The 1,126,266-nt window shown below is 45.1% G+C and overlaps 23 protein-coding genes, 1 long non-coding RNA gene and 1 other non-coding gene across 46 annotated transcripts; 11 read left to right on the plus strand and 14 right to left on the minus strand.

The window, feature by feature from the left end:
- Nucleotides 1-162,405: 162,405 nt before the first annotated feature.
- Nucleotides 162,406-647,230, plus strand: Pdk1 (Phosphoinositide-dependent kinase 1). 2 transcript variants are annotated; one of them, XM_076767331.1, is made up of 8 exons: nucleotides 162,406-162,444; nucleotides 225,504-225,533; nucleotides 317,964-318,002; nucleotides 468,086-468,133; nucleotides 603,762-603,797; nucleotides 640,635-640,880; nucleotides 641,230-642,615; nucleotides 642,889-647,230. In XM_076767331.1, exons 1-8 carry the CDS (start codon nucleotides 162,421-162,423, stop codon nucleotides 642,997-642,999), a joined length of 1,920 nt encoding a protein of 639 aa, XP_076623446.1. In that variant the 5' UTR covers nucleotides 162,406-162,420; the 3' UTR covers nucleotides 643,000-647,230. The 2 variants fall into 2 exon arrangements, with proteins under 2 accessions (XP_076623446.1, XP_076623447.1); XM_076767332.1 differs by lacking the exons at nucleotides 162,406-162,444; nucleotides 225,504-225,533; nucleotides 317,964-318,002; nucleotides 468,086-468,133; nucleotides 603,762-603,797 and adding an exon at nucleotides 632,410-632,794.
- On the minus strand, nucleotides 174,162-175,670 carry LOC143342582 (uncharacterized). Of its 2 annotated transcripts, XR_013079826.1 has the most exons (5): nucleotides 175,525-175,670; nucleotides 175,249-175,447; nucleotides 175,090-175,182; nucleotides 174,660-174,933; nucleotides 174,398-174,531 (listed from the first exon to the last, which is right to left on the minus strand). XR_013079826.1 is itself a non-coding variant. In XM_076766626.1 (4 exons), exons 1-4 carry the CDS (start codon nucleotides 175,668-175,670, stop codon nucleotides 174,214-174,216), a joined length of 756 nt encoding a protein of 251 aa, XP_076622741.1. In that variant the 3' UTR covers nucleotides 174,162-174,213. The 2 variants fall into 2 exon arrangements, 1 of the variants encoding a protein (XP_076622741.1); XM_076766626.1 differs by lacking the exon at nucleotides 174,660-174,933 and having other exon boundaries at nucleotides 174,162-174,531.
- Trnar-ucu (transfer RNA arginine (anticodon UCU)) lies at nucleotides 599,525-599,597 on the minus strand. Its single transcript has one exon. It is a non-coding gene; the product is annotated as a tRNA-Arg (tRNA).
- A 208-nt stretch (nucleotides 647,231-647,438) lies between the features above and the next one.
- Aptx (aprataxin) lies at nucleotides 647,439-649,959 on the minus strand. The gene is made up of 3 exons (XM_076767333.1): nucleotides 649,275-649,959; nucleotides 649,049-649,182; nucleotides 647,439-648,454 (listed from the first exon to the last, which is right to left on the minus strand). Exons 1-3 carry the CDS (start codon nucleotides 649,562-649,564, stop codon nucleotides 648,270-648,272), a joined length of 609 nt encoding a protein of 202 aa, XP_076623448.1. The 5' UTR covers nucleotides 649,565-649,959; the 3' UTR covers nucleotides 647,439-648,269.
- A 149-nt stretch (nucleotides 649,960-650,108) lies between these two features.
- Nucleotides 650,109-933,037, minus strand: LOC143342962 (uncharacterized). 4 transcript variants are annotated; one of them, XM_076767328.1, is made up of 15 exons: nucleotides 931,575-933,036; nucleotides 746,632-746,732; nucleotides 746,320-746,537; nucleotides 742,099-742,289; nucleotides 664,967-665,032; nucleotides 660,495-660,791; nucleotides 659,807-660,186; nucleotides 659,052-659,336; nucleotides 657,678-657,818; nucleotides 656,997-657,180; nucleotides 656,383-656,682; nucleotides 655,635-656,260; nucleotides 654,992-655,252; nucleotides 654,734-654,901; nucleotides 650,109-654,564 (listed from the first exon to the last, which is right to left on the minus strand). In XM_076767328.1, the coding sequence occupies exons 1-15, from the start codon at nucleotides 931,612-931,614 to the stop codon at nucleotides 654,208-654,210; spliced, it is 3,615 nt and encodes a 1,204-aa protein (XP_076623443.1). In that variant the 5' UTR covers nucleotides 931,615-933,036; the 3' UTR covers nucleotides 650,109-654,207. The 4 variants fall into 4 exon arrangements, with proteins under 4 accessions (XP_076623443.1, XP_076623442.1, XP_076623444.1 ...); XM_076767327.1 differs by having other exon boundaries at nucleotides 654,734-655,252; nucleotides 931,575-933,037; XM_076767329.1 differs by lacking the exons at nucleotides 742,099-742,289; nucleotides 746,320-746,537; nucleotides 746,632-746,732; nucleotides 931,575-933,036 and adding an exon at nucleotides 686,178-686,392 and having other exon boundaries at nucleotides 654,734-655,252.
- Nucleotides 933,038-971,808: 38,771 nt separating this feature from the next.
- Nucleotides 971,809-972,601, plus strand: LOC143342679 (NADH dehydrogenase [ubiquinone] 1 alpha subcomplex subunit 3). Its single transcript, XM_076766803.1, has 3 exons — nucleotides 971,809-971,966; nucleotides 972,030-972,188; nucleotides 972,377-972,601. Exons 1-3 carry the CDS (start codon nucleotides 971,900-971,902, stop codon nucleotides 972,448-972,450), a joined length of 300 nt encoding a protein of 99 aa, XP_076622918.1. The 5' UTR covers nucleotides 971,809-971,899; the 3' UTR covers nucleotides 972,451-972,601.
- A 4,900-nt stretch (nucleotides 972,602-977,501) lies between these two features.
- LOC143343047 (dexamethasone-induced Ras-related protein 1) lies at nucleotides 977,502-1,045,064 on the plus strand. Its single transcript, XM_076767547.1, has 6 exons — nucleotides 977,502-977,661; nucleotides 1,017,476-1,017,762; nucleotides 1,025,150-1,025,307; nucleotides 1,041,435-1,041,618; nucleotides 1,041,837-1,042,047; nucleotides 1,042,404-1,045,064. The coding sequence occupies exons 2-6, from the start codon at nucleotides 1,017,719-1,017,721 to the stop codon at nucleotides 1,042,614-1,042,616; spliced, it is 810 nt and encodes a 269-aa protein (XP_076623662.1). The 5' UTR covers nucleotides 977,502-977,661; nucleotides 1,017,476-1,017,718; the 3' UTR covers nucleotides 1,042,617-1,045,064.
- A 147-nt stretch (nucleotides 1,045,065-1,045,211) lies between these two features.
- On the plus strand, nucleotides 1,045,212-1,052,832 carry Pmp34 (Peroxisomal Membrane Protein 34). Of its 3 annotated transcripts, none has more exons than XM_076767544.1 (9): nucleotides 1,045,212-1,049,415; nucleotides 1,050,101-1,050,302; nucleotides 1,050,394-1,050,454; nucleotides 1,051,102-1,051,171; nucleotides 1,051,416-1,051,561; nucleotides 1,051,624-1,051,737; nucleotides 1,052,020-1,052,267; nucleotides 1,052,354-1,052,421; nucleotides 1,052,487-1,052,832. In XM_076767544.1, the coding sequence occupies exons 2-9, from the start codon at nucleotides 1,050,231-1,050,233 to the stop codon at nucleotides 1,052,629-1,052,631; spliced, it is 924 nt and encodes a 307-aa protein (XP_076623659.1). In that variant the 5' UTR covers nucleotides 1,045,212-1,049,415; nucleotides 1,050,101-1,050,230; the 3' UTR covers nucleotides 1,052,632-1,052,832. The 3 variants fall into 3 exon arrangements, with proteins under 3 accessions (XP_076623659.1, XP_076623657.1, XP_076623658.1); XM_076767542.1 differs by having other exon boundaries at nucleotides 1,051,102-1,051,168; nucleotides 1,051,413-1,051,561; XM_076767543.1 differs by lacking the exon at nucleotides 1,045,212-1,049,415 and adding an exon at nucleotides 1,049,917-1,049,991 and having other exon boundaries at nucleotides 1,051,102-1,051,168; nucleotides 1,051,413-1,051,561.
- A 130-nt stretch (nucleotides 1,052,833-1,052,962) lies between these two features.
- Nucleotides 1,052,963-1,054,919, plus strand: LOC143343046 (uncharacterized). The gene is made up of 4 exons (XM_076767545.1): nucleotides 1,052,963-1,053,269; nucleotides 1,053,585-1,053,795; nucleotides 1,053,861-1,054,037; nucleotides 1,054,139-1,054,919. Exons 2-4 carry the CDS (start codon nucleotides 1,053,613-1,053,615, stop codon nucleotides 1,054,400-1,054,402), a joined length of 624 nt encoding a protein of 207 aa, XP_076623660.1. The 5' UTR covers nucleotides 1,052,963-1,053,269; nucleotides 1,053,585-1,053,612; the 3' UTR covers nucleotides 1,054,403-1,054,919.
- On the plus strand, nucleotides 1,054,743-1,055,560 carry LOC143342850 (uncharacterized). Its single transcript, XM_076767136.1, has 3 exons — nucleotides 1,054,743-1,054,773; nucleotides 1,054,849-1,055,185; nucleotides 1,055,305-1,055,560. Exons 1-3 carry the CDS (start codon nucleotides 1,054,743-1,054,745, stop codon nucleotides 1,055,558-1,055,560), a joined length of 624 nt encoding a protein of 207 aa, XP_076623251.1.
- A 357-nt stretch (nucleotides 1,055,561-1,055,917) lies between these two features.
- Nucleotides 1,055,918-1,058,602, minus strand: LOC143343043 (uncharacterized). The gene is made up of 6 exons (XM_076767541.1): nucleotides 1,058,472-1,058,602; nucleotides 1,057,205-1,058,410; nucleotides 1,056,941-1,057,127; nucleotides 1,056,469-1,056,866; nucleotides 1,056,176-1,056,387; nucleotides 1,055,918-1,056,049 (listed from the first exon to the last, which is right to left on the minus strand). The coding sequence occupies exons 2-6, from the start codon at nucleotides 1,058,326-1,058,328 to the stop codon at nucleotides 1,056,033-1,056,035; spliced, it is 1,938 nt and encodes a 645-aa protein (XP_076623656.1). The 5' UTR covers nucleotides 1,058,329-1,058,410; nucleotides 1,058,472-1,058,602; the 3' UTR covers nucleotides 1,055,918-1,056,032.
- A 372-nt stretch (nucleotides 1,058,603-1,058,974) lies between these two features.
- LOC143343049 (uncharacterized) lies at nucleotides 1,058,975-1,059,784 on the minus strand. The gene is made up of 4 exons (XM_076767550.1): nucleotides 1,059,557-1,059,784; nucleotides 1,059,384-1,059,480; nucleotides 1,059,227-1,059,311; nucleotides 1,058,975-1,059,152 (listed from the first exon to the last, which is right to left on the minus strand). The coding sequence occupies exons 1-4, from the start codon at nucleotides 1,059,774-1,059,776 to the stop codon at nucleotides 1,058,976-1,058,978; spliced, it is 579 nt and encodes a 192-aa protein (XP_076623665.1). The 5' UTR covers nucleotides 1,059,777-1,059,784; the 3' UTR covers nucleotide 1,058,975.
- A 73-nt stretch (nucleotides 1,059,785-1,059,857) lies between these two features.
- LOC143343048 (uncharacterized) lies at nucleotides 1,059,858-1,062,377 on the minus strand. Of its 2 annotated transcripts, XM_076767549.1 has the most exons (4): nucleotides 1,061,469-1,061,599; nucleotides 1,061,387-1,061,416; nucleotides 1,060,982-1,061,223; nucleotides 1,059,858-1,060,220 (listed from the first exon to the last, which is right to left on the minus strand). In XM_076767549.1, exons 3-4 carry the CDS (start codon nucleotides 1,061,209-1,061,211, stop codon nucleotides 1,059,962-1,059,964), a joined length of 489 nt encoding a protein of 162 aa, XP_076623664.1. In that variant the 5' UTR covers nucleotides 1,061,212-1,061,223; nucleotides 1,061,387-1,061,416; nucleotides 1,061,469-1,061,599; the 3' UTR covers nucleotides 1,059,858-1,059,961. The 2 variants fall into 2 exon arrangements, with proteins under 2 accessions (XP_076623664.1, XP_076623663.1); XM_076767548.1 differs by lacking the exons at nucleotides 1,061,387-1,061,416; nucleotides 1,061,469-1,061,599 and adding an exon at nucleotides 1,062,236-1,062,377.
- Nucleotides 1,062,378-1,063,277: 900 nt separating this feature from the next.
- Cutlet (chromosome transmission fidelity protein 18 homolog) lies at nucleotides 1,063,278-1,068,071 on the plus strand. Its single transcript, XM_076767540.1, has 11 exons — nucleotides 1,063,278-1,064,422; nucleotides 1,064,590-1,064,922; nucleotides 1,065,003-1,065,138; nucleotides 1,065,213-1,065,402; nucleotides 1,065,492-1,065,922; nucleotides 1,065,991-1,066,227; nucleotides 1,066,319-1,066,659; nucleotides 1,066,746-1,066,987; nucleotides 1,067,086-1,067,348; nucleotides 1,067,410-1,067,671; nucleotides 1,067,737-1,068,071. The coding sequence occupies exons 1-11, from the start codon at nucleotides 1,064,341-1,064,343 to the stop codon at nucleotides 1,067,911-1,067,913; spliced, it is 2,694 nt and encodes an 897-aa protein (XP_076623655.1). The 5' UTR covers nucleotides 1,063,278-1,064,340; the 3' UTR covers nucleotides 1,067,914-1,068,071.
- Nucleotides 1,068,072-1,069,865: 1,794 nt separating this feature from the next.
- On the plus strand, nucleotides 1,069,866-1,072,979 carry LOC143342350 (suppressor APC domain-containing protein 2). Of its 3 annotated transcripts, none has more exons than XM_076766127.1 (5): nucleotides 1,069,866-1,071,360; nucleotides 1,071,591-1,071,734; nucleotides 1,071,823-1,072,035; nucleotides 1,072,109-1,072,248; nucleotides 1,072,327-1,072,979. In XM_076766127.1, the coding sequence occupies exons 1-5, from the start codon at nucleotides 1,070,515-1,070,517 to the stop codon at nucleotides 1,072,331-1,072,333; spliced, it is 1,350 nt and encodes a 449-aa protein (XP_076622242.1). In that variant the 5' UTR covers nucleotides 1,069,866-1,070,514; the 3' UTR covers nucleotides 1,072,334-1,072,979. The 3 variants fall into 3 exon arrangements, with proteins under 3 accessions (XP_076622242.1, XP_076622240.1, XP_076622241.1); XM_076766125.1 differs by having other exon boundaries at nucleotides 1,069,874-1,071,360; nucleotides 1,071,591-1,071,737; nucleotides 1,072,327-1,072,973; XM_076766126.1 differs by having other exon boundaries at nucleotides 1,069,875-1,071,360; nucleotides 1,071,591-1,071,737; nucleotides 1,072,109-1,072,253; nucleotides 1,072,327-1,072,974.
- Nucleotides 1,071,749-1,075,470, minus strand: LOC143342352 (uncharacterized). Its single transcript, XR_013079787.1, has 3 exons — nucleotides 1,075,093-1,075,470; nucleotides 1,073,734-1,074,475; nucleotides 1,071,749-1,072,005 (listed from the first exon to the last, which is right to left on the minus strand). It is a non-coding gene; the product is annotated as an uncharacterized LOC143342352 (long non-coding RNA).
- LOC143342351 (uncharacterized) lies at nucleotides 1,074,145-1,076,197 on the plus strand. The gene is made up of 4 exons (XM_076766128.1): nucleotides 1,074,145-1,074,286; nucleotides 1,075,458-1,075,601; nucleotides 1,075,734-1,075,865; nucleotides 1,076,000-1,076,197. Exons 1-4 carry the CDS (start codon nucleotides 1,074,238-1,074,240, stop codon nucleotides 1,076,062-1,076,064), a joined length of 390 nt encoding a protein of 129 aa, XP_076622243.1. The 5' UTR covers nucleotides 1,074,145-1,074,237; the 3' UTR covers nucleotides 1,076,065-1,076,197.
- Nucleotides 1,076,198-1,076,339: 142 nt separating this feature from the next.
- Unr (cold shock domain-containing Unr) lies at nucleotides 1,076,340-1,083,476 on the minus strand. The gene is made up of 11 exons (XM_076766124.1): nucleotides 1,083,367-1,083,476; nucleotides 1,081,136-1,082,399; nucleotides 1,080,879-1,081,058; nucleotides 1,080,556-1,080,746; nucleotides 1,080,262-1,080,472; nucleotides 1,079,946-1,080,175; nucleotides 1,079,057-1,079,318; nucleotides 1,078,747-1,078,986; nucleotides 1,078,450-1,078,655; nucleotides 1,077,789-1,078,373; nucleotides 1,076,340-1,077,716 (listed from the first exon to the last, which is right to left on the minus strand). Exons 2-11 carry the CDS (start codon nucleotides 1,081,532-1,081,534, stop codon nucleotides 1,077,548-1,077,550), a joined length of 2,673 nt encoding a protein of 890 aa, XP_076622239.1. The 5' UTR covers nucleotides 1,081,535-1,082,399; nucleotides 1,083,367-1,083,476; the 3' UTR covers nucleotides 1,076,340-1,077,547.
- A 389-nt stretch (nucleotides 1,083,477-1,083,865) lies between these two features.
- LOC143342912 (ataxin-3) lies at nucleotides 1,083,866-1,085,706 on the minus strand. 2 transcript variants are annotated; one of them, XM_076767237.1, is made up of 5 exons: nucleotides 1,085,529-1,085,706; nucleotides 1,085,286-1,085,450; nucleotides 1,085,022-1,085,158; nucleotides 1,084,660-1,084,814; nucleotides 1,083,866-1,084,549 (listed from the first exon to the last, which is right to left on the minus strand). In XM_076767237.1, the coding sequence occupies exons 1-5, from the start codon at nucleotides 1,085,550-1,085,552 to the stop codon at nucleotides 1,083,996-1,083,998; spliced, it is 1,035 nt and encodes a 344-aa protein (XP_076623352.1). In that variant the 5' UTR covers nucleotides 1,085,553-1,085,706; the 3' UTR covers nucleotides 1,083,866-1,083,995. The 2 variants fall into 2 exon arrangements, with proteins under 2 accessions (XP_076623352.1, XP_076623350.1); XM_076767235.1 differs by having other exon boundaries at nucleotides 1,083,866-1,084,597; nucleotides 1,085,529-1,085,704.
- A 650-nt stretch (nucleotides 1,085,707-1,086,356) lies between these two features.
- On the plus strand, nucleotides 1,086,357-1,093,986 carry Srpk (SR splicing factor protein kinase). The gene is made up of 6 exons (XM_076767233.1): nucleotides 1,086,357-1,087,077; nucleotides 1,087,865-1,088,078; nucleotides 1,088,157-1,088,472; nucleotides 1,088,662-1,089,240; nucleotides 1,089,311-1,089,605; nucleotides 1,089,698-1,093,986. Exons 1-6 carry the CDS (start codon nucleotides 1,086,893-1,086,895, stop codon nucleotides 1,089,987-1,089,989), a joined length of 1,881 nt encoding a protein of 626 aa, XP_076623348.1. The 5' UTR covers nucleotides 1,086,357-1,086,892; the 3' UTR covers nucleotides 1,089,990-1,093,986.
- A 740-nt stretch (nucleotides 1,093,987-1,094,726) lies between these two features.
- On the minus strand, nucleotides 1,094,727-1,098,571 carry Nhe1 (Na[+]/H[+] hydrogen exchanger 1). 2 transcript variants are annotated; one of them, XM_076767231.1, is made up of 5 exons: nucleotides 1,097,277-1,098,571; nucleotides 1,097,025-1,097,194; nucleotides 1,096,574-1,096,945; nucleotides 1,096,162-1,096,493; nucleotides 1,094,727-1,095,670 (listed from the first exon to the last, which is right to left on the minus strand). In XM_076767231.1, exons 1-5 carry the CDS (start codon nucleotides 1,098,550-1,098,552, stop codon nucleotides 1,095,652-1,095,654), a joined length of 2,169 nt encoding a protein of 722 aa, XP_076623346.1. In that variant the 5' UTR covers nucleotides 1,098,553-1,098,571; the 3' UTR covers nucleotides 1,094,727-1,095,651. The 2 variants fall into 2 exon arrangements, with proteins under 2 accessions (XP_076623346.1, XP_076623345.1); XM_076767230.1 differs by having other exon boundaries at nucleotides 1,096,151-1,096,493.
- Nucleotides 1,098,572-1,098,928: 357 nt separating this feature from the next.
- On the minus strand, nucleotides 1,098,929-1,101,440 carry Dph2 (Diphthamide biosynthesis 2). Its single transcript, XM_076767234.1, has 5 exons — nucleotides 1,100,709-1,101,440; nucleotides 1,100,103-1,100,436; nucleotides 1,099,538-1,100,019; nucleotides 1,099,173-1,099,467; nucleotides 1,098,929-1,099,096 (listed from the first exon to the last, which is right to left on the minus strand). Exons 1-5 carry the CDS (start codon nucleotides 1,100,823-1,100,825, stop codon nucleotides 1,098,933-1,098,935), a joined length of 1,392 nt encoding a protein of 463 aa, XP_076623349.1. The 5' UTR covers nucleotides 1,100,826-1,101,440; the 3' UTR covers nucleotides 1,098,929-1,098,932.
- Nucleotides 1,101,441-1,103,225: 1,785 nt separating this feature from the next.
- Nucleotides 1,103,226-1,114,545, minus strand: LOC143342908 (uncharacterized). Of its 2 annotated transcripts, XM_076767228.1 has the most exons (16): nucleotides 1,114,342-1,114,545; nucleotides 1,113,115-1,113,757; nucleotides 1,112,585-1,112,765; nucleotides 1,112,410-1,112,490; nucleotides 1,110,738-1,112,303; nucleotides 1,110,416-1,110,667; nucleotides 1,110,221-1,110,322; nucleotides 1,109,902-1,110,006; nucleotides 1,109,447-1,109,591; nucleotides 1,106,908-1,109,360; nucleotides 1,106,417-1,106,827; nucleotides 1,106,113-1,106,316; nucleotides 1,105,492-1,106,024; nucleotides 1,104,900-1,105,143; nucleotides 1,104,604-1,104,706; nucleotides 1,103,226-1,104,516 (listed from the first exon to the last, which is right to left on the minus strand). In XM_076767228.1, exons 3-16 carry the CDS (start codon nucleotides 1,112,687-1,112,689, stop codon nucleotides 1,103,777-1,103,779), a joined length of 7,044 nt encoding a protein of 2,347 aa, XP_076623343.1. In that variant the 5' UTR covers nucleotides 1,112,690-1,112,765; nucleotides 1,113,115-1,113,757; nucleotides 1,114,342-1,114,545; the 3' UTR covers nucleotides 1,103,226-1,103,776. The 2 variants fall into 2 exon arrangements, with proteins under 2 accessions (XP_076623343.1, XP_076623344.1); XM_076767229.1 differs by lacking the exon at nucleotides 1,109,902-1,110,006.
- Nucleotides 1,114,546-1,115,059: 514 nt separating this feature from the next.
- LOC143342549 (PP2C-like domain-containing protein CG9801) lies at nucleotides 1,115,060-1,117,964 on the minus strand. Of its 3 annotated transcripts, none has more exons than XM_076766564.1 (7): nucleotides 1,117,827-1,117,964; nucleotides 1,117,166-1,117,472; nucleotides 1,116,883-1,117,091; nucleotides 1,116,596-1,116,796; nucleotides 1,116,228-1,116,525; nucleotides 1,115,615-1,116,104; nucleotides 1,115,060-1,115,457 (listed from the first exon to the last, which is right to left on the minus strand). In XM_076766564.1, the coding sequence occupies exons 2-7, from the start codon at nucleotides 1,117,330-1,117,332 to the stop codon at nucleotides 1,115,242-1,115,244; spliced, it is 1,581 nt and encodes a 526-aa protein (XP_076622679.1). In that variant the 5' UTR covers nucleotides 1,117,333-1,117,472; nucleotides 1,117,827-1,117,964; the 3' UTR covers nucleotides 1,115,060-1,115,241. The 3 variants fall into 3 exon arrangements, with proteins under 3 accessions (XP_076622679.1, XP_076622677.1, XP_076622678.1); XM_076766562.1 differs by having other exon boundaries at nucleotides 1,116,865-1,117,091; XM_076766563.1 differs by having other exon boundaries at nucleotides 1,116,865-1,117,091; nucleotides 1,117,844-1,117,951.
- LOC143342548 (protein zyg-11 homolog B) lies at nucleotides 1,117,949-1,122,889 on the plus strand. 7 transcript variants are annotated; one of them, XM_076766557.1, is made up of 11 exons: nucleotides 1,117,949-1,118,090; nucleotides 1,118,196-1,118,305; nucleotides 1,118,832-1,119,079; nucleotides 1,119,189-1,119,414; nucleotides 1,119,508-1,119,702; nucleotides 1,119,799-1,120,193; nucleotides 1,120,269-1,120,414; nucleotides 1,120,512-1,120,900; nucleotides 1,121,062-1,121,431; nucleotides 1,121,614-1,121,950; nucleotides 1,122,100-1,122,889. In XM_076766557.1, exons 3-11 carry the CDS (start codon nucleotides 1,118,950-1,118,952, stop codon nucleotides 1,122,225-1,122,227), a joined length of 2,316 nt encoding a protein of 771 aa, XP_076622672.1. In that variant the 5' UTR covers nucleotides 1,117,949-1,118,090; nucleotides 1,118,196-1,118,305; nucleotides 1,118,832-1,118,949; the 3' UTR covers nucleotides 1,122,228-1,122,889. The 7 variants fall into 7 exon arrangements, with proteins under 7 accessions (XP_076622672.1, XP_076622669.1, XP_076622671.1 ...); XM_076766554.1 differs by lacking the exon at nucleotides 1,117,949-1,118,090 and adding an exon at nucleotides 1,118,621-1,118,685 and having other exon boundaries at nucleotides 1,118,194-1,118,305; nucleotides 1,118,771-1,119,079; XM_076766556.1 differs by lacking the exon at nucleotides 1,117,949-1,118,090 and adding an exon at nucleotides 1,118,621-1,118,685 and having other exon boundaries at nucleotides 1,118,194-1,118,305.
- The last annotated feature ends 3,377 nt before the right edge of the window (nucleotides 1,122,890-1,126,266 follow it).

Genomic DNA, 1,126,266 nt, shown 5'->3' on the forward strand with positions numbered 1-1,126,266 from the left:
AGACGGTTATTACCACCGGCTAATCCCAAGCTCGTTCGCTCGGCCCGTTTTCTCTTCTATTCCGCGCTTCGACTCCCTCTCTCTCTCGTTCACCCTCTACCACCCCTTTTTCCACGGCTGTCTCTTTTTACAAGGCAGCCGCGGCTGCAGCTAACCGGAGGAGAATATCTTTTCGTCGTTCAACCAGACGATCAACTCGCCGCTTAAGACGTAGTCGCTTCTCGAGGCTCCCCGCGCTATCACGGGGGTTGTTTCCACCCGAAATAAATTGGGTTTGTATTTAAGGGGGTCTTCTATTATACACTGCCAAAAGATTCGACATTTTTTTACATTTTCTTAAATGATATATGTGCAAAAGCAAATCATCGAATTCCTACGATTAACGAAGGTATACGTATTGCTCTGATCCTTCTGTTTAAATGTGTTTTTCTCAAAACAATTTTTCCTGAATTAGCTTTCATGTACCTTCAGTACACGTGTCGCTATAGCTTGTACTACAATTAAATCAAAATCATTATACTTTCTATTTTTTTTCTGGCCTGCTAAAGTTAAAAACGAGACAAAAATCGATATTTCAACTTCAAAATCCTTCGAGAGTTTTAACTTGGCAATTGAATCTGTAGCGAGGCAATTTGTAGTAGGAACGAAAGGAGAGTTCCCGGGTCTTAACCGCGCGATCGAACCGGGAAACGATCGGATCGGCAATAAATTTCAACCCTTCGATGAGTATCGGGTGTCGTATATTTCGCGAGGATCGGAGGACGTCTGTCCGGCGCGGTAATCCGCGCGAGGGTCGACCAGGAGGAAGGAAGTTGCCCGTTCGGAAAGAGAAAAGCCAATACGGACACTGGTCAATCCGATTTCACGGACCCTCCGTCGACCGTCAAATATGTTATTGGATCCCCCGGCGCGATATCAGAGTTCTGGAAGCACACGACCGTCGCGTCTGGACACGAGATCTAAACCGTGGGGGGAGGGGGATACTGCGAGGGAAAAAGAAGGCTTACCCGGCGAACAACGATATCTGGAACACCGTCTCGACACGTAGCCGCATTATACGCGAACTGCGATACCGGGGGACGCGATCTATTATTGACAATACGAAGTGAAGATCGCTGTAAGACGTTGGTCCGCTCGGACCCTCGCCTCCGGCCACCGTCCAGCCAACTTTCCGGTTCCATGCAAATTTCAGACGAAACCTTCGGACGATCTCTCGCGCACGGAATTATATTTTCTATTTATTTATTTACGATAAAAATTTTTATCCGACCAGGAAACTTCTCAGGAGATACGTTAGCGGTTTTAGCGAAGGAAACAAGGTGGAAACAACCCCCGTGGACGGAGGTCCGGTTCGGTCGTTTCTTTCCATCGAACGACGGGTGTGGTTTCTGAAAGCGGGAACACGGGCATTCTCATTACACGCGGGCGTCGTTCTCCAGGTCGCGGAGGCGACGGAGAGGATACAGGGCGGTCGGTGTAAGCGACTCTCCACCCCATTGTCAGCCGGAGCCTTTTCAGGGACGCATTTGTTATCCTTTGAATGAGGAGCAAGCTATTATTTATTCCATTCTTATTTTTTGTCAGCCGCCCCGTTGTGTAGTAAATGGATATAAGTCAGCGCGGGCGAGCAGTGGCTCTGTCATTTTTATCGCCTCTCCCTGAATTAAGAAGGTGGAGCCCGCGACTTCCTCCTCCTGTCGTCCCCCCTCGTCCACACCCCCTCCTCATCCCGCAACCCTATGGCGTTTTCTCTCTTACGTTTCTAGTTTCCCGCCGTCTCGCTTACGCTCCCTCCGCGGACGTTCGCCGCCCCCTCTGTCTACGTTTCCTCTTTGCCCTCTTCTCTATCTGCTCCCGGCTAACTCGACGGACTGAAATCGAGCAGGAGGACCGCCATATTTTCTGCCTCGCCGGTAGGGTACACTCTCCGCGTCATTGTTCCGATTGTGACCAGACCGAAACGAGCTGGGCGTTACTACTTGCTGGAACGCACGATTTATAGGATCGAGTTAGCTCCCGGGAACTGGAGAAGAGTTGCAAAACCGCCGGGCTTGTCCGCCATTGGCTCGACCGGTCACCGTTTTTCTTCGCCGTCGAGGAAACGGAAAAAGGCCAGCCACCCGATCGAACTCGATCACCGTTCGCTACGGCAGTTAAATCGCTCGCTTTAGGCCGCTATGTAAATTGTAGATTCTCTTCGAGGACGTACGAATTAATGGTTATAGGTGCAAGGAACGATCTGAATTTGCCAGAGGACTCGCCGTTAACGCGAAGGCGTAGAATGGGGGTGAAAGGAAGTGGAGCGTCCCAGAATATTCCCCACGATTAAAAATTATTTTTATATACAGATGGATAAATTGCGTAGTTAAGAAGTACACGAGTTACGATTGTTACTTACGCAATGAATAAATCCAATAGATTTACATTAGCGGTTTATTGCGAACAAAAAGTGCCAGAAGATTGCAGGTTATTAAAGCTCCAAGTTGAATAGCAGTTTGGTCGTTAAACAGAGGCGAAGTTAAGGGAAAATACGGATCATATAGTGGGAGGTAAAAGTAGGTTAATAATCCAGACGAAGAAGGGGGGAATAAATTGATAAGAAGAAGCAAATTTTATAGTTCCAAGCCTAATTCCAGAAGAACGATTTCTGTTTCTCATTTTTCCGTGATTAGATAATATACTCCCGTGCTCAGTCAGTTGATAAATAATTTTTCTAAGCAACAAAGGAGCCACCCTTTCCAATTTTGTAGCTCGTTTGCCAAAGGGATCGAAACTTCATCGGGAATCGATCGCCAGGCAGGCAACCGGTAGGCAAAAAAGAGCAGCCTATCTGTTAAAACGCGTGCAGAAGGACGACTTAAGCCCGTAGGGGTAACAATGAGCAACCCCTAACGCGATCCCCGGGCCAAACAGGCTCCATCGCGTCCCACGAAAGGAGCATCGGGACAGCGCGTCGACTTATGTTCCCTGGTGTGTATGGAGCAGTCGTAAAGCGACTAAATCCGCGTCACCGGTCAAAAATAGTGAAGGGGGACGTTAGGGTATACTGCAGCGCAGTATAGTCTCCCATGTGCGTCGAGGTTATAGGCTTTTCTTCGGTTCTAGAGGGGGTAAGGTGGGCTCGAAGTTCGGAGCACAATGCGCGCGAGCAGCCGCGGCGCATTGTACTGGCCCGGGCCTAATCGGATTAGAGCCTGCACTAAAAAGAGCAAACGCCCAAATCGCATTTATATTAGCTTCGTGAATGAGTCGTAAATATTTATGTTGCAGAAACCCGCGTCGAAGTGCGGGCACTGCTAATCGGTTCACGAATGTCGTCGCGATCGTGATCCTTTTTTCCCGAAACGCTTTTGCGGTTCGCCGTTCTCGAACCCTCTACGACGAAAAGATTTTCCTACCCGAGCGCCCAGAGTCCTCCGTATCGACGACAATCGTTGACAGGTTGTCCGCGTAGATTAGAAGGACTCGAGGCTGGTTCGCACCGAAATTCATGTAGTTGTAATATTTTGTATCCAAACATGGCAGGCATAGGTTTGCCCAAAAATGTCAGTCTTTCGTTAAGATTACGGTAACGATGTTTCCCATGATCGAACGATAAATTGTTGCAAGATTGAATGTTTCAAGAAAAAATAATCGTCTTATTTTGTTCCCTCTAAACGACGCTATCAAGAATCGCAATGTTTGTCGCGATTCTGTTCGTCGAGTTTGCGGGAGCCCTCGAAAAATCGCAACTTTGTTACTTAATCGCCATTGTGTACCGACATTCACGCGACTTTCACGGAAAACCCACCCCTGGAGAGTCTACAACGAGCGAAGCCTCGAGGGGGAAGGAGGTGGCAAAGCGGAAGGAAGGCAGGCAGGCAGGCAGCGGCGTAAAAAAAGCCAACACCTCCGGCGAAGTGTCGAAGAGCCACCCCCTAATTATTCGGCATCAGCGAGTCTTTAGTCCGTGGGACGCATCAATCACCAGAACCTTGTCAACGGGCCGGGAAGATCTTGTCCAAAAGCTTCGGTCTCGCGAAACCTCCGCGGGGTCAAAACTTGGTCTGTCGGGGTCGGGTCGCGGCTGCAAATGAGTTTATAAAGGCAATATCTTCGTTCGTGGTGTAGTTCGTCGAACCGCCAGCGTCGTCGTCGACGCCACCCCTTCCCGGCGGGGGTGGTTCTCAACGGGTGAGACGGGGACGGACGCGAGGGGGCGGTAGAACTGGCGCTAATAATAAAGTTTCCTCGGGTGGTTCGACAACGCGTAGACAGATTTTTAAATTTCCCGTCACAAGAAAGCCCCTCCAGCCCTTCTTTTCACCCTTTCGAGCTCCTTGTCTCGCGGCAGCGATTTTCTTTCCGTCCTTCTTCGGCCCCCGACGTCGGGGCTAGGTTCTCGATATAACCAGCCAGCGCGGCCGAGGGGTTGGCGGAGGGACGTCGGGTCCCCCAAGACCGAGGGAAAAATTAATAAAGTTGAGGAACAAAGTAAGTTGAATGGCGTAATGCTGCTGCTGCCAAGAGAGGAGCGCGGAGGAGGGTCGGAGCAGGGCGAACGGAAGGCTTCCAAGGGTGGACTTTATTATAACGGAGTGTCGAGTCTTTTATGCTGCCCCCGCCGTCCCCTCGCCGGTCCCTCCCCCGAACCTCTTTCTTTTTCTTCCGCCACGGTTTCCTCTTTCGTCGCCCCGCGTTCTCTCGAGGTGGTAATATACACGCGCGCCCGGCAGTCTTACTCGGCTTTGTCGAAGCGGCCACGCTCTCCTCCCAAAGAGAACCGATCTCTTCTTATTTCGTCGTTTCACGGTGTCGTCTCAGACCGGGATGCTTGCTCGGACGGTGTAAGGGCGGGCCCCGTCACTTTCCCTGTCCGTCGACGCCACGGCGTTGTTACAAAATTGACTTTGCTCGCGGGGAATTCGGGGCAGACAGACCGGCTGGCAGCCGGCCAACCACGACATTGTTCTACTCGTGTAATCATCTCCGTGCGGCGTGGAATATTGTTTCGAAAATTTCCTCGGAGTTCTGTCTACCGACCAGGGACATTGTTCCTCCGTGTGTATGCCGTGCCGAACACCAGCCTCGTTTGTCCGTCGAGATACCTTCCGCCGTAACTAAAAAATCCGTTGTATCCTCGTGATCGTAAAATATGGAATAATTTTTAAGCCTGGATTCACCGAAATCTGTTATGGAAATACAAAATAAGTTTGGCGGTCTATTGTTATAAACCGTGCAAGACTTTTCAGTCAACCCCAGACTTTAATCTTCCTGTTGGCGACTTATGGGCGATGAATTTACAGAACTACTTTGGCGTTAGCCTTATACATTCTCATTTAACCCTTGAGTGGATTATCGGGACCACTGCAAGTTTAAGCTAATAATTATTTAATACACGTCAATGTAATCCTCCATTATTTTTTAAATGCTTTAAAGGAAAGTTGATTTCCAGTTATCAATTCGGTAAAAATCGACATTAAGTAAAATAATTCATACGAGATTGAGAGTCCACTTAAGGGTTAATTTGTCTAAAAGTAAAAGAGATCGTTCGAGTTTGAAATTCGGTCGAAAATCAGGCTGGCCAGGCGGGTCTAATAACAGCCCAGCGGATCTAGCGTAGTTTGTCGACCCCCGATCTAGGCGTCTAAAAAGGAGCCAGTGGAAAAAGTCACGATCGTCCAGCCTCCCCCCAGTCGTCTCGTTACCACCTACTCGGAGCTCGCATGGACGGTGGTCGAATGGCGGACGCGGAAAAGGGGAGCAAAAAGGAGCGAGACGAGCACCGGGGAAGAGAGACGGTTCGGAAGAGTCGAAGAGAGGAAAAGAGAGGCAAGGTGATTGCTCGCGCACCGGTTGATGGACAGCGGCGCCAATTTGACGGTCGGAGGCTCCAGCCACGTGGGGCTCTTTTTTTTTCAGGGGGTGAGTGTGGGGGAGAGTAGTAGGAGGTGGAGGACTGGCCACCCCAGCGAGCCTCCCCCACGGGCGACTGCCAAGAGCCGCTGAATATTGCATCGGCCGTTTGAAAGGGCTGCTGCAACGACGAGAGAGCGGTCCAGCGGAGGGAACCGAGTGGTATGAGGGAATCGGCTGGGCTCCGGTGCAACCGGGACCGGCATAGAACGAAAAAGAGAAAACCAACGCGGGCCAGGGGGTTAGGGTGTAACGTTGGGTGGCGTCACACGCCACCCCGCGCACCACCTGCTCGGCCAGGAACCGCCGCGCCGCCTCCATCACGGCTCGTCGCTGCATATCACACGTCGGTCAAACGCCACTCTGCCCCGGCAATGAAATCGCTATACGTTCCCTACGTTCGTTCACCTACGTATTATACCGTGTCTATGTGTACGCGTATATGAGAGTACGCGGAGGATCCTACTGTCTCTCTCCGTCCCTATCTCTCTTTCTCTCTGTACACCGGCCCGTGCATACGAGCGAATTATTTATTCCGCCAGGGCGTCGCTTGCCGCTCCGACGGCTACCAGACCCGATCGTCCGACCGATTTTCGGCACGGCCGACCGTACATACACCTTTGTTTTCTGCCGTTTTTTCCTTTTTTCTTTTTTGTTTCTCCTTCCTCGACCCCTTCCAGCCGCCCGTTTTCCGCCTTTTTTCCCCTCGTTTTTGGTTTCGTTCGGTACGTTCTGTTTTTATTCCACCGATTCCTCTTCCTCTGTCGCATAAACACTAACCGTGTGCCTATTCGCCCGGCCTCCGCCCGAGGGTGGATCCGCGGTCCTCGTGTGAGGTGAAATTTCCGCCACGCCGATCGAGATCGATCGCGACCCCGGTGACGACCATTTCCGCTTTAACTCTTCGTTGCCGTAGCAAGGGTTTCGATATAGGTAAGGATACCGTAACGATTATTTATTATCAAAATATCGAGATGCGTCCCATAAATATTTTTTTTAAATTTTCTCAAAGGAATAGTCACCATCAAAGTTTGTCGCTACTTGATCTTTCGTTTAACGTCTAAGGCGCGGTGGCTTTGACCCGAATATATTAATTTCGTTAACGAATATCGCCGGTAAAAGCGTAGGGCAAACTCTGTCGGAGGCAACGTCAAATTTGCCGGGCTATTTATCCGGACCTGGCAGTCGCGATATATTTTTAGGGTCGGCGGTATATTGCTAAATTCTCGAGCAGCTACCGAGAGTACTTTACAGCCGTGAAAAGAAGACGACGACGAGGCGCGAGAAAATTAAATGTCGAATCTCGGAGGGTTCGCGTCCCTTCAAAGGCGAGGCGTTACCAGCGAGATGGTATAATCGCAGTTAGGCTCAATTCATTAAGGAGTTTAAAGGGCGGCGAGAAACGAGCAAGAAAGAGAGAGAACCCTTAATGGTTTTCCCAATTACGGGACGAAGTCGACGAATGACGAGTGCCGAGGCTTCTCTAGTCCACCGGTAATGAAATAAATTAGAGGGGGAAAATAGTGCAATTATTGGCTTGCCAATCTTTGCTCGCGCGTCCGAAAATCCACGGGAAACGTTCGACTGTCACCGTTGCGGACCGATTAACCGAAGATAAGCCATTATCGGACGAATTTGCCCGCCTCGGAGACTAACCCGTTGTTCGTTCATTCTTTAAACATCCGCAATAATTCGTTACTCGATCGACTTGCGGAACTTCCATTCGATTCCTCTCGAATAGAATCGAAATATTCTATTCGTAATATCATGTTTCGATACGGTAGAACCTCCACTGTCCACGCCTATGGGCAGACAACACTGCTCCAATAAGAGAATTTTCGAATAATAGAACGTTCTTCCCTTTTTCCGGATTATTCTACGTCCCTACGACATTTATAAATATACTTTACATTTATCACATGTAAAAGCAAATCTCGAAAGTCCAGAAAGGGTGGATAAATTTTTTCTTTAACGTTACGAATTTCTTCGAAACGAGCAAACCATCGGATGAAAGTTCATCGACGCGGCGCGTCAATTTTCGAAAATTAACTTCTTCGGGTTCAAGCTTCCCAACCCAATCAGTCTCGATCGTCTTGCGGGAATATTTCCAGCGTTCCTTCTCTCATGTTCGATCGACGGAGCTCTCGGAGCACGATAAGCAATCCGGTCGCGTACAAGTTGGAGCAATCCCGCGAGGATAGCGACGAACGAGGAGCCATTACCGGCAGAAAACTAAGATCTGGATGCGGCCGGCGTCTCGACGCCTAATGAACCCATCAGCCCGACGCGTGCCCTCCGCGCCAACTTGTGATTAGACTGGGCATTGGCTTCCTACGATTCCGAAACTTATCCGAACCGGACCTTGCCGCGCTTCAATTACGTCCAGAGATCCTCCCGGCAGTCGTTACGCGGTATAATGTCGCGGCCAAGGTGCACAAGGAGCCTAAATTGAAAGGACCCGACGTAAGGACCAAGGATTGGATCGACCGTGATATTAATTTAATGCTCGAAACGCTGACGAGCACGGCTGGGCTTGATGGAGGCAATTTGCTAATCTCGCGACGGAATGCTTAACCGATTCTGTTCTCGCGGAGGACGTCTGTTTGTATTAGATTCCGGGTGTCTGTGCAAGTGCATGTTTTAAAAATTATTCTATAATACAGAGGAAGCCTGGGACAACCTGCCTTTTTTACGAAATTTATCTATCGTTATTGGAATAGTTAGGTTTTGCTACTGTAACAAGTCTACCAAAGAGTACACCTCTCAAAGAGGTGTACTATTCCAAGAATGAAAGAATTAGAAGATTATATGTTACTCCACTGGAATATTTACTCGACAATCCTCTCGGTATGCCTTTCTATATTTTTTCTGTAAAGGACCCACCAACGAAGATGAAAACATAAATTAAGAATATGAATTCCTACGTCCTAAAGAGAGCAAGGTGAAAGGACCAAGTTCTGGGAACGATCGTTTTACAATCTAACGTTATTGGCAAACTCGGGTATTCCATTCTTCCGTGGCTATTATCAACTGGTCGAGCTCGCCTAATTCCCAACGTGACGTCCGGTTCCGTCGAGATCCAGGGTCCCACGGGGCGAAACAGCGCGTACTGCGCTCGATCATTCCGCCGGACAAGCGGATTCCAAATATTGACGCGTCGGGCCACCGCAATTCTTTGGCCAGAAGCTGGGAGCTTCCTCGAAAGGGCCGTGAATGCGTCGCGTGAATGTGAAACACGAGCGCAGTCACCTCTTCGGGGCCCGGAGCGGAGAGAAAGGGCCCGGGGACCCGTGACGGGAGGAGAGGCGCGGCTGCGGCGGGCAAAGTCATTCGAAATCTGTTTTCACGAGTGACCGTGTAATGACGAATAATGGGGGCCCTCCCGGACGGTTTCGTTCCAGGATTCAACGCAGCATGATGTACGAGAAAAGCGATCCGGGATGACTGATGACCGCGGCAAGGCCATCTCGTTCGGCCAACGAGTGAAAAGGGAGGGAGCTGGCTGGCCGGAGGAACAGGTAGCCAGGCGTTCTGGATCCTGAATGAAGAGAAACAGTCCTTCCATTCCCGGAACCTGGACCTGCTTCGACGTTCTTCGCGCGTACATCTCCCCTTTCCTCCTCGCTGATTCTCGTTTCGTCCACTCTGTCCCCTGGTGGGGGTAAACGAGAACCTCTTTCGTACGATTCTAAGCGCCTTACGAAAATAAATAAACCAATTTTCTGGCCCTTAAACTCGACGCATAGATATTTCGATCGCTGGTTCGCGTTTGAATCTCAAGTTAGACAATACGAAATTAAAATATACTCATAGTCAGAGCCTCGTTAGTCGACAACACCGTTGCCCAGCGTCCACCAAGGTGAGGTTGACTGATATTGTGGGGGCCGGCGGGGGTGGAATACCTCCCCCACAGCTTTGGGCAGCCAAAATAACAAGACAGAAGAAAGTCGATAAGTAAAGATTGTTGCAACGTATTTCTATAAACTTCGTCATTGTTTCTAAATCCCCTGTCGAGTAAATACCTCGTTTCGTGGATGGCTCCGTAAGTCCCAGTTAATCTTCTCGGTATGTAGAGAATATGGGCCCCGAACGAGGAGAAACAGTCCTTTCATTCCCGAAACCAGGACCTGCTTCGCCTCCTCGTCGTCGTCGTAAAAGACGCGGTGGGGGCAAACGAGAGGGAAAAAGGGGCAAAAGAAGGGGGGCCGGAGAGCAAGAAAAGAGAAAAGCGATCGTTGGACGGTCCCGGTGGGCCGGACGAGTATCGTGGCCGGTGTATTATGCTCGAGGCTTTTCGTAGCTTGTAAATACACACGCACGGGGATTATGGATGCTCGCGACTCGCGCCGATGTCGTTGAATGGGGGCCCTTTAAATCCCCGGGCCCCCGGGAGGAACAGGGGTGGCTGTAATAGGCTTAACGAACGACCGGAAAGGAACGGCTCCTCGATTTATTTCGAATCAGCCGGTCCAGCGTTCGCGTCTTAAAGGACTCGCGCGATAAAGACCGGTCACGTAACTAACGCGTGTTTACCCACGCACTGGGCTTTTCCTATGCGCACGCGTAAGCTGGGTACCCCGATGCTTCCGGTAATAACTAAGGACTCCGGGCTGTCGGGCGTATTTTACGAGATAATCGAGCCTCAAAGGCTCCCGGGGCCCTTTGGGCCTCTTTCGACGCAGATTTAGGAGGCCCGTTAACGCGATTCGGTTTCACGGCTCGACGATTGTGTACAAATATTTTGATACACGGTGCGTCAACGTTGCGCCTCGCGACGCTTAGAGACGCATGATTAATCGTCCACGCGATAAAGGGACGTCGATACTAATACGTCGACGGAGCATCTGTTTCGTCCTGGTCTCTGTGGTGGATGTCGTGAACCGAGCAAACGCGTATCGATGATCATGGTGGTCAAACGTTACAACCGGGCAGCCGTTGACCGTCCTTTTGTATTGTAATTCGGTGTCCAATATGTCCCTTTTCTCGATACTAAGCGGAACGCTGTTCACCAGTCAGGGTATAATAATCTGAAACGGAGTCGTTCGATTCTTATTATACGAGGTGATTGTGGAATCTGGGACGCGATATATTTCTACACGGACGAGAAGTTTCAAACTTTGATTATTAATACGACCACATGCACACTGTGCAAATTAATAAATATTTAATATCGATTTATTCGTCTTAAATTCTTTCGTAAAGTACTAATACCGTCGTGTCTGTTCCTGTCATCGACGTTTCTATTATTTTACCAGAAACACGGAACGGTCCGGTGACAGAAAAATGACAGCCCGTCGTCTGAAAATTCCTCATCCGATAATGTGGAACGTACGTCAAAGTCGTTGATATGGAAACTTGAGAAATTTCACGCGTCATTATTTTCGAGCCGAGATACCGTCGGATCTCAATTTGTCCGTTCGATCAGCGCGCAAAGAGATCGTATCAATATTGAAGCAGGGGAATCAGTTATTTACGATTCGTGCTTAAAATACACGACAGGTGTTTACCAGGGTGGCTCTTCTCGCGGAAGCGATAGTTAATTAATCCTAGAAGGACGCCTCGTGGCACGAATATCCATGAAACATTGATTCGACCACTTCGCCTCGCACAATCGACGGACGGGGTGATATTTAACTTTCATTACCGTCGACGGCAGTCGTGGCTCTATTGATACTGGATTAGACCGAGCCGCGGATAAGATACGTCAGTCACGCGTGTAGCGGTTTCATCCCCTCCGTCGATGTCGCTAAAATATGCGCCAACGTCGCGCGAGAAAACGTGCAACCTATAAAAAATTAATTCCGTTTCGATCGAATCCGAGACAGACGGAAGAAAAACGAAAGACCCACCCGGTGTGTCGTAAATTAGCGAGGAACGCGGCTGCTGGAAGATTAATTTTAATTTCGCGATTGACGGAAGGAAATCTGAAAAGTTTAATTGCTTTAATCTGCCCGAGACGTTCTTTGTATTTATACTATTAAACGTATTCGTTCGTACTATTTTTGGGTCCCGTGAATAATATGCATCTACTATTTGCATCGCTATTATTATCCTCGGAAAGGATTCTTTTTCTTGATATTTCGATCCTTCTGCGAGATATAGAAGGGTCTTTCTCGTAAATAAATTCTATAATTATTAACAGAGTATATTTAAGTGACTCGGACGAAATATATTTATTTCATATACGTTTAAAAAGAATATTACGTGTTGGTTGGCAAAAATGTGCATCGTTATCGAGTTACGCGTTAAAATTAACTTCCACGGGGGAAGCGATCTCGCCGACAATTGACGTTCTTCGTCCGTAACGGTGACAATCGCGCACCGCAAAACGGGTAGACGCGACGAGCCGATCAAAGAACGCGATCAAATCGCTCGCAGAAACGCAGTCGTTGAATCGCATAATGGCCGCGCTCCGAGCACCGTAGCAGCTGTAAACAAATCGTAAAAAGAGCGGAAAAGCCGTGCTTTCGTTCGGGTCCCGCGTCTCGCTATTCAGGATCCGTAATAGTCTCGAACGCCCGGAGAGGGACCCTTATAAAGTCGCTCTTCGTTTCGCTGACTACTCCTTTTTAACGCGACGTCGCGATCGTTACGGCCGTAAAAAAAAAAGAAAGAGCCGAATCGTTTCGGGAACGAGAATTCGCATTCAGGGCCGACGCCCTCGGCGATCGCGAGGGCTGCCAGCCGCGAATGGGCAACCAACGAAGGAAACGTTCGTTGTACCCTGGATTAGAGTAAAACGATGCTCGGCGATATCGACAGTCTCGTTGTTCCACTCGATTCCAAAGCCCCGCCATCGTTTCATCTTTCCCGCGACCCCTTTCCTCTCCAATTTTATTAACTTACTCCTCGACTCTGAGTCGGTTTTTACCCGTCTCTTATAGAGGGTGGGTCGTTATGGAATTTGATATTTTGCGACAGTTCAAGTTAAGAAATTATTAATTTTAACGTTCCTTTTAACGTGCCGAGTCACGATTTCCTAACAAAATTAAAATATTTCCCCAACTAATGACAGACCAATACCCCTTTGCAGAGAATATCAAAGTACACCAATCGATGGAATAAAAAATAAATGATTGCATTTAAAAAAACGTTAACGCCTCTGTAACGCTCATGCTGGACCAAACATCAGTTTGCACCAGAATTCGAACGGATCAAACTAGAAGAATACGTTCGCAATGTTTCAGACACGCCTAGAACATCCCGGAAAGTCCTCCTAGCGAGACGTTTACCCTTCATTTTTACGTGGATAAGAATTTTGCCCATTCGCGGCGAGCGTATCGGAGGCGCGAGTTCGCTTGAATACCGGTCGAACCGATTCTGGTATGCGGCTACGCAAGTACGTAAGCGAGAGCGTTATCTTATCCGTTGGGTGGTTGCTGGTCACCAAGGGGTATTCGTACTTAATTCCTTATCTTGTAAAGCAGCGCACTTAAGATTGCCCCCCTCCGTCTTCGAGTGCGCGCACACTTCTTCGAGCGATCTCGTCTGTCGGCCGGCGTGTACTTTGCGTGCATCCTATCCGCGACGCATTGTCTCGCGGGAGGATGCACGAGGGCAACGCGAACAGGTACGCGTGGGCGGACCGGGCGGTCGTTGCACAGGTGACCGCCGGTCATCCCGATGGCAGCACCGTTCAACGGTCCTATTTTCGGCAGGACCATCCTCCTTGGTCCCCTTTCTACGGGCTACTCCGAACCTATTTCGAGAACCTTCCATCGAGGAAATTAATACATAATAATGGCAATAGACTCCTGTTGCAAATCCACACAGACTAGAAGAAAATAATTTTGCGATTTGTCGGTGCATTCTGTGTGTAAAAGGTACAGTATGACTATCGACAATCGAATATTTTTAGAAAAAGTGTGTAACCAACTAATTAATCTAATAAAACTATTCGAGAAAAGCTACGAGTCCTTGAATCTCGACGAAAGGGGGTACCTTAAACTCGGATAAACGCGACGACACATGTCGGGCAACGATCCCCCCACCCAGGACGTAGTTTTTCCCAGTTTTCCCAGCGAGGAGACCGGCGACGATGGCACTATTTAGATAACGGTCGAGGACGGACGCGTGTAAAAGGAAGACTCGTTTGACCGTAAGAGAGACGGTGCAAAGGCCGATACAACGGGTCGCTGTTCCGATTGCACAATGAAAGGCAGAACCAACCGCCTACCTTGCTCCGGGATCACCTCCCGCAGGCAAAACCTTTTAGTCCTTCCTTCGACACACGAGAATACGAGAGACGGTTGTCATTTGGTACCGGGTCGAGGTAAAAATATGCACCGAGGGTAGCCGGCTCGGCTGAAAGTGTCCACCGCTGGCGGCCAACAAATTGCTGGGGTGACTTTTCTGGTTTTATACTGCCGTTGCTCGCAGTAGGGGTAAAATGGCATCGTCTGTCTGAAAGGGAAAAGTCGTGTTCGCCGAGGCACCGTACCTAAAGAGCTGTCGTCTCCGTTTCTTTAAAGGCGCTACGTCTACATCCATGCCCGGGCGCAACACGAGTCTCCGTTCGATTCTTATTATCAAAGGATGTAGCGTTCTGGCTTTGAGAACCTGCCTCCAACGCTCCCTCTCGATACCTTTCCTACGTAACCCGCGACAATGCAATTAGGTTTATGAGAAGAAGCCTATAAACAATCTTTCTGGGAGTCGTTTCGAAGTCTGAGAGTAAAGTTTCGAACGCGGTCGATGGATATCGTTTAATTTGTATCGTGAATTGGCAGCTGTTGTCCGGACGGTTTCTCAAGAATGACGAGGGTTACGAGTGCCACCCCTAGCGTCGATATGTGCCGGCGATGGTTCGCGATAAGTGTCGAGCAACGTTGATAGTTGGAACCCTCGAAAAGTGACTGGCGAACGCGAAGTTGGCAGCAAACTGCATCGAAGAGAGCTCGTTACTTATTGAAAAAGCCACTTACAGAAACAAGCAACGCTCGTGTCGCGCGTAACCGCGGCCCGTCCCGTGACAGCTCGTAAGCGAGGTTCGTTGTCGAGGGGAAAAATTTATTTCGAGGCTACCGGCGGTGGTGGCGGCGGCGGCCGTGGACAAATGAAAAATCGTTTGACGAGGGGGCGAACGAGCAAGACGAACGGATGGACGGGCAGAAGAGACGTCCTAAGATACCGGACCGCGCGGACAGAGGCAACTCGTTAGGTTCGAAATAGTTGGACCACTACTAATTCAGCCTGACATAATTGGGGGTGTTTGTTACCTGCACACCCTCGTACCACCGCTCCTCGTACAAGATCGTATAACGAAGAAGAACATGGAAAACCTCTTCGGGCGATCCTAGGGGTCGATAGGCGATGCTATCGTCGCCCGACAGCTTGTAGCCCAGACCTGGCCTCATCCTCTGTCTTCTCTCTTTCCACCCTTCTGCCGCCACCTTATTCGGCCTCTGTCTCCCACCTTTTGCTATCCTAACCTCCATCCTTTGCCCTCGGTGTACACCGTTGTTCCTCCGTCGTTCCTCTGCTGCCTCTTCTTCCCCACGACTTTTCCTCCCCTCTCTCTTTCTGTCTTGCCAATTCTTCGCTTGCAGCTTCTCTTCGATGTATATACACCTTGATGTATACCTATATAGCCAACCTAGGCGATGACCCTCCGATAGCCAAGAGATAGCCGCCAGATATTCGCAAACTGGAGACAGTCCTCTTGACTCGTTCCACCGTGAAATTCATGCGTGTCTACAGGCTCCGTCAAAACTGGCTGCCCCGAGGGACCGGTGATTACTCGTCGACGAGCTTCGACTGAGAATCAACGGAGAAAATATTTTTCAGCCTTAAATGCATCGCTGTCATCTATTGCATCTACCCTCTTTAGAGTCTGTTAGGGCTCGCCAAACCCTTCATTGCAATGTTCCAACGTTGAAAATCCTGCATAGTTTAAATGTTAAGCAAACAGGACGAGAACTTGCACAGATCGTTGAATAAGACGAGAGTAAGCTTGCAAGAAAGATCAGAATCTATCCTAGCAACGTCTATCGCCAGGTCGACTAAGAAAGCTTGCAATTTCTTATTTTATCACACCGTGTAAAATTATTTCGGTGAAACGATAAACTATTTCGTTAAAATCAGAACTCGAGGCGAACAAGTTATGACCCATAGAGTTTTTCTCTCGTTACGTATACGAAACTTTAATGGTTGAAACACGGATATTTGTAGTGTAGGGGATGAAACTGTTTCCCTGCACCCCCTTTGGGCACGTCTCTGGCCGAAACTTTCTACGATGATTGAACGTGGTGGCGTTCCGTGTCCTCTAACGCCAAGTAGCGTACAAACATTTTCCCTCTGGTTTAAATTTTACTTTATCGACTACTTTACGTTCCGCCTTGTCCACGGTAAGTCACGGTACTCTCGACTAAATTTTCTAATAAACGCTTCTACGTAAAATTGTCGGCGAAACGGAAGGCTGAGTTCTGTTTTGGGGGGGGGGGGGGGGGGCTGCACCGATTCCCTTGAACCGTCCTGTACGAGTCACCGTGGCACGTTTCTCCATCTGCCGTAAGTTTTGTTCTCGACGATTACGGGCGGTCTGAATCAGAATGCGCGTGCTTTGTATTTCTGTATCGCTGGTCGCGGTCGCCCGGTAACCCCGGCTTGATTTACCGCGCGGCGTGACGGTAGATCCTGTCTGATATTTCACGTATTGCACGAGGCGCATCCTGCATTTGCTTCGGAATCATGCCACGGACCCCTTCTCGATAATTGATTTCGATAAGCCCCCTCCCCCTAGCCGATAATCGTGGCTTGTTCCCGAAGAAGGTCGGTTATTGACGAGGGATCGATCGATCGACGCGTCTTTGCTCCTCGCCAAACGTTACCCTTCGAGGGTGACATTTTTCAGTGGTGGAAATTCACTTTGGAAACTGTGGACGAGTTTCATAAAACAACGTATAAGCGGGTGTTCCGTTCATCGTAATTAGAGGCGTAGAAATAAATATTATTGCACAACTGGCACCTTGCGAGGATATAATTTTACTGTTTTCAATGTTCCCGTTAAATAAATAAATCAATGGACCAAAATCTCTGGTACCCTCCACGGTACTCTCATTTGTACTCTCGTGTACAAATTAAATTAACATTTCATCGACCCCCGAGAGCTCCTTTTACGAAGTCGAGGAATACGAGACCGCGGAGCAACGTTGCTAATTCGAAGGGAAGACACGCTCGGGCCAGGACAGCTTCGCAACTTTTCCCGTATCGATGTTCCAAGGGAAGTTTCCCGGTGCAGAAACTCTGGAGCGGTCCATCCCCGAAGTTCGGGTGTTTGTCCAGCCCCGCGACACACGAGCGAAAGAAGATAACGGACGCGGTCGTCGCGCAAATATCTTGATCCCTCGACAAACAGCCGCTCGCACGTATACTCCTGACGGTTCGAAAACCGACACGAAAAGAATCCACCGCGCGTTGTTGTCCCGAACGGTCCCGAAAGGGCCCTGTTTGCGCGCAGGGTACGGAGTCGCGTTCGTTGTTCAAGCAGAAAACCGTACGGATTTAAACTCGAGTCAAGTGTGTTGGCTGATAAAGCTGGAAACATCGCGCGTACGTGTAAACTGCCCCGGTACCTTGGCCCCGGAGTATATTTTCGCCCTTAGACCCTACTCGAGCCGGCAACAACTTCTCTCGACGAAACGTTCTATGTAGACAAAACGCGCCCCGTCCTCCGCGACTACGGAATTTCACGTCGACGAGAATTACTATTACGGACACTTGTACCCCAACGAGTTTATTTTCGTAACGCGAACGGCACCGGGTACCGTTTGCTTTATTGTTTTAGGAACGGGCACGGAGATTACGGCGACACGTAACGCACAACGAGAGGATTTCGAGACGTATTTATGTTTCCCGAATTCGTAAAAGGGTTTCGGAAAACTCGCTTATGTTTTCAACGGGCCCACGACGACGCTTTGGGTTTATTTTTTCAGCGGGGTAACGGAGCCTCTTGATTTATCGTTCAGCGAGAAAATTATGACCTACTTATATTTGCGGATTCTACAAAAAAATATTGCATAGTTGCACACGAATGAAATAGTTCTGTCGTCGTAAGGAACTCTGTTCTTTTAGTTCGTTTTAGACCACCCGCGAGGGTACACGTGTTCCACAAGCTTTCCAGAAAATAATAATTTTACACGCAGTGGACTCCTGCTGATCGGTACGGTCGGGTAAAATGTTTTCCTTTGCCAGTCTAATAGAAATGCTCGTATAAATAGGTTGGTAGCGTTCTTCGTGCTATGCTCGAGTATGGCAATTTTCGTTTTGGTTAGAAAATATTTCTTTCTCCAATCTTTTATGATCTAATATATTGTATTGGTCTGTTCTGGATAGCGCGTGTCAGAGATTCGGAGAAGACGAACCGGAGGTCCTCTCTCTCGAGGATTTATTGTAACAAACTCGTGTAATACGAGTCTGTGGCCCCTGACCGCGTCTCGTGTCGTGTTTATGGGTCTTTCTCTACAAGCATGTTTTTCTTCGCCGGACTTAATGGGCATATTTTCGGGGCCCAGGGGGCGGTAAAAGTGACAAAAAACAGCGACACTCGTGAGCGCATGTTCAGCGTCTGTCAACGCTCGTAGGGCCTCGAGGTGATTTCACGGCTAACAGTGACACGTACGCGCGTTCATCCGTGTTTCTCCACCGAATACGCCATAAAGGACCACACGATGCAGAGTATTCTAACACGAAAACAAGAATTCAATTTTTCGAAATAACCGGCGACGTTTTCAAAATACAAAAACTATGGATCATCGTTGAGAACGTAATTATAACTCTGCAATTCGAGCTACAATTAACCCCCTCGTTGTTCAGAATTCGTTCCATTTATCGTATTTTCTGTGCAACGGGCACGCTTGTTGAGCGGGAGGCAATTCCAACAATGACGACGACGTTAAACTTGCACGTGCAGTGTTTCTTGCATCCAAAGAAACAGCGCGCTGTTTCAGAGGAATGCAATTGCTTTCAGAACGATGCCAGAAGAGAGATCATCGTGCTTGAAATTCTGTTTCGTTATGGTTATCGCTCAATCGATCGAGCTTTTAAACATTTCACGAATATTCCCTTGAATCAAATGGATAAGCTTTCTCCCGAGCAGAAGCCGTCGATGTCGCGCGTCAAAATGCTCGACGAGTATTAAGAAACATTAAAACAAACATTCCGTAGACGAATATCAAACGAAACGTTGACGCACGAGTGTATCGTCGCGACGCCCCCCCAAGTCAAATAAACGCCACCGGGTTTAAAGGAGTAAAAGAAAAGTGGATCGTACGCCGCGATTTTTCACGAGAAAATTTAATTCTTCCTCGCAGGGATGATCGAGAGGAACGTCAAGTTCCATCGTCCGTTTGCGAGCGTATTCGTAACACGAGGAAAGAAACCGGCCGGATAGCGTAGCGAAAACCGGGAATAAACCGCGCGACCCGGTATTTATAAGCAGCAAATGACAAAGGTGACAAGGCGAGAAAATCATGCCACGTTCCGAATTTATGTTCCCGCCGTCAAACGAATAGCTCGCACGTTTCTTGCGGCCGCGGAGCGACGCGTCTGAAAATACACGCCGAGACGTGCACGTATACCGATACACGTGTACACGTGGACATCTAATGTTATCTCCTTGTCGTTCTCTCGCCCGGTTTGCCACGATTTACAAGGAAATTGCATTTCGACGCCGTCGCCCGCCATTATGCTAAACTACCCACCTTGAGGGCTCCCCCTGCTTTAGGGGGAGGCCTAAAAATTGGGCGATTCCCTACGCTTTCGAAGCCACAGTGTTCGTTTGGAAATTCACAAAATAGAAAATTTGTACTGTGACGAGCGAACTTCAGATTCAGTTCCTTGGGTTTCAGCAAAGATGGAAAGTTTAAATTTTTTTCGTGGACGTTCTTAACGTATCTTTTTTAGTCTTCATAGTTGGCGATCGCTGGTCTCTTATCGAATTTACGACGTCTTTGGATGTCCCTGGAGCGAGGAGAGGGGTCAATGAGGAGGCGTGAAATATACGATTTCAGAGATTCGAAAGGTACTTGGGCTCCCAGGAAACGGAAAATCACTGGACGAGATAGCGGAACAAAGGCTGAGAGGTTAGAGGGTAGAATCGGAGTTCCCGGGTCACCGTACAGATTAGAAGAAGGCATTTCTCATCGATAGGGTCCATCGAGATACCGCGCGGCGGTCCTTCAGGATCGTTGAGGAACAATAACGACGCGAGAAGCGCGACCTCTCGCTCGGAGCAGCGAACACGAGCTCTCTCCGGCACGGCCACTCTTTCCCCGTGTTATTTATCGGCGAGATAAACCGTTCTGGCTGTTAAATGCGTCGGTTTAACATAAACACCGATAAGTCGGCCGCGAGAGGTCCAAACGACACTAACCAGACGCGAAAACCAGAACGCGGTGGGAGACAGTTGAAGCCGAGGAGACCTTTTTCTCTCCGTTTTCTCTTCGTCTTCACGAATCTTTCGTCTCCTCTGTCCCCCCACTTCTCTCGAGAACCAAATCACGAAAAACTCCAACGACCTCGAGAACGTTTCGCCCCGAAGTGGTAGGTGATTTAAGAAATGGCAGGCACTAGGAATTAGTATTTCAAGTGGCCCTCGAAAGTTTTTTTCTTGTTCCTTCTCGCTCCGTATATCAGTGGCCACTTTTATACCCGATACTGGTTATCGCGAACGTCTAGTGTAGTCTAGTACGCATGCATCATGCAACGAGCACTTAGGCGACCCGCGAACAGGGGTGTCGTTGTAACAGAACCGCTTGACGCATGCCAGATCGAGGCGCGGCTAAGATCCGGCTTGTTGCTCGAGATCATTCTTACGTAAAACTTATGTCGAATGATGCACCCCGTGTAAAATTTGTTTTGTCTAATAAAATGAATTTTCGTTGTTCGAATATGGTGAGATGAAATCGAGGTAAAAAATATTTCGATTGAGACAATCGATAAATAGTCGATACCGGATATCGCGAGCCACTGAGGTACGAATAACGCGAATCGGCAGTTGCGATCAAAAAGATGAATGAAAACAATCAAAGTGTGACTTCAATTTTCAATATATATATTCTTGTATTCCTTTTCAACTTATTATAATAAACTGGCATCTTGTAACACGATTTTAAAAGTCCTACGCCAGACGTTCGAAAAAAAGGGATCCTGAAGTCGCTGAAACTGCATTTGTTTCAATGGTCGCGGGATTGAAAATTGATACCAGCTATCCGTGGATCGCTAGTGAAGCAATGGTATTAATAATTAATTACCGCGGTGCACGCGGGGGCGCAGGAAACTCGAGGTTTTTCTCGGGGCGGCCCGTTGACGCGGGGGTATGTAATTTGCAGAAATCGCATTTAATTTGAGGAATAATCGCGACGTCGACGACGTGCGTGTCCAGGCATGGTTCGAGAGCGAGGAACGAACGCGTGGGTGCGATATCTGATCGCGTGCACGCTCGACGATCGATATCAACCGCGCAGATATATTCGACGACCGGATGAGAGATGGCCGGTGTCACGGACACGTCTCGGAACAGCTTCCAGCAGCGCCTGCGTCTTGGATTCTTTCGAGCCGTCGCGGCGCGCGATCGACGAAGACGATCGATAACGCGCCGTTCGTCATTGGCCACGTCACACGCGTCCTACCTTGTACACGCGTTCCCTTCACAATTTGTCAAATTAACATAGCGCTGCGCCACCCCGGGTATCAAATGGGAGTTTGCCGTGCGATAAATATTTCCCAACCAAACAGCCCGTATCTTTTCATATTCGTTATTAAGATTAATAAGAAATTCATAAAAATCAGTTTCGTATAGGATTTTCCACGGTCTTCTAAATGCATTGTTAATATTCTCGAGAGAATAAGGTCGTTGGATCTATCTCGAGCGTTTTACTTTGCATAATAATCTATTAGGGAGCGCGAACGGGGTAGAAACGAGGGACGGAGGGCGAGGGTTGGTGACGTCCGCGTTAAATCGCGGCGTAATCGAAAGAGATATCGTGGACCGGCGTTAATAGCTTGCTACGGTAGTGAATTCGCGTGCACGCAACGATGTCCCGGGCCCGTAATGTGCGTACAGAACGCATTACGCGACGAGGAAATGCCCGCTACACGCGTAGCGTGCAGAATCTCACCACGGGCATAATTCACGAACGGGCACGCGGGGGTGGGTGTATATTCAATTATCGGCGATCGAGGAACGATTATCGACGATTGGCGCCGGCCTCGTAAATTTCCAACGGAATCCCTGGACGACCTCGCGGCCAGCCTCTCATCGAACTATTCTCGACCGATCTTCGTCGGTGACCTCTCGCGATTACGATCGTTCCCCGGATACGTACGACACCGTGCATTCTTGTACCGATTCGCCTTCCGGGACTCTCGAATACTCGGCTTCGAGAGGTATGGGAAAATTGCACGAATAAGGATGCGCTGTTTCGAGAACGGGGAATAATGTCCTCGATTTCTCGATTATTTTATATTAATGGTTCGGACTGCGCAACTTTCCTAAGATTTCGTTAGTAAAGTTGGAGAACAATTCAATCATGTATTTATTCGTAAAGGATAATTCAGTACCCTAAAGAGTCCGAGTAACTAAAATGTTTTAGAATGGTTTAATTCCATGCAATGATCTTTCACTTTTGTGTTTAATACATTTCCTATTGCGGATGTGTTACATTATTCTCAAAGTAGCTTACGCAACACACAGTATTGCAAGTCTACATCCGTTATTTTCATGAATATACAATCAAAACTATGATCTATTTAATGTTATACAATGACTTTTGACATGCATAGAACTTTCCATGTGATTCCAAGAGAATCTCGATTGTAACAATATTTTGTTCTCATCATTTGCATCGATACGTATATAATCTGTTTAGAAATTAAACGTAATAGATTCGACTCGGTGAAAGGTTTATACAGACAAACATTTAAAAGTCAAAACACGATCTCGTTTCATTAATCGCGTACCGTATATATTAATATTCAATTGTTCCGTATTTTTGCAATAAAAGCGTAGAAATATTCATATACAGGGTGGGGCATTTTAAACAGGTCACCTGAATAACTCGCTTGTTTTTGAAGATAGGAGAAAATGCATTAGACCAAATTTACTTGATATCAGGGGGCTTATAATCTAGTATTACCAATTTTTCTGTAGGTGGAGGCTTCAAGGAGATATGAAGGTCAACTCTGTTTTTTTAAATGGAATAGCATGTTTTTTTACTTACATTCTGATAGAGTGTTTCAAAGCGAATACAATGACCTATTATGAAGGTTATTCAAGGTCATCCAAAGTCAATTGCAATAGAAGTGTCCTGTTTAAAATGCCCCACCCTGTATATGCGCAGGTATATATAAATATGGAATTGCAATATAGCTTTCTGTCACGAAGTTGACTTACCAAACGTATAAATTTCAAATGATCTTTAATAGAAGCATCGTACGCTAAGTCCACTCGGAGCAACTTATACGCAACAATTACATAGTGCAATTGTGACTGTCGAATACATCGATAAAAATGCACTTTGAAACCGGCACCTATTTGCTTGAATATTCATTACCATTGAATTTTCATTCGTTAATGCAACAAACCGTCTGTAAACTTGTGAAAAACAGGATGAGAATACTAAGTGTTTAGATTACTCAAATACGCCATGTGTGAAAATGGAAATTTCGCAAACTCGCCAAAAAAGAATAACACCTAAATAGTAATAGAAAGTTAGTAGAAAAAATTCTCATAATAATCTAATAAATCAAGCCCCACGAATTTACGACATTCAGGATAAGTCGCGGCGATCTATTTACTTATAAAATACAATCTGACGAGCGCGCATAGATGGAACCGAAACGGTCGCGATTTAGCGTGCGTTAGTCACGTGGTAATATATTACGGGCAAAGTGGCGGTCGTTGACGCTCGCTCTTCGAGTTTGTTTGCCCGTGGCTTAATGGATACACCTCAAGGACTTTCGCGGCGCTTTATAGCCCGCAGAATCGCTTGGACTTGGTCCAACGTCCGCGGCACTCGCCACTTTTGCCTCTGACGCCCTTGCTCGACCTTTTGATAACGAAAATCTCGAGAATCGTTAACTTCCGCTGGGTACGCGGGAGCTTTTATCACGTTCTCCTGTCTAATTCATCCTTGACGATATTTACTTAAACATTGATATAGAAATGAAGTGGTATTCTTCAAGAACTTGATCGTCGAATAGTAAATTCTATAAATAAATTAATTAGAATTGAGCTGACAACGAGGTTTGCAGGTGAGAAGTCAAACGTAGATTAGGGCGAGTATATTAGACTAGAAGGGAAAACTTTGTCCCATCGAAAAGGAATTTTTCAGGCGAGCGTTTCGCAAAGTGGCGTTTAAGCGAATGAAAACGCACCGTTCGCGGCGAGCCACGAGGGTACGTCTGTCAGGAAGGATCGAAAGAAGTTTTGCGAGGGCATTAAGTCACCCGAAGGGGGTTATTTATCGCGCGCGACCCGCAACCCTTACCGCGCTGTTTCTTCCCTAGGTTCGCGGAGGGTGTGTCGTTGACAAGGCTGCTCCTAATGAAAGCTCACCCTCGGAGGCCAGGTTATGCTTTCCGTGGCTTCTTGCGTACCCGTCAAGGCGCGCCTCGATCGCTCAAACATCCATTATTTACGTCCGCGTTGTGTCGATTTTATTCACCCTTTTTCTCATCAGACCTGCCGTATAATGAAACTTCCTTTAAGCTCGGTCGACTTTAAGCGTCGTCGCCTCGATAAACTTCAGCGATCGTCTCGACTCGCCTGTATCTTCCCATTTAAGGGGAAGAAAGTTTCTCGTTCACCACTTTGTTTATTTGCTGGCAAACACGTTTTATATTAACCGGATGCGTTTCAGCCGTCGCTCTCTTGACACGGTTTTGTCAGCTGTTAATAGTTCGAAGAAAAATATAAGCTATCCTGTAATTTCTCCATTAAAACCGATACGAAGACCTGTCTAACGTACATTCAACATAAATTACTAATCAATTCTAAAAAAAAGTAGTGTTTAAAGATTTGCATAATGCCGAGCGATTGTCCTCGGCCGCGATTACCGTTAATCCTGTTAGCGTACAATAATCGGGAGATTATCTCTAAGAGAATTTGTACAGCGAGCAGTGATAGAAAAACGCATTTATTACTAGTTTTTCTGGCATCGGTAACGGCTCATTACCTTCGATTCGAGTGTGCTAACGGTGTTGATGACGTCAGTACCGTGAGAGAGTAGTGCGCTAAGAATCAGACGGAGAAAGACTGCCGAAATTTAGACAGCGCCGTGTAACGACTAATTAGAATAACGCGGTCGCGTCTTCGGCTGTCAATCCGCGCAGTCCTACGTAGACTTCCAACTAGACCGGATCGGCTCCTGATTACACTCGAACGGAAAGATTTACGAAAGGAAAGTTCTAATTGTTTAACCCTTTGCGGTCGTATTAATTTTGGACGCGGGTGTCGTATTGGTCGGAATTAATTTCCGTTGAAAGAACAGTGATACATAACATTTAAAACTCTTTGCAGTCGTATTAATTTTTGACGTGGGTGTCGTACTGGTCGGAATTAATTTCCGTTGAAAGAACAGTGATACATAACATTTAAAACCCTTTGCGGTCGTATTAATTTTGGACGTGGGTGTCGTATTGGTCGGAATTAATTTCCGTTGAAAGAACAGTGATACATAACATTTAAAACCTTTTGCGGTCGTATTAATTTTGGACGTGGGTGTCGTACTGGTCGGAATTAATTTCCGTTGAAAGAACAGTGATACATAACATTTAAAACCTTTTGCGGTCGTATTAATTTTGGACGTGGGTGTCGTACTGGTCGGAATTAATTTCCGTTGAAAGAACAGTGATACATAACATTTAAGATTATGAAGGATAAACAAGATTTATTAATTTTTTTGTGAACTTTACATATATGTTTACACAGCAATGTGTTTTAGTGTAATATTTTTATGTCGAAATTATATTTTATAATTCTCCATCGTGTGGTATCTTTCAAAACAGTCTCCAACATGCAGTCCTGGTTTTCGACTACATGTATCGCAAAAATAATTGGTTTGGCGTCTTCCGCCCTTAATCTTTCTGTTTGAACATACAGAACAATCTTTACTTTTTACGTTTTCACAATGCCGCAATATATGCAGTTTTCCATTAAGCCTTTCGTCTTTATCTGAGGTCGATGGTCTTCCTGGTTTAGAAGATGCTCCATCACGAAAATCACCTACAAGTTGTTCCACCAATTTTCGGACAAACATAAAATGTGGCATAGGTGTTCTGTTCTCTCTTTTAGCTGACACCTTATATAAGATGTAGCTATTGATTGCACAAACCTCTAATCCCCAGAAAAACATCTTTCTCCACCATTTACAAGATTTTCTCATAAAACAATATGAACTTGCTAATTGGTCAGCCTTATCGACACCTCCCATATTCATATTGTAATGTATAATAACATTTGGTTTGCTAATGTTGACGGTGCCACCTTGTTTCACCCTTCTGTCTATAGTTGTCGTGCCCGAGGTATTGTAGCTGCTTAGTATAGTGACTATTCTCTTATCTTTCCACGCTAATAATAGAATATCACCTGATCGATAGGCAGCAACAGTATTACTTTTTGTTACAGCTGGTTTTTTTATCACAGCTGGTATATATTTTCTATTTGTGCAAAGTGTACCAGTTAAATAGCAGCTTAGTTTTAGAAGCTCCTGTGCTAATGGGATCCCTGTAAAATATCTATCTGTAAAGATATGATATCCCTTTGCCTCTGGAATTGCGGTCAAAAGCTTCTGATATAATTGTAAAACAATCCTTGAACTAACAGGGAGGTCCGGACGGATGAGACATTCTGTAGTAGCGCTTCCGTAGTAGGGAAGCATAGCATATATGTATCCTGTACGTGCGTCTGATAACACATAAATACGGATTCCCCATTTGGTGGGTTTTTTAGGATTGTATGTTATAAAACTAATTTTGCCCTTAAATTTGACAACAGACTCATCGACTGATATTTCTCTATCCGGTGTAAAATGCTCTTGGAATTTTCCATCAATATAATCGATAAAATTGCTCACTTTTTGGATTCTCGTCGTTACATTTGCATTTTTGGAAACATTTTCATTCAAATGTAACATCCAAAATATTTGGAGGAATCTTTCCCTTCGAAATATATTTCTAAAAAATGGTATGTTCCCAACATGTTCCTTAGTCCAATAATATTTCATATTAGGAACTGGTATAGTACCCATGTTTAGAATTACACCCAAACAAGCTGTTAACTCTTCTTTCGTCACATCGATCCAGTTATTCCATGTTGATCGATCAGATAAGCTCTGCTGTTCTATTTTACTTTTGGCATATTTATTTGTTTCTAGTACAATTGTTTCAAGTAGTGTATCTGTGAAAAAGAGTCTGAAAAAGTCGATAGGTTCGGTGCAATGAACTGGTACATTAGGTCCAACAATCTTAGATCCCGTCGAAAAATTAGTTTTTGATTGTGGCTGATCTCTGTGCGTAACGTCTCTCCAAGTAGTAAATTCGTTTATATCAGTGTTCTCATTTTCATCATTTTCTTCTACTTCACTGTCGCTGGATATTACTAATTGCCGCACTTGTCGCTTCACTGAAACTATGTCACTACCAGAGTCAGTACAAACGTTATCACTTTCTACATCAGAGTCAGTATTCAAGGAGTCAAAATAAAACTCTTCATCACTATTTTCAGTTTCACAGTACATTTCTTTCGGCGACTTTCTTTTTAACATTTTGGAGTATTATTTTGAAATGAGGGCGCTGGGTGGTCAAATAACAAGCCCACAATTATTATAATATTTATTTTAGCGAGTGTGGTGTAGCCACACGTAGATTAATGTTTAACCTGTACTACGTCGTTAACTCTTACTGACTTTTACGGACAACGTCTTTACTAGACTACTCGTAACGCGTCTCTAACAGACTGAGAATCTTTCTTAAAACCTTCCTTCAATATATACACTTCCTTAACCTAATAGTAAAGGGAGAGAAAAAGAGATAGAACAGAAAGACGGAAAAAGAAAACTGGAATGTTTAGTTACAGTGGAAGAGAGCAATAAAAGTCAAGAGGTTCGCCGGGCCCGGATCGGCGTGGTTTGAGGCCCAGGTGAAACCGTGAGGGAAAACAAGCGCCTCGCATGGCTCTGGTCGCCAAGTGTTTAACAGAACGACCAGGCTCGCATGAGATCCAGCTTTCGATTATACTAGGTTCCGTTATCTACAAATGATAGGAGCACCGTAATGGTTCGTCAATGGGTTCTTTAGACATTCAGGTTCGTTCAGATAAAGCGTAAACTGACACATGGTTAAATAAAGTATAAGATTAGTATGGTTCCTTGCTGTGGTGGCTGAGAGCAGACATACGACCGGAACGGTAAAAAAGCTTTGGTGGCTGAGAGTAGACATACGACCGCAAAGGGTTATTCAGAACGATTCTGCCTGTAGCTAAAGGGTGTAAAGAGTAGATGTTCAGTCTGGTGCGGGTCCACTGATTGACCTCGCACAGCTGAGAATTCGATAAAACTCGAGAAAAGTGTGGAAATAATCCGCCTTTTTCTTGACAAACGGGTCGGTTTAGATTCGGTCAAGTACGCCCCGGAATCTTGTATGGGATTTCCCAAATCGAGATTCCACGAGATCAGTCCTGCGACAGGAGATCGAGAAAATACACCAGTAAGGTGTTCGATATCCTGTGGAGTGATGGAGAATATACACCAGTAAGGTGTTCGATCCCTCTGTGCAGAATTGAGCGTAAGAAAGTTGGCAAAATTACGTTTCAATTTTCTTGTGATTACCGCCAGGCTGAGGAGACACCAAAGGAAGGCACCTACGTGGTGAACCATCCAGGTGGGTCCATTGTAGTCGGGTCGACGTCCACAAAGGACGCCTGACTTTTCCGGTCTGCGAGTCCTTACTCCTACAGATCCCGCCGGTGTAACGTTTAGAGGAGCACCTGTGCGGAGGAGTAACGGAGTCGTGGGTCAGGCCTCCACGTGGTTCAAATACTGCTAAGTGCAACGAATAGATGTGCAACGTGCAATGAACCACGTGCAGTCGGGCTCCGTAATGCAACCCCTGACCAATAAGTCGTCTGTTGAAGCAGCCAAGAGCAGCCACAGTTCGACGATTGGGCTGTTGCACTGCACTGCGTTTCGACGCATAGACTCAGTGGACAGACTCACGGGAAAAGTGCATTTGGAGCCATACAACCTCCACTTGCAATCCCGTCCACAAGGTAATCGACTGCAAACGGCGTAGATAAGGAATTTATTCTTTATCAAAAGCCAAAATTAAAATACAGTCCACTAGCGAGCTCGTATATTACGAGCGAGCGTAATTCTCCGCTCCTATACATTCGAATCCCGAAGCCAGGAGCGTGAGGACACAAACGCGGAATAGATACGTATAACGTGTTTACGTGTGTCTAACACATAGCCGTGTTTTTCTGATTATGGGAACATTGGCCTACCTTAACCCGGCGAGTTCGGCGACCGGCACAGACGAGGCAGGCAACGTCCCAGCACGATTATATATGATTATAGATAATTTATAATTTTTATTGGTTTTCGATTGTTCTTTTTTATTTCAATTTTACTTTGTAATAAAAGGTCGGCGTAGAAGGCCGACGAAAAGAAAACCTAACGCTCGTAATAATTTTCCCTGAAAACTCCTGTACCTCTATCCGGACCTCGTCGTTAGAAGCATCAGTTTTTTAACATAAGTTCCATTATGGAACATTGTATTATGCACAGACGGTGTCACACCATCCCTATCCGCTTTCAATAATTCATATAATTATTTACATAACACTGACAAAAGAGTGATTTGAATTTACGTCAATTGGAAATATGCAACAATGTATATGAGCGTAAATATTGCGTATAAGTATGTATATCACTCGATTAAAGTCAGGTGATGCAAAACATTCTATATTTACAATTCCATTTACTCGGAAAGTTTAACCGTTCAAATAGATAATTTTTTACATACGTATTCGTAAAGTTTTGCGAAAAAGATACTTTCAATCTTCAGAAACGGCCCCAAAAATTTACCTTAGCGAAATGGAGGGTATAAAGTGAATCTGGCTTCAAAAAAATCACCTTAGCGAAGTGGGTCAAGTTACAAAAAGAAAGGGTTTCGGAATACAAAGGATTAAAGTCTAAACCGAATCGTCGAAAAGCCCAGAGTATCCAGACGTCTGTACCAGCCGTTACGGCGCGAAAATACCATCAAATCGAGAGCTGTGCATCATTATCGAGGATCAAAATCGTCCTGCGAGAGGTGTAAAGTGAAACTGGCTCTGGGCCGATAAGGAACGACCGGATCAGCCTCCGATCGAGCCGCAATATTTATGCGGCGTATCGGTGGTGCCAGCAACGTTCGCGTCGGCATTCCAGGCCGGGTAGGTGCATTAGAAACGGCCGATCGTTCCCGGCTCGACTTCCATCCCGACAAATGGCGTAATTAACAGCTGCTCCCAGGCACGATGTTTCGCGTTAACCAGATAAGTGTACTACAAAGTGCGTGGCGACGTAACGCGTTACACGGTGCGTCGGCACGGTTCACACTGGCCGATATACGTACTGGGAAAGCAGAGAAAAAGGAATCCGGTAGCCAAAAGCAGCGTTCTCCGAGAGTAGAACTGGCTCTATAAAGATAAGAGAACCAAGAGAAACGTCGGAGCAAAAGGGAGAGGAAGAGGGGTTCTTCGCGAGCAAGAACTCACCTCGCGGTTTCATCATCGACTCGATATTAAACGAACGAGGACAGCTTGGCCAAGATTCCGAACAAATCGCGCAATTAGCGACAACCACTCCGTGGAACGGCATATCGAGCGTGACGAAGCACCTATCGATTCGCTACCGGTCACTCCACGGCGTCGATGTCGCGAGGATAAGATGCGGCCATTTTCCCCCCGAACGGGTTACGCTCGAAACGGTGGGAAATATGGCGTTACGGGGCCGTCCATGGAAATTGAATCGTTCAGAGATCGTTGGGAGACCATACATCATTTTAGTTCCAATAGAAACTAAGTGTACTCCGGACGATAAGATGCAAAAGGAGAAGGAGCCGGGACGTCTAACTGCTTTCTTCGAGTATTTCTCACAATAAAGGAGACTCGGAGGAGCGTACGATCTTCGGGACTACATTTTCACACGCGATAAACTAACGAACGATACGTAACGGAGAATATTAATTTTATGTCCACGGTGAGTGCATCGGCGGTTTTGAACTTTTTCGAGCACCGCGAGAAAACTCTATCAGCCGTTTTGCCCTCTTGGGCTCGCAGATGTATTTAGAGAGGAAATATTATGTACTTGAGATTGTTGATAGCAATAGTTATAATAAAATTTACTAGCAAGTTCAGAAACGTAAATCGAATCAATATAATAACGTTCGTCGAAAGCCCTTTCAACACTGTTAATACTGCTGCAATTTAACGTATTGGGTAGTAAATAATCAACGTTTCCTTGAATGGACCTTATTTTGAAAACGAATGACGATGTAATATACTTCCAAGACTATGTAAGTGAAGTAAGTTAAAACCATCGACGACTGGGAATTTCGAAATTAAGTATGCTTAACTTCCCATGCGTGACTTTCGTATCAATGCGAAATCGAGCAAAGACACGTGTGAAATATGCTTTTCTTCAGTTTCTTATCACGGAAGCAATACAGAAAATAAGAAATACACATTCTTCAAACCGACTATCATAATTCCACTTCTCTGCCAGAATGTTAAATTAAATTCCTTCGTCGAGTCGAGCGTTTAATTTACTCACGAGCGGATCATATACAGGATGTCTGGTAGCCGGTGATACAACCTGCAATATAACAATTCCGTATAAAAAAATATAGAATAGAATAAAATTTGTTATTTTGGTTCTAATTAAGTTCTAATATAGCCTCCCAAAATAACAATTTGCATTTTTAATTATTAAAATGCTACGATTGTTTTCCTATAATCGACACTTTTACCCAAAACTTAAGGAACCAGAATGTCGGTGGCACCGACTGCCGGATACCCTGTATGTCGGTGCTATGCTAAAGAACAAAAATGGATCCCGTCGTCCATTTTCGCATCTCTTTCGTGCATCGATATCGAAACTCTTAATCCTCGGATACCAGTCCCATAAAGTATCGCCTTGCTGGCGATGATACACGCGGCATTCCGGTTCGCCTCGCGTCTTTTGGGTGATGTGGATCGAGCTGGCCCATTAAACCAGCCGGGTCTCGGGATGCACGCGAGTTCTCTTCCAACTGCTGCTGTTGCTGTTCGACAAACCGTGTACGTCGACGCGGGAACAATAACCATAAAGCTCGGCTGCGGTGGGAGGAACAGAAACACCGTGGTCGCGGGAGAAAGACGAGAAATAGGAAGACTCTCGAGGAAGAGCACGGATATCGAATCGACGAAACGAAGCGTTGTTGAATGAAGTACGCGAGTACATCGGCTGAATGAAAGCCCTTTACGCGCAACCGTTCTTCCGGTACCATTAATTTCGAGACATTCGCCGTTACCGGGGAACAGAGATACCAGGAACCGAGTGTCACCGATCTGAATGCACGCTGTTGTTTTGTGAAACGATGTTGAAATCGATATTTATGTCACAGTTTCCACGAGTTCGCCGATTGACCGTTGATCCGAAGACCCGGTGGCTGAGGAACAGACGAAGCCTTGTTTCGCGACGACGGAAGTTGTGTCGCAGAAGGACACCAGCGCTCGTGGAAAGAAGACAACGCCGGTTATTGTGACGCGCGGCGCGAAGAAGGAAAATAACGAGTATTAACGAGAAGTAGAATTGGACGTTAACGATCGGACACGACTGAATCGACGGAACGAAGGAGAATAAGCAAATGGCGGAACAACGAGCGGCCGACCGCACGACGGAGAATAATAAACTCTCTATCCACTAATATTTTTCTTCCTCGTTCGTCTTTGTTAGATCCAGGTATCTTACGTCCTTTATTACCTTTCGAATTGGTTGATTAAGGGTTGGAATTGTGTACCTTTTTTCCATCCAATGCCTTGATTATTCGGCAATTATTTCTAAAGAACTCTTGTCGTTTAAAATAAAATCCGTTGATTGATATATCCCAGTTAAAAAGCAACGAGGAAAGTCGAAGATCGATCGATCCCACCGGATCGGACGAGCTGCTTTCTCGTCGATTACAGCGTTGTCGAATATTTTGCCCGGCGATTCGAAAAGAGAATATTCCGCGCCCCTCGAACCATCCCCGACGGACGATAATTATGTTTCGTCGAGAGAGTTTGCCCGGTGAATTTCTCTCTCTTTCGAATCTTTATCTTCCGACAGCATCCTCCTTCTCCCTTTTTCGCCCCCTCGTCCCGGCCACGGGCGCTCCGCAGGAGGATTGTTACGAAAGGATTTGCGGTAATCCTCGATCTAATTTGCATGCTGATGGTAATGGATGTGTATCTTCCCCTGTTCCTCCGGTTTTGTCGCCGCCTGGTCTCTCTATCCGCTACTCCGGTCCGCGCTCTTGGTTCGCGGTAACGACGACACGTTCGAGGCGAGCGCAGCTGGTTGGACACCTTATCTCAAGGTTAGTCGCACCTGTCCCTCCGAAAGCGTCGTTTCGCGATAAGCTCGTCCGGAGAGAAGAGGATCGTGGAAATCGATCGGTAGACCCAGAGACGTTCCTGTCGATCGCGTGACCGAGCCCCGATATCTATAATTAGGGCGTCGACTCTCGGGGAACCAGTTCACGGGAGGATCACGAGGTTTGATATACGATACTTTAATGTATCGCGATTCTCGCGAGACGAAGCTCCGAAAATTCGGCTCCCGTGGCCACTTAGGGCGCCGCGATTTATGTAAATCGCGGTAATCTGCCGTGGGATCGGATCGATGTTGCACGGCCATCTTTCGATCAACCCTCGAGTGGCGATCCTTCGTTTTGTACGCGGACAAGGAATTAATAATTATCGTTCTTTGGCTCTTCTTCGTAAACGGAATCACATTTATTGCAATTAAGCGCGTTCAATGCAATTAGACGGGGAATTCTAGGGTCAAGAACTATTCTTAAGCAAATGGTTCGTATGCCTGGCGAGTATGAGAGTTTTACTCTCGACAGTCGCTATCGAGAATGGAAGCTCTTTCGCGCGAACACGAAAGGCCCTTCGAGGCGCTGTAAGGTACCTTAAACTCGTTGCTGTGTCCACTTCGTAGCGAGAGAATTTTACTCTAGCATAACTCTCCCAGCGGTGATCTGTGGATAAGTTCTTAGAACATGTCTTTAATAGGAAGCTCTTAGACGAAGAGTTCTTCGGACAGGGAGTTCATAGATCAAGAATTCTTAGATCGGAGGAAGCAAGAACTTCCTACCAGGGCCTCTCGGTGATTAACGATTGGATCGAATCGACGGGTTCCGTGAATCTAACGTTAAAATCAAAATGTTTTTTTCGAGAGCCGCTCGTATAAGTTTCTTAACGATTTCTGTTGTGTACGTTTGAAAACGCGAGGTCTGGGAACAAATGGCCCGACGACGAGGCCTGTTTCTTCCACGTCTCTAAAAAGGGACGTCCTACGATAAGAAGTGGTTGGGATCAATGGGTTCTCGGGTCACAGGAAGTTTTCAGACCAAGTTCTTAAGTAGGGAGTTCTCGGACCGAGTCGATCTTTGAACGGTGCGCGGCTGAACGGGAACCGGTGATTCCCGCAGCCGTCGAGTTAACAAACGTCGTTACCCGATGGACAGGTGGTACCAGCGACTTGTATCGCGGTTCCACCGCAAGGACGTGGTCAAAGACGTTAGGAGGGAACTGGTCGTTGGTTCGCTATCCTCTCGGATCGGTCAGCGTGGCGTATAAGGGAACCGATCCGCGGCGTACAGCAACCGATCACGTGCAGGAGAACCGAGGCTACCACACGAGGCGGAGCATGAACGAGTGGACAAAATAGGAAGACGAGGAAGAACGCCCACCATGGTCCCGCAGGCCTATCGGAGCCGACGCCGATGGAAAAAGAACTCGACTGTTAACAAGATGGTGCTCACTCTCGACACCGTGGCGTGCTCGCAGCAAGGTCTCTTCGTGGTCTCTTTCCTCCGAAGACGCGACCGACCGGCGCCTCTCCTCTTTCCCTTCTCTCTCGCTCTATGTCCACCCTCTTTCAATATGGCCGACTTCCCTCACCCTTTTCCGACCTTCTAGCCGCCGTTCCTTTTCGTTTCCTGTCTCTCCTTCGTCCCTTCCTCGAGCCGCTCCTTCGACCGCCGCTTTTCGAGTATTCGTGTAATCGGCCCCGGCCGACAACACTTTGTTCGGACATTATCGAGTACACGTCGCTTATAGATAGGTAGTCCTTACAAAACGGCTTCCGCGCCGATCTTCTCCACCGGGGGCCTCATCCTCCACGTCCTTAGGAAATCTTCGACCCCCTTTTCTCCTCCCTTGCATTTATTTCCCGATAATCCCGTACGACGTTGTTCGTTGCACGCGAACTATGCCAGGGTGTTTCGTGAAATTAACCCTTTAACGCACGGACATCCCCAAATATTACAAATTTTTCTTCTTCCTAGTTTCACGTCCTGTGTAGTTTTATACAACTGCATTAAGGGTCATCAATCTGACGATTTGATACGTAACGCAGTAACAAGACCGAAAATTATAAAAAGAACGGTAGGATCTGTAACTATGGCGATTACTGAAAATTGAAGAAACGCACGAGAGGCGATGTAGAAAATTCTGTTCTTGAAAATAGTGACATCGATTTGGAGAATGATTCTCGGTTTCGAAAAATCCAGAGAACGTTGGCGAGCGCCACAAAGAGCGATTGAAGTCTCTGGTAGCGTGGCCGCCATTTCTCTGGTCGCCATTTCGCCCGGCCGCGAGGAAATATGTATTCTGTTCGTGTCGTTATTGATATCCGCGGCGTTCCCGCGATATTTTTGCGCCAGGGAATATCGGGTGGCTCAGTTACCCGATACGAATTATCAGACGGCGGGCAGTCGCATGTGAACGTTGTACCGATTACATGATAGGTTTAAAGGTTGGGAAACACGACATCTAGACATTTATAAGTGGGTCACGATATCTGTATCGGCTTGCAGAACGCGAACGCGCGGACGTGGATTAGGGCCCTGTAATCTTAGCCCCTGGTTTCCACTTAATGGCCACGACGTACAACATCTAGGAATGTTCGCATGCGATTTTACCCGCCAATAAAAATGAAAATTTCATTCCAGACCGTTTCGTCGACGGTAAACTCACGGACAATTTCAGATTACCGCGGTGTTGGCTGTAAACTCTCCCCCGGGCGTAATTGAGAAAGGAAATTATCGCTCCCGGGCACGACGTTGCGCAGTAACTTAATCGCAACTCGAATCTCGTGTACTGTAATTTTCAATTACCTATCACGCTGTTTCAAGTTTCACGAAGAATGGCCATTTCCTTCTGAAAGTAGTTTCTCGGTAAAATCGATGTCTACCAGACGGCCGACTTCTATCCTTAAGTGGATATCTCATTCCCCATCGCGACACGCTAACAATTTTTAGAATTTTAGCTTTATTTCGACAACTTGCGCACCGAAACGTCCGAAATTTCCAGTCTAATTTAGGAAGCACTACCACGACGAAAAGGTTATCCATCGAGTAAACACGCGAGACTCTAAATAATAGATTATTCGTTTCTCTCCAACGTAGATTGGTCGAATACACTGTAATATTACAGAAGATATTTATTTATCTTGAGAGTTTTACAGAAAGTCTTTAAAATGTTCTCAAGTAAATATAATTTCGTTTCTGAATAATTAAGAAATTAGTAGCTTCTGTCCTTCTAAATCCCCGGTTCGACTCGCGAGGCGGGCAATAATTTTGAAAATTCATCCGGCGAATAGCCGCACGGCATGCGGTCGAATTAAGGGTATTTGTAGTACAGGCACATTTCCCGATTCCAGGTCCTTTCTTTTCAAAGGCAAATGGCCTTTGGCACTCCGACAAGAGGTTCGCTCGTCGGCGATTCTGGATCCTCGCCATGCTCGCGAGGGGTGGGGCACGCGTCGACCCTCATGTAAATTGCTTCATACCACGAAGACTCACGCCCGACGAATACGAGGAGGAAGGCCCTTACAAGTTCGGGTGGAGCGGCAGAAACGGCAAAGAGCCTTCTGCTTTACGACCGCGATATGACCGAGCTCTAGACTTTATATTACTTTGCGCCGTTCGACTCGGCTCAACCCCCGGCGATCGATGCGCTACCCCGAGAGAAGCGTTCGTTTCTTCGAGTCCCGGAACATCTTACGACGATGGTCGACTTTGACAAGTTCCTCCGCCGACTTTACAACTTTTGCTAAACTTCCAACGCCTGTTCGTCTTGGTTCGTTAACGCCAGATTTACGGACGTTCGTTGCACACATTCTTATCCAAACCCTTCACGACGGTTACATCGAAATACGGCTTTCCTTTCGGTTCGTTTAATAGGCGTGGACTAGACACGGGTTCTGCTACTTTACAAGTAGAATGGAAGTTGTAGAAATCTGTATTGTTTGATAAATGCAACGTAACGATTTAATTTTCTATAGGTAGAGTAGAACAAAATTCGAAAACGCTGTTCCAGCCCCTTCGCCTATCGAGTGTCAGTATGGAGTCAGTTCCTCGTCGACCCTAGTCATTCTTCCATAGTCTTACTCCTTACAAACAGTATCGGATGACACCCGATAGCTAGACTATAGGTCTAAGCTATAGGTCACTCCCTCAGGCAAAATTCTTACCCACGTCCATTTTACTTTATTTATTTTTATGGCTAGAGGAAACCCCAATTAATGTACGAAAGTTCTTAAGTATCCGTTTCGTGAGAGCTGTTGATAGGCGACGCAAAGGGTTAATCGTTTCCTGATATTTTCGAAAGAAAAAATTTGTCCGTTGGTCGGCGAACGAAACGAACGCGTGGAGATCGGTGGTCCGTGGAACAATTAACCATTCATCGAATCGGCACGGTAGCCTCGTGGAGAATTCCGATGGGCATGCACCGGCGGCCAGTTCTCTTTGAAAGCGTTCGAGATCGTTCCGATGGTGCGTCCGTGTCGTCCGTGGCGCTGCACGGCGCTAAAGGGTCCGACGCGGGGCGCCGTGGAATTTATCGGCGCGTTTCGGGCTTCTAAATGTAAACGAAAATCTGTAACGCCCGGCGTGGCCGTCGAGGCGTGCACGAGAACGCAGTGTCCTCCCCTAAAAGGGCGCCTATCCTGTCGATGGCGAAGAAGAAGGAGCCCCCGAAGGGCGAAGAGGGCGACCGGTGATCGGATTTAAAGGGGGCCGCTGATCGACCAACAAGTGGTGGCGGCTCCTTCAAAGGCCACCTCTTCGACTCGCTGTCTCTGTTACGCCGCGACTTCTCCCTCTATACCTGTTCCCGTCTCTGTCTTTCACCTGACCGAGTGACAATCGGCTCGACCGTGGTATTTTCTCCTAAAATGCCCACACCTCTGTCCGCAGAGTCTCTCCCATTAGATTAGATGTTCGGTGTGGGATGCCGCGGCGAACGAAAAAGAGGCTCGACCGACTCCTCGACACGGACGCGAAACGAGGGAGAAGGAACGAGCGAGAAAAAGGAACGAAGCGGATCTCGCGACAAGACTACTCTCGCTTAATGATGTGCCGCGCTAGCGATCCGCTTCTACGCTCCCAGCGCGACCGCGTTGCCGCTGCTATCTTCTTTTTATTCCTCTCTTCTTTGCGCGATCCAACGAACGACCGCTGGGATTTTCTTCCTCGAACGTTCGGGGATTAACCCTTCGCGGGATATTCGGGGACGAACCGACTTTCGAAAATTGATTTTTCAATACGGACAGTATTTTATTCCTCGCTAACCTCGAGGCGTTCCAAGAATCGCTCGATCGCGTTGCAGGCGAAAGTCGGAAGCACGATAGCTCAATTTTCAAGCGTCGATGGTAAAAGATTCCCATACTGGAAGGAGGCAGTGCACCGATGGCAAATAAATGTCGAAAAGGAAAGACACGTGTAAGGTGTTCGCGCGTTACAGACGCGTACGCTTGCATAAAAGTGTTATCGCGCTCTTGGGATTTTATTGCGTTCCTCGCGTGAGAGACTCCTTCAACATCGTATTCGCAACAGTACTGCCGTTCGATTCACGAATCATACACGCGACTCGATAATCTAGCGTTCCGTAATATCATCGGTGTGTCTCGCATTCGTAAAGGCCACTAAGAAATTTCAACGGAGATGTTCGACATTCTCCTATTCCACGTCCTACCTGATCCGGAACGCTCAATAACGTTGTAACGCAGCAACTCTAGTAGATAGTAAAAAATGAGTAGTTTTTTCCTTCTAAAGTGCCTTAGCCCTTTGTCATCTTAGCCTCTCGAACCTGAATCACGCGCCGAAGGATCATATAATCCGCCGAGCCTTGTCCCGTCCTATCATCGTCACTTCCACTTCGGAACTCTGAAAAATCCGAAGGACGCTCTCAGGAGGAGGACCCAGACGATACTCGAAAACCCTACGCACGGGATCCACGAAAGTCGCGTAGTAAAAATTAAGATCGAGACGCGAGACAAACGATATGTCATTTACTAAAATTGAAGAGTTTAAGGTGGTACATAATTTCTTTATAGGTGGAGGTGTAGAGAAGATATATACGTTTTATTGTAACTAATAATTTCAGTCCAATTTGATACGTAACGAGAACACGTTTAGGTAAAAGTAACGTTTCCTGCTGAACATCGGACAGAACGAATTAGGGTCCGTGCGCTTAACCCGATTCGGAGTCAGAAACGGGGCGAATGTTATAATTAGTGTAACAAACTGGATGTTTGCCGTATTTAAAGTAACCGGTAAGAGCCAAGTTGGCACACGGTCGGCGGTATTAACGATTTTCATGCTCGCTTTCCGCCGCGCAATTTGTCCGCGTGCCCGCGTTATGCTCTCCTCCGTTCGACGATGTTATGCCATATATTAAAATGGCACAACGGCTTCAATGAAAATCGCCCGAGTTTTCTACCATAACGATGATGTAGCGGCGTAATAAGCTTGACACATTGTTCTATAAGAAATGACGTTAAATGATTACGACATGCCTCGCTCGACAATATCGAGGCACTATTTAGCGGGCAACAATAGCTGCCCCCAACGGTTTCTAGCGTTTCTCTGTTCTCCGTTTCCCTGCTTCGTTCTAACTACATACGTACACTCGTATCAGCCTACGTCTAGCGGACACTAGGATTCATTTGGACCCACGCAAATTATTCCTTTCGGCGAGTTTTGGCTTGTCGAGTTTTGGCTTGTCGAACACTTATGGAATTTACAAGTACGATAATGGAAAAACTCAATTAGAAATCTTGATCCTTTACCGCGAAACCAGAAACGTTGGACCTCGGTGTTCGACGAGGGATCGATAGATCGACGTACGTTCGCGCGCGACCATCGGTTCCGGGAAGATAATTTATAGCGCAACGCGGGTACCGATACACAAGGGCCATAATTAAGAGTGGCGACAATTAAACCGTAACACGAGCTCGTCCAATTAACGTAGGAAGGCGTCGGATGCCCGACCGCCCCGCCGATATAGCAATAACGCGAACGACGCGAGGAAAGCGACGATAAAGAGGGGGTCTCGGTCTGGCCCGGTGTATGGGGAGCGGGGGCACAGGTAGCGCGCGTATGATAATAACAGCGATTATCGCAGTATTCGGGAAATTACTGGTAAGCGGCGGGCCCGGTACATAATTGAACACTGGCCAGATACTATTCCACGAGCGAATGCGTGTGCGCGCATAACGAGAGACAACAACATCGTTTCGATGCACGTGCGCGCGCGCCACTGCCGCCTCGTTCACACTTCTACGAATGTGTTCCGAAGCGCGTTCCACGTGCACACGTACGTGGCTGGCAACACCGTGGAAACACACCAGGTCGCGCACGAACGCGCGAACACTCGGTGGCCGGGGTTCACTTACACCCGTACGGAAACACGGCTATCTATCCGGCGGAGGTTTATACGCGTGTTGCCGCTGTAAACTCGCGCCCCGGGTACCGGCTACGTAATCGTACGAGATCCCATTGCATGAATATAATTTGCATACAAGTTGGTTATATGGCAGGGGCCGGCATCAGCTGGCTCGCCCGTATAAACGATTATATGGAGCCAACAGATGTAGGCGGACCCGCGACCCCGCGTACTCCGCGATTGGCGTTGTACCTTTTACGTCTGCCATCCGTCCCTCCCCCCCCTTTTTGGCTACCGTCGTTGCGTTATCACCGAATGCTCTGCTAATGGCAACGACCTACAATTTATGGTGCCCTTTTCGCGCGAAAAACTACCAAAGAAGTATAGTAGTCCCTCTCTAACGTTCGCTACTCTTTAACGAGGGCTCACTGTGTCCGCCTAGTTCGATCGGATCGAAGCGCAAGAAGGTTCCTGCCCGAGAAAAATTTCTAAACGCTGTGGGTAATGCACGAAGAAAAGAATTTAACGATCTTCTCTCTCCGGTAAAATATCGCGGCGGAACCTCGTCAGGGGTAGCGATTAATTGTACGGCGAATTTTCCAGAAACGCGGTGGTAACGGGAGTCTGTTTACGCGGTTGACAAAGGTTCGCGCTCAGGGGATGAAAGACCGAGTCGACGGCGGATTCGACGAGCACGGATGCTCCCCGGCGACTTCCTCCGCCGCTCCCGTAACTCCTAGAGTCCGCGAACGGTCTCGGGGGCGCCGCGCCGAAAGTGACGGGGGTGGTTGGGGGTGGCGGAGAAAGAGAACGATCGGCGCCGAACGCGGAAGAAAACCCCTTTCGCGCTGTTGCCTCGACGGGAATTATTTAAATGGATTACCGCGGCAACTCCGTGGCGAAGTTTTCCGGGGGATTCGCTGATCCGCTCTTAAAATTTAGATGGATTATAAGGAGGAACGCGAGGCGGGAGGAAAGAGGCCGACGGCCGGTGAACAGACGAGGACGGGGGGCGGGGAGCGTCGGTCGGGCGGCAGACTTCGTACTTATTATACTTAACGGGGGACGGCGTCTTTTTAAAGGGGCTAACAATGAGGGATGGTGCCCGCAACCCGTACCACCCAGTCCTCCCAATCCCCCCCTCCTCCCCCTCGCCGCCCGTCCACCCGTCTTCAAGAAAATGTTTAATGCCGCGGAAAGTAAGACGCGGTAATTAATATCCATTATCTCCTACGTTGGCGACCTCCGTCCAATTAGTCACGTGGATTCCGCGACGCGGAAATCAAGACGCATTAGTTCATTTTTCGTTGAATGGATCCGCGCTGATTTCGATAGCGATTGGACCGATGGTGGAAACGATGGTCAGCGGTATTATTGCAAAACGACGTATTTAAGTATGGAAATTACAAACCGTGTAAAATTCGCGGATTAACCTGTACGGCGATCGCGGAAAATTGCGCCGACGGTTCCGCAGAGCGAGCGCAGCAAAATTTCCAACCGATTTCGAGCGATCGTCTTCCCAGCCGGCGGGTTAAAACGTTTACGTTCCGACGACGGAAGCGCAAGAACGTTACAATGGAGCTCCACGAGGGTGTTATCGCCCTGCAACGTTCAGAATTAATCCAGACGAGGGTGATGCGCTCGCGACAGAATCCCGCAACAATACGAGAGATCCGGCGATCTGCAAGACTGCAATTTCCACCGGCGTATTACCTAACGGTGTGTACTCGCGGTTAAATGCGGTTGTAATCTTAGAAATTGCCGTGACGGGGATCCATCCCTGTGCCGTGTAATACACACGTATCCGCTCGAACGTTGCGAGTCTGATTAGAAATTGGATACACCCGGCGAGACGTTGCCTACCGTGGTCCAAAAATTCCAACTTAAAGAGTCGATTAAATTACAGTGTTCGTGGAATAAAAATATCGAAAATAAATGCTCGAAACCGGAGATATTTCCGTGGTTGTTCCGCGTTTCTGAAGCGCCTTGTACGGCCAGCGATTCCACCCTGGTACTAATTTCTGAACCGTTAAGGTACGCAGGAATTTCTTAACGAAGATAAAGCTAACTAACTGAAATGTCATTCCTCGTCCCAGCTAAAGGGCATCGAGAGGCAGGATCGTTAATAGAGGCCGAGGCTCTGAAACGTTCGGCAATAAAACGGAAAGAGTGCGTGCGTGTAGCGAGAGACACGTCGCGTCGGTCGGATAAAGGGGGTTGGAAGTTCATTTGTCTAGCGCAGCAATGTATCCAGCGAAGGCCGGTGTATACGGCTCGTTTCGCATTCTCGGTCTAATGGATTGCGAACTAGCTCGGGGAACGAAGTTGTCAGCGGCGATGCGCTGACGCGGCCGCTGGTTCAAAGCGATCACGAAGCCCCGGGCCTCTTCTCTAGGAAGGCTTCGCGCTGCTCTTGCTACAACGACGACCACCGATAACTCATCGAGACCTCTGCCCTTACAACGAGGCACCACCGTGAGACGCCGTCCGGCCAGGCCCACGAATGATTAATGAACAGCCGCGGAAATGTACTCGGATTAGCGTCGTCCGGCGTGCCGGGGCTTGTTTCTGCGCGCAACTTGTAACAAAGATTCTTTTCATCAGTCATCGAGATATTTCTGGGCCGTTTAATGGACCGGACACGCTGCAGGAAATGTACCGGGATCGGTTGGAACGCTGCTCGCTTCTGGTCAACTAATAACGCCCGGAGTCCACTCACGGATGGTATCGTTCCAACGTGCCAGCGGTCAGATGATTATGGTCTCCACCCTGCTAACGCGTCGGCGAGATCGAATATTCCAATAGTCTGAGGCAGAGGACTGTTCCGACGCAGAAATTGCTAGAGGATTAGGCAGAGAACTCGTAAAATAAAAATAAGAAGCGGAAGGACGGAAGCTCTATCGCGAATGAAATAAGAATTTTTTTACTTTCAGTCGTGTTTCGTTTCGAAAAGATATTTTTATTCGAAGTTCCGATTTGCCTGCGCGAGTAATTTTTATTTCTCGGTTCGAGGGCTCGCGCGCAGGAACGTGTGTCGTCGTCGAGTAAACTAGCGCCGCGACGCTCGAGTGAGCGCGCTTCTCGGCCGACGCGAGTACGCGTATATTTTATCCGACGTCGGTCCATCCATCAAGCCAGGCTTTGGCTTCCACGGCTCTCTGCGGCTCACGGAGGTTAGAAGCCAGGTAGAGGAACGAACGTCGACGAATTGCCTGGCCTGCTCGTAGGATTAGGATAGGCGAAGATCAAACGACGGCGCACGGAAACCCCGCGAGATTTGTCTGGCAAATTTCAAACGATCGCGATCAGGCCTCTGTAGCTGCCTGATAAAGATTAATGGACCGGGGACCGAGATAATCGTATCCAATTGCATTCCGCGGGAACTATTAATGAGTCCAAACGCCACGAGCGACGACTGAAATTGCGATAATTTCGGCTCCTCTATTTTTGGCGACCGCGAATGTAAATAAACGCCATCGTGCTCGAAAATAGTACGCGATCAGAAGCCACCTTTATATTCTTATATTCTTGCAGGTGTCGTAGAGGGATGCTAAATAAAACTTTTACATCTTTGAACCTAAGTTAGAAGAGGTCTCTCGATTTTGTTTTTAAAGACAATCGGCGAGCCAAGAATCACGAAACGATCAAGCACAGCTTGTCGCTGGACGAACCGAGGAGATTAACCCACGACCCGATCGCTAAACCGCAAGCCGATCCCCCGGAATCATGCCCATCGCTAGACGCGGGTTCACAGCCCGAGACAGCCGCATTCCGCTTTGTCCAGAGAGACCAAGAGGCGTCGTCGTCGTTGTCGTCGTCGTCGATGTTGCCTCGTCGACGAAACTATTCCCGTCCGCTCGCCCCATGAATCTTTTCCACCGTCTTCCCCGTCGACCAAGAGCTTTTTGAACCCTCGTTCCTGCGAGCACTGCCACAAAGACGCGCTTCTCGACGGACCGCCGATGATTTGTTATCGAGGCGTGCCACGGAGGCGTGAGCGCGTCTCACGCTCGATCTACGCGCGAAAAAGACGCGTTTCAGTTCTCGTCGTCGCGGCGACGAAGACGCTGACGATTCCGTCTCTGCCGGATTGTTTCGTTAGCGTTCGTGGCAAACGCGACGCGAAACGGACACGTGTTTCTAAATTCTTCGTGGCGTGCCCTCGAAACTCGAGCGAATCTGTCTTCGGTATTCTCTTCGTCGAGGAATACATTTCCAAATTTCGTTCACCGAAATTGACGCGTAACGTATGCACCATACTGACTACTCGAGTGGCAATTTCGAAAAATTTCGATAAACAGCGTCAAATCCAAGTCGCTAAGTGCAACGATCGGTTCTTGACATTTTTATTTCTCAAGTATCTTCCATGAGAACCCAATTTGATAATTTCCGCGGCAGATTCTTCGATGTTTCGTCGTCGAAAATAGGTGTCGAGAGATAACGTCGCGACGGACGCGCGAAGACGATACAAAACGACGCGATGAACGCCGCCGTGCTACCCGTGTCAATTTTGTAATCTTGTGTAACCGAGCCAACGCGGCGATACATTTATATTTGCCGCGTTCCTTCGGGCTAATGCGACTTTGCTTCGCACTTAAGAGACCCCTATCCTGTCGTCGACCCGTAAGAGCGGTATTTGACCACGACGCCACCTAAGCCACGACCACGACCCCTGTCCTCGAGGATTTGCTGCGAAAACCCTTCTCGGTTTCGTAGGTGATCAGTCACCGGGTACCCTCGGAGAACAAACAAACTTACCTCGTAGGTTCGACCATGAGTGCCGGAGGTGTCCACCGTCGCGAACGTCGCGTCCGAACTTTGACGAATTCGACACCGGAAGTACCGCATTTGACCTCGAATATGTTGCTAAATTCTCTAACAGTATCCTTTTTAAGTAAACGCGGTAGAATTCTTTCAATGTTAGTTTAGCTAATATCACCTAACATGGAAGTTATTTTTCAAATTTAATCCTACACCCTGTATAAAGACAGGTATTCAGTGTTTATTTTTGTTTCCTTCGTATAATAAATAACCAAAACTGACTTATACTGCTGCGTCCGAGTACATTTACAAGCTAAAAGACTCTCGCTTTACGGAGCAGATAATACGGTTTAAGGGGAAAAGTACCGTTGATGATCAGCCAGACGCTCATTTAAACTGACGTAAAAGAAGGACGATCAATAAGCTGTTCGAACGTAAACTTGCATTAAGTTCGCGTAATGGACAAGTCCTACCGAGGACGGGGAACGTTAGTGTCGATATAATAACCACAAAATGGCGCTCGCTTATTTGTTGCGTTATAAGTTCGCGAGTCGAAAAATCGACTAAAATTTAAAAAATTGATGGCAACGGCTTGGTTCGCCTAAGCAGAGAAGCTTGGGATAGTTGGTTATCGATATAAAGGTTAATTTGTAACGAAAATCCAGCCACGTCCTTATCGTCGACGACTCGCGAACGCAAGCGTAATTGGTAACGGAAGGGAAACTCCGGGGTTGTCGATTTTGACGCTTCCAGCAACTTTTCACCGTCGTCGGGAGAATAAGAAAAAAAAAAGGAAAAGTTAGGAGCCAGCGGGCGCGATCCTCCTTATCGCGGTGGCTCGTGTTTACCTCCCTCGTTCTCCGCTCGTTGGCGCCGAATGAAAAGGAGAGGCAGTCCGTTTTATTTTATCAGACCGATGGAACAGCGTGAGAATTCGTTTACCTTTTTCCCATTAAGGAGCGACGGTGTCGGGCGGGGTCGGGTTTTGCGGAACCGGGGTTGCCGTGTCATCAACGTTTTATTTCCACCTCCCTTTCCCGCCGGTGCTCCGTGGAGCGAACGCAAAAGTTTAATTAATTTCGGGCCACGGCATTAAGTGGCGGTATCGGGGAACCTTGCCCCGCGCGTTTCTCGCCGCCATTCGAGGGCGCCTCCGCCTCGAGAACTTTCTTTCCTTCCTTCTCGTCGATACGAGACGACGTGGCCGCGTATCGCGGCTTGTCCGATTAAAAATTAGCCCCTGTACCGCGCGACTGACCGTGATAAACTCCGATCGTCCGTCATAGTCCGTACGCTCGCTCGATAGATCCGCGAAACGCACCACGTCCGCACCGTACGATTTTATGATCAGTCTCTGATAGCTGACCCAAGTTTTTACACAGTTTTTGTTATGCGTTTCATTGAGAAAAATGCGATCTTTACCTCGGTATACGCAGGAATTTGATCGTGGCTACGCTTCCCGCTAGAGGGATACGCTGAACCTGTACTTTTCTCGCAAGTACTCCCCTCTCCTTTCATTTTCTTTCCACCTGCTACCACGCGACCATACGTATCCCCGGTGGGATGGAAAGCGTCGAGAAACGATGGATCGAAATTTCGCGTTAAGACGAAACTCAACGAGGCGTGGCCCGGTTAATTTATATGTGCGGTACAAGCGTGCTCATTATCGGCCAGTACACCTCTGTAATTATCGGGACATTGCTTCCTCGGTGCATAAACGGACCGATTCACGAGGCCTCCGGGCCTTTTCCGGTTATTCAATCGCGTGCGCGCGAGTCACACGGGAGTTCAAAGCGATGCATATTTATAGGTTCGTTAGCCAGGGGAAAGGAAACGAAAGAAGCGGCGAAAACTCCGCGAGCTTCTCTCGAGCTCTCTCTCTGCCTGCTCTTTTTCCCTTTCTACGAAGCGTGTCCGTCCGCGATTCGGACGCAGAATGCGACCGATGAAACCAGACGACACATTTATCGAGCATTTCCGTTCCCGGAAGCCGCGGGAACGTTTCGTACCTCGAGCAACGAGCACGTGCTATGCACACGTCAGATTTCAGGAACGATTGCACGTAATCGCGGGGACACGGTTCGACGGAATTCTTCGCGGAAAGCTAGACGGAAGGGTAAAAACCGAAAAAGGGGTGACCTGGTATCCCTTGTCCGGCGTTTCTTAGAAAAATAGAAGTAAGTACAGAAACATTACAAATAAATCAATAGAATCTGTACGATATTTGAAACAATCGTTGAGTTTGCGAAATTTGTTGGAAAATGTCGAGAATGCTCGAGATGGAATTCGGTGGCACAATAGGCGAAGATGAGTATTTCTAGCGTGGGTCGCGTGGTTACGTTAACGACGATTACCCCCCTCCCCCTACCACCTCCGTTCCCTTTCTTGGCGAAAACGAATTCCCGAGACCTTTCTTTGCGAGCGTCGAGACTCGTTTGATCGAACGACGACAGAGGCGGTCGAACAGGGGTACGTAAAACAATGCGCCCGAAAGGGGGGAGTTTTTATTTTGTTCCCGTGGTAGAAGGGGGGGCGGTACAACGTGGCGCCACCTCGGCGGCGGTACCAGCCAACAGCGGCGCGAAAGGCGAAGAAAACGAGAGTGTCGGGTTGGATGGTGGCGAGGAGAATCGGCCAGGGGGACGTGGAAAGAGGGAACAGGCTATAAAACAATTGACGCGCGCGGGGAATCAAGGAGTATCCGGTAAACCTGTTTTCTACTTCGCCAGCCACCGTCGAAAACCACCTCGAGCCACCTCTCATTGGCGAGCCGAATGAAAGAACCTCCGCGCGGAGAGATCGATTCGAGCGTTCTTTCTGCCTCGGGGTACCCGCGGGTTGAAAGTCAATCGTCGTTCGCGGCAAAAAATTAATAAAATAAATCCCCGTGTCTGGGTGAGATTCGTCGGCGAAACAGGAAATACGACGCTTATTGGATAAAATGAGGGGGTGAAGGAGGGATCGGCCGCCGCGAGATGCGTGTCGTTACAAAGAACTAGCCTCGGAGGAGTCCGGATCTCATAAACTCCAGCAGCCCCGTTGTGATCTGACGGCGGGGGCGGCGATTCGCCGAGGCATCACATCGGGGCGCAAACACAATCGCATCGAGCAATTTTTGCGTCGGTTCGAGGCCTCCCTCTCGCGGCTTCCGCGCTGGCGCGTCCTTATTCTCTAAATTGTTCCCATTCGAGGATGAGCCCCGGCGGTTCTCGTCCCTGAAAGGCTCGTTCGCGCTTATAAATCTCAGCCCGGAGCGGTGGCGTCGTCGTCGAGCCGAGAAAGTGCCGCTCGAATAGACGACAGTCGGTGCCGAGAGAGAAAGAAGACGCGAGTCTCGTTCGCGAGGAAGGGGAGAAACGTTTCCCACAAAGCGTTCCACCCGCCTCTTCGTCGCTGCAAACCACCTCTTTATGGAGTCGGCTCTGATCCGCGAGCCGCGAATAGGGGGCCGGAGAGAATGGGGGCGAGGAGGACAGGCGGGAAAGGAACGCGGCGACGAGGACCCGTCCTCGGAATTCCTAATTCTACGAAACCGTCGGAGAATTCCCGAAAGGTTCCATTCACCAGCCTGGGCCCGGGCATATCATTAGCACCGTTTCCAGGTACTCCGGGGGCCCGCGGCCTCGCGTGAATGGTAGGTTTAGTGACTCCTCTCTCGCTCTGCCCTCTTTCCCCTTTCATTCTCGACCGACGCGATCCCTGTCGCCTTGCTCGCCTTCCCCTCTCCCTCGAGGCTCCCTCGAGAGCATCTTCGCGGGCTCGTTTTGGTCCTTGTTTCGTCGCCGGCAACCGCGTACCCTCCAATTCCTATTTTTACGAGCGGACTTACCAGATTCTACAAGATTCTAATGGAAGTACCTGGATCCAGAAAAATATTTCGCTCCTGTTTGCAGGATACCTCGCGCCACGTTTACGGGAATTTGTCAATGTCTACTAGGGTCGTAAAACAAAGATGAATAGAATCGTAGGACGTGATAAAAGTAACAGAGCCTTGGTTGTCGAACAATGGATTTCAAGTTTTTGAATAACCACCTCAATCTCTGGGATGGTATTTAAAGGGCCTGAATAACATCGCAAACACCTGCGGATTTGCACGAAGAATCGACGGATTCTGACTGGTGGGGGAGGCCTCCCGTGACCTTGAACGGCCAATTCAATTTGCTTTCGCTTAGAAACTCCGGAGCGTCCAGTCGATGAATCGATGGAGCTGGGACATTCTTCCGAATCCGACGAGCTCCGGTCATCGATCAACATTGTTCCGCGCTCGGTGAAATTGAAATACGTCCGCGCGCGAATTTTGACGAACGCGTGGAAGTCTCTGCCGGCGTCAACGAACATACGCGCGACACGTAGCGAACATTGCTCGTTTTTTCTCGACCGTGTTACACGTCTCGACCGTGATCGAACGAGAAAGCGTAGCACGGTGGTCGTCGAGTGGGCGGTTTCGTACGGACGGAACCCGCCGGTTTACAGCGTACGTCGTTTCTGGTCCGGGTTAGGACGCAATGAACGGGTCCCAGGTAAGCACACAGGTACGTACCGAATCGACAACGACGACGACGACGACAAGGGAACCCTGCTGCTGAATGGCCAGACGAGGGCCTCGTTAACTATGGCCTTGGCGCCGTTCGAGATGCCCGCTTTGATATCGCGCCTGAAAACTTCCAGCCGGCTCGTGGCCGCTCTCTCACCTTCGTCTCTTCGCGTCTCACCGGCTTTTTACGCCGGGAGAGACCGAGTTTTACGTTCGATCGATCGAATCGAGCATCCTGGTCGTCGGCCGATCTTGCTCGAACCGCCCGAACAAAAAGAATCCAAGTTCGCGCCGACACCGCTCGATGGTGATAAGAAACGGTTGTCGAAACGTCGCGGACAGTGCTTTCGCTCCTCTCGAAAAAGATCGTGAAACGGATCGGTTCCCATTCCCTACGGTGCAGTTTAATCGTGCGAATATCGCACCGATAAGGGAAGGGTTTAAGAATTTTGGTTACTCCTCGAGTAAAGTCAGAAATAATGATCGAAGTAGGTGATAAAATTCACGTGTATACTTGGGTAGCGTGCACGTGTACTCGGCCGCTACTTAAATTCAATACTGTAGAAAATGAAGCCTTCTTTTTTATTTCTGTGTACACACTATTGATAAGATCAAACCAGAGTTTAGAAAACTTTTTAACAAATGATTTAGTCAAAGTCATAGATCGCGTATCAAAAGAAATCGCGTGTATGGTTTCAGCAAGGTTCCATGATTTTTCGAAATTTTGCCGGACGGAATATATGTTACAGGCTGATATTTGCAATGTTTCGCGGGACTGTTTGGGTGCGTGGGTGCTAAATCGTTGGAAGCACGCGTTTCCATTTGCTCTATATTTGCTCAATGAGTTTCGAAATCTCCATTCGGATCGTTCGACACGGATGGGTCCGTGAACGGCTGAATGATCGATGTCGTGGGTGGTCAACAGCGAGGACAGCTGTGTGAATGAGTCCAGTGTTCGATGACTCGTTTATGTAGGTCGTTATCAGCTTACACGCGAATATCCGAATGACCCGAGCCCCGTGCTCGGACAAAAACCCATTTATTGTTCCGGCCGTTTACGAATTCGCTGATCGACCGATCGACGATACCGTCCGCGAAGGATGAAAAATTTAACGATCTATGCAAAAAGCCGCCGAACGACGAGAAAAACCGATCGACGAGCAACATTTAATTTTTTTTTTCGACCCGCGTGATAAGATCGATCGCACGGCCGGAAGATCGTCGCGAAACTCGATACGCGTGGAAACAATTTGCGAGAACCTGTCATTTCGCGAAATTACACGTCCATGATGAATTATTGATTCTTTAATCATTTTGATTGCACTGACGCGATACACCTCCCTCGGGGCCATTTAATTTGCGATAATTGCGCCAGATAAAAAACGTGTTCGATAGCGATACACGCTCCGTGCAAATTAATTTGCTGTCGCCGGAACGCTTCAAAAATTATTTCAATATCGTCGAACATTGTTATCCATATGTCCGCGTTGATGTTTAAAACGTTTATCGAGTGTCCCGATAGATAGTCGCGTGCACCAAACAAGTCAGAAGATCGATGGTATCGTTTCGATCGCAAGTGCGCGCCGAACTTTCGTTATTCGGTAACGGATAAAATATTTAATCGATTTTTCTTCGCCCCTTTTTACCACTTTCGTATGAAAAATATTTGTACTACGTCACTAATTGTATCTAAAAGACTCGTGATCCGATCGATTTTTTACTCGAATTTATTATGTAACGAATTTTCTATTCATGTACGTATGCAGGTATCTTACGATCGGAATAATTTCAGCGGCGACGGGACACGGAGTTTCGGAAAGGAGGAACGCTGCAAAAGGAAAGCTGAAAGAAAAAGAGGAACGCTGTAAAAGGGCAGGCCGCGCTCGGAAAGCAGAACGTTCGGATCGTTCCAACAAATTGGCGTTTAGAATGAAATTCGAGGACACGTAGACGCCAAGACTCGTATAGCTGGCGACAAATCCGGCCGAACGGTTTCGCAAAAGACAATCTCGATTTATCATCCGGCTGGCGTTCCCCGGCCGTGTAGGTACGCGTGTTCGTGAGTCCCCGAGCGTCTTCTAATCAGCTCGCGGATGTACTCGCCCGCGCAAGAATCTTTATCGCTGGCAGCTCGTTAGCCGCCGGTTTTGATCTCAACGACGTTTACCGTCGACCAAAACCAATTATTAATAGCCTTATACCGCGAGCGGTTATTCGCGTTTCGAACGAGGTCCGCGCGCACGCGTCGAAACGACCGTAACAAGATTTTCGCGCGGCCGACGCTTTACTCCGTTTCGACCTACATTACATTAAACGAGCGTAAAGCGACGTTGTTACGATGTCGGACAGAGGTACAGGGATAGAAGCAGGCACCGAGGAACTGTTACCTTTAGAATAGTTGGCAGGTGACGGTTGAGCGGGATCCAAAGATCGTGTTGAAACCAGTCAGCCTGTTAAACCACGATTCGTATTAATAGTCTATTAAGGCAACAAGGTTACGGGGTATTAGTAGAACCGGCTGATACAGCCGATACGTGGACAGAGCAATCCCCGATTCCCAGATTCCGACGACGAAAACAAACGTGAATCTCGTCGGTGCAAAAGTGAACATTTGTCGGATTTAGAATCTCATTTTCGCTACCGAATTTTCCCTGACTACGGACGTTCTCGATATTTACACGAATTATGGTGCAAAATAGAATTATTCACCAGTGATCTTTTTGCACCAGCGTTGTCACGGAGGTCACAGGACATCACCTTCTATCGATCGAGCGGTTCAGGCCCTTTTAGGGTAATGGTTTCTTTGGATCCGTCCAAATTACGATATATGTCCGGACGAAAATCCCCCATTGTTAAAACAGCGTCCTTAATGCAACGTTCGGCGCGGGAACACGTCGGAGAAGCGGCTACTTACACGTGAACGCAAACGGCGACGAGCCGGTCGGGGGTGGCGATTTGACGCAGTCGCGGTTTAATAATAATTCGCGGCCGGGGCGGCGGTGTTCGGATAAGATAACAGGAAAGGTTGTTGGTAATAGGCGGTGGCTAGGTGGCCGCCGATAGAGCGGAGAAAGAGAGGGTCGCGTATCGGGCGTTAAAGCGGGGGCGTACGGAGGGAAAGAGCCCGCGGAAAGAGGAGCAGAGAGAGAAAGAGAAAGAGAGAGAGTGGCGGCCGCGGAATAGAGGGCGCGAGAAGAACGGAGAGAGCAAACTAGGCGTGTGCGCGGCGTAGAACATACGCTTCATTAACGGATCATCTCGTGTTAATATCTACTTTATCCCGGGGCTGACCGTATCAGCTCTGGCCAGGCGCACGGATACCAACAGGACGCGCGGCAGGCCTGCAATCTACCCTATCTCGCCGGCGCATCATCGTCCACAGCTACACCCAGTGCCGTACCGAGAGAGAACCACCAGGGTTTGGGTCTTCCCCTCCTGGGCCGATTCGACCTCCGCCGCGATCCTCTCGTCCTCTTTCCGACCTCGTGTTCACCGATGTCTCTCGTTCCCTCGACCCTTCTTCGGACTCACTCTCTCTCCTCTCCTGTGTTTCACCGGCAGAAACGCGTCGAACCGTCAACGCTTCAACTCCCACGATCCCCGCGCGCGCACACACAGATTTCCTCATTAACGCGCGAGTATGTCGACCGAGGGATCGATAACGGAACCTCACCGGTGGCGATCGCCGCGGTAGGTGGTAAGGTTGCGTGTAATTGGACATTTTCGTCCCGGGGTCTATCTGTCCCGCACAGAACGGTAATTGCCGTCCAGCCGTACTGGCCGGATTGACGGTAGAATGGATTCCTGGTAGCCCGGTTTGATGACGTCCGGACAACCGGCCGGCGTATATTTGTGTAGACAAGATTGTCGGCCGTCAGGTGTATCGATCGATAATTTATCGCCGCACGCGGCCTCTAATGACGACCGCGATGCGCCGGGATTTATTTTTTTCTTGCGAGGAGCAACGCCCGACACGCGCACGGAACCAAAGTAATATTCTCGTCCGACCGTTGACTTTACGAACAGGGTCGCCCAGGGATTTTGGCGTGTTCGATCCGATCGAGGCTCGTTAACAAGACGAAATTCTCGGCCGAGAGGAAAAGAAAAGATGGACGGGAACGTCGAGCGCGAAGATAGCAGGTAGAAGCCGCGCGGGGGTTAAAGTTACGAGCGCCACGGGGCTGCGCGCGCCCCGCGGCTCGTATAACATCGTAATCGCAACGACGGTAATAACGTCCCGTAAAGTCTTTTTACATAATCAGCATTACTCACAATTTAGGGACGGAATGGGCCACCGGGAAGATAGCGTTGCCGCTTGGCGGCAGTGGCAACACGGAGGGGTGGCTTGCGGCTTGGTATAGCACGGACTACAACCCCTCTTCCTCTTCCATTCGTGCCTTCCGCGGCCGATGACGAAGTGGGCATAACCACGTGCTCGTGGATACGCTACCATCGAGAAGTAGGGAGCTGCAGGGAGAGGGAAGGGGGGCTGGTTAGACAAACGAGCCCCTTGTGGGGTGTTCCGAAGGATATCCTACCAACCGAGCGTATCGTCGGTGCCTGGCCATTGCCTGCAGGATGTGTAATAGTATGTACCGTACTCGCGTAATATTAGACCTCCCTGGCAGTTTGTCAGCCCGGTTATTCGGGGAGGGAAATGATTAGCAAGAGTTACTTCTGTTATTCGTACAATTTAGGGTCGACCCGACACGGCCGCCTTGGTTATTGAAAGTAATTAGAAAAGAACGCCACTGACTGTTCGTGCTAACCGTTAAAACCGTGTCCGATGCCTGTACATTGTTATAACTGTGAATCAAACCTCCTCTCCCAATAAACAAAAATTAGACAGATAGCTGTACCCTCGAGTTTTATACGAGGGGTTAATGTCATCCATTTTCGCCTAGTTTTGGTCTTCGTTAGAGACGGCATCTTGGGCAGCATCCTGTCGCTTTCCACACTTTTTTTTTATCGCGGTAGTGTTTACTTTATACGCGTAATGTTGGCTCGCGCAATAAAGACGTTAAATAAAAATAAATAAACGCGGCAACGATAGGAAAAACGCATTTATAGGAGTCTGATGTAGATGGACGAGGAACAGGTATTACCTGTCGCGAACGCGATAACATCGTTCCGACTCTATTTAATATCTTTAACGATGCTCCTTGGTGGTGCGTTCGTTCGTCGTTAATCCTACTGCCGGTTAATCTGTCGGCGATTCGAACGAGAAATAATTACCGCCCAGTGGTTTTCATTACCGTTTCAATTTCGTCCTTTTTCCGCCTATAATCGCGATACGGTCGCAAGGTAGCGTCTCGTCGGTTCCTGTGCCCGACGCTTTATATAACGCGGGGACTTGTAATGGTATGTAGGTATTCCGTAATATTACACGGCGCTTGCAGTTTCTGTGCCGTTAGCGAGGGGAGGGAAATGATGAGCGAGAGTTACCTCCATTACACGTTCAATTTGACTACGTGCTCGCGCCCGTGTTAAGACCTTCCCCTTCGCGTTGTCTGGCATCCTATATTCGAATATTTTCACCGCGTTACCGGCGAATTATGCGCGTCTCGTAAAATGCAAAAACTTTGCGTGCTTTGTAAACGCTCCTGGTATTATTAAGCTACGCGATAAGTCCGTTTGCGATGTTTGACAAAAAAGAAAACAATACTTAACCGTTAACCGATTTGAAATGTAAAGAACAACGTTTAAAAGATACCTGGAAAACATAATTGAAATGCTTTTAAAATAAGTAAGCGTTGTGTAATCGTAATCGTTATATCGCTGCTTCGGTGAACTATCTCCGCTGTGGCGCGACGCTACGATAAATCGAGAACGTAAACGCGAACACGAATATGTCTCGAAACGAGTAAAAGCGACTTTCGGATATCCGATTTTTCTAGAAATCGCCGTGTACGTAATCGATTCCGATTCGTTTGACCTTGCACCCGTAAGCGGAGCAAATTTCAGTCGACCAAAATTTTCCCGATCGGCCGCTAATGCGAGTACAGGAATCTGGGACCGGCCGATTAACATACTTAACTTCTCAGCCCAACGAACCGACTCGGAACTACCGGTGTACACGGTTCCCTAAACGCGTGGTGGAAACTGTACTGCACGTTTACAGCGATCGAATGCAGCGGGAACGAGAGGGGGTTAGAATTCGCAGAGTTCTCTAGGAGGATGTTTGTCTTGAAGCCGATGTAGGAGAGCGAGACTAAGTCCAGGAAGCGGGCCTGGACGACAGAGAAGAGAGCAACCCGACGAGCAAGGTGGAGTGGGTGGGGGAAGTTTGGCCGAGGTGGTAGTCAGAGCTGCTGTCAGTCCAGTCCATCCGTCCGTCCGTCTATCCTGGGGTTGGTCGGTCGTGGTCCGCAGTCCGTTACAGCCAGACACAAACCCCACCGCCTTTCGAGGTCGGAGGTGGATACACGCTTTTCTACTTAGCGAACGGGCACCCCCAAGGGGGTTGAAGGCCGAGACCCACCCTAATTGCGTCCGAGAGACCGGACAAAGCGCGACTCGTGTATGTGTGCGCGCGAGCGCGCTCGCAACCAGAGGCGGAGGAGCTCGAGGACGCAAGGAGCGCGAGGGAGGGATGACGGAGGTGGTTATGTCCGGAGCCAGCCGTTCAGTTCCGGTTCCCACCTCTTGTCCCTCGGCGTACTGCCCTCTGGCGGTCGACACCGTGTACTACAAAGTTTGGCGGACTGAATAAACTTGGCGGCCGACCCTCGGAGAACTTGGAAAAACCGGACAAGCAAACCTCGAGAGTGAAAACCCTCGCCGCGGAAATAAAAGGGAACGAAGGACGAACGGTTCCGCCCGACGCTCCCGTTGGCCCTTCTCGTTCCTATCTACATTCTTTTCCGCGTCCGTTAGCCGCGATGAAACGGGGGGGATCCGGGGGCCCGTGTTTGTCCGCCACTGCTCAAAAGCGAACTTCTCGCGATACCTCGTATTAATGCTCGATACTTTCCGCCTTTTACAAGCCGTGCCTGCTTTTCAGACTTTTTAAGAGTCTCGTTCGCGCACCCTCCGTCTCGTAAAGTTTTAATGTAATAGGAGAAGAGTGGTTCCGAGCGATACGCCGCACGCCTCGATAGGTCAGAAGTTAACTTGCAAAATTCACCTGAGCGAGGAATAGAACTATGGTAGGACGGTCGATTATACGAACTGTTAGGGACACGCACAAGTTTCCATCGAGATTTCTTTCGTTAATACGTTACGAGCCGTGTAACATTTTTAAGTTCTGATATTTTGGAGCATTAACATTAGGGAAATCTAGAGAAATAGCGTGTTTCTAAAAATTCGAAAAGGGTTGATCTATCAATTACGAATTTCTAGTTAGGATTTCAACAAAAAAAAGAAACAGAAGGATGTCATAGCATGGAAATTATGTTGTTCGCCCACTTTTCTGTGGAAATACACGCGGGAAGTAGGGGGATTGCAGTTACCATAGTGCGTAGACGAGAAACGTGTTACGTTCTTCGGGTACCGTTTACGTAACGCGGTTATGAATATGCATATTGATACATCGCTGTAAGTCCTCGTGTTATGTGACGTTATGGATGACTATATTAAATAATAGCGAGGCTGCAACAGTCGATACGCGACGTGCTCGGTGCAATTTTCGAGCATTATCGTAATAGCGTGATATCGTTCGTCCGAGCGACGGTAAAATAAAGTAGCCTTTTAAACGACCAACATAATCGTCGATCCACCATTCTGGTGTATTACGTCGATTGAACCAAATACCGCGACACAAAAGTTCCTATTATTTTTAGACTCGCAGAAGTTCAATACTCACAAAGCATGTGGTCGAAATAGAGCGTTGCAAGCTGTTCTCTCAAAAAACATCGACCTCATTTTCCTTCTCTAAGTTAAATGGTCCCAGATGGAGCCAATCTTTTTACAATAAATCCTATTCGAGTTACCCATTCCAAAATCATAATATTACGAGAAGATGGATACAACGCTAATAAAAACAATTGTGTATCTAGCTGGGCTCAACATAGGACCGCAAAGGGTTAAAGTAGTCGAAAACCAGAAATGGACAATATTTTACTCGAATAATACATAAATTTATTTTTTACCTATAGATTGTAATTTTTATCGATCAAATAACAAATCGTTCGATCGACGATATTTGCTTCGTTAGTCGAAGCATTTGTCTAGATAAGATTTCGCCCGTTTTCGTGGCAAAGAGGCAATCGCGAGGAAGCCCGTTGCAAGGAAGCACACCGCAGCAGAAGTTGGACGTCGAGTGGATCGCGATATCCGCATCGGCGGCGTTTGCAACGCCACCTGGAGCTAGAGGAAAATTCGATAGAGGCGGAGTTCGAGGTGCGGCCTACTCGCATGCTCCTCCCATAAGCTCGAAAGCTGCCCACGGGTACAGTCGTCGAGCGGCGCCTATGGATCTTGGAAGCTTACGCGCCGACGAGACATCGTGGCGCGCTCTGGTGGCGCGTTTCGCAAACGAAATGGCACCTATTCTACTGGCAGGAACCGAGACCCGTGGACCTGTCGTTGTTTCGCTTCCGATTTTTCTGTCCGACGACCGACCACCGTTAGCTTTACTCTTACGAAGCGATCAAATACAACGATAGGAACACGTTTTTAGAAATCAGAAGTTGGCCTACGCTAAAATCATTGCCGGGAAACAAATGCAATTTATTTCCATTGATAGATATCGAGTTATGGATATCGTCGATAATTCAAAAATTTTGTCACCTTAATCGGCCAGTTTGTTACCATTTTTTCGAAGTTGTAGCAGAATAATTCGTACCGAACGGTTGGCAAACACAACTTTTAATCGGTAGAACGACGGTCGAACGATGAAAACATTCTGTTTGACATGAAACGAATTCATATGCTTGAAATTACGCACTATCGACACACGCGCGTTGATGTTACACGAGGACTCGGGCCAACGCTTTTTCCAATTGTTACGGGAATTTAATTACTCAAAAATTCAACAACGACGTACAGCCCAGGACAAAATGATAGCCTGCTTAAATTTTTTTTATTATTTTTAAAAACACACGCAGGAAAAGATATATTTACAATTATCATAGTATTTTATAATGAAGTATAATAAAAACGAAAGTGAAAAATAAATATTTTTCTGTGTGTGTTTTTGAAAATAAACAAGAATATTAAATGGACAATTATTTTGTGCATTTCCAGCGGGGGTGATTTTCCAACAGGTCGTTTGCGATGTCTTACATTTTCCACTTATAAACAGTCAAGCGCGTCTTACCAAGATAGATGTTCGCTACCGCCTGGAACTTAATCACGCTAATTAAGGACTTCGCCATCTTACCCTATTATTCATCTTACTCGAAGCAACCCCTTGGCTCTCAGTGGATTGCGTTCAGCGCCACTGGATCAGGTTACACATGTTACTAACGCGTTACCAGAGTATTATGAATATTTTCCCTCCCCCACATATAACGTTCATTGTTTCTTTTGAAATTAAAGACTTGGTCGACTGGTACCATTTTTCCATCGAGCTTCTCGTTTATAAACGATGCACAATATCGGCTCGCGATGAAGTAGAGCGTTATAATACTCCGTGTATCAATATCCAAGTGAAACGAAAATTTAGTTTCACAGATGGGGGTGGTTTGGAAGGTAGAATCGTTCGGTATTCCGATCGTAGGCGGCAATGAAAAATAGGTTACCTTTTAGTAAACCGTTTTAGAGGACCGTAGCCAGAGGGAATGAGGATCAATAAAACAGCAGAGAAAAAGAACGATTTAAGGGTGGCTCCGGTTTCAAGGCGACGCTGGCGGCTGGGGTCGGTGGGTGGCGACGGAGAAGGGTGGACAAAATAGGGTAGGAGGCTGATGGGGTGGAGCAATACTTCATTCAATTTAAATGAAACTCGTATTAACGGTGTGAAATCAGCGAATTCAATTAGGCGAGCTTTTATTAATACAACATGATTAATTAAACAATACCGTGATAGAGGGATACGGGGGTGGTGGGGCGGCGAGAGAAGGTTCAGGGACTCGCAAAGGGTTGTCGGGAGAGCGGCAGATGTTCGTGGCGTCAACCAAATTATTAAACGTCGTAAGTTGCGCGCCCTACTCCGACGCAAGGATTTTGTAAATAAATTCTTCCGGTTTCTTGTCGAGAAATTTCAAGAAATTGTTTTCCTAGCACAGTACAGCTTCCATTGTTCGAATCGTAAACATTTTTTAATAGCATTAGAAATTCGGTGCTTAGTTGATAACGATCTGACATATACGAAACGATTGTTCTGGATCATTTAAGGATGAAATTCAAATAAGTGTGCCCGAGTTGGAACAAGGAGTCCTTAAGTTAGCGTTATTTGGAAATCTGTATGTGTACGTTTCGTGGAATATACACCCTCGCGTATTATTCGTGATTATGCGGTTGCTCGTACGTTTCACGACCTTGACTTTACGGGGTCGAATCGAGCACTTAACCGCTCACTCATTAATGTGGAAGCAGATGTGAATGCACGCCGAACCGGCCATGCATGCAGGGTCGCGTATCGTGTTCCAGCTATTAGTCAGACACTCGAAATTTCATATAAAGCCTGTCAATCACTCTGGAGTTATTTGTCTCAGGCAATCGCAGTCCTAACGAGTCGGAACCGTGACCGATTATGCACGGATTTTAAAGGCATCGATCATTCAGTCACTCCGATTTTCAATATTCAGCGCGGGAGATCGGTGCCCGATTAATTGGAAACTTTTAAAGCGTTCGCTTCGAAAGGAAAACTCTGCGTATTTCAAAGTAGGGGAACGTTGGAACTTATACTTTTTAATAAGCGCGTTATGTATTTTTTTACGTGTGGTTTTCACCTGCCGTCGAAAAGGCAGATGCGGTGATCGGTATTCCGCGTCACGGTTTTCGAAAGGACGAGCAGTATTTGTTTACGAAGGGTTCGTGAAACGTGTTTATAAGTGGAGCGGAATTTCCCTTTGTTCTCTGCCGAAGGGAACGAAAGCTCTGACGGAGCGGCGAGGTCCGGGGCGTTTCTACCTGGTAAGGAAGTGACACGAGAGAATTTAACCGAAAAATCACCCTCTGAAAAACGAGCCTCTCCAAACTCGGCCGCGATATTAGACGCGGAACGATGCTTAAGATTGTGTTTCGCCGCGATGGATTTAAAGATTAGAGGAAAATGCAAAGCACAGCTGTGTTGACCTAGAATCTCCTACGAGTGGGATCAAACTACTAACGAAGATAGGTTACGAGTCTCGTGGAAATTCTGAATAAAAAGAGGCGGTTTTCGTGTAGGAACCGGGGGTTGTCGCGTTTGCCATCGCCCCCTTCATATATCCGGCCAACCACGCGAACAGGATCCGGGCGTTCTAAGGTTTAAACAAACTTTTTCAATGAAGATTATTCCAAAGTCCGCTAACTACTCGACGGGCTCCCTTGAGGGCTCCCGCCAACTTTTTTCATTCGCCCAACTTTGCCGGGGCGTCTGTCCGAAGGAGAAGGAGCAGCGAGCGTGCAGCCAGGAAAACACCGGAGACGAAGAATCCAGAATCCTGCGTAGTTATACGCGCATGTTGCGTTTATTGCCATCTTAAAACTGTGCTGGCCCTGGGGCGCGAGTAGATATTAGCCCTTGAACGCGCAATATTTCCGCCGGAAAACTTTGGTTCGATGCTGTCTTTGACCGAGTCTAATATAACTTCGTTCGATTCTGCGTGCAATAAGTTCATTAAATCGAGTCCTGCTACCGGATGACACTTCCAAATCTATCAAGACTTTGAATCGTGTTCGAATCGGTTCGAATTCTTTGCCGTGCGTATAAATCCGAACCGATTCGAAGAATTGTCGAAAGACCCGGAAGGGGCAGAGATCGAGGCAGGACGACGATGCCTCTTCAATTACGGCCAATTATCGAACTCGCGACCGTTCGAGACGCGTTAGCGCATCGCGTGCTGGTGCCCGCACGCGTGTGTACAGCGTCGTCGATCCTCTGTATCCGAAGATCGCCGCGTGTACGCCCGTAGCACGATCGAAGACGCACGGCGTTCCCGTGAAAGCTTCCGATCCTGGCGATTTATCGCTCGTTAACCGTCGGAATCCGCTCTCGTCCGCGGGCATAATGACCGTAAGCGGAATGCGCGCATTCAGTGGTCGGATTCGCGCAGCGCGGCGCCTCGTAATTGGTCCGTCATTCTTCGCCGCGTCAAAATACACAGCGAGCCGAGAGTGGACGTACAAAAGCCAAAGAGAGCTTCTGAAGGATCTGATTAGCAACGCGTGGATCCCCGGACCATCGACGCTCGATCAACGAGCCCTCCTGAAAGGCGAGGCGAGGAGGGACGACCGGTCGACGAGGAATAGGTAGGAGGAGATCCACCGGTCGATCTCCTCGTACCAACGACGTTTGACGTTCATTCAGGGTGAACCTTTTCGAGGCAGCCTCTTTTCAGCGGCAGAATAAGGCAGCCAATGGGCCATGACGCGGCCAGCGTAGATAATTGAACGTTTCAGTGGCTGGCTGCCACGAGTAATAACGGTATACATACACGCATACACCTGATTGCGAGGGATCCGGGCCGAGACGTGAACCTCGGGGTTGGAGCAGGCGTCCGTCACGTCCGAAACGTCTTCATTATCCCTTGACGGCCGCCCGTCGACCTCTGAATGGCCGCTGCGGGATGAATTTCGTACGCTACAAGACGCCCGCGGCCGATAACGTGCGTGGCTGTCGCGAAAGACCGATTGATTTTCGCCCGGTTGTCACGCTCGCTTCCAGTTTCGATGACTTGCTGATTCGCGTCGGAGTTTACTAACCGCAGGGAAAATACGAAATAATTCGCTTGGAACAGCCTAGATAAAAAATATCGAGTTTTCCGATCGAAACGATCGAAACTCCGTGTTTGTAATTCTCTTGTGCGAGGCTTGCCTGAAATTTTTGTAAAGTTTGATACCGGTGTTTGTCGGGAACTCGTCGCGCGTTCTCCTGTGAGCGGGCAATCGTGTTCGCCGGCCGTGAAAAAGGTTCCGTTCGACGGTGATTTCGTATAATTCGCGAAATTATTGCCCGACCGAGGGAATTTCATCTTTTTGCAGGCAGAAACGGTTCTCGGCGTTGATGGAAATTAAATAACGTTTGAATAATTATCTGCGCCGGGGCATGTACAATTCATCGAGGTAAGTCGAAAAAGGGGCTTTCAGCGGCGTATATACAGATATACGGATGGTAGGTATTCGAAACGCGACCCACGCATACTCGAGCGTGATTACGGGCTCGCATTTATATCCGGCCGGGCTGTCACAGCCACTCCCGGACTTTGTCTCCGGCGTTGCAAATAACGTCGGCGGTGCATACACATTCCGAATATTGGCAATCGGGGGCATCGCATTTAATTTGGGCTCCCGGTCGTCCACAGGAAACGACAAACATTTTGTTCAAACATTTGACAAACACTCGTTGTCCCGGCCTGGCTCGTTCCAACGTCTGCCCCGGCCCGAAACAACTCTGTCGCTTCGGCAAACAACAGCGAAACCGAGACGCCCGGCCGAAAGAGGAGGAAGAGAGACGGACGGATGCTTGTTTTGCTACTATCCGCGCGCCGAAGTTCGTTGGGCTGCATACCTTGGGGCGTTCGTTCGCCTCGTCGACCTCTTCACCGTGTGCAACTCTTTCTTCCCCTTTCGCGACCTCTTTCCCTCTTCCAGCTTTGTCGTCCATTCTTTCACCCAGCTTCGTTCGTGTGTCTCCCGGTGTAGTTATTGGCCCAGCCACCACCTCGATCCTCGCACAGACCGTCGAGCAGAATCAAACGGGGGCTGTTTGTCACCTGCGTATTATACGAGCCATCCCACGATTCCTGATGCAATTCTAAAGGGGATGATTCCTCGCTCCTAACTCTAGGCTCTTTCGATCCTCCTAACCGCCATATTTGTCATTCGCCAGTTCCGACAAGAGATAAAATCCTGGCTCGACAAAAATTTACTAAGTTTCGTTTAAATCGGTGACTCGAAGATCTTGGTAAGCAAGGCCCAGTTGGAACAGTTCGAACGAGAAAGCATCGTCGAGATATATTTGAGCGCGTCTTGATGTAACTCGGTTTCCTTCGGCGCGAAATTTCAATTCCCGAGCGGAGCGATTCCCGTCACGCCAACGTCGCGTACGCTTAAATTCTTGAATAATACCATCGAAAGGAACACGACGACGAATAATGCAGAGGGCAGAAAGCGAGGCCTGCGAGGATCGTGGATTCGCCGAGACGCGATTTCGCTGGAGCTAGCAACCGATGAGAGAAATTCCCTGCTCTGAAAGCCGGTGGCTCTCTTTATCTCGTCGTCGTCGGCTACGCGGCTGCTAGGAGACGCGGAACATCAAATATTCAAGATTTCGCCGATGGCGTCAGCCACGCCTGTCACACCTCGCGTTACACAGGTTTCCATCCCCCCGGCTGCCAGCCATTTAGCTGATTTAGCGACTCGCGAGAGTGGAACACCCTCCACTTTTCCGGCTCTCAGCGTGTTCCGCGTGCCGTGACACGCGAATCGAATTTGTCAAAGATGCCGTCGCTGCCTACTTATTCCCTGCCTTTTCTCCTCCCTCCCGTTTCTCGCCCTTCTTCCGTTTCTTCCGCCCTGTGTCTGCCGATGGCTCTTCCCGTTCCCGCCGTTTCTATCCGCGCGCTTTCATCCGGCTTCTCGCCCGTGGAATCCGAAGAGTAAAGCAGCTGTCGACGGGCATACTACTCGTCGGGACGCTGAACCATTCGAGTTCCACCGGATTCTCTTGCCTGGTAGAGCAATGATGGATGGCGCGCGCGAGAGACAGAGAGGCTAGATCATTAGCATCGGACACGCAAAGTCTCTTCGGGGAAAGAAGACACGCGTGTCTTGGCTACCGGTTCGAATCGCGAACCACACTTCGCCGGCTCGTTTAAGCTTGTATCGTTCTTACGATTCCAATGTTACGCTCAGAAATGGCACTCGGCGCGATACACGTCCCTGGAGCTAGAGCGTTCCTTTGCTCAGATTCTCTTACACCGGAAAGTCATTTCTGTGTCGAAGGTCCCGCACGATAAGTACCGATTCAACGGGGACCCTAGAAAAGTGGATTCTACATATATTATACGTTCGAGACACGGTAACTTTGTCGAATCGAATATGCGTCGTTTTATCGCCAGTTTTCACCAAAAGTGAATAACTTCTGAAATATTTCGTCGCTATCACCGTCGTAATCCGCCAGCGACGAGAGGCAGACGTGGGCGTAAATAAGATCGCGGAATAAGAGGATCCGTACGAAAACTGTCGCTCAACGTTTTCGACGTATTTTTTTATGTAAATTCGATCGTTTCATGGTCGTATCGTAGGAGACATTTTGCATCGTCGCGCCAGGCGAGATTTCTCGCGAGCGCATCTAACGCGCGAAAGTGGTCACGATCCTTAACAGGAATAATTGGATGAGTGTAATCTCTGATAGCCGTAAAATCATGAACATCGACCCACGCCCATTATTCCCGAGTGACATTGGTAAGATCGCGTCTGGTCGTACGAGACCGGATCGCCGTGGAGTCCCCTGGCTGTGCTCGACGCGTCTAAATACCTTTAATCGCGATCCTCGTGGAAATACGCGTCGGACATCGAGGCTGGTTCCCGTCTACCCGCGAGATATCGCGCTACGGCTGTTCGTTAGTGCCTGTCCGCAGAACGACTTAACAGACCAGATTAACGTTCAAAGGATTTCTCGATCGCGGCCCGATATAATCGGATAAATGTCCGATCGAGCCAGTCCTCTCGCTGAGTCGGGAGCAGCGCTGGCAACGGACAGAAATTCAATTTCCAAGAAGAAAAGACTCGCGACCGTCTCTCACCTGTCGTTCCGCGTTACCTATTTACATTCATTTCACAGCGGGGATAGAGTAATACCAATTCCGTCCTGTCGATCCGAAGCGATGGATCGAGCGGTAGGTTCGCTTGAAATATTCCTGTCGGACGTTTACTCGTGTAATCTACAATTATTCGACGCCTATCGAGTCAAAAGTGGTCGTTGCCAAAATGAAGAAAAATTTAAACGAACTTGTACGCGAGAGTCAAAGCGTTGGAAGTATTTTTATCTACTTGGATGTAAAAAAATTTTAACCCTCGAAGAATGTACGTTTGTAACAAGGGGTGGGATCGGTGGGTCGCGCCATTCCCGAGTGCGTCACTGGACGGACGCGTCTTTTCCGGCCGATCAGCATACATATTTGTATGCACTTGCGCTCGCGGGTGAAAACGAGTTCTAAACGATGGGTAATTTGAGAAGAGACTGATCCAACGAGCCAGTGGGTGCCACCCCCGTGGCACTGCCTTATAACGCAGAAAGGAGTATTATACGCGGGACTCTGCGTACATAAAAGGGGACGAGAGCCGGGTCTACGTAAGTAATATAGGGGTGCCCGCGACCCTTCCGCACAAGGGTTGTATTCTAAGAGGGCATGAATTTGGTCGAGCCGCTGGCCCCCACTCTCCACCCTCCGCGCGGCCACTGTTCCTCCACCGGGCCGTTTTGCGTTGCATAAGTAACGCCGTGAACCCCTCGACCCTCGACAGTAAACCATGCTTATTTGCCCTGGCTGAGCGAGACCTAGGCCTGAAAACAGGCGGATGACTATTTGTCGCGTGTGCGTCACTTGCTTTGTCGGAAGATTCCAACATGGACGACTATCTCGCGTCAAAACACTTCCGACATCTTTTGTATTTCGTTTCATCGAGATACTTGAGATATTAACCAAATTATACGATTATGTTTTAGATGGTCGACAATTAGATTGTCCAGGAGCCACGGAAGTAACGGAAAGTTTGCAGATCCGAGACGCCGCGCGAGAATTTTAATTGCGCGTGGAACCGAAGACCGGTAAATTCGCTCGTATTTTTACCTCGTACAGAATGCTGTTAATTGGAGTACACCTGTTAGACCTCCTGAACGAGCGGGCAATTTAAATTCCGCGTTAAAAGTGCAAAGAGAGATCGGTCCGCGAGGAGGAAGTTGTAACGCGAAACTGGTTCGTTCCGCGGAGTAGGAAAATTTCATCGACCGATCGACAGGGCGAACGACGAGGTTCGTGCACCGGGCTCGAATTGAACGATCGCAATTAGACGTTTTTAAAGCGGGTTAATGAGAAACTATCGGACACGTCGTCGCGCTTCGATGCGCGGGAGTCGTCGCAGTAGCCAAACTATCGAGAACCAATGATGTTTTATTTGAACAGGACGAACAGTTATACGACAGCGTATAAACGATCTATTAACGCGGGCATCGAATAAGTATGTACAGGTCTCGGTTGAAAATTTCATCCGATCGAGGCGAACGTATGATAATTCCCAGCGACGAAATACAAAACCGTGCTTATCCAGCGGGGAAAACCGATCGAACGGCCGTAATTACCCTTCGACATTAAGGCAGCCTTCTAATTTATTTGGATGAAAAATCGACGTTTTTATTAACTTAGTTTTCTATAACATTTAAACCTGAAAATTGTATCCTTAACATTTTACTCCGTAGTCCATGATCAGAAATAACGATGCAATTTATATTTCGTGTAGTCCATGTGAAGTTAATGATATTTCAAATTTAAAAAAAAAGATCCAGAATGTCGAATTTCGCGAAACCTTCCTACACGAATGTTTATCTTCGAAGCTGTGGATCGTATCGAGATTTTTTAACAGGGATGATCATCGAACAGTTTTATCTTAGACCGTTGGAGGTTTCTCCATAAAATGTGTAATTTTTAAAGTGAAAACTCGATCTTGATCTCGAGGATTTAAAAAAAAGCTGGAAAGATCGAGGCGAGAGCGTTCCCATGGAACGGAACGTTACCAGAAACCAGAAATCGTTCACGGTTCGGCGAATGCTCGCCCCGTGACGCGATTACGGGAACGTCGATCGCGCGATAGCCTTATTTCTCGATCCCCCGTTACATTCACACCTACCGAGGAGAATCGAGCCCTCTCAGGTAGAGGAAAGGTTAATTCCGTCTCGAATGCTCGTTCGGGAAAGCAAATAGTCGACGAACTGCCCGTCCAATTTCGTTCGCGGCTAGACTAGGGGGTTATTCGTGAAACACGGGTGTCGAGAAGGGAAAAAAGGGAACGAGAGGAACTAGAGGCGACCCGAGGCGAGCGGTGGAGAGGAGAAAAGCGTTGGTAGCGTGTAAACATGTTTTTAACAGATCGATCCACGGGATCCACAGCCCCGCGCAGTTGGTACCCACCTCCTGACAGTCAGACAGTCTTTCAGGTTCCTGAGTGACAGTCTGCCTTCTCCTTGACAAGCTAATACCAACCTACGTCCGTACGCACAATAAAAGGAAACGCGTTAGGAGGGGGATTTTGCGTTTCGCGGGCCGAGTCAGCCTCGTCTTTCTGGCAGAGACGTGTTAATCAAAATGTTAGACAAGCCACTTACACGGGCACCGTGACGTTCCCATTTAACCCGAAGGATACGCCAAAGCCCCCCTCCGCAACTGCAGGGATTCCGTGACCGACGGAAAGATAACGTCGCGGACGCCTGCTAATTAATAGTTATTACAAATAGCGACGGTTCTCTATTTTGCGCGAAGATGACGTGCGCGATTCCTCCTCCGCCGATCCATCGACGCCCCCTTTTGTCTCAACGTTGATTCGAGTGGATCCTCGTCCCAGACACCGTATCGGGAGTAATTGATCTACAGCTGTACGACACGCACGGGGTGTTCTTTTAATTTTAATCTCCGTGCCCGTAGGCTGAGCTATTAAAGCACGCCGCTCTCGAGATGCAAATTTCATCGGCAAGGTCCTTGACGAGAGATCACTCACGGGTTCTGGTTTATGCACTGCTTCGAGTCTTCGTCTCTTTATTTTCTCAGATAATGATGAATGCTCGATATATATTGCTTGCTAATTAAAAACAAAAATTGCTTTCGGACTAAAAAATCTTTTATAATTCATTTTAACGACCCGTCAGAACGAATATCTGTCTTACTTTGGCCGCGTTCCTCGAAACCTATCTGCCGTCTCTGCACCGAAACAGGTTTTATTATTCGACCACAATCGCGTTCGAACGATAAAATTTCGGCACGGAACACGCTCTAAATGTTAAGAACGTATGCCGACCGAGAAACGGGGTCTGGCAATGTTCGTACAGGAAAAGCCAAATGTCCTTTATCGCCTTGATAGCATCGCTCCTCGAAACGACGCTCTCGCTCCGCGATTTCCAGCTCGTATTATGAGTCATTTACGATCGTGACCGATAGCAGTCGCGTTAACGTTTTTACGACGTGTGTTCAGGACGGTCCATCGGGTCGGGAATGTCGGTCAGGGAGGATGATTGAATTAACCGTCTTAAAAGCGAATCATTCCCAGCGTCCATTTCGAAATGGCGCAAACAGACTTTTACTACCACCCCGGCAAACAGAACCCGCCGCGAACGGAGCTTACTCGCCCCGGAACTCATCCAATTAATCATTTTACGATCCATCGGCTTTTTCTCGGCCCTGCCACACCCACCGTTCGCATTTATCCTCCTCGTTCCGACGTCGTCTTTCCGCGGGATGAAGTATTAAAACAAGCTTGCTCCATTCCGCCTCTGCTATTGATTTATATTCACGCCGCGTTGTTCGACCACTTTACTCGACAGAGTTCCGTTCAACCGATCGAGAGAAAACGCGATAGGAAACGGGACACGACCGTTTCCGACTCTTCCAATTTCTAACTCGAACGAAAAACGAAAACGGGGGATGAACGCGCCAGCGTTCGTGTCTCTCGATACAGACCGCGACTGCAACCCGATATTAATGCATATTGATGCCCGAGCCGTTCGCTTTTCGCTTGTTTATTCACGATCCCTGGGAAACGCCCGAAGAAACGAGGTTTACGATCGGTTGGACGATCCGAAGGGGAGAAAACGAGAAACCCTATCGTTTATTATAAACTGTTACTGCGTATGAAGAAACGGATAGTTGCAACCATGGGGTGCAATCGGTGCTCTGCACCCTCTGCTAGGCGTGTTGTCGCGCTGGTCGAGGTTAAAGCGAGAGGACAGAGAAAATGGAACGCGGAACGAGCGTGTTCGTGAAAAGTACGAAATCGTCGGTTGATAATGGGGCGCAGTTTATCAGCCCTTCTCTGGTCGTTCGGTCTGGCCCGAGTAAAATCCACCCACAGTTTTCCGCGGAGAACTGGTTGCCGCGAGGCCGTTGGAGTGCGGCGGAAGGGAGGGCGGTTTCATTGTACAACGCGGGCTGCAAACAATAATCATGACACGCCGGATTGCCCGGCAATGACAATGGAATTGATGATATATCGATTGGCGCGGCCGACGACACCGTATAATTGTTTTACAACGGCGTCGGCGTCGATAGAGAGAGCCGTGCCGCGTAAAACCGCACCCGGAACAGCTTACGCGCGGGATGTACGCACGCATATACACCATTTTCAACGATCGTCGAGCGACAAAAACCGAGACAGAGCCGGAACGAGAAAGAACAAAGAGGCGGGGACGCGCGATCATTCGCGAATAATTATTATTGTCCGACGCATCGAACCGGTTGTTTACGAGATATGCGTTTCATCGACATGGAACGATCGCTGGGATGACTGTCCTCCATGGAACTTCCAACGGATGCTCTCTCGATCGATACTTTTGTCAATCCGTACTATACATCGATAGAAAACGTACCGAACGAACTGCTGGTGTACGAGCATAGTTTAACGCGGCGCTTCTCAAACTGTGTAAATGTTGTAAAATTCTTTCTGTCGTAAATATCTCAAGCTATTCCTGACATTCGACTGCAATAAAATCGATTTGTCCAGATCTAAACGTGTTTTCCAAAAGTTTCCCCCTTGTTTTATCGTACCAGACTAGATTCCACGTTCTATGTACTGTTTATAACGCGATAACGTAGTCAGCCGTTGTAAATTCTGCGAGAATGTTGTGTCGGAACGATCACGACGCCGCGGCGTGTTCCCAAACGCCCTTACAAATTTCCTGGCGGGAATTTTCAGAGTAGACTAGTCGCGCAATTACCATTGGTCCCGGCAACAAGGAAGAAAGCCCTTCTTGAAGGCGTCGTTGCGTCAACGCGCGAAACGGCCCCGGGAAATAATCCCCGGGACTCATAAGCAGCGTGTCACATGCAAGCGCGTTGTTGCGGGAGCGGATGTGTTGGCTGCGCTAAGAACAGGTGGTGCCTAAAGGGCGGAGAGATTTGTAGTTTCATTAGGGAGCGGCTGCTGCTTATGACGCCGGGACCCGGTTGTCTACAACCACTTACATCGCTACTTACCTGCGTCGTAAGTAATCTCTCTCTCGATTCGACGCTCTCCGCGCTAGACGCGCGCAAAAAGTCCCCATGTGCGCCTACGCTGCGAACTGCACGGGTTCCTACCGTACAATTGGCACCGTTTAAGTCCGTCAGAAAATTTTACGCTCATTTGGTAACACAGGTTTTACGTATTCTTTCCAAATGCAAGTTTAAACGATTCTAGTCCGATACTAACGTCAATTATTTGTGTATTTCTTCGATGATAAGTCTAAGTTCACTGTTCTAACTTTGCATGCATATTCTTTCGCGAAGAACTCTCACAATTTCGGAGATCCTCGGAGATCCTGAAAAAATGGCGAATCGAAAGTTTCCAGCTTCGCAGGGACCGCAAAATTGGCTTTCCGTGGGATTCGACTTGAAAGTTCCGTGGATTGCCACTCGCGAAGGTCAGGTCAGGCAGAAGCGGAGAAGAGATTTTAAAGAAGTTCTCCAAATTGCGCGACGATCTCGGGGTAACGACATCCCCCTCGCTTGTTCCGCACCTGAAACGCCGTGGAAAAAGTTTTGATGCCGGTGTCGCGTAGGTACCTACGACTTCGATTCCGCATTCATGCGTTCGCACGAAAAAGATGCAGATGGCGTCCGTATAATACGCGACGGGGAAATGGCAGCTGCACGGATCCTACCGATTTTGCGGAACGATCTGAATAAATACGGTCCTGCCTCTTCTCACGCGTCACCGGAGCACGAACCGCGGCTCTATTATGTCTCTCTGTCGGTCAATTAGCTGTCTAGTTAATCCGTCGGTGATCTCGTTGCCTATTGCATTAGGCGTAAATATTGCAACTGATAACAAGCTGCTAATAAAGTGCCTCGTCCTCGGTACAAATGTTCACAACTAACCTTTCGTTCGATACTCCGATCATTTATGTAGATAAACATCGAACTTTAATCGCTTCGTTTCGTAACCAGAACCTCGTGCGAGTTTAAACTAACTCTGCTACGTGTAACTATCAATTAAGAGTTGGAATTATTTAATCAAGCATCGACTAAATATTTTCCAGAATTTCCGTCGTTGATACTTTAAATGAGGAGATTTTGGTGCTGTCCGAGTGTTTAAATTACGAAAACGAGGGAAGAATTCGAGCAGTTCGAAGTCTATGGTCTTTCACGAACTGCAGCTCGTTTCCATTCCAACGATTTATAGCGAAATCAATATTCACGGAGTAAACTGAATCGCTTATGCAGTTACGCGGCCCGGTTTGTGCACTCCCTCGCCGATAACGCTGGTTTCGTCGGAAGTGTTGCCCATAAATACAGAATCTCCGTTCAAAGTATAATAATTCGTACCTCGCTCGACGACGCTACGTCGATGAAAATCTGCTTTTTCTTTCTTTGAATACTTCCTATGACTGTTATTATGAAACTCGACAAATTGACGATTTTGTGGAATATTTAATAGAATCGGAAGGAAGAGAAGAAAAGCTCTGTACAAAGACTGATGATGTCAGCGTTAAATATCGGTGGGATAATTTCTACCGAAAATGAATCATTTTATCGTCGAACAAACCAGGATCCCGCGTTAATCCGAGGATCTCGTCGGACCGGTCGAATCACGAAGGACATATGCGTTACAACGGATCCGACCGCGTCACGGTCCTTTGAAATCGCTCGACGGATCATTATTCCATCGTTTCCTCGTCTCTTCTTTTTTCCATCTCGCGGTGAACGTGCCTCGGACTCTGATCCGCGGATCTCTCACGGCGTGACGCAACCACCGTGGGTTGCTCTCGGTTTGTGCGAGATTGCCCCAGGAGTAGCATCATCCCCCGAGTTCGACGCGCCCCGTTCGCCAGCGGTCGGGAACCTATCGACTCGACAGAAGTGTCGGACGTGTTTCTGCCCGAAGGCGCCGTAATTACGGGTATCTTTTATAGGCAGGAAGGAGATATTTATACAGCCGACGTACGGGATGATCGAGGAGGCCCTCTTCTCGAGGATGACGGGACCTTTTCCTCTATCCCCGGAGAGAGATCGGTCCGAGGGATATATTCGCTCTCGCTCCCCAACCGCGTTATTTCGTTCCTCCTTCGTTCGCTCGTCGAGGAGCACGAACGTGCCGACCCGGTAAATTAAGCGGCCATTCAACGGAATTCGACGCGGAGAATGTTTCCCGACTTGTTTGCTTAAACGCACAATACGTCCGCTACTCGGAGAGGATGAATCGATCGAACGGCATAACGAGGCGCCCGTGAGAAATCTGACGGACGAGCCAGCGATTGCTACACGACGCCCGATAATGGAACATGGGATCCGTGCGCCATCCTGAATCTCCTCGATGCGCCCTTTTCAACAACGGGTCTCGACCGTCCGCGACCGTTTTTCACCGATTATTATTTACTACGATCAATATTTAACGCGTCGAGCGAATTGTTGGAAATTTCAGCGTTTTCGATTTCATTTTTAATTATTAAATGTTTAAGAAGTTTATAGCGAAGGGATCGAGAGTCCAATTCGAGGATCCGGGGAAGTTGGTCTATTAATTTTAACGTTACTATGTTCAAAGGCCGCGCGATATCTTAATTCTCCGGGGCAGGCTCGTCCGATTAACCGGTCCAAAGAATGTAAAATTCAGAGTACGGCAGAGGGGCGAGTAACCAGAGCGATTTGAGGGTATGGGGCACGGTGAGCGAGTTAATTTCATAGCTGATCACCCCGAGTAATCCAAGCAGGGGCGGCACCGGTGATGCGGAAAACAAAGCTGCAGGGTGGGACGGAGTCACCCTACCAAGCTTTTCCGAGTCGTACGTCATAAGTGCTTCCGCGCTAGATTCATCATCTTAGCCGATCAGCTTCCAGCAGGGTTATCCACTTTTTCCACCCTTGTCGACGATGCTAGACGGCCCGGTGACGCGGATTATTCTGCTCGAACCGCCCCGGGAACCGTCCTCCTCGCCGTGCAACAAAATCTTCCGCCTACGAATCTCTTCTTGCCTCTGGCTCTGTGCTTTCTGCTATTATTAAATGAATACATGCAGGCTGACTAGAATGGCTAACGCGGTGTGCGCAAAAATATATATAATATATTCTAACAGAGAAACATAGTGGCGTTCGTGACGAAACTGTTTTACAAATCTTCCATAATATTTCCACCCAAAATTTATGTTTTATTCGTTATTCGTGATGCCCGGATACGAATTCCGATCGTGACTTGGCGGCATTAAAAGTAGCGAGTTCGTGTCACGCGAAAACAGACCTTTAGCGCCACTTAACGTTTTATTCCCTTCGGCGAGCTACTGTCCATTTCGTTGCGGACTTGTTACAACCATAAACGCATCGAGCGGCCGCAAGTAGCGAGTAAAGACGCGCCCATACGTTTCTCCCTACAGTCCGATGATTTTTATGCGTGCATAAACCGACGTCGTTAAACCACGGGGCGAACGATGCGAGAGCAAAGAGATTCCGGGGGCCGTACGGTTAAAACGGTTTATTCGTTACTTGTGGCGAAAATTTGACCAAGTTTGACAGAGCACGAGCCAGGAAGCGACGAACAGGAGGAAGAATAAGAGCACGTGGGGCGCGAGTCGCGTACACACCGCAGCACCCTAATGGTGGCTGCTTACGAGTTGATTTATTTATCGGAGTGGCAATACCACGACGAATCCACCCCTAAGAGCACGCCAGATTAGCGGGGAGCCTGTGTGTATCTTTCTCGCGGCACTATGGACGCATAATAGACACGCGTGATAGACGAGAGAACGGCTCCGCGTGTCGTCTCGCGTCGAGAAGAATTGCTAGCGGGGCATAATGCCGGAGAAGTGACGAATGTGCGAGCATGGCGACACAACGCAACGAGGGTAGAAGCGTTTCTGTTAATATTTGCTTATACAAGCCCGACACGTATACTTTTATTGTTGGTCGACGGTTAGTATATGATTCCGTGGAGCACGACACGCGGGGTTAGAAATGAATTTTAAATCGAGATTAGAGGAATTCGTTATCGTTGCAATCTGAGCAAGTCTTATTAAACCTACGATAATCTTGCCAAAAAAACAGCTATTCGAAACAGTATTCGTATAAAAGTGTTGAAATAGGAAGTTGAATAATTAATGAAACTCGAAAGTAAAGTTATTTGTCGGACTGCCTTGATTTTAATTCTTGGAAGACGAACGTAACATCGTTCGACCATTAACACTTCGTGTATGCGCGTACATTATTATACGCGGCATAGTAATCGCTCTTGGGAGCGAGCCACTCGGCATCAGAATCACGTTTCCCATAATCTCCGGTAATCTCATAAATAATGCGTGGTCTACGTGCGTCCCGCCCATCCGTAACTTATGAAAAGCAGACACTCGTTTACGCGAACCAGGTTCGACCGATTCATGCCAGATACACCGAGTTTCAAAATTTCCCCCGCACGATGAATTAATACCCCTGATTTGTACTGTAAACATACACTGCGTCCGTTTCATGACCAAATTTTCCGTGCAGAGTTTGAAATTCATTAATACCGATGGTGGAAAACCTTCCGTTAGAAGAATATTAATATGAATAAACATTCGGAATAAATATACGCGGTAGCGAAATTTTCGTGAACGCTCTTTGTTCTGCCAGGCGGATGCCAAACAAAAGTACCGCATCGGAGCATCCATACGCGTAGCAGAAGTTATAATAAAAAAAAAAAAACGATAAACAAATATAATATCCTGAAACAAAAACGTTGCATCGACGTGCAGCTCGAGCCCCCAGTTTCCCATTTCCGTGCCCCGAATTAATATAAAGAAAATCCCGAGCCCGGTTGCCAATAAAAACGAACAATGGCGTCGACCCGTTCTGTCCTCTTTTTACAAATAAAAAAAAAGAAAAAGATTTTCCGCCGTTCCGGCTACACACAAAAGCACGTGTACATTCGATCCGGAGACGTAGAGGCGCTCGCGAATGACCGAGTAGCAGTCGTCCATATTCCCTGATATTCGACCTCGATTTTCATCCCCGTGGATTCGAAACGGCGGGGGAGAATCGTCGGCGGGAACGAGGAGGGTGAGATTGCCGTGCAAGCGGATTGACCTCGCGATTTGACGCTGTGCAAACGCACCGACCAATTATCTGCAGCCACCCCCTTTTTCGGATTTCATGCCCATTGTGTGCACCGACCCCGATGCTAGAGAATCGCGTACGCAGTTTCTGTCTCGCCTCTCTGCACTTTCAGCGTCGATGCAACAACGCTGCTGCACATTCCCCGACGATCATTTTCCACTCGATGTCACGAGTAATTTCTTCGAATCCGGGGGCTGCTGCTAGACTGTAACTTACTGTTTTCCAACACAGAGGGCGTGACCCCTTATAGAAGGGGTGGTATCTTACATTCTAAGAGCTGAGAGCACGGAAGGAAATTTTGTATTTTGAATAATTTGGTCGGTTGGAGGACTTTTTCTTAGCCTCGTTTACCTTGTTCCAGTTTCCATAACCACCCTCTACAGCGAAACGACGGAGATTCATGGATCTTTCGGCGCTGTCATTTTTTCAACCGGCCAATATTGACGGTTGAAGTGAAATCGTAGCTGATACGACACACACCTACGTCCAAAGGCACGTCACGGCTGGTGACTTCGGTCGTCGGGTGCCTATTTCCCCGGGTTCCATCCCCCTTTCCTTCTCGGAGGACACCCGAGTTCTTGTCCAAATCCTTTCAATATATACATACGTGCTCGCGTAACCGAGGGAAAAAGGGGGTGAGAGTCGGGGGATGAAAAACGAGAGGGGACGAGAGGACGAACACTCCGTCACAGAAGTTATACGCCCGTCCGAGTGGCGAGGACAAAGGGACCATTTTATTATCGAGTGTCGCTGTCCCCGGCTGGCCTTGTGCGAAACTTCTCCGTTGACGCGTTGCAATAATATTTTCTCCTGTCTCGCCCGTTATATCGGGACGCTAATTTATGTCGTGCTGCACTTAACGGTTCCCCGCTAGCTATCTTAACTGTCAGCTTCCTGCTTTCGGAAACGCGCGTCATCGGCGCCCGACGCTCGTCGCGACGCGGTGTATTCGTGCGCGATACTTTTCGCGTGTCGTTTTATCATCGAATCACGCGGTTCCCTACCGTTTGCTGGCATTCGGTTACGCAGATAACACGAACGAGACATTAAATAAAGGCAGGTGGATCGAGACTCGGTTCGTCTGTACTTTAATCTCTCCTTGTAATTTCTTGTTGGAAAGTTGAAAGTAAAACTGGACGGAGGAATTCAATCTTTGCGAGGCACCGAAAGTAAATTCCACGATTCTGAATCGAAATATTTTAATCGACTCTTGTACGCCCTGTTCGAACACGAATCGATGTTTTTTAATCAAGAATTTAGCGATCACAATACGCCCGTAGATAATTTTCCTAATGTCTTGCGTTCGACTACAGAATCGAGTCTAAAAATCTTGCCTGCGGAATTTACGAAATTTGAAATTAATTGTGACGTATACCATGAGGAAACGAATGTAAAATTTTCGCGAATAAAATTTTCCGGACTCTGATCTGAAGCGCAGTGTCATCGGAGTGGACGGAACGAACGGGCGTTTATCTGCAGGGAAAACGTCGGCGAGTATGGGGAGGAAAAATGAAAATTTACCACGGCTCGTAACCGACCGCTGTAGAAACGAAATTCCGCACAACCGGCGAACGTGTTCAACATAGTCGGTATTACGGCCGTTTTATTCCGCTAATGCCTCGTGCTCTGTCCGTCTACTCACGCTTTTATTCATGAACACGCGAGGCGCCGTCGCGTACGTATAATACCACTAGCTGCATTCTCCATTCCGCAAAACAGAGAACAGAGAACAGCGTCCGCGTTAATGAATAGCGATTAAAGGAACTGGAATATCGTTCGATCGTCGTGATTCGACGATTCGGTGAATCTTACGGACCCTTAAATTCGCGTTTAATTAACTAAAATGTGTTAAATTTTGATCTTGCATTCGTTGACTTCTTTCGATGCGTTGGCTTAGAACGTGCCTATAAATTTCGCGACGCCGCCCCTGGAGCCGCCTGTATCTTTTCATCCCTCGCGGAGGGGGTAATAATAAAACCGAAACCAGCCGCGTTGTATATAAAACTGAAGCGGTGCAGTTTTCCAGCCGCGCTGTGTGTTCGAGTCCTCGCTTTGAATACAGCGTCCGGAGAACGGCAATAAAGAGTTTTGACAAACGGTGAGGGGGGGGAGGGGGTGAGGGGGATGAGCGTGAACCCTACCCGTTGTACTCTCCGCGCTCGGTGCAGGCTGCAGCTATGCATCGCTGGCTTTTTCATTTGCCTCGGAAAAACGAATGAACGTCGCTCCTGGCGACAAACGGCGAGTACACGTCGGGTACACGAGCACGCGAACTGCCGTTTATGCGTTTCGTTCCGCGAACCGGCACGCACCGATCCAAATAATTCACGGCCGGACCCGATGATAAGAGGCGCCGTTAAAAATTCGGCTACCGAGGGTTCCGTACGCACGCGATTACGTACACTCTTTCCTCAGTTTCGGGTTAAAAACCACCAGTGGGGCATATTGCGTCCATTAATCTTGTCTCCGCCATTTTAAAGTCGAGCTTTCATACGAGAATTGTTCGATCTGTTAAGGAAAACTACGTATGTACTTTGATTTCTGAGCGATTTTAGAACATGTAGTATGAACTATTATCGGTATCGCCCTCGATAACGTTACAAGAGAACATTAGGGAGGGATGCGTGTTATAAGAACGTATAAATAAAATTTGAAACGTACAAGAGCATCGATTAACGGACATCGGTTTTACTTGTATTTTCATTCTGTGCTCGTATCGGTGGCCCCGGCGGCCATCGGAGCAGCATTGTCGAGACGACGACTTTTTCATTTCTGGCTGGGGGGAAAACGAGGGAAAAACGTCGGTGGCCGTGACGATAAACGGCGGGTACACGTCGCGTACACGAATACGCGGCCGAGCGTTTTACACGCTCCCTCCCCCCCTGTCCGCTTTTATTCCGCGAGTCGGTCGTACGCGTATTAAAACAAATCATTGTTCTCCGGACGAGTAATTCCGCGGCGGATTCGCCGCTCCAGCTGCGAATAGTTGTCCACTTTTCACGGACTGGAAAGCGTCGCGCTATGAAATTTTAATATCCGCGTTCCTCGCCTTCCGCGTTAGATTTATATTACAATCGCGTCGTCCCTCGAAATTCCGTTCGACCAACTCGGCGAAATAATAACATCGGCATTAACATTTTACATCGGGGGTCGGCAACCTACGGATCCCGAACGAAAAACCTCCACGATTTGCCACGAAAGCGTCACTGTAAATAAAGAATTCAACATCGAACCGCACCGCCCGAAAAATCGTCGAAAATACGCCGAATTTAATCGACGAGCATTGAAGTATAAAGTCCATCGACTGATTAGTTTTACATAATTTGGTTGTACCACGAATTTCGCCGTATCGTGTACAAAATTTGCTAAAAAGAACATAGGTTCTCGCGCGGAGAGTAGATGAACGCAGGCTGGTATCTACTCGCCGACATGGCCACAGGCTTCTGTTCGGAAGAAGGTTGCTGACCCCTGTTTTACATCGTCCAGCGGAAGTGCATTTTCCAAGCCAGACCGTGACGGGGGCGGAGGGGGCCGGGGCGCGGCTCTCGCAATAAGCGCGAACGAGGAAATTTCCATCGGCGCGAGCCAATTACGCCGCGGCGATGACAAAAATTCCCCCGGCGCGGCGTCGATATACACGTTTGGCCGAATGACAACACGTTGTATCACATGTTGGATACACACACCTGCGCCCTCTCGTCATCCCGCGGGTTTACCAGCCCCGACCTATCCTCTCGGCCCCGTCCCGCGCTCGAATCATCGAACGATGGAACACTCGATTACTGCATTAACAATGCTACTAATTCGGCAGCGTGTCCCCCGGCCGCCGCCGCCGCGTCGGTTCGCCAGTCGCGAATCGCAATCGATAGATATCGTGACGCTGCAGTTGAACCCCCGCGAGGGCTTCGATCTCTCGCTCCACTCTTTCTCTTCGCGCGCGTGTACACGGCTTTCGGCGTGGCTGCCGACACTCGTTTTTCGCCGACCCGTTAAAACGGTCGAAACGACCGCACGACCGATACGTCATTCCGCGATGTTCAAAACCGACGGGCACCGAAACCGGCCCGCCAACACGCCGATCCACCGCCGGCTAAATCGTAATCGCTGACTCCCGATTTCCGCGACCTCGCAATCAAACTGTCCGCCCCCGCAGGGCTCATTCCGCAATCAACGCATTTCGCCCGATATACTCTCTGTCCCGCCTAACTTTACCACCTTACGTACAATGGCATTCGTTTACGAAATATCAACGCGTTCACTGGTAGACCAAACCCTTCGAATTGTCCACGACTAGCATACTTATTTTTATTCTAACATTCGAAACAAGTTGCGAATATCTCCGAGTGTTGGTTTGAAATTTAAATTCGATACCGAGAGTTTGTACGGAATCGACGCCAACAGAATCTCTACGTAAATTAAAATTGGCACGTAATTAATAAACGACAGGGCAGTCGAGGCGTTAAGCGCCAATCATCGGACCGTTTCTGCGATATCGAAACATGCATTTCTATCGCGATATCAATCTTTATCGATCACCGAAATTGCTTTCGACAATGGTTGTCCACTTGCCGCGAAAACCGTCGAAACGCATCGCTTTCGCGACAATCCGCGACTCGTCGATAGCCGCAGAGATCGAATGTCACATCTAAACGTCAATTCTCGTTCCCCGTTCAGAACTGAAATTGCATTGTCCCGCGCTGGCAATCGTATCTGCTCGGTATGCATTAATGCAGACTGACGCGCGTAATAAATTCTATTAAAGGGCTGGTTCAGTTTTTCCGCGCACGCAGGTGTCGACCGAAACGCTTCTCGATCCCAGACTCGTTAAAAAAACACCCGGTTGTTGTATTTGCAAAAATTATCGTCCCATCTACTTTTCCATCTTTCCAATTCCAACGATCGTTGTTTCGTTTCGAGGAACCTTATGGATCTATTAATCGACGAGAAAGAATATAATCGTGGTTCAGGGACGAATCTCGAGACTCGTTCTTTATGGGGAACGAAATTTGCCGAACTCTGGTCTCGAGACCCCCGAATGGCGGGCGTATAAATTTCGCGATGACAGTGGTTGGTTCGGCAAGAGCCGCGGATGCATGGATGCAAGAGTTTACATTGGCATAAAGGTGGTTGGTGGCAGCATCGGGACAAGAGAAACGCGATCGTATGGCTGCTCTGCGGATCGAGCCGCGCGGTCTCCCCATCGCTCGGGCAATGAATACGAATAGGTTTCGAGATACGATCTCTCTCGGGATACCCGGTATGGAGGGGTTAAATTAAATGATTTGCATAAGTAGGTGGGTGTCGACACCGGCAAACATTGACAAACGCGTGTGCAGCAGCCACTTTGTCTCCCCTTCTCTATCTCTATCGCGCTCGTTTCCCTTTTTGTTCCCCCCCCCCCTCTCGCGCGTCTCGTTTCCACCCACCCGTGGCACCGAACGGTAAGGGGCGGTCGAACTTATAAGAAGAATATATTATTACGGATAATGGAAACACCGAGTTCGACGTAAACCAGTTGCGAGATAAGAGGAACGCGCACGAGTCGACACGTGTCGAACGGGCTGCGGGTCACTGATACAGCCGTTCGCAATTACGGTACACACGTCGTTGCGAAGGCTGGCCAATCAGGACGATAATCTTCACCGGTTCCTGCACGACGAGAATTAGGTAGCTCCTTAATTACCCTCGCTCAAGGTTGCACAATTCGCTGCACAAGCCGCTCCGATGCAAATTGCCCGGGAGCTGACGAGATAACTCCGAGTGGAAACGTGAAACGGCGTTTTACATTTGACAACAACAAAAAAAATCTAAAAGCTTTTAAGTTAAATGGAACGTACGATGGTTCGTGCACGGATCGAACCCCGGGAAATTAGCATTAATTAATTTTTTCCGATTCGTACATTTTTTAAAGGGCCCTGAATCACCTTGAACTCGTCGCACGGTATTTGCTAAGTGCTCCCCATGGAATCTCGTTGTCGATGCGGAGTGGAATTCGATGATCGGAAACTTTGGAACTTTTGCTCTTGTAAATACAGTTGTACCTCGCTAATGTTCGTGGAGCCATCCCCACTAATTCTTGGAACCGAATCTACCGCCAGATATTCGTACATAAGGCTAACCATACTTCAAGAAATACATAAGGACCGGATTTTGTGTGAATGAAAGACGCAATGCGATCAATAAAATAGTATCTCCCTCGATAACGTTCGCGTCGCGGACCCCAAGCTAACGAATATTAACGAGGGATCACTGTGTCGTGCAATAAGTCTTTCTCAAGAACTGGCAGGTAATATAAACAACCGTGTATATTCACAGTCGACGAACGAAAAGATTCGACCGCAGAGCGTCGATCGTTCATCGAGGGTGGCCGAAGAAGAAATGACGCGCGACGGAAAACGTGTCGTCCGTCGAGCATTTGGTTTATAAACGACGATCTCTCGAGGCGAAACCACCCCCCTGTGCACCTCTCGAGCGTCATCCCCCCTCCGGCTGTCCGGAGTGTTTGTCGTTGTTGCGACAACGGCGTCACGTGTCGATTCGCATTATTACTATTTGTCGAAGAGCGTCGCCGGCGACGGAGCAACGAAAGGGGAAAGGGCGTCAAAAGTCGACCCTTCGTGGGAAAAGCCAACACAAACAAAATAAAATAGAGATAGATAAAGTGGCGGTACGATCGAAGGGGTGCTCGACGACCGCGGGGACCCTCCGCGTCTCCCGTGTTACTTAATCCGGGATTGACTCGTGTCACTTATTAATATTTTATGCAAACACCATGATTTACGGCCACGCGGACGCATTAAGGGCCGAGTCTTTGCTTGCGAGCCACCGATAACCGTGGCCGCGACAACGGTTTTATCTCTCGGCACCATCGTGACGGATCGCATTACGTCTTGATTCTGGGACCACGGCTTCATCCCTTACGGATCGTACACGCTGAAAAGGATATATATGTCGATGCAGCGTGCAAAATTCTATTAAAAAAATGCGAACAGAGTTATCGCGAGATCTGGCAAATTGGTTGAATTTAGACTCGGTTTGGATAATTTCTATATGCCGCAGAACTAGTTCTATAAACGATTCGATGATGGAAGGCATTAATATTCAGAAAGTAAACGGTGGATGGCGCGAGGGAATCGGAGAAACAAAAGCCAACTTTGGAGAACTTGTTACTAATTATGGACCCCTCGCAGAGGAGAGCCATACGGTACTAAAATCTAACGTTCAGAGTAATTATACTCCTATACTTCACAAGTTTCTTAGAAGAACCCTCGAACCTTGAATATGTCACGTGCTGCCGGAACACAGCGCAATGAAACGTATAACTAACGAGCATAACTTCTGCCTGGAACAACTGACACAATGGCGTTCGAAAACTTTGGACGAAAAGGTTCGATGATAATTATCTGGGTAATTTGTTTACCCATTGGGTTTGATAATTGAATGTTTCAACGAAGAAAATGTATATCATGCAAAATAACGATGGCAACAGGAATTTACCGAGATATCATTTTTTGATGATTTTTCGGAACGAGCATCAGAACTATCGATTTTAGTTTGAAATTTGAAACGAACCGAACGGTCGTTTTCGTTATGGTATCGGTCTAATTGTCTTCGTGGGCGACACGAGGCAATTACGATCGACGTTGTCCCGGAGCTGTTTCAGCCATATTGTTCTCCGGCTGGTTTTCATTCCCGCTCCTCTTTCTATCCCGTGCGCAAATCGTAGGGCGAGGATGTCGATGGGGAAGAGTCGGTCGGAAAAAGCGAAATCTGCAAGCCAAAACGAATCAGAGTAATCCTCCTCGACGCGTTCTCGAAAAACCCCTCTCGCGCTGGGAGTCGTCGGGGCGAAGAGGGACTCTCGAGAGCCCCGCGCGGAGAAAAGGGCCGACGACGCGAACGGTCGATGAGCATTTCGCAAATGGATCTGTCTCTTTTTCCCCTCCCCCGTGGCTCTCTTCCCTTCCTCCTCTTGTCTCGCATTTTGTCTCTCTTTTTTGTTCGCCTCGCGGTGAAAGCGGTTCACCGCCGATGTCTCTCTTTCACCGTTGTCTTCTCTTTTCCCTGTACTCCGCATTTTTATCGCTTTATCCTTCCTTTCCCTCTCCCTTTGTTCGACTTTATTTCACCGATCGCTCTGTTTCTCCCCCTCTGACCTTCCTCTTTCTTCCACGGGGCTCTGTCCTCTTTTTGCCAACCTCTTCGTCGATCCTTCTATCGTCGTCCGTTTCCCTCGTTCCCGGTGGAAGCTACCTCGTCGTCGTTCCGACCTCCCTCGAGCCCTCGCGGCTGTCCTTCGAGGATCCCTCGTCGCTTTAAATTGCTGATGAGCATTTTTAGATTGGTTACGTTAAGTGAATTGGTACATAGGCGGCACTGTGTTCTCTCGATAAAAGTCTTTAATGAATCCGGCAGGAAGATGGCCCCGGCACGACCGCGATAGTATTGCCTCCGCGTGCTCCGTGCCGATATACGCTCTATCCGCTTATGCTCGATGCAAACGGTACCTGTATCGGGACACTGTTTTTTTTTATAATGGCCACGGTTCCATGAATAATTTCCTGGTGATCCAACGTTCGAATCACCTCTTCTTTACGATACGTTACTTATAAACCCTTTACCGCAATCGCATTATAATATCGCACGGATCGCGCTATTAACTAAAAATTTCTCCTTTAGTCGGAGTATATTCGATAAGTTCTGACGACATTTCCTCTTTGTACGTGTATAATACCAATAGGGTCTCGTCTAAATTTTCTTTTGACAGTTCAAATTGTTCGAGATCTTAAAGAATTCAGAGTAACTGACTTGCCAAAGAGATTTGAGCCTACTCGCGTCGCCTTGAACCCGTTCGAATCCCGATTGGTCCGACCAGAAACGCGAAAAGCTTGGTTTTTCCCGAGAACCGTGCGGCGAACGAAAGCCGCTGACACACGTAAATATCGGGGATGAAAGGGGGAAGATAGCAGCGAGTTAATTAAAACCCTCTCGTCGGCATTAGAGTCGAATCGTGGCCCTCTTCTCCCTTCCCTATTCTTCGGCTCGCGCTCCTCTTTCACCCTTTCTTCCCAGCCGCGTCTGGCGAACGAAGGGACAGAGAAAATCGCCGGGACGTCGGACGCGGGGTCTACCTTCTGGCCTCATCCGATAAAAGGAACGGGTAGCCGGGCCGAGCAACAACAATAATGTCGTCGTCAGTTCGTTAAGCGCTTCTTTCAGGGTCGGTCTCGTCTCACCTCCGCGTCGACGAGGCGCGGCCCTCGAGATAACTAACCTCGCCGTTGTACCGCGAGGGCTGCTGGCCCATCTACACTCCATTCCCCGGTTTTCATCCAGTCGTTACGACATCGGCACGCGTGACTGCCCGAGCCCGTGCATGCGTGACTTCGTCACCTGAGATAATATCGTTGAACCGACCATCTATCATCCCGCGATTCCTCGTACCCGTCGCGTCGTTCCGGACAGGATATCGGACCGACTCCTCTTCGTATCTCTCTTCCAACGATCGCTGCTCTCGAGAATGCACCGTGACGAAGCTACTGTTTTCATCGGGCCCCGTTCTTCGCGCTGAGCGACAGAAACTTCTCCCGCCTTCCGTCTCCTCTTCGTGGTATTCGTGTTGATCGGTGACTCGAGCATTTTTCACCTATTTAACATTTTAAAAAGGTAATCGACGCGTACAGTTACGACTAAAAAGAACCTAGAATCTTTAAATTTGGAATACAGATTTTCTACGCGAGCAAAGAGAGGCTATAAAATTTCAACGATTCTTTTCGAGAACAAGTCATTTTTACCCCCCGTCGGGAGAAGCGGTGTATCTGGCGTTAGGGGTTGAGCTTGCTTTGTTAGTTACGTTGCTAATGATGTTGATTCTCGGAACGTCGCGTAAGAAATTCGCGGGATAAATGCCGATATAGAAAACACGAGGCCGCGCGGAGCGTACACGCGTACGGTTTTATAGCACCGATCAGAGTTAGGTGATTGATCGGTGACAAGCAATGGCTCATCGCGATTACCAGTGCCGCATTGTTCGCGAGGAAAAAGCTGGGACGCGGACGATAAGGTGTATTACTCATCGTTCGACGTGACTTTCCACGGAGTCGGTGCATCCCTCGTTTGCTTCCTTCGTTCACGAAGATCGGTCGCGTGACGTCTACATCGACCGACGTCTTCGGAGATCGTCGAGCACGTTCAGGAAACATTTGTACCCCGGTTACAATCCGCGCAATCGGCGCACGAGCAACAAGATGACAGAACGCCGCGATCCCGAAGCGTTCCGAGCAATCGTGAATGTCATCGAGTTAGCGCGGTTGATATACGAGGCTCCCCGGACATCTTGTACTCGACTTTTCTGCGCGAAATTATTTGCTCGGAAATAGTTGCGTTTCCAGCGTGACTTACGCGGAATTACGCCATTTATCGTAACTCTACTAGGGTGGCTAAAAATTCGTATTCAACGTTGAAAATTCTATCGGAAGATCACCCCGCCGCGATGCTACCTTGGCAGACGTATTCGTCCTCTGCGTCGCCATTACCCTTTCATGCAGTTAATTTTCCATCGGCGTCGCGTGCCACTTGATTCGCCCCTAGCAGCCTTTTACGATCGCTTACGTGACATCCACACCAACCAGGGTCCGCGGCAGTAAACTCCGCACACGTCTTTGAAAGCAGCTACCATTTCGCCGGGGAATTCTGGTCCCAGCTTCGAGAGACAAGCTCGACAATAACCGAACTGCTCTGTTGCGGTTCTAGTAGCAACTCGAATAATCGTGTCAACGGTATTATACGAGACACGATGCAACGGCACGATGACAGAAACGGAGATAAAGAACGACACAGCTTCGGGGATAGAAAGGGAGAGAGAGAGAGAGCACGTGCGCGCACGTCGAGGCTGTATCTCGTTAACAAAGCCAGCCGTATACGTTCGGCAACAGATGCGAAACGATGTCAATCAGAGCGTGCACGCGCTAGGGTCGCACCAAATGATTGACATATTTTCCGCGGTGAATTCATCCCAGCCTCCGAAGCGTCGCAAAGAGCAACGAGATCGGCTATTCGCATAAAAGTTTCGGGCTGGGACCGGTCTCTCTCGTCGTCCCTGCCTCCCTATCCAGAAGAAACGATTCCACGTTGCGTTTCGTCCTCGACCAATTTACGAACCCACCCCCGTGCGCTTACACGTAATCCTATGATCTCACGGGATCGCCTCGATCAGTATAACAGTATTTTACTCGCATCGGTGTATAAACATTTATATACAAATACCCTCTTCTTGAAATCCAATAGATTGGATTCAAATTATCGCCCGAGACACGTTGTTCCTTTCTTCGCGAAGAATTTTACGCAGCGATTCTCTAGACCTTTTATTATAAATGATAAAACAAGTCATTTTTAGCCCCTTGGCAAATTCGGCGTTATTCAATGAAACCGCGTGCATCTGTAGCTCGGACGAAATACAGAAGGGACAAAATTCGCGTAAAGGACGAGCCACCCTCTGGCCATCCTTTGACAGCCTCTCAAAGGCAAGTACCTAATCCGCTGTGTCGGTTTCGCGTCACACAGGCCGCGTAGAAGCAGCAGATGGACGAAGCCTAGTCTGCATCGACGCGAGGCGTCCATTCACGCAACCCCTCGTTCACGGCTAGAGGAACTGTCACTGGTAACGAGTTAACGTCGGACCAGGTCCGTCGAAAGCGTCCAAGAAGGAGGAGAAACGACTCGCGAAAACGCGGAGAGTACGATGGGGTGGGCCGTGTCGTGTTTCGCGACGTGACAGCGAATGGCTCGCCACTTGGCAGCCGTATGGACGCGCCTAAGCGGCCTGTTGAGATTTGAAACGTAACACCCGTTACGGAGAGAGCGAGATTTCGCTGGCGCCGACGACTTCGCCTCTCCGCCTCACCCACCCAAACTATTCATCCCCCGTCGGACCCCCGAACTTAGCCCGATCCCCCAATTTCAGCCCCGTCCCTCGCGCGTCTCGACGGCCTACGGAACGGGGCGACACGTTTAATTGGTAATCCGTTTAAAGGATTAGTAACTCACGATGGGTATTAGGACGTGTCGCTGGTCCGCCTGCAGCTTGTCCGTTTCGCACGGACAAGCCGAAGGACACGATCCCGGCCACGTCGATGGATGCTCTTCGACGCCGGATTCCCGTCGATCGAGGAACCCGGGGTCGCTGGCCCTATCGCGGACCGATTTCTCCGAGATACCGATCATCTTGCATCGGGATAATACTCGATACCTTTATCCCTCTTTCCTCTTTGGGAGAATTCGAACGGGTTGCTTTTATCACGAGTAAAAATTAGATGACATAGACACTGTCTGGAAAGAAGACCCTAAAGCCAAATAGATAGTTAATCCAGAGTACCCTGACGCTGAAGACCAGCTGATTTCGATGGTAATTCGTTCGCGTCGAGATTGTCAACTACACGAAAGATCTCTTTAGCGAAACAAGTTCTCGTTACAATGTTTCGCGAAGCATTTTCCGTATCGCGAGAACTGGTTCGGATGATTTTTCGGATTAACTCGACAAGCATCTGTTTTATCGTCTTAGCGTTCGAAGAGGTTGGACCCTCGTTCGTAACGATGATGCGACTCGTCGCGCACGTCGCTCGGAATGGCGTTCCCGGCACAAAAGGTCGATAGATCCGGCAGTAGTTTTCGATGCAAAGCGGGGCCCGAGGGTGTCGATCCTTTCGCTTCTGTACCGTCGCTCCTTCTCTCTTCCGGAGTGTTCGACACGACACCGCGGGGTGTGCTCACTTTTCAAACGAGCTTACTCTTTGCCACGCAAGAGCACATAGCCGGGGGGCAAGCTGGGTTTCAAATCCGGCCTGATCTAATAGGGATTAACAAAGTGACAAATGTAAGAGTTAGCGATGGGAGGGCTGGCACCCCTTGCTCCCGACTGCACCGACTTCGTTGGAAAAAGAACAAAATTAAACGTCGAACTTCGTCAAGAACCGGGGACCCTCGTGATCTCACATTTTACCGCGGCTTTAAATAACGACGGCAAAGAGTTTCGCCGATCGTGTGTCAGAGTGGTCGTTGTAAAAAATAATGTAATGAATTTTTTCGATTTTACGTAACGCAACCCATCGATGTGTTTCGATTTTCGAGAAAGTGTTCTCCGGGTAGCCAACCCAAACGAAGCGAAGGGTACGTCGGTTGGGAACCAAGCCTCGTAAAAAATTGTTACATGGAAGAACCTTTTCCGATTCCATTCACGTTCGCCAAGAAATTGATCGTTTAACTGCTCCCAGCGTTTCGAACAGTCCGGCACGAGTCCTATATTTATATTCTTATATAAGATCGGGGTAGATAAACGAAAGGGAAGTGCTTGAACAAATCAGGGGGAGGGGGAGAATAGCGTCAGATCAGTTATGCAATCTGTTCGTAAAAAAACGCGCGTGCCAGGACGACGAGCGATTTTGAAATTCTTCGATTTTGTCCTGGCAACGTTCCTTGCTCGTCGATAAATCCGTTCCTTCGGTAAGGGTATCGCTCTTTAATAACGAGGACAGGGTCCGAGCTAGAATTATCGGCACTCCGAGCGTGCTAAACTTCCCGCGTGGACCATCAATCAGCCGAGAACCACCTGGCCTACTTTTATCGCTAATCTCTATGCTCCTGCGATCGGAGATTTTCGGTAATAATAGACAAACGAAACCGTGGCGATCCGCCTTTTGATACAGCGCCGTTAACCGCTGCGGTCAAACCGTTTTTCGAGACTGACAGATAGAGAAAACAAAGAACATGTTCAATAAGTTTCGAACAATTACAAGAACGGGGAAACGATGATTCGATTACCTGCTAATTTCATACAGTCTACGAGGTATCGCGAGAGCAGCTGCAGGGCTCGCCAGCAGCCACCGAGACCAAGAAGAGGAGCAAAGAGGAGCGGAACGATCGTTTCTCGGACCACGTGTACTTAGGTACGCGGGGACACGTGTAACGTATGATCGCGAGCGGACAATGAGAATGCGAGAGATGCGACGCGAAGTCGGTTTTGCAGGAACGATTCGTCGTCGTCGCGGTCGTGCTTGTCGTCGTTGGCATCGTCGCGAGCTGGACACGCGGCCACCGGGAATGTTATCGCGCCTGTATCGTCCGGCGGTTTTCATTACCATTCGTGCCCCGGAGCGGCCGTTGCCCTGAAAAACTCGATTTGATTTATTGCGAGCTGCATACCCAGCGTCTCGTAACGTCGTCCTGGATGCCTGCCCTTTCTGCATTTCGAAAGCAAAATGCATACCTAGGTCTGCGATCCCTTCGATCACCGATGCTCGAGTTTTGCTCGTTTGACGTCCCTAGGGTAGACCTCGACGGATCTTACTTCGAATTAACGAAACAAATTGCCTCCTTGAACGATCGATGCAGCGTCTCGTGACCAGCGATCGATCATACGATTTATAGTTCTACCACAGACGAGATATACGAGTAGACCTTACATCCAATGTATTTTTTCGGCTCATTTTTCTATCACTCGCAACATTACTAACAAGTTACACAAACGAACACAAGAGGAAGTGAGACAGAAAATGAAATTACTCGAGACTGAAAATCCATATATCGCGTGGTTTCAGAATAAAACGTTTTATCGGGTTGTAAACTAAATTTCAACACTGTTTGAGATAGGTGACAAATTAGTGATAACAGGCTCTTGTATTTTAGACCTTTGGTTCCATCATTATCAATCCCTTCGAATAAAATTTTCTCCTTGTCCTCAGTACGATACGTTCGCTCAGCGTGTGCTCAATGTTCGTGCAACAGAGACACGCGTAACAGATGGGCATCGACACGCAGGTACGAATTAAACCAATCGCGAGCCAGCAAGATGGATGTAACGACCTCGGCTACACAACCGCGTGTTACGTCAATAATGCGGGTATCTATGACGTCGAGTAATTAGTCAGACCCCTAGTATCGTGTTATTTCGATCAGGATTTGCCCTCGAATTCGACATAGTACTTCTCTCCTGAAAAATTATCGACGACCGAACCAAACTTCAGGCAGTGAGTCGCGAATTTTAAAATCTGCTACAAAATTTTAGTAAAATCAATTTGAACGCAGCTATAAGTCAAGCTAAATCCCGCACCATCTATCATTCGTAAAGTCATTATTGCTGATTCGACCACCCATTGCTGCAAAAACTCGTAACGAGACTTTCAAACGTTACACCAATTTAATTATTTAATCTGTCAGTGATCGGTGAACAGACTATGCGAAACACGTTCGCCAAACGCAAGGATACTTCGACTTCTTTTCGGCTGCGCTTTCTTTTTCCATTTGAATATTCGCTGTATCTTAGTCTCAGCGTCTTCTGTCTGTGTTGTTGGCTGGTTCGGTCGGCCGTTCGGTCCTCCTTACGGATAATTAATGCGCGATGGAACGGGGCAGAAGAAGAAAAGCCGCTCGATCGCATGCGTCCGTCATCGGGGATCTGGACGACGAGCAGACCAACCGAAATGCTTGTCCTCACGTGAGAACCGACTTGTTCCTACGGTCTGGCTGGTATGTAAATGCTGGTCCAAAGACTCCGGGTTACTCGCTTATAGAGCAAGCTCCGATATATTAATGCCGGTTACGAACGTCGCTCGTTATCGCGAGCAAATACGCGAGCGACAAGTCTCTTCGACACGGCGTAGAACACGAGAGATCACGGATCAGGCTTTCAAAAAGAAAGGCAGGTTTTAAAGAGATTTAAACGCGTCCGAGTCGACGTTTCTTTTCATTTTGACAGAGAATTTCGTGTACAGTCTTATTGGAGCCGTTTGACGCGCAAACTGGTTTCTCCCGTGGATTTTTTTCGACCGTTTCGCGACCAGGAAGAACGCGTTTATGAGCGTTTCTCGGCTTCTACGTCAAAGCGCGGATCGACCACGACAGAAGGAAATGTTACACCACGAATGCTCGAGCACGTGGGTTGTTCGACGAATAAAGACACGGTCGACGATTTCTTTATTTTTCAAATCTACCGAGTAGTTTGTTTGGAAACAAGATTCGTTTAATACAGCCGTTATACCAAATCGTTGCAAACGTTATCTCCGATATAATGTTTAGAAAAACACACGTGTATTTGGTCACGATGCGGAGAACTCCGGAGTTGAAATTCGTTTCTTTTCCCCGCGCGCAAAAGGAGGCATTAAAAACGCCTTCGCGAGGACTGTGGGGAATAACAAGCAGGTCCTTCGACCGAAATACTTTCAGGAATACATCATAATATCGGGCAGAAATCTTTAATTTCGAACTTGTCCCGCGTCGAAAGAAACGGGACCGTCCGTGCGCGCGTGCAGCTATCGCGCCGCGAAATCGACGCCGACAGTCACCGAAAGACGCTCGTTGAATATTTCTGTGCGATCGGCTGGAACCGCGCTGGAATAACGATTTCTCTCGAACCGAACCGCTAACGATCACCGAGACTCTATCGTATCCCGTCGATCGACATAGCGTAAACCAGCAATCGACGCGTCGAGAAAAATGTAAGATAATATCGTGTTTGAAAACTTTTAAATTTAATAAATTAATCACCGTTCGTTCCAGTTGTCGCCCAGCGTTTTATATTGGTAGACGTATGATAACTAATATTAGTTACTGAATATTGGGGAGTCTTACTATTTTCGTTTTTTATCCTCTCTAATAAACAGGACTGTTTTGGAAACCGTACACACGTCGTGTGTTTTTCGAGCTCGTATCGCAAACTCCGATTTACAGAAGGGCTTAACGCAATCCGATTCGATCGACAGGGAATAATTCGATCTTTCGACCCGTTGTCCGAGTGCTGGGACTCATTAACATTCCGGCGTGTAAATCGCGGCCGAAAGCAGAGGAATCGGAGGAGTCGACCGGGTGGCAGTCCGGCGCGTCCACCATAAAGGACTCTCTCTCGCTTCGCCTCTCTTCCTGCTCGGCTTCTTTCCTCTACCGGTGCTGCGCGACTCGTTCTACCTTCCAGCGCTCCATCCGCCGCGGTTTCAGTGCCCAGATGCTACCTGCCGCAACCGACACGCGTGCGATTAGCTCGCGTCGATTCCCGAAATTCTGCGAGCGAGTTCGCGTCCGCTCGACCCGGTCGACGCGTCCATCCTGAGGGAGGAAACCACGAGGACCGAAGAGAGGGACTGACCGGCGTCTAGGCGACCACGCGTCACTAGGGTGAGTGCAAACGTCAGAGTTCAAAGTCTTTTTTTACGGTGTTCGGTTCAGAGTTTTCGGGAGATAAGTAGTCTCGAGATACCGCGATCAAGAATTTCACTTTTGCTAGACAAATTCTAGAGAACTTCTTCCATGCCTAGTGTCCTATTCAGAATAAAAGGACCTTTCCTACTGGTAGTTGAACGATCCTTAGTTTCAGATTTGTATCCACTTAAATCTTGATTTGAATAGTAAAACGGTGAATCCATGGTCATGGTTAAAAGATGTTGTCTTCGGTGTACAAAAGTAATTCATCGAAGTTTACCCGTTCTTTCTCGTATGCCTGCACGTTTCGTGGAGTTTTTTTTTTTAACTGAAACTGAAAGTAATTGCCTGGTGAAACCGATGGCGCCACTGTACGGCACCCGACATTACCGTTGCTGTACTACACAGTCCTTGCATCGTACGCGATTAATTATATTAACGAACGATCATTGCGTTTAATTTCTACTCGTTAATAGTTGTTCTGTAATCGATGAACCATCTCATCAGTGCTTACGTGCTTCGAGATCACGGTTTCCCACCAGTCGATGTAACTCAAGATCGATGCATCTGTAACAGTTATAACATCGTTTCGGTCCTTGAAATTAGTTGGAAGGGCCGAAACGATGTTATAACCGCGTCGTTGTTCTACGGTTGGGTTCAGCTGTCCACTCACACCGTCCAAAGCGTACGCGCGCACAAACACACGGAAAGATAAGCAGCAGGCACCCGGGGAAAGATCGCAGAGGAGATTTCCTGGTGCTCCAGAGGGCCGCGAGGAATAAAATCTGGCCGCATTATTCATATCGGTGTACCGCGGCCGGAATGCGTGGATCGAACTCAATAATAATGCGACCGGGCGACAAAAAGCGCGGCGCGTGCGGCCTCGCATGCGAAATATCGGCACCGAAGACGCCGGGCATCGCGACGCCGCCGCCAGACTCCGTGCAAATTAATATAAACGACGCCGTCGACCCATCCCCCGGTGCCAGCCGGCGGTTCATCGAGTATGCGTGCCGTGCGAGTAATCCGATTGCCTCGTCGTCCTTCGAAATACCTCCACGGGATCTCGCGTCGCATCTTGATCGCTGGATTTCCCGTACCGACGATTTCCGCCCGTTTTCACCGACCGGAGGATGCTGCACCCCCGAGGGATTAGGCCTTCTAAGCAGACGATTAGCGCAATAAGCGCGTTTTCGCCCCGAATTCGACGTTGACGATCCAACTAGTAGGGTAACTAATGGCGTAGAGAAATCTTATTAGGGGTTGTAACAGAGATTCCTAGCGATTCGAATATGATTCCACGTTTACCCTTTCGATACGACTTTCGATACGTCGCAAATTTTACTTGGTGTTAACAAATCCAAGTGTGAGTAAATTGTCCGACGTTTGGAATTCAACGTCATCTCTTTTCCCAATTGTTTCGTCCTTTGTCTCGGCGTTCGCGCGACGAAAATCAGGCGTCGTCGAGCCGGCGCGGGTCTACGCGAACCTTCTCTAGACTTCGTCGCGCACAAAAGGATTACCCGGCAGGCGGAAGTGCTCGGATGCCCCCAAGGAAGCGTCATCCCCGTATCGTTGGATCGGCACACTCGTTTCGTTAATTATATGGCTGAAACAGATTCGTTTCGCGGCCGCCTCCGTTCCTTCTTTCTATTATATATCTTCTTTTTTTTCTTCTTTGCGCGTAGAATGGAAGCTACGGGCACGTCCGTGTGTGCGGGAGGGCGGCCAGCCAGGGAGCCAGGGTCGTAAGATAAACTCCTCATTAGCGCGACAAACCGCGGAGGCTTAATTACCGCGCGGCGGGTGGCCGTTCCTCCGGGCGATCCTTGGAGGCATCGGCGACGTCGGCCGCGTCATAAAATCCCCCGTTGCCACGAGCTGCGTCGCTCCGGCTCGTCAATTAAAATTGTCGAACGCACGGTCGACGGCCAATGGCTCTTCTTATCGGCCAGGTTCCGGCACACGCTGGACGTGCGGAGCATCCGCGGCGAGGTCTCCGGGGCCAGACGCTGCCCTCTTGAATAACCAACCGGCCGGCGGATATGTAATTATCGGGAACCGATTATCCAGGAATTTTCGAGAACACGGCGACCGGTGCGAGTAGCCCCGATTACGTATCTCTTCATTATCAACGATGACCCCGAACAATATTCCAAAATTACCATTCTTCATACGGAAAAGGGAACTGTTTGCGTAACGTACTGGATAAAAAGATGACAGACGCGTGATATCTTCAATTCCCCATGCTATAATTGGGGTCGATAATTGAGGTGACCAAGGTCATGGTTATTGGAACCGTTTCCTTTACACCGGCGCGTCTTATACGAAAGTCTTAATTCTTTCTCGCAAATAAGATACTATTTATTACAGTCTAACAGAGTTATATTAATATTCTTAAAACAACGAAACGATCTCCCCAATTTTCTAGTCGTAATTTTTAATCTGCTCGCGAACATCCAATCTCCTTCGAGCTTCTTCCGTTTTTAAAGAAAAATTCCGTCTGCGCGAGTCGGCTCTCGACGCTCGTCTCGAAGATATTAAAAATTTCTGAAGAGGAGCAGTTCCTGCTTCTGTAAAAAAAAAAAGGAACGAAATCCAGAAAGAACGCGAAGACGAGACGATCCTTTGTTGCGCAATTTACACGGTTCGCCGACGGGATGGGGTAGGGGTAAAAAGAGATGTCTAGATTTACGTGCGCGGCTCGAGACAAGAGATTGAAAACGTCAACACGTCGAGAGGCAGAAGGACAAATCCACGGTCCGGGGGGACCGGCCAAACGTAAAGCGCGGGCTTTCGAGTGCAGACTTTACATATTTGTATTCTACTTTCGTCTGTTTGCCGAAACATAATATTTCGGCCGGTACTCTCGCGTGGAGGAGGAGCCGGTTTGTCGTTTGCGTTTGCGCCGACCAGACGGCTCGTTCCTTGGTCCTCCTCGACGCAACCGAGTAGCTTTGTCCCGTCTAATTTTTCGTCGGTCTCCCTGGTACTTTCGTGCGATCGATCCGGTACGCTCGGCAGCCTATTCCGGTCTACAAGTTTCTCAAAATCATTTTTTCCCCATTTTCTCGACCCTTCGGTACATACTTTTAACACGCGGTACAGGATGTCTGCTGTTAAAACCAAATTAATCGATTCGTTTGCCCAGGTAACATCTTCGTAAAGCAACACGACGGGAAAAAGAAATTTAATTTTAAATAAACGTCATGGGTGATTTGATACAGGGGTGGAGAATTAATTTGTACAAATTGAAATCATTCGCGAAAACTGATGGTTCGAGGATCCTCGGAGGGTAAAAACTTGGCTCGCGCGGAATGTGAATTCGCGAGAACGTTTCGAAGAAGAAAGTCTCCGAGGCAGGGCGAGGAGGAAGAGGTCGATCGAGGTCCCCGGTGGAACGGGGAGCATTATACACCCCCGCAAACATATGGGGCCCATTGTGTACCCTTAGGGGCTGACACCCCCTGGCGGTTTCACCGGTGCCGCGGAGATACGAGCCGAGATACGGCTGCCTTTATAGAACGTACACCATGTTTCTTCAGTGAAAAGCTGCGCTCGCGAGGTGGCCTGAAAACCGTCGACTCGCAAGCTTTGGCGAAAGTTGGGAAAGGAAGGGGTGCAAGAAAGGGTAAGGGGGGTGAAAACGGGCCGTGTGTGATTCGACAAGGAAGGTCGATGTCACGAGTTCCGCGACTATGCGCCGGCTGAATAGATTTGCACAAATGAAGTCGGGTTCTCTCGCGTGGCGCTGACGCGATCCCGCTTGCGAGTTTACGCCCTCTTTCTCCGACTCGTTATTTTATTTTTTCTTTTACATTTATTCCGGCTGGTTCGCCGTGTTACGTCGACGCGTCACTGTTACCGTTTTCACGTCTTTGAACAAGTATTTCTCTCTGAACTAAATGTGTATCGTCGCGCGACGACACCGGGTACGCAGGGAATACGATTGGGATAATCAACCTTTGAAACCTGATTTATTCGAAGCTGAAACATTTTTAACAGACCCCTAGGGAACTGTTCGTTTGTGAAAATTCGATCTATTCTATTGGGTCATCGAATATATTGTTCCATCTTTAACTATAATTTCTCGTTATCGAGTTCGTTGGTTGACTCTAGACAAAATTCCATTTGTACGCTGTGCTAGCAACGATCGCCTGGAAAATGTTTTCCGCGGAAAAAGCACGGGGTTACCAATCGCGAAGAGTTCGCCAACAGTCCCGAGAACAACAAATCCCTGGCACAGTTTCCATTTCCCAGGCAAGAAGGCGAACACGGCGACGTTCGTGTCTCGCGTCGCTCGAAGGGTGGCACTGTTCGCCGCATGGAAATCAGTTGTCACGGATCGATTTCACGGCGACACAGAATTTGTTTGTACCCAGAAGAAAGCCCGGGGAGAACCTTTTCCGTCTCCGCGATCCGCGTCGCCCGACTACGACGTCGACGGGGGAGGCGAACGTGAGAGGACTCTGGATTTATTTGAAAACACTTCTCTCTCCGTTTGGAATGGCGTTCCGCGCGGAGCGATACTCGAAGGGCGTGGAAAAGGGCCGATTCCTTAATATCCCCCGGAGACTACAGGGGGATCAGATACACATCGGTTGGGCTCGCCTATCTATTCAATATGCCTCCATTATTTGGTAGGTGATAAGGTGGAACGGTGGTCTGACTCCTCTTCCCTCGGCAGTCCTTACCCTCGGACTCGCTTGCCCCGGGATATATCTTCGTCTCCCCGGAGATTTCACCGATGAGCGATAGCCCCCGTTCGCTTCCTTTCTTTTTGTATCGTTCCTGGTCGAACAGGCTTCGCCTCGGCCCCGGTCGAGTTGTTTTACAACCTTATCGAGTTGTACGGAAAAAGATCGCGCACGGTGATTCTCTTCTCCGGACGGATGTCACAGTGCGAGCAGGTTTCTTACGAACTTTCGTAATATTTTGAAAAACACCGACGATCCGTCTTCCACAAACGTGCGTTTGTTTAACGTTTCGATCCTCCGATTAGGATCATCTTCGGAATAAATAACGCACGAATAAGACGAAATAATTTGGGAAACGGTGCACCGAAGATTCGAAAGCGAAAAAGTTCACGGCGTCTCTGGTCTGGATGAAAGCTGCGGAGCATCGTCGAAGCTCCGTAGCGGAGTTCGTATCGAAAGCGAAGCGTTTCGTTTGCGTACAGGTGCAACACACGTCCGCAAAATGGTACGTTTCTTCGTTCGAGCAAAGGAACGGGGTAGTCGGGGAATCGGTGGCGAACGGAGGGAGAAACGAAATCCGTGTGCTCGCCGGTTGGCAGCGTATTGGATTTGTTGGCGGTGTGTTGAACAAATGATTGCGCAGCTACCGCCATGGAAAAACTTGGCTGGAAGCGAGCTCGATTCGGCCGTTCCGACGGTTTCCGTCGGTTCCCTCCGCCTCGTCCCCGACCGAGGGTTGTCGAACCAAGAAAGTTTACGGGCTACAAAGCGCTCCTGGAGAAAGAGCCGAGAGAGCACAATCGTCTCGAACCACCCACACCCCGTGGACCGTGTCGGTTTTCTATCCGATCCACGGGTGTGTAGCGTGTACGTGCGACCAGGAAACGCCGCGGCCGGAAATTTTAGCCTCGCGTTCGATCGAACGTCGACCTCCTGTTAGCATTTTCCAGGACAAGTTGCTTACCCTCGATAATATAAGCGTCTCGTAATTATAATGAAATGGAAAATACACCATCGACGATATTTCTTTCGATTCCGATGCAATTTGTGAACTCGGTCCGTTCAATTTGCGTCGAGTTTAGATTTATTCGCGATCCCGTTCGTCCAGCTAACTATATATTATTGGTTTTTAATATCGATGTTAACGACGATACGTCGCAGCGGATCGGGAGTTAAGAAGATTTCGCCTTGATTCTGCCCGATCGGTGATTCGATTCAATTATCGGAAAGCTCATGAACGTACCCGTGTCAAACAATTTAATGGCGTCTCGCGGAATAAACGCGGTATCGCGGAACGGGTTTTAATTTTAAACGTGTTCGTCGGGAAGTTCGACTTTCCGTCAGGCGTCGGTTGTTTCCGCGTTGCCGAGACGTTGCGATACGTACGTCATAAATATTGAAGAAGAAAGGTTGTCGATACAAGTTCCGCGCCTTCCAGCGACGAACGGCAGAATATTAAAACTAGCACCAAGACTAAATGGATTTAAATAGAAACCGAGGAGAAAATTGAATCTTCACGACGGAAATACGAATAACGGCGCAAAATATTTTCTTGCTGAAACGAGCACACGATACATCGCGTTAAATGAATCAATGTCACCGAGTATGCAAAGGTTTCTACCATTTTCTATCATCGTTTTTCACAGTTTTGGTAAAAAATAGACTCGCGACAAACGAATGTCGAGCGCGTGTTTACAAAGGTTCTTCGTACGGTTGTATGGATGAGTGGTACATGCCCCTGAAGTTAAATCCGAACATTTTTGCAGCGTCCCGTAGATTAACCGGATCAGAAAACGCACTTACGGGAGTGGACGCAGAAAAAGAGGAGCCAGAAACGAAAGCGACGGAGTACCGAACACGCATAGCGCCTCGAATTCCTACGTATTCCCCGAAGCACGTTTCTTTGCTACTGGCCCGCGACACGAACGGCCCCCGGCCGGCACACTTTCTGCCCGTCCCGTTTCAATTCGCGTCCCGATAGCGAATTCGTGTTCCGCACGCGAGCCACGGAATCGCGCCCGAAAGATCGTCGAAACGGCCGAAACTTTCGCGAACCCGCGACGCGCAAAAATTTACGATCACCCGCGTCATATGAGGGGGGCTAGATCCTTATCTACGAGTGTGTCGAGCAATTTTTAAAAGTCGCGTATAATTAACTATCAACGACGATAAGACTGTCCACGTTAAAAATAACAACGGTGATTTAAAAAAAAATTGGGTCATATACACATTCACACGTTACACGATATTTTTACTAAATTCGCAGTGACAGAAATGGAAATGATAAACTCAGCCTGAAGCAGCGACCCGTGAATCGACCATTGTATCTTCCCCGGCATGGATCAAGTTTCAGGATTCATGAATGCGATCGAACTGCTTCGCGGCTCTAACGATTCGAGGAGACTCGTCGCGAAAGAGACACTGGTGGAAATTCGAACGACGGTCTCGTGTTCGAGGCTGCAAAGAAGATTAGGTGGCGGAAGACGTCAGCGGACGGACGTCCAATTAGAGGGTGTGTACGCGGAAACCGGCGAGTTTTAATGGAGCCGGTCCGAGTGCTCTTTACGTCTGCGGAGAGCCAGAGTGGCGCATTGGCAGGTCGCGTCAATCAGATAGCGGCGGCGAAACGCGCGGACAGAGGGTCGCCGAAGTGCCGATAGCCTCCGTTCCGGCTTCCTGCTTTAATTTAATTGGACGATCGCCAGTCGCGCGTGCCACCTGATAAATAATTAACGCGTCTGGTCCGGATCGATTATCAAACTGCCGGTCCCATGGACGAGGGATTCGCGAACTAGCTAGCGCCCCGGGGCTCCGGGGAAGTCCCCGATCTCGTCGTCCCTCGAACGATCCTATTATTATTTATTTATTTACTTAGAATCCATTTCATACGCAGAAAAGTTAAGAAAACCGGAGAACACGCGTATATAACCGGATTTTCCGATGAGGGTAATGGAACTTTGAATTGAAATAAAATGCAAATTAAGAAAACTAGTCTGAAATAGTTGAAATATTAGATATGATCCTGGAATGTTAAACGTACTTTGGGTCTAATCTTAAAATCGCCTGTGCTCGTCGCGGTCTATCGACTGTTTTCGCGGCTTAATTGGCGTCCTCCGTTCCCGTTGCTTCATTAAACGCTTCCGACGCAATTAGTTTACAAAAAGGATCGTGGTCTGTTTTGTTCGATTAAAATTGCAAACCACGAGCCGAGATGGAAGTTTCCCGGGAACCATCGGGTTCGATCTACCCTCGGTTGATTTTTTTGCTGTCGCGTCGCGTTGCAAGTCGGGCATTTTTAAGCGGACGGTGTCTTGACGCGGAAGAGGGTTCAAAGACCGGCGATCCTTGATGAAACGCCGTAGACAGTTCGAAACTCAAATGGTAGATGCAGTCTATTTTGTGGTCTGCGCTGACCAGCGTTAAAATAGCACGGCTATTTTAAGTCTGTACGCGAAAAGTTAGCTGCTCAAGGCCACTCCGAGAGAATTACATGTTTCGTTGCTTCGATGGAATGGAACGGAAGCTTGGAAAAAAATTTTATTTCAAAATCTTACAAATACGTCATTCTTAAATATTGGGATAAAAGAATTAACAAAAATTTCCCACTAAAATATTCTGCAATTAAATTCGAGTAAATACGGTTCGAGGTACAAATAATTGAAAAAGGAGGAGATTTACGAAAAAAGTCTGCACGATCGACGATAGATTGCGATTGACTGGTCGAGCAAGCCTGCTGGCCATCTCGATGCTGATGGATCTAATTAGTTCCTAAAAGACATGTACCGTGTACACTTAGCCGTTGGACAGCAATTATTTCTTCATCCAGTCGGCGATACTGGGCGCAGCGTTTATGTTTCGCACGTTTAGTTCATTATCATTGATACATGGCGACAGTGATTGTGGTGGGGCACGATTTCGCCTTTACGAGCGAGGCAATTTTCGATACGCCGTTCCACGTTCGCCCTCCCGGTTGGTGCATTATAATTACAAATGCAAATTCCGGTAATATTCGACGGACAGAAATCCATCGCGATGGAATCTGATATACTTGTAACAGCGCGGACTCGATTATTATTTCGGATACGCTTACGGACGACGATCGTGTTGTTTACTCGTGGAACTACGTATCGTTGGAATTAAAAAATAAACGAAACCAAGCATCCGTACAAGACGGTTTTATTTGTTTCTCCCAGAAAATAATGATTACCGCGTAAGACATTATATTTCTTATTCGTCGAATAGTTAGTTTTACAATCTAACTCAAAATCTCAGAGTCTGTAAATGAACCTGCTCGAAGGAACAAATATATTTTATCGAGGGTACTAAACGGAGCAAAGGAAAGAAATGAAATTTTTATTACGTTGAAAGGGATCGGATCACTGGGACCGGTGTTTCAACAAATACAGGTTTCGGTAACAAACTTGTCTTGTCCCTACCGTTCGTTGCCACTCGTTTTCACTTCGGGGCGTCGATTACGAACGACTCCTGTTGTCAATTACAAAGAAAAAACGTGCACGACGCGTGTTCGCGAATTACCGTTCTCGATCGAGCACACCCTTCGACGCCTCCTTCTATATCTCGGTCTTTTAAGTGCGCGTCTTACGAGCACGAACCGAGGCAATTTTGGTCTTCCAGGGGCGGAATACGCGTCCTCCGCGGGATCGATACACATATAGCTTAGCGATCGTGGCGATTACGCGGGCGAGCGTATCGCGTAAAATTGCTTAAACGTAGGAGAAGGACTGGCCATTACGAGGGAGCCATTAAATGTAATGTACGATCGGTAATACGTGCTCGACCTGCCTCGTGCATCGGCGGTCTACTTTTCGGACGGTCTGCGGTGCCGATTGTGTCGATCGAACTTATATACCTAACCGACCAATAATTTATACACGGGTGTGCGTGTATACACACCACCGTCGGTTCGGTAATGCATGTACACGGTCGATGGAAGCGATACGAATGAAGTACTTAATTTTTGTGGACCGCCGCGAGGTAAACGCGTGTAATAATCCACTTATCTTCCAATGGAATCGTGACCGAGGACGAAGAAACGAGAAATAAGTTAATGTTCCTTTCGCTTTAGCTGGAGAATTTAGAGAAATTAGAGAATTTAACGATAACAACCAGCGGACTCTGTTTAAATCGTTATATAGCTCCCTATTCCTAATTTCTTAATCCGATGGTCGAAGAATTATAATCCCAATTGTAGTTTCTAAAGTTGAAAGGAACTTTTCCATAGTCCTTTGGTCAGGCAATGCTGAGCCTTGGTCGTTGCGAAAGAGTATTGCGGAATAGTCTGTTAATTACTCCGGTATTGCATGGATTTTATCTGATCGTATAGAACTTAGCCATCCGGCTGAAATCTTTAGGCAAGACCTTATTCCTATAAAGAATGGAAGAAAGGCCCGGAGCGATGCTGGTGACGCAAGAAATACGTTTGTCGGCGCCCCAAATTGTTTTCCCCGATATCCTTTCGACGTTAATCTTTGTTAAAGTAGGATTTCGCTCTCGTAACATTTTTTCTTTAAATTTGATGTTAAATATCTCGCGTGCTATTTATCGTCCGCTCAACCGACCGAACTAGGATGTAATATTTTTCACTTGCACAGATACATCGAAATTAACGTTTAACAAAAACAGTTCGCGCGGTTTGCCTATAAGCATAAATTAATTTCAATTATTCTATCGCGATACCATTGTTATTTATTGCCCGGAGGCAAACACCGTTAACACAGAGATTAGCTAAAGATACCCTCGACGAATATTATATCTAACATCCCGATTGGATTACCGCAGCTCGGAAAATATCTCATTTTCACGCCTCGCCATGTCGCTTGTGATCTACGTTGATGTTCAAACTTGTTCTGCAACTTAATCGCATAAACGCAGTAACCGCGAGAGATTCTATCGGCGAGGATATGACCGGCGACTAATTAGCACTTTGTTACCTGACCTCGTAAATTTATGCCAGCGATGATACCGTCGCTGTATCCGTACGCGAACACAATTCCCTTTCAAAGTAGTTTCCTCCTTTCGGTTACACATTTTTTTGCCCCTTTTTAACTAGAATATGCCATCCTGCATTACGTACAACGGAAGTTATACTTTGTTGGCGCTCATGAAAGTGTATATTGTTGCCGTACGCCCGCGCGGGAATCAAACAGATACAAGGTGATTTTAAATGATTTCCTTCAAAACGATTATACACAACAGATACCCAACAGGCCGTAAGGATGTTATGGACACTAACTTTATGTTTTCCTCTTCCTTCGAACATTCTCGTGCAATCGGAATGAGCATTGCTTCTTTGTCCTGGTAATGACCAAGTTACATCGTGGCGATATCAATATATTTCCATGTATAATAAGTCACGATACCATTCGTACGATTTCAAATAAAAATTTGTACGTTTAAAAAATATAACACACAAGTATCGGTACTTATAAAAGATTTCTTTCAGAACGGCTTAGATTCCAGTAAAAGAACATTCTTAAGTCGTATTAAGTGGCGGAATTTACTAAATAATAACAACTATTGGAATTTTGTAGAATAAAGACTGTTTTATCAACAAATTAACAATTAACCGGTTCTACACCAAGACTGGCTAATTGCCTCATGATAGTTAATACGTAGACGCGCTCTGTGATAATTGCAAATAAATTGACGACAAATATTAATGGACGGTACAGTACCGCTCTATAGTATTGCAAAGTTACATTTGACCAAATAGAATGAATATCGTTCGTGACACGAAGATCTAAAACTGGTTCATGCGGGTACTCTGCGAGTGTGCCATTTGCTACGGCTTTTCTTCACTCAGCTAATAGCACCTGGAAGGCAACTCTCATGCCTTGGATCTTTATCGATCGAGCATTTATGTATACACATTGCCCGTATCTTTCTTTCCGTATCGGTTATACGTATAATTATTCCTAATTGATAGTATATAGAAAATTCGTTTAATTTGTCTCTGGGATCTAACTTCTGGTGCTCTTGTTCATCCGCTACTCGCGTTCTGTACGATCAAATGATGCTCTCGGATCTATTACTTTTAAATTTACTTAAAGAAGTTCGATTCTGGAGCAATTTAAAACTTCTTCTCCTGCTGGGTGTCGCATATGCCCCGTGGGCACGTTAACACTGTACTCGTTTGGTATTGAGGCAAATTACCTGCCTGTTCTAATTGTCCATTATTTTCAACAGCACTCAATTTTCAAAATACGTACTTCTATTTTGTATAATTATCAAAGTATGCAATTAAAATTTATGAAGATTACCAAATAAAGCGATTGGCCGCAGAGATCGAATAATAAGTAAAAGGAAACGCGGTTTTCCGGAAGAAAAGTGCCTCGACGGTATATCTGCTGCTACTATATACGCCTCGACTCCTTAAATTATCTTTATTCGCGTCTACGTCCGCGCAAATTGGCGTTTATGATCATAAAATTAGCCAAGCTACAACTTACGGTAGATGAAAAAACCACGAAAACAAATTGCAAAATCGTGTAGCGAGAGAACGCGTGTATCGCGCGCAAAAATCTCCGTCGGAATACCAATTACAGCATATTAAAGCCTATTCACCGAGCTCGGTTTTTCATTCCATTCCGCGTGCGGCATTAAATTCAGGAATCTAGTCGCGGAATGCCGGCGACCGATTCCAGCGGGAGGTAGTAGCAAGATCGGGCATAAGTAGACAATACTATTCATGGTAGGACATGCGCGACATTCTTTGCCCGTCACGATCGAGACGGCCGCGAGCGTTTCTCCCGTCGATGGTGGATCGATCGCGATTCCGCGATCGGTCGTCGGCCCGTTCCGTCGATTCCACGTCCGGTAACGTCCTCTTTTATGGAGGACGAGGACACCGCAAGGATTAAGGCGCTCCTTTATACGGCGATGTTATTCGTTAAGAGGTTCGCTCTACCTGGATGCTTACTGCGTGTGAACTGTTATCTGGAACTCATAATGCACCTCATCGGAACCCGGTTTCGCGCAAAACACCGACCGCGTGCCGGCGCCATTACGCGTTCTTACCGCGGGAGGAACAAAATAACAAACACCGCGAATTCTGCTCGTAACTCTCGATGCAAGTACCGAGTCTTCCGGAGCAGAGGAATGCCACGATGACCGTCGCCGTGGCTTCAGTCTCGATAGCTGACGCGTAATTATCCCCACCACGGTCGCGTTCTCTGTCCAGTGGTCCCACATGTGGGTCAAAATAATATTTATTCAACAAACACCACTCGCACGACCGAGACGAAAGTTTCTTTGAAATATAAATTTTATGGCAATAAATTCGCGTTTATAGGGGCATATTCCCGTGTTACCCGCACGGTTACGCATTTGGAATTATCGAATAAAATATTACCGTCATCCGAATCGTTAAAATCTGTAAATATTAGTTTCTTTTAATTTATATAAATGATGGTGGTTAAAGTCGAAGCACCTACAAGGAGGAATATTGCTGGTGTTACGAAAGTCTTGTCCATCGTTTCCAGGTCGAAACAAAATGGACGCCGTTCGCGGCACAGAATTTTGCACGGAGGAATTTTAATTTGAGCGCGCTGAATATTCGCGAAAACGTGCAAATCGACGATCGGCGATCCTACGTATCCGACGTCGTTTGGGATCGTACGCCGTCGGGATCGTTTATTGGCACTCGCGTCGTAAATTTCCCTCGGCTCGTGATTTGCGCGCTAATTACCGCAATTTTTTATCAAATTACCCAGCGAGATCGCGTAACGAGGAAGAAGTTACGCTTTCGAACCGGGCACGTCATCTCCGGTCGCTTTTACCGCCGCGGCAATAAACCGTAATGAGAAACAATCGTTCCTGATTCGCGATAACGTGATTTGTTGAGTTACACAGATTTTACATTCGCGGAATATTAGAACTCGGTTCGTAATGAACGCCGTACGAGTTCCACGAACGGCGTCCACGAGCACCGGAATCGGTCAGTGGAAACGTAATGGGCACCTGGCGATTGTAAAAGCTCGTTATTTCCGGAAAGCCGGGTCCTCGTTAGCCACTGTCCCGTTCTGGCAAGGCCCTGCCAGGCCCTGCACAGGTGTATCGTTTCTTCCAGCCACGAGGACGACTCACCCTTTAAATGTGTTCGCGTACGCGGACCATCCCGCGTATAAAATTATACGCGTCTACGGAGTGTATCGTGAATCACGCAAATTAATTATAATCGCGACACACCTGCACGAATAATGTGCTCTCGCGACAGTTTTACGATATCGAATTATTATTGTCTTGCAATTTTCCGTGTTTTAACCCTTTCCTCGTCGACCGCTAGCCTGCGAGCAAAGTTTCTGCGTACCGCGGTCTCCACCGTTCCACTTTGAAAATTTCTTTTTAAGTTGTAAATATCTTAAAGGAAGGTTTAGGAGAATAGCTATGAAAAAAATAAGGAAACGTTTCTAATTTTGGTCAGAAATTACCGCTCCCCAGACACACCGTGGACATATTGTGAAACGCGCGTGTGCGAGACGTCCTGCGACATCCGCCCCGACCGATCATCCAGTAGATACATACGCGATCGACTCGTTCTTACATATACCTGAATTAATTAGCGGGCAATCGCCGTCACTCTAATTGGACTAATTAACGGACTTTAAGCGACCGCGCTACTCGATATACGCCCGATCGGCAGCCCTTCGAAAACTCCCTCGCGAACGCGTCCTCGCACTCCGCGCCAAAAACTCGTTCCCTTAATATCGCATCTCGAAATTCCAGTTTCGAATCCTCCGCGTGGCCGATTGATCGGACGGCTTGTCGATCATCGATCATCGCCGCGATGATACGCAACTTTGCCAGCGATACGCGTTGTCCGGGCTTGTTCGACGGACCTCTGGAATTCCGAGTCTGTTTACGTGGAAGCAATAACCAAGCAGCATCGCGACGACCCGTAATCGAATCAACGATGGTTTCGTGGAGTTTTACTTTTTAATCGTGTGTATTTTTTAGAACAACGTTACCCAAACTTTTAGTTAGAACAGTATTTAGACTTTGGGCATTAAAAGTTACGTTAATATTAAGTTAGTATATGGAAATGATGCAATATATAATATTTACTTGAAAGTGCAGCGGGTTCGAATATGTATTACTCCCACCTTCGGTTCTCGGTTATCGGCAGCCAACAAAATTCTTCGCGTTTAAACGACAACCTGATCGAACCTCTTCGATCCCAGGTGTCTCCGGTTCGATAAGCAACCGACTCTTAGTGCTGCGGGTGGGAATAAACCGAAACAAGTTTTCGAGCGTCGAGTCTCCAAGCATCTCATTAAGATAAGCGACCATCTTCGAGCGTCTACTCGAAATGATCTACCGGCCAGCATATGCATGTTCTATTTCAACGAAATAGATGGGTCTCGGTTTGTTCCAGGGGCCAATACGGGTGATTACCGTTGGGTGTGTTAAAATAATCGAACGAACAGGTGCAAGATCGCGGACCAGCTGGTCCGGTCGTCGCGACGACGCTCGCCTTTTTATCAAAGAACGGCCGACGGGTCTCGATCACCCGCGAGAAGACACTCGGACCCCATTGTCCCGGATGTCGTGTTCGATTCGACGGTCGAACGTCACGTTCTCCAGCGATACGGCATCCTGTCGACGACCTCTTATCGGGTTACTCGCAGCCACCTTGGCAGCCTCGAATAAGCGGCGTGACTTTGCTCCGACGGCTAATCGGATCGAGACGTGAAAACGCCAATCCTATAATTCCGCCATGCCGGAGAGCGCGACGGCTTTCGCGCAGACGGACCTTTTTCCGATTCGAAGCTGTTCGCTGAAGCGACTGGGCTTATGATACGGACGTGACTTCTTCGCCATTTTTGTGATTAACAATTTTGCCTGAGTGTTTCAACGACCGTAACTCTGGTGGTTCACGAGAAAACGAACTTGACATTTGGAACCCTTTGGAGATCCAGGTTCCAAATAAAAGTTGATCGAAAATTCTCTCCTAGACTCGCTTTTATTAAGTATATTAAATTATATCGTAACGAGCAAAAGGAAGACTCGTTCGGTTGATAATAATAATAACGGACACGTTACACCGCCTCCTGTATCGATAAAATTTGTTGTATCGTCGATTTACCGTCCTCGGATTACATCGTGGCTCTCGAAATTAGATAGCCGTTGCAAGAATGTATGCGCGGAGAATATTAAATGCGACGTGACAAGGTGGCAAATGTAGATAGCTCGGCGAGCAGAAGCCACGCAATTTCTCGTGATTACTTTGAACGATATTAAAGGGTTTTTTTCTTCCATCTCGCGGTTTCCCTTAAATTTACACAGGCCTGGGGCCTCGGTCGTCAAACCTGTACGATAAAATGAACTTGTAACGTCTGAACGTAAAGGCAAGCCATGTCGTCGGCCGGGCTCGTATTCCAGGGTTCTGACTCTCGAGATTCACCCATTTCACAAATTAATACGGCCGGTCGAAACGAGATGGAAATTTATTTCTCCGTTCGTTCAATTTTCTTTTTAACTACTCCCTGCCGTTTACCTAGGCTGACTGCTCTAATTAGATTTTAAGATCGAGATCCGTATCGATAAATTTCCGCGCGCGTGACAAGAAAGCATACGTGGATATTGAGCGTCCCTCTGGCCGTTCTTAATAACCGTAAGTTTCGCAGATCCCGCTGTTAGATTCCATGACAGGGAACAGGCATCGCTATCTTTCCTCTTATGTTGTAACAATAAACCGCGATCCTAGCCGCGATTTCTAATTAGCACCGTAAGTAACGAGTAGGTGGAATCTCAAGCGCCGCCGCGCCGTACATGTGTTCCTTCTTCTTAACCCTTTCCACCACCCCGTGTGCATCTTCGTCTCTCTTCCTTGACAAGTTGGTTGCGAGTCAAAAAGAGAGACGATCCCGTTGCGATGATACGTGCACGGCGCGCTAAACTGAACGAGCTAATTAGGAAAGCCACGGCGCGCCGATGAGATACAAAGCTGCGTGTCGTTAAACTCCTTTCGTGATCCGTGATTATTCCGCGAAGATCGTGTCCGCGGTCTGGACTCAGACTGGACGTTTTATTGCTACCACCACCCCTATACGTAGCGTGGAAGCCAACGTGAATGAAACCAGCCGCTTATGTATTAAATTATTCCATTGTCGCTATTAAACGCATCGTGTTACGTTCGTTCACCGTCGCGCAGTAAACGCCTGGCAATAAAAAGCTACGGTATCGGCGTTCCACTTTTTCATTCCTGGTAATTTTACACCCCGCTGTACCGCCGGTGTAGCGATCGTAAAATGTGTTCTATCACACTTAGAATGGATTTATACAATTATCCCTCCGAGAACGGAAGCGGCAACGATCGCGTAATTTGTCTGAAACCCACTCGGTGCGCATGGATATTTTTTGTTATTGTATTTTACTGCGCGATATTATATACTGTAAGGAAAAAAATACTATTTCATTTTATAAAAAGAGGCTACGAGAGATAAGTAACGCTTAGAAATGGGTCGAAAAAGATCGAGAAGCACCGAGTTCTTCCAGCAACTTGAGAAACTTGATTTTCGACCAGAGAGAATCTGGAAACCTTAAATATTGCGTGCTAGATCGATCTTTATTGTCGCGATGACAGCAGCTTTAAAGGTTTGCCGCATACAACATGCAAAGCTTATTCCTTTGATAGTGGTTTTGTTGCAGAGTAAGTTAACTTATCACGATCGTACGTCCGATGATAATCGTCGCAAAACTATTACCATTCTCGTCGTATGTTTGGCCTTAGATCCCACGCTCGAACCTAGTGTTTATTCTGCCTCCTTGTGGATTAAAGTCAACCGGCCGTTTAAGGCCTCTATCTGCGCTATAACGTTCGGTTGCCCCCGCCGTCTTCGCATGGAATTCTACAAGTCCATCAAACAATCAGCAAAACTATACTAAAGCGCTACCTGATGCTTATCGTTTTAAATATCTGAAATTCAGTCGAGACGCTAAACGGGTAAAAACGATGTCGGCCGGCGACAGAAACCGGTTGCATGGCTAATAATCAGGCAGTCAGGCTGAAGATAATATTGACTTCCGAGTACGCATAAAGCTGGTAGCTACTATAAACCTACTGTGAAAGTAGAAATCATGTAAAAGATGACTCGCGATAAAGGAAGAGTATGATGTTGTTTCTTGACTTTCAGGGTTAAGTAGTAATTTCCCACGTTCCATAGAGAAACGTGTCGGGGGTGGCGACTATCCAAAAACTTTGGAAACCCCTTAAAGTCTTCTGCGATCGTAGTAAAATCATCGTGGCATCGTTTGTCAACATTAATCGACAAAGACTCGAAACAAGCGCCACGCGTCGCTAACGACTGATCGGTAGCTACCCATCAGTCGAGCTTCCTTCAATTTCCCGGTTCCGTTCACGGTCGAAGCGCGATATACGGTATGTAACGGGGGTTGGGCGGTGCACGGGGGTAGGTTAGATTTCAGGAGACGAGGAATAAGTATAGAGAAAGGGACGGGTGGGGTACGCGTGGGCCCGAGGCCGGCATTAATGACGGTACGTTCGCGGCACTCGTTCGCCTCGTTACCGTCGCCCTGGGGCAGCCCGACCGAACCCCGTCCTCCGGACCAGCCTCCCCTGACCCCGTCGACTCGGTCTCCATCGACTCCTTCGCGTAATGCGGCCAGGATATTATTTGTTTCCACTTGTTTGCGCGCGCACGAGAATCTCCCGGCAAACAAACAATCTGGCTTTCCAGGAGACCCGGAGAGAGCGTCGACTGACTGGCTTCCCTCTGGCTTTCTGGTCTCTCGTCTTTCTCCGCCGCCCGCGATGAGACGTCCTTTGTATCGTAAATAGATCAGGGAGAAACAGAGAGGCTTTACGGCGAGAAACGGCGGCGCGACAAGGAACGACCGTCCGAAGGTTCATCCGACAGCGACACACGGGCCTGGATGGTGTACCCGGCAATGAGGCAGTCCGCGCCAGTCATCCCAGCGCGCCCTTTTCCGTCAATGCTACGATAATTATTTCTGTAGACCGGCCCGTAATGGCTCATTCAGACGGTGTCGCCGGCTTTTTTCAATGGTAAATCGCGCCATTAAGCGGCCATAATGAACGCCATCGCCAGCCGGCAGCGCGTCGCGCGACTCGCGCTCCCGGTGATATTTGTCTCCCGAGCCGGTCACCACTTATCGCGGACGCCTCTTTTTTCCACCCTTCGAATGAAAGGGACGAAAGGGCTGTCGAGCGCCCCCGCTGTCTGTTTTGATAGCTCCTGACAAAGGAGCTTTGACGCCGATAGACTGATTACTTCGATTGGTTCGAGTAGGATGTCCCAATTTCTGTGCCTTTCGGCCAAATTTCGTTTAACGTTTGTATATTTGTTCGAACGATACACCTGAGCAGTTGTTTCCTGGTAAAACTCGTCGCGTCGAGCTCTGAAATTGACCGAGGATGGTCGTAAAGGAATAACCCCGACGTTGTCATAAAAGCGAGGTAATTGACTCTTCGCCCCGTTAATTCGACGATTCTATTTGCCTGCAAAGTGTTTGCTCGCGGGATTTCTGGTTTCTCACAATTTTTTCTACACTTCGTTAGCAGTTTCTCGATTGAAAGATCGACTCGAGATGCTTAAATATCTATCGAGAGAACGACGAAATTTCTGGAGGATAAACCCCTGTATCCTAGAGAGTTCCCGAACGGACAAATAACGATCGTCTTCCTAGTCGGACGCGTCTCCTCGGCGCAACCACCTGTATATCTGTTATTTATTCTCTGTTCGACCGCTGACTGGCTTAATTGCTCGGCCAACATCGGCACCGCTACCTCCATTAGGCTGCAAGCCGCTTAATGCGACTGGTATATACGCGGCCGCTTCATTTACGCTTAATATGGCGCGTACGTGCATGAACTCGCCAGTCCCAAGCGTCTTCGGGGTCTCGTGTAACCGGACGATCGGCCGACTATCGGAAAGGGCGAAAGGCTTTCGGCAGGATCCTCCCTGGTGTTTCTACGTTTATCCGGCCGCGCTTGCACACAATCGCGTTTCCTCCCACCCCGGCACGCCGACCGACTACAAGTCCGCTCGAGTACATTGCACACACGCCAGCTAATGGCTCCGCGGTGCACAGGTAATCCCACCGCATGATCGTCTCTCTCCCAATTCTACCTGCTCGACACGCTCCGTCTTCGCTCGACACGTGTAAATTAATCGCATCCCGTGCCTATCCCAACTGTTGACCGACGGAATCCTAGCCGCACTTTTAGCTTGCTGATCATCGCACGGATCGATCCTCGTCCTCGATGTAATTGGCTCTGTAAGCGTTCCGGGATTCCGACGTTGTCCGGAACCGATCTTCTTCGAGAGCAAACCTCGCTCTTTCACCGATGGATCACGCACAGACTGTTCCATATCGATTATGTTTGTTATCTAATCTTGTTTAAGTTGCCGATTAAAACGATAAAATCGATCGAGTGTCCGAACTTGCCGACATCGTTTCATTTATATTCATACTTTTTTGTTCCAAACATAGGTAGTTGTTTAAAATGTGCAATGGTCATTCAATCTACGTCCAATAAGTATACCTCGTTTAACAAACGACGTACTTAATTCGATCATCGACCAAGTATGATTACTTCCATTAAAGTCCCATCAAATTGCAACGAGGACATGTCATTAAAACTCGTGTCACTCCCCTGTATATTTGTACAATAATATTTATGCACAGGGATCTCCCAGAATCTTGGATCGAGCGATCCTCGTCGTCCGTGGCAGGTGCATCTCGTGATTGTGGCTGCTGCATATAATTGGCCGAGATATGCTTTCGACAAGGGTGCGATCGGATGATCGCTTGTACTCGCTTTCGCGTGTACGTGAAACGGCAATTACGCGGTAGTCTATATAATCAAGAGAATCGGTATCCCCCGAACGCGCTTCCACGCGCAGCCAAAAGTTACAATAACACGGAAGAATCGATCTACCGATCATTATCAGCTATTACTGGCGAAGGTTACGGTAAAAAAATGGATGTTGAACTCTTGAACGATCCTACATGCGCCCCTTCCTTGATTAAAGGAACGATCCCTTCCGCGTATCTGTCGTTAGGATTAAGCAAATGACTTCTTTCGAAAACTGAAAACCTCCTACGTACACAAGGCTGATAATACAGCATCGAAGATTATAATTAGTTACAATACGAATTTATGGAACCTAGATTGTTTTCCTAAGACTATATTACGAATAGTAGAAGAGTAGACACACGATGTTGTATACTTTGTTCGTAACTAATAAAGAATGAAGCAATCTCAAGAAGAATTTAGAAAGTCGAACAGTTGGGGTTCTCTTTGTTAGTCAAGGATATAAACTTGAAAATTTTCCGACAAATATTCACAACCCCTGATTCGATGCTAAAGCTACGGAAAGAAGGATGCTTCACGAAGAAAGAATGCTCCGGACTAGGAAATCCAATGCTTCAAACAATATTCCCCGTCGTCAGTAACACTCGCCGTCCCATCCTCGGTCGTCGCATTATTTACAATAACTTTCATTGGCAACGCTAGCTATATTTCTCCGGGAGGAAGCAAAACAGCGAGGCTTTTCCACCGCGACTGGTTCCTCTGGCGTTCCCAACCCCCGGACGGTTTTTTCGAACATCGGCAGATTTGTGGATAGCCGATCCTCCCCGGGCTCTATTCGTAAAATAAGGATGCGCGATGCGAGCTCGATATGCTAGCCGGCTTCCTTCGAGGCGTATTCCTCGAGGAACCCTCCCTCTCGCGCACCCTCCGGGAGCTTTCACAGCCAGACAAAGCCAGCCCTTTCCGCCAGTCTTCACACCCTCCTTGCATTCTCCCTCCCCCTTCGCCATCCCTATCTGTCTCGTTCCCTCTCTCTTTCTCGCTTTACAACACCTCCGGTTTCCTCGTCCTTCCTCTCTCCATCGTTTCTGCCTCCCACACCCAACCCCCTCGTTCTCCACCCTTCGCGGCTCTCTTTCCACGCCACGGCGACGAAGCATTGATTGCAGGTTCACAGTCTGGAACCTCAATTGTCGCATCTAAGGCGCGCTTCCACGCCTCGAACAATCGCCTCGCTGCCGCTTCCTCTTCTTTCTCACCCTCTTCCTTCGCGCGACCCAACCTCTTGCCCCGTCCTCTGCGAGTTCTCCTCCACGCCACCTCCGACCAAACCCGGTGCTCCTCGTCTGAAAACGAGGAACCGAGCAAACGACGACGACGATGATCGCGTCATCCAGCGGCCTCTTTCCGCTCCGTCAAAGTATCCGTCGAAATTATGACTCTTGAATCGCGTGTCGTTCGACCCACCCCTCCCAACCCTCCGCCTCCGTACCGCTCCATCCTGCGAATCTTCTACAGGATGGAAGAACCTTCCGATTAACGAGGACGATATCGGGGTCTTTCGTGGTCGAGGTGTTATTTCGATCGAGGGGCAGAGAACAAAGTCGAGCTTTTATTTGCGAATAACGTATAAAAATTTTTACTTTCGTTTCGTTTTGTTAATTAGAATTTTTTCTCTCTTTTTCCGCATTAATACCGCGAAGATTTTAGCTACGCATACAAATTTGCAATTGGACAATGCGAAAGAACTTACGAACAACTGCTATTAACGATACTATAATATCTTCCCAAATATTACTGAACTATTAATTAAGATGCAGCGTACGAAACTAGAACGATCTCTTATCTAGACGAATCGATGCTCCGCTCCAGAATGCGGAGCTATTGAATTATAATCGTGCTCTTAAGTATTCTCGATAAAGAAACCGCTGGCCCGCCAATTTCGTGAAACCGAAACGGGTTATAATATGGCGCTTTCTTTCGCGTGGTAAAAGCATCTCCGGTGTTCGTGCAACCCCTCATTATATTCCCATCGCAGCCAGTTATTAAAGCTGTTTCTCACTTTTATGAAACAAAGAAGCGCGAATTAAGCAATAAATATATCCTACGCTACCTTTTCCCCTCTCATAGGCACCGGTGGGATCGAACGACCATGACGTGGCCAGGTGCGGTACACCTTTTAACATCGAAATTTATACCGCGGGAATAATTTTGCTTTTCGCCTTCCTTTTGGCCACCGCGTTGCTATTTCGACGCACTGACACAGTGCACTAAATCTACCCAGTTTAATTCTTCGTTAACTGATTCCCAGATTTCTCAATTTATGTTTATTAACATTTTGTCGTTCGTTTCGATGAGCAATACTGTCCCTCGAATTTGGTCCCTATCTTCATCCAACACCTTTGTACAAGTATAGGCGATACATCCTGTATTTTAATGCAACCGTGTGACACAACTGTCGCTCCAAGTTCCGTACATTATTGATCGGTCTTTGTCGTTAAAATTTTATTCCGCCCATAAGGTCTAGCTTCCGCGATTGAAAGTTAAGTTAATTAAAAAGTTAACCGGTTGAATAGAAAATAACCCAAAAAGGGAAATATTTGTTCCAGTCGTTGGAACGCACAGGTGGCAAAGTGCTGGAAATTGTCACATTGTTCAGCTTTTAAGCTGAAAGTTTCTCGATAAATCGATTCGAACGAGACTTGCACGATCCTGTGAATTGCGTATGAGATTTAATTATTAATTACATCGGCAGATGTATTCCTGGACGCTGTATTCGCGTTTGTAGAAATTTTTTATTATCGTTATAGCCACCTGAATTCGCCTTGAAAGCGTGAAATGTCGTTTAATGGGGAACAACCCTTTACAACGCGAAGAAAACGTTGCCGCTGGTTTGTAAATGTCCTCCAAGAGTTCTGGTGCATGAAAGTTAATGCTAGCAACGCGTAACTGAACCCGAGGAAGGAACGCTGGACGTGTTTCTGACCAGGGTTGCAGCGTATGTATCGCGCAAATAAGTTAACACGACGCGAGTACAATGGACGCGCGCTTCGCAAGGGGTGTGAGACGGGCGAAAGGACGTCGGGGTGCAGGGGGCGGCTTGTTGCGACAATGGCGCGGTTACTTTGTCCAGGAAGTATAGCACCACCGCTTCCCCACCCTCCAGGTCTCAGCCACGAGACGCTAATGCAACTTCCGGCGAACCTCGAGGAAACGAGACAGGGATATACAGCTTGTATTAGGAACAGTTTTACAGCCTGTTTCTATAGAAACGCACCGAAAACTCCCTGAATTCGAACGGAGATTTTCTTCTCTTGGACCGAAGTCACTCGACGATTTCAATTTATTTTGATAATTGGATTATACGAGTCATATTGGAAAGATTCGCCACGAAAAACAATATTAAGTAATCACTAAAAAATTAAAAGAAAATTACAGAAAACAAATACCTACAATTAGGCAAAATTAAGCGACGTAAATAATATTTTATCTATCGATTTAACACGAAACGAAGATCTAGATGCTTAGCTGCATTAGCTGAGCGTCTTAAAGAATGTTCATCCGGGCAAGCAGCGGAGTCAGGGTGGATCCTGAGCTATCGAGAAAAAGACGAACCTAGATGTACTTTTCTGATCCAAAAGGACATTCATACCTTCCTGACGACGAGTGCTACTTCAGCCTCGTAATATCAAGTGGTCGGTTCCTTTGAAATAAGAATACCCTTCCTCTGGATCCTCGTTCTCGAGGATCGTGTCTTTATTAAAGGACCCCGAACAGCCTATTTCGTCGTCTACGTTCTCCTAACTCCCGTCTTGGCCTGTTACGACGCGGCAACGGCTGCAACAGCACCCGGGCCGGGTCGTTCCAACTTTTTATCGGCACTTCATTGGTTCAGTGTTGGCATAATTAACGATACTCGCCCGAGCTATCGGCAGAGCGGTATGAGCCGGCTTTATACTCCACCTTCTTGACCAACTCCCGAGGATGAAACTTTCGACGAAGTTTATCCCCGCGAATGGAACGAACCTGCTCGGAACGACCTTGCGTCGGGACCTCTTACATGCTTATGCAAAGTTCCTCCTTTCTCCAAGTGGCGCTAACCTAACCTGCACGAAAGGCCCTGATAAACGGATCGTTCCGTTTCTTTCTCATTCATTTAGTTCGACGATTAACGGTTCGAAATCCAGTTTCGTACGCGACTAGATAATAACGCGTAAAATTTTTCATTGGACGTCGTGGAACAAAATTTACGTAACATTCCGTGCAAAATCGAGCGACCATAATCCAGATTACTCCAACATTTATTTGGAAAACTGGATTTCTCTTGTTACGAATATCTTCAACGTTTTTCTTGGAGGTTTGAATCGCATTCGTGATGCCAGATACAAACAGTCAACGCGTTAACCACCCGGAAAGGTCAAAAGAAACGGGGAAGCAACGACAGACGGTTAGGTCAGAGTAGGAGTCGGTCTAGAACAAAGATAAAAGTTTATTGCTCGATTGTCTGTTATAGCTGTCTCTGTTACGAGCGTCGTAGCGGTACACGTGTATCCGTTCAATTCCGTTCCGTCTAGCTGACGGCAGGACGATGAGGACAAAAATTGCGAATGCCGGAGCAGAACGAACGAGGAGATAGCTTCGCATCGGGAACACAATGGACTCCGAAGCGACTTAATATAAATCGCGGTAACGATATTCAAACAGCTCGCTTCCGCAATTACTACCAGCCTTCTCGATTGCGATTCATACCTTTTTCCCCGCGACGAGGATCGCGCCACTGACGAGCGGAATAAATTCCGTGTAATGTCGGTTATTGTAGTCGGCGATGAAAGGGACTGAGTTTTCTAATTGTCGACTCCGATCTAGCCGGGCAAATTACAGTCGTTAGTAGTTAGTGCGCGAGGGTGTATTACAATCGCGTGATTGTTTCCCTTCCTACTATACGCTACCATGCATTCAGATACTATTCGCTTCTACTTAGGTTCCCCATCCGACGATAATTCTGTTTTTCAATCCACCACTCCGCTTTGCATGGTACTTACGTTAGGAAGATAAAGCTTGTTCGGATTCATGATACCTTTGGTGCCATGTTCTTCTATTGTATTTCTTGTCGTCTCGACCCCTCTCTTACATACATTCAAACTTCACCGTCTACAGACTTGCAAGAACAAGTTTGCGATATAAATAATAGTGGAAGTGTTCGATACTAATGTTTGTACTTTTCACGTTTGATATTTTCTATTCGAAAGAGTAGCGTTCACCGCATTTTTTGTGGAAACAGTGACCCACTGATGGCCGGTACTACGATCACGTAGCCAGAACGAGCGGAAGACAAATGTCGGGCCGACGGAATCGTTCGTGTACATCAGAGCCGTCATAACGCGTATTTCCCCGGTGGGAAGCAGAGTCTTGGGATCTTGCGGAGCGTGGGATGGTGGAAGTAGCTGGGGGGTACGGGGGCTGGAGTCGCGCCTAATGCGCGTTTCGTGTCGTCGGGTCGGCTCGTACAGCGACGGAAAAGGAGCCGTTCATCGTCGCGAAGACCTTCTCCTTCGACCGGCTACGTTCCTGGCTTTGGGGGATGTGAGACACGTGTTTCTAGGGTCCCGATTATCCAGCGTCGCCTATTTTACACGCGTATGTTGCCCCGGCCGCGTAACGTGCCGTGTCGATAAAAGCCCCGTGGCTGACGGTGTTCCGATTTACGCGAGGCACCGGTATAATGCAACGCCCGTGCGAATAATCCCTCTCCGGAATCCCTTATTCGAAGCCGTGATGTCTGGACAGAAACAATGAAACGTTACAACCGGCGGAGCATCGAAAATGAGCCCGCGGGCTATCGAGAATTTGAATAGAAGAAGCCAGGGAACGCGGAAGTTCGATCGTTCCCGCGGGCTGCATTATGCAGCCAACAGAGAGCCCGCGTAGCCATGAATTCAAATTTAGTTTCGAGCTTCCTCTAAAAGGTGCCCGAAGGATCAGGCTTAAAGCGGTATCCTCTAAACTCCAAGTAGATGTAGGACGTAGGTGACCCGACTTCGGACACCCTCGCTTAAGAGCGTATCCACGGTCGTGCTGGAAAGCAAAGGACGAGATCGAGAGAACCGCCGGCGGATGGGGGAGAGGGATGAACGACGAAAGAGGACGAGGGTGCTCCGTGGAAGAGCAGGGAACGTGAGCTGTATCGCCAACCGCGGCTTTAATAAACCCCTTGGATTCCCGACGACGCACCATTGTGGCGGAGTCACCCCGATCCTAAGGTGGTAGCTCGTCTTCCCTACCCTCTTCGCTCCTCCAGCCACCACTTCGCATCGTCTTATCCTCCTCTTAGTCCTATCTCTCTCAGGAGTCTCTCAATATCCCTTTGTTTAGGGTGCTTACGAGCAGTCGGAGCAAAGATGTCGTGTGCCAACGAGAGAAGGCGCACACTAAACCCTCGACCCTAGACTTTGCCCGGATTCTAGCTCGCGGAGTACTCGCTCGAATAGCGAGAAACGGACAATTCTCCTGACCCTTTCGACCCGAACGCCCCGCGTACCTTAATTCGTGGTTGCTTTATTCTTTTCAGATCGCCGGAGATCGATTTCGAAGGGATCATTAATCGCAAACTACGTAACCTAACAATTCTAGTTATTTTTATTACTTTGTCGAACTTCATAAATAAATAAAAAAGAATATCGAATATAACTAATAATAAATGGAATAAGTAATACCAAGGAGTCCGTATCGCTGGAATATTTTGCCGGTGCACGACAAAACGTAAATTTATATTAACGGTCCGCAATTTGTCACTGCTTCTCTTCTTCTTCGGTCATAAATGAAAAATACCCGGCGCGGGCCTGGGGACCAAGATTGATTATTTCGCAACATGTGTACGCGGATTCGACGAACCGGAAACGCGAGCGTAGTTTGCTCGCGGGGCGTTCTAATGAACGAAACGAGCAATGGGGCGCGTGTACACGGATTTCGATGGCTCTTAAACTGGATGGGCGGACGTGGCCACGTGTCGAAAGAAAACTCGACGATGGGTTCAACGAGCCGCTGACCCACGTGGCCGGGCCGTCTTTTTTCAATGCGACAACGTGATTGATATCCAGGGGTCCAAATATCGCGATTTTGCCGCGGAGCATGTTCAAGGGGTTCGAGAGTCCGCAAGGTTATAAAACATGGCACTACAAAATGATGTTAGTTACTTGTAACGTCTAAAAATGTTAAAAGTTGAAGCCATTATTATTTCCGCGATTCCCATGTACTCTGTGCAAGTTTAAACCAACGATCATAGAAATATCAACACGCTAAAAATTGTGTACGATCGCAAATCCAAGGTTCGAAATTTGAGACGATGTTACGTCGCGGTTATCGCTAAATAAATTACGGTATCGAAATGAGCAATATTTTCTGGGGCACAGCAATATAAATACGCACGGAGGCGAATAAAATCGGGCATCGTTTCTACGGTGCTCGAGAGATATCCGCTCGCGAGACAGGATATCGCGTTTACCGCGGCGACTGCAGGTGAAAACGACTCGCGCCGGATTTATTCATAAAGGGACTGACGAGAAAGCCCCTCCTCCCTCTGCGGAGCAGAATAAACGCCAACAGACAGAGGACCAGAGAGAGAAAGAGAGAGAAAGAGAGCAGAGATTGAGCGATGGGCAACAACACTCGGATTCGACGGTATACGCGTCGCGTTTATATTAAAAGCTTGCAAATTCGTCGCGAGCGCGAGCTGTCCCGAATGCAAACGAGGAGAATGACGAGGAGCTACGTTTGGCGAAAGCGACGAGGATTGAGGGGAGCGGGGGTGGAGTGGGCGGGGGTGGAGAGGGTTGGTGGCTCGGTTAAGGGATGGAAAAGCAATGGAAACGCGGATGTTTGAGCGACGGAGCTTTTTCTCTCTTTCTCTGTCGACTAATATTAGCGCGCTCGCGTGGCCCGGGAACCGTGGACGAGTATTTTTAATTATTATTTACGAACAAATGGGAGGAGCGAAGAGAGACGGGACCGGGCACAGATGAATATGAAAAAGCACTTCATTTTTTTAATTGGATACGCCCGGCCGCAGAGCGGTCGCTCGAGCCCGCGCGCCGCGCCGACTCGCTCTGCTCTCGCGCACCTCCGACTGAATTTTAATTTTGATTAACCGGCGAAAAGCTCGACGCGAAGCGTCGCTGTTTGCCGAATTCGTCGGATGACGAGACCGATGGAACGTATTTATGGCCAACTACTGGTCGCCGAGAACGCCGAGCGATTATTTTAAGGGAGGACTCCACCCCGAAGCGTCCAAAAATATCTACGGTTTGGTCATTCTTTTCGTGGATAACGTTGATTTCGACGCGTAACGTTATTTTTCAAAAAGAATAGAATCCCATGTACAGTATTATTTCACATCGTGACTGAAAAAGCGTATCTAATAAGCGCATTTACGTTTCCATGATCTCGCGTTATCGTATTTTCATAACTTAACGCGGTAATTACTAGAATGCATAGAAATTGTAGAACGCTGTCAGCACTTTGCTGGATGCGTAGCTAGAGAAGATAAATGAACAGTTACCACACAGAGCAAGGCACATATTATTTCCTAATAACGAGTACAAATTTTTAATTAGCTCGTAAACTAGCTTTTGTTCCCGGTTCGCTCGCCTGATTGTCATTTTAAAAACAATACTCTGACGGATTTTAATTTAAATGTTAAACACTTTGGGTAGCTAAATATGTTTCTTTGCTCTTCGTTTTGAGATTGAGAATTTAATACTTAAAAAAATTAAAGAATTATTTTCAAATATGGACTGTACTTTGAGAAAACAGTCAATGATGAATATTCTTCGATCAAATTTAATCCGTTGACCATTATTATTGACAAAAAACGATCCAGCAATTACACCGTCGTCTGACAAATTTTTACAAACTAATGGACCCAACGGTGAGTCAACTTTCGCAAAGGAATAGGCGTAGACTTCGTTGACGATTCGCGATTCTTTGAAGCTAATAGGCCCAGTGTCCTCGTCATCGATTGCGAAAGTCTTAAAAATTATTGTAACGATTCAGCGCGAGGAAGGCAAAAGAGAAACGCCGCAAACGTTGAAGTAGCATTCGCTGAATTTGCCGGGCTAATTTTTGACGCATTTATGGTCGGCGCGCCGCCTTTGGCAAGGTTTCGTTTCTTCTCTTTGGCAAGACCGTGGCTCCGAGTACCCTACAGAGCAAAAGTGTGCTCATGGTAAACGTCCAAGTGGTTTCTTGGAAGGAAGAACACGGCTACCAGCTTGCAAAATAGGCATTCGTCGACACTAGCCACCGTTTACCTTTAGTCTCTATTTGTACTTATTTTCTCGTGGCGAAAGTTCCGCCGGTCGACGTGTCGCCGCGTTCAAATCGAGTTTCTAGAGTGCCGTCCGCGTGAATATTTATTTTCGCGCTTTCAAACTCGAATCGAATTAGAATAAATCAAAGACATCGGTTTTAAATCCATTCTAATTAACCTTTTCCCGCGAAAGGCACGCATATACGCTCTCGATAAATCCAAGAATCCATAAATACCGAATTACATTTCATTTACTACAATACGAGATCTTCTTCGATAGGATATATGAGACTGTAGCTTCTATAAAACGTCAGACGCCCCCAAAAAAGTTCGTATTGCTTTCAAATCATTACTTTCAATGTTATACTTAAAAAAAATTAGTATTTAGTAAATACCATTTAAGAAAGTATGATTTATAGACAAAGAAGGTTGAAAAACAAGTCCCCTCTAATTCCTGGGTTCGATAAAACGAGAAAAGTAGCTCCCGTAGCTCCAATTCGAAGAACTTCACGTTTAAACAACCTCCGGCAAGGGGATTGCCATAGAAGGCACGCGTTCGCGAAACTGCGCGAGGCTTTGTGCTCGCACGACGAAAAGCTCGCGGATGGTCATCGAGAGACTACGGAATCCTTGCACGACCTTCCTGCCCCGTCGGGTAACCGTTCCGACGACGAGTGCGTGCGAATGCCTCAAAGTACGACAGAAGTGCAAAGGAACATGGCCGCCGACGATAGGGTTTACCTGGAACACTTGTGCAATCAGGTAGGCCACGCACGTACACACACGGTCAATTGCCCGCGCGGCAGGCCTCTACGAGGTACCGCCCTCCGGAAGTATGGCCCTGTCGCACCCTCTTATGCTTCCTCCTCTATCGTTCGCCCTTTCCCATCTTCCTCTACCGCCTCGCAAACGCGCACATCTATCAATGACAAATGTCCTCGCGTGACAGTGTTTCGTTCCAAACGAATATCGGCTACTGTTCCCAAGGTGGCGACTCGGTTTCATCGTAATCAGGCTTCCGTGCCTCGGCTAACGAGTAAAAGATCGACGTTTCTCATTAGGTTGCTATTCTCTTCGATTGTTCTCCACATAAAAAAATATATATGGGTTTGTCTAACTTTGATTTAATAAATATCTATCAACTGATTCCAAGTTACGAATCGAAGATTTGTATCGTCCAATTCTGATTGCAGAAAATGAAGGGTGTATCGGGGTATCTTTAGGAAGTAGTCGACGAAAGAAGAGAGAGAGGTTTCGAGCACAAGTTTTAGGCAGGATAACCAGTGTTGGATCATGGCCTAACGAGCCAGCCGGTGCTTATTTAAAATAGGCTTATGACTGTTACACCGGTGGGTGCAGGATGCCGAGTAATTTGCCAGTAAACCGTGGCCTCGGGCAGCTCTTAAGTCGGCCGAGGGTCCGATCATTATTATCTCCGCAATAAAGAAATCTCTCGATCGCGGTAGTTGCCGTAGGCGAGCTACTCATTTCCGACGTACACACGTGTAAACCGGTGAAGAACTTTGTTTCATTACCCACGCTCGTCCCCTTTTGTCTAGGACGACGGAACGGTTCCTGCGAAACTGCACGCTCCACGAATCCTAAAACCTCTTCGTTAAAGAATTCAACCGAGTCCTCTGAAAGTTTGTCAAATCCGAATACAGTCATAATTTCCATTCGAAACATTAACCAATGACCAGTTAACGCGTAGAGAAAAATTTCGTTTATTTGAACTTTTGAGGGGCAATGTACGATAATCCGAATTAAACCGAAAGCGTTCGAGTAACGGCATTCTGGGACTCGTTTCGTCAAAATGCGTATTAAGTGGACCTAATTGCAGCCACGATATACGCACTGCAACGTTGCATAACTCGATTCCCGTCCGCTCGTCAACCCGATTAATTTCCAGCCGTCTCGGGGATTCGTTCGCGCGGAAATAAAATTACTTACGGAATCCTCGACGGGATTAACGGTACACCGGGATTGCCGGCCGCGACGTCGAAGAGGCGAGAGAAGAAAAACGAGAACCGGAGGTTCGCGTTCCCGGGCTATCGGGGCTGTATATCATCGATTATACCGCTTAATATTCGGAGTTCGAGGAAGCAGCTTACCTCCAGCTCTCTTCTCTTCATTCTTTTGTTCCAAGCGTATTTCTCGCCGCGCCACCCCCCGGGAGAGATCGAAAAGGACTGGAGGGAATGGGGTACCAAAGGGGGGACGAGGAGGGAGGCTTAGGAACGGTCCACTTTGGCTGGCAGGTCTCCGGGGACACGCGACACTTTGGGTGGCCGGTCGCTCATCCGCCGGATAATGGACTCCGGGGCTACACCTTGGCATCAGTTATTTTAATCCGACGATTAAAAATGTCAGACACATGTTCGTGAACGGCGCGATCCCGTGCTCGCATGCAGCCTGTGCAACTTTCAGGGATTATATCCCCTGTGGCCCAACAGGGAGACGACGACGACGGTCCACGGAGAGTCTCTTGCTCCGCGACGAGGAGATTGCGGGCTGTCTCGCAGCCTCGAAAATTTGTACGAGGACGACTCTGTCCCGACAGCGACAAGATCCTTCTACGAGCGCGTTTACAATGCCCAATTTTTACGCCGGTCCCCTCGGAGATAATGAAAGTCCAACGACTTTATTACTTACGATACTGGTTTAGCTCCTCAAATTAATTCGCCTTTTCTATAAATTTGCTTTGACGGTGATCACGGTCACCAGAAGACTTTCCTAAAAGCGACGTTAACCAAATTTGAAGTCAGAAGAACGCCGTGTTTCGCGGAGGTGGGCCAAAATCGATTCGGAAATGATACGATATCGACGCGGCGTGCACAGGTGTCCCGACACGCGGGGCACATAATTCGAAAGGGGGCGTTCGCGGGGGCGGAGACGGTGGAAACGAAGAACCGGCACGCACACTCACACACACGATTGCCACGTGAAACTGGGGTGCGATACGGAGCCGCCATCGAGGCCGCGATATTTCGAGCAGACCTTCGTTTCGCTCGGTGCTTTCCTTCGGCAGGAAGTCTGGCTGATACCTACTCGAACGATACCATCGACAGCTCGTACGTGCGTTGAGCTGTCCAAAGAACATGGAGTTCTGTCGGCGAGTAACAAACGCGAATCGTACGCAGCGATCGTCTCGAAATTTTCACGTGGGTGGCTATATTCCTTCGATGCTTTCCCTTACCCGTTGGCTTCCTCTTTGATAGAGGCAAAAAGGGGTGTACAAACGACCTGCCCCGACTCAAGAATCATTCGTCGAAGCTCATTAATCAAGAATCGGTCGATAGGAGATCCTCTGTCTACTTCCGTCTACTAAGGACGAGACAAAGATGGGTCATTAATCTACTAAGGACGAGAGAACGTCACCCCAGAAACCGAAACTGTAGCAGGACTCGCAATCGCAAACTAGGAGGTCACAATTTCATCCGAAATTAGATTTCTAAGTTCGAATTCAGTTTTACCGTATAGTGGGATCAAGGAAACAAAATTATTTCCATTGAAAAATGAGAGTATACGCAAATGTAGGTTGTCCGAGTGAAAAATTAACAAATGAAAATATGTTCATTTGTTGCATAATAACAGATGACGCAACGCAGAGATCATTCTCACGATCGTTTTGCCTAAGATAGGTGCTACTATTGTGGTTAGGTTAATAAGAAACGATTAATTCGCATTTTCTTGTAATTGAGAGAAATTACAAGTTAAAAATAGAATTCCTGGACAAGTATAAGAATCGCCGTGGAATGAATATTCATATAGTTGCCATCTGTCGGGAAGGCATAATTGAAACAATAAAATGAGGGGAATCCTAGATGCATATGTTTTTACTCGTTAATTTTGATTGCAGTTTGTTTACTTTTATACTTCCTTTATTAGTCGACTATTACTCTGTTTCATACTTCTGTATCTGGTCGGAAACATCTTTACGTACTTCGATATGCGAACTTTTTCGACACGGGTAAGCATACGCATAAATATAATTCCGTTTCATTCTTTACGAGCGCTAGCACAAATATGCATATATTTAAAAAATGAACTAGTACACAACCGAGTAATTATTTCTAATGAAATACCCTTCGTATTAATGTTGGTAGTTTGCGTAGTGGTGTTAAGTGGGCGACACAGCCTTTATTTTCGGCAAGGAGGCTTGTATCGTGTTGGCTACAGATACAGATGGAAGGAATCCCGAACCGGGGCCAAGTTAGTTAGCGACACTTTCCTATACGCCCCACCCGGTGGACAGGTGTGAAGCGTATGTGAACGCGCGTTCTACACGCACGCGTGAAACGGCCGTGTTAACACGCGTGCGAATCCGGCGGGCGCAGCGGGGTGCAGAATCACCTCTCCGAGTGGTTCCTCCACGCCTGCTCTCTCACCGAGTTTATAATGGAACCGCGTCGTTGCTGAAGTTGCTACAATCTTGTTGCTCGTGCACGGGGCCGGGCCAACTTAATAGTCGGCAGAAATTGCTGCAGCTCGGTTCCAATTTCCGAAACTGTTCTTACGTTGTAGTCGCGTGTTTCAACTTTTATGGACTTTCGAACGATAATCTAACCTGGTTCAATTTTGCGATAGGCGGTCTAGAGCGGTGCTTGTTAACCTGGGACCCGAGAACCCCAAGGGGAGGCTGGATTTTTCGAAGGTCGCAAGAACTCGTAACGTTTACAATGTGGAAAACCAGGCTACGATCGACGCACGTTTGTGAAACCAACATGGAACAGTGCGTTGCATCGCTATGGCGCTCTGAGTTGTGTACAAGTAGAAGTAAATTTGCGATATAGAAAATGAATAATCTACGCCAAGTCGAGGGGAAGTATCATTATACTGTTACGTAGAATACGCGCCAATGCATAATTGCCGTGGCATACATGTTTTTCTTGCGGATGTTAGCAAACCTGTATCGAATGTTTCATTTACATACAAGAATAAATTATTAGCCCAATAACACAATCTCAAACTTTTATGACACGGTCCTATTTTCATTATAAAAGTCCTATACAAATTGCTTCGAACGACGATAGAGTACCAAACAAGAAATTAATGTTGTCCACGTATAAATTAGTAGAGATAATGTCAGCCTTTTTCTGGGCGGCAGGTACATATTAATAAGATCGGAAAGAGCTGGTCAATTGATTTCATTATTAATTATCTTGAACAAGATGGATGAGCAAGCTACCGTTCTACATTCCATCGAGGTTGTCGTCTAACGGTTACTCAATATTGAACCATAGCCATGGTCGGAATATAAATTTGTCTATACATACGTAATTTGTGCTCGACGAATCTTAAAAATCTATTGTGGTTGTTTTTCGAGTACTTTATACTAACAGATGGATTGTTGAATAATTTACAATCCAAATTACAAAATGGAATTATATCCTACGTCGGAATGAATAGAAATTTATCCCAAACTATTCGACCTAATAGTTTATATCCGTTTCAAATTTTACTCCTTTCTGTGCAGCATTAAATGCTTCGAAAACCAAATGTAATTTAGGTTACAGAGGTTCGATCAACAGAGACAAGTTGTCCTTCGAATTTTTAAGACGCGACCGCGAACTACCATGTGATGTAACATCGTGGATTGAGATTCGGTTAAAAATGAAGCGTTCGACTCCGCTCGAGACTTTGGCGTAGCAAAAACTTCGAAACCGTCGCAACTACACCTGTTACCTCTCGATATTCCATTCCGATACGCGAAACGTATCGAGCCCCGGACATAAAACCTGCAACTTGCCGCCTCCTGGACCCGCCAGCAACGCTGATGGTCGAGGCAAGTGCTTTTTTTTCCTCACCCTGGCTGGCGGACTTCGGCTCACTAATTAACGTGGCCGGACCATCAATTTGAAATTGATCGACCCTTTTTACCGGAAAGTGATTCGAGAAGGGTCGTCGTGAGCGGTCGAGCACGCGGATACCTTCTTCGTGCAACACTCCTCGCCCTGTCCCCGGGATGAATCGTAAAGAAATTCATTCGACCGATAATAACGCGTTCCTCTAATTCAGCAACTCTTAACCACCAGCAGTAACAAGTTTAATATCTAAAAATATTGTAAAGATACTTCTCGTACGCCTTCCTTCCGTTCCAAATCTCGCTCTTTTATCTTTTTATCCATGCCTCCCGCCTATTCTATTTTCGAACGTACTACCAATTTTTATACTCGTCTACGTTTTACCTATTTCTCTACGTCGTCTGGCTTAAAGTTAGATTAAACAATACTCCAGCTATATTTCGCCATAATACATCATTTAACATCTAATATGCTATTCCACTGACAGCCAGAAATTTACAGTCGCGAAAATGTTTAATCCAAACGAAGACCAAATGTAATCGATCACACATTTTAAATATAAAAATTTCAGGGTGAAAATAAAATTATAATGAAATTGGCATGCGCTGATTTGTCATTCCTGCTCCAAACAGAGCCACGAGCCGAAAAAGGTTTAGAACCACTGTTCTAATTCGTTATTTGCCAACCGAGTGCCACGAACATACTGTTTCGGCAACAAAAACAGGAGCAGCTCGCCCACTGGCGCGTCCGCCAGCATGTTTTGTAACTCTGCTCGTTCGATCTTCGAAAGCTGTTCTGTTCGCTCGAATACATTGTAAATGACGCGGCACAAAATAATATCGATAAATCAGGGTGTGTGCCTAGTCGTGGATGATTTCAATTTAATAAAATGACTTGCTTCTCCCGACCTGGGCTCTCGCGATCCCCTGCCAGTCGATCACCCAAACAATGAAACACGCGAAATACATCTCTACTGAGTCTCGAACACTGGAACATCGATCTCTACGCGCGATTCCTAAGACTATTCGCCGTTTATCGAAATCCTATATCAACCCGTTGACGTACGATTTAATTACGAGTAACATTTCATTGAAAATGCGAACAAAGTTACCAGAGGCTCAAAAAAGTACGATCAACAAACGCATATTGTAGGGTACGTAGAGTACTTACAATGATGTATAGTGTCCGTCGAAGTGTAGTACTATCGAGCAGAGAGTAATTAGGATGGCTGGTATCTTGGTGATCGTTCAACGTGTAACCCAGTGTATCAGATCAGTCCCGAAGTATCAATTTTCGTCTCCCTTGCTGGCACCAATCAATTTCACAGTTTTCGATCGTTGACTCGCGGCGCATGTAGATCTATCACGACCGCGATAGCGCGCAAGATCGGCCCCAGATGGGACGAAGAGCAACGAGTTCCAATTAGCGTCCGACCAGCATCCCTAAACGAGGAGAAAAGTCGCAACCGCGGCACTTCCCGATCGGGATACGCGCACGTCCCCGCGCAATGCATCATCGGTGGTGTTTCGTAGCAGGCCACCTTGAAGCGGCACCCTGTATAAGGCGATGACCGCCGCGACTAATTAGACTATTAGCTGGCCGCTCGAGGCAACGGTCGGTTCGAAAAAGGCGAAAGCTACGCGCTGGCACCGCGACGTGAGCGAATGCGGTTGGCCCCGGGACGGACGTCGCGGCACCGTGAGGCGTGAATTACGACGCGAATTTCTTGCAGCTGCGAGTTTTGCACCGCTATGGACGACCGATCCCGCGGACGCCCACGTGCGTATGTACACGCGGCCGTCGAGAAACGGTCAGTACGATCGTTCATTTTCAATTAGCACTCGCGTGACTCCGACGACGACGCCTGTCGTCCCCGAGCGCGATAAAAGAAAAACAAAGACCGAGTATTGTTGCTCTTCCCGGGTGTCGATCTAGCTCCTGACCAGGACGAAGGAAAACTGCTTAACGAAAGTCCCTGCCAGTGTTTACCAAAGTAGACGCACAACCAGAGCGGGGATGAGGTCGAAAAACAAAACTTGTAATCTCTATTGCTTGCCTCGGTTTCAACCTACCATTTATCAAAGTTGGGCAAATTTTGTTCGTAATATTTATTTGTACGCTGTACGTTCCATTAACGTTTCTTGACTATTTCTGAATCTTAATAGAAATATATACTCCCTTAACAACGAAACGAATTCCAAGTCCTAGTTTTCTATACTTTGTCAGAACATGCGGAGATCTTTGGATCTTCGTAATGTTGCTTGCGAAACGAGGTATTCGAAGCAGGAATTTCGGTGTTAGAATCGGCAATCGCTCGACAGAACTGTTAGAAAGTCGCGAGATCGAGTAAGACCGTATCGTTTGTCAGTCGAGGAACGATTTCAAAGGCAGTCCCTCATCGCGTCGTCGTCCGCGCCTAATAAAGCAATCCTAACATCGGACAATATTTCCCCGGCACACTAAGTACCACGGTGAGAAATGATCGCGACTGAATCTCGAACGACCGGGTCGCCGTTTTCCAGGTGCAAACGCGCGTCGTCCGACGGCGTCGGCGGCGGCGGCGCGTCCACTCCATAATTCGCGGCCTGCCGTGAATTATGGCGAGTGGGTTGTGTACCTGCCTACCTATAATGCCTTCGTGTAGCAGTATTTTCGCTGTCGGTAGCGTTCGTGCGTAGCATCGCGTCCTGCAAACCGTGGCCACGGCACAGAGTTTATGACCAATGAGATCCACGCGCATGCTGGTACATTTGTACGCGAATCGAAGCCAACCCAGTCAAAAAACGCATGCGAAAAAAGCTCGACAGAAATTGGAAATCACACGATTTTCAAGCTATTCGAAATTCCTAGAAGATTCGTGCCCACTACTTTGGAAAACAGTTCAAAAAATTGCTGCCTACTGTTATCATTCGACAGCCCACGAGATCCCCAAATTTTCATCCGAAATATGTTTCTGTGCGATCGAAACGAGGGACGCCTGTGCGAACGGAAATGAATTGGATAAATTCATGGAAATTTTTACGGGGCTAAAAATGGGAAACGAGCGAGCGTTCGTGTTAAAAAAAATTTGCGCGGAACAGTTGTGCGATTAACGCGGAGACACGACCGTGTTTACAGTTGACAAATTGAGGGAAAAAAGCGTGAAAATTGCCGCGAAAAGAGCCGACCGGGCGTTACATCGCGCGGGCAATACGTATCCGTCTGGCAATCTGTGTCTTCGTCACTTTTATGGATTCCGGCGTGCTCGAGTTCACTTGAAACGGCGACACGCGTGTATTTTATGACGTGTCTCTGGCAGCGCGCACTGAATGCACGCGGTCGTAAAAATAACTACGGGAACATGAAGCGGAATTAAAAAAAAAAGAAGAATTAAAAAAAATAAAATACAAAATAGGTGGCGCGAAATAAATGGTGTAACGCGACGATGATAAAGCGTCGCGTCGGAGATCGGGATTGCCGCGGTTTGAATTATGATTACGCGGACTCTGTTCCTCGCTACATTAGCGGACGAGAGCTGCCCAGTAAATAAATTAGAGCGCACGATTTTCTAACGCGCAATAATTCGAAGCTTGTTTGAAACACATTTTTCTGATTATTATTGAACGCAACAGAATACGTTCTTAAAAATAAAATCAAGAAAAACTGTCGCTAGTTTAGTATTCAAATTCGAATCTCGGAGAATTGAGAAACCTGAAACGGTTCGAGTGTTCAAGAAATTAAACAGTATCTTACCCGTAAAATTCTTTTAATGGGGAGGAGAAGGAATTGAAGACGTTAAAAATTCCAACACTCGTATTTCGCGGAATCTGACAAATTTTTTACCGCTCGGTTCGATTACTTTGCGATAGGACAACAGCAGGTGTGGATACCTAATTTTAACGTCATCCAAAGTCCACCGTCAGCCCGTGAAACTGCTGAGCAAAAGGCTCGGTTCGCGCAGAAGTGAGCCCCGATAGCAATCTCAAAGCGACATTCCCGAAACGGCGCGGCGAAAGGGAAGGAAAGTATTGGAATCTCCCGGTGTGTAGAGGATCGTGGCCGGGGAATATTTACAGCGAAGACGATCAAAAAATCGCGGCGGGAGTATAATGGCACCGCGAGAGTCCCGGCGCGCCAGGAGATCGCCTTCGCTTATCGTCGGATCGCGGAGCGAATTTTTGCGCGAAACACGTGTTAAAACATGCGAGGACGTCGCGTAGATCGTTGGCCAAATCGGGCACGACCGGGATGCCGAAAGTGGTCGGAACGATGATTCGAGGCGAAGATCTCGACGCTTAAAGTAACTCCGCTCTCGTGTAACAGAACTTTTAGTTTCGTACCGGTCTTCTGAGAATTATTTCGATGTTACGATTAGCCCAAATTACATTTGGCTTCTGGAAAATGTTACACCGATAGGACCTTCGATAAACGAGGTTTCCGAGTGACTTTTTGAGTGTTCGTAAATTCTTTAACGACCCCGAAGAGAACAGTTTGCACGGGTGCAAACGGACCTGGAGTGAGAAAATATTCTTTGTTTCCGTGGAGAATCGTCGTGTAAGAAATCAACGAAAAAGGGAAGCACGATATAAAGGTACCTCGAGGTACGAGGCAAAAACATGGAAGCTCGAATGCCAACGACTAAGTACGGACTCTGGAAAGCACGGTGCTATCAGTGGGTCTTTGGTCGTGGTATATAAATACATCGACAATGGACGGAGAAGGGAAAAATCCGGAAGACAGAAAGGTAAGAGAAGGATGACCGTTCGGCGTTGGTCACCGTCGACATCCCCCGTCGTCGTGGTCGTTGTCGTTGTGTCGGCACCGAGTTCACAGCCGTTCAAGTGGCGTGCGCGCGCGTTCACTGGGACCACAATGCTATCTCGCCGGTGGGATCAAATTGTCGAAGAAGGAACGAGCATATTTCGCGTGACCCCGCGGTAAAAGCGCAGCAGCTCGCGCTCGCTGCTGCGCGGCTCAATTCCTCTGGAATACCTCGATATATTTGTCGCTGTTTCTGCCGCATGGTCGCCGTACATATACGGAGACGCAACCCTTCACCCTGTCCCTCCCAACCCCCCTGCGCCAGGACCCCTTTCGTTCCCCTCGAGGTGCTCTCCACGGCATTCTTCGGAGTATAAATCTCGAGGGAATGCACCGTGGGGTTTACCTGCGCGATGGACCCGGCTCTCACCCGGGATCACCTTGGTACCGATATCGAACTGATCGAGGATGGGTCAGAATGTGCTTGATACGCGTTTCGCGGGCCCAGGAATTTGTCTAGCAGAACGACCGCTCCCCTTCGTTTAATCATCCCCTGGTACTTTCTATTTTATATAAATTAGTAAAATATTTTATCAAAATTCTTGTCCAATTCGAAGAATACGTAATTTCAATTTCGTTTTGCCGATCCTCACGTGTCCCGCACGATCTTGGCAGCCAGTAATGGCGAGATATCGATACCCTTCGGGTAATTAAATTAATCATCGCAACGCGGAGCGATCGAAGGCATCTCTAGGAGTCGGTACCCGGTCGGCTGCCAACACCTCCTCGACAGCGGCGCATAGTTCCTCGGCTGAGACGCGATATATACGTCGCGATATGTATCTGCCGTAAACCCATACTTAACAGCGTGTCGAGCCGCTCGTTCCTCCGGCACGATGTCCTCTTCGCCCTCTCATTCCTGGCCTCTTCGTTCCCTTTCGCTTCCAACCTCCTCCACTTCCTCTCGTTCGCTCCGTTTCTCCTTCTTTCTACGCTCCATCCTCTCCGACCCCTTTTACCAGCGACTGTCTTACCCACTTGTCCGTCTCTACATACACAAGGTGTTCCAGAATTGCAGACATTCCAAAAACTATCTTTCTCCCTGACAACCGCAGCGATAAGAAAAAATAAAATTAAAATGGAAACTATCTATGTTAAATCACCCGCTTGTGAGTTTCGTTGTTTCAGTAGTCAAGTTTGGTGAGGATATCAACAATTCTGAAGCATTCGGTATGCGTACAACGTATCAGTTTATTCTTTTTGTGCGCAGGAGCATTAAAATGCCGGCAACCCTCGGGGCCGTTCCGGCGTCCGCTTCTTCCTTGCTCGCAGCGTATTTCCATTCCTCGCGATTTCGCGGCTGCGAAACGACCGGCCATTTGCATGATAATTGCCGCGTGGTCTAGCGGATCACCAGCCACACGTTGCTCCAGATACGTTACGGACAACGTTTCTACCACTCGTAACAGATAGGCGCGGCAGTCCCATGGTGGAGCGCGCGTTTCTCACGGTCCCGCGGTTTCGATGCGTTTATCGATAGCCGGCTGCGCGGAACGGATGAATATCAACGTGTAGGTACGGTTGTTCGTCGGGCGCCAGGAGACCCTTGTTGTTTCAATTTCGAGGTCGATGTCGACGGCGTATCTCGAGGATACCGTGTTCGAGGCGTTGGAGCACTTATTGTCCCGCTTCGCAGGGACGATTTATGGGGGAACGTTCGTGCGTTATGGAGACATTTTGGCGCGCGTTTCATCGCGGCAACCGCGAGTCTTGAATGGGGATGTTGGTCGATCGTTCCTCGCGATGTATCGATGCTCTTCCGACGAGTTAACATTCCGTCGCCCGTGTTCCCCGCGAATCTATTATTCTTAAATAATCGTTGCATTGTACCTCCGCGAGATAAATGGTGAACTTCCGACTTTGTTTAAACCAGCGATACTCAAGAGGGGCGATGTAGGGGAGGGGAAGCACGCGAGCGTTGGAACGACACGCACTCGTTTTTGTTCTTTTAAATTAAGAAAACAAAGAAGAACGAACGACCGTCCGTTTAAAGATCGCTCGTGGAATTGTCGACTAACGAGTCGTGTAAATATCCAACTGTCCCAGTTTACGACATCGTCGTTAACCAAACTTCCGACGTGTCGGGGCCCTTCATGGCCAAGGACGAATCGTTCGCGCCGCTATAACGTTGATAAAGACGCACGACGATGATGAAAAATTGCGACTTCGACGCGGCGTTTTCTGTAGAACGAACGCACCACCTGCGACACATTCGCAGAGCGGACCCGTGCGAACAAAGAGAACGCATTATGCCGCGATGCTCGTTAAAACCGTCGTTTATCCGCCATGGCGAAACTTTGCGAAATGCCAATAATTGGCGCAAAAATGCGAACTTATCTGCGACGGGTGCACCTGTCGCCGGGGAAGCAGGCCCGTGCATGCAAATGCAAGCCGCCTTGCATACCAGAGATGGATATCTGCAATAAGTCGCCGCGGTAAACGAGGGTGTAACCTGCTGCATGGTGTAACAAGCCATTCTCGTCGCGGGATACGCTTTCTCGTAAAGTATCCCGGTTTAACCGCCCTGTCGGTGCGTTTCCTCGCGAAAAAAAAAACGTAAGGGAAAACCAGAGGGAAAACGCGAACGCGGCGATTCGTTCGTTGAATTCGGAGAATCCCGGTAAAGAGGATCGTTAGAGCGGCGATAGACGAGGAACTCTCGTTTGCGTGCGACGAACGGCAACTACGAACCCCTCGAATCGTCGACGAACGAACTAGCGACAGGACACCAAAGGAGGACATCCATTTTGATAACGATTTACGAAGGAGCCGAGCTCTGGAACTTTCGCGTTGGATGCTGGAAAATCGAGGCAATTCCACGGGAGACGTCGGGTAAGCAATTTTCTTATCGGCCCGTCATTTCCGGTCGTTTATCTCATGGCTTGTAGTTAAGAAGGGACATTGATTAAAGGGCCATTTTAACTCCAGCTAAAATAACCCCGCAGTGCTCGCTCCCGGTCCGTCTCTTCGGCACCCCACCCCCTTCTAGCTGCTCATTTCGCTCCTTTTGATTCAATTTACGAGTAGGATGGCGTCGATAAAGGTACCCGACCTCCTGACCCGCTCCCCCTCTTAGTTTCTTCGGCAGTCGCCTCTTTCGGTTCTGCATCGGAAATGTCCGCGTCTCCTTTTCCAACCTCGCGGTACCTGGGATCCACCTTCCCCCCTCTGAAGGTGATCGTGTTTTACCTTCCTTCGTCCTTCCTTCGACCACCTCCTATCTCCTTCTCGTTTCAGTGCCCGTACAGGCTCACCTTCGAGGCCTTTTATCGCGCCGAGATCAAATCATTCGATTCCTTTCCACGACTCGAACGGCCATAATCGCCGAGCTGCTGCCTCCGCGCCGGAGAAAAAGAGGGTCGCCGGTCCTATCTCTTGCGTACCCTCTCCTCCGCCCCGGGGACGATGAATCGGATGGCTCTTTTAACTCGCGCCCGAACGGCCACTAGGAGATCTCGTGTTAGTCGACGTCGCGCGACAATCGAGGCGCTGCCGGTGCCGGCTGAATAATAAGCTTGTTCCATGTAAGTCGGTATTTGTCTCGTTGCGAGAAGAATAGGGAGCCAAGATGAAACAGGGGAGAGAAACAGAGCGAGAATTACGCGTTCGAAGCAAGAAAGATACGATACCTCGTTGCGTCTAATTCGTTCTTGCGAAATTTACATTCCAACTGGAAGAAAAAGAGTAGCAGGTAAAGAAGAACATTTTAATACGTACTAGACAAAAATATTTTACCGCGAGGACGTTTTCTCTTGGGTGTTTCTTTCCGAATAGTATATTGTTTGAATCGCGAAACAAATATTCCGATAAGATTTACATTTTAATAACAAACAATCTCCGTCGCGAGTATCGTCGAGCCGCGAATGACGCCGAGTAGGCGACCCAGGGGGTGGCGGTGGAGACTGGCAACGACAAGACGCGAGCGAAGTTTGATATTTCGCCGAAAAGTCCTCGCATTGTCTAAAAGTTGATGGCGTCACCCCAAGGAGGAAGATAACATCTGGTGCTGCCTCCATCAACAACCCGCCCCTGACGCCGCGCAACCATCCCCCTATCCACGAACCGAAGGAAACTCGTCTTCAATTATTCTTGTACCCCCATCCCTCGCGTCTCTCGCCTCTCCGTCACTCTTTCGTTCTCTCTAACACGGCTTACCGCGTCGCCACCATCCGGTTCACCCTCCTGCTTCTGCACCCCCGTCCCCACACCCCCAACACCCCCACCGACTCTCGCCACTCGCGCCTCTTTCGCCGTCTTTCCGTCTGTCAGGTAGTTCAGACGAACAACGAATTTATGGAATTACGAAAGGCAAGGCGGAATTCATTTGCATGCCTGAAAAACGCGACTGTGTTGGTGTATACAGAGTGGAGGCGCTCGAGACAGCTCACACCTGGATAACTTGTTTACTTTTATATAGAGAAGAATGTTTGTAGGCGGAAGCTGTCTGATTTCATAGGGGACACAGCGTGGTGACGTTTCTTTGATTCTGGGCACATTCAGGGCATACATTTATTTTCGTTTAATTTCTAATAGAGACTCGATCAAGGACTATTTTAAGAAAGTTATATCGATTTGAAAAGACGTTGGATGTATACCACTCACGGTGGAACTTGTGTTTCCATAATTTATCTTTAGATTCTTTACTTCCAGGTTCAACCATGCCAACCCCATTTACCGTGTATGGAATCTGACGCGTACACGCAGCAACGGATTTACCACGACAAATTCCACTGTGGAACTGCGGCCACGGAACAAGAACTATAGTTCAAGAAATATTATGTGTATCAAATGGATTATTCCCGTGTATTGAAATGAAAGAAAAACGAGATTTGCTCTTACGAAGAGCTCATAATTTAATTCGACACCGTACGAACGTGTTCCTTGTAACGAACCACTCTCGCAGGAGAACCTTCATCCCCGTTTCTTTCTCTCCGCCTTCGAACATAGTTTCCGAAGCGTCCCGCGTTAAGTGGCTGCTAATCCTATCAATCAAAATATATTAAAGCAGGGTCCGCCTCTGGGGTGTCCGTTTCGTCCCGTTCCAACCCCGAGCTTCACCCTTTTAATAAACTCCTGCCGGAGGCAGACGGTGGACGATTTAAAGAGTTTTCGCGGGAAAGAAGCAAGCTGGGAGCAACCGGGTCGGACCAGCCACCCTTTGAGGGCGGCGTAACTACTTAATTCCAGAGGACACCGCGACGCCTTGCTCGTCTCACCGCTCGGATTTTCCTGCCCTCTTTTCCCTCTCCTTTCCTTTGCATCACAAAAGAACCGCAGGAAATTCCAATTCTCGTTGAACGACGTCGCAGGATCACCGAGGACATTCCAGCCTTTTCTTATTAGCGAGAATCTTCATAAAAATCACAGTGATACGCGGCTCTTTGAAAGCGTTTTTCTTTCGATATCGCGTTGTTTAAAAACGATTTTCCAAGACGACGTTACACACGCGATAAGCAATCGGGTAACCGATAGGTAGATAACGCAACGAACTGCAGTTATGACTGGGATTTCGTCGGTCGTCACGGTGGGACGTCGAGGATCGCGATGAGATTACCTCTTATAAATTTTCATTGCTCGCTGAAAGAGCACGAGGTGCGCTCCCGCGGTAGAAGCTATTAATTATCCGACAGATTTAATTATCTCTCAGTTCGACGGAATCGCGTGACTTCGCCTTTCCACGCTCGGACCGAGGTCTGTGTGAATTCTCAACCCACGTTAATAGAATGGCCGCCATGGCGATTAATCCAAACGCGGCAACACGGTGAAACTGTGCTTTCGCAACGAAATCGTCATTATTATCCGTAAAATTATCTGAATCCGTCTCTTATGTTCCGCTGTTACAATCTTTTACGAGTACGCGTACGATCGCTTCCCGATTCTCTTCCTTTTAAACGCGAGACTAAAAAACATTTATCCTGAATAATTCCCCCTTATTTTTAACCAAACTTCACGTACACGGTGTTTTACTTGATCACCTTATATATCTCAGTTGCTTTCGGTGATGCGAAAAGACATTTTAAACAGTTGTTGACGACTTTGACACTTTGACAAGATAACTTGATATAAATGTTTTTTAATCCTATTTGCCGAATTCATCGAAAATAACAAAGGTATTCGAAATAGTCAAGTTAAGTGAGACACTCTGTATATAATCTGCTCGTGAATCTTCAACTTTGTTTCTTTCTCTGCCGTGTACACGTCGGATTAAGTTTAATAACGACCCGCCTGAGCCCTGTCTCTTAAACCACGCTACATACATATGTTTATGTGCATTCTTTTCTTTGGTATAATAAAAACGTTATTATTATTTGTAAACAAAAATTGGTTTATTTGGCGCTCGAGCATCAGGTAAAGCAGTTTTAGCGACACCGATTTAGATCTAGATTTATTTATTTAACAACGGAATAGTAGCGATCGTTTTTCCTCGACACAATATTTTTCAATATACTATCTCTGTGCAAAATTTTGATCGAAACTTTTCCAGATTCAAAAGTCTTCCAATAAGATCTAACCATAATCGCGTTAGTGTCAATAAAGTGCGCGCGCGTTCACGGCCGGAATCTGGCCGCGCGGCGATCACACGTGTAACAATCGCCCAAGCGGCCGTAAAGCAAACGCAATTTTCATAATTACACGTCGGACAAACGCGAAAACGTGCGCCGTGTCGACCACCGGACACGCGAGATCGTTATTACGCCCAGTTAAATATCGTTCAGTAATTAGCGTCGAGAGACTGGTATAGTTACGCACACTAGCTTTCGACTGTGACAAAGCTACACCCTTGTTAACGAAGGCCTCGAGAATGTTTTCTATATTACATTTTAACAGGCAAACGCCGGAACTGCGAACATCTTTGATCTAGCGAGGACGTTGCTGATCGTAGAAATATAAAAATCTTTGGTCAGAAATTTGACTGTCGACTGTCGAGAAAGTTCTGCTGTTTCGATCTCGCTCTTTGTACTTGTTGAAATGAAAACGAACCTCTCTGGGAAATGAAAATGTGAAAGTGAGATACCAGTGGCTGACAAGAAGAGACACGAGAAACTACTTCTGCGACAACTGTTCTTACGGCAACCGCGTTAGCCGAGAAATTCCCATCTTCACGCAGCCGGTTCGAAACATTTTCCTCGGAAACGGACGCGTGCAAGAGGACGTGCCGACGGTAACGCGCTTCCTCGAATTTGCGGATCAATTAAAAGGAACGCGCGTCGTTGGCTGCTCGCTGACAGATCGACGGTTTTGCCGACGAGGAGCACCTTTCCGGCACGCAGATCAATCGCACGTGCAGGACTTTCTTAGACCAGCACCAGGGACGGGTTGTAAAGACGAGGGAATTCATATGGCGTGCTTCTTGCTGCTTGTCGCTCGTATTAACAGTACCGCGAACCACTGGGGAGAGTAATTCTCCTTTTTCTGATATCGTGTCGAACTAGACGCGACTCCGGATCTTTGAAGCCTAGTAATTACGGGATACTTGAACGAAGATCGATTGGAATTACAATAATTAACGATTGGCGTGCGTGAGTAAACAAGGGATAAATAATAACACTATTTAATTTACCGAGTAAATAAGGGATAAATCTTTCGATAAAAATACTAACGTACGAAGTATGCAAAATTTCTTTGATCCTCGACAATAAACCAATTCCCCCAAAGTATCCAAAAATACAATTCCGTTACTCGAAGAATCGATCGTCCCACTCTGACGGTTTAACGAAGTCCTGAAAAACGCCATCGAACGCGTGACCGAGGAAAAAAGGACAAATCATTCCCTGTCCTTCGACCGCTCGACAGGTCGAACCGTCCTAGAAAACACGTCCCCGCGACACGAGTGTCGATCCCAAAAAGTAGCACAAGCCACGAAGCTCCCAGGAAGAACAAAGCGTAAGATCACGGGGCGGCTGGATGCCCGGAGGGTGCTTCTGATGGAACGCCACAGCCCTCCAGCCCCCGTTCCACCCCCGGAGGATGCGCTGCGAAAGCTGGTAAGGTGCAAGGTACAATGCTTGGTGGGCACAGTGTGTCCGACGTTTCTCCGGGGAGCGATCAATGATAGGCCGGGGGTACGAGTCACGTGACCTCGCCGCGGGGAGTTCGCGCAATGCATCACCAACCAACCACCCAGACCACCCTTCTCCACCTTCTTCCCGGCCACCCTTCCTTTCTCCGTCCCTCCCATCCTCCGAGTCTGCCTCCTGCGCCCCTCCGCTTCGGCCATCCCCTCGACACCCCGCAACACCACCGTAACCAGCCGTCCCGCATCCTGCCACCCCACTCTTCACCTTCCAACCACCCTTATTCTCGCCCTCTCGCGCCTCTCGCTGGATCTCGTCCACCGCCGTCATCCCTATTCTACCACCACCGACAGCGTCGTCGTCGTCGTTACCATCTCGACGTCTCTGTACTCTCTACGGCACAGACACGCCGAGAGTACTAAACGGGGTTGTTGCTACGTTGCTCTTGGCGACCAGCAAGTGTCGTCCTCGTCGTCTTCGAGGAGACGACACTCCCCTGCGCTGGTCCGCGTTGCGCGCGCGTTCACCCACGCTTCCACCCTCTACACAACGTTTTATTTATCGCGGTTTCTGATTGACTACGAACCCGTCTCGCGATCGGTCACTCGTTCCACGGACGAGCCGCTGGATTTTGTAGATCGTGTACAGGATACCGGGAAAAAGTTCGAGCCGTACTTCAATAGCGTGCATCGAAACGAACAGACGGGTTTTAATTAACACGGTTTCGAAAATCATTTGTTTTCCCGTGGCATAACACAGATATTTGGCAACAGAGGAACAACAAAAAAATTTACCTATACAAACGTCGTCGTATTATTCGAAAGAACAACTTTGCCGAACTCCTGCCCGCTATACACAATTTAAAAATCAATATTTTTTTTATAATGGATTCCCGAGCATTGTTCGATAATTTTGAAATGATGAAATTTGCTTTTATAACCAGGGTTTTGATTTAACATCATTTTAAAAAGAATAGAAACCTTTTGTCATTCTTCTCAATTTCAATTTGCAATGGACTAGGACCGTTTTCCCCGGGATTCTCCATAAAAAGATTAATATTTGTTTTACAGTATTGACGAGTAGTACGCGTCTCCGAGGTTTCACCCGAACTTTTTTCAACGGCCCGTAGAGAGACTGTCCATTTTCCCTTTGTTTCGGACGGATGAAACGAAATTTCTTTCGTAGAATTTTATTCGTTTAGTTAGATTAATTTTTCGATCCCGAAAATCGACAGTCCGACGTGCTTGACGCGCGACGTCGGTTTTTCTCCGGTCCGTGCTTTTAGGAAAATGAAATTTCACCGTTCGAGTAAACTGTCCGCCCCTTTCGTTGCTTTTTGCGACTCTTTGCCTACCTCTAGCAAAGCGTTGCACTTCGTACACTTTATTCGTACGACTTGCTCTCGCAGAAGAATTTCAAGTTTTGCACCGTACACGCACTCTAATTGTTTAATCCACAAGTTGTTTCGCGTTTCAAACGGACAAATTTCAAAAGTGTAACAAAAATACCTGTAAACATCGTCGCGAAAATATTTGTTGTGTCGTTAGTCAAGAAAAGGGAATGTCCCGATGGCAAATTTCGACGAAAATTATCGCGAAGTCGCCAGCGTTTCCGCCGTTTTCGTTCCTCAGATATCGCTTCGCACGGTGCAGAAAAATATTCATAATAGCGTTTAAATTCCGCGGTCAGTTTCCTAGTTACATCGTTATATGACAGGAGGGTAGGCGTCCGCCACGCATTCGTATGAAAATATACGATAACCCCGCGACCCTTGGGAAATCATAGCATCCGTTACTCTCGTCGAGGCGACTCGAAAGGACTCGAGAAAAATTCTATGCATCTGTCAGTGGTAACGCGTGCGTTTCCCGCGACGTTTCGATCCGATAACGCGGCGATAATGGCAACGAAAAAATTTCCAACATCGCGATTTGTTCCCCCTTCTTATCCGAATCAAATATTCCCATAAAATTAAATGAATTATACGATACATGAACGCGCCACGAACCGAAAACCTTATCGCTTTATACATAACAATGACAAGTCGTAAAACGATTGTCTATTTATTTTTTTCAAGTCAAAAAATTTCACTCAAAAACAGAATGATTATAAATTTTAAACACAAAAGAATAAGGCATTGCACAGTAAATTCGTTTAATACTAATTAAAGGTGCGCTTTTGTCGACATGGTACGTATCCAAAGGGTAAACGCTGCGTGAAATGGACAATTAGACTTGACTAGTAAAATTTTCGCGCGATCACGTGATTCGTAAAACTGCGGGAAAATAGTATAAACGGATGAAAATTGCGGGCGTCGTAACTAACGCGATTTTATTTAAACGGCCGTGTGTAAAAGGCTCGGCTCCCGTGTAACGGTGCTCCCGCTCCACATCTACATTCTCCGCGACTTTCAACCCTTAACGTCACTGTTATATTGCCTCGAGAACCGTCTGTTTGCATACTAAAAAGGTTTAAAACTCCCGGGACAGAAATAATATTCGCACAGTTACGAGCGACGCCTATGGCATCCCCGATCGTTCCGAGCTGACTTATCAAGAATGGCTGCGCGTCGTTTCAAACTACGCTTCATCCTAATACGTTCGTTCATATAACAGAATATCCCTGCAAAAATTCAAACTATTTTCCGCCACGCGCTTCTATATCTCGGTTCCTAATCATTTAAAGGTATGAACAATTATAACGTATGTGGCGAATTTTTAAATGTGAACACCACGGAGATTGAAGATGCAAACAAATTTTAACTTGCGTTCGATAGCCTCGAGTGTTCTATCTAAACGTGAAAACTTCCAGTGTTCTGTAAACCAAAAACGAGTCCAACCGTGTGCTTGTGTAGTTTTTTTCAGTAAAATCCAACAAATGGTGTCTTCTTAACGGTTGAAATTAACAAAGTTACGGACTCTCGGGCGCCAGTTAATTTGCACCTGTTGATGGGCGATCAACTGCGAAATTAAAAAGCGTCGCAAGTCCGAGAAGCGGTATCTGTACGTGATCGCGGCGTTGGCATTATCACGGTGGACACAACGTCAGTGTAAACAAGCCTTAGTGGCCATAACAGCCCGGCAGAATGTCGTCCCTTCGACCGGTAACCTGCATTCTACGCGGTGTGCTCGTTACGACCCTGTTGGCCGTGCGATAACTTTCAGGTTACTGCCACCACTTACACTCCGCCATGAACGACACCATTCGGGCCACTGGCTACTGCCGCTGATTGCGAATGAAACACGGAACACGCTCTCGGCCCTGCGACGATAAAGGGGGAAGGAAACGCTGAGTAAAATTACTCCTCTACTCCCGCGAGCGATCTACCGCGATACCCCGTTCGCATTATTTACGTAGACCGCGCTTTATTAATTATCTAAACACGATGTAATGAATCGCGATACCCGGTCGCCAGGGAAATATACGACGCTCGTGCGTGCTCCGAACCTGCCCGACCTCGCTCGGGGAGGAAAAAGCTAATCTCGAATAGGTAGTACGACGGAGTTATAAACGCAAAAAAATCTTTCGAACAGTCCAAGGAAGAAAGAAACATTGTCGCGGGTTGAAAAACCATTTTGTGATACTCGAATAATTCATCCACTCGCGTCACGCGTAACCACCCCGCAGTATACATAGGGTAGAGTAGCTTCAAACAAGATTGGGATACATTCAGTCCATTAACAGAAATTAAAAATGAGAAAGAGGGGCAACTATGTGGATAAGTAAAAACGTCAAAGTGTCTTGTGTCTTGAAGTTATAAAATCCAGAAATTGTTACTGAAATTTCGATGTCGATATACAGGGGCACGCACTTTCCCACGTTACATTTCAGATTCGAGGAACCGAGTGATTGCAGCGGTGACCAGTGCATGATGGATGAACGGCGGGAATATCTAACAAAGTCAGCGTGCAAACTAAGTTAAAGGTATAGTAGCAGGGACACGCGGGCGGATTATGGACGGTTGCGGACCGTGGTCCGCGTGCGGTCTCCACGAGCGAGGTTTAGGCGCGTGCGAGCCGGATTTATGGCCCCCATTATGACGTTGACGTATCGCCTTCGCGAGGGTCCTAAACCAAACCCAAGGCGGATCTAAGCTCCGTGTATCTAAGCCGAGAGCTAGCCACAGGTTACCGCAACCCAGACGAGAATATTTGAGCCTGATCCACCGTGGACCACCGTGTCCGATAAATGTCCGACTGGAGACGCGGCTTTTCCTCTCCGCCATTTTCAAAATCGTTCTTACGAGTTTCGCTAAGGAAAGTCCGCCGATTAAAATTCGCGAACTTGCATTTTCTTAAAACGCGTCGAAAAACAAAAAGCGTATAGAGACCCCGCGAATTAAATTTGACCTCCTAATACCGTTAGTGCTATTATTCCCAGCACTCGAACGATTGCAAGTATTTTACGTTCATCCTCCCGTGTTTTCCTACGGTCGAAAGAAATCCTTTCATCGGCGAAACATTTTCCTTCGTTCGGTCGGCGAGAAGTGTCCATCGAATTTTGTGACGGCCGATCCACTTCCGCGCGGTGTACGTTTCGACAATTCCTTTGGGAGCAACGCGTGCTGGAGCAAATCCCGATCTCGCCCGCCAGTGGATCTCGGTTGTCCATTAACTCGACGCCCTTTAATGCATCGTCGGCAGGGCTGGACTGGCAGAAACCCACCACGGTGTTTTGACACTCGTCGATGCGTGACCGCTGCCCACTCTGTACGTCGCCCGATCCATTTTGCGCCGCGATTTATTCGCGTCGCCCCAATAACGCTATCCCGCGAGTAATCGTCGCGACGGCCACAGCCGTCGTATTTCATCGAAGACAGAGGCAAAGGACGAGAGAGACGTCATCCAGCGGTTCCGGAAGCGGACGAAGTGCTGCAATCCCGCAAGATGTGTGGCTCAGCCCGGAAGCGGGCCGCAGGCGGATATAAATTGAATCGGGGCCCCGCATCCGACGCGTAAAAGCGACTTCGCACGCCCTTTAAATTCCCGACGCTCGATTCTTTCCGTCCCGCTCGCTAGACAGCCATTACGGCCCGGAAAACGCCAATAACTCTGCCCGACGACGCGAACTTTACCTTCGTTCGACCGACCCTCCGGGACACCCGCGGTTTCTAATTCAATGATTTCTCGATTCTCGATCTTCCGACGATTTCAAGTTATGAAACATCGCGATAAAAAGTCAACGATATTTTCGCATTTTTTTAAAATTTGTAGTTTCAAGAATACCCGAGAAGGCCCAAGATAGAGGGGGTCTTGTCTGTTTAAAAATGAATAAACAACGAATATTCGTGGAAGTCAAAATGAAACGAAAACCAGTAGCCGGTACTTCGTTCGAATAATTTTAACGAAAGAAGCGTGCACTCGGTGTTCGTGAGCCGGCGATATTGAAAAATCGAAAAATGTATCTATTATATTCGACTGAGTCGGAACATGCAGAAACTGGATACGACGTATGCTAGTTCGAGATCCTGGCAAACTCTCCCGAGGGGAAAGCCGAGGATATTGAATATCAGATCGCGTGTCCTCAGCGTGTTTATTCGCGCGACGCCCGTACCCGCGCAGCACGGGAAACAAAATCCTGTGCCCGAAGGGTAGTACACGATCGCGCGGAGGAAAGTCTTTTATCGTGGCTGAACGTGATTGAAAATAGGTGTATAAAGTCGCTGCCCGTTTCAGCACCCTTCGCAATCTAGGGGAGGACTACCGTTATTGCGTCTCGTTGTCTTTCCATAACAGGAATATTCTACTACCTCCGGCAAGAGCTACACCGGCAGACCAAGTTCTAAATTCATTATTGCACAAATGATAGACGAACAACAAGCGGTGACACGAGTTCCTATAAAACGTTGATGTTGAATCGAAAGAATCATACTTCCACGTATCACACAAAAACAATGAAAATAGCTCGTAAAATAGTACCATCTAAAACCACGATATTGGACAATTTCTCACTCGCGTGTGTTGCATTTTAATCGCAGTTCCGAAAAGTTTATCTCAGGAGACATCGAAAGATAAGGCATATTAAAGGACACCGAGCAGTAGGGCCAAAGATCGATGAACACCGCGATCTGATTCCCTTGCGTAAGATTTCCGTGGATCGGGGTTAAGAGAAATCTTCGAGTACTTTTCCTCCCGACTCGGTCGTCGCAGAAAATCGACCCCCTCTCCTAGGAGCGAGCGAGAATTCAGGTCTCTGGTGTACGGTCAGGAGATCGTAGGTAGCTTTACATCGCCGCGCGTAGCTCCGGTACACGCCGCCACCGGGAGACAAATGGCGGCGGTTATCTTGAGAGAACCGGCGGGGCGGCAGAGGCAGAGGCAGAGAAAGATAAAGAGAAATACGGGAGAAGACTGAAATCGCTAGGAAAACGGGTGCGCAGAGGGGAGAGTAGAGGTCGAACGGAGTATGGCGGGGTAAGAGCAGGGTTTGGGCATAGACGGAGTCGAGTAAAGAAGATGGGATGAAAACATCGATTGCAGGGGCTTGTAACACCGCGGTACGAACAGAGGGATCAGGCCAAGCGATAAACCAAGCGGCCTGGAAAATGCAGGATCAACGGCGCGATGTTTCAGCAAAAACTGTCTGGAATCGGTACATCCTCGGCTCAAGGAGACCGAGGAAAAAGGGGAGTCTATAACGGGACAGAGAAGGAAAAGAGAGGTTATACTCCGCGTTTCTGCCTACGAACCCCTCCTACCGTGGACCGTAGCTAACCGTATATAAATATATATACCTATCGCGTTATATGCGACATTATATTGCTTACTCTCGCGGACTTCATCTTGCCCCCCCCCCCCCCTACCGGCCACGAATCCCGACGGATTTATGAGGAAAGTAATACGAATTAAACTGACGTCTGTCCCTGTTCCCTCTGTATGTGTGCCTGTGTGTGCAACGAATGTTGGAAAGCGGCGGGCGGGATCGAGAGACAAACGACGTACCCTCGAGAGGACAGAAATAATGTTGAACCAGGAAAATGTTGTGCCATCGCTTGCGACAAAATGTATTTTCTGTAGCAGAAATAGGTGAAATTCAAATATAGGATATATTACTTCTTACTTTTGGGATTCGTTTGGTTTGCAGAAATATGATTGTTAACTGATCGCTTCAAATACAACTTGTGTGTACGTGCACGCAAACGGACAATGTTTGAGCTCTATCTTTGAATCGTAAGTGCTTCGCAAGTTGTAAATGTGGCACATCATAGAGAAATATCAAAAATTAAGTCTGACATCTGTATAGTGACTGTACAATCATATGATCGTGAGGAATACGACCCAGAATCATTGTTACTTTACGTCGGTAATAAGTCATCGACTAATGATACACATGCGCAGCAACTTTATCGACGAGAAATTAGAGGTATAGAATAACTACCGACGAGGTATACGAGTAGACCTATCACCTAATGTATTTTTTCGACACGATTCTCTGGGGCTCTAGAGCCCCATTACCATTTCCGTGTCACTCGCAACGTTACCAACAGATTTAGAAATGAACACAAGAGGAAGTGAGGAAGTGAATTTTTTTCTAGAAAGTAGGTAGGATTTCGAGGGTATGTCTATTCACCGAAAATGATTGTAATTGACTCCTGCAACCAAAAATAATTTTTGGACCTTTCTCGTTTGTGAAAAATTTCTGCACCTGGTCTGCCGTCTGATAATATTCGATTATCCTTTGCAATCCCCCCATAGTCAATTCTCATTTACGCACACACTACAGCTGTCTACCCATCAATGCTATATAAGTTGAACTCGATCTTGAGGAGGTCCACGTACCTCGAGGAACTAGTAAGATTGCCCCTAAGTGACGTTCACGATGCGAGAGAAATCTGTCTTTTTGCCCGTAAAACGCGATGTCGCGATGGTAATGGCATTAATCATTGATTCGTGCGATACGAAATCTTAACAAATATTAAAATAATTTTTTACAAGAATACCAATCGCTGCATGTAAACTCCATACAGAGTACATACTCGACGATGGTGTGAATTAAACAATTATAAATAAAGCTTAGCATTGTTTAACATTCCAACGCAATAGTTTAAACAATTCTTAACAATATGTGGTATATGAATAATGAAAGGGCCCATCAGTATGCGTAAATAATAATTTTTCGCGAAATAATTTGTCCATCGGACGCGTAAAGATGGCTGACGCACGCTGTGCTCTCCCCACTCCTCTGCCACTACATTAAAGGCTCATGCGGAGACTTACATGTCTCATTCTCGCGGGGGGGTCCAAGGGTGACGGACTTCCTGGCTCGGTGGGTATCCCGGGATCATCCTAGGCTGACCAGGGGGACCAGGGGGACCAGGGCTGACCAGGGCTGACCAGGGCTGACCAGGGCTGACCAGGGCTGACCACTACTGACCAGGGCTGACCAGTGCTGACCAGTTGACCAATGGTGAGCTTGTGATGACCAATTGCGACTACTTGCTGGTCAGTGGTGAGCTCTGTACAAATTTTCCCCCTCTCTTATTTTATTGATGCCAAATTTACTTGTATGTTTCTGAGTACCGTTTGATGGAAATATTGATTTTGTTTGATTTACTGGTTTCTGTTTCGTTTCTATGGATGTTTCCCCTTATGGATATTCTCTTGAATTGTTGGTCATTTTTGTTCTTCCATTATTAATTTTGACAATTCTAATGGTATCTTAAGTATATGTGGTCATTTACTGTTTCTATCTTTCGATTGTTTCTGGAATTCATATCTGTCTCTAACAAGAACTGATGTTGAAAAACGATGTATGATAAAATACTGCTTTCACTTCTTGTTATTTCGTACAATCGTTTGACTCTTTCCTGCGTACATCAGTATCGTCAGTTGATTAATTATAATTTTTACTTTGATGTTATTTGTGATGTGGTTTCGACGTTTCGTTCATTTTCTTCCGATTATCAGTATCGTCAGTTGATTAATTATAATTTTTACTTTGATGTTATTTGTGATGTGGTTTCGACGTTTCGTTCATTTTCTTCCGATTATCAGTATCGTCAGTTGATTAATTTTTATTTTTACTTTGATGTTATTTGTGATGTGGTTTCGACGTTTCGTTCATTTTCTTCCGATTCTGACTCGATAAAAATATTCTCAATTCGTACAATTCATTGACTTCAGCTAGGTATATCAGCATCGTTTATTAATTAATTACAATTTTTATTTTGTCTTTATTTGTAATATTCTTAGGACATTTTGCTAAGTACACTGCTAATAGAATAAGACCCATACTAACATACATCATTTAATTCTTTAGGTATGATTGTTTCTAAATTTCGTAGGTTGTCCAACTTATAGATTTTCATCTGCTCCATTAAGTGTTCTTTAATGATACTAACACAAGTAGCAGTTTTTGTTTCAGGTCAGATCTATTGTAGATCAATTCCAAGAACATCGAGGGAGGACGCTACAACCGCCGAGGGATTCAACCATCAATGGATTCAATCATCGAGGGATTCAACCACAGAGGGATTCAACCATAGAGGGATTCAACCATAGAGGGATTCATCCGCCGAGGGATTCAACCATCAAGGGATTCAATCATCGAGGGATTCAGCTACCAAGGGATTCAACCACAGAGGGATTCATCCGCCGAGGGATTCATCCGCCGAGGGATTCATCCGCCAAGGGATTCAACAATCAAGGGATTCAATCATCGAGGGATTCAACCACAGAGGGATTCATCCGCCAAGGGATTCAACCATCAAGAGATTCAATCATCGAGGGATTCAACTACCAAGGGATTCAACCACAGAGGGATTCATCCGCCGAGGGACCTTTAATTCCAAGTACATTAGTCTTAAGCTTCGTCGCGAATATTAAAATTAACGTCGAAGATTTCTCTATTGTCCGTGTTGCCGCGCCCTACCAAGTAATTATTGACCAAGTAGCTTCACTTTCTCTCGTCCTCTCGTTTCCCGCTTCGATCACCACTGCTTTAATGTAGAAAGCAAGTGATCGGCCATGTAGTTGGTCCAAAAGATATAATCGCCTTCCCTTGGTAGCTCGAGATATCAAGGGCAGTAGATTCGATCCTAAGATCCGCTGCATGGTTTAGCATCGCGTCGCGTCGCGTATCCCACGATTTAGCTTCATCCCTTCTTAAAAGAGATAATTGCTTGGTACCACTAATTTAGAAAATAGGAGTCTCGTTTTCTCCTATCTTCTCAATTTTAGTTCCGAATCTGCTAGCTAAAATTTCGACGTTAATTTTAAGTCTCTAGTGTATCCGCGTATGTGCCACGCAATTGATTAACTAGCTTCTCGTTCATTCGTTCCCTCGTTTCTCGCTTCGATCACCGCTGTTTCGTAGAACGAAACATGTGGTCGGCCGTCCAGTTTGTCTGAAAAATCTAGTCGCCTGTCCATGATGGATCGATTTCTAGAAATAGAAATCAATCTACCAAGGCCAGTGTCGATTCGATCCGAAGATCTGCTGCACGGTTCAGCATCGCGTCGCGTCGCGTCTCCCAGAATTTAGCTTCACCCCTCTTTTTAAACAAAACAATTGCTTGGTACAATTAAACTAGACTTAAGCTTCGCCGACTTCATTGTACGCGTCTTCGTTACATGCCAAGTAATTAATAAACAAGTAGCTTCTTCTCCTTTCGTTCCCTCGTTCCCTGCTTCGATCATCATTGTTTCATTGAAGGAAACATGTGATCGGCCGTCCAGTTGGTCCGAAAGATCTAATCGCCTTCCTTTGGTAGCTCGGTCGAGGGAACATGGTTCTTCGCTGGAAGGTGTGGAGCTTCCGTATCCCGCGGAAGCGCATACCTTCCAGCGGAAGTCGATCTTGTCTCAGGTACTCTCTCTTTGTCAGACAGCCTAAGTCGGGTCCTTCGGGCTCCCGGCGGGTTGCGTTGGAGAAATGGAGACCTCGATTCAAGGTTGCAGCATCCATCTTCCTATAGAGATCGAGTTAGCAAGGGCAGTAGATTCGGTCCAAAGATCGGCTGTACGGTTCAGCATCGCGTCGCGTCGCGTCTCTCACTATTTAGCTTCGTCCCCATATTAAACCAAATAATTACTTGGTATGCTTATCTAAATTTAAGCTTCGCCGACTTCATTGTACGCGTCTTCGTTACATGCCAAGTAATTAATAAACAAGTAGCTTCTTCTCCTTTCGTTTCCTCGTACCCTGCTTCGATCATCATTGTTTCATTGAAGGAAACATGTGATCGGCCGTCCAGTTGGTCCGAAAGATCTAATCGCCTTCCTTTGGTAGCTCGGTCGAGGGAACATGGTTCTTCGCTGGAAGGTGTGGAGCTTCCGTATCCCGCGGAAGCGCATACCTTCCAGCGGAAGTCGACCTTGTCTCAGGTACTCTCTCTTTGTCAGACAGCCTAAGTCGGGTCCTTCGGGCTCCCGGCGGGTTGCGTTGGAGAAATGGAGACCTCGATTCAAGGTTGCAGCATCCGTCTTCCTATAGAGATCGAGTTAGCAAGGGCAGTAGATTCGGTCCAAAGATCAGCTGTACGGTTCAGCATCGCGTCGCGTCGCGTCTCTCACTATTTAGCTTCGTCCCCATATTAAACCAAATAATTACTTGGTATGCTTATCTAAATTTAAGCTTCGCCGACTTCATTGTACGCGTCTCCGTTACATGCCAAGTAATTAATAAACAAGTAGCTTCTTCTCCTTTCGTTTCCTCGTTCTCTGCTTCGATCATCATTGTTTCATTGAAGGAAACATGTGATCGGCCGTCCAGTTGGTCCGAAAGATCTAATCGCCTTCCTTTGGTAGCTCGGTCGAGGGAACATGGTTCTTCGCTGGAAGGTGTGGAGCTTCCGTATCCCGCGGAAGCGCATACCTTCCAGCGGAAGTCGATCTTGTCTCAGGTACTCTCTCTTTGTCAGACAGCCTAAGTCGGGTCCTTCGGGCTCCCGGCGGGTTGCGTTGGAGAAATGGAGACCTCGATTCAAGGTTGCAGCATCCATCTTCCTATAGAGATCGAGTTAGCAAGGGCAGTAGATTCGGTCCAAAGATCGGCTGTACGGTTCAGCATCGCGCCGCGTCGCGTCTCTCACTATTTTGCTTCGTCCCCATATTAAACCAACTAATTACTTGGCATAACTAAACTAGAAGATCGGAGGTACTTGGGTTCCTTCTATCTTCCTAGTTTAGTCATTCAGATTGTAAAATTGCGAAAGGGAGATCGATGGAACTTGGATTCCATCTATCTCCCTTTGGGTCTCCACTCGCAGCAACCTCCTCGTGGTGAGACCTGGGTAATATTATTTATCGTTTAATTAATAATCGTATCACTCTTAGCTGGGTAATGCAATTGTTAATTAAAAACTAAATAATATTAGCAAATTGGCTGCGATCCGCCTTGCATAAGTCATCATAAATATAGAGTTTCTTCACTAGATTAGTTTTGATTCTCATTCATTCATCAAAGATTCTAGAGTATTGTCACAGACGAGGCATGCGAGTAGATCTTTCATTCAATGTATTCTCGAAACCCCATTATCATTTTTGTGTCATTCGCAACGTTACCCTCAGATTTAAAAATAAATTTTAATCCCTTCCATAGTCAACTCACATGTATTTACGCACACACTACAGCTGTCTACCCATCGATGCTAATTCAGTGAATAGTTTTTCAACTGACCGCCATCCATGAGAAGAGGCCGCTAAAATCACCTCCGAATTTTCAGGTCGGTATGGCAGTCAGATTCGGCCGCGAAAGTCCATAAGGTGAAAAGTCTACTCATATACCTCGTCTATGGTGTTACCATGATATAGCAACAAGTGTCCAGAGCAATTATAATTCCTACTGTCCTGTTAGCGCTGCAGTTTAATTCTTTTCCAGATTGGTAACGTCACATATGACACGGTCATGTAAGAGGGTTTCTTTACCTACCGAGCCATGTAACACCATAGACCGTCTGTGGTGGTTTCAGGAATCTACCGTGTCGACGAATTTCTTGGCACCAGTTGTTATGTAGATACACAGACAAAGTATACGAGCAGACCTTTCACACACTGTATTTTCTCGACCCATTTTTCTGGGGCTCTAGAGTCCCATTACCATTTCCGTGTCACTCGCAACGTTACCAACAGATTTAGAAATAAACACAAGAGAAAATGTGACAAAAAATGAAATTGGCCATCAATCAAACAACCGATTTGAGCTGAGGAAAATCACAGCTGCTTCGTAATTTCTGACCACTACCCTGAAATGCGAACGCGAAGAAATAATCGCAACACTAAAAACAATCGCGATCAAATTCATATAATTATATTTGCAACGCGAGTAATATTTATATTTTACAAAGCTACTGCAAACCGCGATTAGTGTTTACACGCAACCCTACGCTGGAAAAGAAAACGCGAAAAATTCTCATTGTGCGCAACACTAAATGGAGTTACACAATTAATGCAAATTATTTGAAACTTTAATTAGGCAAAGAAACGCGAATAATTTGTATTTCGCAACGCTAATAGCAAACCGCGATATATCCAAAAAAAAAGAACTAGTCGTTGTGATACAAGTATCATCTGAAAAACTAAAACTACAACTACAGGCGAACATAGTGACACAGTAGTAACGATGACACTCCATCCTCATCCGGAGATGAAGATGAAGAGCCATTTGTTGCAGCCCACTCTTGCGACAGTTTGTCAGGGCCTCTTCGACTCCGTAGAGTCTCTTCTTTTTTCGGCGGTCCTGCCGATGCCTGAAACTTAAACCTACGCTCGAGATTCCGTGCAATACACAGTCCTCCAACGATTCTACGAATCGTTATCGGACCAGGTGTGCAGAAACTCGAGCGGGACGAGCGTTTCGGAGATCCTACCGCGAACGAACGCGACCGCGAAGAGCGACTGTAAAGCCGCGCGATTCCAAGAATCGAAACTAAAACCAAAACAAACGATAGGCATCTGTTTGGATCGGTTAACATTTCGACTCTCCAAATCGAACTATAGGAATAGGTCTGCCACGGCAATAAAATCTGTAACAGCTCTATCCTGACCCTACCTGCTTACATCTAACGTACATACCAGAAAGTAAGTTACCTACCTACCTAACGCTATATTTAAAAAATGGCAAAACTCATTCTCGCAAGCAAACACTCCACGATTCTCACGCATAATGTCCGGGCGCAAGAGCCTAAACTAGAGAGGATTCCCCGGGGTTCCTCCGACACCCGAACATTTCACACAACATTCACACTCTAAGGTACGTACCAATTTCCTGAAATCGACTGATAAAGACTAGTGTCCATTGCGTATTTCTATTATTTATATTACATTATTTTTATTTGATAGAATTCTTGATAAAATAATGTTATTGTATAAATGATCGTAATCGATTTTCAATTTGTGTTTAAAATCATGTAGTCGTTTATATTTGATTAAATATGCTGTACCATGATCATCTTGTATGCAAAAAAATATTTAAAAGATAAAATAGAATTTTTATCGTAAATTATAAGAAATTTTTAAAACGACGCAATTCCACAGCCTAATCACACACACGTATGTGGAAATTGTGTCGCGCACGATACACTAGTGCAATGTCAGTCGCAAATAGATGTTATTAGAAATTTTTATAAACTAGATCATCGTGCCCATTGCCTTCACTCATGCAAGTAACACCTGGGCACTTGGGTGAATTTAGGCAATGAACACGGAAAGATATCCTGAAAATCCTGATCTAGAAAAAATGGTTATTGTGAATAATAGCGTATAACGGACTAGTTTTTCTATTTTTTCTTATTTAATTTTAATATCAGAATTAATATTTGAAAGATGTAATTCTGTAAAAAAAGTATACTGACCAAAATTTAATTATATGTATAAGAAAAATGACTTCAGTTCAGAATTTATAATAAAGTAAACTACTTTAAAAATTTAAGATTAATTATTAAAGTAAATAAATCAGAATATGTAACCCTTGGACGATTCTGTCGACAAAGTATATTTTAAAAATGTGAAAATAGTGCACAATGTATATTACTTTGACTCTAGAATCTATCCATCGCGAAATATCTTCTTGTGCATTTTAATAAATAAGAAAAGACTATGGTATATTTGTACAAAATTATCAAATTATAACATGAATGAATCAACTGAGATTAGCAATTTGAAAAGACGATCAATATTAAAAATTATATTCAATAATCATCATTTCAAAGTGAATGTAATTATTGAACAATATAAAAAACAATCAATATTCAATCTATATTATAAACATTACTCTATCCTATACTTTCAATCATACATATTCTTATTCAGAATCATTTAACATATTATGACATTATATTAAAAATCGTAGCGCACAAGAAAACCCTATCCTGAACTAATAAAATATAATAGTGAATGTTACTACTCACGGGTATGATTCATACCCGCGGTCACTATATTCGCCAAAAATACTAAGTATACAACTGGTCACCCGTGTTGATTCGGATCTTTCATCCTTCAACATGGTTGGGGACCAGAGGAAACAAAATAGCATGCGACTCACCAACTGTAGAATGCAAGCACCCGGACGACGATTTAGGTTAGTAAAAGTCACCAGCGAAGTCAACAACGAAGCCAGCACCAATGTCAGCAGCGAAATCATCGACGAGGTTTTCTAGATCCACAAGTACGATGATGAGATATCAGGATCCTATAGAAAGAAAGAGTAAATGTTTTAACGAAAAGGTTTCTACCGTATTTGAAAACTTGATGTAGGAAAATTTGAATCAAACAATTTCTTTTAAGCGTACTCGGAACAAAATACGAAGGATACTTACATTTTTCGCTCGTGGGCATCGCCAAATACTCTTTTTCGCATAGATGCACGTTTCCTGTCGAAACGTGTTCACAAACTCTCAAAGCATTATGGCGTCGCGTCGGTTGAGTCTCCTTAGTTTGACCGTACTTGAGCGTAGTTGAGAGTCTCGTGTAGTATTTGTAATTACGGGCTCTAACAGAAATAAAACACACATTTGTTAACAGACACTTATTAATGTTGTATAAATGCATCGATGGAGAATGACGAAGAGAATAGAAACGGTTAAAAATGAAAAATACGTACCTAATTAGACGCGAAGCTGTCAACGCATTCATCACATCACTTTCCAGACGAAGAATGACGAACAGGATCGGACGCATCTACCGCGCGAGGAGTGGGGAGTGGGGTGAGGGAGTCACGTAGTCCATCTCGACTCTCGATGTGTATCTACGAAGGAAAGGTTAAACATTATATCTCGAATAACTGAAAATAAATAAAGGAAATATATAAAATAAATATAATAAATATAAAAAGATATCAGACAAACAATTAATTAATGATTTATTATCTTTATGCCCTTGTGACGTCACGATGCGAAGCAGCCAATCAGTGGCGCTGCTTGAACATCGATTATCGATATATTATGAAACACTTAAGTAACTAGATCGATTCAAATACATATGTTAATTATAACTATAGAAACATATAATGTGTAATTTCAATCTAAATTGCTATCAGTTTCTCATATAAATGTTCCTTCTTTATATAGTATATTTCCTAAAGTTATTTATTTTTATGTAAATCTCACCAGATTTATTTGGATTTGAGTTGTGGTAAGAAGTCTGTAGTACTGGCATTGGCGAAGTGTGGAAGAAATGTCACTAGTAATATTTTTTCGTAACACACGGTTTAAGGGCACAGACAATGCGTAGTGCAGATGTGTAAAGCAATAGGTTTCGTGTCACACGGCTAAAAAATTCGTGAGCCGAGCTCCAAGGTGAAGTCGAGAGTCCGGCGACCGAGAGTATAAACACAACCTAACCGAGCGTTCGAAAGACAGCAAACGTATCGGATTACTGGACCTGAATTACGAATGCTAGCAACGGTAAGAATAAAATTACTTTTATAAAATATTTTAGAATACACAAGAACTAGATACAGACGAGTAATAGACTAGAATACTATTTAATGGGAGACAATGTCAATGTTTTTGTGTACTCTCTAGATATTTTTCGTCTGTTATTGTTGCATTCATCAAATTTATAAAAAGCAATGATTAAATCTCGGATTAAAAATTAATGTATTTACATATTATTAAGTACATATTTCAATCGATCTAGTTACTTAAGTGTTTCATGATATATCGATAATCGATGTTCAAGCAGCGCCACTGATTGGCTGCTTCGCATCGTGACGTTACAAGAGCATAAAGATAATAAATCATTAATTAATTGTTTGTCTGATATCTTTTTGTATTTATTATATTTATTTTATATATTTCCTTTATTTATTTTCAGTTATTCGAGATGTAAGGTTTAACCTTTCTTTCGTAGATACACATCGAGAGTCGAGTCGGACTACGTGACTCCCTCACCCCACTCTCCATTCCTCGCGCGGTAAACGCGTCCGATCCTGTTCGTCATTCTTCGTCTGGAAATTGGTGTGATGAGGTACGGTGACAGGCTTCGCATCTAATTAGGTACATATTACTTCTAAACGTTTGAAATCGCTATTATTACGTTACAGGTACATTCATTTTAATGTGTTTTATCGAAAATTGTGTTTTACTTTTGTTACAGCCCGTGATTGCAATTGAAGCACGAGGTACGCTACCGGCACGCAATTGTCACGATGTTACTTCGAAATATTTGGTAATTGTACGTGTATATAAACTTTGTATGCCCTTTTTATCGAATTCTTTTATCATATTTGTTGTAAGTCTGTTGCAAGTGTACTTAACTAGTAGCTTCTTTCTTTTTCAGACATTTTAATGACCACGCGCAATGTGGTCGATAGAATCTGTGTTTGTTTCGTCTAACAGTTTTCTATTTTACGAAGCACAGTGGCTTCATTTAGAATATCGTTTAGAGTTTAGGGAAACGCGAAAGTCGAGTCAGTGTTGTGCGCTTGTAAATTTTTTCCAGAGCATCGGGGCTCTCTTTGCTTTACGAATCGCGTCAGTAGAGTCACTCGTTCGTCAAATTTAATTTTTTTTCGATTATTGAGAATTAAAATTGTTCGATACGGGTATTAGAGTCAGTGCTTCACTGAAATGGAACACGAATTTCGAGCGATGCTCCACGAGCTGAAAATGTAAGTATCATTATATTTTATTTTATGTACAATACTTTCAGAAACGAATTTATACATTAAAATTTTAACTAATTTTTATTAAATTAATAAGAAACAATTCACTAAGGATTAGTGCACTTTCCTACTTTCTTTTTTCTTCTTACTTTTTTGTTTCTCATAGGAAATACTGTGTTTTAATAAAAGTAATTGTTCAATTTGAAAATATTACATTATATTAATAAGAAACAAAAAGTAAGCACTAGTGTGCTTACCTACTTTCTTGTTTTCTTCTTGTTTTACTGTTTCTCAAAGGAAATACTGTGTTTTAATAAAAGTAACTGTTCAATTTGAAAATATTACATTATATTAATAAGAAACAAAAAGTAAGCACTAGTGTTCTTACCTACTTTCTTGTTTTCTTCTTGCTTTACTGTTTCTCAAAGGAAATACTGTGTTTTAATCAAAGTAACTGTTCAATTTGAGAATGTTGTATTGTAGTAATGAGAAACAATTATGGAAGCATTAGTGTGCTTTCCTACTTTCTTGTTTCCTTCTTACTTTACTGTTTCTCAAAGGAAATACTGTGTTTTAATAAAAGTAACTGTTCAATTTGAGAATGTTGTATTGTAGTAATGAGAAACAATTATGGAAGCATTAGTGTGCTTTCCTACTTACTTGTTTCCTTCTTACTTTACTGTTTCTTAAAGGAAATACTGTATTTTAATAAAAGTAGCTGTTCAGTTTGAAAATTCTATATTATTAAATTACAATAAATAGAACAGTTACTTTTATTAAAACACAGTATTTCCTTTAAGAAACAGTAAAGTAAGAAGGAAACAAGTAAGTAGGAAAGCACACTAATGCTTCCATAATTGTTTCTCATTACTACAATACAACATTCTCAAATTGAACAGTTACTTTTATTGGAACAGACTATTTCCTTTGAGAAACAGTAAAGTAAGAAGAAAACAAGTAAGTAGGAAAGCACACTAATGCTTCCATAATTGTTTCTCATTAATACAATATAACATATTCAAATTGAACAGTTACTTTTATTAAGACACAGTATTTCCTTTGAAAAATAGTAAGGCAGGGAAACAATCAAAAAGTACTAAAGCATGCTAATACTTCCATAATTGTTTCTTATTTCTGATCCCAATTTCTCTTTTAGAAATTTTTATGACTGTTTCTAACTTTGTCTACTTTTTCACAGTTTCTCTAGATTTCATCATTCCATTCACAAATCCAGCAGGACAATGCAGATGACTTCGCCGATGACATACACTGGACCAGAATCGAGTGGACAACATGTAAGTATAATTATATGAATTTGATCGCGATTATTTCTTCGTGTTCGCATATCAGGGTAGTGACCAGAAATTACGAAACAGCTGTGATTTTCCTCAGCCTGAATCGGCTGTTCCTAATTATTAATCGCGACTAAATGTCCAGTCGCATCCGTTAATCGATTGATTATTCCAATAAAATTAATCGATTGATGGCCAATTCTGCACCGTATACAGCTTTCATTCCATTGAAAAAGCATAGAGTTTCTGTAATTTCAATTCCTACCGTAATAAGCTCTACGATCGCTTTCTGTAACCTTTTTGCTAATGTTGCAATGATAACGAGACTCTATAGTCCCCGTATACCTCGTCTATGGTAATATATCTTCAGTGATATATTTACACAGCAACTGTTACCAAGAAATTCGTCGATACGGTAGATTCCTGATACCACCACAGTCGGTCTATGGTGTTATATGGCTCGGTAGGCAAAGAAACTCCCTTACATGACCGTAGCGTATGCGACGTTACCAATCTAGAAAAGAATAAAACTGCAGCGCTAACGGGACAGTAGGAATTATAATTGAATTTAGCAATCGTCGATTAGTTTAATTACGGAGATAAGTGAGAGACGGTAAATCAAAAACCAAAAAAAATTTTAGCGACACTGCTCTAGACACTTGCTGTTATTTCACGGTGACACCATAGGGGTTGTCTCAAATAGGACAGGTGAACGTCGTTTCGTTTGAATTTCCGGCTTGATGCAAGCGATTGGACGTTTCTTTGTCGAGAAGTTTGAACGTTCGGAGTGAGATGGCGGGAAGTACGGTTGCGGCACAAACTGTCGGCGATCGACACGGCCGTGCCATCCATGATGGCCGAGACAGTTTCCGAGATTTCGAGTACGGTGTCGTGAGTACGTGTTCCCTTTGTCGCGCGTTTAATCGTCAGTGAGATTCGGCCGCAGGAAAAAAGGATCCCGGAAAGAATGACAGACAGTCCAGCGGCACTCGTAAGTGTTGTCACTGTCTATTAAATTGTCTAGAGCAGGGTTATTCGGGACCCTTTACGCTCGTTAGGTTACCCCATGCAAAAAACATGCGCGCATCTAGGGCTTCTTCGCGGCGTTGTCATCGTACGTCGAGCATCCACCGAACCTTTTTCACGTCGATGTTTCTCCAGTTCCTCGGCCCCAGTAATCGGTAGGAGACTCTGAAAGAACTGATTGCGTAGAGGACGTGCTCATCACGTTCGCTATGTTATAACGCGCAAACGCGGACCAGAGGTTCGTTGTCCGTTCCCATTTGACGTCACTGGCTGATAGTGGTTGTCACCTGTTTCTGTCGCCGCTGACGTCACAACTACTTGTGACGTCACCGTAGGGATCGTTCTCGGCCGTACCGGGTCTGTTTACTTCTACGGACGACACGTTTACGTCATATTATTTGTACACCGACAGACGAATAATACTCCGATGTCTATGCCTGAGCGTCATTAACGGTGTTTATCAACGCTGTCCAAACTGACAATCACGCGACACGAGATACGAACAGGTTTGGCGATACAGTGTCCGCCCTCCATATTGATTTCACATTCATCCATCGAGGTGTACGATACCAAGATTGTTTCGAATATCTAAAATTACACTGTTCGCTATTTAAACGGCTCTTTCGTCGACACGAGCGGAGAAAATTCGAGTCGACTCTCTTTGGAAGATCATACGAAGAACATCATTAAATAAAACAAAAAAATAGTTCGTCATTAACGATCTAGATGTCGAAGTTAAACTTCCACTCGACTAAAACATAAAAGAAACGGGCGACGACGGTATTTACAGGTTATTGTTTTTTCTTTTGCAGAACTCACAGAGCGAAGATATTGACCTAGCACGAAATTGGGCTAGCTTCTTTGTGTCTATATTTATTTTTCAATCGATACTTCTATAAAGAGTTGTGCTATAAATTTGCCTCCCGATGACCTTGCTTGTACTACCGACCCGCGTAATCAAGGTTTTTCTTCCGTTTAATTTACGCCGTTGCGCGATCTTCGTTACAGACAGTATTATCAACGTAGAAATCACATTTACGAGATATGCCCGATATTTATTGTTTTTCGGGGGCGGTATACTTTAGGCAACGCGACTAGAATAATGGCCCCGCATTACGAGACCCGTGTAATTAGTTTCTTCGTTCGTACGGTTTGTTTTCGTAGTGATCGCGATCTAATATCTACTTTATCCTGACACGGAGAAACCATTTCAATCCCGTAGCGAGATAGGATCATGTACCGTCGTGCGTTGCGCTGAATGGTCGCAATTGTGCAGCTGCAGTTCAGTAACGATTATTGGTGTAGGTACATGTATACCAATAATGTTAACGAGACACCTCGTATATCGTCGTTCGCGCATATACACTCGTCCCACGACATTCGTGATTTCCCCCTATTACGATTGTTCCGCCATCCTCGTCCCTTCTCCTTCATTTTCTTTCTTTTGTCACAGTTCGCTCTCGACTATCGTTAGTTTTTAATCTACTCCCTTTCCGGTCACAATGCTGCGAAGTACGGCGAGAAATGTTAATCACGACCGAAGCTGCTTACAACAGAGGAAGGGTCAGTGGCGCACCCAAAAGGGTGCAAGAGAACAATTCCATCCCAAAGCTCTACATTTTTTAAGTTTGACCAAGTTCGATGAATATTATAGTCCATGTACAATCGAAGGCCTTGCAATGAGAGGGATGCAACTCCATTTTTATAAGAATTCTGTTACACAACAAGTGGTTGATATTCGTAATCATTTTTATCCTAGACCTGGTTTTACGGATATTATTAAATAGATTTTCATCATTGTCGCTACGTACGATTTCCCGGGCCAACCAAAAGATTATAATGTTAAGAAACTCCCAGGATCTCGAAGAGAAGAGAGAAGTTGTTTCTGGAAGTTAGTGTTCGGAGATTTACTAAATTCATTAATCATAGTACCCAATGAAGGGGTTAACCATCGTCAGTGATTAGATCTGGACCATGAACCGCATGCGGAGAACCTAAATCAGACCAAACGCATACCTAATGCCTCACACAGATCTGTGGAGGCGGTGGGAAGCCAGAGGTCGATGAATTAAAAAAACCCAACACGCACGATCCAACTTCGAGTCAAGGCTTTTCGAATTATATATATTCCGTCTGTTTTTGAAAATTTTCCATATTTCCTTAAATATACATAGACAAATACATAGGTTCACGTTAGGTCTGGGTTAGGTGCTTTATTATTCGAGTAAAATTTTGCCCGTCTCTGTTCACTGGTTAATCGACCAATGCGTGTTCTATGGCCTGTAGCGTCGATCGATTGAATAATTTCTGAATGGCGCTTATGGTCGCCACGCGTACTTGAAGGGTGAGAATTTTTTGGAGCGGGAGACGATGAGTGTCGGTCGAGCAGCGAGCAACGCGTTTCTTCATTGACTGTGTACCATATTCTGGCAAAATTACGGTTGACTTCCCATTGTTTGGACACTAGAAATTTATGGTTACGAGCCGCGCTCGCGGTCATATTCCAATTCGCATGCCGAGATATTGATCTTAATTTGAATCTACTGGGCGGCACCTTAATTCAGATCAATTGGCTCGCCAATTAATTCCGGAGTAACGACCAATCGCCTGCCATGGGAATAATTACGGGCGCCGTTACGGGGTGGATGAATGATCAAAAAACGAAAACAAAAGACAACATTATGTTGGTCGTAATTTTGGGACGCGTGCCGGATAATGAAGCCGCGTTGATAAAGGAATTCGAAGCTAAGCAAAAAGTGCCCCTTTTTCTCGCCTTCAACCGATAAATTATCCCAATGGCAACGAGTCAATGAAATTTAGGGGGAACTGAGCTTGTTGACTGTTAGCGTGCCGAGAACAGGTTCGAATTTAGAAACGGACTGTCAATAGAAACGGTCTACGACGTGGTCGGTAGAAATCTTATTTTAACGAAGACTAAAAATAATTTCTGTTCTTATTTCAACGGAGGTGGTAACATAAAGCGTTATAAATCCGTCGAGACCGTAGGAGCGTTTCGATATGCTGGTCAAGCCGTGCCTATCGCGTGGAATATCCTTACTTACCAGTTTCTTTTTTCTCTTTTTCTTTTAAATAGATTCAGAAATTTACGAGGTTCCCCAAACTGTTTACTCGGCCGTCGAAACGGTGGCACGAATATCGAGTTACCGGTAATCGACGATTATTTACGACGTTGTAATTTCCGTGCGGGCGTGGGATTTATAAGCTATCTCTGTTTAAATAATTCCGAAAATTCGAACGTTCGCGTGTCTTTCGGGTAGCAACTGACCACAAAATTGCGCCCGGCTTTGAGAAACGATCGTTTCAGTTTCCTCGTTTCTTGAAAAGTAGACGCAGCTGCGAAATAGTTGAGAAATTCGTACTCTCGCCCAGCGAACGAAAGATTTGCTGCATTTTCGAAAATATCCAGACACGTACGTGTCATTTTTCAGAAACAGATACAACGAACAGATTGAATGGGGTATTCGTATGATCGTAAAGGGTGATGTGTCCTGTTCTATCTTCTTCCCAATTTATTATCATTTGCACAGTAGTCGTGTCATAGAGATTCTCAATCTTTAACAAATTCCAAACGTTTTTAAGTCTGTGGAAGTCTTCTCCTAAACATTGTCGAAATAGATATCGAACGAACACACGTTTCTAGCATAAAAATTCAGCAGGCCAGGTAATAAACCCTGCACGACCATTTGTTAGGAAATCGTTCGTTGAAGAATTGTCTGGTTACTCGGCTAAAATGAGGTATATGCACCGTCATGCATGTGCTACATACGACGTAAAACATCGAGTAGAACTTCTTCCAATAATTCATTCAATTGACTGCACAAGAAATTGACATACAATTGACCCGTTAATCTCCCATTAAGAAAAACGAGTACGATCAGATTATCGCCAATTATTCCTGCTCGTACATTTATACCGAATTGTTAGTGATTCGATCGAAGAACGGCGTCTGGATTTTTTTTCGGTGCAACGAACAAACGAAACCATGTACATATTGTAAAATAAACGCATTTAAAATATTAGAACCACGATGTATACGGGTTATTCGCAACCCTATATATTGATATCGTCAATAAGGTCGAATACAAAATGTTCTTCAACGATTTGCAGCAATTAAACCGTCCCCAAATATATAAAATATAAGTACAATTATGTCGTACTCCCTATATTTCTAAACATATACAGTATACAAACGACGAAACTTTGCATGGCAAAATAAAATAAAAATAAGTAAAATCGTCCGTTCTAGACAGCCAGAATATCCTGGGCTGTACGCAGGTTCGGCTGCTCGAGTAATACTTTCGATTACTTAATTTCTCGGTATAATTTAAATTTGCATAACCGGCCGCGATCCGCGATCTAGACGGTTACGAGGACCGTACGTTATCCGCGACGGAACGGTATTGCGCTCAATTAAAGGTACTTCCGGGGAAACGCGACAGTAAATCGTCTTCGTTTAGTCGGCGCTCGGGGGAAACAGGAACCAGACGCGAGCCTCGTAATCTTCGTTGGCATCTGAAACGTCGGCTCGCGGCGGGATTAGAAACTGCAGTTCGATTCTACCCCGTGGTGAAAGACACACCAGGTAGGTTCCGCGTCGTCGTTAAAAGACAAATTGCGCGGTTAGGTCGGGCAAATGTCCGTGAGCGGTTTCGCGAGACTTCCGGCCTCGCCCCGTGGAACCTGTTTCAAACCAGTTTCCCGCGCGAACCTTGTATTTTTCAACCGAGCTTCCCGCGCGCTCGCACATTTAACCCTTTCCTGCCAGATGGCGCCACGTGGCTCGAATTTACACCAAACACCCGTTACAAGAAATTAGACACGATACGTTTCGCTGTTAGGGCAGTATAGCTTTCGATCGGTTTCAGCTCTTTAACTTACCCTTATACGAACACCGGACAAGACTGAAACGCATGCTTATGTACAGTGAATACGAAACACTGTTTATTACGTATTTATTCGATTTAGGACGAGTAGAAGAGAAAAATATCTTCTACCTTCGAGTTATTCTCGATCGATACTCGGAGGGCCGTCGCGCGATCGCGGAAATCGCTATTATCCCGGGCGCTCGTGGCCGTTACGTTTCGATTAAAGTCTCCTATCGTGCGGGCAAATATTTTCCTCATTTAGCGCGTCGGTCCGTAAACCAGTGTCTGCTGGATAATATTTACATCGGCGCGGTGCAAAGTCCAATGAAATCGTTACTCCAGACGTCTGTCTCTCTATTTGTCCGTGGCCGACTTTTTGTCGACTATTTCGCCGAACAACACGACATCGCGTTTGCTTTCCTATGCGTGGCGAGCTTACCAGCCGATAAAAATAAGCCCGCGAAGGAGCGATCAAGTCGCGGCTTATGTACGACGGAAGTATATCGCGAAGACGTTATTTTAAACATCGTTTTGATTTGTTTAACGAGCAAACGCCGATTATAGCATCGTTGGATTTTCTTCGCCGCGGTGAAAAATTTTGCCCGCGCGTGTCACGGTTGAAACGCACGTGTTCTTTGTAAACACGCGTGGCACGGAAGCGGACCGGGTAAAGGTAAAGGTTGGACACGCGGTTCTGTTCACGAGGCAGTTGCGTGCGGCACGTGTGATCGCCAGGGATCGCTGTTTGCTCGCGAAATCAGTCGATATAAATGCACATTCGCGCACGGTCAGCGTCGTTCCGCGTGTCTGCCCGCGAGAGCTGACTCCTCTCGCTGTTATTACGCGAGTCGGCATTCCGCTAGTGTCATCGCGCTCAGAATAGCACGCTGCTCGCCGAGGAATCGTCCCTTCTAGGCTGACATCATTTCATCGGACAGCTCATTCTCCGGTCAATGATGCCCGCCGAAGGACCGACCGTCCAAAATTACTCGAGCTCGCGGAATTCTGCACGCCACGCGATCGCCTCGTTCGTTTTGCAGACTCCATTAAAATACTCGAATCGTTATTCGCGAGAGACCGTATCTCTATGATTTTCAATTTCTAAGGGGAGCTTGAATCTGGGTCTAAATGTTAGAAATTTTTAGTCTCGCCAAAAGGATGGAAATATTTATACCCTTCAACGAAAAATACCATAGCATAGAAAGCCTAGCCAGCCATAGTTACCAGGTTCCATCCTGATCGTTGTACACTGATGGTACAAACGGAGGTGGTTGCATTTTATTTACACAGATTTCGACTCATTTTTTGTCAATATTTCGCCGTTGTTATTTTCAATCCGTATTGGAGCGTTTCATGCGTTTCGAGCATGGTCATCGAGCGTGAAACGCGATAGTGTTCGCAAAACAACTGATTCCTTCCGCGCCAATAAACACGATTAATTGAGGGATGAAAACAAGCGATTAATTAATTGGCGGAATAAGCAGAACGGGAAACGGAACGCGGGCTAACGATACGAGTAACAGGAAGCGAGAAAGAGAGAAAAAAAAAACGACGCGCGACAAGACTCCCGGTACGGTTAAAATAAATTTCAGCAAAAAACGTCGCGTGAATCACGTGGAAATATGTGTACACACAGCATGCCGAGTCATTATGTCGTTTTTGCCGGATGGCGCATTGTGTAGTACTTTGTAGCCGCGTTGCATGTTACCCAACATGTCACAACCACCGTACGGTTGCATTCGCGTGCTATATACTCGTCGCGCGTATTTTGAACGCTCGCTAAATACGCATCGATTCTCTCGCTTGTTCGAGAAAAGGAAATAAATAGGGACGAAATATATTTACTATTCACCGGTAACTACTCGTAACGCAATGCGTGTTTATCGATAAAAATTCCATCGAAACGAAATTGCGCAATAAGCACGCGTTGCGTACGCGTTGACGCGTTATTTGGAAAATTTTGCGTGCCACTTGGACGCAAAAAAGCGCAACCCGAGACGGTTTTCTGCAAAACGACGAGTCGGTCGACGCCGTGCAACCGTTCCGTAGACGCCATAGTGATGTATAACAGTATTGCATGCAACACACGGGGCATGACTAAAGAGGTTGCAACCGCGAGACCAGCATTCTCGTCAACTTATGCACGCTACGCCGGCGGTACAGTATTTTTGCCACGCGGCAATAATCGACTCCGAGAAAGAAATGCCACTTTCCACGTTATTTATTTCGCGCGTGATTCCGTCGTTGATCGAGCATATCTATCGAGATATCTCGACCGATCGAAACAAGATAAATCAGTTATATCGCGCGACCGTTGGGGAAAGTAACGATCGAGGGAAAACGCTCCGCGGGGTCCGATTCTTGTAACTTTCCAGCGTTTCCCTCGGTCGTGGATCGTCGCGATGTACGAATTCATTTCCATGCAAAACCAGCGTGTGTACCCGTGTCCCTGATTTTCATAATGAAAACGAAAGTTAGTCACAAACTGACTTTTCTTCGCGAAATCTTAATTCGAAGCTCTGCATGTTCTTAAACTGGATAAGGAAAGTAATACTAATGCTATTATCTCATCATCACCATTTAAATCATTTGAATCGATAAAAGTTGACATAAAACTATGATTCGACAAGTTTGTACTTAGGTTTTCTCGTTAATTTCTCTGATTCCTTGTATCCTAAACTATCAATTAATGATATAACAATTCATATAAACAATGATCGTTACTTTGAAAATGCCATGTTGCTTAATTTTGTCCTTGTTTCGGAGATTTTTGCACAGTGTGCGTCGGTCGTCTCGTTAGGGATGCATCGGCGTTAATCGGGACAGATGGAATCGCGTCGCGGCGCGGCATCGTGTCCCGGTTTCACGTTTGCCGCGCCTCGATGACGTGTCCACGGCGCTGACTCTTCTCCTTGTTTTTGTTTTCCTGCCCCTCTCGGTCCGCGGCGCGCTTTGCACGACGCCTCCGCAGATCGCGATGAAGCTCGTTGCGCAACGACGCCGATCGTGGCCCGCGTGACTCACGGCGTAAGCGTCGCGCGGCCAGCGTCATCGACGCGTTTTCAGCCGGACCGATCCACTTTCTTCGCCACGCACGCTCTCGATTTCAAGAACCCGGAAGCCCGAAAACGGGGACTCAACCCTTTAACCGTTCAAGACGGACGTAGGCGACGCGCAAACAAATAGGAAGCATTTTCATTCGCCCCCAAAATCAGAAGACTCGCTCATAGAAAACACAGGTTTTCAATTAAACATTGTAAATTTTTTATCGATTCATAAAGTATATAGGGTTATGTATAGAACAGCTTATCAGGTAAATGTCCTTTGTTGACACATACGCACTCTTTTGTCGAAATTTTCCGTGATCGTTTTGACTACGCGGGTGGTTGTGAGTTTGTTGGAATGAACCTTAGATTTCAGAGAATTCCAACGCCAACATTACCGCACAAATGGCACAAAATTGCGTGAATTTTGGGACACTACTTCTAGAAGACGTAGCAGTACGAGGGTGCAAGCTCGGGCGTTTCTTTCTAATTTTCAGATACGTACACGGTTTATCGAATCTAGTACGTATCGCGCGTGTTACCGCATCCGGCGGGGGTAGTTAGCCCCGACCTCTTTACAAGATCAGATTACATTGCTTACGGCTACTCAACCTCACGGTCTTGCAAATTTAATCAAGGATGCGCTTCCGTGAGTTCGCCCGGCGCGGCGTCGGGATCGATTGCCGCTGCTCAGGAATTTATGAAATATCGGCCAATATCCCGTTTCTCCCCGTAACGTAGCTTCGCGTTTTGTTTCTCCCTGACCCGTAACAAGCATCCCTGTACCGTTTTCGTGATGCTGCAACACCCGTTCCTGGATCCGTTCGAGTAATTTTTATCGACCGTGGTCGCGGGTTCGTGCATTAAAATCGCGTTTACGTCTCCAAGTACCCTCGAATCGCCGAGTCGTTAACGACAGATGATCATACGGAAAAGGTACTATCACCGTGAATGACTCGGAGGCCATCTTTCTCTCCGCCCCCTCCTCACCCCGTCGTTCCTTTTCCCTCTTCCACGATTCCACGTACTGCATCTGCATGTTAAGTTAGATTGGCTCCGAGAGAACTGAACCGTAAGCCACTGGAATATACGTTGTCTTCTCCTCCCGCGTCTTTGGCCCTCTTCCTCGTGACACACACACACACACACACAGAGGGAAAGCTCGAACGCAAACAGGGTCGCTAGAGGACACGCACACGAGGCCCTCCGCCGACACGCGGATGCGTGTATACCGATGGTATTTGCATATTTCAAATTATTTCGAGGAAGATGCTAAGTGGAGCGTTGCTTCTGTGCAATGGAGCGATCTTCCCTTCATCTTCGTCGCTTCTTTTCTCCGTTCTCCTTCGTCCACCGACCCCCGTTGCTCTCCCCCGGCCTTTCATAAGTACATGAGTGCACACCGATGTCACGGAATCGATCTCCCGATTCCTCGTCCTCCTCCCTCGTGCTCCTCTCTTCGAAAGAATTAACCGGAGAGTTTCACCTTGGCAAACAAACCGGCAGGGAGACGTCCGCTCGCTTTCCTTTCAAGCCCTTCGCTTTGAGCCAACCGTGATACTCGGATTTTTTAATATCCGATTACCATTGAATATCCCGGATGGCTGCCAGCAAGTTTGGCGTTCGAGCCTCTCCGGGAGCGTGTCGTTGCGTCTGAAACGACGCCGTCGATTCCAACAGCCTGGAATTTATCGAAACGCTTATTTTAGAGATTTCCGAGAAAGAACCTTCTTTATCCGTTATCCCCGTTTCTAGACGTTTCGTCGTATTATTTCTCGTAAACTTGTTTATTGGCAGCTCTGTTATGATCGATTCACGCGACGAGTAATATCGTAAACGATCCTTTAGCGTCCGCATCCGGTACTTGGAGCTAATGAGGCGACCAGGATACGTTCAACCAGTTAATATCGTTGTTCGTACGTTCTCTTATGCGGGCATTCGGGGTATCGCGATTCTCTCGAGATCGCATCAGCTACGTCGGTTTACGGATATGAAAATACACGTTGTGTCGCCTGTTGGACGCGTTACCGAGACGTCACAAAGTACAGGGTGATGAAAAATGCATCAAAGACCTCAAAGACCTTATAGTACTCACCGAGAGAGGTTAACGTAATTCTAGACTACCAGGAAGTTCGAGAAAACATTTCTTTATAAGTATGTGACGCGGTAACGTGTATCCACGGTTTTTAAGATCGCAGCGTAATTTACTTATCGCGTTCGATTCGTTCAGTTTCTGTTTCTATCATACCGAGCACGCGAAAGAGTTCCACACAATTTCCATTTTACAAGTTAACTTAATAACGATTACGCAGCTTCGCGATGGCACCGAAAGATAGTATAATAGTGACTAAGATTTACACCAGTCATCTTGGTGCGAATGGCGCTGTAACGTGACTGTGAATCATCGTTTAAAGCCTTCGTTTGATAGTAATGCATGCATTTAACATTGACGACAATGTCGTTATATCAGATGTTCGCATGGAAGTACGTAAGGCTAAATGCATTGCAAAATTACTAACAGTCTCTCGGATTTATCGGTAATTCGTGGGAGACCATCGGTGCTTTCAAAGCATCGTTGAAACATTATTCGCGTTCGAGTCACGATTTTAATACTTTTCGAGGCTGGACGTTACGTTTTAAAAACATGACATTGAAAAACACTTCGTCTCTCTAACTTTTGAAAATAATTCCGCCGCTTTATATGAATCAGCCGGTACAGCCAGGGTATTTGGATCACACTCGCGTGGTTTTATATTCGACGCGAGTTTAAAGGGATGTCGACGAAATTTACATGCGTATTCCATATCTCAAAACTAAGAAACAACATTCGAATAAACAGGAGTCGCGACCATTTATATTTTTTACATTAATATTTAGTATTTCCTGCACACTCGTGGAAGAAATACCCTTACAAGTATGAATCGCCAAGTATGGCTTTCGCTTTACAGTGTCGCACAGGCCCGCAACGCCTATGTCCTTCGAATTGGAAAATGGACAACTTAACTTAACTGTATCCTTGGAATTTCACCTTAACGTTCGACACTGAAGTATAGGTTCGCGTTATTTCTGTTCGAAACAGTTTTCATCATCGTCTCGAGACCGCTCCTGGTAAAACGGGTCAGACAAACAACTCCGTTATAACGATCTCGGTCAACAGGCGTGAAAATTCGCAAATACGATGTCACAGGGCTCGTAACAAAATTTTTATTTACCCTTTCGCGACGCACTAAACGAAGTAAAAACGCGAACGATATGAAAGGGTGGAACGTTCTCCGAGAAAATCACCAGATTTTTACTAGCGTTTAAACGAGCGCGTGCACAAACCCTGAAACGACGCGTTAGAATTTAGAAAACGAACCACAAGCGACGACCATCCTCCACACACAAATATCTAGCTTAAAGCGTTTTATAAACGAGCGAACTCACTTTGGGAACCTCATTCTATGCATCTTGAGAAAAATGCTCGAAATATTCGTATTCTTCGAATAATCGTCACCGCTTAAAATAGTTTTTCTAGGAGTTTCGGTATAAAATTTACTTCTGTGTGCAGTAAAGCCTCCCGTATCCAAGTACCTTAATATGCACTCTGCGATTCTAAATTCTGGCGTATATTCGATTAAACGAAGTAATTCGAATAAGGGAGGCTCTAGAGTAGCGCAATTATAACTTTGGAATGAAATTGAATGCCACGAACGGATCAGTCGGACGATGTTTATTTCTCAAAGTAGATGGAAACATCGATCAATGCTAATTAGCTTACAGTCGGTTGGTGCTTTTGGTCTTGGTTGGGAGGGAAATTTCCGGTCAGCAGGTGACGCTCGGCCAGGTCGCCTGTTCGAAATTTCTGTATTTCGCGCAAACGTCCACGGAACCGTAATGAAACGGTAACTGGACGATGTTAATGTCGTAATCCGTGTTGACCAGAACCGCGTTGACCATGGGTATGTTGAACTTATTAGCAAGGTCGTCTTCTTGAAATTCCCCGGTTATTGGATTCGTGAGCGCGCAGCGTGTTTTCGCGAGCACACAGGCGGTGGTATTCACAAATAATTGGGCTAGTTGGACGTCAGTGTTGTTGAAACGAGGAAACATTCGTATGGCTTCGCCGACGCATTCCCTGAGCTGAGAGAAACGTTTATCGATAAAGGTTTGCCTACGCAACACTCGTAAAATCAACGAGCTTTTTGCGATCAAACGTTTACGATGCGTGTTACGAGTAAAATTAAGTATGGCTCTTACAAAGTACTTACAAAGTTTCACCCTCGTGTTATTTTAAAATATTGTACATTATGTATAGAACTATCGATAAGAACGTCTATGTACAGCTCTCTGGAACTTTCAAGGCACATCTTTCCGTTGAACCGATTGTCGCCTTGGATCAACGGGTTCCGCTCCCGGTCTGACCGTGTTTGACTCCGTGTCACGTTCCCTTATGATGCAAATATTTCTCGATTTTTGTTTATACAGTTTTAAGAATAGGAAAGAAGATCTTCTCGGCGCCGTTCTCGATTTCGCTCGTGCTTCCTGTTCAATATTTACAATCGCTGTTTCTTCACCTTTTTATCTACACTATTTACATACAAATAACTTAACTGCAACAAACTGAGCGGTGCATTAAGTCTAATAGAAGCAAAGAAACGTCTAAAGCTTTGCGAGGTACGATTGCACACAGTTGCTTACCAAATTGTCTTTGTTTACTTGACGAATGCATTCGAGGAACGTGCAATATATGGTCGTAGGAGTGTTCCTCGTATCCAGAGAACTGGTAGCATTCTATTATAAAAATAGGAAAGACGTCGATTGCATGGACGAATTGAATTTTAGAACAAAGGTGCTTACCTTCAAGTACTGTTGACAGTGACCATAGTCGGTATCGTTGAGATAAACGTCGCCACAGGTGGACATAGCCACGAGCAAAGAGTATCCTAGAGGTTGATTGGTAGCCCTGTAGAAGCATCCGTAGCAGGCGTCTTGAAGAATCGTGCTCGATCCCTGCGATTCGTTGCATAGTTGGTTCAACAGTACAGGTATCCTCACTCTGCAACGACACCATTCGCAATTGGAATTTACCGATCCCGTAATGTTTACGTAAATTGCGGAACCAAATGAAATTACTGTTTGACGGAAGTCAATGATCCCAGAAACTTGGATATACTGTCGTGCATCAGAGGCTCCACCAAATTAATACCGAACATCACAAAGAACGTTGAAATAGCGGCCACGCGTAGTTTCATCATCGTTGCGCGATATTCATTGGTCATTTGACCGAGTATTCGTTCACGCTTTGTGCTTTATACCAGAGGCAAATCTGATAGGCGGAGCTAGGGACGCGTTGTTTCCGGTAAACGGGAGACACTTTCCATATTTTTAGATGTATTGTTCTAATATTTCACGGCATTACCGTCTATTATTTCGCAATTTTTAGTATCCCTGTAATTCTTGAAGGCCGAGGCGTAATTCTTCGTTATTTTACTACGATAGATATTATTCAATTGCTCGCCAAAAATAATTTTTATTCGTAAGCTAATTCGAAATAATTATACATGCAAGTATACTCGATTATCTATATCAAGTGGATTCTTGCATTCGTACACATTGATTAACCCATTAAAGATTCGCTAGAAGTCCAAAGTCGAAGAATGGGAAGCGTGTCTGACCATAGCGCGTATAATACCCTTGTCTGCGCACGAATGGTACAAACTACTGCGCGAATAGGAGCTACGTTTCGATTCTTCCAATATCTTTCTCTGCTAAATTCCTTTCGTAAGATCAGAAACGTAGGGAAGCTGATTATTTGTTCCGATTCGTTTACGTATAATTTTTACGGCGGTTTTCCTTTTTTTGTGGGAGATTATTCACGTTTGGACGGTCCTGGACGACAGATACGCGGCAAGAGCGTAACGATTCTCGTTACTTGCGTCACGTGACACGCGGTTGGCTGTCGTTGTTCCGTAAAAATGGACCGTGAACAGGAGAGATCTGGGACGGTCGGAAGTCGGCGACGAGCGAGACAGCCCGATTGCAAAGGGAGCGAAATCAGACAGTGTCGCGAATGCGATCTGTCAGATGGGATCTTCGTTATTACGCGGCGAGGTGTGGGGAACTCGCGCCACGCTGGAAATGTAGTTGTATTCAGCTCGTGGTGCTCGCGAGGTCAGAGTCACGATGTCGCCATAGCGCATTTTTCCCGCGACACACGACACACCGTTGCCGGAACATCCGGAGCAGCGTATTTATTTTCTCTGAAAGCGTTGCTCGAACCCGAGAAGCTTGTCCTCTCGACTCGCGCTGTTCGCGCGGAAACAGGAAATAACGCCACTAATAGCGCGATCTGAAATAGACGATCTTCCATTTATCGCGAGCACCTTTGACCCGAAAACGTGCGTTGGTTCGCGACAGATTCTTCTATCGAGACTCGGCGTTCGTGGTAATTTATTTGGAAAACTTCTTCGAGGTTAATTTTCGCGAAAACGGTACACTGTAAAATTAAGGGTCACTCCATACTTCCGATCTACATTGTTTGCGCGCGTAGGCACGATTCGCGTTGCGGAACGTGCCGCAGTTCCCCTTAAATTGGCTCCGTTGTTACGTACTCGTGGTTAAATGTACCTCGTTGCGTTACAAGGAGCCGGGAAAAGTATGTTGCACTCGAGGCTCGTAATTCTTAGTACACTCGTTTGTACCCAGACGTCATATCCTCTTCTCAACATTACCATTATTTTTAAATGCCACCGGCAGATGAGTAACCTTCCGTACGCGGCGAAATAACAGTTTAACGTTGGAGATAAATTCTGTTTCCCCTCAAGGTGTAATTCATTAACTCGATTTCCGTTTACTTTAATCGCTAAACGTAGTTTCGCCGCTCGTTTTCTATCGTGGCGATAGAAACGTTCGATTTGATGTGTTTTTGTTGAATTTCTTCGATTCGAATAGGCACGGAAATTCAGTAGATATCGATAGGAAAGTCGATCGTTCGGCAAACTGTCGTTAAATCGTTCGTCCCGGAAACGAGAAAAACATAGTCAGCGAAGTTCTCTAATTTCAAGTGTCACAGAGTGGGGCGGGGGGTGGAAAGTAGGCCAACGTGTGCGTCCGAGACGACACACGTGCCGTGGCTATTTATACGGCAGACGTCCGAAGAGCAAAGAAGAGGCGATGCCTAGGACACCGTATGAAAAGAGGCGAAACAGCCAACGGGAGTAGAAGAGCAAGACACAGGGACGAAGAACGAGAAAGCAAATGCTGCTGGGTGTGGGCAAAGACGGGAAGCGGTGCAACCCCGACGGAATCAGAATTAGAATGACTCACGGGATTATTTGGGTTTATGTAATCCGAGAAATTCGTCGCTGCCGACGACGGTGACGTCGGTTATTGGTTTCCTGTACGTACGGGGATCATGGTGTCACGTTGCATCTTTGACACTGAAACTGGTTTTCCCGATTGCCTGGTACCGGCTGACCAATGGCGGGATGCTATCGACAGGACGCATTGTCGTTCCTGACCCGATGCAAAATATTCCTCAGAGACGATAAACGTTGCACAAGTTATGCAGACTTATTGTCTAGCAAGAAATATTCAACCCTTACAAATATCATAATAGACGAGCACTCTTTTTCGTGGAGTCTTTGCACATATACAGGGTGTTCGGCCATCCCTGGGAAAAATTTTAATGGGAGATTCTAGAGTCCAAAACAAGACGAACATCAAGGATACTAATTTGTTGATTGAGGCTTCGTTAAAAAGTAGAAACATTTCCGGCCACACAGTATATTTTCGGTAAAGAATTTTTTTTCTCGAAAGTACGTAGGATTTCGGGGGTATGTCTAATTCACCAAAAATGATTGTAATTGACCCCTACAATCGAAAACAATTTTTCAATTTTGTCGAAAAATTTTCCCGTCAATATGGAACCAATAACTTTTTAACGAAGCCTCAATCAACAAATTGGTATTCTTGATTTTCGTCTTATTTTATTCTCTAGAATCTCCCATTAAAATTTCTCCCAGGGGTGGCCAAACACTTTGTATAATAATCAATACAAAGCGTCACGACGTTTATTTTCCATTTAGAGTAACCTTTGTTATTTTCGGGGGTTATGAGAGAAAACTCTGTAACGTTTTGCTCGGTGATTGTGTGTCGCGTTTAGCAAGGGTGGGATCCGATTACCGCGCGTCCAAAAGAAATTCACGCGGCGTCAGTGGCATTCTGCTCCTAATTCCGACCGCGTCCCGGCCACGGTTTCGGGATTCCGCCACTAAAGACCAATTAAACCGACCGCGATCACCCTTCTTCGGGGCTGGCCCCGATGACAGCTGCATCTCGCTGTCAATCAGTGTCCTCTTCTCGTTTCCGCGGGCGGTCAATTAAGTGGACGGTAACTCAATCCTTGCGGATGTCCCCGCCACTTTATTTCGAGTCTCACGAGAATAACGAGGCGACGGTGGTAACTCAATTTCACGAGGCGCGCGCCGACGTTTTTGCCGGCGTAGTTTATTTTCGGCCGCTCATTCCCGATTTACCGAATAAATACGTCTTTCCCGCTGAATCGAGGGGGGAACCGAGCCGGAATAATTTCATCGCGCTATAGGATAATAAATTGGCTCTATTTGAAGGCGGAACACGACCGAGTATCGTGCTGCGTGACTCAGGGCTTAAAAACGTTGGAGGCACGTATAGCGTGACTGCACTTAATTTCACCTACCGAAATTCAAATCGTTTTCAATTGAAGAGTAATTGATATTTTTTGCGCCTAATTAGTCTCCGGATGAAGGGAAATTAATCGAGTTTCGCGCGTTAGAACGGCCGAAACGTGCACGGCGAGCGGAGCACACACGGGACTTGGAAAAATCAGCAAAATCTTGTATAAATATTATGTATTCTCTGTACAAACGATAAAGTCGTTTAGATTATTCAATAATTTTCACTCGATTCACAGACTTCCGTTACTAGCACCAAGAATGAAACGATTCATGGAACATTATGAAAGTGTTTACAAACAGTCAGCAACGATCGTACGCCAGATACGAAACGTTCGTTCTAAATAGGTCGGCGAAATCAGTTACGCTAGCTCACTTCGAAACTAGAATGATCGAAACGAGGCCTGACGCGACGAATATTTGTACGAACCATTTTTTTAAAATTATTGTCCAAGAGTTGTGCCTGCCCACTGTTTGGTCCACCCTGTACAAAATCGACTACCGTGCAACGTGGCAATTTTGTCCAAGTATTGGCTCACGCGATAACGAGGACGATACGATTTGTTCGACGACGGTGCAAACGAAATCAGACCTTTCCCAAAAGTTTTTCAGTAGGAGAGAAACGAGCCCAGGGGAGCTCCCTTTCGAGAGAAAGACAGGAAGGCTCGTGGACGTATTCGGGGGTGTCATCGCCACTGGATACTTTCCAATTACGACGGCAAGACTTCGTAGGTTCGCTGATTCGTCGGTAATCCGCGCGAGGTGCTTCTTATTGAATTAGGGGTCGCAGCGAGCGGCCAAATGACAGGGTGTAGACCGCGTGTATTCCTGATTAAGCCTCTTAATTGCTCGTTTCTGCCGGCGCGAGAAAAGCTGGCGAAAGTTATAACGCAACGAGCCGCTGCGTTGAAATTGTACCGGAGGGTCGCGGAATCGCTTCCGCGTTACAGTGAAATTAGACAGTGCATAATTGAGAGTAGAATGGCTACGGGGGTGGGTTGCACCCAGTCGCGATCACCAGCTTTCATATATAAAAAGAAAATAAATTGAAATATCTGCTAAAGGTATTTTGTGGTATCAAGAGTAAATTCAACTTTTCAAAGAAACGTTATTTAAATAGAGAAACGAATTATTAACGCGGTTAACTACGCTTCCGGTCGAACGAACCCCGTTAAATATTTCACCGGCACTCGAAATCGTTACATCGCGTGTTTAAAAGCGATTAGCGCCGCGATGGAATCCGCCGATGCATAATTAAACGGGGATAAAGTTAACGAAGAAGGCAGAGATCGAGTCTAGCGGCTTGTAATAGGGTTTATTCTTAATGCATAATTCTTCTCGGGGCTGATCGAGATCGCACGGGAGAATGGAAAGGCGGATGTAACGATGCATTGAATATTGTAGGAGGCACTTATATTTAGTAAGCTCCACGGCGATTGGTTTTGGACCAGGTTAATAAAAGCTTCGGGTAGATTTTAACGGTGCACAGAATAGCTCGCGTGACCGTAATCGTCGAGATAATCCGTTAGTATTGATTCTAGAAATAATTGGTTCGTATTACTATTGAATTTCATAGAAAACAGCGAATCGTTTGTTTCATTTTATTTTATTCCGGTAGAAAGTTCGTTTAAATTTTCATTTTCTTTTTTTTTTCTCTCAATAACGTCGCGTTCCTCGGGCGAAGATAATTTCTTTCGGTCGATTCGTTTCTCTTTCTGGCTCCGGTCCTCTCATTAATTTCCACGGGCTTATGATTCGTTCTGTTTAACGCGAAGCTTTCCGGTAGCGCGTGCTCCCTCGATTCCGACGACGGACTCGTCCCAATTATTTTCCGTCCTCTCGCAGGCTTTTCCCTCCGATCCTTTCTCGCTGTCTGATAAGTGCATTAGTTGAACCCGGAAATTGGTAGACGTCACGCTGTGTGTACGCACATTAACCCTACCATTTGGCTCTCGTCGTTTCAGGGGTCGGTTCGTCGAAAAAGAACAGGAAGCCGAGCTTACGTGGCTCTGCCGAAAGGAAGTCCACGTGCGCGCTGTATATCAACAGATTTTAACCTACATACACCGACAGTCGTGTCCCCCGTTACATTTCGCCCTCGTAGAATGCTTTTAGCCTTCGAAGCGAACGTTGTCGGCCGTTTTGCGTTTTAATCGTCGCTTCGAGGCCTTCGCTGGCCCCGAATCCGTTCAAATTTCCGTGATACCGGGTCGTTCAAAATATACCGAAATTTAAGTAATACTCAAACGTTTAATATCTCTCAACGTCAAATCTCTTTAGTAGATTTTGCAATCCCATTTGAATTTCTAATCGAACGTAACTAGGTTAATTTCTAATCGAACCCCCGTACAGATCGTCGATGGGTTACGAATGGCTGTCGCCTGAGAAAGAAGGTTCAGTGTAAATTCAGCAGACAAGGTTACGAAAGACTCGGAGTATAGGAAATTACTTCATTACTTTATTCTAAGTTTACGTGACGCGACTGTTGATGTCGTCTCAATCCCACAGGCGAAGCAACTTGAATTCTAAGAACTCCGGAAGTTTTAATAGGTCAAATTAAAAGCTCCCGGTTTTAAAACAAACCGAGACATGTGCCGGACACTTCGCCGGAAGCGTTATGAAATATTTCTGTGAAAAGATGATAGTCGACGCTATTCTAGAAGTAATATTGCTCAGCGAACCTCAAAGTAACGATCACGGCTTGAATATACGGCTAACCGTTTTGCGATGATTCACGAGAGAGCACGCAGACACTGTACGGACGTCTCACGAGAATTTAGTATTTAATTGTCGTCGTGGAAACGCCACTGCTTTGTGGAAATAGCTGCAGAAATAGTTACGATATATCTACTTGGTATTATCGGTTCCCTTGTTTTTAGAAAACCTTTTATATTACCTTTTGTACTTCGTTGAAGAAATAATGTTCAATCAAAGTCTAAATTCGCCCTAACCTACACTGTCGACCACTTAAAGTTACCCTCGAAACATGCTTAGAGAATATCGAACGAGGTTCGTGATAATCATGGGCACGAAAATTGTTGCCGTTCCGAAGAGGAGCTCGGGACCGACGGTTAGGAACGTTTGAGTCATCGTGCTCATCGGTATACAACAAGGAGGTGCGCGAAACGCACGATTTACAGCCAGCAATAATCGTTAAAAGATGTTTACAATACATACGCGCGGCTGTAATGCGAGTACATTCCGCGCGACAACGAGCGGTACAGAGTCGAAACACACGGGACGGGACGCGGTGCGATATCAATGAAAGTATCCGTCGAGGATAACGATAATGCGACGGTGTATTACACCCCCGAGACCAATTCGGCCGCCCTTTTGCGTGGCCAACTGATTTTTATCAGCAGCCGCGTTACACCGCCGGTTTCTTATATTAGTTATCGACGGCAACAGGGCGGAACGACCAAAGAGGGCGGACACACTCTCGAAAACGTAACGAGCCGTGTAGACACGGAACGAGCGGGAAGACCGCTCAAATTAGGGTCCACGATGCTGAAAACGACGTTCACGATAGGGTAACAGGCCCAATTACCGAATATATAGCGATGAGTTATTGGGTTTTTGAATTTTTTCGGGTATATACTAATTTATTTTGCGACACTTAGGGTCGCAGAATCGATTATCTATCATTTTTACAATAACGGAAGGCTTAAATTTTGTTTAAAAAATTTGTACAATTCAATCGCTTGATATTTTTTTCTTAATTCTTATAAAATATATTACCTGTTTGTTAATAGGGGTGGTCAGGATAATTGGGTCTTTCACTGAATGCGTGTAGAAGTATCTGTCGTAGACCGGTGACGAATGCGTTCGCACCGAGAAAAGGGCGTCTCGGTTAAGAGGCCGCGCATCCTTCATCCTGGCACAAATGGCGCACTGTCCGTTCCTTTGAATCTATCAGGGCCCCTTTCCGGAAAGGACGCGAAATCACGAAAGGACGCTGATGGATCCTGTTGTCATCGATTGAAATAACGTCATGACGAGTCGACATAATTTTCCGCGACCGACAAGTACAAGTTACTCGCGCGGTTAGGTCCAGGTTAAGGAAACTAGAAAAAAAAAATTAGCAATCGTTCTTGTTCCCTTTGCCATAACGTCGCGGGTATGCAAACGCGGGTTGGCACTTTTACTGTTTTTCAGTTCTGGCGGCGGTCGCAATCAGCATCGACGCACGGTTTCGGAAACGCGTCGCCCGCCCCGGCGCAAATCGTTGGTCGACGCGCGAGAAAAATAGAAGCTCGCGACATTTTCGAGGAGCCTGGAATACGCTCGTTAATTTTAACGATCCCATCGAATCGACGACGGCATATACCCGCGCGTTTCGTCGCATCGCTCCCGCCGCCGTCTCATTTTCGCTCGCACTTTACTCCGTTGTATACGTTTCGCATTTTGATTCGATTGGTTTGTAGCTCCCGCACGTGAATAGAATAGAGCCTCCGACGGAGTTACTCGCGGACTGCGATCCCAGCCGTTCGTCAAATACGCTCGAAAACATTTTAGGTTACCCTGTTCCCCTGTTCTTTCGGCGATTCGATCTTTATGCTGGCACGGATTCCCGCCGGGCCTCTGTTTTTATCCAAGACTGGTCGTGTCTCGAACTATCTTTCTATGTAATTCTTCCTATGTACCGATTCAACGTTGTTTAACTATATGAGAATTTTGCTCGTTTTTATTCGTGTGGTGATCCTGTACTTATCGCTTCGAAACTTGGAATTTCTCACCGCAAGGGTTGCAAATACAGTAGGACTACTGTATCTGCGGGCGATAGGTTTAAGACTCCCTAGCGGATACCTGAAACCGCGGTTAGTAACGAACGTTATGTACCGTACATATTGCACGAACCTACGATAAAGTTCAATTTATAATTAGACACTGTAAGGCATTAACAACAATACCAAAACGAATAGATACAACAAAATCTCCACTGTGTAGCGTAGCGATAGAGCCGTGTTTATTTCCCTGCTGCGATTGATTCCCATCGAGGTTCGAACATCATTTTGAGAGACGAAATAGCAGTTCTCCTGTTCGCGAAGAGTTTACTCAGATGTCCCGCTATCAACGGAAAAACGATCGCATTGGACGAAACACCCCCTACTCGATGACTCACTCGACATTTTCGGAGGACCGTGCGTGTCCACTCTTCTTCATTGATCCTGTAAGAAAGTCCGTGGAAAAACGATACCTGAAATCGCGGTCCCGGGCCCTTCAGGTTCCATTGTTACGGTTACTGTTATGCTTTCGGAGATCCATCCAACGGGGATGAAGTACCATTTCGCTCCGAGTCGCCACTTTCGCACGAGTCATCGAGAATATTTCGTCCAAGGGACGCGCGCATCCTTTCCCGCTCCTCCCCTGGCCGCCCTCTTCCCAAGTTTCGTCATTTGATTTCGAGGGTGCGCGAAGATCGTGTTTACCCTCTTTATGCACTTAGAGTCTCATCAACCTCTTCAGGGAACCCCCGGTTCCTCGTTTCTTCTTCAAACGGCTTTGGTAAATTTTGCAGACGGCGACGAGAGCGGAGGGAGAGAGAAGGCGAGAGAGGAAATATGTATTTCGGAGGTTCATCTGTTGACCGTCTTGTTATCGTTTCCTCTTTCTCGCCGCTTGATCACCCGGCGACCCTCGAGACGAGTTTCTCGTACCCGATGCGACTCGATTTACCCATCGGCGGAAACGCCCCGTTAATTCGCTCGCGAAATAATCACTGATTCGAGCCATTCAAGGCCCAGCGTCGTATAGTTTTTACCATCGAGGCTTTTGGACACGAACTTTTCGCGTCGTTGTGTCTTTTAATCCGGAACGGAAATCTCGGCGAGTAATCGACGACGGACGAGGCGCGTATCGTGCGTGTAAATTTTACACGATACCAAGGATAGACTGGTTTTTCCCCGACGCGATGAAACCCTTCTTCGTCGCCATCGTTTTCCGGATATTAAAGCGCGAACAGTCTCTAAGGTGAAAAATTATTGGACCGTTTCGCGATTCTTCACGGTGTATCCGCGCCTCTCCGAGCCTCTCTCTATTTCCAGGGGACGCCGCGACGCTCCTGGACGTTAATAATGTACCGGGGAATACAACGCGGCTGTAATGTAACGCGATAAATAATAGCGTGACGTCTTGTAAAGTGCATCCTGCAGAGAGTGTACAGGCCGTTCCAGGCACCGGTATCCACGGCGAGCTTTATGCGCCGGCACACTTGTGAATAATGCAGCTGCAATGTCACGGTGAATAGTGTCACATTGTTGCGGCCGGGAGGAACGTCTGGCGCTCCTGAGAGGGAGCCGGTGGTACAGGAAAAAATTTGTAAACCGGAGCCACCCTTTCGCGGGAAATGAATTTTAGCGAAAAAGAGCTCGTTCGTAGCTTCCCGCCATTTTCGCACCCATCGTTGTTTATGTTTCGAGTGGCAGTCGCGTGATTAAAAATTTATTTACAAAACGGATACGTGTCTTCCATTCGCGAGGAAAAATGCTCGAGGCCGGTGATTTATGTTATAAATGTGCACGATCTTATGCGGATGAAATCGGTCGAAACGTTGTAGGATCGAGGGAGAATTTGTTTTTCCGATTCGACGTTGAACGACGAAAATTGAAACGGATCGACACGAACGACGATTAGTAGCGACGCGTACAGGTAACTCGATAAAGTTCGCGTGAATGAAAATCTCGTTTCCCTCGTCGCGATTTGATGGCGTGCGTTCGCCGCGGGACCAGATGCACGCGGAGTGTCGCGTGACTCGAGAACGCTTAACTCGGGTTAATTAGGAAGGTGGAAAAATGGATGGGCCAGAAACGAGGGAAATGAAGCGGAAACGGGACGTCACGGAGTCACGACACGTGTCGCTTCGACCACGTGTCTTGGAGGAAGTGCATTCGCAAAACAATGGAACGTCGCCGTCTGTCGTGCCACTTGCCGCCCTTAACGAGTTCTTAACGGGAACGAGATTTTTTTTAGAGTACTTCACTCCCACGCCCGTGCGTACCGTGTACGTGTATCGACTGTGTAATGTTCGCGCGGACGTCGCGACGCCTTGCACCAGCCGACTCCGAGATAAGAAATTCTTGGAACCTCTGGTACTCGTTTCAACCCTTGGACGACGCCGCGGGGTCCATTCGCAGCCCCGTCATTTCGTTAATAATTTATTTATTATTATTAAATAATTCAGCTCTGGGGTTGGTCAATTTTCTTAATAGTTGAAACTCGAAGTTTGTCCGCTTCTGAATTCCCGGATTGCATTTCGCGCGAAAAGAATCTACGTTATTTTTACTGGAGTATCCCGGGGACGTGCACAGATATTTTAAAGTAATTAGTAATTGTCCCGCGGACTGTAATTGGCTCGTAGAGCGGTTTCTCGTCAGGTATGTTTAATCAACTCGAGGAGCGTTCCCCGAGGCAGGAACGGCACGCGTTTCAAGGGAGATAAAAGCTCGGAGCGGCGAACGAACAATCGAGCGAAAATTTATAATGTCGTTCGCGGGATTCTTTCCGCGAGGCAATTCGCTCTGCCCCAGCTCGTTACGGTAGCGCAAAATCCAGGGAGCGAAGAAGCCGGGGAAAGCTTCTTCCGCAGCGAGTGCAAACGACTCGCGCATCCAAAGCTGTGCAAGCTGAAAAAGAGCGGGAACATTCACGCACAGGGAACGTTCTTGAACGCCAGATTTACAGAACCCGTCGATTCGATTCCGTATTCAAAGTCACGGAATTCATAGATATTATTTGTTAGCAATTTACGTTGAATTTGATCGATGTAACGATATTCTAATTAAAAGAAAATTCGCAAGTCTAGCGTTAAACGTTGTTGTCTTTGACGGTGATCGTGGAGTATCGAGGACCCATAGCGGACGAATAACGAACGAAACAAAGGGCCAAGCCCTATTCTCGCGGAGTCCAGGACCTCTGCTGCAGGGTCCGCGATGGCGTTGCTGTCTCGCGAAAAAATGGAGGGAGAATTTTCCCGCGCGCTCTCTCTCCCCCGCGGCGATCCTCACCATCTCTTGACCCTCTCTTCCTTTACACTTTCCGATTCCCCTCTTTTCGTCTCTCTTTTTCCGTCCCTCTCGACGCTGCAGAAAGGGCGGGAAAGGGCAACGAAGGGCGGGAAAGCGTGGAGGGAGGCTACGAGAAGGTAGCACGGCGACGACTACGGCGACGACGACGACGACGACGGCGATGACGATGGACGGTATAGTAGGGGTAGCGTGGCGAACACGGTGGGGATGAAACGAATCAATACTTTTGCACTCAGGCTCCCTCGGGTTCAGGGCTGTACAATTTTGGCGCGAACAGCACCCCCGCGCTTCCCTTGTTCGCATTAATTTGAATTTACTTGGCGCTCGAACTCGGATTTCTTGCCGCACCACCGGTATCCGGGGAGAAATTAGGCTAATCGGTATAGTAGCGTGAGATTTACGTTCCTCGTGACTACGGAATTTTGGCGGGAACGAGTTTCGTACGTCACCCTTAAAAAAAATTGATTGGAACGTTTTCGGTACGATCTTCTTCTAATTTTACGATAATTGGAAAAGGTTGGGTCGTTCGATGTGTTTTGCTTAGGTTCGCGGCGTTTTGGCGCGAACACGCCCAACGCGTTCCCTTGCATCGATTTTAGATATTCGCGTTTAATTCCAATTTACTTTGGATTCGTCGGTTTTGTAAAGTAAATAGAGAGCAGTATAACAGTATGACGCACGCGACGCGAATTTACTTTTCGACACGGGTAATTATTGTTTGTGCGAGCAACGTTTAGTTAACAGTAGTTGGAAGCTGCCCATCTTCGCGAGCAAGTTTACGCGCGGCGGTGAACTTGGACTCAAGGAGATAATTGCTCATTAAGCCCAGAACTCCGCCGATGAAATTTAATGTTCTTCGGTACGCGCGCGTAGACGAAGCTTGTTGCGCCCGCGAAAAGTTGATAACAGAATAACGATAATGCAACGAGATTAAAATAAACACGCTACGGCGCGATCAACGCATCCGTTCGACGATTAACACGCCGAATTATTGACGGTTCCATCAATCGTGAATTACATAGATCGCGCTATCAAAACACTACAAACGGAAACGTCGTTATTTGCACGCACAAAATCCGACGGCGCGAACACCGCTCGCGTAAAATACAACGCAAACAGGATCGGTCGGTTCCGTGATTTCGCGCGTAAACAAGATTTCCCGCCATCGTGGGTGTACGCACGTTCCAGCGTCGTTGTCGCCGCCGCGGCTCCGAGCGTCCCCAGGGAGAGAAAAAACCGTAGAAACGTGATCGAAAACGTGGCAGCGCGGTGTTTTTTAGGGAGGGACGAAGGCGTAAAAATTTCGCGGGAACGAGCGCGAAATCGTTCGGACGTAATAGAGCCCTCGAAAGGTTCGCGCGGCGCACGTACGCGTCGTATCGGCGTCGAGGGTGTTAACGGCAACCGCTGACCCCCGTCGCGGGGATGTGACGTTGTCGAAAGGCAGTATTTCCGGTCGTAAAACTTAAGCAAAAATAGATACGCCCGCGAATCACAAGGATAATCGAATTTACACTAACCCCTGCGCGGTAAACTCGACGATAAAATTGCCGGGAAATGAGCGTGGGTGACGCTCGAGGGTTTTATCGAGTGGTAACGGATCGGGGGTAGGGGGGTAGGAGCCCTTGGATGCGCCACAAAGTCACTACGGCACTGCGACAACCTCCTCTCCGACGGTTGAACGTATACGTGACGTAGTTTATAGTGGGGATGGATGACGTCAGTGGTCGATACACACGGTTCTCCTCCTCGAGTACTACGCCACCCCCCGTTAGCTGGCCGCCGGCGGGTGGGGTGGTTGGAATGGGGTTGGTTTTCGCTCAGGCAGCGTGGGTGGTTTCGAGGTGTTCGCCGTCTATTCCGCCGCAATACGAGTCCGTGAATGGCCCCGGCTACTTGCATTCCGCAATTTTCACGGGGAAGGTAGACTTCGTTATTACAGCTCGAGTGTCACGAGTGGCGAGTACCGGGGGGGCGGCAGGCAGAGGCCGGGGAAGGAAAAATGAAGGAAACGCTTTTACGTAGTACGCCGAGGACCGAACGTTGCGGGGCCATTGTACGGCCTCGCGCAGGGGCGCGGACGAAATTAGTTCCGGTAATCGTAACCGACGCTTCTAACCCGGTTAACTGCTCGAAGAGCATAGATTTAAGGTTCAGACCGCTCGAAGTTCCCGGCGCGATTCAACGTTCTACGGAATCAAGGAGAACGACTCGTTTCCCACCGGCGCTTTAATGAGATCGCAATTTTGCGACGCGAAATTTTCTGAACGACATTCTTTTAATTGCAGGTCGAAGGGAGTTTTATTTCGTAATGGCGCGCGAGATTCGAATAATTATCGTCCGGTACAAATGCTCGAGTCAAATTACAGTCACGTGCATTACTGTCTCGTGATAAGTTACTACACGAGGAATATTACAATTTCGTACGAAATCCTTCTTTAAATAATTTACAACTTCAAGTTCGAGGCTTGAAAACAAAAATGTACTATTTTTATCTGCTTCAACTTTGATACATTTCATCCAACAACGTTCTAAAGCTTTCGTGCCACGATTAACTACATATTTTTCCCGCTTTACGTCGTACCAAATAGGTTTCTTTTTAAATAAATATCGCCTTTATTCGAGCAATGAAATTGGGACCCTCAGATTTTATGCGAAGAGGTGTTTCGAGAATTTGTTCTCGGAAAAGGTCGAACTTAAACGAACCGCTCAAATGGGTTTTTAATTACACAGCTGCCACTCGAGTTGATGGTTGCTCGAGACGAAGAAACATAAATAGTGGTGGGGCTGATTCCGTCGCAAGTGTCCCTAATGTAGATTGATGTATGAATGGAGGCAGTACAGTATTTGCAAAACAGCTGAAAGGAAAATTGCATTTATACTTTCTTCTTGTATTTTCGTTCTCGTCTGTTCGTGTTGTACGTATCTTTCTAAAGTAACTTTTCGTTCGTTTCGTTTACTTATTTTCCTATAACTACTCGTGTGTAAAGGGCGAGTTAAATCTCCTCGAGTAACTTCGCAACTCGCGATTATATCGATGAGTGGTTTGAACAAATGTTATACGATTTGCGACGGTATGTTGGTAAAACGATACTGCTGTAGAAAATAATTGAAACCATCTTATACCGTTGGATCTGAGGAAGGAGCCAAGACGCGTTCGAATTACGTGGGTCATCCACTGCGGAGACTCGACATAAATAATCTTCGAGGTACGTTTATCGATTAATCGAGTCAGATACGTAAAAAGGACAGGTCGTAAAGTTCCACCTCGATGTCACGGTGGCTCCGATTCTTCGGTGGAATTCGGTAAAAATGTCACTATTCGCCATCCCAGGCGGCATTCTGCAAATCCACTGGCCGGGACGTTCGTAAATTTCGAATTGGGGATTTTTAGGATCCACTAAATCGCGGAACGATTCCACGCACACATTCTAGGGCAGATTCGTGTTCGTAGCGGTTCCGCCTAACTGGCACCGACGACGTGCGCTCGCATAATTGGACGTAAATTCTGTTTTCCATGATTGACCGTGCGTTATTCCTGACTCTCGTCGCCTCGTGGCGATAAAAATTCGATCAATCGTCGGAACAAGACATCGTACGTTTCTAATTTCACCTCCGTAAGTGTACCAGTTCCTTTCGACGATCCGGCCTTAACTGGTTTCGAAAGCGCGGAAGGTCGAAGGTTGGAGGACGGTTTTAACGAGATCTTACCTACTACGAAGTTCTCCTACTCCCTCTCTTTCCCAGGCACCTTTTTTCCTTGGCTTCGCACCCACGGGGGTGGATTTCGTTGCTCTCTGGTCCAGTAATTCGACGGTAACGACGGTAATCAAGAGTAACGATCGAACGATTCCTTCAGAACTCGAGAAACTTGAGAAAATTCTAACACTTAAGCGTTCAATTTTCAAACCTAAAAGCGTCTACAGTTTTGAGACAGTGTCCTCGATTTACGCACGAATTTACCGCCCTGGGCAAGACGTCCCCCGTCACGATGCATCCTCCAAGGAACGATAAAATTCGAAACGAAGGGCAGCATGCCCCGAAATAAAACCGCGAACGATCCCTTAACGGGCGTTCGTTATCTCGCGACGTTGTCTCGAATTTAAGGTCGCCGAATAAGAGAATCTAACCGGGACAAGGCCGTGGAAATGGGAATTAGCTTGAGGATCGGTTAGAAATAATTATCAAGGTTTTTACCCTCGCGATCGAAGGTCGTTAGACCTTCGGCGCGGTGGTTTTTCGAGGTCGCGCGCGTCGACTCGTGAAGATAGATGACCCACTGAGATTTCGATGTCATCGCTCGCAGCTTCCATTCTTTAGAGGTGACAAGCTTTCGTCCAAAGCTGGCTGCGGCGATGGTCTCTCAAACGAAGTTACCATCTCGATAACTTTCGGATCGTTTGCGGCCAGGGATAAGGGCAGAAACGTGTGGGTGAGGGGGTCATATTAACAGCATTATTAGCGACGGTCGAGAAGAAATGTAGGAACGATAAATTCGACGGGGCTCGAGTATATTATTACCGAGTCGGCCTGAGGCGTCGTATTCGTAGGAATTGTATTGTCGGCAAGTTAACTCGGTTATGCGAGTCCTTTCGAAGGGACGATCGAGAGAGGGTAGTCGAGACCAGGGGCCAGTGATATTCTGAGTGACGAAAAACGATACCGGGTCCGGTAACGATAATACTTGAAAGTAAGAAAGGAAAATGAAACGTTCGTTTGTTCGAACGAATTTTCGAACGTTCTCAACGACGGTGTCTAGTTTGACTCGGGGAGTTATGTAAATTAAATCTACCTTGTCCACGGGGCCAGCCCCCGTGGGTAAATAAAATTTATCACGCGTCGATCGAAGCCACGCGAGTTGGTCGGGATCGCAGTCTCGTATAAGCACGTGGCGCACGTGCTTGCATAATCCGCTCGCTATTTGTATCTTGCGCTTTCTTCAAAGAGTTCGCCGTAGCGCCGGCGCACGCGGAATCATAATTTCGGGTTTAACGTCGGCCCCTCCGTGGCCCCGTGGGTTTCCATCAGAGACAAATTTGGCTATTCAAATAAATCACGTAGCGGACGAGTGTGCACGTGTCTCCTCCGTCGAGGAGAAAAAAAGAAGCGGTTGACGAGCTGATGCACCCTCTGGTGAAGCGCTACTCGACGAACCCGGATCGTCCCCCTTTCGCAACGTCTTTCTTTGCCCCGATTTCGTCAATCCTGCAAAGGACAGTTCAGTAGGACAATTCGACGAAAGCGGGATTTTGAGTTCGGTATAACGGAGCCGCTTGAAAATAATTAAAGGGTCTCCAATTCTGTACAGTATGTTTATGATAAGGAGAATCGATGAAAACGATCTCAAAGTAACGTAAATTTATTACATTCTACGAATGATCTACATTTTTGCAACAGAGAAAAGTACTTGAACGTTGTTTTATCGTTACAGACGAACAACGGTATTCGTTCGTTCCGGGTCGGTCCTTTTCTTTTTTCGACGCTGCTGCGTCTTCCAGCGGTATCGCCTTTCGATCGAGGGTGGAGATCGTTCCAGTGTTCGATCACAATGGCACGTTCGGACGAGCACGACAATGCCACGGCCCGAATCAGGAGGCATTAGTCCTAATCACTGCCATTCATAAGCAAATTTGATTTCCTTTCGAGCTACGGGACGTTCCTAATGTTTTCGACGTTCCCCCTCCCCACGCCCTTTCACGCCTCATTTTCCCGTCGACCGTCCCTCTTTCGCTCCTGCTTCGTGTTCCACTTTGCGACCTTGCTGCTATTCTTCGTCGGTACCGGAAGGTAAAAATAGAATCGCGGCTCTAGCGAAGTTTCAAAGTCATCGGTAGAACTAATCGAACGGAACGTTGAGTCATAACTCCGGCTAAACCAACGAGAAAACCGTACGTTGAAGTCGTTTACTGATATCGTCGTAAACACCCGCGCGTATTTTCGGCTTCCACGCAAGCCACGACCCGATCCATCAACCCTGGGCGAACCGAGAAACGTAAACACCTGCGCACCATTAATGGCGAATCTATCAGGGGTATGTAATGATTTCTTTATCAACGTATTGCAAACTGTGTAATATTTTCCATTCGCTTTCACGAACGTTACGAAGTTGTTCCTCGAGGAACCTCCACCGATGAAATCGTTGCAACTTCCGATAGCTATATCCGAATCAACGACAAAGTTTACATCGTCTTCAGTTAGGTTATCCTATTGCCAAAGTCATGCTCGAATCACTGTGCAATTAACATCTCTTGTCAATCTCCGTACAGCCCGCATCGTCTCCGCAGTTTCCGGTAAACTAGTTACAGAACAGTCGGAGTCTCACTCTTCGAACGTGTAATTCATAGTTCACGGGGGCGGTTCGGTCGCTCGAATTCTTGTCGGCGCCACGGTTTGAGTTTTCGTCACACATTCACCGTCGTCGAGAGGTTGAGTTACTGTGGAAATAGTGTTCGCGACAGACGGATTTACTGATCGTCGTAACGTACGCGGTAAAATATCTTTTCGTTTCGTCGCGAAAGATTGTTCCTGACGTTACAATTTCGACGTACATAGTCTTTCGAACTTTCTTCGTAACCGTTCGAATTTATTCGCGACTCCTTTTTCTGGATGTTTTTTTTTTGTCCGCGCTTAGATTCCAGCGGCACGCAGGGGTTCCGCGTCCGCTCGAAAGTGACGGATTTGAGGTTCCCCACGATATCGGATAAAGTGCGTGCACGGCCAGATAAGAAAGGCGATAGGGGGTAGGTGGGTGGGCACGTGGCAGAGGATAAGCCGGAGACGAATGGGCCAGTCACGCAATTTCGCGTCAAACAGACCTCTCCGGCACCCTTCGACCGCCTCTGGCTGCCCCAGCGGCTACCTTACGAGCCGGAACCGTTGCGGTTCTTACCCTGTTCGCCCGTTCCCGCACCTGGCACCCGCCCCCAAAAACACTCGGGACTTCGTCGGATTTTCTCCTGAAGGATTAGCCTCTTACTCATGTCCCGGCCCGACACCTCTGTAAACGTTTCAGGAAGCTCGCTGTATCGTTAGACTCCTGCTGGACGTGGCAATTAACTAGACAGAGGATGAGGCTTTGAAGCGCGTTTGTTATTCAGCAGAATCGTACGCTGCCAGAAAGTGTCTCGTGGAAAAGTTTTTATTCGGTGTGCATGAAAAAATTACTAAAATAACTCTATAGTTGATTCGAATGGTACTCGAGGTGGTAAAATCAGTCGACTCGGCCTGTTTTCTGCGAACATGGCTTAGCAAGGTTCCTTGAACGGTGGTTTCCAAGGGTGCGATCGCCAAGGCGTCGTGGCTTTAGCACCCCTATTGGTGCCTGAAAGTATCCTTGCGCGCAACGTCCAAGTACAGAACATAAAAGGGATAAATTACTCGGAACAAAGTGTACCGTCTCGCTTTAACGTACGCCCCAAGCCGCGACCCACGATTATTCGCACGCGTATCTCGCCTTGTTCCAGAACAGCGTTGTTCCACTTTGAACGCAAGAACCTCGTGAAACGTTCACGGTTCGTTACCCCTTATCGCGCGCCATGATCGTCGCAAGGTAGAAAAATTCGAGTACGCGAGACCCTGGGAGCATTTTCGAGACTTTCCATCGTGGAACAGAAGGAATAAGGAAGCCATTATGTCATTGTCGCCGCATTTCGCCCGGTTGTCCTGCTTGTTCGAGGAATAGACCGAGAACTCCTGTCTCTAGTAATTCTCGATGACTGGACGGGTGAACAATAACGCGTGATCGTTTTGCAAAATTAAGTTAGTCGAAATTTCTAACTTGTAAGGACCCTCGTACACCAATTAACTGTTCCACTTTGTTCCGGTTTCTATGGTCTTTTCCGTCGGGGATTGTAAAAAAAGCTGCTCCGGAAGTGAAATAGCGGGACGCGCGAGCTATCGCATAGCCGCAAAGATCTTTATCGTGCACACGCGTGGATTTCAATCGTAAAAGTGGCGCCCTGGCAGCAGCATTCTCATCTTGGAGATACGTCGGGCCGTGCCGCGGCGAGAGAAATCGATGGCCACGATATTGTTAGAATTTTATTGCGACGTGACACACGCGGGTAACCGCCGGGGATAGTATATAGTTACGACCCGGGGTATCCCGTGTTTACGAGTCCAAACTGTCCGGCAAATTGACACACGACCACGCCGGGAACGTTTCGTTTCGGCTCGAACCCTTTTCGCGATCAGAAATACCGGGGAAAAGTGTTGATGTTCCGGCGGTTTCATTTCCGCGGACCGGCCCGGGGAACGTGTTTTATCGCCGTGTGCCTTTGAGTATGATTGCGCTTCCGTTTTGGTTATGGCTAGGCATCGCTGCCAGCTCGATAGACAATTCGGTTTTCTGGATTTTACGTCGTTCGCCGGTCACCGTTACCCTCCGCGTTCCGAGGAGGAATTTGCTGTCTGCGAATATTTTCACCCGCCGTTGTTCATTTATCTGTGCTGGAAATCGTTAATCGTCTCAATTCGAAATCTTTTCTTTCGCTGAAAGATATCGGTACGTTTCGCAGACGATATTGCAATACGTTTTCGCGCGTTGTTAGTTAACCTTTATCGAAGTAATAAAAAGTAATCGCCCCCTTTTTGGTTACGAGGTCGACGTGTATATTGTATAAGCACGGATGAAAATCGCGGAACGCTTTATAATCTGGCGGGAATATCTCTCCGTTTCCATTAAAAATTAAAACCCGTATCTTTCGTCGCGCTTTTTTTCCAATTACGGGGCTGGAATCGCGCATCGACGATACGTGTCGCACGCGCCCGTTATTCCGGCAAATTATCCGGCAATATAAACCGCGTTAAATGGCGTTCGTTCGATCCCTTATCTGGCGCGTATCGAGCCGACATTACCGGCAATTACGATAGGCATCGTGCCTGGAGGTCGCCGGTAACACGAATCGTTCGAAAAAGAGCGTTTTTTTCCGCAGTTACTGTTACGGGAGCGTGCGTCGATCCACGGGGTGACGAATCGCCAATTTACTCGAACGGAAGTCATTTTGGCGAAAGTCGCGATCTTTTAATTTTTATTACGAATCAGAGAAGGTTTCAAACGATGGAAAATGCGTCCACAAATTTATTTTGTACATTTCTCGGAACAGATTTTTGAACAGCTGATTAAAGAGTGCAAGCGACGGATCGAGGTCGCGGTCGGAAGAGATCTTTGGTTTTAATTAACTTTTACATCGATAACCAATTCGCGTATTAAAACGCTCTTTTTTATTTTGTGGTAGTCTCCCGTTCATTCTGAATAATTTGATTAAAAATGTAATATTATCGGTACTTCCTGTCGGGAATAGAAGAATCGTGATAAAATTCACGCGATAATATCTCTCGTATCGCACTTATATTTACCAAATTGAAATAAAATTTCCACGGTTGGACGAAGTAATTTTCGAAGCACAGATTATTTTCTTACGTTTATCGCAACGTTTCGTGCTCCAAGATGACCGGAAAAAATGATTCCATTATTTATCGTCGCGACGTGTTCGGACGACACAGCATCGACCTCGAGCGCGTTTACGATGTCCACGTATGTGCGTGCGGATTGCGTGACATCTCTGCCATGCGTTACCCGCCTGTGGGAATGCGGAAGCCCGTGGTTTCCCGCTGACTTTCGCATAACCAACGCAAAATTAGCCTGTGCCCGACTGTCCGAAACAAAATCCGCGGCTGAAATATCAATTGTTTCGCGTTCCCGCCTTTCGCGGGACGATCTTGCAAACCATTTACGTATAGATCGTGACTTTTAGGCGCCGATCAAGTAACTTTATATATTTCCTCTACCTCGAACGACTTTCGTTGAGAATCCCTGGTCCAGCAAACGAGAGATTTGGGCAATTCGATCGTCCGATTCGTTTCGTCTCCGAATAGTACTCTCGTGTCTTCGACTATGTCATCGGTAACGACGTTCTAATAGCGCACAAAGTTCCTGGCAGAGACAGATAATGGGGCTCGGCGAAATTTGCTTATACTCGACTCGATTCCTCCGCCCCCGAAACGATAGCCAAGCGATCCCGGTCGCGATAATCTCGTAAGCTTTCAAATCCTCCCTTTCATGAAAAAAAATCGGCCGTGGGTCGGGCAGAGGGTGCGGAAGACGACGGGTGCCGTGGGATTAAGAAACGCCGGTCCCCAACGTTTCGACGGATTTGCATAAACGTCTCCGAAATTAGGGCAACCTGGACCGACCCAAATTATATTAAATCGGGGCTCCGACCCCGGCAGCCGAATGGGAATCGGCGTCCAATTACGGATGTCTCCGCGTTATTGTAAGCAGGTCACGGGCTCTGTGCATCCCTCGAACGAGTGTCGCAGTCGACGCTGCCGAGAGAACGGCCTTTCATCGTATTTTCGTATTCCGAAGTAATTTTCGGGGCTGGAGGAAGTTTGATTTACGATAATCAGCACCCGTGGTAGAATGCACGGTAGAACGGCTCATTTGAATTTCAGGAGTATCGCGCGCGATGAATACGATTTCACGGCCTGGATGAGGTGGTTGGTAATACCGCTAACAACAACCACTTCTGTCGTTACCGTACAATTACGATCTCTCCACTACGCCTCTCCTTACCTCTGAAATAGAACTGTTAACTATCGGGTTCTACTACCAAAAATAATTATCTTGTCGCGTAGAAGAGAAGATTGACGAGATACGTTGCCTCAGAAATTGCACCGACAGCATCGATCGCTGCAATTAGAGAAGAAAAGAAAATATAAAATAATTAAAACGAGTGGGTCTTTGAGACGAGGCAACAAAGAGACGAAATCCATCTTTTCGTGCCAGTAATTCGCAAGAATAGATTCACGGGCCAGTTTTCGCTAAGAATTCATATTCGCGGGGTTCTCGAACCGGTTCCGGTCGGTCCCGTGTGTACATTTGCACCGGATACGCAGTACAAGTTCCCGATTAGCGACAAAGTCGAGCTCACAATGGACGCCGAATCGAGTGGAAGGAACGGCACTCTCGTAAATCCCCAGCCATGCGAAATTTCCTGCGGCAGGATGTAATAAAAGAAAGTACGAAGTTTTCGGTGGTTTCTGCGACCGGTAACCCCCGCCGATTGGGGCGGATAAAGCGAAAAAGGAGAAAAGGACGGGCATTGGCAAGACAGTTTTAGGCAGCGCACGTGCCAGGGCTGCGCTTCCATCGATGTCAGTGGGTCGGGTTCCACCGATGGAATTTGTAAGAAACTTAGGGGTTGGAGACGTAGAAAAAGAGAGGGAACGGGAACGGGACAGTCGGTAACGGTACGGACTTCCGTTGCGGATAACGCGTTGTGGTTCCTTCGAGAACTCGCCATAACGATTCACCCTATGGCCTGTTAATGGTCCAAGTTAGGTGAGTTTCCATCGTATCCACCGTCGCGGCCGGTAGATACGAATCTTCGAAGTCGTCGAAGAACTGGCTAGAGGGTAAGAGAAAGGGGGTAGAAAGGCCCCTACGTTTGGAAAGGAAAGCGACGGGGTAGAACCGTCGATACGATTCTCGAGTTCCTTCCTGGAGCCTCTCCCGTCCAGTATCGTTCGCCAATTTTCTGGCCTCGTCGTTGTCTCGATTAATTGCCCAGATAATGGCTGAGGAACGTACCGGACGCAATCGAATCCTTTAATAGGGAAGATATGTAGATTACGCTGAAAATATTGAAAGCGCTATCGCGGCCAGGATTCTAGCGAAACGATTATATTTCGAATTCATCGAAAGCAAGGGACGCTTCTTTTCTCGACTCGTTTGTTTTTGCATGCATGATCTCTGCGTCTCCAAAGTTTTAAGAATCGTCATCCTACCCCTTCGTCGAGCATAAATCAGAGTTGATGTAAACGATTTGAAAAGAAATGGCGTGAACCAACGTTCTAAGCTCGATCGATTCAACGGTAAAACGATTCTCGATAACGGGCTAAATGTACGAGCGATCCCGTTATAAATTTACGCGACAATAACGTATCAGCGGTTCCTGCTTAACCGGAAAGCAACAAGGAGAAGTTGCGCATGTTCGATTTTCTTATTATAGTCCTCGGACGCGAAAGCACCGAGGCTATAAGAAAATGACACCCGTAAATACGCCACCGTCTAACAGACAAGATTAACAATAAGCAAGGACCGTGCATGCAACTTGTACGTTGACATTGTTGCGTACCTTGTTTTCGGTACAAGATTGCGCAGTTACGATCACGAGTGTTGCACCAATGGGGCGTAAAAGATTTCACGTGTACGTAGATACCCTCGTAGAATGTTTCATAACGGTTTATTACGAAAGTTTGCTGTGCGATACGTGGCGAGTTATAAAGTCGTTTTGTTCTGAAAGGAGTAACGATACTCGCGATGATACTTTCGAAAAAATTTACTGACTGACGGGCATCAATGATTCAGTACATTTGCGGTAACTCGATATAACAAAGCATCATCAATATCAATAACAAAGCATCATGTACTATTCGTAATAGAATCTGTATTCTAAAGTGTAGAGCTTGGTAAATTATGGTACACGATTTTGTGTAAACATAAGTAGTAAATAATCCATCTAAGAAGAATCAAACTGACCAGAGTTCCACGATAAAATAAAATTGTAACGTTCACCCTTTTTCCAAGGTTTTGCAGAACTATTCAATCAGAGCCATATTGCTCGAATCATCGTATTACTGTTAATTTTGCTTTGTCATTCCCTTTTATCCCGGCTTGAAAAGTAGTTGCAACGCAACCGGAGTTCCTAGAATTTCTCCGTACGTCGCTAGAACTTCCACAAAGAGAGTTTTCCCTAAGCTTTCGTAAACCATGATCCAGGTATAAGTCGCGTTTCTGGGAAATGATTACCGCGTACGTAGACGTCGATGGAAGTCGTCGATTCGTCACCAATTACGTTACAATAGCTGCCATTGCCTTCTTCCAGTATGCAATATTGGAAGGTTCGCGTATTATCGTGTTTCCGTTTACCGTTTCGCTCCATTCACGTTGGCCAACTTCGACGAGAAATTCTACGCGCGTTCGCGACGTTCCTGTTATTCGAGCGGCCAGATATTGTGTGTACCGTTTCCAATAACAAGCTACGCTGAAATGATTATAAATATTTCGAGGCAAAGGGCGATGAACGATGATTCGTAACGATTTTCTGCGCCAACAGGAATGATCACGCGCGCTTCCGGTTATTACGATTCCGAGAACGAGAGGCGCATAAGCGGAACGTGCATAGGCGCGGTATATACATGCAGTTGTCTGTATCTCTCGTAGGGGTTCTGTGCAGGCCGACTTGGCAGGGTATAAAAGGGGTTCGCTGAGTCGCCATCCTGTCTGGGTCATCGCGTGCCTTCTACGGCTCTCCACCCACCTCCTCTCTTGCTCTCGGGGCAGGTTTTACGTCGCGACATGGAAATAATACTGCGCATTATTATCGCATCGGATTAGATGCAACCGATTCGACGCCTCGTCGAGGGAACGTCGCGGTCTATCCTCCGGGAAAGATTATCGGGGGACGAAAGTCTATTTTTACCACCGTTACGATACTATTAATGTTGACATTTAGTTCTCGCTGTGTTTATCCGCGCGTTCAGCGTGTAAACCAGAATTATAAATCACTAGTTTGCGTAAAAATATTTCTCCGGAACCCGTTTCTCTCGGTTTTTCAATTGTTCCGCCGAACAATTAAAGCAGCCGTGATTAGGGGCCGGTGATCCATGACGTGAGCTCGGTGATAGGTGACCAATGATCCATGACACGAGCACCTACCTTAAATGGACCCAACCGCACGATACATACGCTGCTACGCTGTATGTAAGCCAGTTGCAATATTGTCGCAACGTTCAAATATCCTTTCGACTAACCTAATAGTTTTCTTACCCATTGTACCACGAAGCATAGCGTTTCTTGTATAACCGAAGCGGACCCTGAGCTTCGCGAACTGTCTTAAAAACGGTTGTAAGCTTGAAAGGCAAGAGCGTCCTTTAATGTGTATTTACGTTACGGTGGATGCATATAGACAGGTCTATTGATGCACTTCAATATTAACGAGGATTGTCTTGAAATATTAAATCGTATGACCCGATTTCCCTACGAACTTGTACGCGCTTAATCCGAGAAGCGATGCAGAGCTAGAGCTAGTTATTACGGAAATAAAAGCAATTGAAACACTTGTACAGCAAAGTACGTTTCCACGGCTTGGCCACTGGTTGATCACCGTTTAATTAATTTTACGACGTCGGGTCTAGATTAAGTTTCGTAATGGATGACTATAGAAACCATATCGTTCCAAGTTTCCGACCTTGGACATCCAAGCACACCTAACGTACCGATATTGGTCTTGCATTTACTTCACTTTTATTGAAATTATTATCAGTCGGTTAGTTTCGATATAATATTTTATGCAAGACGTTTTCATGAAGCATCGTTTCTAGAGAGAAGGTCTCGAAACGACTCGATAGGTCAAACGGAAAAGCACCGTCTCTCGCAAAGGAAAACTGGACCTTAAGCAGAGTAAGACGAAACAAAAGAAAACCTTCGTCTAAAAAAGAACAAAAATCCTTCAAAGGAAGGTAGTCATGATGTCGAATGTATTTTCTGTGGCCATTTGTTCGCGGAATCCACAGAAGGGTGGGTTAGGTGTTCAGGATGTCAAGGTTAGTTTCGCTGTGTCGGTGAAGAGGACGAGGACGAAGGCGTTTCAAATAGTTCCACCCCCGCTTGCCCTATATATGGAATAGCATCGCTATGTTCAAAATTATGTTTTTCTACTTGTTTCTGTTGTTTGGAGAACACTGTTGAAAAACGTTTAACTCGAAAAAAACGATGGTTTTATATATTTCCTTATAGAGAGAATATTCGGTGATCAATTTCCTAACGATTCGTTTCCCGATAAATCGTACCTTTCGTTTCGTTGCGCGAGCGGTTCCAAAAGAGCATAACTCACCATTGACAAATGGCACTCGATTATCAGGTTTGTCGCGCTGACGAAAAATATTACTCGAAGTGGGGAAAAAAAAGATCAGGGATCGAACGGAGGCGTAAGAGAGAGAAAAAGGATGACGTTTAAGATGGGGTGGTGGAAAGGGTGCTCGCGTAAATTACGGACGGGATAATGGCGAAGAATACTTTGCTCGCATGTGTAACTAGCATGGGAGGGCGGACCGGGGTGGGGATTTCAAACGAATTTCTCCGATAATTGAAAACACAGCTGGGAACGACGACGACTCGCGGAGGCGGGGGAAGAAGTGGAAGGTTGGAGGCGGAGGTGGAAAGCGGCGAACCCAAAAGTTCACGGGTCATCGGGAGCGATCCGTTGTGTAACAGGGCGGAAGTTCAAAGTTCACTGTGCCGACGAAGTTGTCGGACATGGTGCAGGATGTGCTTCGAATTTTAGAGTATCGTTGAGTGCGGATACTTTCGCAAATGTGTCCGGAAGGAGAGACTCGGAATCTGGATCGTGTTTTACGATCCATATTAATCGGGGTGGCAGCTACGAAACGTACGTCCATAGAAAGAATTGAATAATAAAACCTAAGAATATTTAGTTCCGTTACATTATCTTGCCTTTATCCTCGAATCGAACGAACCCTCGCTTCTCGTATCGAAGGACTTCGATAAATTTTCGTCGTTCTCGCCAACCCGTCCAATTGCCATTAAATTTAACGGACGAATATAACGACACCGGGTTAGCTACGATTCGAACGAAACTACACGATTTTGAAATCTTTACGGGCGTCGACAGGAACGTAATTTTTTATATACTTAATTAAATTCGTATTGCGAGTCATTGGGACCGTCGAAAGCTGGAGTTAATTATGCTCACCGTATAAAGAACTTTACCGAGAAGAATATAAGCGTTAGAACGACCGTCTCGGACAGCTGACTGTGCAACGTTGCGTTTAACGACGACGGGGTCGGTTCAATGCGGTCTCGTTTAATGTTTCGCCATATTTTATTACTCGACGCGTTCCGTTAACGCGTTATGAAATTTCACGACGATCTCTCCCCGATATTTTTCTAAAATTCAACGAGTTCTCACGGAAAGATTCAAATTTTCTTTCCTCGTCTCCGGCGTGCGTTTCGGCGACCGTTTGTACGCGTACGCAGATCGCGACGGAGCACCCTTTTTATTATTCAATTACCCTTTATTATCAGCGTCATCCGCGTCGCATACGTTACATTGCGTGCCAAGAATTTATATCGTCTGAGACCGATTACGTACTCTGTATACAAAATTCTGGATTCCAGCAGCTTTGGCCGCGTTTGCACCGCGTGTTTAGACTGCGAATGTGTGCGCGCGAGGCGGCTCTAGTCCTGAATGCGAACCTTAATCTCACTGTGGGCGGTCGACGGTGCTTTAGTTACATCAAAGTGGCAGTAAGCCACGGAAAATTACAGCTATGGGGTTTCAAAGCCGAAACTGCTTCTATATTACTCCAAGGATTCGCTCGGCTCGTAAACTTTTGCGACAACTTTCTCTTTCTCTCTTCCACCGGCTCTGATCCCGTACCGTTTTCCGCGATACGCAGAATTATCGGCAGCCATAAATAGATCCGAAGATTTGTAAATCACGAGCTTGCTTGAATTTAGATGAAGCTACGCGGAACGCTCGACCGGAATTCCGTCGCTTTAGGGGGCGATTCTAGCGTAACGGGTTCAAAAAATAAATGATAATAGCGAAAATGGGTATTGTGTTTTGGTACTGCTACGTCAATCGGGCATATTTCCTTCTTTATTCTGTTATTTAGTAAAGTATCTAGCCTAATGTATCGTTCTGCCCTGGTATAAGGATTGCTTTCACTTTGTAGCAATCTCTCTGGTTTGTATTTGCAATAGTGAACGTATTCTGTGACTAATTTACATGCTATTGCTAGTTCCTGGTGTATGATATTTGGTATTTGAACGTGTTTATGTATGCTGCCGCGGTTATTGTCATGCGTGCACCTGTTATATGCTGAATGGTTTCTGATTACATATTGCATATTCTGCATCGGTCATTTTCTTGCGCGGATTTCTTTATTATTATTAAATTTTGTCTCGATCGCCGTATCTATTTTTAAAGAAAAATGTGATATGTTTCAAACATACCAAAGTTTAAACACTGTTCACAACCCGAACGAGTATAAACTTTCAGCTAAATGTCATCCTTGTTTGAAAACTTATAAAACTTAACTCGTGTGGCCATACATTGAATTATGATATTAGGTTATGGAATTATTAACGACTATTAAATGAGTTCTGTCAGCAGAACGCCCGTTTCTCTTGTTAATTTATTGACACTAACCACATGGTAGGACTATTTTCGCGATAAGTGCGTGAACCTCGGAACTATCGACACATCGTAATAACATCAGTAAGGGCACTATGGCATAATCGCTTTCTAGAGCACTCTGTGGTTAATTATTAAAGGATATAGTTAGTGGTCTATCCTTATACAGGGCATGATACGTAATTACAACCATTTAGCGAATATCGTTAAAAGAGCAACGCACTATCGACGATGCATTTTTGCTTCGAAGTTCTCTTGCAAAATTTGTGAAATCGAGAGTTTCCAATTAATAATTCGAGAATTTTGTTCCGTTGAGGCTCGAAGGAAAATTTTTCTGAGTATAGAGTAGAAACAACCCCTGAAAAGTTTTTACGATTTACGAACCTTTTAATAACAGCTGGATGAGATTAAACTTTCGTTAAAACACTGTCCTCTTAAAAAAAAAATTCTCGTTTGTGAAAATTGCTTTTCCATAAAAAATTCTCGAAAAATAATTACAAATCCGTTGCGAAACGTACGCGCGCGCGGAGGCCTGTCGGGAAGCGGGAGCACGCGATTCAGGTCGCTCCATAAACCATAATTATTCCTGAAAAGCACGGAAACAATTTCCAATTAAAACGTCTGGAAGCGGTGTCGAAAGTTCTCCAATTTAACGTGCCCGCTGAATATCACCGGCGCGAAACGCAGGGGGGATGGTCTCGACCAGGCTGCGAAAATTTCACACCTACGCGCGGCACGCATACAGCACGGTCGTCTGGTGCATTTCGTATTAAACGCTTTCCAACGATCGACGCACGTTCGATGCCCACGCGATCCCGAAAGGTCGCCATCTTCGAACCCACGCAAATCCACGCGCGACACGTTCGCGTCATTTCAACGTCCAAGTTACGGGGGTGGCGGTTGCACGAACCACCCTCTGACGGCACTTGAATCTCTCTTCGCGTGGGACGACACCGATAGTCTCGAGGAAATTGCACAAACTCCCCTAGACCTACTTGCCACGCATATTTTCCGAGAACTACGGTTCGATACAAGGGATTTCATTACAATAAAAATACGATCTACAGATACGTTGGATTCGGTTAATTGCGTTGACAATGAACGTTCGCGTCCCGTGCTTAATAGCTTTCGTTGAGACTGTTCTAAAACAGTCGTAGTAGTGCTTGCGGTTTTTTAACGCGCGTGCGGTTCGAAAAACGAAATCCGTACGTCGATGGAATAACAAGAAAGGTGGATGGTGGATGGGATAAGGGGATGTTGGAAATAGTGCTGGGAAACTATCGGTGATAGAAAAAAACTTGCATCGGATAGTTCGCGTGCCGGAGTTTTCGTTCTGATACACCCTCGAAGCTGTTTCAACTGGTCCGTCTTTTTTGCCGAGTAAATTTAGCACCCTCTTTAGTTTTCTTACCGTGCTGTTTCCATCCCTCGTTCACGCACGATGGTCCATCGATCGTGGCTTCGTTTCTTCTTCGGCGAAACCGTCGAAGAAATAAAAGTTCCCACCCGTTGGAAAGTTTTCCGTAAGATTCATCGAGAGCTTTCACTTGTTTCGTCTGTTTACGTTTTTTTTTTCGCGCGATGAAAGGGTTCGTGTATTACTCTTTCCGAAGCGATCGCCACGCATTAATTTTTTACATTATATCGTACAGATTAATATTTTGCGAGTATTTTCACTCGACGTTTATTTCCCATTGGCCACCGACGATGAATTCTTGAAGCGCAAAGGGTAAATTTTCTTTTTAAATACATATAGCGACATTAAGCTGAAAAATTCCTTTCGAGCATCGAAGAATTTATTTGTCGATAAAACGGAAAGTGTTCTTAGAAACTATCGAGGAAGGTAAATCGTTAAAAGTATAGCGAAACCGGTTACACTGAGCAACTATGTACAACAGAGAACTCGTCGAAGGTAACCATTCGCAAATAGCGATGACAAGTGACATTTCACAGTCGTTCAAGTATTCCCTCGTATCAGATATAGTCGATCTGTCCGTTTCCAGCTTAAGGATAGCTTTCCTAGTACATAAACGGCATAGGGGATGATTCTACGGGGGATGGACGACCGATCGTTATGATGGATCCTTATTTAATATCCACATAACTTCCTGTAAACTCGACGGACGCTATCCCTTCCGGACATCGACATTCCGACGCGTATGATGGCCGATTCCGCAGAGAATTGCGGTAACAGGTTTCCACCGTTAAGTGGAAACTAGTATTAAATACTGGTAGTAGAGAACTCGACTCGAAAAACTTATTACGACCCGCTATTAAATATGGTATAGGAACCGTTCTTGTCTAGTTGCATGAAGATACATTTGAATGGTTAGAAAATGGATATTTATGGCAGTTGGGGTCGCAATTGCTCCCTTGCATCCCCCTTGGGTGTACCACTGGTTGATTGCATTGGACCATGGCTTTCTTTCTTTTCGTTCGTTTTCTTAGCTCGTTTCTTCGTCGATGTGACCATGCTGGCACTCAACCATTCCTACAACCTCGTTCTCTCTCCCTTTTCCTACGCGCGCACACACACGCACATACACATTCTAGCTCTTGTAAATCAAGAAAACGCAAACGAACTGCGCCATTGCTGTTAGTGGATTAAAGTCGTACTTTCAAGCGTTGGCGGCCGGCAGACTTTACGCGAAACGTAAGAAACGTACAAAACGCTTAGAGTTACGCTCATGACTGCCTGCTTCTCGTAAAGCTGTTTACTGCTTTACTTCCCTTCGTCCCCCGAAACAAGCAACCCCTTCCGTCGCCAGCCGACCGGTCGCTCCTTCGGCGACGCATAAAATAAGTTCCGCGTCGCCGATTGGATTTTCTGGATTTTTCTCGAGGACTGACCGTGGAAATATAGGGCCTGGAAGCTTCCTGACAGCTACGATTTCAGGAAAATGAAGCGAACAGCACGAGGCAAACGATACGTGACTACGAGTCGGAGCTTCCGCTCGAGGGAGATACACTTCCGTGCTCGAAACCGTTATGAAATTACGTCGAGAGTTCGTCGCAACTATAAAGTGGGATATAAATTATATCGAGGGTGGTGTCGTGCATATACTCAATAAAATAGGCCATCGATGCCCCCGACGCTTTAAACTAACTCGGTAAAAAATGATCATAAAGATTTCTCGATAAGATAACTTGCCTACTTTTGCCGATAGAAAAAAATTCTTGGATTATTTACTTCGCAATTTAATTATTCTTGCTCTAAACGGTGGTCGAATGAAAGATATTTTTGACGACTCGCGAATAATCGTGAGAAAATGCTGTATATTCGTTGGAAGGAAAGAAACCCTCCGGGTCGGCCCTTAATCCAGAGAGATGTTTATAGGCTGCCTACAGGTTGGCCTTGCTGGGTGGTGTCTTTCATAGTTGAAGCGAACGAAGTGTACGAAAAAGAGGAAGAACTGCAGTAAAGTCGCGTTATGGTGACGCGTCCGACATAAATCACCGTAGATTAACAATAAAAAATATATTACCCGGTGCGGACTGACTTACGTCGTCGGAGCGACATCACCTACGATCCTTTTATACTGTATATCTGAAATAGTAAACAGCTGGCTGTATGCGTGTATGGGCGACCGTATTGGTTCTACACGGAGAGCCGACGAGCACGTACGGCCCGTAAAGGGGGCCGTAACGAGGGCCGTGAACCCTATAGAATCTCTCGCGGTGACTGCAAATTCTCCGATGTACAACGAACCGTTAGACGAACCTTGCTTCGAAATCGACACGACATTCTTTAGAGACGTATGCTCCCGTACAACGTTAAGCCGCGGCCTATGATTGCCCTCAACCCGTTTCCGGTGAGCTGCAACCACGAATTCGTGCTCCCTGAACGCCTAACAAAAGTTTTTGAATAAACAAGTCGGTCGTTTGAATTTTTCTTGCGAGTTACAAGTTACGCGTTCAAAGTTTCTGCGTTTTTCCCATTGTTTTTAAACGTTAGAACGCGACTCGTCGTTTATGGCTTCAACTATCTTCGTAGTTTTCGTTTCATTTCAATCGAAAGTCGTATCGTATTTATTGGAAAGCCCCAAAATTTGCAAAATTTTATTATTTCGTGGACGCGTCTGAAATATAGAGGGAGCGATTCGCGGCACGCGCATCGGTGCCCGGATGTAATGGGACGGCGGAATCACTCATGTTTATTAAAGCGCCAGGCAACGGGTAGGCTCGATACAAGCTATTTCTTCTTCCGTCCACGGGATTAAGAATTTATGCGACCGGAGGGATCTAGCGCGGCGATTTGTCCGTGGGGGGATGAAAGACATTTTTGCCCTGCCTTCTTCCTCGTTCACATACAAAAGCGGTTTGCAGATAATGGCGAGTAACGGGAACAATGTGCATTAGAGAGGGTGCCTGGGCTATCACATAGCATTGCTGTAGCATCGGACGAAAAGAGCAGCAAGGTTCATGGGACCTTGCGGGCCACGACTCTCACGAGGATGCGCGCCCTCGTCTCGAAAAAATTTCACGTCCTCCCGACTATACCATCCCTGTCTCCCAAGTTTCTTGGTCACTGGTCGATATCGATTGTATAATACGTTCTTTTTTCCGGGAGGATTTTCCTCCGCGTCGATTCGAAAATTCTCTGTAAGCCCCGATAAAAATTTTTCGATTCATAAACCGTGTCGCCGCCGATTTTGCTAACCCCCGAACTTATCGCACCGTTTCCAACGCTCTCGAGCGTGATTGCACCGGGTCAAATATCGGATGTTATTAGGTTGTAAACCGAATCGAACGAGCGATATCTTGGCAATAAAATGAAAAGCAAAAAAAAAATGGGCTTAGAAACATCTTCATTCAACTTTTCTTCAGCGTTCTTAGTGAGGTTACGACGATTCGGTACAGATTCCAACGTTTTGCCTCCCACGAACCATCGAACGCTTATGAATTTCTTTTTATCTACTCTGTATCGTGGACACGTAGTAGAAGTTTGATCCCGACCTCTTGGGGTACCTTGTACAGCGAAAGACTACCCTATCGAGGATAGATTAGCGGTGGCTAGTGTTTCGCGGAGTTCCAAGTTGGCATAATTGCAAGTGTTTCGCCGAAATGATGCGTTTACCCAGCCAATAGTCCAATTACCTTCTGTACACACGGGGGGGTATTTACTTCCGGGAAACGTTTCTCGTCTAGTTCGAAAACGATTAGGGAGATGTCTTACGCGGTTGTATTCCCCGAGTTGTTCGCGATTATAAGGCCGAGTCAGTAAAAAATCATTCAAGGAGAGTTCTATTTCCCAAGAGGGTAGGGTGCAGGAAAGAAAGCGCCAAGGAGAAGGGTTGCTCGAACGTTTGAGGGAACATAAGAGCATCGGGTAGCGACGGGGCAATGTTACGAAATGGGGCAGTTTTACAGGCAGTAAAATGTTGATTGGAATCCAGCCGATCGTTTCTCTCTTGGTCTCCGACAACCCTTCCACTCTCGTTTCGACCCGTTACAACCGACCTCGACTCCCCTTTTCGTCCCCGGTTGTCCTCTCTTGTAACAACGCGAACGGTGCATTGAGTTTCCCGATGCATGCCGAGCGTGCATGAACGTATCTATGTAATACGTAATATGGTGGTATGGTAACCCAAGTAACGTAATGGAGAACTCTGCTCCATTCCCGACCACCCCTCGACCATTCTAGAAAGCCGTCCCACCCGACCCGCCTGATTTCTGGCCGCGACTCGATGCAATTTGCAATATCACGTCGCCCGGACCCTTATTTCTGCGTGACGTTGCATGCCCGTGCTCCTCTTAAAACGGGGGACTCGCGATCATAATTAAAATAGGGGTAGTTCTTTTTCGCGTAGAATCATCGTTCAGTTTACGACGAAGATAATTAAAACGATGAGCTTTCGACGTTCACGCGGCAGAAAACTATCGTTGGAATGGAAATTCTGCGGCGGTTCGGCGGTATCGCGTTCACCAGGTGCGGGGAATCAGTTTATCGAGTTGCGTTTAATCCCGCGAGTTCGTCGGGCAAGTTGTTCCGGAAGGGAACACAAAAGTCCGAGAGGGAAACAGCTGAGAGCGAGAGTGATCGATCGCCAGAGTTTCGAGATTCCACCTGAACGGTCGTTCAAGGTGCAAAAAGACGGTCCCGAGGGATGGATACAGATATGCTTTACGCGGTTTCGCCGGTTGTAAATAGACTTTTTTGGGGAGCGGAATCGCGTGACGGATGCGAGGACAGCTCGAGGAACGCACGCTATGCGTCCAACGGGGACGCTTATTGTGTCCGGCCTCGAGAATTTATTACAATATTTCATGCCCCAACGGGGAAGCGCCCTAAAAAACCACCGAGTGGCCTCGACGTTTGGTCTAACTGTTCCGGTTTCTTTGGAAATAGTCCTCCCCTCGACTCGAGATAAAATAAGATTTGCTAAGCGAAACGAATCGCGAAGAAATGTACGGTTCCTTCTTTCTGTCGGTTTCTTTAAAGACCGAAGGTACATTTTGACAATAGTTTCTTTCTAGAAATAAAAGGGAAAGACTTTGTTTTAGTATAATACTTTAAAGAAAATTTTGAAAATTCGCTGACAAAGAAACGTACAAATATATTCATTGGAAAATACAAAAGCAACTGCTTTCTATCCAAGATCGAACCGAATAACGTTGACGCTCGTCCGCGAAGCGGATTTCGTGTAAGCGTAAATCACGTTCGAAGCCAGGACAGATTCGCTATCTGGTTTTATCCGAGCGAAGTCACACGAACACCCGTTTCCCATATAAAGTCACACGCGCGGAACCACGAAGCTTGTAATTTGCATAATGCGCGACTGTCGCCCAGAAAAGATCGCGAACGAGGAACCGAAGGCGTACAAGCGGTCTCGGTTAAAAGCACTAAATTAAAATTTGCAACAATGTTTCGATGGCGGGTAAACCACGGCTGGTTTCGCGTACTCCCAGTTTCCGGGCCGGCCAGGTGAAACCGAATATTACCCGCGTTCAGAGCCATTCATTATTTTCTCCCGCGTTTTTTGTTCTTCCTTTCCTTCTCTCTTTCTCTCCTCGTAACCTCGATAGTTCGTACAGTTCTGGAAACACGAGAACGAGAACGCGAATCGCGCACGCTCCTCTTGATTTATATCCGCAGCCGGGGAATTGAGATTAACGAGCTCTGCCTTGTTTCGTAATTTTACACCTTTGCCCTTTCGCGTTTCGCGCTAGAATCTTGCTTTGTCGCGACGATCCGCGTGGGCTCGATTTCATTCGTAGGTGTGAATTATATAGCTAGCCAGACGAGGCGGATCTTTATAATTTCGTGCTCTTTAAATTCCTGCCATTCCACGATTCGATAAATTTTTAATTTTACGCGACTATGATATACAAAAATCGGAGATCGATCGATAACCAAGCTCTTCGATTCCAGAAAATATATTCGAGATAAGAGATCTCAAAATAAAACACATTTATCGCACTTGGAACCATCTATTTTTTTCATTCCGCTGAACTTCGGTATTCGAATAAAATGACCGGCGAGGCACGATACCGATTCATTATTTGCGTACGTTCTCGCGGTTTTCGACGGATCCTCTTCTTCCACGACCTGGATAGGGGATCGTAAAAGCATCGAGGCGAAAAAGGGAGCGCGGAAACAGCAACGTTTTTGGCAGCGGTCGCTTCTGCTCGCATTTTCTTCCTTTACTTTGTTCGGCACGTCATGCGTTCGCTCCAGGAAGGCTACATGTTATTGCATCCAGTTATTACCGTTGTTATTACCGCGACACTGAGCTTTACGACCTGATCGTCGGTCGCCCGCGATTGGTGCAGTTGCAAGCCGGGCTGTACGCTACGGCTCGAGAAAACCGCTTCGACGTCGAAAGTCAAATACCCAATTGCTGGCTTCTTCACACGAACGTCGGAATATCTAGAAACATTCGTTGCACCACGTAAAATGGGGGTGGTTTTCCATGTAAAAACGAATCGATAATTTTGAATAGAATTCACGAAAATTCTCGAGTCGAGTACGATGCGTCTGTTCATTACTGAACGATTCTCTTATCAGTGGACTTAAATAGAAATCGCTTTCTTATTAACCAATATTCGAGAACTAGAATTCGAGATATTTTCCTCGATTTTGATTGCTAATCCTCGATCATCGTGATCGCCAAAATGGCGTCGAACACGTTGAATCGGACGATCTCTGAATATCATATCTCTGCTTGTTTCGCAGTTCTTTTTTCGCGGTCGTTTCAATTTCAGAACGAGAGACTTTCGGTCGTACGCGCACTAAAAAGTTTACTGCTCGGTATCGTCGCGTATCTCCGCGCGCTCGCCGATCGCGGGAAAGTTCAGACGAAGCAGTCCGCACCGATGGCCACGTATGTATTTAGCTGAAAAAATTGCTCACGTAGCTGTACGTGATCGCGACGGGGAGCTCGCGACCGTCGGATAAGGTTATAATCAAGCAGTTATACGGTCGCTACGGACTCGACGCGTTTTGTGGTTAATTATACCGTGTGCCTTATTGCCGAGACGAGTCCGGCTTTCGGATGCAAAGCAGATGCAAACGCGAACCTCGAGGCCGCGCTGTTCCAGCTGGCTCAATTTGTCCTGTGTTTGTTTTTCACTGTGCTCCGTTCTCGAGAGTTTAGAACCGACGCGGAGTTTAGATTTTTCCCGGCGTGCCGTAGCCAGCGGTGGCCTGTCAAATCTCGGCTTCGAAACGGGTCGAAGTTTTTCTCTCCGATTTGCTTTTTACAAAGAACTGTAGCCTACTCGTCGATGCAAAGAAAGTACGACTTAATGAACGTGGGTCCGGAAATTATTTCTTCCCGGGTAGAAACTCCCTTATCCTCCAGTTATTTTGACCCGTGCTTGCGAACGTTGTCCAGGTTGCGTCGGAGGTGAATTCTTGCTTAAAAAATTCATTAGAAATGAAATTTTCAAGGTATTTTAATGAAACAACTACGAGCTTATTTGAAATAATGAATTTGGGACCCGGAAGTCGTTTGCTACATTTATTATCCCCCACACCTCTCAACTATTTTCGAGCATGTCAGGACTCTAAAAATTCATCAAAGATTAATTTCCAAAATGTCTGGAGAGGAATCAGAGTGTACAGAGCGGGAAAGGATGGTCCGTAATACATTAACTATAAATATTATATGAATAAAAGGACCCGATGCTCCGCGATATCGAGCTAGATCTCGGCGCAAGGTTACATTCCAGCTCGCGAGTAGCTAGCGTGTTCCTCCCGGTATCATTAATCGTACTCCTTACTACTGTTCTCGCATCCCTCGCGACCTCGTTTCCGTCGAATCAATCGTCGATCCCGTGCACCGGTTGCAACTCGCGTAACCGCGGTGGAGATCCGTCCCCGTAGCGTGGTCGCGTACAATTCCAACCGGGGGACGAAGGGTGGATCGCCGGTGGTGGGGGTGCGGTATCGCGCGATCTTAGCGGAGAAAAAGGGAAAAAGGACGCGCGAGAGGGCGAGAGGGAAAAATCGAAGCGGAGGAGAGGGCGGGCAACCCCTACTCCGTCGGGTTCCATACTCGGCGAGCGTCGTGTCCGGAAGTGACTCGATGATACGGAATATTAATGAAACCCAGGACGCACACGCGCCGTGTCTACTTTCATCTCGGTGAATCGAGGCCGAGTGCTTAGGCGGTGGCGCGACATCAGGATTCGCGCGCAACGCACCCACACACACACACGGCTGCTCGGGCCTCGTGGTACGCGCGCGTACGAAGAAGCACAGAGGGAGGAAAAAAAAAAAAGAAAAAACGCGCGCGACGGCCATTACTCTCGGATCGGAGAAGCCGTCTGGCGTCGTCTAGCGGGCCGCTCGAGGCATTAACAAAGTAGGGCTCTGGCGTAAAAAGGGTGGGAAGATAAAACAGGTGAAACGCTAAAAAATGGGTCAGCCCGCCGCGCCGCCCTTCCCCGCTTTGGATCGCGCGCGCGCGCGCACACGCCTCGAACGACGCGACGCGACGGCTTACTCGACCACGCGCGCACACCGGATCAGCACGAACACCCTCTCGCAAAGGGCTGGAACATACGTCCTCTTGTACTTGACGCGCGACCCTCTGCGCGTGTGTGCGCCCACCGGGGTATTGCGTGCCGGGGAGAGGGGATGTGTGTGGGTGGCTGGTTGGGGCGCTGGAGAGCGAGAGAGGGTTGGAATCGGACCACCGAGAACGGGGCAGAGAGCAAGAGACAGTCGGCGGAGAAGAGAAAACCGAGAGGGCGTAAGAGAGAAAGAAACAGAGGGCAACGGGAGGGAGTTGGGTGCTGGAGGGGGAGGGTGAGTTTGGAGTTGAGTTGTCGGCGAATGAGGGCACTGAGGCTGGCGGCAGAGGGTGAGGCCAGACAGAGGTTATTGATCCACCAGGATCCACCTACCAACCCACGTTAGTGGGATAGGCTCGGTCTGAATCGTCGACCCACACACGCAGAACCACACCGCGTTGCAAACGCTTCGACGGACCCGCTTTCGCAAAAAGTGTCCTCCGCGCGATCATTCTTACGCGAGCGCATCGCCCGCCTCTACGTTGCGCGAAAAATCCAGACCCTTTCGAGCGACTCGCGTTCAGAATTTTTTTTTCACCCTCCTTTCGGTGGCAAATAATGGCTCGGTGCACGCTTTCGGATTGTTTGGACGGACGACGGAGAGGCGTTTTCAACTTGACGAATATATTACCCGCGAAAGGGGGCTGATAAGGTTGTAGAAAAATATTAAGGGGACGTCGAAACGTTTTGGCCAGCTTTCACGACTTTCTCGCGGTAAAATTCAGCGCAGCTCGGTGTGTCCGTATGCTTAGAAACCACTGATATGCAAATCGAGCCTCGCTACTCCTTTTTTACCCGGCTCTGGCTAGCGTCGCCTGACTACGTTGTAGATGCAATCTCTCTTTATGACGCGAATACATTTATTTCCCCGTATCAGAGCTTTTGCGCGTCCGTGCTTGTGTCCCCGTGTACGTGTGAGCGCGTGTACGTTACGAGGGAATGTGCTGGATTACGTAACCTTTGGTTTAAGAATAGGTCAAGGGCAGCTCGTTACGTGGACGTCCTTCGCTCGTTAGAATGACCGCGATCGACACGATGATCATTGCAGGGAATTTTCGCTTAATCTCGATACTCGATTCGAATTTTTTCCAGCCATAATAACGTTTTAAAATTGCTCGCTGGTCTAATTTTCTTAAATACGAGACACTTGCGTACACACTCGCGATCCTTACGCTCGTTGGAATGAAAATACTGGAGTATTTCAGAGGGCTCTGGATAATTCGTTTATTTTTAAAGACAGCAACGTACGTTTTAGGCACGAGTTTTCTTTGTAACTAACCTTTTCTGTTTTCCGTCTTTTGTAACTACCCTTTAGCGAGCTTGGCACACTCTGAACTATAGGTCATTGCATTTCTATCTTCGACCCTTTCCACTCGGAATGTCTATTGCACTATAGGAAACTATAAAATATTACTAATAAATTAATATACCATATAAAATTTTAAAAAATACGTACACAAAACAATTTAGCGTGGGTCGATATAAAGTCGAAAATTGACGGACTGTTCGGGAGGCGCGTCCGTCGGGTTAATTGGTGCTCAGACCGTGTCTTTGTTAGAACCGGAAATGGTCGGTAGGTTCGAAGTCCGCGTCGGGTTTGGAAGGCGTTAACGAAGGGAACAAAGAAAAGGGAGCGGTAGAAGAACGGAAATTATTTAGCGTAACGCTTCTCCGAAGACTCGTAAATAGCTTGTTCCGTGTTATAATCTTTTCGAGTTCCTAAAGTCGTCCTTGTCGGCAGGATCGATTCCTCCGGGGAGCAGAAGCGGAGGCACTTAAGGTGTTCAAATGAAATTTGCATGACGAGCGCGGCGGAGTTTTGCTCGTCCCTCCGACGAAAAAATAACAGCCGCCGGCCGTTTAGTCGCGCGCACACACATATTTTTCTCTTCCGCAGCCGGTAACGAGTGCCCTGCGGGATACGGGCCCGCTGCCTGTGGTATATCGCCTAAAGAGCGGGTGTTTTGCATAAATAACTGTCCCGGAAGCCGATTCAATTTTCTCTAGGCGTTCTTAACGGGTCAGGCGGTCCTTAAAACGGCTGTCTAGCCGGCACGGAAACTTTCGTTTTCCTGGAAAACTGTTCGCTAGCAACCTGTTCCTCGGTCGGCCGTGCCGGCTGTTATTTTTCTCTCGCCGCCAGCCCGTGATTGCAGAGACCCGGCTAGAACTCGGAGATGTCGTGCAAAAAAACTACCCTGGACCAACATAATTATTTTTTAATTGAAACGAATGCACACCTCTCGTCTATCAGAATTCAAAGATCGATCGAATAATTTGTAGATCTACGAGCATAAATTCAAAGACAATTTGGAATCGTAGTTAGATTAGAAAATGGACGCACAAGGGAGCTCTGTCCCTGGCGTTTGCAGTTGCGTTAGACGCGCGAAGTCATTTCGACGTCACCGTGTTAAATTCATTAGCGATTTCAATTTCAATTCGTTCATTTATCGTTCGGACGAGTACCCGTATACAAACATGCATTACCTTGGACAGGTCCGAGCGCAAGTATCATCGATTCGCTCGCTTCTTTTTCCAATTAAAAATTGGCCACTTTAAACGAAGCGACTGAAATTGGATGGCGTCTGTTTGCTTATGCTTCCAAGTGTCCCGAGTGACCTTTTTCCACCAACGTTTTTCATCTTTTTTTATTAATCAATTAAATCTATTTTAACGAAAGTAATGTAGAAGAGCGTTCGACGGCTCTTTTAAACGCGGACGCGTCCGCGCCGAAGGATAATTAAATTGCAAAATGTTGTCAGCGGGTCGGCAAACATGGAGGTCCGAGGCGAACGAGCGAAAAATTTTATTTTTTTCCGACCGTTCGGAATTATTTTCCACCGATACGACGAAATATATTTTCGTTATCGTTTTTACTCTCGTCGTTCAAGAACCATTGGTTATATCGTTGCAACTCTGCCCCTTCGAAGCTCAAAGCGAGCGTTTAATGTAACCGATGCATCGAGACAAATAAACATTATTGACAGACACGATTAAAATCCTTGACACAATCGATCGGACAAATTATGCGCTAAACGCGCAATGGTACGCCGGTTACTAATTTGCCTATTAAACCGTGTCCGCGCGGGTCGCGATGTGTTTTACTGCGTCCTTTGATAATATGATACTGCGAGCTAGTGTAAATTTTCGAAGGGCCAACGGTAATACGTTCGCGCGCGTGTGCCATTAGTAAACGTTCGTAAATTTACAACGCGTGTAAACGCGGATAGAAATAACGATATCGCGTACCTCATTAATGGGCACGCGCCTAACGCGATTATACTAATGCACCACGGCACCGATAAATATTTCACGGGAAACGCGTCGAAGGAGAATCGAGTCGGTTGCCGAACGACGGCCGTCGCTCGTATCCGTTCGCTCGTTTTCTTCAATTTAATTTTCCGCCCCCGCGGACCCTCCGCGTTCACTCTCCCACTCCCCCTCCCTTTCCAGCACGCGGCACGTCATAGTTGTAAAACATTTTATTGAACTGCTTCGAGAGAGGGCGTTCGTCTCGAAGGGATGATGGAAATATTCGAAGCCTCGAATAATACTGTCTTCCTACGGCGAACTGAAATTTATAGGCGCGACGTAAAAAGTCGCGATGAATTCTAATAAGGCGTTCTTTCCTTCGTCGCCTTCCATTGACCTAGCCCGAGCTATTATTTAATTAATTTTCACGCTCTACGTGCGTGGAATCGTCGAGAGAAACTATCGAGAATAATTTCTTTTTTGCAGAACAATCGTTAGAAAAATCGGTTTTGAAACGATGAACATAGTGGAATTTCTTCTTTATCGTGTAATTTTCGTATACGGTATGATACACATTATACTAATTAATGTACAGAGAAAGGGACGATACGTATGTCATAATTAAATTAATAATCTTTCGCGATAAATTCAGCGAAATTAAACGCGACGAAACTGTTCGCGCGATAATAATACATAATTTCTCGGTAGTTTTACAAGGTAAATCAATATTTTGTAGAGTAAGAAATATTCGAAACTGAATAAATGTTTAAGGAAAGAGAATCCGATCTCGCTCGAAAATGCGACGGGGGAACGGAGTTAATTGCGACGCACACTCGACGGGGACAATTAATTCGTCCTTACGCGACACACTGTAAACCGATAAAAGCGAATCCTCCGCCGTCAAAGGCACGAGCAGCGGCCGCGGACGGGGGTGAACGGAAGCGGAGGGAAAACGTCGCTCGCTTCCATCGCTCCTCGAGCCCGGAGTATACACTCGATTCCAATTGTTTTATCGTCGGTACGCGAAATGATAAAATCGCTACGATTGCGGCACGAGCTTGTCTCCCAGTGAGAGTAAAGGGTGCACGAGTGTTCTTCTCGGGTAGCGAGTTTAAGGGGTAGAAAGGAAAAGAGAGGGAGGAACCGCGTGCTCGATGAAAGTCGATGGAATCTCTTTTGTTTTTCGATGACAAGCGGCAAGGGCGAACGAGAAACAAGGGGCAGGGTGAGGCCAAGGTGGTCCGTGGGGGGTTGGCGGGGGGGGGGGGGGGGGGAGGGCGGGTGCACGTTTATTCCGATATCGTGCAGCGAGAGCGCCGCCTCTAAACGATCCAATTAAATTTCGCGCTATTGTAATTCGAATGGGCCAAGTTGTATTGCATAAATAAATTTATAACGTTATATCTGCACCTTTCCGCGGATCTCATTTCCTTTGTCTTTTGCACAATTCGCCCCCCGCTCCTTCGCGTTCCCCGTCCTTTCGAACGTTCTCGCAAGAGGACCAGACAGAGATAGAGAAATAGAACTGCAATTTATTTATCAGCGCGCGTTGCTTTCTCCAAGCACGCGGGGAAGAAGACGAAAGGCCTCTTCGGGCTTCTTCGGTCCTTCGAATCGTTGAAGGGTTATCGCTCCAAAGGAGGACTGTTTCACGGAAGCACGCGAGATATATGTTGCGCGGATGACAACGCGAAAAGTATCAAAAGCCGAGTGATTTATGAATAAAGGATTTATGCGAGCCGTACTCGGTAATGGGCGAAACAGAGGCGAGCGGCGTTTAAGGAAAGGACGAAGGGCGTGGACAAATTAATATCGATGAATTTTTAGTTCGATGAGGATCGTCAAGGAAATTATTTTGATACTAAAAATCCAATTGGACTGTTCGTAAATAGAATAAAACCGAGCGTAGATACACGTCGATGAAATATAAAATACAGCGAGATGGGGTGCGTTAATGGTTCAAACAGCCGCCTCTAGACGAGCTCGAAAACGTAAAATTTCATTCACGAGTACCTCTAGGAACGCGGACGTGTCTTTCGTCGTATGAACAAGCCGGTTTCAGACATTGCCGACACTCGAAGCGCATCGTGAAATTGTTCCGCGCCCGTAACGGGACAAATATTTCCCCGTTAGATGCCCGTGTCCCCAAATTTTCCGCGTTCATTCGTGAAAACGTAATCGTTGCCGATGTATCCCGAAACGGGCTCAAAGGGGCCGCTTGAATCGTCGTTACTGAAAAGCAACCCTCGTTTTCCACGACCCGCCACCGCTCCGCGCGTCCTTCAGACCGGTTTATCTTATCGAAGCACCCGCGGAATATTATTTCTGATATAACTCTCAGTCGTCGGGTTTCTTCCTGCCCGTGCACCCCCGTCGCTCTCAACCCCTTTTTCGTCGTTACAATTCCTCCCCCTTCCCACCCCCGTCGTGCGTTTCTCCGTGCTTTGGCTTCTCTTCAGCGACCACAGCGACGAGGCAGACTCCTCCTATCCCCGTTTCATTAATTTTATCTGCGCGTTTTACGAGCGGCATCCGCAGCCCGAAACAAATTAATTGCGCCACGCCACTCGAATTAATTGGCGAGCTCGCGAGTCCTCGCGCCGTTCGAGCATTTCCGGATCCGTGATTTTCTAACCCGTCTGCGTCTTTCTTTCTCCGCGGTCATAGAAAACGCGTCCAGCCGCATTCGGATCCGATGAACCAGACTCGTTTTCTTCAATGCCAATTCACGGAAACGCTGGAACTTTTAACCAAATCGAGCAGGAAAACATAAGCAAGCGAACATTTAGTTTTCTCGGACTATAGCGTTCGAATAACCGAGGTTCTACTGTAATTTATAAGTGGGTAGATATCTATAACCCATCCTCGTGGAGATGCACATCTGGCGTAACCGAGAGGCGGGAGAATGTAGGAATTTAAAATCGCGAGACACGAGAAACATTCCACGACGAAACGTTGCGAAGATTCTCTCGAGGAGTTCTATGCGACGACGAGCAAAAGTTGACGAGGAACTTGGGTGAATTAATGTCGACCCGCGCGGATGTCCTCGCTCCTCGAACTTTTCCTGGCCGTTTGACGGAAAACCTTGACTCGACCGGCCACGAAACAAGCCAACTTCCCGAAGAAGTGAGTTAACCTTGTTATCGGCACCCACGCACCCTTACTGTTCCCGAAGCGTATATTTCACGTATCCGTTTCAAGTTAGAGAGTTAAGAATTAGTATTTGTCGAACGAACGCTGAACGATACATGAAAACAGTTGTCCAATTTGAAAAACAAAAACTTTAATTCTTTTCTGTCGATCGAGCGTAGTTCCATGAACGCGCCAGGTTCGCGACTCGAACACTTAACTTTCATTTAAAACGTTCGTTAAATCGCACGCACCGTTAATCGGACCAGGAACGGAGAACCGCGGAACGAGGGGGGCAGCGATTCGAATTCAATCGGGGTCCCGTCGCGGGACGAAGCCCGCGGGAGGTTAATTTCCATCGTTATCAGGCGAGAACGCCGACCCTTAAAAACGTTCTTCTAATGGCGACATTGCGGCCCGGCCTCGAGTACCAATGTCGAGGCAATAACTGGCTATGACCTCGGTTTACATCTGGATTTACATGTAAACGTGCGTGAATCGCGGAAACTACCTCGCAACTGCCACCCGGCCCGCCACCACCCTTGCGAACCCCACCTGGCCAAGTAAATTGGTAACTAAGTGGCAGGGTAATATCGGTAACAGTTTGCCGTTGGGAGATTGTTGCTGTTTGCATTGCTGGCGTTGTATACACCAGCGGAACTTGTGCAAGAGGGAAAAAGAGAGATAGATAGTCGAGTAACGATCAACGTAAAATTCTCTTCTTCGTCGGTTTCCTAGATAAATAAATATCGCAGTATCTATTCAGCACCACGTCAACCAAACTAGAGGGTGGAAAACCTGAATTTTACTTCATGCTGTCATATATTACTTCTAACTTTATTAATACCGAATAAAATTTAAAATCAAATACAATTTTTAAGAGTACTACGTTTGTTAGAATATTATTCTATGTTAGGTATTCTTGATTTTCGTCTTATTTTGGCCTCTAGAATCTCCCATTAAAATTTTTCCCAGGGGTGGCCGAATACTCTGTATATTTCTGAGGAATTTTTTGCTCGTACCGACATCGTTGACACCACGAACAAGGCGAAACGAATTTAATTTTTCTTATCGCACGCGTCAGATTGCAATTTGTTTTTATTAAGCGCGCCGAAAGTTTCTATCGATCCGCAGACTCTTTGTATCTTTTTATGGAAGTGGTAATCCTGGTTTATAAATTTTCTTTTCGGTCTTTTCCCTCTCGTAAAACCGACTAATCTCGGTGGTGCTCGGCAGTGGACACGAAAGCGGCAGGAACGTTAGAACGACGGTCTTCCGTTCGCGATCGCACGATGCACGATTATGAAAATCTCGTTTGATGCAACAACTTCCACTGTGACTTCACCGATTGGTCGTCATCAGCTACTGTCACGTATATGAAATCTGAGCTGTTTCACTTTGTTCGCATCCAAGATGATCGAACGTCTAGAAATTAATAAATTTCGTTCTGCCGTGGAGGGTCCCGGTTGGCGAGAAACGTCCTCGAAAGAATATCGAAAGACCGTGGAAGGCGGCCTCTATTGAATTAAGCGTTTCCCCTACGACTAAATGTTTCATATGGCACTTGTGCCGGTTCCATCTAGACGGGACTACAATGGACCGCAATAAAGTGTTGAGAAAAGTTTGTCGGCTGACGGGAGACGGGAGCGAGACTACTGCGGTGGACGTCGTCGCGGCTCGAGCATACGAATATCCACATCGGGCTAGGCGCTGGTGTCGTGTCCCTCGCGTCGGCTTTCCTCTCCGCTATCTCTATTTACACGGTACGTGTGTGGCCTGTGACGCGACTCGTTCTTTTACACCTTCCTTGTCTGCCCTCCGTACAGCCCTCCGCGAACGTTTCTCCTTTCCTCGCCGCTTTCTTCGCCGTCGCGACGCGTCGCGCCTCTCTTTCTCTCCTTCCCACCCCTTGTTCAGCTTCCCTTCTCGTTCCTCCCCTCCCACACGACCATGAGAACGCCGCTACCACGGCAGGATATCGCCAAGTAAGTTCCCGCTCGTTCGAGCAGGGTCTCAATCCAATAACCATTTAAGAGCCTTACACTCGTACCTTACACGTCGAGGAAGCCGCTTTTACACCGCACACCGACCTCCTCCCCTCTTCTCCGGCCTCTCTTTCTCTCTGGCTGCTGGCATCCCTCCTGCCTCCTCGCCGTCCTCGATCCTCTTTATTCCCTTTGCATCCCTCTGGACACGTCAGTGGATGGTAATGGGGTTAGCCAAGCCGTGTAAACGCACTTAAGCGTCTCTGAACGAGATAGAGAGCTCGCCGCGCGCCGGATTAAAAAGCATTTGTTTCTGTATCGGTTACGCGTCGCGCGATTAGCGTCGTCGGCCGCCTCTGCAAACGCGTCTTTATTGCGCGGCCGTTTTAACCAGGCAGCCCGTTTTACGATATTCACCGGGATACGGGGTAAACTTTTAAGCGATTCATTACGCTCGATATCGTTCGTTCTTGCTTCTTCTTCTTCTTCTTCCTCACCTCCTGTCCGTGGATATTGGTTTTCTTCGCGCGAACCGGCTGTGGAAGTTAAGAACGACGACGGACGTTCGTTAATGTCGCGGCCGTAACAGCTGTAATATCCGACCGAAGTGTAATCTGCCCTCTCGGGCCAAACTTATGAAATTATGTCGCCGAAGTTAATATCGTCTGGTTTGTTTTACCTTCCGAAGTCGAAGGTGGACGGGGCGAAAGAAGGAGGATGTTATTCTAAAATTTGCTTTTCAAAAGCCACTGGGAATGTTATTAATATTCATGCCAGGGGCTCTTGGACGCGAAACGAGCCTCGTCCACGACTATTCTGTCTCTCCTTCGCAATCTTTAAACGCATCGATGAACGACAATGGATTAAATTGCGCATGCAAACATTGTTAAGGGCGCTCGAACGAGTAGAAATGAAGGACGCGGCTGAAATTAAAAATCGTCGACGTTAACGAGACGTGTACCGAGCGCGGTTCGGTGTTTCAATATTTTCCCCTCCTTTGTCTTTGTACCGTGTTCGATGTAAACGTTGTCTTCGAATTGTCTTCTCCGATTGTATTCCCGTACGATGCTCACGATATGGTCGTATGGGCGCGCTTAACCCGCAGAAGCAGAAACAACGATGGGGGGTGAGTTTAAGAGACATTTATTTCAATATCAACGCGACGCGTCCCGATCGGCCCGATTCACCGATACAAGTTTAATTTCCGCGGGAGCCCGTGATTTGTTGCAATACATCGAACGTGAAGTCGCGCGCGTCTTTCCAGTTATTTATTATCCTTTTCCTCCTTTCTTTTTTTTTTTTTCTTGTAATTTTTTCGCAGGATACTCGACGATATTGCGTGTAACTCACGTTCCGAGGAAATGAACGACATCCGTAATCGCGTCGTGTACAAAATATGGACGTTCGGCGACCGAAAGGTCAGAAATAAAAAGTGGCTTCGTAATCTAAGATAATATTCAAACGACGCTCTTGAGTTTCGAGTAAAATACACGCTTCGAAAGGTCACCGCGAATCGTATTATTTAACGCGAGGTAGAAGAGTTTAATAAATACGATTTTATTGTTATTGACTTTCATATAATTTAATGTAAGGTATCTGTCACGTGTTAAAGCTTGCACCATGATTATGTAACTTCGATTAGTTCCTTAGTCTTTTAACTCGAAATCACGTAATATTCCTTATTTTACTTTCTTAAGATTCTTAAATAATATACCTGTCAAATATGCAATGGAAATATTTGAAAACTTTCAAGTGATATACCCTCTGTACAGGTTTTATATAACTTCCATATCTCGAACGACTCAAATTATTAGGTTTAGGGCTAATAAAGGCCAATATTGAAATAATGTGCACCCCTCGAGCCACGCAACTTTTCTATAAAAAGTTTTATCGCGCAACGCATACTTTGGGAGTTGCTCGAGGTGTGCAAGTTGCGCGAACCACCCTCTGTAAGTTACGCTCAATGGCAGTTAAACCGTACCTCGTTTTTATATCGCACCGTGTGAATTTTTTTTTACGCGGTGCCACAAAGATACCGACGTAATTATCGTTATTATCGAGTTGCACGAAACGGACATGTGACTTAAGAATTTGTTAAGCGTTCCGCAGTGGAAGAATTCAAGTGGTAAAGTAATTGTTATTGATTATGGAAACCTCGTACATTTCGTTCGTAAGTCGCGTGACGCGAAATCAGCTCGATAACCTCCGTGGTAAACATAACGAGTTTGAACCTCGGTTTCGAGATATCGGTAATCCGTGTCTTGGTTAACAATTACTAGGTCGATAGTCGTGAGCGAGCGAACGAGCCATCGTACGCGCGATTAATTACCCCCCATTGAGAGTCCGAGGTAATTGGATCGCAATGAAAACTCTTATCTCGACACTGCTTAATCGCGCGACCGATGACCGCTTTTTATCTATCGAAAACATTTCGCTGGTCCGTTTCGAGAATGTTTACAAATGCGGTTCGCGGCCGAGATAATGGGTAAATATAAATCGCGATCGCAGAAATAGCCTATGGATTTCGATAATACTCGGTCGAATACTGCGTATTACTGGACGCGGTAATCGAAAACAAGTTACCGAAATATTGGCGATATTACGCTGGTCTTATTTATCAGGAAACATTATTTTTTTTTACATTGATAATAGTAACACGTGCGACATACGATAACCGCTATTCGATGCTTGTTGCAACCACGAATTAGCAATAATCGCTTCGAGAAGAAGTCGATAATAATTTGTCGTGTTTCTTTCTTTCAGATCGAGGATGACCCGTCGCAGAAGGAGAAGGTAGTCTTGAAACCATTTTGTATATTTTTCTTATCGCGAACTTAAGGATAATATTAACGACAAATAAATTTTGGAAGTCAAGATCGGGGGCGGAATCATGCTGTAAAAGAATTTTTCTGACAGTTCCTTTTGGAACAAAAATCGTACAAAACGTAGAACCGCGTACAGAGACATGCCAAGGAAAATGGCGCTGCGAATTCCGGGGCAAACACGCGGAAGTGGGTGAATTTATATTCGCATCCCGAGGCTCGTGTCCGTGAGAAGAATATTATTATCCGGGTGTCATCTAAATACCGGTATCGAAGGGACTCAAAGAAATCCGCCTCTCCCATCATCGTCTGCTCTCGATGCGTATCGAAGGTGAATTTTCTCACACCGAGAAGAATCGAAAAAGACCAAACTTATTATACGGTTCGCGGAACTCCGTGTTCCCGGCCGTGCGGACCCCATTTTTCGCTCTTTTTTGGGATTCCGCTGATTACACCGGCAAATCCTGCATCAAATTTCGACGAAGGGGACGCTCCCTGTCCCTTTCTATCCTGGCCAAGATCGGAGATTTCTGACCAATTTCAAACAAATCTTGTCCATCGCTAACCACGAAACGAATTTCTGAACCTTATCGGTAGATCATCTATCGTTCACGCTTAGGCTCCAGGATACGAATGTATCCAAATAAAGGATAAATTTATCCGTTGCTCGTCGAATCAAAATTACAGAATTCAATATATTTAATCTGTAAATTTTATTCGAATAGAATAAACGGCGAAGTAACCAACCGTTGCGATGTTTCCTCGATCGGAGAGTGAAGTTTTTAGCGACGGTTAAATAGTTGTTTATTCGCGATGCGAGATTGTTATTTAGATAAGAACTTAGCACATGAGAGGCGATTTCTTTTTGGATGCCAGGGTTCACTGTTCGCTTATTTGTGTGGGAATTTCGGTTGGTCTTCTTCTTGCATTCGGTGCCCCGCGAAGTTTATCACCGGCGATAGAAATATTTTTTCGCGAGGAAATCAGTAATAACGGTATTTCCGCACAAAGGTATCGATAATACCGAAGCTGTGACGACACGCGAAGAAATCTCTAATAATAACGATATATTTAAGAAGAAATTGGCGACAATAATGTGCATTCGCGACGAATCCGATAATAGTAATGTTTTGGTAATAATGTTCGCGTGAAAACTGATCCGAAAATTATGGCATTCCCTCGCGAAGAAATCTGCAGTAAGAATATTTTCGTGCGAAGCGACGACATCGGTTCGGAGAAACATTTCGTATGGAATCAAACGAAGTGCGGTGAAACTTCGCGGACGAGAGCAATTTTCTCGAAACGCGTAATCTTGATATTGTCGAAAAATTGTGAGTAGCGAATCGTGGTTCTTTCTGCTAACGAGCGTGCGGTTTCGTTTCTTATCGACGAGCGTACCATTTCGTTTCGTCGGCACTCTTCTGTGAAAATTACTTCAATGTTCGTAATTCAGACAACTTTCTCGAATCGACGATTCGACCGGACTTATCCGAGATGTATCGATACTCGGGCTCGATAATTCCGTGACTTCGACGAAGATTCGTGCATTCGAGTCCTTTCTCGGGTCCCTGTCACATTTCGGCGATACCCTTTTGGAGAGAATCGAGTTAATTAAGGACGGAAGATTACCGACGAACTCACTGGCGGAACATCTTTGATTGGAAATCGAAGTAAACGATTTCGATTATTTTCTTTCATTATACGAAGTTTCGTCGTTCGCGTATTATTTTTGTTTGGAGAGTATACATATATTTTTATGACCTAGAAGCCATCGAGATCGAACGATCGTTGTTCTCTGATCGAATCAAGACTAGTAATTAGTCGTTATTTGCTCGTTATGTCGACGAGCTTGTTCCGTCGTAGAATAAATTTACGCCGTGACACGATAGGAAAGTTTAAATCGACCTTGGAGCCAAAACGAGTTTGACATGCCGTAGACTTTTATTTTCAATTAATACTTTCCAAAGTATTCTCGTTCGTGCCATTGCGGGCATCCAACCCTATGTTTTAAATTCAATTCCCTCTCCTAACGATCAGTGGCACGAAAACGGATAACTTAAATATACTTGAGCAATTTTAATTGCAAGAACGCGAGCCACGGGCACCCTTTAGGTTATCGTCCGGGCCAGGGAACAGTAGTCGAATTCTCGTTTCTCGAACTTCGAGGCGTATTCAACGACGAATTGGCCGTATTTGTCGAATTAACGAGCGGGATTCAATTTCAGGAACGGCCGCCGCGCAAGTTCGAAGCGCCGTCGTCGAGTTTTTCGTATTCGTTTTCCTTTCCTGTTCCGCGAAAAGGATCTCGTTGTCGAGGGGAAGCTCGTCCTTCCATCTTTCTTCCGGGGGCCGGGTAATTTTCTTAAACACAATTCCTGTCGGCGTGTACGCGAGGAAACAGCTTTAAAGCACGAAGCTCAGCTTTATTGGACGACTTTCGGACGAACAGAGCGCGAACTTTTCATGGCTACGAGGGAACTCTTATAGTCGTAAAAATAAGTGTACTGCCAGGTGGTTTAACGGTGTCTTAAGCAGCGAGCAACGCCGCGTTAAAATTCCTCGAGAACGCCGCAAATTGTGGACGTAGAATTTTGAGGGAAAAGCTGCCGGCTACGCGACTGAACCTTTTTCTCGCGATGTACGCTTCTTAAGGAAAGAAAACAACCAGTAGTAAGTTTTACGATATTTGGATCGTTGCAAGCCGTGTTATAGCACTGTCAGCGAAAGCAGTTTTTATTTAGAAAATTGCAATCTGTCAAGTTTTGACGTAACAGGAGAATTAATTTCGATTCGAAAAATCGAACCAGGTAGTGGTATTTTGATTAAATTTAATATTTACAGTCCCATCGAAACTGTTCGATGTATCCGATATTTCTGCGAGCATTTATGTATTATACCATCATCAATTAGTTAATTGAAAGAAACTGGATCCTTTTTCCCCCGATTATTCGGGCGAACGAGTTTGAATAAAATTAGACGCGCATGATGGTAACCAATGCAATTAACCGATGCAACTGATAGAGAATGTTATCGAGAATACGTATACCAAATTTCATTCGTTGGATCGAATGGTTTAAAACAAATTGTTTTCAAAAGTTCAAGGATTGGTTAATACATAGTAAATGGGTCATCTCGACCGTACGCAGACATTTTCCGCAGAAAATTCGTGAAAAATCGTCGTTATGGGTCCTTCGAGTTGGTCCTCGAGTTTAACCCCTTAAAAATGTCTGTTTTCGTGGTTTAATCCTTTCCTCGCGGGTGTTCCGGGACAGCGTAAGCGCAGACGCGAGTCGCATGCTCGCGGTTGACAAGAAGATCCCTCGTCGGAGCAAGAAGGGAATCGGGCAGCGAGGCGGAAAGAGAGCGTTCGAGGTATCATTAAAGTTCCGCACGGTGTGCTCGGCCGATTCTCGGCATCCGCGTGCCGGATCGCTTCGCTGATATCCATATGCAGTAGCCCGAGGAAATAAGCTTGGTCGTAAATAAGAAAAGTTCTTGCGTCTCTCCGGTCGCTCGAGGGGGTCGGCTCTCCGGTCTGGTGTCTCTCCTCTCTCTCTACGGGCGCGTGGCTTCCAAGATATCGAGTGATTTGTTGCGAGTCCCTCTCTTTTTCGCTCGGGCACTCGCGCCGGAAGTGCCGCCGCCACTCCCGCTGCACGACACACCGATAATTCCGGTGCTTTGGACGCGGTAATGGCGTCGCCGACTCGTTCCGACTCCGTCGTATCGTTCATTCCCACGGAATAATGCATCGGACGATAAATATTTTGTTATTGCTAGTTGACGAATTAAAAGGGAACGTAATGGGCCCGGGGGCGGACCGAATCGCGGCGACTCTCGCAACGGAATGGCACCGCGACGACGACCTCCCTCTGGTTAATCTCGCGTCGATGGAAATGAAACTGCGAACTTTTCGCTTTCTCGGAAACCCTCGTCGACTCGGGCGCGGATAATAAAGTAGAACAGTGGTTCGAACTTTCGATCGTCACCGCCGCCATGTTTGTTATTTGCTCGTTCGAGACACGCGACACGGAGCGTAGTATTTGTATATTGACCGAGTAACAAAGAAAAGGAAAATGAACGCGAGATCCGGTCTGAAAATCGCAAAGGATTTATTATGGATTTCGCAGAACGGGTTTCCATCGTTTGCCAATTTTTTCCCTACCGTCGATTGTAATATCAACGTTCGATTTTGATCGCGAATGGATATCGTTCTGCACGTACGAGTCGTACGAATCAATTTCGTGTCCCGTAATATCGGTCTGGTCTACCTGCAGAAATGTGTGTCGTATTTGTTTCAATCCGTCGGGCGATTTGTTACGAGCCCATAGATAAAATCGTTAAACGTTTGTTATTTTCAAAATATTGTTCGTGTTACGACTCCTTGATATCTCCGAACTGCTTCCTTCTACTCAATTTTAAAAAGTAAGGTTATTTTAGCGTGCAGATCCTTGGGTCCACTTCAATAAATTAGCCTCGTGAATTCATGTTCCATTATCGGTTCTAGATAGAAAAAGGAGGGAACTTTTTTTTTATCACTTTTCGGACATTTGTGACCAATGTACGTCGTCGAGCAGTTGGCCGTGGAACGCGAATAAGCTTTTTGAAAATTACCGGAAGCGGAGTAACGCGCGCCGATGCTCGAGTGAAATACTGCGACGCGTAAATCAATCTTCGTGGAACCATAACGCGAGACTGAGTAATCGTGGGTCGCGCCGCTTAAATTTCATCGGGACGCGACGTTGTTCGTACATCGAGGAAAACTGTTCGACGTCCACACGCTGGTACAAGCTGCTTCAAAACGAGGCTGCAAATCGAAACATGAAAATTCCATTTAAAGCGTTGATTTTTCAATACCTCGATTAACTTTAGAAACAACCAGAAGTCGTTGCTCGGTAAATCGAAAGTTTTGCGCGTTTAAATTAAAAACACTCGAGGTTACCAACACGCCGGTTACAATTTCTTTGCGTCCCCGTTACTCTGACAATGGCGTCGCCGGGGACCCCGGTTATCAATCAACCCTCGTAACGGTGCGTCGGGAAACAATAGGAAGATTAATATTAGAATCCGCGAGTCTAGGTGGAAGCAGTTTCAGGTTCGATTCTCCGGTCGAGGAGATAGCTCCGAAGAAATCATTCCGTCTAATGGACGGATCGGACCGGGGGATGTTGGAACCGAGCGCCAGACGGAGCACCGCCAAAACTTTTTTTTTTCCTCCCTCCGACTCCGGAATCTCTTGGATCACGCGTGCGGCGTGAATCCGGTGTCGACTTTCCGCGAGATGCCGCGAACGCCACGGCACTGCCATAAGTTTCGAGATTTGAGAGATACCGGTCCGGAGGCTCCGCTAAATCACCGACGATCATTCACGAGATTCCGCTGGATAAGAAACGTGGAACGTATTCCCTCTGCCAACTTCTTTTTTCGCCCCCTCCGTCCCACGCCCTCCCCCGCCTCTCTGTCTCCGTCCCACCCTTATCCGCGTCCAAAGGGGCGCGGACAGACTGTTCGACATGGAGGAGCACGTAGCTCCGGAGTCCTCGGGAATTCCATTAACGAAGCAAAAATAAACGTAGCCGGGGAAGGACCGACGCGAGACACGGACTCCTTGTTGAATTAACGGGGGACGTCTTTCGTTTCGTTGATCGGCCGATCGACTTTCCGTTCGGTCAAGGCTCCGGGAAATCGAATCGGATCGCGCGCGTTATCGATATCAACGAGACGAGTTACGTCCCCCTGCGTAACCTCGTTAAAATCTTAAACTCGCCCCTCGACGAGGATAACTCATCGGTTCTCTGGTCTCCGCGCGGCTCCGATGGTGCTCGCTTTGAAAATCAAATTCGCCGTCGAAACTGACGATTCCTACGGTCTCTCGTGTGATATTTTATTCAGCACGCGGGAAACGCTGTTAGGGGTTCGCGCAACTTCGTATCGTAGATGTCGATCGCTTACGAATATAGTTAACGAATCATCGAACCAACTATTACCGGAGCTAAACGTCTGTAAAACGGAGACTAAACGATAAGCCAATTCGGTGGCTATTATTATATTAGTTTCTATGCAACAGCTAGCAATCTATAGTCGTGCGATAGCCAAACCCCCAAAGGGTTGGTTTCCTTTGATAAAATTTTGTCCAGGCACCGGATCGATCGTCCACGAAATCGTCTTTGGAATAAACCCGGAGGACGCGATCGAAGTAAAGAGGGGTGGCGATTTATATCCGTGACGACCTACCTCGGAGGGAATTCTCGCAGCGACGCTAACTCCGTCGAAAAATTTAAGAAATAACCTCCCCCGTCCTTCCTGGTTTTTTTGCGGCGCGATACAAAAGGAGACGCCGAGTCAGGAATTCGAAAAGACTTGCATTTTCCGAAAGGTTCGCAGCGCCGGAAGCGTGGAACAGTGGGATAGAGATCGAGGGGTGATACCGGCAGAGTTTTCGGCCAGAGTAAACGCGATGCTGATGCGACGCGGGGGCGCGGCGAGAAGAGGCGACACGACGCGACGGAGCTGCGTCCAGAGTGGGTGCTGGATCTATATATAAAATAATCCCCAGAAATGGAGGGAATAAATCACTCGAGTCGTGAGAGGCATTCCTGATCAGATAGGGGGTTGGAAACGGGATAAAAACGTTCTATCTCCCTTGAATCGCAAGGAACTTTGCTCTGACCGTTCGCCACCCTTCCTCCGCACCCCATTCTCTCTTTCTCTTTCTCTTTCTCTCTTTCTCTTTGCCAGGTTTTCAGCCACCGGCTGCGCGTCGTGCGCGTCCAGCCTTCGCTCTTTGTGCCCATTGGCAGCACTCCATTATTCGACCACGTCAATTACAGCCTCCGCGCCTAACGACTGAAGAATTCGACGTGCCGCGAAATACAGGCTCTTACGTTCCTCTCCCTGTCGGACAGTCGAGGGCTCTCGAGTGCACGGGCTATTGGGAATTGATAGACAGAAGGGTTCGTCTCGATTCGCAAAGTCGCGAACGATCATCGTGATTCGACCCCTTTCAGCAACGCGTTTCCCGATTCGACTGCCCGCTCGGGGTTGCTCATTTGCTTCCCAGCGTGTTTGTTCGCCGGACACCGACGCCCTCCGCTCGCTCCCACCCCCCGGGCAAATATTTAGCTCGGCCCCCGCGGAAGATTCCTTCGCGGATAAATATTTGGTGCCACCGGTCTTTGACTCGTTTACCCCCACCCGTGGATCTCACGAACTTGGACAGATAGATAGATTTATTGGCTCGGGACAATATCCCTTGACCCTTGTCACTGTCTAATGGCGCGAGACGATTTCTAGTCACGCGCGTCGAACCTCTTTTAAAATTCGAAAATGCTTGACGGTGATTTTTTTTCCTCGATGAAAAATGTCCGCGGACTGGAGACGGGCTTTCAACGCGACGGACAGGAAATAGTTGCAAGAAACGCGGATGGAGGATGGGAACAGGTGGAATTCTGGTGCGCTAGGGCGATTTCTTGTAATAAAATAAATTGAAAATGTTAGATTTTTCGATAGGAGTCTTCGTTTTGGAGGAAATCGATTTTCGAAACTCGTTCGGTTTGACAATCGTGTCTGATCAATCGCGCACTGTTTCTACTTATTTATTTCGATTAGGTAAAAAATGGTAAAACCGTGTCACTGTTAATATTGTTAACCATCAATACAAGAATTAGATTTGGTAGAGCTCAGGGATAAATTAGTTCTTTTTATGATAACTAAAAATTTCAAAGTGCTAAGGTATCGATTTACACGCCAAGTATCCACGTTCGATGGCAATATTTCATTAATTGCGTATTTTATATGACCAATTCGGTGCACTTTAATTTATCGTAAAAGTACAGCGAGTCCGTTGCAAGGCGAGGTCGACATCTGTCGCTAATTCCGCATCTCCATCGAAGTAAAATCGAAGGACGTAATCGACATTATAGCAACTGACGACCAAAGCTTCGGAACGAAAGGTCAAGACCAGTTTGCTCGACCTCGAGACTGACGTGCAAGGAATTCATAGGCTGTCGAATATCCTCACCGAGGAAAGAATTCTGTTCGAATCTTAAATTAAAATTATTAATTATTTTGAATGGAATATACAGCCGAAGATAAAAATATTCTTTTTAGGTAAACACGGTGTCCAGATTCCAATTTTGTTTAATTTTGCAAGCCAAAGATTTTGTTTGGATTCCTTTTGATCGAAGAGGGAGGTTCCTAGCGAGATCGGGGAGTCGGATAATTCTTCAGCGTTTTTCATTTCGGCGCTCACGCGCGATTTGTTTAATCTCGCCGCTTAATGAAGCCGATCGTGGGCGCGGATCCGCCATCCTTCGATCTTAATCCGGGGAAAATTGCGTCCCCCGATTTTTCTTCGAGGAATTAAGTTCCACCACGCCCTTCTACCGACGACTTTCGACTCTTTTCCCCTTGCTAGCCTCGTACCTTCGACCTACATTCATTCTTCAAGCGGCGATGCAGGGTCGAAGGAACCGTGTCCCGACACAGGAATAAGAAGGAATCGATTAATTTTTCTGAAGAAATTACCTCCCCTCCCTCGCAAGCCTAGGGTTGGGGTGCAGACGATTCTAAAAATAATTGGTTAAGAACCACGAGGGTAAAGATAAGGAGATACCTTCGTTAGTTTTTCTTGCACGGTTCATCGCTCCCCACTTCTTCTTCCTCGGTCCCCTCACCCTCTCCATTTGCTCGATCTTTTCTCTCGTTGCTGATACCTTCGACACGTCAGCCTTCGGCTATCGTTCAATTAGTAAACGTACCCGAGCACTCACGTAATTCAGTTTCGAGCCATTGTATACGATCTCTCTTTCGCGTATTCAAAGTTATATCGTTTTATCGTTTTATCTACGACTTGTTTATCCAACTCGCGCAAAAAGTAGGCGTGCAAGGTACGGGCAATAAAGTCGACACCCAGCGAAAGTAATTTCAAATCGTACTTTCATAATTCTTCAGGAGTTATAGAATGGTGGTATATTGAAAATCTGAAGATACCCAAAATTTGATCATCGTCCCTCGTTTTAGCGTTGTGATAAACAGCGGGGAACAATGACTTCGATCGACGAGGAAAGGAGAGGAATCGTAAAATATCTCTTACGTCTTCTCGATTCCTTCCCTGTCCCCATCGTTTCATTCGCTTTACATCTGCCTCTTTATTTTCCTTTCTCTCGAGCTCGCGAGACCCGTCAACCTCTGATTGATGCGTCGAAAGTCCTCGTAAAAAACCTGCTGCGTGCGAAATAAACGCGTACGTGCCTCTATCCGGTTCCGTGTATGCGCGTATACGTACGCTCGCGGGTCGTTAAGTAGAAATTTGTTAGAGTGACATCAGAGGCGTGACATCTCCAGCGCGTGGAAAAAGGTTGCGGCGGCGCCCATTATGGGAGCAAGCTGGCGGATATGCTACTCCATATGTCGCTACCAATATCGGCCGGTCATCGATCATTTCGAGCTTCTTTTCCAAGTACCACCTATACGGTGCGTGTCCGGCCGATCCGCGGCGTTCCTTTCTCTTCAAACACTTTTATTCCCCCATCGAAAACTCCGAGAAAGAGTAATCGCTGCAACGATTTCTAAATATATTTGTTTCGCGTTTTAAAAATGTTCACCGCGTCCTGGTTGATTTTGTTTTCGAATCTTTTCACTTCCGTCGAAAGGATTATCGAAACTCGTATAAAAATGTACCCTTACGTTTTCAATTATTTTACCAAATACCTTTGCGTCTTCACCGACAAATTAACGAGAGAGTATTTACGATTGATCGCGGCGGACATACTTAATGGAGCCGTTCGGACGACGGGCGCATGGTTTTTAAAGGTCGCGGGGACGGGTTCCGGTTTTCGCGCAAATTAATCGAAACGAACTCGCGCGATAGAAATTTTTGCGCGGCGGCGCGTCGACCCGGCGGTTCGCTCGTTAATAGATTTCCCTGATGAGATCGTAACGAACGTGCTCGACAACCCGATTCCTATATTTCAACCTTTTACGGCATGGCTCTCGAAGGCGCGTAGCTCTTTTCGCGCGTAATTTCGTTGCCGGGTGATAAATAGACTCCGGTCGAGGCTTCATCGAACGCGTCGAACGCCGGTAACAGGATATCGGCGTTCCCTCCCGGCTCTCGTCCTGGCGAACGAGACAAAGATAAAGACGAAGAAGAAGAAGAAGAAGAAGAAGCGTTCTCGTTGTACGCTGATCGTGTTTACTCTGCTGGGTGTATCGAAGGTCTCTCCGCGGCTGGAATGCTGATCGCTCAAGTCCGCGGCGTACCTGGCCGCGTGCGCGTTCGGGCACGCACGTCTGATTTATGCGTTGTCGCGGCAAATTTATGGGTTCGCGGCGGAACGAAGTTATGAGAAGGGCATCGTCTGTGCACGCCTCCCCGTGAGCGAACGAGCCGGGCGGCGAGACGGGAGGAAAAGTCGGAAAGTCATCGCCGAAGCGGCGAGGGAGAGAGGTCAGGCCCGTTTAGTATGCGCCGCCATGCTCCCGGCATTTCCATTAACCCCGCAGCTGGATGTATCGTGGGACACGTGAAAAAAAATACTCGTAAACGTTTACTCCTTCTCTTGTAATATAGTCTACCGTATTATCGCGTTCTGGCTGCTCTTAACAGTCGGCCAGGGTTAACCTCGTCTTCCATAGTCCGACTACGAACCTACTCCTCGTGGCCTGTTTCGCTACTTGTTCCAACCGTAAATCCTCGTTACGTCGCACGGATCCGACAAATTTCTTTTTTTCTTCATCTTATGCGTATCCTTAATTTTCGGATCGCATGTGTTCCCCGTGTACGCGTGGAATATTTTACGCGCACGTCGACAAGCCGTACAGGCGTTACTACCTCCACGGGCGAATGTTGTACTCAGGTAGTCGGCAGTTTAAACGCAGCTAAAGAGTTTACGACCGACGCCGGGTAACTCGTGTAATTTTACCTTAAGGTTCTGTAAACAGGTACACGTTTCTTCTCGTGCTTTAGTTTGTGATCGTGCCGCGCGCGAACCAGATCTCTCTCGGAAGCCACGAACGATAGAAACAATATGGAATTACTATTCGTTAGCATCGAAAACTGCGTACCGTGTCACAAAGTTCCCAAAAGTTGACTACGCAGTTTTCGGTATCTATCTTCTAAGGTTAAATACGGGAAGCGCGTAAACGCGAGACAACGAGCGGAGAACCCCGCGTTCGTGTCGTATTACGCCGCTGTTAACCGAACCTCCGATGTAAAGATTCGCGTAAACCCGCAGCTGCGAAAGACGCCCGTAAAGAGGAAAGTAGAATTTCACGAGCAACTTACAAAGCCCTCGAATTACGTTAGTCGTCCCCGGATGACCTCCGTCGCGGAGGTAATTGACATCGTGCCATCGGCGATTTTTGGCGACAAAGTACGGCTCGTAGTTAAGAGATTTTCAGGGGGCATAAAGCCAGAAGTTGTGTAACGTCCTGAAGGGGGAAAAGACGAGAGGAGGAATGCATGGGCATCGAATGAAGTCGTAAAGTTGAACGAGGGTAAAAGTCCTGGATGCGCGAGAGTCCATAACTCGGGATCGTCGTGCGTCTACCCCTCCCCGTAGGTGTGGAAATGACTCCACGAGTCGTTTTCTTCCTCTGTCGGCGCCTATACGCGCGGCTTACGCGCAACGTGCACGCGAGGGACCCTCGCGAGCGTGAAAATTCACGACGACCGTCGAAAGTTCCAAGCAAATGGAAAAAATCCATTACGCGGTTTTATTCGGTTCCCGGCGCGATATCGAACCGCCACTTTTTAATTATATTTTTGCCAGATGGTAGCAGCCCCTCGGCGGGGAATTTTTATTTCCTTGAAGCGGGACCGTCCGCCCCTAAAACGGGAACGTTCCTTTCATTTTACGTTCGGTGTATTCGATTATTTAATTATCTTCTCCTGATCGATTCGTGACCACACGTTATTGCACCGTGCATCCGATCGTACTTGAGTCAAAGTACTTTTCGTTTTAAAGAAAGTCTAGCTTAACCTGTTGTTTAAATCGTACCTTCCACTAATTTGTCCTTCGTAGAGAGCTAATAAGCTACGATCTCCGATGTTAATTTGCATATCGAATAGGAAGCATAAGGCACGGTATGGCAAGTAGTACGGTTTTGGCAACTCTCCATACGAAGTTCGTAACTCTTGACGGTTCTTATCGTCCTGGAACTTCGTTATTTCGTGTTCTATTACAAAATTTATTTAGAAAACCACTGAAACGAACTGTTTCCACGGGTCAAAGGGATCGGTAGTTTTCCTTGACGATTAATCCGTCGACGCAGGGGAATAATTCGTCTTCTCCCCCGTGACACGGTTACAGGCGACGAAACAGCTTCGGCTTTCTCGCAGGTGGATAAGAGATGCCAGAGGGTCGCGGTTGTTCAACGAAGCGGAAGGAAAACGAAAGCTCTCGCGTCGAGGACAACAACGAGGTCGACCGTTACGAGCGCGGGGAACCATTCTTTGAAGAAATCCTGCCTCCGGAGTGGCTCGATGAATATGTCCTCCCGCGGTCGCTTTTCTCACCCCGCTAACTCGCTCGCGATCCTCTCGATTACAGCCAAATTATTTCTGCCTGCCGCTAGCGAGGTTCGAGGATCCTCGCCGACCGTTCCTCCGCGATTTCACGACCTCCTCCGGGACTAGCTTCCGGTGAAGAGTCGAGAAAGAAGTAGGTGGATAAAAATAAGGAACCTGGCCGATTTGTTCGGCGAATATTTTCGTATTCTCTTGAAATATCTTGTTGTAGAACCTCGATTTTTGGCAGTATTCGTATGTTTAAGAAACGGTGGATTTCAAATGGACGGAAACGTGAAGCTCGGCGTAAAATCCGCGCGGAATTTAATACTCTGACGAACGCGGACAGCGAAATATAATCTTTCACAAAGGTTAAATATTTTCGTAATTAGCTGTCCCATCCTTTCTGCCCGTTGAAATTGATTCGATAAAGAGTTACCTTGCATCCATTTCTGCGATCGCGCGTAAATTGGATGGATGGTTATTACCGGGGCCGGATTCGAGCTAGTGTTTTCGAAATACGAGTCGACATTAATAAAATAACTCCGATAGGTTCGCGCGACAAACCTGTGATCGGTCAAATTAATCGGTACCCAGACGTACCTTGCTCTTTGCTAATCGATATAACGCAACAATCATTTTCTACAAATTAGTAGTCTAGACACCATTTCGATCAACACGCACGAATATATTTTTCGTTAGCGTACTATTGTGCAGAACGTCTCAATGTGTCAGTAGAAATAAATAATTTTCAAGAGTTTCCGACCGGTGGTCGGGATGAGCCCTCCCGTCCTGGCCCTTGTAGGGTTAGCATCGATTTACTGACACTGCCATTTTAATAGGAGTTCCTCCGAGTCATGAACCTACTTTATCCGCGTAATTACCCACCCCGAATATTGGGGCGACGTACCATTCTCCGGCGGTAATTTCTCGGGGAGCGCGTAATAAGTAGGAACAAACTAGCCAATTTATATCCGATGGATAGGATTACGATATTACTAACTTTCTTTATTATATTCTCGATCTCGAGTTCGACGTTTCGACAACGGCCACGTGTCAGTGGTACATCTTGCATTTTCGAAGGGAAATTCGTCGGACGTGTTCCGACGAACTCGCAGGATGTTCGATCGGCCCAACAAGTACCTCTTCCTTTTCCTTTTCCTTGCTTCTTCGTTCTGTCAACGTCTCCCCTCCGATCCTTTTGAACGGGCTCTCTCTCGTACCCTTCTCCCCCGCCGAAGAAGTTTGGCAATTTGTAAGCTGACGTCGTCCACGGGATTCGTGGATATACGCACGTGCTATGTGGCCATGCATGCTTCCGTGTATGTACACCGGTGATGCATATATGCATGACACATAATATACATACATATATGCACAACTAGGAAGACCGGGCTAAGGACGGAAAAGGAAGAATCACTTGCAGAGACGAGGACTGACGAGTGCTTTGATACCGACCCTCGGAACCTATTTCTCGTGTTTATTTCGATCGGAGCTTTTAGCTGAGACTGCACAATTTTTTTCCTCCTGTTTTCCTACGTTCTTGTAAACAGCAAATTCTTAGAAGAGATCGGAAAATCGAGCACGATCGTCCTGGGACGCAAACACCAATAAATATTTAACACTAAACCTACCGCGACCGGTCAAATGACCGGTTGAATGATTTATATCTTTTTGTAAAAAACTGGACGAAATTTGGTACCAAATTCTGGTTAACTTCCGACGTAAATTAGAAATATATGTATAGCAAAGACGAGAGGAGAGAATAACGCGTATTAAAAATACTAAAACTTTAGACGCGTGCAGTTCTGAAATTACTAGTGTTTTATTAATCATTGAGACATTGTTAGAAGCGGCAAGGCCTCCCCTTTAAAATGGCTTTTGGTTTTTGTCGATCGGACTTTCCGTTTTCGAGATATCGCAATTTATGTAAAAGGTAATTTTGTTTAATTCGACTGTCTCACTGCCCGGCTCGCGTATAATAGCTTATTCACGCGTATTAAAAATACAAAAACTTTAGACGCGTGCAGTTCCGAAACTACTAGTGTTTTATTAATCATTGAGACATTGTTAGAAGCGGCAAGGCTTCTTCTTTAAAATGGCTTTTGGTTTTTGTCGATCGGACTTTCCATTTTCGAGATATCGCAATTTATGTAAAAAGTAATTTTGTTTAATTCGACTGTCTCACTGCCCGGCTCGCGTATAATAGCTTATTCACGCGTATTAAAAATACTCAAATTTTAGACGCGTGCAGTTCCGAAACTACTAGTGTTTTATTAATCATTGAGCCATTGTTAGAAGCGGCAAGGCCTCCCCTTTAAAATGGCTTTTGGTTTTTGTCGATCGGACTTTCCGTTTTCGAGATATCGTAATTTATGTAAAAGGGTATTTTTCTTAATTTGACTATCGCTGTCTTCGTCTGACGCGTCGCGCTGGACCTCTCTGTTTCGTACGTGACTCGTGATCGAGTGACCTAGAGCCGGGCGTAGTATTTCCAAGAATTTACTACGCACTGGTTACTATCTACGCGCGCGGGGGATGAATGGACTCGCGCGAGCGCAACAAAAACGTAAACAAACCCTATCTCCGAAACTAACCACCGCATCGACGCGAAACTAAAATCGCTATATCTCCGGAACTAATAAAGCTATCGGCTCTCACAAACGCTCATTTTAAAGGGCATTTCATCCTCTATCCGATGAACGTAACAACTATTATAATTTATGTTGTCTTCTATGTTTATTTTAACATTTACTTTGACGCTACCTACCTAGAGAAGTTTTAGCAATTCCTATCGATCGTACGACTGATGTGCGACAAAACCAGATCATAAATTGTTTATTTAATAAATTTAAATTTGTATACATGGTGTTTGTATAATTACTGTGTCATTTTTTCGTAAATAATTGTTTTCTCCAGAATTAATCTTCGAATTAACTTCTAAACACAATTTTCTATACATATAATGCAAAAATTAAAAGTACGTTGCCTCGTAAAAGATAAAAAGAAACACTGGTCATTTGATCGGTCATGGTAGGAATGGGTATACATGTAGTGCCGGTAGGTTTAGTATTAAAAGCTACCGCTCTATTCTCTATGATCCTTAGCTATATTTTGACAATATTTAATTTCTATAGAAACGCAGAATTCGTTGTAATTTTATTCTAGAATTTGTAAAATCAAAATTGAATTTTAAAACAAAGAAACACGCTGGTGCGTGCACGAAATTTTAAAAGTAAAAGAATGAACTCTCGTTCTCTTCTCCCTGCGGTATAATCATTTGTGTTTAAAAGTTTTGATTATTAAAATTTCCGCGACAACGTTGTCTACTTTTTGATGCGAAACTTAGCGAAGCAACCGGGGCAAAATATATTTAATTTTACGTTTTGCAATATCAGAAGCCGCGAGCCACGCGTTCCTGCTACACAATCGTACATTTTTCTTTAATTAATAACGCTCTGAGATTGAAAGAAAATTCTCAAAATACGTCTTCACCACCTGGAACTAAACAGTACTCTGATCATAAGATCTTGAAATTTATTGTAATTAGACATGCCTTTCGTTCAGAGGGTTTTCAAACGATCACCTATCTACCGATAAATATAAAATAAGACGTAATGATAAAGTGATTGGAAAATTTCGTTATAGCAAGGGTGGAATGGTAGATATATAATTTTACATATTAAATTTCAAGGACCGCCAGTCGTTCCCGTTATCCGACTCATACTTTACTGGAATTAGTTTTTTATGTATTGGAACCATTCAGAAGGGTGGGACCAACAAAATTGCGAGGTCAAAAGTAAGGACCACCCTGGAGTCCCATGTTTGGCGTGTTTTACGCGGGGGCTGAGCAATAACCTCGTGCGTATTTATCGTGTCTTTTTTAATCAATATTAGAGTGGATGGGAAATGGGGCTGCAAAAAGTGTCCTTAACCCTTTACGGTCGCACTCGCTTCTGAATGAAATTGTCCATCTAACTGGAAACTCCAGTTCGTGAAAGGAATCAATTTCATTTCAACGTTTAACGTTAAATTAACGCGTTAACTTTCACACCATTTTTCCATGCGTCCATTTATAAAAATATTCGATAATGTACTTGTTATTTTATACCATTCCCAACGTTCGATGTGTCGATCGAAAATATATTTCATTTTACTAACAAATTAACAAAGAAAACAAGTTGATCCGTTGGTAATGATTAATATTTTGTTCGGTAAATCGGTAGGAAAGCGTAGCTTTGGATAAAGGAAAGAGAGATGGACGCGAAAAACCGAGCATGTTGATTCGCGGGCGCCTAAAATTAATTCCTGCTGCATCAAGTACACATTCTCTGAGAACGTATAGCCGGGGGAGAACAATTTACGATTGATTCCGGTGCGATTGTCAAAGGGTGTGCCGTGCTCGCGATCAGCTAGGCGGAATCTAAATGGAAGCAATGCGCGGCAGGGACGTTGCGTTAATCGGCGTTGTCCAGGTTTTTGGTCGATAGCAATTCCGCCCTTCCGTTTGATCAAATTCGAATGGGCGCCACGTGTTTCGCATCGTTTCGCAGTTTTCTCATTTTTGCGACAAAACACTGGACTGGCCAAGATTCGGCTCGTTCCTATAGTCTGTTCCAACAGAACACTATAATACCCAAAACAAAATAATAGTTCTCGGAGGAACTTCCTAGTATTCTTTAATCCGTTATAACACATTTTAAAAAAATATTTTAATGATTTATTTTTGTCAGAAACATCAACAACAACAAAACGAAACGGTATATTTATGCTTCCTGCATGGACGTCAGTTGTCAAACTTTTGCAACAAGATAACCCATCTCGTGAAATAGAAGATGTATCGGATGATAGACCCAAGTGAAATGTCCTATACAAAGTGACATGAAATCAATCTTCCGATAGGTTTTCTAGGTCTGTTGTGTCGGTCGAAATAATTGAACGGTACCGATGCGTTGCACGATGATCGAAAAAACCTTGGATCGCGAAAATGATTAATCGTCACGGTGAATTCGTATATTCCACAACCCTAAATACGTCTCTATCAGTTTTATCGTACGATCGAGTCTTTAAAAATTGTCTAGTCTATTAAGGTCCGTTGTTAATTGTATGTGTCGCGCTAATGGTCGCCCGTGAATAATAAAAAAAAAAAAAGGGACAATCGTGTGTTTCGCGGCGGATAGAAATCTAGCGACAGTAATCTGCTTCCAATTTTTTAAGTAGACGCGTGTGAAAAATTAGGTTTTATCCCGATGGATCGCCGATTTAGAGCGACGCGCGCAAGAATGATAACGCGATCCCGTGCCAAGCGTACATTCTTCGCGAGGAGCGACGCAATATAATTAAATATGGGTCATTTGGGTGTAACGAAGCGACCTGGGACGCGTTAATCGCGGGCAATAATTGCCCGTTCCAGAATGGCGTGCCGATCGCGGGGGAGGTTCGTTTTCCTTTTTTCTTTTTTTTTTATCAACGCGCGATAAAAAGGAAAAGGGAGAGGTGTAATTTTCAATTTCGCGATGTTATCCGTATCGATCGAGGCGAACGCGAGTTTCAGATTGCGGGCGTACAGACGACCAGAGGCCGGCGTTTGGCTTTGTCATGCAAACGGCGTTTTCTGTTTAGGCGTTCGGACGAATAAAAACACGCGAAGGAATTTATGAACCGGAGGCACGAGCCTTTTCCTCCCTCGGGAGAGGAGGGGGGAGGAAGGGAAGCTGTAATTTATCCAATAAATCCTCGATCTTGATTTATGGATCGTTCGAAAACGCGCGATATTTCGGTTCGATGCCTTTTTTTTGGAAAACGTAAACGATATACGTCTCATAAACACGGTTATTGCGATGCCGTTTCGCGCGTTCTTTATTTTGGAGATTGCGAGGGATCGTAACGTCCACGGCGCCAAAGGAAAGTAATTGAGTTTCGTAAGTTGAAGTTTCGGTCGTTCTCCTTTTTCTTTCCACTTGGGTGGCATTTCTTCTTTTCGTTGCCGGGCGTAGGATCCGAGGGACCGAGCCCACGGTTGCTGAAAAATTGGCGTCATTTGTATATCGAGAGAACAAAGTGGCGAACTCCGCGACAGGATGCTACTTTCGATCGTAAATAACTCGCACCTCGTAGTTGCAAAGACTTTTTCTACTTGTTTGACCGGGGCACGTTCATTTTCGTTGTATAATGACACGAAAGCGCAAAGATAACCTCTTTGTCTGAACACCGTTCCTCTTTTTTATCGTACAAGTAATTTCTACGAGCTTCGTCGGTGGACAAAGAAGGAACGGTACCATTTGTAAATCAAGGAAACAAAATGGCAGTCTGCAACATAATGTTCCTTGCGATTGTAGATAGCTTAATGCAACTTGTAGTACCAACCAGGCTAATGGATTTGTAACGAGAAATCATCGTCGGTTTTTCTGTGCAATTAGTTAAAACGATGATTGTACTCTTTGTCCAGGTACTCCTTCCCGATACACATTTTGAGAACTTTGTTTCCCGGTGGCAGAAAGTTAACGATATTCTTTCTTTCGACAGACAACGGGAATAAACCTTCCTAAATCTTATATTATTTTTATTTAGGAATCACGTCCTCGAACCTTTCGATCTTGTATCGAGAAATTAAGACTCCGCGATCTAAATCTCTTCGCAGTTTCGCCCCTCCGCTTTCACATCCGGTGGTCGCGGACTTTTTACTACTCGAACCGTGAACTTGACTTTGTCGAAAGTTTCGAGCGGTCAGGGGGCGAAGAGGAGAACGAATGCGTAGAATTCCGGTCGTAAACGCCTACTCGTGAATGAAATCGTTAGAGTCGCGGCTGGCGTGCATCTGGTCTTAATGAAAAAGAATTCGCGACCGGATGAGCGGTGGCAGTTTTTTCCCGCATTTGTCTCCAAACTTCGGCCGACGAATGCGTCTCGAACTACGGTTTTAAGGTCCTCCCGAGTTCACCACTCCCCTGTAACGTCGAAGAACAATCGCGGGGACTTTGCGAAACTTCTTACGTCGGAGATAATATCGTCGGATCGCCTTAACTTCGCGGACTCTTCGCGTTCCTAAGGAACTCTCTTTCGCTTTCTCCGCAAACGGCAACGGCGATTTCGATTTCGACGACTTTGACAGCGGTGTTTCCCAAAGTGGAGAGAATTCCCTTTACCTCTTTTGTCCATAAATAAGATCGGCGATAAGCTTTCGAGTGAAATTGGAAACGGTGAAGTATTTTTTCTCAGACTGTGCCTGTAAAAAAATTTGAAAACCACCGTTCTATGGAGAGAATTTTCCCCGGACGCCGTTTGCAGATGAAATCGGGAAAAATTTGCAAGCCGATGGCCTCCGATGGCTTATGGTTAATCGAAAAGTTGTTCATTAAGCGCCAGTAATTTCTCGTCGAACGCAACGTCTTCCCTAATGTCTCCCTCCCCGTAGATGGCAAACCAACGAACGTTTCCCGTGCGTTTAATTGCATTCGGGAAGTCGATTACTATCTTATGCTTATTACCACCTTCGGGGAAACAGAAAATCGCGGAAAAGATGGCCGACAACGATCTTGTACATCGTGCCGTATCTCGAACGAATCGAGGAACGAGATCGATTCTAATTTCCATTTCGAGTTGAGTCCTCTCGGATGGTAACGGGGAACCATTGCATGGTCTAAGAGCATACTGTGCACGGTATAATAACGTAAACCTCGCGGTTCCCTCGACTGCGATCGGAATAATAGGAACGGGATTGAGAAAAGCTGGCTGATAAGTGAAAGACCAGTAGTTTCCATGGCGAGCTCGGTCAGTTACGGAGGAAGAAAGCGTTTCTGTTTCTTTCGTTCCAGTTAGTCGGACTGGAATTCTAGATCTATCGAAAATGACGGTGGAACGGGGAAACGAGCAACCGGCTATATAGAAAAGTAGATTGTAGACGATTCAGGGGATTCCTTAAATTGTAGCATCGAACATGCACATTCTGTTTTTACTGCGTCGAACTATGGCACCGAGCGTCTCGCTGGAAACAAGCTACCTTAGCATATTCCGTCCGGCTGATGTTACGAGAAAATGCATCGGAAAGAAAGTATTGCATTACGTTTCAACAATAACAATCAAATAATAGGAATTATGATAATTTGGACATTTACGGATACTCTGTTCCAATTTCCATTCCCTGCAACTCGCACTTCTTCGAGGCAAGCTTTTCTATCTGCGTTTTCCAACAACCTTCTGCCATGCTTCGCCGTCGCGGTTCAAATTTATTTTATTTAATAAAATTCTATCGTACATTTTTAAACCGGTAATACACGTACTTAATTTCTCGATTTGTTTGTCCTTTAACGTATATTTTATTTATGTTCCGTATAATTTTCTTCCGCTCGGCAGACCTTTTTCGCGATACGTCTAATATTCTCCGCGTGTCATCTTTGCGTTTTATGGTTGTATTGTTCCGCGAGCGAAGAGGCACAATACTGCATCGAAAATACGATTCATAGTCGAGTGGCACTCGGCGAACGTCTTGACTCGCAGGAACAATACACGGATTTTTCCCAGCGCGAATGGGTTGGTCCACCGTTCGCTGTAATACGATTGCCGTATTCCGATTCTATTACTGTTGCCTATTACTGTATTCTAACTGCGATTCAAATTCACAGTAACGATCGTTAATTACGTGGTAAAGTTTCCATTAATTTCTGGAATAGTCGGTGTTCGTTTTATTTTGGGACCGCGACCCGTGAATCAAAATGAAAAAGCATAGAGGATCGAAGGATCCCCGGTATTATAATACCGAGGGCTCGATCCCAGGGTCAGCCGCGAGAGATTACGAAAGCGCGATTTCTGGGCTGCAGCTGACGCTCGAAGAGGAGCCAAGACCGGATACGCCGTCCGAGGGGGTGCAAGAATGTCACGTGGCGAGCATTTTGTCCGTTTCGCCGTCAACTTTAGTCATAAACCGCTGGTCGCTCGAGAACGTTAGCGCCCTTTCCCCTGGCTCCTCGATCTTTTTTTTTCCTCCCCCCTTGCACTTTCTTCGCCTCCTCCTTCGGTTTCCGGCCCGGTCCTCCCCGGTCTCCCCGTCCCACCGACGCTGGACACGTTCACGCTCCTCGACGCACAAACACAAAGCAAGGTGGGAGGCATGTGGTCCTTGTAGAATACACCCTTCGACCTCGTCTAGATTGAATCGGGGGTGCCGGAGGCGAGGAACGTGAATCGCATGTCTGATAAAAAAAGAAGCAACGAGAAAAGCGCGCGCCCCGCCCGCTTTGTTCCTTCCGTCTTCCGCCCCCGCGAACCCTCGGCCATCGGCTTCTCGTCGTCGCGAACTTCGACGCGACTTACTACACGCTCGTGCACCGCGTTTTCATCGAACACAACGACGACGCATCCGGCCCCTTTTTCCTTCCACCCCCCTCGTGCGATTTCGGTCGGACGCCACGCACCCGAGATGACCTTTGGACGTCGCCCCGCGCAAAACCACCCTCTTCTCTTTTCCCATACTCCGCCCCTTCATTATTCCGTCGATCGTATTTCGATAAGAAAAATCTGCGAAATCATCTGGCTCTCTTCAAAGTCCTTCTACCGCCGCCGATCTTAAAATTACCGTGTACCGAGACTCTTTAATTTTGACTGTTTCGTAACAATATGACTGTCAAATTCACTCTTATTAATCCATCGTAAGCAAGCAGTTCATACCCTGATCACGCAAAGAATTATCCATCTTGATTCAAGTCCAGAGACTAGATCTAGGACCTCGAATCTTCGAATCCAACGTTTTCTTTAACAAATGATGCATGTTCGGTGAATCAGTTCGCATATTGCGCGCATAACTCGACAGCCATTATATCGTGCTATTTCTGAATGCATCCGATCCGACGGTTCGCGAATCGTGCACAATTACCAGCCCGAATATTACGGAATCGTGTTGTTACATTTGCTATAACAGCCGGCCCTATTTTCCAGGGAATCAAACCAAGAATTTCGTTACAGCCCTCCGATCTTGATACCGACGATGATACTGTACGACGAACAAAAAGTCTCGTCGATATAAGGAAATTGTACTTCGTGAATTCTTTTACGTGAATTTTTGTAAAACGATTAGCAGAGTTTCCATAGAAATCGAGCGTGTTACAAGAGGGTTGACCGTGGTTCGAAACGGCGAGATCCTCGATACGAAAATAGCCCCGACACCGTGAACTCTAATCACAGACCGCAACGACGAGCCGGAAAATACGTAATCGTCGGATCTCGCCACGGTCACTGTATCACGTGGCGCCAACCACGATTTTTCCCCGTTCACGATTATTTTTATCTCGGTCCCGATGACTTCACGAGGAAGTTGATATCCGGTCGGCTGTGCGGCCCGCATGCGTGCCATTCATTTCTGAATGAATGCACGTTCGTCGTGAATGAACGTTACGCCGAACGCGAATAACAGCTCGAGCTTCCGTCCGCGTCGAACGTTTCGTGGCACGTGACGTTTCGTTCGCGGGGAACAACGTTCGGCGTCGTTCTATCGCGATAACAACGATCAGGAAGACGTACGCAGTGCAGTTTGTTATCTCGTTAAAGCTCCGAAGCTTTTCCTCTTTGTTTATTTCAGCAAGAGCCCCGCCTCGAGACACCCTAACGACGAGTAAATAAATAATCCTACTCGATGATTTTTCATTTCTGTCCCGCGGTTGGCTTACGGTTTTCTTTGTACCGGAATCTGAATACGAGTGATAGATGCTCTGGAATTATGTAAATCGCGTTGCCTTGTATTCGTGCCCCCTCGAGATAAAAACAGAACGTGGAGACGTAACCGATTCTATTGTTCCGCGAACACGTGGAAGTAGAATTGTCTTTGGTAAATGTAATACGCGCGCGAACGCTTCGCGATGTCCATCGATTTCTCTATTCTTCGCTACTTGCAGCGTCGAACCTTCGATTCTACATTGTTGAGCAACCTGGCGCCGGCTGCGATAAAAACAAACTGACTTTTCCGCGATAAAATCTTTAGAAGACTGACTGTTTTTCCTGCGGAAACCTCGAGCCTCGAATCGTAATTTTTGAACGTCAACGTCGGATATAGGAACGAATTAAATGCATACGAGATAGATTCCAACGAATAATAAAACAATTATTTTGAAAATATAATCTAGAAATTTGAATTCGACCATCAATTTATATCCCACGACCAACGTTTGTTATTTCCCGGTTATACAATTTTTGATCAGCGAGAGATCGATCGAATTAAATAGCCCTTGATCGCGTTTACGCGCGCATCGGCACAGTTATGCGAGCTCTACCCTCGGCGTGGTACATATTTCGCTACAAATGCTCTGGATTCTTTGAAGGTGTGCGTGCGTGGGAGCGTGTGTGTCGCGTACGTACGACTATGCAGGAGCAGGTACGTACGGGCAACCTGTTGCCGTGCAATTTTTACGGAGGGTTCCGCCTCGTCTACCAAAACTGACACCCACTGTAAATCATTCCCTCAGCGTGAACATACATCTTCGTATCGGCGACTGCTCCATTTGCGATGCGGAGTTATGTAAAAATCTTCGATCGCCGGAGCCGGGCAAAAATGTTCGACTCGCTTATAAAATATGTATGAAGAATTCGTCGTCGCGATTAATGCGCTTTAAGGCTCGAGTTGACTGCCAACTCCTACGATCCCGGAACTCGCGGTTTGACGCGCCTCGGGATTCTCTTAACGCGGAAAACTTTTTAAAAAGATCCAGCGAACAGTTAGGAGCCTCGAAAGGTTAAGGCCAGTGGTTATCGATACCGCGGACACGAATTTATCGTTTAACATCGCGCGATAACTCGAGCACGCGACAATGAGAAGCGAAGACTCGTAGGCGGGAGCAGACCGTGGGAATCCGTATCGGTCTCTTTCGTTCTGCCGGAAGGGAAATTAGATTCGGCCGTGGCGAGCGACCGGGGCCCGTAATTAAAAGGCACCGGCCGTGTTAATTCGTTCGTTCTTATTCAGCCCTTCGAATCCCGCCTACGGCGACGGAACCCCTTTCTCGTCCTGTTCGCCGTGAATTAAAGGAGCTTCCGCGAGCTCCTTCGAGGGCGAGGGGCGTCCAAATCCATTATTTGGCCTAAGTGAGTTATCACTGCCATCCGCCGGCTGAGTTTCAGCAGTTTGGCCCTCGCAACGCCGGCCCAGCGACGGAAAGTCGCGGCGTGGGATTCGTCACGTGGCGATGCGACGGAACGAGTAATTCTCTGCCCCCAGCCTTTTCTTCTCCTGCAAACGCGCTGCACCCGGACTCTCTGAAACCTTGCAGACTAGTTTCTCACGAAATATTAACACGGTACTTGTCGCCGTTTATTCGCCGGTTGCCTAAAAAATCGGCCTTTTCTTAGGTCCTATTAACGACTGTTGTAGAAAAATATCAGTAACGACAGTATTTCAATCCTTGAAAGTGTGCCTTCGATTCGCGTGGATTCGGTTTGGAGGCAGGAAAGGAACGACCACCGATGAATATCTAAAGAGGTTACACTAATAATAGGAAATGGGTTGAAACGTCACGTGTCCAGATGGTTGATTCGCTCCAAAATGGAGGAAGCGTCACTCCCGGAATCGATGTGACACACGTTCAACGTTCTTCTGAGAAATGCATGTGCAGCGTTCCCTGGGAGGATTGACGGATCTTTTTCTAATGCTGGTATTCTGGGACGTGGCTCCGGCGGTCCAGAAACGCTCGATTTGTATCAGTTATTTAGGAGCCTGCAGAGGATAATGGATGGAAGCTATTTCGCGGATACGCTAAAGATTCTCCAAGATGTCCGTGTGAAATCTAGGCGAATCGATCGGTTGCCCACGAGATGTATTTCCGTTGATTCAAACTTGGCCCCCTATTACGAAATCCAATCGGATTCTTCTTTTGTAGTAATCTAAACATTGTACCACGTTACGCTCTAAAAATAGCAGGTTCCATGAAGTAACGTTTCTTTTATGGATGTGCTAAATTTTGAGACGATCCAACGAGTAGTTTGCCTAAATTTTTCCCAACCAGTTTGAAAGTTCCAGGTAGCAATAAGAGACACAGCTCTGGGCAATTAATCTATTTCACTTTATAAAATCGTTCTGACTCTGAATACTCGGCTTAGAGCGCCATTATGGTCTCTTTAGACTTCTAGAATCTCTCGTAAAGCTTCGAGTTTTTTTTATCGAAACGGACAAATTTCGACGGATAACGTGAAAAATACTCTCGAGACTCGAAACTTTTAAGAGATGGGATTAAAAGGATTGATTTTTTCGGTTCGAAAACGCCGCGTTCCGCCGTCGAAGATGCCCGAAACGCGTCCGCGAGGACGATGGCCCCTCCGTGGCGCGTGATGCGCAAGGTTGACGCGCGAAACAGATATTTTTGCAAGCGGGCACACGCTCCGGAGCCCGATCGGTGGTTAAAATTGTCGAGCGTGTGGCGTCTCGCTGCGCCGCGTCGCCTTTATGCAGGCGACCCTTTATGCGTGGCTGTCGCGGCACCGAAGAAAGAAGGATACTATTTCACGAGTATTACGATCCGACGGACATCAGCGTCCCCAAATGGCCATCCGCCTCCTTCCTGCTCCGCCTTGGACCACTCCTACCAGTATCAAGCACGGTGTTTCACTTTAAGCGCCGTTTCGGTTGCCCGTTTTCGCAACGATCTCGCCACCCAGCGTTGGCTGCTCACCGACGACCTCGTCTTTCTTCAGACTTTACCAGCGACGAACGACTTGGCTGTTGCCTTTATGATCCGAGGAATGGCGATGTCGGTCAGTCAACACGGGCGACGCGATTGTTGCTCCCGGCTTGGAGATCGTAACCGTGCCATCTTTGTTAGAGTACACCGTCGTGGCGCAAAGATGCTGCTAGCTGTTAGATAGATTAGAGATGTTCTTTCTTGTACTCTGTACAATCGGACTAATTGACAAAAAAGTAAGTTTTGTCGTATCGAATCCATCCAGAAATTTTTAAAACACCCTCTACATAAAAACGCGAATTTTAGACCGTCTTTCTTCCGCCACCGCGAGTCCATAGATCAATTTTTACCCGTTACGGAATGCATTTTCTATTAATCTCGTACGAAGCGAAACGTATCAATGCTTGGGTGACCCATTTCCGCTCCACAATCGAAAGGGGAGTATTTCCCAGACAGATACTACCCGGCAAAGAACGTATCGATGTTCTTTCCCGTATTTTCCTAATGCCGGTCACGTTCGGGCCATCTATGATATACGCCTCGCAGTAAAAATAAAGAAGGAAAACAGAAATACGCATCGCGAGGATATCAAAGGGGATGCGTTTCATGAAGTTTTCATTGGAAAGCGATATCGCGTATGTCTCGTGTATGCAAACGAAAGAAAAGGCCGCGTATCGACGATTCCCATCGGGAATTTACGAGCTTATCGTTCGGAATGCTCGTGTGTCGTAGATATGCATATTAATATCGCAGAGTGTCGTGTTATCCGCTGTAATCGTAATCGTTCACGAACAATACGCTGCTCGCGGAGATCGAAGTAAACGATAAATCTGGATAGAGTTTGATTTTTCCAAACGTTAAAAGATTCGAGTGTCGTTTATCTATCGTGGGTCTGATACTATTATTCGTTTACGAGATAAATATCGATTCGTAAATCTACTAATTTCGCGAAAGAATGAAAAATAATTTGTACGAGCGCGTGCAGGAAGGTTCGCAGCGGCTGCAACACGATCGGCGTCGAAATATTCCGACGGTTGGAAGGAATGCGGGGTGCATTAAGCACGATCGATCAACCGGGCAATCGGCTGTAGCGGTAACGTTCGGTTACTTTATGGATGCGTATTCCTCTTAATTAGTCGACCCTGCGAGATGAATTGCCGCGATTAAAACCTGCCAGTCGGGTTTGTTGTTGTTGCAGGCCTCCCGCGTGCCCCCACCCCCCCTCCCTCGAAGAAGAGGAGCGTTCTTCCTCGCGGGAGATGCCGCGGCGCGGTGTCGAGACCGGCTAGCCATTCTAACTTTAGACGCCTAGCGTCGTTCCGCGGCTCCCGTCGACTCGCGCCGCTCGCGACTTAAGTCCCGTGTTATAACTGCGAATTCTTTGACGATAAATTCCTTCGACGCGTTTGCCACGACCCTGCACCCTCGCCTCTCGGCTCCCGCGAGACTCCTTCGACCCCTTCTTTTCATGCGAGCTTATATCTCGCTCACCCATGCGCGTCCCTTGCGTCGAGCACTCGGTTTTACGACTCTCCTCTCGAGGAAACGAGCGTGCGCAGCCTTTGTCCGCCGCTGGAGGAGACGTTTAATTAGCGCGCTCGTAATTTTTGACTGGTCCGTGACGTGGTCACGGGGCGTTTGCTTGCCCTTAACTTTCGGCCCGGCGTCGCAGGGAGCAAGAAAGTACCATCCTGGGTCAACTATTTTTTTCTTAATTCTTACCGAGCTGCTCTTTACCAAGAGTCGTTTCCACGCCACGAGTATCGAACACTCGACGTTTCACCAAAAATATCGTTTGGCGCGTAAATGTTTTCTACGATGCTCCAAGTACGCGATGCCTTATCTTGCCTACCTTTATCGTTCTGTTAACCTGTCTGGATAAAGCACTCGAGGGCGAGGGGAAATCGTTTCTTGCGACGATTCTTTTGAATATTTATCGGGAAGTGCATCTTTGACAGCGGTCGAGCTCTTAAAGGAAAACTCCGTCTCATCGAACCTCCCCAAACGAATTGTTGCGCGAAACGTGAAACCAGAAACAATGCGAGACACAAACGAAGGAATCGTGGATTTCAGCTTGCGTCTTAGCATCCGTGAAAATAGACACAGAAAATGTTGGCAGAGAAAAGGACGTCGGAGACACGGAGCCGAAGGAATTGTTTCCACAAAATCTGGCGGTACTCTGAAGGGGCTGAAGGGCGATGGGGTATATCTTGAATTATCTAATAGGGAGGGAAGCGAGGAAGAAAAAAGAAGGACGGTGACATTATTTGTACGTCCGAAGGCAGTCGAAGAAGAGAGCGAGGATGCTATTGGTTACTAGAACGAACAACCACCACGGAGATGCAAGCAATTTACGTTATTTGTGAAAACCAATCGCGTATAAACTACGATACGTTCCGATCCGCAATATTTGCTTGTCAATAGTCCAATATGCTTAACGTTATTAGGTTTGATCGAGTCGTCTATCGACGAGCTCGCTGTCGTTTCGGTCTGGTTAGTAGCCTGTCAAATTACTGCGTGTATGATCGTTGCCAATGATGCTTTCGAGATACGCTCAAATTAGCAAATTCTAACTAATTAGGAACGCTGCTGCTTCGATCTATACGAGCAATACAAATAATCCAGTAACTGGTTCGTTTAAGTAAAACAAACATCAAAATTCGCTTGCTCGATCTATCTAATAGATACTTCGAAAAATTTATAATGGTTCTTCGAACCTATCAGTTCCAATTAATACTATTCCCAAGGCAGGCGTATCTTTGCAACATCGTCAAAAATTGTGGAGAACGAGTCGGGGGATGATTTCATCCATCCACCATATTCGCTTAATATTTTACCAATTCGAAAAACTTTGATTTCCTGGGTGCAAAATGCAAATTCGAGAATTGTAATTTAAAAGGAAAAAATGGCTGTCGTTTCTTGCTAAAACGATACGGGCGAATAAAAATTAATTTTACCGGTATCCGGTATTTGGAAAGCGGGTCTACGGCGTAGTATAAATGCAGATTATTCGTGGACGAGTAAGAATTCGCAGAATGGAATGCTCGTTGGACGTTTCGTCGCGTTCTCGCGTCCTCTCTCGTCTGCTCGCGGTTGGCCGGCACTCTTTTTCGCCGCCGCGTATCCGTTGGCGTCGAAAAAGAAACAAAAAGGACCGTTTCTCGAACGGAGTTCGGCTCTGAATTGCATCGAGTTCATGACCCGGCGCGTCTACAGCCACTGATTCACTCGCGGCCTCATCCCTGTGTTTCCTTTTGTCAGGCGTGCCACGCGTTTCGAGAGGCCAGACGATGATTTCACACGCTGGAACCCCCCCGTTCCTCGTCTCCGTCGCTTGTCACGAGGAGAATATTGCCGACGAAATTCGCGGATAGGAGAGGAGAGGAGAGAGGTGAACCGCAGCCAACGTCTTCCACGTTGCGTTTCCATTTGACGGCGCCGGGGACACGTGTAATTACGAGCTTCCAATTGTTGTTTCCTGCCCTAGATAAATTTCCTGTGGTTGACGCGACGGTTAATAAGTTCGAATCCGTGCCGTCAAAGCGACGGGAATAATCCTTCGTTGTCGTTCGCCCGGGCTTTGTCGGTCCGCGTCACGAAGACGCGTTCAATCGCAGACTCCTGAAAGACGATTTCTCTCCGTCAGACGATGGTGAAATTCAAGTTTTACAATATCGAACTTCACGCGAACGATCTTGGATCTTTGTTCTGCGAACAGAACGAAAGGTTCCGCAAATTTTACCCAAACGATCCACGAGGGATTCGGTACCTTCGTTCTAGATAGAAGTTAAGTCCAATCCGAAGACCTTGCAGCTAGAGGGATGCAACTCCATTTTTTACCATTTATTAGTTAGCATAATTTGGTGCAGGTGTACGACTGGATGTCATGTTTGTTAATGTATCAGGCTTTGTTTGCAGAGTAACCGTTGACTCGTAAAATCCCCGAGTAGTCGAGACTCCCTATATGGTATTAGTTTTATCCCATACAGGGTATACGTCCCATAATTTTGGGCACTTTGGTATAGAGATCGATCCAATTCGCTGGTCAGAGTGAAACGTAGTTATTTACGATCCATCCACGCTACGAGTAAGATGATAGTCTTATTATGCCGAAAACTGATTCGAGACATCGGAGAACAGGAGAGCGGGCTCACACTTAATCTTCTTATTTAAAATTTTAAATGGTAAAATCATTTGTCTTCGGCCGCTCAGCAGGATTTCTATGAGTGCACCTTCAAGATTACTCAGACCTGCTGTTTTATTCAGACCAACAATGTACAGAGCCAAGCTTGCTTCTAGTGATTCCATTAACAGAATCTACAATCTAGCAAACAGCTTTAGTCAAAACGTGAACTTTTTCTCGGATTCGATGAGTTTGTTTAAACGTTGCGTTAACCTTTTCAGGCCTGAAATTTGTTACTGAAATATTGTAGATTTCTTATCGCTATCGAGGGGAATAAATCATAGCGAAATATCAGTAACAGAAAACGAATTTAACGCGTGCACGAGGAATTCGACTCGATGACATTTTTATGTCTCGTGAAAGTTGCTCGAGGGGCACAGAAAGATGATCGAGGAGGATATTTTAGCGAGCTAAACAAACGCGTCGAGCGTATTTCTCCGCGCTCAGCTAATGACCTGTTCGCGAGTTTGGCCGGAAGAAGAGGGGTTGGGGATTGAAGATTCTCGCGTGGCAGGAAACGAATCGTCGATGGGACGGTCCGATCGCTAATTCCTTCCGAGTCGAGAACTCCTTGCAGCCTCTCACCCTCTCCTCTCCATTGAACTCCTCTCCATCTCGCGGCTCCTCCGGTCGTCTCTTCGCTTCTGTTCTTTTTCGTCTCGCTTTTCCCCGCCGTTTCTCCTAGCTCGTTCTCCTTTCGTCACCCACGCCCTCCCCCACCCCGTCGAGCTGCGTTGGTATTCAAAGACCTCATAACAGACTCCTCGCTCATTCTGCCTTTCACTCTAGCACCCTCCCCCAACCCACTTTTTCCACCTTTTTCTCATCCAGCTTGGGCATCTCCTTGTTCTTCCAACTTGGTCCTGACTCGGTCTTCTATTGACAAAGGTACGCGGGCCCGGGTCCTTTTCCACGGAAGAGAAACGAGACCAAGGAGGCAGGGAGGTGTAAAGGAGGGGACGCGGCGCAAGGAGGCAGACGGAGAGATCCGAGGGGGTGGATAACGAGAAGAGCAGGAGAGGCAGAAGGACGACAAAGAGACCGACACAATGACTGGCCTTTTCTCGGCGAGGTTTGAATATATCGGCAGCCCGTGGAGGGGCATGAATTGGTAATAGAGGAAGTCGAGGTCTTGCCCAACCCCCTCTGCACACCCCCTCTTCCTCGTTCCTCGCTCACTCTCTCCCTCGTCTACTCACTTATTTTCTAAGAGCTCGACCTGACTCCTATCTCTAGACAATTTCTGCCCTTTCTTCCCCGCTCGGCGTCGCTCCGCTTCTCTTCGTGGTTCCACTGCGCCTTCGAGGACCCATTTTCTCACGATCCGGCGTGAATCGTGCCTGACCGTGTCTCTCGTTTAATCGACGCGCTAGAATAAGCGACGTTCCGTGGAATATACGACGCCGAAGGTCGAATTCCCCGTCACTGGGATTGTTCCCACCGCTGGCGAAGCCACCTTCGCGAAATCCTGGGTCGTCACGTGGTCTTCCCTACGACGAACGCCATTTATACTACACAGCGAACCTCGTAACTTGATCAGGTTCATTTATTCTACTAGCATCGGTGGAAAAATTTTTTCTCTGGTACAATAGCGTTCCATTTTTTGCAAATTTTCATTTTTATTCGAGTAAGGATCGAACGGACATTTATCGTGTGTTTTTTATTCGAAGCTTGTATCCACGTAATAATCTGGTGAATTTATAATCGTGTGGTTTTGATCGTGGAGAGGGTGGAATATTGAGAGTCCCTGTCCGGCGCACGGATGTCCTGCGTACCCCGTCGAACGACGTGAAAACTCCTGCAAAGGAGCTACTCATTATCATAACACCGATCGCGCATTCGATCCGCCCCTTTCATCTAAGAATTTTAACGGTATGGAAATGAAATTTATGCACATCGAATCTCTCGCCTACGCCCTTTACACTTTCCCGAAGTAGGCCTACGGAGGTGGACGGGGGGAGGGGGGGCGTTCGGACGGGCGAAGGAGATTCGCGCGAATAATCCTCGAGTTTTGCGGAATTTTAACGAGACGAGTTTGTTTTTGTCTGCTCCTTCGATGCTTTCCTGAATGATTTTAGTTGTAAGACGAACAAGGGAACGTCTCGAAGCGTCGATCGTCAATTTTGATGAAATTTAGCAGCAACACAGTAGTTAAAACAACAATAATTTAAATCAAAGTAAATATCACTTTATGATTGTGGCGAAATAAATGATAGATGAAGTCTGTTAATCGCGTAGAGTATAGATCCGAGAGACCATTCATCGTGTAACGTATTTGCCATTGTAAACGGCGCTAGGCGCGTTTCGAAATGCTTTCAGCTGTTATCGAAACGTGTCGCGACGATCGGCGAAAATGCGACGATACGACATCTGCAACGTGTAGCCAGCAATTGAATTTCGATTATCAAAGCTGGCTTTCAGTGGCGCTGCCCTTCGTGAGTCAGCTTTTATCGCGTCAGCGTCCAGACGATCAAAATTTCGCCCTCGGACCATAACGAAATTAATTAAAACGGACGAGCACTTGGTAGAATTGATATATCCGCGGATCCCCCGCCTCCCCCTCCGCCCGTAGATCCCACGATAAAGCGCTTCGGCCGAAGACCCGGCGAGGAATCGCCCGTAGATAAGAGAACGTCAAAGAAATTTCATCGATGCTCGAGACACAGTCGCTCGGCCGGAAGTGGCTCGCGTTTGGTTTCGATAAGTGGTTGTCGAGAGGGTAAATGCCGAAGGAGAGGATCCGAGAACAGGCCCACGGGGGGCTGGAGGTTACGAGGGGACGAGGATTTGTTCCTGATTGCCTTTTCGCAGGAAATCGATGTTGGATTAAAGCTTCCCTATTCGCGGCCCCGATTCGACGGCTCCTTTGCCCGATTTCGATCGCGATTGCCCGCAATTTAGTCGGACCTCCGGCGTCTCGAGCGATTATGAAGCCTTTTGTGGCCATCGAGGGTCGTTTATTTCCTAGGTGCGTGGTTCGTGCGAAACGATCGTTCCTCGAGCACGATCTGCACCCTTTAGAAAAATACGAAGCAAAATTAGCCGGTGCAAACAAATTAAATTATCTCACTGACCAAAAAGACAAAAGAAAACAGGTGTCGTGTACTTCGTATCGTGAAATGTTCCGTTAAAGGTGTCGACCCCCCCGGTTTCGCTTTGAAAAATACTGACACGCGTGTAGGGGCAGCACGGAGCCCGGTTTGAACGAAACAAGGCCGGAGGATCGTAAGTTTTCCGGAACGAAAGACGAACAGTTTATTTCGCGACGATGTCCATCCAAGGACCCGTACCGTGTCCTTTTTAACGGCGATCCGGCGTTCTCGTGCCAAGAAAAGCCGAAAACGAATTGGAAAAACGCGGCCCGGGTTTATTCGTTCCGCTCGCTCCGCTCTATCCGCGTAATAAAATTCAGCGGGACGCGCGGCGAACATAAAGTTTCTTTTCTTAATTATCGCCGCTTCGTTAATTTCTGTGCCGAGGTCATAGTTTCGGCCCGTGAAGGAGCCCGTTCCGCAAAAACCGCGCGAAAAAAGATGGCAGCCGGAGGAGCGAAGCCAACAGGGGAAGCGGATGGCCAACGTATCCGAGAATTAAGGATCGGGAAACGTACGGTGGGTGGCCAAACCATTAGTTAAGCGACCATTTTGCTCAAACACGGCGAGGCAATGGCACGCCAAACGCGAAAGAAACGCCATCTTAAAAAGGTACTCCCCGTAGATTCGTCGAACGTTTACAATTTTTTCAACGTCTTTTTAATATTCCATTTGCGCGTGATACTCGCCTTAAGAATCGTTACAGTAATTTACGATGTTGTTATTGTATCGAATACTCGATTAAAAAGTCGAGTGTTGTAAAAGAAACCAGACGCGTGAAAAATGATATCGCCGCGAACATCGAGGATCGTGGGTCAGGGCTTTGAAACCACGATTCTATGTACTTCGAAGTCGTAATTAAAAAAAATTATGTTCACGCTCAATGGCGCACCCTTCCTTTAAGAACGAACCGGTAGCCCGTTTGGTAGTTGGACAGTCTGTACGCGTCCGCCTAATTGCGCTCCCTTATCGAGAGTTGCGTCGCCGTAGGAAATTCTTAAAGATTTAACTGGAGCGCGCGTGGGTGTACGCGGTTAAAAAAACTTCGCGGAACGAAGGCGGTCGAGGGGGATGGCGGCGATCCGGGAAGAGGGTGCGGTGTGGGGGAATAGCGGAGAAAGGAGGAGAAGAATGAAGAAGTAGCGGGAAGTCAGCGGGGAAAGGATGCTGGGGGGTAAGAAGGGGGTCTCGCGTCGCTTTACGGAATTAAGGGCCGAAGGACATAAAACGCGGAGCGTTTACTCGTAAACTCGACTCCCTCTCCAGTCTCTCTCGATTTCTTTTCCCTTTCTACGTCTCTGTCGGTACCCGCGTGTGTGCGTACGCGCCGACAAAAGCACGAACCGCACTGAAAATGTCATTATATGCCATCTGCCCCTCGCTTTTTATGTTTTCCTTTTTTCTCTTTCAAGGAAGAATACGCGCGCTTTTGCATTTTCGATCCCGAGTGCAATTCGTCCTGACGATGCATGCATGCCCGTTGAGTGCGTGCATCGCGGGAAATGACGAAAAGACGTTTCGAGACTGCACTCGGGAGCCAAGAGTACCGAATAATCGTCGCAGAGCGTGCACGTATGCGCGAGCACGATCGCTGAAAACTCGCGTGCACGCGGAGGCTGAGCTTCAAAAATCGCTACCCTTTTATTACTGTTAAATTTTCATTAGTAGAATCGCGCACGAATAACATTAGTCTATTTCATGATGGGTTTGTTTGCACGCGTTCGCGGTACGCAATTTAATTTCGCCTTGGATCTGTTCAGTATCTGAAACTGATAGTAAAACTTGAGCAGCGCTTCTCGTGCTCTTCTTCCCACCAAAATAACAGTATTTGTTTCTTGCTTCGATGCAGAACGGATACATAGTGCATACAATGAAGTAGAATGAAAGCCAAGCAAAGAATAGATGCTGCGTTACGATAACGGACAACGCTAATTAAAATTAATTATTCTCAAGGCGTATCGAAAGAAATGTAAAGTTCTCGTTCGCAACCCGACGTGTTTTCTTTGCGAAAGCTTCGGAACGACTGTGGGAGCAAAATGTCGCAAAAATGTCCCCGTACGGGGATAATCTTTCCTAATAAAACAGAAGAAGTTATTATTAACGCGGCGTTCAATCGATGAAATTACATTTCACGAGAAGAATACCAGCCATGGTAATACGATAATCCGATTAACGACCTGTTACACGACCGCACTTGAGGAACGTATCGTTTGTCTTCGGCTCGAAACTACCAACGTGCACCGTTATGTATCTATGGAAGCCTATATATGTATATATCCTCATAATGCTTCTCAAGTACTTACCAGTAATCGAGATGGTCGCAAAGCTTGCACGAAATTCATACGTTATCGTTTAACACGGGTACACGGCGAATTACTCGCGTCAATTGTCGATATCGATCTCTGTTCCGGGCACGGGGATTTAGAACGCTCGTTCGACGCTAACGAGGATTTTTCTCCTCGATCCCCGTCGTTCGAACACCCCCTAAAATTTGTCTATGATCGTTTCGGTGCGATATACGGGCGCGAGGATGCTCTCGCAAGTCGCAGGATCCAGAGAAAGCGCGAGAGGAAGGCAGGGGGTGAGCCTCTAGCGTGAAATGAAATTCCAGCCAAACGAGATGAAATTTCGCGAAAAAGTTTGCGTTGACCTATAATCGGACAATTTAATTAAATAGCAGCGGCAGCCGAGCATGCTTGAGACGCGAAAATTTCCATTTTCCGAGCGGATTTTGTTGGTCAATTTGTTTGCTCGCGAGGCGTGGCGTTCGTGGCCAAAAAGCGCCGACGAATTTTTACGATACGTTAAATGTAATCGCATTTGTTTCGCCGTCAAACAAAAATCGTAAATTGTGCTTCGCTCTTAATCCGTTCAACATCGCTACTTAAAAGGTAGCTCTGATAATCTTAATACCACCGTTAATGATCGCTTGCTAATAATTGCAGAAACATTTTTGAGACGATGAGAAAAGTAAAATGTAAAAAACGAGAAACAAATCCGGAAACCCGTTGGAAAATTATTCGAACCACGCCCTGCTTAGCTCTACCCCGCGGAACGAGTCGCTGCGACTCGACCATTTTCTTATGCTGTTTACTCCGCGATGAATTAATCTCTAGACAAATATAAAACATGGTTACGCAATTTTCTCCGTACACGAATCTTCCTAAAGTTTAAAGATGACTCGACTTCCTGACATTTTCCGCGATAACGAGAAACAAAGGCTGCCACGAAAAAGTCAATCCCACGCCATGACCTACGCTGTTACGAATAATGTTATTGTTATGTTAATGTACAGCATGTAAAAGACAGTTTTGCGTAGACGTTGAGACATTCGATGTGCGGTCAAGGAGTTTACGTATGGGAATAAGTGGACGGTTGAGTACTTGTGAGAGAATAGCTTTCTGCTGGCGAGTGCAGAAAGTGTCGCCAGAAGGATGACAAAGAAAATCATGTTTCTCTTGTCTTATTGCATACAAAAATGTATACTAATATTTACGAAATATTGAATTCAATAATATGGGATCGAAAAGCAGGGCAAAGCTGGCAGTAGTCTTCGAGTAAAATTTTCGACCATCGAAGCGTTAACTGAGAACCATTAATTTGACTAATATTTCGAGATATCGAGAGGGTTCATGGCCGTGAAAAGTAGTCCATCGATAAAATAGGCGCGTAGCATCGCGCCATAGGGCGTACGGTCGAGGGTTTAAACGTATAAAGGTGGAATAAAATCCGGCGACCGCAAGAATCTGAAAAATCCGTAAGGTCGGTGGCGTCCTCTCGATTTCCCACGGCGAGCAGCGACGTTTCCCGGCGTGCATCGGACACACCCTGTATACGCCGGGTTCGCGTCCTATCTTACGAGGAGTCGTCCGGTGCGTGTGTGCGTGGATGAGTTTCCCGCGCGCGGCAACCGACGTCGCGGCACGATTGGCGGATCGAAGTTAGCGCGGGAGGCCGTTAGCCCTCGTGGCCGTGGAGGGGCGCGCAGACGACGCAGGGTGGGGGTACGGCAGGGTCGGCAGGGATCGGGGATTGGCGGGAGAGGAGCGGAGGGGTAGCGTAGGGGAAGCGTGGCTGGCGGGCGCGATAGTGGCGGGCGTAGTACGTAGCGCGGGCATAGTATTACTACGCAGCGGCGAGATACTACGTATATCCGAGAGAGTGTAGCGCCCCGCGGGGTTGCGTCCATTGATCCCCTCGATGTTCTCTCTCCCTCGTCGACGACGGTCTTCGTCGGTCCTTCGTCTCGCTCCGGTTCGCGGCCTCGGTCGTTCTCGACGCGCGTCTCTTTCGCTCGGCGCTTCAATCCCTTTCCCTCGCTTTAACAGACTCTTCGTTTCTGTCTCTATTGATACGTCCGTCCCTGTCTCTCCCTCGGAGCGTCTCGATCTTTCCATTTATGCCCGGCTTTCTTTCCATCGTTCGCTTCGTATCTCGCTCCTCTCCTCCCCGAGGCTTCGTTCCTATCGTACTTACTCGGCTCTCCTCTCTCGTTTCCTCCGTTTACGCGCAATTCTTTCTCTCTGACCGTCTCTGTTCCGCGCTGTCGGGTCTCTCGGTTTCTCCGGGGCCCCGGCTCTCTGCCCCGTTCAGCAGCCGTTCCGTTTCCGTCCGTCTCGGCGCGCTCTTCCTCCCTCTGGCACGCTCTCGTTCGCGTCCTCTTTCCCGTTTTTCCGTCCTGGTCTCGCCTCCGACGCGGCCGACGGTTCGTCTTCGCCGCCGGTGGCGGCGGTCGCCACCCCCTCGCCGCCCCCGCGGCGCACCGCGTTACCCCGTCGTCGTCGTCGTTCGATAGAGGCCGATGCCTTAAGCTCAAATCACGCCGAGTCAGCCGGATGCGGCCAACTTTCGCGGATCCCGCCGTTCGATCCGATGAAAATCCAACGGAATAGAGATCAAAGGCGCGGCTGGAAATGGAAAGAAAGAAAATACGCGCGCGAGCTTACTCGCGCCTCTCCGCTAACTCCGCCGCGGAGAGGCTGCGAGTTCCACGATATCCTCAGAGTGTTTTGTAATCCGAATTGATAACGTCGCGCCGCGGCTGTTCGAACGTATTTGTGGGAGATTTTCCCATTCGTGCCGAACACGCGATGGAACACCACCGGATAGACGACGAGCTCTCGTCCCCGATCATGCACCTCCTTGCCCTTTAACCCCTTTTCTCTACGCGTTCATCTTCCGGGATTCGATTTTAATTGGATATCTTACATTCTTCCGCGGGTTGTTCGAACGATGTTTTCCTTCGAATTAACCCTCTCGATCATCGTGAACTTTATCGTAATCGAGAAAAGTTTCCGTAAAAATATTAGACGAAAATCGTTATTGATACCAAGTACATTATTTATTTTTGCGACGACGCGTTAAGAAATTTGAAAACGAGAGAGGTAACGTTACAATAAACCCTCGTTACATTTTAGTTTCGGTCTCCCCCGTATTTTTAAATGGCAAATATAAATTTAAAAACACAAAGCGCGAGGGATGCGGAAGGTAAAGCGAAGCGCGTTAAATGAATAAATAAATGCGGGAGAGGGAGCAGGCTGTTTTCCCCAAAACATTCAGTGCTTTTATTTATCTAAACGCGAACCTGTATTTTCATTATACTGCACTGATTTATATTTTTCAATAACAAATATGGATTTCAAGCTGTTATTGCTCGATAAACATTAGCTTCGTTTATTGTGATACGAACGTGTACGCTTTTTTATTATATCGCGGAAGGGTGGTGGATGTTTACGTTGCACGACCGACAGAATTTACTACGATAAATTGAGAGCCAGAAAATATTCCGATTAAAATTGCAACACTGTAGAGTGCCTTTTAACGTGCTCGTTGGTCTTTGAGGCGAAAAAGTAGCTGCAGCGCTTTTGAAATTACGCGTAATAGGACCTCAGCATTTACATAATCAAGCGACAACGTTCGTGTGTAAATTAATTGCCATCAATTTTTACGTAAGTTTTGAAATTTTATTTTGTCCATGATATCTTCGTTCAACGAAAACTACCAAATTGCTGTGCATTAGAGAAATCGTACTGTTGTTAAATTTTCTTTTTGCTGCAGTGGCATAGCTGCATAGTTCAGGTAAAAATAACGTTGCATAGCTGCGGGTGCACGAAACGCGCGTGCACGAAAAAGGCGGCACCAAACCTTTTGTGTACGTATCTGCACCGATGGAACGATATTTCTACACAAAGTATACTATTTGGCGTGTTATTGCAAGAGGGGAGGGAAAAAATTTGTTTATCGCGGAACACCTACCAAAGAAGAATTCCTTGACACGATTTTATCGATGCATGCAGGCTAATGGACGAAATAGTGCTGCGTCGCCGAACATAATTTCTGTATTGCACAAAATGCAAACGAAAGTTTACCTCTTTCTATCGTGTAGCCTCTAAAATATTGTGTATTTACGTTCCAAATTGCTGGCAGATTATATTACAGAGATCTCGGACAAATAAGGGTATGGATTTTTCGACGTAATAGGGTCGAGGGTCGGTCGCATAATCAAGGGTTGGTAATCGGGAGATTTTTTCACCTTAGGATAATACGTAGGCTTATAAATATATCGTAATACCGTTAATAGGACAGAATATATTATTTATCGATTAATTTGTTACATGCACAGGGTGTCCCACGCAACGCTATGTCTCATAAACGAGTAGATTAAATGATTTACTTTATAGTTTTGAAATATATCAACTATTATCTGCTCTGTCCGAAATTAAATAACGTAGTTGCCTCTGATATTGAAATGGCGACGAACGAGCAAACTATCGGAATAATTCGAGGCTTACGCGATACGCGTGTCGGAGTTTTTCTCGGTTGGCGGTCGCCGGGAGATAGAAGGAGTGTTAATGTTCGGAGCTGACAAGCGTGGCAAAGACGAGAGATTAGCTCATTGGCGGTGGTCGAGTCGACGCCGGGTCTCGACTTTTCCAACCGATAGCATCGTGGAAATTTTCGAATCGATCGCGAAACGACAACGCGTCCGCTTCGACGTCGCGTCGAAACCTTTCGGTTCCCTTGGGGCGGGGTTGGAGGCGCGGCTGGTCGTAAAGTTCAAGGCGAGTCAAGTCGCAAATGCGATCAACTCGGCCTGGTGCATCGTTGGCAAGTGGCTACAGTAGGTACAGCTCGTCCGCGCCAGCCAATGAATTTATTATTGAGAGTAAATCGTTCCGGTGACGCTTGACGAACGTCGCGGCTGGAGACGGAGATTGGCTTTGGTCTCTTATTTTCCGTTTTGCATCCATCGCTCTCGCGACCAAGGATACCGCTCGTCTCTGTTTTTCGCGATATTAACCATGGCAGGGAATAATTGAATTTCACGGACATGTAATATTTGCAGACTCTATGCGGCGCGAATCGAGCCGGGAAAAATGATTAATTTTCGACGACAAATAGCGATGTTTCCGCGCCGTCGTTGTTTGATTTCGTTGCAAAAATATCGGCTATGTGCACGCATCAAACATTACCGAGTATTATTTGCCGGGGCGCGAAATTACAATGCTCCACCCCTCCCGTACCCCGAATTAACCGTCGAGAAGAAGCTGTACTTAATTGCCTCGGCGCTTTTTCAATGCATCTGTATCTCGATTCAGCGCAATAAGAACGAAATGCCGGAACAGAAAGACGCCAAAGTTTTTGCCTTAAATTGCGATGACTTGTCTCCATTAAGGAAGGTATAAATTACACGACTCTCGCCACGGCTGGTGCGCCTCGAAACAGCAACCTTATCAGAGCCCTGCTTCGCCGATTTAAGTAACTAGCCATTCGCGTCGCTGAAACATTTTAATTGCCCTTTTTCTCGCGTTGCTGTTGCGATCCGATTCACGCGCCGGGATCGAACAACGACATTTACAAATACCGTCGTGGATACTATCAAAATTCTTCTAAATGTAAATTTAAATCGTAGCTTTCTCCGTTCAAATCACCCGACAAAAAGCGTTTGGATACATTTGTCTGAAATCGATATGTCGCGAGCAGTTGAAATTCAATTCCGGTGCACGGCGGACCGCGGCGATTTCACCGAGGATCGCGTCGAAGCCAAAGAAATAGCAGGAGCGTGGGTGTTTATTTCGTGCGGTAACGGGATCGATATCTCGAATTGCAATTTTCGCAGGGAAAGCTGTGTTCCCCGTTGTTTCAAGCGTCGGTGTTTGACGCGCGTCATGTTCGAGTCGTGCGCGTCGCGTATATACGCGCGGTCCTGTTTGCGCTGAAATGGAGCCGCATTGGAAAGTAGCACGGCTGTGTTTACAAACAGTAAAGAGCCGGACGAGGGGCGCCGGGAAGAGGGAGAGCGAAGAGGGTGCAAAAGCCTGGCGGGTTCTACGGCCTACGCACAGCCGTATCCGTTTATTGTCCCGTTCTTCGCTGACGCGCCAAAAACCCTCTCCAACGGACCATCCGACGCGTCCACCACCGCGAGTTTCGAGTTCTCCCCCTTGCCGGGAGTTCAATGTTCGTTCCTCGAAATTCTACGCGGACGCCTTCGACGCTCCACCCCGTCCTGGAATCATCGATCCACCCAAGGAAATCGCGAATTATAAAGCACAACTATTCGGTGAAAATTTGTAACAGAGCTTTTATTTAAAGAGTCGTATAAAAATCGATGAGCCCCGTCGAAAGGGATGTAAATAAAAAAAGGGTTAAAAAGCATCGAGCTACTCCCGGTATTCGACACCTTCCGTTTGGCGATAATCGTTTGGGCGCGAGGGGCGGTGGTGGACGCGATGTAACTTTTAATCCACGCCTGTGTTTCGTTTCTCGCCGTTTCGTCCACATTACATTCGCGTCCAATCGACACGCGCTCCGGGCCATTCGGCGCATCTCCGTGCTTTGTTTTCCGATCGGAGAGGGCGACTGGTAATCTGCGTAAAGCATCATTTTTACGCGGCGAGCTTCGGGCGACGCGTCGAAAAGCAAATTCCCCGTAAAATCGATAGTTTACGCCATGTGTCAGGGAAGTATCGTTGACCTGCCGCTCGAGCGCAGCCTCTCCTATGCACCCTCTTAACAGTAGGTTTGAATTATTAAATCGACTTACGGCCTTGGCTGGTTCGGCTCGGATGTACACAGAAAACCAGTCTCGCCTGGCAGGCTAATCTACCGATTTGTTACCGATGGCTGCGATGCACCTGTGCTTCGGGTTACCTATAACCCGATAGAAGAAAACAGGCGACACGGGGAAACGAAGACAAAGCGAGCCTCTCTCTGTTCCGCGCGCGCGCCGTTGGGCTGCACTTTTTCCCCCGGGTTTGATGCTTATTCCACGGGATTAAGAACGTCGAAGCGGCTGGCAGAATGTTGAATTTTAATTTCGCCAGGACTAACGGGTTCGTATTACTTATCCTTCGGAACTGCACCGTCGGATCTGTCCGACAAAAATTGACGCAATTTACTTCGTGAGGAATCACCTGTCGCCGGATGAACCGTGGATTAACGGTGGAAAGACGGCGACAGCCTCTGGTTTCACGGTAAAAATTCTCGCACGCACCAGCATTTTAACCCCACGATGCACGCGCGAGCCTCGCAAACGTAAGAACGCCTCTGTTCTCGACGAAAAATCTCCGGTATTTTAACCAAGGTAGTTGATCGAAGAAAGTTTACAAAACGATTAAAGAAATCAATATTATGTATCGTATATCCCCAAAGTTTCAAAATTTGTTGAACTTCTATCCCTCACTTTCGGGCTAAACGAACGCGCGAGTGCATTCTTCGTTGCTAATCGGCGAGAGGAACGCAACAGTTGGCGTTAGAAAGTTCTCTTCCGATTTTTTGAGCTTCGTTCGATCGGAGATTACATGGGATTAGGAATGCCCAGTGGGTTAGTACTGTATGTTCTACAATTTAATTTGTTCTTTATTTTATTACCGCGCGATCGATACTTGAAGCCCTCCTTTGTGAAAGTACGCGAACGTTTTCCGTTTACACACATTGTTGCAAACAGGGGTGATTGTCCCTAGACCCTTTCTGTCAACCCTCCCGGACCATCTATCTGTCTGCCCTTTCATGTTCTATATTGCGTCCTCGGTTCACTCGATTTCTGACCTCTCGCGAAGTTCGATGTACATTCCCCTTCGTCGTTGTGACGCTATTAAAAAAAAATCCCCGGTTCTACCGGTTTTTATTGCGCGCCGATAGGGCTCCGAGATCCTTTCCCAAATGAAAAATATAATATTTTTGTCGGTTGATAATTTTTCTTAGCTACGGACCAAACAGAGTTTCGAATTTTTGGATTTTCGAAAAGGAGTGTCCTCGATGGCTGGCATGGCGACCGCCGTGTCGCGTGCGGTTCTTCTATTTAGACGTTTCACCCACTGTGGCGCCAACAATTACTATAAGTACAACGCGATACGGGTCAGTCACGCAATCGGACACGAACAGTACTTTTCATGCGGTTGTACGCTCGTAATTATGTTTATCGATTTTTCATTCATGCGTTGGAAAAACTGTTCGTTGCGTCTTATTTACGGTAGGGTAGATTCAGGTCAAAAGTTACGTATTTCAAAACACGAAGGGTCCTCGGGAAAAACAGACCGTAACAATTTTCAACTTCGTCTCGTATCAAAATAAACGTTGCTCACAAAATTCTAAACGTAGAACGTAAAATATCAATCTTCCGGAGGAGTATATTTCATCGGGGTCGAAAAATTCGCATCTTCGGTGCGATCGACGCGCCGCGAAAATTCCTCTTATTCTTTCGGATGCGACCGTTTCGTGGACGCTGCGGGTTAAATTCCAGTTCCGTGGAAAAGTCGCTCTCGGTGTGGAAATTCCGCGCACGATGCAGATAATCTGTAAGAATCGCGAGAAGTGCGAGCGGAGAACCGTCGGGGGTTGGCGGCGGAAGGGGTGGATGGGCGGGCGGAGAAAAGTTTCGAACACGGCCGGAGTGTTCTTCCGTGTTACAGAAACCAGATCCCGAAAGTGTTTTCATCGTGCTCGAGACAAGGGAAGGAAGTGGACCGGAGAGACGTTCTGCGCGAGGAACGTGTAACGGTGATCCAACGGCGGAAAAGTCTCTGAGCAACTGCTAATTAACGGCATGTAGGACGCCGTGGTCGGCGAAAATCCACCGTCGAAGGAAACTTTACCCGTTAAACGACGCGATTTATGAAAACGCTCTTAATAAACGCAAACGCGAACGCGAAGTAACGCGAACCGCCGACGGCCCAAGTTTCGCCTTCCGCCTAAGCCGAACGAACAACCCTCCATAAATATCGTGGAATTTCGGCGGCCCGCGGCAACCTTCGGCTTCGATTTATCGTTCCTCGTTTTCCCTCCATTTTTTCAACCTTTGAACAGAGTGAAGGGTCATTCGAAAATCAGCTTTGCATCCGGATTTGTCGGAAACGAGACTCGTTTCGGTTTTTCAACAGTCAGAAATGCTTAACGAGGATCGTCTTGTTGTCAGAGACCCAGGAAAAAAAATGCAAAACGTTTTCGGAGAGAGTCCATCGATTCGAAAACACGATCGAAAGGAACTGCTCTTGATACTGCCTGCGCGAATGAAAATCTAGCAAACGAAACAAGTTTATGCCCCTGTCGCTGGCCTCCCCAGCGGGCACGTTTCCGAGAGCGGAAACACGTTTGAAAATATTTTTTTAATATCATCGTATAGCAACGGTGGCGGTGAATTTGACCGGTTTCGGCACGAAACTCTGCCGAAATGTTTTATGACGCGCGGTACCTCGGTGTCGCGCGAACATTTTTGCGGTGAAAAACAACCAACGGACTCTGCGTAGCGATCGGGGTTTCCGGCCAGTCTGTTGACTAATACCGTGAAACTATATAAAAGGAATCAATTTTTAAAAACTTTCGGTGCAAAATTTAATATTATTTCTGTTAAAAAGTAATATACTGCTGCGTAGTCGACTCGTTCGAAGAGTTTCATTGGAGAATAAAAACGCAACTACCCTTTGAATACCCATTTTGTTTATCGCTATGTATTAACGTCTAGATATCCCTCAGGACATAACATACGGGATCGTCTTGCAAAATTGCAGATTTCTTTTATGCTTCGAGGTTTCTCGAATTCGCGGGGAAGTCAACGTTCGCTCAAGGTCCAGGGCCAAGCGCCAAAAAGAGGGTCGCAGAACATGAATATAGATGGAAACCTAGATTAATCCCATGTATCGTTCAACGAGCCCGTCTCCGCGTTTCGCAACCCTTAAGGCTCGTCTACGCTTTTTTAAGTTTCTCGTTTTCGGCGGCTCTTGAAGGGTTACACTCTCTGGTAGCCGGAACAGAAAACTGTCCTCTATAGAATTTTTTTCCAGGCAAGTTATAAGCGCGAGTAATATCAAATTTTAATACAAGGTTTTAGCGAGGGCAGTAGTATTGACTTTTTGAAATAGACAATATCGATGATTCGAATGGTCCTTTCAAGGGGACAAGGAAAAATTTGTGTAAGCGTACAGTCTAAAAAAAATGCGGACGTTCCCGACGATAAAATATTTCGTAAGTTAGGTGCTCTTCGGGGTAAAAAAATTCCACATTAGTTATCGACCAACCTAATAGAATGACCCCTTAAGCGCGAGGTCGCTGGGAACGCTGGTTCCGTGAGAGGAGCCATTGGCTCCGTGGAGAGGAAAAGAGTGCGAATAAATCTAAACGTATTGCGCCGACGGTGGTACAAAGGGCGCGGAGAGGAGAGCGAGCGAGACGGAGAGATGCAGAGAGAAAGAGAGAGAGAAAGGAGAAGGACAGGTGGCAAAGGAAGGCAGAGGCTCTCTAAGCCACATCGCAGACGTGCCTGTGGGAATAGAAAATCCCCATAGAACGGGCCTACACCCCGTCGTTGCGGCGTTCCATTTAGGTCCAGGAGCGTAGACACCTTGCGGAGTCTGGTGGAGCTCCAGGAGCAAAGAGAGAGAAAGAGGGACAGAGAGACGAGGGAAGAGAGACGGCGAGAAAGCTAGAAAGGGGAACACGATGGCTCGGTGGAACGAAGAGAGGACGAATGGAAGCAAAGGAAAGAGAATGGAGCGAAGGGAAGAGGTCCTGAGCGAAAGGGAAAGAGGACACGTACGGAGGGAGCGAGATGAAAAATCGTCTGGGCGCAGGGGTTCCAGGGCGTTCACCCAAGGGTGGGTCCAGCTCCAGACACAACACTCACACCCCCCTTTTTATGGGGTGGTAAAGTGCCCCTCTCTCCTTGCTCTCGCCCCGTCCCTACCCTTCTCCTTCCTCTTCAATTCTGCCTCTCCTCCCTCGCGGCTCGCCCTCCCTCGTCGTCCCTTCCTAGGCGGGGGTACGCGGGAGGGTGGAGTGCGTGCGTTTACGTTGCGCCGTGCGTTATTTCGTTTCGTTGCGTGGCACACGCACAAAAGCGTGCCTAGCTCCGCTTTCCACCCTCTTCTCTCTCCCTTTTCGTCCTACGAGAGCCTCTTTTTGTCTGCCGCCTCTCGCCCGCCCCTCTTCGCCTTTGCTTCCTATCTGTGCCAGTCATTCTTCCAGATCCGCCGTATCTAACGATATAAACCTTTCCCACGAAGTGTATCGCGGGATCTGCGGACGTCTAGACGTCCACTGGACAGCGTCTTTTCTTTTTATTATTACGCCCGGTATGCTAATCGGGGGATTAGCCGCCAAGAACCTGCCGCATGCGATCGCGAGGGGAAATTCGCTCTTGTTTCGCTAACATTTTTGGGGATCTTTGCCGCGTTGCTTTGCAATTCATCCACCCGCCATGGTTGAATCATTCTCGTCGGTTGAATAGCCTAGATGTATTTTAAGTATAAAACGAAAAAAAAATATTTTTATATATTACAGATTAGCCGAACCGAGGTGTTCACTGTTTCTTTTACAGTTTCTTCGCTCGAATAAATTCCATTTCTAAGAATTGTTTTCTGTATCGTGATGCAACGAATAAACTGGACGAAAATAAGACTCCGCGCGCGCGATACACGAAGATCAAGAACGCGATATACTGGTTTCCGTTTCGCATCGTTTCACCACGAAGTTAAATTCTATTCCGCGTAAGAGCCCCCTGCGAAACCGCTGCCATAACGTTCCACCGAATCAGCGGAATTCGCTGGAAAACTCGTTCGCGGATTGGTAAGGCGGCAGAGCGGGACAAATTTTATTCAGTGAACAACGGATCGAAATTTTTGTTACGAAACTCTATTATTCGTTGTACTTTGCATAAAAAATCACACGATAAAATTGCTCAGAATTTACCACCCCCTTATAAATTTTTAGCCTGCAACGATACGTTATGAACATTTTAATATATTTACGAAAATATCGTTTTGTGTAAATAATTGTTAACAACGTGTGCCCGTCGGGGTGAAATAAACGGACGAAAGCTAGTTAACGAATGGAATCTGAAATGTTGATTCGTTTCTGTCGAATGAAATTTGCCTCGACTGTGTCGGAACGCGCGCGCGCGTGTTTGGAGGGTTGAGAACCCCTGTAATTAAACACCGGCAAATCCAAAGCGGCGGCCCATTAAAATGTCCCCTAACGAGTACGGGGACCACCCCGCGTAACCACCCTGTCTGGCGCAACAATGACTCACGCGCATCCCCGTGACTTCTGCACGCCGCCGATCGTCGATCGTTCGCCACCTAGACTCGAAAGCATACCGGGGGACATCGATTTCACCGCATCAAAATTTCCAGACTCGACTTCCTATCTCTGTCCCCGCTAATACGGACTCGTAACGTACTGCGGAAGACATTGCGCCGTAACTTATGGTTAATGGCTTCGGATGGCTCCTGATGGTTTCGGTAGCAAGGATTTGCCAATTTTAACGTAATGCACGGGCTGGTCGAATTAGCGCTGCCACCGATTCAGTACGAAGGAATGGACAGTCTGCGTTTTACCCTGTTTTCTACTGGAATATTTAATATTTTAATAATTCAGGATCGGAGATCAGTTTGGACACGTTGTTGTAAATTTTTATCGAAAGTTGCTCGTCTCCTCGGTTCCCGTAGGCTTCCTGGCTGCATGCAAACTTCACCTGCCGCGAAACGCTACGGGAGTAAGTGTACGTTCACCCATTACAAATTAAGTAAAGAAAAGTTCGAAATGGGCGTCGCCCATGGGGAACGTCGAGCGATTCTTCGAATTGGTTCCTACTCGTATTCAGACACGAACGAGGGTAGTAACCCTTGCCCAACGGGGAAAGGTGAAATGTTGATCGTGTCGATTGTGTTTCGTTGACAGCCTCGTAACTAGCTCTACAGAGTGCGTTCAAATTGACGGTCTTAGTTTCAGGTATCCCTAACGTGTTGATCGTAAGATCGACGCCACTTTTTCAAATTCCCATCGAAATTATTATGCTCCAAATTTCCATGTATCGAGGCGATATTTTCCACTCTGAAAATAGCGACACTTTTCACTCTGGTGGACTGTTCGATTCCCGCGACGAAGAGAGGGGTTATTTAGGGAACGGATAATGAATATAACATTTCAGAATTATCTAAATGTTTTCGGAATTGTCTGGAGTAACGGTCGGTTTAACGTGTCCTGCGCGAAAACTGTAATTATGTTTTGTACCGCGACTACGTAAGTGGATTACCATAGCTCGCGGCGATAGCGAACATTAAACCGTCGTCTTGTTTCCCTCCGTCCTCTCTATTTTTTTTCTCCCCCTCCAAGCGACTCATTGTAACGGAGTACATACTCGAAACACGAGTGGTATATTTTCTCTGTGTCTCTTTTTTCCTACTTTCCGACGGAGCGGCGTCGCGGTAAATGCTTCTTGATATTTCTCAAATTGCGCTCTTCGTGTCCTCCCGCGTCTCGATGGCTGCAATTTACAGAGATTTTGGCGACCAGCGGAACGTTTGTCCTTTCGTGACAAAAAAAAATGAAACTTTGGGAGGAAACAGCAACCCTGGAACGCAATTCATTACGCCAGCATCAAATTCGAAAAAGTCCGTAGAGACATTTTGTATTGTGAATCACGCTTCCGAAACTTTTATTAAACATTCCGGGAACACAACCTCCAATATATATTCAACGAGTTTCGTATTTCGGTGCTACGGTGAAAAATGTTGGAAAAATACAAAATATGGCGTTTTCCTCCGAACCCTGCTTCAAAAACGACCGCTTCTATAGTAATAATTGTCATCACACGGACTCGCGGCGTTTCGCGAAGATTCCCAATTTGTTCGTTGTTTATATACCGAGTAATAGAGCGGTATACGGTTGCAGGACGAATTGAAACATCGAACGACCAACGGGAATTGTCACGGAGCGTTGCCGGAAAGAAGCGTCGGAGCGTAAAAAGCTGGGCTCGTAAAGCAAAGCTCGAAAGACACGTTCTTGCGGCGTCGCGAGATACGAGCGACATTTTTGTCAGAAGTTGGTCCCGTAACCGTAAATCAGCATTTAAACGTTCTCTTGTCGACGGTGGATTCGGAACCAGGACGAAAATTCGCGCAAACAAAATGTTCGAACGCGAAGCGCCCGGGTATTATCGTTTGCGCGCGCGTGTGTCTCCGCCCACGCGGTCTCGACGGGCCGTAACAAAATACAAATAATCGGGCGACCCGAGTACATCGAGAGCAGGCAAGAAACCAAGGGTCCTGCGACTCGATATTTTATTGCTGTACTTTTACGACCGGCCCGCGAGATTCCGGTTATTTACTCGTACGGTTTTTCTCGCGCTTTAGCCACGCTCGGAATTCCGAAAGCTCTTCGAACAGCCATTTCCAAGACGCTCGTGCACGGGATGGGAGTACGATTCAGTTTCGAGGGGGATTAGAAGCTCGACTGCCGGTTAATCAAACCGTATATCCGAGAAGAATACCGATAAGTGGGGTACAAATAATGAATTTAGCCGCTATTTGTTACGTTTAACGTCCTGTTTCGTCGAAACGTCCCCTCCAATATGGGCCGTTTATAACTCGCGGTCGGCCATTATTCAAATGCGTTTATTAAAGTTCAGTTATTTCCTCCTACGACATAATAATATTCTTTACTATAAAATATAATATATTATTTTAAAACGTGGAACGTCAGTTACTGTACACGCTTACTAATCACTGTTTACTTTTGTTGATTTTACTAATGAATCTGTATTTTAATGTTTTCAGTTCACATTCGCTAGTGGTAAGTGTACTCTCGTTGCTCGTCATTAGTGAATGTTTAGTTTGAATATTCATTCGCGTGTACAAAGAACGTTTCGCGTGGACCCAGCTGTAGCTCGAGAAAAATTCAGAGAAACTTAAGTGGATGGTGCATGATCTGACCGTATGTGTCCACTCCAAAAGTTGAGGTAATTTCGACAACTTGAATGCCATCTCTGTCCTTTTAAGCGGAAATATATATTTTCTTACACGCTAGTAACCCTTCAACTTGAAAATTGATTATTTTTAGAACGATGCGACGGTTTAAGAAAATGTATGATTCCATTAAAAAAAACAAATACTTCGTATGTCCTCTGCACGTAAACCCGATTGCATAAAATTATTTCCCTTCTGGAAATCATATAGCTTCCGATGGAAACATATTTTTATCCAATTAATACGATTTAAACTACCCGCCTTGCAGAGTTCTCGACAAACCAGGCTCCGAAGCTTGCTCGCGATTCCGATTTTCGCGCGACCGGACATTAACGATAGCTTCCCAGCATCCACGTCGAATACGTGTTTCTCGTCAATCTCCCGTCGACGTTTCTCAAAGCTCTCGACGCGAAGACACCGATATCGACTGTCGTCCCGGTGACACACGCCATAATGTTTGCGAAACGTTGACGTAAAATCGACACGATACGCGAACCCGTTTCGAGAGTCAATACCATGGCTAGAGAGGGACGTAGACGTATTCTTCATCCCTCGAGGAGGTTCCGTCCGTGTCCGTACGCGATTCCTAGCCCTCGTCGTCGGCGTAAAATTTCCAGTCGGCGACAATTAATCCTCGGGAACGTTTCGTCCCCTCGAATCGGCTTATCTATATTTAACTCGTCATTTCGCCGTCCGTAATATTCTATCGCCGTTCCCCGCATCTCTCGCTTTTCTTTTTATTTTAATTCAACCCTCGCGCGATTTATACGCGCTGAACGGGGGTAGAAGTTGGTTCCTAATTACGGAATGAGAAAGAATTACCAGGTCGGTGCGTGGCTCCCCGAAGACACGGGTCGCATTCACCGGGTGCGCGCGAAAATGTTGCTGAAAAATAATGTATATTCATAACTCGACGCGTGTGTATCGCGTGTGTCGCGTACACCAGGGATTCTCAACGGGGACCATATGGTCTCCCAGCAGGCCACGGTCTGTCGGGGGTCGCAATTTCTGAACGGGCCACGGAGAACGGTACCAAAATATTGAAATAAATACGGGGCAAACGAACACGCCCCTACTCGTCGTATTAAGCGAAAGTTAGAAATAATACAAATCGAAGATATCGTTCTATAACACAAATTTTCATACACAAGAGAATAAAATAAATTCCTTTCAAGTTTGTGTCTTCAAATTTTGTTGATACTTTATCGTAGTATATCGCTCATATACGTAAAGAAACGATTAGAATTCTATTGTTTCTGTCGCCAGTCGCGAGAAGGCGTAGCCGGGGAAATAAATAAAGCTTAAAAGGGGGCCCCGAGCAAAAAAAGGTTGAGAAATACTGGCGTAGACGCAGGGAATTATCGTGTTGGTTCCCTGCGGATCAGCCTCCTACGCGAGCTCGTGTGCATTAAGTCTTATAAAAAAATATTACTGGCGAAAACTACCTGGCCGTTTGCGCGTCGTTATTCCTTGTCCTCGTTTCCGCTGGCGAAATTTCCGGATCGAACGGGCGTGCTTCGATTGTCCGGCCGTGACAATGGCCGAACGACGATTGTAATCTACGGAAGCTTTTTGGGAATTAAGTTTTTAACTTTAATCGTCAAACTGTACGAACTTTTCGATAGAGATCATCCTCGATTCCTTCCTTTGTCGGAGTTTGCTCGACTATCTCCTCCTTCGCGATGCTCGTCGAAAGGTAATTCGGTCGTATGAAAATTCATATTTTTTAACATGTAGTAAACTGATATCGATAGAGTCCAGTAACGCTTTTGCAAGTAAATTTACAGTATTATTTACGTCGTGGGTATACATAAGTTTGCTTACGGAGCCAACAGTTACTCAAATTTGGCGCATGACTCAAAGTCACATCCTAGTACGATTATGATTAAAGTGACGTGCTCTCCATCACAGTGATTGCTCCCACATAGTGGTTTGGTAGCTTCGTAACAAACCAGTGTTCTCCACCTCGACTAACCAGCACTCTGGCTGATTCCGTGGCCCTAAATGTCTTCGGGTCTTGTCGTATGTCGCTGTGGCCGATTGTACATCACGCGTTAAGATATAGTTCGTATTAAATGGCGATCGATAGACCATATGCCGTGGTCTCCGATAGAACCATCGGGTATACCTATTATATTTTCAAAGACTAATTTAAACAAACGATTAAAATAAATCGTCGAAACTTATATTTTTCTGTACTACTCTTGGATTTGAAATGGGAGATGACAACGTGAATCATTATCGAAATTTCCGACCGACGTGGGTCAATTCGATTTTGGTTATTCCCGTTTTTCGTTGCGAACGGGTATGTTGCCTGCGGCAATTTACTAGAGCACGATAAGCTGACTAATTAGGACACCAACAGATGGAGCTTAGAGGGAGGGTGAATCGAAAGAGAATTCGGCGAAACTTAACAAACCCTCGTGTCTGTCGTGAAACAACAGGGTGAACGTACCGAACCGTAACGAGCAATAAGCAAAATGTAACGAGTTTACAAATAATTCTCGTTATTCCGCTCTCCATCGCGAGACATTTACTTTAACGCAGGATTTTCGCGATGGCCGGCACAAGAAGTGGAAAAGTTCCGTTTCGTAACCGTCGTCTACGGTCTCGATCAAAAAGTTACGACCGGGCCAGCCTCGTTAAAATTCGTTTGAGTCGCGGCTGAATGTGCTCTAAAATTAACAATCGTACTTTCAAGTTTTCCGAAGCCGAACGTTTCGCGTAAAGAAACCCACCCCCGAGCGAAACAATTCTACATCGTATCGCGTTTGTTTCTAGGTTACGCAACGGTGTGTTTTTTTCTTAATTACTGTTCTTTCTCTCCACTTATCCGGCTCCCCTATTCGTAGTTGGCGCTCTACGCTGACTCTAGGACGCTGCACCGGGTGTCAGAGTTATCGCCATACGAAAAACTCAGCACGTCCGAAAGTTCCGAGAAACACAGCCGGTGGGTACCGTGCACGGGCCAGAGTTCTAGGAGCACTCGATCCGTTGTAGGGTGCATTCGGTTACGAATCGACAGAATTCGTCGAGTGTCCAGGAACGCTCGAAGATCGAGGGTATATCGATTAAAGGTTTGAGCCCTCGAGCGTTCGGAGAACTCGGCCGGTGGCTGCGAGTCCGGCAGCGTGTACACGGGAATTGCGGTCCAGGGCGATCCGATCGCCGGGACAGGGTCCGGGGGATATCCAAATCGTCGCCGGGCAGCCGGTGCAGCCGGTGTCCTCGACGATTCGCGGAATTTCCATTGGAGAAATGCGCCGTGGCACGGTAATAATGCCAGCGCCGTAATAAGCCGGTCCGTCGGAGGGTCGGAGCTGTCGGACGCGTACGCGCGCGCCCCGTCCGTGGCTCGAGGGGTGGCTCCTGAGGGAGTCCAGGCTCCGACGGACCCCGACTCGGTCGTCGAACTATGTGGAAACGAACTTAACCTCCCCCTCATCGTCCCGACGCCGCGCGCGGCCCCGATGCGTTCTCGAGAAGGGTGAGAAACAACAAGGCAACGCCGAGGTGGCACCGCGCGCGCTCCGGAGGGATTCTCTTAGCAATAAAGCAACCGGATTAACGCTCCCCGCAGTTCCATCCGCGCGCGACCAAACCACCCCCGCCTACCCACGACCAGACAGGCCTCGTCTTCTCGCGCTCCGGCAACTCTCTCTGCCCCGGCTATAATTTACCTATCCTAAACACGAACATGCACACGTAAATCGTCCGACGCCGTTCATAAATCCCGCTCTCGGACCAGCTGGCCCCGATTTTCCCTACCGATCGATTTTCTTAACCCCAGCCAGCCCGCCAAAATGCCTCTCGGATATTTCTCTCTCAAATTATCGACGATTTAACGTAACTTTTAATAAGAGAACCCTAGCAGGCCGAGTACTTGCGAGAAAGACAGGTTGAACGTGACCCTCTAGTGGCGAACGCCTGGCGATGAACTGATACGCTTCAGAAAAATTGAAATAGCTTCCGACGAATCCTCCTGTCGAGATGTATCGTGCGTCAAGAACGAAACGAACTTTGCTCGTTTCTAACGTAGGAAGTGCGCGCGTGGGAAGCGGTATGGCTCGATAATCCCGTTCGTCCCACGAATTTGCGTGCAATCTTATAACATCCGCGAGGGTGGCGTTGGCGGGGCAGGTGTTGCTCGGGGGCGAGGGAGAGCGAGGGGCAGTCGCACAAAGGTGATTTAACCTGAAACTAACTCCGCGCGCTAACTTGATCGGACTTCTGTCCAATTCCGTGCTGGTGCCTCCGACGAAAGCCAGACGACGCGTGATTCTAGCGTGCACAGAGTCCGTATTAATCTGCCCTGGACGACTGACGGACTAGCCTCGTTATGGAGTACGGTGCTCGCTGCAAGGCCCGGTTAGAATTTCATTTCGTCGGAGGTTTTGGGAATTTTCGGTAAAAATCGAATCGGATTTTCTCGTTTGAAAGAGCTTTCGAAACTCTGGTAATAGATCCCAACAGCGAACGATAGCGTCGGGACGAGATCCGGAGCGGTTACGAGCACGAAACGTGGTCGGGGTACGTGGATTTGTCGCCGTTATCGGTATTTATTAATTCACGCGAGCGGGTAAATTGCCGCTTCTTTCTTTCCTTCCGGTGAATAAACGAGGCGCGCGTACGCGATCAAGCGTGCCCGACAAAACGTTATTACAAAGCGTTCCGCGGCCTCGCGTCGGGGTCGGTTCGTTCGTGGCTAACATAATAATTTCATTATGCTGATTGTGCCGATATACGCTCGCCGGCATAATGTCCGCCGTTGTCTGCGGCGCACGATATCGCGGCACTAAATCGCGGCAGCTCGGGCTGCTCGTTTCGTGGAACGTAATTAATCGCGTCGGTCTAATTTCACCGGTGGATGACTAAGAGGGAGGAAGCGGACGTCGCGCGACCACCGTTCCCGTTTTTTGTCACCCCCGTTCCGTCCGTCGTCGCTCGTTCCGCCGCTCGATGACTCAATTTTTACCAGACACCGTGTACCTCCCCTTCGCTCGCGAATATACTCTCCATACTTTTTCTTTTAACTCCGTCGACAAAGGTGAAACAATGGGGTTGTAAGTCCCGATTTATCACCCGTCAAATTAAGGGTTTATTCTGGTTTGGAATTTAGAAAATAATGAAAATTACCGAGTATAGTACAAAAGAAAGTAGTTTAAAGGAAAAAGAATATCGCGTGAACCTGAGTGATCGAGAAAAACGTCGGCGCGTTAAAGTTTGCGACAGGGGACTCGTTAGCGATTAACGGTCGTTGAAACGACGCGACGTTGTCCTTGCTTAACGAACGATAACAAATGTCTCGTTCTACCCCTGATCGCGTGTTCGCGATTTAGTCGACGCCCGACGCATCTTCGCGAAGCGTTAACCTTTCTCGCGAGTCGCGTCTGAATCAAATCGGACGGGCGTGAGCGTGGAAAAGTTTGAATGGCTGGCGGGGACCATTCTTCGGTTTTTAACGTACGGGAAACGGCGGAGAACGTGAAAGGGGCTTTTCGCGGGGTTCGAGGACCCGTCGGCGGTGTATCGAGTCGCGAGTTCGTCGGTGTCTCTTGTTTTCGCGCCTCCATTCTTAGACTCGTCTGCCAACTCCCGCGAAAACTGCTTCGCTTAACGCCTTGTCGACCGAACTTTTCCAAAAGCACGTTATTTCGTACGAGTCAATATCCATAACTTCATTCCTATACGTCATATTTTACTCGAAAGTTTATATAGACGTAATCAAACGGAAAAGATGCTTCCAACAGTGAGCGTTGTCTTTATCGACAAAGATTGTATTCTCGTCGATACGTCTGGAGGCTCCGGAATCGTAAGGGCTTGAAATTAGTCAATTATCGGTCAAAGGTTATTCCGTTCAAAGGGCGGCTGAATTTTGTAACGGTGGGTCCGATAACGGAGGTTCTCCGGAATGTTTCGCAATTCTCGACGCCTCCTGGATTTCTGTTTCGCGTAGACCGGCAGACTCCGTCGACCAATTATCGCAAACGTTATTCCAGCGACGAGCTGGCTAATGAAGTCTACGTTGAAACAAAAGTAGAGGTGTCTGTTGTGTGTTTGCGGCGCTCGCCTTCTCGACGTTTCACGGTTGGCATCTAATTACTCGACTGGCAGAGACGATAAAGGAAGAAAGCGGTCGTTCGCGCTCGGTTGGGGTTGTCACCCTCGCGGCTGAGTTCACCGCGTCCCAGGGCGGCTCGGAATAATCGTCGTTACTCCCGAAAAAAATTGCCAGTTTTTTTTTTCTTCTCCTCTCTCCCTCTGTACGTTCGTCTCGTTCGTTCCGTGTAAACTACCCTCGCGGGCGGCCCGGGTCCCGTGGGGGTTGCCGGTGGTCGGAACCGCGACGGGTAGCTGCACGAACGCCGTAGGCTTTGTTTTAATTGCGACGTTTGTTCGCTCGCGCTTTATAAACGCCTCTCGACGAGAACCCTCTCCTTCCGCGACCTTTTCCATCTTCCGCTCCCCTTTTCCCGAAAACCGCCACCTTCTGTCGGACCTGCTTCAGCCATCCCGCTACAGATAAGGGAGTTTAAACGAGAGATGGAAAGAGAGAAAACACTATTGCTGGAGCGGATACGAGAGGTAATCTGCCGTTTGCGGTAATTTCGTGCCTCTTCGACCGCCATTTCGCTCGCTCGTACTCTACGGGAAAAAGTCATCCGCCGGAACGTCGTCGCGCTACCGATATTAGGCTACAACGTATTGAATTTTTAATACCTTAAACTCAATAACCATCTTTCTTAAAATTTATTCTTAGCGTATCGAAACGAGATTCTTCAACGATAATTTCGAGGGGTAGCTTCGAGGAAGATTGTCTTTTTCGCCTAGAGGATAACGCACCGACGAACGCTCTGCCCTTGTAGAACGCGCGTGCGGCTTCGGGATGCACGCAGGATGCAAATGATACGCGGCAATTAGCAATGCAATTAGGGGATCGCATAATTAGTAAAGCCGTGGAAAATTGCGGCGTCCGCGGGCGCCGTGTAAACGCCGCCGCGAAGTATGCGACGGCGGTGACGGTGGCGGCGGCGGCGGCGTTGATTCATTTTCAGGAAATCCTGGAACGGTTATGGCGGCACGCACGGCTGGTCATCCGGCAAATGTAAAATTAATAACTGATCCTTGCGTCTTCGTGCCTTTCGTTCTTCCACAGATAAATATTTTCTCGACGCACGGATCATCCCCGGTACGAATATTTCGAATAGATTAATATAGTCATCGACCAAAGAGGGGGTGATTATATATAAAAAAAATGAATCGAAAATGTGAAATAAAGTTTTGCCGTACGATGATTCGTTCTCGATATAATTGAACTTGAAGCGCGTGACTGGCGCGTCTGACCGTACTCGATATTTCTACTTACTACCGCGACATCCAAGTAGAACAACCAAATATTCGAAACTATTCGTCCGATCGGCTTCAAATTTGGACACGTTATTCGTTACAGTGTTACCTATAACGTAACTTACAATATTTTGAATATCTTGATTCGTTAAATTATTATAAATATTTTAATTAGAAGAAATTCACCGGAAACTGCGTGACTTCTCCGATTGAACAGCGTTCGCGTGGCCGCGTCAAGAGCATCCCCTTTGAATTTCGGAGAAGTTCTCGATTCGAAAGAGCTCTTATTGTGTCGCTTTACGCGCAGAAATTCGTTTTTGCTCGATTGCGTATAAACAGAGATACGCCCGTTTCCGCGGTATCGTGGACTAAAGCTGATTTTCTCGAGACATAGACAAGTATTACAGTATAGAGTTCGATGGCACCGCCCGTTAATACCGTTGGTGACAGAGTTCAGGTCATTAACTCGACGAATCAAGGATCAAGAAACGTCTCTCGTTATCGCACGAAGGCAGAAAATGATTCCATCCACCGTTCGATCGCGGATGGATACTTCGTTCCGCGAGTATCGCGTTCGAATATTATACGAAAGCTTCGGTTTGGTCGCGCCGGGGGATGTCGTTTTATCGTCGCAACTTTCACGACGATGCGCATACAACGAACTGTTTTTCGGGGTAGGATGGGGGAGGAATCAGAAGTTAATAGCAGCAAGGTATCGGTTTCTGTTGGTCGAACGCGATTCGAATTTCACCGAACTTCCAAATTCGGAACTAAACTTCGTTTAAATGTTCCTTGGAAGGGATCCGTAATAATCATTTTTATTCGACGGTACTGGCTTCCAAAAATAATATTTTACAAATAGTATAACGATATCGCGTTCGCTGTTTCTTCCGTTAGCGTTTACTCGATTATCGCGTTAATTTACTCAGCGACTGGACCGTAGGTAGCCAGAGTACTAAGTGGACCAAGTGGTCCCACGGTTTGGTTGGCCGTTCGTTCCGAGAGATTAATTCAGGTACGTAGTCAGCGCGATATCGGAGAAAGAACGAGGAAACTTAGGGCCGAGATAAACACGGTAGATTATACCTGTTGCCCACGATCCCCTGTGACCACAAGCTCTTGCGGCCATAAATTCAGAAAACCTTCGCAGCCTGTATAAACTCTGATTTAGGACCTTTTCACGCTTCGACCCCTGGCCTCGTACAAATCGGTTTAGGTCCCTGTTACACAACCTTATTCTCTTGCCCTTTGGTCGCTCTTCCGTGATCCTTAACGTCGTGATTTACATACTGGCTTCAATGAGCATACCTTTCCCTCTCGCTAAGTAATTTTGCATCCTTCGCGGACGACGGAAGTCCTCCCACGCCGACATCCGATCTCGAATTTCCTCGGGACTCCTGCTCCTCCACTTTCGGACGCAGTTGCCATCTGGCGAGATCCAGATCGTCCTACGATATCGTCATCGTCCCTTGGAAGCAAGCATACTCGATATCGTACAAAAGACACAGAAGCTACAAACTTTCTCAGAAACATGAATGATAGGATCGTAATATATGAAAATCGATATACGTTATCTCGCTTTATAAGCGAATAAAGTTTCCTCGTTACAATTTGCTAACGAGGCCCATAGAGTGTTAATGTTATTCTCCCATAGAAAAAGTATTGAATGGCATTGTGCACCGTTCAATACCATTTGTACGAAAGGTACAAAAGTTTAATCCTGAAAGGATAGATTCACGGGGAGTTCGCTAAGTATTCCTCTTCATTTATTTATCAACGAGAGAGTCGCTCTGGTAAATAAACACCGAGGCGGGGGAGAAAAATCACGGGCGGTTCGTGGGACAAGGGGCCCCCGTGAAACGAAATGGAAATCATCCCCTAGCTGGCGCGTAAAAGTTCCTCGAGGCTGACCCCTCTCGGCCCTTTCGCGCGAGGGGTTCGAAGAAAAAAAAATTCGTCTTTGGGAATCAGTTGATCCTGAAGTGGTATTCTTTGTCTTCGGTTTTCTTTATCTTCGTTAAAGGACGAAAGGGGAAACTTCAAAATTCAACCGGCGCGTACCAATTGTCGCGACTGAATATAAGACAGGACGAGGCGAAGGACACGACCGGGGGCGAAGGAAGGACGAAAGGAAGGCGGGAAGGGGAGACGGTCTGCCGGGGGTAAGACGCTCGGTATGGGGCCAGACAGACAGACGTACAGATAGGGGTTGTAGATGGAAGCTGAGCGGAGCACGGACGCATCGATAGCGATGGGACTAATTCGATTCTTTAACGGGGAAAAAATCTAAAAGCATTTATATGGAGCTGAGATCAGAAATATTTACGCAGCTATATAAAAAATGTAAGACAAAAATTGGATAGACACCCGGTCACGTTGATCGGTAGAGTCGTATATTAGGTAACAGTGCACGGCGAAGAAACATATTCTCGTGGCTGTAAAAGCGAAGAAATATTTCGGGTAATAAATCAGGGGAGACGTCCTGCGTAGCATATTCATAGGTACTTCCGAATAATGCCATCCTCGGCGCTAAACCGTTTACGAGGACATCGTTCCCATCGCTACGCGTCAGACTTTGGGAACGGCAGACGCCTGCGTCTGACTACTAAGGGATGGAACCCCTGCCTTTCGTTCCCTCGCCACCAACAGTCCCCTCCGCTGTACGGAAGACTACGAACTTCGTGCATATTTCCCTCGATCTACCGTGGGTCTCCTCCCCTCGAAGCCCGTTCTTTTCTCTACTTTTCTTTTTTACTTCGTCATTGGCTTTCTCTGAGGATATCGAGGCGTTCGAAGTACAACGCCCTTAAGATGGAAAAATTGCAATCTTCACGAAGGGAGCAGGCCGAGTTCGTTTCGCTGGCTCGTTTAGGCCGACGATCATTACCGGCTTAGCTGGACCGAACGAACGAGCCTAGTTGGAATTCGATGCGGGCATCGTCGATTCGCCCGAAATAGACGCTCCTGGCTAAGGGAAGCTTTCGCCTCCCGAGGGGCGAAGGGAGGACCGTGGAGGAGTATCTTCAGTCGCGCTGTACGAGGCTTCCTCCTGAAACTTTGTAACTCGCTGGGATGCGAAGTTACAGTCGCGCGAGGGTGTCGAGTGCTCTTCGAGCTTCGATGACTTTCGGATCTCGATGAAGATGAAAACTACTTCGCGACTCGTGTTCTTCGCCCGTTGAATCAAACTGACGTTCCGTGAGCGGTATTAATCATCCCGGGGTTGTGGAAAATTCCGACTCCACGGCGGAGAATTGGAACAATGGAGTTTATCCTTTGTATCATAAAAATTTTGACCTTTACGAGACTCGAGATAAAAATTCAAACGCGAATAACTGAAACGAATCGTGTTAAATCCATAATCGAATCGAGTTGTAAAACACGCGCGGCGCACGATTCGGTGGTTAAATAAGAGACGTAACGTCGAAGCCCTGTCGAAAGCCCGATTGGAATGGCGGTGGGATCGTTGAAGGATTTCCGAAGCTAATTAAAAAAATTCTGTCGAAGATTTACGAGGTGAAAGGAGGAATAGAAATAGGACGCAGAAGATGAAGCGACGTGAAATTTATAGTTCCAGGGAAGGGAAGGGTGGTGCCGCTGGAATAAATTTGAAAACGAAGGCGGAAGAATCTGTAGAAATCGATGCTCGAACAAGAAATTCCAAGAGTAGAAAATTGATGGAAAGCCCTTTGTCGACGGGTGCGACAGGTGGCCCCGTAGTTCTATACCTATCGGCGTCAAACGAAAGCAGAAAGGGGAAGAGAAAGATCAAGACACGTTTTGAAGTATAATGGCCGTCAATAATAGGAACGCCCTTCTTGGCCCTCTTTGTTCGCGCATCAAATGAACCGTTCCAACGCCAATACCCCGTGCCTGCCACTTAGTCTAGATGGCACTCCGCTTTGATTCCTTCTCCTCCTCGCTAACGATGTCCCCATCGCGTAATATGCTTCCGTCCTTTGACACGTACCTTAGGTATATTAGGCGCCTTTTAGAAAACGCCCTTCCAACCCCCTACCTTCACGAGAATCTCGCCCGCGACGCGCCATCAGACGCGTCACACCTCAAAGGTGTCTGACCCGCGGTTTCCGCCGAAGAACTTAAGTGATTAAATCAATTTGCTTCTCCGTCGGAGCTTTGGACTTCTCTCGGCGAAACACACGCGGCTGGTTGCGTTCACCCGGTTAGGTTACCTCCAGTCATTCTCCGAAGACGACCCTGCGAAAATCTACTCTCCGCGACCCTTATTTTTAACAATTACAATTTCTTTTATACGAGACAAGGGCGAAGAAAGTCTCGCCACGCGTTAGGTTACGATATTTCGTACGGTTCGACGGTAAGAGCAGGGATAATAAAATAAACAAGTAGAGTAAATAAAAAACGGGCACAGGTTTGCATGAATTAATTAAGGAACAGGGCGTTTGAGTTCAACGAGGCCGAGAAAAAGTCAGCGATATTACGTAAATAATTAGCAATCTTGCGCGAACGTGTTGTCGGATCAGCTTTCGAAAGGTCAGTTCTGAAATTGCGAATTCTATTCATCGGCCATTAACCTGCGTATTCCAGAGCCAAAATGTGGGATCTTTCCACCCCCTCTGGCCGCGAGGGCGTCAAGGAGACACCGTCCCGTGGAAACTCCGCTCGCGACGGAGGGGAAGGGGACACGTACTTGATAACATTTTCTACGTGACCGTGGTAATTACGGCGCCGGAAGGGAGAAGCTGTTTTCCAGGAAACTTCGCCGTTCTCCTTGTTCTTTATTTCGCGAACGGGTCCGAGAGCTCCCTCGTTTCATGAACGCCGTCTCTTCTCTTCATTTCCATAGAACGAAGTCCTTGGTCACCGTCGGTGCACCGACGAGAGGAAAGAAAGGGTATTCCCCGGGCTTCTCCTTTTTTTTTCTCCTATCCTCCTTCTCGTGGCCCGCTCTTGGATTCCGCTGGTAGCGCCAGACCAATAAATATCCTTAATTTCGGACGATGCGATGTATATTCTCGGAATTCGTGGCCGGGCCCAGGCCGACCGGACAAAGGACGTAATCTGCGGGCCCGTGCGTTCCTTCGGCATCGGGACGGAAAAAAAGGACGCCTCATGGCCGCGACCGTGGCGGCTGCGCCCGTAAAACGAGAGTCGACGTACTCGCGATTAGCCGCAGGGACACGCGGAGTCGTTTAAAACGCGCCTCTCGTGTTTTTCGGCGCTTCTAAGCGTGCTGACCGCTCGATGGACCACCGCGGTGGAACAGATTACTCCACACGGAAGTTTCCCTTCGTATTAGCGTCGCGTGTTCGTCCAAGTCTTCGAACCAGGATTGGGAATACTTTAATTTGACTAGAAAGGAAAACCACATTTTAATGTAATTGCGATCAATGCTATCAACGTGAATCTGGAAGACCGTTGAATCGGCGCAAAGTTGTAATGTCGCGTTTAGAATGGCCGATCCGTGGGATCGTTTCTGACCTATCGACGACGAGGGAGGGCTTCGAGCGGAAACTGGCGGGCCCCGGCGAGTTACGGTGCCACGGTCCAAGTGGGTCGCGGTCAGAAAAGTTTTCAGAACACCGTCCCCGGGGGGTTTCGTCGGTCTCGGTGCAAACATACGTTCCGTTGAACCCGTAGGAACGAAGACAGACAGGGGAGGGGGGGAGAAAGAGTATCATCCGCAGTCGGACGAGATCCGAGCATGACGCCATATGGGCTTATGCACGACTTTCCTGTCGCGTTCGTCCGAGGTGCGATTCTATTCAACGCGAACAGCCGTCGAGGGGAAATTAGAACAGCGTAACGGCGCGTATAATGGAACGAGGCACCGCGAACGAGTGTGTGGCAATCGTGGCGCAGTTACGCGAGAGGCCCCAGACACGAGGAAGGAGAGGCTGCTCGCAGGTAGCCGAGCAAACCAAAGGGGAGGGAGAAAAAAGAGTCGACCTGCACCGAGAATAGAGCGGGAACGTATACTGCCTAACTAGGCTATCTATTTCTAGCAGCAAACAGCCCGGCTCTTTCGCCGTTGCGACACGGAGAAGGACGGAGGAACAGACGTTCGAAGGTCTCTGCCCCGCTGACTCGACTCGAGTCGACTCCGTAGCCATCGGCGACGGAAATAAGTCGCCCCGCGATGTCTATGACGGCCCGAAACATTCGATTTCGCTCTATTATTATCCAGCTGCGTCGTCGACGTCGCCGGCCACGCGATTTACCACATGCTCCCGATCGTTCCAGACGGACCATTGTTTCGACGACGCGACCGAACTGCTCGCCAGCCTCGCCAGTCGATACTTTCCACCGGCTCCGATATCGTTTTCGATCCTACTTAGGACCGCGTCGAGCCGTGTCAAGGTTACGCGTTCTAGGTTTCCTCTTTACGACCAGCTTTATTTTAAAATTCATCCAGCCATCCAATGACTATTTTAAAAAGCGTACGATAGAACTGCAATTTTTTCTTTTGTTTTTTTTTTAACGAAATTCTAACAAGATCGTCAATGTTCGAGAGCAAAGGGGAATATTATCTGGAAAGAATCCAGTGAAATTTAACTTTCTCTCGATTCTCCAGATCTAATCCGAGTCGCGACATTGAATTATTTCCCCGCGACGCGAAGGCGAGAAGACGTATCGGAACCAGTTCAGTGGAAAATTCTTCGATACGCAGAATGTTTCCCCGGTGAATGAATAAGCCATCCGGCGAGGCTCCTTGAGCTCGTTTCGTTGAACTCTCGGGACGCGGACGCAAGGCTAGACAGACATTCGCGAATCCATTATGGCCGCTCGAGTTCCCGCGCACCCCAAATCCTAATAAAACCCCCTCCGCGGCCCGTGGAAGACAAGCGGGAGACCCTTTTATGCGCCGAAAATCTTTCCCATGGGCGATCGAGAATGCGTGCTCCCCGAATGTATGGACGGGCCAACGGCCGGTCGGGGATTACTCACTCGTATTCGTACATGCTCGTTCAGGGCCGTGACTAGGCCACTCGCATGTTCCTTTGCTTTTATCGGGGTTCCGTTCCTTCCACGAAATAGTCCCACCCTCGCAAAACGCGAAAGACAATTACCGGTACCTTATTTTTAAAACGAAATGTAAAAGTTTATCTGTTCGATTATCGTGAATAAATTGTTATTTCCGAGAACAGCCAATCGATCGATTAATTTATATACAAAGAACACGTCGTTCGCCATATGACGTTGCTCAAGATTCAATAACTCGAGTCGCGATCGTACGGTATCATAATTATGCAATCTGCACTCTGTCGATCATGATCTTACGTGTCTCGTAACGAGGGGACCAGGTGATAGAATCGTATTCCAATCGCGAGCGAATTAAAGATATCGAAAAGTTGAAAAATAGTTATCCGTATGATAAATGAAGCCCCCTGGGGTTTTCAACTTGTTTCGTAAGTATCGAAAGGTGCGAATCTGTAACTCGAATCCCAATTGTTACTCGTGAAGCAGGAAACAAAAAGTTGTTTGCCTCTGGCCGTTTCTGTCACGGCGCGCCAGACGAAAATTAGCATTTCGCGAGAGAGAGAGAGAGAGAGAGAGAGAAAAAAGAAAAAAACAAAACGAAAAGAACGAAAATTATTTTACTCGGAATATGAATGAAATTTCCGGGGAAAAGGTATAATGGCACCGTGAAATAATCGACGACGGAACGTCGGGTTATTAACGGCACATTAAAATTTCAAATGGACACGGTCGTTCTCCGCGAGACGGGCGAAAAAGAAAGTAAAAATAGGAAAAAATTTCGCGAGTGTGGAAAAGGAAGAAAGGAGGAAGAGTAAATAATACCCGGCGTACTTTATCGGGCCGGCTTAAACGCCGCGATGGATCGCTTAATATTCATGTCCACGGCGGCTCGATTAATTCATAGAACGTACAAACAGAAAGAAAACAGGCGTGCTCCGCGGAGGACGCGCGTAACCGTGGAACAAAACACGCGGAGCACCTCCGCCCGAGTGAAAATCGAGACGCAGTAACCTGGTCCGGTGTTTTTGTTCGGTTTGGTCGGACCTGTGAGAGCACGCACACGATAAACGACGGTGCCGTGTGCGTGTCCTCCTCATCCTGCGTCAAGCAGTTTCGCATGCGTGTTGGTGGCCCGTCTGGCCTCTGACCCTGAGCCTTCTCGGTAAAAGCCGCAGGTCGCTAAAATGGCACCAGACTTCCTTTGAACCGGTGCAGTGTCGTTGGCCCGTCGGTGACAGAAGGTCGCAGGTGACGAGGATCGTGAAACCAGAACCGGTTGCTCGGTCGGAAAGGAACACGGGCTCGTGTCTCCCCGCCCCGACGATCGAGCTTCCTCCGTACATCGGCTGCTAAGACTTCCTTTTCGTCCGGTTCGCGCCAATTTATCGACCGTCCGCTTCGACTCTTTCATCTTGACACCCCGCTGAACTGTGGGAACGGATGTAATTGTTCGGGAGTTCGTTCGAACGAGATCAGAGGACTCTGGAACACCACCTTTCGAGATCTCGTTTAATTAAAAATCGCGACCGCCTCTTGTTTGCGCCGACTCCACGCGCGATCGCGGACTAATTTTAATTAGATGCTTGTAAACTTCGGCGTTCTTTTCCTACGAATTCACACCGGTGCTGTCCTGTTACCGATTCCCCTGTTTTAGCAAATTTTTTACAAAATTTTGGTCGAAACTTTATTGGAATTTATCAATTCAAATAAAATTATTTTTTTCTTATTAGATTCTGGGGAACGCGATACTGTAATAGTAATTTTTTATTTTCCTCTGTATACATATATTTGGAACGAAAGCTAAAGACAGATTAAATCTAACGACGCTTATTAATTTCATATCTTTCGCTCCGTTTTCCGACTCTTTTACTGCGTATCGATTCTCCGGACGAACTTCTACGTACTCTAACAAGGTCAAGAACTCATACGACGGCCACAATCCGTCACGTGCAGCGGCCTATACGTATAACTCCGCCGTAATTCATTTATTCGTGGTCTCTATCTTTGATATCTCATTTCTCAGAATTGTTTTACGTCTTGGCAGCTTCAGATTTTTCCCCGCCAAAGCGATTTATGTCTTATCCCAACTTCGATGGACCGTCATTTTTTTAGAGACATAAGTGATTAAACTTACACATTTACCACGCTTCTGCGACTCTTTCCCTCACAAGTAGTTGGAAAAATATCATTCGAGAATTCTTTTATAACAAAACAAATTAATTTCGTCCCGTGAGATATTTTGCAAGGTTAACCAAATTTCCCCAGAAAAAGAGTAAAAGTCGTTCCTAAAACAAATTAAACAAAAATAAGTAGTATTTGACCTCGCGAGATCGTTACAGTGTTTTCTAAATTTAATAGCCTGAAATTTGGCTATGTATGAAAATCGATCGAGTTACAGCACCTGGGGCGCGTAGTTCGGCCATTCTGGGAAAGTAGATTGAAACGAAGGCGGACGAGTTTGGTCCTTTTCACGCAATCTTCAAAAACCGAAACAGCTATTCGATCTCATCATTCACTTTCATCGTTCTCCCGATGAGCACCGGTTCCTGTCTGACCCAGTCTGGCATTCAGGGTCGTCGATGGTTCGAGGGATCCTCTTCCACGTAAAGGCTTCGACCTTCGGGACTCAGCCACGGTGGGCACGCCCACCTTCGAGACGCCGTTTTTCGAGAGTCTTTCCGAGAACCGATACTTCGTGCATCCGCTGAACGCATTATAAGTACACGACGATCCGGCGGAGTTCAAGGACGGGATTAGATTCGCGCCAACGTCCGATCGCCCGTCGATGGAATTCTTTCGTGGAACAGGGAAACCCAGACGTTCTAGGACCGGCGCGGACCCTCTAATACGACGAACGCTTCGCAGCATTTAGAAAATTCCCCGCACGATCGACCTGTTCGCCAGCCATCGAAAAGCTTCCGAAAGTAATCGTTTCAAACTGTTACGTATCGATGGGAAATAGTTAAACGGAACCTTTATTTCTTAGGTTTTAAATATATTATCCATTTTATTGTAATTTGAAACAGGTTTGAAAATAATTGTTAGTAACCCATACACGGTTGAAAATCAAATCCCGAAACTGCAAGGGTTTTTGTTTGTCGGGAACGCGTGCGATCGAATACGATTTGGCCGGTGCGTCTGTTCGTTGTTCACTGTTTCTACTTCAACCGGTGACCAAGTCGAACTCCGCGCGAACAAACTTTCAAACTGGATCGTTTCGAAAACGTAGCCTCGTACGAATAAATTTTCTTTTCTCTTTTCGATTTGTCTCGTCGCGAGGAAAATTCCGTGTACGCGCGATATAGTTCGCTCGCGGCTTAATTTTAAGTTCGACCGATCGTTCTTTTTAGAAGATTTCGGACGGCTGCAACGATGGTCGATATTTAAATTCATCGAATTCCAGGGTGCTGTAATTCGACGGCACGCTAAATAAATTAAGGGCGCCGTTTTCATTAACGGTATAATTTTATCGTCGAACGATATTGGCTGGCCTGGTAGCGAGAAACTTTTCTCCACGAGGCGATATCGGACACCGTATTTTCGTCCATTCTACGTACCATCCAGTTTACGATGCAATCTCTGTCGATTTTTACGGCAACAAAGTTCGTTATAATGTACAAAATGTACTCTCGCAAAGCGGAATCCTCTTGAAGGATTATATGGAATTTAACATCAAAGAGTAATAAAAAAAGTTTCCAAAAACGCGTGACTAACATCGCTTCGGAGTCGCATCCACTTACTTTCGTAGCGACCGCTTGTTTCTGCTAGCTTGTTACGCCTTCGTTACACATTATTTTTCAAACGAAGAAAATGATATAGGCAAATTAACGTTGGAAACTGCAGCTTGATCTTTAAGACACGTATAATTACTCGTTAAACCTTCTACCAAGATAAATTATTTCGTCACAAGTAAAAAAATATAAACAAAAAATATGCTAAATGTATCCAGAATACATGCACTTACACAGAACGAAATGCTAATATTATTACATTAATATATGGAATATAATCTACGTAAATTTCGCATATCTTTATCCATATTAACATATTCCATACATGAATAAAATTCGCAATATAGATACAACCTTTTTTCATAGCACGGTTAAAGGTACGATTTAAAGAACCGTTTTTCTAAATCGTATCTGTCAATTTCCAAGGGTGGAATTCTCGAATACTTGTTAACCCTCGCCCTTTAACCTCTGGCCATCGTCAATTTTTGGACACGTATTCCACATATTTACCGTGTATTATGAAATCGAAGAATCGGAGTATTTACGCAAAGTCGTGTCTCGACTATCGTAAGTTCGAACAACGCGGCTGACCAAATAAAAGTAATTCTATAATGGCGGGCTGGGAGAGGTGGGAGGGGTCGTTTCGATCGTCCGATTGAAACTGGATACATCGAACGGGGCCGATAACGGCGATATCGGAGGTGGGGAATCGTAGCAATCGATGCGACTAAATGCCTGCTAATCCCACGATCGGGGATCATCCGGTGCACAGTCTGTCGTTGCAGCGTAACAGCCGAACGGCGACGAGTCGCACGCGTGTGAATGACCGACGTGCGACCGCCGCTCGTTGGCCGAGTCCAGACCAAAGGTTCGGGATTGCGGTAGGTCTGGAACCCGGGAACGTAATGCAACACTCGGTGGCGGGCTTGCACCTCGCGTCGGACTCTTTGCCAGCCCCCCGTGCACACGGACGACGACGATCGAGGCCAGACAAAGCGCCAGATATGCCTTCTTATTGCTCGAGTGCCGGCCATTTTAATGGGGCTGCTCCCAGGCTATTTATACCTTAATTGAATTTCCGTTGAAAACCGCCGTGTACAACGTTAACCGTCCACGAAACGAAGGAACGTGCTCGTCGCCGAAATCTTCTTCGACGTTTTGGTACGCCACAGCTCTCAATCCTCGACGTCCAGGACCACCCTCTCCCCCCCGGATAGTCACCGCGGAAGGGAACGCAAGAAGAGCGCCCCGTTTCCTTCAGTTTCTTCTTTCCTTTCCTTCTTTCGAACTGCAGGAAGAACGGACGTTTCCTTTACAGGTTAAATCGACAGTGGGCGATTTATCTTGAACGAAAAAGATAGATAAATTCGCGATTCAAACGTGTTCTTTATCGGATGAGATTCGTTTTACAACTGCTACGGTTCAGACATCAAACGTCCTTTAGTAAATAACAATTTGAGATGTAGCGTCTCGAATAGCGGGTTTCGCGGCGCGCGTTAGTCCTTTGCAAAGTCCATCGATCCGGGGCTCCAGGTTGGCCCTCCGGTTACCCTATACCTGATTCCTAGGGCAACCATCGCCGCGCCTCGGCGTACGTACCCGTCATTCCGGCGGATCGATAACCGCGAGCAACGCGAGACAGTCGGCGACAAGCACTCCCCGGTCGCCGGCTGTGAACGACCGTTATCCGCGAGTTCCGGCCAGCCTGGAGGTCGTTGGGAGCCGAGCCTGATCGCGAATCGCTCGGCCTTCGGTTCGCCGCCACTGTGGCGGCGTCGGCGTCGGCAGCGTGGGACACGTAGTACTACTACGCCGCGGGTGAGAGCCTTTGTTCGAGAATGGACGCCATGAGAACCACGTGTCTGATTTCCCGCCAAGTCGGCTCGAGAGCACGCCGCGCGCGGCAGGGAAACGTGAGACGCGCAAAAGAGGGTAGACGGGGCGGACACGGATGGAAGGAGCGACGCGAACAGAGACGGAGGATGAATGAGAAAAATAGTGGCAGGGTGGGGGATTGAGAGGAGGATGTGGAAGAACGAAACGGTTGAAGCGCGATCGGCGAAATGGAGGGGGTGACGGTTGGAAGAGGGAAAGGAAGAACGAAACGCAAAAGTGTCGGTGGAAAACGAGGGGGAGGGAGCAGGATGCCCGATACCAAAGGGGAAAGAAACGGCGTGCCAGCGCGAGGGGAAGAACGAGATATAAGGCACCGACGGAGAAAGAGAAGATTGTAGGGGGAGCGAGAGTACTAAATGGATGGCTAAGAGGGGGAGTGAGAGAGAGAGGGAGAGTGTGGGGAACATCTAACCGGCGTGCCTGACCGCGTGACTTCCCTTCTTCCGTTCCCTCCGACCTGGTACAACGTATATACTCGAGTCGCCTCGTCTGTGACGCCGAGGAACGACCGACGAACGAACCAGCAGAAGGGACGTAGACGGCCGTGTGCCGTCGGATTCGAAACGAGTTCGGCCGTCTATCGAGAGGCCCCCTCTATCCCTGTCTCTGTTCCTCGCCCGCTCGCTCCCGGCCATAATAGGACGCTTCAGTGGCGGGTATCGTACAGTTGGCTGATGCTTCAAAATCACAACCGGGGAAAATTACTCGCGTGGCTTTTCCATGGGTCCGCGAACGTCCGTGGGGCTCACGCTCGAAAGAATATTCAGGAGCAGGGCGTTTTTTTTTTTTGCGAGGGAAAAGGGTGAAGGGACTCGTTCCGCGCTAAAAATTCCAGCAACGGATACCGTTCCCTCTCCTTTCGGGGATAAGCGGACCGAGATTTTCACCGGAGAAATTACTCTTCGTCGGTAAATACCGAGATTGGCTGTGGCTTTTGAATTATTTTTGTTTCCGTTTTCTCGTTTTTTGTCCCCCTCTTTGTTTTCGCCCTTCGTGACGGGACAAAGGAAACAAAACCGAAAGCTTAAAGCGAGAATTTTAAAGTGTGTTTGTTTTTTTAATCAGTACATAATTGCTAGCAAATAGTATTTACGAGTTCTGTAACCTGAAGAATGGCATAAATATCGTCGAATCCAGCAAACGTGGTGTTGATATTCTTGGAACGCTGCTCATCAACGGCGCGCTTTCGGTTTGCGGGGAACGAATCTCGAAAGCTTGCGTTCCCCTGTTCATTTTTGAGCAAGCACGAGAGCGACAGAGAGAGAGAGCGAGAGTGAGAGAGAGAAAGAGAGAGGGAGAGAGAGAGGGACGTACTCGAATCCGTGCTTTGTACTCTCTCCCCCTGGTATCTGCACGGACTTCATCTACATCGATAGCTCGTCGGTGGGGATAAAGTTCGCGATACACACCGGAGCCCTGGGTTCCCCGCCAGCCGCCCCTTTCTGTCTGCCCGCGTGCTGGGCCGAGGAAGGGGTCCGGGAGGGCAGAGGAGGGCCGCTACAGACGACGGACGGACGACGCTTGCTGGGTTCAAATACCTCCGAGGGGCCGCGCCGCTCCTGGATTCCTGCGGGCTAACCTGGAAAACTACCGGCCCGGATGACCTCGTGCCAACGCCGCGATCGGTGCCAAAGGTCGTTCCCGTTGCTTATATGCGCGATTTGTAATTTCGCATAACCGGCCCGCGCTGCGTTTTTAAATTGCCCCTCCCTGATGACGCCTCGCTTGATAACTGTCGGTAACAGTCGCCGAATGGCGGTTTTCAAAGTCGCGGCAAGTGGACCATTTCTCTACGAAACGAGTGGCTTTTAATTAATCGACGCGCTATACGCTAGCACAGAAACGTTCGTTTAACCCAGCGATGGTCGTTGGTTTATATTTGGATCGTTTATGGAAGCGTAAAATACGCGTTCGTTGTTGTTGAAAAAGTGTTATGGTACCGAACGAGCGGTGCAAACTCGATGCGCGTAGCCACCCAGGTCTCGTCGCCCTTGTCTTATTTCCTGTTTCCCCCTAGACGCAGACTGTATCTACTCCCGGGAGCGACGAACATCTTGTTTGAAAAGCTCCCATTATTGCGCGTATATTGCTCGAGCGGGAGAAAAGGGATCGGAACAAAGACGCGAAGACGAACGGCGGCAGATCACGGCACAAGCTCGAAGAACATTAAGTCGGATTAGCTCGAAAGTGAACCAAAACGATCGAACGGTTCCGAGTCTTTGTGTGCCCTCGGCCCCGGGAGCCGACCGGGAAAAAAACGCGTCTAGACGCGGAGTTCGCGCTGTACGACCGTTCTGGGTTTATCATGATCCGTCCAAGTTCGGGACCGCGGTTGCTCCGTTCCGTGCCAATCGCAGCCAGTGAATGGCAACTACATTCTTACCGCTTTACCGACACGCCCGGCTCCTCGGCCCTGTTTTATCGACCTTCGCGGAATGCTGTTTTTTCGTCGCCTCGTCGAACACGCGATACCGCCGACGTTTTTTTACGCGAAATTCCACCCACCGGCGCTCCGCCGGCCGATGGGTTACGAAACAAAAGAGCTCGTCTTCGCTCCTGCCGCGAGATCGTCACAGAAACGCTCCCCGCGGCTGCTTCCGGTGGGAATGTTCCTCTTTACGTCTCGAACCTGTCGAAACAAACATTCCCGGCACGATTCCGCCTCAAACTTTCCTCGCGGCCCGAGTCGTTTTAAATCTCCCTCGGGATAGATTCGATTACACGCGGCAATTTGACTACCAAACGAACCGATATCGCGGCGAACCGAGCTGCCCCGATCCTCCCCCGGCGTTCTGCGTCCGTCGTTACCGAAATTCCATCAGCCCCCGGTATTTACGTTTAATTTTTTCGCCCCCGATACCGCTTAATGTATTCATAGGCTCGTCGAGAGACAGAGGTTGAGTACCACCTTCCAAGTTCCCGCCAAGGAGATTCTTCTCGGCGGTTGTTGGCCCTCATTGTTTCCCGCCACGCTGCGCGCGCACATGCGCATCATTCCTCAGCTTACCCCCACCAGGCGGTCCCGTAGCTCCCGTCACCCCTCGTGTCGCCGTCTTCCACGGTCTCCCTTCCCCTTCGTGGCGCGCTGCTTCCCCTCGCGGGGTCGCCCTACCACCGCGAAACGGGGCAACAAACTTTCGAATGGCGCGTAGGGCTTTCTTCGGGGACCTTGGACCCGATCGCGTGTGCGTACCCCTTAGTCGCACGCAGACAGCCGCAGGTGTAGCTCGCTAGAAATTTACGTGGGCGTGGGCCGACGCCGGGAATCCGAGGATTCTGCGACTCGTGTTTACACCGACCTCTCGATGATAACTTTGACCCGTTCCTTTTACTTCTTTTCGAGCGCGACACGCGAGCAATATCGGGTTCCTTGCCTCTCCGCGGGCTGAACATCGAAAGCGCGCAATTTCTCCGACGCGAACGGCTGCCTCTAACTCGTATTTAATTGATATTAATTGCTTCTAATTCGTATTTAATTGTCATTAAAGAATTCAAATGTAATTAACGCGGATAAACGCTGAGCTGCTGTTGATAGAACGATCGCAATTAAAAGTTACTTAAATTTTATTTGTACGCGCAAAACGTTGTCGTCGACGTCGACGGGGAGAAAATTGTTATCGTCGAGGTTATGTTTAGGCAATTAAAGCACGTGGCTGTAATGGCGGTGGTTGGAAAACGCGCGGCGCAAATGCGTTCGAAGCGGGTCGTCTAATTGCGACGGTCATAAAAACTTCCTCGCCGCCAAGAATTCTCGCTGATGGATTCATCGATTGACAATGATTGATCGGTAAATGGACAAGCCGGGTGCCGCGAGTACATTTTTTTCCTCGAAACGCGGCCCGAAGGGTCGGAAATCGAGGAAGACGGATGAGGATGTTGCCGTCGGAACGGTCGTAGCGGCGGTTTCGATATTCTAATTACCAGGTCGCTCTTATAAATAACATCAATAATAACCGATGCGCGTCGTTGCTCGCGGAGCATCTTGCGTTCCGTTCGGGCCCCGTTCCAGTTTTCTGGTTTCGCGTTAAGATGTAATTATTGCGCTGGAAAGATCCGCCGTAGATGGCGCAGAAATAATGACGAAAAACGAGAAGCATCCGGACTGGAAGTTCTGGCCGTGCAGGGAAGACGCGAAAATCCGGTGATCGTCGGTGGTACAACTTCCTGATGCACGATTCCGCCGTCGTTATTATTATACCATCGTGTTCGCCGCTTCGTTCTGAATGAAAACGGGCCGGCGAGTCGAGGCTTCGTCTCGTACTAAGATCTTCATTAAGCTCCGCTTTAATTAACGACGCTTGTTATCGTGTACACAAGCGATCGTGGCGTGCCGCGAGCACGAGCGGTAAATTAAAAATTTCCATTCTACTGTCAAGTATGACGGTGTAATTTAATATCGGGAGTAATTAAAGCGATCGACTGTGTGATTCATCAAGGACGACGACCCCGTTGTCGGCGAACCGCTCGGTCGGTCGGCTGCTCGCGCGCGCGCGCAACCTCTTTTTGAATGAGCTGGCTCGTATTTCGAGTATATACGCGCGCACGAGCTGTGTGAGAAACCCTCGTCGAACGGACGGAACGGAAAACCAAAGAGAGAAAAGAAACGGTGCGCGCGTTCGAGAGCGACGCGACCAGCCGACAACACAAAACCGTGGCTTAGAATCGACCGACCGACGCGAAAAAGAAGCCCAAAAGGGTTAACCGGGAGGTTAGAGACGGAAGATCCCTAATATCGATGGCGGTGTTTAGTCAAAGGGCCGTTTCATTCACCGGCCCCCGAACCAGAAGATCTACCGCGTTCCCTTTCGTTTCAAGGCCAAATGCGAGCGTGCCCCTTTACCTTATAAATCTGCGGAATGCCCCGACTAACGACCCCCGCTTGATCCTCTTTTTCTACCACCGTTTCTCTTCGACTTCGCCGTTGCATTATGCCAAATTATTTGGCCCGGCGAGGAATTTTAATTAGGCGCGCCGTAATGCTTCGAGCTTCACTTCGGGCCCCCCCCTCCCCCTTCCCTCTTCACGGCTCATTTTTCTTGCCCGCGAAACGCGAAGGTTATTTTTGCCGCTCGGCCATCTTCGTAGCCGAGGAACGTTTTACGATATCGCTATCGTTGACGTTGCTAGCTCTTTTTGCGCGTAATTTACAGCGCGTCGCGGATCTTAACGGCCAACCATCGCCGTTTCCTTTGGATTTAAACAAGAAACAAATAAACGCGCGTTGTTTAAAGCCCTCTTAAAGTGTTTCGATATACGAGATAGTAATTTATAATTCCGCCAATTTGAATCGAACCAACGGATAACGTTTACCGGCGAAGCTCGACGTGAAATTTTCCGAATAACGTCAGTCTTCCCCCCGGTTCGCCCAGATCCTAAACGATCGCGTCGCACGACTTCTCATCTAATTAACAATTCAACGAGGCGGAAGCTGCTTTTCGTCCGTCGTTCAAAATTTACGCTTCGATCGGCCCCGTCCTCGTGAACCTGGATAACGTATCACCGGGATAACAACACGATCCGCGGAACGAGCAGACCTCCGATGGAATATTATTATTTCTCCCGGCTGTTACAACAACGTCGTAGTCGAGGAAGGCTATCGTTTGTTCGTTACTTTAATCACCGATTCGTCTTAGAGGCACGGACCCCCGGCCGTTCCTTCCGACCCTGTCCATTATATCCCTTCTTTCGACGAGCAGTATCCCGAGCGAACAGCCATCGTCGTCCAATTTTCGCCGACGACCATTAGGTTCTGGTGCTTGCTCTGCAGCCTCGTTCGTCAAGGTCCGCAGTCTCCTGGCGTTCCCGGCAATAAGAAATGAAGTGAGCTCGAAGAGCATTATAACGAGCTTCACGATGTCGCGCACGTATCGTCTCACCCTCCCGAGGCCGCCGTCGCCGTCGCCGTCGCCGCCGCCGCCACCACCGACGACGACGGCGTTCTGGCTCGGTCGTTCGTCCCGTGCCGTTCCACCGGCTGAACGTTGTTTCTTCTTCCTCTTCGGCGCACTAGGACATCCCCTCCCCATTCAACCTTGCATTTTAAAAACTTACAGGCCACTTTTTCATTTTTTTTTTTTTTTCTTTATCCACCCTCCTGTTCTACCGCTCGGGAGAAAAGGAAAAAGGAAACGGACGGCCGTGGGGGACGCGGAAACTCCACGTCGACGAGGAAAAAATTAAATTTGCGGCGCGTACCACTCATTCATCTACCCCCGGTGCCGAGTTAACGCAACGTTATGTACTCCTTAGGGCTCCCCGAAGTTAATGTCAGACCGGCGTGCCCCATCAGAACTCGGGGATTGCCGTTTTAACGACCTACAAACCGTCCTCGTGGCCGAATAAAACCGACGCGCCAGACCTTGGCCCGACTCGAATTACCGCGGACCACGTCTTGCTAATGAAAATGGCTGATCCGAGGATAATATCGATAATGGCACCGGCGAGTTACCGCGATTACACGATTACCAGCCCCGGCACCGGCGGATTAATCGTTCCCACCCTCCGTGGCCGCTTTTCGCCCTCCGCGCTGCTTCGATCTTCCACGGTTCCGGCTCCTGGAATATTATAGACTAAATAAAAGAGACCCGAGAGAAAACGTCCTTGCGATCGAATATACTTTTACCCAAGATTGGGACCGTTTTCCACCCTTCCTCGAATACGGAGCATTTTTAGAGGGGTAGTAATAAAATAATTTTATCCGTGTCTTTCATAGAAAAAAAGAACTACTCCCTTGTTTTATCATTTATTATCGAGCAAAAGATTTTTCAAATCACCTTAATTTAAGGAATGTCTAATGCGTTTGTGGTCCAGCAACGTTGATGTTAACGAATGTTTCGCGAATCTACTTGCGTCGACTTATTCGACCGTGTCATGCACATGTAAAACGAGGAGTACGCGCCTCCATCGTGTAAATGAAAATGAACTTGGCAGGGATAATATTGACAATTCCGTAGTCAGAAGGGGTGATTAACGTGTACGTCCCGAGGAGTGAATTAATTTCGATATTGCCACGCAAGGGTTAAATGCAACGCTGCACATTGCGCAGGTATTATTTTACATCGTCGTGCGCCACGATCTTGCGACGTTATTGAATTACACAAAATCAGAAACTGCACGAGAGAAGAAATTCAATCGTATCGCGAACAATACCGGCCGCTGATATATTTTTATAATCGTTTTACTCTGTTTTCGTGTATCGAGCAAAGTGAAAATATTTCCGATATCAGCGTTCGAGCGGTGAAATGCTCGATGCGCGAACGGTCGTGGAAAACTAAAAATAAATCTGCTGAGAATGTTGCAATGGTAGCGAGTAAACGTTCGGAGGGAATGAATCTTACGATCAGCACGGTTTGCCGTCTTCTAACTCACTCAACGTTCATTGACACGTTTTCTTCCCGCTGGATCAACGACCTACTGATTTCTACGCTACCAACATGTACACATCGGTTTGCGAGCAATAACGATTAAAGCAGCAAATTGTTCCATTCGCGATCCGCAACGCGCGTGCGTGCCAGACGACCATGTTTTACGCTTTCGATGCGCGGATCATGTAAACTGCGATTTTATCTCTTCGACGCTTCGTCTGCAAATTGTAACGTGTTTTAAAAGATAACATTGAAAATAAATGTTGGTCGTTCCGGATGTCGTTGATATCGTGTAAAGAAACAGTGATTTATTCGAATATTCTCGACACGAGAGATCACAAATTTCTCTAATTCCAAATTGATTTAAAATTTATACGCAGTACAGAAATATAACGTAATAAGAAAGAAAATATTTTTACGCTTTTATGTTTATATAGCGGGAACTAAATTTTATTTTAGTGTAATAGCATTCGTTTTGTAGCGATTTAATTCAGCGATCGACGATGCTCTTCTTTCATCGGTCGAGTTTCGACGTTTCCGTTTCAGCGTTATATTCGAGTAACGAGTACATAATTTAGACGAACACGGTTTGATCTTCGCCACGAATCGTGTCAAACGGGATTAAATAGAATGAAAAAAAAAACTAGTGGAAAATTCATGAACAGATACCGGGAAGTCTCCGTGGGACGCTTTAAAAGCTGCACGAGCTTCAAGTGTACTTCCTCGTTGGATGGACTTTGACGTTTCCACTTCAGTATTGTACGAGTGTCTGTTTGCGAACATATAAACCGTATAAGTAATTCTCGTGCCAAACGCAATTTTTAAAACGTTATGGGCAACCAACGGACGGATTATGAAATTGAATCGCGCGAAAACTTCATCGATGAGTCTCTTACAAACAAATGGAAAATAGTCTGTATTTATTGGGCATTTTAACGAATGCAGAAGTCTCTCTTCGAACGAACGTTATTCGTTTTGTAATATTAAATTCGAAAGAAACGAATTTTGGCGGCGATTCGTAAGGCTGGTGCGCGTTCGTCCATCGCGCAGAAGGAAACAAAGGGTGGGAAAATACGTAATTACGCCGTATCGCGTTTCACACGAAGTCTGCGCCGTATCGCGGAAAATCGCGACGGCCGCCTCGAACGTCTGATTTTATGGAGCACGTGACCGTAGCCGTGTCACTTTTTCTCGTATCGCCAGCAATTAATCGGGCCGCGATTAAATTCCTTCGCATTGTTCTTCGAGCCACCGAAACGGTAATTAGACAGCGACAACCGGCAGAGCGATACCCCGACCACTGGTCGTACATCACGTAATCATAGTGCGTTTGACACTTATTATACTGGTCCCGCGAATGCAGTTCCACGATGCAGTCCGCGGATAAGCCCCCCCTAGGACGTGTACTCGTCGGGACGCGTTTAATGCTCGCCCGTGACACGTTCCCGTTGCTTTTCTCCCTTTATTCCTGCCCGTTCGATTCGCCCTTCCTCTCTCGATCCGCCATCGGACACGACTCGACGCCCCGAAAATCCTCTGCGAGGATTTTACGCCGCGAATCTACACGGTTTCGCGCGAACGAATCGCCCACGCGAGAGGCCCGCGTTTGTCCATCGATTCGATGCCTCGAACCGGGGGTTGCTGAACTCCCCTGCTGTATTTCGACGATTTCTTCGACCTTTTGCTCCCGGGGATAGCATTTCGAATCAATCCCCTTCCGGGGAAACAAGCACAATTCCAAAATTTTGTTAGCCCTTTGGCGAGTCCAGCTGTTTAGGGTGCGAGGCACGCGAGGTCTATATTAGGGTCACTCTTGTTTCACGTATTTGTCGCGGATCGTCGAAATTGCCGGATACTCGGGGAGAACTACCCCTCTGCGTCAACATTTTATAACGTTGAAAATTTAGGGAATTATTGTGAAAAGCAGAGTCGAACGATGATTTTTAAATTTTTGCTCTCGACGCGAGCTGGGACGTCCGCAACGATGGTCGTCGAGCGTGATCGTCGGCAACAATATCTTTCGACCGGCAAAGGATGGCTAATTTCGCGTCGGTGGATACTGGGATTCAAAGGGCGTAATTAAAGTGCAGCGCTCGCGAACCGAGGTATATTTTCGTCGCGCGACACAGGTATGGACGGACGACAGAGATAGCCGTGGCTTTCTTCTCGTATTCACGGTTAGTGGATGCCCTCGCGAATCTCTGGTGCATTCCCATTCATGTTTTCAGAGGAGACCTCGTGCGCGATAACCTCTCGACTCCGCGCGTGCTTCGCGCATCACGTACTCCCTTTTTCCTTTTTCCATCTTCCCCGTATCGGTTCCCGGTTTCGCGATATCTCTTTGTCCCCCTTCCCGGCGATTCATCGACCGGATTATTGGATTTTCGACCGCGCCTTGTCTCCCGGCAACCTCGATCCCCGGACGCTGTCCGTCCTCTTTTTAAATTTTCATCGCGGTATTTGACGTTTTAAAAAATTCAGAACGCTGAAAACATCGACGAGCCATCGTGAAAATTATTCCACCGGCGACGAGAACGATTTTTCTCCTCTAAAGATTTTCTTTTGCCCGCGCGGGCCCGGGTAATCGATTTGTGTCTCGGCGCCTTTTCTTTGCGTTGCAATATGCCGGCTGTAAACGCAATTTTAAGTAATTACGAGGCGGAAACGCGTTCTGCCCTTTCTCTAGCTCGCGTCGAAGGGAAGCTTCTGCCAAGGTAATAATCCAAACTTTCGGCATTAATTAATTCGTCGAAACAATGGTAATCAAGACGCGTTAATTAGGAGACGAGTCGTTATTTACGACTCGCGTACAGTGCTTGGAAACTTTCTTCTTCCGCTTTGCGTATCCCGCGACGTGCAAAAACTATGATCCGACGTACAGGGTAGTTGGGAGATCTTGGACGGCAGGGATCGCGACCCTTCGGTTCTCATTATTATTTCTTCCCTGGAGCCCTTTATCGAGGCCGTCCCGTTGAACTTCAAAGACAGTCGACTCGAAACGGAACGGTAATCGAATCGACGCCTTGAATTTTCTGTCTCGCGGACGCTGCATACGTGAGTCTCGAGCGTCGTCGCGGAGGCGTGTTGGCGTCGCTGGCGTGCGAGTTAAGGGGATCTAACGTCGGTCCGTCAACCTGCACCGTCGTAGAGGGGTTAGAAAGACCAAGGGAAGCATGGTGGATCGTAGGGTTCGAGGTTGGGCCAGAGGCTGTCGGATGGATGGGGTGGTTGTAGGGGTTGGACTGGCTGGAAAAGCCGCGGGCTCTGCTGGCGTGTGCACGACGGATACGTGCCTGGACTCCATTACAGCCTGGAACCACTCTTTTCTTCCGATAAAAATGAAAAAAAAAAAAAACTGTCGCCTCCCTGGCCCCGTCCCGCCGCATCGGCCATCGTATCGGTAACTGCTTCGAGAACCAAGTCTATCATCCCCCCTCCTCGACCCTCATCTCGACGACCCCTTTTTTCTTCTCTGTCGTGGCCACCCTTCAGCCGTCTCCTCGAGATACGTCCACCGAGTCTGGAGACACGTTCGCGGACTGCCTTCGAATAGATCGAGCCCGCTGTGTGTGGCTGCACACGTCTACCAGCCTCCTTCTCCAACCCCCCTCCTACCCATTTCAACCCCCGTCGCCCTTTATTTTCTTCCTTTTCCGCGCGCGTCTAATTCTTGTCTCCTGTCGACGCTCGTACATGCCTGGGATTCGAGCGTCTTCGACGCGTGGCCCGCAGCTCGCTAAATTTTACTCTCGCCCGACGAATAATAAATAACGACCGAATGTCGAGAGGACCACGGAAATCGGACCATTTTTCATCCGTTGAATGTCTATAAAATTGTTTCGTACGATCGCATAGTCGTTTGAAAAAAATTGCACGAAGCGCAAGACGAACGCATTAGACCACTATGGAACAATCTGTATTAAAATGAAAGATTTTATTATATACACGCTACGTTCTTGTTCCGTGCCAGACGGATTCCCGTTTCTTTTCATTCCTTCGTTATTAATCGCGAGTCCAGTCTTTCCACGGGCAGACCGTTCCTTTGTGGTGCCCTCAAGATATCCACGAGGAAACGGTCGATTGGTTCGAAACGCGCGGCCACGTTCGAAGGACGCGTGTATCCATCGTTCCATTCCCTTTTCATGCTCTCCCTTTATTTCCAGCTCGCGTCTGATCCTTGTTTCTGTCAGCATTCGTACACGGTGCGCGGACTACGGACATATGTATATTCCTCGAGATGATTCCCAACGATACAAGGGATTTCGCGTGCCAGCGTAGAAGTGGATTTTCCCTCTTCTCCGTCGTACGTCGCCGTCGATGCTCCACATAAATCTCTGTCCTCCGATCCTAAACGTTACTTACCCTTTCGTACGTTTTCCTTTGCTATTCGATACCCTGTCATTGCGTTCCTCCACTTACAAACGTGTTAGTCTTGGCTTTTAGTACCGAAGATCTATTTGTTTAACCTGTCCAGGGGGTTCTCTATTTCCCTTCGACTCTACCAGCGTATCCTATTTTATTATAGAGGCATTCCTCCTCTGTGTATAACCTCCAACAAATCGATCTTTTAGTTTCCGTAAAGACGTGAAAATGTCCTTCCAAAACTGCGAAGATATTTGTACGGACGTCGTAGCTCGCAGCACAGCGTAACGTCGTTGCCAGAATATTCTATTGTTACTTCCCTGAATAAAATTAGATCTAGCGGACGGTACGGTGAACAGTACAAAGCTGTACAATGCGTTGATAAACTCTAGTTTAATTTACGTAGCGGTACAATTTGTGAACGCGATATATTTTACGTGTAAATAATTTATTTCGTCGATCGATCTCCCCCAGACGTTTGCAATCGTTCGTCGTTCTTCTGAAATAATAGGCGCAAAGATTATCGGCCCTCTCTCCTCCCCTCTTCTTCTGTTTTCAATTAAATTGACCTATTTTCTTGGTTCGGGATCGGGTTCCTTATCAGCGTCTCGAGATACGGTTGCGACGTCCGGAGACATGTTTCCAATAGAACGACGTTTCCCTCGCGATACGTACACGTGCTTTTGACCGCCCTTTTTCCTCTATTTCCACGATTTCGCCGTGTTTCCTCCGTCGCTTTTCTTTCCTCGATCTCCACCCTCCAGAAATTCACCGAGCCGAACGACGGACCAGACTGCGTTTTCCCCGCGTTTTATTTACAATCCAGGCGGAACTGGCCGAATTATTATTGTTTCTAGAAGCTCGTATCTCGCATCAGACTATACATTCTTTTCTTTTTCTGCAAAAGTGGTCTTTCAGTGACAGCAAAAGCAAACGGTTCTCGATTTAAGTAACGAAAATTTTTAGGCAACCGTTATTTTTGCGCAAGAAAGCTTGTAAGATGAATCGCGTCCGACCTATGCGCGGCGACTCGTTTGCAGCGGCAGTAAGGCGAGCAACGATTATTTACAAGCCGTTTGAAAAGTAATCGTTAAGCCTTGTGCCACGGGCCTCCGAACTGGGAAAGGAAGGAGCAATCAAGCGATTCATAAATCTCCGGACGAAAAGGTTCTCGCGGTCTTTTCTAATTGCACGGTTCTGTGCCTGCGCCGCAGAAACCAGACCCCTAGCAAAGAATCGCGAAACCTCTCGACGCGGATACACACTTAACACCTCGCGCCCTCCTAATGATCTTAATAAATCTTTCCGTCGCTCCGTCGGTCGTCCCTTGTTCCCTCGCCGCGCGGACCACGAATTCATTCAGCCCCCGGTGTTTCTCGCGGCCATTCTTCATTTTCGACGCTTCTTGCTTGACCACGTCACGGTCCAGACTCGATGGAACCTGATTTTCAACTAACAAACAACATATCGCCACAGACGAAGTGTACGAGTAGATCTTGTAGACTTTCGTGGCCCAATCTGACTGCCATACCGACCTCAAAATTTAATCAACATTCCACAAGTTAAACAACATTTCCGCAGAACGTGAAACAAATTTTTAAAAAAATCGGCAGGGGGTAGGTGCCTAAATTTTTCGGCGAAAAAAAAAAATTCAAATCGTTTTAAAAAAAATTATTTTTAGCTAGGGGCATCAATTACAATCATTTTTGGTAATTACACATACCCCCGAAATCCTACTCACTTTCGAGAAAAAAATTCGAGTAGGTGGACAAAGTCGACAAAATTAAAAAATTTCAAATCGTTCTGGAAAAAATATTTTTGATTGCAGGGGTCCATTACAATCATTTTTGGTGGATAGACATACCCCCGAAATCCTACGTGCTTTTGAGAAAAAAATTCCTTACCGAAAATATAATTTCAGGTCAGAAATGTATCTAACAGGAATGTGGACCATCTTCGACCGATTAATTGCGTAACGAATATCGAATAAAATTTTATACCGATACCGATTGCAAGCAGAATGACCGTGGATCAAAGTTCACGCGCGTCTCTACGGTTTCGAGAATAATTCCCGTCGATCGAGAGAGATCTTCCGCGTACGTCTCGAACATGAGGCGCAAAGAACACAACGAGCGAACGTCGTCCACAAGGCGTACATCCGAGCCGGGTAATCACTCAGTCGACGCGAGAGACGCGATAACTCGCGACCGATAAATAATTCAGCGTATCTATCAATCGAGCCTTCAACGTCAGAGTGACCGCGGTGGAACACGTTACGGTTTTATTTCGGTGCCACTGATTGACGTACGTAGCCGCGACCCGCTCGATCGCGCGCGTCCTCTTCAGCAAATAGTCCGATTGACATTTGGGCGGAATAGAAATATCGCAGGGAGCGTGCGAGGTCGGTGCAGGAATAACCGGAGATTAACGGAGCTCCGTGGAATCGGCCCCGTGCGTTTTATAATACCTCGCCATCGATACCGAGTTTAAACTCTTGAATCAATATTTTTTGAACCGCGAGAAACGTTCAAAGAATGTCTCACGGGCATCGAAACGCGGATGGTGTCGTTGACAACGGTAAAAAATCAAAATTTTAGTTTTTCGATCGCGTTACGGTTCTCGTTTCGTTTGTAATAGATAGTACGTAAATTAATGCTGTTATTACGGTCGATAGATCCGAACGGATCGGCCATGAACAAATTTCTTTTAATATCTTTCGGATCGGGAGAGTGGCGCGTAAGTTCGACAAATGGCGGCGTCATTTCTCAGCGACCCCCTCGAGCAGGTCTCCCTAGCAAATTAGCGAATTGTATTTGTCGAATCCCGCGCGTGATTTATTCCCGACGATTTTCTGCGAGTTCGAGAAGTATTAATTTCGAAGCGAGAGGGATCGCGCGTGATCCGCTCCGAATCAGCCTCTCGAACCCTCGAAATCATTCATTCTGCTGTCTTTCTCTCTGTCGTTCATTTGTCTCGTTGATGCTCGTGTATTTTTGCGAATCGGGGGGACAGAAAGACAGGAATCTTTCATACTTGAATTATAAAAGGAATCGCAAAAAAATAGTAGCAATGCCTCGTATCTCGATCCATAGCGATACTTCCCCTCGTTTACTTTTCTAGAGAATGGAAGATGAGTTTCGAGCAAATCGCCGGCCATTATGAAGCCACAACTGCGAAGCGTTGCAAGGAGAAAACCCGCGAGTCACGGTAGAAATATTTTAAACGAATCTTTCGCTACCGTGAAACTTAATTACGAATTTCGCGTCGTAGTTAAACTTATCAGAATCGGAACCTGTACGGCGAAGATTAAGGCGAGCAACGGCAGGAAGCAAGGTCCTCTTTTTCTTAGACTTCTTCTCCTTCTTACGAGTATCCAGATAAAATGGAATTTATGAATTTATGTTTTCAGCATTATCGTTAACAACGATGAATTGTAACTATGTATCGCGTAAAAAAGCAGCCTGAGTAGAAATTAAAATCGTAACAGAACCATACACCGTGCGTGGCTCGAAGTTCATTCTGTTTCGCTCTTCGTTTCCTAACGAGTATCAGCATGGCATGTTAAAATCTTTAATTACCATGAAATGCAATTGTGATTCACGGTATCTGTTCAAGGCAACACGAAACTTCGTAGTTTTGACGGAGCTGAATAAAAACTGCTCGGTTAATTCTTTTGAAATAAACATAGATCACGATCGAAATAATTCTATGCAACCGCATGCTATATTCTCCGTGGTATTTTAATTTAGTAAATACCGTGGTCTCTAGTCGACTGTTTTATCCTGGTTCGACAATGTCATTAACCGTTTGTGTCGCCAGTAATTTCCCTTTGAGGACCATAGAAGGGTCGCAAAGTAAATTTTGGCGTTTGTTTAGATTTCAACGTCGGTTTCGTCGAAGATGCGCCCGGCTAGTCGGTGTATTCGCCTCGTTAGGGAGAAACAAAGAACGGGCGGGGAGAAGCGGGAGGAATTCGTTCGATCGCGTTGCCGGAGCGATTAAACGGCCGCGTGCTGTTGAAATTGCTGGTCTGCGCGGCCAAGTGCGAGTTACCGTACGGCTCTCCGTACGGTAAATCTCATAAAAGCACGCGCAGCCGCGGCACAACAAACATTTTCATACGTTCCCGGCACGGCCGCGTTCGCCGCGAATTTATCGCGCGAAATTGGCGTAACGAGACCGCCGTAACGTTCCATCTCTTCCTCGTAATTGGTAGCTCGGGGCCATTCCCGCGGAAGCAGCACGCGCGCCAAGGTTTTTGAACCCGCGAGACCAAAAGAATCCCGCGCGCGCTGGATGCACGCGCGGAGAAGAGACGGCGGAAAGACGCGACAAAGGCGTCCCCGGGCGACTTCTTTTCGTTTCCGTTATTTTTTTAGAAAACAACCGAGTCGAGAACGGCCGCGTCTCCCCCTCGCGACCACGACTTTCCATCGACAGGAGATAACCCGGAACGTACGTGGAAAAATACACCTGGACAATGGCCTTTTGTGGTCGCGGAACGGATTCCGCGAAATTTATTGGCCCGTCGGTACGGGAATTATCAGGACGGTTCGTATCCTTGCGCGTCTGCGACGGCGACCCCGCTGTTTTTATTCCCAGATCCGAAGAAAACGTTTAATTTCCATCCCCCCCGGAAGCGTGGAAACGTCCAACGGGTCCGCGATCCCGTGATTCCTTCGATCGATGGTCGTGTAAAACATCTGGACCGGGAACGGGGAAGATTTCGTGTACTTTGTCGATTATATCCGTTAAGATAAAAAGCGCGAAATACGTCCGTTGTCGGTGAAACGATCAGAATATTCGAGCGCGACGGCGAACGGTCGCGGCGCCATTAAAAGTTGGAAACAAAGCGCGAGGGGAAAAGGACTGTCCTTCGTTAACTACCGTAAACTTGCGCCCCCACCCTGGACCACGGTCGTTGGAACTCGAAAAATGAGTTTGCCCGAATTAATCGCAGTAAAAGCGGCCGCGTTAAGTATTCACTTAGCGCGGACGTCGCAACATCGCCCGGCGACAATTACGATCCTCTCGCGTTCCCCTATAATTTCGCGAACATCCTTCGAATTTCCACGACGGGGAGAGCCAGAGGGAAACGGAAAAAGCGGGGAAAAAGGGCGCCGGACGGAGACGGGGAGAGAGAGGGGCGAAAAGACAGTAGCGTCCGGAAATCGTCCGTCGAGCCAAGGAACTTTTTCCTCTCGCTCCGTCTCCGTGCCACGGGCCGCTCCTTTTCCGGAAGTGGCGCTCCGACTGCGACTAAACTTCGCGAGAAGTCGAGTTTAAGAGCTTCGTCTGTCCGTCCCCGACGGACCATTCTAAGATTGAAATTAATTATTTCACGAGGCGTGGCGTGGCGGCACGTAACGAGCGAGGACGTCGGCCCCCCCGGAAAACGCCAGGTGTCGCGACGACAGGGGAACGATTTCTCGCAGTCGAATGCGATTATCGAGGAGAAGAAGAGCCAGTCCGCCAATCGGCAGCCACCCGTTGGGGATTTCACCGTCGCGTTTGTTGCGCCTGGTTTTGCCTCAAAATCGCCTCGCATTATCGCCGTCCAGATGCCGTTCGTCCGACATTTTCGCGATCCTTCGCCCTGGACTTTCGCGCACCTGCGGATTTTCCTACGCGATTAACGCTATGGAATTTCAGATCATCCCTTCGGGAACCGTCCCTCCCCTTAAAACCAATCCGTTCCGCGCTGCAATTATACAGTCGGGCGGCAAATTAATCGGACAACCGCGACGAGCGAACAAAATAATAATTAGTATTCTTACGAGTTCTTCGAGATAATTTTTGCGAATTTTAAAGACTCGACTTTGCAAATTTTTTATCGAACATCGTGTAGATAGTTACGTTAAAGCGAGGTTTTAAATTACTGACGATATTTACGAGCTCCGTGAGTTTAAAGTATCGAATCCGAAACCGGTTAAATTGACGGTTTCCGTGGATCTAGCATTAAACGTGACCGTGAGAAAATGGCGTTGGAGAAGCTCCAGTTTAGAGGATAGTCAACAATTACCGATCGTATTTCACCGTCGCGTCAAGCGTCTTTGACTTTATCGTTTCCCGTGATCGTGCGAATCGAGTTCTGAATACTTGGATGATTGCATCGAGTAATAATAATATTGACTTTGTTGTATCATGCTGTTGACGCGGTAAATACTGCTTCGGCGTAGGAGGGAAATAAACGCTATCGACGCCAGCGGTGTAATTGGCCGTGAATCGGCATAAATTTGTTACTCTTTCACCTACAGGGTAAACGTAAACAACGGAGCAAAACCAATTTTGACGTTGGCCGAAAGTAGAGGTGTAATTTTTGGAAAATAAAATGTAAAACTCGGAAAGTCACCGGTGTTTCGGAGTAGATATTAAACGCGACGTCCCTCGGCGGACATGAATCATTCGAAACGACCAATGGCCGAAATCTGATAGCAGACAGACTTTTCAGATATTTGTACCGTAATAATAAACATATGTTTAAACTCACGAATCGCTGAAAATATTCGATATTTAATTTTCAAATTCCGAGCTATTAAGCCCAATAGATAATTCCGTAAAAAATGATACAGGAAAATTTCTCCTGCGTCGCGTCATCCCTTAAACTTTAAAGCCGTTCGCGTACGAGACATTTGTATGTATAATCGCCGCTAAAGCAGATGATTTTAGGTGATCTATTTCGGAAGGGATACCGTGTACGTTTCCCTAGGAACGGCCTTATATTTCTGCACAATTCGACGTCGAACCCGAGAAAATGAAACAAATAAAATTGATTTATAAGGGCATTATTTACCCAGCGACACGCCTGTACCTCCAGAATTTTCACTCCGGAGGCAGAATCGCGTCTCCGATAAATTAAATACAGTACAATCTCGGTAATCCGACACATATGGGATCGAAGCACTGTCGGATTACCGAGATTGCCGGATTACCGGAAATAACAGGAATTAAATGTGTTGCGCAATTAGAAAAACGACGTTTCTTTATTTATGCGATATTATTATTGATAGACGGTGCATCAAAGTCAGGTTTGTTACTTAAAAATGAACGAGGCAATGTTTGTTGTAGAATTATTGAATCAATTAAAAATACGATCCTTGCACTGAATTTAGCATGACACGGAGATTAGAAGCTTTATTTCTCGTCGATGTCTTCGAACAGTATCTCTGGAGAACATACAAATAAAGATGTTTATCGTACAAACAACGTTTCAACTCTCTTCTATCAAGCTGAAACGAATGTCGATCATAAACACGTTGAGGTCCATTAATAAAGCAGTATGTATGGCATAGAAGAACAAGTACAAAACAAGTGGTCGAAAGTGTATGTTAACTCACTCGAGCGATGCTAGTTTCGAGGAAATAAAAATCAAATCTTCTAAAAGAAATAAAACAACTAAGTATTCAGGAGAGAGTTTCTGAGAAAAGTTAAACGCATATACACAGATGGAAATCGATGTAAAGATATTAAGAAGGGATCCAATCGCTTCTTACGTAACGAATAAACGAAGAATCCTCAAGAATCGTTGTCTTATCTAAAAGAGAAAGTATATCCATCATTGTCGTAATACATTTCGTTTGTGGATAATCGAAAGTGTAACATCGAATGAAATTACTGCGAATACGATGGTCCTTGGCGTATGCGATTCTAAAACATAAATTCCATCGAGAAACGAGAAAACGTAACTCCGTCACCGCGATGGACGAGCAACGAACGACGGATCGATTTAATGTTCGAATTCGTGGAGAGTCGAATTCGCGGTGTTTCAAATTGAAAACATTCAATTTCCGCTGGATGCGTTCCGAAGCTAATTTATCAAAGAAAAATTTATACCAATCGCGAGGTACACGCTGCGAGAGCACGGTGTACCATAATTTTCTCACGAATGATTGCCGAGCGCGCGTACGGGAGTCGATAAATCACGACGGAGGTAGTTGATCGGCTCCTTAGAGAAGGACATTCGTGGGCTTAATTTACGCTAATCCGATACCGTTACATCCCTGGCATTCTTCCCTCTCCCCGTGACCAGCTGCGGGAATAACATTTCGATGATCGATCGCCGATCGCGGTTAAGAGGCGTATTAATTGCCCGTCGATCGGTACCTCTAATTACCGGTGTGCACCGCGCTGGCTGATTAATTACCGCCGGCTGGCCATGGGTAGTAACCAAAGTGAGATCGATGTTCAGCCGAGGTATTCCCTTTAATTCGAGTCGATCGAGTGATTATTTTTCATCCCGGTGTGTCTCCTCTCATCCCCTTTCTCCGTTATTTTGCGCGCCATACGAAACGAGTAAAAGAACCCCCCTTCTCTTGGACTTTCAAGAAAATTTCCCCGTTTCCATCTGCTTTCCATCGATCCAAACTAGTAATTTATTTCATATCTTACAGATTCACTAACGTTTTACCCTATATTGTTACTTAATCACTGTCCATCGATCTTCTCAACCGACAGTTAGGCGCATAAATATTCGTTTTGTTCGAGCCGAATTAAATAGTATTTTTGGGTCGCCTCGAATAACGTTTCAAGGGGTTACAATTGCCCCTCTGATACGCTCGAATGCTCCCCGTAAAGACTCCGCCACCCACGATGAAAAATATCAATCGGATCCCTCGTCGATCTCGTTTGACAAAAAGATTGACTTCTGTATAATTTCGGGGGGGCAATGAACCGTCGCAACTAGGCGATTTCGCAACATCGCGAAACAGTTGGCAACGTAAACGCGTGCAGCGGAAGCGCGGAATACGCCGACTCGGTGGAAAAGCGAAATCGAGGAGAAACGTGTGGCGGCGGCGGGATAGGAAAAACGTTGCACGTGCTCGGCTCGGAAAAGGCAGTTACACCGAAATGCCGCTAATTTGCAAACTCGGCGCTTCGAGTACCCCCGGTGCCAGGATTCTACCGGGTCCGTGTCCTCTCCTTCGTTCTTTTGTGTTCTCGAAACGTGACTCAACCGGTGAGTTCATTAGCATCCGGCCACGCGCCGAGAAACTGCGTCGCCGCCAGAAACTCGGCCCCCAAAACATCATTGCATTACTATTTCTTCGTTGTTATCCTCTCCTTGGCTCGAGTCGCTGATTTCTGCCAAAGATTTCGCGCACGGTGCTCCTGAAACCGCCGCGTTCCTAAACGGTGCCGTTTCAAAAGCGTCGAATACTCAGGCATTATTCTATCCGCTGAGAAAACTGCGATCAACTCTCCAAAATACGCAAGATGGCCGCCTGGTACAATTACGAGTTTGCGGTGTCCCGTGGAGGACGAGCGTGCATAGTTTAATTAACGATATCGTTACGGTTGCCCCGTCGACTCGAAAATTTTGCGTCAACTATTCAACGGTCGGAGATCTCCCGGTTACTTGGCGAACCAACGTCCGGAACGATCTCCCCGTCGCGAGAACAACTCGGAACCAACGATTAATAACGAATTCTGCGCGGCCGAGCATTTACATCTAAATTGTAATAAAAGCGTTAGCCGGAGATAGCAATCGGAATTAACGTCGCTGGGCGTTTCGTGTCGAACCGCGGCCCCTTTGACGTCGCGGACGTCGGTGGTTCCATTAATTTGAAAAGCGGCCCGTAGATCCGTCCACCGGCTTCGAGTGCACCCTCTCGAGCATCCTTCGCGCAAACTTCGCCCGGGATTGTCTGCTATCGGACCCGTTGCTCGTTACGCTCGTCACGGACACCTGGATTCCTCCGGCGAAACGTTTCCCTTCCTTAAGTTATGATTTTCGAAAGGGAACAGGAATTTTTAAACGAGGTCGTCGCATTTAGCGTTTTAATGGGCTGAATAACACGTACGAGCGAACAGGAAGCGATTTCTTGCGAAAAAAAACGAGAAAAAATTGTTGTATTTCGAGTTACTAGATTTCAGATGGAGTAAAGAAATTCTAGGAGACTGATTGCATACCTGTCCTCATTCTCAATAGAGTTTCGTAATTTTATTTATTTGTTGTTAAATATAAAATGGTTAAATTTGGACAACATTATCCTACGTTGCATCGTTAAATAGGAGCAGAAAAACGGTAATTAGTACGAGTCTTCGTTTTTCTCTGTTTCAGTTGGAGGAGTGCGAGCCACCGGAGGATTCACCGGTTAAGGTAGGAAGCAATCGCTCTCAATTATATTTAGATTACGGTTCTTCGTTCGAGAAGATCTTAAGACTGTTTAAATTTAACGTTCCTGCGATGTTTCAGCAATTCTGCGAAACACGAATCTCTAATACACGTTTATAAGTAATTATTTGGATGATTCGGTCTTACTACTCAAACAAAATTTTGAAACATTTCCCGAGTCCTGTAAATAGAAGGGCACAAGGGTGGTTATAGAGAGATCCGAGGGCCCCTCTCCATCGATCGAGTATGGATTTCGTCCTCCGCGGGGGGGAAGTCCCTAAAATCCATCCGTGTAAAAGTATCTTCCGCAACGACCCACTTTTCCCCGTTGATGCGTCGAAATGCGGTGCATCCGCACCGCGGGAATGCAACGTCGCCCCCACCCCCTTCCTCATTCGCTCCGCGTCCTTTCCTCTTCCGCAATATCGTCGTCCGACCGATTTATATTAAATATCCGACTGTGCTCGATCTCGACGCGGAGCCCGTGCACGTTCGGGGCCGAGCAGCGAATGCAATTACAAGCGCGTCGACGTCGAAACTGGGCCAACCCCTTGCGAGCAACGGGTTCCCCGCGGGGGCGGGGGTTTACCAAGGCAAGCAGTCGCGGGGGAGGGTGGCGTTAAGCGCGAACGTGGTCAGGTACGTCGCGATAACGGAGCTTTCTGGATGAAAGAGGGGTTGAACGTTGCCTGTTCATCGTGTTATGTAAATTGGTACAGTGACTCGCGCGGAATCGCGATAACTGTAATTTGATAACTGCGATTTGTCCTGGCTAATTTTTGCCCGCGGTTACGAATCAGATAGAAACAATTACCGCGTACAATTCGGACCATCGAGTCACAAATTGCATACAAAAACTTTTCAGTTTGCTAAAGATTCCCTCCAAATTTGAATCGACCTTATAATTAAACGAAATTCTTTCTCGCGATTCAAGACTCGAGTACCGAGATTGGAATCGTATTAGGGGTTACGGATAGCCAACGCGAGTTCGACCGTCGTGGGTTCCCGATTTCGCAGGCAGTTTGGAGAAGTTTAATTCCAGACGGCGTTAACGCGGTACTCGGTAGATCGGATGCGATGGGAGCGTGAAAACAAGCATCGAAACGGGTTATCGTCCTCAGACGCTTTGTATCTCGGCCGATATTCGGGGGAGTGCATCCTCCGCCCGGAAACCGGGCTCGACGACGTTCTTCCTCCCCCGTGGCCTCCCCCTGAGGCCTTCAATTACTGCAGGGACGACGCGACAACCCCGGCGACCTCGCCTTTTCCGTGCAACCAGCGGCCCTGACGTAAAGTATGACGCGCGGAGTAATTTTAATTACGCGATGCAGCAGGCCTGAATTGTTGCTACCGGGAGCTTCAGACATATTGGACTAATTCACGTCATTCGGGCGACACTTATTAAACCCGGGAATGCCGTCAGCCTTAATCCTCGTAGAATGCAAGATGAGCCGTGCGCGAAGGGATGGTAAGGGAACGGAAGGGCGAGAGGCAGACCGAGAAAGAAGGAAAGGGCGAGAGGACGTGATAATCTCTGAAGCGAGTCGTACTCGTGGAAGTCCCGTGGAAGTTCTTCCTGTCTCTACTTCCCAACGAAAGAATAGCTAGTTTGTTGTCGTTCCGGCTGATTTTTGACTACTTCTTTTATCTACGAATTTTCAAAGCTGATTTCCTCAAAGTCGTCGTTGCATGCGTCGAGTTTCAAAATTAAAAGTTGTTAAATGGCGCTCCCGTGGTTCGAGGCGTCCTGCCGGGGGAGCTGTTTCGTCTTTAAGCGAGGGACTAGTGCACGCGGGAAGAACAACGTCGAAGCCCGTAATAACCGGTCCGCACTGGGCCACAGTAACGAAGGCGAAACAAAACGCTGCACGACATAATCGACTAATAATAATCGGCGCGTACGTCGTTATCGGGCGAGGATAACGAGCGCTATCGTTAAGTTTTAATGAGCGCTAGCCCTAAATTAATATAACGATCCTCTCTCGCGGACCGTGACGGCCTCGAATCCGAAATCCCGTGACGTGACATGCTGACCGCACCGTTGTCACGATATTACCTTTCGCAAACGCGGATCCGCGTTTCCATTAATGCCCGGCAATCGTTGCAATTACTTGTAAATTATTAATTAATCGTCACGCCGCTGAGTCCGTGTCACTCGTTACCGGGACGGTCTGTTCGCGGCCGTTTCGCGACTCAATTTTGGTTTTGATGCCTTCATCCAATTGCCTTCTGGGACCCCTAGACAACATTTCTCTTTCTCCCGTTCGCATCACACCCTGCTTCGAGCGACCTAGATTACTGAGGGTACCAGAAGACGATGCACCATCTTTATCACGCTTAATCAGGGAATGCCATCGTATTTATATGTTTTACCATCACTTGCTCTTGCTCACACCTTCTTCTGCCACCTTCCTGCGCACCGACTCTTTCAAATCGGCGACCCGCTGAATTTTAAATTCGTTAAACTAAAAAATGCACGCAACAGACCACGTCCATTTTACATTAGTAACGATAATGCAAGCGCGTATAGGCATATTACGATTAACAGTACAATGAACGCGCGTCCTTTGTCGACGAGCCATCGGGAACGGCGGGGGAGATCGATGTCAATTAGTCGAGCGAGCCTCGTGCGTGGATCGAAGTTATCGACCTAGGTAATTAGCGACTAATCGAAGGATGGTCCCTTAGAGTGGCCGCGTGGCTCACGGCTCGGGATGGTTCTTCGTCATCGGGCCCGCTAATTGGCTGTAATTAGCGCGCCGGGCACTCGATTCTTCGAATTACCGCCGGCTGCCGCGATCGCGGAAGCCTCGTCGGGCCTATGGAACCGGGCACGCTGGAAAGAATCGAGTAATTGGGTTCTCGTGGAGACCACGGACACGCGAGGTCGAATTTTTCGCTTCTGCCCCGTCGATCTACGCTTTCGCGAGCTTCCCTGTGTTTCGATAATTTCGTGAACCTGTTCGCCCCCCTTCACCCCGGTTGGATATCCCGGAAGCTTTCGGAAGCTCGTGACGAAACTGTCACGAACGAGGTTGAACTTTAATCCCCGTCTCGGTTCCGACGATCCCGGAAAAATAGGATATTCGTGATCGCAACATTTGAAGATACTCTCCGTGGCTTTCGTAATTTCCGTCTCACACGCGTCCCCGTGGCTCCGTACACCGACGGTATAGCAATTTCAAACGATACATCCTATAGTCGAAGCAGAATCGTTCCAGTCGTAAAAAGTCGGCCGTTGAGAATCCAGAATTTTTATGCGGCCAATTAGCACCGACGTCGAGGTTACTACCGTGAAAGGACGAATCGGTTAATTATGCCAGGGCGTGGCGAGGGAAGCTCGTTAATGACTTCAGAAGCTATAACATGATTTTCAACATTGTCGAAGATGTACCGCGATGAAGGACGCGCTGGGGGGGGGGGGGGAGAGGGTGAGTGGAACTGGAAACGGGCAGTTCGCCCGCTACGAAACGCTTCCTCGAGGTTAGGCCCGTAAGTCTGAGGCTAACATCAACCTTCAGACGCCGTTTCCGGAGGGGAAGGCACCGACTTCCCTTTTTGTATGCTTGATCTTTCCCCCCTTTTCCTGTATACATGCATGGGTAAGTCCCGCGGCACCAGACTTTCTCGTCTTTCCTAACCTCGTGCAGACGTCACGCGCAGTTTCTTGGCGGTTCATTTCGAACAATGACTTTATTTAGACAATTTACCGATTCCCCGGCAATAAAAAGTTATTCCAACTTTCTCCGTGGAACGTTGCAAACACGCTATCTATCGGATACGACAGTCACGGTGTCCGGGGTGCGCGAAACTTTTGAGATCTGGGGTTATCAAGCGTCCTTTTCATAGAAGAAGCTGCGCGGGCCGTTTCCTTTTACCATCTCGATATTTTTAAAGATATATCGACTCGAAAATTACTAGTAAATATTCGAAGATTTTTTTTCTGAATTAATATTTTGTAAGATTTTCGAAATTGGGAGCTCCTAATTACGGTAAGTGAAGACGTAATTGAAAAAATGCTGTGGTCGGTTGTCGACCGGAGGAGATTTCTTCGTTTTGTCCCGGGGAAGATTCAATTACTTCTTTTATTTCGCTCATGAGCACTATTTCATCTGGAAAGTCCTCGGGGGAGCAGGTGTAACTAGCGTTTCGTAATAATACGAGGTCGCATCGTGTCGCAAAGGGCAGCCTGATCGATTCAACCAAACCCAGTATTCGATATTCGCGACAAAATAAAAGAAAACAGAATCCCATAATATTTGAAAGTTAACGATAATTATTTTGAGCGATCTTTTTTATTATTTGAAAATTATTTCAGTGTCAGTATACCCAATCTTATTAGCGTAATTTAATTTCGAACGTGTCTGTTTCAGTCGTTGTTTATAATTTACAAAATACACGGATTCTTTGCGACGAGGTTACGACGCATACTTCCGATTCACGGAAAGACTTACGACGGGGAATCGGTTAACATAACCGCACCGTAACGCCGCGATAATGCACTATAATGTATAATAATGCATCGTACAGAGGCGGAGTAATGCATGAAAATGGTCCCCTGCAGCGAGTGCTTTTCTTTATTTCATCGCCGCCATTAAATGCGCTGTGATTTCCTGCTGGCACCGGTGCCGTGGCGTAATCTAATTTCGCGGGCTACTGGCGCAATTATTGCTCGCGCGGAAAGGTACCGACGAACCGCGCGATACGTCGGTCTAATGGCCCTTATTAGCATCGTGCGAAACACGGTCGTGCGCGTCATATGAATAATTGCCGAATCTCGACTACGGAACAATGATTTATCGTTAATATGCACGCGAATCTTACGCTCGCGAAAAATGGTCGGGAACTTCGGGTTAAGGACGACACTCTTCCGCTAGAAGGACTAACAAGAAACAGAAAAATGTTTTCACGTTACAATTTTATAGTGGTAAACCATCAGAATTAAAATTGTTTTCGTTTACACGCATATCAGGATCTAGCTGTGAAACTTTAATATTTCTATTTCTATCTCTAATTTCTAGATATTTTGTTAAGCTCCCTCTGCCCTTTCGATGGTAAATCCATCATTGCATACGCGTACCGAGAAATATTCCCAGGTTTTTATTCGCGTAATCGCGTTGTTTGTCGAGAATCACAGACTTTGTTGTCGTAAGGTTGTTTAGAATGCGCAGGTGAACTGTAAACGATACTCTTCCGTTTCGCGATATAACGTCGTTAGTCATTAAACATGGTAATACACGGAAAGTTGCCGTAAAATATGGTAATTAAAGTCGGCGAGATTCCGGGCTGGGAGCAGCAACGAGAGAGGGCGTTGAGCTTTCTCTGGCCGCGACGACAAATACCTTAGAATAATTTAAACGTTCTACTAGACCAGAGACCAAACGTTTAAACTGGGCCTGTGTGACGATCAAATACCGCCTGGAAGTACAATATTGAATGGTCCGACCGTGCGATGGAGATTTCGAATTCCTATTGATGCTATCTCGAATTGAAGCGTAAACACGTTTTCTGTCAATAATTTCGTTTCGTCGATTCGGTTCTTCGCCCGGACAATACGTCTTTTCGACGATTCTCGATCGAAATTGGTGAAAATATTTGACCAGTCGTTCTCGTGAATTAGCAATTTGTTATTTAAAAAATGGTAAACGAGGTTTAAGATCTAGAAAATCCAACGAGAAGATATATTCTTTTACTGCGAAATGAAACACACCGTGAAATTCAAATGGAACAGAAGATAAACGAAATCCAGAATGTACTTTGAAGCTGGAACTGAAAATCGACTCGGATACGAACAAAATAAAATATCAAGGGTTGCACAGTGTGGAATAAACTGAATGTTCACATAGAATGCAAGAAATTGTACATACTTCTTTACTGTACGAAAACTCATGGCACAGTACAAACTCCTTGCCCCTTCTTCGACCTTAACACCTTATCGGTAAAAGGGAAAGAGGTGTATGAAATCTGGAATTATTGATTTAAATTTTGCATAATCGAGAAAAGATACGATCTTCCCCGTTTGTAAGGTGTTAATGCACGACTGTGGTGAAAGTTCTCATTTTTTACCGAGACGAGAGAACATTCGCAACAGGCTAGTCTATTAGTTGCCTGGACGTGGAAAGTCTATTTCTATCTACTTGTTTCCACGCGTAGAGCGAATCCTCGAATACGTAAACGTTCTATGTGCTGAATAAAAGAATAACATTGATAGCACATGGATCTCCGTCGATACACGATCCAAGTTTGGCGATGGTTTACCGTACTTGTTCCTCTCAATGTTTCCTCCGTTTGAATTCTAAGAACCCTACAGTAGCAGCATGTTTAGAGCGTCCTGTACAGCATCTGCATTCACGATTCTCGTCTATAGAGAACGAGTTTCCCGACGGACGAGAGGGTAATACCGTAAATCGGCACCCGTCGTCCTACATTCCGGAAATTCGAGCACACCGGATACACGGTACAACCTTTATGAATTCCTCTGTGCACGAATCGCGAGGGAGTTGAAGTGGAACGATCGTACTGTAGAGAAAATTAATGTGGTACAGTATCGAGGAAACATTTACTGGTCCTCTGCGAGCGACGCTTTTTAGCTCCGGGGGTCCCCTGATTCCTACGAACTGACCATGAATCGTATAATAATTACGCCGACGTATAATAATTCATTCGACGAATTCACTGTGCACCCCTGTGAAACCCTTAAAAATGGAACTTTAGAGGCGTCGGATTTCGTATATCGTGAAACTGACCACTGTTCGTTGATATTGAAATGTGATTGATACGGAAACCCAGTTGCCTTAATTCTCGTTGACCACGATATTTATTATTATTATCATAGAAAAATAGAAAGTTGGCGAGGAAAATTGTATCGTACTCGATATTAAAACACGTATACGTAAGATCTACGTAGTTGAAACGTTGGGTTCCTCTGTCGTAAACAAAGAATTAATAAATTCACCAGGTAACTTTAGCTTTCCACGGAATAGGAAATTTCGAACATGGTCCAGCGTCTTAGCAACGCGTAATTTACGTTTGGCTTTTATCTCGGTAAAGACTGGGCGATCTAAGCATGAATTAGTGCGTTTATGCCGACGATGTGTGCTTTCGTAGATTTAATCAGGGAAATTAATTCGTGAGAAGACCAAACCGGATAAGAGAAGACACGCGTAGAAATAGGCGGAACAAAGGAGTCAATTAAGCAATCAAGATGCGCATGTAGGACATCAACGGCAGTATCCACAGTCAAATCGTTTAGAATGTTCTCGTTAGTCGATGAAAGATAGTTGTTAATTGTATCGTTGTAGAAGAATAGCCGTGACTCGTAGAAAGATCGAACCGTTTTTTTCATTTTTGTCTCAAATTGATCCTGTTCACCGATGACGCGACACTGTCGCGAACACATTGCGCTGTCGGTTCTATTAATATATCAGAAACGTACGCTATAAATTGTATCCGAACCCACCCCCGACAGCAGCCTTGAGAGGCAAGGACAATCGATCTGACAGTTCATACTCGCGCGAGGCACGTGTACGTTCGTCGCTAGTCTTTCTAAATTATTCATCCTCTCGTCCATCGGCGATCCGATTGGCTTCGTCTAATTCCTCCGGCGCGGTGTCCTCCATAATGGTTTTTTACTGTGTCGCCGTCGAGATTGGATTTTTTTAATTTTTACGAGCATCGGACGCCGTTTTTCGCCAGAAATTGAACGCCGTACCGTCCCGCCCCGAAATTGATAATGGCCGCGCCACGGAGCGACCGGGGCGTCGAAAATTTCATTGGCCCGCCGACGGTGATTCGATCGAATCGCGCCCCAAAAAATTATATAGAATCGAATAAACATTTACGGTCGAACCACGCCATGCGTCAAACGCGGACACTTCAGGCAAAAAATCCAGGGAAAAAATTGATTCCTTTTCCTAACATTTTCTTCAAGTTCAACTCGTTAGTAATTGCTTTTCGGTGAACTATTTTTTTTCACAACTCAGAGCGATAGAACGATGTCTTGCTGAAATTCTAGGCACACGAAGAGATAAATTTAACCCTCTTTGACCATCCTTTCGAATGCTCGTGTTTAGAGCTTTTTGTTACAGTAATGGCCCCTCGAGCGAGCTCTATTAGGGATTTTATTTTACGAGCCTACTTTACGGGATAATAGAAATTACCGTGTAAAATTATTATTCCGAGGCATAAGTGGGAAATAAAGCTCGAAACGCGCCTCGTTCCGCGAGGTAACAGGGAATCGAGGGTTTATTAGAAATAAAACGGTTTGGGCGAACGAAACTACTCCCCGCGACTTGGTTATGAATTTTTATTTTCCGAAATTCATGCCCTGTCGCTTCGGTCGCGGGCAAAGTGTCCGTAAACTCGTACAAACTATGAAAAAACCAATTAAAATGTTTGTTAGCCGTATTAAAGTTCTTGGATACGCGTAACGATCGGTAACGCGAGAACGACCCGTCCGAAAATAGCAGGAAGTCTCGTCCCTGGCGTAAATTCGGCGCGTCCTTAACCCAAAGCACGGTCATTTTATCCGAAAATGTCGCTTCCAACGTGGACGAAAAATGGACACGTAAAATCGAGCGTTCGCGCGACGGAAACAGAGTTACCGATGCTTTGATCAGCGACCTATGACCGAGTCCATTAGCAGCGAATATAGAAGATTCGATCGAGCCTAGCGAATCCGCTACCAGTGACGTCACTCGTATAATTTTTAGACGATAAGAAATTGTCTCGTCCCTTTCAGAACGATCATTACGACTGGGCAAGCTTTTTGATTCGTTACTTAATTTCTCGTAATCGTACAAAGCCCTCGAAACGAATAAAAAAAAAAATCAGGTTTGCGTCGAACTGTCAAAGAATTATCGGAGTTTTGTCTAGTGCATTTGCGCAGGCGCACGGGAGCCATGAGGACACGCGTGCCTGGACGCATTGCGCGCGAAACTCCCGGCGAAACGGGGCCTATTTATAGCGGGTGCATCGGCGTAGGAGCGGGGTTTCAATTAGCGAGAGTAACCGCAATTTGCTCTTAGTAGCTGAGCAGCGGCCGTTGCTCAACGATAACCCCCGATCATGGGCAATTTGTTGATGAATTTTCGTATAATGGGCCGCCATTAATTGCATAATGCCACGCTCCGGCTGGAAAAGTTAACGGTGGACGTCGCTGCGAGTCACTTTTCGTTCGCCACGCTAAGCGGCAGCCGTTTAATTACCTTTCCATCGTTGCCAATAATGACAACGTTCGGACTGCCCGGACAGGGGGCATTAGAATAATTAAAATTGATTTCCAACGGACCGGCGAGGCGCTCGAAGGGTCTTGAGAACTTCTGATCAATTTTAACAAGCACCAGGGAGAACGAGAGTCTCTCTTGGGAGAGAGTCGCGAGAGACTTTTAAAGAATTTCCACTTCTGCAATGGATGGCCACCGATCGGACTCGAGTATTTTTTTTTTAACCGTTCGAATATCTCTTCCCGTCTTTCTCGAATCTGGTTAAATTTTGTAAAGAAATCCTGAAAGTACGAAAAACACCATATTTTTCTGTTTCGAGACGCGAATTTTGCGAGGGAGCGCGATCAGGTAAGCCATCGACGAGTGGAAACCGATATTATGACCGGAATATTGAAGATCAGAAAGGTCGGTCCCCGCCGGTCGGACTTTGCCTTGCTAATTTCGATTCGATTTGCATTTCTTTGAACGAGTCGCGCCCCAAAGCCCGCCAAAACCGACTCGCTGCACTTTGACTGGCGAAAAGTTGCCTCTATCCTCGGAATATAGAAACGACGGAAAGAGGACTCGAAACTTTACCCTCTTCGGTTTCTTGTCGCAAACATATTCGTTTCGTCCTCGTTCCTTTATTCATCCAAGAAATTGATGAAACTTTCTCGCGCGGTTTCAACTTTCTAGAGAACTATTTAGAAAAAAAACTAAATTTCACGAGTCGCGATATTCTCGGGCAGCGCTCGTCCGGTACGGTTTGTCGCGGCAGAAAATTCTGGCATTCTCGAGAGACAATTTGTTCGATGGAGCTGGTCACGTGGACCACACGGAGCAAGACGCGAGGCTGAGAGAGGCGATGCAACGGTCCAAGAAACGAGTCACGAGGCAAATCATTGTCACTTACGAGCCACGGAGGATGTTGTTATGTTTCTCGTGATTTCATCGTTAGAACGCCACTCAAGCACTCAATTCATTAGCCCGTGTCGCGACTCGGTTTGACTCGACGCATCGCTAGAGGAGTGCAGATCCAAGGGGCAGGGGGGAGGGAAAGGGAGGAGGGAAGCGAGTAACAGAGGCGAGGTCAACAGCGAGAGAGCGAGATCTGGCGAAAAGGCAGACGGAAGAGCGTCGTCGTTCTGCCTAGCACGTCCTGGCACCGACGCTATCTGCTTCTGGTCTCTCTATCTGTTTCCTGGCGCCATCACACCCCCCCGGAGATGGAATTAATTTCGATCGTCGGTGACTGGCTCGCGCCTGATTCACGACCGTACATAAATCGCGCGCGAAGCTTCGACGATTCTCTCGGACGTACGCTTAATGTGTCAGAATTCCTAGGCTACTTACGACCTCCTTCCATTTTGGACCCACGAGTTGTAAACGCGTGCCCCGTCTTCTTTTCTTGCCAGACAATCGTCCTTTGTAACTAAATTATTCCAGGCTCGAGTAATTTTATGACAAATATTTCTCTATTCTGCGTTCTTTCGATCGCGGAGTTTTAATTCTCGGGCACTGAAATTGCGGTCTGGCTAGGCCGACGAAGACCGCGGTGTTCGACGATTCGATTAGGAGCGCCGACCACTCTCTTCCGGTAGACTCGGAAAACCCAAATGTCCCTTTACACCGTAAATGGAATTAATAAAACGGCGCAGTATTGTAGTCGAGGAAATAGGACTACCAGTAGCCTCGTAACGACGTTAGGAGATTTAATTTTAATATCGTTAGAAAATAAAATACTTTAGGGTTCCGCGAGTCTGGTTGCTCGATACGTCCGTATATAAACCGTGCACCGATTGTTCGGGGGGTTGAAGGGCCGCTGATATGTGGCGACGTTAAAATAAATTATCCGTTTGCACGGGGCGGTGTGTTCTCGTGCCGGCCTCGGTGGATCGGAACGATCGGTTTACGCCCGATAAGTGCGACGGCGTGCTCGAGCAACCCCTTTGCCCGAAGAAAAGGAGGAACGAATCAATTCTCCGATCGGAAGAGCACGGGCAAAAGCGTCTGACAAGCACTCCATCGTTCCACTTTCGGGCGGCCAGGCACGGGACGGGTTGCCGCGCAGTTGCGTGCGCCACGAAACATCCGTGTTATTTAACGAGGCCGTAGCCGGGACAAGAATTAGGGCACAATACGCGGGCTGTCGTATTTTAATACGCAGGAAAGATCAATCGTTTCCCCAACGGACTCCTGCGACTCTGTATCGTTCGCCGCCACGCGGTACCATTTTCACGGATGGCTCCCCCGAATTTGCATTTATCGCGTGTCGCCAGAGTCACGCACCGTTAATGCGTACACACTTGTCGCTGTTCCCTCCCCCGCCTCCCCCCTCACTCTCTCTGTCTCTCTCAGTGGGTCGTTTCCTCCTCGCAATAAAAGCACCGGGCATATTTATTAGCGGAGGACCGTCAGGGCGAGGCGTCGGCATAAATCCAGCGTGGCGCGGGAAAAAGACGGAGACCGGGACAGGGCGGATGACGAGGAAACGGAGACACCCGGCTCCTCGAGTCACCTATCTCTCCCGGAACACGCGACGTCGTTTGTTTTTCGTGGCAACGTCCCCCGGGCGAAATGAACGCCGGGAATCCGAGGCGACCGACCGACAAACACGGCCAAACAAACCGCCTTGGAGAAAGTGAACCTTATCGCGCCCCTTTTAAGCGTCCCGACGATAACGCGACGACGAACATTAGGCGTTTCGTAAATCAAATCCTTCGTTTCGACCTATCGAACGAGACGGATAACTAATATACCGCGGGTGGCGTATCAATTCGAACGACACCGCTTACAACCGAGTACAATCAAGCGACACAACTTGTTTCTACGGTTAAAGAGATCGAGACTCGTTCGGCAGGTCGTTGAATTCTGGTTCTACGAAACGAATTTGTCTTTTGGCTTCGATTCTCCTTTCGAGACTGTGAAACGTAGCACGTAAGCGATAAAAATTTACCAGTGACGAACTTGAAGATTATTCCCAATTCGTACGACGCCTACGAGCCCGGCGGGTTCGATCTGCAGACGTAGCACGAACGATCCTTAGTTTTCGAAGAAACTGGCCCATAAATTGAAGTCCCCTTTGTCGTTGCATGTGGGTTTACGATGCGTCGATCGTCGTTGAGAACTGGCTGGACTGCTCCCCAGACAATGTTGCCTGGTATTTTCCAGTCGTACCGGTGTCTTTAAGGAATATAAAAATCCGGAAACCTGCTGGCGACGATCTTAAAAATGGCGTCGTCTGTCGAACGTAGCATAAACCCAGCCTTTCGTTTCCTAACGCGAACCTTAACTGCGCGTCTTCGATGGAACAAGAACTCTACCAACGATAGGAGAAACTCCCGGGACCTTGCTTCGCGTTATTCTGTCAAGCACGGTGCTATCTAAATTCTTGCAATATAATCGTGGCCGTCAGACTTGGGTAAATCGTTGATCTTGAGATTAAATTAAGGTGCACTTTGATCGATAATCTCGATCGGTGAACAGAGTTATTAGCAAGACGCGATCTCCGACTCGATCGAACGTCGCGTTGACATTTTGTGGACATCGTAATCGGCGAGCATGGCATTTTCTCCGACCTACGCGCGACGATCACCGGTAAATAAAGTTCCCGCGTATCTGAAATGGAAAGAGGGGCCCGTAGGTGTCTAGTTTCCACGTCACCGACGTTTCCCTCTCGTTTCGATACGCGTCGCTTTTCTGGTCCCCGCGACGGATGAAATAGAAATAGTTGGACGCCAGTAAACCGATTTGAACTCTTCGTAATGGTCGCGATTGTTTCGTAACACCACGGGGACATCGAGCACACGATCTCCCCGAGACGTTTAGTAATTCGACGAAACGGAAACGCGGTTTCTATCGCATTAGGCGCCTCCGAGTTTAGGAGAGTCTTACTTTCGGTACAATCGAACCCCTACTGTGCATTGTTCCTGTCTTGGATCCAAATGCCAGCTAGCGTCTGTTCAGAGAAACGGTTGACAGAGTGATTTTTGTTTTTAACTAAACAGCGCGTCGAATATTATCTCATAAAAAAAGCAATCACGATCTATCCATTTACGCTGACATTTTTGCAGATTAGTTTGAATACATTCGAGCACACGACGGAACAAGCATTATTTTTCTGGTACATTAGGAAATATTGGAACGTTGCCAACACGATGCATCAAAAAGTTAAGCCGAGAATCGGTTACAGAAACGCGGGGAGGTCAAACTAGCCAAAGTTCATTAACGCGCCAGCCATACGCTTTGAAGCACGACGTGAAACGTCAGTCCGATAATTTAAAACTTCCTATTTTTCGGGACTTTCGACCGCCGCTCGAATTTCAAATATTTCAAATACCCGATTTAATGCGAGCATACATTAAAAAGAAGTATTAATCACGGTGAAAAATATCTGGGGATTCCACGTTCGCTGATTGAAACTCTGGCGAAGAGTGGATGAAAATGCAAGTAGTATATTATACGGATACGCGATATTACCACCGGCGTTATATAAAATAAATGTAAAAGCACAGAAAAAGAAAAATATCGACGACTTACGAATTTTGAGATTCGATGTTTTTTTTACCGTGGACGTTGATTTCGTCGATCGATCGCGGTACGAAGTGATTGGGCATTGTTCGACTCCGCTTCCTATCCGTAGCGGATATTCTTAGTCGCCATTAATTAGTCGTTGGGGGCGTAACGAGCGCGCACAACGGTGAGCGTCGCCCACGCGGTGATCTCTTACGCAAGGACGCGGCACGGTCGAAACATATTTCAAAGGGAAACATTTTGATTCGAATAATTCCTCGGTACACTTTGTGGCGATATCACGAAATCTGCATGAATGCGATTTCTGTAGGGGAAAGTAACCTTCGCTGGTCGGACGTAAAAGGCACCTCGGCCCACGTGCACATTATAGCCGAAGATGGTTAGTTTGAGCGCGACGGTGGGCCGAAGCAGATCCGTTTCAGATGAATCATGATCCAAACACTACTCCGGATGGTTACTCCTTTTATATTACGTCGTTTATCCTCTCCACTGTCGCTCGCTACACGTTCAAGAGAAACGCAGGATCGTTGGTACCGTGTACGCGGTATGTGTCTGACCAAAGGACTCATCTACTTATTTTCGCGCGTTGGTACTTCCTTACAAGACGATCATATTATTAACATTGGTAGTGTTCGAATTTTCCCCGTCGACGGATATCGAGCTTCCAATCAAAAGCCAGCGTAGTTTTCTGGAATCGCATTCGTAATCAGGCAAACGAGAGAAAGTTGTTTCTCCTAATTTACAATTGCGAGTCGCGATCCAGGTCCTTGGACGCGAGGAAATTTCGGGGAAACTCCGAATCTCATTGTCGGTCGCCCTCGTTCAGCCAACGTTCCATTTAACCCTAACTCCACCCCCACACCCCCACATCGGGTGGCGGTAAACTAACTCCGAATCGAGTTTCCTCGTTCCCGTTTCTTGATTAGCATTTTTCGGCTTCCTCGGTTCCTAGTACACAAATCGAGAGATTCGCCGTCGCGGGTAACGGGTTCGTGAGTGGCATGCTATTTCGGCGACGTTGCCTCTCGCAAAAGGAGAAAAACCACCCGTGGGTCCAGCATTCCTTCCGAACGCGCTCGATATTTGTTCACCGTTGCGAAACCTCCACGTCGTGAAAGTGCAAATCGGTTCGAGCTTATGACGCACGCATGTACCGGGTGGGACGATTCGAATCCGGCTGCAAGCGGGTCAAGGTGCCGATCGGTTGCTCGCGGAAGTTCGTCAGACGTCGATCTCAATGAAATTTTCCATCAGTTCGATCCAGGAACGTAGTTTTTTTATCAGAGTCGAATCCAAACGCGACGAAGTTCCCATTTTTCATTTATTCGCGAATTGAAACTCGGTAATTTGTAAAAGACAGTAATAATTGAAACGATTTAGGAAGCGTAACGAAACGATGGAAGACAATTATACAAATAGAGTATAGAGAAATAAGACTTCGGCTCGCTTCTATAAAATACAATATTTCTTAGGTCAAAGGTTCGTTAAAGATGGCGTTCGAAAGTGGATCGCCCCTGGATGTTTTAGTGAACGGTGCGTGGGAGGTATCGAGGAAATTCGTGGTCGTAGTCGGTGCGTTAAATGGAACCGTGTTCGAGGAAGTAGTCGCAAAAGACGGTGACAAATGTGACACGGAGTGTCCGCCGAATGAGATATTGTCAGATGTCAATATGGCTAAACGCGAATAAGATAGAAGGGACCCTTAGAGTCGCAAGATTAACTGTTGTTCTTTGGATCCTAATAAATTACCGTTGAAAAGCTGTCAATGAGAATCTATCGCTGACACGTAATGGATCTCTGAGAAAGTTTATTTTTGCAGGGAAAACAAAGCGAGGTAAAATTATTTATTCGACCATCAGTCTTGTACATAATTCCCGTCGTTATTTATCACTATCTGTCACGCGCTAGGCACTGCGTCAATCTCTTCGTGAGAGAATTTTTTTATCTTCGAATGCAAGAAAATAGGAAAGAACCGTTTGGTCAGCGTCTTTCAAAGTAAATTCGCTATCTTCGACAAAATTCTGAGGACGTCCGGATTGTTACAATAATTAGACAATTTTTAAACTAAAGACACGCTCGTGTCTTGGATTATTTGCTAACTTCGGCGAGGCAAAATCGTGGCTTCTCGTATTCGTGGTCTTCGTGTTCCACTACGGCGTACGATGAGACGTCCTCCGTGACTCCATGGTGATCGTTTCATTTCGGACGGTCCACAGATCCGTCGCAGACCGGTCGAAAGTCGATTCGAGGGAAATCGTCAAGGACTGCCGCGTGCACTTGTTGTTTGCCATCGCATCTAGTTAATCATCGACGGAGAGATACGCGTCCGACTGGCCTGCGTCCAACCAGCGAGACAACGAGGCACACCTTTCGACGGAGTAAACAAGTTTACTTTGTGCATCGTGAAACGTGTACCGACTACCATCAGTTTCGAAACGGTTTCCAGCGAGATAAGAGGAACGTAACCTGGCGTTTGTCCGAAACGACAAAACGGAACCAGCCACGCGATCGCCCACCTTCCTATAATAATTAATTATCTCGAGGTTTTGGAAACAATTTCTCGACTCTATATTATTTTATTTTTATATATACAAGTCGGTGGTCCCGCTTTCGCAGCAAATTTTACTATTCCTAAGTTGTCGATCGCGTAAGAACAAGCAATAGAGTAATGGTTCGAGCCAACGAAGCTTGAAAGACGTTGTTTAAAAAACTGTCGTTGAATTTCGTTGATGAACGAGTGACGTTCATTCTAAGAATCACTGCTGTAACTTCTATTTACACGGTGAATGGCGAATGCGTAACTCGAGGATCCGCCGTATATATTTGCGTATGTTCTTTGTCGCGCGACAAAGGCGATAAATAGAAATAGAGAATAAAAGAAGGAATCGTTTCCCGCGACGACGTTCGCCTCGTCCTCGTACGTGAAAGAAATTCGATTCGGGTGGAAATAGAAGTAGGTAGAGCGTTGAAATTCCTGGTGTGTAATATGGGAGTGCAACCGGGGAACATCCACGCGAGAAACTTAGTGGCGAAGAGAGAGAGAGAGAGAGGGGGGGCGCAAGGAACGCGGGGTATAATAGAGAGTGACATGAATGGAATAAACTCGTACGGAGAGAGGGAGAATGATGATGACCTACTCGATAAGAAACTAGGTGGAATAATAACATTGTTACCCGTTGCACTTAAGGGAATCTGCGCGGTCGGAAGCGGTGCACGTTGGAGGAACATCTTCTCGCTCGACCGATCGCCACGGTGGTGATCCAGAGTATCGGGGAACGGTATTGAAATCGCGGATACGCTCGGAATACTTCGCTGCGTGACTGGGAAAATAATTGGATCGTTCGCGAGCGAAAATGCATAGGTCGAGGAATTATCGGTATAAATAAATCGGAGTCACGAGCGACGCGCGAGGAATAAATAGAAACCATGAAATACCGTTTAAAATTACTCAAATTTTTGTATTTGTCAGGAATCCCTGACAATTAAATTTATTTTTATTATTGATATTTTTTCTTTTTAACTGTCGAACGAATTCAAGGATAGTTCGCTCGGTCTTGCGACTAGTGGCATGTGATCGTTTAACGCGGTATCTCGCGTTACGGTCTGGCACACTTTCGAACTTTGCCGCGCGATCGGTTTATTTGTCACCGATCGGTTACAAATGTAATTGCATACGGAACAGTAAATGCTAGGAAAGGAAAATCATCCGCAGATACAACTGTAATGACTTTCGGAAAGTTTCGTGTTTACCACCGACGCGGCTCCCGGTTCGTCGATGGTCGGACGCGATCGAAAAGCTTTTAAATTCCCATAGCAAGTTCGCGTTGCACCAAATACCGAACCCCTGCAACTACATCAAACGCCAATCTTCCCAAGTACTCCTCGATTCCGACGAAATGATACGCAGCCATTGAATTGATTCAGATTCATGAGTGGGTATTGAATTTGATCGTTCCGGCACCGCCAATCGCGTCGAGTGTTTCTCTATTTTCCTCCTCCCTTGTTCGTTCTTTTCCTTCGATCGTCGGTCTCGAGCATTGGTAGCCAATAGTGTCTCGAACGGTTCCGCGATTTCCCATCGTATCTGTCGTCGATCGTTCCGCGCGGCGAGACCCGCCCCGACAGATTTCATTATTTCGTATCTCGACCTTTTGTTAATGATATTGGTTTTTTCCCCCGTGGCCTGGGCCGCGATCGCAATCGGATCGATTCCATTCGAGGTACACCAAATGTAAAGGATTCGGTCGAATCGATAACAGATTATATTAAAATAGAAAACTTCGTTATCTATTCTTAACGAGTTAACTGTAACAAAATAAAAAAACATTCTGTGTATCGCCATTTATCGAGTTTACGGCGTTCATTGTGTGTCTAAAACCGGCAGTGAGGAAGGAAGATTTAATCGTGAAACCGTGCAAAGCGTTCATTTTTAGATGTTAGTTTTTGTTTCGAGTTTGCATTCCCGGGATCCCCCGGACGTCAAAAATTACAGTGCACGCGTGCGATCTGCATTCGTGCGAGCCCGAGAGTACTCGCTGGCACGAAGAAGATCGACGACGAAGATATCGGTGCAAAAGGGGGCCGTGTACGGAGTTATTACGCGCGCGTAACCGGACGTTGTCCGTGAAACTCGATTAATTATCGCGAAGACCGGCCGCGAGAATCGGAAGAAAGAAGGATGCGGAGTTGTTAAGTAACGTAGGAGGGAAGAGAAAAAAAAAAGGCCAGTGCGCGATCTCGAAGCACGAGAGCGCGCAAGTATTAATTTAGCAGAGTGCGCGCGAGGCTGGTAATCGCGAATGCGTATACACGGGCTTCCGGTTTCCGGCGGCGAAGAACAAGGCGGGAGAAGGCGCCCGAAGACCAAAGGAGAGGGAGAAGGAAAAGACGAAGTCGAGCGTCTCGCGTTGCGCCGGAACGGAAGTCGAACCGCTTGGACAAGTTCGGGATCGTCCGTTAAACGCGATTCTTACGCGATTCCTACTCGGTACTTCCGGTTTCCGGCTCGTTAGTCAGTCCAGGACCGTGCACCTCCTTCGTCGTTCGTCATACTCGACATCTCTCGCGAGCCCCAACAGCTTCCTCCATGCTAATCGCGAGCTGCCCGCGACCATCGAATCAGATCTCTCGATAATCGAAACTCGAGAAAATTTTCATAATTTCAGAAATATAAAGATAAGCATTCGACGGAAGCATATTTTGATATTATCAGGGTTCATCGCAAGACATTCTATACAATTTTAATCTAGAATTTGCGGAAATAAACGCAAGATATGGTTCCCCGAGGGCACATCGCAGCGTAAAAAAACAAGTCGATAAACGAGGAAATTTGAAAGGGAGCTTTTGTTCCTTTCGAAAATAGAATATTCAGAAATTGCGGCCTTAAAAAAATTTCATTAAAACTCAGAATTCCCGGGTTCGAAATCCTTTTCGCAAAGCAAATGGGAAATTGCCGTCCTTTTTCGAAAGTAATCCGTGGCCCGCGATACTTTATACGATATTTATGTTAGGGGGAAGTAACGAATTGCTCGGCCACGGTAATACGCGCGGCTTATTTTTCGTCGTGTATACTTTTTTGCTAGCCCTGCACGCCGATGCAAGTATTACCGTGGCGTCTAAGGATAATGAGAAAAAATATGGCCGTCGCGACGTGCTAAATAAATCGAATTTCTAAGTGGTCCTTTGGCGAGCTTACGTAGATTCGGACTAAGAATCTCACGATAGATTCCGTCCAACGCGATCTAGATTTGATCGTTCCCCGTCGAGGGTCCCGAAGATCGAGCGACGGTGTTCGCGCGATTAATCGTTCGGCATCATCTTTGGGCGAGAGTACGATCATTTGGCCCTTTCGACGGTAGCTCGTTGTCACGCGAGAAAAATTATTTTTCGTTTTGTAACGAGAGATCGAACGGCCAGCGTCGACGATCCATTATCGTCCGCCCACTCGCGAACACGTATTTGTTTTCGCCGCTTATCTCACGCGAAAGAAAACGAGTTGCGATCTTCTCCCTCCGTTTCGCGTCATCCTCGCGGATAAAGCGCGCCGAGGTCCCTGCTCCTCCCACGCAGACCGGGGGAAAACGGTAGAAGGAAACCGGAAGGCGAAAGTACGGTTCTCGAGCGTGAAATTTTCCGCTCTAAACGAAACTGACTCGATTCAGCCTGGTTATGAACGAAAATTAGTTCGCCAAGTTTTTTAATTCCATCTCTGGGGACTGGCGCAACGCGATGGTTGTAAATTATCGTCTTAATTTATTCGGAATACGTAGAATGTAGATTAACCATCCGTTCGATCGACCAACAAATTATTTCGTAGAATTTAGGCACAATCGTCGCGTTCGTCGAGAAGCGAGCGTCGAGGACTCGAACTTTCGCGTTCACGTGACATCGATGACTGACATAAAGCGATCGTCCCATTTCCAAGCGATTATGCAACGTTTGTTTACGCTGCTCGGAGGCATGTACTGGTCGCGTGCTTCTGCTGCAATCCGATTGCGCTCGTCGCTCAGCCCGTGAAAAAGAGAGCGAGAGAGATTGTTGTCATCGGCGCGGCGAAGATTGCTATAACAGCGTGCGATACCCGTTATTTTTCCGCGAGCAGATCGACCTTTTGGCGTCTTTGGAAAGCCGAAGTCGCGCGATCTCCTATCGCTCGATCCCCGGGGGGAAAGCGTCGAATCATCGATCGGATCGGCCTTTAGACGCGACGAAAAATATTTACCCGTTCTCCGTTCCGCGAAACGAAGGAATCGAGAAAAATTGTTATCGCATCGCGCGGAAATCCAAATATTATGTCGACAGCGGTACGCGGAACGATCGATTCGCCGTAAACACGGTGAGTTGCGAAAATTCGAAGATTACGGTTTCGCGGTATGTCCGCGCGTCTCCGCGATGGCAGGGGGGGAAACAAATCGAAAACGAAGGAGAAAAGCATAGGAACCGTAGACTCAAAGGGCAAGTTTGAAGAGGGAACCCGCTTCTTGTTCGCGTCGCGTTGATCCGCGCGGCGCGGGAACAGATTTGTCCGTGCACAATAATAACAATTAGACGCGTTGCGCGCTCGTTACGCCACTGCAAAGGAGATTAAACTGAATCTCGGGTCCTCGGTGCTCGGAGAAGGCAATATCAACAGGCAACTTGTTCGTAGCAGGGCTCCTGGTCTCTCTCTTCCTCCGGTTCTGCCGGCGTTTCCGCCCTCTTCGTCTCGCCAGGCAGTGTCTGCTCGTTACCTAAGCACTAACAAATGGCTCTTCCTTCCTTTCGGCCCAAGGCTGTTCCAGGTCGACAGCCGTGTTTACACGGTGCGAAGCAAGCGACGCGTGTTCTTCGTTTACACGACTCTCGTTCTTAGGGACAATGGCCATTCAGAAGCGTGAAAATGCCGCTCGATGGACGGGTCCTGCGCGTCCAAACCAACCTTCCGAACCTTCGAGCAGCAAATTTGCACGGTGGACCGTTTCCCTTGAAACCGGGTCGAAACAAGTGCCAGACCAAACCCCTCGAATTGTCCACGAAAACATTTCTCAACATAGTTTTCGTCATTATTCGGACATTTGTCATCGCGGAGCACCAGATGCGCCGGCCATCTTTGCCATCGTCATCTTGGCGGAAACCCCGACCACCAACAGACATTTTCAGACGCGATGAAACTCGTCTGGTGCTAAGTCAGTCCTCTAACGATTAATTTATTCCGTTAATGTCTCGACTCGTGGACGCGGCGTGTGGTCCGAACATCGTTGCTTCGAATCGCACTAGAATCGCGCGACGATTTTGCTAGCGGAATCGTCGAATTCATGGGGATCTTACTCGCAGGGCAGCCTCGATGGACGTTAAATCAGTCACCGGTGACCAATTCGCAAGCCCCGAGTTAATGCTTCTCCACGCATAGCTCGTACCGACCATACGCGTTGCTTATCGTCCTCGACTTCCATCGAACTACTACATCATGCAAATTGAGCAATTCCGTCCGTGGTTTATACGCCGATTATTCGCAGTAAACGTCCGTCGTCGTTCCGTAACGACCGCGGGCTAAGCTACGGCTGTGGGGGAAAAAATGGCTCGCGTTCGAGAACGCCACTGTGTGTTATGATGTCCTGCGAGGAACCCCTCGATCGAGAAAATGGAACTCGATCGTCTGCAGGTCGTCGAACCATCGGCTCGATTTATCGTCCACTTTGCAACCTTCTTGGCGGACGATTAACTTCAACCCTTTCGACCGGGGGACTACGAAATTTAATCTTTCGTCGTAATAACGTTCTGCACGGTGGAATTTTCACGTCGTGGATAACTCTGTACCGAGCTATTTTTATTCTTTATATTCTCGATCTCGTGCAGAATGTTGCAAAAATCCATAGAGTAGTTTAGAAAAAAGTAACGATGAGAAAAACGCGAACGTGAATCCCGGCGTTTCGAAGGCGGGTGTCGCTCGGTACGGGAAACGCGGTAGCGAGAAGATAATATTTATCTTGAACAGTCAAACAACAGAGATGGCACCGCTCGGTACGCGGAGAACGAGCGCGCCGCGATAAGCTGAAAATAATAGCAAACATGCATGCTTTCCCCCCGAGGAAAACTATTCACGACACGGCCACAAAGTTGCATTAACGTTCCGAGATACCGTTTCAAACATGCTCCTGCTGCGGGAGCCTGGAACGTCACGAGGCTCGTTCTTATCGACGATAGGACGCGACCGGAGACCCGCAACCTGCCGCGATAACAATTGAAATTAAAATGAAAACTTTCCCCCGACGGGAGCCAACCTTTAAAAAAAGGAACGACCTCCTCCGGAGAAGGGAGACCTCCGTACGCGAAATTATCGCGCGAACGTTCATTCCCGCGAAATATTACGAATCTCTAAGTAGGTCGGTCCCGGGAGCCGATAACTCTCTCGACACGACAGGTCTTATCGGTTACGTGGAAATTGAAGTCTGTCTTTCACCGAGTTTCCCCCCGGTGAATGGGACGTAAGAACTGTGCCGCGATAAGCTGGGAACGATAACGGGCACACGTTTCGACGTCCATATTTTCCCCGAGTAATTAAACGTTCCACGGGTAGATCTGGACGTCAGAGGCGAAAGCCGAGAGGAAACCGTCCGACGTTTCGTCGTCGAAACAGGGTTGCAGCGATATCTGATCCGACTAATCGGAAATTCCGATTCCCGTTGCGACCAGTTGCATTTAAATAGTCGTTTGTACCTTATTTATCAGCTACGAGGAATGCAACTTACGAGGTTGATCGATACTGGGGGAACTATTCCGCGCTAACATTTGCATTTCACCGAGAATTTGTAGCCACCGAACGTATATTTAATATTGTGCTACGTGGCAAAGTGAAATCTTTTATACGCATCAGGAATTGGAGATAACAGGTAATAGTTAAAATTATAGATCTCTTTCAGCGGTGGGTTTTTTTATAACACTTATTATTCGTCGCTATAGTCACTGTTGTGTCTCTAAATTATACAAGAGAAAATAATTAATATATCTTACAAATCAGACTAATTGTGACAACTTCTAGTCGTAAATATATGTCCTTCACTGTTAAAAAAATTGAAAGAATAGTCTACAGTGTATCACCTATCAGTAGTATCTATAATAATATCTGTAAAATTTCGGGATTTACTACAGATACGTACGCGTACGCACAGGTACAATGGAGCCTGTAAAATGAGCGAGTGCATCTTGTCGGGAAATTAAAAAACGTGAACTCGAATTTCCATCGTGGAACGGCGAGTGTGTACTCCGTTATTGCGCTAAGCACCTTAGCAGTGCTCCGTTGCTTGGATATCTCTCAAAGTGGTCCGCTGTATCCGATATCTCGAAGGAAGTCTTTCGGGACGCGGATTACCCGTCGCAGCAGCCCCGATAATACGTTTTCTATTGCCCGGGGAGGGAGGGAAGCGTTCCCCCGTTTATTTCGACGAATTTCCCTAGCCTCTCGACTCGAGGATGTCGTCCGTGTCCCCGACAGAGTGAAACGTGACCGGTCACCGATCGACCGAGATATCGCGCGTCTCGAACCGGGGATTTCTTCGGGATCCCTGCTTCTTATCGCTGTCCATCTCCGTTCCGGGGCTTTTAAAACAGGGAGCTGCATCGGAGGGTCCATCTTCATTCAGCGAAACGCGCGATACAGTTTCCTGGTTGGACCCGACGACCGAGGGAACGGGGGGGGGGGGGGGGGGGGAATCGCGCGCCACCCGGACTTTCCACCGGTGGCTACATACAAAGTGACTTTTAGGATTCCTCCGGCGCTATCGACGCCCGACGGCCACCCTCTCTTTGGGACACGGCTGCTTTGAAGCGTTCTGGCAGAATCGCTGCCCTCTCTCGAGATTTACGACTTCCCGACGACCCCGGGGATTCGACGATAACGTTGCGGCCGATCGAGGCAAACGCGTTTCTTTAATTAAATAGAGAAGAATTTCGTTTATTGGGGCTGTTTGCAGACTTTACGTGTCGTTCGTTTATTTCTGGAACGAGAGTTTATTTAATTTTTCGACTACTTTGTGAAGATCGTCTTCGAAACGAGACTGGATCTTGAATTTTGTTGAGCACGGAACCACCCCTTAGATTCGCGTTCAAGAGAATATTTATGATAGGGCAAAAATTGACCTGCTTGTTGCCCAAAAATGGCAACTTTTCCAACGTCCTCTATTGACGTCTTCACCCCCTTACAAGGGCATCGTTGTAAGGGTGCTTGGGAGGGAGGAGACGGCGTCAGAGTTTTCTTCAATATCAAATAACGAAGAAACGAACACTTCGTTCTAGTACGCCAACTATCATACATTGCAAACACAACTTACTGTAGTCTGTCTTTTAGTTACGTGTGTAATAGACATTTACAAAATGCAAAATCTCTCACAAAACCCTTTTGTCCTCCATTTGGGATATTAATTTATTTCAGGAGACCCCGACAGATTTCTTTATTCAGAATATTCTTCTTATTACCATCGAGACGCGCATTTTTAAACTTCGAACCGGGAATAAATGGTCGGTAGGGATCGACGAAGGGCTCGTTAGAGTCCATCGAACGCGGTGGGAAGCGTCCAGCGACCAAGATTCGTGATGCTTATCGCGGACGTAAGCGTAGCCGCAGATTCGGGCCGGGATCAGCGTGCCATCGGTGTTCATCTAGACCTAATCCTCGAAGATCCCTCGATTCCCCGGCCGAAATAATGGCCCATTCGACGCGTCGCGGCGCGGTGACCCTCTTGTATCAACGTTTCGCGATTCCGATCTGAATTGAATCGACTGGGCAACGCGCGGCAGGGCGGACGTTAACCCTGGAAAAGGCTGTCGTTCGCTTTCTTTCCCCGTTTTCTCCCTCGATTTTTCGCCCTCGGAATGTGGAACAGGGCGCGACACGGAATCCGTACGTTAATGGAAACTGCTGCTGGGACCGTGCCCGGTAATCCGACGGAAACGAGCGTATCAATCCCGACGCGGGCTCAACGCCGACCGATCATACCGATTCGCCACCCTGAAATTATTTGCCGCCAGATGTTGATCGCCAGGAGGGTCAAAGGGTAACATCCTATGCGATCGAAGATCGCAGAAACGTATTATTATTTACGCCCGTTCGAGAGGAGGATAGAAAACAGTCGTGGAAAAATATTCAACCCTTCCGGACGGGTCCACTTTGACCAATAGAAACTATTTCGAGATACGAAGATTAGATTTTTGTTGAGATGTTGAAAATTCCCATATATTAACCCTTTGCCCTACAATGACGAGTCTGGCTCGTCACAAGTTCTCGATACCACGTTTCACAATGATTAGGTTACCTTCGTCATCGACATTACTCGTCACGCATACTTTAAAACCATCACATTTTTATATTAGCGAGGTGTCATTTCTCTTACGAAAAAATTTCATCGAAATTAAATAGTGTACGTTTGAAAAATTATATGGGATTAAATCGTAAGTCAAGGGGTTGGTATTATCGTGAATTTCCGGATCTCGAAGCAAGGATCGGCCTCGCGATTCGTTTTACCGCCGACGCGTTCGAATCTCCCGCGTGTTCCCGGCGCGGAGACCGGAAGCAAAGACTCTCCGCGGAGGCCTGTCGGCGTGGGGTCGATGTACGATCGAAGATTGGGCTTGTCGTCGGGGGCCGAGCAATTTGGTGACCCCGTCGGCGGACTGGACAAGCCAGATACGCGATGTTTCCCCGTTGGTTGGAACACAATCTCCCTGCGAGGCTTGTATCACAGCCCTCTTCCCTCTCGAGGCGGGCGTTCGGGCCTCGTCGTAACGAGCTTTGATCTCGCGTTGGCCCTATCGGTTACTCGACACCTTTGTGTACCGCCATCGGGGCTCGGTGAACGTGCAAACAGCCCCGGACGAAATCGAGGGGGAGGGGAGGGGGTCGCCCCACGAACGAAGTCAAGAACCCTGTTTGCACGATCGCTGTTTGGAGACGAAAAACCTTGACGCCGGACGAACAAGGGCCGCGTTGTTGACGGAACGAGCGAGAACCAACCGCGGAAGATCTCGTTTCCGCGACCCACGCGTGGATTTCGCGTGGGAGGGGGAATTTTGATTCGCGACATTAACACAGTCGCGATTAGTCTCGAGAGGGCGACGCGACAGGTGTCGGGCTCCTTCCCACAACGCCGTGGATTGTTCGAATCTGACGCGATAATAGCGAGCAGGGTGGTGGGGGGTAATAGTTCTTTAACTACCGAACGTGTTATGCAGATGAATCGCTCGATCGAAGGTGTTCCACTATAGGTTTAGACGCTGGCCGGTGGGCGTCGTAGATTGCTGAAACCGCTTGCTCGAATAACTTCCAATAAGTTTTGCGATTCGAGAAGAAGCCGTTCGATATTGTTCATTTTGTTCCAATAATTATCTAATGTGGAATACATCTTTTTAAACACATAGGAAATTTCATGTTGTTTTAAAAATATAACGGTTTAGGATGTGTTTACTTTTTTTTACTGAGGCCTCCATTTTCCATATTAGGTTCATAGTGCTCGTAATATGGACTACTATTGTTCCTTGAGTGTTTAGAAATATTAAGAAATCAAGCTAACACAAAGCTGACGCACTTACCTTATTATGTATAATATTAGGTCAAAGATCACTGTTCAATATTCTTTTTACTTTGGAATTCGAGCATATGCACGCTAGATTGCAACAAATGGCAATCGTAATCGATTGCACTCATCCCCAATCAGAATTCTTTAATATTGCAGTGTTCCAAATTAGAAACGTATTCCATATCAGGGCAACCGACCCTACTTTTTAATGGGCATTGATCCCAGGAGGAAATCCGTGCCCGATGCCGGTACTGCGATGATTTTGAAGCGGTAAAAGTTGAATATTATTAAAATCGTGTTGCATAGGCTCCGTAATCGTTTCAACCCGCACTCGATGCTGGCGCATACGGGTCGTTCCAGGAGAAATCCGCGATACCGTGAACGCGTGTTCCACGGTCGAATCGAAATTGGAAAGAAAATTGACAGTGTCCCGGACGTGCTCGTCGTTTGTTTTCGAAAGAATTTTGAGAAAAGGTCCTCGAGGAGAGACGAATTCCCCGAGACTACGGGCGGCATCCGCGGAGGCGCTTTCAAGTATAACGACGGTGGCCGAGGGACCGGAATCTCGACGGAATCGGTTTTAAATCCGGGCCCGCGTCGGTTAACCGTCTTCGCGTGGACGGTTAAAGGCAGCATCCAGCGAGGGCCTGTTCACGGAACGAGCCCTCTCTCCGTCTCTCTCGCTTGGCCGTTGGAATCCCTAATTGAAACATTGCCCAAACCCGGTGGGGTCCGCAGCGCGAAGCAGCCTGTTCCAGGAATCGTCGGTGAAAAAAAGAAATTGCTGGCTTCGGACAGGCCCTCAGCTTCTCTCTCTCTCTCTCTCTCGATCTCTTTCTGTTCGTCTGCCCACTTGTCCGGTCTCCTCGCGTCTCTCCGACCGGGGAAAAGGGATTGGGTCGTTGGTGGGTCCGAGTCCAAGAAGAAAAACGGAGAAAAAGAACAGAATGGAAAGAGAAGAAGGAGAATGCGGCCAGGAATGCGTCGCACCACACACGGCGCTCTCCTCTTTCTGGCTTCTCATAAAGCTTCATTCACAACCAGTCTTTTTGGGGTCGAACGGACGCCCGTCCTAAGTAATTGTAGCCCCGAAATTCGAAACCCCTTCGGGGCCGGGACGCGGCTCAGAGCGGTCGGTGACTCGGCTCGTTGCCGCGCTCGACGAATAATTGCGGGGGTATTTCGCGGAAAGTTGACTTCCGCCACGGTACACGATGTATCGTGTTTTAATTTCCTTAACGTGGAAATAAATTACAAACCCGATCGCGGCTCCTACGCGCCCGAAACCACCCCACCGACTCGAGGGAACAGTAAACGCCTCGTGTTGGAAGTTAATAAGTTGGCGAGTCGATACCGTCGAGGAGCTCTTTTATAATTTCATGTAGGATTTAAAGAAGAGAATTGTATTTGGAGCAATTATACAAACGAATTTAAAACACACCGAGCACACAATCTTTTTACGCAAATTAATATTATATTATCTCGCTGTCCCTGATTAACAAAACTACAGCGCGACACAAATCTTCGATACAAATCTCCTATAATAATTTGGTTTCGTATCCTCCGATCGTAGGACCGCTGCTGCGACCGGAAGTAGGCAGAGATCGCTGTTGGGGGCGAACAAGGTACCCTCGTTTATCGCGAAAATACGATTTCCTGATAATAAATTCGTGCCCCGACCGAGCCGGTATCGTTTTTCACGCTCTGATATCGACGGTGCCGAGAGGGTTCGAGAGAAGTGGGCGCCGCCGAACAAGAACCGCCGCGACGCCTACGTTCTCGCGTCACGGCATTCCACGCTGTTTGCCCACCGTCCGGGAGCAAATTAAAAAGCGTACAAATTATTCGATCGAAAACAATCGGTGCAAAATGTTTAAGAGCTCCGCGAGGAAGTCGAGGGTCGATCGGAAATCGAATCGTTCCTCGAAGCGATAGCCGTTATTCGATCGATGCGTTCGTCCTCCCACGCGCGGTGGCTGGCGATCTTCTGCCGTCTGCAAAAAGAAGCCTAGGCCGCTTTCACCGGCGGTCTTAACAATAAGCGCGCGTAGGCCGAAGCCGGAGAAGAAGGAACGCGCGACGGTTGAGAACCATCGGTGGCGTGGTGGCGAAAAGAAAAAAAAAAAAAAAATGTTCCTAGCATTGTTAGTACTTCCTTATTATGACTGACCGGTAGTCGAGGCTGGAGTAGAGTCGCGGCGGCCGCTTTTGTGTATCACTTGAGGCGGCATGACGGCCTCTGAATAGCTCGGTAACACCCTGGGAAGCGTCACGCCACCCAGTCTGGAAGAAATCTCTCGGGTCTCCTGACGCTCCGCTGTCTATTTAGTCCGCTTTAGGATGAAACCAATGGCCTAACATCGTCGCGTTTAGCCCTCGGTGGGCCCTTGTTTGCTGTCTCTCCGTTCCGCCGATGTTCCAAGACAGCCATCAAACTAATTTTTGCCCCGGCGCCAATTTGCAATTTCCTGCCGTTTCGACCGGCCACGGACGCACAATTATTCTACCGCCCCGGTCGAAAGTATTTTACAGCCCGTTCCCTGACCACGCACCGTGAACTATTTATTCACTGCTTATTACTATAATTTCTGTGGCAGTTATACGCATTCAAAATTTCATTAATCTCGTTTAAAAACCGACATATTTCTATCTCGATAAACAGTTCACTAAACACGTATAGACGTCTAATATTTTCTGGAACGCTCTAATCGCTGTAACAAAGACGTAACTAAATTATGTTGAAGCGGACTTCAAAGCGGTCCTACGCAAACAGCGGTGCTCGCAAATGGCCGGAGCATCGCCGGGAAACCGCATCTTTGCGCTTCCAATAGACGCGAATCGTCCATTGTCCCACGATTTGGACGTCGTTGATGGATCGTCGGGGTCGTTGTCCCGACGCAACCCGGCTCTATCTGAAGATCGTAGGTTTTCGAAAATAATTGGCGTTGCGTAGGTCCTTTACACGCGTGTACAAAGCGGTCGCGGGAAGGGTCACGTTTGTTTGCTCGCCTCCTCGCCCGCATATTGCCGAAGTGGGTCTATTAGATCGTACGATAGGAGAGAAGCCGCGGGTACAACTTTACTAACCTTGGGACCGACTATTATGACACGGTACACCCTCGAAACTGCCACGGATGGTCATCGCCATTGCGACGGCTCTCTCAAACCACGCCGGAAGACCCCATAGATATGCAAAGTCTTATAAATATTTATTTGTTTGTTTAACGGGTGAAAAAGGAGAAAGAGCACAATTACATACAACTTGCACATATAATTACACATTTCAAGACACTAACAATCTGATTGCCTCCGTCTTAAAACTATTAGAGGATAAATTAAACAAATTTAAATCGGCAAGTGAATTGACTAAATTACAAATTCTGGATCAGTACGATCGAAATTAGAAGTGTAACGTGTAGGTTTAAAAAGTGGGTAAAATCCACTCGATGGCCTGAGCCATCAATAGCTTCATGTAAGAAGCAGTGATCGCGAATTTTTCTTCTAAATTCCAGAGAACGCGTATCGAAGGCATGCTTTACCGGGCGATCAACCTTACACGCTAAGAAACGCAAAAATTTATGCAAAATCCTTTCTAATCGTTACTTATACTTAATCGAGTTGGGCGACCATATAACAGATGCATATTCTAAATGAAGTAAGAGCAGTGAGCATGAAAGGGACAACGAAGTGTTTTTTCGTATCTTTCTGCCACTCTTAATTCGTATAATCTACCAAAAAGAGTAGAAGCAGGGTAAGTTGGATTCGTTGAACCTGTGTTCCAGAAATTTGGAATTTTTGGCTGTCGATTTGGCCAGGGATCGTGGATCGACGTAGATTGTCGCAGAATGGAATTCGAGGTTTCCTCCCCGCCGTGAGTCCCGACCTCGACTTTCCTCGAAAAGCGCGCGAGTCGCGTTTCCCACGCGCAGTCGAGTCGATCGCCCACGCGGAAGTGCTCGTCGAAGCGTCTCGGTTCGGTGGACGGTTCGGGTCGAACGGTAGATACGTATGTAGTTGCCGCGCGTGTACCGGTACCCGGATGCATTAAGAATGCCGGTACGAGGAGAGTGGGAGGGGATAACGAGGAATAGAGCAGACACGCGAAAATTTCGCGCGGCCATTGATACGAAACCGACGAGAAACCCGCACGCCACGCTCGCCCGGAGATTCGGCCTCTTTTCGAACAACGACCAGGACGATCCTTGTGGCTTACACGGCGCAAGAACATCAAAGGGGGGACGATTTTATGAGCAAATTGAAGTCACTTACCGTGGCATTGGACCGTGCTACAACCGATCCGTATTCGTCGTAACGCTCCGACACCGACACGGAATCTAAAAAGGAAACAAATTACGTAAAACGACTTTCAACGCTTCGAAACTATTTTCAAATAGTCGTAGTTACGATATAAATACAATTATTTATAGAATCTGTGATCAAAAGGCTTGAGATATTTATTACGATATTCGTACGAGACTAATATTATTCTTAGCACGAACTATCGTCTAAAATGATACACGAGTCAGACTCGTAAAGAATTTCCATAAATTCCCTCGCGTCAAGTAGGCAAAATACGTCGATTCTTATTATGGAATCATAGTTCGTTAACGTGGATCTGTACAGTGGATCGTGTAGCATAAACAGGACAAAAGAAATGGAATTTCAATCGATCGAACCGTCGATCTCTTCCTCCGGGGCGTGTAAGCGAGGCGTCGCGGCGTCGGAACGTTAACGTCGGTGCCCACGTCCGCCCAAACGCGCGGCGTACTCGCGCGGTCAGCACCAGACTCCATTCAGGTTTTTAAAGGCCATTACAAAAGTGACAAGCCGGACGGAGTCATTCCTCGCGAGGAAGCGGAAGTCCGCCATTATGCAATGGAAACGTCAATTTCCGGTGGCATTGTCGCGACGATCCGTTTCTCTCTTTCTATACCTCCCACTCGTCGGCGATGTCTCGCGCGACGACCGCGAGCTTTTGCGGGAAACCGGTCAGAAAATGTTTCTTCGTTCCGTTTCGTGGCTCCGTCCATAGTCGCGTTGACCTTTGACGCGTGAGGACGAGTTAACTCGTCCTCACGGCAGGGAAGACCTTACAATTTTCAATGTTCTTCCGTACGGTTTCCATGTCAAATATTAGGAAGAAATAAACGAGTGGATATATTGAAATTTCGAGCAACCGCGAGTCACGCAATTAATGTGCATCGATCGTTTCCTCTTCTCCGACGAGAGCCAAAAATAAGCCATTTTTCAACATTGTCTTTCCACGCTTTCTTCTCCAGAGGTCCTCTCGGAGCCATAGATCAAGACCCGACTGACTAATAGCACTCGCCAAAACAAAAGATCTTCCTCTCAAACAAAAGAGTAACAAATCGGTACCGGAAGACCACTTGGTATGGCAGGTACATAAATTATTTTTCATCCAATCCATTTGACCGATAAAGGAGCCGTACCGTATTTTCTCACTGACAAGGCCATAAATCTAGGCAACTACACTTTTCAAATAGAAACACACAAACGATGATACTCGATGAGTATCCAACGGAATCTCTCGTGTCATCGCATGAACGATAATTATGACCTGTTTATCGATGATTTACAGCATCGTTGATTCTCCGAATCGTCTCACTTGGATTTAAAAGTTCTTCCTAGATATACAAAATTTCTATCGCTGTTTATATTTTGAAGTCTGTCGCGAAGACCGCCTCTCTCGCTTACGAGTAATTTGCTTCGTTGTCGGTCGGACCCGGTGTTAATTTCATATATCGACGCGAATGGCAGCCAGTTTGAACACCTGCTTCGAACATATCCATTACGAGGTCACCTATAACTTGTTGGTATTCTAAACTGTCGAGATATCGATGATTCTAGGGTATGTACAATCGTACAAAGTACTTGGCTCGCGGTATAATTAGCCGGGTATCTCGAGAACGATTAATCCGTGGACCGTCGTTCGTTATTACGATATCTTCGCGTACGTTTCGCGAATTTTATCAGCCAGTGAAATATTCGCCCGAGGTTCGGAAATATATCTTATTTAAATTCTATCTTCGCTTAATTTCGAGCTTAGCATTCGTTGGCAATTAAGATTAGGAATTGCCGCTGATCCTTTTCCATTGTAAACGCTCCGACGGATCGACGATAATTTTACTATTATTATCGTGCATGTTGGGAACCGTAGGATCCGGTCTCCCACATTCAACGGAATCGTTGCGAATGCGTTTCGTCGCGGTGTAAACATCGACGACCGCGTTTATCCCCACTCGACCGAGCTACGCCTTAACGGCCGTGGCTTTAACCATTTTAGATCCGCTAATCAGCTCTACCTACATCGAGTGTAACAAGTTTTTTTTTTCCTATTTTTTCTTTTTTTTTTTGTTCGTTCGCGAGCTCAGGTACGCAACAACCGACCGTCGCGGCGTCGTTTCGGTGCAATTTTGGATCGGTAACGTTGGAACCGTTTTTCTTGGCTCGCCTGCAATCTCGCCATTAGCGTGCTTACAAATTTAGTCGTTTGTTTACAACGTCCAGAGCATGAAATCGGATACTATCGGTCGGAACCCATTGTTATCGCCGCGAATCGAAAACAAGGCATACGATATCCGCGAACGGTACGCGGCCCGGCCTCTAATTACCGGATGAAAAGGAAATCGGATTCCGTCCAAACTCGGACTTCCGTTGCTTGGAATATTTAAAAAATTTCCAGGAAGATCGCGAAAACGATTCGCGAACGGGCGTTTCGCGAGGCAGGCTAAAAATAAAACGATAATAGTTACGTAACCGGGGTTTTTTGAGTGGGAGGAAACAATAGTGAAAACTTGTGTCGAAAGGAACGTAACGATCCGACTAATTTTACGTTACGCGATCCGCATTATGTAACCGAACGTTGGAAGTAGCGGAATGAAATTAACCCTTTGATGTATGATTTAATTTCGAACAATTCGTCGAACGTGTACTATTTAATTTTGTTTAAACTTGTTCGTAAAAGCACAAAAAAGAATAGACAAACGAAAATGTAAATTCCGCCTGTAGAATGGCAATAAATTTTTATGGGGTTTTTCTCACTTTACAGGGTTAAGGAACAACTTTTCGAATATTCTTGGAGCTTCTACATATTCTCCATTAAAATACGCGTTGTCTGCCTTTCGAAACATTAAAATCCTCCAATCCGTTCAGAAGTTATGAATTTTTGAACATACGCATGACATTTCAGGGGAATGATCCTCTGAAATGCTGTTCTAGTCAGACATTGTATTTTCGTTCAAGAATTTTTTTCTCGAAACTGCGTAGGATTTCGAGGGTATGTCTAATGACTAAAAATGATTGTAATTGATCCCCGCAACTAAAAATATTTTTTCCAGAACGATTCGAAATTTTTTAACTTTCCACCTTCCATTATAATCAAGGGGTTAAATCGAAACTATTTAGTGCACACGAATGGTCGGTCATTTTTATCATAAAGCTAGGATAAATTTGAATGAGAATTATTTGGTACGCGCGATGGTGTGGCTATTATCGAACGTGTCGACCGGTAATATCGAAATAGGTGTAATGGGGAAATTCCTCGTATTGTTTAGCCCTATCCTAGGATTTCGTGGTACGCGAACGCTGTCTCTGACGGAAGGTGGACCGATCCGGTCGACCGATAAACCGACCGGTTGAATGCCGGCCACGGGGGCGGTCGGGGCTGGCATTATTATCGTTTCTCGTTGCGGTGTCGGTGAATATGGCGGCAGGCCTCTGGCTGGCTGTCCGCCGGCCACGAATGCACCCGGGGCCGGTGCACAATGCGTCGCCGGGGACAAGATGCCGACTTCGAGATAGGCAAATGTAAGGTGCCGGTGCAACGAACCAAGGGACGCCGGCCAAATCGATTTTTGCGATAGAAGCGAGAGGCAGCGGTGAAATCGCGCGCGGCGTTCCCGAGAACAACGCGTTCTCTGTGCACCCGGGGAACGTCATCCCGGTCGGTGGAACCGAGCAATTAAGCGACTCGGTTCCCCGAGCTCACCGCCAGCGATTTCTCCGCGATCGGAGGGACAGCTGGTTCGACGGAGGACGAGTGTAACGGAACACGTACCATCCAGACCGAAGATTTATACGTGCCTTCCACTTGTCTTTGCCGAGCCTGAAACGATACCGTGAGAAGAAAATAGGGATGACGGAGAACTCGGTACGAAACGCATTCAGTCCCTTCTCTCTGATCCATCCAGTGACTGGATTACCTATTAACCCTTAAACGCGTGATTTTTTAATTTTTACTGAAAAATATTCATTCAGAATATAACGGGATTACTATTTTTGAAACAGATGAATCAAGTAAAAAACCAGTGCAGTACCAAAATATTTTAGTAAAAAAGGGCGCTCATCAGCATAAAATACAGTTACTCGCGTATAAAATATCTTTTTTAAAGTATACTTTTTCCTTTCTCTTCTCGTACTTCGTTTCAATGGACCAAGGTAATCATGACATACATCCGGAAGTAAAACTTCCACTACGGTTAATACTTTAATTAGGAGTTAAAAGCAGTATTTCGTTTTCGAGACTTTATGAATGTAAGGGTTAAGCCCAGTTTCCTAGAATAAAAATTCGGCTGTTCAACAATTTTAATAAAAGTCCTCCGGTTCGGATCTAACGTCCACCGCGAAAACTCTGACGGCCACATTAAATCCCAGAAGCGAAACGAACGGCCGGGAGCGGGGAGTCCAGGTTTGGTCAGCGGATGATTCACGCGGCACGGAACGCGCCATCCTCGTTCACCTTTTATGGCCCTCGGGGGGCTTCGTTTCGTTCTTATAGAACCATACGATTCCGTCGAATTTGAGCTCGGTTATAATCCAGCCGGCGTCTTTCCGTTAACCAACGGGATGCAACCGGCGACGTCTACGCGCGTCGACTGCTCGAGTGCTCGTCGAATTTTCTTACGCGTCGAAGCACCCGAGTGGCGTTCGGGGATTCCTGCATCGACAGCTGCCGTCGATATCTCTACCCTTGCTTCTTTCGCTTCGCTTTTCCCATTCTCTCTCTTATCCGGCGTCTTTTTTCTCCCCCGACCCGCGCGCGATGACGAATCCTCTCCTGTTCGAGGAACCCGGGAGTCCTCGCGCACGCGATCGAGCGAAGCTTTTTTGCGACAGCGAGGCGGAACGCTACGAGCCCGTTTCTGTGGGATAGATCGTAGGATAACGGGAACGACCGGGGGCGGACTGCATGAAAATTGGAAAGTTAGCGGGCCTGGCCCCTCTAGCCGGAGAACCGCGCGCCATATGGGAATCAGACGATTGTATCGGCGAGATGCTTGTCGATTATTTACGGCCCGCGTCTTGCGCGGAACTTCTATTTCGAACGCCCTCCCCTTCGGGATTTCGCGGACGACGCGTGCCTCTTCTACGATTCAAAATGCGCCACGCTTCTGTCTTGCTACAATCGTCAAAACGGTGGCAATACTACATACTACAAAAATACAGAAATTCGCGCGTAAAGAATTGTTGTATTCCTCTTAATAATACTTTATCAACCCCTTGTTGTACGATAACGAACCTGACACAAGTTCTTGATGCCAAGTTTTACAATCATGGGGCTACTCACTCGTCGTCGAGTCTCATATATTAAAATCACCACATTTTTACATTCTCGAGATATTCGTAAATCTACTCTTTTTCGCGGCCATTGTACGAACAAGTTTAAACAAAATTAAAAAGTATACGCTTGAAAAATTATTTGGAATTAAATCGTACGTTAAGGGGTTAAACGTTGGAATACTAAATTATGAGAACTGGCCGCGTACGATGCAATAAATTATTCGTAGACTAAACTTTACGAACTCGTGAAACTGCTAAAATCAGAATCTGTGTCTGTAGGAGTAAAACGTGGGATATATAAGTAGGGTTGAAAAAGGGCGATGAAATCACCAAGCAGAGAAATTTGGGATGTTTTGCAATTTTGTATAAAGTGGATATCAACTATCGATACGCGCGTAAACACGATGAGACATACTTCGAACTTCAATTTATCGTGAAATATTCGCTCCCTCGCTGAAACAGGATGATCCAACGAAGCTAGGTGAAAACAAAATGGCAAAGTCGTCTGAAATGGAATTACGAGATCCTTGATATCGTAAGTTTTATCGGTCTCGGAAGTTTCTAGTCGAACTCCTACGTACTTCTTACCTTAATTGTATATCGTCCGGCCGTATACAGGAATAGAACACATTATATAGCAATTCTATTTCAGCAGTGATCAATGCTGTCCCAGAATACGCCTCGTCAAAATCGATACGTTTAACTGTTCAAGGTTCGACGGTTATTTCCGTGTTCCCTCGGATATATTCGATCCGGTTCAACGCGATGCAATTCTAAACATGACCTCGTCCTATAGAATCTGAAACATAGGTATGCACGTATAGAGCAGAACGTTTGAATCGGGTAAGTTGAACTAGTCGTTTGTCGTCGAAGGCGGAACTAAATGTCTCGAACAAATTTCGGACGTTCCAAATTCTTTTTAAATATAAATACTCTGTTTCAAGAAGCACTGAGTCCGTCATTCATTTCTTTTCCACTTTGAATTTGCAATGTACGCTTTGAAAAACGAATTTGTAAATTTGTAAATCGTATCGATACAATTCGTTGTATTCCAAAATGGAATTTATGCGTCGAAGAAATTGAATACAGTATTCACGAAAATAGACTGTCCGTTTAGCATAGATCGTAAGTCGACTGTATACAATTTGATCTATCATTCTCGTTGCAAACTTCTCCGTTACGTAATCATCATTGTAATTGAAAATGCACCGAAACGAACACCTTTCTAGTATACACAGGGTGGAGTGCTGAAAACAGATTTTTGTTCAACCTGTTATTATTAAATCTAACCTCGCGTATTTTGAAATAACCAAAAGTGTAAGCAAGTACAGCAACCTCACGCAAACACAGCGTTATCTGCGAGTTGAACAATGGCACAGATTACTGATGGGTCACCGAGTAATTGTGTCCCACTCGCTCTAGCTGTCTCCTATTCTCTGCCACCGTATCTCTCTGTCACCCCCAATGTAAACAACAGCCAGCGAACCGAATTAATCGCAGCGATAAGTTTCGTTACCCTCTCTCGCAGGTTGCAGCCCCGGTACCGAGTTTGCAACCTATCAGGAGTCGCCGCGCCAAGATTGAACCGAACCAATTGCTATTTAAAACCGAATTGTAAGCATTCAGGTATCTTCGAAGGCCTGATACGTGAAATTTTCGACGATCGGACAGTCTGGACGAGCATTGGGACTGCAAGCTCGGAAGCACGTCTCGTCGAACGAACGTGCATTCGCGAGTAAAGTAGCTCGGCGTCCTCTGTACTTTTACGACTGCCGCTGGCTGCATGTCCCTAAACTCCGTCGACCCTTTTTTTCCGCCGCGATCCCGTATTTCATCAACGATCGAACATAAACCGCGAATAGAAATTTGGAATTCACCGGTGCACGCGAGCCTTAAGCATACCCTAAATATGGTAGGGGCTTTCCCGTCTTTTACGAAGCGAATAAAATCGATCCACTTCGAGGAGCATTCGGGACGTCTGGGCGATACTCCCGTGGATCCTTGCTCTCTGGTTCTCGTGTCGCGTGTTTGTCTCGCGGTTTACGACGGTTTTCGAGCCACGGTTCGATGCCAACCACCGTGCACGGTTTTATGGTGGCCCTCGCGACACGGCACGTCCTCCCCGGAGACTGACGCGACATGACAAATGGCCGCGATGCTCGTTTCTCCGGGAAGACGCGTGCACGCCGCTGAAACGCTTCGAGGGTTCGCGAGAAAATCATCGACGGTCGTCCTCTTTTCTCCTCTGGCCGATACTTAAGGAGATCCTGACCGTTTTATGGCCTCCTCCGTCGGTTTATACGCGCGCCTCGGAATCCCTCGACGAATGGCGGACCTTCGTTCGAGCTACCCGGATGAACTGCTGACCAACTGATTCTCGATTCACCGTTGGGTTTTTCGATTTCCTTCGTGGAAACTTGCGGAGACCCAATTAAAAAGTTCAAGAATCCCATCTAGATTTATCGTTGACGTATTAAATATTTTCTTCGGATTTTTCTAGGCTGACGTTGACAGAAGGCGCAGGCAATTTGTTCGTCGTGTTTCTCTCGAGTGTATATTCGGTGAAACCGAATCGAATCGGATCGTTGACGCAACGTCGCGATCCATTTATCGCGTAGCGCGCGCCCACGCTGATAACGGACAGTTCAACGCGCGCGTTAGAACGCTCGTGAATGCAAATGGGTTAATTACCCCGCGGAGACTTCTGCGTTCGCTTACGTGCGTGCACACCTGTACGGCCGTTCGAGTAATTGCGATTTCACGGGGCGACGACACGTGTACAGTTAATCGCGAAAGACACGAAATACGGTCCGATGTCTCTGTTCGACGTCATTTCCAATCGCTGCGCTATTCTTTCAACCCCCCGACGTTACAGGGTCCATTAAAGAGGACATATTATTTCGATAATAATTCAATCGGTACATAAAAACAACCGTAGATCGTTCGATCTCCGTGTTTGCTTTCAATTACGTTTCTAAAATAAATCGACTCTGTAAAATTTTGCTTGTCGTTACTTTTACGACAGTTTGGAAATATCGTTAGAAAATTATAAAGCAAATTCCTTTTAGCGCGAACGGTTCCAAAGGCTCCGTTACTCGAGGAAATAAATACGCGCGGATCGTTCGTTCCATTCGCGTGGTTTCATTCAGCGATTCCAGCGTATCGCGTTTATTAATTCAACGTTCCCGATTGGGGAAACGGGAAATGATTGACACCGTCGACGCAACATTGTTATTAAGCTTCTCGAGATAATTGTGTAAAAAAAAAAGCGGGATCAGATATAGATTTCATTTGTCGCGTCACCGATGATATATGGGGCAATGAAACTACGGAAAACTGTTATTAAACATATTTCTTATCGCGGCTTCGGTGAACCGGTTAGTCATTAATGATACTCGACTCCATCGACTGTGTAAATTATCTCGCGAGGACTAAAATATATCTCGTAAATTCGCGTAGTGTACCTTTCTATAGGATTCAATCCTACTCTCGATATGTATCGAATTGTGGTTCCAAAGCAACAGTATTTTACAATCTTTTCGCACCAGGGTGGGCACAGTTGGAAATTCGTGTTATTATACAGGGTGTTCGGCCACCCCTGAAAAAAATTTTAATAGAGGATTCTAGAGGCCAAAATAAGACGAAAATCAAGAATACCAATTTGTTGATGAAGGCTTTGTTAAACAGTTATTAACGTTTAAAGTTTCGACCGTACTGAATTTTTTTCTCGAAAATGCGCAAGATTTTGAGGGTATGTTTATTCACCAAAAATGATTATAATTGACTCCTGCAACCGAAAGTAATTTTTCCAGAACGATTTGAAATTTTTGAATTTTATTGTTAATAATTTTTTAACGAAGCCTCCATCAACAAATTGGTATTCTTGATTTTCGTGTTATTTTGGCCTCTAGACTCCTCTATTAAAATTTTTCCCAGGGTTGGCCGGACACCCTGTATAGAGGGTTAATATAAATTTGTAATATTGAGTATTTCGTATAAAGTGAAGAGAGAGTTAAAGAAAAGGTAATAAATTACGGTGAAAATAAAATAGGCAGCATAATAGAAAGTTACAAAAAGCAAATAAAAGACAGATCAGCAGGATAACAAAGAGTTGCCCATTGGTAATGTTGGGAGATGAATGCTGTAGCGACTCGCTTCAAGTGTAATAGTTAAAGGTTGTGAAGGATCGAATCGTGGGGAGGAGTGAGTTATAGTAATATGCAAAGCTGAGAAAGAACCGCGGTATTTGAATATACGATAAATGGGAAAAGACATTGTCGCGTTTGGTACAAAGAATCGCGTTGATGATCGTGGTTTGTAAGAAAAAGCTCGCCGTTGCTGCAAGGAGGATTTCTTCGTATATTAAACGATTTAAAACTTTTTCCCCAACAAAAATTGTCAGAGATATTTATCGATTATTAAACATCTTGTTTGAACGTCTCAAACATGATCTTGTCTCAATCGTATAATATTCGAAACACCGATGAAATTGTCAGACGTTTGGATCAAACCATAGCATTCCACGTCAAATTTGACTGGAAAGGTTTGCAAAAGTTCAAAAAAAGTGAAGAATGGTTCGTGATCGAATCGTGTTTGAAGGAGTTGAGTCGGCTGGAACGTCAAACGAGGGTAGTCTTCGTTCAATAGTGCGATATAAACGCAAAATCGACCAGATCTTGTCTCGATCGTATAATATTCGAAACACTCAGATGTTTGGATCAGACCATAGCATACCACGTCAAACTAGACTGAAAACGTGATCATTATAGGTTCGAAGTTGGTGATCGAATGGTGTTTGGCGGGGTTGAGGAATCCAGGATGCATCGGGTTCTGTGGGACAGTCCTTTGGAACGGTTTGTTTGGCGTTGACGTAGCTCGCGTGAGAGCGGCGTGGCGCGGCGTGCACGTGACCGAGGCGATCTAGCGCGTGTGGGTAGCGCGTAAGCCCATTGATAGCCCACGAACCATTCATGGGTCCGCGGATCGTGAGAGGAAGTCGACGTCTGTTGCGCCGGTGTTCCGCGGTGCACACGCGCGCTCCCACACGTCCACCGGTGGCGTGTAGGTGTGCGCGCGGCCTTATTTGTACCGAGGCGAGTCGGAGCACAGTTTTTCGCATTTCCGGTCGAACTCTCCGCCGGAGCGGAATCCCTGGTGTCTCTCCGGTGTCCCTCCAACGGGAGAAACCGAGCGTCCTTGGCAGAAAGACACCGTAGATGGGCTCGAGGGGCGGGCGAAGTTTCGCTAACAAGCCGGTGAAATCGCCTGAAAATGGGAAAACGCGGTGGGTGTGATTTCGATGATTCAGTCCGGTGGGAGGCGACGAGGTGGGTGGCGAACGAAAGCCTCGACCTGCACAAGCTTGGATGTGAAAATCAAGAATTCACCAACGAACATTATTTCTGTTCCACTCTCGATTCTTTGCGTGAGTTTGATCTCGATGGATAGAAAAATAATTAACGAACAATGGGGGGGCACCATGTGGGCCTTGAGACCATTTGAAACTGCACGCGCGCAGCTCCGTCGTTTCTCAGAATAACAAAATAATTGTCCATCTGCCATTATTTGTCTTTTTTATCTGCTGGTACGTAATCGATCTCGTAATATCCCGCAGTATGGAGGGCGAATTCGATCCCAATAGTTTTTGGAGCGCGTCCAACTGGAGCTTCTCGATCGAATCCGACGCATTACGGGGGTGACGAACATCCATAACTCCGCTATTTCCTTATCGAAATATTTCAAAATTGATTTAACAACGGTTAAAGTGTTCAACGACCTTTTTGAATATTTTAATTATAACTTTCCACCGATGAATTTTCGGGGCTGCGTTTCCGCTCGCATATTGGCACAGTCTGATTAGGGATCGGTACGTACGAATGAAAAAAAATAAAGGCGAGCTCGAGCGCGTAGCTGTAATGAAAATCGAGGGAACCAGAATCCAAGAAAGGGAATCGAAGCATATTGCCCCGATGAAAATGGCTGCGCGCCATTCTTCCGCGATAAGGTACGGCGCGCGGGTATTACGAAACGGTTCGTAATAACAGCGAGGCTTCGCGTTCCTGTTGGACGTATTTTCGGGGGAAGCGTTTCCGGGGAAGTAGGCGCGCTAAGTGCCGGTTGGCTAATAAAATGCGTCGGCCCGAAGGCGGCGGTGGTCCCGGAGTTTTTTTTTTTTCTTTTTTTTTCTTTCTTCACCGCAGTCGAAACTCCATTATAAGCCACTTAATTTAATATTCTCGCTGCATAGTCATGAAGTTAAAGCGTTCCGTGAGACGGTAACTCAAGTAACTAAAGTAGTGGACAACTTTCCTCGGCTCGGCCCAGCCGGATATTGCCCACGAGCTTCCGACTCGCTGGCCGCGCAAATTATGTCCCATTTTGCTCGACGGCTACTAAACTAGTGCCGCGCGATTTGCGACGCCATTTTGCCACCGAAATTTGCAACGTTTAAATTCTTCCTCCGCGAAACGTAACTTGCGAAATCGTACGAAGGATACCGATATTTAGTTTCTGACATTTTCTTCTCTTTACGCTGAAACAATTTTTCTCATTATTTCATTCGCCGGTCGGAATATGAAACCCGGATAATGAATTTCCAGCTCTCGCGAAATTTCGTCGATAATTGGGTCACGTTCCTCGTGTTTCCCCATCTCGTTTTAAGCCCGTCCGGAGTTCCCCTGTACGATGAAGGATAAAAGGTAGCGGAAGTCAAAATATTTTCTCTTATAATAGCTCACTTTTCTCGTCAAAATATAAAAGAGCACGTTAGTTTATTCATCACGGTCGGCGGATGGATATTTACGCAAGCTATTACCGTATCGGACTAACACAATAGCGTTTCCGTAAAACGAGATTTATCCTACGCCGAGGTTTACAAAAGGAAGAACAAGGATTACGTCCAATTTCCGTCAAGTAGAAAGAACTTTATCATCCTTTATACCGTAAAACACATCCCCGCGGTCGGTTTCCTCCGCACTCGCGGGAACCGTGTTATCGATCTGGATATTTTTAAACATTTCATTGCGACGCGGATACAGTTTTATCAGGCTCGCCGTGTCGTGCGCGCGGCCAGCCAGAGAAATGAAAATATATACCGAGTTCTATGGACGAGGTAAGGCGGAAAAGAGACTACGGGACACATATATCCTTCGGTTGACGCGGGGACGCGGGCTGAGTCACATGTGCCAGGAGTTTTATTCGAAGGGATGAAAATTGCGATGTTTTAATCCGGACGTCGCGTATACACAAACGGACAGGAGGTTGAAGAGGGTAAGACGAGGATATTCCCGACAGAGGGTACACGGAGGGTGTGCTAATGAATTCGGTTGCTCGAAAGAAATCCTCTCTCTCCACACCCTGTTCTCGCGACTTTCTACGTTTCCCCAAACACTCTGTATCGAATTAAACCCCCGCCGTACCGGTTCACCACTTAACGAAATACGTTTTTCTTAATTCATCAACCGATACTGATCCGCTCCAAGATCTTTGAAATCCAGTTGAACGTTTTAAAAAGTAAAATAATCTTTTGACGTACGTGTTTATATCGCCGCAAACTTTTAGAGAATAAAATTTCTTCCGACGGAAATTGTTTAGGATCGACCGAGTCGATTTATTTCTCGCGCGATATCCTGTCAGGTTCGCGACAGACTTCATCGGTTAGGGGAGCTGAAACAATTTTGCGGAAGAGGCACGGTTGTATTTTCAGGGCGCGGACTTACGTATCGGGAGTCTTAAAGCAGCCAAGTACAGAAAATGGCACAGTTTTCATTTGAAACGAGTACACAATGGGCCACGAACGAGACAGCCGGTGCTTGCGCTTCCCATTCTTCAACTTCTTCATGCACGCACTCGCGTACACGCGACACCATTGTGTCAGGAGTGCCTTCATTTACCCGTGGCCCTTCTTCGTCGGTCCAACTTCCCCTGCAGCCTAGTTTCTGCGCTCCACAGAGAACGTCTTTGTGTCCTTTTTCGCGTGCACGCGAATATTCATCTTTCGAGCTTCCGTCGCGCGCTACAACTTCATTCAGCGCTTTCATTTTCCTTCGCGTGGCCTTCTTTTACTTACCTTCTTTCTGCTTCGCGGCATAGGAAACGCAATCCTGCCACGAAACTCCGGCTTCGAGGGGAGAAAGAATTTAAAAAAAAAAACGACCTTCGATGGTTTGAAACTTATTGAAAATGAAACCAGCAGAACTTGAACTATTTCTTTAGCCTTCTATTAATTATAAACAATCCAGGAAAATATGTACATTTTAACTCGAGCGATAAATTTTAACCTTCAACTTCTCGCTATCGCTAATAGTCGCGTGAAGTTAATTTTACTCGTAATTTAAACGTTTCGAGCGAAAGTTGCATGGCAATACAATACTGTAATCTTTGCTATTTTATCGTACGAGGAATATTAGTAATTTTTAATACGCCAAACAGAACCAGAAATAAATTATCGCGTATTGCACAACTTTGTTTACGACGTCGTATCGGTAAACACAGTTCCAACTAAGCTTAACGAAGGCAGAATCCTCGTATACGATTGTTTTCTCGCATGATAATAACGTGTTGCATGACCAGATTTAACGCCGCTTGTTTATTTCCTTCTGGTAGTATTAAAAAACGAAGTTTATCGCGAGCCACCAACGACGGAAGATACGCGAGAACGCGTTATTACCGTACGTGCCGCAATAACTTTAAAAAACACTTGGAAAAAAGTTCCTCCTCCGATAATAAAATTACGCAACTGCATCGATTGTAACGACGCTTTGAACGTCGCTTAAAATAAAACTCTATTTATTTTAAATTTGTCGACTCTGGATGAAAGAAGAAAAGAAAAAACTGTTAAGTTTGACGAAGTTTGGTAAAGTTTGAGGAACAAACTGGACCAAACTGTCGTTCGACGAACGATCGATTCGTCGAATGCGAAAATTTGAACTCGAACGTTGATTGGAAGCTGGGACGAAATGGGAGGTTTAGAAACAATTAATTACGCTTGAATTTATCAAAGTTGAACCGCCGGCGTCGCGAGCGCGTGATTAAATATTTTCGCGCGTGCGTTTGATGAACGGAGCCAGCGGCTCAAAAGCGAAGTGATTAATGCGCGTTACGATTAATTATCAACTTTGTTGCAGTTTATTCAGCCCGTGACGAGCGCCTGTGTAATTGTTCGTCGCGCGCCCCAAACTGGATCAAACTTCCGCGATGCATTCATCTTTCGCGATTAATATCAGTCAACATAGTTGCGTCTCTTTAAAACGCAAGAAACCCTTTTCTCTTTTGTCACGCGCACAAACAAACGCGAGACGGTTTTCGATTTTGGCATTATTTTAGGACAAAAATTAGCTACGCGTACACGATAAAATGTGAAAATATTCTACAACAAAAGTTGCTGGAATTAGGTCCGATACGTTTTTTTTTACCGCGTTTGGCATGCAAATGGCCCGTTGTGCGTCCGAGCCAATTAATTTCGCCGCGAAGAAAAACCGTGGCCAATCGGTTTACTCTATTCCGACCTCGATTCGCCTCTCGTCGACGTTGACACAACATCTGTTGGCATCGGACATCCCCCCGTGCCGACTGTTCCCATTTCGATCTTGTTCGATTTCGATCGGAGGGCGAACAGGTGCCCTGGATACATATACATTCGCCCTTCTCGATTTTCCTCCCATCGCTTAACGAGCCGAGCCCATCGTCCTGATGTTTAGGGGGGGCACGAGGTTGCTCGAGCCGCGTGGGGCACCGTGGAAAATCGTCCCCCGTTCCTGTCCGGGGTCTCGCCCTTTTCCAGAGGGCGAACCTTCCGCGTAACGATCGGTTTTATTGCTTTTCGATATTAGTATTCTTCGATTGCTCGCTCGGTCGTGCCGTGCTCGAACCTGCGGCGTTTACCGGCAATCTGGGAGAAGTAATTGGTGGTAGTTTCGAATCTCCCCGGCGAAACGATCTCTGGAGCTGTTATATGGGGTATCCTGCTGGAAACAGGTCGCCTTAACGTCGGAATTGGACGAATTTTATTCACGAGTAACGAGTAAAAATAAAATGCCTCTGTTTGCTATAATTCGAACAGAATTTCCCCCCCGAACGGAAGAAACCGACGTTCCCTGTCGACGTGATAACGATTACAGTAACGATTCTTAAAATGAACCGTCCATGTGATGTCCGTATTAAGAATCGTTGCCGTAATAAAACCAGCCTCCCAGCTGCGTTTATCCGCGAAGGAATTTCAGAGTCGTTCGGAGGTGGCTGAAAGAACACGAAAGTCCGGCTCGTTCTTACTGGATTCGACCGGACGAAAGCCGACGGCATCTGGCGAAATTTCATGCGCCAACGCGACTCTGATTAATGTTTACGACACCGGGAAAGCGGGCGACAGCTCGATTAGGTATCGCGCTCGACCGCTTAGGCGGCGTAGCCGACGACAGCGGACGGTCCTGGGGAAAAGAAGGCCAGACGGATGAGGCAATTTATCGTAACGGATCGTCCTCCGACGCTCGAACGACGCTGAACGATTCTCCGACGCGACGTCGAGGTTCGTGGCACCGTCGCGCGGAAATCAGTCGATTCGATTCGCAAAATTTCCCCCGATCGTTGCCTCGCCCCAACGTTTCGTTGGTTTCCTTCTACGGTAATGATTCTTAAGGTGAACGTCCCTCCGGGATTGGCGTGTTCATCTTTCGTACAGCGGAGGTGAAATTCGACACCAGCAGATATTTATACGCGACGATATCCAAGGGGGATCCCACAGAAATGGTCAACTTGCGAATCACGTTCATTTTAAGAATCATTGATTTATTAATTTTAATTGTATGGTCTCCTTCGTGTGGAGCATCGAGGCAAATTTTAGATTCAATTCCAAATAAATGAATGAAACAGTAATGTTTTAATAAATACTGTTTCCAAAGCACAACGTTGACTACCCTTATCGATCTTTTTCTATATTTTTACCCACGGTTACCTCTTCAGAAATTTGACAAAATTTACCGTCCACGAAACGGTCTTTCGAGGGACCCTAGAGGCGACAGCGTTCCCCAAAACTAAACATACTAGAATCGTGACAAGCTACCATTAACGTTAGTTTCGAACGTAGTGGTCGCTCAATTTAGAACTCTCGGGTCTCGTGCGTCACCCGAAATGGGGTACAGAATCGTGATCTACCGTCCATATTATTTTTAAACGTACTTTCTATTTAGAACTTGCCCGTATCGCGAACCGATCGTCTACCCGTCGGTGCAATAAGTAGAAATGCGTGTAGGATCCTCGAATAAATCGGACTATGCCTCGATGGTTGCTCGTTTTTTGCATTTCTCTCGGCCCTGTTCAAATCGTCCCTCCTTTTTTCACCCTCTCTCTCTCTCTCTCTGTCCGTTTCCCTGGCTCTCTCTTCGCGTAAGTAGCACGAGTTCTCTCGAGTCGACGAGTTTCGCGCGAAAATAAACGATGACGGCGTAAAACGCGGGTAAAATATGGAACGAGACCGGGAACAACAGCGGGAACGTTTCGTGGAATACGGACGCGAGGACGCCTCTGACCTCGCACGCTTGTTCCCGCGTTTATTAGGTAAGCGACTGGTCGCTCCGGTCGTCTCGTTTCTCGTCGAGCGCGAAAACGAGCCAGGAATCTTGATGACAAAAGCCGTGAACGAGGCTGAGACCGTCCCCCCGAGACCGCTTTAATTGCTCTTAATTTACCAGCCGGATTCCATTGGATTTATTCTCGTCCCAGCGCGCTCCAAAAATAACCGGCCCGAACTGGCACGCGCGCGATTGTTTAAATTAGACCGGCTGACTTCTTAACGTCCCGACGCTTCTTTTACAAGCCCTTTCCGACGCGTACGAGGCGCCGAATTCACCCCTGTCGCCCGATCCTACGTCCATTTTTCAACTCCAACGACGTTCGGTTCGCGATTTTTGCCAGAAATTGGCGAACACGCGAAACGAATCGTCAACGCCATTACACGATCCACAGAAATGGTATTCAACCGTGAAGTTGTACGATTTTGAAAGAATCAAGCAAATTAATTTTTGTATTTACGATATAATAGTATCGATAGAAAAATAATTGGTCAAACGTGTTTGACGTAGACGTGGAAAGTGAACTACCACGGTCGTTTGGAGTCGTGTTGGGAAAGTGTAGGGTTCGGTTCATATTTATGATCGTCGCGAGGCATCGTTTATACGCCGCTTAACGCAGAAATCTATGCAGTATTCCGTTGACGTTCGTTTCTCGTATTCATGTTTAGATTAGCTCCGTTTCTGTTTGCATTATTCCAAGTGTATAACCGCGAAAGATATTCGCGAAACGCCGCGAACTTGACACGCATTTCGAGGAACCTCGGTACATACCGATAACACCCCCGGTAGTGGCCGAACGATAAGAAATGAAAACAATCGAGGAACGAGTATGGTTTATCTGATGAAAAATTGTACGAGTCGTAAAGACATCGTTCTCATTAACAACAAGTTGTTTTTTATCTAATTGCCGTTCGGTGTAATATGTACGAAACTGTTGAAATATTTATAATACTACGATAAGGAATAAGTTGTTTATATAATGGCGCGCGAACCAACGCGATTTTAAATATTCCACGCGCGAAATAAATTGCTTTGTTTCGAATCGCGAGTCCGACCGTTTCGTGCACAGACATTTTCGAGTAATTACGAACCGTTGGATCGCATTAACTCTACGATTCTATAATAATATACAAGACGAGATTAGATAATTTTATTTATGCGTTTTAATTCGCGGTAAAGTGATTTCTGTTTGAAAATACGTCGTACGTAAAATATATGATTTCGCGTTTGTAGCAGACATTGATTGGTAGCTTCCGAGCCGGAAGTAGGGGGACCGATAGATAATTTGTCTACTTTGGGGCACGTGCTTGGGGCAGAGCAGCTGTCACAACATTTTCCCGTATTCTCTGAAACGCGTAGAACAGAATCGTAATTTTGTTCGGAGAATTTACCGAAAATTCACGATCGAATAAAATTTCGCGATTCGTTATAACGTTGCGTTAAGCGTGGTTTGGAGGGGGGGAGGGCACGCTGTGAGAGTTAAGGCGAGGATATCGTAGAGCGAATTCTTCGCAAGGTACTTCGGATTTTAAGTAAAATACCAGTTATACGAAAAATCTGCTACAAAGTGATCGCGAAATTACAGGGTCGAAAATCGGCGCAACGACTATGCCGTGGCGAGATCCTGCGCAAAGTAATCGCAAGATTACACGATCCCGTAATTTCCCACCGGTTAACGACCCCATTCGCCTGCGAATCACGGTTGCCCTCGAGCTGGTCCCGCGTTTCCGTGAACCTGTGCCACGGGTTTCTTCGCAAACGACCGATCCTCCGGCTCGCTATCAATTCACCGATGTCGCCATTCATGCTCGATCCAGTGTCGGGCAAATTTTTATTCACCGACGAAGAAAAGTAACTTCTATCTAATTTATTTTCGAACGATCTGTTCACTTTTAAGGCGGAGTATCGATTTTCGCGGTCGGACGGCCGTTTGAAAAAATCGCGGGGCGATAAAAATCGGGCTAGACGCGTCGCGTGTGCAGGAGAAACGCGCGAATCTCATTAGAGCGTAAAAATTGCGTATTTCCAGCGGCGACGCAGTTAGATCCGTCATTCTTTCAACGCCCGGCCGCGATCTCGTTTCTTTCATTGTTTTCTCTGTTCAACGCGACGCGGGAACGTTGTCGCGATTCGAACCGCCAGATAAGCGCGCGCCCTCGGATGAATGGAAAACGATCGGCGCCCGGAAAGTGTAAACGGAAATTAATTTCCCTTTTCTCCCTGGACGCGCGTCACGATCGATCCTCCTTGCGATCGAAACTGTTCCATCGCGAAAAAATAACTCTTACGTGTAACACATACGTATTTTACATCCAGCATTCGTACTGAATATATTTTCTAAAACATCATGCAGTGACGCTGTAAACATGTAACTATCAGCTTCCGTAATCGGTTGGTCATTAACGAGTTAATCGTGTCAAACGTTGAGGCTCGCTTTAATTGCTTACGTTAACCATTAATCATGGCTAATCGTAATAATTACTCACTGGTTTCATCGCGTGGTAAACATAATTGTTAATCATTAGTCGTTAATAGGGTTACAGCTTCGCTCGGGACTGGTATATTACCGATCTTTGAAGCGAATTTTTACAGTTTCGGCGATCGAACGGGCAAGAAGGTGTTTTTCGGTTTGCCTATTGTGTACGAGCGTTCGATTTGATCCCGTTACGTTTGCATCTCCGGGCAGGAAACAAGAAAGGACTTTAAGTCTAAGCACCGCGTCGATTAATCATCGGTCTCGAAATCGCGTTGCCCTCTTACTGCCGGCCCCGTGCAATTTATCGCGGCATTACTCTCTCTGAATAACGTCTGTTACCACCGGTGGAACATTGTAAAACGGCTGTAGCCGATCTCGTATAAATGTCATTCGAACAGGTTCGAACGATCGCGCGCGTTCTGTCGCCGCGACGTCGAAACATCGGCGTACCTAGCCTTTACTGTTATGATCGCCGCGATTGCACGTTATTGGTTCTCGATGCTTATTCGCATAAAATTGTCGAACGAAGTCGCGACGACTTAATCAAGGGCGAATTCACCTTTGACGTTGCGCCCATTTTCTGGAATACCCTGTACCCGGGCGCCAGCAATTACATTTCCAAGTTAATGAGCAGTACGTACGACCAGAGTTTCGAGACTCATTGTCAGTCAAATTGCTTTCTTTGATTAAAAATTTCTGTGGCCTTCCAAGAGAGCGGAGGCGTTCTTTGTAGAATTCTTAGCGCGAGCAATATTGCTCCAGTTTTGTGAATAAAATAGAAAAATCAGCTAAACACGATTTGACGATCGCCTCCCGCGAACAGAGTTTGGGGGTGTGTGTATTTTAAATATCGAAACCGGTAACTCGACGCATTTCAGATAGAGATACTAGGGGCACTTCTAGCGATCGGTAGATCCCTTTGCAAGCACTATTTCCCTCGACGCTGGGGGCGTCTCGATCACTCGAATCGTCCGGTGCCTCGACCACGTACGAACGGAGACACGCACGCGCGTCCATGCACACGTCCCATGCCGAATAACAAATTATTTTTTGCCGTGCGTCGGCCGGCTGGTATTTAAAAGAAGTCGTCGCTCGCGGTTGGTTATTTAAAACCGCCGCGGCGAGGCTCTCGATCTCCGTTCGTCTCTGTCGCGCACGTTACGTAATCGTACGACGCCCGCGGCCGCGGCCTGGGCATGAATGAGTGACTCACGCGATCTTATGCGTGTCGTGCGTGTATGTGTGTGTCCGTGTGTGCGTACGCTACTATGCTCCCACGTGCACCACGCAAGCGCCAACCAGATCGCGCCCATTTTTCTCTTTTTTTTTTACCAATCCCTCGCGATCTCATTTTGGATCGTTTTGCAACCACGGAAACGAAATCAAGACGATGGGAATTCCGATTAGAAAGTTTAAACAAATGAACTTGAGAATACACAAATGTGCTACGAAAAAAATTCAAAGCAGCTACGGAGAATGAAAGCAAATAATTGTACTAGAGTGTTTCATACATAGATAATATGTATAATAAAATTATTTTTGTATGTTCTATATGGCGTTAATTTCTTCAATTCATTATATTAATGATGGTATTATTGGAAAATTTATCAGTATCGATATTTACTCTAATTATGTATTTTTACTGTTGGTCGCGACAGTCAACGTGCTAAGAAGGAAGCGTTGCATTTCGCTTGCAAGTGACGCAAGGTCGTAGGAACTCTATTTTTTCTTTCGTCTTCGAATTTGATAAACATGGAAAGAACAGACTGGAGTAGGAAACGAAACAGCGTCCGTCGGTTCTCACCGCGTCGCGGATAGAGCCATTGTAGGCCGTTTACGGTCTCTCGTCTGCGATGCATTTAGAAAGTGGTTTATCCGCGACGATGGGGGCATGACTCAACCGTTCGTGTAAACGCCGTTAATACCTTTCTAGTCCACTGATTCGACGTGGTGAAAAGAGATCTGCTCGCGAGCCATCGCTGGCTTTTCGACGTTGCGTCATAAGTGGACGATAATCACGAGGGTCGCCTTTGTTTCAGGCACGCGAAAATTGTCGGAATCGTAGGAAACGCGAACCTTTCAATTCGAATCCGATTTCTTCGTTTGCAACGCGAGTTAATTCGATCGACCGTTGTCCCCGATAGGATGCGCGCATTTATTAAAACCTAGCTGATTTCCGCATATGGGTGTTCAACATAAAAAAAACGGCGATTATTACGCCCGTGAGATGCACATAGCCGTCCCTATGAATTATGTATCGCGGCTGAGCTATCAGCCGGCACTATGCTAATTTTTGAACAGGTACTCCTGGATGAAAACGGTAGACCAAATCCCGGACGACTGTTTCGTAGTTTCAGGCAACGGACGTTGAACGAACAAACATTCGTGTCCGTTTCGTGTTACGTTGACTGCTCAAATTTTAGCAATGTTCTTCGCGCGAGTTTATTCGTCGGTCTCCAGAATAAATACGCCGTAGGTTTCGAGTTGTTAAAAGAAATGCAAGTAATATCAGTAAAGCGACGTTGAATCGACTCGAGTCTTTCAAATATAGAAATATACTTTTTACACAAGTTAATAATATATACCATTCGTTCTGTTCTCCCTGTTATCTTCAACCCTTTTGCACGTAAATTAACATTTAACAAAACTACAGCGCGTCACGAATCTTCGGCACAAATCTCCTACGGCAAGTTACATATTTCTGGGTGGTTGGTTTTTTTAGGAACGAAAATTTCCGAGCACGTTGCAAGTCGAGGGGTTAATACGGCGGTTTCTCGTCGTACGAAAGATCGTTGAACGCCACGATTCTTGGATATATCCTTCTCCGGGTTGTAACCTAACACCCTCCAGCTGCGGTCCTTGGAGTGCCGCAACCCTCGACGCGGGTGATCCACTCCTTATCGCAGTGCAACCGGAGCACCGCGCTAAGAACCGCCCTTCGTTCCTGCAGGAATAAATAATGTCAAGTCATCCGGAAACACTTAGCTCACGGAATCGGGGAGGTCGCGTATAAATTCGAACACTGTTCAGAACCTTATCCGGACTCTCACGTTTTACCCATAAACAGGGAAGCGAATAATGCCTTGTAAACCATCGTCCTTCCATTTTTAAAAATCAGTCCCTTGGATAGAAAGGGTAAGAGACACCGTAGACTGTCGGTATATTACAGGTATAATATATTTCACAGTGGTTTCTAATACTACTCGCAACAACTAGAGTTCCACGATAAGACTAACGAGTGGTGATCTGACGTGAAGTGATCGTATTCGAATTCATACTGAAAACGAGAGTGGTAGATGAACTTTGTCAGCGTGCTAAAATGTTTTTGAATGACTCAGGATACATACAGATAGTAAACAGGGTACTGGTCCTCCAACGTATTGTTACATAAAGAAGATATACATTTTATGAGCAAACGAAAAATTGTCAAAAGGCTACTTTTGCAAAAAAATGTAACATAGACCGTTTCGATGAAATTTCACTGGTAAAACCGCGGTACATAGTTAAAATATTTAGTTATTGCGTGGAGGAGCACTTTCCCCGTAATTGTCACGAAAGTTTACGGCGAGCGGAGCGTGCCAGGAGGGTGCAAAGGGTTAATGCTGGCCGGTGCTCGAAATCCAGGAATGTCATCTCCGTCTCGACGACGAGATCAGCGAGTCGCGGGAGCGAGCGACCGCGGTCTGAGCCCCGAATCTCCGGGGACCCGGCCGCGGAAGAATCATTTTTCAATTTGTCGCCGGATTTCCACGACGCGGGCGTTACTTTTACGAGGACGTCGGCGCCGGGGTTGCATTAGTTGTTGTCGCGGCGGCCGCGGGCGGTCCGGAACTTAATTTTCGGACGTTGTCCGGGTCCATGGCGGCGAGAGTGCTTGTGAAAACGAACGACCGAAGGGCTCTCAAGCACGCTCCCGGGGGTCCTGCGCGTCCTGGAGCGCCCGCTCGGGATAATGAACGGACCGCCGCGTCGTTTCGGCCCAATCTCTGCCTCTGGACCACCGATCGTTACGATTCTTTCACCTCTGTTCCTCGATTTATCGATCGCTACCCTGTCTTCGCGCTGAAACACGCGTCGAGACATCACGATGCATAATTTCTTCTCTAAAAGTTTGCTTACCTGCTAGAATTCGGTGTAAAATATTATCGTAGAGATATTGTACAAATTTCATTTGGAAGTTGAAAATTTCTAGTGTCTGAATTATTCGTAAAACGGATTACGGTTTCTTTATTAATTAACTCCATCCTTAAAGGCCACCATTGTCGACACATTTATTAAATAAAACATCTGGATGGCCCCGAGCGACCAATCGCGAGATTTCTGGGGCATATGCCTAACAGATACGAGAATTCACGCGCAGAGATTATGGCGGATAAATTGCAGAGCTACTCGTTGGATCGGTTACCTCAATTATTGCAAGAACCTAGATTATTGCAGGAATTTCCAGCCCCGATTTCCTGCGATAATCGAAGTTCTACTGCGCCGGTAGTTAATTAAACTAGAACAGTGCTTTACCGCGTCCGATCCACTACGTAACAGCGTTCGGGAGTTTTTCAGAGGACGGTCGAATCTTCCTTCGCGACGGACGCGAATTTATAGTCGGTGTTTACTCTGCTGGGGGGTTGGAGAAAAATGGACGCGTTTGGGGAGGGAGGGTTGGCGTTAAAATTGTAACGCCGCGTTCGTTCGCCCGATCCGACCTGTTGATCCATAACCCGACACACCCGTGCTTGTCAACCTTTCATTTTAATGTTTCGTCCGTTTGGACGCGTTTTTTAAAAATTGGAATTAAATCTTTAATTTCTATCCACGCGAAGGAGATTGCGCAGTTGCATTGAAATCTGACTATTTTAGCTTGTTAACGACAGGCCTTTAAAAACAATAGATACGAAGATCGAAAGTAGGCAGTCGTATTTAGAATGTGATTCGATGCACGCATTGGCGGAGAGAGAAAGTAAAGCGGAATATAGACTAGAGAATGGGGCATCGATTGCTGAAATTGCAAGAAAAATATTTCGTCCGTACAAAGTTAACAGAACGAAACATAAATGACTCTTTTATTATACGTAACTATGTTATTATGCAGTTTTATTCCTATCCACTGCAATAATACTTGGTCGATCGCAAACTCGTACTCCATTTTACTACCGTTCGTTGGTGTATCGTTGGAAGTGGTCTGAAAATTTCTCAATTTGGCGTTCGAGCGTTGGCCAAAGCCGGAAGGATTCGGAAATCGTCCTTTGTGAGCGTTGCGCGCGAGGAGGGAGAAAATAAGCGCGCAACGTATTTGGAATGCGCTCGATTTGCCAATTGTTGCGAAATGCTCGTGAAGAGCGGCTCGCCGCTCGAAAGTATTTAACTCGAAAGGGGTATTAAGCAACGGACGCAGCCTTTGATTCCGACGGATATTTACGGCGGCACTGCCACGCTCGAGGTTTCACTGAACTAGTTTTCCGCCGCGAGTGGTGCAAGGATATGACACACATACCGAACACGCGGAGAAACATACGCGCGCGTAAACAGCCGACAAGTTAAAGACGCGGCGATGCAACGACGTGTTCTTTTAAAGAATCGTTCTAACGAGACTCCGGAACGTGCGTATTTTCGCGAGCTAAATCCGAAAGCTTCTGTCATACTATTCGACCGTGCATTACAGAGCAGCCCTGTCAAACACGTGGCACATTTAATCTCCTTATCGCTTATTCCAAGCACCGATCTTCTAATAAATCAGTAGACGTTCGATCAAAACGACCAGATGTCTCGTTCCCGAAATGCGGGACACCACTATTTTTACCCGAAACTCGCTCGTGAAATTATTCGCGGGAAACGGAGAAATTGCACCTTTAGCGACTTACTCAATTTTTTAAGTAATAATTTGCCACCGGCCATTCTGTATTTTAACGACCAAACGTTGGGAGGGATTTTATTCGCGAAAATAAAATTATAATATTTCTCTTGGCGTGGGGTATGCCACGGAGGATTTAGGGTTCCTCTGTGAATTCCATACGGAACAGGAACGACGAACGACGGACGGGTCAATGAAATTAGAACGACGACGTCCGCGACGAGTTAACGCGACGCGCATGCAGGTCGTCGCTCGTTGTCGCCGTTGTCGATGCGGCGCCCACCAATAATACATCGTCGTTTGCTAAATTCGTGCTACCTGGCCCGAATAATACGTCTAAAAATACATGAACCCGGCTTAGGGACGAGCAGGAAACGGTCGAAACGGTCTCGGCGGACGCATACCGATGGTGTCGAGCGTGTTTCGTCGCTGACGAGTCGACGCGGAATCTAATCGCGCCATTAACGCACACGCCCTGGATACGCTTTGCCGAATTTCTTATCGGCCTGCCCTCCACGGAATACCAAACGACGATCCCTGGCTTCCGGAATCGCGAAAGAAATTTCAACAGGCGCGTGGAACGGTTCCAAGCGACTCGGGAGCCACGCGTCGCCGCGCAACCGGAAGTCCCAGAGAGTCGGTGGATTTTTCACTCTGAAACTCGATATTACAAATAACTTTTATATCGGTTATCGCTTCTTGGTTGTTTCCAAACGTTTATGAAAGCTGCTCCCTCGAAGAAAAAAGTTAAACGATTAACGTATCTGGCGGGTCGAGAGCCACAATGGCGTAAAGCCAAATTCTTCAAATTTGAGTTAACACTGGATTTGAAACCTTCAACCTTCAAAATATATTTACTTGTAAGTTCATACTTTGTTCGTACGCTAAAATTTATTATTCATTTTACTAAATTTCCACTAACTGATATGTTTCCGAAATTTCACTCCAGAATTTAAACATTCTTCAATTATTATTTATCTGGAATCTTTTTGATCAACGATTGCTAAATATTATTTTATGCGAAATAACTAAAATGTGACTTACACCACAATGGCTCTCGACCCGCCATTTGTAGAAAGAAACATTTAAAGTCCCTGAAACTTTACGTACACTCGAAGAGTGCACTCTCTCTCTGTCTAGAAATTTCCTTGATAATTTGAAAACCGAAACGTTCGCGGAGCTCCCTAATTAATTCACTGCCTAATTGCGACCCGCGGTTCGTGACCCATATACCGCGATGTAATACGACTAACAGCTTTCAATGGTACCGTGTAGTTAACCATTTAATATCGCTTAATAGAATGAAATTAATTATCGGTGCAACCGTTACGGCGAAAACGATCTTTCTCTAGAAAACGCCACCGGTTAGAGTCGACGGTTTAACCCTAATTCATCGAACGCGATGTCGCAGCCGCGGCGGCGTCTAACGGCGACTTTCGTTCGAACGTTGCTTTCTAACCGAACCGATAATAACGGGAATTGATATAATAATCGCTGGTCCGCGTCCACGGCGACAGGAGGCGGTTTAAAATTAAACTCCGAGCCGCGGTAAAAGCTGCTCCAGGCTGAAAGGAAGGTTACTAATATCGGCCTATCCGTCCCGATGGTGCAATGGCAACGGAGAAATCAATATCGCATGCTCTTACGCCGTTTTCAACAACGGAGAGTTCCTTTCGCAAATTACGCTTTTACGGGTCGGCCGACGCATCAAACTGTAATATAATCGTGTATCGGAACCGACGTTGGTAGCCGTGCTTGTAAACAGTCGTTGGCTGCCTGCGACGCTGTACGCCGTGGAACGAAAATTAATAATTACTTTCGCCGATAGCTCTCTCGACGGCGGCGGGCAGAATTTATAAATACATTACGCTCTCGAATTCAATCGAGGCAATAGAGCTCTCCTTCCGATTTCTCGACAAACAATCCCGATCCCGGGGACACGCTCTTTGTTCTCCATTATACCGGGAATATCGATTAATCGATTAAGTAACAATACGTAAGGAACGAGGATATGAATTATTTATACGCTCGAGTAATTCCATCTCGGACCTCGAGTATCCCGGGATAGATCGCGGGGCACAATGCGATTCGCTTCCGCTTTTTCACCGGTTTTATTCCCCGGTTTTAACCCGGATTATTTTCACTGTCTCTAAAGAGATTACAAAAGAAATGCGCAGCTCGAATCGATAACGCCCGCTTACCATCGGTATCTTGTTTACATTAGAATCTTTTTACAATTTGTTTAGTCGCCAGAATTTGAAATCTCAAAGTCGATGTCCTCAAAATATTCGATCCTTGGCCCTTACTTTCCACGATGACTCTTCGATTAATTATTAAGGATCTTCCGAGTAATTGCGTTTGGGTTAGGTTAACTTTTCACAATTTGTTTAGTCGCGAGAATTTGGAATCTCAAAGTCGATGTCCTCCTCAAAATATTCGATCCTTGGCTCTTACTTTCCACGATGACTCTTCGATTAATTATTAAGGATCTTCCGAGTAATTGCGTTTGGGTTAGGTTAACTTTTCACAATTTATTTAGTCGCGAGAATTTGGAATCTCAAAGTCGATGTCCTCCTCTAAATATTCGATCCTTGGCCCTTACTTTCCACGATGACTCTTCGATTAATTATTAAGGATCTTCCGAGTAATTGCGTTTGGGTTAGGTTAACTTTTCACAATTTGTCTAGTCGCGAGAATTTGAAATCTCAAAGTCGGTCTCCTCCTGGAAAAATTTGATCCTTGGCTCTTACTCTCTACTATGTCCCTTCGATTAGTTATGAAGGATCTTCCAAGTAATTGCGTTTGGGTTAGGTTAACTTTTCACAATTTATTTAGTCGCGAGAATTTGGAATCTCAAAGTCGATGTCTTCCCCAAAATATTCGATCCTTGGTCCTTCCTTTCCACGATGACTCTTCGATTCATTGTTAAGGATCTTCCGAGTAATTGCGTTTGGGTTAGGTTAACTTTTCACAATTTATTTAGTCGCGAGAATTTGGAATCTCAAAGTCGATGTCCTCCTCTAAATATTCGATCCTTGGCCCTTACTTTCCACGATGACTCTTCGATTAATTATTAAGGATCTTCCAAATAATTGCGTTTGGGTTAGGTTAACTTTTCACAATTTGTTTAGTCGCGAGAATTTGAAATCTCAAAGTCGATGTCCTCCTCAAAATATTCGATCCTTGGCCCTTACTTTCCACGATGACTCTTCGATTAATTATTAAAGATCTTTCGAGTAATTGCGTTTGGGTTAGGTTAACTCCTAACGTTGTTAACAATTTTCTATAGGAAAAATTGTGGTTGGAGACAATAGTTTCCGGGCCAGAGTCGAGCGTTCGATTTCCTCGTTCGAAGGATTAAACGTTTCCCCGTCGCTTCGTCGGCTGAGATCGAGAAGGCTGGCGGCGCGGTTTTCCAGGTCAAAACGTTTGGAATCGTGTCAACCACGGATGCCCGACGACCTCTCGATAATCGGGCCGATTAATCGGCTGATAGAACGCTTTTGCCTGGCCTTGGAGTGTCCGACGCGAATACAGTCGGGCTCCTAAGACGCTCGGCAATAAACTAATAACCTTCGTCGCGCGTAGAGCGTTATCTGAATACGTTCGCCGGTTATTACGCAGTTCGCCGCTATCAGAAAAGTGGAACGATCGATTCTCCACTTGGTCTAGTTTCAACGAAGTTGCAGATCGAGTTAAGCCGATCTAAAACTTCCGAACGGCTACTGTATCGCGTCCCTCGAATCTACGGATAACATAATTCCCCTATCCGGGATTTTTCGACAATTCTTCTCCCGATCGATAGAAAACCACTGAAAATTCGAGACTCTCTTAAACTTGACGCGTCGATTTTCAAAGTTGTTGTTTTATGATCTTTAAAATTGCCGCGCTTTCTCTCGCTTCTCTTCTCGTGCGTGCTGCATCGATACGCTCACGCAACTGGCGCGAAACGTTTTATGCGGATCGATTAGAACGGATTACATCCAGGCACCATTGTTGCTTGGTCCTTTCGCCGGTTTCGAGGTCGGAGATCAGGCCGCTTTCGAGAGTTATTAGCACAAGAAAGGCCGTCACGATAATGTCAGTCCCGTCGATCGAAATCGCGTGGCGTGTCGATAATTCGTTACGATTTTTCGCTTCGATCGCAACAAATTTCGCGCCGGTTCGACCGGTCGTTTCGAAGGTCGAACACGTTATCGCGCTAATCGAGGGTTGCTACGTAAATTTCATTAACAGATCGGAACCGTTTACGATCCGCATCACGACCGGGTTGTAAATTTCACGCGAGATTTACAGCCCGCGATCTCGTAAACCTTAACAAATATTTTCCAGTGGAAATTAATTTCTTGTACGGCCACGGTACATGCAGTATCCCTTCGCTTTTACGGCTGAATGCTTTCCCCGGATTCAAGGCGCGGGAGCTATCCCCACCTCTGTTTACGTTTCTTCGAAACATCAAAAACAGTACATAATAACGATAAAGTGCTTCTGCTGAAAAATAATAGTAAGAGGAAGCGTAGATGTTTTCCCAGAGATTCATTTTCACATCTAGCAGCAGAATGTTAATGTTTTGCGTATCGTCGGTGCAGAATAATGGCGGACGGTAAATAATTCAGTTGCCTAGGCAGTGAATAACAAGGGACGCAAGATGGAGAAGCGTGGAACAGTGTGAAACTGGACGAATGGCCTGAGATTTATAGAATAGATGAGATCCGAGACAACGAAGCGTCGTTTACGTCGATGGCGTTACGTCGGTTAATAACAATAGACCGTGATCTTAGTTATCGAACGCTTTAGAAAAGTCGAGGCGGACAATACTGGCACCGTGTATCAGAGGCGCGAAGATCCATTATTAGATACGTAAAGCAGAATGGACGGTCGCGGTATGGTCAGATCTGAAACCGGATTGGAATTTGGAAACGGACTTTGTGCGATCGTCTACAAAGGAAACACACAATGCCCCCCGTAAACAGAGTCAAAACTCGTGGAAGCATCTGCCGGATCCGTTGACCTCATCTACGACGCAATATTTCGCTGTTCGTACAATCCTGGGGCCAAATTCGTCCCCTCGTTCTTGAATCGACGCAATTTAGCGCGTTTAGGAACGTTTTACGACTCTCCGACGATGAAACGTCCTCGGAAATTCAGAGCAAAATTTTATTCGGACAATAGACAAGCGGATATTTATGCATTTATGGGAAATTTTAACTCTCAACAAACTACAGAATGCACTTAATATTATATTATATTTGGGGGTTGAGACAGCCCTCTGCGAAACTCCCATTTCATTAATTCTGTTAATATAAATATGAATTTCCACAAAGATCCGTAGTCTATGTATATTCGAACATCGAAATTTTATATTTGTATATACGAATTTTCGTTATGTCGATCTATTTTCCAATATATTTTGTAGGATATAGCAAGATTTTAGGTTTAGCAAGAACTATTATTTTTGGTTTATCTTATATTCGTTGAATATAAACATGAAACAAAGGCAATGTAGATCGAACAGAGACGCGTCCATCGTTCGACAGCAGATTTCTGGTTTGCATTTAGACTGTTGGACGAACGTTTCGAATAACGAATGCAAACAACGGGGGGACCGAAAGATCGATCCTTGGTCGATCTATGGAGGCCATAGCGGGCTACGGACCCCTCGTTTGGTCGTTCCCGTAAGTTACGAGGGCACCGACCGACCGTCTTATTCTTCCACCCTGTTTCCCGGGGTGCGAGAGCACGCGACTACCAGACGGCAGGTGTGCGAGATTGTTGCACCCGGCAGATGTTGTCCCGGCGTCCTAACCTTCTTTCTCGCGCTCCTTGCCTCTCTGTCTTGTTCCTCTTCCTCCGGAGGCCAGCCACCCGGCGTCGTTCCCTCTTTCTGCAGATCGGGCCCGCTGCGTGTTCCCTCTTCGTCGCCGTTCCGAACAACGGTTCTCGCGGAACAGAAGAAGAAATTCCTGGATGCCTCGTGCCGTCCAGTGATCTCTGCAGGATCGAAAAATTTCCCCGATCCACGAATAGAGTTCTCAAACAAAATTCAAACGACGGAAAATTACACAATTGCTTGCACCAACGCTGCAATCTGCCTTTAAAAGATATTTTGCGTACGATAACATGTTTCCAAGAATGTCTCGCCTCATCCTCGTCTTTCTATGCTCGACTAGTTCGAGGCGGATAACGGTGAACGCAAAAGAAGCACGAAAGACGGCAAGGCCGACGTGATCGTCCCCGTCGCATTAACGATTCACTTGCTCGGTCCAGAAAATATTTCGAGATCGCGGAAGCACTTTCTAATCCCGCAGCCGAGAAAGGCCGTTCGCTCGGGATTAATAGAGCGTGATCGAAGGAAAGGATCGATCGGGAGCCGTTCGTCTTCGTCCGGCGAGGTCAGACAATGCGAGTGTGGTCGCGCGGTTGGCGAACGCGTCCGATCTCGAGGCGTCAGAGACCGCGACGGTGAATTTTGCGATTCCAATTTGCGACCGAAAACGCTTCATCGGACGGACTTCGGTCCAGACCAGTTTCCGCTCGAATCTCTGACGCGGCTGGGTCTCTTTCTTCCAATCAAAATCCACGATCCACGCGGCGTTTAAACCGAAATTCACGAGCACAGGCATTTCCAGGGCTCCGTACGTTCCACGACAAATTGGGGAGGAATTAGAAATTCGAAAAGCCCCCGTTATCGTGGCAAATTCCTACGGTAATCCTGAAGAATTCCCAGCATTTACTTATTGCTTTGACGCTCTTCAGATTCCATTAACAATATTCAACCGAAAATTATTTTTTTTACTAATATAAAACAGTGTAAAAATATTTAATTTTGAATTTTTCTCTTCTGGAGACTAGGGCCTTATTTCTGCAAATAATAGAATACACGTGTACGAATGCTCACCTGAGAAAATTATTTCCAATCAGCTGATGTTTGTTCGGTAGATTAAGAAAATTTTTAGAGACGTTCTCTTGTTAATGGCCCCTCTGGTTAAACCGAAAGTAAAAATGTGTACGAATCGCTGCTCGATTAAAAAGATTCCCAAGGATTCTACGAACAGGGAGTCGAAAATTTCATAACCGTGATTGCATTCCTCCTGTTTCTTCGCACGTTCTTGAGACCTCCCGAACTTTCTCGCGCGGTCGAGCGGAGTTTTGGCTCGGATCCACGACACTCGAACGCGCGCAAAACCGAAACAGATTCTCACGGGCAGATTCAACGACGTTACGCACCAAATCGGCCGTAGCAAAGCGCCGTTTCCGTTTAACCAAGCCACGACACAGTTTGGACATTTCAGTTTTATTTTTAATCGTGAGACTCCGAGCATTCGTGTTCTCGACTTAGAAAAATGAACTTAATAGCGAACGCGCCCAGGGGAGCCCAGCCGGTTCCGCAAAAAAAGCGTTTCGAAAACGCTGGGTTTGAAAAATTGGATTTTGTCCGTCGGTTTTAAGGTCACGGTGGGCCGGGCGCGAGACGAATCGTGGGGCCAGGTTACGCAAAACGAAAGGCTCTCCGGGCCCGGTCGAGTGGCAGCGAGGATACCGATGACCGGTAACATCGTTAATTGACCGTTTCGCGGCGTTTCGATCGTCCCGGGGGCCCGATTCTGCGGTGAAAGGCTTTCGACTGCGGGAATCGTTAAAATCTCGACCGACACGGGGAGTCGGGGGCAAAAAAGAGGCCCCGGGTTCGGGTCTCGGGACATCGGCCCGGTGGATGAGCTCGCGAGGAGAGCGTGGCCTCCTCGACAAAGAGCACGGGTAGACTTCTTTAAGGGTCGCGCGCACGAACGGCTGGGCCACGTGCCAGGCAGGTGCAACCGTACCCAAAGAAAGCTTTCGCGAACGACGCTGCCGCGGTTTATCTTTTCCTCCGTTCTTCTTTGTCCCGGCCTCAGCCACTCCGGCAAAAGACCTCCGTTGTGTTTCCTGCGCGGGGTAAAAAGCCTAGACAAATAACGCCGGGGCTCCCTTCGGTTGAAAGAAAATTAACGAGCCGGATTCGCGTGTCTATCAAAGACTAGGATCCTCTTTAGGGGCCCCTTTCGGGAGGACGCTCGCTAACGAACGAGGATCGGACCCGCTCCTTTTCTAATTCCTTTTTACGCGCCCGGCTATTCAGACGAACCATCGAAAAAACGAGGACTCCGGCGTCTCTGTCTCTCAACCGACGAACCTTCGACTCGAGGGCAGTCTCGACGCCATAATTTCTCGCTCGGGGGCCCCCCTCGGTTATTTAAGTCGTTGTTGGAACTGTTTTTAACTAATCGATCGACGACGACAAATTGGAAACCGCTTTTCCTCGGCAGTAACCATTCGTAAGGGACCCCCCCTTGGAACCAGAGAAGCAAGACGACTGTACGAAAGATAAACAATTCCGGAGATATCTTCATTTTAATTCCTTTCAATGTAATTTTCTAAACGTATACTATTTAATTTTGTTTAAATTTTTTCGGTACAAATAGTGGCCTTGAAATATAAGACTCGATGAGTAGCGAGTAGCCTCATGATTGCGAAGCTTGTGACTTGAGAATCATTACTGTATCCGAAGTCTCCTCGACTTTCCTGGGGAACCGAGGAACCCGGAAAAGTTTCTTCGCGGAATCAGAGGCTGCGTACGGGTTGTTAATCCGTTGCCGTCCAACTTTTACAATCGCTCGGAGCGTTTCTTGCGCCGTAAGAATTATATTATTGCTCGTTTATGCGGAACCGTTGCATTTACGTAAATACGTCAATAGCCATCCGGCAGGGCATATTTTTCTTTTGAACGACAATAATGGAATTTTTACGAGCGATTCGCCCGACGAAACTGTTCGTGCCAGATAGGAGCGAGGGGTGGGTCTCGGACGGAGTGGCGGTGTAAACATATGTACGAATTGCCCATAAAGGCTCGCTCTTCTTAATGCAGCTTCTTATACGTTCGAGCACGATTCACTTTGTAAGTTCCGTCGTTGAATCGTGACCCCGCTGGCGGTCCTTTATAACGTTTTATGGCCATTAAGAAGATAATGCGTTGCCGGGCGCGCGGTCCGACGTCGAAAAACCTGCTTCTCGATCGTAAATATCGCGCGCGTCTTTCTATTCGGCGTCGTTCGTCCCTCTGACAACGCACAACGGGTTTCCACGATGGAAATTTAGCTAGTCGGTGGTTTCGTGGCTGATCTGCAAGCTCGAGAAGCTGTCTCCCGCGATTTTCGGCTTAACGGGTTCGGTACAGTTGCTTTTTCGTGGATCTTATTTGTTAAGTTTCATATCAATCGGAAAAATAGCGTTCTGTCTGCGGTTTCGCCGGTTCGATCGTCGATTTTTATTTACGATTCGCAGAAGAACAGCGCGTCCGTGTCGGTTTGGACGGAATCGAGGCGTTCTTCTCGGCTGCTAATGGCGCGAGCTCGTTCCCGCGTTTTCGGGTGGTTCGCGAGAAGGTACGAGCCGGTTACAAAAATCCTGGAAGCAATCAGAGCTTCCCGCGCGCGGGGGCAACAGAGTAGAACGAGGAACGAATCGAGGGAGGGAAGACGAGCCAAGAGAGGAACGAGAACCGACCGCCGCGGGACAAAAGAATCACGGAAGCGATCGGTGATTTTGGCAGCGGGAGCCGTTTTCACCGATTTTGGTAAAGAACGTCGGGTAACGCCATATTGGCGATGTGGTACTCTTCTTGGTAATTATTTACTCAACTCCTCCTCGACTTCGATTTTGATGATTGTAAAATATATTATAGAAAATATAGCGAGGTGCCACCTCGTTGGATTCTTCGTAGCAACTGTATCTGCTGTTTCTGTTGAACAAGTTGTTCAGAATCTTATTTTCTATAACATATTTTACAATCATCAAAATCGGAGTTGAGGTCCCCTAAAGTAAATAATTACCCTCTTCTTGGTACAATGTTACTTCCAGCATGGAACGAATTTGCAACGACGAGTTTTTCGTTTTGTTGCAAGTTCTTTTCCTGTAATATCCCCGGTGATATCCGCTGACAAACCGAGGGCTGCCAGGGGTTCACTTTCTCCGGCGCGGCGACAGCTGACAGGGTGTTGGAATTCAAAGGAAACGACGACAAAAGCGTCCCTCGAACGACGCCGTAGGACCTGAAAAGTCCCCGTGAAAAACGCATTTCCCAGGGAGTGGCACCTCTTGTGGTCCATGCACTCTGAAATTAGCTTCTGCTCGAAAGTCCCTGGGCCCTTCTCTCGCCACCGTGGCTCATCTTTCATTCATACAGTGTCACGGTGTGTCGTCGATCCGCGACATCCACGCACCGGGGTCCCGGTTTCCTTTCTCACACCCCTCCTACGCCTCCACCTCTTACCTGGTTCTCCGTGGAACAGATCCCCCGGACCGTAGAGCACGCGGCGTAAAGAGGGACAAAGACGGACGAACAACAAATAACGGCGTAGAGAAGGAGGGCACTTCCGGGCGGTGAAAGTCTAGATAATACCTGGGTTCGAGGCTAGACGCCGGAGAGACTGCGTCGCATGGAACCCGCCGCCGCCGTGAATCTCACAGGTAGAAGACACGGTGCCGAAGGGGGAGGGACACGGGAAGGTAGAACGAGGACGGAGGATAGAAAACACGCCGTAGGAGGCTGCCAGAGGTGAAAGTGAAAGTGTAACGGCGAGGAAAAGATCTTGTTCCCCCCGTGTCCTCCAGACGCTCGCTCCCACCAGGAAGACGAGGCCGCGGTTTACGACGAACTCGCTCGAAATACGTCTCGGTGAGAGCCGATCGAATCGAGATCGAGGATTCGTCTCTTTGTGCTTCTCCGACACCGCGCCGCGAAAGTGCCAACGCACACGGTCGTTTCGTTCTTTGACTCCCCCCTCCCCCCCACGAAAATAACAATTTGCAACCCTTCTCGATCTTGCATTCGAAAGAAATTTATGACAACGCGCAGCACCCTTTACTTTCAAGGTAATGATAACTCCCTCGTAGAAGTGTATATAGAGTGTTCGGTGTTGGGAATAATTTTAATGGGAGATTCTGGAGACTAAACTAAAACGAAAATCAAGAATACAAATTTTCTCATTTTACAGGGTTAAGGAATAACTTTTCAAATATTCTTGTGATTTCCACGTATTCTTCATTAAAATACGCGTTGTCTGCCTTTCGAAACATTAAAATCCTCCAATCCGTTCGGGAGTTATGAATTTTTTAACATACGCATGACATTTCAGGGGAATGATCCTCTGAAATGCTGTTCTAGTCAGACATTGTATTTTCGTTCAAGAATTTTTTTCTCGAAACTGCGTAGGATTTCGGGGGTATGTCTATTGACCAAAAGTGATTGTAATTGATCCCCTCAACTAAAAATATTACTTTAAGAAAGCGCAATAAAAAGAATCAATTTTCTAGAAAAGAATATCACCTTAATGACACCTAAAATTAGATGATTGGAAATAGTACAAAATTGGACTTTTTCGCATCTAAATCGCCGTTTTCGAACAGGCCGCCACCCTTGCAGTCCAGCTCTGAAACGCCAGACAATAGCCGTTGTCTGTGAAGGACTCGTAGCGACAAAGAGTCCGGTCACAATGGGTCGACCGGTCAGCGGGGAAAACCCGGGGTCGTTTAGCCTTTTAATTGAATCACAATAGAGGATAATATCGCGGTCGACGGGTCGGTACGGCGGGGCTAAAATCGACGCTGTTTCCCGATCGAAAAGAAACTCGAGACGCGACACGGCGATGCGTCTTCGTCGACGTCGTCCATCGGCGACAGTTCGAGGGACAGCTGTCGCGAACGGAAATTGCGACATCTTGCAAACGACTCGCGGCGGTCAGGAAAGAGCCAACGGCGCGTTACCGCGTGACTCGACGCCATCTTCCACGTGGCCACGACCGGGAAGCTTTTGTTTTCCTCCCCTACGGACCCTGGAACTTTACGACGCGCGTTCACCCGTCGAATCGCGACGTCCAGCCGCCTGGAATTACCCTGGCGTTCTCGTTTGCTTTTCCCCCATCGCGTTGGCGTGTCGTTGACACTGACGAATAATATTTTTCCGAAACCGTTCTCTCCTTTCCTCCGGGCAAACTTTCCGTAATTTCTCGGTTAATTATAAGTTTATTAATTACGAGCTGGTTGCGTTCCTTTCCGCCGACCGCGCGGTAAAACTGTTACTGGTTACTCTCGACTTCAATTTCATTCAACGACGTAAATTTTCTCTTGGATCCAATCTCAAGAAACGATAGCGCGATGTCTGAGAGTTGCTGGTCTTGGTATCGGGAGGGGTTGAAAAGAAAAAGTTGTCAGAGTGTAAAAACAGTCGAGTCTTTCGTCGAATTAGCTGTTATCCGTTCTGTATCGAGGCGCAACGAGCACCTCGACCCACGGGGTCCCGGGATGAATATTCATTTCCGAGGTTCAGCCACGAGCGGCGCAGAAGTCCTTGGCGATTAATTTAAAGTCGCGCGCAAGACGCGGTTTTTTGCGTCACGCGACGATACACGCGTTTCCTGCTCTCGCTTTTCGCCCGCGGGTCGTTTGCGAGACGCTTGTGGCCCCCGTAATGCTCTCTTTATCCGCGCGATCGTCGATCACGATCTACAAGCGCTCGCTGGCTAATAAGGGCCGCCGATTGTGGCTTCGCACGATAATGAGACGCGTATATTGGTTCTTCGTTTTCTGTTCGCAGCCAATTACATGCAAGAAAGCGTGCTGCGTCGTCCGTGGACAGAATTCTCGGAAGCTCGTCCGAAAGATGGTGGTGGATTGCACCGTTAAATAATAATTAGGGGATCGATGCTCCCCCATACGTAAAACTTTTATTAGAGACTTTCGATACGCGGCGAGGAGAGAACGTACCGAAAGAATTCGTAGAACGTTATGAAAGTATTTAGAAATAGTCGGCAAGATCTTAGGCGAGATATAAAGCACGCGAAGATTGTGTGTATCCGAGTGAAATCGGTTAAACTAGCCCAGTTTGCGAGGAGAGTTATCGAAACACAAAAATGATCGTAATCAGATAACGAGGTCGCGCGGAACAACTTTTCCTAACATTTTTGTGAAAGGTATCCGTTTCTCGAGTTACGAGTACGTTTTGCGATAAGACCGCCAGTCGAATGTTTATTAAAATCAAGCCCGATCTACCGATTTCACGAAACTGTGCTTTTCTTATTCAAATTAAGAATGCATTCGAATTACGCTTACGTACGAAATCGGTCCTAAATTAATTCTCCGGGTCTCTCAGCCGCAAATAATGAATCGATTTTGATAAATTTAAGCTCTCGATTCTTGCGGACTTTCTCAAAACTTAAAATGGCGGATCGTTGCATCGACACCGTAGGCTGTTGTCTCCGAGGAAACGAGTAATCTAATCGCAGGTAACAAACGGCGCGGATGATTTTTGTCGAGGATCCAGGGCACTTTAGCCCGAGGAAGCCTCTAACTGGACGACTAAAATAATCTAGAAACTATATGGACCCATAAATTCCTCGAGAAAGCAGCGTTAGCCCGGGGAGACTCGTACTCGATAACGGGGCCCGTAACAATGGCAAAAATTACTGCAGACCTATAAATATTCTGGAAAAGCAACTATCGAGCGTGTCCCTGGCCTGTAACTCGTTGGCTGTCGGCGGTTATTAGCCGTGAGATGTTAGCTCCGGCGTCGTTCTCTGACGAACGCGAGATCCGAGCCCACGATACTCCGTCGAAGATAAGATCGCCGAATGACATCTTGCAAACGACTCTCTCTCCGTTAAAAGAACAAAACGACCCGCCGGGATATGGCTGGTCGCGTGACTCGAGCCATTCCGTGCGGGTCTCGTGTCGATGACTGTCCTCCTTCCCAGTGTTCTGCAGGGTTGAACGATAGGTTGCTGACTTGGTCAGCCATGATTGTTAGGTCCCGTTAATTGAATACTCCTTTCGCGTTGTATTACTTTATCGTGACCCTTGTTCACGTCGAAACAAATACAATGATGGTCCAGCCACAACTCTGTTTTTCGAACGATCAATTCAGATCAATTTTAACCCTTACCACTTCTACGTCGAGTATGGCTCGAAACTTTTTAGCGTATTTTGTAAATTAATTAAGTAGTTGCTGGCAGGAGTTAAAATTAAGGATTGCAAAGGGTTAAACTGTACAACACGGGTTACCCCTTTGACCTTCTCCTCGCCCCACGCGTGGAGGCTAACAAACGAGACGCGAAACAGCAAGGCGTGTTCGACGGTCGTGTAAGAGCGGCCATGAGCAGCCATCGAATCTTGAAACGCCGTAGACGAGACGTCTAACGAAGATGGCGGGAGTCGCCGACAAAAGCTGTTAATCATAGTTTCCAGAAGATGACGCTTTCAGGTTTCGGAAAGGGGGGTCGGTCGGTCTGTCTCGAGCGTAGAAAAGTGGCTTCGAGTGGACGTCCAGAGGGGTAAAGTAATTGATAAAAAGGACTTCCGAGCGTGGGCCACAAATCACTACCTGCGGCCCGTAGAACCGAGTAAACCGAAATTGCTGGATCGTTGCGGTGTGTGTCACGCCTATCGCGGGCACGGATCACCGTTATTAACGTCAGGCCCCGAGATGTCGGAGGCAAGGACCGCTGGCGTTAGCGGGACCATTATATCGCGACGGGTCGAGCAGGGTCAATAAATTCGAGGTGATCCGGAGGAGGTCGCCGGGAACGGGGCAGGTGGAGGGCATATTGCGTCGCGACTTTCGTAAGAAACGACGGACAAAGGTCCACGGTGCCGAATCCGCAGGCTCCTCGGACGCCGGTGGGGCAGGGAGAGGGTAAGGGCCCCGGAGAGAATAATGCAGCCTCGAATCTTGGCTGCTAGACTCAACATCTGTCGGCAGGTGGCTCGTCTCGGACATGCTCCGTGGCTTGGGCCCTTTGTGCATCCGCGTGCATCGACCTAGCCCAGTTGGCGCGCACGCAATGCACGTGACTCCTCCGAGTGCAGCCGCCTCGACGCCGGCTGCTGCTCCTTGCTCCTTGCTCCCGCCGCAACGATCCTCCTGTCGACTGGTTCTTAACCCTGAGATCCCCGAGATAAAGGGACTCGCAGGCCCCGGCTCCTCTCCTTCTGCCCGTCGGTTCCCGAACCCGGTCGCGCGTCCAAACGAACCTTCACGCTTGGTTTCTTACTCCCGAGGTGACGATACACCGACGAGCCCTCTTTCGAATTCGTTACCAGCCCCGCATCGCTACCGTCGAGTAGATCTCGACAGGATGTTGATCCACAAACGACGGTTAATCCTCGAGAGGCTCCCGACTCGGGATATAATTGACGTTGTTCGACTGTTGGTCCCGAGTCGCTACACCTTCGCGAACACCTCTGACCATCTTAAACGTTAAAATAATTGTTAAATCGATTACATAAACATTGGAAATATCCGTCGTTTGGGAAACCCCCTAATGATCCAGAATCGTTTCTGTGCTTTGAAATTCCTGAATCGCACGGTTCCAGTCTAGAGAACCAACGGTAAATATAACCGCGCATCCAACAACGATATCGCGAGAAAAACAGAGCGCGTATACAGGGTGACGAGCAATAATTCACAGGTAGATAATGCGACACGAGAAACTTGCCGCGAACTAATCCTCGGCATTAACGGAAAATTCTCGAAGCGTAAGCGGTCGGGAGGGTTCCGCGAGACGTCGTAAACGCCCCCGACACATCCGTACGTATAACAATCGTGTTTATCGATCGCCGTGAAAGGATAGAAAGGGGAACAGCGACGTCTGAGAGACACTGGTCCGGGCGAATTCTGCGTGTGCAGAGACCCCGGGCCTCTGTGTGCTCCGAAAACCAAAGGTTCCCGCGTTAATTCCGTTGCACACGGTTGCGTCCGAGAATTTACGTACGTTCCTCGACAACAAAGCGGTTGAACGTGCCGACAGCCGGCTCCCGAATGAAGACAATTATTAGCGAATGCGCGAAACCCGGGGCGCCTTAATATCCGAAACAGGGCCAGTCTCGCCAGCCCGGGCTCTAATATCGCCCGGCCACGGCCGAGACGCTAACTTGCATATTGCACCTCGGGTTAACCGCCAGCCTGGCATTACCCACTTTGCCTCGTTTATTACACGGGACTCTCTGGCATTGATTATTACCGCGCGAACGCGTTTCAACCAAGGTGCCGATCCTGCCGGATCACGAGGAGGCAACCATCCCGATTACGTCCAATGGCGGCCGATTAGACCCGCAACGATTCACCGGGCGTGGATCTCGCGGGGGATAGATCCAGCCGCGATCGACGCCGGAGCGCCCATTTCTCGGCAAACCCGGCCCCTGAGACCATGCTCTTTTATTAATGGACATTATATCTGTCGGCGAAATTATATGTATTCCGCGCCAGGGCCGCCGGGAGATCCCGATCGCGATAGACGACCGTCCGGGACTTTGCTCGAGATTTTTGAGCCGCTCGAAATACCGCCAGGCGTCGCACAGTGGCCCATTTCGACGAAAAGCTGGCCAAAATGCAATTTTTGTGGTGCAAATCAGCTCCTTGTCTGTACGACACATTTATTGTATACATATCAGAGCACCAGAGTATTGGAATTTTTAAATTTGAAGATCGGTTACTGTTGCATAGATCTTTGAAGCTGACAAAATTTCGTGCATCTTAATCATTTTGTACTTAATATACAAGTTATACATGTAAACTTTGTACTTGAACAGTATAAAATTTACGAAACTTCACAGCGAGACACGTACCACAGTGATCTATTTTGCCGAAAAGCTTGCCAAAATATGAAGGTGTCTACAGCCCCTTGCCTTAAACTAAATATCCACAACATATAAAATTATAAACTTTGTAAAAAAAGTATATTTCTTTACTCTCTATTGACCATTTACACATCGCAAAATCTGATTGAAAATTTTAAATAAATTCCAGGGAAAATTAAATTACACTGCGATGGAAAAGAGACTCGTCCTTGATGCAACAATGTATCGTTTTCTGCGTTATCCATCCTGTACATTCCCCGTGGCATGATGTATATAATATGTATCACGTAATAAATCATTCGACGTTTTTCTATCTGTCAATGACTTCGAGGCTACTCCGAGTTTGTTTCTTCGCGGCAAGTAATTAATCTTTGCTCCGAAGGAAGTATAAACAACGTCGAAGGTGAAATTTGCTGTATAGAGAAACTTGACCTCCAACTGACCTTGACCTGGCTTTCTGCACGAACAGTGTAGTCACGCACGGTTCGCTTAAAAACTGTGGATTACGTACGACTGTTAAAGACTTCCTATCAACGGATAAACAACGTTTATAAATGTTACGGATCATTTTCGATAGGTTCCAACCAAACGAACGAAACGAATCGGATTTAAACGAAATTAGAACGAACTGTTTTTCACGATTCCTGCTATAATCTGCCAAAGCGTGTAACGAACTTAGCGCTTAACGCGATGGCGTCGTTTGTAAACAAAAGTCGCTTTCCTGTACGCGATCAAATTCGTTTCAACGTTATCGAAATGGAACAATCGCGTCGGATTAGAAACGATTTAACGTATTTACAGTAGAACCTCCATTGTTCGAACAAATAGGGGGACGCGACTGATCGGTTCAGAGAATTCTCGGATAATAGAATGCATCGCTCTATACTTTGCGTGAAATAAAACATAATAATTACAAAGGAGAGCACATAAAGTTCAACGCTGAGCTTTACGTCTCTTTGATGACGTTATTATGTGCGTTAAATTCTCGTAATAATTAGTTACAAGCCTATAAACCGGTATGTTAAGAAATTAGGATCCATTGAAAGGAAAGAGCTGTATGCTGTTATTAGCTTAGCCTAACGAAGGCTCTGTACTTAAACGCTGTTGGAGACGAATCTTTCGTTTCGATCGTACGATCGTTTAAGCGCGTCGAAAGACGTATGTATTTACCGGGCGTTAAAGTCTCCGTCCTGAACGCCAGCCATCGACGGCGATTTAACCGAGCAGCATCGATCTTCGTGGCTCGGTGGCCGAAGATCCCCGTTAAAGTCGGACGAGACGTTAATTCCTCGTTTGCAGAAGTTTATCAGGTGATCGGCTATAAAGCCAGGCTGTGGCTGACCAGCTCTATACTCGGATAGAGTCCTCCATACACCACCCATCGTTCTCTCCGCTCTGTGGCCGATGCTCGCTCGACCCTCTCGATGGCCCATTAATTTTTTAGCAACGGCGATCAACGACACGCGACAAAATCTCTCTGTTATTCGAAACCACGGAGAGAGAATTTTCTTAAAATATTTTTTGCGTATTCGGTACGGTATTTATTTTACGAAATCTTGTTACGAAGAAATATTTGCAACGTTTACGGTGATTTTCGAGGCGCTCGTCGACCGTCGTGCTATGCAAAATAGAAAGCAGCCACGAATCGTAAAACCGCTCGTAAAGGAAAAGCGAATCGCGCGAATCCGCGCTGACGATTATACGGTCGCGGCGATCGATCAAGGCGAACGCACAGCACGATATATTTCTCGCGCTGCGAAGGGCCCCGGCGTTCATAAATATTTATCGTCGCGATTACTCCATTTTTATTTAGCGCGACCGTCCGCCGTGACGGATCATTTGTCTCGCCGGTCGAGCGAATTATAATTTTCCTTCAAAGCGAAATCTCCCGGTCGTTCGATCTTCCCGAAGCCCCCGCGTAAGCAAAACGCGTTATACTCGCTCCTGATTAAAGAGCCCGCCCCGTATTCATGAAATCCCAAAACATTCTTCCTTATCGCCGCATCACGGTATCGCGGCATGCAATTATCTTTCATAAATCAATTTTCTTGCGTCAAACGCGGGAGCACGGGGCTTGAGGTTCGCAAAAAGTACGCTCCTCCTAGCGTAAACCAACTAAATTCTCGTCTGGATAGAAATTTATTTTAATACAAACAACTATTTCGAACGAAACGAATTCCCAAGGATATCAGCGATTTTAGTAAACATCGTATATCCGATGATCTTTTCGATCGAGCCAACCACGTGGAATCGTATGTACCGAACGATTTCTATGGTTACCCAACGTTTTAGCACCGGTGTTTCCGTTAGTCGTTGTTAATTTCACAGTTACGGTTTCAACATTGAGGTTCTTAACGCGTTTAGCTAGATTCACAGTGTCGGACCGTTCTTCAATGGGTTTTCACACTGTCACCGTTTCGCCTGGCGGCCCCTTTGAGAACGTTTCGACGGATGGATGGTGTGAATCTAGCTTTTAGCGTCGAAACGAGCGAGACTAGAAAAGTACATACGTTCGATTTATTTTACCCTTTGGTCTGGAGAGTAAACAAAGGGAAAGTACAATTCTAAAGGGATGTTTCGTCTCTGTAAATCATTCGTGGGGGAACATAGGAAACATAGACGTCTAATATTTTTGTAATTCGTAAAAAAGAAAGTTTCGCTGTCCAGGAAGCTTTTTATCGTGGTCGGTCAATCGCCGTGGCCCGTCCACACGGTAGTGTTTTCGTGAACGAGTCAAAGAACCCGAGAAACCCCGAAAATCAGCAAGCGCACCTGTTCGTGGCACGATCCCGGGCAGCCGCGTTGCGTGAGTCCAGCACATGCAGGTAAATGCAGCGCGCCAGGATGCACAAAGGTTGGAAAGTGCCACCTGCCGAAAGAGGCCCACTGCACCGCGGAGGACTGCTGCAGGAAGCCAGCAGGCGGTCGGTAAAACTACACCTTCCTTTCTCCTTTCGTCCTTCTTTTGCTTTATCCCGGTCGTTAGCTGGCATCTAGCGATGGCCATTCCGCCCGTCCCTTTCAGCCAACCTCGAATTTCGAACCGATCTCGCCGTTTGCCTCGTCATCGATCGTAAATAGCGGCGAATTACACCGAAAACAAAAGTTATCTAGGCTCTAGAATCATTAGGAAAACTAGAAACACTGTATTTGTTCGTATTAGCAAAAAAATTTACAGTTTGTGCGAAACAATCGATAATTACGGTGACTCCGCGATAAAGTGTCGAATTTTGGGACCGCTCGATGCGCTTTAACGAGGTAGCGTCGCGAATTCAGTTCCTAGACGATGTATCGGTGTTAAAGATTGATGTTTTCTATTCTAAGATCTCTCCCGCTAAATATTTTTATATTTCTCACTGTATGTGAGGCCTGGATTTTCCCCTCGAGTGTTATAAACGTTAAAAATTCACATAAATATCGTACTTTCTAATTCAATTGCATTTATCGAGACCCAAATAATCGAGGTGCGTGATAAATACGTTATTTATTCAAAGAAAAACTAATATTTTCGCTCGTGCGTTCGATATTAGTTTAAGAAACTTGTAGAAGCATTTTGTTATTTTTATATTATTGTGACATTTGGAGACCCTCGGGGGGTGGATAATATCCATCTGGTTAACGCTGATAATTAATTTTTTTTAATTTAGACAACGAGACCGTATCATTCTCTAACGATCCAGCGTTTCGAAGATACCGAAGTTGAAAATTTTGTCGACAGCTCGATGAATTCTCGTTCCCATCGCTATCGACGACCACCGTCGGCGCTGGAACGAGGTCGCGGTTCGAGAGGAACGTTTACCGCGAGTCGGCCTACAAATTTACGCGAACGAGGGTTTAATGCCTGTCTCGGGTTCGGTTGGCTTTTCGCCCGGTCGATTTACCGAATCCGCGTTGCTTTTCAATCCACCGTAGTTTCGAGGTTCGTCGAGAAACTTGGAGGGAAGTTTACGACTCTTTCTCGTGCTGCGCCTCCGCGTAGAAATCGGTGTTGGATAAACCTAGAAACCACTATCTACCTCGATCCGATAATAGAAACGTACGCCCACAATGACACACGGTGCGTCGCCTCAAAAACGAAAACAACCAACCAACTTCTCGCCTAGGGTCAGTTCTCCTTTATTTTGCTAAGGATCCTCGAGAGATTGCAATAATGTATATTAAATCTAAATTTTTCCTCCTCCCAAAAACCAAAGGTTTGTGACGAGCATTTTACCGATTGTTTGCCATTTCGAGCAACCTGTTTCCGTACGGTGAGGACGAAAATCGATTTTCGATCGCCGACAGTGCGTTTCGTTGCACCGTGCGGCGGGTTAACGATTCTCCCGTAGTGTTCCTAGCTTACCTTGTGCACCTGTCCGTGTGTCGGGCCGCTGTTACACTTTTTAGCGTCCATGATCGAGCCTCGTGCCAGGGATCGGGCACCTGCCGCGCCAGATTAAAATGCCCCGGTGTTTACGTTTCTTCGTGGCGAGAGACGGCCGGATTTATATCGTTTCGTTTCTAATTACGAAGGTCGGGGTACCGGTGGGGGGCAGGTGCGTCGATGTCTCGATGTTCCTCGAGCCCTTCGACGCTCGAGTTTCGTCCGAGAAATACTTTGGACCTGGACACGGCTGCGGGCGTCGAACGCCTTCGAAGGCTGCAGCTTTTTTACCTGTCCCCCGGCGAATCGAGCTCCACCACCTGCCTAGCTTTCCCTCCCCCGTCCTCGTTCGTGTTGACACTTTTCTAACGGCGACGATCGCGGCTGGCCGCGTGCCTCTGCACCTGGCCCGGTGCATCCAGAGATGCACCTCTGCGTTTCTTCGACGTCCCTGCTGTTTCGTAACAAAAGAAGACGCTGCAACAAGGAAAACGTTCTTTCGCGTCAGACTCCAAACAATTCTTTACTCGAATTTGCAAATTTTCGAAACGACGCTTCTCCTCGCTCGTTATTTATTTGAACGCAAGAGGGAAAGGAGGACGCGCATTCCCGTAGCGGTAAAAACGCGCCCGTAAAAGTATTTATAACATCGTTCGTCTATCTTGAAACGCGCGTTTAACATTTCGATGTAAATACTTCGCGACCTCGATAATCGAGTCGCCACGTGCCCGAGAAACTGCACCTGCCGTCGCGGATTGAGATATTGCAGCGTTCGTGCTTCTACGCGGTCCGAATTATCTTGTAAACCGTCCCCGTTTCGCAGACCGCCGTTCCTAATTATCTCCGGTGCGATTACGGGCAATTAGAGATCGCGACGAGCAGATACTTCGGTCCGATCTTCGGCCATTACCGAGCCAGCTGACCCTTTCCTATCCGCGCGAAGGGTGGCTCCCTTGCAAAACGGGGCACACGGTTATCTTGCTCGTTCCTCGATATTCGTTCCTCGAAGTCGGTCAAGATTCGTCAAGCTTGCAGATATTTTTTTAAAGATTCTTATTCATCGGTATATTTAGCGAACGTATTTTACAAGAAGGAGGAACTTCTCGAACATCGTTCTTTCCGCCAAATGTCGATGAACAGATTTTTCTGTAATTTTGCGGTTAGCATGATTCGATTTTCCGCGACTGAACCGCGGAGGGCAGCTATCGTATATTTCGGCAATCGTCCTTCGAGAGCGTCGAGGATTCTCGTTAACTTTGTTTCGAACTTCTTCCTGCGACGATGCATCCCCGAGGCCTCGTGATCGAGGCCCCACTCTTTTAAGAGCTCTTTAACCCCTACCGGAGGAACACGGGGATATGCCACCTGCCCGTCTCCACTTAATTGCGCGCTCGAGTCGGTCTTAATCCAAAGGCGGCCAAAATGAAAAGAACGGTCGCGATACAAGACGGCCGAGTCTACCCTTAAGCTACCTTCACACGATACCAGATCTCCACAACGGTGGCTCACGCGTTTCACATTCATCGAATATTCATTTTTATTACATACGTTACGTTCAACCCCTTCCACAACCGATTCACAAATATTTATCATCCTATAAATTCTATTCATACGTTCTCGTCGGAACTCACGAAACGAAAACTTTGTCTACAAATAGTTCAATGTTTAACCCTTAAGCGGGCTCTCAATTTCATCTGACTTATTTTACTTAATGTTGATTTTTACCAAATTGGTAAATGGAAATTAACTAATGGAGGATTACATAAATTTTCAAATAATTACATTGATATACAGGGTGTTCGGCCTGAACACCCATGAACACAAGAGGAAGTGGGGAAGTGAATTTTTTTCTAGAAAGTAGGTAGGATTTCGAGGGTATGTGTATTCACCAAAAATGATTGCAATTGACTCCCGGAACCGAAAATAATTTTTTTAGAATTAATTAAAAAATTTTTTTTTCGTCGAAAAATTTAAGCACCTACCCGATTTTTTTTCTCGAAAGTGGATAGGATTTCGGAGGTATATGTATTTACCAAAAATGATTGTAATTGACCCCCGCAACAGAAAATAATTTTTCCAGAACGATTTGAAATTTTTGAATTTAATTGTTAATAACTTTTTAACGAAGTCTCCATCAACAAATTGGTATTCTTCATTTTCGTCTTATTTTGGCCTCTAGAATCCCCTATTAAAATTTTTCCCAGGGGTGACCGAACACCCTGTATATTAAACAGTTATTAGTCCAAACTCGCCCCAATAATCCACTTAAAGAGTTGAAATAAGGCCTACTTGAAAATTCGATAGAGAATATTTTCTAAAAAGTGTTCTCGTCGCGTCTAATCCCCGATGGAAAATTTTTTTTATTATTCCTAATCGCGTTTACGGTCCGATATTTTTTAGTGGAACGCTATTTCCGTCAGATAAAAAGAAGACGAATTTATCTTTATGTGCGTCGCCCGAGAACGCTCGTGGCGTCGCAGTTCTCTCCGAAAGTAATTTTCTACCGCAGGTTTTGTTGCTCGTGCTAGTTTCTCGTCTATGTTACTCGATTAGCCGCCGTGTCTTCGAAACGCGTGACCGTGAATCGCGAGAACATTGGAGGCGAGCGTGTCGCTGTTTCGGGCGAGTTAATTTGGACAGTGATTGAACGCGAGACACTCCCTGGCGTTCCATTTTCCTTGCTTTTCTCGTTTTTACCCTATGTTACGTAGTAATCGTTCAAGGGCTGTGCTCGCTTGCTGGAAAAATTAGAAATCCGGACGCGACGGTGGCGTCTTTTTATCAAAATTTTCACAAATTACGAATCGTGCAAACGGTACCAATTTGATCCTCGTTCGAGCGGAAAATTCGCGAGGGAAAATTTCGTTCGAAGGATTCTTTCTCACGAAAAGCGCCGCGTCTACCTGCACGCGAGGAAACGTTCAGCTTTCGAACATTTGGCAGATCGGTTTGGGTCAGCCCGATTCATTCAGTACTTCTCGCATCTGGGTACCTCGGGTTCACGTTCAATAAACAACGAACATTGTCGGATATTCTTGCGTATCCGAGGCTGGGCGTCCCTGCAAGGGCAGGTGCGAGCCTTGATTCGGCAGCTGCGGCTGCGTGAAAGAGGATTTCGTTCTTTTCTCGGATCTATAGAATAAAACGCGCGGCGAATCTTATTCCGCGGCTCAGATGTTCCATCCGCGCGGCTCGTGTAAATAAAAAATAACACGCGAACCTCGGAAAAATACGCGATCTCTCGCGCTGAAAAAATGTATCGACTAATTGCCCAGCGGGGTTCTGTCTGGAATTGAAATTTATTTTCCAACCCGAAGATTATTGCGAACGATCATGTTCATCGGGCAGCTGTAGAATAATTACTTCGATCAATTACTCGAATACGCTCCTCTGCGATTGCGATTACTTCGTTGAGCACGTCGATCGATGTACCTGGCCCGGTTAGTGCTTTCACTCGAACGCTATGAAAAATAACTCAATATTCATGGGAGATCGGTAGTCGGACAACGTTGTTACACATTGTAAACCATCGAAAAGAAATTCATATTGATGTCCCATAATTAATTCACGACTAGGTATTGCCGACGTTGGATATTACTTCCAAACACGGAATTGCCTCGAACGATCGGTATCATTAGACAGCTGTGAGAATAATTATTTCGCCGCTCTCCCGTTCGGCAATTAAAAAGAAATTTGTAGACGCGGAAAGCAGGCGGCTCGAACGCACGAGAAGTCGATCATAATTTATTGGGTTGGCCAACCAGTCGCGGTTAAAATAGAAAGTAATTCTTTTACGATGTATCTTTATTCGATAAGGAATCGTCCCATCTCTCGGACAGATTCATAAATCCTCCGGTTCCAAGAAGAAAAACTAATCGAGACCTGTTTAATGGCCACCTTGGAATCGAAAGTCGTTCAACGGGGACCAAGTAAAACATTTTATATCATCGTTTTCGAGAAACTCTGTCTTTCCATATTATAACGTAAACAAATAATGCATGGTGAATCGAGTGCTCGGGGCGCTCGTCGTGGGAGCTCCGTCGTCGCACGAGAATCGAAATTACATTTTAAACTGCGGGTCGAAAACAATGATGCGATCGAGGAGCCGTAAAGTAATTATTTCGTTCAATTACTCGAATCGGCGGTGGCCCGTTGCTTTCGCTCGAGCGCGGCGAAACTTTTCCCTTAACGAGTTCACCGGTGCCAACAGCCACCCGCGTCGCATCCCTCGCGGCGCGCACGCTTTCCGCCGACGCGCGTCCCCGGAACACGCGCGCGAAGCTGATTAGCAGTCACGTGTACCGTACAAGCACGAGGAACGCTTCAGGCTACGTTGCTCGCGAACGCGCCGGGTTCTCTCTGTTTATCGCACGGTTCGTCGGGGCGAAGATAATAAACCGATCGAACGGATGAAGGGACATTTAGGTTAAGTTGCGTGCAGACCTAATGCCCGCCGCGAGCACCCGGAGTTTTACTCTTCAGAGTTCCTATCGAGAATACGTCCACCGATTTCCTAATCGTCCACGGACACGAATACAGTGGGTCAAAAAATTCTACACCTCGTTTTTGATGATACCTTTATATGTACAAATGAATCGTTAACAAAATTGTATTCGTTAAGAGCCTATTATGTGCTAGGATAATGTGTTGAGTAATAATCAACAAAGTAGTTGTACACTTTAATTGTGACACGCGTTAATAATAGCTTGCACGTGGCATTGATTCCACTAGTTTTTTAGTTGTTTCGTGTGATATTTTGGCCCATTCTTCTGGAATAACGCGTTTTGAATCGGTCTTGTTTGAGCGTTGATTTATCTTCAGTTTCTTGATTTCTGTATTCAATAAGTGTCAGCCATTTTCGATGGGATTGATGTCAGGGGATTATGGTGGTGTAACAAGCTGTTTAGAGACGTTGTACAACAACCATTCTCTTGTTTCTATAGCATTGTGCTTAGCGTCGTTGCCCTGCACGAAGTAATAATTTTCATTCAAGCTCAGTTTGACTGCACTTTGTGGCAAATTATTGGTCCCACAGCCCCATAAGAGGGATATCGAGTGTTGTTCATTTATTTTTCTAGATTTGAACAATATTTTTAATAACACTGTCAACACGATGTCTTTGTCCATTTCCCTGGGCTTAATTCCGACACTTCTGTAACACTAAACCGTTTAGTAGTAATTACTCGCCGCTCGACTGAGTTGCCAGACTGCACTCATATCCTTGAAGAACTCTTTCCAGCGAGTTGAAGGGGTCTTTGCGTAGAAAGTTGCCTCCATTTTGGAACCTTTACTTCTCCACAGTTATTGTTCTAATAACTTGGAAGAGAAAGCTAATGAAACGAACGAAAATTTAAGGACGTTCGCGTCGAAGGTTTATCCTTTTCAAGGATTGGCACGAGGTTGCTATCAGGGACGATCATCCGACGCTCGAAACGGGACAGTTCGAGGCAACGCGTCCCGAGCGTACGTGCGAGCGTGATTAATCGAACGGGGATGGTCCCACGGGAGGGTGGCGAAGAGCACTTTTTATGCAGATTCTGCGTCCCTACCCTTCCTCGTCGAAGGATTATATTTATAAAAAAAAAAAAAAAAAAGGGAAAGAATCATTAATCCCGCACGAGTAGGCCGGGGAGAAAGGCTCTTTTCCCTCTATTTTTACGACGGCGTTCCGCTGCACGGGGTAAAAATAAGATTCATGCGCGCGCCGGGGCTCGCGGGGAAACGGATTTTTTTTGTGCCCGATATATTACCGGGTTAAAACGACCAGAGTTATAAATAAACGACGCCGCTTTCGCGACTTCGAGAAGCACTTCCTGATGTTTTCGCACGGCAATGGGCGACGCTTCCGTTCCACGCCGGAAGCAGCGCGTTATTCCGTCCTCGAAGGGAGATTCTTACGCTGTGAATCCGCTCGATACGTCATAATTATTTAAATGGTCCCGTTAGAGGGTCAAACAGTTTACAGTTTGGTTTTAGTTTTTCGTATAATCGCCTAAACGAATAATAGCTTGGAGTAACGACTGTCCGTTCGTAACGATCGAGGCGATCTATGTGCCGTAAGAAACGTAATGGCCGATTGACGCGTCGGCCTCTGGGATCGCTACGCGATCTACTTGACCCGTATCGAAAGGGTTAATGCCTTCTGCCCACCGAAGAAGGCTCTCGAGATTAACTAGCGACGTTTCTCCGACTCGCGGGGACGATTAAAAAGAAACAGTTCTAAAATTGTTATCTAGCGACGCGTATCGGGGCAGATTTAAAAAGAAACATTCCCACGGCGGAAAAAACTGACGTTTCTCCACGCGGAACAGATCGAGTCTGAGATGGACGCGTCGTCGAGGAGACGTACGAAGGAACAGCTTTCGGTTTTTGTCGGGAAAGCCCCTCGACACGTGTGTTGGGAGACGCAGGAAAATGACCGAGGAAAGCAGAGTAAATTCGAAAGACCCGATAATCGGCCCGATAAGATCGATGTTCGGTGAACTCGGGCTCCGTCCGATCAACAGAACAATTTTTCATGGCGTTTACACGGTAATCGGAGCCGATGGGGCGGACGAATCGTTAAAGTGCACCTAGCCTCTCGTCGTGCACTTTTAGGGGACGATGTTCTTATCTCTCGTCGATAAGTCTCGCCGATAGATCTCGGTAGGGTCCGATAAGAAGAATTATCGAGAGGAAACTTGATGTATTCTCTCCGGTCGGAGTGCAGCTGCGCTCCTGAAACAGGAAAAGCTCCCGCAGCTGTTTACATTTTTTCCCTATTCGCGAGCAAATAGACCTAGATAAGCAAGTATTTTTAGCCGTCGTAAGCAAATCTAACAGGATATTGCTGCAACGAGGGGCAATAAATTGCGAAACGGAGTCCTCCTTGCTGGACGGTTAAATAAAACGAGACAATTTCGAAGCGGGCTCTTAACAGGGGTCGAATCGTTAAAATCGTGACGTGTTCGTTTTAGGATTTATCGTTCCTCGTTACCGGAAGATCTTCCTGTTAAACGGGGAACCAGACTTCCGTCCGAACGGTCGTTCCAGCGAACGTTATCCAATAAGAATACCAAGCAAACAAATTCATATTTCACCGAACGGTACTCGAGAATCTTGATAGCTTTCGTAAGATACGCCAATGCCGATTTCTTCTGTTCACAACCCAACGGTAGCATTAGACTTTTATCGAGAGTAAGATTTTCTGGAATTTAATCTCACGATGCGTTTCATTAAGCGAATTCGATTCTTTGGATAGGAAGCGTGCTTCGAACGATGCAGTTTTGCAGTTTTGTGACATGATTTTATATTGTTGGACCAGTATGCTAGTTTTACCGTACGATAATACTTACGCACAACACTCATTAAGATTGCACTTATCTGGAGTGTAATTTTGTACTATTTGATTGCAGTTTTTCCATTACTTGCAGTTATTGCAATGTTTATGATGGATTACGGTAATGCTTACGTTTGAAATGCCGTGAGCCTATAGGTAATTACGAGAGCTCTTGACGTTTAAGACGCGTGAAATGGCTAAAATTAATGGCGTTTCAACATCCACCACGCAGATGTCCCCGCAATTCCACGGTACTGTTCAATTTGTCGAGACAACTTATTTGCGGCTTATTTGCGACCGCAGCTAATACGACAATTTCTACTTCTTCGCCGGCAGCCGTTATATGGCCTGTAGTGTACGATGTCGAGACATTCCCGACATCGTCAGGAACAGGTGAGGCATGTTGTCGAGTAACATCGGTCGCCAACGTGCGTCCAGAATGGTTTAAAAGTCACCAACTTGTCGGGGAATAAATTTCGAAACGTATCCATCGTTACACATGCACTCCCAGACAAAATGCACCAGCGCTATCTTTCGTTTCTCGCGTTAACATCGTGTTTGTGATTCTTAAAATGAACCGTGATTCGTAAATTGAACGCTTCTGTCCCTTCCAACCGGGGGAATCTCCCTCGAAACCAGCGAAGCGCGAAGTACGATCGTGTATAAATGTCCGCTGGTGTCGAGTTTCACCTCCGACGTTCATCTTAAGAATCATCATCTTTTAAAATTCGGCAAGTTTTCCGCGAAACGCCGTTGCACCGGGCGCCATGACGCAAGGACACGTTTACCGTGCAATTCGTTGGTCGCAATCGTAAGATTTCATGGAAATTAAATTGCGGTGCAATCGTTTCGCGACGCGAAGAAGACGTCAGGGGAGGGGGGCGGTGGACGAGGAAAAGCCAAGCGGCAGGCTTACGAAACGCGAAGAAACAATTATTGCCGCGCCATAACTCGTCGTGGGCATGCCAATTACGAGGCGCCAGTCGTCGCGATTGCGCCCAGTTTTTACGGCCCTGCCGCAGCCTTGCATAACCAGGCTTCGAGAGCTTCCGTAATTCTTCGCCTAATCGAGCCTCCCCCTCTCCTCCGTCTCACGGTTCGCCATATTTCTTCGATTCCTCACCGTCTCTACGATCGTCGTGTTTCCGTCTCTGTCTCTGTCTCTGTCGGTCGTTCCAGCGGCGAACATAAGAAAGAAAAAGCAACGATTCCGCCAGAAGTTCGAAGCAATTAGTCGAGCACACCGGCGCGCTGGTAACCGCCGCAAGAACGCGCCCGTGCTCGCCGAGTATTGTCAACGAATCCCGCGGGACGTAGATCGGCAAAAACGTAATTAAACGTCGAGAACTCTCGGTTTGACGATCAAACGACCAATCGTCCGCGCGATAGGAGAAACAGCGCCGGTTATTTCACCGTATCTTTTCGATCCTTTCTCTTCGATATTTCTCTACATTTATTTTAGAAATCAAACCATTCGTCCCCACTGTACGAAAAAAACGAACGTGATCTCGAAAGAATCAGCGGGAACCATCGATCCCCGGTGCAACCTTCGCGATGGATCTTCGCGGTAGCTCGCGGGGGTAGTATATCCTTAGGTCGTCTCGGTGCCTGGCGGCCTTGTCTGTCCTTCGAGCAATCGATACGGGCGTCCTGTATATAACAAGGAAAAAAAAAAACGCCACCGATAGCGAGTATTAAAAGTTCGCCTTGACACGCTTCTAGCGGCGCTCGAACGCTTTAAAGCGACGCAACCGGGATTAGAGGGGCGCGAGGGGAGGGTGTTCGCGTTTCGCGAGGTTGCGAAAATCGTCGGTGAAAATCGTCCCCGGCGGACTTTCCTTTCGTTTCATCGTTTGCCGTGCATGGTGCAATCGCCCGACCGCGGCGCAACTGCACATGCACGCGGTGACGCGACGCGACGCACCGCTGCGCCACCGACGAAGATTGATGTCACGGGCCGGCCATCCGACGCTCTTGGCCCGGTTCCCAGCGTCCGCGACCACGACGACAGCCTCGGGACGTCGCGAACCGCCACGGAGGTTGTTGCGCTTCTCGATCCTCGGAAATTACCCGTCTTATGCGTGAAACCCAAAACATTTCATACCACGAGGGAATACGCGCTACGATTCTTAAGACGAACGTTATTCCCACTCTGGCACGTTCATCTTTCAGCACGAAACTCGACACTAGCAAATGAGAAATCAAGTTACTATGCCTAGATATTCTCATAATTACGATTACGTTCAAATCAAATTGCTTCCCCCTACAAGATAGCGTGTTAAAACTTGGTCCTACGATGATTTTTGCTGCCGGAGCGATGCTTCGGAGATTTGCCAATACGGACCGCACTTGAACGCCGCAGGAAAGCATCTGACTTACTCTTTCTTAACGGGGTACTTAATTGTTTGATCATTGAAAAGTTTAGAACACCATGAAACACTTTATGGCTCCTATGGCCCTTATAATCGTTTGTTCATTCACGCAAATACTGCACACGGGTTGATCGATGTTTTTAACCATCCAATTCTTTACTTGGCATCTCCTTCTTATTATTCACAGTCAATCTCATACTTCATGTCTTTCAATTTTGTATTTCGTTTTATCTTTGTTACATAACTATCTTCTATACTTGTATCTCTTTCTGTATTAATGGCTATTTAATCACGTGAATGAATAAATAAATAAATTACTGTAATGGATACCACAGCAAGACAGGGACGATGTATACCTGAAAAATTTGGTTCAAATATCACAGTACGACGAAAGTAATTTTTCAAATTCCATTTCGTACAGTGGAAGCGAAACTCGACACCAGCGAACGAATCATAGTTATGATTCGTAAAGAAATTTGATTTAAGCGAAATTTTTCAAATTCCCGCCGAAAGTACACGCAGCAAAGCGTTCAAGGAACAATTTCTTCGACGCCTCGCGCTGAAATAGCAACGCTAATTGACAACGTTTAGTTGGAACATTTAACCCAAGGAGGGCAGCACGATGATAGGGTGACATTCTGCCGCGCGATACGCAACGATGAAATCATCGTAGAAATTCATTCACCGAGCGTGCATCGCCATACTGCGTCGCTTTGCATAGCCCTCTATGACTTTGATCGTCGTCGATCTCCGACCTATTAACCCAGGCTTCGCTGGATCTCGTCGATCGATCGTTGGCCTGGAAACGCTAAGGAGGAGAAAAACATAAATTCCGATGGAACGTAGCGGACGCCAGGAAAAATCGTAAAATAATAGAGACGCAGAAAAGTGACAGCTGTTTAGACGCGGAGGAATCCGTACGGAGATTAATACCAGTGACTCACGTTACCCATATAGTTCGCGCGGATTGGAAATGTGGAATTGTGATTCACGCTGTATCGAGTATGACCATAGTTCAATCGTGTTTTTCTAGGGAAACGTATTATCGCGTGCTTGGGATTCTTGTGAGACGTACCGCATCTCTGGATCTGTGTTTAACCAGACAGACTGTAACGATTCTGATATCGGACGGGCAAAGTCGATGCTTTCGCGAAACGGTAACTTTCCTCGCATAAACCATACTCGACGAAGCAGAGAAATTCACTCGATACAGTAATTTCTCTAGGGGGGTGCGGAACGAAACACTTTTAATTCGAAACGATACGTATAATTCTATTATTTCTATCGATACCGAACAACTCGATTCCATTCTATCCGCTATAATTACTCGACAAAGTCGGCGACCGTTGAATTATATTTTTTTTTTAGAGGCTCCCAAAAACCACTGACCCAATAAGTAATCAGCGTTCGTTTGGACTCTGAACTCCGAGGGAAGTTCACTGCGCAGCTTAGCTAATTGGAGTAGTTTAATCGCGGTCGTTCGAAAAATACGGATTCGGATCTCCAGTCCAGCAAATCGATTACTTTGTTAATTTTATTGTGACAATAGATATCCAACGGAGCTGCATCGATTCGTTGTTCGAATTTTTCTTCTAGACTAAAACCTTGACTGAAGTATCCACAATTCGCTCCCGTGAATTTTCATACAAATAGCGACTACGTTTAATTTTTCTAATCTCGCGTCGTCGTATCAATAATTCAAGTTTAATAGAGTATAGAACGCACAGACAGGGAACGGGTTAATGAGCGTAAATCCGCGTTTAACCGGCGCCGTCGCTAGGGCCCGCCGTTGACTTTCGATCCGACGTCCCATGCTCGATTACGCTCGGGGCCTCGCGTCATTCAAAAACAAGCGTAGCAAAGTCATAGGCGATAAATTAACGCGACTGTTAAAAGGTTAATCGAGGCGACCCGGCGAGATTCAAGTGTACCGAAATGCTCCTCGTTGCCCACCCGTTCAATCTAAACCGTCGTCGGGCCGCAATTGGTTTCTCACGCTGCACGACTGAATTGCTTGCCCGGACCTAATGACAGCAAATCGAGTGCACGCCTTTAGGCTAACAAGGGAACCTCGTACACTGTTATTCACCGAAACAATCCTCGCTGGCAAAAAAAAGAAACAACCCCTCCATCGTCAGACGTAGAAAAAGGTTCGATCACACACATTTTTATTTCAATTCAAAATCTCACGCATCGACGGTTAATCAGGATATACGTTCCTTATATTAAACAAAATACTTGCACGGACCTAATGACAACAAATCGAGCGCACTTCGTACGTTGTGATTCACCGAAACAAACCTTCCTCGCTGACGAAAAAAAAACAACCCCTCCACCGTTAGATGTAGAAAAAGGTTCGAGCACACACATTTTTATTTCAATTCAAAATCTCACGCATCGACGGTTAATCAGGATATACGTTCCTTATATTAAACAAAATACTTGCACGGACCTAATGACAACAAATCGAGCGCACTTCGTACGTTGTGATTCACCGAAACAAACCTTCCTCGCTGATAAAAAAAAAAACTCTTCCACCGTTAGATGTAGAAAAATTAGGCTCGATCGCACATATTTTTATTTAAATTGAAAATTAATTGATGGTTAATCAGGACACGCGTTCGATGCATTAACCAAAATAGACGACGTTGGAGCTCGGTCTTACAAATCCTTGCGGATGTTGTCGAATCGCGGGCGGCGCTGGTCGTAAGCGATTCGCAAACTTTCTCACCGCGGGGACTGGATGTGGGCAAACAGCTCGCGAGAAATGTATATTCCGCGCTCGTACGGAATTACCCCGACCGCGTTGCATCCAGGACTCGCTTTAGATGGTAATAAGTTACGCGGCTGTCTCCGAGGAGCGTCTGCACGGGCCGTGTACCGCCCGGAAAATGTGTTTTGCGTCAGTGAATATTGCCCGACGTTGAGATAACAAATATCGGGACCGCTTTACCGCGCTGCAATCGACCAAATACTGTTTCGCGAACGGGTAATTGACTGTTTATCGCGGAACGGTGAAATCGAACGATCGGGATTTGATTTCCAGTTTCGTGCGGCTTTGCTGTCTCTGATTGAGTCAAAATTGAACAACATGGACGTCGAAGCCTCGGTTATTTGGTTATCGATTCCCGGTTCTATGCATGCTTGCGTGCAATCGCAAAATTTTCCCTTCCCTATCGCGTTACACTTCTCGACTCCTTCCTAAACACAGTGTTTTTTCATTGGGGAAAAATGATCTCTCGATACAGTCGTGTTTTCAAAATGTTATCCGTCCCCTGAGCGTTCCATCGTCGTTTGGATGTAGAGGCCTAAGAGAACGGGACTGAAATTCTAGAAATCTTCGCAGTTTGATTTAGTAGCGCTGCGTATACTTTTTTGCTCGAACATGGCGGCGAGGTGTCGGCGAAAGTGGATCTTTAGCGCACAGGTGAGCCTGTTGCTGTTAATTAATGCTAATGCGGATAACGAGCGCCGGTTACTTTGTAATTCGACGACGGTTTAGCAGCGCGAAAACCGTTATCCGGACTTACCTGAGGATTTCGCCTTTCTTTCTCTGTTTTCCTTCCTGGGCTCGCTTGCGGTGCTCCGCGGCGGGAACGACCGGGACAAAGGAGCCATTAATCTTGACATTCCTCGACGCATCGTTTCGTTAGGTTCCAGCGGCGCTACATCTCCGAGGCGTCGATGCGAGCGATGAAATTGGCTACAGATACAACCGACATTTTATTCCCGTAATACACAACCGACGAATAGCAATTTATTTGCAGCCTTTGCAAACCGGGTGACCCTATTTTTACGACCTCAAACGCGTGGTCAAGGCCGATAATAAATGAACTCTAATTTTTAAATGTGGAAACCAAGGCGTAACACAGTCAACTCGATAATGGAAATTATCAAAACACTGTGGCAACGCTTCCCTTACTCGCCGACAGAGGGCTACGCTCAACCTGTACCTCTCTTGCAAGTGCTCGACCATTCCTTGATAGATTAAATTTCCAGCGTCTAAGGCAGCCCGCAACGTAAAAATGCAGTTGTTAGAAAACAGTTTTAAATTGTATTTAAAACATTAGAAGTTTCGAGGGACCCTGCGGACAGAAGTGATCGCAGGACCGTGACTCAACGGTTCCGTGCAGAAATATTATGCGAATCGCACCTGTTTGAACGAAAGCAGGCCGCGTCGCCATTGGTCCCCGCTTGAAAACGTTTAGAATTCCACGGGACGTGCGTCACGCGTCGCATTCCGCGTCGCGTCACGCGTTGACACCGGACTGCCGCTACTTCGCTGTCAGTTTTTAATCGGATCGAGTTGACATTCCACCGACCGACGAACAATCGGTCTGCCAGCGATCCAGGGAGCGGGGGAGGGCCCCGCCGTAGCTTTGCTACTCGATTCAACCCGTCCACCGAGAACACAAATTCTTCGAGCGGCGGTCTTGTGTTTCAAACTCGCGGTTAAAACGATATTATAAACATCCGTCGGTTCGCGGCTCGAGCCTCGAAGCCTATTATTTTAATAATTCGGATCCCACCGACGACGCCGGGCTTCCCCGGTCAGCCTTGAACGAAAGTAAACACCGGGCAGAATCTAATTTACGCCCTGTGCGCGCCGGTAATTTCGCAGCTCCTTTATATCCGGGCGAGCTCGATACGAAAAATGGCCGAGAAAACGCGAACGATCGATCGCGGTTATTAAAAAAGGCGAGGCGCGAGAGAAGGTGGAACCGATTCCGGCCCGGCACGCGCGGTCCGATACAAATTACGCGGGCCGAATCGCGCGATAATAATTTACCGTCTCTCTGATTACATCCACGCCAACCCCTCCCGAAAGCGCGCTAATAACCCCCCCAAGACGGGGGCAGCTGCGCCGTTTTGCAAATCTCGAATTTACATTTACGACTCGTAACTTACGAGCTAGCGGCTCGTAAAGAAGTCGAACGTTAACGATAATTGCACCTTGGCCACCGCTTTCTCCCGTGTATCGTTTCTGATAAATTCCACCTTTAATTAATTCGCACCAGCCTTCACCTCCCGCCATCTTGTCGATGACATCTTTTCTTCGCGATAATAGGACCGAGCGATTCTTTCGAATCTTGGTTACCTTCGAATTCATCTTCTCAATGTTGCATTTTGCGATCTCCCGCCAATACCGCTGCCATATTGGAATAAACTTTATACCATCTTTCAAAGTGAAATTACCAACTTCCAAGGGCGACAGTTTCAGACCTGTTGGTAACTATTATTTTTCGAAGGGCTGGCACTTGGACCGTTTCTCCGCTCGAAGAGAAAGCGTTCGCGACATGGATAAAAACAACCGATTGGGTCCAAATACATAGTCATCCAGCAACATTCGTTAGCCATCGGTTTCTTGCGGCATTTTCACAAACACTCGACGTTCTCCGCTTTCTCGAGGGATTCTCCTTTCTTGCCGATCCCGCGATAAGTGGATTCCGTGCATCGGGGGAGATTCCATATATTCCTCGATCCTCTCGTTCTTCGACGTCCCCGAACTGCTCTTCAACCTTTGCTTTCGTTGCTTTGTGTCGTCGCGCACACGATTTCCTTGACACGATGACCAGAGAGTTATACGGTCAGCCGATGCAATCTCTCGTCGAGGTCGGCTGACGTTCAACGTCGTCGGGGACTTTCGTTTCTTACGAACCCCCCTCGCTAATTAACAAGTTTACTGCCATCATCGGGTATATCTTCTTCCTCGATCGCTATCTCTTCGTTATACTTGTCATTTCAAATATTTTCGAGTTTCAAATCTCTCCGCGCGCGTAGACGCTCCGTCATCCGTACCTGGAGACACTGCGTCATCCTAGTTTCCGCGTCCTCCGTGAAACTTCTCAAAACTTACCCTACCCTGTCCCTCCCCTTGCCAAGACGTACAATGCACTCCTCTTTTCCTTTGACGAAACGACTGCGATCCTTCCTACTTCGCGTCGCTTCTCCAACTTTCATCCCACTCGCTCACAGTCACCTGTTTTTACTCTGCTTCGTTCTACTTGTGAATTTCAGACCTCCTTGACGATACCTCATCTTTCCGCGCTTTTTACATCTCCGACTTAACGTGTTTGTCTAATAACTTTGATTCGAAGTTAGATGGGTCCAAGTATTTCGTATATTTTTTAAATGTTCCTGCGCGAGAAATTCGGTTTTCGAAAGGCATGGGAGGTTTGATCAAGGAAATGGAAGCTGGGACGTGTTCGGGTACCGATAACAAAGTGGTTGCGTGCGCGGAGAAATTTGGAACTCGAAAACGTTTGCAAACACGTAACGTCACGCAGAGATAAGGACGAGAGTACATCGTAATTGAATATAGCCGAGGGGTTTTGGTCCGCACGAGTTTCAAAATATACCGCAGCAAATTAAAAGGTTGACAGGTCCACGGACAACCAAACATGTAGCACCACCGTCGCCGCAAGAAATCTTTTCCTTCGATCATCGTGTTATCGCCACGAAGCACTAAATTCTGGCGACAAGACAAGCACGGTTGCTTGGTCGCTTAGTCGGGGCTGGTTGCAAAGCCGGTTTTCGTTCTACATTGTGGACAAATTCCAGTTCTTCGAGTATCCACGAATCTACGTTGTACGCGGATAAATAAATTGACCGCCATGTTGCCTCGAACGACAAGATGTCCGAGCAACGGAGTGCAAATACGAGGACCATTTCGATAAGCGAAAAGACGAACGGTCCTTGCTGTAATAAGGCTCGTTCGATCGTATACTCGTCTCTGTCTCGAAATCCTGAGGAAGTCGATGACGCGAAAAGGGCTCGATGGAGTATCTATCGATCAAACCAAACAGAAGAGTTTCTATCGAATTACGAAAAGGAGTAACTTTAACGTTGCTCAACAATTTTTTCGGCACCCTTTCCAAATCAGCGACCTTCGAATGGAGAAACCCTTCCGGAGACTCTCGAGGGACGAGCGTGCACGTCGTTTCGACGCGCGTTGTTCCCGGCGTATAATGAATTTAATTTGTAGCAGCGGGGACGCATAATTGTCGCTCATTTCCACACCGTAATATTAATTACCTCCGAGATAAATCTCCTCGCGGCGTAACGCGACCCCGGAGTGCCGTTTCACGACGGATTTAATCGTGATTTATTAACACGGCAATAGCTCTTATAGAGTACGTCCCGCGATCGATTGTAATCGTAATGCACGCAGTGTATTGTTGGACCTCGCAAAAAGATTAACGAGCCCCGCATTAGAATCGCCATCGACGACCCTTCCTCTCTCGGTGACATTTTTTTTGTTCTTTTTTTCACCTTCCCGAACGTCGCGCCAACGATCTATCACTTTTAATTGGACCTGGGGTGTTCGTGCTTCTGTTGCATCGGTGGTCCGCAACAACGAATCGCGCTGAAATTTCTCCGTCCGATCGAAGATGCGCTCGTTTAGAAAAGAATCCCACGCCATTATGGTCGCACCGGGGTCGTCGAAGTTTCGGGGAATCATAGCCAACAGTGATAATTAATTATTTCTATCGAATCCAGGTGTATTCAAAAGCACTATATCAAGGATTAACGTTATTTTATTTTTTTTTTTTTTTTAAATACTTTTGTACGGATAAAATATTCAACGTAAGTAATTGCAAAGCGTTAATTTTTCTGAATATTGTTTCCCGGGATATGCACGCGGCCGAAAATATTTAATTATGTGGACGTCCCCGTAACGACGTGAACGCGGTTAACAGTAAAAGTTTCCAGCGGCTTCCAATTACGATACACTAATACCGAGGCATTTCTAACGGGGCAGAAATTGAATTTTATGCCGGGGCGAACGCGATATCCGGCGCGATCCGCGCGGATAGTTGGGAAAGTTTTCGGGGCACCGCGATTCGATGAAACAGAATCGCCGAACTGACGGGACCGCCGTGGCCAAGATCCCCGATAATTGTTTACCTTGGCCTGGATCGAATTAAAAACTTCTAACGTTCGAGCAGAGCAATTTTCGATTAAATAGCTTCGAAACCGTGCTCGATCCTGGCCTCCCTCCCCGCCCACGGATCCAAGGTAAAATTCGTAACGTCGACGAACGGAAACGAACTAATCAGTTTTCCGTTGTGCCCGGAGAAACGCGCGAGTGTTTCGATTTATGGTGAAATCCTACGGGAACGTTCGGACGATTCTTGAAACTTTCGACGCTCGAGGGAGAGCGATTCGCGCGACAACTTTCAAACGTTCGCGATTTATTGGCTCTAATTGAAGGTAGAATTCGTAACGTCGACGAAACGCGAAGGAACGACGTTTCTAGGTTTCTCAGATTTAAACTGCAGTTTACATTATTCTTCGTCGAGGAGAAATACTGTGCAATCTTCGAAACAATTCCATTGATCGTAATCTCCTAAGAAGTTCACTAAGAAACAGTAGTATTTCACGTTGACCAGCGAAGCTTCGATACTCGACGACGGTTCCAATGGGCGCCATTAATAACTTCCAGTCTACTACTCGTTCGAAATCGTAATTCGAAGGGACGCTCCTCTGTTCCAGTATTTTTCTTTTCCGGAATCAAGTTGCCATCGTCGTACAATTTCATGAACCCGTTTATGCAACCCCAATCTTAATCTGTACGTACGATTTCCGTCACGTAACTCATCTTCTGCGTTGTTCTTGGAGCAACTGTAACTAGTATAACGAACTTTCTCGTCGCATCTGCGTGGATACACGTGGCGGCCATTGTTGAACGAAAAGTTGGAACCGCAAAATGGAGAATACTCGTTCGAAATTTGATAATGTATAAGTATTAATTTAACTTACGAAGAGAAAATGTATTCGAAATTTCGGATCGAGGCGATTCGTTTGGAGGAAGGTATTGGCCTACATTAAATTCTAAAACGGCGTAATAGTGCTGACGTTAAGATCTGGCAGCTTCGAGCGCCCTTGTTACCCGAAGACCGTGAATAACGGAAAAGCTGGGACAAGTGTCCCCCTTGATGTTATTAGGGTGCTTCATTGTTTTCATGCATTTACCGGAGAAGCGTCCTTTTGTCCCTCGGTTTCGTTTCATCGAATAATATCTCGTGTACCGATTGCGTGCAGCCCAAATTGGCGTGCCCCCTGGGTGGTCCTCGAGTCTCACCTCCGTCAGCGTTTCCTATTCACCGGAATCAGCGACACGTTGCCCCGTAAGGTTTCCCGGAAACCTCCACCCTCCTCGCGGCGACGGCGTCTTCCGGAACGTCGATCAGCTTCCGTGTCAAATTCCCGCGGAAAGTCGATCCGCGAGCCACACGCGGCCGTCGAAGGATCCTCGTTCCCCACGACTATCGTCGAGATAATCTGCCGCGACAGACGTAGCGCTAGTCGAAGCAGCAATTTTCAGCCGAGTGCTCGCCGCGATCTCGATGCTTGCCCTTGACGGGGAGAGATATCGTCGTGACGGTGAAAAGACGGAGCAGCGACAGCAGCAGGAAAGAGCATAAACAGCCATAGACACCACGTGGCCCGTCTAGACGAGATTGCAAGAAGGCTGTTGTGGTCACGCCTGAGGTTGGATTCGCCTCTGTCGTTCGTTCCGCGCCTCGGAGACCGCTCTTTCCTCCTCGAGACCGCTCCTCTTCGCTCCGCGACCGGGTTCGGATGACAACGACGTCTGTCGGGCATCATTGCCACCCCGTAACTCGAGATCCCGCCTCGTTTTCGCGGTACGAACACTTCGCGTGTCGCAACACGCGTCTCTCGTGACTTTCTCGAGCACGAGGATTTTTCCCAATAACGTGAGAAATTCGTTCCATCCTCCAAACCCTCTGGTTTTCTTCGAAACCATGTCCCTTTGATTTTCATCAAAAATTACAAATGGATTTTATCCCAAGGAATTTATTAGTCACCCCAAATTACCAAACCCTTTCGAAGATCCGCGTATTTTCGAAACACGTTCCCTGAAACGTCCGTCGAAAGAAATTCCAAACTCCGTTCGTAACCCGACTCGGAGGGGCGCGGTTTTCCCGCGGAGCTTACGAGTCGATGCAACGTTTGTGGTCCCTGTTTCCGCGAAGAGCGTCAAAATAGCCGACGGGCCCGCATTCCGGGGCCGAGCGCGCGAGGCCATTCTGAAAAAGCTGGGATGACTGGTCGGTGTCTAGCTCGTAATTCGAAGCCCGCGTGGCGGTGAATCACTGCGTTGGCGCTAAAATTTCTGGAAGGGTCCCCTCTCTATGGCGCCCGTGGGGCCCCGGCAACGACGGTCCCACGCGTGAACGCGACCAACCTGCGCAGACCGCGGGCCTGCAACGAACGGTAACGCGTCCCCCTCGAAAATGGACCCCTCCTTCCTCTTTGGGGCCCTAGGTCACGTATCGCGCCGAGTAGTCTCGAAGCTCGTTGACACGTGTCCTCCAGCACGTTCCGTGCGGACGCGGATGGGCCCTAAACGCTTTGCGGTCGGCGCAAATCCAACCGTGACTTCGCTTCGAGGACTACTGTTAAGGTTACGACTCTTCGATCGTGAAATTTGTCTTCCGCCAAGCTCGTTCTCTCTGTCGATCTTGAATCGATGAAATATTTTTTATTACAAAAAATTTCTAGAAAGAATCACGGACCATTTGCATTTTACAGATCTCCGACGCGTTAAAAAAAAACTCTTTTATACGAATTTCGGGACCCCCGTAAATGTCAGGCTCGGTAAAATGGCGTGGTTCGACCCATACGAGGCGAGGCCTTATTTTAACAACAGAAATTTACTTTTATGTACTATAAAGAGCTCTTCACGGACCATGAATTCCCCGAGACCGTGGCACGAGGATATTAAACAAAGTTGATGAGTTTTTGGGCCCGCCTCGTTTTGCTTAATTTGTGCTTTTTTAATTAAACTGAATCGGTTCCGCGCAACCGATTAAATTATATTTTCGTCCGCATTTTCTAAAGTTTAGAAAGCAGCGTACGAAGATCGGGAATAACAACGGAACCGAAAGTATTCGAAGCGAAAGTTGAAGGGACAGTCGTAACTCTCCTTAACGCAAGAAGTATAAAAATAAATGTAAATCTCGCCGTGTAGTATATGTATGTACGCATATTATTATTTTTGAACGCAGTTTACTTTTTATCGTTACATTCGAATTTTTAATAAAAAATGTTGGAAATACTTATGGACCATTCTGGTAATGCTACTTTATCGGTCGTAAAGTGGCACGGCTTCGTGCAACGCGCTGCTCCGATAGAGCTGCGGTTGAAAGTAATTTTGTGCACCGCGGGAAAAACTGGCCTCGGTTTGATGTTCCATTAGGTTGCTGCGCTCAAAGTGCCGTTTTTTGCCAATGAAACTTCAAAGGCGCGTTACGTTCTTCGAAGCTTCGTACACGTTTAATCGAAATAATTCCCGCGACAAACTGGCCGCCTCGTTGTTCCAATTTGATACGAATCGGATGCTCGAGAGATTAAAAACTCTTTGTATCCACTCGTCGGCACAAGGGTTGGTAGGCTGTTCAAGAGTAAATATTCCGTTGTTCCTACTGAATTTCACGGTCGTCGGTTCCCAAGCCCATTGGATATTATTTTCCAAACCATTTTTACAGTCGATTACGAAAACTTGCCGAAACACGTGAAGTTTTCACGAAACTGAGGGCTAATCCTTCCTCCGGTCGGAAGGCTCCGTTGGGTCAGTTTGTTTACCATTCCCGTTTGCACGTTTTCTGAGTCTCAGTTCCAGGCTGGGTCCGCATCAAATTGTAAATCAAACGGACGAGAAGAGAGGCGAGAGTCGGGGCATAAAAAAGATGAATGGAAGCCTTCTTTGGGCCCGCGTCGGTTCGCTTTGGTGCCTTAACGAGGACCGCGAGTCCTAGGCACTCCTACCGAAAGGTAAACAGAGCCTGCGAACCGTGGAGCTCGAAAACAGGTAAACAGGATCCTAAATCATCCTGCGTGCCTGCACGGGGATATCGTTATCGTATGATCTCCCGGGACAACGTCGGAGTTCCTTTTCAATCGCTCGTCCTGCCACCTCAATACCGAACCGCGGGACGTACGGGGCCCCGCCATTGTCCCCCGTTTCGCCAGGCTCTTTCTCGGAAAAATTTCGTAAAAGGTTCCGAACGACCTGGCACCCCATCACGGCGCTTTCGAAAGGCGAGAAGAGGCTCTGGGGCGCAGTGTTCGTGGCCCTGTTGCCGCGCGGGTGGCTGAGAAACCCTCTTTGTTAGTTACAAGTTTACTATTGTTCGCGGCGAGAACGTACTTTCGCCTGGATGTTTGCGTTGCCCGTTCCGCGAACAACGGAGTTGGAAACTCGTTAACTACCAATAGATCGTATCGCTTAAAACGGCAACGACGAATAATTGCTTGTAAAATATTCAGCCTGCAAGGCAGTTTCGGACTTTGGAATTTTGTGGAGCGGCGTTTTCAAATTTGTTTGCCTCCCAAATTGAATTTCCGCGGTCGGTCTTTGCTTTGAGCGAGAAAAAACGGAAAAAAACAGGCGCTCTTGGACCGCGGAAGGGTGCTCGAAGGTGGCGACGAGAATGAGGAAAGTTGGTCGGAAAACGTAAACAAATGAAAAGAAGTCGAGAGCAAGGATGGGAAAAGGAGCGGAGGAGCAGGGTCGTGAAATTGTGAAGTCGTCTGGCCGGGCAGGCGCTCTCGGATTCCTTTGTTTGGTCTACGGTTCGCTGCAACAGACGGATAAGAAACGACGTGCTAGCAGGCCGACAGAGTTCCTCGACTCGTTGTCGGTTGGTGGTCCCTCGCGAAGAGACGAATGGTATGCGAGAGTCGGTGGTCCGTCGGACGCGGTGCAGCGCAGAGAGGGAGGGAGGGGCGGAGGGCCTGAAACGGGTCAGGTGGAGGGGGCCACCGGGGCCCGAACGGTTCCCGGTCGAACGCTGGAAGGACGAGAGGGGGAAACGAAACCGTGGGGGTCTTGTGAATGAATCTACCTGCCCCCCTTCTCTCTCCCGGTTCTTCGACGCGGCGGTGCTTTTGGTCTGCACTCCGATTTCAAACTGGAATTCTCTTCTTTCTCTCCCCCATTTCCCGTTTCATCTTTGCGCGTGCTTTCTCCTTCTCGTTAGCCCCCGTCTGTCTTTCTTTTTCGGCCGCCTGCCCGCGCGGCGTTTCTCAGGCGCTCGGACTTCCTGGAATTTCGTCGTAAAGATGATCGAAAGCGAAGATGGGGCCCCCGGGAGAATGAGAAAGAGAGAGAGAATCGAAGCGGTTGCGTGGGCAGAACGTGTGAACGTGGCCGAACAGCGCCTACCGACATTCCGCTTCGCCGTTCTTCTTTTCGAACGATCCTTCGGTTTGCGCGTCTCTCGGGACCTCCGCCCTCTAAAAGATTCTTATCGAAATCGTAGAACTTTTAGACGAGTCAGAAAGCTGTTTCTTTTAATTAAACTTGAGTTATGTAATAAATTGTCTCGTTTTATTTAAATGCACCGCAAACTCTTATCGGGTCTGGCACGTTTCGCGATTTATCGCGGCTCATTTTCGCAGGATCTTCCCGTTGGATGTGTTTTATTGGTCACTTATCGTTCGAATAAAGTTCCCCCCGCCTACGATAAGGATAGCCCCGCCACAATTAATCCGAACAGACGAGATTTATCGCGGCGACGAGTCCGAGCGTTTACTAGCCTTAAAGAGGGTAGTTACTCGACGTTGGCGAGAATATTCATCGCGAGACGAGACGACATAACTCTCGGGGCACTCGTATTCCCGACGCAACCGAGCTAGATTTCCGAAAACCCATCGGAATTAAAATTTGCCGGCGTTCTTCAACTCCGCACCTGTCGAACGTTCCAAGCTGGAATTCATACCGCTCTTTCCCTTCGACCCGTCAGACTCCTCGGTATTTCGTGGCACAGGTGATCGAGAGCGAGAGCGGTCCTCGTGAAACGCGTGGGCCGAATCGGTCGAAACGCGCGAACAGAGCCACGCAAAGATTACAGAAGACACCTGTTGGTGTTCGTCTACCTCCTTTGCGGAATCCGCCGGCTGTAAACGGTTCCGCGATTCGTGGAAAATTATTTTCAGGTCGGAATCTCTACCCTAGACCATGATCACAGGGTTCAAAAATATGTAAAGCACGTTGGATCTTGGGTACTTGTTCGAAACTGAATTCTGCTTCCTGTCGATACAACCCCTTCATAGAATAAAGAAAAATGATCTTCCTACGGGATTATTAAAGTTGAAAAGGAAGAAGAGTGAAAATTCGAAGCAACAACCGTCGCTCGAATAGAAATTAACGACCGTCGAGTTTCCACGCTCCCTTTGACTCGTTTTCACAAAAATTATGCGCCGCCGGACGCATAATCGGCTCGAGGCGTCCGACGCACACGTGCAACGTCGTTTGCATTTCAAGTTCGGTGGTTGCAACGGGGGAGGTTCCGTTCCTTCGTGGAAAAACAACGGCGGTCCGCAGGAAGAAGCGTCGCCGTTTGTTTGCGCGGGCTCGCGTTTGAAACGCGGACCCTTGAAAAAAATGCAAATCCGACCGGGCCGAATAGACGTCGGTTCGTCCTCGTTCCTCGCGCGGTTAAGAAACACGTTTGGCTCCCGTTGACTCACTCTCTCTCTCTCTCTATCTCCTCTTTCTCGACCGAGGCTCCTCCTAATCTCCATTTTCCAGCGTCACCGGTGTGTCCTTTTCAAGATCGTGAATTATGGACCGGCACGAAAAGCTGGTATGTACACACCGACGGACCTAACTAAATGGTAATCGACGACGATTTATCTTCGGGCTCGATCGCGCCCACCCCTCCTCCATCCTCCGCGCCGTTTCCACGTCACTGTTCGATCCGTGTAAGAGGCACCTGCCACTTGTTGAACCGCTGAAAAACAGAAAACTCCCTGTCCCGCCGGAGAAGCACCGACATGGAGATATTTTTCCGTGCCACGAGCTACAGCTACGCGACCAGGCTTCGTGAAAAACAGAGAATCGATTCACGTCAGAATCGAACAACGCGAGAATTTGTCCGTTGGTAAACGTAGACATCTAGTCTACGAACACAGTTTCTGTCTATATTAAATAATGATTTCGTCCTGGGACTCGACAGGCTCTGATCAGTCAGTAAATATTTCAGGGTGTAATTTTAAAAATTAGAACATTCTGCATTACCTCAAACGTTCAAACATTGAATGATCGGTCAAGCGCTTGCGAGAGAGGTACAAGTTGACCGTAGCCCTCTACTGGCGAGCGCAAGAGACGCCATCACGCTATGCATAGCCTAGAACAATGAAAAATGCGACCATCGATTCCCTGTTAATTCTGTTTCTGTCTAGTTAACCGTACGCACCAACGATTGAACAAAGATGCAACACCTATCGATTATTCCCCCCGCTTGCAATCTTTGTTCCGCATCTGGAGAGGACTCGCGAAGCAAAGAGGAGCGGAAGAGTCGCGATTAACCGGGGCAGGGTTTCGCGCGAAACGGTTTATTTTTCGATAATTGGCAATCGTCGGGGGGCAAGACCATTCGGAATTCAACGATGTTAATCAATATCACCGAACGGACAGTCGGCGCTGAAAAGTTTCCTTCGCGGCATTTTAACGATCTACCGAGAGCTCGAGATCTTATTAAGCGGGCTCGAGGGGTCTTATTAAAATTTCTTCCTCGTCGACGCCGCGCGCGACTCGCAACGAGGAAACAGCATCAACCGGGACGCTCCGCCGACAGTGCTCCGGAACGTTTAATTCCCCATAATTGCTACGACGTTCCGCGGACTTTGAGACTCGACTTCAAATTACTCTGCGTCTTCGTGGCTTCTCCTTCCGGTAGCCGGTTCCTCGATCACCTTTCGACACCTTCGACGGACTGTTTTCCACCCTTAACGACGGACCTCCGCCCGGACACGTACGCGTTGGTAAGTACCATTACCAACGATACGAATTTAAAGTTCGTGCAAGAATCGAACAGTATAAGTAGTTCCTCCGTAAATGCCAATCTATAGCTCAGACACGTCGAATTAATTTTGATTCGTGACACGAACCGTAGAACAATTATTTCTAAATAATTCTAAAACCAGAAATAACTTGCAAGGAAGTAAGCAGAAGCGTACATTTATTTGCAAAGAAACGTAGATACTTGGTGGAATACGATTGCATATATTTGACGAGGAGTTCGTGTTGTACGCTCGAGCAAGTTCTGCCAAGCGCTTAAATAATTAAAAGATCGGTAGCCCGGGTAAACAGTGACGCTTATAATCGGACCGCGTGTTTGGCGTGGCCTCCGTGGAAGTTTCCCGCGCGATGGATTCGATTCGAGGAGAACTTGGTAACTCCGTTCGAACGTTCCAAGCTTTCCGATCGCGGAGGGTTGCAAAAAGCCAGGGAGATCCCGGTTGGCGTTTCAGGGAACGCGATAGTAGGCCACGGGGCTCGAAAAGCTCGAAGGCGGTCCGGGTAAATTTATGGCCAGTTTATGCCGCCGCTTCGGGAAAATATTGTTTCTTGCATCGGCGACACGGCCCCGGCGTCCCGACGGAGGAACGTGAAAAATGACGCACCGTACGTCTGTTCCTCGTTTCGTGATCCCAACGACGAATCTTTGTCACGCGGAATCGACGGTCGACCATTCTGGCCCATTCTGCGGGGAAAAAGTGGCGCACGAGCCGTGTTCCGAGTTCGAATTCTTCCACGGGGCTGGCGATCGTTCCGCCAAAGCGAATGGACGTTTTACTCGCTCGTGCGTAAACTGGCTCGCCTCGAATCATTTCTCACCGCGGGTCGGACGCGTGCCGGTTGCTCGAATTCGAATTATTCCATTCTTTCGGACTTCACGGCCGCGAGAAGCTCTGAATTCGAAATGGGGAGCCACTGAAAGGAAGAGATCCATCTTCCCTCTTTGACCCTTTCGTTCCGCGGTTCTTGAAAAATCACGGGAAGGGGCTATTTGTGTCCATTTTTCGTCAAACGGTCGATTTAACGCTTTGTAAACTGCGTCGTAATTTGAATTTTCAAATTCATAGTCTTATTCCATAGACGAGGTAAACGAGTAGACCTGTCATACCAATCGAAATTAAAAAATTTCAAATCAACCTAAAAAAAATATTTTTGTTTACCGGGGACAATTACAATGATTTTTGGTGAATACACACACCCCCGAAATTCTACGCATTTTCGAGAAAAAAATTCGAGCAGGTGCGAAAATTTTTCAGCGAAATTGAAAAGTTTCGAGTTATTCTGGAAAAATTATTTTTCTTTTACCTCGTCTCTACTTGCTACAATAGTAGCTAACGATACAGTGTTTAAGATAAACCCACGGCCGACAAGTTCCCTCGAAATTGTTAAAGAGAGATTCTCGTTCGCTTAAGCAGACACAATTCAAAGACAGTAGCAGAGAAACTATGTTGGATAATCAGCTTCCTGGTAGCCAATGAATCACTGAAGCGTTCGACTGATATCTACTCTGGCGGTTAGTTTCCAAACGCATTATGCATCATCGTGCTCACTTTACGTTTTACAGATTAAATGTATGCAAAGTCCAATTTGCTTTCGCGGTAACTGAGGGCCAAGTTCACCCGCGCTTCGGTAAACACTCTAAGCACGCGCGTATCTCTGAAAACTACGCGTTTACTGCTCCATGAATCGAACATGACAGTCTACGCGGGGCGAGATTTCGATAACCGATGGCCCCGAGAATCCTCCGCTGCTCCGCAAACTCGATCCTGCGCAGGTTCCAAGGAACACCGACCATCTGTCTGGAAGAAACTCAGAACCGTACAATTTACAGTTCGTATACTGAAATTCAAGTTACTAATCGATTCATCCGCTTTTAAAGAATGGTTTTTTTAACCATACTTTAACGCTTCGTAAAAAAAAAACACTCTATTGTTTCTCTTACTTTTACCATGAATATTCTTAAAACGAACACGTGATTCGTAAGTCAGACGTTTCTATCCCTCCCAACTGGAGAGATCCTGTTGTGAATGAATATTTGATGTCGAATTTCGTCTCCGTTGTACGATGTTCAGTTTGAGAATCATTATTGTACGGTATAAATACAGGCTTGAATACGTTCGTGGCGCAGAAATTGGGATGGCCTTGTAAGACTCGCGAAGTACCTGGATTTTCGTTAAGGGTCCTCGGGGTGGTCTTTGGTCTACGTGCGTAAACTGCCGCATCGCTGCTTAGCCTTCGTTCGACGATGTAAACAACGATTTTACTTAACCTGATCGCCAAGGATGCCGTTAGTTCTAAACGCGTAACAGTCACGTCGTTCGCGGGGAGACCCTTTCGAGTTCCCCCCGCGAAATTTTGTTTGCTCTGCTGTCGGATCGAAGAGCCTCGAGATCAGTCGACAGCCATCGAGCCAGCCTTACGCACGCTAATTTCGTCGAGAGCGGCAGGAGCGTTTCGACGACAAACCTGGGGGCAGGAAAACGTAAGTGGCCTGATCTCTTTTTTACGCTGTCGCTAATAACGCTGCTGGTAGAAAAAAGATCACCTGTTACGGAGAAACAGGGAAAAGGATTTCTCGATCAAAACAAATATTTTATAACGACAACCCCTCCGTAGTGAATCTCGAAACGAAAGACGGAGAACCGGACGACGGGAAGCGTAAAAATTGGATTATCGAAACTTTTCGTAAACTAAACTTTCGACGAGGAGTGGCAAACGCGATTCGAAAAGAATTTATCGCGGTTTAAGCGACGCTCTTAAACCGAGAATCTTTCGTAAGTTCATTACTCGCGTTATTAACGAACGAACTTCGAACGACAATGCATGAAATACGAACGTCGATCGTCGTGAGTTTAAAACCGCGAAACTCGTTCCTCGAGAATACTTGGCGGATTGCCTGAGAAAATAAGTACGCAGCGGCCAACTTGAAAATACATAAATTTTAATCGATCCGTGGATTGATAAATGGAACTGGATTTTATAAGTATTATGTATTATTATCGAAGGTACATAGAAATATGCAGTCGGGGCGTAGAGTAAGTCGAAACGACGGGAGCGCGACGCTTTATTTTCTCCAGAAAAATGAATTTGAAAATCAATCGAGTACTCGTGCACGTGACTAGAGCCTGGCGTAACGGATTTCGATGGAAACCGCCACCGCGGTTGTTTCTGTACACGTTGCAATGTCAGAGCTTGTTTACCAACGGGATTATCATACGTATCGCCGGGTATTATTCCTCGAATAATTGGATTATCGTAGCCTGAATACATTCTTTATCCGAAATTACCATCTTGAAACGTATGGACTGAAAAATTAGCGACCGTAGAGTTAATCTGGCGAGTGGAAATAACGACGATAAAAAGATACAAACGATTCGTCAGCGAATATCAACGGTTACTGGGTTAAATACGAAATTTTTTAGGCTCGCGGTCGACTGAAAATAAACGGAACCGTATAAACCGATTCAACGAACCAGTTCGTAGACATTTTCCTAGTCGCTACGTTCCTTCTTCGTCCTCCTCCCCGGGTAATCCCAGCTGGCCGACAGGATGTAGGAAAATTTCTATCGCTGAAGCGTAACTGTACTCGTCGCAAATTACGATTATTCTTATTGCGGGCTTTCACCGAATCGTCAAATCGTAAACGTTGTTTACAGGATGTGACGTAACGAGAATGCCATTATTCCCGGCGATATTAGCTTCGTCTTCTCTCCCGTCCTGCTCCGCCTCCGAAACCCCCCTTTTTTTCCAGTCAGCTCGTTTCTTCTTCTGTTTTCTTTCCTTCCTCCGGCGATTCGCGGCAGGATGCATCGGCTTGTCAACGGCTAACGGTATTAAACGCACGCCGTTGCAACTAGCGGCGAAGGAGAGGAGGAGGACGGCGGCCCGCTTCCTGTTTCTTTCCGCAATTTCCGCGTCGGAATCGCGGCTGATTATCATTCCCGACGCGGTACGGGGCCGACAATGAGAGGAAAATAATTAAGCGATGGACGATAATTAAACGGTGAAACGTATATTCCGGCCAGAAGCTCGTTTCCACGGCTGATCATCGACCAAAGGGCTTGAGCCTTAACGACTTTGATCGACGATCTCATTTTGTGATAGTTTGGACCTTTAAAAATAATGGAAACATCTGAAACACGAAGCAGTACAGAAGTCAGGATTTACTGGTTGTTGTGTTTCGTGTATAAATCTCGGCAAATTTTACAATTTTTTGACGAATTACTCGGGAGATTCCAAACCAGAGGCCAACATGTATGGCCCGGATTTTGTAACCAATATTTCTGTATTTTTGGAATCAGGGCGCCTCGAATATAGGTTTTTCAATTTTAATCCGATGTCCTGAAAAAAAAACACGACAGATATTTTTGTTATCCCATTTCAGGAACTGGTGATAGAGGGTTAATAAAATATAATTGGTTAACTATAAAATATTATATTTCCTTGAGAAGATACGCATCGTATATATTCTCGAGCCACGTAATGAAAGCGTCGCGATATTAAGAATAATATTTTTAAACGCATAAGATTTAGCAATTGCGGTTACTTTGAACATCCCTTGCGATAACTTATGCAATTGCGGTGAACCACGTTCGAGAAGCTTGACTCTTATCTCGGAATTCGACGCGTAGAAAACGCGGCTGTAAATTTTGTTACGCGATTTCCCGGCGTTTTCGTTCCTATTATCAATCGTTTCCTTCGTATCCTCGTTCGCGCGTATACGTTAAATGCATTTCGCCTTTGTGCGCGAGTACACCGCGGTAATAATGCGATTTTCAATGGCTCCGACGAACAGGAAGAAAAATAAACACGAATGCCCGGCGAAGATTGGTTCCCTGGGACCGGAACCGGCCGAAAGATACGGGCTGTGTTCGTTTCCCGGAAGGAGGAAAGTCCTTCGCAGTTAAGTGGATTCCTGCGATTAACATCCTGCGAGCCTGCGGCGTCGCTAATCCTCGGGATCCGTTCTTAAGAATGATCGTTTATCGTCGAGTCTCACTACTTTTCCGCGAACGCTTTCCCTCCCCCGGGCGCAAGGACAATGGAAATTCCACGAGGCGACGGGATGGGAAAAAAGGGGGAAAAAAGGAAAAAAGAAAACATGCCGGTAGGATAATCCCGGGCATGAGAGGACTGTGAGAAAAAGCAGACACGCGATGGAAAGGACGAAGAGCCTGCACGCGGGGGTGGTCGATGGTAAGAGGAGGCGAGGAACGCGGAGGCGGTGCTCCTTTCTAATCTATTGACACAAAGGATTCACTAATGGCGCGACCTTCCAGGAAATTCGGCCGCGCCACTTTGGAAATTCTCGACGAGTCCTGCCGTCAGGTCTCCGCGACACAGAGTCGTAAATTATCGGTCGAAAATGAGTTGTTGTTTTAGGCCTCGGACTCTCTGCGCCCCGATTCCACCCTCCACGGGAGATAACGGTCTGCGTATCCTCGTTAGAGCCAGGACAAGAGGACTCTTTCGGTCCTTTTGTACGCGGACAGGGTTCGACCTTTCTTCGAGGAACGAACGACCAAGGATTTGAATGAGAATCGCGTTTCGCGCCTCCGGAGAAATCCTTCGGAACAATGGGGGGGGGGGGGGCAAGGAGTTTTCTCGCTCTTGCGAAAACGTACAAGGATCCCGGGTCCCTTCCGTCGTCCGCCACCCACTGTTTGCTGACTTCTGATTAGTATTTAAGCGCGAACGATTATCTTTCGGTCGAATATCCTCGAACGTTTATGCATTTACACGCGATAACGATTCGCGGCGAGCGCATCCTCGCGATCCGCTCGTACTCTAATTACTTTTCGATCCGCTCGTCGTGCGTCTCGACGAACAAAAGAGGATGCAGCGCGGATTGATGCAAATGGGTCATTAGCGCAGAAGCGGCGGTTTCTTTTTCTGCCTTCGTTACAACCTTCCAACGAAGATTGGAGAACCATCGTTTTGCAATACGAACCGCTCGAAATTACCACATCGATTTGCATCCATCTTATTGTCTCGGTTGAAATTACGTGGTTTCAAAGGTCAGTTTCGGATCTTCCGAGAGACTACTATCTAGAACGTTTTCGTTTCAACCGTTCCCTGAAGTATTAATTGTTGCGAGGCTTGGCAACCGCGGCTGGAAAACGGTGACCCAGCAATTGTAGCACAATGGGAACGGAATAAAATTGTTTGCGTGATCCTCTGTCATCGGGGAGAGGTCTGCACGCAACGCGGATAGCATTTTGGACAATAATATTTTGATGGAATCGATCTTGAAAATTAACCCTTATCTTTATTTACAAAATACTCCATAAAGGTATTACTAACTTTCATCGTTCATTTTAGATTGTACTACGATCGTTAAACGTAAACGTGGCTTTGTCGTCCGGTGTTTCGCCACAACCAACGAGGGGAAGGGGGAGGGGGCGGTGGTCGACGAGCATATTGCTCTCTATTTCTTCGCTCGTATAATTTTGATGGGATTTCGTATGGAGTAAATAACGTATCGAATGTCTAGACAAGAATTCGAACGTGTCGCGCGCAGAGTCCTTTTTCTGGAGCGCTGACAAAGATGGCGTCTCGATGCCCGTCAGCGAAGACGTCAAACCAAGCCCCGTTTGGCTGACAAAAATACTACCTATCGAGAATCTGTGTTTCCAGAGTCTATATCCGGCTGCACGACGTGCCACGCAATCGCGGACGTCAATGAGCACGTCACTGGCTTCGCCGTGTCAGGCCGGGTGAATGGTAAATAAAAGAGAATGTTCATTACGGATCGAGGGAACCGGCTCAACAACACCTGTTGGATAAAGTTATTTTCCTGTTTCGTTGGCCACCGCCGGAGGAAAACGTCCGGTTAAGTGGCCTGGACTCGTGTATCGTGTTGCTTCTTGTCAACGCCGCTTAAAATAGCGCCGGGCAAAAAATTGAAAACGCGCTCCTTCGAAACGAGCTATCGCGTCGCCGGGACCTATCGACAGCCACGATACGCCGAGTATTCACGCGACCGCGACGAGATTACGCCGATTTCTATTAACCCCTGTGCCAATAACCGGGCATCGGATTTTTAAAATTTTCTGAAAGTGTGCGGAAAGTCCAGAAATTAGAAAAAAGGGTTACATTGGGAGAGACCAGGTCCTGAATGGGAGAAGTAATAAATAAAATCCTGTTAACGGATGAGTAGGTACCGTTACTCGGGTCTCGTTAACGTCTTCCATCGACCTTTACGTTATTCTGGATCCTTCGAAAATGGCGAAGATCTCAGGAAAATTAAAAATTCAACGGAAGATTTCTTATTATTATTTCTCCGATTCTAGAGCTTTCTAGAGCTATTCTGGAAGCCTGTTTAGAACGAAACCTGTTTGGTCGTCGAGTATTGAACAGAGCATCGAGGACCAAATATTCCCTCGCGAAATATACGACGTCGGACCCGTTCGATCGCGAATTCGGTTGGCAGGACGCTTTATCCGCGTCTATAATTGCACGTTGGTCGCGGCGTCGTTAATTGCCACGACGTCGGTGCCGAGATATCGACTGACAGCGGCTGGCGATCGAACGAAGGGATCGGGAAGGGAAGGAAAACGAAAAAGCCTCGGAGGGCTAATCGGCGACGCTTATCGCGGTCCGTGATAACAATTAACCAGTTAATTCGAGGAGCACCAGATAACTCGCGACCGATGACACACGGTGGAATAACGATGGGATAACGAACCTCTTTTTACGAACGACGAAACGATTCGATAGCCTCGAATCTGTACAGAGAAGATCTCCCCATGCAAAAAGCATCGAAAGCACTGAGCGTAATAAATAGTCAGGAACTGTTCCAATATTCCATATTGGATCTCAAAATTGTGTAAATAGAATAGTCATGCAAATCATTAGAAAGTCTAAAATTATCCTTGCAAACTAAAATTTTGTAAGCGATAATGTTTGACTGTGTGAAATCCACATTTGCAGTTCCTTACGTATTACATCTTTTCAAGCAAAGGATTTATTCCCCTTAATAAATGAATAATAATAATAATATCTAAGAACGACGTTCAGAATAGGGATGAACGTTGAACAGGCGAGCGAGTGGAGAAAGAAAGAAAATGGTAGTTTTGCAAAGACGTTTTCGAAGGAGGAAAACCACTGGGCGAAGCTGAAACGATGGATCGCGTGGGGGGGGGGGGGGGGGCAGAGCGGAAAGAGCGGCGTCGATCGGCGAAAGAATTCCGAGATCGTTTACCCCGTCCGGCGGGGCAGTCTCGGGCACACAAACTAGTTCCATCGGATAAAAAGGAAAATAGAAAAGAGACTGTCGGTTAGAGACGCTGTTTCCTGTCTGGCCGTGTGTATCGAGGACTCCGCTCGCGGGGGACCTTGAAAGGCACGCGAGGAATCCGGCCGCGGCCGCGGAGCGCGTTCTCCAGCCGAGTTTCCCGCTCTCGCGAAACGATTCAGAGGCTCTGACCGCGCGAGTCCGCCCGCGATTAGCCGCCATTTCGAATTAACCGTCTTGGCCGGTCGTTAAAGTCTCGCGGCGGCGGTCCGGGCTCGAAATAACTCGCGAATTCCTTCACGAACGCGGTTACGCAACGCGACCGACAGGCCAATCTTCCTGGAGATTTTTCCAAAGCGACCAACGAGAACCCCTGTACAACTTATTTGCATTAATTATCGTTTCTATCGAACGTCCTTGTTCGCGATGGCACGCTGGAGCACGGACGTTGCAGCGTCGTGTAATCGGCGCGAAGACGAGGCACGGCCGGAGGCTGCTTTCTAATCTAACCTTAAAGTTATTACGCAATACAAACAAACACAGACAATTAAGGTAAACCGAGCGAGGTAGCATGGGAAAAACAGATCGAATAGAATGGAGAAACGAGGAGGGAAAGTTACGCAAAGCGTTGACGAACGAAAGAATCGGTAATTTAGAATTGCGACGAAGAACAATTGCGTAGAGGTAAATGGTAAAGTAACGAAACAGTTGATTTAACATATTTTGTTTTTAAGGGCGCTCGACCGCTTACGTGTTTGTCTTGTCACGGCCCTGTCTACGAGAATCAGGTATTTCCCAGCTTACGGTATTCCGACTCTTCGACCACGGCTCGTGCTCTGTGTAACAAAACCAAGAAAAAGTTTTGTCGCCTGGAGGAAGAGAAATTTTTGCTAAATTATTACGTTTCGCATAAATTTTAGAAAAAATACATCGAACGACGTGGGTGTGCCACGACGCGTACACAACGAACGTAATAATCCGTCATAACAGCTTCTGAATCCATGCAATAGATTATCATTCTTTAATTGGATATTATTGAGTTTTAATGCCGCCGCGTGTACGTACACGTCTCGTTCTCTACATCGAATATTTTAATACCGTGCTGCATAAATCAGATTACTAAATCAAACGTTACGTGGGAGAGAATTTACAATAGATTCGAATTTATTAACGTCGATAGCTGATCTCAAAAGACTTTTTTACACCAAGAAAGATTCTTTTCAGAGTTTCGATCTTGTAGTTGAATATGTTAGCGTGTAAATCGGAAATAAACAATTCGAATCAATATTTTTCGCGAAATGGTCGGCCGTAAATGTAAACGATGTTGAAGAAATCTCGTAGTCGGTTATCCGGAGTCACGTATAGTGCTAGAACGTTACGCGGATGCATAAAACGGACCATGAACGCGGCGTCGGCATCTCTGTTACGTTTATGCTGTTACGTGTGAAAACTGACGTTGTGCATACCAGATGCCTTGAATCGCGGTGACCCCGTTCAAGGATGGATCGAAAGCGTTGCATCGCAACAAGTAATGCATTCGTTACCTCTGCGTTACGCGTGTCGTCGCTGAATAGATTTCAATTTAACGAGAAAACGCTGCTTAATTCGCTGTTTTGTACGTAGACGTATAAGAAATGGAGATTCGACATGCTGTCTCGCAAGTCCTGCAAATGGTATGCGCAGAAAACGCGCCAGAGGAGGCTGGAGGACACCGGAAGGGACTTTGGGGACGCTGAATAAATACACTTGACCGTCGCAGAACTGAATTTCAATTCGAGTTCTGTGAAAGAATTAGTGGCCCGTCAATGTCGCTTTGAAAAGTCAATACCTAGGACATTCTATACTAGAGTATACAATTTTTCCAACTTTAGAGAATATTTTCACTCGAATATCTAACATGAAAAATCACTCTACAGTCTCAGTTTTAAATTAAAAATTATTCGCGTTTATAGTTCTCTTTAAACAAATTCTATAAAGGATACAGACGATACGATAATCGTTTGATAGCTCTGATATACGGGGTGTTCGGCCACACCTGGGAACAATTTTAATGGGGGATTCTAGAGTCCAAAATAAGACGAAAATCAAGAATGCCAATTTCTTGATGGAGGCTTCGTTAAAAAGTTGTGAACGTTTAAAGTTCTGCCCGTTCTGAATTTTTTTCTCAAAAATGCGTAGGATTTCGGGAGTATGTCTATTCACCAAAAATGATTGTAATTAGCCCCCGTAACTGAAAATAATTTTTTTAAAATGATTTGAAATTTTTTAATTTTGTCGAAAAATTTCACACCTTCTCGAATTTTTTTCTCGAAACTGGGTAGGATTTCGAGGGTATGTCTAATGACTAAAAATGATTGTAATTGACCCCCGCAATCGAAAATAATTTTTCCAGAACGATTTGAAATTTTTGAATTTAATTGTTAATAACTTTTTAACGAAGCCTCCATCAACAAATTGGTATTCTTGATGTTCGTCTTATTTTGGCCTCTAGAATCCCATATTAAAATTTTTCCCAGGGGTGGCCGAACACCCTGTATACATCCACTATAATTACCGAAATAAAATAATAGTTTTCTTGGTGATTTTTAATCTGCACGTATCTGAGAAATCACAGACTTACAGAATAAACAATAAACCGATCGTTCGAACTTAAGAATTCCTTTTTACAATTTATCTCGACCACAGGAACGTTTGACGCGCGCGTAAGCGATTTCTCGTAACCGCAGTAGGAAAAATTAATATTATCAGAGGATTTTCCAACTGGCGCCACCGCAAGGAACGTCTGTGGAATCGAAATTACACAGGACAGATTCGGTGCAACTGCGTTTCTTTCACGGAAGCGTTCCCTATCTCGGGTATGAGATAATATTCATTCAATTCCAGGAGTTCACGTTTTTTCCTGGTTTGCGGTTCGATAAAGAATAAATGTTTCAAAAGCTCTGTATACTTTGAATACCACCAGAGATCCAGAAGATATCGATTCCTCGAGAATTCTCTAAATCGTACGATTTTATAACGTCGAGCAGTACTATCGATTAACCAAAAATTCTTCACTCGGAGCAAGACATTGTGAAACCTCTATTTTTCCTGCCAGTTCGAAAACAAACCTTCATGTTAATTCGTTGCTCCATTTCGGTCACGACGACTACCGCCTACGCGTTTTACATAACCTTAAGTGTGCGAGCAACACGATAAACACACGATGTGTCGCGAAATATTAGTACAAAGCGTGCACTGCATTGCGCAATTTATTGCATAATTTCGTACACATCGAGAGTTATGATACGAAACTTCACCGACGTACAAATTAACGAACAAACGCGGTTACGTTCCAACGAGTAATCGCAATTTCGCGTTTTTCCATAGAACGAAATTGGTTCGTTTACGTCTTCGAAGTAATTTGCGTCGAGCGCGTGGCATATTTATGAATTCGCGTATAATGCGTTCGAGCAAAAGATCCGACGAATGCACGATTTCGTAGTTTCCGTGAATTACGAAAAAAAATACGGTTGTTTCGATTTTCCTCGTGCATATCTATATTCGCTGTCAACGAAAAACCAATTCATATGCATGCCTCGGCGCTCGCGATTCTTTTTTCGTTTCCTCGTTGCACGAACGTACGAATCTCGCGAAACGATCGCGCTCCGTTTTTGCCGTTGCGGAGAAAGACACCTGCGGCGGCCACGTGGATACAAGACAGACGCGTGAAACTCATTTTAACTCGAAGGCCAATTTGTACTTTGCCATCGTATCGCGTGCCATGGATATGTCATTACTTCGAGACGGTCAAAAAATATTTCAAAGTATGTTTTTTTCGCAATGAACGCCAGTTATTACGCCGCGACGTATCATTAGCAAGCTTGTACGTAATTGAAAAGACGAGCATAAGGACAATTTCTTTCGTCCGTGGCGAGGAAGACAAATGTTACTGTCGTATCGTTGGCGAGCACGCAATTTCTATACAAATTTGGAGGATTTTAATCGAAATTAGGTACGTTCGAAACAAAAATTTATATCTTATGCACGTGATTGACAAGTTCGTGGAGCGTATTATCATCGAATGGCCAAAGCCTGGCGAACGTACGCGATTAATAAGCTCGTTACGATGTTTTCAAATAACTTCTTTGTTCAATTTATGCACATGCATTTGGTATTATTGAATATATGCATCAGTCGATTCAATACGTAACCGTCGTGTTTCTTATGATTACGCGAGCCGTGTTCTGTTATGTTAATTTCATCTTGTCATAGTTGTTATCCGATCGAGCGCAGACTTTGTCTCTTATTTGTACACTCGTTATCTGATTTCTATTCGCGCGGCATTAATTCCGTTTTTGGTCGCGTACGATCATTCAAAAGTTAATGAAGGCGATCCGTCTTCGTAGCCAGTTCACAGAAACGCGTACGACTGGCGAGCCTCGCGTTTTTCTCGCGTCGACGTAAACGATACTTCTGCGGCCACGGTGGCGTGAGTCGTCGTACGAGCCAATTATTATTAAACGCCGCGTTTGCCTTTAATCGACCGGGAGAATGAAACGTATTAGCTCTCGACGTTAATTTTTCCCAGTTCCGAGAAAACGCGAACCGACGCATCGACGAGGAATTTTATTCCGCGTAGAAACCATCCGGAGTTTATTGTTCGAATGATTTTGAATAATTACCTAATCGCGGAATCGCGTCGAGAGACCGTCCCGGGGATTCAAATGTCCCAAGATTTCGTGGAATTCGCTTCCGTTCCGTGGAAATAGTTATACACGGCGCCACTGTTTCCAACTACTGCTAGAAGTTAATTGTCTTCGCGGAAATCCTCCGGAGCGAATCAACGCTCGCTAGCCGCACAAATTAGCGTCCCTCCATTGTTACTGACCAGTCTATTTTCGCAAACTGGTTCAACAGGAATAAATCCATTATATACTAGAATTCCTTCGAATCCCGTATCGAGCTTTCTCCGCATACTTTTATAGCAGGACTTTAATCATCGTATGCTTTTTAATCGAAAGCGAAATCGATTCTCTTTCTTATTTATACACGATTCCTTGTATGACAAATGCAATGTAAAATAAGAGTGGTAACTGGTTTATCTAACGAGGAAAATATTTAATATTCTTTAATGATAACCGTGCTGTTTTTAGATTCAAAGTATGTAGATTTCTTTCCTCTATCGTAGAGTATGTTCTTTAATAATGAAATGCATAGATTAAATAAATAGAACAAATGATCCAGTGGCTTGCATGTGTAAATAATAAAATTGACCACTCTCGAAAATTTTCGCCAGCGCGTAACGCGTTCGAGGAAGTTTTTTCGAACGTCGATTCGCTGAAACCCAATCTATTATAATTTCAGACGATACGACAAATCGACTGGAAGGCTTTTTGCGGAGCGTATATACGCGATCGCGCTTATTTTTCTATTCCCGTCGCGTTGCGTCATTGCCGCGTAAAACCTGTCGGTTTCGTTGTTGTCGTCGCTGACGGCGGCGATTCGTTTGGTGGTTTTCGACTCCGGGGTGGGGAGTGGGGAGAGTTTTTTTATTCGCGGCAAGCTCGACGGACTCGACAATCGCTGGGAATACCATAAAATCGACCTCCGATTCCATCGATCTCCGCAATTTGGATGTTTCATCGTTCAATCACGCGTGTCATTGATAGTGGATTTTCGCATACAGCATCCGCAAAAAGGAACCCATAGCTAATACCGTGTAGTTTTTCCAGTCCCTTCGTATGCACGGAGGAATAAATTTTCCCTGCAAGGAAACCAACGAAATTGTTAAAATCTTAATAACAGTGTTAAATAAATCGTTATAAAATGATGTGTATTCGCTGGAAATTGTACTCTATTTTTACACGAACAGAGGAATCTTATTATAGAACCTGATAGAAAAGGAAGTAATACTTAAGGAAAAATAAAGATATCGTCGCTTATAAAATTTAGTAAAATGATTACAGTAAAATTTGCGTGTTTCGACTGGACCCATCGTTTTGCTAAAACCTGTATTTACCAGTAAATGGGGTGAGTTGCAGGCATAAACCTTCCCAAGAGAGAAACATGTATCTGTAAATCTGACCACGCACAAAGGGATGGAAATTCCAGCGGGACGAAAAATCCGGTCAGTGCATTCTCTCCGTTATCGGTCGCGCTTATCGCGTTGTCGCAAAACGCGACCCTGGCCAATGACGAGAGACAGAAGGCGCGTCGCGACGCCACGAGAATCGCGCTACCATTCAGGATTCCCCTGGACGATCGTAAAGCAGCGTCCTTTCAAAGCCACCTTTTTTCCCCTGAGCGTCGAACCTACTAATTAATCCGCTATCTGAACGATCTTATCAAGGTAAGGACTCGTATCCTTCCATAGTACATTTAGTATGTTCCATATTTTGGAACCGTAAATCAAAGATTGCAAAAATAATAGCGTCCATGCCTGATTAAGATAAAAGTTCTCCCACGAAAGTGCCACAGAAGCACAGATCTGTTTTTAACGCATCGACAATTAAAGAAAATAAATCTAGATAGGATTCTTAAATTTTAACGAGCCTGAACAAAGTTTTATTTTCGTGGACAATTCTGACGGGGGTTATCGTGTAGAGAAACGAAAGGGGGACAGAGTAACGATATTCTATCAGCCAGCGACTTTATTTTCCCCCGGAAAAACAGAAAGGAGCACGGTGAAAGGTAGATAGAAGAAAAGCAGAAAGGGTGGCTATCGCGAAGCAGGAATAGTAGGCGTGTCGATGCGCCATTAGCGCGTCATTAGAGCGTCATTACCGCACGATACACACAAAATAGACGTGCAGGGTCGAGCACTTGTTATTTAAAATCCACCTCGGAGATGAACCACGGCGATACCGTTCTTGTAATTGCGAGCCTCGAGAGCGCGAAAAGGAACTCGAACACTCTTGTATTACCGATCTCGAAGGTGAAGTTCGATGGACGTTGAACGACAGCCAGGCAATTATCGCGTTTAATACTCTTTAAATCTGATCGACGGCTAATCTGACACCGCGTCGGAGAGCCGATGTTTATTTATCGTTCCGGTCGATCAGGAAACGCGAAATATTTTTATCGAAGCGAGGAAACCTATTTACCTAGAATTTTAATCACCACAAAATAGGAGAGTGCTCCTATTTTCCTTAATAATTTACAGAGACTTCGAAGTCTTTGCTTGGACAAAATTCTATATTGACGAGAAGTAAACTCGAAGAATTGCGCTTCGGTAGTTCGCACGATGACGCTTAGGGAGAGGATGCACAAACGTCAATGTACACGAGGAAAATCTCTTAATCTCCGGAGAGCTTTTGCAAACAAACAATACAACGTTTTAAACACCTCCGTCGTCTAGGCGAATTGCAACGTACGTAGTATCTGCGTACGTAAGTACAAACATGGACGACGATCTTCTGCAAACAGCCGATTGTTTGCTATTACGCGATGCTTCATCGCGTAGAAACACCAATCGTCTTCAACCTACGTAGTTGCAATATTCCCTAGTGTCCTCGATCGTTCGATACTACAGTTCTGTTTCTCTTTCGACGAGTCGATGTCGAAAGCAACATTTTCTTTTCGATTGACTCTTAATTATTTTCAAAGGTTCAAATAGTTACGTAGCCAAAAATTGCGAATGTTTAGGTCAAGTTACTAATTCTATACGGTCGACGAGTTATTAACGAAATAATAAAGTCGGGGTTCCTGGTTTTTGAGACGTTCGAGTCACGAGGGAAACGCCTCCATCTTGAAGCGAAATATTTTCTCGCGACGGCCACTACATTGGACAATATTTGCTTCGATCGAACGACCAGTAATTTCCTCGAATCGACTGGTTCGACCAACGACGACGACGCGAAACGGTTGAAACGGTAGTTGAACAAGATCAACGATCAACAGAGCACTCGAGACGGTTGAACGGATTAATCGGATGAGAAAAGTTTGAGAGGAAACGTGACGGTTAACGAAGAGACAGGGGCGAGGAAGACGATAAAGGGGGATTGGAAGCAAGAAGGGGTTGAAGTGGAGGACAGGGTTAAAAGTACTTTTTGAAATGTACCTCGTAGGTGGCGAGGCGGAGGTCGCGCAATTATATGACGGTGATTAAGGTCGAGGCATTTTGTGAGAGGCCATTAAGGAAAGTTTGAATAATCTGCACGCGCAAAAGATTTACCAGTTTGCGTAGCGCTGCGACGCATTCGTTATCGCGGATTTTTCCTCCCTTTTCGCGCGTCCATATTTTTCAATGTTTTTTGTTAAATTAACGAAAACTTGTCCCGGTCGGCGGGCAAACAATTTTGAACGACTGGTTTCCTCCTGGACAGTCAAATACTCTTTCGCGAACAATGGAATGAAACGCACAGAAAATATCTCGTCTTCAGAGTACAATCATTCGAGATATAGCATCGGTGTTTGGTGTAGAATTCTCGATACGTATCTTATCGGTATTCCTCAGCATATTGGCATTTTTTGGAGATCATATCATTCTTATTACTGGTCGATGTTCCACTACAAGTTGGGTACAATTTAAAGCATCGTCAACAAAGTGAATCGTCAGCTCGTAAGATCCGAATCGCGAAGAGATATTTATCACGGACGAGCGGAGTAAATTTAAATTTAAATTTCGTTTGCATTTGAGGGTAAAAATTTTGACTCTCATCCCTTAAAAAAATTGCTTTGAGCACGTCAGGAAGAGGCGTCTCGATTAAATTGAAATCCATAGGTTTCCAAGGTTGTAGCTTACTCTCGGGGACGAGAAATCCAATTTGAGAGTATCGTAGATTCGTAAGACGGACGAAGGGGTTTTTTTGAAAAGAATTCGGCGGTGGCTGTTGAATTTTAACGCGTTTCCCGCGTGGCTGAAACGAGAAACAAACGAAAGGAACGAAAGCGCGCGTTCCAGCGACGATTAAGGCGCGCTCGGTCTGATTAAACACGAAGCAGCCCGATAGAGAGCGGGTCTCGGGAAACGAGGTTGCTCCAATATTGACTCGCTGCGTTTGGGCCCCTTTAAGGGACTGATTACGCCACTCGCGCGGCCTGTGCACACACGCTTTGCCACGTTCCTGAGGAAATTCTTTGCCGAGACCCGGTTTCTAGCCCGCGAGCGGCCCAGTCCTTTAATTCCACGGCTGTCGGAATCAGCTTTTTCTTTGTACACTTCGTCCCGGTTTATTTGAACAGCGCTCGATGGGTCGCCGAAATATTCCGACGAACGTGGACCGTACGATGAAAAACACGGCGATATTTCAAATTTTAGTACGCGCGTAATGGATAGCGACGCGATCGATCAAAAGGCAGATTTTTTGACAAACCCGATATTTTGAGAGCCGACGTTGCTCGGAAATTTTCGAATTTCCAGCGTACGAAAGCCCGTTACATTGTTCGAGTAAATCCGTGTTTTTACCCGCCATCGTTGGGATAAAATCCATTTCTGTTGTGCTCTCGAGCCCCGCGATCCGGTCGATGGACTCTTTGTATACGAAGCGATCGATCAATCAAAGATCGCTTGTCCAGATATTTTCGTATTTTTGGCAGGAATTTGAGAAACTGCACTTTCTTCGAGATTGTATCTTTTCCGTGTGTATCTGCGTTTCGGTGTTGTTCTATCGTTGTATTGTAAAAAGAGAAATAAATGTCGTCGATGGAAGAAGGTTGCGAGTTTCGAAAGTTTCGGGTGGCAGAAAAGGGCAGCGAGGCGAGATTTCGCGTCCCCGATCGATTCGAAATTGACCAGATTTCACCGACGAGCGTAATTTACAGCGCGATACAGTAATTTCGCGCCATTACGGCGCTCGTAACGGCGTATTTTAGTAACTCGCGCGAGCTATTCGCCGTCGCGCTGCACGATACAAAGTGATCAAATACCGGAGCTGGGGTGAGGGTAGTTTCTGGAATGCTGCTCGTTTCCCGCGGTGCACGGATTCGGGAGGGCGATGCTTCCAGTCGACCGAATTCCCCACGCGTTCGTGGGACGCAAGAAACCCCGGAGCAGCCCCCTACGTCCTTCATTTTTTCCCCCCGATTATCCTTGCGCGTTTTGGTATCGCGTCTCTATGTTCTACTCGAATAATTAAAGGTCTGGTTCAAAGATGAAGAGAAATTTACTGGTCTCTACAGCTTTTTAACCCTTTGCTCTCGTATTCATGTTTGAGAAACCAATCGACTAGGAATTCTCTTTCATATGCGATCAAAATGAGAACATTTTTATGGGAAAATGTTTAACTTGTCGGTTTAGGAGAAAAAATTAGAAATATACGCAAATTTAATTTGCATCTCGCATCCCCTTTGAATTTTGATTTTTCAAAATATTTAACCAATAAATAAAACTGACTTTTAAATTGAAATGAACACGTAGGACACACGGGAATATTAAAGGCTAAAATAATACTGTACTACGTAAAATATGAGGCTTTATGAATCTATGAAATATAGTTCCAATATTCCTCTCGAAAACACAATCTTGTGGTACAATTGTTTATTTTCCTTCGATGATTCTTTTTATAAATGATTTTAGGAACAAAACCAATTAGCCTGGAAAAAGAGGATCTTTTATTTTATATGAACATACACATTTAAGCAGAAACTAAAAGAAAACATTGTAACAAGGGTCCCTGGAATGAAATACTAATATAAATATCTGTATAATAATAAAATTTAGAATGGCGACATACGAGTGTAACGGGTTAAAGTTTCATGGACCAAAAATTCAGTGATATTTAAGTATCTCTCTACAGTAAATTTAGCAATTCGCGCGCGACTAATAATTTTTGCAGATCGAATAAATAATACAAGCAAAATTGATTTTCCACGCGCGGTTTTACGAGCAATCCGTGCAACGACGCGCGGCCTTCCGACGTCAAAAGGTGTCCCCCACTCCGGGTTTGGATCGAGCCAACACCTGCTTTTGCGTCGTTGTTACGTTCGCCGCGGAAGTGATAACACGAGAAACGAACGATTTATTAAATTTCAATCGGATTATTACGGTTCCATATCGTTTCCCCGACGCGAGTCTTAGCCTTATCCGTAGATTATCAGCGGTTGCACGCGTCGTCGAGTGAAATGCAAACGCAACAGAAAAAAACAAACCAACGTTGCGAAGATCTTATCTGCATTGTTTCTTCGAGACCAGTATCGATGAGCAATAAATATTTTACCGAAAAGAATCTAAATATCCGTCGCGCGCGTTCAGAATTTATGAAACGAACGTCCTCGTTTCGATCGACGTTTGAATTTTTCTGGACGCTGCTTTTGTTTACCGTTTCTACCATAATTTCGAGAACTCCGTGGCAGCCCCGTTGCACGTGGATTCGCTCGGGCAAAAGTCGCGCGAAAAACCGGTCGACGGTGATTAGAAGCGCGCTTATCGTCGTCCAGGTCGATATCTCCGCGCTATTATAATATCGTGGTCAGGTGACAGGGGGACAAAAAACGATGCGCGACATCGTCCAGCCGTCCCCGCGTATCAACGGCCTCGTATCTCTGCACATATGCTCGTATGCACGCGCAGGTTGCATCACGGTCGTTGCGAAGCACGCGCGACAACCGGTCGCGTTATCAGCGGCTTCCCACGGCGTGTACGCGCGCGATCCGTTATCAAACGCGCGCCGCGGCCTGGCGCCTTTTATGTCAGGGGAATGAAACGGCACATTTTCGCGACGACGACGGCTGACGAAGCACAAGCCGCTCCGGGAGCAACTGTTCCGCCGCGTGGAATGAAAAGTCTCGGGTCTGACGACGAAAAAATCAATCTTTCACCGTAAAAACGCTTTTATTCCCCGTCTAGGGCGGTACACTTAACTCACTGGTCCTTCAACGTTGTTTGGAAACAAATAATAATCGCTGGATGGTCAGATCTGGAGAGTACAATTTGACCAAAACTTGTCCGACACAATCGACTGTCATTCGAATCGTGAATGAAATTTTATGAAATTTATATCACCCCTTAATGACGATTCTCAAGGATGACATGCATGATTTTGTATACGGTCAAATTTCAAAAAATAGAGAAATTGCAACGAGTCGTGGAACAGTAAAAAGAGCGACTCGCGAGAAAATGTATAATCAGAGCCAAGAGTTCGACTCTGATTCGACGTGGGTGCCATTCCGTAACGTCGTAACAGAGACGAATGGGAATAAATTGAATTCGAACTACGGTTCGAGGCATAATTGCGAGCGTAACTCGTTCCCGGGAGCCTCTGTGATTTACAGCAGCCTCGGTTTCCACTCTTTTTCGATAATTTCACGTCCGGGGAAACTACGACGGTGGCGTAGTTTCGGCTGCCATCGGCGAACAAGTCGATTGCAGCCGGTAGCCAGAAATTGCCGGCTCGTCTAACTACGAGGTAACGCGTTGACGGCATAATAGAAACGAAATCAGTAAAAATGAGTTACACGACGTCGTGAGCAGAAGAGGGGTGGCAGGTCGCTGAAAGTTGCGGTCACGCGAGCCGGAAGTTTCGGCGCGGTTCAACGTTCCGTTCGATCGCGGCAAATTACAGGCGCGCACGAGCTTGCGGCAAGTACGAACGAGAAATTGGACGAAAATATTTGTAAAATGCAAAACGACCCGGTACACTGCCCGGATACTCGATCGACGTCCAGACTTTCGTCGCGAACTTTTATTCGTACAACGGATAACCGATAAAATCAGGTATCAGGTGTCTCGGTTTCACGAAAATTTCCACGACCCCTCGTCGTTTGTTTAAGCGTACGTGCGTCAATTCTCCGTGAAATTCAACCGAGCCGTTACGCGTCTCACGGACGTACACGCATGCATGGCTAATTCAGCATTTTAATCGCGATTTCGTGGCTGCCAGGATCGTTCCTCTCTTACAACGCTCGAAGATTACTCTCGCGCGCAAAATAATCGATCGATCTTTTTTGCAACGATCCATTACGTTTGCATACTAGTTATACATTTTCGATGACGATTAAAATTTTCATTGAATTCGTCGAATGTTAAACGCCTCGAGGCACGAGACTAATATGTATTAGTAGGGTCAATTGCTTTAATATGGAATACTCTTTTTATATACATGTTTCATTTGCTTACAGAACTTTTATAAAAACTTATATATTTTATGTTCTTTTCACTGGTGATAGTCAAATTTAAAATATGATAGCGGTTTGGGAAATGTTTATTTTTTTTACTGAGCTCCTAGTGCTCGTAATATGGAATACTAATATTTATAATTTATAAACAAAGCTGAAATGCTTGCTTTGGAATTCTATGCACGTTAGGTGCAACAAATGGCAATAATAATCGATTGCATTAATCGCCAATATTCTTTAATATTGCTCTAAATTAGGAGCAACTGACCCTAAATATTTGGACTCGATGATGATCGAACTACTCGCGGTTATACTTTTGTTGGTTCGATCGACGTTGGCAGGAACGAAGTTCTTTAACCCAGTTACACGGTATCGTTTCGTTCGTCGATAACGTTATCTCGTAACTTGGCGAAGGTTGATTAAACCGGCGCGCTTGTCCTTCGAGTTCATTGCGTTAATGACATTCAAATTATGCCAGATAGAGAATACCTGTTAGATTTATGCGTCGCGTGTGTACACGCATTTCCTCGATCCCGCACGTGACTTACAGCGTCTAAACTGTCGTAGCATCTTGTCCCGAGCGAGATTAGATCGTAAATTTCGTCCACGCTCTATTTCGCTCGAGTCTACGACTACGTCAAATAAAAGGCGTTTTTAATTCCGCGGTCGTAAGTGTGCCCGCCAAGGCCAGTACAGTTTGCGTAAATCATTCGCCGTCCGTTAATCGCGCGGAGAAATATTCCTTCAAAGCTCTTCGTAAACGGCCGTTTTGGAACGCTCCGATTTAATAATCAAACACGAATTTCAAAACCCTGAACTTCGGAGTTCTCCTTTCACCTTTCCGCGTTGCTTTGCGACGTATCGCTCGATCAAGGTTCCATATTTAACACGTGTTCGGTTATTATTCAGTTAATATTCATTAGAGTTCTTAATTACCATGAACCTTGTTGAATATTCCCCGACGATAGCGAAAATTTAGCGTACGAACGAAGTGACCGATTCTCGCGCCTCAACTTCGAAATTAGATAATTGTTCGATGGTAACAAACGTATAAATTCATCGAGTAGCCGTAATTTTCTATTCGAAATACGCTTCGTCGCCCGTTGCTGTCGAAAAGAACGTATCTCCCAAGCGAGAGTTGAAAGGTGCTCGAGTAATTCGTAGAAACCTCGGATCGAATCGAGCTGGATCGCAGCGTCGCAGCCCGGGCTCCCGGCACGAACGAGGAATTAATTGATCGCAGGAAGGGGGTAGGGTTCGAGGCAAGGATCGAGGGTGCTTAACAAAGTACAGGATCGTGTCCGATCGAAATTCGGGGCTTCCTTTTGTGGCGGACGGGCAGGTAGAGTGTGCCTTGGGTATCGGCGTCGTTCAACAGGTGGTTCGCGATTGTCATCACACATGTGCGGATTAACCACCTCTCGCCTTCTCTCTTCCTCTCTCTGTCTCTCTGTCGGTCGTTCTTTCTCCTTTACTGGTTCGCGCGCACATGCAGAAGCGTGCACGTGCACGTACACAAACGCGCGTTCGTCTATTTGTCAGGCACACGAGAGCGTCGCGCTATCGGTGTACAGGAAGCAAGAGGCGGAGAGCTTACTGCGACGATGGGTTGCTCGAGAAGGTGAGCATATGTAAGGTTCAGAATGTAAGTGCATTCAAGAGGTCCTTGCCTTTTCGCCCCGTCATTGGACACCAGTTGCTCCAACCTCGGCGTCAACCACGCTCGAAAGCCCCGCGCCGTAGCTAAGATCGCGGGATAAAGCGGAAGCGTTTGGGGGATGCCACCCCCACCCCGTTCCCCGGCCGTAATTACCGCGGTTACTGCGATTCCGAAGCGTCGCGATGTTTCGCCAATTTACCGGAACTAAACTCTCGAAGAAACACCGCTTTACTCTCCGTCCACGGGACTTTCTAACCGAGAGCACAACTCTGCGCGTATATTTCACGTTTACGTTAACGCGTTCGTTGTCCATGCTTTTTGAAACGCTTGACAAATAGTAGAAGTCTTTCTCGGAAACGAAGATTTTAATTTTTAATTTACGTCGACGGGTACCTTTACCGTGGGACGAAGGTTGCTTTTTAACGAGTAGACACCTTGTATTCGAATCGTGTTTAAAGAGACGGGGCGCTTTAAAGTTTCAATGGCCCCACGATTCGATTATTCCAATGTCCAGGAGGGTAGCGAAGATTAAAGGGTATTTAGGATACAATAGACCGTCGTAAAGAACGTTGTCTGACGGCCGCTCGTTCGAGAACACTAGGACAGGGCATGACTAGTTAGCGCCTAAATTGCCCAATTTGCCAGGATAGCACGGAATATTGCATGAAGATGACGCGGGTACTGCCCACTTAAATTCTCGTTAAAGTCCGTTTCTAATTACATCTTCCTCCGGCCACCTAATTAGGGAGGTACTTTCCATAAAGGACACCTTTAACGAGCTGTTTGGACTTATTAGCCGCACTCGCTGCCGTGGTTGATCACCGTATACATTACGAGCCTCTTTAACAAGCTCTATCCATACGTTCTGTAATCATCGAGGAACGCGAAGCTTACGAAAAAAACCGTATTCTTGGCAAATCGGATTCGAAACGCCACGCTTCTTCGGTTATTAAAAATTCCTGCGCGTCCAGATTCTCGGTGGGGTGGGTGGTGATCGTTGTACACCTGTCGGATGGTCCTGAATCGTTGGCCCTCGATGGAAACGAGCGTCTCTCGTCCGTCTAGATGGGACTTAATCAAACGGCGTCTCAGAAGCAACTCGGGATTGGCCCGATCCGGTGTATACGGGGGTGGAAAAAGACGAGAACCGGATGGGGTAGACGGTTGATCCGGGCGGCGTGGATCGGACGTGGCGCGCGGCAGGGCTGAGAGTACTCTCCGCGGAAAATGGGAATATCCTGGAAGCAGCGAAGCGAGTAGCCGGGGTAATTGTGAGGCGGTTTCCTCCTTGGCGGCGGGGAAAACGTCGCCGTCACGGAAAAACGTTGGCTCCCGGGCCCCTCCGGGCAATCGATTTCAATTAGCGAAACTGCCGCGCCCAAGGACATTCCTCCGAGTACCGTTTACGTCGAGAGAGCCTGGGGCCACACCGATCGCCACTCCCACCCCCCGTACGCACCCTCCCGTTTTCGTTCGTCGATTCTAATTGGCAAAATTCCCGAAATGCCTCGACACCGGTGCCCTTCCGTCTTCCGGCCGCCTCTCTGCCCCCCCGAAAATTGTCGAAAGCAATCTCCGAAACAGGTATACTCGATTTCTTTTCTTTACCTTTCGGGTCACCTCGAGCATCGTTATATGGAAATCTCGTAGATGCATTCGTTGACCCCTCAGACTGTTCCCAAAGCAAAAGAATACAGTTGGAATTAATTTGTACAGGCACAAAGGAGAACGTAAAATTAGTAACGACGTGGGGTGGAGCCGTTCGAACTTCGCGAAACGCTACCGCGTCGTGCATAATTTTAGAATTTCATGTTTGTTCTTTGCAACGGGTCCCGATAAAAATGTACAAAGTACTCGTTAACACGAACGTTGAACTCGCGGGCGGGGTAAATTCGGACGGATGATCGGGGTCGGTTCAAGGGGTTGAGTTTACACGCGAGCGACGCGGAGGTTGGGATTCCGAGGGGGCGAAAAAGTTTCGTGAAATCGGGGTTCGACGTTGGATCCGGGGTTAAACGTCGCGCTGACCCATATCGTCGTTCGTGCGACACGCCGGCACCGTCGACGGCAATTTCGACTTAATTGCAGAACGTAAGAAAACCGTGCCCCAACCGCGAATCGAGCGACGGTTGTCGGGCTTGAAAAGTACGGCAAGTTATCGAGCTTCAAAGCGCCAACGCGACTTAAAAAGAGGAGGAATTCTCTGGAGTTCTTTGATCGACGATGCTTTGCCCGCTTGATTGGCTTCGGCGTCGATGTTTCCGCGAAATCGACGGAAACGTTTCCTTTTCCGGCGGGGAGAAATCTGGCCACGCGAGACCGGCGAAAATTAGCCCTCCGAAAAGTCGATACCACCGTGGCAATGCATTATACTTTGTACTTTAATCTCGACGCTGCGGGGAAACGGCCGTCGGGGAAACTTTTAAGTCTTTAAACGAGGGCGACTTTCCGAGTTTTTCGTCGGACGGGGGAATTCTCTTAATTCTTCTAATTGCTCGCGGGCATAAAGTATTCAACGCTGACCGCTCGAAATTATGCTCCCCCCGCTTAAGACGCGAACAAACTACCAGCGGATCACGGGAGTATCTCTCTTTTAGCGACTTTGTACGAATTAAGAAATAATAAATGTAAAGAAACACCGACAGCGACCAGTCGTGTACGATTTATGGTCGTGCCTCGAACGTTTTACTTGGAGTTGTTACACGGTTAATTGCGGCGTAAGAGAAGTTGACGCAACTAAGTATCTCGTAATAGCTTCGCCAACTATAACTGAAAACTATCGAGTTTATTTACACGTGGCCAGATCTACGTGTCACCTAGTGTATAGTCGACTTTATGGACTGTAACTAAAAGCGTCGTTGAAAAATAGCTGACATCCTCGTTTATCGGACTATACGTGACATTTCCGCGCTGAATCCATATATTAGGATACGGTCGAATCTTTTTTGCGATCGAAATTAACTGGGTAGTCTGAAAAGCATACTACGCGTCTTCTCATTTCGATTTCAGATTTATCGAATGTTGTACGGTTTAACTCGTGTGTTCACCGGGTTGATGCACGCGAATAACTGTAAAACGTACGATAGGAAGAAAGGGCAAGCTTCGTCGGGTGTGACCTTTTGCAGAACAACGGTAAACGCGCGGTCTACTTCCGAACAATAGTTTATTTAGTACTTGGCCGACCGAGGCGTAGATCAAAGCGCGAAGCTCCGACGAAAAGTGGAACGATGACATTGTGCAACGAGTAACGCCCCGAGGTGCAGAGGGTTAAACGCAAGACGCAACTTTCGAGCTTTGATCCCGTTAGCAAAAGCTGATAAACCCACGCCATCGGTGCTCCCGAGAATTCTTATCGTTGCCTCCATTATCCGAGGATTTTAACTGCGAAACGACCAAAGGTGAGTTTATTAGAAATTGGTCGAATATGACCCACCGTCGTTGGTAGACAATTTATACACGCGTGGAGGTCACTGATATGGATCACGGATTCGATCAAAGACCTATTTCCAATTTCTGGAAGGTCACGGAGGTCACTTTCTTTCAAATACTCAAACGATAAGATGCAAATATCTATTTGCATTTGTATATTCTGTGGAGATTCCCGTGGGAATCTATGATGTACGATTAGAGGATAAGATGGCAGCTTTTAGTAGCGTATATGAATTAGGTTTGGCAGTAAGAACTAAACTGTAAAGAAAGGCCACGTGCCGAATAAGTTGTACTAATATTAAAATATAAACCAAGAAAACAGGCATTTCCATCGAATCCAATGTCCAGCTCCAAATTTTAGAAAATATTCCCGCGAGAAATAAGCATATTTCGATGATCTTAACCCCCTCCCCTAGTCTTCTCAGGGTTAATTTACCCATTTTCGCGGCGCAAGAGCTCGATTTAAATTGTACTCGAGCGCTGGTGGATCGTAGCAAACCGGAAAGAAGAAGCAAATTGCTGGGCAATCTTCTCCGTGGAAAGATTATCGCGGTGAATCGCGGCATTCGAGCCGACCCCACGTGTCGTCGCAAGCCGCGCGTCAACCGAGAGCAAGTTTGCGTGCTAAAAATTAAACAACGCCACCCTCTCGTGCTCCCTGCCTCGGGCGAGAACAAAGCGTTCCTCGGTAAACAAAGGAAACGTCTGTTTCTTATCCCCGGTGTTTTTTCACCCCTTTCCCGGTCGGCTCGCTTTCGCCTTTGTAGGGAAACCGCCCCCGGGGCGAGGGGGGTGGGCGGGCGAAACGGGCGAAAATATTCCGCGCTTTAGCGTGCTTCGCGATAAACTCGCCCAGGTAATTGCCATCGCGCGGAGCTTTCCCGTGGCCCGTAATCGGTTCGGGAACGAACAGGGCCGTCAGCGAGTCCGATCGATCGAGCCTGTTCGCCGACGATCTTCCAAGGAGCTCCGCAACGAACCTACCGTCTTCATTTTTTCTGACAAAATTGAGAGAAAACCAAGCTCATTTGCTTCCACGCGATGAAGAACTTTACGCCGCGTTGTGCACGCTTGTTGTCCGCGGTAATTCCTATTTAAAATTTACAATTATTTATATTAGACGTTGCATAAATGCATTTCGTCGACGTACAGTCTAGACGACGACATTTGAATCGCTATCGTTGCGTATCTCAAAAAGTAATCTTCGCATGGCTTGTAGACTCGCTTTATTTTTCTCAGGTTATAAAATCTGCGGTCTGTTTGGTTATTAATCTACTCAAATATCGATCCTCCGACTGGAAACACTGCCTATGGGTGCCCCATCCATGGCTATCCAAGGGGCAATGTCTCATAAAAATAATACTATTTAATTTTTACTTTAATAATTGTGCTCCTTCTTTCTTTCACTTCTGCATAAAGAGTGTCTACCCGTTACAAATATTAAAAATTGCAACGACACAGGAGGGACGTTTTCAATTATTTCACAAAGCGTCAACAAGAAGGGGTCGATGAGAAATGCTGCTTTTTAACGGTATGAAATTTTTTAAGACGAAGAATCGGAAATTTTATGCGAGTTTTTGACCGGTGTTTCAGTTCCTCGACCGCGTATTTTTCCGCGATAGGACCGGGAACGGGCCAGTTTCCACTTAAATTTAATAACGGGAGTTCCCTAAACTGTCGGGGGAACAGGGTATCGGGCCAAAATAATAACGCACGAGCGCCGCGCGATAGTTGGACCCGGCGTCGAAATGGCCCCGCGAATAAGGCGGTAGCTCGTCGCTGAAATCCGACGATGGAACCGTGTTAAAAGTTCGCGGGGAACGTCGCGAACGATAAAAACTTTCCTTAGCGAGCGATCGTTTCGATGTCGCGTAGAATTTGTTAGACTTTCGAGCGACGCTTTGGCTCGTACTCCACGAATCCTCTTCGAAGCAATCGAAGGGGGAACGCGAGATACGGCCGAATAATAAACTCCCCGCGAAAGCTGCGAATAGGAAAGCCTCTCGAGAAAGTGCGAATCGCTCGATAAAGAGCTCGAGAAACGACGATCTCACGGTGGATGTTTTAAGACCGACGCCGTCGTCAACGTCACCAACGATTATTTCAAAACGATATTCGAACTCTAATAAAACCGCAGAGACCTAGAAAAATTACGGAAGTCTTATTGATCTGACTTTATTTTTTAAACTATAGAAATGTTTCGAACGCGATTAGGAATTATAATATCATCCGTTTATTTCCAATTCTTTTACAAAGATAGTGCATCCGCCTGGCATTCTCGTAAAAGTCTGAATATGTATAGATTTCGAAGCTTTGGAGTGTTGTTAGTTTACGAAAAAAAAAATGTGTTCTTAAATAAAAGTTGAAAAATTGCATTGTAAAGCACATAGACCTGTACGTATGGTTTCGAATGCTTGATAAAAAGGAAAGAAAATATCATTCTTCACCCCACGAAATACGCAAGGATTTTCAAATTCTATAGCTTTGGTGGAATATTGGGGCGCAAATATTAATCTCGCGAAGGCGTTAAAACGCGTTTCGTTTTCGAGCGTAGACTTTATTGTTCCTGTCAATCAGCTCGGAATACAGAGGCGCACGAAACTGTAGCGAAGCGACGAAGTCGCAAGTTGTTCTGTACATAAACTCGCGAGTTTCGCGAGACGCGATTGCACATTTCCGTGCAAATAGACGGGCGCGGACGTCGGGAGATGAGTTTGCATCGTGACAGTTTGTTGTGCAGTAAGTGTGTGCGCTGGCTTTGAATTCGGAGGATGCTCGATTGCGCAATTGAAGCAGAATGTCCTCGTTGGCTGTCAACCCGTCCCGGTCGTCGCGCGCGAAAATAATTACCTTCCAGGACTGATTAATGCGCCGCTAAATAGACGCGCGCGTCCGCGGCGTGCGCAAAAACCGCGGGAATAAAGTTTATTTCTGCCAGTGGGACTGAAATAAAACGGCACGCGTTCGGTTTGCAATGTTACCGACGATCACGAGTATCGGGACGCGTCGTAGGAGGCCTCGGAGAAGCCAATTTTCCAATAGAATGGATTCAAATTGCAATAGGCACGTCCACCTGTTCAGAAATTTATTGGTCCGGAACGATACCTCTTAAGTATCTATCTAAATCCATCGCGAAACAATATCTGGCCAAAGGGTTGCGTTGATTTACGATCGCGAACCGGTATTATTTTCGGAATTTAGGTTGGCGAATAGCTGGTTTCGGAGATGTCAATTTTACGGTCGACCGGGTATAAATTGCAATATTCGCATTCGTCTGTTTATAAATTTATTGGTTCGTGCCTCTCAAGCATCGAAATAATATCTGGGTCGATGGTTTCCGACGTTTCTACTAATTTTTAATCGCGAGTCACTTAAATTTCCGAGTACACCGATTCGTAATAAATAGGTAAGCGTTAGTTTCGTTTTATAATTTCGCTTTCACGTTGAATCCGCGATTTTTAAAGCGTTGGCAAGGATCGAGTCGAGGTCCTGGAAATCGAGGTATCGGTAAACAGTCTCGTTTCTCCTAGTTTCGCGTTCCACGGGCAACCAGGGGAACGGAGAACTCGCGCCGCGATGGTATTTGCTCGCTTCCAGAGCTACACAGCCGCAGGACGCGGCTGGAAGAATGGAAACTTGTTGAATTTCATGCTTCGTTGCCGGAATTATCGCGCTCCTTCGAGGATACGCGGGGCAGTTTGCGATGTACGTCTTCCATGCTCCGTTTCTGCGGCGAAAATATGAATATTGCGAGGATAAATACAGCGACGGATCATTAGCCATGGAATGCCGCTCCATTTTCTTTCGTGCTCCCCGATGGAAAAATTACGTTTCGAGTATCCGGCCCTCCTTCGTCCAAGAAAAATATTTCCAACGACGAAGACGCGAGAGCTAATTATTCATGAAACGAAGTTCGTTTAAAAACTATCGGCAGAAGATTATTAGAATTCCATCGACGCTCGACGGATGCATTACCCGCGGCTCAAAGACGATTATCAATCAAATATTTACGAAGTAAAATTTATTACGAGCCTCGCCGGACTCTACGCTCGCAATTTGTATCCATATTAATGAATCGCCGATACGCCGTCGAAAATTAAAATAAGCTCTCGTTTCAACCGCTTTGTCGCTCGACGTCGCGCACGCTGATAACCGTATTTATCGCGCGCGTACGTTAATCGTCGATTCCCACGATCGAATAACGCTCCTGCAAAACGTACTTTTAATGCACTCGTCGACGTATGGTAATTTCTCGATTTATTCAAACGTAGACACTGGCGAGTCGATACGAAGCAGACCGAACATTTCTCGAAGGTGGTCCGACTTATGGAATTTCTGACGGAATTCTCAAAGGTGACCCGTTTTGCTGGGCGTTAAAGTGACAGGATCCTTTAAACGCGTCGGCCCTTTGGTAACAAACACAATCTTCGGAGCCACGGAACCGACAAATTAAATAAAATATTGAAAAAGTCCATGCATATCCAGTATCGTGGCGCAAACCCGATTCCCCGGATAGAGCCCTCTCGGTTCACCGGCCACGAAACGAATCCGCGTCCCTCTCGACGAAGGTCTAACCTCGTTTCTCTGATTCCCGATGAAATCTTCGTGGTCCTCGCCCACGGTCCCTCGATCGTCCCTTCTCACGGATCGGATTTCCATCGGCTGGCAGCATTTTTCTCAAAACGGTTCCGCGAAATTCCCTCGAACCGGACAGTATGCTGATCCTCAACGAAGTCACTGAAAAGATTGTGCACGATCAACCAATCGATCGATAGTAGTTTTAACCCTTAAGTACACTCTCAGTCTCAACTGAACCATCTCGCCTGATGTTTATTTTTACCAAATTGGTAAATGGGAAATCAACTTTCCTTTGAAGCACTTAAAAAATAATTAAACTTGCCCCAATAATCCATTTATGGTTTAAATAGGAGGATATTAGTTAGAGTAGAAAATGAATTTAAAAAGAAACGATTCAAAGTTCCCTTCTGAAGGATATTATTTTTCCAAGCCAATAAATACCCATCTGTTTATCTATCTATCTCGTGTTCGTGGAAATAATTTCTGAAGAAGGTTCCCGCGGCGGAGTGATTGGAGAATCGCGTGACTCGGACACGTGGAAAACGGGAAACTCGGACTATCCATCTGGGAAAGATGAGACGGACGAGCAACGCGATGCGGGTCGTTTCGGAGGAGCGAGAAAAATTGGGGGATCGAATCGGAGAAATGGGGGAAAACAGAGGGCTGGAAAATCGAACCAACGCGCACGTTGAAACTTCCTTTCCAGTCCCCGATGATGGTCCAAGTAAACGGTGTTCTCCTATCACCTTCGAATCTGTTTCGAATAATCGTGCTGTCGACGGTGGAAGTACTCTAATTGATTTACCCGGTGAATTCAATTCCGAACGCGATAGCTCTTGTCCGTTGTGTACGCAACTAAGTTCCACTTTTTTATTTTCTTCGTGGGCTCGCGTCGAGCTGACCTTAATGTTTTAATTTACGAAACGACTGGAAAGTAACGTCGAGTAACCAAACAAATTTTACCGCGTAGAAAGCTTTTTTTTCATTAGCGACAGGTTCTATGCGGTTGTCTTTTGGGTCATTCTGTTATATTTTATCGTATAATTGGGTTTCTCTCAAACAGTTCAAAGTGTCGTGGTCCATATTCTCTTCTTTGTACAATAAATGGTGTGTTGATATTAGGGTTGTTCTGAGTGTTGATAGAATTATTCTATCTTTCCCGATGACGTTTCGGATTGGTATTTGTTGGAAGAAGCTTTGTATCTTCGTACGATTTGTCGAGTTCCACGTTTCGATGGCTCGATTTGAGGAGGTTTTTGTAGAAAGCTTTTATTTTTCATTCAAATCCAAAAACGAAAAATATGTATTTACAATTATTCACAGTGGAATCATTGCTTCGTACGGTGTGTCTAGCGGAAAGTTTAGTCGTTAAGAGCGAGGCATAAGATTACCAACGGGCCAGCGGGTTTCGTGGTTTGTTTATATAATGGGAAACCACGCGAAACGCGTTCGGGCTTCGTTTACTTTTATGATTTGTATTCGTTCCCGCATAACTACATAATGTCACTTTCTATAGGCTCGCTCATTTCTACTTTCACTTCTCTACGTGTTTACACTCCGGTACTCCAGTTTCGTCGAAAATTTCTCCCGGGTTTCCAATCGCTCGCGACCGAAACGAACGTCGGGCATTTAAATCGTCGCGGTCCGCCGTCGACGGTTAATCAACGAACCGAGAGAATTTCACCGGTTTCTATCCTTAATTACCGAACAATAGGGAAACTGTCCCAGTAATTGGACGGGCCAAGGAAAAATAACCGTTTTCTGTTCCCTGGATTCGAACAATTAATTTTATTAATCGTTTTCTTATTCTCGTTCCTGCGTTCCTTCGCTCGAAACGAAATTAGAAATTATCGATACGGCTTCTTAATATTAAGACAATTTTCCCCTTGAGTCCGATCACTGTCCGATCGCTCAGACGTCGCTCGAGAAACGAACGAATCACGATTATCGGGGAATATTCATGTCTTTCATTATCTTGGCTAGACTTCGAAGGTCTAAGAGGCACGAAGTTCAAACGCTTCGAAACAAACATCTTCGAGTCCACTATTACCGTTAGCAATGCGAAACGATAAGCAAAGGATAAAATCCAATAATAGATTTCAACGTTACGTAACGGGGAGGCGCGAACAATATATTTTTATTTATTTATTCACGGGATTAAATACCCATTGGTACAGAAAGAGATACAAGTATAGAGAATAGTTACGTAACAAAGATAAACAGAGAAACAACATTGAATGTTTTTAATATCCAAGGAAACGAGATCGAATTTAACAACGAACGACTGAAATCTTCGTATCTTGTCAAAAAAAAGAATTTAAAAATACTCTGTGTTTAGGTTTTTCTTTCTCGTACATAGATTTTCTGTATTTCTGTTAAATTTCTCGTATTGATCGACTCGTTATTAGACAAATAGGGCCCGAGTTTCCTTTCTTTTGGCCCCGCGTGCGACTGATGCACACACCCCGTGCGCGATGTGCTTCGTGGGAAAGATTTCCTGAAAGTTCCAGAAAGTAGAGAAAGCGTGGCGGGCGGTAAAGTCGTGCGGGACACGCCGTCTAATAAAACGTGGGCGAGGCGTCGTTCCCGAGAGAGTGTCGGGCGGTCATCAACACGCCAGGCCGATGATAGCGCGACGCGCGGATGCAAATTAGCCGGCCGGCAGCCGGATAACGCCCAATTGTATGCAAATGCGATCGGATTCTGACAGCGACGCCCGATCGGATTATTCCCTCCGTTGCGATCGCCCGGTTCGCTGGACGAACTTGGAACCGGATGTCGGACTCAGCCGTCGACCGCCCGCGATATCCGACTTATCGTTATGGAAACTCTAGCAGCAGCTTTTCACGACTTCGCCTACGCGTCTCCTGGCTAGAGCCGTGTTCTGTGTATCGCCGTCCATTACCGGAATATCTGCCAATCGCCTCGACGAGATCGCGGAAACGGTTCTACCGGGCGGAGGGGGGTTCTCGAGAACCGTGTTCGCGAACTTGTGCTCCCCCGGAATTCGTAGCTCGCTAGAGGAGAGTCAAGAAGAGTATTCTCGATCGATTGTTCCCGGAAACTTTGATCACAAACGTCTGATAAAGATGTCCGCGTTCGATACGTCGATTTAAGGGTATTTTAGAGGAAGAACATTGCGTACCGTGTATTTGATCGTGGTTTCCAAATTATTCTGAATATTAGCGTCGTTTGTTCCGCGTGTGCGTTCCCGAGCGACGATCCAGCGATGAAACCGCGAGTCTGTTAGCAACGTCCTTGCCTTAGCGGTCGCCTACGTGTCCGTGCTTGGCCACCTACTCGCAGGCGACCTTATTGTCTCGCAATAGTCTTTCAGCCTTGTACGGTCTACGGGCCGACTCTCGGTTCTCGCGTTTACGCCCCCGTGACCCTCTCTGTCTCGTCCCCTGCGTGGTTCGCGCGTATTCCCGCGGACAATGCACGCTGCAACGCGCGCACAGATGCAACAGGGAACAGGGGGAGGGGGCAGAACGACGGGAGAAGGCGCGCAACCAAAGGAGGGCACCGAGTATATCTCCATCCCGGTGTCCGACTATTTACATAATTGCGGGCTTGCACAATTTTCTTGTCGTAACTCATTTTTCATGGCATTTAGAGCCGGAATTACACGGCACCGCCGACCGGTCGGCTAGATTATTTTATAATGGACAATGCCGCCGCTCGAGCCCGTGAACATTCCTCGAGAGGACAGCCAGAGGGCCCCCGGGGAGGAAACCAACCGGAAATTGCCTGCTTTTTTGTTCTACCCAAGCTTGATTAAAAAATTTCAAATCGTTCTGGAAATATTATTTTCGGTTGCGGGGGTCAATTGCAATCATTTTTGGTTAATAAGCATACCTACGAAATCGTAACCATTTTCGAGAAAAAAATTGCTAAATCACGAAATTTTCGAAGAAATTAAAAAATTTTAAATCATTCTAAAAAAATTATTTTTAGCTAGGGGGGTCAATTACATTCATTTTTGGTGAATAGACATACCTCCGAAATCGTAACTATTTTCGAGAAAAAAATTGCTAAATGCAGAAATTTTCGAAGAAATTAAAAAATTTTAAATCATTCTAAAAAAACTATTTTTAGCTAGGGGGGTCAATTACAATCATTTTTGGTGAATAGACATACCCCCAAAATCGTAACCATTTTCGAGAAAAAAATTGCTAAATGCAGAAATTTTCGAAAAAATAAAAAAATTTCAGATCATTCTAAAAAAATTATTTTTAGCTAGGGGGGTCAATTACAATCATTTTTGGTGAATAGACGTACCTCCGAAATCGTAACCATTTTCGAGAAAAAAATTGCTAAATGCAGAAATTTTCGACGAAATAAAAAACTTTCAGATCATTCTAAAAAAATTATTTTTAGCTAGGGGTGTCAATTACAATTATTTTTGGTTAATAGACATACCTACGAAATCGTAACCATTTTCGAGAAAAAAATTGCTAAATGCAGAAATTTTCGAAGAAATTAAAAAATTTTAAATCATTCTAAAAAAATTATTTTTAGCTAGGGGGGTTAATTACAATCATTTTTGGTGAATAGACGTACCTCCGAAATCGTAACTATTTTCGAGAAAAAAATTGCTAAATGCAGAAATTTTCGAAGAAATTAAAAAATTTTAAATCATTCTAAAAAAACTATTTTTAGCTAGGGGGGTCAATTACAATCATTTTTGGTGAATAGACATACCCCCAAAATCGTAACCATTTTCGAGAAAAAAATTGCTAAATGCAGAAATTTTCGAAAAAATAAAAAAATTTCAGATCATTCTAAAAAAATTATTTTTAGCTAGGGGGGTCAATTACAATCATTTTTGGTGAATAGACGTACCTCCGAAATCGTAACCATTTTCGAGAAAAAAATTGCTAAATGCAGAAATTTTCGACGAAATAAAAAACTTTCAGATCATTCTAAAAAAATTATTTTTAGCTAGGGGTGTCAATTACAATTATTTTTGGTTAATAGACATACCTACGAAATCGTAACCATTTTCGAGAAAAAAATTGCTAAATGCAAAAATTTTCGAAGAAATTAAAAAATTTCAGATCATTCTAAAAAAATTACTTTTAGCTAGGGGGGTCAATTACAATCATTTTTGGTGAATAGACGTACCTCCGAAATCGCAACCATTTTCGAGAAAAAAATTGCTAAATGCAGAAATTTTCGAAGAAATTAAAAAATTTCAGATCATTCTAAAAAAATTACTTTTAGCTAGGGGGGTCAATTACAATCATTTTTGGTGAATAGACATACCTACGAAGTCGTAACCATTTTCGAGAAAAAAATTGCTAAATGCAGAAATTTTCGAAGAAATTAAAAAATTTCAGATCATTCTAAAAAAATTATTTTTAGCTAGGGGGGTCAATTACAATCATTTTTGGTGAATAGACGTACCTACGAAATCATAACCATTTTCGAGAAAAAAATTCTTTACCGAAAGTACATTGTCTGATTATGATGATTCCCCTGAAATCTCATGCGTATGTTTAAAAAATCATAACTCCCGCACGGATTGGACGATTTTAATGTTTCAAAAGGCAAACAACGCATATTTTAATGAAGAATATGTAGAAATTCCATGAATGTTCAAAAAGTTGTTCCTCAACCCCGCAAAGAGAGAAACCATCGAAGCACTTATCTCACTCCTCGATAAACGCTTCAGTACTCCAACTTGGGACTACGTAGACAGAGAGTGACAATTTATACTAGGAAGATTGATCTTTGTATATATAAATTCAACAGTTAAAAATGGTCGTGAAGTGTTTCACACGCTGGTGCGAGAAAATAAATTTAGCACCGTGGTTTCATGTGGGGGGGGGGATCGGAATTATTCGCGAAAAGTTCGCGAACGGGGTTGTTTGTGGATTTCCCCGGGCGTGCTAACGTGCCACGAACTTGAGAACGAAATAAAATGAATCGAATCCCCCAAATGGCCGGGGCCGAACGAGCCAGCTGCGACAACGATCGGCCCCCGTCGATGGCGCGAAAGCCGCGAAACGCCGCCCCGGGTAAAAGCATTCGCGTAAATTTATGGCGTCCACTTTTCCAGAAACGTGTTCGACGCGGAGTCGCAAGGCTCCGTCGTAGGTAGTTGCGGGAGTGTTTGCTCGCGGGATTGAAATATCGTCGGATCCGAGCCCGAAACAAAGCCGACGGGAACGATGATTTCCGCGATCGCCGAGGGAAGACGCCACCGGATTCAACGGATTCCACGTTTCGCTAATTGTACAGGCATCGGGTTGCTAATTCGCGGATACCAGTAGTCGCGTACGCCTGCGAATTCCAGTTTAATGTTATGTAATGAGCGTCAATCAGTTCTGCCTTTCTGGATTTCATTATGCAGGAATGTCGCGGTGCAGATGCGTGGCGAACTTTGGGTCTGAATACGTTTGCATAAATTCGCGCGGCGTTTCGGTCCCCGATTAATTCACGGTGAAATCAGGCCCGCGAGAGGAATCGCGAGCGTCGATTGCAAATTAAAGGGGGTCGAAGGTCTTCGAGGAAATTTTCCTTGCGACGATCATTCTTACGTGGCCATTCGAATTGCTCCAATTTACGTCTCTCGTATTACGTTGCAAGTTTTCTCTTTTATTCTCGGGGAAGCCCGATGCCCATAAACGGATGAATAGAAACGAAGAAGCGACTGGATTACATTTTCTAGAATAGAATCGAGCCAATGGAGAAATTCCATCGCGGTATCTTCCGTGACGATCGCGCGTAGAAACGTTCGAGCGTAATCGAAACGGTAATCGCGATACGGTGATACGGCGATCATAAGTAATTAAATTCCATTGACGCTCGGCGTCGGTGCGTCACGGGGCTCTCGTCCTTGGGGCATTGACGCGTCGCGGGAACATCAACACGAAAAATCATTTCGATCGGGAACGGCACGTGGGACGGAACCCGTAGCAGCGACTAATTAAATTCATAAATTGTGTACGGTATAAATCTGCATCGATTCCCGCGGATTTCATACGTCAGTTAACGAGTTGACATTTGATCTCGATTAAAGCTTTTTTCTTCCCCCTGTTTGGTCTCTTTCCCCGGAGATAACCAGTCTGCCGTGAGTTCGCGTTTTTTGTTTTTCCCCGAATCTTTTAAATTCGAACGTACCATATATCATTAGCGCAACAATATTGTCAGAGCTGTTTTAAGCTGTTTTAAACGGTCACCGTATAATTATCGGGAGAAAAAGAAACATGTAGATACGATCTCATCGCGATAATGTTTACGGTATAAACTATGACAGCGTTTGCACAATCGCTATCCGTACGATCGTTGAAAGAATCAGAATTTCATTATCATTTTTCGAGAGTTAATGGCGCGCGTAATTTCACTGCTTTCGCGGCTGTAATTGTTTTTTAAATTTTGATCGTGGGACTTGGGGACAATCTAGGCAACAATCTCAAACTATTTCGAAAGGTTAACTACGACGTACGAGCTAACACGTTCCAAATTGATCTCAATAGACTCTCGGACACGGTGTGTAAACAATAGATCTTAATGTTTCTGTATCGTTCACGCTCGCCGGGGAACGTTGAAAAGATTTTCGTGCTAACAAAAATGTCGATAAACAATGTTGGAAGACAGACCTCGCGCTAGATCGATGGAACGTTATCTAATTGGAGCAGCAGAATCGGGTCAACGGAGGATATAGTTGTTGATCGGGGCAACGCAGGACGTACGTATCCTTGAGCACGGATAACGAAGGCTATGGCAGTTATAGAATTGAAAGGACGGCGGAGGAAGCCTTTACGTCGAACTGGAGCGACGCAAGGAAGGTTTCCAACTTTGAATTAGGACAGCGGAGGATATCGCCAACCTGGAATCGAGCCACCGGAGACCGTACGCCATTGTTGAATCGGAAAAACATAGAACGTGCAGCTATCTACGTGGATAATGGCGGATATCGTCGGTACGAATTTCGGGGAATCGAGGACGCCCAAAATATATCTGCATCTTGCAAAAGAATTTTTGGCCTTTTAAAGTCCGCGTTCACGAAAGCGTATTTTGACGCTTCGATCGCTATCTGTGACCGATAAACTCCGTCGATAACGTTTTGGGATGGGAATCTTAATTGCATCGCGCGCGATAACGAAGGTAAACGTAATCGATAACCCGAAATCTACGCGAAACGTCATCGACGTAGGAAATAAATCAACGCTTTCGAAAAGTTTCGAGATATTATAAATCAACTTTGAGACCGTTGAAGGACCAAGAATCGATTCTGGATTTTTGATAACATTTCCTCCGAAAATTGTGATTGTTAGTCTAGTAAACTAGGTCGCTAAAACAATGGACGCTGCGCGAACACGTGCCTGGCTTACTCGCGGCGCGTCCTGATCAAAACGCTTTAATCTCGCGTTTCAGGCGTTTTGCGTTTCGGGTCGATGTACATATCGCGCAAAGTGCGCCGTGGATCGTCGAACAATGAAGATCTCATCGCCATCGATCCCGACGCGTCACTTTTCCGTGACGATCGTGACGATATCTCGCGCCGATAGCCAGGTTTGTTGTTCTATTAGCCAACGTTATTATCAGGAGACCACCGACCATAACTGACACGGCGAAATTAATTTCGCGGACAATTGCTCTCGATAACCTGCCGCTCGAGATGTTAATACGCGTCGCGTACGACGCTAACAAGAAAGTTACCAGTCATCGTCAAGATTTTCGATCGCACAACTCACAGTACGAATCGACGATCCAAATACAATCGGTGAATTCGAGGGGTTGAATCCTCCCATTCCCCAAAGTGATCTATCATCTAAATTTTAATATTTCTGAATTTTTTTGTTAGTTCCGTCCATTTAAGCTCTATCAGATCGATTAATTCGAAATTACATGTAAACTTCATTTCATATATAGGATTATCCAAATCGAGTGTCGCATTTTTCAACAGATGAGACTGTTAAACGGTTTGATTGTTCTTTGTTATATTTGATTAAATTGTCATGAAATACTACACTGTGCAACAACGTGTACAAATTGTTGAAACTTATTAGAAACATTCAAGTTCTGTTCGAGCTTGTTTTCGACGTCCAAAATCACGTGACTCTGTTAGATTTTTTCCTATGGAGTTTTTTAAAAAGTAAAGTTTACGTCAATAAACCACAAACGATTAATGAGCTAAAAACCAATATTAATAGCCGCCATTAACACTAAACATACCGTGTCCGGTCAAATTACCGTTTTCTAAATTTCGTTTAGAATTTCTAACACACAATATTATTTTAGCGCCATTTAACTTCACGATTTTTCTTATGGTATACGTACAATGAATTTTCCAATGTTTACATCTATTCTTATTGTTTGTTTTCTGAGAAAAATATGTAGTCTGTCATCTGACCGATTAAATGATTTATATTCTGGTTAGCTTCCGATGTAAATAGGAAATATAGGTATAACAAAGACGAAAGGGGAGAATCTTTAGTTTCCACTGTCTTAGAACAGTCTAACAACGCGTATTAAAAATACAAAAACTTTGGACGCGTGCAGTTCCGAAACTACCAGTGTTGTATTAATTATTGAGCCATTGTTAGAAGCGGCAAGGCCTCCCCTTTAAAGTGGCTTTTGGTTTTTGACGATCGGACTTTCCGTTTTCGAGATATCGTAATTTATGTAATAGGTAATTTTTTTTAATTCGACTGTCTCGCTGCCCGGCACGCGTGTAACAGCCTATTCACGCGTATTAAAAATACTAAAACTTTGGACGCGTGCAGTTCCGAAACTACTAGTGTTTTATTAATTATTGAGACATTGTTAGAAGCGGCAAGGCCTCCCCTTTAAAGTGGCTTTTGGTTTTTGACGATCGGACTTTCCGTTTTCGAGATATCGTAATTTATGTAAAAGGGTATTTTTCTTAATTTGACTATCGCTGTCTTCGTCTGACGCGTCGCGCTGGACCTCTCTGTTTCGTACGTGACTCGTGACCGAGTGACCTAGAGCCGGGCGTAGTATTTCCAAGAATTTACTACGCACTGGTTACTATCTACGCGCGCGGGGGAAGAATGGACTCGCGCGAGCGCAACAAAAACGTAAACAAACTTCGAACCCTTATATCTTCGAAACTAGCCACCGCATCGACGCGAAACTAAAATCGCTATATCTCCGGAACTAATAAAGCTATCGACTCTCACAAACGCTCATTTTAAAGGGCATTTCATCCCCTATCTAATGATCATATCACCTACTACAATTTTTGCTATCTTCTATGTTTATTTTAACATTTACTTTGACGCTACATACCTGAAGAAGTTTCAACAATTCCTATCAATTATAAATGGTTTATTTAATTGAAATGAATGTAAATTTGTATACAGGATGTTCGCGTAATTACTAGATAGCATTTTTTCCGTAAATAATTATTTTCTCGGAAATCAACTACGGTATCGACTTTACTTTACATGTTATTTTGATTCTTAACGATCGTTGGCACCATAAAAATCCTTTTCGATGGAAATACTCCAAATTTGGGGATTTAGGAAAAATATAAACACCAGGGATTCCATTGGTGATACATCAAGGCGGGGTTTAAAAAGATTAAGAACCGGTGGTCTGTCACGGCTCTGGTTGAAATTGCCGCCAGGCAGTCGTGCAAGAGTTCAGGCCGGAACAGGGACGATTTGTCGGCGCAGTCTACGCGATTTACGGTATCCTGGAATTCATTGATCGGAAATACCAAGTTGTAGTCGTCAGTGAATCGACTGGAACCGGTTTCGATGCCCGGAATGATTTATGGTCTCGAAATAATCGTTGGATCTCGATCCTCGTTCTCCCCCACGCGTACGCGTCGGTCTCTCTTCGTCCTCCGCGATCGACTCTAGATCGCCGACGCGAACCCTTTCGGTGACAAGAACGCAATTATCGCGACGGAATTTACGAGCCGAGTCGTAGCCGCGATTCCGCGACCTCGTCTACGAGATGAATTTCATCATTGACCCATTTCGTCTCGTGCGAATCGTGTCGATCGTCTCGCATTGGTCCCTCGACTGTTCGATTTGTCGAACGAAGCTTGAAACTATCCGACAATTAGGATCGGTAGCAAATTTTCAACAGTAAATTTCAAGCAATTTCCAATTGAAAAATTCGAAGAAGCCGTCGAAAAAACACGGCCATCGTACATCAAACGACGTACTTCGATTGCGTCAGTAATTGCTCGGCCGCTTCCCTTGCGATTTCGCCAAGGCAAAGTTACTTTATTGTCTTCTCGATTATTTTTCTTCTTTTTTTTTTCTCTTCATCTCCGTCTCCACCCGCGCAATTAATTTCGCAAAGGACGGTCGCGGCTTCCGCGAGGCGCCGTCGCGGAGCGGCTTCCGGTTCGGCGTCGCCGTGCAATTATCGCGTTCACATTGTGGCTAATGAATTACGTAATTATTCATAAGCAAGATGCCGATGATAAACGCGCGGTTATTGTTGCGTCATCCGCATTGTTGCCGAAACAAAAAGATCCGCGCGTTGCCCGGCACCGACGAAATCGCAAAAGCGTTACAAATTCGATTTACGACACGGCGAATCGCGCGCGTTTTTTTCCGCCTGAAACTGTCCGCCTATTATTTTGCAATTATCGTTCAACGGGGAGGAGCGAGGGGGGGGGGGAGGGACGCGCAATTACGTCGATAAATAAGCAGAAACTCTCCGCTCGTTTGTATAATTCTCGCATTTGCAATTCTCATCGCATCGATGCAATGTTCCCGAATTCCTCGCCTCTTTTTTAAAAAATCTTTAAATATCGTCGAGAATGTCACCGAGCGCACGAAGAAACTCGACGATCGATGAATTTACAAAAATCCATTTACAAAATGGTTCCCAAATGTTTCTTGATGTTCAGAGCAAGATTAAATGTTAAAGAAAATAAGTCTAAATATGACTGTTGAATTTTAACAAGACTGTGAAAACAAATTCTACGACAAATTATGTCCGTGCTAATTTCCAATTGTTTTATTCTCGTGGACAATTCGAGGGGTTTGGTCTGGCAGTCAACCAGAAGAATTTACAAAAATCCATGTAAAAATTTTTCTCGATATCCTCCTGATACATAGATCGAGTAAAAACGACTATAATCGTTTCGAGCCTCCGTAAACTGGTCCGGAGCGGTTGATGCATCGCTTATCGTTGGCGGTGCAAATTTTCCCAGCTGGTTCTCGAAACGAAACGAGCGTCCAGTAGCGGGACGCTGGTCCGCGAATTTTATTAATGGCTCGAGCAAGGAGCGGCAGAATGCGAAGTTTCCTCGACGAGGGTAGGGGGAGCGACGACGTCGTCGGCAGGATACCCGGTGAGCTCGAAATATTTTTCGGTCGTGGCCGTGAGCAACAGGTGCACACCCGCTCCTGGACCGGCTCCGTTAAAGTGTTTACACGGGAGACAAGAACTTTGAACCGTCCGGTTTAATCTCTTAAGCGCTTTCCGGGCACCGAGCTGGCCCGGAGGGGAACACCGGCTCCGGAGCACGCCAATTGTCGGAGAATATTTATGAATTACGTCATTCCGTCGAACAATGCGCGACTCGTGACGCGTCACGGGCACCGACGACCCCTGGAGTTCACGACCCCGTCGAGGACCACCGCGTTCGAGGCGGATTGAAAGCCACAGCTGTGTAACTCTAAATTCTTCAAATTTGAAGCCCTCAAGCTGTCTTCTATCCATCGTCAAAATCTATTTACTTGTAAGTTGATACTTTCTTTTTCAGTAAACAAAGTTAGCAAAGTATTTCGAACCATAATAGTGCAAGTCCACCCTTACGCTCTATTATTAATATTTCTACATAAAAATTAAAGCACATATTATATCGTACTGGCCCTAGTCGCTATATTGTTCCGTAGAATAATGAAATATTCAAGATATTTTTAAAATTGACTCTTATTTTTTTATTAATAGTAAACAAAGTCGTCGAGTTTTATATATTAAAACCACCACATTTTTACATTAACGACGTATTCGTAAAACGAATCTACCCTTTTTCGTGGCCATTCCTCGTACGAATTTTAAACAAAATTTAGTAGTATAAATACTTGTTATTTTCCCATTTGGTATTAGCTTACGCGATATGAAAAAGAGTCCTCCCCGACATAAACATAGGCAAGCTTTATTTCGAGGGTGGGAGCTATCAAATTTCGTATAACTCTCCAGTCTCTGTGCAGCGACGCTTTGAAGAAAATTGCTGTATCCACGGATCGGTATAATCTCGATCAGTTTTCTATTCAATAGATCTTGTCCGTCGTCTCCGGTGCTTTCGTTCGGACGCGTTCGTCCCATCTGGCTATTTTTGGAATATTCCCGTTCGATATCGACGTAGAAACGTCGATTCCCGGATACGCCCGGACGTCCTCGAGTATGTGCCTGAAATATTTGGATACTTTAAATGGCCGATAGCGTCGGACCCGTAGAAAATGTTTAACGAGGCATTTGCGTCCGTCAACTTGGCCTCGTGTTTGGATAGCGTCGCTACGACGGTATTTAAACTTATCTCGTTGCTGGCAGGCAGTTAAATATTTTTCAATCTCCGTCGAACGGCTATCTGCCCCAACGATGATAAGTTTTTCGACTTTATCGCCTGAAAAATATTTCCTCGCAGCGACCCGATCTCGTCGAGACGTTCGAATCTCCAAGTTTCGAATTCTTTGTAGAATTTCTTTCCCCCCTTATATTTTGGAAAGTCTTTGAAAAGTTCAGCGAACGATGCTCGAGGGTTAAATTCGGCGCAGTTCGACGAGCATCGATGAATCCAGCGATCCTCCATCGACGCGTCCGGATGTCTTCGTAGCGTCGGTTAGGAGTTTCGCTGCGATCCCCCGGTTGGATATTACGCGACGTTATCTCCTCGTAGTTTTTCCCCGACCACGAAGAAGGCGGGATAGAGAGCACGTCGTAGCCGGGGCTGGTTATCGATCACGCGACACGTGTCAGTCTAGACAGATTGACACGGTAACCTATCGGTTAGCCAATAATAGCGAAACCTTAGCGGGTCGCGGCGACGTGTCCCGCAGCCTGTAGCAACACACCTCAGCTATGCTAAGTCTCGTGAGTCGCCAATCTGTCGAGTCGACTCCGAATTTCCGGCAATAGCGGGAGAAGCCCTAGCCGGTCGCTTCGAGGCCGGTAGGGTGTTAAGAAACTAAGTGCCCGAATGCCTGGCCGTCCAAACGAGTATTTTTCACCGACGAACCCTTCGGTTACACAGTAGGGGAGACCCAGGATACGTTTCCTTATTAATTACGTAGGCAGAACACGACGAGAGATCAATTTGTGCATTTCAATTTTGCTCACGCGACGCCTCGTCTTTTCTTTTCCTTTCGTTCGTTGCGTTTGATTTCCCCGCTGGAACTTATAATCAAAGGCTCGCCGTGACAGCTTTTAATTGAGACACGATCAACCGGCGACCGCCTCTCTCCGTTGCGCAACCGATGCGGTAATCTTTCGAACGGAGAAATGACAGCAGTGCCTCCGGTATCCGAACTAACGCGAATACGGAGCTCTTCGTTTCAACGAGAGCTTACTATGCTTTCGATTACTCGTACTATTCTTAGCAATGGTCACTTCTGTTTATGTGTTTAAAGACTCGCCTCTTCGTCGGTTGTGCGTTAACCCCTTGACAAATCTACATACGATTTAATTTTGTCTAAATTTGTTCGTACAAGGAATGACCACTGAAAGGAATAGATTTGTTTTACGAATACCTCTTGAATGTAAAAATGTGTTGATTTCAATGTACGAGACTCGATAACGTGAGTACTCCTGTTGGAACAAGCAAAGACGATAATAGAATTTTGCAATGGTGAAACGGAGGAGTTAAATAGAGAGACGATTGGTTGCTCGCTTCGTCGTATATCGAAATGTTTTGAGCAGCTCGATGGCGAATCGTTCGTTGTTCGCATAATGGAACTTCCAGCCGAGGCTGCGCCATAACTGACCGCAAACATGAACGGGGAGACTCTCACCGTTGCGTCTGGACTGCACTGGAAATCACACTGCGGTCGTTGTCTGGACGCGGTGCGTTCTCTTTGCTCGTGGCTTCGCGTTGAAATTCGAGCGCCTCCGGCTGCTGCTGCGGTTCATTCATCATCCCGCGCAACGGAATCCGCATAACTGGAACACCTTCCATCCATCGCGTCTCTGGCGGCCTCCGAGCGGCCAGACGGCTTCATCCGATTATCCCGATTCGCGAATCCCCCGATCTTTCGCTTCGACCGTGCGCTACTTTCTACGCCCTTTATTAACCCATTGCGGTCGGCCATTTTGGTGCACCAACGGAAATTACATTATCCATCGTAAGCATTTTATTTTAACGCACGTTTCAACGTCATCCCTGAAATATTAAGTTTACAGAAACGAAATAAATTTTCGAACGTTCGATACGCAACAGTAGCTTATAATATCCAGAATGTTTTATATTATTTAGGAGAAATGCATTGTACGAAGAATGTTTCTTCACCGTGGGCGAAGGGATCCAGCGAAATCGACTCTGAGTATTTCGTTTTCTTTGTTTTCGTTAATTTGAGTGGGAGCGCTTTTAATGAGATAGATTCGTTGTTCGAAGTTTTCAAGACTGTTTTGTTATACGCCTCAAGGGTACCCGGGGCATTCACGAAACGTAGTTAAAGAATCCTTTTTCGAGAACGGATTCTACTGCAATTACGTTGTCGAGGAGAACTTTGTTGCAGAATCGTAGAATCGAACTTCGATGGTTAAAATATCTTCTTTTGTTCGGGGCCCTTCGATACGATCGATTATCGTTTCCACCGTGGGAGTCAGGAATACCAACATTTTTGTTGAAAACCGATACAGAAGCGTTCGAAACGAAACATAAAACAGTCTATCCTCGTCGAATAAAAGTAAAACTGACCTTTACAAAATGAAATATTTCAAAACGCGTTTTTTTCTAATCAAATAAAATTTTCCCCCCAAATCTCTGCTACTGTTCCTGAAAATGGGCGATAAAATCATCCGACCGCGGGATACGCTTTCACCTCGCTCGCGTTTACAAATTACAGAACAAACGCCGATTTTCTCCCGCGGAGGACGACCGGAGCCAATGATCAGATAACGCCGAGAAAATAATTAATTTCGTTGCAATTGGATCTCCGGCACATCGGCGGATCGTTTCTCTCCCGTTCATTATTTGCATAAGAGAAACGACTCGCGAAAGATCCAAGGTACACCTAGGAATTGATATCCACGACGAACTTTCGTTCTTCGTTTGTTTCACCCTTTTGGTCCTAACCCGGACCAAAGTAAAATAGTCTGCAAAGCCAAAGTTTTATTCTTCGACCAACGAATATTCGTACTTAATAATTGTCTGTTGTTCGTTTCAGGATCCCGACGCGGACAGCGATACTACCGTTACGTGCGACCTGCCCATCGTAAGTAGATGCTTGAATATTTCGTTTCTGCGTTTCGTTGGATATGTCGACGAAGAGTTGTAAGGTGTCTCGGTCACGTTTGTCCAGAGTCGGGCCCATTCGTATTTACGCTGCTCGACGTCGATGTTGAGAAACGCGAAATGAGCATACGTGCCGGGGAGAAGACGAATTCCCGGTGATTCGCCGGGAGACAGGGACTGTCGTCTTTCTTCGACCCCTTTCTGTTCCACCCCCTCGGTGGAAATCTGCACCGCCGCTAGGTTATTGCATTTTTATCGGGTTCGTCGATCGTTTGCACAGAAACACGGAAAACGCCTCTGTTTTCTCTTTCCCCTTCGTTAAACCGTGCATCCGCCATATTAACATTCTTCAAGAGAATAGTTTTTATCGTTGAAAAGCCTGTGCTTCTTAAAATTAATCAATCGTTACCGAGAAATGATATTCCATCCGAGTATACGATTCTAAATAGCCACGTATACACGTTCGATATCAGCGACGATTTATTTACAGAGTTCGACGAAATGTATTTATATCATTTTTGTGCAATCGAGTTAAAAATGAGTCTGACCACGCTCGGAATCGTGATTTATTATTGCAGTTCGACGTTGTGTTTTTCGTCGTGTCGTAACATCATAACGCATCCGATGATTCGAGATTACGAACTATTCTCCGAAGTCTGGACGGGGCCAACACGTGTGCATTCGGTATCTCCTAGACGGGGCACGACGCGACGCGAAAGTTATTTAAAAAATATTCCTCTTTGCAGCGATCGTTTCTCTGTTTTTATTCCTAATTACGAGCGAGCACGTGATACGAAGTTAGACCTCTCGATAACCTGCGCACGTGAAACAACTGTTTATTCGCGGTGCAAAAGTCTGCAGATTGCCCTCCCCCTCCCAACGACAACGTCTTTATTTCTTCCTCCCCGTTTATCTAAACACGAAACAACGAGTTCGGAATTCTTAACCGTGACATAACCGTGGCGGAAGTTATTTTGAAACGTCCGTCGTATCTCCGCTCTGTTATTTTCCTAATTATAGCGGGGATACAATGAAACACTGAACTCGTTGATAACCCGCGTTCGTGAAACCCGAACGTTTATCGCGGTTGTTTCCGATTTGTAAACAAGTTTAATCTCGACGCCAAGGAACTTTCACAAAAGTCGAAGGTCAACTTTCCGTTCCCCGCGAAGAGTCACCGTAACGCTGATAAAATCGTGTATCTGAGTGATTCATCGATGATAAATTCAGCATCAGAACCGAAAGGAACGCGCAAAAATATCTTCGAAATCTGAAACGGTAGGGGATAAAATACAAATAATCGTATCTCTCGTGCATAATAGATTACCGAGAATCGTGCACACCTTCCAATTTTATCGAAATACCCGATACGATCTGGCAAATAAATTCGATGAAAACGGTAATAATGTATTAACGAGAAATATATTTCTCGCGATCGTGATCTCATTTTGTTCGACGCCTTAAAGAGGGAAATAAAATTCTTATAAAATTTCTCCCGCTAGAAATCGTCTGTGAATCCCTATTAAACTTGTCTCGCGGCGAAAGGATCGACCGTACAATGACGTTAAACGTTCGAATTGAATGGAAACAAAAATCTGTGCCGACGCGCGAGGCGTCTTCCAGGCCGACAAATGGCGTCGAAGAAAGCTCCGACTCTCGATACAGGTGTCTGCATCTCGCATAAAGACGTTCTCCTCCCCCCGTCCTGGGCCCCGTCTTCCATATAACACCGTTGTTGCTTCATCCGACAAAAGGCATTGTTCTCCGCGAAGCGGCGCAACCGAATAATTGCCTTATCGACGCCGGCGCAACTTTCCTGAATTGCGTACTTGTTGCACCGGGGCTCCCTTTTACGCTTCGTGCACAGCCCTGCTCGCAACTTCTCTTTCAACGGCGTGGAACCACGCGCGGAACACGGGGGCAAACGATACGTTTCTCGCGTTTCAACCACCCCCCTCCCTCTCCTCCTCCTCCTCCTCTCTCCTCCGTCACCCGCCCCCTCCACTAGCGTTTTACGCAGCCTCTGCCGTTTCTCTTTTCCCCGGGTGGCAGACACCGAACCCAGCCAGCCGGCTCCGGAGGGCGGAAAACTAGAAAATAGGATTCGACCGGTCTGACACGCTGTTATTCCGTGAACGGGGCTCGCCTCTGCCACGGATTCAGGCTTCCGCGACGCGGAACTATGTGGCTTCGGGGGGGTTGGAGTAGCCCTCGATTGCGGCCAGTCCGTTTACAAATAGTCCGCTGACGCGACTGCCATCGTTCAGAGCGAAAAAAAAAACACACACACACAAACGACGGACAAATCGGCTTTTATTAACCCCTTTCGCGGTCGACTGTTTGCCTGCTGGCAAAGAGTTTCGGTCCCTTTCATCGACGTCGTTTGTTCTCGCTTGTTTGCTGACAGCGATGGATTCCCGGGGACGAAGAAACTACCCCGTACCCGTCGAAGGTCTTAGAATTCTTTTTTTTTTTTTTTTAATGGATCGTCGACGAAATTTTTCTTATTTTGCTGTTGGAAAGAGATCGTCGCCCATCGTGTCTATCGTTTCCGTGTACCCCATATTTAGGAGTTAATTATTTCGTAATTTGTCGATCAGCGTCCGGATGCAATGCAAACTGGAGACGATATATTTTATTCTTGAAAATTCGGGTAACCGTGACCGAAACGGGGAGGAATATTCCGAAGTAAATTCAGTCGCGTCGTTAAGGGTGGCGCGAAGAAGGGCGAAAGAGGAGCGAAAGAGGAGGGTTGGCGGGGGGGGGGGGCGCGAGTGTAACTTATCTGCAACGTGCAGGCGGCACGGTCGCGTTTACTCGTGTAAATCGTCGGTTTACCTTTTCCTCGGTTACTCCGTCTTCTTTTTCGACGCCCACGGGCGACGGGGGCGGCTGAATGGAGCGCGGAAGGGGTACGTGCAAACAAAGATACGTGACATAAGTGCGACACGGGCGAAACCGTAATAACCCGGGTATCCCATTCGTGCACAACCCCGGAGGAACGTGGCGGGAATCTTTGACTTGTTGCTTCTCGTCCTTTGGAAGATCCTTCGCGCCGCGAAACGTGACGCGCCGTGTGATAGATATTATTTAATCGAATCCTGCTGCCTGGGCTAGATCGAATCGCTCTCGTTTCGGTTCGACGTTACGAGAAGGGGATGATGGATCGTCCTCGAAGACGCCGAATCTCTAGTCGCTCTAGAATCTCCAATCGTGACGGATGACCCGGTGGAAAACTCGGTTTGGACGATTCAAGATGTTTGCGTGTGTTTGTCTATTGGACTTTCGAACGTATTCCTCGGGTAAAGTGATTTTTTGTGTTCTCCAAAATGGCCGATCGCGAAGGGTCAAACCACGCGGAAGATTCCTCTGCAATTATTTCCTTCGTTCGAGACTCGTTCTGTATGTTTGACGACACTTTCTCCGGTGATTTTAGCAAGTTTCGCGTGCTTTCGACTTCCCGAACACTTTCCTTTTCCAACGTGTATATCGCATAAACGCGACAGAAGGAGGAGAACGCTCGGAATTTCCCGTTCGCAACATTCCCGCGGCGGCTGGTTTATTAATTGGCCGAAATCGACTCTAGCCTGGCAGCGTGGAAATCGAAAAGTAGGTCGGGTCTCGCGCAGAAAGTTCCGTTAGGAAGCGTTACATAAAGATTTCTGCTTATTACCGCTATAAATAGACATTAATGCGGGAAGATCGATGGGCAAGGAGAGAGGCGACCTTCGCGATGCTCGTACGTCGATCGCCTTGGATTTATGAGAAAACCGTATCATCGCGAACCACCCGAAGAATCGAGTCACCCATCCATCGATCCTCGATGATAGATTATTTAGTAAAATTTTCATCGTTTCAATTAATACACACACCCTTTAAAATATTTACGCGTCGTCGAACGAAATCCACTCGAACATAGTAACAACGTATAGTCGTGACTGCCCTTAAAGACCAATATCTCCCAGATCGCGCGTTGTTCCGATTTTATTAACGAGCAATAAAGAAATCATGCTTCGAATTACAATATTCGATCGGATTTAATTCCACGGGTAAGATAGTTGTGTTTGAAAAGGAAATGGGACGCCTAACATTATGCATGCAGAGCAAGGAAGAACATTTTCAGCGTCTTTCATAATTCCGTTTGAATTCGTCGCTGCGTTTGTCGTCCGTGGAAGAACGGATAGAATAAAACTGAATTCCTTTCATTACGTCGAATGGCGCTAATGGAATCGGAGACATTTCCAACGATTATACTCAGATATCGAGGAGCGACTTGGCGAATATTCTATCGTTCGTTCGGGAAACGTAGCACGTCGATTCCGAGGAACTCGTTCAAATAGAACCAGGAAACAGATTTTGTGTAATGGAAATACACGAAGACGGTATTCTATGAATAATTCGGAGACCTTTTATTTCGTGATTGTTTCCTGAGTCCTTGAGAGTGTTTATTAAGCAATAAAGAGGAAAGGAAATTTTACAGGGAAACGATGTTCGAATAATTAAACTGTTTGTCGTTTCGCGACGTCAATATTGTACCTTTCGTTATTCATCGATCCCTCCATCGTGCGTGCGTCGGTAGTTTCCGTGATTGAAACGTACAAGAGTCATGGAGGAAATCACAAATGTATTCTCGTGTCATTGGATCATGCAAACGAGCCATACCCGGCGTATACGATCAATTCGGACTTTAATCCGCTAGACAGTCTGTCTCTGGGAACGGTTTCGACAGAAACGACGCTCGATCGAATTATTTCCATCGTGGTACGGGGAAAAATTGGAAACTAAAGGCTGGGATTGCGAAAATTCATTAAATTCCAAGAAGAAAGACCGACCGAACGCCTTGTTTACCCGTCGTTTTACGCTTCGAAAGCTTCCAACGGCGAAGAACGAACGTCATTGTGCGACGCTCGTAGCGCAACAGTGGAACAGGAAGCGCTCTTCCCGTTTTTGTATTGCAAAGATATTTTCTCTTTCCTTTTTTTCCTCCCGTTTATCTGATCGGAAACTACGCGCAGACGATTGCAAAATCTCGGATGGAAATTCAAACGGCTCGAATGACCGTGCCTTTGTCACCTCGCAGAAAGCGGCAGTGACGCCAACGCATAATTCGAGTGGCGTTCCGTGTAAACGTAGAATGGAATTGGTTCTCGGAGCTTGCGTAACCTCGCGAGACTTTCTGCGTATTAAAATCATTCCCAGCAGAGGGAAAAGAAAATCCATGGAAAAAACTGATTTACTAACGGTTCCGTTCCCTTCTCCATTCGAGCTCCCAATTTTATGGGCCGCTGATTACCCGTTATTTGTGCACAAAATTCAAACTTATTATAACTGTAAAAAATGTTAAACTCAAAATTCGAAACCGTTAAAATTTATTCTCTTCTCCTGGATCCTTGGATCTATCGATTATCGAGGCATTCTACGTTTCCACGAACTCCAGTTTCCTCTCGTAAATTATCACCTTCGTGTTTTCCGAGTTTCTCATTTTCCTAGGTCTCCCCCCACTATGTCGAGGGGAAATTTACAGAAAGCGACCGGTAACGCTTCTTCGAAACTCGTTCGACGAGGGGCTATCCTGGAATAACCGGAATTAGTATTTTTTAAACGCGTTAATCAAAGGAGCGTCAAACACTTTGAACAAGCAATTTTATTACGCGTCTTTCGTTTAAAACCGTCCACGTTGAAACGTGCGATTTACAGAAACGAGTATCACGATTTGTTTCATTCTCAAGACGAAATTTGTACAATTTCATTGTCCACTTTCCTTTTATAAACATTTGTAAATTCGACTATCCCAACCTTCCATTCAAAACATTTCATGGACGGCGTTTATTCGAGGGTTAGATCGAAATCGCGATCCGCCATGTTTTTCGAGCGCGCGGAAAGGTATGTCCAACGCATCCAACGTTAATTTCCCAGGCAAGAAGAAGAACGCGGCGACGGAATTCACGGTGTACGAGCATCAGGCGAGCCGATGTTAATCGATCGCCGGCAGCTTCAAGGAGAATCGATTATAATTGCTTCCTCGATCCCTCTTCTTTTTCTACGGCGCGATTCAATGGGACGTTATCGCGAAGCACGATTGATTACGCGAACGCTTCCGGACGGTGACTTTTCGCACGACGCGGAGTGAAACCGGCAGAGGTAGGGGGATGAGAAACAGGATGGGCGGCGGGGGGGTTTGGGGGGGGCCCAAGGAAAATGAGATAAGGCGAGCCGACTGAAATCCCGCACCCGTTGAGTAAACTCGATAACGTCGATTCCCTTAAGTGTAAAATTAAAATCACTCGGTGTGCCAATATTAGCACGTCCCGGATGGATCTTACGAGCGTGAAACTTATAATTCCGGGGAAGCAGCAGGGGTCGCGAACCGATCGCTGGAACTGCACCCCTGTTGCTCTTCGTTTATCGCTGAAGCCGTTAATATCGATATTTCTGCGTTTGCAACCAGCAGATTTTTCTTCCTCGTTCCTATAAAATCAGACACTGAGTTACTGCAAACTGGAGATTCCGTGTCAATAATAAAATTGTTATTATCGAGAAGTACGAATACGTGACGTTTAAATGGCCGGATATGACGCAACGTTCGAAGAAAATTTGATTTCGTGGCGCAGGCAAAAAATTGATTAGCACCGTTAATTACTTCTCTTGCACAAATTTTAGGCCAGAGAATTCTAAATAACGTTTGGAGTAATTTATCCTAATCTACCCCAACGATCCAAGTGCACCCGGTAGAGTCTATCGAGAAGAATCTTTCGCGAAAGATCGCGTCGTGCATTTTTCTTTCCTCGTCGATTTCGTCGGTGTCTCGTTATCGGTATTTTTCCCCGGGTCGATTCGCGTCTGGGAAACTTTTTTTCTACGGCAAATCCGACTCCATAAATTATTCCCCAAAGAAAAACAAGCGACGCCGGACGTGTTTCCCTTTCGTCTGGCCCAGGGAATTTAGTTAGGGCCGTCGGTACGCGAAGACAAGAGGATCGTCCCTATCGACGATAGGGCTGGCTGGGCTTCTTGTCGCCGCGTCCCTCGGGAGTCCCCGGGTCTCGTCCAGCTCGGTAATTACACGGACGCCTCCTCCTTTTTGAAGTTGGCACGCCCGCGGAATAAGTTTACCGGCTCGAAAGTCAGCTACCGGAGGCCTCCTTGGCGTTCGTCGCTGATTAACCCCCCCGAGATTAGCTTCCTGATGGAGCTGGAATGATTTTATCCCGGGTTACCGACAGGACCAGGCCGCGTCGAGGTTTCCATTATCCTTCGCCCTGCACGTTCGGGAACCATCCAGGAGCCGAGGGAATTTTTCTTCGCGCCTCGAACCCCCGATCTTCCCTTCTTCGCGCCCTCTGCCATATTGATTCCGTCCCCGTTGCTCCTTTTTCCTTCCGTTTGAATTACGGAAGCGTTAACGCGACTCTGAAACCCAACACGCGGAAGCAGAGCAATATTCCTAGTATATTAGGATTCGAAAGTTTATGGAAAATGAGACAGACTCGGATCAGTTTCTAGAATCCTCCATAGCGCGTCCATAGTCACGATGCTCGAGCTGGTTTTGCATATTTGGTAACAGAAATTTACTTTTGTTGAAATGCAATGGTCCTTTGTTTTTTGTTTAGTTCTCAGCCAGACCTCGTCGCGACAACCTGTACATTCTTTCTGTATAAACTCTGTATATTTTATTATAAAAATTCCACATTCTTGCGCTCAACAATTTTTGCATCCTACTTATTAAAAGTGGTAGAAACAGTGTTGGACAGTAACGTGCGTTTTCCTTTCGTTTCGTCAAACTATGTAAAAAATACTATTTGGAAACGTAATGTGTCGCTTCGATCGTCTGGTAACTTAATTTAATTCATGTAACGTCTCCTTTCTCGTTATTAGAAATACCTATGAATACTTCGCGCAACAAAGTTACGCAATAGTGACAAGCATTGTCAAGGAAACACATTCACTTGTTTACGTTTTTGTCTGAATGCAGCGTGTCGATGTTACGTATCGGCAACCATCTTGCGGATTCTATTTCGCGCGCGAGGTAAATTATTTCAGGGTTAGATAATTAGAACGATACACGTGAAAGAGGCACACGTTGTGGACCGCTTTCAATTTATTTGATATGGTTTGCAGAACCTGTGAAAGAAATTTTCATTTTCATATTTCAAGGTCTGCTTTTGAGTTTCTAGAGATTCGTACAACGTGTCTTTCTTTAGATAATTCAGTGTTAACGATAATCATTTCTACATATTATAAACCATATATACAATAATTAATTTCTGAAACATCAAATTATTTATGTCACGAACGAATATTTTGCATTACTATCATGCAAAACGATATTATGCTACCACTGAATTAAATTTTGTATATACTTCAAGAGCGTGAAAAAAGATGCAGTTGATTTGTTAATTTCTATATAAAGAGCAGGTATCGTACGACATCGTAAACAACTTCATTACTTATCGTTCTCAACAAAAAAGAGTCTGTATAATAACCTGAAACCGGAGTATTTTAAATAGTACGAAAAATAGTACGATTTGTTTCAATTCTCGATGGTAATCGTTGATAATCTAGACGCCACGTTGCCTCGAGGTATTTCGCGCTGTTTCCGGTGCAAAAAAGAAAGAAAAAACCGAAGGAAAAATATACTATTCCGCGAGATTATTCTCTCTAGCACGCGAGTTCTTTGACGGACCGTGATCGCGCAGAAAAAAGAAACGGAATCAAGATAGAAAAATCAAGTGGCGCCTGTCAAGACGTTCGACGGAATCGTCAATGACGGCGACGTCGTCGTTTATTTCATTGCAAACATTCTACAGTCCACCGAAACGATTACATCAGCGTGGAAATAATTGTTTCCGATTCGAAACGTACTACGCAGCATCGCCGCGGATCGCGTAACAGAATTTCTGCATTCCGACGAGAAATTCTGTTTCGTAAGAGGGTTTACGCTCCGGAGGCTGTCCTTGCCGGCCTTTTGGACGATACGTTCGATACTCAATGCCAATCAGCGACCACCCGCATTCTTTTTACCAAGATTTTCTATTACATAAACAAAAGAATCGGAGCCGTTCCCCCATCTCGTGAAATTACGAAACGCAGACCCACCGCAAACCGTTCGAAAAAAAATTCTTTAACGTCCTTGCGTTCGCGTCCGGTATTCAGGGTTCGCTGAACAAGGATGGACGCGCAATTTATTCGAAATGTTTCGCCCGTACGTCGGTGCCTTTAAACGTAAATAATAATTAGGAGTTTTCTTTTCTGCACGATAATCGTTGCGTAACGCGATACATCTCGCATCGAAATGTTTGCAAAAACCGACACTCGTCGATTGATACAATGTCAGGATTCATGCGATGTAACGAGCAAAATAAATGATACTTCCTGAACAGCGAAATAATAGACTCGAGCACGTAATGCTTTGGTAGCGCAAGGATTCGTTTACGCGCTGCTTACGCGACGCCGCTAATGGACACGTGTCCATTAACGTCACGGTTAACGTTAAATTACGCCAGGTAAAACTGCGAGCGTTAAAATTGTAGCGGACACGGGAGAAACGGACGGGAAATTCGGATAATTGTCGAGGAACTTGAAAAGTTGACTAAAAGTTAACTAAAAGTTAACTAAAAGTTAACTAAAAGTGAACCGTATAATAGCCACGCGTTATCGTACATAAATCGTTATATATTCGATTTGAACGTGCAAATAAATAAATAAGACCTTCGCGACGCGTCCATCCGTGTAACGTTCCGGCAATAATTAGCCAATAATTTGGGAATGAAATCGAGGTGAACGGAAAATTTGGACGCTACTAATATTTGCAGCGGATCGGTAACGGGACACCCGAGGCGGACAATTTCGAAATTATTTAATCGAGGGAATTTGTCGCGCGCAATAAATCGATGGACGCGAGCGCGCGACGCTTCGCGTTGATTATATATATTACATATCATTAGAACGAGGTTTAATTAACGCCGCGAACCGTGGCGTAGAATAAACGGCGCAGAAGGGCCTTGACACGCACCTCGTGTCGTTCAGCCGGCCGCGCGTACTCGTTTCCATTAGGTGTTATGCGCAAACAGTTGACCCAGTTTCGCCTCCGTCGTGTGTACATTATCTTCAGGAAGTAAACTGCGCGCTCGAGTTTCTTCGAATCCGCGAAAAGCTCGCGGAGTGTGTTGCCGCTTTCGTTCGATGGTTTATTTACGCTCTTTTTCTAATTTTAAACCGGGACCGACCGTTTCGTTTTGCGCCCCCGAACGCGTTTCGACTCGACGGCTTTAAATAAGCCGTTGACATAATCGAAATTATTAATAGAGAATGCCTGTGCGTGCAAACAAATAAGGAAGAGCCGTTTAAGCGGTCGCGACGAGCAATTTTATTTCGCGACCCGACGCCCCAAGGAGTCCTCGTCCAAGATTTACGAAATTAAAGGTGAGTTCAGGATTTTTCGAGCGGAAAACTGTAAAAATTAAATGCAAATTTTTTATATTCGTTATGGCGAAACTATGGATTAGTAACAGTTTTATTATTTTTTTTTTTTTAGTAAAAAGCTTGCAAAATATAATGAAACGTAATATTGTATATTGTAACAGGCGATAGGAGAGCGTTTCGACTCGCAAAGTAATAACTCTGGAGGTACTCCATGTTTGTTCTTGTTTGATGTGCACACATACTGCACATTTGCAATAGCGACACACATCTTGGCGTGTCATTTTGTTTAATTATTGGCATAGAAAGAGAGGTTGTTGACGAATTTATGGCACTCGGCGACGACAGTATAATACTACTGTCTCGATTCGATACCTTATACTAATTTCATTTCGTGAAATTTTCCAAGTATAAAATTTCTTTGTTTCGTAATTTAGGATGAAGGGAATGGGAGCGAAGAGGGGTAGAAAGAAACCCTTTCGCGTTGCCAAAAACGAATTTATCGAAGCATTCGGAGTTCCATACTTAAATCTCAGAAAAATTCACAGAGCACTTGTATCTCGAGAAACTGTTTTAAGAAATTAACGTTTAAACAATTTCGAAAAGCTAATAATACTATTGTCTTTTCGATACTCAAACGTGTCCACGCGAACCATGGTAAATAAATGATAGAAACCTCGTGGGGTCGAAATAAATTCTCCAATAATGCTGACTTTCCAGGAAAAATGGCCGCCCGCACCCTCGAGCGCCCTTCGCGCGAACTCTCGGTATATATTTTCGCTTTTAACTTTCGTGGTAAATCATTTGTCGTTGTTCTGGGAGCAAAGCGAGCCATAAACGGAAGCGATTAAAATTTCAAGACCACGATTAAAGAAAATTACGACAGCGAGAAGCGCAGTTATCTTGGAACCGATCCTCGCGCGTCGTCCCGCCCCTAACGAGGCTCGAAACGAACCCCGGTTTTCGAGCAAACTGCAGTCATTTTCGGACACGCGACCATTCGGTCCGATAGGGCCCGCGTTGCAACGCACATGCGTGCAAATAATCGATCTTATTCCACCCACGAGGGGAGGGGGTGCGTGCATTATCTTCAGGAAGTGAGCCATACGCCGTTGCTTTTCCCCAGATTCGTGAACTGGAAGGGTTAGATAACGATATCGCCGATCCGTGGCCGCTTTTCAGCGAGAAATTTCTTATTTTCGTGACGTGCTCATTGAACGCGCGCATTTTTCACAATTAATATCGCGACTGTGCAACCTGCACAGCCACGGAACAGATTTTCGCGAGATATTAAAACGAAACACGCGTTTTGATACATTGCTTGCAATTAAATCGTACGTCGAGGGCTGGATACTGACAAAGGCTAGGACCTCGATACGAAAATTTACTTTTTTAAGCCGTGCAATTTTCTGCAAGACTAAAATTTTAATTTGTTTCGGTACTTATTTTTGTAAGTTCGCTAAAATTCACAAATCTTATTCAAATTTATTTCCATCGACGTCTCCACTTGAGAATTAATTTTTCTATACGGTTGTAAAGGACTCGTTCGCCATGGCGACGAGGTTTCCGCGAAGAGGAGCGTTCGCATGCAGGGCTTCCCGTTGTTTTCGACAAAGTTCCCGGCACGTAGGAGGCATTGGTCGGAGAACGGGGCAGGCAAAGTCGAAAAACACGGCACAGCCGGTCACGTATTCGGCCGCATTGATCGTCGCTCACGAGTAATCTTATTTCGTCGCTGCGGCGTACGAGCTCGCGAAGGAGGAAGAAAAGACAGAGGGGAAACGCAGGGGCGTCGGAAAAACGTCAGTCGAAGATGTCGCGAGGTGGAGAGGGGGCGTGAAAACGTCGAACGAGCCCCGATGGCTGATTAAACGCGATCTTTGGCCCCGACGAAATCGTGTCTCGCGTTTTCGGACATGTTCCGCGAACTACCGTCGCCATCTTGGTGCTCGCTTCCGATGAAACACGGTACGTGTTTTAGGAGAAACGTTGACGCGGAGTCGTTCGGAACAACGAGCCTTTTGTTTCCACGACGACTGCTGAATTTACGGTTTCTTCTCGACTCTGATTCGCTTTCGAGCGTTCCTCCTTTCCTCGAATTCTTAATCTCGATTTTCTGCTATTCCAGGCACCCTCTTTCCGTTGAATTTTGTCAGTACGGCGACTCGTTTCGCAAATAAATGCACACGAATTACAAATTGCGAATTTAACGGCCCGCCGTGGATCGTTGGCGTGGAATATTTTCAAGTTTCCCGACGCGTTGAAAGATTTTTGAACGATGTGCACACGCCGCTGGTGTAAATTCTCGCGTACTCCAGCGAGTGCAACGTAAAACGAGTCGACGGACACTCCTGCCGGTCGAAACTACTCGTCACGGAGTTTTCATTCATCGCTATAAATATGAATGAACACCGACGGGCGTTAAACGAGTCGTCGACCTTTTTTCGGTTTCCCGCGTTGGCCTCTCCAATTTACAGCCTCTTCTGAACCCGGAGATTGATAAACAGCGAACAAAAAAACCGCTATGACGCCTGTGAAAAGATACGGTAGTCTTAAAATTTTTAGAAATTTACAGTAAATCACATTTTCTTCTTCAAACCAAACCTATTTTACTCTATCCTATATTCTTCGATAACGGTATAATTATCGAATAAAAATTTCCTCGTCTTGCATATATCTTTAATGAGGTGACGAGATCTTTTTAAAAAGAGTTTATCAAACAGAATTGAAAGTCGCAAGAACGAACGATATTAATTAACGATACGCGAGAGTGGAAATTGTCGAATTTACGAGGCGCCTATCGTTCTTTAGAGTCTCTGGGGCTCGAAACGAGACGCTCGCGTTAAATTTAACCGAAAACACGGTCGCGTGGCCCGTTCGTCGAGCGGAAAAATATTTTTCGGTCGCGCGTCGCGCGGGGGTACCGGCCAATAAGGTGGATGCTCCAAGTTATGCGCAATGAACGTCGCATTTAACAAGGAATTTACGACGCGAATAAAGAGAAATTGTTTTCCGAGTATTGCTCGTCGGCTTCGTCGGGCGAAAACAGAAGGAACCGTGACGTTGAATATTCGTTGTTTGCCTCGCGTCCAGAACGATTTCTTAATTCGCCGACAGTCGTCATCGCGCGACAGTCGTCCGACAATATTTATTCGAAACGATATTCGCAGGCGTTTGAATTCTCCGCTTTGTTTCTGCGAACGCAATTTGTCGTAATAAGCGTGCTGCAGTAAACGATGCGTTCTCCTTCGAGGTTCTTCGGTGATTACCGGTTGTCTAATGTCGCGTACGCTTGGCGCCGGCGGGAAATTCGAATTTTACGTAATCACTTAATACCCGTGCACCATTTTACGTGATTGCATAACCCGCGTCGTTCGAACGATTGTTTGAAATATCAAAACGTAATTGCCACGTAAACACGCGGACCGGTGAGTTTGAATTTTTGCAAAACAACGTCTTTCAGCAATTAAATCGCGCGTTTGTCGCCGGTCTGCGGTACACCTACACTTAACCGCGCCGGTTTCTCGGAATCTGCGCGACCAACTAAAAGTTTATCGATCGCTATCGTTCGTACGTATTTCGTACGTTCCACGTGGCGTTCGGCGCAGAAAGAAAGCCTTTGACGTCTCCCCGATGGCATTCGCTGGCGAGCAAGGCAAAGCAGTTACGTGACATAATTACGTAATTAGGATTTGCCGGTAACGTTGTTATTGTTCGCGTAAACACGGGACAGTACGCAAAAGGCTCGATGGAATCGTGATCTTATACAAGGTGTTCGGCCACACCTGGGAAAAATTTTAATAGGGGATAGGAGGCCAAAATAAGACGAAAATCAAGAATACCAATTTGTTGATGGAGGCTTCGTTAAAAAGTTATTAAGAATTACATTAAAAAATTTCAAATCGTTCTGGAAAATTTATTTTCGGTTGCGGGGGTTGATTATAATCATTTTTGATAAATAGATATACCCCCGAAATCCTACCCAGTTTCGAGAAAAAAATTCGAGAAGCTGTGAAATTTTTCGACAAAATTAAAAAATTTCGAATCGTTCTGAAAAAATTATTTTTAGTTGCGGGGATCAATTACAATCATTTTTGATCATTATACATACACCCGAAATCCTACTCGGTTTCGAGAGAAAAATTCCTTACCGAAAATATGGTTTCTGACCAGAAATGCTGCCCGAAAATTTCATGCGAATCTTTAAAATATCATAACTTCTGAACGGATTGGTCGATTTTAATGTTTAACAAAGCAAACGATGCGTATTTTAATGTAGAATATGTAGAAATTGCAAAAATATTCGAAAAGTTGGTCCTTGACCCCGCAAAATGAGAAAAACCCCATAAAAATGGTCCAATTTTCAAACAGCCGTAACTCCTATAATAGTGAATATATTTCAATGAAACTTTTTGCTGAAGTAGAGCTCATGGGTACCTACAAAAAAGTATTAGACAACTTTTCTGTAGGGCGTCAAATAAAATTATTAAAAATGAAAAACTAATTTTCAAGAAAAATCGACAGGTGCCTAAATTTTTCGACGAAATTGAAAAGTTTCAAATCGTTCTGGAAAAATTATTTTCGGTTGCAGGGGTCAATTATAATCATTTTTGGTGAATAGACATACCCCCGAAATCTTACCCACTTTTGAGAAAAAAATTCAGTATTGGCGGAACTTTAAACGTTAATAACTTCTTAACGAAACCACAATCTACAAATTGGTATTCTTGATTTTCGTCTTATTTTGGCCTCTAGAATCTCTCAATAAAATTTTTCCCAGGGGTGGCCGAAACCCTGTATAGACTTTTCCCGATTGTTCTGTGAATAATTTCTACGTACACACGATTCTCATCGGATATCGAGTGTGTCAGCGTATCCGAAAACACGGGAGACCTATCCATTCGTCAGGAATGTCGCCGATGACCGCGTTTCCGGCGCGACACGTCCGCTCTTTGGCTATCTCGCGACCGGAACCAGCAGCTGGCGTTCGTAAGTCGACGTGCCACCCATGGAGAATTGCTCGCCAGGGATAAACGCGAATAGAGTGACTCGCGATGCGTTGTGGAACGCGTTTACGTCGCCGGCGAAGCTTAGGCCCGTTGGCAATGAATCGCCCGCGTTGATGGTCGCTTATGTCACGGTGAAAGCCAAACGGGTCAAAAGGCGTAATTAACGTTAACGTAATGGTATTTACGAGGACGGAATAACGGAAAGACGTCTAACGCTGGAAAGAAAAGGCTCAGAAACGTCCTTAGGTACAATCGAGTTGAGAACCATAGTAGTGGAAGTCCGAATTCTTCAAAAAGTTAACACTGGATTTGAAACCTTCGAGCTGTCTTCTATTTATCATCAAAATCGATTTACTTGAAACTTTTGTTAGCTAGTTTGGCATGGTTCCGAAATTTCACTCCAGAATTTAAACATCCTTCAATTACTTTCATACGCAGATATTTTTTATCATTTTTCTATACCTTTAGTTATGTTTTCGTAACGTTAATATTTAGCTGGAATCTTATTATATTACGCAGAATAGCTAAAATGTGACTTGCACCAGCCTGACTCTCAACCCGCCAATTGTGTACTTGGATTCAAGATGAATATTGAAAGTTACGAGTACATTTGATATTAGCAAATAATATATTTTTGTCGCCAAATGTGAGCAAGTTAGATGGAGCATTTATTTATTACATCATGAAGCACGCCGTAACAAATAAGCAGATTTTTGTTCGAGGAGTAGTGTGGTTCGAATGGAAAACCTTGGGACTGTTCGGTTTGACGGAGACGCGAAGGCCGCGGTCGAGTCGATGACCGATAACCTATTATATAGTCATCGACGAAAAGGCACGCGGCAGACGAGTGGACAGTGTGATTCTTTTGCAAATAAGAGCGCATAAATATACAACAAGGTAACGGAAACGAGGGATAAGGCTGGCTTTAAATATTCCCCTTTAATTGTTACACTTTTCACCGACGCGTTCACCGCGGGGCGATTATATTATTTCTGTTTAATTGGACTTTGCGCTTCTTCCTCGGAGATTAGTTTCTGGCCACGAAGACCGGTGGGAGTTGAATATCTTTGCGTGAACGAGAACAGTTTGTGGGGCATGTGCGAGAGAGAGAAAGAAATCGAGCGAATGTTTAGGCCGTGGAATGTCGGTTGCGAGCAAAGTGCACGAATCGATTCTCGGAATGCTCGTGGACATTTCGTAGGAAACGATCGCGAGATAAGCGGTGTTATCTTTCGACTGTTTGTGGTTAAGTAATAGAAAACATTGGGGTAATCCTCCAAGCGATCGTTCGAAGGAAAATAAAATTTTTCCTGGAAGATTTCGTGGGCATCTTAATATCAAAATTACGAAGGGAAAACGAAGAAAGCAGGTCGTGGATTTTTCTAACGAGCGGTGGTGTCGTCGCGACGAGTATCTCAGGCTGGTCGAACGGGGGGGCTCGGAGTCGTATATTCGCGAATAATAAACCGTGTACGCGTTCATTCCTTTCGTCGAGCAGGTTGGCGCATAATGGCGCGCGGACTTCTCGGAAGAAAGGCGCTTGCATCTTATTGCCGGCGATGTAAATAACACGCGGTGACGCACAGGAAATTCCTCGCGGATTGCTATTTATAGGAGAATGATACTGCAGATATCCTGGATGCAGGTGCGGATCGCGTAGAGACCGGCGATTTCGAAGGTCGAACGCGGATCCTCTGCTTTTCGCGTTAGATAATTCACGGGACAACTTTCGCTCGACCAACGATTCCCTGCGTCGAATGACAATTGGGATCGCGTTTAAACGAAATAAAACGTTTGGAAAAGCGGATCTATCGCCAGGTCGCGAGCTAGCCATCCTTCTTCGTGGCAGCTTTCTTTCGTTTTCCTCGGTCGACCGCGTAACTTGTTTGTAAACGGTGTCTTTCGTAACGCTCCCACGTAAACACGAGCGTTGCAATGTCGGGAGGTTAGACGATTACGCAAGCACCGTGTTCCGGCGGAGCTCGGAACAATTCTCGAATCGCGCGTCGGCGGCCATTGACGGTGGCCGATACTCCAATTACCGTTCCCGTTTCAGGGGGGAACGATCGTAACAGTTGTCCAACGGAGCACAATATTACGCCAGGTATATTACGCGATCCCCGGCCCCGAAGAAAATACTTTCGCCCATATTTCACGCCCGACGCCGATAGGTGTGCCGTGACTGTTCACGGTGACAGCCACGAGAGCACGATTATCGGTGCCTGGACTTTGAGAACCGCGCTGATAACAACGACGATATCGTTCCCCGTTACACGATCTTGCGTAACGGTGCACCACGATGCAGTATCGAGACACCTAGGTGGTTAGGAATCGCAGTTTCGATTACTCGAACGAATCGTTCCCGCCACGGGTGGCGCCCCCTGGACCACAGATGTCCGACATTTTGTTACAACTTGCTTTTTCAATATATCTTACACGATAAGTATTCGTAATATGATTTTTTTATCGCGAAGAAAAACAACATGCAATAATTTATTTTTCTCGTTCTGAATGAATCGATGATTACTCAATTTTACCCCATTAAGATAAACTTGTTTCCGCTTACGGTGACTCATTGGCCGCGTTATTATAACAGCGCCTTTATCGTAAGTTCTAAATGCTTCGATATGTGGTCTGCTAAATTTTGCTCCGAATTCCCTGGGGAAAGTTCCATCGAAATCTGAGGATTCCGGCTGCTCTCGAATAGCAAGAATACTGTAAAGCGAATCGATCGTTCTGGAAATTATCATAATTTGCAATCTAATAGCTATTTGGAATATTACGTTCCGATAGAAGGAATATTCTGCTGGTTCGATTAGTTCGGTCATTCAAAAATCGAAGGATATTCGAACTCCGATCCCGGTTCGATTATAATTGGAAATAAAAAAGAGTCGATCTATAAACGGTCTGAAACGCGAAAGGAATATTTATAAATCATTGTTTCCCGGTTCGCAACGAACCCAAGACACTATCCAAGTATCGTACGTTGGCTCTGCGTTTGCAGTTCCAGTGTATATTTAGCGATCGCGGCGTTTTATCGCTTTAGATAGTAATACTAAACGTCAATCACTGGTGGTGTGTTTAATACTCGACTTCCATTCATGATGGAAAAGGACGGGGCAGTGTTGGTAAACACGAGAATGGGTCAGCGCGTGGCGTAACGCGCCGTTTGCACGCATTCCTCCTTAACTCATCATAACATGGAAAATAAAGCCCGGACGTCTTACGTTCTTGTAACAACTTTCTCTTATTTTACGCTCTAGATTTACCTCTCGACCAGCGATTCAAAGTCACTCTATAACACCGCGTTGCATCAACGCCGAGTAAACGTCATTGCACGTTTATCGCGGATTATCTTCGACCTTGATGTAATCGACGGTTCTATCGTTACACGTCGTTTTCTATCGGTTTGACGAGCCCTCGTTGCTAAAACGTTCTCTCCGCGATCGAGCATCGAGGCGATTTACGAAAAATATTCAAAGAATTACGTTCGTATATTTCGTTCGAAACGAATTCCTGCGACATTTCAACGGTCGATACCAGTTTGTTCCACGTGCCGCGGCGTAACGTACACGCACGCGGTAACATATCACGGTAATTAACGATCGAAATCGATTTCTCGTCGATGCGGATAGATAAACACACGCGTCGTTAGACAAATATAAACGCATTCCGTAAGAATGTTGTCCGGTTATTATTATCGGTTTGTCGTAATAGCGCTGACACGGGTACCCCCCCTCAGATAACATTTCCGGATGCAACAAGACAACCGGTTATTATATACGCTCGATGAGTGGCTAAAAAGCTGGTATCGATAGCGTCGATAGCTTTCGCCTCGTTTATCGAGGGCCCCGACTCGAACAATTGCTACAATCATCGTTGGAACGCCCGCGATCTGACCAATATTACACAATGCTGCACAACTGTAACAGCCCGCGGCGGTTCCCTGCCTTAAATGAGAAATTCTTGTCCACGTTTCGCATTCCCTTCAAAGTAGCCGCGTCTGAACATCAATCTCGGTCTGTTATGCTTTACCGATCGCCTCGACTCCAACGGAGGACGTCGACGGCCGCCATCTTTGCCCCTAGCCTTTTCCACGTTAATATAGCATTGCACAAATTAAACGTCCGAAACTAGAATCGTTTGGAAACGTTCGAATGGGCGGCGAAACGCAACGCGATCTTCGAACCGATTTAAAAATGATCCAAGGTCTCGCGATTGGCGCCACGTGTCGATGCGACGCTTATTTGTCCACCTATTTTTATTCAACATTGCATTAAGTTTCTTTCACCATCTAACCCAAACCTAACGTCTGCGAAGGTTCGAACGACTAATTGTCGAATCGATAAGTCGTCCAAACGACGCGACGTTCACGAGGTTACACGGTTACGCCACATTACGGTAGAATCTCGATTATTGCATGAGAGTCTCGTTCGTTGCGTGGTGGCGAATGGAGGGGATGATCGATCGAAAACAAGTCAAGTCGAATACTGACGAACCATAATTTAGTTATCCAAGAATATGGTAAAACGAAACCTTCGACTTCCAATTGTAATTCGTTCCTTTTCTGTAGTCTTCCTTCTTTCATTATTGCTCCTCCTCAGAATTCATGTTTCTCTTTTACGTTCACGTGGACAGCGTACAGCGTAAAACAAACAACCGTACAGGAAAGTTCTACATCATTTCTCGAAGCGAACAATTACAATGACGTTAGAGAGTACTAAGTAAATTGTTGTCACGGAAAATATAGCGTTCGCGTGTGGCATTTTTATTTAGTGGATTAACCCATGCTAGACAGATCCGAGAATACGAAACCTAGGGCAATATGCAACATTGTTGCACATCGTGCACGTATGTACGTCAATCGGTCTCTAAATAAACATAAGTCAAGGTCTCTATGGCGATAGGATCGGCGCAATAGAGTGCAAAATAAAAAAGTACTGCGTCAAGAGCACCGCGTTGAATTTGTCAAATTGACATATGACTTTCACGAATGTAATACTGCGAAACAGCCGCATTACGCATAGTTATTTGGCGTTCTATAAATAGAACGTGGTTATCAGCCTGGAATGTTTCCTCGTTGTTGCAATTATCCGCGAAGAAAAGGGGGAAATGGAAATGAAATTCCCGAGGGTTAAATTAAAATATCAACAAATAAGTAGTTCTCGGAGGACCGGAGAGCGAAGGTTCGTTAGTTTCACGGTGGATTACCGGCCGGACCCCCACCGGAGGGCTCCCGGGGTTAATGGCGGGGTCAGGACAGTAAAATTCGCTCGTGAAATTGGGGGTAGAGAAGTCGGTTGGGCGTCGAAATCGGCGGAATCGACGGTGGCGAATGGAATGGGCTCGATAAGAGGATCACGGGTTCCCCGTGGGTATTTTTAGCGCTGGCGGCGCGGGATCGCCGCCAAGAAAAGGCCGACTCGCAAAGGCCTTACGTGCATTTCGATACGTAACCGTCCCTACGTGTGCTACCTGTCTGTCGGCGCGTTGCGATCCCAGTTATTTACGTGCAGGTACGCGGACCGTAGCGCTGGCAAAGCCCAAGCACCGAACGCGACCTCTGGGCAGACGACGCGGCCGTGTAAAGTACATACGTGCACGCCGCGCACCGAATCGCCGAGTAAAAACATGGAAGTAGGCCAGATAGTCGGCGAACCAGGTCCCCCGTCTAGATATTGCGACGCAATAATTCGCCGCTACGTTCCTCCTCGCATTATCCGGCTTTGTTGCGCGAACGACGCTCTCTCGTTCCCTCGCCCCCTCCCCCTTTCCTCTCGACGACCTCTTTGGGATTGTCTTTCCCTCCTCGCCGCGACGAAGGCGACGCGACGCGGATTCTCCGGCCTAACCACGTGCAACAGCCAAGGTACGACGACGTCGTCGGTTACAAACGACGCCAAAGGGGTTGGAAATAACCAGGAATCCTCAGGTACCACGGTACGGTCCCCCAACTTGCGTACCAACCGGTTCCAGATAAAGATAGTTACAATAGGAGGGTTGATCGATGAACGAGGCCCCCAACAACGCCATTTTGCGCGAGCATTGGGGATATAAACAAATTCTAACCCGCGTTTGGCAACCTCGAGTGTTTGGTTTATACTCCGTTGCCACGTGCACGAGCTAAGGTACGTTAGAAATAGAGCTACAGCGAGCAGAGAACCTGGGAGAGCGAGAAATCCTCAGGTACCGCGATACGGTTTCGAACTTGCGTACGAACTGGTACCAAAATGGCTGTCGTAAGTCCAGATAAAGTCGAAACAAATTCTAACCTGTTTGGTCCAAACTTCGTTAAGCAATGTCGTTCGTCGACGAAGGAATTTTTAAGGCTACACGAGTATTATCGTTGCAAGTTTAGGAAGGACCTGTAAGTTGCAGCCACTTGTGTATCAGTGATCTTTAGTGATCCCGGATAGCTCGACTGATTGAAGTGGTCGTACTGTTGCTAACGGAAGATCTAGATTACGATCTTGGTCCAGTAAAGCTTACGGTCGATTCTTATCTGACGTTCGAACACCACGGGCACTCCGTAACAAAGACTTTCGAAACAGTTCTGTCCGACTGTCAGAAACGGACGATTCGTACGATCTTAGAACGACAGTGCTAGATTTAAAATGCAACTACATGGACCGAGTCATTCTTGACTTATAGAATAATACGATTGTTGCTAATTTATTTACGTTCGAGACATTCACTTTATGTTTTTCGTAAACCAGATTTTCGTACATACCGACGCTGGACAGTATTAATTAATCACGAATACCACGAATTTCGTTGGAGTCGTTCGTGGGATTTCGTGTACCACGTGCAGTAATTTTAATATTCCGAGGGTTAGGAGGGATCGACCGTTCCATTGTGAACATGCACGCTCGACTGGGCAAGAGAAAGTCGAGACGGGGATTTTTGGCGCGCGTTTCTTTCCCGCGCGTGGGAGGGAAATTAAACGAGACCGTTGTCGATCGACGAACCAGCGACTGGCAGTCACGTACGCGATTGCAAATAAGTATCGGAATTGATATTTTTATTTGTTCGTGTTCCTTTCTCCGCGAAGCTGTTCGCCTCGTTAATTTCCTTCCCGTTCCTTCCAATAATTTGTTTGCCTCTCGCAAAGAAAGTCGGCAACATTTCGGTATTCCTGGATGGCTAATCAGAAGAATCGCCTATTGCGTAAATAACACACCGATTGGCCCCGAATAAACGTCGCGACCAAATATCTGCGGACTTTTGGCAGACACGAAATTGGAGGCAGATCGTGTTAATTAAATTTAATCGACCAACGCGCTGGCGCCACGACTTTGCAACGCGTCTGTATATCAAAGGGAGCCGAGCAGAGTTGTGCCAAGACGCGTCGTTAATCTATGCTCAGACTGCGTAAGAATCCCAAGCGACGACAGATCTATACATTTTTCTAACGGGGGAACGAGGAAAATCAAAGTCGAGGCACGATCGAGAGGCTTCGAATTCCACGATCTTATCGTGACAATACTTTACCATTTTAACCATTCGACGCGACGCGATATTGTTTCCATCGTAATTTCGTTTCTCGCTAATTGTAATTTAGAACTGTGAAATGTAACGAGTATATGAACCGTGGACTGCACTCTGCATTTTCAGCCGCGGTCGTTGTATCTACCATAACGATCCCACAGCATCTTAAATGCTACACAGCCCAGGCATTCGTATTCTATTCCCTCTAATTGCCAGATCCTCGAAAATTCCCACCAACTTGGCCAGCGCGTGTAATGTATTCAAATTCGCGGCGCAAATTATGCGAGCAAGAATGCAAAATTCGCCGGAGAACGCGTGGAGAACCTTTTCTCATCGCGAACCTCGACCTGCATTTTTCAAACAAATTCGAAACCATCCTATCGATGACTTAAACCCCCTCCAATGTTAGGTGAACTATAAGAGATTTCGGTTTCACCCAAATCCAAGATTTATATTACGAAAACTCATCGACTCGACGCGGAACTTAATAATCGTTTATAAAAGGACCTGGAGGAGCCCGTGGCCTGGCTAGCGCTAGCGGAAAAACAAACATGTCCGTCGATTACGCAACGCGACGTGCAAGTTGCGCGAAATTGCGCGACACTCGCGCGGGAAATCAGCTGTGAATCGCGAGGCGCGTGGCGCGGCGGCGAAAACTATTCAAGGCTTTGTTTCGTCAAACCGGGTGACACTTTAACCCACTTTCTTGCAACGCGGCGAATCGATTTTCGTGTACGAGGCAGAGGAACGAGAACACGACGATCCGACCGATTCCCAACCCTGGTCGGGATTCTTTGCGTCATCGACGCGTACGATCTTACGAAGATCGGCGCTCGAGCGTCGTATACCCGGCGGACGTACGCCAACCGGGAAGAGCCAATTAATTCTCCGCTAAAATAGATTCCGGGGATTACGAACGAACCCGGGTGACTCAACGCGCGTCCTTAGCCGCGCATTAACATCGACGTAATTCGCAATCCGATTGCTCTGCTAATGGCGCGCACGGTTCTCTGAAAAGCAACAGAGAGCAATTGACGCGTGTAAACACACCGTGGTACCGTTTAAACGTTGCGACCAACCGATTCGACGAATTCCCAGGCGTCGAGTGGCAGCGTGTCGGTCTGGTGCTAATTACCTGTAACACGACAATCTTATGCGCGACGCACCTCCCCACCGTTACGTTTATATAGCGCGAGAACGCGACGAGCAGCCTCGATGCACTCGGTTAACTGCCACGAGGACCCCGCGAGTACTCCCAGAACGAATGATCCGAACGGTAGTTCGAGGAACACCCGTTGTATAGAGTCTTTCAACAGCAGGGTTCGAAACTCGCGGTACAGTAGTGTCGCGTTTATTGACCGTGGCTGGGGATCGTGCGTGATCATTTATCGAGGGAAATCTACCTCCACGAATCGTCGAGTGTTTTCCAGAAATCAGGGTTCATAATGCACATTACGATAGATAAATTTCCTTTCTATTAACCACTCTACGATGCAAATGCCAAAAAAAGTCAACAACTTGAAGAGAGAATCGTTGATCTAAGATTCCTATGAGCGAATTTATTTTTTAAGACACGAGTCGCGAAGGACGTATCGTGCTACGTCTCTGTAACGCAGAAACGTCAAACGACACCAAACGAACCTGAACAAACTCGACGAGTCGATCGAACGATGACGGAAAATTGCGTCTGTCGAAGCGTTGATACAATATGTGGCTTCTTGGAGGTTACGTGTTTGAACTTTATGGTTTGTAGAAGTTTCATAATGCTCGTGTCCCGAAAAGCTGCGGGGGGACCCCCGTTTCGAAACATCCTGTAGAAGTTATGGCGCAGAGCTGGGCACCCAGTTTATGTAACACCGTAGGTATACCTGTCCGCGTGGAGCGGTGTGAGAGCTCGGTCACACGCGTACCGACACGCTCCGCTCCGCGTCCGCTCGCCTAGCTGCGCACACGGACGCGAGCGTCGCGGTCTCGCGCCGCGAGAACTGCGCCGCGACCTACTTGTCTAGGCCACTGTGTCTGCCTGCGTTTCTATATGCAGCTTATGTTTTGCGTGAAATTCGCGCGCGATGCGGAATCGCTCGGCTGGTTGCCTCGACGCCCGGCCAAACTTCTGCACTTTCCTGCCAGATTCCAACGAATCGCTGGTCCTCGACAAGGCGGATGCGCCGTCGCCGTGCAATCGCGATTTCTTTCCGAAAATTTGGAAACTTCGATCGATACCGTGCTTCGAACACCTGGAAAACCAAAGGTCCTTTTAGAAAATAAATTTCGAGGAGGAACGTAAACTCTGCCCTGATCGGGCAATTTTCGTCGCGAAAACTGTTGCTTTTTCTCGCGAGATAAACTCTCGAGCTGCTTAGAAGAAAATGGGTTTCGAAATTTGTCGCGATTAAGATTCTTTTAGACGTTTAGACGGACGCGAGGCGTCGTGAGAAGATCTCGACCCGAGTCCGGTCACTGTTTTGAAAGTAAATTGCGCTTAAACGTCCCCGTCTCTCGAAATCCATCACGGAGAGACACGACAGCCCTCTCCTCCGTACCGAAAATCGAGTCTCGATTAATCGTCATGCCAAACGATCCTGTCTGCGCGAGAGCCCGATGACCCGGTTCACCTCGAAAACACGATAACCAGGTTGCTAGCGATCAGGTTGCAACAGTTCTGTTCCCCGCGTGGCTGTCTCCGTGTCGCAATTGTCGCGCGACCCCAATGGCGGCCGAATTCGCAAAATACACCATCTTCCGTACTTGGATCGACGCGACGCTCCTTTGCGGTTTAACGGTAATTTTTATTATCAATTTTTAAAGGTATATCCCTAGTTTAGAACGTCGATTAGAGAAAAAAATAGTCGTAGAGAGCGAAATTAGGCGAATACCGCAGGTGGCTGAGCGTTGCGACTCCTTTTGAAGCGATAAAGTAGCACACGCTAACGATGGCTTACTTTTTTGCTCGTAACTTCTCGACGAGTATCGAAAAGGTACTGTCACTTGTGGCAAACGGTCAACGAAACCTGCTCCGTATATCGGAAAGAATACAATTATAACACCGCCCTCTTTTAACGAACAGTACTCCTATGTCGAGTGTGACTCGACATCAGTGTTTATCTCAGGATCGCTTGAAAATTACAAAGTACAACAATAGTGTAAATAAAGCAGATATTTAATCGAATTTGCTTGAATTACCCTATTTTTTAGTTAACGTAAATTTCAAATAAACCGTTTAAAAGGGTTGGTAGCTGCTGATTAATGGTAAAATATTTTTATCGATGAGCAAAGTCTTAAAAAATGAAATTTTCGTCTTCCGCGAAACCTTGAACGCGCCAGGCGCTTCGAAAGTCCGTACGCGACCTTTGTACCGCGGGTTTCGCGGAGAAAGAGTCCCGGATAGTTTTGGGACCCAGTCGTGCAGTCGGCCACGTAGGCCGGAAGGCCTCGTCGGCATTCCGATCGCGTGGTCTTCCTTCGTCGGGGCCTCCGGCGTACGTAGACGCTCGGCTCGGTCTAAACAACAATTAAACTACAGTTACGAGCGCGCCGGATTCCGAGGAATCTGGAACGCGACTGTAAAAAGCAAAGTAAGCGGCGTGCTTCTCTCTCCTCGGCCGCGCGTCTCCTTTCCCGACTCGCTTTTTCCTTTTCCCGCGGGTTTCTCTCTCCGTCGCACCTGCCGGACCGACGACGGTGTTCCGCGGTCGCGATTCCGGGTTGTGACGGCGATGCACGAGCGCAAAACCCAGGTGGGAGGACGACGAGAAGGAGGAGGAGGAGGAGAGAGAAGGTAGTGCTTTCGCATTTCGCGAAAGAGGAAACGAAGAGCACCGGGAGGAAAGTCGCGCGGTAACGGCTCGAGGAGAAAGAAGAACCGCGAGAGGGGAACGAGTCGCGAAAGGTGTTATCCGGGAGAGGGTAGCCAAAGAAAGCAAGCGGAAAGGGGTGGGGGCGTTGGAGAGGGAATTTCTCCGAGAAGCCGGTCAGAGACGAGCAGCGATTTCTTCGGTCACCGGGTGTCGGTGGTGCAATTTTGCGCAATGCAGTTCGGGAACGCGAGCCCTCGTCGGCCAGGTCGACGATGGTCGATCGCAGGGGGATCCCGGGCGGCGCTGTCGGGCCAACGGCGGGACTGGGGGATGCGTCGAACGGCAATCGATAGGTTTATTAATCACCCTCCCCTGCGAGTCGAAATTCTCCCGATCTATTTCTCGCGAGTATCAACCCTCGCGTCGACCTCTTGGACCGGTGAACCGTGCTGAGTGGGTGGTCCATATGGGGTTGACGTCACCGGTGACGCACCGGGTGACAGCGACCCTAGTCACGCCACTGGTGTCGGGCGGACGATCGTGTGCAGGCCCGTTTGAAAGGTGGGAGGAGGATTTGTTTGTAAACAGTCCGTGGCAAGTCGAGTTGCAGATCGCGGACGTGGAGGTGGGAAACGGTTCGGTCGGGGAGAGCTGGAAGGACGTCGGGATGGGGGCAAGAGGGGAGACTTTCTCCCTCCGAGGGTTACGTAACCTCGCCGCGCGCCTGTCGGCCGTCTGAGCGTTGCGGGAACGACCTACTTGACCCACTGTCCCTACGCTATGCGCGGCCTCGCGGATCCGAGCGGATCCGAGCGGATCGTGGATCGGAGATCGGGGGACCGGAGTCGACGACGACCGCTGCACTCGACCCACTGACGCAGAGAACACCGAGGGTCGTCCCGATCGCCAGTCTGCCGACACGTACGCTCCTCGATGTTGTCGATTCGGGCACAGGTATACCCCGCGTAATGGCCGATTTATGTCACGCGTTCGTACACGATACGGTTACGACACGATTCCAAACGTTGTTGTACCGAGAAACGCGCGAACCTTTGTACAGGATGTTTGAGAATGGGATTTTATTTATTTATCTACGGGATTAAATATTCGTTGATACAGGTAAAGATACAAGTATAGAAATTGAATGATATGAAGCGCGAGACTGTGAATAATTACAAGGAAATGCCAAGTAAACAACGTTTAAATGATAGAATTGACAAACATCGATAATATAAGAATTATTCAGAACGAGTATTCCGGAAGGAACGTTAAATCTAAACATTTCAATGATATTCGGACACGAAATCAGACCATTAAGTACCCTGTTAACAAAGAGCAAGTCAGCTACTTTTCAGCGGTGATCAAGCGTGGTCAAGTTTAATTTGGTTAGAACGTAATCGTAATTATGAGAATATCTATGATAAGCAGCCAAGCGTAAAACATCGAGGGGATTTACAGTAACGATTCGTAAAACGAACTCGTGATTCGGACCGAGGATAGGACCGAGTACGTTTCCTGGAACGCTTCTTGGCAATTTGGGAAACTCGAATGGCCAGGAGGCACCTTTCGCAGAGATGTCACCGTCGCTTCGACCACCATCGAGCGTACCTGGACCGGATGTGTCTCGGTGCTCCAGATAGTCTAGAGAGAGGAAATTTCCTACGCTGTGCACTGCGTAGGTTGTACGGGTGTTTGACGTCATCGGGCTGTGAATATTTTCTTCTCGATCGTTTCTTTGTTTACCAGTACATAATACGAAACCGAACTCGACAGAAAATTTTTGTACCCTTGTAATCGTAGAAATTTTGTCGAGTTCGACTCCTTGTTTTCCACCTTCGTTCGGGAGGATATTAACCCTCAAGTGGATTATTGGGTCCTCAGCAAGTTTAAACTAATAATTGTTTAATATATGTCAATGTGATTCGAAGAAAAGTTGATTTCCCGTTTACCAATTTGGTAAAAATCATAATTCAGTCGAGATTGAGAGTTCACTTAAGGGTTAAAACGGCTAGACGAAGTGCGGGATGGATTTAAAACATTCTCGCGAAACCTTCTAAAGCGAACTATATACGCGCGGTAAGGTAGCCGGTAAACAATGACACGGTTAAGTTTACGTAATCCCGGCTTGTCTGACGCGCAGTTCTTGCGCTCGCGATGGATGCAGGTCGTTCGTGATCGCACGAATCCGCGCTCCACTGGCAGGAAAAATTAGAGAACGCGTTCGAGTGTGACCTATTTGGTACGTTTTATCGGAACGCGCTCGTGCAATTCGGGTCGCCACGGTCGACCACTGCACTCGACCCACTCGAGACCCGAACGAGCCACATCCGGTCCCGCTGCCGCGAATTCTTGAATCGAACGGAACGCGCGAAAAACCTGCGTTCGAAACTCAGGTACCTCGCGTAGTCACCGATGGTCAAAAATTAATAATTTCGAGGGATCCTAGAAACTGGGACAAGCTGTACAGGAAAAGGTTAAATCCCCCACGCGGAGCCATCTTTTCATTTTTTTGGCGCGACGGTGCAAAAGAAACATGCACGATCGTTGTTATCTCGAAATCATTTTATATTGCATATTATATTAAATGTAGAACTACATTTTGCAATAAATGCACGTATCTTTGCGCAAGGTTGCAATCGCTACGTTCGTTCTACGACGTATTGCTTTCAAACAACAAAGTCACTCGTCGTCGTTCCACGCACGTCACTTCCACTTTTGAAACAATCATCCACGTGCGTGGCACACGTCATTCCAACGGGGTTAAGAACTGCTTCGCGCGATATTGCATATTTTATATTTATGTTCGATGGATTAGAATCGATTCTTCGCGTTGAAAACGTATTCGTCGCGCTGGATCGCGTTACGCCGATGACCGTGGTTGCGGGTGTCGGGTAAACAATGCGATTTACGAACTAGTTTCATTTAGTTCTCGAGTGCTCTTAACTTTGCTGAATCGCCGCGAAAATTAAAATTGAAAATACAAATATTCCAAAGGAATTTTCAAATTACGAAAATTCCAAATTTCTTTTCATTAAAAGCGCCGATGTTCGCTGTTTGCCTTTCGAGACACTCTCCCCGACGAAAGGAATTTTCTATTCACGTACGATGGAACGTAATGAAGAGGTTTAAATTACATCTCATCGAGCCACGGTGATTTATGGCTTCTCGCATACATTGTACGCGCGGCCGGCGAAGGTCTGAAGTGAATCACAGGTGCGCGTGTACACCCGGCAGATTTTCAAAGTCACTTATTATTTTTAGAAGTGTCGATCTATTCTCGAACGCGTCGCGACACTTCGTACGGCGACTCGTTCTCCTGAAAAACCTCTGCATCCGTGTCGCCGGAAATATCACGGCGCCCACGAGCCAGAGATGGACAGAATTTCTTCGAATAATAAATGACTAATAGAAATTTCGTGTTACGATTTACTTGCATCGCTCGATGTCAAATGGTTTATTTATATACTTTGTTCGAAGAATTTCGTGTGATTTTATAATATTCCAATAAACGTCAGCGTATGTATTTCTAATAAGAGCTACAGTTTATAAATTAATGTAATTTATTCCACTCGTAAAATTAAACTTTCCGTGTAGAATGTGTGGTACTAGTATACGGGAGTATATTAAGGCGGTCTCGACTGATTATTGCTCCAATGTGTGTAATATACGCGACAGCGCGCGTTAAAAAATTCGTTCCTTAGTAGTTTAAAGAAACGGTAAGAGGTGGGACTGAATAATAATCGAGGAAACGGGTCGATAGGGGAGCAATTAATTTCCAATTCGTTGATCTCGCGGCACGCGGACGAGCCGGCGTTTCCATTGGACCGGAGCACCTGGGTCCCCGATTCGTCTCGAGGAAGGTGGAATTCGCGAATTTCGAAGTGACTCATTTCGTCCGTCAGCGAGCGGTTGGAAGCGGGTTGCCACGAGCGACTACTGCACTCGACCCACTCGAGAGAGACCGGAACGAGTCGTGTCCGGTCTCGATGTTAGTAATCCGTAAATAGACGGAGGTCGTTGCCAAACCGGTGGTAGTAGATTATAGACGTAGCTTATAAGCGACGTTAACGCGAAACGAAAATAGTCGAACAGTAATTATATTCGCGAACGAATTAGCCCCTGTTTTTTTGATTCGTCGATCGCAACGACGCCGGATCTCGAGGCTCGAAATCTCTGCGAAAGTAAACAAATAACGATCGACTTCTAAACACCGTGAAAATTTTCTCAATTTTCCAAAGTTTTTATAGAGTAATTATCAGCAACGAAAAATAGAAATCGACGACGTTCGCTCTATAACGTTCGCAGGATTTTTTAATCGAATATTCGTTGAAACACAAACCGCGAGTCTGTTTTATTTGTTCCCTTTGGTAGCCGTAACGATTCTTCTCCGGTAGTTTTGATATTCTTCCTTTAAAAGAGAAGCGGAATAGCTGTTTAATTTGTTGGGGAAAGTATGCTCGGAACGAATCTCAACGAGGGGATTCTTGGCTCCGTTTGGTCAAATAGAAGGCAACGGAAGCACAAAGTATTTGCTTCTTCCACCGAAGGCAGTCATGGACCGACCCATTTCGAACGGTAAATCCGCGAAAATAGACGCCGTACCATTGCCAAATTCGTAGGGGGATACACGGGCGGGCAAAGTTCCGCGTATGATTCGCTTCGGAAATCGTCTTCCACGATTCGCGAAACGTTGTCCAAATAACGTCGTAACTCTCGCCGAACGGAATTTACTCTCAACAATCGCGTGACGCGTACCATTGTTTACGAGCACCGTAATCAAACGGCTACCGCAGTACCTTATTTACCGAAACTGTTACAAAGGAGACCGATACTTTAAGCAGCCTCGAAAGCAATTTCCTTCGACGATTATTTTCGAATAATCGTCCCTCCGTAGCCGAACAAAACCGCTCTACGACGTCTTCGCGAGCTTATTATTTTTTCGGAGACCGTGGAAACAGTTACCGAATTAAACATAAACAAAGAGTTGGCAATGTATCTTGATACATTCGTTACGGAGTTTAAAAAATTTTCGTTTATATAAAAGGTGCAAAATTCATGTTACAATTTGGAAAGTAAGAAATTTATTTGTTCCCAATGTACGTAAATTCGAATTGCCCGATAGTATTTCTTGTATAACCGTATACATATTTATACATTGGAAGTGAATCGATTAATTTTCTTGTATCGATCGAATCGGATATTTCTGCAGCGTAATGGTTCATGCTGTAATCATTACAATACCACGTGCCAATGCGCGTGTGTCTTGTGTGAATCGCGTGTGATCGATTAGCATATAGCAGTAAATTTCATTTCTTTATTTCTCGTTGGTGTCGAACGATTTTTACCAACTGTTCTTTTTATCGAAACAACGAGGAATCATTTTTATTCATTTGCGTATAACAATCGTAACCATGATCGGAACAGAGGGCGATTCTACGCGAGAAAACAAGTTGAAAATATAGAATGAAATTTTTTCCTAGACCGCTTCGTTGCCAAGATAATTGAATCTGAATATTTATGGGATCCGTCTGGCGCGTCTGTTCATAACTTACTTTTTCTACTTGTACGTCCAAGTCGTGTTCCATCGCACGCGTGCTCGATCAATCCTCAAAGTCGATCTCCTCGAAAACAAAGCTTCGAGTTTTTATTACCATTAACGCGATAAGATATTGCACACGAGCGTCAGGGAATAAATAGAAAAGGTTAAATTGTTCGCGAGGCGGCTGGAACGAATGATCAAAAATATTTCTGCCCGCGAAAGGTTAATAATTCCGTTTCCCGCACCAGCGATAATTACCGACGGCGGTCGTGGCGTCTACCGGCCGAATATATTCACGAGGGGCCGAAATAATTTTGCCAGGAATAGTAGTCGCGTCCGGCAGACGCGGGCCGCCTCGGTCTGATCATTTCGGGATTGACCTACTGCCCTTAAGCCGCGCGCTCGGGCCGCCTCGAGCCACGCAGCGACTCGAAACCGATCGACCACAATCGACAGTATCGATCAACGGGCTCCAAAGCCTCCTGGAATTAATTTTACTCGATAATTAACTCGCAAAATAGAACGAGGAAAGGATTATTTACAGAGAACCTCCGGTGACTTTTACAAAAGCGGCATCGACAAGTTATAAAATGCGAAGGTTTATGGGTCGAACTTAAAAAAAATGTTTTTTTTTCCACGCAAATAGCACCGAGGTTTAAAAATATTTTGTTGCAGGAAGTATTTTGCAGCGACGCGGGTTAAAGCAAAGTATCGTCACGATCCGCGCGACCCGGCCGACGAAGCGTGCGGATTACGTTCCGGTAAACAACGAAGTCAAGGGGGATCGAAAAAATGGAAAACGGGTAGACGTGTTTATATAATACATTGCCGCACAATATCTGGCCGGCGAAACCTGATGTGAAACTTCGTACGTGTTGCGTCAGGAATGAAAGTAGACCCGCGAAATGTCATACTCCGAGTAACGAACATTAACGGTAGTTAGGAACAGTAAACACCGTATGTAACACACGTACCGTCGGGTTTCCAGTCTCGCTGTTTCAATTAACCTCCGTGGGACTTAAAGATCAAGGGAAAAAAAACGTTGCAATCATCGCCGAGCTACGGGGCGACACGGAATTTCTCCTTCCGATTCCCACCCGGTCTACGGGGGAGGGGATTCATTAATTCGCAGACAATCTTTCGCCGAGAACCTAGTTCACGTTAGATTTCTGGCCACTCGCGGAAGAAGCGTTTAGAAAAACGCTGCTACGACCAAGCGTGGGAAGGCTTGGAGCGTGAACTCTGTCGCGTACGCTGTTTTCCTTCGAAAAGTGTCACGTCTGAAACCGAGACACGTGTCCACAGTCTTCTCTTTTATATTGATCAATCTACAGATAATATAACAAATTCTTCGGTAATTTTACAAGGAAAACGGAATAGAACAGTCAATATTACACCCTACGTAATAATAATTATTTAAACTATGTTCATTGCACAATTAAATTGGAAGTTTATTGCAAGAATCATATTTTTGTGCTCAGAACCGTGTATCTTCGACAATTTTGCATTTTTTGAGGAGGATCTTAGTTCATACGACGCTGATCAACGCCGTCAATAACATCCAAATTCGATAAACGTAACGAGAAAAGAATATTTCTATCTTGAAATGTTAAAGAAAGTGGAAAGTGGAAAAAGTTTCATCAAACTTTTACGCTGTAAAAAAAATGTTACACTTCCCCCGTTAAATTACTGAAAAGTATATTCACGGCCGCGGTAACCGCTCAGTTTATGGACGAGAAGCCGGTGCAAAGCGGCTACAAATACGACAGGCTGATTACGGTGAAAACAAACGCGATCACGGAGGATGAAGATAATTTCCCGCCTTCTTCGCGTAATCCATCTTCTGGCCCGCGAGGAACGTTATACAACGTAATCAGCGAGGAACGTCGCTCCGGGGAACGGAACGGAAGCCACGTTCCTGGGAAGTCACGTGCTCGGCTGGTCCTACGACCTCGCTTCGATACTTCTCACGATCCTACGGAAGTCCTTTCAACGCGTACTTACGGAACTGTCTGCGCTCGTCAAACAATATATCTCTCTTTCTCTGTCTACGTCCCTCCCACCCGCTTCGAAAACTCCGACGACCGTGTAACGGTCGCACGTTTACCTTGACCCAGGTCAGCGGAGACTTATCGAACGGTCTCTTGACACAGACTTCGCCGACAATCTTTGTTGCCGCGTTACTGGATCGCGTACGAGCGCCGCCGCGTGTGATTGGGTGTTTCAGCCCGTTCACACGTTCCCTGACGAGATCATCGCTTCTTGTTTACATGACGTCGGTCGATGCTGGCGCTAGGAAAAAAATCTTGCTGATTGCCTCAGTCTAGTCGAGGCGGTTTATTGCGTCGGGCCGTAACTTTATTATCGAGTCGAACGGATGTGTCCGAAGGCTGTTGCAAACGATTCCAGACTCAACGGACTCGAAAACTGGAAAACTCCGACCTACTAATATTTCGCTAGACGACTTCCGCGATCATGAAGTCATCCTTCAGCGAAAGAAGGCCGTCCATAGGATATAAAGGAGCTCTCGAGGCACGTCGAGCAATCCATTCAATACCGTTGAATACGCTTGGAGTTTAAACTCGCCCGTGGCTCTGTTCGTTAACGTCAGCTTCCGGTATCGATAACTGAATTCCGATGTAAATAGATTGGTGTACGGGGGACAAAGAATTCGAATAAAACGACAACCTCGGATTATCAACGAGTTCGGAGAAACGTATATTTTTTATGGCGATCTTCGAGGACCCTCGGGGCAACCGAGACCTCCGAATAATCCGCGTAGCCGCGAATGGCGCTCTTTTGCCTCTCCAAACGCTCTATTAACGAACGGTTCGGGGAAAAATTTATGTAATGGTACTTAAAATGAACCCATGGTTCGTAAGTCGGGCGCTTCTATCCCTCTAAACTTCCCCCTTGGACCGATATTTTCGAATAAAACGAAACGAGATTCGTAAAATGGCGCGTCTGGCACGATCCGCGGTCGGAAAATCGTCCGTGAGAGTAGAAATCCGCCTTACCGTGTTCCCGAATGGCGTCGTCGTCGGTTTTCTCCGCGACGAGGTCGTATGCAAAGGACAGATGCACTCTGCGAGGAAGCAATTAGCGCCGGGAGCGGGAACGAGCGTTAGAAATTCGAAAATGAAAAATAGTTTCGCGGAAAGGCGGCGTTCGACGAACCGTGAATCGCGAAATAATTTCGTGGCCGGACAATGAAATCAGCGCCCGCGGCGACGACGTCGATTTTCCTGTTTACACATCTCGCGAGGCGTCGGGGGGAAGGGGGCACGGGTGGTATCGCGAACGTGCCGCTATTCGCACGCTGGTCGCGCGCGTGTGTGAATCGTCGGGCGACAAAGGCGTCGTTGGCTTCATTCACGCCCGTTCGAGGAAACGGGAAAACGCGCTGGAGAAGTTCACGAGGAAACGAGTAGGCGCGCGAGACGCGCATGTTTATGTTCCCTCCGCGCTATTTAGCGGAGGAAACTTTGGAATTAATTTATAAAGCGCGAGCCGAGCGAGCCGCCGCGTAGGAGGCACGGTATGCGCCTATTTCCTCGTAAACGTCGCCGTGAATAGAAACGCGAATAGCCTAGGCTAGGCCGTCAATGTCGCGGATTCCGCTGGAACGTTTCTTCGCGATGACACATCGGCGCGAATAACTGGCCGATTTAAAAGCGACCGTTTAATCGCTACCGGCTTGCCCGTAATTGCTCCGCGCTGCTAATAATAGAGAGCCGCGCGATGCCTGACGCGCGCGATGCGCGACGAGTTTCTTCGATGATTCATCGGAATTTTTGTTTACTGTTTACGTCGTCGAATCCGTCGTCGAGCTCGATTGGGAAACGGTCAACGTTCTTCGCTCTAACGAGGAAATCGGAGCGTCGCGACGACCACCGGGCCAGGGTAAACGACCGTCGTCTCGAACTATTCTGCTCGATAAAAAAAGGCTTAATTCATTTTATCGTTGAATCTTCTATGAAATCTGATTTTCCTAAGTCGCAGGAAGAGAAAAGTAGATCAGATTTCGTCTATCGTAGATAACTTACTTTCCCCTGAGCCGAGTGCCTGAAAAATGGCGGCCTTGGCCTCGCGACGATCGATGGAACGATCGTCCCAACTAATCGAGAAGGCCTTGACCCTTGCACTATTATCGGACAGCTTGCGGAGCATTCGTCGTTTAACCCTTATACGATCACGCGATTTTTTGCCCGCTCAGAACGTGCAGCATAGTTTACAACGAATCCCGACGAAAACTCTCCTATGCTAAGTCTCTGTTAACCCATATCGACGCGCGAAATTTTCTACGTGACAATTGGATACTACTTGATTTCAAATTTGTCTCTGAGGGTAGAATTTTCGAAACGAGAGCCTCTTGAACCGCGACCAGATTTTCAAGGGACCCTTAATTCATGGCACTTTCGAGAGAAAACGCAACGAACGATCGTCGAAACTGGTCACGGGGCAAGCGTTCCAGCGTAGAGGTCTCTCGAAGACATCATTCGATTCGCCAGAGTCCTGTTTGCGATGACACAATGGGCGACCGCGATACACGACGCAACGACGACCGTACGACGCGGGAGCCTCGAGCAATAGGTGTTACGTGATAATCGACGCTAACTAGCTGCCATTAATTATTGGGTCACACGGTTCTCTCCTCAATCCGACCGTGAGCGCCGTGTGTTGTGCGCCGGCTATTAATAGGCGTTTTTATCACAGTGGCCATTGTGAACGGCGGTGGTTGTAAACAGCGCTTCTATATTTACCGCGGCGGCGGCGGTCCCGAGCACAGGTGTGCGCGTGGCATACCTGGCCGACTGTTTAAAGGTGCGTGCACACGCGCGTACCTGCCGCTTAGCATTGTAAACAACGCCGTGGGAGCCTCCTGAACAGCTGATTCACATTTCCTCCGCGGGAACAGCCGCTGACCCAGAACCTCCAGGTCCTACGCGAAATATTCCCTCGTCTCACTGTAAAAACGATATTTCAAATACGGTAAACCCATTATACAGCCGCTATAAAACTTCCAAATATCATTTTTCGAATCGTTGATCGACGAAACAAATAAAAAACTAGCCACAACATCGTCGTTTTTGAGAACTCGGTTCTAACGATCGACAGAAACAAAGTCTAAAAGCACGAGAATCTTGTATTTAATATCGAAGGCGGTTGCTGAGAGTTTCTCCCATTATACAGCCGCTGTAAAACTTCCAAAAATCATTTTTCAAATCGTTCACCCGCGAAAAAGCGATCGACGAGACAAATAACAAACTAGCCACAACATCGTCGTTTTTGAGAACTCGGTTCTAACGATCGACAGAAACAAAGTCTAAAAGCACGAGAATCTTGTATTTAATATCGAAGGCGGTTGCTGAGAGTTTCTTCCATTATACAGCCGCTGTAAAACTTCCAAAAATCATTTTTCAAATCGTTTACCCGCGAAAAAGCGATCGACGAGACAAATAACAATCTAGCTGCAACTTCGTCGTTTTTGAGAACTCGGTTATAACGATCGACAGAAACAAAGTCTAAAAGCACGTGAATCTTGTATTTAATATCGAAGGCGGTTGCTGAGAGTTTCTTCCATTATACAGCCGCTGTAAAACTTCCAAAAATCATTTTTCAAATCGTTTACCCGCGAAAAACCGATCGACGAAACAAATAACAATCTAGCTGCAACTTCGTCGTTTTTGAGAACTCGGTTATAACGATCGACAGAAACAAAGTCTAAAAGCACGTGAATCTTGTATTTAATATCGAAGGCGGTTGCTGAGAGTTTCTTCCATTATACAGCCGCTGTAAAACTTCCAAAAATCATTTTTCAAATCGTTTACCCGCGAAAAACCGATCGACGAAACAAATAACAATCTAGCCACAACATCGTCGTTTTTGAGAACTCGGTTATAACGATCGACAGAAACAAAGTCTAAAAGCACGTGAATCTTGTATTTAATATCGAAGGCGGTTGCTGAGAGTTTCTTCCATTATACAGCCGCTGTAAAACTTCCAAAAATCATTTTTCAAATCGTTTACCCGCGAAAAAGCGATCGACGAGACAAATAACAAACTAGCCACAACATCGTCGTTTTTGAGAACTCGGTTCTAACGATCGACAGAAACAAAGTCTAAAAGCACGAGAATCTTGTATTTAATATCGAAGGCGGTTGCTGAGAGTTTCTTCCATTATACAGCCGCTGTAAAACTTCCAAAAATCATTTTTCAAATCGTTTACCCGCGAAAAACCGATCGACGAAACAAATAACAAACTAGCCACAACATCGTCGTTTTTGAGAACTCGGTTCTAACGATCGACAGAAACAAAGTCTAAAAGCACGTGAATCTTGTATTTAATATCGAAGGCGGTTGCTGAGAGTTTCTTCCATTATACAGCCGCTGTAAAACTTCCAAAAATCATTTTTCAAATCGTTTACCCGCGAAAAAGCGATCGACGAAACAAATAACAAACTAGCCACAACATCGTCGTTTTTGAGAACTCGGTTATAACGATCGACAGAAACAAAGTCTAAAAGCACGTGAATCTTGTATTTAATATCGAAGGCGGTTGCTGAGAGTTTCTCCCATTATACAGCCGCTGTAAAACTTCCAAAAATCATTTTTCAAATCGTTTACCCGCGAAAAAGCGATCGACGAGACAAATAACAATCTAGCTGCAACTTCGTCGTTTCGAATCGCCATTATGGTAATCGACAGGAACGCCAATTAACGAGTCTAAAAGTATGAGAATCTTGTACTTGGTATCGTTTGAACGATCGTACGCGGAACAGCTGATCGAAGGCGGTCGCTGGGAGTTTCTCGCGGCTGGGTCGGGAAAACGGGCGTTCGTTGCGCGATAGATCTCTAATTACGGTCGGTGACGCTTTTCTCCGGAGTCGTGCGAAGCGGATAAACAAATACGGTTCGTCGGGAAAGTCCCGTCCCGCGCACCTGTCCATGGCTGCGCACACGAGCCTCCCGAGGTCGTAAACAACGCGGGATGGGAACGCAGCCGCGCCACTTATTCGCATTCCTCTCGCGGCACTGTCTGCGTTTATTACGACCGACGGCCGGAAGGACAGCTCTCAGGAGCAACGTTTCTTCGCAACAACGCGACGCGCTACGATCTTGGCGGGAAATAGCCCCGAGGACCGGTAACCTCCATATTGGAACTTGTTTTTTTTTTTGTTCTCATGTTAAAAATTTACGATTCGTCGTTCTTGTCGCGGTAAACGGGGTGTTTCGCGAAACTGGGCCACGGTAGAGGTTGATATCGAACAGGTACGATTGAATATTTATTTAATTAATGGACGCCTCGATCGCGTGACCATCTTCGGGGATATTTATAACCTTATGTTATAAAAAAGGGTTGACGCGAATGATCGATGACTCGCGATCAAACGAATTATAATAAAATGCAGAATTAATAATGTAAATATTTATGAAATTAATGACTCTTAGGGCAGAGAGTCGGTGGATAAAAAATTAATAAATTCAAGGTGATACGTCGATACGAAGGAGGTAGAAAAAGTATAAATCGTGGTTAGAAATAACTCTTTTCTTTTTAATTAATTCGGTGTCTGTCGAAAGGCGATACCGCGGAATAATAAACAGCGCAAGATGAAAACAGTGATACATACATAAATGAAAAGGGGGTGGTTGCGTGCGACGTAGTATTCAACAATATCGTCTGTAATTATTTACGAAAATTAAAATTTTATCTTTATTAGACTCTCGAGTAGCATGTCGCGAATCTAGAGTATCACGCCATATCGCTACTTGAATTGGCTCTTATGGTACTAATTTATCGTGAGGGCATGTTCACATTGAATACTTTGTATATTGTCAATTATTATAAAACGTATCTTGCGTCCTTGCGAAAAGAACGAAACATTTTGCCTGGAAAATTTTCCATTAAAAAACAAACGAACGAATTATTCAGGCAATTGTGAATCCCCTGCAAAATAACGTACTGAATAAAAATACGTAAAATTGGCGTAGGATGGACGTCACCGGTTGAAAATTAAGTGCACTCCACATCCAACAGGTACAAGAACTCCTTAATAATTGAGGACTAAACTAAGGAGGACCAAGAATAGTTCCTTGAAGCAACTTCGTACTGGAAAGAGAGGGTTTGGTACGATTGAAAAGAAAGCTGAGTGTGCCGAGGAAAGTACGGCTCGATGGGAGGTCAAAATTACCTAATTCAGCTATCAACAGGTGAATTATCGCGTCAAATAATTTTACAAAGCCCAATTGCGGCCAGAAATTCGATAAGCGTCGATCGATCGCAACCGTTTGTTCGAGTTTGCAAACATTTGAAAAATATTTCAAAACGATTCCCCTAGTGGACTGGGATTTATTCCGTGGAATCGAAAGATTCGGTTGCGACAGGGTGGCCGACATTTCGCCCGATTATGTAAAAGTCGTCGCGTGACTTGCTGAAAAAAGGGATGGGACGCTATGGCGGCTCCGACGCTTTTATCGTCGTAACGATGCGTAGACGCCGCAGTACGCGAGGGTGAGCACGCGTTCGTAGCTAGATAAACCATAATTGCGCGAATATAAATGCATGTCATTGTTAGCACATGATACGCGTTGCTCGATAGTAAATCGTGCGATATCTGATACTCTCAGCGCCATAAAACCGCCTAATCTAAAAATGTTCCCGAGAGTGTTGCAACAATGTAATGCTTCGTGCACGTGTGTCCCGAGTGACACTTGTAAAATCACCTCTTATAGCACGATTACTTTCGAGGCTTCGTCGATTCGCAGGTAATCGCGCGACGCAAATCTTCCGTGGAAATGGACGTCGATAAAGTTACGGGAACGTCGATCCTCGGAAAAGCTATCTACATATGTATTTTCATATCGTTCTTTCCGAGGAAACGTCAATTTTAGACACGCATGTAGGCGGTGTTTCATCTCACAAAGTAGGAAAACGATTATGAAAATAGCACCTGGAATAGAGGCGCTAGATTTACGGTTACGTCGCCTTTTTACGCAAACAAAAGGGTTTTTGTTTCGATTAGGATGCGTTCGTTGCTTTCAAATAATATTTACGAGTTCCGTGACCTCGCGTACGGGTTCTGAGGCGCGTGAAATTTGCGAGTAACGTAGAAATTATTGTTATTAGCGGGCCGTAGCTCGTCCGTAAGTCGCGTGGATCATCTTTGGTCGATGCGTAGAAAGACGACGGGCGTCGCTCCGTAGTCACGATCACGCGGCGTGCACGCTATCGCCGACGGGCGGTCTGAAACGTCGCGATGGAAATCATAATGACAACAACAACAACGGGAGCAACTTCCTCGTGACGCGTCGCGGTCGGCGGTCGAAAGTCCAAATTGTCGGTGAGCCGACACGGTTTCCGGCAACGCGGATGAGTAAGCGGCCGAGCAACTGCGGAATTGCTTTCCGCGAAACGCCGGGGACCGAGGCGTCGATTATCGATGGCCAATATTTGAGTTTCCTCGGAACGAAACCGTTCGCGGAAACTGCGCGCTTTAATCCAACCACTGGATACTTGACAAACACAACGTTCCCCCGCGTTCTTATCGTTCACGTTCTTTGCAACGACGAGAAGTTTTTAAATTTCTCCTCCGCAGGAAGTAGAGAATAATTTTACGAGCCTTACGTAAAGCTACATCGAACAATTATAAATCATTACTCGATCGAGACGCGAATTAAAAGTTTTTTATTTGGCGACGTCGATCGAAATAGCGCATGATGTCTCCCGGATCGTCGAGAACTCGAGAAATTCGTTCCTCGGTTTTCGATCGTGCGTGCATATTACAAACGCGCGAGAAACGCGTCGCTTTTCATAGAAAATACCACCGATTTCTCACGCTTCCTCTCGCGAGCTAATGACACGGACGCTTCGGGCTATTATCTGTCGCGCGCTGTACGTGACAGCGTGGTGTATCTGCAAAAAGGGGCAAAATCCGCGCGATACGACGGACACACAGTCACGCTCTGCCTATTCCTTTGTACTCTACGATTGTGTCGCGCCTTCGAAGAAATAACCAATCAACGTACCGCGCGACAAACGATACTGATTTCCAAAGTCGCTTAACTATTTCGTCGTTAATTGCGACACCGGGAACGATTTCATTGCACGATCCCCTCCGATAGCTGTGTCCCCTTTCTCTCCTCGTTTCCGCTGTTTTGTCTCTCATTAATAAAATATTTCGAATGTTAAAAATTGTAAAAATCGTCGAATCCCGTTACAAGTATCGCGCATTAAATCGACGGGCGCCTCTCGCAACTTCGAGAGATTGTTCTGGATGTTCCACCGTGTAAAAAACGAATAAAAAACTCGATGGAACTTTTCCACGGAGCGGGGGGACATCGAGTTCGTTTTTTCGGTGTAATATCGCGAAGTTGGACGAAGAAATTTTATTCGAGGGCGTCGCTGGATGACGGTTACGACTCGGTTCGAACGGACATAAATCGGCCGCTAGGTGACAAAGAAAGATAACCTGGGCGAAGTTGTTGCGTCGCTATGGTCCTAGCGACGCGCGAAAAACCGTCGTAAAAATCAGGGAGGGAAACGAAAATTCCTGACAAACGAGCCGACCGCGACGCGAAACATGCCGCGATAGCGACGGTTTTATCTTCGTCGCGAACGGTCGAAGATCACCTTCCACGGTTTACAACTGCAACCGACTTGTTCCAGCGAAGAAACGTTACTCGCGCAAAGATATCCGCGAAACGTGTTTCGCGATGCATCGCCTGGACGCACTGGAATGCTTGGCGTTCGTCGCGAAACGTTAATTCATCGAACTATTATCCCAGACGAGGTATACAAGTAGACCTTACATTGTATTTTCCCCCTTACGGGGCTAAGAAACAACTTTTTGAACATTCTTGTAATTTCTACGTATTCTTCGTTAAAATACGCGGTGTTTGCCTTTTGAAAAATTAAAATCCTCCAATCCGTTCAGAAGTTATGATATTTTAAACATACGCATGCAGTTTCAGGGGAATGATCTGAAATGATGTTCTGGTCAGACATTGTATTTTCGGTAAAGAATTTTTTTCTCGAAAGTGCGTAGAAATTCGGGGGTATGTCTATTCACCAAAAATGATTTTAATTGACCCCTGCAACTAAAAATAATTTTTCCAGAACGATCTAAAATTTTTCAATTTTGCCGAAAAATTCGGCCACCTTCCTGAATTTTTTTCTCGAAAGTGCGTAGAAATTCGGGGGTATGTCTATTCACCAAAAATGATTCTAATTGACCCCTGCAATTAAAAATAATTTTTCCAGAACGATCTAAAATTTTTCAATTTTGCCGAAAAATTTGACCTTCTTGAATTTTTTTCTCGAAAGTGCGTAAAAATTCGGGGGTATGTCTATTCACCAAAAATGATTCTAATTGACTCCTGCAACTAAAAATAATTTTTCCAGAACGATCTAAAATTTTTCAATTTTGCCGAAAAATTTGACCTTCTTGAATTTTTTTCTCGAAAGTGCGTAGAAATTCGGGGGTATGTCTATTCACCAAAAATGATTCTAATTGACCCCTGCAACTAAAAATAATTTTTCCAGAACGATCTAAAATTGTTCAATTTAGCCGAAAAATTTGACCTTCTTGAATTTTTTTCTCGAAAGTGCGTAGAAATTCGGGGGTATGTCTATTCACCAAAAATGATTCTAATTGACGCCTGCAACTAAAAATAATTTTTCCAGAACGATCTAAAATTTTTCAATTTTGCCGAAAAATTTGACCTTCTTGAATTTTTTTCTCGAAAATGCGTAGAAATTCGGGGGTATGTCTATTCACCAAAAATGATTCTAATTGACCCCTGCAACTAAAAATAACTTTTCCAGAACGATTTGAAATTTTTTAATTTCGTTGAAAAATTTGTCCTCCTACTCGAAATTTTTTCCGAAAATGAAGAAAAAGTAGAGGTCGCTAATAAGGTGAAAAGTCTACTCGTATACTTCTCTCTGTGCTATTATCTAAACTTCGTAAAACTCGAAGGAAAAAATAATTATTTGTTGTTCGAGAAATTGGAAATACATTATTTATAGTAATACGTTTACGGTGATCCTTAACAGTTTTAATCGAAGTCTTTCACCCCGGAATAATTAGTTTGCTTTCGATTCCTCGCGCTCGTAAATTACGCAAGTAATTATAAAGTGAAAAACCTTTTGTATTTCCCCGAATGTAAATGAAGAGATAATTCGTCATTTACACATACAGATAACGAATCAAGTATTTGTGGCATTATTTAAATAAACATTGTTCCAACCTTGTCGCTGAGTTAATCAGTGGTGGGAAAATCCATCGCGCCTAACGATTCTCCGTATATTTATGAATATACATACAGGAAAATTAAATACATAAAGAAGTACGAGGGTCGAAGGAAACTATTTTTTATTTATTTCAACATAAATGTATTTGCCTTCCGGCTAAGATCGATAAGGCGTTCCCGATTTTAGACGCGTCCGATTCGAGGAAACTGCAAATTGACGTCGATAAACGTTCGGGTTCGAGCGATTCTTCCCGGCGCGAATCGGTTCCCGACATTCCTGCGCCTAATTAGAAAGTGAAAACATCGGCTCGAGCACTAATCTCGCACGGCACGCGATGCAAATACTTTCTATTCGTAAAAAACGGATGAACTCCGAGGGGAATCTCTAACCTCGAGAAAAACAGGCTACCGCGAACGGTAAGGGAAATTCTACGCGGACGATTTCTGCGACCTCGCGACGACCAGACCGATTTAACGCCGAGAATCGCGTCACCATTTTCGCGTTCGAGAGATTGACATTTTTCAAAGCTACTTTTGAACCGAGTTTGTTGACAAAAATTCTATGTTTTCGAGCAGTTTGGAACCTTGCATGCTGTAGGCTCGGAGGCTAGCCGTGACTCGTCGATGGCGAACGTTCTCGTTGTCCACGTTTCTCGAAAGAATCGCGTCCGTATCGCGAGGGCTTCGTTCGTCCGTGCTTCCAGAGATGATCGCGTCACGTGGTGCAAAGCGTGACAACGAGTGCTCCGTAACTATTTAATTGTGTTAACCGTTGCAGCGAGCGTCCAGGAGGCCCGAGTGCACGTACACGCGAGAGAGGATCGTCGTTCGGAACGCGTCGTCGAACGGTGGCCAACGATACCGGGAATCGAAAGAAAGAATGTCCATAAGGGAGGAGCTTTCTCGAAACTTCTGGTATCCGTTCCCACCGGTGGACGGTAGCCATTTTCCTCGGAACGTTCGACATCCGGTGGCTATTCACCAGCAGTTTAAAAGGTTCAGACTCGCTACTGTGGGACAATTATAAGTTCTGCACGACCCCGTCGACTATTCACGGAATGCAAAATTTAATATTAATTCGGTTCGTAGGTTTTTGTGTATTAGAAGAGAAGTTACTGTAAGAATGAGGAGAACCGCCAACATTACTCGAGGTATATTCTGACCAATATGGAAGTCATAAAGACAAGGCAAAACACGGTACTCCGTAGCGTCTTTTATTTGCGATAACAATAATAAAACGGTCTCGCCGATTCGTAACCGTCGTCGAGTCAAATATTGACCGATCGGAACCAATATTTCGTGTTTGCCATTTCGATCTCCCAATATAGCGAACGCGGCGTACCTATTTCTGTCCTAAAGGAGCAGATTAGATAAAGCGACAGGCTCTCGGGGACTCGTAGAAAATAACAAGGAGAGCGCCGATTTCCCGTGAAAGTTCCCGTTACAGGCGTCGATAAAAGCTCCCGGCGTTAAAAATGACGGGTGAAAAAAAAAAGCCATATCGACTGACGAACGCGAGGGTAAATAGGCGAACCGAAGGTGTCCTCTCGTTGTTCCCGGAAGCTTATCTGGCCGGCGGCGATTGGCCGGCACGTGAACGTGCGTAACGTGCGAAACGAGTTTGCACCTTTTGCGCGCGGTTCTTCCCGGCCTGGCCGAGAATTCCAGGTAATCGGTCGGCCGCGAACCACGCAAATCGCAAAGTCCAGTCGTCGAACTGGCTTCGCGCGCCTTTCCTCGCCGCGATCGACCGGCGAGCCTTCCAGTCGCGCGCGCCGATTCGTTTATTTATTTACTTATTTACGGGTAGAAAGCCTTTCTTTACGACCCGACCGATATCTAACCCGACAACTTATCGCGCCTTAAAGAATTTTAAACGTCGATAAACGTTCAAATGTTATTTTAAATATCATAAGGCTCGCCGGATGAGGCACGAACTAGTCCCCACGATTTTATTTTATTCGATAGTCTCCACATTTCTGCACACTTTGTAGAAATTTTGTGATAAGTTCTGAAGTTGAGTAAATAACCATTCGTAATGTTTACGGTCATTTGTTTACGTTAAAATGCGTGGCCTTAGTGTTGACCCTTAAATGCGTAGTCTATTAATATGTAGATTATTATACAGGGTGTTCGGAAAAATTTTAATGGGAGATTCTAGAGGCCAAAATAAGACGGAAATCAAGAATACCAATTTGTTGATGGTAATAACGTTTAAAGTTCCGCCAATACTGAATTTTTTTCTCGAAAGTGGGTAGGATTTCGAGGGTATGTCTATTGACCAAAACTTATTACAATTGGTCCCTGCAATCAAAAATAATTTTTTTAGAACGATTTAAAATTTTTTAATTTTGTTGAAAAATTTCACACCTTCTCGAATTTTTTTCTCCAAACTGGGTAGGATTTCCGTGGTATATCTATTCATCAAAAATGATTGTAATTGACCCCCGCAACCGAAAATAATTTTTCCAAAACGATTTGAAATTTTTTAATTTAATTGTTGATAGTTTTTTAACGAAGCCTCCATCACCAATTTAGTATTCTTGATTTTCGTTTTATTTTGACCTCTAGAATCTCCCATTAAAATTTTTCCCAGGGTTGGCCGAACACCCTGTATAGGTTTATGCAAAAATACAAAAGAAAATATTCATTCAGAATATAATAGATTTAGAAATACAACAGTGGGCTTAATTTTTAATCGAAAATCAATTTGTTTTTAAATTTTAGTAACTGCAACTTCTTGTCGGTTAAATAGTGATTAACTTCGATGCGAAATATTTTTTGTCAGATCGCAGTACGCGGTTGAAAATTTCGGATACCGTTTCGCAACAAGTTGCAGCGAAAACGTCTAATGGTTTCAGGGACCCAAGGAGGTCAAGGATTTCGCGTAGCGCCATATTGATGAAACGGTAGTACGCGGACGCGATTGTTTTTTTGCGGTATCGACAGTCCGCGAACAAGCTAACGAGGACAGTCGTGGGAGTTTCGATCGGAGTTCTGAATGAAATTCTCTCCCGTTGTATTTTACCTGTTTACCTTACCACTCTAACGGCCGCTTATTTTAGCCATCGTTCAGTCCTCAGAGCCGTTTCCGTACATGAACAGACACTGTACCGCGCGTCAACAGCCTCTAGCTCTCGCGAAAATGAAAGAGATAAAATTACAGCTGCGAAACGTATTGAGGAAATTCTATTTTTGAAATCATTGTCGCGCGAGGACGAAAAAATAAATTCTATCGAGTACCTCCTCGGGCTTGTATATTGCAATTAGGCTTAAAGATTATTTTTAAACGCAAATACGCGCCTTGGTCACGCCGTATCGTTTCCTTCGGGAGTCAAATTCTTTTGCGTTGCATGGAAAATAAATTCTCGCGATCGTCGAGCACGTCGATAATAAAAATAAAATAAAGATCGGGAAATCTAACCGCGAGTTCGATCGTTTGGCTGGAGGCCGGGCGTTCTCCTATTAAAGAGCCGATCGTGTCTGGAGGGATCTATATTTTTGGCCGATCCATTGACTCGCGGCCGCTTTAGTCATGCGAGTTGGTACGCTGCCCAGCGCCTGTTTGCGCAATAACGTGTCAGCGGAACGTGAAATGTCAGAGTGCCTTTCGAGAGCGCGGGAAAAAGAAGAGATACGCCCCCGAATTCGGGGAAAGGCCCGATATCTACGAGATTTTGGCGATCGTTCGTTCGTAAATATTGATCGAGCCTCTGCAAAGAGGAAGAGGCTAAGCCAGGAATGCGAACTCCAGCTCCGGTGGCGTAACGCATCCGGTGCATCGTGATTTTTCGATCGTCGATCCGATCGCGACGTACGATGGATGTAGAAAAGCTCGAACTAACGAGAAATACGAGGATCCTACCCTTGGAAATTCTAAAAAGGAATATTAAAGTTTCGTCAACAGCTCGGCCCCTAGCTCTATCCCAAGAGTAAATGAAAAATAACGAAAATTAACGGCTCTTCGATTGTTTCGTAAATATCTTCCAGTTTAATTAATTTAAAACGGTGTTTGAAACGTTGCTAGCCGTCTCTGGAAGTACGATTCCGATTAAAACGCGATTAGACGATCGAGTGGATGCAGTAGAATTTCTGTGACGCTCGTACTCGGTTATATCAAGGTCGTGTAACGTATCTTTCTCTTCTTTAAAACCGTATTGCCGAATGATTTCATTTCTGAAAGCTGCGCTGGCCTCGTTTGTCAGTCGAGCAATCGCTGCTTCGACCGTTAGACGCATTACTCGGCTCTTAAATCAGCAAAAGTTTTCAATTACGGCCCGATTTTCTCTTCCATCACTGTCACGATTCGTGGAATCGTATTAAATACATCGTCGAATGTTCGTTGGTTTGCATCGAGAAATTTTTCTAGCGAATTTTCACCAAGAAAGAAATCGTCCACTGATTTTGCGATTTCTTAAGATTCCAAGCTATAATTGATTCTTCGGAAGTTCTAGACCAGAATACACCCTTCGCGGAACGCTAGCCTTGGCAACGCGCGTGGGCGACCGAATAAATCGTAGTTTTCGACGTTCTACGAATTCTCGTCTACTTCCCTAAACACAAGTCGATACGGCGAACGATCGATCGCGTAGAATTGCGTTCTCGATCGGCGGTCCGCATCTGTACCTCAAGGATCATTGAAAACCGATATGTTGTTGCAAAATCAATCGCTTTTAACTTTCCTCCGAAAATTTCTCATCCCTATTTTCAACCGTTAAATTTTCCTCGTTTTCATACGATGCTCTCCAAAGAATTTCGTAAACGCACGTTGGAAATCAAAGTGTTGTTTTAGAAGGGAAACTCTGTGATTTTGAAGGGTAGTTCCGCCCCTTAGAGTCATCATCGTTGAAAGAAACACGCGCGTCTCTACGAGCTTGCATAATTTTATCAAAATCGGGGCACGCTTCGCGGATATTCCTTATAAGACGTCCTTCGAGCAATGTTTATTACTCACTGCAATACCTGCACGTAAGGAATTCTGATAGTAAACGCCACTGTCCTTCGGTGAATTGCGAAGTTACAAGAAGCGTGACTGAATGGGCGGTTAGAAGATTGCAGTATCGTGGCGCATTACTCGATCATGTCATCTAATCGTTAATATAAAATATTCTTCGTCGCGACCGTCTCTAAAATATTCCATGCGAAGGAAATACCGAGGCGAGCTATACGACAAAGTTTACCTCCCGATTCTAAATAAAAATTAAACACCAATCAAAACAAATTAAACGAACCACCCTGGGCTCAAACTTTATCTGCTAGTTGTGATTCAATCCCGGAAATTTATCTATTTTATCGTCTTGCACGAGATCGACTAATGTTTAGAAGCAAAAGAAGACTTGGATTATCGTACGCGCGCGTGGCGTTGTTTCGCCATGGCCGTCGTTCGCAACGATGGACATAACTGTTGCGTGTTTTTCGCGTTCCCGTTTCCTCTAGGTCACGAACGCGACGTCGCAGAAGCACGCGTGCCAGAGATGGGAAAAATCCAAATAGTAACGTCGAATAACGAATATACGACGAATAAAACGCTCGTTTGTTGCTCGAAAAATTAATATTTCCATTGCACGTGCCGTAGGAATTTATCCGTGAACTGAGACAGATTGCAAAAATACTAAGTTTGCGATAGACAAGAAACTGTGTAATTTTTCGCGTTTCGATCGAATGAATACGTGTATTTAAATGGCGTGTGTCGTTGCTCGAATGAAATTTTAGCCTATGACGCGGGCACGTATATCGTACCGTCGCGGAAAATGCGAACACGAGCGCGAGATCGGTTATTAGAGGCGATTACAGCGGATCCGTGATGGTTCGATGATGTCGTCGCGCGAACGGTTCACGCGTCGCGTTCCTCGACGCCCACCAGGACGAATGACGGCTGCGTAGAAAATAAGCCTGAGACACGATTCATTGGGAAACCGATGTTTCCGAGCAACGTTGCGCAATCGCGTTCACATATTCGACGACCCACGAACACGCCTCGTTCGCGCCAAACCGAACGCTGATGCATCGAACTCGAATCGTTTGGGTCGCGGGCTGGGTCGTCATCCTACTAAAATATTTCCGCCCACCCAGATATGTACGTGGAAAATTCTAATTCGTACACGACATTTCATTCGAACAGAAGGCAAATCGCTTTTCGTTACTCGTTCGACGATGTTTGCGGCTGTTATTTACATTCTATTATATTTCAAGCGACGAAATTAAAAATAATATTATTTTGGGAACCTTTCTCGTTAAATATCCTCCGATTCGAGTCGTTTATCGTTCGAATAAAATTTCGCCCATTTCTGGGTCGTACCGAAACCTTCCGCGTCGAGCTAATTCAGCCCCCCCTCTCGCCCCACTGAACGTGTACTTCCGTACTAAAGAGGCTGCGTCTCCCCATCGGCAAACTGAACATTTCCGCATTGAACTAAATACTTCCCAACGGAGCGGAACGTTTCCACGGCGGATCGAACCGTTCCTCTGCAGAAACGAATTTGTCGCGTGGCTTCGCGACAGTATTTTCTAATACCCGGGATTAGGATTCTACCGTTCTACCGTTTTGTCGTTTCGACGGGAACAATGCAACCGGCAGTTTCCTTGGAAGCGATGGTGATTTAATAGCCGTGAGAAACTCCTATTACAGCCGTTTAATTGAATTAACCGTCGATACCGTTGAACAGCTTTTTGTGGAAGCGCCATTTGAATTTCAGAGTATTATTGTCGGTTTTATTTGCATTCTACGCGCGCACCGTATCTCGATCTCTGTTTAACGATCGAACGAGTATCTTTTCCGTTCCCCCGCGCTGATTTCATTACCGTGGCCGAACCGGAAGCTCATTTTGCACCGTAGCGATCCCAGGAAGATTATTATACCTCTCGACGAGGTGCGACGCGACAAAGATTCGCAACGTTTTCGACACTGTTGGGATTAAAATTGATCTTTGTCAGCGACGTCGAATAAAAAAGATTTTAGGTACGAACGGTGGAGCGGTTATTGTAAAATCCGAGCCAGCTGGTTTTTCGAGAGCGCGATAAGAGAGCGTCGGCGTTATCGCGACGGTGCCGGGGCGTCGTTGTCGTCGCCGTTCGACGGAGTTCGTTACGGCTGATAAAAGGCTAGCGATCGTGTAAACAGGTCGCTCGTCGCGTTTCATTCATGGAAACGTCGCCGTGGGATCAACGTTTTTATTTCCACCGGAAGACCAATATCGCCTCGACGCGGCGCGATAACCGACGCGGTCAGGTAATACGCGGAAGCGGCCGTCGTCGTCGCGTTCCTCTTGTGTACTTAGGCGCGCGAGTGACACGGTCGAGATGGTTTCGTGCATTGGCGCCATTATTTCAAAATAAAGTAATAAATAAAAATAATATATTTTGACAAATATATTTTGTCAAAATTGGACATTCGTTGAAACTGTTGCAATTATGAAATAAAACTGACACTCAGCTGTATTATAACAATCTTTGCACACTTAGTGAAAAATGCTGATAAATAATTAATCGATGAAAATTTTCTCGACGTTGGAGGATCCCGATGGACACCAGCTCCGAAATCGGTCGATGGAGCGTGGACGTTGACACTCCGGTTGCTCGTCGCTTACGCCAATGGCATCGGTCGAACGACCAAACGTTTATTCAGCAAATATTTCACGAACGGTTCGGCAGTCGTCGAAATTTTTCGAGGCGTATCTCCGCCGATTTCCTGGATCCGTGGAGTATGTCGGACCCGCCAACAGACCTCAAAGGAGCCCACTATATTTTATATCCGTTATCAATATTGCGGACAGCCGCTAATGAACGGACCACGTTGTCCCCTGAAAATTCCGCTTTCGACCGCCTCGCGATCCGCTTTCTTCCGCCGCTCGCAGTTGGCCCGAGGCCTCGGCCATTTTTCTCCGGCGATACTCTTCCAATAAATAAAGAGACAAACGACTTTAATCGCCGGTAAAGAATTTTCAACGTAATTTTCAACATATTTTCTTTTCTCTTCTCCGCCGCTGTGAAACTTGACTTATGCAACGACTCCGCGGGCCAAATGAACGGAAATCTGACGGGACGAGACCTGGAACACAGAAACCTCCCAACGTAATTTTCTAATGTCTCTAAGCGTTAATATTCCAGTGCTTTTTGCCGCGTCGCGGAACTAACTCTTCTTTAAAAAATAAATCTCGCGTGTTCTGGTCTCTGGGAAGGAAATTATAATTTATGAATTTAAATTGCAAAGGTGCACGCGTTAAAGTATTTGTGAGATAATCGCCTGTTTGTTCGAGAAACGTTGATCGTGGACTTTGTGAAAGTATATCCAGCGATTATTAATTAAGAATTATGGGAGAATGTTCGATTTGTCGCGGTAGAGTTTCGTGAAATGTTACTCTCGACAGCCGCGTCACGTAAACAATGAATGTCGCGTGACTCATGCGATGATTTCTTGATGATTTAATCGCGTCGTCGGGTACGTTAGGGCGTGCTCGGTGCGTGTCACTGACGTGGGCGGATACGTTTCTGCTGAACGTCTGTCGTCATCCTTTTTACGAATTCGTCAAAGCGAATCTCCTTCAGGAAATTCCGGGAAAATGCTGGAAAAGCTCGCTTTTATAGAACGTTACTCCGAATTGTTATTCGATTCCGAGCACGCGGCCGCTGCTTTGAGTCGCGTACAGTTTCATTCGAGTCTTGACGGATAGAGAAGTTTTGACAACGGGAAGTCACCAACGGGACGAGCGTTTTTTCACCGAGCTGAACATCTAAAGAACCATCTGCACAAGCAAATCCCAAAGCATTATTATTAATAGCCTGCTTTCTTTTTACGTTAATGGCCGTTACTTCTCTTACGCTGAATTTTCTTTTTTTTATATATATGGAATTACTTGGAATATTATAATTTCTCTGATATGCACTTTCGAGGAGTTTTTCCGAAGACTGAGCGTCTCGTTCTACAAAGATAACTTCGTGAAAGCGCCAAGAAAACTTGCCTCCAGACGTCGATTGATCCGTAGAACTGTTTCAAAGTATTATTTGCATCTAAAGTGTGTCAAGTAAATATAGCAGGAAAGGGGAGAAACAAGGATTTGAGAAATGCTCCCGTGCATCCGAGTGGCAATCTGGAGAGGTATTCGGTGTTCTTAAAGAGGATGATGCAAGTCGAGCGCGTATCCGAAGAGTTCTAGAGCGACTCCTTTTAGTAAAAGGATATCAGCCAGGCAAACTCTCGTTTATTTTCGCGGTGATCCATATTTTGTAAACATTACGTTAAGGAAGGATAGTTTCCAAATCGTCGTAAGTCGAAAGAAGGTTCCTTTTATGACAATTAATCTCGATGAATCGATTCAACGAATTTGGAAACGTTTGCATTTTATTTTTTAATTTGTATTCGATTGAATGTAATTCCCTTTAATTTCGATGGGAACAATTTTGTCCATAAAACCAATTCGCGAGATTTCTGATATTACAGAATATTTTGTAAACTCTGTGCAACTTGGAAAGGTTTGCATTTTATTTTTTGGATTTGTTTTCGATTGAATGGGCCTGGTCGTTCGATTCTTAACGCCGCGAGGAGAAGCAGAACGCGCTAGCCGTCCGACCAGACAATCGGCCGGTTCGTACGCGCGAAAAGAAAAGCCGCGAGTACGCGCCGTTCTATTTATATAACGCGCGTGTACGGCGATCTACATAAATAGCCGGTGCTATTATGCAACCCCGACGATAAACGCAGTACGCGAGCAGAGCGAGCGCCGCGGCCTCTTGTGTAACGCGCGTCGTCCTAACGATCGCGCGAAAATGCGCAGGAGATCTCGCCGCCAAGGAGATTCATCGTGATCCGCGCGGTCGCCGTGAATCCGTGGACGATCTAAGTGATTTGTTGCCACAGCGTCGCTGGAATGCTGTTTCAATTCGAGGGAGCCGGTTTTCTGAATGCGGCCGGGGCTCTCCTTCTTCGCGGGGATCCGACGCGACGAGAAAACTCGATAAATATTGCAAGCCTCGCGATCTAGGCGTTTTTGACGTTTTTCCACGACGCGCGTCAAGGCCACACGCGTCTCGAGGCATTCCTATTCGCCGTGTCTGCCGCGTCAAACTCATTTTTATGGTCAATTATAAAAATTGCAGCTACAGTAGTACCTCGATCATTGCACGGCGGACTGGCTCGTTGTATGTCGCAAGAAGAAGGTCGCGAGCTTCGCGATGATACTGCACCGTTCTATCGAGTTGTTTCTTCCCGATTTTACAGACCATTTTTATTAAAATTTTCTTATACGACGGGTAGTTAAATTAACTACTCAGAAAAATATTAATGTGTTACGAAACGACCTCGACACACGAATTTTGTACGAACTCGTCTAGTTGTATTTTGTCGACGCAAAGTTTCAGAGAAATCGTTGGAGTTGGAGGCTTCAAAGACGTTCGCAGACGGTCGCAAAATGGCGGTTCCGTGCTCGAACGGTTTCCGTGGTTCGCGTGCTCGTCCGATTTCTGCGGTTCCGCGCGTCACGCTCGGGCTACGACCCGCTGGGCACCCAGCAGCCAACGGAAGAGGTCGTAGTCAATTAGCGGAGCCAGATCCGCGAGATGCAAGGTCGAACGCTCATCTCGCTCGACGAGCATCTCGGACACAACGTGCACCGTCTGTGCTCTACCGGATCATTAATCTTGCCGGTTGGTAGCGCTGCTACATCGAGCAAGCCTCGCACGCAACCCTCCCGGAAAATGAGCGTTCCTCCTGGAATAGCCGTCTCGAGGCTTCGACCACGGTCGCTCCTCGTGGAAGAATTGTCCGCGTGAAAATCCCTTTTACGACGACGCGTGGCGCGACTTTTACGAGGCGTTAAAATTGATCCGGTCGTCGCGACGTGTTTCTGGATTCTTCGAGTCCTTATTATTGCCTTGTTCGACGAATCTTTATGGAGTTTTAAACGGCAAAACGAGAGTTCTCTTTTCACCGGGGTGTATATCTATCCGCCAGAGGGACACGCTTTCAATGCCTCTCTCGCAAGCGCTCGATCGATTCCTATCACTGGCAGGCCTAGTATTAAATATAAACTGCTTAAAGAGAAGACCATATATAGAAACAGAATTCGATTAACGTGATATTGAATGCGAAAAATGATTAGGGGGTGTATCCCGTTGTATACAATCTATAATATTCCAGTTTACAACAATCTGGAGCATCGAATTGGAGCAACTGGAACGTTCGCGATAATTTAGAGCGATGGAGAGCGTTTGACAAATGGTTGCAGTCCCCATCCATGTTGGCCGATTGAATTTGTCGAACGACCGACTGGGATAAGCGGCCGAAATTGGCCTTGCTATAGTATCGGTCGATCGATTCTCACCGGTTAACCGCGTAACACAAAATGCAGTCCTTGGCTACCGAACTCTCCAAGAGGCCCCGGCGATGGTTAGACGGCTTCAAAGGGAAGACGAGAGGAAAATCGACTTCTCCGGTGCAAAGTGCCACTCGACGGCCATGCAGAGGGGGCGAACCCACGCATTCCTGATTCCTGTCGTTTCTCCTCTTGCCTCCAGTTTCTTCGACCGTGGCTCCTTTTTACAAAGAAATCCTTCTTTTATCTGCAACTTCCTTGCGAGTTACATCGACCACTGGCAACGGTTAATCAAATTCTGAAAGTCTAACGCGATTGTCACCGGGCTTTTCGAGCGTCTCGTCTCCCAGCACTTAGTTATATTTTCTTTGTATTCTTCGACTCGCCAACTGGAAACGTCAAAGACAAAGCGCACGAAAGATATTATGAGCAGAGTAAAAAAGCTTGCGTCGCAAATTGGTCCAAATCGTAACGATCTTAATCGACTCGAAACGGCTGAAAGTAACGCAGAACACGGGTTTAATTGCTGGTCAAAGGGCCACTGCCGTGACCTCTTCATTTTAATCAACGACACACGCGCGATCTCGCGGGATCAAGGTGGCTGCATTTCGAAGAGCATATCGAACGCGTACAGTCGATTTTGTTAGAGATCGATACTCGCCGTGGGGAATCGATCGGTTGGTGTGACGATCCGCTCCGACCCATCCGCCACGGCGATTTAATGAAACCGCCTAACCAGCCACGCTGGATAAACGATTTTCGGTTAGTCTAATGTAGAACGTGCTTAATCGATTTTATCGGTGGCCTGCAGAACGCCGTGTGGTCTCTTTTTTCACGATCGACTCGATCCTGCAACGATTTCGTGTCGGTGTTACGGTATAATTACCAGCTGTCGTGCAATTAATTCAACTGTGCCTTTTTTTAAATTCAAATAAAATTTTCATCGAAAATCCCTCGTCCATAAAATGGGCAAATCCGTATATCGACACGTGCGAATTTACGTTTACTAGGATATTCGATAAATTATGCCAGTTTTTACAATCGATCGTAATCGTATTCGTGCACGAGCTGGACGCCACGTGTGACGACTATTCTAATCAATGTCACCAATGTCAGTTATCAATAACACGGTTGACAGTTTATTGCGAACAGTTCATTGCCGGTCATCAATTGCCAATGACAGTATGCAACTTCTCGATAGACGATGAAGAAACTTAGCTTCAAGAGTAATATCGATAATTACAAAATAGGATCAGTTACCCTGATATGAAGTACTATTTCTTATGCACACGTTTCATTTGCTTGCAGAACTTTTATCAAAGTCTAGGTTTAGAAAATGTTTCCTTTTTTACTGAGATCCTCAGTTTCCATATTAGGCTCATAGTGGAATATTATATTTATCTATCTTTATATTTGAAGAAATAATCGAGCTAACACAAAGCTGATGCACTTACCTTATTATGTATAATACTAAGTCAAAGATCACCTTACAAAAACTGAGACTGCGATATTTTCTTGAATATTTTTGCACATGCACGCTAGTATAAACAAATAACGTATAATAATAATGAATATTGCGGTGTTCCAAATTAAGAATGTACTCCATATTAGGGCGACTGAGCCTAGTTTTCACTAGAGAATCGACTAAATATTTAAATACCATGTTTGGAAACCGGTTGCTGGCGTCGAAAATATAAATAAGCGTCGGAGGTCCTCCTGAGCGGTTCTATTTCGGAAAAGGTGATCCTTACCTTAAATTATCGAGAGGTCAAGGGGAACCGTACGATGATCCCGGAAATAGTGGGCGACGGGGAGCCCGTTTCCGGTTCGGATAAAACCGTCTACGGGTCGAAGAAGCCGCGGGGACGGATTTAGACACGCGTTTTACGAGCACGCGCGAGTAAATTTAGAGGAACGCCTCGTCTATTGACTGCGACGCGCGACTCCGCTTGTTTACGAGCAACGGGACTTCACTCTGGCTCGGTGTTTCCAACGCGAGGGACGTTTTTCACGCGAGTGGAATTTTCGGGGAGGGCAGCGCAGTATCGCGAGGATCGCGCGAGTTTCGGTCGTTCGGAGTCGCGGCACGTGCCACACGCGTGGTAAATATGACGCGACGCCTCCGGTTTCCATCGTCGTCGCCCCGTTGGACGCGGGATCCTCGCGCTTTCTGGATGTTCTGGAAAGAATCACGGTTAAAAAATTCCTCAGGGGCGTCAGAAACGTTGGCCAGGATGTCCTAGGTGACTCGAAGAGTACCGTTTGCCATCCTCGAATTGGCAACCATCGCGTTAGCGTAAACCTTGAACGATCAACTGTGCCGTTTCCTGGTTCGCTCGATTCACCCTTCCAACTATAGCTTTTATCAAGAATATTTAAACTGGGATCTGTCAAGGATAAAGTTGCAGATACGAGAGTGCCAGTCGATAGGGGAACGCGCATCGAATAATAAGGAAAGTTGTTGTTCAAAAGCGATGACTCTTTCGCTCGGGCGTTGCGTCAAATGCTCATGAATAAACAAGGAAAAAATGTTTGCTAGTCGAGACAGATAAGTCGGGATTACCCTTTCGGCAACGTTGTTTGCAACTCGTCGGGACTTAATTGCATCGACGGTTATTCCAAGTTTTCGCTTCGTTTGCGACGCAGGGCCGTCGAATATCCATAATCAGGTAATCGCGGATCGCGTAACTCGAACCGCTTCAAATATTCAAGATTTATGCATAAGATACGTATATGTAAAATAGGTGTAGCGAAGCAGCCAACGAAGCAGGTCGATTACGGATTAAAATATATCGTGAATAAACCGTGTAACAAAATTAACGACTTTACGACGGTTGATAACGAGTGCTTGATCGTAAGTCGATATAATTTATTATGTAAGACGCTGGATAGAAAAACTGATTCACTCTGAATACCCGCGAGGTGTATCGATTGAATCCTCTCGTAAAATATTCACGGACTAATTATAACTTCGATCTGGCTTTTTATCTCCGTTCCACGCATGCGTCTCGTCAAACAGTCGTAAATACTTATCGCAAAAAGTGCGCTAACTCGTGAATATTACATGATCGAGGAAGGTGAAACGTATCGTTGTATAATTTGTTGATTCATGAAACGTCGGATACGTTACGATTCGTGAGCCCCCGGAGGTGTGATCACCGCGATAAAAGAATCCTCGAAATTACGAGAGCTTGGTGCAACGAGAAACTCGACACGTTTCAGAGGTAGACGAGTTATCGTTTGTTCCCTTTTTGAAGGACACCTTTTAACCCTTAACAATTATATAATATATCCTCCGATAGTTACTTTTTAAATGCTTCAAGGGAAGCTTCACTTCCCATTAATCAATTTGGTAAAAATCGACATTAAGTAAAATAATTCAGTCGAGATTGAGAGTCCACTTAAGGGTTGAAATTTAATTAGCAGCTCGAATTAGCGTGGTAAGCGGGGATCTCGCGCTCGCTTCGAAGGGTCCGCGGTATAAAAATCGCTCGAAAGCTCTATTCACCGTCGCGGCGTTTCGTCGCCGAGGTAATTCTGCGTTCGCCATTACGCTCTATCTCTCTCTCTCGTTATTAATATTCGCCAAAGAAGCCAGCGCGCCGCTTAATCCCATTGTGCCCTGGCTGTTTATCTATCTGGGTTGTTCCGCGCGCGCTATTTTCGTCCGGCTTTTTCCCCGACGTTCCCTTCCCTCCCCCCCCCAACCGCGTTTTTTTTTTCACGTCCATGAATGATCCGCGGAGCTTGCGGAACGGCCAAAAAGTAGGACGTCGAAACTGTGTCATGCACCGCGCGCCGTGTGCCCGTCCGAAACACCGTCGGTTCCGTGCTTCGCGATGAAATCGTAAATTCCGCGTCGCGGCCTTTCCATCTGACGCCGTGCGAGCGCGGTCACGGGATTTATCGAAGGATATTAATACCCGCGGACGCTCGCTCGTTTTCAGCCGGCTACAACGTAACCGTAATCGGCCATTAATCCCGCGATTAATCCGGCCTTCCTGCATCCGGGACGACCGATAACGCTCGCGAACGTTTCTCTCTTTCCCTGCGCGGGAAAATCTCTGTTACGAAGAATCACGTTTTCGAGATTGTTTCGCCCCTCGAACGACCAGAGGATTCTCAGACGAGCCGATAGAGAGATCCCCGTAAACGTCAGAACCGTTTATTTGCTGTTCGTTTTATATTTGATTGCAAGTTTCTTGTTGCGAGGATGTCAGGGATGGACTCGATGGTTCGGACTCTTTAAACGTATCTGTATAAACTGTATTATTTAATGTCGCGATAAACTATTTGACACAAAGTACGACTGGACCAACGTTCGATGCAGAGTGTCTTCCTGTTGTCGAAGTCGAACCCTTTCGATTCCTGTCTACATATCATAATATGGAGGATTCTCTTAATTATATTGATACATTGTTTTAAAATACTCGTGATACACAGGAGGTATACAAGACAGTAACTGCTCCATATCCTTATATTTTTCATATATATTACACCTGGCATCGTGACGCAAAGGCGCCCAGGGTGATTTTTTCACATTTTGGCGGTCTTCCCCGACACGTAGGCGATGAATCCAAACTCTTGAATTCCGTATCCTCACAGAATAAAAAGTTTACACTGAATTAAGCATAAATTACGTGATATTTCATTTTTTTTTTTAGATGGACTTACAGGGAGTACATATACATATACACTTCTTACATTATGGCGCACGAATACGAGTAACTGTATATCCAAACGGATCTCCATCGTGTCAAGGACGTGTCATGTTCTGTGACAGAACACATTTGGGAACGACACGATCGTTTTTAGAAATGTTTCCCATCTGGTTATCGAGTTACATTCATTACGTACCTCTTGGCGGAGAGCTTTTCTGGATAGTGGTAGAGAAATTGCACGCTTTTGGGTCGAAGATGATTCCGTAGGTCTCGCATTTTCGTATCTAGGAAATAATATATAGTTAATTAACCATTTCTATTGCTTATTTTAGTTCCCATGGCTTATCGGGTTCTCAAAGTGCTTTCCGTTCGGGGCACGAGACTCAAATGTGAATAAGTTTGTGATAGGAGTATCTTAATTTAGCCACGTAGGCACTCATTTTGTGCTATCTTCGCTTGGAAATGGTCAGAAATAAATACTAATTGCTTGGCGCAAGGTTAGATAAATATTGCGAGGGAAATATCATTCCCATTTGAATACGTATTATCTTCGTTTGGTCCCAAGCGATACCAGAGAGAAACCATACAATTTCTGTTGAGTAATGGCGAGCACTCCTCCGCCATTTAACTCATCGAGTTGCCTACGATATTCCTCGTAATTGTTATTTCGGAGAAGTCAGGTAATTCTGGTGAACATTGTGGTTACAGTGGCTCCCATTAATATTCGTGTATTCGTCGATTCTTCGAATTTAAAAGAATTACGTAGAAATTAAAAATGAATTCGTGGATGTTTTCCAGGGGGGGTGGCAATAAAAGCGAGAAGATCCCGCGACAAGCGTCGAAATGGATATTCGTCCGGCTAGATTGGCGATTCGTCGCACCGCGGTTCGTAACGCGTTAACGGCCCTTGACTTCTGGCCGCGTGTCGGCACATATTAGCACGCGAACGACCGACGAAAGCGTTAATAAAGCGGGGCGATAAATCGCTCGTTACCGAACGAAATAAACCGTCGCGTTTTCGCAGACGTTCTCGCGGCTACTAAATATTATTCGAACGCGACACGGTTTTACGCGCGAGGGGACACGCCGTAAATAACCGGCGGCTCGAACAACCGAAACCAAGAAGACGAGGACGTTATTTAACGTCTTTCGACGGGCTCGTAAATAATAACCAAATCCCCCCCGCCCGTGTTCCTTCGAATCTTTTATTTACGACGCCCTTGAACACCTTTTTTTTCTCGCGAATTCCACGGATTCCTTTCGCTAATGTCGAACTGTCTCGCTCGCGTACCGAATCGAGGAGGAATAAATCGCAAGTGTCGCCGACCGCGGTGGAACGGGTGACCAGGGGAGCAGAAACGTCCCATCGGCGGAAATTTCCGGTCGAATTTACTTCCGGTGTCTGGAATCCGCGGTGCATACGTTACTCCTCGAAGGGTCGATCTGCGAGTTCCGCGGAATTTATGCGCCGTGCACCCTTCTGGCGATCGAATCGAGGTCTCTAGAAAAGTTTGGAAGAGACTTTGAGGTGGGAACTGGTCGAGATTCGATCGAGAAAATATCGTTTTCTTTAGAAAGTATAGAAAATTACGGTCAGTGTTAAATATCAAGATCACCAAAAATACACGAGACATGAATCGCTAATGAAAAATAGAAGCTACGGTCGAAACGACGACGTAAAATCGTATTTATCTCAATTATGACGCACGGAACGGAACGGTTAATGCAATATTTACGTTTGTATCGTAATTAGGGGTAGACGTTCCGTAGGAAGAAGTTCGCGGGTCTGGATCGACTTACGTAAAGTCGATTCGTGATCGTTGCATACGATATTAAGGCAGAAACGGCGCTCGAATCTAATCAATTACACTCGCTTTCTATTCCCAGCCGTGGACGCAAAAATATTAATGAAGCCCGTCGGGTCCTATTCATACAGTTCATTAAAACCAATCGAGCGAACGTATCGGTGTAATTAAAATGATTACCGAACAGAGATTAAATCGGAAAGAGTTGAATCGATGGCTCATCCTTTCGTGGCCACAAATTAAGTTTCGATTTGCTTAATTGGCCAATAGCCAGTTATTACCTGGACGCGATTTTGCCTTTGAAAGCTGTCGAAAAACGAGACGCGATCGGCTCTCGCTTGTAACGAACTGCCTTCGCGGACATTTATGTTGCAACGAGTTTCCAATGTTTTTCCAACGAACGATGCTCGTCGAATAAGAAAATATAACGGTTCGATACAATTGTATCCAGAACCTTTTCGATCCACGGATTATTTTTAGCCATCATGTCGCTAACCTCTCTTAACGTTACACTTTTAATTCGTACAGGAATTTCTTGCTGGTCCCCCCTCCAGTTCCTTTTCACCGCGCTTTCCCCGAAAGAAACGTTCGCGCGGGTCGAGGTAAGCGCGCGTTTCGTGGGGGCCGCGGATCGAGATCGAGATCGAGAGACGATTGACAAAAAGAGGGCGGCGAGCGTGCGAACCGACGCGACGCAGCGAAAGTGAATTCCGCCGACGGTTCGACTTTCAAAACACCGCGTCGCGACGTGGTCTCGCCTTGTGTTTCACGCACGTGCGTTGCGTGGACGCCCATCGTTTATTTCGACCAGTTCTCGTGTGCTTCGCGCCCGCGACGAACTAACCTGAAACATCAGAGAGGCCATTGGTATCGATTGGAACCTTTTCGTTATCCTCGACTTGAAATTTTTGTCCATTTTTCCAAAGTCCAAGCAGCCTTTAAAACACTACCAGCTAAAGGGTTAATAAAAGACGAACCTCGAGGCGGGATTCAGATTTGGACCGTGTTATTTAGATCTGTTTGCGTTTTGTTTTGCTCTAGCATCTTTCTACGCGCTAAACGCGTCAAGGCGAGCAGAATTCTGACGCGCAATGCCAAGTATTTCGATCGTTAGGATACTTGAAATAGTTCCAACGGTCCTTTAATGCTTCGTAAAACTCCTTAGCTTCGTCGACTCCTTCGCGTTTCGAGCACTCGACCGCGCGAATTCCTTGGTTACTAACTTTCCTGTCACCTTGATGCTCGTTTCTTCAATTCTCCTAATAACTATACAAATCAGTGGTTCACCAAACTGCTTCACGCGAATAACTAACATCGTACGCGTGTGCATTTTTTGATTAACCCATAAAGACGATCTATAATAGATCCCATGGGAATCGAACGGCGCAGTAGTTTTTGGACGTCTAAGGCGGAATCGAGGAAATCCGATGTATCTAATGCACGGAGTCAATTACAGGCCAATGATGTCATAGCCATTATTAGTGGTGCAATTCCACGGAATGTCGGTCACTAAGTTATGAAACTGCAAGAATCTATTCGCCGCCACGCGGCGGCGGCTCTACGTGGTACACTTTCTCCCGGGCAAGATAAATATCTCGCGTGTGTCTGCGAAACGGCGGTGTTCTCTTTAAAACAAGCGCGACTATTTGCCAACGCTCGATCGCTCGAAATCGAAACTCGAGCAGAAGGTAGTAATGGGTATCATCCGGCTCCGGCGCGTCGACGAGGATTTCCACGGGAATCGTCGACCGTTCCAGGCCGAGTGTCCCCGCTCGATCCTGTTCTCTGGACGCGTCGATTACGAGGGCGTGATTTATCGAAATGTTTGCTTTTATTTTTCAAGAGAGTACAGGGTCGAGGATTAACGTCGAGAACCTGGGAATTTTTCTCGTCGCGATAAAATATGGGAATACGATCGACACTCGCGCGTTATTTATTCCCCGAATGCTTCCAGAGCCCCGATAAAGAGCGGGGCACTCGACGCCACGCGCGTTTCGCTCGAAATCGAAAACGTCACCGAGATTATCCGTTTCGAGGGAAACGATGATTTTTGTAGATTATCAGCAGTTTATCGCGCCGATACCGACCGTTTCTGCTGCAGATTTGTTTTCTCCGTTATTGTCGGTGGCCAAACGGTGCAGAGCGTTTCGACGCTGATAACAAGAATGACTTAATACAGATAGAAATGCCACGAGATAGCTCCTCCGATACCGATCGCCGGCGAAAGGAGTAAATAATGTATTGACGTCAGAAACTTGTCGAGCGATTATTCCGTCGGCGTTTGGTCGTACGTTTATTTAATATAGAGATATCGAATCGGAAAGAGTTCGTTTCGCGCGAGAGTCGACCGGTTCGCTGATTCGATCGTCGATCGAACACGAAATCGTGACGAATCGAATCTAAAAGAACGTCAGAGATCATTGCTCCTTCGATGAATAAATAGGATCGCGTTATTAGAGTATGAAATTTTCGCTTTGAAGCACGATCGTGTCTCCGATAAATAATAGTAACCAGTTCCGATTGCATTAAAATTTTTTAATTTAGACCTTACACGCAAATTCCTCGCGCAAAAGGAAGTCGAAAAGTCCTTTACCGTTTTGCAATCGGAGGATTCGTTTCCGAGATACGAGCGGTTGAACTTGGTACCAAAATGGCGCCCGGGAGCGTAACCAATAAACTTTAACTACTTGAATCTCGAGAACGAAGCTTTGGATCAGAAAATGGTAAAGGACTTTTCGATTTCTTTTCGCATCAGGAATCAATATGTTCCATCTCGTCTCGTATTTTTGATTTCTATCGATTTGGAGCGGAGATTATCGTGGACGTCAACTATAAATTTAGAAAGCTCTTGATTCTATACAAGTTCTCCACTCACAGACGTAACCAAGTTTCATTTGCGCGTTTCGTAAATCACGTAACAGATAAATAAAATAAATAGCAGCTAAAATGGAAGCGGTCAGTCTTTCCGGGCAGCGTGGACGTTAAAATTCGTGCAAGAAACGAGGGCCGCGTTTACGGAAATCCACGGGAGCCTTGCCGAGCCGTTACCGCGAGTCCCGCAAGGCCGTTTTAACGGTGGAATTCGGGCCAGTCGTTTCTCTAGAAAGGAGCACGGCCGTTCTCGTCGCGAGCTCGGTCGCGCAAAATAAAAGTCTCCCGTTCCCTCTCCGTGTACGATGTTTGTTTTTCGCGGCGAATTTCGCGCCCCGCTCGATCGGCTCGCGGACGCGGAAAAATTCACCAGGCGAGCAGAAGAAATTGCGAAAGCGGTCTCGTTCCGTCGCGATCGGGGCAGCCTCGCGGCTTCTCTTGGCTCTCGTCGAGGCTCTCATCCTCGGGAAATCGTTTCCGGATTCGTCACCGACACGCGGAAGACCCGTGAGATTAATTGCGCGTCGAATCGAGTCCGAATAACGCGATGCAGCCAGTCTCAAGGGTGATTGAAAACGTGCGTGGCCTACCGAGCGCGCTTTCGCGAGGGAAGAGGAATGAATTCCGGTTTTCGACCTTATTCGATGCAACCGAGAAATGGTTCCTGGGCTCACGGACGTAAAACTCGAAACGAAGGGACCAGGGACGCGCTAAAATTTGAAATTTTAAATCTAAAAGGAGGATATTGAGAAATTCGTAGCCTCTGGATGAGTTGCTGAAGTAATATTAACAGAGACTCGAGAGACGTCCATGCGCGCGATTGTATAACGCGATTCTTCAGTCAGTGGACTCGAAAGGAATTCCGCCGCCTACGCGCCACAACGGTGAACTCTGCATGAAGCCACGAATATTGACGTTCCTTTCGAGTCCACCGATGGGAACATCGCTCTGTACTTGGAGTCAAGATGGCGTCGTTTAAGTATCCTTAAGAAGGCTGATATAGAGTGACTAAAACGAAGAAACTCGAGAAACATCCTTGCACGCAATTGTACAGAGCGATTCTTCTGCCAGTGGCCTCGACAGGAACGTAAACACACACGGGATTATTGGCGTTGCTTTCGAGTCTGCCAACAGGAAAATCGCCCTATACTTGGAGTCAAGATGGCGTCGTTTAAGAAGTCTGATAGTTGCGATAGAGCGATTAAACGATTATCAGCTGTCGCTTTGAACATTATTTAAAAAAGATGGCGGTTTTGGAGCCACAAATTGCACGATATCGACGAGTTTGCTGTTGCCTAACTCCTAAAATGGAATCGTCCCAAGTTCGCCTGTGTACCAAATCCATCCCACGGTCTTGTGACCTTCGACCGCGTTGCTCAATCGGGTTCGAGCGGTTAGGAAATGTAGGACGTTGAAATCACCGTTTAGCAGGGACGAATTTTGTTCCAAGTGGCAGTCGGCCCGTCGCAATTCGGAAGCGGCGCAAAACGCGGAGCATGGCGCGCGCCAAGAAAGGTGGAGCGTTCGTCCAACCCGACGAAAGAAGAAAGTACCGCCGGGCCCCGTCCTCGAGCGTACACGTAAATACGCCCATGCATTATATTAATTCCCGTGGCGGGCTCGTCGAGGCGGCTGGTACACGCGTGTACGTACGTGCGCGCAAAGGCCATTGTGCCACTCCAGGATTCCGACGTGAGTCACGCTCCGTGCCCCCGGACCCGGACTGTCCGAAGCAAAGCGCTGCGCCGCTCGCCTAATCGAGATCAGGCTGACTCAGACGCCCGGCCAGCCTTTCCGACCACCTAATAAAGTGGGTTTAGGCCGCGCGCGTACGCGCCGGGGTCAGAGGAACCTTGTCGTCGCGTTACGTCCCGATATTTTTCATCGTTGCCTTTTCCTTGGAGCAACCACGCTCGCGTTTAGTCTGGCCAGTGACATCACTTGCCCCGTAACTCGACGATTTACATACGCCATAGATCTTACAAAACAAAATATTCCACGCGTTTCTATCTCGTTTCCACCGGTTCGTATCCAGGGAATGCACAGACTCCCCAATTTGAGAATCCTCGGAGTGGAGAACGCGTTTTCCTCGATATCTCCGAAGCTATTCGGCGTTGAAAAAAGTTCTTCAAGCGGAAATTGTAGATTTTCTAATGATACACTTTATCACGTAAGCCGTTTATCAAAATCTGAACAGCCCTCCTAAATTTGGGGGTGGAGAACATATTTTCCTTGATATCTCGAAAACTATTCAATGTAGAAGAAAGTTGTTCAAGTGGAATTGTACATTTTACTGAGCGAGCGAATAATATTAATTTATTTTACGTTCGTGTGAATTTAACGGATCGTCGAGGGGTAGCTTCGAGCACGAATTCTCTTCGTTGTCGAGTGGTTTCGTAAGAAACATCGTTGTGTCGAAAAACGAACGTTAGGGCTATCGTCGCGTTCTAGGATAAGGACGTGCTGACTGCACTAAACTCGAGGCTACGCGGCCCAAGAATGCAGGATGAACGTGACGAAGCTCACGCCCTACTCTTCCAGCACTTTCTCCAATACGTTTTCTAAACGGTGCAAGAGTCATCGGAGTTCCCCGGAAATCAGGGCTTTTTCGAAAGACCAACCGAATCGGGAAAGTATGCGAAGTATTTCTCCACCTCCGATGCAAAAGTCTCGAAAAAACAAATCGAGAAACGATAACTCTGCGAAAAGAAAAGCAAATAAATGTTAATTGGCGATCGTAAATCACCAGAATATGAGAATCCAAAGTAACGCCCGATAGATTGGATACAAAAACATAATAACTCTCGTCGCGTTAGACTGCTCTTAATTTATTTTTAACTGGCCCGCTATTCTTACAATGTTATTCGAATAGTCTCAGCCCTGACTCTGAGAAAAATGGAGCACGCGTATTGTTGCCAAACTCGTGGCTGCGATATCGATATTCATACTCAGCGCTACGTATATCATTAAATTTACCATCGTAAACAAGTCTCGAGATTTTCTGGCTGTTGGAAGTATCTCTTCCCTCGTTCGATCCGGACGACTTGCACGATTAATCTCAGAGCGCTTCTACAAATATTGCTTTACGACTGACGAATGCGTACCTTTTAAATGATTCGATCGTGCTCTCGAAACGATAAAAGTACGAAGTTTAACGTTGGTCGCGCGAGATTAGAGGCTCTCGCGTTAGGCAATCGGCTCGATTTCTAATTCTTGCGTTCTCGATCGGCCCAATTAGCGGGTTCGCGGATCCGAGCGCGCCGAGACGACGCGAGTGTCCTTTTCCTAATCGAGAGACACGTGCCAGATGAGTCAGAAACGCGAAACTCGCTGCTTAACGAAGCCGGGGTTGATCGTACACGCGCGTCGGGGTCACCGAAATCCTCGCGCGGCCATACGGATGACCGTATGCCGCCATGTGGCCATAAAAGGACACGAAACTGCCGAAACCCGTGTGACTCCTCCGACAACGACTGAGATATTCGTATGACGAGCGGAACCGCTTCTTATGGCGGTGATACCAGGAACAGCTTGTCGCTTGTCGGCGATCGACGCGTTCCCCGAGCCCGCTCGCACGATTTCCGACTATCAATCGCAGAAATCGGTCCGCCGTCCCGCCAAAAGGATGAAATCTATATATTATTTATTACGTAAAAATTCGGTCATGGTGATGACAAGTAACTGGAATGGGGCTGCCCAGTTTATAGGAAACGATGCGTAGGAATTTGTGGTGAATTCTATGTGGGTGTGGTAGTAGAGGAACACTATTCAAAGTTTGGAAGAACTCTGTTAAAAGCGATATTTAACCCTTAAGTGGATTATTGAGACAATGCCGCAGGTTTAAACTAATAATTATTTAATATATGTATTTCTTAAATGCAGTCAAGGAAAGTTGATTTCCATCTACCAATTTGGTAAAAATCAACATTAAGTAAAATAATTGAGATTGAGAGTCCACTCGAGGGTTAATGTGTTGACATTCTTTTAATCTAGCCAGAAGACCTGGAAACTAATAATGTAAGCAAATGAACAGTCTTTTTAGGAAAATGGAGGTTCGTGAATTGTTCAATGTGGGATCGAGTGAGCGTTCTTAGCACGATCTGCTGGAAATAAACGGGGAACCTGGCTATGAAGACGTTTAAATTAATAGAAATCGCGTTGCTTGTAATTTCCCGGAACATTACTCGCGAATAGCGGCGCGCATCGACGCATGCGCGCGTGCAAGTATTTACCTGGTCGCGTAGACGTGTGGAGCAATCGCGAGGACCGGCGCCGTTGCGCGGATCGCAAACCAAGCCGAACGGAATTCCGTCCTGGAATTGCGGAACGCCTCGGCTCTTCCGTTCCACGGAGCACAGATTTCGCGTATTCGACGTCGAAGGAAAATTGCGCAAGAACAATAAATTAAACGCTTCTCGTGGTTCGAAATTAAAAATTTACGGATTTTTTAATCGCTCGGAACGAAATCCACGCGTACAAAACGATGAAAAGATCTTTGCCGATTCCTTTTCGACGCCAAGCGTAGAAAATTTACGATTCGGGGAGCAGGTTCCTCGCAATAAAGTTCGAGGGAAATAACACCAACGAGAACTCGAACGACTTAATGAACCCGTTCGACGCAAACAGCGGCGAAGTCGGGGTGAATCGAAAGGATTGGACCGTTCTCGACGCGGTGGTTCCTTAAAATGAGATATTAATCGAGCCATTAACTTTACCAACAAAATTAGGCGGTTAATCGAGGGAATATAAACTTCGCGTTCCAGCAGGTTCCCGAGACCCGTTTCGTCTCTTCGTGGATCCTGCCGGGTGGCATCGAGAATCCGCGAACGAAGAAAAATAAGAGTGAGAAACGAAGATCCAGAGACGACCGAGTCGAGTTTAGTCGTGGGATGTACAAATATGTACTGGCTGCGTGGTATTTACGGAACGTACGTTCACGAATAAGAGTACATCGAGGATACAAAGTATTCTCGGCCAACAAAAACGATACAGAAAACGAGTAGTACGAGCACGGATGAAGACTCCAACGAAGAGTCCCAAGAAGAAGTTTCGCTTGAGTGCTTCGAAGCGGAAGATTCAAAGAGCCACAACGAAGAAAAGAAAATCGAGCGAGGGAGGGGGGCAACAAAAACGAATTCGAAGCACGAATTAAAACGACTAACACGATCGTATTACGAAGTAAAAGTAATAATGCGTGAAGGGATCAAGATAAGGAGACAACTAAGACCGGAGAAGAGAACGTCGAAAGGGATGTACAATACATTGCCCAGACAGCCCACGGATGATGACAATGCGAGCGAGCAGCGAATCGGAGAAGAACGAAGACCGTGGCCGGGGTCTGAACGAAAAAATAGCAAAAGGTTGAAGACGAAGACAAAGCTAAAGAAAATGAAGAACACGAAGTGGCGAACGATGAAGGAAGGAATGCAAAGAGAAGAAAGGGAACGCCTCTAACCGTCGGTGTAAGTATGTAGAGAACGACGGGCCTGGTGGGAGGAAGTACACTGGTCGGTTCGAGGCGTGGAGGGGAAGGGCCCCCGCGAGGAGTGGGGAGGAAGTAAAGGGCGAAGCACGCGGCGGGATAAGGCCCTCGGTGCCCTGCGCCGTTGCGCCAGGGGCGGTTGTTGGCGGGCGAGCGTGCTAAGAATACCGAGGAGGAGAGAAACGGCCGCAAAGAATGTAAAAGACAATGGAATGTGTCGCGTCGCGCATGCGTGGCTCCGTGGAATGCGGCCCCGTAACGGCACATCCGTTAGCCACGGTGTCTGCCACGAAACGCGGAGCCTTATTGCGCGGCAATCGCTTCGCGCCGCCGCTCCGCGGGACTCACGGGGCCTTTTACGCCGGACCGACCGTTCGCCCCGACGGAACACCGAGTTTATTAACCCTTTTAGTAACCAAAACCTGAAATATCGGGGCAAGGTTAATATAGACGCGATCACTGTCAGGATTAAACGGTTTTAGTCCTAACGTGGATCGCATTAGTGACTCGCCGAAAATCCTAACGACGAGATAATTGGCCAATTCCACGCCCGTGTCTATTACCGCAGACCCCCCCGGATGACACGTTGGAAATGGATGTAGCTTATTTAAAAGATCCATTTATTTAAGGGAATTGGACAAAGACGAGATTTGTTCTTTCGTTCGCGCGAAAATCTAAATTTGTCCACGTTGCAATGATTCCAAGTTATGTGGATTTTTGAGATCGTGACAGTTTCGGTTAATAAAACCAAGCAATCTGTTTGCCATGACAGAGATATTAATGATGCTCTTGGAGTAAGACAAACGATCATCGTGGGTCACCCTCGGGTCACCGGCGCTATCGATAGGAGAGAGCTTTACATTATCGAACATATAAGGGTACATAATTATCCGATGATCGAGAGACAGACTCGCGCGTGAACTTGGAAATATTAAGGTTAAGTCTCTTCTATTCGCGCCGGGACAGGAGCTTATTACGACGGTCATTAATATCATTCACGGCGCTAAACAATTTGTGACATCGGCACGGAGCCGGAGGTTCAACTTCGGAAAAAGCGACGATAAATAATAAAAGATCGTGGCGAGAGTCTTGGGAACGAATTCCTGTATTTTTGCAATCGTAATTATTTTACGATGCTGCTCGCGTCGATGGAAGAATTTTAGCCGTAGCTTTATTAAAGTAGGATCAGTTGCCGTAATATGGGATACACATGTTTCACTTGCTCGCAGAATTTGTATAAAAACTTAAATAGTATGAATTTATAGGAAATTTTATGCTCTTTTGACCAGTAACAGTCTTCCCTGGGATCGTCATTTTCCATATTAGACTCATAGTGCTCGTAATATGGAATACTATATTCATATTTGAAGAAATAGTCGAGCCAACACAAAGCCGATGCACTCACCTTATTACGTATAATATTAAGTCAAGGATCACCTTGCAAAAACTCAGACTGCGATATTTTCTTCGATATTCTTTTACGATAATCGTAATCGATTGCATTCGTTGTCAATAGGTGGGAAAATCACGATTCTTTAATAGCACGGTGCTCCAAATTACGAACGTATTCGAAAATACTATGTCGCTCGAGAACGAGAAGATTTTCGGTTTCGAGACTTCCACGTTCCGAATGGCCGACCGTTTAAAGTTCGAAATTAATATTTTCCGATGGCGCGCCGGTACGAAGCGGACTGGTACACGCCTGGTTTGCGGCTCGACAGGGAGCCGCAGCGTCTGCACGCTCGTGAATATTCTCCGGTGGTCCGACGAACGCCGCGAAATGAGCCTTCAACGTAACGCGGCCGGAGATCGCCGATGGAATGTGAACCCATTCTCGTTGATCGGTAGATGATCGGGGTATCGTGACACCGGGCAACTTGGAGTCGCCGTGATCAGGTGCTCTCGACCGAGGAGGAAACGTTGCCGCTCCACTTTATTCCAGCTGTCCGCGAGGATGCAGATACGAACGATCCTCGGAGGTCGTTAAAAACTTAAAGGCGACGCCATTTTCTCACGATTCGCCCGCGACCTTTTCAACACAGGGACAAGTAGAAGCAACGATACATTTCGGATCTTCCAGCTCGCGTGTCCAACCACGATCAGCGGCGGATCTAGGAGTCAAAGGGGGGGGGGGGGCTTAACGATAACTCGAGCTTCGAAACGGAAATAAAAATACAAACGTTTCGACGACCGTTGCGTGCTCGTTCCATCGAATCTCTCGCGGAATATGTCGCAAGACCGTGACTGACAAATACTTCGATTCGTAACCGAGACGAAGCTCCGATAGAATCAGCGTTTCGTCGAAGAAAAATTACCGACGTCCCATCCGGAGAAAATCGAGGTCGTAAATCCGTCGCGACACCGCGAGAACGGGCGCTCGCGATAAACAAATTGCACGCAGCTGATCTTATTAATCCCTTGACGTATGATTTAATTTCAAATCATTTGTCAGACGTATACTATTCAATTTTGTTTAAATTTGTTCGTACAAGGAATGGCCACGAAAATGTAAGAATATGTTGGTTTTAATACGTAAGACTTGTATTCAGATCTTGTATGAATCAGACTGGTCGTTGTGAGGGGTTAATCGTTTTGTTCCTGTCGATAGAGAGAATTCGTAATAAATTCGCGAAGATGCCGTGCAAACGATCGTCATTTCGTTTAATGAATCAGCATAACCGACCTGACGGTTAGTCATTTGTTTTCCGCAGGACGTTTCGCCGAAGTGACGCACAGTGTCATCGTACGCATTTCCTGTTATCGGTTTTAACTAAATGTACCAGGCGATCGTTTAATTTCTGTTCTCGGAAGTCAATTAGCTATTCAAGTGCCGTGCAGGAGTTTTTTCTTCGCGTATAATTGCGTCTATGGTAATAAGCTGCTGGATCGAAACATTCTTTTCCACTAAAAGTACTCCTCTTAAATTTTCTCGAAGCAAAAAACGCCGCGAGCCTTTCGTTTATTAACCCCTTGACATATAATTTAATTCCAAATAATTTTTAAAAATTTTGTTTAAATTTCTAGATAGATATTGTAGATTTTACAAATACATTGTAAATATAAAACTGTGTTGATTTTAATATACAGGGTGTTATTAAAATTTTAATGGGGGATTCTAGAGACCAAAATAAGACGAAAATCAAGAATATCAATTTGTTGACGAAGGCTTCGTTAAACAGTTATTAACGTTTAAAGTTCCGACCGTACTGAATTTTTTTCTCAAAAATGCGCAAGATTTCGGGGGTATGTCTATTGACCAAAAATGCTTGTAATTGACTCCCGCAACCGAAAATAATTTTTTCAAAACGATTTGAAATTTTTTTTTCCGTCGAAACATTTTACACCTTCTCGAATTTTTTTCTCGTAAGTGGGTAGGATTTCGGGGGTATCTCTATTGACCAAAAATGCTTGCAATTGACCCCTGCAACTAAAAATAATTTTTCCAAGACGATTCGAAAGTCTTTTTTTTCATCCAAAACTTTTTCAGACTTACTCGAATTTTTTTCTCGAAAGTGGGTAGGATTTCAGTGGTATGTGTATTCACCAAAAATGATTGTAATTGACCCCCGCAACCGAAAATAATTTTTGTGGCCGAACATCCTGTATAAGGCCTGAGTACAAGTGAGCAGCCTCGCGATAGTGAAACTTGCGAGTCAAACTCGTCATTGTACGATAAGGGTTTAAATAAATTTTTTCCTGCGCTCGGTCCTGAGATGTTCACCCTGTATCGCGAAAATGATTCCATTTGGTTTGCTATCGCGAATGGGGGAGGCTCGCGAGGAACGTTTTCAGGATTTTCAGCGAACGGTTATCGGTCCTCGTGAGGGCTAAGGCACGCGGTGAGACGTTTCGTCTAGAATGCTCGTCTTTATCGCGGGTGTTTCGTCCGCGATGCTGACACCAGCGGCCACGGAATACACGTGGAGATACAACGGCGTGGTACGATTCGCGACGGGTGGTAACAATATCCCTGGAAGATAAGGCGGGAGCTGTGCACGCGGGACGAATAAAGCGTGCGTGCGCCCGGTGACACGTGTCGTCGACGATAAAGCTCGCGGATCCTCCGCTCCCGGAGCCGACCGATCTATGGATCGACGGAGAAACTCGGTGCCAGGCGATTCCATGGGCGTCGATCGCAGGACCGTACGATTACGCGATTCAGATTAGCGCCAACGATCCCATTAGGTCGATTTCATTCGCTTGTACGCCTCGTTTCACTCGGGAAAGGATTCCTAAAATACCTTATTTCAATACTATAATATAGTGGGAGAAAAGAAATCCATTAGTTTCACGTTTATTTCAAGACTTGGGTTAAATATGTACCGCTTTGTTTTAGAATTCGTTGCGAGATAGGTGTTTTTGTTCTCCAATAATTCTTTATTGCAAATATCGTACATGATTAATACAATAACGATACTCTTTTACCAGCGTTTACCAACCCTTGAAGCCACCGAATTACGAAGGACGTAGCGACCGTTCGTTTCACGAATCATCGCTGTAATTTTCGCTGTGAGGAGGCTCGGTTCTTCCGCGATCCGGATCGAAATTCATTTATTTCGTAATGCGTAACGCTGAACGAGCCCGTCTCTGATTAGCGGGGACGGTCGTGCGAGAGGCGGTCAAGCCTTCCGCACGCTAAACGCAGATCGGAATTTCGATACTCGCTCGAACGTTATTTTCGCATTACCATTCAACGGTGTATATTTAGAATCTACGATGCTCGGCATTAACGCCGATACGCTCGGCGCGTTCGCATATTTGAGATTTTTCTGATCGCGAGGAATGGCAGTGGAAATACCCGCAAAGGTCAGCCTGAAAGACCACGTTCCCATCTGCAAAGAGTGGAGCGTGCCGCGGCATAGAACGGACGAGTCTCGGATCCCGTCGAAGATATCGATGCCCCGTGAAATATTTATCGGGCGTGATTTTTCGCGCGACGTTTCCATTTACAAGATACGCCGGCGCAACGCCCACGCGGGCAATTAGCAAACGAAATTTTGCTCGTCGCCGCGTCCGCTGGCTCGCAACGAAGTTTTAAAATTCGAGGAATTCGAGGAACGCCGACCACATACCGAGCACGCACGAGTGCTCGTTCGTTGCACGGTGTCGACAAGCGGAGGATGGTCGCCGAGTAGGATACTCCGTTCCGTGTAGGACTACACGTCGGATCGGTCGCGGGAATTTTTGCCCCGAGTTCCGTCGCGTTTTCAACGAGTCGTGCACATCGGCGGATACGCGAGACTCGCGACCGTTTCCGAGCTTTGGATAAATCTGGCGTTAAGGGGCGAGTCTGAAATTTTTCAGGACGGGAAGATGGTTACCCGGGATCGTGCTCGAAAGACCGATAGGCTGGCCCCGGGTCCAAGGGAGTCGTAGGAATAATGGGCGAGGATCGTCGTCGTGCTCTAGGTGAAAGATGCTGCGTGTCCCAAGGAGGAACACGGCCGAGAGTTCGCGGGAAAAGAGAGGAGAGGAACGGACTTAACGGCTGCTGGAACGGAAAGCGAGGGAAGAAGAGGACCGGAGAAGGAGGGAAGAGGCTGCTGGCGGAGGTAAAGAGGAGGACGGTTGGAGTGGGCAAGACAGGAGAGCGAACGGAGGACATCGAACTGAAATGGCCTCTGGGAGCGCATTCCAGTATTCCACTCTCGCTACCTTAGGCCATCCTCTCCCTCCCTTCTGTCTGTCCTCCGTCCTTCTTCTATCCTCGTGGTCCTCTCCTTCCTCGGCGTCGTTGTCGACGTCGTCGTCATCCCTTTCTCTCTGTCCCTCTCGTCCTTCGCGATCTCCGACTCTTTCCGACGAGTCGTCCACCTCCCCCTCCCTCGTTCGCGCGGTCTCATCCCTCTCGCCGGTGCTCAGCATCCTCCTTTGGACTTAGAGTCCTTTTATTTCGCTCTCCGCATTCTTCAGTTTTCGCTCGCCGCCGGCGCGACGGACTTTCCTCCTCGGCCGATACCGCGGGACCAGATCTGTCTCGCGAACTTCGACCAGCCCCCAAATCGACGTTTAACCCGCCATCCTGGCGGACGCGATTTCTCACCGTTTACCCCCGATGATTAGAAATATTTAGGGATCGCTTATCTTAACTCACTCTTCCATTTTATAATTCGCTATCGGCTGGTACGAATCAAGGCACTAATCCCTGATTTCGATCGACAAAATTGAGTCGAGATTTCTAAAAAAACGATGGAACTGGTTCGGATTAATCGAGCGAGACGATCGTGGCCGAGGCCCGAGTTCGAAACATTTGTAAGTTCTAATTAGTAAGTTCGTAGACAGTATCGACAGTTTCCACGAGCAGATCTGAAACCGGCTCGCGAGGAGTCGAGGGTTAATAGGTTCGGATCTTCTCGGTCTGTGCTCGTTTGGAAAGGAATCTCCCGCGAGGATAAACCTTTTACGAAGCATTAGCACGCTGCAGCCCAAGGTGTCTCTCGCTTATGTAAGAGTTTTCGAATTCCTTCCGTTTATTAGTACGTCTATGTTTACTATATTACGAGCCCGACTAGCAACCGCGTTGTTATTTGCATGCGTGCCCCGCAGGTAGAACCCTGGCACCTGTCCGCGGCTCTCGGTTCTCTTTTATTTCGTGCCCAGGCCGCATTCCTCCGTTTCCGTTGGCCGCCGCGACACGCGGATTTCCTTTGTCCACCGCTCCCGTGCACGAATTTCTTTTGCATACTTCGTTTAACGCAATCCGCCCTTCGTCCTGAAATTTCCGATTCCCCGACCCTTCGATTTACGTGTGCAGTCGAACGTCCGCCGCCCCTACGGTCTAGGCATTCTAACGACCGGGCCCGCGGACGCCATTGTGTCCGCCGAATATACCCAAGGATTAGCTCACCCGATAACTAACGTGCAACCTTAGAAATGGACGTCTTCCTCCGTGGAGAGATCAGTTTCTAACTTACGAAATATTAAAATTTGTATTTGTCAATGTCCTTAATTTTGTGAGCTCTAAAGTTATCTATCGAACAGCTCGAACTGAAGATGATCGCTCTGAGACGCGAGAAACTTTTATTTATGTTAGTAAAAATGATGAAACGGATACAAGATATATAGGGGAGACAGGGGCAAAATTGGGACGCTGAAGGTAAAGTTACATAACTTTCATTATGGATTTTACGGTATTACCCCATAGCGATTATAATTCAAACATATATCCACACAATAGATACAATAACACCACGAGCATGCTAACCGTTACGGTTTTTCGTAAGAATTTAAATAGTAAGTATCCCACAAATCGCACTCTGCGATAGTTACGAGAATAAGGGCGTAAAATCAGGTTCTTTTGTTGGAAAACAAGGGCTCGAACGCGATTCCCTTAAATCATATTCCATTGTTGCCTCCGCGAGTTTTTCGCCTTCCCTCGGAAAATGCCCGGAAAAGAACGCCTCTCGCTCTAGTCTGGAGGACGAACGTAAATTTTTTTTATTGCATCGCCATTGCCCGCCGAATTACCGGCAACCTTGGCACGCGAACCACGGAGGAGAACTCAATGACCCTGAAAAGTCGGCTCAGCCTCCCCGTCTGGAGACTCCCGCGAGGGGGTTTGTCAAAAATTTCGAACGATTCGGCTCCGTTAAAAGCTAGTTTACCCTGAAAACGTCCCTTCTCGATTTTGAGACGCCCCCTGGCAGGGGCGGATTCGGAAAACAGCGCATCGTAGAGGCGGTCGCGCGGCTCGACGGGCAGAAACGGCGAACGAACACGAAACCGTGGAACAATTACGCGTCCAATTCAGCGAATGATTGCAACGAATGATGACACTGCAATCGACGGTTTCACACAGTTCGTCCGGTGTTCCGTCAGGGCGGGCGGAAAGTTCGCGCGGGCATAAAATCCCGATCGCAGAGAGTTTCCGCGCTAGGGGAAGGGTTTCGCGGTGCTAGAATTTAATGGCCGTGCCAGAAGTTCCGCTTAACGAGACGGAGCGGGCCGAAAGATAAATCGAAGCTGGCGCTTTTATTCTCCCCGGCGAGTTTCGGGCTCGGTAGGTTCCCAGCCGGAATCTAACGTTCGTGAGCCGCGACTCCGGGGGATAATCCTGATCGACGCCATTTTTTTCATCGTCTCGCGGCCGGTTAAAATTCATTAGGAGGGCCGCAAAAATGATCGAACCTCTCGAGGAAGAAGAATTAGATCGTTATTCGTTGCGTTCTCCCGTAAAATAACCGAACGGGTAATATTTATAAAAATTAATTGGAGATTACAAACCTCGAGGGCTTGGTTCAACCAGCAGAATATTAGAAAGAAATATAAGGATAGAAAATAGTTACATAACAAAAGTAGACAAGAGTGATCGATTAGACGTGGAATAGAATATTTCCAAAATGTCTGCAGAATGCTTCCTCGTAGATAGCGGATCAACTTGTTCGACGCTTCCCGCCAGAGGGCCAAGCTCTCGACTTTCTCGCAAGTGCTCGACCGACCATCGAGGTCCTTGGAAATTTTTAAAGCATCGACACAAAGGATCCCTCCTTCGACCCTTTGGAAGGGATCGACTCGAAGGTTATAAACTTCGGTTTGAGTTCGAATGCCCTCCTCTCTCCGCATTTGGTGGGTGGAAACGACCGCCGCCGAGAGTCCCAGGACCTTTTAATCCGCTCCTCGTTAACGCGGAGCGATCCAAACTCTAATTTGCGAGCGGCGCGAAGAAAACAGAACGAACTCGGATAAGGCTTTCGGGTGACGGAGAAAGGGAAAAGGGAGATAACGGCTAGCCAAACGAGGAAACTTCTCCCGAGAACTTAATAGGAAAAACCAGGAAACATATTCGGGAACAAACGTGGGGGGTGGAGGGGTTAGTTTTCGATGATCGTGGATGGGTTTTCCGCGGCTGAAAAGAGAGTAGGCCACGCCGTTTTATAGGGACGCTCGTTCGCGGCGTTTACATCCGAAAGCACGAAGCGTTACCAGGAATTCCATCGTTAGTTCGGCCATTACCATTGGCTACATGTCGGGAGCTACTCCGCGGCTACATTTTAGCCTGTTTACGGCACTTTACGGAGGAGACTGGTTACCTCAAGCTGTCCTCGAACGAGCGAATAACGCCGGAGCTACACGCTTTCATTATCTCGAGCGTTTTACGAGATCGAGAAAAAGGCCGGTCGCGAACTTCTCGAGGATCCTCGTTATCGTTGGACGATCCTTCGCGACGTCGCCAGGGGAAGCGGCGGCCTCGGACGGGGGGAAGAAGGAAAAGGGCCGGAAATATAGGAATCAGAGGTTGTTCACCCTTTTTGCCTCGAGAAAGACCCAAGAAGCCCAGAGTCTCACTGCGCGCCTTGATCCGAAGTAATGACCCTGGAATGCTGGAAAACGCGCGGTTCGTCGAATAAATTCACGATCCCCAAGCGTCGAGCAAAGATTTTTGAAAGCACCAAGGGTAGTTCGATGAGTAACGAACCCTCTGGTCCGGGTAATATTAAAATTAGAATTATTATATTTTCACAAATATTAATCCACTCGACGTGTACACTTTGAAGGAGTCAAATTTTTACACGTGGATAAATCAGTTAAAAAGTGCATACAAGGGAATTAACTTTTGCTAGTTCAAAGAAGAAATCTCGAAACTCCTTTTTCAATAGAGTCTCCAGGAATGAAAATTTCGAAACGTAGTCTTCGACTTTCGAAAACAATTCCTTCCGCTGTTGCAACCGGGTTGACTAGAAGCCCGAGTCGAATACCAACGCGACTACAACCTGCGTCTTCTTTTATTTACGTGCTCCAAATTTCACGCCGTCCTGGAGTATCGACAGCCAAAATAGCTAGCTTCGAACGGACCGTCTTTAAAGCACTTTCGAAAAGAAGATTACGCGAAACGATATCTCGAGGACGCAGCAGAGACTGAGGAAGGAACTTAAGAATCGACCGGATTTGGAAAAAAAAACTGAAACGTTCGATGTCGAGAGCGTTCCTCCGACGCGAGAACACGGAAGTGCTTTCGACTTGCATCGGATACGCGTCGTTGATCCGCCATTGATACTGTCCTTGCGTCTCCATCGCGGGGTCGTTCGAACCTACGCAAAAGAAAAGCCAACGGCTCGTTGTCCTTGTTAATCGATCGACGATGAACTTTGAATTATCGCCTCGTAATTAATGCCAGTCGTCGAAACGTCCTGGCTAATTGGCGCAGAATGTCGACGCGCTGTAAACTGTCAACAATACTATATCTGGTATCGGTTAGAACTTAGTTCTATCTCTTGGAACTGTTGTGCAAAGCTGTTCGAAAGAATGAAAACGTGCTAATAAAAAAGAATGTAAGAGTATCGATACAAAGTATCGCGAAGCAAAAATCTTTTGGAGTGGATGTCTCGATAAGTATCAATAAGCCCCATGCGCGATAAATCTTATCGTGTTTTCAACGATTCCAAAGATGGAAGGCCATCGTTTCACCACACTGTGGCATCTTAGAGAGGTGAAATTGGGGAATCCCCGACCCGTTCGTGACGCATATAGGTGTTGAGTCTCCTTAGGAAACGTTTTCTGTTTAGTTTCACTCCTCGGAGAAAGTTTCGCTAATTGCGCGTACATAACACGAGCAAGCTGGTTGCTTCCGGCGAAGTCGCGATCCTTTAACCCTCTGTGACCTAAATTATATTTTAAAAGAATCGCGCGTAATTAAATTGTGAAATCAAATAGTTGCTTGTAAAACGTGGTTTGTTACTTTGAAATTACGTTTAATAGATGTTGGCGATAAGATTAAATCAGAGTTCAAGAACGTAGATAACGCGTGGCAAACTATACACGTCGAATCATCGAATATTTTTATTTCTCGTACAATTGTGTCGAGAACTCTAGATATGAAAGGCACACCCTCCCTTTTAAGAACGTCGATCCAAAGATCCGCGAGGAGAATAATGTATTCCGGAGTTCGTCGTGGACGGTCGGTATTTCGAAACGTTCCTCGAAGTACGGGAATCGAAAAACGAGATAAAGTGGTTAAATATTTGCCAGGAATCTTTATATTTCGAAAAAACGAAGTTTCCCCGTTTTAAACTGTGTACACACCTAGGAATTTGACTATCCTCACACTATAATCGGTACTTTCACCCGTTAAAAAAAATGAAAGAGATAGACGCGGAGTTAATAGTCTAGTCAACATCTCGTGTTGATCTTGCCGCTGTCTGAGATTTCGAAAAAACACGATCGTCGATTACGCGTCGAGCATCGGCGTAGAAATTTGATAAAAATCGTGTCGTAAATTCGTCGTAAACACACTGTGTGCAACAAGCTGCGGATGCTCGTGTCAAACGGTCCCTCGACAGAAGGAACAGCCAGATAGACGAGAGAAATGCGGGGAACGCGTGTAAACGATAACGATAAAAGTGTGTCGGAAAGGCAATAAAGAGCAGCCGCCGCTATTCTTTGCAAACCTGGATGTTTACAGAGAAAACTGGATGCTCGAGCGATAAAATATGGATAAGGATTACGTAAGGGACTTGCTCTGTCGCGTTCGATCGCATCGTTGCACGACAAATAGTTTGCTTCGATCGAGAGATGCTAACAGAAATCGTAGTTCGCGATATTTCCTTTATTTTTACTCGACGACTCGACCCATATTTATGGATACGTTCAATTTCATCTCCGTGGGGTGGTTTCCATGTTGCGTTTACAGCACGATATTTAACATATAGAATGTGTCTGCATGTAACGTTTGGTACCAATTTACCCCGAAAGAAACTTATGGCTAGTTAAGTACACAATGAAGTTGTTCGCTGGCTCGATGTTGTACTTACGCATCTAGTTTCGTTGCAGCGTGTAATTATTTGAATTGAAGAGGGCTCGGAACACGGGGGTCGAAACGTCGGGTAATAAAGTTTATTCCCATTTGCGCGTGTATCGCCGCTGTATTTATTCCACCTGGGGAGTAGGGATACCCTGCAACGCTGCAGGCATACGTAATCTCGTTAACGTTGTACACCGACTATAACAATGGGCAAAAGTAGAGTCGAAACGGTTCGGAAAAGATCGTTTCGTTAACTGGAAATTATTCCCAATTAAACACCACGGAATTTCCTACCTCGTGGTTTGCGATTTATTTTTTGGTTTTATCTCGGAGATTCCACCGATCGCAGAAAAGAAATAGAAAAACCCGACGACGGAGTTTCGCGAATTTACGCGCTCCGGGAGTAAATTCGCATAAATTCCCGGCGTCTGCCATTAATAACGTAATTTTCTAAACTGTCGTCGGTGTCCGTTTCGTCGCGTTGTTTGCATAAATCTTCGTCGGAATGGTCATCGATGCGTACTTAACGCGTTTCTCGGCGGCGTGACGAGTCTCTGGTGGCGGTATTATGCGTCCACGTGATCCTCAGGAATTTCAGCGTGACGGTTCGATTATAAACCGAAGCCGATTCGATAATGCACGACGTCGGGTCCGCTACGGCCAAGTTTGCGAACGTAACCTGGCGTGCCAATATTTGCGAAGAGACGCGTTAAGAGCCTTATCGGACGATAAACTTCATTGAAGTTCGCCCACGTGCCTTACGAAATACGCGCGAGACGCGAGTGTACCGATGCACCGGCTGTGGGAACCGCGAGAGAACCTTCCTGTCGAACACATCCTTGAACTTTCCTGGCGGTTCGTTGGCTGCGCTAATGGCTGCAACGGTTATTAGGCTATCGTTGCTAATTTATTTATTTCCGCGAGATTTCAAAGCATACGATTTTATTTACATTCTGGCGAAACCCATTGATTTAAAAAATTCCAAAGAAGGATAAATGGCTCGAAGAGCACTACAGATTCTACACGTGAAAACAATAAAAAATGTTCATATAAACGTACGTTCTATTCGAGCTATTTCGAAAGATATTAATGGACAAATAGAAAGTGTAAGACTGTCGATGGTAAAACGTCTCCAGGCCTGTGTTCAGATGCAAGGAGCTCATTTCGAACATTTCTTGTGACTCGCCATAACTCGAAAACAAGTCGAATATACTTTGTTTTATTGTTTTCATCTAGTCCTGAAATATAGATATAGGTCCTTGGATTTTTTTTTATTTTGCTTCTTTAAACAGAGATGAATATTCTTCGTTGCACGGATTTCAAAGTTCCCGAGGAAAAAGGCGAAATAGACCGTGTATTAATTTGTTTAATTATGAACTTGGATTTGACGAATTATACGAGTATAATCGTGGTTCGATCGTTGTTAGCGTATTCCGTTTGACGCATCAAAGTCCCTGACCCGTTAATAAACGATCGTTGTTGTTATAAATTATTATCGGAGCGTCTACCTCGCGCCAACGAGGACTATCGAGGAATCAGCTGATGACCCGGGTGTCTGACCGATGTTGCCAGGCGGTTTTCGAGTTTCGTGGACTTGTTTATTCGCCTGGCGTGCGACAAATAGCGCGGAATTCTAATTTCGACGATAGAGCGACTGTTAGAACGCTTTGACGGACGGAGGCGTTAAATCTTTCGAAGGTCGCGTCGTGTTCATGGTGAAAATTAAGATTAGTATTCCGTCTCTTAATTGAATTCGAGTCGAAATTATTCCAGCCGACTAACCCAGACCTCGCGCGCCGTCGACACTCTTTTTCTCGAATATTCGTTGGACTCGAAAATCTTGTTACACAACCGTTATTTAAGTTTCCGGTCGCGGCAAGGACGCGGGCGAATTTTTGCATTTATTTATCCGCGTCGCTAAGAAAACGTGGAAGCGAAATATTCAAATGAAATTTGTTCGTCGGGGTTTTCGTATTGTCGAAGCAACGGAGACTTTCGGGGCGATAATGTTAGGTGCCTCGCCGTGTATTTACGGTTTCGTAGTCGACGATCGTTTATCCGAAACGAATTACGTATTCGACCAGTTGTTGCGCCGGTAACATTCGGATCCGATGAATTCACGGAGGCTCTCTAGAATTTGCGATTTATTACCCCTGCGATCGTTAGACGCGATTCCAGGCGTACTCGCGTGGTTGAAATTTTATGGTCATTCACTGTGTATTTATAGCCCGTGGATCCAGAATTATAGCAAGAAAGATTACGTTAATATTAATAGCTGTTGAAGCGAATCGCTTGCGACATACGATCGGATCGGCTATAATTTTCTCTCGGCGTGCCCCGTCGTCCGCGAAGGAACTGGGATTTTCGAAAGCAGAAAACCGAAACCCGACTAAAACCCCCAATTAACATAACGAAGTTTCTTATTTTAGCATTTATCCTAAATCCCTTTCCCTTTTTCTAATTTTAAAAAGCAACCGGGATTGACAGAATTTCTTTTTACAACGTATCGATAAAATTTCACGCCGGAGACCGATTCTTATCGGAAAACGTGCAAAGTAAAATTGTTACAAATACGACGAGCTTTCGTCCCGGATCGGTGGTGCAGTTAAGGAGGATAACTGCCATGAAAATTTGTCGCTCGCGCGGATGGACATTTTCTGGATGGTCGAGCCAGCCCACCATGCTGTCAAGTGTTAAGGCTGGGCAATTTTTTAATGACCCCGAGGGCGTCCATCGTCCGAGAGTTAATCTCGCGGATGAACGCGTATCGGGCAAGATCTGGCGTAAATGGGTGATTTGCTTTGACGATCGTCGTTGCCTCGATAACGCCGTTAATGATCACGGCTATTAGTCTGGCTCACCGGCCTCGCAAGGTCATCGAATAATCAGTTGTTACCAGGTAGCACCTGCGTGAGACTTCATCGCGAGTGGCTTCTTTAAATAGCTGTTCGAACACGTCGGTGGCCGACTGTCCGACGGGTCGAAAGCGGTTCTACTTGAGTCGTTAAATCAGGTAGACTTCGCCGTCTATCCCGCGTCTTGATTAATCGCGGACCGACCAGCGCGAGGCCGTGGCTATCGGGTCTGGGATAATTTACAGGGACTTATTAAGATGCATAACGTATTAATACGTGTTCTACGAAGCGTCGACGAAAGCCTGACGGACAGAGCGACGGGGAATAAAAAATTCCAATTGTTTGCAACGATTTTATTTTATTCCCCCACAAAAACGTTCGATGTTGTAAGTTTTTCAGGAACTCTTTGCCTAGAGAATCGTGAGATCGGAATATATGCGCGAACGTCGTCAGGTTTCGATTTAAGAAGCTTCCAGGTGTCGACGATGCATTTCGAGAGTTATTAATCCGGCTATTAAGAATTTCAAACGAAGTTTTGAGTTTCGTTCGCGAGAATCAGTAGTTCTGGCGAACGGGTCGAGTTTTCAATCTGTTCGAGACGGATCCAAACGAGGAACGTCCGATAACCGCGATGCCAAGAGACCGTGATTTTTTTTACAAAGAATGCATTATTGCAGTCAGGGAAAAGTCGGGCAGAGTGACGGTCGAGGGTTGGAATCGTTCCTCGTAAAATCGCTGCCCCGACACTGCCAAGTCGTCTTATCGGCGGCCACCTTTTTTATCCACGCGAAATGACACCTTCGCGCAGCCTTCCAACGCCCATAAATCCTCTCTCGCTCGCCTCTTTCCGCTTTCTTCCTTTCCCTTATGTAATTGGCTGTCCCGTTGCCAATTCTATTATTACTAAATATGTACGCTTTATTACACGTCCACCGTCGATCCGTTCGACTTCCGACGCTGGCCAAACTTCCTTCCCCGCCAACGAATCCTCGTAAAGTAAAAAATACTTTCATTTAAAGGGGCAGTCTCGTGTAAACGATGCATAATTTAACCATCTTTATTATTTTTTTTTAAGTAAATGTTACATCTAACGCTGTAATTCATTTTCGCGGTTTACTTAACTATCCTTTGGGAATACAAAATAAATTTTTTAATCATTTTTATGCGTAGATGATTGCAGCTCTCAAGGTTGACTAAATCACAAAGAATCAAAAAAAATTTTAGTGAGAATGTCGAGAGTATTTAGAACACAACAGAGTCGACCTAATTTAAACCTTACGGAGCCGATAAGGTTTCCAAACGTGTTATCGTCGCGGAGAAAAAATTGATTCTCGTTGCCAGAGGGAGTGTTTATTAATGGAACGAATGGTCGTGGCGAGATAACGGGTTCAGAGTGTCTTTTGTACGCGATTAATCGTTAAAATTCGAACCTTGTGTAACGTCGTGTGACCCTCCCGAGATAGGGTTGGGAAAATTCCTTTCGGAGCGTTACGACGTTTTACCTCGGTTATTGGTCGCGGGACTCCCGACGTGGGCGTATCCCTTATTGGACGAACTCGGTTTTCAAGATCAACGAGCGTCTATTTATTCTGCGTCGAGCTATTTTCGTGTAAACAGACAAACAAGCTGGGGTCTCTTGCCAAGGTCCAGTAAAAACCCGTCCCTGGGACGTATCGCGTTTTGCCAAGATTTGAATTCTTTCCCCTTATGCAAGATATTGTAACCGACCATAACTTTCGACGTGGGCATTGTTTCGAAAACTCTTCGGCGCACGAGGATTCTTGCGTTCCAAGTTTCGAATTACGAAGTCAATAATGCCTCTCTTTGTTCGAGGTTCCGTGGTGGATTTTAGCGTGGCGAATAAATTATTCGCGGAATCGATAACGGCAGCCTAAAATACTGGCCGGCTCCGTTTTGTCGGCGCTCGTGCGACCCGGGTTAAAAATTCTTCCGCCGCTTTTAGGTAGTCCGTATCAATTATGCGCAAGCTTGTACGTTGGATGGCCGAACGAAACAAATTTATATTTCTGGCGGTCCAATTTTCAAACAGAGTGATATATTTCAATTTCATACGATTCGAGTGGGTGCACCGTTCGACCTTCGACCCAAGTGGTAACCATTTTTGCGCCCCGACCGTTCTTAATCGCGAACCGGAGCCGGTTTAATTGATTCTATTAAACTGTCCGCACACAATGTTCGATAACTCCTTATTTCCTTTAATGGGAGATTAACGCGTCAATCTCGCGTCAATTTCTGGAGTAGTTAATTGTATGAATTATTGGAAGAAGTTCCATTAAGGCTGCGCGTGGTTCGTGCATGACTGTGCACCGCCCCATTTCATCCGAGTACCACAGACGGTTCTTCGACCAACGATTTTTTTAACGCGCGAACAGGTCGTGCAGGATTTATTGCCCGGTCACCTTGTTCCTTAGTACCACTTAAAAACATTCGTTTATTCAATATCCATTACCGATCTTCGAGTACTTTCGCGAACGCGAACCGAAAGGAGTCGACGAATTTGTCGAGGCACGCTTTTTCACTGTACGTATCGATACTCGTGAGATATATGCTCGAAGATGGTTTCCAGCGATCGAGTAATTCCGAGCCAGGAGTCGTCGAGTCGCCGATTGGAAAGAAGCTTGCAACTTTCATCCAGAAATTCCGTACGCGAAGGAATCGTGTCGATCGAACCGGAGGAAGGAACATTTCCTTAATACGCGATCACGTGGCGGTGCTCGACAAATCAACAAGAAAGCATCGTTTCCGGCGAATCCTGTCAGCCTGATAATCGCACGATCTCGACAGAGGAGAATATAGTCGGGGTTTTCGGTCGTTGGCCGACATTTCGAAAGGGTGCGCCCGGTAGCATCGATCCGTCGTTTAAGGGCAGTAGAGCAGCCGAGGGGGATGATTACTTCCTTACGACGTCGATGCTTGTTTCCCGATGACCGGTCAGCTTCCTTCCTCTTTCCTAACGACCGATAAGATTGCCAGCCGAATATTGTTGCAACCCGTTGCACACGACCCGGCCAAATTGGACGCGAAATGGTCGCACGAAGGATCAGGGAACAAAGGGACGACGTTCCCACTTTCGTTCGACTCCTATTGGATTTTCCTCATTTGGACACAAACGGGACCATCGGACGTAACGAACGGTTAGTTTAGACAATGGTCGTCGGCCATAATTCTTTGATATACCCTAATGCCGGAGACTAATGGTAAATGTTTAAAGTCGAAAGAAAAACTATCAGACGAATTAGTTTTATTCTACTGAGTGTGCTCCGTGTTATGCAGAATTGGTAAAGTTGTATCGATAAAAACGTGGTTTATTGTAAAATGAAAAGTATGTTTCTTGCAACGGTCACACACATTCAACACACCGAATATAGAGTTTTCGTCTCCTTCAACACTCTCTCTATAACTCTATATTCTCTCTGTAATAGGAGGTAACATTTGGTGCAAGCTGAAGCGTAATTTAATACAAATAATAAATTTGTAGATCATTTTTACGTATTCTTCATAATTCATTTGAAAATATTCATGAGTATGTACACAGAATATAATTATACATAATACATATACGTGAGTACATAATTAAATTGTAAAACAAAGTAATGAACAAGACAATTAGGATTTAGTAGCATAAAGCAACAATTTTTAAGAACAGAAACCCTTAATACTAATACTAAAAATTATGAAAATTGTTTTATAGTAAGAAAAATAATTAATTTTTACGTATTTATAATCTTTGAACAGGCAAGTTCTAAGCTCAGGTGGCATGAACCTCAGTTATTCGACTATCAGCCCCGATTATCCGAACGAATAGAAACACGGTCTGAGGGATAAGCAATGTACCTCTATTATCGGTTATCTGAACTGTCTTGTCCCCCCGATGTATTCGAATAAATGAGGTAGATGGAATATCGACGGACCGTTCGCGATAATTTTCGATAAAAACGTTACGAAACGTAGAAAATAGGCGATCGTAGGAGCCGGAGGATCGTCATCGAGGTTGCTCGCGGGGTCAACGGACAGAATGATTCATGCATCTGTCTCGTAGCTGTGAGACCCTCCAGTTCTGGAACAGCGTTCGAACGCTGTCGATTGTCCGAAGTGGACGTCGCGCTGCACCAAAGAACAGCAACACGAGTCGACTATGCATCCTCGCATTCCTCTCTCACGCTGCGGCGGCCGGGGCCGGCCCACACACAACTATCAAACATTAGAGGGAACCCCCGACGGCCACCGAGCTCGTATAAGGCCTGTCTCGCCTCCGTGGGCCCCTCCACCCCCACCACTTGGCCGCGGACCTCCGTGGCTTCCTCACGAGACCGTGTGCGTGACGGAGCACGCGAGCGCGCGACCCTGCACGTGCACCGCGACGCGATAGAACGCCGAACGCTGCCCTCCCGTGGACCCTGGTCTCTACGTTCCGAGAACTCGACGACGAGGAAAGTGCCAACTCGGTTGCACGAGGCGTCACCGCGCCGCCTCATTGTTCCTCTCGTGTTCGCGGCCACCACGGACCCCGCGGCTTCCCACCGCGAAGTCTCCGAGAGGCGACCGCGTTTCCGTTTCCTCGCGAAACGTTAACGCTTTGACACCGAATCTCGCGCGACTATAACTCCCAGGAGTCCGTATTTGGTCCGTTCGACCGCCGTTACTAAATCATTCGACGGAAACCTTTGTCCCAGTTGTTTCACCCTCTGCGACTATGCACTGCTTCGACAGCCTTGAACCTTAATCCTACCAGGGAACATGACTAGTCGTATAGCAGGCTCGAGCAGCTGCGAAGTCTGCAAATAGCGCCACGGTAGCAAAGCCAATGAGACGTCATTAATGTATTTTACTTAAAGACCAGGGTTGAAAGATCGATCTCTACGCTCTCATCCTAGCGTTACGAAATATGACTCTTCGTCGAAGACCACTCCATTACGGTTGGTTCCGTACGAATTTCCCTTATCTCGACGACAGTGGGGGGGAGGAGGTGCATAATCCGTTATGCCTGGTTGGTTCCACGTGGTTTCTTTTGTCTCGTACACCCGGAGGAGGATCGCGAAAACTGGTCGACCTGGTTCGCCAAGTCAGTCGGCTAACTGCAATGGGCTACGCGGCCAATGACCGGTGCCGGCATTATTTAACTAATGAATCAGGCTACTAGCCGCGACAGTCGCCCCTCCAAGCAGCTGACGTTGCTTAATGCCTTCGCGATCGATGAGAAATCGCGCCCCTTCTGTCCACCCTTCCTCTCTATCCCGGCTAGCATTCCGAATTGCCTACTATTTTCACGATCTGTTTGCGTCCGCCGTGGTACACGTGTCCTTCTAACTCGCCAAAATGGATTTGAGGCCATCGAGCAACCGTACAAGACGCGATAATTCAGGGTCCTCGCGTGCAGAGATTATCGGCGCCAGTAATATTGGCGGTACAACGGTGTCGATATCGCTTCTTTTCGTAAATTTTTCGATAGTTTTAACTGGGTCGTTGCAAACGCGATCTTACGATATTCTATCGCGTTATTTATTACTTTCCTTCTGCGTGCACTCGTTTCTGATTAGTATTTGCGAGAATATCGAAGTGTTCAGAGCCAAAACCATTAGTCGCGACACGAATTTCACGACGTTTCGTCCCCGTTATTTCTATCTTTTGCGGATCCACGATATTCATTTATTTATTCACGGGATTAAGTACCCATTAATACAGAAAGAGATACAAGAAGATATGAAGTATGAGACTGTTACATATTTACCATATTTAATATTTAAATGATAGAATTGAATGGTTCAAAACATCGATCGAACCATATGCAGTATTCGCGTGAATGAACAAACGATTACAATGGTTATAGTAGTCATAAAGTGTTCGATGTTCCGCGAATGACAGATCATGCTAGAAAAGAATACGACTGAATCAAATACAATTTATTAGATTTGCACCACCCTTCTAATCTCGTAAGGTTATTCTGAGTGGAGTTCGTACAGGAAGGATAAATTTTTAAGTCATCCGCATATAATAAATATTTACAGAAATGAAAAGCTTAGATTACAATAGATATCCGCATTACAGGTTCCGATGACTATTTCATTGATACTTCTGTCATTGTTGCAAAACTTTTAGCAACGTAGAGACACTTGTTTAAATTAGAAGGAAGACTGGCGTCGAAAAGTACACCTGCTCTTTATTTCGCTGGCGCAATGATTAGTGGTGCCAGTCAAGTGGCGCCAATTGAATTGACATGTTTCCATACGCGAGAAAACTGGCGCCAGTCGAGCGGCGCCACTAATCTTTGCACGTGGAAAGCCTGGCACCGGTTACACCTGCGCTCGTTCGCCAGAAACGCGTAAGAATTTGGAACGATGCAGCCTTAAACTCGCGTTTCGACGTCTCCTGTTCCCGGAACCGTGATAACTCTCCCCTTTTTCGACGTTTGGGACCGCGAGTACAACGAACAACTCGAAACGTGTCGCGAATAGAACGCGTAGAACCGCCGCGGGAACACATTGGGGAAACGCTCAAGGTCCGGTAACTGTTTCTCGCGAGCAGGAGGAACGCTCGACCTCAGGCCCCCGGGTATCGCTAGAGACCGATTGAATCGTTGTCAGAACGACCGGCTGGTGTAACAATCGACAGAACATCCACGGCGTGTTCAAGGTCCGGTAACTGTTACTCGCCAGGCGGCGGGACATTCCGATGAAAATATGTCGACGCGGTTAATTAACCCTTTCACGGACCAAATAAATTATCTAACTCGGACCGGGAGGCGATCGAGACTACTTTTAAAAATGCGTACAGTGCGTTCATCTCTCGAAACGTTCACTTTTACGAATCATTACGACAAAGAGGAAAGAAAGTTTCTTGGGGGTCCTCGGTTCGCTATTCTCCCTCGTTGAAAATTTCACCGCGTTGGGTCCCGCGTCGATAACGATCGTCGTGTCTGGTAGAAACGGGGTACACGCGCGTCGTGGATCACCACGGGGAAGAACAAAAGCCCGGGCTCTGGAGAGCAGATCGCTTAAGAGCACGGTAGAAAGGATCCTCGACGATATTCGCCGAACGGCCGACTTTCCCAACGCGCTCGCCGATTGGGTTTTAACGCTTCGGGAGTCCTAAATGCACCGGCGACGTCGTGTATCAGCGATTCAGGCTTTCTGGTCGTTATCTGCGGCGTCGATCGCCGATTCCAGGTATCGCTGAGGCAGTCGCTGCCCGATAAAGGGGGAGAGAAAGGGATAAAACGACGAAGACAGCCTCTCGAGCCGCGTTCGCGCGTACGAGCAACCGGATAGAGGGACAGGCAGTGCGTAGGATCTCGAATCGTGATCGTATCTACTCGGTATTTAGATCAACCAGCCTCCAGACTCAGTCTGCCGCGCCGACGGAGTCAAAGACCTCCTCTTCCTCTTCCTCCATCGGAATCCGATCAGAAAATCAGCGGAGGCGTCGGTGCGCTCATTCAACGCGTTCTCCCCCCTTCTTCTTTGGACGGTGCCCCTCTGTAGTTCGCAGCGTCTCACTGTCTACGAGGCTCTAACGCCTCCCCCCCTCCCCCACCTTCCCCTGGGTGACTTACGACCCGCTACGGATCCAAGACCGCGACAATAAACCGCCCACTTTCGACTAAGCGCTAAGTGTCTCCGATTCTGGTAGTCGAACGTGAAAGTTACGATCCGCGATAGTCGCCGCGTTCGCCGCGAAGGTTTGTCAGCGAAGCGGAACCGCGACGACGACCATCTTGAACCGCCACGGATCCAGCGATTCCCGGTTAAAACGCTCGATCGCCGTGAATCGCCGGGGTCCGTTCGTCGAACGCGACGATAAATAAATTGGCCACTCTATCCCGAGTATCTCCGGACCGAGAAAGTTACGACCGGTTCGACGTCTCGTTCGTCTTGTACCGCGAAGCAGAAAATTCGATGGCCCCCGCGCGTTGCACGTTTCCATTTTCTTCGATTCCTTTTAACGGCCTCTGAGCTTTATCGTGGACTACCGGGGAAATTATCAAATTCCAAGTACCACCCTCGATAACGTTCATGTCGCGAAAATGGAAACGATCGCTGCACCGGGTTGTCTGAAATCAATAACGGGGGAGGAAGTAGCAAATAGAGGACGAAAACAATCTTAGGTGAAATGCTAAATATAAGCAAATCAACTAACCAAAAATGAAAGCATCAAAGAGTTCTGGTGGCAGAAGACAATATGGTGGAAGCAGCTTTTAGGTTTTGTAATGAGTGCAGTGATATTATCGATTGAAGACACTGCATTTAACTGTTATTCATTTTTTAGTTAGTCGCTTGTTAATAATAGCATCACTTAGTATCGTCCATTGTGTTTAAATATTAAAGGGAAAATATCTACGAACCTCTTGGAGACCAAACCATAGTGGTTTGTACGAAAGGCTTTGTTAGAGAAAAATAATTAAAATTTCCTGGCAACGCTTCTATCCAACGAAGACTATTGCCCTTCCGTTTTTGTCCCGTTGTTCGAACATTTACGGAGGAAGACCTAATTAGCGACCAAGAGTCTCGCAAGTGTTATCGCCGAGGAACGCCAGGATAGGTCAAACGGATCGGCGTTAAACTCCCCCGCAGCTGTTCGGGAATTCGTCGGTGCGATTCCTGAGCGAACGGAGTGGGCGCGTATCTTATCCGTGAGCGAGCAGCTACACGAAAACGTAATCGTCGTTGTCGGAATAAAAGCAGGAAGTTGTCGGGCGGCACGCAGGCCGAGGGGTCCGCGTCAAAAGCCTGTCTTCGGGGCTTCCTTTCACCTCCACGACCCCTTCCACCGACCTACACATCGACATCGTCGTTACATCGTTAACCTTTCGCCCCTCCAAATTATTAAAATAGAAACGAATCGTGCGAAATTCGAAAGCTACAAAAAGGGACGAAACTACTCATACCAAATATCGTTTCCACGGAATTTTCCTGCGATCGAATCCTCCACCCAAAACGATCTTTTTCTTCACTCTGTAAAAATAACATTCGTGCACCTCAGTTTCTATAATTCAGATTACAGTAATGTCACTAACGTCATTTTGCCGTGTCCAGAAAAGCCTTCGACATTTGTTCAAGTTATAATTCGAGAGAAGATATATATCAAAAGCGTGTTTACCAATTTTATAACGTCCCGAACGGTCGCGAGGATCGACGGTGGATCGCTTCGATACTTGCCGTGGCCCAATAGCGCCGATGCAGGCAATGGTAGGGGATTCCAGCAGACTGTGAATTAGCGCGAGGTGTAAACAGTCGTCAACCTTCGTTTCACGAACGCACCTCGCCGCCGTTTACAGGTCAGTACAGCCAAATAAAATTTCGCGTTGTACGTTTCGGTGTTTACAACCAAAGTGTTTTGTGGCCATCTGTGCGATTGTACGATTCCTCGACGTGCAAATCACGATAAATCGTCGAACGATCGTAGAGAGGAAAATTATAAAAGATCGTGGTATCCCTTGACTTTGAGTCGAGCGTCTAATATCGAGAAAAATGGTCCGTTCGTAGCGTGAAATGGTCCTCCGCGATGGCGGCGGAGCTCTCGACGCGGTTGACTTTCTCGAGGCTTTCACGGTACCGATCCGTTGGTCGCCCGTGGCAGGAAAAGATTGCCGTGGAAAGTAGCGGCCGAGGTCACCAAGAAAGATGAGGAACACGCACCGAGCGTGTAACTTAGGAATCTTTTCGTCCCCGGTGAACGGTCACTTTCACGAAGCTCTCTCGCGACGAAAGCTCCGAGGCGAGAAGTTTCCTTCCGCGTCCACGCGAGAAACGAACATTGTTCGCGATAACTCTTGCGTTTAGAACCGCGAGACGCCACTGGACATCGATCCATCAGCAACGGAGATTACCTCGAAAAATCACGAACGAAAATCGTGGACGATCGGTGCAATTTATTTAGTTATTACACCGGGTAAATACCCATCAGTGAACAGTGTTTATAGATAAACACTATATAATGCGTACTTATAATTTAATTAGAAATAAGAAATGTGATTTTTGAGCGAGGAAATTTCGATCGTGTCAGCAACGATTCGCGTTTCGAGCGGAAAATCGACGATGGGGAATTGATCGACGCTCGAACGGAGGAAAGACTCGATTCCACGTAAACCGTAAAGGCGATACCGCTCTATTAAAGTCCTGCTCGTAAAGTTCTTTCGTGGCTGTTAACGCTGCGGCGCGCTAAGGATGTTGTTTCGATAATTGAAGTTGATCCCGAACGGACACGTTTATTTGTCGAAGGAGCCACCGTAAAACGAAAATTTACAGCGGCGGTTTGCGTTTAACCGTGACCGCGGTTTTCCTCGCCGAAACGAGTCGTTGATTGCAGTAGAAGCTGGCTGGGTAAACATCCTTCTCCAAGAAGCGCCTCTCTTTAAATCGTAATAATGTACGTATTGCAGGATATAATTATGGAACAAGTGTGTGAATGGTACGAGTTCTTAAATATGTGGTCGAGTGCGTCTTGGGGTGGCTTGATTGAGTAGGGCGATGTTCTGCGTTTGGGCGAAATATTTTAGTATAAGTTGAACAGTGGTTGTAGAAGGAACGTTGTAAATGTTAGAAATATATTTATATGAAAAGTTGAAAGTTGTTTCCCGCAAATCCTACAGTATCAAAAAATTCAATATCGAGCGAAGACGAAAAGAGGAAACCCGTGGATTGATAACGCGACCGATCTACGAAGGAAGATCGAGGCGAACCAGGATCACGATTTGTGCGAAACTCGATCGCAGACGGTTCGCACGATCCACGAAACTAGATCGGATGTGTATCGAGGCGCGAGGAAACAACGGACGACCGTTACTGGCCGAACATTCGCGGATACGCGGACCGAGGAAATCGAGGGGGACGATCTTATCGAATCGATACGGATCGCGGATTTCTATCGATCGTTGGATAATTGGACGACGACGGGGCACTCGCAGGGGAAAGTGAACGAATCGCGGCCTGTAATTGTCGATGAATTGCGAGACAAATCACCGTTGATTTTTTTTCTTCTTGCCTCCAGTACCGATCGAGAATCGTTAGAACGTGTACGCGCGGGGAAACGAACTGCCAACGTAACTCTGCTCCGAAGATAAATTAATACTTTAGAACCGGATGACGTACCGCTTACGTCTTTTCGTACCCAACAGCTGGCAACCGCTGACGTACTACTCCGTTTTTTTTTATGTACGCTCGGTTATTAATGATTCTCTTTTTACACGGTTTCCACTTTAACGCGGCCACCCTAAAAAAAAAAGAACGATTCTATTTTTTCTACCTCGAGCATACTTGAAAGTATAACCGAAGTACTCTTTTATCGTACAAATTTTATATTCGCTCAGAAATTAAAACATTGTTATGGTGGCTCAACTTTAAAACAGCGACGAGACCAATTTCATATAAATTTTTAAGGAAAATCGAGACACCTGTAAAAATTTCCATTCCGCCCCGTGATTTCCGACAGTTACCGCGGGAAACGTCGATATATCATTTCGAGCGAGTCAGCCCCTTTTAATTGCGACGTCCGAGGCAAACATGGCCTGACTCACCATGCATTCCCAAACGAAGAAGCCTGGGCAAGCACGCGTCAACCCTCGTCGACTTAATTCACTCGGTCGGATTGGATCAGAGAAAATCCTCGTAGAAGCGATCGAAAGAATCATTCCTGGAAGTCATCCCTGGGCTATTCCTTGTTTAATAACCGGTGACGCATAGATCGTTGCCCTACGCACGACGTGATTCACAGGATATCATCCCCTGAATGCGGGACGCGTGCAGAAACTTGGAGAAGTTTGTTTCGATTAGGAGTTTCGGGAAACAGGCAATGGATATCTCGAACTACCCAATTATTTGAACGAACCTTCGTTTATTTCTGCGTTCAACACGGTTGTACCATTTTTAAAATACAATCGATCCTATTCGATACTGTCGATCGATTCAAAATTGTCGCAAAATTGTCCGGGTTTACAAGACCGAAAATGGGTATGATCGAGACTTTTTGCAAGGTCTTTCGACGACTGAATTGCCCGAAAACCTGACATATAGGGGAGCGAATACGCGTCGCTATCTGCGGGTTTTCAGACCCTCTATGCTCGCATTATTGTGATCGCGAATGGACACGATGGCCCGCGCTGAAAGAAGCTGGAAACGGGATAAAGAGCAGAAAGGAAACAGGGTGAAAGGGGAGACGAGGTGAAAGGAAAGAAAAAGTGGCCGGTGAATGCAGGGGGCGACGAGAAAGGTTAGCACGTCGATACCGTTCGCGCGACTCCCTTTTCCAAACGAATTAAACCAAATTTTTAAGCATCCCCTAAAATTGTCAAGACAAGTCGTCTCTGGGAACGCTCCAAATATTTCTATAAAAAACGAACCCGATTCCTTGGATAGGATGCAGAGACCTTGCAATTTAATATCGTTGGGACACGAGTCTTTTGTAATGACGCATCTGCCCGAATACGGCGGATCGCGCGTCAAGTAGCGCGTGAAAAAGTTGGAATCTCGAAGCGTCGATGGCGTCTCAGGAAGAAGATGCACGAGGCGTGGTGGGAATCCCGTGCAACCCTGTTCCCTCGATACGCTGACGCGGAGGATCGAACCCATCGACTGTACGTACGCGAATTTTCGTCGGGGAGCACGTGTGTGCGCGCGTAGGGGGGGCGTAAACGCGTATTGTATCGTCTCCGTCGGCGCACGGAACAACCATCCCCCGGATATGATGGGTGTATCGCGATTCCTCCTTTTTCCCCCCGAGCACAGACTGCAGTCAGAGGCCGCTTTCACGCAAGATCGCAATCTTTTGGTGTTCCCATAGGATCCATAGAATTCTCGGAGCCCAGACTGATCGGAGAACGGGACAATTTATGTGTCGCGCGCAGGCATCCGGTACACGCTACCCAGCGAGGGTTGTCTTTATTGTGCGACGTAGATTGCTAATTTGACGGATTTACCAATTTTTCAAAGCGTCCCTTCTTGCGTGTTTTCGTTCGTTCGCCGTTTTAATTCTATTTACCTTCGAAATGAAAAGAATACAACGGTGGAAGTAACCCGGGGTATCGAATCTCACTCTTGGGGAGCCTCGTCCTCGAGCAAATTATCGGTTCTTGGCACGAATTTAAAAATATCAATTTCAGGATTTTCACGGAGATTACTTTCGCGGGTAGTTACAGCCACGATACAGGGGGGGAAATTCACTGTTGGACGATGTTCAACTTACGTTTAACAGTTCTGACCGGTGAACCCGATTCGAGGTTTAACGAATTTTGCGTTGGTGAACCGAGAGCCAGGCGGGAAAGGGCCTTAAGGCTCTCGTCCGCGACATCGATGCTCGCGTTATAGAATTCCTCTGGACGCAGGTGCATCTTGCGCCTCGTGGCCGCTGGGGAAGAGCCCGGCGAGGCGGAGGAAGAAGGAGGAGGACGAAGACGAGATAGGAGTCGAGTTCAGACCGGGGATCTTCGAGGTCGTTTCGTTGGTACGCGAGCATCGCGGCCAGGTTGCTCGCCGAGCGGTGGCCTGCTGCGATACAGATGCATAGGCGTCGCGGGATCGAGGCTGCAACCGGGAAAAAGAGAGGAAGAGAGGCAGCTGGAAGGGGCTGGAAGCGAGACGGGGAACAGAAACCGACGGAGACGGAGGAAACGCGGAGATGCAGGATGCTAAAGAAGGCTAGCTCGAGCTAGCGACCTTCTAAGGCCGCGTCGAGCGACTGCTCGCCACTCTCTTCGGCTTTTTTCTCTCCTCCGTTGGTCCCCCCGGCCTCTCTCCCCCAGTCCTGTCTCCTCTCCTCTTCGTCGCCCACTCTCTTCCACCAGACATTTCTTACCTCGTTGACGATGAAAGGCATCGAACGCATCGGCCGCGAACGATGGAAACACGGAAAGCTCCGTTCGCGAGCGCGGAATCCTCTTTCCAACCAGGCCTCTGGGCCGCTCGACCGGCTGACTACGAACGACTATTCTCCTTGGACCCGATCGTCACCCTCCCACCAACCTAACCGCGATCCTCTTCCACATTTTTAATCGACAATATTTTTTAACGTCTCTTCGTCGTTCTTTTCGTAATTCATTTCAATACTCGAAACACTGCCGAAATTAAGATCTCGACAATTTTCCCCGTCGCCTCGGTGGTTTAATTTTACGTTACGGAGCAAAACAATGCCATCTTCGGTGATCGTGACACGCCATTGTTCCTTTACAGTTACCAGGAACGATTACACGACGAATCAAGGTTAAATCTTGACCTATCGAGGAAACCTGTACTACCACCCGGAGAATAATGATCAGAAATAATCGATAGAAAGGTCCTCGGTAGCATTCCCGGCGAACGTAAATAAGAATAGTCGGAATATTTTCGCGGGAGAAAGCCCCGAGTATCCCAAGGGAAACCCTGTATGTGAATATCGTTCGAGCGACTCCGTACGCCCGCGCCTGTCATGACCGAAACGGAAAAGTTTGAAAGTAAAAGTAAGCGGGCGCAACAAACGAAACGTTCGCCGGTAATTAGAATTAACGCGCCTTTATCGGGTAAAGATTAGCGGCTCGACGTCGAGCATTCCAGGAATGATCGTTTAATAATATTCCGTTACGTTGGACGTACAAGGTGAACCGGTGTGAAAGGTGATTGCAACGCGGATGCATTTTTATTCGCTTCCAGGACTTTCAAGAAACGTATCCACGGTTAACGATAACGTGAGCGGAATTCCAGATTCGCCGTGTGCCGCCACGCTCGTTGATCGCCAATTTTTCTCGTCGATTATCGATTATGGCCGGACCACGGGGAAGCGGCTTCGACGCGGCCATTTTTCTCCGGTTTCGTTTTGCAGCCGCGTCCTTGTTGCCGTAATCGCCGACGAGGCCGACGATCGAGGCACGAAATCACTTAATCCTGCTCTTGTTCCGGGCTGTCGTTACACGACGTACGAAAATAAACGGGCACCGACTGCGAAATGCTGAAAACTAATTGATCGTGCCCGGTGAATATGCAACTCTCGAGTTTCCCGATTTTACGAAAAATAACCGAGTTATTCCTTACTCGTCCATTTCACTCGTTAGTTTTTCTTCGGAATAATATTCGTTGCTTGGAAAAACATGGGTGAAATCGCTTCCCGGTATTTGAAACTCGAGGCAGAGTGCTTGTCCCCGACTGCAACTTCCGCAGCACATCCTCGAAATTGGTTATCTTTCACAAAATTACAGAACTTGGGAGTTCTACTATTTTCCAGACGATTTAAAGTGCTCCTTTAATTTTGTCGAAGAGTGTACTTAAGGAATTGCGGTAGACCAGGTTCTACTCTGCGGATCAATTTTCTCGAGTTCTCTGATACACGGATCACTGCCGGCCGACTTTCGAAAATATGTACCGGGAAATACGCACAGGCATTCGTTTTTTAATTTATATATTCATTAACGAGTAATTTGGATACGTCTACGTCCGCGAAACGTATCGTGGATCGTTCGGAAACTACGTATCCGCGGATTGAACGGTTCGATTGGGTAATCTTGTGCAGTATGAAAAGGCTAGAAAAAATTGATCTTTGCAACCGCGTTGACCTTTTCATTAAGATCATTAAATGAAGTTATTTCCCCCCTTGAAAAGCAGGTCCTGGATAGAAACATGTACGTCCTTCGCGGCGCCCGACAGCCGCTATCGCGTTATCCATGCTCGATTATAGCTTTTTAAGTGCTTAATGACATTTAATAGACGCGGCTGCGGAAGAACTTTCCTATCACTGTATACGGTACCGACGAGAAACGATTTCTCGGGAGATTTTGTTAAATTCTGACGTTACTGCCGATCCGTACACGAAACGTCCAAGTTACATACGCAAAGGTTTAAATAATTTCCAGTATTCTCGAGCAAGTTCTCTTAACGAACGATGGTAATAATACCAAAAAACGTTAATTATACCGTGGAAGCCTGGCGAAACAATCGTCTCACGACTTCGGTAATGGAATAAAGAGTACGCGTATTCGTGACGCTTGCGAGACCGGAGGAAAGCGACTGGCTCGACGACAAGTTCTATCATCGCCCGTGTAATAACACCCCGTTCCCATGTACGAAAGGCTTCCACGAAATTACACGGTGCAATCGAAAGACGGTGATTCTGCTAAGCGTGGAAAGTAAGGACACGCGTGCACGAGAAGCGGTAATCTTCGGAAACAGCGTTAAATTGACCTCTCCGACGACGACGAAGGAGAAGATCCTTGTTTCCCTCCCCGGTAAAACGTTGTAATTTACCCGTTCGCTTTATTTCATCTCGATTCCGTGTCAATTCGACCGGACCACTTTTCTCGGCGACCATCGACTTAGAAACTTTATTACCGTCGGTTACGTCGACCCGGAGCAACGTTGAACTTCAGATCTCTTCGACTTTCTCGGTGCTTAAATTGTACATTGATTCTTGAAACGAACGTGATTCGTAAGTTTGAAAGCAGCGAATTTAAGAATCCATTTGTTTATATTTTAATAGACCGGATTCAGTCTAAGCAGAGCACAGTAAAGAAGCTCGTATTTGATTGTTAGGGCATTTCTTCTCACGACTCTCTTAAGGACGAGAACCGGATGGTCCTAAGGCGTCGATTGTTGTTCTGCGTAGCGACGTCGAGAGTACCGGGGCGTGTTGGCCTGTAACCTCTAGATCCGTGGATCTTTTCCACCTCCAGGGGTTATGACTCAGAACAGACCAGCCTTCCCATATTTTTTAAATTACTGACGATAGTTAAATAACTCTCTAAGGACGTCCCCCCTTTAGATTTTCCCCCGAATTAAACGGCCAAACGGAGGAATAGAAGCTGTAAAAGATAGATCTTGATTTTGACTGGACTAGAGTCGTTCGGTGATCGTCGTAAACGAGAGGAATTCGTTTGATGGCCGGATTCGCGCGAGATCTCCCTCGAGGAAAGAAATCCTCTCCGGGTTCCGTTGGTTATTACAACTCGTAATGAAAAGCTCGAAGCACGGCTATAATACGCGAAGCATATTCCCGAAGAAGATTTACTACGGTGACGCGGCAATTTTATTGCTGTCATTATCGATCAATATATCAGCCTCTGTATTCATCCTGTCCATCAATAATCAGATAGGGATACTCGTAGCAGTCGTTAAAGTTTCAGTGAAGTCAGGACGTGGATGATGGGACCTCGCTGGCCGGCTGGGAAACTCGCTAAGTAGTAGCTACCATCGTTATTGCCGTTATCCATCAGTGTAATCGATTGATAAATGCAGCACGGATCCGAAACAAGCCAGCGTTCGATGGGTGGTTCGAGCTTTGTCGAGGGAACGCGCTCGTGATATGCCACGATTCGCGATTCCGTCGCGGCCTCGTCTTTTATCGCCGCGAAGCGAGTGATTCGCGAAGAAATTTGAAATTCAGAGCCTCTGAAACTGTCCTGCGCTTAATACGGTGCTCGACGGTAGTCCACGGAACGATAAAAGTCCGAGAAATCGCCACTTTTAATGCTGTGGCGTAAATCGATCAGATTTTCGCGACGGAATCGTAACGAATTAAAAACAGATAAATCGTAGATTTATCACGCGAAACGTGTGGTTTAACGTTTCTAATCCAATCCCGATCCAATCTCGAAACGCGAAACTTATAGGCGGCCCCCGTAGCTCTTTTATACGATTCCATCAAGGAAAGTCAGGGTCGCCGATATACTATTATGATCGGGCGTAAATTTGGGAAACAACTTTCGCGAGTTTTTATTTCGTCCGTTTACGTCCACGTCTTATTATATTTCATTATTATCCGAGCGCCTCGCGTTTTACTACCATCGTTATCGATCGAATTATCAATCAGAAAATACCGGCGCGCGTTATCTGGCCGATAAAAACGAATCAGCGACGCTTCGACGGTAATTACGTAAACCCACATTGTTGTTTTCCCATTGCGGTCTGTAAACACGTGAACTACGCTGGTCCATCGAAATACACGGCAAACTCTCGATATATCGTCTTGCGTATAATTTCGGGGGTAGAACGATTTTTAGAAATTAACCTTTGCATAAAATTTCAGACGTCTCACTGACATTTTTGACGTCGCTTTGCATAATAGGTGAATTAGTCTCTCGAGTTGATAACGGATCGCTGGTTCGCGTGACACGCTGACAGCCAGTTCTCTTCCAACTTTGCGCCGCGTTTATTGTTAATCGCGAACCGCCGCCGATCCAGTTCGCAATTAGAGTCAGTTTCCATCTGTAAATCGTGCAATCAACGATCAGAAGTATCAGCATGGAACGGTGATCGAGAATAATGTCGGTACAGCGGCTCGAGTCACCGGAAATGTGCAAATTGATCGTTTTAGCCTGCGAGCCTATTTGGAAAATACTCGCAATTTGCAACGTATCGGGAGTAACGCGTTGTACGTGTTAGCTGTCATCGTTGATGGACGCGTCGGTCGACTAAAACCGTTTATTACCGAACGCCATCGACCATCTCGGAAGATCTTCACGTAGAACGTCGGTCTCGAATGTGCATACGCGAGTTTCTCTCCGAAGATAGGTGCTTTCTCTTTAGTGAACGCCGAAAGGGTGGCCTGGTAACTGCGATTCCGTCATGAAATCGGACTTTCTGGCGACTCCGGCGCCGACGGATCCCCGCTCGGTCGTTTATTCGCGAATATATCGCCAGAAACGAGCGTAAATTCGTTTAAATAATTGTTCCCCCGGGACGTTGCATCTTTAAACTTCTAATGAAATTAGCTACGCAGAGTACCGTACGTGATCGCTTGGGCTCTGAATTATTTTCATTGGATCGAAAGAATGCTCGCGTAACCAAAGTAGAAAGTTGGAATTTATTTAGGCGTAGGTGAATTTTAATAATTGCTTATTTACCGTGGACGTTTCTAAAGTAGTGAGTTTAAAGAAACCAGTAGGCGCAATTTCGTTTTGCAACAGAGTTACGGCCCGACCCAGTTACTAGACAGCTCGTGAAAGGTATAATGGGGTTTGAAAAGCAGCGATGGCGCGCGATTAGGGGCTCGCCGCGAAAATCCACGTTCTTTTCGAGGCCTCCTATTAGAGAGCCGGAGGGAAGCGCGCGCTATTCAAAGATTTCAATCCTTAATCGGTAATTACGGTCGTAAAAGCACGAAATTCTTCGGACAAAAGTCGGGATTCCTCGGCGAGCTGGCTCTCGATGATGAAAACATAGTAAACGCATAGTTTCCGCCGATTGAGTCATTAATCGGTAATGATAGTAATAACATTACTGAATCGCCGCTTGCCGCGGCTTTGATGGTTATTAAATAGAGTCAGGCCTTACCGTTGCACGTAACTCGACGCGAAGCGAAACGCGGTTCCTTCGCAGATGGTGCGGGGTAAACGCACAAGATGGAGGCCAATTTAGCGCGTTGCCTTCGCGGAATCGCCGGCATTAGACGCGCCAGGCGATCGTGCGATCGAAAATGTAGAATAAAACCGCGCTCGTCTATCTCTTAATACGAAATAATTCATCGTCGATACAATACTCGCTACTTCGATAACCAACAAAACATTGGTCTTATGGAGGAACTTGGTGAAGTAAATCGCACAGGACGCAAAATCCTAAGAAGCAAATTTAATATTTCACAAATGAATTTACACGCTCTTCGCCGATACAGGCAGTTACGAGATTTTCTGCGTTTCCGGGTAGGGTTATCGTGACACGTATAACACGATCCTATTACTTTCTTTTCCCCTCTTGCGACTCGTGAGCAGTCGTGGAAGACATCGAACACCGTGGCTGGTGCATTTAGCATACTTTCGATCGCTAATTTCATGGAAGGTTTGAAAAGAAAGAGAATTAGAAGCTACGTAAATCAGAATTCACGCGAAAACTGGACGTTTGCTTCGATCCTTCGAGCTTCGCGTCGCTTCGAAAACCCTATGCTTTCCAAAAAACGGAGAAAATGAACGTATTTCCAAGGCGAGGAAATGCTCCGGAGAACCGTCGTAGCCCTATCGTACGGAAACATTAGCGCGCGTAAGTAGGGTCCGTAACGCGAGTCCCGGACGTCGAGCATCTTATCCGATGCAAACGGGTTAGCAAGAATAATGACTCTCATCCCGAAACTTCGTTTCTCGATTCGAGTAGATAACTCTGGAATAACTCGGAATTTTCTCGGCTCAAGGTCCGAAGAATGCAGTCGCCGTGAGGCGAGCAATTTCTTGCATACTCGACTCGTACTTCGTCGAGGATCTTCCAACCGGGTTCTCTGGCTGCAGCTCTCGCGAAGATTGTTGATCTTCTGGGCGCAGCTACTTCAACGGAGCGTCCGTCGAATTCATTTCTGCCACGGCGCTCCGTCCTTGTCCAGCGACCGAATGCGCCCGGCGAAGGAACGGCTCCTCGGTTAAGAGGATCCTCGCGTGTCCTGGCAGCCAACGGCCGCTCCTACCTAGTCGGCATTCCCCGGATACCAAGCGTTTTCTTCGCTTTTGCTTCGAGCGAAACCGTGGCTCACGCGCGTGGGGGCACGTCGATGACGAAACTGCACGCGAGAGATATGTACCGACCTGCAATCCGCGCCGGGGACTCCCTTTCCATCCCCCGATCTCACCACCGATTTTACACAATTTTCATTCGGACACTACTCTCTCCAGACACCAAACACGTCCTTGGCCTTGGTAAACAGTCCATTCATTCGATATTTAACCCTTTGCACTCGGCTGTCCCCTCCGAAGGGACATCATTGGGATATTATTGTTTCAAAGTGATTATATAGGACAAAATACATACTATCTATTTCGTAAGAAAGTGTGCTTGAAAAGGGTTAAAGTAAACTTCCTCCATCGTGAAATTAAGTTTTAATCTTCGATCGTTCCATCGCCATGGCAATTTTCTCGGAAAGTCCAGACTGGTCAGCCAGAAGAATCGTCTGTGCTTAGCTATTCCGCGAACGTTACGATCGCGACGAAACTCCCGTGCAAAGATTCGGCCACGTAAACGTAAAAGCGAATCGACGGGGACGAAAGAAAGTTCACGTATCGCGGCGATTTCAACGAAGGAAACGATCCCCCCACGGGTGAACGAGAGTCGCGTATCGATGGTGGAAGCGATGCTTCCAATTAGACTCCGAGTCCCCGGAAGCCTTACGCGAGGTTATTCGAATTCTCCCTTCGCGAGTGGAACGTGTCCTATCTGCGTAATAGCTCGAACGAACGGAAGAAAACGGCCGGGCGAATCGCGTCGCGCGAATCCAATATGGCGGATCGAATGTCCGGCCACGCGCACGGTGTCGAGTGACTCGCGGGGCCTCTTTGGCTATACAGCGAAAACTGTTGGGAATTCGAGGGAGCGCGCGGTACGTGGAAGGCGAAACCGAAGTTCCTCGCACGAGGACGAGCGAGTATCCAGGAAAATACCGATGCAATCGGACGCGGCGAAGACGAAACGCTCGACGATGCGCGTTCTTAGGACTTTTGCGCGTTGATTCGATCGAGAAACGATTCGGTACAGTAGTGCCTCGCTTCAAGACGAAACATTAGACCTGCCTGGGTGGCTTGAATCGAGGGTCGCAGGTCACGAGCTTAATACAGGATTAATTAGATGCGATTGCAAATTTAAATACCCGACGATGCGCATTTTTGGGACTTTAGCGCGTTGTTTCGATCGAGAAACGATTCGGTACAGTAATGCCTCACTTCAAGACGAAATATCAGCCCTGCCTGGATGGCTTGAATCGAGGGTCGGGGGTCACGAGCTTAATACACGATTAATTAGATGCAATGGCAAGTTTAAATACCCGACGATGCGCATTTTTGGGACTTTTGCGCGTTGATTCGATCGAGAAACGATTCGGTACAGTAGTGCCTCGCTTCAAGACAAAACATCAGCCTTGCCTGGATGGCTTGAATCAAGGGTCGCGGGTCACGAGCTTAATACACGATTAATTAGATGCAATGGCAAGTTTAAATACCCGACGATGCGCATTTTTGGGACTTTTGCGCGTTGATTCGATCGAGAAACGATTCGATACAGTAGTGCCTCGCTTCAAGACGAAATATCAGCCCTGCCTGGATGGCTTGAATCGAGGGTCGCGGGTCACGAGCTTAATACAGGATTAATTAGATGCGATTGCAAGTTTAAATACCCGACGATGCGCATTTTTGGGACTTTTGCGCGTTGATTCGATCGAGAAACGATTCGGTACAGTAGTACCTCGCTTCAAGACGAAATATCAGACCCGCCTGGGTGGCTTGAATCGAGGGTCGCGGATCACGAACTTAATACACGATTAATTAGATGCGATTGCAAGTGTAAATACCCGACGATGCGTATTTTTGGGACTTTTGAGCGTTGATTCGATCGAGAAATGATGTGGTACAGTAGTGCCTCGCTTCAAGACGAAATATCAGCCCTGCCTGGGTGGCTTGAATCGAGGGTCGCGGGTCACGAGCTTAATACAGGATTAAGTAGATGCGATTGCAAGTTTAAATACCCGACGATGCGTATTTTTGGGACTTTTGCGCGTTGATTCGATTGAGAAACGATTCGGTACAGTAGTGCCTCGCTTCAAGACGAAATATCAGACCCGCCTGGGTGGCTTGAATCGGGGGTCGCGGGTCACGAGCTTAATACAGGATTAATTAGATGCGATTGCAAGTTTAAATACCCGACGATGCGCGTTCTTGGGACTTTTGCGCGTTGATTCGATTGAGAAACGATTCGGTACAGTAGTGCCTCGCTTCAAGACGAAATATCAGACCCGCCTGGGTGGCTTGAATCGAGGGTCGGGGGTCACGAGCTTAATACACGATTAATTAGAAGCGTTCGCCAATTTTTATCGCCCTAAGATCCTCGTTATCAATTGCAGAAACGTTAACGAGTTGCATTAACGGTTCGAAATCGGTGCGAGCAGCCGTGTTTAACAGAGAATACAATGGGCGAATGAAATAGCGCGACTGGCAGAAGCTTCGCGGTCGTTAATCGCGTCGAAAAGCTACCAGCCGGCTCCGCGGTGAAATCTCGTCCCACGAACGGACATCTGTGCATTATTCGGATCCGTTCTCGCATTCACGGTGCATTATCGCGTTGAATTAGAGTAAATTTGTAATTGTCGCCGCGTGCATTATCGAATGATTAAATAAACACTGCCGGCGATTGATGCGACAACACGTGCCCGGTTCCCGACGACGTTCGAATATCATTATTCTCGCTCTGGGTACCTTACGTTTATGGGAATTTGCTCGGTCATCTGGCGAATAGCGGCGCTAATAGTCGGCGCAGGAAGAAACGCGGCAAGACCCTTCATAATGCTCAGGATAAATTGATAAAGTTTAGAGCGCCGGGATCGTTTCGTTCTTGCTCGACAGGGACGGGGTAAAAATACAAACATCGTTATGGTAAAAGTTGCCGAGGAGCCGAGTTAAATTGTGGTCTAAATGACACCTTATAGCCGGGACATTAATCAAAAAAAAGTTGCGCGTCGAGCGCGGTGTTTCGAGGACGCGTACCGGAAGGCTCGAATAAAGATTGCCGCTAATAATTCGCTAGTTGATATTCTATGGGCGTGAAGAAGTATTTAAAATTTTAAAATGACAATTTTGTAACCGAGATTCTATTTCGAATTAAAGAAAGAAATACAAAATAAAGTTAAAAGTCTTGTCGGATCGAGATGCAAAGGTGGTTTCCTCGATCGAACGTTCGACGCGTGAGAAGAAGAGAAGCGTGTAAGCGAATCAGAAAAATAATATCGCCGGTGTAACGAGGAACGGTACGCTCCAGCGACGAAACATCGCTGTTTCAGCAGATCATTGCTGCGCGCGCAGCATCCGAACGGCCCCTCCCCCCGTAACGATCCCCTTCACAGTACACAGATCACAAATACGATCTTTCAAAATGGTCGCGTTCGAACGGTATTCGCCGTCCCGTTCCATTCCGCGAAGTATCCACTATTGCCGACCTAAGACCCTTCCGGTTTACTCTATTTCCTCCGCTGATTCTCCTCCGGGTAACGCAATCTTCGGCCTTCCTTTCTTCTCGGGTACACGCTTTTCTCCAAATTCAATTAGCTCTATTGTCGAGGAGGGACGATAGCGATGGCCGCCGTCTCGTTCGAGGCGATTCCGTGCGATAACTGCATTAATTTCAAAATTGCGTCGATCGACGAATCCCGGGCTATGATCAAGAGGGGAAAGACCAAAACGAAGAGCGATATTTGACAATTTGTTTTCGTCACTTTCTATTTTTCTTTCGTTACGTTTTATCGACTTTGACTAGAATAGACTATAAACTTTCCGAATGCAAGAGTCGCCTGTCGTCTTTATATTTATTTTACATAGTGTTTATGTAAATTTCGTAAGCTGATTGCGAGTTTTGGTTGGAAGCGAACCACGTGCCGATCGAACCGCCTCGCGTGTCACCTCGGGCACGCGCGCCGTAAGTTCGCTACCCTTGCTTCGTACGTCGCCATTATGCGCGTTTAAGCAAAATATTTGCCGACCGTAAGCGAAAACTCCGATAGACGAATATTGTCGGTCGTGCAACTAATTGTAGCGCGCAACAACCACCGGGTACGACGTGTATCGCTGCCACTGTCCGCTCCCCGGAGGATTCAGAAATTATTATTATTATCGATGAGAGAATCCTTGGGTATACCAATCCCTTGATGTACGATTTAATTCCAAATAATTGTTCGAACGTATACTATTCGATGTTATTTAAATTTGTCAGTACAAGAAATGGCCACGAAAAAGATTTGTTTTACGAATACCTCGTCGAAAAGACTCGATGACGAGTGAGTAGCCTCATGATCGTGAAACTCGACATTAACCCTTTGCTCTACAACCACGTGTGCCACCTGCCCTTAAATCGTAGGGCAAGGAGTTAAGAACTCGTAACGAGTCAGACCGTTTATTTAGCCATTGTACGGGTTTTAAGGCAGAAAAACTAATCGGTCACAGTGAAATGTGTAACATCGTCACCGTTTGGACGAAAGAAGGGATTGGTTTCCCCAACGTTGGAGTTTCGCTCCGGGTCCAGGGATCGCGGGTCGATCGAGTGGACGATTACGGCTCGATAAGAAACCGGTGAGCCAGCGCCGCGAGAACCGTATCGCTTCCGCGTTCCAGCAATTATAATATAGCATTGCACGGGCACGGAGGCCGGGATCAGCAGAAAAGCAGAAACCAACGCCGCGGTGTCGCGTTACGGGCCGCGTCTCGGTGTCGCACCGTGGATCTCACGCGCGGTACCCGCCCCGTTGAAACGCTTTTGCGTCTCGATCGAGAGCCACGCGTCGACCTCGATTCCTCGAAAAACGTTGACCGACCGGTTACGTCACCGTCCCGGGGCTGGCCGTCGTTTGCAACGCGCAATTAGTGCGGCCGGCTCGGTTTTTCGCGCTCGCGGAGGACCGCGGCCACGTGAGTACGCCTGCACCTGCCCGGACTGCTAATTGACACGAATAGCGTGGATTGTTCCACGAGGACGACGTTCCTCGAGCGCTCGATCCGCCGGCGAACGCCTCTCTCGAGGACGCTGGGCTCATCGTTCAGGAATTCGTCGAGCACCCATCGACAACGAGAGGAAAGGATCACGGTTGTTTGGTAGCGTGCACAAGCGAGATGCTGGCTAGCGTTAGCTCCACCCACTTTCTAAAGAGAGGGGAGGTCCACGCGCCAATCAAAGCCACGTTCCTCTCGCTAGCCAACATCTCGCGAACGCACAGTAGCGAACCGTCTCCGAAAACGTGGAATAAGAACGCGAAAGGCCCCTTGATTCCTGGCGTCGTTCGCGTGTCAACGTCTTTGTCAATGAGAACCAGGTCTGCGGTTTCGCGGTCGAAAATTCAGCTCGAAAGCGGTTTAAAAGTTATCGGGCCGAGCCCTAACGAAACCGCAGCACGCGAAACGGGACATTTACCTCGGCGTTTTCCCTCCGTTGTTCGATCGACTTTTTTTCGGTGCTTTACCAGTACACGAAACAATCCGTCGACGACACGAGTGGAAGTCGAGCTACAGCGGCGGCGATCGTCTGGAGGAAACGCGACGTTCATGGACCCGTGGCTGCTCGATCGTTGGCCTCGAATAACTGTCCGGGAATGCCGCAAAAGGCCCGCGAGGCATTCCGCGCGAGCACCGCGGTAGAACAGACGCGACCACGATAATTATTCCCTCGGATTTTCGCCCGAAATTTAACCCCCTTTTCCAAACCACTGGCAAAATTGCTAGAAACTTAACATTGAAGGGTCAGAATTTACCTCCTTGCGTTCTTAAAAAATTCTTCGCTTACGATGATACGTTTATTAAATGGGAGAAACCCAAAGTGTACACATAGCATTTTTAGTCGAAACGATATTGTACGAGCTATTTGAGAGAATGGACCATATGGACCGCGGTAGAAGAAACGCGGCCACGATAATTATTCCCTCGGATTTCCCCCCGAAATTTACCCCCTTTTTCTGAACTAAAATCGCCAGAAACTTAACGTCGAAGTGTCAGAATTTACCCCCTTGCGTTCTTAAAAAATTCTTCGCTTACGATGATACGTTTATTAAATGGGAGAATCCCAAACCCTCTAGTGTACACATAGCATTTTTAGTCGAAACGATATTGTACGAGCTATTTGAGAGAATGGACCATATGGACCGCGGTAGAAGAAACGCGGCCACGATAATTATTCCCTCGGATTTTCCCCCGAAATTTACCTCCTTTTCCAAACTAAAATCGGCAGAAACTTAACGTCGAAGTGTCAGAATTTACCCCGTTGTATTCTTAAAAATCTTCTCTTACGATGATACGTTTATTAAATGGGAGAAACTCAAAGTGTACACATAGCATTTTTAGTCGAAACGATATTATACGAGCTATTTGAGAGAATGGACCATATGGACCGCGGTAGAAGAAACGCGGCCACGATAATTATTCCCTCGGATTTCCCCCCGAAATTTACCCCCTTTTTCCAAACTAAAATCGCCAGAAACTTAACGTCGAAGTGTCAGAATTTACCCCTTTGCGTTCTTAAAAAATTCTTCCCTTACGATGATATGTTTATTAAATGGGAGAAACCCAAACCCTCTAGTGTACACATAGCATTTTTAGTCGAAACGATATTGTACGAGCTATTTGAGAGAATGGACCATATGGACCGCGGTAGAAGAAACGCGGCCACGATAATTATTCCCTTGGATTTCCCCCCGAAATTTACCCCCTTTTTCTGAACTAAAATCGCCAGAAACTTAACTCGAAGTGTGAGAATTTACCCCCTTAAATGGAAGAAATCCAAACCCTTTAGTGTACACACAGTATTTTTAGTCGAATATTGTACGAGCTGTTTGAGAAAATGGACCATAGGAGTCTTGAGTCTCCTTCCTTGCGTCTGCAAAACATCAAACAATGGGGAGCAGACGTAAGGGAAACTAGGGGGGACAATTTTCGTGGATACGGTTGGAGAATTCGTCACCTTGTAGAGGCCGTTCCAGGAGGGTACGTCGTCGGAACCAGTTTCCGCGCGGCGAGCACGAGATACCGGTGTCGTTGGAAATATGCTGGCATATTAAAGCGTGGAACCGTCGCGTATTTCTGCTACCAGCATCGGTAATAGTCGATAAAAGTCCTATATATCGTTATAATGCACGGGCGTATCGGGAGCTGGCTCTATAACGCGCGACGCGCAATGGGAAAAACCAGAAGAAGTCGGGGACGAATAGATATTACCCGGCGAATCTCGTATGCCGGGCTAAGGATTGCGACGGGAGACGCAATTCGAGGGCTCGCGACGTCGCTGAAAGACGATTTTCAAACTGCACCGTCCGTCGTCGTATTAAACTTGCTCGAAATCCTTGATCAAACTTGCTCCGCGGATTTGCCTTACGATTCCTCCAACAACTCCAATTTTTACGTTTCCACGTTCCGCGAACTTCGGCGTCGTCCCGGGCGACAGTTCGTTACGAGGGAGCGCGTTTCATCCGGGAAAATACATCGCGTTTAACGTCGAGTGCAATGGTCCTCCGGATCGACGATGATCCAGTCTGCGAGTACTCGAAAAAGGGGGTGATATATAAAAAGAATTAACAAGCTCGGGGATAGCCGGAATATTTTATACCATTTCATATCCAACGTGTTACATCGGGCGATATTAGACGTTGCGTGTAAGCAAATACTATTATTTCTGGTAACGGCAACCCATGGCAGCCACGGGGATAAATAATGGGATCGAGCTGGCGACGAGCCAAAAAAAGGATTGAGAAACACTGTTCTAGGTAATGTTCTGTTATCTTTTGCTTTTCTTGGATTACCTTCTCGGCTCCGATCGATGAGCACGAAAATTTCGCGGTAGGCCCTGGCACAGATTCTAGAACCAAAAGCGTATTAACGGTCTCTGGATAGAACCGATCGCGGTTTCCCCGGTGGCAGCGCGGGAACATCGACCGTGGACGCAAAACTTTAACGAGCACAGACGAAAAAAGGAACGGAGTCATAGCGTAACCATGTATCGGCAGTGTCGCGTGTAATATACCTCGGCCGTATCATCGAACGGGACAAATCCAGAGGAAGCCAGCGGAATCTCTTTCGCGGCAAGATATTTGCCCCCCGCGCGATACGGCAGGTAAGGTTTCAATAAAAGAAAAGAGGCGACTTAAAGGCTTCGCTGGCGAATTCCGTGCCGTTCCCGATCGCGATCGTCCCGCGCGGGGCGAATCCACGAGCCCCCAGACCACGAGTACGCGTTATGCCACATTCCCACGTGGAACTCGCGCTAACGTCGATCGTTCGACCTTTGGTACGGACTCTGTTCGTCGACCCCTCCCTTATCTCCAGATAAGAAGACCCGTTTCTTTAAAAAAATGAACGAATTTCGTAGGGACACTTTTCGTTCAACCTCGTTCGTAAAAAAGAGAAGCAAACCGACGCAAGATGGAAAGGAGAGGTTCGTTTTTACAACCTAACCCAAATTTCGCCTTGCTCGCCGAGTTACAGCCATTTTTGTGCTGCAGTAATGTGCAGTTGCTTACCTTCGTAGGAAGTGCTCGAAATGGCCACCTTCGGGCTACACGCAAGCCTGCAGGCATCCTGTCATAAAGTTTCTCAATCTTTCAGATATTCCAAGTATTTTGTCGGATTCGTAGCCTTCTCGTGTACATTGCCAAGGCGTTTCGACACCGGCGATGAAAGTTGTATAAATAAATACTTGCAAGCGACCCGAAAAATAAAAATCCACCGAATCCGGGGAACGGAGCAGGCGGCGGAGGCCTGCGGAGCACGATCGCTCGATAGAAAATACGTAACGGCGAAAGAGTTAATCGGTTCGAGCCATAAATTGGCGCGCGGCTAAATTTCGCGCCGACGAAAACAAGAAATCGAGCGGAAGCCGGCGGAGAAAACGTTTACCCAGCGTCCGCGGGTAAGGTTTCAACGAAAGAAGGCTTCGGGGCTTCGCGCGTGAACTCCACCGTCCATTTTCTCCATCGGGACGCCGATGGGGGGGAGCAGAAACCGATCGGGATTAGCGCGGTCAATACGTCGTCCTTTCGCACTCCTCGTCTTATAGTTCTTCCATTGATATTCGTAATTCGAAATTATACGATGGTTACGTAGAAAATTTGTTCGAAACTACTATCGGTGCATCGGTGGAATTCTCCCGATAAAAACAAGCCCAAACACGACTCGATTCCGACCACTTTCGATTCTACGCGGTGGACAATTTTTAAAAAACGACCCAAAAACCCTGGAACAAAAAGTGCTCGTAACTCGGGCGTGTTTGTACTCGTTTTAATCGGGGGAGTCTCACCGATCTATCGATAGTACTTCCATGAAGATACAACGAGAAATATTGGGTTATTCGGAAAGTAATTTCGTTTTTCTTCATCGTCAAAAGGAACGGTTTTCTTATAATATTGTAAACAGCCTTTAGGTTTGTAATGCGTATGCATTTAGTTAGTCGCTTGTTAATAGTACAATTGTATTTGAATATTAAAGGAAAAATATCTACAAACCTCTCACAATGGGGGCCAGAGAGTAGTCAGCTGTACGAAAGGCTTCGCTAGAGTCTATACAGATTGCATCGCCTTGTTATCGAGGCTAATAGAGTTGCCAAGTGTCAGAATAAGTGTTCAGAATAAAATAGCAATACTACTTTCCGAACAACCCAATATAAAACTCGTTTCGTACGATCTATGACGGTTATTCGGGGATGAAATCGAGGACGTATGTTATTTTGTCGCGCGGGTAGAAGCGGGCAAAAAGAGCAACGGCACGCGTTCGTTGTAACTGTACAGCGACCGGAGGCGAAAAGCGAACCGACGCCTTGAAGATGGGAATATCGCGTAAAAAGCGGTAACCAGGGAGGGGAACGGCGGCGTCAAATGGCAACATTTCATTCTGTCGCGTTTAATGTCGCCTCGGACGTCGTCGGAGTGTCGGACGCGGTGCCTAGCGCCGGGTTTAACGCACTCCGGGTCCGTCGTGGGATAGGAAAAACCTGAAGAAGCCGACAGGATCGTGTGCGACCGACGAACAGGCGTCAGGTCCGCGTGTTAGGTTTCAATAGGAGGCCCTTCCCTTCGGCGCGGCTGATTTGTCTAAGTATGAGAAACCGCCGACGGTGTTGCTTATCGGGAACGATCCCGCGACAGAAACGCTCTCCACGGTGTGCCGGATGTGGCTTGCAGACTCGATCGGACTCCGTGTAGATCGCGACCATCCGACTGTCGCCATATACCGGTTTCCCGGTGCACCTTTTGCTTCCTTCGCGTGGAAAATCTCTTTTCCGCGGGAACTCTGTGTACAGTCGGTGGGAAAAGTATAATGAGCACGATAAGACAGACCGGGGTTGCGAGCACGAAGCAGGATTCGCTGAACCGGAAACCGTGGATGGGAAAAATTCTTATCGGTATAACAGATAGAAAGGTCGTAGTCGGCGAATGAAAATCGCAATTTCGATTAAACGTTGGCTCTATGGGGTTTTTGTCGCGAATATGGTGGATGCAGTATCGCCAGAAATCGAGGCTGAACGTTTCTACGACGATCCAACGATCTACGCAGCCCATTCCCACTAATAAACCCAACCTTGCTTGTTGCTTAGCGTCCATCCCCTCCTCTCGTCGACACGATGAACGCGGCTCTCATGTAATAATCGAGGTTCTACTGTACCGTATAGCGATTTATTCTCAACGTTTATACCATTGAACAGTTATTCGTTAGATCCGTAACCGACCGTGTATCGTCGCGCGATGTTCATCGTGCGAAACTATAAATTAATACTCGAATCGGATTACTTATAATCAAACACTGTCGCGATTCCAACTTACAACATCCGTTGAAGGAATTCTTGGTAAAAGTAACGTTAATAAACGAAACTAAGAAAAATGTTAAAGGTATCCTTCGGGGAACACCGTGAACGCGTTAGGAAACTCGCTAACCCACGGTGCATAGTAATTGCGGGTCGAATTCAATGCTTGGCCTTCGTGAAATAATTCAGTTCCGGTTAATCGGGATGGATCAAGGCCCAGAACACTTTGGCTGAACAAATTAACCTATGTCCCGAGCAACCGAAATCCACTTTCCCTCCGAGCTTATCCCGATGAGAATTCAAATAGCAGAGGATCCAAGTTAGCCCGTCGTTCTAGGGAGTCAAACGTTTCGATGCGTATTCGAAATCTCATGATCGAATAAGAGTTAGAAAACAGTCCGATCGAGTTAAAATTTTTTTAAATCGTCGAGCTAGCGTAGATTCACGAAAGACGAAGCAGAATGCCACGGAAAAACGCGCGGATGCGTTTAAAACGCCGTTCGGTGTTTCGTATCGCGAGTACCATAGGTTTTGTCGCATTATGGAGCGGCGATCTTCTTGCGGCGCTGATAAATTATCGCAAATGAGCGTGACGCGGACATCTGTCGCGCCGGAGCACGAACGAATGCTCCATTACGACGCCATTTTTACGCGGGAACTGGATTTCCGAGACGCGCGCTCCCCGTAACAATTTTTAATTCCATCCGCGATGATTTCGTAACAATCAATTATTAATAAACCTGCGTTCGATCGAGTTATCTTAACGCGGATTCCCGTTTTCTTCCAATTACGATACTTTTCCACACATTGCGACTAATTACGTCGGTCTGCGATCGAGGCTGAAGATCTAATCCTAATTGTATATTTTCCCTCTTGCATATTCCGAGCATTAGAACCTGTCGAGACGCGGTACAGTCTCGAAAGGACCTTCGACGCCAAAGATTACAATTAAACGTGAAGTTTCCATCGAGATTGCGACGGAAAAAGAACCTGCGAATGAAAGCAAACACATTTGCTATGGCATTACGGATATCTGGGAGATCTGACCATCGTTTCCAAGGCATTTATCACTGGGCTTTCACGGTTAACGCACGGAAAGGTTGTTCTTTAGACGTTGCAAGGACTAATGGCGGCGCGGGCCGCTAATTATTCTGCGTTTCGTGTCGTCCGATAGGCGATATAAACATCTTGCTTTAGTTTTCCCGAGAATAAAAAAAGGTCCCCATTAGTCCCCAGGTCTGAGAAAACCGTGGCGGCGATGGTAAATGAAGACTCATTTGCATTTGAAAAAAATGCCAGATACCCTCCCTATTTTCACCCCATTTTGCTCGCGAAGCATCTGTTCCCCCGTCGAGCATTTAATTTCGAAAGAAAGCGGCGCTGATGTCTTCGTTGATTACTTCGAAACGTCTCGTATTGTATATTTAGAAAAGGGAGCTATACGCTCGCGGAAAGGAAGAGAAACGAGAAAGAATTGCGTGGCAAAGTCGTTTGTCTGCCGTTAGAAATATCTTGGGGGATCTCGGTAGAGGCGGGGAAAAGGTACGCGAACAGTCGAGATGATTTTTCCGAGCGTAGGAACGCTCGAGTTATAATCGACGCCGCGGTTTCCGCGCCGAGGGCCCGGAATTCCAGAAAAACCAAGCTACCCAGGTCAACGAAGCAAAGTAACGTTATCTGGTGAACAGATTTATACGACGGAAGATTGCGCCGGTATACGCCTTGTCTTATCTAGCTCGGATGTATGCACGGCTATTCCGGCTGCATTAACGTTACTAATTGCACGCGAGCGCACACGTGCACTTTACATTTTAAGGTTCGCGTCACTCCAGGAATCGCAAAATCGAAGCGCAATTAGACATAATGGATGGACGGTGCTCTTAGAAAGAACCGACTTCCTAATCGTTTTCTTACGGGACGGTTCGTCTTCGCCGTTCGACGTTTCGAACGTCCACTTTCGTGAAATACAAAAGATAAGAGAACCCGTCGTTTAACGCGGTCGCGTTAAGTGCCCGTGGCCTTTATCGTGATACCACCGAGCGCTTAATCATCTTCGGGAACGCTCATACCAGAAGCGTGTACTCTAAACAATAACAGAGCAACGCGGCGGATCGTCGTTTACCGCCCAGCGCGCGTGGAAAAATTCTTATTTTTGCACGCTCATTCTTAGAGGCGATGGACGAGCGGTAGGAATTTAAATCAAAAAGTATGCATCTATCATAACTGATTTCGCGATAAAATTTCAATTATCCGGGACTAGAGCGACTATACCTACATATGAAGTGATCGAAACGAAGAATATTATCACAGACAAGGTGTACGAGTACATCCAATGTACTTCTTCGACCCATTTTTGGGTCGAAAACGAAATTACAGAAACATTTCTAATCGCAATTTGTATTTTCGGTAAAGAATTTTTTTCTCGAAAGTGCGTAGGATTTCGAGGGTATGTCTACTATATTCACCAAAAATGACTGTAATTGATTCCTGCAGCTGAAAATAATTTTTCTAGAACGATTTGAAATTTGTTTTCCCCCCGAAAAATTTAGGCACCCCCTGGTGATTTTTCTTAAAAATTTGTTTTTGATTTTGAATAAACACAACCATGGGTAATGTAGTAATGCAATTTATTAATAAAAAATAAAATTCCTATGCTGCATTCCTCGACTGTTTAGTGTCGACGTCTGGATACGTGCAGCTGTGACTTTGTGTAAAATATTCATGACATTCCGGATAATCGGAACTCTACTGTGTTTATTTTTCGACAGTCGTCAAGGACCACGGTGGTACAAATATTTCCGTATCCGGGTCGGAACAAAGGACACGATCGTCTATGAAACGCTCACGGAAATCGCGTCGGGGCAGTTTTTCGAAGAAAGCGAGGGTCCAAGGGTGGCCCCGGAGGTCGGCCTTGCGCGGCCAACGCTAATTAACTCTCCGCGTCCAGGTAATTGCGCGACACGGGAATGCCATAAAATGACACGGCCAATAACTGAAAGTCTATATCGAACGGCCGTTTCGATTCGCGGGACGGTGAGTAAAAGATCCCATAAACGTATGTGTGCGATGGCGCGGAACAAATGGGAAAATATATCAACGCAATAACGGAGAACAACGAGCATACGCGTCGCGGTTCGGCAAGAATTATCGATTCCCGCGATGGATAAAAACGAGCACCGACACGGCGCGTAAACCGTGGCCGCTTTCCCGATTGAAATCGATTCCATCCGGCGAGCGTTACGACGCTGCCGGAAGATGGAATTAGATCTACTCTCGAGAAACATCCCCCGTTCGTCTCTCGCGGATATTGAAATCGATGCGCGTCGAACGTTCCCAAGTTCATCGAATTATTACTACCGTTTTATCAGCCGTGTTTCGTTTTCACGAATATGGCGTTTGCCGTACGATTCCGTAACTTTTGACCGGCAGTGTACCGGCCAACGGCGAAAAGATGGTGCGCGCTCGGGCAACGGAAAAATCCCTTCCGATCCGGCCAAAGGGCAAGACCTCCGGGTAGGATTTCTACTTTCCGTGTCAGCGACAAGTGGCTTTAATTTAACCACTTAGCTGCCACTTGCGCCGCGGGTATCGGCGAACGTTCGCCGGAATTCCTGTCGAAGGCGCACCGGAACGGACTCTGGAATGCGGGAAATTCGCGCGGCGTAGATCCCAGTCGACGGCCACTGTGTAGCCTCAGCGTGCCTCTCCGACGATGCATGAAAAGAAGGGAAACGTCACCGCGTTGTTATCTCCCAGCGATGGCAGAAGTAATATCGTACGTGCTTACCGGGAACATCTTGTCGAGGGTGTAACGTCGCCGGCGTCTTATCGACATTGGGGTGGTCGAAGGTGGAAATTGTACGCCCGGGAAACTCGAGAAAAATCCACCGTAGAATAGATTTACTGGGAAAATTCATTCTCGGGTCGACGGGGCGCAAAACTAAATAATCGAAACGAATTTTTCGAACGCGTTAATGCCTCTCCGCTTACGGGGTCGGGGACCTTCAACCCCCTCCGGCCATCGAATTAGGCTAGTTTGAGACACGCGAGCGGGGTCCGATAGCGAGGTTTATTTATTCCCGAGCCGTTATGCACGTTGGTCAATACGTTTTATACAGCTCGTATATTTTGCAGATCACACTAAAGTTACGGGGCAAAGAAAGCGGTTCGTGACTGCGACTGTTGTTCGAATCTTCAACGAGTACCGCACGAGATCCGAACGATTACTTCTGTCTACAATTTGCGCTCGCAAAACACGAGCTCCTGCTATAATAGATCCACGTTCTCGATCTGCCCGCTGATAGAGTATGAAGAACTATTTTCACCCGAAGAGTTGCGAAAATAACGACACGAAAGTGCACCTAAATCACGAGCAAATCGATGCGAACGGCGAAGAGAAACGCGCGTCGCTCGCGACAACCGCGACGGAGGAACGCTTTGAAACTACGCGACATTTCGGTGAATTCGTGGTCAGAGGGCGACGGGGGGGAGTGAACGGACGATAAGAGGATCGGGAGAAGAGTCCGGAAAAGAAACGAAGCTTGCGGCCTGCAGGCGTCCGCTGAAGCCTGGCTGGTAATTAATACGTCCGACGCGACTCGGGAGTAATTTACGGTTCGCGGAGATAATCCTTATTATCCGGGAATTTCTTCGCCGTGTGGACGAGGGGGTAAGGGAGCGGGGGTATATTACCGACGATGGAATTCGCGTCTCGATGTAAGTAGCATAACAATCGCGATACGTAACGCTTGTACGCGCACGGGTACACGAGACCCCGGTGAACGTAACGACACATCAGGCATCCGAACGTTTCCTGCTGCTCGGGTGAGCGAGGCTAGCAGGCGAACATACCTCGAGGGTTCTCGATTCTCCGGCTGTGGAATTTATCTGGATACCTGTTGAACACGCAAGATGGATCGCTACGCGCTTTCCCGACTTTCGCCCGGTTTCTCAGTTAATTATCACGCGCGCGCGAGCGTCCTCATTGTTAACCGATCTCGGCGGGCGCGTTTCGTCGCTCTCGAAATTACGAACGGTATTCGCGATTAGCACACGCTCCTCGCTGCGGGAGTTCATCGATCCGACGCTCTCTTCCTCGACGATCCAACCGTGGACCGAACCGACGATCCCAAAATGAACTTTACGCGACACACTATAGTTAAACTGCATCCGGAACCATCCGTAGTTGGTTAATGGAACTTATCGAGTTTGAAAGTCCACGTTTCGACTAAGATTATTTGCTAGATTCTGTTAATAAGGACGGTACAAGCTAGCTCACGATTTTAAACAAACAGATTGGGTTGCTATTTTTCACCTTGTACACGCGTTAACGCAATACATTATATTGATTCTTATATGGAGGTGTCTAGCACTGCATGTGCGCAAGGTAAATGCGCAGAAGTGGACGACGAATGCTCCAGCGCATCTGTTTTGCGCAAACGTGGCGGCCCATTGCCAGTGAACCTAGAAATTCTTCGCGTCGACAGTCGTTCTCTGAATAAAGACAGGAGTTTTTAGAGCTTTCCGCGCGATATGATTTGCGATGCTCGTTGAAATTGAGCGTGGAATCGAAAATAACCCCTAGATCACGCTTGTTATACAGCCTGTCGAATTCGCGGGCATGCTTGGCGCATTTGCGACGCGTTGTTTAAATTACTACAAAACCGTGTTTGCGATCGAGTAATGGAACATTTACTTATCGTGTCTGAAAGTACAAACACCCGGAGGAGCATTATGCTATACAGAACACAGGTAAACGTTACGAGCGGTCTATGAAATATAATTTTCTTTATGGCGCGAAAACGACAGCTACGACGCGCTATAAAACGTGCCCGCGGAGCCGAAAGTAGTATACTCTTTATAGACATACTGCGGTCATTAGGATGTATAAAATTAATTTATCGATGTGCTTTCGATCGTTTCTAGACCTTTCACCGTAATTCCCCGGTAAGCGTCGAGAAATTTTGTAACAGTCGGCAAACAGCTGTCATCGTTTCCACATCCCCTTGTCTTATTTTACGTTTACTTCGAACCCATACGTTTAGCTCTGTGTTCCTTTAATACGCAAACATTAAAAATTACGAGTTACAATGATTTCAGCGAAGACCTTAATACTAAACCTACTAATTTCTCAATATTCACTTCTATTCTATTTGTTTTCTGAGCAAAAATATGCAATCTGTCTTGTCTATCACGAACAATTTATATTTTCATTAATATTTTGTTTATATTTTAAATAGGAAATATGTACCAAAGATAAAAGCAGAGAATCTTAAGTTTCCACTGTCTTAGAACAGTCTAACAACGCGTATTAAAAATACTATAACTTTGGATGCGTGCAATTCCGAAACTACCAGTGTTTTATTAATTATTGAACCATTGTTAGAAGCGGCAAGGCCTCCCCTTTAAAGTGGCTTTTGGTTTTTGTCGATCGGACTTTCCGTTTTCGAGATACTGTAATTTATGTAAAAGGTAATTTTTGTTAATTCGACTGTCTCACTGCCCGGCTCGCGTATAATAGCCTATTCACGCGTATTAAAAATACCAAAACTTTAGACGCGTGCAGTTCCGAAACTACCAGTGTTTTATTAATTATTGAACCATTGTTAGAAGCGGCAAGGCCTCCCCTTTAAAGTGGCTTTTGGTTTTTGTCGATCGGACTTTCCGTTTTCGAGATATCGTAATTTATGTAAAAGGGTATTTTTCTTAATTTGACTATCGCTGTCTTCGTCTGACGCGTCGCGCTGGACCTCTTTGTTTCGTACGTGACTCGTGACCGAGTGACCTAGTTCCGGCGTAGTATTTCCAAGAATTTACTACGCGCTGTTTACTATTTTCACGCGCGCGAGTTCATTGAATGCAATGAACGTAAACAAACGCTTCTGAACCGTATATCTTCGAAACTAGTCACCGCATCGACTTGAAACTAAAATCGCTATATCTCCGGAACTAATAAAGCTATCGACTCTCACAAACGCTCATTTTAAAGGGCATTTCATCCCCTATCTGATGAGCATGTCAACTATTATAATTTATGCTGCCTTCTATGTTTATTTTAACATTTACTTTGACGCTACATACTTAAAGAAGTTTCAGCAATTCCTATCCGTTTATTCAATTGAAAATGAATGTAAATTTGTATATAGAATGTTCGCGTAATTACTAGACAGCATTTAGTCGTGAATAATTGTTTTCTTGGGAATTAACTACGGTATCGACTCCAAACAAAATTCGTTTTCAAAGGCATTTGTAAATGTTCTGTATGAAGTTAAAGTACTAAGTATACACATTTAGAGTAAAAGTGTCGAATATTTTTATACGGATTTTTAAAATGCATGCTTTATGAAAAGATATGCGACATAAGAGAGTAAAAGTATGGCGCGTGGCTGAGAAGTGGATCCCAAGGAATTACGGACAATACTGGGTCGCACTTCGGATACCCGCTAGTAAGATAAATTGCCATATCTCACTGGTGTATTCACGAAAATAGAAAAGAACGATATTCTCCCTAAATAGGGGTCGATCGTACAACCGGGGCACGGAGTGGCTGCATTCGCGGACGAATGTCAGAAGCATTAATAGAATGTCGAACGAGGATAGAAAGAAATCGTTGAACCGTTCGCGAATTCTGACGCGTTGCGACCTTTCGACGGGTAAGGCAGTAGTATTTCAGGAACTATAGAGCGTTGCTCCTCATGAATTTCGGTTCTCCGTTCCTCCAGTTCGCTTGTTCACCTGGTGGCCGCGTATTACGTCAGGACGCGGCGTTCGGGCCGCAGGTCGTGAACCCCGCGAAAGATGACGGAAATAACCGACCTGACTCTCTTAGCACCGCGAGACTAACTCGAGAGATGTACCCGTGATACTATCTTTACTCTTTTTCCCCCCACTGGTTGACGGGCCGACTAATGCGTTAAGTTCCATTCACACGAACCGGCCGCGAAAGAAAAAAGTCCGTGTCCCTCGAGAAGAAAAATAATCCTCCGTTTGGTTCCCCCCCCCCCCCCTGGAGCCCGTCGACGACGAAGAAAGCGTCGAATACTAATCCTTTTCTTGCGAAGAAGACACGGGATCGTCCGCTTTTCCACGACGCCGCGGTTTCTCTTTCTCACGACGAAGATTTCACCTGCAAGGTTAACATCGAAGGAAACGCGAGTGAATTTAGAAAATGAGAATTTTCGTAAATGCACATTTTGGGAGCGATTCGGTGCAACAGGTGTATCCCGTCGCGATATTCGACCGAAATCTAACCACGTGGCTCGTTTAGCGAACGATGGATGGTTATTTATTTGTTTATTTATTTACTCAAATACTCTTAGCGAAGCGTTTCGATCCGAAGAGGAATCGAGTGGTTCGCGACTGGTTTGGTGTCGATGCAGAGGCGGGAATCGCGATGTCGGTCATTCGGCCGGTGTGAGCAACGCTTTTCGACGTTTGTCTCGTCTATGTTTATGCCGTGTCGTCTTCTGGCGTCGAACCGGATTTATCCGGCGCTCCCGGTGCACCGGCTATACTCGCGACACCTTACTCGACTTGGCAAAGCGACTTTTCCGAAGGTAAATATAGCGGCCCGCTCGCGGTACACTCACGCCGTTCGGCAGCCGATGCCAGCCAACGCGAACGGACAACACCGTTCACCGGTCGCAGAGGGGATCTTTGTTCGATCTCGTGAAGACCAGGTCCATGTACAGCAAGCATCGATGTAACCACGCCTATAAATGACGCGACACCTAAAGCTTCGCTTCGTCTCGCGCGACGAGGACGTCTCTGAATTTCAACGAGGATATCTGCGGCGTTGCGTAAATATGTTCTCCCAGAGCAATCAATTTTATTTAATTCCAGCGTGTACGTTAAATCGAAAAGACAGAGGACGTTCTGTCGAAATCGTGCGAGATCAGCGTCCAAGAATTTTCAATGGAAATAAAAATTCTTGGGCATTTTATTTTTTTATGGTTCCATCCATTGCCAGTAAATAGAAATAGCTACGCGTGGCAATAATAGCGAGTGTTAAATCGCGCTGAACGCGGTTAAATAAGAGACCGTCTCTCCACGCATCCGCGTGAAATAGGGACACTACCCGTCTGCCCGTGTTATTTGCGATGATTTTCACGGTTACACGTGACACGTGTACGCGTGTATTTTAATACACGTACAAGATCGCAGGCTCTAATTTCTACGTTCAACAGTATTCGGTTGATGCAACAGTTCGCGAGTCGGTCACTAGCTCGAATCTGGTCGTACAGATCCTGATTTTTCTTCTAATTAATGATGGAACAAAGTAAGTTAATATTTTACACGAGTTGCCAAACTATACATATTTATTTTAATGACGAAACGGAGACGGCGATTCGTTATCGTTGCTGCAACTAAGGTTCCCGATGGAGGAATCAGAGTTACAAGAAATTTGCGACGCGTCATCGGCCAATAACAATGTTTTTGTCGAGTTTGGGAACTCGGGTCTGCGGACATTCATTCCGACAGTCGGTGGGCCCAGGCGCAACAATGTTGCTCCCGACGTTGGCTGAGGATGGTAACGATTCGATCATCATTCCTCATTATCCATGCCGGAGAATTTAATTTAGCCTGAAATTGCCGCGTTAGACCCCATTCGAATTATCGACTTTCATTGTACGAGGATTTGGTCGAAGGCTGAAGAAATCCTGCCCCAAAAAGAACGCGCAAGGCCTGTATAGGGGCGTGGATATGTGATCGACAGTTCCTTAACTATAGAATAATGACTCATCGCTCGCAACAAAGTCTCGAGGAGCCTCGGGATTAATCAGCAATTTCGAGCATGCAATTCTCCCGGATCAAAGAACCCACACACACCGGCGCGGCGGCGTCAGCGTCGAAAAATGGCTGGCGTTACGGCGAATAATGTTGAGTTGCGGCTCGCGACTTTTTTACGTTTTCCGACGGTCGACCTCCCCCTAAAGCCCCCCCTCTCGTTCTCTGTCCGGCTCTTTGTGACGGCACAATTTAATTTCGTGTTACTCGAATCGAGTTTAATTTCTGAAACTACATAAAGCAGAAACGTGGGGCAGACAGTATGCCTCGACGTTAGTAAAATACGGGGATGAAACGTTGCAATTGGAAACTGGTTTTGGAAATCGATTTTGCATTAATTTTTAGCCGATAGAACGTAAAATGCGTAAAATTAAGTAATAAATTAATTCTGTATCGGCGTGCAGGAATTTAACGGCGCTCGGGCACAACGGATACGCGGATAAAACGCTGCTGGAAGGACTGTTTGCGCTCGTTTGGCCTCCGCGCGTTCTCGCTAGTCGAGGAATCAATGTTCTTGAGTAAACGCGGCGAGAACGGGAGTATGATTTCCCCGAGGGTTCGAGAAGCCTTCGATGGCGGGGCAAAATCACGAAAACGCGACAAACACTCTACGATTCTCCTGTTTTCATTATATTGCCCAATTATTCGAGAAAGAACAGAAGAGTACGAGCACCGAACGCGATACTGCTTTTATTGCCACGTTCGGAGCCATTTTAAATTGTTCACGAATATTCGAGCGCGCCGAGGAGACTACCGCGCATGCGCGTGATCAACCATTTTGGATAACCGCGACGTATCTGGCGGGCGCTGATATTTAAAAGACCCTTCGATCGATGCGTCGCAAATGAAGCGAACAAATCTCGCCGCACCGTCAATGTTTATTGAAAGGCTTAACGCGGCTTTCCGCTGCTTTTCCGCGTTTCATTATCATGGAAATCGTATCGCTGCGGCGACCCTGGGTGCTTCCGAGAGATAAGAGTTTTCACGGGCTGCGCAACGCTCGCTTGTTTTACACCGTCTGCTGACTAACTATACTTTCGACCCAAGACGAAACGAAATTCGAGAACAAAAATTATATTAATTCTGTAGTAAAATTCGCGTTTAAAGTATCTATCAAATAGAGCTGTCTTGATTGAAAAAACGACAGATTTCGTCTCGATTTCGTATGGTTGCAGAGGATTCATCGACCCATCGCCGAATCGAACAAGAACGTTAACATTTTCTCACGACATTTCGTTGTCTATATTCTCTCCTCCTGTGCTTTCACTTGTCAGTTCTGTCCGTATCTTGGGTACACGCGTTGGATCTGGCTAAAAGATTCCGGACAAGCCTTCAAATTTTGCTGGAACGCAGGGATCAGTCGGTCAAATACTTGCTGAGAGTTCGGTACTGTCATGAAAGTATAGAATAGTATTGCACCATTATTAAGAATCTCTCTAACCTCTGCGCTCTTCTAAGAGAATTCGAACGAAATCGACTTCCTGAAGATCCACGATCGCGGACTGTAACGTGTTCGACTCTACAGTTTCTTGACAAAGGCATATAAAATAATTATGAAACGATTCGAAAAATATTTTCCACGTATATTTTCTACGAAAAATTTGTGTTTAGATAAAACTGTTGCGCGTCGACGGGGCGTCGTCGAGGTGACGTGGGATTTCCGGCGCCGTAATTCGCGGAACGATAGGATGTATCGATGGTCGGTTGGCAGCGTTGGTAATCAGAGGCGTCCGCCCACAGAAAATCCGTAGCGTCTCGTTAAAGGACCGTGTAGTTTGGCCCGATAATAATTTTCACGGACGGATCCGTCGGTGTTTGGCGCACGGTCGCGAGAACGCGTCGACGTATTCGCGTTCCCGTGACGGTGACGACCGATGCCGTCACAAATTACATCGTCGGGCACACGATGGGGTCGAGTCGACGCAACGGTGCACACGCGATCGTTGCCGGCGTAAATGCGGCTCGTTCGCCTACGAGCGTCGTATCGTACGCTCGTAAACATTTATAGAGCCGGTCTCTTTATTCCTTCCTTCCTTTCTTTTTTTTCCTTTTACAGTCGATTGTCTCGTTGTAGCGCGAAACAACTACTAGTTGAACGCCAATCGACGCGTATATCAATGTTTCCCGTAGCCAGGGGGCTTGATCGATGCAACACGAAGATCGAAATTAAATCCTACGGAGGATCGTTCGACTCGACCCAAATCCTATTTTTAATTAAATTTCGTGCTTAAAAATATTTAATTTTTAATTACGATTCAACGTTCTCGTTTGGTCGAGGCCTTGAAAAGCGACGCGCGATCTCGTCAAGAGGAAATACGCGATTAGTTGTTTTACGCGCGTCGAATCGGAGGATTACGTACGAGATAAGAGAAAGAGGGCGGAAACGGATGACGTTTACGGAACGCCAGCGACGACGTTGCTCGGTGACGTTCGAGTTTCCGTCGAAATAACGCGCGACTATTTAATTCGAGAGTCGTCGAGTCCTGCTATCAGTTTTGTTCTGACGCGATCGCGGATACGATTTTTGGCAAATCGTCGCCATTATTGCTCGCGCGGCTCGACACAGCTACGTCTTAGCAGTTTGTTACTTCGTCAGACTTTTCGAGATCTTGTAAACCGGACGTTGGGTCCTCGCCAGCTTTGGAGCTCGAACTCCCGGCGCGATGATTGTTTTCTCGAAATTTTTTGTTATCGAATTCCTCTGGCTTACCTTCCCGAGAACCTCGAGAATTTTGTAAACAATTTCTTTTTATCGGTACTGTTAGAATGCAATCGCAATTTATGCTCGTTGTTTATATATGAATAAGTAAAAAAAAAATTCCCGAAGTATCGAGATAAAAATATTTCTCTGTTCCAAAGAATACATCAACGATCCTGATTTCAATAGTGGAAACTAAGAATAAAAATATATTTAAATTGATCAGCAAAAAGTAAAAATTCGATAAAATTAACTTCATTTCGTATCTTTCCCATTAAATAAATTGATTCGGGTGCTTTTTCGAGGCAGCACAAACTAATTATCGATTTGTCGCTTAAACAGGTTCTATATTTAAGCACGCATATTCCAGAAACGGAAACGATTCTTTCGCTTTTTCGTTGGCGCTGGTTTTATGCAAAACAATGCATTTTTCGTTTCTAAATTTGAAGTTATTTTGCCTGTCGACTTCATGAATATTTATTATCTTAGTCAATGATCGGCAGTCATCCTCGACTGGTCTGTTATCCGACATAGAAACTCTCGCGATCGTGAAAAATCTTCATCGACGATCCAGAAATAGTTGTAAACGAAACGGGAAATCGTTGAAAAATCGCGAGAATCGGGACGCAGCTTTTTAAAACGAGTTTTTCGGACGCGTTTAACCAAATCTTGTTTTCGATATTCCGCGGAAAGAGTTTCGACGCTGAAATAGGAGAATCGAATTAATGTTTGCATCGAGTGGAAAATAATAGGATCCTGAAGCGTGTCTTGCAGGAAGCATCCCGGCGCGACGTCGGATTCTCTAAAGAGTACCAGAGGACTGATCTCGGTAAGTCGCGAACGTTATTGACATCTCCGAAAGGGGATTAAATTTTAAGGAGTTCTCCCGGAATAATTCGGTGGAGTCTTTATAGAATTTTCGAGGAATCTGTCCCGTTTGCTCGTCGCGCGAGCCAACTTCGAAACGGACAATTGATTCTTCTTTATTGCCTCTTCTAGACATTCTCCTCATTTGTTCGCGTTCCTTGGCATGACGTAGCGAAGAAACGCAGATATATCTCTCTTTCGCTGCTGGCAATTGGCCCAGTTACTAATGTACATCCGCGAACGAATGACGCGTGTCTTTTCTTCGCGCGATGGTGGGCCAGTGACGCAACGCTCGCATATAACCGTAACACGTGAGACAAAGAGAAAGATTCCTGCTGCGCAGTCTAAACAGCCATCTACATACATCGTTACCAGCAAAAAGTTTGCATTTAGTCGACCGTCAAAACGATTTCTTCGAATCATAAACTCCCGACCGTCTAGATCGTCCCGAAGCGTTTTGGAAACGATTCTTCGAGAACGAGGGTCGTAAACTACCCCTCTACGGTCGTAACTTCTTATTTTTCGCTTCACTAGAAAGGATAGTATTCGAAACGAAAGATCCATTTTACTAAAATTGTTCGAGGCCTTGATCACACGATTAAAAGAAAAAAAATAATTCTAATCCTTAATCTGAATGTCTCGCGAAAGAGAAAGTCTTCGAGAAAATTAAATTTTACAAAAGAAAGTTGAATAAACATTTTCTCTACCATCTCTAATGAATCTCATTCATCGCATACATAAATCCCTATGAGTAACGTATATCGTAAGTTTCGTGGCTAATGTATCTAGGAAATATTCTTTTTAAGAATAATTATTCGATGAAAATAGTACTGTGACGTATTTGTCGCTCTCGATTGTATATTATATCGTCGGACCGAATTCGACGATCTAATTTTGCAACAGCGTCGACAGCAATTTTAGATCCGATCGCATTTACGGCCTAGAAGCAACATTTTTCGTAACCTTAATTAAACGGTACACATTTGAATTCGCGATACGCATAAAGTGTTTTCAAGTTAATCTTATGTCACCGATACATACAATAAGAAATTACGAATACCGCGAAGCAAAGTTCAATGTCGATCGGTTTTATACAATGTGTTACTTAATTAAATACACGCGATAAGAGCTAAAATTGTGGTCGAAATGTTAACAATTTCGCGGCAACTTAACGCTAAAGGCGGATACGACGAACGACTCGCGGTGCGTAGTTTTATTTTTGTATTGCAATTTCCAACGAATCGATCGATACGTGCGACAGTTTAATCTATGTTTAGCGATTTTATCTCTTGCTACTTGACTCTGTATGCACACGATGTTATCCGTCGGTTTTAAATTACATTTTTTGCATTCGAAGCTTTCTAAACCGATGGAAATTAAAAAAAAACATTCCATTTATCATGTTTACTGAAAAAGAGACATATCAACGTTTCCTGCGATCGAAACTAGTTGGACGTTCTGCGAAATTACTCTCGAAGACTTATCTGCTGCAAAATATAAATCGAAAATATCTGTGTTCGTTAAAATAAAAAATTTCTTTGATAATTTTCGTAACGTTTGCATGAGAATGTCCACGGGGATATTTTTGGTGGTGAAAATAAAACGCAATCATCCCTTGCGGGGATCGAACCCGCGACCTTTGGATTAGAAGTCCAACGCGCTATCCTCTGCGCCAAAGGGACTACTATAAATAGCGGTGCGCATTTTTTCGTGTGATTCTGTAATTCACCAAACGAATTCAAAAATAGATCGTACTGTTTTCGATTTTGAAAACACGGAAAAAAATTTACATAACGAACATTATTATCTACTCGACGCTTTGCACGAGCATTCGCTGGCTTCGTGATATAGTAATCGAATGTACATAATTTACATTTGCGATACTTTTTTGTTCGTGATCTTTTTCGCCGCGCTACGTTCCAAGCCAGAGACTTGTCACGTGATCGCGTCAATAGAGTCCATCTTCTCGTTGGATGGACAATAGATCGTTCCAAGATCACGCCACCCGACTTAATCTCCTCGTTGATCGCGAAACCACGGTAATAGAAATACCATAGTACCGTTCGACAACCGTGGAACTCGAGTGGATATTTCCAAAAATATTCTGTACGAAAGAATAGAATTTCTTTGTCCCAAGAACCCCTTTGAATACAGCACGAGGCCTACAATCGATAAATAAGAAATTACTACGAGTCATCAATCATACCGGTGTATGAAAATCGTGTTAACCCTTAATCGGTGGTCGAGGGGTAAATTTATGTGGCATTACGTACACACGACGAAAAATTATAAATTACAAAATCGATAGGAAAGGCTGTCAGTGAATCGACTGTTACTACCGACGTTATCGGAATAACAAGCACACGCAGAAGTCTGGGGCGCCGATTGTACAAAATTCCAATTCGATGATTTTACGGAATAAAAGTGTTTGCACGGGAGAGTGTATTTTCCATAGGGGGTGTCATGTGTCGACCCGAAATTAAATATTTCACCGCGATTGTAATCGTCGCGTTGTCTATTTCCGTCGACTACGGCGAAAAAACGCACTTCCTCCTGGACGCCCTTCGCTGCAGCGTGCCCTCGCTGTCCTTTATCTACTTCCGTGGCGCGCTATCTTCGAACAAACATCAGCGATACCGCGACGATTGTCGTTATTCGTGGAAAGTCTCGACGGTTTAGCGTTCGCGAAAACGTTTAATCGATCCTCTTCGGTGCACGAGGCGCCGCTAAGTACCCCGGGAGGGACCACCAGGAGACGACGACCACCTTCCCCTTGTTCTTGGCGCTCAGCCCAGACGCTAATGTACCGAATGTACGTAGTCGAATAAATCTACGCGCGTGTCGTTTCTTCGCGTGACGGCGCGCCACGTGACGTCACGTCGAACATAGCGGTTGGTGGTCAACGGCGCCCGGTTTCGAAAATACACGCGGTACTCTTTCGCGAAAGGGCGCCGGAAAAGTAAGACGAAAGGCCGCGAAAACCGAGTTGGGACAGTCCTCGGGAGCACACGTGCGTTCGAGAGTGTGTTCCACTTAACACATTCGCAGACGCTGACGTAACTTTACGTCTTGCTTAAATCTATAACTGGTCGCCGCTGACGTCACTTTACGTAATTTTATATTTATAGGGAGGCAGGTGACTTTACGATGCGTGTCCACGATCGCCAATCTAACGATAGATTCGTTTCAAGTTCAGCGGAACGAACGCTCGAACGGGGAGATCTCAAAGTCGCTTCGATTTATTTGGGCCAAAATATACATTGCTCTCGTTCTGCGAGTACAGGCGTCTCGTACGTGATGACGACAATAAATTTTGTACAGGTTTCTAGCTGTGTCGTTAATTATAAGGCAGTTACGGAATACAACATCTTGAACGCTAGTTTTCTGGATTGGATTGGCTTCTGAACTATATAAAAATGCGGTTTTTGTTACATACAATGTCGCATCTAACGTATAATATGAAGGAAAACAAATATTGTCATCCCTTAGACGATTGGATTAAATAAATATCGTTTTTCAAAGCAGTTAAAGGGTTGGAAAGAACGTTTAGACGCCGTTAAATTTTTATCGACGAAGTAAAGATAGATCTATCGTGATTTCCGACGATGTTGTGATACCAGTATCGTGCAATTACCAGAAAAGATTACATTTGCGTTCCGGGTAACTAACTACGCAACAAAGTGTTCGCATTAATCTGCTAAGAAGCGTGATTGGAATTGGCGTCAAATCATGTTCGTTGCTAGAAGCGGGCAAAATTTCGTTAAGCAGTCGTCGTTTAAATTTCGCGGTAGTCGTCGATCGTGCTCCGTACGAAGCCTCCGTTCGAAGCCGAACAATGGCGGTCCGCGTAGCAGAAGGTCAACTAGGCAATTAAGAATACGCGACGACAGATTCGAGTCGGCGAGTTGGCTCGACGTATCTTTCAAATTCGTTTGTAATCTGCGCGCAAACAAGTCCTATTGATTACCTTATCGATACGGCTGACCGTTATTAGCTAAAATTCTTGGATTTGTTTATCCCCGTAGCCAACGTTGGATTCGACTTCATCGCGTGTCAAAACCGAACGTTCCGTTGAACAGTTTCTATACCGATACGAGTCCCGACCATTGTTCAGGAAACGATCGACGCACGGTTCGTCAAAACCAAGATAAGCTAAGAAAACCCCCGTCGGTAGTTTGTTTTGATCTATTCGCGTACGTGAAAACATGCCTTCGATAAGAAATCCAGTCAGTTCCGTGAACGGCCAATCCCAGATGATTCACAGACTATAAACAATTGTACTTCAATAACATACAGATAAAAAGCGTGGCTATACCGCCGTCTATAAAGTTGGCAATTTTGCTCCGATGAGTATTTAATATAATTATAGAGAGGTTGCGTCGCGAATGGACCGAAATGGAAAAGATTTTTCTTCTCTATCTGATATCGCGGATAATTCGACAGCCTCCGGTTCGGTGGACTAAAAATGGCTACCGCGGCGAAAGGAACACCGTCGTATGAGTCGTTGCGCTTCTCCTCGTCTCGTGCACTTCAGCGTTCGCGATATCTCCGGCGATCGATCGATCGGTGATTACGCAGAAGACACACCGATACGGCTCTAATCGGCCGCGGGATCAGGAAAGAAAAAAAAAACGCTACAGCACCGATGTTACACGAGGAAGACTTTTAATCGCGAAACTGAGATGGCAGATTATGTAACGACAGGTAATAACCCCGACGTTCACCGCGGATCCGACGAAGAGAACCTGGGACAGCGTCGAACGTTCGCCAAAGAAGTTTCTTCGCGGAAGAACCGTTCGTCTCCGAACCCGTACGCCACGGCGGATTACGTCGCTGTCCTCCGTGAGATATTTTCCGCGATAGTTTACCGTCCACTTAGCGTATTCGCGACGTCTTCGGCCATAGAAGACCAAAAATATGATTCCAAACCCTGGATAATATCGCGAATAGCTTATTTACGCTGGTAATTTTTTAACCCCGAATTAGAAGAATTTAAAAAATTTCTGGCGCGTAATTTTTATTCAGCCCGAGACCCCACGGCTTTCAACCTTCAACTTTTAATCCACTGCAGGTGGCGAGGCGTAACGATAATGTCAAGAACAATTCTGAAAACAAAGGCTGTCGAGTCGATTGTTATTGGAAAAGAATTTACTATGGAACGAAACGCGCACGAACTTATTGGACGACTTAATATTAGGTGTTTATTCAGCTTATCGAGAACCCCAGCGATCGTCGTTCCATTGTGCATGCTCGATCGTAAACGTTTCAATTAAACGCGAGTAGCAGTCGTTGTTCGTCATTCGAAGTACTTACGATGCTCGAGCGTAACCTCGTTGACGTAATTTGGAGAATCGTTCGGTGTCGTTAGACTGGATTACGTCCGCGACCGAGGCCGCACGTGTACGCGTTCATTCGGAAATTAACAAAAAGCCGCCAACGACCGTGCAGGTGTAAAAGCGCGCAGCTGTGTTTTCAGGTGGTCCGCGTCGTAGGCGACCAAAGGCGCCCGTTTCTTCGCGTAAACGCGCTCTTTAACCCTCTGCTGGCCAGAGACATTTTGTATACTTCGTTTTACCACACCCCCACGACGTTTGCACGACGCTGGAAATTTTCCATTTTATTAATTTCCGTTTCTTAACCCTTTGCACTCGTATTTATTTATTTAACTTTATATATACACGTGCATTTAAACAGAAACTAAAAGAAAACATTGCAACAAGAGTCTACTCCTGAGAAAAATTGTAATGGGAGATTCTAGAGTCGACATACGAGTGAAAAGGGTTAATTTTCTCTGGGGAATATTCGAGATTCGAAGCTGATCGATGCATTGTGTATTTGTGTTGCAGTGGGTGACGGAACGATCCACAGTCAGTTTGGAGCAGGTGAGTGTTCGTAATACTTATACGCGAGGTATAAAATTTTGTTATAAAGCCTCTTTAATCCGGGGGACCGTAAGAACACTGCACGGATCTTGTTTTATTTATAACAGTTAAACCGTCGCTTCTCGTAACTCTTTCGTAGCCGTTTTCAACCCCTGTTTTCAAGATTCAAATGACTTGAAAAAAAGTCTGCGACAAAGGTGTCATTTTTCTAGATTCCCGTGCGCTAGGCGGCGTCGCGATTATGCTGATAATATTTCATTTTTCCGGTGTCGAGGAGTATAGTTCCCGACAGTTCGGAATAATGCGACTCGGCGCTCGAGCGCGCGGCAAATATTGTTCCTCGGCCCGCGGCGTGGAAATAGTCCGTCGTAAACGAAAATCTTCCGCAATATTGTTTGAATTCCCGTTCACCTTTCGCCCGTGGAAGCCAGATGCATAATTTATCGGACACCGCGGCGTCGCCCGCTAAATTCATACGAGGCGCGCGCGAACGTGCATCACGAACACCAGAAGCAATTCGAACGTTTGCGCGGGGCTGCCGAACAGTTTGCGTCGAGCAAACCGCCGTGAATACAACGGGGAATCTAACCCCGACCCCTACGCGTCCGAATATCAACCCCACACGTGTCCGTTGCACGTGTGTCCGCCTCGCCTAAACGCCCAATACGTCGGCATAAAGCGCCCTAGTAGCTACCTGCGTGCAACCAGCGCGTATCTTACGCGAGATATTGCCCCCCAAAACGGAGAACATCGGCCGCCGTCGCCAGATACCGGAAGACGAATGGATCAGGAGGACGTCCGCTCTGGGAAATTTATCGGGTACGCTTTATCCCGAAATTCTTATTATCGCGCAAAAACCATGGTCCAAAGTCCCACGATGCGCTAAAAAATTGGCAAAATACTAAGTAATACTACAAATTTTATAGCGAAACGGAAGATAATTTAACGTTTTATTAAACAATGTCATGCTCAACGTGGGTTTCTTAGATCCATAATCGTTGGTTCCGCTTTAAGACCACATCAACGTTTTCAGGATCGGCTCTAAAGTTTGACGATATATTAAAAAATCGGCAAAATAACTAAGTGACGTCTCCCCACCTTTAAATTTTATCGCTAGTGAAATGGAGGCAAATTAATGTCAAGCTCAACGTGGGTTTCAAGTTGCAATTCCCATATTTCGATGATTTGCGTTTTATTGGTTACGGTGGTCTCTGTTTTCAGGATCGACTCGCGTGACGCGCGGATCGCAAGAAGAGGGCCGACGCGTTCTATTTTCATCGCTAACCGAGACATGTCGAAGCGTTTAGAGGCTCGATCGTGACAAACTGCGCGGATATGGGATCTTAATTTAGGAAGTATTTTCAGATATCTCGATTACGGAAGTACGGTCGGGGCTTAAAGTCGGAAATAGAGTCGCTACGGTCCGATTTTTCAAGGGATTCGACTTGACGGTACAGCGCGGTTGCACACGATCACGGGCGCTCGAGGATGACAAAGCGCCTCGCTTTTGTTCTATTTTCAACGGCTTCCATTTGACGAACTAAATATACCCGCGTCTCCGCCGTTTTCGTGCATTAGGATTAATTTTCGACGCTGTCCCGCTTTTAAATAGAATCGCCACGCCTCGCCCGCCTTCCGTTACCGTCGTTCCGCGGCAGGATAATCGAGGAACGATCCCTCGCGGTGCCAACACGATTATCCACTCGTCCAAATTTAAACGAGGCTGTCGATACTACCGATACGTTCCCCATTTAGAGATGTCCGCGGGGACCAGAACAAATAATTATCTTCTCCGCGGCGGTTTCACTGTTTGTTAAACAAGAAAGGTATCGCGCGAACGGGATCAAATTTCACTGAAAATACTGCGAGCCACGATCTTCCCTGTCGCGTTGAAAAATACGCTCCCATACAGTTTCTGATTACTCTTTTCACGAAGAACTTGGTTACATTCATTTTTATCGTTCAAACCCTTCGTTGCAAAACACATTGACACTTGGAATCGATCTCAAATCTGTAGGATTAGGGTTACTTGGACTCTTGAGAATTGTCTACCCCTGAACTCTGAATGTCAATAGGAACGTATATACTACATAGTTCCCCGAGTATAATACATAGAAATAAACTAAATACGACGAATTTCGTGCGAAATGTTTGGAATTATAGCCTTGTCCGTTGACATAAAACGGGTCTAACGATATTAGCAGCTCGTATATGTACCATTTGTAGCAAGCAACGAGCCGAGGCAATCTCGAGGCAACTATTGTCTCGATCGGTCGTACGTCGCGTTGTCTCCACATACACACCGAATCTGCTTCCGAATTGTCGGTCCACGGTCGACGTTATTCGAACTAAGACCTTCGTGATAATCGTATTTTTTAGACAAATATCCACGCGTGAACAGCAACGAAAACTTTACATGGTTGAAAATTAAAGAAAGGAAAAGTTTGTTACGCATTATTCGCGTAGAATGTCGATGTCAAAGAGAATTTCCGACGATCGAGAGCGTGTACGGCGGTGATACACGCGTTTAAGTGTCCGCCATCCGTGGGCCATTCAGCCCCGGCGATGGGAGCCGCGCGCCTCGCATCGAAACAAATTTATAGGGGGGCGTACGCCCAGAGAACGAGTAACTTCCAGGAACGAAAGGTCGATCGATCGCGCGAACCAAACTTCCGCGATACTATCGACGTGTATTTATACGTGGGTGCGTTCGACTCACCCTTGGATTACGATAACGCGTTATCAGGGACGCGAGCGGGGAAGGCCCCGAACAATGGCCGTACCGTGATTAATTACTTCGAAAAGTAGCGGAAAGCTAAAAATGATGGATGCTTGATGGGCCGGATGCATTAACCACGAAATAAGTAACTCTGGACATTGTTGGGATATCTTCTTCCTGCGCGTTGTTCGGTGCAATAGAGCACCGAACTGATCGCGTTTCGTTGCAAATTAAGAGGAATCTATTATCTTCCGAGTCTTCCATCTTTGCTTTGACATTCGACAAATTCGGATTCAACATTGCTGAGGCCTCCTCGAGTACAAGAATTCTCTTTTCCATTATCGCTGATAAAATCGCGAACGTCTGATTCTTCCTTCGTTTCTTTGATGTTCGACAAATTCGGATTGAACATTGTTGGGAAACGGCCTTATCGGGCACCGGAATTCTCTTTTCCATTATCGTTGATAAAACGTCGCGCCGTGGCAGTTTGAATTCGAAAAGAGATTTTCTTGTTTAACGATATTTCGAACTCATCAGCCCGCTGAAGACTACCAGATTCCGCTTGATGCAAAAGTAATGGAAATTTTGCCGGACGGGTCGGGCTTGCATTGCAATACTTTGTTGCAGCGACTGGTGTCGACGATTCGTATCTCGTTAGTCAATTTGCCGGGGCAATTTTATGAGCGTCAAAGGACAACGACAGACGCGTATATAAATTTTACCGTGGCGGCTCGTTAGTTTACGATTTACTCCGCGATCGGTATGCACGAAGGGAAAACGAAGCGTACGATCAGAAGCACGTATCGAGGTTGCCCGGCAGCGTTCGACGTTGCTGGGCATCGGGCGTTTTTCTCGACGAAGAAAGCGAAAGGCGCGCGATATGTACCGGTTTAAAGGTGAAACTTCACCGTTGTTGCCCAGGTGTCATCGATGGGTCATCGAGGATTCGCAGTTATCGCCGATTAACTCGTAACTACCATCCACCGAATTTATGGGACTCTCGAAACACCGCGGAGAAATATTTAAAAGGCTGTCGTTTGCTTTTTTCTATAATATTTATTGGCAAAGTCGATTATAATCATTTTTTATGAATAGATATACCCCGGAAATCCTACCCAGTTTGGAGAAAAAAATTCGAGAAGGTGTGAAATTTTTCGACAAAATTAAAAAATTTCAAATCATTCTGGAAAAATTATTTTTGGTTGGAGGGGTTGATTATAATAATTTTTGGTCAATAGACGTATCCTCGAAATCCTAACCATTTTCGAGAAAAAAATTCCTTACCGAAAATCTAATTTGAGGCCAAAAATGCTTCCCGTAAATGCGAATCTTTAAAACATCATAACTTCTGAACGGATTGGACGATTTTAATGTTCAAAAAGCCAAACGCCGCGTTTTTTAGTGTTGAATACGTAACAATTATAAAAATATTGGAAAGGTTGTTCCTTGGTCCAGAAAAGTGAGGAAAACCCCATAAAAATGGTCCAATTTTCAAACAGCCATAATTCCTATAATAGTGAATATATTTCAATGAAACTTTTTTCTGAAGTAGAGCTCATGGGTACCTACAAAAAAGTATTAGACAACTTTTCTATAGGGCGTCAAATAAAATTACTAAGAATGAAAAACGAATTCTTAAGAAAAATCGACGGGTAGGTGCCTAAATTTTTCGGCGAAATTGAAAAGTTTCAAATCGTTCTGGAAAAATTATTTTCGGTTGCGGGGGTCAATTATAATCATTTTCGGTGAATAGACATACTCCCGAAATCTTACCCACTTTCGAGAAAAAAATTCTGTATTGACGGGACTTTAAACGTTATTAACTTCTTAACGAAGCCACCATCGACAAATTGGTATTCTTGATTTTTGTCTTATTTTAGCCTCTAGAATCTCCCATTAAAATTTTTCCCAGGGATGGCCGAACACCCTGTATATCTTTGTGCACGATTCTGAATGTGAGAATGATTTGGCATATAATAATGTTATTGTTTCTTTTCTCATTAATAAAGAATATGTTTCATTTTTTGTTCTCGATATGAGTAATGACTAAGTATTAAGCTATCGATTGGTAATCTATTTTCGACAAAATTCCTTATCCTATAATTGTACGACATGTACGATTTTCACTGTGAGTGATTGTATACGTATCGCGTTAGTAATTAGCGATATGGACGCGCGGCATCCCCTTGATGTACAGTATACACATTTTGTTTAATGTATCAGCGACTCGAAAAGCTCCCCAGACTCATTCTCAACGCGACAGATCGGATGGAAAAATGCCCTGTCTCGAAGAGTCGATCGCCATTTAAGGGGCGATGTTTCGTCGTTAAGCGAGGGAGTATTGCGCTTCGATAAAGGTTTCGACGTTCGTGTGGACGTAACGCTGCCTGTAAAATTTATTTTATAATTCGTATGTTCGCGATCGGAGGTAAGCAGCGGTCCCGGGATCCTCGTCGTCGCCGTAAATTAAGCGACGTTATCGCGCGAAACGTGGATTTCGTTTCGGAGTTGCACGGCCATAACCGTGCCACGGCGACGGCTCTTATCGGTCCGTGGCGACATCGCGATCCAGGCAGAAACGTAAATATTTTCTTCCGGATGCCGTTGGAGGCTCTCGCGTTTCGAAATTCACGCCGTTGTCCCCTCCGATGTTTACGCGGAAAATCGAACAGCCGGCGGCCGGACGCGCGATTTTTCGCAACGTCGACGATCGGGTTCGACGAGGCGGGGAATGAAGTTCGCAACGCGCGTACCGCCATTGTTCGGGGAAACGTCGAACGCGAGGGGTCGATAACGATTAACGATACAACCGGTACCACGTGGCTTTGTCGTTTCGAAAAGCACGGATTCGACGCTCGAAATTTTGTCGGGCCTAAGCCGCGACGTACGTTTCCTCTTTTCTAGCGACAGGAAAAATTTTTCTTCAGACTTGGTTTTTCATATGGAATCACCACCCCTTCCGGTTGTAATAATTAGATCATCCCATACGTTCTGTACTACAATTTAAAGCAACATTCCAAACGTATGATAGAATTTTATGAAAAACAGTAAACTTCTCGTTCGACAACTTCCCTCCCTTTGGCAAAGCCAAATTGTCATTTTTAAATAGTTTACGCACTTGTGAGTCTGGAGATTGTTTTATTATATGCTAACAAAAGTATCCGTGCGATCAGGCTCAGGCACGATCAAGAAAATTTCATTCCGTGATATATGTTTGTTTTAAATTTGTATGAATTGTTGATGTTGGTATGTTTTAAATTTCAGGAATCCCCTGGACACGCAAATTTTGTTTCGTTTTCTGTAAAATTACAAATTCTATCCTCGTCGATTTCAGAATATCCAACGGTACGATCTTACGGGACGACCTAATGCATTACGATCGTTAAAAGCCCAGTGTAAAAGGAAGTAATACGTAAGGGAAAATACAAATTTTACGAGAGAAGTTTTAGAGTTTCGAAGTATCGTTCGATGGTATCTGCTTTCGCGTGAATAATTATTCTATTTTGTACGCGGTAATACGTAGTAGAATACGATAACGTGAAAGGCAAATTAAATCATTGTTTCGTCGTTGGACGGTAACGACGCGAAAATACGCCGGAAGCGTCGTTCCCCTCGACTCAATCGGTGCTCTTTTCGCAGTCGTTCCCGGGGGTTGATTGTTTACGGTTGTTATTGCAACCCTTTTACACCCGTGCCGAGTTGCATGCACGTCATGTGCGTGCGAATAATACAGCCCCGCAGTTTACGGCGTAATATAATGTTAGAAACGAGCTGAATCCTCGGTATGCAAAGCGTCCTTTGCTTCGAGAACGGTGCAGTCGCGTTTCTTTTTACATTCGCGCAATTCCAAGCAGCGCAACCGTGGCATTATTAAAACGAGAAAGGGGGTGGAAGCGACCGGGGTAGAGTTGAAAAGCAATATACGAGGACGCGGTGCATCCTAAATGCAACGACGATTAAATTAACCGCGATCGAATATCAATTTTAATTGTTATTCGAGAGACGATGCTTTTCAGAAATCTTTAAGAAACGCAAAGTTGGTTTCCGTTACCTTCGACGTGGAATAGCTCGGTGTCGTGTGTGGCAGACACGAAGCGAATTCCAGTACACTCTATCCTCGGCGTGATCGATCGTTGCAGTTAACCTTGTCGTAAAAGGGGGCTGATTATTAACCACTTAACCGCCGCGCCCGAGTTAACTCGGGCACGTAGTCGTCGCGTAAACAAGCCTATGCCTAGTGACTATGTTAATAGCGAAATAAAAGAGAAAACAGAAATCTTGGAGCACAAATTTTCTTGTTGTTCCTCTGTTAAGCTGAGTTCTATAATATTTATAATACGATAAATTCGTCCACTCTTTGGTTGCAAGAAAAAGCAGAGAAATTAATTCGATAAATAAAATTATAAAATACGGGAATTATACAATCGAAGGAAGAAATCTAAAAAAAAATTGCGTATGTTGTAATCTTATCCTGTTGTCCAAAGTACACAAAAATAATAAGGTATGATGCAAAGTGTGTTTGATTTTCCGTACGCTGGCCGTGATTGTGTCAACAGTTTCTCGATGATGGACACGCGCGAAATCGTTCGAACGCGAGGACAGATAAGATCCAAGATCCATGATCGTCACGGGCCTCGAGTACGCGCGTCAGAGGAGCCATAATACTTTCGCGTCGATGATTGTTTTCGTTTAGCGGCCGTTTATTCGCTCGTAATCGCACCTGCGATCCCAGATCGCGGTCGTCGGACACGTAATATTTTCATTCGTGAAACGGACACCGTCGCGTAATCTTGTTTTCGTTCGCGAAACTTTCCGCGAGAATCTCGTAGTTTCCAAAATCGACAACGGGACCCGTCGATCCACGCTCGTTGCTCCCCAGATAAGAACACGAGCGACAATGGACAATTTTTTCTTAACAAAGCTACTTATATTCTCACAGTCGTATCAAATATTTATGCAACGACGACCCACAGGCTTTCGCGATATTTTTCGTACATTGTTTGCATGGTCCACTTAATTTCATTGGCCAGATGATCGTTAGGTTCGCTACAAAATATTTTTCAACGCGTACGGACGCTTCCAGGAAACAATGTTGCATCCATTATCGCATCAACGCGGAGAACAGAAACTTAAGGGGGTAAACGACTGTGACGAATTGAAATTCTTTTTAATGTTTGGTTTGTACGAAACTTTCGATCAAAGTTCCGCCATTCTATAATCAATTATTATTTTCATAAATCCGTTTCTTGTCTTAGAATTTGTAGTGAAAAATTACGCGCCCGGCCGTTTCCAACAAATTTTCGAAGGCCTCTTACTCCTGTTCCCATTACGTCTATAATAATTAATATTTTTACACGAAACTTTTACAAGAAGTAGTTCAAGAAATGTACTTTCGAAGACATTCAACATTTGTTAGAAAAAGTTTCAAAGTTACCCCCAAAAAATTCTTGAAAAATTGCTTTTATTTTCAGCCGTCACGGTGGTTTCCTCCCTCAATGACATGCTTTTTCGCAGAGTATCTGTGGGTAAAGGAGAATAGTTCAGTCGTGTTTCGACCGTCTTAGACATCACACTTGAGATTCCTCTCCTAGGATGGCCGTTGTTTAAGGGCGTCGCGTAACGCTGGCGCCAAAGAATCGGCCTACAGTTTACCTCTCTGCATCAATGTTTATATTATGCAGCACTGTGCCCACAACACCAGCAACATTGACTAGAAGTTTATTGGTATTAAAATGCTGTTCACCAAATCTTGATAAATGTGAGCAGCGAGTGGACGGTGGAAAATTAATCAAAGCGAAAATTCATAGCGCGATCGCGTAAAATTTAAGTGGGTCGAAAAGAGAAAGATATTACCGGAATTAGCGATGGTCGCTCGGTGTATTTCTCGCTGTAGTTCCGAGATCTCGTTCGCTGAATTGTTTGCCGCGATTCACCGGTCGGCGTATTACCTCCGGGGGCCGCGGAGGCGCGAAGAAACTCCGTCGAAGCGCGAAATTGTACGATACGTGGTACAATATAAACTCCGTTCCGTGAACAGAGCGATATTTAAATTTCAACGAGCCCCGGCGCTGCTGACAAATATTGCCGTTTGTTTGTCTGGAATCCTCCGTTCGTCGGTGCATCGAAAAATAAACATCGACTGGCCTTCGAAAAACGAAATACCAAAGGTGCCGCCAGCGAGAACGGTTTCGCGACGCGTTTGTGTACTTTCAATTAGCGGGCCCGTTAATCGCGTACAATTAGCCGGGGGGATCTTCGCGCGATCGGGCCGCCCGCGCATCGAGCCGCGGCGGTGAATTTAAAGTCCGTTGGAAAAGATCGGTCATCGTCGGAAGCTCACGAATGGAAGCAGAAATGTGGAGAACGAGTCCTGGTCTCGGTTTTTAACGAATTCAATCCGGGGAGTCGACGTCCTTGCGAAGTCGCGACATGGCCGCGGATAATACCTTGAAACGTCGAAGCGAAAAATGTCGGTGTTCGTTATTGGCGTTATTATCGCGCGTAATCATATTTTCGCCAGCGTGTGCACGATCCGTCGATACATCGACGTTACGGTTTTGTTTTCGCGCGTCATCGGCCCGCGGCGGCGGGAATAAAAACTGCACGCTCGTTTCGTACGGTTCGAGCGGCTGGCGCGCACTTTTCGATCAGCCTCGTTAAAAATACATTTTTTTCTCCTCGGCCTCGTTTACGAATCCATCGCGTCGGCCCGGAGCCGAAACGCGCAATCAGCGGGCAATAAACCGGACGAGCCTCGTTAACTCGACGACCCGTTGGCCCGCGCCGCCTCCTACGTAACCCGGATGGCGGGTCGAAACTGACCCGTACCGCTATTTCATCGCAAACAGTCTTAATTCTTAAAACAAAAGCTCGCATCATACCACCTTTATACGTAGATAAAATTTTTAACAACGGAAAACGGGGATCAAGAAAATAAATTAATCAAGTTTCGGATAGCGTTTACTTCGAATTGTTTATCCGACTCTTTGTTATCGTTCTTTACGCGAATAGTCCACGACGCGTCCCGTTTTCGAGAGTTCGCGGCTACTTTTTTTCACTCCCCGGTCGTTTCGACGGCGTTCACAACATGTTTGTATAGTATCAAATTTCGTTTTTTCGAAATCGGTAATACGTCATTCTATATTCCGCGCGCGTTACCGACAAATATTTTTCTTTCGCCAAATGGTTCTCCCGCGTCGAATCGTTTAAATGATTCTGAAAAAGATCCTCGGTGTAACCGTTTTGAAAATTATCTGCCGGCGCGATACTATCGCGGAACAACGATACGAATCGTCGATAGCGAGACTCGAGTGGACGTCGAGCATGATATTTGATGAAATTTAGCTCGATCCTCTGGATCCGTTCACCTGTGACCGCTCACGCTCGTTGGTCCCGCGGCTTTCTAAATCGTTTTCTTCGTCCGACGTGTCCCGCGAAAACATCATCCCCGGATCGCCGCGAAAGCAACGCGCGGAAACTTGTTGCGTCTCGTCCGAGCGACTTATTTTCTTCGGCGGTAGACCGAATCCCGGATGCAATTACACGACCATTTATCGTAATTGCGTGTCGCTGCACGCGCCGCTGTAAACACCAATTTGTCGCTCGTGCGTCCAATTAGTCGTTATCGAGCGCTTTCGTTGAAACGCTCCTCGCTTCGACGCGACATCGACGCGAGAACGAGGCGAGATATCGGCGAAAAGTATTTTCAGCGAACCGATTCCTCGATCGGAACGGCCGCAAAGTTCATCGGTGCGCCGATTCCTACCGTCGCGTCTCCATTTTTCTCGCCCATCGTGGTCGCGAAGTCGTCCCGTTTCCCAGAATCGTCGACCAGGATAACGAAACAGAAACAATTTTTATGTTTTCGCATTTCACGAAACAGTGCTCCAAGCACGAAAATATTTAAATGACTTTACGTCGGTCGAGTAGCACGTGTATTTTTAAACGACGGATTCTTGTGTTTATCTTCCCTTATCTTCGTATTATATTTAAATAATACATTAAAAATAGATACGTATAAATACATTCCAATATAATTAACTCTTCGTGGACTTCGTGCCAGACGTATTGGAACGATCGCCGGGCAACGATACATCGACAGAAAAATATTGTACAAGAAGATGACCACTCCACGGACGATCAATATTTTCCGAATATAATTTCTTTGAGAATATACGAAGTCTTAGGAAATGACTCGATAACATTGGTGTCCACTCGGGTATCTTTAAACAAAAATATTATTTCAGATAAAAAAGTTTCGTTATCGCCCGCATCGCGTAAACGTGCCCATACTTTTGCCAATATCCGTGGATATTATTTTTCCGTTCGAGCTTTAAACTATGTTTGACTATGGTAAAATAATCGTAGAACCCGCGACATGATAGCGAAGTGCAAATTGGCCCTCTGGCGAAGACGAGTTTCACGGTTCCAGCTGCGAGGGATCGAAGTCTCGTTTCTTTATAAACACTTTGCACGGGCGCCTCTCTTTTGCAAAACGATCCTACTCGCATGAGTTCGCGAAAACGGGCGTGTCCGCGTCTTGATAATTGACGGAAAAAGACGCGCCCGTCCTCGGCTAGGAAGCGCAAATATTTTTCGCCAGCAGCACCACTCGCGACCGTTACGTCAGAAGAATTCGCGAACAAGCCTCGTAAATGCGATTCTGTGAATGTAAACACGTGTTCCTATTTTTCCTTTAACTAATCTACGCTACGGGCGAGACTCGTTTATAGCTGTCTTTTACGGCCGCCTTTACGAGCGACGCGCATCCGTCCGCCTAAATTCTTTTTCTAAAACGGTTCCGTTGTCTTGTAAAATCGCAATCGCGAACCGCGTCGCGCGTCGACTCCGCCGGATCCGGAACCTCGAAAGTAGGCCTCCAGCCTCGTAGAAAACTCACCACTTTTCAAATTTGTTATTTGTAACAAAATTAATCTTAAACAATATTAACCTCGATGCGCCCGAACGTTCCTTCAAAGTTTGTTTCCGTTTCGGGAGCGATCGTTTTCAAGTTATTTTCGCGATCCACGCGCGTTTAGTTAATAATAAATTAAGAATTCCGTCTCCATCGAGGTTTCGAGCCCTATCGCCGGACTCTGACACAGGAAATGGCTATCGTTTTTCGCTTCTGAAGCACTTATGTCATCACTGTCGCTCTTATCGTTATTTATATTTGTACGAGCTTTTAAATTCCCAAACACGCATCGCCGTCGGGTTATATTGGCTTGTTTTTCTACGCTCGTCTTTTTTTTTTTGGCACGATTAAGGGTCACCCGTAACCGAGACCCACGCTGATAATAATTAATTAGCGACTGCTGATGTAACAGCGTTTGCACTGGCAACGACGCCAGTCGAGAAAGTAGGTTCGCGTCAAACCGATTTCCGACGAAAACACGAACTTCTTAGACGCGTCGAAAATTGAAGTTCATAGAGGATAGATCTTAAATAAGGTCCTCTCGCGATCGTTAACGATAGAAGCAACACAACCGAGCTGGCAAGGCCGCGAGATAGCGGATTTACGTCGAACTTAACGTAACCGTAAAATTTTATCGTCGGTTTCGAAAACGATGTCGCTGTCCGACGAAATCACGAATTCCTTTAGGAAACCGTGAACGTTTCCAGCGCGGTCGGCGGTCGGTTGAACGGAGAAGCAACGACCGGCAAGGTTCGCGATCAGTCCACGACGACGATACCCTTTGACTCCGGAGTGCTCCAAACTTTTCCAAAGCGATCGATGCCTTCCGAGTTCAAGTGTTTACGACAGTTTAAACCAAGAGAGAGAAAGATACACGGAGAGGGATAGAAAGTGAAATAAAACACGATTACGGGTTGGGTGCTCGATAACGCTCGATCGCCTTGGCAGCAGTTTGCCCGAGTAGCGGATCGTGCTTCGATCGCTAATCAGTCGCGCCTCGCAGGTGGCTCGGTCGCGTATTAATCTCCGTGACGTAGATCCCCAGAGCCGGTGCACGGTTGGCTCTCTGTGTATCGTTCGCCGATTTAGTATTAGGTTCGTCACCGTTCGCCGCGATGACGCACGTGGTCGCGTGAACGCACCTGCAACAACTCTGAAACGAAAACAATCCGCGTAAGGAAGATCGTACAAATATTTTTCGCGTCTCCAGCCGCGAGAACGCAGAAGGGAACCAGAGACGTCGTTGGCCATGGTGGGACCGATGGTCCCTTTCGAACAGCGCGGAATCGTTCCGGTTGCCGGACGCACGGAATGCTTCCGCCAGAAGGTAACGCGACCGATAACGAACGAGAATTAATCTTATTTTAACTTCGTCACCGTGCGATCCGGAAGGTGAACGAAACGCGGTAAAATCGAGCGCGACAACGAACGCGTATCGCGTTCCGTGCAATCGGTCGTCGAACTTCAAAGCGACGCGGGAATTGCCGCGACGACCATCAACGAAGTTTTCCGATAAATTCAACGAACGCGATCGTGTTCGGGCTATTTTTAATTATTCTTGGGAATAAAAGATTAATTTTGAGAATTAGATACAAATAGTTTGCTTGTCTCCAATCGTTTAAAGGTAGGGTTTCGGTTTCGTGGACAATTCGAACGCTGAGAATTTTTTCCTTCTTCCTTTCGGTGGCAAAGATGTTTGCGATATTTCGAGCAGCTACGCGGGGACTCGAGAAATTTACGCGTTCCCTTTTGTCCGCGTTAAGACAATTCGGTCGCTTTCGCATTCAAAGCGCGGCCAATGGAAGCGACGGAACTCGGAAGATGTGGGTTTTCATCGAGTTAGCAAACGACGTTCCGTCAGCGAATACAAATCAGGTCACCCCGTGTGCAAGCACACCCACGCGAGCTCTCCGGCAGTCTACCTGTCCGTTTCAGTCCCGCGGACCGTAGGACGTACCGGAAGTCGCCCCAACGAGGGACCACGGTCGCCCACGATCGATCAAAGATTCCGACGCTGGAACAATAAGTTACTCGTATTGACACACTGCGTTAGACCCGCGCGAATTTCGTATGCGGAAATCCGCAGTCGCCTCGCCGAACTCTATTTTTAACGTTTCTCGCGCGAGTTTTATCGGACTCGTGAATAAACAATCTTTAAAAAATTATTAGTCACGAGCATGCGAACCTCGAATCGCTGGCCCACTATAGCACTGCCAAAATTTGCTTGGCAGTCCGTCGGTGACACGAGTGCCATTGAAACGATGCTGGCCGCCCGATTCGAGGATCGAACGAGGCTCGACAGTCGAAAGCGCGACTGTTTCGTCGCGCATCGCGCTTCTCCGCGACACTTTGCGCCTTTGTTTCTCGTTCGTGATTGTTCGTAACGCTCGCATAAATCGAAAACGATTGGTAATCGGCGGCATCAGCCTGTAGAAGCTCGCGAAATGCGCGTAGAATTGTATACATAATAAACGTGAACGTGAACGTGTGTCCATATTGAATTCCGGAAGTTTACAGGACCGAGGTATCGAAACGTTTCGTTCAAAATATTCTGTAATTGAGATTGGTTTTCGAATAAAGGATATTTTGTTTATGTTCGCCATTTTGACAGACGCGTTTGCTCGACTTTTGGTGAACTCGTCTTCCGAGCGAAGGGTCCGAGGAAGGTGTGGTGATCGATCAATGGCTTGGGTTCGCCAGATGAATTTAAGCCGATTACAACGATCTTCTTTTTAATCCCCCCGGATATCGGATGGACCGAATTCGCGTATCACGATCCGACGATAATTCACTCTCCCCGATTTTGCTTCCCGAGCTTCGTTGTCGTGCGCGCGGTTTTACGGGGGCCTTCCATTCTGCAACTCCCAACAACGAACGAAGTTTTCGAAATACTTTGCGCAAACACTATTAACGACAACTATTCCAAACTCTGCGTATTTATTCGAGAAAACGTACATTCTTTCGCAAATAAATATTGATTTATGGCGATGAACCTATTGCACGAAAATACACGCTGACCCGGTGTCCTTCGACGCGAAAAAAAATAATTTTTCTGTTCGTCTTTCACCGTTTTCTCGAATTTCTTCGTCGAACTACCTTCTCGATAGTAAATGGCGACGGCGAGATACACTTTCCAAGTAAACACGTTTGTTCTACCGATGTATAATTAACACGTACGATATTGTGCAGCGCGTTTCGGATAACGGGTTGTAAACTGCCTGACACTCCATAATGTATCCATGATATTTTTACCGATTCACTATCTCCACGTACAACTTAATGCAGTGGAGCCGCGCCGAGATTGAATTACTCTCGAGAATGAAATGGAGTCTCGAACTGTGGTTAACTGTTTATTGTAACTATCTACTACGGGTCGAAAGTGTAAAAGACTGTCTAGAATACGAACCTAGTCATCGATAGGAGATCCATTGTTCAAAAATCAATTGGTTCGATGGGGGTCGGTTTAACAAATTGGTAACGGAAAATTGCGTTGGACGATTTTGGGAATTTTGAGCGTACCATTTTCGGGCATCGTCGCTAATAAACAACGAACATTCGTGGCGTAGGCGTGGACCAAAGGGTTCGATCTCCTAAATTGTCGGTGAGTCGCCTACTTTCGCGATGCCTCCGTGAAATTGCCCGAATTTCTAGGCAACAGTCACTGTGAAACACGACGCCACAACAATCTATTCGCATACGCGTCGGCCCTGACATTAATTCGAGGAAACTGAACGCCCCCCTCGCGAATTTCAAAAGTCCCTAGGGCCGGTGGCGCCTTCGCTGTAAGCCGCTCGTTCAACTCGTTGCGTAATGGTGTCGTAAATAATCGGCGTGCGTTCTAGGCACTATTATTAGTATCGGGTAACGCCGGATCGTTTGTTCGCCGAGATCGCGACTCGCGAGTAATCGTCGAACGTGGTCAACCGTTGCTCTGAAAGGATTTCGCGCGACAAGCCTGATCAAGGTTGGACTCGGCCTGTCCATTGGACGACCATTCCAACCAAAATAAAAAATTATAGACAGCTTCCAAACGATGGCTACGACTAGGAAAATATTCGTGAATTTTTAAAATTCCGTCTAGATCGTCGTAAACAACGTAACTTAAAATTTGTTTCGCGTCTTATTTTCGCGAAGTCGCTAAAATTCAAGAACCCTATTCGAACGCGAGAAAACAATCGTCGCTCGTAAACTTATTTACCGCGATCGTTTTGTCGACAGTCGGCAGATACGCCAAAGCGTGTCTTATAAATGGACTTTGCGCGCGTGCAGATTTTTTCGCCAGCGGCCGTTTGCTCGACGACCACGCGTGAACGGTTGTTTGTTCGTCGATCAAGTAGGCGCGCACTCGCGACGCTTTTCACCAAAAAAATCAAAGGACCGCTTTACGATCGCTCGAAGACTGCTCTTTCGAGTGTGTCGTTTAAAATTCGAGTTCGAGGTCGTGCGCGAAGTCGAAACGTTAAACCGTAAAGTTTGACGTTTAATCGCGTTTCCTTTTACGACGCTGCCGATTTATTATCGCGGAGTTATTGCGATTTCAAGGGGAAGAAAACCTGATTCGCGTCGCAGGAAAGCGGTACAACTTATAGAGCGCGAGTAGAAAAAGTTTCGGAAGAAGTATGGACCGCGGGACTCTAGCCGCGCGATTCCACCCATATTCCGGTCTTTTTGGAAATTGTTGCCCGCGCGCAGCATTTGTCAAACGTCACGAAACTTTTTACAATTTGGGAACTCCCTCTGTTTCGCCTCTCGAGCGTCGTCTCGAACGAAATCTGCCGGAGGGGGTGGACGAACGCGAAAGTCGAAGCTTTAATTTCGTATGTCGGGATTTAAAAATTCGTAGACTACTGTCTACTTATTTATGAGTTAAGAGACACGTAAACGGAGACTGCATTGCCCCAGTGGCCAGTATCTTTCCTCGCGAGCGGGCTTCGTAAACACACGATTCGCGGGCAAATCGACGGCACGATTAGACGGCCGATAAGAGACCGTGTATTTTCGTCGACGGTGTCTAAACGCTAGATTAACGAATCTACATACGTATCGGGAGATCGAGGCTCCTTCTTTTCACGTGCAACCGATAAGCGAGATAAACGCTCCACGGACCCGCGTCGCGACTTCCATTCGCCCGGAGTCCTCCATTTCCGTTACTCCCTAGACTTTGGTCCCCTGTCCTGTGTTCATCCGGCCTGTTTCGTTGTCATTATCTACGAAATAGAGAGGAATCTGTCGCGCCGATCTCCGCAACAGCCTAGATAAAGACGATACGCCCGGGCTTCTGGCATCGAAACGCAATCAGACGGTTCGCAGACGCTATACACACAAAGTGAGATGGCACCTTGCGTTATCGTCCCAAAAATCTCCGTTTGCTTTTCTTTACGGTACGATAAAGCGTTCGAAAAAGTCATTGTTCCGCTCGTAGTGGGGGAGAAGAATCTTTTGTTTGAGAATAACTTTTTTCCTCGAGATTTGCACCGAAATGTCTTAAAATATCACGATTTCTGCTCTCGCGGAAAGTCATCCCCGCCATATTTTTGTTCTGTAATCATCGTGGAGCTCCGGGAGAGCTAACCTCGCGTCGTTATCGCCGACACGCGACCAACACTATCTCGAGATACCAACGATGGGAGTTAACCGAGCAGAAAAGTAAAATTTTTGTGTATTTTAGACACCGAAAGGTCAATCGAGGAGCGTGTGGTTGGTCGAGCACTTGCAAGAGAGTGTAGCCCTCTGTTGGCGAGCGCAGAAACTATTTTAGTCGAAGACGCTCGCTTTGGGATATCTCTAAACGTATCCTTGGACCGCGTAATCCGTCGATCATAATATTTGTCTTTCCTAATCAAGCCAATTTGTTCGTCGGTCATTTCTTTTGGTATCGTACGAACGGAACGGGAGATTTTTTGGCAGATAAGAGCACGCTCGGCGCCTCGCCCTGCGTTTCCAGCCGCCTCTGGCCGCTTCATTGCTCGTTCACGTGCACATTATCGCGCGATCGCGTGGCCGAAGTTCGCGCCACGGCCGGGGGACTAATTAAAGCAGCGTGATTTCTGAAATTCCATCGGGCATAATCGGCGTCGGCCGTCGCCGGGTCCGTCGCGGCGTCGCCGCGTGAATGAGGTTCGAAGATCGACTCTAATCCCGGCCACGAATGATTCACGCGGCCTACGCGATTTACTATATTCGCTGTAAGTGACCAAGAAGCCGTCGTAAACAGCCGATAAACGGTACAAATACTTTTTTATTTATCGCCAGACGGCCATGCCTCGCTCGTTATCGGTCACCGTACGACGATACTCCGCGCTCTTTTCTTTTTTCCTCCCTTTCCGTGGCCGGCCTTTATCCGCATCGTGTACTCTCCCACGTTCCCTGATGCTCTCTTTTTCTAATTGCATTTCTTCCGTACGATCCTCTTTCTACATCGGTGGTAAACCCCCCTTACCCCTTGTTTTTTCCATTCATGCGAACGCACGAGACGCGACCGACCGTTGGAATTGGAAAATTACTGCGCGAGACGCCTCGACGCGGCTCGTCGTTGTTCTAAGTTTCCTTTCTCCTCTAACCCTTGGTACGGAACACCATGGCCGGGTCAACTTTCACCCGGTACTTTTAACATTTTACAAATATCGCGTCCGAGTTGGATTCGGGATTTTTATTTGTTCTCAATGGGGGATACGAGAGGGTGGGTTCTATAGAGAAGACTAACTCGAGGCTCAAGCCCTCCTCTTGTCAACCAGAATATTTATTATCCGAATTGTAACCGTTCCAAGAGATTTCTTAGAGTTTGAAGCGCCGGTCACCGGTGACCACCGTGGCAGTCGATAATTTTGGAGTCTGTAGTATACGGACAGGACGAAAATAATATTAAAGGGAGATTATCTGCGCAACAGTTTGCCGCTTTCACGGAGTGTTCGAGCAAGGAAAGTTTATTATAAAAGACATGCCACGCTCAGGACATCCTGCTGATACAGTGATGCCGGGAAACGTTGATAAAGCGAAGATAATTAACGTGGACTGGCGGACTCGCTCGTAGACGGAGATTCTTGAGATCGTTGATCGACTTTAATCTGTGAACCGGTACATTCGGTGCAAATAATTTAAAAAAATTAAGATTAGGTGTCCTCTACGCGAGAGTCTTCGAGCGAGGTGTTTATGCACCGTGTAAAAAAATATTAAAGTCATTTCGCGTCAACTGAGAGGCACGTGAAAATCTCGTTCGGCGAAGATAAATACGATAACGTATTTGTTACGAAAAAAAAAAGGAGTATTGTAGAAGCAGTCGTTTTGAAAAGTCAGCGTGCAGTAACGCTATCTTGGTACACGCAAACATGCTTGTCTCGAGGCATCGAGTAGCGTAAACAACCGCGGCCATGGTCAAGACTCAGCACGTGGCGTCCTCACCGCGACAATGCATCGGTGCCTGAGATAGTATCGAGCAATGGAATTTTTTAAGAATTCGATCTTGGATTTAAAAAACCGTCGATCGCCCATTTTAGCCCCGCGATCTTGCACCGTGCGACTTCCCTCGATTTTCTATAGCCAAGACAGCGAGGGATTTAAACTAATCGGGGCTTGGGCTAATTACTTCGAGGGTCTCCTTCCCGTTTTCGAAGTGCTTTTAAATAAACGAAGAACGCGGGACTATCGAGCGAGTCGAATAAAATTAGCGCTAGGGACGATAGAAACGGAAGGATAATGGACGATTCACAATGCGAGTACATTGTCTGTCGTTCCTGGAAACCAAACGAGCGGCGTAACGGTTTTAAGCAATTCAAAATTCAAAAGGTTGTTTGACAAAATGACCCTGTGGTCCGGCCAAATCCGTAGGCCTAGCGAGTCTTCGAACCGAGCCGGTTTACGCCGGCAATAAAGTAATTTCCGTGGTCTTCGCTTCCTGGGAGCAATTTGCGCGGCAGTATATTGTCGGGGCCTGTAAAAGATCGCGACGGGTCGAGGCTATTTACCTTTTACAAGTTTAATTACCCTTTTAAGGAATTCGGATGTAAGGAGTGCTCGAACAGCCGCGAGACAGGTTGAAACTCTCGAAAATCGCGTACCCATTATCCGCAGTCTGATTTAATTCCTATTATCTATTATCGAGCTAACGGTCAACAATTATTACAGATTGGCCGGTTGCGTTTATAAGAAGCTATCTTTGAACTTGTATCAGGCGTTCGTCGGTGATCCTATCGCTTAATTCTTTTTTTTCAGAAGCGTAATAATTGTGATTATGGATAAGCGTTATTGATGACTTCGCCTAGCGGAATCGGGACGAAACTCAGTGACATCGTTAGCGAATAACGCTGTACCAATTTCTTAACCCCCTGACGTACGATTTAATGTAATTTTTGCAATGGTTACGAAGAAAAATAGATTTGGAGATTGTATGGTAAGGGATGTATCTTTTTGAGGTTCGCTAGCGCGAATACTTTTTCGGTTTACACGCGCGAAACGATCGAAGCGTTAAATGGTTCGATTCGAAGGGATGGGTTTCGCGCCCCGGGACAATAAGGGTGCACCAATTAACCTAGCGGACGCGATTTCCGAGCGGAAGAATTAAAAGTGCGTTCGAACGGCGAGTGGGAGGGGATGGGGGACGGGGTCGATTTTATAAATTAATGCCGTCACGGTGCGAACACGATTTATCCAGTCGCGCGTGTAGCCGTTTAGCGGTCGATAGATGGAGCGAGCTATCGTTCGTACTCTCTCTTTCTTCTCCGTGGCTACGTTTCCCATTTTTCTTTTTTCCACGTTTCCGTTCATTTTTTATTCGTCGATATGCAACGTGTGTGTGTGTGTGTGTGTGTGTTCTTTTTTTTTATTTGTTGCTTTGTTTCCTTCGCGTACAATGCGATCGATAAAACGTCCGGCCGATCGACGGTTTTATCGGGTGCACCTTCGTAACGCACCGTCGAGTGCGGCCGATTTCGCTCGAATTCCCAACTAATTAGTCACGTAACGCGCCAGATCCTGCAATCGGCGATCGACCTGGAATTCGCCGATCAGATCTAACGCGATTGCGCGCCACGAACGTCGGATCCGTGCCGGGCCCCGCGGTCTGTTCTCTCGCCACCGTAGATCGCAATCGATAAACACACCGGGGGACGGGACACCCGTTTCGCGAGCGAGCGAAAACGCGCGTACCGTTGCGAGGCGAGGTGAGAACCCGATTAATCGCGTTGACACCGTCAAGGGGCACGCCGAAGACGGAGCATTAACCCTAGGAACGCCAACACCGGGACCCCCGTCCATCGTAAAATCCTTAAAATATCGTATCTCTTAAAGGCAATTTTCAAGAATTTTTTGGCTGTAACTGTGAAACTTTTTCTGATAAATGTTCAGTGTTTTCGAAAGTACATTTCTTGAACTACTTCTGGTAAAAATTTCGTATAAAAATATTAATTATTATAGACGTAATAAGAACCAGCGTGGGTGGCCTCCGTAAATTTGTTAGAAACGGGCGAACATATGGAGTAACGTTTATTATTTCATCCAAAGTCGACAAAACGTAGCGAAAAAAAAGTATTTGTATCTTGAAATGTTAGAGAATATATGTGAGAAGTTTCGAAAAGTTTCATCAAACCCTTATGCTGTAAAAAAATTGTCAAATATCACTTCTAGTTTTATCATTTTACATGAGTCTCCCCCTTTAAGGGTTAAGATCGACAGAATCGACGCATCTTCGAATAATTCAAACAGTAGTATAATAGTGTCCTATTTGATCGTTTACAGAGATCCCTCGTTCGCGATCGAGGGAGGTACTATTCTATCGATCGTATTGCAGACGAAAGCAAAATACTTTCTGTGAAGTTTGTGTAGTCGACGAATGGCAGATAGGAACCTCGAGCACGGGCTTATTATTATAAACGATACCTTGACAAACAGAGCAAGATAACCAATGGTAGAACGAGCCCAGGGTTGCAGATTATTGTTATCCGACAAGGTAGAAAGGCCCCCTAAATTGAAATTCGTTAACGCGAGGGTAAATTACGCGCGGGGCCCCCGGGGGCCGTGATCGAGGCGCAACATTGTGCGGGGCATATTAAGAGCGAGACCCGCGAGAAAATAAACAGGGGAATTTGCATCTCATTGAGCGTCGAATTCGCGGAAATTAGAGTAATTTCGAGCGTAGCGGCTATCGTAACGACCGTCTGGACGGCTGTTAATGATAGGTATTTAGCACTCGACGCGCGAGGATCGTTTTGACCCTCGACCGATACTTTATATCTTTTAACTATTAATTATAATTGTTTTCCTGGATCGTTTCTTTTTTCAGCAAAATTTAATGGTACTGGTCGTCGAGCGTTCTTTTCTCTCTTCTTCGAGGATCGAACAGCAGATAGTCCGGGGTGCGAAAATCGTTCGGGGTCTCTTTCGAATTCCGGCTAAAAAATTTATTCGAGCGGAATCTTTGAGTGTTCAGAAGCAGAAAATTTCCCCGTTGCTGTTTGGAACGATTGAAATCATTGTCCCATTGGCGTCGACGCGGTCGCTCCTTTATTTGCCAGACGTCCACGTGCCGCGCGCATTCATTAATTAGCCGATCATTTATTTAGCTCAACTAGACTGTTTCTCTTTCCCCCGTTCCATCCGATCCAACAAAGGCGAGGTGGTTATTGTCGCGATCCTTCGATCGCGTATCATTATGACACGCGCGTCGAATGACGCGACACGTTCGCCTTGCTCGCTTTTCCGCGATGGCCATCTCGAACTGCGTTACGCTTAAGAAAGGCGCAATGCATCATTTCTACGCGAAACGCGCGACGACGACTCGCATAATAATTGTTTATTTAATAAGCGATTAATCACCGAGTCGCTTGCATGGCGCACGTGGATGATAATCCATTCGAAAACAAAGGCGCGTGTACGTTACCAATTCTACCTGGGAACAAGCGAAACGTTATATTACCTCGTTTAATGGCGTCCGTACGCCCTCGATCGAGTCTCTTTCAAAGAAACCAGTTCGCTTCTTCGGTTTGAAGAATTGCTTGGCAGTTTTATTCCAAGATGTTACAATCGCGCGCAACGTATGAGAAATGTGACTAATTCCACCTTGGAAGCGAGATCATAGTCAACAGCTGTGACAGATTCAAAAACGGGGATAAAAAGTGATCTTACGTAATATTCGAAGCTCCCGAACAATGATGCCCATATTACACGAAATTCCCTTATCGTTTTGTTTGGTATAGAGAGATAACACAGTTTTGTATGTTTAGTTGGTTGCTAAGTGTACAACTGTATGCAAAGTGGGATAAAAAGAGCTGTTCGAGGCATGGTCGCGTAGCGGGGAAAATGGATTTGCAACGTTTCGATTTCTTTTACGAAACGGAACGCGGCGAATTGGTTTCTCCCGCGAACGGTCGGTTTCGATGTTTCTCCCGCGCGAAGCGAGAAGAATAAGAATCGCGGCCATTCTTCGGCGATTAGTCACTCGTGACCGATTTTCCAGCGGTTTTCTGGCACCGACATTAGCACGGGTAGATAGGACTAGAAGATGCGCCGTACGTGTGCCGGTTTATATACCGGGTGCGCTAAATACGACGCTTCCGCGTCGATGCATAAGATAACCGAGCCGTGGTCCCGTTTCATTCGTCATCTATTTAAAATCTGCATTCCGCTACTATTAATTTTACGACGTTTGAAAGGACGAAGGGAACGCCACGCGTTACAACGTTTGCAGCTCGCGCGGTTAAAATTTTAACGATAAAACATCGGGGGAAATTACTTTTCCACGCTCGTTGGCGAAAAAACCGTGTATTTTCTAAAAACTGTGCCACCGACGTAGAAACGCGTTTTGACCTGCATCCGTTGCGTTCAAAATATCATCCGCGAACAGCAGCTTTATCCGTGCAACGAAACAAAATATACAAAAATAGTGTACGCTCTTTAATATCCCCGTGGAAATTATAAAGTAATTGCTTTTCGTAGCAAACGTCGAGATCTGTAACGATAATTTATTATTTTTTGTCGCTCGACCTCCAGATTTGTCGAATATCGTTTTAAATTTTCTGCACCGCGTAAACAAGGCCGCACGTGTCGCAACTTTTCCAATTACGTTCAAATGTTTGCACAATTGTGTCTCTTTAATGCTTTGTACGCGACGCTTGCACGTGGTGAACGATGATAAATATAACCTGGCCATATTAGCTAAAATTAAATATTGTACAACCAGCCGTACGGTAGTCGCCGCGTTTTGCGTACGCTCGCGAATTGTAGCATTTACGTTCCATTAATCAAAACGCGAGCCTGTGGCGAACGCGAGCCCGCATTTTCTTTCGCTGATCGTTTGACGAAACGACTTTCTCAAGCCAGACGATACAGAAATAAGAGTCTTCTTTCGAGCCGATGACCCGAACGTCCAAACAGTCGTTACGTAAATCTTGTAGGCGGCAACTATTTTTTAAATATTAAAGTTAACCAAAGCTCGTCGTTAGAATCAATAATTTCCATTCAAATACGATCCCTGTAATATTAGTAATTTTTTAGGTTCTTCTTCTCGAAAATTTTATTAATTATTCGTGCTTTCGATTGGCATTATTTTTAATCAATTGCAAACCGTATACTATATACGGAATATTAAATATATTCGAATATGTTTGATGTTGTAAATGTGCTGAGAGACAAAGAATAAAAGTAGCGGGGATGCGTAAATGGTTTCAAACGTTCCGCGCCAATCTATCGTCCTTCCCATAGAGGTCGACACTGTACAACTTCTGTAGGAAGTTACAGGATTCAGATATATTTCGCCATTGCGATCCGTACACGCAACAAGTGATTTTTCGGTAAATAGTAATCTTAGCCACTGAATGGCATCGGTTTTGTAAGAATAATAAACGAAGATAATAACTTTTGATCATTTCTTTTAACTACTCCTCGTTCGTAAATATAAGCTCTGTAATAAATAGTACGTTGAGGACTAGAAAGATAAACAACCCCAATTTTTATTCATAAGTTGTCTGATAATTATATATAAAACTATATTCTACGTAGAATCGTTCACCGTTTCTTTGAAATCACATGTAACGTGTGTCGTATTTTAAAAATTGGCTGTTTCAGAGGGTCCTTGGGAGGAAAGCTCGTTTTTTAGGTGTCAGAATAACTAAACGCGATAACGTTTTAAATCGAAATAACCATGAGACCGCATTAAACAACTAAATAGATAAAAGAAACGCAGCCGTTATTTCGGAAGGTACGTCGGCTCTGCCAAAAGCAATACGATACCGGGGGACTCTGATCGAGCAAACAATGATTCGACTATTCTGAATGGCGAGTATACATATTTCAGTATTCGGCGGCCTTCGCCGGAGCTACCAGGCCTCGACAAAGAGAAAGGGAGAAGTAGAGGGGGAAAAAGGGGAACAAGGATTTGTTTTCATTGACATACCAGAGCGGGAGCTCGGCTCGTTTCGCAAAAATCTATTTTCGCGCGCTAATTACGTACCGCGGCAACATCACGCGTCACACACGAGCCTTCTTCTCTCGCGCCTCCCCGCCATGTATTTCGCCCTCCTCGCCCGCCGCTCGCTCGGCGACGGATGATTGTTTACACTGCGACGAGGCACTGGAGCAAACGATCGCGATAATAACGCTCCAAGTTCGATGACTGCATGACATATTCAGTGGAAACCTCCCGTCGGGGATAAAAGGTTTTTTTTAGGTCGTTCCCCGAGACTCGCGAGTGCAAGCGGCGCGGCGATCGCTACGCTTTCCGTTCCTCGCTACCCTCTTGTTTACCCCCCCGCCCGTTCTCGATCGTTACGCTCTTCCGTATCGACCGATCGATGGAATCTTTTTTCCCGCCGCGCAACGTTTCGACGAATGTCCCGCGATTATCGTTTCGCGTGCCCGCGAACAGGAACGTACGCGACTTCGTGACTCGAGATAATCGAGACGCGATTCCGTAAAAATATTCAAGATGGCCACGAGTGACCGGGCGGCAAGGGAGGCAATTGACCAGAGGGTTCGCTCGTTTGGATAATTATAATTCTAGTCGCGGACGGCGAGAGAGACCCTAGCTCGTACGGCACGCATAACGACCGGGCAATTATTCATTTAAAGAAACGATAATGCCACCGATTCGCGGAAGGAGTCAACAACTGCGAGAAACAGTTCTCTCCGCGTACTGGACTTTGTCGTTCCGTGTGTAAGACCGTTACGGACGGGACGTGTAAACAAGATATCAACGGTTGGACGTCGGACAACAATATTATTAAATGGACCAGTCGCGGATATTAATCGACGGCAGACCGAGCGAGGCTGTCGTCGAACGACGGTCGACCACGCATTTGCGTACTGCGACGACGGATCCGTAGTTTGGACGCGCGGACAAATGGCGCTAGATTTGTAAAACGGATGACCGTCTCATCAGCGGTACTCGCGACCATTCGTCACGGGATCGGTGGCTGAACTCTGGGTCCGAAGAAACTCGGGAATTTTTAACCAGATATCGAACTACTGGCCCCCAAACAATATTTTTGTTACGTTTATTTTGGTCGATTCGCGACCAAGGATATTTTATTAACATCTTATTGCATTCGATGCAGCGTACAAATAAAATATACTCAACAGGTCAGCCAAATATTATTCTACGCGACAGTTGACAGTTTCTACGTTTGTTTATAGGAATGTAAAATAGGCAATCATCTGACACGAAAATTGACGCGTCATAAATGTGCGACACCTGGCTAACGTCTTAATTTCATTTTCTGGCTATATATTTTTAAATTAAAACCGAAGAGTGGAGTATATTCGAAACGATAATAGACAAATATACTCTTGCATGGTATATAGAAAGAAATACACGAATTTTTCTACACATTTTCTTTCGCCCTCGGATCGTAAACCGCTATAGGGGTCGCGCCCTCTTTAGGAAAGATTGCACCAGGGGTATGTTTCGCTTTATCATCGTGTATATCGATATTTATACACGGAACATGGTCTACGAAAACATAAAATTCATTTGACCGATTGTAAATAATTAAATTATACGATGCAGTCTGTTATACTCTGTTATCCAAATATGGTCGTTAGCAAAGCTCGAGTGAAATTATATTCTCTAGATGCCAATAACGATGTCATCGGTGGCGTTCTTATTCCGCGCGGAACAGAGCATTGTCAATTTGTTATTTATTTTTATCGCGCGACGCGTCTCGATTTCCCGTCGCGCGGCGCCGCGCAGCACCGTTACACAATTCCATTGTACAATATTTGTTGTGCGATTTATAGATACGCGCAGCCGAGGAATACCGTGGCTGATGTGCTGCATTCTTGAGATTACGCGTGAACTACTTTTCGAGAGAACGCGATAAAAGTCTTTTATCGGACCATTGCGTGCCCGATGGTATCGCGCGTACCACGATTGATATCGTCGGATGTTTTCAAAATCGGTGCCTGGCGATAGTCCGGCGATCGACGAACGCGTAAGGGAAATCAGCTGAAAAGTGCAGCTACACCATGACGCGAAGCCCCGATCGATGAAAGAAAACCGTAGCGGGGAAACCCAAGCGTTCGTATGGTAAAAGGGACGCAGGGAGGAGTCAACTATTTGCTCGAAATTGGCGCTCGACGAGCACCGAACGCTACAGAAACGTCAAGTACGACCGTGGCAGCGGCAAACATGTAAAGTCAATCGTTTCGGGTTCAGAACGGGATGAATAAACGTAAAGGAGGCTTTAAAAGGGCGCGCGTGTAAGTGGGCAGAGAAGAGGGAATGCTAAGTAGCAGGGCAAAGAAGAAGACTAAGGAAGGCGTTCCTCGTGATACTCGCGACGACCCGACCGGATGCAACGCCAGAATGGGAATGCAAGCCTCCGCGCGCGCAAGAGTCCGTTACTCGCGTCGGGTATTTCCCAGAACGCGACTATAAACAAACAACACACCAAGAGAGAGACGGGGCACTGTGCGCGTGTGAGCCATGCCCTCCCTTCCAAGGCAACAACAACGACGAGCCAGCAATTCCACGCAGGCGGGGAGGGGGTAGAGAATACTGGCGCCGTCGGTTGGTAACCCCACCAGGAGCATCGCGCATGCGCAGACCACGGGATTCCCCAGGCCTCCCCCACTAACGCCTGTACGACTGTCGCCCCACTCCAGCCGCTCTTTCTCTCTCCTCAAACGACGGTCAAATTCGCACGTAAAGTCGTTCTGAACGTTTGTCGATGCTGACGAAGTATCCGCAATGTTTACCGTCGATGTAGTACGCTAATTTTAACGAGAAGGATCGAAATCAATGGCTATACGCTGGCTCGTCTGCCGTTGGTTCGACGATTTCGACACGTTTTCGATTCGAAAGGAAATAGACGTTCTCCTGCCCAATCATGCTGCAAGAATGCGTAACGCTCTCTTTCGAACCGTTCCTCGATGCGCGCCGTTTATTGCTTCGTGCCGTCGAATGCCTCGCATTCTAGTCTCCGGAAGCGAGTCGATTCGTTCGAGGGTACGCGTGCCGGCGAAATCGAAAAGTTTCATCGACATTTTGCTTCTCGATGCGATACAACCTCGACGTTGAACCGTTCGTTGCTACTATTTTCTTTGTACTCGCCAAGATGCCGAGAACGTTTTTCCGAAGGGACTCGACGGAATCGCGGCCGTTGAAAATAATATTATTTACGCGGTCGTTGTTTTCTGTTTTTCGATCCGTAGTTTCGGCGAGAAAAAGGAAAATTGGACGTGCCGGCGGGGACAAGAAGAGAAGAGAAAGACTCGACGGTGGTGTCTCGATGCTTTCATTGCAATTTTCGCACTTGACCGCAGGGGTAAGCGTGCTTTACGATCCGCGGTAAGATTACCATCGACGCTGGAGATGGAGAGGGATTGCTACCCCCTCGATCGCCCCAGCACCACTCCCGGATGCGGGTCTCGCCGCTGCTGGTGGTGGTGGAACGACGCGTGGTGGGGGGTGACGCGAGAGTGGGGAGGCTTGCCGCCAACGAGTGGCAGATGGTGGGGGGAAAGCGCGGGTTAGCAGCCGGGACACGCCAGGCGTAGAATTCAGTAAGCGAACGGCTCTCAACGGCCACGAACGTGTTTTTCGTTCTTCGGTTCCCGCGCATGCATATATATATATATTATATACACACGTACCCGAGACTGATCCGAATGAAACATAATCGAGACGCTGTCAGAAATTCGTAGTATAAACCGTGATAACAAACAGACACCGCGACACATACTCGGTTGTTTCTCGAGAGTTTACTAGAAAAAAAAAGCAACAGAAAAAAAAAACAAAAAAGTTCTTTGGTTTTTCGATTCTTTGGTTCTTCATTTTCGTTTCCGCAACTGTGGCTTTAATCAATCAAACTGGATTCCAACAAGCAGTACATGTCGCGATTACATCGCGGCTACCGGAGGCTTAAGAAATTATTCAAGGTAAGAGGAGACGAAAAAAAATATGTAATTATCGGTTCGACGTTACGGTGAAGCCCCGCTCGCGCGTTTTTACGAACGGGAGAAAATAACGAATCAGTTCGCGTAAGTTGTGCCTCGAGTGTGACGCCAAGCAGCTTTAGTCGTGTACCCAAGTGCCTCGTTCCCGCGGAAACAGACGGAAATTCTGAAGCGTCGTTTCTGTTTACGGTACGATTCGGCGGGATACGCAGGGCGACGCTCAGGGGATTCATCGCCCTGTCAACGGGGCAATGTTTGCTCGCCAATCGCGCGCGAAATCTATTGTTGTTCCTTGAAGAAAATTCGCCAAACGCCCCGGGACAAAGTAATTCTCGGTCCGAGGAATATCTTGAGAATCTTCCGAGACAACGTTCCCACGGATCGCGAAGCTCCCGACGAAGGAGCGTGTGGTATATAACATTGTACTGAAAAGGCGCGTCTTCCATAGAATCGACAATTGTTTTGATGCTACGATATTCCTCTTCCATTTGCGTTTCTCTTTTCGAGCGTGTTTACGATTCGATCGTTTTTTTTTTCCATTTTGGCGGGGAAATTTGTAAAATCGATTTCGCGCCGGAACGTCGTGCAAACGTATGTGCATAATTTTCGCGCGATTATGTCGCCTCTCCTGGAAGTTTAGTCGACGAGCGAAAGACGCTTCGGTGAGGTTTCACGAAAAATTTCTCGAGACGAGAATTTTTGGACCCCGCCTTGGCTACGAAAACGGACGGTACATTCGGTATGCCGAAAAAGAGGTGAAAGAAAGAGGAGGTTAACACACCGTTTCGAAGCATGAATAATTTACACTCGCTCGAATTTAAATAAATTCGCCCGAAGCTGTCGGTTCCAAAACAGGCAAGGCGTAATCTCGACGCCGTTCGAAAGTTGTTTACGTTGACCGTCGAAGGCAACTTTAAACGAATTCTCGCAGAAATAGCGAATATATCCCCTTTGGACAGATTCGAATTTTCGATACTAGCCCCGCGGTCCGGTCGAAAGAAATTTAGCGAACGTTGCGTTTACGATCGAAGAAATATGTATTCTATTCGTGACAGACGCGTAGACGGGAACGGTTACTTCCGCTACTAGGAACGCTTCTAGCAACGCTACTAGTCAAGCGAGCGTTTGTTATGAATATTCGTTTCGACGGCGGAAACGTCTCGCGTACTCGAGCAAAAAACTATTTAAAATTTCAAATGTTATTATTTCTAAGCAAACAACTGTATTTACGTACAATGCTGAAATGTGCTTGAAGTTTCTAGAACGATGATAAATAACTATGATGTTATCGTTACATTATTTTCCGAGGTTCGTTGCTCAAACATCACCAAAACAGTTGCTATTGTGTCTACTAATATCTTCGCGAAGTCTTTTTTTCTTATCTATATGAAAGGTGTGTAATCGTCTGTTAGAACAAATGAATAAATTTTCCCTCGAAATATACCGACGAATTTAGAAAAATCGAGATCGTGAATAAATCGAATGACGTTCTGTTCCTTATCTCGCGCATCGAAAGGTGACTTATCGATTAAACAGCGTTGCGACATGATAATAATGCGTGTTTGTCGAGCTCCCTCGTTTCGGCAATACGAGCAAATTGACTAGAATGTTGGAAAGGGACGGGAAGCGAATCTGTCGTGAGGTCGAGCCACTCGCGCGCGATACACGTGAACCTCGAATGATCGCAGAATTTTGTTACACTCGAGACCACCGACAGAGACGCGGAGAGGGACGAAGAGCATCGTTATAACGGCCATCGACGTCGCGACCGAAAAAAACATGTTTGGATCGACCGCTTGTTTATACGATACGATGTGAAAGCAAACAGTTTTGTGGCCGTGTTGGTCGCGATACGTAGCCCGATCTTTGTCTCAGGATACATTTATCTCCGCGACAGTAGGAAAGGAAAAAACATTTGGCTATCGGTCGCGAAATTCGACCGATTGTTTAATGACTCGGGACGCTTTTGAAATGCACCGTAATTCAAACTCCCGCGTTGCAATAGCAGCGCCCGTATTTATCGATGGGCGGCTATATCTGTTTTCGAGATTGTTCTCCGACGATAAGAATACATCATAATTTCTGTCGGCTATATAGAGTGCAACAGCGAGCGTTGAAACGACGCTGTTGACAGTTGGCGTTAATTTTTTTTTTCGTAACTTTACGCAATAAACGGCAACACCGTTCTTTTGAGCGAATTGTAAACAGCCTTGACGCAGTGCCCCGTGGAACTAGTTTTTACATCGATCGTTAGATTTTCATACCCCCCTCTAACCGAAACCTTTTGTGTAAAAAAAAAAAATCTCAAACATGCCTTTGCACATAGCCTTTTTTGCACGCAAATTGCACAACGAATGCGCTTTGTTTTTTACACGGCGAGGTCGACGATGATAGTAACGGTAATATACAAATATTAGAAACGTTATTGTCAGGTACTGCCAATTTTGATTTTTAGTAGCCCTTGCTAGACGCTGGCAACATAGTCGAAATATAATATTCGAGAACGACTGTTGCACTCCTCCCTGCCTTTTCCAAACGCGTATATTAGACACGCGTGTTAATAGACATCCAGCTTGAGCTAACAATTTTCCAAGTATATTTTAAAAATTGTACATATCTTGTAAAAGAGTAAAAAAAGAAAACACCCAATAACCAATATCGCCATTCGTGTTTCTCGTTGAGGATTCCTTAGATATCCGGTCCCGATTGCCTTTAATTGTCGGACAGAAGCTTGCGATTAACTACATTCTTGCTTTGAGACTCCTATCGGCTAAATACATACTAACCGGTGGTGCACGAGTTCCACAAAAAGAAGTTCATTCGCCCGAGACGCGCATCGACCCTCGACGAAAATCAACGCAGTTCGCGCGGGCCCTTTTATTAGTCCTCTGCCCCGAGAGCGGCGTGTTCCAATTTAGTCGCTCGGCGAGCGCGCGCGACATGTTTCTCAGCGTCTGCGAATGCAAAACATCTCATTCACGGGCAAAAGTGCTGACCGCCTGCGCCAATAGGCGTAGTCCCTAGCCGGCGAAAAGCCCCCGATGCGTTCGGGGTTGCGGGCGCAAGGGTGGGGGGTAAGGGGGGGGGAGATCTTGGAGGGAGACATATATCTACGATCATTGCTCTCCGTCTCTTTCGCGTTCTCGTTCTCGTCGTCTTCTTCCTGGGTTCGCGTTGCGCGCGAAGGGAAAGGAGGAAAGAGAGGAAATTGTCGCGTACCATCGGCAGAGGGCAGCACTCGCCAGGCTGCACGAAAAACACAACTCCGCGAGTCGAGAGAGACAGAGATAGAGGCGGAGAAAGAGAGAGAGAAAGAAAGATATGATAGTGGATAGAACGGAGCGCGTTACGGAGGCGCGCGTCCACGAGAGAAGGAGACGAGACGAGCAAGGCTAAAATTAGAATGTCCGTTGGAATGCTGCTGGGTTGTGTACGTGTTACAGGGTGATTCAACGATCGCGGGAGGAGGAAAGAAACGCATTTAGCGTCGCGGGTGGGAGCAAGATAGAGACACGAGAGTTTAACGGACGCCCCCCTCCCTCCGAGAATTCGTTGTCGTTTCTTTTTTTTCCCCCCCTTTTTTTTTTTTTTTACCAGATCAAGAGACCCGTTGTCGCGAGCCTCGAATTGGCTTCCGGGAAATTTCCACGCGTTGCCGCGCCGGGGCGTTGCTCGTCGCGTTTTGAACGACGGGACGCGCTTCCGTTCTCTCGCACGAACGAAAACGGTTCGCCGCGTCCTCGAGACTTAATCGAGAGAGCGCGAAAGTGTCGCAGGGTCATCGCGGGTCCGAATGTGTCGCGACGAGAAGGTTGCCCCCTTCGCGAATTGTCTCTCCGGCCTCTGTGCCGTCGTCGGGACAGCAGACGGTTTATTTTAAACATGCGCGCGTTCTCTGACACTCGGATCGGCGAGGCGTTTCAGATCGCCGCCGTGGTTTGGTTATTTCTAGAGATTATTATTCCTGGGCGAAAGGGTCCGACTACGAGTTCGACCGGGATTCGATAAATTTTAAATTCCGACAGAGAGAATTCGTTCCCCGCCATTTTGTATAAACGTCGCCCAGCAGCGAATACTCTAGGATTCCTTTGTTCCTAGCCCGTACGTTTTACAAGCAAGTCCAGGTCAGAAACCCTTCGTCCCGGCGGTAGGCTCCCCTTGTCGGTTTTTCCATTTAAAGAAGCCCGGCACCCTCGCATCTCCGAAACACCTCTACCCAGAAAGCTTTCTCGTTCGACCCGTTTTCCCTTCGAACGGCGGGCGGCCGTTTCGCTTGACCCATTTTTCTTCGGAAACAATGCCACAGCGATTCGAATCGTAGTGGTAATTTCGAGCGTCTCGCCCTGTATGTATCTAGGATCTAAGCAAATTGCGAGGTCGTCTGGCGGGACGTTAGTCGGTATATCGATTATCCGTGTTCCCCCTGGCCGACCGAGAGACTTCTCCGTTGATATCTAGCGATCGCCGGTGTGGGCTCTGTCCTGCGGTATCCGTCGGTGGTTATCCCTTGACGACGAGAGGGAGAGATAGAGCCACGGAGGCGGGACTCAGGGGACCAAGGAATAGATAAGCAAATAAATAAACTAGCGGGGCAAAGCGAAAGCCAGCGAAGCAAGAGGGAGTAGGGCCGCTGCTGGGTGGCTCTCGGGCAAATGCTCGACGAGGTCGACGGCCTGACACGGATGGTTGATACCGTGGGGCCCGTCTCGTAACCGGCCTGGGAAGAAGAACGAGGAAAGGTGGACGAAGAACACGAAAGAAAGGGACTCGCCAACTTGCGTTTTCATCGTTCCAAATACACCGAGTCCCTTCTTCGTCCTCTTTCTCCGGTGTCTGGTGGATCTCTCCACCCAGTCGCTCCCGATTTCCTTGATCGATTCGTCGGAAATACCGTTCACCGGTCATCGTGACGTTCGATGGTTCACCAAACCTCTTCAACCCCTGTTTTTTCTCTCGTTCGTTTTCGTTAAATATTGCATACTAAGGTTGCAAAGTGTTCGCAGTCGTTGTTCTCGATATTCGGAGACCAACGCCCCTCAAATAAATTAGGCGCCTCCTTGGTATTCGGCCAATTCTTCCCGAGGCTTAGGGGAACGCCTTTAAGCTTACGAACTATATAATCCTTTTCAAGAATTCCGGTCGGTCTCTAGCGGTCTATCTGGCTTTGTTTGTTTTCGAGACACTCCCGTCTTCCGGTCCCCGGTCTATCGATTTTGGATGTTGGTAATGTCCCTGACCAGCCACAGTTCTTAAAAAGGATCGTAGGTCAGGTCTTTTGGCGTCTGGGAATTTGTATTGGGATCCGGCAACCCGAAAGTTTCTTGACGGTATAAGGTTGCTCAGGTGCACCGGGTGCAGCCCCGATAATTACGAGGGTTGGACGGTGGCGGTGGGTACCGAGCGTCGTAGTCCCCCCTAAGACTCTCCTTCCGCAGTCTGCGCCGTCGTTTCCCCTCCGTTCGCGGAAAGTGATCGATGATCTACGCCGCGGAACGTCCGTGCGGCACGAAATTGGGCCGAGTTGCGTATTTATTGCCGCGGTGGCGACGTTATTCACCGTACTTGCGGCTCTTTGTCGTAGTCGGTCCGCTTTACGCCGCCCCCTCGACTGCCACCCCCTACTCTTTCCGTTTTCGGGAATGGTATCTCTTTAAGATGTCGTCGGTATTTACGTCCCGTTAACAGGAAATTCCCGCGACGCGCGTCTCGTCCTTGACGAAGTGCCTCGTCGTCAAAGGCGTCGTCGCTTCGAGACGTTCAAAAGACCGTTCTCTCTCGACGCGAGAGCCGTATTTCGAGGATCATCCGGATTCGATGGACGAGAGAGCTCGGTCCCTTTCTTCTGCGTGGGCCGCCACCGCCGGTGTACAACGCGGGAGATCCGTCTTTCGACGGAAGCGCACAATGGCGACGGGAGGAAGCGGCAGGCTTTTTAAAGGGTCGCGATCGTCTTTCAGGGCCGGAAACGAAGCGATCGCCGTTTAATACTCGAACCCCTTTTTTCGCTCGCACCCTTTGGGTTTCATTGAATTTCACCGGGTATCTGGATTCGTTGACCCCGTGATGCAGGTCGAGAGACGCGCCAGGGGTTGCTTCGACGCATAAATATACAAGACCGATCCAACGCGCGACGAGTGGATGTAATTTTCGAGCACAAAGCAACCTTCCAATGCCTAGGTCAGTTCCACGGTTACCGGGGCCCAAATTCTAGAAACTGTTTCCTTTGTGTCTCCGGATTTTTGTCCCTTTCGTAGAGCACGGACGGTTTAAACGCGTTCTTCGGCCGCTGTTGGGCGAAAGTTCGGTTATGGTTAACGCCCCGGAACCGGTGAATTTTTCCTGGAAACGGCAAAGGATCCGTTTGACCCCATTGTGTGTACTCTAGCGGCGAGCGTAATCTCTCCACCAGTCCGAAATGTCGATTGCTTCATCCCGGGTTCGAGGTTGCCTTATTTATTGCGTCGACCGTCGCGTCGGGCACTTTTATATCCGTCCCGTTGCTCCCGTCTAGAGTCTCTGGTTCCATTCGCGGCAAAACGATTCTTCGATCCAGACATCGTTCTATCGCAATACCCCGTTGTTGGGTCCGCGTGCAGCCTTGAGATCTTCCGACGCGCGTGGGATACGAAACGACCGCCGCTTTCGTTTCGCACGGAATCGGTCTCTCGTACCCAGCGACTTCGTCATCCTGACCTGCGCGACGAACCAGCCACGTGTAGGCCCCCGTGACGTCACTTCCGGCGCTTGATTTCCGGACCGATCGTCGGCGGATGAGAGGAGTTAAGCGCCCGGACGCGCGAGTTCGTGCCTCCGCACGTTGTCCCACGAGAGATCGACTCCGGTTTTGCCCGAGGAACTGTTTCGAACGCCCGGCTCTGTCGAGGTCGATCGTGTTTCTTGGAAATTAACCCCCCGACGACCGAGACCGCGAAAAGTTTCCGACCGATAACTTATCGCGGAAACTAAGGCGGCGGATCTCAAAGGCTACGACTCCTTTTCTGCGGCGATACACGAAACGATTAAACAATAATTCTTCCGTTAAATTAACCCTTTGTCCCCTCTGAAGGGACATGCAGCAAAGAATTTCCCTTCTAAGGGAACGCAACGGTATTATTGTTTTAAAAAAATGATATATTTACTATCTGCTTCGTAGGAAAGTGCGAGTTAGTAGTAGTCTCCTAGTGCAGGGGGTTAATTTTAAATAAAATACCGTACCAATCTATATTACGATATCGTTGTTCGCGAGAGCGCAAGGAACGCTGACAAACGGTGGTCGTTAAAGGATTAATCGTGTGTAATCGTTTCGTAACGTTCCTCTTGCAGAAATTCGAAAATGATTATCCCCCCCCATGCGTCTTGCCAAGATCGAATCGGATCTCGGAACGCGGAAACGGCGTCTTTCCGCGGGGAAAGACTTATCGTCTTCCCTTTTGAATTCTCGCGCAGTATCCATTTCTCATCTCCAGCTACGATGCAGTTTAGAAATGGTCGATTAATTTGTCGTTCGATGCGGCATAAATGTTCCCCGTTCGCCATCGACGATCCGCTCGAGCTAGTTCTTCGCGTTTGGACATCTTCCCAATGTCTCGTTTGGCGACCGGGACGATCCCCAATGGTTCCGCCTTTTCTTTTACTACCTGTCCAAAGTTAAAATCGAATCCGACTTTCCGTTGTCATGGATATTACGTACGATAACGCGTCCTATGCGCGAGGTGAATGTAAACGGTAGTAAAGGGAAAATGTAGGGTTCCCGGGCGTCTTATTAAACAGGATCGACACGTAGGACCGTTTAGTAATGAAGTCGTGGACGTTTTTGTTGCAGTGTGTGGCGAACCAGGCGCTTACCGTTTCGCCACAGCCGGCAGTAACGGTGGAGGGGCCGGTGTCCAAAATGTCTCCACCAACGAACGACGTGACCAATGGTGTGGTTGCGCCAGCCAATACCTTGGCGCCCCGGGTTTCGTCTACAACGAACCCGGCCCTTACCACCATCAACCCGCCAACGCACAAACGGACTCCCAAGGACTTCATCTTTGGCAAGGTGATCGGCGAGGGAAGCTTCTCCACCGTACGTGTATCATCTCATTAACTCGATTAAATCGTTAAGATACCCCTAATTAACACGGGGGCGAAGAAGGTCGAAAGAGTTTCTTCCCTCTAATCCTCGAGTGATTCTCAAACTTTTTTCCCCCCCTATCTTCTCGTTACGAAACTTTTCTACCTTTTTCTTACCCCCAATTCGACGGGGTATCGATCTAACCAGTTTCGTTGCGTTGATAATTGCGAGCAACCAATCCTTTTGAAACTTCAATTCGAAAAGAGAACAGTCGACAGTTAAAAAAATACAGCTTGAAATCTTGAAACCTTAGAAAGAAACAAAGACCCGCCTAGACCTAACCAGGTTTTCGACGGTCTAGGTTTACCTCGCGAAGGATATCCACACCAGCAAGGAGTACGCGATCAAGGTGTGTGACAAACGTCACATCATCAAGGAGAAGAAGACCGAGTACGTGAAGCGGGAGAAGGAGGTGCTGAACATGCTCGCGGGCGCGAAACACTCGTTCGTGCGCCTGTTCTGCACGTTCCAGGACGTGGAAAGACTCTATTTCGTTCTATCCTACGCGAAGAACGGTGAGCTCCTGCCCTACATCAACAAGGTGGGCTCGTTCGACATCGAGTGCACCAAATTCTACTCGGCGGAGATCCTGCGCGGTCTCGAGTACCTCCACGGCCTCGGGATCATCCACCGGGATCTCAAGCCGGAGAACATACTGCTGGACGAGAAAATGCACGTGCTCATCACCGACTTCGGTAGCGTGAAGATCCTCAAGGACCCGGAGACGGTGTTGACGCACACGACCACCGACGATCCTCAGCAGCAGCAACAACAACAGCAACAGTATCGAAGGGAACGCAGGGGATCGTTCGTTGGTACCGCCCAATACGTGTCGCCGGAACTCTTGACCGACAAGACAGCGAGCAGAGCCTCCGATCTCTGGGCCCTTGGCTGCATAGTCTACCAGATGGTCGCCGGTCTGCCCCCGTTCCGTTCCAGGAGCGAGTACATCATTTTCCAAAAGATCCTGAAACTCGAGTACGCGATACCCGACGGTTTCTGCGAGCTGGCGAGATCCTTGGTCAGCCAGCTGCTGGTGCTCGAGCCGTCGGAGAGGTTGGGCGCCCAGGACGAGCACGGCGCCGGATACCCCAGCATCAGAGCGCATCCATTCTTCGAGGGCGTCGACTTCGAGACGCTGCACGAGCAGACACCGCCGCCGATCTACCCCTACCTGCCCGGCACGTCGGAGCACGAGGAGCTCAGGTCCCAGTACAGGGTTCCCGATCATCTCGAACCCGGCCTCGACGACAAACAGCTCACCAGGCTTCTGGGACTGGGCCTCGGCAAGGACGACGACGACGACGACGACGACGACGACCAGCACACGATTACCGAGTGTGAGAAACCAGCGCCGACCAGCACGCCGGTCGAGAAACTGTCGAGGAGGACCGCGGACCCCGACGGTAACATCGCCGACCTGACGCCCGAGGAGATCAGGAATCGGTTGGAGAAGCAACGCGGCTCCAACCAGTGGCACGTCTTCGTCGAAGGCAACCTGATACTCAAACAGGGTTTCGTCAACAAGAGGAAAGGACTCTTTGCTAGACGAAGAATGCTCCTCCTCACCACCGGACCGCATCTCTACTACGTCGATCCTGTCAACATGGTGCTTAAGGGCGAGATCCCCTGGAGCCCGGAACTCAGGGTCGAGCCGAAGAGCTTCAAGATCTTCTTCGTCCACACGGTGAGCATCTCCTCTTCTTAACGATAAATCACGAGCGTTCTAACGACCAAATAATTCGCGAGTCAGCCACCGCGCTTAGAATATTTTCGAACAATGCGGTTTCGAAAGAGCCGAGAGAACCGAGGCGAAGCGATGTTTACCGTCGAACGATTAAAAATAAAGTTACACACGCGGATAGTGGCGCGCGAGCCTTGGCCCAGTTCGATTGTGTTCCTGTTTACGTTGACAATATTCCAGCAATAATATTTACGAGAACTCGTTGTTTGGTTACAGCCGACCAGAACCTACTATCTTGAAGATCCCGAGGGATTCGCATTAGAGTGGTGCAGAGCGATCGAGAACATGCGAGTCCACTATTACGGCCTGCAGGAGTCCACCGCTTAAACAAAAGACTGAAAAACACACACGCAATGATCGTTTAGTGAAACGGGAGCAGGACGAAAGGAAAGGTTCTCAATCCATAGACTGTAAAACGTTGTCCGCGAGGCGCGATAAATCACACATACATACACACACACACACACCGCGAATCTATGCGCTCGTTGGTGGCCAGAGGAGGCGATTCTATAAGATCGTTCGTTAGGGTGTATTAGGACTCGTCGTTAGGAATGATACGTTCTAGGATAAGTTCAGCGTTCGTTCTATAGCGCGTTATATGTACAACTTAGGACAAATTTTCTAGGTAAAGAAATTTTTAAGCGCGCCTCTCCGAGGTACTGCAAGTACGGGGTAAAAAAAAAAAAGTTTTTCACCGGTTACGTTCAGCTTTGTGTATTTATTATCGACCTCGGGGGAACCTCGAGGAGAGGCTGCGCGTCGTTACTGATACGCGAACACGCGAGAAACGGCGAAAACTTTTAGCCAAGGTTTTCAGCCGTGTATCCGCGTGCTAGCGCGCGCGCGCTGACTGACGTAACGATCGTGTGATCGAGGTCGCTTGGCCTAACTATTATCGCAACAATGTCTCGTCGACTGGGTGGACGGGAGCAGAGTTTGTTTGTCCGCGAATATTCCGTGCACGACTCGTGGGGGGCGTAATCAAAATTCAAAGATTGATCGTTGATTCGAAAATTGAAACTTGGGGAAGGGTTGAACGCGTGTATTTTTGGGGGGTTGTACAGCGATCGACGAGGATCTCGACGCGAGCCTAACCAAGCGTCCGTCGATCATTCGCATTTACAGCAGCGCGCATTGAGAGTTCGTTCGAAATATAGCCAAAATTTAAACATACTAGCGAATTTGCAGACGGAACCTTTTTAGATAGACGCGGGGCGTCGACGGCGGCCGTTCGCGATACAATATTTATATTTGCCGTCGGTCCCGCGATAAATCTAGACGCGAATTTGTATAGTCGAAGTCAACCAAAAAAAAAAAAATCAAGAAAAATGAAAAAAAATGCAGTGGAGGACAACGTGTCGCTTTGCAGCTTTAAAACCGTTTAACGTCGCCTGTGAAAGGGGTCCCCGGAACCGTAGCGCGTGTTGTTCCGTTCGGGATCCCTTGCTCTCTTCATGTTCTTACAGTATTCTTATCTCGTTGTTCGTTACCCATTTCCTCGGTACTTTTGTAAATATTAGCGCGATTTTTCTCGAAGAGCAGGCTTCGTAAAGCGTCTACGAATTGTATAAATAGTGTTCTATAGATAGATAAATAGTTAGATAGGTAATTAGGTAGATAGATATAGAGAATAGATCTTCGTAAGTACAAAAATCGTTGTCCGGCCACGGCGTTTTTTCCGCGTTCGTTTCCTTCTTAGTTCGAATTTTTCCTCTTTATCGCCCTCTATCCTGTTCTGGCCCTCGCGGACTCGAATCGAACGCATAAACCGTGTATAGCCGGGAATTTGTGTGACGCTAAGCTTAGATCTTAATTCGAAAGGAGAGTTAAAAAAAAAAAAAAGTTTTACACCCCTTTCGCAGGGAAAGTAAGAGAAAACGTTCGTTGTACAAAAATGAAGCGGTGGAGTTATGGGAGGAAAAGAAACGTTCTCTTCCCGGCGGAAAGACTTGACACACTTGAACGTGACCCTATGAATTATAAGTAGGTAGTTGATAGAGAATCGTTTAAAATGATTGCTTTAAGGTGAAGTAGTATCCCGCTTAGATGCAAAACTACACACAGGACACGCATACACACATCTATATGTACACGAACGACACATGGCACAGTCGTCATCGCGTTCAAACTATTATCGTTATCATTCTTACTATTAATCTTAATTTTCCTAGTATTTAGTAACGCCGCTATAGTTAATATCGTTCGCGTTATAATTGTTATCGACTAATTCGCCGTATTACCGACCTAAGTATTTTTCTCCCCCTCGTAAACTTCTCAAAGCGTTGTTTAAGCGATTTCCGTTTCGTTCTTTTGTTATTTACTTTCTCTCTCTCTCTCTCTTTTTTCGAACTTTTTTTTTTTTAATTTATTACGTATCGTGTTCTCGTCCCGCAATTATTTATTTTTTACCGGTTTACGTAGCATCGATTTACGGATCTACGGCACGCGTTCACGTAGTCGTTTATAAACATACACAGACTTATTAGTACCACTACCGCTACCACCACTGCGATTATTATTTACTAGTACTACTACTATTATCGCTATTACTATACAATTACTATATTACTACCGTAGCGCGGATCGTCGCGTGCGCGTACACACACGCGCGCGCCCGCACGTATACGCGTTCAGCAAACTATATTTACTATTATTGTCCTTAGACGTAATGCTCTAGGCACTTTGTAAATAATACTGCCGCGTTCTTCGTCCGACACGCACCGAGGCGTTATCCGGCGTTTGGACGAGGGCGCGTGCGATCCAGTCGTGGCCGAAAACTGTACGATAATACCTGTATATTTCCTATACATAAATATTATTCTATATATATAGATATATATATATTATGTAAAAAGTATATATATACTCATATATGCATATACAGATATACAAAGTATTTATGAATTGTGTATAGTAGTTAGGGAAAATCGTGTATAAAGGTGAACGGAAAGTTCGTAGGTTTAGGTCGAGACGCGCGCGTAGGTTTAAATATTTCGTTGACGTTACCCACGGCACACGACTCGATCGCGCACGCTTCTCACCGTGACGCCATTGTACTATATATACAGATATATTTATATATATATATATGTATGATAAGATATCCAAACCACCATCCTCCTCCTCGCGACGCTTAGGAGAATTAAAACAGGGTATTCGGAGGTGGAATCCGCAGGAGGACAGATCGTATGGATCGTCGTGACCGCGATGGCCGCGCTAGTATGCTCGAAATAATGGTGGTCCGTTCGCGGGCCGGCATTGTCCTTGCGCCCAGTGGCTTCCCAAAATGACCGCTTCTTGGCGTGCTGCGTACGGTGCTTGCGGGCGAAACCGGGGCTCGCGGCCACGACGAGACACCATCCGTCCTGTACCTCCGCGTCTCCTTCCTCCAGCAAACTATAGTGAGAAATCGATCGCGAGGAGGTATTCCGGACAGTTGTTGCCCACCTCTTGACCTCCCTCGACCTCTCCTCCCCCGCACTTTCCGTTTCTTACCACGGTCGCGCGGGATAACGTCTCGGTGGCGTGCGTGTTTTTAGGTAAAAAGGAAAAAAAAAAAACGGAAACAAGCGACGCGATCTTTTCAACGAGACGAAGCCCTCTCGCGCGTCGACGGCGTTTGTTACATTTCCCGAGGCGTCGGTCGGTTTGTTTGTCTGAGGACGCGACGCCTCGATCCGTTCACGGCGACGCCCGATTAAAAAGTTCCTCGTTCCCGTCGACGCGCACCCCGCGTTGGCTCACGTCGGTTCCCCGTGAAAAGATCGCGTCCCCGACGACGCTGTTTCATCGATCCTCGAGAGACGCGTTCGATCGACGCGCGCGTCGTTTTCCACCGTTGGTAAACTTTGCAGGTTCTACGTTTTATGCAGGCGTTGTAAACTTTCAGGTCGAAAACGCGCGCGTTTTTCTCTTCCCCCCCTCCGAGCGCCGACTTCCTCTTCCGACCAGGGGAAAGGTGTAGTCGCTTTTATTATATTTAAAATTGTTTTTTCCCTCGTTATATGGAGACTGGTCTACCCCGAGATTCCTGACCCCCAACCAAGAGAGGGTCGGCGCTCCCGTCTTCTTTTGTATCATAGTTCAAACTTAACTCTAGCCGAGGAAACTTAAAATCTCTAGCCGTATCTGTTGAGAGAGACGATACACGGTCAACGCGAATAGCTAAATGTAATTTATATCGCTCGCGAGAGAGTAGAAGGAATACTTAAAACAAGCGGGACACGTATTGTATAACACGAAATGATATGAAAAATTGTTCGAACGCATACGCGACTACGTAAGCAATAACCAGCCATGGCTTTTGCGATCATTCGAATGGCTACCGTTTTTGGCGTAAGAAGGACGGTTCAACTATTAATTGCAGTATTACTAAATGTATACAGACTAAAGTACACTTAACACCGACACCACCTACACAACGGGTCACTTGTACACACTAAATACTTCACATCGGATAAGAAGACTCTGTAAATAGTTAGTATGTAATTGATATTATATAGGCGACAAGACCTATTAACATCAAATTTATTTATAGTAAATTTTTCGAAATACCGTATGTCTCTGTCTCGTTGATTTACGCGATATCCTTCCTCCTTCCCTACGGATAATGTGGATTACAAATCGAATTCATTGAGTTCATTAGCCTTCTAAAATTTACTTTCGTTCACAGAAAGTGTCTTAAGCATCTTGAGCATCATAAACTATTAAACAAATTCTTATACGATATTCTAACTAACGGGTATAAGTAATAACGTTTAAACTAGTCTGAATTTGTAGTTTTTATTAACGTAAATATACATGTCACAGATGTTAATGATAAACATTTAATACAAATATTCGTATCTACAATATAAAAATAAAAGTAGCGCAGGAAGAATCGGTTGTTTTTAAAGTGCAAATTATATTCATGCATTGGATTAACCGCTATTAAAATCGTTAAAATTTGCAATAATGGAAGTATATTAAAGTTTCAAATTCAAAATTATTTAGTACGTATTGTTAACTGTGTCATTGGGTTGATGCTTTAAAGGACTACGTGACACCGAATATATTCTCGAAGATAAGACAGATATACATACTAGTGTTAAAAGCTCATCTATAACTTACGAGCGAAGGTATCCACTCGTCACCCTTCTACTTTAACGCGCTTTTACATGACAGGACTCTATCGTAACGTGTAAAACATTATTTGATGATTGCAAAGATATAAATAATTACTAACTCACGCTGTATACTGTGAATACGGATTTTATCGAAATAGCAGTGGCGCGATGATTTTACTTTTTGCAACTAGAGGAACATCCTTGTCTATAGCTGCCACGATCGAGTTCATCGAATAATTACTGGATTTTATATAACCCAAGGTATGTACCCAACTTTAATGAATTATATCTTTAAAATTATTTAACGTTCTATACAATTTAACATATACTGTATCGATTTGCAGAAGTGCGTTAAACTCGGAAAGGGGGCAAGTTGAATCCCTCCCTTATCGAGGAACCATAAAATGCAGAAACACATTTAATTATTTAAATAAACATTTCATTATTTCGTTAAAATTTTCCCATACACGCCGATCGTTTATCGTTGTTGCATTAATCGGCGCCACTGGTACTTTTTCGTTCCGCTAAATGCGTTAATAAGTGTTTTTTTAAATCGGGCATATTTTTCGGGGTGGCGGGACATTTGTGACATTTCAACGGAGTATTTAAATACTCGGCGCTGTCCTCGGATTTCAGCTTCTTAAGCTCGCCCTTCTCGCGCAATTGATTACAGATATCTGCAAGCGGTAAAAGGTAAAGTGCTTCTCATGGAAAACGTGTATAGAATATTTTGACGGCGAAGAATTGGACTTGGGGTTAGTTTTTAGATAGTAACAATGGTAGTGTTCCATTTAACGATTAAATTAACAGTTAGTCTTTAATACGTTTAATTGTTTAAGAATATATTCATGTAATATATTCGTCGATGTCATTTGAGCGTCACTCGAGTAAAAATGTATTTACCTTTCCCTGCTAAATGGCGCGTTCGAGTAATCTGACACTCGAAAATAACCTATAACTTTATTACGTGTTCCGATATTCAAGATAAAGTTTTAGCAATACAATTTATAACATTTACATTTTCTAGATACATCAACCATTTCAACTAAAACATTAGACGAATTCAAATGGATACGTATTACGATAGCATTCAATTTAAACCGCGAGTGATTTACGATTCAATAATCGATTAGTGTCAGTCGCATCGCGCAATCGATTAACTAGTTGAATTCATCCCATCAACCCCTCGCGGCAGTATATTTCGTGGCTGCGTTAAGTGTTTTAAAAGTGGAATTTGTGCTGTTTAATATAACTACAGAAGGGAATATTACCTGCAGAGTGCAAGAAGAAGGGAGTCGTGAACGAATTCCAATGATACTTCGTTTTCAAACAGGGGCTGTTGAAGTCTGTACTGATCACATGTAAGTGTAACCGTTGCATGCTCGGCACAGCGTGATATCCAATACTAGAAAAAATAAGTTAAACATATCGATTTATTTAGATTTTGTGTTGTAACAATCAAAATTTCAATGCAGCCAGAATTATATATGTACATACAAAAATTCTGACTCTTTGTGCTCCTTGGTTAGATCATCCGCTACTTTTGCCATGTGTAGCAATAAATCCTCATTCTCCCTTTTAACATGCCATAGCGAAGGTATATTTACTTTTGGTAGGACTAGGAAATGGAATTGGGCTTTTGGATATTTATCTTTGATGACAACCACTTTGTCATCCTCTTTCACTTTTAGATCAGGATCCTCCATAGAAACGAGCAACCCGGTTGCCCAGTGATGTTTCTTTGGAGTAGTTGCATCGGTTGACGTTAACTTTGGTTTACGTTTCATAGTTACCACTCTTTTAGTTTGTTATTAAGCAAGATGCAATGTTTGCCGTAGTATTAATATCTCATTTATTAACTGAACGTAAATAATAGAGATATCACTACCTATGCAAGAGACTTACTTGACACTCTATGAACCTTGTACTAGTCAAAGTTATAGTATAAACATTTTTGAGGTTATGTTAGCTATATGAATTTTATTGCTGAACAAGAAACGCAAATAAGTTTAGGAAGATTGCTTAATTTATACTCGTACTATGTACGGATTAGATTACTATCGCACATTTTCGGCGGTCTCCATTGCGTTTGCACTTGTTTAATTCTGTTTAATTTCGAAATAGTGGACCGTGAAATTTACTCGGATTGACGTTTACGTATGGATCAGCTGTTTTTTGAGTCGCATAGTACGCGTGCGCGCGTACCAAGCGTAAATATAAATTTCCAAAGGAATTTTCGCATCAAGTTCATGCAGTACATTTAAACGCAAGCGTGATACAGAGTTGCGAGGAAAAGTACGCGTAGAATCGCCGGGAAAATAAACCAACACCTTAGCGAATAACTTTAGATTTATTTATTTACTCAAATGGAAGGCAATCGATAAATTTGCAACAAATAAAAATAAATAACACTCTCTCTAGCAATAATTACGTGATCGTTACTTAAACGTACATATCATTACAATAAATTCATAGATACTTAACAAAACTTATACCATTTCTTTCTTCGCATGCTCATACAAAATATGTTCGTGTGATTGTATGTGTGTGTTCGCGGACGCGCGAGCGCGCGTGTTCGCGATCTTTCTCTTATTTTTTTTCATTTTTTTCCTTTTTAAACTTTTAATCGTTATCGGCGCAACCGCACGCAGAACGTTTATACACGGTACATCTCGCAAAACTCTATACACGGACGACAAACTCCACGTCCCGATGCAAAAATTTTATCTAATCGTTCAGCTCTCTCTTCTTGGTTTGTTTTCCTTCTTTTTCTTTTTCTCTTTTACCTCGTTCTTTACACTTAAATCGCGCGCAACCCTTCGACACGACTCTCACACACGCTCAGATTATACAAACAAAAGATACTCTTACGCGTCTCAAGACACAGACTACCAGATTCGCACAGCCTGACAAATCGATCAATCGATCATCGACAGATTTCATGATTCGAAGAAAGTGAAATTAATCGCGGGATCGCAATGACAAGCAACGACATTTGCTGCGACGCGTTCAAAGAGAAACGAAAAGAAAATTGAGGAGATCGTGCGTCCGATCTGTTGCTCGATGGCCGACGATTTGCGGCGAAATTAATCGTCCGTTCAAGGCCACGTTCAATCCCCACCACGTTCATTCGTTGGATCGCTCCACCTATCGTTTTTTTTCGCGCGAATCCACACAGCCAGACGCCATCTGTCTCTCGAACAGAGTGGCTAGCCGGCATAGCGCAAAAACAGGGGTGGGAGTAGCGACCTTGAACGGCCAATTAACTTTGCCACGACCAAAGTCGGTGCTGTCCCTCTCTACACGGCGTATTGCATTCGCCTCGATTGAACGTTCGTGTATATAATAAAGGGTGCGGATAAATCTAACGCAAAGCTTCGCGGACAGCACCGCTTTGGGGCAGTTTCCTAAATAATTTCCTAAGTAAGGAAATCGGCCGCACTCTCCTCTCGACTCTAGCTCACGTATGATACAATTATTACTTTACAACACGCTAGAAAACTCTTATTGTCATGGCAACGGGTGGTACGTTTCGTATGACGAAGCGATACGCGGTGGCAAGGGTATTTTTTGGCACGATTCTCAACCCCGATCACGCACCATGTTCCATTCCTTCTCTTCCAGCGCGAGAACGCAGCGCGCTCTCTCTCTCAATCTCTCTCTTTATCTCTTCCTTTACCTATCGCGCGATTAGAGGATTTAAATGCAGAGTTAGTAGCGTGGTTACGAAGCGACTTGTATAATCGGATCGAACGGGCGAATCGAAGGGAACCGGTTTCGATCTAAATGCACGGGTTTCGAATGGACCTCGACCAACGGGTGCGAGAGGGTGAATTTCGAATACACTAGTCCTACTCAGACCTCCTCGAAAGCGATACGCAGCGTCCAGTAATGCTCGAGACAATCTACGATGGTCCAAAACCTTCAGGTTTTCGACTTGCTTTCGATTATTCCGTTTACTGGATATCCCGCGTACCGCCTAATTGTTCGTGAAGTTTGTAGAGAGAAAAAGTTAAAAGAGTTTAAGTTACCGCGTTAACCGAGGGTTCCATCGTGGTTAGCGTTTAGCGGGATAGTAGTCGAAAATGGAGGACACGTCGCGTCTGGTTCCCCGACTGTTTCTAGCTTCGGAACATGGTGTCTCGAGGTCCACGGGATGTTTCTCTGTTTGCGCGTGAACGTTTGGAATGTTGCATTCTTTTGCTGCTTCTGCATTTGTGCGATATGGGGTGAACGATGATGGTACGACTTCGCTTGCCACAGTGCCACATACGATCGCGAAAACAAGGGATCACGCCTAATCTACACGAATCGACGAACCAACCCCCTGCACGGTCGATCGAGGAGAACGAAACGTTCCCTCGTGTCGAGGGTGCAAGGGGATGCTTACGCGATTCAACCGCGGCGTCTCGAGGACAATCGATAGCTCTAATTAGGGTTTCGTTTAGCACCATCGCTGATCACGTACGCTGATACCGTTTCCACGCACTCGCATACATTTTCACGCACTATCCACGCACGGAAACGCTTCTCGCATTCACGACTTTCTCTCCTTATTACCGACTTAGGCAGTGCGATCCTTTATCGTAACGTCGACGTACGAAGCCACTTGGTTCTGCGAAGGACGTCTCAGAAATCTATGACGTCTCTGGTCTCTTTTACGAGGATTCGGTAATGTTCGATTTATGCAGCTACAGCGGTTTATTCGCGGTATCAGAGGGTCTTAGCACTTGCCGGGGATAATAAAAATAAAATTCGACATTAATAAAAATATACACTTTATAGTAAACGAAAACACCTTTTTTGTCACCGAATAATGCATAAAAGGCGAAAATAAATTATAAAAATTGCTTAGGACGCATAATAATGGAATAAACTATGGTAACACGCAAAAAGTAATAGTAATCATTTGTCAGAATAAATTTTATGATCCTCGAACGTACGTTTAGAAGCGGGGGAGAGGGTCTGTCGGAATTCTGAGACGAATCCTTCGACTTTTGCTCGAACGGATGTACAAAATCGTACGCGTAGCTTGGATCTCTTGCTCGTGCGAGTTTGAAAACATGGAATGTCACAAAAAAACAACAAAAAAGATTCGTTAGAGGGGAATAAAAAGAAATGGGAGAACCGCACGTTAGCCTGACATCGGTACACCATAGTCCGCACCCATTCCGAAAATTTCTATGCGATTACTGGTGATTAAAGTAATGTAGTGTGTAACCTCTAACATCACATGCTCTTGCTTAGAAAATTATATAGATGTGCGGGAAAGCCGTCGACATTGCTCCACGTTTGTTCTTCCTTCCTGTTCTTCGCATATATTTTCTCTCATATTTTTATTTTTTTTTTTTTTTTCATCATTTTCTCGCCTTTTATAGACCGTACCTTGGCTTTCGAACGCAGCGTGTATTACTGTATTTTACATATGTGCATATGTATATGTACGTATACATATATACATACATACGTAACCTTTACGATCGTTACATTTATATTAGATTCCCGTAAATGTAATAATTATCCGATTATATTATTACGATTGAATATGGTTGATTTTTTTTTTTTTTTTTACTTGGAGGGAGCAGGAGGGAGGGGTGGCTGGGTGGGTGTAGGGGGGCAGCATACGAGAAAAACATATACGCAGCTTTCCCGGTATTTCCTGTTTAACACACACGCTATTCGCAGTTATTAAAACTCAAGCAACACACGACTGTAGACTGGATAGTAAAAACTAGCTAAAAACGCTCGCAAGGAGATTTCTTTGGAGAATTTTGAAGACATCGTCGTTGTCGTCTTGTTTTCCGGGTAGCGGGACGACCACGTTGGTCTCAGCGACTCGTCCTCGCGATCGATCCTCGCGGACCGGAAGCGTGATCCTTCCGTTGCGTGTATTGGTTCCGTCTATCGATCGAGTCGGACCGAAGACAATTTTAATGCTCTATAAAAACCCCTTAGAAACGTTTGCTACGCGGTCTCGCGATTCGTTCTCTCGTCTTTGCCGTCTTCGCGGTCCGGCAATCCGGTCGCGATCTTTTGTATCGTCCTCGGACGCGGTTTCGAATTACTCACCTATAAATTCTCGCCCGTGAAAATTGTACAGCTATTTTTAACTCCTAATTCGTACGATAGTCCTCCGGTTCCGTTCGTCCAAGCAGCGCGAAAGCTTTTTTTCGCGCTTAAGTACGTTCGGCGTCCACGCGAGGCACCGTTGGAATCCGCCACCGCGAAACGTATCCACGGCCCAAGTGCATCGTGCCGCGAAACGATTCGCTAAAATGCACCAAACAGTCACAGACTAATTCACACAACACGCGTAGCACTTCAGTGGCTCAGCCGTGGTCGGGTCGTTGGTCTCTGTGTATCGAAAGCTCCCTCGTTCCCCGTTGGACAGTTAAGTACACAAGGCCGAGCTCCAGGGTTGGATCTCGGGCTAGGTCGCGAAGTCGACCTTGTCCCAGGTCAACGAGAGATCGGAGGACATCTTGAAGTCGGAGTCCTCCATGTTGAAGAGATCGAACGGGTCTTGGCTGCTGGCCAGAAGAGGATCGTAAATGTCCGTTCCTGATGTCAAACTCATGGACGGTGTCGGCTGATGATTCGACATCGTCGTGGAAGCGGTTGGCGGCGACTGCGGCATCAGAGAGTCCAACCAGTCCGAGTCGTCCATGTCCATGGGCATGTCTCCTATGTCCATCAGCTCCTGAGGGGCTTCCATCTTCACGCCTAGATCGCAATCCAGTTGCCCGAAGTCCATGGTGTCCAGGGTCTCCAGATCCAAGCCCAGTTCCTTCAGAGAAAAAATAGAATCTATACTATTCTGTACCCTCTCCATTTTTGTCTTCTTCAAACCTTCGATCTCCTGGTTTATTCTCACGGCTCGAACTACGTCCGATAATCCTGCATCTACTTGCATGTACGCACAAATTAAATTTAGTTCCGATTGGAACCCAACTCACCTTGAGGTCCAAGTTAGCGTTGTCCGACGAGGTGACTTCTTGCGGCGGTTGAGGATCGGGCGAGGATTGCTGGCCCGACTGCGGACTGAGGAGCATCGCCGTGTCCAGCTCTGCCTCCGAGGTCAGCAGGTCCGTGCCAAACGACGACATCTCCTCTTGCTGCTGCAACTGTTGCAACGCGGAGGGTAACTGAATGGAGAACGTCGCCAAAGGCAATGGAGGCGGCGGCGGCGGCGGTGCCGGTGCCGGTGAACTCACGCAATCGCTTTGTGAAACTTCCATCGCTATCGGACTGATCGGACTGATCGGACTAGCCGCGGTGAACACCAACGAGTGAGTCTGGCTGTCCGCCGGCGCGGTGAACACCAGGTTCTGCTGGAGCTGTCTGTTAGGGGTCGTGGGGGTGGCTGGATCCTGTGCGGCGCTCGGAGGTAGCTCGCCATTCTTTATCAGGATCTCCAACACGTCGTCCACGACTTGACTCTTGATGTGGTTCTTCTGAACCGGCTCCATTTTCACCTGGACGTACAGAAACAGTTCGATAATGTAACAAACGCATATCAGTGTATATGTCTTAATCGAGGAACGTTGTCGAGAGAAGGAAACGTTATCTTTGGTGTTGACGATAGAATACTTAGGTCCTCCGGTCGGTGACTCTTTTGTTCATGATACGTAGATAGGAATCAAGAGGGTTCGACTTCGACAGCAGGGAGTTATCCTGCATCGAACTTTGGTCGAGAGAAGTCGCTTATGTCTTTTATGTACTTTGTGTCAAATAGTTTATCGTGATATTAAATAATGTAATTTATATCGTTAACTGACCTGACATCCTCGCAATAAGGAATAGGATTCTGGTACTCGAGATCTTCCATCGTACGCTTCCAATTAAAAATATACTCACTTTGAGGAGTTTCGCGGCTTCGTCGTACTGAGGGGGCGGTGGCTTGCCCTCCTCGGACGCGGCCGTCTGTTGCTGATGGTGCTGTTGGTGTTGGTGTTGCTGTTGCTGGGCCTGCGCCTGCGCCACCAGAGCGCCGAGCAACGAACCGTTCAGCTTCGCGGGCTTGGCCAGGTTCAGAACGATCGCCGTGGGTATCTGAACGGTGGCGCTGTTCTTGGCTTGATTCTTCTTGTTGTTGATCGCCGTCAGAGTCGAGGAATCGAGAATAGCGGTAGCGTTGTTCGGCTGCGCCTGCAGGAACGCAGCGAGGCTGGCCTTCGCGTTCAGCTGCTGGAACGCGGCGTGCTGTTGCTGCGTCTGCTGCTGTGACTGTTGCTGGCTCTGCTGCTGCTGCTGCTGCTGCTGGTGCTGCTGCTGTTGCTGTTGCAAGTGTTGCAGCTGTTGCAGGTGCAGCGCCAGCTGCTGTTGCTGCATCTTGTTCTGTATGTGTTGCTGGAGCACTAGTTTCTCCGCGTGAACAGTGGTCGGCTGAGTCTGGCGGATCTGCTGCAGCTGTTGCTGGGACTTGTACAGCTCGCGCTGCAGCTCCTCTATCCGTTTTCTTTGCTCTTTGATGATGTCGTCCCCTGAAACGCAGGGTTTCGTTGTTTTCTTAAATGCTTCGAGATTAATACAGGTACTGATATAGATATAATCAATGTTTGCAGGACGAAACATTGGGAGTTGTTCGGGACTGAGACGAAGATACCTGGCGGGCTCGATGGATCGTCGTGTTCGCTGCCATGGGGTGAATCCATTCGCGGACTGTTGGGTTCGTCCTTAATGGCGGAGCCCGGGCTCTTGGCATGCGAGCTCGACTCGTCGGATGTCACCGGCCCCGGAGTGTCCATCAATATGTGGCCCATGTGCGTCACGTGCGGTCCATTCGAGCTAGACATCGAGTTCCCGCTAGACAACTCCGTGAACGGCTTTAATCTCTCGATCAGCTGTGGCTTGGAGCCAGACACCGGTAAGTTTCGACGTTTCAGTTCCACTTTAAGATCGCTTACTGAAATGGCAACGTTTATCCACGGTCAATCGCTGACATTGTTAAAGCGTTTTCGTTCCTATCGTGTCGTCGATCTTTGCTTGGTAATTAACCACCCTTGCATTGTAACATCGTATTGCAAACTCGATAGAAATAGGTGGTATTCGTAATAAAACAAACTATATTCTGAATTTTGGACGACGAAGACACGAATTTGTTTCGCGATAGAGAAATTTAGTGCCTGACTATGACACACGCGCACGGTTGTTTAAACTGCAAGATAAATGGTTAATTTTTGTCTACGAGCAGTTCGAAACTGTACTTTGGAAGTGTACCTTTCATCTCCTCCAGCTTGCCCAAAGGCCTCAACGGAGGCTGCTCCGAGGGGTTGTTCGAGGAATTCGAGGGTGCAGGGCTCGGCGCGTTTGCGCTGCTTCCGCTGATACTTCCGGCGTCGCTAGCGGCACTGCTGGTAAGCGACAATGGCTTCTGTGCCGCTGGGAGGATGATCTGAGGATACTGTTCAAATCACGAACGCGTTAATTGTGCGCAACAAACCTCGTAGCTCGATTTTGAACTTGGACGATTAATTCTAAAGGTAGTTTGTTAGAAATAGGAGCTCGTAAATGGCAGCAAGCAGTGATCTTTCTAAATAAAAGAACAAATTTAGGTAGATCTAGGTTCTTTCTTTCTTTCTTTTATTACGTTATAGACCTTTTAAAATAAGTTTTACTAAAATATTTCTCCAGCAAGGCCTCTTATTACCAACTGCTAATGTTAATAATCGACATTAAATCCGCAAGAGCAAAACAATCGCAGTTTTTTACATTTAGTCGTAACACCGTAATCGCTATGCAAATTGTCGGGAGAAAGTAACTCGTTAACGAGACACGTCCGGCAAGAGATTCGCTCGGTTCGGTCGAGTGTTGCTAACGACCGCGGAAAGTGGAGTCGATATTAATATTTCTATTTGCCTAACGGTTACTTTCCTCGACTGGAATCGAAGTACGTCGTACCTTGTGCTGCCATTCGAGCTGCCACTGAAGGAAGAGCTGCTGCTGTTGGAGGAGCAGCTCGTAGCTGGTCTCGCCGGGCGGTGCCGAGCCGAGACCGGAAGTCGTCGACGATACCGACGTCTTCTGCGCGTTTGGCGGGCCCTGGCGACAGACATTGTCCGGTATTAATCATTGTTAGCGACCACAGAGAGGCTTGGCGTTCCTTGATCCGGGTCTGCCATCGGCGGTGACCAATACTAATCGGTACCCAAGGATTTACAGTTCTAGGCGCGATCCTATGCGTAGATTACGCGGATCGGTAGGGAAATTTTGCGTCACGTTACCTAGGAAGATTTCTTCCAACGTAAACTAGAGTAAGTGTTCGTATAATTGGGAACATTGAGAACATACAAAACTTTTAAAAGGATTAAGTTCTGTTGAACGTCGTGGATACACTGTTCGAATCGCGTTGAGACTATGTAAATTCTACAGTTAGTTGGTATACTGAAGGAGCGTTTTCCTAGATCCTCAATTTTTACTTAAAATTACATATCGGAGGAGTCCTGATCGGTGTAGGATATTTTAAATAGCAAACAAATAAAAGTTCCCTAAGTTTCGATGGTTCCACGGAGGTGAAAAGTTTGGTTGGCGCGAGGTTCGGAGGCAAAAACTAAGGCAGAAATCGAGTTAGCGGGTAGAGAACGGTGGACGTAGGAGAGGCAGCGGCGCGAGTGATAAATGATACATCAAGATGTTTTCTGCGCCCTCATTTGCACGCCCATTCCCGGCTCGCTTTCACGCCGGCCACGCCATATCCCGAATGTTTCGGGAGCGTGGCCTGGGCCCTGGCACCTATCCCGGGCTTTGCCTCCCCCTGGACCCCCGTTCGATCCGCTCCGCCGTCGCTCCCTGACTTCCACGCTCTTAGGTGCAATTAGCGCTCGAATTACTCAGAGCTAACGAGGTGGGCCCCGGGCCCTTCGAGAGATCGCGAGAGTTAATCACCCGATACGATCTCCTTCCGAGGCTTCTCTCTCCCTTCGACGAGGATCGTGGCCGAGCGAGAGGCCGCTTCTTCGCGGGCTACCGGGGCCAGAGATTTACCGACCGTCCGTGCCCGTTTTTACTTTGCTTTTACTTCTTCTGCGATTCCTCTTTCTCCGCCACGGCCTTATTCTCTCCCCCTTTCTCCCCTTCAGCCCTTCTCGTGCTCTTTCTTTTCGCCGCTTTGTCTTTTTACCGTCGAGGCGAGCTCCTTGCCTCTTCGTCTACCCTCGTTCACGCCTAAACCTTATTTTTTCTCAAAGAAATTTCGGATATCGAACGATTTCGGAAATTCGTTACGTGGGAGGACGACTGGGAGCGTCCACCGTTAAAACGGGACGCGTAGCTTACCTTGTACTCGTGAAACTTGATGGTGCGCGTTTTGGGTTGGCTCTTGGTCTTGGACTTCTTCCTGTTCTTATCCTTGCCCGGCGCGTCGCTCCTCTGACACGTGGACGCGGCTATCGGGCTGGGTTGCGGTCTCGGGGTGATGGCGGCCGGCGGTGGTGCCGGGGGCGACGCTATCGAGATATTGGAAAGGGGACTCAGGCTGGACGTCGTCGAACCCAAGGACATCGGACTCGGCGCCGGCGCCAGTGGAAGGAGGGTCGTCGATGGACCGTTCGTCTGACTCGCCTGTTAACAGAGATCGTTGCTTTTTTCACCACGGAATCCTCGATTAATCGGCCCACATCGCCGGTCACCAATTTATGACCGGCACTTAACGTCCAACGTAAATCTATTTTTGCGGTCAGTTCGGTAGTTTCTTTCGCGTCCGACAGCTTACAAACTTACCGTCGGCATTTCTCCGTTGTTATAATCGAACATCCTACAACTTTTGCATAATGCGTCCGATCGACAAACTATTCGCTCTACAGATTCGGTAACTTTCGTTACTAATCGTACAAACAACAGAGGAATGGTCGAAAGATCAAAGAAGGCTGTTAATTGCACATATTTTTGTCGTGATCGCGTCGATGGTTTTTCTTTTGATTAGGATATATTTACAGAGTTCTGTACCTTCGAGTATAGAATCCAGGGGATAGAAAATGTCGGCAAGGTACTCGAAGAGAATAAGTCTAGATATCTGGCTCGAGAGGACTCACCTGCGTGGAGGCATGTTGCTGACTGTGTTGAATCTGCTGCTGGGACTGCTGCTGGTGATGCTGCTGTTGCTGCTGCGAGCCAACGACGGTGTTGCAGAGCTCCGCGAACGTTTGTATCGTCGGTTCGTTCGCAGCTTGTTGGAAGACCGGCGACGTGGACGAGACGACCACGGCGCCGCCGGTCGTCGGAATACTAAGAGACACGGTAACGATTCCCGCTGAGGCAGCCGCTGTCTCCAGAACGTCCGATCGGGACTCCAGCTGCGGCGAGGGCGCACCTTCGGAACTCTGGGAGTCATCCTCGAAGGTGATGTAGTGGTCAGGGTGCTGGGGTTTCGTTACTTGGCCCTCGCAGGTGGCCTTGAAGGGAATGTGGCCCTCTGAAACGAACGATTAGGAAACATTCGAACCAAGAAACCGTCCAGCGTTGCGTGTCGTCTACATTATTTTATTACTACGTTAACACTTTGCACTAGGAGACTTTTCTTCGATCTACTACTAACTCAAGCACACTTTCTTACGAAATAGAGAGTAATAAAGTACTTTGTCTTATATAATCACTTTAAAACAATAATATCGTTGTGTTCCCTTAGAGGGAGAATTCTTTGCTGGATGTCTTGTGGTTTCAATTTTATTTTTTATTTTATTTGCAGAGGCCTGGGTTAGGCATCGATGCACGAAAGCTTACCTTTGACCGCCCTTTCGATGGGCTCCTCCGTGTGGAGTATATTCTTCTGGATGAGCTCGAGAGGCCCGGGTCGATGACTGAGCTGATCGTTGAGCTGGTCGGCTAGCCTGGCCTTCTTCAGCATGCGCTGCCTCTCGGCCAGGCTCGGGTCCACGTGACCCACATCCTCGAGGATATGCTGCCTGACCAGCTCCTCCCGGCCCGGTCTCTGCTGGATCTTCGCCTTCAACAGATCGCCGGTTTTCGCCCGCTCCAGCTGCTTCCGTTGCTCGTGGAACGCTGGCGGCGTCTTCAACGCTGAAACGGTGAGAATTCTTTTACTTCTCGATTCACGAAACTCGTTTACAATTGAATCTACTGCTCCGTCTTACGTGATAAATACGATCGACACCACCGATACTCCATAAAATACCAATTTCTACTATTTTAAACCTCGAACGTATGATTTTGATTTTATCTCAATCCGCCATAAATGTCGGAACACCGTCTTTTGCGGACTACATTATTTAAACGACGTTGAACGGAACGTACTCTCATCAAAAGTCGGCAAAGGGCGCGATCTAATAAAAGAACGCCCGAATGAAAAAGCACTTCTGAAGCTTTTAGGGTGTCCTCCGACGCATACTGCACACATCAATTTCCGGGATGATGGCCCTCAAAGGTCTCCCACCCCCGCGCGTGGCGCCATTTTGGTGTCAACGTCAAACGGCTCCTGTTCTCTCTCTGTCTATTTCCTCCGTGCATTCCACAACACCATTAAGACCCCGAATAAATGATCCCCGAATCGTTTCCTCTACGCCGCGCCACTATTTCCGGACAGAGGCGGCCGCTTCGTTGCACGGAATAAAAGGTTCAAACCACCTACGGTGCACCAGACGCGGCAACGGAAACGTGGAAACCGTCGCCTCTCACACGCCTAATAAATTCCGGCTTACTTTAATTTCGACCGAGACCACGTAACTCTCGTTTTCCACCGTCCATGTATGGTTGGCGTACATAAATGTATTTTAATTTTGCAATGCACGTAAAAAGTTCCAATCGCGAACGTGCAGATGTTAAAATTCTTTGTTAATATTTCGTTCGACGAGCCTCGTCTTGGAAGAAATTTTCCCGCGGCGAGCGGCGCACGCGATTCTAAAATTAAACGAGCGACTCGATTCAATTAGGCTTCCTTTCCAACGTCCCTTCGGCGATTTCGCTTTTGTCTCACCCACGCGCGTCTGGTTGGGCGAAACGCGTATCCGTCATTGTATCGACTGCATCGGTGAGCGCGTGTGTTTCGCGCGAGCCAGCTGTGACCCAATTGTCTAGTTTCTATCGAAACTCGCATAAATCACTGGCTCGCGATGGACGCGCGTCCACCGGTCCCCGGTTATTCCATCGGCGAACGATCATAAAAATAAACGATGCCTATATCCAGCTTGAAAAACGCGGATTTCGTACGATATATTCCTCGACGAGGCGTTCCATCGCGTCTCTCTCGTCCGTTATCCGACGCTTCTTGATATTCGAGTTTCTCGAATTCGGTGGCAATTACGGGCCTCGAAAGTGTTTCGCGTTTCATGCAAACCGGGAATACTTCGCTCCGTTTCGGTGAAAGCGAGCCGTGCAGACCGTTACGCATCGTTTTTCCATTTTCCATACACGGAAATTTCCAACGTTACCTCCGCTTTCGTACGAACTCGCCCGGAACCGTTGCAAAACCGCTATATTACCGTGGGATATTCCGTTCTTCGAGCGTTTAAAATTCGCGAGTGGATAAATTTCTTTTGGGGTTACACCTTATTCGTCGTACCTCGTCCTTTCACCCTGCTTAGTATGGTCCTTTCAGCGTAAACTTGTTTTTTTTTTTTGCCCGACGAGGCGTAGTCGTTAGGTAAATACTCGACTAAATTGTTCCGATTTATTTTATGATTCTGCTCGTGCATAGTGGGAAGTTTCATTGACCAAAAAAATAGATATTTTCTTGGAGAGTAGCAGGCTGGAGGAAAGGATTCCAAGGTGGTCCATCGAACTTCGTTATTTCTAACATAAACAGCCCCCGTCGAAACGAATTGCCCAATCAGAGGGAAACTGGTTAATCTTCCAATCGCAACGACAGCGGCGCAACGATAAAAACAATCGTATTTCATGGCGAGTCGTTGCGTTCCGATTGTCCGTCTCGAACAAGACGGGGCCCGATGGCGGCACGGAGGACCCACGGTCAGCCGCAAAAGCCCCTCGCGACTCCCCTAAATCATTCGCAATCGGAGAGACTGCGGCGAGTCGTAACCGTGGAATCGCAATTTTCGATTTACGATCCATCGAATCGCGAGCGTCGCGGACGCGAAACCAAAGCGGCGCGCGCCTTCGGACTCGTTAGTTCGCGGCGATAAACGTCGCGGTTCGTTGGAACAGGATCAAGTTTTCGCGAATAAAACGGCCGGGTCCGGCGGTTTACAAGCGGCCACTGATAGGAGAGCGAAAATATGTTTCGACTATTTATACGGACGACCAAAGACCAAAGGCTTCGGTGCAAGCGGCGGAAATATTTTATTTTTTAAATCACGATCGGTTTTCGTGCTTACGAGGAACAGCGTGCCTGTTTTCCTGGGTCCACCAGTGTCTTGTTAAGCGGCGGATTTAGCTCCTCTTTATGCTCCCAGCGTCTCTTTGTGTCCGCGCGTTAGCTTCTTTGCGATATTCATTCGGGACCCGCGTGGGCGAATCGTATTGTATAATAAGGCGGCGCACAGTCCGGGAAATCTCGACGCTTATGTAACCGTTTCCGCGCGAACCAGCCCCGCGAACTCGAGGAGGACGAGCGGGCACAACGAGGCAGCTGTCGGCCGTTCAATTTGCGCATTGTTCGAGTTTCGGGGCCTCTACGCCAAAACGATACACTTTGTACACCAGCGTCGGTGTAAATTTATTTCTCGAACCGTTTACGACGATCGAATCGGTCGTAAATAGCCCACGGAAACCGGGAAGTAAATTAATCGTTAATCTCGGAAGATGTCGCGTTCTTTTATCACTTTTAACACTTTTCGAGGATCGAGATCCAATCCAAACAGCTTCAAACGTGGTTGGACGCTTCTACCAGCGGCTACCGGGAGAAATAAAACGCTAAAAAGAAAGTCTAGCTTGGAAAATCTTGGCCCAGCGAGCCAATCGAATCACTCTCGTCGCTAAAAAAGAATACAAACGTGTTTGTTAAAATTCGCAACCCGGGGGAGACGAAATTAATCGCTCGCTGTAAACAGATTTACAACGTCATCGCGAGCCGTTTCGGCGAAAAAACCATTACCATCGGCTCCGCGCGCGATATCTTCGGGGTCCAGGAAGCCGTAAATGAATGAATCTCGCGGAGCGAAAGAAATCGAGCGTAGTATTTCCGTCGAGCGACGAATGAATCCAGGGCGCGCAACAATACGAGAAACATATCTAAACTTCGTAGTTTCTCCATTTGTATTTTACAAATCAAACATTTGGGACTTGCTGCGTTAAGTTTGAACGCTTCGACGTGTAATCGTTAGAAGCGTCAAGTTATCGGTTTATCGGGATATCAAGCTTAAGACGTTGAATTGGATCGTTGGATAGTTCTATGGCAATATCGGATCATTGTATTATCGACTTATCGAACTAACTCGCGAGACTGTAAGCTCGTTCGATTGTCAATCCATCGGATTATTCTGTTCATCCATTGGCGGATTTGATTATCGAATCTGTCTCCATGGACTGCTCTGTTAATAGGATTATCGCGATAATTCGTTTACCGGCTACCGAAGTTCGAGACGCGTCGACGTTAGTTATTGTTAAACTGTACAGAAATTTCGTTTAAAAACTTTCGATATATTATGCAATGTAAGAAAAACTTGGTGTCCAACGATAGCGCTCGATCAACCACCGCTGCAAAGGGATCGACGAGAGAACACCCAGAATCCCACCAAAAAGATGTTAGACGATATTATCGCGTAATTAGCCGCCGTACACAAGAGTACGTCAATTTAAGGTACTTTAGGAAGCTGCTCGTGTCCCAGTTGCTTCCTTTCATGTGGTCGACCGCGCCATCGTGGGTAATCGCGAGGTAATTAAGTTGTAAGTGGATTAATCGACCGTGACCGCGGAAAAAACAGTCGTTCGTCGACCAACTCTAACAGGAGCCTTCCGATAGCTCACCGAATAAAATCGTCCTGACGACTGAACAGCCCAGGACCTCCCCCCATCGATTTTATAAACGCTGTAAACCGAAAAATCGATTGACATTTTCTTTTTTACTTCTCAGAAATATTTTAAACGATAATTCTCCGTAAAAGTAAAAAGCAGGTCGATCGTGGAGCATTTTACATTTGTTTCGCGCGCGGTCAACCCTAGGAACGTGTTTTTACGTTCCTTCGTGCGTTAATCTCCGCGTAAGACGGATTCTCGGATAGAGTTCTCGCAACGTTTCCGATAAAAAGTCGAGAAATTTTTAGCACAGCGTGGATACTTACGTGGCATGATGCCTTGCGCAACCAGCTGATTGATGGGTCGCCTCAGCATAAGCTTCACCTTCAACGCTGCAACAGAGAAAACAACGTTTCCTTTACAATTCGTTCCCCTTATTGACAATACACGTTAACCATTCTACAACGTTGTTACACGATCGTACAATGTATAATTTCAAGCTCGCCGCTTATCTCAGGGATCGCAGAACTCATTCCTGCATTCGATTAATGGCCACATGCTCACCGGGAAAATGCACGAAACTTTTCGAAGCAATCGTTTCGACGCTGGTTTTGCAAAACAGCAAAATTCTGCAAAACAGACTGTAACACTTTGGCTGTTTATTCGACTCGTCTCATATTTAAGATCAGTCAGCCCCGAAGTTGAGAACGACCCGAGTAAAAAGTGTTGAAAATGAAACATTTGATCGCGCGGAAGGATCTACAGTCTCCCCGAGCAAAAGCGCCGACCACCGTCGTCGATCACGGTCTATAATTATTAAACGGAGCACATTTTGTGCAACGCAGCCCCGAAATAGAATTTCCGCGCGAATCGGTGCGTTTTCCTGGAGCCGTCGCGCCGACAGCCGACGAATCTCACGTTTTAGGCTGATCAAAGTCGATCGTTGCGGGGTTGTTGCGCGCCCCTCGTCGCGGAGGACTTTCTCGGTAGGCCGATATTTTCTTTCCGCATGCCGAATAAGCTGTTCCATATGGCGCGACTCGGTGGGGTCCCGGGCGACGAGGGAGAACGGCAAAAAAGAAGTCGTGGGTTTCACGGGGGAGGGAGGAGAAAATAAGCACGTCGACCCCTTCTTTCCCTCGTTAATTGGACCACCGCGCACGAGCGCGCGACGATGGCAATTTTGGGGCCCGATAATTAAAGAGCGCGCGCGCCACTCGTGGCCACATAATTTACGTCGGATAGGTGTGTGCCCCTTCGCGTCCGACGAGACGCGTCGCGCACAGATTGGCCAGGTGTAACGGGATTTGCGTACCGTATTGTAGTTACTCTTCGCGCTGCTACCTGTATTTCGCTCCGGGACGGCTGCTTGGAAACTTCGAAACGTCAGGGCAATCGACCAAAACTTTACGTAAGATAGTTTACTCTACTGCCACGCAACTCCCTCAAGACACTTCCGTATCTTTTCTTTTTAACTTTCATTCAGATTATCGTAAGAGAAATTTGAAGCCACGTAGTCTACGATTGTCTCGAATCAAAGTTTCGGTCTGGCAGTGAACGCGTGACATTTCTCGCGTCGAACGACCAACGCACGTAGTCGATTCATCGCCAAACGACACTATTTAATATTCGCGTTTCGAGCCTCGAGTTCAAAGTCCTCCGCCGACGAAACGAACGTCCTGGTTTCGACGGACCCTCCCGCGTCGCGTTACGTTTCCTGGAATCCCGGCCGCGAGTACGGTGATTCCCAATTAAGAGGCCCCAATCGTGATTCGGGAATCGAGGAGGAGTCGACTCGCGTGGTTCGTTCGCAGATCAAAGGTCGACGAGGAGCGCGCGGTGGCCCCCGCGGTCGTCCGGCGCGGCGGATCGCGGGCCCAGCTACAAATTAACACACAAAGGGCCCCCGGTTATAAATACGCGGAGGACGCGCGGGCCAGATTGCATAAATTGCCGGCGCAAGGGGAACGAAACCGCGGTCCCCCACGGCCGCGCAATCTGAATTCAAAGCAGCCGTGTCCCGGAGAAAAATGTCTACCCTTTCGGTTTATTGGCCGCGGAGTCGGGCCTCGCTGCTGCCGGGGGGATCCCTAGCGGCCAGTTTTTTCGTCGATCGAGAGCGAATGCGACTCCGCGATGTACTCTTGCCGGAATAATCGACCGTTTACGGTCGCCTCGCGGCTCCTTCCTTTTTTCTATACGATTCGTCGGCGCTCCGGCGCGCTAGAACGAATTCCGCGCCGCTCGCCGCTGGCGGAAAGTGTCCATTTTGTCATCTCGAACGGTATCCGTTTCTAATTACTGCCCAGACTAAAAAGAAAGTAAATTTAATATACGAAATTTTGTTGTACGCTTTCGATTTGTTTACCCCCAATTGCGCCACGATCGTCGATCTTGTATCTTCGGCGTAATAAATATTGCCTCCGTTAGCTGTCCCCGCGCGAGATCGCGCATTCTCGGGCTCCCTGATTAACTAATCAACGACAACGTCCGCGGCGCGTGCAAAAATGTATAGCCGCGGAATGGCGGTAATTAAGGCGCAACGAAACAACGCGAAGCGGCCAAGGAAAGGAAAAAAAAAAACAATCATCCGAGGAATAACCGCTCGAATCGCGATAATCCTATCGCCTAACGAGCATTCCTGATCGTATCCTCGCTATCGATCCTGACAATCACGCGCGGAACGCGCGTAACTATGCGCGCGATTGCATATTTCTCTTGGTGGCCGAGAAATTCACGGAGCGGCCGTTCCGCGCGAGCGCATTCCTCGAGGCTCTCCCTTCCGACTAGGTGGATTTAGCCAAAAAATTGCCCCGCGGAGATCCATTTGCTTCTCGATCGGTCTGCCATACTCTGAAAATGCGAAGAAACGGATGCACAGAGGGAAAAGATCCGTTTCCAATATTTAACCTCGGTATTCGAGAAAATAAAAAGCCTTCCATACGTATTTTATGAATTATTTGACTACAACGAAGAGTAGGATGAAACGGAAATTCGAGGCTCGCGACGAGTAATTACGGGGATCGGTAGATCGGCTAAAAGAAAAAAGGTGCATACGACAGGAAGAACTGGGACAGAGAGTATCATGGTCTACAGAAGACAAATGGTAACGACCAAAATGGCTACTAGACGCAAGTGCCAAAATACACAGAGCCAAATACTGAGCCAACGTTTCTTGTATCATTATATGGGCACAGTTGTTACTAATTCGGTGTCGCGTTTCATCTTCCGTAAGTGTACGAGATATCCAGGGCCGCGTGTTTCTCTCGTGTCTCTTAATTAGCCTGTGAAACACTCAAAATTGAAAAATCGACGTAACGTTTGGATTTGTTCACTTTAATGTACAAAATTTAATGTTTCGCAAGTACACCGAAATTTGAACCAATCTGGAATCTCGAGGTGTCAATCGTGTCTTCGAATTCAGTTGCAAAAATGCAATTTCGTGGAGAATCGAACGGTTAACGAGGTCCTAATTAGCGTCGCGAGGCAGCTGCGATGTAAATAGTAAGCACTGAAGTTTACGGGAAAGTGCAGCACCACGCCCTCGAGGGACGGTCGAAAAGTCGATGAAATATCGCGAGGGGTCATCGGATGTCAGAAAGCAAAGGGTAGGCAATGCCTCGAAGAAGACGGACGTTAACGAGCAGATGGACGAGGCGGAGGTGGACGGGCAGCGAACGATATCCTGGACGAAACGGCAGGACAGCTCTCCTCGGTGTCACGGTGCACGTGCATAGTTGTCCCATGTACCCGGTGGGCCGACAGCTCGCGACTCGGTGGCTCGTGGCCGAGTGTCAGGGTGGCACGCGGATTCCAGCCATGTTTCGCATTTCTCTGAGATTTCATCGTTGTCCCGCGCGACCAAGAATGGCCGACTAACGGCGCTAGCCGTGATCGCGGCCTTTTTACACCCTTTTCCGGAAGACAAATTTCCGACGAACCGCGGGACGAGGAAGCCGTTTCTGTCCGCCATTTTGTCATTTTCCTCGCGGACCTCCAGGAACTCGAGGTCGCGCTTCTATTCGATCGTGACTTCGAATTGCTACTTCTGTGCAGTGCTGCCCCGTTCCTCGCGTCAATCTGCGTTAGGGATACTTGCAACGGAGTAAATTCCTCCGTGAAACGCTATGAAATTGATTCAACCCGTCCACCGATAGTTAATCCAAACAGAGAAACGTGAAATTTTTCGACTCGAATCGCTACTCTTGTACAGTGCCTCGTTTCTTGCGTCAAATCCGCGTTAGGGATACTTGCCATTTTTTCTATTTCTTCGAAATTGCATGGAATAAAGTCTAGAAAACATGTCAGCGTGAAATCTGGTAGTTTTTATGCGATCGCGAGAAGGCACCGCGACAGGAAACGAAAAAAGGGCGCGTTTTTTATCGAAATTCGTGGCGTGGATGCCTCGAATGCCTGCGAACGTCTCTCGACCGTGTTAATTGCACGGCTCACGGGGGTTCGAGGATGGTCGAAGTTACGGGGGGGCTACACTCCGTAAGCATTTGCGCAATGCATAGAATGCAAATTCGCGCGCAGTGCATTCCTCGCGAGTGAATCCCCCCGGCTGCGCCGTTTACGCCACCGGGGCTCGTCGATGGCGATCGTTCCGCCGGACGTAGTAAATAAACTCCTGGATATGCGTTCAGCCACAGACGAGATATACGAGTAGACCTTACATCTAATGTATTGTTTTGACCCATTTTTCGGGAGCTCTAGAGCTCTATTACCATTTTCGTATTGTCCATAACATTATCAACAAGTTACAGAAATTAACACACATTATATTTTCGGCAAAGAATTTTTTTCTTGAAAGTGCGTTGGATTTCGAAGGTATGTCTATTGAACAAAAATGATTGTAATTGACCCCTGCAACCGAAAATAATTTTTTCAGAACGATTTGAAATTTTTCTTTTTCGTCGAAAAATTTAGGCACCTACCCTCCGTCGATTTTTCTTAAGAATTCGTTTTTCATTCTTAGTAATTTTATTTGACGCCCTATAGAAAAGTTGTCTAATACTTTTTTGTAGGTACCCATGAGCTCTACTTCAGAAAAAAGTTTCATCGAAATATATTCACTACTATAGGAATTATGGCTGTTTGAAAATTGGACCATTTTTATGGGGTTTTCCTCATTTTTCAGGGGTCAAGGATCAACTTTTCGAATATTTTTGGAATTTCTACATATTCTCCATCAAAATACGCGTAGTTTGCTTTTTCAAACATTAAAATCGTCCAATCCTATCAAAAGTTATGATGTTTTAAAGATTTGCATGAAATTTCGGGGAACTATTTCTGGCCTCACATTAGATTTTCGATAAGAAATTTTTTTCTCGAAAATGCTTAGGATTTCGGGGGTATGTCTATTTACCAAAAACGATTGTAATTGACCCCTGCAACTAAAAATAATTTTTTCAGAACGATTTGAAATTCTTTATTTTCGTCGAAAAATTTTCATTCGGTGATCGACATTCTGATTCCACTGTTCCGTTTACCGTTTCTCTATTTATACCGCGCGGATCGACGCGGATAATTTCCAACGCGAAACGAACGACAAGCGGCATTTTTGAAATTGAAAACCGCAACGATCGCGTCCATGAAAGTCGCGGAGGCCAGGAACGACGCGTCCAAATAAGTCGTATCGAACGAGGGAGGGGGGAGAAGATTACAATCATTAAGCGCGTCATTACCAGACGTAAATTAGAGTGGTTAAGAGTAATTACACGCGAGAGTCGGAGACCGCCTGACGCAGCTGTCGATCGGAGTTAAACTTTCTGTCGGTAGAATTAATTCGAACTGTCATACGCTGTCTTTCGCTTCTGTTTTTTTTTTCTCCTACCCGCAAGATTGCACAAACTGTTGCACTTGTCGATACTCGATGTCTATGAAACTCGTTTTATCGGAACCGACGGCGCAGGGGACTGACTTTTAACCGCTCGTATCGGACAAAGCGATCGCGATCGTAAGAACGTCGACAGAGCGTAGTTCAGACGCGTCGATCGTTTCTATTATTTACTGTGTACAATCGCTGTTAAGTTGTACGTACGATCAATATTATATATAATATATATGAGATCCAAGAGCTTTAAGAAACGATAACTTTTGCAAATATCTGGAAACACTTAAGGATTCCTTCAACGTTTCGAGAATCGATTCAACGCGAAAGGTGACCGTCTTTGCAGACTTCCTAGGCGGAATCGCGCGGCGGTTTGAAGCCGTTTGAAGGCTGTAGTAGGAGGACGTTTCGCAGTCCTTGCAGCGGACCGTTCACGAAGTTGTCGCTCGTTTTACGATATTCCGTCCCCTTGCACGGTCCTTACGCGCCCGTTTTACGACAGGCAGCGTCAAATAAATCAAACCGCGTGGAATCCTAAGCGCGGCGTTAAAGTGTTAAGGAGTTCCGGAAGAGGTCGGAATTTCTACGGTGATCTCATAAATATCGCGGGGTTCGTGAAATCGTCGGCGCGCTCGGTCTCGTTTTGACCCCAATTTTCGGTACGCGTCCCCTACCAGAACGATTCATCTTACAAATCGTCTCGGTCGCGCTTACGTGACTTTTCGCGGGAACCGTGAAAAAGCTGGCTCTGGCCCCCCGGGCCGGAGACAGTTTTACGGGTCATCGAGACGATCCCGGAACGCGGCGACGGAAACGGAACGCGGATCGAGCCTCTCTCGGAGCTTCTTAAGCTGTCGCGAAAGAATATTTCACGCGCGGAAAAGGTCATGCACGGAATTTAACGTTCCAATAATTTGTACGCCGGACAAGCGGGGGAGGATTTTCGGGAAGCCTCTCGCGGAGCACGCCTCGTACCTCGAAGATTCATTGGATGTTTAATCGGAGTTCCGCGAATTCCGTGAAACGCGTTTGCTCGCGATCGATGATGGATTTATTCGCTTCTAATTACGCGCATATACGGTTAAGGCTACTAGAAAAATGGAGCTTTGTTAAGGAGACTTCGATAGAATATTCTTCGTGCAGCGTTCGAGTAAACATTTTTTAATTATTTTCTTTACCTGGCACAATTTTCAGGCCTCTTCTTTTCTATAGCTAACGGGCACTCCGATTTCCTTTCGTAGGAAAAGTTGCATTAGTTTGAACAACGTATTTTTTAGAAACTGTTCGATCGAACGGAAGTAGAAGCTTAGACGATCGATCGAAAGAGGCCACCGTGCGTTTCCTGAGCGCCGCGTGACGGAAGCCGAGCACCAGACGCGAGAAACAGAAAAGACGATCACGTGACCGGCGGCACAAGACACACTTAAGTCGGCCTGAATCGCGGGGGTGATCCAATAATACGGCAGCTTTGGGTATAAATAAAGCCTCTAGGCCCGGAGATCACGGGAGAAGTCTTGTCCCTTCCCTCGTCATAGTTTCTTCTATCTACCGTCGTTTTCCGTCGTTTCACACATCGCATTTCTTCCTCCTCCCTCTCTGCGTCCGTTTGCGTTTTGCCGACCGCCACGCGGAAAATAGACGGTTCGTTCGAGAACGTGTCGTCCCGGAACACGGAATTCCTTCAATTTCTTTGATTTTAATTGCACCTTAAATTCTGAAACTTCGAGTCTACGTTACCTGTGTCGGACTCAACATTTTACGGGGTCTTCTCGCCCTTTGATAAAGCTTAAATATTTCTACTCGAATTTAAAAATCAAATGATATAATAGAGGCAATCTATATTTGATATTCATTCGAGTCTTTCATTATGGTACATTTGTATAGTCAAAGTACATCATTTCATACCTTCTGACCCCTTTTCAATATAGTTTTATTTTTAATTTCAATATTTAGTTTCACATTTGTCTTTGATTTGAGTCTTGTCGTTGATATTATGCAATAGATACGCGTTAAACGTAAATTAAGGTGAAATGCTCTATTCAAACTATTATTATCATTGTCCTTTTTTACAAAACGAAGCACGACCTATTCCAGAATAGAAACATCACCGTACGTCACATCCGAAAAAGTTTATGGCGGCCCGTAAACACCCACGATGCGTGCCAAAGAATGACGCACCATACGGCGTACCAATTTATCATCGAGACAGTTGGATGCGTTTTCGAAAACACTTCGTCTCGAGAACAGATTTCTTTAACCTGCGTTCGAGTCGGGAACAAGCTCGCGAAGGCAATCGTCGTGTCTGGTGACTGAAGATGAAGAAAAAGCAAAGATAAAATCGATCTTACGACGAAATTGTTATCGAAACATCCGAACATTCAGTATTCTTTTTTTCGTCGGTTAAAAAATTAAATCACCCGTTCGAAGATCCCTGAAAATCGTAGATGGCCAATTAGGTGACGTGCCTCGTTAGTCGTCGAAGCGGCTTCAGGAATAAGTCCGTCAAAATGGCGTTTCCATCTCGAGACCGTTTGTCAAAGTCAGTCGTAAGTCGACACGGCAGTAAAACAAAAATAATTTTGATTTATTCGTGCCCAACGTTTTCATAGATAACTAAAAGATGCGCCAGACAATAATCGCCTAATCCTAGAGTTCGGAAAAGAGAAAAGAAACGAAAAAAAAACAGGTAATAATCTGGGCGCACGTGCGTCGTGTTTGAAGAGCCACTGGAGAGTTACGAGCGTCGTGAACGAGCCACGAGAAAATTGACTGCTCGTATCTCTCTCTCCCTCTCTCTTTCTCCTTCGCTCGACCACGACGGAATATGATTTACGCGCCAATGAAAAATGAGAATAAAAACAGCGCCGTTTGTTTAGAAAATAATCGCGGGCTTCTGGCCCAAACGGAATCCCTGGACGCGTGTCCGGGGAACAGGTGAACGTTTTCAAACCCAATTACGCAGCCCTTGTTTTTCCAAGACGCTATTAATCGTGAAATCCTAACCGCCAGCAACGTACACTCCTAATGTAGTAATAAATAACGCGCTAAACAAATATCGATATATTATGCGGCAAACGAGTCGATACGTTTATTTTCGAAGCACTTTCGCTGGACGGTTCCTGCGATCGATGGATCGCTACGGTCACGCGGTACATTTTTCATAACTTTCACAAAATATTTATTACAGTTACGGAATTTTTCGTGCAAGAAATATTCTCGTTTTTCGAACAGATTTCGAAGTATCGACCGTTTTAATACATACGCGACGACAAAATTCGTTTCGAGTGCCACGAGGCCCGTGGCTAGAGGCAAAGTTCCGCGAATCGTCGCGTCGAAAATCAAAGCTGTCGTCACGAGCGGGTTAATTAGAATTCGTGGCGGCTCGTCGCGAATTTATCGGGCGACCGGCTGAATTTTTCAGAGGCGCATTTCCCGCCATTGTTCACTTAGAGAACGCGTACAAGCGCTTGCGTCAAACATTGGCTGGGTCCTTGCTCGGGGTCTCGTCGATACAGGGTGTCTACGTTGGCATGAATCGTGCAAGAAAAAAATACGCCAAAAATGCGAGGCGACTTACTAAATCTAGACTAGCGTTTCTTATGGAGGACATTTTATGAAGGAGAGGAAGATCGTATTGGGTCAGACGTTTCGTTCTCCTATCATTGCTAACCTCTTGATCCAGGATCTTTCCTCAGATATAGACCATAATCTTGGATACTCGTGAGTCTCAAAACCTGAAAATTAAATCTAAAAAATTGGGTACTCTCGAGTGTTACGATGAAGACCATACTCAAGAATGCCTAGTAGTTGTCCAAAACTCGACCATAGAAAATTATTCCTAGTCCAATAACCTTTTGAAAATGAATATCCCAAAGGGGTGGTTCGTGATTTTCGGCTCGAGGAGGTTACAGAGCAGCCAGTGGCTCGCTCAAGAATTCCAAGATTACTTAGCCACCGGTAATCTGTAGAAACGCGTACCCTGGACGGACAATCACAGAAACGAAGTAGGCGTACGGTAAATCATCGTCCGTCAAAGCGAGATTGTATCGCGTGGCGAGTTCGCCGAAGGAACAGCTGGCCACCGATCAAATTCATCGCGGACAAATGTCGGTTGTCGTTGCTATTAGCGCGACAGAGAATCCTCGCGCGCCCTCTTATCACGGTACTCGACGTTCGCCGATAACAGGATAGACTCTGCGGCAATTAATCTTATTGTTAGCGGTGGCTAGGCTCGCCCACGTCCTCGGCCACGGGTCCGTTGGTAAAGAGAACCGTGTCGGGCGTCTATAAGCGGCGATCTCGCGATATACGCGCGCACGATCGCTTTTATAAGCGACCTGCGACGGTGTGCGGCGTACCTTTGTGTACATTACCAAGGTACACGAGCTTTAAACGCTGCGTTAGCACGCTCCGCCTACCGGCTACGCCTTCTAATCGATTCACGCACTTGTCTTTCGCAACTCTTCTCTCCTTCTTGCACGGCCACCGCGGACTTTTCTCCGCTATCTCCCCCTTCTAGCACGGGAAAGTCATACCGTTCCGCCACGCTTTTTTACCCGCGACGTTCCACCCGGTTCCCTCGGTCCCGCCGGAATGGCAAAGCTTGTGCAAACCGGAGCCCGGAGGAAGTCGAGTTCCATGGGAGATTCGCTGTCTGGATCGAAAATTCTTCTTGGGCACTTTTATCGAATTCTTTTAGCTAGAAAAAAATCCAGACGGTGCATAGTTTAAGGCGGGAATTGTATCCCTTCGAGACTCGAGGGGCAGACTCGGTTAGAAGAAATGTCACTTCGGTGGAGGATCAATTCGCGTCTCGTAAATGCGTTGGGGGGGCAACAGGAGCACGATAACGACACGTCGGTCGACGACGGTTTAATCGACCGGACGATTGAACGAGGGCCGCGGAGCGCGTGTTTTTCCCGAAAAAAGGGAGCAACGCGGTCGCAGGAACGATCGCGAAACATCTTTGCTCGTCGAAAAGAGGCAAAAAACGGGGCGAAAGATGGAAGAACGAAGAAGAGGACGCCAGGCGTTCGAGTGGAAAGCAGCGAAGGGAAGGCGGAGGACACCCGGCGATTGATATAACGCCACGATTTGCGTAATATACGCTCGGTCGTAAAGCTCCCGGTGATTTATCCCGGTAAATAAATAGATTTCGGTGCTGTTAACCCCGTTTCCAGAGGCTCGGGATGCGACGGTGGGGCGGACACGCGCGGCGTGCAGCCGCGGCATGCGTATCGTTTCGATACGAGCGCTAGCACGCGTGTGGTGCAACGTCCTGTGGGTCGTGGGAGGAGCGGAAAGAAACCGACGATGGATTAAAAATACTGGTGGCTGCGTGGAAAAAGGCGCACACGAACGAACAGAGGAAAACAAAACAACGAGGAAGGAGGAATCGTGATATTTCAGAATTTCGGGGCCAGAATTTACGAGCGGCAGACGCCACAGCGATGACTCTTGCGCCACCGGATCCTCGGAAAAAATGCCGCGCCTCCCGCTACATGCGTGCGCTCGGGATCATCGGACTCCCTCGATTCGACGCTCTTAATTGCCACGACGGCGAAACAACGAGATTAAGACGCGGCTTTTTCGAGAACCACCCCGCGAAACGCCCCCCGGAAGGGGGGTAGGGGGAAACGGCAGCCGCGGTGACGTTTATGCGTTTGTTTACGAACGATCGTCCCGGTAATTGGCCGCTTTGCAGGCGAAGCTTTCGGGGCCTTTACTGCCTCCGGCCAGGAAGTAGGTTACGGAACGCTCTTCTCGGAAGGACGATCTTTTATTGGACCCCTTATGCAAATGCACGGCGTTTTTTATGCGTCGTCGGTTCTAACGGAACACCGATAGGACGCTTCTGGTGTTGTCGCGACTCGAACGTTGACCGAGAGACCCCCACAGAGTCGACATAGTTCGAGATTTCGTCTATGGACCCCGAGGGCCCGGGAGGATACCATTTTGAGTCGTTGTCAATAATAATATCGTGTTCTTGCAAGTATATGTCTCTGGAATGTTTGCGTAGTATCACAGAATCCTTCGAATGTCGAAGTTTAATAATATTCGAGACACGCCATTTTGGCTTGGGCGTAGTGGCTTTTGACACGATTCGTTCGAGAGTCGTCGTCTAAGCGTGGCCGAATAATCGCCGGGAGTCAGAGCTAACCCCGGGTTACCTGTGTTATGGTAATTACTACACGTGTAAGCTGGTCTCTCTCGACGTCGAGTTCGGTCCGACTCATTGGCATTGTTTCAAGCGCGTATTGTGGTTTCGGACTATCGTGCCGGTAAATCAACGTTTTTACGCGGCACGCACCTGCCATTATCGGGCCGTGTCCGCACCGGGCGAAAGTTGGCCCCGAACGCATATTAATCGGCGAGTCACGCGAAACGAATCGACGGAAAGCTTCGTGTACCTATATGTTACCGCGACGGCGAACAAATGCTGCGGCCACGGCCAGACGGTTTTCACTTCTGTAATTAGCCGATTATCGCGCTCGCGACCGGTTCTCACCCCTTCCGCGTTCGACTTCGCGACAATCGTTCAAATCGCCGCGTTTAATTAGGGCTACGTTCGCTCCCGAAGGACGACGGGTCCGCCTGGTGATCGGAATCGCCGCGATCGTGTCGTCGGTATTTTAAGGAGACATTCTGCCGTACTACTTTTAACAAATTCATGCTTTCTTATACCCAGGGATGTCGCAAACGTACCCCTAAACTTCTTTATCGCGAATCGACACGCTCGTTGCTGAATTTTTTTTTGCACTCGGAGACCTTCGATCACCTACTATTAACTCGAGCACACTTTCTTACGAAACAGATTGTAATGATTGCTTGTGTATTTTGTCCTATATAAGATGCATCCAAATTGTTAGATGTCTCTTCAGAGGGGACAAAAGGTTAATAATGAACTTTTGGCCGAAAATTATGACGATGAGCTCGTAATGATCTTCGAAAAAGAGAATTACCACATATTTTAGGGATAACTAAAAATACATACGTTCGACGATAGTCGTTCGAACGATTCGAAGAGGCGTTTTATTTTTAGACGAAGGGTCGTTCGAGGAAAACACCGTAAAAATGACAAGTAGAATAGGAAAAACAACAATACGACCTAAATACTCGAAAAACGTTCGAATCACGATTTTTATCCTACGCCCCAAACCAGTGAATCACTCCCGCGAAAACGGGGACGATCTTGTTTACTCCGTCTCGATCTCTCGTAGCCCCAGACTACCGGCATCGAAGCAGCAATAGTTTCCTTCGTTCCGTCTCTGAATCATCGTCCGTAAAAAGGCAGGAAAATAAAAACAAATGACAACCCGAGGAGCCTCGAATTTCTACATATATTTCGCGGTTACGTCAAACCCGGGAGAGCGGTTCCTTTAATTATACGAGAGGCTTCCACCGTAGCCGGGGAAAACACGATTCATAAAAGCGCCTTTGTATGCATCGTGGTACACCCACGTGCCTACTTAAACCTCACCGCCGCCCCCCGTCCCTCCGCGAACAACAACGTGGATGCTGGTATCCCTCCAGGTGAAACTGTTTCCTGTGTCGTAAGCCGCGTCTCTCGCTCTTCAGAAGCGTCTCTCCTCACTTTCCCGCTCTCCCTCCTCTCTGTTTTTGTTCTCTCCCCGCCCCTCCCGTTAGTCCGCGCAGCATCTTCGTTCCGTCTCCGCGGCGAATACATAATTTATACATATTGCGTCTCGGTATTTCATGCCTCGTTGCAGTAAATCGTTGCGCTCTTTCCTTTCGCCTTTCTCCCGCGCGCGGTTAAGCAACGATTTCTTACTTCTCGCCTCGTTTTCGCCCGCCTCGATAAGGGTGGCGCGCCATTTTGATGGTTTCGTCGTTCTCCACCGGGGACACGTCGATTACGCCCGCTTTATCGCGTTCCGTGATCGTTTTCCCTTGCGACACGCGCGCGCCCGTAGAAACGATTTCTCTCGCTCTCGTCCTCCTCCTGTTCTCCGCTTCTGCTCCCTCCTGCCCCTCTGCCCTCCTCTTCAGCATCGGCGTCTTCTTTCTCTCGCGGCGCGGTAATATATCTGACTCGGCGTGGGCGGCCCACGTGGGTTTGACAGCTAAGCCTACGGAAACTGGTTACACCCACAAGCGCGCAGGTCGTGCAGCTCTCGGCGTCGGGAAGAGGCACACGCCAGGTAGGCGCGCGAGCAACAGCTTTGCTCGCCTCTCGTTGATGCGACCGATCTTCCATCGACGGGGACACGTGGCCATCCCGAGCCACGCCACGTGACCGCTTTTAACGAGTTTATACTTTATACTTTATAGGCCATTACCGATTTATGAAATTCTCTGTTCTCTAGCGCGCCAGACTACGGGCTCCAGGTAAGGCACGCTCGTAAAACTCCTCGTACACCTTATACTCTCTGCTCTTGCAATCTTACACCCAGTTCTTCGCGAGATATTGTTTTGGAGTCCGATGGCTGCTCGACGGAGAAGAAATTTTCGAGTTTCGAGGAGAGGAGCTCACGAATTACGGGGTAAGTCGATTATTTTTATTTATCGAAAACCGAAGCTTTACGACTCCGAAAGAAACAGTTTGCGTGGGTCCCGATGGGCTCGAAAGATTGATGGTCGGTTTCAGATTGTAACTTTTAAAATTAATCTCCGTGAAACGCGCGTTAAATTACAATTACGGAATCGTCGGATTTCACGACCGTGGGTACGGTAGTTTTATTAAACTCGAACGATACCCAGGAATTTATAGTTTTCTTCCATTTAACGCCCATGCTCGCGAGTTACGCGTTATCTCGTAACAAATGTAGCATCTTGTATCCCCCCCAGCGTAATTCGATTTTATCGTCCCATATAACTTTACTGTTCCCTGCATATTTAGGAGCTCGTTCGGCACCGAGCTAGAAGTTACGCGCCTGTTCGTCTGCCTAATAAAGGAAACTAATATTTTCGTTTCGTTACGCTCGGCGCCGGCGATAAAGTCCTGCAACGACCTTCGTCTCGTTTGAGGAACCCATTAAACAACGATCTTTCTTCCCTGGACCGATAATGGGTCAACGGTTGACCTGTTTTAGAACTCGTACGACCAAACGTGCGTTTAGGAACATTTATATAAGGACTATAGTATAAGAATGTAGTGTACAGAATCCTGTAAAGATTCCCTCGCCCCAATTCAAATTTTTCCCGACTTTGAATCAGAAAGAAGGTCGTACAGACTTTGAATCTCTCTCAATACTTCTTTTATAGAGCTCGAAACTTTGAAAGAGTCTAATATCTCGGTAACGTAGAAAACGTAGAGTCGACGAGAATCACGCGGTTGTAAGAGCGTGAATAAACACCGGGAGATAGTTTTCTAAATTTTTCCGCGTTTGGCGCGCGCGATTGCCTCACCGGTTTCCACGGAAATCCAGGCAATGGGACCACGTCGGCGGAAAAGCAACGCCACGGTGTCGCGTCGCGACGTAAAAAACTGCAAGTTGGCGTGTCTAATAAACATAAAGGAGTCAGAGTTTGTCGTTAGCCGCGTGTCCCTTTTTCCTCTCGGCCCGTCCGCCCTGTCGGTCCCCCCTGGCCGCCGCTCTGTCCCTCGTCCATCGTGCCACCGCGTCGAGCACACCTTCGCGGACAATTAATTTACTTCACGGCGTAGCCCGGAGTCCGCGAGCTTAACAGACGTAGTTTGCGGCCGACCATCCAGAAATGGAGTTGGTTTCGCCGGTTCAGATACGATCGTGTACGTACGAGCACACATCCTCGGCCGTAGCGTCGAGAAAAACGCCATAACTCCGAGTCGTATATGGCGGCAATGCACAGGTGCATGCCACCGTGCATCTACCCCCCTCAGTCCCGTTCCCCTTCGCCCACCACCGCCCCTTCTTCTTCGTAGACCCTTCCTCCTCGACCCCGTCCAAGACTCGATCGAACGTGCGCGTAGAATGTCAATTGTTTCTCTCTGCCCTCTCTCTTTTTCTCCCCCCGTCCTCCCCCCTACGAGAACCTTGTTTTCTTCGGTTCTTTCCCCTCTGTTCTTCACCGTCGCCAAGACCGTCGTCGGACCGATTGTCTTTCGCCCATTTTTTAGCAATTTGAATCCCCGCGATAAACGCCATCTTGTTTCTCGAACGGCTCTATGGAGAATCGCAGATCGAATTTAGAAGTTTACGTAACAAAAATCGTTAGATACGAGTAAAGTACTGGCCGTGCTTCTCGATCTAAATAGCTTCGATCTGCTTAAGCGTTTCGTAAAATTTCGAACGAGATAAATGCGTTTTCGTCGATAGTTTGATCGTGCCACTGCCATAATCGTGCGCATCTTGCAGTTACAATATGCACGATGTATCGTAGATGGAAAGAAAATTGATCCTCAGCCTGAGAGCAACGCAGCACCAAGGAGAACGTTTCCTCAGTCGCGGACTAAGATGTCTGACCCAGTACGGGAACAATCCCCGTCGGGATCGACGTTTCTTTCCCCGGTACAATATATTTAGTATTACAAAAATGACTTATAGTTAAACGAAGCGCATTTCATAGATACAAGCTGTTTCCTCGTTTGAATAATAAGCGTGCATTATTCACGCTTATCCTCAACTATTAACAAACACTAAAGACGCGTGTTATGTCTGCGTTTATGAAGTCTCTATTGATATTAGCAATTAGTATGTCGATAACCTTGAGCTAATGTATCTACATCTAATGAATCACTTCTTGTTTACATTCAGCGTATCGCGTAGAGGCTCGCTTAAGTGTTAATTTCGCATCGAAAGAATCGAGTTTTCGCCCTCGAAGTTACGGATTCTATTTTCGCGAATGTTCGAGTCGAAACAAAGCGTTTCGCGAGCCAGTCGCTCCTCCCCCTGGGGATCCTCTCTCTCTGTCCGTACACTAGGTTGCGATACCGCGGTTCATAGGTATCGGAGACACTCTTTCTGCCCTCTCTCTCCGTTCGTCTTTCCCTCTGGAAACCCGGTCGCGGCGCGGCACCGCGGATATCGCGAATCCGGTGTGTTCTCGCTGCCCTCTTTCTCTCTCTCCCGCTCTCCCGACGTCCTTTGCCCCTTCTATTCTCCTCGCCCCCGCCTCCTCGACGCTGCCGTTGGCTCCGTTGCCAAAGACGAGTGGTAACGAGTCGATAAAAAATAATTAGTATGTCCGTCGACTCGGTGCTTCTAGAAATAGACCGGTCCGCATAATCATCCGCCGATTCCGAGACCGCTTTGGAAACCTGCCGGCGGCTTTACGAGCTCGAGGTGATACCACTTGCTGCAGGTGAACGTGTGGTGTGCGTGGCGCGCGTCCACGATCGCCGATCCCCGGAGTTGGGCAAATTTTATTCACGGAATAGCGATCCGCGGCTTGAAATTCGCGAACGGAACCGGGCGAACGCGAGGCTGGTCGGCGAAGAGGTCGTCAGGGGGGGGGGGGGGGCCACGGTTGGGCAAAACAAAATTTATTACGTTTGTTACGAGGAGATCGTACGCAATTACGCGGTAATTACCGTCCAACCGCGACGTAATCGTAATCGTAAATATTTAAACCGCGTAACGACCGTAATAAAGCGTACATCTGATTGTCGCGTAATTACGGTGCAATCGCGGCGTGATTGCGCGTAATCGTATCGCGCTCGATGTAATAAGATTACGTTTCGCGCAACTCTGGTAACGGGGAAACGACGAAGGAGAAGAAGACTGTCGAATTCTTTTCGTCGAGTGCCTAAAACCGGTATTAAAAATAGTTACTAAACGGAAACACGAAAATGGCCGGTTCACGGTCGATTCATCATCGTCTAGTTTGCTTCCGTGTCGCTGTTGTTCGAGATAGAGATCGTTCGACGCGGCCGGGCGTTGGACAACGTCGAGGAGGAAGTTCCGTAGGTTTTCGGCGCGGAAAGAGGAAGAGGATGGTCGCGGACAGGGCGCTTCGTCGCGTCGGAGAAGGTGTAACTCGAGAGGCAACGAAAGACGCGCGTGCACGGAGCTCCTATCCTCCTCTCGTTCGCTCCTCGAGCTTTCTCTCTGGCTCCGTCGCGCTCGCGGCACGCGGTGAGAGTTGAATTTATGAATGAACGAGCGAAGGGCGAGGCGTGGGCGAGCCCACGCGCTTTATCATAATCGGGACCTCCAGCCTAGTCACGCCTGCCATAACTGCCTAGGCATAGAGCAAGGTTGCTGGCTCGCGGAGCCAGCCGAGCGTCGTCGCTACGGACGCGGATGAATGAAATCGCCGTCCCATTCACTGGATTATGCGATTGCGAAACCATCCTTCCGCGCCCTCAAGGGACAAGTCGGCTGTATTCTAATTTATTCGAAATTTCGAGGCTCTAATGGCTCGGGATCACGCAACGATCCTCGCGCGATACGCTTCGAAGATAGTCGTAGAGAAACGTTACCGAATGGACGAAGGGCACGCGTGGGAGGACGATTAAATCGAAGATCCGTTCAGGCTCGATGAAACCGTGAGGCCCTTTCGAAAAAACAACTCTTTCGATACCTTTTCGATACATTTGTTCACGGGATTAAATATACCCATTAATACAGAAAGAGATACAAGAAGATAGTTGCATAACAAAGATAAACATGAAACCAAATTGAATGTTATGAAGTATGAGACTGACTGTGAAATAATTCAGAACGATGTAGTAATCTGGATATATAGACTATTTGTTTTTAATTTACAGTGTTTAAAGTTGGCTCGAAGAGGACGATTGCTAAGGTTTTCTACATGGAACTTGCATTATTTCGAAAGGTTCCACTTATCGTTGCGTTCGAGGCGAGGGTGGCGTAATAGTTCGACGAGCCCTCGGAGTCGCGACGTGGCTCCTCGAGTAACGATTTACGGATCGTTATCTTGACAAATACTTTTGAACAATTACGTTAATCGGTGACACGTCGAGAATCGATGGTGCAAAGAGCAGTTGCATCACGTTCGATCGATCCGAAACCGCATAAAAGCGGCGCATTTGAATATTCGCGTAGGCTGTCCTCTGATTTACGACACTAACGAGTCTAATTTTACGTCGAAGGTCGATCTATTATGTTTCAATCGTTGCAACGAATTGCACCATCTCGTGAAATCAGACGGGATCGAACGCGTCTTGAACGAGTTTCCTCCCTTTGGAGCGAACGCCTAAATACTAACGACGAACAGATCCAGAAGTGGAAACGTGCCTTTTCGATGAGTCATTCCTCAAATTGCATCTAATCACCGTCCATTTTAGATATGGTCGAGATTATGATCGCGGTCCAAACGTCATCTATTAAATTACAGTCGTGTTCGACGAATTGGAAACGCAATGTTTACAATTTAATGATAAACTGACGTAATTTTTACGTAAACGCTAATAGAAGATTCTACCTCCGTGGATTAAAACGGTTAATTAAACGAAGCTTCTTAAAATTGAAAAAAGCGAGTGTTTCTTGTTGGAGATTCCAACGTGACATTTTGGGCAGTCCCGATAGTAAACGGGTGGTCGTCCCTGCCTGGAAGATGGCTCGTTTCTTAAACGGTTCATCATCGACGGTCGAAGAACCCCGGGGAATACCGAAAGAAGGCCACAGTGGGAATTTTAGCCGACGAAAGCAGGAATGCTCTGTCCTCTGTCGTTCCTTCGTCGCTCAAGCCCTGTCAGCCCTCGGACGCGAGGAGAACCGCGGGGATGAATAATCCATGGAGCGGCCGAAGACAATGTACGGCGTCCCACACAAGAATTTCAGGTGTTTCGACTAACGAGCGATTTGCATGAAACAACGAGAACGCCAGGCCGCGAGGAAGGAGGACGAACCAGTTTCCAATCCGCCCGGAATACATTCGTAACTCTTTAATGCGCGTAACCCGACAGAATCGCGCTCCGGACCCTCCCCCTTTGTTCCTCGTTCCTCATTCCTCGATACAGCCGACGCGAAAATACGCTAATTACGGTCGGTAGCTTCTGCCCCGCGTTACGAGCAGACTCGACTCGCGAAACGCTCCATTACCAACTCGCTCGAAACGTTTAGAGGTATTCCGTAATTACGGTGATCGCGGAGTTCGATTACGATCTCACTCGGTTTCGAGAAACGCCGATCGTGAAGCTGCCCGAGAGGAGGGTGCCTTCGAGGAAATCCACGAGTTCCGCTCTACGCGTGCGAGGGTGAAAATTTCTTAAAAATCATTTTTTTAAATTCACGATACAAGAAGTTCGTCGGTACAAACGTTTCATTTAAATTGTTTAGTTTAATTCTCGACTCCGTACGAGTGATTCCATCGAAATGTTTACGGAGGACGCGCGCGGCGTCTCGCGCACGCATAAATACATGAATAAACGTACCCATAAAAGAATCTAGACGTTTACAGGCTCGTATACAAGTTTAAGGTGGTCATTTTGAGCACTTGACTTTATGCTAACTGTTTCGCGTGACTCCGAAGGGAGAGATCGGCAATAACACGGAAATTTTATGCGACCTCGGTTAACCGTAAAAATTATTTCTTCGATATATGTATATTTAATAGGAGCACGTTTGAGTCTTTCGTTATAATTTTCCGAAGCAATTTACATATATGTATCCGTCGATTATCGAGGTCGTTTGTCGCCGCGATCGAAATTCAAATTTAGCGATCAAAAATTTTTGGGTAGAAGACGGATTTCCCTTTGCTGACAATTTTTTATAGCCTTCGGTGCAGCGTGTAATCAGGCCCGTGCCTCGAACTTAAGGGGTGCACGGCACGCGACCGATCTCTGGGAAACGTCCAGAAACGGAAAACACTTTTTTTTTTTTAAATTACAGAGATCACCGTGAAGCTTCGAAACGATCTGTTGCTCCAAATTAATCGTAATTAAATTTCATCTTCCACGGCTTTTTCTCCGCGTCGCAGGAAACATAATTTTCGTTTTATACATTTGTTTATACGCTTACGCGCGTCGTTTCCCGCTGAATACAGCGAGTTCGCAACTTTTTGCCACGACAGCCTACAGGTAATTAGACGCGGCGCTGATTTTTCCCGGAGGTTTCCCGCTAACTTATGTACTCCCTCATGTCGACGAGCGCGTTTCCGAGGAATGCATCTATCGTTGGCAATTATCGTAACCGCTGACAGGTGGTTGGAGATTTCAACGCGGAAACAGAACGGCCGAGCGTGAATGGAAAAACTCTGCTCGACGTAGCATCGCGATGCGCACCCTTCGTCGCCGGATATTGCGCGCGAAACGTTCTGTCGCGCGTTCGAATCTCTCGGCTTCGTGCTGAATAATCGCGACAAGCAGATATAATTAGTGGTTTTAACGATCTCGCTTAGAATCCCCTCGTCTTCGCGGAACGTCAAACCTCCCCGCGATATGCAGACGACGGTTGTTCTCAGGGTTCAGGAAAATTAGCTTGACGCTCTCACGATTCGTTTCCGGCTCGAAATTCTCCTTTCTACGACTCTTCGTTTAATAAAATTAATTTGGCGATCAGCAATTATTTTCATCGAATAGTCAGTGCTTTGGAATTCCAAAAGGGGACGCATAAGAAAACTCTTAACGTAGAAAAATGAGACTAATTAGGATATTTGAAGATGTTTATTGTGGACAGAAATGGACCTCGTCTTATTTTAAAGATGGAAGAAATAGCTTACATTTCGAGGCTGAAAGTAGGCTAGCGTTTCGCTGTTCGGTTAAAAATATAGGCTGAAAATTCCAATCGGTGCAATTTTCGACAAGTTCAGATGTTCTTATTTCTAAGAAAAAAAAAAATGAATTGTTGAAACGTTACCTTTGTCGCGTTTGATGCGTCTGCAAATGGCGCACATGCGACGCCCGCAGTGCTGCCGCTCGGGCTTCTGCTCGGTGTCCAAGGTAACCATGGTTAATGGGTGTCGATTAATTAATCTCTTTCGCGAATGCACGTATATATCTATATGTTCGAAACTTCACCGAGAAGTTCTGATCATCGCGACGGGTTCGACACTGTCGCGGGCACTGAGGTCTTCACCTACACTGACTAGATAAAATCCTTTTGTCTCGATGACGACGTCGTCGATGAATACTCGCTTCTTTCGCTCCACAGCTTGTCGCGTTGCTTGACGCTCCAACGATCGGCGGTCCCTGCAAGTCCACGACGTTACCAACCGTGATCGTCGAACGTTTCGACGATCGACGCTTGGCGTTCCGAGCACCGCGATCCCTCGGACGTTCTCGAATTTCCCTCGAGAGATCCCGAGAAACTTACAAACGTGTTCCATAAAACGGGACTGTGACTTTACAGCGTACCATCGCGGAAAAATAATAAATACTAACTAGAGAATTACTCGAGAAACTAGGGGTCGAGGAGGAGGAATATTTTACGAATTATTTGCATATTTTACGGAACACCGTTTGCATGAAAGTTTGCGATACTCGGTTCGATTCCGTGGTCCGTTCTCGGATCCTGTTCGTGGCCTCTGCTGGAGCTTGTTCCTCGACACTTTTACGAAGCCCGGTTTCGCGGTTACATTTATTAAACGACCGGTCGCTTAATTAATCGTCAACGTTAAACAATCGCCCGTTGTGACGTAACGCTTTCTCTCCGGGGTCCCTGTTAATTGCGCCGCGCGGTGGTTCCGTTTGAATTTCACGCGAGTTTTCTCCTCCGAGCGCGTTTATTCGAGAATTGATTTCACCTTTATCTCGTTAACAGCGACGACTGGACTGTCGCGTTCCGCGCCGATCTTCCGACTAAACGATCGCTAATTACGCCTAATCGACCACACGCTGACGAATCGTGACGCGTGCGCTCTTTTGCGTACACACGTCCGTGGGATCGAACACGATTGCTAGACTCACACATTGCAAGTTGAGATCATGGTTTTTTTACCTCAAACGAGAGAGCTTCGTACATCCACCGGTATAAATTTTAGATCGTATTTCTAATTCGATAGAAAATACTAGAGTTTCTCTCTGAAACACAATGGCAGACTCGGTCCATCCAAGTTTTCGTCTCGTCCGCGTCGTCGAAGGTACCCGACGCGCGTTCCAGACTCTTCGGGCTGCGTCGTCTCAGTGGTCACGGCTAATTAAGCTTAAGTCAATTTAATTAATCCCCGATCGCTGCCCCCTCAGGTCCCGCGGGCAATTAGCGGCGAGAATCGGTCGGCCTAATCGCCTCAAACTAATAGAGTTCAGGGTGGCAGACGCGCGGAGACGCTTCTTTCGCTTCGTGCTCTTGTTCCCTTGCAGCGTCGTTTTTTTTTCTCTCTCCTCCTTTCTTGTTCGTTTAGTTTCGTTCGGTCGGACGCGTGGGCGTTCGTCGCAGCACGCCGCGAAATTACGGTGAATTATCGGACGGGCCGGGAAACGGCCGCAGGAACGAGCTTCGTATAACTTTCGAAAACGTGAGAGACACACGGTTCTGCCCGGCGGCTGGCCATTCAGAAAAATCCTGGGGAGTGAAAGCAACGCGAAAAAAATGTTCGTCCGTTCGATGGGAAAATCGTCGGGTGGACCATTTTTTTCTACGGTCGATAATTCCACCTGAACCAACTCGACTCCACCCGATTCGCAACTTCACAGAAGCAACGATTAAATTCATAGTTTAGCTGAGGTAAAGGAATGGTAAAATATAAGACAATTTTTAGGGTAAAACTGTCTACAGAGGCTAACGAAGACACGAAGTTGTTTAAATTCTACCGAAAGTTCGAACGAGCGGCCACGAATTCGGGGAATTAATAATTTGCAAGACTCCGATGGACTTTCGAATTCGCCGCGGATATACTACACCCACGAAAACTGGTTTTTGACAAAATATAGCGTCGAATATTGCTTTCACGGAGCCACTTCGCCGGATAACTCGCGCTTATTTCAAACTAATTAATATTCACGCTAATAATTCCGTCGCGAGAGCCTTCGATCGAACGGAGACGCGAGCGGAGACTTCGATGCCAGCACAGGCGATGCTCCGAGCGCCGCGCGAACGCAATATGGACGACGGCGTTGAACAAGAAGAAGAAGCGTCGCGAGTTTCGCCACCGGATGCTGCTTCTCGTCAACACGACTTAATAACCATCATCGAAGGGACATTAAAACGAGACGAGCACGGCTGGACGCGACAGTGAAAGTTGACAAAACACATTCGAGCATACTCGACGCATTCGGCGGGCACCCACGCGCTCTGGCCGTTTAATTAGCACCGAAATTATTAAACCCGTGATCCCGACGAGATACCGGAGAGAACCTCTGCGCACTAAATAAACGCCCACGCGATCGCGCGATTTTCTTGCCCGTTCTGCCGATTATTATGCACATTTTTAATTACCCGCGTAGCTTCGTCTCTCGCCCACCGTGCCACATATTTCAGCGTTTACGCTCGATCGTTCTTCGTCTCGCAACGTCTACCAACGATTAACGCGATTTGCAAATTATTTTATTGTTGTTCCGATAGTCTTCGACGCCCACCCGTTCCTACATTTTGCGAAATTCGCGCGTCGAAACTCTCTAGTATTTGCATTTCGCCTCGTGCGTGTAAACTATCGTGTTTCATACGTCGTTAAAAATTTTAACCGAGACGTTGGGTTGTCTCGTAAGTTGTATATTTGTTTTATCTTGGAGGAGCATATCTTAGTACGAGTTTCTCCGTTTTGAGCACCTGTTGTATCGAAAGATACTAAGAGTACGTGGACGTAGCTTGTATCTATTATTATAAAATGATATACCGGTACAATAGAGGTTGCGATATTGTGACTTTCTTTCTCCAGGACTCTCTCCCGTCCGAATACGATCGTAATTTCCCAACGTGTACTTAGCGAAACCCGATTCCACGTTTCTTCCAATTCCCCGCGCGTCGAACGTCTGCATTAACGTTCCTTTAAGTATCGCTTTGTGTGTATTACCGTGATCACGGTGTGTTATTAACCGAGCATTATCGCGTTATCGCGCGATTACGCAACATCGCGATCGGTTCCGCCGGATTATATCCACCTCGGGATCGAGAGCGTGCCGTACGCGATTACCGGTAATCACTATTATAACTCGTACGACGATACACAGGGGCAGCCGTTCGTTAACGCCTTGCGATTCGCCGAATCGTTTCCGTCTCGATTCTCAACCTACTTACACGGCGGAACATCGTTATTAACTGGCGGCCCCGTGAATTCGATCCGTCGTCCATTAATCCGCGACGCTTTTCTGCCCGCTTAAGACGCCCCGTTTAATTAACCGTAGCCGGGTTAATGGCGCAATTTGTTACTTTAACGACTTATCGAGTTACGAAACTAACGCCCGTAAACGCTCCGCCAGACGTAACAGCCCGATCGTCGTCCATTGTGTTCGGACTGTCGCGACGCTCTCGGAAGCAACAAATATTCCGTTTTATACTTATACATCTACATAGTTATCATCCGTGTGACTGTTTAGTCCGTTGGTAATTATTCTTTCCCTTCGAGCATGGAAATATAAACTTTTAACTGTAAATAAACGCGTAAGTAATTTGTTAGCGAGCATCCTATTCCGATTTTATCCATGATACGTGACATTTACTGTCTATTTATAGCTTCGTATCAAAGGCTTCTTTGTCGAATAACAGCACAAGCCACAAAAATGTCGCTCGATCGATAGGATTTAATTTCAAATCGTTTTTCAAACGTATATTAATTTTGTTTAAATTTGTTCGTACAAGGAATGGCCACGAAAAAGAATAAATTTGTTTTACGAATACCTCGTTAATATAAAAATGTGTTGACTTTAATATACAAGGCTTGATGACCAGCGAGTAGCCTCACGATTGTGAAACTCGACGTCAAGAATTGTAACGCGTCAGACACGTTATCGTGCGACAAGGGGTTAAGAGAAAAATAAATCACTGTTAACAACAACAAAAGTCTGTATACACGTTTAACTTAAAGGTGGAATTTAGTTGTCTCGCGATCCGTGTTTATTTTAATATTTATGGGACGAGAGATCGATGGTGGAATTTAAGAATAACGCAAGAACCGAGAAGTCGTGTAACTTTGGGGTCCGCTAATGCGGTGTCGTACAAGTTTCTCTGCGAGTGTAATTAATTGTTTGCGGAAAGTACGAAGATCGAGGATCGAAATGGAGGCAGATCGCTGCCGGGGCTGATAGAAGGCGCGCGTCAGCCGAATTTCGCGAGAAAAAGTAAGGAGGGTTGCGAAAGAGAAATCGGTCGGACAGCGTCGCGGACCCTCCTGGTACCGGAGAGGAATTGCCTGGCCCCTCCCACGAGGCTCCCTGGCGGCTGCCTCGGCCTCGACACGCATTTCCAAAGACTCTTTTCGTCGTCACGGACCCATCAGCCCCCGAGTACCGTCGATTCTTATCTGATCGAGCCGATCTTCTCGTGATCTTTCACTACGGGCTCTCGCGTACGAATTTATTCGCGGTCCGAACGTTGCTCGACCGGTGCCCGAAACGGAACACACCGATTATTCCCGATACCACCGGACGCCTATATCGCGCACACACGATTCCTATGCGACGCGCGTCCCGATCTTATCGTCCGACAACTGACAATCAAGGATTCACGATTTCACGAAACTCCTCCCCCCCCCACCCTTGGACACCATCGTTCTTACGACTCAATATACACCGCGTTAGAAAACTCCCTTCGATCTTCAGTTATCCGGTGAGTCGGGCAAACTCCATTCGCGAACGAGAATGTTTAATATCTCGAGAGATCCGATTACGACAATAAAATGTATTTTTACAATTTGCCCAACATCGCTGCCTCGCATCGAAGTCATCGCGAACGCGGTATAGTTTTGTACGAGATTCCAGTCGAAAGATAATATCGAGCCCGGTGGATCGAAACGAAATTAGCGAAGACTTCACATACTTTATCTTGTACACGAATGGCGTATCTCGCGCGAGTTAAATACGTAGCCTCGAAATCCTTTATCGTAGCCTCGCGCGGACTCGGAAAGATCTAATTGGATACGGAGCGTATAAATATACGCTAGCTGAAAAATCCCGCGTCTCAACGTCGATACGATAACGGCGTTACTTTGCACGTTTTACATTCCAGAAATCGGATGTTCCTTCGGAAACGTGTGCCTGGACGCGAAGTCAGTATCGACGGACTCGTTTGTAGATAAGTGGACTGCGGGGGGACTGTGCCAACTCGAGAACCCTGACAATCTCTAAGAGCGATCTAGCCGATGGACCGTACACGGACTCTGTTTCGCGAGGCAAATTTTTGGCTCGTAAAATTGATTGCGATTGAAAACTAAGGGGGGAATAACGTTTGTTCAGAAGTAATGTTAAATCCTATAGAAAACCGTGTATGTGAAACGCGTTACGGGTTCCTGGGAAACGTCGACGCGCGATAACGAAGGCGAATTTTTGGGACAAACGAAAGTGCGAAGTTTGCCCGGGACCAGGCTCCCATCGTCAGCTCGAACGTTCGAACGGTAACATTGACAATTCTCACGAGCGGGAATTCTGTTTGCGGAGAGAACAGTTACACAGGGGGGTCCGCCCCCCTCGGTGGCAGTCCCCGACAGCTCAAACTCGAAACACCACTCTTCAGGGATTTTCGCGCCGCGGTTAAAGATAAGCTTCGTCCGTCGCGCGCTCCTCGTGAAGCGTCCGGCTAACAAGGTCCGGTCAATTAAACGGGCCGTGGACGACCGTGAGCCCCGAAACCCACCGACGAAGGATTAAAAGCTTCCTGGTCGAAGGAGGAGGATCTCCGCCGCGCGATCGAAGAGTTAACGGTGGTGCGCGGCGAAGTCATAACCCGTCGCGGGCGAAAGAACGAGCTCGCCGGGCAGGACGTGTTTACGAAACGAGGTAGATCGAATCCGATCGCGATTCAATTAATATCCGACGCCGCGGGACCGGTGCCTGATTTAATTATCAGATTCTGGCCGGCCGATAGGGATCGCTTCATTAAGGCCCGCGGAGGAGGTGCGTCGACCGGCCACGTGTTCGATCCTCGTCTCGTCATCGTTCTCTCCCGACCGTTATTTATCGAACTTGCCTCTCAAACGAAACTTCTGTTCAATCGTTACTCCAGGGCGCACTTATCCAAACGATTCCCAGAGCTCTCCGCGAAAGCAACCGCGTTCCGAGGGTCCTAGAATTCTCATTCGAGATCTAAACTTTGGGGTCTCGTTGGAGCACTTGCAACGTATTGTGAGAAGTACAACCTTATTCTACGATAGTCAAATCTGTTTACCACGCGTTGTACGAGATTTCAAAGATACCACAGACGAAATTGAATCGGTAGAAATAACTTTGCTTCGGAGAGGAATGTTTACCCTGTGACACTCGTTTCAATCTCGTCGTCCACGAAGCTCGATAGAAAGCAACCGCGTTCCGAGGGTCCTAGAATTCCCATTCGAGATCTAAACTTTGGGGTCTCGTTGGTGCACTTGCAACATACTATATTGTGAGAAGTACAACCCTATTTTGAATTAAAAATTTTCTCCGGTTTAAGAACCTCCATTATTCTACGATAGTTTAGTAGCAAATTTGTTTACCACAAGTTGTACGAGACTTCGAAATAACTATGCTTCGGAAAGAAATGTTTATCCTGTGACACTTGTTCCAAGAGCGCACGAAACCGCGTCGAAAGGGAGAGTGAAAGGAGAAGAGGGCCCGAACCGGAAGAAGCCACTTCGTTAACGTCGCTGTCAGAAAACGTTCCGAGGATTTACCAAACGAGGAGCACGGAGAGCACACGAGCCATCGTCGCGCAATCATCGCCGCGAGACGTTCGGAGTCGACGCAAAACTCGCTTTTATCGAGCCACTAGTCATGAGTACGAACATAGTGCGCGAGACTGGACGATAATAAACAGCAGCTGACGCGGTGCTCGAGAAAAACAGATGCTGGGAGCACGCGAGGCGTGGATCGTGGCGGCGATCGCCCCGGTTCTGCACCCTTAAACTGGCCGGTGGGTCATCAGCCTGTCGTTGAGGAGAGAAACTCGATCTCTCTCGCGGCGTTCGATACGACGTAAAAATGTTCACCCGGTTAACTGCGCGCTCGACGACTCGCGTCCCGACACTTCGAATTACGGTTTCCATCGTCGATCGTGTGTCACTGCACGCCGCTACGAGCAGATGTAGCGATCTTGTATAAATCACCGGGAGCGTCGGGACGGCAACCTTGAGAGGAGACAGCAACCTTTAGCGGGAGAAATCTCGTTTGGAACGTTAGAACCGTAGCACGTTTCGTAATTTCTGTTGGACGACCGCCCACGTTTGTTGCAACTTGCGTTAAACACGCCGATCGAATAGTTTCAGCAACGCGTCGTTCGTATTATGAAATAGGAAATTGTCGTGCGCGGCAGCTAACGCGTTAACGCTAGATATAGACTCTGATTAACCCCTCGACCGTACGATTTAATGGAATTTTTCAAACGTATACTATTTAATTACGTTTAAATTTGTGTGTACAAGGAATGATCACGAAAAAAAATGGATTTGTTTGAGACTTGATGACGAGTGAGTAGCCTAGTAATTGTGAGATTTGACATTAAGAATTTGACAGACTCGTCATTGTATGGCAAGGGGATAAAGGAAAACTTTCGACAAATCTAGCGTTTTAAGATCCATATTTAACGGTTTGTACGCGATTAGATCAAGACTAACTGCGAGCCTAAAGTGGTAATCGCGAGGAACGTCTTTCGAGGACACGTAGCACCGAGATTTGAACACGCATCGCGGCTGAACACCCGCAGAGGCACGGTCGTAGAACGGACCACCGACAAGATAACGACAAGATAAGCACACCGTTCAGTTTCATCCGCGAAGAGCAGCCGGAACGTCGGCGGCGGTCGAGCAGGAGCATGTTACGCGGGGCCTCGTGTTCACCGAGGACTTGTCGGCGACAGCGGCAGAAGCATCGACGCGATGACACGCACCATCGACGCACGGGACACAACTCCACTGTCGTACGAAACAGAATATCACACTTCCGCTCCCCCGGGGGGTCGGGTCACCAGAAAAAAGAAAACTTTGGTTCGCGTAACACCAGGACAGCGACACTGCACTGGTAAATATAACACTGCACCGATGGGGCGCGCTGGAGGGCGCACGTGGTGAACTCCGGCGTCCGGGGCCCGAAAGCGGGCGCGCGCGGCTGGCGAAAAACGGTCCCGCGGGGGTGGCGCGATTCGGAGCGTCGCGGTCGCGTCGCGTCGCGTACGTGTCGCGGCGCAAATGGCGATAGAAACGGGGAAAAAAAGGGGAGCGAGAGAAAGACGGACCGACGGAGGAGGACAGGAAGGACAGACGGAGAGAGAGGCGGAGAGTGGGAGGGAGAAAGCACGCGCTTCCTGGGAGAGAGAGTGCGATCTGCGCCCGGTCTCTCGGCTCGTCTCTGACTGGTGTTGTGTGCGCCGCGCACGAGAGAGCACAGCCCGTGCGCTGCGTGCTGCTACACGGCCTGGGGGCCACGTGACACGGTCCCCTGCAGGAGGTAGGACCGCTTGGTCGCTTAGCCGTCTCTACCCCACCGTGCGTGTATGCGTCGGCGCGCGTGTTTATGCGATTTGCGCGGCAGTGTGGAGCGCGCGTGTGGGCCGCATTACGACCGCTGGCCCGTGACACCGAGCCTACGGCGGAGGGAGAGGCCAGGCCGCTCGCTCACTCACTGGCTCGACCGTTGGTGAGGGAACGCGAGAAACCTTCGGACGAGAGGAGCGCGTTCCCGCGAACCTGACGAAACGCCCGCCAACCGTATGCAAACGATCCATGGATCCCTGCGTGCCCCGACGACGCCGTCTCTTCCGGCGATCCGGCGACCGGGGGCACAGAAATTGGAACACCGAGGAAGCGCGGCGATGAACGGTCCAGGGAAAACGGCAAGATTTCGTGGAGGGAAAGAGGGAGAAGAAGAGAGAGCCACTGTCGCGGCATCCCGTGCAGCGAGTGCAGAACGGTGCAGAGGCGGGTCGCGGGGAACCGCCGAGGACTCCTGGGCCCCTTGGTGGGGGTAGCGGCGGGTGGAAGGGAGACGGGGCACCGTCGAGTGGGAGGACTGGGCCCGCAGGCCCCGTTCCACGCTTCGCCAGAGTGGGGGCGCGCACGGTCCGTCTCTCTTTCCCTCCGTCTGGGCTTCTCTCTGTCCATCGTCGGAGGGGGGAGCCCGAAGAATAGGGGTGGGGCGGCCTACGACCCCGCCAGGCGCGTGCCCCGAGTCAACTCGTATGCTCCACCGCGCACGATTGATAACGAGCCGTGGCGTACCGCGGTGGTTTACTGCCGCGAATTTTTCGGCTGGCGGCCGAACGACGGGCCCTTAATTCATTTCTGCTGGCCCGCTTAGCCGGGCCCCCCGATGGCGCGGCGCTCTCGTCGGGCCTTGACCGACTCGGCCGGTTACGTAAAATCGTACCGCGCCGCCTCGCCGCGAGGCCAGCTACGGTTCGATGCAAATTACAGAGATTTAGACGATCGGTGTTAGGTCATCTCGGCCGCGACGAAACTGCACGCGACGCGCACGCCCACGCGTTCGGTGGAAACCGACGGTGGGAAACGACGGGGAGGTTAGATTTCGCAGTACCGCGGCTGCACCTTGCCTCGTACACTTTAATTTCTTTAATGGGTAATTATCTTACGCGCGTAACGCCGCGAGCTTTGCGCAATAAAGACGTCAAACGGGTCGCGCGTCGATTGGATATCGATGACTTCGCAAATATCTCGATGGGCACGAAACGAGGACACCGACGGTACGCTCAAGGGGTTAAGTTACGCAACAGGCGGATGCAACTGTTGCTACCGAAGAGCGGAAAATTATTTTCTGAGCGTCGTCGCGTCCGGAAAATAAAAACGCACGGTCGCGCGACGATACCCAAGCTTTTTCTCCTCCCTAGAATAGATAAGACAACGCCGAGACGAGAGCCAGGCTTCAAGCTCGAGGCTTTACGAGTCGAAGAGAGGATGACGAAACGGGACTAGCGCATCGCGGTACCGGTATTTATAGAAGTCGAACGAAGAGGACGATCGCGGGCTAATGGTCGTATAAATAGTCCATCGCGGGCGACTTTTTAACCGGAAGGAAAGCTCTCTTTCTCCCGGCCACTTTAAAAGCGGCTCGTAAACGAGGAATCATAAATCCGGGGCTCGTTGAACCGGAGTGTCGCGCCGGAACGATTATCCGGCGTTGAACACGGCCTGTAAAAAGTACACAGAAAGCGACGAGAACACGGCGCGTGATAGGATTACCCGATGAACGAGAGGGGGAGGGGAGAGAGGTCCCCCCGAAAAGCCCTCGAGGAAGTTCAGACTTCCGCGAAACGCCGCCGGAATCTTAAACGATCATCTGTTTCGTTTGCATCTTCGACGTCGCTTGACTATCGTGTTCTGCGTCCTCGACGCATCCGTGCACCCTTTCTGCGTTTACGTCTACTACGACAAGCACCAGCAAAAAGTTCGACTTCTTACACCGACCTGTTTTTGCGCAAATTTGTAATCCAGATGTTAACAAGGCGACGATGGCATTCCTCCCATATTAATAAGTCTTTACCAGGGTGTTTTTAGACCGGTGCCGTATCTTACATACTCGTTTCGCATGTCAGCCTCGATCGAGTATAATTAATCGCTGTTTTTCTTTACCTGCTCCAAAACTTATGACTCGTAGATGTCCTTTCAACACTACTTCGAGCCCTTAATCTTTTAGTCCGGGTTATTTCTAAAACGACGAAAGCAACGCGTAGTCTCGATCTAGCGTCGCGGATTCTCGGGTAAACGAATCGTTTGACCGGAAGTGATCGCCCACGCGACCGATTCGCCCGCGATAAGTTGGCGCCGGGGTGGGGGTTCTAGATACGCGCGTGTCGACGAAGAACCGTGGCGTGTTGGTCGTCGATCGGGCCCCTGGCTCGCCCACCGGTGTGTTTTGTAAATCGAAAAGTCGATTTCGGAATTGCTCGCTACCGCCTACGCGGCCCAACGCTGTCGACGGTTGCCGAAACAACGTCCGGCTTCGCCTACGTCCCGGGCCCATCGGCCAGAAGGGCGTCATCGAGACTTCTGAACTCTGATCTCACGACGCCTTTCAGAGATGACTCGATTTTTCGGGCCCGATCGTGCCAGAAATATGTAAATATACCGCTACGCCCGAGAGATCTTCGATGATAATAAAAATAACATTTTTAAAAAGGTTGAGGCACTACAAAATAATAGTGACAGCGATTGAATGAAACTAATAACGTGCCACTAAAATAGAAATAATTCAACCATCAACCCTCTCCAATTTGACATCAATTTTTAGTATAGGAACTTCTATGTTAAAAGTTAGTTTAAATCTGTATTATATTTTACAATACATACTGTTTTGTTCGCTTAAACGTTGGAATACATAAAGGAGTTTGGAAAACCTCGTTTCATTTTCTTACATCGAGAAGGGAGACGCAAAGATTGTACAGGCGAAGAAAAATAAAGAAAAGTGCCCTCGTTGTGTTTGGAGGTGCAGAAAAAATCCTGTCGAAGGTGTTGCGTGAGTTTCGCGGCGACGACACGATCTTCGTCTTTGCGCGTCGAGCCTGAGCCGTGTTGAGCAATGTTTGTGCGCGGATGTTCGGTGCAGTTAGCTTCATTAGAGTCGTCGGAGGTTCTGCTTACGCGAGTGTGCCGATCGCGTGTTCCCAAGGAACCTGGAATACCGTCGAAGCGACGAAACGTGTCGACGAAAATGTTGCACGGCGTAAAAGGGATTGTTCCAAAGGTTAGTTTCATTTTCACGAAACGCGAAGGAGATCGTCATAATTAATTAACACTCCGTTGGTTGCACCTTCGGTACTCTATACCGTGAAAGTCGAAACGAGCACCGGGGAAAATTGCTCGAAAATGTCAATGTCGGTGCGTCAGCCCCGGAGGATTGATGCGTTTTAAATGCGTTCGGAGATGGAATCGAAGAAACGTGTTATTATTTTTGGCAAGACATTTTTGCGACGTTAAAATCACGTTCTTGTACCCCGAGCAATCGTCGAAAATACGTTCACCTTGTTATCTGTTCCGTGCAATAATTCGCGAGAAGGGCCTGCATGCTCAAGAGGAGGCTCGAGGACGTGCAAAAAAGACGCGTTCCTGTGTTTCGAAACGGAAACACGCGTGGAATCGAGAGGAGGCGCGCTGAAACGTAAGTCGACGCGTCGGCAAATACCCTATTGACAGCTCTTCGTCGCGGTGGATTAAGGAAATAGGACTTAGGCGCGAGTTCTCGTTGACAAATCGTTCCGATTGTCGTATCGTTCCTCTTATCCGCTTATTTCACGGGCCCCGGGGACCGTGGGACTGATCGATGCAGTCCACTAACGACGAGAGTCCCCTCTCCCTCTCCGCGTCCTCGTTTTGCCGCGCTGTAATCCGGCCTCGAATCGAATGTTAAGTCCGACCTGTTGAAAATCCGATGACACCTCTTCGGTCCAAACGACCGCTGCTCCTCTCGGGTACCTTCTGCGTCCATTTTAAATAAATCTGTAAACCACCGATCGTCTCGCTCCTCGAACGGAGATTACGTGTCTCTCGTTTTTCTAAAAATGCGCCTCGATGACCGGCCGAATCCTGGCAGATTTAAAAACGATCGTTCGACGACGAGATTTTTTTAGATCGGTGGTCGGCAAACGTGTTCTCGAAAATGAATAATAAAAATTGTGGACGTCGAAAAGATATATCGAGTATATCGTGGATAGTAGACTGATCAAATCATAATTTGCTATTCTATATCTTTTCGTGAAACGATAGAAACACAGTTCATTGTTATTTTACCGCCGTGACTTTAATTTCTGGTAGAAATACCAAACTAAACTGTTCTTCGTCATTCATAGTTCCGTATCCAACACTTCTGAAAGTGTCTCTTTAGACAGATGGGGGAACCATTTTAATTAATCAAACTTCATCAAGCATTTTACGAGAACTCGAGGTAACCGGGCGAACCTCGACTCCTCCTTGCTGTCATCGTGGTCTCCGAAGGCGCGTCTTCCGGTGCTAATTAGGGGTACCAGCCTAACATGTTTACGACGTCCATCGACCGGTAACGATCGCCTGGTCGACCACCTAATTTATGAATAATAATCGCGACACCGATAGAGACGAGTTCTCGTTGGACGTCGACGAAGGAGCCGATGATCGGGTTGAGTTTTTGCTCGATCTGTCGTTCCTCCCTCGTTGAGCGTCCGGTCGAGGCCATTCTATTAATTTTCTAACGCGCTACTAGAGGCTGAGGGATCGGTGCGTGGCCTGGCGCGGCGAATGCCGTCGCGTCGCTTCTTACTCGACGATCATTACCGCGTGCTGGGAATGTTAACGAATGTTTCGCGCGAGGTTTTGCCCCGCGACTGGTCGCAATTTTCGCCCGAGCGACACGGCTAACGGCTCCGTGGATGCCAGGATCGACGATCGAGACTGCCCACCAGTTTAAGAACGATTTAAATGATCGCCGCGAGACGGCTCATCGAGCCGATTCGCCTTTATCGACGTCGTTAGCGCGTCGAACCAGGACAGCCTGATAATTCAGGGCGTTGCCAACCCGTACTTTTGTTTCCCAGAATCAAAATAACGCTTCGCGTAGACAATTTTCTGGGACTCGTTCTCGTTTTCGTTTCTACCTGTAATCGTAAAAATAGGTTCGCGCTTCGAAAAGAGGACCTTCGTCTTTCCCATCGGAAGAAGAGTGAATATTGAGAAACGGTAGCAGGGCCTAATGGGTTTCGAACAGGTATTCCAGCCCCTTCGAGCACCCACGATCAACTAGTTTAAGCAGCTCTGTTTACAGGCCACTCGAGATCCACACGCGATACGACAGAAATGCTCGGTCTCCGGTAAAAGAGACCTGTCTCCGAAAAATCGGTCAAGTGTTTGTCGAGGAAATTTCGACGCGTGAGAACAGCCTCCGTTTTTTCTTCGCGAGTCGAGCATTTAGAAAATCCTAGACGACGGAGTTTGATCTTAAACCGAATCACGCACCGATCGGTTCAACGGTCGAGCGTTTCGCGACGCTGGAATAAAAAAGAATTGCACGGTCGAGACGATGTGGAAAATGGCCGAGCGCGGACGTACGCTCGTCGCTGGATACCTTTTCCTTTCTGCCTTTCAACGGTCGGCTGAATTATTGGCCGGACATCGGCGGAAATATTCCAGACGTTCACCGTTTACAGTGCCCGCGAATTTCTTGAAAATCCGCTGACCGAGCGAATTAAGCGCAATTAATCGCGCCGCTCGCCCCGTGTTCCGCGCTACTATGACGTGCCTGCGCGTTAAAGATAGCAACAAATTGCGTTGTAACGCGAAATCGCGGTTAATTGCACACGAGCCCCGGAACGCGTCGATCAATTTTATCGTTCCCAGCGTACGACAATAATAATACAACGATATAAAGCTCTCGGGCCCGGTATCGGCTTACAGCGATTTACGCCTTCTTCGCGGAAAACGAAAACGGTTATCCCGTACTCGATGACGCGGTTTCGATGCAACGTCGGACGTAATCCACGAAATACGCAACTGTGGTTCGAGTCGGGGCTCGGGGGCCCGAGAGATTTACCGCGGGTCGACTAGCGCGTTAATTTATGATTTTTCCAAAGACGAGCGTCCTCCGGGGAATTAAGAGCGGCGCGAAAGGATCGTAAAATAATTTCTGGCTCTCCGGGGCGCGCGGGGGACGCGCGTCGATTGCGCAAGGGGACGCGAAATCGCGGGCGTCGCTCGCCCCGTCGCGGGGAGAGGAACCGGCACTTAAAATTCCACGATGATAAAACCGTATTTATCGGCAATATATTTCGTCGCTCGATGACGCCCGACGAGCCGCGTCGCGGAAGGAGAAAGAGAGAAAGAGAGTAGTCGCAATAAAAGCCCGGCGTAACGAAACCGACGGAGCTCCAATAAACACGACGGGTCCGCGCGCCCCGAACTTTTCTCCATCCCTCTCCCCCCCCCCCTCCCTCCTTCTGCGATTTTTTTCTTTATTGGGCAATTAAAGTTCGCCGGGTTGCATGCGCGACGTGATATTATAACACTCTCGCGAGCCTTTTATCCGAGCCGGTGAGCACATTTCAAAGAGTTGTTACGACATAAAACGCCGCGTAACGCTGCGCGGGCCAATTACGCCCACGCGGGCTCGTGTCGCGCATTATGAAGTTCTTTATTATTGAAAACGAATACTTTCCGCGACAATGCCGTGGACCCCGGTTTCGGTCCACGGTTCATAAATTCGGACGTTTATACCGCGAACGATTTGTTCGGGGCCCCGTTCGTGTACGCGCGCCGCTACGTTAATGGCCGACGCGTTATCGCCGAGGCGAACTAATTATGCCTCCGATCGAGGAAATTACGCGCCGATAAATTCGGATTTCGTACGCGTAGGCGGCTCGGGGGGTGACGGTGTCGACCGGATCGCCGCGACGAGAGCGAAATAATTATTCGACCAAGATTTATCGAGGGTACCGGCAAGATTTATGCTATATTCGGATCGAATTGGTCGCTCGATTCTATTTTTACACGGTGACGGCCTGGCTGCGTTCGAAAACGCGCGGTGGGAGAGGGGGCGGAGTCAAGCGGCGTGACAAAGTGGGGATGACGGGTTCTCCGTGGCCTTGAGCGGCCAATTCATCTCGTCACCACTAATAATATACTCCGATTCTCCAATGTATAGGAAACTATACTCTATAGAGAGAATTTACGGTGTACCCGACTAGAAATTGCTCTTAGATTACTTCATTCAGGTCTCTTTTCATGTTGTTTAAAATTTTTAACTATTTTAACAATTAACTGGAACACAGCCTTTATTAACAGGAAAGAGTATTCAACGAAAACAAATGAGTGCTTTGAAGAAATTATTATCCAGACAAGCACCTCGACTACCTTCAAAGGCCAAATCCAAACGTCAACGCCAACCAGTCGCACGTTTGCGTTTTCGATGACATTCTTCGCATCGATTGAAGCCAACATAATTTTATTTATTAAACGTGAAGTAACACGAATGTCGATAATAAAAACTTTTTAATGGTTTACGAGAAATGTATACATCTTCGGGTTATCGTGGACGAAAATTTTGCATCGGAGAAGCGGGGTTGGAATCGGTTTTGAACGTCGTTTCTCATCGAAGAGGCGTCTCGGAGGTAGGGAATCGTGCGTAGATCGCGTAGATGGCGACCCACATACGGTATGAAAGAATGTTTGGCTTTACGCTTCGGCTAGGCTAACAATAGATCCTCTCGATGGCGCGTTTACGCGCTAGAAGCTCGCATATACACGCGTGCACGGTTCTCTTCAAGCCTCGTTCACACAGTCGTTTTATAAGAGGATAGAGTAAGTGGAACGTTACTTTGCTTCGTTCCTTTCTTCTTTTTTTCTCCCCCCCCCCCCAAACAATTCGTGTCAGAATGTGCAAATACGCGTCTACGTTTATCGGTTGCCTAACTGGATTTTTCTTTAATAAAATTACAAGCGAAGCTCCGCGTTTCGAAACAACACTGGCTGCGCCTCAGTTTTACGCAATTATTACGAACACTATCGTTTCACGTACGCGCGTAAAATAACTTTGTTATTATTATTCCGATGTAAATGTTCCCTGGCAGCGGGTTTCAGAAATGCCCTTACGCACGAACGACAAACAGAGCAGAAAATAATCGAGATCAAACTCTTTGACGCGTTCTCGAGACGGTCGTGTGTTTCGGATTTTAATCACGCAACAGCGAAGACGAGCGGACGTCGCTTGGCAAGGAACATGTTAATAAAATAAATCGCACGCGAAGTAATTTATGTAAGTTATGTCGTCGCGTAGCCGCGCGGTCTAATTTACCGAACGCGATCAATTCGGGTCGGTCGAAGAAAACCAAACGATCGAGCATTCCAAACGGAAGAATCGCAACTTGGCAATATTTAAAGAAAATGTATCGTTCCTATATCCATTTATTCCGAATTTAAAAAATTTTGGTCAAAGCTTCCAAGGTACCGGAAATTTGATTTTCAAGCGAATTTCGATAATTGTAATCACCACGATTGGAAAAACAAATCGCTTCTCGATTTTGAAAGGTGTTGGTCGCGTAGATGGCGAATAGATGCTTCATTCATATTCGGGACGTGCCAAAAATTCGTTGAGAATTCGCTAAAGATTGCCTCGAGCGGTTGGGTCTAGTCTCGTCGCGCTGAATTGGATGTTACGGGGGGGTGGACAACGTCTAGAGACAATTATGCGACGACGATCGGCGGCCAGCATATGTCAACGGTTTATTCGTTCTGGCAGAGGACGGCTGGCGATTCTCGTCGCGGCTAGCCGAAATACAACTCGCCAAACGACTCGTACAACGCGGGACGATAACGAGGGAACGAAGATCACCGACGACTTCCAGACTTCTCGCAGACTGGTTGCCAGCTTCTCCGGCATTCGCGAGACCTGAATTCCTGCGAACGTTCGCTTTCGTGGGATACGATTGGCAACCGTGATCGGTACGCCGTCCGCGAGCAGTCGATTCGAAACTCTAGGCATTTGGTGAAAATCTCGTCGATCGTTTTCGAATACTCGAGGAGGGATTTTTTATTTTTAAATTCGTTGCGAACAAAATCTTCCCAGCGCTGTTCGCGAATAGAAGCAAAGTTTTGGCTTCTTAATTAACGCAGAGCGTTCCTTTGTACGGTCGTTCGAGACCGTTTCTGGTTTCGAGGAAATAGAATTTGCGTGAGATTCACCGACGACGGGGCGTGTTGGTTTCCTTTTCTGTCGCGACCGAGTCCGAAAGGAGCGAACGTTTCGCGCACAGCGAAGAGAGTAACGCGAAAAAAAGGACTCCACGCAGTTAATTATCGTTCCTGCGTACGTACGAGGATCATTAAGACACCGAATTTGTTACGCGCCTCTAGAAGCAAATAAGAAACTGATGCACCGCTCGACAGGACCGTGCACTTTACGCGTCGTCAAGCGTGACGGCGTAGTTGAGTATTACATCATCGGGGCTCAATTAAAATGAGATTATTAAAACGTCGTGCCCGTCAAACCGATTAGGAAAGAGGATAGGGGATCCCGGCAACGTGTAATTTACAGACGCGCGTACGACTTCTAAACGAGCACGTTGATTAGTCCAAGTTGCAAACGTGTAATTCCATTCGTTAGGGAAATTAAGGATAGGAACTTGGAATCTGATTAAACGGACGGTCGAACGTATGCGTTATTAGATTGTAAAATCTATTTTTGCAGATTTGTTCGGTGAGGGTGATTATCGATACGTGGAATTTCACGTTAATAAAAATCAAACTACTGTAGGCAAATTTTGTATTTGCCTCGCTTTTCCTGAAATCAAGCTGAGGTTATATAAAATACGCACTTTCGAGAAAAAAATTCGAGTAGGTGCTGGGATTTTCAAAGAAATTAAAAAATTTCAAATCGTTCTGGAAAAATTATTTTCGGTTGCAGGGGTAAATTACAATCATTTTTGGTAAATAGACGTACCCCCAAAATCCTAACCAGTTTCGAGGAAAAAATTCAATAAGTGAATAAATTTTTCGATAAAATTAAAACATTTCAAATCGTTCTAAAAAAATTATTTTTAGTTGCAGGGGTCAATTGCAAGCATTTTTGGTCAACAGACATACCCCCGAAATCCTACCCACATTCGAGAAAAAAATTCGAATAGATGGACAAACCTGTCCATAAAATTAAAAAATTTTAAGTCGTTCTAGAAAAATTATTTTTAGTTGCGAGGGTCAATTACGATCATTTTTGGTGAATATACCAACCCCCGAAATCCTACGTACTTACGAGAAAAAAATTCAAGAAGGGTGACAGTAGGAGAATTAACAAATATGAGGGGGGGGGTTGCGGAGTTCCGGAGTGGAGGTTGCATCGAGTTAGATCCGTGTGTTTGCCCCCTCCCTCCCCCTTCTAGAAAACGCGTATCCTATTTCGTCGGATCCGCGACCGAAAATCCGCGTTCCCCTCGTGTTTCTCGGTTACGGAGCGGTGCGCTTTGCATCTCGCGGCTCGATCTCTTCATCGCATCAGCCGCGGTGGTCGGTGGTTCGCGTTTCGTGCCCCGTACAGGACGAACGGGAGCACCGTGCAAACGCGCACCGACCGTAGAATGATCGAATCGGGACGATAGCATTGCGAGTACGCCCCGTAAGTAAGAGTGGGAGTATTTTTCCTACGGTTCCTTTATCCGGTGGTACAGATTCCACCGCGAGTCCCCGGCATAACCGCGATAAATTACGAGGGTGGAAGGCCGAAAGGGACCGGCCAGGGGCGCGCGGGGGCGACGGGGGTGCCCCGGTCGAGCGAGCGTAGCCGACTCGGTCGTCGAACGGGGGGCAACGGGCGAACGACGGAGAAAGAAAAACGACGGGTGCAGCTCGCTTTGCACACAATTTCCACGTGGTCGTCGCTAAGGCGGCGGCGGTATCTTTGCGCGAAAATAAAGTGTCGTTGCCGCGGCTCGCGCGCTCGCGTTCGCGCATGCGCGACGCGTAGTCCGCGAAACGGGAAACAGAGAGCCGCTGAACGACGGACAGAGAGAGGAGCGGAAGGGAGGAAAAGGGAAGGAATGGTAGTGAGGCCCTTATTAACATTTCTCCGGGATTCGAGGCGAGATTAAATTGACAGGAAGGATTTGCGAGTCGTTTGTTACCGGTTGCCCCCTGTCCCCGCTCTCGTTCGCCCTCTCGGTCTCTCTTTACGCTCGATGGCTCGTTCTGCGGGGTCCGCGTCCACATCGGATTTGTTTTGCGCGCCGCTACAAAAGCCGCGATTTTCTCTTTCTCGCTTTTGCCCCTCGCTCCGCCATCGGATTAAGCCTCGTCCGTTCCCCTCGATCTCTCTTTTCTCCGCGATCTCGCGCGATTCCGTTTTCGTACCGACGAATATATTCGTAATCACCGACGCTGGGGGATTCGTTTCATACCCGATCGGCGCCCGGGTAATTACGCGATCGAGGGAACCGAACCATCGACTCTGGACGCTTTTCTTTCTCCGTTGCGTTGTTCTTGACAACTACCATATCGCGGAAGTAGTTTATATCGAATGGTTATCGTCTACTGTTTCTTGTTTAATCGATTCATTCTGAACTCCTCGAACTTCCTTGAAGAGTGTATATATTAATTTTTTTATTTAATTATCAAGTATCATCTATGACAAATATCTGTGAAAGACAATATCTACCAGACATCGATTCGAACATCAAAATTTTCGATGACATTTTGGCATATTTGCTTGTTTAATTCACCAATTTTATTCCTACTGTTGTTTTTTAATTTTTGGTGTCAAATCACACGAACGAGGTGGTCAATTCACGTCACCGTTTCTTGAAATTAATCGTGGAGCGTTAGAAATAGAAGAAAGTGACAAGAAACAGACAAGGCATTTTATCAGATATTCTCATTCAACATTCCAAAGGTATTTTTGGATAACCTTGTACGTAAACTTCGAAACAATAAGTGAATTAATTGGCATGACGGAGAGGTATTCTCGAATTGCTCAGGATGCGTATGAGACGGTAGAACGGCCGCGAGGCGTATCAAAAACAAATCCATCCCGGCCATGGAAAATTCCCGTGCGCCATGTTTCGATGGAAATTGCACGATTTGCATAAATTAGTCCGGCAGCGTAATGATTCCAGAACGAGAACCAACTATCCGGAAACGATACTCTTTAGTGGCGTTTAAAAAGCGTTCTACCTACCGCGATGGACGTCGATCAACGCGAGTGGCCGTACTTGGAGAAACCGATCGCGATAAATTCCGCGTTAAATTAGTAATTCGAATCGCTGAGACGTTTTTTTCAAAATGAAGCGTAACACGGGACACGCGAAGGTGAGTGGGATTGGAATCTTCGTAGATTCGGAGCTTCTCTCGCCTGCGGGGCGTGTCGTGAAACGCAGCCACGACTTTGGATGCCAACTGGGCTCGCAAACGTGGCCACGATTCTACTATTCTACGATTATAGAACCGTAATATGTCAGCATCAATTCGTTCTCTAGAAATTCTCGTTTAGGCATCGATCCCTCGTTACGAGCTCTTTATTTCAATATCTAGTACGTAAAACGAGGTTTGCAGAGCTCGAGACAAAAGACTCTGACCATTTAACTTCATCGACAGGTACTTTCGATTTTAAAGCAAGGGCCAAACGACCAAAACCTTCTCCTCAATATAGCAAGGCTAAAACCGAATCTTGGCAACTTCTTGCGCTACTATTGTTCTACAGTGATCCCAATGTTCACCATTCACTCTCAGTCGACAATTCTGCATAAACTTAATGGAATAAATTGCTATGGTCTTCTTGGTCAACCGGTACAATTTTCCCTATTTTTGTTACACAGTTAAACGATCGTGTCGCGCCAAAGTTGTTGCGAGAGGATCGTTAATGGGACGGGACTGGCGATTATAATTAAAGGTAAATCGTAAACGAAGGAATCAGAAACGATCAGCCGGTTGATCTGGGATCCCCGATGCTCCTCCTTTTCTTCTTTCTCGTCTCTATCGCGAGAAATGCGTCTGCTCGCGCAACGCCGACGGCCGAACACGAATATGTACTTACCTGCATTCCGGCGGTCGCGAGCTCACACGCGCCCGACCCTCTCGAACAACGTTTGTCCGAGATATCGTGAATCGTGAATACGTATTGTCGCCGATTGATCGTGCTACGTCGAATTTACGCGGCTCGTTCCGGCGACGCTAATACAGCGGGGCCTCGAGAACGTACAAGAGAACGATTCTTTATTCCTAAAACGACGGTAGGAACAATACGCCAAATTAAGAGGACGATTCTACGGAGAACAGTCGCGTAAAATTAAAATTTCTCGACAAGGGAGTAGGGAATTTGATTTTCGATCCTTTATCAGTATTTAAACAGAAAGACCGGCGCGGAGAAATGTTCTCTTTTTGCCACTTTTTCGAATCACCGAATGAATAATAATAAGCATAACGTTTAACGAGGCGAACCGATGGTCGAAGTCTCCCGATTGGCAATTTGCTGCGTCCTTTGCGTATCGTTTTGAATTTATTCCTTCCGACTGGAAACATGCGAAAAGGCAAGATATCGGCACGAGCAACGGGACAACGGTTGCAACACTGTTGTAACTGTCTGTCCTGTGCATCGTCATGCCCGTTCATGCATCGACTCCTCGCGCGTTCCTTTAATCACTGCCCTCTCATTAGTAACCGTCAAAGGCACCGACTACGTGGCGAAAGCTGACTCGCTCTCTTCACGAATATCCCTTTAAACTTCGATTATGCCTTTTTCTCGCGCGCCCAGGGCCGATGGGCGAACTGGGCCGCGCGCTGAAAGGCCGACTTTTTCGAATTTAATGAAGCGAACGAGACGCCCGGGATTCTGGGCCAAAGAAAAAGGAAAACGTACGATACGGGCTACGCGCGCTTTTTGTCAGCCGGAAGTTTTCGACGCGGGGATCGTTCGACGATCGTAAAACCGCCGCGCAGGGTAGACTCCGAACGGGCGAGAAAAAAACAGACCGAGATAAAAGACCGAAACGAGCTTCTTTTCTCGAAAATCGTCCACTCGTTTCACGGCTCGGCGGATGTAAAAACTCGTTGAAAAAAATATAAGACTCGTTTCGCGAGGCGAGTCATCTTTTATGGGATAATTGCACTCGATATTCGACAGAAGAGTCGGTGCTAGAGAAACGAATTAATTTTATTCGGTTCTATACTTTCTATCGTAGTTTTAGCACAGACGAGGTGTACGAGTAAACCTTTCGCCTAATGTATTTTTTCAGCCCATTACCATTTCCGTGTCACTCGCAACGCTACTAACAGATTTAGAAATGAACACAAGAGTGCAAGGGTCCATCATTGGACATTAATCGACTAATTTCATTGGAGTAATAAATCGATTAAGATTATTTAAAGATTTCAAGGTTATTAAAATACCTAAGGATGTATTTCATTGATACGTACACCGCAAATCCTCTATTTTTTATTTTAAATTGTAACACATCATTTATTTAAAAAATATCTCGGCAAAAACGTATTTGCGACTCGAAATCAGTGTTATCAGACCGCGCATCGGGGCCCCCAGGAACTCCTCATTCCACTTTCGCACACTATGCCCAATTGCGTGTGCGTGAGTTCGTAGAGTTTCGGAAGAGCCGAGAAGAACAGGCTGATACTCGCTTTCTTTCTTGCTCTTGCATCGCTGACGTCGCTTACATTTCTCGAAAGCAGGCAGAGATGCCAGTTGGAGCCCCCGGGGACACCTCATTCCACTTTCTCATACCAGATCACACGTACATACGTGAGCTCGTAGAGTTTCGGAGAGTCGACAAAGGCAAACTTACACATGCCCTCTCTTTCGATTCTCCGAAGCTGCCCAAAGTAATTTCGGACCGTCTCGTGGGAGTCGAGAGAGGAAGGCTCACATTTGCCTTCTCGCTCTCGAACAACTGAAATCAGACATTTTTACTTTTCGATCTATGTAGGCTTACATAAGCAAAGTACCACGATGATAAAAAAATTTTGTGAAATTTTTTTACGAAAATACACGTTTCAAGACCCCCTGATCATATTTCAATTATTGAAAAAAGAGAAATTATTTGTTTATTATTCCTATGTAGGAGCGTATATGTATATTATTAATACGATTTTTCAAAATCAAAATACTTTGAGATTGAAAATTAATAAACTAAAATGAGAGTCCACTCTTTGCTAGCACCGTGCACGTTGTAGCAGTTTTCAATAAGAAGTGTTCTTATTTTTATAATATGAACAAAACAGAAGAATCAATTGTTGCAGAAATTAAATTGACCTTGACCCAGTTTCGAAATTAGGTCAAGGCCACCCGAATGTCCAAAGTGCCCGGCATTTTTCTAAAATTCGAATGGCCTTGACCTTGGCCGTGACCCACTTTCGAAACTGGGTCAAGGCCATTCAGATTTCCAAAGTGTCCGGAATTTTCCTAAAATTCGAATGATCTTGACCTTGACTTTGACCCACTTTCGAAAGTTAGTCAACTCCCATAGTCAATTCACATGTATTTACGTATACACTACAGCTGTCTGCTCATAAATACTAATTCAGTGAATAGTTTCTCAACTGACCGCCATACATGAGAAGAGGCCGCTAAAATCACCCCCGAATTTTCAGGTCGGTATGGCAATCAGATTGGACCACGAAAGTCCATAAGGTGAAAGGTCTACTCGTATATCTCGTCTGTGGTTTTAGACGCGGTGGGCACGATCGCCTGCAGAGGGCCACGCCGAGCTTTGTCTCTCTCGCAAGTGCTTGGTCATTGAATGTTTCTGTGTCTAAGAGACTCTTATGCTTACAACAATTAATCCTCGTACCATCGTTTACGTATAGTAACACAAATAAAGAAAACAATCGAAGAAATTTTAAATTACGAAATTGTATTCGAGTAACCAGTTAGTTAAAATGAATACTTGTAGCAGAAAGGGTTAACGGAATTTCGAAACTTTACTCCACAGCCAACAAAGCAACGATCACAATCGTTAGTAAAGATTCCAGTGGCTCGGTTCGACGCGAATCTACGGTCATCTTTCCATAGTCTTTGTTTAGGAGGATAGAATAGAGAATTTCGAGTGACATCAGGGCAAGTTGAACGCCCGGGGTGACGTTTGCCCCGTTCCTCTCAGCGTGCCCCGACAATTTAAGGGAGCGACGGAGAAGAGCCCGGGCACAAACAACGTTGAATTACGAGTAGCAATATCTCGGCGGGCGTAACGAGCGGATAGCACCGGTGTGGCGGCGGGAATATCAAAGCGCAGGTACAATGGTCGCGATAATTCCGTTGGTCCCCCTAAATTAACCCCGGAATTCTGGGTTGACCGTCGCCCCGCGTCCAGAAAATCGCGCCTAGGCCTCTGGCTTCCTCCGCCTTTCTGGCCCCGATGGATTACGCGGCCTACTGCGCCCGAACGACTATTCCGGGAACTATTCTAAGTCGGTACGCGGTTGCCTCGCGTCTTATTAATGCTCGACGCTCCTCCTTCCGCGGCTTTGCTGCGATTTCTGTTTAGAGCAACTGGGGCTAACAGCTGCGCCAGAAGACGGTTGCCGCGTGATTGAGAACCGTGCAAACGTGGATTCCCGAGGCGTGCTCGCGCGGCCACGCCGGCAGAGCACTTTCGTTCATCAATCGTCCCGCGAGACGGAAATTGGCGGAAACGTCGGCGAAATTCCGCGCGACAATGTTTCGGCCGAATCCATCCGAGCAGTAATAGAGAGTTCTTTGGACGGATGTTGGGATGTTTTGGATCCCGGTTACGTAACCATCTTGGTACATGAATATGCAACGCCGAGAGCCCCTAGCCAGCCCAAAATTATGTTTCGACTGCCACGCCCCTGGTCGCTCTACGTGCCCGCGGACGTCCTCGACATTTGCCCGAATTTTAACCGCGAAAAATAGTCCGACGATGCACTTATCTTTCCTTATTTTGCAATTGAAACAACGAGGACAGACGTAGAAACGCAATATCGTTGAGACTTCACGGTAACAATGAGAAAAATTTATATTTCTTATCAAGAAATTGAAATCAAACGTTTTGTCAATGTTGTGCAACCACGGTTGACAATACTTTGGACATCGAGTTATTTATAGAAGAAGTAAGGCTGTATTGTATCGTGTGTATATGTTTTACATCCCAAAGTAAAATTTCGTTCCATTCTACCCATAGTGTCGTTTGAAAGTTTCGGGTGAAACGGAGATATCTGTCGTACGGTGTACTCGAAAGAACATCTAAATCGATAGATTTACTATGGAATTCTTGAAATATTACGCCTCCATAACGTTCCGAATTTTGGTATTTTTCGCGACGCAAAAAATGTTGCCTTCCTCTGTAATTAGAGGTAATCGAGCGTCTCGATTGATCGATGCGTACGAAGCGGTCGCGCGATTCTTTCATTAATTTCGCGGGGTTTTTCATCGACGAACTGGAAGCCGGGATCTCTTCATCTCCGCGGAGAATTCCATCGACGTCGGAGCCCGCGATCGATATCTCGATAACGATTAAATAAAGCCCCTGGGTCGACATTCCGCGAGTTACTGCGATCGTTAGCCGCGGTATGCGGAATATGACGTTTCACTAAATACGCGATCCTGTTGGGATACTCGCGCTACGCGTTTGGAATACGATTTCCTGTCCGTCAGGGAAGGGGGGGAGGGAGAAAAAGCTTCGATCTCTGCCCGATGATGGAAGAAACTTAGGTAAACGCGATAAAAATAGTACGGAACCGCGTTACGCGACGCAACGTTTTCCGCGGCCGACCGGAGCGCGTCCTTGGAGCCATAAATCGGTGTAAAAATATCTTCTGTATCTTATCGAGAACTCGAGAGTACCTTCGCGATATTTATTGTACTCGACTCCGGTATCAGAATAATCTCTGAAACTATAAATCACATCTATTCGCTACGGTTGCTTGAGATATGTCTGTTCTAATCACTCGTTGATCGTTCGATATTTCATTATTTTATGCTGTATAATATAGAGATTTTTCTTCTGCGAAACGAAATGTAGGGTCAGGTGTCCAAATAGTTTTTTTTTATTGATGTCATGAATTATACAATCAATTCCTCAAGAGGGAATTATAAGCAAAAATGGTAGCGTTGTATGGGACATGAAATAAATAAATAAATCGTTACATCAGTTGATTACTTACAGTATGTACAGTGCAATGGTGGAGTTTGAATTATTGGGAGAATCGACGTACCAAGTTTAGAGGAGTGAATTTAGGGAACTGATTAGGGGGAGAACAAAAAGGGTTAGTTAAAATAATTCCTGCAAAGGACTCATCCGTTTTCGTTGAATATTCTTTCCTGTTAATAAAGTATGTATTGCAATAAATAGTTAATCATTAAATTAGTTAAAAATTTCAAACAACATGAAAAGACTAACGAGACAAAGTAGCCCAAGAGTAATTTCTAACGATTTCTCCTCCAAATATTTTCAGTCTTCGCTTCTAAGACGAGTTATCTTACGTTTACCATTTTGTCCCCCCAAAAGTTTCCCAACGTCGACGCAAAGCTCGATGACCGAGTAAACGTCGAGTTCGCGTTCCTGGCGGCGCAGTGGATCGGGGGAGGGATCCATTAAATCCTTCCAGGCTCGTCGGTGAAATTATTCACCGGGCAGGCTGCGGCACTCCGCGTTAATTGCTCGTTAATTACTCTTTATCGTACGATCGCTGTCCGTGCGCGGCGCACGCGTGTACGCCGCGACTCGCTTTGTTATTCGGCAATTATTTCGATAAGCGACACGTCCCCGTAGCGGAGGGTTCGTCGGAAACGTCCCGTCGGATCTCAACGTAAATCTAATTGATCCCCGGGATTTTTTTCGTTCGCCGGACACGCGAGAGGCCCCGTAGAAGCGACGGTGGAGGAAGAAGAAAAAGGAACGTGTTCATTCCAGTGGTCGGCGGACGTTAACGAAGAGGTTATTTACCGTGCTCGCCGTGCCGCGGCATTAATTCTTCGCTATCGCGATAACTTCCCGAAACGCGCGGTTGGCATTGGAGCAATTGGCCAGCTGCCAATCGCCAACTACCCACGATATGCTGTCGAACTCCTCGAACCTGCCTATCTGACGCACGGATCCGGCGAACCTGCCGGACTTGACGACCACCGATGGCCTACCCCGTCCACACGCTTGGCGAATCGCTAGCGAGTCCAACGACAACACACAGAATTTCTCCACCCGGAATTTTTCTATATTGCCTGATAATAGCATAGGTTGAGCGTACAATGATACATATCAAAGATATCAGTCGCATAATCTCAGAATTGTGTAAACAGAACTAGTCGTGCAATGTTGGAAACACACTAAAACTGATATAATTGAACAATCATTGGGAAGTCTAAAATTATCCTTACAACGTATTGTATAATAAATTTTATTTTGTTAACTATGTAAACATTCACATTTGTAGTTCCTTAGATATTACATCTTTTGTACTAAAGGGTTTACTCCCTTTAATAAATGAATAATAATAATGGACTGTCAGGGATAAGGAGAAGACTAACTATTTCCAATAAAGGAACAAAGATCTTGCGTAAACAGTCGACTCTATCTTTGTCATCGGTACGCGTTGATCGAGCAATTTGCTGTGCAACTGTAAAAGTATTATTAAATTGGTTTTTAAAATGGATTCGTAATCTTCCGGTATGGAAAATCGAATCATTAAAGCGATCGCCGAGCGTCGATGCTCGATAATATTTAAACTCGGAAGCGCGCTGTCGCCGGATGCTAAGCAGCGAGCACGGACGGTACGCGCGGTAAACAATTTAAATTAATGCCGCTCTTAATGGGTCTTACGTGTTTTATGCGCTTTCCCCGCTTTTGTCGTATTTATAGCGCCGTGGTTACCGATGGTTCCGCCGACAATTACGAAAAATATCAACTGTCCTCCCGCTGCGTGAACTCCTCCGCGAGGTCCCACGAAGATCGTATTAATAATGGAGGAGAAGAAGACCCCCGCGCGTATAGCGGAACTTAATTACAGTACCGGAGATGTTGCCTTCGACGGGGGGGAAGATTTATCGCGCGGTCGCGAAATAACGTTGGACGAAATCCGGCGAAAACGCACACTTTCGCCCGAACGGCATCGCGGGGGTCACGTTTTTGTCAACTTCCTTGTACGAACCACCTTGTCCACGCTCGAAATTGATACGTAACGCGATAAAAAAAGAAAAATAATTCGTCAGGTAAGGCTAGACAGGGTCCAGAAGCCTTGGGATGCTTTTTAATCTCTTCGATAATAGCTTTAACGGAGGTACCAAAATGGCGCGTTCCTGTTACCAGCGACTCACAACGCTTTTAAGTGTTTTATTCGAAATTTACGTCAACTAAAAAATAGGAGCAAACAAATTCAATTAAATGTCTGTTTTATTTACACTATCGTTGCATTTTGTAATTTTCAAGTTAACGCTGATTTCGAACGTAGAAATTTTGTCCCTTTCTAGGGGCTTCCAAAAAATGTGAATAGCGTCAGCAGTCGATACGTTATGGTCGTACGGAGCGGGTAAGAGAAGTATTCCGTCGAAATCTCGCGAAATTCCTGTACCTTTGCGATCGCGATGTGGGTCAAGGTCCTCCGTGCGCGCCTACTATCGAAGGAAGTTACCGCGGGCTTTTCGTTAGTCACACTTCGACTCAAGGAAACTGACCTATTCATCTTTCGCGGTGCGTCGAGTGCAGGCAGCCTGTCCTCGATTTGCATCGCGACTAAGAGCGAAGCGAAAGAGAGAGAAACCGCGTCGCGAATCAGCTGGGGACGATAAATTCCCATTAAACGGCGCGTCTGCTATTATGCGCGCGCTGTCGGTACGGAAATTTTTGCACGATTACCCGACGGATCCATGTACCATGAACGACGCTATCATAACGCGTTATCTTGCCCTACGACGTTCCTCTTGCATACTGCGACTCGAAACGCTCTACGTTGCGCGCGACGTACACTTAGAAACTTCCAAACTTTCGAGCTCTAACTAAAGGACATTCCTTTGTCGCGTTTACGTTCGTTGATTCAAAACTGAGTGATTTTTTTCGAATTTTTTACTCGCTGTACAACAGTTTTAAGGTTACTTTTTCTCCTGGTTGTAAACAAGCCACGTGTGTACTTTGATTTTTAAATTACAAACAGTTTGGGATAAACAGCGATCAAGCCTGACGGAGACAAGAATCGACAATTCTCGTGTACCTCCCTCGATAATGTTCCCAGCCAGCGAACGTTAACGAGGGCTCGTTGTATCGATTCGGTGTCTTTTTGGTAATGGAATTAATAACTTGGCGGTCGGTGGGATTGAAAGAAACATCGGCTACCTGGTCGAAATACGGTCGATCGAAATCAAAGCCGTGTAGCGTGCCCCGAGGCGGCCGAAGTATCTACTTTAACTTTCATCCTGGGTCTCTCGGTAGGCTCTTATCTGAAGCGCACCTACGTGTACACCCATCCGCCTATCTGTTTATCTGCCGACCGTGGAAGAATCATCGGCATGCGTTTCTACAGCGGTCAGGATGCGTGCAAACACAATGTAAAGTCGCGATAGCGCTCGTGTTACGCGGTCCTAGTGTCTCGTGTTCCTTAACGTGCCTTCGGACCGCGCATGTTAAGCGGCTCCGTGACCGTGATACAATTCGTATTGCGGTATCAATCTCTCCGTCCAACAACGCGACCTTTTCCTCCCAGAATTTAAAATAAAATTTCAAAACCAGTCAACGAACAAAATATTAGGGGGAAAAGAAACTCATTATTTGACTCGCCAGAAGCTCCTGGAGTTTGGTTCGGAAATTTTGATGCATCCACCTTATGATTACCAGCTCCTTTTTATCGTTGCAAAACTTCCTTAGTGACAAGAAATTTCAAGAAAAGTCAATAGACCGGGGCTTCTCTGAGAGAGGCATTATGAAGTTTCCTTTAAAATGGCAACAGACTACAAAACAAAGCGGTACCTATTTGATCCAAGTCGGACAATTCGAACCATGTTAAATAAAGTCTTGAAATAAACGTGGAAATAATGGATTTCTTTTTCCCACAACCTAAAATATAAATCGTTGCATCAACAAACGGTAAACCAGAGATACGTTTTGTTGCTAACGAAACCCAAGCGATAACGAGTATTAATAATGAAATTGCCGCGCGTAAATCGAAACGGTGCAAGACCGTTGCGTTCCATAGAGCACGCGCGCATGCGCGATTGCTCGGGGCTACCGCTTTAGCGCATGCGCCCACGCCCACGGTCAGGCACACACAGCGCTCTCTGGAATAAATGCGTGTTTATCGCGGCGGTGGCGGTGGCGGCACTGCTTTTGAAGCCGGCAGCAGCTCGTGCTGCTTCTTCTTCCACTCTTTCTCTTTCTCGTTCTATCGCAGGTCGGTGCCGCGGCTGTTCCTGCTCGGTTGGCCGGCGCAGAAGAGGCTCCCTCGCAGATGGGCCCGTCCGATTTACATAAGGCCGTGCTCTCCACTCACACTGGCGCTCGGTGGCCTCTCTTATTAAGCGTGCGCGAGCGCGCGTCCCCACGCACACGCGTATCCTTTATTAAGGGCGCAGCGCACGAGCGCGCACCACGGGAACACAGAAGCGCCGCGCATGCCTTGTTGCGCTAACAATACGACCGCCCACGTACGAGATATCTCGTTTTATTATTATCCCTCTGTCCGCTCTCTCTGCCCTTTCCCTCCCTCCGCGCCCCCCGCGCTCCTTCTTCTTCCTCCTCGTCCTTTCCCGCTGTTCCTTGATCTCGGCTTCTGCTACTTCTCCTCCCTCTCCTTTTTGTTCTCCTTCCCGCAACGCTATTACTTTTACTCCTCCTCGTCGTCCTTTTGCTCCGCGACTGCTAGAGTATCTTGATGCCATACCGTTTGCATCTCCTACGGCGCGCTGGCTACTCGCGAAACAGAGATTGACTCTCTCTGACCCCCCCGTGTAATAAACGTAGATCTTGAGGCGAAACGGAAGCGGATACTTCCGGTAGCCCGGGTTAGACTCGCAGCTCTTCGTTTTCGCAACGACGAAAGAGGGAACGCGAGAGAACCAAGGGGCCCACCTGGATCCTTTTTCGCCTACGCTGTAGGGTCCCACCGGGGCCCAATATATAACGCGCACGCGCTCGCGCTCAAAATGGCCACGAGTTACGAGGAAGGGACCACCTGCGTCAAATCGCATTATACGAGAAACGATACATAATCGCGCGGCGAAACTGGCGTGCCCGTGTACACGTACCCCGCCTCATAAAGTCGTAGCTACGACGACGCTCGCCGGAATCTTTTTGTCTGTTCGTCCATTGTTCCGCCACGTCGTCGAATCGTCCTCTATTTGCTGCTACAGGGTGTCGTTAATATCGTATATAGTCTTTATATGGGTACCGAAGGTGTACACCAACGATCCACCGCGTTGCGTTATTCTCGCTGAGTCCTACCCTGTCTTCGTCATTTTTACTCACGATCGACGTTATTGTTATTTCCACGGCCATATCTATTTGCAAGGCAAATTGCATCTCAATTTACGACTCGAGTTTCCTATTTACAGAGCTCGCGTTTCTTTCACAGTTTCGTTTGTCAAAGATTGGCAGTTTTATTAAATATATAGACGGGGTAACAAGATCCATCGGTGGTTAAAATCTGAATGAAATCGATTAATTTTCTAGTTAATCGAGTTTTCGAAATTCTATTTTCCCCGATGGGTCTTAACGCGTCTTAAACGCCGCGATAATGAATCCGCAACATCGGGTTACGGGGGCGATTCATTTGCCCGCGCGCCAAGTGCAAAGGAAAAGAAATTGAAACGGCCACCAGGGGGGACAGGAATTATAAATCGAAGGTCAACTCGCTCGAGACCCCTCGCGATACGCTGCCGGCTTCGTCGATCCTTCCTGCGGATTCTTAAGGTAGCACCGTAATTTTTCACGGCGCCCTCGGACTCCGAAAAGCGAACGAGAGACGCGCTCGGTCGGAAAAAGGAACAAGGAGAAAAAGAAACGAGCAGCGAACCGAGAGACGGGATCGCGGTTCGGAAGACGCGTGACTCGCACCGCGACTAGGATGTATCGGGTACTCGCTGGACGGGAATAAAATAAGAAACCCGTAGGGGGAGGGGACGAGAGGACGGAGAAGAAAGTAAGAAAAATATCGTCTGGATATCGCCGGTGTGTCACGTCCAGGCAACCTTGCGGACACCGAGACCCGGCGCTGTCAGTGCGTGAAAGTTCGGAACAAAGATAAATTTGTACCGGTGTTCTCTCGGTTACCACATCTCGGACCCTCCTTTTCCCTCCTCTCGACGCAGTTACGCGTTCGGTTATCCATAAAAATGTCCGTGGGGTGTTGCGCGCGAGCCCTGCAACAACTCGAGCGATTTAGTAGAACGGCGTGAGTGATCCTCGTTCAACAACGCATCGTCCCCTTTAACGGAGGGAGGCAATTTATGAGAGTGCACCGGCTTTCCGAGTCCTCTTTGTCAATTTCAAGACTACCCGTCCTTCCCTCGACGAAATAGACAGGGGGTGCTTTCACAGTGTTGACACAAGGGGTGAATCTATGATCGAACGATCCCACTCGCGTCTACGTCGATTAGCGATGGATTCTTTTTTAAATTGTGATATTTAAAAAGTAAGGAGAGAGACTATTCGCTATTTCCAGCGTTGCTCTTGGGAGCGTCGTTGAATGAAATCCGGAGGAGAGAAAGGAGAAAGGACCGTTCCGCGGAGTGGCCACAAAGGCATCGCGAGCATTGTCACTGACAGAACAGAAAGCTGGTATACTGACGCCACTATCATAACGTACGAGCAACATATCGCATGACAAGAGGAGGCCCCGGGAACACAGGGCTCCGCTGCTGACCCCTCTGACCCCCGCTGTTTTTCTGCCGGTGCCTGTCGGGTCGGACCTTTGGGTCCTGGTCCCAAACTGCGAAACATGCCGACACGGTACCCGTACCCCCGGGGCCCCCTCACGAAACTCACGGTACACTGCCGTACGCCAGTCCTGAACTTCGTACGTGAAACACGATATTCACCGTTCTGGGCCACCGACTACCATTTCGGACGTGCCTTCTGCCGTTGCTCGCGATATACCGATCTTTGGCTCCGTTCGAAGCTCCCGATCGGTGGAAACCTATCGCCGTTAACCCTTCGAGCGAAAACGATGAGTTTCGCCCGCTAAAATGTTTGAAATATTCGATAGGAATTTGAGGAATTCAGATTATAACACTATAAAAATAACTAAAAGACTCTTGTATATAATTTCATAGCACTGTGACATTTTTGGGATAAAATTTTGCCAGGGAATTTGAGGAAGCATCTTGTTTTATAATTATAGTTTTTTTAGCCCGATGACTTCAAGACAAAATAAAGAATTAAGCAAGGAGACGGTACTGATTCAGATGAAGACGATCATCATTATATTTTTTTACTATTGCAGAATTAAGGAAATGATAAACTATGAATTACAAACTGATTTAGTACGATTTCAAAAGTCTTTTTAACTCCTCCATACGTTCGTGTTATAAAAGTATGCTATCCCTTTAAAGGTTAATTCGAAGATAATGAATCAAAGCGTTCTGGAAATCCTGAATTCCCGGGGACATCAGGTGGTGGCCGTTCGGATCGTAGCGTCGAATACGTAATTTCGCGTCGAATCGGCCTAATAATTATACGAGTGTTGTCATCCTTTGACAGGTGTGCGCCGACAGAGGGAAAACTAGCGAAAAGTCGGTCGAATGATTCACGGAGTCGTCGATCGGGTCTCCGAATTAGGAGGATCTGCGCGCGAACGTGGTTTACGAGGTCGCAGTGTCGGCGACGGTGCAATAAGTAACGGCAATTACAAGGCAACGACGCCGGTTGCGCCGCCGCTGGTCGTGTTCAGCGCGCATGCTCGGTGGCTGTGGCGCATGCGCGCACGCGGTCGCGGCGCAACGGCGGCGGCGCGTTCGGTATTTAAATTAACCGATCGATCGGCCGTGTTCACCTCGCACATTATGCAAATGCCGTGAAAACACGTAAAAGTTTTCTGCAAAACCAATTACGCCGACGCGACATCGGCACCGTGGCCTGGCCCAAGTTAATTGCGAATTTTTGCGGTGTCCAGTCATTACGCGGCTCTCCCTTCCTCCCCCTCCTCCCTACCGCCCTGTACGCCATCGTGCGTGTCCCCGCTGCGTCGGTTTCGTCTTTACACGGGAGCGAGAAGGAAAGACGAAGGAATGCTCTTTTGCAATTCTGGTACGACCGAGAGTGTCGGGCACGAGCCATCATTCTTAAACCCCGAAATCGATCCGCCGACGTACCGAGTAAATTGTTAGTCTTTAAAGTCACCGGACACGGACGAGAGTTACGGCGTATTCGCGAGTTAAGGGACATTTTGTTCAATGATGTTCATTAGTAGGGAAACCGTCATCGTTCGTGGTTTACGAGCCGATCGACTCGCAAGTCTCTGACTTTTTTAAAGGACCCGCACTTATCGGGGCCCGAAATTGCCGGAATAATTGTTTACGACGTGCGACTGGTCTCCGATAATTATACACGATTTTCATTAATCTCAATTACGTCAAGGATAACCTGGTCGTCTTTGCGCCCGTAAAACGGGAACTCGAAACTTTCGCCCTCTCCCTCCTCGCGAAACGATTCTTAACGTAACCGGCTCCGTAGTCAAAGCTTTCCCAGAAGTTTCCCGCGGTTTAACGACCGCCTTAAAAATAATCTAAACGCTTCTCCAAAGAGATTCTTTCGAAAATGGATACCGCGACACGCTCTCTACCCCCGTCGTCGAGAGGACCGGCGGCAAACCGTTACGAAAATCTGTTACGATTTGCGCGTAACCGTGCTTCTGCTCTACATTTTCACGCTTTCGTCGAGATAACTGGGTCAACGAAACGCGCGTGCAAACGTCAAGTTATAATTACGTGTACGCCGGGGTAGGAAGATCGCAATCTGTTAGAAAGGAACGCGACCAACGGCCAGGGGGGAAAAGATACTGGTCGCATTATTCATTCGGACAATTTGTCGGTTACGTTGCATCCGGCGATGAGATATAACGCCGCGTTATCGCTTATATCGACGATTATGCCTGCCCTTTTTCAGCCGGAATGAGATTCTGCCCGTCAGAAATAAATACCTTCTTTGATCGAATTGCTTCCTGCGTTATTTTTCTTCGAGTACCGTCTTCGGGTCGCCCTAGTGGCCGTTACAAACTCGAGGAACCGCGTTCACGGGGTAAATTTGCTAATATTCTAAGCGACTATCGGTTAGGGAACCGGTATTTTTATTTATTTATCTCTAAGTATAGAAAGTGACCATTTGGTGCAAATATATTGGTCGTTTCAAACTCGAGGAACCACGTACACGGGGTGAATTTGCCAATTTTTTAATCGAATATCGGTCGTTACGATATGAAAACTGTTCCATGCCCGACGGAGATTTAGGAAACCAGTATTTTTATTTATTTATTCACGGGTGAAGAGAGTGACCCTTTGGTGCAAATAGAATGGCACTGGGTATTTACGGACAATTAGGGTGAGCAGGCGGTAGGAAACGGTCTGGGATCGAGCTGCAACGGCCTCGAAGGATACGTGTCCCCAGTCTCGGTTCTGAAGTTCGTTCGTTCGCGACGGTCGTTTGTCACTCGGGTCACCTATTTAAACGTCAGGATCGGCGACAAGTGTCGACAGAACGGCTTCACCTAAGTCAGCCTTGATACATTTCGCCCACGCGGCATCGGTGAGCGGCTTTTCCATCTTCCGCGTCTCGTACACCTACGTGGCTCACCTCCTCAAGGCCGCCACGGCCCCATCGTTATACCGCGTGGACACAACCAGCTCTCGGTGACGAACCGTAAACCTTTCCTCGGGTAAACAACATCCTCCTCCGCTCGTTCTCGTTCTGGTTCTCGTTTCTCCGCGTCGCGAAAACAAGCCGCGAAACGGATCCCTCCGCAGAGACGTGAAACGGTACTTCTCCACGTCGTTCCTTCGCCGAATCTCCGCGCGAAACTTTCCGGTTTTGTCGGAAACCACTCCCACGCGGCCACGCACGCCACGTCGCTCTTCTGCATCGAATACGCTCGGGCCACGAATTTTAATATCGTCCGTGCGTCTCTAGCCCCGGTACAGCATTCGTTCGATAATGTACAGTTCTCGATCCCGTTGCCGGGGCTCGTTCGCTAAAATTTATTTTTGGTCGTTTGGCAGGCAACCTTAAAACGATTATACTCGTAATTACGCGACTTGCGAAGGATGTTGCTTCTAGTGGACGCTGGTGAATTAATGGAAAACAGAGCCATGTTAAAGATGCAATTTTTAATATAAGGAAACTTCCGAGCTTTGTGATGTTTCGAGGAACTCTAATGTTATTTCACTATTTATAAACAACGTTCCCGCGTATGGCCTTCTCGACGATTCCCTGAACGCTGCCTTATAGCATTCGATGAATCACCTCGGTTCGATCTCTTGAAAAGACTACCGTACGATGGAAATTTCTATTAGCATTTCGAGCGATTTCTACCGACTGCTCCGCGACCTTTATCGCGCGTGCTTCATCATAAAGCCGCGTAAACGCTGCGACCTGGACGCGTTGAAAGGATAAGAAGATCGATGACAGCTAGTCCAAAGGCTGGGTATTGAAATTCAAGGTGGTTATTTGCATCGAGGAAAGAAAATATGATAAATTATCGCATTCTTCTAGAAACTAATACTTCTTCCGACGATTTCAAGTAGCAAAGACGTAATATATATCTCTAACGAAGAAAAATTTGTAGCATTTTTCGAGACGCGACGAGAAACAAAAATTGGGGTGGATAATAAAGCGTATTTTCGGCGTTCCGTTGATTCGTTTTTATTACCGTAAAGGTGAAAATGTCGCAGAACGCGCGAACGAAGATTTATGGCCGTTGCACGGAGATGACGCCGCGAGCGAAAGTACCGCTCACAAATGGTTTTTTCAATTTCAAACCGGCAATTTCTGCCTCGGAACACGCGAAGCGACGGTACCCGTAGTTGATATCTACCAAATAAAGGTGTTAGTGGAAGATAATCAACATTGCGCAACGCGAGAGATCGCAGATACGTTGGAGATCTCGATGCTCGTCCGATCGTTTTAAGAAAGATGGCCGGGCGGATAAAGTATCCGGACGACCAGCGAAAATTTGACAGATCGCATCTGTAACCTCGACGCGCGACGGACGATGAGAAATGGATAAAAACGAGAGACGTTGCAAGATAAACGAGACGAATATAAATAAAAAAAAAAAAGAAGCGACGATCACGAAATCGGTTAGAGAAAAATGTGTGTTCCGTTTTCCTGTTCAGCTGGTCGTTTTCGCGTCCCGGACAGTGGACGACGCCTCGACTCGAGTTCGACTCGGTTTTCCCGTTCGTTTCGACGAGTCCACGGGCGCCTTTTCGTACCGCGCTCGCCATGACACAACAAAACACCCGTCGTTCCACCTTTCACTCTCGTCAGCGCAATTACAATTCCGGTGCCGGCTAATAGGTGCGTGACACCGTCGGTGGATTGCATTTTGCCGGGCAGAAATCGCGTGTCCGCGACCGGGGACAATAACGACCCGCGACAAAAAGAACGCTAACCTCGAAAATTCCCCCCCCCCTCCCCCTGCGTGGCGTTTCGACGATGTAGAGGGACGGAGAGTGGTCTTCGTACGTGGGCAGGAAGGCAGCCTGCAGCGCGTTGCGTGGGCTAAAACAATTCTCGGTTAATTAAGATAATCGCTTGTTTATGACGCCATGCTCCGGCTTTATCTGTCGCCACTCGGTGAAATTCGTTCGTAACTTCGAGAAAGCGAGCTGGAGCTTGTTCGGGTCTCCGCGTTTTCTTTCGCAATCGACGCCATTTTATTAAACGCGCCTGTCCTACGAGCGTCGCGGTTCATTCCGTTTAACGATCTTGGAATGATCCTCGAAATCATTCCCGTTCCGTCGCGTTCCTTCGTCGATATAGTCTTGTTCTTAAAAATCCTTTCAATTACAATCTTACGAGCATCGATATTTATAATTCAACGTACACAGGGTAAGTCGTTTAACTCTTTCACCTTAATGTTTCGAACGAAAGTTGCTTGGTACGAAGAGGAGCATACATGGCAACCATTAATTTCTTGCTGGTTTTCTTCTTTATCGAAATACGGGGGACACTTGCCTCGTGCACCGTACGTGTTTACGAAAATTTCTATTATAAATTTACATCGACGATAATTTGTTCTTGCGAACCCTTAAAACCGTGACGAGTCGTGACCGTTCAGAGGGCTTCCGGAAGCCCACGGTTGGCCAGTGATTTATAGGTTGCTCGGATCGTTCGACCGGAAGATCCACTCTCGAATCCTCGGAGCGGACGTTCCGTGGCGTTGCGACACGCGATCAGGCTATTACGGCGTAAGCTACACCGCGTAGGAAGCTGTTTGTCTCGCGACGGAGAAACGGTCCCGGTTTCTTCGCGAAAGAAACGGCGCCTTCGAGCGATTTTAATAAACCGGCAACGGGCGCGAAACGATAATTTCACCGGCGACGTTTCGGGCACGTACGCGCGATCATAATCGCCCGGCACAATTAACGCGGACTTTCGCGTCTCGCCCATCCGAGGTCCTCTCGAGTCTTGCTGGCTTCGCACCGTGAAATTAAACGACGCCGATCAATGGTAATTCGCGATCGGGTTAAGGCTGAGAAAGCTCTCTCGCGTCGCGTCACGCAAGCAGAACGTCACCGATTCTTCGATTTTAATAAAATTCGCCAGGCTCGCAGGCTAGCGTGCACGACGATCGAAGTTACGTAAGAGATAAATATGAACTTTGGACCTACTCGAGCAGTTTGCTTATGATTCGAATCTCGTGTGGTCTGGAAATTTTTTATTAGCTTGCAAAGTTTTTTAAAATCAGCAGAGATCGCTACCGTTGGTGATTAGTCGCTTTTCGGAACTTTTCTTCCCATTTATAACTTCCTGCCTATTCTTATCGCATCCTGTCGCTCAAGGAGGATCTGGTTAGTGTTTGGACATTTGGCGACCAGGCCTCGACGACCTCTCCTCCCACTTTCCCTCCATTGTCTCGAATCTTCCTGTTTTGTGTCTTGCTATCCTATCAGTTTTTCCTACGTTCAAATTATTATTATTACAATGCTCTTTTCAGCAAACTTGCACAAACCAAACCCATTCGTAGACACGATTGCAGATTCCTTTTCAGGATTAAGATTTATTCACCTGTTCGAGTTTCTTAACCCTCGAGTGGACTGTCAATTTCAACTAAATCATTTTTTTCTTTCTTTTAAAGTATTTAAAATATAATGAACAATCCACTGAAGGGTTAAAATATTCTAACACGATCGCGCGCTAATTCGGTTCGGGGATGACAAATTTCTCGAGCAAGACGTTGCGAGCGGCCATATTAGGCGCATTTGCATTCGCCCCAAAGGTGGTTTACCCGTCAAAATAAATAAATAAACAAACGCTCAGGGTGTCGGTGGGGGTCTCGAAAATGAGGACAGTTCTCCCACAAATCGTCTCGGGCGAGTCTGGTCCGTCGTTCCTCCTTTCGCCTCTCCAGAGATCCCGTCGCTCCAGAAACGCGTTAAACGTGTCTCTGTGTGAGGCGTTCTCCGCGCGACGGTCGCACAATTTCCCACATTAGCGGCGTAATGACGACCGCCCGGGGCTCCGGTGCCCGAATCACAACGTTGTTATTACCATTTCATTACCTCCCGGCGAAAAGGCGGCGAACGACGCGTAAATTACGCCGCGCGACATAAAGTACGCCCAATTTGCTCGTGCAACGTTCGCACAGGTGCGCCCGAGACGCCGCCGCGGATTTTTCACGTGCGGTCCGATTGATCGACGCTGACCCCGTCGCGTAAACGTCCTCGACGTCGTCGAGTTCGACGGAACGTCGACGCCACCGGGACCCTCCTCGCGACAAAAACCCCACCGAAAGTAATTACCGCCTCTCGCTGTCGTAATTGCCGTCGACTCTCAGCGTACGAGACCATTTTCTTCGTCCTCCTCTTCTACACAGGGTGTCGTGTTTTCGCTATACGTTTATTTACTTGTGTATTTCTATTCGTTATTCGTGATCTAACTCTGGTTAATTTTATCGACACAATTATTTTTTCAAAAATACAGTCCGAAGAAGCTTAGGAAAATTCTGTATCGTTATCTGAAAATGGGTGTTCTTAAGGGGGTAGACTCATGTAAAATGGTAGAACGGTTTGATAAAACTTTTCGCCACTTTCCACGTATACTGTCGTGATTTTATTTTTTCAAGATGGCCTTGGGGTTGCAACTATGAAGAAATCTTCAAAAATCGTCATGCAAGACGCGATAATTCATTCAGTCACGATCGATGTCTTCCTAGCACTTTGACTGTTACGTCACCCATATATGGGCGACAGGATTTTCCATCGTGATACTGGAAAAATCAGTTCTCGAGTTGAGATGTCGATGGAAATAAATTTTGATAGGATTTGTGTTGAAGTTACCCTTCCATCGTGAGATATTGCCCTCGAGAGATAGTGTTTTTGTAACGTGGTTAATATCCAGAGATAATGGCGGGTATCGATTAAAACGGGACACCCTGTATGTGCGTTCTCCGTCGTTTGGCACCGCTTTCTCGAGTAACGCGATTGGATCCGCCCGGAGCCAATGGAGGCGCGGGGAGATCTCTCCGACTTCCCTCGAGTGTAACCTCGAGAATGCACCGACCACGGATTATTGCGCAAGGGAAGGGCTCTGATTGAGGCGAGATACAAATTGCTAATTACCTAATTAGACCCACTGACCCAGTACCGCCGACCACCCGGTGCAAACCACCTCCGCTCGATGCGAAACCAACCTGCCTTCTCGCTTCTCGCCCCTCATGTTTCCCTCATTCGAATTTTCGTTACATTTCTACGATTAATAATTCTCAATCGATGCACGGAAATATTTATCCTAGAGATTGGAGGCTACTCTAAGTGAATATCTTGGCGCTTAGTTTCAAGTGTCCTGTGTAGGTTAAGACGAAGGTTCATCCCTTGTTCAGTTCGAAATCCACCATCTCTGCATTTTGTCTGTCCGCTATTTATTAGTAATTCCCTGCGTTTACAATGAACGCTCGTGTTTACATTAAACCATCATTGTGTATTGTTTTTTTACAACACTAAAATTCCAAATGGCGGAGAAGCGCGTAAAAGTATCCAACTTTTAAACGTAGGCTGACCATTGTTGGAAACTTCATAATTGGCTCCTTATACAGCGATTCCGCGACGTTCAAGGACCCCCGGACGTCCACGACGGCGGATCATTTTTTTCTTTTCTGCCAGACACGCGGAAGCAATGAATCCGGTGTCTCGATTATGGACACCGTTTTCCAGGAGAATTGAGGAAACAAAAGCCATCGATCTTCGATCGGAACAATCAGCTTTCGTTCCTCGAAATCGCTCCGACTGGTCAATCTTGTACACCGGATCGAGCGTAACGATCGCGTTTTCTATGAAAATTAATTTACCACGAACTTCGTTTTATCGGTAAATAAACCGATTCCCATGATTTCGTTTCCCGCTCGAGTCGTTGATGGATCGAAGTCGTTTCACCGCTCGTGTTCGAATTTTTCAACATCGATCGCGAATTCCTCGCGACACCTCTTCCCGTGTCTTCGTCCATACCTCGTAGCTCCGATCCGCTTCCCAAAGGTCACTGGCTGGAGAGACTCAATCGGATTCCCGTTGCGCAACCATGATGCGTACCCTGCGCGTGTTTTATACGAGCATGATCGACGACTGACAATCTCCGATCGATCGACGAGATCCAACGGACAAGTCTTGCTCTTCTTCTCGGTAATCTTGATTCTGGATAATACGCATCACCGAGAATGATACGCGCTACGACGATGGGAGTTCCTTACTTACGGTTAGCAATATACTCTGATTAAAAGAAAACCTAACCCCTGTTTCGAGGTATCGTGATAGTTTTAAGGCAGAGGCAATCAGAGTGTTAGTGTCTTTGAATGTTTAGTTACAAGCACTATTGTAACCTTCGCGTATTTAGGCAGGTAGGGATCAATGTATGTATCTCTTATGTAAGTTCATATGTAATTGTGCTTTCTTCTTCTCACGTTTTCATAAAGGGTGTTTACCCGTTAGACAAATAAATAAATTATTCGATAGTAATAGTACTGGGCTCAAACTATGTGCAACCAATAAATGAATCAATGGACTTTCATCGAGTTTTCAATCAGGAAAACAGAAGAGATCCTTGCAGGAGATGACACTACTCGTTAAATTGTATTATTCGACAATAATAACAGGTTCAAACTATGTGGAACGAATAAAGAAACCAATGAACTTTCATCGTGGGTTGACGAAGCGAGTTTTGAAGAGGTTCGCGGAGATTCTGGTCGGTCGGAACGCGTATCCAACCGAAAGTAAAACTTCCAATCCGGGAAACAGAAGAGATCCTTGCAGGAGATGACTCCGCGACGGCAGAAGGAGTCTCGTTACGGGTGGCCAGTGGGAACGAGAATATTTCCAGGTAGCCAGGCGAGCTCGTCAGGTGTTCGGAGTTACGATAACGTCTAATAACAACGTCGATGGAAGTCGACGGGGTGGAGGGAGAGAGAGAAGGATAGGAAAAGGAGGAAGGAGAAGGCCAGCGTGCGGCTCGCGCGCTCCTTGGATCGGAGACCAGGTGGCCGACCGATTTGCCGCGACCACAATGACGCGTGGGCCGTGGAATTGTCCTGCGTCCGTCCTGCCGGCCTTTTTGCCTTCTACTCTAACGTCGCGATGACGAAACGACCCGTGAGAGACTTCTGCGACGAACGCTGACGCCTAGGTCGCGGGCAATTTCCCGCGGCCTCTTTCTCGCTTCCGCGCGAGAATGTCTCTGATTTATCGTTCCTCTCCCCGCGCCAGGTGTTGCGGAGGCTTTAAAATCAACCATCGTCACACCTACGCGCGTTCGAGTACCCTAAACGGTTCGTTTTACCCCTCGAACGACGCCAAGAAACTATCGTCCCTGAAAGATCTCATTTAACTTTCTTTTAAAGGGTTATGTTGCGAGTAACGTCTTTGGTTTCGTATGTGTTTTGTTTTTTCTTTGGCTGAGAACTTATATTATATATAATCTTATACTTGTGTAAGAATTCTGTAAGGTACACTTGTAATAGCGACCTGTTCAGAAACTAAGTCGATTTGGGTTTCGAACCGTATTCTAACGAAACGAAAGGAAACGATGGAGGATGGCCGAAGGTAAAAGTGTCGTTTCAATTTCGCCACCGAGTCTCGAATTAGGCGTTTCCGAGCACGAACGGTCGCGGAAGGAAGAGACGACGTCCCGTTTAATTCGCCGCGCGTGGGCGACGGACAAGAAACGATTCTAAGCGTCAGTCAGCAGCGTTAGCACTCGGTCACCGGAGTTCCTTGGCTCAGAGATCCCTCTCTGTACGCCCCTTTCCCTTCTCGCGGTCCCTCCCCCCTCGTACGTCCCTCGACGACCCGGTCGAACAGCCTTGGAATACCAACGATCGTCACTTCCTTCCTCCCGTCAATGTTTTCCGTCGCACTGGCTACTGAATTTCAATTCGCCGCCTCGTTTCGATGCACGAATTCCTCCCGCGCTCGAGCAATGGATTTTCGACAGTGGATCGAGAATCTGCCGAATACTTCGGTATACGTTCGTTTACTTACATATTTCGTTCGAGGACCGTCTTCGGAATTCGACAAATTTCTATTCGTTATTCGCGAACTAACTCTGGCTAATTATATCGACAAAAATCATAAATTTTTCAACGAAAAAAGAAAATTTCAAATCGTTCTGGAAAAATTATTTTCGTTTGCGGGGGTCAATTACAATTATTTTTTACGATTACACTACCCCCGAAATCCTACTCACTTTCGAGAAAAAAATTCCTTACCCAAAATATTGTATAATGTCTGACCATAAATAACTTCCGAACGGATCGGAGGATTTTAATGTTTCGACATGCAAACAACGCGTATGTTGGTGATGAATATGTAGAAATTCTAAAAATATTCGAGTTGTTCTTTACGTCGTAAAGTGCCCCAGGAAAGTGGGCCGAAAAAATTCGCTCGTCATTGTTACGAGGAAAGAAATTTCACAGAAATTGGGATCCCCAGAGTGATATCGAGAGGATCGTTTCCCCGGGTCGCGGGGGAGTGTGGAAACGATCGAAGAACCAGCGGAGAGAAAATAGTCGGCGCGATTGTCGGTGGATCGGCACGTGGCTCGTCGTCGGGCCCATTATAAAACACCGTGTTACGTGCGTGGGCCGGGCACGTAAGCATCGCTAGGTGTGCGTCCCTTTTTTTTCTCTCTTTCTTTTTTTTTTTCGCGGCGGCGCACGAATGCACGCTTGCACGGCCACGTCGTGGATTTTTACGGTGACGAGGCGGTCGGCTCGCGCGTACACGCGGCGATTTCAATGCGATACTTTCAGCCGCGGCTCCGATTCGACATATCTCGATCCGGTTCGCCCACGGGAAACCCGGGGCACGTCGATGTGTATGAATATGCAACGATAACGCTCGCGCGATTTATTTATAAGTATGACGCCGGAGATCGATTCCTCGAGGAGGCGGGCGTGAAAAATCGACGTAATATTATCAAAATGCGATGTTACGAAACGATGGAAAGCGCCGCTATCTCGAAATTGTACGCGTCCAGGCTTGACGCGAAACGCGAACATGGTCGCGCGACCACGCGCCTTACGACTCTATACAGGGTGGACCGCTTTACTTTTATTGTTCGGCGCGCGCCACTTTCGGGATCGAAATTTCATTCTCTTCTTTCCTCCGCAAAATACGAACCGTATGCTCAAATAACTCCTGCAAACTCTTCTCGAACGACTGTTACGATCGCTCGTCCATTTATTTATTTACAGGTATGAATCCCCTTCTGTATAAATACAGAGAGATATACGTTTAAAATATATGTAAATATAAAATTATATAAATTACATAACAATGGGTGAGTGGTGACGTGACAAATTGCAAGTAAATATGAATACCACGTTTATGAAATGTTTCTTACGACCAGAAAGTTTGAAGATGGACAGCGACCTACGAGGGAACGAGAGTGGATAAATATCTAGCAAAATTAAATTCCGCGATTCTGACGAGTATCGTCCATTTGCAATAAAGTGGGCATTATCGTCGATGCACGAACAACAGGCGTCCGTAAAAGAGTTCTTCGAAGCGGTTCACCGTGTACAGCGGGGAACGCCTGGCGTCGCGTGTCCGCCTCCGATTTTTCTTCCCGCCGCATTTTTGCCACGGTTACACACTATCGTATGAATTGTGGACCAGTTCCGGCGATTGGTTATCTCTCGAGCGAACGCGCTCGCGCCGTTACGTTCTGTCCCGAGTTAATTCGAGAGTACACGCGCGCGACACGCGATAAATTAGACAGAACGTAAACGAGATTGTCGGAACTATATTCTCGATTCGCGAATTCGATCGCGGCGTAATTTATGCCCGACGCGCGTGGGATCGAGAAGTCTCTCTCCCTCCGTGACGTTGCTTATCCCGTTCGATTTTTTCCTCGCGATCGAGTCGCCTTCGCGGAGAAGGACCCATCCGACGGGAAAAATCGTCTTTCGCCCGATTCGTCCGCGATATTCGAAACGGAACGCGATAAGGGCGGCGCGACGTATGCTATCGGAATCATTAAAACCCGAGGCCACGAAAAACCTGCAATCTGCGTCGCGAATAGCCTGTCGTAAATCACCGAACGCAGAAATTTCGTGGAAGGAGAGGAGACGGACGGTAAAGAAAGCGTCGGACGATATCCAGCGTGTCCGATCGCCTATCGTTTCGGAGACTTCAACGCGCGGACAGGCGCGACGCGAGCGACCCACGCGTTTCTAGAGCGCTCGAGCGCCGGGCAATTTGTTCATCCTGCGCCCCTACAAGTTGCTCGAGAGATCGTCGCTTAAAATCTGTGCTAATTATCGCAAAAGGAACGAGACTCCACCGAGAAATACTCGAGTAAAATGTCGGGTAAAAAATTGCGAAAGAAACATTGCACGACTTGGTGTTTCTCTTCTTTTAATGTGGTTATATTTTATGATAGATGTTTATTTATTTATTTACGGGTTTGCACACCCCTTGATGTAATACAGTCTCATTAATGGACGAGATCCGTAACGCGTTCCATTCTTGTTTCGTGGCGTGATTTTTGCCGGGACGTTTAACGCGCGATATAAAACGAACTCATAAATATCGTGAGCCATACATCCGAAGTGAAACTGTTGCTCTCGATCCACGTTGTAAATTAAAAAATTACACACAATGTCTTTGAAATAAGAAACGACGTTCGTTCGAGCAACGTCCGGGTTAAGTATTAAGGCGATCGGGTAATTATCGGTGCAATTACACGGTATATATCTCGACCCAACCAACACAGATTCGCCCGTGTCGTGCGGGTTAAAAAATATTTGCAAAGAGGTTCTGCACGCGTGGTACGGGCGCTCAACGACCTCCGTAGGGTGAAATAAATCGCGCGAAGGGCTCGCTCGAAGTGGGTTAACTTCGGCCAGGAAGGTGCCACGATTTTACTCAGGGCCGTTTCGCGCGCGCACGCAAGGCCGTAAAGGCCGACATCGGGATCTTTTACGGCCAAGAGAGCCGAAAGTTACGATCCTGCTTTTCATTTAATTAATTTCACCGTAACCGCCCGCCGGCCCTCGAAAACCGATTCGGGCCGCGCGTAACGGCGACGGCGCTGCCCGCGTAGAAAAACGTCGTTTTTCGTGTCGCCGGCCGGTAATTGGACGCCGATGGATTTTTCAAAGTGCTGTCCGGCTACGGGAACCCGGCCATATAATTAAGTCCGGCAAAGGCATACCGGGGGACCGCGGACCGAGTCGGGAACGAGCGACTTTTAGCGCTTAGAGGAAAAAGCGCGAATGCTCGGAACGTGCTCGATCCTTTCCAACCGAGCCGCGTCCAAAGGTCGTGCAAACGAGAAGGAGGATTTCGAGCCTGTCGATGCTGCTCGAACCTTTTTACTAGCGAATCACGGCGATTTACATTCTGACGCGACGCTATCGGATGCCGGGGAAAGGCTGGAAACAGACGAGCGCGCGAAAAGATGGATGTAAGACGTGAAAAATTTTACGTGAACCACAATATTTTTGCTCCCTGAGGCAGTTGAATATGCGAGGAATATGCATTAACATTCATGAACTGCTGTGCTTCCTCGAAAGTTAAGAGATTTCATGGCACGCGTTTCTACCTTGACTGTTTTACTATTCGCTTATTAGCAATTTTTACGTTGTTTAAAGAAGTTGTATAAACTTTTTCATTATGGAAGCTTTTCAGATGACATGCTACACTTTCGAACAGTTTCTACTTTTTTATTGTATTATATTTGTGTAGTTATTTATATTTGAAATTGGCAATAATTCAGTAATGTTCTTTACGATTGTTTGACCTCATTAACGATTTTAGGCTGCATCGAAAGAGGGAGATTATTTCTGTTTTTAAATTCGTTCCGTTCGAACTGTTTCCAGGTTACAGCAATTTTTCACGAGCCAAGAAAATGCTCGAGTCCTTGATACTTGATTATTCCGTTCTATAGGTCACTTCTGCGACTCGTTGCGTGTTGGAAGAGATAATGAATAAGTATAGAAATCAGGAAACGTCGTACACGTATTTGATAGGTATGCAGATTCCACGACAGGCGTTTGAAATATTATCGTTGGACAACGGTAGGCTCGAGCGGAATCAAATTGAAGAAAATTGTAACAACGATACTCGATGAATAGCAGTAATAGAGAGCGTCGAATAAACGACAGTTTTGCAGTGGAGAGTTTATTAAAGGTTCGTGTGAATAGGTGCAATAATATTTAACAACCTAAGCGCTCGAATAATGTAATTTCACCTATTCCTTTCGATAATACCGATGTAAAAGGAGACTAAAAACGATTAAGAACGGCCATGTAGTTTAATACGTTAGTGGTTTACATAATTGCATTGAAACGTTAATTAATAAAATTTTTTATCGCTTGTACAGACTATAAACGTCGCGTTACATAATAACAAGGATCGAACGTCGATCTTAACGGAGAGCAATCTGTCTCGCGAAGGGAACTTTTGTATATGGTTCCTGCAGCTTTTTATTCGCCTATAAACATTTTCTATTCGCGGTTCTATTTACCGTCGAAACTGGAATATTTGAAAGATTGAGAAACTCTATGACACGACAACTGCAGGCTTGCATTCCCGTCGACGCGTGGCCGTTTCGAACAGTTTCTATAAACGTAAGTTGCACATTACCGAACTACAGAAATGGCTATAACTTAGAAAGGAGGCGAAACAGGGCACATATTTGTATGAACTTTATTCAAAACCGCCGTCTCGTGCATTCGTATTCTTTTTAATTTTTTATATATCTTAGAATAAAAAACCTTGTTTCTCGCGCCAACACTGTCGAAAGAAACTTTACATAAACATCGATAAGAAACGAAAGCTTGGCGCGAGGAGAAAAGGAAAGCGGTTCCATCGAAAAAGATCATTCGAGCAGCCAATGTGCAGTACTCGATACATTCGTTCTTCTTTTACATTAATAATACAGGTTTTGCGCTCCAAATTCAACTTCTGTCTAAAGTCGCAAACCATTTGAGATTTTAATATGAAGCCCGCTTTATAACAGTAATCGTGGAACACAATGTCATTCGAATGACCGCCTTTCTTTCACGAGCCCGACTCGTTTTAACCAATTTTCGTTAATATTACTCGTTTATTTACTGTTTACTTATTTACTGTACTCGTTATAAAATAATAGAGTAAAGAACGAGGTACCAGGCGACTCGTAGCTGGAAACTGTTACGAAAAACTCTAGCTCTATCTTCCTACCACGCATCGAAGTCTCCCGAGTTTCGCATCGTGATCGATGCAGCTTTTTCCCTACTCACGGTTTTGTTTCCACAAAATTTCCAGTTTCATACCGTAAAATTCTCCACTCCAGCAAGTTCATCTTAGCAGCGATTCCGGAATACCGAAATGTTTACGTACTTGAAGGGAATCTCCATGACACAGCTAAGAAATTCCAAATCTCGAGGATCGTATTTGTCCCGTGCTAATGATCGTGGTCGTACGACGAGGAACGAAACTCGAAGGGCGGAGGTGAGGACTCTTTCGTTAGGAAATCTCGTGGTTTGAATCGCGGGACCCGGCCAATTAGCCGGTCATTACGAAATTCGTTTCTCAGCGCGGAGGGCGAGACGGCGCGGCGGTGGAAACGTCCGTCCCGCGCGACGTTGGATTTCCTCGAGACCGTACGAGAAACAGGCTGCGTTCGAGGCTTTTATAATGGGGAAACGAGCCCGTCGCGTGGGACGTTTCATTAATGAAGATGTCTCATTAAGCGTTCGAGCGAGGTTATCGGCTTGCCGTCTGGAAAGGAGGCCTTCCCCGCGTTACATGCCGCATAATTCCGACATAATTTTCCATTACGAAACGTACGCGCCGCTCGGCCGCGGTAATGAGTGTATTTTCGGGGAGTCGTTGTCCCGTCTTGTACCCCAGGCCGATAATTACCCCCGTAACGACGCTCTCCGGTTATTAAGCGACTACGAGCCGCGAGCTACAAGAAACGGGCCGTGCGGTACCGTGTTCGGACCTCGTTTCCAGCGGTTCTCGTTGACGTTTAAGGTAATTTTAGAATACTCGATTCGGCGCGCGAGACGCGTCGGGGAATCCGGGCGCCGGGACGGGGCCCGACTTCTCGCGAAACCCGCAGGAATCCTGTTTTTTAAAGGGATTCGCCGTCGGAACGTGTTCCCCCGCGCCACGGAATGCCGGAATTATTGCGTCGCGCGAGCACAATGTCCGGCGAATCTGGTAAAACGGAAGGGTTCTTGTCACGGCCAGATTATTCGGCAGTTACGCGTCTCGTTAGGCGAACGAGACCCTTGCAAATTAAGTCCTCACAGGTTTCCCGGCGTTAATTTCCGTTCGCGGTATGCCCGTTTCGTTTCGAGGGCGATAAAAACTGCTCTATCTTGTATAATAAGAGTTGGAACCTCGCCACTGTACAATAACTTTACGTATATCGGTTACATTGTCGCGGTTCAAGAATGTCTCTCGTTAATATTGCTTGGAAGCTTCGCAAAAATGTGTAAAAGGTGTTTGAATTGCTTCCTTGGAAAATTACAGAATCATGGACTCGGACGATGAATTGACCGCGTAATTTTGAGTATTTCGAGTGGAATTTGAGTGAAATTGCACGATGATGCTTGTTCGCGTACCGTCAAAATCTTTCAGGCATTTGGGTGGGACGCGATTCAAAGAGGATTGGAAAACGTTGGTTTAGAAAGATCGCTCTTCTGTTGAACCACTCTTATACGATTCGAATCTATACAAAATCTGATAGACTTAAAGAATTCTAAGTCTATCTAATTCGATAAATCTATGCTGGTAACAGACAGTATTAAAATATACGCAAACTAAGAAATGCAATTACAACAGCTTTGGTACTTTGGTACAAAATATAACGCGACAAAATCTAATAAGTATGATAAATCGACTAATTGAGATTCTAGAGAACAATGGAGGTCCTACGCGTTACTAAATTATTGCCATGACTTAATTCAATTGTATTCTCAGCGCAATATTTGAAGAATAAATCAGCTTTCCGTGATTCTTCCTTTCTCCAGTAGAAAATCGTTTCTCAATTCCTTTTCATTTTTGTAGCTGTGTAAATTCGTAAAGAAAATTGGCCAAACTCTGCGTACACGCGTCTCCGTACCTGAGTCACCGGAGCGTTTCTATTTCCGTTGTCTTTTCAGCGCTCACGACTCCGGCCAAAACACTCCCCCAGAATTTCGCGTGGCTTTCGTTCCCCGGCGGCCTTCCATTGTCCTTATCGTCGGCCGGTTCGCCACGTTCCATCGACGCCAACGGGAATCGCGTCCGTCACCCACGGGGTCCGGCGAGAAACACGGCTAGAATGCCCAGAACGCGACGCGGAGAGTTTTCCCGCGCGAAAACGCTCGTGGGCCGCTGTTCCCCCTCCGGTGATTCCGGCGGACAAGTCGCGGTGCACCTTCGACGGCCACCTGCGTGCGTGTTTCGCGGAGCAGAGACACCGGGAGAGAGCTCTCCGATCGCGAATATTCGCGCGGACAGGTAGGTGCGCGCCGCGACTGTGTGCGGGATATAAATATACGGGGAGACAGGAGGCGTGACTATTTATAACGGTGATATCATCGACGATTACCTACGCTTTCGCGTGGACAATCGTAAATTCTACCGGCGAGAAGGGTGCGGGCCGATTTCAGACTTTACCGAGTATCCCTCGCGATCTCGCTCGCTCCCGCGGCCGCCATTTCTCTCGCGAGTCCTCCGCGTCTAAGTTATCTCTTTCGGGCGTGACTCAAAACTCCGAGACGACTTCGACTCCGAGTCCGGGGAACCGATGGTAATTTAAGCTCGATGCCCGTGTGGGCACGGAATCCGCCCGATAAAATTTACCCGGAGCTCCGGCGCGACGAGCAGACTCCTGGACGACGTTGCAGACCGAGATATTGCAAGTTAATCGACGCTCGAGGTCTTCCGGTTTGCCAGATAGGTTGTAATGCAACGACTCGCCCGTACAAATATCTTCATTTCCAAATCTTTACTTGGTTGTCGAGCTACCTAAGAGGTAGAATGAAATCATTGTCTCATCTGGCGTTCCTCAGGTGTCCCATTTGGGTCCTTTATTATTCATTATATTTATTACCGCGGTTTTCAACCATTATCGTTTTTCACTATTTGCTGATGACGTTAGAATGTTTCTTAATATTAAATTCTTCGACGTAATTCTATTGACGTAACGTTATTTTACGCTAGATAAAACTATTTTTATTTCGAGGTATACGATTACGCATTTTGACCACGTTTGGGGGATGCAGTCCCACACTGTGCACTGGCCAGTCTCTCGAGGCAAGAGGATCGGGGCAAAAAGTAATCGCAGAAGAAAGGCGACCGACAAACGCGACAAAATTACGTTCTAGGGACTACGGTCGGTGGTCCCCGCGGCTTTAACGATCGCGGATCGATCTGTCTGTGGTTATTGCAGCCGGAGAGAAAGAACGAGTAACCAGAATGTGGACAGCGTCGAATAACTTTGTCTTGCGAAGGGTAGGACCCTGCAGGGTGCCTTTTTTCTTTAAAAAAATCGAAATCTCTACACGATACGATCGACACATGGAGGAAACGTTATCGTTGGTGTCGATGATGGAAGTGTTTAGGCTGAGATGAAATGCGTATCGACGAACGAAATATATTTAGATTTGGGTCCTCCGTGTCGGTGACCCTTTGCTTTGTGTCGAATAGTTTTTTATAATATTAAATAATATAGTTAATATATGAGTCTGACCAGACGCCTGTAAGCATTCCTAATATCCCTACGGATATTACGGATTACTTTTCTGGAATCCACTTGCTTAGAAAATTGTTACGTCCCGCAGGAATTCGTCGAAGGCGCCGCGGGGGACGACAGCGTCCCGACGTATTTATACGATCGATCCCACGAAGCTCGCGTGCTGCGGGAGATAACGTATACGAAGCTGTAAAAAGCAACCGGGCGACCCTTCTGCCCGGGAACGAAATCAATTTTCGGCCAGCAGCAACATTTTGTTGCGGATAGTCGAGGGATCGTTGCGTGCGCGATGAATTATCGCCCGTTCGGACCGCTGTATTGTTCCACCGTGTTGCTCGAACCGATGTCGGAACGATGTTACGTCCGGATCGCGCCGGTGGTCGTTATAACTTTCTTCGATCCACCGTGGCTCGCCATTTCGAAATATTCGACAAACCTCTCGCGAAGCGGGACATAATCGTCCTCGAATATTTAGTTATAAACACTGTAGTAACTTCATGAAGAGGGCAATGTATCACCTGTGTAAGTTCATATGTAATTGTGCTCCTTTTTCTCACTTTTTCATAAGGGTGATTCACTTCCTCAGCAGTACTAGAACAATAACACGGCACTCGTGTCTGTTAGATACGCGCAAATACGTAGAAATAGGCCAATAATAACGTTCAGATACTTGTAAGCGTACAAAAACGCAACTATCTAATTGAGAAATATAATAAAACTGTATTGGGAGCATACAAGTCCATTTGTTTTCTCCATTTTACTCTAAATAATCGCTCGAATCACGTGTGTTCTTTGACGGAGTCCTGTACCAAATCGCGAAGATTGTGCAAGAAAATGAAACTTATTAGGGCCCGTTCACGGAGGATCGATCGAATAAATAGCTGGAAGCTTTCCGTTGCATCGGGATCACGTTCGCGCCCCCGATAAGCGTCGATCGATCTCGACATTGACTTCCAGCGCGCGCGGAGAAGGAAGTGTCCGGTCTCTACGTCCGGAATAATCGATGAAAACGGCTAACGGTCCCGGGGTCTGCGACGACGATCGCTTCCGATCCGTGCCCCGAGCCTCGGTTATTATGCGAGACGCTTGTCCGTGGCGTAACCGTGCACGAAACAGTGTTTGCGTGCAGCTTCGACGTTGCAGTTATCCACGGTGGTTTCTCGCCGAGAGGAAGCGGCGAATTCGCGACCAGGACGGACCCCCGTCCCCCATAATCGAGAAGAAGCCCGCCATTATGCTCGCGTCGGCCGTGTAATCATTCGCTCGTTACTCGACGAGCTTCGCCTCTCTCGATCGTCCGTTCGCGCGATCCCGTGGATCCTCCAACGACCCCCGTCGGCCTCTTTGCTACAAAGTTTCGACCTCGATTCGTCGCTTCCGGTCACCGATAAAACTCGAGGCATTTTAGAATCGGTACGAACGAAGCAATAGATCGTCGGATTATTTGTTCATTTATTTACGGGCAAAATAGCCAAATTTCCGGAGTTCTTATTAGCCGTAGTGCGATTCGAGATAAGAACGCGAGTAATTTTATTTCACTTGACATGGGAGGATCCCATCGATCAGAAAAGAAGTGTAAAGTTTTTACGAATTATTTGCTACAATATTTTTTACGACACGCCTATTTCGGATTGAAAAGGATGGAAACCCGTAGATATCGATAAATAAATAAAAATGTCTCACGGAAACGGCCGCGTTCGCTGCGTCGGTCTCACCGGCCGCAATAAAAGTCGAGCAAGCAAAATTCGATCGAGTTTTTATGCGAATCGAAATGCCTCGGAGATCTTTAACCCCGAGTCGACGGCGCTCGAAGACTCGTTTCGAAGATTTTTACAATTTTTTACCGTGGAAACGGCTACGGGTGTCCTTCCGACAAAAAAACGCGATAAAAGAGCTCCTCGGGACGAAGAAGCGCGATCTCTAATATCGTACAGTGAGATGACGTGGCTACCGCTCTGTGGAGCTTCGAATTTTTCTTATCGTGGAAACAAGTGCTCACAGAATGTGCAAATTCAATTTAAAGAACAGTGGACTACCATATTTTCGAACATACTTTCTAATCTTAAATAATATAAATATTTTTTTAGTTGCTTTAATATGGAATACGTTCCTAATTTGGAACACTGCGATATTAAAAAATCGTGATTTTGTCATCTATTGGGGATGAGTGCAATCGATTTTTGCAAGATGATCATGGACTTAATATTATACATAATAAGGCAAGTGTATCAGCTTTGTGTTAGCTCGATTATTTCGAGCACTATGAGCCTCATTAAACATTTCCTACACCGCTATAATATTTTACATTTGACTGTTACCAGTCAAAAGAGCATAAAATATTTAAGTTTTTATCAAAGTTTTGCAAGCAACTGAAATATGTGAAACATGTATCGGATAAATAAAAACAGATAGTTTTACTCTGCTTTCTCACAACGGACAAACGAAATCTCTTCAGCCCACATTCCTTTTTTTTATTCTCGCCTCGTGTATCCTCCCATCCAAAACCAAACTCCATCGACGAGGTACCACTTATTTTACTGAACATTTAGAAACGTAGAGTGCCGTAGATCCTCCCGCGAGTCGATCGAAACAACGTGGATCTCCCCCTTTGCGATGCTCGCGAGCACGAATACTCCGTATTCCTCGATCGTTACGATCGCCGTCGTCGATCGCGCAGCGTGGGGGACTAAAAACGGGGAACGATCGTCGCGTGCAACGATCCCCGGGGCCGTCGATCGCCCGGCAACGTTCAGAAAATCGCGGTCCCCGCGATCCTTGCGATCGGGTTGACGAAAACACGCGGGAATCGGTCGGCGGGTCTCGGCGTACGATCGACAAGAACGAGGAGGAGTCCTCCGGGCGTTCTCGTTTAAGGGTCATAAAGCGCTACGACAAGGGCAGAGCCGTGCGCAAAAAGGGAGCAATAAAATGTAAATGTACTCACATTCCTTGTTGCGATCCATGGCGTGTTGAAGCGGCGAGTCGTCGACCTCCGCCTTCGGCGGCGACTGATTACCCTCGGCCATCTCCGCCGCGGCTGATCCTGGAACACCCGCGGTCTTCCTTCCTGCCACGTCCGCCGCTTTATCCTGCTGCGGCGAGGGCTTCGTGCCTTTCTTACCGTTTCCAGCGTCCCTGCGGGTCCGGGGATCGCGGACCGAAACGAGCAAAACGTTCGCGTTTTGTGAATTAATCTTTCATACGTCGCTTCGAATCGGGGGAACGGATCGATCGGGAACACGCCAAGGAGCTGGATACGGAACCGGGATGGGGAGGCGGAGGAACAAGGGGGAGGGGGGGGGCCAAAGGACCGAGAACGCGCCGGCGAAACGAGTGTCAATCGGTCCCGGGGTCCATCCTCCGGCCCCGTGTTTTTGCCGATGATGAAGGAATGACGGATCAATCGACACTCGATCGTCTCGACGGACGAACGTTTTCATCAGAAAGCGCCGAAAACGTCTCCTCCGTCCTACCGGCGCGAGTGACTGACCCCTCGTCACGCGACAAGAAACCTACAAACGATACCACCCGGCCTCGATCGAACCCGTTTCCACGGGGCTCTAGTAGACCCGGACCAACCAATCACCCGGGGGTATTTTTGTCACCGGTGACCTATTTTTCTTCCTTTTTGGACAGATCGGTTTATGGAATTTATGGAGGCTCCAGACACGCCGAACGAGCCAGTAAAATATACATTTTTTCCAACGGGACCGTATCAAGTTGGCTAGGCGAAGGAATGCGGGCCTGATTGGTGCCTTGGTCCCTTCACATACTATTGGGAGACGAGATGATGGCACTTGTTAGGTTCCAGGTTCTTGCGTAAATCGATCACGAACCAAACTCCTAAATAGCTCGTGGGTGCCAACATCTCGTCTTTCAATAGTACTCTCTAGCCATCCATTTTCTTAAACCTAACTCTTTGCACTCCGAACTATATTTCAATTTTATTACCAACAGCTCTCAATACTTTTAAGTGTTTTTATTTGAAATTTACACTATTCTTGTATTTTGTAATTCTCGAGTGTACAGTATCTCTTTGATTTGCATTTCAAAAAATGTCGAGTCTCGACGTGGGAGTGCAAAGGGTTAATAATGTAAATTATCCAATTTTCTTTACCTTTCCTTTACCCAAAGTGCACAAAATGGCCAAGCCAGCATTGATCTCGGAATATTTGCGAATGGAAGCCGGGATCGCGTGCTGCAAAGTTACCTCCGATCATCGATATTACTCGCGACCGCTTTCGCGCGCGGCCATTAATATGCGCCGTTTATGGTAAAAAAAATTCCGAACTATATATCACGCAGCACGGTAACTCGAATCTCGTGGAAAGAACTCGACCAAGGACGCGAGTCCGTCTAAAGTTTATCAGAAAACGAGTATTCGAAGGCAATTTCGAAACCTCCGTGGCAAACTCTGTCGCTATCCTCGCTCGCGTTATCGCCGACTCTTTATTCAGCGTTATTTACGTTACCGCGGGCCTGGGACTCTCCGCGAATCTCGGTAGCCGTATCCCGCTGGTCGCGTATTTCGCGAGATGATTTACGGCGCGCGATAACCCGCGATGTAACATCGATACGCTTTATCTCCTGGCATTCCTGCGTCCGCCGCGGGATCCTTCGCGAGGACGAGGCACTTAAGGCGCCGTTTATCCCCCCGCGGAGGGTGGAATTTACGCGCCTCCGACGGTATCTCGAAAACCGTCCCGAGGCCCGACGAATAGTGATTGTGTTCGCCCGTGAATTTTCGTTTCACGAGATTCGGGAATTCCGACGCTCCTCCTTTTTCCTCTCGAGATACCGGGGAATCCTGTTTCGAACTACTCGAGAACCTTGACGTCTTTATTTAATATTCAACGTTATTAACCCTGAGAACACTGCACAGGATGAAGCTCGAACTACTCCCATTTTTCAGCCCCTTTCGATGATCTGACGAAAAAATGTTTCCTATCGAAGTTAACACTAGATTTACGAGCATTGATAGCACGTATATTTAAAATACGATTTTTCTTTTAATTAGAATATGTATTCATTGCATCAATCAAATTCAACATAGGTTGTTAAAAAATAATATTTACGTGTTCTGCAATTTTAAATATGGAATCTGACATCCGTCAAATTAACGGCTTCCGTAAATCTAGTGTTAATCAATATCTAACAAATTGATTTTTGATAAAATATTAATATCACTGTTGTATTTTTGAATGGAACTAGGTATTTTTAATTTCGTAGTATCGTGGGTGACGTCGAGACGAATTCAACGACCTGCAACTTGAAAGGTGGAATACAGAACATTTAATGTAATTACTAATTATATGCACCGTTTTAATATGCGTGTTTTCAGTTTGGTTTTTTATGAATTTTCCTTTTATTTTGTGTGTTAAATTCTGAAGTTGAATAAATAAGCATTCGTAATGTTTACGTTCATTTGTTTACGTCCAAATCCGAGCAAATACCATGACGCCTGCAGTGACCTCAATTTTTTTATCGGAAATCAATTTGTGTTTAAATATAAGCAACTGGAATTTCTTGTTAAATACCGATTAACTTTGATAGGAAACACATTTTTGTCAGATCATCGAATGTGACTGAAAAATCGTGGGGTTCGTGCCTTGTATATCGCTGTTTCTCTCGCAAACGATAAGAATTCGAGAAAGATGTACAATTTTTTGGGGGATCCCAAAACATCCGAAGATCGTTTTCTCGGACGGAAAATCGTTAGAAAATCGCCATAGAGTCTGGAGAGGCGTTCGGTGAGCGTAAGAGCGGGCCATGTTCGGCCGAACGAAATGCCACGTCGCGAGATAAGGACGCGTCGTAACCGCGCGGAAAGTTCAGATAAAATTACAGGCGGTCGATTAAACATATTTTAATGTCGCGAGGTGGTAGCCGGCGACGGAAAGTTCCGAGAAGAGGTTTCGCGCTCGTCACAGCTGGAGATAGGAAGCCGGTCGTTAGGCGCGTTTATATTCTCGCGGGACGATTACGGGTCCGTGGCGATAGTAAATTGCGGGTCGATCGGGGCCCCTAGCCGTGGAAACCCCTGTTTTCGCGTGTACCCTAACCCAACGCGTTTATCGCCGCTGTCGTCAATTTCGCAAGGCCGTTCGCGCGACCACTTAATAGAAATAATCTGCTCGAGACGCTCGTCGACTTTATTAATGGTATTAACCCTTTGCGTTCTCGATATGACGCACACCTGGACTCCGGATAATCGAAATAAAATAAATTTCAGTACTCCGTCTCGAGGGGGTGTATCGATGAAAACGTTTCGAACGATCAGTCACTTCTACGCCACTTTTCTTGCCACGCTGCTCGAACTTGTTTACCCCTTCACGTACGATTTAGTGTAATTTCTCAAATGTACACCATTTTATTTCGTTTAAATTTGCTCGTAAGAGATATGACCACCAAAAAGAACAGATTTGTTTTACGAGTACCTCGCTAGTACAAAAACGTGATGATTTTAGCCTTTAAATTAACAATTATTTGAAAATTTACGTAATCCTCCATTAGTTTATCATTTTTTAAATACTTTAATGGAAAGTTGATTTCCATTTACCAATTTTGTAAAAATCAACATTAAATTAATTTAGTACCTCGCTAGTACAAAAATGTGATGATTTTAGCCTTTAAATTAACAATTTGAAAATTTACGTAATCCTCCATTAGTTCATCATGTTTTAAATACTTTAATGGAAAGTTGATTTCCATTTACCAATTTTGTAAAAATCAACATTAAATTAATTTAATACCTAATTAATTTAGTACCTCGCTAGTACAAAAATGTGATGATTTTAGCCTTTAAATTAACAATTTGAAAATTTACGTAATCCTCCATTAGTTCATCATTTTTTAAATACTTTAAAGGAAAGTTGATTTCCACTTACCAATTTGGTAAAAATTAACATTAAATAAAATAGTTGACTTGAGATTGAGAGTCCACTTAAGAGTTAATGTATGAGACTCAAGTAGCCTCGTTATAGTGAATCTTGGTATCGAGAACTTGTGAACAAGAGGTTGAGCAATCTTTATCTTTGTTGAATATTCTTAAATTGACTATTGACGAAACGAGTGAGATATGAGTTTCGTTTAGAAATAAGAGAGGTTCTAACGAACTGTGTCGGAGCAGCGTGGCTCTGGCAGGCAAGGTTGCTAAAATAATCACCTCTCGTCTTTGGATTCGCGCCTGGCTTCCTTCCTGTCCCTCTCCTTGTCCTTGAGGCTGTCCGCCTTCTTCGCCTTGGACTTCGACTTGGAATCACCTTTGGCGACCTTGTGCTCAAGGACGGTGCTGGAGTCGGCGGCGACGGTGCCCTCGGCGTTCGATTGACCGGCGGAAGTGCTCGACGAAGAGGAGGTCGAGGCTCGGGTGTTAGTATAGTCCTGCACGAGGAGCGTACCTCGTTATCCGGGATTCGTTCAAGGACGCTGGAAGGCCACCGATCGCGAGCGGGACGGAAAAGGGCAAGCAGCTTACCTTAAACCACTCCGGGTAGATAGCGCTGATGGTGTCCAGAAGATCCTGGTCGAGCTGAATCCTCCAGAACGGGGAGCCGCTGTCCAACCTGTGGCCAGACTCTGCAACAAACAAACACGTCGATGAACGTTCGATCCCCTTTTTCTCCACCCGCGAAGACGACCGAAAGGGGATTCCGGAGACAAAGGGTCGGCATAAATCTTAATCGATGGCTAGTTGCGCATCTCCTATCGCGGCAATAAAATGCACGGTGATCGTAGGCCGGGAGGGGGGTTTTTTCGCCCAACGTTCGGAGGGACAGTTGGTCGTGGATCGGCGACCTCATCGATCACGGGGCGAATTCGACGCGATTAAATATAGGATTTAGAGTGTGCAAGCGTACGACCCACCGCGCGAAGGCTGACCGGTTGGGCCCTTAGGAGTCATTCCCACCGCATAAGGGCTAATGGTACCCCGACGACCAATAGCCCGAAGGCGTATCAAAACCTTGCGGAATGCCGGGCAGCGGTTTCTTTCGTGGATTCCGCGGGATTCCCTGCCTAATTTAAACGTTCGTCCCTGCCGGCCGCCGGTGGAAGGGATCACCTCTGGACACGGAGCAGACGAAGGACGAGAAATCTCTCCTGGAGTGGGCTGCCAGGTCTGGCCCGAGGGGACGGGGGACGGAACACCTCGTTACGACGACATTCTACGGCCGAGACGCGTGCCCTGCCTTCGTGATCGAGCCTCGAACCTGGGGGGACGGAGATCGGAAAAAGGAGGAAGAGGGCTCCCGCGGGACTTTCGGACTCCTTACCGACAGAAAACACGGGTTCGGGCCAGCCTCTGGCTACCGACTGCTTAAATAACGCCGGAAAAACTCAGTTTTCTGCGCCCCCACTTTTTTTCCACGATCCCTTCGTTAAGCGGCCCCTGGACCTATAAGGCGACGCACAGTGTGACGAGCAATGGACAAAAGTGAAAAAACTGAAGTCTAAAATTCATTGCTTATTATAAAATACTAACAAGGGAACGTAGATTTTAATGCTACCCACAACTTGTAGCGAATTTTCCAATTTGTTGTCAAAAATAATGATTGATATTTATTCCAGTTTTTGGTGCATTTTTCTAAACACGTGACACTTGTGTTCATCCAATTCATTTGATTTTTAGTATTATAAGACCTTTCAAACTGCAGAATAACAGATAATTCGGCGAATAATTCTACAACGCATCAGTTTCGATAAACGCTCTTCTTCGTGCATGATCCTCAGACTTTCTCGTTTCTAAAATACGGAGATGGAGAATACGTCAACATCGAGTGTCGTTTTAAAGTAAATACTAGACGAGTTTACAAGACTCGAACTGCACCTGGCGCTTACCTCACGCAAATTCTCGATTAAAAATTAAGTACGCTTCGAACCAGGAAGTCTTCCCGTGTATTCGAGGTGGTCGGTTACGAGAGAAACAGGTCGGGCACGAGAGTATGGGAAGAGCGTCCCGGATGGACGGTCGGGGGGTAAAGGGGAAGATTTCACCTTAACCCAATAAGTGATTAGTGTGCTGCGGTGCCGGGCAGAGCGGAATAAATGCTCAATCAGTATGCGCAAGCCGGACAATCCGCTGTAAATCACGCCGTGAATCATTCGTCGACATAAATCTAGTCTCTCTCGGGTTGATCAATGCGATCCCAACCGGTCCGACACATTAGTTAAACTCTGTACACGCCGTCGTTTACGGGACACGTCGCGGTCCACCCGTGCCTAAGAATCCCTCGGTTCGAGCATAAAAAGCCTCGATGCCAACGGGCCTAATAGCGGCGATTCGAGAGGACGACCATCGGAAACGATGCATCACGATCCGTTGATGCCTCGATCGGATAACGGCTGCAACAGTCTCGCCACGGATTCGTGCTTACGGTTAACGACACCTCTCGCGACCGAGCCTCGATGTTTTCGACCATCTTGAGCGTTGTTTTCTCATATTGAAACGTTAAGGGAAAATAAATCGGAGAAAAGCAGCCCCTTGATCCTCGAGTGGACTCTCGATCTCCACTGTCCTGCTCTATCTCTATGTTCTTGATGCACAGTGGGCCAGACTTTCAACCAAATTCATTACCAAACGATCCTATCAGTTTTTCCTACGTTGAAATTATTATTATTAAAATGCTCTTTTTCGTAATCTTACACAGACCAGAGCCATTCGTAGACACGCTTGCTGATTCCTTTCGAGGATTAAATCACATCAAAAACGATTTATTCTCCTGTTCGAGTTTTTTATCTCTCAAATGGATTCTCAATCTCAACTGATTTTTACCAAATTCCCAAACGAGCTTCAAATAAAGGAAATTCGTAAACGAACAACCCTTGTCACGTTATTTATGTTCGTTGATTCAAGATTGAAATTATCGAATTTTTTATTCTCTGTACAATAGTCTCTTGTTAAGATTCGCTACTTTTTCGCCTCGTTGTAAACAAGCTGCATACGTACTTTAGCCCTTAAGCGAACTCTCAATTTCGATTGAATTATTTTCATCTATCCTTTAAAGCATTTAAAAAATAATGGACTAATTACATAAATTTTCAAATAATTACATTGAAATATATTAAGCGATTTAAACTGGAGGAGGCCCCGTAAATCCACTTAAGGGTTAAATATTATTAGCCGCAAGATGAAATTGCTCTCGACGCGAACGGGATTCCGTACTACGGGCAAAGTCAATAATATCCCGAACTGGTTGCTTTCCCGAAGTCCTCCCGACATAATTACGATAATATAGAGATACACGGCCTCGATCTTCCCCGATCGAATACTAATTGCCTTCCGTATCGTTCCCTATACATCATCCGAATAAGCTGCCACTACTGGTTTTCGCGCAGCTCGCGGGAAGGACGATCGACTAGTTCGTCGTGCAGAAAAACTGGCGGATCCCTGAGAGCCGCGTCCTCGCGGACACGATCCACCTCGATCCCCCGAGGTAATGCGGATCGCAAGAACGGTCCACGGGCCCACGAAAACAATAACAAACTCCGGTGACTGGTCCCCGCTGATCGAACGGGGCCCCAGAAGCCTCCCGTCGCCGAACATATTCCGTGGAAGATCCCGAATACGAAATGCATTCCTTGGAAGCGGCCACGGCATCGGTCGCCCGTCGAAATTCGGGCAAATAAATCTCGCGCTTCGACCTCCTTCTCCCTCCTGGATCTCTCTGCTCCGCGTCAACGTCGCCGTCTTCTTCTTCTTCTTCTTTCTCCTCTTCTTCCTCCTCTTCTTCTCGCTCGTGATCCTTCGATCTTCGATCCGCTTGCACACCGACGCGCCCGTCCGCGGAACATGCTTCGCGAGTATACGTACACGTGTACGAGTCCACACGACGCTGAGTGCGTTTTATACAGGGTGGCTCGCGAGAAAATGAAATCGATCCACCTCTCGAGGCCATCGGAGCTCTCGCGACGTCTCTGCTGGTCTCAAAACAATTCTGGTTCACCCGAAGCCTTCGTCAGAGATTGGATACGCGAACGTTGGAGAAATTTGCAAGATTTTCAGGGTGTCTTCGTTCCCCGAATCGACTGTGAAAGGTAACCGTACACCCTGTAGGGGAGGACGCGTATACGTGCACGGATAGACGCGTGTGTCACGTGTGCGTGCTCACGCATGTGCGCGCTGGCGAGCACGTGCGTGTTCGCCCTTGCGTTCGACTCGGGGCTCTGAGTCACTCTCTCGTCAGGGCCTGCACTGGTAGCCGCGAAAAACTGCACGCTGCACTTCGGGAATGTCGTTGGCATGTACAGGGTGTTCCCCTTTGCTGCCGTCTGCCTGGCCGGCAAGAACGCCGGACGGTTCGCCTCGGGATTTCTCTTCCCCCTTTCTTCTCTCCTTTTTTCCGACGTTCTCGTCCCTTTCGCAGAATCCAAGCCGCTCGGAGGACTCTTCCTACTACCGAGGCGGACGTTCGCGGAGCGTTGCACCGGGGAAACCTCTTCGCGGAAAACTTTACCCTCTCCGACAGTATTTTTATCTCGCGGAAAATTCAAACCGTGCACCGCCTTCTCTTCAAAGGGGATGCAAAGGGTGCATGACGTTTGTATTGTGAAAAGACTGTGTTTACATCCCCTATCTAGTCAAACGGTAGGAGTCAACGCGCGGTAAACAGACTAGACATACATACATTCATAAAGCCTGGTAGTAAAAAATATACTGAAGCATCATATTTTATGTAGTACAGCCTTCAGTATTCCTGTGTATTGTATGTGTTCCTTTCAATTTAGAAGTTAATTTTAAGAGGTGAGATGCAGATTAAACTTTTGTATTTTTCTAATTTTTTCTACTAAACCTACTTAGTTAAATTGTAATACGTTCCCATAATAACGTTTTCATTTTGATCGAATATGAGAAAGAATTCCGAGTCGATTGGTAGCCTTCTCAAATATAAATACAAAGGGTTAATATTCTGTGTCGAAGCAAGCTAGCCAAAACTTGCTTCGCAACCAAGACACTCTCAACGATCTCAACGATCGAATTTCAAGCACTTGTAATATCAGAATTCGATCCAAATCCTATACGATATAAATTAGAAAATGACAATCGACGTAGAACACACAGGAAAGCTAGTGATAAAAGCCTGCGTGACATTATGACGCCGGTGCCCGCCTGTCGTCGACGCACGGCGTGATTCAGGGAGAAAATGGCCGGCAATTTTCAGAATTAATAGTGGCAATTTCCAAAATTGCCCCGGAGAACCGGATCCCGGTCGCGGCTAAGTGTCCCAGGGATCGTCTTCGATGTTCTCTCGATGACTTATTACTGGAGAGACGATCTACTCCGGGACTCCTGGCGTCGTCTCGTTTCTTTTGCACGGTCTTGTCGAGAGATTATTTAGCACTCCATTTGTCGGCGGCATTGCTGGATTATAGAGCATCGTGATCGACCCAGTTGGGACCGACCTGCTCGATCCCGTCTCTCTTCTTCTTGCTCGCTCGTGCTCGTTCGACGCGATCCCTCCGCCTCCTCCTCCTCCTCATGCGTGCGTTCACCGTACTGTTGCGTTAAGTGCACGAGTTGTTATTTTGCTTGTTCGCGTAGCTGAAACGATGCTCGGGCGTCGCGGCGCTGTTGTTGTTTGGCTTCGCCTGATCGACCGTTTCATCTGCTCGCGAACTGGCCATTGTGCCGACGTTTACTCCTGCTGACTGTTTACCCCGAGATGCATCACCGTTCTACGCGCTCACCTTTCTGCGTCGGCGACGTTTCGGCGCGTCCGCCATTTGTGCTCCAAGACACCCCCACCTCTGGGTCTCGATTTACGTAAAGTAACATTTATTGGTACTTTTGAAATCTCAAAATAAAAAAATACGAGAAAAATGAACGAAGAGCTGTATATCTTTCCACGATAAACCTATCGAGGTCATTACCCTCTGGGAACTCGAAAACCAGTCGATCGGAGCTCTCCATAGATAACGCCAACGACTTTGTTTCGTCTATCTGGTGGATCGAAGCGGCGACCTACGGATTCCCATGAATCTCCATCGCGCCGGTATCATCGAAATAATCGTATGCTCGGGGCATCTCGAGGAGGAGGGCAGCCCCGAAGGGGAACAGAAGAAAGGCAGAGCGCGTGGAAGGAAGAGGCGCACTCACAATAGCCGTGCTTTGCCGCTCATTAGAGGCGGGGTCGTAGGTCGGCTGGAACCGGCGCTTTGTGCTTCGTTCCTGTAACTCACGTACAAACAGTGTCCACGCACGAGGACGCCCTTTTCTGCCCGCACCGGGAAACAACGTTGCCCCGGCCGTGTTCGATCCTTTGACCAAAAGTCACCGGCGTTAATGAACGAACTTTTATTGAGCGCGGCACGCTGTGGGCGTCGTCGAGAGAGCGCCCAAATCGAGAACGAAGTATGCAACGGGATCGACGCGCGGTAATAAATTCGCTTCCGGGTTCCGTGGAACGTAATCCGCCATGATTCACGGACGCCTCCCGCTTTCGAGGCCCTTAATTCCTCCTCTGGCTTCGAGCATGGAGGAATCCGGTCGAAAACGACCGCTTCCGTTCGCCAGAGTCACCTGGACTTTGATAGGAATAGATCTAGCTACACTTTTGATAGAGCCTTTTATAGGTTTTCCAGCAGACATCAAGCGAACCTACTCGTTTCCTAATCCAGCTTCTAGTAGGTCTTCTAATAGAACTTTTAGTAGGGTTTCCCAATGAAACATCCAACGGGGCTTCCAGTAGAACATCTAGTAAACCTACTGGTTTCTTAATGAAACATCAAGATGGATTTCCAAGTAGGATTCCTAATAGGTCTGGTAAAACATCCAGTCGAACTCCCAATAGGATACGCAGCAAGACTTCTAACAGAACTTACCAATAGAATGTCTAGATCCCTAATACGTCTTGTAGTAGAACATCCAGTACACCTACTGGTTTCCTAGTAAACATCTAGTAAGACTCCTACTCGAACTGTCAATAGCATTTCCGGTGGAATCCTTAACGGGTCTCCTAGTAGAACATCTAGTAAACCTACTGACTTCTCAGTGAGACGTCTACTTGTACTTGCACTGACAAAAACAAGCGACTTGAAATAGAACTCCGAGTAGAACAAAGTCTTTTCGTAGGTTTGGTAGAATCCCTATTCCTAATTCTGGGATCTTCCAGCACCGAGGCAAACGCGAAAACCCGGTTCTAAGCAAGAACTGGGCTAGGAAACGGAGCGTTTCGTGGAGGATTCGGTCGTTTGGAGGAACCAAAGAGACTCCCAGGCGGCTAATCATCGATTAACCGAACTCCTTGCGGAGGTGGTGCTCGTCGTCGAGTAACCACCTAGCTTCCACGGGTTGTCCCTTTGTTCTCGGCCGTCCCACACGGGTTCCATTGAACCCGGTACGATTATAAATTGCCCCGTGAAAGCGCGGCTGGCCTATGCGGCCGGCAGCGTGCACTTTCCAGACACGTAAGGGCCAAGACAACACACATCTACACGGGTAACAGGCGCACAGGGAGACTTATTTACCGGAGGTACAGGGTCCACTTAACCCGTAACCCCCAGCTTCGTATATCTTGTCGACAATGCGTACCGATGAATTCAATACTTCCCACCCCACCCTCCGCGCTTCCTCAATAAAGTCCGGCACGAGAAATATGGCGCTGGATCAATGGTACTTTTCACCGGGCCCTATTTTCTGCGCCGCGCTTCTGCCGCTGGCCTCCACGCGCTTACGACGACCCTCTTCGTCGCTCGTGGGTGGGTCGCGTTGGGTGTTCGTCCAGATGCTACCTCTACGTGTCTTCTGACCCCGCCGGACCCTGGGCCCCACGTGTTCGCGAATTTGCCGATCAACACGAAACGGTTCGAAGAGGTTGGTACTTTTATGGCTACGTAGCTGCAGAACTCGTCGCTGAGACACTTGGGATACTTATACTACAGACGAGGTGAACGTGTAGAGCTTATTTTTACCTATTTTTCTGGAGTAGTTTACAGGGTTAAGGAACAACTTTTCTAAGTCTTAGAATTTCTATATATTCTCCACCAAAATACGCGTAGTTTGCCTTTCGAAACATTGAAATCGTCCAGTCCCTTCGGGAGTTATGACTTTTTAAAGATACGCATGTAGTTTCAGGGGAATAATCCTTCTGGTCAGACATTGTATTTACGGTAAAGAATTTTTATCTCGAAAACGCGTAGAAATTCAGGGGTATGTCTATTCACCAAAAATGATTGTAATTGACCCTTGCACCCGAAAATAAATTTTCCAAAACAATTTGAAATTTTTTAATTTCGCCACCTACTGCAATTTTTTTCTCGATAGTGCGTAGGATTTCGAGGGTATGTCTATTCACCAAAAGTGATTGTAATTGACCCCTGCAATTGAAAATAATTTTTCTAGAATGATTTGAAACTTTTCAATTTCGCCGAAAAATTTCGGCCCCTTCCCGAATTTTTAAATCGGTATGGGTGTCAGATTGGGTCACAAAATTCCATAAGTTGTAAAGTCTACTCGTATACCTCGTCTATATTTATACTACCGTAATCTTTCACGCTGGTCTTCCACACGAAGGGGTAAAAATAAAGAAATTCGAGGTTGCTTCCAACGAAATATGACTGAAAATCGAATATTAAAACTACGCAGAGAAATCGAGATTCGCTGTCGCGATTGGGCGAGGAAGCTCGTCCCGGGACGAACGGCATACCATTCGAGGTATCGTTATTAAACAAAACCGTGTAGCAGACGCTACCGATACGATGTCAGGGCGTCCATTCTCATCGTACGATTTCTATTTTATTTTTCTTCGTCGATGGATCTCGTCGATCGGTCGTGGGCGGAACATTATGTAGCTGACGAAAGAGAGTCCGCCGCAGATCGATTTGCCTGAATCATCGTCGAACAGTTGATCCTACCAGTGCACAGTTGGATCATTGACTCTTTTTATTCGTCTCGTACCTACCTTCCAGGTGGATCGCGATCCACCGTGGGCGGAACGTTGCGAAGCCGACGAAAGAACGCGAATCGAGTCGATTGAATCATCCTCGAGCGTTCGGAGCTACCGACCAGGAGGATCGGCGTTACCTTCCTCTCGAATGACTCGAGAATTCCACGTATCGATTGCCAGAATCGAACGGGGAGGCATGCACGAAACCTTCTTTGGCTTAAACGTCCTCTTGATCAATTTTTCATTTTTTAAACGTTCCTCGATTTTTCATCTTCCGAACACAGATGGAAAATGTCGTATGCTTCGCGAGAAACAGTCTAATTCAGTTGCCCTAACTGCTGTGCATCTACCAAAATTTTTCTAGGACATTTAGTCACGTTAATTAAATGACGTAACTTGTGGTTCGGTGTATAACGTTAGGAGAACTTTCCGTTCGTAATCTCTGGGCCATTTTGGACACGGAGATTCGAAATCACAACCGGTACAAACGAATTTACGATCGAAGCGCAGCATAGCAGCCGATGACTTCGAGCAACTCGACTTTTTACCTCCGCGTACCTTCTTCTGCGATCAATTTTGCACCGTGTTGTCAAACAGAGATACCCGTGTCGAACCTGAGAAGACGAAGCACCGATTTCACCACCTCGAAAGAATGCAGGCGATAAATCGGGACTGCAACATTGAACGAGACGGAGACCGGGTTGCAATTCGGCCGGAGACCGAATTTATGTTTATTCAGTCCGCAAATCACGACCCTTACGGAGGCGCGAAGCTTCAAAAAAAACGTTCGATCGCACCGATAATCATCGTTTATGATACAGTTCTTATGGAAGCGTTCCCCGCCTTTGGTTAAAGAATTTATAGTTTCATAAGCTTCGAGATATATTTATACGTTGCAAACAGGTTAGACACACCCATGCACACTGTCCTTCCACATTTGCGAAATATTCGAAAAGCGACAAGACTTTGGATATCGTTAAGTTGAATGTATTTGCAGTCTCTTAAAATTTTCTGCTGCATTTTTAAGGCCTCTTTGGTGTCTAATTTGACTTTGTTGCAACATAACTGTTAATCTATTTGTACGTTTACGTCGATGAGCTGGATTACAATGTGTACGACATAAATAGTACTGTGTTTGGTGTCGATAGCAGGAGTATTTCTATGTATGCATAGGAATGGGTCTAGCACTCGCGAGAGAGGAAAGTTCAGCGTATCCCTCTAGTGGCGAGCGTAGGAAGCATCTCCGGCGGTACCGCATTAAATAGATTTAAAACAGTTTTGTTAAATAAATCTCGTAAAGTGTCCTGGTCGACGAACCTGGACGGAGAGAGTGGTGGAACGATTAGGTAGCAAGGGGAGACGAGGCGGCGAGACAAATCGAGGAGTTGCAAATCGAATCGAGGCACGAAACGGTGGATACGCAACGCCCGGGGAGTCGGGGTTTCGTGCAGCTACGTGGACGTCGTCGTAACAGCCGGTGAAAGTCTTGCTCGAGCATGGCCAGGATGATTGATGTCGCGGGCGCAGCTCGGCCCGGCTGGACAAACCTCCCTTCACTCCATCGTTGCTTCGAATTCCTTGTTTTATCGGACAAGGGCCCTCGGTATAAATTTTCTAGCGGCCGATAGCGGGCATTTTTGACTCGCGGATCGGTCTGTGAGAAATGTCGTTGGGAATGTCGGCCCGCGGCCGCCTCCGGGATATTAATAATCGTTCAGCCCCGGAAAAGAATCGAAACGCGCCACGGCGTCGAATGTCTCGAGCGACACCGAAACGATGAAGAGTTATCGAAGGGGGTTTTCTACAGAAAGGAATGCCGATCGGCGATCGCTTTTAACAGATTAGCTGCTCAAATTTAGCGGAAGACTTTACAATTCCGTCGACGATGCTAATTTTAAATTATTCGATTTTTCTGATTCGACGTTGCTACGGTGTTGCGTTTTATCACGTTTACGCCTCTTACGTGCTTCTCGTCGTGTTTCGTCGACCCACTCTAAACTCACGCTTGCTCAATCTCTAGGCGTTTCCTTCTTTGATTACCGTGATTTTGTTTATGGTCCTTGTCTTCCTTCCCGATTATCGTTTCGTGCTCGTGGTATCTCGCGTTTTCGTTTTGTCCACCGTGCTCGTAAAGTTTTGCTATGTAACACCGCTTTAACGTCCTGGCTCCGCGACAACGATCCTCCGTTCCTTCAAAGTTTCTTGTTGTACGTTGAAGAAAATAACAAATTTCTATTACGCGAATGTCTCTCTCTTGTCGCGTTCGAATGGGCAGAGCGACTTGCTTCGCGACGCGCAGTAACGACGCGTAACAATAAAAGTCAATTACGTGGGAACGTTCGCGCGTTTTATGCTCGAGAACGGAACGCGCAGCATATATGCAGGGAGACGCGTGTACGGGCAAATTCGCGTTCTCTACGTTGCTCTGTCCCGGGCCAAAATAAGTATTTATCGCGCCCGTAAGGATAAATAATTCCCACACGTATCCGTGTGGCCCCCAGTGCGTAAAGTTCGGCCCGTAAAAAATACGAGCATCGAGGGAAAAAGGAGCTCCAACGTCCCACGATATTTCCTAGGGAGAAAGGAAGACGAGTTCCGCAGGGAATCGTTACTTTGGTCAGCCTTCGCGAGGCTCAAGATATTTCAAATGGAACTGTCTTTGGAAATCTGTGCATTGCAACTTAAATTTTTGCCTCCTTTAACGCAAGATTTAACAAACGATAATCCCGAGTTCTGTAACTTAAAGTACGAACCAGCGAACATACAGATCGGTATGCATACTCGAAGTTCTTTTGGCCCACGGATACGAGACGTAACGGTTCGAGGAAGATAGTCGGCGCCGCGTTATCATCTCGGTCCCGAATAAAAATGGCGGGCAGACCGGAGGCCGGTGTGTTGCACTTGGCGGCGGTTTATAGTTGGAAATGACATCATCGGCAATCTCCGGCGTACACCTAGCGCGTAATCGGCGGACGAAGGCGTATCAGCTGTGTCGTATCTTATTTCCGTCTTGTTCCCTCGACGGTGTCTCGGGGCTCCGGCTGTGCACCGCGAAGAAAAGAAAGGGGGGTCTGAGGCGGGAAAGGTGGGACACACACCAGCCGGAGAAAAGGACGAGACGGAGCCAAGCGTGCTCGAACGCGCGGGAAAAGGAGAGAGAACGAGCCGCGTGTGGGTCGCGTGTCGGTAAAGCGAGGTTATGCCTGGCCACGGCTAGCCAACCGTGAGATGACGAACTGCCTCGCAGCGATTCGCTAATGGCTCGCTACCGGCGCGCGTATCCTCCGCAGCTTTTGCCCCCAGAAACACGGAAAACCTTCCAACGTTCGCCCTGACCCTCGATCCGGCCAATGAAATACGATTACACCGGGTGGTGGTTTCAGAAAATTGGGAGATCGTTTTTCCCCCGTGGCTGGTGGTAAAATAACAATGGAGTTACCCGATAAATGGGGGAAGGTAAACATAAAGGACGATCGCACGAATTGTCTGTTAATGTCACTGAAACGCGTTCGAGGAGGCAAAAGGACGAAGAGGATCGCGAACGGAGGTCGAGATTCATCAGGGATTCGCGTTAACACCGCGGGCCCGTTTTCGTCCGGTTTCCAGGAAACCGAAACGCCCATTCCTCGTGCATTCCTAACTTTCTTCTATCCCCGCGGGACGGCCGAATAGAGAGGGCGATTTCCTTTCTTTCTGCGGCGCGGTCCTCCTGTTTCGAGTATCTAGACGACGGCATCGGTTCCGGGAAACCGGCGCAGAAAGAACCGTCACGTTCGATTTTAACGACGAAACCGTCCGATACGCTGGAATTATTAATTAGCCAGTTCTTACGGGGACCCGCGGAACGACCAATCTCCTCGGGGATATAACATTAGCAATTTCATTCCTCGCGCTTCCAGGATTCGCATCGATATCGATTATTTAACGAACTTCTTCTCCGTCCATCGGACGCTTTCATATCGGCCGCGGAACGGGGGAGCCCAGGTTTTGTCCCGTCTCTATTTCGCTGCCTCCCGGTTGTATTAATTAACCGCGTTCCTTGCTGAATCTTTGGAACACAGCCTTCGCCGCGACGACGTCTCTCGTCTCTCGTTTGTTACAAAACTTGCCTAGTCTTCGCGAGCCGGTCGTAAAGGCAACGTAGGAATTATTTTACAAGCGTTTATCAGGATTTTCTACTGGTGTCGCTAGGCAATGTACAGCGTCGCGTAAGGCGGTCGGTCCGTTCGAGAGACTTCGATGCGTGGTAAGAGACGACGTCAGCCATATTCGATCGTAGCGCTGTCTCCCGATCGGCTGCAGGACCGAAATCGAGGGAAACTGTTCGATGCTGATGAGCCTGACGCATACACGGCCGGGCCACGCGTGGGCCCACACACGCACGAACGTATAACCTATCACGCCTCCTCGCGTGACGTCACACCTGGCTATATCCAAGGTGCTCCCAGAGAGGGGAAGAAAAAAAGGCCCCGATGAAGGAAGGAAAAAAGGAGTGACCCGAACCGGTCCATGCCGGGTCAACAGCACACACGCCACCCCCGTAGGCCCCATCGTGCAACGGCCTGACGCGCATCTAACGGGTGTTTCTTAAAAAATCTGGGACACCCGACGCCGAGGATCTTTCGCGACCGACACTCGATTACTCTCTTCCTCGTTTATTCGATTATTCTCGCAGTTAGACGATAAAAGTTTGAAGATTTCTCAGATTTAAACGATAAATCACGAGAGGCTAAGGATGAGACGATGGAGACAGCTTCTGGATCAGTCGTAAGGGTACCAAATATTATCGACTCAACGAATAAAAAGAACCGTTTATTGTTCAAAGAAATCGCTCTCCGGAGCTAATTAAAGCGCAAAAAGCTGGCGAGATATTTTGGTCGTCTCTTTGCGTCTTGTTATTCCGTCTAGTTTTCCATCGATTAATCATTTTAAAGTTAATAAAAAATATAAAGACTTCCGTGGGCACACGTAACCAGTAGCGCCAGTCACGGACGGAGCATAATGCGAGGAATACTGGAAGCGGGTAACCGGTAGCGGCCGATGATCTAATTTGCATTTTAATTTAAATAACTCCCGATGAGAGCGGCGACTATCTAGATATCAATGATTCTAATTACATGCTGCTATCCACTTTACGTTCCGTTAACTACATCGATTTCCATCGACCCTAATTTCCCTCGCGGACAATCGCAAAGACCAATGGCGTCGTTCTCGCGATAGCGCATCGCATCCACGTCGCGTAACAGCTTATTTATCCGCACGAAATCGTCGTGATCGGCATCGGGAGCGTCTTCAGTTTTCACGATGGACCGTCTGTACCGTTGCCTCCTTATCAGAGAAGGTACGTTCGCCTTATCGCGCGCTGTAATTTCCCCGACCAACCACCGGATACGTTGTAATATTTATTAGTTTCGTGCTGCCGGTCCGTGATCTTGAAATACCATTGACCTCGATCTTCGACCGTCGCGATCGTTTAACTCTTATTTTCCACATTAATGCAAAGTCCCCGGGTTCCTCCGGATTTACGGGCTGAAATTAATGGCGTACGTCCGGAAGAATTAGAATGCCGTGCTTCTCCCCGGTTTTTCAACGTAACGAGTGGGCGTCGAGCACTCAATCTTACCGATAAAAGAACGAAGACAATTCACCGTTGAGCTACCTACAGACACGGACGTCCTGCGGCTTACAGCGATCAGGCTCGTAAACCATCGCTCGATTTGCTACGAGTTAGAATCTTAAACGACGGGATTCGCTGTTTAACCGTGTCGTGTTGATTCTCCGATGTAATTTCATTCGAATTTACCCAATGGCGGCCAGAGAAATAAAAATCATTTTCAGTAACTTCTGTCTCGAGTTACGGTCATCAACGAATCTCGTACGTCTTAAAAGCTCGATGTCTGGACTTTCAAAACTTAAGACTTGCAGTACTTACTTTCGTAACTTCAATAAAATTTACGAAGCTTATTCGAATACATTTTCTTTACCATTTCAACTTGAGAATTATTTTAGTTTCACGGTTTAAAGTGTTAAACGTATGCACGTGATTATTGCCGCGCGAATAATCGTTCCGGTGGATGCAGAAATGGTTCTTTTTCGCCTCGGCTCGGCGTTGATTGCTCGTGGTGGCGTCCGTGGATGGAATGCGCGGAAATCGTGCGAATATCCATGGCGTATCGCCGCGAGTCGAGAAGCAAAAAGCGTTTTCGCAGCACTGATAGCGGGTTATTAGCGAATCGTCGTAGGGCTGTTCATCATCGCGCGGCACGGCGCCGAGCGCGCGTTCCATCGTCGTCTCGCGTCTTCCCTCCTCCGTTTTTCCTTGGTTCCACGCCACCGCGGGGTCCATTTCTCGCAGTCGAGCGAGCCGCTCAATTATCCCCCCGGTCCGGAATACGCGATAATAATTGTGAATATTAGCGGCGTTTCGGAAGTTTAATGAAAAGGACGTGGCAACGCGAGCCGCGGAGCCGGTAGCAAATTATTCCTGGATATACCTCGCTCACGCATACCGTAACTCCGCTTTTACTACTTCGCCGGCCATCCTGCCATTTATCATTCGCAACGTGCAATCGCAACGGCCGCGAGGAATGGGAAAATGAACGCTGCCCCGCCGCTACGGCCGCTAACTACCGAATTCCCGCCGCTCTCGACCTAGTTCGACGCCGATGCAGCTGATTTACCATCTTCCTGCGCGTTTCCGCCGTGTAAATTTACTCGATACCGTCGTTAGGCCACTCTATGAATCTGCCTCGAAATAGACATTTTTAGCCTTCCCTAACTAGCCAGCCTATATATTTTGTCCGACGCGTTTTCATTTTAATTCTATCGAACAACCAACGCTTGCATTCCATTTTCCAAATTAATTGCACTTTTATCGAAATCATGCAAGCCCCGCGAACGTGCTCGAAAGATCGAAAGACGCGTACGGGACGACCTTTGACTCCATCCTCCGGGGGGAAGAGGAACCGGCGAGGATGCAACGAGACCCTCGTAGCGAACCCTCAAAGTGGCAGGCAATTACTTAAGTACCATTTTGACAGGCGGCCGCAATTACGCCGGAAGGGGCCTCGATTTTTGACGTTCAGTCAGGGTCGAGATTTATTTCGTTTTCGGGCCCCCCTGGCCCCGCGAAAGTAACCACCTAATTGTACGACGATTTCGGCCGGCGAGCCACCCATCGAGATGCCGCGGAGATTCCACTGTCTCGTGGGTGTAACTTACGAGGTAATCAACGTGGCTGTAAATTACGAGGCGGCGGCGGGGAAGTACGACGCACCTTCGCTACTCCCCCCTCGTAGGAGTTTTCTCGCGCGATTTCCTCTGGCACCTTTACGCGCAATAAATAATTAGCCCGCAGAGTGAAATAAGGCGACGCGCGAAAAGTAAAACAAGTCTGGCCCGGGAGACGCGCGACCTTTATGCGCGATAAATAATACCGCGCTCCCTACATTGTGTGCGATACTTTGACAGCCTCTGTTTATGAACTCCCATTGTTTATGCATTCCTCGTCCTCCGGACGGTGCCACCTGGACGCCTCGGAAAAATTCCACGCCGAAGCTCAAGGTACACATGGCTTTCGTCGTTGTTTCGGGGTTCTTGATCCTCCTGGATCACGGGAGATTCGAGAGATCGTGCTTGTGAAACGAAAAGGGGACTTCAACTCCGATTTTAATGACTGTCAAATATGTTATAGAAAATTATTTCCTCTCGATCTCTATGGTGCAATAACAAAGTCCTCTGGATGTTGCGACAAACTATCGATTCTAAGGGTAGTGTAGGATATAATTATGGAATAAGCGTGTGAATGGTACATACATCTGTACGTGAGTGACATGTATTTTGGACAAGAGTTTTGCGAAGAAAGTAGTTGAAATGCATTTATATCAAAAGTTGAAAGTTGTTCCCTGCAAGTTCTACAACAGCGGAGTGGTTCGCGACCCTCGAGTGGCTAATTTGCGAGACAAGGTGATCTCCGCGAGCGAAATGGTGGTTTCCGGCGAACGAAACGAGCGAGGTCGGGGTAAAGGGGAGGCTCGCGATTCCGTGTTTGGGATTTTCGAATCGGCGAAGAAGACGGACGTCTCAATCGGCGGCGCGGAACGTCCACGGTGGTCGACAATGGCGACCAATCGCATATATATCCCCGGTGAGTCGGTGTTCACGCCTGCTAATCACCCAGGGTTCAGGCCTCGTACGAGGGTGATTAATGGATGGAGGCCGCGTCTACTGGTACCGCGGGACAAAGTTACGAGCGAACCTACCGCAGCCCTATATCAATCCTGATTTCCTGAGGCTGCTTTCACAAAGGAGCCCTTCTTCTTCCTCCGTCTCCTCCTCCTTACTCCGGCTCATGCCAGATTCCTACGGTACAATACAATGAAGAAGCATGCGTCTTACCCTGTCCCGATTATTCCTTGGCTCCGGACTCAAATTATATTAAAATGTACATGGGAAATGCGATGCTCTACTGTTCTCCGGCATCTCGTAATCTCCGGGTGCCTCGTAGATAACAAGGAGGTTTCGTTGAACCGCGGTTCGCCGTACCATTTTTCAACGAGAAAATTTATCGAGCCGGAGAAATACCAACGTCGACGATCGCCGGAGAATTGGAATATACGCGAGCACACCCGCGAAAAAGAACTTAGAATTTGCCCCTTTTTAACGACGCTGCCCCGGTGATCGTCGATGATGTAGACTCGGAGTCCAGGAAAGCGGTGGTTGCGATGTTTCATCCTCTCGCGCGTAGCCAGCTCCTGGCAAGAACGTAATATCGGGCCGCGTTACGCGGAATAGCGAGGATGCCTGGGCTCCAGGAAAAGTATGGCGCTCCGGGTCCCGGGAATCTCAACGATTCCCCGTGAAATATCTGCAGAATGTTAGACAGGACAGCGCCTCGGGTCTAGGAGCGATTTCTCACGGTCGCGCGGCGGGTTACGCTCGAGGATCGACTGTCGTTTCGACCGGTCGATTAGTTTAAACGTGACTAACAAGCGGCGCCGTTCAATTTCCGAGTCTCGAGCGAACGGGCACGCGCCTCTCTCGGGACCTTTCGCGCGCGACCCCAACAACTCAGGTGCGAATCGACGCGCAAACACAGGACGACTGGATGCCTGGAATAATCAATCGAGGGGGGGAAAATCATGGATGACCTTAAGAGGAGTCACCGATGCAACTGGGAAACCGCCTTTCGTCGCGCTTCGATTTCTGTCGGCGAAAGGGACTTCTCTGGCGGAGTTCTCGAGTGGTAAGCAAAGACGACAAAGGACCTTTTTTTTTTCTACGGGGGAACAATAATTCCTTTGACTTTGGCTCGTTCGCGAACGGTCGAGAAGTCGTTTGAAATTGCCGGGGAATATTTATCTTGAGACGCAGAAATGGACGCAGAAATGGAATAGTCGAACGATGTGACAACGAAGTCTGAAATTCTGTTGATTCTGTGTACTCGTGTGCTACGTTCTATGGTAAACTTTTTATTTTATAGCAAGTAAATCTATCGAGACTCTTTTATCCAACTTCTGGGTCTGATCGAGGCTATAAAACTGGGGAGTTTTTTGCGTGTTACAGTGACGTCTGTCTAGGTCCCATTAATAAGGGTCACGCTATTGCTGCACGCCCACGGGCGGCGTGAAAAGTCCAGCTTTCTGGCCACGCACGCGTCACGCGAGACTCGAGACTACTCCGAAAGAGAAACCACTGTTCGCCGAGAGAGGATCGCACTCCCGGAGAAACCAGCCCGAGAGCTCGGTCCTTCATTAGCATCGATCGACGATCTCGGCGTGGGAGAGATTGTTTATCTTGCCGCGATACGCCTGAATCTCGCCGCGTATCCACCGACGTTATAGCTCCGTCAAGGTTAAGGTACTCGATAGTCCGCCACACCATCCACGACGCCAACTTCTTCCATTTTTTCCCCCCCTGGTGCTTTCTCAAGCGATGGCCTCGAGTCGAGACGCACATATTTAACCCTTAAGTTGGCCCTCAATCTCAATTTTTATTCTTTGATTCTTATCAAATTGGAAAATGGAAATCAACCTTCCTTTAAAGTAAAAAACAATGAACTAATAGAAGCTTACATAAATTTTCGATCATTATTTCAAACTTGCCAATAATCCACTTAACACTTTGACTGCCACGTTACCCATATATGGGTGACAGGATTTATGACACTATGATACTAGAAAGATTAATTCTCAAGTTAAGACGTTGAAGGGATCAAATTAGGATAGAATTCGTGAATTTTAATAAGGTTAAACTCAAGGTATAAACTCAAAATTTTATCAGTTTGAAAAACAACCAATGTCATAAAAAGCAATTTTCATTTCATTCATAGCGAGTCACCATCATAACGTAGGAGTCCGAACGGTTAAAAAACCACTGTCGCAGGGAAGAAATTAATTATTTAAAGGAGCAATTCACGCGTGGAAAACGTCGATGATCGCGGTCGATTCGTCCCGTTAACCTTCCGTTCGCCACCTCGGAACAATCGAACGCAACAAATCGGCCCATTAAAAAACCATAACGAGCCGGTGGGGTATTCGTTCCGGTCGTTCATCAAAGCGTCCCCGCGGCAGCGAGGCGTCCCCGATGAAACGAGTCGGCCGCGAGCACGGGTTCACCTTGCAGGCAAAAAAATTAGTATTCTCTCGTCTGGGCAGCGACGCGATGGGCACCGGTCCGGCGAACCACGGGCTTCCACGAAACCTGGCATCTCTCGCGGTCGTAATATTAAGTCGTCAAGGTACACCTACGCCACCCGGAGCGAGGGCGGGGTGGACGGCGTCGAGGGAGAGACGTGGGTACGCGTATTCACGTAGGTGCACCGTGCACGCACCGTGGAAAATGCAAACGTTATAAATCTTTCTTCGTGAGACGCATAATTAGCTCGCTGCGCCTCCGTTTCCCCTCCACGTTCCCCCCTTTCGAGGAGAGGTCAGGATTTTTCCGTCGAAAAGAACCAGACCTTTCCGATGTGACGAAATAAATTAATTTTATTCGACGCTACCTGTTGATATTTATTTATCACACGGGTACAAGAGAAAATTTTCGTATCGATATCGCGACCATACTGATATCTTATATAGGGTTATGTAAACAGATGGGAATAATGGGTTAAACGGTTTGATTGTCATTTGCTATATTTCACACACACATCATCAGTAAACACAAACAAATCAACGTGTTCAAGTTCTGATTTCTCGAGGAGACATCAACTGGCCCCCCAGATAATGGGATCTAACTCCATTGGACTTTTCAGATCGTAAACATCACAACAGGTAATATGTGTAATAAAATTATTTTTTTACGTTCTATATGACATCAATTTCTTCAACCCATTATAGTAACAATGGTGTTATCGAAGAATTGATCAGTATCGATATGTACTTAAATTATGTATTTTTACTGTTGCTCGCGTGGCAGTCAACGTGTCAACTATGGTAATTTACGCCAATTTGCTAGTTTCTCACGAAACACGGAAGTTTTGGGTCGACCGTCAGAGAAATAATTAAGGTCGATATCGCGGGTAAGTAAAACCGCGACCAGGTACGCGATCGTGAATAAATCATCGCGCGACGAACAAGCCGGGCGTGGCATCGTCGAGATGAAAAGGGTTAATGCGGTTCGAGACGGTCCGCCGTGGTTTGTTCTTGGCGCAGCGGTCCGTTTGCGCACGGTTTAACGGTATACTGCAATGGCCGGGACAGGTTGATGTCCGCGACGATCGCGTCGCGTGTTAATGCATCGTTGATGGCTCCGTGAACGATGTTGTTGCCGCGTAAACCAACGGCGTAAGGGTCTCGGTGGAGGTGGGATCCCGGAATACGTTCGAATCGTGTCGCCTCGTAATTTCGAGAGGAACGACTCCGGGAGTCATTAAGGAAAGATTTCAATCTCTCGCTCTATCTTTCTCTCAACCAACGACCAACGCTCGCATTCCACTTTCCTCGATTCTAGATCCACGGATCGATCCAGATTACCACGTCGACCCAAACCCCTAAAATTGTCCACGAAAACTTCGAAACTCGTTAAAATTCAAGAGTCCTATCCAGATTTAGTTTCTTTGACGTCTGACCTTAAGAACTAATTCTTTTAGCTCCTTAACGAAGAATCGAGTCAATCCGTTAATTGCATTTTTATCGAAACCATGGAAGCCTCGTGAATGTGCTCGACGGAAGAAAGGAGTCAACGAAAGAGGTCGTCGATGATTTCCGTGGAGTTAAAGGAACACCCGGTACCCGAGGTGCGCGTGCAAACGCGAAATGCAATTGTCGGAGGGGAGGGGAAAAAGGAGACGAAACCGCAACGCGAGCCTCGGCGTCTTTGCATCCCTGAAATCTGATATAGTCTCGAGATTAAGGCTGCAGCGATCTAACGTACTCGCTAATCCTGTCAGGAATTACGGTAATGCTTTCGTGAGATCCGAGGAAGGACGAAACGATCGACGCAACAGCAACAGCAATAGCAACAGTAACAGTAATAGTAACAGTAACAGCGTTAACGTTTATTCTTTTTTTTTTTTTGTTAAACTCGCTTACGTACAGCTCCAATTTTTAGAATCTTCGTAGAGTTCGCAATTTGCCGCGATCTTCTGCAATATCGTGGTTTCTGCTTATTCGATATTGCTTTTGGGATGAGTGACGGTGAAACGGTTCTACCGAGGCTGTAAATAACAGCTGTCAGGAATCGGTTCATCGCGCATCGATCTGAAACGTAAGCAGCGAGCAGGACTCGTTGACTTAAATTGGTTCACACGGTACCAGCCAGTCGCCACTTACGGATTTAACCTTCGTTATCTTCATCGGTGAACCCATCCCGTGTGACAAGCGAAGGCGGATTTCTCGCAGCTTCGATCGTTACGATACTACCGGGTACGGACACACCTCCTATCGACTGTTATTCATATTCGATACGCGGGCAACGATATCGACGTTTATTCCGAAAAGAAAACTCCTCCTTTCTTGTCTCGACGTATAAACCTTTCGTCCCGTTGAAACATTAAAGGGAGAGACTCGTGTAAAATGGTAAAACGAGAAGAGATATTTGACAATTTTTTTAAATTAGAAATTTATTGCGAGAATCATTTGTTTGTATTCAGAGTCGTGTATCTTGGACAATTTTGCACTTTTTAAGGAGGATTTTAATTCAGACGACGCGTAGTACTATTATGAACAAAATGTCGATTTTTTATTCTAGATCAAAGATTACACGCCGATCAACGCCATCGACATAAGGAATAACATTTATTATTTCATCCAAAGTCGATAAAACATAACGAAAATAAGAATATTTCTATTTTGAAATGTTAGAGAACATATGTGGAAAATGGCAAAAAGTTCCATCAAACCTTTATGCTGTAAAAAAATTCTCAAATATCACTTCTCGTTAAATATATTAATAAATATTCCTGCTTGGTATTTGAGTAGCTCGAATTTTAAAGAAACTTCGTATAATTATTAGATACAACAGAAAATCAAAATTTGAGAAACCGAGTGATCGCGAGATTGAGTTTTGGTAGGGTAGAAATGAGTAACGATTCGAAACGCTCGCCACGAATTGAAAAGGTGGATAACCCACATAGATAGGGGGCCAATCAGGCACGAAGAAACTCGAGTATCGATGTTTATTCCAGGGCACGGACAGAGAATTGATATAGCTGTCACGACGAAGATTACATTTGTCGTAAAACATAACCGTTCGTTCGCGTCATAATCTATGATCGTCGGTGTCTCCGGTACAAATTGTACCGACGATGTTACCACGTCCTGTCGCTAACCCGAGCATGATTTAAATCTACACGCGGCCTTACGAGTCGCGGATGGTCGATAGCTCGAGTCGTAAATTAATTAGCGTAACGCAACGGGGGAGATAAACAGGAATTTATTGATAGCGTCGCTCGGACGGTAATTCGATTCTTATCTACGAATTCGTAAACTATAGTTTATAGTAAATGCAACAAATTCTTGTTGTACTTCTCCTATCAAGATATTTTTCTATGATAATTAGAATTTATTAAATTTCAAAGGTCCAACTGCAAGAATATCTGATCGTGGACTCGACGCTCGACGTTCAGCGAGAGTACTGTTCTGTCAGGCATTGAAATCACCAAATTGGCGTTACGGGGACCGTCGATGCAACGTCTCTGATCGACGAAACGACTGCTATTGTGAACACGGCTTAACAACGACGAAGGAAGCAGCAGTGTTGCAAGCACATTCTTTCTGGCTGGTTGTAAACACGCTTATTATGCGGTGACATCTAAACGCGTTCTCCGTAGGCCACATCGAGGATCACGCGATCGTTCTTGTATCTCGATGTTAATTTAAGAAGGTGGCTTTACGAGAACACGACCCACTGAGACTCGCCTCTCGAATCGTTCTCGTCCCTGAAAACATTGTTTCTCGCGATACATTCGAAACATATTATCAGCTAGGACTATATTTCTGCCAACGAGAGATAACAACAGATGCGTTAGTTTTAGATTTAAATTATATTTCCCGCTTCCTTCCCGTTCTATTTCTACGCGCGATGCGGTTGGAAGCTATTCCACGTCGAAGTCCGTGGCGACTCAATTAAAATCGTCCGTCAAAGTTGAAGGCCATACTGGGTATCTTAATCATCGTGACATCATTGTACTTCCAGATATTGTTCGTACTTCCGCAAAATTACTATTAATCGTGGCGGATGATTGATGACTTCGAGCCGCGAACCCGATGCTCCTCGCCGATCGGTCGATGAATAATCGTCCGGGGCGTTCGCTCGTTTCGCGCTATAAACCGATTAAAAACGAACGGTCTATGAATTTTCCCGATCGGGCGCGTTGAAAAATTGAATGACGACAAGCGGAACGAGCCATCGAACGCTGCGCCATTTCTCTTGGTAATTGTATCCCATCGTTTAATATAAATCACGTCGAGGTACTTTGGAAGCACGATAAAGACGTCCGGAAGAGGTACTTCTGGAACCATTGCAGGTACTAATTTTTGCGAATAATGTGGATAAATAAAAAAGCTACTTCAACAAATTTAAATACGCTCCAAATCACATCTCGTAATGTTGAGCGTTCGTTCTCAGCTTATAAATTTACTAGCTCTTGACCATATTGAACAAATACTCGTGACGTATTGTAATTTAAATTATAATCGATTATTATTATGTATATTGAATATATTTTGCATATTCTATCGACCATAAACATCCGCAGTCTATTAATTACCCATCGACGAATACAAACCTCGCGCCATAAACGACGAAATAGTAAAAACGCGCTATCTGCGCGGACGATCTATATTATGCGCGCGATTTCAGAAACACGATCCCGGGATTCTTTCGGCCGTCCTATTACGCGCGTACGTCTACTCGTTCCGTGAATATCTTACCGCGAAACTTGTTCATAAATCACCCGTAGGAGCCTCTCAGAATCGACGCGGTCGGCGATGAAGTTATCGATGAAAATAAACAACCGAGCGCGGGAAAAACGACGCAGAAAGGAGTACGAGTCCGGGGAGCGTCCGGTTGCAAAACTCGTCCGGATGAAAATCGAACGCGATCTCGACGACGGCCGCGGCGGATTCCACGATTATGCGAACACGACGAATGACATTCCGGGCGCGCACATCCCGCGGAAGATCGCGAACGATGCTCGATAGGGATCGCCAGCGGATCGGCCAATCCCCGAAGAAGCAGAATCGATCGAACGGCGTTCGCTCGCAACCCGCGCGATAATTATCGAGAGGATACGCAACGCCCAGTCGATGATTAATTGAATATTAACGACGAGTATCTCGCTGGCTGTAATTGGGTTTCGAGAGCAACCTCGCGACGACGTTGAGAAACGATTTTACGTGTTGTTGTTTCGGGAGGATGTTCGATGAACAAAATTGTACGCTTCTTCGATGTTTTTCGACGTACGATTTCAAACGCGTACTGAAAAGAAAATCGTCGACTCGCGAGGAATTTTTCGAGATAAAACAGGCTCGGGAGTAGGTATCGTTCCTTCTTACGAGCAATTAAGCACAGTACGATCGGGGGATTTCATCATTTCGACGACGTTTTCGGCCGACGGTGGCCTCCTTCGGGAATGACAAATCATCACCGCGATACGATGCAATTTTTATGCGAAAGCGTTTCGTGTACAGTTGTAAGTAGCCCTGTATATATTACTAATTAACCGAATTTGTCGTTATTGCCACATATCCCGGTTACGAAACGGAGTTAACGCCGACAATTTGTCATTCCTGAAGGAGGCCAACGAAACGATACGATTTTAAGGATTTCGATCGTCTAAAAATTGACTTTCGTCTTCGGGACGATATCCCACCCATTTACCGCCGTACCTCTATAATCTGATTTATGCTTCTGTAATATGATTCAACCTCTTGCACCACTCTGTTAATGCCCATCCCACTCGTTACCAATCCCATATATCTACTTCAATCTCTCATAGTCCAAAGTTTTGTGCCTCCTCCCACGCGTCCGCCTTCTGCACGAAATTCTTCGACCTTCGCAATACGAATAATTTCGCCTCTTTTTATCGATAATTTAGTGGTTCTTCTCCCAGTCGCGTTCAGATCTCGATAACAGAATCTCTGCAGCCTCTTCCGTGTTCGTGGAACGAAATTTCCATAAAACTTGTACACTCGTACACTGGTGCCATTAAGCGCTCGCAATGAAGACGTTTGATAACAATAATAACATTTTGTCACGGTACGAAAATTCTTGGCAATCTATTCGCGATAATTTCGGCGACTGATGGAATCTGGGCAGGAATAGTGTAGAGACCGGATTGCAACGGTAACAATATAATACATTTCAGTGACAGTTTTGTGCAATAACACGGAATTACAACGCAATTCGAAGGCTGACAGTAATTGACGGTTACTGCTGAGTAGCCGAGCGACCGACCACTGATTTCTAGCGGCTCGGGAACACGAGAGATTCGGATTAACTGCGTGACTGAGTTACGCGCGAGCTATAAGCGAAGCTTTGCTTGGCATAATGGACTCGTAGCGCGACACTTCTCAGATTTCAATCACCCACAGCACTCTTTAAGCGTTGGAGACCCCTTGCAATCGATCCCGCGGACGACAGAAAATTTTTTTGCTAATGGGAACGATCGTTTTCTATCCGTTGGATGCGGTATTGGATGCTTTGTCTCGTGTTTTATTTTCTCGCAATTACCAATCCTGTGTACGGGTAAACTGAATTGAATAAAAAATAATAAGACAATCGGAACGATCGAACGGGGAGCTTTGCAGACTAGAAAATGGAAAGTAAAAACGATGGTGAAACGGCTCGCGGCGAAAAGCGTCAGTGCCCGAGAGAGAGAGAGAGAGAGAAATAGGAGCGAAGAAATGGATAAAGTCGACTCTCGTTAGCGGCTCGTTAGGAGAGACGATAATGCTGTTCCTTGGCCACGGGGGATCCCAGTTTGCGGATAAGCGGGTGGATAAGCTCGAGCTGCGAATTATCTGAAACCTAGAACGCTCCACATTCTGTTTAGTGGGAATCTTCTTGTATTTATACCTTTCGAAAACGCTGATATTTGATATTTACTTCAAAGTGCCGTCAGTTTTTTAATTGTCCAGATTTTTTATTTCTGGTGGTTCACGCCATAGTCATATTCACGCAAAACAAGATGCTTTTAGATGCTTTTACAAGATGTTTTTAACCAGACACAGCTCGTGTAATTGTTATTATTTTTTGTTCACAAAAGGTTTTATAGTTTCTTTTTAAAAAGATCCCGAAAAGAGCTGAAAATATCACGTTCTAGATGAGAATACCCCCTCAAAAAATCGTGAATACACTTTCGTTTTACGCCAATGATTTCTTTGACTTTCACAAAATTGTGCTCTGTGAATTGAACGGTATGTCGAATAATTTCGAATGAAACTGTTTGGGATTTTCGCGCGGAGGAGCCGTCGCACGGTGGCAAATTACGTCGGCCGATTTCACGGCGGCCACCTCTTAAATGTCGGTCGTCAACTGACAGGCTAACGATCACGTGGCCGAATTGATGACTACCGTTACCTTAATCACAGGTCGGCGATCGCGGCTAACAAGTTAAGGATCGGGGCTGCGTAGTCGCGTGTTGTAACTACACGGGGCCATCGATCAGTCGACGTTCCTCCGCAACTCCTTTCGACCAACGTGATCGACGAAAGACCGGTACCGGGCTTCGTGATAACGTTTGGCGAGCGGCGGTCGTCGTTAACTCGTTAGAGACAACGTTCCGTGAAAATCGACGTGAAAGAGGCAATTGCTCTCGTCGGAGGAACAACCGACGAGATAACGCGCTCGTCGGCTCGTTGAATCATTGTAGACATGTATATCTGGTCCCTCGTGGCTTCGCCCGGAGTGCCAGAGTAACGGAGACTCGATTTTTAATTGAAAGACAAGCCGGGAGGTACCGAGCTGATAAATTGCCCGCCTTTGAATCGCGTGGCGTAGCCCAGAACTGCGAGAATATTAACACACAGACTTATTTATATAAATTCTGGGTCGAACGATACTTACTCTATAGTTTTACCTCGAATGCAGGGCAATGATTCTTAAAATGAACACGGTGATTCGTAAGTTGAACGTTTCTATCTCTCTCAAATGTGAGGGAAAAGACGATTTTCTTCTCGTTTAGTCTTACCGGTGTCGAATTTCACCTCTCCTAAACGAAATATGATATCTCGAAGCGACGTTCAATTTACGAATCGTTACGTAGTATAGTCGCTGGACTTTGTATCGCGTTGTTATCGCGCGCGACGCAATAAATCTTGCGGAGGTCGTGACGGGGGGTACGAACCTGGGAATTCTCGGATGAAATTCGTACGAGGCTCGTAGAAACGCGACACCCGTTGCATCGCTAATGCGATCGTTAACGTATCCCGATCTTGGAAGGATTACACGCAACCGAGGCGCTCGCGCGGTTGCGTATTACGCTCTCTCAGTCGCGTTTGTCCGACGTGATCGGCGCAAACGAGGAGATGTTCCTGTCGGATCGAGCGTTTATCTCCGATCTGTCGATCGTGCGTGCACGCTCGCCCCGCTAAGCCGTGGATCTCGACTGCCTTCTCTCTCTCTGCGCCCCCCTTGCTCGTCGCGTTCGCTCCTTTGTGGCAAATCGCGGCGCGGGAAACGACCGACGATCTCGCATCGCGCCTCGAAATTTCGCTTTCCGGAAGTCTCGCGGAACTTCCAACCGTGTCGTTTTTTAAAACATTAACCCCTCGACGTACCATTTAATTTTGTTTACATTTGTTCGTACAAAGAACGACCACGAAAGTGATTTCTTTTACGAATACTTCGTAAATGTAAAAATCTGTTGATTTTAATAAGACTCGATGGCGAGTGAGTAGCCTTATGATCGTGAAACTTGACTCGTCATTGTACGCCAAGGGGTTATGAAACTCGTGAACGTTTAAATTTTAGAACGAAGTTAATGCAAACGTCAGTCAATAGTCGAAGGTAAACAAAGGGTAGATGAATGTAATATAGCAATTCGTTTTGCCACGGGTATGACACGCTTTTGGGGCCACGATCTACATCGCGAGGGCGACTCGTGTTAATCACGTGTGGTCCGTAATGTAGACCACGTGTCCGACTCGACGTTACAAGGCAGGGGGTTGAAGCCACGGGGACTGAACTCGTGTTTCCGCGACCAATCTGATTCAAAATGACTTAAGATCGCCCGATAAACGGGTACTTTCTGGACGGGGAGTCGTTCGTGCCGCGAAACGATCCCAAGATCGCGTAATTATCAGGGTGCCATCTACGCGAGACGCTCACCGCGAGAATACTCTACGATTTTAATGCAGTGCAACAAGAAATATTATACACACTATATTTTTGTACTTTTGTATCTTTATATTACCACACAAGACTTTATAAGAATATTAAAGAAAAAGAAAAATTTTAACTGAATACGCGATGTAACAGTACTGGATGTAAAGTGACTAAGCACCGAATAAAGAAAAAACTGAAACTAAAATTGATTGTAATGCAATCACGGAGACCCGGAGGCATTAAATTTACGGTGAAAAATATTTTCAATAGGCACGATTAAACTAACAGAATGTTAAACGTACGATGTCCAGTGTCATCGAGCTCGGAACCGAGGCTGTGAAGTCTATAGATCACGGAACGTGTTTCACACTCTACCGTATCGCTATTTCCGAACTTTCTTTAGATTCTTTAGATAAGTAACCCCGTTTACTTTATCGGAGACGAATAGATTCTCGGCCGTTCAACGCCATACGTTCACCTTTGCCATTTCTGCGCCGCTCGGGCTCGCCATTACCCATCCGGAATAAAAATGATCGTAGAACCGTAATATATCAGAAACTTTCCACGCGTCGAACGCCTTGAAAAAGGCCGCGGATTCCCCGGCGCAGCGCTAGACGATAACCAAGCACAAGTACGCTGTCGTTTATTGGCGCGGTTCGAATTCCAGCGCGATGGCGCGGAGACAAAGCGCGTCGCAGAAGAAGCTGCAGCGTGAATATACTGCCATCCCCCGTGTATCGTAAAGAAGCGTGGTTGATCAACCAATAAAACCCGTGGATGGCCTCCGAAATGAATCAAAGCGGATCGAGCGATCCCTCTCTCCTCGAGTCCCCCCCCGGAATCTCGAAACAAAACGAATTTCGTCACCGACGGTTATTAATTCCCGGGTGGTGCGTTTTTCTGAGGCGCGCGCGGGCGCTCGAATGCCATAAATATGACAGCCATAAAATTTTAAGCGGTCACGTTCCACGGTTTTTCTCCTCCAATCCTTGGGTCTGCCCCCGCGGCCGAGACGCTTACGCTCCAACGGTAATCTACCTTCGACCGGTTGCACAACGCCACTGACTTCGTTGACAGGCCAACTGAGACTGTCAAGGACTCTCAGGAGGCGAACTCATCGTCCTTATGCAGCCTCCAGGCCCCTAGTTTGCTCCTAGATCGCTCGGAGTCTTGCTTCGTTCGGTGGCCAACAGAGGGCTACGCTCGATCCGTAGCTCTCTCGCAAGTACTCGACCTACCACTTATTTTTATGTATACAGTGAGTATCGAATGCCTTGATGTCTGAGGTAGGGTCTGTTAGGGTGATATTAGTTCGATCAGTCCACTACTATTATTATTTTATTTTCTTTTGCTATTTCGCTACTTCCTACATACAAAGATGCCCACAACACTAACAAAAGACACGGATGTCTAGTATGTCTCAAACTTTAGAAAGGAAGTACTTGGACAAGGGTTGCTTGGGTTATATTATAATAAGGTTAGCCATAAGCAGAACAAGGAAATATATTTTTATACAAAGTTTATCATTTGTAGGAAGATCTGTGCATAAGATTCTAGACACCCAAATAAAGGAATACTAAAATTGAAACATTATGGAGAAACTAGATCTAGGAATAATTTAATTGATAAGATTTTCTTTTCGATAGAATAATTAGTAGAAGATAAATAAATTTAATCTAACCCAGACCGTCGTCGTAAGCATATTGCCCAAAGAGTCTTCTCGTCGATCGCGAGAAGATCCATCGACGCGGCTGGTATCCGCGAGTCCGGCGTCGATCGTATCGATCCTGGTCGCTTGTCGAGGTTCTCGTAGGTACGCGCCAGCTCGACGAAAGTATCGGGATTCCTGTCTCCTCGACCACCGGACGCGAATCCTCGTCGTTCTTTCTCCCCGAGGCAAACGCTCGACTACGCTCGGCTAGGAGTCGCGCGCGAGCACCGGGTCATCCGGATTACGCGACGGATACTTTCCCACGGGTTTTTCGCGCGATCGCCAGGGCTTTTTCCGACCGCCTCGAACCGCTTCGCCGAGGCTGACACCGAAGGATGGGATTCCAGCGACGGACTATCTAGATCGTAGATCTACTCTCCCGGTTGACAATACGGATGCGCGAATCCTTCGAGGAACGACTCCGAAACATTCTCCGAGAAATTAGACGACTCTTAAGGCGCAGGACGACATGTTCACCCTTCGAACCTCCCTGCATTTAAATTACTTATTTCTTTCGCGGGAACATCGTTCTCTATTCTTCTTCCAGTTTGCAATTTCTTTTGAACGAATTCAGCAATCAACCCCTTGACTTACGATTTAATTCCAAATGATATTTCAAAAGTATACTATTTAATTCTGTTCGTACAAGGAACGGTCACGAAAAAATATACATTTCCTTTACGGATATTTTAATGTATAAGACTTGATGGTGAGTGATAATTGTGAAACTTGACATCAAGAACTTGTGACGCTTTGAAAGACTTGCCTTGTTAAATAGAAGAACCAAATACCTATATATTTATTTATGATGGACGACATTCGTGACAGTTGACCGAGTCTTCCATTGCTCGCGACTCGACCCCAATAAACATCGTTCTCTATCGTTCTTCCACTTTGCAATTTTTTTTAAACGAGTTTAGCATTCAACCCTTTGACTTACGATTTAATTCCAAATAATACTTCAAACGTATATACTATTTAATTTTGTTCAAGTTCGTACAATGATCACGAAAAACAATACATTTGTTTTACGAATATCTCGTGAATGTAAGACTCGAGTGAGTGGCCTCATAATTGTGAAACTTGACATCAAGAACTTGTGACGAGTCATCGTATGGCAAGGGGTTAAGTCGCTGCAGAGACCTTCCTTGTAAAATAGAAGAACCAAATGCCAATATATTTATTTACGATGGAAAGCATTCTTGACCCCAATAATTTTGGAGCTGAGGCCCGCTAGTGGAGGACGAAAGATCGGCGATTAATTCGCGTCGACGCCTAATTAAATCCAAGTCGAAGGGTTCCCCCTGCGATCACGGTCGTGGCGTAACGAACTCGTGATATCTTTTATACATCTCGGGGCGCTTAAGAATTCGTGTTTTGCCGGTCGCGCGATAACGAAACAACGATCGTCGACGGTCCGCGGTCCCGGATGAATATGAAGCCATAGATTATTCGTTGGCGCTCATCAATCTGCACCTTTTTACGTCAGTGGACGACAGAGGGCTGCGCTGGGGTACGTGATCGGACGTTCCGTGGGCCGCGATCCGCCAGGAACCGGCGATATTAACCCATTAACGTTTATAAATCGTCGCCGATGGAGCGTGAGTCGCCTGCAGAGAGCGTTTCGCGACGCGCATTTACAATGCCGAATATCACGTGGCCCGGCCACGACGTCGGATCGTCGAACGAAGAAAGGCAGAGGGTCGCGTTCGCGATGGAGGAGGACCGTCCAGCCGCGGCTAGGCACGTAAAGGAAGGTGGTAGAGAACGCGTCACGTCTGCGGAACCGCTGCGGAAATGCCAGCTCGTGACTCGTCCGCGCGTCACGTGCCGCGGTACCGTGCCTCGATCCGTCCGCGATTATTTCCCTTTCGCCTTCTCATTACCGGGCTTAAGCCATTAGGCGACACTGACGATCGACGCTTTCAATTACCCCTCGGGGATACATCGATCGCGCGACGTCTTCGCCAGGATTTGTAAGCGTACATGGGGCCCCCACGATTTTTCAGCCCCGATTATTTGACAAAAAATATTTCCTATCGATGTTAATCTGTATTCAACAGATTTCCGATAAGAAATTAAGCTCACTGTTGCATTTTTAAATGGAACTATTTTTAATTTCACTGTATTGTAGGCGACGTCGAGACCTGTTATTTTAATGTTATTGATTTGACAACAAATATTTCCTATTGAAGTTAATCTGTATTCAACAGATTTCCGATAAGAAATTAAGCTCACTGTTGTATTTTTAAATGGAACTATTTTTAATTTCACTGTATTGTAGGCGACGTCGAGACCTGTTATTTTAAAGTTATTGATTTGACAAGAAATATTTCCTATCGAAGTTAATCTGTATTCAACAGATTTCCGATAAGAAATTAAGCTCACTGTTGTATTTTTAAATGAAACTATTTTTAATTTCACTGTATTGTAGGCGTCGTCGAGACCTGTTATTTTAAAGTTATTGATTTGACAAGAAATATTTCCTATCGATGTTAATCTGTATTCAACAGATTTCCGATAAGAAATTAAGCTCACTGTTGTATTTTTAAATGGAACTATTTTTAATTTCACTGTATTGTAGGCGTCGTCGAGACCTGTTATTTTAAAGTTATTGATTTGACAAGAAATATTTCCTATCGAAGTCAATCTGTATTCAACAGATTTCCGATAAGAAATTAAGCTCACTGTTGTATTTTTAAATGGAACTATTTTTAATTTCACTGTATTGTAGGCGACGTCGAGACCTGTTATCTATCAATGGAAAATTTTAAGATGGAAAACACAGTAGTCGCCGCGAATCAGCAACGAATGATAACAGCGCTGTAATAGTGTTTCGGGGGGTAAACAGGAGAATTTTAAAAGATAACAGTGATGTTATCTTGTTACACTTGAATGCAATTTTAAAATTGTCCTTTTTCCTCAGAGAAATTTATAAATGTTTGTGTTACTACATATGAATGGCGACGCCATTGGAGTGCAAAGGGTTAAAGAGAAGAGACACGAATCCTCGCCTCAAAGTTTCCGGTTCTCCGTGCAATCTTTTGTGAAATCGAAACTTTGATCTTGGAGAGTATTAAACTATGGAACTTAGAATTCGCGAAGTCGGTTCAAATTTATTTCGGAGTCGACGCAGTTCCTTGGTCTCGAGAAAAACATCGAGACTCCAACAAACAGTTATGATTGATGCGTTTTCAGGAAAAATGTCTACATTGCCACCCGTGAGCCGGGTGGAAATGAATTATCGTCGACAATTATCAACGAGTGAAATATACGACGGAAGAGGCAGGTCGAGGCGAGCCGTGCAGCAACCACCAATTATTTCTAACGTGGCCTCCCGAGCGTGAAAGAAAGAGACGCGACGGAAAGCAGGACACACTATAATTATCATACCTGATATTGTTCGATTTCCCAAACTTCTTTCACGATTCGATGGCAAGGGTTCGACGTCACGAATAGAAACTATAACGAAGCAGTACTGAAGATTATAGAATGATTAAACGTCGATCCGTTCGTCGCAAAATATTTCATTCTATAATTGGAGTTTCGATTTTTCATGAAATTTTTATACGCGTAAGATTTGTACTAATCTCTGGTTGAAAGTGACTTGCAGAACCGGCGAGATATCGACTATATTCGAGATCATCTATCACACGCATCCACTCGACAGTAATGATTTCTATTATATTGGTCGATTAGGATAAAAGCGATGGCCACTGGAATAAAAACCGATGGTCCTCGAGAATCTAATTATCGTGCACGTTTGCAACGTTGTTCCGTTTAGACGTCTGCAAAATTGACTGTATTACAGGTGACAGAAATGAATTGAATTTTTAAAGAACCATGGAAACTCTTAATTATTTTGCGCTTTTGCGATTCTACCGTCGACGAAATGAATCGCTCGACGAGCAACAAAAATCGACGGGAAAGATTTTCCCATCGAACACCGGGTTCGCTAATTCCAGCAACGATCGACGACCAAATCGACGGATAGAAGAATCGCCAAGATGACGAACAAGATGCGTGATTAATTGTCTCGAACATCCGCGAGGATTAATTGGTGGATCTCGATGGCGACAGCTCGTCGAGTGCCAAGAAGGATCGCCGCGGCGCCGTTCGGTGGTGTTATTAATTGATCACGGACAGGTACTAATTGTGACTCTATCGCGACCGAAAACGATACCCGTTGCACGCTCGTTTTCGGTAATTTACGAGTAACCACGATTTACACCGACGATTTGGACGTCGTTTCGTCGGCGGTACGCGGCGCTCGTTCGAATCTTTCTCTCGATTTCGTTTCTACGCTTGATTGCAAGTGACAGGTGAAACGTTACGTTGGTTAGACAGGTGTTCTGGACGCTTACCAGCGACAGATACTCTGGCCGATAAGCAAAACGAACGGCGCGAAATCGTCCACGGGGACACGCTCCATCGGAACAAACCGACTCCGATATTTCACGATATTTAGCGCGTCGTCGGCGATCGACTATCTTAACCTATCCGCTGAAAACTTTATTATTAATTGGTATGGCTGAGGAATGTATAACAAAGCGAGTTCAGCGAGTAAAGAGAGAGTTCTTCGTCAGCTAGAGTTAAGTTTTAAAAAAGCCTCTTGATAATTAATTTATTACCTCGACACCCATCCACAAGGGGTTTACATGAAATAATCCCTAGAATACGTTGGTAAGAAACATGGTTGTCCGGAAGGGTTAATTCGTTTCTATTTACAAATACGTTTTCTCTATTCGTAGAGGCCCTTCCTTCGTTCTCTTTCGCGCTGATGACTCGGCATCGCGGATGAAACGTTATGAAATACATTACGACTGTTCCCTTTGAACCATTAGCAAGAGCGGTCAATTATTTTTACATCATCATGAATCATTCGAAACTTTTATCCAAGCGGGAAAATTTTCCCTCTCATTCATGGCGCCTTTGGTCTCTCCGTCCGCCATTTTCCACGTTTTCTCGCGCGCCTCGTCACTGAAGCTTGTAAATTAGAACGGGCAAAGATACAACACCGACGAAATTCCAAAAGATTCCGGGTTGACGTGCACAACGAAGCCTCGCGAGTCGTTTTCGAGCAACTGGCCCGGGCGCGTAACGCTCCGCTCTTAAAGATAATGAGCGGTGAGATTGATCGTAAAGGTAATGACCATCGAAGACCACGGGCCCCGTCGATGTTTCGACGACGAAAAAACCCGGGCCAGGACCGCACGATTTCCAAAACTCCGCGGGAGGTGCTCCCGTTACTCGGTTTTACCTGGCCAGGAAACCAGCCGGCGCGGATAAAAACCGCGTCCAAGGGACATTGTTTATATCCCCGTTACTGTCGTCCACCCCTTTGGAATTCGCGGCGGGAGGACAAGGGCGATCGCGGGATGTTTAACAGGATTCGAGCGGGCAATTACCTGAGAGGGGGCGGAGAGGGCACGCGTTAACGAGGATGAAAACGGGAAGGCGTGCGGACGACGATAAATAAAGGGAATCAGGCGGTCAGAAAATCGATTTCTTTTCGAAAGTGATACTATTCACAAATTAAATGTCAAAGTTTCGTGACGTTGTGGTGAAAAATAAGGATTTGTTGGAACAGTTAGTCAAGCGACAAAACAGAAGCTTAAAATAATTTGGACAACTATAAACATAAATCAGTACATTCTGGTGATGTTTTTAAATTTTACTCATTTATGAAGACTCGAGCAATGAAAAGCTACTTGGTGGCTGTAGACAGAATGTAAACGAAAGCTTTAATAATTTAGTATTGCTGCAACAATATTATTCAGTGGGACAGAAATTGTTGAATTTACAGTCTATTTATCGATATGAGTTTCGGATTCGCCGTTATTAAGACAATAACAGACGCGACGCGCGAGACGGTTAGATCAGTAAACTGCCGTCTCGACGGTTACCGGTGTTTACCGTGCGACAAATTTTTTGCTCCCGAATCTCGAATCTCGTACAATATGTCTTTTTAATAATGACGCAAATTATTATTACAATTTTTGCAAAATTTGTATTCAAATTCAAACACCCTGTATACAAATTTAACTTCATTTTCAATTAAATAAACCATTTATAATCGATAAGAATTGTTGAAACTTGTTTGGGTGTGTAGCGTCAAAGTAAATGTGAAAATAAACATCGAAGACAGCAAAAATTATAATAGTTGTTACGTTCATCGGATAGGGGATAAAATGCCCTTTAAAATGAGCGTTTGTGAGAGTCGATAGCTCTATTAGTTCCGGAGATATAGCGATTTTAATTTCAAGTCGATGCGGTGGCTAGTTTCGGAGATAGGGTTTGTTTACGTTTTCGTTGCGCTCGCGCGAGTTCATTCTTCCCCGCGCGCGTAGATAGTAAACAGTGCGTAGTAAATTCTTGGAAATACTACGTCTTCCTGGTCACGTGACTGTCTCGACTCACGCGCGACAAGGAGGTACGACGCGACGCGTCAGACGAGGACAGAGATAGTCAAATTAAGAAAAATACCCTTTTACATAAATTACGATATCTCGGAAACGGAAAGTCCGATCGACAAAAACCAAAAACCATGTTAAAGGGGAAGCTTTGCCGCCGCTAACAATGCCCTAATAATTAATAAATTAATAGTAGTTTCAGAACTGCACGCGTCTAAAGTTTTAGTATTTTTAATACGGGTAAATAGGCTATTATACGCGAGCCGGGCAGTGAGACGGTCGAATTAAAAAAATTACCTTTTACATAAATTACGATATCTCGAAAACGGAAAGTCGGATCGACAAAAACCAAAAACCATTTTAAAGGGGAAGCTTTGCCGCCGCTAACAATGCCTTAATAATTAATAAAACACTAGTAGTTTCGGAACTACACGTGTCTAAAGTTTTAGTATTTTTAATACGCGTGAATAGGCGAGCCGGACAGTGAGACAGTCGAATTGAAAGAAATTACCTTTTACATAAATTACGATATCTCGAAAACGGAAAGTCGGATCGTCAAAAACCAAAAACCACTTTAAAGAGGAAGCTTTGCCGCTTCTAACAACGGCTCAATAATTAATAAAACACTAGTGGTTTCGGAACTGCACGCGTCTAAAGTTTAACTATTTTTAATACGCGTTGTTAGACTGTTCTAAGAAAGTGGACACTGAAAATTCACTCTTTCCGTCTTTGTTATAGATGTACTTCGTATTTATATCAAATAAGACGGGTGATTTTAATGATATAGAATTCCTTCAACATGTGCGTACTGAAAATGTGATAAATATTTTTCTGAATTTTTTTTCTTGTGTTATCGGAGAAATTACTGGAGAAACACACGAGCTTGTCGTAAAATGAGAGTACTCGTTTACCGACGGTAACGCGTTAACATAGGATATTTAGAAACAGCGAGGGGAAATTTTTAAATCGTAGGAAACGATAATCCAGAAGAAGGTTTCGCGTTCTCGGTTGTTGGCGATCGGCGCGACGGCGTAGAGGTAATTGGAGGGAATCGTGGCCCCGGCATTTTTCTTTGGTCGAGCTTTAAAACGGATGACTCAGGATCCGCGGATGGAAAAAGCGGTCGACCTGGAAGCCGCTTCTGTTTCTTGCCGCGCCGTTTCTTCTCGCTGCTCGGCGTCGGTTCGCAAAAAGGAGAGAAGAAGAAACCGAGGGCGTCTCGGGCGGAGCAAATTAATTCCGATTAGCGTACCTCGCGCTTCCATCGATCTCGATCTCCGCTCCAGATACCGTCGACCGGCTTGCGTAACTCCGGTATTTAATATTCCACCTACCGATAAATAACCACCCGTTAACCGCGCCGGACGATCGTCTTCAAACGAACCGCCTCGTCTTTTTATTTTCGTCTAATCGGAGTCCGGAGCTCCATTATCGACGCTTTAACACCCGTGACGGTTTCGGGACGACGATATGCCTGTTCATTAACGCGGGAATGAGTCTCGGAGTGGATGAGCCTTCCCCGATAAACTTGTCTTCGATCTAATTACACTGGAGTGCCGGGGAACGGGAGAAAAATTGTTGTGTAAACATTCATCTATGATGAATACATAACAGGAGGAAAGAAGCAAACTTGCAATCGATTTACGAGTTAAACGAGTTGTATGTTGGTATAATTATCTCGAAAGTGTCTATTAATAACGTCGGAATGCTACGAGAAAGAATTATAGCTTCCATGAAATTCGAACAATGATAAAACGTCTCCAGGTTTGCGTTCAAAGAAGAAATTCGCCATAACTCGAAAACAATGCCGAATAGTATGCTTATACGAACTGTTTTTATTGTTTCCGTGTGTCGAATCTAGTCCTGAAGTGCACTAACTGTGATCTGTTCACTGAGAATGCACGGAGAGCAACGTTACGCGTGGATAAAAATTCGTTCTAAACAGCTGTCTCGTCTTTAGCGGGTATTTAAATAATTTTTGACACGTTAAAGCGCCTCGTACGCATCGTAAGAGACTCCCACCGGAGTTTTTAGCTGAGCAGAAGAACAAAGCGTCCGCGGACGCTAAAAATAATTCAATCAGCCGAGGCATCGGAAGCGCGCAATCGCGGCGGCAAGACAGCCGAAACGATCGAAAGAAATAATAATAATAGAGTAGGTTCCCCCGAGTAATAACGGTATTATTTCGTGGGAGCAATTCCCGACAAACGTATTCAATCGGCCAGAACTCGTTATCCCGGTTCGTTCGACGATCCTCCCAGCCCTAACGGCCGCCGGTTCTCTGCCCGTGGGGGGAAAAGATCGTTTCTCGCAGAGGGATAAAGGGTTTCCAAAGCGGAAAAGTTGAGAGAGTAAGGCGTCGAAGGCAGGTTCGGGCCGGTAGCGGGCTGTTAGCCGGACGGGGGTTGATGCGAGCGCAAGGGAGGATAAGTAGAAGGCAGCGTTGCTCGCTATAACGTAGGTGATTTCAGCAGAATTCATGGTTGCTTGATTACAAGTAATAAACCGTGCGTTAGGACAAGATTTATGAGCATCTCCGGGCACCTATAGTCCCTGATCGCCACCCTGGGGCCTCGTTTCTGTTCTTCTTTTGCTGCGAGCAGTCGAACCGGCCCTCTTCCCGACGCTCTCGAACGACGCCCGAGACCGAACGAGATTCAGCTGCCCGACGAGCCTGCTACAGCTGTTGCCTCGGTTTAATTACACGAATTCGATCTTTCAGAAGCGTCGCTATCTCTTAGAATAATCGTACTTCGAGTCCAATACATAAGAGAGACTGAAAATTGTGATAGAATGCAGTTGCACTGGATAGCAACTTGTGGATCGAAGAATCGAGATCATAGCTCAAAGTATCGTCATTCAATTGGTCAGATTACATTCTTGCTATGTCTAGTTACGCCTGATTACGTGGCAGTTTCCTTACTTCTTTATGCTCTTTCTTAGGACTTTTTAGAATAGAATAAAATATAAAGTTTTCGTAAATTAACACCTTCAGTTCCTTAACGGAGATTATAAGAATTGTGACCGACTCTTACGGCGTACTGATAGGAACTGAAACTCAATCACGATTGTGATATCCACGAGCCAGACTCGTTAAGTACGGGAAGGATTTGTACTTAAAATTCAAAATCAAAGCGTCAAGTCATCTCGAGTTGAAAAAGTCGTCGGGTACAAAGGGTTGAAAGCTCTGGCAAAGATACTTAGAAATCCAAATAAAAACGAAGCCGAATTCAACGTCTCGAAAATGTCCAGATTAGCCAGCAATGCGAAGCGCAACGGGAACCATCAATCCACGTCTCGGTGAGTCCACCCACGAGAGCGGCTCGCAAAGCAGAACCGACGCGATCGACCGGGAACCGATCGGCTCCCTGTAAGTCGAGGATCCAAAGGGGCAATGTATCATCCCGTTTATCGTATCACCGGGAGCCGGGGTCCCCAGGAAAGCCCGATTCTCGCGTACTTTTACATGCCGTTGCACGGATTCGTCATTAGTTTATCTTGTTGGGTTCTCACGGGCGAGGGCGTATCGGGCCCGATACCGATTATTCTCCGGGACGCCTAGGCTCGTTGCGATACGACCGACACGCTGTACGTTATCGAACCAGCTCCGCGGCATTCTGGCCTTCCTCTCGCTCGTTAGCAACTCCTGGACCGATAACTCCGCCGGCCATCGCGAGCAAAGACCGCCGTTCCTCGTTCCGAGATTGGTCGAGACTTTCGGGGACACGTTGGTTTCGAAAGTGCTGCCAAGAATCGGCGCCAATGGCATAAATATGGAAAACTGGAGGAAACAACGTCGATTGCGGATAGATTTCACGATGCACCGCGTGGAAGACGCGACAGTTCCCGTGCTCGACGACAGAGGGCCGCGATCGACCGGTTATTTCTCGCAAGCGCTGCTATTCGACTCGCTTTTCCCCTACAACACCGAGTTTATAATTTTCTCCTACTTCCTATTTCTTTGTAATTAGAATCACGTCTCTACTTCACAACTTGAACCCTTTTCTACAATATTATTTGTTTTGTTGCTTTATATTAATTTCTGATATTGTTAAATTATAAATAAAACAGTACAGAAGGCATAAAATGTTGGATTTCTTTAATGATTCAAACGAAACTTTGAGTGTCCGGTACTAGAACTAAGGGGGAACTGCCCCTAAATGTTGGGAGGAATCACGCGCTCGCCGACAGAGGGCCACGATCGACCAGTAACTTTCTCGCAAGCACTCCTATTCGATCACTTTTTTCAACGAGTCGCCACGAATTTGTCAACTATTTCCAACAGTCGAGTTTATAACTTTTTCCTCGATTGACCACGGAACGTTTCGGAGTGAATCTCTGGAGGAATCGAGCGGCTCGGCCATCGTAAACGCCATCGAGGACGACGCTCACGGGGCATCGACTATTTATTTATGCAAACGAGCCGATGCCGCGAAGTAGCCGGTTAACGCGCGCTTATTTACAAGGATAATAACAATTTCGAGGGCGATATACGAGCCAAACATCGAATATCGTTGGAGTGGACGCGCGGGGAACCCTGGGGATCGCGGACGACGTTGCCTGGGTGGCCCGGTCGCGGCACCCCGGCGAAAAGTAAGCCGTGCCGCGCAACGACGTTGTAAATTGACGCGTTTACCGATAAACTGGCGTGTAGCGAACGAACTGCGAATTAATCAGCCGGCGAAGCAACGGGCCGCGGGCTACGAGATCGTAAACGGGAGCGAGGGAATATGTTTTATTCAAATTACGGGCACAGGTGGACGGGCGACGGGAGCGAGCAGAGGGTATCTTTATCAGTCGATCGACCGCCGATCACCGTGATCGACGACGGAAAATTATATATTTCGTCGGGTTTTAAGTAAAAATTATTCAGTCCGCGAAGACACGACCGGTGGAATCGGTCGCGCGGGACCGATTGAGCAATTCAATCTCCGACGTTTTACTCCGCCGTGGAATATGTGCAATTGCGACGCCATTAGTCGCCGTACGAAACGCGATACGGGCGAAACGAGTTTGCGCCTGGTCGACGGCCAGATACTGAAACCACGATCTCTCGAAAATTCATAAGAAATGATCCCGTGCGTTCTACGATGCAAAAGGTGATCGTAGGGAACGGACGAGTTTACTAAATTCATTCGATGCACTAAATGCACTTTGTTCAGATGCAAAGTAATTAAGAACGTACGCGTCGAGAGGTGCGATAACAATGTTATCCGCAAATCGTTCTTTCTATTTCTATCTGCCCGTCTACAGATACTTAAAGCAATTTGTAAAACAGCTACCTTGATTTTGATAAACGTTGAACGTTGCTCTCTGTTCTGCAACGCGGTCAAATGTAGGGTACCTCCCTCAATGACCAAGTATCGAGACCAAGAGTCGAATTGATATCGAATGATTAATTAACGACTACCATATTTACCGCAGGTACAGCAGCCACGCGGAACCGCAGACACAAAGGAGAAGCAGTCTTACCTGGAACAAAAATAAAAACGAGGTTTCGTAAATCCAGCACACGATTCGACGCACCACACACACCCACACGCTCGTACACACTCTTCTCGTCTCTCGTAGGGATACGTTCGCGTGGCTCTCGAAATCTCACGAGGCTCGTACTCGAGCGGAGGCGTGAGAGCCGAAACTCCCGCTGGCTGTTGCACGTGTGCAGCGAAACGCCAAGATTTATTCCCTGAGAGCATTATCAGTCGGTGAGTTTCGATCGTAAAACGCTAGCCAAGACTCGAATTAACGTGAGGTTCTTCTGGGACCTGGACAGTTCCACGAACCCGATTAAATAACATGTTTCTCCAGAGATATTTTCGTTAAAAACGAGCGATGCATTCGTTAAGCTTCCAAAGCTTACCCAAGTTCGAAATATAGAAGGCTTTCGAAGGTTTGAGAGCTTCGAATTGGAATTAGAGTTTCCAAATTCGATAAAGATACTCTAAAATCGCTTTGTGCGAAGAATAGCGCGCACACGTTTGAGTAAAAGGTTCTGAAAGACGGAAACCTTGACTCGATCGGCCGACAAAACTATCTCGATTGCGAAACCGAGAATTTGCAGCTCGTTGCCGCGCGACAGGGGAGAAAAAACGAGGATTTTTCTCGCCGTTAGACGAGGTCCGCGATTCGAGCGCGATGATTACCATTCAAAGTGCGATACCGTTCAACCGTGAGATTATGCGTCGATGCCTATCGATCTTCCAGAGAAGCCAAACGGCTCGTTCGTAACCTTACCCTCCATTACGAGGGCAACGTTCGTTCCGCGGGTCCGCAAATCACTATCTTCCCCGACGCCGCGAACACCCGTGATCCTTTACGCCTAAAAGCACCGTGTCCCGGGCTATGAAAGCCTCTCGCGTCGAAACCCTTCTGCATTTACGACGCTGATCCCGCTTCAAACCTTTGGATAACGGCCAGCAATTTTCCTTGTAATTCGTCGGACCCCGAAATCGCGTTTGCTATCGGAAACGGGGCGTGTAGAATTATTTTTCCGGTTCCAAGAAATCCTGTAAAGTGAGAAAACCCCCATAAAAATGGTCCAGTTTTCAAACAGCCATAACTCCTACAATAGTGAATATATTTCAATGAAACTTTTTTCTGAATTAGGGCACATAGGTACATACAAAAAAGTATCACACAACTTTTCTATAGAGCGTGAAACAAAATGATTAAAAATCGAAAACGAATTTTTAAGAAAAATTGACAAGGCGTAGGTGCCTAAATTTTTCGGCGAAAAAAAAAATTTCAAATCGTTTTGGAAAAATTATTTTCGGTTGAGGGGGTCAATTACAATCATTTTTTATCAATAGACATACCCCCGAATTCCTACGTATTTTCAAGAAAAAAATTCTTTACTGAAAATGTAATGTCTGACCAGAAATGATTCCTCTGAAATTTCATGCGTGTGCTTAACAAATTATCGGAAGGATTTTAATGTTTCAAAATGCAAGGAACGCGATATGGGATCTTTACCTCATTCATACAAGAAATTTCCTCTCCTAAAACAATCGACGACTGCTCGTTCGTTTTACTGTCACATATTCTCGTCGTAATACTGTCTGACGTGTCTATGAATTGCATTATTATAAGTTGATTTTTTTGCTTTTGTCCCTGTTCGAAACGCTGGTGCTGCGTCTTCGAGCAGAGCGCGCGCGCTCACGCAAGGGTGCCGCTGGTTGTGTTGCGTAACACTGGCGCCAGCCCGTAATGCCGCGGGGCCCGGGAATGACTCACCGAGACGAAGAACACTGGCCGAGGCTGACCCACCTATCGCGCAACCGAGGACCCGTCCAAGGTGCCTCGGAGACAGTTTGTGAGAGTGACTTGTTCGTCAGGACGATACGCGCCGGCTGACCCATTTTTTATTCCGTTTGCGCGGGGCCCATTCTTATCGGCGCTTCTAGAAGGCCCCTTCGCGAATAATCGACCCGTTCTCTCGCGTACCCGGCCGTGGCAGGTTTGTTTGGCCGCGGCGTTTTCTGGGGAAAGTTCGCAAGGCGTCGACCTTGGCGCGAGCCGGGGATTCTTGACCCCGAGAATACCTCTTGGGGCCCCGGTGCTTCTCGAATTTTTGCGACACACGGGGGCCCCCCGAGTCTTATTCGCGAGAAAATCTGCCCAGGAAAATTGTACAGCGTTACAGTTTAAACGTTGCTTCGAAACTGAGGTGGACACTTTAGAGATTTCTTTGAAAACTCGCAGTTTAAGAAGCCTCTAGGATTTGGGGACTTTAACGATCCGCAGCGATTTTTAGTTAACAGCTACTTTCATCTTTTGGAAACCGTTTGCAGTATTGTATAATCATTGAAATAAGAAATTATCACGAGATTTATTGGGTCTTCTGGCTTCTTGCAACTAGGAGATGATTTGGCGCGACTACAATAAGTAGTCTCTGTATTTACAAAGACACAGATCTCGTAAAACAAATATTTGCCCTCGGTAGAGAATACACACCACATTGTACTACTTCGATCGTTCCCTTTGTATGTACCATCACGATATTTAAGAAATAACTTTCTATTTAATTTTGAATGACATTGCACAACATCTGGATCTCAGAATTGCATAAATAGAACGATTACTCGTGCAAACTCTATACACGCGAAACCAGACATAATTGAACAATCTCTAGGTAGAAAATTATCCTTGCAGCGTATTGTAAATGAATTATTTTGTTTATTTGCTGTTCCTTACGGAAAACGGCCAAGGATCCACTCTGGGACCAGGCTGGTCGTACGAAGGATCGCTTCAGGTGTCTTCGGGGTCGTCGTAATCGAGGGTGCGCAAATCGTGCGAAAGAAATCGACGCGGTGGCTAGCAAAAGAGCGCGTCGGAGCGCACAGAAGCCGAAAAGCGGCGGGCGTGGGGCTTTATTGCGCCGGGCCAGGATATAAAACTTCGGGTTACAAGGCTGCAGCGTGCTCGCAAAACAACTCGAACGGAGCCGGTCCACCGGGTTCGCGATCCCGTCCACCGGGGTATGTACTTTCTTTCTCGGCCTCAACGGGCCGCGGCATCACGAGCGCGCTGACCTAAATGATCGCCGAACGCTCGTTCGGGGCTACGCTTTTATCGTCGAGTTTTACCGCGCTCTTTTCGGCGATCGTTCTTTTGTTTCTCCGGGCCCCGACTCGCTACTATGACTCCGGCTACGCCGCTATCTACCTGCCGCGAGGAGAAAGCGGATCGACCGTGAGCGACGCGCCTCGACGCCAGGACGATCGGGCATAGACGATCGCGCGGGGATTAGTCAATCTCCAGATAGCCAGAGAATCATGCAATTCGTTAAAGAAAACGTATACGAACACGTTCTCGGGTGTTTCTCGCTTTCGTTTGCAACGCGATCGAGCCTAATGCAGATAAGAATCGACAATTTTTTAGTACAATTCGATTTACGAACAAATCTTCACAACACAAAATGTCTCAGATGACTTGCTGTGTCTCGTAAAGAATCCCCTTCCAAACAATAACATTTCACTTTCTCATCAACTTCCACTTACACCCTCAACTCTCCTCCATGCAGGTAGAGTAAAACTAAATTAAGGTATCTTCTATATTTGATCTGCTTAGTATGTGTTTATCTTTTCTGTGATAGCTTTAATGGTTCCCATTGATTTTATCTTGAAAACTTGTACGTCAATTACCGTGGTAATAATTTAAGATCTATCCATTTTTCATTAATTCCTATGCAGAAAACAGTTTTAGTTTACGAACGACCTTTAGGAACGAATTAAGTTCGCGAACCGAGGTTCGACTATACAGGGTGTTCGGCCACCTCTGGGAAAAATTTTAATGGGGGATTCTAGACGCCAAAATAAGACGAAAATCAAGAATACCGATTTGTTGATGAAGGCTTCGTTAAACAGTTATTAACGTTTGAAGTTCCGACCGTACTGAATTTTTTTCTCGAAAATGCGCAAGATTTCGGGAGTATGTCTATTGACCAAAAATGATTGTAATTGACCCCCATAACCGAAAATAATTTTTTTAGAACGATTTGAAATTTTTTTTTTCCGTCGAAAAATTTCACACCTTCTCGAATTTTTTTCTCGAAAATCGGTAGGAATTCGAGGGTATATGTAATGACCAAAAATGATTGTAATTGACTCCAGAACCTGGAAATAATTTTTTTAGAACGATTTAAAATTTTTTAATTTTGTCGAAAAATTTCACACCTTCTCGAATTTTTTTCTCGAAAATCGGTAGGAATTCAAGGGTATATGTAATGACCAAAAATGATTGTAATTAACCCCAGAATCTGCAAATAATTTTTTCAGAACGATTTGAAATTTTTTTTTTCGTCGAAAAATTTAGGCACCTACCCCCTGTCGATTTTTCTTAAAAATTAGTTTTTCATTTTTGATAATTTTATTTGACGCCCTATAGAAGAGTTGTCTAATACTTTTTTTTAGGTACCCACGAGCTCTACTTCAGAAAAAAGTTTCATTGAAATATGTATATTCACAATTGTAGGAGTTATGGCTGTTTGAAAATTGGACCACTTTTATGTGGTTTTTCTCATTTTGCGGGGTCAAGGACCAACTTTTCGAATATTTTTGCAATTTGTACATATTCTCCACCAAAATACGCGTAGTTTGCTTTTTTAAACATTAAAATCGCCCAATCCGTTCAGAAGTTATGACGTTTTAAAGATTCACACGAAATTTCGGAGTAACATTTCTGGCCAGAAATTATATTTTCGGTAAGGAATTTTTTTCTCGAAACTGAGTTGGATTTCGAGGGTATGTCTGTTGACCAAAAATGATTGTAATTGACCCCCGCAACTAAAAATAATTTTTCCAAGACGATTCGAAAGTCTTTTTTTTCACCCAAAACTTTCAGCATTTACTCGAATTTTTTTCTCGAAAGTGGGTAGGATTTCGGGGTTATACATAATGACCAAAAATGCTTGCAATTGACCCCTGCAACTAAAAATAATTTTTCCAAGTCGATTCGAAAGTCTTTTTTTTCATCCAAAATTTTCAGCACTTACTCGAATTTTTTTCTCGAAAATCGGTAGGAATTCGAGGGTATATGTAATGACCAAAAATGATTGTAATTGACCCCCGCAACTAAAAATGATTTTTCCGAGACGATTCGAAAGTCTTTTTTTTCACCCAAAACTTTCAGCATTTACTCGAATTTTTTCCTCGAAAGTGGGTAGGATTTCGGGGTTATACATAATGACCAAAAATGCTTGCAATTGACCCCTGCAACTAAAAATAATTTTTCCAAGACGATTCGAAAGTCTTTTTTTTCACCCAAAACTTTCAGCATTTACTCGAATTTTTTCCTCGAAAGTGGGTAGGATTTCGGGGTTATATATAATGACCAAAAATGATTGTAATTGACCCCTGCAACCGAAAATAATTTTTCCAGAACGATTTGAAATTTTTGAATTTAATTGTTAATAACTTTTTAACGAAGCCTCCATCGACAAATTGGTATTCTTGATTTTCGTCTTATTTTGGCCGCTAGAATCCTCTGTTAAAATTTTTCCCAGGGGTGGCCGAACACCCTTGTATTTCGATGCCGAGGGCGTCGAGGACCGTCCCGCTGGCGATCGTGATCCACGCGCGAGGGATCGAGGGAGCTCCTCGTTGGCGCGGAAAAATCGCGCTGGCGAAGAAATTGAAAGTATCGCGTAGCTCGATAATGGATCGCGTATCTCTGGCCGTTCTCGAAGCGTGCGTAGAGAGCAATACGAAACGCGATAATATTAATCACGGTTTCTTCTCGCGGAACGAAGGATTATTACGGCCGGGGAGCAATCTGCTAGTCGTCCGACGCTCATCCACCGATGGCACCGCTATCGATCATTCCCCGGTGCACCGTAATGCCATTGTCGAGCCATGACTAATTGCCAGAGTGACCGAGTACCACGCTTGCCAATTGTAATTAACCGTCGCCCGGAGATGATCGCGAGAGGATCCTTCCCCGGCGCTCCCTTCGGGGGACAGGCGGAAGATCAAGCGTCGGTTCCTCGAATAAAAATCGGAATTCGCGGTCCCGGACCCATTAGCTACGTGCTCGTAATTGGAGAGTATCGGATCCAGCGCGTACGAGCTTCGATGGCGAATTTCCATCGCGAATCGAATTTGCACGGTCGAATTTCCAATTTCTCGGCCGCGATTTGCATAATTTATTGGTACGTAAAATCTCCGCGACCGTAGCCGTCCAACGAGGACCGCGTTTTCTTATTAAATGAAATTACATTTCGGGGCCTCTCGAATTAACATAACGACCTCGTATCGTCGCTACGTCCTACCAGATGGATATACAGACCGTTGCGTAACGCGCGAGTACTTGCTTTGAAGATGAATCGAGGACCCAAACGCGACGAAATTGGCTCGATTTCACCCAGACAGGACAAACTTTACTCTTTATTTTATCGTACGTACGGTTACACCCTTTGCGCGGGCGCACTTTATCTTGTAAAACTTTTAATTGGACTTATTTACGTACGATATTCCGAGCCCCGTAGGAAATATCGAGAAAAAGAATTCGACATCGCTGTAATGATTATCGAGATCGTTTTAATTGTAGTTGTTACTCGGAAAATTTAATGGATTCCTCGATAGGATAATGGCATAACTTACAGGGTGATTCGAGGAAATCCGGTTTCGCCGGTCGAACGCTTGAATTTCAAATTATTTGACCGGATAATCGGTCGCGTAACTGCGTACATGGATAATTGGCAGTTATACTCTCTGCACACGCGATCTCGCCTTACAACCAAATTAAACTTCTACAACGTTTCAGTGTCTCGAGAATTATCCGGTTATCTTTACAGGAAATGCTCGACGCCGGGTTACTTCTTTACCCAAACTGGCGGAGACGTATCGGAGATCTTCTCATTCGTTAAAAAATTCCAGGCGTTTCTCAGATTCGCCGGCAATCTCGGTCAATTACGTAGAACGTTCTCGAGGCTGGCGTTGGCGTCCTACGAATAACGAATCGCGGTATCCGAGTTCCCATTAGACACGTTAACCATATTTATTTTTGCTGAGTCAATGTGTCTGAGACTGTATCAACAAGTGTGCCACAATAATTAACAAACGTTCCACGGTCAATAAAGTTTCATTCTTTTGCCTCAAATATATTTTCATGATTTGAATGATCAACCCAGAGTATTGTCTAGATACAATTAACAGATCTACAGGGTGTTCGACCACCCTTGGGGAAAAATTGTAATGGGAGATTCTAGAGGCCAAAATAACACGAAAATCAAGAATACTAATTTGTTGATGGAGGCTTCGTTAAAAAGTTATTAACGTTTAAAGTGAGTAGGATTTCGGGGGTAGGTCTATTCACCAAAAATTATTGTACTTGACTCCTGCAACCGAAAATAATTTTTCCAGAACGATTTGAAATTTTTCAATAACTTTTTAACGAAGCTTCAGTCAAGAAATTGATATTCTTGATTTTGGTCTTATTTTGGCCTCTAGAATCTCCCATTAAAATCTTTCCCAGGAGTGGTCGAACACCCTGTATATATTCCCTGTAAAATCCTGTGCAGTCTCCTCGTAATAACAATTTTTCCGGTAACTGTATACATTATTGTAATCCCCAGTGCGCCATCGATCTCTCGAAGCGCGAACGAGGCAGCTGAAACGCCACCCAGGTAATTACCCCCCTGTCGTAGGCTATGCAGCACGGAAAATCGGCTCGTGGCGACGCCTACGTGACGACCAAAGACCGGCAAAGGTCATCGAGGACCTGCAAAGCCGGGTAAGCGCGAGTAAAGGTGATCGACGGGCGCATCCTGTCGCGTAGGAGACCCCTAGGGATCCAGGATCCCCGCAAGAAGCGTCCCCTTTAATTAGCGTATAACAGGCGGCTCATACGGCGTGACTGACTGCTCGATTCCTCGAGGAGGGTAGACGCGAGGTGCCCAGAAGGTGGCAACGAACACAGGCCGAACCGCCACGGAAAATTATAAAAATCGAGGATCGTCGGGAGAGGGGGGCGAGCTGCCCATGGTGATCGTTGTTCGTGGTTGGGTAGCCGGGCAAAAACCAACAAACGAGTTCCCCGCCTCCCCCTCTCGGCCTCCCCCCGTTGGTACACGCGGTCGCCTCCGCCTCCTCGTGCTTGGACGCCGAGAAGCCGAAGAACGAACGATTCGTAAGCGATCCTCGTAGCGACCGTTCGTCGCCGGCGGCCTGAACGCCTCGAAAATACAACGTCGATATAGAAACTCGTTTCGCTCGACCTTCCCACCGTGCAACCGAGCCGTCTTCCGGGCTTCTGCGACGCTCCTCGGACCGATAACGATCTGCCACCGTGGCCCAAGGATCCACCAGCCGCCCCGGAATGTGTGCCAGCGTCGCACGGTGCCCCGTCTGTCACGCGGAACGCGACAAAACAGAATCGCGATCGATATTCCGGCCCCTGACAAGACCTCGGAGGGTCGACAAGGACAAAATGACATATGCCCCCTTTCTCGATTCACCGAAGCTGCCCAAAGTAAGTTCGGATCGTCTCGTGGGAGTCGAGAGAGAAAGACTCACACATCCCTTCTCGCTCCTGAACAACTAATATCCGACCTCCCGTCAACAGGTCTCCACTGGCCTCTGCTGACCGCTGCAGACCACTCCTGGAATTTCTGACAACGTATAACGATTATGACTGGCTACTGTTAGCCTCTCCCAGCCTCTGTGGCCTCTGCTGACCACCGCTTATATTTCTGACAACGTATAACGATTATTACTGACGTCTGCCTGCCTCCACTGGCCACTGCTGGCCGCTGCTGACCACTCCTGTTACTTCTGACAACGTATGACGATTACGACTGGCTACTGTTAGCCCCTGCTGGACTCTGCTGACCACAGCTGACCACCCCTGATGCTTCCGACAACGTATAACGATTACTACTTGTTACTGCTTGCCCCTGCTGGACTCTACTTGCCTCTGCATGCCTCTGCTGGCCTCCGTTGGCCTCTGCTGACCGCTGCTGACCACTGCTGACCACTGTTGACCACTGCTGGCCATTGCTGACCACTGCCGACCACCGCTTATATTTCTGGCAACGTACAACGATTACTACTGGCTACTGCCAGCCTCTGCTGACCTCTGCCAGCATCTCCCGACCTAAGCTGGCCTCTGCCAACATCTCCCGACGTCAGCTGACCATCGCTGACCACTTGTGACACGATGTAATATAATATAATATGTTTATATATATTAAAGTTTTGTATAATGTAAATCTATGGCAATAAATGATATAATTTCAAAGAATTCTATGTATTCTCATCATTTTTTACCCCTCCTTCCCTCTCCAAATTGGAAATGACGTCATTTCTAAAAATTCCTGAAAATTCTCGGATCCCTGAAACTTACCGGCGTTCCTGAAATTTCTCGGAATCCCTGAAATTTCCAAGAAGTTTCAGGCAGCGGCTAAAATTCTGGCCTGAATTTTTCGGCAAAAATTTAAAGAGCTATTACGTTATTACGTAAGCTATTGCTCTTCAAAATTTCTCGCGGCCGGAATTTTTCGGCAAAAATTACGTAATATTACGTAACATTATGTAATATTACGTAACATTACGTAATAGCTCTTCAAAATTTCTCGCGGCCGGAATTTTTCGGCAAAAATTACGTAATATTACGTAACATTATGTAATATTACGTAATATTACGTAATAGCTCTTTAAAATTTTAGCCGAAAAATTCAGGCCGGAATTTTTGCCGCTGCCTGAAACTTCTTGGAAATTTCAGGGATTCCGAGAAGTTTCAGGGACGCCGGTAAGTTTCAGGGATCCGAGAATTTTCTGGAATTCTTAGAAATGACGTCATTTCCAGGAATTCGCAAAACTTCCTGGCGGCGGGAAATTTGAAATCTTTCTGGGAAACTGAGAAAATTTTAAAAGATTCGGAGTGTCTTATAACTAAGGGAATGATTTCGATAGGAAAAGAAGGGCGAAAATGACGAGAACACATAGAATTCTTTGAAATTATATCATTTATTGCCATAGATTTACATTATACAACACTTTAATACATATAAACATATCATATTATATTACATCGTATCACAATTTGTCAGCAACGGTCAGCAGTGGTCAGCGATGGTCAGCGACGGTCAGCTGACGTCGGGAGATGTTGGCAGAGGTCAGCAGAGGGTGGCAGTAGCCAGTAATAATCGTTGTACGTTGCCAGGAATATAAACGGTGGTCAGCAGTGGTCAGCAGCGATCAGCAGAGGCCAGCTTAGGCCAGGGGACGCTGGCAGAGGTTAACAGAGGAAGGCAGGAGTCGTAGTAATCGTTGTACGTTGTCAGAAATATAAGCGGTGGTCAGCAGAGGCCAGCAGTGGCAAGCAGAGATCACCAGAAGCGAATAGTAGCAAGTAGTAAGCGTTATATGTTATCAGAAGCATCAGAGGTGGTCAGCAGCGGTCAGCAGAGACGAGCAGAGGGATGCAGTGGCAAGCAGAGATCAGCAGGGGCGAACAGTAGCAAGTAGTAATTGTTATACGATGTCAGAAGCATCAGGGGTGGTCAGCAGTGTTCAGCAGAGGCCAGCAAAGGCATGCACAGGCAAGCAGAAACCTGCAAAGGCAAGCAGAGACTTGTAGGGGCATGCAGTAGTAAGTATTAATCGTTATACATTATCAGAAATACCTGCAGTGGTCGGTAGCGTTCGACAGAGGCCAGGAAAGTTCAGCAGAGACAAGCACACGCTGACAGAGATCAGCAAAGACCAACAGAGGTTAGCAGAAGTCGGTAGTAATCGTTATAGGTTGTCAGAAATATAAGCGATGGTCAGCAGAGTCCAGCAGAGGCAAGCAGTTATCAGGAGCAGGCAGTAACAGTCGCTGTATGGTGTCAAAAGTTGTCGGGAGTTTTGTACTTTTGTCAGCACTGGTCATCAGAGGTCATCAGAGGCAAACAGAAACCAGGAGTAATTTGCAGAGTTCAGTAATGAGCTCTAGGAAAGGCAAGTAAAAATACCTGGCCAGTCGAGATTCAGTTGTTAAGAGCGAGAAGGCAAATGTGAGCGTTTCTCTCTCCCACGAGGCGGTCCGAAATTACTTCGGGCAGCGTCGGAATAATCAGTTTGCCTTTGTCGACTTTCCGAAACTCTACGAGCTCACGTACGCGTGATCTGGTATGTGTGAGTAGGTAGGTATGTAGAAAGTTGCAAAGTGGCAACTTATTAATTGCTCGTTCAGTTTTATGATAGCTTCTCTTGTCTAGAATGTGATAGTTTTTTTTAAAAAGAAACTGTAAAACTGTATAAAACTTTGTGCATCGATTGTGTCGTACATATTTACTAACGAAGAAAGGATCGAAAGAGGGGAATAATTTTTGCGATTGCCAAAACCGGTCGCCCGATGGCAAAGAACAATTCTAATGGGAGTCCAACCGAGCCGGTTGCTTTAATCTCAAGCGGTAGATAGAGTGTTAAGATCGAGCAGCGAGCGCAGAATCTCCTAGGATTATCCGCGGACGCCGCGTCGGCAGAAGAAAGTTCCCAGCAAAATCAATCGTCGGTACAACAACCTCTGGGAGTTTTCCCCCTATCCTGGGCTCCTGTTGCTCCTGTCGAACGAGCTGGCAGTAAATCGACCGCTCGGCTCATGTCCTCCGTCCCTCCTCGTCGCGCGAAGGCGTATACCGAACGAAAGCGCTCGTCAGAAAAACTGTCGGCGTGGCGTACACGTCGCATCGTGAACGACTATGTACGAAGATACGTCAAGATTACAAAGATTAATCTTCCAGGGAGAGGGAACGGCGTTCCTTGAAAAATTGCCGCGAAATTTATGAGCTGCGAGCCGAATTTGTCCACGGACGAACGACTTTTGTCCGCCTTGGGCCCGAGATCGCGCGGTGCATTCGATTTTCCGACGGAATCGTATTTATTCCGGTTCTGTCGCGGGCCGATACGAGCGTTAAATAAATAAGGAGAAGAGATGAAAAATGTTGAAAGCTACCGCGGGATAAAAATCGAAATTCGAGAGGCAGGCGTTGCGTAACAGATAGGAGTTTCGCGTCGACAGTTATTGCTTTTTAAACGAAATTACGAGGAGTTTACGATACAGCGAGGCGTAATAATAATTTTGTCGATCTAATGACACGGTACGAGGCTAGGATGTTCCTCCACGAAATTGAAAGATTAATTTATAGAATATTTTGAATGTGTATCTACTGCAGTTTCTAATCTTAGGATTCGAAAATAGCCACCGCCTACGATTCCAGGCTTGATAATTAGATAGAGGGGAAAATGGGCTAGTAATAAGGAGCTCCAGTGCACGGTTCGGGTTATGGGTTTGGGCAACTCGCGGTTTCCAACGGGTTAACGAGACAACTCGAACTCGTATCCTGTTAACGATACTTTTGGGAACGGTTTATCGCCTTGTACGAGATCTTTTACGCAGCCTCCAGGCTACGTACGTTTTCATAATTCCCTTGACGCGAACGCTATCAATTAGATAGGAGCTACGGAGGCGCGAGTATCTAATGGAAAGTCCAGTCCGCGAGATCCATTAGACGATAGGGTTTCAGGTATTTTCGTCGATAACTCAGCTACCTTGTTACTTCGGACGGTATCTATTGCGTTTGGTTTTCAGCCTTCGAGCCCGGGAGCTCGCTCAACGTAACCACTAAATTAGAAGAGGTATTGGAGTGCCGGTATAAATCCCGGCGATAAGATAGAACGAGTCGATGCTGGAAAAGATTTTATCCTTGCAACGGCGGTTAAGCAATTTTAACGTGTCGATTGGAAATGCAAGCGAAATTAAGACGATCGTTATTTATTCCAACAAGCTCGACGAAATTCTCTACGTTTCGTTAGCAATTTACACTACTGTGTTATGGTAAACTGATACTTGATTTTAGGAATAAAAATGCGACCAAAACGAATCCTATAGCTCACTGCAGTCATAATTAAAAAATGGAGTAAACATTCAAGATATTCAATTGGGTATAATTCACAAAGTATCATAGATATAAAAATGAACGACGAATTTAATTATGAGACTGACTACTTCAGAGCCTAGTCTAGTCGCTTCCAAAATCAGCAAATCGTAAAACAATCGTTAAATATACGTGAATGAATTTCTCATTATGGTTATATATTTTAAAAAATGACTTACTGTCGCGTTTTCGAGGCAACTGCCCCACTGTACTTCGGTTGGAAACGTAGAACCCGTGATTCGAGCAGCCGGAGGCGGCCCCGTAACGAACGTCCAGGTAAAACACGAGGAGTCCGAACGATGGACGCGAGCCACGCAAGGACGACTAGAAGAGACCCACGGGGGGGATGAGAAGGGCGAGTTTAGGCATCGATTTGCAAGTGAAACTCGATAGAAGACGCGGTCCCGCTCGGTATTCGTCGTTACGCCGCAGAAAAAGACCTCTGCCTTCGCTGGCTCGCTCTTCTCTGCTCGAGCGGCGCCCCCTCGCTCGTACCCCCCCTGAATTTACGATCCGGGAGACAGCGAGGATCGACGACCGATACACGTCCAGATCCCATCTAACGGGTGTCGTACGCGAAAGTGACTTACGAACTGACACGATGACGAGCAAGGACCGCGGGAACGATCGAGCGTCTCGCGTGTAACTAGGGATGGGTTCGAGCGGGCTCCAAACAGATTCGAACACGAAATCGTACGAGATATTCCTAGTCAACGCTAATGGTACACCTGTATACAACCTTGTTAATAATATAGAGGAGCTAAGTGGTTCGCAAATGCTGCTGTTAATGAATAATGATCGTTTCAAACACGTTCCCTCTTTCCTTTACGTAGCGTTGCGGCTCAAATAGCGTCAGACAGTATCGAGAACAATGCTTTGAAGCTGTTGGAACGTGTTTAAAGTCGACGAGAAACTCATAGAATTAGTAAGAAATTATAGCTTTTTATATGACGTAGACCGATGACTGATGAATTCACCTCAATTGGTAATTGGAAAGACGATTGTTAAGGGTAAGATATCGAGTAACTTAAACTAACTAGTTTGAACGAAGTCTCGAGTACTCCGTTCGACGGCCTGGATAAAATAAATCGCGATCAAAGGCCTGGCAGGTCGTTCCGTAAGCGTTCGATGATCATTTCGCGGTGGTCGCTTCAATTTCGAGGTACGCTGTACGACGAGTAAACCGGACACGTGATAACTGGTTCTCAAGTTATTATCTGTTAGTAACATTGAAGATGCTGCACCGATCGAAAAAAATGGCCGAAGGATTACTCGCGCGTCAGGTGTACCTGTCGTGTTCTCTCGTAAAGTGTAGGATGTAATCTTTAATTTGATCCGCCGCGCGATGTTCGTGGAGTATGAATGAAATTATCGTGCCATTTCGAGGAGATATTAGGTCGCCCGACGAGTTCGTACGGCGTCTTAATAACGCAAAACGCTCGTTTCTCACGGCGATATTTAATAACGCGTACTTCGTCGTTGTTTACGACCGAAAGTATCGCGTGCAAGGGACCACGAAGGCGTTCGAAAACCGAAAGGGATCTATCTCGATCGCGATTGCTGTCCTATCTCGCGGAGAACCTTCCTACCCACCTCTTCGCTGTTTCCCTGCGCGCAACAATCGCTCCGATACGCGTACCAACTGTAACAATGGCGTCTCGTATCTGCTCGCTTGTCGCGCGCTCTAATTCGCTGGTAAAAAATCCATGGCGAATTAATAAGACGTCCCCGACACACCGTGGATAAGATACTCCCGAAAGAGCAACGACTCCGGAGGGACGACCAGATCCCGTCGCCACCCCGGTGACGGTGCAACTTCTCCGTTCTGCGGCGTATCTGTCATCGCGACGTTCGATTGTATAACGCGTTGCGCAAGAAGACCGCTCCGGAATCCACGGACGACTTTTCGCGAACTCTCGACGCTCGACGAAACGCACGACGAGGCGGCAGGAGGGCAAGACACGACGTCGAGAGCGAGGGAGTAGAGAAGAAAGCACGCACGCGGAGGGAAGAACGAGACAACGCGTCAAAACTAACGACATTGGCCGGGCTCCCTGGAGACCCGGTGGCGGCGAGGGCAACCGAGGCCAGGAGCCCACCTCGTGTATCGGTACGAGGACGAGGAACGAGTCATCGAGGTAGTCCGGCCGATTCCTGGTAGGGCCAGCCGGAGACGTGCCTCGAGAGACAACTAACCGGCAGTGCTATGCCGTCTGGACCAGCTCCTCCTCGATATGACGCTTTGTGCCTCCGCAGTACCATGGTCTTTCGTCTTTCTCCGCTCTCTTTGCTTCCCTCCTGGCGGCCTCGCCGCGCGCGGTGCTCCCTCGCGTCGCTTCGCGAGCACCAGACTGGCAGGCAGCTACGCGCTGTCAGAAAAAGATGATTCTCCGTTGCACGTGCAGATAGCAAATCACGGCAGTCCCGAGACGCTGTCGCCTATCGGGCAAACGATTCGCGCGACTTTACCGATCCGCGACCCTCGATCATCACGAGACCGGATCCGAGCAACGGATTTCGACGTCTTTGTGGGGGTTTTGGCACATACCAACTGACAATTTTCAGCTAGGAATAGCTAGATTAGTCTGTACGAGCTGTGGAAATGTTTACTCTTGAGTTTTCCTTTCTACCAGTCTATGGGTGACACCACTATCAGCCTGACCCTACAGGTAGTCATTGTTTCAGCACTCTAAATCACGAAAGGAATAACTAATCCAGCTCATAATAGTTGTGAAAATGTCTACTCTTGAGTTCTCCTTATAATCAGTCTAAGAATGACACTCCTAGAAGCCCGATTCTAGAGATAGTCACCCAAGGAAGCTACGCTTATCGACTCGAAATAACTAATGTAGCCCATAATAGTTGTAAAAATGTCTACTCTCGAGTTCTCCTGACTACTGACAGTCTATGAACCCCTAGAAACATGACCCTAGAACACTGTTTCAGCCTGCGACTTCATGGTGCCAATGCTATATTCTGACTCCACGTCAACCAGGAATAGCTAGCTCCTTCGTCGTCCCAAGTCATAAAGGAACAGAGTTAGAAAACCTACTTGGAGATTTGATCTTTCTTATGAGCTATCCTACAGTTTCGAACTGTTCGACGCGTTTGTTCTTCCTGTTAGCTGCAGGACCAGGACGAAAGGAAACGGAGGCGCCATCGACGAAGACGCACCGTGCGAAAGTCGCCTCGCGCGAGTCTTTCCGCTTCCTCGGGCGATCTCTTTCTCTCCCCTCGAGGCGACGATCGCGTCCGCAAAAGTAGAACCCGCGCGTCCGTGACGTCGACGAATGACGAAGCACCTGTAAGATTGTCTCCGGGGCGAGTCACTCCGCGCTCCGGCGCACAATTATCATCCATTTACCGGCCCCATCAAGCAGTTAGGAGCGATTACGGCTATCATAGTCGGTTTCGTCACCGACGCCGTAGCGAACGAGGGTGACAGCCAGTCCTCTGTGGCGTAATGGCGCGGAGGCCATCGGACGATTAGCGGATCCACCTGTCATCGTAGATCCCAACCGCTCCCAACGACTGCGGCCCCATTATCATCGCATCAAGGCGCCCTAATGCCGCGTATCCGCTCCACGGCGATGCCTACCGTCGCGACGAACCTTGCACAATCGATTCCCGATCTGGAACACCGGTTTTCCAACGAAATGTCGCGCTGACGCAACGGGAAAGTCGCTGGCCGATCCTTTTCATCGAGTTATCGTTGTTGCAATAATTGGAACACAGTTTGCAGGGTAAGGTTCGGTATATAGTAATCTGCTGGGTTTACCACTGTCTAAACGGAGGCTTTTCGATTTTTATGAACTTATTTTTATATGTACATGTGATTTTCTTTCTTCCTTGTTCATTCGAATACTCATTCCTAAAACTACGAGTATTGAAAATTCACCCCTTAAAAATCGTCACTGTACTACCAGGTGGATGTAACGAGAAACGCCGTTTGTAAACAACTCGCGAACCTTCCGGGGGGGGATTCGAAACACCTCGAAAGGGACTTCTACGTTTTGACAAGGCGACCGGACGAGAATATTCACCGGAGTCGGCTGATCTGTCAGCTGATTGCGGTCCGCGTATTTTTGCCGCGAGTTCTTGTCGGTCGGAAGGGGCTGTTGCACGCAGGGAGGCGTGTGTGGATAAACGCGACGCAAGCCGACGCAAGAGAGGAAAGGTTTTGTATAGAAGACGAGGAGAGGACTGTTCTTCTCTTCGTCCCTTTTTCTTCTCCGGCGCAGCCTATCTTTTTCTCCGGTCCGTGGCCAATGAATGCCGATCCGCTGATGCGTCGGCTGGTTTGACGAGGCCTGATGGATGCTCCTGGAATCCCGGGACTCCGCTCGGACGCCAGCGCGCGGGGCAACGAGCAAAATCGCGGTTTAAATCGGCAACACGTGCGGTTAGATATTCCCCGGGACCAGTCTGCCCCGATACAAACGATCGCCGCCCCTATTGTGTGTATCGGATACACCTAACCGTTTGGATATAGCTGGAAATACCGACCAGCGAACCGATATCACTCGTCGCCGATCCGCCAGGACCTGGATTCCTGTCAAGACTGGTTCCTGCGCGCGGGGAATGCTGCTGCCCGCCTCGCTCGTGGAAACTGTACGCGCGAACTTCTGATGGTATTTCGACGGCGGCCGTTACGTATCAAAGGAGCACGCGTTACGTACCTTTACGATCGAATTCGACGATAATCGCGCGCGTTACGAATCGGGAAACTTCCAAGTAGTTTGCTTTTCGCGCAAAGTTCGGGTTTCAAGAGTTTCGCTCGAGCCCTCCGCAGCCGTTCGAGAGATTGCAATCTTTTGGGAGATGGAATCTCTCGACGGATGGCTCAATCGGTTGGAGCAAACGATCCTTTCGAATTCTGATCCGATAATCTGACTCTTTTCAAGCCATGCGTTCCTTTAATCTCGTTCTGTGTCGACTAGTCGAGACACTAAATTCGAGGACGCGCGAGAGCCCCGGTCTTTAATTAAGACGCGACGCGTACGCGAATCGTACATTTGTTACGAATAAACGCGAAGATAAAAGGTTCTCGAGGGAACAAATTGGCGGTACCGTTTGGTCCAATTATTGCTCGCTTTGAGGAAGTACGAAACGGAGCCGCGCGACCGCCGTGCGCTTCTATTTCCGTCCTTTCGTTCCGGCGTGCAGTAACGGAATGAGGAATGAGGCCAATTAAGCAGTATATCATTAGCGGCGACGCGACCGCGACAAAGTTCGTTTTCCTACGAGGTAAATCATCCGCGGCTTCTGTCCGAATGGCCGGCTAAAATCGCCAACGGGAGAGGACACTGGGGCGCTTTATTGCCTCGAAGAGTGAACCGACCGGAAAACAACGCCAACCGAGTCTGTTTTTACCTCCCAAGGTGATCTCGAACCGATTCAAACTCTGGTAGACTATGGAGATCATCGAGAGATCGTTGGTATCTATTAAGGAACGAAGGTTTTCCTCTGGGTACCTTTTTAGCACCTTTCATTTTATTTCTTCCTACTAATTATTTATGTGTAATCACTAGACTGCGGGTGGTTGTGCATTTATGGGAATTTTTCATTCTTGACAGACTACAGAATGCAATTAATATATGAGAAATACGTGAGATTCCTATTTCATTAATTCTATTGATAAAAATATGAATTTGCATGAAGATCCGCAGTCTAGTAATCACTTTGGATCAAAGAACGTCAAAATCGATGGTTCAGAATATACGTATTTTTATGAATATTTTAAGCTATACTAAGCCATCATTTATAGATACTATAAACACTGTACGGCGGTCCAAGGGCTGTAGTTCGAGTTGAGTAGACGAAGAGAGACTCTGGGTACGAAAGTATGAATTTCGTGGAAGCAAAAGGCAAGTTTGTTGGATCGAGAAAAGAGGAAGAAAGTGAAGGTTTGGTAAAAATGACGCGCGAATGGCGCGAGGGTTCGTTAGAACGGGAGGAACGCGAACCGCTTAACCCGCACGCGATTGGCGTGCACCGAGAAGACGCGAGCAGCACCCCGTTGAGAGATTAGTGAAGCTCCCAAGTTGGTCCATTAAGGATGCCCTAGGGAGATTTGTCTAAAAGCGCCGCTTCGGCTCGAGAGAATCCGTCCGAATTAATATGCCATCCGCGGCCGCTGTCTACAGTAATATTAAAAGCGTCCGTGGCCGCGTCGTTATCATTAAGCGGTAGCCAAGAAAAATTGCCTAACCCGATCTGGGAATAATTCATCTGTCACTACTTTAAAACGGAACATTAGTGGCGCGATTGTGGGGCTGCGCAGGTGCGCGCCTATTAAAGATGAGCGACGAAAACGAATGACGGGAATAAATCTATCGTAAATAAGTCAGCCGTTAGCCGGGCCGGAGGGAAGGCCGCGCCGGAGAAACCGTTTCAAAGGGAACCCCTTTCATATCGTTCGCCATTATTGTCGTTCACGTAGTCTTTGTAGCCCGGTGAACCCGAGTCCGTAACCTTTGAGCCCGTCGGCCATCGATCGACCGAACCAACGCGAACTTTACGCTCCGCTCGTCGATCCCGACGGATTTTTTTCGCTTTCTCCGTCGGTTTCCATTGGCTGCGAACCCCAGAAGCCGTTTCCTCGCAATTATTATTCGACGAGGGCATTGTTTAGTTTCTTGGTCGAGCGTGACTAGTCGCGAACCAGGTTGGCCTAAGTTTCCTGACCCCGTCGCTATTTCTTACGTGCCACTCGACAGACTAACCGTAGAAGCACCTTAGCGATCGTCTTTCCAAGGTATCAATTGGCACTTTCCAATGCTCGGCGAAACGGACTCTCGACAGTCACTACGCTTACAACATCGCGGGTTTCAGAGGAACACATACACCTTGCGAACAAAACTAATTAAAGTTTATTATTATTACCTGACTACCTTTTGATTCAATTTTAGAATACAGTATGATAAACGACTTTGGAATTCTCGTATCTAAATAAATCGGGGTTGGAAATTAATAATAAAAAAAACGGCAGATTCTTCGCGTAAAACTATATCGAAAAGTTGGAATAAAATTTTATCATACGAGGCTTCGTTTAAAAGGAAATTGACATCGAAAGTCTGTTCGATTCGATTTTAGTATGTCTGTCCATTACGTACTGATTCTACTTCCGCCCGATGTTCGTGATCGAACCATCGACGGTGCATCTGTTTCAACTTCTCCTGTAAAATTGACGGGAATAACATTATACAGTCATTAACGTTTACAAGTATCGTTACAAGTAGAAATAACGAGCAATGTTCGGACGAGTCTACTACTTCGAGTCCGCTGAAAATATAAACTTGGAAAAATTGTAAGAAGCGTGTCGATAGCTTTAGGTAGGTGTCTTATATTCGTACATACATACAACAATAATATTAAACAATATAATTTTTATTGTTCAGTTTAAAGCGTTCGAATCACTGAGTCTGACCACGCATCCCTTACAAAATAACCAAAGAATTTGCAAATACGATAACGCGGAGATTTTAAAGAATTGAGATTCGAATCAAAATGGCGCACAGCCCGGTCAACGAAGTATCGTCTATGGATTATTTATCGTGCGTTTCAGTCTCGTTTCGACCGGTGGAACGCGCACCGGGGCCACCTGCATATTAATCGGCGATTCATCGAGTCCGAGGGGAGTCGAGCGTCCTCGTTGGGGTTAGTATCTCGCAAGAAGCGAGCGTCCGCGATAGGAGGCACCGATCGTGGCACGATATTGTAAACGAATCGTCGTGCGAGCGTGGAGATCGACGTCGAAGAAGAAGAACAGGTGGACGTTAGACCGGCGGCCGTTACCTCCCCGGTTTCCGGGAACCAAGAGAGAAAAGCCAGCGATCGAGGTACCTAGGATAGTACCTAAACCGAAGACTGCAGCGGCAGGATCAGCGGCAGTAACCCAAACGACCGAGAATATAGCCTGTACGCGTCGCCGATAGAAAAAGGGGGAGGCGAAGAGGAACGATCTTCCACGTTTCCAAGTCGCGTTATTATCGCTGATCACGTAGCTACTTAGAAGCGGCTCTTCTCTCTCCGTGGCTTTTATACCGTAGGCATCTCTACCAGGCAAGGTAGCCGGGTGAGCCAGCCTGGTTTTACTCGTTCGTTCCTGCTGCTTCGGCTACCGCGTCCTCTCCGTCTCCCTCCAACGCGTTCGAGCGAACTCCCTCTTTCTTACCCCTGATTCTTATTCCTCCTCCTCCTCCTCCTCCTCCTCCTCTTCTTCTGCCTCGAGATCTCGCGCTGGTTCTCATTCCAGCCGTTGCGCCAGCTTTGTAGGTATTTGTGCCTCGCTGCAGACGAGCGGTCCCGGCTCGGCCAGACAGCGCTGCGCCTTCGCGAGCTTCCAGGAATCGCGAGCGTCGCGCGGGATGAAACGAGACGCCACGAGCGCAGAAAAGCGGTAGCCAACGTTCGACGGTAGGAGGGGACGGGAGGGAGGGGGAGGGAGGGAGGAGGGAGGGCTGTGGAAGAGTCGCACAGGGTGACTAGACGGTGGGAACCTTTCCCGGCGGAGTAGCAAACCCGACACGTCCTATCAGCCGGTCTTGTTTTGACGCCGAGAGCCGACCGACTGAGGTGCATCGACCTCAAAGGTCGTCGTGCCATCCTCGGATACGGAAAAGCTCCGGGCAACAGCCGGCTCCTTCGCTTCCGTTACGCTCGCGACGCGGACCAGTCGCGCAAAAAAATCCACCTTCCGCCACGTGTGCCGACACCTGCCGCTCTGGGAACGTCCGATCTGCGGAACCCTGGATCCCGACCGGCGATTTTTCGGCGACCATGGGTGTCGGGGACCGTACTTTTTCTGGACACGGAGGAATTCTGACTGCTTAGGGGCTAGGACGAGCGCTTGGGAACGTGATATATATCGTCGACGCTCGTAAACGTCCCTCGATACCGGGACAATTTCGATATCACAGGATTGTTTTTTAACCCTTAAGTGGAGTCTCAATTTTGTTGCTTGAGTCGACTGATAAATTTTATTTATTTATCTTTTCTTTGGACGTAGCGAGACAAAGGAGACTCTGCCTATACCTGGCAATATCGAGCACAGATTGGGAATGTTTCGAGACTGGTAAGAAACGTAGACAATTAACGTCACGGTGACTTCGACGCGTGGTAGAACAGTCCTTTCGCTACTTTGCTTCTTACGCGTATCGTTTGACTACTTCTACCACGCATCGAAGTCTCCACTGTTGCGTACATGTCGTTTACACTAGTAGCATTGTCTGCCTCAACTTTCCACGGTACGATTCGTTGTTTATTTTATTATATAAAAATCTACCGTTTAGATTGTAGAATTAACCGTTAAGTGGACTCTCAGTCTCAACAAAATTATATTACTTGATGTTGAGTTTTATCAAATTGGTAAATGGAAACCTTCTTTAAGAAGCAATAAACTAATAACGGATTACGTAAATTTTCAAATAATTACATTGACATATATTATACAATATTAGTTTAAACATATGGAGGGCCAATGATCCACTTATGGGTTAAAATACCAATTATAAAATTAGATTGAGAGCAAAACTTCGAATCGTGTAGTCTGTATTGAAAGTGTAGGCACTTTTTTGAGCGAACTAGTGGCGCCACTTGTCCAAACAAGATGGCAGCTTCGAAAAGTGTCATGGCGGCCAGCTATCTATGGTATCTGTCACATTTGGCCATCTGCGACTGTTTCGTACAGTTTTAATCGAAAAAAACAGTTGAAATATTTAAGAAATTGCTTATCGAACGTGCTCCCAACGCGAAATATCTTGATTTCCAGTAGCCGTTGTGGCACCTAGGCCACGCGGGGATACGTTCCTTGAAATAATAGACGCTCGAAGGGAATTACTTCTCGATAACGCGTCGGCCGTTTCGTTGTTTTGCGCATTCGGAGGCGTTAACCGGGACGGAGGGGCAATAAACAAGTCGGTCGGACGGTCGGTTACGTTTAAAGGAATTATTCCCATGGGTGATCACGGAGCCGGTTTCGCTAGTTAAATCCGCTTAAATTATACGTACATCGAAGCAATTATTTTGCGAAACAGTAACGCATACCTTCTCTTCGGGGCGTCTCTCGGTTGACTTTTATTCACCGGGAGTCCTTCCTTCTTTCGCGGTGGGAGAGACGCGCGCTGGACTAGCCACAATAACTATCAACCGGAGCTTATTGTCCTTCCTTCAGGGATGCGGGCTGCCGGTCAGGGCCGCGGAGGGGTAGAGCCCATTGTTGAAGACGTACGCGTGTACGTCCGGCAATACGCAGCCGCCTTCTCTCTCGCCGCTCAAGATCTATCGTTGGAATTTGCGTATGTAGATTAACTCCCCTGCCGGGGCCTATTGTTCCCCGAAGAAAGAGAGGCGAGGAAGAGCCGGGGCCCACGGGTATCTCGAGGTATACGCCCGCTCGTTAAAAGGTGACTTGAACGGAACAGAAAGATGCCGGTGATGAGGAACGCGCGGAACCAGCTCGCGCAACCAGATATCGAGCAAAGGGGTAACGATATCTGCTCTTAGAATAATAGCAATATTTAACGTTACAATGGGGGGGCTAAAAATCATTTAGACGCGCTCGAAACAAATTGTACTCCGACGCGGGACTTCGCGAATGGAAGTTACGTCGACCAATCTCGAAAGTCACCCTCCGTTTGGCCTAAAACACGCTCGGAATAAAGCGGAATTTTTAACGTTACAATGGAGGGGGTGGGCTAAAAATCATTTAGACGCGTAGGAAACAAATTATACTCTGCCATGGGCAACGAGATCTACACTGGAGTCAAAAGTCACCCTCTGTTTCGCGGAGGATCGCGTAAAATCCCGAGCAGGGAATTTTTAACGTTACAATGGAGGGCTAAAAATCATTTGGACGTGCACAAAACAAATTCTATTCTGCCATGGGCACCAGTCTCAAAAGTCACCCTCCGTTTGGCCCACAGTGAGAGATCTCGGAACAAAGCGTAGGATCGCGTAAAATTCCGATCGCGGAATTTCCGAAAGCGTCGCAAAAACGCATCGAAGACTAAAATACAGCGGCAATTACTCGGGGCATCGACATGCCGAGGACCAATTAAAGGGGGACGTCTCGCGACCCGTGAAATCTAATGCGAAACGAACGCTCCAGGTACGCGGTGGCCGTCCTCGGGCTCCTGCGAGGCCGTCGTGCGTGTGCGTGGCCGGCTGCGTGCGTGTCCGGGTTCGTAATAAAAAAATTGACGACATCGCCACCGCGCCGGCGACACGACGGCTCCCCGCCGACCAATAGCTATTGATCAGCGGCTCTCTTGTGCCGACCGTGGCCGACGGCTCTGGAAACCGCGCAAGAGATCCTCTCGGGGGCCCCCGAGCAGCGCAATTCGAGAGGGACTTCAGCGTGCCCCTTTGAGCCGCTCGCAATTTATTTCACGCTCCCACCGAGCGTACAGCTTCTGCTTTCTCGGTTGGATCCCACGCTGCTCGAGATTTTCTGCTGGCTCATAAGTACCCCGGACCTCGTTAACCCGCGTTTTAAGGGTTCGATCGACGGTTCTTCGGTTCCTTTCGACGCCATTGTTACGACTCGTTCGTCGCTGGCTCGACGACGAATCGTCGGGTATACGGTGTGTTATCGACTTGGTGGTATATACGAGCGGAAAGTGGCTGAATCTACGTGAAAAAATAAGTCGAAAATGTGGAGTGACATTTTTTCGTACGCGACTTTGTTTCTAAATGAGGCTGGAGACAGACGAGCAACTTTTTCTTTGCTTTCAATTGTAAGACAAGGAAAAAAAACATACAAAAAGTCTGTTTCCTGCCTAAATCGATGTTAATGATTCGCAGAGTAAACTGTGTTGCAGACTAGTCTTCGTTTGAGTTCATAAACAGTACGTCATAGCTTAAACTTCTCGATCAAAAAGTAGTTTTATTTCAATGTTTATCCCTTGGTATCTAAGCTAAGCAATCGGAACAGCAATTCCAGAACTGAGCAACCTCGCGTTGTAAGGAGGTTTCAAGCTGTTTGAACGGAATCCAGCGGAGGAGACACGGATTGGAACTGTTTCCGATCCTCGTCATCGTCGCGGTTGCGTATGACGCTGGTTAATGCGTATAATTTATGCCGCGACAAGCAGGCCGTCCGTCGTGTGCCAGCATTGAAAGTCGTAGGTCAGCGCAGGTGGCGATAGGCGCGCTCGTCCGGCTCGTTTGTTATCCTCGGCGTTGTTCTGCGTCATTTAGCCGCCGGCAACTAGCTCGATTACTGTCCGAGAAATCGTCGACTTCAAGGTGGGTCTCTGGACTCCGGCTCCGGTCTTCCCGCGGCCGCGCAAACGATGCTTTAACGTTTGAGGAATTCTCCCGTCTCAATCGTTCGCGCGAATGTTCCTCGTACCTTCGTGGTGGCTTCATTCGCGAGGTATTCGTTCGGAGAGCGAATTTCCGCCTCAAATCTTGCGTTCATAACCGTTCGAACGCTTAGGTGGTCCCCCATTTAAATATGCAATCGTTCTCACATGGATAATATGGATGTTCAAACGGGGGCTAAGCATTGTTTAATAACTGGGGATACTGGATCCTCATTTTTGGGTCTAATACCCTCTTCAATGCTTAAATGGTTTCCATTTAAATATCCAATCATTCTCAAATGGAGTCAAACCACTGTTTGCAACATTTAATACCCGTTTCAATACTTGGATGATTCTCCATTTAAATATCGAATCACCTTCCCACAGATAAACGTTCAAACAGAGTCAAGTTACCGTTTGATAACCCGGAATACTCAACCCTGACGTTTGGGATAAAATAATGACGGGTGCAGCAGAATTCGTAGCGTCGCTAGGAGGACGAACTCGGATCAACAGCGATCGAACGATTTATGATTTCCTCGCTAGACGAAGATCGTTTTCAGCCGGTGAAACGCCGCCATCAGGCCTCGTTTCGACTGCCAAACGCAGACGAGACAATCGTGAGAGCGTAATTCAATTACCTGACGATTTAGCTAAGGATTCGGGCTAACGTTGGCTCAAACTGTTGCGGCAACCGCGCGTAACCTGCGCTCGTTACGCCTCGACATGTTCTGCGATGGCGAAAACCAGCGGATGGGACAGGAAATGGGATTACCAAACTGCCTCTTGTTTTCTACGTCCGTATTCTCGAAGAATCGACAGTCGTAGCCACGAGTACCGACAGGAGGACATAAAATGCTAGACTTACGTTGGGAAGATACAAGAACGAACTGCGTAGATATTTACAGTCACGCTCGACGATCCTACCTCGACTGGTAGACTCAGTATTTTTCATTCGCCCTTTATAAACACTGTTAAAACATTATCAAGTATTTTTAAGGAAAAATCCAGTTACTCCAGGATCCCAGCGAGTGAAGCTTCTTTCGAAGGTGAAACCTCAACGGACGTCCACGGATCCGCGTATTCGAAAGGACAATCGAGTGGGGACCAATGTCGCTTATGAGCAGCGTCCGATAATTTATTCGTAACGAACTTGTAATCAAATAAAGGCCCCATTGACCGAGTCTCTTCTGGGATATCGTCATTCGGTAACTGTTTATACTGGCAACACTGGGAACACTGTATCGCCATATACACGGCGCATTCACCGCCGGCGGATAACGCGATTTGAATAGATCCCGGGCCTGAAAACCGTTTACGCGACCCGCTGAGAAAAATGCGTTTTCTCAGAGGCACGATAATTATCTCGCCGTGAACCCGTACCCAGCGAAAAAACCGCGCATTGTACGTTGGCGAGCGCATCGAGAAAAGGGGCGAGAAACGGGCGAGCCAGAACCGGAGAGAGACAGACGAGCGTTCCGTGGGAATGCGTTTCTATTAAATCAGCCGATTTCTTGCGTGCATCGCCGCGTCCAAGACGTCCAAATCGAACATAAAGCACGGTAACGATACTCGGTCAGGATGTCGGGAACTTTCTAGGATGCCACTTCGTCCCGTTCGATCATCGATCTTTTCGGTACCGGTCTAGCCGCGGAACGATGACACGGAAGGCGTCGCGGGGACTTGATTTATGAATATTTTTCTTATGCGACGGGTCCGTTGGACGTTCGAAAGCAGACGACGGGGCTCTCGACGTTGATTCGATAAAAGAATCAAGCGGGAATCTTCCGGGCGACAGACGGTCGTCGATGACATTTCTACGGCAGAGTCGTCGATTTCGCGCGACGATATTTGTACTTCTCAACTCCGTAACGAAGGATGATAAATCCCCATTGTGTACACGACGTCTCGCGCGAGGACTGATTACACAGACACGCGGGGAAATTCGTTGATTTCTAGCCCGGGGACAATAGGTGCATTCAAAGTGTTTAACTCGTCTCTCGGTAAATTATTTAAAATGTACAATTATTCGAATTAAATACGGAGTGTTTTAGCAGTTTGTTCTACGAGTGTAAGACTAGAATGTTGTATAACAGAAGATCCATAAATGCGTTAAGAAGTTATAACAAAAATATGAACTGTGCAAGATGTGATAACGCTGTTCCTCTCTGTTTAATACAGGACAAGACAAGATACGTATGTAGTGTCGATGTTAAGTAATATAAACATGTAAATTAGGATATGTTCACTGTTTTTGAAATGTTAAGCCGTACACTGTGCTATGAACGTAATTTTAGTTTCGTTTAGAAACGCAAAAGACATACATCGCGTACTAGAAACGGGCGATTTAATGCAGGGAATTAATCCGTGGATGCAATAGCTTCCAAAACACCAGTTATTGCAACCTTGTATAGGACGATTCTTCGACCAGTGGACTCCAAAGTCGTGCCTCGATGCTTAACTGACCGCGCAACTTACTTTAAAGCGAGATCTTCCTATTAGGCAGAAGTGTTTTGTTTTCGGATCTCTATACTTTCGAAAAACTGAACAATTTGGTACCTTTCGCCACAGATGAAGGACTAAACAACGAAAGGGTTAAGGGGAGCGATCGAACCTCGAACCTCGAACTGAGGCGTGTTTCAAAATCCTCGTGGACGACCTTGGCGACGAGGACGCCGCGTTTCACCGCGATCCGTGTGCCCGATCCCTCGATCCGTCCCGATCTCCCATCGTCGTTCCGTCCAGCTGACCGATGACTAAGATTACGTGCCATCGGCCGATTGTAATTGGCTCGCGCAAAACCTATCGCGTGCGCCGCAGCTCGCTAAACGCAGTAAATCAGCGGCGGGTTAAGGATCGCTTATAAATAACCAATTAGAGACACCTGCGTGAGCCGCGCGCACAGAACCGACCTTATCCCGCCGGAATGCAGATGCGCGACGTCGCTTTGATCTTTATTCTTACGTGTCGCTGTCCTTTGTATCGACAGGCATCTACCGCCTGGCATTTGTAGCCCGATCGATTGAGAAAAAAAAAAAAACAATCCTGATGCTGATTAATAGGCGAACAAGGGGGGGGAGGGTTCTGGCTTCGCGCCGTTCTTCCGATATCCCCGACCGCGCGACCGATCGTGCCTGACAATGAGTCGATCGACGGGCACACCTAGATCCCTCCAAGGTTCTCGCGATCCTACAGACCTTCCACTCTGACCACGCTCTTATTCAACAAATTGCTAAAATTTACATTTTTCGGACACCGTAGCCACTACTTAAGGGGCTCTTCTACTGTAAAACACGTTTTTTTATGTTCACTTTGATATTTTTTTTATAAAGAAATTATGCTAGTTCTTGCATCGGCGTTTAGCATGTATATTTATTACTCTTTTAGTAATATTCACAAATTTTTATAACGAGAAATAGTCAAAATTAGTGGCAGTACAGAGCCTCGAAAAAGTGTTCTAATGGCTTCCATGACTCCAACCGTTCCGTTTGTCTAAGTCAACAAAAGATTGTTAGGTCACATTTAGGATACAATTGTTCTATAGTAAGTACTAGAGGGGCAGAAAAAAATTGATTGAATTGAAATATCGACTTTTTTTCTTGTTTTCAAATCTTCTACAGTAGTTACAATTTTCACAGAAAATAATATGAAAAATGAACAGAGAGTCCATTTGGAGGGTCAAGCGTGACCCCAATCATACATATACAATCATTCTGATAACATTAGTTTATTCTTCGCCGACTATCAACGCAACACAATCCTTCTTAAGATTGTCATTAGAATAATTTTTAAATGTTTCGATTACACCAACGCGGGTCGATTCGTCGTTGTATCCTGAAAGCAACGATTATCGTTTCTCCTACCTGGAGATCGAACAAAAAGCTGCGCGAGAGAAGAACAACGGATGTACGATCGACTCCCGGGGAGGGGGAGGAGGACAGAAACGAACTCGCGTCGCCGGTGTACGTCGTGCGTGGATCGTTGTTTGTGTTCGTCGGGGACACATCTGGCCGCGTGGGAAGATCGCGCTCCCATTACACCCGTCGGCCACGATCGACAGCGTCCAGGTTTCTCTATTTATGCGAAATTGCCGCGGCGATCGGACAGATTATTTATCGTGAAACGCTACCGACACGCGACCGCCGTTTCAAACTCTCCGCGCCTCGTTCGCGCGCACGCGCCTCGCGCAACTCCTTTCGAACCTCCAAAGCTCGCTCTTAACGAGGTCCACAAGAAAGAAGCCCTTTCTCTATCTTTATAATTGCGTTTTACTTTTATATACACAGAAAACAGCCAGCATCGGTGCTCAGTCCTGAACCTTTGTATATTCGGAAAACATTTTCTATTTTTTTTACAAAGATTAAATCTCATTCGATGTCACGGCTGCTTTTGAAATTATTTTTTAAGAGTTGCAGAACCTTTCTCTTCTACGGCTTGTCTTTGGCTTGTTATGGCTTACAGATCTAGCGACCTATTGTCTACCAACTCTGTCTCAGGACATTTATGTCAACCCTGGTCATTTGTGAAACTTGCTAAAAACTTTCACAAACTGTAAAATACATCGACGCAGACCCAAAAATGATCAGTCAATCATAACGATTGCTACCAACCCCAGATCATACACGTCGTAACAACTTAGTTTAACTAACTTAAGATATTGTAAAATAATTACGTTTTCTTTCACTGTAAATATATTGAACTAGATAGTGTCAAGTGTTTGAAACCAGACGATTAAACAATTGCGAATAACTGAATGGGTAGAATCGGGGCGTAGGAAGAGTCACGTAAGAATCTGTTAATCATCATTAACCGGGCCCGTTTAAAACTAAATCCATCGCCATAATTTCGCGCTTTTATCCGTGGCTGGGCGTTCGACGTTGAAAATACAAGATTCGACGAGAGGCTCGCGCGGCCCTTACCGGCCGGACGATGTATCCAATACGCCGTAAATTCAACGGAGTAACGAGGCGACTGTCGAAAGTGACTCGAAATAAACGACAGGAACTTCGGTCCTCCGGACTTCTACCGTCTCTGTTTCTCTCGTCGGCGGCGCGTTCCTCTCGATTTCCTCCGGAGCCCGGCTCTTTCCGTTCCGCTGGCTCGAGGGCTCGCGCGGCGCGAATCGTAAATCAAAAACCGCGACTCCGGCTCGCAAAACTCCGCGGCGAAAACGAGAGGGTAAAAAATAAAAAGTAACGTGCCAGGGGGAGGGGGGGTAAAGGGACGGGCGAATCGGAGACGGAAGTGTCGCTGCCGCGGGATAAATCATGGCGCGGTGTAAATTAAACCGACTCTGCCCGCCTTCGCAACCCCTTCTTCCTCTGTCTCTCTCCCTTTCTTGCGAGGAGGGGAGGGGGCCAGCTTCTTTTTTACCGTGACTTATCGAGCCGGGCCGTGGCTTCTCGGAAGCGTCCCCGCGATGATAAATAATGCCGGCCACGGACAAATTGTATCGGGTAATAAAGCAAAGACCGGCCGACAGTGGTACAACTTCGCGGATCAACGAGCCCCGCGCACCAGGTCGCTGCCGGGGAAATAACGAGGCGACTTAATTCAATTAGCGCGCGATGAGATAAAGATAAGAGGGTGGAAGGAGTACGCGTTAATGGCCCTCTGGGCGACTTTTATACGATGGAATGCGCGAACGCGATGTTCGAACGTTTCTCAAAGGTTTCTCTATCCGTCGAAACTGCGTTGCAATTATTTTTATAATACAAACGCAACGTATGGGCATCGTGACGAACTCTAGAAGCAAATCCAACGAAGAACATGGATAATACAACGTTCAAACGGGGTCAAGCGCCTGATTGATAACCTGGGGTACTCGATCCTGATATTTGGAACTTTTATTATTCATTTATTAACGGGAATAAACCCTTTAGTAGAAAAGATGTAATATGTAAGGAATTACATAGTCAAACATTATCGCTTATAAAATTTTAACAAAATAAATTAATTAACAATACGTTGCAAGGTCGATGAACTCGCTGCGTTGCAATTATTTCTATATTACAAACGCAACCTCGTGATGTAGTCTGAAGAGAAATTCACCGAAGAAACCCGATAATTTTTGGCGAGCTAGGGCGAAAATGTGCGAGCATTAAGGGGTTAATGTCCCCCAACTAACAGCGTAGTCCAACGATGGTCTGTCAAAAAGGAAAGGTGGCCCAACGAGCTTGGAGGGCGAATAATTTGCAAGCACCTGGATAAGAGTGCCTGTCCCCCTCTCTCTCACCCTCGATTTTGTCTTGTTTCGAGATCAAATCGGACGTGTATCGCTCGGGAGCGGCGCGAGAGCAGCCACGGTGCCAGAAAGATTGACTTTATCTCGTGGCAGACCGATGTTTCTGACCGCGACCGGCGAATGGGGCCCGTCGTTCCGCGATGGGGCTTCCTTTAAATCCGACAGGAATTACCAACGAAGGCACAATATGTCGGGCCCCATTAAAATTCGGACGATGCAAATGAAACTTCTGGCCACGGCCGATGCCTGACAGCGACTGTCTGCCGCTGCGAATTGCTTTATGCGCTGATGTGACAGCGGGGCCCGGCTCTGCCCTCGCGGTCGCATAATTGAAGCCTCCGACGGAATTAATGGCCCGTCCGCGAATTTGTCGTACCTCCGGATTCCGACGTTCCCGCTGGATCGATCGGGAATCGATACCGTGGCCGTCGTGGTCTCCTATCGATCGACTCTTCCCCCGGTCTCTGCAGCCTCTTTTCCATTTGCCAAACTCGCGTACAACCTGGCCAGACGGGGATGCAATTTCAAGCTACGCGATTCATGACATCCTCGTCGATTATTAAAAAAAAAATAGGTAAGGTACTAGACAATTTTAACCCTCAAGTGGTTTGAACTAATAATTATTTAATATACGTCAATGTAATTACTTGAAAATTCATGTAATCTTCCATTAGTTCGTTATTTTTTAAATGCTTTAAAGGAAAGTTGACTTCCATGTACCAATTTGATAAAGTTAACATTAAATGGTTCCGTTCAGATTGAGAGTCCACTTAAGGGCTAAATCACGTTTAAATTTTAGTGATTCCTGGTGGAGTACATTGGTGGAGGCGCAAGTCTTTGCAAGTAAAATTTCAACGAACCGATAAAAATGGATACCATGTGCCAGAATAGCTCGAGTAAAAATGGATAATGAAATTGGATAGAAAATTGTGGAGGACTCGTTCCGGCAGATTAATTCCAGAGCGCATACTTTGCACCCCCAAAGTAATGCTTCCGCTTGCAATTCCCGCCGGACCGCTTTCTAATTCGAGAATTCGTCGCGCGTATTAATTTCGAGCACGCGCGCCTATCGAGTGTCGCCGGGATTTTATTGAGCTCGCAGGCGAATAATAGTAACAAATGCAGAACCATTAGGCGAGCGATTTGTTCTTTTTCTCGCGGTCACGGTGTCCCGGCGCGTTTCCACGGCCGGAAATCGTTCCGCGTCGAACGCAAAAACCGTATCTCGGGCCCAGTTTCATTTATTTGACGAATGGTCCCGAACGAACAGGGGGGGCAGTTACGAATTCAATTACGATTTGCGGAATTACCCGTGCAAATGAGCGGAGGTCGAAGTCACCGCTTGGACCCGCGAGCACGCGCGCGCCCGCAATTTCGCGGCCGCATTCTTAATTAATTTCGCCAGAGATTTACGATCGCCATTCGTTATATTCAATTGCACCGTATCAATATTCATGCGGCGAATAGAATGAAACGATCGACGATCGATAACGCTTCGACGTTGGTGGCTGAAAAGTCACGGCTCCGCTCGAAACGGTGCAATTTTGTTTGAACGACGCTGGACACTCTCGATCGTCCCCAAAATATTTTCATACGCGATAATAAAGACTGCGTACGAATCTTCTTCTTTTTAGTGATTCTATGTGATTAAAATTATAAACGGACGAGCAAGGAAATCTTTTTGAATTTTTGTCGAACAAACGGCGCCATGAATTTTTAGTTCGAAAGTTTTAAGTGTCCTGTTTAAGGGGGTATTGTTGTCTAGACTGTCAATTTCACGGTCCCTTTTGTGATTTTTTTCCTAATGACAGGTAGGCTGTTTTGTACTGAGACTTTGCAGATACATTTATTCATCTTCTAAGCATGTACAATATTTTTTTCATGGAAAAATATTAAAAATCGTGGAAATTGTAACTTCTTATTTAATGGCTCTTTTGGAAAAGGTGCTCCAATGGCTTCCAGGATTCCAGATAATTTGAAACAGAGAGGGTTAAAGTATCTTCATAAGAAAGGTTGTAGTTATAGCAGGAACCAGGGAGAAGTCAAAATCCTGATAAATAAAGAAATGGCGACGCTTCGAGTTTCGAATTTCTATTTGTTAATCGTTCGTTTGTCTTTAACGTATCGAAAAAAATAGTAAAACTCAATATTTGTTTAAATCTCTAGTTCCAGCTATAAAGTCGTGTCTGCTGAATATTCTCTCGAAATTTGAAGTCGATCGGTCTGCTAGATCTTTAAATATCATGTAAGCCAGTTTAAATGCGTTTTTTTAAACAAAAAGCTATAACTCTCGCAATTTTTAATATTTTTTTATGAAAAAAATACTGTACATACCTATAAGACGAATAAATATATCTGCAAAATGTCACTGCAAAACAACCTACCTGTCGTTAAAAAAAAAATCACAAAAAAAGGCCGAAGATACGACAGCCTAGACGGCAATACTCCCTTAAGTTAATAAGACTAGAGGGGTCGTCTATTCACTATTTATTTGTCGCTATATTATTAGATACGTGCAATTCCCTGTGTTTACGATAAACGTCTATGTTTAGATTAAACCATTATTATGTACTGCTATTTTTTACAATGTTTTAGCCTGATGAGAATTTTTTCCCGACTATGGTTCCGAAGAAGGCTTTTGTAGCATGATCGCGGAAACGAGCGTGACGCTGCGACCGCGAGATTAATCTCCGCGTTAAATTGTCCTTTAAGGGGAAGCGTGTGTGTATCGGGAAATCGACGGCACTTAACGATTCGATTAGAATTCAATTCTACCCAGCTGTGGGAACTTTATATTAGCAATTTATCGGCATATGGTTTTGGATTTAAACGGAATTCCACTCCGTGCGCCGACTGCTTCCGTCTAATTTCATCCACTGCGTTTCCTTCTACGCGGTCCCGAGCGTTCGCGGAATCGATATCGATTAGCATGCCCCGGTGAAGATCGAGTAATTTATATTATACAATTTAACAATTTGCACCAGGTTTATTTTAGTCGAAACGGTACGACGGAGTTTCTTATTGACTGCCACGGATGACAGGATTTTCCACCACGGAACTGGAAGAATTAATTCCTGAATTACGACGTGGAGAGAAATAAATTTGGGTAGGAATTGCGAATTTAAGCAAGATTACAAAAATAAGTACCAAAACAAATTTCAGAGTTACGGTCGTTTACGATGGCCTAAAATGAAAATTTTCAGTCTTACCGAAGATTGTACGGTTTTCAGCAGTAAAATTTACTCGCATCGAGCTGACATACTTTAACCAAGGAGACACAAAAAGCTATGCTAATAATAATTAACGTATACATGTTCATTTTATGACAGTAGGTGCCGCGATAGAGTTTATGCTTTTTCCGTGCTCCGTAACTTTCATGAATTCATAATGCATATTTTATGCACGAGTATCCGCTATACATGCTCCATCGCAGAGGAAGCAAAACCAGTCCTCTTTATTAAGGAAACGATACCTTGCGAAATTGATGGCGCATCCAGACGAAACCGACTCATATTTATAACCCCGAGTCGCGTTTGTTTCGATACGCGATAACGAACGTATCGGCCGGGAGTTTGTAAATCTCTAATTGGCAAATGAAAATATTTTACGGGACGCGCGAATCCCGATTTTGGCGGGTCTTTTGTCCGCGAAAGGGGGACATAAATTTGCAGGGGAACAAATTTTCTTGACGACCCTACCATATCTTCTGTCGGAACTCGTTCGGTTACACGAGCAGGTTGCCTAATCGAGGAACGTCTAACGGGTGTCTAAATAATTCCCGCATAAAACGAGTCGTCGTGGGCCGTGGCAATAAATTTGCACACAAAGTGCTCTTTGTGCTCGACGCGGGCTCCCCCTCTTCTACCGTTTGCACCTTTCCGCGCCGCTACTAGTCGCGCTTCTTCTTTCTATTTACGCGCGACCTTTTAGCTGTCAGAGATTTTATTTTACCTCTCCCGGAATAGAGAGTCCCCCTTCGCGGGATTTTATTGTCGCACGAAACGCTCCTCGTTCCACGGTTTATCCTGCCTTGGCGTTTACGGGCACGAAACCCGCTGAATTTACACGTTAAATTTCTGGAATCGCGACTCCCATTACCCGCGACGAATCTATCCTCCCATCGAACAGAAATAAAATACTAAAAGTTACTTGTGCATTGTATCGTTGGTGTTACCGAACGACAATAAACCTGTGTTAAAATTAGGGGTCTGCGAGGGCTCGAAAATATCGGAAATCTCGAAAATTCAAAGAGTTTAAATGAATGATAACCAGATATAAGAAATAAATATCAGGTATGCAATTAACTGTATAATATTTCATTTAAAATTTACATGTAAAAGTGCTAATTATGCATTTCAAAGATATCAGTCGCATAATAGATTGTCGAGGTTCTCGAACACCCCTAGTTAAAATAGAAAAGAACAGAGGATTTTCAATGTTACGAAACGAAAAGTATTCAATTGCTTTCTAATTGGCGATTTAAACAATATAAAATTCATCTTGGTATTTATTTTGATGGTTCTAACATTCGCGAATTCTGTCGTAGACTTATTTTCTTTAACGTTTCGGATCCGAGCATCGACGGAAAGTCCCAAAAACTCTAACGGAGGAAGATGGCGACCAGAAGGAAATTATGCAGCGAGCGTAAATAAGATTGGGGATCGCGAGGCCACGTGGTCGGTTGATTTAACGAGCCGGTGGCACGCAATGGGCGTGGATTCCGGCATGGGGATTCGGAAACTGAGATGTAACCCGCCACGAAACCCGCACGAACGCTCTATCTTCCGCGGAATCTCGCTTAATGGGAGCCACCGTAACGTCTTGATTGATTCTCGGCGATCTAACGCGTTCTCACACGCGATCTCCGACTTTTCGGTAATCCAAACGCAAATCCATGCCTAGATCGGACTATCTCCGACCTTTGATCTCAGACAATCGTAAACTACGTAAATTATAATTTATAAGAAATTTAAAGGAAATTTTATCATTGGCGTCGATGATGGAAGTGTTTAAACTAAGACCAAATGCGTACCGATGTGCAAATATTTAGATTTTGGCCGACTCTTACGTAAACAGGAGTACTTTGTGTTAAATAGTTTATCGTAATATTAAATAATTAAGTTTAAAATGTCCGAATCACGCCTGTAACCATCCCTGACATCCTTAAAAATTTGTCCTCAAATTTATTTCCTTTGGCTTAAGAATTATTTCAGTTCCAAAAATCTCGTAACGTTTCGAGAGGACCACAGTCTACGGGAACGAAAGAGAAGTCGCAAACTTGTTTTTCCTCGTGGAGTACAAGACCGAAGAAAACGATATATCGTCAAGACCGATTAGAGAAGCGACCGCAAGGAAGAATATGCGCTGAAAGATTCCGAGGCCTTGAGACAACACGTGGGCAGGTGGTCGATCCAGTTGCACGGTTCGATTAGCAGGAAATCGAACGCTTCGACGACAAGGACTGTCCGTATCGAGGTGTCTCTGATATCTTTGATATAAACTTCGATTTATAATAGACCCTACGATACGACGGGAAAAAAAAAAATTTATCAGCGAATTAGATTTCGATCGATATTCGAGTTCTACCCGGGTGCAGCCAGGGCCAAAGGGGTCAAGAACCAGCGATAGCTCAAGCTGCCAGGACGGAACCGCCAACGCGCGGAATCGTGGAAAAAAAAAGGAGGCAAGACGAGAGAGAAAAAGAAAAAGGGGAACGTCGAGGATCGAAAGGCGCGTTTACGGAGAGGACGGCTAGCGAGTAGGGTACCTTGTGTCACCTTGAAGCAATTGCCAGTAGGTTGGGTGTAGGTAGCCGAGGATCTCCCCCTCCCCTTCGGATTTCGTTGTCCGACCCTTCCGATTGGATGATCCAAAGCGAAACCACGCTATTCTTCTCTCTCTTTTCCCTTTCTTCTCTCCCTCCGTTTGACAGGACGCCCCCGTTTGTTCGCGGCGGAGGATTTTCGCGACGATCGAGGAAAAAAATCGTCGCGTCGACCGGTGGACACCGGCCCGAGGAACGCGACGGACGCGCTTTGCTCGCCGTGAGCGACGAGAAACCTCTCTCTTTCCGACGGACGGAGGAACGGCTGCGGAGGACTGCCGATCGGGCGTCGATCGCGTGGCACCTCCCGAGAGGGACCGCGATACTTGATTCTTCAGAGACTTGGGAAGGGCGCTGGCAACCTCTGGCTCGACCCACGCGACTCCGCGAGCTGCCTCCGCAACCTGCCTCCGCAGATCCGCGTCTAACGGATGTCCGAGATCTACGCGACGCGACCAGAAACACCGATCGCGACGCGATTCCGCTGAAAAATTCCTTCCTGGGGTTATTACGGTCGGTTGCCCCTGATACGAAATACTCTTTTTCACAGACATGTTTTAATTGCTTGCGGAACCTCTACAGAAACTTAAGTGTTATGAATCTGTAGGAAATTTCGTGCTGTTTTGACTGGTAACACTCAAACTTAACATATAATAATGGTTTAGGAATTGTTTACTCCTTTTACTGAGCTACTCAGTTTCTGTATTAGAAATAATCGAGCTAACATAAAGCTGATGCACTTACCTTATTATGTATAATATTATTCGGGTAATCGATCGCATAGATAGCAAATTCACGATTCTTTAATACTGCGGTGTTCCAAATTAGGAACGTAGTCCATATTAGGGCAACTGACCCTACGTTTATACAATTTTTTTTTATATAGATTGTTACCGAATTGCTGGTACAAGCGAATGAAACAAACAAGTCGAGAATGCAGAGTGACAATCTTCGTACGGAGGTTCTTTTTCGAATGAATCGATATTAAATATTCGCAGAGTACGTGTACATATGATATCACTATGCCATTCCAATTGCAACTGACCCTACAAATAAATACACCATAATTGCCACTAGTTCTAGCGTCAGTTGCTTCCAAAATATAGGTAGATAGAGAACCTATCAAATTCATTTATTTCTAACCTAATGGAGAGCAGAGAATTCTAAACGCGTAGATCTGTAGCCTAACAATACGATACAAGTGTAAACAATTAATGGAAATCGTCGTCCCGTTCTCCACTCGCGTTATATAACCGCGACGAGGTTCACCTTCAACCTGTGCAGCGCAAAAGAGGAAAGAAGGGGGTCCGAAATCGCGGAGGACCCGCATCTTCGGTACGTCGAAACTGTCGGGGAGAGGAGGAGAGGATCGCGCACACGTCATCAACTAGTTATACGCGAGCCAGATTTTTTCCACGGCGCCTTTCCTCCTCCGCGGATCTCGATCGTCGCCCACGAGCCCGCTAATCGGCAGTTCTAGAGGCTGTCCGATCCTATCCGATCCGGTGGACTACGTCATACAGGTGAATGCGTCGGTGTACACGGGCTCTCGCAGTCAACAACGTGGCCGCGGTTTGCCGCCTTATAAACAGGTATCCTTGCGTCGCGAGCCACCACGGGAAAATATTGCTCTCTAACGGGTGACTCGTTCGCGGCCCGATTAGGCGTCGACCGATCGTCCGAGATCTCCGTTTGGATCCTCGAGAAGTTTGCTTTCGTTTGGGACGGGTTCACGCCTCACGATCAAAGTCGCGTACGCTGTTGCCTACATTTTTCGAGTCTGATTTAGTTCTATCGTTATCGTTATTGTTACTTGTACGGCTAGAACAAACGCATCGATACAATATTAACCCTCAGATGAGGATTATTGGGGCCCTCTGCAAGTTTAAACTGATAATTGCTTTGAAGTTTATTTCCCATTTACCAGTTCGGTAAAACACAACATTAAATAATTCTGTTGAGATTGAGGGTCCACTTGAGAACTTAAAAAGATTTATCGTATAGGAATGCTACCTTTTAATTCTATGAACAAAATATCAGCTACCCCGAAAGCTGCGGTTCGAAAGGGAAGTTTCGCGTCTGGACGAGTTCGTCCTAACGTTGCTAACAGATTGAAACGCACGCGAGCGGCAGCCATTTTGAATATTAAGTTCAGCGAGGATATCACAGTTTGCTGGAGCAATTGTACCATAAACGAAACACGCTCAGATCTGACTGCCCGATTCTCTGTCCTCCTACGGTAAAGCATGTGCGTCGAATTCAGTCATTTCTTAAAGTAGGGGGGATGCAGAACGTTGCAGTTCCCTATGGAAATCCTAAGAGATTAAGAGGAACGAGTTCCACGAGTTCCAGGTGTGCAAAACGTGGACCGATTGTTCTACGCGATAGATCGAGAATGGGTTCGACGCTTTAAATAATTCTAGTTTTTACGCTATTATTTAGAGAAACGCTTAAGATATAAGTGCAACAAAGCGTTTCGTCCTAAATCCAGAGGACTGTTCGGTAAGATATTCTCAGCGGATTTTCAGCGTCGACGGAAACCTTAATAGCAGAAAATCTCACTTTTGTTTACGATATCTCGATCCTCTAAACAACTATAGACACACATTCAAAGTAAAGTATTATTTCTTAAATTGGAAATGCAATTGAAACATTTCGTCAAATCGTTCTAAAAAAATTATCTCGGTTGCGGGGGTCAATTATAATCATTTTCGGTCATTAGACATACCATCGAAATCCTGCCTACTTTCGAGACAAAAATTCGAGAAGGTGTGAAATTTTTCTACGAAATTAAAAAATTTCAAATCATACTAAAAAAATTATATTTAGTTACAGTAGGCAATTACAATCATTTTTGGTCATTATACATACCCCCGAAATCCTACTCAGTTTTGAGAAAAAAATTCCTTACCGAAAATATAATTTCTGGCCAAAAATGTCTGCCCGAATTTTCATGCGAATCTTTAAAACGTCATAACTTCTGAATGGATTGGACGATTTTAATGTTTAAAAAAGCAAACGACGCGTATTTTAATGAAGAATATGTAGAAATTGCAAAAATATTCGAAAAGTTGTTCCTTGACCCCCTAAAATGAGAAAAACCCCATAAAAATGGTCCAATTTTCAAACAGCCATAACTCCTACAATTGTGAATATACATATTTCAATGAAACTTTTTTCTGAAGTAGAGCTCGTGGGTATCTAAAAAAAAGTATTAGACAACTCTTCTGTAGGGCGTCAAATAAAATTATCAAAAATGAAAAACTAATTTTTAAGAAAAATCGACAGGGGGTAGGTGCCTAAATTTTTCGACAAAATTAAAAAATTTCAAATCGTTCTGGAAAAATTATTTTCGGTTGCGGGGGTCAATTGCAATAATTTTTGGTGAATAGACCTACCCCCGAAATCCTACTCCCTTTCTAGAAAAAAATTCAGTACGGGCGGAACTTCAAACGTTAATAACTTTTTAACGATGCCTGCATCAACAAATTAGTATTCTTGATTTTCGTCTTATTTTGACCTCTAGAATCCCCCATTAAAATTTTTCCCAGGGGTGGCCGAACACCCTGTATGCTCGAAGAATTATTTGAAATATAAAACTATTGTTTGATCAAGAAATATCGGTTTTTCTGCCAACATAACGTAAGTATCGCGATTTTTATTACGAAGCAGGAGAGGGGGAGTCCTGGAGATATGGATATAATAAAAGAGAGAAACGTTGACCGGAGGGATTCGCGTGCTCGCGCGTTATTTTATCGAAGGCGGTCGGCGTGGCTCGCGACAGGCAGTAAAATCAAGTGCTCCAGTTTTATGGGTGTCGGTTCGACTGGCCGAACACGTGTTTACGGTCAGGTACCTACGCCCTGGTCCGTCGGCCACGTGACCGTTTCGCGATAAATCTCGCGGAGCTACTTTTGACTTTTCGCACGATAACGGATCCTCCGGGCAGCCTTCCTCGCCTTGACGCACGCGTTCCGTATTTTAGTAAAAAGAAAAAACCGCTTATCAGCATAAAATACAGTTACCCACCTATAAAATATCTTTTTAGCAAGAATAAATCTCCCAACTTTCACGGACTTCTTCGGACATGCCAAAACAATTCGTCGATCTAAATGTACATTTTTCTTTTTTTTTTCACACTTCGTTTGCATGGACCAAGGTAATATGGCACACAGCCACAAGTAAAACTTTCACTACGGTTGATACTTTTATCAGGAGTTAAAGACAGTTTCATTTGTGAGAGACTATGCATTTAAGGATAAAATTTGTATGGAAAGAACGTGTTCGCGTTTCATTTCGAGACGGTCGAGGAAACGAGCGCCCTGGTATTCTCCGGCACGGGCAGACGGGTTGGGAAATTAACGGGAAAAACGAAAAGGCTCGTGCCCGATGACAAAACTTTCTTAGAAGCCGCTTTCGCGCGGCCAGCCAAGCGCGAACACCTGCCGCTTACAGCGAAACAACAAACCGCGACCGATTGATTCCCCGGACCAGACCGGAGGAACTTTTTCCCGCTCGTGGCGATCCGTCGACTGGAAACAATGCCCATCGGGACCGTAACAAGGCCGGCTTATGACGTGACGAAGTTTGATAAGTCGATTAAACCCCTGGAAAAACTGGTCGCGGGTTCGACGATGTTGTTCCGCGGATAGGACGTGTCTAGAATCGTTCGATCGCTCTCCCAGCGGGAAGTTTGGCTATTCTAGTCTCGAGAAAATGGCCGATCGCGATTGGGTGCTTCGAGAACCATTCCGGCGTATTATTTATATCGGTCGTTCGCCGGACAAACCTTCGGGAAAGAAGATAATTACGGAACAAATGATCCAGAGACACGATGTATCCTACTAGTCGTCCATCGTACCCAGGCTCGCTTTCTTACCCCTTTCGGAGACGTTCGACGAATATTAGCGCTCGTTTCTTCGAATAATTCCCGCAACAATCGAATTGCTCCAAAATTAATCTACTTTTATTATTGCTCATTTATTCATTAGGGAAAAATTCTTTGGTACGAGCAAAAATAAAATAAAAATTGTGCAAGAGAAAATATCGTTTATAAAGCAAGGAAAGTTTTAGACTTCTGAAGGTTTAATTATAACGCGACTTTAGGGGGAGTAACCTAATATGAATTGACTAAAACAAGGGTACTAAGAGCATGCATTATTTTGAGAACATCGTATTATTCGTTCACGCGAATGCTGCATATGGTTTGATCGATGTTTTTAAACATTCAATTCTATCATTTAAATGTACTTTACTGTACCATCACTGAGGTAGAAGTACATAGAAATAGATCAATAATAACGTAAACGTGCAAGAACACGCATTATTTTGAGAACATCGTATTATTCGTTCACGCGAATACTGCATACGGTTTGATCGATGTTTTTAAACATTCAATTCTATCATTCAAATGTACTTTACTATACCATCATTGAAGTAGAAGTACATAGAAATAGATCAATAATAACGTAAACATGCAAGAACACGCATTATTTTGAGAACATCGTATTATTCGTTCACGCGAATGCTGCATATGGTTTGATCGATGTTTTTAAACATTCAATTCTATCATTCAAATGTACTTTACTATACCATCATTGAAGTAGAAGTTCTTAGAAATAGATCAATAATAATAACGTAAACATGCAAGAACAGAGTTGTATTATTGAGAAAAATAATAAAACTCCATATCATTCAATTTTGACTACTAATGGGTATTTAATTCCGTGAATAAAATAAATGAATATTCTAAAATCGAGGAAGAATTCGCGCGATCAAAAGTGATCGGAGTATCTGTCAGAGAGCCTTTCCCGTTGAAATAGATATTTGGTTCTCCCCCCCTCGAGCAAGAAGCAATATTTTCGACGATCGAGCGAGTTCCCGGGGTGCTCCTCGGGGCCTCCAATCACGGGGGCCACCACAAAAATTTGTCGCGCTGGGAATTCTCGTATACGCGAGTGAAGATTGTCCGATAAGCACCGGGGGGACTGGACGATCCGTGGCTCCCTGTTCGCGGCCGCGATCGATCAACAAGATAAATTCGGTCCCGTTTTTCTTTCCCAGCTCGTACGTCTTCGAGTGTCCCGGAGCCGTCGGCGGTTCGGAGGATGCCTTACTCACGTCTGAGTCATCCGGCGATTGACCTTGCTTACCTTAATCAGCGATTAATTCCGTGCAACGAAAGTGCACCTCCAGCCTCTGCTCGATTGCGCGACTCTCGTACCTGGAAATCGGCACGGTGAGGCTGTACGTGAGTCGAATTAAGCGGAATTACGGCTGGATACGACGCACGTTTGCCGAACGTACGTCGCGTATTGAGAACTGCCAGGGATTAGCCAGAAAAACGATGATATACGCGAACGACGCGCGCCCTTTGTTCGAACGGTTCCGATCTGGGTCGCGCAAAGTCTCCCGTTGACTCGCCATTTTCTTTTTTTTTACGGATCTATCGACGATCATAAATCGAGAAAAGGTGGAATAACAGCGCTGGGCTCCGTTTCAAGGAACGTAGATCTCTTTAACTCGAGAGAAATCGGGGGCCTTTTTCCATTACTAAAATAAACAGATTTAATTAGTACGTTCATGGGAGATTTGAATTAAATATTAGAAGGAACGATTATAGAGTCGCTTAACTGTTTTGAGATCTAGTAATCTTTCGTGAAAGCGATCTGATTAAACTCGTTCGCGATTTACGGGGTCCGACAATCCGCGAGGCCCGCTTTGATTTCGCGGTTTCGCCACGGGTGTAATAAAACGAAACGGGCCGATAAAAGAGAGGCGAAAGGTGTCCGTTTGACTGTCCATCGGGCCCGTGCTCTGTAATAAAGGCGGCTTCCACCTTTGCCTCTGCCATTGTCTTGCCTCCTTCGACCATCTTTTGCTCCTCCGTGACTCGTTATCCCGTCGTTCTCTCTCGCTTCGACTCACCAACAAGCGGGAAAAGTTTACCGACACTGTTAACGGTCATTTTAGAGTGCGTTCGTAAACCCATCGCCCGATGCCCGTAAAAATGACGAAGAAAGAAAGACGAACTCTCTAAAACTCTCCCGATCCATCAAAGTTACAATTTCTCGATAACAACCGCTAAGAATCAATAAAATTCTCTCCACTCGAGTTTGAAAGAAAAGCTCTGAACGAATCCATTTAATTTTTTAAAGGAACCTCGTTCAGTGACACGCGATTCGATCAGTTCAGAACATTCAGAACATTCCTAAAATATAAACAAATACATACGCGAAATGTCGAAATGGAGAAACGTATATTTTTTTCGTAAAAAAATCCCCAAAAAAATGAAACTCTAGAACAGCCCCTTAGCATTCGAGTCGTCTCGCTTCGTCCCGTGTACGATCGACCCGAAAATGGCCAGTGTTTACAGATCGCAAATCAGCGAAACCCCACGTTTCCCCAGGGAGTGGGCATACCTCGTGGCATCCTCCTCTGAGGGGAATCCGACCGAGGCATTCGGTGGTGCGCCAGGCGTCCGTTGCGATTCTGGTTTCTGGTACTGGATTCTGGTCCGTCGTCGGACGGGGCCCGATTAAAATGGAAACAAATGAAGTTGGACGTAATGAGGTCCTGCGGTGAGGGAGAACCCGTTCTTTAATTTATTCCCCTTCCCCTCCCCGTCCCTCGCGACCTCACTCGCTCTCTTTTTCCCTCCGTCCGTCCTTCTCCCTTGTTACGCTCCTCTTTATCTTCGATTCTCTATGTACTCTATATCCCTTCGGGCCCCCCCCCCTCGTCTTTTGTCATTTCTACGGTCCCCCCTGCGATTCTTTGCCCTCCACCCTCCTCCGTTTATCGTTGCAATTGTGAAACGCACAGTAGATCCCTCTCTAACGTTCGCTATTTTTTCCCTCGATATTGTTCGCCAACTCATCAATTCCTAAGACGCGACTACGAACGAATCTAACAATTCCTATTTTAAACTTGAACCACAAGATGACGATCGTGCAATTTGCAAAAGAAACTATATATTCTGACTTTAAAAACTCGAATGATTTTAGATCCCTCTCTAACGTTCGCTATTTTTTCCCTCGATATTGTTCGCCAACTCATCAATTCCTAAGACGCGACTACGAACGAATCTAACAAGATGCGATGCAATTAAAAACGAACGCGTCAACAGACATAACGTTATTAATAAATCAACCTTCCTATTTTAAACTTGAACCACAAGATGACGATCGTGCAATTTGCAAAAGAAACTATATATTCTGACTTTAAAAACTCGAATGATTTTAGATCCCTCTCTAACGTTCGCTATTTTTTCCCTCGATATTGTTCGCCAACTCATCAATTCCTAAGACGCGACTACGAACGAATCTAACAAGATGCGATGCAATTAAAAACGAACGCGTTAACAGACATAACGTTATTAATAAATCAACCTTCCTATTTTAAACTTGAACCACAAGATGACGATCGTGCAATTTGCAAAAGAAACTATATATTCTGACTTTAAAAACTCGAATGATTTTAAAACCTGTACTGTGAACGAGCGTTGAATATTTTTCTGTGAAAGTGTTTGATCACTGTATAATGAAATTAACCCACACTGATGTGATTTATTTATATAGTAGCTCCACATTTTCAATATTTGTCTGCATCACCTGTTTTTATTTTTAAATATGTATAAATCGTAGAGTGTAGGTGACAATAGCGAACGCGTCTCTAAACTTTTATTTCGTCATTCCATCGATTGAAATTAGAGCAGAACTCATCGTTCAGGAGGGATTACTGTTTTAAATTCGTTTGGAGGAGCAGTTTCAAATATTTTCAGAAAGAGAAAGAGTTCTCGAGCGCAAAGGATGAGAAGGATGTTTATTCGGTTGTTTGAAAAGATTCTGGGCGAAAAGCGGCGGGTCCCGGCGAGATTTAAGCGTCCCCGGAACGAAAGCGAAACCGATCGGTCCGACAATGGGCTACCAGAGGCGCCGGTTGACATTATAAATCGCAATCAGCGGCTGCTACCGGGCCCGGGGGACGAGGAACGTCCTGGGAAGATAAGTGAGAACGAACGCGGCGAGGACGAGCATTATGCAACCGCGGAGATGACGGGAACAGGGGGACAGGTTTATGGGGTGGCGTTAAAAAATGACTGGGGCCCTTTAAACCGCGCAATTAAGCGCCCGGCGTTTTAAGCAGCGTGTTGACCCCGATATTCGCCACTTCCAGGCGCGTAAAAATTCAAACTCGCGGTTTAAACTTACTACGTTTCTCTGAATTAAAATGCAAACTCTTCCTTCATGGAATACTCGATAGTAGCTTGAATCAAAACTCAAAGAAGTTATGACACGTTTACGAGATTTCATTTTTCAAAAGATCGTCGATTCGAGGCACGATTAGGTATTTTATACTTGCTCGACACAAAATGGCGTTGCCCAGATTTTCCTATCCCCGTCTGATCTTAATTTTACAAATACAGAAGGCGTTTCGGAGTCCCAGTCGTGTTTCTGCGCGAGTCTTTTTCCACGAGATCTGAATCTCGGCCCAAGAATCTCGGGAACGAAGAACTGCTCGTAACAATTGCCAAGAGGTGGTAGAAATTGCGTCACAGAGAAGCCAGCTGGTCGCGAACGAGTCCGACCGAGGCTCCCGCGATAGAAAAACAAGGGCGTCGAGCAGATTTCTCGAAAACTAAACGCGCGCGAGAAGACACGTATGTATTACGTAGCGTGAATCACTCACTGTTTCTCGAGGTTCGTGCTGGACGCTGGAAAGTTCGACTCTTACCTGCAACAGAAAGAAAACGACGATTAAACGCTGGATCGTTGCGTCAGGAAGAATTACAACCAAGTTCCTCGACGCGCTCGGGAACGTCGAAAGCTTAAATTTACCTTGCAATTTTGCAAATGGCAAGCACGGTGAACAGGGACGAGCGTTAGTCGTTAGATCGTCCAAACGATCGAGCATGCACGACAACTTTTTAATTGGTCCCCCGGACATTACTGGAACTTTATCATTCCGTCAAACTTGTTGGCCATAATTAGATGGATCGTTATACCCGTTATCAAAAAAATTGTTACAAGCTTGACCCTTCACCATTCAATTTTTATTCAGAAATTTCTGTTCGGCTAGAATATAAAACTTTCTCTGAGTTCTCGAGAAAACGAGTTCGAAAAACTCCAGAAAATCTAAGAAATAGTAACGTAGGAAATTCTAATTGAATCCCGAAGATCTATCGATGGGAATCGGCTTCGATTCCGAAGTTGACGGAAAAAGCTGATAAAATTCAGACGGTCGGCGAAGCAATCGTGGCGGACGAGGATTAATTCAGGGACCAGTGGGGCCACGGTGTTTTGCAAAAGAACCAAGCCAGGGGGGGAGGGGGCAGCTCCGAAAGGGCGAAACTTTTACAATGTGTAGCAAATCCGTGGGGGCTTTGATGCAACGCGGCCGTATCATAAAGTGATTCGCATTCTGCAAGTGTGAGATCAGATAAGATACCGATCCGGTAGGGGAGTCCGTGCTCCGGCCGTGGCCGTCTTTTTTCCATCGTATCGGCATCGCAACCCTGTAATCTCGGAACAGATGATGAAGGTTGGCCGTGCTCGTTCGCGCGCTCCGATCCGTCTGTCCTTCTTTCACGGCCTCCTCGACCGGGATGATTGTTTGCAGAAAGAATACGCGGCCTTAAGTAGGTGCTACGTTACGTTCCGCGGGCGCAACGTTCGCGTAATGTCCGTGTCGGATCCGATTTATCGACCAACGTGCTCGAAATATCGGCTACGTTTTTATCCGACCGATTTACAGACCCCCCTCCCTCCTACGATCTCGTCCTCGATACCATCGAGTCACGGTGATCGCCAATATTCGCCACTCTTCCTCGTTCTACAAAACTAAAAAAAAACGAATCACAAAAGTAACAAAAATAATTAAATTATTTTAATCGCTGAGCTTTCTCCAACAGAAACTTTTGGAATCCTTAGAAAAGTACACCTCACTGTAGATCACCAGTGAGGGATCCATCTAAATTTTATCTTATATTTTTCATTCGAAAGTCGAAAATAACAATGTCGTTTTCTCACCGAGTTAACTTTTCCAATACTATGAACGTCGTTGCTGAAAACGTGTACAAAGTCCAAATTGAATAAACATTGTACGATCATTGACAAAGTTACAATTTTATTCTTACGGGAAGGCAAAGAGAAATTGCAAGTAGTATCAGACATTTTGGTCAGTCATCGTGAGATACTTAGATTAGGATGTCGTTCAGCGTTGGTTTCGTATAAAGTAATTACATTCAATTTAATTTGATACAATTCGAAGCGAGCAATTTTCCTCGGTATAATTGCGCGCCAAGGACGATCGAGATAAATCAATTCGCGTTTCGATCGACCTTCGAGTTTCTTATCTCGCCTAATCCCGCCTCTGCGATGCAACCAAGGCTCCCGATCTAACTGAATTGCGTCTGTTGCTTGCTTTATTTATTTAGAAGGCCGAAATTGATTTACCAGACAGCTAGGAGCTTTGGATCGCCGACGCGAGGATCGATACGCACGTAAGAGGATTATTGCGAGATTCGAGCTTGTCCGACGCACGGAAGGAGGCACGTGCGAGATTGCTATGCGTCCAATATCGCACCGTGGAATTCCTATCGACCAATGCCAAAGAAACCCATTGTATATTTTATCGGAGATTCTAATTCTCACTGTGCAAAAAAATTCTGACAAATCTGCTGATCTCTAAAATTTGACGATCGAGCAGTGCTGTACTTTCGAAATGAAAGAATTACAAATAGTATTAAATCTTAATGGCGAATGATTTTTGCAAACGATGAGATCTATCTATTCGTAACAAGACCAATTTTTACCGAGTTCGATACACGTTATTACGTTTGAAAAAATTCACGAGTACGTTGAATTTAGCGTGTACATATTTTTTATCGAGGCTGGAAACGAATTTAGACCTCCCAGCTAGTAGCCCCCTTAAACAACCGTTTCTTGCGTCCGTCGAGCGGAACCGCTTCGGCGATGGTTAAAAGTAAAGTTTTGGAGGAAAGTTTGGCAAACAAGTTTTTCACCGCTGGCGATTCCTTCACGTATGCCACGGGTACATCGCGGAACGACGACAGAGACGGGGGTCAATTACAAGGGGAACGGCGGCTCGCAAGGCGAAATTCAATTACGTTAGAAAAACAGGCTGATCCGCCCGTCACAAACGAAATGGCTGTCCGGTGAGCTCGGCTACATTGCTGCCAGCCTTTGTAAAGGCAATCGCGTACCACCGGGGGTATCGTTCTTCGTCTTGTCGCCGATTTAAGTCGCTGTTACCCGATCGACCCGGGGAACAAATAATTTCCGCGCGAAAGAAACGGAGCCCGGACAAAAGACACGTCAAGATCACCGGCGACAGTACGAAGAAACGTCGTCTCGAGTTCAAAGAATCCCCTTTTCTTTCGACGACTGTCACCGAACCGCGACCGTCTTTAAACCGCCTCCCTTTGTTAAATTAAGTTTGTCGAACCGACGATCCACGGTTCACCCTTTACGCCATCATTTTTCATAACGCGTGAAACGAAGTTCCGCCGCTTGCGCGGAAATAAATGCACGAAATAAATAAATGAATAATCATGCGATTCGAGTATCCATCGTCTTTAGATGTGTCTAAGTTTTAGAAACTTTCCAGTACAAATATTAATGCGATGTATAATGCGTTTCTGTATCGAGACGTTTGCTTAATTTTTCAATACGCAAGCTTTCCCAGTCTCGGAATGCAAAACATCGATCGATTCCGCGACGCGTCCTCGTAACATGAAAAATCACCGTTTCTCACGGATAATCCGAAGGACGCTGGGCGTTTCATTCGTTTCCGGAGGCGACGCGTACGCATCGTCATCTGCTTACGATCGCAAAACAGACGGGATTAGGTCATAAGCGCAGTCTTAGGCTCGACCGAGCAAGAAATAGGTGTAAATACCTGGCGATCCGGCGCTGGTTGCGCAACAGACGGTAATTATATTTATTAGACAGCGTGTACGGAGCTCGCGAAATCGAAGAGCCTAAATACTGCCCCAGGAGCGTTCGCCAAACGCTCCAAGATCGCTAGAAAATCCTTCGAAACGTCGAAACAATCGTGAACATTCTTTTCATGTACTTTCTGTCCACAAAATTTCGAAAATCGTCTCGTTCTTCTTAATCGTCGTTTAACCAACCATTTCCAACGATTAGAAACGACTCCCTGGAAGTACGGTGCCCCTTTTGCGAAACGACCTCGTCCAACGCGGACACATACTTCGCGCGATTCATGCGACATTAGACGAGAGACGTTTGGAACACTTTTTGTACGAGGTTTGAGAGACTTTCGCAAGAACGCGTAGAACGTTCATAGAGCCTCGATTGCTACATAATGCGACGTCTGGGTTGCTCGATCGCCACGAGCGACTGTTATTGTTCACCGTGCGAAAAGAGAACCCTCTAGATCACAGACGTCTTAAATTAATTCTCAAAAATCCTACGCTTCCTAATAGTCTCTAGATTTGGATAGGTCCTCTGTTATTTAAAAAGTTGCTGTATCGAATGATCGCGATGTCAAAGGGTCAAGTGGAGCCAGCTATCGAAGCCACCGGGGCCACTTATCTCGAGAAGATCCTCTACGTTTCACTGGAAATTTCGGCGCTAGGACGGTTCCGGGAAAGAGAGGCGAAATTCGGTTTCAATTAAAATACCTTGAATTCGAAGCGCCTCCAGATAAAGATAAAGCCTCGAGACGGCCGTTAGCGCGGTTCGTTAACGGAGGATACGCGGCGAGTACGTTTTAAAAAAAGAATTTCCAAGCCGCGATCCGGACCTGTATGTAACGCGAGCGCGTAGTACGCGTGTAAAGAGATGATAATAATTAATCAGCCGGAGATCGGGACCCATTCGCGGCGAACGGGCCCAGAATATAACGAGTAGGCTGTCTCCGGCGGCCATCGTTAAATGTAACTGTTACGATCTTAAAGCTCGACGGGGACGGAGTTCTCGTTGCGCAACGACGGCTACCATGGCGGCACGCACACGCCTCGATCCACGGGATCTAGGATCGACGCACATGGCGTGCGCGCCGTGCCGATAGGTAACGACCAAGCGAATTTTCCACCTTAAATAGACAAGACGATCTGTCCCGCTATGGCGAAAAACGAAAGGCGTAACCTTCGGGCTCACCTTCGAGCAATTGATCTTCTTTTTCCTCCGACTGTTATAAAAGAAGGGGACTCGAGCACACTCGCGGCGATCCAACGCAGTTTCTCGACCGTCTCTCCCAATTTCTATCTATTTTTTTATTTTTTTTTTTGACCATTCGGTGTTTCCGAATCGAGAAACATTATCTCTGCGATTTAAAGCGAATTTATCCATTGCTACCCCTGAGTTTACAGAATGTAAACAATCATAATTTTATTTATAGAGATCATCGTATTTGTTTTCTAAAATAAAACAGTAAAGCAATACCGCACAGTTTTAGGCAAATTTTATACCTTTTATCGTTCGATTCGCGACACGATTGTAGCATAGCGTTTCGACTCGAGAATTGTCGATCAAAGGCCGGTGTGGGGCGTTCATTTTTCAAATTCTAACGCCAGCTAACGAATCGAAGGCCTGTCAGCCGGTGATCGATCTCTCGCGGCGTGCCAGAAACTTGCTCTCTCCTTTTGTAAGCCTATCGCCGACATTTTACGTATTTACCAACGCGCCGCGACGCGTTAACAAACAACCATCGTGTGCAAAACGTATCGAAGACTCACCGTAAAGATCATCCCAAAAATTACAACTCGAGAATATTTATCACAAACGGATGGTATTCGGTATGTATTAAATTTTCGGTTTCAATTACCTCCGGGGAAACGGAGATAAATGTATCTTCGGTCTCGTAGCGAGAACGGTATTTAAGAACGAGACGCTGGAAGCCAGTTGTCGACGAGAGAAGCTGATGAAGAGAGAAACAAATCAAAGCTTACAACCGTATTACAAATTCAGACGCGTGTAAGTAATCGCGTGTAACACGAACGAGCGACGGGTAACAATTACGGAGTGGGAAATTTATGTCACGGTGGTGCGAGACCAGTTGCAAATTAATTCGCACGCACGACGCTCGTTACGCAGAGGCCGACCGTCCACGGTTAGAAAACCGTTGCGATAGGTTCTTGTAGTTATTAAAGAGACAAACGATCGATAATTACCAGCGCGTGTTGCATCCACCCACGATCCTTTTCGCGAACAAGACCGTTTCTCCGTACTGTCACACGATTATCGCGCGGCTCCGTGCACACAATTGTGCCACGCTGCAACTTTTAATTGGGCGATCCGAGAAACGAGTCTACGATCAAGTTATTTATTCATTTTTCAACGTCAGACCCTTTACGTGCAAAACGAACAAAATATTATATGAAACTTCCCCAATTTTTTGAAGTTGGCCATGTCTGATCAATCGTGGCATAATCTCCTTTTGTTTCTAGGATATTGTGTCCTGATAGTTTGAGGAACACGAACAAAATATTATATGAAACTTCCCCAATTTTTTGAAGTTGGCCATGTCTGATCAATCGTGGCATAATCTCCTTTGTTTCTAAGGTATTGTGTCCTGGTAGTTTGAGGAACACGAACAGAATATTATATGAAACTTCCCCAATTTTTTGAAGTTGGCCATGTCTGATCAATCGTGGCATAATCTCCTTTTGTTTCTAGGGTATTGTGTCTTGATAGTTTGAGGAAGACGAACAAAATATTATATGAAACTTCCCCAATTTTTTGAAGATGGCCATGTCTGATCAATCGTGGCATAATCTCCTTTGTTTCTAAGGTATTGTGTCCTGGTAGTTTGAGGAACACGAACAAAATATTATATGAAACTTCCCCAATTTTTTGAAGTTGGCCATGATCAATGCCATGATCAATCGTGGCATAATCTCCTTTTGTTTCTAGGGTATTGTGTCTTGATAGTTTGAGGAAGACGAACAAAATATTATATGAAACTTCCCCAATTTTTTGAAGTTGGCCATATCTGATCAATTGTAGCATAATCTCCTTTTGTTTCTAGGATATTGTGTTCTGGTAGTTTGAGGAACACGAACAAAATATTATATGAAACTTCCCCAATTTTTTGAAGATGGCCATGTCTGATCAATCGTGGCATAATCTCCTTTTGTTTCTAGGGTATTGTGTCCTGATAGTTTGAGGAAGACGAACAAAATATTAGAGGAAACTTCCCCAATTTTTTGAAGATGGCCATGTCTGATCAATCGTGGCATAATCTCCTTTGTTTCTAAGGTATTGTGTCCTGGTAGTTTGAGGAACACGAACAAAATATTATATGAAACTTCCCCAATTTTTTGAAGATGGCCACGTCTGATCAATCGGGGCATAATCTCCTTTGTCTCTAGCGTACCGTGTATTATTATATAAAAGTGCTTTCTAAATTTGTTGAAGCTGTCTGATCAGCCATGGTATAATCTCCGTTGTTTCTAGCGTGTTCTGGTAGTTTGAGAAAGAATCTTCTCGGTTTGAGAGATGTGGGGGAAGGCACGAAAGGCGAGCGTCGATTAAACGGTGCCCTTTCGATCGGGCTTAGCGACACTTGGTGTTCCTAGTTGGGATTTGTCGGGTGGATTGACAAATCGAGGCCAACAACACTGGCTCGCTACAAGAGTCTTTGCTTTCGAGGCGGAGGGGAGGTCGAGAATGGGAGGACAGAGATGGCGAACGAGAGGGCGACGGGTGGTCGACGCGGGAAAAAGAGGCGTTGAAAACGGCAGTCGTTAGCGGAGCGGTTCGTAATTAATTCGAGCTAACGAGCGGCGAAACCTAAGCCAGGCGCTTTAGAGTTTTCCGTCTTTCCTTTAGTTCGAGATGGGGAATTTATCTTTCGAAAAATTGGCGAGGAAAGCGCGCGAGATTTTCCTTTTTCGTCTCCCGCGTCATATTGGCGGCCCGACTAACTAGAAACGCCGCTCGCTGACGAAATCTTCCACGCGAATAGTGCACCGAGCAACGTTAGACAAGATACTCGCGTTCACGGGGTGGAAACTACCCTTTCGATCGCGAACTCGAGAATTTACAAACGTTCAAGCGATATTTCAAACAATATTTGCTCGTTTAGGCAATTTCCTTCGATTACCAAAGGTTTGATTAATATGTTTATACCCCTTGCCGTACAATGATCTGACTTTTACAATTTCTTGATGTCAAGTTTACAGTCATGAGACTATTCATTAAGTGTTACATATTAACATGAACACATTTTTACATTCACGAGGTAATTCGTAAAACAAATCTATTCTTTGTCGTGGCCATTTCTAGCACGAACAAATATAACACAAAATATGTTTTGAATAAATCGTATATGAAACGATGTTTCTGTATTTATATTCTACACCCTGGATGGGTCATGCAACCGAGCGAAGTATATTTTTCGTCTTAGGGTTCCAAGATGGGCGCCGATTTTGGGGCCTCATTACCGATAATCGGTACAAATTGCCAATGAACGACAATCTGTTCTTCGAGAACGATATTCATAAATATTCAGCGAAACATCAACCCGGGGTTTATTCGTGAAGTTAATTGCGTCGCGTTTCGTCACGAACATCGAAGGTTCGCCGGCGAAAGCGTCGATCCTCGGGTGGCAATAAAGACTTCCACGGACGCGCGTCCCGTAACCGCGATTTCCATAATGAACCGTTTCCATCGCGCGGCGATAACGTAATGGAAAGCTGCCGTGGCGTTTCGATTCATCCGCGCGAGAGGAGAGTGAAAAACGGCGACAGCCAACGACGCGAATCATTTATCAACGGGAACAATGGCTTCATTACCGGACCGAGCGGTAAAAGTCGATAATCGACGAAGAATCTCGATCTTTCTATCGCCACGCGAGCTCGAACCGCCGTCAATGAACGATCGCCGGCGTCGACGCGTACGAATAAACATAATTCATAGCGCGTGAAAACCCGCGCGAGCGTAACGCGAGCACGCGACAGATCCCAGGCAGGGATTTTTAAAAATTATTATTAATTCTCTACGGAGATCCTTCTGGGCCTTTGGTACCTTTCATCGGTACGTTTGGAGATCGTAGAAACTGTTTGCTCGGAGCACGGGACACGGAAACGCGTGAAAGCGAAGTTGCATACCGATCTAACCTGTTAATTGCACAAATCTCGACAGTAGAATATCGAAAATTTGCGTAAGTAGTCACGTATCACGGTTGGAATTGAAATAAATTACGCTAGGAGCCACGAAGCAACGTGGAAAGTATACGGTAGGCATTTCTCTCTTATTAGACACCGCTATATTATTTTCAGAGAAATTGAATTGTACCATCGATAGTATAATCTCAGTTATTTTCTTTTTCTCTTTGAAACATTTTCGCAATTTTCAAATTTGACTCCGTGACTGTTTTTGAGAGGAAACCCCTTTTCTCTTAACGAGGCGTGGGCAGTTTGACAATAAACCACAGAATTTATAGTCCGATTCGATTGTAAAAGTTCGTAATAAATTATCCCCGCCACGTCCCATCGTACACAAAGCGTGAGCTTTCTCTGACGTAAGACTTTCTTCGGGATCAGGTGTCTGATTTGTACCATTGTCTCCTCCGAGCGTTATCAATCATAAAACACCCACTTTTCACCGCGGGAAACTATTTGTTTAAAAACTAGTGCCACGTTGACGATTTCTCAATGGAACGCGTTTCGATATCCCCGGGACAATTTGTTTCTGTCGCTGTCAATCAGCCCGTGGAACCCAGACGTCGCGTTTCGCAACTGTAAGAAGTCAATAGGGCGATCAACGATACGTATTTGGTGCACGTTGAGCCTAATTGCGAGCTCTTTAGTAGCCACGCGACGAACTATGGCGATCACGGTCTATGAATCATATTAATCTGTGATCCAAATTTGTGACTGTGAAACTGTGCTTAGTTTCCAAGACACGATTCCTAAATTTCCGACGAACAGACAGGCAAGAACGGCGAATAATTGCTGTAATTGGCGTTAAAAATCAGCGCGAACGATGTCTCTGGCCCTTCCCCCCGTAGAGCGATAATCTCTCCGCGATCTCGACGGTAAATCATTCGTGGACGCTGTGGCTGCTCGTTGCGCAACGATCCGCCGAGCAGACCGAAGCGTGTCGTTTCATTCATGCACGCCGCTGGCTAATTATAATTCGAAAGGCGCCGATCGACGTCGCTTTTTACGAGCGGCTCGGTGACGGAGAAAAACGAAACACGCGAAGTCGGGAAAGGCTACGCAGCGAACTTGGACGAGAGAGTCTTCCTCGAAGGAGATGCACGCGTTTCGACACTCCGTTGTTGTCCTCGTATCGGGACACGTTAATGCGTCATTGTCGCAACGAACGGTCGTCCTATGTCGGCCGTGTACGCTGTCCCGTGTACCTCGGGCAACGACGAAACGAGAAATTGTTGTTTTTACGACGGAACGGGGCTATGTACATAGAGCGATCCATCTCGATGTACGATCTGAAAGTTCGAAACCTTTTTGCCTGGAATGAAAGACGCGTGTCGCAAGAAAGTAGACGGGTTCGTGTTTGGAGGCACATACCAGAGACGAATATCGACGGGGTTGTCGCGAAAATAGAGTAGAAGGGGTCCGCGACACGAACGCTATAGAGGCAGATGTTCCATTTCAGGAGTTGCTAATTGTTTTCTGCATGCGATACAACATTCTTAGAGATTCTAAATATTCTTCACTAAAATACGCGTTGTTTGCATTTTGAAACTTTAAAATCCTCCAATCCGTTCAGAAATTATGATTTTTTAAACTTACGTATGCAATTTCAGGGGAATGATCCCCTGAAATGATGTTCCGGTCAGACTTTGTATCTTCTAGAATTTTTTTCTCGAAAGTGCGTAGGATTTCGGGGGTATGTCTATTCACCAAAAGTGATTGTAATTGACCCCCATAAATGAAAATAATTTTTTCAGAATGATTTGAAATTTTTTAATTTTGTCGAAAAAATGGTCCAACTATTGAATTTTTTTCTCGAAACTGCGTAGGATTTCGGGGGTATGTCTATTCACCAAAAATGATTGTAATTGACCCCCGCAGCCGAAAATAATTTTTTCAATATGATTTGAAATTTTTCAATTTCGTCGAAAAAGTGGTCCATCTATTGAATTTTTTTCTCGAAAGTGCGAAGGATTTCGGGGGTATGTCTATTCACCAAAAGTGATTGTAATTGACCCCCATAAATGAAAATAATTTTTCCAGAACGATTTGAAATTTTTTAATTTTGTCGAAAAATTTCACACCTTCTCAAATTTTTTTCTCGAAAGTGCGTAGGATTTCGGGGGTATGTCTATTCACCAAAAATGATTGTAATTGACCCCCATAAATGAAAATAATTTTTCCAGAACGATTTGAAATTTTTTAATTTTGTCGAAAAATTTCACACCCTCTTGAATTTTTTTCTCGAAAGTGCGTAGGATTTCGGGGGTATGTCTATTCACCAAAAGTGATTGTAATTGACCCCCATAAATGAAAATAATTTTTCCAGAACGATTTGAAATTTTTTAATTTTGTCGAAAAATTTCACACCTTCTCGAATTTTTTTCTCGAAAATGTGTAGGATTTCGAGGGTATGTCTATTCACCAAAAGTGATTGTAATTGACCCCCATAAATGAAAATAATTTTTCCAGAACGATTTGAAATTTTTTAATTTTGTCGAAAAATTTCAGACCTTCTCGAATTTTTTTCTCGAAAGTGCGTAGGATTTCGAGGGTATATCTATTCACCAAAAATGATTGTAATTGACCCCCATAAATGAAAATAATTTTTCCAGAACGATTTGAAATTTTTTAATTTTGTCGAAAAATTACACACCTTCTCGAATTTTTTTCTCGAAACTGCGTAAGATTTCGGGGGTATGTCTATTCACCAAAAATGATTGTAATTGACCCCCGCAGCCGAAAATAATTTTTCCAAAACGATTTGAAATTTTTCAATTTTGTCGAAAAATTTCACACCTTCTCGAATTTTTTTCTCGAAAGTGCGTAGGATTTCGGGGTATGTTTATTCACCAAAAATGATTGTAATTGACCCCCGCAGCCGAAAATAATTTTTTCAGAATGATTTGGAATTTTTCAATTTCATCGAAAAAATGGTCCACCTAATGAATTTTTTTCTCGAAAGTGCGTAGGATTTCGAGGGTATATCTATTCACCAAAAATGATTGTAATTGACCCCCATAAATGAAAATAATTTTTCCAGAACGATTTGAAATTTTTTAATTTTGTCGAAAAATTACACACCTTCTCGAATTTTTTTCTCGAAACTGCGTAAGATTTCGGGGGTATGTCTATTCACCAAAAATGATTGTAATTGACCCCCGCAGCCGAAAATAATTTTTCCAAAACGATTTGAAATTTTTCAATTTTGTCGAAAAATTTCACACCTTCTCGAATTTTTTTCTCGAAAGTGCGTAGGATTTCGGGGTATGTTTATTCACCAAAAATGATTGTAATTGACCCCCGCAGCCGAAAATAATTTTTTCAGAATGATTTGGAATTTTTCAATTTCATCGAAAAAATGGTCCACCTAATGAATTTTTTTCTCGAAAGTGCGTAGGATTTCGAGGGTATGTCTATTCACCAAAAATGATTGTAATTGACCCCCATAAATGAAAATAATTTTTCCAGAACGATTTGAAATTTTTTAATTTTGTCGAAAAATTTCACACCTTCTCGAATTTTTTTCTCGAAAGTGCGTAGGATTTCGGGGGTACGTCTATTCACCAAAAATGATTGTAATTGACCCCCGCAGCCGACAATAATTTTTTCAAAATGATTTGAAATTTTTCAATTTCGTCGAAAAAGTGGTCCACCTATTGAATTTTTTTCTCGAATCTGCGTAGGATTTCGGGGGTATGTCTATTCACCAAAAATGATTGTAATTGACCCCCGCAGCCGAAAATAATTTTTCCAGAACGATTTGAAATTTTTCAATTTCGTCGAAAAATTTCTTGACCTCGAACGGCCATTTTTCACCTCTGCATGGGGAATTCATTCGTTCGATGCGCTATAGCGACTACTGGACACTTTCGTTCTCGAATCCAAGGCCCGGTGGATCTTCGATTAGGTGGCCAGGTTACGCCAGCACCCTTCTTTCGTCCCAAAAATAAAAGAAAAGAAAAAGCTAAATCGAACGCGACAGACGTGCCCACAGATTGGACATCTTAATTGCACAGGGCAAAATTAATTTCCTCCCGGCTCGGTCTTCCGAGATACTGCTGTCAGATTAATCCTCGATGTCTCTCCCCGCCCAAGGAGGGGGGCTTTCGTAATTACTTTCTCAAACTCACGGCTTCCCTTAATCCCCGGGACTCACGGCCTCGTTGGTTCCTCGATCCTGTCGCTTTGACGGACAGCGACCGGCCGAAGAAAAGACGGTCGCGTAGGACTGACCGATCCAACGACGCCACAAAGTCGTACAAAGTGGCACCCGTGGCTGGCGTCGCGCGTGGATAATCCATCTGTATGAAACGAGAGTCCGGAGCAGTCCGTGGATTTTAATGCTGTGCAGCGGCGCGGAAGAAATATGTCGAATGAATTATCGCCGAGCGTTTCGAAACGACGCGTTGCTCCTTTACTATTTATAGTATAGTCGCGCGAGGTTGACTCCTCGGCGGTTTTTTCCAACCGGCGCATTACCGCCCAGATTTTCGTTTTTTTTTCGCCCCTCCCTCGTCGCGACGTACGCGAGAAAAAGCCGTTTACTTATTTATTTATACGGGACACATTAGTATGTACATACGCCGCGTGGTTTACAATGTTCGCGATAAGGACTGGTCTCGAGGCTTGAAATCGTTTCAATCGTTGCGTCGCCGGTGTTGGAAAAGGCTCGATATCACGGGGATCCGTTGTATATTCTCCGAGTAACAAATCTTGACAAATCGTTTCGCGTTTCTATCTTTAAAAACGAATTAGTACATTTTTCAAGGCAGAAAATCGTCGAAGCGAAATGACACGGGGAACAGGATGCCCCGAGCGACGACCTTTTACGTCGAAGTCGCGTGGCTCGTAACGGGGTCCGAAGAGGGTGGACGCGCGGAAACGAAACGATCACGCATAAAACGCAACGCGGCCCGTAATCGCGCCGAGCGAAAATTAAAATTCAGCCCGCGCGCGTCCGTGCACGTCGCGCGGAGCACGCGTATGCAAACCACCTGTCCTCGGCTCCTTTCTGTCTCTGCCATTCTCAATTTCCTCCCCCTTCTCCATTTTGCTTCGCTCCTTTCCTCCACAAGAGCTCTTTGTCCTATCCTCCTCCGCAACCCACTTATTTTCAGCTTCGATTCGATTCTTTCTCGAAGAAAATTCACCGTTCGAAAAGTTCTTGAAATTTAGGGATACAACATCTTCGAATCTTCTCAGACTTAAACAATTTTACCCCTTGCCATACAATGACGAATCTGACTCGTCACGAGTCACTAAATATATTAAAATCAATACACTTTTACGTTCATGAGGTATTCGTAAAACAAAATTAAATAATATACGTTTGATAAATTATCTGGAATTAAATCCTACGTCGAGGGGTTAGTTCTAGTACACTTTAATAATTTCAAGAACTACGTTCGCAGAAGTTCCCAGGGTCTGAAAAATTCCTGTAATTACCCGGTCAGGCTTTGCAATAAAAATCGAACAATGGCGAACGGAGTTACGACCCGTGGCGGACGTCGTCCGTTATTAAATCAAAATGATAAAGCGGCGGTGCCCGAGAGAAGAATCGACGGCGAATAAAAAACGTTTAAGACGGCTATAAATAAAAGGAACCGCGGCAACGATTAAAAAAAAAAAAAAAAAGAAGAACAGGAGGAGCTTGAAGAATGTTTTGAAACCGCGCGCAAAAGTGTCGGGATATTTATTCCCTCGACGAACCATTCCCCTCGTTTCGGCTAATGGATAATGCGACGATATTTAACGCGCTATTTACTCGACGCTCGAAGTGCACGGACAGAATTAAGACTTAATTTACAAGCATTATCTTCGGCGCGGCCGGTCGACTGGCAATGGCGTTCTGCTTATCTCCGGCCACTTAACCCCTCATCTTCGTGCTCGGGAACGCGTAAAATGTTACATTGCTTTAGTGCCTCGCGCGACAATGTCAGCCTGTGTCCGGCGGTCTTCGCGGCTAATGTAGATTAATAAGCATTATCTCGGGTCGAAGCTCGTCCGCGATTTACGAACCAGTTTCTCTTATCTCGGTACTTAAGACCGTTTAAAATACAAAATCCGACACGCTGCTCGCGCACACGCGTCCATTTGTTCCACGACGACGTCCTAACGAAACGTAATTTCACCTACGACGGGAAGATTCGCTAAAAATTAGCTGAAATGACTTTCTATCGCGGGAAGCTTCGTTTCTCTGTCGCTAGGGGGCTACGCCGAGCTGTCTTTCTCTCGCAAGCACTCGATCGACCATTTATTTCTACACTGATAGGAGATCTGTGACCTAGGGAACTCCGAGAGCCAAAAGGGGGCTAAACTAAGATAATAAAATACGAAATGTCGAGGGATGCGTATGCAGTTTCGCGCGTAGAGATCGATCGCGGTGCCGGATATCGAATCAAGGCGACCCGGTGCGCGCGAGAGGAGGAATTCAAGCGGCTAGTTTCACGTTGGCGAGGCTTTCGACGGCAGGCGAGCGAGCAGAGTCGTGTGCCGCTTGGCTGCGCTCAGTTACGCATCGGCTACCGGGCTATCAATGAACGCGCCCACGCGCTCGAGATCGACAGCCTCTCCCCCTTTTCCCTCTCGACCTGCTGCCGCCGGTGCCGCAAGGTCGTTTAATTCCTGCACGCCTCCAGAAAATAGATTTCACGAATGCAAATCGACCGCGCCGGCGAAAGTGAACGGCGCGGACCCGACGAGATTCCCTGCGCCGCCATCGCGCTCGACAACCACCGGCGTGCAGCGTTCCCCTGGCTTTTCGTCATCGGCGGATTTTACCTCGTAATGGCTCTCTAGCGACGGGACTAACCGTACAGCAAACAGTATGAACACCTTCCATCCGTAACTCGTGGTCTTCGACTCTTTGAAACGTATCGATGCAGTTTTGCAGCGCAACGATCCATCTATGGCAACGTTACACTCGTATCCTGGTCCCTAAGTGATAGATTCAGTTGATTTCGGATGAAATCTTTCGCAAATAACTGCACATACTCGGTATATTTATTTTGGTCATCTTTAAGTAGTACATTTAGTCGTTGAGAAACTTTCTTTCTACTAAGAAGAATGTTGCGGATAGAACTACATCGAAAACTAGACTTTTTGGTAGAACCTCACGACGAACGAATCTCTCAATCCTATACCTTAATATACAGGGTGCCCCATAGCATGTGGATAGCGAATTTTGTGTTGGAGTAATTCCCTCTAAAGATGAGAATAGTTGAAGTAATTTATGAACAGAGCCCAGTATTTAACATTGAATCTGTGAATACAATTCATCTCTGAAGCGGGCCCCAAATAGGTGTCCAAAACATTAAGCGGTTCGACTTGCTAAAACGAGACGTATGTACTGAAACTTGAAACATGTACAGTCGAATATAGAACTCAACAGGTGTGTCTCGTGTAAAGAGTCTAATTTTCGTCGCGTTATTTTTCAACCCTTAGAGTCGTTGCAGAAAGACGTTTCGTTTGTTTATTTTTAGACAGGTATCGGATAGGCCAACTGTCCCCCCGGTGATCGAACACCTAGTGTTAACAAAACGAGCTAATGTTATCTGCTCTTTGCGCTCCACCAGACTGTTTACACATTCGACTGCCATTGCAATATATCACCCATTGTCTACCAGTTTCTCGTCCGGATTCCAACGCTGCGAAACGCAAGATGTTTATCGCGGCTGGCTCGAGCCGCTCAATTACAGTTTGCATATTCTCCGCTTTCGGTTCTGCACGTCCCACGGGACTCTGAATATTTCTATCGAGACACGCAACGGCCGCGATATCCAACATGGACGAAAATTTATGAAACATTTACAAGATTATTTTTCACGGAGCCCCAGCGACGATCGAGAAAAAGTAAAAATAATTAGCGCGAGAAAGACGCGAAAGAACGGCGGTTCTAATCCGCGTCGGATCCGTCCAGAAGGCTGTTACGCGAGGCTGCGTCTTAGTTACGCGGTTTAACCGTCAGCCATCGGATTATCAATGAACGCGCCCACGTGCACAGTATCGATAACTCACGTTCGCTCGGTCTCTCTTTCGCCAAGAGTTTCCCATCGACGGGACTCCCCTCGTTATGCTGGCCCTCGCGCGGCTCATTTACAAAGTCCTTTCGAACCGGCGGGGTGCAGTCGATTGGCTCGCAATTACCAGCCTCGCGGCACCGGACGATCGTAAAGAGAGACCGAAGAAACAGCTGGGAAAACCTCTTCCGCTCGCCCACGCGTGGAAACCGCCGCGAGCGGGACGCCAGCATCGACGCCAGGGAAACGGAGGGCCCAACCGACCGTCTCGTTAAAGGATCACCACCGAAAACACCCACGGTTCGTGTTTGTATACCCTCGAAAGAAAGGGAAGACACGCGTGAAAAGTGCAGAAATTAATCTTCGTCGAGGCAGAATTATCTGTTCGCTCTTTGATTTTATCTTGATATTTTAACCAATTAAACGTAGAGAATAAATCGTCCAGAATAATTTTATTTAGTGCACAGGGATTTATGCCACAAGTAATTGTCTATATTTCGAATACAATATCGACATATTTGGATAGTAACACTCGACTAATGGCGGTCTTCACACACGTGTAGTTAAAGACAGAGTGAGCGATGTTCCGATGTGAGATGTCGCGATTTGGGCAATAATTCGTCGATATATCAGTCGATAAACTAGGTTTCCATGTAATATCCAACACTATCCTTGTAACTTTTTGATCGTTCTGGAACGAGGGGGTCAGAGGCGAAAGAAGTCCCGAATACCAAAAGCGGCGGGGACCGGTGAATCACCTACACGGCGAAACATTAACTCGCGAGTCTCGAACGACGAGTCGACGTATTTACACGCGGTGGATCGCGGTGATACGCGAAACGCTGATACGTTTATCCGGCGAAAATTGAGTTTAATCGCGCGGACGACGAATTTCGAAAGGTATCATCGCGTTTGAATGGGGGAAATTGGTTCTGTAGACTATATGTAGGCAAATAACATTCCCCCGTGAGGGGAAATAATTTCTAAATAAAAACTGTTGTATTCTGTAGCGGTATTTTAAAGGTGTCGGTTTTTATATCGTGAAAAGTAGAAACAAGCGAGGAGAAAGTCGACGACAGGGGGGCAGCACCGCGAACAATTGGGCCCCGCAACGAGGTCCGGTAATCGGGCATTAAAGGATAAGCCAAGTGGTCACGGGTCGCATAAAAAAGCTCGTAAACGCGCGGTCGAACGCGCGCTAAACGATATTGCGAACAGACATTCCCGCGGCGAGGCCAATGTCCCGACGCATAATTAATTCTGCGATCCCGCCTCTGCAAACTACGCGGCGAAGGTAGCGGCGGCCCTGACCTTTTCGCGTCCGTTGACAAGCAGGCGCCACACATCGGTACCATCCTGGACAGTTATGCTTCCGAGGGCTCTTTCTTCCCCTCTTCAAATATACGAGGATCATTAACGCCGAGATATTAAAAGAAACCATGGCGTTTGATGGATGACCAAGCGTTTGGGGGCGAGCGGCAGCGAATTCTTCTCGAGGCCGGTTACTCGTTAAGACGGCGCTTTCTCGCTCCTCTCGCTTCGCGACGGAGCTTTGCGCGCCGCTTTCCGTGAGCTTCAACGTCTTTGTCGGCCTCGGGGCGAAGACGTCTCGACCACTTCGAGAATTCACCGTCTCGGGGGTGTCTCTCGTTTCTGTTCGTTCGAGACAGCCAAATCTAGCAATTATTATTATCTGTTCGAATCTGTCACGCAGAAGCAGGAGATCGTAGGAGGAGGGATCGGGTCGTTCCCTCGTTGGTGCTTAATATTCGAAATCACTTTGCCACCCACGTGTCGAATCGAGCTCGGAAACTAAACGCGTAGACAACTCTATCCATCCACGAGGGGGGAAAATAAAAACGTAAACCTGAAGCGATCCGTGTCATCGAAACGCGTGGGAAGAGCTTGTCACCAGTCGGATCGTCCACGCGAGACGAGCTAATTTTCATCGACCGCCACGATCCGCAACGATTAACTTTTCGTAATAGTAATTAACCCTTGACGCGCGTAATCGTAAATTAAATCGTACGCCAAGGGGTCAAAGAAGTTCCATAACTGTTTCGACCACTGATTTATGGTAACGCTCGCGACTGTATCGGAACGACCGATGGCAGTAAATTCCGCTCTGTCGTAAACTTTTTAATCGCGCGTCGAAATGTAAGTTACCAATCGTTTCTACGAGACTGAACGATCAAATATTTTATTAAACGATTCTAAATAGGGATAGGGTCCCGCCGGGGGAACGAAAGGTTTTAACGCTCGGAGATCGACGATAGGAGTTAAAAATTGAACGCTACCACGACTGATTTTGTCGGAGTAATTGAATACGCGGCGTTGATCCGTCAGGCACAGAGAAACGAATAAAAAAAGACGATCGATACCGATGTCAACTCGAGAGACAAAGAGGGAACGATCGATCTCTGGCCTGGTTTCCTCTCGAGTACGAGGAGGACCGGTATAATGCATCGGAGCCGAATTATTACCGCGGCATGCAGATGAGGCCACAATCGAGATATCGCGTGTACCTGGACCCTATATATATATATGCTCGAGATAAGATCGACCGCTCGCCGGTTCGAGCTTCGAGATTCGAGGGCCGAACACGAGAAGGGAACTCGTGCGCGAAACTATGCAGCCCAACATGCCAAAGATGTGCTCTCTAATCGCTCCTACGACACGAATAGGAAGTAGTGAAAATCGTTTCGTAGGGAGCAAACCTCGTATATCTGAAATAATAAAAAGACGGTAGAATAATTTATACGAAATTGCGATGGATTCGGATCGTGGGCAGGCAACGGGGAAAGATGACACACGACACAGGGGTCGTTATAACCTACAAGATGCCCACGTGTCGCGACGCTACCGTATCGATTTACGATCTCGATAAAATATCGCCCTCGACCGCCGGGAGTATGTCGTACAGAAGTTATTATTCAAATGTTCTCTGCCACGCCGGGCCCACGGATGAAGGACGACACACTCCGTAAAAATAGCCTCAGAACTCTCTGTCGACGAGGGTGAGCTTCCTCCTTGGAGTTCCTCGTTAATTGCTCGCTGATCGGATGTTGGAGAATGTTAAAAAGTCTATGTATTAACCCTCCCCGAATTATGTTTCAATTTTGTTACCAACAGCTTTCAAGTGTTATCAATTTAAACAAATAGGGGAACAAAGAAATTCAATATCTGTTTTATTTACACTATTGTTGTATTTTGTAATTTTCAAGCGTATACCTCTTTGGTTTGGACTTGAAAAAATGACAAATCATACCTCTGTGATTTTTTGCACACTAATTGGTGGCATATTAAACATTTGCTTATACACGACAATGGAGCTCCTGAGATAAAAACTGACGTCGAGTCACACTCGACGTAGGAGTGCCTCCCTCGATGACGTTCCAAGCCAGCGGACGTTAACGATGCGCGAGAGCGACGAAAAATCCAAGAGTCTCGATTTCGCGTGGCAAAAAGGTTTCGGAACCCGGCGCGAAGGGCAACAAATTCACAGACAAAATCCACCGTATCCGGCAAAAACGTTGGTCCGTGGAATCGGTCGGCGAATGGTAGCCACGAGTCCCCCCGATTCCGCATACGAAAGTACCCAGAACCGAGGGGGCCCCGCGCCGGTCCCGCATCGGCCGAGAAAAAGTGTCCCCGACGTCCGAAAAATCGGGTCCCCCGGATCGATCGACGGAGGATCGAAGGAAACAAATTACGCGGTGGGCGATCGACCGTGGCGTGGAATTCCATCGGTGACGGAAGAAGAGACGAGAGGGCTGCTCGACGATGCAGGAGCGTGTTGGTTCGTGCGGTGAATCAGCGCCGGGTTGCCGCGGGGTTACGTAATCGGGCGAACACCGTGTGCACACACAATATCTGCGTCGGATATCACTTTGTAGTCCGACCGCGGGTCCGAGGTGCCCCTATCTGATCGCTCCTCTGATGCCTTTGTGAGCGGAACGCGCGAAAGGGAGGAAGTTCTCCTCGAGTTCCTTTTTGCCCCTTCCCCGACATCGCGGAGCTCTTCCTCGAGACCAGCGTCCTGCCAGCGTCCAGAGATCTTTTCGGGATCGACGCCGAACACGATCCCGCCACGAGTGATCGACGGCCTCGATAAAGAGTTTCGTGGAACCACTCTGTCCGACCCGATCACGGGCATTATTCGCGCTCGTTATTGCTTTAACGCGTCCACTGGCAACCCCCACTTCGCGAAACCCTCCGACTGGGGCCCATAGACCCAGATTTTTTGCGCGATGGCCAAGCTTCTTCCAAATCTCTTTATTCAAAGAGATTGTACGAGTATGTCGCCATCCTACATTTTATTATTACACATATATTTACATTAGCACCTCGTTCTAGGGACCCTTCTTGCAATGTTTTCTTTTAGTTTCTGCTTAAATGCGCGTGTATATATAAAATAAAAGATTGTTCCTCTTTTAAGGAGTGGATGTAGATTAAATTTTTGTATTTTGCTAACTTTTCCTTTAGCACTGTGTACAGTTAGATGTAAATCAATGGGTTCGTTGCCCGTAAAATAGATAAATAAATAACTAGTGGTACTTTGCACAGAATTTCCATTTTTTTGTTGTCATTGCGAGAAAAATTGGATCCGTAAACACCGTGGTTGGATTTGCCGTGACGAGAACGAAGCGTTCAAAATGGAGTGCTCCGGAGTCGTCCCTGAATCGCTGACAGGCCAACATACTCGAGGGCGCTGGGCAACGTCGTTCTCTCTGTACGACCTCGGTGTATTTCTTCCAGCAAGTATAAATCACCGGGGAACTCATCTGTTCCACGTCCTGGGACGTTCATAAATGTTACAAAGCACTCGTCAACGGTCACTTTTACACGGACCTCACGGCAGTTCGATGGTAATCTTTCGCGGATCGAGATCTCTATCGTCGGTCGCTAGCGATCCCCAGGCGGGATCGCGCTTGTTTCATAATTCGCGAGAGTCAATCGACGATTTATCTCGCGCCAATGTTTTCGGACCGTCTTCACTACGGGGCCCTCCGCGCATCCAAGATGGCCGTGGATAAGGGCACAACAATGAGATGATAAAGAAGACGAAGAGGAAGCCCGAGGCGCTGGCGTGTCGAGTGGGCAGCGATTCGCGCGATTACGATCTCGCGAATTATTATTTGAGGGAAGAAAGGGACGCCTCGAAGAAATGGCACGCGCGAGCCGTGATATACTGCAGCCACTATCGATTGTGCCACTCGGATCGGAACGTTTTATATAACGAATCCAATAAATAACGATCGAAACGAGCTTAACGTTTCCTTCGAACTAGCTTTGTTTCTGGTCATCCGCGTTGTTCTACGCGAAAATAAGAATGATGAAAGAATTAAACTGATTATTGAATTTCTTAGAGTACTATCGAACGCAATTATTTTTGTTGCGATAATTTGAGTATTTTCGTCTTAAGGGAGAAACCACTGTGACGAATTGAACAAATCGAAATCTTTTGTTTTTTATTTCCTTTTAATGTTTGGGGTTGTAAGAATTACCCAAAATATTAAAGTAAAATTCGTAATAATGACAAAGGTGCAGAAGCTTTAGTAAATGTAAAGACTGCTCTTTACTTCGGAATATTCATTTGCAACTCTTTTATTATTTCTGTTGTGGTCAAGTTTTCATACGAGTGGGAAGTGTTTTGATCGAGATAACTATGCTTTCATTTTCAGCCACCACAGTGGTTTCCTCCTTTAAATATTCGAAAACGAAACCTGATGCTAACGAAGGGTAAAGAGACAAAATTCGTCGAATAGGCGAAAGTGTTATTTTCGAAATTTTTCGAACCAGTTTGTCGCGCGTACGTTCGAATCCGCCACTACTTTCCTGTTTACGTAGGAGTGAAGTGACGTCACCTAACCAGCTGTTTCGTTAGCGAGCCGGATAAAAAGCAATATCCACGTTGCGATAGGCTGCACACGGTGATATTATTAGTGACAACAAGGTCTGCGATTCGATGAGGCAAGGATTTACTCTGGCGCGTTGCAGCCAACGGCCACGGATTATTAAATATACGCTTTCATTGCCGCTTTACGAGATGTATCTGCATAATAAACGAGTCGCGTAACGAACGAATAAAATCCCGCATTGTTAATCGCCGAAGTCGACCGGCGAAACCGCATTCGGACGCGGCGCGCGCATAATGGCCACCGTTCCAATTGCCAATTTCTCTTTCCTCTTTTCGTCGAATGCACCGTAAATATTGCGATAAATATTGCAAAGTATTTTATCGCGCGACCATCTAAAATGCCCGGTAATACGCGGCCCCGTGTGCAAGACGTTGCGCGTTTTACGAGCCTCGACGCGAATTAAAGCAAAGTAACGGTGATTTTAATCGAATCAGTCGAAACAGCCTTTAAAAAACCGTCTTCGAACAATCTCAAAATCCGGGACACGAATCTAAATGTTTTTGTAAAATAGAAACTTGACGTATCGTAGTTTGCACTGGTTCGAGAGTGGACCATGATTCCGGGGGAGATAAAAATTCTCAGAGTAACGGAAGATGGTCGAGGCGCAAACGGACAGGATCGCGACGCGAAATAAGGAGGAGTGGTAAATGAGACACGGTTGCACGCGAAAGGATCGTCTCTAGGTCACTGGCCAACGAAAGTTACGTCAGGTTTGGATATGGTAATACTGCATTCCAGCACCGACACCTTTGGCCAACGTCTCGGCCGGCTTCCCTCCACCGCGTCACGACGCTTAGAGTGGCTGCGATTATCTTTGAAAGCCCGCCATTACGTCAGCTGTTCCGATCGTCGTCGGGCATTTCATTAATAACCCGCCTCTTAATAACGGTCGTGGGGGATAATCGACGGGTCGCTTCCGGTACGACGGGGCCAGATTAATGCGCGTGAACCGATAACAACGCAAAAAGAAGCTCGAGCAGCTCTCATCGTTTTTTTTTTTCTCTCTTTTTCTTCTTACCGTCGGAAAGATAAAGAGGATCGCGTATACGCGAGTTTGCAAATTGCGTATGCAAATAAGAGAGCGAAATTTGTCGCCGGTCGGGCTCCGTTTCACACTTTGTTCCCGGTGCACGGTGAATTGCATTTTTTATGGGCCCCGGTTGCTTCGCAACAGTGTAAAGGCCCCGGCTTAATGAACCGGCCGCGTATGCGGATGTCACATGGAATCTCGAATAATCGAGGGTATATTCCCGAGAAAATTGAAGCTGCGATTTTTAATTCCGGTCCTACGGGCTAATTAGACCGTCCGCGAATGATTCTAGAAGACTCTAACCTTGAGAAAATTATTTTTTAAAACGTCAAGTGTTCCATTATTTTGTATCGAGTAAACACAACGTCGTCGACCGGTTATATTAACGCTAACAAATCTTGTAACTATTATACGTTGATTTGTTCGATCCATCCTACGGCTCTTTTAAACTCGTCCAATTATCTGGTTGCCGTTACTTTAATGGCGTCCGTACTACCACCGATCCCTGCATCGTTATTAATACCATTCGTTCTAATTAGGTTAGATTACTGTGTACCGCCACACGTGTTTATTGCAATTTAATAAAATAATCAAAATTCTATTAGTTGCCTATTATTCGCAGGAATCGTGATTAGAAATTGTCGACGAGAATTTAAGAACACGAGTTTCTCGGACCCGATCCTTTCCATCATCGCCGCGCACGCATACATCATGTTTCTAGGAACGCTTATTAATATCAAACGAGAGGGGAAAAAAGGGACAAGCGTGTGGTTGAAAGCGCGCGTACCTCGTGTAACCCGAGGCGCAACAAATCAAACATCGTGCTAGGCAGAGGTGTGTTTCGGCCATAATTGCCGCTCCTTACAGGTTGTCGAAACGAATCGGTCAAGCCAGCCGGGACCGATAACGATCTTCCACGGTATTATTTCACATTAGGCAGCGCGTGCTGCGCGCGTTATGCAACTACGGGCACCAACGAGCAAATAGCTGTTTAAATCGCTGAGGAAGCCGCGGCTCGCGCGACGATGCTTCGCGGCTCTCATGGAAATAAACGTCGCCCGTGACGTAGATAAACATCGCCTGAATAACGATTCGTGCGGACGATACCGCCCGTTAAATTTCACGGCTCGGTCTCCACGTATTTCATAGAGTTTCCAGTTATCTCCTACGTAAGAGCCATCGTCGGACACCCGACACGTTCTTCGCGATGAACGCTTTCCCTTTGGAAAATTTCACGGGAAACGTGAGAACTGTGCATCGAACTTGAATTTTCTCGGATATGTGTACTCCTCTTTGTACATTTTTTTCTGAATAAACACGGTGAAGAAAGGCGACGCGCAGTAGAGCCTCGATCGTTGACCGCGAGTGGACCTCGTTCGATGCAACGCGTCGAATTGGTTACCTTAATCGAGGTTTTACTGTTCTAAAGAGGAGACTGATGGATCTTGTTACTCAATTTAGAAATATATACCATTATAGGTTTAGATACTCAATATTTTTCGAGATATTTACAATTAAACATGTTGGATATTAGGAAACTTACTCGAGATATTTACAATTAAACATGTTGGATATTAAACTCGTTGTGAGATATTAGGAACTTTAGAATCCACGTTTTATTATAATGTTTTGGTAATGCTCTTTGTGGTCCCCCCATTTGTATCTCATAATCGTGGTCCCAAGAAACACGTCGTGGCTCGCTAGGGAGCCATACGGCTCCCGTTGAGAAGCAATGATTTAGAGAGTGGGATTACGTTAAATGAGCTTTTTTCCAATAAATATATTGTCAACCTCTCCCCATAGACGTATCTTCATTAGACTCACACGATCTCCAGAGTCAAAATAACGTATCGACACGATACCTAATAGGCATAAATTTTTTTCTAACCGTGAAGCTTGCCTAAGCTATTATATTTATTTATTCACGGGATTAAATACCCATTGGTAAAGGTGAGACTGACTGTGAACAATTACTGAGTTTTATTTCTCGATAATACAATTGTGTTTTTGTATGCATCTAAACGTTATTATTGGCCTCTTTCTACGTACTTCTACCTCGTGAATGAACATACAATTACGAGGATTATAGAAGCTCATAAAGTGTTCTATGTGAAACAATTCAGAACGATGTAGTCTAAACATTTCAATGATATTATTTTGATAAAGTTTGTCCCTATAATAAAACTATTCGCGATGCATTTACAGTTCGAGAAAGTGAAATTTGTGGAAAATGTGAAAAATATTTGCGTCCGGATTAGTCAGCCCGATCTATAGATCCGCAAGGTCCGATCGCCCGTTTTTTTCAATGGCGCGTATAAACGGTAATCGCTCAAGTACGAGGCGAACCCGAAATCCCATCGGTTCTTTTGTCGGCACGCTTTCATTTTCGCGCCATTTTTGGCGAGGCCGCTTTCGCCGGTTATTAGTTTAATTCGAGATATAAAGCTGATGTAACTTGCTTGCAATTAGCTACCAGGCTTTATCGATTGCTGTTTACGAGTCGCGCGAAGGCCAGCCGCGCGGGACTTTCGAAAACTGATACGCGCCACCTCGATGACTTTTCGTCGGAGTAGCCTGCGACGGGGATTTTTGCTTCGAGGTCCCCCGGTTAATTGCGTCCCAAAGATCGGATCGAGAGCGAATATCGTTTATTCGTTTACCTCTTATTATCATTAAAAACGAGCCGTGCATTTTCGTCGTTGCCACCGAGCTCGTAATGACTACCTGTTTCCACCGATTTTCTAAAGCCGCGTATTAAAGATATTACTTAGTAACGACCGGTACCACGGCATGATTTACGATCTCTCTTTCGCAAGAACTTCGTCGCGTGTCGCGGCCGACTCGCCCAACTGGACGATTTTCATTCACCGTGAAAAAGGATAAATAACTTGTCTCGCCATACGCGCTCGACTTTGATTATAGTTTAACGCAGATATCGCTCGATTAATAACGTTTAAATCCGATTCGAAGTCTCGATCGCTTAGGTCTTTGCTACGATTCACCCTTAAGTGGACTCTCAATATCTATTGGATTATTTTTAATAGAAGATAATTACATTGATGAAATCTATTTAATGGTTAATACTGGAACCACTGAAGTCATTTCGTACAAAAATTGCAAGCTTTCGAAACAGAAATCGATACTATCCTTCGAAGAGAAACGGTCCAGTATTTCATTCCCCTCCCCTCTTACGCTCGACTTTAACGCGACGTCGGCCTTTCGAAATTTTCCAATAAATATTCAGCAGCTTCCTCGGGCACGGAGTCGTACGTTAAGTCTCGTCGGTTAATTGAACGCGCTAAAGAAGCGGCTCGCGGTCGAAACAATTACCAACCAAGTAGATCTCATCTGCTCGTGTACGTCTTCGGTCTCTTCGGGGCTTACGCGCGGCGCGTAAACGCGTCCCGCGAGCGGACGTCCGCCTCCCGGACGATTACATTTATTTACAGGCCGGGGTATCCGAGCTTATCCGCTCGGATCTTCTCAGGGCCTAAACAACTCCTCGCGCAGCCTGTAAACGTCGTTACCCGGCAACTCAATTATCGTTCGGAGGACCACTCTTTCCCCCCACGTTTTTTTTCTCTCGTCCCTCCTCGAGCAATTTTACGACACGCACTGATTTACGCGAACGCGCTTCCTCCGGGGGAAATAATCTGCTTTCATCCGTCTACTTATCGATAAACCGTATAACCATATTTTTGTAGGAGATTTGTATCGAATATTTATATTGTAGTTTTCTTCAATGCTAGTTTATGTGCAAATGGGTTGAAAGTGTTTTGTTCGTGAAGGAATGGGTAAGCAGGGACAGCGAGATAACGAGTGATTCTTATATAATTTTAATTTGTGTAAAAAGATTGTGTGCTTGGCGATGATAATTATATCATTTGTATTTAGATTTTTAAAATCTAGTTCACGTTATATTTTGTATGCTTAACGTTTCGCTACAAAAATCGTCGAATTAATGATTTAGAAGGCTGTACTTCCTACAAAGAAATTTGTTTGTCTGTCTATCGTAACAGCTATCGTTTTGAAGAGAAACGCGAGGATAGAAGGCATTAGGTAGACGACAAGAACACGCAGGAAACAATTTCAGAGTTACAATTACAGGGCGAGCACGGTTGCAGAAAGGGGCGAGCTCTGGAACAAGCAACCGCGATTTAATCTACTCGGGTTCGTGCATCGATACCAGAAGCGTACGTCGCGATGCTATCTCCTCCCGTTGCTACTTTATGGATCCATAGAGACACGCGGTAATAACGCGGTACCTAACCGAGCCTATTAACACATTTGTTCCTGCGCTATCAGATCCCGAGTAACTACGAACGCACCGTGACCGAGAGAGCGTCGAGGCAGAAGAAGCGAGAGAATGAAGACGAAGAGAGGAGGAACGTGGGTGGAGGAGATGGATCTCGATCCGCGAAGGTGGAAAAACGATCCTTCGTTTACGAGCGAATAGCGGAGATAATTCTCTGTTACCGTCGAGGGATACGCTCGAGGGAATCGACGCTTGAATTTCTGAACGCTTAACGCGCCGTTGACGTTTAAACGGCATAAAATAGAATCTTTATTCGGGTACGAATAGGAAGCGTTGTTCACCAAGAACGCCTCCAAGGAGTCTCGGAAAGACGAGGCCGGTTCGAAGAAAGCGTTTCCTTCACTGGAGACTTCGATGCGTGGTAGAAGTAGCCAAACGACACGCGTAAGATGCAAAGTAGCGAAAGGACTATTCTACCACGCATCGAAGTCACCGTGACGTCGATACTGTTCTACCACGCGTCGAAGTCACCGTGACGTCGATACTGTTCTACCGCGCATCGAAGTCACCGTGACGTCGATTGTCTACGTTTCTTACGAGTCTCGAAATATTCCCAATCTGTGCTCAATATTGCCAGTTATAGGATCAGAAGCTCTTCTGTTTCGTTACGTCTAAGGAAAAGATAAATAAATAAAATTTGTTAGCCCGTAAAGAAAATAAAATACAAATAGATCTATCATTTAAATGTTCTTTACTAGGCATCTCCTTGTAATTATTCACAGTCAATTTTCAGTTCATATCATTCAATTTTGTTATGTAACTATCTTCTATACTTGTATCTCTTTCTGTATTAATGGGTATTTAATCCCGTGAATAAATAAATAAAAGGAGAGTGTTCCCGATCGGAGTTGGACGAAAAATTTTAGAGGTTCGATAAAAAGAATTTGCGAAAAGTAATCCTAATTTACGAGGGGCATTCGTTATTCGGAAATAATATTTGCGCGGGTCTGTTCGCGAAGGAAAGGCGAACCGCGCGTCGATACATTGATCGAGTACCGCATTAAACGGGACTTTTGTCGGCCCTGGTTGTAACGCGCTCGTGGCAGCGAATTAAACGTAATAATGAACGGTGAACGTTTCAGCGATCGAATTTTGATTAATTGAGATCGGGCCAGCGTCGATCGGCCGCCAATTTGTCCTGTCGGGAGCTCGAAAAATTCGCGCGTTATTAACGCTGGCCAGCGTCGACAAGAAAAGAGTGAAAGCCTCGTTTCGAGCGGTGCCGATCGACTATCGAAACGTCGAAATCGCATCGCGTTCGAAGAGGAGACAGAAATCGTGAACGGAGATCGTATCTCGACAAGTTTTCGCAAACCGAAACGCCTCTATCTGCATCGCGACGAGTCCCGGGGAATGATCTCACGGAATTAAAGTCCCGTAATTAATATAATCGACACGAGATACATTGATTTTTAAATTCTTCGAACGATACATACGCTTTTATACTTTATTCTCTCGTTTTTTTTTTTAGAACGACGCGAGACGATTATATAAAATAGGAGCGAGCTGATTTATCGATTCCGCGGTAGTGACAAACGTTCGCTGCCTCGTGGTGAGAAATGGACGCAAAGAAATCATCTTTCAGCTATTTTCGTTTCGCCAAAATTACGTTACAGAGCACGTGCAATGCTCAACATAGTTGCTGCACGATCGATATTTCTTTGTCGGCATAAATTACAGGGTGTTGAAACGTTGAATCGTTCGCTGTACGTGTTTCCAGATAGATCGCGATCCATTTCGTCGGATTATGCGAGCTACGTGAAACCGAATTCGAGAAATGTTATTCCTCTAATTGAAAGCTGAAGGTCTCGCGAGACCATCCGGGATAATTAATTTTAAAATAGATTAATAGTAATCATAGTGGTCGATAGAGATTAATAAGAATACTTGTGACAAAAGTAGCTGTGGTCTCTAGTACATTTTTAAAATAATAAATAATTACATCAAACGTCACTTGGGTTCAGGAAATGGTACAATAATGGTACAGTGAAACGCGACGAGTTTTCACGATAACGCTATGGCGCGTTTTCAACTGGAGCCTACCATCTTGCCACGTGGGGGTTCCAGCCGACAAGAGCGTCTAGTAAAATAGTAAAATATCACCGAGAACCGTTTTTTATCGTCGGTTTTACGAGCCTTAAACGTTGCCGGTGCTCGACGCGAGATCGACAGTACGCCCCTATCGCGCGGGGGACACTTAAATCGTGACAAATGTCACCACCCACGCCGAAGATATCCGACCGTGTCTATATTATATCCACGGCAATTTCGGGACGCGAATAAATTCCGTCTATTTACAATCGTCCCGACGAGACGTAAATTTCGGCGCTACGCGGAAAAAAAAAAATGCTACCGCGCGTGGGGGTGTCGGCATCTCGATAACCAATACGCTCTATTATTCTTATTTTATCAACGAGGCGATCGAATATCGCGAAGATCGCGTCGTGGTACCCGTGTCGCGACGCGGGTCTTTATTATCGCGACGGAATATTATTTTCATCCTCGGAAATAAAATTCCGCGCACAGTCGTTGGGGACATTCTGGAACCGTAATCTCGTTTTAAATATTATGTAAGTAAAGATCCACGGAACAGAGTGTAAATATTTCGACTCGAATCGCGTCGAACGAAGAATGATTTAAGGGGATCTTTTTCTTTTTTTAAAGGCTCGATCTGACTGGCTGGCCCCTTTAAACTGCTCGTACTCGCATAGTGGAATATTTAACCGTGACTTCCTTGTTCTTCGCGGATCGAAATGAGCGCGATTACGTCAACCGAGAAGCACAACGAATGTTTGAAAATAAACTCTGCTATCCCATTGTTGTTTCTAAATAAGTTATAAATAGCTAAAACGGGCCAATAGCGTTACAAAGACGCGCGCAGCGACGGGTACATTAGTAGAGCTTAAATAGCCGTCGCGCTTTCGTCCGGGTCAATCGTTCTCGACGCCGGTTTCTCTAAACCCGACATGGTAAACTCATTTTGGCCCCTTAGCCAGGCTACTTTGCTACCATGTTGCAAACCGTTGACGTGTCCAAGCAATTTTTCAATCGTACCAAGCGTTGAGACCCAACACGGGTACTCACAGAAGAGTCGCAGTGGTTGTCGCATTTTTGCGACCAAGGCAGCTGCACATCACGTACAAATTATCTCAATAACCATTACCTGCGATTTTTTATATTTCTACCGACCAATATTTCCCGAAATATTTAAACAACCAAGCCCCACCTCATGACCATCTCAGATCCACCCTCGTAACACAACTGACCGAACAGAACCCATTCCACAAAATAACCTTAACGCATCCATCCTTTGTGAACCTTTGTAAAGTCAGTTTATCGTTTCACTAGTTTAAATAGCGTTAAAATTTTCAAATTTCAATTTCGATTCAAATCACACCCTAAAGCACAGCGACTCTCTTCACATTAATTTGTTTATTAAACGACTGACAGGTCGTCATCCTGCGTCGCAACACGAAATAAAATCGTGATCTCGTGTGTTTCCCCGGGGGCAGCAGTATCGATTGACGATCGATTGAAAAAACATTAAAAAACACAGCGAGCAACGAAGAATGCGTTAACGAACGTAGTCGCGCTAAAAACGCCCCCGGAGGGCTTCCCGGCTCGATCCGTGACAAATTGATCGCCGCGATGACTAATCGCGGCTCGCTAATTGCCGACGAACAAAGGTAGGGGTAGTCTAATTAATTAGTCAGTGGCTAAAACGAAGGGTGCAGGCGATTAGTTCGGTAGCCTCAGCGGTGGTAATTGCCCTCACCGATCACCCGGCGACCAATGCCGGATAATTACTAATTATTACTAATTAAGCGGACCGCCACGGACCCCGTGGGTAAATCGCGGTGCCCCGGGGGTTGTTCCGGCGCCTCGTGCTCAGCCTCGAACTCGCCTCGATGAACAAAACCCACGCCTCCTGCCTACGCGCGATTACATTAGCCGTCCTTTAAGCTGCCTTTAAGGCGACCCCACTACCGTCCCCGACTACCGACTCGACGACGAGGCTAATTATTCAGCCCGGCAAACAAATAAGAGAGATACAGGGGCGCCGGTACTGTCCGCAATTAATAAGACGCGTGGTGTGAGTGCGCGTGTGTCGCGTGTTTCGAACCGACGTGCCGCGGTGTTAAGTCTGCTCCCGGGTAATCAAGGCGATCCTCAATGAACGACGAGGATAAGACAATTTGCAGGGGACCGAGGGTTCGTCCACGGGACTATGTTTACTACAATTTATTCAATCTTTTTTTTTCTTTTAAATAGCCTCGTAAAGTAACGCTTTGACTGCCACCCACATATTGTTGAGTAGTGGTGTAAGTCCAAATTCTTCAAATTTTAGTTAACACTGAATTTGAAACCTTCAAGCTGTCTTTTACTATGACTAGACTTTTTACTAAGACTATGTTTATTACAATTTATTCAATCTTTTTTTTCTTTTAAATAGCCTCGTAAAGTAACGCTTTGACTGCCACCCATATATTGTTGAGTAGTGGTGTAAGTCCAAATTCTTCAAATTTTAGTTAACACTGGATTTGAAACCTTTAAGCTGTCTTTTACTATGACTAGACTTTTTACTAAGACTATGTTTATTACGATTTATTCAATCTTTTTTTTCTTTTAAATAGCCTCGTAAAGTAACGCTTTGACTGCCACCCACATATTGTTAAGTAGTGGTGTAAGTCCAAATTCTTCAAATTTTAGTTAACACTGAATTTGAAACCTTCAAGCTGTCTTTTACTATGACTAGACGTTTTACTAAGACTATGTTTATTACGATTTATTCAATCTTTTTTTTCTTATAAATAGCCTCGTAAAGTAACGCTTTGACTGCCACCCATATATTGTTGAGTAGTGGTGTAAGTCCAAACTTTTCAAATTTTAGTTAACACTGGATTTGAAACCTTCAAGCTGTCTTTTACTATGACTAGACTTTTTACTAAGACTATGTTTATTACGATTTATTCAATCTCTTTTCCTTTTAAATAGCCTCGTAAAGTAACGCTTTGACTGCCACCCATATATTGTTGAGTAGTGGTGCAAGTCCAAATTCTTCAAATTTTAGTTAACACTGGATTTGAAACCTTCAAGCTGTCTTTTACTATGACTAGACTTTTTACTAAGACTATGTTTATTACAATTTATTCAATCTTTTGTTTCTTTTAAATAGCCTCGTAAAGTAACGCTTTGACTGCCACCCATATATTGTTGAGTAGTGGTGTAAGTCCAAACTCTTCAAATTTTAGTTAACACTGGATTTGAAACCTTCAAGCTGTCTTTTATTTATCGTTAAAATCGATTTACTTCTAAGTTTATACTTTTTTGTTTTGTTTGTCAGTAAACGAAGTTAGCAAAGCATTTCGAACCATAATGGTGTGAAATTACGTTCTATTATTAATACTTTAACATAAAAATTACAGAAGATATTATATTGCACGTTAAAAATTATTATTTATTAGAGATGTACTCATTACTAAATTTTCATTAACTGATATGCTTTCGAAATTTCACTCCAGAATTTAAGCATCCTTCAACTTTTGTATACAGACATTTTATAACACGTTTCTGAGCTTGTAGAAGTGTTCTGAAAATTATGATTCGGTAGAAATGGAAATATTTTTATTTTTATGCAACAGCATAAATGAATTTATAAAAGTCAAATAATTATTTATTCCATTTACGAAAGTTTCAAGATTTAATTATTCCGCCCTCGCGAAACACCAATGGACGCTATGTTTTAGCTTTCTATATCTCCTACACGACGTCAAATATTTCGATTATTCTCGAAACGTCGCGACACTTGTTTGTTAATCCGATTAGACACGGAGATTTTTACGAGCTTGTTTGTTATCGTCTCGTCACGCCCACCTCGATGTTTCCGTATAAATTTTTAATTCGAATCGACCGTGTGTCCGTTATTCGTAATAGAATTTAACGACCAACGGTAAATCGTGTTTGTAGACATTATTAAAAAAGAATTAAAGCGTGGAACAGAGCAAAGAAAGAAAGAGAGGTGGAATCGGCTGATCGCAGATTCTATTTCATGAGATATTCGAACCGATTCTAATCGAAACTTCCGGCTTTGGAAAAAGCGTCTCGACGTTCCACTTCAGTTTAACAATTAAAATAGCTCTGATCCATGGCCAGCGAACCATAAACGATTTCCTTCAGCATATAATAAGAATGTCTATAAGAAACGACACTTCATTCTCGAAAAATACGGTTTACATCCTGAAGCTTGAACCTGCATCCAGCATCTTTTTTGATAATTCTTGTTTGCTCTTTCCGGTGCACGAAGAACCTTAAAATCGCTCAATTTCGCGCACCCCAGAGACGTTAACGCGAATTGACCCGTTACCACCGACAAAACACTCGACGAATTACGGGATGTTAATTTTCCATCGTGATCCGAATCGACGATAAGGGACCATCGTTATCCAACGACTCGGTCCGCCGATTCTCAACGATCGAGAAGGAGAGAAAAATCTCAGCGAAAGGTCGAACCGGTGGGAGAGAAGGATCTCGTTCCGAATCTATAACGACGACCGGTCGTACAAATTTCCTCCGCCTCGACCTCGATCCGGGCCAGCGAGAAGAACGATGAAAAAGAGAGGGAGAGGGATCGTTATCGAATCCTTGGAATCGAAGCGAAGGAAAAAGAAAATCGAGCAGGATCTCCGGGGGCCATTGAATGGGGGCCGCCTTATCGCCGCCGGATCGTCTTAATAAATTGTCAGGATCCTCGTTCCACCCTCTATTCCCTCGTACCAACCACAATCGGGTGAATTTTATTTCCGCCGCGGCGAGAGAAACGATTTTGGATAGGAATCAACCGACCTACGTTGCAATTATCTCTGTCAACCGGTCACGTTTCCCTTATCGGCGAACTTTTGCCAGGCCCGATCTATCCGACCGCGATATCGTTACGCCGCGCTTCCACGGCCCCATCGATTCGACGATAATCTCCTCGCCACTTCCGCTTGCCCTGGCTACGACGGGTCCCTTTTTTTTAACAGGGAATCGCGCCGGGACACGATGTTCCCCGGGATATTCAGCTTCGTTCCGCGACGTCTAAACTCCGGGGCCGCGGAGGATCGCTTCCACCGATCTCCTCCGTCTTTTTGCTTCGTTTCGCCGGCGTCCACGTGCTCCCTGGATCGATGTGTGCGTTTAAAGGTCGAAGGATCCCACTGTCAGCGACCACCGTCTCGATAAGAAACGCGGAAATACGGGGACTACTCGAACTCGTGTTCGTGTTTGGTTTGATGAAACTTTGCGCGACTGTTCGTTGGCCGTACGCAAAAACCAAGATGAACGTAGGTAATTGGACAATCGATTCCTCAATATTAACCCTTTGCACTCGGATACTTTTCTTGGACCACCTACTACTAACTCAAACACACTTCCTTACGAAATAGATAGTAAATATCCCAGTAAACACCTCTTTTTCTTTACATTCTTCGGTTATTTTGTTCTACATAATCACTTTAAAACAATAATATTGTTGCACTCCCTCGGAGGGTACATCCAAATTCTTTGTTGGATGCCTCTTCAGAGGGAACAACCGAGTGCAAAGGGTTAAGAAAATAGGATTTGGGGATATACCTGCTCCTCGACTTTACTTATTTGGAAATTGTTTGTCGCGTACTTACGAAGTCTTCTTCGAAAATAGACAGCGAATTCGTCTGATAAGTCGTGACTTACCTGGAAGAAAAAGAAAAAACTTAGTTAGCGATAAGGTCTTTCGATGCTCGAATATGGTTTAACATCGTTGGAATTTTATTTAATGGCTTTTGGGGGTTTGTTGGGAGAAATCCCGATCGAAGGGTGGTTTTTTCGCGTCGGTATCGAGCGGCGTACGTGTCGTAGGATCGGTGGAGTCGGTGTGCTCCGAGCGCAGCAATTGCAGCCTCGCGAAAGGGGGCTGTTATCTGGACGGCGGCGGCATAAGGACAGGGCTTAAATCTCGCCGGTATCTCCTCCTCGTGGCGGTAACAAGTTTCAATTCCTACCAATTCCACGGCCATACATCACTCCCGGTAGATACAATGGTGACTTCGGGGGACTCGGGCCACGGCCTCGACTTCCATCCGCGCGGACGATAAATATCTTATTGTGCGCGAGAAAGAAGTATACTGGACACCCGTGGCAACCGGCACGCCGATGCCGATATCGACGGGGCCCGAGCCAATGAGCGACGATCGCCCTACACGGGGATAAATATATATCCGCGACCGGAGAGAGGAGCCTCCCCTCGATTCAGACGTGATCGTTAATTTAGGGAGGAGAACCGGAGAGAAAGAGAGCCAACTCCCGACGATATCATTTATGGACGGCCAGATTCTTTCGACGATACCGATTTTCGGGCGTTAGGTCGCTCGATAAGTCCCCCCCCCCTGTTATCCTGACTCTTTCCTGCATCGAAGTCCTCGAACGAAATTACCGAGACTATCCATTGAAGCGATCGTGAGAATATTAAATAGCACGATCTATAATTTTTACACGTTTAGAAGAGCCTTCCGGTAAGATAAATAAAATATCAAGCAGGTCGAATTCTTAGCAGAGTTGCAGCAACCCCTGTACATATTAATAGAAATTTTACGAAAAACTGCCGTGTTTTATGAGTACAAAATACATTTTGTTTTCCTTCTACGTTGTCTTTGAAAATGAATGAAAGTTTGTGTCATTTTGTAGTTAAGTACTTCCTGCAAAACTTCCTTACATTTCTCATCGGTCTAAATTATATACAATAACAATTCGTATTAATGTGTGTGATCGGAAACTTTTTGCCAGGGTTTGTATTCCAGTAGCGATCTTTACGCTTCGATAAAAGACGCGTCTACTTCCGGATGTTTCTGAACGACGTACGCAAAGAAGGAAGAGGTTCGTCCCCGAAACGGGCCATTTCGATCGAGACCGGAGGATCGTTCGAGGTCGTAACGAATCGGCAATCGCTATAATTAACCGGGAATATGATCGTAAATCGTCTTTGTCGCGACCACCGCTAGCGGTGAGACAGTCCCCGTACGAAGTCGGTCGCCATTCCTGCGGATGAGACTGGAACGACCGAAATTATCGATCGATCGGGCCCGATGAATCGCGGGAGAGCGTGGCCGATCGATCGGCAGCTTCCCACAGGCCCACGAGAATATTTCGTCCGGAGAGATAACTAGCTTCCGCGGCCGTTAAACCGATCTTTCGCGCTCCTCTTCGTCTCCTCTTCGTTCTCCGTCTCCCTTAGACCGACGATGGCTCTTTTAAACGGGCACTGTAACGAAGCAGCTTAACGAATCGCAAAGTATAGTTATTAAAAGAGAAGAGGCCCCCCTCCCCTCACACACTCTCTGTTGGTTCGATCGAATGGCGAGGCGACAGGCACCGACGGTGATTTTCGATTTCGTAAGCACAGAGATTCGACGAAGGTGTGGCGGGAAATTAAAACGGCCCCTTCTCGGCCCCCTCAACCTCGGCTCCTCACGCGTCGCGGATCGACCTGAAATTTGAATATGCATTAAAGAAAATAATGTGAGGACCACGCTCTTCACGGAGACGTCGCGCGACAGCGTACGTGGACTTTTAATTGCCGGATAATGATTTAAGACGCTCGACGGAAGATTAAAATATAACCCTCGCGAGTTATTACGGGTATCGCTCCGAGCAATTTTATTACGGAGAGAGAGAGAGAGAGAGAGAGAGTCTATCGAACGTCGCGTAATTTACGACGCTTGCAATTATCTTAGCCGTCGCGGGCGCCGCAGAATGTTGCAAATTTCGGTCCACCGTCGTGCGGAATTGAAATTCGATACGTTGCCGATCGTCTCGGGTTACAGAGGCTGATCATACGGCGAACGCGAGTCCCGGGGACTAGTTTGTGATGGATGGCGTCGCGTTCTTGAGCCCCAGATACGCGGGGAAAAAAACTCATGCATCAAAATTGCCTGCCGAATCGAGGCAGCGGGAAGGAACACTGAAAAACTGCTCGAAATTCCCAATTTCTCGGCATCGAAACTTTGCTGGATGCAAAGCTGATTCGTTGCGCCTCTGCAGTGGTGGTTTGGAAAATATTGGAACGAGGAATCATACATTTTTACTATCTCGAACGTATGTCGATCGATTATCGACTGGTTTACTCGTGTAGGCGTGAGAGATACTTTTACGTTTAGAAACAATACGATACAAGTTGTACGAACAATGCTTAGAGATATCGATTCGAAAGTCGATTCGCGCTCGTCAAAGATTAATAACCAATGAATTTCTACGTAATGTCGGTTTTTAAATCTCTTTCGCTTTCGATTACACTGAACGACGAGCGTAACTCGTTCGCGAAAGCGTTGAAACATCGAAGAATATGCAAAGACGGTGCGATACATTACTCGCGATGCACTTTAAGGATCGGACGCAGTTTATCTACGATCTGTTACGCGCGCGTCGTCACGCGGAGAAACCAAATTAATTCCGATGTTGCTTTAATCAGCGAACCAGAAATCGTCCAACGCCGAGCCACGGAGGTTTTCATGGGATCGATAAGATCGTTTTCGCGCGTTCGTACGTCCAATCGATCGACGCGTTAAATATCGGCAATTTCAGGCGTTCTTACAAGCTCGTTAAAACGTCCTCGGTACAACTTGTGCACAGTCGTTAATAAGCCGGGGAACATTTAAAGAAACGCGCAAAACAACTTAATCCCAGAGAATCTCTGGGATTCGAATAAACGGCCTACCACGATCGTTTTTTAAAATTTCGTTCAGAATTTCTAGCGAACAATGTTATTTTAGAGCCATTTAATACACAATTTTTATTATAGTATACGTACAATGAATTTTTCAATATCCGTTTCTATTCTCTTTGTTTGTTTTCTGAGAAAAATATGCAGTCATAACAATTTGTATTTTTTTATAAAAAACAGGATTAAATTCGGTATGTAAATAGGAAATATATGTATAGCAAAGACGAAAGGAGAGAATCTTCAGTTTCCACTGTCTAACAACGCGTGTTAAAAATAGTAAAAGTTTAGATGCGTGTAGTTCCGAAACTACTAGTGTTTTATTAATTATTAAGGCATTGTTAGCGGCGGCAAAGCTTCCCCTTTAACATGGTTTTTGGTTTTTGTCGATCCGACTTTCCGTTTCCGAGATATCGTAATTTATGTAAAAGGTAATTTTTTTTAATTCGACCGTCTCACTGCCCGGCTCGCGTATAATAGCCTATTCACGCGTATTAAAAATAGTAAAAGTTTAGATGCGTGTAGTTCCGAAACTACTAGTATTTTATTAATTATTAAGGCATTGTTAGCGGCGGCAAAGCTTCCCCTTTAACATGGTTTTTGGTTTTTGTCGATCCGACTTTCCGTTTCCGAGATATCGTAATTTATGTAAAAGGTAATTTTTTTTAATTCGACCGTCTCACTGCCCGGCTCGCGTATAATAGCCTATTCACGCGTATTAAAAATAGTAAAAGTTTAGATGCGTGTAGTTCCGAAACTACTAGTATTTTATTAATTATTAAGGCATTGTTAGCGGCGGCAAAGCTTCCCCTTTAACATGGTTTTTGGTTTTTGTCGATCCGACTTTCCGTTTCCGAGATATCGTAATTTATGTAAAAGGGTATTTTTCTTAATTTGACTATCTCTGTCTCCGTCTGACGCGTCGCGTCGTACCTCCTTGTCGCGCGTGAGTCGAGACAGTCACGTGACCAGGTAGTAGTAGTATATCCAAGAATTTACTACGCACTGTTTACTATCTACGCGCGCGGGGGATGAATGAACTCGCGCGAGCGCAACAAAAACGTAAACAAACCCTATCTCCGAAACTAGCCACCGCAACGACTTGAAATTAAAATCGCTATATCTCCGGAACTAATAAAGCTATCGACTCTCACAAACGCTCATTTTAAAGGGCATTTCATCCTCTATCCGATAAGCGTAACAACTATTATAATTTATGTTGTCTTCTATGTTTATTTTAACATTTACTTTGACGCTACACACCTAAAGAAGCTTCAACAATTCCTATTGATTATAAATGGTTTATTTAATTGAAAATGAATGTAAATTTGTATACAAGATGTTTTCGTAATTACTAGAAAGCAGTTTTTTCGTAAATAATTGTTTTCTCAGGTAGGTATGGGTACACGTGAAGCATCGGTAGGTTTTGCGTTAGACACTACTCCACGGACGATAAATTTTCTAGGATTATGAAATCCATTTCTCCCTAAACGCAACTAGATCCTCGGATCTAAAAAAATTACTATTGCATCGTATATTATCAGTCACTGGAACTAAGTGTGTATTGTACTCGTTCACGCTATTTGAATGTGCTTCTATTAAACACCATAGGGATTAGATCGTTATTGTCTTCTTTGTTCATTTTTATACATTTTCCGCGGTCAGAGGTTCTATAGGAGCGATCATGGAGTGCAATATTTCCGTGTATGTTTCTCTTTAAAAAAGCATTTCTATAGCACTGTTTCGAACTCTGTGCTCTTTCTAATCCAAGAATTTGTATCCTAAAAATAAGATCGTAATCGTTCGACCAAGTCTACGTCTTCCCGTCCAACACGATATAATTTCTCTTTTTCTATAGGCGATTCTCGAACATCTTCCAGCAGGTAATATAATCAGAACATTAGCATTCTACCGATTTAGCAAATTCTGTTATGGTTTCGATTCTGTTTCCCGTCAGTTCGTCTATACTGCCCTGAACGAACTGACTCTGGCCACAAATTTTCCCCCCACCGTGCATTCAACGTTGACAGCTCCATTTATTTTTTCTATTCGAAATTGGAGATTTACGAAAAAGAATGGAAATGCTGAAAATTTCAGGAAACAGATGCGGCTTCTATATAACCACCATTTTATTTATACGCTTCCTTTCAACGTTTCGACTATCGCGTTACTCGTCAGGAATTTTCTGTTCTACAAAAAAAAAAAAAAAAAATTCTGTCGCTATTCGAAAAATTCATCGCCAACGTAGTCGAAGTTTTCTCGCGCGGTTACGTAATCCAGAATTTCTATTTGCACGGTGTTGAACGTTGGAAATTTATATCGAGCATAAAAAGATAAGTTTTCCCCGCGCGCGTGCCAAGCTACGTTTGCCACGATTCCCCCCCCAGCCCAGTGTTGTAAAAGTGTCGGTGATTTACGAGGATCGCGGCAATTGTCTAACCATATTGTAGAAGTGCCGTGTTACAAGAGGGGTTTACCAGCACTTTAATATCCAATCGCGACGCCCACGCGCTCGAACGCTCGAAACGACGGAGTCCCTCGCGGGACAGGAAATAGTTTTGGATCGATTTTGCATACATCGAGTCGAACAAAGTGGCTCGTTGAGAAAACAATCGACGCGATTGCAAAGACACGACGACGATTGCGTCACCTGCGCGGCCTGTTAACATTTGCCAGCCGTTCGACGTCGCGGCGCATTTTTCTGCCCGATTGTTTGAAAAAACAAGCCCGAGGATTCGCCATAGGTGGCGAGAACGGTTTGTTTGGAGACCACTGGCTCTGCCGCCCACGCACGATGACCGCGTAATTTCGTCGATTACGAGATCTCTCCAAATATTATCCGATCCCTGTCAATGCACGCCTCTCGCCGCTTCTACGCGAAAAGTTTCAAACATTACGTAACGACCGATGGCAGCCTGGCTGGACGCTGTAAATTCGTCGAATTTTTGGAAGAAACACGTCGTAATTCATGTGCTGACAAAGAAAATGAAAATTACTAAAATTTGGAAAACTGACTTTGTATATGTAAGAAACAATTTTTAAATCCTCGATTCTTTGTTTTAAGTATAGTCAAAAATTGAATTTAAATTTCAATAAGTGAACTTAAATATTAGGAGGTTTTTGAACTATGGAATATTTCTGTTTGTAGCTTTGTAATTTGCTGAGGCGACAGTCAACGCGTTTCGATCGAAAATTAATTTATAAAATCGGTCGAGATTTCACTTGACAGATTTGCATTATTTAAAATTCCGTTTGTTTCCGTGGATTTTCGAGTGCAATTTTGCGAAAGTTGCACGTCGAAGATCCAAAAGAAGAGGCTCGGTCTCGGTCTATGAATCGATTTGGAGTTGAGGATCGCGTAGTCGAGGCGTTTAAGCGAACGCTGACGCAACGGGCGCTCGCAATAAAAATAATCGGTTTGCCCGCGGACGCTCACCGACGCGTAAATCGACGCAAGATAATCCCCGTTTCCCATAAAGCAACGCGCTGATCGTTCTGGACCTCGCCTTCGACCGAGCTAATAGTTCTCTCTCGACTGATTACGATGCAAGCAAGTTGTAAAGGCCCTCGCGGCGCACGGAGAACCTTCCTCGCGTTTCCAGGCATTGTACAGGGTGTCCTCGAACGAGACGACACTGGAATCGTCTCAACCTTCAATAATTTAAACAGTTTACATCCCGATGTAACAAATTTTCTCTACGAAAATATCGTATGGAATCGAAAAATTCCGACCAAAAATCGAATTGCCCACGAAAACGAAACTTTGTTTTTAGACGATTCCAAACTAGCGTATCCACAATTTTCCTTATTTGGATTTATTTTACTGGAATTGTTTCAACTTTCAACGATTTAATCTACAACATTTTACATCCTGATGTAACAAATTTTCTCTACGAAGAGATCAAAGGTCGAAGCTTTCACAAACTCCTCGAATTGTCCACGAAAACGAAACTTTGTTTTTAGACAATTCCAAACTAGCGTATCCACAATTTTCCTTATCTGGATTTATTTTACTGGAATTGTTTCAACCTTCAACGATTTAATCTACAACATTTTATATCCTGATATAACAAATTTTCTCCACGAAGAGATCAAAGGTCGAAGCTTTCACAAACTCCTCGAATTGTCCACGAAAACGAAACTTTGTTTTTAAACGATTGGAAACTAGCATATCCACGTTCTTCGACGTCTAATCTTGAGAATTAATTTTCTTAGCATTCTAGAGAAGAATCGTATGCCGGTGACGTGGCGATCAATATGTTATTCTCTCGTTAGCCATTGACAGAAGGATGGAAATTGACTATTTTAAAAAGTAATTTTAATTTCTTTTTGGGAAATTGTAGGAATTTTTTAACGAACCCAGTGAGTAGGAAAACGACAGCGGTGGGGTAAAGGTCCTTTCGTTCGAGGACACCCTGTGTCTCGGAGACGGTGTTACGTAACTCAGAGGCATTCGACGGACCGACGGCGAGCCTACGATTCGTCCACGACGATTTCACGTTGCAGGGAAGCAATATCGCGGCACACCTTGCTGTACGCAGATCGCAGCTGGGGACTGGTACCGGTTACCGGTCCTCTCGCGATATTAACCTGGTATTTTAATAGTCCCCGTTCCGTCTCAGTCTCGACACAATAACGCTCCGCGTCGCAATGCCGTTTAACGCGAACGATAGTAAAAAGTAATGTTTGCGCTTTCACGGGACTGTTGTTTTCATACCTGGTGGCCGAACTATGCCGGCTACGGTGAAGGACTAGCGTAATTGCTGTTACGCGACACGATAACGTCGACAGCCAGGCTATGATGTAATTTCACCGTTCTACGCGCGAGTTCCCTTCTGATGTCTCGTATTTCTACTATTTCAACGTGACCAATCGACACGGCAACGAAAATCGGTCATTCCTTCTTTTTAATTTTATAAAAGAGGTTGATTATATGAAATATTAAGAGAAACACAAGATTCAAACGGGGGTACCATTTTTGTTAGCTCTGTACGTTGTTCAGTAAATATAGCAAACGAAAATGGATAATGATTCCATAGAAGTCAGGGTTATTCTAGTCCAGATATTAAAAGACAAGATTAAAACAAGTGTACTGTTTTTGTTTCCCATCTCTGTTATTCAGTAAACGTAGCAAATGGATAATAATTCTACAAAAGAACTCTCGAATTATTTCTGTGTCATAGATGTAATTTGATAATAAATAAATCATTGTCGCAAAGAATTACGTGTTTAACCGTTTACGTCGCTGGTAAAAATAATCACAGTCATCCCGATAAAACGATAACGAGACGCGACATTGCGCGTCTTTGACTCATTTCTGCGAACGAGCGATTGGAAAGCGATCGGGAAAAAATACGCGCCGCGGATACCACGATGGCCACGGTCGTTTCCTGGTACCGGGTGCAAGAAATCCTCCGCGCGAACAATCGATTCCGCGGAACGGATCGAGAGATCGATGCGGCAGCCTGCCAGTCGCCGGACCGCGAAACCCTCCGCGTCGAGAGCCCCGACGAGTTTACAAAGTAAACACGATTCGACGCGCGTACGAGCGCCGCGTTTACGAGCCTGAAGCCTCCTGTCCGCGTGTCACGACCAGTCTTCGATGTTCTTTCGATAAAACGAACCGCAAAACTCGGGCAACGTAACCCAAAAATCATTTTCCACGCTCTCCTTTCGTCTCGATCCGAGACCCAGAGACTTTGCGCTAACAAAATTGTTACGATGTCAAAACTTTTTTGCAATATAGATATTTGATGGAAATTTACGTTTAAAAGTCTCAAGATCTGAATCTGAACAAAATTGGCCCACGGATGACGCTAACGAGTGCTAGCTTCTTGTAGTTTGTAAATTTTTTAATTTCCAGACATTTGAAGGAAAACGATTTAAATAATTCTTGGAGAAAATATTGTAAGGTTTCTGTTAACGCTAGTCGACGGCGTTTTGTGTAATTTATGCCACGTCTTTCGAGTATTTAGAAAATCTTTGTTTTCGACTAACCTATGGACCTCCAAAGACGACTAGTTGATTAAAAATTTGATCGTTGACGACGATATTTGACTAAAATGTCGTGTTTCTGGCGTTTGGGATGCAATTGTCGGTCGGGGATCCGCATCAGGAAGCCAGTTCACGTAGCTATCATTAACACACCCCATTCTTCCTGGCCGTGGTTCTGTAAACACGTACCGGACGAACACTTCCGCGGATCTCCGGGTGTTTATCTCCGCGCAAATTAACGAGCACGACGTTCCCGGAACGAGAGGGAACGTTCAATTAATGGGAGCCAGGACATTCGTTGAGCCACCGAGCGAGCTAGGCCGTTCTGGTTTTTCTGGTTCTACGTTTCACGGATTTACCAGAACGGCCATCGATTTGATGAACGATCGAACGTCGTTATTTACGGCCCCGTGGCTCGCGCCGTTTCTCCACTCGCGATTTTGTTAATGTTCAGCCGCCTCGGGTGCACTTTTATCTTGGAGTGGTTTTAGAGACGCGCGGAGAGATGGCCGCCTTGATTCGTAACCTGTTCCAGCGGACAACCTGATCAAAAGGCAAAAGGCAAAAGACGCTCTTTCAACCACTGAAACGTGTTGAAAATTCCGAAAAATGGAACTGACAACAACGAGACTTTTTTAAAATAATTGTTCAAATTTATGGAATCCTCTATTAATTCATTATTTTTTAAAGGCTAGAAAGGAAAGTTGATTTGACATTAAATAAAATAATTCAGTCGAGATTGAGTCCGTTTGAGGGTTAAAACTATTACGACGATCGATCGACGCCATTTTGCGAGGAATGGGAACCTCGATCCTTCAATCTCAACGCGTTTTCAATTTCCTTGCATACAATCATCCCGTAATTCGACCTCCAAGTTGCACCTCAATACCACGAATTTCCAAAATAATTTTGCACGAAGTAAATATAATCTTGCGTTACATCGTAAATGAAAGATTCCCGTTTAACACGACGCCCGACTCGTTACGAGTAATTCTACCGTGCCATTAAGCCACCATCGAGCATCATTACAGCGCTCGAGCCGTTTGCCAAAATACCGATTCGTCGTGTTTCGTAATACGATTCGACAAAAATGTCTCAATTCCTCTCGAAAGTAGATTTCTTTCCAGTCGCGATCCATCACGCGGAGAGGCGTACGTTTCGGTTCGATAATCGCTGCTTTTAATTCCTCAAACGGAGAGCTTCCCCGGCGATAAATTGCTTCGTTCGAGAGATCGAAAAGTGTTACGTTCGACGCGCGTAATCGGTCCGACGATCGTCTTAATGCCGTTGAACGAACGTAGCGGCAAATTAACGAGGAAGCAATGCGTAAAATGGCAACGAGTGCTTATGGAAAATTGCGGGCGCCGATAAGGATCGTACCGATCGCCGTAATTACGCGAAGAGACCTCTTCTGCGTGACATCTAATTAAAGCGATTGGCAACGTTAAGCGAGTCGTCCGGAACTTTAACGCTGGGCGTGTAATTTTAACGAATGCCCGCGTTTATACACATCAACGTAATGATTACCAATTACGTAATTTTATGTGCTTTTCGCCGTTTCGATCCGCGACGGAATGCGCCGCGAGGCCTCGAGGAACCTCGTACCGCCGCTCTTCCTCGCGCGTTCTCGCTTTTAATTTGCATAACGACACGCATCGCGAACGAACTAGCGTCGTAAACTCGAACCACTCGAGGCTGTGTATCCACACCACCCGAAAATTAGGCCCAGATTTACGCTAGGCGATTAAATGTTTTTTGTCGACGCGATCGTAGCCGAGATTCGCTGGAAAGACGGCTGAAAATTTCGAACGTTGTCGATAATCATCGTCGATGGGGAGTATTAATAATTTCCGATGGGAGTCGAATATTATGTTGTCGGTGAAATAAAAATGTACGTTGCTCGCGAGTAAGTGGCACCGTTAAGAGCAAAAATGAGTAAGATGTAATTATATGGTTGTTGAGCCTCGATTATTAATGCGTCAATAGAAAGAGATGTTTTACCCTTAACTGCCGTGATTTCTCCAAAAATAACAGCTGTAATTTCTGGTGCCTGGAGCTGGCGCTCGGGAAATTATGAAATTAAGCGATTCGGCGAGTAATAGGATTTAAAAGTGTAAAGATTTTTATTTTAGACTCTATTGGACGGTGTATAATACGGTTAATGTATTTTACACGGATGTATAATATTTGATACGAGGGTAAATTTAAATTGAGTTTTAAGCGATCTATAAGATCAAACGAGTCGTAGCCATCGAAGGGGACACGCCCACAGTAGAAATGTTCCGTGCCTAGTCAGACACCGAGCCGTTCTCTTCGTGCAAATAACATCAAGGCGTTATCGACGAGTAGAGGGTGATTCTACGTGAAAAAACAACTCGAAAACGTGGAGTGAAAATTTTTCGTTCGAGACTTCGTTTTCGAAATATTCCAATTCGAAGATTTGTCACGCGTGCGACAGAATACGATTTCCCTGGCGCGTCCGACCATCGATCAATGTTTCTACTTCCACCGACGTTCAAGTCGTATTCTATCGCACGTTTTCTCGAACGGAACAAATCTATTTACCGTAACTGGCGGTAAAAGAAACTCGAAGCTTATCTAAATAAATATATTCCAATCTATCGTTCGAATAAAATTTTTAATTTTCGAAAAACATGTCCCTGCAGTAAACAAGAATGTTGTCGCCGGAACGTTGTACCTCGATTCGAACGATAAATAACCTGAATATGTTTACAAGCGCGCATCGGGGACGGAATTTTTTTTCCAGCGACCCGTCGCGGCTGTAAAATCGGGTAAAATGTATCGACGCGAAACTGCTATCGATTATGTTGCGTGAAATTAATCGAGAAACAGGCCACGGTTTCTCCAGAGCCGGCGGTTCGTGAGAGAAACGCGGTCTGCTTGCGATCGGACGCTCGCGACGCACCGAGTGTTTCGACGTTTAAAATTGCGCAAAATGTCCGCGTCGTCGTTTACCCGGTAACTTTTATTTCGTTGCAATATTGTGTAACGAGTTTGTCGCCGAGCCGAATTTAATACCGCGCGTTTACATCCAATTAATTCATTTGTCGCATGGACGGAGTGGGCCAGGGACACGAGTCGAGTCCGGGCGCAAAACCAGAGTTCTCGTTAAAAAATCGCTAAATTTTCGACGCAATTTTATACAATCGTGTTTCACAGCAAACGAGACGTTAAAAAGAATTTTATTTTCGAGGCTCTATGAACCTCTTTTTACTTACGTTCTTTATACTATTGTTATCCGAAGGTGACCCGAGAGAAGTAGTAAAAAAGTTGCTGGAATATTTACGCGTTTAATTTTCAAAGATCGATTTTATTTTGAGAATTGTTACGATCGCGCTCGACGTCGCTGGGAATTTTACTAGCTCACGAGAATATACAGGGTGTCCCGTAGCATGTGGGACCCACTTCAGGACTAGATTCTACGCACGAAAACAATAAAAAACAATTCCTATTCGACCTTGTTTTCTAACTGCATCTCAGCCATTTCATTATACGCGATAATTCATACGCGGGACTGAGAGAAAATGTTTACAGAAAGCAAAGTTGAAGATACTGAGGTCTATTTGTAAAGATTAATATCTTTCGAAATAATTATACCAACATGCAACTCGTCGTAGCTTTAAAACAAGCTCGAACCCTGTAGTTTTCTCCGAGGATGCACCGTGTATTGATGTTTCTGAAAGCGTGGAGCAAGTAACGCGCGATTTCCACGAGCGTCGCGCGAACGGCCACGGCGCGTCGACGTTCTGGATTTCCTCGTGGCTGCGTAATTGCGCCGCGAATTAACCGGAGCTGCAGGCAGCGGTGCACGTAGCCCGCTGAAGGGGCCATGGGAAACGACCTCAGAGTTAATACCGTTTCCACCGGTTGCGATGCTGCGGGGTTCGACCTCCTATCCTTCTAACACCGTCGCATGCAGCCTGCTGTTACGGCACGACACCCACGCGACGCGTCCCGGACCCTGCACGTGCACCTTCCGGTCTCGAGGAATCCGCTGACCAACGACACGGACTCGATAGCTTCTTCTACAAGTTAAATATCGCAAAAAGAAAATACCAACGATTCCTTTTTCCTTACGTTGGGACGCTCTTTTCTAATTACAAGCCCATAATTTCCGCGCGTCGTCGCTTATATCGTGTCTTTTGCCTTTCTAATTGCGTCTAACCTTCCTTTCGGTCGATTTTCCAAAGAGGAAGAAGAGGACGGAAACGACTAAATAAATTACTTTCTACGCGTACAGGTTTTCCTCGCTCTGATATATTAATAAGGATTAGCTATCGCGGGTAAAAAAAGAACCAACAGTCCCCGGGATTAAGGGGAATGTTGTACTACAAGTAACCAGAATGCGGACAGCGTGATTTTGCCTTACGAAGCCTAACTATAACGCTTAACGCGATACCAATCGCGCGTTGACTTCTATCCATTTATCGAACCTCCAAACTATTACGTTTAGTAAAGTACAAGTTACACTATGTTTCCACTACCTTTCCTGAGCGTCTCCATGTAGAGTTGGGAGATGTTCAACTTACGAATCGTTACTGCGATCGACTTCGACGAACACCGTTTCGAAAGAAGAGAATTTTTCCTGTGAGCTTACCAACGGGGATCCCACGTTCAATTTACGAATCGCGGATGCCTTCTATTAATTTATCAAACCTTCACAATTATTACGTTTTAATAAAATGCAGAGCACCAACTTTCCTGAGCGTCTCCATATAGAGTTAGGAGATGTTCAACTTACGAATCGTTATTGCGATCGACTTCGACGAACACCGTTTCGAGAGAAGAGAATTTTTCCTGTGAGCTTACCAACGGGGATCCCACGTTTAATTTACGAATTTTGGGTGACTTCTATTAATTTATCGAACCTTCACAATTATTACGTTTTAATAAAATGCAAAGCACCAGCTTTCCTGAGCGTCTCCATATAGATCTGGGACTTACTAATCGTTACTGCGATTGACTTCGTCGAACACCGTTTCGAAAGAAGAGAATTTTTCCTGTGAGCTTACCAACGGGGATCCCACGTTCAATTTACGAATCGCGGGTGCCTTCTATTAATTTATCGAACCTTCACAATTATTACGTTTTAATAACATGCAAAGCACCAGCTTTCCTGACCGTCTCCATATAGAGCTGGGAGATGTTCAACTTACGAATCGTTATTGTGATCGACTTCGACGAACACCGTTTCGAGAGAAGAGAATTTTCCTGTGAGTTTACCAACGGGGATCCCACGTTTAATTTACGAATTTCGGGTGCCTTCTATTAATTTATCAAACCTTCACAATTATTACGTTTTAATAAAATGCAAAGCACCAGCTTTCCTGACCGTCTCCATATAGAGTTGGGAGATGTTCAACTTACGAATTGTTACTGTAATCAACTTCGACGAACACCGTTTCGAAAGAAGAGAATTTTTCCTGTGAGCTTACCAACGGGGATCCCACGTTTAATTTACGAATTTCGGGTGACTTCTATTAATTTATCAAACCTTCACAATTATTACGTTTTAATAAAATGCAGAGCACCAGCTTTCCTGAGCGTCTCCATATAGAGCTGGGACTTACTAATCGTTACTGCGATTGACTTCGTCGAACACCGTTTCGAAAGAAGAGAATTTTTCCTGTGAGCTTACCAACGGGGATCCCACGTTTAATTTACGAATTTCGGATGACTTCTATTAATTTATCAAACCTTCACAATTATTACGTTTTAATAAAATGCAAAGCACCAGCTTTCCTGAGCGTCTCCATATAGAAGTGGGAGATGTTCAACTTACGAATCGTTACTGTGATCAACTTCTACGAACACCGTTTCGAGAGAAGAGAATTTTTCCTGTGAGCTTACCAACGGGGACCCCACGTTTAATTTACGAATTTCGGGTGACTTCTATTAATTTATCAAACCTTCACAATTATTACGTTTTAATAACATGCAAAGCACCAGCTTTCCTGACCGTCTCCATATAGAGCTGGGAGATGTTCAACTTACGAATCGTTATTGTGATCGACTTCGACGAACACCGTTTCGAGAGAAGAGAATTTTTCCTGTGAGCTTACCAACGGGGTTCCCACGTTTAATTTACGAATTTCGGGTGACTTCTATTAATTTATCAAACCTTCACAATTATTACGTTTTAAAAAAATGCAAAGCACCAGCTTTCCTGAGCGTCTCCATATAGAGTTAGGAGATGTTCAACTTACGAATCGTTACTGCGATCGACTTCGACGAACACCGTTTCGAAAGAAGAGAATTTTTCCTGTGAGCTTACCAACGGGGATCCCACGTTCAATTTACGAATTTCGGGTGACTTCTATTAATTTATCAAACCTTCACAATTATTACGTTTTAATAAAATGCAAAGCATCAGCTTTCCTGAGCGTCTCCATATAGAGTTAGGAAATGTTCAACTTACGAATCGTTACTGCGATCGACTTCGACGAACACCGTTTCGAAAGAGGGGAATTTTTCCTGTGAGCTTGCCACGGGATCAATTTACGAATCGCGCGTTCATTTTACGAATGTATGGCGTGTTGTACGTGGAAGCTTGTCGCGGATCGAGCGATCCACGTCGCGAAGAAACCGCGCGGAACCAGTCAGCGCGACGCGATTCCCTTTTTGCCCGCAAGCTCGTTTCTCGAATACCGCTTGGCCGGTATTCAATCAGCCTTCCCGGCGAAATGGCGGGAAAAAAGGGGTTATCGCGCGTTACAAATCGGCATTTACTGCGACGGCCGGTGAAATAGACTCGGGCCCGTCGAGCTGGGCCCCGTTTCTGGGCGAGGCTCGCGCGCTCGCGCCGACAAAAAGAAAAGCCGCATTCCGCGCGGGATTCCGCGTGAGGTGTACCGATCTCACGCGTGAAATCGCATCCGCTCGGCGTGCGTTATCTGCGCCCGAACGATCCTACGAGATCACCCGGGACCCGCTGATTTACAGCCGTCGTGAATCATAACGCCGACGCGCGCTACTCTATGAAGATATTGCCACGGAGCGATACGAATCGTCCCTCCATTATCGCGACGCGACGCTTCGAACCTCCGTGGACCCTCGTACTACGCGAACTTGAATAATAACCTACACTACCGCGAAATCGTATCGGTAAATCGGTATCGAGCGCGATATTTAATTACTTTAACGACCCTACGTCCCCAGTACCAACGATTATTGATAGTACGAACAATAAATCGTAAATTCAGAATAGGGATTTTTACGAATTCTATGCACCATTGGCCCAAATACAAGGCTGCCGGATGTTTTCTCACAATTTCTCAATCTTTTAAATATTTCAAGTACTTTGTCAGATTTGTTGGCAGCTTCTTCGTGTACAATCCTGAATTATTACGATACTGGCAATGGATGTTAAATAAACAAACGTTTTCAAGTGGCAAGTCGATTTAGAGTCGAGAGACAAACAGGCCAAACAATGGGTCTTGCGAAACGCAATTTGTCAAAACTGATGTATGCTTTTCATGTTTAATATTGTTTCACTGCTCCCTACTGTTCAGAGCAAACCAAAAGTATTTCTATAGCTCGCTCTGATTCGAAAGGGTCGAGGATCGTTGGCGTACCAAAATGGCTGAAACTCTGAGACAAAGTCAACCAGAACTTACGTTTTACTTCCGTTTTTAGGACGCGTTTGCTATCGAAAGCGAAAAATTTGATCGATCGACCGCGATACTCGACGTTGACCACTGTCCGCGCGAAATTAATGAAACCGGCTTAGTCATCTAAAACTAGTATGATGGATTGCGATTTCGTACGTTGGGCTTCGGAACATCTGGCGTGCAGAACCTCTGAATAGTAATGTATTAATAAATACGCGCAATTTCGCGTGCTTCAACGGAGGAGTTGAGAGTATGATCGAGAAACGATGTTGATTTACACCGAAAACTTCGCAATATCGAGCGTGGTTTACCCGGCGCGTTACACCGTATTTCATCTTACGAAACCTAGCAATCGTATCGCAGGAATTCTTGGCAAAGTGCAACGAGAGTCAAATTTCATTGGACGCGAAACCATGATTCCGTTTCATTTATTCCATGCGTCCTATTATGCGTAGATCAAGCTTAAGAGCAATCCTGAACCTTGCCTATTCATCGCTCGATAGCGTGCGATTTCGCACGATAGAATAACGATGTAATTATTATTACGGAATAACTCGTTGGTGAGGGTCAACATTTATCCATAGACCCAATTCTTCGTTAATTTCAGCCATTTATTAAAATAGAAAAAGAAATATCATTTAAAATTTTTCTGTTATGAATTTATTAATATTTTAACGCGCTACCTCTGAAGGGGGACGATCGGAGCGTGGGCCAGCTGATTTGAAACGTTACAGTTTAAACGTCCCGTTTCCCGAGTTCGAAACACGTCGAGAATGCAGCTTTTTCCCCGTAATTGCGCTTTCGCTCGAGCAGCCTCCATTGTTTACACGGGCTGCTTAGAAAGTTACCGGAGAGCCAACGGAACGGTTTCGAGACGAGGAAAAACAACACGAGCAAGGAAACTCCTTTCAACGATCACGCGAACGATTCCCGCATAAATTAAGCGAACAGGAACGAAGTGCGAGCAGTACGAGATGCGTAAAACGCTTCGCTGGCTTCGTTTTGCGAACGTCCTCCGCTCTTAAACGATGTAATAAAATGATGAGAAAAGGCAGGTGGAACGCGCGCTTTTTCACGTTCTAAATTACCCCATTTGTAATAAGGAAACGACAAAAACTTGTTCCGCGCGCGTCTTTCCCTTTTCTCCGCGCTCGAGTCATCCCGCGGACATTAATATTTCTAATGCGGCAGATTTCAAGACATGAAATACGACTTTTTTTTTTCTCCCCTCTCCCACGGTTAAACTGTATACAATTGACGACCGCGATAAGAACCGGAGAAATCGACAACAACGTATCGGCGTTTTATACTTTCGTTAGTCCATCGTCGATCGAACGATCCGAGAAAATCGCGTCTCTCGACCTGGTGACGTATCAGAGTTTCGATAAAACGCGACTCAAATTAGAAAAGTAACTCGAAAACTTCGCCAGCAACGTGGCTGAGTGGAAACTTACGTCGAAGTATCGCAAATATTTATTTCTATTCGACAGGATCGCGAGGGATGAAACTTTAAAATTATTCCTTCGCGATTAAATAATTTTTTAAGTTGGTTTGCAGAATCATTTTGCATTTACGATGGACAGAGGCCAGGATTTATGCAAGGGAAAGAGTCCGCGAGGTGGTTGGCTGTACACCGGTTCACCGAGAGGCCACCGGGCGCTTTTATTGCTACTACACCGAATTCATTACTACGCCTCGTTTACCCGGTATTCGTCTGCTCGTTATAATTGCTCCATTGTGTACGGGGATGGCTGGTGGCGGGACGAGAAAAAAGGCCCGCCATCGGGGCCCAGGGACCGTTCGAACCAGTCGACCACCATTGTGCTACAAACTTTTCGCACAAAACGCCTCGTACAAATAAAATGGAAAAATCAAACAAATCTTTTAAGTGGACTCTCAATCTCAACTGAATTATTTTACTTAATGTTGATTTTCACCAAATTGGTAAATGGAAATCGACTTTAAATTTTCAAATAATTACATTGATATACAGGGTGTTCGGCCACCCCTGAGAAAAATTTCAATGGGGGATTCTGGAGGCCAAAATAAGACGAAAATCAAGAATACCAACTTGTTGATGAAGGCTTCGTTAAAAAGTTATTAACAATTAACTTAAAAAATTTCAAATCGTTCTGGAAAAATTATTTTTAGTTGCGGGGGTCAATTACAATCATTTTTGGTCAATAAACATACCCTCGAAATCCTACCCAGTTTCGAGAAAAAAATTCGAGAAGGTGTGAAATTTTTCGACGAAATTGAAAAGTTTCAAATCGTTCTAAAAAAATTATTTTTAATTGCAGAGACCAATTACAATCATTTTTGGTCATTACACATACCCTCGAAATCCTACTCAGTTTCGAGAAAAAAATTCCTTACCGAAAATATAGTTTCTGGCCAGAAATGTCTGGCCGAATTTTCATGCGAATCTTTAAAACATCATAACTTCTGAACGGATTGGACAATTTTAATGTTTAAAAAAGCAAACTACGCGTATTTTGGTGGAGAATATGTACAAATCGCAAAAATATTCGAAAAGTTGGTCCTTGACCCCGCGAAATGAGAAAAACCCCATAAAAATGGCCCAATATTCAAACAGCCATAACTTCTATAATAGTGAATATATTTCAATGAAACTTTTTTCTGAAGTAGAGCTCACAGGTACCTACAAAAAAGTATTAAACAACTTTTCAATTTCGTTTCAACAAAAACGAATTTTTAGGGAAAATCGACAGGGGGTAGGTGCCTAATTTTTCGGCGAAACTGAAAAGTTTCAAATCGTTCTGGAAAAATTATTTTTGGTTACGGGTGTCAATTATAATCATTTTTGGTGAATAGACCTACCCCCGAAATCCTACTCCCTTTCTAGAAAAAAATTCAGTACGGGCGGAACTTTAAACGTTAATAACTTCTTAACGAAGCCACCATCAACAAATTGGTATTCTTGATTTTCGTCTTATTTTGGCATCTAGAATCTCCCGTTACAATTTTTCCCAGGGGTGGCTAAACAACCTGTATATTAAACGATTAGTAGTTTAAATTTCTCAATAATCCACGTGAGAGTTAAATTACTAAAACCTGAATCGGCCATTCTATGAAATTCTTCTAAGAGGAATTATTAAAATGTTACCTTCCTCTGATTCGATCGTATTGTATTTACCGAAACCCAAATTACTACGGTCGACAACGTTCGATTTACTTTAGCGTTTACGTCCGTTGTAAATGGCGTACCGGATCCGGGAGAAACTCGTTCGAAAAAGGCGTTCGCGAGAATAACAAGAGGATAATGGAGAACAAACGAGCCAGCGCGGGCGTAGCGGCAGAAAAATCGACGAACAGGTCGAAAAGGCGTCGCGTCGACATTGTAAACGTTAACGTCCATGGTATGTTAACGTTACGAGAGCCTACCGACGAGGAGAAAAATTTTTATTGACCCCGTACCGCGCATAATAACGCGTAAGCTGCATGCGTAACGCGTGACGACCGCCTTTATCTTTCCACCGACTACTCGAGAACAGATTCCGGGGCCCGAGTGTCTTTATTTTTGCTCGTGGGTGAAATCGATGCAACGTCTACCGAGATCCTACCGTCCCGGAGTCTACAGAAAGAAAAAGGGTAAGAAATGTAAAAGAAACTACCTAAGAAATGGAAAACGTGATGTCAAAGGGCTGAATGTAAAGCACCCACGCACCCAAATAAAGAAAAACTGAAACTGAGTCTACAGGATGCTTCAGAAATTCATCTTTGGCACGTTCTGCTCCCCACAACGCTAGATCCATGGGCATTGACTGCAGTTTCTCTTTTAATTGAGATGTAAATATACTGTGTGTCTGCGAGAAGGAACGTGGGTCTGATCGATGCTTAGATACCTCACTCTAGTTTAATCCTGGCGTTATCGGTCGAAACGACGAAAGTGGGGATGGTTAGAACTAGCAAACTGATCACAAATGCACAGTAGTTTTAAATTTCTTTGAGTTTAAACGTTCCTGAAACACTCTGTCACAGAACGGAAGGAGAACAAGGGGCCAAAGTTCGGCGATCTATTTTTGAAACAGCCTGTACCGGGAGACCTGTTCGCGAGAGACGATATTTTTCGCGAATATCGACAGCGGTATGCAAATGGCCGCAATCTCGGGCAAGGTCAGGATTTCTCTTTGGAATAGGAAGTCGGAGGCGCGGCAGTACCTGCTGTAGATTTAAACCTTTAGGCGAGACGTACAAATTCACGTTAACTAGCGAACAGAGCGTCCAATTTGTAGAACATCGCGAATAGCGAATCTTCTTTAACGATTGAAATTTTCGTAGAAATCGATTTCGCGCCGCGATTCTTCCGAGAGGAACAAAAGGCGAGGCACGAATTTATCGCGGATCGCGATCGAACCGTAGCAATCAGCGGGAGGATCTTAAAACCGTTCTCCCCGGTGGACAGGGATCGGGTCCCGCGAACGAACAATAAAAAGGGAAAGAAAAACGCGTCCGCATGAAAATATTCAGAGCCGGCTGATCAGACTTCCTGCTACAAATAGGCGCGATACACGGAGCGACGAGCGGGGTTTATTTCAATAATTCGGCCATTAAAATGCTGATCGAAGGAAGGGGGAGGGGGAGTTACGGGGCAGACAGACACCGTCTTGCATCTGTCGGCGAGTCGAAGCCGGAATCCTCTCGAGCGAGCGAGAGAACAGCGCTCGCATAAGTGAAATAACTGCGCACGACGGAGCTCGGCGATCTCGGTTTCTTGGCACTAGGCCGTTCGCGCGAGCGCCAAACACCAACACGAACGCGAACACGAACGTGGACCCCGAATCGTTTCTCATCCGTGACGAAATAAAACGCATCCGCTCGTTCTCGCCCGGCGAAAGTCTGCGAATGGTTGACACAATTCGACGCCGTACCCCACTCTAGCCCCGTCTTTTCCACGTTTCCGTTTTCATCTGGAAAGAATCGTCGTCGCTCGAAATTTCACCCTCGAAGCGCTCGAAATTGGAATTTCGACGATAGAGCTCGGCTGGCTAGAGAAAGACCCTGGAGGGCGTGGCCTGCGCAGAGAGGAGGGACGATGGATGCGCGTAGCAAGTAAGTAGAGAAAGTAGCGATATTTTCTTAGGGTGTAACTTCTTTACGATCAACTTTGCGAACGTAAAGGTTGGGAAAATAAAAGATGCCGACTCCGGAGTTAATATCGGTGAAAGGACGTTTCCTGCGTTTCCAGCGCAGGTTTAACGGCCTCAACTGCACGGAAACAACGTGTCCCCTGTCATTTATAATTAATCCTGTTGTAAATTCGACGAGACAGCCGGAGGAAATGATTAAGACTGATACAGTATGCGGGTAACAAGTTCGTTAAACATTCGAATGAGAATCAGCGACTTTTGGCACGTGTACCAATAACGGCGGCCAATAATTAAATCATAATTACGGAATTCATTATCGTGCCGGTTCGAGCTGATTTCTTGCGACTGACGGTAAAAGTCTCTCGCTTAAACCCTCGACGTACGATTTAATTTCAAATGATTCGTCAAACGTATACTATTTAATTTTGTGAATTTTAATATGATAGGGAGTGAGTAGCCTCAGTAAGGCGTTAAAGTTTCGAGGTATATTACGAATGTTGCATTCTCCTAAAATTTTTATTAGTTTCATCCGCTTTAAGGCGGTCTGTTTCATTTTTAAAAAGAGGTTAACGCGATCTTTTTCTATCGTTCTTTGAAATATGGAAAAGAAATGGAATATATATTTGGGTTAAAAAAGAACGAATGGCCTCTTAACTCGCACGGACCGCGGAACAAGTTCTCGTGTGCGCAATCCGGGCGATAAAAAATGTTCCAAGCTCGTTTACGTTTACGCTAAACCGTTCCGAATTCGACGCGCAGACCGCGCGTAAAACACGACCCGAAGCGGGCGACGTGGGTCGTTAAGATTCGGCCTGGAATTTGCAAAGCAAATAACTTTTCGCTATCGGAGACTTCTTTGCTGTATTCGAAAATCGAAAAATCTTTTATCTTTTATTTATTTATTTTATTTTATATGTACAGACACATTTAAGCAGAAACTAAAAGAAAACGTTGTAACAGGGGTCCCTAGAATGAAATACCAATAAAATGTAGGATGGCGACAATATGGCGACGTACGAGTGCAAAGGGTTAAGAATCGTTACGAATCGTTAAGAAACGTCCTGAATAGCGACTGAAAAAATTCCAAAAAAATGTCAGTGACGCAACCGGGGATCGAGCAACGGTCGACGAGGCGATGAAAGTCCTAAAAATTTGCCGAAAGCGGAGAGGAGCAAAGAGTTGGACGCCGACGCTGCTCGTTAGGGGTCATTATGAGCGCGGCTGAATCACCGTACGAAGTTTCGCGGCCGAACAAACGACGACCAGGGCGGGGAGTTCGCAATCTCCGTGGATCGAACAATGAATAAGAAAGAGACGAGCATCGAACCGTGAGATACGCCGGGTAATAAGCCGGGCGGGGTTCATTAAGCGCATTGTTGCATCCGAGGCAAACTCTGTCTCTCTTGTCCGGCGTCCTTTCCGCGGCGCAAACCGCCTTTGACCGATCCTGCCCCACGCAGATCGATCGAAAGGAAGCCGCGCCAAACCTCTCGACTCTTATTTATCCACGCTCGTCCCGCGAGATCGACACGATGAAAGGACGACGCGGAAATTTTGACCGACGTCGATGACACGCGACGTCACACCGGGGGATTCGAGCACGATTTTCGAACATCGATTCGACGATGACTCGACCGCTTCTAATTTTATTTTCGCGAAATGAGCCACCTCGAAGCCTCGAGACAGCACGACTCGTTCCAAATCCTGGAAATTATCTATTTATCATGCGTTTGCCCGCGGGGAAATTAATTCTTTAGTACGAAAACAAGCAACACGAATTAACACGTTGACTGATATATTTTCAAATTATAATATAACAAATAGAAATATTCAATAGTTAAATGGGATACTTGTTATTTTATAGTATTCCTAATTGCACTGTTCATTTATTGTAAGCGTTTTAAAAATACATTGCAGGATTTAAGCACCGGTCACCAGTGACCACCATGGCAGTCAACGTGTTAGCAGCGAAATAGGAAATTTCGAGGTCTCCCGCGGGGAACGCGACGGCGATCGGAAGTATACAGATCCGAGTGTATATCTTCGATCGTAAATCACGATTCGAAGGAGCAGCCGCGTCCTTGGAAGCTTCGAGAACGGTATTAATAGAGAGCAGCCGAACGTAATCGCGTCCGGAGCTAATTCGTTGATTCACGCGAGCCAATTAGTCACCGAAACGCGGCTTTTTGGGCAACGAGTTCGCGGGTTCGCGCGCGCGGACGATGAATCGACGTTTATCCGGGATCGGTTGCCCCTAGAAATTTATTTCGAGCGCAGGATCGATCCTAGAAATCAAGCAATCCTAGAGTAATCTTTTAAAATGAATTCTTCGAAGAATGTCAATTTTTTACCTCGAGTTTCGACGCCTAATTTTTCCCCCAGGTTTAGTTACCGATCTAGCTAGAAGTAACCTAATATTTCGTTCGCCTCGCGACTAATTGCCAGGGGAATTTCGGGAACGCCCGGGCGTTATTTTAACTGGTCGTTCGACCCACGGAATAAATAGGAGAACACGACTAGAACAGTTGGCTCGTTTGTCACGGATATAATCCCAACAATGGCTTCGCCGAGTAAACAAAATCGTGGGAGGTAACGACAAGCTTCTCGTGTACGCCCAAAGTAAATAACCGAAATAAACGACCTCCCGTTATAATTGTCGCGACGATACACCATTGCCTGTCGTTCGTCCCCGAGTGTCGTACAGAAGTGGAGCAAAAGTGCGCGGGCATCGCGGGCGTATCCGCGAGAAAACCGGTACCCGACCCGGAGTTTCCTCCAACACGATCAGCCCCCAATTTTTGCTTCGATTTTCCAACGATCAACGCCAAAATTCGATAAAAGATCGGTTCAATGCGCCTTGCAATTCACAGATTTGACATTCAAATGGGTAAAATCTCTCGTTAATAGCATTAGACACTTAGTAACCGATGCATTGTTTTCGATAGATGCCATTTGGAGGCAATTTTTATCATTTAATTAACATTTCTTTCGAATCGAATTAATAATAATTTTGGTACCATTGGAAACGACGAATATACCCCTTGTATTTACCCGGAGTTCTCTCCAATACCATAAGCCTCAAATTTTTGTTTTGATCTCCCAACGATCAACGCCAAAATTCTTTAGAAAACCGATTCGTTGCGCCTTGCAATTTGCAGATTTTACATTTAAACAGGTAAATTCTCTGATTAATAGCATTGGACATTTTGTAACCAATGCATCATTTTCGATACACGCCGTTTGGAAGCAATTTTAATCGCTATTATTATTTTAATACAATAGGTGTCATGGTGGTCACCGATGAACATTTCGTTCGAATGGAATTGATATTAATTTTGGTACCATTGGAAACGACGAATATACCCCTTGTATTTACCCGGAGTTCTCTCCAATATCATAAGCCTCGAATTTTTGTTTCGATCTCCCAACGATCAACGCCAAAATTCTTTAGAAAATCGGTTCGTTGCGCCTTGCAATTTGCAGATTTTACATTCAAACAGGTAAATTCTCTGATTAATAGCATTGGACATTTTGTAACCGATGCATCATTTTCGATACACGCCAGTTGGAAGCAATTTTAATCGCTATTATTATTTTAATACAATAGGTGTCATGGTGGTCACCGATGAACATTTCTTTCGAATGGAATTGATAATAATTTTGGTACCATTGGAAACGACGAATATACCCCTTGTATTTACCCGGAGTTCTCTCCAATATCATAAGCCTCGAATTTTTGTTTCGATCTCCCAACGATCAACGCCAAAATTCTTTGGAAAATCGGTTCGTTGCGCCTTGCAATTTGCAGATTTTACATTCAAACAGGTAAAATCTCTGATTAATAGCATTGGACATTTTGTAACCGATGCATCATTTTCGATACACGCCGTTTAGAAGCAATTTTAATCGCTATTATTATTATAATACGATGGGTGTCATGGCGCTTCGAGCTTCGAGCTTTTGTTTCGAATGGAATGGATAATAACGTTCCTGTCATTTTAAACGCCTATACCCCTTGTATTTAAATTTGTGATTTTGTTATTTTCAATTTGAAACCATTTTCATCGAAACCACCGATGTAGATTAATGGGGAATGTGGGCAAATTTCAATCAGCGGATCAGCCGGCGTCGGGTTCCTTTGATAATTATGCCAATCGCGTCTAACAGCGGAGGGAAGATAATGGCCGACGAAATTACGAGATAAGGGCGCTGCTACCTGGCCGAGTAATTAATATTCGAGCGGTGAGCTAATGGCGTGCATGTAGCGCGGCATTATGCCGGTTGATTGAGCTCTCTCGAAAATTCGCTGACTCCTCGCGGCTCATTATTTCAAGCAAGCCTCGTAATACTCCGTGTTCCCTCTCCCTCGCCGCGACGTGAATTAAACGAACTTCTCTCCTCCTCTTGCCGCCTCTCGTCAGCCTCTTTCCACCTACGTCGACATCGAACGGTTTTCGTTTTCGTTTATTTGCTGACCGGCGAGAGTTGATTGCGCGGGCGTGAACGCGTCGAAAGCTTAAACGGCGAAATTAGAGTCGAAATTCTGTTATCGCGACGCGCCTCGGACGGTCCAAATCATTCCGCGTGCTCGTTACGTTCATTATGAAATCTGCTAATTGCTCTCTTTCCACTCTCATTCGTATCTATTTTTTAAAAACAAAAAGTATCTTTTTTTTCATCGTTATACATTATTTCATTTTTTTCATTTCTGTCCTACGGATGTGGGTTATAGTTTGTTCGCGTGTTTCTTTGCCTCTTTACGTTAATATGCACAACGTTCGTACGTCATTCCGATGATATCACAGGACTGGAGACGGTCCAAACTTATGTAAGTTTGCTTCTCGTTCTTATTGTGTGACTAAGCTCCAGTTTATTTTGTGTGGAGGCAATTCTATTAGCCAAATTTGATACTGGGTCGCTTACCCTTACGCTATTTTCAATTTTATCTGAAATAGCGACGAGCTTATATATTTCTTGATAATCGAGATTTTTATGATTTACTTTTCGAAGACAACGAAGGAGGTAGCGATCAACTTGAAAATTCTAAATAAAAAGTCTTCGTAGAATCTATCGATCTGCGAGTTTCTGTGCGGAGCACCAAAAAAAAATTATGAAAAATGCCATCGACCCGCAAAAAGCAGCAAACACCGTCGGTTTGAGGACCCCCCGGTCGGTTTGAAGCTAGAAACGCGGATTCGTGATACAGTCGTCGTTGCAAAAGCCCGCGGATGAAGCATTAGAATGATATTTCGCGCCAGAAAATAGGCTGTGTATTAATACCATCCTTATTAAACCGTGTACCCAAGTTTGATCCGTAACGGTCAGCCGTGGCCAGAGCTTAATAAGCTCAGATCTGCCAACAACCCGGCTCGTACGATTAAACGAACAGTGTCCAGGGACGTCTCGACGTATTTATACGTCTTTCCCAAAAACGTATTCGGCGGAACCGATAAGTAGCCCCAAAACCGTCCGAGAATTAAATAATTCGCGATATCTCCTCGACCGGGAGGACTCGATCGCGGTCGAAAAGCGACCCGTACGACAGAATACACGGAACTGATTTTTTCTTGGACGATTTATTTATAGAAAACGATCGTAATTTTAGATCGACAAGTGGGACAATCGCGAGTATTCCGTTTCGTATTTTGACGGAGCGTGTTCGCGCGGCTACGGGCTTGCGGGACACGAGCTCAAAAGCTAGACGCCATACCGGGTGTTAGGAATGTCCAAGGCACAACATGCCTCGGATGTTTGGTAGTGCAAACCCCGTTTGGGGATTGGTTGCATAACGGACGACAGAAACGTGAATAGAAAGGAAGAGATTTGTGCCAGCACTAGATGCGTCCCATCAAAAATTGCTTTCCCGTGTCGCCATCTGAGAATCTTTCTTTCCTATTTTATTATATAAATACGCGTATTTGCTATCGATCTTACATTCTGCGCGATAAAATTATTCGATGTTCGATCGAGAATGAAATTTAAAATGTACTTAAAGGGAATACTTTTTTGTTGGAAAACGCATCGAATTATTTTAGTTACATGTGGCGAAGTGTTAATATTTTATTAAGTTTTCTTTCGCTGAAAGAAATGATGAAAAAAATTTTAAACTGGTAAAATATACGGTTTGTTGCCGAACAATGTCAGAATAATAATCGATACAAGAAAAACGAGTTCCATAATTGGTGCTGTTGCGAAATATCAAAAGACAAAGATTAAATTCCCCGTTTGGGCGCACTGATTGTTGAGAAACGTAATAATTAAAATATTAAAGATAATAAACACATAAATATCGCTCATTATTCGACTCATTATAAGACAAGAAATTCCTCTCGTCAAGCTATAAAATTATAAATGCGATCACGTCGACCGACCGGAACATGTCGTGCATCACCTGTCCGAATTTATAATTTTACAACTTGATAAGTGGAATTCCTTGTCGTACAAACGAGTGTTATTTATGTTTGCTCGAGCATCGATTCGATATTTCTTTCGTTTCGATTATTCCGGTTTCGAACAATCGCGCGTAAACAACGATTCACGATCCGATGTAACTTATAATTTAATATTTATCTCGACCGTTCTCATCGTCCTCGGTGCTACGATTAAAAAACAATAAAAAATTTCGCGTCGATTCCCTTCGAACTCGCTCGAGGCACAAGACAACGAATATGGAAAGAAACGTCCCTTCGCGTCCTTTCAGACACGGAAGCCCTTTCGTCCACGTGCTGGCTGTCAAACGAAACGTAGCTCGTGGCAGTTGTCAGCGAGCACTGTGCCCGCAACGGTGCACGAAAATAGAAAGATCCGCTCGAATTTAGGATCGCTGGTTACCGGTTAATAGCTTCTGAAGTGGCCGTGTCCGGAGGCCCTTTCGAGAACCTTACTCCTCGCGGAGGACAGCGACACGGAAATAAAAAACGATTTTTGTAACGTCGTCCGTACGTTTCACTGTCGCCTAGCGACACGCTTTCGTCGTTAAAAGGGAAACGCGTGTCTCCCCGGCTAGCGTTCAGGACTCGCTCGACAATAAAATTATTTCCGAAACAACGGCCACGCCAAGAACCGTTAAAGACACCAATTATACTTAAAGAGAACGCGGGTGACGTATTTCGATAATTTACGAGTGTCTCGTTCGACGATGCTCGAAGGACGAGAGCTTTGTCTCGCGACGTTCGAAACCAAAAGCCAGAAATAATACGAATTCTTCGACGACTCAAAGCTGGCACAATTCGGGAACCTTTCTTCTTCAATGGGGATCTTTATGAAATGTTCTTGAAGCGTTTATAATGTATAAATAAGATTTAAGTTATACGAGATTCGTTGTTTGAATTTGTTCGAAAACAGGGGAAGATGCTGTTGCAATCAAAAATACATAATAGCTTGTTACCTACCATGGAAATAGAAAAATTGATTCTCAAGTGGACACGTCGATGGAAATGAGTTTGGAATTGTGAATTTCAGCAAGGTTGCAAAAGTACTGAAATTTTAGTCTTGCTGAATATTGTATACGGTTTCGATCTGGCGGTAACCGCGTTAAAAAGCAAAGAAATAAGCACATAAGACATCGGAGACATTGGAAGTAGGACAGAAGAAGCGATCCATCTAGTTGGTATTTATCCGGCGGATGGGACTAACGGTTGGATGTCAAAACGATCCGAGAATATTTCTCAATTGCCCCTGATTATTTTCTTCCTCCATCCGCCGTCGGGAGACACGGTACAACATCGCGGAATTAACATTCCTGGGGCAACGATTAGATAGGTTCGTCGCGGTTTTTCTCTATTCCGCGCTCAAGGACCCTTCGGCAGGATCGCGTCAATTTTCAAGAAATTCCTCCCTCGGCCAGTTTGCGGTTTTCTACCGCGCCCGACACGGCAACCGCATCCAAGGATGCGCCTTTCTCTAGCGGGAACGTCGTAACGTGTCGTCAGGACGCCGCTCGGAGCGGCCATTTTGTCCGCCTTGAGGACACCCGCGCGAAATTCGAACGCATCGAGCGAAAATTAGCAACTTAATTGCTCCCGGCTCCTCGAGATTGCCTGCATTATTGCGCTCCAGGCTTTCGCGTATTATTCAACATCGTACTTCCAACATTGCTGCTGGAGAATTGAAAATCAGCACGAAATTGCTTCGACTCTTGATCGAAAACCAGCTTCAAAGCGTCGATATCAACGGATAATCTCCATAGAAGGTTGAAACTACGTTAACGAAACCTTGCTAAAATTCACAAATATATTTCCCTTGACACGAGAATTTTTCTAGTTCCACGTATGGGCGATGGAAATGTTAAAATAAGAAAAACTGCAAAAATCGGACGAGTCGCGTTCTATGGAATAATAATTAATATTGTTTCGGTGTAAACCGATTTACCCAGAGATCTGCTTGTCGATCGAGGCGGGTCGAAACACAGGAAGCTTACCTGAAACAAAAGAGAAAAAAGGGGTTTAATGAGACGGTCGGTCGGCTCGAAATCCGCGCGGATCGCGCGAGAACGAGCGCGCATAAATGCACGGGTACAGAAATTCGGCGCGAAACGTATGCAGTATCCTTGGAACGCGAACGTTACATGCTCGTTACGTAAGCATTGTTATTTATCTTGGTGAGGATCGCCAGAACGTTCACGTTAAAATAATAACGCGGCGACTGCCAATGTCCCCGAGAACGAAAGCGGCTGACGGAGATCTGCTTGTTATTCCGTTTAGTGCTTGTAGGACCGTTTAACGCTGGCCGAAGCACGATTTATCGACGCCGGGTTAATACGGGCGCCGAGACGAGAGGTGAAAATGCTCCGGATACGCCAAAACAATCGCGATAAACGCGCGAGACGCGTAACGAAAAAGTTTAACGTTAAATACGTACGACGCGTTGCAATTTATATCCCTGTTTCTTAATAAATACGTACTTATTTATTATTTTTCTTGCCCTCGCGAGCATCGAGATATTCTTTGGTAATATCGAGCGATTTTAATAACACCGCGGATGCAGAAAAACCGATCGCGTAATGGGAAATTATGCCACGGGGAAACGATTAAGCGTGGGCGTTCGATAATGCAGAGAATAAAGTCTATAAACCCTAACGAGGACGAAATTTATATGCAACAGAAGGCCGAGGTAGTTAGAGCGTAAAAAAAAGTAACGATCCCCAGCACTGTTTGATACCGTAGGAATTTAATTGTCGTTAAATCGATCACGATCGAGGCAGATGGACGTCGCACGGGACTCTTTTTGCCCGGATCGAGAGGGTCATGCGACTCGACGGCCAAAACGTCGTAATAAATTTTTATTAATATCCCGGAGTCGCTCCATATTACCAGAGAGTATTTTATGTTCCCTTTTACAAATACAAGGTTTACAAAGGGATCGACTAACGAACGAAATATGAATTCCGTAGTTCGGGGAATAAAATTTCCCCGGACTCTGTGCTCCGGAGCTTTCTGCCCCGAACCAGGAATTATAGCAGAATTATAGCGTCCACCCGCGTGTAACACGAATAACGTAGAGAATTTATTCACTGACAGTGTCAGGCTCAGCGTTTTAAGCGCGGTGACTCGCTGCCAAGGACTACGCTGGACGAGAATGAGGCGCTCGGTTCCACGATACCGGGTCGAGATCCTTTGCATAATGCGAGAGAGCGTTGCGTAAATTGCAACGAAATTTCCCGTTCGATCGTACGATACGGAACCTCGTTAACCGTGCCTCGTTATCATCCCGCGTAAATAATACCGCGGTTTACGCATGCAGCGCGTATCTCGGAGGACGATGTCGGTCGGGGACCACGGGTCGTCGGACATTTTTAATCCGAACGAGACGTTGCGTAACGCGCTACGACGCCAGAAGGCGACCTAGAACACGCGTATGTGCGTATCCTTCGGAGAACGGTTCGATAAATCGATTTGCTGTTCACATTTTTCTTTAGGGGGAGTTCCCCTAGTACCGGACACTTAAAAAATAGATTTTATGCCTTCTATATTGACCTATTTATAACTCAACAATATTAGAAATCAATATAAAGCAACAAAACAAGTAATATTATTACAATAGTTGAAAAAAATTTGTTTTATAAAAACCAGTCCACTATATACACAAAATACAAAGGTAATTCAAAAAGTACTTATCAAAAGATATAATAATACCATTCATGCGTTTCTTCATTACAAAAATTGAGAGGTACAGTAGTATATAATTTGTACGATACTTCAGCTTCTCATCAAGTGGTTTATTTAGCTGTGTACGCGCGACTAGAACATGGCGAAACTTGATCATCGTTTACTCTATCCCTACTATTGTTTATACGAAATAACGATCGCACAGGGTTTCACTGTCCGGTTTTAGGGGAACTCCTCCTATTACATTAATCAAAACACTCAACTTTTTAAATTCGAGACAGCAGCGTTACAGAGGTATCGATTTGAGCGTCATTTTATCAGAAGCTCCGCGTTATTCGGTCCCGATTCTAGCCAACGACGATCCTCGAAACCTGTTGGCGTAATTGAACGTCAAATCCTCGTGCATCGTCGTCGTAAGGAGATCATTACCGCCGCTACTCCGGCAGCTCTTCTTGCAATTATCGGTGCCGGCACGCAGCGCTACTGATAATCGCCACTATTAGACGGCAAGAAACATTCCCGATAAATGCTTTCTAGATAAAATCGCGTGTACGTACTCGTTACCGGGTTTTTTTAGTAACAGCTCCACGGTCGCGCCATAATCGCTAGACGATTGATTATTGATATATTATTACCGGGACTGTATTCCGCTCCTGTCGAACTCCTCGTTTCACGCTCGGCGACTCGGGACGATAGAAATTTATGTTATCGGTGCTTGCTGGTAATTTAATTTAACGGGTCAATAAGAACGCGCATGGAATCCGCTTCGAGAGCTCCGGGCACTGATTCCACCTGACGCTGACCGTTATCGAAGCTCCTATCACGTGACACAATGCTATCGCCTGTTGATTAGATCTCGATTTCTAACGTCCTCTGTCTCCGTTCGTCTCATTCTATCGATAGAAAAGGGGAATTAACGTGGTAGGGCAGAATTTTATTCGATCGAATAGCTATCGATACAAGGTTCTATTAATCACGAGGGAATATACGCAAACTATTGGGTTGTTCGGAAAGTAGTTTCGTTTCCTTACCAACAGAGACGTTAATTGTATTTTTAATCAGTCTATTTTATTCTAAACTGTATTCCCATTATATAGGATGTTCAGTCATCCCTGGGAAAAAAAATATAATGGGAGCTTCTGGAGGCCAGAATAAGACGAAAATCAAGAATACTAATTTGTTGATTGAGGCTAACGTTCTTGGAATTTCTACATATTCTTCACCAAAATACGCATGAAAGTTCAGGGGAATGATCCCCTGAAATCATGTCCTGGTAAGACATTGTATCTTCAGTAAAGAATTTTTTTCTCGAATATGCATAGAAATTTGGGGATATGTCTATTCACCAAAAGTAATTGTAATTGACCCCTGCAATCGAAAATAATTTTTCCAGAATGATTTGAAACTTTTCAATTCCGCCAACAAATTTAGGCATCTACTCGAATTTTTTTCTCGAAAATGCGTAGGATTTCGGGGGTATGTCTATTCACCAAAAATGATTATAATTGACCCCTGTAATCGAAAATAATTTTTCCAGAATGATTTGAAACTTTTCAATTTCGCCAACAAATTTAGGCATCTACTCGAATTTTTTTCTCGAAAATGCGTAGGATTTCGAGGGTATGTCTATTCACCAAAAATGATTATAATTGACCCCTGCAATCGAAAATAATTTTTCCAGAATGATTTGAAACTTTTCAATTTCGCCAATAAAATTAGGTGCCTGCTCGAATTTTTTTCTCGAAAATGCGTAGGATTTCGAGGGTATGTCTATTCACCAAAAGTGATTATAATTGACCCCTGCAAACGAAAATAATTTTTCCAGAATGATTTGAAACTTTTCAATTTCGCCAACAAATTTAGGCATCTACTCGAATTTTTTTCTCGAAAATGCGTAGGATTTCGAGGGTATGTCTATTCACCAAAAATGATTATAATTGACCCCTGCAATCGAAAATAATTTTTCCAGAATGATTTGAAACTTTTCAATTTCGCCAATAAAATTAGGTACCTGCTCGAATTTTTTTCTCGAAAATGCGTAGGATTTCGAGGGTATGTCTATTCACCAAAAGTGATTATAATTGACCCCTGCAAACGAAAATAATTTTTCCAGAATGATTTGAAACTTTTCAATTTCGCCAACAAATTTAGGCATCTACTCGAATTTTTTTCTCGAAAATGCGTAGGATTTCGAGGGTATGTCTATTCACCAAAAGTGATTATAATTGACCCCTGCAATGGAAAATAATTTTTCCAGAATGATTTGAAACTTTTCAATTCCGCCAACAAATTTAGGCATCTACTCGAATTTTTTTCTCGAAAATGCGTAGGATTTCGAAGGTATGTCTATTCACCAAAAGTGATTATAATTGACCCCTGCAATCGAAAATAATTTTTCCAGAATGATTTGAAACTTTTCAATTTCGCCAACAAATTTAGGCATCTACTCGAATTTTTTTCTCGAAAATGCGTAGGATTTCGAAGGTATGTCTATTCACCAAAAGTGATTATAATTGACCCCTGCAATCGAAAATAATTTTTCCAGAATGATTTGAAACTTTTCAATTTCGCCAACAAATTTAGGCATCTACTCGAATTTTTTTCTCGAAAATGCGTAGGATTTCGGGGGTATGTCTATTCACCAAAAATGATTATAATTGACCTCTGCAATCGAAAATAATTTTTCCAGAATGATTTGAAACATTTCAATTTCGCCAATTTTAGGCACCTACTCGAACTTTTTTCGAGTATATATAAAATATATAATATTTATATATTATAAGAAAATTGAACAGCCCAATATATCGTTCGTTTCTGTTATTGCAGGTTAATTAAATCCAATAAAACGTTTTATTTTCGCGACAATCGATTAATCATCGGTTCGCGTCCAGACGACCGATCTCTGCTAACTTTCCGCCGCCCTCGTAGTCGATTAACGATCCGACTAGGTTTTTGTCCGTTGAATAATCGGTTCCCCGAACTCGTTGGTGGCCCGACACCTTGCAAGTTTCCCGCTCGCGGCGGCATCGGTAATTCAGATTAGGTCTGACCGCGTTGCTGACCGGCCGTTGCTAGATGGACGCTTCCTCCCGTGTAGGTACGGTCCAAGAGGGAAAACGAGCGGGACGAGGGCTCCGTAGAGGGCACGGGGAGGCGAAGAGGGGAGGAGGCAAGACGTAAGAAGTCAAGACGCAAATAGAACTCCCAAGTTAGCCTAACGGGCTTGCCAGAGGCGGATCGAGAAAGGAGGAGAAAGGGGGAAGTTGGACCAAGCACATGCTTACCAACCGTCTCTCCGTTTGCCCGTAAGCTTTCATCCTCTTTTCGCCGCGTCCTCTCGACACCTTTTACTACGTCCGTGTCCGTTTCCATCTCGTCTTCCGTCGTTATCTTCCGACGCTTCGTCCGGCCGATACGCCGTACAGATAACCGGGTACGCTCGCCTTTCGGGCCGCCGTTCAGAGGCGACACGCGCTCGTCAGAGGAAGATCCGTCGTTAGAGACTCGACGACGGGTTCGCAAAGTGGAATAACCCGTTTCCGATCGGACTCTGTTCCGTTTTATCGCTATACGCGACCATTTATCGGCCGGTAATCTCGCGCTACTTGTAGCGCGTACGCTTCGTTCGTCGATTTTTCATCGATACCAGTTCCGGTTGGACGTTCTCCGGCGTCCCGCGAAACCCAATCGCCACCATGATTACTGCTAAAGATTACGACGACAAACCGTACGCGATAAATCGCGAGGCAATGATTCTTAAAGTGAACGTCGCTTCAGGGTTGGCACGCTCGTCTTTCGTACCGTGAAAAGATTTTTTAAACATCGTCTTTTCACGTTTCACTGGCTCCAATGGACAGGGATTACGAATCATTTATTTATTCCACGTTTATCGAGTGTTTTTACCGGTCAATATTAACGATTATAATTAAATTGCAATTTTGGAAGAGCAACGAAAGACGGTGGAAGGTTCATTAGCATCGAAGATCTAATTTTGACTAACATAGACACCCCGAGGTTCATCTCGCCGCGATTCTCGACAAGCGGAGAGATTGAACGTTAAAAAAGAAAATTAGCGATTAAGGAATCAGCACGGAGGACGCGTCGTCGCAGCTTTTCTCTCGCGCTTTCCTTGATTCAATATTTGCTCTTCGACCGTAGGGGGAAAGGGGAGATCTCGAGAAACCGGGGATCCACCGTGGCTTCTGTTATGGAGGATCCGACCGGTCGACGACAGCTTTATGAAATCAGCGCGGCGCGAGCTTGTCGAGCTTTTTCTTACCGAGCCTCGAACAAGAGAAAAGTCGAGTCTGGCGAGCGAAAAAATACAGGGTCAACGAAACTTTCCTTTCGCGAGAGATACGGACAACAAACTGTTTACCTAATATTAGAATAAGAATCGAAGGGAATCGTTCCTCGATTCAAGCCAGAATCCACGAATCGCGAGGATAATGGGAAACATCGCAGGAGCCGTGATCCTGAAACGTGATCTCATCTTCGCGGGCGTACGCGTCGGCACCGTGGAATTCGCGATCACGTTCGAGGATCACGCGCGCGTCTGTTTCGATGAAAAAGGAAAATGGGAGGCAAAAGGAAGACGACGGCTCGCGCAAACATTTCACTTTGCAACGTGGGGGCTGACGCTGGCGCGAACCAAGCACTGCTTCCCCCGCGATCCTTACATCTGCACTTTATATATATATTTTTATATCGCCCGACCAAGCGCGTCGACCGCTGACACAAAGATTTCCCTTCCACGTGGCGGCGTGCTGCCAAACACAAGCCAAAGAACGCGTTCGAGCGGCTCATCGACGCGTCCGTCGCGACAAAATTTCTAATTTTTCTCATTTATATCAAATTAATTTATCCAAGGAAAAGAAGATAAGCTTTCTTTACAAACAGGGGTTGACGATAATTTACTGTACATTCAAAAGTGTCTCCCTATCAACTCTCAAAAAAGATCGATTCAAATACAACCCCTCATACACGTTAAAAATTTTACGAAAACCTGCCGTGTTTTATGATTATAAAATTTCATTGTATATAATTAAGATCGTTGGGAAATGTAAGGGAGTTTGTGTTACTTTGTAGTTAATTACTTTCTACAAAACTCATTTCATAATCATAAAACACGGCAGGTTTCCGTAAAATTTGTATTAATGTGTACGATTAAAAGCTTTCTACCAGAGGTTGTAATAGTTAAAAAAAAAATAGAATTGATAAATATCGGTTACTTTTAGAGCCCGATTACTGGCGACCAATTTACCGGGGCTGGAGTTCGTAGCCGACGACGTCGTCGCGACCTTCTTTCGACGCGTTCCTCCCCGGTTTGTCGCATTTTCCGTCGTCGAAATTTTTATACGGGAAAAGAACGCAATAGAGTGGACCCAGCGGGGCTGAAATGTGTCGGACGGCTTGACGCGGGGAATTTCACGCCCACGCCGCGACGTTATTCGCGTACGGATGGGGGGTGGGTGGGCAGGTTGGTGTTTCTGGTGCAAAGCGAGGCAATAACTCTTCCGGCAGTCTTTCGTTCGGCCTAGCAAGGCTCTTTCTCGTTAGTGTGCTTTACTATATCCGTCTGTCGGTGATTACGCGAAATTACCGCGGTGAAAAAAGTCGTGATTAATAGGGAGCAGCACGGGGCAACGAGGGTCTCGGCCCGCCCCGTGGAATTAATGGCAGCCAGGTGCCGCGAAAGAAATGGAAGAGTCCCGATTCGACGATTTCTTTATTCGCGCCGATACGACGCTCTGCCCACGCCGGAGTTACGACCGAGAGGATAAACTTCCCCGCGGAAATGCCGCGAATCGTCTTGAAAATGGACGCGTTGGCGGTGGGGAGATTTGTTAAGGACACTGGAAAAAGACTCTTAACGAACCAGCGAGCACCGGGGACCGACATCTTTATTATATGATCGATGTTATGTCCGATATTACCGGTACCAATTATAACTGTAACGCGAACAGGTTGAAACGAACTCGAAGGACGGATTAACGGTCGCCATTACGTACCCCTTCAGACGAACCGTAAGCTCGGCCAGTGATGGAGTAATCTACGACAGCTGACCTGCTCTCTTTTTAATACGATACGAAATTTTACGTTCACTTTTTCACCCTTTTTCTCCTCGGGTACCATTACGTCGACCAGCATACTGCTTTTATTTGTACTCCATTTATCCACTGTCTACTTTACGGCTAATATCCTTGTTCGAGTTCTCTCTTTACGTTCTTAACCGCCAGTTCCATCGCATAAATTCTGTTTTTCAGATGACGATTACGTAGCTGTTCCGGAGGAAGGATTAAGAGGATTTTTATAAATTTAGACTCTGTTCGATTATTTCGTTTTTACTCCCCGCTTACTTCGCATTCTTCCTTATAATTCATACGTCTTATGCCTCGTTCTACGGAAAAAATATCACCCTCTTTCCGCACGATTTTAAAATTATTAAATTGCCTCTTGCGTAACTTGCATTCTTTAGTAGTCGTTTGCTACTTCCCTCGCAATTGTAAACAATATTGAACGCTGGTACCAGACGATATCTTTGTTTTCCAAATTAGGAAACGTACTTTATCGCTTGGAACGACGACGTTTCCGGGTGGTGTGGTCGCGCGGAAGGTTCTCGATGGAGGTTGGAAGCAGACTCGGTCGAGGCACGGTGTTTAATTTGGCAAGACTCGCGCAGGGAACTTCTCCCGAACTTCTCTCCGATTATTCGCGCGAATTTTCCGGGGAGGGAAAAAGGAGCGCGTCGTTCGTGTAACTCGCATCGATAGACGGTGGGACAGACTAACCGAACGCTCGACCTGCTTATCGTGAGTCATTCTAGAAAATGTGGAGCGTTGCCAGCCAACAAGAGGGCGGATGAGGTCGGTTGGCACTTCGACCCTCGTGGCAATACATCATTCGAGTCTGGTTTCTAGTTTTAATATCCATTTCGCGTTTTACTGACGCTTCTTGGTTCGTCGTTCGCTTATATTTAGCAATTCGCTCTGCCCACAATGATACCCCGCCTCGAACCGCGGCAGAACAAAACGAACCGACGACGATCAACGATCTATATATAAATCGAAAACTAGTCAACCTCTTCCGGGAGATAATTACTAACGTGAAGATTCGTAATCCAGTGCGTTTTCAACTTCCGCCGACAATTTACGACAGTTTTTCTTCGTAACAATTCATTATGCGTAAGATCATCGCAGAAAGCAGATGCGACTCGAATGGAGCATCAACTTTTTGCTCGCGTTTCAGCGTTTCCCTTCCACGAGCATTCAAGGATGACAGGACCGTGTACAAGCCCACCGATCAACGTTTACACGAAAGTTAAGGTACACTATGGCTACCAACACCCACCCCCACAGGGTTAAAATTTTCTGGGATCGCAAAAGAAATTGTAAAAAAGTTCTTTATCATTTGGAGACATCAGAATATTCAGTTAAAAATTGTAAACGTTAATACACGAATTAAAGATTACTTGGATGATTTTTTTAAGAAAATCTGCGATGCATAGCCCCCCGGAAGCAGAGTGGGGAGCGTTGGACGGAAACGTTCCGTGCGGGTTTCTTCTTACGTAAACTCCGACGCGTTCGTAAAGCTATCCCTCGTTGTTTTCACTTGCACTCGAGAATGGCGGGAAAACGCGAGCGTCACGTTGGAAAACATAAAGTCACGAATTTATGCCGGTGGGCATCGCGTCGCTTATATATAGAACGGGACGCTCGATTCGTTCGATCTATTTCAAAAGCTTTCCTCGACGAAGACGTCCCCCGTCTCTCCCTTTTCGCTCTTTTCTTTTGTCTCCCACCACCCCCCTCATTGTGGGTGTCGTTCGAAATAATTCGTCCAAGTCTAACGTTATATTTTTTTCGGAACAGCCGTTCGTGGCTCCTAATATATTGCTCAAAGACGCGCTTCTCTCTGTGTATTTCCATGTCGTGAGAATAACAGTGACTTTGTTACCGATAGAATGCGGGAGATAGCGATTTAATTCTGCCTCGATACCCGTGGTCCAAAGTCAATGTCAAATTCACAAGAATAAACATCGCGCGCCGCGGGATACTGGAAATAATTCAATTTTCTCTCGCGCGGCGAAATCTAATCTATTAATAGGCAAAACGTTGTTATCGAAAGCCTCGAATATATTCAGCTTTTGGATGAAACAATTTTGGGTATTTTACCTGACAATCGTACGATGGGCAGAGTAAGTTTTACGTGCACGGTAATTTCCAACGTTTCCTTAACCGTTCTCCAAAATGGCCGCTCGTAAAGGAGCAACGGACCGCGAGACGCACGCACGCACGCACCAGGGACGAAAAAGTGCAACGTTTCGGTCCGGGGAGGGGGATAAAAAAATGAAAGAGATCGTTCCCCGAGGGCCGTCGACATTCGGATTCGAATTACGAGCGCAAAATTTAATCCGGCGAGCAAACACGATAAGAAAAGGCGATCGTCGACGAAACGAAACGACATGCGACGAGAACGTTTCCGAGGGGCGGTGTGCGGTTTCGCAACAGTGACTTTTTTACAAAGTGCCGTCGAGATAATGTCTTAACTGGTCGGTGCACGGAGTCGTTTGCACATCGATCTGGAACGAGTTTAAGTAGCCAGTAAAGCCGTTTACACCTTACAACTAACAGCCGTCTGTCTGGAGGGCACACCGTGATTATGGCTCTTTCTATACACATCATTTACATACGTAAAGACCGATCCTTCCCCTCGCGTTTTTTCGTACGCCTCGCTCGATAAAAACGACGCCCGATTCGCCCTCGGATTTCGCCGCACAGAAACGAGGCACACTAACAGGCACATGAAACTCTTTTAGTTTCCATTTCATAAACTGTTTCATACGCTGTGACATGATTTTTTAACTGAGGAGCTAAAACAATTAATTTTCAAGGTAGATAGGACTCTTGAATTTTAACGAGTCTGTAAAAATAAATTCAATAACAAATTATGGGTAGTTTCCGGTTGTCTGAAAACAAAGTTTCGTTTTTCGAGGTCCCAGTTTCGAGTCCAAACGTCGGAGGAACCGATTACTCTTATCGTCGGTTTAAAGAAATATTAATAATCGTTTGGGTGAAGTAGAGTTTAGATTTCCATCGAATCGCATAAACAGTTTACGTAGTAAGCTTTAAGCGGACGGTACGAACACGGAGGACTCGACGAAGGGTAAATGGACTAATTTCCTGAAACCAGGCCTCTCTTTGACGCCCGATGAACGGAACGTCGATAATTACGATAAACGTCCGGGCGTCGATTCGTTAAAATTCGGCGCGGCCGATTACGTCCACGGAGAGAGAGAAAATTGCCGGCAGGGCGAAAGAAACGTCGAAAGAAACGATTACGACGTATCCGTAGCGACCAAAACGTTTCTTTCGTCCCCTCGGCTGGCAGCACGCTTTCTCGCTTCGTTCCGTAACGCTCGATAATGCGCTTTATCGCCGTGGGGCCGATGTTTTACACCGGTCGATCGTTCGACCGGTCGAAAAAACGCAATTGCAAACGTCAGGTGTATCGATGAACGCGATCGTTAATTTTATGGCCACCCGTCCTCCGGAACGAAAGTGTGCCGAATTCTTGAGGAACGCTCGGTACGACGGGTGTTTCACGATTGACAAATCGTTTCTCTTCCCTCTAGAACCACGAAACCCAATTTTCGAAGGTACGACTCGAAAACCATCGACAATTTTATTCAACTTGGCTTGTCTAACCTTCGACAACGCAAACTTAGTTGGCAGAAACAAATAAAAATATTCTAAGCATTTACGAATACTTTCAAGGGGGGGAGAAAAGACAATTTTCATTCTCAAAATGAATATTCTTGGAGCGCAAAGGGTTGAAAAATTTTCACGAAGAACTGATTGCACCATCGCCGTCGTGCTCCAATGTTGGAATATTTTCGCGATTCGCAGCACGCGAATATATCCTTGGCGGCGTTCGTAAGGTCTCGAAATCAAGGATGCTCCGCTTCGTTTGCGCCGCGCGATCGGCAGTCGACTAGAAGTCGCGCGTATCGTTTACGTCTCCCGCCAAAAAGCTGTTTGAAGCGAGTTCAGGGACGATTAAATCCGTTTCGAGCAAACCGTGGAGAACAAAAATCGACACAACATAAATTCCACGTGACCGCTTCGTCTATTCGTAGGGTTTCTCATTTTTATTGAGCGTAATTTACATTCTGCGAGGAAGGAAAACATAATTTTATAAGCCTTCGGTTATTTTTGTTCGATTAATAATACTCGAGCCGAGTCCCAAACTGATATAAACATACAGAACGTATTATAAATTTGCTCGATGAAACGATCTCTCTAAACGCAACGAGAAATCCGACTGTTTTCACGCAATTAAGAGCCCTAACCTGCAATTTCACACCTGTTTTCTTGCGTGGAAGAGGCGCTTAACGAGGACTGGTCAAAGTCGACGGCGCATACGCTCATTAGAAGCTGGTTGCTTCGTTTCGCGCGCACGGAAACGTAAATTCAGACGGTTGTTAGAGGCTAGCACGCGTACGAATACGACCGAGTATCTTCGCGGCAAGAAACGAACCTTTAACGTCTCAACTGCGAGCCGAGAACAGGTTTAGGGGCGAGCCACGGCCCCGGTTCAACGCTGTTCGCACCTTCCACGAAAACATTCGAACAAACTGATCGCTATATGACCGTGCAATAGGCTACTATCGACGCTTGAACGTCACCGATATCGAACGCTAACGGAATTCCTTCGAAATGGTATCGTAAATAATGCTGGCCTTGATAACAACGATGCCGAGCCGGTCGAGGCAAGTGCGCCAACACGATGGTTATCAAACATCTGCATCAATGTCGTTTGGAAAATGCTAAGAGAAAGGAAAAATTGCGTGTCGATAACGACACACGTCGTTGAAATCTTTCCAACGGTTTCTTATTTTCCTCCACGGTCGCGCGCTCTGTTCTCTCGATATAATTTACAATTTTTTCTAGGGGTGAATATCGAAACGAGACCTCGAAAGTATCTTGTTAATCGAGAATACGGAGGATCTGGAATACACAATGACAGTATCATCATTTAACATTTACAGCTGGTCTCGTCTCAAACGTCTAGATCTTGATATTTTCGAGACCTCGCGCACCCCTAATTTTGTCTCGTTCGAATCAGCTTCTTTCGTATCGGTTTTAATTCTCGTTTCCAGTTCTCTCGAATCGAGTCCTGGGCTGGTTCGCCAGAATGGAGTACAAAGAAGACTGGGACCGAAGGTTGATTCCAGGCGTACGCGTCGGGTGACGAAAGAGAGGCGGTACCCGGCGGCGTTTAAAGGCAAAAAAGGGGCAGAAAGATTCGCGCGAACGCTTTACATAGCGTATGCCAGCGTCTGGCCATGCTGGGAATGGCGGAGGGGCGACGGTTCTCTGCCTTTATACCGTCTAATACTTTGGACGGAAATATCCGTAATGCAAGGACAGGCGAGCCTAGCCGCGAGAGCCCTCGGACGCGAAAATCTCGGGCTGGTGGCCCGTGAGATAATCGTACGAAGGTCTAGTCGCGCCTCCAAACGAATAAACTCGGAAATCGGGATAACTCTACGGCGATTATCCTCCTGAGACGCGAGAAACGCTCTCCGACAACGTAAATCTCCGCGAAATAATATAATCTACGCTAATAATAACTTTAGTTTCGAACCCCTCTTTGTCTCTGTTATATCACCTGTGGATATTCTCTATTTAACCCTTTGCACTCGACTATCACCCCTTTCTAAGGAAACACAACGAAAAAAAACATATAAGCAAGGAATGTAAAAAAAGATATGTTTGCTTGGAGTGTTTACTATCTATTTTGTTAGTAGTAGGTGATCGATGAAAAGTCTTCGAGTGCAAAGAGTTAATGGAGTTGGAACTTCTTTAGGGGTGGCTCCTAAAATGGTAGGAGAAATTACTATTTGAGATTTTAATACAAAGAGAAGTGTAATCCACGTCTCGGAATCTTTAGACGATGGCTATCTTTATGTTTGCGCTCCGCCATTTTGGGGAACATCAACTCCAGCGTGTCTTTTCGTTTATTTTAACGCACGATCTACTTTTACCCAAGTATAATAAGTAATGGTACTAGAAATATAAATTATTACAGTTATCTTAATTTCGACCCCTAAATGTTCCGCCATTTTGGAGAACGCCGATCCCAAGCGTATATTTTCATCGTTTTAACTAGTTTGATCGAAGAAAAATATCGAGCACGAGGAAAATTTCCGTTCCTGTAAGCAACATTCTTCCTGCAATTGGTTACAAATTATAATCCCGGTTGCCCGGCTAGTATCAGAATAAGTTTATTTGGTCTACTTCCACCAACTGCCACGTTTTACGGGGCAACGGTTTTAGAAATCGACTGGAACAGAGGCACGCAGTTAAATCGGAATTCTTTGAAGGTCTCAGGTTCAGATCTATTGTTATCCGTATGGAATCGATGTGTGCGCCAGTGAAATGAGTTGACGTAAGGATTAGGAGGAAACTTCGAACGTGACTTAATGCGTTCCGACGCCTACCGTCGTATTGACGCAATCGAATAGTCCCGTTCAAAATCCAAATACCAGGATTTCCAATCGAAGCAAACGTTTCCACTCGAGCATTCCCACACAATATTTTCGACTCTCCGCTTACAACACAGTTTATTATTATTATTATTATTCATTTTACAGGCAATGAACCCACTGATTTACGTATAATTGTACATAGTACTAAAGTAAAAGATTACCTCTGAAATTCTCGAAAGATATATTAAAAAGATCGACAGATGTAGAATATCTATTACCAGTAGTGCTTATGCGAGTAATGGTGTCTGAATTTAGGAAACAAGATCCTTGGAATGAAAGTAAACCTGAAAGATCTTAACGGAGCGTAGAAGTTCATGCTTGATAAGAGCTGTCTCCATTTCTAACAATTCTCGAGAATCAATGTTGCATTCTATTTGTACCAAAGGATAATTTAACTGAATAATGTAACTGAAATTTCAGAAATTTCTTACGCCTCTAATATCGAAGCGTTGAGATCGAATGATCGCGATAAAACGAATCTCCGTACAGGAATACGGTCTCTTGTCATTATTTATATTGTACGTATATTTGCGTTGCACAAACGACGCGTTTTCCGAGTATCAGTGGGCGCGTTCGAAAGGTCGTTCTCGAAGGCGATTCGTTTGCGGAAACTCGCGAAACCGTCTTCCTACACGCAGCCCGTTTCGGTGAAAATACCCTCCGAAACAGCTGGCCGATCACAATGTATCGGGGCTATGGCATTTTCGCGGGAAAATCCATTCCAGCGCGGCGTGGGTGAAATGTCGAACGGTTCCACCCGCGATTACGCGAAACTGCTCCCGTGACGTCCGACGAAAATCGTAAACGCTCGCTGTTTACCAGCGCTGCCAACTCGTACGAGCGGTTACGGGCAGTTCCACCAAGAGACCTTGGATTCGATGCACACTACGATCGCAATTTTCGAGAATTTACGCCCATTCAACGATCAGTGAGACAAGTGTCCGCGGATTTAGAAAAAGCCACTCTACGGGACAAGCTGCGCATGAATTTACTCATCGGTTTCAGAATAGCTGTATAAACTTCGCCATAAAATTTTGAAGAGCTTAAATACTTGCAACAAGTCTTGGTCAACTTCTCGAAAGGAGTTATCAGTTTGTATAGAAGAATTCTACAAATAATTGACGACTAATTAACGTTCCCCTAAAGGGTTAAAAGTTTTCGACTCGCGTTACGAATATTCTATAAACCTGTTGGTATCAACGATATGATACTGGCCTGCTTCTACGAGCCATCTGAGAACACTTTGATGAGCTTTTCCCTCTTTCGAGGGTCGTTTGGGTTTGCAGGACCTTCTAAGGTACAGCACAGTTTATTTCACTGTCTCTGCATACGCGAATTCCAACACACTTGAATTATATAACGTATATTCTTGAATAAAGTGTATCAAGGAAATAAAGTTTTATTTACCAATAAAATTTCCAAACTGTCTAATAATTTTTTATCACAAATGCGGCGGAATTCCGTCGTTCGAAGCGGTGGTTGGACGCGTTTGAGAGCAATCGTCGGGTCGAGGACGCGTTTCGCGGCACAATGGCCGGTAATAAGGGCGCCAAGGAAAAACTGTCATCCCGTTGACGTAAGTGTATCTTTTGACAAATTCGGGACATCAAGTTGTCGCCGTTCGTAATTTTAGTAGCCGAACAAACTCGTCGCGAGACGAGGGTCGCGCACCTAGGCGCGGAACAGAGAAACCGCGCGCGGTTTACGTTTCGTGACTGATTAATAATGCGCCGTCCTGTGCGTGAAATTGAATAAGCGGCCGCTCAGCGCATTAATCACGCGCCCCGCGACCGAGTTACTGGCTCCAAAACAATTTGCCGTTTTTCATCGGATTTCAACCGAAACGGACAGTCGCGGGTGGCTAAGCCGCGCTGGACGTCGTGTGAGGCCGCGCGATTGCGACACCGACAACCTTGCCTACAGACAGATATTCTAGCTCCGACCTCTGCTCGATTTTAGGCAAAATCTATACCAAACGATTCACCGATTATCGCATGAGATCTCGTTTTACAACTTGCGGTGAAAAATTACACGTACGCCCGTTTTTAACAAACGTTTGGAGGCCTCTCACGCTGGTTCCTATTATGGCTGTAATAATTAATATTTTCATACGAAATTTTTACACGAAGTAATTCAAGAAATGTACCTTGGAAAACATTAAAGTTTCATAGCTACGATCAAAAGATTCTTGAGTTACTACGATTATTGAGAACATGATCTATGTACATCTGTAGAGGTTAAAATGCACGCTATTTATGTAAGATTTACAAGTGAATTGTATAGTTAAAATATGTGGAAGTACCATACCAATCGCCTCCAAAGGTCACTGATTGTCCATCCTCGTTTTACGCCAAACAAATATAGCGTGAACGATCGAAACTACTGCCTCGCTTCTTGCGTCGACCAGCGTTACTGATACTTGCGACGAAACGATCCCCGCCACTGTTTACGTCTCTTCGACTCGCGCGACCGTCGATCGTCGACTGACAGCCGTGCGATCAAAGATTTGGGTTCCACCGATCCTGAGAACAATGTCGACCAAGAAGAGAGGCAGCACCGTAGAACGAAAGGTAGAGTTTCAGATAAACAACAAAATCGAACTGAAAAACTGTTGACAATTTCAACGTTTACAATTTCTACCAGAGAGATTTATTTTACCAGAATTATGGAGATACGAGGAATTTCGTTAAATTGGATAATGTTTGTAGTTAGAGGGTTACAAACGGTCCAGTGGTAATTGGCTGTTGTCGCAGAGCGCGTTATTCAAATGTTTCTTTTCCTTTCGTCGTTTCTAATTCTGAAACGCGTGTCGTTATGCCGTCATCGTTCCGAAGAACTGGGCTATAACGCGTTAACCGATATTTACGATCGAATCTACATTCCAAATTGCGAATGTCCGCGGACGCGGTCTCTGTAATTATGTTTCCTCTCTGCACCGCGTTAATATGACAAGCGATACCGTATCTCATATTTTCGGTGGCTAACGCGCGCGAGCTACGATGTATTTCTGTCAACGTTATGCGAATCGAGACAACGTGCTGTCGATTGCGAGCTTCCTTTCGAACTTTCGTCGATTTCTGATGAAAACTGTGAAAATCGTTTGCTTCTACGATGAAACTGACCCTTCTTTTTTAGTCTTAAAATAGAAATCGAGTCGAGTAGATATCGAGCAGGGCGCCAGTTTGGTGTTGGGTGGCTTTCGAAATCGTGTAATTCGCAGCAACAATGTCATCGAGAGCCAACTCCGGCCCTCTTAGAGCACACGCAGACTTTTAACGGAATCAAGCACGTATTACGACCGGGACAAATCACGCCCGTTATTCTCAAGGTTGCGGATAAATCCGGCGAACCAGTTAGAGGAGCAGCGTAAATATCAGCATTGAAACGAGGCGTTCCGTGACGCGACAATCTGCGCTTCTGACGTGCAAAAATAGCCAATTCCAATTTGTTCCATGTCCGTACGGCTTCTCTGTGCTCATCGTTCGAAGCACTGAATCATGCTCCTCCGTAACATATTACAATTCTATTCTAACGCTTATTGTATCGGTCGCGAAACTCGTCCGCTGTCCACCGACTCTCGATCCGATTACGAAACGAGCTTGCTGATAAAATAATTATTACTCGAAAAAAATTGAACGATCCGGTGGTTTATTTTGGAAAGGTGGTAAAGGAGGTGGTATTTTTCTAGCTTTCGAATCGTTGACTTTTCCGAATTTTAACCGAAAGATTCTCAAATGGAAAAGTAAGAGTTCACCCGCCTGGTCGGCAGAGCAATATTTCAAACGTTGTTCAGAAACTTTATTTATTCAAAAGGAAAATACGCTAGAAGTGCGAAGCAAACCAACGAAGTTTATATTCCGCGTTGCTTCGTACTTTCGGCGTACATTCCGTTCGAATAAAGTAATAAACACTAGCTCTTTTTTCGATCGTCCAACGATTCGACCCAGGGGATCCCCGAAACGTGTGGATCTGGGTCAAACCTTCGAACTTTGTCTCCGCGTGTAACCCAAACGTTTCGAGTGCAAACAGTCGCGGTGAAACATTCGCGATCCGATACATAGAGGAGTTACGGTGTCGTTAAAGCGAGTAGCATGGCTGGTGCGAATCGCGAAACGACTGCCGCCGCGGCAATAATATCTTCGCACGTGCAAGCTTCCAATTTTCCGCGGACGACAGCGACGTTACGACTCGATAAACTCGCTTGTTTCCGCGGCGACACCAGAGAAACCGGTAAGAAACGACGTTAAACTGTTGTTACAACCGCATAGTTCGGCACAGTATGCCGACAAATTAACGCCGACGTCTCGAACATCGTGGAACCCTTGCTGGTCTTCATTTTTTAGGCGTCGAGAAAATAAAGTTCATCTCTGAGGCCCAAAAAGTATGCTTGCTTCGAACAACGTCCACGAAGCAGGAAAGAAATGTAGTTGTACTATAAATCATTGATAAAATTTTGAATATTCATCTGTTATATGGTCTTCCTACTCGATTAATATATAAGGTTAACGCAGGTTAAAGATAATGTAGGCCTTCAATATGCCATCTCTGGAATTTAGAAAAAAAATCCACCATCTATGCTTCTTACATAAAGCTATTAATGGTTCAGGATTTAATCCTCAGGTTACTACTAAAAATTCGAGATTTTATCCACTTTTTAAACCCCACACGTTACACTTCTAATTTCAATCTTACTTAAATTTTTTTAATGTATCCTCTGATCGTTTTAAATCAGATTGTTAGTGTCTTTGAATATTTAGAATATTTAAAGATCAATGTATCTTCTGTGTAAGTTATATGTAATCGTGCTCCTTCTCTTTTTCATAAAGGGTGTTTACCCGTCAAATAAATAAACTAAAAAAATAGTTTCGTGGACTTGAAACGAGGGAACGATAGCGAAACAAAAGAACGAAATTGGCCTAATGCCTTATGGAAGGTGAGTGCAATCGTAACATGTTTTCGCGTGCGCGCGCGACATTGTTTAAATAGCCTTCCATTTGTTCGCGCTTCGCAATATCTTTGACAAACGATCTATAAATACCGCGGAGAATTGGCGACACACTTTGACATTCATCATTTAAAAATAAATAAACATATATATTTACCGACGAAATTGGCCAGGAGCTTTTCGAGCGGGGGAGGAGACGATCGGGAACGCGGCCGGAAGGCAGCCAATTCATCAGCGCCGGGCGGTCCGTGCACAAAGGTGCGACAGGAAGCGGATAATGGAAACGGTTTTGGCAAGTTTCGTCGGTCGCAGGGTGCGTTCACGCGTTCGCGTAGCTCGCGATGCTCGGGTTAATTTCGTCCTCGCGCAAGAATGCCGCTTTAACATTGACATTGAGGCGATTTCCTGGTCCGAACCGCGGCGTTACCGATCGTTCGACGCGTACCGACCACTTTGCTTTCCGTTCCTCTTGAAATATACCGCCGCGATGAAAGCCAACGAATATCGAGAGACCGACTAGCCGTGGCCGCCAGAGTCAACAAGTTCGGAAATCAAAACTCCTGTTTGCACGCTGTTTAATCTATTCTTCGATAGACGCTCGAGCAACCAATAAATTCCAACGATGCAAGCTCCAAAAACACGATACATTAAATATCAGATTCGATTGTTACGACTATAAAAATAAAAACACACGTTTTATTTTATATTAGGGATGAATTTTTCAAGTGGACTCTAAATCTCAACTGAATTACTTTACCAAGGGTTAAAATAGACTTAAAAATTTCTGATAATCGGTACCTCGGAGTCACGCAGGGTTGTGGAGTTTCAAAGCTTGCACGGATGACTCGTAGCGATAAGTCTGATGCTTCGAGGAGGAGGAATCCTTCGTAAACGAACGGTAAAATTACAAACGGAAACGGATGGAAACAAAGGGGACAACGAATCCGACAAATTTAGTAAACACCGCGAATGGTTGTTTCATTAATTCGCGGGTGACAGGCCGCGAAGCTGTTTATCCGAAAAAGTACAGTGGACGGGGCGAATTAGAGCAACGCGACGGTCGGTTCTCCAAAATGGCGCGCGAAAAAGGAAGCGACGAGGATGGTATTTCGTTTGGGTACCATCCAGGTCATGCTCCGGCCGACGATGCGGATGAGGGTGGAGAGGCGAAGAACCAGAGGAGGAAGAAGAGTAACAAGAAGAAGACAGCGAGACCGCGAAGCGGACAGAAGCGGTTGACAGAAGAAACAGAGTTAAAGAGATTGGACTAGTCTCGCGTTGGGCTCATTAAGGGCTACAACGGTGGTAGAGACTCGCTTCCTAGACCCGACGCCAACTCCATGCCAGTCGTCGTCATATCTTGTCCGATCATCGTTTTTCATCTCGTACTCCCTTGTTCCAGCCGCGCGTTTCTCTAATCCGTGTTATTAAGCGCAAGTCGGGCCACCTGATATTCCGTCGACGCATGAATTACGATCATCCTCGGGGAAAATTGGCCTCAAAGCTTAGGAATAAATTTTACCCTTCACGGATACGTTTCGAAAAGAAATATACGGGAATACTTTGTTGCCTTGGAACCGTTCGAGTTAGGCATTTCAGAAATTCTCAACACTGAGTTTGCTCTCTAAGAATATTCTTTGAAATTCGAGCTTTCGTTTTATTCACTTGGTTTGTTAATTTGACTTTGAAATTCGCGGAAGCTTGGACGCCAGCGCAGGACTAAAAAATATACCTTGTATTATACAATCTCGTTCCAAATTAACATTTAAAGTTTACTTTTACTTTTGATCCTCATTGATCTATATTTCATATCGCCTTTATTCCTTTTTGCTTTGCTTTTTCTCGCCCCTCTACAACGAATAAATGAAACAGTGTTAAAGTTTTATCCTATAGAAGACGAAGCGTGATAAGTTCGACGCGAAAAACGAGGAAAACTCGCAAGAGGCGAATATCGCGAGGAATGGTGCGCGTCAACCGGAGGAACACCCCGGAACCGAGGTCCCCCGATGTCTACGTGGGTGGTCAAGGTGTCATAAATAACAGGAAGACGACGTGCGACCTCGGCAATGTGGTCGTGCTCTACGAGTGACTCGCCGGTGTTTGTTTTTCTGTGAAAAAAAGGTACCGCGCGATGAACCCTTTGCTACGGGGGCTGGCCGTGATCGGGAAACGCGCGGATCTATTTCGGAGCGAGGTCGACCCTTCCCTGCAGGGTTGAACGTGATCGAGAAACGTGCAGATCTATTCTAGTAGAGCGAGGTCGTTCTTTTCCGGACAGCGGGCTAGGCGATTCTCCGTGGAAATCAGATTTTAGATACACCGACCAGCGTCAGCAAAGTCGTAATAATTTCTGGAGGACGAAACGCGGATCTTTAATCTCGTTGTTCGTGTAACGTTTCAGGAATGTAGTCTACGTTGTGCACGGTTCATTGTATACCGAGCGGCATATGCGCGCAGACGACGGGCCGATGAATCAATGCCGGTTACAGCGATGCAGCAACCCGAACGAACAGCCGGCAGCCGTATACATAATCCGCGGGGCGATCTAATTTCGTGAACCATCCAACTCACTGACTCACTTGGCGCGTCCCGACTGCGGATTCTTTCGTTCGCTTCGTGGAAAACGTCGCACGATCGCGAGACACCGAGGAAGGTCAAACAAAACTATCCCCTAAGAGACTCTCGTCCTCGTGGAACTACCAAAAGGGATGACAGGAGACTACGTAAAATTGTGAAGAATAATCCAAATGTCTCTGACCGTACAGTTGCAAACAGGTTAACGTTATCTTTGAAAGTAAATGAAAGTTTGTGTTATTTTTTAGTTGATTACTTTCTGCCGAGGGTTGTATTTCCATACGTGTTTTTTGTTTTTGCAAAATACACGAAGAAGAAAAATAGATTCGACTACGGGGGGCAACTTCCTTGAATAACCGAACCGCGAATACCAACGTTTAACGATCGTCCGTGGGGAAGTTTGCGCAACAGGGCTGTCCTTCCATCGGTCAAGAGTAAGCAGCGTCTGGTCGGACTGGATGGTTCGATTCTAAATCAACACCCTCGTCATTTACATCATCCAGCGTTCGGGGATCGTTTACGTTGCACTTTTAAATCATTTTTACGATCGACGGTGAGACTCGGACCAGAGCCGTCCTCGGTTCGTCTGCGATCAAGCGCCAAGGTCAGGGAACCATAAAAAAAAAGAGAATCTTTTTACAGACTCTCGATAGAATCAACAATGCCCGGACCCTAACTTCGCGAGAAGTCTTTCCGATTGCGTAAGACGCTCGCGATAAAATCCAGCTCGACCTTGAGAGCCTTCGCTCTTTCGTTCGAGCTATAGAACGAGCTCGAGAACGGTCGATCCTTTCGCGTTCTTTCGATCGAGAGTTCGATTCGTACGGACCCGTGGTACCAGGTGCAAGGTTTCCACCGGGCGTAGGAGGCTTCGAGATGATACGCAACGCAGGGTTTCGGTTCAGTGGTATCGTAAACGAAACGGAGACCTCGGGGACGAGGTGGATATACACCGTTGGCGATCCGTTTATTTTTACAGCAATGCCAGGGTGAATGCTCCGCGGAATGTTTAGCTTCGGCACGTATACACACGCGTACGCGCGCACCACATATTCGTACGTGTGTCCCGGTATCGGCGTCCACCTCGAATTCCACTGGCGAGCGCGATAGATGCGATGATTCATCCCGCGGTACCATTCATGAAGCTTAAAAATATGTATTATACGCTTTTAATGTGCCGGTCTATGACGACCAGAGGATCCTCCGCTCCGGGGGGGGATTTTATTCCCAAGTCTCGGTATCAAGGATGAAGCTTGTACACGAAATCGTATGTCGACTGAACAATTTTAGGCTCCTGTTAATTCGTAAGTCCTAAAGTACCCTTCATGGAGACTATCGTAAACTCTAGCTTCCGGAAGATCCTTTCATTCAGCAGGGTGAAACTACCCTAGCGGTAAACCTGACTGATATTAAAATTCGCGCCGTACGGTGGACGATCGCGTTCCTGGGGAACGGAAGAAACTATCTGGCCGCCATAAATTCCATCCAGGGTTGACAAGAGCTAGCGAGAGGCGGAGACGGAGAAAGACGCCGGAGCTTCCACTATATTTACGCGTAAGCGGGTCTGACTCGGTTGAGGTTGTCGGTCCATTAGCGATGTTTTGCGCGAGCAAAGTGCGTGCGAGCACAGCTGTTACCGCGTAAACCATGCGCACGGCTGCCAACAGCAACAGGAGATCGTCCGGGGAGACCAACCCGACCGGGGGAAAAAAAGAACCAGGGGAAAGATGGCGAGAGATTATCTTCGATCTCGTTCGATAAAGGCGCCCATCGTCGCGCGGCGCTGCCCAGCACCTGTCCCGATCGTCAACAACTCTCTTTTCCTCGATCCTTTCGCTCTCGATCTTTGTGTCGCCCCGGTTCGCCACAGGATCGCTTGATCGAAGGCGGATAAATTTATGGGGGGATTGTTTGAAAACGACCGAGGCGTTTCTTGTCGGGTCGAGAGATTAAGTAACTTTTCGTCGTTCGTTTTTGTAACACGTCTTTGTTGCCACGAGTGAAAAGGGAACGCGCGTAGCTTGCAATTAGTTGACGTTCGCCAGGGGAACTTTTAAAGCTCGCGAAACAGACGCGCGTATCTTCTTAGACTCGTAACATCGAGCACCCTTGGTCCCAACTGAACGTAAACTAATTGCATTTTGCAGAATCATTGTATCGGTCTTTCTTTTCCCGTGTTTCGTAACATTCTCCCGCGAGTCAATTAGCAGGGAAAAGAGCAACGTAATACTAGAAAAGACGAGAGAACATTACGATTCGTCTCGGACGGCGCGCGCGATGCATCACGCTGCTATTTTTACGAGATATCTATTAATGTACACCGTGCATTTTCCTGTTTGACGATTATAGTTCTTCGACGTAACAGCAGGATCCAAGAATACCGGTCTGTCGTCAAGCATTGACCCGCGGATGAATAAAGAATACGATTCATTCTCATCCTTGTCTTAATCATTGGCGTATTTCGGTCGGCGAGATTAGTCACCGTTCATTCAATTGCAATTCTAAAACCAGACATCGACTATATCGAAGCCGCTGACGGACAAGACAGTCGCTCTTGCTAGAAATTTCTTTAGAACAGCTAGTCAACTACCGATCTACCTTTCCCTGCTCTGCGGCCAAATCCTTCGAGAACAAAGTCCAGTTGATTTGTCGTTGGCTGGTAAGCTCTATTAAACCATCCTTCGACACCCGATAATTGGACGACAGAGAATCTCAGGAGTCTATTCTCGTCGTTAACTCTCGATGATTTCGATTCGAAATAAAATAAATACTAATATTGCACTTTTTCGCCAGTTTATACCAAATTGCCCGGTATCAAGTGAACGAATAAAAATTTCTGTAACGCGACGGAGCGTGTCCCAAGATCCAGAAACAAAATATCCACTCGGGACCTTCGCGATATCGCCGTCAAATAAATTACCCGTCGCGGTTCGTACTCGTCGGGCGTAAAGATTCTTGCTCAGCTATCCTCCAATAATAAACTTCGCGCGTATCGGCGCTAGGCGAAGAATAAAAGAGCGACGCAGAGGGGGTGGCAGAGCAGAGAGGCCAGACTCGCGCGAGCTCGCACGTAATCGCGACGACGTAACGCGTACACGAGTTGCACGTAAGAGAAATCGAGAGAGCGCACGGGAACACGGACGCGACGGCGTCCACGCACACGGTCCTCGGGCCAAAAGGAATTCGTAGGTGTGAGGGTGTCGCCGTTTGGAAACCGGCCAACGAACGAAAAGGAGCGGGAGTACGAGGGAGAACGGCCCACGCATCCCGCATACCGTCCCGATAAATAATCGAACTAGGCGTCCGCTAGAACCGTCAGTTGCCAAATTCTCGTCCGGATAGTCCTGCGAAGGTCGACTCCCAGCTGGATCGTCGACGACGGATGATCATACGATTCTCTAACAAAATCCACCGTGCATCTCGGTGACTTGCTCGTTTCGAGCGTATTTTTATTTTTCACCAACGATTTCTACTTCTGGATATGGAAATTCCGGCATCAAATTCTTTGCTACGTTAAACCAGACTCTTTCATTTTAAATCCATTTTCGATTGAAAGTTCATTCAAAATTAAATACTTTCAAAATTAAATACTATCAACCATGATATTATATAAAATTGTATTATTCGTACACTTAAAGGGGACACTCGTACAATAAATTATTATTATTCCACGACTACCTTAAACCAGACTGTTTTATTCTAAATTCTGTTCGATTGACAGTTTATTCAAAATGAAATACTTTCAACCATGATATTATATAAAATTGTATTATTCGTACACTTAAAGGGGACACTCGTACAATAAATTATTATTATTCCACGACTACCTTAAACCAGACTGTTTTATTCTAAATTCTGTTCGATTGAAAGTTTATTCAAAATGAAATACTTTCGACCATGATATTATATAAAATTGTATTATTCGTATACTCAAAGGGGAGTACTTGTACAATAAATTATTATTATTCGACGACTACCTTAAAGCAGACTGTTTCATTTTAAATTCTGTTCGATTGAAAGTTTATTCAAAATGAAATACTTTCGACCATGATATTATATAAAATTGTATTATTCGTACACTTAAAGGGGACACTCGTACAATAAATTATTATTATTCCACAACTACCTTAAACCAGACTGTTTCATTCTAACTTCTGTTCGATAGAAAGTTTATTCAAAATGAAATACTTTCAACCATGATATTATATAAAATTGTATTATTCGTACACTCAAAGGGGGCACTCGTACAATAAATTATTATTATTCCACGACTACCTTAAACCAGACTGTTTTATTCTAAATTCTGTTCGATTGAAAGTTTATTCAAAATGAAATACTTTCAACCATGATATTATATAAAATTGTATTATTCGTATACTCAAAGTGGATTACTTGTACAATAAATTATTATTATAATTCGACGACTACCATGGTCATTAATTACAGGAGTTCTCTAGTTAATATCTGCGCAAACTTTGCAATTTTTGCTAGGCGAGTATACGCGACAGGTGATAAATTATCGCGACAACGATAGTACGATTACCGTTTACACATTCACAGTAATAGTGTCCGACTACGATTGAATCGAGCACATAACTCGAGCATTTATAAGTTTCAGTGTTGACACATCGCGATCTAACTTGGAGTTTAATTATATTATTATCTCCTTTAGGATAATAGAGATTAATCGTGTCTTCTCGACAGAGTCGTAATTCTAGGCTACGTCGTGAGATCCTATCAACAGGAAATTAAACTTCCTTTCTATGTACTATAAAGTCGTTATAAAATAAATAAACGATACAAGGGAATAAAATATCGTCTCATTATGAATCCCATTCTTTGCGGCAGAAGTTACTGAAAAAATACAACGATCGATAACTGTTTCGGCGATTAAATAATTGGGAATTTAACAGGAATGCTGCAACCGCGGCGAGTATTGTCCAGATTACCAGAAAGTATCTCATCGGGCCAGCCAGGCATAAATTTAGATTTTGTTTTTCACTGACAGCTGTTGGACGCCAAATTTACGAGCCATTCGCGAACCTACGAATCACTTTAATGCCACCCCTGTCCGAGGATCGTCGTACAGGATTCGTTTAAGCCGTCGGGGAACGAGACTAAACGTTTTAAAGAATCCTAAAAAGTGAATTATGAAGATACAGAAAAAAACCGAATCACCGTTCTCGAAATGGATCCGCGATAAATCTTTTGTCTCAACCTTTCGCGTCTTTCGCGCTACGCTGTTTTCATCCCTTAAACATTGTATTAAAATCGGAATATTCTCAATTCTCGCGCGCACGGTCGTTAAATTGTTTCAAGGCGAGGACTATTCACCTTCGAAAGCCATCTCTATAAATCAGATTCCACTTATGACGGTTTCCCGGGTCCACTTCGCGCCTAGAATCGACGGTTTACGATTCCGCGTCGAGGGTGGAAACGCCAAGGCGATGTAAATCAAAAAAAATTAGAGGAACACCGACGATTTTAGATCGAGATTTATAGATTCGCGATGCCACGGCGCGATTGTTCCGCCGCCCGTCGCCTCGCGCGGTCTTATAACTGATCATGGCCCTGGGAAATGTCGCGAACCAACGGCAGAAAATAAGAATAAAGACCAGAAATATTTCTGGGCTTACGTAACGGCGGTATGAAAGTGGCGAGGAGATAATAGTCGACCGATCGGACCGCGAGCAAAACGATATTTCACTGTCCGAACGTTCCGCTTTGAAGAACACGATCTCGTAAAGAAAAGGAGAAATTTCGGAATCGGGCGATTATTTCTCGAGTATACGCGATCAAGAGCCTCGAACATCTGGCGATGACACCCTTCGAGCATTTTCCGTGTTTCGAATATTCGAAATATAGCGGTGCATTATTAAATCGGATATTATTGCCCTCGTATCTCCTCGAACCCGAAACAATTTCGTATTATTGAACGTCGACACATCGAGGAAGAATTCGGCGTACGAGCAGCTTCTGGAAATATTTAGAATTTCCATTTGCACAGAATCCATATTGAAACTATGGGACTTGATTAAGAATAATACAACGAGGTCTTTGAGACCGAGAATAAACATCTCGAAGGGCTGCGTGCAGTCACTGCGCGAGTGAATTGTCAACTTTGGAAGGGTTTGAAGGGTTGACCCCGCCAGGGAGTTCAAAGGGAGACGGTCAATTAACTCGTGACAGAATGTTTGCTTCCCCCGGAGGGGCAGTCACCCCTAACTCCGAACCGGCTGATTAATGATGGAAGTAATTAAAATGGGCGGACGTTCGTTAACGACGAGGCACTCGAAGGACGAGAGAACAGATTCCTCGTAATCATCGGGCCATCCCGGACCATACATCACCGTACGGCTGACTGGTCCGTGATGCGTTCGAAGTCTTTTCGAGTTAGACCCATTATCGACTCGACTTCACGGACACCCGATACGTGTAATTAGTTCCGTGAAAGGCTGCACCGAAATACGATCGTCTTCGTTCGTCGCTGGCGAAACTAGGCTTCCTTTTGAACTCTCGGTGGCCTGGGCAGGTATTTGCAAATGGCGCGTTCGAGCCAGTTCTCTTTTGATAAACAACCGATTCTGGTCGCGTTCGCTGCATCGACGACTGATGAGACGGAAGCACGTCATTAGCGGGTTCAGGAGTTTCATTTTGTGACCGAACGACCGAACACAGGCTCACGAATGTGCCAAACGATAAAGAAAATGGAAGATTCTATGGCGGAGCTGTGTTTTAACTCTACTAGAAAATAGCCAGATCGAAGCCAGAGGATCCTTGGACTTGGTTTCGCTTTTTAAAAATAAAAGTGGAACCTTGGCCCAGGTAAACGTTCTAAATTTTCTTCGATGATCCACGATCGTTACGACGATACGTTTATAACAATGCGAAGACCCCAACGGTTCCCGTCGAAGAGTAAACGTACGACCGGACAGTGTTTATAAAATTTTGTTTAAGAGTTCCCCGATGCAGACGATACATAATCGCCGGAACAGAAACGTCAGAAACGCCCGAGGGGGCGGGGAAACGAATCCTTTTTTTAATCGCGGCCATCTGGTCGTGTCCGGCTCGCGAACGTTCTCTAAAACAAAAAGAGATATGGCGGGGGGAGAAAAGAAAAAGCAGCCCGATACCCCAAGTGATCGTTACCATCCTCGAACGTTTCAATGTTTGCATAGGCGATTCCGAAAGAAATTCAAATAAACTGACGCTCGGCCAACTAATCTCGACGCCAATCTCGTACGAGACTCTTTATCTTGCGATTCGTTATTTTGTCCGCAAATAAAAGCCATTCTTCTGTTAATACGAAGGCCACGATTCTCTGTATACAACCGACAAGTAATTCGCGAAATCTTTTAAACCACCCTTCTATCCACGAGCGATTTGTCTTCAAGAATAACAAAAAAAAAGTCTCACAAATCCGACGAGTGTATATCGAGGGAATATAAAATTTTTGTTAGACCCTTTCGACCTCCTCTCAAAGTTTTCCGCCTTAAAGGTCCGGTGAAAGAGGCCGCGAGGCAAGTTTTTCGGCTGAATGTACGTTCGCTGGCCAACTTAGAATACAATTAGAAGCATATTGACCCGAACACAGCGATCGGTATCGGAAGGGGCGAGAGCGAGGAACCGAGGCGGAAAGAAGGCATGAATTCAGGTGGATAAGGGGCGCCTCTATTCGCAGATAAGAGGGTGAATAACCGAGGATAAAAATACTGGCGGCGCGGAGCACGAGAGACGAAAGAAGAAGGAAGGCGAGACGAGGGTGAAGCGGAGGGGAGTGTAGTTGGACGTGGTTGCCATCCGATTGGAATGCGCTACGCGCACTCGCCTTGGTCTGCCTCAAGCCTGGTCCAAGTGTCCGGCCACAGCCGCGGAATAAATGACCCACAGATAAAATGGCCTCCCGTTCGTTCCTAATTAACACCCAGTTTCCCTACCAAACTGCACTTTCACTCTATTTTATCCTTCGATCGTCTTCGACGGCGTCTCCGGCGTTCGAAGGACCGTTCAAACTAGCTTTAAAGCTCGGACCCTAAAGACCGAGTCTTTGAAACCAATGTCGCGAGAAGCTCTCAAAGTTCTGCAAATTCCAGGAAGAAAATTCTTAGCGATACTTTTTCTCTCGATATCATTTTAGCGATAGGATATTTGTCTTATTTGTTTCAAACTCTAGCGACTCCCAGAAATTTAAAAAATGTTCCAAAGGTACTACGAAGCGAAAGAATGTCGAACTTCTCCAAGAGTATTTTGCTTTGGAAACTATGCAACTTCTTGCATCGGCGTTTCCCATATATATTTATTACTCCTTTTTCAATTTTCTATTTCAATTTTCCGACATTTAAGCGTGATCGTTAAAATGTTCGATCGCATTCCTCCCTGTGAACCCTCCATTTTATTTCCCGCTTGTTTCCTCGGTAACTCGTACCAAAAAATCACAGCGACGGTGAGACTCCGTGGCCGTCGTGGCGCGCAATCTTAAGAATCTACGCGGTCGAAACAGCAAAACGACAAAGGCACACAAACACCGAGACAAATTCATGCAACAACGCGTCGATCCTGGTCGGAGGCAAAGAATCGAGCGGGAGCCTCCCGTGGCCGGGGCTCCTTTAAAAGGACGAAGGTTAATAAGTTAGAGCGTCGCACTGAAACAGGAGAGAAAGAAAAAACTTTATTAATGGTTAGTCGTTTCGGGTTTAAAACGGGACTTATTGTCCGCTGCAGGGTAGAAAACCGCAAGCCGTTTCGATGGTCCAAGCGTTGGGTGCCGTACCGTCACAGTGTTTACAGCGCTTCGCCCTCGGCTCAGGCATTCTGCGGTGACCTCGTGACCTCACCGATATTCCATCGTCGGGGTTCCTGCACTATACACACTGTGTACACACAGAGACACGGGCACGCACGCACGCTGGCCACGCACGTGCACACCGCCAAGGTAGCTGCACGCGTTGCGATCGTCGAGAGAGCACGCGCTCCTCTTCAAGCAACGCCGGCGGCGGCGGCACGGCCCCCTTCTTCCTCGTCCTCTTCTTCCTCTTCTGCTTCCTCGGTTTCCTCTTCTTCACGCGGCCGGAGTAGAAGCCACCGTTTCGTCGACAGACACATCTGCCTCTCTCCAAAGTTTCGGCCCCGTCACTGGCCCGACATAACTTGTCCAGTCGGTTGTCAAGCTACGACAGCCGAAACGATCTTGACGCGCTGCCTAGCGGATTACACGCGCTGCCCGATTCGATCATTGGCGCGGCCACGGCCGTGGATCAGCGAGAAACGCGGATAACGTCGATCACCGGCGACCCGCCGACACCGAACGGACCCCGGAGTCCACCGCTAACATGTTTATCGCGACGGGGACGTGCCATTCGATTCGCCAGCTTCCTTCCCCAAACAGGCCGCGAAAACTACGGTCCAAGATGGCAGCTGATCCTGAGGCACCCAACGATCGCCTCCCAGCGTCCATTCGCGTCCAAGTTCAATCACCAGTCCGCACTTGTCATTTTCAACACGTTCACTAAACAACCCTTGGCCTACGAAGGTCCGTACACAAGACTACTTGGCTCCACGATCCGTAAACGTTTATGTACAATATCGAGGGACGCTGGAAGTCACCATCGTCATCAGAGTTTCCTAAGGGTGGGGGAATGCAACTTCGTCTCGCCGTAGGAATGGTACGTTCAGCTTCGTTTCCGCGAGACTAGATCCTCCACGTCTTTCATCTTCGAACGTCGACGCTCTTCTTTCCCTGCGATCTCGAGAATCTTGACCCACCGTTTCATCTATCTTCTCGTTAACAAAACTCAAATATTTTGCCTCTTCGAAATCACCTTTACGATACGAGTTCCAAGGAACAATGGCTGCCCAAGAAACGTAAACAGAGCGCGAGTTCGTCCTGGTGAGCCGACCGAACGGTCGTCGGGGGTGGTTAGGGTGTCCTGGAGTCGCGTTGTTCCGGATTCTTCCGCGCGGAAGAGCGAGCTAAACGGTCGTGGGTCGTCGTCGTGGTGCTTGTTCCGAGTCGTAACGTCGCGACGGTTGACGACGCGACCCGGTCGATGCACAGAGAACGCAGTCGGGACGCGGGGGTGCGAAAACTGTCGAGGATCGTTCAGCGATCTCGTTCGAGGACGCTGCGGGTGTGTTCACATCGCGAGGTGGAGGGCGTCTAGGTCGTCGTAGCGCCTCGCAGCCATGTCGCACACGCACTGGCGGACGCTCGACGCCGGGACGCCGTCTTCGGCCGGACTCGGTCCACCCTCTCGGCAAGCGTCGGGACGCCTCTGGCTGCGGGCCAACGTGCCAGCGGGCTGCCTCCGCGGATCACCGCGTCGCGGCGCTCTTCGATAGCGCGACAAATTTTACGCGATAACGATACTCTTCTGTTTCTCGTTTTTTTAAAAAATTCTCTTTGTTCCTTGTTTCGATCTCCCATCTTACGTGTAATTTTTTTGAAACCACGTTCGTCTTCTTAAATTTGTAATGTACGGTCCCTCGAGAAAGGAGAAGATAATTTTATGAATTGGGGTGGAAATAAACGGATCGATGCTGGGCAATTTGGAAACCTGGAGCTATCAGAGAATAGATCGAGGGTGAAGCCTCTTTGAACTGTAGGTCATCGATTTCAACGTATTAATATGAAAGAACCGTTTCGTTAAAAAATACGGATGACCTTGAAACGTCCTTGACGCACCCACCTGGAAGGAATGTTATCGCGCTATGTCCTCCATGGAATAATACAATCGTTTGCGTCAAACATTCTTTTCTATCTTTAAAAATAAACGGGTTATTCGGGTGACCTGCTTCACGAGCCCCACCCTTTATACTCTCACGCTGTACGTCAAAGTTTGAAACTGTTTTACTCGAAATTACATTTTTCGAGTCGGTATAATCTGCACTGAAATAAACTCAAGATTTATCTTCTTCCTTGGACGCTTCGGGAAGCAAGGAACAAGGTTTCTTTCGACGAGAGAGAATAATGCACGGAGGAAAGAAGATGGATCCAGTAAGGAGTTTCTCTCAACCATAACTCTTCTATATCGGCAGTTTTTACTAAATGGCGATTTATTTGCAACGCGTGATTCTCCTAAATTATTAGTCATCGAATTTCAATCCGAAAACAAATGTTCTTTACGTAACGGTGTCCGGATCCCTGAAAATGGTGGCAAACACGCGCGGTCAAAAGTCGCCAACAAATTGTCGAAAATCGAAGACGACAACCGACCGATTTGCAAAACAATGTTTTTCAAAACGAGTGTACCCGGTGATTTACGAATGACAATGACGTCCAGCTGCGGCTGACCGTGCCAAAAGCGTCTCCAGTCCCTCGAAACTTTCCTCGAAACCCGGTTCGCGACGATTAGGCGAACGGTCGTTAAAGTCCGCTCGTATAACACAGTCGCGTCAGTGAATGCGGCCGCGGGCGGAATTTGACGCCTAGAGAACAAGGTGGAAAACACGCAGCGGACCGACCCGAAGAAGATGACGAAGAGACGCGGGGAAATAACAAGGTGGCGCGATAGCGAGCAACGAGTGGGCGTTCGTCGTCTCTCCGTTTATCTCTTGCACGGAGTGACGTCACCGTACGGTATAAAGGAGACTCTAAAAGCGAACAGATGGCCTTTATAGTTTGACCATAGACCGTGCCGACGCGCTTTACTCGCCAATGGAATCGCGAAAACCAGACGCCATTACAGCCAGCCCGGATCGTATGCAGAAAAATTCCACAAACCCGATGGACTGTCCAACAGTGGGCTTGGTTTTACGAATCCGACGAGTTTGGTTTATTGAACCACTGTCCAGTATTTGAATTATTATAACTCGAAGAAAAGAGGTCGTTCGATAATCTTCTTGGTGTTGGTTTAAAGCTTGCACCTTCTACTTTCGTATTCCATCGAACTGTCAAAGGTTGCTATGCTTGGTGTATCGTTAATAATTTATTACGCGTAGGGGATTAAGAATGTTCTATGTGAAACGACGTTAGGGGCGCGAAGAACCCTTCCGTGGAGACGGGTGTCTCGAATGAAAGAAGATTAGCCGCGTTAAAAGCGGTTATTATTACCGTTATGCAATAAAATGCGGCGGAAAAGGGGAGCGAGAAGTCGCGAACGGCGACAGAAAATTTATAACGGTACTTAATGAAACTTCAAAGTTTCATCAGGAACACGCGCGGACTTCCTGTCGACGGGGCGAATTCGCGAAACCGCGCTGCTGCTAAAGGTTTCGTATTTATACTCGACATCGTCGTCGGTCACGGCGATCGCAAATTTCGCGCGCGCCCGTACGTCAGCGCGAAAAGGCGCGGTTAAGTGCGATCGTTAAAAACAGGGGAAGAAGGAGGGTGCATCTCGTAAACGAAACACGGACCATCTTCCGGGCGATGCAACGCGCGGAGACCTCCGGAATTACATTTTAACGTAAAGTTTCTTCTTCGTTTTCGTCAAGCTTTCGCGAAATTTTGTCGAGTTTCGAGTGCCCTGCGATAAATCACGAATGCCCCGCGTCACGTTCCAAATGGCCCACGTTAAGTGTTCGATGCCCCACGATGGGCGTTGATTGAGCTTCAGATGGTCCAAGATAATTTCCAAATGGCCCACGGTGAGTTGTGATGACCCACGATACATTTAAAGGGAGACACGATACATTTTAAGCGACCATATCAAGTTTCAGGCGACCCACGATAAATTATGAATGGCCCATGATAATTTTTGAATGATCCACGACAAATGAACTATTCTAGATTGCAGATAAGTCAATAAATATCGCTGTAACGATTAAAATTCGCGCGCGTATTGTAATTTTTTGGTTCGACCGCGTTTATCGAACGACTCGAGGCACGCGCGGAGCGTTCGTTTATACGGGAAGAAAGAAATTCAGGGACCGAGGACGAGGTTAAATGAAAAGGCGCGGTGCTTCCCCCCCGGTTAGGAGCGCAGTGCAGTTTTATCGCGCGGCTAACAAATAAACGAGCGAGCGGAACAGACAGGCGGGAGGGGAAAAGAGACCGCGAGAAAGTAACGAAAGTACATTTTATTGAGTTCTGGGTGGCTGTTGCACATGCAAGAACGTACCTTACAAGTTCATAAATTCCAAAGTTTTCCTCGTGAACGTCCGCCGGGCTGCGAGCGCCCAAAACAATCCCTGCGCCTCGGATTTTACGACGGCGAGGTGGTTTCTCCTGAAACACACGCGGCGAAGATATTGCGCGACGCGAACGCATGACGTCGTTTACGATTATGTGCAACAGGGGATCCTGCTATAATGAATTATAATAGAATTGCAACAGTTTCTTGCAACATTTCGATATATATAGAAATTCTTTAATAGGAATTTTTGGTGACTTATCGCCGGTGAAAAAGGAATCGAAGGCTGTATTGAGTCGTAATATTAAATATTCGCGATTGCTGCGATTAGGCAACAATTAGTCGACGCTGCAGAGTTTGCTTAAGAGAGAATGATCTACGTCTCTTCCTACGCGTTACATCATTCCGGACGTATACACGGAGCACAGACGGTATTGTGAGGCTGCTTTAGAATTCTTTGTTCCTTTGAGGCGTGAATAACGTATCGCGAAAGAAGAGGCCTCTAAATGATACAATGGACGAAAGATTTCGATCGATTCGAGAGTACCGACGCGTTCTCAATCCCCGCAAGGACGAAAGTCACGTCGAATTAACTGCGTAAGGTAACCAGCGCGAGAAGTATTGCCTAATGGCAACTACCGAACGACCTAGAACGGCCTTCGGCGACTGTAACTACGCAATGGCCGACCAACCGCGACGTAGAAGGCGGTTACTACTTAAAACGATGCCAATCCTCCTGCTATATTTTTTTATTGACCACCGTGAACGATGTGAGAAAAAAAGAAACAACGCGGTAAGATTTACGACATTTTGCGACAAAATGGAATCGCAAGAGTCGTTAGAAATTCCAAAGATGTCGGTGCACGGGCCGATCCGGGAATGGCAAAACCGACAGGCTCACCTAAAAGGCGAGACAAAACCAGCGATAACAACAATAACGACGTCTTTGCTGAGATAAAAAAAAAACAAATGCACCGTATATCAATGATGGCTAAAAGAAATATTCTACGAATTTAACTATAAAACGAAACCACGAAGAAGCTGAGAGAAACTTTTAATAAATCGTTTTCGTAAATTAAACGTTTCCCAGTCGCCGATCGAACGGTCTCGTTCAGTTTTCGGGACAGCAGAATCCGCCGACACGATTTTCGAATCACCCTGTACCTTGTAAAGCACACGCGAGCTCGCGCGAGGCGGGAACAACATCGCTGCAACAACACCGTGAAGAACAAGCGACGTAAATACGCGATAAATTTCGTCGAAAAGCGGTTCCCCGAAACCGCGCGCTTAAGGTATAAATCGCGCGCGAGGTACAATACCAACAGCGCCTCGATTAATGTTTAACAAGGGTGTCCCGAGTGAATTTCGCGGTCGTATCGGAAGCGGGGCTCTTTTTTCCTCCGGCTGCAATGGAGGACCGTGAGCCTTAACCTAATTAAGGAAGACAAGACCAGCGTAAATCACGCGCCGAGGAGAAAGCGATGACGAGAGATAAAGGCGCGAGGAGAGCCACTCTCGAGGGATTTGCTTTTCGTCTCTCCCTTCTTTTTCTCCGCTTTTCAACCGCAGAGGATCACGGCGACGGAAATTTAAATTTCTGAAAAATTACTAACGATTCGCAAGTGAATCGGTGTTTAGGTTCTCTATTCGCGGAAACTCCTTCAGTTTTAATAAAAATTGCAATGGCCTTACTATTGTTTTTTAATTTATCCAGTCGATAAGAAGTTCGATTGTTCTCGAACCTATTATTCGCTCTCCGTTCGAGACCCAATTAAATTCGCTTGTGACCGAATCGCGGCGTTTTCTCTTCTCGCGACTGTCGGATAGATCGTCGCTGATTTATCCATTTTTTTCGGGACTCTCGATCTCGAGCGTCGTGACCGAGTTGTCAGGGTAAGTCCGATACGTCACCGAGATATGTGAACGCGTCGAGAGTAACTGGGTCATAGTAGCACCCATTAAACCTACGTACTCTCACCTCCGTTTGGTGCATAAATCTGCGCGCAGAAACGCACGTCTACCTTAGGGCGGTGCACACACCTGGGCGGCTAAATTCGCAGTTTCTCGGAGCGTGCTCGTTCGCGAGAAACGTCACAGTGTCAATTTTACCGTGTCAGATTCCTCTCGGATACCCAGGGTGTCCGGAAACACCGATATAATTCGAGCCTTTCCTCAGACCTTTCTTCGTTCGCGAATGCGTGCGATCTTTCGATCTTCGTCGAACCTACGAGGACCCGAAAACGTGCAGGAAATCTACTTTCCACTCGGACGTATGGTTCCAATTATGGTACAACGACGATGGGTCAAGCTGGATCTAAATTTAAATCTGCGAACTGGAGCCGAGCGTACCTGTGGCGATTCGACTTCGTCGCGAGCTCCTCGGCTCTTCCACTTACCGATTCCGTTAATCTTCCTCGTTTTAGTTATTATTATCTATTGCACGAAATACAAGTATGGCGTACGGATAGATAAACCGAGGAGAGCTTTCCCTTTTAGACAGTTATGAATGGGATTGGCTCCGTAGTACGATGAAATAATACTCATGAACGATTAGTTAGAGCTCGCGCGTTCAGTTGTATTTCAATCAATGTTCCGTTAATGTCTAAACGAACCCATTGAGTTCGAGAAAAAGTCAAGGCTGCGACTTAGGCTATTTGCCAGTTTGCAGATTCTGTTAATGGGGTCGCTATGACGAGGCTTCGCACTGTACACCATCGGTCTGAAAGGAAGAGCGAATCTATTCTCGTAGACGCGTTCGTACGGACACTTTTCAGCGGCTCGATCGAACTTTGAATAAAAAGATCGAAAAGATCAAAAAGAATCACGCGTCCGTGGGACCGCGACTTTGGAAATCAAGATGATTACTTCTCGACCCCCTTTACGTGCCAATTCATAATATTTTACTCAAAAATGTTTTTATTAGACTCCCCGGAGCCGTCTATTAAGCCGGAATTGTACAATTAACTCCATAATTATGGTATCGCACCGATCGTTAAAACGATAACCACGTTTTTCTCGCATCGCGATGATTGCCTCTCCGATCACGATACTCGTAACATAATTCCAGTTATTACGAGACTATCGCTTTTCGTATATAATTTTGTCTTTCAGCTCATTGAGTACGATAGCTAGGATAATTACGAGACGCGTTACTCGTTCTTAACAGGTTTTCGTAATTTCACTTATACCTCTATGAAAATGGGGCTGAAAACCTGCGATCATCGAGGTTCGTGCAATAATCGCGGTTGATTATAAACATTCTATATTCTTGCGTAAACCTACAGATTGTCTTAAAGAGTCTTAAAAATATATACGAAGGGACAATTTCTCTGTGGCGAATACGTGTTCGCGATTCCACCGAATCCCCGAACGAATCGAGTACGATGAAACACACGGTGATACGTCGAAATGTTTTTCTTCGGACGCGTGGACGAAGTTCGAGGGAACGGAGGACGCGAAGAGAAAAAATGAAAAGAAACGAGCGAGTCGTAAGAAAGCGAGACAGGCCCCGCGGATATCGGGGGTCGAGTGGAAAAGTACGACGAAGGGGCCAACGAAACGTGGAAAGAGCGCGCGGACGAAAATACAACGAAATCGGCCGTCGAGCCGCAGGAAACGGTGAATCAAAGAGACAGCCGTTTCGGGGGATGTTTTCGTAACGACTTCATCGCGTCCCCACCCCTTTTGTCGCGCCAATGGTGAACCGAGAGCCAGGCGTTCTTATTTAATAAGCCATCGTAACAGAATCCCACGCGAATTCGACGCAACTTTCGCCGACATTTTCTTTTCCTGTTAGATTCGAGCGTTCCAAGCTTCGAGTAGATAGTTTTATCTATTTTCGGACAATTTAAGACTTTTATCGAGGGATAGACGTGACGTTCCAACGAGGATCAGCGACTCTACGAACAAGATTGATTCTCAAAAACTGTTTCATCGTTCGAAAGGAAGAATTACGAGACGACGAGGAGTTTAGGTATCGGAATTTCGAAACGGCGACGGTCCGTGAAAAAGGAGCGTGCGAATAAAAGGCTCGACAGGACGTCGTTGTCCCATCGTGGCGGCTCGGAAATAATTTTATTTGGTGGAACGACACGCGTCCGCCACGTAATTACGTGAGACGTCAGTCAATCGGCGCGAAACGCCCGTTGGTCCATTGATAACATCTCTCTGGCTGTCGATGAACCGGACTCGACGGGCGTCAAAACGAATCAAAGAAAGTGAAAATCACGCCTCTGGTAAAATCAATATTAACGAAACCGTTCGTACGTGAAATTAAACGAAACCTCCGGACGGGTTTTGCGGTCGTTGTTTACGCACGGGAAATCAGAAAACCGAACGGTGACGTGAAATTTATGTTCGCGGACGAAAGTTCATTTGTTACCCGCAGCTTGAATCGGAGTCCTTTTTTAAATCTTGACAAGCATTATTCGCGAAACGTTTTCAATCTCCAAATACGAAACACATCGTCAGAATTTCGATGCACGAACGTCGTTGCTTGTCGCTAGCCTTAATTTAAAATTAAATTCGAATTAGCCAGGGGTTCGACGATACTTAAAATCGGAGTATCGCTTACAAACGATAAATCACCGAGTCGGTTAATCTGTAATACCCCGGTTCGATAGGATAACGTCCGAATTATCGATTCGGTAAAGAAATTGGCACATAAAACTCGCGTTCCTCGAGTGCTAGGCGTATAACCCACTCCGAAGTACTCGCGCGTCTGCTCGTCGAGGACTTTCGATCACTTTCCCGCAAAGGGCCCGTGATGGTCGCGAAATAAAGTGCTCGAAGCAATCGCGCGGACGTTCAACGGCTAAAGTGCTTCGGTCAGATTGATACTAATTGAAACGCGGCCCCGGGTGGATCGACGATCGTGTAAATCAGCCGATAAAATCATCCCAAACGACCGGATTGACCATCTCAAACGAGATCTTTGTTGAGGGGACTTTGAGAGACCAAATTTCGTTTACATCCTTCGAAAGTGTAGGGTTTGTAAAATATCCGTGCAAGATCATATTGGAAAATTCGTTAAATCGATCGAGTTGCAACGCTTAAATAGTAGTATAGTTCTTAGATACTAAATACATCTTACAGAATATTTTTAAGGTCAGGTTCAGAGACTGTGTCTTATAAAATTGATCTGTATTCGCAGAAAAATTTAACGAATCTGCAAAAATGATAGGAATGATGGTATTGTCCTTTGTGACGTAAATACGTCTACTAAATACATCTTACAGAATATTTTCCATGCAAGGAACTGATATTTGAGGTCAGGTTCAGAGACTAAATCTTGTAAAATTGATCTGTATTGCAAATAAATAAATGGACTTACTCCTACTGCAAAAGTGGTGTGAACGATGGTATTGTCTTCTGTGAAGCGAAGAGCTCCAGTGAAGAGACGTTAGCACAGTCCTTAACAGTGTTACCAAACGCCCGGTTGAAATTACTTGTAACGAGTGGGTCGGGCCACACGTCGAAAATAAAGCGGCACCGAGACGTCGCCGTAGTAATAATGCCGAGATTAATTTCTCACGAGCCGCCCTCTCGGGAAACCCGAGCACAATTATCCACGGACGATGTCACGTCAACGACCGGACCCGAGTCCCCCGGCTAAAGACGACGTAATCGTTCGAGTTCCGTTGCCATCGAGACCGTCGACATCGGACGTGACAGGCGAGAGAACCAAAACATCCGAAAAACGAATATCAACTTTCAACGACCCTGGGCTTTTCTTCGAAACCAGTTCCGGGATACTTTTACGACGGCCGATATAGCGTCCCCAGTGCCTTCTCGTTTACGTTTGTTACACGGATATCAACGAAAACAGGACCTTCTCGCCCGAGGGACGATAGACGACTACGCACGGATCTATCGTCCTATTCGAGAAGCCAGGTAAACTCGCGTTAATTACGTTGATCGCTCGTGGCTTTGAAAACGCTGAAACTGCGCGATCGTGACTTCTGCTAAGTTTAAGAAAAATATTTTGCGTCTCCAATCCAGCGTGATCGGAGGAAAGGACGAAACTAATCGTGTGGCGTTGACACCTCGATTCGAATTAATCGCGAAGATTTCTGAGACGATAAAGTGTAAATAAAAGCTTAAAATGATTACCAGTGTACGTAATTTTACAGACCAGAATGTGCAGCGGAGAAAGTTTAGACCAAGAGTCGTCTTCGTTTTGATAAATCTTGAAGAGGAAAGCTGAAGGCTGTCCGATGCCAAACAAAAATTACGATCGTCGGTGACGCTTAAAAGAACCAACAGAGTGCGTGGAATACTTTCGCGTTGTCGAGGGTGGAGGGAGAGAAAAAAGGGAGAAAGAGAAGCGCGAAATCGCGCGATCGAGACGGGCCCCAGCAGGCGTTTCGGAGTCCAAGAATAAAATCCGCGCGATCACGAGCAAAAGGACGATGTCGAAGGGCTTCTTTCCGCGACCACCCGGTACAGTCGGTCGCGCGATACGCTCCAATTTTCCGCGGCGCATCGCTTCGAGAATGAATTCCGGGACGGTGTCGGCGCGGATTTACGATCGGCGCCCGATTTAGAGGCGCGCCGGCCACGAACTAATTGCGGCAAAACGATCCGTCCGCGCGACGACCGGGAGCACCGACGTGTCGCGAAATTAAAAAATGAAGGAGATAATAATAAAAAGAGGAAAGGACCACGGGCGATTTTAAACGTCGCGCGACACACTGTCATCGAATACCCCGAAACGATCGTTTTCTACTGTACGGAATTGGAACTTTTAATCAAATGAAATGCTATTAAGGTCTACCAAGCAAATCGCCCGCAACGTTCATTCGAATTCAACTTCTTTTCCCGGCCATATTGGAATCATAGAGCAGCCGAAGAATACGCAACGTTCGACTCTGAACTTTGAATCGAAATAAAATGAAAGCTACGAGAGATAATCGAGTAAATCGCCTGTAAGTAAAGAAGATGATGTGTTTTGATGTGCGTTAAATCAAAAAATGGTGAATCGATAACCGAATGGTTGTTCCGTGGAGCTTTTTTCGCATCGAAGTTTCCGTTGGTTCACGGCGTAGGATCGTTTAAGCGGAGGCTGTTATTACAACGGACAGACGGTTGCCCGAGTGGACAAAGTGGTGCCATATTTTAGGAAGGATTCGTGAGTAACGTCGGTGTGTCAACCATGCGACGTTCGCCCGCCCGTGTACAAGGGACTTGCACTTTTGTAATGGCTCTACATTTGTTCGTGCGTGGCCGCTTAATTGACCAATTTTTAATGCCGGGCGTCGCGGTATTTAAGGGACACGAATCTCTCGGGTTTCGCATTGGGGGGAGAAGCGGCGCGAGTACATTAGCGGTTAATACGCTGGAAACGATTATTGAACGGCACATTTGTTCTCGAATATACGGGACTCCTCGTCCCGCGATACGTCATTCGGGGACGCTGCGGGAAACGGCGAAAAAGAAGACGACGCACGGTCCGTGTCGCAATAAGAGACCCGTTTGCACGTTCGAACACAGTATCATTTTTTAAACCAACGATTCGTAATAATTTGGACACCGAGAACACGGTGCACGTTTATCTTGCGCCGGGATCAGGAATTTCCTACCGCCGCGGGAATCGGTTCTGCGGCTACGCCATTGGGTCTAAATAAAATTCCACCTCGACTACTGCATTTGCAACAGCAAAATGGGTTGCAACGAAAGTAATATAAATAATCGAATTCAAATTCAAACGTTTCCACGAATAATGAGATATCTGCTCAAAGATTCGATACGCCTTCGGTTATCCCACGCTTTATTGTTTTAGTCACTGAGCATAGTTTCGTTTGTTTATCCAGCAACTATGTTGCCCCAGTTAACTCGAACGCGGTAGTTAAATCGTTAAGGTAAAACATTCCACGCGGATGAAACGCTGAGAAATCGAACGTACGCAAAATGGTAATGGCTCTGCGTGGTACCGAGCGTACGCTAAATACTATAATACGCTAGAGTAACTGGACGTCTGCGTGAAATATTTTCTAAACTTCCTGGTATCGAACACCGATTCAACCTTCAGCCAATGCTTTTAAAACGCTACTAACCATCATAAACATACTTTTTAACGAGCATTAAATAATAAAAGAAACGTTTGAAAAAGATCTCGATGAATTATTCGTTGAAACGAAGCATCGAATCGTAAATGATCGGTGGTCCGGCGAAAGATAATCGGGGATTGCATCGTAAGGAATGGCCGGTGCGTTACCAGAAGCAGCTTTTACGTGGCCGTCGCGTCCGCGAGTTTAAAAGCAATCGAGACGGTAGCGGTCGCAGATTAATCGACACTGAGCGTCGCGGGAGCGACGGCGAGGCGAGGTTCGGGGCAGGGGGAGAAGGGCAGAGAAGAAAAAGATCGACGAGGGCTGATCCGCGAAGGAGGAAACGCGCCGGAGAAAGAAAAGAACGAACGATCTCTGCCTCCGGCAGATGAGGATGTTTCATTGAGAGTCGACGAATCCGAGGAGAGGAAGAAGACAGAGAGACGGCGGAGGAAGGGACAGCGGGGGACCAGGAGCGGGTGGATGCATTCAAGCTATTTCTGGATCGACCCAGATATCCGTCGACATGTTTTCTTGGACCGTGCTTTAAACTGTTTCGGATAATTAACGAATTGAATCGCATTCGCGCGTATCGAGTCCCGCATTGTCCTCGATCCAGGCACAAAAACATCTTTCACTCCGAACTTACTGGCGGTCACGGGCTGCCTGCGTCTCCGTTCCACGAGCGAACGACCATTCTCGATCTAGCAAGGGAAAAAGGTGCAGTATCGCCCCGTCACGCAAGCTCGCCAGCGTCCAGGTAATTCGAGCGACGCCAAAGTGTAACTTACGATGCGACTGACGAACCTACGAAACGGTGCCAGCCAAGCTCATCCCCGCCTATTTTCCTTGGATCGTACAAGGACAAGACGCGATTGACAGTCGGAGCGAAATTAAGCTGCTTCGAAACGGATACGAGAAACGGAGCCAGACGAAAGTTCATCTTCCACGTCCTTCTGTGTCTCAACGCGCGGCTTCCCGCGCTCGCCGCCAGAAGGCCACGCTCGACCCGTACCTCTCTCGCAAGCACTCGATCGACCATCGAAATTAGGTTAGATTTTAGTCCACGAAAACGTTCTCCAAAGCTATACGAAGATACAGAAGGAACAAGCACAGCGTCCCTTCGTCGCGTTGCAACATAACCTAACACCCCCACCTTCGGTGAACCTGTTCGAGACACGCCTCACAACGTTGCAAAATTAAGCGACTTTCTCTCGTGCCAATTAACCTCGAATCGCGGGCTAACGCGAGCACAAGTCCGCCGAGGACGCCGGAATAAATTTCAATTAGAGAAAATTTAAGAAACAATAAGCGTCCAGGAGGAGGGAGAGGAGATAACGTCGTCCAGGGAACGGAACGATAAATAATCCCCCGACGTGTCGCTTCCGTGCGACGCCGGAGGTTTTTCGGGCCCTTATCTTCGCGAAATTTTTCAACGTGGCTCCGCCGGTAGTCCGGGAGGCGTGTCGGCCGATATATCGAAAGCGACGAGCGTTCGGGGTGGTACTTAAAGTCGCGGCAGGGGCGATAAATTCGTCGCTTGTAAACGACACGTACGGCGCGCGCGACCGTGTGGTCGGGGTCCAGCTGTTTTTAATATCTGGCTGGGGAATCTAGCGGCGCTAAGTGCGTCGAGTTAGCGCACCGTGCGGCCCGGCCGCCGCGCAAATAAGGGACGACGGGGAGGAGTTCGACGAACCCTCGAGGAAAGTAACCCGGCACGCCCGATCAAAAACTGAAATAATAACGATGTTGCCTCTCGAAACAGCTTCCTGGAACCGCCGCGCTCGATAACGGGTTACCCGGAATCGGTAAAACGCTAACGACAGGGCGTCGTTCCTTCTCTATCGGTGGATTCGACGATTTTTCGAAAATTAAAGAGAATTTTTGGCTCGATGTTTACTTCAGCGGACGATTTTCGTTTCAAAACTGTTGCTACTCCCACGATTCTGTCAAAATATATCGTAATCTTATTAAAAAATACAGATAAAAACCACCTCTTTAACTTTTAATTAAAATAACTGTTTTACTTGCCTCGGTTAATGGCACAAAATTATTTCGGAAACGAGGTAATCTCCGAGTAAGAATCTCGAGCGTCCGGGGGCTTCCGCGATAGTTTCGATTCCCGGTAGCGACGCCATTGACGCGAGATAATTGGTCGAAGTTACGGGTCCCCAGACCGGGTACGGAAACTTTTCGGTAGGTCCGGCGTAACAGCCGATGTAACGACGATCGCCATGGCGAAAACGTCGAAAAAAAAGTGACACGGCGAATGCCACGACGTAATTTTCGACATTCCGGATATCCAACGGGTCGCGCGCGTTCGTTCGTTTGCCTGCGCTATCGCTGCTTATTTTCGTCTTTAATTGGTATCGCGCTGCGCGGCTCGTTTAACGCTTGTTGCCTCGGTTGATCGATGTATCGTAAATGTTTATTTATAGCGACCTGTCGCTGGTTATGACACGGCCGCTCGTAACTAGTTTCCAATATCGATGGTCGGGTTTTTCGCACGAAACGCGGGGGCGCAGGAATGGCTGCCGCGCAAAATTACTATCGCTCGCGACATTCTCGACGCCTGTTTCTTTACCTGAGTTAGGACGAAACCGAAAGGTCCACCGAACGGACGCGTTTCGGGCCAACCTTCGACCGTAAAACGCTTTCTTCTCGAGCAGCCGGCGCGAATATTGGCATAACGCTCGCGAGGCGGTTGCGTAATCCGCTCGCGAGAGAGACGGGAGAGGAAAAAAAAGAAAAAACTCGCGTGCACGAGATCGCAGGCGTGTACGTGGCCGCAGACGCGGCAAGGTGAGCCGCGGTGCGATCCGTGTGCGCGCGTGTGGGACGCGTGGGTGGCGAGTGACTCACCGACATCAGAAATACATTCGCGTTCACAACAAACGCGTACGTCACCGCTCTGTCTCCGATCTTCGACCAGCGATTTTTCGCGACCCTCGTCGATTTCCGCGACTAATCACGCCGATTTCCCCCGAGTCACGGTACTTTCTTTGCATTGGAGACACACAGAGAGATCAAAAACGTAATGTAAAACAGATATCAAGAGACGTAAACTTGGATAGACGATTTGTGATTCCGTATTTAGAGTTATATGTAAGGGTCACTAGAACTCTAAAACACGAAAAGTAAGGTTTCTGTCGAGTATGAAAGTTGAAAAATTTTGAGCAACGACCGTTTTCCGCGAGGACAAAGAGAATTTCACCGTCGCGGGGGAGGGTGGCTCGTGAATCGTGCGATTTGGAAGAGCTCCTGATGTCGTAAATTTAGGGACACCGTTGCGTAACGTTTTACAACCGGTTGTAAACAACCTCGTAAAACACTGGTGACCGGTAACGGCGGATCGTATTTAATATTTTTTTTAGCGACAGCAAGGGTGGGTGCTTAGATGCCCGTAAGAGCGAGCGGACGCTGTTTCGCAACGAAAGCGAACCTAAACTCGAAAATGCGACTCGAACGATCGTGCACCGCGAGTCCGAGTTGAGTACAGGTTAACCCTTCCTGCGTCGCCATTTTTATTTATCGAGATTTTCCCGCTCTAGTCAACTTCTCGCGGACGCAAAGTACCTGTTGAATTTCCTAACCGTCACGCGATGATACAAAAATCATCTCCAGTAACGAAGTATAAAGTTTGTTTCCTGTTTTAGGTTCTACGAACTCATGGTGTTTATTATACAAAGATAAGAGTTCGTTGCTAGGGCAAACTGCTCTTCGCTCTCGCCTTTCTTCGGCGGGTGAGCAATGGATCCCCAAAATATATGTTCGTTAAATATCGAAATTTGATTTAATCATACATAGCCCTGCAATTCCAATAGTACTACTTAAAAGAAACTAGTAAGAAAGTCTAGACAGCGACAGAAAAATTGTCTGTACCTGTACGCGTGGCGAGGATAGCGTCAAGATTAATGGCGCGATTATGTACAGAGAAACGACTATCCGAACCGCGTCCTCTGACCCCGGTCTTCTATAATCGGCTGGTAGACACGGCGGTCGGGGGCTCCGGGTCGTTTATCATCGTTACTCAATTCCGAAAGACTGAGAACTCGTGACACACGGCCCATTAACGACAGCCTCGATCGGCGCGTATCGTTTAAATAATTTGCGCTTCGAGCACGCTCCGAGCGAGAAAGCTGGTAGGCCGGCACTCGCCGCGGTTACGGTAGGTAATCGACGCCTAAACCCCGCGAAACGCTATACTCTGCCATCGCGGGCCGCAATTTCTTCCGATCCGTTGCACTCGCCTAAGCGATTTATCGTCGCGCCGCGTGTCTCATCGAGAGCAGATTGCGCGCGATAATCCGCGAGCGTGCGATGAGTCACCGTTAAGTGGCAACCTGCGACGTCCAATTACCCGTGAGGTCGCGTCGTTCAACCCCGTTGCTCCCCGTAAAGCGGACGCATTAATTCGCGAACGTTTCGCTAACCATCGGCCATCCTTAATCCCCCCCGGTCGATCCATTGTGCCCGCTCGACGTACAAGGTGCTAACGCACCGGGAAAAATCCAAACAAATTCACCCGTCGAATCCACCTCACAATGGACGACGTTCCTTATTACGGTGCACGCGACACTCCTCGATGGTTAAATTAGCACCTCGACGGTGAATCATACTCCGCGATAACGGTCTTTCGCTTAATAACAGGCAATATCGTGTTCTCTAACTCCGGTGTCGTTACTGACACCTGGGCTTCGAAGATTTTTAAAAGCAATCGTTAAAATATAACGACGACTGTGAATATTTTAATTTGCCAGTGACTTTAAAATTAAGCTTCAGGAACGTTTAAATTTAATGGACGCCTCCTTTTACCCAATTAGTCCGCTAAATCAAGGTTCCGTCGCGCGTAGGAAACGACTACCCCGAAACTAAAATTAGTGCAGAGACAGAACGGATTCTTTAATGACTAATTGCGATGCATTGCGCGGCAAAACGGGGAGCAGAAGAAGTAAAAATATGAAACGAACGGTGTACCCTGGATTTTCGTAACCGAAGATCGGAATGTCGCGAGGAGGATCTGTCAGGCGGAGAGAAAAATGGGTAGATGGTGCAAACCGCGATGGCGTTGCTGTACTGACACCTACCGCGAAGGGGAGAACGAATGGAGCAGCGCGTGTCTCGATAAGCAAGGTATAAAATTAGAGTTTTGTCAACAAGCGTAGACGAAGACGGGGAAAAACATCGAGAAACGAAATTTAAAACCCGTGTTTTTCCATCGAACGAGGGTACGAGACGTCGTTAAATATTCCAGGAACAAGGAGACGCGGATTTTATAGTTTCTCGTTTATGACGCTCTCGACTGCAATCTTCGTGTTCGATCGTCTTTATCTCGAAACGTTGTTAATCGTCGTCGAGGCGGTTTTTTCTCGACTGTTTTTTGCGCGATCGCGAGGTTTCGAAGGCGCTCTTCCGGTACGACACAACCGAATCCCGTATTAATTGCGGCTCGCGTTAAAGAAAGTCGCGGCGGCTCCGGGCGTTCGATAAATAATTACCTCTTAATTAAGGCACTCGGTTCGAACATCTGTTTCCGAAGAATGTAATCTGCGCTCGGGGCTCCGGGAGTACATATCATTTTCCTTCTTTTTCTTTTTTTTTTCTTCTCTTTTTTTTTTGCGCTCTACCTCGAAAATAAAGTCCTGATTTACGACGTTGATCCCCCCACGACACGCTCGCAGCCGCCACCGCGACGAGGACAAATTGCGCCCGTGTTACTTCCTTTCGTATTATCGTATGAATTATATTTGAAGCGACGCGCGCGAAAAAAAAACTCCGTTCTGTGATCACGACCGTTCGAACCGCCGAAATATTGTGCCCGCTTTCGTTCCGCTTCCAATCGAGTTTCGTACGAAAACGAGACTCGTAATTCCGGTGATCCCGTAATAAAATGACCATTTCTTTCCTATGAGAAAATTAGGTACACTTTTCACTCCTATAAGTCACCATGAGTTTCAAAAATCATGTACCCCTTCTTCGATGTTTGCTACATTTACATGTTAGTTCTCTTTAGGTACAATTTAAAAATTTAAATTGCTTGTCTAATCGATAGAGTTTGCGAAACAATAGTCTCTCCGGACCATAAACAAGCGTAATAATTTTTAAGTTGTCTCGTAAAGCAACCACCGGCCATACCTCGTCACTGTGTAAATTATTTTTATGTAACAACATACACCGTACACCGTACGTTCGATGGCAGTAATAATACTTTGAAGCACCGGGCGATTGCCAGAGCGAAATACAATCCATAAAACTCGTACAACGGACTTTGATTTCGTATAATGAAAATACGGTGTAGCACCGATCGAGCGTTTTAGCGGCACGAAACGTTCCATTCCGCGAGCTTAGTGCACAACGTTTGGAAATTCGTTGCGCAAAGTTACGCGAGCCGGCGCATAAATACGTTCATAAAATTGTGCCGCGCATTTATGCAGAAAATCTTATCGTGTTGTTGCGCGCCGCGGGGTATATATTCCGTTGATTGAATAAATAAATAAGGCTCGTTCGCGGTGCACGTACGCGAATATTCATTCGGTCTCGTACGTGCGAAAGCAGGAAACGAGGCTTCGCCGGTGAATAATGGAAAAAGTTGTTTTCACGATGACGACATTAGCGGAAATATACCCGCGTAACTGCCGTGGAATTCTTGCATTAATCGAACCGTGAAAGAGGTCGCGTTTACGTTCGATGGGGAACGCGTGGGTGGCAAGCGTATGAAATCGCGCGTGTGCCCACGTTACGCCGCATTATACGATACAAATGTATCGTAAGGCACCCGGGGCCCGAGCAATTTGTAGAACGATCTATCGCGCACACAGGTGTAGATCGTAACGAAGTAGATTCGGCGTTACGAGACACGCGAACGTACCGATGCGCCCGGCTAATGATCCTGTTTATCAATCAAAACGGTCCGCGCGAATTCGCGTGCACGGTTAATGAAACACGGCTGCCAGCGATCGAAATCATCAAATCCGTCCGCGCACGAGAGATTCTCGTAAAACGATCCTGCCGTGTGACGCAAGGATTTCAATTCGACAGTCTACGTACGCAATTTCGCAATATGTAAATCGGGACCGGTCGCGTAACAAGATTTCACGTGGCTAGATGTGCGTACGGTATCACGCTAACGAGAGAAACTTCAGTCAGAATTGGTACCGCGATATTTTCATCTTTGCTTTCCCGCGACACGCAACAGATTTTCCACGGTTACGCGGAATAAATCCTGGCACGTTCGAGTGGACATCATTTCGCGAAACGTGATGGCCATTGCCCGAATTTATCGAGTTTGTTTTGATACGCGTCGACCGTAACTTCACCGTACTGATCGCGGTGGTTCTTGATCTTGGAGGGGACCGTCGATCATCGAGAGACAGCTAACTGTATTCATTTGTTGCAATAATATCGGCTTTATCGTTTCTGTCTTCCCGTGCTGCGATTCGTACATGAATCTTTCGATTCGATGCCCAGAAATTAGCGCTGTGTTTTGTACAGAGAAACTTCAAGCTTTTTGGATATTTCTGGGACTATAAGCTAGCAGTTTTCATCGAATCTCCGGAATTCCTGATGCTAATATTTCTGAAGGATCAGATGTTCCCTGAATCGAGAAATTTTGAATATTCCACGCAACATCGAAACGATTACTGTATTTTACAGAATACATCGGTTTATATACAATAAATCATGGATAAATAACAATAACATCAACTTCTAATTTCACTAGAGGTCAAAATAATTCTACCATCGAGATTAAATTCCCAAAGCACGATTTGCTCGAACTCGGATAATCATTTTCCAAAATACTGATAATAAAAGTGACCCGATTGGGTCAAACGTCGCGAAACTTTCGACGGGCAAACGTCGCAAAAAACCGAGAGAAAGCGGCTCGTATTTTCGAACAAATTCTCTACGACCCTAACGGTCAACGTAATTGGATTTCGTAAAGGTCCTTCGAGTTTCATCCGGCTCGGACCTCGGTACACGAGATCTGTACGCGCGATAAACGCTAAAGTCATGTCGCGGTTTCCGAGCGCCGATTACTTCTGGATGACACGGTTCGCGGCGTGAGCCTTAATTTCGTCAGCTCGTACGTCTTGCTCTCCCCGGCCGATGTAATCGTCGGAATCGGGTCTACGAAGCGAACCGGGCACAATTAATTCGATAGGGCTTTAATTGCGACGAACGTTGCCCGCCGCGAAACAGATTTAGCCGAACTTGTTAAGCGGGCTGTCGCCGCGACGTAAACGCACGCACGAATTACCCCGTTTGATTTATCTGCTCGCGCGTTAACTGTATCGCGCGTAATCTCCTCCGAACGGTATTAAAAAGTCGGGAGTGTTCCTTGAATTTACAATTACGAAACGACCTCTTACCTTCTGCGAAACACGCCGAATATAATTGAATCCTGGCGATCAAAATGCAATTTCGAGTCGTTTGCTCTTTCAACCCCCGCGGGGAAACCGTCTTTCAAGTTGAGGTTCACGGCGTGTCGGTGTTGTAAAGATTGTGAAAAAGTCCGGGTATTATTTCTGATGCCTCGAGAATGCATCGCGACGGAGGACTAAAATAAGGCGAGATAGAATCGATCGGTTTCGTTGATCGAAATCTGAGAATATTCCACCGAGAAAAATATCATTGAAAAATTGCGTAACGTTCGAACGAATTCAGACACCAGAATTTAATTTTTTAAACAGGCTTAAGCCGAAGCAAAATAGCGAACGTACGTGAAATAAGAAAAGTAACTAAATAGTTGAAGAATTCGAGCTGATACTGTTCCGAAGGTAGACGTTAAAAGCAGCGGTAGACGCGTAGAAATTACAAACGATAATTTATCGTTTAGCATTGATACTCTTCATTCGATATTACTCCTATCGCTATTCGCGGATTTCGTTTTTTCGAGGCCGTGCTCGCGGCTCCGGCAAGGTCTGCACTATTTCGGTTGCCTCAAGGCGAGCGAAACATTCGTAGAAAGAATAGACTCGGTGCAAGCTCGAGAAACAACAGAGAAAAAGAGAAATTATCAAGTATCTTTTAGTTTAGAACGTAATAAATATTCGTCACGCAAAAATTCTCGGATCACCGTGTCGTGTACGTGTTTTAATATATTTCACGGAACGGGCAAACGAGTACTATAATGAAATTCAAGTCGCGGTATCGATTCCATCGCTATGGAAGCGGGATTCCACGGAAGTAGCCCGCACCCCCGATGGCGGCGCGAAACAACGGGGAGGCGTGTTTATATGGTCGTTTCAACGCCAGCGGAAATTTACAGCCGGCGATCGTAAAACCCGGAGATGCATTTATACGCGGCGGATTTATATGTTTACAGCGGCCCGCCGAAACCATGGCGAAAAGGGACTCCTGTCGAATAAGAAAGACGAGACAGAATTATGTACGGACTAACGCGGCTCCCCAAGGACCGAGTTTCGCCGCGCGAGCTACGAATTCTCGATGCAGACGGTCCGATCGCGACTAACGGTACACCGAGAAGGAATTTCGTCGCGAAACGATGGAGGAAACGATTCGTAAACGCTCGCAAAAAGAGAAACAAAATACGAAAGAATATATAATGAATTTTTTTCTCGAAAATGGTTAGGATTTCGGGGGTATGTCTATCCACCAAAAATGATCGTACTTGACCCCCGCAGCCAAAAATAATTTTTTTAGAACGATTTGAAATGGTTTTTTCGCCGAAAAATTTGTCCACCCACACCCTGTGTAGCTAATAATCAGCCTTTCTTCGGAACAAAATCTGCTGTTCCTTGGTATAGCAGAAACTTGCATAATACGTTTAGGGATCGAGCAATTAAAATAGAAGATCGGACATCTTACAGCACGATGATCTTTCGGAGTAACGTTGTAGCGCTGTGGCTGAGGTAGTTCCATTAAGCAGTATCGAGCCAACAAGTCGACGGCGCAAAATTAACCGTCGCTTGTTTATCGGGCGTACGAAGAGAGCGAACCGCTAAATTGCGGATACAAATATCACTTAACGACACGGGCTGATGTAACTGTGTCGGATTTCATTGCCAAATGATCGTCCAATGCACCGGAACGAACCGGCTCTCGAGTCGCGAGGACCGACCAAAGCAGAACGAAAGGTCCCGACGGGCAATTAGGATTTTCTTCGACACCTTGACCTAGTCACGGAACCGCTGACGTCACTCGACGGACAGACCAGGCAGCCAAAATGATTTATTTCTCTTTTTTCCTACCCTCCCCTCCCGCCGTCGACTCCTCGACCGCCTTTATTTTTAAGTTTGACGGGAACGTGACGTCCCTAGAAACAAATAAAACCACACCACCTGCGTCGATTTATTATTTTTTTGGGCGTTTCGATTCCGCGCTATGTCTCGTTCTTGAAAAATCGAACTTCTGTAAACGATTATGTGGGATAGGGGTTCCTAACCACTTCTTTTTCCATGGACCACCCTCGGACACTTTTCTCAGAATACGCTTTTTAAATTTCTTTCGCTATTTCGACCAAGGTTAAGAGCTCTGTACGATCCTTTCAATATTTACCCACATCAGTTCCTAAACTTTCATTTCTGGAGTATCTCTTTTCTACCTTCGATCGATTCGGATAAATAGAACCGACAACCCTCCGTTGAAGAAAATTATTTCGATCAAAACTGTAGCCTCGAAGCGTAATCCTTTAAACTGAATTCATCTGGCTCGTAACGACGAAAAGAATCCTAAAAGCAAGATCAAAAGTCAACTTCCAGACAAAGTAAAAATACTTTTACTCGTCCACCGCTGACACAGACTTTTCAAACGGATCTCCTCGATGTTTCGAAGACCCATGAATATTTAACTGTAATCGCTTGATGGCGTCCGAGATTCGTTGAACGCGCCTAGATCCGACGTAACGGAAGTATCCGAGCGAAACGCGACGCTGACAGGAAGTAGATTTGAACAGTGGACAGAGACACGGGCGACAAAAGGGACATCGTTTGGTCTCCGAACCACGAGAAGCCCTCCTATCGTCCGTCGTAGTCTCGATCGTGGTATTTTCGAGCCGGCTGGCCCAGTGGATACGCCTTTAAATTGAAACGGCCGATGGCATCGGTTCACGGGGCAGGCGACGCGTGGCGCCGTCGTGTAATCAGATTAGTTCGAGGTTATAAATAATGTAATTGGTTTGCCTCCTGGTGCGAGGCGAGCCGTGGGGAGGCGGACGGGGGCCGAGCCGAGTCTAAGAGAGAGCTGACCGGCCGAGAACAAGGATAAAAAAAGAAAGACCAGGCTACCAATGGACGCCGGTAGACCAGAAGCGTGATATGGTCTCTACGTACCAAGCCAAATACCCTATTACGTCGCTCGGAAACGCGCTAAATAAATTATCGTCGTTTGGCTTAACGTAAGACACGCTCCTTCGAGGTGGAACTAAATATCGAAAAGAAATCCTCGTAAAAAAGATCGATGGTCAACGATGATCAACAACGAGGATCGAGGAACGTCCAGCTAAAACAATTCTTCCTCTATTATCCTAGAAAAGAATATAAGTAAACGCTGCTGACGAGATACTTTAGTATTCGCGATTTCAGGGCCCTATCTCTGGCCAAATACTAAAATTCTAAAACGTCTCCAGCTATAGAAGTACCCTAACCTAAGTAGACCTAAGACCTAAGAAAAAAAAATTCAAAATACAGCAAGAAGAAGAAAGGAAGCAGCAAAAGAAAATGTCAACGTAAGCCGAACAAGGATACCCGAGGGGAGTCGCGAATTCGAGGAGGAGGAAATCCTCGAGGAGACACCTACGTCGAAGTCCAGTGGATTAGGGTCTTTTCATTCACTGGGTCTCACGGTGAGACTGATATTCGTTGAATGGGGGGGCTTAAAGTGTCGCTCGAATCTGGACTGCGTGCTCGTAATCCTGGTTTAAGGGGTCGTTCCTCGGCTCTGTTAGCGGCGAGGACACTCGCGGACGCCGACGAAGTGGCTTCGGAGTCTGTGGTCCCCTTATCTCGACGTGTTCCTTGTTCGGAGGAATTATCGCGCGCGGTTCGTCAGGATTAACGAGATGTTGCGACCGAGCCGCGACATAGTTGGCTGCGTTATTTTTAATTGCCGCCGCGTCCGGCGTGTTACAGCTTCATCCGCGCGCCGCCCCGGCCAAGAATAAGCCGCGGAACAAACCGCCCGGAGACGTCCGACAAGCCAAAGGGATTTTAAAACCGTTTCGGGACGTGTTTTGGTATTAATTTATGCCGATCGACGGACGACTTTAACTTCGCGACGAGTACGCGCCTCCTCCGATCCGCCGCTTTCTTAACGCGGATTTTGTTTCTTTCGATGTTTCGATAAAATCCATATTTCTTTAATGCGAGTTACCGAGTATAATCGTTTAGATCGATATAGGATGTACGGGTATAGCAATGATTCTTAACACTTTACCGATCGGTAGCTTATTAAGAGGTAAAATGGTAAAACGAGAAGTGATATTTGACAATTTTTTGACAGCATAAGGGTTTGATGAAACTTTTCGCCACTTTACACATATATTCTTTAACATTTCAAGGTACAAATATTTTTTTTTTCGGTACGTTTTATCGACTCTGGATGAAATAATAAATGTTATTCCATATTCACAGTCTAGCATTCTTTTCCTTTGATCTACAATAAAAAAATCGAACGACGTTTTGTTCATAATAGTACTACGCGTCGTATACGCGCATGTATTAGAATGTTCAACAAATACCGGTCGGCAAAGTGTTAAAACAAACACGTGATTCGTAAGTTGAACATTTGTATCTCCAAAGACGATATTTATATTGCCAACCCCGTAACAACGTTTGTCTCAAGAATCATTACTGTAACGTGTTTAGACAGTATTCTTTGAAAAGTAGAATATCCCAACGATTTACAAGCCACGAAATACGTCTACAGTAGACAGTATCGTCTTACAGAGAACCGATAAAAAGATTCGATTCTTAATCGGGACAAAAAGCGAGCGATCAATTAAAGAGACCGCGCGGACGACAAATGCGAAAATCAGACGTACGTGAACGTCCAATCAAAATTTCCCAACAATCTAGCAGGCCGCGTAACAATTTCTCCCGTCGTGGTGCCCTCCCGCAAAAAGAAGACAATCGCGGCCGCCGCGAAGCGGAATTTAAGCTCCGTCGTCATAAATACCAAGGGAATTGCCAGCGGTAATTAGAATTCATTGCGGCAGATCGGCCGGGGTCCGCTAGTATCGTCGTTATTGTCTGACGAGACAAACTGGTCGGTGAATCGGTCGGGCAGGCGTTCACTTCCAAAAGGGAAATCATTAGGATCGATCCGCGCGATGCGTTTACACGGCGGTCCTGCCGTTGCAGCCGATCGTAAACGGGAAAGATCGCCGCGATCCAAGGAATCGGAAACTCGATCGCGATTCACCGATCCGGTTTCCCCGCGCGTCCTCGCCGCCGATCGTTTTCGAATCGCTTGAATTATTCGAGACCCGTGACTTCCAAACGACCGCACGCTACCATTTCGATCTGCCCCCGAACCTCCAATCGTCCTTTAATTGTACGCAATTAACGAACTTATCGCGCGAAAATTTAATTCGATTCGACGTTTGCACGGTTCGAGGAGGTTCCGTTTCTACGTTAGATTTTACACATGAAATCGATAAAAAAAAGTTCGTACAATCGTAGGTTCTATTCGAGCTTGTATGTTGGTATAATTATTTCGAAAGATATTAATGAATGAATTGCACTGTTTACACATAGAGCTCTGTATCTGCTTCTACTTTGTATTCTGTTAGTCTCGCGTATGAATTATTGGAGAGCAGTGTTACTTGCAAATGGATTACTGAGATGCATTTATGTTATGGCTTATATGGCTTGCCTAATGTAACAGTGCTGAGGGCTTCCATGAAATTCGAACAATTCCTGGACAAATGTAAAGGGTAAGACAGTCGATGATAAAACGTCTCCAAGCCTGTATTCAGGTGCAAGGAGATCATTTCGAGCATTTGTTAAAGAAGATAACTCGAAAACAAGTAGTGGGTCCCACACGCTACGGGACACCCTGTATAACGATGGATGTTCTCGATCTTCGATAGCCTTCTTCAGGTTGACATTTATTATTTTGTATTCGAAGTACAGAATGAATTGTTCGGATTATATTTAGATAATTTATTCCCAGGGGAAAGAATCGTATATTAATGAAAGCTAGCTCGAAACTGCGTGTAGTTCGGATGCTCGACAAACGAGACAGACCTTCCGGATCATCGTAACGATATAAATATCGCGATACAACCGAAGACAAGGATGTTCGGGGTCCGATAAATCAAGAAGCGTTATAGGAACGGAAGACGAATGGTTACAAAATGACGAGTTAACGGGTTTCCTCTACGGTTTAACGCGTTAAAATGCAAGATCGATCGTGCGTGTTGCTAAACGGCTCGCGTGTTTCGCCCTAATCGCGCGTCCGCGGCGAGTTTTAAAGTGCCTTTAACCGTCATTACGAAACCGGCCCTAAATCTGCCAGTGAATTCTAATCCAGTCGCGGCGGTCGCGTAGGCGTTGTCAAATGGCAACGACGAGCGGCTAAGTCGACGCTGGTCCGAGAATTCGGCTTAACTATTTCTGGTTCTCGTGCCGGCGATGCCTGTTTACGACGGTCTCGTGACCGATTTTTACACGGTTCGCCGAAACAAAAGAACGCGTCGGCTCCGTTCCGTCCGAATAAAAATAATCCAATTACTTTAGGAATCATCCTGGACGCCAATTCGGGGAATTCCCTTATCGAGTAAGGCGTGTTCGAAGTTTCGGGACGCATGAAAACGTTGAAACAATTTTTCGGAGCCCGGTTCGGGGATCGTTGGTAACCGGGTCAAAGAAAACGTAGGAGGACAACTAATCTTTCGGGGACACGAGTGGCTCAATTAGAGTGACAAGCAGCGTCGCGAGACCGCGGAGACTCGTCCACCCTCGCCTCTGTTTCTAACGCGGGTAAATAATAGCAAACGTATTGTGCGCCATCCATCCTTATTAAAACGCTCCGTATCGTTGAGCGTGGAATTTGCTCACAAAGAACCGGCGACAAAGTGCTCAACCGAGAGTAGCGAACGGGTTTCGAAAAGGGCAATTTCCACCTGGCGGGCCAATTTATCTGCATACGGTGTGTAAATCGCCCCGGTGGCTCAGCCGCTCGGAAGCTAATAATCCGGTGCGGCCGGTTGACGAAGTCAGGACAGGTGCCCGGGTGTGGGCTCTCTAATATAGCATTAGAGCATTACGACCGGAGGGCATCGCGTCTTCAATTTTCGGAAACGCGTTGTCGCGAGGCGAGATTCCCTGCTCCCTGACCGAGACGTCTTTATTTCGAGAATCACGACTCGCTAGAATGCGATAACTCAACCACTCAAAAATAATTCATATAGCGCCCGGCCCCCCCCCGGGGCGCGAAACACCTTGGTTACGGCAGCGACCAGGGAAATATACGACGAGCGAAATACCACAGCATTGGCCACGACATCGCCGAATTCTCGAATACGCGGCTAAACGCCGTTCAAGAGCGTTAAAACGCGAAAGCAGTACGCGAAAACGAATAAACGAGTGCATCCCTCGATAACGTTCGCGGACCCCGAGCCAGCGAACGTTAACGAGGGATCGCTGTGCGCGGCGTTTGAGTATAGGATTATCCAAATTGAGCGTCATGTCTTTAAATTTAAATAAAACACAAACTACTTGAGATATTTCAGGTTTCTTTGTTTTAATATAGAGTCCAGTTCGGAACATTAATCGTGGAACACGATGTCACTCGAGTGACCGCCTTTTTTCACGAGCCCCACTCGTTTTATCCAATTTTCTATTACACTATTACGGAATTGAGGTTCTATCGTCAATCGTTTGTGGTCTATTGACATAAACTTCACTTTTTAAAGAACTCCATAGGAAAGAGGGTAACGGAATTAGATCGCGTGATCTTGGACGTCGAAAATAAGCTCGAACTTGAATATTTATATTAATTTTCAACAATTTGTACACGTTGTTGCACAGTGTAACGTTCCATGACGATTTGTGTATGCTTACTGATGAATATAACAAAGAACAATCGAACCATTTAGCCCATTATTCCCATCCGTTGAAAGATGAGATACTCAATTTGGATAACCCTATAGAAGCATATGTGAAATTTTTCGAAATACAAATACCTGTGAAGGTAGAAAATACCTTTCGAATTCGATAACGCAAAGATCGAGGCTGGAAGAACAGGCTAAAGCGGTCAGGAAGTCAACGAGCTAAATTATTGCCTATTATATTGACAAAGCAGGCATAAAAAGAAGAAATTACGTAGAATGGAATTATCTGGGTAATAGGATCGTTTGGTTTTATAGCTCGCGATATTTTATAGTTTCGCGATATCGTTTTGTTACTTTTATTGCGGTTCGGATATAATTAATGCTCGCTCCTACGCGAGAACTCTGCATCGATTTCGCATCGCTCGTTAAGCGATACTGGTTTACCACATTCATAATTTATGATAACAATAAATCGCTCACCTTTCCAGCCAACGTAAATTCAAACTGCTAAGCGAGACAGATGTCGACGAAGACAGAATCGATAAAAAGTAATAAGTTCCTACGCGTCAATATTTATGCTCATAACTGGCACGATCGATAAACATTTGGATCGTCGAAATTTTTAGGGGAAAGAAGGAATCTTACTAGATCGGAGAGGAAATTTTTTAATTATCTTGTCGTCTCTGACGATTGCGAATTCTACGAGCCTGATTTCATGTTCGTGGCTACTTATTTCGTTTTTCGCGGAGTAAGATACTTTTCCAAATCAGTTTCAGGTGTGTCACGATGGAACTTTTCCTGTCCTGGTCCGAGGAAAGATGTTCGTTTGAGTCCAAGACGGGAATACAAAATCGAAATTTCTTTTTTATCTCTTTTCAATACTTGGAGCCTTAAAAATGACCCCCCAAAATATTAAAATGTAATACGCGTTACGCTTGAAACTAACTGCTCTTTACTTTTATTAGTTCCGCTATGGTAAAGGTTTCATATGAATGGGAAGTGTTTCGATCGAAATAACTATGTGAATTAAGAGTATTTAGTCTAGAGCGATAAATGGTGAGAATGAAACGTACCGATAAACGACTAAAGTGGTCCAACTGATAAATTGTTTACCCGTAATCGAATTTAACGATGGCTATTCAGGATTATTAGAAATAACGAAGCTCCTCCAATTTTTGTAGGCCTCCCACGCTGGTTCCTATTATGTCTATAATAATTAACATTTTCATACGAAATTTTTACAAGAAGTAGTTCGAGAAATGTACTTTCGGAAAACGTTTCACAGTTACGGCCAAAAAATTCTCGAAAATTGGCTTTATTTTCATCCGTCACGGTGGCTTCCCCCCTCGAAAGCGGAGGGCATTTTTGTGCATCGAACAAAACATTATTTCGGTTAAAATTGTATATTTAGAGGAGCATCCCAGCCGATTTAACGCGGATTGCTCAACGCTGGTAACATTGCGAAATCTCACCTTCGGGACGACGTATAAACAGGTACTTAAAGCGGGCTAATTTTTGACGCGCGTCACTGGCCGATTTGACGAGTCATTAAGCGAACGCCGGTTCTTGCGAGCCGTCGTCGCCAGGGGAAAAAGGATTTTGGCAAAATGATCGCTGCCAAGCGGACGGTCTTCTCGGTGTCTTCGACGGATACTTTTAAACATAAACGTCCACCGTTTTCTGTTTTAATGATTCGAGACATTTGGCAGCGGATGACAGGTGCTAAGTCCGACCGGGGCTAGTCTTGAATTAGCAACCAAGTGAACCGAACAAGAGCAAAAAGCCACGCGATAGCTACGCCCGTCTCGGTTGTTTCGCCCCATAAATTTCGCGCACCGTCGCCGCGGCGACGTTCAAATTTGCCGATCGCTGGGCCCGACCAATTAAACAATTAACGGTCCCGATTAATCACGCCGCCAAACGGTTCTCGAATCCGCCGTTATCGCGAGCGTGACGCAACAGCAGCCGCCTATCGACGGTTTCGAGGGACCGCGCGGCGATCAGCAAAATTCAACTTGTTGCGAGGCCTGTCTCAATTAAAGCCGATTAGAATAATCGCCGGGCTATCGATCTTATCGGTAATTAGTCGCGACGACCGGCGAATAATGCTCTAACCGCGACGATAAGCCTCGAATTAAACTTGTCGCCGCGTTACCCACAAATCCTCGACGCCCCGAGAGGCTGGGAATTGGGAACGATTGTAAATCACGTTCGCGGTTCACCGATCCACGGTTAATCGCCATTATTCGCCACCGAGAAACAATAATATCGTAAAACATCTACTCGACATTTTATTCGCAGCTACAGATTTCGAGGATCCATCGAGAAATCACATTCCTTTCGCGATCCAGACCATTCGAGACCGTTCCGAACGGAAGATTCCTAATAAAGATAATCTCGCGTCGAATAGTGCTCGTTACCGCGGCAAATATTAAATCTAATTATCGAAATTACTAAACCTCTTTCCGCTAGGAACTGGTACAAGCTGGGATTCCTGAGGCAATTAGTGTTGCTTCGACAGGACTACGAAACAACGTGTTTCTACGGCTAATGGGCACGAGTTTAAAGTTCTGTTAGCCTATATGACGTATATGAATAAAAATAAAAACTTTGAGTCCAAGACGGAGTCTTCCGTCGCGTCACAATGTGGTTGGTATCGTCTTTCGTTTGTTCGTCGTCGCGGTAAAAGTGGCGGAAAAATTTCGTCGAGCGAGAAAACAAAAGGAAGCTTCTGAAACGCGGGACGGAGTTGGAATAAATTTCTCGAGTCGCGAGAAAATCAGTTCCGAAATACTATGTTTTCCACGGTTAGGTGTCATTATCGGGATGACTGCGAGCGACATTTCTCATCGTGCAACAGGTGCAACATTGTGTACATCATCTTTATCGTCGGTCGAGAATTTCACGAGGGAAATGCATTTTGGCTCGAGACTGCAACATTGTTAACAAAATCGTATTACACTAAAGCTTGAACGGTCGCGGTTAGATTCACCTCGTCTTGCGTTCTTTTACCTGTCATTGCTTCGTGCCTGGACTAATTTAATCCGTCGCTGTCGGAACGCCGCGTGCTCGAGCCTGTTCGTATCATTTCTAAGATATATTTAGAAGCATTCTCCTACGCGAGTACCGTTTTCTCTGCATACCAAACAGTGGGAAAGGATCGAGAGGAAAAAACTTGGTCCTGATCACCGATCGATTCGATGTTTATTTTTACAGCCGAGAAACGAAACGAAACGGTTTCGCGAGAAAACGAAATATATCCTGATTTACGGAAAAAAGGGGGTTTGAGGCGGGATTTAAAAGTCGATCAGTCGTTTTGGACGGACAGCTGATGCTCGTAAGCAAATCAAGTTTTCTCCTTTTCGAATCTAACGCTCGAAAAAAATGGTCGTCGTTTGTTAATGGTAACTGAAAAGTTTCCTCGTCGAACGTTCGACGATTTAAAAATAATCGTCGGTGAGCATTTTTTTTAAATCGTCTGAACGCGCGCCAGAGAACGCATCGAGCGTGAACGGAGGCAAAGCCCCGCGTGAATTATCATACACATCGGCCACAATATGGATATTAGGGGAATGGGATAAAATATCGAAGTCGAAACGAGGCACGCACGGATGATGGAAGCGTGGCAACGAGCGCAAAAGCTACAACAGCCGCGTTACTATGCCCGTGACTTTAATTTGGCAGTCGCCGGGGACTTGGCACGAAGTATAACTTCATCTTCGAGGTTCGCGACAACGATACTTTATTGCACGTTGCTCGCAAATGGCCATTTTTTTGTATCTTCCTGCTAATGCGAGTTACAGTATTGCCAGAATAACATTTATCTGACCAATAAAACGAACCCCAAGATAGAACCCGTAAGAAATTACAACGCGACACACGATGAACTCTAATTTTAACAATGAAAGCTAAATGCACGATTAAGATTTGTATATGGATACGAATGATTCTTAATATAATGTTATTAATTTAAATGTTACAATATGAACTGAACTGAAAACTCATCGATCCAAATACAAAAGATTAAATACGAATCTTGAATAACCATGTACGAATTTTTCAAACTTGAATACGTTCGTAAATAACGTCAAGACAATGGCATCTTTAAAAGATGATAAACGCCATTGTCGTTGCCTCGACGACAGCTAATCCGTTCAGCGAAGGGGGTGGAAACGTTCAAATCCGCGTTTGAAAAGCAATTTACGACAATTACAACTCGCGCGTCGTCTAAATAAAAAAGATGCTATAAACATGTGCATTACGGGAGTCGACCCGGGAAAGAAACGTTTGATCGGCCAGGAAAAAAGGGTCAATTTCGCGCGAGTTTATTCGACGCAAAGAAAGCTTGAATCGCCGCCAGGGAGGCGTCTGGACGCAGTTACATCGGTATGGAGAATTACGATTCGCTCGAGGAAACAGTATTCGGGATAAAGCATTAAAGCCGAAACGGGTCTCGTATACATTATCGGTCGGCGGCTGCGACTAGCGATGGGACCAACCATGTTGCAAGTTGCGTCGAAACCTGTTGGAACATTATCGAATTCTATACGAGTACCGTGAGACCCTCAAAATATGTTCCTGAAGCCTACCAGGCAAAAAATTCAACCCCTCTCCCTCGAATATCATCTTAACAATCTACCGTAGGGTCACAGAATACGCCTCCGTGTTGCTATATCGGGTGTAAATATTTTAAAAAAGAAATACAATATTTTTAAAAATATGAGAAATAAATTGATATACAGGGTGTTCGGCCACACCTGGGAAAAATTTTAATAGAGGATTCTAGAGGCCAAAATAAGACGAAAATCAAGAATACCAATTTGTTGATGGAGGCTTCGTTAAAAAGTTATTAATAATTAAATTCAAAAATTTCAATTCGTTCTGGAAAAATTATTTTCGGTTGCGGGGGTCAATTACAATCATTTTTGGTCATTACACATACCTCCGAAATCCTACCCACTTTCGAGAAAAAAAATCGGATAGGTGCTGAAATTTTTCGGCAAAAAACAAATTTTTTAAATCGTTCTAAAAAAATTATTTTCGGTTGCGGGGGTCAATTACAATCATTTTTGGTCATTACACATACCTCCGAAATCCTATCCACTTTCGAGAAAAAAAATCGGGTAGGTGCTAAAATTTTTCGGCGAAAAAAAAATTTTTCAAATCATTCTAAAAAAATTATTTTCGGTAGCGGGGGTCAATTACAATCATTTTTGGTCATTACACATACACCCGAAATCCTACACACTTTCGAGAAAAAAATTAAATACTGGCGGAACTTTAAACGTTAATAACTATTTAACGAAGCCTTCATCAACAAATTGGTATTCTTGATTTTCGTCTTATTTTGGCCTTTAGAATCCCCCATTAAAATTTTTCCCAGTGGTTCCCGAACACCCTGTATATGTAAATGTAATTACTTGAAAATTTATGTAATCCTCCTTTGTTTAGATGCTTTAAAGGAAAGTTGATTTCCATTTACCAATTTGGTAAAAATAAACATTAAGTGAAACAACTCAGTTGAGATTGAGAGTCCACTTTAAGGGTTAGGTCTGTTTCGTACAAAGTCTTATTGTTTCGTATAGTGCATCTACAAAGTCCACACAGTAGAACCTCGATTATTGAAGAAATGGGATGGTCGCTGTATGAGAAATCGAGACCCTTTAAAATCCGTACAAACTTAGAACGATCTACAGACCTGCTCCAATGTTCGATCGGTGCATAGTTGAATATTAAATATGATTCCAATTATTGAGATACGTAAAAAATAGGCTTCTAACCGCTTCGAGCCTAATTCTCCTAGGATTCTAAACGCCTAGCAGCGCACGGAAGCTGCTAAAAAAGCGAGATCAGCGCGGATGCTCTCGCGAGTACCGATCGACGATGGATCTAGCGATCTAGAGAGCGCAAAGCCGTCTCCGTGGTCGTTACACTTACGTATTTCGAATCTGGCAGTGGCCGACGGCTGGCACAGATTACGCTCTGGCGCATTATTATGCGAAAAGCGTACAAGCAAGACGCGTAGGCCGTAGGTGCAGCGGCGAGTATTATTGTCGTTCTGGCAGCTCGCACGATTTTCGTGATTTAATGCATCGTACACCCCGAAGCTCTAGTCTTCGCCAAAGCCGTGTATTCGGTGCGAGTAGACGAGGCCCCGTAGACCCGCTGGATTCGAAATATTCATCCTGCTCGTATTTTCCCGTACGAACGTGTTCTCGAGTTATTTCGCGACCGGGACGACAGCCTCTTCGTTTCGAGCTTTCCTGGAATACCAGTGACTCTAGGAAATCGGAAAATCATCCCCAACCGATTCTTCTATCTTTCCTCGATCCTTAACACGGATTAAGTACTTTCTACGCGACTTTGAATGTGGTTAATTAGAAATAAACCGATTCCCTGCGTCTCGACCCGGGATATCCCCTTCAAGGTAATTCCATTTTATTTATTTGTTTAACGAGTAAACACCATTTATGAAGAAGCGAGAGAAAGAAGGAGCACAATTACATATAACTTACACAAAAGATACGATACATTGATCTCTACCTACGTAAATATTCAAAGACCCTAACAGCCTGATTGCCTCCGCCTTAAAACTATCGGAGGATAAATTTTAAAAATTTAAGTCGGCGAGTTGGTTTAAGATCGAAATTAAAAGTGTAACGTATAGGAATAGAAAGTAATCGAATAGGGGGCCATATAACAGATGCATATTCTAAATGGGGTAAAACCAGTGCATGAAAGAGACAACGAAGTGTTTTAGAATTTTTGAATCTGCTACATGATCTCATAAGGAACGATCTTTTACTGTGCTTGAGACACTGAGTGAAAGAATGTCTTCCCCTGCTGGAATCTTTCAATTTTCGCGAGCGAAATGTTTTCAAACTTCGAATTGCTTTCATAAATCGATCGTTAGGTGCTCGATATAAACGGTCTTGTCCAGGGATTAATAATACGAAGACGAAATAATGTAGTTTCCATCGACGATGGAACGCGTTTCGCGCGGTAATTATAAACCGAGACGCGATTATTCAGCCTCGAGCGCGATCCAGAGTTACGACGTGCAAAATAATAAGCAGGAGTCGTTACAGGACGACGGACAAGATTTGTCACCATAACGTTTAACTAGAATGAGAAAACATACGTCTCCTCGCGGTCCCTGTCTGGTTCGACCTAAATATTACAGAGGCTGCGACCACCCCTTCGCGTCGCCGTTTTAGAAACAATTCGCTCGCGTTCTCCCGCTGTCTCTGTTTTCGAGTCTGACGGCGCCGGTTGCCAAGCCGCGAAAACCACGACGATCTCTCCGACTCGGGATTTCCTCGTTGCATCCGCGAATCGGGGCTAATTGACCCCAGAACTCGCGGCCAGGATACGCGACGACCCGTGGTATTCGAAACGCCACGGGAAAGTCACAGATTTCCTTTTTACAGACCGCCAAATTTGTCTTCGAAGCTACAGAGTTGGATGAAACGTTGAATCTACAAACTGTTTCGAGCAATCTTCTCTTTTTGTCTAAGTGTAGGTCTATTAAAACTTTCCTATACGACGAGTGACTTTAATGATATGGTATTCCTTCAAAATGTAATTAATATATTTTATTGAAAGTTTCAAGAGTTATGTGTGGATAATATTAGAATGTTTTTCACGAACGAAATACACGGTAATGCGTTAAAGCAGGGGTAAAAAGAGAAGAACCGGTGTGTTAAACGACGAACGTAAAATACATGAAAATTGCGGGGTACTTTGAGACGAACTAGCCGTATCGGGAAATCAAACAAACACCAGCAGGCGTAGATTTTATCGTTGACAGGAAGACGCTCGCGCAGGTGCGAACGCGATCGCGTGGGTTGGGCCATGAATAAATCAGTTCGACTCGCTACGCAAACGTACACAGATCGGTGTACTCGCGTATCTGTACGAAGATCTCCTTGCGCGCAAGCCGTGATCCTAGAGATCTACATCGAACAATAAAACGAATCGCAGACAGCAACGTTTTCACGAAGAACCGTAAAACAACGGGACAATTTCCTAGGACCTGTTAGACTCTGTCCGGAGAATAAAATATATTTGGACGAAGAGGCTGACCTAATTGTCGACGACATATTCTACTGATTCGATAGAATTGTTATTGGAAAACCCTGTAGGGGAAACCGGAGTCAATAGTAACTTAAATACTTTAAAATCTATCGTATCGATTATCGAAAATTTTGAATATATGATATAATACTATAATTGAAGTATTAGGCCGACCATAATATTTGTAATTTAATAGAAAACAAAACAAAATTTGTCAGTCCTGGGGATACTGAAATTTTAAACATACCAACATCAACAAATATTTTCTGCTATTTTATTACTGTGCTTCTAATTTCTATATTAAAAATTTATGTTTTTAATTCATTTTTTCACTTCAAAGTTGTATTAATAAAAAAGAAAGAAATAGTATCGAACAACGGGGATTCGAACGTACTAACCTCCAGATTCATAGTCAACTACACTACCGACTCATCCACAATTCGTTCTGACAAAGTGTGTTAAATAAATTTTTTCTAGGTGTGAGAAAATATCTAGAAAACGAAGGCCCATTTTGAAGAAACCCTTTAGGGATTTTTGGTACTAGATACGTACTACAATTTGTATCTACCACCGCTTCAAGAGCGATTTCGACTGCCGGAAGCTCCCCGTATAAGTGTAATACTTATCGAGTTGTGTTCCAAAGTGAAAGTGTTACTAGTGACCCTGGTCTATCCTATTAGTTTTTGCTGGCCTACTTGGCCGTCGTTCCAGAAAGTTTTTGACCTCCCCTCGTGGATCGAATGTTCGACGGGCTCGTAACGCGGGGCGATCGGCAAAGAAACGAAGACGACTCTGTTCCCGGTTCCGCGAACGGGGATGCGTCGCGCGCAAAAATTTAGAGAAATAAGGAAGACATAAAGGGGAGGTTGGGAAGGGGAAGGAACCGCGTCGCGCTACCGTTGGTTCGGCGGCCACGTGTGTGGTCCCGTCGGAGCACGTGTCGGCCGAGTTCGGGAGCGTGGCTTTTTATCGAACGCGGAGACGCGCCGGTTCGCTTTTTCCCGTGGAATCCGAAAATTCCGCGGTCAGAGAGCGCCGAAAACCGAGTCGAAGCGGCCGCGATCGCGGCTCACCGCATCGGCAGAATTCGTCCAGCGAGCGTCGCAAGAAACGCGCTTGTAATTATCGCGAAACTCCCCCACCCCCCGCCCCGCGGCTCCAGCGAATCGATCACTGTCAATTCTTGCTCCTTTCTTTCGACGAACTATTCGCATCGAAGAGCACCGGAAAAAAACTGGCCAATTAAGCGAGGGACGATTTATCGCGGTACATAGTCCTCTGTTTTTTCTTTTTTTTTTTTGTTCGTAGGCGTTCAATTACTTTCCTGCGGATTTAATTATTCTTCGTCGATGCACGACGGTGGAAACGAAATCGAAGCGGAGACCATTCCTTTAACATCGCGATGTCCGTTACGCGTTGATTTTTAATACCGATCGATTATCGCGATCGAATTAAATAGTCGATCCTTTCGGTGGGAACGCGAGGAACAACCAGGCAAAATTTCATCCGGATTGGACGGGAACAATAGGAGTTACAGAGTAATTATAAACACACAGATTTGAAACGACCGCGCTATCTAGCGTCAGGAATACAAACTATTTCTCACCCTTGTTTTTAACGTGTAAAAAGAATGTATCGTTCTTTTCGAAGACGTGAGAACCGCTGTCGTTGGGAGGTTCGTAAATTATCGAATGTATGGGTTGGGTGAAAACCGTCCGGACAATATTATTCTTTCGTATTTAAATAGTTCCGTATTTCGAAGCTCGGTAATGTGCCGTCGCCGCGGTGGATCGAGGAAAATTCGTCTAAAAATAATTTCGCTTCGTTTTACGATCGATACAATTTAGACGTGACCCGTCTCCCACGTCGTCTTTATTTTTTTTTTATTTTTTTCGACGCTAAACCGAAGGAAAACGGCGCACCATTTTCGATAACTTCGTCCAATCGGTTAAGACAAAAGTATTTCATAAATATGAGCGGTTTTTGGCACCGTTACCGCGAAACAAAAATACATGCCCTGTTATGTGTGCGCGCGCGCGCGTAATAGACATTCGGTCCGCGAATTCAACAGTAAATACCAAATAAAATATCTACCGATGTACGCGTAACGCATAATATATGGGCGTACGTCATACGGACCACTCAAAGAAACCGAAGTGAATTGCTCGTATGTCGCTCATGCAACGTCTTTATATCGGATTGTTCCTTTACGTACGAATGTTAATGTACAATTTTGCAATAACACTCGTGCTTTGTAATATTATCTCCAAAAGCCAACAAACAATTTGATTTAACTCTATGCCCGGTTGCAACATATTATTAGAACAATAAATACTAAAATTCAAAGTTTCAGCGTTGCATCCAATATGGCCGCCGTTCTGAAGGGATTCCAATGACACTATATAAATATGTACTCGCAATACAGAACGTTAATATAATAATAACGGTAGTAGAGTCTGCAGAATATAATTGTGATTTAAATCTGGCCTCGTATCTTACTTAAAGTTCAATGATATGCTACAAACAAATGTTCGATGGTGATATCTTTGTATCGTTGCTTATCTCACGGCTGTTTGTAAAGAATTATTCCATAATACTGAGAAATAAATCAACGTCACGTAAACCGAATGAAAATCTCGATTCTTTTGATTTCTTAATTTACACCACTTTGATAATCACAAGCACGTAACTGTCTGAAGTGCGATGCATGTGTGTTGTACTACTGAACGCGTATATATATATACACAAAATCACACACATTCGAGTGCACGCGAAGTGTTACACGTGGAGTCATCTGACTGCACTTGAAGCAACCACGAGAGAGTATCGAACCTTATCGATGTGTCGGAGCAACGTCCAGCTATGCGGGAGACCCAACTTAACCCCAAAATAGAGTAAACATTTATCGTAAATCACCAATAAATACCTCACGATCGCGCTCCCGTTGGACTTTTTGCAAGACACAACATGGCCGATATGCCAGCAAAAAATCTCAGCCTCGATATCGAGGGAAATACTTGGTAACATAATTGGAGCGAACGCATGCTCCGGATACTCAAGGCATGTCTGTTTACAATCGATCAACTGCGATCGTTGACAGCTAGGAGTATGATCGACAGGCAGGAAGGGAAACAGATGCGTGAATGACAACATGGAAAAAACAACGAAATCGTTCTACAAGACGAATGCAAGAAGTCGTGCGTGGGAACAAGGGTGTGAAGTAACCGCGCACACCGTTAATTTTCCATGCCTGTGTCATTTAATTTAAAGAGACTGTCGTACTTACCTAATTGTCGAGGCCCGCCGGGGTCTGTGCCGTATATTCCAACTAAATATATTCGATTCCTTTAACACCGAAAGCGTGAAAACACCCCTCCAAATCACTTGTCACTAATTAAAGGCCTCGCGATGGCGGCCATGACTGCCGTTTGGCTGTGACTTTCCACGCTGATCGCAAGATGGCGGTACGGTATACCTATTACAGCGTAAACGTGAATATTCAATCAAGGATTAAATATTTTCTATTTAAATTCGTAGTTTTGATCGATAAATATCTTCAATTGATTTTTCACTCAGCATTTAAATTTAATTACTTACTCTTTTGTAGATTATAGACAAATTATTATACTTTATAGACAAACATTATACACGATGGAACTTCAACAATGATACTCATCGATCAAACAAATTACATAATATTTAATGTATATAAAACATATTGCGTTACAAACCTTAACAAAAATATATACATACGCGTTTTCTTTCTTATGCACAGAACTTTGAATTACCCGCGCACTGAATCGATCGTTTCGCATAGGATAGGTATGGTGGGTATGCAGTCTATGTATTACTAGTTGCTAGCAAGTTATCCAAAAGTGCAAAAATGGTAAGAATCTTATCGCAAAGTATATTCGCGGCAGACTACAGAAAATTATATGGTCAACCTCTAGGTATGTTATTAAAAGAGAGATGCGATAAAGCATAATTTAATAAATTGTTCGATGATATTCTAGGTAAAAAAATAAAATATTTCTGGAAGAAAAGTTGGGACGAAATTCCAGAATATTTAGCAGCTACACCTATCATGGCGGCAACCGTAGTCCTCGGAGGAATTATAATGAATTTGATATGTACCGATAAGAGACCTATGAAATATTACAATGAAATCACCAGTAAGTGAGCGAATGCTGTTTTCAGTTTCTTCGTTTAGGTTATGTTAAATTGTTATACAACTATTTCAATGCACGATTATATCGGTAATACAGTATGCAAGTACAAATTTTTCCAATACCATTAAGATTTTATCTAATAATTACAAAAGCAACTGAACAATTTTTCTTAAATTTTTGTCTAATTTCAGTTTTCAGACCCGATGACCCTAGAGTTGCCCGCATCAGGAAGGACGAGACTCTAAGAGGAGAAAGGACATTCTAATGCTACGATGTAATTATTATCAAAATAACTGTAAACTTATTTATTGTTAGCACAGGCAGTTGTAAGTGGCAATATGTGTATTGTATGCACATTGTAAGTTTACAACATAGTTGTTCGTAAATGTCATGTAAATAAAAATTGTCTCCAGAAATTCGTAATACCCTTTACATTTTCTTAAGAAGGGAAAAGACAAACAAAGATGAGCAGAATTTCTGCTTATAATTCTTATAAAATAACAGGTACGTTTTTAAACTAATGAATACTTCTGTCATGCTATAATTTGAATGTCAAAGATGTGCCTGAACAGGAAAACCTGGTAAGTAATATGTACCTCGAAAAGTAACTAATAATATGTAATAATATTTGTGTAGATCTTATCCTACGTATCGCGGAATAAATGCACGCATGATCTGTGTTTCACCTCTCTCTTTCTTCGATTATATGTTACACTGGCTTAACTCAACTGCGATTGTTTCGCCAGTCCAATGAGGACGCTGAGAGTGTCTCGGGACAAATCCCCTAGTGCATCCCGGTCTCCATTACGTCAGACTGGCCAGTTGGCAGCGGCGCCAACTGCGCCATCTGCGTAAGTAACTAGAGAGTTACATCATGCTCCCTACATATGTAATATAATTTACTGGAATATGATTCCTATTCATAGACTTAATTTCTATTTCATTATTTGAAAGATTTTATTATAAATTCAATCCATATAGACAAGAGACTACATTACAAAATTTGAATATAATTAATTATTTGTATAATAATAATCGTGTTTGAAATTTTAGTTATTTTCTAAGGACGTAGAATGCACTATTAAATTATATTATGTTTTAGAAGTATTTAAAAAAAAAAGATAAAACCAACTAAACTGTGAATTAATTAAAAGAAACATAAAAACGGTATCTGTGTATGAATCTCGGATACTGAAGTTTCGTCCTTTATTTAGGGAGAGGGGGGGGGAGGATATCTTTCAATAAATTCGGAAATTTTTGTTTTAAATAAGGGAGGAAAACAATCATTACATAAGGATTACCCATATGGGTAAAAAGACGCGATTGAAAATTAACTAGATCGGATACTTATACTTACGTCGACACAAACTGTAACTTATGCGCCATACACTTGATAGGTTAGTGTTTCTGAAACACGTCTGCTTGTGTTTATCACTTGACAATTACAGTACACACAGGCCTCTATGCATCAAAGTGTCGACTAATCGATATGCTAAATAGGTCTGGAGGTCAGCTCAAATATTCATCTAAAATTTTACAAAAACAATCATTATTCTCGTGCACACGACGGGCTCGCCAGGCTTTTAGAATCTACAAAAGGAATCACTTACCGATGAAACGAGGAATACAACTAAAACCAAATGACATTTATCGAGCGAGCATTGGTCATTGGCGACTACATTTTGCCCAACATCGGTCGCACAAACGCCTTTGTATTTGCGGAAACGCTTTCGAAAGTTCGCGAGAGACGGAAGGGATCCTGCAATCGAACGCTGATCCATCGCGCGTCTAGACAATGAACGTTGCCAGTTCCCAGAGAAATTTTCGATTCAAACGCAAAACACTCGTCGCGGAGTAGCTTTGTTCGACGAAACGCGACGCAATACGAAATCCTATTGTTATCGCGTCGGAGTGAAACTAAATTCTGTTCATCGTTTTCTTCGATTAAAGTAAAATTCTAATGTCGGCGCAACCCGCCGCGTATCGACGTCACGTTTCTGAATGTTCGCCAGGAATGTAACTTGGAAACGTCCTACTTTTTACGAGCCCACAAAACGTTCGAATGGATCGTCAAAGTTTTACTATAACCCGCGGCAACCATCAACGTCGATGGTCTGCTGTATCAGGCGGAAATTTCGAAGGCTGTAACCGTAATTGTGAGTTCGAGGCTGGCCGAAGGTATGTAACTTAACCTCGAAAATGAATTACGAGCACCCCTGTAAAAGCAATCTTGAATCGTCTAAAAAACTCTAAGAAACGAGTATCAGATTAATTTGAAATCGTTAATATGTTTCTCTGCGTGTGTAAAAACAATATGAAAGAGAAGATAATAAATTAATAGCACAGTGGAGTCTCGATTAACTGGCTTCATTGGGAGATTCAAAGGGGAGATTTGAAATGCAGTTTATTTAGAAAATAGATATTTTACTTTTTGTTCTATAATTTCATAGGCTAATCTAAAATCAATTAATCCTTAGATATCTGTGTTAGTACGCGATCGCAATACATTTCTTTGCATAATAAACAGGTATGCAGAGATACTAATTTCCATATTCTCCTGCCTTAGTTTGTGTGGATCGATTATTGGGTATGTTTTATCTCCCTATTATTTCCGATGATTGACGCTCTACTGTGTGTTTAATACACCATTACGACGAAGGTGAAATCAGTTCTAGACTACGTCCAGAACACTTTCGAAAGAATATATGAACCTTGAAGTGGTATTTCAGATATGTTAGATAAGCATTCGAAGCTACTTCGATGGCCGTTCGACTGTTATTAAAATGTTTCAATTTCGCGTGTCGTTTCGATTCAGAAAGCAAACGATCTATAACCGTATTTATTTTTTCAGGAATCTAATAGCGTTGGTGTGTATATACAGGGAGTTCGGCCACCTCTGAGAAAAATTTTAATGAGAGATTCTAGAGGTCAAAATAAGACTTAAATCAAGAATATCAATTTCTTGACTGAGGCTTCGTTAAAAAGTCATTAAAAAATTAAATTAAAAAATTTCAAATCATTCTGGAATAATTATTTTCGGTTGCGGGGGTTCATTGTAATCATTTTTGGTGAATACACATACCCCCGAAATCCCACCCACTTTCGAGAAAAAAATTCAGATAGGTGATGAAATTTTCAGGCGAAAAAAAATTTTTCAAATCGTTCTAACAAAATTATTTTCGGTTGCGGGGGTCAATTACAATCATTTTTGGTGAATACACATACCCCCGAAATCGCACCCATTTTCGAGAAAAAAATTCAGATAGGTGATGAAATTTTCAGGCGAAAAAAAAATTTTTCAAATCGTTCTAACAAAATTATTTTCGGTTGCGGGGGTCAATTACAATCATTTTTGGTCATTACACATACCCCCGAAATTCCACTCACTTTCGAGAAAAAAATTCAAGAATGTGTGAAATTTTTCAACAAAATTAAAAAATTTCAAATCGTTCTAAAAAAATTATTTTCGGTTGCGGGGGTCAATTACAATCATTTTTGGTGAATACACATACCCCCGAAATCCCACCCATTTTCGAGAAAAAAATTCAGATATGTGATGAAATTTTCAGGCGAAAAAAAAATTTTTCAAATCGTTCTAACAAAATTATTTTCGGTTGCGGGGGTCAATTACAATCATTTTTGGTCATTACACATACCCTCGAAATCCCACCCACTTTCGAGAAAAAAATTCGAGAAGGTGTGAAATTTTTCGACAAAATCAAAAAATTTCAAATCGTTCTAAAAAAATTATTTTCGGTTGCGGGGAGCAATTACAATTATTTTTAGTGAATAGACATACCCCCGAAATCCCACCCATTTTCGAGAAAAAAATTCAGATAGGTGATGAAATTTTCAGGCGAAAAAAAAATTTTTCAAATCGTTCTAACAAAATTATTTTCGGTTGCGGGGGTCAATTACAATCATTTTTGGTCATTACACATACCCTCAAAATCCCACCCACTTTCGAGAAAAAAATTCGAGAAGGTGTGAAATTTTTCGACAAAATTAAAAAATTTCAAATCGTTATAAAAAAATTATTTTCGGTTGCGGGGATCAATTACAATCATTTTTGGTGAATAGACATACCCCCGAAATCCTGCGCATTTTCGAGAAAAAAATTCAGTGCGAGCGGAACTTTAAACGTTACTAACTTTTTAGCGAAGCCTCCATCAACCAATTGATATTCTTGATTTTCGTCCTATTTTGACCTCTAGAATCTCCTATTGCAATTTTTCCCGGGGGTGGCCGAACACCCTGTATATAAAATGAAACTGGTCGATCGGCGGCGAGAAAACTTACTTTTCCTGGAACGGAATTTACCCAGGCTTGGACTCCTCGAGGAAAGTTGCGTTTCATCCGGAACCAAAGCGAAGTAGCTTTACGACGCATTAATGCAAATAAAACGCGACTACTTGGCACGTTGCATCCTCCTTGCTATCAAATATGCAACAGCGAGTGTGAGAGCAGCCTAAAGCAGGCACCGGTGTCGCGAGTGCTCGCGATGCACCTGATGGCAGAGCGCAGGATCGTAGGGATCGTGGCGGTCCGTTGGCTCCTTCTCTGTAACGTGTGCACGCCGTTATGCCAACGGCGAAGCGTAGATGAAAGCGTCGAGCGGTGGGTTGAACAGAGGTAGAAGAGGTTGGACGATGGAAGGGGAGAGGGGAATCGAGGAGAAACGGAGAAGGCTAGTTGAAGGGTCGCGGAGCAGAGCAACAGGAACGAGGGAGCTCCCTTTGAGGAAAACGCGAGGAGGAGAGAAACCGGCTCGTAAAGAGCAGGGAAAGGCGTGCAAAGACAGAGCAACGGAAACGATGGACACGCCGTGAGAATAGAGAGCAGAGAAACCCGGGGTGGACACGGAGGACGAGGCGGATAGAGATGCAAAGGGTTTCGCGCTGAGAAATGGGGAAGAGGGTAGCGGCGGTCTGGCGTGGAAAGGGGGTGTACGAGCAAAATAGAACTACCGAGGAAGAGGAGGTCGGAGCAAACGGGTGGGGGAGAAGGAGGCAAAGCGGGAGAGAGAGGAGAGCAGAGGGACCTCCGCGATACGGACCACCCCTCGGTGGTTTGCCAGTGGTTCAGTCAGCGTTTCGCACCGGCGTCGCCTCTCTGCTACTCGGCGATTCGTCTCGGTCAGCCTCGTGCGGATAATCGCGTGGCCGATGTCGCGAGATCAATGAGAGCCAGTGCGGCCCGCGGGAACGAAGAGGCTGCAGGCGCGAGGAAGTCGAGAGGTCCCGAGCGCCGTTCAGGATAAAGTGATCCCGGAAGTCGGAACCCGTCGATGCCGCCTCGTCTCGGTGGTGTTTGAACAACCGAATCGTGGTGTCCCCGTCGAGGAAGCGACAGAGGACCTCCGAGGGAAGCCAGAGAACGCAACGAGGGCCTGAACGGGTCCTTGAGCCCAACGGTGCATGTCTCAGAACCCGCCGGACAGCTTTTCGTCCTCCGAAGCTCTGCCTACGTCCCTGAGGTGAGCGACCACTTTCGGACGATCCGATTTTCCTTCTTTTTTCTTTCGTTTTTCTTATTCTCACCGGGGAAAAATCACCGTCGCGGAATTTAATTTCGACCGACGTCATGCGACGCGAGCTGAATCGAGAGGAGATCTCCTCCGCGTTTCGTCGCAGGCACGCGCGTCGCAAAATCGAGGGCGAAAATTCTAATTTAACGACACTTGTTCCACGGGACCTTTCGAGCGTAACGAGGGTTCTTCGACCCAACGGTGGATCAATTGCGGTCGTCGCTGATCCGAGCTGGTCCTTTTACCGGGACGGCTCGTCGTAGATTAGGTATTTCAAGTCACTAGACCCATTCATCTTAATTATCCACGGTCCACGAATTTACCTCGCGTCCTTGTTTTCTTTGAGCCCTCGCGAACGGCTCGCAGGTTGCATTTCGCAATCTGATCTTGGCCCGTTCGTTACGTACGCGATCAACGTCGGATCCGATCGCGCGTGCAACCGGAGAACATTAAACATCGATAGATCGTTCGCCATTATCTGACGCGCGAAACGACAGATGTTGTTTTCCGATTATTAAATCGAAGCTTTACATTCTTAGTATCCGGGTTTTTAATTTCTGGGTTTCCGCGTTCGAACGTGGACCGTCTCGGTGCGTTTAGGCTCGCTTGACACCGATTCGAGCGGTTTGTTCCCGCGCGACGCCTCGTATCCGCCGCGACAGTGTTTTCCATGGTTCACGAGCACGATCCAAGTTCGCCAGGCAGATCGTAAAACCGAAGTTGGACGTCGGCCAAGTCGCGAGTGCCATGACTGTGCTGGAATAACCGCACGCGGCTAGAAACAGCTGTTAACCCGACTTGTTGCACCGTCGAACAAACGGTGCCATGTTGCACGCCCGCGACCCTGCAAACCTCATCGACTCTTTGTTATTCAGCAAGATGCAACAAATCTTTGGCACGTGCAACCGCTGGTATCCGCGCCTCGTGCTCCCGTTCTCATTCTTTTCACCAGTTGATTCCGCCAGCGACGAGATCGATCGATCGTAGCCGCGTTCGGATACGAGGGAACTTAAACCTGTTACCTCTTCTTCGTTTTATTTAAATCGATTAATCGTTTGTGTCTCTAGACATACAAAAGAGTACAGTTCTGAAACTTACGTCTTTAACTACGCCTCCGTTTCTTTTCTTTTACGTGGTTGGTACGTTTGAGTCTTTAAAAATATGTCCTGCTAGGGTTCGCCTCTAACGAGCGGTCGCCAATGAATAATAATAAAAAGGCGAATTTTTTACGAGCATTTTGGGAACTGAAGAGCTCGCGAGCGGAAACGAGGCCAAGCACGTTGCAAATAGAAAGCGAACCTAGACGAGATCGGTTCGAATTCTCCGCAAGTACTTCGGGAGGCGGAAACAATACTTTCGAGTAGACTCGGATTTGGAATAGATTTTATCTCGTGTACGAGTACGTGGGTAAACAAAAGTGGTTCTTCCGAGTAGAATCAAACCCTGACCGAGTATCTCGAAACCTTTATGAATAGGGTAAACTCGAACGACTCAGTGATAGTTTTAAATTTCGTTTCCTAAATTATAATATCGAACTATATTATGGAGACAAGTAGTAGATGGGAATGTTAGGTCAGACATTTATGTAAACGAGTAATAGAATAAAAACACGGTTGTATTTTAAAGGTTGTAACTTTTCTCATGTTATACTTATATTCATGATCGAAATATGCAGTTTACCTGCAAGGTCTCGTAAGACCTTATTGTGTATTATTTATTTTAAAGCGTATTCGATCCGTCTTCGTAAACCTGGAAATGCTAGGAGCAGTAGACTAGAACATCGATTGTCGGAACGACCGATTATCCGACTGTCAATAATCCGATCGACCGATTATCGGAACACAAAACAAGACATGTGTCAATAGTATCATAATCTCTACACTAACGCAGTCTATGCTTTGAGACCTGTATGTGTCATGCATAAACAAATTTACTAATCTCTACGATATCGTGTCTAGAGCGTCCCTCAAGTATCGAACATAAACGCATAGGGCAAGCGTACCAATAATCGCCAGTGACCCTATGATCGACACTGCATGTTTAAATTAAAAACTCGCTCAAAGTATTATACAATGGAACAGAACAACTTTGTCGCGTGGAAGAAGTTTGACGATAATTATCGCGGCCATATCGTTTCGCCCTGATATTAAGAAAAGTTGTGCAGTCCCTCCGCTTTTGCCGAGAAGATTAGTAACTTATTGGTTTTCTATTTATTCTATTTATCTTAAGCTCTTGAGGATTAAAGTTATTAGCATCGTCGATTTCTGGCTCGAGCAAACCTATATGCGTACTTGCGACCGACAGAGCCACGTTTTCCAACTTTGCTCTTAACTTGATATATTCATAAATTCATAAATTCGATAATGACTAATTTCATTTGAAACATCCATGGGGAAACGATATCCTCCGGAGTAGAAAGTTTCTGAGGACGATATAGTCTTACATTTTCCTTAACGTGTCGATTACCGGTACGTTTACCCTACTTAAAATAACATCTTCCAGTTCCTCCATGAATAACCAAAGATAACAGTGATACTGAAATTGGAAGAAAAATTAAATATTATTGGATGTTCGAAAAGAGGTAGAGAAGTTGGTTAGTTTGGCTGTGAGATATGTACAGAGTACAATTAAAAATAACAAAGAAGCGAAGAATTGTTAAGAATAATGATACATTGGGTCAGACGATTTCAGTCGGAATTTTAGAGCAATAAAACTTACAATCGACCATACCGAATTATTAATTTGAGCAAAAATTATTTCATTTTCTGTCGTTTCATAGCACAGTTGTATTCGTGAACTTTCTATGGGAACACGCTTAGCGATCTATTAGTTAAAATAATCGTTCCACTTGCGAGTAAGAGGATTGAATGAAAATAATTACTCCACTTTATTAACTGTGGTTCAACTACGGATATTTCCTCCCAAATGAAACAGGAAAATAATCCTTTGAACGAGGTCTTCTGTTACTTCTATTCGCTTCTCCAGGTAATCGGTAACGTTTTCCACATACCTCTGCCAACAAGGACCAAGTTTCTTGAAACCTTAATGGATAGTACAAGCTTTCGTTCTATTCAAGAATTACGTTATGTTTCGTCCAAAGCACTTTCTCGATATCGAATGTGGCTCAATGAAATTTACAGAAGAAATTGTGCAATTATTCCGTGATTGCGCAAGCTCATTTACATTTATTCCCTCGAGTATCAAGCATTCGAGAAACTCTTTTCCGCGTTCAACTCTCTCGCCCGATGATAAATAATTGTTCTGAGAAGATTACGCTGCACTTACTTCGACCAAGATTCTCTCTTCTTCGTTACAATATTCATAACGCCAGGGAAACTCTACAATCTCCCCGATACACTTTTATTCTTTTCATCGCAGAATGGAATTTTTACAATCATCCGCTGTTCGACCGATACATTTTATCGAAGCATCTTCCATTCTTTCCATTGTTCGCATCGAAAATTACACAACCTTCGAGCCCTCGTCGAAATAAACGTATCGAATCAATTAAAGATTATCCCAAATTAGATCGACGGGATGCTTGATCGATAAGAACAGTGCAAACATCGGGGACCATTATTATTATATTTATTTTTTCCTTGGAACGGCAACTATCATTTTGGTTATCCGAAATAAAAAATTATCAAAGTCTTATTTTGCACAAGGGAAATAAGAAAGCTCGAAAATTGAAAAATTCGATCTTTCGCCAAATTTTTCTCAGTCGAGTGGCACAAAGAAAATTTCAACAAATGTAGGACTTACTTTACTTCGAACGATAAAAGAACCCGTGCTTTATATGTGCGCCAAATTTCAAGCGACTCGAGATCAACTTTAAAAATACCATTTCGAGAAAAATGATCTCAAAGTTTCACGTGAACATTAACAGGATTTTCTTTTAGAAAGTCTAGAGAAATATTGATTTATTTATGCTCGCAAGCTAGCTTGAGCCCCTAAAGTTTGTAGTCGTTCTTTCGGTGTGATCTTTGTAAGGCTCGAAGCTTCGAGAAGATCGAAAAAAGGGGATTAAAACTCTAGAGAGACGGTCGTCTCATCGTTAAGGAATGCTCTTTATAAACCGTGTCGTTTAATTTTTGATTCGGTTAGAGATTAAATCGAACCGCTCTCTCGGTCAGGTCAGCCTTATTCGAAAGAGCCAGGAATACCGTTTCGCGTGGCCCGAAGTGTTCGCAAGATGTCGGAGTTTCGAGAACACGTACAAATTCGTGTACAGTCTACCGTAGTCGGACGGCTGGATTTACGATTGTTCGTCAAGGCGGATACTGGCCAGACGTATCGCAAATTCTGGTGTTCACAGGCTGCCCGCTGCACTCTCGGCTCGAACGTGGATGTCGAACGCACGTTTCTCCCCACAGACAACCACGAACAATTCGACCGTTGCTGAATTCACGCGTTCCTGTGGTAGTTTTTATCGTAAACTTTAATACTGGGCTGTACGGGTCAATTTCACCCCCTATTAGACTCGTTCCCCGTAAACTTCCCGAAAATTGTTCGTTCGCGCGGAAGGTAGGCCATTTTTTAGATTAAGAATATTACCGTAGCAATTAAATGATTAAATTACGTTCTTGCGAGAAACGAGGTAGTTTATAGCTGAGAGTTTCAGAAATATGTTTCTGGCGGCCTCGATAGTCAAAGACGCGTCGTAAAAGGGGGAGTTTCTGAAGGGTAGCTCTGGCACAGATTTTCAACGATTTCTGTATAAATTCAATAACACGAATATAATCGAGACTTTCTAGCAAATTGATCTTCTTTGGTCTTTTAATACAGTTGTAAAATTGTCTATAAGTATTTCGTTTTGTTTCGCTTTCGCCGAAGTAACGATCTCGAGACGAAGGATCTGTCTTCCCCGGATATCTCGCCATTTTTGTTTCTTCTTTTATTTCTTTGGGGAAATTTGAAATGAAAAGAAGAAGAGTTATTACGGAAACAATACCTGAGAGTACACGTTTCGCTTCGTGGTTGATATTCATGTGTGGAAATATCGGAAAAATAGGCCCATAGACTTCTTTCTGGCGGAGTTACGCTTCAGACGCAGATATCACTTCAGTGTGGAACGAAGTTTGAATAAAATATGGCTCGCGTGGAACGTAGGTACGATACAGGGCATACAGAGCGTTCCATACCGCGGTGAACAATTTTTTCCGGTCGAAAATTTCGAACATTTTCTTCTTCGCCTCGACCGCGACGTTTCGTTGAAACTCCATTCGACGAGCGACATGCTCCGATTTTCGCTTGGATGAGCACGAGCTGTCATTTTGTTTACGTTTCCGCCTCATTGTATCGCATTTCGAAATCAAACCGGGTCGAGAATTGGGTCGGATTCTGTTTTTTACCATTTACCAATTACCATTTTTACCATTATAGTTGACTGTTTTCTTTATCTAACTTCAAAATGCCTACTTTGACGAGGTCGGGAAGTTCCTGTAACTAAAAATAAGACTCAAACTCAGTAAACTAGTGTCGTTTGTTGGCTACGAAATTTCCGAATAACTAGATATAATGTAACTAGAAATTGGAGAAAATTCTGTGCAGATACAAACGTTGAACAATTTCAAAGTTTCACTGAAAGAAACAATGTAACCCGACCATCGTCATGGGACATTTCCCAGGGCAATGTCGAGCAGCGAGAGAAATCCTGAAACGCGCAAAAGACATTAACCGGAATACGGGCCATAACTTGGAACCATCAAGAGCCCTGTTCTCGTTTCTCTTCATTGATTAGGCGACCGTCGAAAAAGCCAGTTGGCTGGCCTCCCATCAGCGGCACTAAACACAAGAACGAGTACGCTTTCGCTCAAGAAGTCACTTAATATCGGAGTGTTCCCATAATCGGTACCATTTACGACGGTCCTTGAACGATGGATACTACGCGCGATAAATTTAGATATTCGCGGGAAAGAACAGTCGTAAAATCGGTCACTGGATTCTTTCGTTTAGCCCGCGGGACTGGGTCAATTTTGTCCCATATTTAATGTCGGAGCCAGAGTAAACGCAGATTCACGTTATCGATTCAACCGCGAGTGTAAATAAATTTGGTAAATTACACTGTCGTCTTAGCAATTTAAGAAAATTTATTTTTCAAACCCCATTATTCGTCCCGCGTCGCGAATTGTCTCGTTTTCAGAGCAGACTCGATGGTTCGCTATGCATTTCGTGCAACCTTTGGAAATTCTCCAAGCTGTCATCGAGTCGAATGGACCCCGAGCAAAGTAGGAAAACGTTTAGTAATTTGCCACGAAGGTGAGGAGACGAAGTTCACCGGGAAACTTTGCAGGATACTTGGCGGCGTGTTCGCATCTTATCAAATTTTCGCTAGTCTTGTTAACAGAGGTGTAGGGAGGACCACGGTTATGGCGGAACGAGGGTTCGCCCAACGATCGAAAACTGAGCAAACTACGTCGAAGAGTTTGGGAAACCGTGGCAACAATTATCCTCGCGATTTCCTGTACCTCGTTCGAACTTCCTGGTATTCGAATCAGGTTGCAAAACAGTTCGACATAGTTTATACTTTTCTATTTTTATTTCGTAAACGAAGTCGTAAACTTCTTCTACGTAGTTTGAAGATTGTGCAACCGTTTAATAAAGTCGCCCCAATTTCGACTCGCATTTTCCGATCGCCTTCGACTCTTCGATAACTGACAAATATTTTATCTCGCGTTTCAATTTGGAAAATATTTTATAGCGAAAAATCGTGAACGTTATTATTTTAAGTTTTTCAAAACGTGTTGCACCGCGAAACAGACGACCAAAGGATCTTCAGTTTTTTCGTTTGTCGGAATATACCAAAAAAAGTGCGGATCGTCGTTAAATTTTTATCACCTGACCTGCCCGTTCGAATGTTCTTTTCACTTAGGAAACAGGAACGCGTGTTTTCCCGATGATTTACGAGAAATGGAATTAAACTCGACAGGAAATATTCGAAATGTTTGAAACAAGGCATTCGTAAACGTTCGTTTCGTGAACGAACTGTTGATATATTTACGAGTATAATTATAAATGTAAATTGTGAAATTAATTCGGCACAAAGGGTTTACCCGGCGCTGATTAATTCAGAGGTGGAAAGGTTAAACACGGTTCGGAGCGTCGCGACGCGTGGGTTGGCCGTGACAACGCCTCTAGGACGCGTGCGACCGCTTTCGATTCGACTCGCAGTCGGGTGTTCGCGCATCCGTAATAGCGTATCTTCCGCTTGTAGGTCTGACATTCCCCGGGAGATCCGATACGCTCTCTAAAGAAATTTCCCTGTGATGAAAGAGCACGGATTTCCGTATCAGTAGATCGCGGCATCAAATTTCTCGCGGTACGTCGAGCATCAGCCGCTTCGCTTTGTGCACATGGCTTCAGTCGTGACGATCCATCGACAGCAGCGTGAATTCGCGGTTCGAATGACAATAATTCAATGGCCCGTGACATTTATTCCTTCGAGGAGACGCGATTGCCTGTCCCCTTTGACAAGGATCTACTCCTGTTGCTCGTTACGCATCCCTAATCCCTCTTACACGCCAACGAATTGTCCAAAATAAAACATGTCCTCTCGTAAACACTAGGATACACGGGTCAAAGCGTCGTTGATCTTTCGATGACTCAAAGAATCTTCCTGGGGTTGCCTCGGAGATCGAAGCTTCTTGGAGATTGCTCTAAAAACTGTTGCAAACTCGAACGATCCCCACAGGAAAGTTTAAAAAATTTTATACCCGTCTAAATCCGCCACTAATTTGGAATTTAAGGTTTCCTTCGAAGAGATCGTTGGAAATTTAAAAACTTTGCCCTACAAATTTTCGATACACGGACTGAAAAAAGAGAAGAGGGACTTGAACGCGTAAATTAATAATGTCATCGAGATTTGTAAAGCTGTGTGCGTCAGCGATCGGTCGTCATCAAAGTTTGCCCCTATTCACAGAGACGCGGGGCTCCCGTATTAAAAAGCTGCATCTCGTTAATCGAGTTTAATTATCAGAATCGAATTGCTCGAGCGCCGGCCGGCGAAACGTGAGCCATCGTTCCATTCTCATTAGCGACGGTCATCAAACCGGTATGCCTACGCAGGAATTTTCAGCTACTAATTATCGAATCGAGTCGTTTTCTTTTTTTTCCCCAGCCGATAGAAAACTCGTCCGATCGGCAATTCGAACGCGAAGTTACACGATAAAAGTTGTGTGCCCCGTTGGCCGAGAACAAATTACTCCGACGTGACGGCGAACGGGACGCGATGGACCCAAACGATCGCCGAGGATTGATCGAGCGATCGCGGAGGGACGACGTCGCGGGATACCGTGTCGCTCGCAATGCTCGAACATCGATTCGAAACGCGCTCTTTCGCGTTCCCGAGCTCTTTCGAACTCGAGGTTTGTAGACATGGCGCAATGTGCGGCGAATGTGGTTGTTTAATTGCAATTGCCAATCAATCGGAACAATCGCGTGCTTAATTACCAAAACCTGTCCTCCGATGGACGGTCATCGCGCGTCGCCCGATCGATCCTCTTCGAGAGACTTTTGAATCTATCTCGATATTAATGTCTCGCGAGGGAACGTCAGGAATTGGAACATTTTTTAAATCCTCCTCGAATTATTACCAGTTATACCACGATGGGTAGTGAAATCAACCCCCCGAAGAATATTCAGAAAACTGCATATAAAGATTATCGAGAAATCGGTGTTTTCGATACAACCTCTGGAATTTAGCGTTTGTATTTTTTAGAAAAATACTTCTACTAATCGTCTTGGTTAATTGCTTAAAGACTGGCTGAAATTTTCAAAATTTTTTCCTCGAGAAACGCTCTATTGAAAAAGGGGTAGTTTCTGCACTCGAGTGGTAGCTTCGGAACGATACAAGAAAAATATATGGCAACAATTGTTTGCATAATTGGACAGTATTTGGCGCAGAAGAAATTTTCGCTCGAATTCATTTATGCCTGGAGATCTATATGTACGACATGAATAATTGAAATATTGGCCGTTGCTTTCCACCGCCACGGACCATCGATCGCGAAAGAATAGCGTCGGTTTCAAGGCGATAAAATCACCAATGAATTTTTTTGGGCATCGTCGATTTGAACAGACGATGCGATCCAACAGTACTGGTTTACGGCGAATAGGTTTAAAAGGTTGATTGTTTCTTTGGACGACGCGGACGATCTATGGAGATGTTCGAGCTTTGTCGTGGAGCAGGATGGTCACCGTTCGTGGCACAATATGGTCTTTTTCCTGAATTGCTTCATTTAAACGGCACAGTTGCTGTTTGCAGCGACAAACAATAACAGTTTCAGTCGTTTGCAGAAGCTAACCACCTTTTAGATACGGTACACTGTTTTCTTGGATGTCTGTCGAGGTGCGCCCAATGTTTCTTACGCTTAGCATTGTCATAGTAGATTCATTTGTCGTCGCCGAACAGAGTTTATCTCTCTTTATGTCTCTCCTTTATATCTTATTTCCAAGTTCCTTGCATAAACTCTCGAAAAGGTCTTCTCTGTTCCACGGGGTGGTATCAAAACCAGTATTTTATTTAAAAAAAGAATATCTATAGAAATCGGAGGTTCTTTAATACTGTTTGTTCGTCTCTTTAATTTGGCTATTAATTCTTTGAAAGTCTTGATTTATTATTTTCATATCGTGCACGATCATCGAGTTTAAAATTCACGTCCAGACCTAATGTTAATATAAAAAAATGTTTAAAAACATCGTTGCCTCCAGTGGTTTCAGGGGTTGAAAGTTTGGAGGACAGTATCGTTCCTTAAACTTTAGTTAGCGCTGCTAAAAGGAATTATTATACTTTAGTCTCGGGGCCTGGCCTACTTCCTGAACGTTCTTTACGAGATCCTATCTTGCTAAAGCGTTCTGTCAAGGTTTGGACCGTATCCAAACTATAATTCAAAAAAATAGTTGTCTCCTCGCGCGATGCGGCTACGTAAATGCAAGTTTGAATACTCGAACGAGTCGCTAATATGTTTCGTTAGACCATGGTGAGGATATAAAGGCACGGAATTGCGATTCGTTTCCAAAGGTTCGTTTGCTCCAGTATCGCTGCTCCAGTTTCTGTCTTGATGCAAATTCTCTATTCAAAGGTGTTCACTGCGTCGGAACGCGAACACTGAACCAGTCCATTTCAAGATTGAACTTCGATCACTACCGTCTATATAAATCAGGCTCAAAATTTATCGAGCCGACGCCGACAGCAGCTATTCTCGACGTTTAAAAGCAGAGAAATATCGCCAGGAAGAGACCCTCCGACTGGATATTTCCTGGAGAGGAAGGTATCATAACGAATGTTTCCTGCGTCGTGCTGCAAATTTTCTTCCTTTTTACTCGAACTTGCTTCGATCTTTGTACTTGGAAAACTTTTGTTTTAATTCTCGAAGCAATACCTGTCCACCGTAGCTTTTTCGATCGGTTGCCAGATAGAATTCGGATTTGTTTTTTAAATGGATTGTTTGGAAATAGGCAATATTGGAATATTTATTTCTTAAATGAATCTAGGAGATTAAGTTTAAGGTTTTCACAGGGTCGTTTCACGCCTTCTAACGCTTGGAACAATTTAACGCTTTAGCTGTAACGCGTAGATTGTAATTTGTACCATTACATCTAGACGAGGTCAAACAGCTGTCACCGCGTTGCATCCGTTGCTTCCGTCGCTATTCAGTTTAATTTCGAGCCCAAAGTGTTCTGAAGTTTGTTTAGTTCACCGTAAACCAGTGTTTTCCGGAGCACGACAGAAACTTTTCACTCTAGAAAGATGTATAACTTTCAAAAACTTCGGTTTTATATTATGAAACGCGGACGACGATACGCACAAGTAATTTTATTTGCCTCCTGGCTTGTGCATCGCGTACTTTTGAATTCTCGTTTTCATTATTTTTGATAGGTGTACTTTGTTGAATATCATCGAAACCGAGAAAGTAAATTTCGACGTTGCTTGACAAGACATAACCGAATGTACTTAGTTGAACGCTAACTCAAATCTAGTCAAAACTAATTTGCGGCTAGGTAAACCAAAACTAAGACTTCGCGGCAGACCTGGATCTAGCTGAAATCTAGTTCGAGTGTACCTTGGACTGTGCCCCAACACAATCTAAATCTAATCCAAATATAATGAAGCTTGGCCCTAAACTAACACGATATAATTTCGACGCTGGATTCTCCGAGTCTCACTTTTTAACATCTTTATAACGCCTTAATTTTATGTTTATATCTCACAATAATTAAAACTACCCCAGTATAGATCTTTCATTTCTTACAAAGGACGATGCATTTGATAGAAAAATTACTCTATTTCAAGATACGCGGAGCCCAGGACAATTTGGCTTCGTAAATTTTCCTCTTGAAGATATCAGAGTTGTCGTAAAGCGGGAAGGTTCGATCACGGAGCGTCGAGTTCGTTTTGAAGAGCTTCATCATTCAATTACGACGAAACGTTTCGTTCTTGCAGGACTCGGTCGTAAAACCTGCGCTACTTTCGTTGCGTTTCGGTAAAACGCGGGCAGGAAGGTCTGTATTTTTCCTGCCAGCCTGGCGCGTCAAATTACGTTCGGTTCTCGCGGCGTTAATGGCGCGACGAGGATCGATAGAGCCAGGATTCGGACAAACGACGCGAAAGATTCAAAAGACAGTCGGGAGAAAGAACTCGCGACGTTCGAGGAATGGGATTTTCTCCGTACGTGAAAACGTTTTTGTACATAAAGGGATATACAGAGCAACGCGAACAATTTGAACGTCTCTGCATCGGGAACTCGCTTCAAAGGACTTGCATAAACAAACACGTGTACTCTCGAGCACGCTGAACATACGTACCTCGAGGAGCAGCGTTTAATTAAGCACTCGTTGAATTAACCGCGTCAAAGAATGTTCAACGCGCAAGGTTCGTAACCGTGGCTGTTTAACAAAAAACGTCATTCCATTAATTAGTCCAATTCAAAAAGGAAGCAGAATTCAGCACCGAAGTCTCGACTGCAAGAGCAAACATTCGGGTCATTCTAATTTTCATAACGCGGCACATTCAATGCGTTTCTCTCGTTAAGCATCGAACAATCCATAGGTGAAAAAATTTCTGAAAACGTGAAACACTCTTTTCTACTCTTATTATTCATTCGAAAATAACGAATCACAGACCGTTTCGATTTGGCATTCCGTTTCAGTTCTATTCCAGCGAGCTTAGGAAACGCCTCTGACTTCCAAAGCAGAGATTTCCTTAGGAATCCAGTAAATTGAATAATAGGATTGTATTCAGCTGCAAATTTAGGCGAGAGCCCATGCTCTTCCAGTCGCCTTCAAAGACTAACGCAAAGCGGTTCTCAATACGTTGCTATTAACACCTCACACGATTCATTTTCATTTATTATAAAAAAAACTTGGTTCGACTTTAATTCAATTTCTCAATTTATTCCCCCCTAAATACGACAATTTAAATACATTTTTCATTCGAATATTTCCAGACAGTCCATCACATTATTTCGTAAGTTCGTTTATTAAATAAGATTGTGATGGCTGAAAATAGAGGCAATTTTCAAGAATTTTTTGGGCGTAACTATGGAACTTCTTCTGATAAATACTTCTTGTAAAAATTTCGTATAAAAATATTAATTATTATAGCCATAATAGTATAATAGTGTAATTTTTGACTGCAAGTTGTGAAACAAGCAATCATGGAATTTTCTTAAACTACAAGATAGTAGCCTAGTCATATTAGCTTAGTAACTTTGTCATTTTTGCGAATTATACTTTAATATTTTAGGTCATTCCCTTAGAACCCTTAGAACCCCAAGCAAATTTCGATTTTTTCAATCCGTCACAGCGGTTTCCCCCCTTAAGTTGAGGGACACTGATGAAAAACCGACGCGTGCTAAGAAATACTAGTGGTACGAGGGTATGTGACCTGCAGATACGATACAATACCGATCCCCGCTATAGAAGCTCAACGCGAAATGCACTTCGCGCCACCCTTAGACAATTTCTTCCCTCAGCCGTCGCGCCAGGATCAGAGTTATACCTGCGAACTAACGATTAAACGACCTTTAAACTTCCTTCTACTCGCGACATCTCGATCTGACGTTAAACGTTATCGAACGGAGCAGCCAGTTCTTCTTTTTACCCCCCCGCGGACAAAATTGTGACGTGTCACGGTGTGTCTGATATTTTTCCAATTCCCTTCGACCTCGACGCAACGAAGACCGAATTAAATGGCGACGGAGGGCCAATCGCAGTGGTTCCCTGCGTTTCAATTAACTAACTCAGGCCTTAATTACCGGAGCCCATCGATCTGTCGAGTTCGGCGTAAACCGAGCTCAGACGGGGCCCCTCTTTTCGCATCTCGTCGGTCCGTGTCGTTACTTAACTCCTGGTCGACTGTTCTCGCTCTGTACACTCTCCGTTGAGTGGTTTTGCTTGCTGGAAGAGTAACCCGATTGCCCTCGAGCCGGCGTTATTCCTCCTTCCGGGCTGCCGTTGCGCAGCCTTCAATTTAAGGCGTCGTTCGTCTTTTTTTTTCGGGCCAAGGAAAAAATTAATTAATCCATTTTTTAATTTTCCTCCGAGCGTACGCGAACGCCACAGGAATCGAGACGAGATTTGTTTGTACAGAAGAACATTGAAAACGTAACGCAAATATCTCACATTTCACGTTTATATTCGTGAACTGAATTTTTATATCGTGATCTTTCCTTGAGCAGAATCTACGTGAAACGTAAAATATATCCCAGAATGTTTTCCAAAAGGTCATGGCTTAAGATTTTTATATACTGGACGAGAAGAATCGATTCGCGCGAGGGGTGCATAGTTCGACTTTAAAAATAAAAGCAACCGCACGACTCTGCAACGGGGGATGCAATTCTCTCGCAGACCTTCAAAGACGACTTTTATACATAAAATAAAATTCCTCGCCGTTTCTTCGAAAACAGGATATAGTATTTCCTATTTCCGACCCCGAAAGAACGAATAACCCCTTCGAGGAACTATTCCTGAAGCTGGCCGACCTATTAGATCGCCGGAAAAAGACGAGCGAACGACGAACGTGGTAAATAAATTGAATAGACGCTGGATCGATGGAAGAGGATCTCATCGTTCCGAACAGCAGCTTCTCTGGATTCTGTTAGGGTCGTTGTATGAGCGATGCGAACTGTCTGTTAGAACAGAGCCGCTTTTAAACTATGGGTCGCGACCCCTCGAGGGGTCACGCTGAAATTCTTTGGGGTCGCTGAAAACGCTGAAAAATATAAAACGCGTTTCTCGTCGAAAATATTAATATCCCGACAGCGGTGTTAAATTTCTCCACGATTTTTCGAGCAATATTAAACGCATTTATTGCCACGTTCCTCCGCCACGATGAATTTTTATGAGTTATTTTCGCAAAAATTGGTCACCGGTGAATTTAGGAAACGCTATCTTAAGATATCGATAAAATAAACGTTTTTATTCACTGTAGTCTCCGCTAATTGCTACGAAAGGATTAACAACATTAGACGCGAACGAATCGTGCAATAAATTACGATTAACGTTCCGATCCTGCTGAAGACCCTCCTTCGAGTCTCAATTTATCGAGTTCGCCAGAAGCAAAGGGGGAAAGTACAATTAAAACGATGGTATCTGTACACAGGGGGTGGCGTAATGACTTTGATCGTCTTAATTATCGTCGTTATTTTTAAAGATAAGGACATTGCTCGCGAAACTTTTGTCGAGGTTTTTCGGTGAAGTCTACGATAAAAATATTCGAATAATTTTCAAAGGGTCGATTTCGCTGCGAATCGGAGACAGTTTGCAAACGATTCGGTCGGTCCTTTGTCTTCGTACGCAACAACGAACTACGGAAGCTCGCGTTATCGAGACACGGGTGTAATTCGTTTCCGGTGACAAGTTCGTTTCTCGCTGAGGACCTTAGAGCCGCGTTCCCGCAGGATTCATCGGTCATCGGGAAGAAAACTCGCGTCTCCAGGACGAATTTAGGCGAGTTACGCGCAAGTTCCGTGGAGACGCGGAGGATCGGTTCGTCGAAGTTCGAAATGCAGAACGGATAATCGTCGATCCACGGAACGGAATTTACGGTCCCGTCCGTTCCCGATAGCTCGAATGGATAAGTTTGACGGTGGAGTAAATTTCGAGATCGAGCCACTAGACACGTCGGTATAATCGATATACCGGAACCAGAAGGAGCAACCGAACCGGCGTAATTCCCTCCGTCGTCGTTCGACAACAATCCGAAAGAAACATAAAACTAACCCGTTAATTAATGTTGAAGTTAAACGACTTCACCCGCCAATTTCCAGGTCATTAAACCGTACTTACCGGTAAATATAACGTCGATCGATCGCGCGTTTTATTTATAGGGAAAGTTTTATAATGTGTAACTGGTGTTCGGGAAACTTGGCGGCCATTATCGGGTCAACAGACCAGACAAATGCTCCCGGTGTGCTTACAGCGACTATTCCTCGCGAAGAAACTAACAAGGAACTAATCGTAGGAAATTGTAATAAATTCTAAATCGCAAGGATACGTATTCCAAAGAATTATTCAGGCGAGATAAATCTAGTTCTGGATGTTCATCGATGTAATTTATTTTAATCCTCCGATTCACGAGCATCGCTTTGATAAAAGTTGTAATCTCTTAAAAAAGATTAATCGTCTACTTTTTTCGATAAATTCGTTATGCGAATGGGATCGAGAAACTGTAAAATAATAACGGTGCAAGCCGCTACTGGCTAATAAATACTCTGTATCTGTTGACTTTTCAAAGTCAGGTAAACTAGTAATTTTTGTAAATCGCGTGCAAGCTGTTGAAGAATACTTTCTCGGTGAAAATGGCGTCGAGTGAGCTTTCTGCCCGACAGGGAGGGATTACCGTGTTCCCTTAAGGAGCGGCTAATTACAAAACGAGCAACTTGTTCCGGACATGCGCGTCTTAATAAGGTGTCGGCGGTGAAGTTCAGCGGACGGCTGATAAAGCAGGGTGTAACGCGAGTGATAAAGACCCCCGTGCAGTCAACCGGCTATTAAACAGCGAAAGACTTGGTCGAACACTGAACGTGGGTAACCTCTTGTCCGGCGAACCGTGAAGCACGTGCTCTTGCGGAGGAAAACGCGGTTAATCGAGCGAACGATCCACGTAGGGCATATCGAGAAACACGAGGACGAGAGAAACGCGCGGAACTTCGACGATACACTTTATTTTGTTATTTTTCTACCATTTTTTACCGCGTTAGAAACCTTCGAGATCACTTGGTGTCTAAATTAAACAATTCAACATCGATAATACAATTTATCTTATATTCGAAGGCAATTAATCAGTTTCTTTTTACAAAATTGCTGCCTCGGTTTACGTTTAAAGCAGCTTGCATCTTTTGCACGTGGGTTCTTGGAGCTTTTTCCTCACTTTGCATCTCGCAAGTATCGAGAGACAGGTGTTTCAATCGATCCCCGCTTCGAGTACGAAGTTTAACGATTACGGATACTCGTATACAATGTTCTTTATCCAATTAACCACACCGATAACGATATCTACAGAATATATGTATTCGTAAGCGATGCAGTTCTCGTGAACGTCCCCTAAAAAAGAACGATTTATTAATTTATGCACCTAGCTCGGTCTGTGTAACCAGACGAATATTAAATCGACAGGGAAGATTTTTAAATAACGATATCCCATATGCGTTATTCGCAATTTGAAGCACCTCTTCTCATGTATGACGGTCAGTTGAGAAACTATTCACTGAATTAGTATTGATGGGCAGACAGCTGTAGTGTATACGTAAATACACGTGAATTGACCCGAACCGTTTGGAAGTCGCGGAGATACTGAAAGAGTATGTTAGCAATGACTCTCCATATACCTCTACCTAAGGTGGAAGAGTGAGGAGACGCAAAGACAAAGTTGACAGTGAAAGACAGTCTGGCCTACAGAAGAAGTATTTCGGTTGGTCCTACCTTTAACCTTGATGTCAGCCTCACTGCTGACCATCGATGACCATTACCTAACCATTGTTGACAAGCGAATGACCAACGACCCATTAAAACCACCACGATGTCGAAGGTTAAAGCCTTCTTACAAGGATCCCCTAAAAATTTAATGCTCGATCTTTTTAACATTTTGTTCCACTTTGAAGGAGTGCATCTCAAGACTAGGAAATAAAAGAATAACATTAACTTCTCTTACATTCTTAGCAATAATGATTTATACAAAACTTGTGTAAGTAGAAAACAGCAAACTGAGCGTCCGTTCGATGGCGACGTCAGACATCGCATCGACAGACGTAATTTGCAGGGTCCAAGTCTGGATGGCGAGATGATTAGGGTGGCTGATAATATGGAGGGTCGTTTCAAACCGATGAAACCATACTCCCCGAATCCTTAGCAAATTTTCGAAACGTGGAGGCTGTTCGTAAGAAACGACCGCTCCGTCCCGGGAGGACAACTCCCGGAGTAGCTTCGTCTCCGGCATCCGTGGCCCCGGCAACATTAGAACAAATGGCTTGGGGCAAAAGGGTTCAGCCTAGGATTAAATAGAGCGGAGTAATCGTCGGTGGCGTAATTATATACTCGGCCGGTGCTCGAGATGGCCAAGCCCCGCCGATGGAATCTCGTTCCGCGTAATGTAACGCGCTTCTCCGGAGTGGATTATGAAAAACTAATCCCTAGGATTAACTCCGTTTCCACGCGACGAGCCGATGAAATGTCGTCAGTCCGATTCCGTACCTGTCGATCAACCTCCATGAATCAACGTAGAATCAAAGTCGACGATGTTTAAAACATTTGCACTGGGCAGTCCTTAACTGGTGGATTTGTTCTCGAAAAAGTTTACTGCTTCGGAAATTGTACAAATACGATACGTTTGAACGAAATCATTTTTAAAATTAACAAAAATAATTTTTCTAGAACGATTTGAAACTTGTTAGTTTTGTCGAAAAATTTGTCCACCTTCCTCAATTTTTTTCTCAAAAGTGAGAAGGATTTCGAAGGTATATGTATTCACCAAAAATGATTATGATTGATCCCTGCAACAGAAAATAATTTTTGCAGAACGATTTAAAAAAATTTTTGAAAATTCAGGGAAAAATGCTGTGTATGGTCAGACATTAGATTTTCGGTAAAGAATTTTTTTCTCGAAAGTGCGTAGGATTTCGGGGGTATGTGTAATGACCAAAAATGATTGTAATCGACCCCCGCAACCGAAAATAATTTTTTCGTGAACGATTTGAAATTTTTTAATTTAATTTTTTAATAACTTTTTAACGAAGCTTCGATCAACGAATTGATATTCTTGATTTTCGTCTTACTTTGGCCTCTAGAATCTCCCATTAAAATTTTTCCCAGGGATGGCCGAACAACCTGTAGAAATTATATTTATTTTCGAATATCGTTACGCTACTCGAAATGGAATTTCCGATCGTGCGCTAATAGGAATCGTTTCGTTTGCTATGGGTTCACCACCCCCGTTATAGGCACTGCGACCACTCGAATAGAGCCACGCGGTATTTGGCTATATCTGTCTCATCTGTGGTTTTCTCTTTACGGTCGGAACAAAGTTATTTGAATGCCCAAGGCTACCGACCCCGACATACCGAATGGCTACCCTGCCACTCTGCGTCTAACGCTGATGCAAGTTCGAGTGGGAATCGAATCAATTGATTTTGATCCGATTATAGTCGCGTACAACGTGCGTACGCACTCGCGCGAGACGCCATTGGCTCGTAAGTAACCCTCGTCATTCCGATTACGAAGCGAACTCTTTCGACGCGTGTTGGCAGTCGGTGTCTCGGTCTCGATAGACCTCCCCGGGCTGGGCAATTAAGGTGTCGAAGGCTGAAAGCGATCCTTGTTTCAGTGGAATTATTGCGTCGCGCAGACCCCCCGGGGACAAGAAAATCTTGTACTATTAAATCATTAGAGCCGCGTTTAGTAGCAACCGATGGGTGAATCCGCTTACGGAGATTGCGGTCTCTGCCACTGTTTGTGAGAGGATAATAGTTGGTTGTACGGATGTGCAAGGAGTTTCTGGCGCATCGGTGACGTCGACACGACAATTGCCGCCGCTGCAACCGTCTCTGACAAATATATTGATTTTCAGCCTTCCTCTGAAACTTGGATTTCCTTCTTTCCCGGAGCCGAGCAGAAACATTCCGCCCGAAAAAGAGAAAAACCTTAATCGCGAAAGTATTCTTTCGAAGAATTTTAGAGAACAGTCGAGGGAAAACTACGGTCTCAAAGGAATCGCAAATGTTAGAGAAATAAAAAATATCTGCCCGTTGCACCGTTGTGTATTATTAGTAACAGTGCAAGGGAAACGATTTTAAATCCGTATCTTCGAGGTCGACAACTCCAAAAGAAAACGGAACCGTAATTTTGTGGCGACTTATGCGTACCTAGTAGGTATATTCTATAGTTTCAGGGTTCTTGTAGCCGTGCTTTAATTCGGCATCGCTAAGTTAGGGGAGTCCGTGGCTGTTTCCTCGCGCCAAATCCAATTTCGGTCACTCACCCGACGACGTTGGCGACTGTTCGTTACGCGGATTTGAATTTACTCTACGCAAAGATGGACGTGCGGTTTTGCCATTCGGAATGGTCTCGATAATCCGCGAATTTTGCGATTAGAGGATGCCCATTGTCTGTATTGTTCAGAATATTTATCATCCTATAAATTTAGTATATTTCACCCAACGTCGCCTACGATAAAAGCTTTTCCCTTCCACCATCGATTAAGTTTCTCCTTCAGAAACCTACAACTGTTTACATCCATCACAAGTGTGTCAAAAAAATAAAAGATAAAATGTAACGAAAGATTGAAAGATGGAAAATGGGGAATCGAAAAGATAAACCTGTTTGATTTCGAAAGGGGCAACGAGCCTCAGAATCGAGTGGAGCAAGCGGAACAACGAGAATCTCTTCTCGATTATTGAATATATCGGAGCACAGGCCATCGTGCAATCGCCGATGCCATTATAATCCGATCGTCGATGTTGTAAACATGGTGGACGAACGATATCGTGCTGGTTCCACCATTTCCCAGCCGCGTCTCGTAACGGATCTCTCGCGTGAACGCAAGAACAATTTTTCCGACGCGTCGGCGTGTCGACAACCCGCGCTTTATTCGAGCGTGTCATACGCGAGAATCGATAGCTCGAATGGCTCTTATTTATCATTCGTTTTTCGATGTAACGCGCCGCGACGCGGAATCGATACAAATTGTTACTCGAGATGTATTCTGTTTCCGTTGTCGGTCCGATATCTTCGCTGACGATTAAGCAATCGTCGCGGTGAAATTTTCCTGCGTTTATTCGATCGCTCGAATAGTCAAAACAGGATATTCGATCCCGCCTCGATGATTTTTGAGCCTATAAATTCTTGGCGTAGCCGACGTTAACGCGTTGACTGACACGCCAATTTTCCTTGGGTTAATCCTCGATCATTTTTCAAATTATGACAAATAGAACGGCTAGGTACTTTTTATTTTTCACTATTCGTAATATCAGCGATGTTATTCAACAAGTTTTAAACGTCACGGTTCGTTTATTCCGAGCATTTTAAACACCCGTTAGTTTTAAATGTTAAATTGTTAAAGTGTTAAATTTGCATAATTTAAATGGTTGTTTTACAACTTGATCCGAATTAATTAAGGAATTATTAGTAATTATTTGAATTGTTCTTGGTTTTACGAGTAAACTGCCACGAACGGTCGCGTTCGTTGTTTTATACGCGAGCTTGTATAAATATTTTACCAGAAAATCCTCTCTCATCCGACCGTTTCTCTAAAATTATGCAATATTAACGTCGGCATTTTGTAACAGTTTATTCGGTTGAGAAATCACCGGAAGAAGGCTCGAAACGGAGTGGAAAGCGTTTTGATAATTTATATATTCGAATTAACGAAAGAGATTGATTGTACAGACTAGAAGGATTACTTTATTATCCTCTTCCTGCGAGTAAGAATTAAGTTTAATCTTCGCTAATGGTTTTAATAATTAATGGCGACGAGCGCTGGTAGCGGATTCAGGACGAAAATGCAAAAGTTTCGCGAATGAAACATTCATTTTCAGTGCGCCGATATACAAGTTCCATTCGCTGTTATTGTCTCGACCGAGATTAAATAAAATTCTAATAAGCAATTAATTGTCTGGAATCTCTTTTCTTATTCTTTATTTAAAAGCCAGAGTTTAAACGAACGATATATTATACGTGATATAACATCGAATTAGAGAGAAATTAAATTATGTAAGAATTCAAGATCGAATACGTTTATTAGAGTTTTAACAGACGTTAATTGATCGACGGAGACGTCAGGATTGTTACATTTCTCTTCTTTCGGTGAAACATTGCATTTTTAGCCTATGGAAAGACGGACATTTTTAAGTCGAATCGGGTCATAAAGTCAAGGACGTTCAAAGTAACGAACAATGTCTCGAAGAAAGTGCTTAATCTGATTAATTTCTCCAAGTTTCTCAGTTGCAATTACAATGAAAGAACAGTGTCGGTGACATCAATACTCCGACGCCTAGAAACGAAAATTCTGCGAGTAATAAAATTCAGTATTACAGTTTCAAAGTATAAATTCAACCGTTACAAGTAACGGCTGACCCTGTTCTAATTTACATAGTTTCATAAGGATTATTTAATTCAATTTATCAGTCGATACTTTTTAATATTGCAACGAAACGTTTAAGTCTAAACTATGCTTACCAAACTGCAAATCTGTCTTTCGTTTACCGTGGGAACATCGCTTATTTCGAATTGACTTTTTTCGTTGGTTTCCAACGCAAGTTAGAAATCAAAACAGAGGCTGAAATATCAAAGCGGTAGAATAAAAATGTTCTGATTAATTTTCATCGGAATGAAAATATATTACCATGCCACGGTACTCACGAGCATGTCATTATTTCAAAAGCAGCATTCCGCACTGTACGCTTATTCTCTGTGGAAAAGAAGTTCTGAACGGAGAAATATCTTTCCTCCTATCTACCATTTATTTCTATCTTGTTCATTCTTCCTGTTCGTGCACGCGAATAAGAAACGAAGATATTTGAAAAGAACGCGCTCCACGAGCAAACGAACTAAATATCTTCAACGTTACCCGTCGCCGTCCACCAGAGCGCAATTAACGAACGTAAATTCGTAATTTTAGAAGACGCGATCGATTCACGGCGATCCGAATCGAAATTTCTAAATTAATTTCGTCGGTTGATGGAATTTTGTAATTTTACGTGGTCCAAATTATGCACTCGTAACTGTGAACAATGTTGATCGGAAAATGTAATATCATGGTGCATTAAATATCTAGAATAACGCGTTGTTAATTAACCAGGTATCGTACTTCGTTAAAACGTTGCACGCTTCGTGTAATTCGAGCGTCATCGTTAATATTTCTCACGGAGGCGAATATAACGGAATAAAAATACAAGTACAGAAACGACGTACAGCCTTTTTGTCAAAAATGCGAAAACACACAGACGATTCGTCGCGATAACTAGCTACAACTCCGTTAATCGCGTACATCTGGAATTATAGTTCAATCCATCTTGCGCCGAAACAATCTTTATGTAGTGGAGAAGTTCATAAGTAGCGTTATGGAAATAAACTTTCAGTACTAATGTAGCTAAGGATCACCTTCGCGAAAGAATGAAAATCCAATACTTAACTGCCTCGTATCGATCGAAGAAATTTAATTTTGTATCTTTCGAATACGCGAAGCCATAACCTTAATACTCTCGAAGAGGATCCAGAAAGCGTATCGAAAGGCTGATCTTATAGAATTCTCAATTATAAGTAACCACTTTACCGACTTGTACAAATTTTTCGTTTCCCAACAGGTGTTTCGAGCGCGTTTAAAAAATAGTTTTTATTTAACAGAATTTATGTGTAAATAAAATAGTCTCTAACAGTTTTCCCTGCACGCGACGGCCCTCCAATTTCCACTACTTCTCGTGCACTCATGACAAAAACTCTCGGTTCCCAATCATGTTCCTCTGTTAAACCTTTCACAGACACACGTCGTTCGCGTCATGTGCCATCGGCAGAAATGGGAATTTTGTTCGAATAGTAGATGACGATTAGAAGTTACGCGGAGCTGTACAAGTAATTAAATTAATCATCGTTCTGATCGTTTCCCAAAAGCACCGCCTTATAAATCGTTTTGATCTAAAAGTTCGAGATTCGCGTCGAAATGCTTGGAGTCGCCTCGCGCAAACTTGATACTCGGTGCAGGGTCAATAACTTATGTAGAAGTAAATATATCAAAGTGCCACATAATGAGATTTTCTCGTAACTCCCACGCCTATCCCTATCCTTACACTCTCGAAAACGATCCCCTTACCAGCGTCAACAAGGTTACTGATCGTGATGTGATTTATGATATCCCGCCTTCTCGCAATATATCACCGAAACCGAAATCCTCGAAAACTTTTGGTTACAGAAACCGTGTCGCCGGAGATCTGGCTTTTCCCCAAACCTACTTCATCCTTTACAACACCCTCGTGCATTCTCAATCGGAGTGTGCAATTGTTTGGAGTAGGGTTCAACACGGATTTCTGAGCGCTCTGCAAATTAGGTTGCATCGCGCTTATAACGGAGCATAACTATGATCACATTCTCTGTCGATTTAATATACCAACACTCGTAAATCAAACGCAACACGATCGATGTTATCATCTCGTTAATACTAGTTATATCAGAAGTCTCGAAAAACTATTCTTGAATCGATTTAACAATGACATGGAAAATGATTAAACTTAGAAGATAATTTCAAGCGTTTTTTGAAACAGTGTTACAAAGTTATTGATCCAGAGATCCGGATAAACCGAGAGTTACATAACCAAGAGCTCGGTGTATAGAAACACGGAAATGATCCTCAGAATCAGTAATTTAGTGCACACAATGGACACTGAAATTGAACATTTTGAAAGGTCTCTGGCATTATTCCAATCCAAACTGTTGCGAGCCAACTAACCCTGAATCTACCAGATTATGGCATTGCAACACATATCAAGTTTAAATAACCGTAGGCTTCGTGCGTAAATTCGTACAGTAATTTTACGTGCTCTGTCAGTTACAATTTCAAAATACGAATATAAGGTTTTCGGACGTCCGTACTTTAGGTACCATTTTTATCGGTGAAAATGTGAAACATGGGCAAAGTTTGTTACCCGAAACCCGTAATAAATCTGAAATTATTTAATATTATAACTCGACGAAAATTGGAGTTGCTGCCACGTCAAATTAATTAGCTCCACATACATGACCAGACAAAAAACTGACAAAGGTCCGGTTTCATTCCATTCTGAATGCAACAAATTAATATATAATATTCATTAAAAGCTTTTTTTGAAAGAATTAATAATGCAATATTTAATAAAGCTGCTCTAAAAATTCACGTTGTATTTACCAAGAGGTAAATAAATATTGAACAATAATGGAGAACGTAAAAATGTTCGCGCCGCATGGACGGCCAAGTAAAATGACGTCGGTCGACCCGGCTCGCGGACGGTTTTCAAATTAAATTCGTTCGATTCTGATGAGCGTATTTACACAGAGATCGTAAAACAATGTCGCGATCGAAACATGCGTCAGTTCGAAACAGGCTAAATTGAAATTCGCCGTCATTTAACGTCGCAAAGGATGACAAAAGCGCAATCTCTTCTTTCGCATTAGGAAATTAATAACGCCGCCGGATGGAACAGTCGGCGCTCGCGCGAGACGAAACGAATTTTCTGTAACAATTAATATTTATTAATAACGTCGCTGCTCTTGCGCGTGATCCGTGTACGCTCGCGAGCACGAACCGTTTATGAAAACGGGCAAAACGCTGCTGGCAGGTTGCAGCTACGCGGAGATAAACGTCTGTCAAAGGCAATAATCCGATTGGCATTAATGCACTGGTAAATATCTTGGTAATTTACATTATATTCGGGGTTTGCCTGGTCATTGAAATGTTTGGATAAACGATCGCGATATTTGCTCCCCTATTTTGGAACGTTCTTTCGCGGAATCCTGCAAAGCTTCTGATTATCGAACGGCATTGAATATAGTGACCAGCTCGTCAAGAGTGTAATAGAATTTCCGGTACAAGCCTTAACGGTTTAAATTGATACGAAAATATCGTTAGAATGTTCTTCGGTGAAACGATGTTCGAACAATAGGCTATTAAAAACCCTGGAACGCGCTCGAGCGCGGTTTAAATATTTACGAACGATTAAGGGCGACAAACGGCGACGGCGTCCTCGTCCGAAAACGGAGGAAATAAAACCGTGGATCTGCGGAGGGGCCCTCACGCAGACACGAAAAGTCGCGTCGAAGTAATCGTGGAAAACTTGCGCAGGTTAACAGAGTTATAAGTCACCGGGCGAGAGTTACGAGGCCAATTTCACGGCGCGCTGAACAATTTCAAGTGGACACGCTTTGCTTGTTTTAAAATTACCGTCGACGGATCCGCGCCAGCGCAAATTATTTCGTAATATCGCGGACCCCCGAAGCCATCGGGCCCGGTAATTCGCGTGGACGTTTGCGCGACCCGTTAAAAAAGTTGGCTGAAATTTAAGAAAAATTGTTACCGCGGCCACTGTGCGTGGTCCTTTGTACCGCGGCGAAAGTTGGTAATTAATAAAGCGTCAGAAACTTGGGTAATTTAATAGCCGCGGAGAAGAAACTTGTTTTTAAATCGTCCCCTCCGGTTTCGCGGGGCTCATTAATTATTTTCAAACTTAACATATTGTACGCTCTTTATTTATTTAATCCTTGCCTAGTTGGCTCGGGATCGCTTCCAGTCCACGTGTTCGAAATTTTTATTTACAGTATTCTTATTTATTCGTATTCAACGTTGACTGAAATTTTGAACAGCGAAGATGCAACGTTTAATTATTATTGCAACAGAATATAATCGATGATTGTTTTTTTTTTTTGACGTACAAAGTACTCGTGCGAAAACTGCAGAGTAAGCTACAAAGAGAAATAATAAGTTTTTATTGACACTTGTAACTCCAGTGTCTGTTTCGTTTCGCGATACAACGCGGCCAATTATTTATTGCCTGGACGAGTGCGTGCTGCCCCGAACGTCAAAGTACCATTCATTGGGACGAAATCAAAGTATCGCTCTCGATGGATCGTTCGAGTTCTCCCGCGTCGTTTCACGAATTTTCGTAAAGGCGACGGGAGACGCGTTCATCGAAAAACGATCCCTCTCAAATTAGTGGAAAATGTAGTGAGTCTGAGGAAGAGGAGCTTTTTTTACGTCAACGTTCCCTCGATACAAACGTCAACGCGATAATTAACGCTTACGGACGGTATTTGATCATTGTTATTATCGATAATATATTCTTCTGATGGATATAGATTTTAATCTTTCACACTGTATAATGTATAGTTTTAAGATTCGTATACATAAAGTTACACGTTTTATTTAACGATTGCATCGTTACATGTTATTTAATTTTGATCGAGTACGTGGATAAAGAATACGGAACGTGTTTGATTGTACGTCTTGTGATTTTTACTGCGTGAATTATCGTTTAAAATCTAGCACTAGATTCGTGAAAACAAACGTCACGTAAATTATTACAATGTGTGACCTAAATTCTAGACAAAGCCATCGTGTAAATTCAGAGCCATTATACCGGTGATGTCTGCCTCTACGGAGTAAAATAATCTTTCTAATATTATTCGTTGGAGGAACTTTGTAACCGCGGCTTTTCGGGTCACCGATGACGGATCTACGATCAGATTTACCTCTAAAGGACCGACTAATGAAATTTCACAAAGCAGCAGACTCAATCCCTACGTTTTTTTGACATTTCAATCCACCGAATCGGATCTGCTGTTTACAATGTTGAAAGATTCACTTTCAAACGATAAACTTGTTAAACACTGACACGTGTTTCCGTACGTAGCGTTTCTATATATTTTTAATACTCTGTTTAACTACTTTCTTCTATCTACTTCCCATTAATAACTTTGTCGCGTCTCGTTGTAATTCTCACGACTCGGAGAAGGTATTTAAAGCCCAAGTTTTCAGCTTCAATATTTCCAGTTAGTACTAAATTGGAAATACGGAGACGAAATATATTAAGTCGTATAATTTGGTCAACTTTCCCCCAATATGGTCGAAACCTAGGGTGTTTTAAACGGTGCAAATGGCGTCTCGTTATTCGAGGGTTAATTAAATCTCGTACCAGCTGTTGAAAATTTACCAAACAAAGTTCTGAATAATTGTGCACTGTCGATAATCAAGATAAAGCAAAGAAATTCGAAAATATAACAGGTTCACGATCGTCGGGGAAGAATTAATATGGCGGCCGAGAATTGTCAACGACGAGAGCGATTTGATGAGAAATCACGCGTTCCTCGAGGAATGTGCTTACGGTTTGGCTATGAATACCCGATGCAAGTGGCAAATGGCTCGCCTTTGGCGGCATCGTAGCAGGAATTCCGTAGACCTAACGGCGACTATGCAGATGCTAATTGCAAGCAGCGTGTGCTCAAGCCGAATAGCTAACGCTTGTTATCTCTTATCACGTCAGCGTCCTACGAACGGATAACGGCCGCACAAGATTTCGTATCTTTGATAAACCCATCGTGCATGATTTAACGATCGGTACAAGATTAACCGACGCCATTTTCGAATTCTCCATTTCTATTATTTACCAGTTGCCTCGTTCGAGGTATTTAAACGCAAATAAACACACGCGGTATAGAAACGAAATATATACGGTTATAAAAATACAACTCGTTTCCTTTTTGTATGATACATGAATCTATCGAATTTATATTTTAGCGAATTTCCCGAAAAACAGACTGCTTTATTTAGAAGTTTCGTCCATACTGTAATCGTACTTCCTCGAAGAGGACCCAAAGTCGGGTCAAGCGTCGTTACTTTTTTAAAGAAAATTCGACGCGACTCGAAACTTCCGCGGCGTTCTTTTATTTGTTCGTGCTTCGTAGCAAATCCACTTCCGTCCGAAAACAGGAGTCCGTTAAGGGTATCAGAAATTCCGGTTGTGTAACTCGAAAGATCTACCACGAGCTACGGAGGAACAATTTTCCCGTCGAGTACGTTCTCCGGCGGCGTTTTATTAACTTCGAGGAGCAATTTCTCAAAAGTGCGTTCGAATGTTGCCGGAAAGCAATCCATTATTTTGAAGATTTATAGATAGAAACACAATATTTTCTCGTTTATCCGCTACCTCGATGCGATTTCTGATCAAAGTTTGCTCGAGAGTCTCATTTTCTTCCATTTGCGATCACGGTGCAACGAAAACATTCGCTCGACTTTGTTTACGGGAAACGAATCTTAATTTGCTTCCTTCGTCGTCGCGTTAATAAATTTCAGAGAAGACCTAAATAAATCAACGAAATTTTAGAGAATAATCAGCCATTTTCGTTTCGCGCTCGCGATTACGGGGGATCGTGCTGGATCCGTGGGCGAGGATAATTCGCGGGAATGTATCGCGATTGCGAGAAACTGTTGACGGGGCGACTTTAACAGTCTCGACCTTTAATGGGAGCACGCTGTATGCAAAGTGGACGCTGAACGCGGACAAAGAGCGTGAGATGAAAAAAAAAATGCAGCCGCGGAATTTGCATCGCGAAACTGCCGACCCCCCTCCGCCAGAGAGGAAAAAACAAGCACATTTCTGTCCGAAAAACGCTTATCCCGCAACACGAGAGCTAAACGGGAAATTATGAATATAAACTAGTTGCGCAAACGAATTTCGCGACGATCCGTGCATCAAAAGTGGACTAATTTTAAAAGCCGTATCGAGAACTATCGAATCTCGAAACATATTTTTCTATCCTTGTTTCTGGTTCGAATAATAACCGTTTTTACTTATAAGGAGACCATTTGTGCATTCCGTCCCGCGTTACGGTTTGTATTTACGCACGAAAAACAGAGGCCTGAATTTTCAAACGACACACGAACACGCTATTGTTTCCCCCACTCTTTCGCTGTAAACTAACATAGCAGTTGAAACTAACGACCAAGCATACGATTCCGGAGGGAACGCCTCGTCGCATGCTATCGAGGAACAAAATTACACCGTTTGAGGGCAAAAATGGAGAAAGCAATCGCTCTTTCGTCATCGATCGGTCAGAACCGTGGGTCGAAATGTGAAAAATTAGCCCAGGATCGTCGAGGATCGATTCGAATCGTGATTATTAAAAATTCTTTTCGTCGCGAGCGTGTCATTAACTAAACGTCCAGGGTGCTCGAGACTTAAACACGGCATTTATCGGTCTCAAAACCGAGCAAGAAGCGGTTTGGCGTGCTCGGATCGATATCCTTGCAAAAGTTAGACGTCTGTCGGGCTTCAATCTTTAACCCAAGTACCAGCTCTTTTGTGTCCCTCGGAGATCTCTCGCGGGGAACACAGATTTTCGTTTCTCGATCCCGGAATGTAGGACGGTCGATTCCCTGGCAATCTTCTCGCGGGTCTGTCTGCAAATTTTAACCGTATATTCACGATTCAACGGAATCGTAGAAAGACTGTAGAATTCGACTGCTCCGATGATCAAAGGTAAAAACTTGAAATTCTCCCCCTCCCCCCCGGTTTTGTTCTAAATTGAAGGTTTGATTCGATCGATGCAACTGAATTCGTAATACTTGAATGTCTGATAGAAGCGGCCCTTTGCAATCTACCGCAATCTACACTGACAAAGGGCTTAGTACGGATTTTAGTCATTGTCTTCCGGGTCCGACGACAGTCTCGACCGTTGAATGAAACACGAAACAATTGCGAGAGCCGTGAGAATAGGATTCTCAGGGGGTGGAACGGCGGAACGCACGAGAGAAGTGTCGTAACGAGGAAAAGGGAAAAAATGGATTGAAAAGGGAAAAGCCCGAAGCAATCCGCGGGGCTTGGAAGGGGATAAGAACAAATTTATTTAGGAACCCCCGGTGCAGGGGTTTGCTCCGATGAACTTTCATTCCGCTCTCTTTAAGCAAACGTATCCAACTAGCGACCGTCTGTTTCAGAGATATCCTCCTTTTTTCCGCCTCCACGCTCCGCAACACGCCGTGCGTTCGCCGTGCCAACGGTCGCCGACCCTTGGAGATTAAATTTCGGAGAAAAAGTTGATCGACCGAAAGATTTCCTTCGTTCGACTCGAGCACCCTCGCTCGAAACTCTTCTCTAAACTGCAACGAAAATGTTTTCCACGTTTGCCAAATATTGACTGTCCCTGGAAAAAGTGCAAGCAAACAGCCGTAGCCCGACCAAACCTGACACCTGAATCACTTGAAAACCGTTTGTTGCATGAAAAAGTGTTTCCGACTAAAGTTGCAAAGTACGAAACAGTCGAATATTTACTATTTCTAGTATCGAACCTTCGATTTAAATAAAAGACACCGAATTAATTTAATAATCGATCTTTCCCTCGTGCATAATCGTAATGGCGCCGACTCGTGGCCACAGCTGCCCGCCCGTTGCCACCTCGCGCATTCCAAGCATCCGAATTAGAAATAGACGCGTTGCTTTCGCATAAACGCCGGTATGTACCTCACGAACTAAGGTGAACCTTCGCGTAGGAGCGAAAAAATTATCAACATCTTTCACACTTCCGGAATTAAACGAGTACGATGTTTCGCCGGTACTTGCTCTGTGCACATTCTTGTTCAAGGCGTGTAGATAAATGTTTTGGAACTTTCACGAGGTGGACAAAAGCCCAAGCTATCACCTTAACTGGCTCTCGATATTAATTAAAATTTCTTACGGCCATCGTGGACGCGGTAGTTCATTCCCGACATCGTCGCGGATCACGAGCGCCATTAATCATCTCAGGTATAAGAAAAGTGCGAGACCGGGGCCAGAGGGAGTGCCGTTTCTAAATAATTCTTCAACCTGTTCGTCGTAACTCCGAGGGTCGCGATCCCGTCGTAAAATTTCTCGGCGTACGAACGAAATTGCCAGGAAAAACTGCGATCGCTGGGGGATTCGCAATGATCCGTCGATCGAATTCGAAACGGCAATAAATTCGCGAATTTTTACTCGACGTTGGCGGTGCTTCATTCGAGGCTCGTTTTGCGTTTAAATATTTCAGATAGAAGAGGCGACCAACGCAGTCTGAACGGAAAGACTGGTTTGTGGACGCCAGTGTCCGTCACTCGACGCGTTAGACCGATAATGATGAAAAATATCGATGTATCGGTGCCTAGAGTAGCTTAATGGAACGTTAAATAATTTCTAGTCCGCCTCCTTGGACCAACATCATGGTGCCTCGTTTCATTATTCACATGGCGCGTCCAACGTCGTTCCAACGCAGACACCAATGACCTTTTTTGAACGTCGAGTCGTAAAAGAATTTGTCTACCATATTTTAAACCACGCTACTAAAGGCGTAACGAATTTAGACAAAACGCAAAATCGTAACATAAAATAAAAAATTGCTACAATGATAGAATATATTGTAAAAATAACATAATTATTATAGTTCTACGTGAGAAAATGTATAATAAAATTACTTCATACGGCGCTTAATTTTTGAGAAAATTGATTTTGAATATACGTGATGAACGCGTCTGAACAATATTCGTTATTTCTACTTGTGTCAGCGGAAGTAGAAATGTCCAATAATGGATAGGCGCGTCGGAAGATTTATTTCTGCCTTTAATCCTCGAGTTAATATTACTTTTAATCTAGTGACATACTTGATTATAGTTCCCCTTATTTATAGTTACTGCTGAATATTGACTTTTATAATTTTTGAAAGGCATTCCAGCGAGTGGTACAGGATTTTAGTAATGAAGGGTCCTGAAATTTCTGTTAAAAGTCATTCCTCTTAAGTTCTATTAATTCTACTTATGATTCGATTTTAGTCTGAGAAGTATCTACATTGAATTGATCAGAAAATAAGCTTAAAATTGAAGTACTCTTTAGCGAAGAGTTTAGATCTTAAAAAGTGCAAAATTGTAGTCTAGTTACGAAAGATTTCGTGTTAGAAAATTATCAGGCACTTTTAAAGATTGTTATCGTTCCTCGTTTCGAGTAGATTTTCGAGCTTGAAAGATGCAACACGTAGCTAGGCTGTCAGTGGACCGACGAAGATAATCTAATAATTGTCATCGAAAGAGGCTGGCCCTTGGTTACACTCTTTATGGACTTCACGAAGTTTACCATCGTGCTTCCTATGATATTTTATAGGAAGTAAGTGGTTTTTACATTCTTCCTCTACACGCCATGTTGCTATAAAGTAGCCAACCTTCTCTCTTTTTCTAATGATGCGCGTAATGAGATTCTATGCAAGTCTCGTTTACGATGACTGCAAAACATCGCAAACAACTGCGCACAGGTTTCTTCATTAAGCTCCAACAAACGTAATCAAGAATTCATGCAAAACCGTGCACGGTGAAAGATTACACGTATTTTATCCTAATTCTATTTCTCTACGCGATGAAGTATTATTCTTGAAACAAACAACCACGAAACAATGTTTTTTGTATGATCAAATATTTATTTCGAATATTTATTAAACCATACAGAGCAACTCAATATTTACTGTTTTAATTAATCTATCGATTTTTCGGTCCGAATTTTCAAGTTCTCACCAACTGTACAACGCGACAGGAGAAATTCTATGTTTGTAATCAACGAATAACGAACGGTACTTGGTAAATATTTTACTTAACAATCGTTCTAATTGCAAAATAAAATATTTTACAATTAATACACGAATGCCTCTGTATTTCGATATACGAAATTAAGCTTTTATAGAAATATTTCGATCCGATGAGTTGCTGTACGTTGGTCGTGCGGATTATCAATTATTCGAGTAAAATTTTCCACGTGTCCCCATAGAAACCAGCCAATTCGCGTTTCTACGAGGATCGCGGACGAACTTAAGGTTACCATTATGATATCGTGTTGCGCGTTGGATTCCTGGCGGGTTTCATCGCGGACTCGATACGATTAAGTTAGAAACGGAATTTTCAACGATACTATTATTTGCCAGTTAAAGGAACTGGGTCACAGCCACGAATACTAAACCTCGAGGCAAACACCTCAGAGAATAACCGAAACCGCCGAGTCCAGGGAATCTGAAACGCCCTGTTGTTTCATGGAAAATTCAGCCGATCGATCGATTTCGGTTAGTTTATCGCCGACCAATCCCGTCGACGAGAATTAACAAAGTTGTCTCGTTCACGTCGGTACTCGTTACCATAATTTCCTGATGTTTCGCGTTATGAAATTGCGCCGCGATCGAACGATATTTTCCCCGAGTTTCGCCACCCGCGACTTTTTTTTATTATTAATACGACGCTGAAATCTCAAGTCTCCCCCATAGAAGTACGTCGCAGTCTGGCGAACGACCCTAACTTTTGCCACTCCATAATCGAGTTGCTTCTTCGACGCAGCGTACGCGATTAAAAAATTGTCCCTAATAATATTTTTAACGCCCAGAGTTCGTCGAGTCGATTACCTTAATCGCGAACACAGTGTTTGAATATTATGTATTTTCATCGCGTTCTGAAATTTTTTCTGACAAACTGAACGCGTTCTTTGAACGTTCAGCGAAGAAGCTCGTAATGAACGTCTACGTTGGCTGTGCTGTGTTCGGTTGGATTCAGTATCCGAAAAAAGATGGCTCGCTCGCCCGTTCGTGAGTAGCTAACTGAAAAGCTCCCCGTGCATTTGTTACACAAAGCCCCGGTGTTGTGCAATGTCCGCTCATCGAAGAAGTAATTATCGGAACGAAACACGTACCGGTAAACATTTGCGCGGGAACGATCGATTTTTACGTAATAACTTCCATCCTTGTTACGTTGTAAACGCAAGCTCGCGTTCTGCGTTTGAAATAACAGTCCCGAACAATAGAAACTGCAATTGTTGCCTTCATAATAGCATTGTTCGAATCTTTTCTCCTGAAAATGGATTCTTCTGGTCTGGCCGGCGATTGATTTATATCCGAAATGGAAAAATTACTCCCGAGAACCCCTCCTTTCCCCGACTGTCCGAGAATTGGCCAGCCTTTTCCATGTTCCGCGGTGTCGGGTACGAAATAAAACCAAAAATAATTTGTAAATTATTCGAATTGAATGCTTCTTCGATGCCTCGCTGCTTAAGGAAGTAAATAACTCGCGAACAAAAGGTTTTTCAGGACCAGAACCTGAAGTTTCGTGGCAGATTTTCCACCGCCTCGGTGGAATAAACGCAGAGACCGAGGTTTGCCGGGAATCGACGTCAGTGTTTTGCGTTTCCACGCGATAACGCGGTCGGTTGAATCACGCACGATTTGAATTATTTATAGTTGGAATTTATTCTGCCGCGCGTGTGTGTATATGTGCCGGATGGCGTCTAGTTTGAAACGATCGATGATCGTCGTAGCAAAAACGTTCTTTCCTCGAACGCTTTGACGACACGAAGCGTGTCCGTAACCGTTCAAAAACTCCTCCCACGGTGCTTTTTTGCTCGTTACACGTAATTATACGCTTTATTCGAGCACGTTTCTTGCACGCTCGTAATTGGACACCACGGCAATCGGACTTAATCAAATTTTCACGTTCCCTCGGCTATTCATTCGTTCCGTGACTGGGTCGTCTTGTCATTAATTAATGGAATTACGGGTGAATAAAGCGTCTCGAGTGGGACACTTTTCCTTTTTTTTTTTTTTTCTTTATTGACAAGTTGCGTAACCGTGCGTGGGGAATTTTATCGCGCTCATTACCGAGAAAGCTGCTGTACACGCGGTGCGTGGAAGCGTGAACGATAAATATTTTAGGGGGTGAGTTTATCTATCGCGCGTCCAAGAGGGTGGAATGGTAAGTATTTTTGGGGTGAATTTATGTTTCGAACATCGTGGGGGACCGATAAGGGTTTAGGTGGAGGATCGAGCTGCTTTGGGATCTGCTGCGACGGCGATCATTGGGCCGTGAAAGATTTTTAGCCATTTTTTTAAACGGGGTATAGAGATTTCCAAACCTGTCGAATTACTTCCCTCTGCAAATAAAAGAGAAAATCTCTGCTCGTGAAATTTATGGACGAAGGATTTCTCTTGGATTTAATTTAATGTTTCTAAGCCGATTTCAACCCTTTGTGTCGTTTCTTCGAGAAGCTTGTCTTATCGTTCTCCAGAGATAACGCGCGGACGAGAAATTTGAAGACGTTTTCAAGGACTTCTTATCTACAGTGAATATGGACAATGCGCCGCTTATCCTGATATTTTCTACGCGATCCCTAGGTTACGGGGCCGACTTTTCCAAACATTCCTTCCGACGTAAACCTAATTGTATAGTCTTGAACGCGGTCTTTAAAAGGACGAATGGCTTTTCATCTTTGATCTGATCGGCAACCATACGTGATACGAGAAAAGGGAGCTCGGACGAGATCGATTCGGGGGAACGAGTTACGTAAGGCGACGTGGGACGTCGAGAAAAAAACGACGATGTCCTATATAATTTTTTACGCGGTCGACAGACATAACACGGAGACCAGAGGGTTGAAAGGTGAGCCTAAAAGGGAAAGCTCTCGCCCTTGAACCCGACGTTCGTGGACCAAGACGGTAAAAGGTTTTTAAATGCATTAGCTTTACCCGCGCGAGGTGCATGAAAGCAACCAAATGATTGATAACGTCTCCAAGCCGTTATAGTACTCCTAAAGTTCAGAAATTTCCTTGAAAAATTTTCGAAAAGCCATTGTTATCGATAAGACGTTAAAATTATTTAAAAACTGATGTCTGAAATCAACTGAAACGTGATTGCAAATATAAATAACGAAAAAACAACAGATCCATCGAATGAACTAAAAATATATGATACTCTGGTAATTCAACATGAAAAACTACGTCGAAAATGTAGTATAAGTTTTTTTAATACGAGGCTTTGCTTTCGAAAAAATTGACTTCGACCGAGTTAAGTAGAAATATCGAGGTATGGTCAGGCGCGGCAGGCAAATCTTCAAGTTCGATTATCTTGGAAACGAAACGTTAGACAGGAAAACTTCACTCTATTTTTTCCATCTATTTTTTCGCCCCCTTTCGGATCATGCCACGAATTTTTTCGAGAAAATAGATTTCGAACGACTTAAGTAGAAATATCGAGAATCGGTCGGACGCGATAGGCAAATCTTCAAGCTCGATTATCTTGGAAACGAAACGTTAAATAAAAAACTTTCCCTCTACACGTTCGATCTACTTTTTCACGTAGATTCTCGAGCACAATCGCTCCTCGAGTTTTTCTATTTTCTTTTAAGATCGCTGCGCTGTTCTTTTAACTACGGCAACGTATAATCTTCGGCTTTTCGCGACGTAATCCGTTTCCAAATGAAATTCTGCGTTTACTTGCACGACATCGGAGAGAAAATTGCGTCCGACGGGTTACGGTATTAGAAAAATTGCTCGACGATGCGACACAAAAGAGGTTGTAAATAGCAGGGAATCCGAGAGAAGCAGCGCCTTTTACGTTTCGAGCAGCAGCGCGTTCGCTTTCCTCTGTTCCTGTTCTACGCGAGATGTTTTTATCAAATAGCGACAACGCTGCGCTTTCAACGTCGGACCCGCCGTTTGCGATATTTTTATGGTTCTTTGTCCAATTTTCCAACGATGTAAACGGAAAATTACGGGCGTGAAGCCGGTCGTAAAGGCGTCGTGAGTCGGCGATAACTAGAAAACATTAAAACGCAGTAATCGCGTGAAATAGACGACCCGGTCGAAATTCTCGCGAATTTCGTACGTATTAGCCTTGTAAACTTTATAAAATTAATAATAGCACAGTGTTTTCGACTTCGTTTCGCGCGATTCGTCGGAGGAGCGTGTTTCACGAAGAGGAAACTACGCTGTCCGAACGAAAGAATGTATAGAATTTTAAATTGGAGAAAATGGATTTTCCCCATACGTTGCTAAGAGTAGGTCGACGAACGTATCTAAAATATTTGAATCGGGGCTTGCTCGATGCTCTTCAGCCTGCTCGAAAATGTATGCTGACGCGATGGGTTCAGAATTTCGACTCTGCCGTTCGTGAATTATTCGTATCGTTTTGCGTTGTACGGCCACAGCGTGGGTAATTATTGAAATTGACGAAAGCGATGTATGCGCGCTGCGTCGATAATTGTGTCTCCAGATTAGCAAGCATCGAATAAAACGGCATTATTCCAATATGTCGGCGGATGCGCGTTAATTGCATCGTCTGGGTAAATAGAAATACACAGGGTACAATACAAATCTCGTTCAGTGCGTTCCACAGGAAAAAATTTCTCACGTTTCTTCGTTTCGATTGAACACGCAGCCACGATCGAATTTCAGCACCCCCGAAAACCAACGTTTCCGAATTCCAATGGGACACCGTGTAAACGTACTTTGCTCGATCGTTTCCGAAAACAAGTCTGTTGCCATCTTTTTGTCAACCGTGACCAATACTCGATCAAACTTTATAAAAACTCAGTACGGAAAAAAGATTCTTGTAATTTTAATTTCTTATTTTTCGTTCCTATAACGAGTAGAAGTTAATCAACGTCGCAACAGTCGAGCAAGGAAACGATTTTGTGATCGAGAAAACTGTTTAGAGTCTGACTAAATTTGTCCAAGACAAATGGAAGGATTTCCGTAGAATTTGTCGTGATTTGCAGTAGTATCGGAACACGATTCTTCTTACGCACGTTCGCTCGCATGCGTGTAACGCATAAAAATGTGTCGCGTCTGATTTAACGAGATCTCACGCTGGGAATTTATCTCTGCGCCTTGGATATCCGGTGCCCCCTCTCGAAAGAAATCGGATCACGTTCCGTATTAATATTTGCTTGATCCGCAATGCCGCCTCTAACGAATAGGATCTTCTGAATCGCGGAGAAAACAATCGCGTTGATTCTTCCATGCAAAGAAAATACGATCGGCTCGATACGTAACGTTGGTTCGAACCCTTTGTTAACTTTTCTTCTTTCTGAAATTCGGTTTAAAATTATTTTTATCATCGTCAGAACATTTTTCGAAGGCTCCTATATTGAAAATTAAATTGCAACTATCAGAGGGACCAATGAGTTAAAAATTTTATAAATAGTATGTCTTTTCACAGCAATGTGGAAAACCCGTGGAAATAACGATGAATTTATCGAATTCAGGTTTAAAACATTGCCAGAGTATTGGCGAAAAAATAGTAAATAATGGAGAATATGTAATAAAATTAATGTTATTAAACTTGTTGAACGACCCGATGGGAAATTATCTGGTACATTTATTTTGATATGAATTGTCGAGGAAAAGTACGGTGAATGAAAATGGATTTTAATTGAAATTTTTAACAATTCCTTTTTGTTATTATTTCACAAACGAGTTTATATAACGACCAACGTTTTTGATCCGAAAATGAAAGACAAAGTGTTTTTCCGGTCAAAAAAATTTTCAAAATGCTTTCGCGTTTATTCGTGGGAAAAGTTTGCATCTCAGTGTCGAGAAAAATTTAATCTAATTACTTTTATAAAGTAATTGCATTGTAATTACGCGATAATTATACGCCTTAACGACTTACCATTAATATTGGTAACAAGAACTGTTACTCAGTGTTGATTCAACTTTATACTTTTCGATCCTTTGGATTTGACGAACCGATGGATATGCGAACAACGAGCAGTCGATGTAAATATTCATGTTCATTTTTATTTCATAAAAATAAATCCTCCGCCGACTGTGCGCGATCCGTTTTAAAACGGTGAAAATATTATTTTCAAATATTCGCCTTTGGATTTGTTTGAGCAAATGTGTCAAAATTTTGACAGAGTAAAAGTAAACTCGATTGTTTACCAAAAAGGTCCGAACCATCGTATTTTACTACTAAAATTATTACTCGTCAACAACAAAAAGGTAAATTCTTCGAATCGTTACAGGCTGATACCACAGGCTAAAAATCTTACGAAACATATTCAATTACCGTAATTAATACTTTTCTAAAAATATATCAAAGGACACAGAAACTCGTGTTCTACGCGGTATAGCAACTCAATAAACGACTATCGAGTTTCCCAGTTTGCAAACCGAAGCCAAACGGAACGCGTACGATGAGGTTTCAAGTTCTACTTTATTTGTCGCTCGAGCATTGGTTTTACTGTGTTTGTGTTCGTTCATTTATGCGCCGCGGGGCAAATTCGTGGAATCTTGCAATTCAAAGGGATTATTTCAAATTAACTTTCCGATCGTTTCGAATCGCGCCAACGAATTCCATTTAAACGAATCATTAACGAGCGCGGTTTGTGCGGAAAAGTAAAATTATTTCACCTACAAAGTATGCAAACGTTACAACGTACACAATATTCGCTCCCTTAACAAAATTGGAAACTTTATCGAGACCTTAAAATTGCATGAAACGTTCTTAATACGACTGCGAAAATAACCAGCGTTTTATTTTTTTAAACTCTACAATGAATTCGTATTTTCTCCACCAACTTGTTCGATTTTTCGATAGGCTCGTACCGTACCCGGGGAATCGCTAACAACTTGGACGTATCGCGTCGAATATAAATAAAACACGAACGATTTAAAAGCGTTTCCGCTCGAGGAACGGACAACGAACGATTTCATATCGATACGCTCGACCTGGAGCGGATTATGCGTCGAAACTGAAAAATATATCAAAACCCGTTTACCAGTCAGTTTCGTGCAAAACGTGTGACCCCGAAAACTCAAAATGCACAACCTTGGACAGAAAAACGTTCGATCAAACGAATCGACTGTTGAAAGAAATAGAATAGATAATTTAGTTTCGAACGAAATAATAATAAGTAAACTTTTCTTTTACGTTGTCACGAAGTATAAAGGATTTCTCGACCGAACCAATGTATTAAAAGTTTGTAAAAATTAGTCGAAACGCGTGTTTCAGCTGGAGGCGTGCGGCCGTCTTCTGTGCTGCGTGCAGAGGTTCCGCGGAAGCGGAAGTGCAGTGGAAAACGTCGAGCAGCGGATCAACAGGGGTCGAAGGGGCGCACAGGCGGGCCCCGAACTGGAGGGGCCCTCAGGTTCGGAGGATGGCATCCTCCCGATACCGGTCAGCCCTAGTCCTGCGTCTACGTCCTCGCAGGAGGACGCCTGCAAGCCGCCGCCACGAAATTGCTATCGTCTCGTCATGCTCGGTAGCGCTCGGGTCGGCAAAACCGCCATTGTAGCACGGTAATTATATTTTACATCGTGTCCTCTCTCGCCCTTTGTCGCGTTTCTCTCCACCACTGTTTTCTATCAACACGCATCCACTCCCACGCAAATACCACGACATTTCCCAGACAAATTAAAATTTACGTAACCCAGATAGCATCAAGATTCCTGAATAATTATCGTTTTTCGCTTCTTACGAAATCAATAACGTCAATATGACATCAAATTAATAGAATATTGCTGGAAGAAAATTGTTTCCTAACGTTGCATTAGGTTATATTTAACTACGTAGCATGGGATTATGAATATTCAAATTTATCGCCTCTCGTGACTCGTGGAATTAATAATGTCAATACGACGTCGTATTAATAGCCTCTGGAAGAAAATTGTTTTTTTAACGTCGGGTTAGGTCGTCGTATTTACTTTGCAAGAAAAAAAATGGCGTCGAAGAGTCACGCGCGTACAAAGGACCTGGTAGTCAGAGAGGCGTGATCTTTTCGCTACTTATGCACTATAAAATGAAAACATCGCGACAATAACTCGAGTTCGAAACAGCCTTCGAGCCGATCTGATTCGATGTCCACCGTTTAGCGTATATCTCGTCGAATATCTCCCAATAGTCGCCTAGTGGCAATAAGATGGACAGATAGACGAAGTTACGTGAACGCCAGAGGCAGATCATCCAAGTATAGATTATAGATAAATATAGAATCGATTGAAAATTACAATTGGTAACCTAACCCAGGCCCATTATAACTGTGACGTTGGCATAGTCACCTTTAAATAGCCGGCGACCAAAATTTGCCCAAAAAGTCACGACTTGCTTTCGAACGGTATCGACTGTAAGAAGGTCGAAGTCGGGGAAGTCTAAAAATGGTTCATGGTTGTTCGAACTGGTAAAACGCTCCATAGAGTACGATTCTCGAATGTAGGGCAAGCTAGAGCCATTTTCCAAGCACAAAATCAACGAATTGTTACTGGGCAGCGTTGAATTTTGCAGTGGGAAATCATTTTTCTTTCGATAGCGTTTTTTTAAAGAGAGTCGTGTATCTCTTTACGTGTAATAAAATTGATAGAAGAGAATATTTTTCGACGAAACAATTATTTTGTCGTGCAACGATGTTGGTTAACATCGTGCGGCTTTTTCTATCGCGTGTATAATTAACAGAATGTAGGGAAAGGTCGCAACGTACGCCTGAAAAGGCCGAAGGTTCCCCGTCTTTGGTTTAATACTTTGTCGAACCAGTGTCGGTCGATTGGTTGTCGCCTACTGTGAACCGAGGCCGAATGTATCGGTTCGCTTTCGCCCCCGAAACCAAAAAGCTTTCAACAGGGTGATATTTTTAACCCCTACGGGGGGGGGTGGGGAAGAACTGGCAAGTGCACGGGTGACGGGTAACGTGTGTCACCGATTCGGTGGAATGCGCTGCATGTGTATTGAATTTACTCGAAAATCCCGTCAGTTTAATCAAATGTTCTGCAACGTTCGCTGCATCCGGTTGCTCGACTGACGCGCATTCGTTCGTATCTTTCCACGGTAAGGAGCAAAACTAAAACCACGCATGGAATTTTAACATAAATATTATTTGATTCACTGTCTGAAAAGTTTGAAACTAAAAATATATCAGAGGATTTAATGAATATTTAAAAAAAAAACTTAAGAAAGACCGGAGCATTGTGGTGGCGCGACTTTTTAATCGATCCAGCGCGTATGAAGTTCTCGTGCCGTCAAGAATAACCTTAATGGATATAATGCGCTTCCCATTGTCTCTCGACTCGTCAGTCAGCATGTGTACCAACGTGTTTCGAGCCAAAGTTGCTAATGGACCCGTCCTATTATAGTTTCGCGTTCAATTTGCCCGGTGATTTCATCAACTGCGCGCGATCGTCTTACGTTTTACGAGCGCCTGGTTAATTTTCAATCGAAAGTTTATCCCGCTGCACGCCGACCACTGTTAGGGAAGTACGATCGAACGAAAAACGCGTTCCCGTCGTGTTTGCAGCATCATCGTTCGATGAAATACTTGCTAATTGCGTTTCGCGAACAATCGCGCGGATGCTTTGCCATCGTCGATCGATACAAATAGTTTCGACCTGATCTGAACAAAAATTCGTCGCGCATACTGATCGACCAGGACAATATGCAATGCCCTAAATATCGTTCAATTATTCTCCCCTCCCCTTCGTATACATTTATTATTTTTTGAATCAGATTACTAAATTGACTTGTTTCGTTTCATAGAACGAACATTAAAATTAAATGATTTTTCTGATATCGTGTATCGTGGTTCAAATATTAAATACAAGAAGATGCAAGAATTTAATAAAAATTTAATAGCAGGTTAAAGTTCACGTATCGAAAGTTGAGATAACTGGCCTACGGCTAGAACCGACGGTGCAGCTCGTTCTTATTAATCTTCGTTAATCTTCGTAAACTGAACAAAATATTTAATATATTTCGTTTAACATTCCCCCTGGAATCTTCGATACTCTTTAGTACGTACGTATAAAACGAGTAAAGAACAAGTTTTGAATTGTCCACGAAAGCCGTTAAAAAATCTGAAATATAAATACGAACCGAAGGGGACCAGGGATTCGATCGAAAACGTTGTACGAAATCGTATTGTTTGTTAAATTTCGCTTTCGTTCAGCCCGGTAAAGGCTGAGTAATATTTTATATTCAAAGAAAAATGTGCTGTAGTTGGATAGACAATTTTCGACGACCCGCTTGGAAATATCCTGCGCGATAGTAGAAAATGGACGACTCGAGGGATCGAAGGAAATTCGTGTAAGCGTATTTGTGGCAAAATGTCCAGCGTGGCCGGTCGTTGAAGCGGACTCCGCTTTGGACCCGCATGGTTCGATCGTTGCTAATGGGACAAACAATTTAATTCCACGCGAAATCCGATCTGTGTTGCTGGTGTTGGTCTGGAAGCACGCCGATGTCGCGTTTGTCGTCGAGATTATTGACTTCCCCCCGAAACCAAGTATTATTTTAACGTCTAACCACAGACGATGTATACGAATAGACCTTATACCTTATGGACTTTCGTGGACCAATCTGACTGCCATACCGACCTGAAAATTCAGGGGTGATTTTAGGATCCTCTTCTCATAGATGGTAGTCAGTTGACAAACTATTCACTGAATTAGTATTGATGGGCTGACAGCTGTAGTGTGACAATAAATACATGAGTTGACTATGCAGGGATTGAAATTCATTTCTAAATCTGTTGGTAATATTACAAATAGCACGAAAATGATAATGGGGGTTCGAGACCCCATAAAAATGAATCTTTGATGAATCAATGAGAATCAAAACTAACCTAGCGAAGAAGCTCTATATTCATGATGACCTATGCAAGGCGGATCGCAGCCAATTTGCTAATATTATTTAGTTTTTAATTAATAATTGCATTACCCAGCTAAGAGTGATACGATTATTAATTAAACGCTAAATAATATTACCCAGGTCTCACCACGAGGAGGTTGCTGCGAATGGAGACCCGAAGGGAGATAGACGGAATCCAAGTTCCATCGATCTCCCTTTTACATCCTTAGAAACTAGATTAGTCATGCCAAGTAATTATTTTGTTTAAAAGAGGGACGAAGCTAAATCGTGGGCGACGCGACGCGATACGACGCGATGCACCATGCAATAGTGCAAGGAACGAGAGACGCGAACCGAATAGCGAGGTCAAAAGGGTCAGCTCGTTGCCTCTTGGCAAGTCCGATCGAAGGGGAAGGGAATCGACGCACCCGACACAGGTTCCCCATTTCCCCCAAGCAGCCTGTTGGGAGCCAAATGGACCCAACTCGGGATGTCTGACAGAGAGAGGGATCCTGAGTCGGGGCTACCGTAGACAGGAACAGTCCCTGATCCCCTCTGCGGCCGAAATACCCTTTCCCTTGGATCGTCTCACTAGAGGACGGCAACTGACCCTTCGGGCCAGCTAATCGGCCGATCACTTGCTTTCTACATGGAAGCAGTGGTGATCGGAGGGGACCAGAGACGAATGAAAGAGAAGCTACTTGTTACATAATTACTTGGCAGGACACGCGGCTACACTAGGGACTTAAGTCTAAATACCAAGTAATTATTTTGTTTAAAAAGGGATGAAGCTAAATTGTTGGAGACGCGACGCGACGCGATGCTGAACCGTGCAGCAGATCTTCGGATCGAATCAACACTACCCTTGGTAGATTGATTTCTATTTCTAGAAATCGATCTATCATTGGCAGGCGACTAGATCTTTCGGACAAACTGGACGGCCGATCACATGTTTCGCTTAACGAAACAATGGTGACCGAAGCAAGAAACGAGAGAACGAGTCGAGAGAAGCTACTTGTTAAATAATTACTTGGCAATATTGGGAGACGCATACAATAGGGACTTAAAATTAACGTCGAAGCTCAAGTCTAGTCAAGTTGAAGCTAAAATTCGGACGACAGAAGGAAACAAAGTTCCTTGACTTAGTTGTACCAAGCAATTATGTGGTTAAAAAGAGGGATGAAGCTAAATCGTGGGATACGCGACGCGACGCGATGCTGTACCGTGCAGCGGATCCGAGGATCGAACCTACTGCCCTTGCTAACTCGATCTCAACAAGAAAACAGAGAACTGCAACTCCGAATCGAGGTCTCCATTTCTCCAACGCAACCCGCCGGGAGCCCGAAGGACCCGACTTAGGCTGTCTGACAAAGAGAGAGTACCTGAGACAGAGTCGACTTCCGCTGGAAGGTATGCGTTTCCGCGGAATACGGAAACTCCACACCTTCCAGCGAAGTGCCGTTTTCCCTCAATCAAGCTTACCAAGGGAAGGCGATTAGATCTTTCGGACCAGATACACGGCCGATCACATGTTTCAATCGATGAAACAGCGGTGACCGAAGCTAGGAACGAGGGAACGAGAAAACGAGAAGCTACTTATTGAATAATTGCTTGGTAAAGCGCGGTGATACGTATAATAAGGAAATCTTCGACGTTAATTTTAAGATTCGCGACGAAGCTTAAATCTAATCGACTTAGAATTAAATGTCCCTCGGCGGATGTGGCGTACTCCCTCGATGTCCCTGCGAATAATCTGAAACTAAAATTGATACACGTATTAGTGTCATACGAAAGGAAATTTAATAACCACCATGCAAACTAGACGAAGCGATGGAATAATTTGTCGTGCTGATGTACCTAAAAGTGAGAATCTGTAAGATTCTCGATGCTAGACCTACCTAAGGAAATGTACAAAATTTACACATGTTACGAACAAAGTATTCTACCTATACTTGCGTAACGAGAGTATAATGTCGAAGTAAAATAGCAAACGATCGCAAAAATTATCTCAAGAATCATACAAATTTCAACGACGAACAGAAACAAAGATTGAAAATCCAACGCAGAATTGAAAATCCAACGATGAAATCAAAGAATGAAAATACCCAAGAATTAAACAAAATATCTTAGCGAAACAGAACAAGAATAGAAATCTCATTCTAATTAGTGACATCGAAATTCATAAAATAATATAAAAACAAAATACATAAAATAATATGCAAACAAAAATGGTATATGATTCAACACGATCATGCCAATTCAAAAAATAAGGCAACAGAAGAAACAGAGGAGGAAAACATAATAATCAGATAAAACCGGACAGTCAAAGAACATTGAATTATGACCAAACAAATAAAATAAACTGGTCAATTTTGGGATAATAATATAAATAAGTAAAGTGGGCTTACTACTTGTTGAGCATTAGTTACCATTACCAAGGAAGCAGCACCAGAGGTCCAGCTGTAACATAAGAAACGATTCGTAATTTAGTAAAAGCGATGAACAGTTCCATAACGTTCAATGGGTATCAAATGACAAAATAGAAGTGGGGAGAGCAATTTTAAATAGTTCTTACCAGTGGTCATCACGGTCCGGCACTGGTCAGTAGTGGTCAGTAGTGGTCAGTAGTCGGATCTGCACTGGTCAGCACTGGTCAGTAGTGGTCAGTTCTGGTCAGCTCTGGTCAGTCCTGGTCAGTCCTGGTCACTCCTGGTCCCCCCAGTGGTCAGCACTCCACGAATGGCCTGACTTTGGCCCGCGAGACCCGATTCCCCTGGATGCTCCAGGGGTACTGAAGAATTTGTCCAGCGGTAGTCTTCGAGTGAGGAAGTCGAAGAGTGGGGAGACAATGTCAACGTGAAGAGTTAAGAACCGCTTGGTCTAGAGAACAATACTATTTCGATTGGTCCCATCTCTTGACCATTTCTGGATCTTCACTGGACCGCTGACCTTGATGTCCACCTCACTGTTGACCACCAGTGTCCATAAATTAGTCATTGTTGATCATCGACCCATTAAAATCATTACGAAGATTAAAGCCTTCTTACGAGGATCCCCTTACAATTTGATGCATGGTCTTTTTAACATTTTGTTCCACTTTGGAGGAGAGTATCTTATGTTATAAAACACTCATGGTACAGCGATAGCGTTCATCCCACTAACGATAGGTCTATTCTTTACCTCGGATTTCAGCTGTTTCGAAAGCAAGAAAGAAAGACTCACATTCGCCTTCTTTCTTGAATTCTCGAAGCTGTCCATGCGTAAATACATGTGAGTTGCGGTATACGTATCATTGAGATACATCCTCAGCTATTTTAATAATCTTGAAATTTTTAAGTGATCTCCGCTGCAGACAATCTCGTTAACGCCATATTGGGGTACCGTGTACCGTAAAAATAATTCAAACTAAATAGAAATTATATTTTCGAAACCACAGAGTCGAAGAATTAAATATCAAGAGGTCATCCGTTCCCTTCTTCTTCGGAATACGTGTAGATAAAAATATATTCTACGTTGCACGGTTTCCTAGCTTACAGTCTATCGACGATCGCATCATGGGAAATTGCAAATAAATCGATCGGCAAAAATGGGTCAAATTTGTTTTTGTTTTTTTACGCATCGTTTCACAATTCTTAATTTGGTTAATATATTCATATTTAATCGCTCGTACGTACACACGATAAAGGCTAGTAAATCCTTTACCGATGCTATTGTTCTGTTCCACATTATTAATGTCCACATCAATAACGCCATCATATTGAAACTGATTGGAACGGCCTTTTAAGTCACATCATGATAATTCACTGTTTCGAGCACGTAATTTCAGAACCAATACTGTTTATATTCGTCCGTCAACTAGAAACTGCAAATCTGCTAGTAATTTAATGAAATTTGTTCACACTATTAAGTTACTGATCCAAACATTTTGAAAGTAACATTTGAAACTCGTTAGTCTTTTCCTTTCAAACTTTATCTCTGTATAAATAATAACGCCGTTAATTGTTTAGAAGGAATACTCGTTTCTTTTCGATGGTCTCCGAATTACGAAGAATTAAAAGAGTGCCTTTGCTTCAGATTTTTGTCCAACAAATTCGACGAAAGTTATACACCAACTATCGAGGACTTCCACCGGAAACTCTACAGGATTAGAGGAGAGGTCCACCAGCTTGATCTTCTGGACACGAGCGGGAACCATCCGTTTCCCGCTATGCGACGATTATCCTTCTTAACCGGTAAGTCTACCAGCTTAAATCTACAGAAACGCGTTATACGAGGCCCAATCGTTTGAAGGATATCGCGGTTTCTCCGTTTGAACCATTTCGTTTGTTTATAACAAACGAATATGGACCATTTCACTCCGGATCGATCACTTTTCGACGCTGGGGATTTTTATGAAACTGAAATACGATGCATAGTCCAGAGATTGAATTGCAAAGAAGAATTTGTTTAACACTAAACCTACCGGCACTGCATGTATACCCATTCCTACCACGACCGGTCAAATGACCGATCTTTCTTTTTTTCTTTAACGAGGCAACGTACTTCTAATTTTTACATATGTATAGAAAGTTGTGTTTTGATGTTCATTCGTAAGATGTTCTTTTCTTTTATGTGAAAAAACTTTTTAATATTCATCGGATAGAAGATAAAACACCCTTGAAAACGAATTTTGTTCTAAGTCGATACCGTAGTTAGTTCTAGAGAAAAGAACTATTTAAGAAAAAGTGCTGGTTAGTAATTACGCAAACATCCTGTATTTAAATTAATTATCAATTAAATAAACAATTTATGATCCAGTTTTATCGTACACTAGTCGTACGATCAGTAGGAATTGCTGAAACTTCTTTAGGTATGCAGCGTCAAAGTAAATTTCAAAATAAACATAGAAGATAGCAAAAATTATAGTAGGTGATATGATCATTAGGTAGAGGATGAAGAGCCCTTTAAAATGAGCGTTTGTGAGAGTCGATAGCTTTATTAGTTCCGGAGATATAGCGATTTTAGTTTCAAGTCGATGCGGTGACTAGTTTCGGAGATACAGTTTGTTTACGTTTTGTTGTGCGCTCGCGAGTTCATTGATATCGCGCGCGCGTAGATAGTAAACAGTGCGTAGTAAATTCTTGGAAATACTACGCCGAGCTAGGCCACGACAGTCACGTACGCAGGGTAGGTCAGCACCACGCACGTGCGACAAAGAGGTCCGACTCCGATAGACGAAGACAGAGATAGTCGAATTGAAAAAATTACCATTTACATAAATTACGATATCTCCGAAACGGAAAGTCGGATCGAGAAAAACCAAAAGCCATTTTAAAGGGGAGGCTTTGCCGCTGCTAACGGTGGATCAATAATGAATAAAACACTAGTAGTTTCGGAACTGCACGCGTTTAAAGTTTTAGTATTTTTAATGCACGTCAATAGCCTTTTCTAACGCGGAGAGCGGAATTTTAAAAATTACCTTTTACATAAATTACGATATCTCGAAAACGAAAAGTCGGATCGACAAAAACCAAAAACCATTTTAAAGGGGAGGTTTTGCCGCTTCTAATAATGCCTCAATAATTAACAAAACACTAATAGTTTCGAAACTAAACGCGTCTAAAGTTTAACTATTTTTAATACGCATTGTTAGACTGTTCTAAGGCAGTGGAAACTGTAGATTTTCTCCTTTCGTCTTTACTATACGTATATTTCCTATTTACATCGGAAGCTAATCAGAATTTGGTACCAAATGTCCAGTGTTTTTACAAAAAAACATAAATCGTTCAACCGGTCAGATGACCGGTCGTGGTAGGCAAGACAGACTACATATTTTTCTCAGAAAATAAACAATAAGATTAGAAGTGAATATTGTAAAATTCAGTGTACGTATACTATAAGAAAAGTCGTGAAGTTAAGTGGCGCTAAAATAATATTGTGTGCTAGAAATTCTAAACGAAATTTTAAAAACGGTCATTTGACCGGTCGCGGTAGGTTTAGTGTTAAAAGATACCGGTACGTCTTGTTTGCTTCGATGAAAACGAACTCTACAAACGAATTTCTATCTCTTTTATTTTTACGCAGGAGCAACGACCTTTTGAACTAAATTTTCCATTGGACCGAAAAATCGTTTCAAAGAGAAGATATAACGCGACTCTGCCGTGTCTATAGACTATAAAACTGGAGATCGTTAATAATACAGGGTGTTCGGTCACCCCTGGGAAAAATTGTAATGGGGGATTCTAGAGGCCAAAATAAGACGAAAATCAAGAATACCAATTTGTTGATAGAGGCTTCGTTAAAAAGTTATTAACAATTAACAGTTGCGTCAGAGAAAGAGTTATACTCGCCACGTGATTCGTAAATGTCGCGCGCTACATTTTTATTCTCCCGAATGAATGTTTCCCGACGTGGGAGAAGGGCAATTTTAAATATTTTCAAGGCACTTAGAAGATCGTGTTGCGTTCGTTAATTTAGTCAAAGAATCACCATTGCCTTTTATACTAAAGTTCCAGATAGACACGTGTCTTTTGAAAATTTGATCAGAGCTGCGACTATCGATTATCGATATCTTAACGATATCACAGACGAGGTATACAAGTTGACCTTACATCTTATGGGCTTTCGTAGCCCAATTTGGCTGCCATACCAGGCTGTAAATTCCAATAAATGTTGAAATTTTTCGGCGAAATTTAAAAATTTCAAATTGTACTAAAAAAATTATTTTCGATTGCGGGGGTCAATTACAATCATTTTTGGTGAATAGACATACCCCCGAAATCTTACGCACTTTCGAGAAAAAAATTCCTTATCGAAAATCCAATGTCTGATCAAGACAGGTATGTTCCCCTGAAATTTTGAACGGATTGAAGAATTTTAATGTTTCCACATGCAAACAACGCGTATTTTGATGAAGAATAAGTAGAATTTCCAAGACTGTTCGAAAAGTTATTCCTTAACCCCGTAAAGGGCCCCTAAAATATGGAGCGAAAAATACATTGAATGGTCTATTCGTATTTGTCTGTGACAATATATCGTCGTATCGATATATCGATAGTCGCACCTCTAGATTCGATCTATATTTAAATTCCAGACGTATTATTAAATATCTTCCATGATTTTTAGTAAAAGAAGTAGAAGAACCCCTCGATTCAGATCGATCTGGCTATTTTCTCGTTCCCCGCGCACCCTGTCGTTCGTCCCATTCAGAAATTCCGCTCGTCCTTTTCATTTCCCGTTTTCCCTAGCCCCGAACGAAGATTGCCGTGCTCCGTCGTGACGCGTTTCACATCTGCTCGCCGTTTGTCGCTGATACGTCAAGTCCCCGCAAACGGAAACACCGCGACACGAACGGTCACCCTCGCGTTCAATTGCGAGCTGTCTCCGCCTACGGGGGTGAAAGCCGTTTGCTTGCGTTTCCCGTTTGACGGTTATTGCACGACCATTTCGCGATACGCGGAGCTACTCCTCCGGGAGATAACATTCGTGCTCGCGAGAGCCATATCAACAAACAACACACATCGAGCGCAACTCGAGTTTGCAAATGTCGGCCGAAATTTCATAAAATGTTTCTCTTTTCCCTGAACGTAGCATCCGTCATTTTTTGTAATCTGCTGACCTTCGATTTTTATCTAGAAACGCGAATTATAGTTGTTTTTCTTTTTAAAGTAGAATCATTCTTCCTCGCGGTTGTAACACGATCGCGAAGATACCCTGTTATTTGGATGGTTCTTATTCTTTGACCTCTCGAAATAGCTTCGGTTTCATCCCCCAGGAATGGATCCCATACACAAAAGAATAATTCCTGCAGAATATGAGCTCGATTGGATACCAGGCAAACACACCCATCGAGCCTTGGGGTCATCCCGTATACGACCACGAAGGCTCCATTAGGAACCCCAACCTTATTATTTCGTTAATAACTCAGTGACATAATTGAATTGATACTCGCCATTTAGGTAATCCTCTTTTAACCTCCTCGATATTATTCCGCGGTTACATGCTTCTAGGCTATTTTCAATCGAACGATAGTAAGTAATTTAAGCGGCCTTTTCACGTTCGATACGTTAATACCGCTCGCACGAGTAAATAATTGAATTAGTAATAATCAGTAGCCACGACGAATACGGGAAAGAACTAGGATTCGATCGTTTCCCCGTGTCCGCGATCGGAAATTAGCTACAGCTTGTCCCAGTTTCCAGGATCGCCCCCGTACTCGCCGTAGCTGATCTCCGGTGTGCAAATATTGACGCGTCGCGTCGCGCAAAATTGCGGAGAATCGGTGAAAACGTGGCGTGCATCGAGGAGCGCGGGGGAGGCCACGGATAGCGGGAGTCGTTGTCGATGGATTTTCGTGCCCGCCTCGAACCAGCCACGGCCAATGGAATCCCACTCGAGGCGAAACACCGCCGAGGATGCACGGCGCGCTCGAAATTTACAAGCGACCGATATTTCGGCCCGATGTTTGGGTTCGATCGAGCGTGGTCGAAAGTTCGCCGAAACTCCGTGCCAGCAAATCGACCGGGATATCGAAGAAAGGATACTCAACAAGTTGTGGATGATGGCCTTAACAGGAAGGGGTTGCGGGGGCGGACAGTATCGAAGGCTGATACGCGAGCCACGGATACCCGTGTTTACTCGACGAAGACTCGATTCACGATGCACGCTCGGCTGATCGCGCGAAACGTACGGGCCATTGTTCCCGCAATTCGATCCCTTATTTTTCTTTTAATTATCGTATACGAATATAGTTACAGATTTAGAAAAATAGAACGTCTTTAACTGTCGCAATTGGGGTTGGTTCCGTCGTTTTAGGGTTTCGTTCGGTCTCGCGTTTTATTCCAGTCGAGTCTCGAGGAGATTCTAAACGGAGCACGTTGTCGTCGATTAAAATGTCGCCGGGACGGTTCGACGAGCGAGAAATAGATTCGCAATCGCGTCGTCTCACTTTCGACCCCTGGAAAAACGCATTTCCATCACGCATGTCGCACGTGACCGGAGTACCGTACGTGGGTGGCCGGGCGTCGTGGTGTGCGTGCGGGTATTGATCATTCGATTTTGAACCACACGCACGCGTCACGTGTTCTACGTGCACCCGTAAGGTCGCCACGTGAAATACTATAAAAAGGACAAAGAGCAACGAGAGTCCGAGCAACGTACGCAAAATTTGCAGTTCACGGCGCGAGAGACACGTTTCCCGTGGATTTTGACGCGGGCGATGCGATCGTCCGCCATCCTCTAACAGCATCGTACAGACGACAGTTCATTTCCTCGAACTTTCCATCCGCAATTTCTCCTCGTCCTCAAAATAGCATCGACAAATTCAAACAGAGACGAACCGTGCTTCCGAGGATACGGAAAAGTCGTTTAAAAGTCTCTATGTAGAGTCTAACAGCTTATGGAATTCTCTTTGGAAGCGAATAGAGGATATCGAGTCGATGGAGTTTATATAAACTTGGGTTTTTAATCCTATACTGTACTGTAAACAATATTATAAAATTGTTTCGTAATATTCGGTAACTCGTTTTCACGGAACAGGGAACCCTTTTCACGCTTTATATCGCGTTCTGTGTATACGCGGCTTTGCAATATTTTTTTTTTTTTCGAAATGTTTGCTCTTTTCATCTGAACAATTTTTGCTAGCCAACTCCGATTACACAGGGCGATTCTAGAAACTGGGACAAACTGTAGCTTATTTCCAAGCGCGGGCAGAAAATATTCATACAGGGAAAAAAATTTTTTTTTCCTCGTCCGCAGAAAAGCGAGATTAAGTACCAGCGTTTTAGATATTTTAAAATGTATTTATCTCGCGTTTTAATCAACCTGTATCGTATTAATATACGATAAGGGTGGCGTGCTCGTGGCACATTCGCAGGACGATTCGAACCGGCTCGTCGACCCAACGACACGCTCAAAATATTTAATATAAAGAGTATGTCACACCCTTTGCGATACTTGATTTTCGTTTCTGCATCGCGTCGTAGAATCTACTGGTGATTTTACGACAGATTGCGTTCACGTACGTCAAACCGAACAAGACACGGAAAATCAACAGTAATTAGTTGTTACGCGCGGGTAAACGGTTCTTTGGGCAATTAGGCAGACAAGCACGAGCAGATGCGTAACATTCGCGTTTAGATCGGTGCTCGAAGCCATGATTTACCCCTCAGCCAGAGTTCAACATTCGGCTTTTTAAACGTCATTCGTCCGTGACTAATGAAAATGTTCCAGCGGACGGATTTACCTGCTCGCGAAATACCATCCAAGACGCTGAACACCCCGTTTCGCTGTGAATTTCCGTGATTATTGCGCGTAACTAATTACAGGCTCCGGTGCTCGTAACCCCGTAATAAATAACGTTTAACAAACGCACGAACGACTGTGCAGCTTGTCGCTCGATCCACAGAGAGATTAAAGCGTATCGCGCGAGACTAATGTTCCCAACCACGGGAACGCTAGCGCGAAATTCCGTGGAAACTTTTCGCTGGGGTATTGATCCACGCTGGAAAAATATCCATGGAAATCAACGGATCGCGGGAAAAAGACCTCGGGTGCCGGTGAATACGGTCAAACGATAAAAAATTCCGCGTTATGCCGGATCGAAGATTAGCTAAACGTTTCTGTAACGAGCGAAAGTAGATTCTTTCGTAGAAATAGTAAAACGATTTTACTAGATTTCGAACGAAAAGAGGCGATTATTATCGTTAAGAAAATTACGTTTATTTTTCGTCAGTTTACGCCACTGCTCGCGATCCATCTTCCGCGGAGGAGCATCAATGGAGATTCGGCTTTGAAAATGTAAATCTTCCGGCAAGTTCGTGGATCCGGTCGGCTAACGACACTATTTTCCATAAATATAGAATACATCAGGTCCTAACGATCGAGTAAGATGTCCGCCGCGTGACCCCTGTAACTTATGTTTGTGCGAAAAGATAGAGTTGCCTGAATACATCGGTGCAATGGTTTTTAACTATCTCGAGATTCCGGAATCGAGAATAATGGAAGATGAGAGGCCCGGGAAGCTTCCGTGCGAGTTCGAAAGTTTCGAATTCTCGAAAGGGAGGGAAATTATAATAATAAGAGGACGAACGGGACGCAAGACATCGGAATTTGAAGGCACGATGAGCCGGGACGGATAAATGTAGTTGGAAATTCTTAGAAGTCCGTAGATTCGACAAAGTCTACGCATTCTGAGTGCACGGATTCCTAAGGGAACTTCAACTCCGTAAACTTCTAACGTGTTCAAACATTTAACCAGCTCGCGTGTGTCTACGTCGCCTCTTTCCCTGCGCACGTTTCTCAGTTGTGTCAGAGTTCATGAGAACGAGCGGATGAAGGCTCCGACGGCGAAAAATGGCGCCACTAGCCCCCCCCCCCCCCTCCCTGCCCCCCACACGAGCTCCTATCGCGCGTCTAGCGTTGAAATTTCCTCGACTTCTCAAAAGGAGGACACCTGTCGGCCGCAAGGACGCTCCGCGCTATTTCAATTAACGGAATAAATTCAGAGTGGGCAACGTCGCGCGAATAGTCTGAGCATCTTGCAATAAACCGCCTCGTAAACTGAGTGGCACGGCACGAGGACAACTTCAACTGTAACCGAGAGAACCAATACGCTTGGAAAACGGCACAATGCCGCTATTCTGAACGACTCATGGAACTCTGGTCACTGTAGCCTGGCCAGGTTTCTTGTTTACCCTTTATTCTTCGGACCGTACTCTCCGAAGACAGTGTTTTTAACGCAAGCTTTATTTTCTAAAGAAATTAACGACTGTCGTTTCATTATCGAAGCAAGCTTGTACATACCTCGGTACGAGACATAGAAAGATTTATTTTTAAATAGATTCGTTTCCGTCAAAGATTTAGGACGTAGACAGAAGAGCTCGAAGGTTCCAACTTCGTCCCTAATATTTTAAACGACCGTCGTGCACGGTTCGATTGGTCTTACGCGTGTCTCCGACAAAAAAAAAATGTTTGAAATAACGCGAAAACGAAATGCCAAGGCAACGAGGTCGAGTGTCACTTCTGAAAACTCCGGGGGGTAAAAAGGTCTCTCGACCAACCGAACTCTCACAGACCGTCGACATATTTCTTCCCCCTAAGTCTAATATTCTGGATGGCTGTATGTAAAATTCATGCAACGCGTGAATTTTAATAACACTCTATGAATAGGGAAACGAAAAGAGAACAAGGCTAATACACGGATCGTGAATTTATAGACGAAGGGAGTAAGTTTTAAAGTTGACCTTCGCCCTAGATCTTGTACAAAATTTTAATCCCCGAGTACGTATCGCGCTCCGTCGTCGACAAGCTGGTTATACGATATTGGTCGTCAGCGAGGTTTGAAATCATAATCTGTAGGCAGATTTTAATAACGGCCTCTCGTGACGCGTAATCTTGATGGTCCGCGCAAGGAACTCGGGGCCAAGTTAATAACGAGCCCCCATTTTTGTCCCTTATTTTGCATAGCGAAGCGCGTTCATGCGTCGCTCCGCAAATATTCGCATCGCTCGTTGTACGAAAGGCTCGCGAGGCACGTAGCTCGCTGGTACGGACTCGTCGAGATCAAATTTTTCATGGGGGGTAAAAAAGTCGGATTCTGCGCGGAAACGTTTCATCTCATACCGCGAGATACTCGAACCGTAGGAATCTCAGTTTCCCCCTGACCGAGGATACAGACACGTTTCTGGTTACACGACTATCTATCAAACTCGACCGCACCGAGAGTTTATTACTTATTTACTCGCTCGATTTATTCATTTTACGACTTACAGAGGGAATCTCCTTTTATCCCTCCATTTTTCTTACGCAACCTTTCCACTTCTTCGTTCGTGTTCCATCCTCGTCACATTTTAATATTCCCTATTTTCATCCCTGTGTCTGGTCCTCGTCGACGTGTGGTCAAACACTTTGGTCTTTCGAAGTATCTCGATCCTCCATGTTGGACGTACCATGTATCGTATCGTCTATCGTGACATTTTGTTTACGTCTCTGACCGTTCAAACGATAAAATATGCGTGCGTTATTTTTATCTCGAAAACTTCACTTTCCAAGGCGACGTCGTTTAAACAGATTCATTTGCGACTGAAACTTAACATGCAGAAAGAAGAGGGATCGGTTTTACGAATGTCCTTGCCTGAAGAAGTTAGAAATAACGTCCGGAAAGGAAACGCTAAGGCAACGGGGTCAAGTGCCACTTCTGAAGACTTTAGCGAGGAAATATATGTATTATGGTATTTTTATACGCGATATCTTTTTTTATTTGTATTTTCATTTCTTTTGCGTTCCTCGAATCAAGACGGTTCCTTTGTCTTCTACTTCTCGTACGGTACAAGTTAGTTCCACCGTAAAGCTAAGCAAAAGATATTAACGTAGAATATAAAAGAAACAAAAGATCTTGTAAACCAATTTCCATGCATCGAAACTGCAAAACCACGATCGGTATATGCGCTTCGCATACTATAGTGGTAGATCAATCCCAGCTCCGTACAGATTAGTTTAATTTCAAATTCAATTTCCCTATGTAACAATTCAGTAATACCCTGTAATGCTCCTATAACCATTACGTTAACTAAATACTCGAAAATTAAATATCACACTTTTTTAAAGAACGTTCGCGTCGTTGATCTTGTTTACGCTAATTTTTGGCGCGCTTTCGCAACAAGGTTCGCCACCCCCGTGGAATAAAAATGGTCGACGGACGACCAGATGCTTTGGTACGCGGACGGTGACCCGAATTCAGAGACAATGGGCGTCTCGACGCCGCGCGAGGTGAGAAAAGAGAAATCCTTCCGATTCAGAAACGCAGTCTTCGCGGTATAATGGTCGACACATATTTCACTGGTGCAACAATGGTCCGACAGTGACGACTCGCGAGCAAAATATCCTCGCGAGGAAAGTTCGACGTAGTAAAAGCGAATCTGAGTAAACCGGATCCCTCTTCGTCGTAGGAACGAAAGGCTCGCGTGGGAGGAAAGGGAATCTCATTCGCGAGGACGAGTCGTACTCCAAGCGAAATGGAATCTTCGGTGAAATCAGTTTCCATCCCGCTGCTCGACTAATTATTTTAACCTGTATCTTCGACTGTTCGTCATCTCGCACCGTCCCCGGAACAATTGAACACGATTAATCGTCTCCTGTTGCAATTAATCGCGACGAGATTCCGTTTTAATTAACTTAAGAGCAGGACGTTTCTTTAAACGGATTTCTTTCGAACCATCTGCCCCTGCCCCACTCGTCCACCAGTTTGCTACGCTTTCATCTGAAAATGAATTGCATTCCGTGTCGTTAATTTCCGAGAAATTCACTTACAAAGGACCCCCCCACCCGAGTAGTATCCGACTCCGACGTCGATGGAACTGCGAAGATTTGCACGGTAGTTAGGAATAAGTGACACGAAAATGTGAATAACATAGACACTTTTGAAGAAAAATTAACAAATTATGTACGATTTTTCATTTTTTCTCTGCATTAAGAAACCTCTAGTTATTTAAGTAAATGTTTTTTTAAATTTCCAGAGTAGAAGGCCATTCTTAGGTCGTGAGAAGTACTTAAAGTGCAGCTGCATCGATGCAACAGTGCAATCGTTGAACCGCGGAAGCCAGGTTTATTTATTTTCGGTTTGCTGATTGCAGTGTTGCGTGAATGCAAATGGCCGCCGCTTAGAACGCTTCGTACGACGAATAGATCGCGTTTGAAAGCGTTCGAGAAGATGCGTGAACGTTCAGGGTACAACTGTTGTTCGTTATAAATAAATAAAAATATTTTACTCCAGTTACTTTGGTTGTTTCAACGCGTATACTTGATTATGCCCATATCGCTCTCCCTTAAGTTCCTTTTTTCATCCGAGTTAACTCAACTTCCACGGATTAAATTATATTTTTAATCGCGCTTCGTTGGTGTTTTTGGTTGCCTAAAATCGAAGATGTTCCGAAGGATTTCGGTTGTAAAAAGCTGTTGACGTCCAACGAGCGTTTCTTTTCGAGGCAATATTCGCCGCGTGGGTAAAATTGGCGCAGCTCGCGATCGTGGAACGTCTTTCCACGCTTCGCTTATTCTTCTTCGGACGTTGAAGTTTCCCTGTAGTTGGCAGTCTTCCCCCTGTTTGTCAGGAAATTGTTATTTCCCAGCGTACAAACTGTACGGAATGCGCGAAAAACTTGTTCTCGAACTTCGCGTGCACGGAGTTGATATCAAAACAGACAAAAAGGGTGGAACAAACATTGTCCGGGTAACCGTTCGTCTTTCGACCAAATTACAGGAACACGAATACCTCGCCAATGTGGGAAAACAACTTTAATAAACGTGGAACCGATAAATCGTTTGTTTGAAATTTATAAAACAGTTTTAAAGGATCGTTTATCGATCGTAAATAATTATAGTAAGAATTTCGGGAACCATTTTACTCGATACTGCTGCAAAATATTTGCCAACAGGAAGAACAAGACTCGTTCTCGTCGCGAAACTCGGAGTCGCTCCAGCATAATTCGTGCACATTGTTGTTTCGTTCGAGTCTTTAACTTTCCTGCGACCGTTCCGGCGCGATAACAATGTCCTCCTGAACGCAACCGGTGGTCCATTGAGTTCTATATCGCCGCAATCACTTTCAAGAGTTTGCGTTCGTCAACGAGGAACGTCGAAAACGCGATATCGAACCGATCGGGACATAATGTTCATTCCGTCGAACGTGTTTCTCATTTTTCCCAAGAGCTAATTATTTGTAGACTTTTTAATATAAAGATTTCAGCTCGACGTCTCAACTTGAGAATTTATATTTCTAATTCCATAGTGGAAAATCACCCATATGCATAGGATAAATCAGAATTACAAACGATGTATCGTAATATGAAGACACCGAAAATTAACTTCCAATAAAAGTTTACATCTGCAAACGAAATTCTCAAACTTTGAAAATCGAACGACGATTTCCGAGCGTCTAAACTTTTCAGATTGAAGCTAAACCAGAGTTTTGCAAAATGGCGGCCCCTGGAGGGAACACGTCCGACGATTCAGCGTAGGCGCGAAAGAAAATGGCGGATATTGGAAGACGCGGATAATTTAAACGCTTCTGTTTGTAAGAACGAGAGAAACCGAAGGCCCCGCGAGGGAACACGTATTGAAAACGCGAACAGGAAGCTCGCTATTTCTACGCGAACGACGAAGTACGCATCTGGAATGGAGATTGAAACAGGGAACAACGCGAGACTCGGGAACAATGATGAGGAACAATGCGACCTGGGGCCGGTTGTCGCGTTCGCGTGATTATTTCAAAAGAAAATTGCACGAGGCTCCGACGACGGAACAGGATTCGTTAAAACAGGCTCGCTGCTCGTAAATCCGGTTTGACGAAATTACTAGACGCGAACGTCGATAACGTCATTTCGAAAGGGTTTCAGAAACATGGTTACGGCGGATGAAGCGCAGATGCGATATTGTGCTGTGGCCAGTTCTGTTGCTGCAGTCCCGCCTCGTAAATACCAACAAATAAATCTTTATTCGACTTGGAAGAAAGGAATCGTATTACGATGAAAGGAAATTAGAAATTAGAAATGTTTGTCCAATGACGAGAAATAATATTACATCGAAGAATGTTTAATGTAACGTAGATCTGCTCATTTTGCTCGTTACTCGTCGTCGTTAATGGTACGTTATTATTGCCTAACGAGATTCGTTATCGAATCTGCTACGTTGATTGAACGCTATCATATCGGATTATTGTTGCGCTCTTTCAAAGTGTATCGCAAATTATGCGGTATTTCGAACGCGGAATGCGCGTTTGTGGAAGCGAGTGTTTATACCGTTGCGTAGACGCGGTGAACAAATAAAGCGTTTATGCGAACGGGGAAGTTGGAATGGCAGTTAGGCGGATAACGAGCAAAACGTTGAACGCGCGAAGGGAAAATTGAATTTACTTACCGATAGGTATCGTGCTTATTAATTCTTAGCGTTGAAAATGGCGGATAGAATTCCTAGAGCTACGTCACCACGCAGTATCAACGTCGTTGCGGTTACTTTCGTATTCCCAGTGATCTTCCCGTCGAGACGCTCGCAGAAGGAAGTTCGCCATTGCCTCTCGCGATGAAAAGCATAAATGTTTGCTTTTGTGAGGCGTTTACCCGTCCCGGTCCTCGTCGAAAACGGAGACACGACGTTCCTCGAATACCAAACACGAGCGATACGCTAGGCTGAAATCCTACCCTTTACGTATTCGCGTTGCGTTCGCGACGATCCATCTGCCTGCGTTAATTTTTCTCCCGGGGGAAAACAGGGCGGCCGACGTCGCGAAAGAACGCGGGTAGAAAAGAGAGTGCGTACAAAACGATGCAACGTAGGAACAAGGCTTTGCTCGCGAAGCATGTAAAAGGGAGACCGTGCTCGAAAGCCGAAGGATATTTCAGGATTTCCTCGACACGAGTGCCTCGCGCTGTACGTCCACGACCGCCACGACCAAGTTCCACCGGAAGTTCGACCAAGATAAAAGGCTCCGACACGATCCCCGGTCCCGTTCGTGCCACTGTTTCCCCGGTGATCGACGGTGCGCCGTGGCAACGCTTATCCGCGAATAATAGAAACTTTCGAACGAAACGGGAGACACCGGGACGACGGACACCTGCACCGTCTCGCCCAGTTTCCTCTGTGTTCCATTTTAACGGTACACCGGGTTTTTACGAACTCCGGAGAGTAACCGGAAAATAAACAGAAGCGAATACTACGGTAATATATGCGTCAAAGTTGAGGGCAGGAAGTCGTCGATTTTTAAACCGCTCCAATTTCGGGGGAAAAATGTCAAACGAAGCTTTGGTCGTTTTAAAAAGTTTGCGCAAAGCGTGTGCAAAATAATTGGAAATTAAATTTAAATACACTTTTTGCAGTAAGGAAATTTCGTTAAGCGGCACTTCGTTGAAATCGCTTTTTATTTGATTAGAATCGGAGACGAGAGAAGTCCGCTCTTATTGTCCCGCGAAGATTTTGTAGCTCGGAGCTTCCACCGGTTTGCTAATTAGATTGTCGTCGCGTCTTTTGGTATCGACGTCATCAACATCCTGGAGGTACGCGTGATAGAAAATAAATAGAGCACGTCCTTTGATATATTAACGTCATTGATATGTCGTGCGTCTTTTGATAACAATACCATCGACATCCTAAGGGCACGTCCTTTGAGATTGACACCGTTGACATGTTAGTGGTACGTCCTTTGATATCAGTGACGTCAAAATCGAGACGGTACGTCCTTTGACATTAACAACGATTGATATATGTGATGTCTATGTACCACGTGAAACGGAACTCAGAATTTCAGACAATGTGAACTTCTTTAGGGGCAAAGTCCTCCCTTGTCAGTCTAATAAAATGTTGAAATACATCCATCAAATGCTTAAAATTTCTTACTTTCTCTTCGTTCTAATTACCGAGTAATACTCGTTCTTGTGATCCAGCAAACGCAAACTCGATTAATAAAATAAATTCTACCAGTTTATTTATATCCAACGACTCCAGTTTATTTCTTTATTTCTAACTATATAAATAAATTGAATATAACCTTTCCGATAAAAAATTACTGCCCAAATACCGATTTTAATTCAACGAATTGCAAACAAAGTGTCGACCTTTTATTTCGCCCATTCTCGCTACAAAGAGCGTCATGACGCGTGAAAACTAGCGAAAGGATCGTCTCCCCGTTGTACACGGTGGATCGCTTCGAGAAAAGTGGCGGAAGAAGTTGCAGCATCGACGGTGATTTAACAAGTAGATCGAGCGCGGAAAGTGTTTTTTGTCATTTTAATGACAAGCGCTGCCGAGGCTCTGCAATCAGCGAGACCTCTTTGCGAAGTTTCGTTGGACTTGTCCGGCAAACTACGGATAAAAAAAAAAGCTCGATTCTTTTGTTCCACGGGAAGTTTTACACGAAGGGAAACTCGTTAAAAGTCGATCGCGGGGCGAGAAACTCGCGACTGCGAGGTATATAAATATATGAATCGCGTTAGCCGCGATAAAAATAGGCACGCTCGTATAAATATTCATAAAGATCCGTCCACGATGTATGTTATTCAGACGATCATCGGTTACACCCCGTATAATTATGTACGCGGCCGTTTGCACGAGGCTACGCGAGTACGACGAATCGATTCTTCGACCTTTTCGTACGGCGGTTCCGCGTTGTCAAATATTTTCGAGCGTCGTCGGTGTATTTAACAATATTTATTCGCGCGTCGTCCTCGTATCGAAAATTTCAGGCGCGTAACCGTTGATTAAAAAATTCAACGGACAGTTCTCCGTTCGACCTACATAGGCGGTTCCTCGAAGGCTTTTAAAATTTATGATCGAATATTTTTTCGCGCGGAACAGCCCGGCGAACGAATCGCCGCGTAAAAAGTCTACTTGCCTTAGGAGTTAACAAGATTCTGAATAATTTGCATACGAACGATAACCAAGTACAGATAAACGATCCTTACGTAGAACTTAACACCGGCGGTTCTTCACGCGAAACCACAACGCTTTAAAATTCAAATATTTCAGCCCCTCCCGCCCCCCTGCTATTTTGTTAACGAAGTTACGACGATTTTATGCGGTACGCCGAATACAGTTATCAAGGATGGTAATGAACCTTCGAACAAAGAGGCCGTGAAGTTTCTTTCGTTCGAATTTGTTGACATTCGAGGCTTCGCGACGTTGTTCGGTTAATGAGATTCGCGGTCGAACTTTAATTTGATCAAATGAAACGGCTCGAATATCTGTAACGAGATAATTACCGTCTCATGCTACCTTAATTATAACTAGGGGGAACGTTTCAAAGCGCGGAGTCGGGCGCATTTGGACAAAATTAGCGATTCAAATTTTGTTCGATCATCGAGGAATAAATTAGCGAAAAAAACCTTTTTAAGGAATGGTTACCGCAAAAATATTTGACCACGTATTTCCTTGTCAAGAAATGCCTCGATGATAAGTTTTCATAGTTCCCATAGTTTTCCGCTGAAATAGATGGGAATTGGAAAATTTCCGCGATGCGAAAGCAAATGGCACTTGGAATACTTTAGCATGGTGTTAAAGTACGCGGAACCGAGGGCATTTTTAAAGTAATGCCTTGCTAAAATTTTCCAAGTCGCATCTGTTCTTAAACCGTACTCTAATATTTTACATACTGAAAAGTTGGGGAAGTTTCGCTCCTAAGCGTTTCATCATTCCATCTTTTAGAAAGGTCTCGGAATAGATGGAAGTTCGAAAACCGATCGTTCCGTCTTTAGAATATTAAATATTAGAACAGAGACCGAGAGTAGAAATAGCGTTAAGCAGCTTCAATATTAAACCGTGCTGCAAATAGTTGGCAAAGAAGAGTATATTTAGTATGATAAAATATTAAATTTATTCTTTTGATGTTGAAACGCAGGAGACCTCTTTGTTGTGGTGTTCAGTTTGGACTGTCGAGAGTCTTTCGAAGAAGCCATCAGGTTGCGAGAATCGATCCTGGAAACTAAAGTGAGCGCTACCCAAAGCGCTACGAAAAGCAGGAGCAAGATCAATTTGAAGGTTCCTATGGTCATCGTCGGGAATAAATCTGATAAGGATGTAAAGTACGTGCACTGTGCAAATACAACAAGTTAATTAACAACCGTAACAATAGATCGCGATATTCCCATCGTTGTTAAATAGAAGCACCAGCAGACTTTACTGTAAATGTCTGTCGAGAACGTAACGGATCTTATTAATTGCACTATTTCGCTAATAACCCGCGCAACGTTTCGTAAACTGAACAAATCGAGTTACAAACACGTCGCGCGTGTTTTCACAGAATAGTTACGGTAGAAGAAGCGGAGGAGTACTGCAATAGTCAGGACGATTGTTGCATTTTCGTGGAAGCGTCTGCGAAAAGGAACTTTCACGTGGAGGAGCTTTTTTACCAACTTTTCGTAGTAGCAGGCTTACCCTTGGAAATGGCGCCCAATCATCATAGAAAGGTTCCCCTCACCTTTGGCTCCCCAACGATGTTGCCACCCTCTCAGGTAAGCAGTATTATTCTATTAAGTTGCGGTAAACGTAACGTCGATATTGCTAAAAAATGAAAGAATCAATCAATGAATTTGAATTTTGTTACTTCGCGATCGGAAATTTGGCGCTCGACGCAAGCTGAGATCTAAAATTAATTCATTCGCGCGACGCGAGTTCGAAAATCGAGGAAACGCTTTCGAAATTTCGGTCGTAAAGCGGGCGACGCTCGAATTCGGAAACGCGTGAAATTGAACAATTCGTATTATCGCTGGCGGTCGCGTTAGGTCGTCGAAACGATTATGGGTTCTCCGTCGTCGGTGTCGAGTGGCACTTTTTAAAAAGATCTCAAAGAGGGACAATTTGTTTCCAGCCGAAGCACAAAGCCACTCTGAGCATAAAGCGACGACTGAGCGACGCCTGCGGCGTCGTGGCGCCCAACGTGCGTCGACCCAGCATAAGAACGGACCTGATGATCATGAGGACGAAAACGTGTTCCCTCGCGGCCGGCGTCGAGAACAACGCGCCAGGATCGAGGATCACCCTGAGATCCTCCGAAGCCAGAAAGACGTGCTCCATTCAGTGATATCTCTCCAAGTACCCCCGTGATACTGATTTCGAAACAAACGGACATTGGGTTCGTGGACGATCTTCGCGAGCGATCAAACCGTTCGCATGGACAATTGACACTTTTTATTGCGCACAAAAGTCATTAGATTTAAACGGGAAATAACTATTTCTCACTCGGTATTCATCGATAAAGGTTTGTATTTAATACGATGTCGACCGTGAAAATGATAACTCGGTTATTTTTAAAAACGTAAAAGGCAAGAATCAAGGATAATTTTAGAATTTAGTCCCATAGAACAGGGACGATAGAACGTGTTAAATATTTAAAGAATTTTTGAATAGATAGCGTAAAATGATATTTGAAACGTAATTAAGAAAGTATCTGTAACTAGTAACTTTGCAAATGTATTCTTTTCCTTTTTATCTTCGATACGACCTCTCTTTAAAAAGATACTGGTCTTACTTAGCACGCTCGAGCGTCTTGTTAACGAGAATTTATAAGTTTAAACTGATGCACTTTTTACGAGACACGAACAATATTTCTCACGAAATTAAATAACTTCTACCTCCAGCGTTCTTTCCTATCTTTAAAAATAAACGAGTTATCCAGGTGACTCGAATGCTCCACCCTGTACGCGTTTATAGTTGGGCCGAAGCGAGAATCGAATCTAATGTTCTGTCGGCTGATATCTATAGTTGGAATAAAATAAATTACCAGCTTTAAGACCACTCATGGAATTTTTAATTGCGTCAGATACCACTTTCACGCCAAGTAGTTTACCCCCTTGTTGGACAGACATATTCGCGAGAGACGATTAGGTCTGTGGTCGAGCACTTGGACACGGTGGGCGTAGCCTATGGAGTGACCTTGACTGCCCAGTTTATTCGATCCCGACTATAGCGACGAACACACCGTAAATTGTGATATCGAAATCAGATCGAAGAACGGACAATATTCCGAGACGGTAGAAGCAAAGCCCACGTTTCAATTTATTCCTTCTTCGACCCAACTATCGATAGAGATCTGGTAAATAAACATACCGCAAAATTCATCCTGATCTTGAATCTCAAGATCGAGCTCATCGTCACGTATTTTTCTCGACAAGAGGATAAACTCTCTAAAAAAAATGATTAAAGTTTTGACGAAAGCAGGCGATGCATAGTGCACCCAGTACACTCGACCAATTTATCTTCCCTGAAAGGGACTGCAAGAAAACGCGAATTAATTATTCTGTTTTTACGATACTGGCCGAATGTCGCGGTTAACTCGAATAATACGGACGAGAAGTCGCGAGCGAAGATCGTCAAAAGAAAGGAAATGTTTAAACCGACCACGCTGCTCGCCTTAATTAATTAAAGGAATAGCTCTAGCATAGCGTCCCGGAAGTAACGTGTACTACTAAAGTAAGATATAATCGAGGATCGAGTTGTCAGATTAATTAATCGGGGACGATTAAAACGGGAAAAAGTTCGGTGTAATTAGCTGAAGCGAGAGAAACACCGTTTCCGCGATGGTTTCTGGAGCTCTTGGAGCGCCGTTGGAACAATCGACCGTTCCTCAAGATGAAGTAACATTATTCGTTCTTTTCGATCGAACTCATTTTTTAAATTAAATCTTCTCCGCCGGAAGAGTCGTTCGGTTGATGTTCGAATATTCGAAAATTTGGCCTGGGCAGAAATACTCAATTATTTTTGTCTCGCGAATAATATAGAAGGTATTCTGGTCGACGGAATCGTTTCGTTAAAAGTTCTTACAGTTGGGATTAAATAAATAATTTTTCCAGGTCGATGTAATTCTGTAATGGTTGCTAGAATGGTCGACTGATCGCGGAACTTCCATTCTGTTTAAGCATGATTGTGTCCAACCGATACGAACCAAATACCGTATACGTGTATATAGTTAATTTATTCATATGGAACGGGAAAGTACGCCATTGTTTCGATCGTGTATGCACGAGCACCTGATGCGTTCATCGATCATCGCTAAGCTTCGAGTCATCGTCGAATATCGTTCGAATTTGGACGTTTCCGGAAGCTTAACAAATAACATGTGCAAGTTCTGTTACTTTAAGTATGAATTTTAAAAACTATTCGATCGACGGGTTCCGTAAATCTAAAGTTAATATGGAAAATGGAGGTTCTACTGACGTTTAAAGATCCGATAAGCTTCCGAAGCTTCCAATATTCCGAGTAGATTCGTTCGAAGGCTGCCGTGACGAACACGAAGCGTTTCGAATAGTGTTGCATACGTGCTACTTAAAGTTAAATAATCGTTATTGTAATAATCAAAGCGCATGGAAAGATTACGTACGAAAGACGCGGTCTTCTCGTACAACTCACCTCTAATTTTTCGGACCAAAAACGTTCCGTTTTCTTGTAATAAATGCGTAAACGATCCCGACGTGTTTTCATTGCTGGCGCAGTCAAGTATCAAGCGTGTCGCGAAACACCAAAAATGCCTGGGCGGGAAAAAATCAATCACTGTCTTATTTCATTATTAAAAAACAAATTATCGGGATTCCCGTTGCCGCGTCGCGGAAACGAAATTAATAATTCTGCAATCGGAATCCGGATGGTGAAGATTCCACGGAACACCGGGAATTCTTCGCGCGTCGACGTTCAACATAATAATCAACTGCAAAGCAATTACTAACCCCCGGAGTCGCAGTCTACGAGAACAACTCGTCGTGTACTCGAAATATAGTAAAATTTGTATCGTCGCCTTTTATTTATGCGATTGCGTGGCGTATCATTTTCAGGGCAACGCCCCCGGGCAGCATAATGAAAAGACATTTTCGCAGAACTCCCTGCAGATTAATTAACCTCTTCCACGTACAGAACAACCCCCGCAGGTTTTCCTAGGGCGAGGCGAATTACTCGGTTAATACGTTAATTAACTTGTCCGACCGCCACTGTCTCGGTCCGGTATCTGCACGCTATTCGAACATTTTTATTCGTTTGAAAATCGCGCCGCGATACTTTGACAGAACAAAGATGGAGGACAACCGAATCCACGCCACGATTTTCATGCATCGAACATGGATTTCGCGCCCGACAAATTTTACCGGGAATTTCCTTTTTATCGGAATAATTATTATCGTCGTGAATTTCATGTTAATTTTTGTTTACCAGCTAGAATATTCATGCCGCTCTTTCTAGGTTCAATCGATGGCTAATCGAATTTCATCGTCCCGTAAATTCGATGGTCGATGTCTTGTGCACCCCCGACGCCCCATTCAGCCGTCGTTTCTCTCGCGATATTTCTTCTCTGGACAGCTTTTACCGACGATTCGATCTAGTCGATAGGAAATCAGCCGCTGAAGCTACGATTTAAATTTATTTAAATCGAGTTCTACAGCCACTCGTCCCTTCGATTGCGCGGGCAAACTGGTTTGGCGTATCGCGTAATACGATTTTATTTCGAAACTAGAACCGCCTAGTCGTTAAAACGTGGCGTCGAACGCAAGAGAATGTTACTGACGATCGTCGACCGCGTCGGATAATATTTTAAGGGCGCGTGTCAACCCCCAGGAGGGGTAAAAGAAAATTTTATTTTAGTCTCTAGTCGTTATTGTATTAGTTATACGCTGAATATAGCACAATTTCTGTTATAGGGTTTCTTTTCTATATCCTTTTAATCAAGTACGAGGACAAGAGATTTACTCTTTTATTTTAATACATTACACTACAATCGGTATATCTTTAATTTATATGCGCTCTTAATTTAACGACCTCGGGATTTTAACAGATTTGATCGGTGTCGGAGGGGGACACGAATCTTTCCACGGAATCGAGACCTTTCTTGTTACGGTTTAATGCATTCAAAGTAATGCGCGCTAATTGACCTTTCTTTCATTACAGATTCGCTGGAGTTCGTCAGTAAGTGGAAGATACTAACGCCTTCGATTTTCGGCAGGGGCAATTCCATTTCGAAGTAAGACTCCTCGTAACGGATACTCCAATTATTTACCGAGTGAATATTCTTGTTCGAAGCATCGTTTTTCAAGACTTTAAAAATTTTAAACGATCAACGAGAAGCTTACCTATTTTTACTTTGGGCGGTTTATATTGTATTGTATTGACCAAAACACAAATAATGTAAAACGTACGATTTTCTAACGGAGAGGACGGTCTTATCCTACTTAAAATCGCAGTCTCTTATCCGTAACGTATTCATTAGCGCGTGGCAGTTCTTGGTTTAATAGGAACGAGTGGCCGTTGGATTAATAATCCGAGGGGGTCCGGAGGGACGTTCCCGCGTCCGCAAACGAGACTATTTGCAGCATCTGTCGTGATTTCGCGACCCGGGTCCGATATCAGGGAAGTTTCGGGAGGGAGCAGCAGCTGAAGTACATAAGAAATTCCAATCTCCGGTGGACAAAAGGAAAGCTGACAAAAAGACGTCCCAGGGTGGCCGACGTCGACTTTGCGGCGTCGTCGGCTCAAGTATCGAGGCCCAGAACTCATTAGGAGTTTCAGTACGGCGAGGACGAGGTGACCACGGAATTCTAGACGCGCGGAATGTTTAATTAAACTCCGTCAAGAACCCCGGGAATTTCGGACGAGGCGCCACAAAGCTCGAACATCAAGCGAGTGTCTCCTTTATCGTTCGGTCGTAATATCGACATTACGACACTCTTTTCCCGCGCACGGAACCCATTGCTAACCCGAAACACTTTTTTATGTTTCGTTCCAACGATTCATCTACTTAAGGCTCGTGCGTATCATTGTAGTAATAAAAGCCCAATTTGCAGTAATATATTTACTATAAACGAACCGATAACGCGTTACTATTAGACGTAATTTAAAATTAATCGTCGTATGGTATTTAACGCGTGCCTCCACTTTTTCTTTGCATCTTTACGTTCTTGTGAATTGAAAAGATTTAAATGTCTCCCCCCAGATAACAAATATTCTAGTCACGCTCCTGCATTATAGCGTTTCTTCCCGGATCTGCCCCCATCAATCATGCTTATCTAGCAGTTTCTTAAACGCGACGCTGTTAATTATTTGTTAAACAGCCTCCAATTACTCGGTAGTTTATTAGTATATAATTAATTTGATAGATCATTCGAACGGTTGATAGCGTCACGTGTACGGAGAGATTTGTTACATAAGACTTACTGATAAATCCAAGTGGCTGATTAGAGATTAAACGCTATTTGTGGCAATAATATTTGTTATTGTGGTACTTTCTCTCCTCTTCTATGCACGAAGAATCAGAACGACGCTGATATTGAAAGTAAAAATGTAGTCCGAAAGTTGTCGAGGAATTGCAGGAGTTTGTAGGACGTGCACCTATCGGTAAAATATCCTCGCTGACCGGTGAAAACGCAAGGAAAATGGGAGGGAAGCATGAATCACGTTTCGCGCTATCGCGAGGCGAACGCTCGTGGGAACCATGGTCGGTCGTGAAACGGAAAGGGTGGATTTCATTTTAACGGGGGGGAAATTCGAGAACGGGTCTGCCCCTCTAACGAACCCCTGGCACGTAAAATCCCAGCGGGGAAATAAATAGAGGATACTTTGAAACGCGCGAACGATAACCGCGAACGAGCTGTAAAATTTTCCTCGCCGTCTGGAAATTCTCAGCTTTTACACGATAGTAATGCATCAGAAAATACTGTGAATTATCGTTCTTCCAAGGATGTGGATTTCACGATGGTAATTTCTATCTAACAGTAACAGCTTCGGATTCTATTTACTATCAACATTTTAATCGAACCTCTAACAAATAAAAAACAAGTTACAACAGCCTCGAAAAGAGGTAACAAATAACTCTATCGGAACGTTTAACTTATTTGAATTCTCTTATTCGATTACATTAACGTTTTTTCAACAGTGCGAATGAATATTTCATGTCCATCCGAAGTTGTTAAACACTTAGTATCGGCATGCACAATATTATCAAACGATAAAATATACTAGTTAATATTCTTATCGCTTTTATCGTATAATTTGCAAACTCGATGACCAAGCTAAATAACCGGAATCGTTCGATATGTCTTGAACGTGCCGTTCCACCTCTATCGTAAGCCAGATTAGATAAGCTCTGTTCACATTTCTTACTGCTTAATTTTAGTTTAGCGGTAAACATTTAGAAACGTGAGATCGTCTAGACATTTTAATATAATAACGAAACTATTATGTTTGATACAAAGTTTAACCGTTTAGAAAAAGTTGTCAGAATCGGTGGATCTGTTTGGTAGATTGTCAGAATCGAGATATCGAAGTAATTTAGCGACACGCAATTTTAAACTTTCCCGCGCTTCTGAGCCGTTAATTGCGATTAATAAGCGGTCAGGTATGAAACTGAAATAGATGCGCATGCTCGTGTACGGTCTACGAGAGCTACACCATCGACCTCTCGAGCTATCGTTCTAACCGCAAGCGCAATAAGACGCGCAAGCGTATTATCCACGGTGCAAACCTCCATGGCCGATGTAATTTTATCGGGCGCGCCTAGAGTACGATAAATCGACCAATACTTTCGCGTGGAACTTGGCTACCGAGCCACGGAGTCGAATCGTGTCGCGTCGTCCGCCGAGCTCCGCGTTCGGAATGTTCAGCTGTGCCGCGGTAAAAAGAACAAACAAAACGAGCCAGCCGCATCTATAGACGAAGGTCGTCCTCACGTAACGACGTTAAACGCGAGAGAGCACGTGTGGATTTCTCTTTTCGACGACTTAGCGACGGAGTTACAGAATTTTTCCTCGTCAGTGTCAGCGTGCCATTCGTCGAAGTAGGACGTAATCGCTCTTAGTGCCACTCTTGGACATCGCGCGGTTCTACGACCATAAACAGTACTGGGCGAGGTATACACCAGAAACAAACAAAATTTTATTTGACAACCGATAAAACTCACGCATAGAATATTCGTCACGTTCGTTCGAATGAACAGTGACATTTGTATCCGTTCATTGCGACTATTTCAATCTCGGAAACGGTTGATCGCATTTCATTTGTTGAAACATTTTATCTGAATGAAAATTTTGCCCACCTCTTGTATGTACGTACCTACAAGCATAATCGGGGCTAAACATAACGTGTTTGCTTATTTGCGATTATGGTTTCAAAACAATTGCGCGGTAATTCTGGGGTATTTGATTCTCGTAATATTGTATTGTGATTATCGTGTAATCGTAATCGTGAGTTATTAAACTGTGTAATAACGTGTGATTATCGTGTGATTACCTAAAAATAATAGCTACGAATACATGATGGAATTACTTTTTGCCCAGATCTGCTCCCAGATAAGGTGTCTCGAGCTTTTTTTGATCGTTGTTGGTTCTAATAAGAATTGTTTTCGTGGTTAGTTCACGGCGTGCGTTGCGTTTATCGACGGTGGTGATTGGATTATAGTTCGCGGGACGTTTATTTTTATTGACAGCGTACGTGTCATTATAGTTAGATAATCTACATATAATGACGTTATTAGCATTTCAATGTGTCACAATGATTATTATTTTCTAATTAATATGCATTATTCCGTGACCAAAGGTCCCAGGTTCAAATGCACTTGTCAGTCTTCCTCCGTTATGAGACTAAAAGAGATTGTGTACTGACTCGACTTTCGTAAGTCGTGCTCTTAAACATTTTCCGACTCTGTGTTCGAACTATTTAAGACAAAATGGGCAGCGGTAATTACAACAGAAGCATTTTCTCGTACGACACGTTGGTGCACGCGATATCCGGGGCTGCAGTAAGTACATACGATAAAGAAAAACCTTCGTCACACGTCGAGTTCGCAATTGCGAATACCACGCGATTCAATGCTGCGTACCGTTTTATAGGGCAGCGTCGTTGCTATGGCAACGTTCTTCCCACTGGATACCGTGCGAAGCCGACTGCAACGTGAGTGTATTTAAATTACATTTACTAATTTCTCCATTGATAATTATTGAACAAGAAATATATGCGAAATCTTAAACTTATAACATTTGAAATTGTATCTTGAACCACGACGAGTACGTTCAAACAAAAAATTATATTAATTTTAGCATAGATGCTAATAGCTTCACTCATCCTACAAAAAGTCTACACGTTATTATTAACGTTTTTCTCGTAGATAAATGGCGCGAATGAAACGTTTCACTCTGCATGAAAATCAATGTAATTCTTTATCAATAAACGTACCGTGCGTACACCTTTAATCGAACACAATACAACGCACAAAAGGGAGTAGAGTCGCACAAGGGGATCCACCCCTCTACTATGAATAGCACTAGGACACATCAGTGATTCGCAATCTTCGCCTTCTTGTGAACTCCGTCGATGGAGAACACTTTCTAGCGCACAAAAATTAGCGTACTTTCTCGTGCCTACTTTAAACTTTTCAATACTATTTATTAAATAGTAATAAAAAATTCTTCGTAACTTCCAGATTTTTGTAATACTTTCACTATCGAAAACGGAAAACTAAAATACCGCTAGAAGCGTACATTTTAAGAACTGTAAATTGTATTTAAAATAGCGTGCAATGAATTCGTTATATTTTGTAGTGGAAGATGGACGGGATTCGAAAAATACTCTCGCAACGATTCGCGAGCTCGCCGCGAAGGAAGGACCGTAAGTTGCATTTCGTAATACGTGCAAATCAAACACACTACGGAACACTTATCATTAAAACAATAATTGTATTGCTCTTGAATCTACTGTTTACACGGGCGACAAATTTTTGCACTACCGATGTTTGCATTACCGAAATTGCTAACTATTTTTTTCTGAGCAAACACTTTATTTACTGATTATTATCGTTAAACGAGTTACAAATTATTTCTTAAATTTTATTTGTTAAATATGTTTGTTCAAGGAGTACCTTGTACAGGGGGATGGTACCCGTTCTGCAAAGTCTATGCGCCAGCAATTTCGTTTACTTTTACACATTCCATGGCTTGAAAATGCTCAGAACTAGAAGAAATCAGACGGCTGGAAACGATTTGCTGGTTGCATCGATCGCAGGTATTTTACTGATACTCTACACTGCTTATCGGAATGGGCTGTTCAAATTTTCTGTTCTCAAGGTGTTATTAACGTTCTTACGACAACACCGTTGTGGGTTGTGAATTCAAGACTGAAGATGAAAGGCATCGGTCAAGCACCGGAGAGGAACAACAACGAATATAATACGTTATACGGTACGTTTTCCGTATTCAATATTTATCTTCCATAATATCGCTAGAACGAATAAATCAACATCTTATTTGAGCTTGCAAAGAAGTTTTGCTGCAACGCTATTTATTTAGTATTAAGGGAATTGCCATTTTGCATTACACCTCGGAGACGTATGTAAATAATTACTCTGTTCTTCGTGGAACCGAGCACCTTTTCTCATTTTAATTAAGATTGACGACGTTAAGTACACAGCATCCACCTTTTAAAATCACACGCCATCACGAGAGGCTTATGTTCTTTCACAGATGGCCTCATTCACATATGGAAATACGAAGGTCTGGGAAAGCTTTGGGCCGGGACCTTACCAAGCTTGATGCTCGTTATAAACCCAGCTATTCAGTTTATGACTTACGAAAGCCTAAAAAGGCACATTACCGCATCATTGAACGGTTCACCGCCCCCTGCGTGGGTATTCTTTGCTATCGGTGCTATGGCAAGGACGATCGCCACTGCACTGACTTATCCATTGCAATTGGTTCAGACTAAACTCAGAGTGAGCATTCGAGGAAACTTAACGGTGAACTTTTTCTTCTGACGCTTCGTAAAAATTGTCTAACTATGTATCTTTGTCATCTTCAGCATGGCCACAAGTATCCAACCCTTCCAGCAAATGCTGGCACATTGCAAATTCTCATGTACATGTTGAAGTAAGTATACTATTTCGGTAAAATGTTTTAAAATTAATCAAGTTAATAATCGCTCTTCTTTATAGAAAACAAGGAATAGCGGGATTATACAAGGGTATGGAGGCCAAGTTACTACAAACTGTCTTGGCAGCGGCGCTCATGTTCCTAGCTTACGAAAAGATTTCGAGATTCGTTTTCCGCATTCTCTTGCACAGACCCGTCTTGAGATAATGATTTTTCGCCCTTTCAACAGTATTACCCGGTAATTAGATCCTCGTACGATGTTCCGTTTATTGTGATAGGATCACGACATGTATTATAAAAATGTACGATTTACGCCCCAACAAATGAAACAGAGTTTTTACCTAATGTAATACAAAAAAATACTACATCGCCATTTAAAATTTTTGAATAAAATATATTAAATACCGATCCAGTCTCTCTGTTATTATACGAGTCTATATAAATCCTTTAGTAACCATTAATCGAGACGGCGTTGACATTTTTTGTTTAACCAATAGTGTCGACGCTGTATGACGCAATATTATAAATCGCGTTTTTCTATACCCACGGAAAATGTGAGGCAAACCATCGAGAATACTGGCGAATCTCAAGAAAACGCGCTTCCGATTTCAATCGAATTTCCGTACCAAATCCAATCGAACGACATCGCAGACGCGAAACACGACCACAAAATGGAACGATAAGCCAGCTGGACGCGTAACCTCCGTCGACCAGCAGAGCTTGACATTAAAGAAGATCGAGCACAAATCCTCGAAGGCGTTTCTAAAGCTCTGGAACAAACTGAAGCCAAGCAAAAGCTCAAGGAACCGGTTAGAACCCGATAAACGCCAGACGGTGGTTTCCGTGTAGGTTTCGATATGGTATTAAAATAAATTAAATTTTACAAATGTCAAATTGTTCGATGTATCACGAATCCTACGTTTCTGACGATACTTGACGATTGAGACCGACTCTGTGTCGAGTTTCTAACAAGTAAAGCAGGTAATTCTTGCACAATCGAAACGTTTAAAGTACGAATGACGCGTTGACTATCGCTGGTGATTTTAATGCCGCCATAGTAGGTCTATCGCCGGATTCAAACCGTTACGCAGCGTCGGTAAAATGTGAAATTAATAAGTTTACGTCGACTAGCGATCGAACAATTATCGCAATATTCTCAGACGGAACTCCAGTCATGCCGAGAAAACGATGAGCGCGAGATTCCAGCGGGAGATCCACGAAACGTCGCCGACCAAAAAATTCTTTACGCCTCGCCTTGGCGGGAAAAATCGCGAACCACAGCCACCTCCGGTTTTCGACTATTTCACTGCCATTAGTAAACCGGACGTGTCGAGTGTCTTCAATCGTACGAGAAATGGTCGCAACACGACGGTTAGTGGCGTTGCTTAGAAAGAGGGCATCAAAAAAGCCGAATTATCACAAGCCAGAATTTTCAGACAAGATCACGGGCACCCGGAACGAAGTCGTGTGCCCAAAGAAAAGGGAAACAGCAATCTCCGGACAGCAAGAACTCGAATCCCGCTAAAAACGCGACAGCGTCCAACGAAAGAAAGGACGTAGGTGAAAAAGGGAATGGTACAGTCGACGACGACAAATTATCGAATTTGTTAAAGGTTTGTCAGTGTCCGAAACAAATATCCTGCCTTAAGTAATACGTTGTCGCCGATCTCGATACACCATCGGTGAGGTGTAATAAAAAGTTTATTATACGTAGAAAAACGCGCCAGCGGCTGACGGAAATGTCGACACGACGACAAAAGCGATCGAGAACAATGACGAGCATCGAACCACGGAGAAGAAAGCGAAAAACGAGAGATCGGACTGCGAAAATGCCGCTGCAAAGTCGCCGGTTCTCCAAGTCAAGGGCAGCAGAATACCGAGAGCGAAAATGCCGGTTAATACGATCCACGAGGTCCATCCGGTAGCTAACACGGATCTTATAAAAACTATAAAAAAGACCTTAAAGTTCAAATTCTGACTAACTGCACAGCAGGGTAAGAAGGTGGCCATAAGCGACAAAACAGAGGACTCCGCGTGTTCGAAGCGTTCCACGACGTCTTGCGCCGCCGACAAGTTAGTTAAGAAAGTAATCGTTAATCACTTATTTTAATTAGAGACGACTTTACCAATGCACACTCGAAGAACGACAAAACTTTACTTCGAACTAAAGTAATTTTGTTTACCTTAAACTGGTACTGCAAATAAATAAAAACCATTTTCGACTGTCTCCGCAGTCCTCCTCAGTTTAGAAAAGTTATTACAACGATTACAGTTTTTATAAACCGAAGAGGATAGTAAAAAAACGTATTTTGTTCGCTATGTTAAAATATATTTCACCCAATTTTAAGCGTCGAAGAGCCGAAAATATGTGATAAAGCTGAAGAACGAATCGCCTGCAAACAGCAAGCGGTCTGCCTTAAACAGTTTCAGAAGAACGCAAAGTTAGTTCCAGCATCGTTGTAACGGCGTTGACGAAGATCGAAAGAAAAGTTAATTTACACGATTTACGCAGGACAGCCTGTGACGAAGAGAAGACCTCGGAGTCGGAGACAGACATTAAGACTGAGGGCGATCTGGATTTCACGACGAGCGATGAACCTTCAGCTATTATCGACGACCAGCGTGGATCGAAGATTCCAAGGAATCTGAAATTAAATTCTCGTCAATACTGTATCGATCACGAGTCTCCTTCCAGCAATCCACGGGACGACGACAGCGATTTGAAGAGCTCGTCTCCAGAGGAATGCAGAAAAAAGAAATGGTTGGCGCATAGAGTCGCTATAAAGACTTTGATAATTTACTTGCAAGAGATTTAAACCTTTCTAAAGATATGAAAAACCCGATAAGAGACACTATTGCCTTTATTGTTTAATTTGCTAGGCCATTAAAGCGCCGGAAGTACGTCGACACGAGTTTGGAAGACCTGGACACTTCGTCTGATGGAAACAACGCGAAAAACCGCAAGAATAAAAATCGAATGAAAACGAAAATTCCTGTGACTCTGTGCTCCAAGACGAGTTCGTTGGTGAACGCGTCCCCGAAAACTTCGAGTCGTCAACGATCGAACTTCTCGTTTTTCAACACGCTCTTCGACATTGTCTTTTGGCCTTACTTGTTTCTGAAGACGAATCGCTGATTAATATCGATTACTCGGACACGGAGAAGTTCGTTGGTAATGAAAAGATCCAAAAGTAATGTCTTTAGATTTATTTAACGATTTCTTGAAAACGTTTCTTTGAAATTGTATGCGGGCAAAGTATTTGCCTATTTCTATTCTTCTATTTACCGAGAATTATACTCTTTACAATCAATTGTGAACTTAGTTCTTCCTGCACTACGAAATTAGGTTAGCGAAATATTTCAGAAAATATATGTTTCGTGGAAAATGTAGGTACGTGTTTGAGAAAATATTTGTTTAGTTACAAATTCAACGTAGGTATATGGTGTCGTCGGGGTAAACATGAAGTGGTTACAAAGAAACGATTATAAACAATTATTTACAAAACGATGGCGATGTAGTTTTTTTTTTTATAACAAGTGTCAACATTTTTAATTACAAAATTCCTTACGATAAAAAATATTCCAAATTGATTCTCTTCTCCAGAATTTTACAACACGCCGATTGCTGAAACCATAGACAACCATTATTTAATTACAAATTCAAACTTAAACAGCTTCTTTTAATATTTAGCACTACGATCAAAATAGCTTGTTAAGCGTTAACGAAAAGGAAAATAATCTTAACGATTACCTTTTTTCATGGGTGTTGATATACTCCTGCGGAGCTTCTTCGAGAAAATTGATAATGTTAGTCTGTCGTAAAGACTATCAATTTCGCTCACTGTGTTTTCTAATATTTCGGTAAGAGCTTTCTCGTTCTGCACCAACGCCTTGTCAGCAACCAGAGACAAGTGCAGGTAGCCTCGATAAGTTAATAATGAACATCCGATCCCCGTATAACTTCTAAAAATAATTATATAACAAAAAGAGAACTGAAATATAACCAGAAGCGAGAACTAATAATTATCGATGGAATTTTTTTACCTGTTTGGTATCCAGAAGACCAAGTTCTTTAACAAATGTCCTAAAATCTTGACTTCCTGAGGCCCGACCAAGTTACTGAACACCATAGTGCTGTGACTTTGAAAGATCGGCCGTAAAAGTTTCTCCGGAAGCACAGCCGATAGATACTTCATTACCAAAAAATTAACCGTATAATCTGGACTTGTTCTCAACGCGTCGTTCGCCGTTTTAACGTCCTCCAGACGTTCCAAAATCTGAGAATTCTCCCGTGGATCTATGGACGCTTTGCCATTTATCTGGGAAATACAAAGAGGCAATATGCCCACCGAGAAATTATTCTGCAGGGGCAGATTTTCACACAATTCCTCTATTTTCGTTGGTAAAACCACGCTCAACTTATTCGGTGTAGGTTCGTTCATCTGCACGATAAAAAATGATTTAATGAAACAGGATAAAAGCGAAATATGAAACAATAAAAATGATGGTCACGCACGCGAAGAAAGTATTTATGCAGGCTGACGGACAGAGCAGCCAGTACCACGTCCCCAAACTTTGCACCGGTGATACTCCTTATGTTTTGAATCTTCGTGAAGAGCTTCTGGTCGCCAGCGTTCTTGAAATCGTCCTCCAGCCAGTATGAAACCAACTTTTCCCCGGATAGTTCTGCTCCATGGAGTGCACTGCGCCCGTAACATAGAAAATGGTCATCGAGGAAGTCTGTTTAAATGAATAAACATTTAAAAAGCTCAAAAGGAACCTTTTGTCCATGCTACGAAAAGCCTGTTGAACCAAACACGCAGGAACACCGACGACAATTTTTGTCGCCCTCAGACATTTCTTCCACGTTTTCCAAACATCCTCCAGTATGAAATCTTTCAATCTGTCCCCCTCTTTCTTCGCAAACGCCCACGCTTCTTGCCTCAGATCCTCCGCGGTGACGTTCTGAAGGTACTTGAGTCCGTTCCTGAACTGTCCCCGCAGAAATTTAACGACCTCGAAGAACACCACCAAGTGGACGAACGGCATGGAAGCCGACATGGCATCCTTCTGAAAATAACACGCCAAACTTCTTTCCCCCGTCGCGTACGATTTCAACTGACCGATCTGGGGCACCGTTATATCGATCTTTTTCGCAACCTCGTTGTTCGTCCTGACGTTCGTGTACTCTAGCTGAAGACACGTCTCTTGGACCTGTTCCCCGTCGACGACGACCTCCCGGAAGAATCTCAGGAGAGCCATACCGTCGCCCAGGGAATGGTGGACGCGAATCAACACGGGAATCCGGATTTTGCAGGTCAAACGTTCCTCCAGTCGTCGAAGGTAGTGGTGGCTCGACCTGGGGCAACATTTCCCGATCAGAATCTCCCAGGACGCAGTGTGATCCTCCGGCAGGGGCTGATTGCAAACGTTCCACAGTATCCTCTTCAGGTGACCGTTGTAAATGTTGTCGCAGGAGCCATCGCAGCTCGTGCGCTCGTACTCCAGCCACCTGATTCGTTCCGTTAGATCGATCTGGTCGCTTCTCTCCCAAAAGTGGTAGCCAAACTTGCTCCTCCTCTTGTACAGCAGTTTTTCGTAAGGTGATCCAAGTATCCGGTTCCTCGCCAGGCGACGAAAACTTTCCAGGAAGTTGACGTTTGAATGACGGGCATCCTTTTCCAGAATCAACAAGATGTTGTTCACGGAAAGGGCCGTGGACTCCTCCACTGCCCAAACGCGGTCCATTCCGTCGAGAAGACCGGCGTACTTATCCCTCAGCTGTATCCACAATAGAACGTCCACGATGCGACGATAGAGGTACGAGCATAACAGCACCAGAGCGATGGATGGAGCGAGAATAAAAGTAAAAATCGTGAATAACGCTTGATATATTTTTGACATAATTGTTTCGGTTGATGTTAAGCTTGTTGAATCGTTCTCCGAGCTCGTACGTCAAGTCTTCGATCGTGTAAAGTGATGGCACCTGCGAGGAGAGTTATAGTCAGCTAGATACTGTTACGAACGTTTTGGAATACTCGACTTACATGATGATCCCAGAGCACCCGAACTCCGGAACAGTTTCGATGCTGTTCAGCACCAAATAAGACGACTTTCAGCACGGTTGCTACTTTTATAGCGAAGCACTATACATCGATCGGCCTTAATTTGATTTGACGTGACTCTTTTATCCGGTTATTACCTTTAGTTAATTAGACGGTGTCTTTAAACGTTGACCCCGCGGTAAGAACACGACATGCTTGGTCTTCTTAATGCTATCTAGTTAGGAAATTTAAAATATCGTTTCTTTCTTTGTTTTAATAGATAATTAAAACGAAAATCAAGAGTAACAAAGAAAACCCTCTCTGCAAAGCGTCGTCTTTAAATTATGGCGATTCTTTTTATTATTTATTAATTAACGCGTTATCTTGTAAACCCTATTACACTCATTTACGAATTCTTCTTCTTTTTTACTGTGACAAACCGCAGATACATAGGTTCTACTGTAATATATTCATAAAAATAATTGTTTCTAAATCTTGGACGACTAATTAACGTTTCCTAGTTGCTTCGACCTGCAGCGTTTCGATGGAACCGCGTAGCAACGTTTCCTGTTCGTCTTTCCTCTTTTTCAGCCTCAAATACTTTTCGCAGACGTTTTCCACCGCTTCGTTGCGTTCGATTAGTTTGTCGCCGAGAGTTAATAATTTTTGTTGGAGATCTTGAATCTAGAATTCGGTCGCTCGACGTTGTATCATTCCGGATCGATGATTTAAACTCGATAAAAAGTGTATAAACGTACTTCGTTCCGCTTCTTCTTGAGAAGAAAATTCGCATTTGTGACATCTTTCTTTAACTGCTCGTTTTGCACCAGCAAAGCATCGTATCTGACGAATCGTTTGAATTAGAATTTCTTTCTCTTTTGTTGATGGTTTATTCGTTTATATAAATATCTATACTTCTGGTGCCAGGTTCTCTGCACTTCTCTCTTCAAAGACTCTGGCAACGCAATTCCATTACCGAAACGATTGTCAGTAACGCACTGCCGGAATAAATCTATAAAATATTTATAACAACCAACGTTCCCGCTAACCATACGAACAGAGGCTTGTGAACAAAGTTTTGTACGTACTCAGCATGCTTTTATTGCGTTTATTCGCTTTCTTGAGATCATCTATCGCTGTTCTGTTCTTTGTTTTCAAGGCCGAGTATCTCAGCCATCGTTCAACCTCCAAACTCCGAGAAATCATTAAGCTCTTCTCCAACGAACTTACGGTGTCGCGAATATTTCCTACCTTCGTGGCATATTCCTCTACCGAAATAAAAATCTTTCGTACGCGAGCATCGTCCATAATTTATTCCACGCATTTATTCAACGACCAAAAGATATGATCTGAAGTCTAACACGGCCAAGAAACATTTGAACGCCAACGTCCGTCGTTCTTTTTATTAAATTATACATGTAGTGTAATATATTTATTATATTATATATTTTAAAGGCACATTGGAAATGTAAAAACAAGTTTTCGTTTGTTGTTTATTTAGATAACGGGCACGGTTCCGATGCGTATTTTTTAAAACTATCGTGAACACATCTCAAATGATCGCAACAGCGATCTCTGGTGTCCACTAACACGTCGAGCAACTCGATCCTTGAGTTACGATCTAAAACCGTGTTGAAGTTTTTCAGAAACGCCTTGTCTATCCGAGATACGCCGTCCAAATCTTCGGCCATTTTCTTAACCATCCTCGCATTCCTGGTCAACTGCTCCAAACATGAATCGTTATTCGATTGCCTAAAAATAAATAGTTCGTTTGTATCGTACCGAAATATCCTCTATAAGTACAGTAAAGTCTAATCGCTGTTTATGACCTCCCACGAGCTTAAATTCTTCCCAAGATTAATCTTAATTTTAAACGCTAAAAGTACTACGATCGAATTCCGGTCTGAATCGATAACGTTGAAAACGACACGTATACAGGGTGTTTGGCCACCCCTGGTAAAAATTTTAATGGATCATTCTAGAGATAAGACGAAAATCAAGAATACTAATTTGTTGATTGAGGCTTCGTTAAAAAGTTATAGAAGCATTTCCGGCCACACAGTATATTTTCGGTAAAGAATTTTTTTCTCGCAAGCACGTAGGATTTCGGGAGTATGTGTATCCACCAAAAATGATTGTAATTGACCCCAGCAACCGAAAATAATTTTTCCAAAATGATTTGAAATTTTTTAATTTAATTTTTTAATAACTTTTTAACGAAGCCTCAATCAGGAAATTGATATTCTTGATTTTCGTCTTATTTTGGCCTCTAGAATCTCCCATTAAAATTTTTCCCAGGGGAGGCCGAACACCCTGTATAGTAAGATGAAAACACATTGCCCGCAACGTTTATCCTATTTTATGTCCGCATCCTCTGTAATATTTTTAAGATTGCTTTATCGATCAAGCCACACCGAAATGATAACGGGCCTCTCTCAAGGCCCCGAGTCGGATGTCAGATTTTTCTAATAGATATCGCTAACTTTCAAGAACACACATATGTTCTTACTTACAAACGACTTCCCTCTAAAATATATTTGCAGCAGGTTTCGTATAGCTCCAGGCATTCCAGATCGTCCCTAAGGTCGAATTCCTGCAAGTACTTTTTGAAAATCTTCCTACCCTCCTTGTGTGCCAGAGTTTTATTTATATTATCCGTGATTTGGTCTAATTCCTCGGAGCTCAGATCGGAAGTGCACTTTCCGATGCAGCCGATCGTCCGTTTCGATGCGGAAGTCTTCATATTTAATTCCACCTGTAAACAGAATAGAACGACTCCTTTGTAAAAATTAACTTACCGATCGAATGATGAGACCAGATGCATCGAATTTACACGTCCAATACACCTGTCAGTATAGCAGGAACAGTCTCGAGATTCTCGATCGACTGAAATTATCGTGTAATTTTTCAAAACTTACATTCACGTTGTTTATAATTAATATTGTGCTCTAACCAGTTTCAGATTTAATGCACTTTTGCTGAAGGAGGAAATGGATGGACCTGTACAGTATGTATAGACAAAATAATTGGTCACGTCACCAAATGTCCAATCTTGGGTGAGCCCTTATCTACAACGACGGTCACATGGATTACTCAACGTTAATAAGAAGTTCCCACGAACGCAAAAGGAAACGGTAAACAATACCAACTGTATACCAACTGTATTTTAAATATTCCCAGATTCCTCGAGGGAATTAACCCAATAAATATAAACATAAAATCACGCAATAATAAATAAAATTTAAAATTACTAAATATATATTCGACGAAAATAAACACGTGACGGGCATGTGATTCACAAATAAGTTTACGAATCGAAATGTCTGCGATTGCGTTTAGGTTGTTAGAATTGACTAGCAATAGAACGATTCTGTTATTGATCTTTAGAGAACGCACGAAAGTAGTGCTGTGAATTTGGTTATCGGTTCAATTTACACTTTTCTAACGAAGGCTAACGAAGAAACAGTATCGCTCACGAAGCCTAAACAGAGAGTTATTGATCGCAATTTTTGCGAAGCCGGATTCACAGTGGCTGGCTATCTTAATTGAGCAGGGCTGCTCATCTAGAACGAATAAACAATGTTATCTTTCACCAAATAAACAATTCACTCGACGTTCTTGTGCTCTTGCGAATCACAATTTTCGATTCACTACCGTTTTGACGCTCGTTCTACCGATAAATAGTATACACTTAAAACTGACAACTGCATCCAACAACTCATCCTTGAATAACAGTCATAAAGTAATAATTTACAAAAGAACGTTACCTAATTTCATAGTTTCGATTCTAACAATTCCTTATAGGATTAAGATGTCACACACGTTCGAGACACTGGATATATTTACAGAACGTAGATGTTATTTTTAAGTGGAACAGAGAACCCACCCTACATCGTTACTCGTGCAGCGTTACGCCTCGACTGACGCGTTCCACCGCGCGTCGAAAATATATTCAACATCGTTGACTATGGACTCATAAGGAAAATCCGTATATGTATACCTTGTTGGGTCACCGACTTTATTCAAATTTTGTTGACAATTCTAGAGCAAAAATAACCAGGTACGTGTCCGAGCTTTTTCATCAATGCTAATTATTTACAAAGATATTTACTTTGTAATTATTTGTTAAGAGGCCAATGATTATAAAATAATTAACAACTTTTTACGAGACATAGTAGCGTTTGACAAAAGTATGGTACAATTTGCGGAATAAGAATGTTACGGTCAAGTTCGTACCGCATACTTAAAATGGTCTTTGTTATTCGAAACACTGTCTGCGAAATAACTGCACGTTATCCTGAATGCGAAACGCATACTTCGTATGAAAAGACAACGCATAATAGAACGTTGATGTGAGAAGTCACGGAATAGTATAAGACCTATTTTGATCATTTCTTTGTTACAAGATTTAAAGTAATATATACTCTTATGAAGTGACAATTACAATTATACATTTTGATAGAAACATTAGGGACATTTACAAAATTACTTTGTATTTTATATTGATTTTGTATCCAAGCTTTCTGATGAATTGTAAATTTTAATGAGATACAAGTGGGCTTATTTTCTACTAATTTAAATAGCCTTGAACTATCGATCATTTTTACTTTTTTGTTTATGTTATAAAAATAAGAACTCTTATTGAAAAATGCCACAGCGTGCATGATACTGGCAAAGAGTGGACTCTCATTTTAATTTATTAATTTTCAATCTTAAAGAATTTTGATTTTGAAAAATCGTATTATTAATATACATATGTACGCTCATACATAGGAATAATAAAAAAAAATTTCTCTTTTTTCAATAGATAAAATATGATGGGGAGGGTATGGTAAGTTCGGATTTCAATTGTTAAGAGCGAGAAGGCAAATGTGAGCCTTTCTCTCTCGACTCTCACGAGGCGGTCCGAAATTACTTCGGGCAACTTCGGAGAATCGAGAAAGAGGGCATGTGTCATTTTGCCTTTGTCGGGTTTCCGAAACTCCACGAGCTCACGTACGCGTGATCTGGCATAGTGTGAGAAAGCACCTTCAGTGCTTTTCTGGCATCCCTGAATTGAAGTTGCCTCCATTCTGGAAAGAGGATCCATAATAATCGAAAGATTTTATAAGCTAACAGATTGCACGGAATCAGAAAACAAGAAACATGTCTAAATCCAAGGAACATGTGTTTGCTGCAAGCCTCGATCTCGTCCCTGGCCCTGACTTTTCAGATGAGTCAGACATCGAGAGTAACCCCGATGTAATCAACCCCATGATGATTGGATGTGACTACTGTAAACACTGCATACAAGAGTCAGAGGAGTGTGTGTGTGTGCTCGCCCCTGCGGCCCTCCTCCACCAGCGTAGAACCGGAAGTCCTAGAAACTTCTTCATCAGAGGTGATGTGGGAAGACGCTCTGGACAAATATACACTCAAGGAAATTCCGCCTCCAACAGAGACGGCAGCCAAAACACTTCACCCCGCACCTGAAACGACCGAACATGGGTGGCCAGAGGGTCCTGCAGTTAAAGCTACTCCACCAACATCTCAGCCCGTCAGCCCTAGACAGAAATTTTAGCTCCCTCGGAATCCCTACTGCCTCCGTATGATGGAAGACCCCAAGCCTTGAACTATCGACCATTTTTATAAAATACTCAATATCGACAATTGTTTAAAAATCAACCCACACAAGTATCTAAAGTTAAAAATTACAATGCCTACTGATATGCATATCTGTAGTGCGATTCAAAATTGCTGCCAGAAATACGCGGGAAAGTATAATAAACGGGACGAAATGTAGACAGAAATCAACGGAGATTAAGTTTAAAGAATAATAGTTTATAATTGTTTAAGCAGTGGTAATTATAAATTGTTTGAAGTAGTTTTAAGTATGGATTCTGAGTTTCCTGATCCGGATGAAGAATTTGATTTAATTCACGAAGACGAATACGAAGTTTTGAGAGAAATAGAAGGTAGGCCGATTATAACCTCATTATTGAGACTTTTTTTTACGAAAGATAAACAAATTTATTTGAAAGTAAATAGCTTTGTTTTACTGACTATAGAAATTTTAGAATAATATAAATAAAATAATTTATATTTGTTGTTCCAATAAACGGATTATGTTCATATATTTTAGAACTTGAAAGGAAAAGAGCAGCACAATCTCAAGAAACTGAGACTGTACATGAAAAAACTAAGCAAAATAACGAATTGAATACTTCAAAATCTAACGTATATAAGGAATTAAATACTCCTGCTCCTAATGTATATAAAAATTTAAATAATCCTACACCTTTTGTGCATACAGAATTAAATAGTTCTACATCTGATAAATGCAATGAATTAAGTATTCCCAGCACAAGTAATGAAATTAAAAATAATGACAATTTTGAAGCAGATAATACAAAGAAACGGAGTTTTAATGAGCTATTTGGTGACATTTCAGATATATTAGATGTAAATGATTTTGGTATGTGGTTTATTTCACTTTTCATACTTTGCAAGCTCTGCTTTACAAGTAATTTTGTCTAAATGTATTTTAATTTATAGTTGATAATCAGGAGCCAAGTGAAAAGAGACCAAGATGGGATCAACCTGAACTTATTATTAAAGTAATATTAGATGCCAGAAAAAAATTACGTGAACAGAATAAAGGAGTCTCTGTAAAGAGTAAACATATAGAAGAGTATGTAAAATATTTTAAATATTTTATTTGAAAAAATTAAATATCTTTAAATATCAGATAGTAATTTTATTCAGAAAGAGAGATTCCATGTCCCTACGGGTTCCACGTTGGAATTTTGTAGCCGTAACCAGACCACACGATGCACAGCGTATATATATTAGAATGAAGAACAACCAGGAGTACAATCAGAAAACAAATACACATTCAGTTTCTAACCTACTATCTGTATCTTATAATCAACTGAAGGCTGAAGCTGAAGAAATTGTAAGCAAATTAAATATATTCATTAGTTCTTGTAATCAATAAGGATACATTGGTTGTAATTTTCTAAGATTTCAAGTCTATTTTTGTAGATGGTACAGAATGCTAAACGTGCCAGTTTTGAAAATTCCGATTCCTCTGTCACAGAACTCTCTCAGAACGATAAAGATGAGTTGTGGGTTGACAAGTATAGACCTAGATCATACCTAGAATTGCTTTCCGACGAAAGTGTTAACAGGAATTTATTACATTGGATAAAACTTTGGGATAAAGTGGTGTTCAATCGAGATTATATTCGAAACAGAAAGAAAAGAATTTTTTCAACATTTAGAAATAAAAAATTTAAGGACGAACAACATTTCGAAGAAGTCGACCAACAAGGTTTCCCAATACAGAGAATAGCACTGCTTAGCGGACCGCCTGGATTAGGAAAAACTACGTTAGCTCATATAGTGGCGAAGCATGCTGGTTATAATGTTGTTGAAATTAATGCGAGCGACGAAAGGAGTCCGGACGCTTTCAGGTAATAAAATAACTTGCAAAACATATTAATATGCAAGCAAAATCAATAATGTATGTTGTTAATTGCAGACAAATCCTTCTTGCATCAACACAAATGAAAGCTGTAATGGGAAATGACCCTCGACCGAATTGTTTAGTATTAGATGAAATTGATGGAGCACCAGTAGCATCGATCGAGCTCTTGCTCAAATTTGTACAAGGCAAACTAATTACTAAAGGTAAAAAAACTAAAGCCGATAAACAATCAACTACTTGTCACCGCCCTGTAATATGCATTTGCAACGAGCCATATACTCCATCGCTAAGGTAAATTTACCATTCAATTAAACATGTAAGTTTCAATGTATTCATAAGTATATATATATATCAAATTTTTGTCAATAATTATACACCATAGATCTCTTAGACAAGCTGCTCTTATTTTACAAGTACCAGAAGTAAGTTCTGCAAATTTAGCTGACAGATTAATGGAAATATCGCGAAAGGAAAATATAAAAGCAAATTCCGATACTCTTTTAAAATTAGCAGAAATATCCGGTTGCGACATTAGGTCATGTTTGGGAGCATTGCAATATATGGGTGGTGCCAAATTAGGGGATAATTTATCGTTTGCGTTAAAAGACACCCGTAAAGGATTATTTGATACGTGGAAAGAAATATTAACAGTACCTATGAACATACATGGAATACTTCCTATTTCTGAAAGAGTTCGTATTGTACTGAAAGCTGTACAAAATGGTAAAATGTTTTAAATAGTTTCAGTAATAATAACAAATTTTATTAATTGTATGGAATTGTTAAGAAAAATTTATCTTTTATTCCAGGGGAATCGGAAAAATTAGCACAAGGCATATTCCATAATTATCCAGAAATTTGTAACGAAAAATTAAATTACATAGTTATGTGCTTACAGTGGTTTCAATTTTTTGATGAAATCGTATCGTTTGTCGCAAAGTTTCAAACTTGGTCCGTCATGCCTTACACAAATTATGCATTTATTACATGGCACTTATATTTCGCCAAAGCAAGACACATTAAATTATCTTATCCCACTGTTCCATACGAAGTAAAAATTACAATTGATATATAATTGATATCTATTAAGGGAAAAAGAAAGATGCAATTATAATTTATAAATTTAATTGGAAAACGTATATTTTATAGATGAGACAAAAACAAGAAAGAAGCATGGGAATTTTAACAACTATTCATCGAAGTAGCGGTCGCGACAGTACAACATTGGCTGTCGATATTGCTCCTTTTTTACCAGATTTACTGTCCCCGCGGCTGCGAACAGTTTCTGGACATTTACATTCTGCTAGTGAAAGAAACGATATTGTTCGATTAGTGAATATTCTAATCGAATATGGTCTCTCGTTCACCCAAGAAAGAAACCTTGACGGGAACTATGACTACAAACTAGATCCGTAAGTTAAAGAACATACTGCAAAATTAGGTAAAATCACATTTTAACTTTATTTCTTTCAGTAACATATTCGAAGTTGGTATTTTTCCTGACTGTAATCATCACCGGGCGCTTGCGTATGCAGTGAAACAAATAATTATTCAAGAATTAGGAGCTGAACGCTTACGGCGCGCTGCAAATGTAATGAGAAACATAACAAATTCTACCCAAAAGAAGGATGATAGTACCGCCAAAAATGATATTAAAATTGATGCAAAGAAAAGTAATGGTACGCCCAATTCGAATGAAAATTCTAAACAAAGAAAATCGGAAATAAAAGAAATTGTAAGTACGATATTTATTTTATTTTACTGTAAAGAGCATAATAATAAACGTAATAAAAATTACAGACATATAAGGATTTCTTTGGAAGAGTAATAACAATAAATCAAGATAAACAAAACGCATTGGACAATCAAACCAATAATCCACATAATTCGTTAAAAAAACATGGTGTGTGGTATAAATATAAAGAAGGATTTAGCAATGCAGTCCGTCGGAATGTAATAATGGCAGAACTTCTTTAAATTGGAACATATTTTTATAACAAAATTGACAATAAATTTATTTATTTTTTTTTAAGAAAACGTAAAATGTAATTTGTATTCATAACAAACATAACGACTAAAAGTTTATAACGTATAACGCTCGAATACGAAGCACATGTATTTTTAATAAAAAGAGTGAAAACAGTGTTACATTTATGATTGAAAATTATACACTCCCGTCTACCTTTACCATTAATCCCTTAATTTTTTTAATTCTAAAGTTTAATAATCCCTTAAAACTACTCCAAATATTATTCGAATCTAATTAAATTCTTCAATCATTTCTCTATACATTGTTTCATATAACTAATAAGTTATAACACAATGTTATAGGAGGTATACGGAGTACAGGTCCCCTCTCGCCCCCCAAGAAATGTTGACCACGTATAGTATCGCCATCTACTAACGGGATTCGAACTAAAAAAATCGTGCCAGGATCACAGAATGTTAGTGGAGGTATCCGGAATACAGGTCCCCTCTCGCCCCCCAAGAAATGTTGACCACGTATAGTATCGCCATCTACTAACGGGATTCGAACTAAAAAAATCGTGCCAGGATCACAGAATGTTAGTGGAGGTATCCGGAGTACAGGTTCCCCCACTCCTACTCCTGATACACACTACCTTGATTATTCATTAATAACTCATTTCCTGGGATTAAAATATGAACTTTTAGAATCGAAGAATATAGTATAGATCCTTGGCAACATTCAAGGATAGTTTTTAGAACCATTCCGCCAGTAATTAAGACGTTATTAACGAATATCGGAAGTCGGAATATTTACGGCTGTATCACCGTCCGCTTTAATCGATGAATTATCAACTTTACAACAATAGCACATATATTTCCGCTATTAGGGAACCAAGTAGACATCCCTGGCAACATTCAAGGATCGATTTTGCAACGCTCCATGCTCTAATTAATTAGTTATTAGCGATAGATCCCTAAGGTGTCGCGTTAAAAGGTCAAAAACAGTGTCCCGACTTCCGATATCGATTAATAACTATTTAATAACGCATGTCATGGTTATAAAAACTATCCTTGAATGTTGCCAAGGGTCTATACTATATTCTTAAACTCTAAAAGTTCATAATTTAATTCCAGGAAAGGCGTAATTTTGGAAATGTTCCGGGCACATTGAAAATCCGGATGGTAAAACGCCCAAGTTTGTCGCGGAATAGTTCGTTATTTTCAACGCTAGATGGCGCTTATTTACCGACCTCGAGCCCCCTGGTGCTAAAACGCCCAAGTTTGTCGTGGAATAGTTCGTTATCTTCAACGCTAGATGGCGCTTATTTACCGACCTCGAGCCCCCTGGTGCTAAAACGCCCAAGTTTGTCGTGGAATAGTTCGTATCGTCCACGCTAGATGGATTTCTCGACAAACTTGGGCTTTTTAGCACCAGAGGGCCTGAGGTCGATAAATAAGCGCCATCTACCGTGGATGATACGAGCTATTCCACGACAAACTTGGGCGTTTTAGCACCAGAGGGTTTGAGGTCGAAAAATGAGCGCCATCTATCGTTGAAAATAGCGAACTATTCCGCGACAAACTTGGGCGTTTTACCATCCGGATTTCCAATGTGTCCGGAACATTTCCAAAGTACTGGCGGCCTTGCGAAGAGGTGGCATGTATCTTATAGCTAAGGGAATAATGGGGAGAGGAAAAGAAAGGTAAAAATGATGAGAACACATAGAATTCTTTAAATTTATTGCCATAGAGTTACATTATACAAGGCTTTAATACATATATATAATGTCAGTAGTTGTCAACGAAGGTCAGCAGGAACCACCAGAGACTGGCAGAAGTCAGTAGTAATCGTTATACGTTGTCAGAAATACAAGCAGTGATCAGCAATGGTCAGCAAAGGCCTGTAAGAAAATTCAAAAGTACTTAAAGGTTTTCGACTTTGAAAAATCGTATTAATAATATACATATGTACGTTCATACATAGGAATAATAAAAAAAATTTCTTTTTTTTCAATAATTAAAATATGATGGGGAGGGTATGGTAAGTTCGGATTTCAGTTGTAAGAGCGAGAAGGCAAATGTGAGCCTTTCTCTCTCGACTCCCACGAGGCGGTTTGAAATTATTTCGGGCAACTTCGGAATAATCGAGAAAGAGAGCATGTGTCAGTTTGCCTTTGTCGACTTTCCGAAACTCTACGAGCTCACGTACGCGTGATTTGGTATGTGTGAGTAGGGCACCGGGTGCTGAACTGGCATCTCTGGTCCCGTCTAATGTGCTTGTATTATTTGGTTATATGTTATTAATGGTTTAAAGAGGTTATTTAAAAGAGAAGCTTGGTATAGCAAGAAATAAAACGGAAAATGTATTCGAAAACTATTAGACGTAGTCGAAACTGACAATTATTATTTTGTTGGGAATTTTGCAATATATATCCATAAATGTGTAAAAAAAGTAATACCTGTTAGGTAAATAAAACAATGATTGATTCAACGAGCGGTTCGTGAAAAAGACAATGAAATATCTTCCATTGCCAGGAAGATAATGCATGAATCTAGAATATTTAGACGAATATATGTTACCTTAATAACCATACTTTAAACACGCGTAACATGGCGCAAATACAATCATCGGGTGCTGATGGACTGCCAAAACATTTTGTTGCCGCCATGCGTACACTGTTTGATATTATGGACGATCAAAATACAGGCTTTGTCAAATTTTCGGACATTGAGGGTAGATGGCAAGATGATGGGACACAAGGTCTTCCAAAAGGAGTTTTAGACAGTCTTAAGAAAGTTACACCATCAAATGGTTTACTATCTTTCGAAAGGTTCTGTACAGGACTGAAAATTTGTTTATTGCAAATTCAAGCAGACTCTGATTCTAAGAAACACAATGGCCAACCAAACAGGCCACCCTCTGCACCGATTCTCATTCCAGACAGTCAAAATAAAACAACATGGACATCTCCAAATACAGCAACTATAAGACCAAATAATGCTATATCACAACAACGTACCTTAAGTATGCCACAGTTAATAGCAGGTCGTAAAGATGGTAATACACAATTAGAGTTGATGGATGGTAAAACTGGTGCTGAATCAAAATTGAATAAAGCGTATGGACCTCCTAAACCTCCAAGAACTGGTGCTGCATTGGAAGCCAGGAACATTAATTCTGACAGAAATTTTGACAAATCTGAAATTAGAACTGTATTACAAAATTGGCAGATGGGTTTATTAATGAATGACGATAAAACTATAGAAAAACGACAGTTACCAGCAGTAAACTATAGATCAGATACCAGAACATTGTTGAGACCAACTCGCGTATTGGGAGATGGTAAAGCAGTTGATTTGCAAAATAATCAAGTTGGCCTTCAACCTAAAAAAACATTAAATCGACGTAGAGAACCTAGACGTCATACGTTGCAGAATGGTATTGATTACAATATGGTAAAGATGTTCTCCTCTAGGATTCCCAACTAATGATTGGTGATTGGTTGTGGGTATGCATGATATTTAGTGAGTTATTAACATAGTAGATAATTATACAATTTATATTAAACATATTTAACTTGTAATACAACAAAATTCTGTATAGTATTCTTACAGATTGCACAGTTGGGAAGCCTGTGTTTCAGTCTTTGGTAAAAGAAGCTATTTAATATTGTTTTTATTTTTAGATGAAGAGAATGAAACAAATTGAACAGGAGAAAGATGTATTGCTTCAAGGTCTAACTGCAGTTGATAAAGCTAGAGAATGGTATTTGAAACAAATCTCTGCTACTCAAGAAAAAATTAAACATCTTGGACGTATGGGATCTCATGTGGTGACTTTCGTCTATCTTTTTTATTCGTCTTGTTATAATGTTATGGTAGACATATTTCACTAATTGTTTTGGTTGTTTTCTTCAGGAACAATGGACGGAAGCACAACAAGAACGTCTAGAATTGCAACGTGCCCGAGTGCTAGAAGTCAATAGACATCTGGCAGCATTAATATGTAGCTGGGAACGCGGCGGACTTCCTCTTCATATGAATCTTGCCTTTCTTAGTACGCCAACATCGACGCAGCTTCAGCAGGATATGCTTTCTAGGCTTAAACAACAAAATCATAGATTAACAGAAGTAAGATAACATAGCAAAGCAACATATATATATGGAAAATACAGTCAATTTATTCATAACAATTATAAAACAGGAAGTTAGTAAAAAAAGCCAACGTATAGCAATACTTGAACAAGAAAAGGATAACTTGGTACGAGAATTATACAATAGGCAAAGTGGTATGGTCCAGTCTCGAAGAGCAACAATGATTCATGAACATGACCAAACATTCATGTAAGGTACTAGCAATAATTATATCAGTATCTTTATATTTTATACGTGATTATATTTTTAATGAATATTACTTTATAGAATATAAATAAATTAATCAGTAATCATAAAGTGGATTTGCGATTGAAGACATACATAATGGATTTTTATGTAAAATATCAAATATACGTGCATTCCGAAACCGAATGAAGGAGTACCTACATTCAAACTTCAAGTTAAGTTTGTAAAGTATTTGTTAAATATTCACGATATTAATACTTGAATCTAGTTATATAATGTAAACAAAGTGCCTTTAAAATTGTCATAATCCGTCCAAAAATCTAAAGATTATGTTTCCTTCAATAAATTATTATTCTAAGTAATAAACTGCCTTGACCCAATTTTTAATTCCATTGCAATACGATAATCTCAATTTACACTTATAATTCAATGATTAATATTACATACTTGAAACTGATTGCCGTTATTCTATAAACAAAAATTTTGATAAGGAAATTGTTCAAACTAATTATACGCGTTTCGCGATCTGCGCTATATCTACTTCCGTACTATGTAATATCAAATCTTATTGAACTATGAAATATGATAATATGCGTGTTTAATCATTCGATGTTTCTATGCAAGTCAAATTTACTGAAAATTTAAAAAAAAAATACGTTCTGTTTATTACTACTGACAGAATACTTAATATTTATACAAGATTATAAAAATATTATGAATACTTCTTGAAATTCAATAGCAATTTTGTAACAAATAGATACAAGGGAAGGTGATTTTATATATAGATTCAATTTATTTTCTATCTCTGAAAGTTTAATAGCGATATTCTGCCGACCATGTAGTCGGTTCAAGAAACCGTACGTCAGCTCGTGTGACAAATTTAGGGTTGATTTTGAGGTCTACATAACATTTTAGAAATTACGATTTGTATCGCCAACAACGTAAAATATTATGTTTTTATACATCTGACATATAATGTTATGGGAATATTGCTGTGCCATATTGAAATATTTCAAAAAATGTTATTAAAATATGAAATTAGTAAAAATAAAATGATAAAAAAAGCTTTGTGAGTAAGCACAAGAAGTTTTAAGTAGGGCAAAAATTTAAAGTTATCAATATGTACTACATGTCTTGCTCACCAGCAATACTATATACGTTAATCGTTACTGAAGATAATAGACTATTTAATTAATCTATTTCTCTAATATTAACAACAAAATTAATGTATACGTTCATGCACTATTGGAACACATACGCGAGCGTATGCATGTACACACACGTATGTATGTATACATACGTATTTCGGGTATAAATAGTTCGATGAAGGATATTATGTATACGTATAACGTGTATAATAATATTATAATATATATTTTATGTCGTATGGGATATTTAAACATAAAATACGCAAATATAGAAACAATGTGAATCCTTGGTAAAATAAAACGTCACATGCGTTATGTACAATTATAAACGTGTTGTTACCTTAAATATCATTTTAATAATTATAATTTTCGTTGGTGATCCATTATGAGCATGAATAGAAGAAAACTACGATTCTACAAATGATGTTAAAAACATTAGCGTTACGTAGTCGATGGCTGATTAACACCCCACGCATAGTTTCTTGGTCTGGTACCATCTTAGCTAAGCGCGTTGGGCTGTATTTCGTTTAACAGAGTCGAGGGGCAATTGGCAATCGCCTCCAGTTGTCCAGACTGTCCAGAGTTATTCAGTTCGGTCAGCGCGTTCAGCGAGTATCGTTGCTCGTCGACAGGAGAGGAGCACGAAATTTTATCCTCGCGATAGTGCAGACGTGTGAGACGAACCCCCTTTCAACGATCAACCTTTGACCCCATCGAGTTCAAGCAAAAGCCTATCCGTAGGCGCGCTAGTCGACGGTCTTCTTCGAACTCCACTGCGATTAGCTGGATTATCGTTATCGGAACTTCTTGCTCGGAATTCGTGTAAAGTTTCTTTAGGCCCACCATGCTACCGAGATTGGTATTACCAATAATTCTGCTACTTGTAATTATAGGTATGAACACGTTTCTTGCGTTTCATATGCTGAAATATCGATTGGCTCGATCATTCCTTAAATTCTTCATTTTTTTGTTTTAATAATATCACAAGAGATTTCCCTTCTGCATCGCGTTCTGTGAAAAATTATTTTCTCGTACCTTCGTTGCTTACGTTTTCTTGCAGTTTGCACCACGGTGTAAATCACCTAAAAATATAAACATTAAATTAGTACGTGAACTCAGGGGCCATTGCAAAGTTTGAATAATTTTTTTTTTTTGATAATTTTTTTAACAGTATCGTCGATTATTATTCTTTACTCGTTAAGCAATAGATAATTTCCGTTACGTTGTTTAGCATATAATAAATGTTAGGCGTTCCCTCGAAAGAAGCCGTATCGGTTCATTCACCGAGTGGTGAGATAAAGTGCTACGATAATGAAGTGCACTTTCGATGAATGTACATTTTAATGAAGTGTATGACAATGCCCGTTCCATTTCGTACTGATTCTACTTTGTAAAATATCATTTATAATTAATGGTCATTGCTATTGTTAGTATAAAGGGAACAGATAAAGGTGTTTAAATAGCAGCGCGTTTGGAAATTACTATTAATGTCAGTAATAAACATTTCACATTCAAAAATCAATTAACCAACGCAGGCATACTTTATCTCGTTAAACATTTATCAATTTAGACAAGTGGGATGTGCAATGGACACATCCGGTACAAATAGTTGCCTCCGGCAGCATGTTGCTTCGTAACATTATCTCTTTAGGGTAAATAAACTGTAGATACGTTCACTACACATGGAATGTTCACTTACAGACGTTGCAGAAAATCTGTGATCGTAATTCATCGTTCGAACATTTCGTCTGCGATACGCGTTAATTTTAACTTGTTCAAATTTACGAGGAAAAATAAATGAATCAAAAATTTTTAGACCAGCAAAAAGGAAAAGAATTGAATTAAACTTTTTGTTCGCAAATACATTGGTGTCGATGTCCCACATGGAAATCACCTCACCAAATAAAATACATAATTTTTTTTATAAATTACTTTTAAAATATAAAATAAACATAGAGTTTAACATATAACTGATTTTTTTAACATTCCCGGGCTTAGATTATTGATTACATTATAATTGTATTGTATCGCTGTATGTATTCAAATACTATTATTCTATTTTAGCAATAAGCACGTTGTCACAGGCTTGCGATTTAGATCAGATGCAATATGGATGTCGCATCCATAATGCACAATGCAGTTGTGGTTATGGCTGTTCTTCTGAATACAGATATAATAATAACGAGGATTGCAAAGAAGCACTAAGAGGTAATAGCTTACGTATTTATTAGATTAGTTATGGCCTTAATAAAGAGACGAAATCCAATTTATTGTATCTACGCGACAACGACATTAGAAGAATGTTTAATTCTCATTGTTTTAGAGTACGTATTTTTTCAGGCAAACGTAGCGATATATGCAACGGATTGAAACCTTGTTTGAATGGAGGATCATGCTTACAAATATCGTCGGAACCTGGATTTAAATGTCGCTGCGAAGGAACTGGTTATTATGGGCCACATTGCAATAAACGTTAGTGGTTATTGTCATTAATAACTTATGATACTTATATTTACGACTTACAGTTTCATATTTCTAATTACTTATTACTGCGTACAAGTAATTAAAAAATTCCATTTTAACAAAATGATAACTGTGTTTTTTAGTTTGCCCAGGATTGAATCACCTACGTCTCCGAGGATCGTTCCCCTACGAATGTGTTGTAATCTGATTTACAATTTTTTTTTACTTTCATCTATGCAAAATCAAATACACTCAGTATGTTAAATATAAAAAATAAACACGTTTTAAGACAATTTTCACATCTTTGTACATACACAATAAATATATTGTATATATCGTGACATTCTTGTTCATTATTGTTTGTAATTTTATCTTTTACGAAATATCAATAGAAACATAACTAAATTACCAAAACGTACATTTGCTAAAAATATTTATTAAAAGAACTTATTTAAATTTAGAGATTCATAGAAAAGAGATACATTTGACGTTTTATTGTTTATTTATCAATAATTTTACAATATGTATGAACATGATGTGTTGGATCCATGAGTTGTCAGACAAACGCTTTGTTTGTATCGTGCTTGTGTTACGCACTTTGTTATTATTTACTCCTTTCACCTATTTCTACTTAAACGTGTACCTCGCTTGCTGTTTCTGATGGCAAAACTTATAAAATGCGATTCTTTTACTCTTCGGATAAGTACTTTTTGTAATTTTTTTATTTTTGTATTATATATCGACTGAATCCGTAATACTAGTTTGATTTTACAACACGAGACTGTATCAGGAACTTAACGACATGTATATATATTTATATATTATATATTATCTAGGACAAACAATTGGCCAGTTGTAACTTTTTTACAAATTCATAGACATTTTTTTCAACAGAGTGACATGTTACAATAATTCATATAATAAAACTCATGTCTGCTCCTGCCACTATAAAATTATTTTAATTTATAAATTTCATTAAGTGATACGGATGCATCTTTTTTTCTCTTTTGATTAGGTGGCCAATTCAAATTTTTATATATATGCTGCATTTCGTATGCGATTTCATTTTTGTCTATTATACATTTAAATTCATTCTGATGTACATAATAGGTAAAACAAATACTCTAAAGAAAATAATATAAATAAAAGATTGTATCAACATGTACGTATATTTTTATAAAGACAGACGGGACATTATCTTTGAACATTACAAACAGGCAGATTGTCAACGGCTCAATATTAAATTATTTTCCAATCTGTAACCGTACTTATAATGAACTGAATTGAAAATCCTAAACTTTTACTGTAAAAGTATAATAATTAAAAGTTTTGATATTTCACAATTATTAAAAAGTTTCTTATATGTTTTTGCTAAAGAAACGAGACTTTCAGCAGATCTTTAGACAAATTAAATAATTTAGACAAACTGCCTTCTTAATTATTCTCATATTCCATAAGATGATAAAATGACTCGTTGTTTGCTTGTTTTATATTCTTCTTTTTCTCAACAAGATCATAATCCAATTGATTGATTATTATCAATATTATTATTGTTGTCACATTAGTCTCAATTTGGCAAATGTTTTACGATCATACTTATAATAATAATAATCTCGGTACCGAAGTGTATGGACTAAAAACAAGTAATGTAGATTACAATTTGGATAAGCAGTAACCGTTTCAATATGACATTACTCTTGGATGGCACCAGGGGTATGCTGGGATCTTTCCTGACTAAATCCGCGCGTGCCGTCTGGCCCTCTTGGTTGTCTAACTACTGTTAATTTAGGACCTGTATCTTCCATAGACGTAGTACGCAATCGACTAATTAAACGTTCGGGTCGTTGAAGAACTGCTTCGCTATACAACAAAATACAAAAATACATTAATCGATTAATTATATAATATTTAATCGAAAAATGTATAATTTACCTTAATCGTGTTACATTGCATGCAGATGATTTACCAGTGCGTTGATTCGTAATTAAAACGAATTCAACCTGATCTCCCGGTTGAAGTATTGCATGGTCTCGAACTTCGCTCATGTGAAAGAATAATTTCTTACCCTCATCAATTTCGTAAGCAAGAAAACCGAAAGGACCTTTAACGGCATCCACCGTTGCTCTTCTTTTTTTTCTAACTGCTACAATATTACAAGCATGACCTGCTGAATCCACCTGCAATTGTACAGGATCACCAGCCTGTAACAGCTCGCGTTTGTTTACGAGACCCATAATTCTGTACTCGTATTCCGGAGTTTCTTCATCTTCGTTAGTAGCATTTATTTTGATCAAACCAGCATACTCTGCCTGGTCAGGATTTGCACTTCGTAAGGGTCTTATGACTGTTCCATCGAGCACTTCGCTAACTGGTGTTGGTCTAGGAATGCTTCCACGAGGTACCAATTTAACGTAATCCGCGGCAACACAACCACCATTACCTCTACCATTTCCAGAACTGATCGTACACTCAATATCAGCTCCTACTTCCAAAGCATTAACATCTCCTTCAAAATTACTAAATAATAAAAATACGTATTATAATTTTTATATTAAACGCGAACCGATTTCTCAGAAATATTTCAATATATTACCTGAAGTGAAAAAATATTTCTTTATCGTGATTTACAGTCTCAATAAAACCAAATGCATCTTTAAGAGCAGCAATAAAGCCTTGACAAACTTGACCATTCAATTTTTTGTTGCCATTCTGAGTTTTTTCACCAGAAGAATTCACTACAGATATGTCAACAGCAACAAGTTCTTTGTTCCGTTTTACTTGGCAGATACTAAACTGAACCTAAAATATTTGTTATTTAAACAAAAATGTACCTTAAAAATAACTTTCAATATTTAATAATATTGCTTTTAATAAAACAATGTCAATATACCTTGTCGCCTAATCTTGGAATATTTTTGGGATCGCAATCTTTGCTAAAGTAAATAACGCTCTTTTGTTGATGATTCTCTTTCACGTATCCAATGAGACCAGGTTCAATACCATTTAAACTCTGAATTATAGTACCCATTAAATCTTTTTCTATAATTGTTTCGAATTGAACTGTACCGACTGGTAAATGTTTCAATCTAATTGCACTTTGTCGATTATTTGAAAATGATGAAGAAGGATCCTGTTATAAGAATATTTAATTATGATAAACTTGAAAAATTAAAAACGGTCTCGGAAATTATTATTCTTACTTGAATTACTGTGAATTCAACTTCATCCCCAACACTAATTTCTCTATCAACATCAAGAACCTCATTGAAATGAAAGAAAAGACGCACGTCTCGATCAACGCAACGAATAAAACCAAATCCATCTTTGAGTGTAGCAATAATGCCTTGTTCTCGTCTTTCACCGGATACAGTAAAAGATTCAGATAATAACATTATTTCAGTAGCTCTTTTGAGTTGATCTCTAGTATCTGTAGCAATACGAAATTGGACCCAGTCCCCGTGTCTAAAAAATTTATCAATTTACAATTATTTCTATATTGAGTGGAAAACCAAGAAAAGTGATTTATAAGGGTAACAGGGTAAATAAATGGTCTCACTTTGGTAGCGTGTTCTACTCTTCCTAAAAATAAAAAATATCACAAACATGAGCTTAGAAGCTCTTTCTTTCCAAAATATAAACATCCATTATTTATAATGGAGTACTTTAAGAATATTTCGGAATATCTTAACCTCTTATAGTGGCTTCGTGGATGTTATCTTTCTGAACGACGCGCCACTATAGTGGCTCACTCGGTCACCGTTTGAATTAAATGATCGTTTTCATATGTTTTATTTTACACCTTTTTTGCTTTCACAACGTTTCATAACAGTGTTAAGAATGTACAGACAGAATATATAGTCTTTGGTTTTGATACGCCAGTTTTCGCGTTGTAATTCGCGTTGAACTCTACCGTGCAGAGAAACAATCTCGCGCAAAATTCAGCCGTGCCGAAGAGGTTAATGACAATAACGCCTACTAATGGATTGACAGAGAAATATCAATTGCAAGGCCTACATCTCCTACTGACCTATCTTCATTGGATTTTTATTTTTGGAGACATCTAAGAAATTTATAATAATAATACTATACCTGAGAGTAAAATCTCCTTTCTGGTCTTTATCGCCAAAAGGAATTTCAACTTCACAATGATCTGCATCTCTATAACGAATTTTTCCAGGTAATGGGTCATTTTGATGACGAGCTGAAGTTCCTCTTTCTAGAGGCTTTAATATTTGTCCTTTTACTATTTCGTTGCTGACTTCTTCAAAAACTATTGAACCAGGTGGCAGCTTAGTGATATTACAAGCTACCTCTTTTCCCTAAAAAAAAAATATTAAAAATAATTAAATTCGTGAATATAACATACGAAGCAAAAATTTTTCATATAAAATAAGTATATCTTTACATTTCGGGTTTGTATTACAAATTCAATATCATCTCCTAGTTTAAGTTCCTCTTTCATAGACTTAGCTTCGCTAAAGTGGAAGAAAATCTCTTTAACTACGTCTGCACGTTCAATGAAGCCAAAATTTTCTTTCATAGAGCATACCACTCCGCGGTAGCGAACCGGATGTGCTGGGTTTTCTAATCTTACATGACATGCACCCAAATTTCCACTGGAATTGAAACATTATAATAACTATATATAATTGTAAAAATAAATGTATTGATATTTATAATAAATAATTAAATAATATACCGTTGATTGGTAGCAATTTGAAATGACACTCTATCGCCAGTACGCAAAGTAACATTTCCTTCTACGTCATCTTTTGTATATGGCAGGAAAAAGCATTCTCCTCGATTTTCGTAACTGATGCGTCCTTGCGAGTCACCGCTTGCATGTAACTCAGTTGTTACGTTTCCGGTAACTCGTTCTTCACTTAACACCTAAATTAATAAGATTTTTTTCAAATCAATAGATTAAATATAAAGATAAAGAGTTCTGTCATGGAATGTCCATAGAAAGGTTACAAAGTATTTATTACGGAAATATAAAAATAATACGAATAATATACTAACCACATCCGGAGATATTTTGCTAACTGTACTGGCAATAGGTTTCCCTGTTCGCCGATCATAAGTCATTTCAAATTCAACTGGATCTCCAATTTTTAAGTGTTCTATGTTACCACTAAATTGGCTGAAATGAAAGAACAACCTTGCTTGTCTTTCACAGCACTGTATAAATCCGTAAGAATGCTAAAAGAAAATAAAAAGATTAGTCATAAAATGTAAACATTTAAATGTAAAATTTATAATGACAATAGAATTCATACTAATAATTTTTCAATTATTCCAGTTTCCCGAGTTCCTTGGTTTGAAGATTGATCTTGATAAGTGGAGTTATTTGTTGTTGATGGTTCCTCTGTATAACTAGCATTTTCTTCCATTCCTGTAAGTGTTCCAAAAGGAAATCTGGTGACTTCGTTGCGTGATGTTTGGGAATTGGTATAGCTTGCATAATGTATATTATTTTTCCCATTTCCAGGAGGTGAATCCGTCATATAATGATCACCACTGTAGCTGGTACCATTCCGGTAGATATTAGTTGATGATTGATGAGATCCCGTTATATCTTTAGGACTCGGTATAGCCATAGACTTATAATCAAGTATTGCAGGGTCAGAGTTCATGATTGGCGGCTGGAACGTTTTCCACTGAGGATTCTTGGACATTGTTTCGAATTTGCACAATTTTAAATGTAATCTTTATGTATAAGTTTTCCTCTTTTCTTGAAACAATTACTTAATTTAATTACACCACAATATATATATACTTATATTTAGAAATTTTTAGTCTTTTCAATTATTTAAGTGTTAACATAGATATCACAGAACGGTTCTTGGTACCTTATATCTTTGTTCACTATTATAATGTTACAAGAACTTAATACAGAGGAAGAGAGGCTCTTTAAAATGCTGCAGAAATGCAGACTCCTTTGTGACCAAGAAGTGGAAGGAAGGTTTCGAACGTATTTTGACGTTTGTCATAAATTATTCATCTGTGAGTACCTGGGCAACTCTGTGCAAAATTGGCACTCTTTAAATACAAATACAAGTGTTTTATTAATCAAGAGCACAATCTCAGCCGCAATCACAATCACGGTCACTTTATGGCTCACCTAACTCTTTCTCACAAAGCTTGTGTACACAATATACAAATAAACAATATAGTTAATGTTGATTTACGAATTAATACAAGTACAAAATTCTTAGCACATTGTAGACCATTGATACTTTCCACATATGTATGCACAAGTGTTATAACAATGGTTTGATATTTACTCAATTTAGCATACACTGGAACAACTGTGTTTCTTTTTAAACAACAGTCATCCTTTATAAAAGGAGTAAATCAAAAAACATAGGAGATTTAAAGGATAAATGTTGACTTGAAAATCCTCAGATGTCTTCAATGCGTGCTGAGTGTGATTGTGTTGTTCCAATATTTCTATATTAGCGTTTCTTTCTTCAGCATTTAATTGTGAAATTTACAGTGAGCCTTGGTTTCAAAAATGTCCTAAACTAACAATTACACAAGCTGAAATAAACAAAAATTATTTTCAATTAAGTGTCTCAATATATTAATGCATTTTCAAGCAAAATGATTACGAGCTTTTTAACAAACAATTATAAAATGTAAATTGTTCCTTAAATAAATAATAATAACTATATTCTCATAAATAGTTCACTTAATTACAAGGTAATCGACTGTGCAGTATTAACTATATTGTGTATTTTGCATTACATGATTCACTTTAATTAAACGAAGCAAACAATAAATTTTTACCAGAAGTAAAGTAAATTCATTACTGCATATAGGTTATTATATATTTTGTACTCCACATTGGCAGATATGTTTAAACATATAACATTCTGTAACATATTTATTACACTCTATTTGTGGTTACATGCAAGGTAAATAAGATATTCTCAAAAATTGACTACCAGTTTGACATTGAGTTTTTATAATCCAACTGGTACTGTTTTCTGAATGTTTTGTACTTATTTCTTCAAATTTTACTTGTGTACTAAATCTCGTTTACCGATATAATATAGACAATTACGATATTATTGTCGACAATTTACTGCTTAAATCATAATTCTCGAACTTTACTATAACTGGGATACAATACTTGGGGACACCCACATGAAAATGTTTGAAATATATGTAATGGTATAGACATTATACATTTAATTGAAAGTAACTAACGCTTGTTATTCAACAGAATTCCTTAGTATCAGTTTTGAACTTGAAACGATTAAGTTTATCCTCCGAGGACGAGTTCAAAACAAAAATCCGAAATATTGTATGTGCTCGCCAGTTATGAGATCCTAATTTTTTTATGAGGTCGCTCGTTTCTTTGGATATCGTAAAAATTTATCAAACTTTCGAATACTTATAAAACATGAATAAGATTGTTGGAAAATGAATAATTCTAAAGATTGTAAATGTTTCGTTACAAAGTTCGTAATCGAACGGCTTTAGAAAGTTTTATAAAACTCACCACGACACAGCACAGCACTGACGACATGCCGCCATGTTGAATGTCAACATTTAGCATTCACATACAAAACAGGAGCAACTACAGAGTAACTACAGTTAAAATCTCAATTCATAGCCTTCTGGTAATATTGCAACGGAAATAATTATTCGTTTGTTCTATTATATCCATAAAGATGTAGATCTATATTTAGAAATTAATAAAAATGAAACATACATTTTGAATGTAAAATTAAAACATACGAAAATAAAAAGGAAGTATGTTTTCCATGCAATGTTTTTGAATTATACATAACAGAAAAATTTGATCCAATAATATAAAAGTATGTTCGAAAATTTGTCGTATTTAATGTTTTGCTGAAATTACTGAATTTGAGTGTATCTTTCTTAAGTTAAAAACAAGAGATACGTTAATTTGTACAATAAAAACAATTAACATTGGTAAAATATTATACAACAGAAATTGATAATCTAGATGAACTGGCAATTTTAACATGTACAGGTCCTTTATTTAAACATTTATTTCTTTCAAATCTTTATCATTAGTATACAAAGTAACTAGTTATTTATAATTTACAAATAAAATTTGTTTTAATAATAATAATAATATTTAAAAAATTCTTGCACATATTATTAAGTATTTAGTTTTTGGGATGTTTCTGTATTTGATGCCCTTGAGTATATACCAAAATGATTTAACCGACGCCAACGTAAATCCTCAGGATCTGGCGTTGGCGGAGCTGTGACACATTCTAAACTTAGTTGAAGAGCTTTTCTTAAATCATCATCTTCATCTACATCGTCCGTTACATTTGTTATATGAGCTGTTTTATTATCATTATAAAGGTCTAATCTCAATTTAAGAGACTCATCGATATCATCGTTTGTATTATTTTCTAAATTTAATTGGAGTGCCCCTTGCAACTCTGAATTTTCTGGTACATGTCTGGTACATACATGTCTGGTACATGTAGTCGACATTGTATTATTAGTTAAAGCTGTAGTAGCAGGTGTTCTTGTTGAATCAAAAGCAATTGGTACTTTAACTTCTCCTAGAGCAAGGGCAGCTTTTAAGAGTTCGTCTTCTTCTTTAGTACCCAGGCGATAACCCTTTATTTCTGTTCTTAAAGTAGTTTTTGTGTTTCCTTTTGATACAGCCACTACTGGATTTCTTATAAGAACATCTTCTGCAGGACATTGAGGAAGTGTACCAATAACAATAAAAATAGCATAACCTATAAAAAAATGTGAAATTTTGTATTTACATTTCTACTTATCTTTAATGTATTCCACTTACCTTCTTGCATCAATTGAGCTAAATACATTGCAAGATAAGTGTCTGATATAAGTTGTGGCCCATTTAGCATTGAATTTAAATTAAACCATTGTTTTCCAATTTTTCTAATTGTAAACCAATGACCTTTGTAGTTACAAATATATGCTTTCATCTGTCTAAAAGTTGTATCTATTTTTATTATACATTTATTATAAACTACAAATTGTGATATAAAAAATGTTAAAACAGATATTCTTTTTGTTGCATGATGCAACAAAAAATATCTTAATTAATGATGACACTGATGTAAAGCAAATAAAAGCTATACAAATAATCTTTAAAATATATGAAATCAAAAAGTGAAAGAATGAATAATAACCTACGAAGGATCTTTTTGTGCCAGTAAAGATGCTGACTCTGAACTGTTATATGGGACCAATTCTAATCCCCAAACTTTTAATGCACTGCTAATAACTTGAACTGAGAAATATCCACTGTCATCCATATTTTCTGATGGTTGCTAGGCAAAACAATTAATGCACTTTACCATATATAAGGTTAAAAATTTCCATTAGTTTGTAAAATAAAATAGATTTGTGCAATGTAATCTGTAATCAAAAATATGTTTACAATGTAGAAATACTCACCTCTAAAAAAAGTTTATAATCTTCGCTATCGATACCAGACTCTGCCATTCTTATTCTTTCCTCTTCATCCATTTGGTGACCAAAATTAGCTAAGTCCACTGCATTAAAGTATGGTCCTTGCAAAAGTGCATTTAAACAATGTTGTGCGCACAAATATCCTTCTTGCTGTAATAAATTATTTCGTTATTATGACACAGATACAAAAAGACCATTAGATTTTTCTTCGCGCGTATTATGATCTACCTTTTCGTGAAATATGGTTTCCATTTTACCAGTATTTTTTCAACGTAATGTGTGAAACATACAAACATTAAGTAGATATCAAGACGTTATACGATAAACAATCTTAAAAGATTTCTATGACTAAACGTCATCCACAAAAATATTTTTTGGTTATAACCAAAACTACATAAAATGTAGTTAGAGACGTATCGTCGTGTTGTACGATTTCTATCTACAGTGTTGCCATCTTATAACAGATACATATACATATTCAATATAGTGAAATTGCACGTCTTAGCATTGTATTTGCGAACCGAATATTATTTAATGAACTTCAACAAAATTTTAAGTATTTATCATTAAAACTGATAAAAATTATCATTGATTGTACGATATTTATTATATTTGTTTCATGTGCAACTGAATAAAAAATTATAATAATATAAATATTGATTGTTCTTTTAAAATTAAATATATATCAAATTCTTATCTTGGAATCCTTATTTACTTTAAATATTATTTATGACAATAATAAATTTCTTATTCAAGTATTAAACCTTTCATAGTAAAGTTGTAAAACGTTCTACAAGTGCAAATGCGAAACAATATTCTTAATAAAATATTTAATTACACGTGGTAGATTAATCATGCGTATCATCTTATATAATTATATCAATTTGATATCAAATCTTTTCTCCGATTGGTTGAAATAACATTAATATACCTATTTATTCATGGAGGCATCTTTAAGCTCCATTAAAGGAAACCTTAAGCTAAATACATACAAAATACACGCGACGGATTGCATCAAAGCACTGAATATACGACTCTAAACGACAAGAAGCACCAGGAACTATGAAATTATTATTCAAGGGCTTTGGTCGAATTTGAGCCTTGTCTGCTACCACGGCATAGAAAAGGATACCGAATATCGAGTACCGAATACCAACGAAGGGAATCCGAAGGAAAGTAGGAAATCGCGAGTGTATCGGAAAGGAAAGTACTCGTATTCGCGAGTGTATTGCCGGCATAACGCGCGGATTAGAGAGAAGGTCGAGGTACATTGGAGAATACGACGGCGTCGACGACCTGTAGGAGACGACACCTGCTTTGCTCGAAACGAGAGACCGGAGAGACACGGTGACGGCGGGGGCGGCCATACTCAAACAACCGCCGAACGAAGTGCGCGGCACAACGCAGAAATGAGACGATAATAAAACCGTATTATATCGTTCGTAGACGGCCTGGGGACGAGGTGTAACGGGTATAAGTGCCTCCATTGGTACGTAAAGAAAAGAATTTACGAAAGGAAGTGAAAACGGAAGTGTGGAGAGTGGAAAGAAAAAGAGGAAAGCGGCCCGACGAATCGAGGCGCAGGGAACGGTATGAGTGCGAAGACGGACGTGAACAGGCGGGTCCTAGCGATTCAGGCCAAGAAAAAAAGGCACAAGCCAAGCAAGCGGAAAGGAAAGGGAAATTCTCAGGGTGAATCAGAGACACCAGGAGCTCAATGCTCGAAGACACCAGCCGTTCGACCAGTACAAGGACCAGATTTCTACTTCGGAAAGAGGTACCCGATTTATCTTCAATGTGTCATATCGTTTTGTGTTGACTTTTCTTGGTGACAGTTCACAATTAAAATAAATCTCTTTGGTTCTGTTAATTTCGGTATTGAACGCACTGTCGATTTCTCTCTGCAGTTTAACGATGATAAATCATTGTTAGTGAATGGTTCAAAGAGTATTAAGGAACGTGCAAACGAATATGTTCTCGGACAATGTTATTTTGTCATCAAATAATTCCAGTTGCATGAAGAAGACACGATTGGGATGAGCACTTTTTTAAGAGAACTAAACTCAAATTGTAAATGCTAACGAGTATAAACAAAATATATAGACAATAAGGGTATTTAGCCAATCACTTCCATGAAAAGTAACTTCAGACTAAAATTTAAATGTTATTGAATTAAATAAGTCATTTTTTAAAATTAATGTAATTTGATTTTCAAAATTTCAAAATTAGCAACAATAATACCATACACATTGCATAATATTAGAAACAAGACAATGGTTAGGATTCCTCTTGCAAACATAATGCAACACAATTTTTTACACGTGTCTCTTCCAAAGTTATATTACTTTTATCTATCTAATTATAATATTATTTGTTTTATTAATTGTGAAATCAAGCAATTAAATTTAGTTTCATTTGAATGCTTAATTCAGCTGTATCCTCACCTTATTAACAACAATGCTTGTTTCTTTTCATAAGGCTCAAAAGCTTAAAAAATATGTTTTAGGTTTTCATTTTGTAATTCATGTTTTCTTCTCTTTTCATTTTTTAAATGGAACTTATAGACTGGAACCATGCCATAGCTCAAGTAATGAAACAATAGAGGATGATGACGAGGTATACAGTACCGAAGATGAAGAGCAAGAGGATAGCAGTGATTATTGCAAAGGGGGATATCATCCTGTTAAAATAGGGGATTTATTTCAAAATCGTTATCATGTAACGCGTAAACTTGGTTGGGGTCATTTTTCAACAGTATGGCTCTGCTGGGATTTACAGGTATGCATATAATTTAGCAAACAGTATTTTCATGATTGTTAAATTCATGAAGGGAATGTCTTGAAATATGTTCTGCAGGATAAACGATTTGTGGCACTTAAAGTGGTAAAATCTGCATCCCATTTTACTGAAACTGCATTGGATGAAATTAAATTATTGAAAGATGTGCGTGATATAGATCCTAGTGATCCTAAACGCAATAAAACCGTCCAGTTGCTCAATGATTTCAAGATCAGTGGCATTAATGGTCTGCATGTTTGCATGGTATTTGAAGTGCTTGGAGATAATCTTCTTAAATTGATCATCAAATCCAACTATAGAGGAATTCCAAGGAACAATGTTAAACGTATCATCAGACAAGTTCTTGAAGGTCTTGATTACCTTCATAATAAATGTAAGGCAATTGTGAAAACCTGTTCAGTATTTAGCCTTACTTTATTAGGCAGTATTTGTGCGATTGTATGAACAAATTATTTGAGTATAATGTAAACTTAAAACAATTTAAATTATGTTGAAAGAATTATATTTAAACTATTGGAATTATATTAAAGTAAACTGCTGTTCTAAAATATTTTTTTTTCAGGTAAAATTATTCATACAGACATAAAACCTGAAAATGTTCTTATTTGCGTCGATGAAGCTTATATACGAAAGTTAGCTTGCCAAGCTACAGAGTTGCATTCTCTTGGAATGAAATTGCCAGTATCGTTAATTTCAACTGCACCAAAGGAATTCCAAGAGCCTACTCCTAACTCTAAAATGTCAAAGAATAAAAAGAAGAAACTGAAGAAAAAAGCCAAACGCCAAAATGAACTATTAAAGAAACAAATGGAACAGATTGAAGAACTCGAAGAGCAAAATAAACTAGCAAATAGCACAAGAGAAAATGGAGAAGTAGAAACAAATAGTCCTGATCAAGATATAAATACAGAAAGTATAGAAGATAATACTGAAAGCAAAGGTTCACCTGATATTTCAGAACCATTTGTACCTTCATTGCACATTAATGGTGTGGATAGTTTAGCAGGTGGAGAAAAAGTAGAAAATCAATTATCTCAACAATCTGAGAAAATGGATAATGCAAACTTATGTGACGTAGAAAAAAGTTGTGGTGAAGGGGTATTACCACCTGATCATGAAGATGCAGATGAATGTAGCGAAGGTAAAACATTAAAAAAACAAAAACTTGTATGATTATAATTAATTGCATTACTTTTCTATTTCTTTTACAGGTCGTAATTTACAACCACCTGAGAGTAAACAATTAAAACGAGCATCCGTAGCTCCTTTAGATCCTGCCATAGTGGAGTGCGATGTTGAAGTGAAAATAGCAGACCTCGGTAACGCTTGTTGGGTCCACAATAAATTCACAGATGATATTCAAACTCGTCAATATAGATCATTAGAGGTATTACTAGGATCAGGGTATGACACTTCCGCGGATATATGGTCCACTGCCTGTATGGCGTTTGAATTAGCAACTGGTGACTATCTTTTTGAACCACATACTGGTAAAGATTATTGCAGGTAAGTTTCGATGTTTTCTCGAACTCATTATTTTAAAAACAACTTTCGTATTTGTGAAAATAGTACTTTAAAATGTATTTTATTTATTACAGAGACGAAGATCATTTAGCACATATTATTGAATTGCTTGGAGAAATACCAAGACGTATCGCCTTCTCAGGCAAAAACTCAAAAATGTACTTTAATAAGAAAGGGGAATTAAAACACATTACTGGATTGAAACCTTGGGGACTGTACGAGGTGCTTACAGAAAAATATGATTGGTCGCCAAGAGAAGCACGCGAGTTTGAGGAATTCCTAACTCCGATGCTCGAATTTGACCCAATTATGCGAGCTACAGCAGCAGACTGCCTGAAACATCCGTGGCTGCAAATCAAAAAGTGATCGTGTTTTTTATCAGTTTATCTTTAAATTCTTCAACTCTAAACTTTTACCATCCTGATATAATCATAAGTCGAGAGTGTGACAAGAAGCAACGGCAACCTGCGGGTGTCAGGTTCTTTCATATTATATACAATATTTTATTCCATACATTTAAATGCATTGTTATTAAAAACGGATACAATAAAATTATTTAATATTTAATATACACAAATAAATTGTAATATATATGTGCATATATATATACGCACGTACGCGCGCGCACACATTGTTATAGAATTCAAAATTATTATAAACTTATAAACTGTTACGATTCAGAAAAGTTATTTTTACCCTTTTAACTGACTATAATTTGATTTAATTATCATTTACGTCTGAATTGTTATATGTAGTTTTAAGTGACGAAGAAGAAACAAAATTCGAAAATTAATGAAGAAGAAAGAGCTTGATACATTCCGTTAAATTTCCTATGGGTACGCTTCTGATTGTAACACTCTCGATAGTGGCTGCCTATTTGTGTATTTATAAATTTGTTAAATCATGTTTTTCATTTAGTAATGATATCTTAAATTAAAATTTCGTAGTACTTTATTATTTTACACGGTCATCGTTGTACTATCCTTTGTACTTGTCACTTAATTTATCATCAAGTATCCCAAGAGTCATGGGACCTACTCATAATATACTTAAAAAATGGCAGGCACAATGTTATGCTACAATGAACACTAAAATTTTTATTATCATATTCTTTTTGTATTACGTCGATTAGTCGAAATTTGTTCATAGCAGATTTCTTCACTGTGATCTCTCCTTGTGCTTAACTAATATTCAGAAAAATAACGATTATTATTATTATCTTAATATCGATTAAAAGGAATAATACTCATTACTCATACGCCGGAACGTGTGTTTAAGGAACTGAATCTTTGTACAAATTCAATAAATGCAGAAATATGTATATCGTTAGTATAATTAAGAGTTGGTCGCCAGATTCTTGGTAGAACAACTAAATGATATCGATATTATTTGGAATAAGACAGTGCATACTCAGTTATAAGAATCAAATTAAAAATAAAATTTGATTTTTCTTCAATAATGCATAAATAAATTTTAAAGCATTTGAAATAATAAATTTTTCTTTTGCGTATACTATCGCAATAATATATACACTGTCTGATTTCGAATAATGGTCGAAGTATTGATTGTGGCACACACTTCCATTCGATTTATTATAAATTTCTTTATACTGCTAAAACATATATTATTATACATAATGTACAACTTAGAAGGAAGGAGGCGAGTTTCGTAACTGACACTTCAGTGAACATAAAATAATCGTACTTTCATAAAAGGATATTTGATGTTAAGTTCTGTGCGACCTTCTTTACTTCGAGCTGTTGACTGATTATTGAGCTCTCTGCCGATAAATTGTCTTCTATTTTATAACGAAGAAAGCGAAACAGTACGCTCAATAGATATTCAACGTTACAAACATATTTGTATCGTTGATTTCTGTTTTATGCTTCCGAACGAATGTTCTGTTTCGCTTTGCCTGCCAGTTTAAGATCGTTTCACTGAAAAGGTATGAATGGTCGAAAGCATTTCATACGCAATGGGTGGAGACGCTTACGAACAGTATTGTATTAAATGATCAGTACATTTATTCCGGGTAAAAGAGGAGAACTTTTATTTTAAAACAAAAAGACGGAACTGTTTCATATGTCAAATTCAATATAACTTAATTTTCTCTGAAAGAGTTTAAAAATTGATGTGCCTTCTTAACAGAATTATTTTAAAGATTCGTGTATCGTTTTACACAAAATAAGAGATACTAACAAATTATTGTTAATTTTTCAATTCGGAAAATAATAAAATTTGTTATGTATACCGTAAATAAAAGTACCTCTTCTACCCGTACTATAATTGACGAAACTTAAACTCATATATGCAAGACCATGTTTAAACAAATCTTTTCGTTTCGAAATATACTCTCGTCTAACTTTTCCCTCGTAACCATGCGACCCCACCGTAATTACGACCTTGGGACTGATGATGGCAATCGTGTTGAATTTGTACAGTGGAAGTTATATAGTAGATATATATATATATTATATATATATATATACCGGTATTATTTTATGAAACGCGACCAGTGAAATCCGAACTACAAGAATGACAGCAGTACAAGGACACGAATTATCGCAAAGAAAGAAACGCTTTCAAACACGTCTCGAGCTTTTCGCCTGACCGTCCTTATTGCTGATCTAATTACCAATCATCGCATGATTGTATGTCAACAATAATTTTACGCTGTGACGAAAATGTATAATAGAATGTTATTGTTACCAACGATGGGGAACAGATCGTTATCATGATGGACGGTAACTTCCAATCGTACAACGATTCGTATTGTTACGACAAACGAACGATTGGTTACTTTTACCGATGTTTTAATGGATTTCAAGGACGAGCGATTTCATCGCGTAGCCGGACATTAACGATTATACATACCGACGATATATAAATATATATATACGTATACATATATACATAGAGTATAAATCGAACGACAATTTACGTAGGTGTGATTCGCTGCTTGGCGCTAGGTTAGTTAGGATGAAATTAAGAAACATTAACAGTAAAAAAAAAATGTGTATAGCTTGATGTACGAGTCCCCTGCCCCCTGCCCCCCTCTAATGTCCGAGCAAGCAAAATTGTATTCGTTGCATCGAAACTTGAAGGCTCGATACGCATAGTTTTCTTTTATCAACGATAACAGAGTGATTTTCACGCACGCGGAGCGCGAAGATCCGATGAAAAAATAACTCGTTTCTGAGAAGACACGACTTGTACAGGGGACCCAAATTCGAAACATTTCCAGACATTATATTTCGATCGGCAGAACCGATCATACGCCACACGAACATACGACAAAGTGGTTTATTTACAAATTGCATGGAATTGCCGACAGACAATGATGATTTCTGCTTTGTTCTCAAATTAAGCCACCATGGGTGTCTTTGAGAAACCTGAACATCGTTTCTTTCTCTGATTTGCTGTTATTGAAATAAAATTGATTAGTTATAGGGAATGATCATCATCCCTTACATTGGATGTAAAAGCTATTAATGCACTTTAAACAGTGTCGGTACCAAGAAAATGCATGTAAAAATGACAAGACAGAAATTTCGAGATCTATGATGTACGATTTTTGTAATATTACGAAATTCGGAAATATGGGATGATTGGATGAGCAAAAACCGATTAAGAGAAGAAATCTGGCGTTTGACAAAGCAAAAGAAAAGCAGAAAAGATTTCAAACGAACACCAAGTTATACTACGTAAGTTATGTGGCGTGTGTAACGCGTGTCTATGAGATACTGTAAATATTGAAAAGTATATTGGGGGGTTTTACACATTTTTAGACTGGAGCGTCTGCATTATAAACTTCGACGATTTAGACGAATGCTCGAAAGAACACGCTCTAACGGATTATACGCGATGAATAACGACCACTCGATCGGATTTATAATCCCTTGGAGCTTTTCTGTAATAAATCGATGAGATCGGGGTATAATATTCTAATCTTACTGATTGGTACATAGTTATACTGATCGTAGCGTTATAGCGATCATTTAACTCTGCATGCTTAGCCGATTTGCTCGATGTTGTACATACACACAATGTACCGTACTGAGCATTAATAAAAATATAACTATCGATAAAAATGCATATAGACGCTCATGATACGTGATCATTTTTAGAACATTATTGGATGGTAATTCAATGCGCAAGTAATAATTTGAGCAGAGAATGTGTATAACTTAAATTGACTGGAGCATTGAGAAATGAGAGGCAAGTCTGCCATGCTTTTAGACAATACTTGAATATTAGTAAAGTGAGTAATAATGTTTATCGATGTATTAATGTTGGATAAATAGAATTTGAACTATGACAGGATCAAAGAAAAATACGCATTTAATAACGAAATAAAAATAAATGCTCCCTCTCCCTTCTATGAAGAATAATCATACAAAGTTTGCGCATTGTACATTATTTTCATTGGAATTCGATCGCGCTAATAAACCTTTTCTTTTTTGTGTTGATTTTGAATACCCCTCTATGTGATATATTTTCATGCCGGTATAAAGAAAAGTGTATCGTGTAATTAAGAATTACTTCTATATACGTCTACACATACCATCGCATTATATGTATATACACACGCGCGCGATCGAATAGAAATACCGCAAAAGAAAAACCATTTGTAGCAGCAAACGCATTATAAGGTTATAAGAAACTGTTATTTATAAACAAACATGCCTCATGCTCCAGTCACTCGATGTACGACCAGATGAGGCATAAAAAGAAAACGTAGGACATAATAAAGTAGCAATAACGAATCGAACAAATAAACGGATTTGATGTTTAGACGCTGCCTCCGTTATGTGCCCTGCCGCAGAAAAATAAGATAACAGACCCATGTACCCACCTCCCGAGATCGGTATATGATATCAAAAATAAATTCACATTAAAATAAAACGAACAGTATGTTTTTTTTCTTTTTTTACCTCTACCACAGCCTCCAATCAATTTAACAAAGAAATCTTTCTTTCTTCAGGATGAACTATTTATTGTATAAACTATATCACTCTTATTGTCTATATACGAATATAATCGATGTTTTCTTACATTATAAAAAATCGTAGCCACCACTAAATTATACATTAAATTGAAAGATTTCATTATTACTTTCGTGTTATTTGGGGATAAAGACAATGTATTAAACTATATACATTGTATGTACTAAAAATGTTGAAGAAAATCTTAATAAATATATTATTACAGTATAATATACATATAAATGTCAAAAATATATAACGTCAACAATATATATTTTAAATCATTTTTCAGAATTTAAAAGATCAAACTTATATCAACTTGTAATAATTTTGGTATATGTGCTATATATACCTATATTCCTTTTATGAAATTAAGCTTATTAAACTTATTAACATTAAGTTTTTAGTGCCATATGAATCTTATACTGTATACAAATATTTGTCACATGATATGCAGCATGACAGGTGTGTAAAGATTAATATACATCGTTTTCTTTGTGCAGAAATTTAAATCTTCAAAGTATCACATGTTTCTCCACTTTCTTAACGTTGCTTATAACTAATTAAATAAAAAGAATCTAAATAATACTTACTCTTTTATTTGATACTCATAGTATCAAATAGTAGTTTTGAAATTATAATTTACACTTAATACTTTTATATATTCTATATAGCATATAATAAAATAGTCATACTGTTCCATTTCATTGTTTTTTACCAAAAGATACGAAGCCCATACATAATTATCGTTTAATTGCAGCTTAGTTGCAATTAATAAATTTGGATAGAGTAATAAATTATTTTAACAAAACTACATTTTGCACTAACGCGTCAACAATCTCGTAATTTTCAAATTGTACGATTAATTATGTTAGCATGTAGGCATTTAAATTTTTCTTCACAAGTCTAATATTAATAATGCCATGTTAACCTCTACAACATAATATTCATGTATATATATAACAGACATATTTTAGTACATTAGTACTTTTAACTGTCGAAACAATTCATCCAATTTACTTATATAAATTTGACTATTAATTTTACCAATCCTCGTCCTCTCTGTAAATTAATTGCAAATTGATTAATTATTTAAACTCTTAATGCACATAAGATACAACCCCTCACCAACAATAAGCCCTGAGAGCAAAGCAACTGTCATGAATACTAAATAATTCTGGCCAGTACTTTTTATAACCACACAACCATTACAAGATACGTTTTAAAGAGAATAGATCATTATTTTTCATTAATACCTTCATTCTCCTCTATAAAAATGCCTTATTACTTCCTAAAATATGTTTGTGAATGTGTACAAACTATGATTATTATTTGAATACAAATTGAAAAAATGACCAATTAATAAATAAACTTTAAAAATATACATTAAAATTGCATATTAAAAAACTGTACTTGCAATTGAAAAAAACATTTCCTTTAAATCATAGAGGGCATTATTATCAGTAAACGTTTATGTACATTCACATGTAAGCACAGCATTGATAGCACATGTAGCACACCACACGACAATAAATTAAATACTTAATATAGACCCGTGACTTGGCCGTCCTTTGTTTTGTTTTCCATGCACTTGGTTCCTACTTTCCCCAGATAAATTTATATTTAATTGCGCTGTTGACGCAGTAGTTACTTCATCATCTGATTCCATAGGACTAATTCGAATAGCTTGATACCATTGATTTGTTAAATCCGTCATTTGAGATTTACAATCTTTTAATTCTTGTTGAGTAAATCTTCTTGTGAAAAATGGAATAAAGAATTTTAAATCCCATCTTGCAAAACCACGAATTCGTGATTGGAGAAAAGATACTTCAATCTCTTCTTCTGTAAGCTCTGACAAATGTTCAGAATCTATTGTTTGCCCCTAAAATAAAAATATATCACATGAAATATATATATATATATTTTTCATACACATGTATTTATAAATCTATGTAAACATACCCATTCTCTAGTTTTACTGAGAGAAATTTCTTTGTCCTTTCTCTTTCTCCTACTATTATTCTTTTGTTTTTTTTCTGCTCTCAAAAACTTTAATAAAGGCATAGTGGAACCACCAAATATCAATGTTGTGAACAACACTATGATTAATGTAGTAGTAATAATTACATGACGTGTTTCATCACTAAAATCCAAGTGAAGTGATAAAGCATAAGAAATAGCACCACGTAAGCCACTAAACCACATTATAAACATCATTTTTCTAGTAATCTGATGTTCCCGAAAACGATTAACAAGAAGAGCTAGAGGAAAAATATTTGCTGCTCTACCAATAAGACACAGAATTATAGACCACACTACTAATGCTGGCTCAACCTATAATTGAAATAAAATAAAAATAAAAATATAATATACTACAGATACTGGATATAGTAGTTCAAGAGTATTATTTTACCCGATGTCTAAAGCTGAACAAAGCTAATCCCAAGTATGCAAACACACAAGTTTCAGCAATGAATGCCAAAGTTCTCATTGTCTGTTGCATTGTAATTTGCGTAACAGTTGATAAATTGAAATGTGTATAATGTGACATTACAATTCCATTAAACAAAATTGCCATAATACCTAAAATAAATTTTTGTATACTTCAATGTTAACAGTTTATTTCACTGTATTAAAAAATAGATTTATATATTTAAATTCTTACCAGATAATTGTATACCTTCTGCCAAAACATATGGTGCATAAGTAAATACCAACATAAGTCCAAATTCAAGAGAAGGGTTCTTTCTTAGATCCACATGTTTAAGTAATAATGCACTTATTAGAGCAAAGACAACTCCAATGCCCGCAGAAGCAAAAAACATAAGACAAAATCTATTTAAACCAAGGATAATGGCTTCACTAGTGGTTGATGCATTATTGGATTCTAATACAGATGTAGTTAATACAATGGAAATTGCATCATTTAAAATGGATTCTCCAAAAACTAACATATTCAATACTGGATCCACATCTAAAGCATGAAATATAGCTACAGTAGCAACTGGATCTACTGCTGATATTAATGATCCAAATGCAAAACTTTCCACAAAACTGAGTTTATATGCTACTTGAGCTAATCCCAACAAATAAATTCCAGCACCAATAACAAATGCTGATATTGCTGTACCAAATATAGCAAAAACTAAAATGCTACCAATATTTTGAAAGAAATTTCCTTTATGCAAATTATATCCTGATTCAAATATAATAGGTGGAAGGAGTACAAGGAAAAAAGCAGTTGGAGAAAAGGCTTCCTCCTTTTTCCAATTAGCTATATTTTGATTTGACATAAGATTGATGATCATACCAATAGCTCCTCCCAAAAAAACAATTACTACTGATTCTGGTAAATACTGAAAATTTGTTTGTAGCATAAGATGTATAAGTAAAATGCCTAATGCTAAAACACAAAGAACAAAAAATATGGACATAGAACTATTATGTTCTTCTTCTGCTGATCCCTTGTCGGGCAATACTGGTTCTGCTGGCATAATAGTTGTTGTGCTTGTATTTGTCGTATTACTAATATCTGAACTTTGCGATGGAACTGTGAAATCTGGTATAGAGCTTCCATTTTTATCATTAATGATATTTGTCGATACTGTGTTAACTCTTTCAGTGGTCTGATTATTAATGTCATGATCAGGTCGAATTGTACTCGTGGATGTATTTTGAGATTTAGTGTCTACTACGCTTGACACATTGGTATTTTGTTTTAAATCAAGGTTTCCAGATTTTACAGAAGTACTAGATTCTACTATATTTTCTTGCGTATCGGTTTGTAACGTGATATTCTTATTATCCGTGACATTTTCATATTTGAGGTTAAAACTTTCTTGCGTATACGACGCTGTAATACACGCACCAAAAACACAAAATATTATAAAAGGAGTGAAACTTCTATATGCGTGTTTATTATTAACTGAATACAAATTCATTTTTTAAAATATTTTTACATTATCACACGATACTTATGTTCGTCTTGCTCTAATCACTTTAACATTGCAATGACAGAGCACAGCTGATCACAGAGTATTTCGATATCTCGCTATGCTCACGTCAGCAATACGACACGTGGTAGTAAAAAAAACTGGTTATTTGGTTTTGTTCGAGACCGATGAATTCATAGAAATTATTTAAATTATTTTCTAAACTTATAATGAAAAAAAGCTAATATAATATATAAAAATAGTAAAAAAATTGAACTAAATAATAAACATCTATAAAATTGTAACAATTATATTTTAAGAAAATTTCTACTTTCATAAAAAAAGTTGTACTATATTAAACGGACGATTTTATTTATTATGATTATTCGTTACTTCTTTTCTATAGAAACAAATTCATTTTCATAACAATTTGGTAAACCATTGCGGCCAATTTCTGCTGTATGCACTGCATCTTTACCTAATCTTTGTTCAACTCCTTTCCAAGACCTATTATGTAAAAAGTCTGCCCCTGCTTTTCCAATTGCAACAACACCTAATAGAATTAAAATGACATTATTCGAATTTTAATGAATTTTTACTGTTTCATTTTTCTTATAACATGTAAATACCTGCTGAATTATTAATTGCCAAAGCATTCATATTATCTGAACATGGAGCATTTTCATCACAATTTCTAAGTTCACCAGTAATTAACGAAACATCCGAATTTTTTGTTGCTTTAAATTCAATATAATTCATTCCTCCAGGAAGTATTTGTCTAAAATCCATACAATACTCAGTGTATAATTCTCTTGAACTATTGAATGCTAATTCTACTTCATAAGGCATAAGTATTGGTTTCAAGAATTCTCTAGAATCAAATACTTCATTTTCAGGACATGTTATTACAACAAAAGCATCGATCTGTAAATATATAATGCATTTTTAGAGTATCAATCTTAATTAATATCTCTGCTGTTAGTATCCAACATACCTCTGGAAAATTAGCAAGTTTTGTTGGATTGATTTTACCAACGCTTAAAATATAAGATTTTTTGTTCTTTTTTTTAAGAATATTTTTAACCATTGTTATTATTTTAAGGTAATCTTTAATACCTAATGTAGCTACAACAATACCAACAACATTTGCATCTTTCAATTTTTCAATTAAGAACCTTCTTCTTTTTAACCATGGTGTATTTAAAGCATGAAACTCAATGACATTACTGTTATCAAAATAGTACCATTTTTTTGCAGGAATTGTTATAGCTAATATAGTGAATGTTTTTCCATCACTTCCAAGGAAAAATGCTTCATAATCCTCTATTTTATATTCTTTCTCTAATTTAAAACTTCTGCCTAAGATTACTGTAGATGAAATATCAGTTGTATCTGTGAATTCTACATTGGATGTACAGTTTAATGAGGAAAAAATCAGATTTTTGTAAATGGGATTCAATATTTCATGTATGCTTTCTGCAATTAAAATATGTTTATGGTTTAATGAATTGAATCGAGTATTGCAATATTTTTTTCTTTAATACTATTGAAGAACTTACCAATTTTATGTGCATACGCAACATCATAAAAAAATAAAATTCTCTTGGATCTATCCTCAAAACTAAATTTAAATTTGTCAATAACTTTTGTTATGTCAATTTTTTCCTTAGGTAAAACATGATATACAGGTAATCGAGCAGTAGGATTTAAACAAGCATGACCAAAATGTATTATACTATCTGCACAAATATGTTGAGCTGCTATTTCATCAACACAGCAACTACCACAAGTAGTATCTCCCAAAATGTATACTTTTTTATTGATACGGTTTTCCAGACGCAATGCTACTTCTACAGAATCAATCAAAAGATTATCAGGAAATTGTAGACACACCTGAAAGTATTCAATACCTATAAGGTTAACCTTTCTTTACATATTTATAACTATGCATTTATTCACCATGGAGTGTAATATATTATTTATATGACTTATTTGTCACATATTAATAAATGAAAATTTAATGACAGATACATGTAACCTTTATAATGTTTTTTTTTTATATTATTGAGGAAGTAGAATAGAATTGAAAATTAAATATTCCATTACAATTTAATTGTACAATTCTAGTTGATAAAATATCCGCCACATAGATAAAGCATTCAAACCTTATTTAAATTACACGCATCAACCCATTTGCCACATTTTTCCACATCGTAAGGATCATCTTCAATAGCATCGTTCATTTCACGTTTGGTGATTTTTACAGTTATTTCTGAAATCATACTGTTTCATGCATTAAATCTTACACATTACAAAAATTATTTACAAACAGGTACATTTGCACTTGTAATGAATACGTCAATGCATTGCAACACGTGTAATTACAAGTTTACTAGAAATCACGTAGACGTCGCTAATGTTATAGACCATCTTCACACACACATGCTTCTCATATTATTACAGTGCCCCGGAAAATAATATTAAACTTGAAATCTTTGATATTTTTGGCAATTTTTTCATACGAATAATTTGTTTAAATATTCAATAAATTATTCTTTGAATATTATTCATTTTTTTTTTACAAATTTTGTCTAATTTCTATTCACGGTTATTATTAACTTTACAATATATAACATTTTTATTTCAACTTACCTTTGAAATATTTTTGTACAATAATATTAAAAAATCATAGAAATGGATATAATTTAAATAAATGTAAAGTATTTAAAACTGAGTTTTGATATTTGTTCGATGTACTTAGGTCTTTTTCTCAATGTACACACAACTGGATATTATTTCATTTCCATTTCTTAAATTTTTTAAGTAATTTTAAAAGCATTAATTGAATTCGTTTAAAAGCAAATATCATAGTGTACCTACAAATGGAAAATGTTAATCTGAAATAGAAATGTTAATTTGTAATTACTACTATAAATATTAATTATTATTTATTTCACCATGATCCAGTTTGAATTAATTTTGTATTCTTTGGTATATTCTGAAATGTAGGTACACACATAAAACATGCAATTTTATATAAGATAGACATTGTTTAAAGCACATTCAAGCATTTGTTAAAAAATGCCTTACTGTACAAATATTAAATTATACATCAGTTCATGGAAATTATATAGTTTGAAGAAAAGATGCAACTAATAATGCTTCATTATATTACAAATGCACACAATTCTACTCGAAATACAATAAATTATTTGAATAATGTAAAATACTCAACAATTTTATGTGCCTCTACAGTATTGAAATACTGTATGCCTGACAGGGTAAAAAAGTTTACTGAACATTCTCTCATAAGGCACCTAAATTTGTGATTAAAATGGAATATCAATAATTCCATGATAACGTGATAGGAGAGGAGTTGTTCATTACAAGATGTTCATGATTTCTAAAATCATGTAATTGATAGTAATAATTACATTTTATCGTGTTAACCACTTTGACTTCACTCTCGTCAGGCATTTTACGCTATCATGTAGAAGTGTCAGTACTGGAAATGAAATTTCATGCTGCAAACTGAAATCTTAACATAGACAAGGATAAAAATATTTTCATACACGTACTCGTGAAATATCGGCAATTTATTAGGATCAAAAGAACTTTAGCATATCCAAATTTTAAAATCTTTGAAGAATTCATTAAGTCACGATTGCCGTCGAGAGTGTAATTGAATATTATGTACAAATGATTATTTCTTATTGTAATACATTACATAGTTTCTGCTTGATTTTCTGTATATACGTCAGTCTTGGATTGCTTTTGCCAAAAACATTTCATTGCCTCTGTGTATAGAGAGCTATCATGAATTTATGTGGGAAAAGGATGCAAAAATACAGCCACATAACTAAATTTTTCTTGCAAAAGCACTGTTGGTGATGAACAATTATTCTTGTAATTCACGAGACATTTAGAAAATGATTAACTCAGACCACAGTTCTGTATGTGTAATTTACTGTTTAAAAAATCTGCATTCATTATTTGACATATTATCATTGAGTGAATCAAAGTTACGAGTCAGGTGTAGATACAAGATATATTAGTCATCAACTATGTAAAAAATAAAAAGGCACATATAGAAAGATCTGCTTTCTAAGTCTTACTCACCGGTTATCTATCATTTGCTTAAAATGTTACCAATGTGGGATTACCCTTTTTCCACACATGTGCTCTCTACACATGTACTCATCATTTACCCAGATCTATTGTGATTTTACGTGATGACAAAAAAGTTGTAAAATACTATATCTACTTAAAAAATGTTTGCCAGTTTGATTTTGCGTTTTAACATTTAAGACTGCATATACATTAAATAGAAATGAATTCAAATTAATATAGAGGATTTATGTTCCCTTTTCACCTTATATATCATTTGCCTTCTATGTTTTTCATTGTCTTCCATTTCAGTCTCTTAAACCACTACTTTCTCTTTATACCATACAACCTCATCATTTGAGATGATGGTATCGTTGACAATAATAGTAGTAATAATTATAATATAATAATAATATTAATAATAATAATACAATAATAATTCTGAGAGTAAATCTCAATAACAATAATACAAATAATAGCAATAATAATATTAATAATACACGTTAAAAACGTATGTACAATTTACCGACCCAGTTTTAAGTATCCGTAAGATTTCTCTACAAGTACTACAGACAAAGTGGAATAAGTTGTTTTAAATAATTACTTTTTACAAAATTACATTACAAAGTGGCAGATTGAAAAATCTGAGCAAGTTATCTATTTATTTATCTAACTATCTATCTATCGATCTATCTGTCTATCTATCCACATGTACAGCTGCTAGAATTAGGTAAACGCGATGGCTTTATTACAGCTAGACTACTGGAAAGTATACATGTTTTTATATTATGAATAGTTATTGCCATTGCAGAAACAAATTTTGATGAATTTTGGAAAAATACGTAGAATTGCATAATCCAGTTAGTCTGTTTTAATTTATGTATAAATGAAATCAGGGACTGCATGATTTGTACAAATAATTTAGCAACAATCTGTGTGATTTTAGATATGCATTACCAAAAACAATGTCGCATTCTTAATGTCAAACATAGTTTTTTATATTATTCACATTAACCACAAAAATCACCAAAAAGAATGTATAGTCCTTTTAAAATTTTCAAAACGAACAACTAGCTTGATGTTCACCATTAACTTCACTTGTTTAACATACTTTATTAAAGGAGGGTCACGAGCCTAAAATGCTGCGGACTGCTTGGTCAAGCACTGTGTCCTTTGATTCACTGGACTGTGATGCACTGTTACCACTACTGCCAGATAATGTATTTGTAGGACGTTTTTTAAGATTAAGAATGCTATCAATAGCAGATTGTACCTGTGCGGTAATATCATCATGTTCATTACCATTCCCACTTTCATTAGTTATATGAAGAGAGCCTGGACATTGTGTTTGAGAATGTAAGGCCAGTCCATCTAGGCTGTCTGTATCTTCTAACAAATCCCGTTCGAGATCTGTAGCGCTACTCCAACGTCTTTCAAAAACTGGAGTATTATCTTGTTCGCAACTGTCTTTTACAATTGTGGTTTGAACTCCAGAAACACTCGCACTTGGTACATTCGCACGACATTCACCGTTCGCTCTTGTTCTTTCAGTTTTTGACGACCTTGTAACAGCCACAGCACACGCACTATTACTACCACTATTATTACTATTTTTACATTTAAACGAGTCTGTGGTAGATGGATATACACCAAGTTCTTTTTGAATTTCTACCCACTCGTCATAATCACCACTAGTACAACTTGCTGACTTAATCACTGGTTTACATTCCATTTCGTCGCTTGGGAAGTCATCCTCTAATTCACGTTTCACAGATACATTAGTTAATGGTGATGATAATTTATCCTCTTCTGAAAGACCAGGTTCAACCTTTGGCACCAATGGCTTCTCTTCTTTTTTAAATTCTTCTATAAAACATCGAAAGTATACTTATTATACGAAATAAGGTATCAACAGAAATATATTTATTAATATGTTGATATTGAAAAACATACCATTAACCTTAGCCTCTTGTTCTCGTAACCTATTTAATATACTTTGTTCTTCTGCGACAAACGTTCTATCGATCATCATCAATTCTGATGTCCTCACTTCTCTCTGTAATTTTATTTTAATTAACAATTTCATTGTAAATATTGTATATTATATCAAATATAACAAATTAAATGGAAAAGTGTGAGTAGTTCAATGCACGCACCTTTGTGTATTTTACAATTTTAAGATGCATTTATTATGAAATTTAATATATTTTTAAATAAAATCTAAATAAGATCAACAGTTTTTAACGTACCATGCTCTCCATCAGAAGAAGGTACGTGTACTTGTTCATCATAGAGTTGAATTTTGTTAACAAATGTTTTGCTGTTTCTTCAAATATCTCATCAGCTTTTGCCAAATCTTTCGAACTAAGTACTTGTTCATTTAAACAATGATATCTTACAAGACGTTTACAAGCATCACGTTTGCTTAAAAATGGTGTATTAACATCTGGATTTATCGCACCGTTTTGATCAATTTTTAACTGCTGTTCTAATCTGTAAACATGAAAACACAAATGTACACATATTATTTAAAATATTCATTTGGTCTATTTAAACATTACTGAATACATTACAATTATATAGAAGGTGTTTACAATAATGTGAGACAAATTAACAACTTCTTTAACAATTTACATCGATAAGTTACGATTAACTGATTTGAGTTTAAACAACGCGTGTCGGGACCATACAGTAAACTGCAACTGCTTATATCGATAATAAAGCCTCAAATTATAGAATGATAAAGAGTTTTTTGATTATGTAGTCGTGTGAAAATGATCTTGAAAATATATCTCACATTTTTATAAACACTCTATGGATAAATGGTAACATTATACTCACCGGTCACTACGATTAATTTGTCTGCAAATTGGGCTAGATGCAGGTCTTTTAACACCCTGTCTTGGACTTACTAAAGGACTTGAGTTACTGCCAGGACTGACAATCTGTTTGTTCGAACTGCCACTGGTATTTACAGGACTTTGAATCCTTTGTGATCCTTTGCCAATCATTCTAGGTGAGGCTACCTGACCTGCAGGAGAGCCAGTTTGAACTTGTACTTGAATAGGTGAAGGAAGTTCTTGTTTTACAGAACTTGACATTTGTATGTTTGGTTTGATATCTAATGGATCTGTTTGACATTGTGTTGATTGTTGCATTCCTGTTTGTTGTGTTTGGACTGGAGTTAGTTGTTGTGCGTTGCCCTGCAAGTTGGCTACAGAGGTAATAGGCGGTGAGAAAATTTGCATATTGGCAGAGGACGGACTCAATATCTGGTTTCCATGATTCTGATAAATTTTGTGCTGTTTTGTGTGCGCTTGATGCACATTTTGATTATTCTGTACACATTGTTGTCCTTGCACATTTTGCGATGTCTGTAAAAATTTATAATATTACATGAAATTAATTATAGACATTAATGTAAACGTAATTATAATTATAATGCAATAAATCATTACTTACTGTAAGATTGTTTATATAGTTACTAGTTGTATTATTTTGCACAGTTGTCGGCGTACTTGGATTCAAATTCTGTGATGTTACTACAGTTGTAGATGTTTGCGTTTGAGTCTGTACAGCCGACGTTTGATTTTTGTAAGAATTTTGAGAAATTAAATTCGATGCTATTGTCGTAACTGCGTTTACATTGAAATTTGCATCCGAGTTCTATTAAGAACAAAATTATATAATATTTTTATTATGTCATTAAAAGAATTTTCAAATAAATTTTGTTCTGTTTTACAAATAAATAAGCTGCAAAACTTACACTACTAACGGAATGTGTTGTAGTACTGACAATCTTTCCACTTGCCAAAATTTTTGCTTGTTCTTGATACAATTTTGTCAAAACAGCTTGATCCGGTTGCGAACTCGATTTACGAGCTAGTATAGCTTGTATTTGAGACTGTATACTTTTTAGTAATTGTTGTTTTTGAGCGGGAAGTTGAATGGTCTGTACTCTTTGAACCATCTGACCATTTGAAGGAACTGACATGTGACTTCCAGGAGAAGATGGAAGTACAGGACCGTTTGTGACAATTTGAGTAGATTCACTTTTAATTGGATTTGTACTCTGAGATACCACAGCATTTACTTTACTAGAATTATCAACCTTCTGAAGGTTGGTTGTATTCGTTGATATCATAGTTGGGCGGGAAACCGTAACAGTTTTCGTTACCTATTATCGCAATTTGTGAATTTAGATAAAATGACGGGTAATAAATAAACAAATATTAGAAATTAAGTTTATCCACATACCTGGGCATTTCCAGTACTTTGAGTAGTAACAACAGTTTTTGTCCTTTTAACAATTTTTGCCTTCTTTGGTTGATTAGTACCTAAGTTTCTGATTTGTTGTTGATTTAGATTGTCAATAAATTGACTAGGAAAACCGGGATTTTGAATCTGTATGTGTTGTGGCATTTGAGAAGGCGCAGCTTGCACTACAATATTTTGTATATTATTTTGAATAGTAGGAGCACCACCAGAACTATTTACAATTATTTGACTTGTTGGAGTATTAATTTGTACACCTTGTAAATTCTGATTGGTCGCATCTGGTTCACCAATCACTATTTTTTGAGTTTGGTTTTGATTCTGTACCTGATTAGTCGTATTTAATTGTCCAGCTAAAAACTGTTGTAACAGCTGTTGACTTATTACTTGCATTTGTCCATTTGCATTTGCAATTAATAGTTGGTCATTTGGATTCAAATTACTCAATGCATTTAAAATTTCTGGTGTAATTTTTGGTGCATTATTTAACATATTATTTGCTGCCGAATTAAGCATTGTACTTTGGGTTTCTACTTTCTGAGATTCACTTTGTTGAATAGTATTAGAAGGAGGGGCATTCGTAATAACGATATTTTGATGCTGACTATTTTGTTGTGTATTCAACCCTTGCTGTATGGCGTTAGCCGTATTTTGAGTCTCGAAATGATGCGCATTAACAGAAGAAAACGAGTTTGCCGCAACAACTTTCTGTTGTTGTACACTCGTGTTATGCAAAATAGCAGATGTATTTTGTTGTTGCAAACTTGTGATAACATTCTGTTGCGCATGAGCTATATCACTAATACCAGACTGTAGATTTTGCTCAATGCTTTGTACATTACCAGCTGCATTTTGTTGTAGAACATTAATATTTTGTTGTATACTAGAATGTTGTAACACATTCATGGTATCGTGTTGCATAGTATTGCAAGAACTTTGTTGTTGCAACATGTTTACAGAATTATGTTGAACATTTGATCCAGAAGTTTGAAGATTTTGTTCGAAAACATGTTGGACGTTTTGCGTTTGCACAGACTGTGCTGTTATTTGTTGATGTTGATTATGCTGGTACATGGGTGTTTCTTGTTGCAATGTTACAGAATCCTGCTGACTCCCCTGCTGAAGGTTCTGATTATTTTTTGTTAAGTTGTGTTCATTTTGTACAGTTAAACTATTTGACAAAGGTTTTTGTACATGAGCACCACTTTGTGATATTTTACTTAAATTTTGTCGCACATTAGTAGTTACACAAGCATTTGTAAGTCGCACTTGACTAGATTTTTGTGTAGAAACATTAGAATTTTGTTGATTACTAGTTGCTTGATTTGCATTAGACAATCGAGAACTCTGTACACTAAATGTGGTACACGAAGGTTTTGTTGGTATAACATCAGAAGTCGTTAAAACATTACTGTTTGGTTGCACAAGGTTAGAATTAGGTGATTGAATAGTTTTTGATGCTGGTATGAGATTTTGTACATTAATATTTTTCGATGCTTGCATGTCTAATGTTTGTAACGATCCAAGATTACTTTGGACACAAACGTTTAACACAGGATTGGATTCTTGAGGAACATTTACACTTTTTTGCTGATTACTTGATTTTGAGCATACTTGCACATGTTGCGGACTAGTAGCACAAGTAACACTTTGAAGGCCCGTAGGACTTACAGTAGTAGTAACTGTTGAAACACTGGATGAAGATAAAGGCGATTTAACGAATTTCTGTCTTTGTAATACGGTACTTTGTGTGGACTGTGTTGTAGTTTGCGCCTGCCCAAGAAGGTGAGAAATAATTGGTGAATTTTGTCCACCGCCTTGTGTCAACGATCGTATTAATGCTTGAGCAGTTGCTTGATCCATTTCGGGTTGATTTGGTTCGGGAGTTCGATGTAGAACAACTCTTCCATCCTCTCCAAGAGCAAATCGCAATTGGCCCTGTATTGTATTCTGCACAGGCATCTGAAGTTGGGCAACAAGTTGACTATTCAATGTCTGAGACACAGAAGTTTGTGTATTCGTTGTATTTGGTGCAGGTACTTGTATCAGATTCTGAGCAGAACTGGTAGGTATAGTTACTTGAGATGAAAGTTGTCCTATATTTTGTCCTGAACTTGGTTCAACTTGAACTTGACAAGAAACATCTGATTCAGTTGTGAGATCAGTATCAAAAATATCGTCATCATCTCCAATTCCTGATATTTTCATTATACTAGCAAGATCTAATTTCGGTGGTTCATCGTCTTTCCGTTTCGCTTTTTTCTTCTTCTTCGCTTTTTTCTTCGGTGGCGGTAATAAAGTTTGTTCAACGACAGTTTGCGTACATGGAGTATTGCCAGTATTGGTACCTGAACCTACTTGTGAAATCTGTGGTTGAGGGCTTTGTACCATTGCGTTTTGAATCACTATAGAATTGCCAGACCCTGAATTCGCAGCTAAATGAAAAAAAGAAATATTCTCATATTTTTAAATATAACTTTTAATTTAAAAAAAATAATAATTAATTAATTGAAAAACTTACAAGGTGCAGGGCTAGATGGAGTATGTCTAATTACTGGTGAGGCAGCTGGAGGAAAACCATTAGGTACGGCAAAAAACGTAGGAGTAATACCTTGTAACTGCATACCTTGTGCTGTGACAACTCGTACCAACTGTTGTTGTGTCAGCTGTAAAAGGACAGATTTTATATATTAAATAAGTATATTGTACAACAAAAATTCTTTCTTAGTATTTTTTTAGTATTATCAATTTTGCAAAATGTTTATTAAATTTCTTTTTGGTAATTTATCAAAAATTTGGATATACGAATATAAAACGTGAAATGTATATAAAATCTAATAATGATGCAATACGAATAATTTGTTAATTATCTTAAGTAACACTTAAAACGACATATAAAAAATATTCTATGTAAGTATTAGATAAGCAATGACTGAACATGATGAAATTGGATGACTGCATGGATGAAACCATCACCTGTGCAGTATGTGTTTGTTGTTGGGCGCTCGCTGGCGTTCTTAGAATAAGTTGAACCCCACCTGGTTGCTGTTGTACAATAACGGGTCCAGTTGACGGCAATACCTATGTATGAAATGTTATAAACATATGAAGCACAAAGCAGATATTTGTGACACTAAAAAATGCATAAAAGCCATTATTGTAGAAATCAAGCATATTTAAATTATTTTGTATAATATCGGAAACCGCTAAAACAGGCACAACATGATATTTTCGAATGATCACATAATGAATTGCATGCAAATGATAAACATATTAAACAGTCAGTTGTAATTACCTGGTTTAGTAGGAGACCCTGTGCTGTTGGTATCATTGTAGCAGTTGTGGGATTTGGTTGAGGTCCAGCAAGTACTAACTGTGGTTGAGTTTGTTGAGTCACCTAATAATAATAATAATAATAATTAAATAATTCTATAAATAATGAATTTTTAAATCAACTCAAAAAGCTGTAATAAAACAAAACATATATTACTTGATTTGTGATTGTGGTAGTAACGCGTTGTTGCTTTTGTTGTGATCCAGTGGCTTGTTGATTAGGAGGTTTTGGTAAAATTTGTGGCGGTTGTTTTGCAGGTTTACTTGTTGCTATTTGAATTTGTTGATTTCCAAAAAGATGCGTTCTAGTTACCAACTGTGTTGGTGTTGATTGATACCCCTGTGGTGCACCATGAATTATTTGCAATACTTGCATACCTTGTTGCAATATTGGCGTATTAGGTCTAACCTGGAATTTAAAAAAATTATTGAAATCTAAATCTTATTTATAATGCGTGAATAGAAAAATCACTTCTTACCACAGGTGGACCAGGACTTCCACCAGGTGCTGGACTTCTGTTGTTTAGAGAGTTATTTCCACTTAATAGATGAGGACTTTTTGCAGGAGGATATGGACTAAGTACAGGACTCTGTATTTGACTAACACTCATTGGACTCTGCATTGGACTTTGCATTTGTATATTAAAATTATTATTTGAAGTTGATGTTCCAACAGGACTTGGACTATTTCTGTTCGATTGTATTGAATTTGATGCTGGACTTCTAAGTAATAGCCTATTAGGACTAGGGCTTGGCGTGGGTGGTGCAATATTAGACGCTGGACTCTTCAGTGGTATTGAAAATGGACTGCTTGGAGAACTAATATTTTGACTCTGAATGTTTTGCATAGATTTTACAGTATTTATCGTACTGACCACATTTGATGGCTGAGATGAGCCCGTTAATGTAACCGACGAACTTAAGCCAGGATTAATTCCCTGTGAATACTGTCGCTGAGGTTGAAATCCAGTTGATTGAGAGGAACTTAAAGAAGAATTATGACTCAGTGACATATTCGGCTCATTTGATGCAGATATATGCTGTACATTAGATGTTGGTACATTAGATAAATTCGAGTGCATTGTACCAAGATGTGGAATATTTGTAGTGAGATTCACGTTTGAGGCGTGATTCACATTTGCTGTGGTCGAATGAATTGGTTCACTAGAAGTGCTTGTGAATATACTGGAACTTGTTAAGGTACCAGTATTCGATATTTGTGAAATAGTAGATACGTTTGAATTTGGGTGCTGCGATATGGCAGAACTTGGTACATGTGCAATATTTGATCCAACAATGTGTGGTGCAATACTTTGTATACTTTGTATGGCTTGGAATGGAAATTGCGTACTGTTGGAATTCAGACTAGTTTGAGTCAATCCAGTTGTTAAAGCATTAACAGGTCGATTGAGACCTTGATTTACACCAGAATTTATACTGGTAGTACTCAAATTTGCATTTATATTTGGATTGATAGCAGTTAAACCAGATACGCCAGAACTTGGAGAAGTAAAGTTTGTGCTTAAACTGGTCAGGTTCTGATTTACATTTGAGTTTAAACTTGTCAAATTTGGATTTACATTAGTAATTCCAGTATTAACATTTGATAATCCAGAATTTATATTCGTTGAATTTAACGTATTGAGTCTATTAATTCCAGTATTTATATTATTTAGATCTTGTCCCAAACCAGATAAACCATTATTAATACTGTTTGAACCAATATTCGAGGTTAAATTGGAGTTTATAGCATTCAACTGATTGAGGCTAGGATTTATTGTAGTTAGTCCTGTATTTATACTTGGCAGGCCCAAATTGAGCAGAGGATTTGATGTAGTGATAACATTAGATGTGAGGGATGTAAGGCTGGTATTTAGAAGTGATAGTGGCAATCCCATATTAAGGCCCACCCCAAAAGTGGGGGTGGCCGGGGGTAGGCCCATACCAGTCCCCGAGGGATTTATGGTACCCTGATTTAAATGGTTTAACTGGTTTACATATACTATGTGATTTCCAGTCGTTGACCCATTTCCTTGGTCTTGTGGCTGTAATATAAATTTTTACAATGAAACTAATATTCATTTCCTTTAGTAACAAAAACAATTTTAAATCAATACATTACTTTATACATCCTTGAATAAAAATACTTACATTATTTGATGTTTGTTGCAACGCAAATGTCAAAGACTGACCACTCGAATTTTGAGCCTGCAGTTGTTGCAATTGTTGTAACTGAAAATCAAGATGCGATATAAAACAAAACTTAGTATTGATACAAGACGACTTTTAGTCGTATAGGTAAAGATGGTATAGGAAAAGATCATACTTGTTGATGTGTCAAAACAGCAACAGGATTGTTACGCCGAGCAGTCGGGGAAGTTGTAGAGGATACTGAGTCCCCGAGAAGAGGGCGTGACTGAGGCTGCTGCATGCCCACGCAGCCCCTCTTTACTCTGGGCAGCGTCTAGCCACCTTTTCAGCTTATCCAAGCTTGCTTCTATATACTCCTATATACATATACATAGATATATATAGATATATCACTCATCTGCTGCAATAATGATATAATTTATGAAATGCGACGTTGAAATTACAATCACTAAAATCACCAGAATTGAGTTTTTTAAAAAATGTATTGTTACAGCAAATGACCAATATACATATTTATAATATACATTAAAAATAAATAATCAGAATAACAGTTATAATAATCAGACATGTTTTAGCACATAAATTATTGTGCAAAAATATTAAGTATTAAGTTTTAAGCTTTTATTTATGTAGATATCTCTATTAGACCCAGTTTACTAATTTATGCTTACTTATGGTAATAATTGTTATATATGAATTACTTACCACTGATTGTGTTAGCTCAATGACAGGAAAAAGTTGTGTTTGCGCTACGGCGCCACTCAACGCGTCTGCGACCTACGTCTCCTATTCCTGTCATGCATGTAACTTCGTATTTTACCCGTTTATTTAAACAGCACTTTCTTATCTCTCCAGAATATTTATGTTTATGTAGATTGTTGGTGTTTGCTTCTAATATCACGCTTTAGTGCTAACCATGTTTGGGTATTGATTTGTTGCACACAACAGGTAGTTCTTTTTCGAACTACATTATCCATTAAAGAATAACTGCACAATTGCATTTTGAAAGTATTCCGACTTATCTTTAAAATACATTTGTTGCAAGATCACATCCATGTATAAACACAAATGAATTACAATCTTCCATGACATTACATTAGAAATTGCTCATATAAAACAATTCTAGCTGTCACTTTATAAATAATATATGTTTTGTTTCATCCCAACTCCAAGCAGCATTCAATAAACATTATTTACCAATTCATAAATGTTTAAAGCACTATTATCAGAACATTTTTCATTTGATATTATTATGACTCAGGGCTGGTTCACGTTTCAAATTTATTTTAAAGTATCACACACACACACTACACTTATGGCTTCCAAAATCCTACGATTAATTTGTATCCTGCAACATGTAAACAATATGTAATTAGTCATTACAGATAAAGGAATATGTCCTACAATATCATTCAAATAACATTACTTCTCTTTGATTTAAAATTGAATTGTTACTACTGAAATTTAATGAAACTTTTACTATGGTATAAAATACGTATTATTATTGAGAAATTCTATCATGTATAATAGGATAGCAATCATCACAGTGTTGTGGTACAATGACACTTATAGGTATAAATAATCATTTTATGGTAAGGAAAAAAGTTCTGTATAAAAATTCGACAGCTGGAAACACATTTTGAGGTTATAACTTGCACGCCTGTGTGCAAGCATACATGCCACACAAGCCACTTACTACACGCATACAGGAATCGCATACATCTCACTCTCACTTATGGGTACCAGCGGCGCGCGGATGCACACAACAAAAGCTCAACTGACAAGGCGTAAACAAAAGAAAAAGCAACCATCTGTGAAAAATTTTTCGGTTCGAATAGCTGAGAAACCCGAAGAAGGTATCCTGGATACATGTATTTCATATTGACGCGGAAAAATGCGAGTAGCGTCGTGATGAAAAATTGTCAATATTACCTCCGCGAACGCGGTTTTGCCACCCGTGTTTTCTTCTTGCGATTTTTCGTTTTTTCACACTTCTTTCGGCATGATTTTAGTTCTGTACACAACGTTTTATTCCTTTGCAAACAAAAACAACATGTATGAAGTACGTGAGAGGAAAAATTCTACTTAAAATAATAAACTTTTCTGGCACACGACAGTTCCATGTACGCGTTACACTATTCGGTGGCAACGGCCATCATGTATTTGTCAAGGCTGCCATTAGCACAAGTCTATAAAATCCCAGTGCTTTTACCATTGGCGACACCTCGGTTATGGTACTGTAACTTTTTGCAGCACCCATTTAGCAAAATCTTTATCCTGATTGGTCAATGCCTTACTCATAACCAATCAGTAAACAGAAACTGCTGGTAATCTTAATACGATAGCATTTTTAAGTTTTTAAACAAAATACATGTTTGTTTAAAATTTTTTTATTTAATTACGACACTGATAATTTAACACAATTTAGTGACAAATAAGTTTTAAGTGCCATTTTATTTAAAATTCAAATATTATAAATTGTCATTAGCAGACAGTTTTCAAAATGACGTCTACCACTACCGCGTGCATCTATACATGTGTTCAACATATTGTGTATGTGTATGCATACATAATTATACTGCATATACATATTATATACATAGATCATATAAATTAGATTTATAATTATAAATAAATAAATTTTGCCATATACAGAATAAGCACATGTATTTCTTTTTATTTTAAATAACAAAAAATAGTATAAACAACTTAAATTTACAATGTTTAAAAGAGTACTTTTAACTTAACGTGTTCAAAAAAATTTTATGTAAAAACAATTTAATTTACTACATTTCTTAAAAATAAAAACTGTAAATAATATTATATGGCTAATTATAAACCATATTCTGAATCAAAAGATCCAACTACATATGCTACAACTGTTGCATGATCTAACTTTCCGGGAATCATGGACACCTTATCCAATGTCTTTATTCGTCGAGTTCTCTGTTCTTGTTTGGAAAGTTGAACTAATTGGCCATCTTTACTTCGTGCATAATATAAATCTGTATCTTCCAATATTCGTCTTTTGGCAGCAGTTATGCGCACCTTATTATATACAAAAATTGAACTTATGTTAGTACTTGAAATTAGCATTCTGCTTTTTCTAACATTTTTTACTTTCATTTGCTGTTTATTAAAAAACTTTAATCATGAATTGCATGCATATTACTTTATAAATCCAAATACATTTTAAGTAACTTACTGCAAAATCCAACAGAAGTTCGCAAAGATGTTTGGCACTGTTACATGATGGACCTTCTCCAGATACACCTCTTCGTAACAAATCTTCCATCCTAAGAAGCGTGAGTTCATGTCTTTGATATGCCTCGACTACAGGCAAATTGGATTTATTTCTATTACTATTGCCGGATTCTGCGTGTCTTAAATTTTCTGTAGATTTTCGACGCGTTTTCGATCTTCCTTCGGTATGATTTTTCACAGTTGAATCAGGTACATTATTATGGCATGGTAAAACAGCAAATTTTCCAACCACAGGATCGAAATTGTCCGAAATTCCATCGCTAGTCAAGAATACAATATCGCCATTCTCAACTTCAGTCATTGCAAGAGTTAAATTATTTAATTCAGGATTAGAACCATCTACAGGACCTAAAGCTCCAAGAGCATCACGCATATCGCGCATACAATGAATATCATGAGATCCTCTTGTTATTTCCCTGACTCCAGTTTTCCTATTGGTACCAAATATTATTTTTATACCAAATATATAAAATATGACGGATATAAATTAGATTATAACCGCGCATCTACGAATCCGCATAATTTGAGGACTCACTACATTTTATTTATATTACCTTGAATATACATAAGCTAAACTGTCACCAACATTACAGGTACAAGCCATATATTTTTTCTGAGCTGTATTAGAGTCAGAATTTGGCAGTGGAAGGACTGCACATACAGTTAATGTAGTGAGCATCCCTTGCTCTTGGAGAATTAACGAATGTGCAGCATGGAATGAACGAAGTAGTGCTATAAAAACATCTTTCGTTGTTGTCATTTCATTATTAATTGAAGGACTAAAAAATGCTTTATTTAAGTATTCCATACTTCCATGTACTGCAGATCTAGCTGCAATACTTGCTTTGGTACCTAATGATTTTTTTTTTGTTATCACACATATACTTTCATCTAAAGTTATATTATTTGAAAATAATCATACCCCAATTAACACCATCAGCAAGTGCTAAAATGGCAGAGTTTGACCTTGTTACAATTCCAAAACAATCTGCAATTGGTTCCCCATTATTTGTATCATTTGTAGGGTTTTTCTCATATAATGTAGTAGCAATTCCATATGTCATTTCATGGGGGTTAAACCAATTAGTAATACCCGCAATTGTGGGCGTTGTTATTGTAGATGCTAAAAAATATGATTCGTTTTTATTAATACATTTGCTACAAAATTTAGTAAATGATCTTAATACTTACTGTTTCTATATTGTTCACCTTGATCTAACGTATCAATGTAATCTATATCAATATCATTAATACTTAAATGCTTTTGTTGCAGATTAACTGCTGCCAATCCATTATCTGGACCAGTATGTGCAGCAAATACTTCTTTATCTTCTTGAAAATTTCCAAGTTGTCTAATTGGCAATTCTTCTGAATTTCTACCATGTATGATTGCTGGTCCTTCTTGCTTTGTTTCTAGACTAGAAATGTGGTTTATATGTCAAATATCATTGTTAATATTAATTATTAAGCATTATTTTTTAAAAATTATTACCCATCAAGGTATCGTGTAATAAAGCAACCACTTGTAAAATCTTGTGTTAATGATCTAGGACTGCGTATAGTTTGTTCTCCTTGACCTATATTTTCTACAGCTCCAGCCAAGTTACTGATAGATAGTTGCCGCATAAAGCCAGCAACTTTTTTCCGTAAGCTTGGCATTCTTTTTAAGAAATTAAATTTAGGTGTAGGTAGAATACTAATTGATATCAGTTATAATAAATCATGATATTACAAAATGATTGACATTTATCAATGATCTCAAACCATGATTTTATCTTGAAACTCATTTTTGTTTAAACCTTTAAAAAGAAAACATAGTAAATAAATTATAAATATATTACCAATTTCAATCATATAATACTCTATCAATGTATAAGATTTTCATCAACAATTAATTAGGAAAATTTCTGTTTGCACCATCTTTTTTATATTTGTAGAAGGTGCAATAGAATAAAATTCTGATCAAATGAATTAAAGTGATACGAAATTTATTAATTTTCAAATCTTTGATATTTGCATTATGAATCAGTCTCTTCGAAATTCGTTAATCTTATAATTTCAAGATCGTATTATAATTGTACAACACAGAACAGTAGTTATGTTTAGGAAAACAAATATTTTTGAACAACCACTATATAGTTACTACATCTTACCTGACAAAAATCCTTACCATACAGGAATGACTTCGTAATATACATTGAGAAGCACATCGTTTCCCACATTACCGCCATATTGATAATGTGTCAATAACCGATGAATTCCTTTACAAGTAGAATTTACACTCGCTTCACTATGTCTCCAAAAATGAACAAATTTTGTTAATCATTAAGGGTTCTCGAGTTTCATACACAAATACACGTCAAATGGTAAATTGTTTCGATTAGGAGATAGAAATGTTGATTTCCCTCAGTATTGAGGTACGTGTAACTAATAAAAATCATTATATATCATATAATACTATTTTCAGCATTAATCGAATAATGAAATTGTAATCTACATTATTTTATGTTCGAACGTATTAGTGTCTCCAATAATCTGATTCACGTATTTTACAATATACAACATACAACCAAACTTGAACTTTTTGGTCTGTTTAGACATTTGGCAAGTCAATATGGCGTTTTCTCCACAGGTGAGAGACTACTATTTTTTGCAGTTTTTATAACTGTGTATAAGTGCTACTTGCAAAGGAACTTGCACGAGAATTTAATCGTTTTATTAAAATACCGTGATTGTGCGATAAACGTTCGTATGTCAAACAAATAACTTTGCAGCTTCACAAGTTCATTCCGATACGTAGTATATACAATGCGTTTAGATGCATAGTGACACAAATATTTATTCCGTTTTGTGGACTTGTCATTACGTAATCATTATTTAAAATTCTGTCATCTACATGATAGGAAATAAAATGATGTATGTAGTTTTTTTTTAATACTCTCTTTAGGTATTGATGCCTATGCAATTGTAAATTTTTTTTTGAGTGAGATAGTGATGAGATATTTTGTTGTTGTAAGTAAATAAGTTACGTGTGACGTATTTTGATTTGTTTCATATGTGCAAATTGTCGTGGAAATTAATTTATTTTATCTTGTAGTTTATGTTTAATATTTTAATCACAGTGTATCAAGTTTATAGACATGCATATGTTGTAATAGATTCATTGAAACAAATGTGGAAGGATGAAATGGAACTAGTCTGCTTGGAACAATTAATTATTTAAACAACAATCAAAGAAAGACGTGAAACATACGCGTATGTAAATAAAAGTATAAAATGTTTGAGTCTCCAAGAAGTTTACGCGAGGTTTGCATTGATTTTATCTGTGACAATATTTTGAGTTTGTGCAAAATTCTTCACGATGCAGAAGAACATTCCTCTAGTTCATTGGGTACGACAACTTGCAGTAAGTAAGATTAATTGTGCTAATGTTTCAGAATAACATTCATTCCATTATACTGTAAAGTAGTTTCTTTTATTATTATTTAATTATGGTTAAAATATACAATTTTTAGATCAGCAAGTTAAGTCTTCAGTAAATAATACTAATATAGATATTTTGGGTACGACAATAGGTAGGACATCTAGCGATGTGTTGTTAGTACCAAGACTTAGTTTTAGGCAACCAGATGTTTTTTTGCCTACTGAAATTTCGGAACAGTTACTATCTAACTTTTGCAAAAAGGAAACTTTATCTGACTTGACTATGACATTGTTTGATTCAAAATCAACTAGACTAAGGTAATTATGTAGTATTTATTAAACTGGGAAGATTATTTATTAAAAAATAAATATACAAGTAAAATATTAATCATATTTCATTTTATTTTATAGACGTATACGATTAAAAGATGCATCTGCATTAACAGCAAAAGGCTTAAAAGTTTTAAAGCAACATAAAGTGGAAGTGCTAGTAGTAAATGGATTAAAGATAACTGTTAATGATTTGATAAGTTGTTTAGGTGACTGGAGTTTACAAAATCTCCGATTATTGAGTGTAGCAAAAGGAAGTTTTATGGATTGTTCACGGTATTCAATATTAACTATTTTCAGACATGTAACAAATAAAACATTTCTTTGGTATATGATAATGTTCATACTATGTATATTTTTACTTTATAACAGGTATTGTGTGGTAGTAACATTAAGCAAATTGAGAGCCTTGAGTACATTGAATGTATCAGGAACAGAGTTTAATAAACATGGTTTGGAAATAGTAGTTGAAGACCTTCCTCTACTAGAGAGTTTAGATATTTCATGTACAAATGTTGATGATGTAACACCATTAAAAAAGTGTAAAAATCGTCTAAAGTCTCTTAGTATGTATAATTTGAAAATAAATGAAAGTTCAAATTTAATCTCAGTATTATTGGAGCTAAATGAATTGAGGAACTTAGATATTTCTGACGAAAAAGATATGTATTCTCTTAACTCCGTGTTAGGGCCTGCAAAACCAAAAATAGGAGACTTTTTAAAAGCTGTACATTGTATGCCATATCTATCAAATTTAGATTTATCTGGTAGGTATTGCATGTTTAGCACGTTGCTTCTATTAGTATCTGAATAATATATAATCATTTTTCTATTCATTGTAGTTAAGAGTGATATAGATTCAAAAGACTTAAAAGAATTTATTAAAGCTCATCAGCATTTAAAGTTTTTGGGACTTGTAAGTACAGATACTTGCTATGAAGACAGTTTAATAAATTCAGCTAATAAAGATTATAGACCCGATCTTGTTGTAAGTTATGATAATAATACAACTATTAATATGTACTAATTAGAAAGAATTGGATAATTATAAATAATTATAAAATATTATTACTTTTTTACTATAGGTTAGTGGTACAGCAACAGAATCCCAACTTTTGGAATCTCTTAGAAGATATACATGTAGGCCACTTTATCTTGAGAAATGTTTATTTAATTTATTCCGATTATCACATAAGTTTCTTGAACCACGGGTTGATATTATAAAGTTAGTGTTATCTGGAATGAAAGAGCATCCACAGGAAGTTCGTGTGCAAATAGGATGCACTGCATGTCTTTATAATCTTTCCAAAGGTGAATTCGCTATTATGATTCATCCATCAATACTTAAGGAAGTTGTGGAATTGACTATGGTAGCAATGGAATCTTATCCAACTAATCATAGACTTCAGATGAATACATTACTGACTTTATGTAGTGATAGAATTCTACAAGATGTTACCTTCGACAAATACAGGTAGTTGAAATTTCTAAATTTTATGAAAATTTTAGACAGAAATTTCAAATTTGAATAGAAAAAAAACAAACTTAAAAACTGAAATATATTGAAATTTCGGCTTATGAAATTAAATTTATAATATTATTTTATAATTTAAATGTTTTTTCTCATTTCTACAGATGCGCAAAATTAGTAATGAATTCGTTGTTAATTTTTAACGACCCATCAATAATTCGTATGTCTGTTGCTATTTCCTCAATGTTAGCAGGAAAGATAACACCAGCAGAAACGTCTATGCTGGGTACTCAGCCACAGTATATGTCTGTATTACTTGCAATAGTTAAGTCCAGAGTTGAATCTAAATCAGTAGATATAACAATGAAATTTACATTAAGTGTTCTCTGGAATTTAACTGATGAAAGTGCTGCAACATGTAGAGCCTTTCTAGCTGAAGGTGGAATGGAATTGTTTCTTTTAATGCTTGAAAATTTTCAAGGAGAATCTAGCGTTGAAATTAAAGTACTGGGGTTGCTAAATAATATAGCAGAGGTTTGTACTGTAATTTATTCTATCATTTGAAAGCTAATCATCAAGCAAGTGATATTGTTGTAAATACTATTAATCTTTAATTTTGATGTTAAGTTTAGTTAAAACTTTTTTTAATTTTTATAGTATAGGTAGCTATTATTTCGTTACTATTAAATCATTAATAACCGTATAATTCATTATAGGTTAATTATTTGAGACAAAGGCTTATGATACCTAAATTTATGTGGATGCTTTCTGTGTTGCTGGATTCTGCACATATTGATGTATCTTATTTCGCGGCAGGTATTACTGCACAGTTGCTTAGCGATGGCCCTCAACTGTGGTCTAGAAATCTTTTACTACAAAATAGAGATCAATTATTACAACAATTAGCTCATACTGTGACACGTTGGCGTACACCTCAAGGAGAAATGGTTGCCTATAGAAGTTTTCAACCATTTTTCCCGCTTCTACGTTGTCCGAATGCCCCTGTTCAACTTTGGGCAGTTTGGGCAATACTGCACGTAATTACAAAAAATCGTGAGTATATTTTTTTTAATTGAAATTTGTTTAGTGAACACAAATACTATAAATAGTATAATTTTTTAAAACGAAGATAAATATTTAGATATATTAATACCAACAAATATAGAAGTGCTGTTTTATATTTAAATTCTTATAATTTGTAGCAAAACATTACTGCAGCATGTTAATCAGGGAAGATGGCGTAAGGATATTAAAAGATTTAGAAACTTCACATACAAACATACAAAGTTTGCGACGATCAATTCTTGAAATGATTGAAAAAAATTCTTAACGATGACTATTGCCTTCCAAAACAAAATTTGCGTACCACGAAGTTGGTATACTAGTCAATGTTTATATCTATGCAATCTTATATCCTGTTCTTTAGACCAAATAATAAAACTATTATATGAACATGGACATTTATCAAAAGATAGGTGAAAGTCCAGGATATTGCTATTAAATTCTGTAGATTCAAATTGAGGACCTGAATTAAAAATCTGATCACTATAAAAATGCAATTAAATATTTAAAGATATACATTGAGTTTGGGAGAGATAAATTTTTAATGTTTTATTATGACATATTATATTTTTTAATTGTTAATTATATTTATATATATTAAAATAAATTAATCGAAAAATCGATCAATTTAAACAATAAGTACTAATGTTTTGAGAATTAACTTAATTATTTGTTATATATTATATATCATTTTATATTATAAAGTTACAAATTATAACTAATATTTAAGGTTCTAGTCTAATAAATTGAATATTAATTATGTTAATGTGAGATTTGTGCATTTTTACCAATATATTTAAAGTATTTTTACTTTTCTCAAAACTAGGTACTTCATGTACCTCGCGTGGCCGTTAAAACAGTATTAATAATGATAGTCGTGTTACTTAAAAACTATATATATATATATATATATATATATATATATATATATATACATATATATATATATACGCTTAATTAAATGTTACTGATGTTAATACTGTAAAAAAAAAAATAAAAAAAAATAAAAAAAAAAATAATAAAAGATAGTGTGATTAGACTAGAATCTTATGATTATAGTATGCTTCAAAAATATAATTTGTTTGCATTATTATATAGTCCCTATAAAATATATAGTAATTATTTTGTTCTGTTATACTTTAACGTTTTAAATTCAGGTCTTCAGTTTTACTGTTAACACTAATGTTTTACAAGCTTTCCATTAATAAATACTGCTAAACCTTTAGAGATTAATTGTGCATTTATATGCCTTCAGAGATATAATGAAATATAAATTTCTAATAAAGTAAATGTAACAATATTCTGATTATATCTGTTATAAAAATATCATTAATTTGTATGAACAAAATTTATCCTTCCAATGACATTAACTGTTGATCTGAAATGTAAAAAAAAAAAAAAAAAAAATTTTAATGCTACTGAATTTTAATAAACGCAAATCACTAATTTATAGGAGTTATTTTTATTTTACCTAATTTTGTAATAATATGAACACATTGTATGCAAGACACATACTAATATGTTTTTAAACATATTGTCAGTTCAGATGTATACTCGGGCCGACGAGGTGAGTCAGCAAACGAAAACAAACGTCCCTAAATGTGACTCGTAAGTGTCTTTTGACAGTCAATGACTGCAGCCGCAACATCGACCACATCAAGCACTTTGTTTTTCTTCAGTGAATCATCTCGTTGACCCGAGTATAGACGTGTACCTCTATTTATTAGCAAACTAAATCTTTGAGAATGAGAGCCATGCATTAACAGTGGAGTGTTACTTCGCATATCAACGCCTGGTGTACCTGAGTTCTATGTTCTATAATCACCTGATCCAAAGACCATAAGCATACAATCTACCTCCTATCCATTCCACACTAGGGGTTAAAGATCCAGAATTACTAGCCCTTTCAGTATTTCGTGTTATCGAGGAAAGGTGCTTAAACGACACCATTTTGACTCCAAGTACTATTGCACATGAGTACATTTTCTCTTAGGTCTTTCTTTTTCTGGTTTGAGTTTGATATTCTACCAATTCGTCCAAAAATTCGACCCGGAGTCATGCATTAATTAGTAAATATGAACCTTATTGTATTTTATCTAAACATTCAGCAAAATATTGATAGACAAACTTAAACAAAGAGTTTCATTCGCTTGTACAATGTACATTTATACACACGCGATTTCTAAAACATGTTTTCATATAGTGATGAGAATGACGATGAAATATATACTGACGATTTATCAGGTAATTTAGACAATAGTGATTGTGAAGTATATTCTGAAAATGAATCGAACAATGATAAAAACATACAAAGATTTCGGCAGTCTCTGCGTTGAACCTCCGTATGGCAGATCATTCGAACTATTTCGATTATTATCGAAAGAAGTCGTCGTACATAATTTAAGCCAAGAAAATCTTTATTTACCACCCAATCATATTACATTTATATGTTACACTTATATCTTAATTATTCTTTTCTCGTTTCTTTTTTTTCTTTCTTTTTTTTTTTAAATGGAACGTAAAAATTGTTCGTGAAATTTGTATGATTATCACTCAATTGATGCTGATGCTGCACTGCACCTGCAAAATACTTAGCGACATGGAAGTAACGTTACGAAATGTAGCTCGATCATTAATATGTGGAAACTTGGCTCTTCCCCCTAACATCATAGCACAGTGGATTAATGGTTCAAAAACATTTTACACGCATCTTACAAATTAGTAGCAATGTGTTTGAGATAAAATTGAAGATGTATAGTTAGTAATAAATAAATGAAAGTTGCGCACATCAATATCAATGCATGACACTCTATACGAGAATTATAACAACATAATTTTAGCAACTTTCACTTACTATGCATACAAAATTTAGTATTATAGTAATATGATATTACTCTAGATATTTGTATTGCAGTTCAATTCTTATTTTAAGTTGACATTAAAAATGCGCGTTTTACTGAAATAATCGAAACTATTGAACATTTATTGAAAATATACTTTAGTAATAATAGACACAGTAACATTTTTTGTCATTATTCTATCAGCCTTTATATTATACCAAAATATTTCTAAAATGATTATTGCTCTGTTATAATTTCCTAAAATCATTGTCTAGGATCCTAATATAATTTCTTGATTTTGTATATACTACAAAAACTGTCCTTTTTTGTGTCAATTTAATATTACCTTAACATATTTTAATACTATTAACATTTACAATCACAATTATTTGTATGTAGATTATAAAAGTTTTATTTTATTTTACGTTAATTTTATTAAATAGAGTGTTAAATTTTAAATGCACGATGTTTCAATAAAATTTAAATAAGTTATAATTTTCATAGATAACTAAAATATCTAGTTCTGTATGTTAAAACAAACAAAAAAAAGGCATTAACTTGGAAAAAGAGAAAAGTGTTTCTATTTTAGGAAAAATTATACATATATTGTTAAGTAATTAGTATACAAATGACAAATAGAAACTGTTACAACATTAATTATGTATGATAATATCTTACAATTATATAGATTGCATGAAAAGGAAAGACATATACTTTTTATGGTACTCATTCGAGATATAAACAGATTTTTTCCAAAATGTGTAACAATTGAATTACGCAATTATACACAAACACATTCGAGGGAATTTTCTAAATTAATATGATTTTATTAACATTCCAATGTTTTATGTATTTTTGTAATCTAGCTGGACTGAAAATCTTGGAAACTAATAAAGGCTGATATTACAGAACCAGTTGGTTTCCAACTGTTCAAATATGATATAAAAACACAATTGAACTGCAATAGCAAATCATCGCTGATCTACATTTGTAATGTTCATATGATTTATTAAATCAAATATGATTAATTGTGCCCATCTTTGTCCAATCTTTTTTTTTTCTTTTGACATGAGGTTTTTTCTTTGTCTTTTTTTTCCCATCGTATCAGTTTTTTTTTCTGTGGACATATCATAAGAATTTACTTAAACACCTTAGCAGCATCATACTGTAATGCATGTTCGTATAAATATGTAAGTTTTGTGTAACCTATAAATAAGATATGCACAAGAACTTACAATATCTAACTTTACAGTACACATAACCATATTGTATAATGTGAAACTGAACACCTATTATTTGTAGAACTGTGTATACTATAAAAAAAGAACAAGTATTTATAGAATTTTATAATAAAAAGCAGTATTCTGAGTAATTCAAATTTGTTATGAGCTGAAGTGTAATTAAAATACAGAATTATATTCTTAAAATTACTACTTCAATATAGGTGCTCTGTTATCAATATTTAAA

This window comes from Colletes latitarsis, chromosome 6 (genome assembly GCF_051014445.1).
Source record: "Colletes latitarsis isolate SP2378_abdomen chromosome 6, iyColLati1, whole genome shotgun sequence".
Classification (NCBI taxonomy): domain Eukaryota; kingdom Metazoa; phylum Arthropoda; class Insecta; order Hymenoptera; family Colletidae; genus Colletes; species Colletes latitarsis.

Excerpts from the sequence above, each read along its gene's own strand:
- Pdk1 (XM_076767331.1), top strand. The coding sequence starts at position 162,421 with ATGACAGACAGTCCAGCGGCACTC. Across the intron at positions 162,445-225,503 it reads CAGACAGTCCAGCGGCACTC|ATCGAGGATGACCCGTCGCA; the intron begins GTAAGTGTTGTC and ends TCTTTCTTTCAG. Across the intron at positions 640,881-641,229 it reads GCGAGGGAAGCTTCTCCACC|GTTTACCTCGCGAAGGATAT; the intron begins GTACGTGTATCA and ends TCGACGGTCTAG.
- LOC143342582 (XM_076766626.1), bottom strand. The coding sequence starts at position 175,670 with ATGACCAATGAATATCGCGCAACGATGATGAAACTACGCGTGGCCGCT. Across the intron at positions 175,448-175,524 it reads TCATTGACTTCCGTCAAACA|AGTGAGGATACCTGTACTGT; the intron begins GTAATTTCATTT and ends GTGTCGTTGCAG. Across the intron at positions 174,532-175,089 it reads AAGTAAACAAAGACAATTTG|CTCAGGGAATGCGTCGGCGA; the intron begins GTAAGCAACTGT and ends CGTTTCTCTCAG.
- Aptx (XM_076767333.1), bottom strand. The coding sequence starts at position 649,564 with ATGAAACGTAAACCAAAGTTAACGTCAACCGATGCAACTACTCCAAAG. Across the intron at positions 649,183-649,274 it reads CACAAAGAGTCAGAATTTTT|TATTGGATATCACGCTGTGC; the intron begins GTATGTACATAT and ends TATTTTTTCTAG. Across the intron at positions 648,455-649,048 it reads CTTCTTCTTGCACTCTGCAG|ATATCTGTAATCAATTGCGC; the intron begins GTAATATTCCCT and ends TACCGCTTGCAG.
- LOC143342962 (XM_076767327.1), bottom strand. The coding sequence starts at position 931,614 with ATGCCTGAGCCGAGGGCGAAGCGCTGTAAACACTGTGACG. Across the intron at positions 656,261-656,382 it reads CGATCCATCGAGCCCGCCAG|GGGACGACATCATCAAAGAG; the intron begins GTATCTTCGTCT and ends CCTGCGTTTCAG. Across the intron at positions 655,253-655,634 it reads AAGCCGCGAAACTCCTCAAA|GTGAAAATGGAGCCGGTTCA; the intron begins GTGAGTATATTT and ends CTGTACGTCCAG.
- LOC143342679 (XM_076766803.1), top strand. The coding sequence starts at position 971,900 with ATGGTAAGAATCTTATCGCAAAGTATATTCGCGGCAGACTACAGAAAA. Across the intron at positions 971,967-972,029 it reads ATTATATGGTCAACCTCTAG|GTAAAAAAATAAAATATTTC; the intron begins GTATGTTATTAA and ends ATGATATTCTAG. Across the intron at positions 972,189-972,376 it reads ATATTACAATGAAATCACCA|TTTTCAGACCCGATGACCCT; the intron begins GTAAGTGAGCGA and ends GTCTAATTTCAG.
- LOC143343047 (XM_076767547.1), top strand. The coding sequence starts at position 1,017,719 with ATGCTCGGTAGCGCTCGGGTCGGCAAAACCGCCATTGTAGCACG. Across the intron at positions 1,017,763-1,025,149 it reads AAAACCGCCATTGTAGCACG|ATTTTTGTCCAACAAATTCG; the intron begins GTAATTATATTT and ends CCTTTGCTTCAG. Across the intron at positions 1,042,048-1,042,403 it reads CGATGTTGCCACCCTCTCAG|CCGAAGCACAAAGCCACTCT; the intron begins GTAAGCAGTATT and ends ATTTGTTTCCAG.
- Pmp34 (XM_076767544.1), top strand. The coding sequence starts at position 1,050,231 with ATGGGCAGCGGTAATTACAACAGAAGCATTTTCTCGTACGACACGTTG. Across the intron at positions 1,050,303-1,050,393 it reads ACGCGATATCCGGGGCTGCA|GGCAGCGTCGTTGCTATGGC; the intron begins GTAAGTACATAC and ends ACCGTTTTATAG. Across the intron at positions 1,052,268-1,052,353 it reads TGGTTCAGACTAAACTCAGA|CATGGCCACAAGTATCCAAC; the intron begins GTGAGCATTCGA and ends TGTCATCTTCAG.
- LOC143343046 (XM_076767545.1), top strand. The coding sequence starts at position 1,053,613 with ATGAGCGCGAGATTCCAGCGGGAGATCCACGAAACGTCGCCGACCAAA. Across the intron at positions 1,053,796-1,053,860 it reads GAAATGGTCGCAACACGACG|ACAAGATCACGGGCACCCGG; the intron begins GTTAGTGGCGTT and ends CAGAATTTTCAG. Across the intron at positions 1,054,038-1,054,138 it reads AATTATCGAATTTGTTAAAG|AAAAACGCGCCAGCGGCTGA; the intron begins GTTTGTCAGTGT and ends TATTATACGTAG.
- LOC143342850 (XM_076767136.1), top strand. The coding sequence starts at position 1,054,743 with ATGTTAAAATATATTTCACCCAATTTTAAGC. Across the intron at positions 1,054,774-1,054,848 it reads TATTTCACCCAATTTTAAGC|TTTCAGAAGAACGCAAAGTT; the intron begins GTCGAAGAGCCG and ends TGCCTTAAACAG. Across the intron at positions 1,055,186-1,055,304 it reads GAATGCAGAAAAAAGAAATG|GCCATTAAAGCGCCGGAAGT; the intron begins GTTGGCGCATAG and ends TTAATTTGCTAG.
- LOC143343043 (XM_076767541.1), bottom strand. The coding sequence starts at position 1,058,328 with ATGTCAAAAATATATCAAGCGTTATTCACGATTTTTACTTTTATTCTC. Across the intron at positions 1,057,128-1,057,204 it reads TTTCGTAGCATGGACAAAAG|TGCACTCCATGGAGCAGAAC; the intron begins GTTCCTTTTGAG and ends TTACGGGCGCAG. Across the intron at positions 1,056,388-1,056,468 it reads GTCTTCTGGATACCAAACAG|AAGTTATACGGGGATCGGAT; the intron begins GTAAAAAAATTC and ends AATTATTTTTAG.
- LOC143343049 (XM_076767550.1), bottom strand. The coding sequence starts at position 1,059,776 with ATGGACGATGCTCGCGTACGAAAGATTTTTATTTCGGTAGAGGAATAT. Across the intron at positions 1,059,481-1,059,556 it reads ACGCAATAAAAGCATGCTGA|ATTTATTCCGGCAGTGCGTT; the intron begins GTACGTACAAAA and ends AATATTTTATAG. Across the intron at positions 1,059,153-1,059,226 it reads TCAAGAAGAAGCGGAACGAA|ATTCAAGATCTCCAACAAAA; the intron begins GTACGTTTATAC and ends ACCGAATTCTAG.
- LOC143343048 (XM_076767548.1), bottom strand. The coding sequence starts at position 1,061,211 with ATGAAGACTTCCGCATCGAAACGGACGATCGGCTGCATCGGAAAGTGC. Across the intron at positions 1,060,221-1,060,981 it reads ATTTTAGAGGGAAGTCGTTT|GCAATCGAATAACGATTCAT; the intron begins GTAAGTAAGAAC and ends ATTTATTTTTAG.
- Cutlet (XM_076767540.1), top strand. The coding sequence starts at position 1,064,341 with ATGGATTCTGAGTTTCCTGATCCGGATGAAGAATTTGATTTAATTCAC. Across the intron at positions 1,066,228-1,066,318 it reads CCATATACTCCATCGCTAAG|ATCTCTTAGACAAGCTGCTC; the intron begins GTAAATTTACCA and ends TATACACCATAG. Across the intron at positions 1,066,660-1,066,745 it reads ACTGAAAGCTGTACAAAATG|GGGAATCGGAAAAATTAGCA; the intron begins GTAAAATGTTTT and ends CTTTTATTCCAG.
- LOC143342350 (XM_076766125.1), top strand. The coding sequence starts at position 1,070,515 with ATGGCGCAAATACAATCATCGGGTGCTGATGGACTGCCAAAACATTTT. Across the intron at positions 1,071,361-1,071,590 it reads ATGGTATTGATTACAATATG|ATGAAGAGAATGAAACAAAT; the intron begins GTAAAGATGTTC and ends TTTTATTTTTAG. Across the intron at positions 1,071,738-1,071,822 it reads GACGTATGGGATCTCATGTG|GAACAATGGACGGAAGCACA; the intron begins GTGACTTTCGTC and ends TGTTTTCTTCAG.
- LOC143342351 (XM_076766128.1), top strand. The coding sequence starts at position 1,074,238 with ATGCTACCGAGATTGGTATTACCAATAATTCTGCTACTTGTAATTATA. Across the intron at positions 1,074,287-1,075,457 it reads TCTGCTACTTGTAATTATAG|CAATAAGCACGTTGTCACAG; the intron begins GTATGAACACGT and ends ATTCTATTTTAG. Across the intron at positions 1,075,866-1,075,999 it reads TGGGCCACATTGCAATAAAC|TTTGCCCAGGATTGAATCAC; the intron begins GTTAGTGGTTAT and ends TGTGTTTTTTAG.
- Unr (XM_076766124.1), bottom strand. The coding sequence starts at position 1,081,534 with ATGTCCAAGAATCCTCAGTGGAAAACGTTCCAGCCGCCAATCATGAAC. Across the intron at positions 1,080,176-1,080,261 it reads TTGTAATACAAACCCGAAAT|GGAAAAGAGGTAGCTTGTAA; the intron begins GTAAAGATATAC and ends TTTTTTTTTTAG. Across the intron at positions 1,077,717-1,077,788 it reads TGCAATGTAACACGATTAAG|CGAAGCAGTTCTTCAACGAC; the intron begins GTAAATTATACA and ends TTTGTTGTATAG.
- LOC143342912 (XM_076767235.1), bottom strand. The coding sequence starts at position 1,085,552 with ATGGAAACCATATTTCACGAAAAG. Across the intron at positions 1,085,159-1,085,285 it reads ATTATAAACTTTTTTTAGAG|CAACCATCAGAAAATATGGA; the intron begins GTGAGTATTTCT and ends TGTTTTGCCTAG. Across the intron at positions 1,084,815-1,085,021 it reads CTGGCACAAAAAGATCCTTC|ACAGATGAAAGCATATATTT; the intron begins GTAGGTTATTAT and ends TACAACTTTTAG.
- Srpk (XM_076767233.1), top strand. The coding sequence starts at position 1,086,893 with ATGAGTGCGAAGACGGACGTGAACAGGCGGGTCCTAGCGATTCAGGCC. Across the intron at positions 1,088,079-1,088,156 it reads GGCTCTGCTGGGATTTACAG|GATAAACGATTTGTGGCACT; the intron begins GTATGCATATAA and ends TATGTTCTGCAG. Across the intron at positions 1,088,473-1,088,661 it reads TGATTACCTTCATAATAAAT|GTAAAATTATTCATACAGAC; the intron begins GTAAGGCAATTG and ends TTTTTTTTTCAG.
- Nhe1 (XM_076767230.1), bottom strand. The coding sequence starts at position 1,098,552 with ATGAATTTGTATTCAGTTAATAATAAACACGCATATAGAAGTTTCACT. Across the intron at positions 1,096,494-1,096,573 it reads TCAGTAAAACTAGAGAATGG|GGGCAAACAATAGATTCTGA; the intron begins GTATGTTTACAT and ends TTTTTATTTTAG. Across the intron at positions 1,095,671-1,096,150 it reads AAGTCACGGGTCTATATTAA|AGAGGACGAGGATTGGTAAA; the intron begins GTATTTAATTTA and ends ATTAATTTACAG.
- Dph2 (XM_076767234.1), bottom strand. The coding sequence starts at position 1,100,825 with ATGATTTCAGAAATAACTGTAAAAATCACCAAACGTGAAATGAACGAT. Across the intron at positions 1,099,468-1,099,537 it reads AACTTGCTAATTTTCCAGAG|ATCGATGCTTTTGTTGTAAT; the intron begins GTATGTTGGATA and ends ATATATTTACAG. Across the intron at positions 1,099,097-1,099,172 it reads GGCAATTAATAATTCAGCAG|GTGTTGTTGCAATTGGAAAA; the intron begins GTATTTACATGT and ends TAATTCTATTAG.
- LOC143342908 (XM_076767228.1), bottom strand. The coding sequence starts at position 1,112,689 with ATGCAGCAGCCTCAGTCACGCCCTCTTCTCGGGGACTCAGTATCCTCT. Across the intron at positions 1,110,007-1,110,220 it reads AGGGTCTCCTACTAAACCAG|GTATTGCCGTCAACTGGACC; the intron begins GTAATTACAACT and ends TTTCATACATAG. Across the intron at positions 1,104,707-1,104,899 it reads TTCTTCTGATGGAGAGCATG|AGAGAAGTGAGGACATCAGA; the intron begins GTACGTTAAAAA and ends ATAAAATTACAG.
- LOC143342549 (XM_076766562.1), bottom strand. The coding sequence starts at position 1,117,332 with ATGCCAAGCTTACGGAAAAAAGTTGCTGGCTTTATGCGGCAACTATCT. Across the intron at positions 1,117,092-1,117,165 it reads ATTACACGATACCTTGATGG|TCTAGAAACAAAGCAAGAAG; the intron begins GTAATAATTTTT and ends CCACATTTCTAG. Across the intron at positions 1,116,526-1,116,595 it reads TGCTGATGGTGTTAATTGGG|GTACCAAAGCAAGTATTGCA; the intron begins GTATGATTATTT and ends AAAAATCATTAG.
- LOC143342548 (XM_076766557.1), top strand. The coding sequence starts at position 1,118,950 with ATGTTTGAGTCTCCAAGAAGTTTACGCGAGGTTTGCATTGATTTTATC. Across the intron at positions 1,119,703-1,119,798 it reads AGTTTTATGGATTGTTCACG|GTATTGTGTGGTAGTAACAT; the intron begins GTATTCAATATT and ends ACTTTATAACAG. Across the intron at positions 1,121,432-1,121,613 it reads TGCTAAATAATATAGCAGAG|GTTAATTATTTGAGACAAAG; the intron begins GTTTGTACTGTA and ends AATTCATTATAG.